Source organism: Hemitrygon akajei, chromosome 25 (assembly GCF_048418815.1).
Source record: "Hemitrygon akajei chromosome 25, sHemAka1.3, whole genome shotgun sequence".
Classification (NCBI taxonomy): domain Eukaryota; kingdom Metazoa; phylum Chordata; class Chondrichthyes; order Myliobatiformes; family Dasyatidae; genus Hemitrygon; species Hemitrygon akajei.
In genome coordinates this window covers 38,071,770-38,984,471 of record NC_133148.1, presented here as the reverse complement: position 1 = coordinate 38,984,471, position 912,702 = coordinate 38,071,770, and the positions used below count along the sequence as shown (strand labels likewise).

Genomic DNA, 912,702 nt, shown 5'->3' with positions numbered 1-912,702 from the left:
GGAGGGAGTCTCGTCACCAGTTGGTTGCTTGGCAAGCTCTGCGCTGTGGTCTGGAATTTTGCCTGCATCGGCTCATAAATAGGATCAAGGTCTTCAACTCTGTTTACGGAATTGTTCGTGGAAAACCACACTTCTAGGAACTCTCTTGCATGCCCTGCGTTTGCTTGCGCCATGACCTTCACTGATGCCCAGTTGAATTTGTGCTCCTCTCGATCTTCATGGGTAGAGACGAGGGAGAGTTGGTCACACTGCTTTACAGCCAGTCGATGTTCGTGGATCCTTGTAGATAGCTTCCAAGTGAACTCCTAGAAGCATGATTTTCGATAAGCAATTCTATGAACAGATATAGACCTCAATCCCATCTATAAGCCAGTGCAGGCAAAATTCCAGACAGCACACAGAGTGTGCCACGCAGCCGATCGGCGATGAGACCCCTCCCTACACCACAAATGACTTTCCATAATGACAACCAGTCAACTGAATGATTAGTATACCAAGGCAAAGCATTCGGAAGACACACCACAAATGAACGGCGCACCGCTGATGTCTCCTCGTATGGTGATGAAGCATTTGCAAATGAATTGCCAAGATCGGCGAACAATTCGACCCAACCTGTCCAATGCTCATTTGTAGTCACAAAAAGCTGGAGGAGCTCAGCAGGCCGGGCAGCGTCTATGAAGAGTCGACCTTTCAGGTCAATAGATGCTGCCTGACGTGCTGAGTTCCTCCAGCATTCTCTGTGTGTGTGTGTGTGTGTGTGTTGTTCTGGATTCCCAGCATTGCAGAATCTCTTGTTTCTATTAAGCGAGCTGTGACAGTCTTCCTTGAAAGACAATAGCTGAATTTTTGCCCATCAGCTTTCAATCTCCAGTGCCAAATGCAAATTGCCAGTTGTAAAGAAGATGAGCGTTTTCATCCTGTCATGGACCTTGGCACGATTTGCCTCACTGTTTCTGCACTCTTCCTACACTGTCCTTTGATGGCACTGCACTTCCAATGGTTTGTCCCACCAGCATCCATCAAGGATTGAGACCCTTTTATTGCAAACACCTCTTGAAAGCAGAGGAAGCTTCCTCCACATAATAACACCCATCTTTACCCCACCTGCACATCTCTTGCCCCCCCCAAGCATTCCCTCTTCTGTTATGTTCTTTGTCCCAACATCCAAACCTCACCTGGTCTCACCTATCACATTCTGGCTTCTCCTTTTCCTCCCCTACTTCCTCATTCTGACTTCTTCCCCCTTCCTTTCCATCCCTAACAAATGGGACGTGTCAGCCCGACACATCGGTTCTTTATTCCTCTCTGTAGATGCTGTCTGACCTGCTGAGTTCCTCCGGCTGTGTTGTCAACATTTCAGGTTCAAAGGTTAATTTACTATCAAAGTAGACAACTTAAAATCCTCTTTCTCCGGGGCAGCCCTGAAACCAAGGAAAGGCAGCACAATCATCAACACCCAAATCCCCCCCAGCACCACCACGCACCAAAACAAAAATGAAATGAGTACGTCAACCCCCAAATCCCTCCTCCTGCATAAAAAAAGTGAACAAAACAGAACAGGCACATCAGCCCCAAATCCCTCCTCCTACACAAAAAAGAACCAGAAAGATGGGGTGAAAAATGCAATGTAACACGGTTGAACACAGGCCTGATGCAGGGTGAAGACATGAAACGTCACGTCTTTAGCTCTTGCAGATGACTCTTCACCTATTGAATGTTTCCAGCAGGTTATTGTGAATATTGACAGTATTGTCCCCTAGTTATATACAGGAGGAATACTCGCTACCTACTGTATGCATTATACACTGATGAGCCCATGCCCAGTAGTATTGTACCCTGCTGCATTGTTACACGGGCCAACTCCTTTCCCCTGTTACTGCCATATTACACAGCTACAAGACCCTCACTGCTGATGTGCCCACAGTCACTCTGGCATTCTGATGCCTTGCAATTCTCTGGCCTCTGAGAAGACTATACTTGGCCAGGACCCAGCTTCCTGCCAAAATAAAAAAGGGGGCAAAAATCTGCCCTGATGTAGGAGCAGAATTAGGCCTTATAATCCACCCAGTCTGCTCCACCATTCCTTCTCCCTCTCAACCCAATTCTCCTGCCTTCTCCCCGTAACTTCTGGCATCCTTACTAATCAACAACCTATCAACCTCCACTTTGGTCTCCACGGTCATCTGTGGTAATGAATTCCACAAATTCACCCTCTGGCTAAAGGAATCCCTCCTCATATCTGTTCTAAAGAGATGTTCTTGTGTTTTGAAGCTGTGCCCTTTGGTCCTGGACTCCCCCCACCCCCAGTATAGGAAACATCCTACATCCTAACATCCTACATTAATTTTATCTAAACCTTTCAATGATAGGTTTCAATTAGATTGCACACCAACCCCCCCACCACCACCACCCATTCCTCTGAATCTCAGTGAGTACAAGCCAGAGCCATCAAATGTGGTTCATATTTTAACCCTTTCATTCCCGAGATCATTCTCATGGCCCTGTACTCACTCCAGATAAGTGGACTTAAACTGTACTCCAAGTGAGGCCTCGGTGTCTTACAAAGTCTTGGCATTACATCCTTGCTTTTATCTTCAAGTCCTCTCGAACTGAACGTTAACATTATGTTTACATCCCTTACAACCAACTCAACCTCCAAATTAACCTTTAGGGAATCCTTCATGAGGGCTCCCAAGTCCCTTTGCATCTCTGATTTCTGAACTTAAAGTTCAAAGTACATTTATTATCAATGTCTTCTTACAGACAGCCACAAAACAAAAACTTTAAAAGAACCTATTAAAAAAGACTATTGAACACCCAATGCGCAGAGAGAGGGGGAGAAAAACAAATTTTGCCAACAATAAAAGAAAACAATTAGCTTCAGAACCGGAGTTTTAGGAAAGACACGAAGCCTGCATCTAGAGCAGGCAGCAGCCACAGTTCATCACAGAGCTGAGTAAATGTTATGAGAATTTGCTCTCTGTTTAGAAAATTCTCTACACTTTTATTCCTTTCAAACCAGTTTTGCTACCTCAGTGAAGTTGTGGGTAATTCTAAACTGTTAGTGCTGCTATAAGAAACACAGAGCCCAGCAGGCTCCCACAACCATGTGACAATGATGAGAGAACCCTTTTTTGGTGAAGTTGGCTGGGGTGGGGGGGGGTAATCCTTGGTCACAGGACAGCAACAAGATATCGCTGCTTTCTGTTTCTTGAAATTGCTATTGCGTTCTCATTTTCCACAGCTGGAAGATCTGCCGTACTGTTCTCTGCCTTTTTTTCCCAAGATGTTCCCATTGGCTGCAGCCAGTCCGTGGATAATTCAGACCTGACCTGAGCCAGAGATCCTGGGCAGAATGTTTCTTAGATCAAACTCCCCCAAGAAAGGTGACTTCTGATCTAATCTACCCTTGGGGTGTAGTTTTTTCCCTGTTGGACTTGGGTTAGGTAGTCAATTCCTTAACAGACAATTTCTGACATGCTTTGCACAAATGTCTGTTTGATAATGCCAGGGCTGATTATTCCAATGTCCATCTGACAACGACTGGAACATCAGTTTTGTAGATCCATGACTTTATTAAGCACAACGAGTTCAGCCCATTGAGTCTTAGAATAATCCCATTACCCTGTAACCTCGTTCAAGTACCTGTCAGCATCCTCCTGATTCTCTCACCAATGCCACTAATGACTTGCAGCTACTGATTAACCATCTTTGCAGGATGTCAGAACACCACAGTTAAGCTCACGTGGTCACAGGGAAAACATGCAGACTCGCACGGCCATAGCTCTGGAGGTCGGGATCGAACCCGGGTCTCTGGAACGCAAAGCAGCAGCACTACCTGCTTGCGCCGCCCCGCCGCCACGGAGATTGACACCTCTGACAGCGCAGTGCTCCCTCGGTATTACACTGAATGCTGGTTGAGGTCTCTATGTGTGAGAGATTTCTATTTCTATGTTTCTATGATGCGGAGCCTTGTCACAGACTGGCCACTCAAGTTATAAGTATGCATATTATTTTACCAAACACTGAAGAATTGAGTCACGAGTATTTTTTATTTATTTAAAGGTTCAGCATAGTGTAAGGTCCAGGCTGTCCAATGACACCCCTACTATCCTCTGTCTTTGGGACTTGGGAGAAGATTCAGAATTAGGTTTATTATCACGGGCATTAGACACTAGAATACTACAGCACAATACAGGCCCTTCGGCCCTCGATGTTGTGCTGACCCATATATTCCTTATAAAAAAGGTACTAAACCCACACTACCCAGTAACCCTCTATTTTTCTTTCATCCATGTGCCTGTCCAAGAGGCTCTTAAATATCCCTAATGTTTTAGCCTCCATCACCATCCCTGGCAAGTCATTCCAGGCACCCACAACCCTCTGTGTAAAAAAAACTTACCCCCCCCCCCCCATGTCTCCCCTAAACTTCTCTCCCTTAGCTTTGTACATATGCCCTCTGATGTTTGCTATTCGCGCCCTGGGAAACAGGTGCTGGCTATCCCCTATCTATGACTCTCATAATCTTGTAGACCTCTATCAAGTCCCATCTCATCCTTCTACACTCCAAAGAGAAAAGTCCCAGCTCTGCTAACCTTGCCTCATAAGACTTGTTTTCCAATCCAAGCAACATCCTGGTAAATCTCCTCTGCACCCTCTCCATAGCTTCCACATCCTTCCTATAATGAGGTGACCAGAACTGAACACAATACTCTAAGTGTGGTCTCACCTGAGATTTGTAGAGTTGCAACATGACCTCTCTACTCTTGAACTCAGTCCCCCTATTAATGAAGCCTAGCATCCCATAGGCCTTCTTAACTATCCTATCAACCTGTGCAGCGACCTTGAGGGATGTATGGATTTGAACCCCAAGGTCCCTCTGTTCATCCACACTCTTAAGTAACCGACCATTAACCCTATACTCAGCCTTCTGGTTTGTCCTTCCAAAATGCATCACCTCACACTTGTCCAGATTGAACTCCATCTGCCACTTTTCTGCCGAACTCTGCATCCTGTCTATATCCTCTTGTAACTTTCGACAACCTACAGCTCTATCCACAACTCCTCCAATCTTCATGTCATCTGCAAACTTACTCACCCATCCTTCCGCCTCTTCATCCAGGTCATTTATAAAAATCACAAAGAGCAGGGGTCCCAGGACAGATCCTTGCCGCACTCCACTAGTCACCGACCTCCAGGCAGAATACTTTCCTTCCACTACTACCCTCTGCTTTCTTCCTGTAAGTCAATTTTTTATCCTATCAGCCAAGGTTCCACTGATCCCATGCTTCATGACTTTATGGATAAGTCTCTTGTGGGGGACCTTGTCAAATGCCTTGCTAAAATCCATGTAGACCACATCTACCACCCTACCCTCATCAATTTCTTTTGTTACCTCTTCAAAAAGCTCTATCAAGCTCATGAGGCACGACCTTCCCTTCACAAAGCCATATCCTTGAGTAGACGGTACTTCTCCAAATGCTCGTAGATCCTATCCTTAAGAATCCTCTCCGATAGTTTGCAGACCACTGACATAAGACTCACCGGTCTGTAGTTCCCAGGTGTCTCCCTATTACCTTTTTTTAAACAAGGGAACTACATTTGCCATTCTCCAATCCTCCGGCACCTCCCCTGCAGCCAAAGAGGATTCAAAGATCATAGCTACTGCTCCAGCGATCTCTTCTCTCACTTCCCACAGCAACCTGGGGTATATCACATCCGGCCCTGGGGACTTATCAATCTTGATGTTTTTAAGAATATCCAACACTACTTCTTCCTTAATCTCCACACATTGTCCAGCACACAGGCCTGTTCTATTTCGACCTCACCCTGATCAAGGTCCTTTTCACTTGTGAATACTGAAGCAAAGTATTAATTTAGGACCTCCCCAACCTCCTCTGCCTCCAGGCACATGTTGCCCTCTTTATCCTTTAGCGGCCCCACCTTCATTCTTGTCATCTTTCTGTTCTTCACATACGCATAGAACGCCTTGGGGTTCTCCTTAATCCTACACGCCAAGGCCATCTCATGCCCCATCGAGCTCTCCTAAGTCCTTTTTTAAGTTCCTTCCTGGCTACCCTATATTTCTCATGAACCACTCCTGCTTCCTGCTTCTTATATCTAACATATGCTTCCTTCTTCCTCTCGACGAGTTGCCTCATGTGTTTCGTCAGCCATGTTTCCCTTTTCCTACCATTTTTGTCTTGTCTCAGTGGGACAAACGTATCCTGAACCCAGCTCAAGTGGTCCCTAAACTTACTTATGTGATTCACCCGTGAACATCTGTTTCCAATTTACTCTCGCTAGTTCCTGCCTCATCCCTTCATTGTTAGCCCTTCCCCGGTTTAGCACTTTCCCATTTTTATCCTTTTCGATAGCTATGCTGAAGTTAAGGGAGTTGTGGTCATTCTCACCAAAATGCTCCCCCATCAAAAGTTTTGCCACCTAACCAGGTTCATTACCCAGAACTAGATCCAGTATAGCCTCTCCTCTCGTCGGCCGGTCCACATACTGTGTCAGGAAACCTTCTTGAACACACCTGACAAATTCAGCACCATTCAGCACCCCCTTGCAGTCAGGAGGTGCCGGTCAATATGAGGGAAGTTAAAATCACCCATAACTACTACCCTGTATTTCCTGCACCATTCTAAAATCTGCCTGCTTATCTGCTGCTCGGTGTCCTGAGGGCTATTTGGGGGCCTATAGACTACTCCCAGCATAGAGATTGATCCCTTCCTATTTCTGACTTCCACCCAGACAGACTCAGTGGACACTCCCTCTGCAGCGTCCTCCCTTTCTATAGCCGTGATACTATCCCTGACCAGTAATGCTACTCCCTTCACTTTTCTACCTCCCATCCTATTCCTTTTAAAACACCTGAACCTCAGTACCTGCATCAGCCAATTCTGCCTTTCCTCCAGCCAAGTTTCAGTAATGGCCACAACATTGTAGTTCCACGTACTAATCCATGCTCTAAGTTCATCCCCTTTATTGCAAACGCTCCTAGCGTTGAAATAAACACATTTCAACCTCTCTAACTGGCTACATTTATGTTTTGTCCCCTGCCTGTCCTTCCTCACCAACTCAGAACACATAGCATCATGCCCTTGTCCTTCTACCCTAATCTCTGCCCTCACATTCTGATTCCCACCCCCCTGCCAAACTAGTTTAAACCCTCCCCAACAGCTCTAGCAAACCTGCCCACCAGGGTCTTGGTCTATTTCTCTTTCTGTCTATTCCCCTTCCCTCTCCTGACAGTCACCCAGTTACCTGTCTCCCTGAAACTCCTGTCTATTTCTGCCTCTGCCTCCCAAATGATCTGAAGTTCATCCAGCTCCTGCTCCAGTTTCCCAACTCAGTTTGACAGGAGCTGCAGCTGGATGCACCTTTTGCAGGTGTAGTCATCAGGGGCAATTGTGCTGTCCCTGACTTCCCACATCCTACGATCAGAGCACTGGACTGCCCTATCTACTGCCTCCATTACCAACTCCTAAGCTAAGGCACGTGACGTGAAATTGTTAACTTAGCAGCAGTTCAAAGCAATACATAATCTAGCAGAGAGGAAAATAACAAAAAATAAAATAAAGATAATAAATAAACAAGTAAATCAATTATGTATATTGAATAGATTTTTTTAAAAATATGCAAAAACAGAATTACTGTATACTTTAAAGTAAAGTGAGGTAGTGTTCATGGGTTCAATGTCCATTTATGAATCAGAGAGGAAGAAGCTGTTCCTGAATTGCTGAGTATGTGCCTTCAGGCTTCTGCACCTCCTACTTGATGGTAACAGTGAGAGAAGGACATGCCCTGGGTGCTGGGGGTCCTTAATAATGGACGCTGCCTTTCTGAGACACCGCTCCCTGTAGATGTCCTGGGTACTTTGTAGGCTGGTACCCAAGATGGAGCTGACTAAATTTACAACCCTCTGCAGCTTCTTTCGGTCCTGTGCAGTAGCCCCCCCCCCCCCCCACACCAGACAGTGATGAAGCCTGTCAGAATGCTCCCCACAGTACATCTATAGAAGTTTTTGAGTGTATTTGTTGACCTGCCAACTCTCTTCAAACTCCTAACAAAATATAGCCGCTGTCTTGCCTTCTTTATAACTGCATCGGTACGTCGGGACCAGGTTAGATCCTCAGAGATCTTGACACCCAGGAACTTGAAGCTGCTCACTCTCTCCACTTCTGACTGGAGCACCTGGAGGAAGCTCAGATGGCCATGGAGAGAACGTACCAACTCCTTGCAGGCGGTGACGGGAATTGAACCCGGGTTGCTGGCATTGTAAGGCATTATGTTAACCGCGATGCTTCCATGAGTTTCAGTCAGGCTTGTGAAAGGAAATGTAGTGTTTGGTACTGCTGAGACAACGAGGTGATGTTTTCCAAACCAACAGTTGGCATATCGTTCACTATATACAGTCAGTGGCCACTTTATTACATACCTCTGTCTTGTAAAGCAGCCTCTGAGTGTATGTTTGTGATCTGCTGTTGCAGCTCAAGGTTTGGTGTGTTGTGCGTTCGGAGATGCTCTTCTGCACACCTGGTTATTTGGGTTACTGTCACCTTCCTGCCTGCCCGAACCAGTCTAGCAATTCTCCTCTGACCTCTCTCATTGGCAAGGCACTTTTCACCCACAAAACTGCCAATTTCTGGATATTTTTCACACCATTCTCCGTAAACTCTAGAGATTGTTGTGTGTGAAAGTCCCAGGAGATCAGCAGTTTCCGAGATACTCAAACCACCCCGTCTGGCACCAAGAATCACTCCACGGTCAAATACACTTCGATCACATTTCTTCCCCATTCTGATGTTTGGTCTGATCAACAACTGAACCTCTTGACCATGTCTGCCTGCACAGGAACAGGCACTCCAGCCAACAATGAATTAAACAAACCGGTGGCCCCTAATCCTTCTTATCTACACATGGTCCATACCTTTTTATCCTCTGCACATCAAAGTAAGCTGCAGAAATGTGTAAACTCAGTCAGCTCCATCATGGGCGCTCGCCTTCCCAGCATCCAGGACATCTTCAAGGAGCGATGCATCAGAGAAGGCAGCATCCATCATTAAGGACTCCCACCACCCTCTCCTCATTGATACCATTGGGGAGGAGGTACAGGAGCCTGAAGACACACACTCGATGATTCAGGAACAGCTTCTTCCCCTCTGCCATCAGATTTCTGAACGGACACTAAACTCACGAACACTACCTCAGTACTTCTTTACACTATTCATTTAACTTTTTAATATATATACACACACTGTAATTTACAGTTTTTATTATTATCTATTATTATCTACTGGAGCCGCATAAAAAATGTCACGACAAATGCTGGTGATATTAAGACCATAAGACAAAGGAGCAGAATTAGTCTTTTCAGCCCATCGAGTCTGCTCTGCCATTTAATCATGTCTGACCCAATTTTCCTCTCAGTCCCAGTCTCCTGCCTTCTCCTGTATCCCTTCATGCTCTGACCAATCAAGGATCTATCAACCTCTGCCTTAAATATATACACAGACTTGGCCTCCACAGCCACCTGTGACAAAGAATTCCACAGATTCACCACTCTCTGGCTAAAGAAATTCCTCCTCATCTCCATTCTAAAAGGACACCCCTCTATTCCAAGGCTGTATCCTCTGGTCTTAGACTCTCCCACCATAGGAAACATCCTCTCCACATCCACTCTATCTGTGTCCTCTGGTCTTAGACTCTCCCACTATAGGAAACATCCTCTCCACATCCACTCTATCTGTGTTCTCTGGTCTTAGACTCTCCCACTATAGGAAACATCCTCTCCACATCCACTCTATCTGTGTCCTCTGGTCTTAGACTCTCCCACCATAGGAAACATCCTCTCCACACCCACTCTATCTGTGTCCTCTGGTCGTAGACTCTCCCACCATAGGAAACATCCTCTCCACATCCACTCCCTCAGTGTCCTCTGGTCCTAGACTCTCCCACTATAGGAAACATCCTCTCCACATCCACTCCCTCAGTGTCCTCTGGTCCTAGACTCTCCCACTATAGGAAACATCCTCTCCACATCCACTCTATCTGTGTCCTCTGGTCCTAGACTCCCCCACTATAGGAAACATCCTCTCCACATCCACTCTATCTGTGTCCTCTGGTCCTAGACTCTCCCACTATAGGAAACATCCTCTCCACATCCACTCTATCTGTGTCCTTTGGTCTTAGACTCTCCCACCATAGGAAACATCCTCTCCACATCCACTCTATCTGTGTCCTCTGGTCCTAGACTCTCCCACTATAGGAAACATCCTCTCCACATCCACTCTATCTGTGTCCTCTGGTCCTAGACTCCCCCACTATAGGAAACATCCTCTCCACATCCACTCTATCAAGGCCTTTCACCATTTGGTAGGTTTCAATGAGGTTTCCCTTCATTCTTCTGAATTCCAGTGAATACAGGCCCAGAGCCATCAGATGCTCTTCGTATGACAAGTTGTTCAAAGCTGGAATCATTTTCGGAAACAAGAGAAAATCTGCAGATGCTGGAAATCCAAGCAAGGGACACAAAATGCTGGAGGAACTCCGCAGGTCAGGCAGTCTCTAGGAAAAGAGTAAACAGTCGACACTTCAGGCTGAAACCCTTCGGCAGATTTTCGTAAACCTCCTTTGAATCTTTAATATTCTTAAGAATATTAAACCTGATTCTGACATTCATCTGAGTCATGCGTCTACTATGTCTGTCTCCGCTATCACACCTGACTGCGCATTCCAGGCACACATCGGTTTTTAACTCTTGGCAGTGTGGAGGATCAGAGGGATCTTGGGGTCCGAGTCCATAGCACGTTCAAAGCAGCTGTGCAGGTCGACTCTGTGGTTAAGAAGGCATACGGTGTATTGGCCTTCATCAATCGTGGAATTGAGTTTAGGAGCCAAGAGGTAATGCTACAGCTATATAGGACCCTGGTCAGACCCCACTTGGAGTATTGTGCTCAGTTCTGGTCGCCTCACTACAGGAAGGATGCGGAAGCCATAGAAAGGGTGCAGAGGAGATTTACAAGGATGTTGCCTGGATTGGGGAGCATGCCTTATGAGAATAGGTTGAGTGAACTCGGCCTTTTCTCCTTGGAGTGACGGAGGATGAGAGGTGACCTGATAGAGGTGTACGAGGTGATCAGAGGCATTGATCGTGGGATAGTCGGAGGCTTTTTCCCAGGGCTGAAATGGTTGCCACAAGAGAACACAGGTTTAAGGTGCTGGGGGGTAGGTACAGAGGAGATGTCAGGGGTAAGTTTTTAATGCAGAGAGTGGTGGGCGTGTGTAATGGGCTGACAGCAAAAGTGGTGGAGGCGGATACGATAGGGTCTTTTAAGAGACTTGTGGATAGGTACATGGAGCTTAGAAAAATAGAGGGCTATGGGTAAGCAATAGACAATAGACAATAGGGCAGGAGTAGGCCATTTAGCCCTTCTAGCCAGCACCGCCATTCACTATGATCATGGCTGATCATACACAGTCAGTACCCCGTTCCTGCCCTCTCCCCATATCCCTTGACCCCACTATCTATAAGAGCTCTATCTAACTCTCTCTTGAATGCATCCAGCGACTTGGCCTCCACTGCTTTCTGGGGCAGAGCATTCCACATATCCACCACTCTCTGGGTGAAAAAGTTTTTCCGCATCTCTGTTCTAAATGGCCTACCCCTTATTCATAAACTGTGGCCTCTAGTACTGGACTCACCCATCAGCGGGAACATGCTTCCTGCCTCCAGTGTGTCCAATCCCTTAATAATCTTATATGTCTCAATCAGATCCCCTCTCATCCTTCTAAATTCCAGTGTATACAAGCCCAGTCGCTCCAAAGCCTAGTAATTTCTAAGGTAGGAACATGTTCAGCACAGTTTTGTGGGCCAAAGGGCTTGTATTGTGCTGTAGGTTTTCTATGTTTCTATGTTAATTTAATTTAGGGATATGCGTAGCAACAGGGCTTTCCAGCCCAATGAAGCCACGTTGCCCAATTTCACTCATGAGACCAGTTAACCCACTAACTCGTGTGTCTTTGTAACATAGGAGGAAACACACACGATCACAGGGAGAACGTACAAAAACCCCATATTAACAGCTGCAGAGTTGTACCCGGGTCGCTAGTACCGTGGTAGCGTTACGCTAACCACGCCACCCATACCGAGGACGCGTACGTATGTGAAGAGAAACCTGCTCCACACATCTCCTTCGAATTTATCTCCTCATCTTATAGGCACGCCCTCCAGAATTGGATATCACATACCCGGGTAAAAGTTACCAGTTGTCCACTCCAGCCATGCCTCATAAATTTATAACCTCATGAAAAGATAGCTCAGTAGGCAGAGGGGGTGGTGTGGCCCTGTGTATAAGAAATAATATTGAATCATTAGAAAGCAATGACATAGAATTGGAAGGTGTAGGGTCTCTATGGGTTGAGTTAAGAAGCGGCAAGGATAAAAGGACCCTAATGGCAATTGTTTACAGGCCTCCAAACAGCAGCTAGGATGTGGATTACTAATTACAGCAGGAGATAGAAAAGGCGTGTCAGAAAGGCAAAGTCATGATAATCGTTGGGGATTTTAACATGAAAGTGGATTGGGAAAACCAGGTCAGTACTGGACCTCAAGAGAGAGAACTTGTAGAATATTTAAGGGATGGCTTTTTAGAACAGCTTGTTGTTGAGCCCACTAGGGGATCGGCTGTGCTGGATTGGGGGTTGTGCAATGATCCGGAGGTGATAAGAGAGCTTAAGGATAAGGAATGCTTAGGGAACAGTGGTCACAATATGATCGAGTTCACTTTGAAATTTGAGAAGGAGAAGTTAAATTCCAGTGTGTCGGTATTTCAGTGGAATAAAGGAAATTACAATGGCATGAGAGGGGAACTGGCTAAGGTTGACTGGAAAGGGACACTGGTGGGAAGGACAGCAGAGCAGCAATGGCTGGAGTTTCTGCGAAAACTGAGGGAAGTGCAAGACAGATACATTTCAAATAAGAAGACATTTTTGAATGGAAGAAGGACACTACCATGGCTGACAAGTGAAGTCACAGCCAAGGTAAAAACAAAAGAGAGGGCATACAAGGAAGCCAAAGCTAGTGGCAAGATAGAGGATTGGGAAGCTTCTAAAACTTGCAGAAGGAAACTAAGAAGGTCATTAGAAAGGAAAAGATGAATTATGAGAGGAAGCTGGCGACTATTATCAAAGAAGATACCAAAAGCTTTTTTAAGTATATAAACGGTAAAAGAGAGTTGAGGGTAAATATAGGACCAATAGAAAATGATGCTGGAGATATTGTAATGAGATGCAGAGATGGCAGAGGAAATGAATGCGTATTTTGCAGTGGAAGACATCTGCAGTGTACCAGACATTCAAGAGTGTCAGGGAAGTGAAGTATGTGCAGTGAAAATTACAGCTGAGAAGGTGCTCAGGAAGCTTAATGGTCTGAGAGTGGATAAATCTCCTGGACCTGATGGAATGCACCCTTGGGTTCTGAAGGAAGTAGCTGGAGAGATTGCGGAAGCAATAATAATGGTCTTTCAAGAATCGATAGATTCTGGCATCGTACCGGATGACTGGAAAATTGCAGATGTTACTCCGCTGTTTAAGAAGGGTGGGAGGCAGCAGAAAGGAAACTATAGACCTGTTAGCCTGATATCAATGGTTGGGAAGTTGTTGGAATCGATAGTTATGGATGAGATTATGGAGTACCTGGAGGCACATGACAAGATAGGCCAAAGCCAGCTTGGTTTCCTGAAAGGAAAATCCTGCCTGACTAACCTACTGCAATTCTTTGAGGAAATTGCAAGCAGGGTAGACAAAGGAGATGCAGTAGATGTGGTGTACTTGGATTTTCAGAAAGCCTTTGACAAGGTGCCACACATGAGGCTGCTTAGCAAGATAAGAGCCCATGGAATTACAGGGGAGTTACTAGCATGGGTGAAGCATTGGCTGGTCGGCAGAAAACAGAGAGTGGGATTAAAGGGATCCTACTCTGGCTGGCTGCTGGTTACCAGTGGAGTTCCACAGGGGTCGGTGCTGGGACCGCTGTTTTTTACAACGTATGTCAATGATTTAGACTATGGGATTAATGGCTAAATTTGCCAATGATACGAAGTTAGGTGGAGGAATGGGTAGTGTTGAGGAAACAGAGAGCCTGCAGAGAGACTTAGATAGTTTTGGGAAAAGAAGTGGCAAATGAAATCCAATGTTGGAAAGTGTATGGTCATGCACTTTGGTGGAAGAAATAAATGGGCAGACTATTATTTAGACGGGGAGAGAATTCAAATGCAGAGATGCAAAGGAACTTGGGAGTCCTTGTGCAGGACACCCTACAGGTTAACCTCCAGGTTGAGTCAGTGGTGAAGAAGGTGAATGCAATGTTGGCATTCATTTCTAGATGTATAGAATATAAGAGCAGGGATGTGACGTTGAGGCTCTGTAAGGCACTCGTGAGACCACACTTGGAGTATTGTGTGCAGTTTTGGGCTCCTTATTTTAGAAAGGATATACTGACATTGGAGAGGACTCAGAGAAGATTCACAGGAATGATTCCAGGAATGAAAGGGTGACCACATGTGGAATGCCTGGCAGTTCTTGGGCTGTATTCCCTGGAGTTCAGGAGAATGAGGGGGGACCTCATGGAAACATTCTGAATGTTAAAAGGCCTGAACAGATTAGGTATGGCAAAGTTATTTCCCATGGTAGGGGAGCCTAGAACAAGAGGGCACATCTTGAGGATTAAAGGACGTCCACTTAGAACAGAGATGTGTAGAAATTACTTTAGTCAGAGGGTGGTAAATCTGAGGAATTTGTTGCCATGAGGGGCTGTGGAGGCCAAATCATTGGGTGTATTTAAGGCAGAGATAGATAGGTTCTTGATTAACCAGGGCATCAAAGGGTATGGGGTGAAGGCAGGGGAGTGGGGGTGACTGGATCAGCCCATGATTGAATGGCAGAGCAGACTCGATGGGTCGAATGGCCTACTTCTGCTCCTATATCTTATCTTATGGTCTTATATAAGTCCCCTGGCAGCTTCTGCTACTCCAGAGAAAATAATCCTAGGCTGCCCAACATGCAAACGAGCCGGAGGAACGCAACAGGTCAAACAGCACCTACGGAGAGAAATGAACAGTGATGTTTCCATCAAGACCCTTCATCAGGACTAGGGCCCTGCCTCCTGAATGTCCTCCGGTTGTGTTGGTTGTTAATGCAAATTACGCATTTCACTGTGTGTTCTGGTGCACACGTGATAAATCTGACCTGACATCCCTTCTAACCCAGGCAGCATCCTGGTAAACTTCCTCTGCATCCTCTCCATAGCCTCCACATCCTTCTTACGTTGAGATAACCAGTGGAACTGCACGCCAGCCTCCGGCAGCCTAACTAGAGTTTGATAAAGCTGCAACGCAACTTTCTGACTGTTGAACCCCGTGACTAAACTGAAGTTATTCTAGAAGCATGCACACCAGTTTTAGAACTTCGCCCATGACATGAAAAGTTAAAAGAACTGTTAGCAGCAAGTAAACATAGAAACATAGAAAACCTATCTGCTCCTCGATATCCATGTTATTATTGTGCAGCCTTCGCCCCGTAACCTTGGATGACATGTTCAATCAAGAACCTATCATTCTCCATCTTAAATACACCCAACAACCCGGCCTCCACAGCTGCCTGTGGTAACAAATTCCACAAATTCACCGCCCTCTGGCTAAAGAAATTTCTCTGCATCTCTGTTTTAAACGGACGCTCCTCTATCCTGAAGCTGCGCCCTCTTGTCCTGGACTCTCCCACCATGTGAAACATCCTTTCCACATCTACTCTCTCTAGGCCTTTCAACATTCGAAAAGTTTCAATCAGATCCCACCCTGCGTCCTTTTAAATTCCAGTGAGTACAGACCCAGAGCCATCAAACGTTCCTCGTATGATAACCCTTTCATTCCCGGAATCATCCTTGTGAACCTCCTCTGGACCCTCTCCAACGCCGGCACATCTTTTCTAAGATGAGGGGCCCAAAACTCTTCACAACACTCAAGGTGAGGCCTCACTCGTGCTTTGTAAAGCCTCAGCATCACATCCCTGCTCTTGTATTCTAGACCTCTTGAAATTAATGCTAACGTGGCATTTGCCTTCCTCACCACCAACTCAAGCTACAAGTTAACTTTTAAGGAAACCTGCATGAGGACTCCTAAGACCCTTTACAACTCTGATTTTTGAATTTGACCATGAAACTTCTCTGTATTGTTTTCCTTCCGCCACTTCTTTGCCTATTCTCCCAGTCTGGCAAAGTTCTTCTGCAGGGCCCTAGCTTCCTCAACACGACCTGCCCCTCCACTTCTCTCTGAATCATCTGCAAATGTGGCCACGAAGCCACCTCTTCCAGCATCCAATTCCTTGACATATAACATTAAAATAATCGGTACCAGCGCTGACCCCTGTGGAACACCACTCGTCACCGGCAGTCAACCAGAAAACGTTTCCTTTGTCCCTCATTGCCTCCTGCCAATCAGCCAGCCTTCTTTCCATGCTGTTTCCTGTAATACCACGGGCTCTTATCTTGTTAAGCGGCCTCATGTGTGTCACCTTGTCAAAGGCCTTCTGAAAATCCAACATCAACTGATTCTCCCTTGTCTATCCTGCCTGTTACTTCCTCAGAGAATTCCAACAGATTTATCCGGCAAGATTTTCCCTTAAGGAAACCATGTTGAGTTTGGCCTACTTTATCATGCACCTCCAAACATTCCAAAACCTCATCCTTAATAATTGACTCCAACGTCTTCCCAGCCGCTGAGGCTAGACTAACCGGCCTGTAGTTTCCATTCGTCTGCCGCTGAGGCTAGACTAACCGGCCTGTAGTTTCCATTCGTCTGCCGCTGAGGCTAGACTAACCGGCCTGTAGTTTCCATTCGTCTGCCGCTGAGGCTAGACTAACCGGCCTGTAGTTTCCATTCGTCTGCCGCTGAGGCTAGACTAACCGGCCTGTAGTTTCCATTCGTCTGCCGCTCTCCCAGCTTGAAGAGTGGACTAACCTTTGCAATTTTCCGGGTCTCCTGAACCATTCCAGAATCCGGTGATTCTTGGAAGATCATTGCTAATATATGCACCACAATCTACATCTGGTCCAGGTGATTTATCCACCTTCAGACCTTTCAGCTTCCCAAGCCCCTTCTTCTTGGTAATTGCAATGATGCTCCTGCCCCTGACAGTCTAATTTCTGGCATGCTGCTAGCGTCTTTCACAGTGAAGGCTGAACTATCTTCCTGATTAGCACTTGGTACTGGGACTAATCTAGCGATTACTACCTTGGAGGTCCTGATCTTCAGACTCATCCCTAATTCCCTATACTCTCAGCACAGGACCTCTTCCCCACTTCTACCTGAGGCTTTGGTGCCTATATGCACCATGACTTCTGGCTGCTTGCATTCCCTCCTGAGAATAGACTGGAGGCACTCTGAGACATCCTGGACCCTAGCACCTGGGAGGCAACACACCATCACGGCTTCTGCTGTTCGTCCCCTTGTCTCCTAACACTATCACTCCGCCTGATTGAACCCTTCCCGGCCGAACCTCAGTGCCACTGGCCTGGCTGCTGCACGGTACCCTGATGGGGCACCCCTCTCAGTGGTATGCAAAGGGGTATACTTGTTGCTGAGGGGAAGGGGCAAAGGGGAACCCTGTACTGTCTGCTTACTCCACTTACCTCTCCTGGTGGCCACCCATCTACTATCTGGAGCCATTGTTGTATGTCACCTATGTCAATGATCTGGATGATAACATGGTTTGCTGGATTGGCGAATCTGCGATGATACCACTGTGGACTAAAGGGCCTCTTTCTGTGCTGTACTGTTCGAGGTTCTATGGATACATACTGAGTACTAGATATGACCATCTGAAGGCACACGGATGTAAAAACACATCCCTCCCTTCATTGGAAGTGTCTGCACGAGACACCACTTCAAGTGTTACACAGGCGTGGCGGTGGACGAACCCAAGTGCAGAACACGGGCGTGGAGGCAGAGTCGGGAGAGCAGACATACTTTATTGATCCCGGGGGGAAACTGGGTTTCGTTACAGCCGCACCAACCAAGAATAGTGTAGAAATATAGCATAAATCATAAATAATTAAATAATAATAAGTCAATCATGCCAAGTGGAAATTAGTCCAGGACCAGCCTATTGGCTCAGGGTGTCTGACACTCCGAGGGAGGAGTTGTAAAGTTTGATGGCCACAGGCAGGAATGACTTCCTATGACGCTCAGTGTTACATCTCGGTAGAATGAGTCTCTGGCTGAACGTACTCCTGTGCCCAACCAGTACATTATGGAGTGGATGGGAGTCATTGTCCAAGATGGCATGCAACTTGGACAGCATCCTCTTTTCAGACACCATCGTCAGAGAGTCCAGTTCCACCCCCACAACATCACTGGCCTTACGAATGAGTTTGTTGATTCTGTTGGTGTCTGCTACCCTCAGCCTGCTGCCCCAGCACACAACAGCAAACATGATAGCACTGGCCACCACAGACTGGTAGAACATCCTCAGCATCGTCCGGCAGATGTTAAAGGACCTCAGTCTCCTCAGGAAATAGAGACAGCTCTGACCCTTCTTGTAGACAGCCTCAGTGTAGACGGGTGTTATTAACGTAGTGAGCGTGGGGTCAGTATCCAGGAGCAATGCTAGACTTAGAACTGGTATTCCTAGGAACCATGAAACAAGTACAAACACGCTGGAGGAACTCAGCAGGTCGGGCAGCATCCGTTGAAACAAGCAGTCAACGTTTCGGGCCGAGACCCTTCGTCAGGACTGAAGAGGGAGGGGGCAGGGGCCCTATAAAGAAGGTGGGGGTAGGGGGAAGGTGCCAGGTGAAAAACCAATCAGAGGAAAGATCAAGGGGTGGGGGAGGGGAAGCAGGGAAAGGATAGGCAGGAGAGGTGCAGAAAGAATGTAAGGGGAAAGCACTATGGGTAGTAGAAGAAGGCAGAATCATGGGGGAGGTGACAGGCAGCTAGAGGAGGAGTGGGATGGGGGAAGGGAGAGGGAGGGAAACAAGGTTACTCACACTGGAGTCAACCAACGAACTGGCAGCTCCTTGTTGTGATCACAGGGTTTTTATACTGCATTTGCTGATGGAAAGCAAGTGTTTGTAGTGAGTGGGACCTGGGAATGATTGGAAACTAAACGAGGTGATTGAGGCCCAATTCCTGAGGTAAATAGTCAGGTGGGCGATTGCCAGAGGGGATCAAGACATCAAGATGGCAACATCCATCAAAGAACCCCACTCTCTGAGTCTCCACATCTTCTCATGGTCAGGAGGCACAGAAGCCTGAAACCCTATTCTGCCAGGTTCAAGCACAACGATTTCCCTTCGGCCAACAAGAACACCCCCAATAACTATTTTAGCTACACTGTGTCCACAATGAACTTTGTTCACTCTGCATTAAAACGGACTTTGCTTCTTTCTCGTCCCAATTGCGTTCTTGTAAAAAATATTTATTTTTAATTCAGTATTTTTTGTCCGAATGTCGCTTATATACATCATTCCCTCTAAACAACTAACTGATAAAATGGCAATAAAAACGTTTTTACTCGATGGCGTTGGCGTTCCACAGGCTGGCAGTTTATTAACACGGAGCTATCGACTTCCATTCTGTGTTTATTGTTACAATTTGTAACAGTGTTGTAACTTGAAACGACGACAAAGTAAAATGTTTCAGAGTGAAGGTTGTGGTACGGTTACAGTATTTCTTTGTGATCGCTTGCAGGAAAACATGTGTCAGAGTGGTATCTGGTGACATACAGCATGTGTACTTCGATAATAAGTTTTAACTTGGAATTTATGTATCATTTTTATTTCAACATAGAACAGTACATCACAGGGGCAACAGTACATCACAGGGGCAACAGTACATCACAGGGGCAACAGTACATCACAGGGGCAACAGTACATCACAGGGGCATTAGCACTTCATCACATAGTGTTGTGCCAAATAGTTAAAATAATAATTATAGGTCTAACTAAACTATCCTTCTGCCTGCTGAATATATTCCCCCCCCCCCCCATTTTTTGTAGGTTCATGTGCCAATCTAAAAGACTGTTCAAAGCCTCTGCAAGTATTTGCCTCTATCACCACGCTAGCAGTGCAGTCCAGGAATCTCTGGAGACGCTTCCCTTTTCCTGTATGGGAATCTGGGTGGAGATGACCAGGCTGGTATCTTCTACCTGAGCCTAATCGTCCCTTGTGAAGGTACTTTGATAATAGATTCATACTTTGAACTTTGAGTATTACCTGTTGGATGTTGACTGAAGAATTCCCCACCTCACCACTCTATCCCTGTGCAATGTCTTGAAACGGCGCTATCTGCATGCTTAACGTTAGCTGATCCGGTCCCACAGAGGGAGGGGTATGGTTCAGGGTGTGTGCTTTGCTAATGAAGATTCACTAATTGAGACGAGTACCGGACTGGAAAATTGGAGCCTGTTTGCAGCACAAACATTTCCAGACAATCTACTCCCGCCGCCAGCCCTACTGGGAACAAGCGTCCCATTTGGGTGGGAGATTCTTTCTCTCTCTCTCTCGTTGTGCGATCACAGAGATCACAGATCCCTGTCACATCTCCAGTTGACAAGACAACAGAAAGTCTCTTAGCGGAGCCAGTAACTTCAGCGCTGGGCTCCATCCGCCACCGTGTGGCCATTTGCGGTACTGCAGCTTGCTCTCACCCTTCCGCAGAGAGAACAAATTTGTTTAAGGTAATAGATGGGGCTTCGCGGGAACGTTAACGAGTAAATCACAAAGGGAGGCCGATTAGGACAGTTAGCTGAGTTATGCTTAAAGGAGAAATGACGTGCTATTGAAATTTCAACATTTTTTGGACTAATTTAGCTATTTTATATACAGTGGCATGCAGAAGTTTGGGCACCCCGGTCAAAATTTCTGTTACTGTGAATAGCTAAGCGAGTAAAGGTGACCTGATTTCAAAAAGGCATAAAGTTAAAAGATGTCACATTTCTTTAATATTTTAAGCAAGATTACTTTTTAAAATTCCATCTTTTACAGTTTCAAAATAGCAAAAAAGGAAAAGGGCCCGAAGCAAAAGTTTGGGCACCCTGCGTGGTCAGTACTTAGTAACAGCCCCTTTGGCAAGTATCACAGCTTGTAAATGCTTTCTGCAGCCAGCTGAGAGTCTTTCAATTCTTGTTTGGGGGATTTTCGCCCATTCTTCCTTGCAAAAGGCTTCTAGTTCTGTGAGATTCTTGGGCCGTCTTGCATGCACTGCTCTTTTGAGATCTATCCACAGATTTTCGATGATGGGGACTGTGTGGGCCATGGCAAAACCTTCAGCTTGCGCCTCTTGAGGTAGTCCATTGTGGATTTTGAGGTGTGTTTAGGATCATTATCCTGTTGTAGAAGCCATCCTCTTTTCATCTTCAGCTTTTTTTTTTACAGATGGTGTGATGTTTGCTTCCAGAATTTGCTGGTATTTAATTGAATTCATTCTTCCCTCTACCAGTGAAATGTTCCCCGTGCCACTGGCTGCAACACAAGCCCAAAGCATGATCGATCCGCCCCCGTGCTTAACAGTTGGTGAAGTGTTCTTTTCATGAAATTCTGCACCTTTTTACCTCCAAACATACCTTTGTTCATTGCAGCCAAAAAGTTCTATTTCAACTTCATCAGTCTACAGGACTTGTTTCCAAAATGCATCAGGCTTGTTCAGATGTTCCTTTGCAAACTTCTGATGCTGAATTTTGTGGTGAGGACGCAGGAAAGGTTTTCTTCTGATGACTCTTCCATGAAGGTCATATTCGTGCAGGAGTCACTGCACAGTAGAACAGTGCACCACCACCCCAGAGTCTGCTAAATCTTCCTGAAGGTCTTTTGCAGTCAAACGGGGGGTTTTGATTTGCCTTTCTAGCAATCCTACGAGCAGTTCTCTCGGAAAGTTTTCTTGGTCTTCCAGATTTCAACTTGACCTCCACCATTCCTGTTAACTGCCATTTCTTAATTACTTTACGAACTGAGGAAACGGCTACCTGAAGACGCTTTGCTATCTTCTTATAACCTTCTCCTGCTTTAGGGGTATCATTTATTTTAATTTTCAGAGTGCTTGGCAGCTGCTTAGAGGAGCCCATGGCTGCTGATTGTTGGGACAAGGTTTGAGGAGTCAGGGTATTTATAAAGCTTTGAAATTTGCAACACCTGGCCTTTCCTAACGATGACTGTGAACAAGCCACAGCCCTAACAAGCTAATTAAGATCTGAGACCTTGGTAAATGTTATCTGAGAGCTCAAATCTCTTGGGGTGCCCAAACTTTTGCATGGTGCTCCTTTCCTTTTTTTCACTCTAAAATTGTACAAAACAAAAATAATACACTAATCTTGCTTAAGATGTTGAAAATAATGTTTCATCTTTAACTTTATGGACTTTTGGAGACCAGTTCATCTTCTACTCACTTAATTATTCACAGTAACAGAAATTCTGACCGGGGTGCCCAAACTTTTGCATGCCACTGTATATATATATATATGCTGTAATTCAGATTTTTAAAAATCTGTTATTACGTGTTGTATTGTGCTGCTGCAGCAAAGTTAGCAAATTTCATGACCAATGCCGGAGATACTAAACGCGATTCTGGTTCTGATAGTTCTTCTCTCCCAAGGTGCTTACAAGGAGCATCGAGGGGCTCGAGGCTGAAGACAGCCTCTGCCCTGGGGCTGGAGGACAGTGTATGTGGGTGGGAGGGAGGAACGGGGGCTTGTTTGGCTGCTGTTTCGTTTCGTTGCTTGTCGTCTTCTGTATTGTCCTGCCGAGCATTGAGTTGACGCCGGAATCTGTGGCGACACTCGCGGGCTGCCCCCTGCACATACTCGGGTGTGTTAGTTGTTAACACAAGTGCTGGAATTCGCTGTATGTACGTGATAAATAATTCTTAATCTTGAATCTTACAACACAGTACACAGTACAGCTCAGTACAGGCCCTTCAGCCCATAATGTTGTGCTGACCTTCTAACCTATTCCAAGACCAATCACAATCACAATCAGTTTTAATATCACCGGCCTGTGTCATGAAATCTGTTGTTTAGCGGCAGCAGTACAGTGCAATACACAATAAAAACTATACATTACAATAAGAAATATAAAAATAAAATTAAATAAGTTGTGCAAGAAGAGAGCAAAAAAAAGTAGTGAGGTGGTGTTCATGGGTTCAATGTTCATTCAGAAATCTGATGGCAGAGGGGAAGAAGCTGTTCCTGAATCGCTGAGTGTGTGCCTTCAGGCTCCTGTACCTCTTTCCTGATGGTAGCAATGAGAACAGGGCATGTCCTGGGTGCTGGGGGTCCTTATTGATGGATCCTGCCGTTTTGAGGCATCGCCTTTAGAAGATGTGCTTGATGCTGGGGAGGCCGGTGCCCGTGACGGTCTGACTGAGTTTACAATTTCCTGCAGCTTACTTCGATCCTGTAGAGTGCTTCCTACCATACCAGACCGTGAGGCAGCCAGTTAGAATGCTCTTCACAGTACATCTGTAGAAACCCGGTGTCATACCGTCTCCTCAAACCCCTAATGAAATACAGCCACAGTCGTGCCTCCACTCCATCAACCTTCCCTTCTTTAATCCATGTGTCTGTCTAATAGTCCATTGAATTTGTATCTACCTCGACCACCACTCCCGGCAGCTTGTTCCACACACCTATGTCACTCAGTGTAAAAATCTACACCTGACATTCCCCCTCCAATCACCTTAAAATTATGTCCCCTTCTTTGAGTCTTCTCCACCCTGGGAAAACAACTCAGGCTGCCTTTACTCCTGTCATCTTGAGCACATCTATCAAGCCCACTTTATCAAGTAATCATCGAATTTAGTGTGATACTGAAAGATAAAAAGAGCCCAGAAGACCCCAGGTCAGGCAGCATCCGTGGAGAATGAAACAGCGATACCGCTTCACGTGCAAGACCCTCCATTAAAGCACGGTCCTGACCTCTTTGTGCACAGACTCGCTCAGCCTCAAGACGATTGTGGTCCGTAATTCCAGTTTATACCCTGTGTTCTGGAAGTTTTCCTTTCTGACTCACATTATTTCCAGTATGCAAAACATTCCAGAACTGATGTGGTTCGGTGCCAAGCAGAAAACACAGGACAATACCATTACAGACAGCACAACAGTGCCCAGCAATGTACAAGACAGTAGTGCCAACAGCCATGAGTAAGCAACATTTAGCAGAACGGTCACATGTGCAAACGCTGCCAAACAAACTGAAATAAATGTGAACATATGAACAGACTCAGTAATTATCAACAGAACAAGGAGAGCAGGAAAGACCATTCAACGGGAACAGTTAGTGTATTACACCAATTCAGGGGTAGTTAGGGGATTACATCTGTGCAGGGACAGTTAGGGGATTATACCTGTGCAGGGACAGTTAGGGGATTATACCTGTGCAGGGACAGTTAGGGGATTATACCTGTGCAGGGACAGTTAGGGGATTACATCTGTGCAGGGACAGTTAGGGGATTACATCTGTGCAGGGACAGTTAGGGGATTATACCTGTGCAGGGACAGTTAGGGGATTATACCAGTGCAGGGGCAGTTAGGGGATTATACCAGTGCAGGGGCAGTTAGGGGATTATTCCTGTGCAGGGACAGTTAGGGGATTATACCAGTGCAGCAGCAGTTAGGGGAGTATAACTGTGCAGGGACAGTTAGGGGATTACACCTGTGCAGGGACAGTTAGGGGATTACATCTGTGCAGGGACAGTTAGGGGATTATACCTGTGCAGGGACAGTTAAGGGATTATACCTGTGCTGGAACAGTTAGGGGATTAGACCTATGCAGGGACAGTTTGGGGATTATACCTGTGCAGTGTCAGTTATGGGATTACAACTGTCCAGGGACAGATAGGGGATTATACCTGTACACCGACAGTTAGGGGATTATACCTGTGCAGGGACGGTTAGGGGATTACACCTGTGCAGGGACAGTTAGGGGATGATAACTGTGCAGAGACAGGGGATTATACCTGTGCAGTGTCAGTTAGGGGATTAGACCTATTGAGGGACAATTTGGGGATTATACCTGTGCAGGGACAGTTAAGGGATTATACCAGTGCAGGAGCAGTTAGGGGAGTATAACTGTGCAGGGACAGTTAGGGGATTACACCTGTGCAGGGACAGTTAGGGGATTATACCAGTGCAGGGGCAGTTAGGGGAGTATAACTGTGCAGGGACAGTTAGGGGATTACACCTGTGCAGGGACAGTTAGGGGATTATTCCTGTGCAGGGACAGTTAGGGGATTATACCAGTGCAGCAGCAGTTAGGGGAGTATAACTGTGCAGGGACAGTTAGGGGATTACACCTGTGCAGGGACAGTTAGGGGATAACATCTGTGCAGGGACAGTTAGGGGATTATACCTGTGCAGGGACAGTTAAGGGATTATACCTGTGCTGGAACAGTTAGGGGATTAGACCTATGCAGGGACAGTTTGGGGATTATACCTGTGCAGTGTCAGTTATGGGATTACAACTGTCCAGGGACAGATAGGGGATTATACCTGTACACCGACAGTTAGGGGATTATACCTGTGCAGGGACGGTTAGGGGATTACACCTGTGCAGGGACAGTTAGGGGATGATAACTGTGCAGAGACAGGGGATTATACCTGTGCAGTGTCAGTTAGGGGATTAGACCTATTGAGGGACAATTTGGGGATTATACCTGTGCAGGGACAGTTAAGGGATTATACCAGTGCAGGAGCAGTTAGGGGAGTATAACTGTGCAGGGACAGTTAGGGGATTACACCTGTGCAGGGACAGTTAGGGGATTATACCAGTGCAGGGGCAGTTAAGGGAGTATAACTGTGCAGGGACAGTTAGGGGATTACACCTGTGCAGGGACAGTTAGGGGATTACACCTGTGCAGGGACAGTTAGGGGATTATACCAGTGCAGGGGCAGTTAGGGGAGTATAACTGTGCAGGGACAGTTAGGGGATTACAACTGTGCAGGGACAGTTAGGGGATTACATCTGTGCAGGGACAGTTAGGGGATTATACCAGTGCAGGGGCAGTTAGGGGAGTATAACTGTGCAGGGACAGTTAGGGGATTACACCTCTGCAGGGACAGTTAGGGGATTACACCTGTGAACGGACAGTTAGGGGATTATACCTGTGCAGGGATGGTTAGGGGATTACACCTGTGCAGGGACAGTTAGGGGATTACACCTGTGCAGGGACAGTTAGGGGATTAAACCTGTGCAGGGACAGTTAGGGGATTATACCTGTGCAGGGTCAGTTAGGGGATTACAACTGTGCAGGGACAGTTAGGGGATTACACCTGTGAACGGACAGTTAGGGGATTACACCTGTGCAGGGACAGTTAGGGGATTACACCTGTGCAGGGACAGTTAGGGGATTACACCTGTGAACGGACAGTTAGGGGATTATACCTGTGCAGGGATGGTTAGGGGATTACACCTGTGAACGGACAGTTAGGGGATTACACCTGTGCAGGATCAGTTAGGGGATTATACCTATGCAGAGACAGTTAGGGGATTATAACTGTGCAGGGACAGTTAGGGGATTACATCTGTGCAGGGACAGTAAGGGGATTACACCTGTGCAGCGACAGTTAGGGGATTATACCTGTGCAGGGACGGTTAGTGGATTCTACCTGTGCAGGGACAGTTAGGGGATTATACTTGTGCAGGGACAGTTAGGGGATTATACCTGTGCAGGGACAGTTAGTGGATTACACCTGTGCAGGGACAGTTAGGGGATTATACCTGTGCAGGGACGGTTAGTGGATTCTACCTGTGCAGGTACAGTTAGGGGATGATAACTGTGCAGAGACAGGGGATTATACCTGTGCAGTGTCAGTTAGGGGATTAGACCTATTGAGGGACAATTTGGGGATTATACCTGTGCAGGGACAGTTAGGGGATTACACCTGTGCAGGTACAGTTAGGGGATTACACCTGTGCAGGGACAGTTAGGGGATTATACCTGTGCAGGGACAGTTAGGGGATTATACCAGTGCAGGGACAGTTAGGGGATTACACCTGTGCAGGGACAGTTAGGGGATTATACCAGTGCAGGGACAGTTAGGGGATTACACCAGTGCAGGGACAGTTAGGGGATTACACCTGTGCAGGGACAGTTAGGGGATTATACCAGTGCAGGGACAGTTAGGGGATTACACCTGTGCAGGGACAGTTAGGGGATTATACCTGTGCAGGGACAGTTAGGGGATTATACCAGTGCAGGGGCAGTTAGGGGAGTATAACTGTGCAGGGACAGTTAGGGGATTACACCTGCGCAGGGACAGTTAGGGGATTACATCTGTGCAGGGACAGTTAGGGGATTATACCAGTGCAGGGGCAGATAGGGGAGTATAACTGTGCAGGGACAGTTAGGGGATTACACCTGTGCAGGGACAGTTAGGGGATTACACCTGTGAACGGACAGTTAGGGGATTATACCTGTGCAGGGACGGTTAGGGGATTACACCTGTGAACGGACAGTTAGGGGATTACACCTGTGCAGGGACAGTTAGGGGATTAAACCTGTGCAGGGACAGTTAGGGGATTATACCTGTGCAGGGTCAGTTAGGGGATTACACCTGTGCAGGGACAGTTAGGGGATTACACCTGTGCAGGGACAGTTAGGGGATTATACCTGTGCAGGATCAGTTAGGGGATTATACCTGTGCAGGGTCAGTTAGGGGATTATACCTATGCAGAGACAGTTAGGGGATTATAACTGTGCAGGGACAGTTAGGGGATAATACCTGTGCAGGATCAGTTAGGGGATTATACCTGTGCAGGGTCAGTTAGGGATTATACCTATGCAGAGACAGTTAGGGGATTATAACTGTGCAGGGACAGTTAGGGGATTATACATGTGCAGGGACGGTTTGGGGATTATACCTGTGCAGGATCAGTTAGGGGATTATACCTGTGCAGGGACGGTTTGGGGATTATACCTGTGCAGGATCAGTTAGGGGATTATACCTATGCAGAGACAGTTAGGGGATTATAACTGTGCAGGGACAGTTAGGGGATTATACCTGTGCAGGATCAGTTAGGGGATTATACCTATGCAGAGACAGTTAGGGGATTATAACTGTGCAGGGACAGTTAGGGGATTACATCTGTGCAGGGTCAGTTAGGGGATTATACCTGTGCAGGGACAGTAAGGGGATTACACCTGTGCAGCGACAGTTAGGGGATTATACCTGTGCAGGGACAGTTAGGGGATTAAACCTGTGCAGGGACAGTTAGGGGATTATACCTGTGCAGGGTCAGTTAGGGGATTACACCTGTGCAGGGACAGTTAGGGGATTACACCTGTGAACGGACAGTTAGGGGATTACACCTGTGCAGGGACAGTTAGGGGATTACACCTGTGCAGGGACAGTTAGGGGATTACACCTGTGAACGGACAGTTAGGGGATTATACCTGTGCAGGGATGGTTAGGGGATTACACCTGTGAACGGACAGTTAGGGGATTACACCTGTGCAGGATCAGTTAGGGGATTATACCTATGCAGAGACAGTTAGGGGATTATAACTGTGCAGGGACAGTTAGGGGATTACATCTGTGCAGGGACAGTAAGGGGATTACACCTGTGCAGCGACAGTTAGGGGATTATACCTGTGCAGGGACGGTTAGTGGATTCTACCTGTGCAGGGACAGTTAGGGGATTATACTTGTGCAGGGACAGTTAGGGGATTATACCTGTGCAGGGACAGTTAGTGGATTACACCTGTGCAGGGACAGTTAGGGGATTATACCTGTGCAGGGACGGTTAGTGGATTCTACCTGTGCAGGTACAGTTAGGGGATGATAACTGTGCAGAGACAGGGGATTATACCTGTGCAGTGTCAGTTAGGGGATTAGACCTATTGAGGGACAATTTGGGGATTATACCTGTGCAGGGACAGTTAGGGGATTACACCTGTGCAGGTACAGTTAGGGGATTACACCTGTGCAGGGACAGTTAGGGGATTATACCTGTGCAGGGACAGTTAGGGGATTATACCAGTGCAGGGACAGTTAGGGGATTACACCTGTGCAGGGACAGTTAGGGGATTATACCAGTGCAGGGACAGTTAGGGGATTACACCAGTGCAGGGACAGTTAGGGGATTACACCTGTGCAGGGACAGTTAGGGGATTATACCAGTGCAGGGACAGTTAGGGGATTACACCTGTGCAGGGACAGTTAGGGGATTATACCTGTGCAGGGACAGTTAGGGGATTATACCAGTGCAGGGGCAGTTAGGGGAGTATAACTGTGCAGGGACAGTTAGGGGATTACACCTGTGCAGGGACAGTTAGGGGATTACATCTGTGCAGGGACAGTTAGGGGATTATACCAGTGCAGGGGCAGATAGGGGAGTATAACTGTGCAGGGACAGTTAGGGGATTACACCTGTGCAGGGACAGTTAGGGGATTACACCTGTGAACGGACAGTTAGGGGATTATACCTGTGCAGGGACGGTTAGGGGATTACACCTGTGAACGGACAGTTAGGGGATTACACCTGTGCAGGGACAGTTAGGGGATTAAACCTGTGCAGGGACAGTTAGGGGATTATACCTGTGCAGGGTCAGTTAGGGGATTACACCTGTGCAGGGACAGTTAGGGGATTACACCTGTGCAGGGACAGTTAGGGGATTATACCTGTGCAGGATCAGTTAGGGGATTATACCTGTGCAGGGTCAGTTAGGGGATTATACCTATGCAGAGACAGTTAGGGGATTATAACTGTGCAGGGACAGTTAGGGGATTATACCTGTGCAGGATCAGTTAGGGGATTATACCTGTGCAGGGTCAGTTAGGGATTATACCTATGCAGAGACAGTTAGGGGATTATAACTGTGCAGGGACAGTTAGGGGATTATACATGTGCAGGGACGGTTTGGGGATTATACCTGTGCAGGATCAGTTAGGGGATTATACCTGTGCAGGGACGGTTTGGGGATTATACCTGTGCAGGATCAGTTAGGGGATTATACCTATGCAGAGACAGTTAGGGGATTATAACTGTGCAGGGACAGTTAGGGGATTATACCTGTGCAGGATCAGTTAGGGGATTATACCTATGCAGAGACAGTTAGGGGATTATAACTGTGCAGGGACAGTTAGGGGATTACATCTGTGCAGGGTCAGTTAGGGGATTATACCTGTGCAGGGACAGTAAGGGGATTACACCTGTGCAGCGACAGTTAGGGGATTATACCTGTGCAGGGACGGTTAGTGGATTCTACCTGTGCAGGGACAGTTAGGGGATTATACCTGTGCAGGGACAGTTAGGGGATTATACCTGTGCAGGGACAGTTAGGGGATTACACCTGTGCAGGGACAGTTAGGGGATTATACCTGTGCAGTGACGGTTAGTGGATTCTACCTGTGCAGGGAAATTTAGGGAATTATACCTATGCAGGGACAGTTAGGGGATTATACCTGTGCAGGGACAGATAGGGGATTGCACCAGTGCAGGGACAGTTAGGGGATTATACCTGTGCAGGGACAGTTAGGGGATTATACCTGTGCAGGGTCATTTAGGGGATTATACCTGTGCAGGGTCAGTTAGGGGATTACACCTGTGCAGGGTCAGTTAGGGGATTATACCAGTGCAGGGACAGTTAGGGGATTACACCTGTGCAGGGTCAGTTAGGGGATTATAACTGTGCAGGGACAGTTAGGGGATTATTCCTGTGCAGGGACAGTTAGGGGATTATAACTGTGCAGGGACAGTTAGGGGATTATACCTGTGTAGGGTCAGTTAGGGGATTACACCTGTGAATGGACAGTTAGGGGATTACACCTGTGCAGGGACAGTTAGGGGATTAAACCTGTGCAGGGACAGTTAGGGGATTATACCTGTGCAGGGTCAGTTAGGGGATTACACCTGTGCAGGGACAGTTAGCGGATTACACCTGTGCAGGGACAGTTAGGGGATTATACCTGTGCAGGATCAGTTAGGGGATTATACCTGTGCAGGGTCAGTTAGGGGATTATACCTATGCAGAGACAGTTAGGGGATTATAACTGTGCAGGGACAGTTAGGGGATTATACCTGTGCAGGATCAGTTAGGGGATTATACCTGTGCAGGGTCAGTTAGGGATTATACCTATGCAGAGACAGTTAGGGGATTATAACTGTGCAGGGACAGTTAGGGGATTATACATGTGCAGGGATGGTTTGGGGATTATACCTGTGCAGGATCAGATAGGGGATTATACCTGTGCAGGGACGGTTTGGGGATTATACCTGTGCAGGATCAGTTAGGGGATTATACCTATGCAGAGACAGTTAGGGGATTATAACTGTGCAGGGACAGTTAGGGGATTATACCTGTGCAGGATCAGTTAGGGGATTATACCTATGCAGAGACAGTTAGGGGATTATAACTGTGCAGGGACAGTTAGGGGATTACATCTGTGCAGGGTCAGTTAGGGGATTATACCTGTGCAGGGACAGTAAGGGGATTACACCTGTGCAGCGACAGTTAGGGGATTATACCTGTGCAGGGACGGTTAGTGGATTCTTCCTGTGCAGGGACAGTTAGGGGATTATACCTGTGCAGGGACAGTTAGGGGATTACACCTGTGCAGGGACAGTTAGGGGATTATACCTGTGCAGGGACGGTTAGTGGATTCTACCTGTGCAGGGAAATTTAGGGAATTATACCTATGCAGGGACAGTTAGGGGATTATACCTGTGCAGGGACAGATAGGGGATTGCACCAGTGCAGGGACAGGTAGGGGATTATACCTGTGCAGGGACAGTTAGGGGATTATACCTGTGCAGGGTCATTTAGGGGATTATACCTGTACAGGGTCAGTTAGGGGATTATTCCTGTGCAGGGTCAATTAGGGGATTACACCTGTGCAGGGTCAGTTAGGGGATTATACCAGTGCAGGGACAGTTAGGGGATTATAACTGTGCAGGGACAGTTAGGGGATTATTCCTGTGCAGGGACAGTTAGGGGATTATAACTGTGCAGGGACAGTTAGGGGATTATACCTGTGTAGGGTCAGTTAGGGGATTACACCTGTACAGGGACAGTTAGGGGATTATAACTGTACTGGATCAGTCAGGGGATTACACCTGTGCAGGGTCATTTAGGGGATTATACCTGTGCAGGGACAGTTAGGCGATTATACCTGTGTAGGGTCAGTTAGGGGATTATACTTGTGCAGGGACAGTTAGGGGATTATACCTGTGCAGGGACAGATAGGGGATTATACCTGTGTAGGGTCAGTTAGGGGATTATAACTGTGCAGAGACAGGGGATTATACCTGTGCAGTGTCAGTTAGTGGATTAGACCTATTGAGGGACAATTTGGGGATTACACCTGTGCAGGGACAATTAGGGGATTATACCTGTACACCGACAGTTAGGGGAATATACCTGTGCAAAGACAGTTAGGGGATTACACCTGTGCAGGGACAGTTAGGGGATTATTCCTGTGCAGGATCAGTTAGGGGATTACACCTGTGCAGGGTCAGTTAGGGGATTATACCTGTGCAGGGTCAGTTAGGGGATTATTCCTGTGCAGGGTCAGTTAGGGGATTACACCTGTGCAGGGTCAGTTAGGGGATTATTCCTGTGCAGGGTCATTTAGGGGATTATACCTGTGTAGGGACAGTTAGGGGATGATAACTGTGCAGAGACAGGGGATTATACCTGTGCAGTGTCAGTTAGGGGATTAGACCTATTGAGGGACAATTTGGGGATTACACCTGTGCAGGGACAATTAGGGGATTATACCTGTGCAGGTACAGTTAGGGGATTAAACCTGTGCAGTGTCAGTTAGGGGATTACATCTGTGCAGGGACAGTTTGGGGATTACTCCTGTGCAGGGACAGTTAGGGGATTACACCTGTGCAGGGACAGTTGGGAGATTACACCTGTGCAGGGATAGTTTGTGGATTATAACTGTGCAGGGACAGTTAGGGGATTATACCTGTGCAGGGACAGTTAGGGGATTACACCTGTGCAGGGACTGTTAGGTGATTATACCTGTGCTGGGAGGGTTAGGTGATTATACCTGTGCAGGGACAGTTAGGGGATTATTCCTGTGCAGGGACAGTTAGGGGATTACACCTGTGCAGGGACAGTTAGGGGATTATACCTGTGCAGGGACAGTTAGGGGATTATACCTGTGCTGGGACAGTTAGGGGATTAGACCTATGCAGGGACAGTTTGGGGATTATACCTGTGCAGGGACAGTTAGGCGATTATACCTGTGTAGGGTCAGTTAGGGGATTATACCTGTGCAGGGACAGTTAGGGGATGATACCTGTGCAGGGACTGTTAGGTGATTATACCTGTGCAGGGACAGTTAGGCGATTATACCTGTGTAGGGTCAGTTAGGGGATTATTCCTGTGCAGGGACTGTTAGGTGATTATACCTGTGCTGGGAGGGTTAGGTGATTATACCTGTGCAGGGACAGTTAGGGGATTATTCCTGTGCAGGGACAGTTAGGGGATTACACCTGTGCAGGGACAGTTAGGGGATTATACCTGTGCAGGGACAGTTAGGGGATTATACCTGTGCTGGGACAGTTAGGGGATTAGACCTATGCAGGGACAGTTTGGGGATTATACCTGTGCAGGGACAGTTAGGCGATTATACCTGTGTAGGGTCAGTTAGGGGATTATACCTGTGCAGGGACAGTTAGGGGATGATACCTGTGCAGGGACAGATAGGGGATTATACCTGTGTAGGGTCAGTTAGGGGATTATAACTGTGCAGAGACAGGGGATTATACCTGTGCAGTGTCAGTTAGGGGATTAGACCTATTGAGGGACAATTTGGGGATTACACCTGTGCAGGGACAATTAGGGGATTATACCTGTACACAGACAGTTAGGGGAATATACCTGTGCAGGGACGGTTAGGGGATTACACCTGTGCAGGGACAGTTAGGGGATTACACCTGTGCAGGATCAGTTAGGGGATTACACCTGTGCAGGGTCAGTTAGGGGATTACACCTGTGCAGGATCAGTTAGGGGATTACACCTGTGCAGGATCAGTTAGGTGATTATACCTGTGCAGGGACAGATAGGGGATTATTCCTGTGCACGGACAGTTAAGGGATTACACCTGTGCAGGGACAGTTAGGGGATTATACCTGTGCAGGGACAGTTAGGGGATTATACCTGTGCTGGAACAGTTAGGGGATTAGACCTATGCAGGGACAGTTTGGGGATTATACCTGTGCAGTGTCAGTTATGGGATTACAACTGTCCAGGGACAGTTAGTGGATTATACCTGTACACCGACAGTTAGGGGATTATACCTGTGCAGGGACGGTTAGGGGATTACACCTGTGCAGGGACAGTTAGGGGATGATAACTGTGCAGAGACAGGGGATTATACCTGTGCAGTGTCAGTTAGGGGATTAGACCTATTGAGGGACAATTTGGGGATTACACCTGTGCAGGGACAATTAGCGGATTATACCTGTGCAGGTACAGTTAGGGGATTAAACCTGTGCAGTGTCAGTTAGGGGATTATACCTGTGCAGGGACAGTTAGTGGATTATACCTGGGCAGGGACAGTTAGGGGATTATACCTGTGCAGGGAAGGTTAGGGGATTATACCTGTACACGGACAGTTAGGGGATTATACCTGTGCGGGGACAGTTAGGGGATTATACCTGTGCAGGGTCAGTTAGGGGATTACAACTGTGCAGGGACTGTTAGGGGATTATACCTGTGCAGGGACTGTTAGGGGATTATACCTGTGCTGGGATGGTTAGGGGATTATACCTGTGCTGGGTCAGTTAGGGGATTATACCTGTGCAGGGACAGTTAGGGGATTACACCTGTACACCAACAGTTAGGCGATTATACCTGTGCAGGGACAGTTAGGGGATTACACCTGTGCAGGGACAGTTAGGGGATTATACCTGTACACCGACAGTTAGGGGATTATACCTGTGCAGGGACTGTTAGGGGATTATACCTGTACACCGACAGTTAGGGGATTACAACTGTGCAGGGTCAGTTAGGGGATTACATCTGTGCAGGGACAGTTTGGGGAGTACTCCTGTGCAGGGACAGTTAGGGGATTACACCTGTGCAGGGACAGTTGGGAGATTACACCTGTGCAGGGATAGTTTGTGGATTATAACTGTGCAGGGACAGTTAGGGGATTATACCTGTGCAGGGACAGTTAGGGGATTACACCTGTGCAGGGACTGTTAGGGGATTATAGCTGTGCTGGGAGGGTTAGGTGATTATACCTGTGCAGGGACAGATAGGGGATTATTCCTGTGCAGGGACAGTTAGGGGATTACACCTGTGCAGGGACAGTTAGGGGATTATACCTGTGCAGGGACAGTTAGGGGATTATACCTGTGCTGGAACAGTTAGGGGATTAGACCTATGCAGGGACAGTTTGGGGATTATACCTGTGCAGTGTCAGTTATGGGATTAGACCTGTCCAGGGACAGTTAGGGGATTATACCTGTACACCGACAGTTAGGGGATTATACCTGTGCAGGGACGGTTAAGGGATTACACCTGTGCAGGGACAGTTAGGGGATGATAACTGTGCAGAGACAGGGGATTATACCTGTGCAGTGTCAGTTAGGGGATTAGACCTATTGAGGGACAATTTGGGGATTACACCTGTGCAGGGACAATTAGGGGATTATACCTGTGCAGGGTCAGTTAGGGGATTATACCTGTGCAGGGTCAGTTAGGGGATTATTCCTGTGCAGGGACAGTTAGGGGATTATAACTGTGCAGGGACAGATAGGGGATTATACCTGTGTAGGGTCAGTTAGGGGATTACACCTGTACAGGGACAGTTAGGGGATTATAACTGTACTGGATCAGTCAGGGGATTACACCTGTGCAGGGTCATTTAGGGGATTATACCTGTGCAGGGACAGTTAGGCGATTATACCTGTGTAGGGTCAGTTAGGGGATTATACTTGTGCAGGGACAGTTAGGGGATTATACCTGTGCAGGGACAGATAGGGGATTATACCTGTGTAGGGTCAGTTAGGGGATTATAACTGTGCAGAGACAGGGGATTATACCTGTGCAGTGTCAGTTAGGGGATTAGACCTATTGAGGGACAATTTGGGGATTACACCTGTGCAGGGACAATTAGGGGATTATACCTGTACACCGACAGTTAGAGGAATATACCTGTGCAAAGACAGTTAGGGGATTACACCTGTGCAGGGACAGTTAGGGGATTATTCCTGTGCAGGATCAGTTAGGGGATTACACCTGTGCAGGGTCAGTTAGGGGATTATACCTGTGCAGGGTCAGTTAGGGGATTATTCCTGTGCAGGGTCAGTTAGGGGATTACACCTGTGCAGGGTCAGTTAGGGGATTATTCCTGTGCAGGGTCATTTAGGGGATTACACCTGTGCAGGGACAGTTAGGGGATTATACCTGTGCAGGGACAGTTAGGGGATTATACCTGTGCTGGAACAGTTAGGGGATTAGACCTATGCAGGGACAGTTTGGGGATTATACCTGTGCAGTGTCAGTTATGGGATTACAACTGTCCAGGGACAGTTAGTGGATTATACCTGTACACCGACAGTTAGGGGATTATACCTGTGCAGGGACGGTTAGGGGATTACACCTGTGCAGGGACAGTTAGGGGATGATAACTGTGCAGAGACAGGGGATTATACCTGTGCAGTGTCAGTTAGGGGATTAGACCTATTGAGGGACAATTTGGGGATTACACCTGTGCAGGGACAATTAGCGGATTATACCTGTGCAGGTACAGTTAGGGGATTAAACCTGTGCAGTGTCAGTTAGGGGATTATACCTGTGCAGGGACAGTTAGTGGATTATACCTGGGCAGGGACAGTTAGGGGATTATACCTGTGCAGGGAAGGTTAGGGGATTATACCTGTACACGGACAGTTAGGGGATTATACCTGTGCGGGGACAGTTAGGGGATTATACCTGTGCAGGGTCAGTTAGGGGATTACAACTGTGCAGGGACTGTTAGGGGATTATACCTGTGCAGGGACTGTTAGGGGATTATACCTGTGCTGGGATGGTTAGGGGATTATACCTGTGCTGGGTCAGTTAGGGGATTATACCTGTGCAGGGACAGTTAGGGGATTACACCTGTACACCAACAGTTAGGCGATTATACCTGTGCAGGGACAGTTAGGGGATTACACCTGTGCAGGGACAGTTAGGGGATTATACCTGTACACCGACAGTTAGGGGATTATACCTGTGCAGGGACTGTTAGGGGATTATACCTGTACACCGACAGTTAGGGGATTACAACTGTGCAGGGTCAGTTAGGGGATTACATCTGTGCAGGGACAGTTTGGGGAGTACTCCTGTGCAGGGACAGTTAGGGGATTACACCTGTGCAGGGACAGTTGGGAGATTACACCTGTGCAGGGATAGTTTGTGGATTATAACTGTGCAGGGACAGTTAGGGGATTATACCTGTGCAGGGACAGTTAGGGGATTACACCTGTGCAGGGACTGTTAGGGGATTATAGCTGTGCTGGGAGGGTTAGGTGATTATACCTGTGCAGGGACAGATAGGGGATTATTCCTGTGCAGGGACAGTTAGGGGATTACACCTGTGCAGGGACAGTTAGGGGATTATACCTGTGCAGGGACAGTTAGGGGATTATACCTGTGCTGGAACAGTTAGGGGATTAGACCTATGCAGGGACAGTTTGGGGATTATACCTGTGCAGTGTCAGTTATGGGATTAGACCTGTCCAGGGACAGTTAGGGGATTATACCTGTACACCGACAGTTAGGGGATTATACCTGTGCAGGGACGGTTAGGGGATTACACCTGTGCAGGGACAGTTAGGGGATGATAACTGTGCAGAGACAGGGGATTATACCTGTGCAGTGTCAGTTAGGGGATTAGACCTATTGAGGGACAATTTGGGGATTACACCTGTGCAGGGACAATTAGGGGATTATACCTGTGCAGGGTCAGTTAGGGGATTATACCTGTGCAGGGTCAGTTAGGGGATTATTCCTGTGCAGGGACAGTTAGGGGATTATAACTGTGCAGGGACAGATAGGGGATTATACCTGTGTAGGGTCAGTTAGGGGATTACACCTGTACAGGGACAGTTAGGGGATTATAACTGTACTGGATCAGTCAGGGGATTACACCTGTGCAGGGTCATTTAGGGGATTATACCTGTGCAGGGACAGTTAGGCGATTATACCTGTGTAGGGTCAGTTAGGGGATTATACTTGTGCAGGGACAGTTAGGGGATTATACCTGTGCAGGGACAGATAGGGGATTATACCTGTGTAGGGTCAGTTAGGGGATTATAACTGTGCAGAGACAGGGGATTATACCTGTGCAGTGTCAGTTAGGGGATTAGACCTATTGAGGGACAATTTGGGGATTACACCTGTGCAGGGACAATTAGGGGATTATACCTGTACACCGACAGTTAGGGGAATATACCTGTGCAAAGACAGTTAGGGGATCACACCTGTGCAGGGACAGTTAGGGGATTATTCCTGTGCAGGATCAGTTAGGGGATTACACCTGTGCAGGGTCAGTTAGGGGATTATACCTGTGCAGGGTCAGTTAGGGGATTATTCCTGTGCAGGGTCAGTTAGGGGATTACACCTGTGCAGGGTCAGTTAGGGGATTATTCCTGTGCAGGGTCATTTAGGGGATTATACCTGTGTAGGGACAGTTAGGGGATGATAACTGTGCAGAGACAGGGGATTATACCTGTGCAGTGTCAGTTAGGGGATTAGACCTATTGAGGGACAATTTGGGGATTACACCTGTGCAGGGACAATTAGGGGATTATACCTGTGCAGGTACAGTTAGGGGATTAAACCTGTGCAGTGTCAGTTAGGGGATTACATCTGTGCAGGGACAGTTTGGGGATTACTCCTGTGCAGGGACAGTTAGGGGATTACACCTGTGCAGGGACAGTTGGGAGATTACACCTGTGCAGGGATAGTTTGTGGATTATAACTGTGCAGGGACAGTTAGGGGATTATACCTGTGCAGGGACAGTTAGGGGATTACACCTGTGCAGGGACTGTTAGGTGATTATACCTGTGCTGGGAGGGTTAGGTGATTATACCTGTGCAGGGACAGATAGGCGATTATTCCTGTGCAGGGACAGTTAGGGGATTACACCTGTGCAGGGACAGTTAAGGGATTATACCTGTGCAGGGACAGTTAGGGGATTATACCTGTGCTGGAACAGTTAGGGGATTAGACCTATGCAGGGACAGTTTGGGGATTATACCTGTGCAGGGACAGTTAGGCGATTATACCTGTGTAGGGTCAGTTAGGGGATTATACCTGTGCAGGGACAGTTAGGGGATGATACCTGTGCAGGGACAGATAGGGGATTATACCTGTGTAGGGTCAGTTAGGGGATTATAACTGTGCAGAGACAGGGGATTATACCTGTGCAGTGTCACTTAGGGGATTAGACCTATTGAGGGACAATTTGGGGATTACACCTGTGCAGGGACAATTAGGGGATTATACCTGTACACAGACAGTTAGGGGAATATACCTGTGCAGGGACGGTTAGGGGATTACACCTGTGCAGGATCAGTTAGGGGATTACACCTGTGCAGGGTCAGTTAGGGGATTACACCTGTGCAGGATCAGTTAGGGGATTACACCTGTGCAGGATCAGTTAGGTGATTATACCTGTGCAGGGACAGATAGGGGATTATTCCTGTGCACGGACAGTTAAGGGATTACACCTGTGCAGGGACAGTTAGGGGATTATACCTGTGCAGGGACAGTTAGGGGATTATACCTGTGCTGGAACAGTTAGGGGATTAGACCTATGCAGGGACAGTTTGGGGATTATACCTGTGCAGTGTCAGTTATGGGATTACAACTGTCCAGGGACAGTTAGTGGATTATACCTGTACACCGACAGTTAGGGGATTATACCTGTGCAGGGACGGTTAGGGGATTACACCTGTGCAGGGACAGTTAGGGGATGATAACTGTGCAGAGACAGGGGATTATACCTGTGCAGTGTCAGTTAGGGGATTAGACCTATTGAGGGACAATTTGGGGATTACACCTGTGCAGGGACAATTAGCGGATTATACCTGTGCAGGTACAGTTAGGGGATTAAACCTGTGCAGTGTCAGTTAGGGGATTATACCTGTGCAGGGACAGTTAGCGGATTATACCTGGGCAGGGACAGTTAGGGGATTATACCTGTGCAGGGAAGGTTAGGGGATTATACCTGTACACGGACAGTTAGGGGATTATACCTGTGCGGGGACAGTTAGGGGATTATACCTGTGCAGGGTCAGTTAGGGGATTACAACTGTGCAGGGACTGTTAGGGGATTATACCTGTGCAGGGACTGTTAGGGGATTATACCTGTGCTGGGATGGTTAGGGGATTATACCTGTGCTGGGTCAGTTAGGGGATTATACCTGTGCAGGGACAGTTAGGGGATTACACCTGTACACCAACAGTTAGGCGATTATACCTGTGCAGGGACAGTTAGGGGATTACACCTGTGCAGGGACAGTTAGGGGATTATACCTGTACACCGACAGTTAGGGGATTATACCTGTGCAGGGACTGTTAGGGGATTATACCTGTACACCGACAGTTAGGGGATTACACCTGTGCAGGGTCAGTTAGGGGATTACATCTGTGCAGGGACAGTTTGGGGAGTACTCCTGTGCAGGGACAGTTAGGGGATTACACCTGTGCAGGGACAGTTGGGAGATTACACCTGTGCAGGGATAGTTTGTGGATTATAACTGTGCAGGGACAGTTAGGGGATTATACCTGTGCAGGGACAGTTAGGGGATTACACCTGTGCAGGGACAGTTAGGGGATTATAGCTGTGCTGGGAGGGTTAGGTGATTATACCTGTGCAGGGACAGATAGGGGATTATTCCTGTGCAGGGACAGTTAGGGGATTACACCTGTGCAGGGACAGTTAGGGGATTATACCTGTGCAGGGACAGTTAGGGGATTATACCTGTGCTGGAACAGTTAGGGGATTAGACCTATGCAGGGACAGTTTGGGGATTATACCTGTGCAGTGTCAGTTATGGGATTAGACCTGTCCAGGGACAGTTAGGGGATTATACCTGTACACCGACAGTTAGGGGATTATACCTGTGCAGGGACGGTTAGGGGATTACACCTGTGCAGGGACAGTTAGGGGATGATAACTGTGCAGAGACAGGGGATTATACCTGTGCAGTGTCAGTTAGGGGATTAGACCTATTGAGGGACAATTTGGGGATTACACCTGTGCAGGGACAATTAGGGGATTATACCTGTGCAGGGTCAGTTAGGGGATTATACCTGTGCAGGGTCAGTTAGGGGATTATTCCTGTGCAGGGACAGTTAGGGGATTATAACTGTGCAGGGACAGTTAGGGAATTATACCTGTGTAGGGTCAGTTACGGGATTTCACCTGTACAGGGACAGTTAGGGGATTATAACTGTACTGGGTCAGTTAGGGGATTACACCTGTGCAGGGACAGTTAGGGGATTATTCCTGTGCAGGGACAGTTAGGGGATTATAACTGTGCAGGGACAGTTAGGGGATTATACCTGTGTAGGGTCAGTTAGGGGATTACACCTGTACAGGGACAATTAGGGGATTATACCTGTAAACCAACAGTTAGGGGAATATACCTGTGCAGGGACAGTTAGGGGCTTACACTTGTGCAGGGACAGTTAGGGGATTACACCTGTGCAGATGTGCAGGTACATTTAGGGGATTATACCTGTGCAGGATCAGTTAGGGGATTACACCTGTGCAGGGACAGTTAGGGGATTATACCTGTAGAGTGACAGTTAGTGGAGTATAACTGTGCAGGGACAGTTAGGGGATTACACCTGTGCAGGGACAGTTAGGGGAGTATAACTGTGCAGGGACAGTTAGGGGATTACACCTGTGCAGGGACAGTTAGGGGATTATACCTGTGCAGGGACAGTTAGTGGATTATACCAGTGCAGGGGCAGTTAGGGGAATATAACTGAGCAGGGACAGTTAGGGGATTACACCTGTGCAGGGACAGTTAGGGGATTACATCTGTGCAGGGACAGTTAGGGGATTATACCAGTGCAGGGGCAGTTAGGGGAGTATAACTGTGCAGGGACAGTTAGGGGATTACACCTGTGCAGGGACAGTTAGGGGATTACACCTGTGAACGGACAGTTAGCGGATTATACCTGTGCAGGGACGGTTAGGGGATTACACCTGTGAACGGACAGTTAGGGGATTACACCTGTGCAGGGACAGTTAGGGGATTAAACCTGTGCAGGGACAGTTAGGGGATTATACCTGTGCAGGGTCAGTTAGGGGATTACACCTGTGCAGGGACAGTTAGGGGATTACACCTGTGCAGGGACAGTTAGGGGATTATACCTGTGCAGGATCAGTTAGGGGATTATACCTGTGCAGGGTCAGTTAGGGGATTATACCTATGCAGAGACAGTTAGGGGATTATAACTGTGCAGGGACAGTTAGGGGATTATACCTGTGCAGGGTCAGTTAGGGATTATACCTATGCAGAGACAGTTAGGGGATTATAACTGTGCAGGGACAGTTAGGGGATTATACATGTGCAGGGACGGTTTGGGGATTATACCTGTGCAGGATCAGTTAGGGGATTATACCTGTGCAGGGACGGTTTGGGGATTATACCTGTGCAGGGAAATTTAGGGAATTATACCTGTGCAGGGTCAGTTAGGGGATTATACCTGTGCAGGGACAGATAGGGGATTACACCAGTGCAGGGACAGTTAGGGGATTATACCTGTGCAGGGACAGTTAGGGGATTATACCTGTGCAGGGTCATTTAGGGGATTATACCTGTACAGGGTCAGTTAGGGGATTATTCCTGTGCAGGGTCAATTAGGGGATTACACCTGTGCAGGGTCAGTTAGGGGATTATACCAGTGCAGGGACAGTTAGGGGATTACACCTGTGCAGGGTCAGTTAGGGGATTATAACTGTGCAGGGACAGTTAGGGGATTATTCCTGTGCAGGGACAGTTAGGGGATTATAACTGTGCAGGGACAGTTAGGGGATTATACCTGTGTAGGGTCAGTTAGGGGATTACACCTGTACAGGGACAGTTAGGGGATTATAACTGTACTGGATCAGTCAGGGGATTACACCTGTTCAGGGTCAGTTAGGGGATTATACCTGTGCAGGGACAGTTAGGCGATTATACCTGTGTAGGGTCAGTTAGGGGATTATACTTGTGCAGGGACAGTTAGGGGATTATACCTGTGCAGGGGCAGATAGGGGATTATACCTGTGTAGGGTCAGTTAGGGGATTATAACTGTGCAGAGACAGGGGATTATACCTGTGCAGTGTCAGTTAGGGGATTAGACCTATTGAGGGACAATTTGGGGATTACACCTGTGCAGGGACAATTAGGGGATTATACCTGTACACCGACAGTTAGGGGAATATACCTGTGCAAGGACAGTTAGGGGATTACACCTGTGCAGGGACAGTTAGGGGATTATTCCTGTGCAGGATCAGTTAGGGGATTACACCTGTGCAGGGTCAGTTAGGGGATTATACCTGTGCAGGGTCAGTTAGGGGATTATTCCTGTGCAGGGTCAGTTAGGGGATTACACCTGTGCAGGGTCAGTTAGGGGATTATTCCTGTGCAGGGTCATTTAGGGGATTATACCTGTGTAGGGACAGTTAGGGGATGATAACTGTGCAGAGACAGGGGATTATGCCTGTGCAGGGTCAGTTAGGGGATTATAACTGTGCAGGGACAGTTAGGGGATTATTCCTGTGCAGGGACAGTTAGGGGATTATAACTGTGCAGGGACAGTTAGGGGATTATACCTGTGTAGGGTCAGTTAGGGGATTACACCTGTACAGGGACAGTTAGGGGATTATAACTGTACTGGATCAGTCAGGGGATTACACCTGTTCAGGGTCAGTTAGGGGATTATACCTGTGCAGGGACAGTTAGGCGATTATACCTGTGTAGTGTCAGTTAGGGGATTATACTTGTGCAGGGACAGTTAGGGGATTATACCTGTGCAGGGGCAGATAGGGGATTATACCTGTGTAGGGTCAGTTAGGGGATTATAACTGTGCAGAGACAGGGGATTATACCTGTGCAGTGTCAGTTAGGGGATTAGACCTATTGAGGGACAATTTGGGGATTACACCTGTGCAGGGACAATTAGGGGATTATACCTGTACACCGACAGTTAGGGGAATATACCTGTGCAAGGACAGTTAGGGGATTACACCTGTGCAGGGACAGTTAGGGGATTATTCCTGTGCAGGATCAGTTAGGGGATTACACCTGTGCAGGGTCAGTTAGGGGATTATACCTGTGCAGGGTCAGTTAGGGGATTATTCCTGTGCAGGGTCAGTTAGGGGATTACACCTGTGCAGGGTCAGTTAGGGGATTATTCCTGTGCAGGGTCATTTAGGGGATTATACCTGTGTAGGGACAGTTAGGGGATGATAACTGTGCAGAGACAGGGGATTATGCCTGTGCAGTGTCAGTTAGGGGACTAGACCTATTGAGGGACAATTTGGGGATTACACCTGTGCAGGGACAATTAGGGGATTATACCTGTGCAGGGACAGTTAGGGGATTATACCTGTGCTGGAACAGTTAGGGGATTAGTCCTATGCAGGGACAGTTTGGGGATTATACCTGTGCAGTGTCAGTTAGGGGATTATAACTGTGCAGGGACAGTTAGGGGATTATACCTGTGTAGGGTCAGTTAGGGGATTACACCTGTACAGGGACAGTTAGGGGATTATAACTGTACTGGATCAGTCAGGGGATTACACCTGTGCAGGGTCAGCTAGGGGATTATACCTGTGCAGGGACAGTTAGGCGATTATACCTGTGTAGGGTCAGTTAGGGGATTATACTTGTGCAGGGACAGTTAGGGGATTATACCTGTGCAGGGGCAGATAGGGGATTATACCTGTGTAGGGTCAGTTAGGGGATTATAACTGTGCAGAGACAGGGGATTATACCTGTGCAGTGTCAGTTAGGGGATTAGACCTATTGAGGGACAATTTGGGGATTACACCTGTGCAGGGACAATTAGGGGATTATACCTGTACACCGACAGTTAGGGGAATATACCTGTGCAAGGACAGTTAGGGGATTACACCTGTGCAGGGACAGTTAGGGGATTATTCCTGTGCAGGATCAGTTAGGGGATTACACCTGTGCAGGGTCAGTTAGGGGATTATACCTGTGCAGGGTCAGTTAGGGGATTATTCCTGTGCAGGGTCAGTTAGGGGATTACACCTGTGCAGGGTCAGTTAGGGGATTATTCCTGTGCAGGGTCATTTAGGGGATTATACCTGTGTAGGGACAGTTAGGGGATGATAACTGTGCAGAGACAGGGGATTATGCCTGTGCAGTGTCAGTTAGGGGACTAGACCTATTGAGGGACAATTTGGGGATTACACCTGTGCAGGGACAATTAGGGGATTATACCTGTGCAGGGACAGTTAGGGGATTATACCTGTGCTGGAACAGTTAGGGGATTAGACCTATGCAGGGACAGTTTGGGGATTATACCTGTGCAGTGTCAGTTATGGGATTACACCTGTCCAGGGACAGTTAGGGGATTATACCTGTACACCGACAGTTAGGGGATTATACCTGTGTAGGGTCAGTTAGGGGATTATAACTGTGCAGAGACAGGGGATTATACCTGTGCAGTGTCAGTTAGGGGATTAGACCTATTGAGGGACAATTTGGGGATTACACCTGTGCAGGGACAATTAGGGGATTATACCTGTGCAGGGTCAGTTAGGGATTATACCTATGCAGAGACAGTTAGGGGATTATAACTGTGCAGGGACAGTTAGGGGATTATACATGTGCAGGGACGGTTTGGGGATTATACCTGTGCAGGATCAGTTAGGGGATTATACCTGTGCAGGGACGGTTTGGGGATTATACCTGTGCAGGGAAATTTAGGGAATTATACCTGTGCAGGGTCAGTTAGGGGATTATACCTGTGCAGGGACAGATAGGGGATTACACCAGTGCAGGGACAGTTAGGGGATTATACCTGTGCAGGGACAGTTAGGGGATTATACCTGTGCAGGGTCATTTAGGGGATTATACCTGTACAGGGTCAGTTAGGGGATTATTCCTGTGCAGGGTCAATTAGGGGATTACACCTGTGCAGGGTCAGTTAGGGGATTATACCAGTGCAGGGACAGTTAGGGGATTACACCTGTGCAGGGTCAGTTAGGGGATTATAACTGTGCAGGGACAGTTAGGGGATTATTCCTGTGCAGGGACAGTTAGGGGATTATAACTGTGCAGGGACAGTTAGGGGATTATACCTGTGTAGGGTCAGTTAGGGGATTACACCTGTACAGGGACAGTTAGGGGATTATAACTGTACTGGATCAGTCAGGGGATTACACCTGTTCAGGGTCAGTTAGGGGATTATACCTGTGCAGGGACAGTTAGGCGATTATACCTGTGTAGGGTCAGTTAGGGGATTATACTTGTGCAGGGACAGTTAGGGGATTATACCTGTGCAGGGGCAGATAGGGGATTATACCTGTGTAGGGTCAGTTAGGGGATTATAACTGTGCAGAGACAGGGGATTATACCTGTGCAGTGTCAGTTAGGGGATTAGACCTATTGAGGGACAATTTGGGGATTACACCTGTGCAGGGACAATTAGGGGATTATACCTGTACACCGACAGTTAGGGGAATATACCTGTGCAAGGACAGTTAGGGGATTACACCTGTGCAGGGACAGTTAGGGGATTATTCCTGTGCAGGATCAGTTAGGGGATTACACCTGTGCAGGGTCAGTTAGGGGATTATACCTGTGCAGGGTCAGTTAGGGGATTATTCCTGTGCAGGGTCAGTTAGGGGATTACACCTGTGCAGGGTCAGTTAGGGGATTATTCCTGTGCAGGGTCATTTAGGGGATTATACCTGTGTAGGGACAGTTAGGGGATGATAACTGTGCAGAGACAGGGGATTATGCCTGTGCAGGGTCAGTTAGGGGATTATAACTGTGCAGGGACAGTTAGGGGATTATTCCTGTGCAGGGACAGTTAGGGGATTATAACTGTGCAGGGACAGTTAGGGGATTATACCTGTGTAGGGTCAGTTAGGGGAGTACACCTGTACAGGGACAGTTAGGGGATTATAACTGTACTGGATCAGTCAGGGGATTACACCTGTTCAGGGTCAGTTAGGGGATTATACCTGTGCAGGGACAGTTAGGCGATTATACCTGTGTAGTGTCAGTTAGGGGATTATACTTGTGCAGGGACAGTTAGGGGATTATACCTGTGCAGGGGCAGATAGGGGATTATACCTGTGTAGGGTCAGTTAGGGGATTATAACTGTGCAGAGACAGGGGATTATACCTGTGCAGTGTCAGTTAGGGGATTAGACCTATTGAGGGACAATTTGGGGATTACAACTGTGCAGGGACAATTAGGGGATTATACCTGTACACCGACAGTTAGGGGAATATACCTGTGCAAGGACAGTTAGGGGATTACACCTGTGCAGGGACAGTTAGGGGATTATTCCTGTGCAGGATCAGTTAGGGGATTACACCTGTGCAGGGTCAGTTAGGGGATTATACCTGTGCAGGGTCAGTTAGGGGATTATTCCTGTGCAGGGTCAGTTAGGGGATTACACCTGTGCAGGGTCAGTTAGGGGATTATTCCTGTGCAGGGTCATTTAGGGGATTATACCTGTGTAGGGACAGTTAGGGGATGATAACTGTGCAGAGACAGGGGATTATGCCTGTGCAGTGTCAGTTAGGGGACTAGACCTATTGAGGGACAATTTGGGGATTACACCTGTGCAGGGACAATTAGGGGATTATACCTGTGCAGGGACAGTTAGGGGATTATACCTGTGCTGGAACAGTTAGGGGATTAGTCCTATGCAGGGACAGTTTGGGGATTATACCTGTGCAGTGTCAGTTAGGGGATTATAACTGTGCAGGGACAGTTAGGGGATTATACCTGTGTAGGGTCAGTTAGGGGATTACACCTGTACAGGGACAGTTAGGGGATTATAACTGTACTGGATCAGTCAGGGGATTACACCTGTGCAGGGTCAGTTAGGGGATTATACCTGTGCAGGGACAGTTAGGCGATTATACCTGTGTAGGGTCAGTTAGGGGATTATACTTGTGCAGGGACAGTTAGGGGATTATACCTGTGCAGGGGCAGATAGGGGATTATACCTGTGTAGGGTCAGTTAGGGGATTATAACTGTGCAGGGACAGTTAGGGGATTATACATGTGCAGGGACGGTTTGGGGATTATACCTGTGCAGGATCAGTTAGGGGATTATACCTGTGCAGGGACGGTTTGGGGATTATACCTGTGCAGGGAAATTTAGGGAATTATACCTGTGCAGGGTCAGTTAGGGGATTATACCTGTGCAGGGACAGATAGGGGATTACACCAGTGCAGGGACAGTTAGGGGATTATACCTGTGCAGGGACAGTTAGGGGATTATACCTGTGCAGGGTCATTTAGGGGATTATACCTGTACAGGGTCAGTTAGGGGATTATTGCTGTGCAGGGTCAATTAGGGGATTACATCTGTGTAGGGTCAGTTAGGGGATTATACCAGTGCAGGGACAGTTAGGGGATTACACCTGTGCAGGGTCAGTTAGGGGATTATAACTGTGCAGGGACAGTTAGGGGATTATTCCTGTGCAGGGACAGTTAGGGGATTATAACTGTGCAGGGACAGTTAGGGGATTATACCTGTGTAGGGTCAGTTAGGGGATTACACCTGTACAGGGACAGTTAGGGGATTATAACTGTACTGGATCAGTCAGGGGATTACACCTGTTCAGGGTCAGTTAGGGGATTATACCTGTGCAGGGACAGTTAGGCGATTATACCTGTGTAGGGTCAGTTAGGGGATTATACTTGTGCAGGGACAGTTAGGGGATTATACCTGTGCAGGGGCAGATAGGGGATTATACCTGTGTAGGGTCAGTTAGGGGATTATAACTGTGCAGAGACAGGGGATTATACCTGTGCAGTGTCAGTTAGGGGATTAGACCTATTGAGGGACAATTTGGGGATTACACCTGTGCAGGGACAATTAGGGGATTATACCTGTACACCGACAGTTAGGGGAATATACCTGTGCAAGGACAGTTAGGGGATTACACCTGTGCAGGGACAGTTAGGGGATTATTCCTGTGCAGGATCAGTTAGGGGATTACACCTGTGCAGGGTCAGTTAGGGGATTATACCTGTGCAGGGTCAGTTAGGGGATTATTCCTGTGCAGGGTCAGTTAGGGGATTACACCTGTGCAGGGTCAGTTAGGGGATTATTCCTGTGCAGGGTCATTTAGGGGATTATACCTGTGTAGGGACAGTTAGGGGATGATAACTGTGCAGAGACAGGGGATTATGCCTGTGCAGGGTCAGTTAGGGGATTATAACTGTGCAGGGACAGTTAGGGGATTATTCCTGTGCAGGGACAGTTAGGGGATTATAACTGTGCAGGGACAGTTAGGGGATTATACCTGTGTAGGGTCAGTTAGGGGAGTACACCTGTACAGGGACAGTTAGGGGATTATAACTGTACTGGATCAGTCAGGGGATTACACCTGTTCAGGGTCAGTTAGGGGATTATACCTGTGCAGGGACAGTTAGGCGATTATACCTGTGTAGTGTCAGTTAGGGGATTATACTTGTGCAGGGACAGTTAGGGGATTATACCTGTGCAGGGGCAGATAGGGGATTATACCTGTGTAGGGTCAGTTAGGGGATTATAACTGTGCAGAGACAGGGGATTATACCTGTGCAGTGTCAGTTAGGGGATTAGACCTATTGAGGGACAATTTGGGGATTACACCTGTGCAGGGACAATTAGGGAATTATACCTGTACACCGACAGTTAGGGGAATATACCTGTGCAAGGACAGTTAGGGGATTACACCTGTGCAGGGACAGTTAGGGGATTATTCCTGTGCAGGATCAGTTAGGGGATTACACCTGTGCAGGGTCAGTTAGGGGATTATACCTGTGCAGGGTCAGTTAGGGGATTATTCCTGTGCAGGGTCAGTTAGGGGATTACACCTGTGCAGGGTCAGTTAGGGGATTATTCCTGTGCAGGGTCATTTAGGGGATTATACCTGTGTAGGGACAGTTAGGGGATGATAACTGTGCAGAGACAGGGGATTATGCCTGTGCAGTGTCAGTTAGGGGACTAGACCTATTGAGGGACAATTTGGGGATTACACCTGTGCAGGGACAATTAGGGGATTATACCTGTGCAGGGACAGTTAGGGGATTATACCTGTGCTGGAACAGTTAGGGGATTAGTCCTATGCAGGGACAGTTTGGGGATTATACCTGTGCAGTGTCAGTTAGGGGATTATAACTGTGCAGGGACAGTTAGGGGATTATACCTGTGTAGGGTCAGTTAGGGGATTACACCTGTACAGGGACAGTTAGGGGATTATAACTGTACTGGATCAGTCAGGGGATTACACCTGTGCAGGGTCAGTTAGGGGATTATACCTGTGCAGGGACAGTTAGGCGATTATACCTGTGTAGGGTCAGTTAGGGGATTATACTTGTGCAGGGACAGTTAGGGGATTATACCTGTGCAGGGGCAGATAGGGGATTATACCTGTGTAGGGTCAGTTAGGGGATTATAACTGTGCAGAGACAGGGGATTATACCTGTGCAGTGTCAGTTAGGGGATTAGACCTATTGAGGGACAATTTGGGGATTACACCTGTGCAGGGACAATTAGGGGATTATACCTGTACACCGACAGTTAGGGGAATATACCTGTGCAAGGACAGTTAGGGGATTACACCTGTGCAGGGACAGTTAGGGGATTATTCCTGTGCAGGATCAGTTAGGGGATTACACCTGTGCAGGGTCAGTTAGGGGATTATACCTGTGCAGGGTCAGTTAGGGGATTATTCCTGTGCAGGGTCAGTTAGGGGATTACACCTGTGCAGGGTCAGTTAGGGGATTATTCCTGTGCAGGGTCATTTAGGGGATTATACCTGTGTAGGGACAGTTAGGGGATGATAACTGTGCAGAGACAGGGGATTATGCCTGTGCAGTGTCAGTTAGGGGACTAGACCTATTGAGGGACAATTTGGGGATTACACCTGTGCAGGGACAATTAGGGGATTATACCTGTGCAGGGACAGTTAGGGGATTATACCTGTGCTGGAACAGTTAGGGGATTAGACCTATGCAGGGACAGTTTGGGGATTATACCTGTGCAGTGTCAGTTATGGGATTACACCTGTCCAGGGACAGTTAGGGGATTATACCTGTACACCGACGGTTAGGGGATTACACCTGTGCAGGGACAGTTAGGTGATGATAACTGTGCAGAGACAGGGGATTATACCTGTGCAGTGTCAATTAGGGGATTAGACCTATTGAGGGACAATTTGGGGATTACACCTGTGCAGGGACAATTAGGGGATTATACCTGTGCAGGGTCAGTTAGGGGATTATACCTGTGCAGGGTCAGTTAGGGGATTATTCCTGTGCAGGGACAGTTAGGGGATTATAACTGTGCAGGGACAGTTAGGGAATTATACCTGTGTAGGGTCAGTTACGGGATTTCACCTGTACAGGGACAGTTAAGGGATTATAACTGTACTGGGTCAGTTAGGGGATTACACCTGTGCAGGGACAGTTAGGAGATTATTCCTGTGCAGGGACAGTTAGGGGATTATAACTGTGCAGGGACAGTTAGTGGATTATACCTGTGTAGGGTCAGTTAGGGGATTACACCTGTACAGGGACAGTTAGGGGATTATACCTGTACACCAACAGTTAGGGGAATATACCTGTGCAGGGACAGTTAGGGGCTTACACTTGTGCAGGGACAGTTAGGGGATTACACCTGTGCAGATGTGCAGGTACATTTAGGGGATTATACCTGTGCAGGATCAGTTAGGGGATTACACCTGTGCAGGGACAGTTAGGGGATTATACCTGTAGAGTGACAGTTAGTGGAGTATAACTGTGCAGGGACAGTTAGGGGATTACACCTGTGCAGGGACAGTTAGGGGAGTATAACTGTGCAGGGACAGTTAGGGGATTACACCTGTGCAGGGACAGTTAGGGGATTACACCTGTGCAGGGACAGTTAGGGGATTATACCTGTGCAGGGACAGTTAGGGGATTATACCAGTGCAGGGGCAGTTAGGGGAATATAACTGTGCAGGGACAGTTAGGGGATTACACCTGTGCAGGGACAGTTAGGGGATTACATCTGTGCAGGGACAGTTAGGGGATTATACCAGTGCAGGGGCAGTTAGGGGAGTATAACTGTGCAGGGACAGTTAGGGGATTACACCTGTGCAGGGACAGTTAGGGGATTACACCTGTGAACGGACAGTTAGGGGATTATACCTGTGCAGGGACGGTTAGGGGATTACACCTGTGAATGGACAGTTAGGGGATTACACCTGTGCAGGGACAGTTAGGGGATTAAACCTGTGCAGGGACAGTTAGGGGATTATACCTGTGCAGGGTCAGTTAGGGGATTACACCTGTGCAGGGACAGTTAGGGGATTACACCTGTGCAGGGACAGTTAGGGGATTATACCTGTGCAGGATCAGTTAGGGGATTATACCTGTGCAGGGTCAGTTAGGGGATTATACCTATGCAGAGACAGTTAGGGGATTATAACTGTGCAGGGACAGTTAGGGGATTATACCTGTGCAGGATCAGTTAGGGGATTATACCTGTGCAGGGTCAGTTAGGGATTATACCTATGCAGAGACAGTTAGGGGATTATAACTGTGCAGGGACAGTTAGGGGATTATACATGTGCAGGGACGGTTTGGGGATTATACCTGTGCAGGATCAGTTAGGGGATTATACCTGTGCAGGGACGGTTTGGGGATTATACCTGTGCAGGGAAATTTGGGGAATTATACATGTGCAGGGTCAGTTAGGGGATTATACCTGTGCAGGGACAGATAGGGGATTGCACCAGTGCAGGGACAGTTAGGGGATTATACCTGTGCAGGGACAGTTAGGGGATTATACCTGTGCAGGGTCATTTAGGGGATTATACCTGTACAGGGTCAGTTAGGGGATTATTCCTGTGCAGGGTCAATTAGGGGATTACACCTGTGCAGGGTCAGTTAGGGGATTATACCAGTGCAGGGACAGTTAGGGGATTACACCTGTGCAGGGTCAGTTAGGGGATTATAACTGTGCAGGGACAGTTAGGGGATTATTCCTGTGCAGGGACAGTTAGGGGATTATAACTGTGCAGGGACAGTTAGGGGATTATACCTGTGTAGGGTCAGTTAGGGGATTACACCTGTACAGGGACAGTTAGGGGATTATAACTGTACTGGATCAGTCAGGGGATTACACCTGTGCAGGGTCAGTTAGGGGATTATACCTGTGCAGGGACAGTTAGGCGATTATACCTGTGTAGGGTCAGTTAGGGGATTATACTTGTGCAGGGACAGTTAGGGGATTATACCTGTGCAGGGACAGATAGGGGATTATACCTGTGTAGGGTCAGTTAGGGGATTATAACTGTGCAGAGACAGGGGATTATACCTGTGCAGTGTCAGTTAGGGGATTAGACCTATTGAGGGACAATTTGGGGATTACACCTGTGCAGGGACAATTAGGGGATTATACCTGTACACCGACAGTTAGGGGAATATACCTGTGCAAGGGACAGTTAGGGGATTATTCCTGTGCAGGATCAGTTAGGGGATTACACCTGTGCAGGGTCAGTTAGGGGATTATACCTGTGCAGGGTCAGTTAGGGGATTATTCCTGTGCAGGGTCAGTTAGGGGATTACACCTGTGCAGGGTCAGATAGGGGATTATTCCTGTGCAGGGTAATTTAGGGGGTTATACCTGTGTAGGGACAGTTAGGGGATGATAACTGTGCAGAGACAGGGGATTATACCTGTGCAGTGTCAGTTAGGGGACTAGACCTATTGAGGGACAATTTGGGGATTACACCTGTGCAGGGACAATTAGGGGATTATACCTGTGCAGATACAGTTAGGGGATTAAACCTGTGCAGTGTCAGTTAGGGGATTACATCTGTGCAGGGACAGTTTGGGGATTACTCCTGTGCAGGGACAGTTAGGGGATTACACCTGTGCAGGGACAGTTGGGAGATTACACCTGTGCAGGGATAGTTTGTGGATTATAACTGTGCAGGGACAGTTATGGGATTATACCTGTGCAGGGACAGTTAGGGGATTACACCTGTGCAGGGACTGTTAGGGGATTATACCTGTGCTGGGAGGGTTAGGTGATTATACCTGTGCAGGGACAGATAGGGGATTATTCCTGTGCAGGGACAGTTAGGGGATTACACCTGTGCAGGGACAGTTAGGGGATTATACCTGTGCAGGGACAGTTAGGGGATTATACCTGTGCTGGAACAGTTAGGGGATTAGACCTATGCAGGGACAGTTTGGGGATTATACCTGTGCAGGGACAGTTAGGCGATTATACCTGTGTAGGGTCAGTTAGGGGATTATACCTGTGCAGGGACAGTTAGGGGATTACACCTGTGCAGGGTCAGTTAGGGGATTATAACTGTGCAGGGACAGTTAGGGGATTATTCCTGTGCAGGGACAGTTAGGGGATTATAACTGTGCAGGGACAGTTAGGGGATTATACCTGTGCAGGGTCAGTTAGGGGATTATAACTGTGCAGGGACAGTTAGGGGATTATTCCTGTGCAGGGACAGTTAGGGGATTATAACTGTGCAGGGACAGTTAGGGGATTATACCTGTGTAGGGTCAGTTAGGGGAGTACACCTGTACAGGGACAGTTAGGGGATTATAACTGTACTGGATCAGTCAGGGGATTACACCTGTTCAGGGTCAGTTAGGGGATTATACCTGTGCAGGGACAGTTAGGCGATTATACCTGTGTAGTGTCAGTTAGGGGATTATACTTGTGCAGGGACAGTTAGGGGATTATACCTGTGCAGGGGCAGATAGGGGATTATACCTGTGTAGGGTCAGTTAGGGGATTATAACTGTGCAGAGACAGGGGATTATACCTGTGCAGTGTCAGTTAGGGGATTAGACCTATTGAGGGACAATTTGGGGATTACACCTGTGCAGGGACAATTAGGGGATTATACCTGTACACCGACAGTTAGGGGAATATACCTGTGCAAGGACAGTTAGGGGATTACACCTGTGCAGGGACAGTTAGGGGATTATTCCTGTGCAGGATCAGTTAGGGGATTACACCTGTGCAGGGTCAGTTAGGGGATTATACCTGTGCAGGGTCAGTTAGGGGATTATTCCTGTGCAGGGTCAGTTAGGGGATTACACCTGTGCAGGGTCAGTTAGGGGATTATTCCTGTGCAGGGTCATTTAGGGGATTATACCTGTGTAGGGACAGTTAGGGGATGATAACTGTGCAGAGACAGGGGATTATGCCTGTGCAGTGTCAGTTAGGGGACTAGACCTATTGAGGGACAATTTGGGGATTACACCTGTGCAGGGACAATTAGGGGATTATACCTGTGCAGGGACAGTTAGGGGATTATACCTGTGCTGGAACAGTTAGGGGATTAGTCCTATGCAGGGACAGTTTGGGGATTATACCTGTGCAGTGTCAGTTAGGGGATTATAACTGTGCAGGGACAGTTAGGGGATTATACCTGTGTAGGGTCAGTTAGGGGATTACACCTGTACAGGGACAGTTCGGGGATTATAACTGTACTGGATCAGTCAGGGGATTACACCTGTGCAGGGTCAGTTAGGGGATTATACCTGTGCAGGGACAGTTAGGCGATTATACCTGTGTAGGGTCAGTTAGGGGATTATACTTGTGCAGGGACAGTTAGGGGATTATACCTGTGCAGGGGCAGATAGGGGATTATACCTGTGTAGGGTCAGTTAGGGGATTATAACTGTGCAGGGACAGTTAGGGGATTATACATGTGCAGGGACGGTTTGGGGATTATACCTGTGCAGGATCAGTTAGGGGATTATACCTGTGCAGGGACGGTTTGGGGATTATACCTGTGCAGGGAAATTTAGGGAATTATACCTGTGCAGGGTCAGTTAGGGGATTATACCTGTGCAGGTACAGATAGGGGATTACACCAGTGCAGGGACAGTTAGGGGATTATACCTGTGCAGGGACAGTTAGGGGATTATACCTGTGCAGGGTCATTTAGGGGATTATACCTGTACAGGGTCAGTTAGGGGATTATTCCTGTGCAGGGTCAATTAGGGGATTACACCTGTGCAGGGTCAGTTAGGGGATTATACCAGTGCAGGGACAGTTAGGGGATTACACCTGTGCAGGGTCAGTTAGGGGATTATAACTGTGCAGGGACAGTTAGGGGATTATTCCTGTGCAGGGACAGTTAGGGGATTATAACTGTGCAGGGACAGTTAGGGGATTATACCTGTGTAGGGTCAGTTAGGGGATTACACCTGTACAGGGACAGTTAGGGGATTATAACTGTACTGGATCAGTCAGGGGATTACACCTGTTCAGGGTCAGTTAGGGGATTATACCTGTGCAGGGACAGTTAGGCGATTATACCTGTGTAGGGTCAGTTAGGGGATTATACTTGTGCAGGGACAGTTAGGGGATTATACCTGTGCAGGGGCAGATAGGGGATTATACCTGTGTAGGGTCAGTTAGGGGATTATAACTGTGCAGAGACAGGGGATTATACCTGTGCAGTGTCAGTTAGGGGATTAGACCTATTGAGGGACAATTTGGGGATTACACCTGTGCAGGGACAATTAGGGGATTATACCTGTACACCGACAGTTAGGGGAATATACCTGTGGAAGGACAGTTAGGGGATTACACCTGTGCAGGGACAGTTAGGGGATTATTCCTGTGCAGGATCAGTTAGGGGATTACACCTGTGCAGGGTCAGTTAGGGGATTATACCTGTGCAGGGTCAGTTAGGGGATTATTCCTGTGCAGGGTCAGTTAGGGGATTACACCTGTGCAGGGTCAGTTAGGGGATTATTCCTGTGCAGGGTCATTTAGGGGATTATACCTGTGTAGGGACAGTTAGGGGATGATAACTGTGCAGAGACAGGGGATTATGCCTGTGCAGGGTCAGTTAGGGGATTATAACTGTGCAGGGACAGTTAGGGGATTATTCCTGTGCAGGGACAGTTAGGGGATTATAACTGTGCAGGGACAGTTAGGGGATTATACCTGTGTAGGGTCAGTTAGGGGAGTACACCTGTACAGGGACAGTTAGGGGATTATAACTGTACTGGATCAGTCAGGGGATTACACCTGTTCAGGGTCAGTTAGGGGATTATACCTGTGCAGGGACAGTTAGGCGATTATACCTGTGTAGTGTCAGTTAGGGGATTATACTTGTGCAGGGACAGTTAGGGGATTATACCTGTGCAGGGGCAGATAGGGGATTATACCTGTGTAGGGTCAGTTAGGGGATTATAACTGTGCAGAGACAGGGGATTATACCTGTGCAGTGTCAGTTAGGGGATTAGACCTATTGAGGGACAATTTGGGGATTACACCTGTGCAGGGACAATTAGGGGATTATACCTGTACACCGACAGTTAGGGGAATATACCTGTGCAAGGACAGTTAGGGGATTACACCTGTGCAGGGACAGTTAGGGGATTATTCCTGTGCAGGATCAGTTAGGGGATTACACCTGTGCAGGGTCAGTTAGGGGATTATACCTGTGCAGGGTCAGTTATGGGATTATTCCTGTGCAGGGTCAGTTAGGGGATTACACCTGTGCAGGGTCAGTTAGGGGATTATTCCTGTGCAGGGTCATTTAGGGGATTATACCTGTGTAGGGACAGTTAGGGGATGATAACTGTGCAGAGACAGGGGATTATGCCTGTGCAGTGTCAGTTAGGGGACTAGACCTATTGAGGGACAATTTGGGGATTACACCTGTGCAGGGACAATTAGGGGATTATACCTGTGCAGGGACAGTTAGGGGATTATACCTGTGCTGGAACAGTTAGGGGATTAGTCCTATGCAGGGACAGTTTGGGGATTATACCTGTGCAGTGTCAGTTAGGGGATTATAACTGTGCAGGGACAGTTAGGGGATTATACCTGTGTAGGGTCAGTTAGGGGATTACACCTGTACAGGGACAGTTAGGGGATTATAACTGTACTGGATCAGTCAGGGGATTACACCTGTGCAGGGTCAGTTAGGGGATTATACCTGTGCAGGGACAGTTAGGCGATTATACCTGTGTAGGGTCAGTTAGGGGATTATACTTGTGCAGGGACAGTTAGGGGATTATACCTGTGCAGGGGCAGATAGGGGATTATACCTGTGTAGGGTCAGTTAGGGGATTATAACTGTGCAGAGACAGGGGATTATACCTGTGCAGTGTCAGTTAGGGGATTAGACCTATTGAGGGACAATTTGGGGATTACACCTGTGCAGGGACAATTAGGGGATTATACCTGTACACCGACAGTTAGGGGAATATACCTGTGCAAGGACAGTTAGGGGATTACACCTGTGCAGGGACAGTTAGGGGATTATTCCTGTGCAGGATCAGTTAGGGGATTACACCTGTGCAGGGTCAGTTAGGGGATTATACCTGTGCAGGGTCAGTTAGGGGATTATTCCTGTGCAGGGTCAGTTAGGGGATTACACCTGTGCAGGGTCAGTTAGGGGATTATTCCTGTGCAGGGTCATTTAGGGGATTATACCTGTGTAGGGACAGTTAGGGGATGATAACTGTGCAGAGACAGGGGATTATGCCTGTGCAGTGTCAGTTAGGGGACTAGACCTATTGAGGGACAATTTGGGGATTACACCTGTGCAGGGACAATTAGGGGATTATACCTGTGCAGGGACAGTTAGGGGATTATACCTGTGCTGGAACAGTTAGGGGATTAGACCTATGCAGGGACAGTTTGGGGATTATACCTGTGCAGTGTCAGTTATGGGATTACACCTGTCCAGGGACAGTTAGGGGATTATACCTGTACACCGACGGTTAGGGGATTACACCTGTGCAGGGACAGTTAGGTGATGATAACTGTGCAGAGACAGGGGATTATACCTGTGCAGTGTCAGTTAGGGGATTAGACCTATTGAGGGACAATTTGGGGATTACACCTGTGCAGGGACAATTAGGGGATTATACCTGTGCAGGGTCAGTTAGGGGATTATACCTGTGCAGGGTCAGTTAGGGGATTATTCCTGTGCAGGGACAGTTAGGGGATTATAACTGTGCAGGGACAGTTAGGGAATTATACCTGTGTAGGGTCAGTTACGGGATTTCACCTGTACAGGGACAGTTAAGGGATTATAACTGTACTGGGTCAGTTAGGGGATTACACCTGTGCAGGGACAGTTAGGAGATTATTCCTGTGCAGGGACAGTTAGGGGATTATAACTGTGCAGGGACAGTTAGTGGATTATACCTGTGTAGGGTCAGTTAGGGGATTACACCTGTACAGGGACAGTTAGGGGATTATACCTGTACACCAACAGTTAGGGGAATATACCTGTGCAGGGACAGTTAGGGGCTTACACTTGTGCAGGGACAGTTAGGGGATTACACCTGTGCAGATGTGCAGGTACATTTAGGGGATTATACCTGTGCAGGATCAGTTAGGGGATTACACCTGTGCAGGGACATTTAGGGGATTATACCTGTAGAGTGACAGTTAGTGGAGTATAACTGTGCAGGGACAGTTAGGGGATTACACCTGTGCAGGGACAGTTAGGGGAGTATAACTGTGCAGGGACAGTTAGGGGATTACACCTGTGCAGGGACAGTTAGGGGATTACACCTGTGCAGGGACAGTTAGGGGATTATACCTGTGCAGGGACAGTTAGGGGATTATACCAGTGCAGGGGCAGTTAGGGGAATATAACTGTGCAGGGACAGTTAGGGGATTACACCTGTGCAGGGACAGTTAGGGGATTACATCTGTGCAGGGACAGTTAGGGGATTATACCAGTGCAGGGGCAGTTAGGGGAGTATAACTGTGCAGGGACAGTTAGGGGATTACACCTGTGCAGGGACAGTTAGGGGATTACACCTGTGAACGGACAGTTAGGGGATTATACCTGTGCAGGGACGGTTAGGGGATTACACCTGTGAATGGACAGTTAGGGGATTACACCTGTGCAGGGACAGTTAGGGGATTAAACCTGTGCAGGGACAGTTAGGGGATTATACCTGTGCAGGGTCAGTTAGGGGATTACACCTGTGCAGGGACAGTTAGGGGATTACACCTGTGCAGGGACAGTTAGGGGATTATACCTGTGCAGGATCAGTTAGGGGATTATACCTGTGCAGGGTCAGTTAGGGGATTATACCTATGCAGAGACAGTTAGGGGATTATAACTGTGCAGGGACAGTTAGGGGATTATACCTGTGCAGGATCAGTTAGGGGATTATACCTGTGCAGGGTCAGTTAGGGATTATACCTATGCAGAGACAGTTAGGGGATTATAACTGTGCAGGGACAGTTAGGGGATTATACATGTGCAGGGACGGTTTGGGGATTATACCTGTGCAGGATCAGTTAGGGGATTATACCTGTGCAGGGACGGTTTGGTGATTATACCTGTGCAGGGAAATTTAGGGAATTATACATGTGCAGGGTCAGTTAGGGGATTATACCTGTGCAGGGACAGATAGGGGATTGCACCAGTGCAGGGACAGTTAGGGGATTATACCTGTGCAGGGACAGTTAGGGGATTATACCTGTGCAGGGTCATTTAGGGGATTATACCTGTACAGGGTCAGTTAGGGGATTATTCCTGTGCAGGGTCAATTAGGGGATTACACCTGTGCAGGGTCAGTTAGGGGATTATACCAGTGCAGGGACAGTTAGGGGATTACACCTGTGCAGGGTCAGTTAGGGGATTATAACTGTGCAGGGACAGTTAGGGGATTATTCCTGTGCAGGGACAGTTAGGGGATTATAACTGTGCAGGGACAGTTAGGGGATTATACCTGTGTAGGGTCAGTTAGGGGATTACACCTGTACAGGGACAGTTAGGGGATTATAACTGTACTGGATCAGTCAGGGGATTACACCTGTGCAGGGTCAGTTAGGGGATTATACCTGTGCAGGGACAGTTAGGCGATTATACCTGTGTAGGGTCAGTTAGGGGATTATACTTGTGCAGGGACAGTTAGGGGATTATACCTGTGCAGGGACAGATAGGGGATTATACCTGTGTAGGGTCAGTTAGGGGATTATAACTGTGCAGAGACAGGGGATTATACCTGTGCAGTGTCAGTTAGGGGATTAGACCTATTGAGGGACAATTTGGGGATTACACCTGTGCAGGGACAATTAGGGGATTATACCTGTACACCGACAGTTAGGGGAATATACCTGTGCAAGGGACAGTTAGGGGATTATTCCTGTGCAGGATCAGTTAGGGGATTACACCTGTGCAGGGTCAGTTAGGGGATTATACCTGTGCAGGGTCAGTTAGGGGATTATTCCTGTGCAGGGTCAGTTAGGGGATTACACCTGTGCAGGGTCAGATAGGGGATTATTCCTGTGCAGGGTAATTTAGGGGGTTATACCTGTGTAGGGACAGTTAGGGGATGATAACTGTGCAGAGACAGGGGATTATACCTGTGCAGTGTCAGTTAGGGGACTAGACCTATTGAGGGACAATTTGGGGATTACACCTGTGCAGGGACAATTAGGGGATTATACCTGTGCAGATACAGTTAGGGGATTAAACCTGTGCAGTGTCAGTTAGGGGATTACATCTGTGCAGGGACAGTTTGGGGATTATACCTGTGCAGTGTCAGTTATGGGATTACACCTGTCCAGGGACAGTTAGGGGATTATACCTGTACACCGACGGTTAGGGGATTACACCTGTGCAGGGACAGTTAGGTGATGATAACTGTGCATAGACAGGGGATTATACCTGTGCAGTGTCAGTTAGGGGATTAGACCTATTGAGGGACAATTTGGGGATTACACCTGTGCAGGGACAATTAGGGGATTATACCTGTGCAGGGTCAGTTAGGGGATTATACCTGTGCAGGGTCAGTTAGGGGATTATTCCTGTGCAGGGACAGTTAGGGGATTATAACTGTGCAGGGACAGTTAGGGAATTATACCTGTGTAGGGTCAGTTACGGGATTTCACCTGTACAGGGACAGTTAAGGGATTATAACTGTACTGGGTCAGTTAGGGGATTACACCTGTGCAGGGACAGTTAGGAGATTATTCCTGTGCAGGGACAGTTAGTGGATTATACCTGTGTAGGGTCAGTTAGGGGATTACACCTGTACAGGGACAGTTAGGGGATTATACCTGTACACCAACAGTTAGGGGAATATACCTGTGCAGGGACAGTTAGGGGCTTACACTTGTGCAGGGACAGTTAGGGGATTACACCTGTGCAGATGTGCAGGTACATTTAGGGGATTATACCTGTGCAGGATCAGTTAGGGGATTACACCTGTGCAGGGACAGTTAGGGGATTATACCTGTAGAGTGACAGTTAGTGGAGTATAACTGTGCAGGGACAGTTAGGGGATTACACCTGTGCAGGGACAGTTAGGGGAGTATAACTGTGCAGGGACAGTTAGGGGATTACACCTGTGCAGGGACAGTTAGGGGATTACACCTGTGCAGGGACAGTTAGGGGATTATACCTGTGCAGGGACAGTTAGGGGATTATACCAGTGCAGGGGCAGTTAGGGGAATATAACTGTGCAGGGACAGTTAGGGGATTACACCTGTGCAGGGACAGTTAGGGGATTACATCTGTGCAGGGACAGTTAGGGGATTATACCAGTGCAGGGGCAGTTAGGGGAGTATAACTGTGCAGGGACAGTTAGGGGATTACACCTGTGCAGGGACAGTTAGGGGATTACACCTGTGAACGGACAGTTAGGGGATTATACCTGTGCAGGGACGGTTAGGGGATTACACCTGTGAATGGACAGTTAGGGGATTACACCTGTGCAGGGACAGTTAGGGGATTAAACCTGTGCAGGGACAGTTAGGGGATTATACCTGTGCAGGGTCAGTTAGGGGATTACACCTGTGCAGGGACAGTTAGGGGATTACACCTGTGCAGGGACAGTTAGGGGATTATACCTGTGCAGGATCAGTTAGGGGATTATACCTGTGCAGGGTCAGTTAGGGGATTATACCTATGCAGAGACAGTTAGGGGATTATAACTGTGCAGGGACAGTTAGGGGATTATACCTGTGCAGGATCAGTTAGGGGATTATACCTGTGCAGGGTCAGTTAGGGATTATACCTATGCAGAGACAGTTAGGGGATTATAACTGTGCAGGGACAGTTAGGGGATTATACATGTGCAGGGACGGTTTGGGGATTATACCTGTGCAGGATCAGTTAGGGGATTATACCTGTGCAGGGACGGTTTGGGGATTATACCTGTGCAGGGAAATTTAGGGAATTATACATGTGCAGGGTCAGTTAGGGGATTATACCTGTGCAGGGACAGATAGGGGATTGCACCAGTGCAGGGACAGTTAGGGGATTATACCTGTGCAGGGACAGTTAGGGGATTATACCTGTGCAGGGTCATTTAGGGGATTATACCTGTACAGGGTCAGTTAGGGGATTATTCCTGTGCAGGGTCAATTAGGGGATTACACCTGTGCAGGGTCAGATAGGGGATTATACCAGTGCAGGGACAGTTAGGGGATTACACCTGTGCAGGGTCAGTTAGGGGATTATAACTGTGCAGGGACAGTTAGGGGATTATTCCTGTGCAGGGACAGTTAGGGGATTATAACTGTGCAGGGACAGTTAGGGGATTATACCTGTGTAGGGTCAGTTAGGGGATTACACCTGTACAGGGACAGTTAGGGGATTATAACTGTACTGGATCAGTCAGGGGATTACACCTGTGCAGGGTCAGTTAGGGGATTATACCTGTGCAGGGACAGTTAGGCGATTATACCTGTGTAGGGTCAGTTAGGGGATTATACTTGTGCAGGGACAGTTAGGGGATTATACCTGTGCAGGGACAGATAGGGGATTATACCTGTGTAGGGTCAGTTAGGGGATTATAACTGTGCAGAGACAGGGGATTATACCTGTGCAGTGTCAGTTAGGGGATTAGACCTATTGAGGGACAATTTGGGGATTACACCTGTGCAGGGACAATTAGGGGATTATACCTGTACACCGACAGTTAGGGGAATATACCTGTGCAAGGGACAGTTAGGGGATTATTCCTGTGCAGGATCAGTTAGGGGATTACACCTGTGCAGGGTCAGTTAGGGGATTATACCTGTGCAGGGTCAGTTAGGGGATTATTCCTGTGCAGGGTCAGTTAGGGGATTACACCTGTGCAGGGTCAGATAGGGGATTATTCCTGTGCAGGGTAATTTAGGGGGTTATACCTGTGTAGGGACAGTTAGGGGATGATAACTGTGCAGAGACAGGGGATTATACCTGTGCAGTGTCAGTTAGGGGACTAGACCTATTGAGGGACAATTTGGGGATTACACCTGTGCAGGGACAATTAGGGGATTATACCTGTGCAGATACAGTTAGGGGATTAAACCTGTGCAGTGTCAGTTAGGGGATTACATCTGTGCAGGGACAGTTTGGGGATTACTCCTGTGCAGGGACAGTTAGGGGATTACACCTGTGCAGGGACAGTTGGGAGATTACACCTGTGCAGGGATAGTTTGTGGATTATAACTGTGCAGGGACAGTTATGGGATTATACCTGTGCAGGGACAGTTAGGGGATTACACCTGTGCAGGGACTGTTAGGGGATTATACCTGTGCAGGGACAGATAGGGGATTATTCCTGTGCAGGGACAGTTAGGGGATTACACCTGTGCAGGGACAGTTAGGGGATTATACCTGTGCAGGGACAGTTAGGGGATTATACCTGTGCTGGAACAGTTAGGGGATTAGACCTATGCAGGGACAGTTTGGGGATTATACCTGTGCAGGGACAGTTAGGCGATTATACCTGTGTAGGGTCAGTTAGGGGATTATACCTGTGCAGGGACAGTTAGGGGATTACACCTGTGCAGGGTCAGTTAGGGGATTATAACTGTGCAGGGACAGTTAGGGGATTATTCCTGTGCAGGGACAGTTAGGGGATTATAACTGTGCAGGGACAGTTAGGGGATTATACCTGTGTAGGGTCAGTTAAGGGATTACACCTGTACAGGGACAGTTAGGGGATTATAACTGTACTGGATCAGTCAGGGGATTACACCTGTGCAGGGTCAGTTAGGGGATTATACCTGTGCAGGGACAGTTAGGCGATTATACCTGTGTAGGGTCAGTTAGGGGATTATACTTGTGCAGGGACAGTTAGGGGATTATACCTGTGCAGGGGCAGATAGGGGATTATACCTGTGTAGGGTCAGTTAGGGGATTATAACTGTGCAGAGACAGGGGATTATACCTGTGCAGGAACAGTTAGGGGATTAGACCTATGCAGGGACAGTTTGGGGATTATACCTGTGCAGTGTCAGTTATGGGATTAGACCTGTCCAGGGACAGTTAGGGGATTATACCTGTACACCGACAGTTAGGGGATTATACCTGTGCAGGGACGGTTAGGGGATTACACCTGTGCAGGGACAGTTAGGGGATGATAACTGTGCAGAGACAGGGGATTATACCTGTGCAGTGTCAGTTAGGGGATTAGACCTATTGAGGGACAATTTGGGGATTACACCTGTGCAGGGACAATTAGGGGATTATACCTGTGCAGGGTCAGTTAGGGGATTATACCTGTGCAGGGTCAGTTAGGGGATTATTCCTGTGCAGGGACAGTTAGGGGATTATAACTGTGCAGGGACAGTTAGGGAATTATACCTGTGTAGGGTCAGTTACGGGATTTCACCTGTACAGGGACAGTTAGGGGATTATAACTGTACTGGGTCAGTTAGGGGATTACACCTGTGCAGGGACAGTTAGGGGATTATTCCTGTGCAGGGACAGTTAGGGGATTATAACTGTGCAGGGACAGTTAGGGGATTATACCTGTGTAGGGTCAGTTAGGGGATTACACCTGTACAGGGACAATTAGGGGATTATACCTGTAAACCAACAGTTAGGGGAATATACCTGTGCAGGGACAGTTAGGGGCTTACACTTGTGCAGGGACAGTTAGGGGATTACACCTGTGCAGATGTGCAGGTACATTTAGGGGATTATACCTGTGCAGGATCAGTTAGGGGATTACACCTGTGCAGGGACAGTTAGGGGATTATACCTGTAGAGTGACAGTTAGTGGAGTATAACTGTGCAGGGACAGTTAGGGGATTACACCTGTGCAGGGACAGTTAGGGGAGTATAACTGTGCAGGGACAGTTAGGGGATTACACCTATGCAGGGACAGTTAGGGGATTATACCTGTGCAGGGACAGTTAGTGGATTATACCAGTGCAGGGGCAGTTAGGGGAATATAACTGAGCAGGGACAGTTAGGGGATTACACCTGTGCAGGGACAGTTAGGGGATTACATCTGTGCAGGGACAGTTAGGGGATTATACCAGTGCAGGGGCAGTTAGGGGAGTATAACTGTGCAGGGACAGTTAGGGGATTACACCTGTGCAGGGACAGTTAGGGGATTACACCTGTGAACGGACAGTTAGCGGATTATACCTGTGCAGGGACGGTTAGGGGATTACACCTGTGAACGGACAGTTAGGGGATTACACCTGTGCAGGGACAGTTAGGGGATTAAACCTGTGCAGGGACAGTTAGGGGATTATACCTGTGCAGGGTCAGTTAGGGGATTACACCTGTGCAGGGACAGTTAGGGGATTACACCTGTGCAGGGACAGTTAGGGGATTATACCTGTGCAGGATCAGTTAGGGGATTATACCTGTGCAGGGTCAGTTAGGGGATTATACCTATGCAGAGACAGTTAGGGGATTATAACTGTGCAGGGACAGTTAGGGGATTATACCTGTGCAGGGTCAGTTAGGGATTATACCTATGCAGAGACAGTTAGGGGATTATTCCTGTGCAGGGACAGTTAGGGGATTATACATGTGCAGGGACGGTTTGGGGATTATACCTGTGCAGGATCAGTTAGGGGATTATACCTGTGCAGGGACGGTTTGGGGATTATACCTGTGCAGGGAAATTTAGGGAATTATACCTGTGCAGGGTCAGTTAGGGGATTATACCTGTGCAGGGACAGATAGGGGATTACACCAGTGCAGGGACAGTTAGGGGATTATACCTGTGCAGGGACAGTTAGGGGATTATACCTGTGCAGGGTCATTTAGGGGATTATACCTGTACAGGGTCAGTTAGGGGATTATTCCTGTGCAGGGTCAATTAGGGGATTACACCTGTGCAGGGTCAGTTAGGGGATTATACCAGTGCAGGGACAGTTAGGGGATTACACCTGTGCAGGGTCAGTTAGGGGATTATAACTGTGCAGGGACAGTTAGGGGATTATTCCTGTGCAGGGACAGTTAGGGGATTATAACTGTGCAGGGACAGTTAGGGGATTATACCTGTGTAGGGTCAGTTAGGGGATTACACCTGTACAGGGACAGTTAGGGGATTATAACTGTACTGGATCAGTCAGGGGATTACACCTGTTCAGGGTCAGTTAGGGGATTATACCTGTGCAGGGACAGTTAGGCGATTATACCTGTGTAGGGTCAGTTAGGGGATTATACTTGTGCAGGGACAGTTAGGGGATTATACCTGTGCAGGGGCAGATAGGGGATTATACCTGTGTAGGGTCAGTTAGGGGATTATAACTGTGCAGAGACAGGGGATTATACCTGTGCAGTGTCAGTTAGGGGATTAGACCTATTGAGGGACAATTTGGGGATTACACCTGTGCAGGGACAATTAGGGGATTATACCTGTACACCGACAGTTAGGGGAATATACCTGTGCAAGGACAGTTTGGGGATTACACCTGTGCAGGGACAGTTAGGGGATTATTCCTGTGCAGGATCAGTTAGGGGATTACACCTGTGCAGGGTCAGTTAGGGGATTATACCTGTGCAGGGTCAGTTAGGGGATTATTCCTGTGCAGGGTCAGTTAGGGGATTACACCTGTGCAGGGTCATTTAGGGGATTATTCCTGTGCAGGGTCATTTAGGGGATTATACCTGTGTAGGGACAGTTAGGGGATGATAACTGTGCAGAGACAGGGGATTATGCCTGTGCAGTGTCAGTTAGGGGACTAGACCTATTGAGGGACAATTTGGGGATTACACCTGTGCAGGGACAATTAGGGGATTATACCTGTACACCGACAGTTAGGGGAATATACCTGTGCAAGGACAGTTCGGGGATTACACCTGTGCAGGGACAGTTAGGGGATTATTCCTGTGCAGGGACAGATAGGGGATTATTCCTGTGCAGGGACAGTTAGGGGATTACACCTGTGCAGGGACAGTTAGGGGATTATACCTGTGCAGGGACAGTTAGGGGATTATACCTGTGCTGGAACAGTTAGGGGATTAGACCTGTGCAGGGACAGTTAGGGGATTATACCTGTGCTGGAACAGTTAGGGGATTAGACCTATGCAGGGACAGTTTGGGGATTATACCTGTGCAGGGACAGTTAGGCGATTATACCTGTGTAGGGTCAGTTAGGGGATTATACCTGTGCAGGGACAGTTAGGGGATTACACCTGTGCAGGGTCAGTTAGGGGATTATAACTGTGCAGGGACAGTTAGGGGATTATTCCTGTGCAGGGACAGTTAGGGGATTATAACTGTGCAGGGACAGTTAGGGGATTATACCTGTGTAGGGTCAGTTAAGGGATTACACCTGTACAGGGACAGTTAGGGGATTATAACTGTACTGGATCAGTCAGGGGATTACACCTGTGCAGGGTCAGTTAGGGGATTATACCTGTGCAGGGACAGTTAGGCGATTATACCTGTGTAGGGTCAGTTAGGGGATTATACTTGTGCAGGGACAGTTAGGGGATTATACCTGTGCAGGGGCAGATAGGGGATTATACCTGTGTAGGGTCAGTTAGGGGATTATAACTGTGCAGAGACAGGGGATTATACCTGTGCAGGAACAGTTAGGGGATTAGACCTATGCAGGGACAGTTTGGGGATTATACCTGTGCAGTGTCAGTTATGGGATTAGACCTGTCCAGGGACAGTTAGGGGATTATACCTGTACACCGACAGTTAGGGGATTATACCTGTGCAGGGACGGTTAGGGGATTACACCTGTGCAGGGACAGTTAGGGGATGATAACTGTGCAGAGACAGGGGATTATACCTGTGCAGTGTCAGTTAGGGGATTAGACCTATTGAGGGACAATTTGGGGATTACACCTGTGCAGGGACAATTAGGGGATTATACCTGTGCAGGGTCAGTTAGAGGATTATACCTGTGCAGGGTCAGTTAGGGGATTATTCCTGTGCAGGGACAGTTAGGGGATTATAACTGTGCAGGGACAGTTAGGGAATTATACCTGTGTAGGGTCAGTTACGGGATTTCACCTGTACAGGGACAGTTAGGGGATTATAACTGTACTGGGTCAGTTAGGGGATTACACCTGTGCAGGGACAGTTAGGGGATTATTCCTGTGCAGGGACAGTTAGGGGATTATAACTGTGCAGGGACAGTTAGGGGATTATACCTGTGTAGGGTCAGTTAGGGGATTACACCTGTACAGGGACAATTAGGGGATTATACCTGTAAACCAACAGTTAGGGGAATATACCTGTGCAGGGACAGTTAGGGGCTTACACTTGTGCAGGGACAGTTAGGGGATTACACCTGTGCAGATGTGCAGGTACATTTAGGGGATTATACCTGTGCAGGATCAGTTAGGGGATTACACCTGTGCAGGGACAGTTAGGGGATTATACCTGTAGAGTGACAGTTAGTGGAGTATAACTGTGCAGGGACAGTTAGGGGATTACACCTGTGCAGGGACAGTTAGGGGAGTATAACTGTGCAGGGACAGTTAGGGGATTACACCTATGCAGGGACAGTTAGGGGATTATACCTGTGCAGGGACAGTTAGTGGATTATACCAGTGCAGGGGCAGTTAGGGGAATATAACTGAGCAGGGACAGTTAGGGGATTACACCTGTGCAGGGACAGTTAGGGGATTACATCTGTGCAGGGACAGTTAGGGGATTATACCAGTGCAGGGGCAGTTAGGGGAGTATAACTGTGCAGGGACAGTTAGGGGATTACACCTGTGCAGGGACAGTTAGGGGATTACACCTGTGAACGGACAGTTAGCGGATTATACCTGTGCAGGGACGGTTAGGGGATTACACCTGTGAACGGACAGTTAGGGGATTACACCTGTGCAGGGACAGTTAGGGGATTAAACCTGTGCAGGGACAGTTAGGGGATTATACCTGTGCAGGGTCAGTTAGGGGATTACACCTGTGCAGGGACAGTTAGGGGATTACACCTGTGCAGGGACAGTTAGGGGATTATACCTGTGCAGGATCAGTTAGGGGATTATACCTGTGCAGGGTCAGTTAGGGGATTATACCTATGCAGAGACAGTTAGGGGATTATAACTGTGCAGGGACAGTTAGGGGATTATACCTGTGCAGGGTCAGTTAGGGATTATACCTATGCAGAGACAGTTAGGGGATTATTCCTGTGCAGGGACAGTTAGGGGATTATACATGTGCAGGGACGGTTTGGGGATTATACCTGTGCAGGATCAGTTAGGGGATTATACCTGTGCAGGGACGGTTTGGGGATTATACCTGTGCAGGGAAATTTAGGGAATTATACCTGTGCAGGGTCAGTTAGGGGATTATACCTGTGCAGGGACAGATAGGGGATTACACCAGTGCAGGGACAGTTAGGGGATTATACCTGTGCAGGGACAGTTAGGGGATTATACCTGTGCAGGGTCATTTAGGGGATTATACCTGTACAGGGTCAGTTAGGGGATTATTCCTGTGCAGGGTCAATTAGGGGATTACACCTGTGCAGGGTCAGTTAGGGGATTATACCAGTGCAGGGACAGTTAGGGGATTACACCTGTGCAGGGTCAGTTAGGGGATTATAACTGTGCAGGGACAGTTAGGGGATTATTCCTGTGCAGGGACAGTTAGGGGATTATAACTGTGCAGGGACAGTTAGGGGATTATACCTGTGTAGGGTCAGTTAGGGGATTACACCTGTACAGGGACAGTTAGGGGATTATAACTGTACTGGATCAGTCAGGGGATTACACCTGTTCAGGGTCAGTTAGGGGATTATACCTGTGCAGGGACAGTTAGGCGATTATACCTGTGTAGGGTCAGTTAGGGGATTATACTTGTGCAGGGACAGTTAGGGGATTATACCTGTGCAGGGGCAGATAGGGGATTATACCTGTGTAGGGTCAGTTAGGGGATTATAACTGTGCAGAGACAGGGGATTATACCTGTGCAGTGTCAGTTAGGGGATTAGACCTATTGAGGGACAATTTGGGGATTACACCTGTGCAGGGACAATTAGGGGATTATACCTGTACACCGACAGTTAGGGGAATATACCTGTGCAAGGACAGTTTGGGGATTACACCTGTGCAGGGACAGTTAGGGGATTATTCCTGTGCAGGATCAGTTAGGGGATTACACCTGTGCAGGGTCAGTTAGGGGATTATACCTGTGCAGGGTCAGTTAGGGGATTATTCCTGTGCAGGGTCAGTTAGGGGATTACACCTGTGCAGGGTCATTTAGGGGATTATTCCTGTGCAGGGTCATTTAGGGGATTATACCTGTGTAGGGACAGTTAGGGGATGATAACTGTGCAGAGACAGGGGATTATGCCTGTGCAGTGTCAGTTAGGGGACTAGACCTATTGAGGGACAATTTGGGGATTACACCTGTGCAGGGACAGTTAGGGGATTATACCTGTGCAGGGTCATTTAGGGGATTATACCTGTACAGGGTCAGTTAGGGGATTATTCCTGTGCAGGGTCAATTAGGGGATTACACCTGTGCAGGGTCAGTTAGGGGATTATACCAGTGCAGGGACAGTTAGGGGATTACACCTGTGCAGGGTCAGTTAGGGGATTATAACTGTGCAGGGACAGTTAGGGGATTATTCCTGTGCAGGGACAGTTAGGGGATTATAACTGTGCAGGGACAGTTAGGGGATTATACCTGTGTAGGGTCAGTTAGGGGATTACACCTGTACAGGGACAGTTAGGGGATTATAACTGTACTGGATCAGTCAGGGGATTACACCTGTGCAGGGTCAGTTAGGGGATTATACCTGTGCAGGGACAGTTAGGCGATTATACCTGTGTAGGGTCAGTTAGGGGATTATACTTGTGCAGGGACAGTTAGGGGATTATACCTGTGCAGGGACAGATAGGGGATTATACCTGTGTAGGGTCAGTTAGGGGATTATAACTGTGCAGAGACAGGGGATTATACCTGTGCAGTGTCAGTTAGGGGATTAGACCTATTGAGGGACAATTTGGGGATTACACCTGTGCAGGGACAATTAGGGGATTATACCTGTACACCGACAGTTAGGGGAATATACCTGTGCAAGGGACAGTTAGGGGATTATTCCTGTGCAGGATCAGTTAGGGGATTACACCTGTGCAGGGTCAGTTAGGGGATTATACCTGTGCAGGGTCAGTTAGGGGATTATTCCTGTGCAGGGTCAGTTAGGGGATTACACCTGTGCAGGGTCAGATAGGGGATTATTCCTGTGCAGGGTAATTTAGGGGGTTATACCTGTGTAGGGACAGTTAGGGGATGATAACTGTGCAGAGACAGGGGATTATACCTGTGCAGTGTCAGTTAGGGGACTAGACCTATTGAGGGACAATTTGGGGATTACACCTGTGCAGGGACAATTAGGGGATTATACCTGTGCAGATACAGTTAGGGGATTAAACCTGTGCAGTGTCAGTTAGGGGATTACATCTGTGCAGGGACAGTTTGGGGATTACTCCTGTGCAGGGACAGTTAGGGGATTACACCTGTGCAGGGACAGTTGGGAGATTACACCTGTGCAGGGATAGTTTGTGGATTATAACTGTGCAGGGACAGTTATGGGATTATACCTGTGCAGGGACAGTTAGGGGATTACACCTGTGCAGGGACTGTTAGGGGATTATACCTGTGCTGGGAGGGTTAGGTGATTATACCTGTGCAGGGACAGATAGGGGATTAATCCTGTGCAGGGACAGTTAGGGGATTACACCTGTGCAGGGACAGTTAGGGGATTATACCTGTGCAGGGACAGTTAGGGGATTATACCTGTGCTGGAACAGTTAGGGGATTAGACCTATGCAGGGACAGTTTGGGGATTATACCTGTGCAGGGACAGTTAGGCGATTATACCTGTGTAGGGTCAGTTAGGGGATTATACCTGTGCAGGGACAGTTAGGGGATTACACCTGTGCAGGGTCAGTTAGGGGATTATAACTGTGCAGGGACAGTTAGGGGATTATTCCTGTGCAGGGACAGTTAGGGGATTATAACTGTGCAGGGACAGTTAGGGGATTATACCTGTGTAGGGTCAGTTAAGGGATTACACCTGTACAGGGACAGTTAGGGGATTATAACTGTACTGGATCAGTCAGGGGATTACACCTGTGCAGGGTCAGTTAGGGGATTATACCTGTGCAGGGACAGTTAGGCGATTATACCTGTGTAGGGTCAGTTAGGGGATTATACTTGTGCAGGGACAGTTAGGGGATTATACCTGTGCAGGGGCAGATAGGGGATTATACCTGTGTAGGGTCAGTTAGGGGATTATAACTGTGCAGAGACAGGGGATTATACCTGTGCAGGAACAGTTAGGGGATTAGACCTATGCAGGGACAGTTTGGGGATTATACCTGTGCAGTGTCAGTTATGGGATTAGACCTGTCCAGGGACAGTTAGGGGATTATACCTGTACACCGACAGTTAGGGGATTATACCTGTGCAGGGACGGTTAGGGGATTACACCTGTGCAGGGACAGTTAGGGGATGATAACTGTGCAGAGACAGGGGATTATACCTGTGCAGTGTCAGTTAGGGGATTAGACCTATTGAGGGACAATTTGGGGATTACACCTGTGCAGGGACAATTAGGGGATTATACCTGTGCAGGGTCAGTTAGGGGATTATACCTGTGCAGGGTCAGTTAGGGGATTATTCCTGTGCAGGGACAGTTAGGGGATTATAACTGTGCAGGGACAGTTAGGGAATTATACCTGTGTAGGGTCAGTTACGGGATTTCACCTGTACAGGGACAGTTAGGGGATTATAACTGTACTGGGTCAGTTAGGGGATTACACCTGTGCAGGGACAGTTAGGGGATTATTCCTGTGCAGGGACAGTTAGGGGATTATAACTGTGCAGGGACAGTTAGGGGATTATACCTGTGTAGGGTCAGTTAGGGGATTACACCTGTACAGGGACAATTAGGGGATTATACCTGTAAACCAACAGTTAGGGGAATATACCTGTGCAGGGACAGTTAGGGGCTTACACTTGTGCAGGGACAGTTAGGGGATTACACCTGTGCAGATGTGCAGGTACATTTAGGGGATTATACCTGTGCAGGATCAGTTAGGGGATTACACCTGTGCAGGGACAGTTAGGGGATTATACCTGTAGAGTGACAGTTAGTGGAGTATAACTGTGCAGGGACAGTTAGGGGATTACACCTGTGCAGGGACAGTTAGGGGAGTATAACTGTGCAGGGACAGTTAGGGGATTACACCTATGCAGGGACAGTTAGGGGATTATACCTGTGCAGGGACAGTTAGTGGATTATACCAGTGCAGGGGCAGTTAGGGGAATATAACTGAGCAGGGACAGTTAGGGGATTACACCTGTGCAGGGACAGTTAGGGGATTACATCTGTGCAGGGACAGTTAGGGGATTATACCAGTGCAGGGGCAGTTAGGGGAGTATAACTGTGCAGGGACAGTTAGGGGATTACACCTGTGCAGGGACAGTTAGGGGATTACACCTGTGAACGGACAGTTAGCGGATTATACCTGTGCAGGGACGGTTAGGGGATTACACCTGTGAACGGACAGTTAGGGGATTACACCTGTGCAGGGACAGTTAGGGGATTAAACCTGTGCAGGGACAGTTAGGGGATTATACCTGTGCAGGGTCAGTTAGGGGATTACACCTGTGCAGGGACAGTTAGGGGATTACACCTGTGCAGGGACAGTTAGGGGATTATACCTGTGCAGGATCAGTTAGGGGATTATACCTGTGCAGGGTCAGTTAGGGGATTATACCTATGCAGAGACAGTTAGGGGATTATAACTGTGCAGGGACAGTTAGGGGATTATACCTGTGCAGGGTCAGTTAGGGATTATACCTATGCAGAGACAGTTAGGGGATTATTCCTGTGCAGGGACAGTTAGGGGATTATACATGTGCAGGGACGGTTTGGGGATTATACCTGTGCAGGATCAGTTAGGGGATTATACCTGTGCAGGGACGGTTTGGGGATTATACCTGTGCAGGGAAATTTAGGGAATTATACCTGTGCAGGGTCAGTTAGGGGATTATACCTGTGCAGGGACAGATAGGGGATTACACCAGTGCAGGGACAGTTAGGGGATTATACCTGTGCAGGGACAGTTAGGGGATTATACCTGTGCAGGGTCATTTAGGGGATTATACCTGTACAGGGTCAGTTAGGGGATTATTCCTGTGCAGGGTCAATTAGGGGATTACACCTGTGCAGGGTCAGTTAGGGGATTATACCAGTGCAGGGACAGTTAGGGGATTACACCTGTGCAGGGTCAGTTAGGGGATTATAACTGTGCAGGGACAGTTAGGGGATTATTCCTGTGCAGGGACAGTTAGGGGATTATAACTGTGCAGGGACAGTTAGGGGATTATACCTGTGTAGGGTCAGTTAGGGGATTACACCTGTACAGGGACAGTTAGGGGATTATAACTGTACTGGATCAGTCAGGGGATTACACCTGTTCAGGGTCAGTTAGGGGATTATACCTGTGCAGGGACAGTTAGGCGATTATACCTGTGTAGGGTCAGTTAGGGGATTATACTTGTGCAGGGACAGTTAGGGGATTATACCTGTGCAGGGGCAGATAGGGGATTATACCTGTGTAGGGTCAGTTAGGGGATTATAACTGTGCAGAGACAGGGGATTATACCTGTGCAGTGTCAGTTAGGGGATTAGACCTATTGAGGGACAATTTGGGGATTACACCTGTGCAGGGACAATTAGGGGATTATACCTGTACACCGACAGTTAGGGGAATATACCTGTGCAAGGACAGTTTGGGGATTACACCTGTGCAGGGACAGTTAGGGGATTATTCCTGTGCAGGATCAGTTAGGGGATTACACCTGTGCAGGGTCAGTTAGGGGATTATACCTGTGCAGGGTCAGTTAGGGGATTATTCCTGTGCAGGGTCAGTTAGGGGATTACACCTGTGCAGGGTCATTTAGGGGATTATTCCTGTGCAGGGTCATTTAGGGGATTATACCTGTGTAGGGACAGTTAGGGGATGATAACTGTGCAGAGACAGGGGATTATGCCTGTGCAGTGTCAGTTAGGGGACTAGACCTATTGAGGGACAATTTGGGGATTACACCTGTGCAGGGACAATTAGGGGATTATACCTGTGCAGGGACAGTTAGGGGATTATACCTGTGCTGGAACAGTTAGGGGATTAGACCTATGCAGGGACAGTTTGGGGATTATACCTGTGCAGTGTCAGTTAGGGGATTATAACTGTGCAGGGACAGTTAGGGGATTATACCTGTGTAGGGTCAGTTAGGGGATTACACCTGTACAGGGACAGTTAGGGGATTATAACTGTACTGGATCAGTCAGGGGATTACACCTGTGCAGGGTCAGTTAGGGGATTATACCTGTGCAGGGACAGTTAGGCGATTATACCTGTGTAGGGTCAGTTAGGGGATTATACTTGTGCAGGGACAGTTAGGGGATTATACCTGTGCAGGGGCAGATAGGGGATTATACCTGTGTAGGGTCAGTTAGGGGATTATAACTGTGCAGAGACAGGGGATTATACCTGTGCAGTGTCAGTTAGGGGATTAGACCTATTGAGGGACAATTTGGGGATTACACCTGTGCAGGGACAATTAGGGGATTATACCTGTACACCGACAGTTAGGGGAATATACCTGTGCAAGGACAGTTAGGGGATTACACCTGTGCAGGGACAGTTAGGGGATTATTCCTGTGCAGTATCAGTTAGGGGATTACACCTGTGCAGGGTCAGTTAGGGGATTATACCTGTGCAGGGTCAGTTAGGGGATTATTCCTGTGCAGGGTCAGTTAGGGGATTACACCTGTGCAGGGTCAGTTAGGGGATTATTCCTGTGCAGGGTCATTTAGGGGATTATACCTGTGTAGGGACAGTTAGGGGATGATAACTGTGCAGAGACAGGGGATTATGCCTGTGCAGTGTCAGTTAGGGGACTAGACCTATTGAGGGACAATTTGGGGATTACACCTGTGCAGGGACAATTAGGGGATTATACCTGTGCAGGGACAGTTAGGGGATTATACCTGTGCTGGAACAGTTAGGGGATTAGACCTATGCAGGGACAGTTTGGGGATTATACCTGTGCAGTGTCAGTTATGGGATTACACCTGTCCAGGGACAGTTAGGGGATTATACCTGTACACCGACAGTTAGGGGATTATACCTGTGCAGGGACGGTTAGGGGATTACACCTGTGCAGGGACAGTTAGGGGATGATAACTGTGCAGAGACAGGGGATTATACCTGTGCAGTGTCAGTTAGGGGATTAGACCTATTGAGGGACAATTTGGGGATTACACCTGTGCAGGGACAATTAGGGGATTATACCTGTGCAGGGTCAGTTAGGGGATTATACCTGTGCAGGGTCAGTTAGGGGATTATTCCTGTGCAGGGACAGTTAGGGGATTATAACTGTGCAGGGACAGTTAGGGAATTATACCTGTGTAGGGTCAGTTACGGGATTTCACCTGTACAGGGACAGTTAAGGGATTATAACTGTACTGGGACAGTTAGGGGATTACACCTGTGCAGGGACAGTTAGGAGATTATTCCTGTGCAGGGACAGTTAGGGGATTATAACTGTGCAGGGACAGTTAGGGGATTACACCTGTACAGGGACAGTTAGGGGATTATACCTGTACACCAACAGTTAGGGGAATATACCTGTGCAGGGACAGTTAGGGGCTTACACTTGTGCAGGGACAGTTAGGGGATTACACCTGTGCAGATGTGCAGGTACATTTAGGGGATTATACCTGTGCAGGATCAGTTAGGGGATTACACCTGTGCAGGGACAGTTAGGGGATTATACCTGTAGAGTGACAGTTAGTGGAGTATAACTGTGCAGGGACAGTTAGGGGATTACACCTGTGCAGGGACAGTTAGGGGAGTATAACTGTGCAGGGACAGTTAGGGGATTACACCTGTGCAGGGACAGTTAGGGGATTACACCTGTGCAGGGACAGTTAGGGGATTATACCTGTGCAGGGACAGTTAGGGGATTATACCAGTGCAGGGGCAGTTAGGGGATTACACCTGTGCAGGGACAGTTAGGGGATTACATCTGTGCAGGGACAGTTAGGGGATTATACCAGTGCAGGGGCAGTTAGGGGAGTATAACTGTGCAGGGACAGTTAGGGGATTACACCTGTGCAGGGACAGTTAGGGGATTACACCTGTGAACGGACAGTTAGCGGATTATACCTGTGCAGGGACGGTTAGGGGATTACACCTGTGAACGGACAGTTAGGGGATTACACCTGTGAACGGACAGTTAGGGGATTACACCTGTGCAGGGACAGTTAGGGGATTAAACCTGTGCAGGGTCAGTTAGGGGATTATACCTGTGCAGGGTCAGTTAGGGGATTACACCTGTGCAGGGACAGTTAGGGGATTACACCTGTGCAGGGACAGTTAGGGGATTATACCTGTGCAGGATCAGTTAGGGGATTATACCTGTGCAGGGTCAGTTAGGGGATTATACCTATGCAGAGACAGTTAGGGGATTATAACTGTGCAGGGACAGTTAGGGGATTATACCTGTGCAGGATCAGTTAGGGGATTATACCTGTGCAGGGTCAGTTAGGGATTATACCTATGCAGAGACAGTTAGGGGATTATAACTGTGCAGGGACAGTTAGGGGATTATACATGTGCAGGGACGGTTTGGGGATTATACCTGTGCAGGATCAGTTAGGGGATTATACCTGTGCAGGGACGGTTTGGGGATTATACCTGTGCAGGGAAATTTAGGGAATTATACATGTGCAGGGTCAGTTAGGGGAATATACCTGTGCAGGGACAGATAGGGGATTGCACCAGTGCAGGGACAGTTAGGGGATTATACCTGTGCAGGGACAGTTAGGGGATTATACCTGTGCAGGGTCATTTAGGGGATTATACCTGTACAGGGTCAGTTAGGGGATTATTCCTGTGCAGGGTCAATTAGGGGATTACACCTGTGCAGGGTCAGTTAGGGGATTATACCAGTGCAGGGACAGTTAGGGGATTACACCTGTGCAGGGTCAGTTAGGGGATTATAACTGTGCAGGGACAGTTAGGGGATTATTCCTGTGCAGGGACAGTTAGGGGATTATAACTGTGCAGGGACAGTTAGGGGATTATACCTGTACACCGACAGTTAGGGGATTATACCTGTGCAGGGACGGTTAGGGGATTACACCTGTGCAGGGACAGTTAGGGGATGATAACTGTGCAGAGACAGGGGATTATACCTGTGCAGTGTCAGTTAGGGGATTAGACCTATTGAGGGACAATTTGGGGATTACACCTGTGCAGGGACAATTAGGGGATTATACCTGTGCAGGGTCAGTTAGGGGATTATACCTGTGCAGGGTCAGTTAGGGGATTATTCCTGTGCAGGGACAGTTAGGGGATTATAACTGTGCAGGGACAGTTAGGGAATTATACCTGTGTAGGGTCAGTTACGGGATTTCACCTGTACAGGGACAGTTAGGGGATTATAACTGTACTGGGTCAGTTAGGGGATTACACCTGTGCAGGGACAGTTAGGGGATTATTCCTGTGCAGGGACAGTTAGGGGATTATAACTGTGCAGGGACAGTTAGGGGATTATACCTGTGTAGGGTCAGTTAGGGGATTACACCTGTACAGGGACAATTAGGGGATTATACCTGTAAACCAACAGTTAGGGGAATATACCTGTGCAGGGACAGTTAGGGGCTTACACTTGTGCAGGGACAGTTAGGGGATTACACCTGTGCAGATGTGCAGGTACATTTAGGGGATTATACCTGTGCAGGATCAGTTAGGGGATTACACCTGTGCAGGGACAGTTAGGGGATTATACCTGTAGAGTGACAGTTAGTGGAGTATAACTGTGCAGGGACAGTTAGGGGATTACACCTGTGCAGGGACAGTTAGGGGAGTATAACTGTGCAGGGACAGTTAGGGGATTACACCTATGCAGGGACAGTTAGGGGATTATACCTGTGCAGGGACAGTTAGTGGATTATACCAGTGCAGGGGCAGTTAGGGGAATATAACTGAGCAGGGACAGTTAGGGGATTACACCTGTGCAGGGACAGTTAGGGGATTACATCTGTGCAGGGACAGTTAGGGGATTATACCAGTGCAGGGGCAGTTAGGGGAGTATAACTGTGCAGGGACAGTTAGGGGATTACACCTGTGCAGGGACAGTTAGGGGATTACACCTGTGAACGGACAGTTAGCGGATTATACCTGTGCAGGGACGGTTAGGGGATTACACCTGTGAACGGACAGTTAGGGGATTACACCTGTGCAGGGACAGTTAGGGGATTAAACCTGTGCAGGGACAGTTAGGGGATTATACCTGTGCAGGGTCAGTTAGGGGATTACACCTGTGCAGGGACAGTTAGGGGATTACACCTGTGCAGGGACAGTTAGGGGATTATACCTGTGCAGGATCAGTTAGGGGATTATACCTGTGCAGGGTCAGTTAGGGGATTATACCTATGCAGAGACAGTTAGGGGATTATAACTGTGCAGGGACAGTTAGGGGATTATACCTGTGCAGGGTCAGTTAGGGATTATACCTATGCAGAGACAGTTAGGGGATTATTCCTGTGCAGGGACAGTTAGGGGATTATACATGTGCAGGGACGGTTTGGGGATTATACCTGTGCAGGATCAGGTAGGGGATTATACCTGTGCAGGGACGGTTTGGGGATTATACCTGTGCAGGGAAATTTAGGGAATTATACCTGTGCAGGGTCAGTTAGGGGATTATACCTGTGCAGGGACAGATAGGGGATTACACCAGTGCAGGGACAGTTAGGGGATTATACCTGTGCAGGGACAGTTAGGGGATTATACCTGTGCAGGGTCATTTAGGGGATTATACCTGTACAGGGTCAGTTAGGGGATTATTCCTGTGCAGGGTCAATTAGGGGATTACACCTGTGCAGGGTCAGTTAGGGGATTATACCAGTGCAGGGACAGTTAGGGGATTACACCTGTGCAGGGTCAGTTAGGGGATTATAACTGTGCAGGGACAGTTAGGGGATTATTCCTGTGCAGGGACAGTTAGGGGATTATAACTGTGCAGGGACAGTTAGGGGATTATACCTGTGTAGGGTCAGTTAGGGGATTACACCTGTACAGGGACAGTTAGGGGATTATAACTGTACTGGATCAGTCAGGGGATTACACCTGTTCAGGGTCAGTTAGGGGATTATACCTGTGCAGGGACAGTTAGGCGATTATACCTGTGTAGGGTCAGTTAGGGGATTATACTTGTGCAGGGACAGTTAGGGGATTATACCTGTGCAGGGGCAGATAGGGGATTATACCTGTGTAGGGTCAGTTAGGGGATTATAACTGTGCAGAGACAGGGGATTATACCTGTGCAGTGTCAGTTAGGGGATTAGACCTATTGAGGGACAATTTGGGGATTACACCTGTGCAGGGACAATTAGGGGATTATACCTGTACACCGACAGTTAGGGGAATATACCTGTGCAAGGACAGTTTGGGGATTACACCTGTGCAGGGACAGTTAGGGGATTATTCCTGTGCAGGATCAGTTAGGGGATTACACCTGTGCAGGGTCAGTTAGGGGATTATACCTGTGCAGGGTCAGTTAGGGGATTATTCCTGTGCAGGGTCAGTTAGGGGATTACACCTGTGCAGGGTCATTTAGGGGATTATTCCTGTGCAGGGTCATTTAGGGGATTATACCTGTGTAGGGACAGTTAGGGGATGATAACTGTGCAGAGACAGGGGATTATGCCTGTGCAGTGTCAGTTAGGGGACTAGACCTATTGAGGGACAATTTGGGGATTACACCTGTGCAGGGACAATTAGGGGATTATACCTGTGCAGGGACAGTTAGGGGATTATACCTGTGCTGGAACAGTTAGGGGATTAGACCTATGCAGGGACAGTTTGGGGATTATACCTGTGCAGTGTCAGTTAGGGGATTATAACTGTGCAGGGACAGTTAGGGGATTATACCTGTGTAGGGTCAGTTAGGGGATTACACCTGTACAGGGACAGTTAGGGGATTATAACTGTACTGGATCAGTCAGGGGATTACACCTGTGCAGGGTCAGTTAGGGGATTATACCTGTGCAGGGCCAGTTAGGCGATTATACCTGTGTAGGGTCAGTTAGGGGATTATACTTGTGCAGGGACAGTTAGGGGATTATACCTGTGTAGGGTCAGTTAGGGGATTATAACTGTGCAGAGACAGGGGATTATACCTGTGCAGTGTCAGTTAGGGGATTAGACCTATTGAGGGACAATTTGGGGATTACACCTGTGCAGGGACAATTAGGGGATTATACCTGTACACCGACAGTTAGGGGAATATACCTGTGCAAGGACAGTTAGGGGATTACACCTGTGCAGGGACAGTTAGGGGATTATTCCTGTGCAGTATCAGTTAGGGGATTACACCTGTGCAGGGTCAGTTAGGGGATTATACCTGTGCAGGGTCAGTTAGGGGATTATTCCTGTGCAGGGTCAGTTAGGGGATTACACCTGTGCAGGGTCAGTTAGGGGATTATTCCTGTGCAGGGTCATTTAGGGGATTATACCTGTGTAGGGACAGTTAGGGGATGATAACTGTGCAGAGACAGGGGATTATGCCTGTGCAGTGTCAGTTAGGGGACTAGACCTATTGAGGGACAATTTGGGGATTACACCTGTGCAGGGACAATTAGGGGATTATACCTGTGCAGGGACAGTTAGGGGATTATACCTGTGCTGGAACAGTTAGGGGATTAGACCTATGCAGGGACAGTTTGGGGATTATACCTGTGCAGTGTCAGTTATGGGATTATACCTGTCCAGGGACAGTTAGGGGATTATACCTGTACACCGACAGTTAGGGGATTATACCTGTGCAGGGACGGTTAGGGGATTACACCTGTGCAGGGACAGTTAGGGGATGATAACTGTGCAGAGACAGGGGATTATACCTGTGCAGTGTCAGTTAGGGGATTAGACCTATTGAGGGACAATTTGGGGATTACACCTGTGCAGGGACAATTAGGGGATTATACCTGTGCAGGGTCAGTTAGGGGATTATACCTGTGCAGGGTCAGTTAGGGGATTATTCCTGTGCAGGGACAGTTAGGGGATTATAACTGTGCAGGGACAGTTAGGGAATTATACCTGTGTAGGGTCAGTTACGGGATTTCACCTGTACAGGGACAGTTAAGGGATTATAACTGTACTGGGACAGTTAGGGGATTACACCTGTGCAGGGACAGTTAGGAGATTATTCCTGTGCAGGGACAGTTAGGGGATTATAACTGTGCAGGGACAGTTAGGGGATTACACCTGTACAGGGACAGTTAGGGGATTATACCTGTACACCAACAGTTAGGGGAATATACCTGTGCAGGGACAGTTAGGGGTTTACACTTGTGCAGGGACAGTTAGGGGATTACACCTGTGCAGATGTGCAGGTACATTTAGGGGATTATACCTGTGCAGGATCAGTTAGGGGATTACACCTGTGCAGGGACAGTTAGGGGATTATACCTGTAGAGTGACAGTTAGTGGAGTATAACTGTGCAGGGACAGTTAGGGGATTACACCTGTGCAGGGACAGTTAGGGGAGTATAACTGTGCAGGGACAGTTAGGGGATTACACCTGTGCAGGGACAGTTAGGGGATTACACCTGTGCAGGGACAGTTAGGGGATTATACCTGTGCAGGGACAGTTAGGGGATTATACCAGTGCAGGGGCAGTTAGGGGAATATAACTGTGCAGGGACAGTTAGGGGATTACACCTGTGCAGGGACAGTTAGGGGATTACATCTGTGCAGGGACAGTTAGGGGATTATACCAGTGCAGGGGCAGTTAGGGGAGTATAACTGTGCAGGGACAGTTAGGGGATTACACCTGTGCAGGGACAGTTAGGGGATTACACCTGTGAACGGACAGTTAGGGGATTATACCTGTGCAGGGACGGTTAGGGGATTACACCTGTGAACGGACAGTTAGGGGATTACACCTGTGCAGGGACAGTTAGGGGATTAAACCTGTGCAGGGTCAGTTAGGGGATTATACCTGTGCAGGGTCAGTTAGGGGATTACACCTGTGCAGGGACAGTTAGGGGATTACACCTGTGCAGGGACAGTTAGGGGATTATACCTGTGCAGGATCAGTTAGGGGATTATACCTGTGCAGGGTCAGTTAGGGGATTATACCTATGCAGAGACAGTTAGGGGATTATAACTGTGCAGGGACAGTTAGGGGATTATACCTGTGCAGGATCAGTTAGGGGATTATACCTGTGCAGGGTCAGTTAGGGATTATACCTATGCAGAGACAGTTAGGGGATTATAACTGTGCAGGGACAGTTAGGGGATTATACATGTGCAGGGACGGTTTGGGGATTATACCTGTGCAGGATCAGTTAGGGGATTATACCTGTGCAGGGACGGTTTGGGGATTATACCTGTGCAGGGAAATTTAGGGAATTATACATGTGCAGGGTCAGTTAGGGGATTATACCTGTGCAGGGACAGATAGGGGATTGCACCAGTGCAGGGACAGTTAGGGGATTATACCTGTGCAGGGACAGTTAGGGGATTATACCTGTGCAGGGTCATTTAGGGGATTATACCTGTACAGGGTCAGTTAGGGGATTATTCCTGTGCAGGGTCAATTAGGGGATTACACCTGTGCAGGGTCAGTTAGGGGATTATACCAGTGCAGGGACAGTTAGGGGATTACACCTGTGCAGGGTCAGTTAGGGGATTATAACTGTGCAGGGACAGTTAGGGGATTATTCCTGTGCAGGGACAGTTAGGGGATTATAACTGTGCAGGGACAGTTAGGGGATTATACCTGTGTAGGGTCAGTTAGGGGATTACACCTGTACAGGGACAGTTAGGCGATTATACCTGTGTAGGGTCATTTAGGGGATTATACTTGTGCAGGGACAGTTAGGGGATTATACCTGTGCAGGGACAGATAGGGGATTATACCTGTGTAGGGTCAGTTAGGGGATTATAACTGTGCAGAGACAGGGGATTATACCTGTGCAGTGTCAGTTAGGGGATTAGACCTATTGAGGGACAATTTGGGGATTACACCTGTGCAGGGACAATTAGGGGATTATACCTGTACACCGACAGTTAGGGGAATATACCTGTGCAAGGGACAGTTAGGGGATTATTCCTGTGCAGGGTCAGTTAGGGGATTACACCTGTGCAGGGTCAGATAGGGGATTATTCCTGTGCAGGGTAATTTAGGGGATTATACCTGTGTAGGGACAGTTAGGGGATGATAACTGTGCAGAGACAGGGGATTATACCTGTGCAGTGTCAGTTAGGGGACTAGACCTATTGAGGGACAATTTGGGGATTACACCTGTGCAGGGACAATTAGGGGATTATACCTGTGCAGATACAGTTAGGGGATTAAACCTGTGCAGTGTCAGTTAGGGGATTACATCTGTGCAGGGACAGTTTGGGGATTACTCCTGTGCAGGGACAGTTAGGGGATTACACCTGTGCAGGGACAGTTGGGAGATTACACCTGTGCAGGGATAGTTTGTGGATTATAACTGTGCAGGGACAGTTATGGGATTATACCTGTGCAGGGACAGTTAGGGGATTACACCTGTGCAGGGACTGTTAGGGGATTATACCTGTGCTGGGAGGGTTAGGTGATTATACCTGTGCAGGGACAGATAGGGGATTATTCCTGTGCAGGGACAGTTAGGGGATTATACCTGTGCAGGGACAGTTAGGGGATTATACCTGTGCTGGAACAGTTAGGGGATTAGACCTATGCAGGGACAGTTTGGGGATTATACCTGTGCAGGGACAGTTAGGCGATTATACCTGTGTAGGGTCAGTTAGGGGATTATACCTGTGCAGGGACAGTTAGGGGATTACACCTGTGCAGGGTCAGTTAGGGGATTATAACTGTGCAGGGACAGTTAGGGGATTATTCCTGTGCAGGGACAGTTAGGGGATTATAACTGTGCAGGGACAGTTAGGGGATTATACCTGTGTAGGGTCAGTTAGGGGATTACACCTGTACAGGGACAGTTAGGGGATTATAACTGTACTGGATCAGTCAGGGGATTACACCTGTGCAGGGTCAGTTAGGGGATTATACTTGTGCAGGGACAGTTAGGGGATTATACCTGTGCAGGGGCAGATAGGGGATTATACCTGTGTAGGGTCAGTTAGGGGATTATAACTGTGCAGAGACAGGGGATTATACCTGTGCAGTGTCAGTTAGGGGATTAGACCTATTGAGGGACAATTTGGGGATTACACCTGTGCAGGGACAATTAGGGGATTATACCTGTACACCGACAGTTAGGGGAATATACCTGTGCAAGGACAGTTAGGGGATTACACCTGTGCAGGGACAGTTAGGGGATTATTCCTGTGCAGGATCAGTTAGGGGATTACACCTGTGCAGGGTCAGTTAGGGGATTATACCTGTGCAGGGTCAGTTAGGGGATTATTCCTGTGCAGGGTCAGTTAGGGGATTACACCTGTGCAGGGTCAGTTAGGGGATTATTCCTGTGCAGGGTCATTTAGGGGATTATACCTGTGTAGGGACAGTTAGGGGATGATAACTGTTCAGAGACAGGGGATTATGCCTGTGCAGTGTCAGTTAGCGGACTAGACCTATTGAGGGACAATTTGGGGATTACACCTGTGCAGGGACAATTAGGGGATTATACCTGTGCAGGGACAGTTAGGGGATTATACCTGTGCTGGAACAGTTAGGGGATTAGACCTATGCAGGGACAGTTTGGGGATTATACCTGTGCAGTGTCAGTTAGGGGATTATAACTGTGCAGGGACAGTTAGGGGATTATACCTGTGTAGGGTCAGTTAGGGGATTACACCTGTACAGGGACATTTAGGGGATTATAACTGTACTGGATCAGTCAGGGGATTACACCTGTGCAGGGTCAGTTAGGGGATTATACCTGTGCAGGGACAGTTAGGCGATTATACCTGTGTAGGGTCAGTTAGGGGATTATACTTGTGCAGGGACAGTTAGGGGATTATACCTGTGCAGGGGCAGATAGGGGATTATACCTGTGTAGGGTCAGTTAGGGGATTATAACTGTGCAGAGACAGGGGATTATACCTGTGCAGTGTCAGTTAGGGGATTAGACCTATTGAGGGACAATTTGGGGATTACACCTGTGCAGGGACAATTAGGGGATTATACCTGTACACCGACAGTTAGGGGAATATACCTGTGCAAGGACAGTTAGGGGATTACACCTGTGCAGGGACAGTTAGGGGATTATTCCTGTGCAGGATCAGTTAGGGGATTACACCTGTGCAGGGTCAGTTAGGGGATTATACCTGTGCAGGGTCAGTTAGGGGATTATTCCTGTGCAGGGTCAGTTAGGGGATTACACCTGTGCAGGGTCAGTTAGGGGATTATTCCTGTGCAGGGTCATTTAGGGGATTATACCTGTGTAGGGACAGTTAGGGGATGATAACTGTGCAGAGACAGGGGATTATGCCTGTGCAGTGTCAGTTAGGGGACTAGACCTATTGAGGGACAATTTGGGGATTACACCTGTGCAGGGACAATTAGGGGATTATACCTGTGCAGGGACAGTTAGGGGATTATACCTGTGCTGGAACAGTTAGGGGATTAGACCTATGCAGGGACAGTTTGGGGATTATACCTGTGCAGTGTCAGTTATGGGATTACACCTGTCCAGGGACAGTTAGGGGATTATACCTGTACACCGACAGTTAGGGGATTATACCTGTGCAGGGACAGTTAGGGGATTACACCTGTGCAGGGACAGTTAGGGGATGATAACTGTGCAGAGACAGGGGATTATACCTGTGCAGTGTCAGTTAGGGGATTAGACCTATTGAGGGACAATTTGGGGATTACACCTGTGCAGGGACAATTAGGGGATTATACCTGTGCAGGGTCAGTTAGGGGATTATACCTGTGCAGGGTCAGTTAGGGGATTATTCCTGTGCAGGGACAGTTAGGGGATTATAACTGTGCAGTGACAGTTAGGGAATTATACCTGTGTAGGGTCAGTTACGGGATTTCACCTGTACAGGGACAGTTAGGGGATTATAACTGTACTGGGTCAGTTAGGGGATTACACCTGTGCAGGGACAGTTAGGGGATTATTCCTGTGCAGGGACAGTTAGGGGATTATAACTGTGCAGGGACATTTAGGGGATTATACCTGTGTAGGGTCAGTTAGGGGATTACACCTGTACAGGGACAGTTAGGGGATTATACCTGTACACCAACAGTTAGGGGAATATACCTGTGCAGGGACAGTTAGGGGCTTACACTTGTGCAGGAACAGTTAGGGGATTACACCTGTGCAGATGTGCAGGTACATTTAGGGGATTATACCTGTGCAGGATCAGTTAGGGGATTACACCTTTGCAGGGACAGTTAGGGGATTATACCTGTAGAGTGACAGTTAGTGGAGTATAACTGTGCAGGGACAGTTAGGGGATTACACCTGTGCAGGGACAGTTAGGGGAGTATAACTGTGCAGGGACAGTTAGGGGTTTACACCTGTGCAGGGACAGTTAGGGGATTATACCTGTGCAGGGACAGTTAGGGGATTATACCAGTGCAGGGGCAGTTAGGGGAATATAACTGTGCAGGGACAGTTAGGGGATTACACCTGTGCAGGGACAGTTAGGGGATTACATCTGTGCAGGGACAGTTAGGGGATTATACCAGTGCAGGGGCAGTTAGGGGAGTATAACTGTGCAGGGACAGTTAGGGGATTACACCTGTGCAGGGACAGTTAGGGGATTACACCTGTGAACGGACAGTTAGGGGATTATACCTGTGCAGGGACGGTTAGGGGATTACACCTGTGAACGGACAGTTAGGGGATTACACCTGTGCAGGGACAGTTAGGGGATTAAACCTGTGCAGGGACAGTTAGGGGATTATACCAGTGCAGGGTCAGTTAGGGGATTACACCTGTGCAGGGACAGTTAGGGGATTACACCTGTGCAGGGACAGTTAGGGGATTATACCTGTGCAGGATCAGTTAGGGGATTATACCTGTGCAGGGTCAGTTAGGGGATTATACCTATGCAGAGACAGTTAGGGGATTATAACTGTGCAGGGACAGTTAGGGGATTATACCTGTGCAGGATCAGTTAGGGGATTATACCTGTGCAGGGTCAGTTAGGGATTATACCTATGCAGAGACAGTTAGGGGATTATAACTGTGCAGGGACAGTTAGGGGATTATACATGTGCAGGGACGGTTTGGGGATTATACCTGTGCAGGATCAGTTAGGGGATTATACCTGTGCAGGGACGGTTTGGGGATTATACCTGTGCAGGGAAATTTAGGGAATTATACCTGTGCAGGGTCAGTTAGGGGATTATACCTGTGCAGGGACAGATAGGGGATTGCACCAGTGCAGGGACAGTTAGGGGATTATACCTGTGCAGGGACAGTTAGGGGATTATACCTGTGCAGGGTCATTTAGGGGATTATACCTGTACAGGGTCAGTTAGGGGATTATTCCTGTGCAGGGTCAATTAGGGGATTACACCTGTGCAGGGTCAGTTAGGGGATTATACCAGTGCAGGGACAGTTAGGGGATTACACCTGTGCAGGGTCAGTTAGGGGATTATAACTGTGCAGGGACAGTTAGGGGATTATTCCTGTGCAGGGACAGTTAGGGGATTATAACTGTGCAGGGACAGTTAGGGGATTATACCTGTGTAGGGTCAGTTAGGGGATTACACCTGTACAGGGACAGTTAGGGGATTATAACTGTACTGGATCAGTCAGGGGATTACACCTGTGCAGGGTCAGTTAGGGGATTATACCTGTGCAGGGACAGTTAGGCGATTATACCTGTGTAGGGTCAGTTAGGGGATTATACTTGTGCAGGGACAGTTAGGGGATTATACCTGTGCAGGGACAGATAGGGGATTATACCTGTGTAGGGTCAGTTAGGGGATTATAACTGTGCAGAGACAGGGGATTATACCTGTGCAGTGTCAGTTAGGGGATTAGACCTATTGAGGGACAATTTGGGGATTACACCTGTGCAGGGACAATTAGGGGATTATACCTGTACACCGACAGTTAGGGGAATATACCTGTGCAAGGGACAGTTAGGGGATTATTCCTGTGCAGGATCAGTTAGGGGATTACACCTGTGCAGGGTCAGTTAGGGGATTATACCTGTGCAGGGTCAGTTAGGGGATTATTCCTGTGCAGGGTCAGTTAGGGGATTACACCTGTGCAGGGTCAGTTAGGGGATTATTCCTGTGCAGGGTCATTTAGGGGATTATACCTGTGTAGGGACAGTTAGGGGATGATAACTGTGCAGAGACAGGGGATTATACCTGTGCAGTGTCAGTTAGGGGACTAGACCTATTGAGGGACAATTTGGGGATTACACCTGTGCAGGGACAATTAGGGGATTATACCTGTGCAGATACAGTTAGGGGATTAAACCTGTGCAGTGTCAGTTAGGGGATTACATCTGTGCAGGGACAGTTTGGGGATTACTCCTGTGCAGGGACAGTTAGGGGATTACACCTGTGCAGGGACAGTTGGGAGATTACACCTGTGCAGGGATAGTTTGTGGATTATAACTGTGCAGGGACAGTTATGGGATTATACCTGTGCAGGGACAGTTAGGGGATTACACCTGTGCAGGGACTGTTAGGGGATTATACCTGTACAGGGTCAGTTAGGGGATTACACCTGTGCAGGGACAGTTAGGGGATTACACCTGTGCAGGGACAGTTAGGGGATTATACCTGTGCAGGATCAGTTAGGGGATTATACCTGTGCAGGGTCAGTTAGGGGATTATACCTATGCAGAGACAGTTAGGGGATTATAACTGTGCAGGGACAGTTAGGGGATTATACCTGTGCAGGATCAGTTAGGGGATTATACCTGTGCAGGGTCAGTTAGGGATTATACCTATGCAGAGACAGTTAGGGGATTATAACTGTGCAGGGACAGTTAGGGGATTATACATGTGCAGGGACGGTTTGGGGATTATACCTGTGCAGGATCAGTTAGTGGATTATACCTGTGCAGGAACGGTTTGGGGATTATACCTGTGCAGGGAAATTTAGGGAATTATACCTGTGCAGGGTCAGTTAGGGGATTATACCTGTGCAGGGACAGATAGGGGATTGCACCAGTGCAGGGACAGTTAGGGGATTATACCTGTGCAGGGACAGTTAGGGGATTATACCTGTGCAGGGTCATTTAGGGGATTATACCTGTACAGGGTCAGTTAGGGGATTATTCCTGTGCAGGGTCAATTAGGGGATTACACCTGTGCAGGGTCAGTTAGGGGATTATACCAGTGCAGGGACAGTTAGGGGATTACACCTGTGCAGGGTCAGTTAGGGGATTATAACTGTGCAGGGACAGTTAGGGGATTATTCCTGTGCAGGGACAGTTAGGGGATTATAACTGTGCAGGGACAGTTAGGGGATTATACCTGTGTAGGGTCAGTTAGGGGATTACACCTGTACAGGGACAGTTAGGGGATTATAACTGTACTGGATCAGTCAGGGGATTACACCTGTGCAGGGTCAGTTAGGGGATTATACCTGTGCAGGGACAGTTAGGCGATTATACCTGTGTAGGGTCAGTTAGGGGATTATACTTGTGCAGGGACAGTTAGGGGATTATACCTGTGCAGGGACAGATAGGGGATTATACCTGTGTAGGGTCAGTTAGGGGATTATAACTGTGCAGAGACAGGGGATTATACCTGTGCAGTGTCAGTTAGGGGATTAGACCTATTGAGGGACAATTTGGGGATTACACCTGTGCAGGGACAATTAGGGGATTATACCTGTACACCGACAGTTAGGGGAATATACCTGTGCAAGGGACAGTTAGGGGATTATTCCTGTGCAGGATCAGTTAGGGGATTACACCTGTGCAGGGTCAGTTAGGGGATTATACCTGTGCAGGGTCAGTTAGGGGATTATTCCTGTGCAGGGTCAGTTAGGGGATTACACCTGTGCAGGGTCAGTTAGGGGATTATTCCTGTGCAGGGTCATTTAGGGGATTATACCTGTGTAGGGACAGTTAGGGGATGATAACTGTGCAGAGACAGGGGATTATACCTGTGCAGTGTCAGTTAGGGGACTAGACCTATTGAGGGACAATTTGGGGATTACACCTGTGCAGGGACAATTAGGGGATTATACCTGTGCAGATACAGTTAGGGGATTAAACCTGTGCAGTGTCAGTTAGGGGATTACATCTGTGCAGGGACAGTTTGGGGATTACTCCTGTGCAGGGACAGTTAGGGGATTACACCTGTGCAGGGACAGTTGGGAGATTACACCTGTGCAGGGATAGTTTGTGGATTATAACTGTGCAGGGACAGTTATGGGATTATACCTGTGCAGGGACAGTTAGGGGATTACACCTGTGCAGGGACTGTTAGGGGATTATACCTGTGCTGGGAGGGTTAGGTGATTATACCTGTGCAGGGACAGATAGGGGATTATTCCAGTGCAGGGACAGTTAGGGGATTACACCTGTGCAGGGACAGTTAGGGGATTATACCTGTGCAGGGACAGTTAGGGGATTATACCTGTGCTGGAACAGTTAGGGGATTAGACCTATGCAGGGACAGTTTGGGGATTATACCTGTGCAGGGACAGTTAGGCGATTATACCTGTGTAGGGTCAGTTAGGGGATTATACCTGTGCAGGGACAGTTAGGGGATTATACCTGTGCAGGGACAGATAGGGGATTATACCTGTGTAGGGTCAGTTAGGGGATTATAACTGTGCAGAGACAGGGGATTATACCTGTGCAGTGTCAGTTAGGGGATTAGACCTATTGAGGGACAATTTGGGGATTACACCTGTGCAGGGACAATTAGGGGATTATACCTGTACACCGACAGTTAGGGGAATATACCTGTGCAGGGACAGTTAGGGGATTACACCTGTGCAGGGACAGTTAGGGGATTATTCCTGTGCAGGATCAGTTAGGGGATTACACCTGTGCAGGGACAGTTAGGGGATTATACCTGTGTAGGGTCAGTTAGGGGATTACACCTGTACAGGGACAGTTAGGCGATTATACCTGTGTAGGGTCATTTAGGGGATTATACTTGTGCAGGGACAGTTAGGGGATTATACCTGTGCAGGGACAGATAGGGGATTATACCTGTGTAGGGTCAGTTAGGGGATTATAACTGTGCAGAGACAGGGGATTATACCTGTGCAGTGTCAGTTAGGGGATTAGACCTATTGAGGGACAATTTGGGGATTACACCTGTGCAGGGACAATTAGGGGATTATACCTGTACACCGACAGTTAGGGGAATATACCTGTGCAAGGGACAGTTAGGGGATTATTCCTGTGCAGGATCAGTTAGGGGATTACACCTGTGCAGGGTCAGTTAGGGGATTATACCTGTGCAGGGTCAGTTAGGGGATTATTCCTGTGCAGGGTCAGTTAGGGGATTACACCTGTGCAGGGTCAGATAGGGGATTATTCCTGTGCAGGGTAATTTAGGGGATTATACCTGTGTAGGGACAGTTAGGGGATGATAACTGTGCAGAGACAGGGGATTATACCTGTGCAGTGTCAGTTAGGGGACTAGACCTATTGAGGGACAATTTGGGGATTACACCTGTCGAGGGACAATTAGGGGATTATACCTGTGCAGATACAGTTAGGGGATTAAACCTGTGCAGTGTCAGTTAGGGGATTACATCTGTGCAGGGACAGTTTGGGGATTACTCCTGTGCAGGGATAGTTTGTGGATTATAACTGTGCAGGGACAGTTATGGGATTATACCTGTGCAGGGACAGTTAGGGGATTACACCTGTGCAGGGACTGTTAGGGGATTATACCTGTGCTGGGAGGGTTAGGTGATTATACCTGTGCAGGGACAGATAGGGGATTATTCCTGTGCAGGGACAGTTAGGGGATTATACCTGTGCAGGGACAGTTAGGGGATTATACCTGTGCTGGAACAGTTAGGGGATTAGACCTATGCAGGGACAGTTTGGGGATTATACCTGTGCAGGGACAGTTAGGCGATTATACCTGTGTAGGGTCAGTTAGGGGATTATACCTGTGCAGGGACAGTTAGGGGATTACACCTGTGCAGGGTCAGTTAGGGGATTATAACTGTGCAGGGACAGTTAGGGGATTATTCCTGTGCAGGGACAGTTAGGGGATTATAACTGTGCAGGGACAGTTAGGGGATTATACCTGTGTAGGGTCAGTTAGGGGATTACACCTGTACAGGGACAGTTAGGGGATTATAACTGTACTGGATCAGTCAGGGGATTACACCTGTGCAGGGTCAGTTAGGGGATTATACTTGTGCAGGGACAGTTAGGGGATTATACCTGTGCAGGGGCAGATAGGGGATTATACCTGTGTAGGGTCAGTTAGGGGATTATAACTGTGCAGAGACAGGGGATTATACCTGTGCAGTGTCAGTTAGGGGATTAGACCTATTGAGGGACAATTTGGGGATTACACCTGTGCAGGGACAATTAGGGGATTATACCTGTACACCGACAGTTAGGGGAATATACCTGTGCAAGGACAGTTAGGGGATTACACCTGTGCAGGGACAGTTAGGGGATTATTCCTGTGCAGGATCAGTTAGGGGATTACACCTGTGCAGGGTCAGTTAGGGGATTATACCTGTGCAGGGTCAGTTAGGGGATTATTCCTGTGCAGGGTCAGTTAGGGGATTACACCTGTGCAGGGTCAGTTAGGGGATTATTCCTGTGCAGGGTCATTTAGGGGATTATACCTGTGTAGGGACAGTTAGGGGATGATAACTGTTCAGAGACAGGGGATTATGCCTGTGCAGTGTCAGTTAGCGGACTAGACCTATTGAGGGACAATTTGGGGATTACACCTGTGCAGGGACAATTAGGGGATTATACCTGTGCAGGGACAGTTAGGGGATTATACCTGTGCTGGAACAGTTAGGGGATTAGACCTATGCAGGGACAGTTTGGGGATTATACCTGTGCAGTGTCAGTTAGGGGATTATAACTGTGCAGGGACAGTTAGGGGATTATACCTGTGTAGGGTCAGTTAGGGGATTACACCTGTACAGGGACATTTAGGGGATTATAACTGTACTGGATCAGTCAGGGGATTACACCTGTGCAGGGTCAGTTAGGGGATTATACCTGTGCAGGGACAGTTAGGCGATTATACCTGTGTAGGGTCAGTTAGGGGATTATACTTGTGCAGGGACAGTTAGGGGATTATACCTGTGCAGGGGCAGATAGGGGATTATACCTGTGTAGGGTCAGTTAGGGGATTATAACTGTGCAGAGACAGGGGATTATACCTGTGCAGTGTCAGTTAGGGGATTAGACCTATTGAGGGACAATTTGGGGATTACACCTGTGCAGGGACAATTAGGGGATTATACCTGTACACCGACAGTTAGGGGAATATACCTGTGCAAGGACAGTTAGGGGATTACACCTGTGCAGGGACAGTTAGGGGATTATTCCTGTGCAGGATCAGTTAGGGGATTACACCTGTGCAGGGTCAGTTAGGGGATTATACCTGTGCAGGGTCAGTTAGGGGATTATCCTGTGCAGGGTCAGTTAGGGGATTACACCTGTGCAGGGTCAGTTAGGGGATTATTCCTGTGCAGGGTCATTTAGGGGATTATACCTGTGCAGTGTCAGTTAGGGGACTAGACCTATTGAGGGACAGTTTGGGGATTACTCCTGTGCAGGGACAGTTAGGGGATTACACCTGTGCAGGGACAGTTGGGAGATTACACCTGTGCAGGGATAGTTTGTGGATTATAACTGTGCAGGGACAGTTATGGGATTATACCTGTGCAGGGACAGTTAGGGGATTACACCTGTGCAGGGACTGTTAGGGGATTATACCTGTGCTGGGAGGGTTAGGTGATTATACCTGTGCAGGGACAGATAGGGGATTATACCTGTGCAGGGACAGTTAGGGGATTATACCTGTGCAGGGACAGATAGGGGATTATACCTGTGTAGGGTCAGTTAGGGGATTATAACTGTGCAGAGACAGGGGATTATACCTGTGCAGTGTCAGTTAGGGGATTAGACCTATTGAGGGACAATTTGGGGATTACACCTGTGCAGGGACAATTAGGGGATTATACCTGTACACCGACAGTTAGGGGAATATACCTGTGCAGGGACAGTTAGGGGATTACACCTGTGCAGGGACAGTTAGGGGATTATTCCTGTGCAGGATCAGTTAGGGGATTACACCTGTGCAGGGTCAGTTAGGGGATTATACCTGTGCAGGGTCAGTTAGGGGATTATTCCTGTGCAGGGTCAGTTAGGGGATTACACCTGTGCAGGGTCAGTTAGGGGATTATACCTGTGCAGGGTCATTTAGGGGATTATACCTGTGTAGGGACAGTTAGGGGATGATAACTGTGCAGAGACAGGGGATTATACCTGTGCAGTGTCAGTTAGGGGATTAGACCTATTGCGGGACAATTTGGGGATTACACCTGTGCAGGGACAATTAGGGGATTATACCTGTGCAGGGACAGTTAGGGGATTATACCTGTGTAGGGTCAGTTAGGGGATTACACCTGTACAGGGACAGTTAGGCGATTATACCTGTGTAGGGTCATTTAGGGGATTATACTTGTGCAGGGACAGTTAGGGGATTATACCTGTGCAGGGACAGATAGGGGATTATACCTGTGTAGGGTCAGTTAGGGGATTATAACTGTGCAGAGACAGGGGATTATACCTGTGCAGTGTCAGTTAGGGGATTAGACCTATTGAGGGACAATTTGGGGATTACACCTGTGCAGGGACAATTAGGGGATTATACCTGTACACCGACAGTTAGGGGAATATACCTGTGCAAGGGACAGTTAGGGGATTATTCCTGTGCAGGATCAGTTAGGGGATTACACCTGTGCAGGGTCAGTTAGGGGATTATACCTGTGCAGGGTCAGTTAGGGGATTATTCCTGTGCAGGGTCAGTTAGGGGATTACACCTGTGCAGGGTCAGATAGGGGATTATTCCTGTGCAGGGTAATTTAGGGGATTATACCTGTGTAGGGACAGTTAGGGGATGATAACTGTGCAGAGACAGGGGATTATACCTGTGCAGTGTCAGTTAGGGGACTAGACCTATTGAGGGACAATTTGGGGATTACACCTGTCGAGGGACAATTAGGGGATTATACCTGTGCAGATACAGTTAGGGGATTAAACCTGTGCAGTGTCAGTTAGGGGATTACATCTGTGCAGGGACAGTTTGGGGATTACTCCTGTGCAGGGATAGTTTGTGGATTATAACTGTGCAGGGACAGTTATGGGATTATACCTGTGCAGGGACAGTTAGGGGATTACACCTGTGCAGGGACTGTTAGGGGATTATACCTGTGCTGGGAGGGTTAGGTGATTATACCTGTGCAGGGACAGATAGGGGATTATTCCTGTGCAGGGACAGTTAGGGGATTATACCTGTGCAGGGACAGTTAGGGGATTATACCTGTGCTGGAACAGTTAGGGGATTAGACCTATGCAGGGACAGTTTGGGGATTATACCTGTGCAGGGACAGTTAGGCGATTATACCTGTGTAGGGTCAGTTAGGGGATTATACCTGTGCAGGGACAGTTAGGGGATTACACCTGTGCAGGGTCAGTTAGGGGATTATAACTGTGCAGGGACAGTTAGGGGATTATTCCTGTGCAGGGACAGTTAGGGGATTATAACTGTGCAGGGACAGTTAGGGGATTATACCTGTGTAGGGTCAGTTAGGGGATTACACCTGTACAGGGACAGTTAGGGGATTATAACTGTACTGGATCAGTCAGGGGATTACACCTGTGCAGGGTCAGTTAGGGGATTATACTTGTGCAGGGACAGTTAGGGGATTATACCTGTGCAGGGGCAGATAGGGGATTATACCTGTGTAGGGTCAGTTAGGGGATTATAACTGTGCAGAGACAGGGGATTATACCTGTGCAGTGTCAGTTAGGGGATTAGACCTATTGAGGGACAATTTGGGGATTACACCTGTGCAGGGACAATTAGGGGATTATACCTGTACACCGACAGTTAGGGGAATATACCTGTGCAAGGACAGTTAGGGGATTACACCTGTGCAGGGACAGTTAGGGGATTATTCCCGTGCAGGATCAGTTAGGGGATTACACCTGTGCAGGGTCAGTTAGGGGATTATACCTGTGCAGGGTCAGTTAGGGGATTATTCCTGTGCAGGGTCAGTTAGGGGATTACACCTGTGCAGGGTCAGTTAGGGGATTATTCCTGTGCAGGGTCATTTAGGGGATTATACCTGTGTAGGGACAGTTAGGGGATGATAACTGTTCAGAGACAGGGGATTATGCCTGTGCAGTGTCAGTTAGCGGACTAGACCTATTGAGGGACAATTTGGGGATTACACCTGTGCAGGGACAATTAGGGGATTATACCTGTGCAGGGACAGTTAGGGGATTATACCTGTGCTGGAACAGTTAGGGGATTAGACCTATGCAGGGACAGTTTGGGGATTATACCTGTGCAGTGTCAGTTAGGGGATTATAACTGTGCAGGGACAGTTAGGGGATTATACCTGTGTAGGGTCAGTTAGGGGATTACACCTGTACAGGGACATTTAGGGGATTATAACTGTACTGGATCAGTCAGGGGATTACACCTGTGCAGGGTCAGTTAGGGGATTATACCTGTGCAGGGACAGTTAGGCGATTATACCTGTGTAGGGTCAGTTAGGGGATTATACTTGTGCAGGGACAGTTAGGGGATTATACCTGTGCAGGGGCAGATAGGGGATTATACCTGTGTAGGGTCAGTTAGGGGATTATAACTGTGCAGAGACAGGGGATTATACCTGTGCAGTGTCAGTTAGGGGATTAGACCTATTGAGGGACAATTTGGGGATTACACCTGTGCAGGGACAATTAGGGGATTATACCTGTACACCGACAGTTAGGGGAATATACCTGTGCAAGGACAGTTAGGGGATTACACCTGTGCAGGGACAGTTAGGGGATTATTCCTGTGCAGGATCAGTTAGGGGATTACACCTGTGCAGGGTCAGTTAGGGGATTATACCTGTGCAGGGTCAGTTAGGGGATTATTCCTGTGCAGGGTCAGTTAGGGGATTACACCTGTGCAGGGTCAGTTAGGGGATTATTCCTGTGCAGGGTCATTTAGGGGATTATACCTGTGTAGGGACAGTTAGGGGATGATAACTGTGCAGAGACAGGGGATTATGCCTGTGCAGTGTCAGTTAGGGGACTAGACCTATTGAGGGACAATTTGGGGATTACACCTGTGCAGGGACAATTAGGGGATTATACCTGTGCAGGGACAGTTAGGGGATTATACCTGTGCTGGAACAGTTAGGGGATTAGACCTATGCAGGGACAGTTTGGGGATTATACCTGTGCAGTGTCAGTTATGGGATTATACCTGTCCAGGGACAGTTAGGGGATTATACCTGTACACCGACAGTTAGGGGATTATACCTGTGCAGGGACAGTTAGGGGATTACACCTGTGCAGGGACAGTTAGGGGATGATAACTGTGCAGAGACAGGGGATTATACCTGTGCAGTGTCAGTTAGGGGATTAGACCTATTGAGGGACAATTTGGGGATTACACCTGTGCAGGGACAATTAGGGGATTATACCTGTGCAGGGTCAGTTAGGGGATTATACCTGTGCAGGGTCAGTTAGGGGATTATTCCTGTGCAGGGACAGTTAGGGGATTATAACTGTGCAGGGACAGTTAGGGAATTATACCTGTGTAGGGTCAGTTACGGGATTTCACCTGTACAGGGACAGTTAGGGGATTATAACTGTACTGGGTCAGTTAGGGGATTACACCTGTGCAGGGACAGTTAGGGGATTATTCCTGTGCAGAGACAGTTAGGGGATTATAACTGTGCAGGGACATTTAGGGGATTATACCTGTGTAGGGTCAGTTAGGGGATTACACCTGTACAGGGACAGTTAGGGGATTATACCTGTACACCAACAGTTAGGGGAATATACCTGTGCAGGGACAGTTAGGGGCTTACACTTGTGCAGGGACAGTTAGGGGATTACACCTGTGCAGATGTGCAGGTACATTTAGGGGATTATACCTGTGCAGGATCAGTTAGGGGATTACACCTTTGCAGGGACAGTTAGGGGATTATACCTGTAGAGTGACAGTTAGTGGAGTATAACTGTGCAGGGGCAGTTAGGGGATTACACCTGTGCAGGGACAGTTAGGGGAGTATAACTGTGCAGGGACAGTTAGGGGATTACACCTGTGCAGGGACAGTTAGGGGATTATACCTGTGCAGGGACAGTTAGGGGATTATACCAGTGCAGGGGCAGTTAGGGGAATATAACTGTGCAGGGACAGTTAGGGGATTACACCTGTGCAGGGACAGTTAGGGGATTACATCTGTGCAGGGACAGTTAGGGGATTATACCAGTGCAGGGGCAGTTAGGGGAGTATAACTGTGCAGGGACAGTTAGGGGATTACACCTGTGCAGGGACAGTTAGGGGATTACACCTGTGAACGGACAGTTAGGGGATTATACCTGTGCAGGGACGGTTAGGGGATTACACCTGTGAACGGACAGTTAGGGGATTACACCTGTGCAGGGACAGTTAGGGGATTAAACCTGTGCAGGGACAGTTAGGGGATTATACCTGTGCAGGGTCAGTTAGGGGATTACACCTGTGCAGGGACAGTTAGGGGATTACACCTGTGCAGGGACAGTTAGGGGATTATACCTGTGCAGGATCAGTTAGGGGATTATACCTGTGCAGGGTCAGTTAGGGGATTATACCTATGCAGAGACAGTTAGGGGATTATAACTGTGCAGGGACAGTTAGGGGATTATACCTGTGCAGGATCAGTTAGGGGATTATACCTGTGCAGGGTCAGTTAGGGATTATACCTATGCAGAGACAGTTAGGGGATTATAACTGTGCAGGGACAGTTAGGGGATTATACATGTGCAGGGACGGTTTGGGGATTATACCTGTGCAGGATCAGTTAGGGGATTATACCTGTGCAGGGACGGTTTGGGGATTATACCTGTGCAGGGAAATTTAGGGAATTATACCTGTGCAGGGTCAGTTAGGGGATTATACCTGTGCAGGGACAGATAGGGGATTGCACCAGTGCAGGGACAGTTAGGGGATTATACCTGTGCAGGGACAGTTAGGGGATTATACCTGTGCAGGGTCATTTAGGGGATTATACCTGTACAGGGTCAGTTAGGGGATTATTCCTGTGCAGGGTCAATTAGGGGATTACACCTGTGCAGCATCAGTTAGGGGATTATACCAGTGCAGGGACAGTTAGGGGATTACACCTGTGCAGGGTCAGTTAGGGGATTATAACTGTGCAGGGACAGTTAGGGGATTATTCCTGTGCAGGGACAGTTAGGGGATTATAACTGTGCAGGGACAGTTAGGGGATTATACCTGTGTAGGGTCAGTTAGGGGATTACACCTGTACAGGAACAGTTAGGGGATTATAACTGTACTGGATCAGTCAGGGGATTACACCTGTGCAGGGTCAGTTAGGGGATTATACCTGTGCAGGGACAGTTAGGCGATTATACCTGTGTAGGGTCAGTTAGGGGATTATACTTGTGCAGGGACAGTTAGGGGATTATACCTGTGCAGGGACAGATAGGGGATTATACCTGTGTAGGGTCAGTTAGGGGATTATAACTGTGCAGAGACAGGGGATTATACCTGTGCAGTGTCAGTTAGGGGATTAGACCTATTGAGGGACAATTTGGGGATTACACCTGTGCAGGGACAATTAGGGGATTATACCTGTACACCGACAGTTAGGGGAATATACCTGTGCAAGGGACAGTTAGGGGATTATTCCTGTGCAGGATCAGTTAGGGGATTACACCTGTGCAGGGTCAGTTAGGGGATTATACCTGTGCAGGGTCAGTTAGGGGATTATTCCTGTGCAGGGTCAGTTAGGGGATTACACCTGTGCAGGGTCAGTTAGGGGATTATTCCTGTGCAGGGTCATTTAGGGGATTATACCTGTGTAGGGACAGTTAGGGGATGATAACTGTGCAGAGACAGGGGATTATACCTGTGCAGTGTCAGTTAGGGGACTAGACCTATTGAGGGACAATTTGGGGATTACACCTGTGCAGGGACAATTAGGGGATTATACCTGTGCAGATACAGTTAGGGGATTAAACCTGTGCAGTGTCAGTTAGGGGATTACATCTGTGCAGGGACAGTTTGGGGATTACTCCTGTGCAGGGACAGTTAGGGGATTACAGCTGTGCAGGGACAGTTGGGAGATTACACCTGTGCAGGGATAGTTTGTGGATTATAACTGTGCAGGGACAGTTATGGGATTATACCTGTGCAGGGACAGTTAGGGGATTACACCTGTGCAGGGACTGTTAGGGGATTATACCTGTGCTGGTAGGGTTAGGTGATTATACCTGTGCAGGGACAGATAGGGGATTATTCCAGTGCAGGGACAGTTAGGGGATTACACCTGTGCAGGGACAGTTAGGGGATTATACCTGTGCAGGGACAGTTAGGGGATTATACCTGTGCTGGAACAGTTAGGGGATTAGACCTATGCAGGGACAGTTTGGGGATTATACCTGTGCAGGGACAGTTAGGCGATTATACCTGTGTAGGGTCAGTTAGGGGATTATACCTGTGCAGGGACAGTTAGGGGATTATACCTGTGCAGGGACAGATAGGGGATTATACCTGTGTAGGGTCAGTTAGGGGATTATAACTGTGCAGAGACAGGGGATTATACCTGTGCAGTGTCAGTTAGGGGATTAGACCTATTGAGGGACAATTTGGGGATTACACCTGTGCAGGGACAATTAGGGGATTATACCTGTACACCAACAGTTAGGGGAATATACCTGTGCAGGGACAGTTAGGGGATTACACCTGTGCAGGGACAGTTAGGGGATTATTCCTGTGCAGGATCAGTTAGGGGATTACACCTGTGCAGGGTCAGTTAGGGGATTATACCTGTGCAGGGTCAGTTAGGGGATTATTCCTGTGCAGGGTCAGTTAGGGGATTACACCTGTGCAGGGTCAGTTAGGGGATTATTCCTGTGCAGGGTCATTTAGGGGATTATACCTGTGTAGGGACAGTTAGGGGATGATAACTGTGCAGAGACAGGGGATTATACCTGTGCAGTGTCAGTTAGGGGATTAGACCTATTGAGGGACAATTTGGGGATTACACCTGTACAGGGACAATTAGGGGATTATACCTGTGCAGGTACAGTTAGGGGATTAAACCTGTGCAGTGTCAGTTAGGGGATTACATCTGTGCAGGGACAGTTTGGGGATTACTCCTGTGCAGGGACAGTTAGGGGATTACACCTGTGCAGGGACAGTTGGGAGATTACACCTGTGCAGGGATAGTTTGTGGATTATAACTGTGCAGGGACAGTTAGGGGATTATACCTGTGCAGGGACAGTTAGGGGATTACACCTGTGCAGGGACTGTTAGGGGATTATACCTGTGCAGGGACAGATAGGGGATTATTCCTGTGCACGGACAGTTAGGGGATTACACCTGTGCAGGTACAGTTAGGGGATTATACCTGTGCAGGGACAGTTAGGGGATTATACCTGTGCTGGAACAGTTAGGGGATTAGACCTATGCAGGGACAGTTTGGGGATTATACCTGTGTAGTGTCAGTTATGGGATTACAACTGTCCAGGGACAGTTAGGGGATTATACCTGTACACCGACAGTTAGGGGATTATACCTGTGCAGGGACGGTTAGGGGATTACACCTGTGCAGGGACAGTTAGGGGATGATAACTGTGCAGAGTCAGGGGATTATACCTGTGCAGTGTCAGTTAGGGGATTAGACCTATTGAGGGACAATTTGGGGATTACACCTGTGCAGGCACAATTAGCGGATTATACCTGTGCAGGTACAGTTAGGGGATTAAACCTGTGCAGTGTCAGTTAGGGGATTATACCTGTGCAGGGACAGTTAGTGGATTATACCTGGGCAGGGTCAGTTAGGGGATTATACCTGTGCAGGGAAGGTTAGGGGATTATACCTGTACACGGACAGTTAGGGGATTATACCTGTGCGGGGCAGTTAGGGGATTATACCTGTGCAGCGTCAGTTAGGGGATTACAACTGCGCAGGGACTGTTAGGGGATTATACCTGTGCAGGGACTGTTAGGGGATTATACCTGTGTTGGGACGGTTAGGGGATTATACCTGTGCTGGGTCAGTTAGGGGATTATACCTATGCAGGGACAGTTAGGGGATTACACCTGTACACCAACAGTTAGGCGATTATACCTGTGCAGGGACAGTTAGGGGATTACACCTGTGCAGGGACAGTTAGGGGATTATACCTGTACACTGACAGTTAGGGGATTATACCTGTGCAGGGACTGTTAGGGGATTATACCTGTACACCGACAGTTAGGGGATTACACCTGTGCAGGGTCAGTTAGGGGATTACATCTGTGCAGGGACAGTTTGGGGATTACTCCTGTGCAGGGACAGTTAGGGGATTACACCTGTGCAGGGACAGTTGGGAGATTACACCTGTGCAGGGATAGTTTGTGGATTATAACTGTGCAGGGACAGTTAGGGGATTATACCTGTGCAGGGACAGTTAGGGGATTACACCTGTGCAGGGACTGTTAGGGGATTATACCTGTGCTGGGAGGGTTAGGTGATTACACCTGTGCAGGGACGGTTAGGGGATTACACCTGTGCAGGGACAGTTAGGGGATGATAACTGTGCAGAGACAGGGGATTATACCTGTGCAGTGTCAGTTAGGGGATTAGACCTATTGAGGGACAATTTGGGGATTACACCTGTGCAGGGACAATTAGGGGATTATACCTGTGCAGGGTCAATTAGGGGATTATACCTGTGCAGGGTCAGTTAGGGGATTATTCCTGTGCAGGGACAGTTAGGGGATTATAACTGTGCAGGGACAGTTAGGGGATTATACCTGTGTAGGGTCAGTTACGGGATTACACCTGTACAGGGACAGTTAGGGGATTATAACTAGTACTGGGTCAGTTAGGGGATTACACCTGTGCAGGGACAGTTAGGGGAGTATTCCTGTGCAGGGACAGTTAGGGGATTATAACTGTGCAGGGACAGTTAGGGGATTATACCTGTGTAGGGTCAGTTAGGGGATTACACCTGTACAGGGACAGTTAGGGGATTATACCTGTACAGGGACAGTTAGGGGAATATACCTGTGCAGGGGACAGTTAGGGGCTTACACTTGTGCAGGGACAGTTAGGGATTACACCTGTGCAGATGTGCAGGTACAGTTAGGGGATTATATCTGTGCAGGATCAGTTAGGGATTACACCTGTGCAGGGACAGTTAGGGGATTATACCTGTAGAGGGACAGTTAGGGGCTTATACCTGTGCAGGGACAGTTAGGGGATTATTCCTGTGCAGGGTCAGTTAGGGGATTATACCTGTACAGGGTCAGTTAGGGGATTATACCTGTGCAGGGTCAGTTCGGGGATTATTCCTGTGCAGGGTCAGTTAATGGATTACACCTGTGCAGGGTCAGTTAGGGGATTATTCCTGTGCAGGGTCATTTAGGGGATTATACCTGTACAGGGTCAGTTAGGGGATTATTCCTGTGCAGGGTCAATTAGGGGCTTACACCTGTGCAGGGTCAGTTAGGGGATTATACCAGTGCAGGGACAGTTAGGGGATTACACCTGTGCAGGGTCAGTTAGGGGATTATACCTGTACAGGGTCAGGTAGGGGATTATACCTGTGCAGGGTCAGTTAGGGGATTATACCTGTTCAGGGTCAATTAGGGGATTATTCCTGTGCAGGGACAGTTAGGGGATTATAACTGTGCAGGGACAGTTAGGGAATTATACCTGTGTAGGGTCAGTTAGGGGATTACACCTGTACAGGGACAGTTAGGGGATTATAACTGTACTGGGTCAGTTAGGGGATTACACCTGTGCAGGGACAGTTAGGGGATTATTCCTGTGCAGGGACAGTTAGGGGATTATAACTGTGCAGGGACAGTTAGGGGATTATACCTGTGTAGGGTCAGTTAGGGGATTACATTTGTACAGGGACAGTTAGGGGATTATAACTGTACTGGGTCAGTTAGGGGATTACAACTGTGCAGGGTCAGTTAGGGGATTATACCTGTGCAGGGACAGTTAGGGGATTATACCTGTGCAGGGACAGATAGGGGATTATACCTGTGTAGGGTCAGTTAGGGGATTATAACTGTGCAGAGACAGGGGATTATACCTGTGCAGTGTCAGTTAGGGGATTAGACCTATTGAGGGACAATTTGGGGATTACACTGTGCAGGGACAATTAGGGGATTATACCTGTACACCGACAGTTAGGGGAATATACCTGTGCAGGGACAGTTAGGGGATTACATCTGTGCAGGGACAGTTAGGGAGTATAACTGTGCAGGGACAGTTAGGGCATTACACCTGTGCAGGGACAGTGACAGTTGGGAGATTACACCTGTGCAGGGATAGTTTGTGGATTATAACTGTGCAGGACAGTTAGGGGATTATACCTGTGCAGGGACAGTTAGGGGATTACACCTGTGCAGGGACTGTTAGGGGATTATACCTGTGCTGGACGGTTAGGTGATTATACCTGTGCAGGGACAGATAGGGGATCATTCCGGTGCAGTGTCAGTTATGGATTACACCTGTCCAGCGACAGTTAGGGGATTATACCTGTGTAGGGACAGTTAGGGGATTATACCTGTGCAGTGTCAGTTAGGGGATTAGACCTATTGAGGGACAATTTGGGAATTACACCTGTGCAGGGACAATTAGGGGATTATACCTGTGCAGGTACAGTTAGGGGATTAAACTGTGCAGTGTCAGTTAGGGGATTAAATCTGTGCAGGGACAGTTTGGGGATTAAACCTGTGCAGGGACGGTTATGAGATACACCTGTGTATGAACAGTTAGGGGATTATACCTGTGCAGGGACAGTTAGTGGATTATACCTGTGCAGGAACAGTTAGGGGATTATACCTGTGCAGGGAAGGTTAGGGGATTATACCTGTACACGGACAGTTAGGGGATTTTACCTGTGCGGCGACAGTTAGGGGATTATACCTGTGCAGGGTCAGTTAGTGGATTACAACTGTGCAGGGACAGTTAGGGGATTATACCTGTGCTGGATGGTTAGGGGATTATATCTGTGCTGGGTCAGTTAGGGGATTATACCTGTACACACGACAGTTAGGGGATTAAACCTGTACACCAACAGTTAGGCGATTATACCGGTGCAGGGACAGTTAGGGGATTACACCTGTGCAGGGACAGTTAGGGGATTATACCTGTACACCGACAGTTAGGTGATTATACCTGTGCAGGGACTGTTAGGGGATTATACCTGTACACCGACAGTTAGGGGCTTACACCTGTGCTGGGACGGTTAGGGGATTATATCTGTGCTGGGTCAGTTAGGGGATTATACTTGTACACCGACAGTTAGGGGATTACACCTGTACACAAACAGTTAGGCGATTATACCTGTGCAGGGACAGTTAGGGGATTACACCTGTGCAGGGACAGTTAGGGGATTACACCTGTGCAGGACAGTTAGGAGATTACACCTGTGCAGGGATAGTTTGTGGATTATACCTGTGCAGGGACAGTTAGGGGATTACACCTGTGCAGGGGTCAGTTAGGGGGATTACACGTGTGCAGGGACAGTTAGGGGATTACACCTGTACACCGACAGTTAGGGGATTATACCTGTGCAGGGACAGTTAGGGGATTACACCTGTGCAGGGACATTTAGGGGATTACACCTGTGCAGGAACAGTTAGGGGGATTACACCTGTGCAGGGACAGTTAGGGGATTATACCTGTACACCGACAGTTCGGGGAATATACCTGTGCAGGGACAGTTAGGGGATTACACCTGTGCAGGGATAGTTAGGGGATTACACATGTGCAGATGTGCAGGTACAGTTAGGGGATTATACCTGTGCAGGGTCAGTTCGGGGAATATACCTGTGCAGGGACAGTTAGGGGATTACACCTGTGCAGGGACAGTTAGGGGATTACACATGTGCAGATGTGCAGGTACAGTTAGGGGATTATACCTGTGCAGGGTCAGTTCGGGGAATATACCTGTGCAGGGACAGTTAAGGGATTATACCTGTGCAGGGACAGTTAGGGGATTATACCCGTAGAGGGACCGTTAGGGGATTACACATGTGCAGATGTGCAGGTACAGTTAGGGGATTATACCTGTGCAGGGTCAGTTCGGGGAATATACCTGTGCAGGGACAGTTAGGGGATTATACCTGTGCAGGGACAGTTAGGGGATTATACCCGTAGAGGGAAAGTTAGGGGATTACACATGTGCAGATGTGCAGGTACAGTTAGGGGATTATACCTGTGCAGGTTCAGTTCGGGGAATATACCTGTGCAGGGACAGTTAGGGGATTGCACCAGTGCAGGGATAGTTTGTGGATTATAACTGTGCAGGGACAGTTAGGAGATTACACCTGTGCAGGGTCAGTTAGGGGATTATTCCTGTGCAGGATCAGTTAGGAGATTACACCTGTGCAGGGTCAGTTAGGGGATTATTCCTGTGCAGGGTCAGTTAGGGGATTACATCTGTGCAGGGACAGTTTGGGGATTACTCCTGTGCAGGGACAGTTAGGGATTACACCTGTGCAGGGACAGTTGGGAGATTACACCTGTGCAGGGATAGTTTGGGGATTATACCTGTGCAGTGTCAGTTAGGGGATTATACCTGTGCAGGGACAGTTAGGGGATTATAACTGTGCTGGGTCAGTTAGGGGATTATACCTGTTCAGGGACAGTTAGGGGATTATACCTGTACAGGGACAGTTAGGGGATTATACCTGTGCAGGGAGAGTTAGGGGATTATACCTGTAGAGGGACAGTTAGGGGCTTATACCTTTGCAGGGTCATTTAGGGATTATACCTGTACAGGGTCAGTTAGGGGATTATTCCTGTGCAGGCTCATTTAGGGGATTATACCTGTACAGGGTCAGTTAGGGGATTATTCCTGTGCAGGGTCAATTTGGGTATTACTCCTGTGCAGGGACAGTTAGGGGATTATACCTGTAGAGGGACAGTTAGGGGCTTATACCTGTGCAGGGTCAGTTAGGGGATTATTCCTGTGCAGGGGTCAGTTAGGGGATTACACGGGCTGTGCGAGGGGGTCAGTTAGGGGATTATTCCTGTGCAGGGTCATTTAGGGGATTATACCTGTGTAGGGACAGTTAGGGGATGATAACTGTGCAGAGACAGGGGATTATACCTGTGCAGTGTCAGTTAGGGGATTAGACCTATTGAGGGACAATTTGGGGATTACACCTGTGCAGGGACAATTAGGGGATTATACCTGTGCAGGTACAGTTAGGGGATTAAACCTGTGCAGTGTCAGTTAGGGGATTACATCTGTGCAGGACAGTTTGGGGATTACTCCTGTGCAGGGACAGTTAGGGGATTACACCTGTGCAGGGACAGTTGGGAGATTACACCTGTGCAGGGATAGTTTGGGGATTATACCTGTGCAGTGTCAGTTAGGGGATTATACCTGTGCAGGGACAGTTAGGGGATTATACCTGTGCATGGACAGATAGGGGATTATACCTGTGTAGGGTCAGTTAGGGGATTAGACCTATTGAGGACAATTTGGGGATTACACCTGTGCATGGACAATTAGGGGATTATACCTGTACACCGACAGTTAGGGGAATATACCTGTGCAGGGACAGTTAGGGGATTATACCTGTGCAGGGACAGTTAGGGGATTACACCTGTGCAGATGTGCAGGTACAGTTAGGGGATTATACCTGTGCAGGATCAGTTAGGGGATTACACCTGTGCAGGGTCAGTTAGGGGATTATACCTATGCAGGGACAGTTAGGGGATTACACCTGTTGCAGGGACAGTTAGGGGATTATACCTGTAGAGGACAGTTAGGGGCTTATACCTGTGCAGGGACAGTTTGGGGATTATTCCTGTGCTGGGTCAGTTAGGGGATTATACCTGTACAGGGTCAGTTAGGGGATTATACCTGTGCAGGGTCAGTTAGGGGATTATTCCTGTGCAGGGTCAGTTAGGGGATTAGACCTATTGAGGGACAATTTGGGGATTACACCTGTGCAGGGACAATTAGGGGATTATACCTGTGCAGGTACAGTTAGGGGATTAAACCTGTGCAGAGTCAGTTAGGGGATTATTCCTGTGCAGGGACAGTTTGGGGATTATACCTGTGCAGTGTCAGTTATGGGATTACACCTGTCCAGGGACAGTTAGGGGATTATACCTGTACACCGACAGTTAGGGGATTATACCTGTGCAGGGACGGTTAGGGTATTACACCTGTGCAGGGACAGTTAAGGGATGATAAATGTGCAGAGACAGGGGATTATACCTGTGCAGTGTCAGTTAGGGGATTAGACCTATTGAGGGACAATTTGGGGATTACACCTGTGCAGGGACAATTAGGAGATTATACCTGTGCAGGTACTGTTAGGGGATTAAACCTGTGCAGTGTCAGTTAGGGGATTACATCTGTGCAGGGACAGTTTGGGGATTACGCCTGTGCAGGGACAGTTAGGGGATTATACCTGTGCAGGGACAGTTAGGCGATTACACCTGTGCAGGGACAGTTAGGGGAGTATAACTGTGCAGGGACAGTTAGGGGATTACACCTGTGCAGGGACAGTTGGGAGATTACACCTGTGCAGGGATAGTTTGTGGATTATACCTGTGCAGGGACAGTTAGGGGATGACACCTGTGGAGGGACAGTTAGGAGATTATACCTGTGCAGGGGCAGTTTGGGGATTACACCTGTGCAGGGATAGTTTGTGGATTATACCTGTGCAGGGACAGTTAGGGGATTACACCTGTGCAGGGACAGTTAGGGGATTATACCTGTGCAGGGACAGTTTGTGGATTATACCTGTGCAGGGACAGTTAGGGGATTACACCTGTACACCAACAGTTAGGCGATTATACCTGTGCAGGGACAGTTAGGGGATTATACCTGTGAAGGGACAATTAGGGGATTACACCTTTGCAGGGACAGTTAGGGGATTATACCTGTACACCGACAGTTAGGGGAATATACCTGTGCAGGGACAGTTAGGGGATTACACCTGTGCAGGGACAGTTAGGGGATTATACCTGTGCAGGATCAGTTAGGGGATTACACCTGTGCAGGGACAGTTAGGGGATTATACCTGTGCAGGGACGGTTTGGGGATTATACCTGTGCAGGGACGGTTTGGGGATTATACCTGTGCAGGATCAGTTAGGGGATTATACCTATGCAGAGACAGTTAGGGGATTATACCTGTGCAGAGACAGTTAGGGGATTATTCCTGTGCAGAATCAGTTAGGGGATTATACCTGTGCAGGGACTGTTAGGGGATTATACCTGTGCTGGGACGGTTAGGGGATTGTACCTGTGCAGATGTGCAGGTACAGTTAGGGGATTATACCTGTGTAGGATCAGTGAGGGGATTACACCTGTGCAGGGACTGTTAGGGGATTATACCTGTGCCGGGTCAGTTAGGGGATTATACCTGTACACCGACAGATAGGGGATTACACCTGTACACCAACAGTTAGGCGATTATACCTGTGCAGGGACAGTTAGGGGATTACACCTGTGCAGGGACAGTTGGGGGATTATACCTGTACACCGACAGTTAGGGGATTATACCTGTGCAGGGACTGTTAGGGGATTATACCTGTACACCGACAGTTAGGGGATTACACCTGTGCAGGGTCAGTTAGGGGATTACACGTGTGCAGGGACAGTTAGGGGATTACACCTGTACACCGACAGTTAGGGGATTATACCTGTGCAGGGACAGTTAGGGGATTACACCTGTGCAGGACAGTTAGGGGATTATACCTGTGCAGGGACAGTTAGGGGATTATACCTGTACACCGACAGTTAGTGGAATATACCTGTGCAGGGACAGTTAGGGGATTACACCTGTCCAGGGACAGTTAGGGGATTATACCTGTACACGGACAGTTAGGGGATTATACCTGTGCAGGGACAGTTAGGGGATTACACCTGTGCAGGGACAGTTAGGGGATTACACCCGTGCAGGGACAGTTAGGGGATTATAACTGTGCAGGGACAGTTAGGGGATTACACCTGTGCAGGGATAGTTTGTGGATTATACCTGTGCAGGGACAGTTAGGGGATTACACCTGTGCAGGGACAGTTAGGGGATTACACCTGTGCAGGGACAGTTAGGAGATTACACCTGTGCAGGGATAGTTTGTGGATTATACCTGTGCAGGGACAGTTAGGGGATTACACCTGTGCAGGGACAGTTAGGGGATTATACCTGTGCAGGGACAGTTAGGGGATTATACCTGTGAAGGGACAGTTAGGGGATTATACCTGTGCAGGGACAGTTAGGGGATTATACCTGTGCAGGGACAGTTAGAGAATTACATCTGTGCAGGGACAGTTAGGGGATTTCACCTGTGCAGGGACAGTTAGGGGATTATACCTGTGCAGGGACAGTTAGAGAATTACATCTGTGCAGGGACAGTTAGGGGATTATACCTGTGTAGGTTCAGTTAGGGGATTATACCTGTGCAGGGACAGTTAGGGGATTATACCTGTGCAGGGACAGTTAGAGAGTTACATCTGTGCAGGGACAGTTAGGGGATTTCACCTGGGGGTGTTTTGTTGTGAAGCTGGATAACTACAGGAAAGAGGCTTTGGAGATGACGTGTTGTCCCGGTGATGACGGACCTGTTCGGATGTTGAAGTTCACAAACTTCCACAGATCTTTGATTCTGATGTCTCTTCTGAACTTCCTTCTCCTTCAGTTTCCTCTGACCCCACCCCCCCAGTCATAAAAAACAGCCGAGAATCTTCAGCAGAAAGAGTCGGGAGCTTCAGACTACTGGGTGTTAACATCTTAGAGTACACACATAACGTGCTGGAGGAACTCAGCAGACCAGGCAGCATCTATTTCGTGGATTAAACAGTTGATTTTTTGGGCTTGATGATGGGTCCTGGCCTGAAATGTATGCTCTGTATTCCTTTCTATAGGTTCTGCCTGACCTATTGAGTTCCTCCAGCATTATGTGTGTTATTCTGGATTTCCAGGAGCACCAGAATCTTTTGTGCTTATGATAATATCTCAAACCTGCTCTTGGCCCAGCACATAGAGAGAATCACAAGAAAGGTTTGCCGGTGCCTATGCCATCTTCGAATTATATGGTGGTTGGCATGTCACCAAACGCTTTAACCAATTTCTATAGATGCCCTGTAGAGAGCATCTTGACTGGGTACATCATGGCCTGGTCCTACGATTCCAATGGACATGAACACATGAGAGAGTGGACACTGCCCTCCCCATCACTGTCAGTTCCTACAGGAGGTGATGCCTCAAGACGGTGGCATTTAGCAACGTAGATCCCGACCATCGGGGCCGTGCCCTCTTCCCGCAGTTTTCATCGGGCAACGCGTACCGAAGCCTGAGCTTTCCTCCATCTGCCTTGGTGCCCAATCAGAGTCATAGAAAAGTACAGTGCAGAAGCAAGCCCTTCGGCCCATCTGGTCTGTGCTGAACCGTTTAAACTCCATCAACCTGCACCAGGACCATAACCCTCCATACCCCTCCCATCCATGTACCAATCCAAACTTCTCTTAAACGTTGAAATCGAGCTCGCAGGCACCGCGTGCGCTGGCAGCTCGTTCCACCCTTTCACCACCCTCTGAGTGAAGAAGTTCCTGTCACCCTTAACCCATGACTACTGGTTGTAGACCCACCCACCCTCAGTGGAAAAAGCCTGCTTGCATTTACCCTATCTATACCCCTCATAATCTTGCATACCTCTGTCAAATCTCCTCTCAATCTTCTACATTGCAAGGTATAAAGGCTGATTTATACTTGTGCCTCGTATCTACGCCATAGGTATCGCGTGCCATACGCCATACCCCATGCCGCAGGGTGACGCACAGCAATGTACGCTCGCTATGGCGTAGAAGCATGCAGAAGTGAAAATCAGGGTTACGGCGTAGCCTGTACGCCCAAGTATAAATCAGCTTTAAGACAACTTCACTGATTCAAAGAGCGCGATATGAGGTTATTCTCACCCTCGGCCATTAGGCTCTGAAATGAGTCAACCTACAGTCGGGGGAGTGATGACCCCACCCCCCCCCCCCCCCCCGTTAGACTGTTTGTGGTAACTTATTCTTATTCTTTTCTATATTTGTATACCTGTGCACTTGTAATGTTACTGTAACACTGTGATATCCTTTGGGATCAATAACGTATCTATCTGTCCGTGCTGCTGTGAGTTTTCATTGGACCTGACCTCACTATACTCGAGCACGTGATAATAAACTTGATTTAACAGCACCGTCACTCTTCTGATGCCTCCCTCTCTGACCTCGAGTGACCAGTCTTCAGCAGAAGCCTCAGCTGGATCCCCCTTTAGAGGTCCACTCCCCGCTTACGAACGGCTGACCTACAGACGATCGTAAGCCTAGTAATTTCTAAGGCGGGGACGTGTTCGGCACAACTTTGTGGGCCGAAGGGCCTGTATCATGCTGTAGGTTTTCTATGCTTCTATGACACCCGTACACTCGATCGAGAGTTTGGGAGAACCCCAGGGGCGGGTTTCAGGGAGCCTTCTGCGGATGGGAAGATGGGAGTTCTACATCCCTTCCTCCCCTCCCGCTCCGAATCAGGGGCTGGCTGGAGCCGAGCGAAGCCGGGCTCACTCGCTTATCGAGTCGGCCGTCTGCTCGCCCTCCCCGTCTCCCGTTTCTGTGATCCTCTCCCACGCACCGCTGTCCGTTTCACAGGGACAGAGCTTTGCTGTGGCCCACAGATTGGCTGACACCTACCGAATGTTGAAAGGACTAGATAGGGTGGATATGGAGAGGACGTTTCCTCTGGTGGGGGTACCCAGGACTAGAGGGCACAGCCTCAAAACTGAGGGGCGACTGTTTAAAACAGAGGTAAGCAGGAATTTTAGCCAGAGAGTCGTGAATCTGTGGAATGTTCTGCCACAGACTGCGGTGGAGGCCAAGGCCGTGGGTATATTTAAGGTGAAAGATGATCGTTTCCTGATCGGTCAGGACATCAAAAGATAGGGTGAGAAGGCAGGTGTATGGGATTGAGTGGGATCCAGGATCAGCTGTGATGGAATGGTAGAGCACGCTCGATGGGCTGAATGGCCTAATTCTGCTTCTATGCCTTATGGTCTTTTGGACTGTCTGATTAAATTCCCAACTCGACCAGACGTTGAGCCCCATTCACCTTGGTGCCCACACCTTATCCGGGAATCTTCACTCCAAACTGTGGACCCTTACAATCACTGTCAGAATCCCTGTCCCTCCTGGGTCCCACCCTCGGCTCACCACCTGCCCATCATCCTCATCCTCCTCCCGCTGGTTCCCCACCTCCTTCCCTTTATTCCATGGTCGGCAGTCCTCTCCGATCAGATTCCTTTTTCTTCAGCTCTTTGCTTCCCACGCCTATCGCCTCCCAGCTTCTCACGTCATTCCCCACCCCTCTCTGTCCCTCCCCCCTCACCTGGACTCACCTGTCACCTGCCAGATTTGCTCCCCTTTTCCTTTTATTCCGGCTTCTGCCCTCTCTCTGTCCAGTCCTGGTGAAGTGTCGGGGCCGATTATTTATTCCTCTCCGTAGATGCTGCCTGATCTGCTGAGTTCCTCCAGCGTTTCCTGTGCCTGCTGTTTCGGATCCCAGCATCTGCCGAATCCCTTCTGTCTCTGCTCTCTAACTGCCTCTCGTTCTAAACCTTGCTAGCTACTGGCAGGACATTTTCTGCCCTGATTTTTCCTCTCTCCTAATAATAAGCCCTGAGGAAGAATGTCAGACCTGAAACTCTCTACTCTCTCCTACAAGTGCTGCCTGACTCGTTGAGTGTTTCTCCGGGTAACGTAAATGAGGAACACGGTGGAAACCCGCATCAAGGGGCACAGGAGGGGTTACCCAGAGAAATCAACGATAGCAGGACATTGCATTCACAATGGCCAGAGCATTGACTTTGACGGCACAAAACTACTGTTAAGCGCCAATAGCTTACGGGACCGCCTGGTGAAGGAAGCCATTGAAATAAAACCAGAGGAGAAGAATTTTAACAAAGACGAAGGTCTCACTCTAATGTAAGAGCTGGAATTCGGTTGTAAACAAGGCGGAATTGGTTCAGGACTAACCAATCAGGAGGGATGGACAATGGGGGTATAAACACCACCAGACTAGACGTGCCCAGGCATCATCCCTGATGAAGCTGGCAAAGTTTGTCATCAAAACATTGGTTATAATCGACACTCGTACCCGGCTGGAAGCCCAAGAAGGGTTTATTCGTCATACATGCCCGGAAAGAACTAGATAATTTTTCATGTTATAGACATTTTGCAGTTACAGATATATTTATAAAACAGAGTCAAATAGCATAGGAACAGGCCCTTCAGCCCATCATGTTCGTGCTGACCCTTTCTGCCAATCTACACTAATCCCAAAGCAACACACACAAAATGCTGGAGGAACTCAGCTGGTCGGGCAGCATCGATGGAAAAGAGTAAACAGTCAACATTTCCGACCAGGACCCTTCATCAGGACCGGAAAGGAAGGGGAGAAGATGGGGGGAGGGGAGGAAGAAGGGCAAAGTGGTAGGAGATAGGTGAAACCGTGAGTGGGGGAAGGGGGTGGAGTGAAGGGCTGGGAAGTCGGTTGGTGGAAGAAAGGGAAAGGGGTGGAGCACCGGAGAGAGGTGATGGACAGGTAAGGGGGTAAGGTTAGAGGGAGAAATGGGAAAGGGGAATGGTGAAGGAAGGTGGGGGAGGGTGGTAATTATCGGTAGTTTGAGAAATCAATGTTCATGCCATGAGATTGGAGGGTACCCAGGCAGAGTATGAGGTGTTGCTCCTCCAACCTGAGAGAGCCATTACTACACTAATCCAATTGCCTGTATTGAGAAAGTATTCTTCTATTCCCTGAGTAAGTAAATCTCAGGCAGATACTGATTGTATCTGAATTGTTAGACCTTGTCAGTGGAGTTGTACAAGATGTGGGTCAGGCTACGTCTGGAGTATCGTGCCCAGTTTTGGTCAGCCTGCTAACAGGAAGGGCACAGAGTTGATGTGTGAGGAGCTTGCCAGGGTTCTAGGGACTGAGTTATGTAGAGAGGTGGGGCAGGTATGGTGGCTAAGTGGTTAACACAATGCTTCACAGTACCAGTGACCCGGGTTCAATTCCCGTCGCCGTCTGCAAGGAATTTGTACGTTCTCCCTGTGACCCGCGTGGGTTTCCTCTGGGTGCTCCAGTTTCCTCCCACAGACTAAAGATATACCAATTGGTAGGTTAATTGGTGATTGTAAACTGTCCCGTGATTAGGGTAGGATTGCTAGGACCTATTCATACCATGTTTCAGTAAATAAATAGATAATTTTTGGTGTTTTTCTCACCGTTGTATTATGAGAATGAGGCGTAATCTTATGGAGGTGTACAAAATCATGAGGGGCATCGAGACGCATTTTCCATTATGAACACCAGGGGGAGATGTTGCCCATGCTTATCATGGAGTAAAGGCATTCACAACTGATTATGTTCCATCTGAAGCTTTAGTCTCTGATGTAATAAACCTTTGAACAATAAACATATTAAAATGTAGATATATGTATTTATTTAAATTATTCATAACTAATTTGTATAAATGTTATTAAGTGCTCCCATCAGATTTGCTGTCCCACATCTTGTGTCATTTTCATTCCAGTCTGCTGCTCTGAGGCCAGGGTGAATTCTGCCGCGGCCAGGGACCCGGTGAGACGCTTCCGGCGGCCGAGGCTCTCCGCCGGCTGTTGCCTCAGCGGCAGGGGCAGGGAGTCACTCAGTGGTGGTGCAGCCCAAAACTGGCCGGTGCTGTGGCTTCCCTCCAGCGGAGTGCCAGCTTGTCGGAGTTTCGACCACAACAGCAGGACTGAGGGCGGGGGGTAGTGGGTTCGACTGCAGGGGTAGGGTTAAGGGAGGGTTAGACCGCGGGGTGGGGCTGAGGGAGGGTTTAGACCGCGGGGTAGGGGCTGAGGGAGGGGTAGACTGCAGGGGTAGGATTGAGGGAGGGTTTAGACCGCGGGGTAGGGCTGAGGGAGGGGTAGACTGCAGGGGTAGGGTTGAGGGAGGGTTTAGACCGCGGGGTGGGGCTGAGGGAGGGGTAGACTGCAGGGGTAGGGTTGAGGGAGGGTTTAGACCGCGGGGTGGGGCTGAGGGAGGGGTAGACTGCAGGGGTAGGGTTGAGGGAGGGTTAGACCACAGGGTGGGGCTGAGGGAGGGTTTAGACTGCAGGGATAGGGTTGAGGGAGGGTTTAGACTGTGGGGTCGGGCTGAGGGAGGGTTTAGACCGTGGGGTCGGGTTGAGGGAGGGTTTAGACCACGGGGTAGGGCTGAGGGAGGGGTAGACTGCAGGGATAGGATTGAGGGAGGGTTTAGACCGCAGGGTAGGGCTGAGGGAGGGGTAGACTGCAGGGGTAGGATTGAGGGAGGGTTAGACCGCAGGGGTAGGGCTGAGGGAGGGGTAGACCACAGGGGTAGGGTTGAAGGAGGGTTTAAACCGCAAGGGTAGGGCTGAGGGAGGGTTTAGACAGCAGGGGCAGGGATGACAGAGTTTTAGGCTACAGGGGCATCTACTCTTGTATTCAAAAGGTTTCAATCAGATCCCATCCAGCATCCTTCAAAATTCCAGTGAGTTCAGACCCAAAGCCGTCAAATGTTCCTCGTATGATAACCCTTTCATTCCTGGAATCATCCTTGTGAACCTCCTCTGGACCCTCTCCAATGTCAGCACATCTTTTCTAAGATGAGGGGCCCAAAACTGTTCACAATACTCAAGGTGAGGCCTCATCAGTGCCTTATAAAGCCTCAGCATCGCATCCCTGCTCTTGTATTCTAGATCTCTTGGAATGAATGCTAACATTGCATTTGCCTTCCTCACCACCGACTCAACCTGCAAGTTAACCTTCAGGGTGTTCTGCACAAGGACTCCCAAGTCCCTTTGCACCTCTGATTTTTGGATTTTCTTCCCATTTAGAAAATAGTTCGCACATTTATTTCTACTACCAAAGTGCATGACCATGCATTTTCCAACATTGTGTTTCATTTGCCACTTTCTTGCCCATTCTCCTAATCTGTCTTCGTCCTTCTGCATCCTACCTGTTTCCTCAACACTACCTGCCCCTCCCCCCAATCTTTATATCATCTGCAAACTTGGCAACAAAGTCATCTATTCCATCATCTAAATCATGGATACACAGCGTAGAAAGAAGCGGTCCCAACACCGAGCCCTGTGGAACACCACTAGTCACCGGCATCCTTTTATTCACACTTGGTGCCTCCTACCAATCAGCCAATGCTCTAACCATGACAGTAACCTTCCTGTCATACTGTGGGCTCTTAACCTGGTAAACAGCCTCGCGTGTGGCACCTTGTCAAAGACCTTCTGTAAGTCCAAATATACAACATCCACTACATCCCCTTTATCTGTCCTACATGTAATCTCCTCAAAGAATTCCAACAAGTTCATCAGACAAGATTTTCCCTTAAAGAAACCATGCTGACTTTGTCCTATCTTGTCCTATGTCACCAAGTACCTCGTGCTTAACAATTGACTCCAACATCTTCCCAACCACTGAGATCAGGCTAACTGGTCTATAATTTCCTTTCTGCTGCCTTCCTCCCTTTTTAAAAAGGGAGTGGAGTAACATCTGCAATTTTCCAGTGCTCTGGCACAATGCCAGAATCCAATGATCTTTGAAAGCTCATTAATAATTCCTCCACAATCTCTACTGCTACCTCTTTCAGAACCCTAGGGTGCAGTTCATCTGGTCCGGGTGACTTGTGTACCTTTAGGTCTTTCAGCTTTTTGAGCACCTTCTCCCTTGTAATAGTAACTGCCCCCACTTCTCTTCCCTCACACCCTTCAACATCTGGCACACTGCTAGTGAAGTCATTTGATTCCAAAAAAATTGGTTTATTGATCATTACAGAATGTCTCTCTGGTGCTTCCCACACCCTCCCTCTCACTTCCCCTTTCCCCAACCATGATGCCCCTCTCCCTGCCCCCTTCCCACTCTCAGTCCACAACAGAGACCCAGATCAGAATCAGGTTTATCATCACTCACATATGTCATGAAATTTGTTTTTTGTGGCAGCAGTACAGTGCAATACATAAAATTACTACAGGACTGTGCAAAAGTCTAGCGCTTTCTCTCTCTCTCTATATATATATATGTGTGTGTGTGTGTGTGTGTGTGTGTGTGTGTGTGTGTGTGTGTGTGTGTGTGTGTGTGTGTGTGTGTGTGTGTGTGTGTGTGTGTGTGTGTGTGTGTGTGTGTGTGCACGCCTAAGACTTTTGCACAGCACTGTACCTGCACCCTTGGCAGAGTGTTAGACTTCCCCCCAGAATGTTAGAATATGCAGGTTCTCTTGTGTTTACTGATAACCGATATGATTGTTCCAATAGTGATCCAACACTGGCTGTTCCCCGACTTAGTGGAATATTGCCCAGGGAGGTACCGTTCACAAAGAGCAGACTGAATCAATCACATCACCTCAGTAAGGAAGTTGTACGTTTTCCCCCATAACTGGAATTTATTTAGTGATTCATCGAGATACAACATGGAATAGGTCTTCCTGACCCTCTGAGCTGTGACGACCAGCAATTTTCCTATTTAATCTTAGCCTAATCGAATTGAATTCATTACTCACATCCTTCAAATACACGAGGAGTAAAAATCTTTACGTTACATCTCCGTCTAAACGTGCAATGTGCAATTTATAGTCATTTGTAATAAATAGTATGTACAACAGGACAGTCAATATAACATAGAAATACAGTTGTGTCAGGGTGAATTAATCAGTCTGACGGCCTGGTGGAAGAAGCTGTCCCCGGAGCCTGTTGGTCCTGGTTTTTATGCCGCGGTACTGTTTCCCAGATGGTAGCAGCTGAATCAGTTTGTGGTTGGGGTGACTCGGGTCCCCAATGATCATTCGGGCCCTTTTTACACACCTGTCCTTGTAAATGTCCTGAAGTTCACATCTACAGATGCGAATCACAAGACAATTTACAATGACCAATTAACCTATATCTCAAAGTCCATCTTTGGACTGTGGGAGGAAACCGGAGCACCCGGAGGAGACCCACGTGGCCACGGGGAGAACCTCACAGAGAGTGCCAGGAATTGAACCCAGGCCGCCTGTACTGTAACGTGTTGTGCTAACCACTACGCTACCGTGTCACCTGGTTTCCTCCGGGTGCTCTGGTTTCCTCCCACAGTGCAGGTTGGTAGTACGTTGGTCACATGGGTAGCGCAGGCTTGCTAGGTTGGAAGGACCTGCTACCATATTCCATCTCTGAATTAATATAGATAAGCCCATTTCGATTGATTGCCAACCAATCACTCTTTTCTTGGTCAAAGCTGGGATAACAGCCGGTCGAGCCTCTGCCTCACAACTTCAGAGACTGGGTTCAACCCTGGCCTTGGGCACAGTCCAGGCGGAGTTTGCACGATCCCCTCTGGGTCTATGTGTGCTCCCTCTCCCACCCTGCCCTCTGGGGGATAACTACACCCAGCTTCACTTGCCCCATCACTGAACTGTTCCCACAACCAATGGGCTCACCCTCAAGGACTCTTCATCTCACATTCTTGATATTTATTATTATTATTATTAATTTTTTTCTTCTGTATTGTCACAGTTTGTTGTCTTTTGCACACTTGTTCTTTGTCTGCCCTGTTGGACTTGGTCTTTCATTAATTCTGCTACGGTTATTATTCTATAGATTTACTCTGTGTCCCCAAGAAAGTGACTCTCAGGGTTGTATGCAGTGGTATAATAAATTTACTTTGAACTTTGCACTTTGTATACTGATCTGTAAGGTGGTGGGGTGGAGATACGTCTCTACCAAAGGAGGTGTAAGGTGCTCCTTCCCTCCGCTAACCTGCAGGTCACCCTTGGACAAGGTGTAGCACCTGTTTACCCCCCCCCCCCCCCTGATAAGGGTCACTAGAACCCATGGGAGCAGGTGGTGGATGGTCGTACGAGCAGCCGGTGCAGATCACAAGTCCTGGTTATGTGACCACTGACGCCAGGCAGACAATCTCTGAAGAGTATTGATAACGGCCGGGGTCACCCGTCTTGTAAAGACACTGCCCAGAAGAAGGCAACGGCAAACCACTTGTGTAGACAAAATTTCCAAGAACAGTCATGGTCCTGGAGAGATCACGATTGCCCCGTTACATGACGTGGCACATAGCCTAGGAGCGAATGAAGTAATGACAATAAATTTACTTTAAGCTTTGACCGCCTCCTCTCAGATCCCAAAGCAATGTGGGGTTGGTGTGCAGGCCGGTGGTGGAAGCTGGAATGGGAATGTGATGAGAATTTTGGGATTAGTTTTGGATTTACGGGAAAAGGCGGTTGATGATCAGCATTGGCCTAATGGGCTGAAAGGCCTGGTTCTGGGCTGTTTGACGATAACCATTCATGGAAATCGAGAGGTGGTGTGGCAGTGACTATCCTTGGCATCAAAGTGGCACGGAGTCCTGGTGAAGCAGGGACCAGTAGGGGATTGGGGACAATAGAAGGCTGAATTCTCCACTCAGTGGTATAGAATCATAGAGCACCACAGCCCTTCGGTCCATCTAGTCTGTGCTAATGTTTTCCTGTCTTGTCCCATCTATCCAGATCTGGACCGTTACCACATACAAGACCAAGGAGCACAATTAGCCCATTCAGCCCATCGAGTCTGCTCCACCATTCTATCACGGCTGATTTATTATCCCTCTCAACCCCATTCTCCTCCCTTCTCCCCGTAACCTCTGGCGCCCTGACTAATCAAGAACCTATCAGCCTCCACTTTAAATATACCCAGTGACCTGGCCTCCACAGCCGCCCGTGGCAATGAATTCCACAGATTCACCACCCTCTGGCTGAAGAAATTTTTCCTAATCTCTGTTCTAAAGGAAGGTCCTTCTGTTCTGAGGCCGTGCCCTCTGGTCCTAGACTCTGAACTTCCACTCTGTCTAGGCCTTTCTCGAACCAAATTAAATCTGTGGGACGTATGGGGGGGGGGGGGGGGGGGGGGGGGGGGGGGGGGGGGGGGGGGAGCGAAGTGAAGGGGGGGGGGGGGGGGGGGGGGGGGGGGGGGGGGGGGGGGGGGGGGGGGGTTAAACTCGTCTCATACATTTACCCTTTCATTTCCAGGATCGCTCTCATGAACCTTCTCTTAACCCTCCCTAATGCCAGCATATCCTTTCTTAGATAAGAAGCCCAAATCTGCTCGCCATATTCCAAGTATGTCTGTCAATGCCTTATAAAGCCTCAGCACCACATCTTTGCTTTTATATTCTAGTGCACCATAAACAGGCCATTTGGCCCATCTAGTCCGTGCCTTGTCTCATTTACCATTGCCCGCCATAGCCCTCCCATTCATGTACCTACCCAAACTTCTCTTTCATGTTGCAGTCAAATCCATTTCTTCCAGTTATGCTGGCAGCTCATTCCACACTCTCGCTATCAATGTTTTCTCTAATTTTACTTTACAGCGTCATGGACCAACCATTATTCTGAGGAGGAAGTTCTTATACGGCCTGAGAACCGCGTGGTACCTTATAGACAAGAAACCGAGGGCCGGAGTTCTATTAACAATGAGCGGCTGACTTCCATTCTGTGTTTATTGTTTCAATTTGTAACAGTGTTGTAACTTGAAACGCTGACAATGCTGAAGCAACTGATCGAGAAAGGGGAGGGAGGTGTCAGAAACGGACCGAGTGAAGTTAAGGTCAGCGTGGAAGTCAGAGGCAAAGCTGATGAAATTGACGAGCGTAAAGCAGCACCAGTGTACTGATCAATGTATCGCAGAAAGAGTTGGGAGCACTACCAGGGAAGGCTTGGAACACGGACTGTTCCACACACCCAACAAAAAGACAGGCATGGCTGGGGTCCATAGCTACCCCTTGAGTCTGGAAAAAGCTGACAGAGGGACCGCTTCGTCAAGCACCTATGCTCCGTCCGTCACAAGAGACATGACCACTCGGTTGCCACCCACTTCAACTCTGCCTCTCATTCCCATCTAGATATGTCCATACATGGCCTCCTCTACTGCCATGATGAGGCCAAACTCAGGTTGGAGGAGCAACACCTCATCTACTGTCTGGGTAGCCTCCAGCCTGGTGGTATGAACATTGAATTCTCCAATTTCTGGTAATTCCCCTCCCCCTCCCCTTCCCCTATCCTAGGTCCCTCTCTGCCTCTCTCCCCTTTCAACTTTCTGCTTCTTTATCTCTACAGTTCTTTCATGCTTATCCCCTCCCCCTCCCCCCTTTATCTTTCCTCGGATTGGTTTTCCACCTGGCGCCTCTAGGCCCTACCCCCTCCCCTCTCTCTATTACTGGGCTTCGGCCCTCTCTTGCCCCCCCCCCCCCCATTCCTGATGAAGGGTCTCGGCCCGAAACGTTGGCTACTCTTTTCTCACGGATGCTGCCTGACCTGCTGAGTTCTTCCAGCGCTGTGTACGTATTCCCTGACAGAGAAATCGTTGTGGTGAGGGCCAGTTCTGCCAGATGGAGGAGTTTGGTGTCAGAGGGGAAGTGGTTTGGTCTTTTGTTGCGAAAGGAGCCTTTTTGGGTTCTGGAAGCAGGGTACCGTGGTGATAAAGAGAATCGATTAAAAACATTACTTGTAACATCTGTCCTGAAGCAAACTGTGGTGAACTATCCATGCAGACCGTGAGGAGACAGGCGGAGGCCCGGGGGATGAGCCGTGCTGGGGCGCGACGTGTTCGTGCCGCCGGGTTTCCAGACGGAGTTGGTATCGCTGCCGGAGATGGAGAGAGGGATTTGGAGAGGATCCGATGTGGAAGGGTTTTGATGCCTGTCCAGCTATCCGGGGTGTGAGGGTGGATCGCGCCAAGCGCCGGGTCGATTTGGTGAGATCGAGACCGGCTACAGGCGGGGCTGCCCGGGCGTAAGGGGGCGCCGGGATTCGGGTCCCAGAACGTGGCACGACTCACTACTTGGACGATTTAAACGTAGGCCCGGATAGACTGGAGGCCCCATTGCTGGGCATGGAAGCGAGGGTCAGGCTGATTTCCCTCACTCTCCTGCAACTGTTCGTTCCATTCTCGGCAGCGCCGAGGTCGTGAACCGATCCGGCTGCTGTCCACTTTCTGCCCTGCTGGAGTGGAAACCGGGGTCTGAGGCTCGGCTTGGGCCTACTCCAGGTGCTCTGTGAGTGGACCTGGGACTCGGTCTGGTTCGGAAGCTGCTGATTCTCTTCTGTTGTTGGCATGATGCGTATGTTTCTCTCTCTCTCTCTCTCTCCCTTTCTCTGCACGGTGGATTTTGGTCTTTTTTTTAAAATCGCGTTTCTTGATTTGTGGCTGCCTGTTAGCAGGCAGATCTCTGGGTGTATAATTTATACATTCTTCGATAATAAATGTTTCTATTTTTCTGTATGTGCCTTGAAATTTGATCCAACCAGAACCGGCCATCGTTAAAGTGCTGTAGACATTGACCATGAATTGCTCTTCATCAAACTTTACAACTCCTCCCTCGGAGTGTCAGACACCCTGAGCCAATAGGCTGGTCCTGGACTTATTTCCACTTGGCATGATTAACTTATTTTTATTTAATTATTTATGGTTTTATATTGCTATATTTCTTCACTATTCTTGGTTGGTGCGGCTGTAACGAAACCCAATTTCCCTCGGGATCAATAAAGCATGTCTGTCTGTCTACAACCAGAAGTCATGGGTTAAGGGTTGAAGGTCTGTCTGTATCACTCCAGGGCTTGGCTTATCCTTGCAATCTGCAACTTCACCAGGTGAGGGCGCAGTTGATGCGAATAGAAGGAGTTTGGCTTCAAGCCAGGTAGACTCTCCCTGTCCATTGGAGATAGGAACAGAATTAGGCCATTCAGCCCATTGAGGCTTCTCCTGCATTCTATCATGGCTGATTTATTATCCCTCTCAAACCCGTTCTCCTCCCTTCTCTCTGTAACCTTTGACACCCTGACTAATCTATCAACCTTGGCTTTAAGGATATGACTCAGCCTCCACAGCTGCCTGTGGCAATTAACTCCACAGATACACCACTCTCCGGATTTTAAAAAAAACCCTCCTGATCTCTGCTGTAAAGGGACATACTTCTATTTTGAGGCTCTGCCCTCTGGTCCTAGACTCACCTGCTATTGGAAACATCTTCTCCACATCCACTCCATCCAGCCCTTTCAATATTCAGCGGGTTTCAGTGAGATCACCCCCCCCCCCCCACCAACGCCGCATAATTCTTCTAAACTGCAGTGAGTACCTGAGAAAGTCTGCAGATGCTGGAAATCCAACAACACACACAAAATGCTGGAGGAACTCAGCAGGTCCGGCCGCATTTGTGGAAAAGATCAACAGTCGACTTTTCGGGCCGAGTCCCTTCTCCAGGACTGGAAACAAAGGGGTGGGGTGGGGGGAAGGAGGCTAGCTAGAAAGTGAGAGGTGAAGCCAGGTGGGTGAGGAAAATCAAGGGCTGGAGAGGAAGGAATTTGGTAGGAGAGGAGCGTGGACCATAGGCGAAGGGGGCGGGGGAGGGAGGAGGGGGCCCAGGGGGAAGTGATAGACAGGGGAGAAGAGGTAAAAGGTAGAATGGAGAAATGGGGAACAGAGAAAGGGGAGGGTGAATTTGTTTACGGGAAGGAGAAATCGATATTCATGCCATCAGGTTGGAGGCTGTCTCAATCCTTTCATTCAGAATGGACCATCTCCAATCACGGACCCTCATCCTTTCCCGGATACGGTAAAGCTGCTCACCGTACGGTCTGACCACTGACCTATAAAGCTGCGGCGTTACATCGCTCTTTAGCCACTCCAGAGCGGATCGGGGACTGAAAGTGGAACCGCTCCCAAAATATCACACGCCGAGCCCTGGAGGAGCGACGCCTGACTCGGGCCCCGCGCACACGAACAGGATGGTCCTCCCGGGCACTGTGCATCATTCCCAGCTCATCTAATAAAGCCCAAGCAAATATCATTCTCTGATTTCCTCTCCAAAGAAGCCGGCTCCTATTTCTATTTAATCTCAGGCAGAAATCCAGACAACACTGGATCTGAACGGAACGCTATAAAAATCACAGCAATTTCCTGTTTTGCAGAATAAGATCTTTATTAGAAAAACATGCGGACAATTTATTTTCGGCTCAAGACACTGGAATTAAAATCTCCGACTGGGCCGGTCGCCGCACTCGTGTTTATTTTTCTTTCCCCTACAAACGTTTGCCCTTTTCCTTTCGCGGTAAAATCGGGCTAATATTTGGACTGATATCAAAGCAGAGCCATTGAGGTCAGATGAAGAGCCATCGATTGAGCGGGAGAAGTTCCAGAAATCCCCCTGTCAAAACTGTTTGAACGCATTAGCGTGAGATGCCACCGGTCCTTTGAATTTGAAAAGGGGTTTCTCTCTCTCTTCCTCGCCATTCAGAAACTTGGGATGAGGTTCAAAGAGGGAGGAAGGGGGCGGGGAGGGATGGTATTACCAGTAGAGGATGTCGCTGATACCCTGAACCTGGGACCCCTTTGGCACTCTGGTGAAGCCTAAGGAATCATATATTTAAATATATAAAATAGAATACACAGGATTACAGAATAAACCAATTATTTTAAATATAGATATCAATATTTTATAGAAACAGATTCGCGGATATAGCAATAAATGTGGTTCGCTGTTAACACATTAAAACAAGACTATACATTTAAAATATTGGCAGGTTAATTTTTTTTAAATATTTGAAGACATGTCAGTGTTGTTGCTTAGCCTGAACTGTGAGGTGGTCTTTGACAAAGTGTACACGCAAGTCAACTTGGACACCCGATAGTTGGCCGGGTAAACCGCGGGGCGTTTGCAGACTGGGAAATGCTGAATTTCAGTCAGGGGTTAGTAGAATAGAGATGTAAATTCTTCCCCATCTAAGTTCTCAGAGATTAATCTTCTAGAGCGATATGGGTCCAATGTCGGCAGACAGGACCAGCTTAAATGGGGATCTGAGTCAGAATGAGACCGCCGGGCCGAACGGCCTGCTTCCCCACCCCAGCTCTGTCACTCTAAAACGCAGCAGGAAGGTTAAGAAAATCAGACCGCAGACCCTCAATCCGGATTGGACACGGAGCAAACCCACGTCCGTGGACCTCAGGTTTTGAAAACCCCGCAGTAAAGTCTTGACTAGGACCTTAAACCCAGCGCTGAACGAGTCTGGCTGAATTTACTGCCATGTCTGCAAGTTACTTTGATATCAAGGGAGAAGTATTCGCATTCTTGGAACGCCCAAGGGGCTTTGCAGCCAGTGACCCTCGGAACATGCAGCCGCCGTTCCGAGGCGGGAGAAATGGCGCCTAGTTTGTGCTCGCCAGCAGTGTTTGGGAACGACAAGATCTTGTGCATTTGCTGGGGTGGGTCGAACGTTGCGGCTGGGCGTCTGGTGCCTTTGGCAGTGCAGGACTCCCTCAGTGGAACTTTAGAACTGTTTAGCCCCAATTGAGACTATTCAGCCCATCAAGTCAGAGCTAGCCCGATGGCATGAACATCGATTTCTTGAGCCTTCCAGTAAATGGCACCCCCACCCTTTCACCAGTCCCCATCTCCTTTTCCCTCTCTCACCTTGTCTCTTTACCTGCTCATCGCCTCCCTCTGATGCTCCTCCCCCCTCTCCTTTCTTTCTTCCCTGACCTTCTAACCCCACCCATCACTCCCCCTTCTCCAGCCCTGTACCTCTTTCACCAATCAGCTTCCCAGCTCTTTACTTCACCCCTCCCCCTCCCGGTTTCACCTACCCCACCCCCCACCTTTTAAATCTACTCCTCAGCTTATTACTGTATTTCTCCAGTCCTGATGAAGGGTCTCGGCCCAAAACGTCTTTTCCATAGATGCTGCCTGGCCTGGCTGGGTTCCCCTGGCATTTTGTATGTGTGTTGCTGGGATTTCCAGCCTCTCCAGATTCTCTCTTGCTTTAGATTCAGATCTGTTTATTTATCAGCTGTACATGGAAGCGTACGGTAAAATGAGTCGCAGACACGAGGAGATCTGCAGGCGCTGGAAATCCAAAGCAACGCACGCAAAACGCTGGAGGAACTCAGCAGGCCAGGCAGCGTCTGTGGAAATGAATGAACAGCTGGCGTTTCGGGCCGAGACCCCTCATCAGGACTGAAATAAGTCACTTGCGTTAACAACCAACACGGCCTGAGTATGTGCTGGGGGCAGCCCGCAAGTGTCGCCACCCATTCCGGTGTCAGCACAGCATATCCACAATGTTCAGCAGCAACAAACAAACTACAGGAAAGCAGGATTTGTCCTCCAACCCTAATAGCAGAAGTTATTAGTTCTCCAGTCCATAACCACCTCTGGCTGGCTGATTCCGGGCATGTGGCTGCAGGAGGGGTGTAGTGACTTCCAGATTATCCCTTATCATCATCATTATGTGCCACACCCTGTGACATCATCATTATGTGCCACATCCTATAACACCAGCAATCACAGTCTTTCCATGATCCTGATTGACTTTGGCAAATTTTTTCAACAGAAGTGGTTTGCCATTGCCTTCTTCTGGGCAGTGTCTTTACAGGACGGGTGACCCCAGCCATTATCAATACTCTTCAGAGATTGTCTGCCTGGTGTCAGTGGTCCCATAACCAGGACTTGTGATCTGCACCGGCTGCTCGTACGACCGTCCACCACCTGCCCCCATGGCTTCCCGTGACCCTGATTGGGGGGCTGAGCAGGTGCTACACTTTGCCCAAAGGTGACCTGCAGGCTAGCAGAGGGAAGGAGCACCTCACACCTCCTTTGGTAGAGAGGTAGTTCCTCTGCTGAAAGTGGAAGTTCCTCGGACACCCTCTTCCACGATCGGCAAAAACTTACCCCAGAGACCAGGGTTCAGTCGTGACCTCCGCTGCTGACCATGTGGAGTTTGCATGTTCTCCATGTGATCTGGTTTCTTCCTGCATCCCAAGGACAAACAGCCCCAAGTGTGTAGGTGAGTGGTGGAATCTTGGGGGGGGGTGGTGTAGAATGGGATAATTGAAGGACTTGTATAAATGAATTGGTGGTAATCTGCACAGACACGGTGTTTCCGTGTTGTAGCTCTCTATAAACCATGCAAAGTTTGGAATACCTTCCCTCTCTCCCACCTTTATCACAACATGGCTTCGTATGGAAGCACCAATGCCCAAGAGGCTCTTGATCTACAGTTGCAGCTCAAACTACGGTTCTCCATGGGTGCTGGGTTTTCCTTCTCTGACTCTCCCTGTGGCCTGCTGTTTCGATATCTCCAGGGGCGGCCTGGAAGACGTGCACCTTTGGGGTGTGGCCCTGAGGACAACCCGGTTCCTTGTCAATGTTGCTAACTGAAGTGTTGTAGGAGATAGAAGCATCGATGCAGCAGGCTGCTGTTGGAAGGGCCCTGCACTCAAGTGATCTCTCTCTCTCTCTCTCTCTCTCACATGGTGGGGAACTTGGACAAGCAATGTGGTAGATTGTACTATTGAAACAGCAAGATTCATACTCTCTCTCCTTTTCTCCCTCCCTTCTCTCTCTCCCTCCCCTCTCTCTCCCTCCCTCCCTCCCCTCTCTCTCCCTCCCTCCCTCCCCTCTCTCTCCCTCCCTCCCCTCTCTCTCTCCCTCCCTCCCCTCTCTCTCTCCCTCCCCTCCCCTCCCTCTCTCCCTCCCCTCCCCCTCTCTCTCTCCCTCCCCTCCCCTCCTCCTCCCCTCCCCCTCTCCCCCTCCTCCTCTCCTCCCTCTCCCCCCTCCCTCACTAATAAGAGAGAGTGAGCCTGTCTGAGATGTTGAACTGTTGGGGTGGGGTCTACATAGATCATGGTCTCTTTGGAGGCTTTGCTGTTGCTTCCTTGATGGGTGATGGAGGAGGAAGTTGATGTTTTTGCTTGAAGCAAGTGGATGGAGGGGGAGGGTTGATCCTTTTGGTGCTGTTTGTGTGTGGGAAGGGGGGGCAGCTTTGGGGATCTAGTGTTTTCTGTCATTCATTCTTCAGGCTCTTGTTTCTGTTTCATGGATGTCTGTGAAGAGCAAAAACTTCATGTTGTATATTCTCCGATATTAAATTGAATCATTCAACGGAAAGCTGACAAAAAGCAGAGGGTACAACCCTGTCTATTACAGGAGGAAGCCCTCCCCACCACCAAGCACATCTAGAAGGAGTCCTTCCACAAGGGAAAGAGGTACAGAAGCCTTGGGTCCCACAGCACCATGTTTAGGAATGGTTATTACCCTTCAAACATCAGGCTCCTGAACCAGTGTGGATAACTTCACTCACCTCAACACTGAACTGATTCCACACATCAGGCACCTGAACCAGTGTGGATAACTTCACTCACCCCAACACTGAACTGATTCCACACATCAGGCTCCTGAACCAGTGTGGATAATTTCACTCACCCCAACACTGAACTGATTCAACACATCAGGCCCCTGAACCAGTGTGGATAACTTCACTCACCTCAACACTGAACTGATTCCACACATCAGGCTCCTGAACCAGTGTGGATAACTTCACTCACCCCAACACTGAACTGATTCCACACATCAGGCTCCTGAACCAGTGAGGATAACTTCACTCACCCCAACACTGAACTGATTCTACACATCAGGCTCCTGAACCAGTGTGGATAACTTCACTCACCCCAACACTGAACTGATTCCACACATCAGGCTCCTGAACCAGTGAGGATAACTTCACTCACCCCAACACTGAACTGATTCTACACATCAGGCTCCTGAACCAGTGTGGATAACTTCACTCACCTCAACACTGAACTGATTCAACACATCAGGCTCCTGAACCAGTGTGGATAACTTCACTCACCCCAACACTGAACTGATTCAACACATCAGGCTCCTGAACCAGTGTGGATAACTTCACTCACCCCAACACTGAACAGATTCAACACATCAGGCTCCTGAACCAGTGTGGATAACTTCACTCACCCCAACACTGAACTGATTCCACAACCTATGGGCTCACTGTCAAGGGCTCTACATCTCGAGTTCTCAGCATTATTTATTTATTCATTGTATTTGCGCGGTTTGTCTCACACATTGATTGTTTGTCAGTTTTTGCCTGTCGTTCTCCATTGATTTCACTGTACTTCTTTGTTCTACTGTGAATTCCCTCAAGAAAATGACATCATAAATTTACCTTGAACTTTGAATCTCTTTCTAACCACCTCTCCTCCCAGGGGAATAACTCCATCTTCTCCTGGCTAACTCCCCCCTCCCATTGGGATTCATCTCCTTTCCAAAGGGAACTGATCAAATTCGTAGCCCAAACAGTCTGGTAACTTCCCTGTACCTTGTATCTCATGAATAAAATGATGAGAGACACAGTTAGGGTGCAAGATAATTTGTTTTTTTGTTATGTGCTGTGTCGTATGACATAAGATCATAGACTTACCTTGACCAAGATTGTTTTTGGCAAATTTTTCCACAGAAGTGGTTTGCCATTGCCTTCTTCTGGGCAGTGTCTTTACAAGATGGGTGATCCCCAGATATTATCAATATTCTTCAGAGATTGTCTGCCTGGCGTCAGTGGTCACATAACCAGGACTTGTGATCCGCACCGGCTGCTCATACGACCATCTATCACCTGCTCCCATGGCTTCACATGACCCTGATCTGGGTGGGGGTGAGTCGGGGTTCTAAGTAGGTGCTACACCTTGCCCAAGGGTGGTCTGCAGACTAGTGGAGGGAAGGAGTGCCTTTACAACTCCTTTGGTAGAGACATATCTCCACCCCACCACCTGGCTTCCCGAGATAGGGTAGTTTAGAGGTTTAAGACACACAAGTGATTCTGTAGATGCTGGAAGTCCAGAGTAACACACACACACACACACACAAAATGCTATAGGAACTGTGCAGGTCAGGCAGCACCTATGGAGAGGAATAAGCAGTCGATGTTCATCTCTCCTCAGCCTCCCGGTGCCTGCTCACTCTCTGAAACCTTCATCTTGTCAAACAGCTAAATTTTGGAAGCTCCAAATATCTTCATGTCATCTCCCTGGAGAAATTATTCAAAACTTCTCATCAAAAGTTCCTTTCGCTCTCCATTTAAGTTTGCTGACTAACTTAAATTTAAGCCCTGGGTTCATCGAAGCAGCTGGTTGCCTCACCTGTATCTGTAACACGTCCCTGAGTTGGTTTTACACTTACAATTCTGACTCTCCCCTCTAGCAAGGGACCAGGAGCTCATTTGGAATTTGTGATGGAACAGGTTTAGTGTTGTGAACAAGCCTCGCTGATTTGATTTGATGGAAACAGCGCATTTCACTGTAAGTTTCAATTCACATGTGACAAGTATTAAAGGTAGTCTAAAGTATTCTAATCAGTGGGCTGAATGGTCTCCCTTTGGTGGTGTACCAGTTCTTTGATTCTATGTAAGAAGTTCAAAGTAAATTTATTATTAATGTATGGAATTACTAGCATTTACTATGTTAAGATTCATTTTCTTACAGGCACTCACAGTAGAACAAATCTACAGTAGTACAATATCAATCAATGAAAAATTACATACCAAGTCGTCATGTTTATTGTGATTTAACTATGTACGTGTTTGCCGTCAAACGAGACAATGTTTCTCCGGACCAGGGTGTAAAGCACAGTAGAACACATAACACAGATATGACGCACAATAACTTAGGAAAGTAAGAATTAAATCTACAAATGACTTACTCATAAACAAAGTAAAGTTCATAAATTAAATATTGTAGGGTACAGTGCAAATTAGCCGGTGACACTTCGAATGCGATGCAGCAGGGAGTTCAGGAGCCTAACGGCCCGGGGGAAGAAACTGTTTCCCATCCTGACCATTCTTGTCTTTATGCATCGGAGTCTCCTGCCTGATGGTAGAGAGTCAAAGAGGACGCTGGATGGATGAGTGGGATCCTCGATAATACTAAGGGCCCTGCGTATGCAGCGCTCTTGATAAATATCCCTGCTCGATGGATGGTAGGGAGACCCCTATGATTCTCTTGGTCATTCTCACAGTCCTTTGTAGGGAGTTCCGGTCCGATGCTCGACTGCTCCCAGACCACAGGACGCTCTCGATGGTGCTCCTGTAAAATTCAGTGAAGATTGGGGGAGGGAGCCTTGCTTGCCTCAATCTCCTCAGCAAGTGGAGGCACTTGTTCAGGGAGATGATATTGAGGGACCAGGTGAGGTCATCCATGATGTGAACTCCCAGGAACCTGGTGCTCTTAGTTCTTTCTTGGGAGGAGCCATGTATACAGAGAGAGAGAGAGATAGTTCATCTGCACCTTCCTGAAGTCCACAATCATCTCCTTGCTCTTCTCCACATAAAGGTTGAATAAGGTAAACAAACTTGTAGCACATATACCTGTCTGGACACACCCCTCTGCTGACTGCTCCTGTGGCTCGCCCTACAGACCCCTGTATAAAGGCGATTGGAGGCACTGCTCCCCCCTCAGTCTCCAGGATGTTGTGTGGTCGTCTCTTGCAGCTAATAAAAGCCTGTCGTTTGCCTCCCGTCTCCGAGAGTTATTGATGGTGCATCACACAGATTGACATGTATGTTGTGGGCATCAGTGAATCATGGCTGAAAGAAGATCACAGCTGGGAGATTAATGCCCAAGGATGCAAATTGTGTTGAAAAGACAGGCAAGAGGGCAAAGGGGGTGGTGTTGCTCTGTTGGTAAAAAAAAATGAAAGAGGTGACATGGAGTCGGAAGGTGTTGAATCATTGTGGATAAAGTGAAGGAACTGCAATGGTAAAAAGACCCTGATGCGAGTTATATACAGACCCCCAAAGGATCTGGGGGTGCGGTCTACAAGTAGAATGGGAGGTAGAAAATCCATGCCAAAAGGGCAAGGTTACAATAGCCATGGGGGACTTGACTATGCAAGTAGACTAGGAAAATCAGGTTGGTGCTGGATTCCAAGAGAAGTGGAATTCCTAGAGCGCCTTTGACATTGGTTTTTAGAACAACTCATGGTTGAGCCCTCTGGGGGATCAGCTATTCTGGATTGGGTGTTGTGCAATGAACCAAAATTGATTAGAGAGCTCAAGGTAAAAGAACGTCTGAATTTTGAACTTTCTCCCTGTTTAGAAATATGGTCACTCTGAATTTTGAGAGGGAGGGACTATAAAGTCTGATGTATCAGTATCACAGTGGAGTGAAGGGAATTGCAGAGGCGTGAGAGGGGAGTTGGTCAGAATTGATTGGAAACAACTACGGGCAGAACGGCAAAAGATGGAATTTTTGGAAGCAATTTGGAAGGCACAGGACATAGACATCCCAAAGAGGAAGAAGTATTCTAAAGGAAAGATGACACAACCATGGCTAACAAGAGAAGTCAAAGCAAACATAAAAGCCAAAGAGAGGGCATATAATAGAGCAAAAATTAGAGGTTAGAGGATTGGAAAGCTTTTTAAATACAAACAGAAGGCACCTCAGAAGTCATTAAGAAAGTAAAGATGGAATACAAAAGTCAGCTAGCCAATAATATTAAAGAGGATACCAAACGTTTTTTTTCAGATACATAAAGTGTAAGAGAGAGGCGAGAGTCGATATCAGTCCACTGGAAAATGATGCTGGAGAGGAAGTAATGGGGTACCAAAAAATAGTGGATGAACTGAATAAGTATTTTGCATCAGTCTTCACTAGCAGAATGGTGTCAGGGTGTCAGGTGTGAAGTTACTAGGGAGAAGGTTCTTGGAAACTGAAAGGTCTGAAGGTAGATAAGTCACCTGGACCAGATGGTGTACACCCCAGGGTTCTGGAAGAGGTGACTGAAGAGATTGTGGAGCCATTAGTAATGATCTTTCAAGAATCACTAGAATCAGGAATGGCTCTGGAAGACTGGAAAACTGCAAATGTCACTCCACTCTTCAAGAATGGAGAGAGGCAGAAGAAAGGAAACTATAGGCCAGTTAGTCTGACCTCAGTGGTTGGGAAGATGTGCAAAAAAAGACAAACCGTGGAAGTATAAAACCCCCTAAATAATAAATAAACATAAATGAATGAATGAATGAATAAATAAATAAATAAATAGGTAGGTAAGCACTAAGAACATGAGTTCTTGAAAGTGAGTCTGTAGGTTGTGGAATCAGTTCAGATTTGAGGTGAGTGAAGTTATCCACACTGGTTCAGGAGCCTGATGTGTGAAATCAGTTCAGTGTTGGGGTGAGTGAAGTTATCCACACTGGTTCAGGAGCCTGATGTGTTGAATGAGTTCAGTGTTGGGGTGAGTGAAGTTATCCACACTGGTTCAGGAGCCTGATGTGTGGAATCAGTTCGGAGTTGGGGTGAGTGAAGTTATCCACACTGGTTCAGGAGCCTGATGTGTGGAGTCAGTTCAGAGTTGAGGTGAGTGAAGTTATCCACATTGGTTCAGGAGCCCAATGGTTGTAGGGTAATAAATCTGTTTATAACTTGTATATTTGTACATTATATCTCCTGGACAACCAAGATTTTGCTTCCTGAATACCTTTTGGTGCATCTTATGGATTTTGGGTTGCTGACGTGAAAATCACCGTGAAATTTCTCCATCACACGCCATTTTTGAAAGTCACCTTTATTTGTAATTCAAGTCAGAATAACTGATGTCAAGACTAAGGAAGGCATTTTTGTTTGTCCTCAATCAAACTGGTCATCACTGACAAGCAATCTGAAGAACTTCTAGTGGGACTGGAGAAAACCACATGGAAGGTATTCAAGGATGTTGTCGAAAATTTTCTTGGCATCTACAACGCCCCCAATTGATGCTGGTTGACAACATGCTTCAAGCAAACAAAAAACATCACTAAAGATTCATTTTCTGTAATCCCATTTAGACTTCCTCTCTGCAAATCTTGGTGCTGCCGATGACGAGCACGGTGAAAGGTTTCACCAGGGCATTGCGGTCATGGAGCAATGGAATCGGGGTGACTGGAATCCATCAATGCTGGCTGATTATTGTTTGATACTTAAGTGAGAACTAATAAATTCTTCTTGGGCTTCCAGCCCAGTACAGGTATCGATTTTAACTGATGGTCTGATGACAAACTCCACTATCTTCATCAGGGATGATGCCTAGGCACGGGTTAAAATCAATGGCTGTACCCGGCTGAAACCCGAGAAGAGTTTATTTGTCAGGAAGGTACTAGACTCTTTTTCACTTAAGAGAGAGGTCTCAGTCACTGAGTACAAATGAAAATCATCAACAAAACTCTTTTTCTTAGCTTAGTTGATCAATTGCAAAGTGTCAGCGCGTTATGCAATTAAACGCAGTATATTCAATAAAAGTTAATCCCTTGTTTCTCCAAATTCCTACATGATACAAGTAGTTTGAAATTATACTTGTGTTCATCTTTAAGTGGTTTATCACAAACAAAGACAAATTCTGAGGAAGCAACACTTTTGAAAAAAATAGTTGTCCAGTGTTATATTCCCTGCTGTCTCCTTTTTTCTCTCTTTCTATTTTTCTCTTTGTCTTTATCCCTGCATTAGGAGCCTGATGGTTGAAGGGCATTAACTTCTCCTGAACCTTACTCATACTGAGCTTCATTTTTAAATCTGGAATAACACTGGTGTAAACCTCAACAAGCTGTTAAGGTTCAATCACCTGGGTGGGACAGGAATCACATACGTGCTCGACCACATACCAATAGCATATTCAGTAAAGGGTGTTGGCGTGTGGCCTGGTGGATAAGGCATCGGTCTAGTGATCTCAGCCTCAGCTGAGGCAACGTGTTGTGTCCTCGAGCAAGGCACTTAACCACACATTGCTCTGCGACGTCACCGGTGCCAAGCTGCTTGGGTCCTAGTGCCCTTCCCTTGGACAACATCGGTGGCGTGGAGAGGGGAAGGCCTGCAGCTTGGGCAACTGCCGGTCTCCCGTACAACCCTGCCCAGGCCTGCGCCCTGGAAACCTTCCAAGGTGCAAATCCGTGGTCTATCGAAACTAACGGATACCTATATTCAGTAAAGGACCAGACAGCATTTTATAGCTATCTGCTAGTTTCATAGTTACCATTACTGATAACAGAGGTGATGCATCATCAATAACTCTTAGAGACGTGAGGCGAGATAGGCTTTTATTAGCTGGAGGAAAGCACTGTCAGCAGCAAGAGACCATCACACAACATCCTGGAGACTGAGGGGGGAGCAGTGCCTCCAATCGCCTTTATACAGGGGTCAGTGGGAGGAGCCACAGGAGCAGTCAGCAGGGGCGGGGTCTGTGGGAGGAGCCACAGGAGCAGTCAGCAGGGGCGGGGTCTGTGGGAGGAGCCACAGGAGCAGTCAGCAGGGGTCTGTGGGAGGAGCCACAGGAGCAGTCAGCAGGGGGTCAGTGGGAGGAGCCACAGGAGCAGTCAGCAGGGGTCTGTGGGAGGAGCCACAGGAGCAGTCAGCAGGGGGTCTGTGGGAGGGGCCACAGGAGCAGTCAGCGGGGGTCAGTGGGAGGAGCCACAGGAGCAGTCAGCAGGGTCTGTGGGAGGAGCCACAGGAGCAGTCAGCAGGGGTCTGTGGGAGGAGCCACAGGAGCTGTCAGCAGGGGTCAGTGGGAGGAGCCACAGGAGCAGTCAGCAGGGGGTCAGTGGGAGGAGCCACAGGAGCAGTCAGCAGGGGTCAGTGGGAGGAGCCACAGGAGCAGTCAGCAGGGGGTCAGTGGGAGGAGCCACAGGAGCAGTCAGCAGGGGTCAGTGGGAGGAGCCACAGGAGCAGTCAGCAGGGGGGTCAGTGGGAGGAGCCACAGGAGCTGTCAGCAGGGGGTCTGTGGGAGGAGCCACAGGAGCAGTCAGCAGGGGGTCTGTGGGAGGAGCCACAGGAGCAGTCAGCAGGGGTCTGTGGGAGGAGCCACAGGAGCTGTCAGCAGGGGTCTGTGGGAGGAGCCACAGGAGCTGTCAGCAGGGGCGGGGTCTGTGGGAGGAGCCACAGGAGCAGTCAGCAGGGGCGGGGTCTGTGGGAGGAGCCACAGGAGCAGTCAGCAGGGGCGGGGTCTGTGGGAGGAGCCACAGGAGCAGTCAGCAGGGGTCTGTGGGAGGAGCCACAGGAGCAGTCAGCAGGGGTCTGTGGGAGGAGCCACAGGAGCAGTCAGCAGGGGGTCAGTGGGAGGAGCCACAGGAGCAGTCAGCAGGGGTCTGTGGGAGGAGCCACAGGAGCAGTCAGCAGGGGGTCAGTGGGAGGAGCCACAGGAGCAGTCAGCAGGGGGTCTGTGGGAGGGGCCACAGGAGCAGTCAGCGGGGGTCAGTGGGAGGAGCCACAGGAGCAGTCAGCAGGGTCTGTGGGAGGAGCCACAGGAGCTGTCAGCAGGGGTCAGTGGGAGGAGCCACAGGAGCTGTCAGCAGGGGGTCTGTGGGAGGAGCCACAGGAGCAGTCAGCAGGGGGTCTGTGGGAGGAGCCACAGGAGCAGTCAGCAGGGGTCTGTGGGAGGAGCCACAGGAGCTGTCAGCAGGGGTCTGTGGGAGGAGCCACAGGAGCTGTCAGCAGGGGCGGGGTCTGTTGGAGGAGCCACAGGAGCAGTCAGCAGGGGCGGGGTCTGTGGGAGGAGCCACAGGAGCAGTCAGCAGGGGCGGGGTCTGTGGGAGGAGCCACAGGAGCAGTCAGCAGGGGTCTGTGGGAGGAGCCACAGGAGCAGTCAGCAGGGGGTCAGTGGGAGGAGCCACAGGAGCAGTCAGCAGGGGTCTGTGGGAGGAGCCACAGGAGCAGTCAGCAGGGGGTCAGTGGGAGGAGCCACAGGAGCAGTCAGCAGGGGGGGTGTCTGTGGGAGGGGCCACAGGAGCAGTCAGCAGGGTCTGTGGGAGGAGCCACAGGAGCAGTCAGCAGGGGTCTGTGGGAGGAGCCACAAGAGCAGTCAGCAGGGGGTCAGTGGGAGGAGCCACAAGAGCAGTCAGCAGGGGGTCAGTGGGAGGAGCCACAGGAGCAGTCAGCAGGGGGTCTGTGGGAGGAGCCACAGGAGCAGTCAGCAGGGGTCTGTGGGAGGAGCCACAAGAGCAGTCAGCAGGGGGTCAGTGGGAGGAGCCACAGGAGCAGTCAGCAGGGGTCTGTGGGAGGAGCCACAGGAGCAGTCAGCAGGGGTCTGTGGGAGGAGCCACAGGAGCAGTCAGCAGGGTCTGTGGGAGGAGCCACAGGAGCAGTCAGCAGGGGGTCTGTGGGAGGAGCCACAGGAGCAGTCAGCGGGGGTCAGTGGGAGGAGCCACAGGAGCAGTCAGCAGGGTCTGTGGGAGGAGCCACAGGAGCAGTCAGCAGGGGTCTGTGGGAGGAGCCACAGGAGCTGTCAGCAGGGGTCAGTGGGAGGAGCCACAGGAGCTGTCAGCAGGGGGTCTGTGGGAGGAGCCACAGGAGCAGTCAGCAGGGGGTCTGTGGGAGGAGCCACAGGAGCAGTCAGCGGGGTCTGTGGGAGGAGCCACAGGAGCAGGGGGTCTGTGGGAGGAGCCACAGGAGCTGTCAGCAGGGGGTCTGTGGGAGGAGCCACAGGAGCAGTCAGCGGGGTCTGTGGGAGGAGCCACAGGAGCTGTCAGCGGGGGGTCAGTGGGAGGAGCCACAGAAGCAGTCAGCAGGGTCTGTGGGAGGAGCCACAGGAGCAGTCAGCAGGGGGTCAGTGGGAGGAGCCACAGGAGCAGTCAGCAGGGGGTCTGTGGGAGGAGCCACAGGAGCTGTCAGCAGGGGGGTCTGTGGGAGGAGCCACAGGAGCAGTCAGCAGGGGGTCTGTGGGAGGAGCCACAGGAGCAGTCAGCAGGGGTCTGTGGGAGGAGCCACAGGAGCAGTCAGCGGGGTGTCAGTGGGAGGAGCCACAGGAGCAGTCAGCAGGGGGTCAGTGGGAGGAGCCACAGGAGCAGTCAGCAGGGGTCTGTGGGAGGAGCCACAGGAGCAGTCAGCAGGGGGTCTGTGGGAGGAGCCACAGGAGCAGTCAGCAGGGGGTCTGTGGGAGGAGCCACAGGAGCAGTCAGCAGGGGTCTGTGGGAGGAGCCACAGGAGCAGTCAGCGGGGTGTCAGTGGGAGGAGCCACAGGAGCAGTCAGCGGGGGGTCAGTGGGAGGAGCCACAGGAGCAGTCAGCAGGGGGTCAGTGGGAGGAGCCACAGGAGCAGTCCAGACAGGGGTCTGTGGGAGGAGCCACAGGAGCAGTCATCGGGGGGTCAGTGGGAGGAGCCACAGGAGCAGTCAGCAAGGGGGTCTGTGGGAGGAGCCACAGGAGCAGTCAGCAGGGGGGTCTGTGGGAGGAGCCACAGGAGCAGTCAGCAGGGGTCTGTGGGAGGAGCCACAGGAGCAGTCAGCAGGGGGTCTGTGGGAGGAGTCACAGGAGCAGTCAGCAGGGGGTCAGTGGGAGGAGCCACAGGAGCAGTCAGCAGGGGTCAGTGGGAGGAGCCACAGGAGCAGTCAGCAGGGGTCAGTGGGAGGAGCCACAGGAGCAGTCAGCAGGGGTCAGTGGGAGGAGCCACAGGAGCAGTCAGCGGGGGTCAGTGGGAGGAGCCACAGGAGCTGACAGCAGGGGTCAGTGGGAGGAGCCACAGGAGCAGTCAGCAGGGGTCTGTGGGAGGAGCCACAGGAGCAGTCAGCAGGGGGTCAGTGGGAGGAGCCACAGGAGCAGTCAGCAGGGGTCAGTGGGAGGAGCCACAGGAGCAGTCAGCAGGGGTCAGTGGGAGGAGCCACAGGAGCTGTCAGCAGGGGTCTGTGGGAGGAGCCACAGGAGCAGTCAGCGGGGGTCAGTGGGAGGAGCCACAGGAGCAGTCAGCGGGGGTCAGTGGGTGGAGCCACAGGAGCAGTCAGCAGGGGTCTGTGGGAGGAGCCACAGGAGCAGTCAGCAGGGGGTCAATGGGAGGAGCCACAGGAGCAGTCAGCGGGGGGTCAGTGGGAGGAGCCACAGGAGCAGTCAGCAGGGTCTGTGGGAGGAGCCACAGGAGCAGTCAGCAGGGGGTCAGTGGGAGGAGCCACAGGAGCAGTCAGCGGGGGGTCAGTGGGAGGAGCCACAGGAGCAGTCAGCAGGGGGTCTGTGGGAGGAGCCACAGGAGCAGTCAGCGGGGGGTCAGTGGGAGGAGCCACAGGAGCTGTCAGCAGGGGTCAGTGGGAGGAGCCACAGGAGGAGTCAGCAGGGGTCTGTGGGAGGAGCCACAGGAGCTGTCAGCAGGGGTCTGTGGGAGGGGCCACAGGAGCAGTCAGCAGGGGTCTGTGGGAGGAACCACAGGAGCTGTCAGCAGGGGTCTGTGGGAGGGGCCACAGGAGCAGTCAGCAGGGGGTCAGTGGGAGGAGCCACAGGAGCAGTCAGCGGGGGTCTGTGGGCGGAGCCACAGGAGCAGTCAGCAGGGGTCTGTGGGCGGAGCCACAGGAGCAGTCAGCGGGGGTCTGTGGGAGGAGCCATGGTCAGTGGGAGGAGCCACAGGAGCAGTCAGCAGGGGTCTGTGGGAGGAGTCACAGGAGCTGTCAGCAGGGGTCTGTGGGAGGAGCCACAGGAGCAGTCAGCAGGGGTCAGTGGGAGGAGCCACAGGAGCAGTCAGCGGGGTCTGTGGGAGGAGCCACAGGAGCAGGGGGGTCTGTGGGAGGAGCCACAGGAGCAGTCAGCAGGGGGTCTGTGGGAGGAGTCACAGGAGCAGGGGGTCTGTGGGAGGAGCCACAGGAGCAGGGGGTCTGTGGGAGGAGCCACAGGAGCAGTCAGCAGGGGGTCTGTGGGAGGAGCCACAGGAGCAGTCAGCAGGGGGGGTCTGTGGGAGGAGCCACAGGAGCAGTCAGCAGGGGGTCTGTGGGAGGAGCCACAGGAGCAGTCAGCGGGGTCTGTGGGAGGAGCCACAGGAGCAGTCAGCGGGGGGGGGGGGGCGTGTCCAGACAGGTATATGTAGTTCACCACAAGAGGACAGTGGACAACGGGAGAAAGGGAAGGAGGGGGGAACCAGAGGGAAGAGGTGTTGGGCATGTGAACTCTGTTAACCTTTCCACCCACACATCTTCTCCACCTGGTTTCACCCATCACCAACCAGCTTGTACTCCTCTCCCTTCCCCCACCTTCCTATTCTGGCTTTTCCCCTTTGCTTTCCGGTCCCGATGAAAGGTTTCGGCCTGAAACGTTGACTGCTTATTTCCCTCCATATATGCTGCCTGACCTGCTGGGTTCCTCCGGCATTTTGTGTGTGTGTGTGTGTGTGTGTGTGTGTGTGTGTGTGTGTGTGTGTGTGTGTGTGTGTGTGTGTGTGTGTGTGTGTGTGTGTGTGTGTGTGTGTGTGTGTGTGTGTGTGTGTGTGTGTGTGTGTGTCTCAAGATTTCCAGCATCTGCAGAATCTCTTTCAGCCACTACCAAGGCTTTCAAGGCCCACAGGGAGTGTGATCAGCTGACAGTGAATTTTCACTCCTGAGCCAAAGGCTAACACAGTTGCCAAGTTACTGTACAGTTACCGGCCACCCTCTGACCTGCTGGTCTGTGCGAAGGGGCACTATGTGGAGAGAAGAGGAGTGGGTTTAGGAGAGGGTGGGGAGGCCTCTGAGAAGTCAGGGAAGGTTAACTCATGAGGAGTGTTTGGTGGCTCTGGGCCTGCGCTCGATGGAGTTTAGAAGAATGAGGCGGGATCTCATTGAAACTTATTGAATCTTGGAAGGCCGAGATAGGGTGGAAGAGGAGAGGACGTTTCCTTTAGTGAGGAAGTCCAGTACAAGAGAGCACAGCCTCAGAATAGAAGTCCCTTTAGAACAGAGATGAGGAGGAATATTTTTAGCCAGATGGTGGCGGATTTGTGGAATTCATTGCCACAGATGACTGTGGAGGCAATAATATTGAGCATATTTAAAGCGGAGGTTGATAGGTTCTTAATTAGTAAGGGAGTCAAAGGTTAGGGGGAGAAGGCAGAAGAATAGGGTTGAGAGGGATAATAAATCAGCCATGCTGGAATGGCGGAGCAGGCTTGGTAGGCCGAATGGCCTAATTCTGCTCCTGTGCCTAATGGTCTTATGAGAGCTGGTGCAAGATTCTACTTTGTTATGTATCAGAGACAGTGCACAAATCCTTCAGTTGTGTGTCGAGGGAAGTCGGATAAAATAAATCAGTTGATTTCTTTAGCGGCTGTGTGCATTATGGATGCAGCTTGGCAAGGGCCCTGGGAGCTGCCCTGTGGTTTGGATTCCTGGTGATTGACAACTACAACGTGATGATGTCAAAGGGGCAGGCCCTCAGTCTCAAGGTCAGAGTCGGGCCTAGTCCCCACGCGCAGATCTGGGGCTGCCTGGTGACTCCTCACCTGGCCCGTTGTCACTCTGCGGCTGACTCACCGCGGCCGAGGCAGTCTCCTACGCTCCTTCCGAGCCCTCATTTGCATCTCCTTGTATTCAACTGAGAACAAAATGAGGATAATTATCTGTGCGTCGCCTTTAGATTAGGAAGTAAAGGTCAAGTGACAGGGTTTAGAATTTTGCATAATTGTGAATTATGATGACAATAATTCTGCCTTTTTGAAATGATTAATCTAATGTCATGAGCTAGTTCTTAGCGCTCCAGCTGAAGTAGATAATGTTCAAAAATTCACCAATTAAATCATCGAAGAACAGTTTGTTCCTTGAGTTTGTCTTCCTGTCAACCATAAATAATTCTCTTATTCTTCGCCAGTCTCTCTCCCACTGCTTTGTCTTCGGTGACCTGTACCTGGCCCTGTAGATTATAGTCAGATAAATTGCTGGTTAATCGATTTACTAGTGATGCCACCTGAAATATAAACAATCCCTCCTCTCACAATCCCTAACTGCCCCCCACTCCGTGAGCCCCAGTGAATCACGCAGCCTCCCAACATCAAAAGCATTTTTCAAGAAGGTAGCATCTATTGTAAAGGATCCCCACCATTTGGGCCAGACCCTCTTCTCATTGCCACCGTCGGGCAGGAGGTACAGAAGCCTGAAGTCCCACACCAACAGGTTCAGGAGCAACAGCATGAACCAGCCTGCACAATCCCAACCCTACCTGCGCAACAGGACACTGCAGATCACCTCTCGCATTCCCAAGTTCTTGTCTTCGATTGTGGTTTTGCAATAGCCTTTGATGGCTCCGGGCCTGCACTCGCTGGAGTTTAGAAGAAATAGGGGACGTCTCACCGAAACCTATCGGACATTGAAAGGTCTAGATAGAGTGGACGTGGAGAGGATGCTTCCCATAAGATATAGGAACAGAATCAGGCCATCCCCTCATCAGATCGACTCCACCATTTCATCATGGCTGATCCATTGCCCTCTCAGCCCCAGTCTCCTACCTTCTCCCCCTGTCCCTTCATATGCTTACTAATCAAGATCCTATCTATCTCCACCTTAAATGCACCAATCCCCAGCCGCCAAATTCCACAGACTCACCACTCTCTGGTAAAAGGAAATAGTGGGAGAGCCTGGGACCGGAGGGCACAGCCTCAGAACACAAAGACGTCCCTTTAAAACAGAGCTGAGGAGCAACTTCTTTAGCCAGAGATTGGAATTTATTGCCAGGGATGGCTGTGGAGGCCAAGTCAAAGGTTCCAAAGGTACATTATACATCCTGAAATGCTTTTTCTTCACAACCAACCACGAGAAACAGAGGAGCGCCCCCAAAGAATAAATGACGGTTATTCTCCCTCCCAGCTCCCCGTCCCTCCCACGCGTAAGCGGCAACAAGCAACGATCTCCCCCTCCCCCCACCAGCAAAGAAAAGCATCGGCACCCACCACCGAGCACTCGAGCGTGTGCAGCAAAGCAAAGACACGGGCTTGCAGTTCCCCAAAGACAACTCGTTCACCCGGTATTCGACATACCACAGGCTCTCTCTCTCTCCCTAATAAGGGAGAAAGGGGTGTCTCTGTTTTCACAGCGAGAGGGGAGACATTACAAATAACTCGCTGGTTTAAGACGTAAAAGTGCGTTGCGTCACTTTTTCCAAACTCTGTGCCCAAAGATCTCAGGTCTCTGGGCTCACAGCCTTAGATCTTCCAACTCCCACGACACACCGCTCTCCTGCCCAGACACCGACCTTAGATTCCCCCCCCCCCGTCTCCAGGGCCACAAAATCTCGGACCTCTGAAGGCGAGCGAAGCCAGTCAGGAAACTCCGAGAGCAGGTCCCATTCCCGCGAAGAACCGTAGTCAGCATCTAACTCCAGGCCAGGGTCTTCAAAAGAACCCTGAAGGAGAAAAAGAGAAATTGAAGATAGAAATAGAGCTGCTTCTGAAGATGCAGGCAAAGGAGTCGCTGTTAGGCGCCATTGACTCTCCTAAGCTCCTCCTTAAGTACAGTCGACATTTCGGGCCGAGACCCTTTGGCCCAGTCTTGCTGAAGGGTCTCGGCACGAAACATCGACTGTACTTTTTTCCATAGCTGCTGCCTACCCTGCTGAGTTCCTCCAACATCGTGTGGTCTTATGCCTAGTTTCCCATGCTTTATCTTCACTATCTTGTACAACCTATGCACAATTTATGCTCTGTAAGTTGTCTGAACCTACTTCCCCGTGATGCTGTTGTAAGCAAATTTTCCATTGTATCTTTACCTCACTGTTCTTGTACACTTGACATGACTCAATTTGCCTTTGTCTTTGACAACTTCCTCACTGAGCAAAGCCATATAAAAACCCCATATTTAACTCACCTAAACCTGATCTCACCTAAGCCTAATTAGTCAATGTCAAAGCCTCCCCACTCTAACACTGGCCACTCCACTTGCCCCTCCTTATTTTTATTTACCCTTGCTAATGAACCCTGTTCACTGATTGGGTGAAAAAAAACTGCCGCACAGCACTGCTTTTTTCATCTTCAACTGCGGACCTACCTCTTCTCCCCGTGCTCCCATTCACCGGTAGGGCACAATTTAATAGGTTTCAGTGAGATCATCCCCCCACCCTCCCCATTCTTCAGAACTCTAGCAAGCACAGGCCCAGAGCCATCAAATTCTCCTCATAGGTCAACCCTTTCATTCCGGAAATCATTCTCATGAACCTCTTCTGGATCCCGTCCAATGCCAGAGTATCTTTTCTTAGATATGGGCCCCAAAGATGCTCACAATACTCCGTGTAGTCTGACCAGTGCTTTATAAAGCCTCAGCATTACATCCTTGCTTTTATACTCTAGACTTTCAAAGTGAATGCTAATATTGCATTTCAAGACATACAAAAAAGCTGGATGAACTCAGCAGGTCAGGAAGCATCTGTTGAAAGAAGCAGTCAATATTTCGGGTCAAGACCCTTCGTCAGGACTGAAACATTGACTGCTTCTTTCAGCGGATACTGCCCAACCTGCTGAGTTCATCCAGCTTTTTTGTACGTGGTGATTTGACCCCAGCATCTGCAGTGTACTTTGCCTTCCTTACCATCAGCTCAACCTACAAGTTAGCCTCTAGGGAATCCTGCACAAGAACTCCCAAGTCCTTTTCCATCTTTGGGGTTTGAATTTTCTCCCTGTTCAGAAAACAGTCCATGCCTTTATTCTTTCTACCAAACTGCAGGGCCATGCACTACTTTATTCATCTGCCACTTGTTTGCCCATTCTCCAAATCTGTCCAAGTCCTTCTGCATACTCTCTGCTTCCTCAACACTACCTGCCCTATATTTGTGCAGTCTACAAACCTGGCCACAAAGCTATAAATTCCATCAACCAAATCATTAATCTACAACATCATCATGTACCGACGACTGCAAAACACCACTTGTCACTGGCAGCCAACCAGAATAGGCCCCCTTTATTCCCACACTTTCCCTCCTACCAATCAGCCAATCTTCTACACATACTAGTATTTTTCCTGAAATAGCATGAGCTCTTACCTTGCTAAGCAGCTTCATGTGCGGCACCTTGTCAAAGGCCTTCTGAAGACCCAAGTACACAAAATCCACTGACTCTCCTTTGCCCCCTGCCTGTTATTTCAAAAATTCAAAGATTCAAATTTCAAAGCATAGTTTGTCATCAGAGAATGTATAACTTATACATCTTGAAATCTGTCTGCTTACCACCAACCACAAAACACTTGAATAACCCAATTTAAAAAAAAAAAGACCAAAAACAGAGAAGGAGAGAGAAAAGAAGCACGCAGACGTCATGCAAACAAGAAGCAAGCCAACAGCGTGAATGAACCCACAGATCCACTCTTGGAGCAGCCGGAGAGGGTCCAAGACTCGGTCCCCAGTTTATCACACCAGCGGGACAGGTGCAGAAACCCTTCTGCAATTGGCTCCTCTCCGAGTTGCTCACTCTGTCTCCGGCAGCGATACCAGCTTCATCTGCTTCCAACGTGAACACGCTGCGCCTCACAACGCCCCAGCCTTGCCTCTGCCTGCCTCCTCACAGTCTGCGTCGATAGTTCACCATCATTTTCTTCAGAAAAGATGTCACAAGTAACGTCTTTAGTCGAATCTCATGTCTTACCTGTAGCACCATCTTAAACCAGAAAGCTCCTCAAAGAATTCCAACAGATTTGTCAGGCAAGATCTCCCCTAAAGGAGACCATGCAGACTTTGGCTTACCTTACCACGCACCTCCAAATACCCTGAAACCTCATCCTTAGTAATGAACTCCAAGATCTTCTCAACCACTGAAATCAGGCTAACTAGTCTATAACTTCCTTTCTTCTGCCTCCTTCCCTTCTTACAGAGTGGAATGACATTTACAATTTTCCAGTCCTCAGGAACCATTCCGGAATCTAGTGATTCCTGAAAGATCATTACTAATGCCTTCACAGTCTCTCACGACACCTTTTTCAGAACCCTGGGGTGTAGTCCATCTGGTCCAGGTGACTTATCTACCTTTCGACCTTTCAGCTTCCAAAGTATCTTCTTAGTAATAACCACTACCCTCACTTCTGCTCCTTGGCACATTCTGGCACACTGCCACTGTCTTTCACATTGAAGAATGACACAAAATACTTACTAAGTTCCCTCACAATTTCCACGTTCCCCCCACTACTACCTGGCCAGCGTCATTTTCCAGCGGGATCCACTCTCACCTTTCTTTTACTCTTTGTATATCTGCAAAAAACTTTTGGTGTCCTCTTTTATTGGCTAGTTAACCTTCATATTTCACCTTTTCTGTCCTTATGGGTTTTACTGTTGCCTTCTGAGCTTTCCAATTCTCTTAACTTCCCTGTAATTTTTCCTCTCTATTTTATGTCCTCTCTTTATGCTGTACCTGACTTCCCTTGTCACCCACAGATGCTCACCCTCCCTTTCGAATACTTCATCTTTGATTGGTATCGACCCTACACCTTCAGAATTGCCCCAGAACCTTCAGCCATTGCTGTTCTGCCATCATCCCTGCTAGTATCCCCTTCCAATCATCTTTGTCCAGCTCCTCTCGCATGCCTCTGTAATTCCCTTTACTCCACTGTAATACTGACACACCTGACTTTATCTTCTCCCTCTCGAACTACAGGGTGAATTCAATCATTTTATGAACACTGTCTCCCAAGTGTTCCTTTACCTTAAGCTCCTTAATCAAATCTGGTTCTTTACACAACTCCCAAACCAGAATAGCCCTTCTAATGATCTGAACCACAAGCTGCTTTAAAAAGCCAACTCGTAGGCATCTCCAAATTCCCTCACTTGAGGTCCATTACCAAATTAATTTTCCCAATTTACCTGCAATTGGTAAAATTCCATCTTCTTTAGAACACTCATGCAATTCTAACACTGCCATCAAAGAAAGCAACCTCACACCAGCCATCCTCCCACAATAAACAAAAGCTACAGCAAACTGTCAGGTCAGCTGAAAAGGTTATTGACTACAATCTACAGACATTGTAGGACTTGTATGTGTCCAGGACAAAGAGGCGGGCAGGGAAAAAGTTTCTCTCCCTAGGCAGTTAATCTGATCAACCATTCTAGTTAGCCCCTATCTCCTCTATCTGTGTAAAAGTATTAGGCACATACGTATATAAGCCGGCTGGTGGAGTAGTGGCATCAGTGCTGGACTTTAGAGTGAAGGGTCTCAAGTTCAAATCCAGCCAGCTCCCTTGCACGCTTTCCATCCGTGCTGGGTTGAGCGTCGAGCTAGCAACTCAGCCTCATAAAAATAAGAAACCCTGCTAAAAAAATGCCGTCACGACTGCGTCCCGATGACTCCACTTGGAGTTAAAGGCTTAAAGAAAACATACATATATAAGATGCTTAAGACTTATACACAATACTGCATTTGTTAGGTGTATGAGATGATGAGAGGCATTGATTGTGTGGAGGCTTTTTCCCAGGGTTGAAATGGCTAACATGAGGGGACATAGTTTTAAGGTGCTTAGACATAAGGTAGATGTCAGAGGTAAGTTTTTCACACAGAGAGTGGTGGGTGCGTGGAATGCCAGCGATGGTGGTAGAGGCGGGTACAATAGGGTCTTTTAAGAGACTCTTAGATATGTACATGGAGCTTAGAAAAATAGAGGGCTATGCAGTAGGGTAATTCTAGGGAGTTTCTAGAGTGGTCGGTTCAACATTGTGAGCTGAAGGGCCTGTAATGTGCTGTAGATTTCTGTGTTCTAACGTGGAGTGGATAGTGAGTTTGTAAATCTGGCAGGAGCAGATGAAGTTGGGAATGGCAAGGGCGGAGCTCCACGGGAGGGATGTGGGACAGATGGCAGAGAAGGTGTGCCGGGGGTGGGGGGAGCGATGTGGTGCAGTCACGCCCAGCCCTGAGACACCAGGCAAGGTCATCTGATTCCAAACAATTGGTTTATTGATCATTACAGAATGTCTCTCTGGTGCTTCCCGCTCCCCACCCCCCCCCCCCCCCCGCTCCCTTCCCCTTTCCCCAACCATGATTCCCCTCTCCCTGCTCCCTTCCCACTCTCAGTCCACAACAGAAACCCAATCAGAATCAGGTTTATCATCACTCACATCTGTCATGAATTTTGATTTTTTTTCACAGCAGCACTACAGTGTATTACATAAAATCACTACAATACTGTGCAAAGGTCTTAGTCATCCTAACTGCATATATATTTACCTAAGAATTTTGCACAGTACTTACTACCTTGTCAATGTAGTGGAAATACTTTAAACCACTTTTTATAAACCTGTTTATTTTGTAAATAAATGCTGATATCTATGCATATTTTATTCCATATCATCACTTTAACCTCTATCATTAAGTTTTACATAATTCTTTATTGTTTGTAATTGTTGAAAGCTGTTATTGTTTCTGTTACATGTCAGAACAACACACCACAACAAATTCCTATTGCATGTAAATTTAATGGGCAAATAAGGCCACCCTCAGGCTGGAGAAGCAACACCTTATATTGCATCTGGGTAGGCTCCAACCTGATGACATGAATATCGATTTCTCCTTCTGGTAAAAAAAATTACCCTCCCTCTCCCTCTTCTTCACTCTTACCTCTTAACTCTTCTCACCTGACTATCACCTCCCCCTGGGTCCCCTCTTCCTTCCATTTCTCCCATGGTCCACTCTCCTCTCCAATCAGATTCCTTCCTCTCCAGCCGTTTATCTTTCCCACCCACCTGGCTTCACCTATCACCTTCGAGTCACCCTCTTTCTCTTCGCCCCACCCTTTTATTCTGGCATCTTCCCCCTTCCTTTCCAGTCCTGATGAAGGGTCTTAGCCCAAAACGTCAACTGTTAATTCATTTCCATAGATGCTGCCTGACCTGCTGAGTTCCCCCAGTATTTTGTGTGCGTTGCTTTGGCAAATCGTCCGAGATGATCACTTCTTGTAGGTTTTGGAGGCTTGTGTGCCTCAGTGACCCAGAGGGCTATGTTGGTCAGAGTCAGGGCTTTATGCTTTGACTCTTGGTAGGGTCACCCATGCCAGACAGGTCAAAGGGTAGAGGTCAGACTAAGAGTGGTCCACTGGTCCTCCAGGTTCAGGGGTTCAGCTCAGGGCTAAAAACCCTGGCTGGTAAAACAAAACCTTTATGGAAACAGCAATGAAGAATCCTTCTACATCTGAGTGTGACGGCATTCCTGAGTCTCCACCCGGGACTTGCATGGCTGATAGTAGTGAAGACTGAGAGGAAGCTACTGACATGATGAAGGAAGCCCTGAACACCTCCAGAGATGGAGGACCTTCATTTCTACCCTAAACAACAATGGTGTAAGGGCATAAGTAAGTAAAATAAAGTTGCTCCTTGTTCCTTTCCTCTAAGACCTCCAGAGCCCCTCTTCCTCTGCTGTCCTCCTCCTCTCCCCTCTCCCTACTCTATCCTTTCCATGTCTCCCCCCTCTCCTTCCTTCCTCCCCTCTCTTTGCCTCCCTTCCTCCCCTATCCTTGCTTCCCTCTCCTCCCTTCTTCATGAGGAGTGGCTAATCGGTTCCCACAGCAACGGCCATCGGCCAAGAAGTGATGCCCCTTTTAAAACACAAGCGAGCCTTTACATCGTTCATTAAGTCTGGCCACAGTGTCACCAATCCGCGAGCTGGCAATCTAATCATTTTCCAAATTAACACCTTGTAAAAGATAATTTTAGTTTAATTAATTATAGTAGTCAATCTTTCTCTGTGTGTTTTTAATTTCAATCCAGTTTGGTAAATGAATGATTAAATAGACTGCGACTGCTCATCTAAACCACTCTACTCGTAGCAAGTCTTTAGAAATAATTTTTACAGCAAGTCATCCTTTATGGTAATAAATGGTTATTTAGTGAGCGTGACCCATCTTCCTCTGAACCATCCACCTCCTAAAGGGCTTCTGCTTCTTTTAAAACCTGTTTCTTTTCATACCATTTTACCATCCTGCACCGCAGAATTTATCCCAGCCAGAATCTAACTCAAGATGATTAATTACATCATCAACAAGATTGGTGGGAGGTAGAGGTGTCCCTTGGTTAAAGGTTGATGGAATCTAACATTCTCTTCCTTCCTTCCCGGGGTTCAGCCTGAGACGTCGTCTGTTTACTCTTTTCCATAGATGTTGCCTGACCTGCTGAGTTCCTCCAGTGTTTTGTGTTTGTTGCTGTGGAAATTTTATTTAAAATCAAAGCTTCCTCCCTCCCTCCCCATCAATCTTCCAATCTGCTTCCATTTCTCCCTTCCCCCTCTCTCCTTTTAAGGCACGGTGGTAGCATAGCTGTGAGCATGATGTTATTACAGCTCAGGGCATTCCAGAGTTCAGAGTTCAATTCCGGCATCCTCTGTGAGGTGTTTGTACGTTCTCTCTGTGACCCCGGTTTTCCTCCTGGTGCTCCGATTTCCTCCCACAGTCCAAAGACGTTCTGGTCTGGTTCTAGTTTACAGTTCTGGTTGCTGAATTATAGGAAAGATGTCAACAAAATAGGAGATTTACTAGAATGTTAGCTGGGTTTCAGCACCTAAGTTACAGAGAAAGGTTGAACAAGTTAGGTCTTTATTCTTTGGAGCGTAGAAGGTTAAGGGGGGACTTGATATAGGTATTTAAAATTATGAGGGGCATAGATAGAGTTGACATGGATAGGCTTTTTCCATTGAGAGGAGGGGAGATTCAAACAAGAGGACATGAGTTGAGAGTTAAGGGGCAAAAGTTTAGGGGTAACATAAGGGGGAACTCCTTTACTCAGAGAGTGGTAGCTGTGTGGAACGAGCTTCCAGTAGAAGTGGTAGAGGCAGGTTCGATTTTGTCATTTAAAAAAAAAAATTGGATTGGTATATGGACAGGAAAGGAATGGAGGGTTATGGGCTGAGTGCAGGTCGGTGGGACTAGGTGAGAGTAAGCGTTCGGCATGGACTAGTAGGGCTGAGATGGCCTGTTTCCGTGCTGTAATTGTTATATGGTTATAAGTACCAGTTGGTAGGTTAATTGGTTGTTGTAAGTTGTCCTGTGATTAGGTTATGGTTAAATCTGGGGTTGCTGGGCAGTGTGGCTCAGTCACCCTGTATCTCTAAGTAAATAAATATATCTTTCCATCCCCTTCCTTTCCTTGTAAACTCAGTCAGCTCCATCATGGGCATGAGCCTCTGTAGTATCCAGGACATCTTCAAGGAGCGATGCCCCAGAAAAGTTTATTTGGCAGAACCCCTGCTCCCGATATTTCATTTGAGGTTTGAGGAGATGTGATGTTTCACTCGCTGATTTTTACAGATATACCATGGAGTGCATTCTAACTGGCTACATCACTGTCTAGTATGGGAGGGGAGGGGGCTACTGCAAAAGATTAAAGTAAGCTGCAGAGAGATGTAAACTTGGTCAGCTCCATCATGGGCATTGGCGTCCACAGAATCCAGACCATCTTCAAGGAGCGATGCCTCAAAAAGGCGACGTCCATCATTAAAGACCCCCATCACCCAGGACATGCCCTCTTCTCATTGTTACTGTCAGGTAGAAGGTACAAGAGCCTGAAGACACACACTCAATGATTCAGGAAAAGCTTCTTCCCCTCTGCCATCCGATTTCTGAATGGACATGAGAACTACCACACTAGTTTTTTATTTTTATTTTTGCACTATTTATTTAATTTAAACTTTATATATATATATATATACACACACACACACACACACACACACACACACACACACACACACACACACACACACACACACACACACATATATATATATATATATATATATATATATATATATATATATATATATATATATATAATGATGATGACCTGAGAGGCCAGCGTTGGGCATTTTCATGCCTTACAAGGCGCGGAACGAAAGACTGTGTGGCGCGCCACTCCCCACACAGACATTTCGCAGTATTTTTCTTTATTTTACGAGGCCGAATTGCGAGCTCAACACTCAACCCGGCATGGATGGAAAGCATACACAGGAACGGTCCAAATGGATTCGAACCCAGGAACCTCCGTTCCAGAGTCCGGCGCTGATGTCACTGCGCCACCAGCCAGCCTACTTACTGTGATACACAGCTTTTCCAGTGTTACTCTATATCGTTTTGTACTGCTGCTGAATAACAGCAAATTTCTTGAAATACAGCAGTGATATTAAATCTGATTCTGATTTTCCGGCACCTCTTTCCTGTCCCTTCCATCCTCCCCGAATGGCAGTGTTGCGATCAACACAGTGCTGGCTGTACGATCCGGGTTCAGTTCCTGCCAACGTCTGTAAGGAGTTAAGTGACTGTGTGGGTTAACTCCGGGTGCTCCGGTTTTCTCCCACGTACCAAACACTTACGGTTAGGGTTAGCAAACTTCAGGCATGCTCCGTTGGTGCTGGAAATGTGGCAACACCTGCCTGCCTCCCCCAGCACGTCTAAACTGATATAATTTGATGCAAATATCGCATTTCACTCTGTGTTTCGATATACATGTGACATATAAAGCTAATCTTTATCATAGAATACCGTTCAAGCAAAAACACTTATTAACACACATTGTGATATTGTATTAACTGAAAGATTAGACCCATATAAGATGATGAGAGGCATTGAACGTGTGGTTAGTCAGAGGCTTTTTCCCAGGGCTGAAATGGTTGACACAAGAGGGCACAGGTTTAAGGTGCTGGGGAGTAGGTACAGAGGAGATGTCAGGGGTAAGTTTTTTACTCAGAAAGTGGTGAATGAGTTGAATGGGCTGCCGGCAACAATGGTTGAGGTGGATACGATAGGTTCTTTTAAGAGACTTTTGGATAGGTACATGGAGCTTAGAAAAATAGAGGGCTATGGGTAAGCCTAGTAATTTCTAAGGTAGGGATGTGTTCGGCACAACTTTGTGGGTCAAAGGGCCTGTATTGTGCTGTCGGTTTTCCATGTTCTATGTTCAATATAATATAAAAGTTTATTGTATAAACCCAGTATCATGATGTTTGGTATCATTGCTTTATGACGGTTTGGGTAAAGGATCAAAGATTTGAAAATTCGAAGTATGATTATTGTCAAAGTATGTATGCAGTAAACAGCCAAAAGAAAATCTGCAGATGCTGGAAATCAAAGTAACACACACAAAGTGCAGGAGGAACTCAGCAGGCCAGGCAGCATCTGGGGGGGAAAAGTAAACAGTCGATGTTCCAGACCGAGACCCGTCACCAGGACCGGAAAGGAAGGGGGGGGAAATCAGTAAGAAGGTGGGGGGAGGGGAGGAAGAAGTACAAGGTGGCGAGTGATCGACAAAACTGGGAGGGGTGGAGGGGTGAAGTAAAGAGCTGGGAAGTCGATTGGTGAAAGAGATAAAGGACTGGAGAAGGGGGAATCTGATAGGAGAGGACAAGAAGGCCATGGAAGAAAGGGAAGGGAGAGGAGCACCAGTGGGAGGTGAAGGGCAGGTAGGGAGATGAGGTGAGAGAAGGAAATGGGAATGAGGAATGGTGAAGGGGGGAGCAATTACTGGAAGATCGAGTAATCGATGTTCATGCCATCAGGTTGGAGGCTACCCAGATGGGATATAAGGTGTTGCTCCTCCAACCTGAGTGTTGCCTCATCCCAGCAGTAGAGGAGGCCATGGGCTGACATGTTGGAATGGAAATAGGAATGAGAGTAGAATTGTAGAACGGCCACTGGAGGTCCTGCTTGGCTTGGGCAGACGGAGTGTAGGTGCTCGGTGAAGCGGTCTCCCAGTCTACATTGGATCATAGAGGAGGCCACACCAGGAGCACCGGATACAGTAGATGACTCCAACAGACTCACAGGCGAAGTGTCGCCTCACCTGGAAGGACTGTTTAGGGCCCTGAATGGTAGTGAGGGAGGAGGTGTAGGGGGAGGCGTGGCGCTTGTTCTGCTTGCAAGGATAAGTACCAGGAGGGAGATCAGTGGGGAGGGACGAATGGACAAGGGAATCACATAGGGAACGATGCCCGTGGAAAGCAGAAAGTGGTGGGAGGAAGATTTGAGCTCGGTGGTGGGATCCTGTTGGTGATTACGGAGAATTATGTGCTGGACACAGAGGCTAGTAGGGTGGTAGGTGAGGATAAGAGGAACCCTGTCCCTGGTGGGGTGGTGAGTGGATGGGGTGAGGTGTGTGAAATGGAAAAGATGCAGGTAAGGGCAGTGTTGACAGTGGAGGAAGGAAAGCATGCAGTATAAAACCCTGAAATTCATCCTCCCACAGGCAGCACGAAACAAAGAAACACCATGGAACCCGCTCAAAGAAAACATCAAACCCCACCCCACGATGTGCAAAAAAAAAAACTAATCGTACAAATGGTAAAAAAAGAGCGAAAAACACAGAATAGAAAACAATTTATCGAAGCAGTCCTGGCACATTCAGCTCACTCAGTTCATTCTAATCTAGCTCTCTGTTGACTACAGAGCCAGTCCACCCCGATTAAATTGTACAAAACAGCTATAAAAAAGGCAGAAACACATCATAACCGTAGGGTCCAATTCACAAAGAGTGCTGATCAAACTTTGCCCAAGCCCCAGGACGGCATGGAGTACGAGGGAGAGAGGTGGAACATTCAAATGTGGGGATGAGCGGACGTGAGGGAGACAGAGACACCTTCCTTTGGTAGCAGCGAGCGAGGGGGCTGGTAGATGCCGCTGAACAGCTGCTCATCTTCTGCTCTCGCCTCAATTTTTCATGAGGATAATGATTTCTCAGTGATAGCACGATGGCACAGCTGGCAGAGACATTACCTAGCGGCACCAGAGATAGGGGTTCAATCCTGACCTTCAGTGCTGTCCATGTGGAGTTTGCACGCTCTCAGTGAATGGGGCCTAATTCCCGCCACAGTCTGTAAGTTGTTTGTACCTTCTCCCCTTGGCCTCTGGGTGCTCCGGTTTCCTCCCACATTGCAAAGACATACAGTTAGGATTAGTAAGTTGTGGACATGCCATGTTACCGGTTGGAAGTGAGGCAAGACTTTTGCGGGCTGCCCAGTACAATCCTCACTGATTTGAGTTGATGCAAACACCGTATGTTTCGAATTACAGTACTTAGCAAAACTCTTAGGCACATATATGTGTGTATATGTAGAGCTAGGGTGCCCGAGACTTTTGCACAGTGCTGTAGTAATTTTATGTATTGCACTGTACTGCTGCCATGAAAAAAACAAATTTCATGACAAATGTGAGTGATGATAAACCTGATTCTGATCTGGGTCTCTGTTGTGGACTGAGAATGGGAAGGGGACAGGGAGAGGGGAAGGGAGAGGGAAGCACCAGAGAGACATTCTGTAATGATCAATAAACCAATTGTTTGGAATCAAATAACCTGGACTGGTGTCTCACCTACACCATTCGCCCCCCCCCCCCCCCCACTCCTGACACTCCTTCTCTGTCCCACATCCCTCCCGCGGTGCTCTGCCTTCACCATTCCCAAACTCCTTTGCACCCGTCATCTTTACAAACTCGCTCTCTGCTCCACGTTGAAAAACACAGTACTATACACAGGACAAATAAAGCTACTCTAGGTCTTTAATCTTCTTGGTTCCCCTTTATCTCCCTATCAATCTTCCCCTTTCACCCCACAGGATGCTGAAGATAAACATGCAATTTCAGCCTCCAGCCAGGGAGGGCTCCCTAATACCAAGTTATTTATCAAATTATTTTTATGTCATATATTTGACATTTGCCATGTCATATGATAAGGGTGATCATGGTCTTTCAATGATTATTCTTGGTAGAATCTTCTACAGAAATGGTTTGCCATTGCCTTCTTCTGGGCAGTGTCTTTACAAGATGGGTGACCCCAGCCATTATAAATACTCTTCAGAGATTGTCATCAGTGGTCCCAACCAGGACTTGTGATCTGCACCGGCTGCTCGTACGACCATCCACCACCTGCTCCCATGGCTTCACGTGACCCTGATCGGGGGCTAAGCAGGTGCTACACCTTGCCCAAGGGTGACCTGCAGGCTAGTGGAGGGAAGGAGCACCTTACACCTCCTTTGGTAGAGACGCATCTCCACCCTGGCAACCCTTACTTTTATATAGCAAATTTAAAAACTGAAGTATGTTTTATAAATGATGTTTATAGGTGATAGGCTACAAACACACCATCAAATTAGGAGCTGGGGAAATGGACTGATGATTGACAGAGAGAGGTTAGCTGCAGAATGTTTCAAATTAATTAATTTTAAAAACATGTGGAACTCTGAATCAGATCTACTATCAGTGACAAATGTTGTAAAACTTGCTGTTTTGTGGCAACGGTTACTATAAGTTACAACAAAGAGTATTTTTTGTATGAAAAGAGAGCAAAATAATGAGGTAGTGTTCGTGAGTTCATGAATCGTTCAGGAATCTGATGAAGAGGAGAAGAAACTGTTCCTAAAATGTTAAGTGTGTGACATCAGGCTCCTGTGCCTCCTCCCTGATGGTAGTAATGAGAAGAGAATATATCCTGGGTGGTAAGGGAGCTTCATAATGGATGCTGTCTTCCTGAGGCATTGCCTTTCAAAAATGTTCTTGACTGTAGGGAGTCTTGTGCCCGTGATGGAGCGGAGCTGGTTGACTCTACAATCTCTTGCAGTTCTTAGATCCTGTGCGTTGGTGGCTCCACAACCAGTCACAATGTGTTCCTCAATGCATCTGCAGAAAATTGCCAGAGTCTTTGGTGATATACCAAATCTCCTTAATGAAATATAGCTGCTGTTGTGCCTTCCTTATGATTGCATCAATATTTTTGGGTCAGGATATATCTTCAACGATCATAAAACCATAAGATTCAGGAGCAGAATTAGGCCATTTGGCCCATCGAGTCTGCTCCGCCATTTCATCATGGCTGATCCATTTTCCCTCTCAGTCCCAGTCTCCAGCCTTCTCCCCGTATCCCTTCATGGCCTGCCTAATTATGAACTATCAACCTCTGTCTTTAATATACCCAATGACTTGGCCTCCACAGCCGCCTGTGACAACAAATTCCACAGATTCACCATCTTCTGGCAAATGAAATTCCTCCGCGTCTCCATTCTAAAAGATGCCCCTCAATTCTAAGGCCATGTCCTCTGGATCTTAGACTCCCCCACACCCCCGGATGTTGACACCCAGTAATTTGAAGCTGCTTACCCTTTCCTCTGCTGATCCCCAATGAAGACTAGTGTGTGTTCACCTTCCCGAAGTCCACAATCATTTGCTTCACACACACACACACACACACACACACACACACACACACACACACACACACACACACACACACACACACACACACACACACACACACACACACACACCCCACCACCACCACCACCACCACCCCCCCCCCCCCCCACCCCGGATGCCCAAGACTTTTGCACAGTACTGTAGTAATTTTATGTATTGTGCTGTACTGCTGCCACAAAAAAAACATATTTCATGACATATTTGAGTGATGATAAACCTGTTTCTGATCTGGGTCTCTATTGTGGACTGAGAGTGGGAAGGGGGCAGGGAGAGGGGAATCATGGTTGGGGGAAAGGGGAAGGGAGAGGGAAGCACCAGAGAGACATTCTGTAATGATCAATAAACCAATTGTTTGGAATCAGATGACCTTGCCTGGTATCTCAGGGCTGGGTGTGTCTGCACCTGCGCCACCAACCGCCCCTGGCACTCCTTCTCTGCCACCTGTCCCACACCCCTCCCGTGGTGTTCCACCCTCACCATTCCCAATGTCCTTTGCTCCCGCCAGATTTACAAACTTGCTCCCCTTAACAAATACAGTACTGTGTAAAAGTCTTAGGCACCCTAAGCACTCTCTCTCTCTAAATAAATAAGTTTTAAAAATATATATGTATGTATGTATGTATGCCTAAGATTATTGTACAGTACTGTACCTCAATGTAGTTATGTTTGGAACATGTATGGATGGCATGTCTAACAAGATCTTCCCTCTTTCAGTACATTCCGTGGACCCCAGGTTGCGAATCCCAGACCAAACCCTTCCCTCCCACATAGCCCTCCATTTTTCTTTCATCCATGTGCCTATCTAAGAGTCTCTTACAAACACAAGAAAGTCGGCAGATGCTGGGAGTCCAAAGCAACGCACACAAAATGCTGGAGGAACTCGACAGGCCAGGCAGCATCTATGGAGGTGAAAGACTAGTCGACGTTTTGGGCACCGAGACTCTTTCTGAGGCAGCGGGCAGTGAGGACACAGTCAATGCCTTTACTTCTTCTCTATCACCTCCCCCTGGGTCCCGTCCTCCTTCCCTTTCTCCTATGATCCACACTCTTCTCCTATCAGACTCCTTCCTCTCCAGCCCTTGACCTTTCCCACCCACCTGGTTTCACCGCTCACCTCTCCGCTCCCCTCCTCCCACCTTTTTATTCTAGCTTCCCCCCCCCCACCCCCAGTCCTGAAGAAGGTCTCGGCTCATGATTTTGACTGTTTATTCGTCTCCATAGATGCTGCCCGACCTGCTGAGTTCCTCCAGCATTTTGTGTTGTGTACAGGCGAACCAGGTTCAATTCCCGCCACTGCCTGTGAGGAGTTTGTACGTTCTCCCCGTGACCGCGTGGGTTTCCTCCGAGTGCTCCGGTTTCCTCCCACAGGCCAAAGACGTACCGGTTGGTAGATCATTGTAAATCGTACCGCGATTAGGCTGGGATTAAATCGGGGGTTGCTGGGTGCCGCAGTGAGGGCCTGTTCCATCTCAACCAATAAATAAATATAAAGTGCTGGAACATGTATGGATGGCATGTAACACAAGGTCAGGCGGCATCTGTGGAAATGAATACACGGTCCAGATTTGGGGTGGAGGACCTTCATCAAAACTGTTCAGTCAGCATCTGTGGAATCCCTTGATAATTAGTCATAGCGACCACATTCAGTCGCATTTGGGGGAGATTTGAGGGTGGGGAAGGTTTGCGCTCTCCCGCTCCCGGCCTCGATCGCCACGGGCCTGTCCGGCGGGGGTTGGCGTGATGCCCCCTGCGGTCGAATAGCCCAGGAGCAATAAATAGGGCCAGGGACTTCGGGGGGAGATTTCGAGTCGCGCCTCACCCACCCAGCGTCTGAGGGAGAAGGCAGTCAGTCAGGCATGCCTGTCAGCTGCGGGCTAACAGGGGCCGGAGTAACGAAGCCTGGAGACGGGCTGGTGGAGGAGGGAGACGCGCTGCCTTGTTTTTTTTTAATAAACAACCCAGGCTTCGATCGTCAGGCTCCTGCCAGACGCGTCTGACGGCCTGACAGAGTAACACGAAAACAAACACTCCGATCTTGGCTGCATCGTTTCCCGGTGGGAGCTGACACCAGGACTTGGCCTGTCACAGCGCACGGTGATTGACAGCAGAGGCAGAAATCTTCTTGTTCACCGTGCTCGGCCCCACGGGGGATCCCAGCCTGACCGACCAGGCTGCTGAAGTCCGGGTGACAACAGCCGAGGCACGCCGGCAATTTTAAACAGGCGCCCGAGACGGCTGTTAAAGTCACAGTCACTTGCAGAGGGGCGCTGAGACGCCGGGGGTGGTAATTACATCGCCTCCTGTCCTCAGCTCCCCAGCCGGTTTAAAACAACGGCGCAGCAAGAGGAGAATTTAAAGAACTGTTCCCTCACAAACACAGGCAAGTCAAGGACATACAGCATTGTCCCTTCGTCTAATTGACGCGGCTCCTCCGAGTACCCTAATACTCCCAACCTGCATTTTGAACACATCCTCCCCCTAATCCAACATTCCCAAGACCCTCGAAGGCAAATTATTCCAAACACTTCTCACATTTTTTGTGAGAGGTCCTTGATATTCTGTTCCCAACTAGGGTCACTCATCCTATTAAATTTTATTTAAGGCCCTCTGGACGAGTCTCTTCGTGGCTGCTGTGTTTGGAATGAATTTTCTCCAAGTACATTTGCTTCACACTCCTGTTCAATGTCTTTGCCGGTTTTCTACGCAAAACTCTTTAATAGTTTGCTAAAACTAAGATGGTATAAGGCAGAGATGGAGTGGCCAGCCAGCAGGGGCGTATCTATGGAAAATAGCGCCTTCGGCAAGCACTGAAATTGCACCTCTCTCCAAACATCTGACACCCATCTTTTAGATAACTTTACCATAACATCGGCTCAAAAATACAAGTCAAGCTCGTCAATCTTTTAATTAACAAATTATGGCACTACATATTTATTTTACTTGGCCGATTAGGAAAAGGGGAGGTGCAACGAGACCTGGGTGTCATTGTACACCAGTCATTGAAGGTGGGCATGCAGGTACAGCAGGCGGTGAAAAAGGCAAATGGTATGTTGGCATTCATAGCAAAAGGATTTGAGTACTGGAGCAGGGAGGTTCTACTGCAGTTGTACAAGGCCTTGGTGAGACCGCACCTAGAGTATTGTGTGCAGTTTTGGTCCCCTAATCTAAGGAAAGACATTCTTGCCATAGAGGGAGTACAAAGAAGGTTCACCAGATTGATTCCTGGGATGGCAGGACTTTCATATGAAGAAAGACTGGATTGACTAGGCTTACACTCACTAGAATTTAGAAGATTGAGGGGGCATCTTATTGAAACGTATAAAATTCTAAAGGGATTGGACAGGCTAGATGCAGGAAGATTGTTTCTGATGTTGGGGAAGTCCAGAACGAGGGGTCACAGTTTACGGATAAAGGGGAAGCCTTTTAGCACCGAGATGAGGAAAAACTTCTTCACACAGAGGGTGGTGAATCTGTGGAATTCTCTGCCACAGGAAACAGTTGAGGCCGGTTCATTGGCTCTATTTAAGAGGGAGTTAGATATGGCCCTTGTGGCTAAAAGGATCAGGGGTATGGAGAGAAAGCAGGTACAGGGATCTGAGTTGGATCATCAGCCATGATCATACTGAATGGTGGTGCAGGCTCGAAGGGCCGAATAGCCTACTCCTGCACCTATTTTCCATGTTTCTATAACTGCACCTTCCTTGCTTTCACTGATGCGAATCGGTCTATGATGTGATCACAGTCAGTTTTTTCAGTTTCTTCTCTTTCTTCACTCAGCAGAGCAAGATCACCGAGTCTGCCTTGACCCATGGAGGCTCTCAAATACGAAAGTATTAGTTTTAACTTGCTGAATGATCTCTCACAGCTGGCGATGGAAACTGCGATGGTTAGCATTATCTGAATAGCAATGCGAAGATTGGGGAAGATGCTCTCATTTCCATACTGAACAATAAATTCAAGAAGCTCTTCAGGTCTTGATATTTTCACGTTGACCCGCCTTGATAGCAACATTCTGAAATCCAAAGTTTCTTCATATAGCTGCTGTCCAACATCAGAGGTGTACAATTTGCCCACATTTTCACACTTTAGGTCGTTACTGTCAGCACCGTAACACAATCCCTTGACATTGAGAAGGAACCCAAACTTGGCAAACCTTTTGTCCATTTCTCTGTGAAGACGGTCGAGTGTTCCCTTCATGTCTCTTTCCATTTCCTCCTTAGCTGTTAACCCAGTGTCTCTCGAGTTCTCAACAGCCATTTGTTTCTTTCGTCTCTGATGTCTTTCCGCTCCACTTTCCTTCTCCGTGAAGAAACGTTTCATGGTCTTCTTACACAATGCTCTGAAATAAGGCCGTCCTAGTGCTTCTGACCCATGATAATCAAAGATTGGCGGTGCTGGCTAGAAGGGCTGAATGGCCTACTCCTGCACCTACTGTCTATTATAGTCTAAGACAGATCATACATCTGAAGAAAATTCCTTTTTCACTATCCGAGGATGGCTTGTCTGACTTTAATAGAAACTGCTCAGTGGCACCCAGGGCACGTGCCACACATGCCATACCAGGGACTCTTCCCAGGGCGGAAATGGCTAATACAAGGGGAATGTAATTTTAAGGGAAAAAAGAGAGGGTAGGTTGAGGTAACATGCACTGATCCTCATAGAGGGAACAGAAGTGGAGAGAGTGAGCAATTTCAAGTTCCTGGGTGTCAGCATCTCTGAGGATCTTTCCTGGACCCAACACATCGACGCAGCTACAAAGAAGGCACGACAGTGGCTGTGTTTCACTGGAAGTTTGAGGAGATCTGGGATGTCACCAAAAACACTTGAAAATTTCTCCAGCTGTAACAGTGACTGACTGCATCACCGTCTGGTATGGGGGTGGTGGGGGGGGGGGGGGGTTGCTACTGCACAATAAGCCACAGAGAGTTGTAAACTTGAGTCAGCTCCACCATGGGCACCAGCCTCTGTCGTATCCAGGACATCTTCGAGGAGCAATGCCGCAAAGAGATGGCGTCCATCACCCAGGTCATGCCTTGTTCTCATTGCTACCATCAGGGAGGAGGTACAGGAGCCTGAAGGCACACACACTCAGTGATTCAGGAACAGCTTCTTCCCCTCTGCCATCTGATTTCCGAATGGAAATTGAACCCATGAACACCACCTCACCACTTTCTGCTCTACTTATTTAATTTAACTATTTAATATGCATATATATACTCACTGTAATTCAGTTTTTCTCTATTATTATGTATTGCATTATACTGCTGCCACGGCGACTGCAGATTTCAAGATATTTGCCGGCGATGCTAAAACTGACTCTGATTCAGATAACTGCACGAGATGTTTATATTGCAACTCTACACATCTCTGGTGAGACCGCACTTAGAGTATTGTATTCAGTTCTGGTCACCTCATTATAGGAAGGGTGTGGAAGCTATGGAGAGGGTGCAGAGGAGATTTACCAAGATGTTGCCTGGTTTGGAGAACAAGTCATATGAAGCAAGGTTAGCAGAGCTGGGACTTTTCTCTTTGGAGCGTAGAAGAATGAGAGGGGACTTGATAAGAGGTCTACAAGATTATGACAGGCATAGATAGGGTGGATAGTCAGTACCTGTTTCCCAGGGCACCAATGGCAAACAACAGAGGGCATATGTACAAAAGTAAGGGAGGGAAGTTTAGGGCAGACTGCCCATCTCCTGAGGGATTATTCCCTTAATGGAGAACGCCTGTGCGTGGCTCTGTTTAACGTGGGCAGCCATCGTAGGGTCCTTGACAGACCAGGGTCACGGTCCAGTGGCATGGAGTGCAAGACAACTGGGGACCGCTCACCTCAGTCAGCCCTCCTCCGCTGTTGTGATGTGTCATCACCTTCCGCCAGCTTCACTTTCGAGGTCTTGGTTGGATCGCTCTTTTGTCTGGAATCTGACCTTACCGCCACAGGTGACCTGACCAGGTGCTACGTTCCAGACAGTATTGCTCTCAGGATCTCAGGAACTCACAAGCCTCTCCACCACGTGGGGATCCTCGGAGAGGATAGAAACACATACAAACTGCTGGAGGAACTTAGCAGGTCCTGAGGAAGGGCCTTGGCCTCAAATTTCAACTTTTTATTCCATTCCATAAATGCTGCCTGACCTACTGAGTTCCTCCAGGATTTTGTGTCTGTAATTTTAAGATGCTTGGATGAAAATATATGGGGGGGAGTGGATAGCAGAAATAAATTGCTTACAGAGGAAGTGGAATACCCAGACAGAGGTGGTGGTGGAAGCAGATACACTAGTGGCATTTGAGAAACTCTTTGAGAAACATGGGTGATCAAAAATATGGGGCTATGCAGGAGGGAAAGTTTAGATCTTTGAGTAGCTTAAAAGTTGGCACAACTTTGTGGGCTGTTCCCTGTTCTAAGTTTCAAAAGTTTCCTGTGTGTCAAAATCACTGAGGATCTATCCTGGGCCCGACCTACCGATGCAGTTTCAAAGAAGGCACGCCAGCGGCGACATCTCACTTGCAGTTTGAGGAGGTTTGGGACGTCACCAAAGACACTCGTCTACTTCTGCAGATGTACTGAGGGGAGCATTCAAACCGTCTGGTTTGCATCGCCGTCTGGTCTGGGGGGGCACGGGCACTGCACAGGATGAAAGTTGTAAACTCAGTCAGCTCTACCACTGAGCCTCAGTATCGAGGACAGCTTCAAGGAGTGGCGCGCCGTAAAGGTGGCGTCCACCATTAACACTACATCACTAATTTTTTAATTTCTATTTTTGACCAGCTTATTTAATTTAACCATTTGATATATATTTATAGTAATTCACCTTTCTCCTCTATTATTACGTATTGCATTGTACTGCCGCCGTAAAGACAATAAATTTCACGATATATGCCGCTGATATTAAACCTGATTCTGACTCTGTATACCGTTGTGCTAACCACTACACCTCAGTCTCCCCCTCACTCCAGTACAACATCAGTATTTCATTAACGTTTAAAAACTGGCTTTGATTTAATCTGTAAGCTCCTATCTCTCAAATTCCTTTTCCCCAGGACTACGGAATCAACAACTTGAGAGCATACACAGTAGATTCAAGGTAAGAGTGGAAATGTTTAACTTTTTCACCCAGAGGATGGTCCATATGTGTAATTAGCTGACAGAGAAAATGGTTGAGGCAGGGCAATTGTCAACATTTAAAAGATACTTGGACGGGTATATGGATGGAAAGAGGGACTGTCGGGCAAATGGGACTGCCTTGGACAACATGGACAGGTTGGGAAGAATGGCCTGTTTTCACACCTACGCCCTTCCATGGCGTTACTTACCCATGTTTCAGAGAGACTGTTCCGCATAACACAGTGATGTAGCTAATGGATCTAAACAATTAAATTGACTTTATTTGTCACAAGTACATTGAAACCTACATGGAAATGCATCGTTTGCTTCAGCCACCAAAACGGCAGTCTGCAAGAGAAGCAACAGCATAGCCTGCCTATGATTTACTAACCCTAACCTGTCTGTTGTTGGAATGTGGGAGGAATCTCCGGGTAATATATGGTGACATTATGTCTGCTTCGTTAATAAGTTTACTTTGAATTTTCCTTCCACAGAAGTGGGGGTCACTAGGCTAACTAGGCTGTCAGTTGCCTCTAGTGCGTAGGTGAGGGGTTGGAACCTGGGGAAGGGTTGACGGGAATGTGGGGAGAATGGGTTACAAGGAAAATTAGTGGGGGGGGGGTGGGATTGATCTGTGAGTTGGCATAGAGCTGATGGGCTAAATAGCCTCCTTCTATTTCTCCTCTGTAACAACAGAACTATGGCTGCTTGTGAACTCAAGTGCAGAGTAAGGACTAGACGTAGCTCAGACTTAAAATAAAACAAGACAACGCGATCGAAGTCCAAAGGCAAAACCTGGAAAAGAAACTCCTACGATTGAGCACAGAGTGCTCAGCACGAAGCCTCAGTTCAGACTTCCCGTGAAGGAAGGCGGCAGGCAATAATCGGCAGTCTGAGTCTTAAGGGGGTCAGTGGCAGCTCACTGTACTCTAGGCAGTCAGACCACTGAACCTTGGGATGTCTGCCGCTGTTCAGGACATCCTCCAATTCCTTCTGAGTTTCTGCCTCTGGCGGACGTGCCTTCAGCTGCCTGAGCTGTGAGCTCTGCGGTTCATAGAATATAGAACAGCACAGCAGGATACAGGCCCTTCAGCCCATAGTGTTGTGCTGGCCCTTTAACCTACTCCATAACAAACTACTCCCTTCCCTCCCTTTCTTTCCCCAAACCTCTCTCATTTTCTCTTGTTCTCTCTTTTTACTCTCCCTCTGTCTCCTCTTTCTCTTCTCATCCTCTCTCCCCTCTTTCCCTCTGCGCCTTTAAGAACTTCCCTGAAGCTCGAACCAGATCATCTGCCCTGTCACGTGACTCGAGCCTTTGTCTGACGGCTTGTTAATAAACCCAGGCAACACCACTGAATGTTAAGCAGATACTGGGGCGAGATTTCAGATTGGGTGGGCTGTCCATTTCGGGGGGGGGGGGGGTTTAGTGTGGGGTTGTAATGCTTACCCAGGCTGTGTTATATGTGACTCCAGACCCATCATGTTAGAGCTACTAGCAATATATAGCATCAGTCTATACATGCCTACAGTTTGGCATTACCCATTCAGGATTCTGGTGGCAACACTCAATTGCCACTTTAAGGCTGATTTATACTTGTGCGTCGCATCAACGCTGTAGGTAACACGTACCCTACACCATAGGGTGAAGTGCACCTCCCCAAAAAAGTTAATCATGTGTCGCAGCGACGCAGACCGCAACAACTGCGATTGGTCCGCTTGGTAGCATCGCGTTTCCTCCTACGCATTTCCGGTTGCTTCTTTTCCGCCATGTCTGTACACCGATGCAAGATAGATGAACCAAATCGTCAAATCTACCTGCCGAGATGTGAAAATGTTTGAAATGCATTTCCTCGTCCATGTCTCTCACGAAGAAACTCGACACAGTGGCACAGAAACCCCACCGCCAACTAGCGTTCTGGCGCACACCAACGCACGCTCGCTACGGCGTAGAGCGACGCAAAAGTGAAAATCAGGGTTATGGCATAGCCCGTACGCACAAGTATAAATCAGCCTTTAGTCCGAATATCTGTACCTGAAGAATATATTCATAGTCTTCTATTCCTACAGCTCATCCACTTCAAGTTTAACATGGTGTGTGTTCAGAGATGTTCTTCTGCACACCGCTGTTGAATGTGTGGTTATCTGAGTTACTGTCTGGCCACTCCCCTGACCGCTCTCATCAACGAGGCGTTTTCACCCACAGAACTGCCGCTCACTGGATTTTTTTTTGCTCCATTCTCTGTAACTCTGGAGCAAGAGTTCCCAATCTATTTTATGCCAAGATTACCTACCATTAACTGAGGGGTCCATGAACCCCAGGTTGGGACTCCTGCTCTAGGAACTGTTGTGTGTGAAAATTCCAGGAGATTAGCAGTTCTGAGATACTCAAACCATCCCATCTGGCACCAACAATCCCTCCATGATCAAAGTCACCTAGACCACATCTCTTCCCCATTCTGATGTTTGGTCTGAGCAACAACTGAACCTCTTGACCATGTCTGCAAGCTTTTATGCACGGAGCTGCTGCCACGTGACTGGCTGATTAGATATTTGCATTAACGGACAGGTGTACCTAATAAAGTGGCCACTGGAGGCACTGCAGGCGGACCGTCATCTCGGTGAAAGACGGCCTTTGGCCGGCCCAAGACTTGTTGATCTGCCAGCACATCGAGGTGCCTGTGGAGGAATTCTGCCGACCGGCACGTTGCAGGGGGCAGGGGTTGGTGCTGAGAAATGCATTGAAACTTGGTGCAGTCACTGCAAGGGCTCAATGGGAAGCACCACAGTGCAGGGTTCTTCTGCTAATGGAGAGGAAGGGGCCAGGTTGGGCGAGGAAAGCCCTCGATTATTGTAGTAGAGTACCACCCCAGAGTCCCACAGGAGAGTCCGCAGTGCAATTGATGTGTGGGAATGTAATGGAACAGGACTGAAAGCAGTGGCTGTGAATGTAAATAATGAAAAGGTACTGCTTTTATCATGAATAAAGTTTACTTTGGTTGAAAAAGATCAATTGCTTTTGAGGGCTGTGGGTCGCAGAGCTCTCCCTGTGAACCTTCTGTAAGAACAGACATGATCACGTCTAATTCTGTTCCACCCTGGATCTGAAGGTGACCCCGGAGGAATCGGCAGCGAAGAGCTGGGCTTGCTGGCCCTTCACCTCTCATAACTCCCTTCCTCACACCCACCCCCTTAGACTGCAGGAGAAGTTGCTGCGTCTCTGTCTGGAGTTTACACAGTTCTCTCTGGCCCTGCCTAGCTCTCTCAACCCCTCTGCGGGTGAAGAACCTCTCGATGCTCTCCTTGGTCGCTTCCTGCCGGTGAACAGGAGAACGAATGAGGCGTTTCAAGGCTCTCAAGTCTGTGTACTCCCTCGATAGTTCCTCTGAGCTTGATGTGCAGCTTCCACGTTCCCCTGCCTGCCTTCTAGTCCTCCTGTAGGCGACAGGAGGCTCAGAGAAGGACGAAAAGAACATTGGTGGATCTGACCGTGACAGGCTCTCAAGCAAGTCTTCACACTCTCCATTGACTTAAATGAAGCTAGCCATGGCTTGTGTTGGATTTAAAGATAAGTGCAGCCTCCATTCCTTCTACAGATCAGTAAGAAGGAATGGAGGCCATTTTTGATTGGAAATCCAAAACTGGATTCAAAATTGGCAGGGAGGTAGGAAGCAGAGAGTGATGGTTGAAGACTGTTTCTCAGAATGGTGGGCATCACTAAAGGTGTGGAGTAGGTTCAGTTCCCTTACCCTTGCTATTCATATCTTATGGTGACAGGAGGGCGTACAATGCCATGCCAACTAGTGGAATGGTGTTGTAGCAAGAACCTGGCACTCAACGTCAGTAAGATGAAAGAGCTGATTGTGGACTTCAGGAAGGGTAAGATGAAGGAACACATACCAATCCTCATAGAGGGATCAGTTTCACGTTCCTGCGTGTCAAGATCTCTGAGGATCTAACCTGGTCGCAACATATTGATGCAATTATAAAGAAGGCAAGACAGTGACTATACTTCATTAGGAGTTTGAAGAGATTTGGTATGTCAACAAATACACTCAAAAACTTCTATAGATGTACTGTGAGCATTCTGACAGGCTGCATCACTGTCTGGTATGGAGGGGCTACTGCACAGGACCGAAAGAAGCTACAGAAGGTTGTAAATTTAGTCAGCTCCATCTTGGGTACTAGCCTACAAAGTACCCAGGACATCTTCAAGGAGTGGTGTCCAAGAAAGGCAGCGTCCATTATTAAGGGCTTCCAGCACCCAGGGCATGGCCTTTCCTCACTGTTACCATCAGGTAGGAGGTACAGAAGCCTGAAGGCACACACTCAACGATTCAGGAACAGCTTCTTCCCCTCTGCCATCCAATTCCTAAATGGACATTGAACCATTGAACACCACCTCACTTTTTAAAAATAGATACTTTTGGCACGATTTTTAATCTATTCAAAATACGTATACTGTAATCAATTTAATTATTTGTTTATTATTATTTTTTTCTTCTATATTAAGTATTGCATTGAACTGCTGCTGCTAAGTTAACAAATTTCAGGACACATGCCGGTGATAATAAACCTGATTCTGATTATGGGTGTCGGGGTGGAGATATGTCTCTACCAAAGGAAGTGTGAGGTGCTCCTTCCCTCCGCTAGCCTGCAGGTCACCCTTGGGCAAGGTGTAGCACCTGCTTAACCCCCCGATCAGGGTCATGTGAAACCATGGGAGCAGGTGGTGGATGGTCGTATGAGCAGCCGGTGCAGATCACAAGTCCTGGTTATGTGACCACTGACACCAGGCAGGCAGTCTCTGAAGAGTATTGATAATGGGCTGGGGTCACCCATCTTGTAAAGACATCACCCAGAAGAAGGCAATGGCAAACTGCTTGTGTAGAAAAATTTGCCAAGAGCAATCATGGTCTTAAGACCATGATCACCCATGTCATATGACATGGCACATAATGATTGAATGTGGTGAGTGTATGGAACGTGCTACAAGAGGAAGTAGTTGAAGTTGGATAAATAGTGTCCTTTAAGAAGCACCTGTAAAGTTTCCTGCAGGGGTTTGACTTAAAGGAATGTGGGCTGAATGCAGGAAATTGGGACCATCTGTGTGATCCCCTGGTTTGCATGACCTAATGAATGACCCGTATCTCTGCCATATTTCTCTGTGATTCTGAAAAAATTGATGTTCTTATTAAGAAGAATATCAGTTCTTCAAATCTGATAGAGGAACAACTGTGGAAAGTTTTCTAACTGGCTGCATCATCGTCTGGTATAGGTGGGTGGGGGCTACATGGGGTCAAAGTAAGCTGCAGAGAGATGTAAACTTAGTCGGCTCCATCATCGGCACTCGGCTCCATAATATCCAGGTCATCTTCAAGGAGCGATGCCTCAAAAAGGCAGCGTCCATCATTAAGGACCCCCACCACCCAGGTCGTGCCCTCTTCTCATTGCTACCATTAGGGAGGAGGTACAGAAGCCTGAAGAAACACACTCAACGATTTAGGAACTGCTTCTTCCTCTCTGCCATCTGATTTCTATATGGACATCGAACCCATGAACTCTACCTCTCTACTTTTTTAAAAAAATTCTGTTTTTGCAATTCTTATTTTAATTTAACTATTTAGTTTATATATATATATATATATATATATATATATATATACTTACTGTAATTCAATTTAAAAAATATTTCTCATGCATTGCATTGTACTGCTGTTGCAAAGTTAAATTTCACGACGTGCTGGTAATATTAAACCTGATTCTGATTCTCAGTTTGGAGTTTAAGGACCTTTTGTCCTGTTTATTACCCAGTGACTAGGCTGCTGTGGATAATGTGAGATTAGGATGAGTCTGAAAAATCATCGGTATTTCTCAAAAACTTGCTCTGATCATTGGTCAGACTTTCGAGTCACCGTTAGGAATTGCTGCCAAACTTCCAATCAAACTGGGGGGTGTAATTGTGAGCAGTGGCCAGGAGGAGGCGCGCCAGAGCAGGTTTTCTAATCCAAATTTCGACAAATACCGAGCTAATTATTTAAGTAACCTTGATCCAACGTTAAGTACTTCTTTGCTTTCCTGACCACATGGGATCTGTTGGTCCACTCGATTATCTATTTATTCATCCATCCATTTAGCTATTTATTTTATGTCGGTATTTATTTAACATTGTATTTGCACAGATTGGGTGCACACTAATCTTTGTTTATGCATACTTTCCATCAATTCTTTTGTATTTCTTGCTCTACTGTGAATGCCCACAAGAATCTCAGGGGAGTATACAGTGACATATACAGTAGCCAGAAGACTTAGGTATATATATATAGCTTGGATGCCCAAGTTCAGCACAGTACTGTATTTATCAATGTGGAGCGGAGAGTGAGTTTGTAGATCTTGTGGGAGCAAAGGATATTGGGAATGGCGAGGGTAGAGCTCTGCGGGAGGGGTGTGGGACAGGTGGCAGAGAAGGACTGCCAGGGGTGGGTGCAGACTTACCCAGCCCTGAGACACCAGGGAAGGTGATTTGATTCCAAACAATCGGTTTATTGATCTTTACAGAATGTCTCTCTGGTGCTTCCCGCTCCCTCCCCTCTCCCTTCCCTTTTCCCAACCATGATTCCCCTCTCCCTGACCCCTTCCCATTCTCAATCCACAATAGAACCATGTTTATCTTCACTCACACATATCATGAAATATGTTTTTATTTGCAGCAGTACAGTGCAAAGCATAAAATTGCTACAATACCTTCAAAGGTCTTAAACACCATGGGAGGGTGTGTGTGTGTGTGTGTGTGTGTGTGTGTGTGTGTGTGTGTGTGTGTGTGTGTGTGTGTGTGTGTGTGTGTGTGTGTGTGTGTGTGTGTGTGTGTGTGTGTGTGTGTGTGTGTGTGTGTGTGTGTGTGTGTGTGTGTGTGTGTGTGTGTCTAAGACTTTTGCATAGTACTCTAGGCTATAAGGAGACATTGGACAGTATAATTTCCTTGAAGGGAAGGAGGCTGCGGAAAGTCCTAATGGAGCTATTTAAAATTACAAGGACATGGACAGAGCAGATATTGATAATTTTTCCTCATAATGAAAATATCTAAAACCAGAGGACATAAGTTTAAGATGAGGAGTAAGTGGGTCAGAAGGGATATGAGGAAAGAGTTTTCACCTAGGGTAGTATCAATGTTGGGTGGCAGGGTGAAGAGGGGTGGAGATACGTCTCCACCAAAGGAGGTGTGAGTCACTTCTTCCCTCCGCTAGCCTACAGGTCACCCTTGGGCAAGGTGTAGCACCTGCTTAGCCCCCCCCCCCCCACCCCCAAGGCCATGGAGTAGGTGGTGGACGGTCGTACGAGCAGCCGGTGCATTTCACAAGTCCTGGTTATGCGACCACTGACGCCAGGCAGACGACTTCTGAAGAGCATTGCACACAAAATGCTGGAGGAACTCAGCTGGCCAAGAATAGCGTAAACAGTTGACATTTCAGGCCGAGACCCTTCATCAGGACTGGAAAAAAGAGATGAGAAGTCAGAGTAAGAATGTGGGGAGGGGGGAGGAAGAAGTACAAAGTGGGAGGTGATAGGTGAGATCAGGGGAGTGGGATCGAGGGATGAAGTAAGGAGCTGGGAAGTCGATTGGTGAAAGAGATAAAAGGCTGGAGAAGGGGGAATCTTGAATCATGCCCACACTCTCTAATCCTAACCCTAACGGTATGTCTTTGCAATGTGGGAGGAAACCGGAGCACTCGGAGAAAATGCACGCGGTTGGGGGAGAACGTACAAACTCCTTACAGGCAGCGGGGGTGGGAGGGTGGGAATCAAACTGTGATCAGTAAAATGATTGTGATAATTTCTATGCTAGCGTACTGCAACAGATAGAGGGGTATGAAACAGGAGGTGTATGAAATCAGGAGGGGTATGAAAATTAGGAGGGTATGAAATCAGAAGGTGTATGAAATCAGAAGGGGTATAAAATCAAGAGGTGTATGAAATTAGGAGGGATATGAAATCAGGAGGTGTACAAAATCAGGAGGGATATGAAATTAGGAGGGCTATAGATAGGTTGAATGCACACAGTATTTTTCCCAGAGAAGGAGAATCAGAAGCTTGAGGTCATGGGTTTAATATGAGGGGGGAAATGACTTCAACGGGATTTAAAAGACAAGTATTCATTTAGAGGATGGTGTGTGTATTGAAAAAGGTCAGGGTACATGGGCGGGTTCAGTCTCTGCTCCACGAGTTTTATCTGACTCTGCACTGAATTTCAGCTCACTGCTGCGCAAGGTTTACTCATCTCTCACCGAGCCGTGGACGTGGCCTGCAACGACCAAAGGATGGACTCACTTCAGGCCCGGATGCTATTTGCTCACTTTTACTGTTTGCACGATTTTGTTTCTTTTCTGCTCTCCGGGTGTTTTGACTGTCGTCTTTAGGTGGGTTCTACTGGGTTTCTTTGTTTCGTGGCTGCCTGTAAGGAGATGAATCTCAAGGTTGTATAATGTGTACATACTTTGATAATAAATGTATTATGAACTTTGTGTATGGAACAGACTGCCAGAGACCATAAGACCATAAGACACAGGAACGGAATTAGGTCAGTCCGCTCTGCCAAACCATCATGGCTGATTTATTATCCCTCTCAACCCCATTCTCCTGCCTCCTCCCTGTAACCTTTGACACTCTGACTAATCAAGACCCTATTGAGTTCCTCTTTAAATCTACCCACAGCAAGAATTCCACAAATTCACCATCCTCTGGTTAAATATATTCCTCCTTCTCTTTGTTCTAAAGGGATGTCCTTTTATTCTGAGGCTGTGGAAATGGTTGAGGGTGTTTGCTCTTCATAAAAGACAAACTTAGCGTGGGTAAAACTAACATATATTTATTTACAGAAAATGGCTGCGGCCTCGACACGAGCAAGTGCGGCCAGCTCACTAATGTCATTTCCTGTTCCGGGTGAACTGCCTGCATTGCCCACTGGGAACTGAAGTTCTTCATTATGTACACACACAATAACACAGGGGGCAGTTACAATAACAGCATTTAAAAGGCAGTTGGGCGGGTACGTGGATTGGAGGGGGAGATGGGCCAAATGTGGACAAATCGGACTAGCTGAGAAGGGAATCTTGGTTTAGCATGGGCAAGATAGGCTAAAGGGCCTGTTTCTGAGCTGGATTAGACCATGGCTCTATGAAACTCAATCTGCCCCTCTCCTACCAAGGAGACGGGCAGTGGGTGGGTGAAGGCATTCTGACAGGCTGCATTACTGTCTGGTATGGGGGCGGTGGGGCTACTGCACAGGACTGAAAGAAGCTGCAGAGGGTTGTAAATTTAGTTGGCTCCACCTGGGGCACTAGCCTACAAAGTTCCCAGTATATCTTCAAAGAGCGGTGTCTCAGAAAGGCAGCGTCCATTATTAAGGACCCCCAGCACCCAGGGCATGCCCTTTTCTCACTGTTACCATCAGGTAGGAGGTACAGAAACCTGAAGACACACACTCAGCGATTCAGGAACAGCTTCTTCCCCTCTGCCATCGATTCCTAAATGGACATTGAACCCGTGAACCCTGCCTCACTTTTTTAATATATATTATTTCTGCTTTTTGCACCATTTTAAATCTATTTAATATATGTATACTGTAATTTGTTTTTTTTTCTTCTATATCATGCTTTGCATTGAACTGCTGCCGCTAAGTTAACAAATTTCACCTCACATGCCGGTGATAATAAACCTGATTCTGATTCTGACCTCTTGAAGTCACAAAATGCTGGAGGAACTCAGCAGGCCGGGCAGCCTCTGTGGAAAAAAAGTACAGTTGACGTTTCGAGCCGAGACCCTTCGGCAGAACTGGAGGAAAAAAAGATTTAAAAGGTGGGGGGGGGGGGGGGCGGCGACGGAGGGAGAATCACAAGGGGATAGGTGAAACCGGGAGGGTGCAAGGGGTGAAATAAAGAGCTGGGAAGTTGATTGGTGAGAGAGATACAGGGCTGGAGAAGGGGGAATCTGATAGGAGAGGACAGAAGGCCATGGAAGAAAGAAAGGGGAGGAGGGAGCACCAGGGGGAGGCGATGGGCAGGTAAGGAGACAAGGTGAGAGAGGGAAATGGGAATGAGGAATGGTCAAGATGAGGCCACTCTCAGGTTGGAGAAACAACACCTTATATTCTGTCTGGGTAGCCTCCAACCCGATGGCATGAACATCGATTTCTCAAACTTACGGTAATGCCCCCTTCCCCCACCTTCACCATTCCCCATCCCCTTTTCCCTCTCTCTCCTTACCTACCCATACCTCCCTCTGGTGCTCCTCCCCCTTTTCATTCTTCCATGGCCTTCTGTCCTCTCCTATCAGATTCCCCCTTCTCCAGCCCCGTATCTCTTTGACCAATCAACTTCCCAGCTCTTTGCTTTACTCCTCCCCGTCCCGGTTTCACCTTTGTGTCTCTCTCCCGTCCCCTCCCCCTTTAAATCTATTCCTCATTTTCTTTTCCTCCAGTCCTGCCAAAGGGTCTCAGCCCGGAACGTCGACTGTACTCTTTTCCACAGATGCTGCCTGGCCTGCTGAGTTTCTCTAGCATTTTGTGTGTTGTTACTTGGATTTCCAGCATCTGCAGATTTTCTCTCGTTTGTGATTGGATTACCACCTCTTGAAGATCCTCTTCCCATCCTGACTTGGAAATACTGTATACCGCTCGGGTTTGGCTGCCTCTGGGTCCGAAATCCTGCAGCTCCCTCCTCGGCTGAACGACTGGAGTTCTATCAGCTGCAACGTTTCGAGAAGGCAGCTCGCCATCGCCTCCTGGAGGGCAGTAAGCAACGTGTGACATGGCACGTCAGCTTAGCGGTTAGCATACAGATGCTAAAGCACCAGTGACGTGGCCGGGTTCAATTCCCGCCGCTGTCTGTAAGCAGTTTGTACGTTCTCCCCGTGACCAAGTGGGTTTCCTCCGGGTGCTCCGGTTTCTGCCCTCACCCCAGAGACGTACGGGTCCAGAATCAGAATCAGGTTTAATATCACCGACGTATGTTGTGAAATGAATTGTCTTTGCAACAACGGTACAATGCAATCCTTAAAAAATCCCTGTGAATTGGTGGCATCCGTTAGTCTTGCGAGACCATGGACTTGCGCCTTGGAAGGTTTCCACGGCGCAGGCCTGGGCAGGGTTGTATGGGAGACCGGCAGTTGCCCAAGCTGCAGGCCTTCCCCTCTCCACGCCACCGATGTTGTCCAAGGGAAGGGCAAGGGCCGATACAGCTTGGCACTGGTGACGTCGCAGGAGTCGTCAGAACGAGGTTGAAGGCAACGTCGGACTGCCTTAGGGACTCCAGCTCCGGATTTGTCCTCAGGGTTTACTCCCGAAGCCTTTCCCATGAGTGGGTATGGCCGCAAGGCAGCGGAGGTTTGAAATCAGAGTTTACCCTCTCTCAGATGGACTGCCTTCCCAGGCTGATGAGCTCCATCTACCTGAATTACAGTAATGTAGTGGCATCAGCACAGGACTTTGAGGCGGATGGTGCTGAGTTCGAATCCAGCCGGGTCCCAAACTAGGCAGCAGCCGTATCTGTGCGGAAGAAAGGCCTGGCAGTCTACTTCCGTACCTTGTCATGAAAACCCTGTGGACAGCTCCTTTTCCAAAGGGTCACCATGAGCTGACAACAACACGATGACACTCAACACACTCACACACAGACAGACAGACAGACAGACAGACACACACACACACACACACACACACACACACACACACACACACACACACAGACACACACACACACACTCATACACAGACACACACACACTCACACACAAACACACAGACACACACACACACACACACACACTCAACACACACACTCACACACACACAGACACACACACAGACACACACACACACACTCAACACACACACTCACAGACACACACACACTCACAGACACACACACACTCACACACAGACACACACACACACAGACACACACACACTCACACACACACAGACACACACACTCACACACACACACACTCACACACACACGGACACACACACAGACACACACACACACACACTCACACACACACTCACAGACACACACTCACACACACACTCACACACACACAGACACACACACACACACACACTCACACACACACACACACACACTCACACACACACAGACACACACACACACAGACACACACACTCACACACAGACACACACACTCACACACACACACACAGACACACACACTCAACATACACACACACTCACACACAGACAAACACACACACAGAGACACACACACACACACACACACACACACACACACACTCACACACTCACACACAGACACACACACACACACACACACATCATATATACTTACTGTAATTTAATATATGTAGTTAGTAAATAGTTAAATAAATAGAGCAAAAATTAAAAAAAAAGTAGTGAGGTAGTGTTCATGAGTTCAATGTCCATTCAGAAATCTGATGGCAGAGGGGAAGAGCAGTTCCTGAATTGTTGAGTGTGTACCTTCACGTTTCTGCACGCGATGGGCATTCTTAATGATGGATGGTGCCTTTTTGGGGCACTGCTCCTTGAAAATGTCCTGGATGCTACGGCTGCTGGTGCCTGTGATGTCGCTGACTGAGTTTATAACTCTCTGCAGCTTATTTCAATCCTGTGTAGGGGCCACCCTCCCCCCTCCCATACCAGTGTATTGGTCACGTGGGTGTAATGGAGTAGGTTGGGCTTATTGGGCCAGAAAGGCCTGTTAACCGTGCTGTATCTCTAATTAAAAATAAATAAAAATTCTCTAAACATGCTGATCTTCCAGGGACACACAATCTCAAAAATGAACGGGGGAGAAACACCCTCCAGATTTCGGACAAAAGTGTTGAAATGCGAAGAAGCCTTGTTCCAAGCTGGACTCTCAGCACAAGACAGGGCTCTCTCTTTATTATGTGTTGAGGATTTGTGTGTGTGTGTGTTTTTTTTTCTCTGTTTCTAAGGGAATTATTTTAATGAAGGAGAGTGTAGAACACCATTTGAAGTCTTCTGGCACGTAGGGGTTGTTACAAAGCAAAGGCTCTCCCATAAGTTACTCTGCCTTTGAACTATTACGTGCCAGCGAAGTAGAAAAATTGCCTAATTCTGTATCCAGGGGGCTGAGTAACAGGAAGGAGGAAAGGGCTTGTCAATACTTACGGAGGAGTCGTGTATGCTAAACAGTACTGATGGTTTAAGAGTTTTCAATCCATTCTGGAATTTGCATTGGAGCCTTGTTATGAATAGGTTCATTGTGTCCCTGTACAGCAGACAATCTCTATTCTAATGAAGTGGGTGTCAGGGTCAATATAGATAGTTGTGATAAAGGAGAGACCACCAAGTCCATGTACTCACTCCAAGGCACCTGGTAAAGGCAGCTGGAGTTGCCAGCGCTCATCCCGTATGAGGTGTCTGCCTAAACGCACATCAGCAATCAGGTAATGCCTCATTACGATTCCGGTAACTTCATTTTGAACAGTTCCGCGTGCTCCAGACTGGGATTCTCTCTCTGCAAAATGCCGGAGGAACTCGGCAGGTCAGGAAATGAGTAGATAGCCGACACTTTGGGCATCGAGCGAGCGGATAGCCGGAGACCTTTTTGCAGGGCAGAAATGGACATGGAGGACCAGGACATCAATGCTGAGTGCATAAATACGCTAGGGCATATATGTCAAACTCAAGGCCCGTGGGCCAAATCCGGCCCGCGGTGGAATTATCTTTGGCCCGCGAGATAATATCTAATTACTATTAAAGCTGGCCCCAGTAATCAAAGCGCCTATGGCGTATGATATGGCTAATGCTGAGTTTATTCAGGTACCAGGTTTTCAGGGTTTTTAGTGTTTATTCGGCAGTCTTCTTCATAAGAAACGGAATTTGTAAAGTGAAACACTTTGTAGTTATAGCAGAGACTGAGACACATGAGAGCAGGCTGAAAAAACGGAGGCAACGAAAGCTGCGTTCGCACGCATCCGACTGATCCGGCCCGCATGAAGCTGCATTTTGCTCAATCCGGCCTGTGACCTAAAATGAGTTTGACACCCCTGCGCTAGGGCATTTCGAGGTCAAGGAGGAGGAAGTGTGGGGCCTCCTAATGAGTATTAAGGTGGGGAAGTCCCTAGGCCTGATGGGATTTAGCCCAGGTTATTGAAGGAGGCAAGAGATGAGATTGCTGGGGCCTTGACTGGTATCTTTATGCCCTCTCTGGCCACAGGCAAGGTCCTGGAGGACTGGTGAGTGGCTATTGTTGGACCTCTATTTAAGGAGAAAGGGAAAATCTTGGGAACTATAGGCCACTGAGTCTCATATCAGTTTTAGGGAAATTGCTGGAGAAAATTCTCAGGGATAGGATACATGAGCATTTGGAAACCCATGGCCGAATTAGGGAGAGCAGCAGGGCTTTGTGCAGGGCAAGTCGTGCCTTACCAACTTGATTGAGTTTTTTGACAGGGCGATGAGAGAGACTGATGAGGGGAGGGCGGTGGATGTTGTCTGCATGGAGTTTAGAGAGGCGTTTGAGAAAGTCCCTCATGGGAAACTAATCCAGGAGATTAAGATGCGTGGGATCAGTGGCCGTTTGGATTCAGAACTGGCTCGTGCGTAGAATACAGAGGGTAATGGTTGAAGGGACTTAGTCAGGCTGGAAGTGTGCAGGGATCTGTGCTGGGACCTCTGCTGTTTGTAATGTATATAAATGACCTGGCTGAAAGTGTAGATGGGTGGGTTAGCAAATTTGCAGATGATCCCAAGATTGGTGGAGTTGCGGATAGTGTAGAAGACTGGCAAAGATCACAACGTGATATAGATCACTTACAGAGAAATGGCAGATGGAGTTTAACCCAGATAACTGTGAGTTGTTGCCCTTTGATAGGGCAAATGCAAGGAGAGAGTGCACTATTTGCAGCAAATTCCTTAACGGTGTTGGTGAGCAGAGAGATCTTGGGGTCCAAGTTCATGGCTCCTTGAAAGTGGCTGCACGGGTTGATAAGGTGGTTGAGAAGGCTTATGGAGTGCTTGCTTTTAGTAGTTGAGTCATTGAGTTCAAAAGTCAGGAGGTTGTGTTGCAACTTTATAAAACTCTGGTTAGGACAGATCTGGAATATTGCATATGGTCGCCTTACTATAGGAAGGATGTTGAGGCTTTGGAGAGGGCGCAGAAGAGGTTTACCAGGATGCTGCCTGGTTTAGGGGGCATGTGCTGTCATGAGAGGCTGGATAAACTTGGGTTGTTTTCTGTGGAGCTGAGGGGAGGTTTAGAAGATTATGAGAGGCATAGACAGAGTGGACAGAGAGTATCTGTTCCCCAGGGTTGAAATGTCTGATTCCAGAGGGCATGCATTGCATTCAGAGGGGGTGGGTTCAAGGGGGATGTGAGGGGTAGGTTTTTTTTTCTCAGAGAGTGGTGGTTGCCTGGAATGTGCTGTCTGGTGTGGTGGTGGAGGCAAATACATTAGAGGCTTTTAATGTAGGCATCCAACAGTCTTGTGAAACCATGGATTAGTGCCTTGGAAGGTTTCCAGGGCGCAGGTCTGGGCAGGGTTGTATGGGAGACTGGCAGTTGCCCAAGCTGCAAGCCTTCCCCTCTCCACGCCACCGATGTTGTCCAAGGGAAGGGCACTAGGACCCAAGCAGCTTGGCACTGGTGTTGTCGCAGAGCAATGTGTGGTTAAGCGCCTTGCTCAAGTTCACAACATGTTGCCTCAGCTGAGGCTCGAACCAGTGACCTTCAGATCACTAGACCGATGCCTTATCCACTAGGCCACTGCGCCAACACAGGCTTTTAATAGACGTTTAGAAAGGCACATGGATTTGAGAAAGATCGAGGGATATGTAGAGAGGAGGGATTAGTGTTTGGGTATTTTTGATTTGCTGTTCAGCTGGTTTAGTACAACATTGTGGGCTGAATGGCCTGTTCCTGTGCTGTTCTATGTTCTAATATGAGGGGACGTAATTTTAAGGTGTCTGGAGGGAAGTTTAGGATGGATGTCAGAGAACATGGTGGGTGTGTAGAATTCCCTGCCAGGAGTGTTGGTAGGAGGGCAGAGTTAAATTGATCTTAGAGTAGGTTAATCGCTCAGTGTTACACCGCAGTTCAAAGGGCCTGCAATTTATTTAGTTATTTAAAATGGCCCTACCAAAGATGTGTGACAGCTTAAGGCTGATTTATACTTGTGCGTACGGGCTACACCAGCCTACGCCATAGCCCTGATTTTCACTTCTACGTCGCTCTACGCTGTAGCGAGCATGCGTTGGTGTGCGCCAGAATGCTAGCTGGCAGTGGGGTTTCTGTGCCAATGTGTTGAGTTTCTTCGTGAGAGACATGGACGAGGAAATGCATTTCAAACATTTTCACATGTCGGCAGTAGATTTGACGATTTGGTTCATCTATTTCGCATCGGTGAACAGGCATGGCGGAGAAGAAGCAACCGGAAATGCGTAGGAGGAAACACGATGCTACCAAGTGGATCAATTACAGTTGTTGCGGTCTGTGTCGCCGCGGCGCGCGAGTAACTTTTCTGGAGAGGTGCACGTCACCCTACGGCGTAGATGCGACGCACAAGTATAAATCAGCCTTTACTGGTAAATCATAAGCCAAGAGATTCGACTAAAACATTACTCAGAATACCCTTCATGAAGCAAATTGCGGTGAACTATCGCCACAGACAGCGAGGAGGCTGGCGGAGGCGAGACTGATTCTGGAGGATGAGCCGTGCTGCGGCTTTGCGAGGCGCAACGTGTTTGACCCGCAGACGGAGACGGAGTTGGTATCGCTACCGGAGATGGAGTGAGTGACTTGTAGGGGAGTCGACGCGGAACAGTTTTTCTGCCTGTCCTCCTAGCCCGGGTGCGAGGTTGGGTCGCCGAACGCGCTGAGCCGATTTGGTGAGATCGAGAATGGCTTCAGGCGGGGCTGCCCGGGCGTACTGGGGCTCCTGGATCTGGGCCCTGTAACTTGGTGCTGGAACAGTTTAAACGTCGGCACAGACAGACTGGAGACCCGAGCGTCAGGTATGGAGGCGAGGGTCAGGCTGATTTCTCTCGCTCGCCAACGAACGTTCATTCCTTTCTCCGTGGCATGGAGGCTCTGATCTGCGTTTCTGCCACACTGGTGTGAAAACTGGGGACCGAGGCTTGGCTTGGGCCTACTCCGGCTGCCTCGGGAGCGGATCTGGGACTCGGTCTGGTTCGGGATGCTGTTGGCTTGCTTCTACTGTTTCCACAGTGTTTTTATTCTCTCTCTTTCTCTGCACAGTGGCTTTTGGTCTTTTTTTAAAATCGGGTTATCCAAGTGTCTTGCTTCGTGGCTGCCTGTAAGCAGACAGATCTCAAGCTGTATATTTTACTGTATCCACTCTTTGATAATCAATGTGTTTTGAATCTTTGAATATAACCCCCGGTGCATCAGTCTAGTATGGTAGCTCGCATTTACTTTTTCTTGTACCTTATCCCCGACTGGTGACCCATAACTGTCTAGTCAAACTCTTGGCTATCAAAGCTCCTCTCTTTTCGAATGTACCCAGTCAGAGCCCAGCCCACTACCTGAGGTGCTTATGGAGAGCTAATCTGCCTCAAAAGTTGCTGCCTATCTTTTATCGATGTGCGATAGAGACATTCGGTTATATGGAATGACAGTGTGGTGCTGTCCTTATGGCAAGACGGATCACAAAACACCTCCAACAGGTGATCAGGATGGCTCAGCACGTCGTTGGGAATCAGCTGGAGACAATCTACAACTCTCGATGTCTACGGCGCGCTCCTAACATCATTAAAGACCCATCCCCATCCTGAATGCTGACTGCTCAATCTCCTGCCATCTGGTAGGAGATACGGGAACATCTTAGCCAAGACTGTGAGACTGACAAACAGCTTCTTCCCCAGGGCTGTTGTGCAGCTGAATAATGCTACCCCCTGGCTTGCCGATGGCCGTTGAGTGTTATGGACTATCAAAATCAGTTGTTGTATGTAAATATGGATTTTTAAAAAAAAAATTAAGCCGTGCTGCATGCATTGTAAATATCTGTGTTGCCCGGGACTGGAGTAGAAACGCAATCTCGCTGTCTTGAACAGGGTTCAATTCCCACCACTGTTTGTAAAAGGTTTGTACGTCCTCTCTGGGCGCCCCAGTCTCCCCCCACATTCCAAGGACGTATGGGTTAAGGTTAGTAAGTTGTGGGCATACTATGTTTTTAGCCGGAAGCATGGCGACACTTGGTGGCTGCCCAAACTCAACCCTCGGACTGTGGTGGTCGTTGATGGAAAGCGACGCGTCTCAGAGTGCACGTTGATGCTCCCATGATCCGTGTAACAAATGAACCTAATCTCAGAATCTAATCTAACTCCACTATTTCACCGTCCGGCTGCATTAAAATGAGGATGACATAACGTTCAGTGATACAATCCCCACGAATAAATTACTCTGCCAGAGAGGATTTGCGATCTTTTGAAGCGTCCTCATCATTGCTACGCAGGGATCTCGTGCTCAGGAGGGTCCCGCGGACAGCAACGCCGCAGCAGCCAGATGTTCTGCTATTAGTAACGTTGACTGGCGGAGTGATAGTCTCAGAATCTGGGCGGGCTTCTCAGGAATGAAAACAGGTCGGGCAGCGTCCGTGGAAACGAAGGGTCTCGGCCCGAAACGTTGATTACTCATTTCCACAGACGCTGCCCGACCTGCTGAGTTCCTCCAGCTTGTTTGTACGCGATGATTCAGAAACAGCTTCCCCGTTTGCTATCAGATTTCTGAATGGACATTGGACCCATGAACACCACCCCACTGCTTCTTTAATTTAACTATAATATATATATTTACTGTAATTCACTTCACAGTTTTTTTCCTATATTATCATGAACTGGTGCTGTAAAGTTAACAAATATTTCGACATTTCCCTGACTCTGATGTGAAACGGTCTCCGTGTGGCACGAGAGAGTCCCAGGGGAGGAGGGCTGGAGAGAAGACACACAGACTCAATGTGTTGCTTGTCGGAGAGGCACCACTGGAGCTCTCGGTTCTGAGTAAATGAGGGAGGGTGTACGATGTAGGTGAGTGGAAAGACGGAGCTCCTGTTGCTCATCTGTGCAGTGCTTCTGTGTCTGTTCACATGGCAAGTGTGTGACTCTGAGTGTGTGTGTGTGTGTGACTCTGAGTGTGTGTGTGTGTGAGAGAGAGAATATGCTTGTGTGACTGTGTGAGAGAGTGTGAATATGTTTGTGTGTATCTAAGTGTGTGTGAGAGAGTGTGAATATGTTTGTGTGTATCTTAAGTGTGTGTGTGTGTGAGTGTGTGACTGTGTATGAGTGTGTGTGTGTGAGAATATGCTTGTGTGACTGTGTGTGAGAGTGTGAATATGTGTGTATCTAAGTTTGTGTGAGTGTGTGACTGTGTGTACGAGTGTGTGTGACTCAGTGTGTGTGTGTGTGTGTGAATATGCTTGTGTGACTGTGTGAGAGAGTGTGAATATGTTTGTGTGTATCTAAGTGTGTGTGTGTGAGTGTGAATATGTTTGTGTGTATCTAAGTGTGTGTGTGTGAGAGTGTGAATATGTTTGTGTGTATCTAAGTGTGTGTGTGTGAGAGAGTGTGTGACTGTGTATGAGTGTGTGTGTGTGTGAGAATATGCTTGTGTGACTGTGTGAGAGTGTGAATATGTGTGTATCTAAGTGTGTGTGTGAGAGAGTGTGTGACTGTGTGTATGAGTGTGTGTGACTGAGTGTGTGTGAATGTGTTTATGTGTGTGCAAGTGTGTGCGTGAGTGTGTGTATGTGAGTGTGTGACTGTGTGTAAGAGTGTGAATATGTGTGTGTGTGACTTTGTGTGTGAGAGTGTGAATATGTGTGAGTGTGAGACTGTGTGTGTGTATATTTTAACAGACGTACTTGTTTGTGTGTTTGCATCTGTACATTCAGTGTACATGCACATGTAAACATTCGTGGACATGCATCCTCCAGGAGGGCCACAACCTTGTCGTAGGGTTTGGAGGCTTGTGAGCCTCAATGACCTGGAGACCTATGCTGGCTGGAGTCAGGGCTTTACGCTTTGGCTCTTGGTAGGGTCACCCATGACAAACAGGTCAAAGGTTAGAGGTCAGACTAAGAGTGTCCACTGGTCCTTAGGTTCAGGGGTTCAGCTCAGGGCCAACAACCCCGACTGGTCAAACAAATCTGTTACAGAAACAGCGACTAAGAATCCTTCTACATCTGAGTGTGACGGTATTCCTGAGTCTCCACCCGGGATCTGCGTGGCTGACAGGAGTGAAAACCGAGAGGAAGGTACTGATATGATGACGGAAGCCCCGACCACCGCCAGAGCTGGAGGACCCTCATCGCTGCCCCAAACAGGCAGTAAAGTTAAAGGTGGACGTGTATATATATGTGTATGTCTGCATGTGTGTACACTTGTAGATCCATCCATGTGTGACTGAGTGTGTGCCCACATATCCGTGTATGAATGTGTAACATGCATGTGCATAGCAGACATTTCGAGTAGAATGGCTTAATTCCGTTCCCAAGTCCGTGTAGTGTACACTGGTGTGAAACGCGTGCATCCCCGTGTAGTGTAGACTGGTGTGAAACGCGTGCATCCCCGTGTAGTGTAGACTGGTGTGAAACGCGTGCATCCCCGTGTAGTGTACACTGGTGTGAAACGCGTGCATCCCCGTGTAGTGTACACTGGTGTGAAACGCGTGCATCCCCGTGTAGTGTACACTGGTGTGAAACGCGTGCATCCCCGTGTAGTGTACACTGGTGTGAAACGCGTGCATCCCCGTGTAGTGTACACTGGTGTGAAACGCGTGCATCCCCGTGTAGTGTACACTGGTGTGAAACGCGTGCATCCCCGTGTAGTGTACACTGGTGTGAAACGCGTGCATCCCCGTGTAGTGCACACTGGTGTGAAACGCGTGCATCCCCGTGTAGTGCACACTGGTGTGAAACGCGTGCATCCGCCCTTGGACACGTACGTACCCGCGCCGATGTTCCTCCTGGGCGCCAACCTTGCCGTCTGTTTAGTGTCCGTTTTTCTCACGAGGCCGGGTAGCTAGCTCGACGCCCACCCCAGCACGGACGGGAAGTGTGCAATGAGCCGGCTGGATTCGACCCCCACCCGGGGCGGACGCTACCACACCAGGAGCTGACTACCATACAGGCGCACGTTTCTGATCTGGTCACGGGGAAATCTTACGACCTTAAATTATCTGTCCAGCCCAGAAGACCACTTTGCTCATTCTTTGTGTACGTATATATAAAATCTCTCTTTTTTTTTAACAAAAAGAGGCTGATATCCTTAAATACAGCTCGAAACGTGTGTGAGCGAATAAGACATCAAGGTCCCACATGGACCTTCTAATGGCATGCAATTTCAATTCAATTATTAGACAGAAAGATATTTAAAAGAGATTGCTCAGTGCAATCGATGTCCAATTAACAATGCATCGCTTACATAATGGGATTCTCAATGGCTGGAAATGGTTCAATCAGAAGAAGAAAGTCGATGTGATTAATCCTCTGACACTTTGTGATTTCAGACGACATCGCTGTCCCACACATCTTCCAGGAATCAGGACTCACTGACACCTGGATTAAGTACTCACCTCCCTGCCTGAGCCGCGCGGGTTCGTCTCTCCGAGGGGATGGGGGAAGGGGAGAGGAGATGGTGCAGGGATAAATGAGAGGCAAGATTTGAATGCAGATGCTGCCCCCCCCCCCCCACCCCCCGGGCTGCCTGAGCCGCCCCTTAGATGCGGCTGCACTGTTCGCCTGATTTATTTGCCGTTAGTCGGTGCCGAGACACCGGCTGGTTTGTGTGACGGACTGGCCTGCGTTCTCAGCTCCCTGCAGTTTCTTCCAGACTCGGGTAGGTCAGTCGCCGTACCGAGCTGTGACCACCCCCCCTGTTAGTCTGAGAAGGGGACTGGGGGCTGAGAAGGACACGGATCGGCCACGTGATGAAATGGCGGGGAAGACTCAACGGGCCGAATGGCCCATTCTTCCCCTGTACCTTGCGGTCTGCTTTGTAAAACGTGGCGAAGCTCGCCGGGGACATCCTGAGCATCCTTAGCCTTGGCTGGGGAGTGAAAGCGCTGGTGTGCTTTCCCGGCCGTCGCGTCCTCAGGGCCAGACCAGGGCAAATTGTTGGTGAAGGTCTCGACCATCTCCCGAAAACTAGCCCCTCCGTCCGCTGACGCTGTCTGCAGCTCCCACTGCCTCAGAAAAGGAGCCAACATCATCAAAAACCCTTCCTACCCCATTCCCTCCCATTTGGGAAGAATTTACAAAACTTTGAGATCATGAGCCACCAGGCTCAAGGACAGCTTCTTCCCCACTGTTACCAGACTCTTGAATGGACCTCTTGTGCACAGAACATAGCACATACTGTAGAACAATACAACACACTCAGGCCCTTAGGCCCACGATGTTGTGCTGACCTTTTAACCTATCGCAAGGTCAATCCAACCCTTCCCTTCCACATAGACCATTTTTCATTCACCCGTCTAGGAGTCTGTTAAATGTTGCTAATACCTATCTGCCTCCACCACCATCCCAGGCTGTGTGTTCTATACAGCATCACTCTCTGTAATAAACTGCCTCTGACATCCTCATAGTTTCATCCAAACACTATATTCTTCCTTAAAACTATATCCCTGTAATTGTCCTTGGCACCCAGGGAATGAGCTGGCCGTCCATATAACTGTATATAACCATATAACAATTACATCACGGAAACAGGCCATCTCAGCCCTTCTAGTCCGTGCCGAACGCTTACGCTCACCTAGTCCCACCGACCTGCACTCAGCCCATAACCCCTCCATTCCTTTCCTGTCCATATACCTATCCAATTTTACTTTAAATGACAATACCAAACCTGCCTCTACCTCTTCTACTGGAAGCTCATTCCACACAGCTACCACTCTCTGAGTAAAGAAGTTCCCCCTCGTGTGACCCCTAAACTTTTGCCCCCTAACTCTCAACTCATGTCCTCTTGTTTGAATCTCCCCTCCTCTCAGTGAAAAAAGCCTATCCACGTCAACTCTATCTATCCCCCTCATAATTTTAAATACCTCTATCAAGTCCCCCCTCAACCTTTTACGCTCCAAAGAATAAGGACCTAACTTGTTCAACCTTTCCCTGTAACTTAGTTGCTGAAACCCAGCTAACATTCTAGTAAATCTCCTCTGTACTCTCTCTATTTTGTTGACATCTTTCCTATAATTTGGTGACCAGGACTGCACACAATCCTCCAAATTTGGCCTCACTGTCCATTCTGTCCACTCTGTCAATGCCTCCTATCATCCTGTACAGTCTATCAAGTCACCTCTCATCCTCCTTTGCTTGAAAGAGAAAAGCCCTTCCTCACTCAACCTATCTTCATGAGACACGTTCTCTGATCCAGGCATCCTCCTGGTAAATCTCCTTTGTACGCTGTCTAAAGCCTTCACATCCACACCTCTTGATCTTTAGTTCCTGGGTGTCAAGATCTCTAAAGACCTAATCAGGCCCCAACATATTGACGGTGCTATAAAGAAGGCAAGACAGAGACATTAGGAGCTGGAGGAGATTCGGTTTGTCACCCAAAACACACAAAAGCTTCTACCGATGTACAGTGAAGAACGTTCTGACAGGCAGCTTCACTGTCTGGTATGGGGGCAGGGGTACTGCATACGATTGAAAGGAGCCGCAGAAAGTTGTAAAATTAGTCAGCTCCATCATGGGCACTGGCCTCCGTAGTATCCAAGACATCTTCAAGGTTTGGTGCCTCAGAAAGGCGGCGCCCATCATTAAGGACCCCACCACCCAGGACGTGCCCTCTTCTCACTGTTACCATCAGGGAGGAGGTACAGAAGCCTGAAGGCACACACTCAGCGATTCAGGAACAGCTTCTTCCCCTCTGCCATCCGATTCATAAATGGACATTGAACTCATGAACACCACCTCGCTTTCATTATTTCTGTTTTTGCAATATTTTTAATTTAACTATTTTAATATACATATCTATATCCTTTCTGTAAATGATTGCCTTTTCTCTATATTATCATGTATTTCACTGTACTGCTGCTACTAAGCGAACAAATTTCACGGCGCATGCTGTGATATTAAATCTGATTCTGATCTTCACGGCTCTTGAACAGAGCCCGCATCTGTTGCGTTCTCTCTCTTAACGATTACGCTGTATTCTGCATTTGTTTTTACCTTCTTGTCCTTCCTCGAGGTACTGTTCTATGGAATGATCTGTCTGGAAAAACTTATCACTGTGTCTTGTGGTAACAATAAAACATTTCAGATTCAGATTTAGATGTAGTGGTCACATAGAGTGAAATGCACCGTTTGAGTAATCGGCCAGCATAACTGAGGCATGTGCTGGGAGCAGCCTGCGAGCACCAACGCAGCATGCCTGCACTGCTCGGCAGAACAACACAGAGCACAACAAGCACCAAAACTTAGAACATGGAACAATACAGCACAGTACAGGCCCTTTGGCCCGCAATGTTGTGCTGACCCTTAAACCCTGCCTCCACCTTGAATCCCTCCATATACCTGTCTAGTAGTCTCTTAAATTTCACTAGTGTATCTGCCTCCACCACTGACTCAGGCAGTGCATTCCACGCACCAACCACTCTCTGAGTAAAAAAAACCTTCCTCTAATATCCCCCTTGAACTTTCCACCCCTTAAAGCCATGTCCTCTTGTATTGAGCAGTGGTGCCCTGGTGTCCACTCTATCTATTCCTCTTAATATCTTGTACACCTCTATCATGTCTCCTCTCATCCTCCTTCTCTCCAAAGAGTAAAGCCCTAGCTCCCTTAATCTCTGATCAAATCCATACTCTCTAAACCAGGCAGTATCCTGGTAAATCTCCTCTGTACCCTTTCCAATGCTTCTACATCTTTCCTATAGTGTGGCGACCAGAACTGGACACAGGAATCTATCCAATAAGAGCAAAACAAGTGCCGTTCCTCCCTCCCACCCACCAACACCCCCCCCCCCCCCACAGTAACATGGCCATTCTGCCCACTCCAGGGCAGCCCTTCAACCTCCAGTCCCCAGGTTTCACAATCGAACTTTGTCACCTGTCCACTTACCAAGTACCAAAGCACTTTGAAAGACATTACCAAGCCACCTCGCTAAATCCCCCAAGTTCACCATCATCATGATCATCACTAATTGCGTGTCATAGGACGTGACAACGATTGTTCCTGGCAAATTCTACACAAGTGGTTTGCCATTTGCTTCTTCTGGGTAGTGCCTTTACGAGACGGGTGACTCCAGTCATTATCAATACTCTTTAGAGATTGTCTGCCTGGTGTCAGTGGTCGCATAACCAGGACTTGTGATATGTAGTAATTTTATGTATTGCACTATACAGATACTGCGAAAAAGAAACAAATTTCATGACACGTGTGAGTGATGACAAACCTGATTCTGATCTGGGTCTCTGTTGTGGACTGAGAGTGGGAAGGGAGAATCATGGTTGGGAAAGGGGGAAGGGAGAGGGGAGGGAGCGGGAAGCACCAGAGAGACATTCTGTAATGATCAATAAACCAATTGTTTGACCTTGCCTGGTGTGTCAAGGCTGGGTGTGTCTGCACCCACGCCACACCTCCTCGACTCTCCACACCCTTCCCGCAGTGCTTCACCCTCACTATTCCCAATATCGTTTGCTTCAGCCATATTTACAATCTCACTCTCCGCTCCACGTTGACAAACACAGTACTGTGCAAAAGCCTTAGGCACCCTAATTATACATATGTGCCTCAGACTTTGCACAGGACTGTGTCTATGCACATTAATTCATATCTATACTTCACACTTTATTCTTTATATAAGTCTTTAAAATTCTTTAAGTGTTGTTCTCTGTTGCAAGTCACACTGACACACCACAGCAAATTCAAATGGCGAATATAGCTGATCCTAAAAAAGGGTAATGACCACTTAGACTCTTGGGGATTCCTTGGCTGATATTAACTGTTTCTCTCTCCTCAGATGCTGCCTGACCTGTGGGGCATTCTTAGCTTTTATTCCCCGTGTCTGCACTTTTTTTATTTGATTATCAAAAGGGGAGGCCATTTGACCCATCATACCCGTGCTGGCTCTTAGTGGTTAGCACAACGCTTTACAGTACCAGCGACCCGGGTTCAATTCCCGCCGCTGCCTGTGAGGAGTTTGTACGTTTGCCCTGTGACCGCGTGGGTTTCCTCCCACAGTCCAAAGACACACCAGTTGGTAGATTAATTGGTTATTGTAAATTGTCCTGTGATTAGGCTAGGGTTAAATCAGGGGATTGCTGGGTGGTGTGGCTTGAAGGACCGGAAGGGCCTATTTCACGCTCTATCTCAATAAATAAATAGAGAGGCAGGCTTAGTTCCATGTTCACCATTAAACCTGCAGATTCTTTTTCCCTGGAATACCTTGTCATCTTCCCTCTCGGAAGCAGCCATTGAATCTGCTTCCTCTGCTGCCCTCAGGCAAATTGAGACCACGCAGGCGTGAAAGGAAAATATCCTGCCCCATCTCCATCTCCTCTCACCAAATGCTCTCTGTTCTTCTGCCAATTAACCATGTCCTTTGGTATCCAAGCCTTCTGCCGTTGGGATAAATTTCACGGCACTCTCTCCCCACAGCCTCCCTCCGGCATTTACTCTATCGAGTCTGTTCCAAGTTTCAGCAAATTTCCTGCCTGCGGAATGTTCCCAGCCCATTCCCATTAGCGATTTGTCCATATGTTATTGGTTTTAGCTGTGTTCTTGTCCAGCTGTTGAGTGGCTGTGTCCAACTCATGTCAGCTGTGCATCTACGAATAAACACCGGATGCTGGAAATCCAGAGTAACGCGCACAGCACGCAAAGTTCTGGAGGAGCTCAGCAGGTCAAGCAGCATCTATGGAGAGAACGGCCCGAAAAGTCAACTGCTTATTCCTCTTCAGAGATCTGCTGACCCGCTGAGTTCCTCCAGCATTTTTGGATCCACGGGCGATGCTTTTGCCTCTCTACATAAGGCCATAAGATATAGGAGCAGAGTTGGGCTGTTTGGCCCATCGAGTCTGCTCCGCCATTCCATAAACAAGTGAAAATCTGCAGCACACGCAAAATGCTGGAGGAGTTCAGCAGGCCAGGCAGCATCGATGGGAAAAAGTACGGTCGTCGTTTCGGGCCTGCCGAACTCAGGCCATGCTGAGTTCCAACAGCATTTTGTGTGTGTGTTGCTCCGCCATTTCATCACGGCTGACCCATTTTCCCCTCAGCCCCCGTCTCCTGTCTTCTTCCCTCATACCCTGATGAATCAATAATCTGCCTTAAATATACCCAATGACTTGGCCTCCACAGCTGCCTGTGGCAATAAATTCACAGATTCACCACTCTCTGGCTGAAGAAATTCCTCCTCACCCCCTTTCTAAATAGACGTCCCTCTAATCTGAGGCTGTCTTAGTCTCCGCTAGCATAGCAAAACATCCCTTCCACGTCCACTCTGTCGAGACCTTTCGATATTCGAAGGGTTTCATTGGGATCTCCACTCATTCCTTTGTGCACGAGGAGGAAAAGATGTAAGCACGTGGACGTGCACACACCTTAGAGTGAACATTGGTCAGAGGTCACTAGCATGTTACTAGCAGGTCACTAGCATGTCAACCACAGCACGTGTCCATGTCGGGTACCACTTGGGCTCGTTTGCAGCGGCAGGCCCGGATCCATTCACTTTTATCTTCTACTCTCACAGCCGAATGAGTACTTGGTAACGACCTTCCCATCGATCTCCCAGTGGATCCTTACGTGGTTTCTTAAGCAGGCCTCACTCGCCAGGAATCACGGTCCATAAGTTTTCAAAATCATGAACAACTCCAAAAGCATATCAAGAATCAGTGCAGATATTAGCTGATCTTCCTTCTGCCAACTTGCAGGCTTCAGGCAAAGTTTTCAGTTCGGCCTGTTGCACAGATGTACTGGGAGCCGTGCTTCCCGATGGCAGCACTTCAGTTTCAGAAACAGCAGCACGTTCGAGCAGCAGCTCTTTCCATCAGTGTAAAGAATCAGACCTGTGTTCAATAAAGGTGTTTATTTGTAATAATTTGCACCTTCCTGGCATGTTATTGTTCTTCCACCATCATAATCCTCCACATCTAATGCTCTGCACTCACTCATTGACTGATGACATTAGGTTCCTCAATAACAGCGGACCACTTGGGCCACCGAGTAGTGCCAGTTGAGAGGCCTTATTTATAGACGGTAAAGTGTTCAAAGTTCATATTATTATCAGAGTACGAGGGGTGATTGATAAGTTTGTGGCTTAAGGTAGAAGGAGTCAATTTTAGAAAACCTAGCACATTTATTTTTCCTACATTTACACACTTGGTCCAGCGGTCGTGGAGCATACGGATCCCTTCTTCGCAGAAGTCGCCGTCTTGGACCTCCAGAAGTGGTCCACAGCATGGGGTGATTGATAAGTTCGTGGCCTAAAGTAAAAGGAGCTGTTATACAGCCCTCGTTACATGCCCGTGCAGCTCAACTCTTTGAGTGATTATGCAGGAAGCTTGAAGTTAATAGCTCATCTCCTCTTACATTTACACACCTAGTCCAGTGGTCATGGAGCATACGGATCTTGGACCTCCAGAAAGTGTCCACAGATGGGTGATTGATAAGTTTGTGGCCTAAGGTAGAAGGAGATGAGTTATACAGCTCTTGTTACCTACACACGCAGTTCAACTCTTTGAGTGATTATGCAGAACGTGTGAAGTTAATAACTCATCTCCTTCTATCTTAGGCCATGAACCTATCAATCACTCCTGATGAGTTATTAACTTCACACTTTCTGCATAATCTTTCTGCAGATGGTGGTGAATGTGGCAGCTGTGGAGGCCAAATCTTTATGTATATTTAGGGCAGAGGCTGATAGATTCTTGATTGGTCAGGGAGAAGGCAGGAAATCGGGGCTGAAGGGAAAATTGGATCGGCCACGATGAAATGGCGGAGCGAACTCGATGGGCCAAATGAGCCTAATTCTGCTTACCTAGTACAGTGCTAGAAATAGCCACGGCTGCCGGCACTGCTCATAAACACGAATGAACCCCATCCTGATGCTACATTATCCAGTTTAGCAGAGTTATGACCATCAAGATGCTGTCAGTCTCCATCTCCGAGGGTTGAGATTGCCATGATGTAGTCACGTTCCTCGCTGACATGCAGTACAGGATAAATGCTCTTCCCATATCTGGGATTCCTATTGTAGACGCAGCACACAATGTCACCTGTATAGTTGAAATGTTTTCAGGCGTTCTTTAGCCAAGAAAGGATGTGCTGAAACTGGAGTGGGTTCAAAGGAGGTTCATGAAAATGATTCCAGGGTTGAATGGTCTGTCATATGAAGGGTGTTTGATGGCTCTGGGCCTGTACTCACTGGAATTCAGATGAATGAGGGGTGACCCTCATTCGGAGAAGGGCCTTGATAGAGTGGATGTGGAGAGGGTGTCTCCTATGGTGGGAGAGTCTAAATCCAGAGGACACAGTATTGTGTACAGTACTGTATAATACAGTGAACTGCATTGTGTACAGTTCTGGTCCCCAAATTATAGGAAAGATGTCAACAAAATAGAGAGAGTACAGAGAAGATTTACTAGAATGTTACCTGGGTTTCAGCACCTAAGTTACAGAAAAAGGTTGAACAAGTTAGGTCTTTATTCTTTGGAGCGTAGAAGGTGAAGGGGGGGACTTGATAGAGGTATTTAAAATTATGAGGGGGATAGATAGAGTTGACATAGATAGGTTTTTTCCATTGAGAGTAGGGGAGATTCAAACAAGAGGACATGAGTTGAGAGTTAGGGGGCAAAAGTTTAAGGGTGACACGAGGGAGAACTTCTTCACTCAGAGAGTGGTAGCTGTGTGGAACGAGCTTCCAGTAGAAGTGGTAGAGGCAGGTTCGATTTTGCCATTTAATGTAAATTTGGATAGGTATATGGACAGGAAAGGAATGGAGGGTTATGGGCTGAGTGCAGGTCGGTGGGACTAGGTGAGAGTAAGTGTTCGGCACGGACTAGAAGGGCCGAGATGGCTTGTTTCCGTGCTGTAATTGTTAAATGGTTATAAGAGTCAGAGGGTCGTGTGAGTGTTTACAGCCGCTCAGCAGTGGTCGAGCAAACTCAGCACATGAATCGTCCCATGCTCTGTTCTAGTTACGCGGACCCAGAAATGCCCGCAGTTACTGAACTGTTGTTGGGGGCCTTGCTGGCTGAATGGCTTTTGAACCACCCTCAGCAATCTCCTGATTCGCTAGGGAAACTTGCTGTCCCAAGTAAATTACTTCTTGTCACAATTGTGCCTTGCCTCGATTTGCCTTGTGACCTTTGAAGTCAAGCAGATAAAGCATGCCACGTTCATGTCGGTCTGCAGCTTCGGACGCAATCAGGACCTCATCCACGTGTTGTGTGATAGTGAAGTCAGTGGCTAGTTGGCCCCTCAGATGTCGTCTCAAAGCCGTGTAATAGTGAGACTGTTGTGGAGCCCATGTGACAGCTTCGTCCACTGGTATTGTTGACCATCCATTGTGAATGGTTTTCGGGCGCCAGTCTTAAAGATCAGAATCCTTGGGCCATATTTTGTGTGATGGCTTCAGGGCATTTAAAATAGTTGGTGCATCTGTCCCTAAGGGGGTTAACTTGTCAACACGTCAATTAGCAACCCAATAATCCACTGTCAGTATCCAGCTTCCATTCGCTTTCCTGACAAGACAGACCGGACTGTTCAACGGGCTGTGAGTCTTAATAAGAACCCCTCACTCCTCCAGCTGGTTGACAATAGGTAAAATACCTTCTATAGACGTTCTGCACAAAAATGGAGGCCAAGTCTGTGGGTATATTCAAAGCGGAAGTTAATAGGTTCCTGATTGGTCAGGGCATCGAGGGATAAGGTGAGAGGGCCAGTGTATGAGGTTGACTGGGATCCAGGATCAGCCACGAGTGGGTTTGATGGGCTGAATGGCCTAACTCTGCTCCTATGTCTTATGGTCATATGATACTGCTAAGTACAAGGTGGCATCTTTACCTTGTTAACCCCTTGTTACCTTGTTAACCCCTTTGACGGTGGTCAAACGGTGGTGTCTGAAAAGAGGATGCTGTCCAAGTTGCTTGCCATCCTGGACAATGTCTCCCATCCACTCCATAATGTACTGGTTAGGCACAGGAGTACATTCAGCCAGAGACTCATTCCACCGAGATGCAACACTGAGCGTCATACGAAGTCATTCCTGCCTGTGGCCATCAAACTTTACAACTCCTCCCTTGGAGTGTCAGACACCCTGAGCCAATAGGCTGGTCCTGGACTTATTTCCACTTGGCATAATTTACCTATTACTATTTAATTATTTATGGTTTTATATTGTTATATTTCTACACTATTCTTGGTTGGTGCAACTGTAACGAAACCCAGTTTCCCTCGGGATCAATAAAGTATGTCTGTCTGTCTTTAGTTAACCACAAGCTAACACTTTAGTTAACTACTAGAGGGGTTAACTTGTCCATACGTTGATTAGCAACCAGGTAATCCACTGTCTGTCTCCAAAGACCATTTGCTTTTTTAGCAGGTCAGATTGGACTGTTCAACGGGTTGTGAGTTTTAATAAGAATCCTCGCTTCTCCAGCTGGTTGACCATAGATAAAATACCTTCTATAGATGTTCTTCTAGAAGAATACCAGCAAACTCAACAGGATTCACTTCCAGTAAACCACAATCATATTTTATCTTTCAACCACATGGGATGATTGGTTAATTCAGACTTGGGCAATTGCATGAGATTCCAAATAACTTTACCCTCCACAAACTCAAAGGTGGAGTTTGTTGTAAACAAAACATCCTATTTCGAGAAGACATTTCCTACCTAGATTTGTATTTCTTGTGGGTGAGGATCAAGTTGTCCCTCGACTGGTTTGCTTTTGATTGGAGTAATTCTCTGTCCTCTTGCACCATTGGCACACTTGTATAATAGTAATGAGGTCCTGATTTACTTAGTAATAGGTAAATTAATCAGTTCATGTTATTTTGCACCTTTGGGCAGTAGATTTGGTTATACATGTTAGCTCAGCTTCTGTATTCAATCAGAATTCACCACATTCATTTCCAATCAATAAGTTAACATATACCTTTAAGCCGTCTAATTTTTGCTCTATCAACGCAGGGAATGGCCTAGACATTTTTTAAGGTATGACAATGAGTCCTTAATGTCCACCATTGTTTGCAGAGACCGTGCTGTCAAACTCGAATCTTCCGAACGTTGCAAGGCAGGGGATTCAATTTGCTACTGAATTTGTTTCTGTTGTCCTACGCCAACAATGTTTAGGCCATAAAATAATAAGGTATAGGAGCAGAATTAGTCCTTTTGGCCCATCGTGCCTGCTCTGCCATTTCATCATGGCTGAACCATTTTCCCTCTCATCCCCAATCTCCTGCCTTCTCCCCAAATCCTTTCACGCCCTGATTAATCAAGAATCTATCAACCTCTGCCTTAAATACACCCAATGAATTGGCCTCCACAGCCGTCTGTGGCAACGAATCCCACAGATACACCGCCCTCCCGCTAAAGAAATTCCTCATCTCTGTTCTAAAAGGATGCCTGTATCTTAGACTCTCCCACCATATGAAAGGTTCTCTTCACATCCACTCATCAAAGATCTTTCACCATTCGATAGTCACCCCCTAATTTAGCCGCATATCTCTTACCAGAGAAGTGGAACGGCATTGGAAATGTGACTCAGACTGAGATTGCTGCCATGCCGATGGCAAATTCAAGTGAATGGAGTTGCTCTTATCTATGGGTATAAGAAGGACAGAAAACACTGCCCCACCATCTTCACTCTGTCAGTTCTAGCTTCTTATAATTTGGCTGCCCTACATTTTCAGTTCTCTGCTCACTTTGCACTTAATCTTCTTTTCCTTCGGCTGCCCATCGATTTTGATGATGGCTGAGGCCTAGTTGTATGGAAGACCGGCAGTTGCCCAAGCTGCAAGTCTCCCCTCTCCACACCACTGATGTTGTCCAAGGGAAGGGCCGATACAGCTTGGCACTGGTGTCGTCACAGAGCAATGTATGGTTAAGTGCCTTGCTCCAGGACACAACACGTTGCCTCAGCTGAGGCTCGAACTAGTGACCTTCAGATCACTAGACCGATGCCTTAGCCACTTGGCCATGTGCCAACACTTTGCACTCAATGAAACAATTGTGAAGCAACAGGTTTTATGCCTCTTTGGCTTCTGAAAGAACCTTGCATCAAAAACATCAGAATCCAAAAGGTTTAAGAACCAATCATGGCCCCATACTGGTCCCAGTGACACTGGAAGGATACACAGGCTCCAGAGACACTGGGAGGAGACCTTGTCCTAGGGGACACTGGCTCCAGTGACACTGGAATGAGGCACTGGCTCCAGTGACACTGGAAGAGAGAAAAAAAAGGCTTGGCCTTTTTTAAAAAAGACCAACACAGGTACGATGGACCAAACAGACTCCTCCCTGGTCATTGTGAAAGATTCAGTAAGAAGCTTGTGAGGGGGAAGGTAAACCACAGGAGGGAGTTTTCTCTGCCTGGTATATCGCAGAGAGTGTGCGTATGTTGTCTAAAATTTGAGGCTCAAGCTTGGTGGATGCTGGGCGTGGGATTTCTACTGAGCAGAGCCTCGTCCAACTGTCGGGGCCTTTCCACCGACACCTTGAGGCAATCAGACATGGAGGTTCTGCGCGATACACACACACAGTGCTGGATCGAGAACCTTCACCCGGTCTGGATGATGGGTCTCGGCCCGAAATGTTGACTGTTCATTTTCCTCCAGAGACGCTGCCTGATGCTGAAATCCTCTAGTTTTCTGTGTGTGTGAGTGTGATACTTCAGACTAGCATCTGCAGGTTTTGATGTTTCGGAGGCCTGAGTTGGAGAGGTAGAGTCACTGGCCCATAACTCTGGCCTGCGATTGAATGACGAGTGCAGAAAGGTTAATTGCGCTTAGAGGCCAGGGATCAATCCTGTTTACGTGATCTTTTATTCAAACCTCAGACCAGAACACTTTAACCCCTTCCCTCCCTCTCCCATTGCAATGTGAATTCAAACCTTTCCACCATCCAGTCCCTCCAAGAGGACCACAACCTTGTTGTGGTTTGGAGGCTTGCGTGCCTCAGTGACCCAGAGTGTACGTTGGCTGGAGTCAGGGTTTATGCTTTGGCTCTTGGTAGGGTCACCCATGCCAAACAGGTCAAAGGGTAGAGGCCAGGCTAAGAGTGGCTCACTGGTCCTCCAGGTTCGGGGGTTCAGCTCAGGGTTAAATACACTGACTGCTCAAACAAAACTGTTACGGAGACAGAAATGAAGAATCTTTCTACATCTGAGTGTGACGGTATTCCTGAGTCTCCACCCGGGACTTGCATGACTGACAGGAGTGAAAACCGAGAGGAAGCTACTGACATGATGAAGGAAACCCTGAACACCGCCAGAGATGGAGGATCTTCATCACTGCCCTAAATACCAGCAGCATAACGGGCAGTAAGTATCATCTAGTCACAACATCTTGAGTTGACTTATCTCCTCCACAATCTTCTGTGGAGAAAAGACTCTTCAAATCAGTTGGAGACACAGGAGATGCAGATGCTGGAATCTGGAGCTGCTGGAGGGCTCAGCAGGTCAGGCAGCATCTGTGGAGGGAAGAGAACAGATGGCTTTCCATTTCTTCAAATAAGGTATCCATCAATGTTGAACATTTCTCTCTTCTCTGTGATTTCCTCCTTACATCTGTCGACGTGCCTCTCTCCTCCCCTTTCTACCTCCTCACTTAGAATAATAATTCTAAATACTAAATAACTGAGGTTCCATCCACCGGACATTTAACCATCTTGCCTTCGCAGGTTGCCGTGAGAGTCCGAGAGTCACAGAGCAAAATAGTACAGAAACAGGCCCTTCAGCCCATCCTGTCCATGCTGGGATATTATTTTGCCTAGTCCCATCGATCTGCACCTGAACCATAGTCCCTCATACCCATCCCATCCGTGTACTAATCCAAACTTCCCTTAAGTATTAATGACCCTCATCACCCAGGACATGCCCTCTTTTCATTGCTACCATCAGGGAGGAGGTGCAGGAGCCTGAAGACTCAACGATTCAGGAACAGCTTCTTCCCCTCTGCCATCAGATTTCTGAATGGACAATGAACCCATGAATACTGCCTCACTACTTTTTTTAAATTTCTGTTCTTGCACTATTTACTTAGTTTAACTATTTTATATATATATCAGAATCAGAATCAGGTTTATTATCACTGGCATGTGACTCAGCAGCAGCAGCTCAATGAAATACATAATCTAGCAGAGAGAGAGAAAAAATAATAAATAAAATAAAACAATAATAAATAAACAAGTAAATCAATTATGTATATTGAATAGATTTTTTTAAAAATGTGCAGAAACAGAAATACTGTATATTAAAAAAGTGAGGTGGTGTCGAAAGATTCAATGTCCATTTAGGGATCAGATGGCAGAGGGGAAGAAGCTGTTCCTGAATCGCTGAGTGTGTGTCTTCAGGCTTCTGTATCTCCTATGACATGCCCAACCTTCGCAGACTCCTGAGGAAGTAGAGGCACCGTCGTGCTTTCTTTGCAATTATATTTATATGATGGGTCCAGGACAGGTCCTCTGAGATAGTGACACCCAGGAATCTAACGTTACTGACCCTCTCCAACTCTGATCCCCCGACGATTACTGGCTTATTGACCTCTGGTTTCCCCCTTCCGAAGTCTACTATCAGTTCCTTGGCCTTATTGACATTGAATGTGAGGTTGATGTATTTACACCACTCAGCCAAATTTTCAACCTTCCTCCTGTATGCTGATTTATCACTCTCTTTGATACAGCCCTCAATAGTGGTGTCATCAGCAAACTTGTATATGGTTGAGCTTCATTAGTTCGTTGGTTATGTGCCGTGTCAGATAAAGAGACGATCATGATCTTTCCATGGCCATGATGGTTCTTGGCAATTTTTTCTACAGAAGTGGTTTGCCATTGCCTTCTTCTGGGCAGTGTCTTTACAAGACGGGTGACCCCAGCCATCATCAATACTCTTTGGAGATTGTCTGTCTGGCGTCAGTGGTAACATAACCAGGACTTGTGATCTGCACCGGCTGCTCATACGACCATCCATAATGGCTTCACATGACCCTGATCGGGGGGCTGAGCAGATCCTACACCTTGCCCAAGGGTGACCTGCAGGCTAACGGAGGGAAGGAGCTCCTCACGCCTCCTTTGGTGGAGACAAAGGAGGTGTGAAGGGTGTTAGGCAGACATATCTTCACCCTAACACCCAGAAGTATTCTGAGGAAGCAGAATATGGGTGCTTGCTGTGCACTGAGTAGCTGCTGTGTTATGACTTCACTTTGAACAAATGTATTTGACTCTTTTGGGGCAACTCAAAGTGGTGAATAACTTGTGAATAACTTTCTTCTTCCTCTCAACTGTCCTCACTTTGACTCGAGTCTTTCTCTTGCCTCATTGTGTTTTCTCTCTGTTACTCTACACTTCAAAGTTCAAAGTTCAAAAATGAGAGTAAATTTATTATCAAAGTACATATATATCACCATATACAACCCTGAGATTAATTTAGTTGCGGGCATACTCAATAAATCCATAATAGAATAACAACCATGACAGAATTATTGAAGACTGCACCATTTAGGGTGTTCAACCAGTGTGCAAAAGGCCACAAACTATGCAAATACAAATGAAGAAATAATAGTTAATAAATAAGCAATAAATATCGAGAACATGAGGTGAAGAGTCCTTGAAAGTGAGTTCATAGATTGTGGGAACATTTCAATGATGGGTCCAGTGAAGTTGAGTGAAGTTATCCCTTTGGTTCACGAGCCTGATGGTGGAGGGGTAATAACTATTCCTGAACCTGGTGGTGTGAGTCCTGAGACTCCTGTACCTCCTTCCTGATGGCAGTAGTGAGAAGAGAGCATGTCCTGGGTGGTGGGGGTCCCTGATCATGGATTCTGCTTTCCTGTGAGAGTATTCCAAGTAGATGTGCTCAATGGTGGGGAGGGCTTTGCCTATGATGGCCTGGGCTGCATCCACTACTTTTTGTAGGATTTTCCATTCAAGGGCCTTGGGAGTTTCCATACCAGGCCATGATGCAGCCAGTCAATATACTCTTCACTCCACTACACATCTGTAGAAAGTTATCAATTTAGATGTCATGCCAGAGCTTTACAAACTCCGCAGGAAGTAAAGGCACTGTTGTGCTTACTTTGTAGCTGTACTTAATGGCCCGGGCCTACGAGAGGTCCTCTGAAATGAGAACACCGAGGAATTTAAAGTTGCTGGCCCTCTCCACCTCTAATCCTCTGATGGGAACTGGCTAATGGACCTCTACTTGGGTTCCTCCTCCTGAAGTCTATCATCATTTCCTTGGCCTTGATGACATTGAGTAAGAGGCTGTTGTTATGGCACCACATTGTGGCCACTTTATTAGGTACCCCTGTACTCCTGCTTGTTAATGCAAATACCTAACCAGCCAAACACGTGGCAACAACACCATTCATGAAAGCATGCAGACATGGTCAAGAGGTTCAGTTGTTGTTCAGACCAAAGATCAGAATGGGGAGGAAATGTGATCAAAGTGACTTTGACCGTGGAGTGATTGTTGGTGCCAGATGGGGTGGCTTGAGTATCTCAGAAACTGCTGGTCTCCCGGGATTTTTATGCACAACAGTCTCTAGACTGTACAGGGAATGGTGCAAAAGACAAAAAAAATCTAGTGAGTGGCAGTTCTGTGGGTGAAAATGCTTTGTTAATGAGTGTGGCCGGGGAGAATGGCCAGACTGCTGAAGCTGATAGGAACTCAGATAACCAGGCGTTACAACAGTGGTGTGCAGTAGTTCATCTCTGAACACACAGCACGCCAAAAAAAGAGGCTGGACTACAGCAGCAGGAGACCCTGAACAGACACTCTGACCACCTTATTAGGAACAGGAGGTACCTAATAAAGTGGCCACTGAGTGGCCGTTTCCAGCCCCTTTTGCTGTCCCTGCAGCCCTCTTTTTTTTCAACCTCCCTCTGCTTGGGTTTCTCCTTGACCTTTGCCTGCCCTTTATTCCATGTCTCGCCATCTTGCCCTTTGCCTCGACAACCTGCTCCATCCTAGCGTTACCTTATCCCCGCAGCCCTATCTTTCTCTTTCCCACCCCCCCACCCCCTTCCACAACTTTTCCTCTCCCTTTATCGAGACAACGGAGGTGGAGACACCACTGTCCGGGCCTGCCAAAGTAAGCGCCTTTGTCTGAGTAGAGAGTTGTCTTATTCTTATTGTCGCCATGGTGACCGCAATGCATTCCTCAACTCAGTGAAATAATGTGTGGGTTTTTTTTACACTCATCCAGGGAGAGAGAGAGGGAGAGAGAGAGAGAGAGAGAGCCAATCTACAGCGTACAATACTTTCTAACTGCTCTTTAATCAATGGCCTAATCTTCACCCTTCGTGTTTGTGAAAAGGCTTCATCAGCTGGAGAATTAGGCCGAGGGATGAAGTTTGGAATATCGAGAAAGTTTAGGATCTGTTTAAAAAGAACTACTTTTTTTTTTGTTCTGAATGGAAGCCAGGCAGAGCTTTTTCACCCCTCAACAATCACGCTTCCCCCCCATCCCCTCCCCTCCTCTCTTGGGCAAAGTTCACCTCTGCATCAATCCCACTTAGCATTTTGGCACAGAGATCAGTGGGCAGTCCATTCAGCAGTGCCGGGCAGCTTTGGAAGAGGCTGGAGAATTAGAGGGGAGGGCACAGTAGCTTGTGGTGGTTGGGTTGAACTTAATGTCCTGCTATTGTCAGAATCCTAGGCTTCCTCAAACTGCCCTGGCACCAGATGAATTGGTTTTGTGAAGTGTATTCTTTCCTTCTGAGGCTTGGTCTTAAACACTCTTAAGTACGTGTTGGTTAAAGCATGCCACAAACAAGAAACAGTTTATAGAGACTGTGTCTAGTGAGACAAGATTTCCAATGAGGCCATAGAGCAGAAGGATAGAGCAATTGGACTCAGTTAGCAAGATGGTGAGAATCTGTTCTTTCCCGAATCCCTGAATGAACTGATTATAGATTTCAGAAGAGGTAAACCAGAGGTCCATGAGCTAGTCCTCACCAGAGGATCAGAAGTGAAAAGGGGGTTAGAAACTTTAAATTCCTGGGTGTTGCTATTTCAGAGGACCTGTTCTGGACATGTGAGGGCAATTGCGATGAAAGCACGGCACCCACAAAGATTCAGGGACAGCTGTTACCCATTTGTCATCAGATTTCTGAACAGTGTACAGCACGGCACAAAAGTCTTAGCACCCTAGATTTCTTATACAGCTTCAGAAAGTATTGCCTCCACAGAGCCCTGATCTCAACATCATTGAGGCTGTCTGGGATTACCTGGAGAGACAGAAGCAAGTGAGACAGTCGAAGTCTGCAGAAGAACTGTGGCAAGTTCTCCAGGATACCAGCTGATTTTCTTATAAAACAGCATAACTGAGTACCTAAGAGATTGATGCAGTTTTAAAGGGTGGTCTCACCAAATATTGATTTAATTAAGTTTTTTATAATTTACTGCTCTTTATAACAATTTTTTTTATATTTAGAAACTTTTCATTTCTTTATTTTGGAAAACATCATCACTTTACAAAATTTTTGCATAAAAACTTTTTTTTAGCCTTTTGTACTGCATAAACTCATGAAAACCACTGCATCCTTAAGGTTGTTGTATCTGGGTTTGGTAGTGGAGGCAACCTCCCACTACCTATTAAATGCTCCCAATGGCCTCAAATAGCCTCAGACAACCAAGTCCAGCTCCTGGCCCTCACAAGTGGCTTGGCTACTAAGGCCGGTGGAACTGTTTCAACCGACATGAGAAGGGGCAAAGGCAGGTTACCAGCACCTTAAAACCAGTTGCTTTGGGCAGTTGGGACTCATCAGCCGTGGTTGGCAGCTCTTCTAGGAGAAGGAAAACTCCTGATCTCAACCCTCCACTGCCTTGTGGACATGCCCACTCATGGGGAAGGCTTCGGGAGTAAACCCTGAGGGAAAAATCCAAAGCTGGAGCCCCTAAGGCAGTCCTACGTTGAGTTCAACGCTGACTGGCAACTCCTGCGACGCTGCTGGTACCAAACTGTATCCGTGTCCGCCGTTCCTTTGAGTTCATCAGCTGCGTGGAGAGGGGGAGCTTGCTACACAGGCAACAGTTTGCTCTCTAAGTCGTACTGCCCGGGCTTTGTGTATCCGGACAGCGAGGACGCAACATCCGTGGTCGACCCTGACTGAGGGAGGCCTCACTCACTCACACCACCTCATCATTTCCTTTATTTTGTCCCATTTAGTTTTATTGGTAATATATAGCAATTCTTAAGCGTTACACTGTACTGCTGTCACAAAATTGACAAATTTCGCATCATGTAAATCTGTGGTAGTAAACCTGATTCTGATTCTGATTCTGATTCGTGTAATCTTGTATCCTTACTGTCTGAAAAGAGGATGCTGTCCAAGTTGCATGCCTTCTTGGACAATGTCTCCCATCCACTCCATAATGTACTGGTTAGGCACAGGAGTACATTCAGCCAGAGACTCATTCCACCGAGATGCAACACTGAGCGTCAGAGGAAGTCATTCCTGCCTGTGGCCATCAAACTTTACAACTCCTCCCTCGGAGTGTCAGACTCCCTGAGCCAATAGGCTGGTCCTGGACTTGTTTCCACTTGGTATAATTTACTTATTATTATTTAATTATTTATTGTTTTATATTGTTATATTTCTACTCTATTCTAGGTTGGTGCAACTATTACGAAATCCAATTTCCCTCGGGATCAATAAAGTATGTCTGCCTGCCTGTCTTAGGCAGCCCTGGAGTATTATGCAGTTTTTGGTCGCCATAGAAATGATGTGGTTGCACTCGACAGAGTGCGACAGTGACTCATTAGGAAGTTGCCTAGATTGGAAGACATTAGTTATGGGGAGAGATTGGAGGGGGTAGACTTGCTTACCCTTGTGTGGAGGAGGTTGAGGGGTGAGCTCCTCAATTTGGAGCTGGAAATGATGGCGATCCCAAGATATCTCATTATATATTCCAAAATTGGAAAAAATCCAAATTTAAAACACTTCCAGCCCCAAGCATTTCGGATAAGAGGTACTCAAGCTGTATATGGTAACGTATGCAGGTATGTACTTCGATAATAAATCTTACTTTGACTTTGACGGTTCTCCTTGAAGTCTACCTTTTTTGGACAGCTTCCCAGAATTAGTGCAGCTTTCTTCATAGCGTTTGATGATGCAGTTTACTGTGATGTCACTATATACTCAGTAGCCACTTTACAATGTACACCTGTACATCTGATCATTAATGTAAATATCTAATAACACAATCGTGTGGAGCAACTCGATGCTTTTATGGTCAAGAGGTTCGGTTGTTGTCCAGACCAAACCTCAGAATGGGGAAGGAACAAGATTTAAATAACTTTGACTGTGGAATGGTTGTTGGTGCCAGATGGGGTGGTTTGAGTATCTCAGGAACTGCTGATCTCCTGGGATTTTCACGCCCAACTGTCTCCAGACCAGGGGTCCACCACCTATTTTATGTCATGGACCTGAACCCAAGGGGGTCTAATATCTTAGCAGGCAGTTTTAATAGAGCTGTCAGGGAGTGTTTAAACTAATTTGGCAGGGGATGGGAATCGGGTTGATAGGGCTGAGGAAGGGGAAAACAGAGATAAATCAAAGATAGCGTGCAACAGAGATGATAGGAAAGGACATGCAGGAGATGAGGCATAATCACAGCCAATGGGATGAGTTACAGGGCAATAGAGGCATGGTGCAGTTAAAACAGAAAGCAACAAATACTGGACTGAAATGAATGCATGCAGCATAAGGAATAATATGGACAATTTTGAAATTTGTCCACAGATCGGCAAGTATGACTTTGTGGCCATCTCTGAAACTTGGCTAAAGGATGGCTGCCATTGGGAGCTAGACACCCAAGGATACACGGTATATCGGAAAGATAGGTAAGTAGGTAGAGTTGGTGGTGTGGCCCTGTGTATAAGAAATAATATTAAATCATTAGAAAGGGATGACATAGGATCGGAAGGTGTAGCGTCTGTACGGGTTGAGTTAAGAAAAGGGCAAAGGTAAAAGTTATATACAATTAATGGCAGTTGTATACAGGCCTCCAAACAGCAGCTGGGATGTGGATTACAAATTACAGCAGGAGATAGAAAAGGCTTGTCAGAAGGGCAATATCATGATAATTGTTGGAGATTTTAACAGGAAAGTGGATTGGGAAAACCAGGCCAGTACTGGACCTCAAGAGCGAGAATTTGTAGAATGTCAATGGGATGGCTTTCTAGTGCAGCCCAATAGGGGATTGGCTGCCCTGGATTAGGTGTTGTGCAAAGATCTGGAAGTGATAAGAGAGCTTAAGGTTAAGGAACCTTTAGGAGAAGATGATCACAATATGATCAAGTTCACTTTAAAATTTGAGAAGGAGAAACTACATCCCAATGTGTCAGTATTTCAGTGGAATAAAGGAAATTACATTGACACGAGAGGGGAACTGGCCAAGGATGACTAGAAAGGGACACTAGCAGGAAGGACAGCAGATCAGCAATGGCTGGAGTTGCTGTGAAGAATGAGGGGAAGTGCAAGACAAATATATTCCAAATAAGACAAAGTTTTGATTGGAAGAAAGACACTACCGTGGCTGACAAGTGAAGTCGGAGCCAAATTAAAAACAATGAAGCCAAAGCTAATGACAAGATAAAGGATTGGGAACCTTTTAAAAACTTGCAGAAGGAAACTAAGAAGGCCGTTGGGAAGGAAAAGATGAATTATGAAAGGAAGCTGGTGATTAATATCAAAGAGAAAACTCTGCTATTGTTACTCTGCTAATGTTACTCTGCTATTTAAGAAGGCTGGGATGTAGTAGAAAGGAAACTATTGACCTGTTAGCCTGACATCAATGGTTGGAAAGTTGTTGGAATCGATAGTTATGGATGAGATTATGGAGTACCTGGAGGCACATGACAAGATAGGCCAAAGCCAGCATGGTTTCCTGAAAGGAAAGTTCTGCCTGACTATTTTTGAGGAAATTACAAGCAGGGTAGACAAAGGAGATGCAGTGGATGTGGTGTACTTAGATTTTTAGAAGGCCTTTGATAAGGTGCAGCATGGGAGGCTGCTTAGCAAGATAAGAGCCCATGATATTACAGGGAAGTTACTAGCATGGGTGGAGCATTGGCTGATCAGCTTAAAACAGAGAGTGGGAATAAAAGGATCCTATTCTGGCTGGCTGCCAGTTAAATGTGGAGTTCCACGGGGTCAGTGTTGGGACCGCTTTTTTTTAACGATGTATGTCAATGATTTAGACTATGGGATTAATGGATTTGTGGCTAAATTTGCCAGTGATACAAAGTTAGGTGGAGGAGCAGGTAGTGTTGCAGAAACAGAGAGCCTACAGAGAGACTTAGATAGTTTAGGGGAATGGGCAAAGAAGTGACGAATGAAATACAATGTTGGAAAGTGTATGGTCATGCACTTTGGTGAAAGAAATAAATGAACAGACTATTATTTAGACGGGGAGAGAATTCAAATGCAGAGATGCAAAGGAACTTGGGAGTTCTTGTGCAGGATACCCTAAAGGTTAACCTCCAGGTTGAGTCAGTGATGAAGGTGAATGCAAGGTTGGCATTCATTTCTAGATGTATAGAATATAAGAGCAGGGATGTGATGTTGAGGCTCTGTAAAGCACTCGTGAGACCACACTTGGAGTATTGTGTGCAGTTTTGGGCTCCTTATTTTAGAAAGGATATGCTGACATTGGAGAGGGTTCAGAGATGAATCACGAGAATGTTTCCAGGAATGATAGGGTTACCGTATGAGGAACATCTAGCAGCTCTTGGGCTGTACTCCCTGTAGTTCAGGAGAATGAGGGGGGATCTCATAGAAATATTCTGAATGTTAAAAGGCCTGAACCAATTAGATATGGCAAAGTTATTTCCCATGGTAGGGGATTCTAGGACAAGAGGGCACAACTTCAAGATTGAAGGACGTCCATTTAGAACTGAGATGTGGAGAAATTACTTTAGTCAGAGGGTGGTAAATCTGTGGCATTTGTTGCCACAAATGGCTGTGGAGGCCAAGCCATTGTGTGCATTTAAGGCAGAGATAGATAGGTTCTTGATTAGTCGGGGCATCAAACGGTATGGGGAGAAAGCAGTGGAGTTGGGATCACTGCAAAAATTGGATCAGCCATAATTGAATGGTGGAGCAGACTCGATGGGCCGAATGGCCTACTTATGCTTCTATATCTTATGGTCTTGTAATAATATTAAGCAAGAGGTCCGTGGACCCAGGTCCGTGGAAACTCGCACTCTAGAGTTACAGAGAATGGTGTGGAAGATGCAATAAAAAGCACCCAGCGAGCGGCAGTTCTGTGGGTGGAAATGCCTTGTTAATGAGAGAGGGCAGACTGGTCCAAGCTGACAGGAAGGTGACAGTAACTCACATAACCACGCGTTACAACGGTGGCGTGCAGAAGAGCACCTCTGAATGCACAACAAGTCGAACCTTGAAAACGGATGGGTCCAGCAACAGAAGACCACGAACAGGAGGCACCTAATGAAACGGCCTTGGAAGGCATAAATGATACTGCTGTCACTGCTTCATTCTCCTGCATAGCATCTCTGCGGGAATAATGTGTGCAGTGGTATGTTAGATTGTTATGAAGATGTAGGCTAGCTGTGGCTCAGTATTTCAATGGATTAATTTAGCAATGGGTCTATACTGAGAATGATTCGTTTACTGGTGGGGTTTACACTGTGTTCACTTTGAACACACAATAGCTAAACAGTAAAAAATTAGTTCAAGTATTTTTTTTGGTGATTGGACTTTTCACCTTGCTGTAGGGCATTTCTGTTTAAAAGAGAAAGAATCCTTTTAGATGTGGTAATTTGAAGCATTTGCATATAGAAGTGTCACTCCACCACGAGGATAAGACTTGCCCGCAGGACAGCGTTGGGGTGGGCCCTGTGATGATCGCAGTTGCAGCCGTGAACAGAAGCAATCTAACCCTGTCTGCTCCAAACACAGAACACCAGATAATCCATCAGTGGGAGCTTACACTCAGTAGCCTCTCTACCAGGCACCTACCGTTTCTAATAAAGCGGCCACTGAGCGAATGTTCATGGTCTTCTGCTCCCGTAGCCCATCCATTTCAAGGTTCGACGTGTGTGTCCAGAGATGCTCTGCTGCACACCACTGTCATAACATGAGGTTATTTGAGTTACTGTTGCCTTCCTGTCAGCTTGAACCAGTCTGGCCGTTTTCTGCACCATTCTCTGTAAACTCTAGAGACGGTTGTGCGTGAAAATACCAGGAGATCAACAGTTTCTGAGATACTCAAACCACCTTGTCTGGCACCAACAATCACTCCACGGTCAAAGTCACTCAGATCACATTTCTTCCCCATTCTGAGGTTTGGTCTGAACAGCCACCGAACCTCTTGACCTTGTCGGCGTGCTCTTGTGCATTGAGGTGTGCCAGATGATTGGCTAATTAGATATTTGCAATAATGGACAAGGGGTAAGATGTACCTATGAAGTGGCAACTGCTTGTATTGGCATGGGTAATGGAATTTGTTTATTATTGTCAAAAGATACAGTGAAAGGCTTGTCTTGCATACTGTTTATACAGATCAGATCATTCCACAGTATATTGAGGCAGAATAAGGTAAAACAATGACAACGCAGAATAGTGTCAAAACTAACAAAGAACAATAAAGTGCAAGATCGTAACACGTTAGATTGTGATACCAAGAGTTCATCTCATTATACAAGAGGTATGTTGAAGAGTCTGATAGAAACTGTTCTTCAGCCTGGTGGTACATGCCTTCGGAGTTCTCTATCTTCTGCCCGATGGGAGATGGGAGAATGGAGAATATCTGGGATGGGTGCGGTCTTTGACTATGCTGGTTGTTTTACTGATACAGTGAGAACATAGATGATGTCCACAGAGGGGAGATTCGTTCCTGTGACGTGCCCACAACCCTCTGCAGTTTCTTTCTTTCACATGCCGAGCCGTTATGCCTCCATGGTGCATCAGTAAAGATTAGTAAGTGCTGACGGGGACAGGCCGAAGTTAGTTAGCTTCCTTCTGGGTTATGACATCAGTATAGTTGGACGAAGACGGGCTTGTACCTTGAAGCTCTCATCCTCAACACCATGTGTACCAAACCCATTGCTGGATTCAGTGTTTCGTTCTTTTGACATCGATCAATTTTTAATTTTTATCGATTTGGAGTTGCAGAATAGGTCCTTCAAGCTGCACCGCCCAAGTTAACCTTAGTTTTACAATTGTCCGATTTACTGATACGCCATTAAACTGTGGGAGGAAACCGGAGCACCTGGAGAAAGCCCAGGCATTCCGCAGAGACTCCTTGCAGAGGATGCTGGAACTGAACTCCGAACCCCAACATCCTGAGCTGTAATAGCATCGCGCTAACCACTACGGTACTGAGGTTCCCGTGTCTTGACGCCATGTCAGTAATCTCTCTATGATCTTCCTGCACTGTGAGTCATCGTGACTTGAGATGTGGCCCACTACGGTGGTAACATCTGCAAACTTGCCTCTCGAGGTAGAGCAGAATGTGGGCACACACGGGACTGTTTACAATGACCGATTAACCTGCCCCTTACATCTTTGGACTGTGGGAGTTAACCGGAGGAAATCCCACGCGTCCAGAGGGAGGGCGTGCAGAGACTCCCTACGGAACGGCATCGGAATTGGACGCCAGACTCCAGACCGCCGGAGTTGTTGTGCTGACTGCTATGCTACTGTGGCGGCTAGCAGGACACAGAGGGAGGAGTTGACTCTCAGGGTCCGGAGCTTCATAATGAGTTTGATTGCCTTCGCAGAATATTAGGCATTAGATGGCAAGACACTGAATTTCTCTCGAGAGCAAGTCTACCATCAGTCCACATACTGCTGATGAGAGCACATACCTGGTTGGCAGATCATGTCATTCGTATGCCAGACGAGTGCATACCCAAGCAGCTCCTCTTTGGGGAACTCTCTGCTGGAAGACGCTCGCATTGAGGGCAGAAGAAACATCTCAAAGACACACTAAAGGCCTCCCTGAAGTCGCTTGACGTAGACACGACCTCCTGGGAAACGCTGGCACAAAACCGTCCTACCTGGCGCGGCCTCATCCACAAGGGCAGTCGAGCTTACGAAGCCAGGCGCACGGTTGAAGCACAACACAAGCGCGAGCTGCGCAAGTCCAGAGCCACCAGCGCAACAACTGCAGTGCCTACACACGTCTGCCCAACACGTGCCAGGGCATACCGTGCCCGAATTGGCCTGACCAGTCATCTTCGGACACACCGCATCCAGTCTCAAAGTGACTAACGGTGTCGAGGTCTTCATCGACGATGACGATGGATGAACAACAGCATCTGTAGTCAATAAACAATAGTCTAACGCAGCTATCTTTACAGTCCAAAATAATTTATGACCTCCAGTGCAAAAGTATGATGCAGAAGACTAAAGTCAAGGTGTGTTGGCCTTTATTTGTCAAGGGATTGAGTTCAAGAGCCATGAGGTAGTGTTGCAGCTCTCTAAAACTCTGATTAGACCAGACTTGGAGTATTGTGTTTGGCTCTCATGTCACGATAAGAAGGATGTGGAAGCTTTAGAGAGGAATCAGAAGAGACTTATCAGGGTGCTGCCTGGACTAGAGATCATGTCCATTAAGGATAGGTTGAGTAAGCTAGGGGAGGGATGTGTCTATGGTTTATTTGACTGAGCCCTCCGCTCCCTATATTTCATTAGGAGTTTGAGGAGATTTGGTGTGTCACCAAAGATACTTGCAAATTTCTACAGATATACCGTGGAGAGCATTCTAACTGGCTGCATCACTGTCTGACACAGGGGGTGCTACTGCACAGGATTGAAATAGACTGCAGAGACTTGTAAACTTAGCTCCATCATGGGCAATGGCTTCTACAGAATCCAAGACACTTTCAAGGAGCAATGCCCTAAAAAGGCAACGTCCATCATTAAGGACCCCCATCACCAAGGACATGCCCTCTTCTCATTGCTACCATCAGGAAGACACACATTCAATGATTCAGGAACAGCTCCTTCCCCTCTGCCATCCGATTTCTGAATGGACATCGAACCCATGAGCACCACCTCACTACTTTTTTTTAATTTTCACTTTTTTCACTACTTATTTAATTTAAACATTGTATATATATTTACTGTAATTCACAATTTTTTCTATTATTATGTACTGCGTTGTGCTGCTGCCGCAAAGACAACAGATTTCACGACATATGCCAGTGATATTAAACCTGATTCTGATTCTGAGTCTTCAGCTTCTAACGTTGTTGCACCAGCCCATAAGAACAGAAGGCATAGGAGCAGAATCAGGCCATTCGGCCCATCGAGTCTGCTACGCCGTTTCAGCACGGCCAATCTATTATCCCTCTCAACCCCATTCTTTTGCCTTCTAGCCGCAACTTTTGATGGCGTTACTAACCAAGAAGCCCCCACCCTCTGCTTTGACCAGTTAATGTGCTGTTCCCAACATAAGGGAGCAAGCAGGAGATTCACTGCTGGGGAGGGCTGTGCCCATGATGACCCAACATGGTCTCTGGTAGAATGGGGAAAATTCCTGCCAAGGCAGCACCAGGGACTGGGAATGAGGGACAGAAAAGGCAACAGACTCTATAGAAATTTCCAAACCAGGTTTCATTGGATTCATGATGGACAGTTATATTCAGATCAATGAGAACAGAGCCTGTGAAGAGATGGCAATGGGCAGCTCTTGTGGAGTCCCCTCTGTTCTGTGACAATGTGATTTGCTTCACAAGTTACCGGGACGCTATGCTTGATTACCACTGCAACACACACACAAAATGCGGGAGGAACTCAGAGGGCTAGGCAACATGTATGGAAATGAAGAGACAGTCGACATTTTGGGCGGAGAGCCTTCCCAGGACTGAGAAGGAAGGGGGGAATATTCCAGAATAAAAAAAGTGTTGGGGGGGGGGGTGGAAAGGCTAGCTGAAGCCAGGTTGGCAGGAAAGGTCAAGGGCTGGAATAGAAGGAGCCTTGATAACCGCTGGTTCTATCGTGAAGATGGATGTAGACCGACGGACGGTTGGGTGTGATACATAAATCGCGGACTTTTACTAGTTTGTCACCTGGAACAATGGACTCCAGGAGATAGCCCATAGTCACCTTCTCAAGGGAACTAGAGATGGAGAACAAGTGAGACAGTGAGATAAGGTCAGAAAGAGAAGAAATTGTTTTCTCAAGAAACTGGATTTTTTGCGTAGACACAAACGATTCTGCCGATGCTGGAAATCCAGAGTAACACACACGCATGAAATACTGGAGGAGCTCAGCTCGCGAGGCAGCATCTTTGGAAAGGAATAAAGAGTCGATATTTCGGACCTCCGAGGACTCAGGGTCTTGAAATATCAGCACTTTGTTGCCTTCCGCAGATGCTGCCTGAACCGCTGAGTTCCCCCAGCATTTTTAATTTATCGGAAGGTGCTTTCAATCTGAGTGTGAAACAAGAAATATTGTTGTGAAAGGTGTCCGGTTTCAGGCCAAGAGCCTTCATCGGGACACTCTCTTCCCGGAATCTTGGAGGCTGGCTCACTGAATCCCATTCAAGGTTGAGATCGATAGAATTTTGGGCTCTCAGGCAATCAAGATTTATGGGGTAGGAAAGCAAAGCTGAGGTCAAAACCAGGTCAACCAAAAGCTTATTGAATGGAGGAGCCGACCTGAGAAAGGAAAGACCATCTCCAGCTTCTGTTTCTGACGTTCTGCTGCCGCCACCCTTGAGCCGAACGCATCCTGGGAAAGAATGTTAAAATGTACTGCATGAGCAGTTGTAAATTAAATTTCGCCCTCCACATTAATGGAAGCGTTAGACCATTTATTTTAAAGAAGCACAACTCTCCATTAAAATAGCACTGTCTTATTTTGCTGCACCAGTTTAGGATCTCTTTCAGGGGTTATTCAGCTTTCCTGTGCTTTTCCTGGCCTGAGAACAGCTGGATTCCGGATCCTGAAGGGAGGGAAATAGCCGAATATTAGATTAGCCACTATCTTAGAACTTAAGAAATAGGATAGTTGCAAACTCAGTCAGCTCCATCACGGGCACCAGTCCTCGTAGCATCCGGGACATCTTCAAGGAGCGGTGGCTCAAAAAGGCGGTGTCCATCATTAAGGACCCCCACCACCCAGGTCATGCCCTCTTCTCATTGCTACCGTCAGGAAGGAGGTGCAGAAGTGAGAAGACACACACGCAGGGATTTAGGAACAGCTAATTTCCCTCTGCTATCCAATTCTGAATGGACATTGAACCCATGAACGCTACCTCCCTACTTTTTTAATTTATATTTTTTACACTACTTATTTAATTTAACTACTTAACGTACATAAAATCTGGCTGGCAGGCCTGACTGCAGCTCAGAAGATTGTAGTCCAGCGTTGGAAACCTCCTCGTGATATTCCAAGTAGTCACTGGCTTCGGAGTTTTTAGGACATTTCTTACCTGGAATTATCATCAGCGAGAGTAAATGATGCAAGACCAAACACAATCTTAATGTGGACAAATTTGATATCTAACTTAAAAGATCTTCTGTTAAAATAGGAATGCTCTGTCTGTGTATGCACTACTATTCAGTTGGTTGGTGGAGGGGAGAGGGGTGGGGGGGAGAGAGAGGGATGGAGAGGGGGGTGGTTGTGGTGAACTACATATACCTGTCTGGACACGCCCCCTGCTGACTGCTCCTGTGACTCCTCCCACAGACCCCCGCTGACTGCTCCTGTGGCTCCTCCCACAGACCCCCGCTGATTGCTCCTGTGGCTCCTCCCACAGACCCCCGCTGACTGCTCCTGTGGCCCCTCCCAAAGACCCCGGTATAAAGGCGATTGAGGCCTGAGCCCGGCCCTCAGTCTCCAGGATGTAGTGTTGTGGTCAACTACTGCTCGTTCTTTCTTCCAGTCAATAAAAGCCGATATCTCGCCTTCACGTCTCAGAGAGAGTTATTGATGGTGCATCAGTGGTGATGAGGGTTGGGGGCTGGCTGAACAGTCAAAATATAATCAGCAACTGGTTGTATTGAATGTAATTTGTTGGTGTTGCAATAAAAATTAGTGATAAAAAACTACTTAATGTACATATATACTTACTGTAATTCACAATTTTTTCCTCTATTATCATGTATTTCATTGTACTGCCGCCACAAAGTCAATAAATTTTGCGACTTATGCCGGTGATATTAAACCTGACTGATTCCGAATACTCTTCCAGTCTTACCGATATCTTTTCTGTAGGTAGGTGACTAGAACTGGACACAATACTCCAAATTAGGTCTCAACAATGCTTTACACAGTCTTGCTTGAGGAAAGATAATATTGGCTTTGCAGGCAGTGTGGCGGAGGCTCACCAGTTTGACCCTTGCTGAGAGGGTTAACCTATAAGGAGAGGTTGAGTTGACTGGGACTACACTCCCTGCAACTCAGAAGAATGAGTGGGGATCCTATCGAAACAATTAATTTTTTTTTCCTCTCGATATTTATTGCTTATATATTTATATTATTGTTTCCTCTTTTTTTTTGCACTTGCACACTTTGTTGTCTGGTAGAACGCCCTAGTACAGCGGCCGTTCTTGACCCTGTTACAGTTCCTGTTCTATGGATTTGCTGCATATGCCCTCAGGAAAATGAATCTCAGGTTAGTATATGGTGACATGTATGTACTTTGGCAATAAAATTTACTTTGAACTTTGAACATATAAAACTATGAAAGGGATGAGTAAGTTAGAGCCAGGAAAATTGTTTCCACTGGCAAGTGAGACGAGGACTGAAGGAGATAGCATCAAAATTTGGAGGGGCAGATTTAGGACAGAGATGAAGAAGAACTGGTTTTCTCGGAGAGTAGTGAGCCTGTGGAATTCTCTCTTCCAGGGAAGCAACAGCGGATACCTCATTAAATATACTTAAGACACAGTTCGATAGATTTTTGGATAGCAGGAGGATTCAAGGTTACGGGGGAAAGGGCAGGTCAGTGGAGCTGAGTCCATGGCCAGATCAGCCATGATCTTATGGAATGGGGGAAAGCAGGCTCAACGGGCCGAGTGGCCAACTCCTGCTCCTCTTTTGTTACGTTCTTATGTAACTGTGCATTAACTGGAATCATCTCAGAGAGAGGCAGAGAGAGCCGGAGGGTGGGTGTTATTGATGGAAGATCAATCTCAGAACGGCCGTTCACACAAAGGTGCAGTTTATGGAGGAACAGAGCTATAAAATTTTGCATTCTTGACTTGTCTGTTTATTAGTTGTCTGGCAAACTCTTCTGTCTGCTTCAGTCTGCAGTGTACATGCTGATTTGATAACCATTTCCTACCACAGAATCTCATTTCCTTTCAATTTTATAGATTAAATCCCGACTAATATAAAACTCACGAGCACGGCAATATGTAAAATGCCAGTCAGGACAGAGATTTGAGTTTTAGCTTTCAACCTGTTTTTGATTGTCGAGTTGTCATTTTTTTCTCTCTCTCTCAGAGTGCTCCACTCCATCTCCAGCCCTTGATTACCAGTGTCCAAAATTAAAGATTTACAATTCCTTAAGTGTTGGGCTGGAAGTCACAGAGGAGGATAGATATTAAGTGCCCAGTAAAGAGGGTTTTTTTTTACAAAAATCGGATCTGCTTGTCCTTTTGCACATGGAGCATTGTGTACAGTTTTCAATGCCCTGTCATAGGAAAGACAAGCGGAAAGAGCGCAGAAAAGAATTACAGGATGCTGCCAGGAATTGAGATCTTGAATTGGAACCCCGACTTAACCCTAATCTAATCACAGGGCAATTTATAATGAGCAATTAACCTACCTGGTACGCCCTTGAGCTGCTTGGGAAACCGAAGCACTCAGGGAAAACCCACGTGGTCACGTACAGAGACTCCTTACGGAGGACGTACAGAGAGGCTCCTTACAGAGGTCGCCAGAATTGAACTCTGAACTCTGACACCTCGAGCTGTAATAGCGGTCGCACTCACTGCCACGGTGCCGAGGCACCCCGGGGTTCCTCTGCCTCATTAATAAGGCTTGACATTTCGTCTGCATTCACGGTAGCACAATGGTTAGCACAACGCTTTGCGGTACCAGCAACCTGGGTTCAATTCCTGCCGCTGCCTGTAAGGAGTTTGCACGTCCTCCCTCATAACTGCATTGGGTTTCCCTCCATGGCTCCGGTTTCCTCCCAAAGTCCAAAGATGTACCAGTTAGTAGATCAACTTTTGTGGCAGCAGTACAGTGTAATGAACAAAATTACCACAGTACTGTGCAAAAGTCTTAGCCACTCTAGCTATTTATATGTGTCTAAGACTTTTGCATAGTACTGTACATTATTCCACTGGGTGCTCTACTTCCCTTCCACAGTTCAACGGTGTACCGGTTAGCAGGTTAAGTGCTCATTGTAAATTGCCCTGTGGTTCGGCTAGTGTGGGCTGCTGGGCAGCGGGGGTCCGTTGTTCCACACTGTATTTCTAAACAAACAAATAAATAAAATGGGACTAGGTTGGTTTGCACTTTGGTCAATATGAAGAGGGCCTGTTTACAAGTGGCATTACTTGGTTACTCCATGATAGGGAGAGCAGGCCTTTCAGCCCATCAAGATAATTCTATCATTGATGCAATCTTTGCTGATTATGTCAGATACCTGCATTCCTTTCTCTCTCTTGTCACATTTCTTATCATGGCATAGAGGACGATCAAAGTTCAAAGTACATAAACATCACCATATACTACCCTGAGATTAATTTCTTGTGGCAAACTCAATAAATCTATAGAATAATAACCATAACAGAATCAATGAAAGACCGCCAACGAGGATGTTCAACCAGAGTGCACAAGACAACAAACGGCGCAAAGAAGAAATAGTAATAATAATAATAAATACATAAGCAATAAGTATCAAGAACATAAGATGAAGAGTCCTTGAAAGTGAGTTCATTGGTTGGGAAACATTTCAATGATGGGACACCAATGTGCCTATCACTAAGTGCCCAAGAGTCTCTTAAATGTCCCTACTGTATCGAAAACTCGCACTTCCTCTGGCAACGCATTCAGCACATCCCACCACTCTCTCTCTGTAAAACACCTAACTCTGAAATCCTCCCCATACTTTCCTACAATGACCTTAAAATTATGGCCCCTCGTGTTAGCCATTTCCACCCTGGAAGACCATAGGATATAGGAGCAGAAATGGGCACATTGGTGATAGGAAATGGAAGGCTATGTGGGTTGGATTGATCTTCGGCTGGGTTTAAATGCCTGCACAATATTGTGGGCCGAAGGGCCTGTACAGTACTGTGCTGTATTGTTCTATAGTCCTTATCCTTGCATGACCCTATCACAGCTTAGGGATTTAGAGCTGGGGCTCAATTCTAGTGTCTTTTGTAAGAAAGTTTGTGTGTTCTTCCCAAGAGTGCATGCGTTTCCCCTCGACGTTCTGGTTTCCACCCACATTCCAAAGCTTAGTAGGTTAATTGGTAAATTGGTAGGTAAGTTGTCCTGTGATTAGGCTGGGGATATTTATATATATTTATTTACCAAGATAAAGTGCAGAATAGGCCCTCCTGGCCCTTTGACCCACGCTGCCCAGCAACACGCGACTTAACCCTAGCCTGATCACGGCACAACCTGCAATGATCAATTAACCTCCCAACTGTTACGTCTTTGGACTGTGGGAGGAAACCGGAGCACCCGGAGGAAACCCATGTAGTCACGGGGAGAACGTACAAACTCCTTACAGGTAGTGGCGGGAATTGATGGTACCAGAAAGCGTTGCGCTGACGGCTACGCTCCTGTGCCGTATCAGTTAGTGTGTTAATTTGTCATTGTAAGTTGCCCTGTGATAAGTCGAGATTCAATAGTGCTTTGCGACTCGTTGGGCCGGAGGGCCTCTTCTGCACTAACTATCTCCAAGTAAGTAAATAAATTACGATCGTATGCAAAAGTTCAAAATTCAAAGTTGAAAGTAAAGTTATTATCGAAGTACGTATATGTCACCATATACAGCCCTGAGATTCATCTTCCTGCAGGCATACAGCAAATCAAGAGAATAGTAACTGTAACAGGATCAATGAAAGATCAACCAGAGTGCAGAAGACAACAAACTGTGCAAATGCAAATATAAATAGCAATAAATAGCGAGAACATGAGATAAAGAGTCCTTAAAGTGAGATCATTGGTTGTGGAACCATTTCAATGAATGAGCAAGTGGGTGTAGTTATCTCCTTGTGGTCAGGAGCCTGATGGTTGAGGGGTAGTAACTGTTCCTGAAGCTGGTGGTGTGAATCCTGAGGCTCCTGTACCTTCTACCTGACAGCAGCAACGAGAAAAGAGCACGGCCTGGGTGTTTGGGATCTCTGATGATGGAGGCTGCTTTCCTACGACGATGCTTCATGTGGATGTGCTCAGTGATAGGAGAGGGCTTTACCTGTGAGCTACTGGGGCCAAATCCACTACTTGTTGTAGGATTTTCTGTTCAAAGGCATTGGTGCTTCCATACCAGGCTATGATGCAGCCAGTCAGTCATAACATACTAACTGGAAACATCGCCAATAATCCTTCTCTTTCAGAGGGAGAAGATCATCAGTTCTAGCTGTCACGGTGCATATGAAGTATTTATGATATTTGATAAAGTCTTCATGACACACTATGAAATATTGATTACGACAAAGCTGCTACACAAAATAGCCTGGCATTAATTCATTTTAATCCTGAGCTTGTCTTTAATTTGTATCTCGCCGGGGTTGCCTCTGACACTGGCTGTTACAATTAGATCCTGGTTCAGTGGGAGGGTTGGAAATTAGGAGAGCTCCATGCACAGCAGATTTAAATAACCTAATCTCTGCCTATTTGTACAGCTCCTGAATGTGGCATAATGCAATTCTCCGCTGAGGCTTCCTCCGTTCTTCGATCGAGGATGGTGTTGTGTTGGAGCAGAAATTCATATTTATTTTTTTTAATTTAATTTTTTTTGAGATTCGGTGCAGGACAGGGTTTTCTGGCCCTTCGAGCCATGCCACACAGCAATCCCACAATTTAACCCTAGCCTAATCACGGGACAATTTGCAATGACCAATTAACCCTCTACCTGGTACGTCTTTGGACTGCGGGAGGAAACCTACACATTCCCGGGGAGAACTTACAAACATCTTATATGCATTTTCGGGAATTGTAAAGTATTATACTACTGTGCCACCTATTTAAATGCTTCTAATGGTTTTCATTTTCTCTCTTAGAATAACTTCTGCACCTCATAACACTGGACAACACATTTTTTTGAAAAGTGTTGTTTCCTCGGAATTTTTCTTTGTTTATGATAGACCACTTGAAGCTGAGCACAAATTTGATTTCAGACTACTTGTATCACATAGGAATTTGGAGAAACAAGAAAATAACTTCTATTGAATATAATGCATTTAATTGCATAATGATGCTGACGCTTTGCAATAGTCCAACTAAGCCAAAGATGTTTTGTTGATGATATTCACTTGTACTCAGTGTCTGAGGCTTCTCACTTAAGTGCCTGACAATAATCAGCCATAATTGATGGATTCCAGTTACCCTGATATCATTTCTCTGCCCTGAAACCTTTCACCAGGCTCGTCACTGAGGGCCAAGGTTTGTGAGAGAGAAATCTAAATGGGAATGCAGAAATTAATCTTCAGTGACATGTTGCACTTCATGGTTTTGTGTGCTTGAAGCGTGTTGTCAACCAGCTGTGCATGGCCTAGTGTTCTGTAGTTGCCAAGAAAATTTTCAACAATCCTTGAATGCCCCCCATGCGATTTTCTCCTGTCCCACTAGAAGTTCTACAAATTGCCTGTCATCGATGACCTGTTTGATATATGAATCAAAATAAAAATGCCTCCCTTAATCTTGGCATCAATTATTCTGACTTGAATTATGAATTGAAATAACAAATAAAGACCATTTTTACAAAATGGTGCAAGGTAGGGAAATTTCAAGGTGATTTTCATGATCAATGGCCCATAATCCATAAAATACACCCGAAGTTATTCAGGAAGCAAAGTCTTTGTTGTCCAGTGTGATATTAGTAATACCTCTGTTACCCCTTGACAGGTCAACATCATTGCACAGAGATAAGATATCCACAGCTCTTCTGCCCTGGTTTTGCCCTTTTCCGTCCCACTCACCTTCTGTCCCCAAGGGAAAAACACTTTCACAGGGCGTCACAGTTATGCAGCGGTTAGTGCACCGCTATTAGAGCTCAGGGCCTACCGGAGTTTGGAGATTAATTCTGACACTGTCTGTACCTTCACCTCGTAAACTGTGTGGGTGTCCTCTGGGTGCCCTGACTTCCTCCCACAGTCCAAAGACGTACCAGTTAGTAGGTTAATTGGTTATTGTAAATTGTCCCGTGATTAGACTTGAGTTAAGTAGGTTGTTTGCTGGGTGATACGGCTCCCAGTAACCTTTGATGCCCTGATTAATTCAGTACCTATCAGCCTCCACTTGAAATATACTCAATGGTTTGGCCTCTATAGCCGTTTGCTCATATGACCATCTCCCATGGCTCCCGTGGCCTCACATGACCCTGATCAGGGGGCTAAGCAAGTGTTACACCTTGCCCAAGAGTGACCTGCAGGCTAGCGGAGGAAAGGAGCGTCTTGCACCCCCTTTGGTAGAGACGTATCTCCACCACATCACCCAATGGTCTTCAGTACACGAGTGTCAAAAAATAATTGTTACTCCAGTTCCAATGCAGCAAAATAAACACAATAAATATAAATATAAAAACATTTTATTTTAGGGTCCTGATGAAGGCTCTCGGCCCAAAACATCGACTGTTTGTTCATTTCCAAAGACGCTGCCTGACCTGCTGAGCTCCTCCAGCATCTTGTGTGTGTTGCTCAAGATTTCCAGCATCTGCAGAATCTCTTGTGTTTATAAATATAGAAGCAATTGTATAAAATGCAACTGATGAGTGTGGCCATATATATATACATAGATTCTTGATTGGTCAGGGCATGAAGGCATATGGGGAGAAGGCAGGAAAATTGTGTTGAGAGGAAGATTGGATCAGTCATGATGAAATGGCAGAGCGGACTCGATGGGCCAAATGGCCTAATTCTGCTCATTTATCTTATGATCTTGTAAGATTATCTTGCAGTATATAGATTATCTGATTGTATGTACATAAAGTGTTTCTAGGTGCAGGAATATCTGTACATACGGTGACTCTGACAGGAAATGATAAAGTGTCAACGTGACTTGGCAAGAGGAACTCTTCTAGATCGTAGCAGGGCTGCTGTGAAAACGATAAAGGGCAGTGTACGTCAGTGTGGATACAGCGGAGGTGAGGAGTGTATGCGTAAAGCTGTATTGAATGGTGGAAAGAGTTGATGGGTGCAGACGGGCCATGGAGAGGAGAGGCTGATGTGGATGGTTTAATGGGTGGAGATGTTTGTGATTGAACTTAGCTGAGACCACCGCAAATCCTTGCTCAGAATCAAGGACATACAGATGGAAAGCTGCTGGAAAAGGGCCAGTAACATCATGAAGGACCCCAACTAGGACCCCTAAGTGTTCTTGTACATCAGTCAATGAAAGCAAGCATGCAGGTACAGCAGGCAGTGAAGAAAGCTAATGGCATGCTGGCTTTTATAACAAGAGGAATTGAATATAGGAGTAAAGAGGTCCTTCTGCAGCTGTACAGGGCCCTGGTGAGACCCCATCTGGAGTATTGTGTGCAGTTTTGGTCTCCAAATTTGAGGAAGGACATTTTTGCTATTGAGGGAGTGCAGCGTAGGTTCACGAGGTTAATTCCCGGAATGGCGGGACTGTCATATGTTGAAAGATTGGAGCGACTGGGCTGGTATACACTGGAATTTAGAAGGATGAGAGGGGATCTGATTGAAACATATAAGATTATTAAGGGATTGGACACACTGGAGGCAGGAAGCATGTTCCCGCTGATGGGTGAGTCCAGAACTAGAGGCCACAGTTTAAGAATAAGGGGTAGGCCATGTAGAACAGAGATGCGGAATAACTTTTTCACCCAGAGAGTGGTGGATATGTGGAATGCTCTGCCCCAGAAGGCAGTGGAGGCCAAGTCTCTGGATGCATTCAAGAGAGAGTTAGATAGAGCTCTTATAGATAGCGGGATCAAGGGATATGGGGAGAGGGCAGGAACGGGGTATTGATTGTGTATGATCAGCCATGATCACAGTGAATGGCGGTGCTGGCTAGAAGGGCCGAATGGCCTACTCCTGCACCTACTGTCTATTGTCTATTGTCTATAACTCATGGACTGTTTGTCCCAGTCCCATTCAGAGAGGAGGGTACGTAGTGTCCAGGCCAGGACCACCAGCCTCAAAATCAATTACTTTCCAGAAGCAGTAAGGCTAATCAACACCTCCACCCACTAACCCACCCCTCCACACCCCAACCACCACTACTTTATCATTTCCTGTCAGTCACTTTATGTGCCTAGCATCACTGTATGGACAGACAATCAATCTGTTTATAAACCATCTTAAGTATTTATATTAATTGTGTTTTCTTATTGTCGTGTTCTTTATCTTATTGTGTTTTTTTTTAGCTAGATTAGATCCGAAGCAAAATTATTTCATTCTCCTTTACTCATGTGTACTAGAAATTACATTAAACAATCTTGAATCTTAACTTGCCTTCGCAAAGCTTCCGGTTCTTCGGAGAAAACTTTCCCTCTTCACAACTGCTCCTAAGTATTCACCAAGTGCTAACTGTATTTCACTGCAAATGGAGAGACAATTAACAGCGTAATTTTGTTAAATAAAAAGAACGTAGAATTCATGATGCCTAGCTCTACTTGTAACTGAATTGTAAACAGCCTCCTTGCGGCCAATTAACTTTATACTCTGGTATCCTCTGTGTATTTATAACACAGAAACTGTTTTAATTTCCTGCAAATTCTATTACTAGATTATTGTACTCACACATGGGAAGATATTACTGCACTCCCCGCAGATCATAATTTTGCTTTTAATTTAAAAGCCCTCACTGATTAATAGCCATTCATGCTTGTGAAGTGTTTTGTCAGGCTGCTATCTAACAATGCGCTGGGATTTGGAAAGTGCTGAGTGTAATTACGTGCCGAGTCTCTGTCCTCTGAAAGCCAAAAGCAGCAAAGCTAGACAGGAAAGGGGATCCGCCCGGGACCGGTGTCAAAGGAGGTGATGGAGTCCACCAATTCAGTGATAACACAAAGCCTGGCCCGATCAGGATCAGGTTTAATACCACCGGCATATGTCGTGAAATTTGTTGATTTTGTGGCAACAGTACAATGCTATAGACATTAATAAAAACTGTGAATAGCTGTATGTGTATATATATGTGTATGTGTGTATGTATGTGTGAGTGAATATTATATAATATATATATATATATATATATATATATATATGAGTAGTGCAAAAATAGAGATAAAATAGTACTGAGGTAGTGTTCATGGGTTCAATGTCCATTCAGAAATCGGATGGCGGAGGGGAAGAAGTTGTTCCTGAATCGTTGAGTGTGTGTGCCTTCAGGCTTTTGTGCCCCCTCCCTGATGGCAACAATGAGAAGAGGGCATGTTCTGGGTGGTGGGGGTCTTTAATGATGGATGCTGCTTTTTGGGACACCGCTCCTTGGAGAAGTCCTGGATATTACAAAGGCTGGTGCTCATGATGGAGCTGACTATGTTTGCGACTCTGCTGCCTACTTCGATCCTGTGCAGTAATTCCCGCTGCCCCGCGCCACCCTCCCCTTACCAGACAGTTAGGATGTTCTCCATGGTACAGCTGGAGCAATTTGTGTGTGTCTTAGATAACATACCAAACCCCCTCAAACTCCAAATGAAGTATAGCTGCAATATAGAGCCTTCTTTGAAGCTGCATCGATATGTTGTCCCAGGTTAGATCCGCAGAGATAATGAAACTCTGGAACTTGAAATTGCTCAATCTTCCCACTTCTAATCCTTCTACGAGGACTGCTGTGTGTTCCCTCGTCTTACCCTTTGTGAAATCCACAATCAGTTCTTTGGTCTTACTGACACTGAGTGCTAGACTGTTGCTGCGACACCACTCAACGAGCTGGTATATCTCACTCCTGTACGCCCTCTCGTCTCCATCTGAGCTTCTGCAAACAATGGTCGCATCATCAGCAAATTTATAGATGGCTTTTGAGCTGTGCCTAACCACATAATCATGGGTGTAGAGAGAGTAGAGCAGTGAGCCAGTGTGCCAATATTCATTGTCAGCGAGGTGGAGATGCTTGTTCAAAGTATCAATAACGCAGCCTCAGATCTCCAGAGGAATCTTGATGACAATTCACTTGTCTTTAAAATTGAATTCAAATATATGTCTGAAGTTTCTGAGCATCTGATTCTTCTTGGGCCCTTAGTTCTCAGTGGAGCATAAGCCATTGATGACCTCCTGTCTCTATCGACTAAAGTCAAAGATCTGGTTGGAGTTCATCACTGTTTCTATAATCCTTTGTATCCACTGTACAGGGGATTGGTCTGTACAGCTTCACCCTGTTGGATGGCCTTTCCTGTTTCCATCCTTCATGCTGGGGACATAGAGTTGGACTTTGAGTGGCAAGCATCTGATTAGTTGTCTTATAACTTGTGATTTGCTCGACTAAATTAGAGATGTGGTCTCAATCCTACCAAATATTGAATGGCCTCGATAGAATAGATGTGGAGAGGATGTTTCCTACAATGAAAGAGTCGAGGATCAGAGGGCACAGCTTCAGGATAGCAGTACATTACTTTGGAACAGAGATGGGGAGACATTTCTTTAGCTAGAGGGTGGTGAATTGGTGGAATTCATTGCAGTGTGGGCCAGCTCATTGCGTATATTTAAAGTTGAGGTTGATAAGCTCTTGATTAGGAAGAGCATCAAAGATTACAGGGAGAGGGCAGGAGAATAGAATTGAAAGGGGTAATAAATCAGCTTTGATCGAATGACAGAGCAGATTCAATGGGCTGAATGGTCTAATTCTGCTTCTATATCTGATGGCCTATGGCCTTATGGTCTAACAATCTGTGGAGCCTTATTTCTTATCCCTGCCGATCCACTGCTCTGTGTTGAACAGCAAAAAAGCCGCTGGGGGAACCACTCGGCATCTGTGGTGGCTGATGTTCGTTCGGATCGAGACCTGGCATCGGGATCGAGAGCATAGAGAGGATATGGGCAGCATAGGAGCTGGCTGGGGCAGCCAGGGGATCAGTGGAACCAAGTGAGGAAGGGGGATAATGAATACAAGAGATTCTGCAGATGCAGGAAATCGCTAAATGCTGGAGGCACTCAGCAGGTTAGGCAGCATCTCTGGAGAGGAGTAAACAGTCAATGTTTCAGGCCAAGATGCTTGATCAGGACTGGGAAGGAAAGGGGAGGAAGCCAGAATAAGAAGGTGGGGAAGGGGGAAGGTGATAGGTGAAACCAGGTGAAGATGAAGTAAGAAGCTGGGAGGTGATAGGTGGAAGGGTTGAAGGGCTGAAGAAGAAGGAATTTGATAGGAGGCAAGAGTGGATTATGGTAGAAAGGGGAAGAGGTAGGACACTGGAGGGAGGTGATGGGCAGGTGAGCAGAAGAGAAGGGGTAAGGGGGGAGCCAGAATGGGGAATGGAAAAGGAGAGCAGAGGGAGGGTTGAGAAATTAGTGACATTGATGTTCCTTATAGTCCCCTCCAATCGGAAAGTGGTCTTGTGGCAGTAGATAAGACTATGGATCGATATTTTGGAGTATGGTGAGGGGTGTGCCGTAAAGCAGAGGCTTACGGTGATAAGTGGAAATGGAAATGGCTGGAATCTGGCAGGCAGTATGTGACCTGAAACGAGAGAGATGATGGGCAGATGGAACTGACTGGGAGAGAGGTGATAGAAGACCCAGCAGGTTAAGTACACTCAGTGGCCTCTTTATTAGGTATCACCTGAACACCTGCTCGTTAATGCAAATATCTAACCAGCCAATCATGTGGCAGCAACACAATGCATAAAAACATGAGGACATTGTCAAGAGGTTCAGTTGTTGTTCGGACCAAACATCAGAATGGGGAACAAATGTGATCTCAGTGACTTTGACTGTGGAATGATTGTTGGTGCCAGACGGGGTGGTTTGAGTATCTCAGAAACTGCTGATCTCCTGGGATTTTCACACTCAACAGTCTGTAGAATTTACAAAGAATGGTGTGAAGAACAAGGAGTATCCAGTGAGTGATAGTCCTGTGCCTAATGCCCTTCCCTTGGACAACATTGGTGGCGTGGAGAGGGGAGACTTGCAGCTTGGGCAACTGCCGGTCTTCCATTAAAAAAACCTTGCCCAGGCTTGCGCCCTGGAAACTTTCCAAGGTGCAAATCCATGGTCTATTGAGACTAATGGAGGCCTACAGTTCTGTGTGTGAAAATGCCTTGTTAATGAGAAAGGTTACAGCCGAATGTCCAGACTGGTTCAAGCTGACAGGAAGGTGACAGCAGCTCAAGTAACCAACAGTGGTGTGGGCATCTCTGAACCGCAACACATTGAGCATGAAATGGATGGGCTACAGCAGCAGAAGACCATGAGCCTACACTCAGCGGCCACTCTGTTAGATACCTCCACACATAGGCAGCCACAAAGTGTATATAGGTGACATGTATCACTGCGTTCAGCAGGCTGGAGAGGATGAGATTTGTTTGTCCAACCTCTTTGTGAAGTACATCACAGCGACTGGAAACGATCCAGATTTAGTTATGAATCTGTGCCCTGTCGCTGGGTGGATCTCAAGGCGTTAGTGTCTCTGCAGTCTCTTGGCTTACCCGCCAACCAACAGATTATCATTGTCACATTGCAGTGTGTAGCGAAGGGTCTCGGCCCAAAAACATCGACAGTGCTTCTCCCTATAGATGCTGCCTGGCCTGCTGCGTTCCACCAGCATTTTGTGTGTGTTGCTTGAATTTCCAGCATCTGCAGATTTCCTCCTGTTATAGCTTACAGTGGAACATTTTTAGTGAGTGCCACCATTCTCAAGCTAAATCAAAGGTTTCAAAGTAACATTTAATATCAGAGAACGTCGACAGGAAACAACCTGAAATTTGTCCTCTTCACAGAAGTCCACGAAACAAATAAACCCTAAAGAACGATAAAAATTTCGAAGCCCCTGAACCCCTTCGCACAAGCAGCTGCAAAAGCAATGAACCCCCCCTCCACCCCCCACCCATACCAGCGGAAGCACCGATTTCCTGCCCCACCAGCTTCACTTTTGTGGTCTTGGCAGGATCGCACTTGGTCTGGAATCTCTCCCCTTGACCATACCGGCATGGGTGACTCTACCAGGCACTAAACTTGGGACAGCATCACTCTTGGGGTCTCAGGAACTCGGAAACCTCTCCACCAAATAAAGATCCTCAGAGGGGAGAACTCGGCAGGTCCTGAGGAAGGATTTTGGCCTGAAACTTTGACTCCTTATTCTATTCCATAGATGCTGCCTGACCTGCTGAATTCCTCCAACTTTTGAATGTGTAATTTTAAGGTGATTGGAAGAAAGTATATACACGGGAGTGGGGAGCGGGAATATCAGAAGTAATTTCTTCACATAGAAAGTGGACTGACTTGCCAGACAGTGTTGGTGGTAGAGGCAGATGCGTTAGGAATATTTAAGAAACTCTTAGATTGGCGCTCTTCAAGAAGGCCACGACCTTGTCAATGGATTTGGAGGCTTGTGTGCCTTAGTGAGCTGGCTGGGAGTTATTAGGGAGTTATGTTGGCCGGAGTCAGGGCTTTATGTTTTGGCTCTTGGTAGGGTCACCCATGCCAAACAGGTCAAAGGGTAGAGGCCAGACTAAGAGTGGTCCACCAGTCCTCCAGGTTCAGGGGTTCAGCTCAGGGCTAACAACCCTGACTGGTCAAACAAAATTTTTACAGAAAGGGCAATGAAGAATCGTTCTACATCTTGAGTGTGATGGTATTCCTGAGTCTCCACCCGGGACTTGCATGGCTGATAGTAGTGAAAACTGAGCTACTGGCATGATGAAGGAAGCCCTGAACATCACTAGAGGTGGAAGTCCTTAAACGCCAGTAGCATAACGGGCAAAAGAGAGAGAATCAGAATCAGATTTATTATCACTGGCATACGTCGTGAAATTTGTTAACTTTGTAGCAGCCGTACGATGCAATACACGGTAATAGAGAGAAAAAAAACTGTGAATTACAGTAAGTATGTATACATTAAATCATTAAATAAGTAATACAAAAAATAGAAATAAAGAAGAGTGAGGTAGTGTTTATGCGTTCAATTGGATGGCAAAGGGGAAGAAGCTGTTCCTGAATCATTGAGTGTGTGTCTTCAGGCTTCTGTACCTCCTCCCTGATGGTAGCAATGAGAAGAGGGCATGACCTGGTAGGAGACCTTAATGATGGACTCTGCCTCTTTGAGTCACTGCTCCTTGAAGCTGTCCTGGAGGAGCCGGCTGAGTTTACAATTCTCTGCAGCTTACTTCAATCCTGTGCAGTTACCCCCCCCCCCACCCCCCCCATACCCTACGGTGATGCAACCAGTTAGAATGCTCTCCGTGGTATGCCTGTGGAGATCTGCGAGTGCTTTAAACGACCTACCAAATCTCCCCAAACTCCAAATGAAATATCGCCCACCGTCTTGCCGTCTTTACAGCTACATCAATATGTTGGTTCCTCGTTAGATCCTCAGAGACTATTATCACCCAGGAATTTGAATATGCCCACCCTCCCCACTTCTGATCCTTCTATGAGGATTGGTGTGTGTTCCCTCATCGTGCCCTTCCTGAAGAGACATAACATATTGCATCAGGTCTCACAATTATGTTAATGCTCATTTACACTAAACAGCTTCCTCATTAAACAAAAACCAGTGCAATCAGTTAACTAATTATAGGTATTAAAATGTAAATAATTTGTTAAATATATAGGTATTTACATATACACAGTTATAAATTTAACCAATCATTCTCATTGTCTTCTTAACCACAAAACTCTTCATTTATTAAGCATATTTAAAATTTTGGGATGGCGGGGTGGAGATATGCCCCGACCAAAGGAGGTGTAAGGTGCTCTTTCCCTCCGCTAGCCTGCAGGTCACCCTTGGGCAAGGTGTAGCACCTGCTTAGCCCCCGATCAGGGTCACGTGAAGCCATGGGAGCAGGTGGTGGACGGTCGTACGAGCAGCCGGTGCAGATCACAAGTCCTGGTTATGCGACCACTTACGCCAGGCAGCCAATCTCTGAAGAGTATTGATCATGGCCGAGGGTCACCTGTCTCATAAAGACACTGCCCAGAAGAAGGCAATGGAAAACCACTTCTGTAGAAAAATTTGCCAAAAACAATCATGGTCACGGAAAGGCCACGTTCGCCCACGTCATACAACACGGCTCGTAATGATAATGATTTAACATTTATGAAATATCTCCACCAATAAAACAACTCTTCATTTGAGTCAGGATAGAGAAAACGAGATCGATGGGATTGAACCTCTGGAAGAGCACAGTGGGTCAGGCAGCATCTGTGGAGGTGGAGGATGGCGGACATTTGGTTTTGATACTCGGCATCAGAGCTGAGAGTACAGAGGGGAGATGGTCAGTATAAAGAGGTGGGAGGGTGGGGGGAGGCAGGGGTGGAGCCAGGTGAGGAAGGGGGAAGAGGATCAGCGAGCCCTGGGAATGTGGAGGGATGGGAACCAGTGGAAGGTGGACGATAGGTGGAAGGAATGAGGGCCTCCGTTGGTCAGGGTGGACCACGGATATTGCATCCTAGCTGTCTACATGGTATGCAAGCCTTGGCAGTGCAACAGGGAAAGCAAGCTATTGCCCAATGCAGCAGGCTCCCCCTCTCCACACAGCTGATGGTTGTGAAGGAATGGCTGAGACCGACACAGTTTTGCACCAGTGGCATTGCTGGAGCTACCCAGTCGGCACTGCACCCAGTGCAGGACTGCCTTAGGGACTCCAGCTCCAGATTCTTTTCTCAGATTTATTGTGTTTCAGATTTTTCCTCAGGGTTTCCATGAGCGGATGTCGCTGCAAAGCAGTGGTGGGATGAAACAGTAAGGAGGGGTTAAAGGTTAAGAACATGGGCCAAATGGCCTGCCACTATCTTTTACAATAAATAAACATACATGGTGTCCTTTTCATGAACATAATTATCTTCGTAACATTGACATGTTACTTTCGATCTCTATTTAATATCAGTACCCTGATTACACAAACCTTAATGCACATAGTACATAAGTAATACAACAAATACAATTATACAAAGTTTTTAACACAATATAGAATGCCAAAAGCTGAATGGTATCTGCTGTGAGCCCTGTGGGCCTATGCGACAAGCTGTAGAACATTGGGCTCCAAGGTTTCTAGAGCTCCTATATTTTTCAGTTGTTTTAACTAAAGTCATTAAGTTCTTGTGCTTCCTATTTAAACTTGCCATGTTTACTTTGACTGGCGTGGGTTTTCCACAGACTGTGATTATTTAAAGTGGACTCCTGGTTAGTGCTTATCTCAGGGTCCTTGTTTTGAGAATGATTTGTCTCATAGGGTCACTCAGTCGAATGACTGACATTCTGCTGGAGTTCCTATGTCGGCATGAACTCTTGTTCCTGTCTTTACATGGGAGTCTGTCATTTCTGCACACCTAAGTCATTGACAGTGTACACCATGGCAGGTTACAATCTCTGCTCTGATGACCATCAGACCTCTATGTCTTCTTTCATTTAATGCTACACTGCTTTGCGTCTAGACTTCCTTCTTTAGTCTTCATTGGGGATCCATCCACTGGTTTCTGTATATAACCATATAACAATTACAGCACAGAAACAGGCCATCTCGGCCCTTCTAGTCCTTGCCGAACGCTTACTCTCACCTAGTCCCACCGATCTGCACTCAGCCCATAACCTTTCCTGTACATATACCTATCCAATTTTACTTTAAATAACAATACCGAACCTGCCTCTACCACTTCTACTGGAAGCTCGTTCCACACAGCTACCACTCTTTGAGTAAAGAAATTCCCCCTCGTGTTACCCCTAACTCTCAACTCATGTCCTCTTGTTTGAATCTCCCCTACTCTCAATGGAAAAAGCCTATCCACATCAACTCTATCTATCCCCCTCATAATTTTAAATACCTCCATCAAGTTCCCCCGTCACCCTTCTACGCTCCAAAGAATAAAGACCTAATTTGTTCAACCTTTCTCTGTAACTTAGGTGCTGAAACCCAGGTAACATTCTAGTAAATCTTCTCTGTTCTCTGTACTCTCTCTATTTTGCTGACATCTTGCCTATAATTTGGTGACCAGAACTGTACACAATACTCCAAATTTGGCCTTACCAATGCCTTGTACAATGTTTACATCCCAACTCCAACTTGGGCTCCAACAGAACATTGGAATAGTCCTGTGCTGGAGGTATACCACACCAAGGGCCCGGGATCCTTTAACAGGAGCTCTTCAGTAACCAATCTCAAGAGTGGCTTAGTAGCACCACATGTGACCAAACTGATTGAGTGCTAGACAAGCTCTCGGAATCAAAATCAGGTTTATTATCACAAACAATTGTGAAATTTGTTGTTTTTGTTGCAACAGTACAGAACAATAAATTAAAAATATTATAGGTTATGATAAACTATACAACAAAGAAACAGTGCAAAAGAGGAATAGTGAGATAGTGTTCACGGGTTAATGGTCCATTCAGAAATCTCATAGAGGAGGGGAAGAAGCTTTTTGTAAAACGTTGAGTGTGGGCTGATGTATTCAACAGGGAAACACTTCAAAATCATCTTATTAGCTGCAAACTACCTCAGGATGTTGTAAGGTTATGTAAGTATGTTGTACAACTAAAAATTGCCGGTAAAGCTCAAACTCGTTTTGCCTGCTTGTTGCATGCATCTTTACCTGCATTCCTACTTTTAAATATCTTTGCTTGGAGTTTGCTTATATGGACTATGCTATATTCTGCACAGACTATTCCTTAGTTATACCTCTCTGTGTTAAACTGCATCTGTCGCCTCCCTGCCACTCCATCAACCCGTAATTCCCATCCAACAATTGACCTGCACTAAACATTCCTAGACTGTTTCAAGGACTCTGTGGTTTAATGGTTAATACTCTGTGTGTTATTCGCTTGGTTTTTTTTTGCCATTTGCATGATTTGTTCTTTTTTCCATGCATTGGGTGTTTGATGTTCTTCTTGAATGGTTCCATGGTGTTTTTTTGTTCCGTAGGGAAGACGAGTCTCAGGGTTGTATTCTGTATACACACCTTGATAATAAATGTACTTTGAATCTTTGAAGAGTGAGTTTGGCCACTCCTTCCATCCACTTTCTCCACCCTGTACCTCTGAAATCCACTGCACAGGCAACCGGACTTGTGATTGCTCACTTTGGATTATAGTACCTTTTTTTCTGATGTATGGAACAAAGTTAATTTGAAACTGCAGTGCACTACTGAGTGAGTGAGTGAGTGTTATATAATTCGATGCACGATGTTCTGGTGATTTTAAATATCTCTGAGGATCTAACCTGGGCCTGACATTTACCAAGCAGTTACCAAGAAGGCATGTCAGCAACTATATTTCATTACTAGTTTGAAGAACGAGGGATACACTTCAAAATCATCTTATGCCACCAAAGACACTCGCAAATTTCTACAGATGTGCTATACCATGGAGACAATTCACTGACTGATATGGGGTGAGGGTTGGGAGGTGTTGGCTACTGCACAGGATCGAAATAAGCTGCAGAAAGTTGTGAACTCAGTCAGCTCCATCATGGGCACTAGTCTCCCCAGCATCCAAGACAACTTCAGAAGGCAATGCCTCAAAAAAGGTGGCATCCATCATCCGGGACATGCCCTCTTCTCATTGTTACCTTCGGGAAGGAGGCACACTCCCAGCGATTCAGGAACAGCTTCTTCCCCTCTGCCATCCGACTTCTGAATGAGTCTATGAACACTACTTCACTATTTCCTTTTCCCTTGTTGCACTACTTTTAATTTAACTTGCATATATATTTACTTCTTACCATAATTTACAGTTTTTATTATTATGCATTGTAATGTATTGCTTGTGCATAAAAATAAATTTCAGTGCCAGTGATATTAAACCTGATGCTGATTCTGACCTACAGTATATTTGGCTCTTTGAACAAGTTATCCAAGTGTAGTTTCGTATGGCAGGTGTTTGTCAAGCCACTTCCTCCAGCTCACGGCCGCATCGATGGACTGTGGCAAGGTCACCTCGGAACTTGGTGAGAGAGCATGGTTGGACCAGCTGGAGGAGATCCTGGGTTGAGGCACCACAGGGACAAGCTGGGATTTGTTCTGCGCTGTTTTGACATGGCGGCTTCTGAGCCTATTCGCGGCTGTCCGGCGTTTTCTGGTAGCCGTAGTAAAGCCCGGGAGGAGCGAGGTGGAGTCGTATGTATTGAAAAGTTGGCTTGGTTCGTGATGAAGTGTGGCCTGGAAGAGGCAGACGTGAGTCCGTCCGTTTGGGAGCCAGGGTTGGATAAGGTTAAGGAACTGGAGCTGCAGCTCGATGATCTTAGTCTGGTCAGGAAGAGTGAGAAGGTGACAGAGAGGAGCTTTAGGCAATTTGTCACACCAGGGCCTCGGGAGACAGATAAGTGGGTAACAGTCAGGAGACAGAAGGGCAGGAGTCAGAGGCTAGACAATGGAAAAATGTGTATGGAACTGGAGGAGATAGCAGAGGTACTTAATAAATACTTTGCTTCAGTATTTACTACAGAAAAGGATCTTGGAGATTATAGGGATGACTTACAGCGGATTGAAAAGCTAAGAATATAGACATTAAGAAAGAGGATCTGCTGGAGCTTTTGGAAAGCATCAAGTTGGATAAGTCTCTGGGACCAGATGAGATGTACCCCAGGCTACTGTTGGAGGAGAGGGAGGAAATTGCCGAGTCTCTGGCAATGATCTTTGCATCATCAATGGGGACAGGAGAGATTCTGGAGGATTGGAGGGTTGCAGATGTTGTTCCCTTATTCAAGAAAGGGAGTAGTGATAGCCCTGGAAATTATAGACCAGTGAGTCTTACTTCAGTGGTTGGTAAGTTGATGGAAAAGATCCTGACAGGAAGGATTTATGAACATTTAGAGAGGCATAATATGATTAGGAATAGTCAGCATGGCTTTGTCAAAGGCAGGTTGTCTTACGAACCTGATTGAAATTTTTGAGGATGTGACTAAACACATTGATGAAGGAAGAGCAGTAGATGTAGTGTATATGGATTTCAGCAAGGCATTTGATAAGGTACCCCACGCAAGGCTTATTGAGAAAGTAAGGAGGCATCAGATCCAAGGGGACCTTGCTTTGTGGATCCAGAACTGGCTTGCTCACAGAAGGCAGAGTGGTTGTAGATATCATGGTCCCTTCTGGCACCTGGCTATCTTCCTCAGGAATTGGGCCTTAACCACCTCATTTAGTTCCCAATCATTCCCCGGGTCCCGTAACTACAAGCACCTGCATTCCATCAACCAAGCAGTATAAGAATCCAGTGACCACAACTAGAAGGTTGGTTGACTCGTGTATGTGTAACTTTGTTCCATGTTTCTTAGGACTATCAGTTCTAAGTCTAGCATTGTTCCTGAACTCGCCACTGAAACCGAGACTCTGGGTAAAAGACTCCCTTGGTGCCAGCTCCGCGCTTGGGTTCGTTCCAGTGCCACGTCCTTGCAACAGACAGTGTAAGAGGACTTTGAATTCTAGCTTATGTTATTTGAGTTATATGGTGCTTTCTGATCTTATATAATACATCATATAATATATAAATATAGTTGAGGGGTGTCCTCTAACTTAATGTCAGTAAGATTTTGGGAGAGGTCCATGAGCCAATTGTCATCAGAGGATCAGAGGTGGAGAGGGTTAGCAACTTTAAGACCTTAGATGTTGTTATTTCAGAAGATACCCAGCATCATAGTGCATATTCAAGGAAAGCACATTAATGCATCTACTTCATTAGGAGTGTAGAGATTTGGCATGGCATCTAAAACTTTGACAAACTTCTAAAGATATGTAGTGGACAGTATATTCACTGGCTGGAACACAGCCTGGTACGGAAATGCCAATGCCCTTGAATGGAAAATCCTACGAAATGATCTGGTCCTGTACATTGGGGTAAAGTCCTCCCAACCACTGAGAGCATCTACAGTACATGAAATGCTGCTGTAGGAAAGCAGCATCCATTATCAGGGATCCCCACCACCCAGGGCATGCTCTCTACTCTCTGCTTCCATCAGGCAGAAGGTACAGGAGCCTCAGGACTCACACCACCAGGTTCAAGAACAGTTACTGCCTCTCAACCAACAGGCCCTTGAATGAAAGGGGATAACTTTGGCAACCATCTGACACCGTCCAATGACTACTAGATGTGCGCTGGCGGGGCAGGGGTCTTCAATACCTGGTGGATTGGGAAGGGTACGGTCCTGAAGAGCGTTCCTGGCTCCCTCATCCAGGACTTTCATCGGGACCACCCAGACAGGCCTGGAGGATCGCCAGGAGGCTCCCATTTGGGGGGGGGGGGGGGGGGGGATACTGACATGGTCCCTTCTGGTACCTGGCTATCTTCCTCAGGAATTGGGCCTTAACCACCTCATTTAGTTACCAATCATTCCCCGGGTCCCATAACTACAAACACCTGCATTCCATCAACCAATGCAGTATAAGAATCCTGTGACCACAACTACAAGGTGTCAGTTTGTTGGTCGACCCGTGTACGGGTAACCTCGTTCCATAGTTCTTAGGACTATCAGTTCTAAGTCTAGCATCATTCCTGAACTCGCCACCGAAACCAAGACTCCGGGTAAAGACTCCCTTGGCGCCAGCTCCGCGCCCGTGTTCAGCACTTGGGTTCGTTCCAGATAGATAGATAGATACTTTATTCACTGCCACGCCCTTGCAACAGTAGACAGGTCATATTCTGCATGGAGGTCGGTGTCCAGTGGTGTGCCTCAGGGATCTGTTCTGGGACCCCTTCTCTTCCTGAGTATTATAAATGATCTGGACGAGGAAGTGGAGGGATGAGTTAGTAAGTTTGCTGATGACACAAAGGTTGGAGGTGTTGTGGATAGTGTGGAGGCTGTCAGAGGTTACAGTGGAACATCGACAGGATGCAAATCTGGACTGAGAAGTGGCAGATGGATTTCAACCCAGATAAGTGTGAGGTGGTTCATTTTGGTAGGTCAAAGATGATGGCAGAATATAGTATTAATGATAAGACTCTTGGCAGTGTGGAGGATCAGAGGGATCTTGGGGTCCGAGGCCATAGGACACTCAAAGCTGCTGCGCAGGTTGACTCTGTGGTTAAGAAGGTGTATGGTGTATTGGCCTTTATCAATCGTGGAATTGAATTTAGGAGGAGAGAGGTAATGTTGCAGCTATATAGGTCCCTGGTCAGACCCCACTTGGAGTACTGTGCTCAGTTCTGGTTGCCTCACTACAGGAAGGATGTGGAAGCCATAGAAAGGGTGCAGAGGAGATTTACAAGGATGTTGCCTGGATTGGGGAGCATGCCTTATGAGAATAGGTTGAGTGAACTCGGCCTTTTCTCCTTGGAATGGCGGAGGATGAGAGGTGATGTGATAGAGGTATACAAGATGATGAGAGGCATTGATCGTGTGGATAGTCAGGCTTTTTCCCAGGGCTGGAATGGCTAGCATGAGAGGGCACAGTTTTAAGGTGCTTGGAAATAGATACAGAGGAGATGACAGGTAAGTTTTTTTTTACTCAGAGTGGTGAGTGCATGGAATGGGCTGCCAGCAACAGTGGTGGAGGTGGATACGATAGGGTCTTTTAAGAGACTCCTGGATAGGCACATGGAGCTTAGAACTATGGGTAACCTTGGGTCATTTCTAAGTACATACATGTTCAGCACAGCATTGTGGGCCAAAGGGCCTGTATTTCTCATTTGGAGTATTGTGTATAGTTTTGGTAATCTACCTACAGGAAAGATGTAAATAATGTTGAAAGAGTACAGAGAAAATTTACAAGGATCTTGCTGGGTCTTGAGCACCTGATTTATAAGGAAAGATTGAATAGGTTAGGACTTTATTCCTTGGAACATAGAAGACTGAGGTGTATACAAAATTATGAAGGGTACAGGTAGGGTAAATACAAGCAAGCCTTTTTCACTGAGGTTGGGTGAGACTACAACCAGGGTTCATGAGTTAAGGCTGAAAGATGAAAAGTTTAAGGGGAACACGAAGGGAAACTTCTTCACTCAGAGGGTCATGAGAGTGCGGAACGAGCTGCCAGCACAAGTGGTGCGTGCCAGCTCGATTTCAACATTTCAAGAGAAGCTTGGATAGGTACATGGATAGTGGAGGTATGGAGGGCTATAGCGAGGGTGCAGATCGATGTGAGTAAGCAGCTTAAATAGTTTTGGCACGGACTAGATGGGCCAAAGGGCCTATTTCTGACCTGTGCTTATGACTCCAAAAGCTTCATTCGTGTGTAAGGTGCACTTGAGCTAAATTGCAGTGTGACGTGGGAAGGCACATCTATAAATGCCGGCAGTCTCTTATCTATTTCTTACTAATATAAAGAAGTTAAGGAATCTAGCTGTCTTCAAGACTACTGCAGTCTGAAGACAAAAATTATCAGGCATTTAAGTGTAATTAGAGAGAGAGAGATCATATAATGGAACAACATTTTGTGAATAGCAGGTTTGCTGGGAATAATCTTTCAAAACCGATTCCAGACATAAGGATAATTTATGATTGTTACAATTCTTATTAGCAGTATTAATGTGACTAAAGCTAATTAATTACATTGCAATGCAGTGTAATGGGAAATAACTCTCTTTATCCAATACCAAATTAGTCCAATCCACAATGATTGCCAACTCATCTGCAAACGGTTAGCATACACTCTCAATAATTATTTATGTTCTGTTGTGAGAGAGAAGCAGAACTAGATCTTGTAACCTCTTCCTTCAGCCCGAGTTGGTCTAATCTGCCTAAATAACAACTATCTCTGAATCTCAGATTTAAAATCTGTGGAATTCATTGCCACAGGCAGCTGTGGAGCCAAGTCCTTCTGTGTATTTAAGGCAGAGGTTGATAGATTCTTGATTAGTCAGGGCATGAAGGGATACGGAGAGAAGGCAGGAGACTGGGGATGAGAGTGAAATGGGTCAGCCATGATGGAATGGTGGAGCAGACTCAATGGGCCAAATGGTCTATTTCTGCTCCTATCTCTTACGGTCTTATAGTCTAAATCCATTATCAGTTCACCATCAAAGACCAGCAATCCAGTCCGTTACATTTTCTGTTGTATGAAGGGCTCAAGACCTGAAATATCGACTGTCCTTTTCCCTCACAGATGCTGACTGACCTGCCGCGTTAGACCTTGTGAATCTTCTCCAGCTTAATGGTATCCTTCCTAGAGCTGGGTAACCAAAACTGTATGGAAGAGCCTTGGTCATAAAGATCAGAAGACCACCAGATATAGGAGTAGAATCACCGTAGGCCTTTGAATCTGTTCCGTAATTTCATCATGGCTGATCCATTTTCCCTCTCAGCCCCAGTCTCCTGACTTCTCCCCGTATCCCTTCATGCCCTGACCAATCAAGAATTTTGAAGCAGCCTTGCTGAGCTTGTCAATTTTATCAACTTTGCCTCTAACTTCCACCCTGCCCTTAAATTCACTTGGACCACCTCCCTCCCCATTCTCAATCTCTCTGTCTCTGTCTTGTAGACAAGCTGTTAACTGACATCTTTTATAAGGCTACTGATCCCCATGGTTATCTCGACTATACCTCTTTACACCCTATCCCTTGTAAAGCTGATATTTCCTTTCCTCAGATCCTTTGAAATCTGTTCCCAGGATGTGGCTTTCTATTCCAGGACATCAGAGATGTCCTCATTCTTTAAAGAACAGGGTTTCCCTCCCTCGACTATTGATGCTGCCCTCACTCGCATCTCCTCCATCTTCCTGCCACAGTAATAGTCCCCTTTGTCCTTACCAGCACCCCATCAGCCTCCGTATTCAACACATTATTCTCCGCAACTTCTGCCATCTCCAAAGGGATCCGACCACAAAACATATCTTTACCTCCCTCTGTGATTCCCTTGCCCATTCATCCCTCCCTACTAATCTCCCTCCCGTCACTTACCCCTGCAAGTGGCCCAAGTGCTACCCTGCCCATTCAGCTCCTCCCTCACCTCCATCCAGGCTCCAAACAGCCCTTCCAAGTGAGACGAAACTTCACCTGCATATCTGCTGGGGTTGTCCATTGTGTCCGGTGCTCCCGATGCAGCCTCCTCCACATCGGTGAGATCCGCTGCAAACTGGGCACCTCCGCACCATCTGCCACGAGTGGGACTTCCCAGTGGCCAATTCTGGCTCCCATTCCCATTCCGACATGTTGGTCCATGGCCTCCTCTTGTGCCAACACCTTGTATACCATATGGGCAGCGTCAAACCTGATGGCATGAATATTGATTTCTCCTCCAGTAAAAAAGATTCCCTCCCCATCCCCTCTTCCTCTATTCCCCACTCTGACATTTTACTACTTCTTACCTGCCTATTACTTCCCTTCGGTCCCCTCCTCCTTCCCTTTCTCCTACGGTTCAATATCCTCTCCTATCAGATTCCTTCCTCTCCAGCCCTTTACCTTTCCAACCCACCTCAAGTCAAGTCACTTTTATTGTCATTTCAACCATAACTGCTGGTACAGATCATAGTAAAAATGAGACAACGTTTTTCAGGACCATGGTATTACATGACACAGTACAAAAACTAGACTGAACTACGTAAAAAACAACACAGAAAGCTACACTGCCTTCAGCTTCCAGCTAGCCTCCTTCCTCTCCCCTCAGCTTTTTATCCTGGCATCTTCCCACTTCCTTTTCAGTCCAGAAGAAGGGTCTCAGCCCAAAACAGCAACTGTTTATTCATTTTCATAGATGCTGTCTGACCTGCAGAGTTCCTCCAGCACTTTGTGTGAGTTGCTTTGGATTTCCAGCATCTAGTGTTATTTTTCCTTTTCATAGTCTTGGATTCCCTATTAGCTTAAAACAAAGAATTATTAGCCACTGAACAGACCCTTCAGCCCTTGATCACCCTGCCGTTCAATCCAATGGTGATCTCACTGTGTAACCCACTCTTCCCTGTCTCTGCTTATGGTTAAATCCAACTGCCTGATCTCAAGAGTTAAAATTCTCTCTCACGCTCACTCACTCTCTCTCGCACTCTCATTCTCTCTTTGTATTTCTTTTGCTCTTTTCTCATTCACTCACTCTCTCTCATACACACAGCTCATTATCTTTTGCTCTCACACTCACCCTCTCACACACACACTTTCTCACACACTCCCTCTCTCACACGAACACACACACCCACTCTCTCTCCCACACACTCCATACATGCACTTGCCCTCACACACAGCTCTCTCACACAAACACACTCCCTCTCAAACATACACTCCTACTGTAATACACACATAAATACACACTCACACTTTCTCACACATGCACTCCCTCACACATAAACACACATACACACCCTTTCTCACACATTCCCTCTCACACATGCACTCCCTCTCTCACACTCACTCATCAAATCTCTCAAACAAACTCACTATCTGGCACATTCTCTCTCTGATACCCACACAGTCCCTCCCACACACACTCTCATACTCAGTCTCTCTCACCCACTCACCAAATCTTTCACACATACTCACTCTCTCTCACACATTCACTCCCTCCCACATACTCTCTCTCACACTCACTCACCGAATCTCTCATACTCACTCTCTCACAGTCACTCTCACGTACATTCCCTCTCACACGCTCACTTACCCACTTTATCTCACACATTCTCTCTCTATCTTGCACACATATTCTCACACGCTCACTCTCAATCACACAAAAGGAAGCCATTGGCCCCATCTGTATTGGCTCTTGCAAGAGCAATCCAGCTATTCCATCTACCCTGGGTTTCCCAAAGTTCCTTGGAATTATTTTACATATGGGTTTTTCCATTTAAACTATATTCCTTAGTTCCCTTAATATTTTGAAATTGTCAAATAATTTTGCTAATGTGCACTTGTTCTGCATTTCTCTGCCGCAGCGTTTGTGGAGGCTCGATTAGAGGGTGTTTTTAGAGATTATTTTTGGAAAGTGCCCATTAGTTTTCAGCTGCCTAAGCTGTGCGGCTCAAATATTTTCATATGGGGCTCATATGCTGACAAATCGCAGGCTGGAGTGGACAAGGGACTGTTACAGAAACTAAACTGACTCCGGTTTTTGCAAAGGTCTCGAGAATGATCATTTCACCATCTGTTTGTCCCTGCCCTGGGATTGGGATTTGGGATTCTGAACGTTTTGCTGTTATAGTGGGCATGGGAAGGTAGTCGGTTGAGGGTGCCTGTGTGGATGTACAATAGAGAGGGGGAGAATAGAAAGGGGGGGGGAGAGAGAGTCGGAGAGACGAGGGAGGAAGAGCGGGGGAGAGATGGGGAGAGAGAAAGAGGTAAGGAGGGAGGGAGTGGGGAATGAGATAGAGATGGGGAGGGGAGAGAAGGAGAGATGGAGGGAGGAAAAGAAATGTAGGGAGGGAGGGACAAAGATGGAGAGAGGGAAAGAGAGGGGAGAAGGAAAGGGAGAGGAAGAGAGATAAGGAAGGGGTAGAGAAAGAGAAAAAGGGAAGGAAGGAGGGGGGAAGAGAAAGAGAAGCAGGGAGAGGGAGGGAGGGGGAACAGAGGAAGGGGGGGTGAGAGAGAGAGAGAGGTTGAACGTATTAGTTGTTTTGAAATGAATGTGGTATTAGGGGAGCCATAGCACCTCCAGTGAAGGGGCTTGCTGTGTCATTCTGGGGCAGCTCACTCATCTTTGGTCTCCGCTGGACACTCAGCTCCCACCTGTGGCTCCAAAGAGCTGTTTGTATTTGCCAGTGGCCACACCCTGGTACACTGCTTTGACAGGTGGGCTGAATGAGATGAGGGTAGCCAGGTGTCCTCATACCCCAGTGAGATGGGGGCACGTCAGTCCTAGTGGTGTGAAGTCAGCTCACACTGGATGGGATGAGATCCACGTTGGGATGCAACGGCCAGGGAGGCGGTACTGCAACGCTCCGTGGAGAGCGAAGGGCATGACGAGGCACAGAAGACGTCACGGTCATCACTGCAACCAGGAGAGACCCCGGTTTGTGATGCTTGTTCGTACCACTGAACCTGGACTTCTGAGGTCGACAGAGTGGAACTGCCCTGGTGCAAAGGCTTTTCCACTTTAAAAACAGGTTTCCCGTCATCGTCGGGCACAATGGGCAACCACCATCTGTGGCTTTATTTCACTGTAACTTCAAGTATCACTAGATTTGATTATATGTTGAACTGGAGTGCTGCAGCACAGAATCCACTGATCCACACTGATCATCAAATACCTATTTACCCCAACCCTATCTCTTGATCTAACCTATTTACCCTAACACCATCTCTCGATCTAACCTATTTACCCCAACCCTATCTCTTGATCTAACCTATTTACCCTAACACCATCTCTTGATCTAACCTATTTACCCCAACCCTATCACTTGATCTAACCTATTTACCCCAACCCTATCTCTCGATCTAACCTATTTACCCCAACCCTATCTCTCGATCTAACCTATTTACCCCAACCCTATCTCTCGATCTAACCTATTTACCCCAAACCCTATCTCTCGATCTAACCTATTTACCCTAACACCATCTCGCGATCTAACCTATTTACCCTAACACCATCTCTTGATCTAACCTATTTACCCTAACACCATCTCTCGAATCTAACCTATTTACCCTAACCCTATCTTTCGATCTAACCTATTTACCCCAACCCTATCTCTCGATCTAACCTATTTACCCCAACCCTATCTCTCGATCTAACCTATTTACCCCAACACCATCTCTCGATCTAACCCATTGTGGAAACATATACTGAACCTTGTATTCTTTGTAACCATTTGGTGTAACAAAATGGAGCTGTACAAATCTCGGAGTGCTAAGCTAATATGTTGCAATATACAGAATGTGACTAAAGTAACAAGAAGAAACTACAAGAAAACTGCTTACTAAAGGAAAACGTGACAAGAAGTAACCAATGGACTGAACATTGTGCAAGAATAAGGAAGTAGATGGCAGACTATAACAATTGTGTCGGAAAGACTGAGCTCACTGGAAATAGTAACCTTGCCTTATTGTTGTGTATAAAAATAACACTTTGTAAATAGAATGTTGGAAGTCTCCTACCACCCCTGGTGGGCGTGGAGGTAACTTCCCCTTGCAGGTAATAAAGGTGCTTGATAAAGCTCCTTAGTATTGTGTATTGGTACTGTTTGGTATTGCGTTTGTGAGACTTAGCAGAGAAATACTTGACACCATTTAGCCTAATTCTATCTTGCGATCTAACCCTAATCTTTTGATGCAGTTTGGTGTGGAATGTAAGAGACAGTCTGTCTACATGCATAGTGAAAGCGGTTGTAAACACAGTCTTGACCCCTTCAGCTAACGTTTTATTTATTATAATTATTACTTTGAATTATCAATTATTTTCTGATATAAAGTAGGCTATAACAACATTTAAATGGCATTTGGACGGGTACGTGGAGGGGAAAGGTTTAGCAAGGGTTCCCAAACTCGGTTCATGGTAGGAAGAGTCCATGGCATGAAGAGGGTTGGGAAAGGGTTGGTTTTGAGGGATATGGGGACTCTTTGGATGTGGGAGAAAACTCGAGCAACTGGGGGAATCCTGCATGAGGACTCCCAGGCCCCTTTGCACCTCTGATTTCTGAATTTGCTCCCTGTTCAGCAACCCTACACCTTTATTCCACCAGAGTGCATGACCGTACACTTCCCCACACTGTTTTCCATCTGCTTCTCCTTTGCCCATTCTCCTAATCTAAGTCCTTCTACAGACCCTCTGCTTTCAGAACACCTTGTACAAAGCAAGATCCCATAAAGGGCCAGATAGTAACAGACAAATTATAATTTTCTTGGTGATATTGATTGCAGAGAATTAATCTGGTTCACTGTGTGCAACCTTGTTCACCCCTGAGTTCCTTAGGTGGGACATCGGAGGCATGGTTTAACATTAGACTTGAGAAGTGTCTTGGCCTGAAACAGTGACTGTTTTGTTCATTTCCATAGATGCTACCTGACCCGCTGAGATCCTTCGGCATTTTGCTCTGGATTTCCAGCATCTGCAGGACTGTTTCTGAATGACCTGTTTATTCTGTGCCTTCATGACGCTGGTGAAGAGTGAAAGAGAGAATTCAGGTGAGACAGAATTAGAGAGCTAAGAAAGTGAATTAGAGAGAGAATTTCAGGGAGAGCGAGTAAGAGAATTTCAGGGAGAGCGAGTAAGAGAGAAATTAGGTAGAGTTAGAGTTAGGTAAGGGAGAAATACAAAGAGATCTAGGAGTCCTTGTTCATCAGTCACTGAAGGTGAATGAGCAAGTGCAGCAGGCAGTGAAGAAGGCTAATGGAATGTTGGCCTTTATTACAAAGGGAATTGAGTATAAGAACAAGGAAATCCTCTTGCATTTGTACAGGGGCCCTGGTGAGACCACACCTGGAGTATTGTGTACAGTTTTGGTCTCCAGGGTTAAGGAAGGAAATCCTGGCTGTAGAGGAAGTGCAGCGTAGATTCACGAGGTTAATTCCTGGGATGTCTGGACTGTCTTACGCAGAGAGGTTAGAGAGACTGGGCTTGTACATGCTGAATTAAGGAGATTGAGAGGGGATCTGATTACAACATATAAGATTATTAAGGGATTGGACAAGATAGAGGCAGGAAATATGTTCCAGATGCTGGGAGAGTCCAGTACCAGAGAGCATGGTTTTGAGAATAAGGGGTAGGTCATTTAGGACAGAGTTAAGGAAAAACTTCTCCCAGAGAGTTGTGGGGGTCTGGAATGCACTGCCTCAGAAGGTAGTGGAGGCCAATTCTCTGGATGCTTTCAAGAAGGAGCTAGATAGGTATCTTATGGATAGGGGAATCAAGGGATATGGGGACAAGGCAGGAACCGGGTATTGATAGTAGATGATCAGCCATGATCTCAAAATGGCAGTGCAGGCTCGAAGGGCTGAATGATCTACTTCTGTACCTATTGTCTATTGTCTAATTTCAGGGGAGAGCGAGTAAGAGAGAATTTCAGGGAGAGCGAGTAAGAGAGCAAAGAAGAGAGGAGAGAGTGGATGGTGGGAGAGGGAGAGAAACAAGTAGAAACGAGGCTGCTGGCCGGAACAGGTAGATCGGTGTGGGGTTTGCCATAACAGCCATTTACACTGCTGATTAATGAATGGTGAAATTGTCAATCCTGTGGCTTTTTAGCAAAAACTGGGAAAACAGCTTGGATTCAGTAACAATCCTTGTCCACTCCAACCTGCTGCTTTGTCAGTGTACGTGTCCCTCGTGAGAATATTTGAGCTGATCAGTGTTGATCTTTATAGATGATTCTTTGAGCAGAGCAACCTTCCGCCATCCATCTAAAGAAAGAGAAAGATGTTTGCTTTATTTGTCACAGGTACGGTGAAATGTGTCATTTGCGTCGTTGTTAGTGATGCGCCAGAGGCAGCCTGCATGTGTTGCCATGCTCCGGGCACTGAAGCACATGTGTCCTTTTGAGGAATGTGGGAGGAATCTGGAGCACCTGGAGGAAACCTATGCAGTCACGGGAAGAAGGTACAAATTCCTTATGGACAGTAACGGGAATTGAACTCCTTTTGATTGCTGACACTGCTAAGCATTATGCAAACTGCTACACCACCGTACCGCCAAATTCTGCTCACCAGTCTCAACAGATGCACATTTTGGCTTGCTTTTCCAACCTTTGTCCACAGAGGCAAGGAGAGATACAGCAGGGAATGAGGCCCTTCAGCCCATCAAATCTGTGCTGACCATCAACCAATCATCTCCACTAATCACATCTTCTCCCCACAACCTTCCACCCTAGATCCTGACGTTCTGTCCTGCATTGGGGGAGTTTTACAACAAGCAATTAACCTAGTGGCCTGCACATCCTTGTGATGTGGGAGGACAGCAGAGCATCTGGAGGAAACATTCATGGTCACAGGGAGACCGTGCAGACTCCACATGGGCAGCATTGTAAGCCAGGGATGACTCCATGCCTCTGGACTGCGAGTGGTGTCCCTACTTGCTATACCACTTGTAGTACTGTGTAAAAGTCTTAGGTACACACACACATACACACACACATACACACACACATACACACACACATACACACACACATACACACACACATACACACACACATACACACACACACACACACACACCACACACACACACACACACACACACACAAAACTAGGGTGCATAAGCCTTTTGCACAGTACTGTAGTAATTTTATGCATTGCATTGTACTGCTGCCACAAAAAAAACACCACATTTCATGACAGGTGTGAGTGATGATAAACCTCGTTCTGATCTGGGTCTCTGTTGTGGACTGAGAGTGGGAAGGGGGCAGGGAGAGGGGAATCATGGTTGGGAAAAGGGGGAAGGAAGAGGAGAGGGAGCAGGAAGCACCAGAGACATTCTGTGATGATCAATAAACCAATTGTTTGTAATCAAATGACCTTGTCTGGTGTCCCAGGCTGGATGTGTCTGCACCCTTGCCAACCACCCACCCACACCCCCCCCCCCCCACCCCAGCACGCCTTTCTCTGCCTCCTGTCCCACACCCTTCCCACGGCACACCACCCCAGCTATTCCCAAACCCTTTCCTCCCATGAGTTTTACACAAGTCGCTCTCCGCTCCAAGTTTGACTTTTGCACATTACTGTATGAGGTGAACACCTTTTCCGAATGGATTGCCTATGGAATTTCTCACTGATAGGTGGAGAATTTTGTTGTTTGTCACACTGAGGTATAAGATGGAATGTTTAATCAGGATTAATTCTCATGGTCATCAAGCCAAAGCTTTGTAAATGATAACATCTAAAATGAATGGGGCTAATTGCTGAAGGGGAAAGAAAGAAGCACTCAGTCCCTCTTCATTAGGTACTGTAGTGGAATTGGAGTGGTCTGCTGCTGCTGTAGCCCGTCCACTTCAAGGTTCGATGCGTTGTATGTTCAGAGATGCTCTTCTGCGCAGCACTGTTGTAACGTGTGGTTATTTGAGTTACTGTCACCTTCCTGTCAGCTTGAACCAGTCTGGCCATTCTCCTCCGACCTCTCTCATTAACCGAGGAGTTTTCACCCACAGAACTGGCACTCACTGGATGTTTTTTGTGGTTTTTTTCTTCTCACCATTCTCTGTAAACTCTAGCGATTGTTGTGCATGAAAATCCCAGGAGATCAGCAGTTTCTGAGATACTCAAACCACCACCATCTGGCACCAACAACCATTCCACCGTCAAAGTTACTTAGATCACATTCCTTTCCCATTCTGACATTTGGTCTGAACAACAACTGAACCTCTTGATTATGTCTGCATGCTTTAATATATTCAGTTGCTGCAATATGATTGGCTGATTAGATACTTGCATAACTGACAAGGTGTACAGGTGTACCTAATAAAGTGGCCACCTCTTCTCACCTGCCTATCACCTCGCTGTGGGTTCCCCTCCTTCTTCCCTTTCTCCTATGGTCCATTTTCCTCTCCCACTCCCCTATTAGATTCCTTCCTCTCCAGCCCTTGACCTTTCCCAACTATCTAGATCATTCAATCACAAACACGAGGGAATCTGCAGATGCTGGAAATTCAAGCAACACACACAAAATGCTGGTGGAACGCAGCAGAGCAACACCAGCATTTTGTGTGTTACCTAGATTCACTATCACCTTCTAGCTTAGCCTCCTTCTCCCCCCACCTTTTTTTTTCTGGCATATTCTCTCTTCTCCCCCCCCCCCCCCATGTTCCTTTCCCGTCCTGATGAAGGGTCTTGGTCCGAAACATTGACTGTTTATTCATTTCCATAGATGCTGCCTGTCCTGATGAGTTCCTCTAGCATTTTGGGAGTGTACATGCAGGCAGATGCTGGTAAATTTAGCTTAGATCAGGATTAATCTTATTTTAAATAAAACTTCAATAATGTTAATTGTGAACTGTTGCTGCTTTGTACGTAGGAAATTGGAATAAAGTGTGGGGGTCTCAGATTCGGATTGAAACTTACAGTGCAATGTATCATCTGTGTTAATAACATAAGAAATAGGAGCAGCAGTCGGCCATCTGGTCCATCGAACCTGCTCTGCCATTCAATAAGATCATGGCCGATCTGACCATGGACTCATCTCCGCCCACCTGCCTTTTCCCCATAACCCTTAATTCCCCTACTATGCAAAAATCTATCCAACCTTGTCTTAAATATATTTACTGAGGAAGCCTCCACTGCTTCATCGGGCAGAGAATTCCACAGATTCACCACTCTCTGGGAAAAGCAGTTCCTCCTCATCTCCGTCCTAAATCTACTTCCCCCGAATCTTGAGGCTATGTCCCCTAGTTCTAGTATCACCCATCAGTGAAAACAACTTTCCTGCCTCGATCTTAAATAGGTAGAGCAAAATGAGAGAAAAGGAAGAAGTAGTGAGGTAGGTGGGTGGTGGGGTGGAGATGCGTGTCTACCAAGGGAGGTGTAAGGCGCTCCTTCCCTCCACTAGCCTGCAGGTCACCCTTGGGCAAGGTGTAGCACCTGCTTACCCCCCTGATCAGGGTCATGTGAAGCCATGGGAGCAGGTGTTGGATGGTCGTATGAGCAGCCGGTGCAGATCACAAGTCCTGGTTATGTGACCACTGACGCCAGGCAGACAATCTCTGAAGAGTATTGATAATGGCTGGAGTCACCTGTCTTGTAAAGACACTGCCCAGAAGAAGGCAATGGCAAAGCAATTCTGTAGAAAAATTTGCCAAAGAAAATCAAGGTCATGAGACCGTGATTGCCCATGCCATACGACACGGTACATAATGATGATGATGAGTTCATGGGTTTGATGTCCATTTAGGAACATCAGAAAGCAGAGGGGAAGAAGCTGTTCCTGAATTGTTGAGTGTGTGTCTTCAGGCTTCTGTACCTCCTCCCTGATGGTAGCAATGTAAGAGATAGGAGCAGGAGTTGGCCATCTGGTCCATCGAACTTGCTCTGCCATTCAATAAGATCGTGGCTGATCTGGCCATGGACTCATCTCCACCTACCTGCCTTTTCCCCATAACCCTTAATTCCCCTGCCATGCAAAAATCTATCCAACCTTGTCTTAAATATATTCACTGAGGTAGCCTCCACTGCTTCATCGGGCAGAGAATTCCACAACCAACACGCCCAATGATGTGCTGGGGGGCAGTCCGCAAATGTCGCCATACATTCCAGAGCCAGCACAGAGTGCCCGTAGGGTATAAAACACCAACACAGAACAGCACAAGCAGAAACAACAGAACAAAACACTACAACAAACCCCTTCCCACCCTCCCACCCTCCCACACTCACACATACAGAGGCCTCGAACTCCTAAACAGACTCCTTCAGGCCCCAGACTCTCAAACTTGCACTCATCTGCCCTCCAACCTCCAGCCCCAGGCCCAGGCTCACCCTCTGCTTCTGGACTTGCTGGACTTCTGTACTTCCTACCTCCAAACTTCCGGATATCCGGACTTCAACTTGATACTTTTGAATATTGAGATCCAGTGCAGAATCAGCCATTTTGAGCCACGCTGCCCAGAAATTCCCCCGATTTAATCTTAGCTTAATCATGGGGCAATTTACAATGACCAATTAACCTATCAGCTAGTATGTCTTTGGACTGTGGGAGGAAACCAGAGCACCCGGAGGAAACCCATTCAGCCACAGGGAGAGTGTACCAACTCCATATAGGCAGGGACAAGAATTGAACTCTCGTCTCCTGCACTGTAAACCACTACACTACCACGCTGCCAATTGCAAGACTTCTAATTTCAAATATTAAATATGTAAAACAATAATGCTAACTCATTTTTAATAGAAAAAGCCACAGTTATTTTTTTCTTTTCTCAAAATCTTGATTCTTTTCCCCAAGAATTTGGAGATCTTGACACTCCCTGTCTGTTTTCTCCAACCGTGACCATCCTTCAAGATTTCACCTACAGTTCTGCTATCCTGTGTGTCCCTGATTCCCACTGCTTCCCCACTGGCATACCTTCGACCTCCAGCATCATAAGCTGTGGGATTCCCTCTCTGAAATGTTCCACCTCTCAAATTCAGGGAGGATTATTGTCAGATCCACCAGGGTGCTGAGAAATCCCTTGCTCACGTGAAGCTCCCAGAGTCAACAAACGTACACAGTCATAGAGTACTACAGCAGAGAAACAGGCCCTTTGGCCCATCCAGTCTGGGCACTGGGCACTGGGGCAAAGAGGGAGAAGAGGGGAGCAGTAGTGATAGGGGGTTCAGTTGTCAGAGGAACGGCCAAGAGATTCTGTAGATATGAATGGGACACCTAAATGGTATGTTGCCTCCCAGGTGCCAAGGTCAGAGACATCTCGGATCGTGTCCACAGTATTTTGGAGAGGGAGGGGGAGCAGCCAGATGTAGGGTAGTAATTTCTAAATTGCTACCTGTGCCACGTGCCAGTGTGGGTAGAAACAGGATAATTCGGTAGATAAAGCTGTGGCTGAGAAGCTGGTGCAGGGGGCAGAGCTTCAGGTTCTTAGATCACTGGGATCTCTTCTGGGGGAGGTAGGACCTATTCAAAAGTGACGGGTTGGATCTGAACCCAAGGGAAACCAATATTCTCACGGGCAGGTTTGTTAGAGCTGTTGGGGAGGGTTTAAACTAATATGGCAGGGGGGTGGGAACTGGAATGAAGGGACTCGGGATAGGACGGATGGGGAAAAAAAGCAAAGATAGTGTACTGTCAGGAAGGGCAGGCAGATAAGAGGACAAAATTGCAGCCAGCAGGGTGAGTATCAGTGTATTAGGGATGCAGAATCAAAAAGGGTAGCAAATACAGTACTCAGTGTGTTATATCTCAATGCACGGAGTATAAGAAATAAAGTGGATGATCTTGTTGCAATATTATAGATTGTCAGGAATGATGTTGTGGCCATCACTGAATCGTGGCTGAAGGATGGTTGTAGTTGAGAGCTGAATGTCCAAGGTTACACATTGTATCAGAGGGATAGGAAGGTAGGCAGAGGGGTTGATGAGGCTCTGCTAGTGAAGAATAGCATCCAATTGTTACAAAGATGTGACAGAGGTTTGGAAGATGTAGGTTGAATTAAGAAACTGCAAGGGTAAAAGGATCCTGATGTCAGTTATACACAGGCCCCCAGACAGCAGCTGGGGTGTGAACTACAGATTACAATGGGAAATAGAAAAGATGTGCCAAAAGGGCAATGTTACGATAGTCATAGGAGATTTTAACATGCAGGCAGTCTGGGAAAATCAGGTTGGTAATGGATCTCAAGAAAGTGAATTTGTTGAATGCCTATGAAAAGGCTTTTTAGAACAGTTTGTCATTGAGTCTACTAGGAGATCAGCTATACTGGATTGTGTGTTATGTAATGAACTGGAGGCGATTAGGGAGCTTAAGGTAAAGGAACCCTTGTAAGGCAGTGATCACAATATGATTGAGTTCAGCTTGAAATTTCATAGGGAGAAAGTAAAGTCTGACTTAGCAGTGAAGGAAATTATAGTGTATGAGACGGGAGTTGGCCTAAGTAAATTGGAAGGGGGTGCTGGCAGGGATGAGAGCAGAGCAGCAATGGCTTGAGTTTCTGGGAAAAATGAGGAAGGTGCCGGATAGATGTTTTCCAAAAACAAAGAAATACTCAAATGGCAAAATTGTGGTTGACAAGGGGAATTCAAAGCTAATGTAAAAGCAAAAGAGAGGACATACAACAAAGCAAAAATTAGCAGGAAGATAGAGGATTGGGAAGCTTTTAAAACCTTACAGAGAGCAACTAAAAGAATCATTAGCAGTGTGAAAAGATGAAATATGAAAGCAAGCTAGGGAACAATATCAAGGTAGATAGAAAAGGCTTTTTCAAGTATTTTTAAAAAAAAAGATGGGAGTGGATATAGGACCACTAGAAAATGAGGCTGGAGAAATAATAATGGGGGACCAGGAGATGGCTGATGAACTAAATAAGTATTTTGTGTCAGTCTTCACTGTGGAAGACACTAGCAGTGTTGAAGGGTGTGAGGAAAGAGAAGTGAGTGCAGTTACTAATACAAAGGAGAAGTTGCTCAAAAAGCTGAAAGACCTAAAGGTGTATAAGTCACCTGGAGCAGATGAACTGCGCCCAAGGGTTCTGAAAGAGGTAGTGGTAGAGAATGTGGAGGTACTAGTAATTATCATTAAATAATCGGTGAACTCTGGCATAGTCCGGGAGGACTGGAAAATTGCAAATTTCACTCCACTCTTTAAGAAAGAAGGAAGCCAGCAGAAAGAAAATTATCAACCAGTTAGCCTGAGCTCAGTGGCTGGGAAGATGTTGGAGTCAACTGTTAAGGATGTGGTTATGGAGTACTTGGTGACCAGGACAAGATAGGACAAAGTCAGCATGGTTTCCTTAAGGGAAAATCTTGCCTGATGATTCTGTTGGAATCCTTTCAGGAGATTACAAGTAGGGTAGATAAAAGGGATTTAGAGGATGTTGTATATTTGGATTTTCAGAACGCCTTTGACAAGGTGCCACACATGAGGCTGCTTACCGAGTTAAGAGCCCATGGTGTTACAAGAAAGTTACTGGCATGGTTAGAGCATTGTCTGATTGATAGGAGACAGCGAGTGGGAATAAAAGGATCCTTTTATCCAGAGTTGGCTGCCAGTGACTAGTGGTGTTCCGCAGTGGTTGGTGTTGGGACCGCTTTTTTTTTAATGATGTGTATCAATGATTTAGATGATGGAAAAGATGGCCTTGTTGCCAAGTTTTCAGATGATACGAAGATTGCTGGAGGATCAGGTAGTGTTGAGGAAACAGGATGGCTGCAGAAGAACTTAGACAGATTAGGAAAATGGGCAAGGAAGTGCCAAATGCATGGAAAATGCATGTTCATGCACTTTGGTAGAAGAAATAAATGTACACACAGTTTTCTAAACGAGGAGAAAATCCAAAACTCCGAGATGCAAAGAAAATTGGGAGTCCTTGTGCAGAACACCCTAAAGATGAACCTGCAGGCTCAGTTGGTGGGGAGGAAGGCAAATACTGTACAATATTAGTGTTCATTTCGAGAGCTCTAGAAAATAAGAGCAAGGACATGATGCTGAGGTTTTTAAGGTACTGGTGAGGCCTCACCTTGAGCATTGTGAACAGTTTTGGGTTCCTTATCTAAGACAAGATATACTGGCATTGGAGAAGGTTCAGAAGAGGTTCACAGGTATGATTCCAGTAATGAAAGGGTTATCATATGAGGAATGTTTGATGGCTCGGGACCTGTACTCACTGGAATTTAGAAGGATGGGGGGGGTGGTGGTTCTCATTGAAGTGTTTCGAATATTGAAAAGGCTAAATAAAGTAGATGTGGAAAGGATGTTTCCCATGGTGGGGGACTCTAGGACAAGAGGGCACAGGCTCAGGATAGAGGGGCGTCCATTCAAAACAGAGATGCAGAGAAATTTCTTTAGCCAGAGTGTGGTGAATTTGTGGAATTTGTTACCACAGGCAGCTGTGGAGGCCAGGTTGTTGGATGTATTTAAGGTGGCGATCGCTAGGTTCTTGATTGGACATGGCACCGAAGGATACGGGGAGTGGGGCTAAGGAGGGGAAAAATAGTCAGCCGTGATTGAATGACAGATCGGACTCAATGGGCCAATGGCCCAATTTTGCTTCTATGTCTTATGGTCTTCATGGATAGTTGGTTGAATGACAATTAAACATGAACTGAATTGAATTAATCGCTACATTACAATGACGGCCAGATTCAGAAGCTGATGGCTTGTGTCATCTTGAAAGGGATGACAAAGAAGTACAATTCACTCCTCTTTCTCGGTTCAGTCAGGAAAGGGTAAATAAAATATCTCCCATACCTTCACTACATTGGGGCCATTGAGATCGGAGGTTTGTAAGGTGTGACTGGTATCTCAGGAACTGTGAGGTCACTCCTGGAGTACTGTGTGCTGTCTGGTCTCCCGAGAGTCATAGAACTACACAGCACAGAAACAGGACCTTTGGCTTACTTAGTCCATGCCAAACTCTTTCCTGCTTAGATCCATTGACCTGCATCCAGACCACAGCCCTCCATACCCCTCGCATCCAGGTACTTATCCAAACTTCTGTTAAGTGTTGCATCCTGCATCTACCATTTCCACTGGCAGCTTGTTCTGCACTCCCATCACCCTCTGAGTCAAAGCAAGTTTATTGTCAAAGCACACCATATACATCCCTGGGATTTATTTTCTTGTGGGCTATCTCAGTAAATACAGGAACCACAACAAAGCCCGCACCCAACAGGATGGACAATAACCAATGCGCAGAAATAAACAACAAACTGTACAAATACAAAAAGGAGGAGGAGAAGAAGAAGAAGAAGAAGAAGAAGAAGAAGAAGAAAATAAATAAATAAATAAATAAATAAGCAATAAATATTGAGAACAAGCGATGAAGAGTCCATTGGTTGTAGGAACAGTTTAGTGATGAGGCAAGTGGAGTTGTGTGAAGTTATCCCCTTTGGTTCAACTGTTTCTGAACCCGGTGGTATGGGTCAGAAGCAAGTTTATTATCACTGACATACAGTACATCATGAAATTGTTGTTTTACGGTAGCAGTACAGAGCAATACATAAAATATACCACAAATATATATACAATCCTATGCAATTTAGTTAGTTACTTGAGTGTTTTTGGGTGTACTTAGGTGTATTGGGGGTGGAGGGGCTTGTTACGGTGCTGTATCTCTAAATCAGAGGTTTCCAAACTAGGGTCCACGGACCCCTCACAAACAAGAGAAAATCTGCAGATACTGGAAATCAGAGCAACACACACACAATGCTGGAGGAACTCAGCAGACCAGGCAGCATCTGTGGGGAAAAAAGTACAGTCAACTTTGCGGGCTGAAAGTTTGGCTGTACTTTTTTTTTCCATAGATGCTCCCTGGTCTGCTGATTTCCTCCAGCATTTTGTGTGCATTCCAAGGATCCCTCCCTTAAGGGTAAGGCTCCACAGGATAAAAAATGATGGGGACCCCAGCTCTAAATAATAAAAAAAAACCCACCAGGTTCAGGAATAGCTACTTTCCTACAACTATCTGATCCTTGCATAGATCTGCAAAATTGCTGAAAAAAGATACGGCCACACTCTCTTCCCACAGCTACAATCTGTCACGAGGTACAGAAGCCTGACATCCCACACCACCAGGTTTTCCAACAACCATCAGCTTCTTGAACTGACCTGCACAACCCAAATCCTAGCAAAACACACAAAATGCTGGGGGAACGCAGCAGGCCAGGCAGCATCTATAGGAAGAAGTAGAGTTGACATTTTGGGTCGAGACCCTTCGTCAGGACTAACTGAAAGAAGAGATGGTAAGAGATTTGAAAGGGGGGGAGGGAGAGATCCAAAATCCAGGAGGGGGTGGGGTGAAGCTAAGAGCTGGAAAGGTGATTGGCAAAAGGGATACACAGCTGGATAAGGGAGTGGATCATGGGATGGGAGGCCTATGGAGAAAGAAAGGGGGGAGGGGAGCACCAGAGGGAGATGGAGAGCAGGCAGGGAGTGATTGTGAGAGGGGTAAAGAGAGAAAAAAGAGAGAAAAGAAAAAGGGGGGGGAGAGAATAATAAATTAATAAGGGATGGGGTAAGAAGGGGAGGGGGGCACTAACTTAAGTTAGAGAAATCAATGTTCATGCCATCAGGTTGGAGGCTACCCAGCCGGTATATGAGGTGTTGTTCCTCCAACCTGAGTGTGGCTTCATCTTGACAGTAGAGGAGGCCATGGATAGACGTATCAGAATGGGACGTGGAATCCTACCTCAGCAAGAGAACACTACAGACCACCTCAGGCATGACCAGGGGCTTGTCTCTCTTTTATGGCACCAAGGTTTTTCTTATGCACTGTCTTTTTTCTCTCTCTCTCTCTCTCTCTCTCTCTCTCTCTCCACTGTCTTGTATAATTTATGTATAATTTATGTTCTGTGTGTTATCTGTATCTACGTGCCTGTGATGCTGCTGCAGGTTTTTCATTTTACCTCTACGTCATCGCACTTGTCCTCAGAAGGGATCACAACCTTCTGCTGCCTCAATTACCTGGCTGGAGTCAGGGCTTTAGGCTTTGACTCTTGGTAGGGTCACCCATGCCAAACGGGGCAAAGAGTAGAGGCCAGACTAAGAGGGGTCCACCAGTCGTCCAGGTACAGGGGTTCAGCTCAGGGCTAACACCGCTGACTGGTCAAACAAAATTGTTACGCAAACAGCTATGAAGAACCCTTCTACGTCTGAGTGTGACGGTATTCCTGAGTCTCCACCCGGGATCTGCATTACTGACAGTAGTGAAAACCGAGAGGAAGCCATTGACATGATGAAGGAAGCCCTGAACACCGACAGAGATGGAGGACCTTCATCGCTGCCCTAAATGCCAGAGGCGTAACGGTCATCTCGCTTGTTAAACTCAACTGGAAGAAGATAGTTTAATTACCACTCTGTGTGGTGGGGTAGTGATGTAAGGTACTCCAATACCAAAGGAGGTTTAAGGCGCTCCTTCCCTCCGCTAGCCTGTAGGTCACCCTTGGGCAAGGTGTAGCACCAGCTTAGCCCCCGATCAGGGTCATGTGAAGCCATGGGGGCAGGTGGTGGATGGTCTTACGAGCAGCCGGTGCAGATCACAAGACCTGGTTATGTGACCACTGACGCCAGGCAGACAATCTCTGAAGAGTATTGATAATGGCTGGGGTCACCCGTCTTGTAAAGACACTGCCCAGAAGAAGGCACAATGGCAAACCACTTCTGCAGAAAAAATTGCCAGGAACAATCATAGTCATGGGAAGACTGTGAACGCCCACTTCGTACGATGAGGCGCACACGAATGAATTACCTTTGATGATAGGAGAATGGGGGGGGGTGGTTTGATGCAGTTTGAGAGAGGGGAGCATGGAAGTCGAGGAACTAAGTGAGGGAATAGGTTCACAAACGAGAGAATCTGCAGACGCTGGAAATCCATGCAACACACACACACACAAAGTGCTGGAGGAACTCCGCAGGCCCGGCAGCATCCATGGAACGTAAGTACAGTCGATGTTCCAGGCCAAAGCCTTCAGCAGGATGGATTTCGGCCAGAATCGTTGACTGTACTTTTTTCCATAGATGCCTCCTAGCCTGCTGAGTTCCTCCAATATTTTGCGGGAGGATGGGATATTTGGGTTTGCTCTGGGATCCCACAGAGACTTGATAGTTTGAATGGTCCTCCTGTGCCAGGTGTTCCAGACCCAGGGTCCATGGACCCTTGGTTCATGGTGAAAAAAAGGCAAGGAGCCCCTGTTCTGTCATTTCCTACTACCAGAGCCACCTTCTTGAGTTATGGAGGAACAGGGGAATTCTTTCTGGTGTTTGGGGATACCAGGACTCTAGATTCAAGATTGTTTATTGGCATTCTTCAGTACAGAAGGATGAAGGAGAACAAAATGTTTGTCACCCTGGATCTGATGTAGCAGAAAGAAACACAATAAGCTTAAAACCATAGTAAAAGTCAATAAATATAAATACATAAGATTAGCTCATATACACGCACATAAAGTGATGATAAGCAGAGGAGTGTCTGTACGCAAGGTGACTGACAGGAAATTATAAAGTAGCGATGGGCTATTCATGGGGGGGGGGGGTGTTGATCAGCTTGACAACCTGGGGGGGAGTAACTGTTTTTGAGTCTGGTGGCATTTTCCCTGATGGGACCAACAGTGCAGAGTCAGAATCTGGTTTAGCATCACTGGCATAGTGAGTCACGGGGGGGGGGGGGGGGGGGGGGGTGGAGAGAGAGACAGGCCATTTGGCCCATCTAGTCTATGCCGAACCGTTTAAACTGCCTACTCCCATCAACCTGCACCGGGACCATAGTCCTGCCTATCCATGTGCGGCAGCAGAACACTGTCATACCCAATACTGGAAACTGTAAATTACAGTAAGAAGTACATATATTTAACAGTTAAATAAGTAGTGCAAAAAAAGAGGAAAAATGCCGTGAGGTAGTGTTCAATGTCCATTCAGGAATCGGATGGCAGAGGGGAAGAAGCTGTTCCTGAATCGCTGAGTGTGTGCCTTCGGGCTCCTGTATCCCCTCCCTGATGGTAGCAATTCCAGTACCCTCCCCCTGATAGCAATGTACCTGCCTCAACCACTTCCTCTGGCAGCTCAATCTATTACAGACCACTCTCTGGGAGAAAATATTGCCCCTGAGGTTCCTATTAAATCTTTCCCCAGTGAACAGGGTGGGTGAGATCCTCTATGGCATTGTCAGGCCAGTTCTTGCACCTTTCTGTGTATATGCCCTTGGTGGCTGGTAACGGGATCTGAACAGGGGGCCTGGGCTGTGAGTGGGAGCTGGCTGCGTAGGGTTGCCGGCATAACTTTAGGAAGCGCTCGATTGGCGGTAAAGCACTTTTAAGAACTCCCGAGGGTTTGGAACGTGCGGTGGAAACACAGATCTTCCTTTCACTTGAGATCCCACAGCTTTTGTGTTTAGAGAATAAAGTAGATCCAGCAGTGTGCCGGAGTTGAAGTTTTAAATGTTTATTAATTAATTAAAACAACCTCCTTCCTTTGACCACTGCGGGTATATGTATGGTCCTTATTCCGAACACACACACACACACACACACACACACACACACACACACACACACACACACACACACACACACACACACACACACACACAAAACAGAGTGGAGTGATGAGGCGGGGGCGCGCCTTGAAAAATAGTGGGGGAACGCGTGCGCGCACCCGGAGCAATTCTGCACGCGCATTTATGCTCCCCTCCTACATCCAGCTGCTCTTGTATAAGGGGAGGGGTGCATTAATATATATGGGGGGGAAGGAGGGGGTTATATGGGGGGAAGGAGGGGGTAATATTGGGCGCGCGTGCACAGAGCGCGCTGTCGGGGGCGAGCGGCGCGCGCTCCCGCAGTAGCCTGTCACTGTGTGTATGTGTGTGTGTGTGAGAGAGAGAGAGAGAGAGCTGGTGGTAAAAGGAGCCGGGCTTGTCCATCGAGCCAAAGGGGTGGGTGAGGACTGGAAGGGGGCAGCTGGCGTAGGGGAAAAGAAGGGGCGAGCGCAGCCCAAGTGCCCGGGCGAGGAGGGGAGTTTGCGCCGCCAGCGGAGCCCGCCGAGCCGGGGCATGGTGCAGAGCTCCCCCGGGCTGCGGAGCGCGGAGCGGCGGCCAGGGCAGCGCAGCGGGGGATGGAGAGAGCTGCGAGCGTTGGTGGTCGAGCCGGGAATGAGAGCGGCAGGACTGCGCAAGGGTGAGTGAGGGGCAGTGGCGGGGCGGGGAGGGGAGGGGGAGAGGGGGAAAACTGGGAGAGAGAGAGAAAAAAGGGATGCGCGTGTGAGGAGAAAACTCGGAAAGAGAAAAGGGGGAGAAACTGGGAAGAGGGAGAGAAAATATGTACAAACGGGGCAAGCTACAGGGAATGGGAGAAGAGGAAGGAGAGAAAGTGGGACAACTCGGAAAGGGGAACGGGAAAGAGGGAAAGGAGGGATAAGGGCAACTGGAGAAAGTAGGGGGAAGGGACGAAAAGTGGGGGAAACGGGGGGCAGAAAAGGGAAATATAAGCAGAATGCGGGAACAGAACGAGACACAGAACTGGGAAAGCAGATAATGTGTGAGAGGAAGAGAGAGCGAGAGAGAGGGAATGAGGAAGCAACTGCGAGGAGAGGACAGAAACTGGGAAAAAGCGGAACGATGTGATGAAACAAACGAAATAGTGAGGAGAAACTCTGGGAATGAGGGAAACTGGGAAAAGATGAGCGGGAATGCTGAACTGAAGGGATTTTTGAGGGGGGATGAAGGGGAAGATGAGCAGGGAAAATAGAAGAGAGACTGGATGAGTTTTGGAATAATTCAGGCGGGAATGAGGAAACGAGGGATGGAATGAACTGGGGAAAGTGGAATTAGGGAAGGAAAGGAAAATGTGAGAAAGAAGTAAGCGTGTTGGGGAAAGAAAGCAGGGAGACGGGGGAAAGTTGGGAAAAGGAACGAGACTGCAAGAATGATAACGAGAGAGGGAATAGGGAAAAAGAGGGAAGTCGAATAAATAGGGAAGAGGAAAGCAGAAAGAAGGAGAAAGGGGAAAGGGGGTGAGAGAAATTAGGGAGAGCGGGTTGCAAAAATCTGGGACAACATGGAAGTTAGACAAGGAAAGAGTAATAAAAAGGGGTACGCGGAACAGCAGGGAAGTGGAACGAGAAAGCTGCAAGGAAGTGGGAAAAAAAGATTAAAAGAAAATTTGGAGAAATAAAGCGGATTAGTGAGAAATTGGGATTGAGGTATGTAAGAGTTAAGAAAAGTGGATTTAGAAAAGAAGTGGGGGAAATGCAGTGAAATTTGGGGAGAAGGGGGAGGCGACGAGATTACAGGAAGGTGGGCATGTGAGGGATATGTAGAAGGGGGTAGATGAGGAAGTGAAACGGAACTGAGGAACCAGGGAATGTTAGAAAGGCTGAGGATAATTGCTTTTGATGCAGACCGAGGCGATGGGAATGTCCTGTTAAATGAGTACTGGAGGGAATTCGCTCTGAGTGGAGGGGAGAATGCGGGTGTAGGTTGGCAAAAAAAAAGTGTGTTGGGAAGCGAAAGTTGGGAAGTCGGGAAGGTTGGGGGGGAAATTAACTAAGGTGTTAGGGATTGAGGGATTCACCAGGAAAGGTGTGTGTGTGTGTGGGGGGGGGGGAGTGGGATATTCCAAATGTAGAGGCAGAAATTGGGAGCTGGGGAGATAATTGCAGGTTAGAAGCTGCCAGTGATTGGGTAGATTGGAGTTGGGCGAGCAGGAAAGGGAGGGGAGGAAGGGCTGTTGAGTACGCGTAGTTTAGAAAGGAGATGAAAATGAAAAGATGCGGAGAAAGAAGTACTGTATAGTGAAGTAAAAAAAACGACGACAGAGACAGAATTGAACCCCTAACTTGAATGATGAGGAAATGTTTGTATGTTTAACAAAAAAAAAGCTCGCAGATAAAGGTACGATTCTCAAGCAGTTGGTTCCTCTATGAGGCCGAATTTACATCACAGAGTTCCGTCGGTTAGGGACAGTGGTACTTACTGAATTAAAACAAAATCGTGCCCCAACTTAGGTTGGTTTCAGTTCTTTATGCTTGATATTGTGTTTGTCCGTGGAACGAGCTTGCTAACATTCAGGGCTGTATTTTTTCCATATCACAGTTGCTGTTTGCTTCATGTGTGCTGAAATGTTAGACGGTTCTTTTAAAAGCCTGGGTCTGGCGCGGGTCGGCAAACAGGTTTTGTTGAGGAGAGTTGAAGATTTCGCTCTCCCACTCCTTCCGATCAGGAATTGTCTCCGAGGCATCGTTCTTTAAATTTAGTGAAACCTCGCAGTGATGGGGTGGACTCGAGGCATCTATACTCCCCGTACCCCTCCCACCCACTGTTTTTTCTCTCTCTCTCTCTCCCTGTTTCTCTGACTCCCTCCCTCACTCACGTACTCTCTCTCTCCCAGTATATTGCAGGATTACTTTGGGACTGTGAAACTGTTGCTGTGAGGTGGGGTGTGAGAGTTAATGGGAAGGCGAGGAAGGGGAGTTTGACGAACGCTACCCCCGAGGGTAAAGGTGGCGGTGGAACCCCCCCCCCACTCCCCGCCCCCCCCCCCCGTCGGAGCAGGAAGCGAAATCTGTTTGACAGGATAAGTTTCTGCATTGGCGAAGCGCCCCCGACGTTGCAGCCTCTACCAGTTGCAAACGAGACCGCAGTGTGGAGGGTGCGCGCACGGCAGCCGGGACTCAGTCCACAAGATGCCAGGCAGGGGCGAACTATTGACTGTCCCTGCTTCTCCCAGGAAGCCGGGGCTCTGACACGGGAGCGACGCGCGGCCCACACTCAGCCTGCTGTCCAGATCATTTCAGAACGCACCTGCGTGCGTGATGTCTGCTGGATGAACTGTCAGACTCTGCGCACTTTTTGCCGTTTGCCGCCCGAAGTCAGGTACTCGTTTCTGTTACGTTTCCAGTGATAAACTTTCTCGTCCTAAAGCAGGGTCGCTGTAGCTCTGCGATACTTGAGCGTAAAGGAGCCAGGGTTGATGGGGAGGTGAGGAGGGCCGCCGAGTGGGATTCCTCGGATCCTCTCCTCCGGGAGTCGGCGCCCCTCGGCCCTCCCTTCCCTTGGCTCGCCACCCTTCCACCCCGGGCTCCCCGCAGCAGGTCGGCGCTGCAGCCCCGCCAGCCTCCAACAGTTTAGTTGACAGGACTTTCCTCTCGCCCCGCTCTGGGACTGGGCGAGGTCTGCAGATCGGACTGGAGGAGGGAAGGGGGAGCGAGAGGTTGCACGGGTTGATCCCATGGGGTGTCGCGGTAATGGGGTAGACTCGAGGTACAAATACCCCCACCCCCAATGTATCTCTGTCTTACTCTCGCCTTCATTCTCTCTCCCTCACTCTTCCTCATTTCCCTCTCCTTCACCCTCTCCCCGCCCCCTCTCCTCCCCTCTCTCCCCCTCCCCTGTCCTCCCCCTCTCCCCCTCTCCTTCCCCCTCTCCCCCTCTCCTTCCCCCTCTCCCCCTCTCCTTCCCCCTCTCCCATCCTCCCTCTCCCTCATCCTCCCTCTCCCTCATCCTCCCTCTCCCTCACTTTCCCTCTCACTCTCCCTCCCTTTCTCTCCCACTCTCTTCCCAGTCCCTCTCCCCACCCTCTCTTCCCTGTCCCTCCCCACCCTCTCTTCCCTGTCCCTCTCCCCACCCTCTCTTCCCTCTCACTCCCTCAATCTTTCTCTCTCCTTCATTCTCCCTCGCTCCCCCACACCCCTCATTCTCCTCCCCCTTTGCCCCCTCTCCCCTGTTCCCTCCTACCACCCTTCTCCCCTCCTTTCCCTATTGTCTTCTCTCATCCCCCCAACTCTCCCTCCCTCATTCCCTCCTACTAGCTCTTTTACCCTCACCATCTCTGTCTCTTCACGCTGTTTCTCTCACTGTTTCTCTCTCTCTGGCTGCCTCTTGTGTGCTTTTTTCTTCCTATTTGTTAAATCTGACCCACCTTCCCTCCCTCTCTCTCTCCACTCTCTCCCTCATTGTCTCTCCCCCTCTCCCTCTCTCTGTCTCTACTCTCCCCCTCATTGTCTCTCCCCTCTCCCTCTCTCTGTCTCTACTCTCCCCTCATTGTCTCCCCCCTCTCCCTCTCTCTGTCTCTACTCTCCCCCTCATTGTCTCTCCCCTCTCCCTCTCTGTCTCTACTCTCCCCCTCATTGTCTCTCCCCTCTCCCTCTCTCTGTCTCTACTCTCCCCCTCATTGTCTCTCCCCTCTCCCTCTCTGTCTCTACTCTCCCCCTCATTGTCTCTCCCCTCTCCCTCTCTCTGTCTCTACTCTCCCCCTCATTGTCTCCCCCCTCTCCCTCTCTCTGTCTCTACTCTCCCCCTCATTGTCTCTCCCCTCTCCCTCTCTCTCTCTACTCTCCCCCTCATTGTCTCTCCCCCTCTCCCTCTCTCTGTCTCTACTCTCCCCCTCATTGTCTCTCCCCTCTCCCTCTCTCTGTCTCTACTCACCCCCTCATTGTCTCTCCCCTCTCCCTCTCTCTGTCTCTACTCTCCCCCTCATTGTCTTCCCCTCTCCCTCTCTCTGTCTCTACTCTCCCCCTCATTGTCTCTCCCCCTCTCCCTCTCTCTGTCTCTACTCTCCCCCTCATTGTCTCTCCCCTCTCCCTCTCTCTGTCTCTACTCTCCCCCTCATTGTCTCTCCCCCTCTCCCTCTCTCTGTCTGTACTCTCCCCCTCATTGTCTCTCCCCTCTCCCTCTCTCTGTCTCTACTCTCCCCCTCATTGTCTCTCCCCCTCTCCCTCTCTCGCTTCCTTGGTGAAGGTCTCCCGCTTCACATTTCCTTCATTAGGTTTCAGGCTCATTTTGACGTGGTGCTTGGCTGTGTTGGTGGGAGTGGAGGGAAGGAAGTAATGAAGGAAATGTCGGGAGTGTAGAACTCGTCTCTGTAACCCTCCCTGCTCCCACCACTAGGAGTGGTCTCTTTGCCCCTCCAATTCTGGCTTCTAGTTTGTCCCCATTTGCCATCGCTGTGCCTCCAAACGCCAGGGCCCTGAGCTCTGGAGTTCTCCCTGCGCACCTTTCCAGCTCTCCAGCTCCTTTAAGACAATCTTTAAACACCCACCTTGTACGGGTTTCTACATCGTCTGTTCTGCTTTCTCACTGTGAGTCCCTGCATCAGCTGCTCTGTGCGAAATACTTTAATGCTGTCATACCATCTTTAAAGGTGCTATATAAATGCAATTTCTGAAATAAATAGTTCAGCATTTGAAAATGGGTGGGAGGACTCTGAATCAGGTTTAACATCGCTGGCGTACGACGTGAAACTTGTTAATTTTAGCAGCAGCAGGGCAATGCAATAGATGATAATATAAGAAAAATTAAATAAATTAATTAGTATATGTGTATATTAAATCAAAAGTAGTAGTTCAAAAACAGAAATAATAAGAAAATGAGGTGGTGTTCGTGGGTTCAGAAATTGGAAGGGGGAGGGGAAGAAGCTGTTCCTGAATCGCTGAGTGTGTGTCTTCAGGCTGCTGTACCTCCTCCTTGATGGTAGCAGTGAGAAGCGGACATGCTGTGGGTGATGGGGGTCTTTAATGATGGATGCCGCCTTTCTGAGGCACTGCTGCTTGAAGATGTCTTGGATACTGAGGAGGTTAGCACCCATGATGGAGGTGACTACGTTTACAACTCTGCAGTTTACTTTGATCCTGTGCAGTAGCTCCCTACCCCGCTGCCCACTGCCCAATACCAGACGGTGATGCAGCCTGTCACAATGCTCTCCACAGTACATGTGTAGAAATTTTTTGAGTGTTTTAGAGGACAAACCAAATCCCCAACTTCTAGTGACATGGAGCTGCTTGTCCTTGAGTGAGGATTGTTGATTCCCGTCTCTTCAGCCTGACTTTCTTACACAAGAGGCCAGTCATGGGGTCAGAGTTATGCAGGCCTTTGGACCAACTGCTGACCAAGCTGACCATTGAAGCTGGTCTCATCAGCTTGCATTTGGGCCATGTTCCTCTGGACCAGGGGTTCCCAGCCTTTTTTATGCCATGGATCCCTACCTCTAACCTGAGGGGTCCATGGCATAAAAAAGGCTGGGAACCCCTGGTCTAGAGGAACATGGCCCAAATGCAATTACACCACTGGCGTTTGGGGCAACCATGAAGATCCTCCATCTCTGGCGGTGTTCAGGGCTTCCTTCATCATTTCAGTAACTTCCTTTCGGTTTTCACTCCTGTCAGTCATACGAGTCCCGGGTGGAGACTCAGGAATACTGCCACACTCAGATGTAGAAGGATTCTGTGCTGCAGTTCTGTTTGACCAGCCAGGGTTGTTAGCCCTGAGCTGAACCCACGAACCTGAAGGACCGGTGGACCACTCTTAACATGGCCTCTGACCCTTTGACCTGTTTGTCATGGGCGACCCGACCAAGAGCCAAAGCATAAACCCTGACTCCAGCCAACATCGCTCTCCGGGTCATTGAGGCACGCAAGCCTCCAAACCCTACGACAAGTTTGTGGTCCTCTTGGAGGCCAGGTTGGGAACCCCTGCTCTAAACCTTTCCTATCCACGTACTTTAACAAACATCTTTTCAAATGTCGTTATTGTACCTGCTACAGCCACTTCCTCTGGCAGCTCGTTCCACATTCCTCTGTCCGAAGAAGTTGGCCCTTTTTAATCTTTCCGCTCTCACTAAGTCCTCTATTTTCTTTTTAGTTGCTTCCTTGGGAAAACTCACCCATTTTATGCCCCTAATGATATTGCACACCTTTGTACTGTCACGCCTTAGTCTCCTACACTCCAAGGAAAAAAAGTCCTACCCTGTCCAATCTCTCCCTATTACTCAGGCCCTCAAGTCCTGGTAAAATTCTGGTAAATCTTTGTTGCGATCTTTCCAGCTCAATGATGTGTTTCCTATAACAGGGAAAGCAAAACTGTGCACAAATACTCCAGTTACGGTCTCATCGGTATTGCGTACTGCATTGAGTAGCAGAATTCTGCATATTAGCTGGATGTGTTGTCTTTCAAAGACCCACCCAGCTGGTCCCTGTTCCCGTCCTCACATTTTGGAAATGTTTGCGGCAGATGTTGGAAATCTGAAATAAAAGCAGAAACAACAGTCTGGAAATAAGTTTAAAAATGGAAAATTCTGGAAACACTCAGGTCAGGCAGGATCTGTGGGGTTAATGTTTCAGAGAGAGACCAGAGCTGAGTGAGGAGTCTCTAACCTGAACGGTTAACTCCATGTGGCTTTCTCGGCAGATGCAACCTCACCTGCTGAGTGTTTCTGGAATTTTCTGTTTTTATTTCGGAAATATTTTCTTTTCAGCCTGTTGTACTCTGAATCGATCTGTTCCCAGCTCCCTCTCAGGCAGAGTCTCTGGGAGGCAAACCACTCCTTGCGACTTGTGAGGGCATCTCACTGGAGCACACCCCTTGGTATAGTCTTTATTTGATCAGACGATCGTCTTCAGATGAGCCTCAAGGAACCGGTTCAAATCAACTTGCTGACAAGTCTGCTGGAACGTTGCCCAGGAAGTCAAAGGCTCTGAATAGGGAAATGCCACAGGAGAGGAGTCATACAGCATGGAAACAGGCCATTTGGCCCATCAAATCCATGCTATTCAGTAGCCCATCCACCCGTATTAATCGCATCTTCCAGTGGCAGGTCATTCACACCATCGGCCTCCTAGTTAAATGGCATCTGATCCTTGGTGTTAATAATTTTGGGAATTATTCTGATGCAGCTGAATAACTAGATGTACATGACCAGCTCATGAATACTAGCTCACTATTTTTGTCTCTATTTGTGCCAATTATTTATTTATTTATCTATCTATATCTACCTGTCTGCCTGTCTATCTGTCTATCTATCTCTCTGACTGTCTATATCTCTGTCTGTCTCTATCTGTCTATCCATCTGTTTACCTGTCTGTCTATCTATCTCTCTGTCTATCTGTCTGTCTGTCTGTCTATCTATCTATCTATCTATCTATCTGTCTGTCTATCTGTCTGACTATCTATATCTATCGATCTGTCTGTCTGACTATCTATCTGTCTGTCTATCTATCTATCTGTCTGACTATCTGTCTGTCTATCTATCTATCTATCTATCTCTGTATCTATCTGACTATCTATCTGTCTGTCTGTCTATCTATCTGTCTGACTATCTATCTATCTGTCTGACTATCTGTCTGTCTGTCTATCTATCTGTCTGACTATCTATCTACCTGTCTGTCTGTCTGTCTATCTATCTGTCTGACTATCTATCTACCTGTCTGTCTGTCTATCTGTCTGTCTGTCTGTCTATCTACCTGTCTGTCTGTCTATCTACCTGACTATCTATCTACCTGTCTGTCTGTCTGTCTGTCTGTCTGTCTGTCTGTCTATCTATTTATTTATATAAGCACTCAGTGGTTGCTTTATTAGATACCTTCTATACTTAGTAAAGTGGCCACTGGGTGTATGTTTGTGGTCTTCTGTTGTCGTAGCCCATCCACTTCAAAATCTGATGTGTTGTGCGTCCAAAGAGGCTCTTCTGCACACCACTGTTATTTGAGTTTCTGTTGTCTTCCTGTCATCTTGAACCATTATGGCTATTCTCCTCTGACCTCTCTCTTTAACAAGGCTGCTGCCACATGATTGGCTGATATTTGCATTATCAAGCAGGTGTAAAGGAGTAACTAATAAAGTGACCATGGGAATGCCCTCACTGGATGTTTATTGTTTCTCGTACCATTCCTCATAAACTCTAGAGACTGTTGTGCGTGAAAATCCCAGGAGATCAGCAGTTCCTGAGATACTCAAACCACCCCATCTGGCACCAACAACCATTCCACGCACAAAGTCACTTGGGTCACATTTCTTTCCCCATTCTGATGTTTGGTCTGAACAACAACTGAACCTCTTGACCATGTCTGCGTGCTTTTATGCATTGAGTTGCTGCCACACGATTGGCTGATATTTGCATTATCGAGTGGGTGTACAGGAGTAACTAATAAAGTGGCCACTGAGTGTATTCTTTTCACGTTTTTTTGGGATATGAAATGGGAATGGTTAACATTTTTCCATGCAGGGTAACAAAGTAACAGAAGTTTTATTCTGAGAGCCCTTTGGAGAATCTGAAGATGTCCCAAAACAGCCAATGACCTACCTGTAAGATAACACCTTGCACAGCAAGCTCTCACAATATTAGTAATTGATTTTTTATTGTCACAGTTACTAAGATGCATAGAACATAGAACAGTACATCGCAGGAAATGGCCATTCTACCCACAATGTTGTGCTGAACCAGAAAATCAAAAGCACTCATACACTAATCCCTCCTACACCATGTCCATATCCCTACATCCTCCTTACATCCATGTGCCTATCATAACGTCTCTTAAAAAGCCTCTAATGTATTTGCCTCTACCACCACACCAGGCAGCACATTGCAGGCATCCACCACTCGCTGGGTAAAAAAACTTACCCCTCACTTCCCCCTTGAACTCACCCCCTCTCACCTTCAATGCATGCCCTCTGGTATTAGACATTTATACCCCGGGATAAAGATACTTCCTGTCTACTTTATCTATGCCTCTTGTAATCTCATAAACCTCTATCAGATCTCCCCTCAGCCTCTGCCGTTCCCAAGTTTTTCCAGCCTCTCATGATAGCACACACCCTCTAAACAAGGAAGGAAGCATCCTGGTAATCCTCTTCTGCACCCTCCCAAAAGTCTCAACATCCTTCCTATAGTGGGGCGACCAAAACTGTACGCTTTTGTTTGCTAATCACGGAGACAGATCTTTCCATATGTTAAGTATCTGTACATCAAGGCAGTCTTAAGGGAAACACAATGGTATATGGAATGTAGTGTAACAATTACAGGGAAAGAGCAGGTAGATACATAAAGTGCAATAGTTTAAATGGTTTGGCAGAGACTAGATGGGCCAAAGGGCCCATTTCTGTGTTATCTTTTCTATGACTCTGTGGTAATCTATTATCATCCATCATCACGGACTCCCACCATCCAGGGCACGCTCTCTTCTTGCCGTTGTCATTGGAAAGAGGGAAAGGAGCCTCAAGTCCAACACCACAAAGTTCAGGGACAGTTATTACCCTTCAACTGCCAGGTTGAACCAGAGCGCAAAACTTCACTCACCCAATGCTCAACTGATCCCACAACTTACAGACTCACTTTTAAGGACTCTGCAATTCATGTTCTCAATATTTGGCCTGCTTCTGCTCCTATATCTTACAGTCTTACCCCATGATGAATGGCAGAGCAGACTCAATGGGCTGAATGGCCTACTTCTTCTCCTATATCTTATGGTCTTATAACACACACAAAATGCTGGAGGAACTCAGCAGGCCAGGCAGCATCCATGGAAAAAAGTACGGTTGACATTTTGAGCCGAGACCCTTCGGCAGGACATGCATTTTGTGTGTCTTGTGTGGATTTCCGGAATCTGCACTTTTTCTTTTGTTCTCGATTATATATTGTTTATTTATTTATTGTTGTTATTTTTTGCATGTGCACAATTTGTTGTCTTTTGCATTTCCGCCTTTGTTGCGTGCAGTTTTTATTGATTCTATTGTGTTTCGTTGTCCTCACTGTGAATGCCCGCAAGAAAATGAATCTCAGGGCTGTATATGGTGACTATATGTACTTCGATAATATGTTTACTTTGAACTTTGAACTTTTAATTGATGCAGCAGATGGAATAGACTGTAATGTCTGGGTAGCATTTTTATTTGAACTATTGATCGCGGGGGGGAGTAACATCAGTGATGATACTAGGACAGACTCCACTAGGCTTCACCTAGTGACACAACAAGTAGGACAAGGGAGCACACTCTCTCTCTGCACACTATGATGGTAGCCCTGTCTCTGGAGCAGGACTTGAACCCAGAAATGTACGAACAGCAGGAAAAAAATTAAAGGGTTAATGTGTGAAGAGCATTTGATGGTTCTGAGCCTGTACTCACTGGAGTTTGGAAGAATGAGGGAGGATCTTATTGAAACCTCCCAATACTGAGAGGCCTGGATAGAGTGGACGGGTCCAAGAGTAAGTGAGTCTAGAACCAGACTAGGACAGAGATGAGGAGGAATTTTGTGAGCCAGTGGGTTGTGAATCTGTGGACTTCATTATCAGAGACAGCTTTGGAGGCCAAGTCATCTGGTATACATAACCTTGATAGGGTTTTGCTTAGTAAGGACGTCAAAAGTTACAGGAAGAAGACGGGAGAATGAGTTTGAGAGGGATAATAAACCAGTCATGTTTGAATGGTGGAGCAGACAATGGACCGAATGGCTTAAGTCTTCTCTTGTGTCTTATGGTCTAAAAATGTAAATTCCCTAATATGCAACAGAAAAGGACCAGCAATAGACAACAAGGAGTTGGATAGAGATGGAAGTTTGAAGGGAATAGATATGGTGTCAGTAGCAAATAAGAGAAAGAAACTTTCACCTGTCTCTTTATTCATTGATGAATTTAATTCCCTCTCAGTTTTTAAAAAAAGATACAGAAATACTGGTGCATCATCTTCTCCTGACCTCTGGGTACTGCATCTGCCTGTTGTAATGCAGAAATTGCAACAACCTATTCGCACACAGTGTTACTTCTTGAGATCCAAAAGTTCTTTGTAACTTAAAAATGATGCATAAAACTTACTGTTTACGATCGTTTTACTAAGCAGAAAGCGAACGAGAGAGAGGAGCCGAGAGAGCAAAGAAAAGACACGGCAGCCTAGTGGTTAGCACGACGCTTTACAGTACCAGTGACCTGGGTTCTATTCCCACCATTGCCTGTACGTTCTCCCGTGACTGTGTAGGTTTACTCCGGGTGCTCTGGTTTCCTCCCACAGTCCAAAGACTGTTGCTAGGTTAACTGGGCATTGTAAATTGTCCCATGATTAGGCTGGGGTTAAATCGGGGGATGGCTGGGTGGGCCTGTTTTACACCGTATCTCAGTAAATAAATAAACAATGGAAAGTCGTCTGATTAGATACGAGAAAATTCCAGTGATAACAATTGACCTGGCGTGACACCTGCTGCCGAAAACCAAGAAGCTTCTAGAAAAATATCAAAGCAACTGCAATGTAGTTACTGGAAAGGTCACTGAAGAATTCCATGTACGTAGATGACTATGTAAGCATAGTGCATACTGCGGTGTAGCATCAGTACAAGATTTAACACCAAGGGACATTGGAGTTCGGAGTTCAGTTCTTGTCCCTGTGACCATTTGAGTTTCCTCCCACAGGATAAAAACCTACCGATTTGAAGGGTAATTTGTCATTGTAAATTGTCCTGTGATTTCAGTTTGTCGTCCCTCTTCACTCCTTGTGGCCGTTTCTGTCTGTGCTTTTTAGCGAGGTCGAGTCGCTAGCTCGACACTCAGCACAGATGGAAAGCTTGCAAGGAGCCGGCCGGATTCGAACCCGGGACCTCACGCCTCAAAGTCCGGTGTGGATGCCACTGCACCACCGGATAATTAGGCTTGGGTTAGAGAGGTGGGTTGTTGGTGGAGTGGCTCGTTGGGCCGGATGGGACCCGATCTGCACTGTGTCTCTAAATAAATAAAGTTAAACTACAAGACAAATACCAGGAAATAACTATTTTACATCCCAATCCAACAACAACAAGCACTTAAAAACAGCAGTGTTCAAAGTTCAAAATAAATTTACAGTCAAAGTTCATACGTGTTAACTATATGCTACCTTGAAAGACATTTACAGGAAAGAAAGGAAATACAATAGAATTTTACAAAACTCTGTACATGAACAAAGACTGATAAACCCCAGTGTGCCAAAATGTTCAAAGTAAATTTTATGATCAAAGTAACGTATGTGTCATCATATACAATCCCGAGATTAATTTTCTTGTGAGCATACTCAATAAATCTATAGAATAATAACCATTACAGAATCAATGTGAGATCGCCCAACTTGGGCATTCAACCAGAGTGCAGAAGACAACAAACTGTGCAAATACAAAAATGAAGGAAAAAAAGTAAACAATAAATATTGAGAGCATGAGATGAAGAGTCCTTGAATGTGAGTCCATTTGTTGTGGGGCCATTTCAATGACGGGGCAGGTGAAGTTGTCCCCTTTAGTTCAGGAGGCTGGTGGTTGAGAGGTAATAACTGTGCCTGAACCTAGTGGTGGGGGTCCTGAGGCTCCTGTACCTCCTTCCTGATGGTAGCAGCGAGAAGAGAGCATGTCCTGGGTGGTGAGAGTCCCTGATAATGGATGCTGCCTTCCTGTGACAGTGTTTCATGTAGATGTGCTCAATGGTTGGGCAGGCTTTGACCGTGATGGTCTGGGCAGTATCTATTACTTTTTGTAGGATTTTCCATTCAAGGGCATTGTAATGACAAGATAATCTCTTGCAGTGACATTGTTTGAGGGATAAATATTGGCGTCAAGACCCAGGTGAGGATGTATACCTGTACATCTTCAATGGCGTCACCATTGTATGGGTTAATGGAGTTGAATGCCAGGAACTTGTTGCTGAAATCGTTGCTAAGAAATGTCATTATTCAAAGCAGATTGTTTTTTTGAACACTTCCACTTCCATTCATCTGAGAGGGCGGCCAAGAGTTTAGTGTCTCATGTAATGAAATGTTGAACCTCTGACCGTAGGGGGTTCCTCTGCGTCCCAAAGACACATGGGTCAGGTGGTTATCAACACAAGAAAGTCTGCTGATGCTGGAAATCCAAAGCCACACACACAAAATGCTGGGGGAGCTCAGATGGTCAGGCAGCATCTGTGGAAATGAATAGATAGTCAATGTTTTGGACTGAGACCCTTCTTCGGGCCTCTGTCTATTGCCTCACCTCTTTGTGTGTAGGTGAGTGATGGAATCTGTGGAGTGGAGTGTTGATGGTAAATGTTGGGAGTTCGATTCTGAAAAGGTTCAGAAAATGTTTACCAGAATACCATAAGATATGGAAGCAGAATTAGGCCGTTTGGCCTGTTGAGTTGATCCACCATTTCATCATGGCTGACTCATTCCCCTTTCAGCCCCAATCTCCGGCCTTCTCCCTGGAGCCCTTCATGTTGTGTCTAATCAAGAATCTTATCGACCTCTGCCTTAAATATACCCAATGACTTGGCCAGGATTAGAGGGCTTGAGTTGTCAGGAGTGATTGGTCAAACTCACTGCTACCATCAGGGAGGAGGTACAGGAGCCCGAAGGCACACACTCAACAATTCAGGAACAGCTTCTTCCCCTCTGCCATCCGATTTCTGAATGGACATTGAACCCATGAACACCTCACTACTTTTTTATTTCTATGTTTGCACTAATTACTTAATTTAACTATCATATTATATATATCTGTAATTCACAGTTATATTTTCCATTACTACGTATTCCATTGAACTGCTGCTGCAAAGTAGACAAATTTCATGACATAAGCTGGCGATGTTAAATCTGATTCTGAGCTTGGGTAGTTTACTCTGGAGTGTTTGCGGCCCAGAGGTGACTTGATAGAAGTTCACTGAAACCATTTATAAGAGGCACACAGATCGTGTGGGTAGAATCTTTTACCCAGGGTAGAACGTCCTGCACTAGAGGACGTACATTTAAAATGAGAGGGGGACATTTTAAAGGAGATGCATGGGCATTTATTTTTAATAGGTGCTAGGAGAGGTGGTGCAACCAGACACACTAATGGTGTTTAAGAGGCTTTTAAATAGTCACATTAACATACAGTGAATGGAGGGATAAGGATTACGTTCAAGCAGGAGATATCTGGTTTAATTTGGGATGGTGTTTGGGATAGACTTAGTGGGCCAAAGGGCCACATCCCGTGCTGTTCTATGTTCTATTGAAATGGGATTAGTTTGGAATAGAATAGGACTTTATTTTCATTGCTCAAGACAGCGATGATGAGTCAGAATACAAAGAGGAAGTGGAGTGGCTGGTGTGAGAAGAACGACTTAAGTCTGAACGTGGAGAAGACCAAGGAAATCATTGTGGACTTCAGGAAGGTGAACACAAACTATCCCCCTCTGCGAAAACGTGGCTCTTTCATAGAGAGAGTTCAGTGCGCCAGGTTCCTGGGTGTTCGCATCACGGATGACCTCAGTTGTTTCCTTAATATCACCTCCCTGAACAAGAGGCACAGCAGCACCTCCACTCCCAAAGGAGACTGAGGAAAACAAGGTTCCCCGCCCCCCCCCCCCCGCCCCATCTGAACTGCGTTACAGGAGCACCATTGAGAGGGAGAGCATCCTGACAAGTTGCATCTCCATCTGGTCTGGGAGCAGCCGAATGTCGGATGTGAAGTCCCTACAAAGGACTGTGAGAACAATCGAGAGGATCATCAGAATTAGGTTTAATATCACTGGTATATGTTATGAAATTTGCTCAGCTAGTGGCAGCAGTACAATGGAATACATGATAAATATTTTTTTAAAAATCAATTACACCAGTTATATGTAGTGCAAAAGCAGAAAAAAGATGTGAGGTGGTGTTCACGGGCTCAACGTCCATTTAGAAATCAGACGGCAGAGGGGAAGAAGCTGTTCCTGAATCGTTGAGTGTGTGTCTTCAGGCTCCTGTACCTCCTCCCTGATGGTAACAATGAGAAAAGGGCATGTCCTGGGTGATGGGGGTGCAACACACACACAGTGCTGGTGGAATGCAGCAGGCCAGGCAGCATCAATAGGAAGAAGCATTTTGTGTGTGTTGCTTGAATTTCCAGCATCTGCAGATTTTTAAACTCCTTGAAGGTGTCCTGGATACTACTGAAGCCAGTACCCATGATGGGGCGGACTAACTTTACTACTTTCAGTAGCTTTTTACAATCCTGTGCAGTAGCTCTCCCTCCCGTCCCACCATACGCTGGTGCAACCAGTCAGAATGGTACATCTGTAGAAGGTTTTGAGTGTTTTAGGTGACAAATCAACTCTCTTCAAACTCCTAATGGAATATAGCCGCTGTCTTGCCTTCTTTATAGCCGTATCAGTATGTTGGCACCAGGTCAAATCCTCAGAGATATCGACACCCAGGAACTTGCTCACTCTCTCCACTTCTGAAGCTCCTATGAGGATTGGTTTATGTTCCGTTGCCTTACCCTTCCTAAAGTTCACAATCAGCTCTTTGGTCAAACAGACATTGAGTGCAAGATTGTTGCTGTGACACCATTCAACTAGCTGGTATGTTTCGCTCCTCTGAGATTCTGCCAACGATGGTTGTATCACCAGCAAATTTATAGATGGTATTTGAGCTGTGTCTAGTCACACAGTTTTGGCTATAGGGCAGTCGGCACACATCCCTGAGGTGCATCAGTGTTGATTGTCGGTGAGGAGGAGGTGTTATTACCAACCTGCACAGTTTTTGGTCTTCCAGTTAGGAAGTTGAGGATCCAGTTGCAGAGGGAGGTACAGAGGCCCAGGTTCTTTAGCTTTTTGATCAGGACTGTAGGAATGTTGGTGTTAAATGCTGAACTATAGTCAATGAACAGTATCCTGACATGTATATAGGTGTTTGTACTGTCCAGGTGATCTAAGGCTGTGGGAAGAGTCATTGAGATTGTGTCTAATGTTGGTGTTAAATGCTGAACTATAGTCAATGAACAGTATCCTGACATGTATATAGGTGTTTGTACTGTCCAGGTGATCTAAGGCTGTGGGAAGAGTCATTGAGATTGTGTCTAATGTTGGTGTTAAATGCTGAACTATAGTCAATGAACAGTATCCTGACATGTATATAGGTGTTTGTACTGTCCAGGTGATCTAAGGCTGTGGGAAGAGTCATTGAGATTGTGTCTGACGTTGACCATAGGGGTCTCTCTACCACCCATCGGGGACATTTAATCAGGAGTGCTGCGTATGCAGGGCCCTTAGTATTATCAACGATCCCACCCGTCCGTCCAGCATCCTCTTTGACTTTCTACCATCAGGCAGGAGACTCCGTCCGATGCATAAAGACAAGAATGGTCAGCCCATTAGGCTTCTGAACTCCTTGCCACTTTGTATTCAAAGCATCATTGATTAATCAGTTCTGTACCTGACAATATTTAATTTATGTGCTTTACTTTGTTTACTTATGTATAATTCATCTGTTGATTTCATCCTTACTTTCACAAGTTGTTATGTGTGTTATGTGTATTCCTGTGCTTTACATCCTGGTTCGGAGAAACGTTATCTCGTTTGATAGTATACGTGTATGTAGTTAAATAACAATAAATTTAACTTGATTTGACTTCAGTTGCCCAAGACAATGAGATCGCAGTGCTACTCCAGTCCCGTGCAAAACAGATATTTACAATGCATGTGGTTCGGCTTAATTTTTTTTAAAAAGTCCCATATTTTCATACAAGTGACTTTGTTAGGCCATAACACTTAAAAGCCATTGGCAAGCCGGGGTGTAGCATTATTCAGTTGAACAACAGCCCTGGGGAAGAAGCTGGTTCTCAGTCCTACAATCTTGGCTAAGATGTTTCTGTATCTCCTACCAATGGTAGGAGATTGAACAGACGGTGTCCGGGATGGGATGGGTCTTTAATGATGTTACGAGCGCGCCGTAGGCATCGAGAGTTGTAGATTGTCTCCAGGTCTGGCAGTTGAGCCTCAGTGATGTGCTGATCCATCCTAATTACCCGTTGGAGGTGCTTTGTGACCTGTCTTGCCGCAGCTAGAGTGCCAAACTGTCATTCCGTATGACTGAATGTCTCCATCGCACTTTGATAAAAGTTAGGCAGCAATTTTTGGGGCAGATAAGCTCTCCGTAAGCACCTCAGGCAGAGCGGTCACAGTTGTGCCTCCCAATCATGGAGGTTGTGTTGAGGAACCAAGAGAGATCCTTGGTTGGCACGGACTTTCTGCTGTATCATTGCGTTGATGTGACAGTCCTCAGTACTGTGCAGAGAGAGCATATTGACATATGGAATGACACTGTACTCTAGCTGCAGATTGGACTTTCACAGCAGAACTTGAAACCTCAACCTTTTGACCCCAGGGCACGACTGTGACCAGCCAGTGCTTTGCGGGGTTAATTGGACCAAATTTATGAAAGGGGGTCAGCTTTCAGGAGACATGAAAAAATATATATCTGCGCCCCATATTTTCAGAACAAGCTCCTCTGTTTAAAGCTGTCTCTGGCTTGTGGTCTGTGAAAGAAATGTTTTCTTTTGAGAAGCAGAAACAGAGAGGCCGGGGCCAAGCACCGGGGTCTTAAAAGACGCGATTGGGATGAAAGGAAAAGTGAAATCTATGTTAACAAACACACACACAATTCCATTGATGCTGTTTTAAGATGCTGCAGTGGCAGAAGACATATCTGCTAGCACTATCTGCCTGTAGTGACAATCAGGCAGATAACAGGCAGAAGGACATTGGATAGAGGGCAACGTGATTTACCAGGCATTCCAATAAGCTCATTTATATATACATTTGCAACTCTTGTTTTGGCAAGGTTCCTGCGGTTTGATCGGTTGTAATTTTTAATCCCCTTGCATTCACCAACCTTGACAATGAAAAGGTTCAGAGGACATCTTTCTGAATCACCGACCAGAAGATCACTGAGAACAAGAGCCTCAGCCTTCCAAAACGGCGGACCCACTTAATGCCAGTTAGACATCAGCCATGGATGGCTTGGCAGCACCCTTATTTGCTTTGGAGGTTTGAACCCCACTTCTGTGGGGTTCTGAAGGAGCGCTACAGTGTTGATGGTGGTGATTTTTAAATTGGATGTTCTCCCCTAGTATGAAATATCTCATGGTTCAACTTTGAAAATCAAGACCAGATTTCCCGGGATTCTCCATTATGCGCAGGTAACTCTGGTATACGGCGATGATTACATTCACAAGAAACCCCACATTATAGAAAGTTGCGTTGTACCTTGTTATATTTTGACTGGGTATCTTCTGATTTATCATTCCCCATTCTGGCTCCTCTCTTCTGCTCACCAGCCCATCACCTCCTACCCTTTCTCCCATGGTCCACACTCCTCTCCTATCAGATTCCTCCTTCTTCAGCCCTTACCTCTTCCACCAATCACCTCCTACCCTTTCTCCCCTGGGCCACACTCCTCTCCAATCAGATTCCTCCTTCTTCAGCCCTTACCTCTTCCACCAATCACCTCCTACCCTTTCTCCCATGGTCCACACTCCTCTCCTATCAGATTCCTCCTTCTTCAGCCCTTACCTCTTCCACCAATCACCTCCTACCCTTTCTCCCATGGTCCACACTCCTCTCCTATCAGATTCCTCCTTCTTCAGCCCTTACCTCTTCCACCAATCACCTCCTACCCTTTCTCCCCTGGGCCACACTCCTCTCCAATCAGATTCCTCCTTCTTCAGCCCTTACCTCTTCCACCAATCACCTCCTACCCTTTCTCCCATGGTCCACACTCCTCTCCTATCAGATTCCTCCTTCTTCAGCCCTTACCTCTTCCACCAATCACCTCCTACTCTTTCTCCCATGGTCCACACTCCTTTCCTATCAGATTCCTCCTTCTTCAGCCCTTACCTCTTCCACCAATCACCTCCTACCCTTTCTCCCCTGGGCCACACTCCTCTCCAATCAGATTCCTCCTTCTTCAGCCCTTATCTCTTCCACCAATCACCTCCTACCCTTTCTCCCATGGTCCACACTCCTCTCCTATCAGATTCCTCCTTCTTCAGCCCTTACCTCTTCCACCAATCACCTCCCAATTTCTCTCTTCATTCCCCCCTTCCCCACACCCACCTTCCCTCCTACCAGCTTGTACTCCCTCCACTCCCTCCCCGTCTTCTTATTCTGGCTTCTCCCTTTCCAGCCCTGATGAAGGGTCTCGGTCTGAAATGTCAACTGTTTATCCCCCTCCTCCATAGATGCTGCCTGACTTGCTGAGTTCCTTCAGCACTTTGTGTATTTTGCTCAAGATTTCCAGAATCTTTTATGTTTAGAACAAGCGTGCAGTTGACTTTGAAGGACAGATTTAAGCAAGATTTCTCAATTATCCTGTAGTCAATACATTTGGGCTAGGTAACCCTAACCTTAACGCAGATAGTGTTCTCTAACTATCAATCATATAATAACTAATTTGTTGTATGAAAGTTCGCATTACAGCAGAACTACCTGTATTTACAAAGAACTTTGCGTAGTTATGTCGCAAATTGCTCTCAGTGGGAGCTTGCTGTGCACAAATTGGCTTCTGCATCTGCAGCTTTGCTACAAGGTAGAGGAGCAGATCTGTTTTAAACTGAGGGGTCTTGATCGAGACCCCCTGAACCACTGACCTTGCTTGCGTCAGCGTCAGAATACAAGAGCGTCCCTCTAGAACAGAGAGGCCTCCGTGGGTCAGGGTCGACCACGGATGCTGTGTCCTAGCTATGTACATACACGAGCTGTTGCCCACACAGCAGCCTCCCCCTCTCCATGTAGCTGATGAATCCAAAGGAACAGCAGAGAACGGTACAATTCGTCACCAGCAGTGTCGCAGGAGTTGCCAGTCTGCGTTGAGCTCAACGTAGGGACTCCAACTCTGGAATTTTCTCTGGGGGTTTACTCCCAAAGCCTTCCACTTGGCTGACAAGCCCCATCTGCCTGAAGCGACTAGTTTTAAGGTGCCAGTAATCCGCCTTTACCCCCTCCCCTGTCAGTAGAAATGGTTCCCCACGGGCTTAGTAGCTAAGCCACTTGAAGCCCTGAAGCTGGATTTGGTTGTCAGAGGTTATTTGAGGTGCAGGCCGTTGGGAGCTTGTCCCCATTACCACCCCTGGCTGTAACAACCTTAGAACAGGAGTCGGGAGCAACTTCTTTAGCCAGAGAGTGGTGAATCTGTGGAAGCCATTACCACAGATGGCTGTGGAGGTCAAGTCATTGGGTATATTTACAGCAGAGGTTGATAGGTTCTTGATTAGTCAGGGTGTCAAAGGTCACATGACGAAAAAGGAGAATGGAGTTGAGAGGGAAAATAAATCAGCTAAGATGAAATAGTGGAGCAGACTCGATGGGCTGAATGGCCTAATTCTGCTTGAGTGTCTTCAGTCTTATCAGTACAAAGAGGTAGTTCAAAGGAAAATCAATAACAGAATGCCGAATATAGCTTCTATGGAGAGGACTAAATGACGGACGTTTATTCCTCTCTATAGACCTATGTCTGGTCTTGATGAAGTAATGGAGGAGGAGCTGTTGCTACTGGACGGACAGAAAAGGACACAGATCAAAGTTAATTGGAAAACAGCCAGAAGAGAGAAGTTATTCTTCATAGCTGGTTGTGATTTGAGAAGAAAGCAAATTAAAGTGTTCTGTAATGTATTATTCCTGCATGTTAGGAAAAAAATGGGGTAAATGGCCTGCATTTGGTTAATGATAAATCACTCGTATTAGCAGATGACCCTTTTGAGAAATCTGTACAGATCTGATTCTATTGCAAACACTTCTTTCGGTTCAGGCACTGGTTTGTGCAGCAGATTTGATGGGTCGAATAGCCTAATTTGGCTTCTATGTCCTAGGGTCTTACCCATTAAATGCACACAAACATTCCTTCTACTGATGTCATGCCAGCAGGAACCAACCCCCCTCTCACAAGAATTTATAAGCTAAACTATGCTACCAAGCTTAACAAGCTGTCGAAGACTTCAAAAGAGCTTTGAATGTCTCTGACCAGAAGACTACTGTGTTACATAAATGTGCACCTCACACTTGATGTCAGCCCGTCAGTCTTCAGGCCATGCCAGTCAGGGATGTGCTAATATTATTTTGTGAATGTATGTGCTGTAAATTTCATGTGTGACAATATGTACTGTGTTTTGCACCTTGGCCCCAGAAGAACAATGTTTCGTTTAGCTGTATACATGTGTGTGTTTGAATGAGTGGGTATAGCTCAAGGCAGCGGAGGTTCGAGATCAGAGTATGCCTTCTCTTAGATGGGCTGCCAACCTCGGCCGACAAGCCCTGTCTGCACAAAGCGACTGGTTTTAAGGTGCCAGTAACCCAACTTTTCCCCTTCTCCTGATGGCAGTAACAGTTCCTCTGGGCTTTGTAACTAATCCAGGAGCTGGACTTGGTTTGTCAGAGGCTATTTGAGATGCACGCCGTTGGGGAATATTGAACAAACTTGAACTTGAGGTATTCAAAATCTATGAATGATCGATAAATATTTAAATAATTGAAATTTATAAAGGATAAACTTCAAAACCATTTAACAGAACTAAAAATAAGTAAAACTATAAAATTATTGTTATTCCTTCATTGTTCAACATAGTGATTTAAATTGCGATTAATTATGTTAAATGTGCAATTAACTCGACATTTTCAATCCTGAAAATTGTGATGATTAATAGTTACTTCTAAAAGACAATTGTATAAAATTAAAGAGAATTACTGGGAAGATGGAAGTGGAATAAATTGAATCGCTCTGTCAAAGAGATGGTCAGCCTTAATATTCCACCAAGTACGTTAATTTTCTCATTGTGAAGGAGGTTTTCAATTTTAAAGTGAATATATCCCATCCCTCTTGGAAGGAATGCAGTTAGATTTCTTGTTAATACCAAGTACTTGAAAGCTGTGAGATCTCCACAGAACTGGAACATTTAAATGGCGAAAAACTCCAGGATCAACTCAAATGAATACGAAAATAAAAGTGAAGTGTGGTGCTGATTTTCTATTGGACGGTCATTTTAATAGGTGGACTGAATGGCTTCTTCTGGTTGCCATGGAAACAATCACCAACTAGCTTAAACTTTGAGGCGGTTGAAATAAACTTGATGGCTTCTCTGCAAAGTGTTAGTGGAGTCCTTCAGTACACCAGGTGCTTCAGCTAAATTGTGCTCTGGAAGGGGATTTATGAGAGGGCACGGCCTGCTCCCCACCAGTAATAGTAGGGAGCACATCCCCCTCATGTTAGTCCACACCCCCCCCCCCTCACATTATAGAGCAAGCCCTGTGTCTTTATAGAGTTTAAGCCCCCTTGATATTGGGCTGCACTCCCCCTCATATTAGGGAGCACCGCCCCCTGATGTTAGGATGCATCCCCTGTTGTTAGGGTCCACACCACTGATCCCTTATATTAGGGTACACACCACAAAGATTAGGGTCCACAGCCCCTGATAATAGGGTGCAAACCCCTGATTTTAGGGTGTACACCCCTCTTATTTGGCTTCACACTCCTAATATTAGTGGACAGCCCTGATATTAGGTTGCGACCCCTGATATTTAGGGTGCATGCCCTTGATATTAGGGCATACTCCCCAATATTAGGGTGTACCCATGTATTAGGGTGTATCCCCAATATTAGAGTGTACCCTCCATATATTAGGGTGTACCCCAAATATTAGAGAGCACCCTCCATATATAAGGGTGTACCCCCAATATTAGAATGAACCCTCCATATATTAAGGCATACTCCCTAATATTAGAGTGCACCCTCCATATATTAAGGCATGCTCCCTAATATTAGAGTGCACCCTCCATATATTAGGGTGTACCCCCCACATTAGAGTGCACCCTCCATATATAAGGGTGTACCCCAAATATTAGAGTGCACCCTCCATATATAAGGGTGTACCCCCAATATTAGAATGAACCCTCCATATATTAAGGCATACTCCCTAATATTAGAGTGCACCCTCCATATATTAAGGCATGCTCCCTAATATTAGAGTGCACCCTCCATATATTAGGGTGTGCCCCCCACATTAGAGTGCACCCTCCATATATAAGGGTGTACCCCCAATATTAGAGTGTACCCTCCATATATTAAGGCATACTCCCTAATATTAGAGTACACCCTCCATATATTAGGGTGTACTCCCCAATATTAGGGTGCACACCCTTGATATTAGGGTGCCCTCTCCCTGATAGGTGGTTAGCGCGACATTTTAAGGTACAGGTGACCCGGGTTCAATTCCCGCCGCTGCCTGGAAGGAGGTTATATGTTCTCCCCATGACTGCGTGGGTTTCCTCCGGGTGCTCCGGTTCCCTCCCACAGTCCAACGGCGTAGCGGTTAGTAGGTTAATTGGTCATTGTATTGATTGGTCGTTGATTAGGCCAGGATTAAATCGGGAGATTGCTGGGCGGTACAGCAAGGAGGGCTGGAAGGGCCTATTCCACGTTATATCTCTACAAATAATATCAGGGTAGACACCTATGATACTAGGGTGAACCCCTCCTCATTTTAGGGGTGCATGCCTCCTGGTAATAGGGTGCACACTCCCCACCCACAGATTTAGGGTGCAGCCTTTCCAGCCAGGGGCATCCAGGCACGGATGGAGAGCGTGCAAGGGAGCCGGCCGGATTCGAACTCGGGACCTCTCGCCCCGAAGCCCAGCGCTGACGCCACTACGCCACCAGCCCGCCAAACCTGAAGCTATTCTAAGGGTAATAAACTTCCAAGGCCAGCTTGTCGTTTATTGTTTAAAAGAAATACAATAATACACATCAGCGAGCCTTACTGCTCAAGTACTAGTTCTAAAATCTGCAGACAAATCATCGCAGACTCCACGTTGCTAACACCGTTGGCATCAGAGACCGGGAAAGGAAATGTGATCGTGCAGAATCGCAAAATCAAGGTAGAGGGTGACGACCTTTTGTGCGCAGTTTAAATTCCTTTGTGTGCCAGTAACAAAGGTTGTGCATGTGCAGACCTTAGAGGGAACGTTGGTGTGCCCCACCAGGTAATGGGGTGCACACCCCTGGTATTAGGGTGCATCATGTGCTCTCTCCCCCCCCCACCGTATTAGAAGATGCACATATGCCCTCCTTGGGTGTTAGGAGGAGTAGTCCCCCCCATCCTCTGGTACTAGAGACTGCAGACACCCAATGGCACAACAATGTGCCCCCACATATCGCCCCATCCCCTAGGTATAGACATAGCCCCAAATCCCCAGTGATAGACAGACATCTTCCCCACCAGTGTAAGGCAGAACCCATCCCTTCTGTTGAGACAGATAACCCTCCACTCCTTCCTCCGCAAGTGTGAGGCCGGGAACTACTCCCTAGTGTTAGACAAAGCCCACAGTGTCAGCCAGCCCCCGCCCCCTCGGTGTTCAGCTGAGCCCCCGCTCCCTCTCCCAGTTGGCTCGACTTACTGATGGCAAGCCTCCTCTGTCTCTGTTAAACTGTACTGGACAGACCCTGCTCTGGCTGGGCGCCCTTCCACTGCTTTTAGACGGTGACCACCTCATAAGACTTTTGAGGAAGTTAGCTTTATTTGTTCATCGGTACCGTGCGGCAGAACATACGCAGCGAAATGCATCGTCTGCCTCAACACCGGAGCCAGTCTGAGGTTGCGCTGGGGGCAGCCCGCGAGTGTTGCCATTTGTGGGCCTAGATCAGACAGTGAGCCTCCCTCTGGTATTGAAAGTTGAGCTTCGTTTGCCATATGTACCTTGGGACTTTGAAACCTGCAGTAAATGAAGCGTTTGCTTCAAATCAAACCAAGGCAGATTGTGCTGAGCGCCACTCGCAGGTGGCACGATGCTTTCAGTGCCAATGCCCACAACCTACTAGCCCCTTGTCTGGCACCATGCTTTCAGTGCCAATGCCCACAACCTACTAGCCCCTTGTCTGGCACCATGCTTTCAGTGCCAATGCCCACAACCTACTAGCCCCTTGTCTGGCACCATGCTTTCAGTGCCAATGCCCACAACCTACTAGCCCCTTGTCTGGCACCATGCTTTCAGTGCCAATGCCCACAACCTACTAGCCCCTTGTCTGGCACCATGCTTTCAGTGCCAATGCCCACAACCTACTAGCCCCTTGTCTGGCACCATGCTTTCAGTGCCAATGCCCACAACCTACTAGCCCCTTGTCTGGCACCACGCTTTCAGTGCCAATGCCCACGTGCCTACTAGCCCCTTGTCTGGCACCATACTTTCAGTGCCAATGCCCACAACTTACTAGCCCCTTGTCTGGCACCATGCTTTCAGTGCCAATGCCCACAACTTACTAGCACCTTGTCTGGCACCATGCTTTCAGTGCCAATGCCCACAACCTACTAGCCCCTTGTCTGGCACCATACTTTCAGTGCCAATGCCCACAACTTACTAGCCCCTTGTCTGGCACCATGCTTTCAGTGCCAATGCCCACGTGCCTACTAGCCCCTTGTCTGGCACCATGCTTTCAGTGCCAATGCCCACGTGCCTACTAGCCCCTTGTCTGGCACCATGCTTTCAGTGCCAATGCCCACAACCTACTAGCCCCTTGTCTGGCACCATGCTTTCAGTGCCAATGCCCACAACCTACTAGCCCCTTGTCTGGCACCATGCTTTCAGTGCCAATGCCCACGTGCCTACTAGCCCCTTGTCTGGCACCATGCTTTCAGTGCCAATGCCCACAACCTACTAGCCCCTTGTCTGGCACCATGCTTTCAGTGCCAATGCCCACAACTTACTAGCACCTTGTCTGGCACCATGCTTTCAGTGCCAATGCCCACGTGCCTACTAGCCCCTTGTCTGGCACCATGCTTTCAGTGCCAATGCCCACAACCTACTAGCCCCTTGTCTGGCACCATGCTTTCAGTGCCAATGCCCACGACTTACTAGCCCCTTGTCTGGCACCATGCTTTCAGTGCCAATGCCCACGTGCCTACTAGCCCCTTGTCTGGCACCATGCTTTCAGTGCCAATGCCCACGTGCCTACTAGCCCCTTGTCTGGCACCATGCTTTCAGTGCCAATGCCCACGTGCCTACTAGCCCCTTGTCTGGCACCATGCTTTCAGTGCCAATGCCCACGTGCCTACTAGCCCCTTGTCTGTTACCATGCTTTCAGTGCCAATGCCCACAACCTACTAGCACCTTGTCTGGCACCATGCTTTCAGTGCCAATACCCACAACCTACTAGCCCCTTGTCTGGCACCATGCTTTCAGTGCCAATGCCCACAACCTACTAGCCCCTTGTCTGGCACCATGCTTTCAGTGCCAATGCCCACAACCTACTAGCCCCTTGTCTGGCACCATGCTTTCAGTGCCAATGCCCACATGCCTACTAGCCCCTTGTCTGGCACCATGCTTTCAGTGCCAATGCCCACAACCTACTAGCCCCTTGTCTGGCACCATGCTTTCAGTGCCAATGCCCACATGCCTACTAGCCCCTTGTCTGGCACCATGCTTTCAGTGCCAATGCCCATGTGCCTACTAGCCCCTTGTCTGGCACCATGCTTTCAGTGCCAATGCCCACAACTTACTAGCCCCTTGTCTGGGTGGCCTCCAACCTGATGGCATGAATATTGATTTTTCCTTATGGTAAAAGTTTTTCCCTCCCCCCCTCCCTTCTTCTATTCCCCACTCACCTGCCTATCACCTCCCCCGGGTCCCCTCCTCCTTCCCTTTCTCATATCAGATTCCTTTCTCTCTCCCCACTTGGGTTTACCTATCATCTTCTAGCTATCCTCCTTCCCCTCTTTCCATCTTTTTATTCCGAATTCCCCCTTCCTTCCCAGTCCTGAAGAAGGGTCTCGTCCCGAAACGTCGGCTGTTTATTCATCTCCATGGACGCTGCCTGACCTGCCAAGTTCCTCCAGCATGTTGCGTGTGTTACTAGCCCTAAGCTATATGTCTTTGGAAAGTGGGAGGAAATCGGAGCGCCCGGAGGAAATCCACTTAGCCGCGTGGAGAACGTGCAGACTCCCTACAGACAGCAGCGGGAATTGAACACCAGTTGCTGGTGCTGTGAAGCTTTTGTGAATCATTGTGGTGTTATTCAGTGACTCTTGCCTCAGTATTGGTGTGCCTTCCATGGCACTAATCAAAGAAACCCCCTTGGTACAGACTGAGCCAAAGTTCAACGTACACTTATTGTCAAAGTATGACTACTATATAGAGCCTTGAGGTTTGTCTCCTTACAGAATGAAGAAACCCAATAGAACCCATTAAAAAACAGTTAGTGTGCAGGGAGTGTAAACGAATCGTGCAAATCACCAAAGCGAGCAAACTACTGAAGTTCATGAAAGTGAGTTCACAGCCATGAAGCCCGGTCGTCACCGCAGCCGACCCAGGAGCCCGTTAGCCGCAGACCACGGCCTCAGTTCAGCGCAGAGTCGAGTAAACCTCACGGAGCAGCAAGCTGAACCTGACCACCTCAATCTGGCCTGGTGCTTAAATTGCCCAAGTCGCGGGTCGTTTCCCACTCTCGGACCTGGGCCCTGCCGCTATGATAGCGGCCTAGTATTGGACAGACCATCCCCTTCGAAGAAGCCTCCCCTCTGAGTGAGGTTCATAAGACAGAGGAGCAGAATTAGGCCATTTGGCCCATCAAGTCAGCTCTACCATTCCTTCATGGCTGCTGTATTATCCCCCACAACCCCATCCTCCTACCTTCTTCCTCTAACCTTTGACGCCCTGACTAATCAGAAACCTGTCAACCTCCACTTAATGACCTGGCCTCCACAGCTGTCTGTGGCAATGAATTCCACAGATTCACCACTCTTAGGCTAAAGCCCATCCTCATCCCATCCCGTCTTCCCTTTCATAGCAATCGGGATGTCAGAACGACGATTAGGATTCGAATCCCTAGCTTGTTTTTGCAACACGTTGCTTGTACAGAAATGGCTGTGAAAAATAGACATGGAAAAAATAAAAGAGAGGTAAGATTTATGGCCAACGTGTCTCTGGAGTGTTTAATAATGTAGAGATGGTCCCTCTGTGTGATGTAAGCTGCTTCAGTCGTTCCTGCACCAGACAAATGGGGCTTACAAGCCAATTAAGACTTACAAGGTGATCAGAGGATTACTGTCTGTGGGGAGCGTACAATGCAGTGTTCTACCCATTTGAAAAAGAAGGTTGTCATCCTGAAAATGAAGGCGTTCCTTCAGATGTTGTCATTTTAAAATGTTTTAAAGAGAAATTAATCGTTGGATTTCCAAGATGTAAATGATTTTATGAACAAATCTTCTGTTCTTCTCCCTATCCTTCAGCTCTTTGTCTGTCTTAATGTCTATTTCAGTTATACATCTGCCTGTCCACACCACCCCTACATCGACGTCTCCCTCTCCATTTCTATCTTTGTGTGTCTCCCTAAAATACTCTCTTTCCTTCTGTCAACACTACTCTCTGGGTCTGTCTCCCCCACTTCCATTGTAGTTCTGCTTGTCTCCATTTCTCTACTCCCAAGCTCTCGCTTCTCTCTCTAATCTCCATGTCTCACTCCCTCGCCCTACCCTCCCCGTGCAACCTCTCTCCTCTTTTTCTGCAACCTCTAACATGTCTCCATATGCCCCCTTTACCTGTGCAATCACCTCAAAACTCCTGTTCTCTCTTTCTGTCCCCTTCTTCTCTGCCCATCTTTCTTGTACTCTCTCCATGCTCTGCTGCAGTCTCTCTGTCTCTTCCCTGCCTGTTATTCTCCATTCCTGTCTTGCTGCCTTGTCTTTCTCTTTCTATCTCTCACACCTTCTCTCTTTCTCTGACTGTCTCATACCTTCTCTTTCTATTTCATACCTGCTCTCTTTCTGTATCTTGCACACCTTCTCCCTTTCTCTTTCTATCTCTCATACCTCTCTTTCTCTATCTCTCTCACCTTCTCTCTTTCTCTCTCAAATTTTCTATTTCTCACAGCTTCTCTCTTTCTTTCTATTTCTCACAGCTTCTCTCTTTCTCTATCTCTCACACCTTCTCTGTTCTCATTCCGTTTTCATACGTCTATCCTCTTTTTCTCTCCATTTCTCATCTTCCAACCTTGAACATCTGACATCTCACATTATCACATCTTCCCTTGTGCTGAAAAGCAAGGGTTGTTTGCTGTGTGTTCTGCAATAACATCTGGTCCTGTAACACATCAAACATTGGATCTGTTATCACCACAGACACCAACAGTTCACAAGGAGGCCTTTTGGCCCATTGTGACCAGGCCATCCAACTTCTTAACACTTGTAGCTCACAGCTCAGCCAAGTTAAATGGTCCCTCCCTCCCATACCTTGCCAGGCACTGAATCACAGAGCTATATACAGTACTTGGAAACAATTATTCTTTAACTCAGAATCAGAATCGGGTTTAATATCACTGGTGTATGTTGTGATATTTGTTAACCTGGCAGCAGCAGTACAATGTAATACATAACAATAGGGATAAAACCATGAATTACAGTAAATAAATAGTTAAGTTGAATCAGTGGTGCAGAAATAGAAATAAAAGGCAGTGAGAATAAGAATATATAAAATATAGATAATGCAACGATAGAGCAAAATAGTGAGGTGGTGTAATGAGCTCCTCTGGCCTGTGTGGGGCACCAGAGAGGGCTGGGCTCTGAGGTTTTTAGAGCCCCTGAGTTGGTTAATTGTTGTTTAATGAGAGTCATTAATCATTTAGAGTTCTGTGTTATACTTACTCTGACTTACAAGTGACTTACTCTTTGTATTGCAGTCTCCTGGTGTTTCCTGTTTCAGCTTGTTAAATGTATTTCAATAGGCTCGGGGATTCTGTGTTGCCAGTATTATTTAAGCGGACGCCTGATTAGCGCTAATCGCGGGGTCCTGGTTTTGAGAATGCCAGTGCCAGTGCACATCATGACAGGTGGTGATCACAGGTTCACGGACCATTCAGAAATCTGATGGCGGAGGGCAAGAACCTGTTCCTTAAAGGTTGAGTGTGTGTCTTTGGGCTCTGGTACCTCCTCCCCGATAGTAGCAGTGAGAAGAGGGCTGTCTGGGATGGTGGGGGTTCTTAATGATTCACACTGCCTTCTCGAGGCATCGCCTCAATGCTGGAGAGGCTACTGCCCAGGATGGAGCTGACTGAGTTTCCAACCCTCTGCAGCTTTTCCTGATCCAGTGCATTGAAGCCTTCATAGCAGCCAGTGATTGAAACAGTCAGAAAGCACTTCATTGTATATCTGCAGAAATCTGTAGAAACTCATCTCTAATCCTTCTACTGATTAATTTAAGACTGCACTGCCTAGTTACTGACCTGTCTACAAAGGCAATTAGATTACGTCCATTTAACCTGTTTGGCCCTGTAGTAAATCTATGCACCTCAATTAAATCTCCCCTCAGACTCTATATACTGAAGAACAGTCGCTTCTCATAACTATAATTCCTCAGCACTAGCAAAATCTTTGCTGAAGCTGCTCTCTCCTCTGTCTGGAACTGCTACATCTTCCCTGTAGTATGGTGACCACAACCATTACACAATGCTTCACCTGCAGCCTCACTGGTGATTTCCTTACTTGCAGGGAGGAGAAATAAAAGAATTACATGAAAGAATTGCAACCCTCACCCCAGTATGGCCCAGTCCATCGCGGGTAAAGCCCTCCCCACCCTCGAGCGCTTCTACGTGTGTGGCAATCTGGTTCCGTTGGCTGCGTAGGTCTAGGGAAGACATCCTCTGGCCCTGCCAAATGTGAGAGATTGAAGTGCAAGCCCCTCAAATACCCCTGTTTGTGCGGATTCGTTACCCTGTTACAAATCAGTACTATGAAATAACAGACAGTTGGATTGGATGGCGTCTGTTAGTCTCGTGAGATCATGGATCTGCGCCCTCTCCAGGGCACAGGCCTGGGCAAGGTTGTATGGAAGACCAGCAGTTGCCCATGCAATGAGTCTCCCCTCTCCACGCCACCGATGTTGTCCAAGGGAAGGGCAAGGGCCGATACAGCTTGGCACCAGTGACGTCGCAGGAGTTGCCAGAGCGAGGTTGAAGGCAACGTCGGACTGCCTTAGGGACTCCAGCTCTGGATTTGTCCTCGGGGTTTACTCCCGAAGCCTTTCCCATGAGTGGGTATGGCCGCAAGGCAGCGGAGGTTTGAAATCAGAGTTTTCCCTCTCGTAGATGGTCTGCCTTCCCAGGCTGACTACCCGAAGCACTGGTTTTAAGGCACCAGGACCCGCCTTAGCCCCCTCTCCTGTCAGTAGAAACAGTTCTGCCGGGCTTAGAGGCTAAGCCACGTGAGAAGGCCAGGAGTTGGACTTGGTTGTCAGAGGCTATTTGAGGCACACGCCCGTGAGGAGCACTTTTCGGTCGTGGGAGCTTGTCCCCACTACCACTCCTCGGCTTGACAACCTTGGAAGCAACAGACAGTACACCTCATACAATTAAAAGATTTAGCTTTATAATATTCTTAATTTGACTAAAGGGTTAGTAAAGAAAAAGCAGGCGAAGAAAAGGGCCCATTTTAATGACACAGTCTAATGTGCACAAGTTGGAGCTCACGGTTTCCGCTTTGCCGATCCTCTTTCGATCTCCCCGGGCTTCATCGAATCACGGCCTCACTCCGCGTCAACTCTCCAATCTCTTCTCCCCTCTCAAAAGCCCCAAGCCCAACCTTAGTGTCCCTCACCAGAGAAACCTCCCCGGAATCCGTTCTCTCCCACTGGGTGGCACACATTTGTCCTATCTCTTATCTTCAACGGTAACCCAAACAAGCAGCTTACACGGAGAACAGAAAAGTATAACGGAGAGAAAATATGAACCATGTGAACCAGGGCATTACACATGAAAGCAGCACCCTTCATCAGAGACCCCCACCCTCCACCACCACCCAGGACCTGGTCTCTTCTCGCTGCTATCATCAGGAAGGAAGTACAAGAGCCTCGGGGTTCACACCACCGGGTTCTGGAACAGTTAACACCCCTCAACCATCAGGCTCTTGAACCAAAGGGGATAACTTCACTCAACTTCACTTGCCCCATCGCTGAAGTGCCCCCACAACCAATGGACTCACTTTTAAGGACTCCTCATCTCATGTTCTCGATATTTATTGTTCATTTATTTATTATTATTTTTTCTTTCTTTTGGTATTTGCACAGTTTTTTGCCTCCTGCACTCTGGTCGAACGCCCGAGTTGGGCGGCCTTTCATTGATTCTGTTATCGTTAGCATACTCGCAAGGAAACGGACTTCAGCATTGTATATGGTGACATATTTGTACTTTGATAATAAATTTGCTTTGAACTTTGAACTTTTTGTAGCACCTAATGATATCCCAGAGCACAATCTTCCTTCATTTTCATAATTTACTAATTCCAACAATGTCATCGTAAACCTCATTATGCTGGAAGCACTGCAGTAATTAATGCAAAGCAAAATTCCATGATTTTTTTTATTTAGCGGTACAAGATGGTAAGAGGCCTTTCTGACCCAATGAGCCCACACCAGCCAAATGCACACATGTGACCAATTAACCTACTGACCTGTAGGCCAGTTGGAATGTGGGAGGAAACCAGAGCACTCGGAGGAAACCCTCGCGGTCACAGGTACAATCTCCTCACAGACGGCAGCGGGAATTGAACTCAGCACGCTTGCCAGGATGAGATGTGAACAGCCCTGAGTTGGATCGCTGCGAACCGAGGGAGGTCACCACCAGTCGGCACGATACCTTGGCTGATCGAGCAGAACCCCCCCTTGGTTACTGCTCAGCACAAGCTGCCTGGATGGATGCTCAATAGAGAGTTTCTGAAGTGACACTTTGTCTAGGGAGGGAATGAGCCCCTATTTGCATGGATTGTTTTCAGACTGTTTGGCAATGAGGATGTGATTGCAGAGGAAAGGATCTGTTTTCACCCCTCTAGCCCCAGAATTCGGGTGTTGAGGTGGAGATCTGTCTCTACCAAAGGAGGTGTAAGGTGCTCCTTCCCTCCGCTAGCCTGCAGGTCACCCTTGGGCAAGGTGTAGCACCTGCTTAGCCCCCTGATCTAGGTCACGTGAACCCTTGGGAGCAGATTGCATGGGTGGCTGGTGCATATGACATGTGACAACGGATGCCAGGCAGACAATCTCTGAAGAGTATTGATAACGGCTGGGGGTCACCCGTCTTGTAAAGACTCTGCCCAGAAGAAGGCAATGGCAAACCACTTCTGTTAGAAAAAATTGCCAAGAACGATCATGGTCATGGAAAGACATGGCACATAATGATGACGATGAGCCTCAGAACGTTCTAGATGTTTGCAGTTTCCCAACCTCAACCCGTGGACCCCATTGGTCCATGGCACAAAAAGGTTGGGAACTGCTGTCCTAGAGAATGTTGGATGCTTTAAGCTAAGCTGCAATCAACAGATGGCAGGTTCAGAGCAAATAATACAGAAATAGGATGAAATTTAATAAAAGCGTCAGGAGAATTACAAAATGATTATTGAAAATCCATTGATATGTAAATCTTTATCATTGCCTGAGACACTTGCTTTACTTCAGTCAATACTTTAGAATGACAACCACAGGCCTTGTTACAGTTGTGCACTTCTGTCAACGACGTCCAGTGGAATAATTTTGGCTTCTGCCGCACTGTAACGAAATCAACCAAACTGCATGCCTTTTACACACTTTTCAGGAGTTCCCAAAGCCTTTTACAACCTGTGGAGTAGTTCAGAAGGCTAATCACTATTGGCAGCCAGTTTGGGCTTAGTAAACTCCCACTAAATGATCATCACCAGAGCACGTCTTCAAGTGATGTTGGTTGAAGTATCTGTGATAACTCCGCTACAGGAACAAAAGAGATAAGAGAAGGGGAAAGAGACTATTCAGCCCCTTTGCTCCTGCTCACCATTCAATAAAATTATGGCTGATCAAAGTACAAAGTAAATTTATCATCTAAGCACGTATATGTTGCCATTTGGTAATTGAGATTCATTTTCTTGCTGTACAGTAGAACAAAGAAATTCAATAGAATCAGTGAAAAACTACACACAAAGACTGATGTGCAAAAGAAAGGCAAACTGCAAATAAAAAAACAAATAATAGCAGTAAATGTACACTGTAGGTAAATCAATAATACTGAGAACATGAGTTGAAGAGTCTTTGAGAATGAGCCCATAGGTTGTGGAATTATTCAGTGTTGAAGTAAGTGAAGTTATCCACAGCAGTCCAAGAGCCTGAAGGTTGAAGGTTGTTCCTGAACCTGGTGATGTGGGGCCCCAAACCTTCTCTACCTCCTTCTTGATGGCAGCCGAGAGAAGAGAACATGATGCAGGCTCAACCCCAATATTTTCTTCTTAGTCTTTGACACCCTGTTGCCCAAAAGTTTGTCTGCCTTAACCCCCAATCTACTCAGTGGCTCTATCTCCTTTGTTCTTTATGAAGTGCAAAGATTCAGAACCCTTGATGGCGTAGAGGGATCTTTCATATCTACCTGAGATGGTAAATAGGTCTTCCATCTGTTGCAAGACTTCATTTCTGAGAGTGTAGCCCAGATCTTATTGGTGGCTCTGGGTCTCTCTTCAGTACAATGAGGGATAATCTTATTGAAACCTGTTGAATGCTGACAGGCCTCAGTCGAGTGGATGTGGAGAGGATGTCTGCTCTGGTGGGGGAGTCTAAGACCAGAATAGAGGGGCGCCTTTTAGAATGGAGATGAGGAGGAATTTCTTTAGCCAGAGGGTGGTTAATCTGTGGAATTTGTTGCTACAGGTGGCTGTGGAGGCCAGATCATTGGGTGTATTTAAGGCGGAGGTTGATAGATTCTTGATTAGTCAGGGCATGAAGGGGTTCAGGGGGAAGGCAGGGGATTGGGGCTGAGAGGGGAAAATGATGAAATGGCAGAGTAGACTCAGTGGGCTAATTCTGCTCCTATATCTTACTGACCACGTCCCTTCCGTGCATTTCTGGTCACCCAGCTATAGGAAGGATACCATTAAGTTGGAAAAGGTGCAAAAAAGATTCACAAGGATGTTACCAGGACTTGAGAGCCTGAGTTACAAGGAAATGCTGGATCGGCTGGGGTTTATTTTCTCCCCTGGAGCGTTGCTCATCGTAAAGGTGCATCTAAAATTGTGAGGGGCATAGGTGAAGTGAATAGTCACAGACATGTCCCAGGGTAGCTGAGTCACAAGCCAGAGGAAAGTGACTTAAAAGAGATTTCCTGGGCAATTTTATCAACTAGAGAGTGGTGCAGACACATAATAATCTGCCAGAGGAAGTATGAGATGTGGAAAGACATTTACACACATTTATCTATTGAAATATAGTGTGGAACAGGCTCTGGACCTTTGAATCATGCCTCCCAGCAGCCCCACGATTTTAATCCTGGCCTAATCATGGGACCAATTGACCCACCGACTGGTACATCTTGGGGCAGGGTGTAATCCTTCTGAACTGTCTAAAACATTGTGTTGTAGAGTCATATAGCACAGAAGCAGGTCCTTCAGTCCATTGTGTCCGTGCTGACCATAAGGTACACCTCCCCATCCGCTGGCTTCCTCCCTCATTCCAAAGATGTAGCGGTTGGAAGATTCATTGGTCATTGTAAATTGTCTGGTGATCCGGCTAGGATTAAATCAGAAGTTGCTGGGCAGCGTGGCTCGAAGGAATGGAAGAGCCTATACCTCGCTGTATCTCAATAAATAAATGTCGTGGGAGTTTCTGCCTCCAAAACCCTCTCAGTCAGTGAGATCCAACATCCTCCCCACCATCTGGAAGAAATAATTCTTCCTTATTTCTTCCTCAAGGCTGTTTACCTCAGAACTATGCCCTCTGGTTTCAGATACCTCTGGGGGAGCGAAATTTATTACTGTCTTCCCCCTCTGTGCCAATTATATTTTGTACACGGCTATCCTTATCATCAGCCTCCCTAGCTCCAAGGAAAACATTCCTAACCTATCCAGTCTCACTCATAGCTGGGACATTCCATCCCAGGCAACCTACGGGTGAATTTCCTCTACAACCTCGCCAGTTCAGTCAGTCCAAACCTGCACATAATATTCCTGATGTCACCGTAACAATCTTTTATAAAGCCATGTTTTGACACCTTATAATCCAAGCCCAGACTAATGACGATTGGCAACTTGCACGACTTCTTTACCATTATATCTTTCTGCGCTGGAATCTTCAGGGATCTTAGTAATTCTAGACCAAGATCCCTCTGATCCTCAACGCTCCTGAAAGCTTTGCCATTGTTGGAAACCACTGTTTTTTTAAAAATATTACTTTTTGTAAGATTTGTACTTTTTAACAAACTCGTGTATTTTTACACTCACTGGCAGAAAACGGTATAGCTGCTAAACTAACGGTTTATCACCTTTCTCATTTTCCATTGGCTAGGTATCACATTTGATGTAATTGTTTCAATTATGTAGCCCATTAACTAGTGTATTCCTATGTAAGGAATTCCTCATCTATAAAAATGGTGGAGTTTTCAGAGGTGACATCTTGGTTTCTTCTTTATTCCTTTGTCTCCGCATTGGTACACCTCTTAGCATAATTTCTCAGCTCTTTATTTAGTTTGCTTCATACTTGTATGTTTGTTTGTACTCTAAAATAGACTGAAATCTTGGAATTAAGACTGCTCATCATTCCTGACTCCTGGAAGATCCCCAAGGATCAGACATTGAACATAGATCCAACAGCATCCCTTAACACTGTGAAATGTGCATCAGAAATGTATCTCTATTTTAGTCTCTTCTTCTACATGTCACAGTCCTTCTGAAGAAATAAATAGACTTTTCTTTCCTTATTTCCTGCCTGTTATGCCGCTGGCATTTAGGGCAGCAGTGAAGATCCTCCATCTCTGGCGGTGTTCGGGGCTTCCTTCATCGTGTCAGTAGCTTCCTCTCGGTTTTCACTACAGTCAGCCATACAGTTTCTGGATGGAGACTCAGGAATACCATCGCACTCAGGCGTAGAAAGATTTTTCATTGCTGTTTCCGTAACAATTTTGTTTTACCAGTCAGGGTTGTTAGCCCTGAGCTGAACCCCTGAACCTGGAGGACCGGTGGACATCTCTTAGCCTGGCCTCTGCCCTTTGACCTTTTTGTCATGGGTGAACCAACCAAGAGCCAAAGCATAAAGCCCTGACCCCATCCAGTGTAGCTCTCTAGGTTACTGAGGCACACAAGCCTCCAAACCCGACCACGAGGTTATGATCCTCCGGGAGGATCCTTTATTTCCAGCAGTCACGCTTTTTCCATTGAGAGTAGGGCAGATTCAAACAAGAGGACATGAGTTGAGAGTTAGGGGGCAAAAGTTTAGGGGTAACACGAGGGAGAATTTCTTTACTCAGAGAGTGGTAACTGTGTGGAACGAGCTTCCGGTAGAAGTGGTAGAGGCAGGGTTCGATATTGTTATTTAAAGTAAAATTGGATAGGTATATGGACAGGAAAGGAATGGAGGGTTATGGGCTGAGTACAGGACGGTGGGACTAGGTGAGAGTAAGCATTTGTCACGGACTAGAAAGGCCGAGATGGCCTGTTTCCGTGCTGTAATTGTTATATGGTTATATGGTAGATGGAGTCTGAACATGTGATCCACTGAAAATAGAAAAGAGAATTTCAGAGAGGCTTCAGGGAGCCCACTCTGGGGTATCTGGTGTTCAATATCTGTGACTCTTCCTCCACCCAGTTAAGCCACTCAATTAGATTCAACCTTCTACCTCACTGTTATTAAATGCACTCAGTGGCCACTTTATTAGGTACACCCAAACACCTGCTCGTTGATGCAAGCATCTAATCAGCCAATCATGTGGCAGCAACTCTATGCATAAAAGCATGCATACAAACAGCAACTTACACCCAGCCCTTAAATTCACCTGGGCCATCGCTGATCTTCCTCCCCTTTCTTCATCTCTCTGCCTCCATCTTTGAAGTCAAAATGTCAACCAATGTGTTTCAGAAACCTACCGATTCCCAGTTATCTTATCTCCTGTAAAAATGCTATTCCCTTTTCTCAGTTTCTTCACCTCGGCTACTTATTTCCCAGGATGCAGCTTTCCCGCCTAGCACATCAGAGGTGTCCTCCTTCCTTAAAGAATGGTGTTTCCCTCCCCCGGCTATTGATGATGCCCTCACCCGAATCTTCTCCCTTCCCTGTACACCTGTGCTCACCCCATATTCCTGCCATCATAATAGTGATAGAGTCCCTCATCACTACCACCCTATCAGCCTCCATGTCCAACACATTATCCTCTGCAACTTCTGCCATCGCTAAATGGATCCTACCACCAAACATACCTTTACCTTCCCCCGCTCTCTGCTTTCCACAGGGATCACCCCCTCCGTAATTCCCGTCCTTTCATCCCTCCGTACTAATCTCCCTCCCAGCACCTATCCTTGAAAGCCGTTACAGTGCTACACCTGCCCACACACTTTCCTCACCTCCGTTCAGGGCCCCAAACAGATCTTCCAGGTGAGGCAGCACTTCACCCGTGAATCCGCTAGAGTCGTGCCAGTGCTCCCGATGTGGCCTCCTCTACGCTGGTGAGACCCGTCACGAACTGGGGGAACCGCTTTGTCGGGCACCTCCGCACTGTCCGCCGCAGGCGGGACTTCTGGTGGACAAATGTTTTAATTCCCATTCCCATTCCTGTTCCAGCGTGTCGGTCCTTGGCCTCCTCTTGTGCCAAGATGAGACCACTCTGAAGGTGGAGGAGAAACATCTGGGTGCCCTCCAACCTGATGACAGCAATATCAATTTCTCCTTCTGGTGAACACAATTCCACCCCCTTCCCCCATTTCCCCACTTTAACCTCTCACCTCTTCTCACTTGCCTCTTACTTTCCCCCGGGTCCCCTCTTCTTTCCCTTTCTCCCATCAGATTCATTCTTCTCCAGCCCTTGACCTTTCCCACGCACCCTCCTTCACCTATCACCTTCCAGCTAGCCTCTCCCCCCCCACCCCCACCGCCCACCGTTTAATTTGGGCATCTTCCCCCTTCCTTCTCAGTCCCGAAGAAGGGTCTCAGCCTGAAATGTCGACTGTACACTTCTCCATCGACGCTGCCTGGTCTTCTGAGTTCCCCCAGCAATTTGTGTGTGTTCTTTGGATTTTCAGTATCTGCAGATTTTCTCGTATTTGTGATCTGTCCGTCTATTTATGATTTGATGCTTTTAATTGACCAGTATGTCTTCTTATACAGGTTGTTTCTCTGCCTGTCTTTGTGTGCAGCATTTTATTGATTGATTTTATTGTATTTCTTTGTATCTACTGTGAATGCCCATGAGAGAATGCATCTTAGGTTGTACATGGTGGGATATATGCACCTTGATAGCAAATTTCCTTTGGACTCTGAACTTGGAATTAATCAGTACTTGGGCTTGAGTTGGGTTTGGGTCAGGTTTTAACTTTCTGGCGCTAGTTGGAAATGAAGCACTTTAGGGAGCATTGGTTGGCAGGTGGGGAGGTTTCGGACTGATGTAGAATACAGCTGATGTCCAGACACAGGTTATGGACTCACCTTCTCGATCTGTTGTCGTCGGTGTCCTGCGTCAGTAGATCGTGGACCATCGTTACTGCTGATTGTGAAAATCTGAGGCAGGTATCGGCAAAACTTTGTCTTTTAAAACTGCATATTATTGTAGTGACACCTTCCCTTCTAGTGCATTATTTTCTGATGCTCTGCTACTTGCTTACTCCCTCGAAAATATTCCCTGGATAAATCCTGAGAAGTGCTGGAGTATATTGGATATTTACAGTATGGATTTCAGTAACAGGTTGGAAAGTAATTAACTGACCCACTTAGAAGCAGGAGAGGCCATTCTGCCCCTTATATCTGCTCTACAATTGATATATTTAATACTTTTTTTCTTATTTAGAGATACAGCATAACAAGCCATTCTGACCAAGTGGATCTCCCATGTGACCAATTAACCTACTAAGCCATGGACTCACTTTCAAGGACTCTACAAGTCATGTTCTCAATACTTATTACTTCTGGTTTTATTAATGTTATTTTTAAAATTCTGTATTTGTACAATTCACTTCCTTTCGCACATTGGTTATCCGTCCAACTTTGTTGAGTGCAGTTTTTCATTGATGCTATTGTGTTTATTTCCATCTAGACCGTAAGATGTAGGAGCAGAATGAGGCCATAGGGCCCATGGAGTCTGCTCTGCCATTTTCCCTCTCAGCCCCAATCTCCTGCCTTCTCCCCGTATCCCTTCATGCCCTGAACAATCGAGAATCTATTAACCTGTGCCTTAAATATGCATAATGACTTGGCCTCCATAGCCGCCCGTGGCAACGAATTCCACAGACCAACCACACTGTGGCTAAAGAAATTCCTCCCCATCTCTGTTCTAAAAGGATGCCCCTCTATTCTGAGGCTGTGTCCTGTGGTCTTAGATTCCCCCACCATAGGAAACATCTTCTCTACATCCACTCAATCAAGGCCTTTCAACATTTGATAGGTTTCAGTAAGGTCACGTCTCATTCTTCTGAGTTCCAGTGAGCAGAAGCCCAGAGCCATTAAACGCTCTTTATAACTGTTCAGTCCTGGAATCATTTTTGTGAACCTCCTTTGAACATCTGCATTGTCAGCGCATCCCTTCTTAGATAAGGGGTACTTACTCCGAATGCCCACAAGAAAATGAATCTCAGGGTTGTATATGATGACATATACGTACTTTGATAATACATTTTATTTTATTTAGAAATATAGTGTAGATCAGGGTCTTCCAGCCCAATGAGCCACACTGCCCAACAACCCATCTATTTAATCCTAGCCCGCAACTATTTGGGAATGTGGGAGGAAACCAGAGCACCCAGAGGAAACCCATGTAGTTGTACGCACTCTGTACAGACAGTGGTGGGATTTGAACCCGGTTCACTGGGGCACAATGGCGTTACGCAAACCGCTACACCACCACGCTGTCCTGTTTTTATCTTCCACCTTCCCTGCACTGAACTCATATCTCTTGGTTCCCACACTAAGAGTCTCCCGTCATGTTTCTATATATAATCTCTTCCATCGTCCCAAGGCCTTTACAGCCAATGACACACTTCCTAAATGTCGTCTATAGGAGACGGGATGACCCAGATGACCAGCTTAGGCCTAGAGCAACACAAGCAAGTAATCCGTTTGAGAGGCGCTTGTTACATAGTAAGTACTGGCCTTGAGGTAAAGGGGGAGAATGTTTCTGTTCTCTGAAAATGTGGTCATGGTTGCATTTTTCCATCACGGAGCTCGGCAGCTGGTCTCCTGATGTACTTTATAACAGTTTGACATACACTCAGTGGTCACTTTATTCGTGTCTGTGAATGTCTGCTGCTACAGCCATCCGTTCACAGCGCCCACCCTCTGACCTGATGCTGTTACCAGCCTACCAGCATCAAGGACATAATGTCGGTGACCTTGTGCACCTAATAAAGTGGCTACTGAGTGTTTGAAAATGGTACAAGTGTTGTGCAGAAGAGCATCTCTGAACGCACAACATGTTCAGAGATGCTCTTCTGCACAACACTGTTGTAATGTGTGGATGTTTGTGTTACTGTCACCTTCCTGTTGTCTTTAACCAGTTTGGCCATCCTCCTCTGATTTCTCTCATTAGTAAGGCATTTTTGCCCACAGAACTGCTGCTCACTGGATCTGTTTTTTTGTTTTCTCACCATTCTCTGTAACCTCTAGAGACTGTTGTGTGTGAAAATCCCAGAAGACCAGCGATTTATGAGATACTCAAACCACCCCATCTGGCACCGACAGCCATTCCACGGTCAAAGTCACGTAGAGCACATCTCTTCCTCATTTTGATGTTTGCTCTGCACAACAACTGAACCTCTTGACCATGCTTTTATGCATTGAGTTGCTGCCACATGACTGGCTGATTAGATATTTGCATTAACAAGCTGGTGTACCTAATAAAGTGGCCACTGAGTCCTTGCTTTTGAAATCAGTGCTCTTCATAATAAATCCAAGGAATCAAATGCCATATCTGTAGTGTCAAAGTTCAAAGTAAGTTTATTATCAAAGTACACATATGTCACCATATACAACTTTGAGATTCATTTTCTTGTGGGCATACTCAATACCTCTATATAACAGAAGCAATGAAAGACTGGGCAACTTGGGCGACAACCAGAGTGCAACCAGAGAGAGCAAACTGTGCCAAGACAAAAAAAGAAGAAATAATAATAAAGAATAAATAAGCAATAATTATCAAGAACATGAGATGAAGAGTCCTTGAAAGTGAGTCCATTGGTATGGGAACATTTCAGTGATGGGCCAAGTGAAGTTGAGTGAAGTTATCCACTTTGGTTGACAAGCCTGATGGTTGAGGGTTTGTAACTGTTCCTGAACCTGGTGGTGAGAGCCCTGAGGCTCCTGTACCTTCTTCCTGATTCAAGTTGTGGGCCATTTGGCCCAAATGATTTGTGCTCTCCCCAAATCTCCTCCCACTTTTCCTCTACCCAATCCATCATCATTCATTCCATTCACCTCGTTATCCTGTTATCCCTGGAGTTCATTCATCCGATTTGCCAATTATGAGAATGCACTCTTTCCCATTCTCATCATTTCTGAATTCCCAGTCGGATTTATTGGCAACTATCATGAATTTATGATCAATAGAGTAAGAACTGTCAATTTTCAGAAAGAGACCCTTTCCCCTCTGAATTCTCAAAGATACAGCACAGTAACGACCCACACTCCCCAATCACGCTTTTTGACCAACTCACCTATTAACCTGTACATCCTTGGATCGTGGGAGGAAACCGGAGCACCCGGAGGAAACCCACACGGTCATGGGGAGAACGTACAAATTCCTTACAGAGAAATGCTGCGAAATGTTAGGATAACAGCAGTGCTGCCCCACTTCATGCCATACCTTAGTAGACTTGTCCCATTATACTGGTCTTTCTTTGTAACCCTGTGAGTTGTTTTACCACAAGGGCCTGTCCGATTCTGTTCTGAAGGCCCTAATTGATTCTGTTCCCAGCACCTTTACAGGCAGTGAGATCCTGAACATTTTTGCTCTGTGCAGAGTATTTCTTCTTGCTTGGATCTTTTGCCTGTATCTTTGAATCTGTGCTTTCTGCTTCCTGACGTGGTGGAACAGTTTCCCCCTTTGTCTCTCTCCAAAACACTCAAGGAAGTTCACCACTCCTCAGCCTACACTTCTCTGCTTGTTTTTATTTTTTTCCTCACAGATTTGGTATCCTTGGATCACCTCCTTCAGTGTCCGCACATTTCTTTCGCAATACAGAAACCATAACTACACTGTCAATGCTCTATTACCTGTAAGCTGAGCTCACAGTTGGTGGGGTGGAGATATGTCTCTACCAAAGGAGGTGTAAGGTGCTCCTTCCCTCTGCTGGCCTGCAGGTCACCCTTGGGCAAGGTGTAGCACCTGCTTAGCCCCCAATAAGGGTCACATAAACCCATGGGAGCAGATGGTGGATGTCCGTATGAGCAGCCGGTGCAGATCACAAGTCCTGGTTATGCGACCACTGACGCCAGGCAGACAATCTCTGAAGAGTATTGATAATGGCTGGAGGTCACCCGTCTTGTAAAGACACTGCCCGGAAGAAGGCGATGGCAAACCACTTCTGTAGAAAAATTTGCCAAGAACAAGGTCATGGAAAGACATGGCACAAAACAAATAAACGAAACTATGAGGAGTGTTTGATGTCTCTAGGCCTGTACTGAATGAAGTTCAGAAGGATGGGGTGGAGGGAGGAATCTTGTTGAAATCTGGCAGATACTGAAAAGCCAGGATGGACTGGACGTGGAGAGGATGTTCCCACTAGCAGGAGAGTCTAGGATCCGAAGGCCCAGCCTCAGAATATATGGATTTGAGATGAGGAGGAATTTGTTCAGCCAGAGGTTGTTGAATTTGTTGCCTTGGAGGGCTGAAAAGGCCAAATTATTGGGAGTATTTAAGGCAGAAATTGATGTTCTTGATTAGTAATGGGGTTGTCAAAGGTTCATGGATCCCTTGCTTAATGGTATTGGTCCATGACATAAAAATATTGGGAACCCCTAGGTTAAGGGTCGAATGGCAAAATCAGGAGAAAGGGGTTGAAAGAATCAGGATTGACCGAATGGCAGTGCAGACTCAATGGGCTGAATACAGTAGTCTAATTCTGCTCCTATACCTTGGTGGTAACATGAGCGAGCTCACATGAGCAACAGCGTCACAACGATAAGGTCATTAGCGTCACTGAGACTGATTGAGAGGGAAGCTGTCAGGTATAAGCTTACCGATACTGGCTTTTGATTTCGGGCTCGGAGAGGACAGCCTGGTAGTAAAATGCAACCTGGGTTCAATTCCCGCTGCTGTCTGCAAGGAGTGTGTCCGTTTCCCCTGTGATTGCATGGGTTTCCTCCCGGTCTCCTGCTTCCTCCATGAGTTAGTAAGTTGCTAATCGGAATCAGAATCAGGTTTGATATCATCGGCATATGTCGTGGAATTTGTTGTCTTTGCAGAAGCAGTAGAATGCTAATGCATAATAATAGAAAAAAAATGTGAATTGCAGTAAGTGTATATGCATATAAAATAGTTAAATTCAAAAATAGTTCAAAAATAGAGATAAAAAAGTATTGAGGTGGTATTCGTGGGTTCGATGTCCATTTAGGAATCACATGGCAGAGGGGAAGAAGCTGTTCCTGAATCATTGAGTGTGAGTCTTCAATCTCCTGTACCTCCTCCCTGATGGTAGCAATGAGAAGAAGGCGTGTCCTGGGTAATAAATGTCCGTAATGATTCTTTTTGAATCATCGCTCCTTGAAGATGTCCTCAATGCAGGGAGGCTAGTGCCCATGTTGGAGCTAAGTCTACAAATCTCTGCAGCTTACCTCAATCCTGCGAAGTAGCGACCTCCCCCCCTCCCCATACCAGACAGTGATGTAACCGGTTAGAATGCTCTCCGTGATGTATCTGTAGATATTTGCGAGAGTTTTAGAAGACAAACCAAATCTTCTCAAACTCCCAGTGAAATACAGCCTCTATGTTGCTATGGGCATGCTACGTTGGTGTTAGAGGCCTAGACCATGGTTTCAAAGATTACCTCAAGGCCAATACTTTCATCACTTAACTAATGGCACTCAACCAGATTACCTGCTGGGGGTAAGTACAGGAGGTCACTGACAGCATGTCCTTGATGGCCGACAGGCTGGTAACAGAGGGTGTGTTCTGTGAGTGGATGGACGACAGCAGCAGGCTCACACTCACAGCAGGTACCCGATATGGTGACCTCTGAGTGTATATTGAACTGTTATAAAGTACAGCTGGAGACCAGCTGCTGAGCTCTCTGATGGAAATGGATAACGCTCTGGCCACAGTTTCGAAGAACAGAGGTGTTCTCCCCCTTTACCTCCAGAACAATACCTGGCACCTAACCAGTGTCTCTGAACCAGATTACTTCCTTGTTTTGCCGTATGTGTGAGCTGGTAAATTGGCATGTCCCAGCTCTTACACTTCCCATTTTGGACATATATCATTGGCTGTAAAGCCCTTTGGGATTCTGTAAGAAATATCTCGGGAGACTTTTCAATAGTATGGGAACAAAAGATGTGTTCAGTGCAGGAAAAGCGGAAGATAAAAGCAGGGCGGTGCTGTGGTGTAGCAGCCAGCGTAACGCTATCCCAGCCCAGTGAACCAGGTTCAGTTCCCACCACTATCTGTATGTTTTCCCTGTGAGTACACAGTCCAAAGATGTACTGGTTGGTAGGTTAGTCGGCCATTGTAAATTGCCCTGTGGTTAGGCAAGGGTTAAATCGGGGGAGTTGCTGGGCGACAAGGCTCAAAGGGCCTAGTTCCCACCGTATCTCCACAAAAAACACTTATCGTGTAACTAGTGTCTCTCAGACAGATTACTTCTTGTGCTGGTCATCTGGCTCATCCCGGCTCCTCTCCACGACGTTTTGGAAGCACGCCGTCGGCTGTAAAGCACTTTGAGAGTCTGTAAGGCGTTATGCAGAAACATGCCGGGGCTCTTTTCGATAGTACGGGAATCAAGGAACGTGCAGGGAAAGGGACAGAAAATAACTGGGGTGGTATGGTAACGTAGTGGTTAGCGTAATTCTATTACTGCGCTAGCGGCCCAGGTTCAGTCCCACCACTGTCTGTTTCCCCGATGACCCTCTGGGTGCTCTGGTTTCCTCACAGTTAGGACAGAGGTGAAATAGGGCATGTTGGACCATGCTGTAAATCTGAATTTTAAAAAATAATCTAGCAGAGGTTATATGGGCCGAATGGCCTCATTATGCTCCTCTTTCTCATGGTCTCATGGGATAAATGGCTTGGACGAGGCCGCCCTTAATAATTAAGTTCAAGGCAGGTGGTGTCTCTATAACCCCTGTGAAGATGGTTGAATGACTGGGGTAAGGTTTGAGGCAGATGATGTGATTATTTCCTAGCTGATTTGGCCAAGTGCCTGGGTCTGTGGCCGCCCCTTGCAGAAGGGAGCAGCGTGCCAGAACACTGCCCTCCTCTCCCAGCTTCCTTCTCCCTCCCCAACCACTCTGCAATCTACCCCCCACCCGGTCCGTGACCTGAATCGCAACAATCAGAACTTTGCCTGGAGATGCCTCAGTGCTTCTGAGTGGAGGAACAGCGGTTGCCAGGACGAGAGCGAGCAGGGGGAACAAAAATCTTTTTCTTCTTCCGCGCCCCCAACAATGCAAAAAATAAAAACACCCACTGGTGTGGGCAAGAAACACACACACACAGACACACACACACACACACACACGGGAAAGTGACAAGGACTCCGTGAGCAAAGACTCTCACTCAGGCTTTTCAGAGCTAGTTTGGCACTCTGTCCGTCAGCGAGAGAGCAAGGGGCTTGCACTTTCAATAGTGGCTGCTCTGTCGATGTTATTATCTTTCCCTGTCACTTACTGTGGGAATTTAAGTGTTGAATTAAACTACCAGATTCCATGGAAATGCTTTGTTCGCTTGCCCTCGGATCCTGCCTGTAAGTAAGTCTATGATACCATGACTCTCCCATTGCCCGGGACTGATAAATCACTGAAATTTTAATCATTTCTGTTCTCCCCCACCCCTCTGTCTCTCTGTCTCTCTCTCCCTCGCTTGCACTCTTTCTCTCACTCTCTCTCTGTCTCTGTCACTCTGTCTCTCTCTCTCTCTCTCAGTCTGTCTGTCTCTCTCGCTCTCTCTCTGTCACTATCTCTGTCTCTGTCACTCTGTCTCTCTCTCTCTGTCACTCTCTCTGTCTCTGTCACTCTCTCTGTCTCTCTCTCTCCCTCGCTTGCACTCTTTCTCTCACTCTCTCTCTGTCTCTGTCACTCTGTTTCTCTCTGTCTCTCTCTCAGTCTGTCTGTCTCTCTCGCTCTCTCTCTCTCTGTCACTATGTCTCTGTCACTCTGTCTCTCTCTCTGTGTCACTCTCTCTGTCTCTCTCGCTCTCTTTCTCTCTCTCAGTCTGTCTCTCTTTCTCGCTCTCTCACATTCTCTCTCTTGCTCTCTCTTTCTCCCTCTAACCTCCTCTGTGTCCCTCTTTATGTTAATATATGCGCTGGCAGACAAATGAGTTTTTATTTAATTGTGTAAGCGTCACTCAATTGGCCTTGAGATATTTTTTTTTGAAATGTGGTTAGCTTCTGCCTACAATACAAATCCCAAGGATGGCCCAGGCCGTTACTTTTTGAGGCGTAACTACTGCTGCTCGTGTCGGAAATGTGATCCCACATTAAGCAGGAAGTTGCGAACATGAGAAAATCTGAAGGTGCTGGGAGTCCAAAGCGACACACACGGAGTGCTGGAGGAGCTCAGCAGGCCAGGCAGCGACTGTGGAAAAGAGCAAAGAGTTGATGTTTCAGGCCGAGACCTTCATCAGACTGGAAAAGGGAGATTAGAGGTCAGAGTAAGAAGGTGGGGGGAGAGGAGGAAGAAGTACAGGGTAGTAGATGATAGGTGAAACTGGGAAAAGGGGAAGGGGGGTGCATTAAAGAACTGGAAAGTCAATTGGTGAAAGAGCTAAAGGTCTCTCAGTTCATCTGGTCCAGTGTTTAAATCGTCTAAAGACTGGGCTGTTCCTTGCTCTAGGACCTGGGCCCTGACACATCGATATGCTCTGGGCCTGGACCCCACTGCCACGTTCCAGCCCATACCTGTCCTTTCCTGATCGGCCGGGCTCTTAGATCGATCAGACCTCCTTCCTGGTTTCCTCAACCCCGACTTTTCCCCGGGTCGGGAAGGATATGGACAAATGCAGACGAATGGGACCAGTTTAGATGGGAATCCTGATTGGTATGGCCAGATGGGCCAGTTTCTGTGCGTAATGATTCTAGGACTATTTGGCTCACCTGTCTCCCATCACGGAGGAGGTACAGGAGCCTGAAGACACACACTCGATGTTTCAGGAACAGCTTCTTCCCCTCTGCTATCTGATTTCTGAATGGTCCCACGAACCCGTGAACACCTCCTTACTATTCTGCTCTTTATTTGCTCTGTTTGTAATTCCTTTTGCAATTTCTATTAACTTATATGCATTGTGTTGTACTGCCGCCGCCGATCAACAAATTTCACGACGTATGTCAAAGATAATAAACCTGATTCTGATTATAAATGAGCAGCTGGAGCAACTCAGTGGATCTGGCAGCATCTGTAGAGGGAAAAGCACAGTCAAGTCAAGTTTATAGTCAGTTAACTATATGCACGTATTCTGTCAAATGAGATGACGGTTCTCTGAACTAGGGTGCGTACACAGAACACACATCTAACACACATTAACTTAGCAAAGTAAGCATAAGATAAAGGAAGTAAAGTGCAAAAATTAAATATTGTCAAGTACAGTACAATTTATCCGGTGACACTTTGCGTGGGATGCGCCCGGGAGCTCGTAAACCTCATGGTCTGAGGGAAGAAGCTGTTTCCCATCCTGACTGTCCTTGTCGTTCTTGTCAGTGTTAGGGGGCGAGAGACCAGATGAAGGGTCGCCCACCCGGGCTGTGCTCTTTTCTCGCTGCTGCCATCAGGTAGAAGGTACAAGAGCCTCAGGACTCGCACCACCGGGTTCAAGAACAGTTGCTACCCCTCAACCAAGTGCGGCGGGTATGGGTTTGATGTCTCTCTCTGACCGGCTTTCATCTTCTTTCTTTGTTTCGTGGCTATCTGGAGAAGACGGATTTCAGAGTTGTATTATGGATACGTACTTCGATACCAAACATGCCTTCGAACTTCCTGAACCTTTGATATTTAAAAGAGATGTACGGGGCTAGTGTTGGCTTTGTAGTCAGTGGGTGCCTGGGATGTGTTGCCAGGCACAACTGACAGCTACAGTATGTTTAAGAGGGTCTTAGATAGGCACAGAGTGGGTCATGCACAGGCTGAAGGGATTAGTTTAGATTGTTATATCGTTATGTGTTGTACAACGTGGGCAATCATGGTGACCATGATTGTTCTTGGCAAACTGTTCCACAGAAGTGGTTTGCCATTGCCTTCTTCTGGGCAGTGTCTTTACAAGATGGGTGACCCCAGCTATTATCAATACTCTTCAGAGATTGTCTGCCTGGCGTCAGGGGTCACATAACCAGGGCTTGTGATCTGCACCGGCTGCTCATACGACCATCCACCACCTGCTCCCATGGGTTCACATGACCCTGATCGGGGGCTAAGCAGGTGCTACACCTTGCCCAAGGGTGACCTGCAGGCTAGTGGAGGGAAGGAGCATCTTACATCTCCTTTGGTAGAGACGTACCTCCACACCCTGATTGAGATAGAGTGCAGAATAGGTACTTTCGGCCCTTCTAATGGGCTGCCCGGCAACCCCTGATTTGACGCTAGCCTAATTTTGGGCAATTTACAATGGCCAATTAACCTACCAACCTGCAGGTCTTTGGACTGTGGGAGGAAACCGGAGCACCCGGATGAAACCCACACAGTCACGGGGAGAATGTACAAACTCCTTACAGGCAGCGGCGGGAATCGAACTCGGGTTGCAGGTACTGTAAGACGATGCACTAACCACTGTGCTACTGTGCTGTCCTTTCTTTCCGGCATTCACAGTGGAACAAAAAAAAACCGACGGAATCAATAAAAAAAGATTACATCAAAGTAAAGACCAACAACCAATGTGCAAAAAAATACAACAAATACATAAACCAATAAGTAAATAAATAATACTGAGAACGTGAGTTGTAGAGTCCTTGAAGGTGAGTCTATAGGTTGTGGCGTCAGTTCGGTATTGAGATGAGTGAAGTTATCCACACTGGTTCAGGAGCCTGATGTGTGGAATCAGTTCAGAGTTGGGGTGAGTGAAGTTATCCACACTGGTTCAGGAGCCTGATGTGTGGAATCAGTTCAGAGTTGGGGTGAGTGAAGTTATCCACACTGGTTCAGGAGCCTGATGTGTGGAGTCAGTTCAGAGTTGGGGTGAGTGAAGTTATCCACACTGGTTCAGGAGCCTGATGTGTGGAATCAGTTCAGTGTTGGGGTGAGTGAAATTATCCACACCGGTTCAGGAGCCTGATGTGTGGAATCAGTTCAGTGTTGGGGTGAGTGAAGTTACCCACACTGGTTCAGGAGCCTGATGTGTGGAATCAGTTCAGTGTTGGGGTGAGTGAAGTTATCCACACTGGTTCAGGAGCCTGATGGCTGAGGGGTAATAACTGTTCTTGAACTTGGTGTCTCCGGAGGCTCCTGCACCTTCTTCCTGATGGCAGTAGAGAGAAGAGAGCATGGCCAGGGTGGTGGGGGTCCCTGATGACGGATGCTGCTTTCCTGTGGCAGCACTCCATGTAGATATGCTCATGTGTAGGTGCACTGTACGTCAGTGCCCCTTTGATTCCTTTTTGTTGTTATGCTTTCTTTGAACGGGTTCCATGTCGTTTCTCTGTTTCGTGGCTGTCGGTGAGAAGACAAATGTCAGGGTTGTGTAACTCCATGCGTACTCTGTACTTTGAATCTCAGAGAAGTAATTTACTTCGCCCACTTAACCTACTGGCACATTTCTGGGTGGTGGAAGGAAACCGAAGCACCCGCTGGAAACCCATGCAGTCACGGGGAGAGCGTGCGAACTCTGCAGAGTTGGCGCCAGGGTTCAGGACTGAGTCCGGGTCTCTGGAATTCTGCGGCAGTAGACCCGTTCGGAGGGCCTTTGCCTCTGCTTCGTGCAAGGCACCGCAGGCTACAATCCTCAACTTCGCCTCTGGCCGCAGCGCACTGGGGGAGCCCGAGATCATGAAGCTAATTTCTTAAACCCACTTATAGAATGACTTCAAGGCCCAAGATTCTAGATTGCTTCGAGTGTAAAGGAGAAAAAAGATTGTTACTCTGAATCTGATGCAGCATAAAAAACACAATAGGCATAAAGAATGCAATAAATATAAATATAGAAGCAGTCTTATGAAACACAATGTAATTGTTTAAGTGTCATTTATATACATAATCATATATACATAGACTGATTGTAAATACATAAGGAGACGTGATGTGCAGAAGTATCTGAGCATAAGGTGACTCTTGAGAAGAGGACCTCTTCTAGGTGGCAGCAGGACATATAGAAACCCACCAGGACAGTGACTCTGTCAGCAACGCGCATGATGTTCATGCCATCTGGTTGGAGCCTACCAAGATGGAATATAAGGAGTTGTTCCTCCAGTCTTAGTGTGGCCTTCCCCCCCACCCCCGGCAGTAGAGGAGGCCGTGGACTGACATGCCGGAGTGGGAATTGGAAGTAGAATTGAAATGGATGTCCAGTGGGAGATCCCACATTTTGTGGCGGATGGAGCGAAGGTGCTCGGCGAATCCGTCTGGGTAGTCTCCAAAATGATGGCACGAGCATCGATTTCTCAAAACTTCCAGTAACTGCCCCTCACCTCCTTCACTTCTGTACATGTTCGGCACAGCATTGTGGGCCGAAGGGCCTGTATTGTGCTGTAGGTTCTCTATCTTCCTATGCCTCTATCCCCCAATCCCAATTCCCTCTCTCACCTTATCTACTTACCTACCCATCACATCCCTCTGGTGCTCCTTCCCCTTCCCTTTCTTCCACGGTCTCCTTCTACAGACCTTTATCTCTTTCACCAATCAAATTCCCGACTCTTTACTTCTCCCCCTCCCAGTTTCACCCATCACCTACCTAGTACATCTTCCTCCACTCCCCTCACCTTTTGAAGGGTGATGACTCCTTTCCAATGCCTGATCTGCTGAGTTCCTTCAGCATTTTATATGTGTTGCTTTGGATTTCCAGCGTCTGCAGGTTTCCTCATGTCAGTGTCAGTGTCAGTGTAGGTACAGTATGAGGCGTGGAGCGTACACGTGAAGTGGGGAGGGGTGGTGAAGGGGGAAAATCCCTGTACATAAGTCAGTTCCACATTCTCCCCACGCTGTCAGGGAAGCTTCTGCTGAACCAGATCCTTTGCCAAGAACTGTCAGGAAGTTGACCAGTCAAGCCCAGTCCACAAGGAGACCACTCAGCCCATTGAGGCCACGACAGCAGAATCGAACCAGAGTGCCGATAGACATGTGGCAGCAGCACTACCTGCTGCATCACCCACTGGACAAGAGGTCCAGGTTGCTCTCTAAGAGCCCATCTTCACTCTCAGACTATCTTCACCCCCATAACGCAGCTTGTGCCTTGTACCCGTTGCTGCCATCAGGAAGATGGTACAGAAGCCTGAAGGCACAGTTGCTTGACAGTACCAGAGATCAGGGGTTTAGGCCCTGCCACTCTCTGTAAGGAGATGGTAGGTTCTTCCCCGAAAGTTGTAAACTCTGTCAGCTCCACTCAGGACGTGCAGGACATCTTCAAGGAGCAGTGCCTCAGAAAGGTGACATCCATCATGAAGGACGCCCATTACCCAAGACATACTTACTTTTTTATTGCTATTTTTGCACTGCTTATTTAATTTAACTATTTAATATATACTTTCGATAATTCACAGCTTTTCTCTTGGTCATTATGTATTGCATATGCCAGTGATAGTAAACCTGATTCGGATTCTGATCCTGAACTTCCAGGAGGGATATCCACTGTATAAATGTGTGACCGCATACTCTAAACGGCCTTGATTCTATAGGCATTGAGTTCCAGAAGATAATCGCTCTCCACACAAAATATCTCTCTTCCCAGGAGATAATTGTCCCAAGGACAAGGCAGGAATGGTCAGTAATACTGCGTCTTGCCAGCAAATGAAATCAGAGTCAGGTTTAATATCACCGGCATACGTTGTGAAATTTGTTAACTTTGTGGTAACAGTACAATGTTATACATGATAGTAGAGAGAAAAAGCTGTGAATTACAGTAAGTGTATATATATATATATATAATAGTTAAATTTAATAAGTAGTGCAAAAATAGAAAAAAAAAGTAGTGACATAGATTCATTAATTTCTGTCCATTCAGAAACTGGATGGCAGAGGGGAAGAAGCTGTTCCTGAATCCTGTACCCACTTCCTGATGGCAGCAGTGAGAGGAGGGCATATCCTGGGTGGTGGGGGTCCTTAATGATGGATGCCGCCTATCTGAGGCATCCTGTTTCCTCCCACTTTCCAAAGGCGTACGGTTAGGGTTAGTGAGCTTTGGGCCATGTTTTGTTGGCACAGGGAAGTGTGGCAACACGTGCCGGCTGCCCGGCACACCCTCGCTGATTTGACGCAAGCGATGCATTTCGCTGTATGTTTCGAAGTCCCTATAACAAATAAAATTAATCTTTAGGATCTTTAATCTAATGTAACCTTGCAGTGGCCACACCTTCATATACATGAGGAGTAAAAATCTTTACGTTACGTCTCTGTTCAAATGTGCAATGTGCAATTATAGTAATTTATAATAAATATTATATGCAACTGGATGCTCAATATAGAAATACGGTTGTGTCGGCATGAATTAATCAGTCTGATGGCCTGGTGGGAGAAGCTGTCCCAGAGCCTGTTGGTCCTGGCTTTTATGCTGCGGTACCGTTTCCCAGATGGTAGCAGCTGGAACAGTTTGTGGTTGGGGTGACTCGGTTCTCCAATGATCCTTCGGACCCTTTTTACACACCTGTCTTTGTAAATGTCCTGAATAGTGGGAAGTTCACATCTACAGATGCGCTGGGCTGTCCGCACCACTCTCTGCAGAGTCCTGTGATTGAGGGAGGGTACAGTTCCCATACCAGGCAGCGAGGCAGCCAGTCAGGATGCTCTCAATCGTACCATTATAGAAAGTTCTTAGAGTTGGGGGAAACATACCAAACTTCTTCAACATTCTGAGATGAAAGAGGACGTTCCAGGGCTTTCGGATGCCTACTGTAAGTGGTCCTTCATTCAGCTGCATGTAGGAAGGATGAACACTCTATAAACCAAAAGTTTTGTTTGGACCTGTAGGTCTCAGCTTTCAAAGATATTTTTTAATTACTACACTACTGTGTGTGGGAGGCTCCCATGTACTTATAGATAGTGCAACACTCCCTCAGTACAGCATTGAAACATCAGGGTAGTGTAACACACTCTCAGTAGTTCACTGAGGTAACATAAATAGTGTATCATTCCCACGGAACGGCACTGAATCGTCAGGCTGGTTTTGTCACGAGGCGTGCTGCCTATCTTGGAACCCCAATGCAGAGAAAAGACTGACTCCAATGTAAAGATTCATAACAATTCCAACAGAACATGGGTAGCTTGCACAAGCAACACCACAAAATGTAACATTCTCTAAAGTAGGACCCTGCAGTCAGTGCTAATCAGGCGTCCACTTCAATATTACAAGTAACAGGGAATCCCCGAGCCCATCGAAATAACCTCGACAAGTTTAAACAAAAAGCACCAGGAAACCATGTTACAAAGAACAAGTCTCTTGAGAGAAAACACAAGGAACTCTAAATGATTATTTGGCTCTTGTTAAACAACAATTAACCAACTCAGAGCCTTAAAAGCCTCAGAGCCTGAAGCTCTCTGCTCCTTGCACAAGCCTGAACGGCTTCTTACATGCAAGTCTTTAGAAGGAATTGAACTGGTAACCTCTGACTCAGAGAAGCCCTCTGTTGGATGGAGCCCACCACGGATGCTGCACCCTCGCTGTCTGTGTAGTAATATGCCGAGGCAGTATGGAGAGCAAACTGTTGCCCACGCAGCTGGCTCCTCCCTCCCCATTCATTCATCTGATGAATCCAAAGGGACAGCAGAGACCGATACGGTTTGGCACCAGCCGTATCACAGGAGTTTCCAGTCAGTATTGACCTCACTGTAAGACTCTCTTAGGGACTCTAGCTCTGTGTTTCTCCCCTTGGGTTTTACCCCCGAAGCCTTCCCGTGAGTGGATACAGCCGCAAGGCAGCAGCGACTTGAAAGCAGAGCTGTTCTTCTCCTCGGTGAGCTGCCAACCACGGCTGACAAGCTTCATCTGCCTAGAGCGGTTGGTTTTAGGCGCTAGTAACCTGCTTTTGCCCCTTCTCATGTCAGTAGAAACAATTCCACTCGGCTTAAAGCTAAATCACATGTGAAGGCCAGGAGCTGGACTTGGTTGTCAGAGGCTATTTGAGACAGACACCACTGGGAGCATTTAGTAGTTAGTGGGGGAGCTTATCACCACCACCACCAATGACAACATTCATGAACCTCTTACTCAGAGGCAAGTATGAAACCCAGAAATGACTCTTCCCATCAGTCTCTTAGATGCTACAGTGTAGGGTATACAGTAGGGTATACTGAAGGGCATACAGTTTGGTATACTGTAGGGTATTAAGTGAAGTATACAGTTTGATATGCAGTAGGGTATATAGTTTGGTATACCATAGGGTATACAGTTCGGTATACCGTAGGGTATAAGGTTTGGTATACTGTAGGGTATACAGCAGGGTATACAGTTCAGTATACAATAGGGTATGCAGTTCGGTGTACAGTTTGGTATACTGTAGGGTATACAGTTTGGTATACAGAAAGGCCTACAAATTAATTCTGTTCATGGCAGAGAGATGGTGACCTTTGGTCACTTGTGGCCATTGTGTTCGGAATGTTGAAAGTCATAATTTATAACATTGTTTGTAACATGCGTAAACTTTGTTACACATAGTGTAATATTGTTTGTCACTGTACTTGATTAGAAGAAGGTAGAGGGGAATGTAGGGTGGGCGACAGAGGTCTTTGGATCGGCTTGTGCATGAACACCTAGAGTTTTGGGAGTCAGTTGGAGTTGGCTCGGCAAAAGCAGAGAGCCATTGAGCTGCAGTAATGTACGTGGTTCAAGCTGCTCTGGTGCCTTGACCATCCCTATCTTGGTGCCTTCCTGAGGCCCCAGGACATCCCTATGCCCTCTTACATCCTTGTTTTCCCTCTATCTTCTGTTGCTGTCTTTAAGTGCCAGGACCTTGGGCTCTGAATCTCTCTTTCATCCTTTGCTGTATCTTTAAGACTCATTTTGTAAGAGTAGCCTTGTCCAAACCCATGAGACCATGAGATATAGGAGCCAGTGAGGCTGTTCGGCCCATCTAGCCTCTCCTTGATTAAGTTATGTATTTATTTAGAGATACAGCCTGGTGTTCGGCCCCATGAGTCTATGCCAGCCAATTACACCCACGTGATCCATTAACCTATTCACCAATATGCCTTTGGAATGTGCGAGGAAACCGAAGCAACTTTTGGGGTTTTTTGATTTGTGGTTGCCTGTAAGGAGACGAACAAAGTTGTATAACCTCGAGGTCAAGGGGAGAACTTATAAACTCCTTACAGACAGCGGCGGGAATTGAACCCGGGTCACTGGTGCTGTAATAGTGTCACGCTGACCACTGCGTTACCATGCTGCCAGTGTTACACCTAGCCTTTCAACCATACTTTTGGTCTCTTATCTTCAGTCAACAACCGGCGAAGGCTTGCTGCTTTTTAGGCTCCGTATAAATGCTTTGGAGTTGCTTCCCCACTGAGTGCCCCACTTATTAACTGGAAAGTATCCCATGGTGAGGTGAGTCCTGCGTCAAGGTCACAAAGTGCTAGCGATGGTGTGATGGTGTTGGCAAACTTTTTGTCCTCTCTCCATGAGCAGCAGGTGTCACAGATAAAGTGGATATCTTTTACATGAAGGTAGCGTTATGAATCTTTTTTTTTCATATTGAGCTAAAGCGCAGAATGGGCCCTTCTGTCCCTATTGCTCCTTTCCCAGCTTCACAGCCCTCTGAGGTAAGTTAAATTTTCCTCACAGTATGCTAAGGTAGCATATTAGTTACTGCAATGCTTTACAGTTAAGGCGAGATGGGTCAATTCCTGCTGCTGCCTGTAAGGAGTTTGTACATTCTCCCCGTGACCGCCTGGTGCTCTAGTTTCTTCCCAGAGTCTGAAGACTTAGTGGTTGGTGGGTGAATTGGTCATTGTAAACTGATTAGGCTAGGGTTAAATCAAGGGATTGCGTCTCGAAGGACGTGAAAGACCACTAAATCAATAAAAGTTTTGGACCTGAGAACTCGTGGAAAATGATGGACACAGTACAGGGTGTGTGTTAACATTAAGAAGGCCAAGTACTTGATCCCGTTCTGAAACGAAAAGACTTAACAATACCTGTGGGGTGAACACGCAGATTTACACAGTGTAGTTACTAATTAGTTTTGCTCTTTAACTCACTCACAGCAAGGTTCCAGAATTTATCGGCCTTTTGTAATTGACGGGCCAGTTCAGCGAGCGGTTATCAGTCAATCACCTTTCTACTGGTCTGGAGTCACATATAAACCAGTGCCGGCAGATTTTTCTCCCTGGAGGGCATTAATGAACCTGATGCAGTTTTTTGTAGCGTCCCATTGCTCTTATGGTCACCATTACAGAGTTTAGCTTATCGATTACAATATATTTCATGAAAGAATATGTTCCCTAGCTGGCTCTGAAGTGATTTTTTTTTTGGTGCCGGTCTCTGCGTTATTACTAGAGTGGACTTGAGAGTTCAACTTTGGCGCCTTTCCGTAAGGAGTCGCGGACTGATCGTGTGGACAGCCGGAGGCTTTTTCCCAGGGCTGAATGGTTAACATGAGGGGGCACAGTTTTAAGGTGCTTGGAATAGGCAATGAGGGGGTGTCAGGGGTAAGTTTTTCACACAGAGAGTGGTGGGTGTGTGGAATGCACTGCTGACAGCGGTGGTGGAAGCGGATACAATGGGGCCTTTTAAGAGACTCTTAGATAAGCACAAGGAGCTTAGAAAATGAGAGGGCTATGCGGTAGGGAGATTCTAGGCAGCTTCTAGAGCAGGTTACGTGGTCGGCACAACATTGTGGGCCGAAGGGCCTGTAATGTGCAGTAGTTTTCCAAGTTCTATGTTCCAGGAGTCTCTGTACATCTTCCCTGCGGAATGAGTGGGTTCCTCCCACAGTTCAAGGGCGTACCGGATAGGTTAGTTGGTCGTTGTAAAATGTTCCGTGATTAGGCTAGGGTTACTCGGGTTTGTCTGGGGGGTCGCTGGGACAGTGCGGCTCGAAGGGCCAGGGGGAACCCATTCTGCGCTGTATCACTAAATAAATCAATCAAAATATTCGGCACAGCGGTGTAAGCTTTCAAGCGCCGGTTCCCAATCTGGGGTCCGGGAGGAGGGGTTAAAATTTGCAAGGGGGGGGGGTCTCTCTGAAGCTTCAGTAATCCTGAAACTAAATCCGTTAGAAAACTCAGGAGGGAAGACTTAGGATCAGAGTCTCCCAGTGCAAAAACAGCCCACGAAGAACATGTATGGATGTTGAACGGTCATCTTTTTTAATGGGTTCATTTGGGTTTGTTTTGTGGCTGCCTGGAAAAAGACGAATCTCAAGGTTGTATATAGTATACATACTTTGATAATAAATGTACTTTGATGGGTATCCATCTATATTATTCATCTTTACCAGCTCTTGGTTTGGAACCTTTAGCCTTACCCGTTCTATATAAAGATGCCCATGATGAAGCAAGGTGGGCAAGGGACAAGCGACCTGCATTTTACTGATGGTGAAGGATGGGGCTTTAATCCAAATGGGTCTGGAAGCTCTACTGTGTATTGGTAAATTGGCTTATTCTTGTCACATGTGCTGAGCTACAGTGAAAAGCTTGTCTTGCATACCGTCAGTACAGATCAAATCATTCCACCGTGCATTGAGGTAGTACAAGATCAAACTATAGCAGAATTGCAGGATAAAGTGCTGCGGCACAGAGTGAAGTGAAGTGCAGGTCGACAGTAGGGTACAAGGTCGCCACGAGGTAGATTGCGAGGTCAAGGAGCAATCGTATCGGAACAGGGGACTGTCTGTCGCAGTGGGTCGCTGGCAGGATCGAACCCAGGTGCGGAGGAATGGGAAACTCTGTCACGGTGAACGTTGGCAAAGACTCGACCCCGGGAGCGGAGGAACGGCCGACTCCCGATGAAGAAGCAGAAGCAGGAGTTTAGACATAGGAATTCCAACAGAGCGACAGAGGCACGACTGAGCGACACCGCGAGACAAATCATTCTCTACAAACACAAGGACTCCACGCCAGTGCTAAATGAGAGTCCCCTTTAGATAATCATAGAATGCAGAAAACCCGTGCCTGTCACTATAAACTTGACAGGACTAAACAGAAAGCACTAAGGCTTTACGGCTTTAATAATTAGTAAATGCAGGTGCCCGAGAAACCTTGTAGCCCAATGCACTATGGCTCACAGAGGTCCACAGGGCTCGTGGTAACGCTCAAAATAGAAACTATCCTTGAGCCTGGTGGTATGTGCTCGAGGGGCCAGGAGGACCTATTCCGTGCTATATCTCAATAAATAAATTTAATACTTTATCCTCAAGCAGATCATAATGTGTTTCAGACAATTCAATTTCCTGTCAACGTTAGGTTGAGTATGATGGAGGCCTGAATGGGTTAATTTTGTCCATCGTTCTGGTCTCCTTCATTAGGAAAGCATTTGCAGGCAGGCCAAAAGTTATGAGGCAAATTTCTGGGATGAGAGGGTTGCCCTCTGATGTCTGGGTAAATAAATTGGATCCAAGTCCTTTAAAGTTTAGAAGAATGAGGGGCCATCTTATCAAAACATGAAAGAGTTTGTTGAGATGTCTCGAATCATGAATGAGTTGACAGAAGATGAAGGATTTAATCTCAGAGGGAGATTAATTCTTTAAAGAGTAATGGATCAGTGTGGGGTTTAGAAAGAGGAGGTGGAATAGGAATTGAACGTAGGGGTGGGGTGGATATTGGGCTTTGGTGTCTGGAACCAGAGATGTAATCATCATCATTCAGTGCCGTGTCATATGACATCATCATGAAGTGCCGTGTTGTATGACTTGGGTGATCATGGTCTTTCCATGACCATGATAGTGCTTGGAAAATTTTTCTACTGAAGTGGTTTGCCATTGCCTTCTTCTGGGCAGTGTCTTTACAAGATGGGTGACCCCAGCCATTATCAATACTCTTCAGAGATTGTCTGCCTGGCGTCAGTGGTCACATAACCAGGACTTGTGATCTGCACCGGCTGCTCGTACGACCGTCCACCACCTGTTCCCACGGCTTCACATGACCCTGATCGAGGGTCTAAGCTGGTGCTACATCTTGCCCAAGGGTGTCCTGCAGGCTAGTGGAGGGAAGGAGCTCCTTACACCTCCTTTGGTAGAGACATATCTCCACCCCACCACCCTAGAGATGTAATGGAGTGGATTTTTAATACAGTAGAGCCACAGAACTGTATTGCACAGAGGCAAATCCTTCAGCCCACCGAGTCTGTACCAACCATTGGGCACCCAGAGAGGAGGGAAGCAGGAGTAATGCTGCTGCCTCACCTCTCCAGAGTTCCCCGGTTCGATCCCAACCACTGGTGCTGTCCGTGTGGAGTTTACAAGTTCCGGCTTCTCCTGGGTGCTCCATTTCCTGCTAACACGACAAAGACCTGGCGGTAGTGAATTGGCGGCTGTAAATTGCCCCTCGTGCAGGTAGGTGGTGGGCAGAGTTGAGTGAGTTGTTGGCATGTAGGGGAGAGAATGGTGTGGGGAAGAGAGAGAGGGAGAGAGAGATAGAGAGAAAGAGAGAGAGAGAGAAAGAGTAGGGGGGGTGTGAGAGAGAGAGAGAGAGAGACAGAGAGAAAGAGAGAGAAAGAGTAGAGAGGGTGAGAGAGAGAGAGAGAAAGATAGAAAGAGAGAGAGAGAGAGAGAGAGAAAGAGTAGAGAGGGTGAGAGAGGGAAGGAAAGATAGAAAGAGAAAGAGTAGAGAGGGTGAGAGAGAGAGAGGGAGAGAGAGAGAAAGAGAAAAAAAAGGGGTCCATGTGATCACTCTCCTGGGAAATGGCATGAGGCCAGTAAGTTACGGTCACCTCCTGTGCCGTTATAAGTACAAACATTTCTTTATTCAGAGAGTTGTGAATTGTTGGGATTTTCGTCCCCCAGAGAGCTGTGGATTCTCCTCCACTGAGCTTATTCAGGCCGGGGGAGATTTTTACATACTAATGGATCCACACAGCAAAGTTAGTAGATTGGCCTTCATCTTCTGAACCTACCAGATACTGAAAGATCAATTCAGAGTGGACATGGAGAGGGTGTTTCCATTAGTTGAATAAAGGGACATTCCTTTAAAAGTGAGATGAGGAGAGGTTTCTTCAGCCAGAGGGTGGTGAATCTGTGGAATTCGTTGCCACGGAGGATGGTGGAGGCAGGTAGGGTAGTGACTAATAGGGTCATAATTGATAATGGGGTTAAAGGTTACAGGGAGGATGAAGGAAAATGGGGCTTAAAAAAGTCATAGGTACGAGGGATTCTGAAAGTGATGGAGATCCAGAGCAAAGCACACAAAATGCTGGAGGGACTTGGCAGGTCAGGCAGCATCTATGGAGAGGAATAAACAGATGACATCTCAGGTCAAGATCCCCCAACAGGACTCGGGGAGGGAGGGGACAAAAATATCAGCAATGATTGAATGGCAAAGCAGACCTGGTGGGCCAAACGGCCCAGTACGGCTCCAGTTTCTAATGGTCTCCTCCTGCTTCTTGGAACCTGAACGCTGGTTAAGACAGGGGTCCCTGCAATGGAGGCCAAGGTATTTTAACTTCTGATTAGTGTGGTTGTCATGGTGACAATAAAGCTGCTGGAAGTCTGTTTCTCGGTCATTAAAGAATAAACAATAGGGCTTATGTTCAAATAGCACCTCAGGAAATCAAAGCATCTCGAACGGGTGGAAACAAAGGATTACTGTTCAAGGGCCTTGTTTGTTCAGGAGACGATGGCGCCTCGGTCTCATGTGAAGCAGCGAAATAATTGATGGATTTGCTTGTTCCTTTTTGGAGTTCTTTGGAGCTAGGAATGCTTTTTATTAGCTCTGGTCACTGAACTACAGGGAGGATGCTCAGGAGAGGGTGCAGAGGAGAGTCGCAAAGACACTTTCAGGGCTGAGGGTCATCGTTAAGAAGAGAGACAGTCCAGGCTATGGTTGTTAGCTGAGGAGAAATTTAGGCTACGTCCACACTAGACCGGATAATTTTGAAAACACCAGTTTCGCGGAAATATGATAGGCGTCCACACCAAGCATTTTTGAAAATACCTCCGTCCACACTAAAACGGGTATTTGGGCGAATCTTCTTCTACTGGGCATGCGCAGGACACATCTACAGAAAACAAGTGATGTGTTTGGCATCGAATCTCGCCGTGGAAGGCTTGCCGCGCGTTTGTCCAGTTACAGACTAGAAAAACTTAAAACGAAATTGCCAAACGGCGGACAGCTGTTGGCCCTCGTGCAGGAGGACTTAAAACTAAAAAAAAACAAATACTGGAGCGTATGGAGGCAACTGACAAGGAGTTCACGGACAGTATGACCCGGCTGACGACGAACATTGAAAAGCGGACTAACTCTGTTGCATTAATGAAGTATATAACAGCGAGAAGAAGCCTTAACATCTCAAAGTTCAGAGTGCATTGATTATCAAAGTGTTTATGCAGTATACAAGTCTGAGATTCGTCTTCTCCAGATAGCCAGGAAACAAAGAAAACCATGGAAGCTGTTCAAAGAGAAGTAGCAATACCTGACCCCCATCCCCACCACCACAGGCAAAAAAACCCCACAAATCATGCAAATGGCATCAAGAACATCAATCACCACCGCGCCCACCAGCACACCAAACAACTAATTGTGAACATTGTAAAAAGAAAGAACGAGTGAAAACACAGAATATATAAACACAAAATTGAAAGAGTCCAGTTGAACTACAGTCCAATCCATAAATTGCAAACCCAGAGCTTTGGGACAGTCCTCCAACAACATCAAGGGAGAGGGAGACCGTTTCTACGCAGGGACCTTTCCTCAGGAGTATTGAGTGAGGGGAAGAGAGAGACTGTCACACACAGACACCTTCTCCAGTAGCAGCGAGCGAGAGGCTATTTCCCTAAGGGGAACTGGGTTGGGAACCAGGGGGGATTAATTGGTAAGGAGCTAGAGAGTGCAAAGTCCAAAGTTAATTTATTTTTATTTATTTTGTCTCCTATATTCCCATCAACTGCCCCCTCATGTTTTAATCACTCACCTACACATGAGGTGGCAAGGTGGAGATGCGTCTCCACTGAAGGAAGTGTAAGATGATCCTTTCCTCCGCTAGCCTGTGGGTCACCCTTGGGCAAGATGTAACACCTGCTTAGCCCCCTGATCAGGGTCACATGGGAGCAGGTGGTGGATGGTTGTATGAGCAGCCAGTGCAGATCACAAGTCCTGGTTATGCGACCACTGACACCAGGCAGACAATCTCTGAAGAGTATTGATAACGGCTGGGGTCACCCGTCTTGTAAAGACACTGCCCAGAAGAAGACAATGGTAAACCACTTCTGTAGAAAAATTTGCCAAGAACAGTCATGGTCAATAGACAGTGATTGCCCTTATCACATGACACAGCACTTCATGATGATGTCATATGACATGGCACATAATGATGACGATGAGAGATACAACCTTTCAGCCAATCAGCCCTCGCTGCCCTATTACGCCCATGTGACCAGTTAACCTACCAACACCTATGTCTTTGGACTGTGGGAGGAAACCGGAGCACCAGGAGGAAACTCATGGTATCATGGGGAGAACATACAAACTCCTTACAGGCAGCAGGTTGAATCTAAGTCGTTGGCACTAACCGTTATGTTACAGTACTGCCCCAATATGTTGGCTTGAAGGGCTGTGATGCTATGAAATGGAGGATCTCATTCTGAAACATCCACTCTCCATTTCCCACCAGAAGCACTTCCTGACCTGCTGAGCTCCCCCAATAGATTGCGTGTCGCTCCGAATTCTAACATCGGCAGTCTCTTGTGCCTTCATTTGACTAACTTCTCTTTTAATTTGACTGGCATCGACACATTGGGAGGAATATAAAAACACAAGACATGCTGCAGAGGCTGGAACCCAGAGCAATGCGCACAACGTGCTGGAGGAACTCGGCAGGTCAGGCAGCGTCTCTGGGAGTGAATAACCAGTCGGCGTTTTGGGCCGAGATCCTTCTTCAGGACTGGGAAGGAAGTGGGGAAGGTTCTGGGATAAAAAGGTATGGGGGGGGGGAGGAGGGAAAGGAGTCTGGCTGGAATGTGATAGGGAAAGCTGGGTGGGTGGGAAAGGTCAAGGGCTGGAGAGGAAGGAGTCTGATAGGAGAGGAGAGTGGATCGTAGGAGAAAGGGAAAGAGGAGGGGACGCCAGGGAAGGTGATGGGTAGGTGAGAAGAGGTAAGAGGCCAGAGTGGAGAATAGAAGTAGAGGGGAGAGTGGGAGAAACTTTTTTTATATATGTCGAGGAAGGAGAAATCGATATTCATGCCATCAGATTTGCGGCTACCCATCATGGGAATAATGGCCTCTTGTCACTGGGGAGAACGTTGACCCTTTATTCCTGTGCACAGACCTGCTGAGTTCCTCCAGCATCTTGTGCCTGCTGCCCACGGCAGCCGAACAAGTTGTTCTGATCACCCAGAAACGCTGGCAAATGGGCCTTATTTAAGGGACTAGATCCACTTGCTCTGAGCTGCCTGCTCAGCTTGAGCTTCAGTATGGTTCCAGAACTTTCCATCTGTGCCAAATGCTAAGGAGCATGGCCCCAGCAGCCTCAATCCTCCACCGTTCCTCCCGCCTCTCCGCACTCCCCCTTTCTATGAGCGGGCTACCCTTGCACTGACCCTCGTGTATTCAAGACCTCACCTTTCCACTCTGACCCTTGCACCCGCTGCTCCCTTTTTTGTTTCCTTTTTCCAAAGGAGGTTCATTCAGTGATTAGGGCATCACTTTAGTACAAGGCCTCAGAATTCCTTGATTCGCCCTATTTACAAACAGTACACAGTTGAAAAGGGAGCCAGTGCTTTCCCGACGTATATGATGAATTAACTCTTCCCAGGCTTCCATTCAGTAACAGGATTATAATCGATGTCTCGATGCCAAACTACCCTGATGAAGATGGCAGAGTTTGTCATCGAAACGTTGGGTGTAATTGATACCGGTACCCGGCTGGAAGCCCACGGAAAGGGTTTATTTGTACTACACAGTTTATTATGTAGATTGAACTCAAGCCCCTGTGGTGTCTACTGGTCCCAGATAGTATACAGATATAGCAGGCTCCTTCTCCAAGGAGGGAGGGAAGGAGAGAGAGGGAGAGAGAAAAACCTTGGAAGAGGGACAGGCGATCGGCTTGGACAGAACCCTTGACTGCCCAGGGGCAACCTGGCTAGGAGATACCCCTCCCCACCAACCCACCCGCCACCCCACCGTCCCATTCCCACCTCCACAACAGGTGACCAAATATCAGCAGCGTGGGCCGTGAGGCACGGACGCAAACTCTGTGCTCCCTTGGACACACTCAGAGAAGGAAGGGCAGGTAAAATCACAAGCCAAGGTTCCTCAGTGCCGAAAGGAGGGAATGTACAAAATCCATAAGAAAGAGCAGACGATGGAAAAGAAGCAGTTAGGACAGGGGAGGGGGAAGCAATTGGTAAATTGGTTTATTATTGTCACATACAGTACTGTGCAAAAGTCTTAGGTGCATGTGCGCGCACACACACACACACACACGCACACACGCACGCACACATATATATAGTGTGTGTGTGTATATATATATATAGCTAGGGTGCCTAAGACTTTTGCACAGTACTGTAGTAATTTTATGTTTTGCACTGTACTGCTGTAAAAAAAAACAAATTTCATGACCTATGTGAGTGATGATAAACCTGATTCTGATCTGGGTCTCTATTGTGGACTGAGAGTGGGAAGGGGGCAGGGAGAGGGGAATCATGGTTGGGGAAAGGGGAAGGGAGAGGGGAGGGAGCGGGAAGCACCAGAGAGACATTCTGTAATGACCAATAAACCAATTGTTTGGAATCGAATGGCCTTGCCTGGCGTCTCAGGGCTGGGTGTGTCTGCATCTCCATCACACCCCCCCCCCCCCACCCCTGACACTCCTTTTCTGCCACTTGTCCCAAGCACCTCCCATGGCATCCATCCTCTCCACTCCCAACACCCTTTGCTCCCGCCAGATTTACAAACTCACTCTCTGCTCCACGTTGACAAGTACAGTCCTGTGCAAAGCTCTTGGGCACCCTAGCTGTATTTATGTGCCTAAGGCTTTTGCCCAGTACTGTATGCCAAGGCCTCGCGTGCCATTCATAAAGATCAGACTATTACACTGGTGTATTGTGGTCGTACAAGGCCAAAGAATGAAAGAGTGCAGAATGAAGTGTTACAGTTCCAGAGCAAGCGTAGTGAGCTAAGCAAGATATGATGAGGTAAATTGCGATGTCACAAGTCCACCTTACCGTACAAAGGAACCACTCGATATCTTATAACAGTGGGACAGAAGCTGTCCTTGACCCTGATGGTACGAACAGCCTCTGGTGGAATGCTCAAGTTAGGTCGTCTTCCATTGATTCTGTTATGGTTGTTATTCTATCGATTTATTGAGAATGCCCACAAGAAAATGAATCTCAGTGTTGTATATGGTGACATGCCTGTACTTTGATAATAAATTTTACTTTGAACTTTATGTGCTTTTAACCTCTGCCTCGTGGGAGAGGGAGATGTCTGGGGTGGGTGTGGAATTTGCGTACGGAGGCTGCTTTACCAAGGCAGCGAGAAGTGTAGACAGAGTCCAGGGATGTGGGGAGGGTGGGGGGTGGGGTTGGTTTCCACGATGTGCCGAGCCGCATCCACAATTCCCCGCTGTTTCTTACAGACGCAGACAGAACAGTAGCCTTACCAAGCCGCGATGCACTGGGGGTCAGATGCTTTTTACGGTGCACTGGTAAAAATTGAATGCACCATTGCTGTTCAGCAGCTGGTTCAATAGACTTGTTTGGCCACGGTTTGCCCTTCTGTGTTGCTAACAATCCCCGGGTGATCCTTTGACCTTTCACCTCTTACCCCTTCCGAGCTCTGAATGTCTCTTCCTACACAGTCCTCCTCCTCGTAAAATTCCCCGAGCGCAGCGGAACCAGAGTTCCATTCTTTCGAATCTCCAGGTGGTCTTGCTTCTCCCCCCACCACCACCAACTTTTTTTAAAAACAAAGTTTTGTCAGGGCCCAGGGAAGAGCTTTGACTGCCAGACTCTCGTTTATCTCATTCCAGGATTTCTGTCTGCCTTTGAACTCTGAACTTTGACCCTTCACCTCGTGCTCTATGGTCACTTGCTCACAGATGGCCGAATACATTTGGGAAGCGGGGGGTGGGGAGGGAAGGGGGGGTAAAGAAGATTGGTTGTCTACTCTAATGAATGGAGGAGCGCAGTTTGCAAACCATAAATCTAGGCCCTAATTTTTGGCAGTTAAAAGCTCTCCACTAAAACCCGGCAGTTATATTCATCTCTGGCTTGGCCACTGTGCAGGAATCAAATAAATTGAACTGAACTGAACACTAATAGATCCTTAAATTGGTACATGGAGAGAAATAGCTCTTCAGTTTCATGCTGTTAAGTGGAGCGTCTTGTAAAATACGGCGAAGCCAATTTTCAAAGGCAAACAAGGGCCTCGAAGGCACTAATGAAGATAAATTTTGCACAGTATCTGTTAAAAGGCTAGGCCTATGTTTGGTCTCATTAGAATGCATCAGAAGCCAAATGTAAAAAAAAACGTGTATTTCTGGAAAGAAAGGTTGCTAGAATGCTTTTGACAGCACCGAGCCGTCAGGGGCTTCCTGGGGGTGTGGCCTCAGTGTAAGAGCGCTCTGCGTTACTTGAACCTAAGGGCTGCCTCTCAGGCGCAGGTGATTGGTTCCTCTGGCTCTAGAGAAAGAGAAGGGTGAACTGACCAGTGAGGAAATCCATGCCAATCTGCGTTCCCCCTCCTGATGACAAGACTGAGGTTGCACGGGGCAAGAAGAGAGAGATGTTCCCATTCTCCTTCAAAGTAATGCTTGTCGGATCGACTGCATCTTAATTTTTTATTTCGAGGCACGGCACGGAACAGGCCCTCTCAGCCCAACGAGCCATGTTGCCCAGCAACCCACCGACTGAACCCTAGCCTAATCACGAGTCAGCTTATAATGACCAATTGACCTATTAACCTCTTTGGATTGTGGGAGGAAACCCACACAGTTATCGGGGGAATATAAGAACATAAGAAACGGGCAGGAGTCGGCCATTTGGCCCGTCGAGCCTGCTCTGCCATTCAATCAGATCATGGCTGATCTGGCCATGGAATCATCTCCACCTACCTGTCTTTTCCCTGTGACTCTTAATTCCCCTACTATGCAAAAATCTATCCAACCTTGCCTTAAATATATTTACTGAGGTAGCCTCCACTGCTTCATTGGGCAGAGAATGCCACAGATTCACCACTCTCTGGGAAAAGCAGTTCCTCCTCAACTCCATCCAAACTCCTTATGGACGGGGCTGGAATTCCAGAACATCCCAAACTGTAAGAGCACCGTGCTAACTGCTACACCACCGTGATGTCCTTATTTCTCCCTTTCAAACAAGATTTGTTCAGTGATTACAGGTATCACGTCGTCACACTAATTTCAATATTCAAAGATTGAAAGTAAATTTATTATCAAAGTATGTATGCAGTAAACAACCCTGAGATTCGTCTTGCTCACAGACAGTCACGAAACAAAGAAAAACCATGGAAACAACCTGTTCAATCAAACATCAAACCCCCCCCCCCCCCCGCCCCAGATGTAGACGGCAACAAAAAAAAAGAGTGAAAACACAGGTACATGGAGCTCAGGAAAATAGAGGGTAACCCTAGGTAATTCCTGAGGTAAGGACATGTTCGGCACAGCCGAAGGGCCTGTATTGTGCTGTAAGTTTTCTATGTTCTGTTAATCAGGCCACACTTGGAGTATTGTCAACAGTTTTGGGCCCCATATCTCAGAAAGGATGTATTGTCTATGGAGAGAGTCCAGGAGAAGGTTCATGAGGATGATTCTGGGGATGAACGGGTTAATACATGAGGAGCGTTTGGCAGCTTTGGGCCTGTACTCACTGGAATTTAGAAGAATGTAGCGGGGGGATCTCATTGAAACCTACTGAATGTTGAAAGGACTAGATAGGGTGGATGTGGAGAGGATGTTTCTATGGTGGGGTATCCACAACTAGAGAATTGAGAGGTGACTCTTTAGAACAGAGGTAAGGAGGAATTTTTTTAGCCAGAGAGTAGTAAATCTGTGGAATTCTCTGCCACAGACTGCGGTGGAGGCCAAGTCTGTGCATATATTTAAGATGGAAAGTGATCATTCTCTGATCGCTCAGGGCATCAAAGGATATGGTGTGAAGGCAGGTGTATGGAGTTGAGTGGGATCCGGGATCAGCCATGATGGAATGGCAGAGCAGACTCAATGGGCTGAATGGCCTAATTCTGCTCCTATGTCTTATGGTTTTATGGTCAGAGAGAAGCAGCAGCCTCTCACATTTTGTGTATACTTGATACTCTAACTCCTCTGGGCTACAGAAATGGCAGGCAGCTGATGAATCCGTGAATCAGGTTACCAATGTTACACACTGCGCACTGCCCTGTGCAACACTCTCCACTCCAGGTCCCTCACGGGCACAAGCCTCCGTTGTATCCGAGACATCTTAAGGACCCCCACCACCCAGGACGTGCCCTCTTCTCATTGTTCCCATCAGGAAGGAAATACAGAAGCCTGAAGGCACACACTCAATGATTCAGGAACAGCTTCTTCCCCTCTGCCATCAGATTTCTGAATGGATACTGAAACCATGAACATCACAGCGCAAATTCCCCCCCCCCCCCCCTATTTTTGAACAACTTATTTCACGACAAGTGCCGGTGATGTTAAACCTGATTCTGATTCTAATGGTCCAGAACACAGATCGGAAGAAGCTGTGGAGGGTTGTGGACACAGCCAGCTCCGTCGTAAGCACAAGCCTCCCCACCATTGAGGACATCTTCGAAAAGCAGTGCCAGAAGTAGGCGTGTCCATCACTGGGGACCTTCACCATTCCCTTATTACTAACCTCCCCTCTCCCCTCCTCATTACTAACCTCGGAAAGGAGGTACAGGAGCCTGAAAATGCTCACTCAATATTTAAGAACAGCTTCTTCCCTTTTGCTATGAGATCGCATGAACGCGACAGCACTATTTTCCTCTTTTTTTGCACTATACATTTTTTTAAAACAAATTTCTTGTAATTTCTGGTGATTTTTATGTATTGCATTGTACTGGTCTTGCATAACAACAAATTTCACGTCATGAACATCAAACATAGAACAGTCCAACACAGGACAGGCCATCTGACCCACAATGTTTTGCTGAACCAGCTAAAAAGCAAATTAAAAGCACACAATCACTAATCCCAGCTACCTACACCATATCCCTCCCTCTCCTTCACATTCAGGTGCCTATCTGAACATCTCTTTAAAGCCTCTGGTGGATTTGCCTCTACCACCATACCAGGCAGAGCAGACCAGGCATCCACCATTTTCTGAGTAAAATACTTACCCCTCACATCCGACTTGAATCTACCCCCTCTGCCCTGCAACGCAAGCCCTCTGGAATTAGGTAGTTCTACTCCGAGAAACAGAGTACCTCTCATAATCTTATTAACCTCTATCAGATTTCTGGCATTCCAGAGAAAGCAACCCAGGTTTATCCAGCCTCTCGTGATATCACATGCCCCCTAAACCAGGCAGCATCCTGGTGAACCTCTTCTGCACCCTCTCCAAAGCCTCAACATCCTTCCTATAGTGAGGCAACCAGAACTGTACACAATTCTCCAGATGTGGCCTAACCAGAGTTTTATAAACTTGCAACATAACCTCTTGACTTTTGAACTCAATGCCTCGACTAATAGAAGCAAGCACTCCATAAACCTTAACCACCCTATTGACCTGTGTAGCCACTTTCATGGAGTTATGAACTTGGATCCCAAGATCTCCCTGCTTATCAACACCATTAAGGATCTTGTCTTTAACAGCCTACTGTCTCCCTGCATTTGCACTACTGAGGTGCAACAGCTCACATGAATCTGTGTTAAACTCCATCTGCCATTTCTCTGCCCATCTCTGCAACTGATCTATATTGTGCTGTGTTCTTTGCCAGTCTTCTACGATCTCCATAACTCCACCAATCGTGTGTCAGTGATAATAAGCCTGATTTGGATTCTTTTGTAAAGGCGAAAGACCCCACTTTAAAATGAATGAATGAATGATCTTTATTGTCATTATATATAGATACAATGAAACTCTGTTTAGCTTCCTCTCAGGCAATTAAATAAAGCGGTAGATAAAAACAAGACAGTAATAGGATAACAGTATTAAATAGATAAGTAGCAGAAAATAAGTTACAGCAGCACCAGAATGTCACAGTAATGCACAAAGTGCCGTTAGTGCGAGTATTTGAGTCCTTGTGTGTGCTCACAGTTTCAGTCATTGTTCTGTGAGAGTGGTGTGATGGAGGCCACAGCTCTGGGGTAGAAGCTGTTCCTCAGTCTATTTGTTCTGGCTTTTAGTGTCCTGAACCTTTTGCTGGACGGCAGCGGGTCAGACAGGGAGTGGCCGGGGTGTGTGGTGTCTCTGGTTTTGCTGATTGCTTTCCTCCTGAGTCTGCTGGAATAGATGGTGTCCAGTCCTGGGACCTCCATCCTGACAGTTCGCTGGGCCGCCTTCACCACGCGATGCAGGTCTTGTCGCTCAGCGGCTGTGCAGCTGGCACACCACACTGTGGCGCTGTCGGTCAGGATGGTTTCAATCGCGCTTCTGTAGAAGTTAAGCAACAGCTTTTGTGGGAGTTTGGCCTGTTTCAGCTTTCTGAGGAAGAAGAGTCTTTGTTGTGCCTTTTTTTTTACTAGCAGTAAGGTGTTGGTGGTCCATGTCAGCTGTTTTGACAACATAACTCCAAGAAACTTTAGGTTTTCCACACTTTCCGCAACCTCTCCATGTATATGGGGGGGGGGGGGGGGCGGTGTACTCTAATTAATCTAATTAATTCACAAGAATGATCCCAGGAATGAAAGGGTTAACATATGGTTCTGGTCTTGTAATCGCTGGAGTTGAGAAGAATGAAAGGGGGGAATCTTATTGAAACCTATCAAATATTGAAAGGTCTGGATAGAGTGGATGTGGAGAGGATGTTCCCTCTAATGGGGAAGTCCAGGACCAGAGGACACAGTCTCAGAATGGAGGGAGGTTCATTTAGAACAGAGATGAGGATAGACTTCTGTGGTGAATTTGTGGAATTCATTGCCACAGATGGCTGTGGAGGCCAAGTCATTGGGTATACTTGAGGCAGAGGTTGATAGGTTCTTGGTTAATCAGGGTGCCAAAGGTTACGGGGAGAAGGCAGGAGGATGGGGTTTAGAGGGATGATGGATCAGCCATGATGGAATGGCGGAGCTGACTCAGTGAGCCGGATGGCCTAATTCTGCTCCTGTACTTTATGGTCTTGTCTCCTGGTCACGTCGAGTTGAAGGAGCACTGCACTGGAAGTGTCTGCATGGACGTATCTCGCTCTGAGTCACAGCTGGAATATTCTGATTCAGGAGTGAACATGCATTCTCTCTCTCTCTATTTGAAGTAATTCTCCATCTGTCTGAGACCCTCTAAGGCGTCGGTCAGAACACACGGTAAGAAGGTCGACTGTACTCTATTCCATAGATGCTTCCGGGCCTGCTGAGTTCCTCCAACATTTTGTGTGTGTTGCTTTGGATTTCCAGCATCTGCAGATCCTCTCTTGTTTATGATTCGAATGCTGAAAGGCCTAGATAGAATGGATGTGGAGAGGATGTTTCCTCTGGTGGGGGAGTCTAGGATCAGAGGGTACAGCCTCAGCATAGAGAGATGTCCATTTTTTATAGAGATGATTCCTTTATTCAGGTGGTGGTGAATCTGTGGAATTCATTGCCATGGATGGTTTTGGAGGCCGACTCATTGGGTATAGTTAAGGAGGAGGTTAGTAGATTCTTGATTAGTCAGGCTGTCAAAGGTTTTGGTGAGCAGGCAGAAGAATGGGGTTGAGTAGAATAATTAATCAGCCATGATGGAATGGCGGAACAGACTCGATGGGCTGACTGGCCTGATTCTGCTCTTAATGTCTTATAGTCATAATCTATCCAGGTTCAAATCATAGACACAAGAGATTCTGCAGATGCTGGAAGTCTTGAGCAACAGACACAAAGTGTTGGAAGATCTCAGTAAGTCAGGAGAGGGCTGAGACTCTTTATCGAGACTGTTTATTCCCCTCCCTAGATGCTGCCTGACTTTCTGTGCTCCTCCAGCATTGTGTGTGTATGTGTGTGTGTGTGTGTGTGTGTGTGTGTGTGTGTGTGTGTGTGTGTGTGTGTGTGTGTGTGTGTGTGTGTGTGTCTGTCTGTCTGTCTGTCTGTGTGTCTGTCTGTGTGTCTGTGTTTGTTGTGTGTGTTTGTTTGTTTGTGATACTGATTGATCTGATCATTGATCGAAAATTGATCGAAAGAGTTAGATAGAGCTCTTAAAGATAGTGGGGTCAAGGGATATGGGGAGAAGGCAGGAACGGGGTACTGATTGTGGATGATCAGCCATGATCACATTGAATGACGGTGCTGGCTCGAAGGGCTGAATGGCCTACTCCTGCACCTATTGTCTATTGTCTAGCATTGTGATGCTGTTGCTTATGAGACTTGCTGTACATAAAGTGGTTGTCATGGTATGTTACCATTAGACATAGAATTAGGCCATTCAGCCCATCAGATGCATTCTGCCATTCAGCCAAGGTTGATTTTTTTTTCAACTTCTATTCTCCTGCTTTCTCCCCATAACCCTTAACTCTATTGACCAATCAAGAAGTTCAAAGTAAATTTATTAACAAAGTGCATATATGTCACCATATACAGCTCTGAGATTCATTTTCTCATGGGCATACTCAATAAATCCAATAACCATAGTAGAATCACTGAAACACCACACTAACAATAGACAGTAGGTGCAGGAGTAGGATGCTATACCTGCATGCTTGCTTTCATTGACTGATGTACAAGAACACCTAGATCTCGTTGTACTTCCCCTTTTCCTAACTTGACTCCATTTAGATAGTAATCTGCCTTCCTGTTCTTGCCACCAAAGTGGATAACCTCACATTTATCCATATTAAATTGCATCTGCCATACATTTGCCCACTCACCTAGCCAGCCTCACCTAACCTAGGCATTCAACCTGTGAGCAAAAGACAATAAACTATGCAAATAAAAAAAGAAATTAAAATGTAGTAGTAATAATAATAAATATTAAATAAAATAATAATTCGTGTATAAAATTATGAGGGGTATTGAATGTGTGGCTAGCCAGGGGCTTTTTCCCCGGGTTGAAGTGGCTAACATGAAGGGGCATAGTTTTAAGGTGCTTGGAATAGGTACAGACATCCCGTCAGGAGTAAGTTTTTCACACAGAGAGTGGTGGGAGCGTGGAATGCACTGCTGGCAGTTGTGGTGGAAGTAGATACAACAGGGTCTTTTAAAAGCCCCTTAGATAGGTACGTGGAGCTTAGAAAAATAGAGGGCTATGTGCTAGGGAAATTCTAGGCAGTTTCTAGGGTAGGTTACATGGTCAGCACAACATTGTGGGTCGAAGGGCCTGTAATGTGCTGTAGGTTTCCATGTTCTATGTTCTATGTAAATAACTAACCAACAAATATCAAGAACATGAGATGAAGAGTCCTTGAAAGTGAGTCCATAGGTTGTGTGAACAGTTCAGCGATTGGGCGAGTGAGCTTGAGGGAAGTTATTCCCTTTTGTATGGAGCCTGATGATCGAGGGCTGTCAGCTGTTCCTCAGTCTGGTGGTGTGAGTCCTGAGACTTCTGTACCTTCTTCCTGATGGCAGCGGTGAGAAGAGAGCATGTCCTGGGTGCTGGGGGGTCCCTGATGGTGGATGCTGCTTTCCTGCGACAATGCTTTGTGTAGATGTGCTCAGTTGGAAGGGGAGGGCTTTACCCCTGATGGAATGGACCATATCCACCATTTATTGTAGGATTTTCCATTAAAGGGCATTAGCGTTTCCAGACAAGGCTGTGCTGCAGCCAGTCAATATACTCTCCACTCCACATCTATAGAACATCTGTCTTATGTGCTCATAATGACTTGGTGTCCACACCCTGTCTGTGGCGACGAATTTTGCAGGTTCACCACCCTCTGTCAGAAGAAATTGTTTGTCATCTCTGTTTTAAAGGGATGTCCATTTATCCTAAGGGTGTGCCCTTGGATCCTGGACTCTCCCATTAATTGAAATATCCTCTCGACGTCCACTTTAACCAGGCCATAAAACGGGGGCCATCTCTTGACGCCTGTGAAATACTTTCGGATATCATGAAGGGTGTCATAGAAATGTTGAAAATCACTGTTGCTGTTTTGATGTTGAAAGAAACCACCTTAGATTGGAGGCATAGATCGAGTGGACAGCCAGATACTTTCCAAGGGTGGAAATGGGTCATACAAGTGGGGGGGGGATTAATTTTAAGGTGATTTGAGGAAAGTATGGGGGGGGGGATGTCGGAGGTAAGGTCTTTACACAGAGAACGGTTTGTTTGTGTCAGTTGTGCTGTGAGGATTACATTCCTTGACTTCTCCAGTGCCTTTAACACCATCCAGCCCAAGATCTTAAGGCACAAACTAACGGAGATGGGAGTAGACTCTCACATGGTGGATTGGATAGTGGACTACTTGACAGATAGACCTCAGTATGTGCGGTTGGGAGATTGTAGGTCTGACACGGTGGTCAGCAGCACAGGGGCGCCGCAGGGAACCGTACTCTCTCCGGTCCTGTTCACCCTGTACACATCAGACTTCCAATATAACTCAGAGTCCTGCCATGTGCAGAAGTTTGCTGATGACACGGCCATAGTGGGGTGTGTCAGGAATGGACAGGAGGAGGAGTATAGGAAACTGATACAGGACTTTGTGATATGGTGCAACTCAAACTACCTGCGTCTCAATATCACCAAGACCAAGGAGATGGTGGTGGACTTTAGGAGATCTAGGCCTCATATGGAGCCAGTGATCATTAATGGAGAATGTGTGGAGCAGGTTAAGACCTACAAGTATCTGGGAGTACAGTTAGACGAGAAGCTAGACTGGACTGCCAACACAGATGCCTTGTGCAGGAAGGCACAGAGTCGACTGTACTTCCTAAGAAGGTTGGCGTCATTCAATGTCTGTAGTGAGATGCTGAAGATGTTCTATAGGTCAGTTGTGGAGAGCGCCCTCTTCTTTGTGGTGGCGTGTTGGGGAGGAAGCATTAAGAAGAGGGACGCCTCACGTCTTAATAAGCTGGTAAGGAAGGCGGGCTCTGTCGTGGGCAAAGTACTGGAGAGTTTAACATCGGTAGCTGAGCGAAGGGCGCTGAGTAGGCTACGGTCAATTATGGAAAACTCTGAACATCCTCTACATAGCACCATCCAGAGACAGAGAAGCAGTTTCAGCGACAGGTTACTATCGATGCAATGCTCTTCAGACAGGATGAAGAGATCAATACTCCCCAATGCCATTAGGCTTTACAATTCTACCGCCAGGACTTAAGAACTTTTTAAAAGCTATTATTAATGCTTTTTGAGATGGTGATTTAGATGCATATCATATTTTTTTTTTACTGAGTTAAGTATTGTTAAGTATTGTATGTTATTAGCTTTGCTACAACAAGTGTATGGGACATTGGAAAAAAAGTTGAATTTCCCCATGGGGATGAATAAAGTATCTATCTATCTATTAGGGGCAATTAAGAAACTCTTAGATAGGCACATTGTAGGCCAAAGGGCCTGTAGTGTTCTATGTTTTAATTGTTGGCTGTTATTTTTGTTCTAGATGTTGTTGGTGTTATTTGAGGGAGGAGGTCTATGCAGAATTCCAGAGCCTTGATCTCAGGTATCCTCGTCTTTTAAAACACTACGATGGTGCTTTCTCAGATGTCCCATAACGTGCTCAAGTAACAACTTGTCCAGGAACCTCTAATGAATGAGAGGTGACCCCATTGAAACCTATCAAAAGGTGAAAGGCCTTGATAGAGTGGACGTGGAGAGGATGTTACCTATCGTGGGAGAGCCTAAGACCAGAGGACACAGCCTCAGAATAGAGGGGTATCCTTTTAGAATGGAGATGAGGAGGAATTTCTTTAGCTAATGAGTGGTGGATCAGTGGAATTCTTTGCCACAGGCAGATGTGGAGGCCAAGTCTTAATGCAGATTTAAGGCAGAGGTTGATAGATCCTTGATTGGTCAGGGCATGAAGAGATACAGGGAAAAAGCAGGAGATTGGGGCTGAGAGGAAAATTGGGTCAGGCATGATGAAGTAGCAGAACAGACCCGATGGGCCAAATGGCCTCATTCTACTGCTATATCTTATGGTCTTATGGCAATGATACAAGCTGGTCAGGGCTGGTGGTAGGGTGGAGGGGGAGACTGAAGCAGAAAGGAGATCCAGGTTGGTGTGTGTCCCCCATAGAGTTGGTTCAGAAAGGGGGCTCATCTGCACATTTTAAGGTCTTTTTAACAATCATGTGGGAAGCATATCCTTGTCTGCCACAGTCATCGATTGAAGGAATTTCACATCACAGATGGAATAGTGTTCGGGAAGACAGGGATCAGCGTGTTAATCGGAGCGCCACGCTAACTTGGAGCTGGTAAATACACGGATATAATTGCATGGAACATGCTTCACACCTGTGGAGAGAAAGGACAGTGAGAGCTCGTGAACTGTGGCATCAACATCTGGCAAATGGTCCCGGAGGTAACAGGTGTCATTCGCGGTAGGTCCGAACCTTGCCGTCAGTGGGGCAGGGAACCGGGCTCCCAACGCATCCCGCCAAGACCCGTCAACTGTTGCGTGAGAATAGGGAGAGTTGTTCCAAGCCACCTGGAGGAACTTTCCTTCTGCTTTTAACCCTTTCCCTGCTGGATAAACGGAGCCTCTGCACAGTAAGGCAGGTTCAGTCCTTTCCGGCTGAATAAACTGGCTCTGCGCAGCCACGCGAAGTTTAACCATTTTGCTGCTGGATAAATGGTGACTCTGTACAGGAGCAGGTTTTAATCGTTTCCCTGCTGAATGACTGTACAGTTACATTGGGAAAATAATGCACTGTTTGTTCATTAAGTGCCGTGTCGTATGACGTGGGTGGTCATGGTCTTTTCATGACCATGGTTCTTCTTGGCAAATTTTTCGACAGAAGTGGTTTGTCATTGCCTTCTTCTGGACAGTGTCTTTACAAGACGGGTGACCCCAGCCATTATCAATACTCTTCAGAGATTGTCTGCCTGGTGTCAGTGGTCACATAACCAGGACTTGTGATCTGCACCGGCTGCTCGTACAACCATCCACCACCTGCTCCCATGGGTTCACATGACCCTGATCGGTGGGTTAAGCAGGTGCTACACCTTGCCCAAGGGTGACCTGCAGGCAAGCAGAGGGAAGGAGCACCTTCCACCTCCCTTGGGGGAGTCGTATCTCCACCCGCGAGGCTAATGCACTGTATAGATATGATTAACTAATTCCCTGATTCCTATACAATTACTTTGTGTTTGACATTTAGACTGTTAAGTAGTGAAACTGTACAATGCCACTGTGATTAACCCTTACTCTGCTGAATAAATTAGAATCAGGATGTTGGCAGAGCAAGGTTTAATCGACACGGGTTGTAGATTTGGACTCTATGATGTGTTCTAGCTCTGGTTGCTCTCTTTTGTTGCGACCGTTTGGTCGATTTTTGAATCAGGGCGACCTGCAGATAACGACCACCGAGCTGAGCTGTACTGAAATATGCCTTTTGATTATATATTCTGTGTTTTCCCTCAGTTCATTTTTCTCTAGGGGGAGGAGGGAGTTTGGCGTTTGATGTTTTCCATGGTTGTTCTTTGTTTCGTGGCTGTCTGTGATGAAGACAAATCTTAGGGTTGTATACTGCATGCATACTTTGATAATAAATGCACTTTGAAGCTTTGAATTAGGTTTATTGTGACTCTGAGATCATGAAATGTGTTGTTTTGTGGCAGCAGAACAGTGTAATAGATTTTTTAAAAAGATACTATAAGTATACTATAGGTAGTGTCATGGGTTTGATGTCCATTCAGAAATCTGATGGTGGAGGGGAAGAAGTTGTTCCTACAATGTTGAGTGTGGGTCCTCAGGCTCCTGTACCTCCTCCTTGATGGGTGACAGTGTCTGTGCAGATGTACACCCTGGAACACTGCTTTGGCAGGTGGGCTAAACCAGGTGAGGGGAGCCGATGGTTCTCGTAGCCCGGTGAGTTAGCGACATACCTATTTTAGCAAAGTCAGCTCTGGCGGACTGGGTGGGATGGGATCCACGATAAGATCCAACGGTTAGGAAGGCGGTACAGCGGCACTCCGTGGAGAGCGAAGGGCACGACGAGGCACAGAAGACGTCACGGTCATCCATTGCAACCAGTGAAGACCCCAATTTGTGAAACGTGTTCATATCACTGGACCTGGAATTCTGAGTTTGAGAGAGTGGAAGTGCCCCAGTACAATGGCTTTGCCACTTTTAAATAATCACGTTTCCTGTCATCACCAGACACGATGGACAGCCAAATACAACTCTCATCCTACTCCCGTATTCCCGTAAATGCATTGATCCGAACTTGGAAAGCAAAGTTCTGCGGAAGTAATCACAGTTACGCTCATGTGAATGTGGATTCTGTCTGCACCCCCTCAGAGCAAAATGAAATTTAGATTTTCTGTTGGCATTCATTTGTGGGAGGGGATGTCAGCATGGTGCAGGCTGTAGTGAAAGGCGCTCGTTAGTTGTTGCTGCAGTGAAGATGTTATCACTCTGCTGTAGGTTTGGGGCCCCCCTGGATGGTGGCGTCAGAGCTCAGCGAGATTTTGGATGATAGAATTGGAGCTCCTGGGTGGCACGATGGCGCAGTCGGTAACGCTGCAGCGACTCGGGTTCGAGCCCGACCTCCAGCGCCTGCACGCTCTCCGCGTGATCGTGTGGGTTTCTCCTGAGTGCTCCAATTCCAGTTCCCAAAGACAGGTTAATCTGCTGCTGTGAGTTGCCCTATTAGAACCATAGAACATTACAGCACAGAAACAGGCCTTTTGGCCCTTCTTAGCTGTGCCAAACCATTTTTCTGCCTAGTCCCACTGACCTGCACCTGGACCTTATCCCTCCAAACACCTCTCATCCATGTACCTGTCCAAGTTTTTCTTAAATGTCAAAAGTGAGCCCGCATTCACCACTTCATCCAGCAGCTCATTCCACACTCCCACCACTCTCTGCGTGAAGAAGCCCCCCCCCCCCCAATGTTCCCTTTAAACTTTCCCCCCTTCATCCTTAACCCATGACCTCTGTTTTTTTTTCCCCTGTCCTCAGTGGAAAAAGCCTGCTTGCATTCACTCTATCTATACCCACCATAATTTTATACACCCCTCATTCTCCTACGCTCCAGAGAATAAAGTCCTAACCTATTCAACCTTCCTCTGTAACTCAGTTTCTCAAGTCCTGGCAAAATGTGTGGCATATTGTGTGGGTAACTTTCGAATGCCAGGGGAAATGTTTAAAAAGGGATTAATCTTAGCTTAGTGTAAGTGGGTGGTTGATGGTCAATGGGAATTTGTTGGACTGAAAGCTCTGTGTCTGTGCTGACTCTTACTTTGGCACCAATCCTACACTAAAATTCACTCATCCCCATCATCTCCTCCCACATTCTGCCACTTACCTAGACACTGGTGGCAATTTAACCTGCCTATTAGCACGACTATGGCCTGCCTCATCTGACCCTCTGACCCTGTCCTGTCTGACCCTCTGCCCCCTCCCCATCTGACCCTCTGCCCCTCCCCATCTGAATCTCTGACCCTCTGCCCCCTCCCCATCTGACCCTCTGACCCTCTGCCCCCTCCCTGTCTGACCCTCTGCCCCCTCCCCGTCTGAATCTCTGACCCTCTGAACCCCTCCCCGTCTGAATCGCTGACCCTCTGAACCCCTCCCCGTCTGAATCTCTGACCCTCTGAACCCCTCCCCGTCTGAATCGCTGACCCTCTGAACCCCTCCCCGTCTGAATCTCTGACCCTCTGCCCCCTCCCCGTCTGAATCTCTGACCCTCTGCCCCCTCCCTGTCTGACCCTTTGCCCCCTCCCCGTCTGACCCTCTGACCCTCTGCCCCCTCCCCGTCTGAATCGCTGACCCTCTGAACCCCTCCCCATCTGAATCTCTGACCCTCTGAACCCCTCCCCGTCTGAATCTCTGACCCTCTGCCCCCTCCCTGTCTGACCCTCTGACCCTCTGCCCCCTCCCCGTCTGAATCTCTGACCCTCTGCCCCCTCCCCATCTGACCCTCAGACCTGTCCCATCTGACCCTCTATCCCGCCTTGTCTGAACCTCTGATCATCTGAGCCACCTTTTCTGACCCTCTGCCCCCTTTCCCCTCCCCGCCTGACCCTCTACCCTGCCCCATCTGACCCTCTGATCCCACCCCGTCCGAATCTCTGCCCTGCCCCCTCCAACATCATCCCCTGACTCCCCCCCCACTTTGTCCCATCTGACCACCTGGCTTCACCAAATCTTCTACCCAACACCAGCCCATCAGAGAAAACCCCCTCCCCACCCGACGCCACCTCCCCTGCCCCCTCTCGTGCCGGTGCATACAGATATCTGCACTCAGTCATCTCTCCAGAACCTCATTCCCTCCAACAGCAGGCACCAGGCCAGGTCACAGGGAAGGTGGGGCAGGGAGCAGGAGGGACACTGGACATCCGGGAGATTGAAAAGAAGCTCTGGCAGAGGATGGTCGGATTCCTACCTCCAAAGTCTTATTGGCTTTGCTGCTTCCTGGCTCTCTGCTGCCAGGGATTCTGAGCCGTAAACAATGGCAATGATGTTCGGTTTATAGGTGAGCGTTTATCTTATTGTGTCAGGCTTAAAGCGGCTAATAATCAGCTTTGCTTGTCTCCGGCCCAGTTCCTAGTGGAGGGGGAGACGCTGCCCTCAAATCTGCCGCTAGTTGAGTATAATTCAGCGACCTCTCTTCAAAGAGCCAAGGATCCAGAGCGAGTTATCCCGCACCGGTCTGGAGTACTGGCGTGATTGTGTTATTGATATATGCTTGCACTAGGCCCCAAGCCATGGTGCCGCCTGATTACAGCCACCGGGAGAGAGGCGTCGGAGTCGGTGTACTCCACCAGGGCTCCACCAACGATGGAGTTGGCGCTGTCCCCACCCACTAGTGTTTGCTCAGCAAAAGTCAAGCTCTGTTGTGGTCGCAGGTTTCGGCAGCGTTGGATGGCTTGAGTTTTGGTCTCTTTTATTGAGTGGCTGTGCTACGTGTGCCTTGTGCTGCGTGTGACTGTTGGTACTGTGCTTTGTACCTTGACCCCGGAGTAACACTATCTCGTTTGGCTGTATTCCTGAGTATTCATGTATGGTTGAATGAGAATTAAGCTTGAATTGAGTTGAACTGGACTCACAATAGTGTGGCTGGCGGTAGCCATGAGGGGTAGGCATCAGAGCACACCTAATAGGGCTGCACAGTGACGCAGAGTTCAGAGCAGCTACCACATATCCCTGGAACTGTCTGAGTGGAGTTTGCAGGCTGACTGTGTGGGAGCTTCTCCCCACTGCCACCCCTGGGTGCTTTCGTTTCCTACCTCATTGTGAATATATACAGGCTGGAATGTTAGAATCATAGGGGCTGCGGGGAGAAAAGTGGAAATAGAATCACTCTGTGCGCTGGCATCATCTCCATGGCAACACACACAAAACGCTGGGGGGACTCAGCAGGCCAGGCAGCATCTACGGAGATGAATAAAACAGTCGACGTTTCAAGCTGTAGCCCTTCTTCAGGACTGGAAAGGAAGGGTAAAGACGCCAGAATAAAAAAGGTGGGAGGAGGGGAAGGAGGATAGCTAGAAGGTGGTAGGTGAAGCCAGGTGGGTGGGGAAGGTCAAGGGCTGGAGAAGAAAGAATTCAATAGGAGAGGAGAGTGGACCATAGGAGAAAGGGAAGGAGGAGGGGACCCAGGGGGAGGTGATAGGCAGGTGAAGAGAGGTAAAAGGTCAGAGTGGGGATTAGAGAAAGGGGGGTGGATTCCTTTTAATGGAAGGAGAAATCGATATTCATGCCTTCAGGTTGGAGGCTACCCAGATGGATTTAAGGTGTTGCTCCTCCACCCTGAGGGTGGCCTTGTCATGACACAAGAGGAGGCCGTGGACCGACATGTCAGAAGGGGAATGGGAATTGGAATTGAAATGTTTGGCCTTCAGGAAGCTTTGGGATGAAGTGGAGGCTATCGACAAAGTGTCCCCCAATTTACGATGGGTCTCACCAACATAGAAGAGGCTGCGTCGGGAGCACCAGACACGATTCAGTTCAGTTCAAATCCAAGTTCAGTTGTCATTTCACTAGACATGAACACAGACAAACAAGACAGCACTACTCAGGGCTCAGGATGAAAGACAGGCTACTAACAGCACACAGAAGATCACAATCACGTAACAAGAGTCTCGACGCCCAACACCCCCCCCCCCCCAGCAATGCCGCAGTTCGATGAATTAAAATGGACAATAGACACCCCCAGCAGATTCACAGGTGAAGTGTTGCCTCGCCTGGAAGGACTGTCTGGGGCTTTGAACGGTAGTGAGGGAGGAGGTGAAAGGGCAGGTGTCGCACTTTGGCTGCTTTCAGGGAGAAGTGCCGAGAGGGAAATTAGCGGAGAGGGACTCCATGGGCCAGACGGCCTTCTTCTATGTCAAAAGGCATATTGGAAATTAGAACTCTTTCTAGATATATTGTCATATTAATGCCTGCAATATTAAAGTAGATTTCCATAATCCCCTCTTGCTTACACACCATATTCCCATCAGTCCTTGGCCTCCTCTACTGCACAGTGAGGCGTCTCCCAGGTAGGAGGAGCAACACCTCATATTCTGTCTGGGTAGCCTCCTGTCAAGAACATCAATTTCTCCCTCCTCCCCCTTTCTCTCATTTTCCATTCCCCATTCTGCTCCCCTTTTACTTCTTCTCCTCTCTTCACCTGCCCATCAGCTCCCTCTGGTGCCCCTCCTCCTTCCCTCTCTCCCATGGTCCACTGTCCTCTCCTATCCTATCAGATTCCTTCTTCTTCAGCACCTTTACCTTTTCAGCCTATCAGCTCCCAGCTTCTTACTACATCACTCTCTCCCACCCACTCACCATTCCCCCTCAACTGGTTCCACCTAGCACCTGTTTGTTGACCTCCCCCTCCTCCCACCTTCCCACTCTGGCTTCCCCCCTCTTCCTTTCCAGTCCTAATGAAGGGTCTCGGCTGGAAAACAACGGCGACTTATCCCTCTCTGTATTTGCTGCCTGGTCTGCCGAGTACATCCAGCACTTGTGTGTGATCCTGTGGTCCAGTTCCAAAACATCCTTGTCTTCAGAATGAGTGAACAAAATGAGGACTTGCGTTTGCAATGCACCTTTCCCAACCTCGGTGTTTCTTCAAAAAAAAAACCCTTTGCAATGCCCTTTGAATCAATCGTTTGCAGTCTGGATATCTCAGTTGCAATGTGGACAGGAAAAGGTCCCACAGACAACATCATCGTTGGCGGGCAGATACTCTGCTTCCAGGGTATCTGGAATAGAAGTATCTTAGAAGTTTATGTAGATTTAGGGCATCATCTTCGACAAACTTCTATAGATGTACAGTGGGAATTATCCTAACTAGTTGCTACATGGTCTAGTAAGGAAACACCAGTGCCTAGGAATGGGAAAGGTAGTGGATACAGCCCAGTCCATCACAGGCAAAGTCCTCCCCACCATTGAGCGCATCGAGGAGGAATACTGTCACAAGAAAGCAGCATCCAATAGCAAAGACCCTATCAACCTGGCCATGGATTCTTCTTGCCACTATCAGCAGGCAGGACGTACAGAAGCATTAGGTCCCACGCCACCAGGTTCAGGAGCAGTTAGTACCTACAACCATCAAAGATTCAACAATTTAAATTACATTATGCATGCAGTATACAACCCTGAGATTCATCTTCCCTACAGACAGCCGTGAAACAAAGAAAACCATGGAACCCGTTCAGAGAAAAATATCAACCACCTCACGCCCTAAAAAAAACAAATCACGCAAATGGTGACAAACAAAATGAGTGAAAAACACAAAATCGAAAGGGTCCAAGTATATTCAATGTTCATTATTTGCAGACGCCCCGATTTAAAATCACCCAAAGTAGCAACTAAAAATGGAGCAACCAGGAACCAGGAACACATCATAACATGAACTGAAGAGTTCAATCCACAGGCCACATTTTCAGTTATCAACCAGTGTGGATAACTTCACTCACCCCAACACTGAACTGATTCTACACATCAGACTCCTGAACCAGTGTGGGTAACTTCACTCACCTCAACTCTGAACTGATTCCACACATCAGGCTCCTGAACCAGTGTGGATAACTTCACTCACCCCAACACTGAACTGATTCTACACATCAGACTCCTGAACCAGTGTGGATAACTTCACTCACCTCAACTCTGAACTGATTCCACACATCAGGCTCCTGAACCAGTGTGGATAACTTCACTCACCTCAACTCTGAACTGATTCGACACATCAGGCTCCTGAACCAGTGTGGATAACTTCACTCACCCCAACACTGAACTGATTCCACACATCAGGCTCCTGAACCAGTGTGGATAACTTCACTCACCCCAACACTGAACTGATTCAACACATCAGGCTCCTGAACCAGTGTGGATAACTTCACTCACCCCAACACTGAACTGATTCCACACATCAGGCTCCTGAACCAGTGTGGATAACTTCACTCACCCCAACACTGAACTGATTCCACACATCAGGCTCCTGAACCAGTGTGGATAACTCCACTCACCCCAACACTGAACTGATTCAACACATCAGGCTCCTGAACCAGTGTGGATAACTTCACTCACCCCAACACTGAACTGATTCCACACATCAGGCTCCTGAACCAGTGTGGATAACTTCAGTCACTTCAACTCTGAACAGATTCAACACATCAGGCTCCTGAACCAGTGTGGATAACTTCACTCACCCCAACACTGAACTGATTCAACACATCAGGCTCCTGAACCAGTGTGGATAACTTCACTCACCCCAACACTGAACTGATTCCGCACATCGGGCTCCTGAACCAGTGTGGATAACTTCACTCACCCCAACACTGAACTGATTCCACACATCAGGCTCCTGAACCAGCGTGGATAACTTCACTCACCCCAACACTGAACTGATTCCACACATCAGGCTCCTGAACCAGTGTGGATAACTTCACTCACCCCAACACTGAACTGATTCCACACATCAGGCTCCTGAACCAGCGTGGATAACTTCACTCACCCCAACACTGAACTGATTCCACACATCAGGCTCCTGAACCAGTGTGGATAACTTCACTCACCCCAACACTGAACTGATTCCACACATCAGGCTCCTGAACCAGTGTGGATAACTTCACTCACCCCAACACTGAACTGATTCCTCACATCAGGCTCCTGAACCAGTGTGGATAACTTCACTCACCCCAACACTGAACTGATTCAACACATCAGACTCCTGAACCAGTGTGGATAACTTCACTCACCCCAACACTGAACTGATTCAACACATCAGGCTCCTGAACCAGTGCGGATAACTTCACTCACCTCAACCCTGAAATTACTGAGCACAACCTGTAGAAGAACAAGAGGAGGTTTGATAGAGGTATACAGAATTAGGAGGGGTACAGGTAGGGTAAATGCGAGCAGGATTTTTCCACTGACGTTGGGTGGGACTATAGCCAGAGGTCATGGGTTAAGGGTGAAAGGTGAAAAGTTTAAGGGGGAACATGAGGGGAAACGTCTTCACACAGTGGGTCGTGAGAGTGTGGAGCACAAATGGTGCATGCAAGCTCAATTTCAACGTTTAAGAGAAGTTTGGATAGGTACATGAGGGCTGTGGTCCTGATGCAGGTCGATGGGGGAATTTAAATGGTTTGGCAGAGACTAGATGGGCTAAAGGGCCTATTTCGGTGTTATACTGTTCTATGACTCTATGTACTCACTTTCAAGGACTCTAACTCATGTTCTCAGTATTATTTATTTACTTACTTACTTATCAGTGACAGTTATTACCCTGCAGTCATCAGACTCCTGGACCAGCATGGATAAATTCAATCACCAGAATTCCAAACTGATTCTACGACCTACAGGCTCCCTTTCAAGGGACTCTTTACAACTCATATTCTCAGTATGATTTTTATTTTCACAGTTTGTCTTCTTTTGCGCTTTGGTTGTTAGTTGATATTTCTTTGTGCGTGTTTTCTCGTAGGTTGTATTAAGTTTCTTTTTTCCTCAAACAGTTGCAAGGCAATGAATCTCAAGGTAGAATATGGTAAGAAACAAGTACTCTGAAGTTCAACGATGGAAGTTAAGTTTGTTATCAGAGTACTGTATGTCACCACTGCATTTTCCTGCGGGCATTCTCAGCAAATTGGTGCCTGGCCAAGTGGTTAAGGCGTCTGAAGGTCGCTAGTTCGAGCCTTGGCTGAGGCTGCGTGTTTGTGTCCTTGAGCAAGGCACTTAACCACACATTGCTCTGCGATGACACCGGTACCAAGCTAATGCCCTTCCCTTGGACAACATCGGTGGCGTGGAGAGGGGAGACTTGCAGCTTGGGCAACTGCCGGTCTCCCATTAAAAAAAACCTTGCCCAGGCTTGTGCCCTGGAAACTTTCCAAGGTGCAAATCCATGGTCTATCGAGACTAGCAGAGGCCTACACAGCAAATGTATAGAATAATAACTATAACAGGATCAATGAAAGATCAACCAGATTTTGCAAACTGTGCAAATTTAAATAAATAACAATAAATAATGAGAGCATGAGATAATGAGATAAAGAATCCTTAAAGTGAGATCTTTAGTTGTGGGAGCATCTCAATGGAGGGGCAAGTGAGTGTAGTTATCCCCTTTTGTTCAAGAGCCTGATGGTTGAGGGATGGTAACTGTTTCTGAGCCTGGGTGGTGTGAGTCCTGAGGCTCCTGTGATGGAGCAGAGAGAGGAGAGCATGGCCTGGGTGGTGAGTCCTGAGGCTCCTGTGATGGAGCAGAGAGAGGAGAGCATGGCCTGGGTGGTGAGTCCTGAGGCTCCTGTGATGGAGCAGAGAGAGGAGAGCATGGCCTGGGTGGTGTGAGTCCTGAGGCTCCTGTGATGGAGCAGAGAGAGGAGAGCATGGCCTGGGTGGTGAGTCCTGAGGCTCCTGTGATGGAGCAGAGAGAGGAGAGCATGGCCTGGGTGGTGAGTCCTGAGGCTCCTGTGATGGAGCAGAGAGAGGAGAGCATGGCCTGGGTGGTGTGAGTTCTGAGGCTCCTGTGATGGAGCAGAGAGAGGAGAGCATGGCCTGGGTGGTGAGTCCTGAGGTTCCTGTGATGGAGATGAGAGAGGAGAGCATGGCCTGGGTGGTGTGAGTCCTGAGGTTCCTGTGATGGAGCAGAGAGAGGAGAGCATGCCCTGGGTGGTGTGAGTCCTGAGGTTCCTGTGATGGAGCAGAGAGAGGAGAGCATGGCCTGGGTGGTGTGAGTTCTGAGGCTCCTGTGATGGAGCAGAGAGAGGAGAGCATGGCCTGGGTGGTGTGAGTCCTGAGTCTCCTGTGATGGAGCAGAGAGAGGAGAGCATGGCCTGGGTGGTGAGTCCTGAGGCTCCTGTGATGGAGCAGAGAGAGGAGAGCATGGCCTGGGTGGTGTGAGTCCTGAGGTTCCTGTGATGGAGCAGAGAGAGGAGAGCATGCCCTGGGTGGTGAGTCCTGAGGTTCCTGTGATGGAGATGAGAGAGGAGAGCATGGCCTGGGTGGTGAGTCCTGAGGCTCCTGTGATGGAGCAGAGAGAGGAGAGCATGGCCTGGGTGGTGTGAGTCCTGAGGTTCCTGTGATGGAGCAGAGAGAGGAGAGCATGGCCTGGGTGGTGTGAGTTCTGAGGCTCCTGTGATGGAGCAGAGAGAGGAGAGCATGGCCTGGGTGGTGAGTCCTGAGTCTCCTGTGATGGAGCAGAGAGAGGAGAGCATGGCCTGGGTGGTGAGTCCTGAGGTTCCTGTGATGGAGCAGAGAGAGGAGAGCATGGCCTGGGTGGTGAGTCCTGAGTCTCCTGTGATGGAGCAGAGAGAGGAGAGCATGCCCTGGGTGGTGTGAGTTCTGAGGCTCCTGTACCTTCTACCCGATGATGGACGCTGCTTTTCTACGACAGGTCTTCATGTAGAAGTGCTCAGTGCTTGGGAGGGCTTTACCCGTGATGCACTGGGTTTTTATAGGTCGAGGCTTTGTACGATTTTCTGTTCAAGGGCATTAGTGTTTGATGCAGTGTTGAACTTGGTGCACGAGACTACAGCATGTCCGGTGCTGACTTTTGCAACACCTCACTGTGTGCTCTAATGAAGAATCCATTCATAAACCGTGTATATGAAACTTTCCGCAGTTGTTTCGGTGTGTGTTTGGAAACACTGGTCGTAGATTGAAAGTGCGAAAGGAGGGCAAAGCCAACAATAGATTGCGAGTAATTTTGCTGATCCGATCGAAACACAGACCGGCGGGGTCTCCAGGGCAAATTAAATAAGCTTGACACATCCGCGATGATCCAGCAGCCATTTGATTGCCTGCTCCTTCTCCTGGGTTTTTAGTGATTCAGATTATAAAGAGACAATGTATTAAAGGTCAAGCGATCAGGATTTTTACCTTCGCTCAGGCGATGTGTTGCTGGCAGCTGAGATGTAGTAATAATCCCAGTGCTGACAGGCTCCTCTGCCACACAGAGCCACAAGTCCCACCGGGGCACCACACTCCCCGGCGGACGCCTCTTTATCCCGGGGTCCTCCACCCCCGTTACGGTGTGGGGTCCTGGGGAGGACAGTGGCCCCACAGAGCAGATTCCCAAGTTTGCTCATGGACTCACCGGTCGCCTGTCCCTTCTGCGGCCGGGAGGAGTCAGTGTGGAAGGCTGCAGCCTCTGAAGGGGGGGGGGGGGTGGTAATTTGCTCCTCAAGTTCTTTAGCTTCCCCTCCTGAACTTCGAGGAGTGGTCGGGGTGAGGAGCCAGTTAAGTCCTGGGCTGGCCATGGTCAGTCAAGGGCAGATAGTGAACACAAGAGATGCTGGAAATCTAGAGCCACACACACACACACAAAATACCTGGGGTGTGGGGGCGGGGGGGGGGGGGCTTAACAGGCCAGGCAGCATCTACGGAGAGGAATAAACAGTGAACATTCTTTCAGCCAGAATAAGAAGGAGGGGGAGGAGAGAGAGGGAGGAGGCGAAGCTGGCAGGTGATTGGAGGGACCAAGTGAGGGGGAAGGTGGGTGGGGGAGGAGAATGAAGTAAGAAGCTGGGAGGTGATAGGTGGAAGAGGTAAAGGGCTGAAGAAGGAGGAGTCTGATTGGAGAGGAGGGTGGACCGTGGGAGATAGGGAAGGAGGAGGGGATCCATTGCCTGGGTTACACCTGTGTCCGTGTGTCTGGGGAGAAGGAGCAGGCTGTATCCACGGGTACCCGTGGGGAGTGGGGACGAGAAGGCCGATGAACGCATCGGGGACTACCATCAGCATGCCGTCTGCAGTGGTTCAAGAAAGTGTCACCTTCTCACAGACAATTAATGTTCAGAGTTGAAAGCAAGTGAAGTCAGTGGCATCCTCATTCAGTGAGGGAGCAGAGAAAAGTGTTCCATCACTGGCATCTTCTACCCTCTTGTGTCTGAATCTTCATGGGATGTAACCACCAGCGGACTGCAGCTGATGTCCACACAGCAAGCTCCCACCTACCCTCCACCCAACTGCCCAATGTCCTCCAACCCTACAGCCTTCAGGTCCTCCGCCCTCCCTCAGAAAATTCAGTGGCATTGCCGCTTGCAGCATCGACACACTCAGGTTCGAATGCAGAGTTCTCTCCTTACGTCTCTCTGTCTCTCTCTTACTTTCTCTCTTTTACACTCTCTCTCTGTCTCACTCTCCCCATCTCTCTTGCTCCCTCTCCTGTTCACCTCCCCTTCTCCCTCTTCCCTCCACCTCCCCTACTCCCTCTCATCGCTCTCTCCCTCCTTCTCTCCCCATCTCCCCAACTTCCTCTCCTACCTCTCTCTTGCCCTCCCCATCTTTACCCTCCCCTACTCCCTTCGCCATCTCTGTCCTCTCTCTCTCCCACTCTCTCCCCCTCTCTCTTCCTCTTTATTTCTCCATCTCTCTCTCACTCTCTCTCCCACACCTCTCACAGCCCCACTCTCTCTCTCTCCTCCCTCGCTCCCTCCCTCTCCCCCAATGACTCCCCCTCCCCTACCTCTCTCTCTCTCTCTCTCTCTTTCTCTCTCCCCCTCCCTCCCCCCTCTTCCCCCCCACTGGCTCTCTCACCCCCCCTTGCGCTTCCTCTCTCTTTCTCTCTCCTGAATGCTGACACATATCAACCATTTTTTTTGCCAACTTCTGCCACAAGCCCCTCCCTAACGTTTGGCTGCCAAACCCCGGTCCTGAAGAATGGCAGCGCTCTGTTACTGCATTAAAGGCGCCAATCCCACGTGAATCCGAGCAGTTGTTGTTGTAGATGGGAAATATTAAAGGAAAATATCAGTCATTTTGGAGTCGTTACAAGCCTCATTACTTTAGAAAATTTGCAGAGAAAAAACTCATTTGAACTGCAATTTTTTTTTTCTAAACCCAAATTGTGGAACACTCAATGTTTAATTGTATGTGAAAATTCATTTTGGAGAAAAAAAAAGGCCTGATTGCAATCTTAATCTTTTTCTAATTCCCCAGTCTTAATCCTGCGAAGGAGGTTTAAAGGCCAATTGAAACCCTGGTCACGATTAAGGCTTCCCCACTGTTCTCTTGTATCAATGCTTTATGGTTTTCGGTGTCAGTTAACTCTGGCACTTTCAAAAAAGGATTCCATTTTTGTCATTGCCATTTTGCACGTCTTTTAGTTTCTTTCTGAGTGAAATTAATGTTCAAGGTCATCGTGAGGAAATGAATTTGTTTTTGCATTTATCTGTGCTCATTTGGGTCTAACTTAGGGATTAGTTAGATGCAGAGTAAAGCTCCCTCTCTCCGTCGTAAAGATCTAAAGATCAGGCAGACTCTCATTAGCTTTAAAATTTCTTGATTTCTTTCCCGCTATCTGGGCATCGCTGGCAAACCCCTCCCTGGCGTTTGGCTGCCAGTGTTAATGGGCAGTGCCAGCATTCGTTCCCCATCCCTAACTTGCCCTTGAAATGGGGGGGGGGCTCAGTGGTCCCACTTAATATCAGAGAATGCTTACAGTGTACAACCTGAAATTCTTACTCTCCACAGACATCCGCAAAACAGAAGAAAAAAAAGCCCCGAAGAAAGAATAACAGGAAAACATTAGAACCCCCAAAGTGTCTCCTCCCCCTCCCACTCACAAGCAGCAACCCTCCCTACTCCCTCTCCCTCACTTGCCTCAGCAAAAAGAGCATCAGCCCTTCCACCACCACCACCACCGCCATGCAAAGCCCCCAAGTATCAATCCGGTCAGGAGTCAACAGAAGTATTTATCGAGGCTTAGGAGAGGGTGCAGAAGAGGTTTACCAGGATTAGAGGGGTACAGCACAGGCCCTTCAGCCCACAATGTTGTGCTGAAGCAGCTGAAAAGCAAATCAAGAATCCCCCCCAAGACATTAATCCCTCCGGCCTACACAAAGTCCATATCCCCCCCATCTTCCTCACATCCATGAGCCTGTCTCAACGTCTCTTAAAAGCCTCTAATGTATCTGCCCCGACCACAACCCCCACATGAGGAGAGGTTGGACAAACCGGTGGGGACGGGTCTGTCCGAGGAGAGAGGCATAGATAGAGCAGACAGAGAGAATTTATATAGGCATCCGTTAGTCTCGTGAGACCGTAGATTTGCGCCTTGGAAGATTTCCTGGGCGCAGGCCTGGGCAGGGTTGTATGGGAGACCGGCAGTTGCCCAAGTGCAAGCCTTGATGTTGTCCAAGGGAAGGGCACTAGGACCCATACAGCTTGGCACCGGTGACGTCACAGAGCAATGTGTTGTTAAGTGCCTTGCTCAAGGACACAAACACGCTGCCTCAGCTGAGGCTCGAACCAGTGACCTTCAGGTTACTAGTCCGATACCTTATCCACTAGGCCACGCGCCAACCAGGGTGGAGAATACCAGGGTTGAAATGTTTAATGCCTGAGGGCATGCATTGAAGGTGAGAGGAGATGTGAGGGGCATGTTTTATTTTGACACAGAGAGAGGTAGGTGCCTGGATTGTGCTGTCTGGGGTGGTGGTGGAGGCCGATACATTAGGGACTTGGAAATGATGTTTAGATAGGCACATGAATGTGAGAAAAATGGAATGGATATGGACATTGTGTAAGCAGAAGAAATTAGAGACCAGTTGATGGCTAATTTAATGTTGTGGCCTGAAGAGCCTGTTCCTGTGCTGTATTGCTCGATGTTCTGTCAGGTTTTGTATGGATGGCTGATTTCCCTCGGTGACAGAGGCACTCGAGGTTCAGTTCCCCTCCGCGCTTTGTCTGGCGCATCGGGCAGCAGCCTTGCCGTTTCCTTAGCTTCGCAGAGGCCGTGTCGCCAGCTCGACCCAGCACAGAAGCAAGGTGTGCAAGGAGCCGGCCGAATTCGAACCCGGGACCCGTCTCGCTCCAAAGTCCGGTGGCGATGCCACTAGATGAATCAAGATTCAAGTTTACTTATCGTGTGTGCATCAAAACATACAGTGAAATAAGACAGGATGATTGCGAGGCATTGCTCATGTGGATAGCCGGAGGCTTTTCCCCAGGGCTGAAATGACTAGCACGAGGGTTCATAGTTTTAAGTAGGTATAAGGGAGATGTCAGAGAGCGGTGGGAGTGTGGAATGCACTGCCAGTGACAGTGGTAGAGGCGGGTACAATAGGGTTTTTTAAGAGCCTACGTGGAGGTTAGCAAAATAGAGGGTTATGCGGTAGGGAAATTCTAGGCAGTTTCTAGAGCAGGTTACATGATAGGCACAACATTGTGGGCCGAAGGGCCTGTAGTGCGCTGCAGATTTCTATGCTCTATGAAACGCATCGTTTGTGTTGACAACCAGCACACACGAGGCTGCCTGCAGGTGTCGTCATTCATTCCGGCACCAACAAACCTCAGGGGTTTTATAAAAGTTTAATACTCCTTGGCCCTCCAATAATTAACTTCTCTAAAGTTCTCGGTTATTGACTGATGCTAAATTCCACATCAGCTGTGGTGGGATTTGAACTTGGAATTACAGTTTGACTTCTGGATTGTTAGTCCAGTACCTTAACAACAGTATAGTGCTGATGGAGACGCGTGTGTCACTGTAGAACACAGTACAGGTGGGTACTGTCACTGTATAACACTGAACTGTATTGGACCAGTCAAACTGTATTTAGATCTGACTCTGTATAAACTTGGCTGCAGGACCTGTTGGCATGTTCTATTAAAATATAACTTTGGAATATGATTCTGTTGTGTGCAAGTCCTTCGACAATAAAACTGCTGTACAAAATCAGACAGTATAGCTCTATCAATGTAGAGCACTGGGGTAAGGTACAGCACTGGTGGGGATAGACCTATCAGACTATAAAAGTAGGGTACAGTAGCAGTGGGGATGGGTCTGTCACTGTGTAACACTGTAATACAGTACTAGTGGAGACAGGTCTGCCACAGGTAACACTGTAATACAGTACTAGTGGAGACAGGTCTGCCACAGGTAACACTGGTGTACAGTACTGGTGGGTACAACTCTGCCCCTGTATAACACTGGGGGACAGGTCTATCACTGCTGTATAACACCGGGGTACAGTACCAGTGGGGACAGGTTTGGCCCTGACCCTGTATAACACCGGGGTTCAGTACCGGTGGGGACGGATCTGTCCGTGTATAACACTGGGGTGCGGTACCGGTGGGGACGTGTCTGTCACTGTATAACACCGGTGTACGGTACCGGTGGGGATGGGTCTGTCACTGTATAACACCGGGGTACGGTACCGGTGGGGATGGGTCTGTCACTGTATAACATCGGGGTACGGTACCGGTGGGGACGGGTCTGTCACTGTATAACACCGGGGTGTGGTACCGGTGGGGACGTGTCTGTCACTGTATAACACCGGGGTACGGTACCGGTGGGGATGGGTCTGTCACTGTATAACACTGGGGTGCGGTACCAGTGGGGACGTGTCTGTCACTGTATAACACCGGTGTATGGTACCGGTGGGGATGGGTCTGTCACTGTATAACACCGGGGTACGGTACCGGTGGGGACGTGTCTGTCACTGTATAACACCTGGGTACAGTACCGGTGGGGATGGGTCTGTCACTGTATAACACCGGGGTATGGTACCGGTGGGGGCGGGTCTGTCCCTGACCCTGTATAACACCGGGGTACAGTACCGGTGGGGATGGGTCTGTCACTGTATAACACCGGGGTACGGTACCGGTGGGGATGGGTCTGTCACTGTATAACCCCGGGGTACAGTACCGGTGGGGACGGATCTGTCTGTGTATAACACTGGGGTACAGTACCGGTGGGGACGTGTCTGTCACTGTATAACACCTGGGTACGGTACCGGTGGGGATGGGTCTGTCACTGTATAACACCGGGGTATGGTACCGGTGGGGGCGGGTCTGTCCCTGACCCTGTATAACACGGGGTACAGGACTGTTAAAGACTGGTGAGATTCTAATCTAATATATCTTACAAGATGTGGCTAGCATTGTGTGTTATTTTTTTCCTGCTGGTGTTAAAGTACTAAATACGCTGATAATGTCATCAACCTGTCAGTCTGCTATCAGATGGCAAGTTGGAGTTACTGCGCGGACTGTGTGAATAGTGTATGGCCAAGCACAGCGACTGAAATCAACTGGCAGTTCTCAGTGAAATCCGCCTGTAAGCATGTGGCCAGGCTCAGCAATTAGCGTTAATGCCTTCGACCATCCAAACCCAAATAGTTAATTAAACGTCAGCCTCTCAGCTTCTCCCCTCTGGGAAACCAAGTACTGTGAATCCTTAGGAAAGCTCTGCTGGTTCTACGCAAGGAACCTTTGCCTCGGACAGGGATAGGAGCAGACAGTGCGGGGCGGGGCGGGGCGGGTGTGGAGAGAGAATTAGGGTGTAATTAGGCAGGAACTTGGGCGCGTAGATTGGGAATGGATGTACTCCAGGAAACGCACAACGGAGATGTGGACCTTGTTTATTTGCATGGGCTTCTGCGTGGATTTGCCCCTTTCCGGAAAGGCGAAAGGACAATGGCTGACAAGGGAAGTGGAATATCTAGCTAAGAGGAAGAAGGAATCTTACTTAAGGTTTAGGAAGCAAGGACCAGACCTGGTTCTGTGGATTATGGATAGGTTTGTCCCACTGAGACAGGGAAACAGTATGTAACCCAAGCTGTCAGACTCCTCAATACCCAGAGCCTGGACTGACACCTTACTGCCCTATTGTCCTGTTTATTACTTATTGTAATGCCTGCACTGTTTTGTGCGCTTTATGCAGTCTGTAGTCTAGTCTAGTGTAGTTTTTTTTTCTTTCTGTGTTGTTTTTTTTTTACATAGTTCAGTCTAGTTTTTGTACTGTGTCATGTAACACCATGGTCCTGAAAAACGTTGTCTCATTTTCACTATGTACTGTACATAGCAGTTATGGTCAAAATGACAATAAAAGTGACTTGACTTGAAAGGATGATAGGGTGAAGGAACCATGGCTGACAAGAGATATAGAACATCTAATCGGTAGGAAGAAGGAAGCAAGGATCAGGCGGGGCTCTAGCAGAGTTGAAGAATGGACTTAGATGAGCTAGAAGGGGACATGAGAGGACCTTGGCGAGTTGGAGCAAGGAAAACTCCAAGGCTTTCTACAAGTATGTGAAGAACAGGAGGGTTCTGCGAGGGTAGGACCAATCAAGGATAGAGGAGGAAACACCTGGCCATGGATGATGGTAAAAAAATTGGTGGGTATGTAGGAGGGAAGAGTTAGATTGATCTTAAAGGAGGTTAAGATGTTGGCACAACTTTGTGGGCTGAAGGGCCTGTACCTTGCTTACGTGGGGAAGTGACACAGGCTGTTCCGCTGGGCAGTCACATCTTGCTCCGTCAATGCCTCTGGCTACTCTGTGGCTCAGTGGGTTGTGGGCAACCTGCTGTTGAGGTACTGCATGCAGCAGGCTCCATGGCACATCAGTTGGAAGGGGTGAATGCACACAGTCTTCTTCCCAGGGCTGGGAAAACAAGGAGTAAGAACATGATTAGAGTAACACTGTCGTAGCGCCAGTGACCCAGGTTCAATTCCGCTGTAAAACATTTGTGCATTCTTCCCGTAATCGCATGGGTTCCTCCAGGTGCTCCAATTTCCTCCCATGGTTCAAAGAGGTGCGGGTTAGTAGATTAATCGGTCACATGGGCGTGATTGGGTGGTGCGGGCTCGTTGGGCTAGAAGGGCCTGTACTGTGCTGTATCTCGAAATAAATACATAAATTTAAGATCACGGGTTTAATGTGAGAGGAGGAATTTAACAGCAACCAGAGGGGTGACCTTCTCACCCAGAGGGCGGTCAATGCGCTGAACGAGCTGCCAGAAGAAGTGGTGGAGTCTGGGACATGAACAACAACAAAAAGGTTCTCGGTCACGTTCTTTGAGAGGAAAGGTTCACAGAGACATATGCCAAACATGGGCAAAACGGCCAAGCTTAGATGGGAACTTAGGTTAGTATGGATCAGTTGGGCCGAAAGGACTGTTTCCAGGCCGGGTGACTCTAAGGTTGTGGTAGCCATCAACAATCCATTGTACGAGAATCCCATTTTCACCTCTGTACGTTTCTCTCTATTTCTGAGCAAACTACATACCCAGGACAAGTGAGCCTACCAGTTAAGTTTTATATCTTCAAAGCACTAAATTAATTCAGAAGGTACACATAGAGTCCATAAATACCGGTGAAACTTAGAGTTCACTTGAAGTGAGGCATGCACATATCACCTGGTAGTGTGATGATGGATGCAATTAACGTATTTTTACATATAACCTGTAATAATTACTTAAACGAACAAGGGTACTTAATCAACCCTTGTGGATCACACACAAACAAGCTGTATCAAATATTATTGAAGTATTAAATACACAACACCACCAACCGGCCTATCTTTCAGATGTGTGTGGGCGGGGGGAACCCAGTCAGTCACAGGGAGAACATGCAAACTCCACACAGACAGCATCGGAGTTCGGGGCTGAACGCTGCTCACTGGAGCGACGAGGCAGCGAGTCGATTCAGATAGCCACTGTCTCTGCTTCATGCAAGGCAACTCAGGCTACAGTCCTTCTCCTAGCATACTAGGAGAGCCCAGGTTAATGAAAACGGCAGCACGGTACCGTAGAGGTTAGCACAATGGCTTTATAGCGCTAGAGATCTTCGACAAGGGTTTGATTCCTGCTGCTGGGAGCTTGTTTCTTCTGGGTGCTCTGGTCTCCTCCCACGTTCCAAAGAATGTAGGCATTAACGTTAGTGAGTTATTTAGTTACAGCGCAGAATATGCCCACTGCTCAACAACATAACAATGACCAATTAACCAATTTGGGCTGAGGGAGGAAACCAGAGCACCTGGGGATTCCTTACAGGCAACTGCGGGAATTGAACCGGGGTCGCTGGCACTGTGAAGTGTTGTGCTAACCACTACGCTACCGTGCTGTTGTGGGTACACTATGGCATCAGAAGCGTGGCAACATTTGCAGGCTGCCTCCAGCACAGTCATTGCTGATTTGACTTGATGCAAACAAAACATTTTACTGAATGTTTGACTCTATGACTCTAGGGTTCTGATCTGAAGAGTTCTAACTTGCCTGACAAATAAAGCTAATCTTTAAATAAAGCTGATTTTTACAATGCCTTTAGAAGTACAATACTTAAAACCCACTCTGTGAAATCATTTCAAACCCTCTGCATGCACATGCTCGCCCCTCTGTAGCAAACTTTTCCTGAACCATTTTCCCTAACAGTTTTTTGTTCCTCTCCGCGCCTTGCCATATTTTTAGTACTGTCTGTTTTTTATGAGGCCGAGTTGCTAGCTTGACGCTCACCCCAGCACAGATAGATAGTATGTAAGGAGTCGGCCGGATTCGAACCCAGGACCACTTGCCTCAAAGTCTGGTGTGGATGCCATTACACCACCAGCCGGCTGATTCTCCAAAAGTAACTGCCATAAAACAGATGAGTCAAGTCCAGCACATGAGACTGTTTGGCCCATTGCGACCATGACAGCAAACCAACATTGCACAAACTTGCACAAACCGGAGAAAAATAACTAGTAAATCTGTCCCTGGTGACTTTCATTGTCAGGCGAGCTGGAACTCTTCAGGTTACAGTCATAAAGTGATAGAAATGTACAGCACAGGAACAGACCCTACAGCCCATCTACTCCATACCAAACCATTTAAACTGCCAACTACCATCGACCTGCACTGGGGCCAGAACCTTCAGACCCCTACCATCCATGTACCTCTGCAAATTTCTCTTAACCATTGAAATGAAGCTCACAGGCACCCACTTGTGCTGACAGTTCATTCCATACTCTCACCATCCTCTGAGTGAAGAAGTTTCTCTTCATGTTCCCCTTAAAATTTTCACCTCTTGTCCTTAACCCATGACCTCTTGTTGTAGTCCCAACCAACTGCAGTGGAAAAAGCCTGCTTGCATTTACCCTATCTATTCCCCTCATAATTTTGTATACCTCTATCAAATCTCCTCTCAATCTTATTCCTCTCCAAGGAGTGATGTCCTAACCTATTCAATCTTTCCTTATATCTCTGGTCCTCCAGTCCTAGCAACATCCTTGTAAATTTTCTCTGAACTCTTTCAACATGATTTACATCTTTCCTGTAGGTAGATGACCAAAACTTCAAAGGTTTCAAAGGTACAATTTAATGTCAGAGAAATGTGTGCAATATACATCCTGAAATGCTTTTTCTTTGCAACCATTCATGAAAACAGAGGAGTGCCCCCAAAGAATGAATGACAGTAAATGTTAGAACCCAAAAATCCCCCCCAGTTTTCCTCCCTCCCACGCATAAGCGGCAGGAAGAAATGATCCCCCCTTCCCCCCCACCAGGAAAAAAAAGTAATGGCACCCACCACCGAGCACTCGAGCATGCAACAAAGCAACATCAACTGGAGACAATACTCCAAATTAGGCCTCACCAGTGTTTTACACGACTTCAACATAACATCCCGTCTCCTGTACGCAGTACTTTGATTTACGAAGGCCAACGTGCCAAAAGCTTTCCTAATGACCCTATCTGCCTGTGACGCCACTTTCAATGAATTGTGGACTTGTATTCCCTGATCCCTCTGTCCTACCGCACTCCTCAGTGCCCTACCACTCACTGTGTAAGACCTACCCTGGTTGGTCCTACCAAAGTCCAACACATCGCACTTGTCTGCATTAAATTCCATCTGCCTTATTTCAGCCCATTTTTCCAGCTGATGCAGATCCCTTTGCAGACCATGAGGGCTTTCCTCGTTGTCCACGACACTACATTAGGTGTGAGAGCGTCACCTAAATAATGCATAAGGCAAGCCACATCTTCTGAGATGGTTCAAATCAAAATGGCTAGCAGACACATCTTCAGCCCTCCCATATACAAGTACATGTATAGACCTGTAGCCCACCAGTACTGTACCTCAATATTATACAGATACATTCAGAATCAGGTTTATTATCACTGGCATGTGTGACATTTGACAACGTGACAATGTGTGACAACGTGAAATTTGTTAACTTAGCAGCAGCAGTTCAATGCAATACATAATCTAGAAAGAAGAAAATAAAATAAATAAGTAAATCAATTACAGTATATGTGTATTGAATAGATTAAAAACATGCAAAAAAACAGAAATACTGTATATTTAAAAAAGTGAGGTAGTGTCCAAGGGTTCAATGTCCATTTAGGAATCGGATGGCAGAGGGGAAGAAGCTGTTCCTGAATCACTGAGTGTGTGCCTTCAGGCTCCTGTACCTCTTTCCTGATGATAATAGTGAGAAAAGGGTATGCCTTGAGTGCTGGAGTTCCTTAATAATGAACGCTGCCTTTCTGAGACACCGCACCCTGAAGATGTCCTGGGTACTTTGTAGGCTAGTACCCAAGATGAAGCTGACTAGATTTACAACCCTCTGCAGCTTCTTTCGGTCCTGTATAGTAGCCCCTCCATGCCAGACAGTGATGCAGCCTGTCAGAATGCTCTCCACTGTACATCTATAGAAGTTTTTGAGTGTATTTGTTGACATACCAAATCTCTTCAAACTCCTAATGAAGTATAGCCGCTGTCTTGCCTTCTTTATAACTGCATCGATATGTTGGAACCAGGTTAGATCCTCAGAGATCTTGCCACTCAGGAACTTGAAACTGCTCACTCTCTCCACTTCTGATCCCTCTATGAGAATTGGTATGTGTTCCTTCGTCTTACCCTTCCTGAAGTTCACAATCAGCTCTCTCGTCTTACTGACGTTGAGTGCCAGGTTGTTGCTGTGGCATCACTTTACTAGTTGGTATATCTCGCTCTTGTACGCCTTCTCGTCTCCATCTGAGATTCTGCCAACAATGATTGTATCGTCAGCAAATTTATAGATGGTATTTGAGCTATGCCTAGCCACACAATCGTGAGTATAGAGAGTAGAGCAGTGGGCTAAGCACACACCCCTGAGGTGCACCAGTGTTGCTCGTCAGTGAGGAGGATATGTTATCAACAATCCGCACAGATTGTGGTCTTCCGGTTAGGAAGTCAAAGATGCAATCGCAGAGGGAGGTACAGAGGCTCAGGTTCTGTAACTTCTCAATCAGGATTGTGGGAATGATGGTATTAAATGCTGAACTATAGCCGATGAACAGCATCCTGACGTAGGTGTTTGTGTTGTCCAGGTGGTCTAAGGCCATGTGAAGAGCCATTGAGATTGCATCTGCCATTGACCTATTGTGGCGATAGGCAAATTGCAATGGGTCCAAGTCCTTGCTGAGGCAGGAGTTCAGTCTAGTCATGACCAACCTCTCAAAGCATTTCATCATGGTAGATGTGACTACTACCAGGCGATAGTCATTAAGGCAGATCACGCTACTCTTCTTAGACATAATTGTTGCCATTTTGAAGCAAGTGGGAACTTCGGCCTGTAGCAGTGAGAGGTTGAAAATGTCCTTGAATACTCCTGCTAGTTAGTTGGCACAGGTTTTCAGAGCCTTACCAGTTGCTCCATCTTGCAAGGGTTCACTCTCTTTAAAGACAGTCTAACATCGGCCTCTGAGACAGAGATCACAGGGTCCTCAGGTGCAGCAGGGATCTTCACAGCTGTAGTTGTGCTTTCCCCTTCCTGTATCCCACACGTACTGTAGCCCGGTAGTATACAGGATGTCGGGATCTGGGGCGAGAGATGGTTTCTCTCATGCTCCGTGATGGTCACTCCTCTCTCCGTGGTGCTGAGGCTGTGAGGCTGTCCTGACCGCTGTGCTCCGTACCTGCTAATATGATGAAGTGATAAGCGAAGCTTTGGGGCTGACCCGGGTTCGGATCCGAGGACTCAATTTGGTTCGGAGTATTGTCGTTTGCTTCAATTGTTTACACCATATATGTCAAACTCAAGGCCTGCGGGCCAAATCCGGCCCGCAGTGGAATTATCTTTGGCCCGCGAGATAATATCTAATTACTATTAAAGCTGGCCCCAGTAATCGAAACGCCTATGGCATAAGATATGGCTAATGCTGAGTTTATTCAGGTACCAGGTTTTCAGGGTTTTTAGTGTTTATTCGGCAGTCTTGCTCGGCAGTCTTCTTCATAAGAAACGGAATTTGTAAAGTGAAACACTTTGTAGTTATAGCAGAGACTGAGACACATGAGAGCAGGCTGAAAAAACGGAGGCAACAAAAGCTGCGTTCGCACGCGTCCGACTGATCCGGCCCGCATGAAGCTGCATTTTGCTCAATCCGGCCCGTGACCTAAAATGAGTTTGACACCCCTGGTTTACACGATTTGTGATTTTTTTTCTTTCGCCTACCTAACGGGTGTTGGTCCTTTATTTTTTTTCTTTAATTGGGTTCCTTTGCATTTCTTGCTTCGTGGCTCCCTGTGAGCAAACAAATTTCAAGGTTGTGTAATGTATACATTCTTCGATAATACATGTACTTTTAATCTTTTGAATCTTGAAGGTATATATTAGTTTAAAGAGTTCTTTGGTTCATTATGTGCCCTATTGTATAACGTGGGCAATCATGGTCTTTCCACGACCATGATTGTTGGTAAATTTTTCTACAGAAGTGGTTTGCCATTGTCATCTTCTGGGTAGTGCCTTCATAATTCGGGTGACCCCAGCCATTATCAATACTCTTCAGAGATTGTCTGTCTGGCATCAATGGTCATATAACCAGGACTTGTGATATGCACCAGCTGCTCATATGACCATCCACCACCTTCTCCTGATCAGGGGGTGAAGCAGGTGCTACACCTTGCCCAAGGGTGACCTGCAGGCTAGCGGGGGGACCTTACACCTTACACCTCCTTTAGTAGAGACGTATCTCTAGCCTGCCAAGAAAATTAAAGTTGCTGTTACAGTTCTAACATAGTTTGAGACTTCATGTAAAAACAGCTCTAGGTCGTAACTTCTCCTGCAAGACTTGTCTTTTCAGCATTCTGCTAAAACTGAGCAAATCCATTGCCCTTTGTGGTTCTCCAAGGTTAAAGGAAAACTGCTATATCAGCTGTGGTTGAGGAGTTGGCGACTTGGCCCAATATTATTATAAAAGGCAGGAGAGTGTTCAGGGAAATCAGTGTTTGCAGTTCAAAGGCGTCCGAACATTCCGCTTGGATCAAGAAGACATCTGGGATGTTATAAGAGATTGATGCCATTTCTCAAGTGGAGGGAGCTACTGACAGATCAATCTTTGCAAAACAAAGGCTCATATGATTTATTTTCCTCTCTCTATATAAAATACAGCAATCTGAATTACCGGCTGCATCTAATATTGGGCCACTATGGAATGCTTGCTTTTATTAGTCGAGGAATCGAGTTCAAAAGTCAAGAGGTTATGTTGCAACTTTATAAAACTCTGGCTAGAGTACGTAAAGTCTTAGAGTCATAGAGAAGTACAGCACAGAAACAGGCCCTTCAGCCCATCTAGTCCATGATAAGACCATTTAAACTGCCCACTCCCATCAACCTGCATCGGGACCATATCCTTACTATCCATGTACCTAGCCAAACTTCTCTTAAATGTTGAAATCAAGCTCGCGTGCACCACTTGTGCTGGCAGCTCATTCTACACTTCCACGACCCTCTGTGTGGCGAAGCTTTCTCTCATGTTCCCCTCAAACTTCTCACCTTTCACCCTTAACCCATGACCTCTGGTTGTAGCCCCACCCAAACTCAGTGGAAATCTGGAGTATTGCATACATTTCCGGTCGTCCCAACTTTGGAAGGATGTTGAGGCTTTGAAGAGGGAGCAGAAGAAGTTTACCAGGACGCTGCCTGGTTTGGAGGGCACGTGCTGTCATGAGAGGCTGGATAAACTTGGGTCACTTTCTCTGGAACGATGGAGGCTCAGGGGAGATCTGATAGAGGTTTACATGATTAAGAGAGGCATAGATAGAGTGAACAGGGAGTATCTGTTTCCAAGGGTTGAAATGTCTAATACCAGAGGGTATGTATTGAAGGTTGATAGGGGGCAGGTTCAAAGGGGATGTTATTTTTTTACTCAGAGTGGTGGATGCCTGGTGTGGTGGTAGAGACAAATATATTAGAGGCTTTTAAGAGACGTTTGGATAGACACATGGATGTGAGGAAGATGGAGGAATATGGACATGGTGTAGGTAGGAGGGATCGGTGTTTAGGCGTTTTAGATTTGCTTTTTAGATGGTTCAGCACAACATTGTGGGCCGAATGGCCTGCTTCGGTACTGTACTCTTCTCTGTTCTAGGTTCATGATAAAGGCCTGACAGTGAGTGAGGTATCCCACCACGTAATATTGAGGTACACATCTGCCCCTGAATAACTTTGTTTACAAAGCAGGGTGGAAGTCTGTACCTGTGTAACACCTGTACGTACAGGTATCTGTATTTACAGTACGAGGGGAGGTAGGTACAGGCACACTATGGTTCGATCCACTATGCATTCAGAGAGGCTCTTCTGCACACTGCTGCTGTAACGTGTGGTTATTTGAGTTACTGTTGCCTTCCTGTCAGCTTGAACCAGCCTGGCCATTCTCCTCCGACCTCTCTCATTAACGAGGCGTTTTCACCCGCAGGCTGTTTGTTAAAGGTGATTTGAAAGGAGGAGGGTGACAGGGTGGTTAGCACAACACTTTAGAGCGTTAGTGATCAGCGATCAGTGTAGAATTTCTGCTGCTGCCTGTAAGGAACTTAAGAACATAAGAACATAAGAAATAGGAGCAGGAGGAGGCCATCCAGCCCATCGAGCCTGCCCCGCCATTCAATAAGATCATGGCCGATCTGTCTGTAAACTCAGCTCCATCTACCTGCCTTTTCCCCATAACCCTTAATTCCCCTACTATGTAAAAACCTTTCTAACTATTTCTTAAATATATTTAGTGAGGAAGTCTCAGCTGCTTCCCTGGGCAGGGAATTCCACAGATTCACCACTCTCTGGGAAAAACAGTTTCTCCACATCTCCGTCCTAAATCTTCTCCCCTGAATCTTGAGGCAATGTCCCCTAGTTCTAGTTTCACCTACCAATGGAAACAACTTTCCCTACTTCTATCTTATCTATCCCTTTCAAAATTTTGTATGTTTCTATAAGATCCCCTCTCATTCTTCTGAACTCCAGAGAGTATAGTCCCAGGCGACTCAATCTCTCCTCATGGGTTAACCCCTTCATCCCTGGAATCAACCTGGTGAACTTCCTCTGCACTGCCTCCAAAGCCAGTATATCCTTCCTCAAGTATGGAGGCCAGAACTGCACACAGTACTCCAAGTGCGGCCTCACCAGTACCCTGAATAGTTGCAGCATGACCTCCCTGCTCTTGAATTAAATCCCTGTTCTCCCTGTGACCGCGTAGGCTTCCTCCAGGTGCTCTGGTTTCCACCCACAGTCCAAAGACATACAGTTTAGCAGGTGAAAGGATGTTATTAGGTGGTGTGGATTCGTTGGGCTGGAAAGGCCCGTTATCATATTGTCACTCTAAATAACATAAAAATAAAAGTATTTGCTAGCCAGTTCTTCAGCAGTTGGTCAATTTTGAGGGCCTAATTTGGAGTACTGTGTGCAGTTTTGGTCACCTCCCTACAGGAAAAATGTAAACAAGTTTGAAAGAGTACAGAGAAAATTTACAAGGATGTTACTGGGACTGGCGGACCTGATTTATCAGAAAAGATTAATACTTTCGGACATTATTCCTTGGAATGTGTAAGATTGAGGGAAGATTTGATGGAGGTATACAAAACTATGAGGGGTATAGATAGGGTAGATGCAAGCAGGCTTTTCCCACTGAGCTTGGGATGCTGTCCAAGTTGCATGCCATCTTGAACAATGTTCCCATCCACTCCATAATGTACTGGTCAGGCACAGGAGTACATTCAGCCAGAGACTCATTCCACTGAGATGTAACACTGAGCGTCATAGGAAGTCATTCCTGCCTGTGGCCATCAAACTTTACAACTCCTCCCTCGGAGTGTCAGACACCCTGAGCCAATAGGCTGGTCCTGGACTTATTTCCACTTGGCATGATTAACATATTATTATTTAATTATTTATGGTTTTATATTGCTATATTTCTTCACTATTCTTGGTTGGTGCGACTGTAACAATTTCCCTCAGGATCAATAAAGAATGTCTGTCTGTCTGTCTACAACCAGAGGTCATGGGTTAAGGGTGAAAGGTGAGAAGCTTAAGGGGATCATGAGCTCAGAAGGTGGTGAGAGTGTGGATCGAGCTGCCAGCACAAGTGGTGCACGCAAGCTCGATCTCAACATTTCAGAGAAGTTTGGATAGGTACGTGGATGGTGGGGTTGTGGTCCCTGTGTTGGTCGACGGAAGTGGGCAGCTTGAATGGTTTCAGCACAGACTAGATGGGCCGATGGGCCTGTTCTTGTGCTGTACTTCTCTATAACTCTAATAACTAATTTAATTTGAATTTAGTTACTGTTTTGTAACCCTCATCCTTTGTGTTTTGATTTGTATTTGAATAAAGTTTTGTACACCTTGAAAAAAATATCGACGGAAGATTGAAAAGGAAGAAGGAAGGAGGTAAATCTATAAACGATAGAAAACAATCCCCAGCAGGTCAGGCAGGATCTTTCATCAAAGCTCAAGAGCTTGCAATGCAAACTCTTCCTCTCTCTCTCCTCAGGTGCTGTCTGACCCTCTGAGTATTGCCAGCACTATCTGAGTTCTCTTTAGGTTTAATGGTTCAATTTAATATCGGAGGACGGATCCAGTGTACAACCTGACATCCGTGAAACCGAGAGAAGAAATAAAGAATGAGCTACAGAAAAATGTTAGAACCCCAAAGCCCCCACTTCCCTTTTCCACTCACAAGCAGCAGGAAAGGCATCAACCCTCCCCCCCCCCCAGCTTCCAGCAGAAAGCATTAGCCTCCTCTCCCCCCACCCACCAAGCAATAGAAAGGCCCCAGAGACCAAGATCTAGGTTTGCTAGTCCTCTCTGTGCCTTGTGGCACATCGGGCGGTAACCTTGCCGTTTCTTTGGCATCTGTCGGCTTTTTACGAGGTCGAGTTGCTGGCTGGACGCTCAACGCAGTGGAAAGCGTGCAAGGAGCCGGCCGGGTGTGAACCCGGGACCCCTCGGCTCGAAGTCCAGTGGGAGGGGCGGGGGGGGGGGAGGCCACTGCCCCATCGACCGGCATCAACGACAACAGAGACCGCAGTCTGGAGTCCACCAAGGCTACTGTCCATCCCAACACTTTGACATCTGGCAGGCCCTCTCTCCTACTAATGAGGGAGAGAGAGGGAGATATCACTCCTGCCACAGCGAGAGGGGAGGCCGACAGTCCTCCACTTTGATGTTACAGTCTGCAGCGTGGCTTATTTCAAGTTCCCCCGACCCGAGAGTCAGCAGCAAACTCTCTCTCACCATCAAGAGAGAGAGAGAGCTTTCTCCTTTTTGAAGCTGTGTGAATGCCTGTACTTAGTAGAGCAGCAAGGTAGATGTGTATCGACATATTATTGACATTATTATTATGAGGGCAGGGCTGTCTGAGGCTAAGGCAAAGACTAACTACAATTTCAGCAGCTGGGGAAGGAGCTGTTGCCTCACAGAAGACTGAAAATAAGTTGGCTAAGTACCTTAACGCTTAATAAGCGCCAAAACAAAATTAAGTTTTATGTTAAGTGTTTTACAATATCCCCAAAGCAATTTACAGCTGTGGAATCACTTTGTGGCTTCTTGATGCATTAAACAGCCGGTCCCATCAACAGCAGTGAGGCAGATGGCATTTATTTATTCATTGAGATACGGTGTGGAATACGCCCTCCCAGCCCGCTGAGCCTCGCTGCCCACAATCCTCTGATTTAACCCCAGCCTAATCACGGGACAATTTAACGATCAATTAACCCACCAGCCACTATGTTTCTGGTCTGTTAGAGGAAACCCATGCGGTCATGGGGAGAACGTACAAACTCCTGACAGGTGGGAGCTGAACCTGGGTCACTGGTACTGTAAAGCGTTGTGCTAACCACAACCCTGCCGCCCCATTGGTTGAGGGATAACTATTAGACCAACCCATCCTGTTGCAGTTAGTTCTACATCCAGCCAAGGGGCTTTGAGCTCTTAGATATCTCACTATTGACAGTGCTGAACTCCCTCTGTCCAGCATAGAGGCATCAGCCAAGGTGTTGTGGAATACCTTGTGACAGTGGTGGATGCAGATTCAATTTACTTATTTAGAGATACGTCGTAGAACAGGCCCTTCCCGCCCAATGAGCCTCAAAGAGTCAAGCACTCTCATTTCTCAATTGCTATAAACTTTAAGACTGTTCTAGTGCTGTTTAATATTGTGCCTTTCTGGAGATTTACACAGATGTTACTCCATAGGCCTAATTGTTTAATGCTATTGTGCGGAGATTTCGGGATGACATCAGTTGTTGATATTACAATCGGGACAATGTATACCTTGTTCATGTTCCATAGTCTTTCAACTTCCTCTTTTAATTCAGCATATTTCTGGTGTTCTTCACTTACTGATTTCTGTATGTTATGTGTGCTTGGAATGGCTGTATCTATTGAGTAGTTCCTGCTTCTTTATCCTGTAATATTATATGTGGACGGTTATTATGGATTGTCCTATCTGTAATAATGGATCGGTCATAATATAATTTGTAAAATTGGATCAGGCTTATATTTATAGTAAGGTATAATGCCTTTTTTGTGTGTATTTTAAAGCAAGATTTTGGTGAATGATGTTTGCCACTTCATTGTGCCTGTGTGAGTAAACAGATTGAGTTAAACCGCTACAGGATCCTGTAATGTGTTAGATTGTTTCCAGTTTCTCTTGGCATTTTCATCATCTTGAATTTGTTGGCCTTTTATTGTGTATTTTTGATAGTTTTTGTGTTAACCGACTGGTCCTGTATTGCCACAAGGAACTCCTCTGTCTCTGGGAAGGGCCAAGCAGTCGGAGCAGACATGCGACTCTTCCTTGTCCACATCTGGTCTGCTCTGACGTGGGGATCTTTTCCATAGAAGCCCACGGTCTCCCGTTGGTTAACTTTTTATTCTGTAGTGATAATTTCTTCATTTCTCTGGGTTGTGCTTTCAATTAAATTTAGCGGTGTTAGCAGAATTATTATTAGTAACGCTTCTTTCATTTCTTTTTGTATTTGCACAGCTTGTTGTCTTTCGCACAGTGGTTGTCCACCCTGTTGGCGCGGTCCATCAATGATCCTATTGTGATTGTTGGATTTATTGAGTATGCCCACAAGAAAATGAAAATGCTGACATATACGTACTTCGATAATAAATTTACTAGAAACTTTTGTTAGCCGGCCGGTGGTGTAGTGGCATCAGCACCGGACTTTGGAGCGAAGGCTCCCGAGTTCGAATCCAGCCGGCTCCCTTGCACGCTTTCTATCCGCGCTGGGTTGAGCGTCGAGCTAGCAACTTGGCCTCGTAAAAACAAGAAAGCCTGCTAAAGAAATGGCGTCACAACGGCATCCCGATGACTCCACTCGGAGTTAAGGGCTTTCTTCTTCTTTTTGTATTAACCGGTACGTCTTTGGTCTGTGGGAGGAAAGCAGAATACCCAGAGGATACCAATGCAGTCACAGGAAGAACGTACAAATTCCCTACAGACAGTAAGAAATCAAACTCCAAACTTCTGTGCCCCAAACTGTAAAAGTGTTTGCATTAACCAATGACTTTATCATGGCACTGCCAAAGATTTCAACATTTAAGGAAAGTTTGGATAGGTACATGGATGGGAGGTGAATGGAGGGCTATGCTCCTAGTGCAGGGCAATGGGACGAGGCAGAAATAATAGTTTGGCACAGACTAGATGGGCCAAAGGGCCTGTTTCAGTGCTGTAGTGCTCTGTGACATTGAAGCACCCTGGTTTCCTTGGCTGTGTAACTAGGGAAAACAACCTCCGCCCCACCAAACTCGTGAGATTGAGGAGCGCTGATCCCACCCCAAACCCCGGTTTGTGTGGATGTTGTGTCATTTGCTCCCCTGTTACACATTAATGCCACGAAATAACAGACAGCACACTGCATACGATTAAAGGACACCGCCTTCCGAACGTCGCAATCCATCCCAAACAAATGGGTCTCCCACCGGATCATACGCTACGACCGGTTCTCCCCAGCGTCTTCTCTTCATCTCCTCTCGAACAAATCCCCCAAGCCCAACCTTAGTGTCCCTCAGCAAGAAAACCTCCCACTAACTGGGTGGCACACGTTCCACATTATCCCTCATCTTCAACAATAACGCAAACAGGCTGAAAACAGAACAGTGGCTCTTACAGAGCTACTAAGTGAAATACCTGCAGCTTAACAGTAATCCAGGTCATTACAACTATAACCCTGTTGCATCAGTGTGAACTTTCAGTAGGACAATTCATAATAGCCATCCAGATATAATATTACAGGGTAAACAAGCAGGAACAACTTATTTGATAGATACCTAATAAACTGACCTTTGAGTGTATGGTCTTCTGCTGCTGTAGCCCATCCACTTCAAGGTTCGACGTGCTGTTCTTTCAGAGAAGCTCTTCTGTAACGCAGTGGTTATTTGAGTCACTGTTGCCTTCATGTCAGCTTGAACCAGTCTGGCCGTCCTCCTCTGACCTCTCTCAAGCCAGTCTCACCCCTAAAACTGCAGCTTACTGGAAGTTTTCTTGCTTCTCGCACCATTCTCTGGCGTTTCGGAGATACTCAAACCACCCTGTCTGGCAGCAACCATCTCTCTGCGGTCAAAGTCACTCAGATCACATTTCTTCCCTGTTCTGAACAACTGAATCCCTTGACCATGCCGACATTCTTTTAAGCACTGAGTTGCTGCCACATGAGATATTTGCATGAATGAGCAGGTGTACCTAACAAAGTGGCCACTGAGACTGGAACATTCAGTGTTAGGGGATGTGCCACTAACGTAGGCTTGGGCTGACCCATCAAGATTTACCCTTGTCCTCTGCAGAGATGCTCCAGAAAGTGTCCCACGCTCTCTTACATATACAGATGAGAAACAGAGGTGTATTACAGGCTGTGGATTTCAACTGTGCCTCAAAGCCGGTAAGCGTGCTTTGCAAAGTCTTTGTCACACTTTGGTAATCTTCTGTGGTAGCCTGACAGACACTTCAGTGAGGGTGACTTCAGAATCTGTTTCCCACTCATTCCTACATGTAGGCATCAGTGAATCAGAATCAGAATCAGAATCAGACTTTAATCGCCAAGTACCTATGCACATACAAGGAATTTACTTCCGGGAGATGTTGTCTCTCTGCTCATAACAATAATAATGATAAATATAAATGAAAATATAGATTATACATACAGGTAGTGCAATCCAAGTAATAGTTAGCCGACAGTTAACCAGCAGTTAACTGTTCAGCAAAGTGACCGCAGTAGGGAAAAAACTTCTCCAGTGCCTATTAGTCTTAGTCTGGAGGGATCTGAAGCACCTACCAGATGGAAGCAGATCAAACAGTCCGTGCACAGGATGGGAGGAGTCCTTTATGATGTTCCCCGCCCTCTTCTTCAACCTGGAAGAGTACAGGTCCACAATAGAGGGCAGGGAGGCTCCAATGATGCGCTCGGCAGTCCTCACTGTGCGCTGTAGTCTGGTTCTATCCTGCTTGGTGGCGGCTCCAAACCACACAATGATGGAGGTGCACAGGACAGACTCAATGACTGCACATTATCGTAATAAAACATGTGCACATCTCGTGCACATCTAAGTAAAACACTCTCAGAGGAAAGCCATGTCCATCATCAGAGATCCCCACCACCCAGGCTGCTGCCATCAGGTTGAAGGTACAAGAGCCTCAGGTCTCACACCACCAGGTTCAGGAACAGTTACTGTCCCTCAACCATGAGGCTCTTAAACAAAAGGGGATAACTTCACTCAATTGCCCATCCACTGAGATGTTCCCACAACCAATGATCTCACTTTAAGGACTCTTTACCTCAAGTTCTCGTTATTTATCGCTATTTATTTATATCTGCATTTGCACAGTTTGTTGTCTTCTGCACTCTGGTTGATCTTTCATTGATCCTGTTACAGTTACTATTCCGTAGATTTATTGTGAATTCCCTCAGGAAAATGAATCTCAGCGTTATATGCGGTGACATATATGTACTTTGATAATAACATCTGCTTTGTCTCTGCAAAGACAACCTTCACGCAGGTAGATGGGCTTTCAGCAAAACGCAGAAGCCCTACACGTAACTGGGCAAAAAGAGCAGCACACACCAACTCAGCACACGCATCGTGCATTGACTACACATGTGCTATGATCATACAAACAAAACCTACACACTCAAGAAGGACATAGCCATCAGGAAACAGTCAATGGGCCAAGAAGTATCTGTGGAAAGAGAATCAGTTTCTGATCACAGCACGGTATTGTAGTGGCTGGCGTAAACCTCTCTAGCACAGCAAGGGAAACTCAATTCCCTCTTGTGATTTGTAAGGAGTTTATACAGTTTTACCCGTGACCACAGGTGCTCTGGCTTCCTTTCACATTCCGAAGACGTAGAGTTTGCGGTTAGCAAGTCATTGGCACCGGAAGCGTGGCAGCCACCAGCACATCCTCGGACCGTGTTGGTCGCTGACGCAAACGGCGCATTGAACTGTATGTACCGATGTGCACATGACAAATAAAGCTAATCTTTTTTCGGAGGTCTGACCTGTAGAGGGGAGAAACTTCCAACTCCGTGTCTCTGTGTCCTGCTGAGTGTGTCCCAGCATCTTCTGATTTCTTGTGTCCGATTTCCAGCATCCACAATACTTCGACAGAAGGCACAACACAGAGTGCCCGCAGCACCATAGACACTTCAATCACCTACAGCTTCAATGCAGATACCTACTTATTGCACAGAATCCTACACACATACACTCCTCAGTAGCATTTAACAGGAGGAACTGTCAAATGCTTCCTAAACATTTGTACAAATGTATACATTTTTTTGTCAGTAGCTGAATAGTAAAATAGAAAATTTGTTCTGAATACAATGAAAAGATATCTATGCCTCCGGTGTGAATAATTAATTCAGCCACATGTCAGTGTACCTGTATGCAGAGGCAAAGGTATTGAGAGCCTACTGCCCTCGCAGTGTGTGGTGTACGAAGTCATGCAGTGAGTTAAACACCTTCTCAAGAATCCCTGAGGTGGAAGCTTCCTTCAGGATTTTTAATGAGAACACTTGGTGAAACTGTGAAAACCATAGTTGGGTGTCCTTGGGCACTTCTCACTTTCTATCTGGCGAGACAGAGTCGGAGAGAGGTTTAAGCATGTTCCAGATGAGGTCGGGGTCGGAATTGGACTGAGCGGAGTGGAGAGAAGTTGGAGCAGAGTTGTTCAGGAGCCCGAGTACGGACCGGAATTTGGGACCCAGGCCCAGAGTGTATTGCTGCGATGGGGCCCGGGTCCAAGCGCAGGGGACAATTTAAACACTGGGCTAGATGGACTGAAACGGGGAGGTGTCAGGACTGGGGGAGAGCGCCAGAATTGATTCTGCTCCATGGGGTTTACTCTGCTTTCCTCGAGTGCTGAGGCTGTGTCATGCTCCGGCTGCTCTGGGCTCAGTGTCTGCAAGCTTGAATCCGCTGCAGATCTCCGATGCACCATTCATGTCTGAGTGATTGACTCACTTTCATTGCTGGATAGCAGCTCTCTCTATCTCTGCAGTCTCTATCTCTCATCTCTCGTCTCTCTCTCTCTCTCTCTCTCTCTCTCTCTCTCTCTCTCTCTCTCTCTCTCTCTCTCTCTCTCTCTCTCTCTCCTCTCTCCCTCCCTCCCCCTCACTTTCTCTCTCTCACTCTCTCTTTCTCTCTCCCTCTCACTTTCTCTCTCTCTTTCTCTCTCTCCCTCCCACTTTCTCTCTCTCTTTTTCACTCTCTCTCTCACTTTCCCTCTCTTTTTCTCTCTCTCTTTCTCTCTCTCACTTTCTCTCACTCTCTTTCTCTTTCTCCCTCTTTCTCTCTCTCCCTCCCACTCTCACTCTCTTTTTCACTCTCTTTCTCTCTCTCACTTTCTCTCCCTCTCACTTTCTCTCTCTCTCACTTTTCAACCATTCTCACTTGGAAAGTGTCACCCTCAATTACATACTTGCTTGTTGTAATGTTCAGAGAAAAGAGACTAAATATTCTGGAGGCAGAATAGAGAGGCTGAGGGAAGGATTCACGTATACCATGAGGAAAGTGTGGGGGGCGGGGTGTTCATTAAGAGGAAGGACGAGAGAAATAGGGATTCTCAGCATTTGAGAAATAGATTAAGAGAACTTCTGACACATGCAGCCAAGGGCATTTGATGTGTAAATCACTGACTGGTGCATTGCAACCCATCGCAAACAAGAGAAAGTCTGCAGACGCTGGAAGTCAAAGCAACTCACACAACAAGCTGGAGGAACTCGGCAATCAGGCAGCATCTATGGAAAAGAGTAAACAGTCGACCCTTGGACCGAGACCCTTCATCAGGACTGGAGAAAAAAAATTGTGGAGAAGAGACAAGACCACAGTGTACAACTTTAAAATCATCACTAAAAAGTACTGGGGAGATTTTCATTGAGAGTTAATAAGGAAGGAGTAGAGGGAGATTTCACTCTGTATCTAACCCGTGCTGTCCCTGTCCTGGGAGTGTGTGATGGGACAGTGTAGAGGGAGCTTCACTCTGTATCTAACCCATGCTGTCCCTGTCCTGGGAGTGTGCGATGGGACAGTGTAGAGGGAGATTTCACTCTGTATCTGAACCATGCTGTCCCTGTCCTGGGAGTGTGTGATGGGACAGTGTAGAGGGAGATTTCACTCTGTATCTAACCCGTGCTGTCCCTGTCCTGGGAGTGTGTGATGGGACGGTGTAGGGGGAGCTTCACTCTGTATCTAACCTGTGCTGTCCGTGTCCTGGGAGTGTGTGATGGGACAGTGCAGGGGGAGACTCACTCTGTATCTAACCCGTGCTGTCCCTGTCCTGGGAGCGTGTGATGGGACGGTGTAGGGGGAGCTTCACTCTGTATCTAACCTGTGCTGTCCGTGTCCTGGGAGTGTGTGATGGGACAGTGTAGGGGGAGACTCACTCTGTATCTAACCCGTGCTGTCCCTGTCCTGGGAGCGTGTGATGGGACGGTGTAGGGGGAGCTTCACTCTGTATCTAACCCGTGCTGTCCGTGTCCTGGGAGTGTGTGATGGGACAGTGTAGGGGGAGCTTCACTCTGTATCTAACCCGTGCTGTCCCTGTCCTGGGAGTGTGTGATGGGACAGTGTAGAGGGAGATTTCACTCTGTGTCTAACCCGTGCTGTCCCTGTCCTGGGAGTGTGTGATGGGACAGTGTAGAGGGAGCTTCACTCTGTGTCTAACCCGTGCTGTCCCTGTCCTGGGAGTGTGTGATGGGACAGTGTAGAGGGAGCTTCACTCTGTATCTAACCCGTGCTGTCCCTGTCCTGGGAGTGTGTGTTGGGACAGTGTAGAGGGAGCTTCACTCTGTATCTAACCCGTGCTGTCCCTGTCCTGGGAGTGTGTGATGGGACAGTGTAGAGGGAGCTTCACTCTGTATCTAACCTGTGCTGTCCGTGTCCTGGGAGTGTGTGATGGGACAGTGTAGGGGGAGACTCACTCTGTATCTAACCCGTGCTGTCCCTGTCCTGGGAGCGTGTGATGGGACGGTGTAGGGGGAGCTTCACTCTGTATCTAACCCGTGCTGTCCGTGTCCTGGGAGTGTGTGATGGGACAGTGTAGGGGGAGCTTCACTCTGTATCTAACCCGTGCTGTCCCTGTCCTGGGAGTGTGTGATGGGACAGTGTAGAGGGAGATTTCACTCTGTGTCTAACCCGTGCTGTCCCTGTCCTGGGAGTGTGTGATGGGACAGTGTAGAGGGAGCTTCACTCTGTGTCTAACCCGTGCTGTCCCTGTCCTGGGAGTGTGTGATGGGACAGTGTAGAGGGAGCTTCACTCTGTATCTAACCCGTGCTGTCCCTGTCCTGGGAGTGTGTGTTGGGACAGTGTAGAGGGAGCTTCACTCTGTATCTAACCCGTGCTGTCCCTGTCCTGGGAGTGTGTGATGGGACAGTGTAGAGGGAGCTTCACTCTGTATCTAACCCGTACTGTCCCTGATCTGGGAGTGTGTGATGGGACAGTGTAGAGGGAGCTTCACTCTGTATCTAATCCGTGCTGTCCCTGTCCTGGGAGTGTGTGATGGGACAGTGTAGAGGGAGCTTCACTCTGTATCTAACCCGTGCTGTCCCTGTCCTGGGGGTGTGTGATGGGACAGTGTAGAGGGAGCTTCACTCTGAATCTAACCCGTGCTGTCCCTGTCCTGGGAGTGCGTGATGGGACAGTGTAGAGGGAGCTTCACTCTGTATCTAACCTGTGGTGTGTGTATGTGACGGTGTCTGTGTGTGATGGTGCATGTGTGGGTGTGTGATGGTGTGTGAGTTTGATGTTTGTCTGTGATGGTATCTGTGTGTGATGTGTGTGTGACAGTGTGCATGTGTGAGTGTGATATGTGTGTGTGTGTGTGTGTGGGTGTTAATAAGTGTGTGATATGTGTTTATCAGTATCTGTGCTTGTATGATGCCTGTGTAAGTGGTTGTGTCTGTATGTTGGTATGTGTGATTGTGTGTGTGTGTGTCATGGTATGCATATGTTGGTGTGTGTGTGTGTAATGGTGTATGTGAGTGATGGAGTGCGTGTGATTGTGCATATGTGGTGCTGTGCGTTGATGTGTGTGTTTGACGGAGTGTGTGTGTGATGGACTGTGTGTCTGTGTATGAGTGATTATTTGTGTGCAATTATTGTGTTTGTGATGGTGTTTATGCTACGGTGTGTGTGTGTGTGCTGATGTGGGTGTGTGAATGAATGTGTGTGGGGGTGTGTGAATATTCCTGTGTGATGATGTGAGTGTGAAGCTATCTGATGGCCTGTGATCAAGTCTGATGTGTCCTGATGAATGTGTGTGTGATAATGGTTGTGTGTGATGGTGTAATGTGTGATGCTTGTGTCTGCAATGTTTTGTGTGAGATGATGTGTGTGTGATGGTCTATGATGAAGTCTGCATGTCTATGATGTGTGATGGTGCTTGTGTGGGTGATGATGTGTATGTGGGATTGTGTGTGTGAGGTTTGTGGGATCATGTGTAAGTGTGTGCGTATGAGTGTGTGTGTGTGTGAGTGTGTGATTGTGTACAGTGTGTGTATGTGTGTGCCTTTATATGAGTGTGTGTGTTTGAGTGTATATGAGTGTGCATCTCTGTATGTGTCTACATGCATGTAAGAGTGTGTATATGTATGTGTGTCTGTGTGGATATGTGTGTGTTTCTGCATATGTGTGTATATGAGTGAGTGTGTATGTGTCAGTGCGTATATGAGTGTACATGAGTGTGTTTCTGCATATGTGTGTATATGAGTGAGTGTGTATGTGTCAGTGCGTATATGAGTGTACATGAGTGTGTGTGTCTGTGTGTATATGAGGGTGTATGAGTGAGTGTGTATGTCTGTGTGTATATGAGGGTGTATGAGTGAGTGTGTATGTCTGTGTGTGTATGAGGGTGTATGAGTGAGTGTGTATGTCTGTGTGTAATATGAATGTGTATGAGTGAGTGTGTATGTCTGTGTGTGTATGAGGGTGTATGAGTGAGTGTGTATGTCTGTGTGTAATATGAATGTGTATGAGTGAGTGTGTGTGTCTGTGTGTATATGAGGGTGTATGAGTGAGTGTGTATGTCTGTGTGTAATATGAATGTGTATGAGTGTGTGTGTCTGTGTGTATATGAGTGAGTGTGTATGTGTCAGTGCGTATATGAGTGTACATGAGTGTGTGTGTCTGTGTGTATATGAGGGTGTATGAGTGAGTGTGTATGTCTGTGTGTAATATGAATGTGTATGAGTGTGTGTGTGCCTGTGTGTATATGAGGGTGTATGAGTGAGTGTGTGTGTCTGTGTGTATATGAGGGTGTATGAGTGAGTGTGTGTGTCTGTGTGTATATGAGGGTGTATGAGTGAGTGTGTATGTCTGTGTGTGTATGAGGGTGTATGAGTGAGTGTGTATGTCTGTGTGTAATATGAATGTGTATGAGTGTGTGTGTGTCTGTGTGTATATGAGGGTGTTTGAGTGAGTGTGTATGTCTGTGTGTAATATGAATATGTATGAGTGTGTGTGTGTCTGTGTGTATATGAGGGTGTATGAGTGAGTGTGTGTGTCTGTGTGTAATATGAATGTGTATGAGTGTGTGTGTGCCTGTGTGTATATGAGGGTGTATGAGTGAGTGTGTATGTCTGTGTGTATATGAGGGTGTATGAGTGAGTGTGTATGTCTGTGTGTAATATGAATGTGTATGAGTGTGTGTGTGTGTCTGTGTGTATATGAGGGTGTATGAGTGAGTGTGTGTGTCTGTGTGTACTATGAATGTGTATGAGTGTGTGTGTGTCTGTGTGTATATGAGGGTGTATGAGTGAATGTGTATGTCTGTGTGTAATATGAATGTGTATGAGTGTGTGTGTGTCTGTGTGTATATGAGGGTGTATGAGTGAGTGTGTATGTCTGTGTGTAATATGAATGTGTATGAGTGAGTGTGTGTGTCTGTGTGTGTATGAGGGTGTATGAGTGAGTGTGTATGTCTGTGTGTAATATGAATGTGTATGAGTGTGTGTGTGTCTGTGTGTATATGAGGGTGTATGAGTGAGTGTGTATGTCTGTGTGTAATATGAATGTGTATGAGTGTGTGTGTGTCTGTGTGTATATGAGGGTGTATGAGTGAGTGTGTATGTCTGTGTGTATATGAGGGTGTATGAGTGAGTGTGTATGTCTGTGTGTAATATGAATGTGTATGAGTGTGTGTGTGTCTGTGTGTATATGAGGGTGTATGAGTGAGTGTGTATGTCTGTGTGTAATATGAATGTGTATGAGTGTGTGTGTGTCTGTGTGTATATGAGGGTGTATGAGTGAGTGTGTATGTCTGTGTGTATATGAGGGTGTATGAGTGAGTGTGTATGTCTGTGTGTAATATGAATGTGTATGAGTGTGTGTGTGTCTGTGTGTATATGAGGGTGTATGAGTGAGTGTGTATGTCTGTGTGTAATATGAATGTGTATGAGTGTGTGTGTGTCTGTGTGTATATGAGGGTGTATGAGTGAGTGTGTATGTCTGTGTGTATATGAGGGTGTATGAGTGAGTGTGTATGTCTGTGTGTAATATGAATGTGTATGAGTGAGTGTGTGTGTCTGTGTGTGTATGAGGGTGTATGAGTGAGTGTGTATGTCTGTGTGTAATATGAATGTGTATGAGTGTGTGTGTGTCTGTGTGTATATGAGGGTGTATGAGTGAGTGTGTGTGTCTGTGTGTATATGAGGGTGTATGAGTGTGTATGTCTGTGTGTATATGAGTGTGTATGTCTGTGTGTGTTAACTGGGAGAGCGCGGCCGCAATGTGAACGTGTTTGGGAGGGCTGGGGAAGTACTCTGCAGGCAGTGGCCACTGTAACAATGTTTTCTTTGTTGGCCGGGGGAGGAAGGAACACTCAAGAATTGAATTTCAAATATCTCGGTTCAAATGCAGTCCACGGGGAGGGAACAAAATCTGACCATGGAAATACCTCACAGCCCACGACACGAGTCTGCACACCATTTAACCTCAGCCTCAAGAACATGCTTCCTTAAATCTTCACCCAGCACGTGCAAGTGTACATTCTGTTTCCAAACCCATGTCGTGAATTCGGTACTTTCTGTACCCACTGAGTGTGTGTTCATGGTCTTCTGCTGGTGCAGCCCATCCACCTCGAGGTTCGGAGTGTTGTTCAGAGATGCTCTTCGGCACACCGTCACAAACAAGAGAAAATCCAAGTAACACACAAAATGCTGGAGGAAATCAGCAGGCGAAGAAGTTTCTATGGAAAAGAGTACAGTCAACGTTTCGGCCGAGACCCTTCGGCAGGACTGGAGAAATAGTAAGCTGAGGAGTAGTTTTAAAAGGTGGGGGGAAAGGGGAGAGAAACACGGTGAGAGGTGAAACCGGGAGGGGGAGGGTTGAAATAAAGAGCTGGGAAGTTGATTGGTGAAAGAGATAAAGGGCTGGAGAAGGGGGAATCTAATAGGAGAGGACAGAAGGCCATGGAAGATAGAAAAGGGGGCAGGAGCACCAGAGGGAGGCGATGGGCAGGCAAGGAGTTAAGATGAGAGAGGGAAAAGGGGATGGGTAATGGTGAAGGGGGGTGGGTGGGGGCACTCTCCTGACATTCTCCTCTGACCTCTCTCATTAACAGGGTGCTTTTGTTCACAGAACTGCCGCTCACTGGAAGTTTTTTAGTTTTTCACCCCATTCTCTGTAAACTGTAGTGACCGGCGTGTGTGATAATTCCCAGGCGATCAGTAATGACCCCCCCCCCCACCCACCCCTCTTCACCATTCCCCATCCCCTTTACCCTCTCTCATCTTATCTCCTTGCCTGCCCATCGCCTCCCTCTTGTGCTCCTCCCCCCTTTCCATTCTTCCATGGACGTCTGTCTCTTTCACCGATCAACTTTCCAGCACTCTACTTCAGATTCAGAATCAGATTCAGATTATTGTCATTTAGAAACCACAAATGCAGTCCAGTTAAAAAATGAGACAACGTTCCTCCAGAATGATATCACAAAAGCACACGACAAAACAGACTACACCAGAAAGTCCACGTAACGTTTGGCAATCCCCAATCCAGAGTCCGGAGAGGCTGCTGCGTATTAATATTGTGCTACCGTCTTAGCGCGTTCCCCGGAAAGGAGCTCCAAATCCACCAGACAAAACAAGACCAAAAACTAAAGCTACAAGACCTGCACAAAACCACATAGTTACAACAGTGCAAACAATAGCATAATTGATAAAAAATAACAGACCATGGGCACAGTAAAAATAGTCCAGAGATGTTAAAAGACCATAAGTTCAAAAGAAACCACCACACAGTTTCCACAAGTCCTCAGGGTCCCGACAGACTCGTCATTCACGCAGGTGGCAGAAGGGAATACCCCCGCTATGGACTTACCCCCCCCCCCCCCCAGGTTTCACCTCTCACCTCGTGTTTCTCTCTCCCCTCCCCCCACCTTTTAAAATCTACTCCTCAGTTTTTTTCTCCAGTCCTGCCGAAGGGTCTCGGCCCGAAACATCGACTGTGCTTTTTCCCCAGATGCCGCCTGGCCTGTTGAGCTCCTCCAGCATTTTGTGTGTTGTTCTGCACATCACTGTTGCAACGTGCGGTTATTTGAGTTACTGTTAGCTTGAACCAGTTTGGCCATTCTGCTCTGACCCCCCTCATTAACAAGTGTTTTTGTTCACAGAACTGCCGCTCACTGGATGTTTTTTAGTTTTTCACCCCATTCGCTGTAAACTCTAGAGATCGGTGTGCGTGAAAATTCCCAGGAGATCAGCAGTTGCTGAGATACTCCAACCACCCCATCTGGCGCCAACAATCATCCCGCGGTCAGAGCCTCTCAGATCACGTTTCTTCACCATTCTGATGTTTAATTCGAACAACAACTGGACCTCGTGACCATGCCTGCATGCTTTTATGCATTGGGTTGCTGCCACATGATGACAGATTAAATGCTTGCATTATCTGGGATTGGGTGTTGTGTAATAACCCAGATCTTATTAAGGAGCTTAATGTAAAGGAACACTTAGGAGGCAGTGATCATTATATAATTGAATTCGTACTGCAATTTGAGAGGGAGAAGCATAAGTCACAAGTATCAGTCTCACAATGGAATAAAGGGAATCACAGAGGCATGAGAGAGGAGCTTGCCCAGGTGGATTGGAGGAGGATACTGGCAGGGATGATGACAGAGCAGAGGTGGCTGAAGTTTCTGGGAATATCTCACAAGGCGTAGGATAGATATGTCCCACAGAAGAAGTTCTCAAATGGCAGAGTTAGCCAACCGTGGCTGACAAGGGAAGTCAAGGACTGCTTCAATGCCAAGGGAAGGGTTTTTAAGGTCGCAGAGGTGAGTGGGAAGTTGGATAATTGGGAAGCTTTTAAAATCTAACAAAAGGCAAATAAAAAGCTATAAGAAGAGAAAAGATGAAATATGAGGGCAGACTAACCAATAATGTAAAGCAGGATACCAAAAGTTTTTCAGTTATATAAAAAGTAAAATGGAGGTGAGAGCTGATATTGGACCAACAGAAAATGATGCTGGTGAGTAATGGGGGTCAAAGAAATGGCGGAAGAAATGTAATGGGTACTTTGCATCTGTCTTTACTGTGGATTACAGTAGCTGTATGCCAGAGGGCTGTGAGTGTCAAGAAGCAGGAGTGAGTGTCATTGCTATTACAAAAGAAAAAAGTGCTAGGCAAACTCAAAGGTCTTAAGATGGATAAGTCACCTGGGCCAGATGGACGACATCCCAGAGTCTTGAGAGACGTTGCTGAAGAGATAACGGATGCATTGGTCATGATCTTTCAAGAATCACTTGATTCTGGCATGGTCCCAAAGGACTGGAAGATTGCAAATGTCACCCCACTCTTTAAGAAGGGAGAAGACAAAAGAAAAGAAATTATAGGCCAGTTAGCCTCACCTCAGTGGTTGGAAAAGTGCTGGAGTCTATTATTAAGGATGTGATTTGGGGTTAGTTGGAGACTAATGATAAAATAAGTGTAAGTCAGCGTGGTCTCTGTGAAGGGAAATCTTGCCTGAGAAATCTGTTGGAATTCTTCAAAGAAATAACAGACAGGGTGGACAAAGGAGAGGCAGTGGATGTCATTTACTTGGATTTTCAGAAGTCATTTGATAAGGTGCCTCACATGAAGCTGCTTAACAAGATGAAATCCTATGGCGGTACAGGAAATGTACTAGCATGGATAGAGCAATGGCTGACGGGCAGGAGGCAGCGAGTGAGAATAAAAGGGAGCTTTTCTGGTTGGCTGCCAGTGACTAGTGGTGTTCCTCAGGGGTCAGTATTGGGACCGCTACTTCTCACATTGCTTGTCATTGATTTGGATAGTGGAATTAATGGCTTTATGGCAAAGTTTCCAGGATGATATGAAGATAGGTGGAGGGGTAGGTAGTGCTGAGGAAGCAATGCGATTGCAGCAGGACTTAGATAAATCGGAAGAATGGGCAGAAAAGTGGCAGATGGAATGCAGTGTTGGGAAATATATGATAATGCATTTTGGTAAAAGAACAATAGGAACAACAACAATTATCTAAATAGAGAGAAAGTTCAAACATCAGAGGTGCAGAGGGACTTAGGAGTCATTGTGCAGGACTCCCAGAAGGTTAATTTGCAGGTTGAGTCTGTGGTAAGGAAGGCAAATGCAATATTGGCACTTATTTCAAGGGGAATAGAATATAAAGGCAAGGAGATAATGCTGAAACTTTATAAGACACTAGTCAGGCTGTACAGAGTAATGTCAACAGTTTTGGGTTCCTTATCACAGAAAGGATGTGTTGTCTTTGAAGAGAGTCCAGAGCAGGTTCACGAGTTTGATTCCAGGAATGAAGGGGTTAACATATGAAGAGCGTTTGGCAGCTTTTAGCCTATACTGTACTCACTGGAATTTAGAAGAATGCGGGGAGGTCTCATTGAAACCTACCAATTGTTGAAAGGACTAGATAGGGAGGATGTGGAGAGGATGTTTCCTGTGGGGGGGGTATCCAGAACTAGAGGGCACAGCCTCAAAATCGAGGGGCAAGCTTTTAGAACAGAGGTATGGAATGCTCTGCCACAGACTGTGGCAGAAGTTGATAGATTCCTGATTGGTTGGGGCATCAAGGGATATGGTGAGAGGACAGGTGTATGGGGTTGAATGGGATCCAGTATCGGCCATGACAAAATGGCGGAGCGAACAGTCTGCTCCTCTGTCTTATGGTCTTATTAACGAGCAGGTGTACAGGTGTACCTAATAAAGTGGCCACTGAGTGTGTGCGCAATTAATTCTTGCCAGGCGTCCTGATGTTGGTTAGGGAGAAGGTGCTGTCACCTCAAGGCCATTATGCTGCTGGCATTTAGGGCAGCAAAGAAGGCTCTCTGTCTCTAGTGGTGTTCAGGCCTTCCTTCATCGTGTCAGTAGTTTCCTCTCGGTTTTCACTCCTGTCAGTCACACAAGTCCCAGGTGGAGACTCAGGAATACCGACACACTCAGATGTAGAAGGATCCTTCAATGCTGTTTCTGTAACAATTTTCTTTTGACCACTAGGGGTTGTTGGACCTGAGCTGAACCCCCGAATCTGGAGGATTGGTGGGTCACTCTTAGTCTGACCTCTACCCTTTGACCTGTTTGTCATGGGTGACCCTATGAAGGGCCAAAGCATAAAGCCCTGACTCCAGCCAACATGGCTCCCCGGGTCATTAAGGCACGCAAGCCTCCAAACCCTACAACAAGGTTGTGGTCCTCTTGAAGGAGCATTTATTACCCCATCCCTTCTTGTCCTTAATCTGACTGGCGTCGCTAGACTAGTGAAGCCATTTAAATGTCAGCTGGTGGGCTTGGGGTCTCTCAGGGACCGGAGTGAGTAAAGATGGCTGGGTTCCTCCCTTGTAGGCCAACGGAGAACCAAATGTGATTTTTTTTTTAAAACAACAAAATCAGAACTTTGTCCCCATTAACTCTAGATTGTTAACCAGATTGACCCCAAGAATGGCACCAGGTCATGTGAAGAGCTCCCCTGCCCTTCTTCAAGATAGTTCAGCAAGATATTTCGCATTAGGACGATGGAGAGAAGATTTGTTTTATTTGTCACGTGGATGTCAAAGCATTGAAACATAGGGTGAAATGCATTTATGTCTACGACCAACACAGACTGAGGATGTGCTGGGGGCAGCCCGCAAGCAACATGGCATACCCCTAACTTACTTTCCTTAACCCCTACGGCTTTAGAAGGTGGGTGGAAACCAGAGCACCCGGAGGAAACCTACGTGGTCACAGGGAGAACGTACAAACTCCTCACAGGCAGAAGCGGGAATTGAGCCCTGATTGCAGGTCGCTGGAGCTGTGAAGCATTACACTACCTGCTATGTTTCCACGCCGACTTAAATAAGGGGCGCCATGGTAACGTCGTGGTCGGTGAGCCGGTATTACGGCTCGGATCGTCCCAGAGTTACGAGTTTACACGTCCTCCCCATGGACTGTGTGTGTTTCCTCCGGGTGCTCCGGTTTCCTCCCATAGCCCAAAGACGTCCCGGGTAGGTTAACTGGTTGTTCTGTAATCAGGGTAATTGGGTTTGTCGGATGTTGCTGGGGTGGTGTGGCTCGAATGGCTGGAAGGACCTACTCTGCACTTTATTACTAAATAAATAAATAACGTAAAGTTATAGATACAGAGAGAGTACTGTGTAGGTAGACAAGTCGAGTTTATTGTCATTTAACTACATACATATATACCGCCAAATGAGACAGCGTTTCTCTGAACCAGGGACACAATAACTTAGGAAAGTGAGAATTAAATCTACAAATGAATTACTCATAGTTAAACAAGGTGCATAAATTAAATATTGTGGCGTACAGTACAAATTATCCGGTGACTCTTCGAATGCAATGCGGCAAGGAGTTCAGAAGCCTAATGGCCTGAGGGAAGAAACTGTTTCCCATCCTGACCGTTCTTGTCTTTATGCTTCAGAGTCTCCTGCCTGGTGGTAGAAAGTCAAAGAGGATGCTGGATGGACGGGTGGGATCGTTGATAACACTAAGGGCCCTGCATATGCAGCGCTCCTGGTAAATGTCCCTGATGGGTGGTAGGAGACCCCTATGATCCTCTCGGCCATTCTCACAGTCCTGTAGGGAGTTCCGGTCTGATGCTCGGCTGCTCCCAGACCAGATGGAGATGCAGCTTGTCAGGACGCTCTCAAAGGTGCTGCTGTAAAATTCAGTGAAGGTGGTCGGGGGGAGGGGTGTGGAGAGCCTCGCTTGCCTCAGTCTCCTCAGGAACCGGAGGTGCTGCTGAGCTTTATTATTCAGTCCCATTCCCCTGCCTTGCACAGAAACAGGCCCTTCGGCCCACTGAGTCAATGCTGACCCTCAAGCACCATTTACATCAAGTCCAGTTTATTGTCAGGAGAGCAAGTGCAGTGAAGTACAGGTACAATGAAAATCTTGCTTGTAGCACCATCACAGAATTGATCCCAGGTCACTGGCAGTATAACAGCAACACACTAAAGCTACGCTTGAAGGGAAACATAGAACCAGATGTGTTTCTTACAGTCTCAGATATTTGGGGCTATTACAAACACAGAAGCCTACAAAACGTGCTGGATACAGCCCAGTCCATCACGGATAAAGCCTTTCCCACCACCGAGCACATCTACTGTACGTGAAACGCTGTCACAGGAAAGCAGCATCCATCATCAGGGACTCCCACCACAGGACATGCTCTCTTCTCACTGCTGCCATTAGGAAGAAGGTTTATAAGCCTCAGGACTCACACCACCAGGTTCAGCAACAGTTATTACCCCTCAACTATCAGGCTCTTGAACTAGAGGGGATAACTTCGCTCAACTTCACTCACTCCACATTGAAATATTCCCACTTTCAACAAATCTTCGTCTCATGTTCTCAATATTTATTGCTTATTATTATTATTATTATTATTATTATTATTATTATTATTATTATTATTATTATTATTATTATCTCATTCTTTTTATATTAGCACAATTTGTTGTCTTGTGCACTCTGGTTGAATGCCCAAGCTGGGCGATCTTTCACTGATACTGTTATTATTCTATTAATTCATCAAGTATGCCTGCAAGAAAATGAATCTCATGGTTGTCTATTGTAACATTTATGTATATTGATAATAAACTCTCTTTGAATTTCAATTATTAACCAGATTGACCCCACCAATGCTGCCAGAGGGAGAACTCCTCCTCCCTTCTTCAAGTTAGTTGAGCAGGATGCTTTGCCGGAGGGAGGTGCACCGTCCCGGTTGTAGACGGTGTTGCCCTCCTTTGGTCAGTCTGGATCCCTTCGCTCGGTTCTCGGTGGGTGGGGCGGCTCGCATTAACCAGATTAGATTTATCAAATTTAATTCAAGTAGTTTATCAGATTGGATTCTTTCGCTTTAGCTGCCCCATGTACATCGAAACAACCGGTGAAATGAGTCATGGTGAGAGAACGTAAGTGTCGGCATGCTTCCAGCACCAACTTACCGACGCTCCCCCCTGGAAGATGGGGGGAGGGGAACCGGTGCACCCAGTGGACACCCATGTGGTACCGGGGATATCGTACTAACTCCTCACAGGCAGTGGTGGGAACTTACTGGGTAGGTCTGTAGTCTAGTGTAGTTTTCTTTTCTGTGTTGTTTTCACATAGTTCAGTCTAGTTTTTGTACTGTTTCATGTAGCACCAAGGTCCTGAAAAACGTTGACTCGTTTTTACTGTGCACTGTACCGGCAGTTATGGTCGAAATGACAATAAAAAGTGACTTGACTTGACTACTGACGCTAACCGGTACGTTTTTGGACCGTGGGAGGAAACCGGAGCACCCGGAGGAAACTCGCGCGGCCACGGGGAGAGCGTGCAAACTCCTCACAGCCGGCGGCGGGAACTGAACGCCCGCCATTGCGCTACCAAGCCTCTCCATGGTTTTGGCCCCCAGCCTTCATGCCATCGCTGTGGTACGGCACCGGTAGGGAGTGCATCAACTGGGGGTCGTTCTGCCATCTGCTGTGGGCGAGTGGGGTCAGACTGCGGGGTTTGGGGTGGGGCAGTGAGGTGGGAGTTGGTGTGCCTCAGACTCGGGGACAGTAAGGAAAGGCTGCCATAGCGGGCACTGCCCAGTGTGATAAAACGTCCGATCTTCAATCCAAAATCTGTGTGAGAAACCATCACCCTCTTCTCCCATATTCCTTCCCTCTCACTACTCGCTCCCCCTTTCTCTTCAATTTCCCTATCTACCCCTCTTTCTCTTAACTTCCTCTTCCTTTCACTTATTTTTTTTTAGATATAGCGTGGAATAGGCACGTCGGGCCGTTCTAGCTATGCCGCCCAGCAGTTCCCTAATTTAACCCTAGCCCGATCACGGGACAATCTACAATGACCAATTAACCTACTGACCGGTGTGTCCTTGGACTGTGGGGGGAAACCATGTGGAGAATGAACAGGCAGTGGCGGGAATTGAACTCTGGTCGCCTGTACTGTGAAGCGTTGTGCTACCGTGTCACCTCATCTCCCTCTCCATCTATCCCTCGGCTTTTTCTTCTCCCCATCTCCTTTCTCCCCTCCTCTCCTTCTCCTCCCCTCTCTCCTTTCCACCTCCCTCACTCCCACCGCTTCTCTCATTTCCCTTGCTCCATCTTCCAACCCCCAAGTCTCCTCTCTCCCTCCACCCCTCATTCTTGCCAGGGAGAGTGACACAGCGAGGAGTGCCCAGATTTTAAATCCCACTCCGTACGTTTGAAGGCCAATACACCTGGGGGGAGGGGCGGGGTGGGCTCTGAGGACATACTCCCTCCCTCCTTCCTTTCCTCCAGCCTCCACCGTCCCTCTCTTCCCCACTCCCTTCTTCAACTATGAAGAACCGTGGTCCTAAAAAACGTTGCCTCGTGTTTACTGTGTACTGTACCAGCAGATATGGTCCAAACGACAGTAAAAAGCAACTTGACTTGACTTGAACTCTGGCTTCCCCCCGTTTCCCCATTCACTCCTTCCCCTGCTCTCCCTCATCCTTTCCCTCCCTCCCTCCCGCCATCCATACCATGGCCCCCGTCCCTATCTCTCCAGGCAGGGAATTGCTGAGCGCCCGCACTTCCTGGTCCTCGCCGGCAGCGGGTTCCAGTCTCCCTGCATTAGCCGCTGCGAGCTCTGAACGATACGGGTTCCAACACCTGTTGTTCCGGAGAGATGGACGTGGGTGGGAGAGAGGCGGTGGGGGGCGGGGGGTGGATTTAGACGACGGGACTTATGCAAATATGTGTATAAATCAATCCACAATCTGTACCAGGGCATCTGCATTTTCTGAATGCCATCGTGTCTCGCTGTATCGCGGCTCCCCGATTTTCTGCTCCGCTGGGCCAGCCCGCAACTGTGCGAAATGTGGCAAATGGAGCGGATACAATGCGGGCTGTGTGTTACAGAGCTGCCAGTGTGTGGAAGGAAGGAGCTGGGAACAGACAATATCAACGCTCCATAAAAGACACCCTTTAATATTTCGTTCATTACCTTCCTCTGGGTGTGTTCCTTAACCCCTAAACAGGCCAGATACTTGGCACTTATCTTTCTTTTTACTCTCTCTCCCTCTTACTTGGGTATAACAATTCACTTTTGAGCTATTTATTCACATCTCGACACCATTTATTTACTTTGAACTTTGATTCCTTCATCAGCCGACAAGGTACCCTGTTGGTTGAAGCGCAGCGGACTCTAGGTTTGAGCAACATGGATGCTTTTAACAGCGGGGGGAGTCGAGGATAAGAGGGCACAGCCTCAGAACAAAAGGACGTCCCGTTAGGACGGAGATGAGGAGGAATTTCTTTAGCCAGGGGCTAGTGAATCTGGGGAATTTATTACCACAGATGGCTATGGAGGCCAAGACATTGTTGTATGTAACACAGAGGTTGACAGGTTTTTGATTTGTAAGGGTTATGGGTAGAAGGCAGGAGAATGGGGTTGAGAGCCATGATGGAATAGCAGAGCAGACGATGGGCTGAATGGCCCAATGCAGCTCCTATGTGTTACGGTCTTATGGGCTGACGAATATTTATTTATTTACTGAGATATAGTGTGGCATCGTCTCTTCAAGCTGTGCTGCCCAGCAACCCCCCCCCCCCCAGTTTAACCCTAGCCTAACCACGGTACAATTTACAATGTTCAACCGGTACGTCTTTGGACTGTGGGAGGAAACCGGAGCACCCGGAGGAAACCCACGCAGTCACGGGGAGAGCGTACAAACTCCTTACAGGCAGTGGTGGGAATTGAACCCGGGTCGCTGGTATTGTAAAGCCCTGTGCTAACCACTACGTTACCGTGCCACCACAAATAGGTCAATTTGAGGTGACCAGCCCGGCAGGCAGCTAAACCATCTGACTCTCAGCTGAAAGACAGCAACTTATCGTTAATGTTTGAGGCAGATGTGAGGCTGTGGAGACGGAAACATTTCTTCTGTAAAATTGAAATGTTACTAGGAAGCGATGGAAAATCTCACCATCTCAGGCAGTGTCGTGGAAAATCAAATTCAGCATTTATGGGCCTGAGACCCAGAAGGGTTGCAGACCTGAAAGGTTTCTCTCTCCACAGATACTGCCTGGTCTGTTGAGTTTCAAAATAATTTTCTGTTTTTATCTCAGATTTGCAGCATCTGCAGTGTTTCCATAGAACCATAGAACATTACAGCACAGAAACAGGCCCTTTGGCCCTTCTTGGCTGTGCCGAACCATTTTTCTGCCTAGTCCCACTGACCTGCACCCGGCCCATATCCCTCCATACACCTCTCGTCCATGTACCTGTCCAAGTTTTTCTTAAATGTTAAAAGTGAGTCCATTTTTACAACTCCATCTGGCAGCTCATTCCACACTCCCACCACTCTCTGTGTGAAGAAGCCCCCCCCCCTAATGTTCCCTTTAAACTTTTCCCCCTTCACCCTTAACCCATGTCCTCTGGTTTTTTCTCCCCTAGCCTCAGTGGAAAAAGCCTGCTTGCATTCACTCTATCTATACCCATCATTATTTTATACACCTCTATCAAATCTCCCCTCATTCTTCTACGCTCCAGGGAATAAAGTCCTAACCTATTCAACCTTTCTCTTTGACTCAGTTTCTCATCTTTGTTCTAAAGAGATGTCCTTCTATTCTGAGGTTGTGTCCTTTGATTCCAGACTCTCCCACTATTGGAAACATCCTCTTCATGTCTACTCTATCCAGGGCATACTCGGTAGATTTCAATATGATCCCTCCACATACTTTTAGATTCCGGTGAGTACAGGAATACAGCCATCCGATGTTCCTCATACACTGACCCATTCAGATTCAGTTTATTGTCATTTAGAAACCACAAATGCAATGCAGTTAAAAAATGAGACAACGTTCCCCCAGAATGATATCACAAAAGCATATGACAAAACAGACTACACCAGAAAATCCACGTAACGTTTGGCAATCCCCAGTCCAGAGTCCGGAGAGGCTGCTGCGTATTAATATCGTGCTACCGTCTAGCGCGTTCCCCGGAAAGGAGCTCCAAATCCACCAGACAAAAACAAGACCAAAAACTAAAGCTACAAGACCTGCACAAAACCACATAATTACAACATATAGTTACAACAGTGCAAACAATAGCATAATTGATAAAAAAAAACAGACTATTGGCACAGTAAAAATAGTCCAAGATGTTAAAGGACTGTAAGTTCAAAAGAAATCACCACACAGTTTCCACAAGTCCCCAGGGTCCCGACTGACTCACCATCCCACACCGACAGAAGGGAATACCCCCGCTGTGGACTTCCACGGCGCCGCCCGACTCATCCTCGCAGACACAGCACACACCGAAAGTGACCTGAGTCCGTCGAAAGGACTCTGAGTGCGTGGAACCTCCGAGCCGACGACCATCCCCTCCGGCACAGCTTCTCCGAGCACCATCCTCTGCCGAGCGTATTAAGACGGCCCCGCCAACGGCCATCGGCAACGCGACCCCGAGGACTGGGGGCCTGTTCTTCCCAGCAGAGACCCGGACCTCACAGCAGCAGCAGCAGCAACGAAGAAGGTCTTCCTGGAATTTCCCGATGTTTCAAAGTTCAAAGTGAAATTTATTATCAAGAGTACATACATGTCACCATATACAACCCTGAGATTCTCTTTCTGTGGGCATACTCAGCAAATCTATAGAAAAGCAACAGTAAATGGGATCATTGAGCAACAAACTGTGCAAGTGCAAATGCAAATATAAGTAAACATCAATAAGTAACGAGAACATGAAACAAGATAAGGAGTTGTTAAAGTGAGACCATTGATTGTGGAGAACACTGAAAATAGACTGAGTGTAGTTATCCTCTGTTGTTCAAGAGCCTGATCATTGAGGGGTGAACCTGGTAGTGTGAGTCCTGAGGCTCTTGTACCTTCTTCCTGATGGCAGCAGTGAGAGAAGAGCACAGCCTGGGTGGTGAGGATCTCTGATGATGGACGCTGCTTTCCTACGACAGCGTTTCACGTAGATGTGCTCAATGCTTGGGAGTGCTTTACACGTGGTGCACTGGGCCAAATCCACTAAATTTTGTAGGATTTTCTGCTCAAAGGCATTGGCGTTCTCGCACCAGACCATAATGCAGCCAGTCTTCTGCAGTGATTACTCACTCTGGTAAAACTCATCTGTTGGTGATGATACTACACCAACAGCTGTCACTCAAACACCAGAGCACTTTTCACCACACATCTATGGAAGTCTGCCAAGGTTTCCGATGATGTGCTGAATCCCCGGAAACTTCTGAGGAAGTAGATGCGCTGTAGTGCTTTCTTTGCAATAAGATTTATATGATGGGTCCAGGACAGGTCCTCTGAGACAGTGACACCCAGGAATTTAAAGTTACTGACCCTCTCCACCTCTGATCCTCCAATGAGGACTGGCACATGGACCTCTGGTTTCCCTCCCCTGAAGTCTACAATCAGTTCCTTTGTCTTCTTGACATTGAGTGAGAAGATACACCACTCATCATTCTCGAGAACCTTCTCTGGATCCTCTCCAATAGCAGCACATCCTTTCTGGGTATGGGACAAAAAATGTGCATAATCCCTTTTAAATGGATTACCTTTCTTTTTAACTGTCCCCTAGAGGAAACACCACCACCACGAAGCACCTTTCCCTCCCCCCCCACTTTCTGCTTTCCGCTGGGATCGCTTCCTACATGACTCCTTTGTTCCACTCCTCCCTCCCCACCGATCTCCCTCCTCGCACTTATCCTTGCAGGCGGAACCAGTGCTACACCTGCCCCTACCCCTCCTCCCTCACTACCATTCAGGGCCCCCAAACAGACCATCCAGCTGAGGTGACACTTCACCTGTGAGTCTGTTGGGGTCATCTACTGTGACCAGCGCTCCCAGAGTGGAATATCCGTGGACTTGACGTAGGTTGGGAGATTGCTTGGCCGAGCACCTACGCTCTATCTGCCAGGAGAAGCGGGGTCTCCTGGTGACCACCCATTTAAATTCCACTTCTCATTCCCTGTCTGACATGTTAGTCCATGGCCTCCTCTACTGCCGTGATGAAGCCACACTTAGGTTGGAGGAGCAACACCTTATATTCCGTCTAGGTAGTCTCCAACCTGATGGCATGAACAGCGATTTCTCAAATTTCTGGTAATGCCCACCCCCTTCACTATATCCCATTCACATTTCCCTGTCTCACATCTCCGTACTGCTCATCAGCTCTCTCTGATGCTCCTCCCCCTTCCCTTTCTTCCACAGTCTTCCATCCTCTCCTATCAGATTCCCCCTTCTCCATCCCTTTATCTCTTTCATCAATCCCAGTTCCCAGTTGTTTACTTAAGCTGTTTCCAGTTCCTTACTTCCCTCCCCATCTCCCGGTTTCACCTACCACCTACTACCTTGTACTTCCTTCCTTCTCCCTACCTTCTTGCTCTAACTCCTCATCCTTTTTTCCAGTCCCGATGAAGGGTCTCGGCCCAAAACGTCAGCTGTTCAATTCATGTCCGTAGATGCTGCCTGGCCTGCTGAGTCCCTCCAGGATTTTGTGTGTGTTGGTAGAAAACATCCCCTCCGTGATTACCCTACCAGGACACCTCTTATGTATTCCAATCAAGCCTGCTCTCTTCTCAACTCCAGCCCAGCCTGTCCAACTGTTCCTCATAAGACAATCCGTCCATTCCAGATATTAATCTGGGAAACTACCTCTGAAATATAGGGCCAAAAGGCCACAAGACATAGGAGCATAAGTAGGCCATTTGGCCCATCATGTTGGCTCCACCGTTTCATCATGGCTGATCCAATTCCCCAATATCCTGCCTTCTCTTCGTATCCTTTCATGCCCTGACTAATCAAGAGAATATCAACTTCTGCCTTAAAGATACCCAATGGCTTGGCCTCCACAGCCACCTGTAGCAATGAGTTCCACAGATTCATCACTGTCCGGCTCAAGAAATTCCTCCTCTGTGTTCTAAATTGATGCCCCTCTATTCTGGGGCTATGTCCTCTGGTCTTGGACTCTCCCACCATAGGAAACATCCTCTGCACATCCACTCTATCGAAGCCTTTCAACATTTGATAGGCTTCAGTGAGGTTACCCCTCACTCTTCTGAATTCCAGCGAGTAGAGGCCCAGAGCCATCAAACACTCTTCATATGACAAGCCATTCAATACAAGAATAATTTCTGTGAACTTCCTTTGAAGGAAGTCAGAACAACCTTTCTTAGATGAGGGTCCAAAAACTGCTGACAGTCCTCCAAGTGAGGCCTCACCAGTGCCTTATACAACCTCAGCATTACATATTTGCTTTAAGTTTTCTAGTCCTCTTGAAGTGAATGCTAACATTGCAATTCGCCTTCCTCGCCACAGATTCAACCTGCCAATTAACCTTTCTTGAATCCTGCATGAGGACTCCCACATCCCTTTGCAACTTAGAGTTTTGAATTTTATTTTTGTTTAGAGAATAATCTGTGCTTTTATTCCTTCTTCCAAAGTGCGTGGCCATACACTTCCTGACACTAAGTCAATTCCAAAAGTACGTCACTGGCTTTTAAATGTAAAATGTTTGAGCTAAATTTTATTATCGAAGTACATATCCAACCCTGAGACTCATTTTCCTGTGGGCACACTCGGCAAATCTATAGAATAGTAACCGTAACATAAATAGGTAGCAATAAATAGCAAGAGCATGAGATAAAGAGTCCTTAAAGTGAGATCATTGGTTGTGAGAACATCTCGATGGATGGGCAAGTGAGTGTAATTAACCCCTTTTGTTCAAGAGCCTGATGGTTGAGGGGTAGTAACTGTTCTTGAACCTTATGCTGGTGCTGTGAATGAGCTGGAAATGCGAACTTTGCAAGTTCTTCTCCAACTCCTGGAGGCCCCTTGGGGGTCATCCTTTTTCAGACCCCTGACGATAAGAGGCATAGATTGAGTTGACAACCAGAGACTTTTTCCTAGAGCAGAAATAACTAATACAAGGGGGCATCATTTCAAGGCGTGCGGAGGGAAATATATAGGGGGAAGATTAGGGATAGTTTTTTTTCACACGGAGTGGTGGGTGCATGGAACACACTGATGGTGGTGGTGGCAGTGAGGAACGCCTAGGAGACTTTTAGATGGATGAAAGAGAAATGGAGGACTATGCGGGAGGGAAGGGTTAGATTGATCTTAGAGGAGGTTAAAACGTATGGCACAATATTGTGGGCCAAAAGGTCTGTACTGTGATTAAGTGTCCTATAGTTGGTTACATTGGGCGGCACCGTAGTGCAGTGGTTTACGGTGTAGGAGACCTGGGTTCAGTTTGTGCTGCCGCCTGTAAAGAGTTTGTGTTCTCTGCATGGGTTTCTCCCACAGACCAGGTTAGTAGGTTAATTGGTCATCGTAAGATTGTCCCATGACTATTATGAGGGATTGCTAGTTGGCATGAGGGCCAATTCCGCACTCTATTTCATTAAATAAAATAAACATTGCAAGAATGAGTACGTTCAAGATGAAAGAAAAATGGAGGACTACGTGGATTATTTTGGAAGAGCTGGATTATTTTGGAAAGCAGGTCAAGTGGTCATGAACCAAAGGGGTTGTACATGCCGTACTCTTCGAAGTTGCATGTTGAAAGTATGTCGCTGGCGAATCTTGCAAGTTTTTTCCCCCCTCCGTTTCCTGGAGGCTTCTTAGGATTACCCCTTGTTGCAAAAGTTGGACTAATCCAAACTGCGCAGGGCTCCGCAGTGTTGGGCGTGCACTCGCGTTCATCCAGATAAACTTGCTAAGCTGCTTCACGGAAGCATTAAATTTGACAGAGTTGCATAAGAGGCTCTGGAGGCTGAGAATCAGGCTCTCGGTCGACAGTGCAGTTTGAGCATCAGCTTTATTTGTCAGAATCAGAATCAGGTTTAATATCACTGGGATATGTTCTGAAATTTGTTGAGTTTGCGGCCGCAGTGCAATGCAATGCAATGCATAATAATAGAGACAAAGCTGTAAATTACAGTAAGTACACACACACAGGCCTACTCCGGCTTCTCCAGGACTCAGTCTGGTTCGGGATGCTGTTGGCTTGATTCTACTGTTTGCATGATTTCGTGTTTTTTTCTCTCTCCTTTGTGGCTTTTGGTCTTTTTATAACGGGTTACTCGGGTTTCTTCCTTCGTGGCTGCCTGTAAGCAGACAAATTTCGAGATGTATAATTTATACATTCTTTGATTTTTTTTTTAAAAAACGCGCTTTGAATCTTCGGTTGCTGCTGCTCCAGAGACCTGGTTCAGGCCCGACACACCGTCCGTGCGGGGTTCGTTGGCTGTCCCCGTGAACGCAGACATTTTCCCTGATTAGCAAGGGTATGCTGGTAGTGCAACTGCCTCTGTGGGTTGCCCCCGGGGTAGGCAGGTGGATAGAGTACCAGGTTGAGCATGAAAAGGTACGCTGGGGAACTCGATGCCCAATGCCCGCAAGTCCAAGTGCGCTGGCAGCTGGATGCTGGAGGCAGTCCTGGGGTTAAAGGACTGCGTTTGTGCATGGGTGAGTGGGAGGAATGGGGCTTAGTTTCCTACTGTTCCTTCGATGCTGCTTGTGTTCTGTGCCGTATCGCGGAGCATTCTGGGAGTGCTATGTTGGCGTCAGAATTTGCGGTGATAATTGTTGGCTGCAATTGATTTGTTTCGCTGCAGGTTTAGGTGTACAAGTGAGAAATACACTTCAATTTAATCTTTAAACTAGCTTACAGGGGAATGAGACACCTCCAGGGACTGGCACAGATTAGATGGGCCGAGTGGCTTCCTTTAGTTCATTATTTTTATTTAGCGATGCATCACAGTAACAGGCCCTCCCAGCCCAAAGAGTCCGCACCACCCAATTACACCCATGTGTCCAATTAACCTACTAAACCTGGACGCCTTTGGACTGTGGGAGGAAACCAGAGCACCGGGAGGAAACCCACGCGGTCACGGGGAGAACGTACAAACTCCTTACGGGCAGCGGCGGGAGTTGAACCTGGGTCGCTGGCGCTGCAATAGCAGTATTCTACGGTGCCGCTCAATGTCAAGAGAAAACTCAAGCGACTTCGGGAGATGACACTGAGAATGAGTAAGTGTCTAGAGACAGAGGAGCATAAAGACCTTAAGTGTTGTGGGGCTGGAGGAGGTTAAAGAATTCATAGAACTCATGCAGGACATTTGGAAACAATTCCTGGACACAGGTCAGCAAACACAGACCAACAACCACCAAGAACATACACTCTTTCTCTCTACTGCCCATTACACTGCTGGCATTTAGAGCAGCAATGAAGATCCTCCACCTCTGGCAGTGTTCATCCCGTCAGTAGCTTCCTCTCGGTCTTCACTACGGTCAGTCATGCAAGTCCCGGGTGGAGACTCAGGAATACCGTCACACTCGGATATAGAAGGGTTCTTCTTTGCTGTTTCCGTAACGGTTTTGTTTTACCAGTCAGGGTTGTTAGCCCTGAGCTGAATTGGACATTGAATTGGAAGGGATTGGACACGCTAGAGGCAGGAAACATGTTCCCGATGTTGGGGGAGTCCAGAACCAGAGGCCGCAGTTTAAGAATAAGGGGGAGGCCATTTAGAATGGAGTTGAGGAAAAACTTTTTCACCCAGAGAGTTGTGGATCTATGGAATGCTCTGCCTCAAAAGGCAGTGGAGGCCAATTCTCTGGATGCTTTCAAGAAAGAGTTAGATAGAGCTCTTAAAGATAACGGAGTCAAGGGATATGGGGAGAAGGCAGGAATGGGGAACTGATTGTAAATGATCAGCCATGATCACATTGAATGGTGGTGCTGGCTCAAAGGGCTGAATGGCCTACTTCTGCACCTATTGTCTATTGAACCCCTGAACCTGGAGGACTGGTGGACCACTCTTAGTCTGGTCCTACCAAGAGCCAAAGCATAAAGACCTGACTCTAGCCAACATAGCTCTCTGGGTCATTGAGGCACGCAAGCCTCCAAACCATGGCGAGGTTGTGGTCCTCTTGGAGAAAACATTACACTCAGTGATCACTTTATTAGTACTGTAGTGGAATTGGTGTGGTCTTCTGCTGCTGTAGTCCATACCCTTCAAGGTTCGATGTGTTGTACATTCAGAGATGCTCTTCTGCACACCGTTGTAACGTGTGGTTATTTGAGTTACTGTCGCCTTCCTGTCAGCTTGAACCAGTCTGGCCGTTCTCCTCTGACCTCTCTCATTAATAAGGCATTATCGCCCACGGAGCTGCCACTCACTCAATGTTTTTTTTGCGCCATTCTGTACAGTATAAACTCTAGGGACTGTTATGAATGAAAATCCCAGGAGATCATTAGATACTCAAACCACCCTGTCTGGCACCAACAATCATTCCACGGTCAAAGTCACTTAGATCACATTTCTTTCCCCTCACTGATGTTTGGTCTGAACAACAGCTGAACCTCCTGACCGTGTCCGCGTGCTTTTATGCATTGAGTTGCTGCTACGTGATTGGCTGATTAGATATTTGCATTAGCGAGCAGGTGTACAGGTGTAGCTAAATGCTGAGTGCATTTCCCCTCTCAACCATATAACAATTACAGCACGGAAACAGGCCATCTCGGCCCTTCTAGTCCGTGCTGAATGCTTACTCTCACCTAGTCCCACTGTCCTGCACTCAGCCCATTATTCTCCATTCCTTTTCTGTCCATATACCTATCCATTTTTTTTTTAAAGCCCACACTCTTGCTTTCTCCCCGTAACTGTTAACACCCTTACAGATCAAGAATCCTGGCATAGTATCAGCTTCTGATTTCAGCACAAGGTATTGAATTTAGCTGGCTCTGTGCCACCATTATAGGCGGGCAAGGGTGTGTGTGTATGTGTGTGTGCGTGTGTGCGTGCGTGCGTGCATGTGTGTGTGTGTGTGTGTGTGTGTGGCCACCCTGAATGGTGCCCTGGGCTGCAGGAGAAATGTTATCTTGTTGATGTGAGCCAGGTGGCCAGGTTTAATGTCTTGGAGCTGAGCACATTAGGAAAGCATTCGGCCGCAGTGACCAGCTGTCTGCAGAGATGACCTTCCCCTCAAGCCAATGACAGCAGATGCAGTGCTCGGCCTGCAGAAGTGCACAGGTTGCTCCAGACCCTGTAGCCACAGCTCTGCCTCAGTGACACGGGTTCAATCCTCACCTCTGACATTGTCTGCTCATGTCCTGAAACGTTGACTGCTAACTCCTTTCTGCCTGATCGATGAGTTCTTCCAGCATTTTGTTTGCGCCGCTCTGCATCAATAGAGCCATAGCAGCAGACAGCACGGAAGCAGGCCATTTGGCCCATCTGGTCCATCCCAAACCATTTAAACTGCCTCCTCCCATCGACCATGCCGCTTCAATCCATGTACCCATCCAAACTTCTCCTAAGGTTCGAAATTGGCATGGCAGCTCGTTCCAAACTCTGACAACATTCTGAGTGTAGAACCTTCCCTTCACGTTCTCCTTAACCCCTTTTCACCTTTCACCCTTAACCCATGACCTCTAGTCCGAACCCCAACGCAACCTCGGTGGAAAAAGCCTGCTTGCATTTCCCCTGATAATTCTGTATTCCTCTATCAAGTCATTGTAGATTGTCCTATGAGTAGGTTACGGTTAATTGGGTTTGTCAGGTGGGGCTCAAAGGGTCAGATGGGCCTACCCTGTGCTATATTGCTAAATAAGTAATTAGGCTTCAAATTTTCTGATACGGGCCCAGCTGTTTAGGATTGGGATGGGGATAAATTTCTTCACAGGAGACTCCCAAGTATTTAAGGAGGGCTTCTGGACACCATGGAGATAAGAAATCTTCTCACTTCCACTTTCCACTACCCAGGTCCTGTGACCAAGGGAGAAGGGGAGATATGATATTGAAAAATAGACAACTAGCCATGATTGTCTGCTGGGATGGCAGGACTTTCATATGAAGAAAGACTGGATCGACTGGGCTTATACTCACTGGAATTTAGAAGATTGAGGGGGGATCTTATTGAAACATATAAAATTCTAAAGGGATTGGACAGGCTAGATGCAGGAAGATTGTTTCCGATGTTGGGGAAGTCCAGAACAAGGGGTCACAGTTTAAGGATAAAGGGGAAGCCTTTTAGGACCGAGATGAGGAAAAACTTCTTCACACAGAGAGTGGTGAATCTGTGGAATTCTCTGCCACAGGAAACAGTTGAGGCCGGTTCATTGGCTATATTTAAGAGGAAGTTAGATATGACCCTTGTGGCTAAAGGGATCGGGGGGTATGGAGAGAAAGCAGGTACAGGGTTCTGAGTTGGATGATCAGCCATGATCATGCTGAATGGCGGTGCAGGCTCGAAGGGCCGAATAACCTACTCCTGCACCTATTTTCTATGTTTCTATTGTGTTGAGTGGCAGAGCAGGTTTGAAGGCCAAATGGCCTCTTCTCCCTTTAATCTGTCTTTTTTCCTTATTGTGTAGTCAGGAGTCAATATTCCTCGCAGTGCAAAGATGTCGGGCTGAGTGGTTTGCAATGCTCTCCGACATCATAACATTGGAGCAGGCTCGCGTGTGGCCTAATTTCGTTCTTACGCCTTATGGCTTTATGGGCATTGAGGCTTTCCCCGAAGAATGGCAGTGCATGGGATTGATATGGGACAGGCCGGGAGGGAACGAGAGGGAAAAGCACAGACTGAGCACAGAAGAGTTTGTTCCTACAGATGCAGCAGGTTTATAAATTGGACTTGGCCTCCTGAATGTATTGAGGTCAGCACACAAGTCAACCTTCCTGATGGAGGCCGCCTCATTTAGACAGCTTTCTCGGGACACTTCCTCCCTTGCATAGAATCAAGTGACCTTTGAACCATGCCACATCCATGGAGCGTTGTATAATAATAACATTTTTTTTAAAAACCTGAATTTAAGGGTGCTCCCACCCCCCTTTCTTTTTCCCTAGCCCTCCCGGCGCATGATCCTTTCTCTTCTCCAGCTCTGTATCCCTTTTGCCAATCACCTTTCCAGCTCTCAGCTTCACCCCTCCCCCTCCGGTCTTCTATCATTTCGCATTTCCCCCTCCCCTCCTACTTTCAAATCTCTTATTATCTTTCATTTCAGTTAGTCCTGACGAAGGGTCTTTGCCCAAAATGTCGACAGTTCTTCTTCCTATAGATTCTGCCTGGCCTGCTGTGTTCCACCAGCATTTTGTGTGTGTTGCTTGAATTTAATGTCACTTTTTATGCCGTGGCTTACCTTCACAAGAAGGCACTTTAAAATACAGCCTCCAATCACTGTTATCTTGGCCAAACGTAGTATTTAGATTGGTTTATTTACTCTGGAAATCCTATGGCAGATGTAGCATCATCATCACGTCGCCATAGAAACGGAGGGTGTGGAGAGGCCCACACTTGGATATGAGGCCTATCAATTTGTTGTAGAGGGGAGAGCACAGGATCTCAGAAACTACAGCACAGAAATTGGCCATTCGGCCCATCTCATCCACTCTTCACCCCTGTCTCTCATTCTTTTCTTTAATGTTCGCTTATCCAGAACACCTCTAATCCATCACATTTACTCTCAAACACATTCTTGTACTTCCGAGCAAAAAAAAAATTCTTCTGAACTCCTTATGGTTTATTTGGTAGTCTTTGTGACAAGAGGCCCAGGTGAGGATGGTAAAGGACCCAAGTGTGGGAGTACTGAGACTATAATCGAGACACGATTTCGAGACTGAGACAAGAACAGGGTTCTTGACTAGATGCTAGTCGAGAACCTGACGAGACTAGATGGGAATCCAAGCGAGGCAGAAATCTTAAACACAATCGCAGACTGAATCAAAGTTGAGCTGACACTTGAGCCCTGAATCTGAGTTCAAGTGCTCTTTAAATATCCAAATCTTGGTGCCAGAACATGGCCGCCAATTAGCAGGGTGGGCCAGAATCATTAAAGGGACCACACCAGCTAGGCCTGCTCTGGAGAATCAGAGCATCTAAACGCCAGAGGCTGGCACGGTCAGGTGCGTACCAAAACAGTCTTGACCAGTCTATGAGCACTTTTTCTCCCCAGAGTACATAAGTCTAAAACTAGACGACAAAGGCTTAAGGTGAGGGGTGGAAAATTTAAATGGGGGCTGAGGGGAATCTTTTTCAAACAGAGGGTGGGAGTATATGGAACAAGCTGCCTTTGGAACCTGTACAGTACAATAGGATAGGATAGAGAGTAAAGTGCTTCATCCTGTTGGAACTAGCTCGGCAGGCATGGACGAGCTGGCTGAAGAACCTGTTTCCGAGCTGGATAACTCTGCGGCTCTACCAATCCATCAGGGCAAAGCAGTTTACTCTCCATCCTGTCCCAGCCTCTTCAGCTGTTCTGGGCAGCTTTTAAACCTCTTATTTCCAGCACATCATCTTCACGAGTTTTAGTTGTATTTTGTACCTTGGGCTTTTCTCTTTGGAGTGAAGGAGGATGAGAGGCGACACGATAGAATCAGAACCAGAGTCAGGTGTAATATCACCAGCTTATGTTGTGAAATTTGTTGTTACGTGTTAGCAGTATAATGTAATACATAATTATAAGTTATGGTAAGAAATATATATATATTTTAAGAAAGGTTAAATTAAATAAGTAGTGCAAAAATAGAAGAAGCTGTTCCTGAATCATTGAGTGTGTGTCTTCAGGCTCCTGAACCTCCCTCCTGATGGTAACAATGAGAACTAGGCATCACCTGGGTGATGGGGGTCCTTAATGTGGATGCTGCCTTTTTGAGGCATTGCTCCTTGAAGATGTCCTGCGTGTTGGAGAGGCTGGTGCTCATGATGGAGATGATTGAGTTTACAACTTTCTGAATCTTTTTTCGATCCTGTGCAGTGCCCCCACCTCCATACCAGAATGCGATGCAACCAGTTGGAATGCTGTCCATAGTACATCTGTAGAAACGTACAAGTGTCTTTGGTGACGTACCAAATCTCCTCAAACTCCTAATGAAATATGGCCGCTGTCACGGCTTTGTAACTGCATCAATAAGTTGGGTCCAGGTTGGATCCTTAGGGTTACTAACATCCAAGAACCTGAAATTGCTCACCCTCTCTACCTCTGATCCCTCAATGAGGACTGGGTGTGTGTTCCCTCATCTTACCCTTTCTGAAGTCCACAACCAATTCTCTGGTCCTGCTGATATTGAGTGCAAGGTTGTAGCTGCCTCACCACTCAACCAGCTGATCTTCCTTGCTCCTGTATGCCTCTTCACCATCTGAAATTCTGCCACCAGTAGTTGAGTCAATGTATATGAATTAATAAAATTTATTCATCAAATAGACAAAAATAAAAACATATTGTGTAATAGAGGTATATGAGGTAATAAGGGATAAAAGGGGAGGACAGCCACCACAGTTTTCCCCAGGGAGGAAATGACTAAGTTGAGAGGGCAAAATTTTAGGGGACTAGGAGGAAAGTATCGAGGGATCCCAAAGGTATGTCTTTTACGCAGAGAGCGGTGGGTGTGAGAAACGTTCTGCCAGACGCATTGGGAACATTAGGCACGTGGATAAAAGAAAAATTGAAGGTCTATTCGGGAGAGAAGTGTTAGGTTGATCTTGGAGAAGGCTAAGAGGATGGAATAACATTGTGGGCCGAAGTGTCTGCACTATGCTGTGATGTTCTATAGTCCACGTCTTAGGTACCTCCACATCTCCAACAGTGTTATTGCCCGGAATATGAGGATCAAAGGGCGTTCGCTGCCCATGATATAACACAGCAAACCCTCCACATTAGATGGAGTACTGTGGAAAAGTCTTAGGCACACATATTTAACGAGGGTGCCTAAGACTTTTGTACGGTACTGTAGTAAATTTATGAATTGCACTGTGCTACTGTCACAAAAAACAAATTTCATGATGTATGTGAGTAATGATGAACCTGATTCTGATCTGGGTCTCTATTGTGGACTGAGAGTGGGAAGGGGGCAAGGAGAGGGGAATCATGGTTGGAAAAAGGGGAAGGGAGAGAAGAGAGAGCGGGAAGCACCAGAGAGACATTCTGTAATGATCAATAAACCGATTGTTTGGAATCAATTACCTTGCCTGGCGTCTCAGGGCTGGGTGTGTCTGCACCCGTGCTAGCCCTCCACCGCCCCTGCCACTTGTCCCACACCCCTCCCGCAGCGTTCCACCTTCACCATTCCCAACATCCTTTGTTCCCACCAGGTTTACAAAGTCACTCTCCGTTCCACGTTGATAAATGTAGTACTGTGCAAAAGTCCTAGGCACCCTAGCTACATATATTGTGCCTAACATGTTTGCATAGTATTCTAAACCTTCATTCATGGAGAGTTACTTAAGGAGCAGAGAGATGTGAGGGAGAGGTTGAGAGCACTATCTTGTCTCCAGACAACCTGATGGTTAGGATCATTTATCATTTTCCTAAGACATTTTGGGAGGCCAATTTGTCCCTTCAAAGTATGCTAGCTCTCATTGATCCCAATCACTCATTACCTTTCCTGTAACCTAGTCTCGCTTCTGCCTGTTAACTCTAACCTGATTCACCTTACAGACCACCTTCATTGGGGTAATTGACAGTGGCCATTTAATCCACAAGCATTTCTCTGGGATGTGGGAGGAACCCAGAGCATACAGAGACCACAGGGGGAACATGTAGGCATGCTTCATCCCTGCTCTCGCATACTCTGCCCTGATCCTGATTCTGCCCTGATACTTTCTTTGACAGTCTGGGATTTTACCGGGTGCTCCAGATTTCCTCCCACATCCCAAAAACATCCTTATGGATGGGCATGTTTTTTATCTCAGCTGATGGTTGCTTGGAATTTGCTGCCAGTGGCTGTAAGAGAGGCAAGAACTACAGGGACATTTAAAAGGCTCTTAGCTGGACACCCGAATATCCAGAGGGTGGAGAGACAGGGGCTGGTGTGGGCAGTTTAGTAAAGTTCAAAATAAGTTTATTATCAAAGTAGGGTACATATATGTTACCATATACAACAGAAATTCATTTTCGTGCAGGTAATCACGGTAAATACAAGAAACACATTAGAATCAGAGAAAGACTGCAGCCAACAGGACGGACAAACAACCGGTGTGGAAAAAAAACTAAACCAACTGTGCAAAGGGAAAAAGAAAGAAATAATAACAATAATAACAAATTTACGCAAGTCAGATAAAACAACAAATTCAAGGCGGTAAATGCAGAAAATGGCAAGAGAAAGCAGAAACAATCTAACACATTACAGGATCCTGTAGCAGTTTAACTCAATCTGATTACTTGCACAGGCACAATCAAGTGGCTAACGTCATTCACCAAAATCTTGCTTTGAAATATAAACTCATAAATGAAATCACACTTTACTATAAATACAAGCCTGATCCAGTTTTAGAGTCAGAATCCCACAAATTATCTTATGAATGATCAGTTATTACAGACAGGACAATCCATAATAACAATCCAGACATAATAATACAGGATTTATTAATATATCCTGTTAATAATATATTAACAGTTTATTTAATAGATACGGCCATTCCAAACACACACACAACTTACAGAAATCAGTAAGTGAAAAACACCAGAAATATGCTGAATTAGATGTGGAAATTGAAAGACTTTGGAACATGAACAGGGTATACATTGTAATATCTACAACTGATATCATCCCAAGGTCACTGCACAATAGCATTAAACAATTCGGGCTGCACAGCAAAATCTATGTAAATCTTGAGAAAGCCACAATACTAAACACCACTTCAATAGTCCAAAAGCTCCTAGCGATTGAGAAGTTAGTGTGCTTGGCTAGGCCTGTACCTCAGGTTTTACCAGCTTAAGCTGAGAAAAAAATATATAATAATAATAATAAGCAATAAATATCGAGAACATGAGAGGAAGTGTCCTTGAAAGTGAATCCATTGGTTGCGGGAGCATTTCAGTGATGGGGCGAGTGAAGTTAACCCCTCTGCTTCAAGAGCTGGATGTTTGAGGGGTGATAACTGTTCCTGAATCGGTCATTAGTACTGCATTAATTACTGTCCCCTTGACAAGCAATACCATAGAATTTAGATGTTACACCACAGTACAGGCCCCTTGGCTCACCATTAGGCTTTTTAAATCCCAATTTAATTCGCGTGGCAGAACCTCGTGGGCTGAAGGGCCTGTTCTTGATACTGTGCCTTACTGTTTTATCTTCTACGTTCTCATTGTTTCTGTGGCAATAGATTCCCTTCAACAGAAAGGATGTTTCCTTTGTTAGGGGGAGTCTAGGACCAGAGGACTCAGCCTCAAAATAGAGGGACGTCCATTTAGTACAGAGGTGAGGAGGAATCTCGTTAGCCAGAGTGTGATGAATCTGTGGAACTCACTGGCACAGGCCGCTGCGCATTTAAGGCGGAGGTTGACAAGTTCTTGATTCGTCAGAGTGTGAACAGTTATGGGGAGAAGGCAGGAGAATGGGGTTAGGAGGGACTCAGCCAGGATGAAATGATGGAGCAGGTTCAATGGGCTGAATGGCCTAATTCTGCTCTTATGGTCTTACACACTGAATATCTGCGTGGTCTTTGGCGAGTCGGAGGTGTACTGAGTGAGCGTCTTTTCTGGGGAGTAAGTTAAAGAGCAGAACAGAGCTTTCTCCGAAGTCTGGCCAGTTCTGCGCTCACCGTCAATACAAATAAGATTATCTGGTGATTATCGAATGCTGTTTGCAGTGCTCAGGTTCACAACAGTCTGCACTTTAAACCTCATTGGCTGCGAAGGGCTCTGGGTCTTCTGGAGGTCACGATAATTGCTGTAGAAATTTACATCCTTGAAGGAGAACGTGATAGAAAACGGTGTGATTTTTCTTTCTTTAAAGTCATAGGCAGATGCAGCATGCAAACAGGCCCTTCTGCCCACTCAGTCTGTGCTGGCCATTAGCCACCATTTATACTACAGGCAGTCCCCAGGTTACGACAGGGTTTCTTCCCTGAGGACTGGTCGCTACCCACATTTTTCGCGTTGAAAACGCACACGAGTGGTGAGTGGGAGAGACGGTCACAGTGGCAGGAGAGCAAGCAGGTGCGGCTAGAGCGGTCAGCAGCCAGCCTCGCTGAGTGAGTGAGTGAGAGAGACAGACAGAAGAGAGGTAGGTAGATGATGGAATCAAGAGTAACGCCTTGTAGGACCTGTGGGATGTGATAGATACGTGGGGTATGACCGAAGGGAAAAATAATTGTTGGAGTCGCTTAGCACAGTAGTGCAAGTGCGTTAAAAATCAAACTTACAAAAATTAGCACCATGAATCCAACCTGAGCACATCGGCTCGGTTCAGGTCGCATTATGAGAACATAGCAGGGAAGACATTGAAGTGCGTACGCTCAGCACAACGACAGCAGGATGCCAAGGAAGAGTGAGTGTGTGTGCGTGTGTGTGTGTGTGTGTGTGTGTGTGTGTGTGTGTGTGTGTGTGTGTGTGTGTGTGTGTGTGTGTGTGTGTGTGTGTGTGTGTGTGCGTGCATGCGTGAAATATATAAATTTGCAAGTGTGTGAAATGCATTTACTGAGCGCTGTCCGTCACAGCGAGTCAGGCAGCATCTACGGAGAGAAATGCACACTCAATATTTACGGTTGAGACCTCACCTGGACTAATGGAACACAGAACGTAGAACAGTACAGACCCTTCATTCCAGGCTGTCCTACTGACCTATATTAACCTACTCCGTTGTCAATCTAACCCTTCCCTCCCCCACAGTTCATAACCCTCCTCATTCCTAAGAGTCCCTATTCTATCACCCCCTACCTCCACTCCAGGCATGCATATGGCTTGATGTTTCGATGTTCCAGTGTATGTGTTCTTTAGCCAGAGGGTGGTGAATCTGTGGAATTCTTTGCCACAGGCGGCTGTAGAGGCCAGGTCATTGGGTGTATTTAAAGCAGAGGTTGATAGCTTCTTGATTAGTCAGGGCATGAAGGTCGCAGGAAGAGGGCAGGAGATTGGGGCTGAAAGAAAAATGGATGAAATAGTAGAGTAGACTCGATGGGCCAAATGGCCTAATTCTTTTCCTATATCTTATGGTGTACATTACAAGTAAAGCTAATCTTTATCTTAAAATTTCAAATGTGACATTGGATGATTGAGGGTCAAAGTTTACACCCTCGGTTAGAAGGCTGTGCTGGAGGGTACATAGTTTTAAACTCATCACTGAGTGTGATTTGGATTGTATAGGAGCGCTGTGGGTCATTGAGGCAGACACATTCAGGGAGACCTCGTCATGAACTTTCAAAAAGGAATTGGGTACATTCTCAAAGAGATAAACGTAGCCGGGATGAGGCGAATGGACATTTCAAAATGGAGGGCTAGCATTGGCACATTGGGCTGAGTGGCCTTGGGACCTAAGGAGGAGCAATCCTACCAGAACTGTTGATTAAAAGCTGCTCAATGTGCTAACGATCTGTGGTGATCTCACCTTTCTATTTGACCCATTGACTGTTCATGACAAAGAAATTATTTATTCTTTGTAGTCCAGATGTTTAAAATTATGTGATTGTAAATGGATTCAATCTGTCACTTAAAGCTCTGATGCAGCCCCTTTTCATCTTCTGAAAATCTTTATCAGTTGCTCATTAGACGGAAATTATTTCAACTGCATTATTCCTCTGCCAATTTTTTGTTATTTATCAATATGAGGAATGATCTGGCTAAGGAATTGAATGTTTAACAGACCTTGCAAATTAATCTCTCTCTACACTGTCCCATCACACACTCCCAGGACAGGGACAGCACGGGTTAGATACAGAGTGAATCTCCCTCTACACTGTCCCATCACACACTCCCAGGACAGGGACAGCACGGGTTAGATACAGAGTGAAGTTCCTACCATGCCATCACATTGAACGTTCCAGACCAGAGGAGTCCAAGTTCCATAGATATGGAATAACATGAACTTGAAGACCTTCTTTGAGTGCTTGAACAGGCTCGTTCTCAAGTTTTAATTGCACCTTCCTGATCTCTGGGCACCTAAGTGTGAAAATTGAGGTTCGTGCAGGTAAAAATCTTATCATGCTCCATTCGTGTCCACTGGCTCACTGCATATCTTTCAGTTACTGCAGACGATGTAGACAATATCTTAATTTAAGAAATGTTGTTAGTGGTGGAGTCATGGAGCATTACAGAAGGAGCAAACAGGCTCTTCAGCTCCTCTCAGTCCACGTTGAACTCTCTGCATCTGAACCATACCCCACCCATCCATGTACCTATTCGAACTCCTCTTAAATCATGCAGTCGAACCCATATTCCACACTCACACCACCCTCTGAGTGAAGAAGCTCCCCCTCAGGTTCCTCTTAAACATTTCACCTCTCACCCTTAACCTTTGACCTCTCGTCTCACCCAACCTCGGTGTTAAAAAGCCTGCCTACATTCACCCTGTCTATCTGATGGTTCATGTATTAATTTCATCTATCAATTAACCTATCTGGTGTTTTAATAGAGTTATTTTAAAATAAAAAAATACTTACTATTAATTTCATCTATCAATTAACCTATCTGGTGTTTTAATAGAGTTATTTTAAAATAAAAAAATTACTTACTGCCTGTATCACCGCTGGCATTTAGTGCAGCAATAAAGATCCTCCTTGTCTGGCGGTGTTCAGGGCTTCCTTCATCGTGTCAGTAGCTTCCTCTCGGACCACCGAGCGTGGAGGACTGGTGGACCACTCTTAGTCTGGCCTCTACCCTTTGACCTGTTTGTCATGGGTGACCCGACCAAGAGCCAAAGCGTAAAGCCCTGACTCCAGCCAGCATAGCTCTCCGGGTCATTGAGGCACACAAGCCTCCAAACCCTACGGCAAGGCTGTGGTCCTCTTGGAGGTTCAAATAAAAAGGAGCAAGGAAAAAGGGCAGCCAGTGGATAAAGGGCAAAAAAGAAAACAGAATGTGTTAGAGCCAGCGAAAACGGTCCCTCTGTACTGCCCTTTCAGACACTTCCAGGACAGGACCTGCAGTGATTGGTTGTTGGAGACACTTGACTTCCATCACCGTGGGGCAGTCAGCTTGCTTGCAGGGAGTCGTTCCCAGGCTGAGGAGAATTTTCCACCTAATTGGGCTGGTGGGAAGGAGAAGAAGAGGCTTTGACCCTGAAAAAGAATGTCTTTATTTGTAAGGTTGGTTTCTTTATAGAAGTGTTGTGGGGGGAGGCGGTGATTTGAAGTAGGAGTGAAATCACGGAGGCTTGTACCTTCTTCTACTTCTGAACACCAGTAAACCCCTCCGACTCCAACTCCCTGACCCAGGATAGCTTCCTGGGTGAAGAGACCTGGACACTTTCTCCAGCTGAAGTACTACAAAACGAAGAAAAGCCAGACCTCTGTCTTCAGCTATCTTCACCGCACACCCAACCCACACTCCTGCCTCTTCCACCCCAACTGTCTCCTCTCCAGAACATTTCTATTTTTATTGCAATAATTTCAGCTTGGGGTGGGTGGAGATACATCTCTACCAAAGGAGGTGTAAGGTGCTCCTTCCCTCTGTAGGTCTACAGGTCACCCCTGGGCAAGTTTTATCACTTGCTTAGCCCCCCCCCCCCACACCCCTCTCCAAATCAGGGTCAAGTGAAGTCATGGGGGCAGGTGGTGGATGGTCGTATGAGCAGCCGGTGCAGATCACAAGCCCTGGTTATGTGACCCCTGACGCCAGGCAGACAACCTCTGAAGAGTATGGATAATGGCTGGGGGTCACCCGTCTTGTAAAGACACTGCCCAGAAGAAGGCAATGGCAAACCATTTCAGTAGAAAAAAAATGCCAAGTACAGTCACGGTCATGGAAAGGCCATGGTTGCCCACATCATACAACATGGCACATAATGATGATGTCATACAGCATGATGATAATGAAGATGAGGTACCTACTCTATACCTCTCAGAACTGTATCATGTTGACCTCCTTCACTCTAGGGATAAAAGTCCCAGTCTATCCAGTCTCTCTTGATGACCTTTTTCCTCCAACCAAGCAATATTCTGGGGGTTTGGCGTGTTATGTATGCAGAGATGCTTTTCTGCACACCACTGTTGCTTTTCGTATCATTCTCTGTAAGCTGTAGAGCAGGGGTCAGTTACTGGTAGGTGTCCATGGTGTAAAAAATGTCAGGAACCCCTGCCTAGAGGCTACTGCCCGTAAAAATCCCAGGGGAACAGCAGTCTCTAAGATACTCCAACCACCCCGTCTGGCACCAACAATCAAAAGTCGAGGTCGCTTGCATCTCATTTCTTCCCCCATTCTAATGTTCGCTCTGAACAAAAGCTGAACTTCTTGATCATGTCTGAATGCCGTAATGTATTGAGTTGCTGCGGCGTGATTGGCTGATTAGATATTTGCATTAATGAGCAGGTGTGCAGGTGTACCTGATGAAGTGGTCAACTTGGATGGGAATGCATGATGAGTAGGTTTGTGGCTGAAATGGAAGTTGGTGGCTTTGTTGATCATGAGGAAGGTTATGATCCTTGAATATGTCTTGGATACTACAGAGGGTATTACCCATGATGGAGTTTTGTAACTAATTTTACAACTCTTTGCTGCTTACTTTGATCCTGTGCAGTAGCCCACCCCCCCAGTCAGACAGTGATACAACCAGATAGAATGCTCTCCATGGCATGTTTGTAGAAATTTTTGTGTTTTTTAGGTGACAAACTAAATCTCCTCACTCATAATGAAATATAGCCGCTACCTTGCCTTCTTTATAGCTACATCGATATATTGGGACCAGGTTAAATCCTCAGAAATATTGATACCTCGGAATCTGAAATTGCTCACTCTTTCCACTTCTGATCCCTCTATGAAGACTCGTTTGTGTTCCCTCGTTTTACCCTTCCTGAAATCCATAGTCAGCTCTTTAGTCTTACTGACTAATCCCACTATAGCAGAAATTCAGATGGAAAGTGGGGCAGAGTACTGGCAAATGGAATTTAATCCCAACAAGTGAGAGGTGCTACTTCTTGGGAAGTAATTTCACACTAGAACATGTAAGGTTAAAGGTAAAGATATCATTGGTCAGTGATTTATCAAACTTCCAGTAGTTGCCCCCTCCTCTTCACCATTCTCATTCCCGTTTCCCTCTCTCATCATCTCTCCTTACCTACTCATCACCTCCCTCTAGTGCTCCTCTCCCTTCCCTTTCTTCCGCGGTCTTCTACCTTCTCTTATCAGATTCCCCCTTCTCCAGCCCTCGATCTCTTTCACCAATCAGCTTCCCATCTCTTTACTTCACCCCTCCCCTCTCCTGGTCTCCCCTATCACCTACAACCTGTACTTCCTCCTTCTCACCCCACCCCCCCCAACTCTTGCTCTAACTTCTCAGTCTTTTTTCTCCAGTCCTGATGAAGGGTTTTGGCCCGAAATGTTGACCCTTTACTCTTTTCCATAAATGCTGCCTGGCCTGCTGAGTTCCATAGCATTTTGCGTGTGTTGTTATAGATTTATTTGTCATGTGTGCATGGAAAGATAGTCTGTTGTGAGTCAACAGTAGATATTTACGTTAATGAGGAGGTGTACCTAATAAAGTGGACACCGAGTGTATATGTCATGCTGATCTCCCTAATGATACAAATCCTAATTCTTTCTGCTAGCTGTCCCCTGAACGCACTTAATGCAACTCTCCCTGGCCAATTTTCTCTTTAGTTATCATTGAATCTAATTTTCTCATAAAAGTTTCTGTTGAATCCCCTTGCACCGCCTTGGGCGGTGAGCCCCGGATTGTAATTTGACTTGCTTCAAAGGAGGTCACCTTTGGTTCTTTTGCATTAAGTCCACGGGCTCCTGCTGGTAGAAGCATTGATTTCCTCTGCAAGAGCCCCTTTCTGCTCCACGTCTCCGCAAGGTTAAATAACCAGCTGGTGTTCACAATTAAACATTAAACGTGAAGTGCGAGCGCTGGGAAGACCTGACGGCCAAGTGCATGGCAAAGAGAGGGGAAGAAAACAGCGGAGTTACAGCGGAGGGGAGGCTCTCCAATGTTAGGCAGCCTTCTCTTTAAGTCTGACCGCTGTTATTTTATATTCCTTTCTCCTTCCCCCACTTTATGTGAGAAGGGTGAGAGGTGACTTGATAAGAGGCATAGAGAGAGTGGATAGCCAGAGACTTTTTCACAGGGCAGAAGTAGCTAGTGCAAGGGGGTGTGAATTTAAGGTGATTGGAGGAAAGTATAGGGGGGGTGTCCGTTGCACAGAGAGAGGTGGGTGAGTGGAACACCCTGTCAGGCGTGCTAGATTAGGGGCACTTAAACTCTTTGATATACACATGGATGACAGAAAAATGAAAGGTTATGTAAGAGGGAAATGTTAGATTTATCTTCGAGCAGGTTACAAGGTCAGCACAATAAAGGGGGCTGAAGGGCCTGTGCTGTGCTCTAATGTTCGTTGTTCTATGTTCTGCTATATCTGTACGCTTCAGCTCAATCTCTCCCTGCAAGGGAGTGCCCACATCCCTGCCACTCCTCTGGGGTTTCTCGTGAATTCCCGGTTGGATCTATAGAGGTATCGGGATCAGGAAGTCAGCCATTCAGCCCATCAAACCTGCTCTGCCTTTGAGTAACATCCTTCTGGATCTGTGCCTGGTTTCAGCCCTTGTTTGCATGACGCTCCACAACCCAAAACAATCTCTCTGCTTCCACCTCCAATATCTTCAGTCTCCACCTCCATGGCTCTCTCCGAAGAGGAGAATCCCAAAGATTCTTGACTCACCGGCAGAGAAAAAAAATCCTACTCATCTCCGCTTCATACTTACTCCAAAATTCTGCCCCTAGTTCTCGATTCACACGCACATGCCGATCCCAGCAGGCGCTGTCTTCCAGTACTGGTGGAGTGTGAACGTGGGCGGCACAATAATCTAATGGTTAGTTTAATGCTATCACAGTGCCAGCAACCCGTGTTTAATTCCCGCCGCTGTCTGTAAGGAGTTTGCACGTACTCCCTGTTGCCATGTGGGTTTCCTCTAGTTGCTCTGTTTTCCTCCCATACTCCAAACATGTACGGATTGAGAGATTAACTGGTCACATCAGCATAATTGGAAAGCATGGGCTCATTGGGCCAAAAGGGCCTGTTATCAAGCTGTATTTCTAAAAAACCAAAATAATATCTTCTGTCACAAAGATCAAGGAGTTTTCCAGATGCTCTACCCATTATTCAATCCACTACAGTGTCAGCTAGGATTCAACAGCTAATGTTGGTGTTGGTTTATTACTGTCAGACGTGCCAAGATACAGCGAAAAGCAGTTTTGCAAGCTATTCATACAGATCATTTTGCAACGTTACTACAGCAAGAATAGTCCCTCCCCATGAAGATCGAGAGGGACACCAACTTGACTGGGCATCGGTGAAAGTCACAGCGCAGGCGAACACGCGGCACACAAAATAATTCCTAGAGGCGTGGCTCTCCGCGAACAATTCTGTAAACAAACACAGAGACCTCGGTCCCATTTATGAGCCGATGCAGGCAAAACTCTAGACCGCAACGCATGAAGTGCTCCACACAGCCAATCAGCCACGCAATTTCCTTCCCACGTCACAATAGAGTTTCCAAAGTGCCGACCAATCAGCTGATCGATAAGTACATAAAGGCCAAGCGTTCGGAGGACGCTCCGCAATCAACAGTGCACTGACGATGTCTCCTCGTATGGTGATGAAACGTTTGAAAGTAAATTGCCAAGTTCGGAGAACAAGAGTAAATAATAAGAGAATGTAGAATATAGTGTTATCGGTTGCGGAGGAAATGCAGAGCAGGTAGACAAATTATCTGCAAGCAAAGGGCTTGAATCAGAATCAGACTTTAATCGCCAAGTACCTATGCACATACAAGGAATTTACTTCCGGCAGATGTTGTCTCTCTGCTCATAACAATCATAATGATAAATATAAATGAAAATATAGATTATACATACAGGTAGTGCAATCCAAGTAATAGTTAACCGGCAGTTAACTGTTCAGCAAAGTGACCGCAGTAGGGAAAAAACTTCTCCAGTGCCTATTAGTCTTAGTCTGGAGGGATCTGAAGCGCCTACCAGACGGAAGCAGATCAAACAGTCCGTGCGCAGGATGGGAGGAGTCCTTTATGATGTTCCCCGCCCTCTTCTTCAACCTGGAAGAGTACAGGTCCACAATAGAGGGCAGGGAGGCTCCAATGATGCGCTCGGCAGTCCTCACTGTGCGCTGTAGTCTGGTTCTATCCTGCTTGGTGGCGGCTCCAAACCACACAATGATGGAGGTGCACAGGACAGACTCAATGACTGCAGTGTAGAACTGCAGCAGCAATTCCTGAGGCAGGCCGTATTTCCTCAAGAGCCGCAGGAAATACATCCGCTGCTGGGCCTTCTCCAGGATGGAGCTGATGTTCTGCTCCCACTTCAGATCCTGAGAGATGGTGGTTCCCAGGAACCTGAAGTTCTCCACGGTGGACACAGGGCTGCTGAGGACTGTGAGGGGAGACATAGCGGGGGGAGGTCTCCTGAAATCCACTATCATCTCCTTTGTCTTGAGCGTGTTCAGCTCCAGATTGTTCCGACTGCACCAGAGCGCCAGTTGGTCCACAGGCTGTCGATATGCAGACTCATCACTATTCTGGATGAGTCCGATGACGGTAGTGTCGTCTGCAAACTTCAAAAGCTTCACATAGGGGTTGGAGGAGGTGCAGTCATTGGTGTAGAGGGAGAACAGCAGTGGAGAGAGGACACACCCCTGGGGGGTGCCGGTGTTGGTGATTCGAATTGAGACCAACACGCCCAGTATGACCGTCCAGGCAGACATGTGGGTGTGCTGTTGGTGTTGGCTAGCATGGTGCGCCAGTCAGCAGTGGGAATTGGAAAGGGACTCCTGTCTGTAAGACCATAAGATATAGGAGAAGAATTAGTCCATGTGGTTCATCAAGACTCCTCCGCTATTTCATCATGGTTGATTCATTTTCCCTTTCGGCTCCAGTCTCCTATTCCTTCATGCCCTGCCTAATCAGGGATCGATCAGCCTCTGCCTTAAAGATACTCAATGACTGGTGGCAACGAATTCCACAGTCACAATCCTCTGGCTAAAGATGCCGCTTATAATCTTATAAACTTCTATCATGCCCAAAGCCAAACAATCTTTGGGGGTGGCACAGTGGTTAGCGTAACACTGTTTCAACGCCAGCCACCTGGCATCAGGGATCAATTCCTGCCGCTGCCTGTAAGAAGCTTGTACCTTCTCCCCGTGACCGCAAAGGGTTCCCAGTGGCGGCGTGGCACTGGTTTCCTCGCACATCCCAGTTCGGCTCATTAGACACACGGGTGTCATCGGATGGCGCAGGTTCATTGAGCTAGCAGGGTCTGTTACCGTGTTGTGTCTCTAAATCCACAAGAATCGAAATAGCTGCAGTGTGAACGTGAGCGTGTGCCGTTGCCACCGATGTCCTCCCGCCGTTCCATCACTAGCTGGGCTTGCAGCCTTTGAGTATCTGAACGGATGCGGTGACAAGGTTGTCTGAGGGAACGTGAGAGTGGCGGGGTTTTATCCGTAGGGGACTAAGGGGCAGCCTTAGGGAGGCGTGAGTCATCACGAGGGACATAAATGGGGTGGATGCACACAGTCTTTACCCCCAGGAAGGGAAGCTCAAAAATACAGGGCATAGTTGCAATGTGAAAGGTGATTAGTTTGAAAGGGAGCTGAGAGGAACGTTCTTCCTACCAAGGGGGTTTTATGTGGAACAAACTGCCAGGGAAGCTGGCTGAGGTAGGTACAATAACAACAATTACAAGATACTTGAAGAACTATGTGGGTGTTTCCAATAGTGGGGGAGTCTAGGACCAGAGGGCACAGCCTCAGAATACAAGGATGCCCCTTTAAAACAGAGCCGAGAAGGAATTTTTTCAGCCAGAGTGTGGTGGATCAGTGGAATTCATTGCCACAGACAGGTGGCGGGCAAGTCATTGGGTTTATATAAAGTGGAGGTTGGCAGGTTCCTGATTAAACAGGGTATCAAAGGTTACGTGGATAGTAGAGCAGTCTCGATGGGCTGAGTGGCCTAATCCTGCTTCAGTGTCTTATGGTCTTATGCATAGAAGGCATGGTGTACAGCGAGAGGTGAAAGATTTAAAAGGGAACCTGAGAGGCAAGTTCTTCACACAGAGGGTGTTGTACATGGAATAAGTTAAAGATTAATTGAAGCAGGTACGATAACAACATTCAAATAAAAACATCTGGATAAGTACGGCATATGGATAAGAAGTTTAGGAGGAAATCGTTGCAACGCAGGCAAATGGGACCAGCTTAAGTGGCCACCTAGGTCAGCATGGACAAGTTGAGCCGAAGGGCCTTACCCTGCTCTTTCGCTCCATGACTGCATCCTCTATGTCCACTCAATCAGGTGATGCCACGCTCTCTCCTCGCTGCTGCCATCAGGTAGAAGGTACAAGGGGCCTCAGGACTCACACCACCAGGTTCAGGAACAGTTACCATCCTCAACCGTCAGCCTCTGAATGAAAGGGGATAGCTACACTCAATTGCCCATCCATTGAGATGTTCCCACAACCAATTATCATACTTTAAGGACTCTTTATCTCATGTTCTCATTATTTATTTGCATTTGTACAGTTTGTTGTCTTCTGCACTCTGGTTGATCTTTCATCGATCCTGTTATAGTTACTATTCTATAGATTTTCTGATTATGCCCACCAGAAAGTGAATGTCAGTGTTGTATGTGGTGACATACATACATGTACTTTGATATTAAATTTACTTTGACTTTGAATATTCAAGTTTGAGGATCAGAATCAGGTTTATATCACTGGCATATGTCCTGGCTTAACACTGATAGCCTCCTGTTAGAATCAAACAATGAAGAACGGAGAAATCCGAGCAACAAGTTTCAGAGTACAAAAGGCCTTTGCTGCTATTCTTTACAAGAATCCCAAGGACAATGTGCAAAGTGAGAAGGAAAGTTTCCAGTGGCCTTACAAACGAGACAGCTTGGTGCTTTGTTCGGCAGGGACAGACGGGGATTAATATGGGCAATTCTTTACTTGTGAAAAGAGAGGCACAGAATCACTCAACAGAAGCAGTTTTCATTCTTTTACCACGGTGCTCAGTGAGTCCCTTCAGCCCATCGAGATCATGTCAGTTCCTGTCGGATCTTCCCACTCTGGCTCACCTCTCCCCCCCCCCCCCCCCTTCTCTTCACTTCACCTGCTGATCAGAATCAGATCGCAATAAATGGCAATTTCTTGCTATTTATTTATATTTGCATCTGCACAGTTTGGTGTTCATTGATCCTGTTTACAGTTACTATTCTATAGATTTGCTGAGTATGCCCGCAGGAAAATGAATCTCAGGGTTGTATGTGGTGACATACACTGTATGTACTCTGATAATAAAATTTACATTGAACTTTTCGAACTTTGAGAATCAAGTTTAATATCACCGGCATATGATAAATATAGAAAAATGATTAGATCAAGTATGTACATATGTATATTAAATAGTTAAATTAAAATAAGTCATGCAAAAACAGAAATTTAAAAAAATAGTGAGGTTGTGTTGATGGGTTCAATGTCCATTCAGAAATTGGATGGCGAAGGGGAAGAAGCTGTTCCTGAATCGCTGGGCGTGTGCCTTCAGGCTTCTGTACCTCTTTCCTGACGGTAGCAATGAGAAGAGAACATGTCCTGGGTGATGGGGGTCCTTAATGATGGATGCTACCTTTTTGAGGCATTACTCCTTGAAGGTGTCCTGGATACTACAGTGGGTAGTGGCCATGTAGTGTTCTGTAGCTTCTTTTGATCCTGTGGGGTAGCACCCTCTGAAGGCTCTCCATGGTACATCTGTAGATGTTTATGTGCTCACCTTCCTCTGAGTCCCCCACTCTTTCCCTTTCTCCCATGGTCCACTCTCATCTCCTATCAAATTCCTCCTTCGTCAGTCCATATACATCACCCAGATTCTCACTTCATCCCCCACCCTCCCCTACCCACCGAGATTCCCCTAAACTGAACATTCCTAATCTGTTTAAAAGACTTTGTGGTTTGATGTTTTATATTGGTTTTGCTGTTTGCACAATTTGTGTTTTTTTGCGTGTTGAGGGTTTAATGCTTTACTTTGAATGGGTTCATGGTGTTTTCTTGTTTTGTGACTGTCTGTCAACAGTAATATTACACATCCGTTAGAGAGATTTGCAGGGTTGTATGGGAGACCAGCAGTTGTTGGTGTTGTCCAAGGGAAGGGCATTAGGACCCATACAGCTTGGCACCGGTGTCGTCACAGAGCAATGTGTGGTTAAGTGCCTTGCTGAAGGACACAACACATTGCCTTAGCTGAGGCTCGAACTAGCGACCTTCAGATCACCAGACCAATGCCCTAACCACTTGGCCACACACCAACACTGTGCAGGAAGACAAATCCCAGAGCTGTATACTGCGTACATAACATGATAATGGGGTGGCACGTGGCGTAGTGGTTAGCACGACACCTTACAGAACCAGTAATATGGGTTCAATTCCTGCCGCTGTCTGTAAGGAGTTTGTACGTTCTCCCCGTGACCTCCAAGTGCTCTGGTTTCCTCCCACAATCCCAAGATGTACCGGTTGGTAGGTTAATTGGTCATTGGGACTAGGCTAGGATTAAATTGAGGGTTGCTGGGCCGAAGGGTCTATTCCACATTTATCTGAATAGGTAAATAAATATAACAAACGGACTTTGAATGTTTGAATACACTTGGCTTCTCCAATCACCTGCCAGCTTACACTACTTTGCCTCACCCCACACCTTCTCCTTCCCTTCCAGTCCTGATGAAGGGTCTCGGCCTTTATTCCTTCCCACAGACGCTGCCTGACCTGCTGAGTTCCTCCAGCATTTTGTGTGTGTGTGTGTGTGTGTGAGTGTGTGTGTGTGTGTGTGTGTGTGTGTGAGTGTGTGTGTGTGTGTGTGTGTGTGTGTGTGTGTGTGTGTGTGTGTGTGTGTTACTCCAGAATTATAATTCTTTTATTATGTGAGAAGCTTGTCTTGCAAGATCGAATCATTACAGTGCCTGGATGCCGAACAATGTAAGACAATAACAGAAATGCAGAATAAAGATTAAAGTCTGCTTCTATTTGTCAGATGTACAGTACTGTGCAAAAGCCTTCAGCATATATATACAGTTGGGGTGACTGAGACTTCTGCGCAGTGCTGTATTTGTCAATGTGGAGCGGAGAGCGAGTTTGTAAATCTGGCAGGAGCAAAGGATGTTGGGAATGGTGAGGTGGAGTGACGCGGGAGGGGTGTGGGACCGGTGGCAGAGGAGTGCCAGGGGCAGGGGGTGTCGCGGGTGCAGACACCAGGCAAGGTCACTTGATTCCAAACAATTAGGTTATTGATCATTACAGAATGTCTCAATGGTGATTCCCAACCACTACCCTCTCCCTTCCCCTTTGCCCAACCATGATTCCACTCTCATAACTACCTCGACTATACCTCTTCCCACCCTGCCAGATGCAAAAATGCAATTCCCTATTCCCAGTTCCTCCGTCTCTGCCACATCTGCTCCCAGGATGAGGCTTTCCGTTCCAAGACATCTCAATTGTCCTCTTTCTTTAAGGATCGTGGTTTCCCTTCTGCCGTCATCAATAATGCCCTCACCTGCATCTCCTCCATTTCACTCTGTTTCCTCTCTGTTTCACTCTGCCTCCTCCAGCTGCCTATCACTTCTGTCATGATTCTGCCTTCTTCTACTACCCATAGTGCTTTCCCCTTACATTCCTTCTTCACCTTTCCTCCTATCCCCTCCCTGCTCCCTCGCTCCATGATCTTCCCCCTTACTGGTGTTTCACCTGGCACCTACCAGCCTGCTCCTTCCCACCCTCCCCCCACTTTCTTTATAGGGCCCCTGCCCCCTCTCTCATCAGTCCTGACGAAGGGTCTCGGACAGAAACGTTGACTACTCATTTCCACGGATGCTGCCCGACCTGCTGAGTTCCTCCAGCGTGTTGTATGCGTTGCTTTGACCCCTCTGCCTGCCCCCTTCCCACTCTCTGTCCAAAACAGAGAACCAGATCAGAATCAGGTTTATCATCACTCACATCTGTCATGAAATTTGTTTTTTTTTGTGGCAGCAGTACAGTGCAAAACATAAAATTACTACAGCAGCGTGCAAAAATCCTTGGCACCCTTGCTGTATGCACGTGCCTAAGACTTCTGCACAGTTCTGCATATCCAAACATCGAACCACACAGTGAAATGTGCTGTTTGCATCATCAACCAACACAGTCTGAACACGAGCTGGGGGCAGCTACACTTCCAGTGCCGACATAGCATGCCCACAACTTACTAACCCTTGCCAGTCCGTTCGTCTTTGGGATGCGGGAGGAAGTCAGAGCACACAGAGGAAACCCGCGCGGACGTGGCGAGAACGTGTGAGCTCCTTACAGACGATAGCTCCGATCATTGGTTGCTCGAACTGTAAAGCTACCATGCCCCGCCCCCAAATAAAACGTAGCAGCTACTGAGAAAGAGCAGTGCCAGTAGACAATTCCATCAGTCCCATTCCCTTTCCCTTGTTGAGGGTCATTCAGCATTGAAGCAGGCCATTCGTCCCACTCAATCCGTGCCGATCACACCATTTACATCAGGTCAAACTGAGATTATTGTCCTGTGAGCAAGTGTGGTAAGGTACAGGTACAATGGAAACCTTGCTTGTGGCAAAACCACGGACAATAAGACACACTATACATAAATCAAACCTAAACCAATGATGTTGAAAAACTAATTCACACCTTTATATTTAATTGAATTGAATTTAATTGAATTACTTACACCCTTCATATACATCAGGAGTAAAATTCCTTTAGATAGATAGATAGATAGATACTTTATTCATCCCCATGGGGAAATTCAACTTTTTTCCAATGTCCCATACACTTGTTGTAGCAAAACTAATTACATACAATACTTAACTCAGTAAAAAAAATATGATATGCATCTAAATCACTATCTCAAAAAGCATTAATAATAGCTTTTAAAAAGTTCTTAAGTCCTGGCGGTAGAATTGTAAAGCCTAATGGCATTGGGGAGTATTGACCTCTTCATCCTGTCTGAGGAGCATTGCATCGATAGTAACCTGTCGCTGAAACTGCTTCTCTGTCTCTGGATGGTGCTATGTAGAGGATGTTCAGAGTTATCCATAATTGACCGTAGCCTACTCAGCGCCCTTCGCTCAGCTACCGATGTTAAACTCTCCAGTACTTTGCCCACGACAGAGCCCGCCTTCCTTACCAGCTTATTAAGCCGTGAAGCGTCCCTCTTCTTAATGCTTCCTCCCCAACACGCCACCACAAAGAAGAGGGCGCTCTCCACAACTGACCTATAGAACATCTTCAGCATCTCACTACAGACATTGAATGACGCCAACCTTCTTAGGAAGTACAGTCGACTCTGTGCCTTCCTGCACAAGGCATCTGTGTTGGCAGTCCAGTCTAGCTTCTCGTCTAACTGTACTCCCAGATACTTGTAGGTCTTAACCTGCTCCACACATTCTCCATTAATGATCACTGGCTCCATATGAGGCCTAGATCTCCTAAAGTCCACCACCATCTCCTTGGTCTTGGTGATATTGAGACGCAGGTAGTTTGAGTTGCACCATATCACATATCACAATTTACATTACATTTCTGTCTAAATGTGCAATGTGCAATTTATAGTAATTTATAATAAATAGTATGTACGATAGGAGAGTAAATATAACATAGAAAAACAGTTGTATCGGTGTGAATTAATCAGTCTGATGGCCTGGTGGAAGAAGCTGTCCCGGAGCCTGTTGGTCCTGGCTCTTATGCTGCGGTACTATTACCTGGATGGTAGCAGCTGGAACAGTTTGTGGTTGGGGTGACTCAGGTCCCCAATGATCCTTCGGGCCCTTTGTAAGTGTCCTGAATAGGGGGAAGTTCAGATCTACAGATGCGCTGGGCTGTCCGCACCACTCTCTGCAGAGTCCTGCGATTGAGGGAGGTACATTTCCCATACCAGGCAGTGATGCAGCCAGTCAGGGTGCTCTCAATCGTACCACTATAGAAAGTTCTTAGAATTTGGGGGCCCATACCAAACTTTCTCAACCGTCTGAGGTGAAAGAGGCGCTGTTGTGCTTTTTTCATCACACAGCCGGTGTGTACAGGCCACATGAGATCCTCGGTGATGTTTATGCCGAGGAACTTAAAGCTGTTCACCTTCCCAACCCCAGATCCATTGATATCAATAGGGGTTAGCCTGTCTCCATTCCTCCTGCAGTCCACAGCCAACTCCTTTGTTTTTGTGACATTGAGGGAGGGGTTGTTTTCTTGACACCCGCTGTGTCAGGAGTAGATGAGATTACTTCGATGCACTTTTTACTGGCCTTCCAAAGCAATATATTGATAAACCTCAACTCTTTCTAAAAGCCACTGCTGGACTTCTAATCAAAACCAGGACAATGGAACAGATTGCTCCCATCCTAGCTACTCTGCATTACTTTCCTGTATCTTTTAGAATTTATTTTAAAGTCTCTTACTTGTTTTTAAAGCTCTTAAAGGTCTGGGACCAGAGTACATCACATCATCGTTTTCATTTCAGAACCCTGCTTAAGCTGTCAGGGTTTCTTCTACCAGTCTCTTAAATCTAAACAATCTCCCTCAAAAGACAATTGGCAGGTCAGTATTTTTGAACTGCGCTCCTAAACTGTGGAACTCAATCCCTGAAACTATAAGGGATGTAGACACTCAGTTGACACTTTTAAACACCAGCTCAGAGCCTATTTATTTAACTTCGCTTTTGGCTAGCATCTTCTTGTCTTTAGTTTTCACATTTATTTTTATTTTTTATTTTGTTTTTATATTTGTACTTTTATCCCATTGTAAAACACTTTGAAGTACATCATCTGTATGAAAAGTGCTCTATGAATAATGAAGTTATTATTATTTATTATTATTAAAAGACAGAGAAAAAGCTGCAGAAGTAAATATAAGACGGTAAGATGTAGGAGCAGAATTAGGCCATTTGGCCCATTGAATCTGCTCTACCATTTCATTTATTTGCCCTCTTAGCCCCAAATAAGTCCATAACATATAGGACCAGCCTTAGGCCATTTGGCCCTTCAAGTCTGCTCCGCCATTTCAATATTAGTGCAAAAATGCTCAGGCAAATCCATAGCAGTGCGGGAGGTGGTCTGTAGTGTTCCATTGCTGAGGTGTGGCTAGCGTTGTGCAATTTATATATAATTTATGTTTAATTTGTGTTTTTCTTGTGAACGCCGCTTATCTGCTGTGACGTGCAGGTGGTGCAGCCGCCTGGACTGCTGAGTTCCTCCAGCATTCCGTGTGTGTTGCCCGCGGGTGGGAAAATGAGTCACTGACAATCGGAGTGGACTCGTCGGGCCGAAGTGCCCGTTTCTGTGAGTCTGTGGGTCCACACAGACAGCAGCAGCGGTCGGGATCGAACCCAGGCCTGGAGTTTGGCTACCAGCTCAAAGGGGAAGAGAATTCCCTTTGTGAGCTATCTGCAGCAGGCAGGTAGAGTGGACAGTCTGTAACCTTTTCACAAGGTTGAAGTGTCTAGAGCAGCAGCGTCTCTACTTTCTGCGAAGGCCGAGGAAAGTCCATCTCCCACCCCCCCCCCCCATCCTCACCACATTCTACAGGGGTTGTATCGAGAGCATCCTGAGCAGCTGCATCACCGCCTGGTTCAGAAATCGCACCGTCTCAGATCGCAGGACCCTGCAGCGGATAGTGAGGTCAGCTGAGAAGATCATCGGGGTCTCTCTTCCCGCCATTACGGACATTTACACTACACGCTGCATCCGCAAAGCAAACAGCATTATGAAGAACCCCACACACCCCTCATACAAACTCTTCTCCCTCCTGCCGTCTGGGAAAAGGCTCCAAAGCATTCAGGCTCTCACGGCCAGACCATGTAACAGTTTCTTCCCCCAAGCTATCAGACTCCTCAATACCCAGAGCCTGGACTGACACCTTACTGCCCTATTGTCTTGTTTATTACTTATTGTAATGCCTGCACTGTTTTCGTGCACTTTACGCAGTCCTGTGTAGGTCTGTAGTCTAGTGTAGCTTTCTCCGTGTCGTTTTTTTTACGTAGTTCAGTCTAGTTATTGTACTGTGTCGTGTAACACCATGGTCCTGAAAAACGTTGTTTCATTTTTACTGTGTACTGTACCAGCAGTTATGGTCGAAATGACAATAACAGTGACTTGACTTGAGGGGTTCACAACCTGAGGACCACGGACCCCTTGCACAAAAACGGCTGGGAAACCCCGGTCTAGCACATGCAGAATCTCTTGTGTTTAACATTACAACTGTTCAAGTTCATTTGATTGCCACTCAACCGTACATGAACACACGAATATAGTCGAACAAAACTGCCCTCAAAGTTAGTCCAGCATCTTCTGACCTCTTCCTGTGCCGTCTGATTGTAAGTGCAGTGCCCGGAATATGCAGCGGCAAACTGGGACTAAACATTGGAATGGGAATTGGTTTCGTATTGCCCGATGCTCCGAGATCTAGTGAAAAACTTGTTTTGCAAACACGTCAGAGTGAGAATCAGGTTTAATATCGCCGGCATGTGTCGTGAAATTTGTTAACTTTGCTGCAGCAGTAAAATGCAATACATGATAAAATCAGGAAAAAAACGGAATTACAGCAAGTATATGTAAGTATATTAAATAGTTGGATTAAAATAAGTAGCGCAAGAAGAAAAAAGTAGTGAGGTAGAAATCCATTCAGAAATCAGATGGCAGAGGGGAAGAAGTTGTCCCTGAATCATTGAGTGTGTGTCTTCAAGCTTCTGTACTTCCTCCCTGATGGTGGCAATGAGAAAAGGGCATGTCCTGGGTGATGGGAGTCCTTAATGATGGATGCCTCCTTCCTGAGGTATTGCACCTTGAAGATGTCCTGGATACTACAGAGGCTACAGCCCGTGATGGAGCTGACTGAGTTTACAACTCTCTGCAGCTCATTTTGACCCTGTGCAGTAGCCCCCACCACCATACTAGACGGTGATGCAGCCTGTCAGAGTGCTCTCCATGGTGCGTCTGTTCATACAGATCATTACACACAATTCATTGAGGTAGAGAAAGGTAAGACAATAACAGAATGCAGAATAAATTATATCAACTACAAAATGCAGTGCAGGTAGACAATATGGTGAAAGATCACAATGTGATTGTTTTAGGGAACCATTCGGTAGTCTTATAACTAGGTTCAAAGTTCAAAGTAAATTATTATTATTAAAGTATGTACAGGTGGATATCACCAATTACAACCCTGAAATTCATTTTCCTGCAGGCAGACTTTATAGATTTATAACAGGAACTATAACTACAACAGGAACAATGAAAGATCAGCCAGAGTGCAGAAGACAACAAACCGTGCAAATGCAAATATAAATAAATAGCAATAAATAACGAGAACATGAGATAATGAGATAAAGAGTCCTTAAATTGAGTTAATTGGTTGTGAGAACATCTCGATGGATGGGCAAGGGAGTGTAATTATCCCCTTTATTCAAGAGCCTGATGGTTGAGGGGTAGTAACTATTCCTGAACTTGGTAGTGCGAGTCCTGAGGCTCTTGTACCTTCTACCTGATGGCAGCAGCAAGAAGAGAGCGTGTCCTGGGTGGTGGGGGTCCCTGCTGCTTTCCTATGACAGTGTTTCATGTTGATGTGCTCAATGGATGGGAGGGATTTACCCATGAAGTTCTGGGCCAAATCTATTACCTTTTCCTGTTCAAAGGCATTGGTGTTTCTGTACCAGGCCGCGATGCAGTCAGTCAGTGCACTCTCCGCCACACATCTATAGAAGCTTGTCAAAGTTCTAGATGTCATGCTGAATCTCCGCAGATTCCTAAGGAAGTGGAGGTGCTGCCGTGCTTTATTTCCAATTGCACTTAAAGCTGGGTCCAGGACAGGGCCTCGGAAGTAGTAGGAGCTGTTCTTAAGCTTGGTGGGACATGCTTTCAGGCTTTTGTATCTTCTGCCTTGCGGGAGAGGGCGGAAGAGAGAACGTTTGGGGTGGGAGGCATCTTTGGTTATGCCTTTGCTGAAACTGTGGGAATTATAGACAGAGTTCAGAGAGGGGAGGCTGGTTTCCATGACGTGCTGAGCTGTCCACAACTCTCTGCAGTTTCTGCAGTCACGGGCAGAGCGGTCGCCAGCCCAAGCCTTGAGCAGTCCAGAGACGATCACCCCACAATCTAACATTAGTCTTACTGTGTTTAATTTAGGCATTACTCTTGAGAACAAGAATGAATTAAATTAAAAATAGCGAATTAAGCACTATTCTAAGTCACATATTAAAATATGTTCCTACAAAGGACTGTGAGAACGGCCGAGAGGATCGTAGGGGTCTCCCTACCGTCCATCGGGGACATTTACCAGGAGCGCTGCGTACGCGGGGCCCTTAGTATTATCAACGATCCCACCCGTCCATCCAGCATCCTCTTTGACTTTCTACCATCAGGCAGGAGACTCCGATGCATAAAGACAAGAACGGTCAGGATGGGAAACAGTTTCTTCCCTCAGGCCTTTAGGCTTCTGAACTCCCTGCCACATCACACTCGAAGTGTCACCAGATAATTTGCACTGTACCCTACAATATTTAATTTATGCACTTTACTTTGTTTATCTCAGATAATTCATTTTTAGATTTAATTCTTAATTTCCTAAGTTGTTGTGCGTTATATGTTTGCTATGTGTACTACTGTGCTTTACACCCTGGTTCGGAGAAACACTCTCTCCATTTGGCGGTATACATGTATATAGTTAAATGACAATAAACTTGACTTATTTTATGATATGCAGGTCTATCTGTAAGCTATGTTTCTTATGTTATTTTAAATGCAGCGAAGACATCAAATAGTTGAATAGAAGTTAATTTCATGCATATTACTTAAAGAAAGCAATGTGCAGTCAATAACTGGAGACACAAGAGATTGTGCAGATGCTGGAATTTGGCAGTATACACAGACTGCTGGGGGAACTCAGTGGGTCAGACCATAAGAACAGAAGATATAGAGCAGAATTAGGCTATTTGCCCCATCGAGTCTGCTCCACCATTTCAGGTTTATCACACTGATCCATTTTCCTCTCTGCCCCAGTCTCCTGCCTTCCCCACCCCCCACCCCACTGTATCCCTTCTTGCCCTGACTAATTTTCCTCTTAAGGCTGATCCATTTTTCCCTCCTGCATTCTCCCCATAATCCTTCATGCCCTGACTAATCAAGAATCTATCAGCCTCTGCCTTAAACAGCCTCTATATTCTGAGGCTGTGCTCTCTGGTCCTAGACTACCCCCACCGTAGGAACCATCCTCTCCACGTCCACCCTATCGAGGCCTTTCACCATGCAGTAGATTTCAGTGAGATCCCCCTCATTCTTCTGAACTCCAGTGAGTACAGGCCCAGACCCATCATACACTCCTCAAATAGTAACCCTTTCATTCCCAGAATCATTCTTGTGAACTTCCTTCGAATCCTCTTCAAAGTCAGCACATCCCTTCTTAGATAAGGGGCCCAAAAGCTGCTCACAATACTCCATGAGGCCTCACCAGTGCTTTATGAAGACTCAACACTACACCCTTTCTTTTATACTCTAGTCTTCTTGCAATGAATGCTAACATTGCGTTTTCCTTCTTCACTCACCACTGACTCAACCAGCAAGTTAACCTTCAGGGCAGGGTTTCCTAACCTGGGGTCCATGGACCCCTTGCTCAACTGGTCCATGGAATAAACAAGGTAGGAAATCCTGCACAAGGACTCCAAAGTCCCTTTGCACCTCAGATTTTTGAATTTTCTTTGCACTTAGAAAATAGTCTACGCTGTTATTTTTTTCTACTAACGTGCATGACCATACACTTCCCGACAAGGTATTCCATTCGCCGTTACTTTGCCCATTCTCCTAATCTGTCTTTCTACAGCCTCCCTACTTCATCAGCACTACCTGTACCTATCTTCGTATTGTCCGCAAACCTGGCCACAGAACCATCAATTCTGTCATCCAAATCATTGGCATATAATGTAAAAAGAAGCTGTCCCAATACAGACCCCCCCCCCCCGTAGAACACCACTAGTCACCAGCAAGCACCAGAAAAGACCCCCTTTATTCCCACTAATGGCATGTTGGCCTTCATAACAAGGGGAGTTGAGTATAGGAGTAAAGAGGTCCTTCTGCAGTTGTACAGGGTCCTGGTGAGACCACACCTGGAGTATTGTGTTCAGTTTTGGTCTCCAAATTTGAGGAAGGAGATTCTTACTATTGACGGAGTGCAGCGTAGGCTCACGAGGTTGATTCCCGGGATGGTGGGACTGTCATATGTTGAAAGATTGGAGCGACTGGGCCTGTATACACTGGAATTTAGAAGGATGAGAGGGGATCTGATTGAAACATATAAGATTATTAAGGGATTGGACACGCTAGAGGCAGGAAACATGTTCCCAATGTTGGGAGAGTCCAGAACCAGAGGCCACAGTTTAAGAATAAGGAGTAGGCCATTTAGAACGGAGTTGAGGAAAATCTTTTTCACCCAGAGAGTTGTGGATCTGTGGAATGCTCTGCCCCAGAAGGCAGTGGAGGCCAATTCTCTGGATGCTTTCAAGAAAGAGTTAGATAGAGCTCTTAAAGACAGCGGAGTCAAGGGATATGTGGAGAAGGCAGGAACGGGGTACTGATTGTGAATGATCAGCCATGATCACATTGAATGACGGTGCTGGCTCGAAGGGCCAAATGGCCTACTCCTGCACCTATTGTCTATTGTCACTCTTTGCCTCCTGCCAATCAGCCAATACTCTATCCATGCTAGTATATCTCCTGTCCCTGAACACGTGCGGCACATTGTCAGTGGCCTTCTGAAAGTCCAAGTACACAACATCCACTGATTCTCCTTTGTCTGTCCTACCCGTAATTTCCTCAAAGAATTCCGAAAGACATGTCAGGGAAGATTTTCCATGCAGGAAGCCATGCTGACTTTATCATGGGCCTTCAGGTAACCCAGGCAGCATCTGAGGAGAGGATTGAACAGCTGATCATATGGGGTTGAAACCTTTCAACTGGGGAGCATTCTGACTGGCTGCATCATCGTCTGGTATTGTGGGGGGGGCTACAGCTACAGGCTCGAAGTAAGCTGAGGAGAGTTGTAAAATGAGTTAGCTCCATCATGGGTGCTAGCTTGAGTAGGATCCAGGACATCTCCAAGGAGATTTTTATAGGCATCTGTTAGTCTCAAGAGACCATGAATTTGCGCCCTGGAAAGTTTCCAGGGCACAGGCCTGGGCAGGGTTGTATGGGAGACCGGCAGTTGCCCAAGCTGCAAGTCTCCCCTCTCCATGACACTGATGTTGTCCAAGGGAAGGGCAAGGGCCGATACAGCTTGGCACCGGTATCGTCACAGAGCGATGTGTGGTTCGGTGCCTTGCTCAAGGACACAACACGCTGCCTCAGCTGAGGCTCGAACTAGCGACCTTCAGATCACTAGACCAACACCTTAGCCACTTGGCCATGCGCCAACCCTTCAAGGAGTGATGCCTCTAAAAAACAGCATCCAACGTTAAGGACCCGCATCAGCCAGGACATGCCTTGTTCTCATTGCTACCATCAGGGAGGAGGTGCAGGAGCCCAAAGGCACATACTCAACGATTCAGGAACAGCTTCTTCCCATCTTCCATCAGATTTCTGAATGGACAATTACATTTTGTTTTTACAACTACATCTGTTTTTACATTACTTATTTAATTTAATATGCTTACCGTAATTCACAGTTCTTTTCCTACAGCATTATGTATTGCATTGTACTGCCATCACAAAGTTAACAAATTTCACGACATATTCTGGTGATATTAAACCTAATTCTGATTCTGATTTTGGACAATCTACATCCCTCCACAGCTGCTTCCTGACCCACTGAGCACCTCTAGCTTCTCACGTTGCTGCAGTCGATAATTGTCCATTATTCATTATTTACCAAAGAAAAAAAGAAATTTGCTCTGCTGTAGAGCTGCGATTTATTTCTCTTCTCTTCTAGCCGCTGTTGTGGATACGCGGCCCTCTGGCATGGCTGGGTGACCAGTCCTGGCCTGTCCGTGGAGGAGAGTCTGAAGCCTTGTTAGGGAAAGCTGATTCAAAAATCTCCCCGCTGGGGTTACTTGGATCAGCAAGGCAGCTAGGTTTTGCACTGAGGAGAGGCTCCGATGCTATGAATCATACTTCAAGCCAGCACTAAGTGTAAAATCATTAGAAGTAAACTCGGGGATTTGAAACACAAATTCCTCAGCGTTAATAAATAAAAACAGATTTCAAGACTCCTTCTCAAATGAGATAGATGAGGCTCGTCGGAGAGCTGACTAGTCATATGAGGTTGTTATAATGAGGTTTTAGTTAATGCCAGTTGTTTATGGCTCTGTCACTCTCAAGAGAGGCTGCATAAAATACTCTCAAAGAGAATGCCACGCCACAGAGCGAACGCTGGTTTAAATGCTTCTCTCGGCTCAGCTCAAGTTGTTTATAGCTCTCTGGATGGCAGGGGAGCCAGCCTGAGCACACAGGCTAAAACCCATTAGTCATCCGAGCAAAATCCCTGTGTAATTCCCCACAAGCGTGTCGCAGAACAAGTCTCTTTCTCCGGGGGGACGTGCTGGCTCGGCGCTCCCTGCAAAAATAATTAACAGCAGATTAAGGCATCAGCTCAACACACACTCGAACTGTCTCATAGGGTGTACTTGCTGAAGGTTAGAAGAATGAAGGGGAGGGGGCAGGATCTCATAGGGAACTATCGAATATTGAGAGCATGAACATCGATTCCTCAAACTTCTGGCAATCGCACCCCCCTTTCTCCTTCAGCATTCCCATTTCTCTCTCTCATCTCTCATAGGGAGATATCCCTACCTGCCCATCACCTCCTTCTGGTAACAACGCACACAAAATGCTGGTGGAACGCAGCAGGCCAGGCAGCATCTATAGGGAGAAGCGCTGTCGACGTTTTGGGCTGAGACCCTTCGTCAGGACTAACTGAAAGGAAAGATAGTAAGAGATTTGAAAGTAGCGGGGGGAGGGGGGAAATGCAAAATGATAGAAGACCGGAGGGTGTGGGATGAAGCTAAGAGTTGGAAAGGTGATTGGCGAAAGTGATACCGAGCTGGAGAAGGGAAAGGATCATGGGACGGGAGGCCTCGGGAGAAAGAAAGAAAGCTTCATCCCACCCCCTCCGGTCTTCTGCTATCATTTCGCATTTCCCCCTTCCCCCCACTACTTTCAAATCTCTTGCTATCTTTCCTTTTGGTTAGTCCTGACGAAGGGTCTTAACCCGAAACGTCGTCAGTGCTTCTCCTTATAGGTGCTGCCTGGCCTGCTGTGTTCCACCAGCATTTTGTGTGTGTTGTTTGAATTTCCAGCATCTGCAGATTTCCTCGTGTTACCTCCTTCTGGTGCTACTCCCCCTTCCCTTTCTTCCATGGCCTTCTGGCCCCTTCTATCAGATTCCCCTTCTCCAGCTCTTTATCTCTTTCACCAATCGTCTTCCCAGCTTTTTACTTCACCCCTCCCCTTCTCCCGGTTTCACCTATCACCTCTCCCTCGTACTTCTTCCTCTCCTTCCTCCCACCTTCCAACCCTGACTTCTCACCTCTTTATCCCAGTCCTGATGAGGAGTCTCGGCCTGAAACATCGGCTGTTTATTCTTTTCCATAGGTACTGCCTGGCCTGCTGAGTTCCGCCAGCACTTTGTGTGTATTACTACGAATTTTGAAAGGTCTCGATGGAGTGGATGTGGAGAGGATGTTTCCTATAGCAGGCGAGTCTAGGACCCAGGGGGGCTCAGTCTCAGAATTGAGAGACATCCAGTTAGAACAGAGATGAGGAAAAATGGCTTTAGCCAGAGGATGGTGAATCTGTGGGATTCATTGTCACGGATGGGCGTGCAGGCCAAGCCATTGGGTGCATTTATGGTGGAGGCTGATAATTATTCAGGGCGTCAAAGGTTATGGAGAGAAGGCAGGAGAATGGGGTTGAGAGGGATGATGGGTGAACCACGATGGAATGGCTGAACAGTCTCAGCGGGGCAAAATCTGAGTTCAGCTCTTACGCCTTATGGTCTTATGGCCTAAACTCAATGCAAGAGATTCCGAATTTGATTTGTGGGATTGGGCATAGCGGGCGAGGCCAGCAGGTATTGGCCATCCTGGACTAGCTTTACGTGACACCGTGGTACCATAGCGGTAAGCATGCCTCTATGACTGCGTCAGATATCCGGGCTCAATTCCCGCTGCGGTCTGTGAGGAGTTTGTACGTTCTCCCTGTGACCGTGTGGGTTTCCTCCGGGTGCTCTGGTTTCCTCCCACATTGCTAAGATAGGTTAGGGATTGAATGCTATGTTGGCGGCAGTAACATGGACACTTACAGACCAGCCCCGGCTCGTCCCTGCCCTGTGGTGGTTGCTGACACAAAATGACACATATTGTACACGTGACAAATAAAGCTATCTACCTATAAACACTGAAGTGCCCTCCAGCAATGATGGAGGGTACGAGGGTGGACAAGGTTCCTTAGAAACCAGGCAATTCTGTCACACTCCTGACATGCGTCAGTCCGAAAGCTCGGGGTTCTGAAGTCAAAGACTCAAGGGGCGTCACGGTAATGTAACGCTATTCCAGTGCTAGCCACTGTCCGTAAAGAGTTTGTACATAGGACATAGAAATCTACAGCACGTTACAGGCCCTTCGGCCCACAATGTTGTGCCGACCATGTAACCTACTCTAGAAGAATCTACTCTAGAATTTTCCTACCACTTAGTCCTCTATTTTTCTCAACTCCATGTACCCACTCTTAGACGCTATTGTATCCAATTCCACTACAACCGCCAGCAGTGCATTCCACACACCCACCACTCTCTGTGTGAAAAACTTACCCCTGACATCCCCTCTGTACCTCCTTCCAAGCACCTTGAAACTATGCCCCCTCGTGTTAACCATTTCAGCCCTGGGAAAAAGCCTCTGGCTATCCACAAGATCAATACCTCCTATCATCTTATACACCTCTATCAGGTCACCTCTCATCCTCCGTCACTCCAAGGAGAAAAGGCCAAGTTCACACAACCTATTCTCGTAAGGCACGCTCCCCAATCCAGGCAACACCCTTGTAAATCTCCTCTGCACCCTTCCTATGGCCTCCACATCCTTCCTGTGGTGAGGCGACCAGAACTGAGCACAGTCACTCCAGTCCTCCAGGTTTGAGGGTTCTCCCCATGATTGCATGGCTTACCTCCAGATGCTCCAGTTTCCTCCCACCTTCCAAAGACGTACGGGTTGGTAGGTTCATTGGTCGCATGGATATAATTGGGCAGCATACTCATCGGGCTGGATGGGCCTCTGAGCATACTGTGTCCTTAAGTAAAAAAATGTATACTTTTTTCTCAGCGGGCGGCAATCAGCTCAAGAAGTCACTTATTGGTGATGCAGCGCAAGGTTTAAAAAGAGCTTGGGTGCTTTTCATTCTTTTCTCAGTGGGCAGCAAACGGCACAGGGCCAATAAAAAGAAATGAGTTGTGAACGGAGCGGCCACTGTTGGTGTGGGGCATTGTTAGAGTGCTCAGGCTTTGGCTCAATAGGCTTGGGCAAGCAGAGAGGAGCTTCTAAGTAAGTGAGAAAGCGTCTAGTAATTTTTTTTTTCTTTTCTCTTAGTACATAGCTAGGGATCTGAGAATGGATCCAGAGCTAGTGGTATGTTGCTTGTGGGATATTTGGAAGGAGTCTGTGTGTCCTCCGTATGGAATGTGTGGGTTTTCCAGGGCAGCTCTGGTTTCCTCCCACAGTCCGAAGATGTACTGGGTAGGTTCATCGATCATTGTAAGTTGTCCTGTGGTTAGGTTAGGGTTAAATCAGGGATTCTTTCAAGAGGACCGCAACCTTGTTGTAGGGTTTGGAGGCTTGCGTGCCTCAGTGACCTAGAGAGCTAATTTGGTTGGAGTCTGGGCCATGTGTTTTGACCCTTGGTAGGGTCAGCCATGTCAAACCAGGTCAAAGGGTAGAGGCCAGACTAAGAGTGGCCCACCAGTCATCCAGGTTCGGGGGTTCAGCTCAGGGCCAACAACCCTGACTGGTCAAACAAATCTGTTACGGAAACAACGACTAAGAATCCTTCTACATCTGAGTGTGACGGTATTCCTGAGTCTCCACCCGGGACTTGCATGCCTGACAGTAGTGAGAACCGAGAGGAAGCCACTGTCACGATGAAGGAAGCCCTGAACACCGCCAGAGACAGAGGACCCTCATCGCTGCCCTAAAAGACAGTGACATAATGGGCAGTAAGTAAATAAATCACGGTTGTCAGAGGTTGCTGGGGCAGTGAGGCTTGAAGGGCCAGATGGGCCTCCTCTGTGCTATATTGCAAAATAATTAAAAAAAGAAAAGTAATCTGGGCTTGGAATCAAGGAGCTACACACCCTCCTTCAGGGGTCGAATGGAAAACAGTGAAAAGGCTTGGAGACTTGATGAGAAACCATCCCATCTGAGCGGAATGGAATTTAGCCTGAGGACGAAATGGCCCTGGAGGGAGAACGATAGCGGGCGTGAAGAGAGCGCAACATCAGTGTATTCCAGGGAGCAATATTGAAAACATGAGCTCTAGAGTCACGCACAGGAGTCTCTAGAGCTGAGGCCCTGCAGAGAAACCCGGAAAAGGAAACATCCAGTTAGCAGCAGTTCTGTAGACAGAAGTGCCTCGTTAATGAGAGAGGTCCGACGAGAATGGCCAGACTGGTTCAAGCTGACAGGAAGGCGACAGTAACTCAGACAGCCATGTTTTACACCAATGGTGTGCCGAAGAGCATCTCTGAACGTACAACACGTCGAATCTTGAGGTGGATGGGTCACAGCAGCAGAAGACAATGAACATACACTCCGTGGCCACTTTATTAGGTGCAGGAGGTGTAACAGCTGGTTTATTGAAAGGCCTCAGTAGACTGGATGTGGAGAGGATGTCTCCCGTGGTGGGGGACCCTGGCACCAGAAGACACGGCCTCAAAATTGAGGGTGTCCTTTTATAATGGGGATGAGGAGGAATTTCTTTAGCCAGAGAGTGGTGAATCTGTGGAATTCGTCGCCACAGGCCAAGTCTTTATGTGTATTTAAGGCAGAGGCTGATAGATCCTTGATTAGTCAGGGCATGAAGGGATACAGGGATAAAGTGGGAGATTGAAACTAAGAGAAAAATTGGATCAGCCACGATGAAATGGTGGAACAGACTCATTAGACCAAATGGGTTAATTCCGCTCCTATATCTCATGCTCGTATGGTCTTATGTGTTCTGATCAGCCATAATAAAATGAATCTTAGGGTTGTATAGGGTGACGTACTTTGATAATAAAATTTACTTCGATGTGTTGCTTGGAGGGCAACTTCAAGGTGATTGTGCTTGCCTGTGCTTTTTCTGCCCAGGTAGCTGTCTAATTAAAATTCAAAATGCAGTAGAAGCTAGGGATCTGTGGGGGAGAGTAAGGGGCGTTTATTCTGTTTTGGCTCCGCTGATGCTGCCTGACCTGCTGAGTATTTTCAACATTTTATTGTTTATCCTTGAGCTGCCTGGTTAGACTGCTGGAAACAGAGGGTCAGGGCAAGGAGCTCATGTTTCAGGTGAGTTTTGTTTCCTCAAAACTGGAGGAGTAAGGAGGCAAATGTATTCTCGAGATTTGGAGATACAGTACGTCAATGGACCTTCCAGCCCAATGTACACACGCCGCCTGATTGCACGCGTGTGCCCAATTAACGTACTAACCCGTGCATCTTCAGAACGGAGACCGGAGCACCTGGAGGAAACCAATGCGATCACGGTGGGGACATACAAACTCCTGACGGGCCAGCGGAAGGAAACGAACCTGGGCCGCTGGCGCTGTAATAGTGTCACACGAATGGCTACGCCGTTGAAAGATGGTGCCAGAGAACCTTGTTTGACGCTGCCGGATGATGGTGACTACGTTGGATTGGTCTCTCTCTCTGCCTCTTGCTTGGTGCTGGCTGGAGGATGGTGCCAGAGCCCAGAGTCTTGGGCAAGCTTTAATCAACGTGGTTTGTGGACTGGACTCTGTAGTTCATGACGTGATGCGTTCCTGATTTCTGGTTCCGCCTCTCCCGTTGCTATTCTGATCAGGGCGGACTGGCTCTGCGGCCTGCAGTCAATGAATGACACCGCGCTAGATTGAACTGAACTGAACTAAACTGACCATTTCTGGGGCTGTTTCAATGACTTTGTGGTTTGACGTTTTTGCCATTTGCGCGATTTGTTCTCTTTTTGTTGCGTGTCGAGGATTTGATGGTTTTTCTTTCAAACGGTGTTTCTTTGCTTCGTGGCTGTGTGTGGGGGAGACGACTCTCAGGGTTGTACCCTGCATACACACTTCGATAATAAACGTGGTTTGATTCTTTGAGTCTTTTGCACTACCGCCTCGCAGGGCGCAGAGAGGGGGGAAGTCTGAAGGCGCGAAAGGAACTGGACGAGTTTGCGAGGAGCTTTAGTAGAGGTGAACAGGATTGTGACGGCTTTCGGGGTGATAGGTGGAAGGAAGCTGCTCCGCATTAGCAGATGGTTCAGATGGTGGGAAAATTTTGGCCTGAAAGTGAATGTGAGAAAAATCATTCTTATGCAGAGAGCGACGATAATTTGGAATTCCCTGCCTTTAGAGTTAGGGGAAATATGCAAGTCAAAGCCTCCTGACGTGGACTGGACACACCCGAGGCAGAGAATAATATGTAGAGAGCAACAGGATTGTTCTACTTGGCATTGGCTGAGACACAGTGGGCCAAATAACGTACTCTTTGATTTCCTTCAGGACCATTACTGAGCTAATTGGTATTTTTAATGATAAAAATACACACTTTTCCCCTTAATTTCCAGATTTATTTAATAAACTCAATTTAAATTCCCCATCTGTAATAGTGGCAGTGAATCTCAGTCTTTCAGCTGCAAGCATGATGAATTATCCAGCGTCTTGTAGTGTAAAGTGGTTCTGAGAAACCCTCATCTTTCTTCAGAAGAAACCCCTCTGCACTTTCTCTGCCTTTTGGAGTGAACGAAGAACTTTTATGGTTTCGTATAGGTCCCAAGAAGGTCTGGAAATGATTTTGTATTGTGGCTGGTTGGAACACAAAAAAATGCGAGCCGGAGTAGGCCACTCGGCCCCTCAGACTTGCCCTGTTATTCAATATCATCATGGCTGATCTAGGCTGGCCTTATAGAGTCAAAGAGTACAGGAACATGACTTCTGGCTCATTTGGTTCATGTCAACCAAGATTCCCATCTAAGGTGGTTCCCTTTGCTCTTATTTGCCCCATGCCTTTAAACCAGGGGTTCTCAACCCGGGGTCCATGTACCCCTTGCTTAATGGTATTGGTCAATGGCCTATCCAAGTGCTTTTTAGAAGTTATTTGTGACCCTGCCTCAGCCACTTCCTCTGGCACCTCGTTCCATATACTGACCATCCTCTGTTTGAAAAAAGTTGTCCCTCAAGTTCCTACTAGTTCTCTCCCTCCTCCTGTCCCTCCTAGTTTTAGATTTTTTTAACCTTGAGTAAAAGACTGCACACTTACAAGATGTTGCCAGTACTGGAGGGCCTGAGTTATAAGGAAAGTTTGAATCGGTTAGGACTTGATTCCATAAAGGATTGAGGGGAGATTCGATAGAGGTATACAAAGTTATGAGGGGTATAGGTAGGGTAAATGCAAGCAGGCTTTTTCCACTGAGCTTGGGTGGGACGAGGTCATGGGTTAAGGCTGAAAGGTGAAAGGTTTAAGGGGAATGTGTGGGGAAGCTTCTTCACTCAGAGAACGGTGAGAGTATGGAACGAGCTGGTCGTGGTAGTGGTGCATGTGAGCTCGATTTCAACATTTTAGAGAAGTTTGGATAGGTACATGGATGGTGGGGGTATGGAGAGCTGTGGTCCCGGTGCGGGTCGATGGGAGTCAGCAGTTTGAATGGTTCAGCATTTACTAGATGGGCCAAAGGGGCACGTTTCTGTGCTGTACGTTTCTATGTCTCTCTGACTCTATTCTCTGAAGCTACGGCCCTTGCCAGTAGCATAGCGGTTAGCACAACGCTTTACGGTACCAGCAGCCCGGGTTCAATTCCCGCCGCCGCCTGTAAGGAGTTTGTACGTTCTCCCTATGACCGCGTGGGTTTCCTCCGGGTGCTCTGGTTTCCTCCCACAGTCCAAAGGCGTATGGGTTAGTTGGTTAATTGATTACATAGGTGTAATTGGGCAGTGCAGCTACGTTGGTCCAGAAGGACCTGTTACCGTACTCTATCTCTGAATAAAGTTCTAAGTACAATTATTATCGAAGTGGATAAGCATTCTAATTCCAATTCCTATTCCAACTTGTCGATCCATGGCCTCCCCTCAGAGTACTGGAGCAACACTTCACACTCCCTTTGGGTAGCCTCCAACCTAATGGCATGAATATCGACTTCTCCTTTGGTAAAAAATACCTTTCCCTCCCTCTCCCCTCCTCTTCTATTCCCCACACCGGCTTTTTACCTCTTCTCACATGCCTATCACCTCCACCACCTTCCCTTTATCCTATGGTCCCATCAGATTCCTTCCTCTCCAGCCCTTGACCTTTCTCACCCACCCAGCTTCACCTATCACCTTCCAGCCATCCTCCTTCCTCTCCACCACCTTTCTATTTTGGCTTTTTTCCCCCTTCCTTTCCAGTCCTGAAGAAGGGTCTCGGCCCGAGACATTGGCCGTTTATTCATTTCCACAGATGCGAGCTGACCTGATGAGTTCCTCCAGCACTTTGTGTGTGTTACAGCCTTTGAATCCTCCTTCCTGCAGGCAGCACCAAGATCAAAGAAACCCAGTAGAACCCATTAAAAAAGACTTGTCATGCAAACACAAGGAAATCTGCAGATGCTGGAAATTCAAGCAACACACACAAAATGCCGGTGGAACGTAGCAGGCCAGGCAGCATCTATAGGAAGAATTACCGTCGATGTTTCGGGCCGAGACCCTTCGTCAGGACCTGTTTCACGTTTCGTGTTTCTCCGGGCAATCGTCCTTGACTTCACGCATTCCCTCCTGCCCCCACAACCAAGGCACTGCCGCTGTGAGATTGGGAAGAGAGGGATTTGAGGGCGTGGAGACTGAGCAGAGAATCGAGATAATAGATTCCCAGCAAGAGCAACCAGCAAGCGACAGGCCTGATTGTGGATCTGGTGGCGGTGAGCAGAGCGACTGCCATCGCTTGCTGTGACCCTTGAGTGATCCCTGTGTGTAACACTCAGCGATGAGATCGGGCACTTTAACCCCTTCACCCCTCATGAAAATGAACCGAGTCGGGATTCAATTAACTCACGGTCCGAGGAGCTCCACAAGGAACTGACCAGGAATATGAAGCACGGGAGGGTCAAATCTTCCTTCCAAGCCTAGCCAGCCTCTCTTCCTCTCCTGAGATGAAATTAATTTGTAAATTCATCTAGTTATAACTTCTGAGTAAAGGCTTTAATAAGGCTATTAAATCCAGTACTTGCTGCTTAAATAATCTTTCATTATGAAATAAGGTTATCAAATCTTGGTGCCCTGGTATCTATTCTCTTGTTCTCTGTGGATCTAATGCTTCAGGAGACATGATTTCAACTTATGCATATTTTTGGAAGGTATCCCTTCTGTGTAACCCAAGATTTAGTCATAATTGACACAAAATACTGTAGGAACTCAGCAGGTCGGGGAGTATCTACGGGAAAGAGTAAACAGTCGATGTTTCAGGCTGAGACCCTTCCTCGGGCGCCTGCAGATTTTCTCATTGTTGTGATTTATATTCCACTGCGAAGTCTCTTCGAGGGATGCCTGCCCTGAAGAAGTTCAAATCTTCCCTTCGACGGAGGTTTGGCGAAGCCCTGCTCCCGCTCTGTGATCTCGGCTGCCCTCCTGATGAAGGGTCCCGGCCCGAAACGTCGACTGCTCACTCTTTTCCACAGGCGCTGCCTGGCCTGCTGAGTTCCTCCGGCATTTTGTGCGTGTTGCTCTGGATTTCCGGTGTCTGCAGGGTTTCTGCAGTCCGGGTGGTGGTGATGCCAGTTGAGAGGGTAGGTCACACAGTTGACCGGTGGAGATGAAGAGAGCAAGAATGAGACTAGAGGACAGAGAGGCAGGAACAGACAGACCTTGCCATCTCTCTTATCACAAGTCGAAGGTATGCCATAATCCCACTGGTTTTAAATGTCTTCCTACCACTAAACATATCTTTACTACCCTCCCCCCACTTTCCACATGGATCGCTCCCTCCGCGAATCCCTTGTCCATACGACCCTCCCCATTAATCTCCATCCAGGGCCCCAAACAGTCCTTCCAGCTGAGGCACCTGCTGGGCTCCCGACGTGGCCTCCTCTATGTCGGTGAGACCCGTCGTACATTGGCAGACCACTTCATCGAGCAACTCCTCTCCGTCCGGCAAAAGCGGAACTTCCCGGTGGGCAGACATTTTAATTCCATTTCCCATTCCCGTTCCGACATGTCAGTCTCTTGTGTCGTGACGAGGCCACCCACAGAGTGGAACAGCAGCACCTTGTATTCCATCTGGGTAGCCTCCGACCTGATGGCATGAATATTGATTTAGGGGACAAACACGCCCCTCTATTCCCCACTCTGACCTTTCACCTCTTCTCACCTGCCTATTCCTTCCCTCCGGGCCTGTCCTCCGTCCCTTTCTCCTGTGGCCCACTCTCCTCTCCTATCAGATTCCTACTTCTCCAGCCTTAACCTTTCCCGCCTACCTTGTCTAAGACCAGGTGTGCTGGCGTTGGAGAGGGCCCAGAGGAGGTTCAGGAGAATATTCACGGGAGTGAAAGGGTTAATTCTTCTCAGCTCCAGCGAGCACACGTTCGGAGCTAACAAACGCTCCTCATACGTTAACCCTTTCATTCCTGGAATTATTCTCCTCTACGTCCCCTGGGCCCTCTCCAATGCCACTGTATCTTTTCTTAGATAAGGGGCCCAAAACTGCTCACAATACTCCAAGTGCAGTCTGACCAAAGCCTTACAAAGCCTCAGCATCGCATCCTTGCTCTTGTATTGTAGTCCTCTCGAAATGAATACTAACGTTGCAATCGCCTTCCTCACCATCGATTCAGCCTGCAAGTTAACCTGTCGGTCCGTTTAGGACAGAGATGAGGAGGAATTTCTTTAGCCGGAGGGCTGTGCATCTGAGGAAATCATTTCCAAAGATGTGTGTGCAGGCCAAGTCTTTGAGTATACAGGTGTCCCCCCTTTACAAAGTTCCTATGAAACCTTTCTTAAGCTGAAATGGCGTAAAGCGAAGAACCATATGGGAAAAATTTTCGTAAAAGCGGAAATCCTCTTTGTAGTACGAAAACAGGTTACCAACGTAGGTCTTTTGTAAAAGCGAAGTGGCGTAAAGCGAATATTCGTAAAGCAGGGGACACCTGTATTTAAAGTGGGGGTTCGTAAGTTCTTGATTAGTCAGGGCACTAAAGGTTGCGAGAAGAAGGCAGGAAAATGGGGTTGAGAGGGATAAGAAATCAGCCGTGATGGAGTGGTAGAGCAGTTTCGATGGGCTGAGTGGCCTAAACATTCTCTTCGACCTAAGGATCAAACTGCTCATGTCCACTGCTATCGCTTCGAGAAGTCTCTTGAATGGAACTTTTATAGGTCATAGATGAACTTTTGACATCACAATCTACATTGTCATGGTTCCGATAATTGCCCCCCTTTCCTTCACCATTCCCCATTCCTGTTTCCCCCTCATCATATCTCCTTACCCAGCCCTCACCTCCCTCTGCTGTTCTTCCATAGACTTCTCTCCTCTCTCCAGCCCTTTATGTCTTTCACCAATCAACTTCCCACATCTTTACCTCACCCTCTCCCCCTCTCCTGGTTTCGCCCCTCACCTATGGGCTTGTACCTCTTCCTCTCCTCCACCGTCTTCTTACTCTGACTTCTCAATCCTTTCCCGTCCTGGTGAAGGGCCTTGACTGAAATGTCCACTGTTTACTCTTGTCCATAGAAGCTGCCTGACTTGTTGTGCTCCTCCAGCATTTTGTGTGTGTGTGTGTGCGTGTGCGTGTGTGGTGTGTGTGTGTGTGTGAGTGTGTGTGTGGTGTGTGTGTGTGTGTGTGTGTGTGTGTACGTGCGTGTGTATGTCCACGTGTGTGCGCATGCATGTGTATGTGCATGTGTGTGTGTATGTATGCATGTCTATGCATGTATGTGTGTGTGCATGTATGTGTGCATGTATGTATGTGTGTGTGTGGGTGTATGTGCATGTGCGTCTGTGTGTGTGCGTGTGTGTTGTGTTGTGTGTGCGTGTGTGTGTTGTGTGTGTGTGTGTGGTGTGTGTGTGTTGTGTGTGTGCGTGTGTGTCTGTGTGTGTGTGTGTGTGTGTGCATGCATGTGTGTTGCTTTGACTTTCCAACACATGCAGATTTTTCCGTGTTTGTCATGGTTCTGATTGTCTGCCTGTGTGTACTTTCTCCAGAACTATATCCTGTATTCTGTTCAGGCTTTTAAGAATATGTACTACCTTGTTGAGTTTCTATTTTGAAATGATCTGTATTGAAACTAAGATGTTCCACTGTATTTCGGTGTGTGTGACAGTAATATTAAAAAAAACATCCCGAGCACTCACTTCACAAGAGAGTGCTCTCAAACAGAGTACACTACCTGACTTCGTACAGTTTGATCTAAATCCCCTGCGCCGCAGAGTCAATAGGAGCCCTAATGATAACTGAGAATGAAAGGCATTCATCAGACTGAACCCTGCAGTTGGGATCTCCTCTCCTGCTGTGTGTTTGCTTAGCTGACTGTGTACCTACATTATTGCTGGTTGGTAGGAAGCCAGATCTCCTGGTGTTTTATAAATGGAGCATTATTACCAGCCCCGTACAACATCTGCTATGGAAGAGCAGCGAGGATAATCGTTCCTGCTTCCCAGGAAAAGTCGATTCCTCCTGGTTTTACTGAAGCCGTCTCCTGGCCGTACCTTAAAGCAGGAGCAGCGGTCCCGGTCTCCGAATCCGAACCAGAATCAGGTTTATTAGCACTGACTTGTGTGATATTAATTTTGTTGTTTATGCAAAGACAAAAATTTGGTATGAATTACAAATATAATAGTACAGGAATTTTGGGGGCATAGTTCAACATTCAAAGTAAATTTAATATCAATGTATTTTTTTTATTGCGATACAGCACGGAACAGGCCCTTCTGCCCTCTCGAGCCATGCCACCCAACAATCCCCTGATTTAATCCTAGACTAATCACGGGACAATTTACAATGACTAATTAACCCACTAACCGGTACATCTGGGAGGAAACCAGAGCAGCCAGAGGAAACCCACGCGGTCACGGGGAGATGGCACAAGTGGCTTCCAGCCAAGGTTCAAGGTTCATTTTACTGTCAAAGTATGCATGTACAATACAACTCTAGTATTTGTCTTTTCCAGATAGCCACGGAATACCCGTGAGAAAGTAAAAAGAAACAAAACTCGCTGACCCCAAAATCCCCAAACCCCACCCCACTGAAGAAAAAGCAGTTACAATATCAATCCCTGACCCCCTCCCCGCAGAAGAAAAAGTAGGAACAATACCAATCCATGACCCTCTTCCCCACAAAAATAAAGCAGGAACAATAACAATCCCTGACCCTCTTCCCCTCAGAAAAGAACAGCAACAATACAATCACCAACCCTCGCACTCACAGGAAAAAAAGGCAGTGGTGGGAATTGAACCCAGCTCACCTGTATAGTAAACCGTGGTGCTAACCACTACACTACCATGCCACCCCTGCATATGTATCACCATATACAACCCCTGAAATTCAGTTAGTGTCGTTGTTTGCATAATGCTATCAGAACGCAAGTGACTGAGGTTCAGTTCCCGCCCCTGTCCGTAAAGAGCTTTTACCGTACTCCCTGTGATCGCGTGGGTTTCGTCTGGGTGATCTGCTTTCTTCCCACATTGCCAAGACATATCAGTTGGTAGGTTAATTGGTCACATGGGTGTAATTGGGCGACGCGGACCCATTGGGCCAGAAGGTGGTGTATCCGTGAACAAATAAATAAAAGTATAAAGAGGCGCTGTTCTTGCATGCAATGGCAGCGTAGCCATTAGCGCGACACTGTTACAGCTCAGGGCACCAGAGTTCAGAGTTCAATCCCAGCATCCTCTGTAAGGAGTCTGCATGTCCTCCTGCTGGAATGCCTGTGTTTCCTCCGGGTGCTCCGGTTTCCTCCCACAGTCCAAAGACGTACCGGCTAGTAGGTTAATTGGTTGTTGTAAATTGTCCCATGATTAGACTAGGGTTAAATCGGAGGAATTACTGGGCAGCATGGCTCGAAGGGCCATTCCGTGCTGTATCTCAATAGAATAAAATGTATTTTCAAAAAATTGAAGAACATTTGTGTGAATGTATTGAGATTTCTAGTCTTTTAGGGCGTATTCTGAAGTTAGGTTATATAGCAAATATTCATTTCACCAGCAACCAGTCCTCAGACCTAAATATGGATTGTAGATTGGATTGAAAATGCAGCTCTGAACAATGGTTTTTCCTGGCGCTGTGGACACTAGTTATTTAAAAACCAGACCATGCTGATTAACATTCATTTTGGGTGTCTGGAGAGTGGGTGCATAGAAGGTGGTGTGTGAAGACTATATGTAATTCAAAGGAAACATTGTAGTTACTTTGTAACTATAGAATTGTTCAAATCCCATCCGGTGCCTGAAAGGAGTTTGTACGTTCTCCCAGTGACCGTGTGGGTTTCCTCCCACTGACCAAAGATGTACCGGTTGGTAGGTTAATTCATTGTAAATTATCTCTTGATTAGGCTAGGGTTAGACCTATTCTGCGCTGTATCTCAATACATCTAATAGCAGAGAGGAAGAAGCTGTTTCCTGAATCATTGAGCGTACACCTTCAGGATCCTGCACCTCCTCCTTGATGTTATCCTGCGTCATAACAGAAGTCTTTGAATATTTATAAGGCAGAGATCAATAGATTCCGGATAAGCAAGGAGGTGTTAAGGCCAGGGGTGTTTAGATTCAAGATTGTTTAATGTCATTTCCAGCACACTAGTGTAAAGCAAAAGAAAATAATTGTTACTCCGGATCTGATGCAGCACCAAAAAAACAAACACAATAAGATAAAGAACACAAAAATAATGCAATAAATTTGAACGATTAAGGTAGTTTATACATGTAGACTAATTGTATGTCCATAAAGTGGTGCTAGGGATAGAAGTGTCCGGATGTACATAGGTGACTGATAAGTAATGGGGTGGCAGAGTGGTTAGCACAACACTTTACAGTACTGGCTACGTGGGTTCAATTCCCGCCGCTGCCCGTAAGGAGTTTGTACCACATGGGTTTCCTCTGGGTGCTCTGGTTTTCTCCCATAGTCCAAAGACCTATGTAGGTTAATTGGTCTTTGTAATTCTTTGCTGTGCGGTCTGTTCCACGCTGTATCTCGTTAGATCGTAGTGGTGTATGGGATTAGTGGGGTTAGTGGCTGGGGGTGTGCTTGGCACAGATCAGCTATAGTCGAATTGAACGGTGGGCCAGTCATGAGAGGCCTCAGGAGGGGATCTGCAGATGCTGGAAATCTGAGCAACACACACAAAACGCCGGAGGTACTCGGCAGGCCAGGCAGCACCTGTGGAAAAAGTACAGTCGATGTTTCAGGCTGAGAAACAGGTACTGAGGGGTACCTCTACTTCTCCTCTCCTTTTTTCCCAGTCAAGCAGAAATGCAACATGAATTCAGGCCTTTCGGCCCATCTAGACTATGCTGACCATCAATCAACTATTTACGCTGGTCTTACATTAGTCCCATTTAATTTTCCCCACACCTAACACTCCTGGGAGAATTCGTATTGGCCAATTAATCAACAACCTGTATGTCTTGGGGATGAGGGAAGCCCACGTGACCATGGGGAGAAAGTGCAAACTGCGCCCAGTCGGTGTCAGTACCATAAGGCAGAGGTTCTATCAGCATCACCCCTAATGTGCGTGAAGGCTTGAGATGGTAGTCACTTCACTGTTGACCTTCATGAATGGTGGACCAGGTTCGATGGGCCTAGTGGGCTACACCTACTCTTGATTTGCAGGTTCATTTGTATGTCCTCCTTTACACAAAAAAAAACCAAGGCTGCATTTGAGATCTTCTGAAACATTCAAAGATCAACGTTTTTCACTAAATATACTCAGTGACCACTTTATTACACCTGTACACCTGTTTGTTAAAGGAAATATCTAATCAGCCAATCATGTGGCAGCAACTCGATGCATTAAAGCATGCATTAAAGTTTTCGATAGCCTGGATGGGTCGGAGAGGAATTTTCCAGATTTTTTCTCCTCAATTGGCAACTCGGTTTTTTTTCCCCGGGTGATCACATGGGTTTGGGCGGGATGAATAATAAAATAAAATGGGCGGCATGGTGCCCTGTTGGTTGGCACTGTGCCTTGTGGGATTCGGTGAAAACTAGAGTTAAGATTGGATCAGCCATGATCTTGTTGAATGGTGGAGCAGGCTTGAGGGGCCGATCGGCCTACTCCTGCTCCTATCTCTTATGTTCTTATGTTATGTATGCAGACATGGTCAAAAGGGTCAGTTCTTGTTCAGACTGGGGGAAGAAATGTGATACAAAAACAAATACTTTATTGTCGCCAAACAATTGATACCAGAGCATACAATCATCACAGAGATATTTGTTTCTGCACTTCGCGCTCCCTGAAGTACATATAGAAGTAAATATAATAAAAATTTAAATTGTAAATCATAATTAGAAAATAGAAAAGGGAAAGTACGGTAGTGCAAGTCAGGTCCGGATATTTGGAAGGTATGGCCCAGATCTGGGTCAGGATCCGTTCAGCAGTCTTATCACAGTTGGAAAGAAGCTGTTCCCAAAACTGGCCGTACATATCTTCATGCTCCTGAACCTTCTCCTGGAGGGAAGTGGGACAAAAAGTGTGTTGGCTGGGTGGGTCGTGTCCTTGATTATCCTGGCAGCACTGCTCCGACAGCGTGTGGTGTAAAGTGAGTCCAAGGATGGAAGATTGGTTTGTGTGATGTGCTGGGCTGTGTTCATGATCTTCTGCAGCTTCTTCCGGTCTTGGACAGAACATCTTCCATACCAGGTTGTGATGCACCCTAGAAGAATGCTTCCTATGGTGCATCTATAAAAATTAGTGAGGGTTTTAGGGGACAGCCAAATTTCTTCAGCTTTCTCAGGAAGTAAAGGTGTTGGTGGGCCTTCTTGGCAGTGGACTCTGCTTGGTTAGACCAAGTGAGGTCATTTGTGATATTCAACCCCATCTAAGTCAGTCTGACCGTGGATTGATTGTTGGTGCCAGATGGGGTGGATTGAGTATCTCAGAAACTGCTGATCTCCTGGGGTTTTCATGTGCAACAGTCTCTGGAGTTTACAGAGAACGGTGCGAGAAACAAAAAAAAGAAATCCAGCAAGCGGCTGTCCTGTGGGCGAAAACGCTTGGTTAATGAGAGAGGTCGGAGGAGAATGGCCAGACTGGTTCAAGCTGACCGGAAGGTGACAGTAACTCAAATAACCACACGTTACAACAGTGGCGTGCAGAAGAGCATCTCTGAATGCACAACACACCGAACCTTGAAGTGGATGGGCGACAGCAGCAGAAGACCAGTGACCAATTCTGTAAAATTCTGTAGCTAGTAAATAGATAAGTGTCTTTCTATAGAGCTAGGTTTTTCCTTTCTGGACTTGGTTGGAGCCCTTTCATTTTTTTTTTGCCATTGGCTCAATTGACGTTATTGCCCAGAGTGCCCTTGCCTGACTTCTTCCCCCGCTAAAGAGCCGTTGGGCAGACAAGGTGCCTGATGGAATCGGCCTTCTTCGTGAGGATCAACTAATGGATAAGTGCCAAAGGCCCTTCAGGAGAGAGGAAGTCGTCGGAGGGAACGTTGCCGAGCGCCCAAGCCACAGACCGTGTGGGCGTGCCACTCGGCCTGCATGAACGTCCTGAGGCGAAGCATCTTGACGATGTCCTCGATGGTGGGGAGGCTGGTGCCCGCGACGGAGCTGGCTGCGTCATCTGTAGAAATTTGCTAGCGATTTGCTTGGGTTAGGCCTCTCCCAGCATCCGCCGTGACCGTGGAGCTGGATTCCTTGACAACGAGAGTGCCAACATCACACATTTAAATTACCCTTTTGTTACCGTCCCCCGTCACAAGGTTCCCTTTGTGTCGCTGGGAGCAGTTCAAAGTTCAGAAGGATGCAGAAAAACATTTGCTGTGGCAAGGATTTTTTTTTGGCATTCTTGCCTGTTTTGTTTCCGCTTGCTGGATGGCCAATCGCAAACGAGCTGGGAGGATCCTTATGCCTTCTGCAAGTGTGTGTGTGTGTGTGAGAGAGAGAGAGAAGGGGGATAGAGAGCTGGTCCCCTCAAGCATTCTCAAGTCTGTCCATCCCTGGACTGCCATGTAGCCTCATTCAACCATCATCATCTCTCTTCATCAACCAAAGCTCAAAGGTCAAAACGGGAGGCTTTTTCCCAGGGTTGAAATGGCTAACGCGAGGGGGCAGAGTTTTAATGTGCTTGGAAATAGGCACAAGGTAAGAGGTAAGTTTCCCAGACACAGAGAGTGGTGGGTACGTGGAATGGGCTGCCGGCAGCAGTGCTGGAAGCGGATACAATAGGGTCTTTTAAGAGCCTCTTAGATAGGTACATGGAGCTTAGCAAAATGGAGGGCTATGTGGTAGGGAAATTCTAGGCAGTTTCTAGAGTATTCTACGTGGTCGGCACAACTTTGTGGGCCGAAGGGCCTGTAATGTGCTGTCGATTTCTGTGTTCTATGTTCTATATTGTGTCTAAGACTTTTGCCCAATGCTGCATTGATCAATGTAGAGCGGAGAGCGATTTTGTAAAGCTGGCGGGAGCAAAAGATGTTGGGATTGGTGAGAGTGGAGCAATGTGGGGGAGGGGGAGGAGGTGGGACAGGTGGCAGAGAAGGAGTGCCAGGGGCAGGGGGTGACGTGGGTGCAGACACACCTAGCCCCAAGACACCAGGCAAGGTCATGTTTTTTTCCAAACAATTGATTAATTAATCATTACAGAATGTGCCCCCGGTGCTTCCTGCTCACTCCCCTCTACCTTCCCATTCTCGATCCACAATAGAGACCCGTGTCAGAATCAGGTTTATCATCACTCATACATCATGAAATTAATGTTTTTTTGTGGAAGTAGTACAGTGTAATACATAAAATTACATGCTTATATATGCCTAAGACTTTTGCACAGCACTGTATAGGTCACCATATACAACCCTGAGATACATCTTCTTGCAGACATACTCAGTAAGTCCATGACAGAATCAATGAAAGACCACGCCAGCTGGGTGTTGAACCAGAGTGCAGAAGACAATAAACTCTGCAAATACAAAAAGGAAAAAATGTTAAGAATAAATAAATAAGCAATAAATATCAAGCACATGAGATGAAGAGTCCCTTGAAGGTGAGTCCATAGATTGTGGGAATATTTCGATGATGGGGCAAGTGAGGTTGAGTGAAGTTATACCCTTTGGCTGAAGAACCTAATGGTTGAGGGGCAATAACTGTTCCTGAATCTGGCGGTGTGGGTCCTGAGGCCCCTGACCCTTCTTCCCGATGGCAGCAGCGACAGAGAGCACGTTCTGGGTGTTGGGGGTCCCCTGATGATGGACGCTGCTTTCCTGTGACACCGTTTCATGCCGATGTGCTCAAAGGTTGCGAGGGCTTTTCCCATGATGGACTTGGCTGTAGGATTTTCTGATCCAACACCGTTATGTTTCCATACCACTGTGATACAGCCAGTCAGTATGCTCTCCACTACACATCTATAGACGTTTGTCAAAGTTTTAGATGTCATGCCAAATATTCATGGACTCCTAAGGAAGTAGTGGTGCCACGTGCTTTCTTTGTAAATGTACTTCTGTGCTGGGCCCAACACAAGAGTAAAAGAAATGAGAGGCCACTCAGCCCCTCATATCTGCTGCGTTGTTTGCAATATGGCTGAGGACCAGAATATAAAAGCAAGGATGTAATGTTGAGGTTTTATAAAGCACTGGTCAGGCCTCACTTCAATGGATTTCAACGCACTTCATTTCAATGGATGCTGCCCGACCTGCTGAGTTCATCCAGCTTTTTTGGTACGTCTTCATTTGACCACAGCATCTGCAGTGTACTTTGTGTTTACTAGTCAGGGCTCACTTGGAGCATTGTGTGCAGTTTTGGGCCTTTTATCTTAGAAAGGTTGTGCTGAAACTGGAGAGGGTTCAAGGGAGGATCGCAAAAATAATTCCAGGATTAAACAGTTAGTCATATGAAGAGTGTTTGATGGCTCTGGGCCTGTATTCATTTGAATTTAGAAGAATGAATCTTTATGTATAGTTAAGGCAGAGGTTGATAGATTCTTCATTGATCAGGGCATGAAGGGATGCAGGAAGAAGGCAGGAGGAGATAGGGGCTGAGAGGAAAACTGGGTCAGCCATGGTGAAATGGTAGAAGAGACTTGATGGGCCGAATGGCCTGGTTCTGCTCCTATATCTTATTGTCATATGCTCTATTACATCTGCCTCGTTAGATTTTGATGTGAATTGTCATTCTTCCTGAAGTTTAATTTTCTTTAAGCTTGTTTATATGATTGCGATGTCACTTATTTTGTGAATGTTCAGTAGACTTTCAGTAATTTGTACAATTGACTCTGAATCAGGTTTATTGTCACTGACATCTGCCATGAAATTTGTTGCTTTGTGGCAGCAGTACAGTGCAATATATAAAAATTACAATAAGTTCCAATGAGAAATATTAAAATAAATAATTAACGCAAAAAGAGAGCAAAATAGTGAGGTAGTATTCATGGGTTCGTTGTCCGTTGAGAAATCTGATGGCAAAGGGGGAAGATGCTGCTTCAAAAATGTTGTGTATGTTCCGAAATGTGCATCTTCAGATTCCTGATGCCTTTCCGAAAATTCTGAAAGTGCAAGGGGGAAAATCCGAAAATGAGAAAATGCAAGGCAGATGATGCTGTTCTGAAATGTTGTGTGTACATCTTCAGACTCTGTACCTCCTCCCTGAGAATAATAATGAGACTGGGGAAGTCCTATGTAGTGTAGTTCCTTCATGATGGTAGCCGCCTTCTTGAGGCATTGCACTTTGAAGGTGTCCACAATGGTGGGGAGGCTAGTGCCATGATGGAGCTGGCTGGATTTACTACTTCCTGTACTTTTCTCCAATCCTCTGCGTTGGTACCTCCTTACCAGACGGTGAGGCTCCTGATGGTGTACCTGTGGAAAGTTGTGAGTGTTGGCGTGTGGCCAAGTGGTTAAGGCGTTCGTCTAGTGATCTGAAGGTTGCTAGTTCGAGCCTTGGCTGAGGCTGCGTGTTGTGTCCTCGAGCAAGGCACTTAACCACACATTGCTCTGCGACGACACTGGTGCCAAGCTGTATGGGTCCTAATGACCTTCCCTTGGACAACATCGGTGGCGTGGAGAGGGGAGACTTGCAGCTTGGGCAACTGGCTGTCTTCCATTAAAAAAAACACCTTGCCCAGGCTTGTGCCCTGGAAACTTTCCAAAGCACAAATCCATGGTCTGTTAACACGAACGGAGACCTACCTCCCCTAGAAAGTTGCGAGAGCCTTTGGTGACCTAGCAAATCTCCTCAAACTCCTAATGAAATATAGCCGCTGTTGTGCCTGCTTTGTAATTGTGTCAGTAAGTTTGCCCAGGATAGGTCTTCCCGTAAGATGGCAGCAGATGTTGAAGGCAGCGGACCTTGAGACCCAACCAAAGATGCTTTTTTTAATGATCCAAAGAGAATCCTACTCCAAGAACATCGGGTACTGCAGGGCGACTCCATCAGTGACCTGCTTGTTGATCGGAGTGGCTGGACTGGTGCCGGTGTTGGAGTCGACCAAGGTGTCGAAGGAGCTGGTCGGTATGTCGGAGGAGCTGGTTTGGCTCGAGAGGAGCTGACCTGGCTGCAGGCCGTTTCGCTGCCCGCTACTCAGAAGCACCGGAGTCGGTGCAGTATAACCGCGGGAGCTTGGCACGCTCGTTTCACTTGCGGTCGCAAGACTCCGTTGGACAGAGGTAACGTAAGATGCCGCAGGCCTGTTACCCTTGTCGGGTGGATGGGCCGGTCAACATGGGAGCTGTGCAGCCTCAGTTGTAGCGAGAAATGGGCCTCAAGCCTTGGGCTTGCCTGCTGCTGCAGACCAGGTGAGAGCTGGAGAAGTGCCTCAGTGTGGTTGAGCTCAGCCTGAGCCTGGCCTTGCCTGGCAGTGCTGCCCTCTTGTGTTCGAGCAGTGGAATGACAGGCTGTACTCCACCAAGATTCTGTACCATCAACTGCTGGGCATTGTCGCTCAGGGTCTTGAACCACATATATATATCTTTTTTGAGCAAATATCCTTCTTTGCTGGACATTCTGAATTATGTTACTTGCTATTTTTGAATGGTTGCTTGTTATTTTGTTAGGTTATTTGTACTACTGTGCTTTACTCCCAAGTTCGAAGAAATGTCTTGTTTCTATATACATTATATGGTAATATATGATATATACATGCATATAGTTAAATGACAATAAACTTGACTTGACACACACAGTAGTGTGTACATATATATATCGCTAGGATGCCCAAGAATTTTGCACAGTAATGTAGTAATTTTATGTATTGCACTGTACTGCTATTGCAAAAAAAAGCAAATTTCATGACAGATGTGAGTGATGATAAACCTGATTCTGATCTGGGTCTCTATTGTGGACTGAGAGTGGGAAGGGAACAGGGAGAGGGGAATCATGGTTGGGAAAAGGGGAAGGGAGAGGGGGAGGGAGCAGGAAGCACCAGAGAGACATTTTATGATCAATGAACCAATTGTTTGGAATCAAATGACCTTGTCTCAGGACTAAGTGCATCTGCTCCCACACCAACCCCTCCCCTACCCCTGACACTCCTTCTCTGCCACCTGTCCCACACCCCTCCCTTTGCGCTCCACCCTCACCATTCCCAGCTGAGGTAGTGTTCATGGGTTCATTGTCCATTCAGAAATCTGATGGCAGAGGGGAAGAAGCTGTTGCTGAAACGTTGAGAGTGTTTCTTCAGGCTCCTCTCCCTCTTCCTTGATGGTAGCAATGAGAAGAGGGCATGTCCTGGGTGATGGGATCCTTAATGATGGATGCTGCCTTTTTGAGCCATCGCCTTTTGAAGATGTCCTGGATGCTGGGGAGGCTGGTGCCCGTGATGTAGCTGACAGAGTTTACAACTTTCTGCAGCTTTTTCCGATCCTCTGCAATTTCCCTCCATACCAGACGGTCATGCACGGTATAGCTGGAGAAATTTGTGAGTGCCTTTCGTGACATCCCAATTCTCCTGAAGACTCCTAATGAAATATTGCCGCTGTTGTATATTTATGGAAGTTCATGGGAGCATGTTGGGATCGAAAGGTATTCCTGGCTGGTTTGTTATTATTTACAGGAAGTTCCCAAATCTGTGTCAGTTTTTACTGGAGATTCTGTGTTTTGTGTGTGTATGTGTGAGAGAGAAAGAGATTTTTTGTATGATTGCAGGGCCATGCATCCTTATGGATTGTGAGTTCCTGCAGATTTGTCAGTGTTTAATATTTCAGTAATATTTGAGTAATCGAGTATATATATTGGTTGATTAAATATTCCTGTTTGTTTAAATAATTCATTAGAACCATAGAACATTACAGCACAGAAACAGGCCTTTTGGCCCTTCTTGGCTGTGCCGAACCATTTTTCTGCCTAGTCCCACTGACCTGCACCTGGACCATATCCCTCCGTACACCTCTCATTCATGTACCTGTCCAAGTTTTTCTTAAATGTTAAAAGTAAGCCCGCATTTACCACTTCATCTGGCAGCTCATTCCACACTCCCGCCACTCTCTGCGTGAAGAAGCCCCTCCTAATTTTCCCTTTAAACTGTTCCCCCTTCACCCTTAACCCATGTCCTCTGGTTTTTTTCTCCCCTAGCCTCAGTGGAAAAAGCCTGCTTGCATTCACTCTATCTATTCCCATCATAATTTTATATACCTCTATCAGATCTCCCCTCGTTCTTCTACACTCCAGGGAATAAAGTCCTAACCTATTCAACCTTTCTCTGTTACTCAGTTTCTCAAGTCCCGGCAACATCCTTGTAAACCTTCTCTGCACTCTTTCAACCTTATTAATATCCTTCCTGTAATTCGGTGACCAAAACTGCACACAATACTCCAAATTTGGCCTCACCAATTATGGGTTATATGTAAAAGTAAGTGAATGGCATACAACATCATGCTACCACGTGACACGTGTGCACCCCGCTTAAAGTAAACACGAAGTTAGACCCTCATTTCGGGCTCCCAAGTCTTCCCTTGAATAAGTTTAATGTTTTGAAGTTACCACATCTGATTATATTGTGCTACATGCCCGAGATGCTTCTGCAAGTAAGTTTTTCGTTACACGTACTTGTCCATATGACAATAAACTTAGAGTTTCGCTCTTGAGTTTCTTCATTGGTAGTTCCAGGCAATGTGTCAGTCAGTATTTACACTGATTTACTGGGAACGTGTCAGCATCTACAGGGAGTCTGACACTATTGATAGGGAACTCCTAGGGGGCATCTCAGAGTTTACTAGGAATTCCTGGCTATTTTCCCATCATTTTCTAGGAGCCTGTCAGTATCTATTAAGAGTTTTCAGGATTCTGTCACTGACAGGGAGATCCCAAGAGCACGTCAGTAAATACAAGCTGCTATTGGGAATATTTCAGAATTTATAAGGTATTCTCAGGAGCGTTTCAGCGTTTGCAGCTAAGTTCCAGAACTGTAACTGTATTTGTAGTGAAACCCAGAGTGTACCGGTGCTTTTTGGAGGTTCAAAGAGTGTGTCAGTAATTAAAGGATTTCCTGGGAATGTCTAAAGTACTTATTGAGATTTCTCAAATCAGAATCAGGTTCAATATCACTGGCAGACGTCGTGAAATTTGTTGACTTTGTGGCAGCAGTACAATGCAATACATGATAATATTATTGAAAACTGTAAATTTATGTAAGTTTATATATGTGTACTAAATTGTTAAATTAAATAAGTTGTGCAAAAATAGAAATTAAAAAAAGTAATGAGGTAGTGTTCATAGGTTCAATGTCCATTCAGAAATTGGATGAAAGAGGAGAAGAAGCTGTTCCTGAATCGCTGAGTGTGTGTCTTCAGGCTCCTGTCCCTCCTCCCTGATGGTGGCAATGAGAACAAGGCACGTCCTGGGTGATGGGGGGTCCTTAATGATGGAGGCCGCCTTTATGAGGCTCCGCTTGTTGAAGATGTCCTGAATACTATAGAGGCCAGTGCCCATGATGGAGTTGGCTAATTTAACAACACTCTGCAGCCTTCTTTGATCCTGTGCAGTAGCTCTCTCCCCGCCCCCCCCCCCACCTCCCAACTCCATACCCAATGGTGATGCAGCAGTTAGAATGCTTTCCATGGTATATCTGTGAAGTTTTTCAAGTCAAATCACTTTTATTGTCATTTCGACCATAACTGCTGGTACAGTACACAGTAAAAATGAAACAGCGTTTTTCAGGACCATGGTGTTACATGACACAGTACAAAAACTAGACTGAACTACATAAAAAACAACACAGAAAAAAACTACACTAGACTACAGACCTACCCAGGACTGCATAAAGTGCACAAAACATTACAATAAATAATAAACAGGACAATAGGGCAGTAAGTTGGTGTCAGTCCAGACTCTGAGTATTGAGGAGTCTGATAGCTTGGGGGAAGAAACTGTTACATAGTCTGGTCGTGAGAGCCCGGATGCTTCGGAGCCTTTTCCCAGACGGCAGGAGGGAGAAGAGTTTGTATGAGGGGTGCGTGAGGTCCTTCATAATGCTGTTTGCTTTGCGGATGCAGCGTGTAGTGTAAATGTCCGTAATGGCGGGAAGAGAGACCCCGATGATCTTCTCAGCTGACCTCACTATCCGCTGCAGGGTCTTGCGATCCGAGATGGTGCAATTTCCGAACCGGGCAGTGATGCAGCTGCTCAGTGTTTTACATGACAAACCAAACCTCCTCAAACTGCTAATGAGATGTAGCCGCTGTCTTGGTTTCTTTATAGCTGCATCAATACGTTAGATCCTCAAGAGATAATATCACCCAGGAACTTGAAATTTCTCACTCTCTCCGCTTCTGATCCCCCTGTGAGGATTGGTCCGTGTTCCCTCGTCTTTCCCTTCCTGAAGTCCACAACTACCTGATGTTGAGTGCAAGGTTGTTGCTGTGACACAACTCAGTGAGCTGGTATAGTCACTCCTGTACGTGGGCTTAACGTCATGAGTCCTGTATTCTGAGTCAGTATTCATAGGGAGTATTCTTGGGATTTCAACAGTGGAATTTGACAATTTTTTTTTCAGGGAGTCCTGCGGAAGTTGTTGCTATTTTTAGGGAGTTCCCGCAGATTTGCCAGTATTTACAGAGAACTTCTAGTGAACGTCAGCACTGATCAGAATTTCCCAAGGACGTCTTACAGAATTTACAGGCTCCGAGACGTCTGTTCTCTTTTTTTTCGCAGGATGCTCTCAGGAACGTGGTGCGCGCGGTTGTGTGTTAATATTTACACAGAGCTCATTGAAGTTTGTCAGTGTTTACTAAGTGTTCCTCACGGTGCGTGTCAACTTCTCTCGGATATCCTGGGAGCATGTTAATATTTACCGGGATTGCCCTGGAACGCTGCAGTGTTTACAGGGGTTTCCTGTGTTGGTGCTTGTAAGACGTTAGTCGCTCGTGAGCTTAGAGAGATCCCAAGTTGTGTGTCGGAAATGCTTGGTAGTCTCATCGGTGTCTGAGTATTTATTGGGAGTCCCCGGAACTAGCTATGTGTTTATGAAATCCACACTGATATGACATTTTCAGGAGTGACCATAAGACTTAGAGACAGATTTAGGCCATTCAGCCCATCGAACCTGTACTGCCATTCATTCATGCCCGATGTTTTCTCCATCCCATTCTCTCACCTTCATCTCCGTTATCGATCAGGAATCTCTTAATCTCTGCCTTACGTACACCCAGTGTCACCCTTTGTGGCAACACATTCCACAGTTTCACCACCCTCTGGCTGAAAAAAATTCCTCCTCCCCTCCGTTCTAAAGGGACGTCCCTTAATTCCGAGGCTGTGCCCTCAGATCCTCTACTCCCCCACCTCCAAAAGTCCTTTTGTATTTCTTTATTTTCCTGTAAATGCCTGCAATTAGACGAATCTCTGGGTAGTAGATGGTGACACCTGTGGACTTTTATAATAAATTTACTTTGAATTGGCATTGATTTGACTCCCACTAATGGAGGCGTCCCTTCCACGTCCACTCTGCTGGGACCGACCAGATTTCAGTGTGTGTATTGTTATTTTGGTGAGGTCGACACGGATTGGGAGATCCTATTGGTTAATCAGTATTTACCGGGGGCTCCTGTCAGTGTGTCCATGTTTATCGGTGTGCTTGAGTCAGCCCTTTCACGGGACTGCCGTTAGTGTTTTAAAGGGGGTGCGATTGTGTTTGTAATAACTTCCCAGTAGAGGGTTAGTATTTATCACAACTGCCCGGAAATGTGTCAGTGATTTTTTCCGCCAGTGCGTTTGCATTTAGAACAAGATTCTGTTTGTTCGGCACCCTCTGCAGTGAGCCAGTTCAGGCGGGATGCTCCCGGGACAGCACCACAGGGTTTCGATGGAACTCCTGTGAGATTCCCTGTACCTACAGCATACCGAAGTTATACAAAAACTCATTTTTCATGAATTACCGGGTTGGTGGCAGATTTCCCGGGAGGATATGAGGACACATAGGGAGCATCCAAGTGTGTTTTAAGGGATTCCCAGGTGTGTATGAACATTGACCAGGAGACCCAGGGACATGCCAGAAGTTATTGAAAGCTCCCAGGCAAGTGTTAGCGTCCTTTTCGATTACTTAATTTAATTTAATTTTATATACAGTACCGTGTAAAAGTCTGACTGACACACACACACACACACACACACACACACACACACACACACACACACACACACACACACACACACACACACACACACACACACGCACATCTAGGGTGCCTAAGACTTTTGCACAGCACTGTTTTTGTCAACATGGAGCGGAGAGTGAGTTTGTAAATCTGGTGGGAGCAAAGGATGTTGGGAATGGCGGGAGGGGTGTGGGACAGGTGGCAGAGAAGGAGTGTCACGGACTGGGACGGGTGCAGACACACCCAGCCCTGAGACACCAGGCAAGGTCATATGGTTCAACACAGTTGGTTTATTGATCATTACAGAATGTCTCGCTGGTGGTTCCCGCTCCCTCCCCTCTCCCTTCCCCTTTCCCCAACCACGATTCCCCTCTCCCTGCCCCCTTCCCACTCTCAGTCCACAACAGAGACCCAGATCAGAATCAGGTTTATCATCACTCATGTATGTCATGAAATTAGCTTTTTTGTTTGCAGTACAGTGCTCTATGTGAAATTACTACAGTATTGTGTAAACGTCTTAGGCACCCTGGTAATATATATGTATCAAAGCCTCATGCACAGTACTGTACTGATGAAGGGTCCCAGCCCGAAACATCGACTGTTTACTATTTTCCCTAGCTGCTGTCTGGCCTGCTGAGTTCCTCCAGCGTTTTGTGTGTGTTGCTTTAGTAGGTACACCTGTACACCTGCTTGTTAATGCAAATATCTAATCAGCCAATCGTGTGGCAGCAACTCGATGCATAAACGCACATGGACACGGTCAAGAGGTTCAGTTGTTGTTCAGACCAAACATCAGAATGGGGAATATCTATGATCTAAGTGACTTTGACCGTACAATGATTGCTGGTGCCAGATGGGGTGGTTTGAGTACCTCAGAAGCTGCTGATCTCGCGGGAATTTTCTCTAGATACAGTAGTCTGTAGAGATAACAGAGAATGGTGCAAAAATCAAAACAACATCCAGTGAGCAGCGGTTCCGTGGGTGAAAGCGCCGTGTTAACGGGAGTGGGCAGAAGCTGACAGTAACTCAGATAACCACAGTGGCGTGCAGAAGAGCATCTCTGAACGCACGAGGTATCAAACCTTGAAGTGGACGGGCTGCAGGAGCAGCAGACCACACCGGGTTCCACTCCTGTACCCAATAAAGTGACCATTTATTGTTCTGTGTTGGTATTTATGTTTTATTTTATATATTTCAACGTACCACTGCCAAACGACAACAAATTTCACAGCACCGCGTACAAACACGCTGGAGCAACTCAGCAGGTCGGGCAGCATCCGTGGAAATGAGCAGTCAACGTTTCGGGCCGAGACCCTTCATATGTCAGTGATGTTAATCCTGATTCTAATTCAAGACATCAGTCAAGGTTTACAAAAATTTCTGGGAATGTGTCATTATTGAAAAGGCATCTGTCTATTTATCTATCTGTCTTCCTATGTATCCACCAGTCTATCTGACTATCTATCTATCTCTTACCTATCTATCTATCTATCCTCTATCCTAATCCAATCTGTCTATCACGGAGTAGTCCCGTCAGGCTATGCCATCACAGCAAACCCAATTTAACCTAATCATGGGACAGTTTGCAATGACCAATTAGCCTACCTGGTGTGTCCTTGGACTGTGGGAGGAAACTGGGGCAGCCGGGGAAAACCCACGCATTCCACGGGAGGATTTACAGAGACTCTTTACAGAACAGCGCAGGAGTTGAACTCCAAATTGCAGAAAGCCCCGACCTGTAATAGGTAGGCAGCCATTGATCCCGGGGGATGATGGGTTTGGGCGTCTGGTAGACTGTGTCCTCTCCAGGGCGCCAGCCTGGGTGGGAGGATTTGAAGAACCGGCTGTTGCCCACGCAGCAGGTTCCCCCTCTCCACGTCACTGATGTAGTCCAAGGGAAGGGCAAGCACCAATACAGCTTGGCACCGGTGTCGTCGCAGAGATTGCCAGAGTGAAGTTGTAAACAACATCAAACTGCCTCAGGTACCCCGGCTCCGGATTTCATCCTCCGGGTTTACTCCCGAAGCCTTTCCCACGGGTGGGTCTCGCCTCAAGGTAGTGGAGGTTTAAAATCAGAGTTTTCCCTCTCCTAGGTGGGCAGCCGTCCAAGGCTGTGGAGCCCCACCTGCCCGAAGCAACTGGTTTTGAGGCGTCAGTGGTCCGCCTTTGCCCCTTCTCTTGTCAGTAGAAACAGTTCCACTGGGCCTAGTGGCTAAGCCACCTGTGAAGGCCGAGAGTTGGACTTGGTTGTCAGAGGCTGTTAGAGACGCATGACATTTTGAGCACTTCAGAGGTAGTGGGAGATTGTCCCCACCACCACCCCTGGCGGTGACAACCTTAGGAACCACCCACAGCTGTAATAGTGTCACGCTAACCGCTACACCACCTTGGCCCCCAAATTAACCAGCATTTCCTGGTGTGTGTGATTTGGCGTACAAAGAGATTTCTCGGAGTTTGACACTATTCCAGGGATTTCCCTCCAGGACGCTATCGATTGTCGGAACATCTTGGTTGATTGCGTCAGTATTCACCGGGAGCTCCCGAGAATGTGTTAATGTTTACAAGGTGTTCCAAAGTACGTTTAATAGCAGAGTATGTATACAGGGTACAACCTGAAATCTGTCCTCTTCACAGACCTACAGGAAATTCCCGGTTTGTGGCAGAATTTACAGTGAGATTCTGGGAATGTGTGAGCATTCATAGGGTGTAAAGTGTCAATGCTTGCGAAGTGCTTCCAAGATGTTAGTAGTATTTACAGGGACTTGCCATGACCGTTGCAGGAGTTAGTGCTGCCCCCATGAATTGGCCCATATTTACTTAATATCCAAGGGTTTGCTGGTGTTTACAGGAACGTGTGATATGTATTGCGAGATTCCAGGAATGTGTCACAACTGAGTTCCGAACTGTGCAGCAGTAATTTTGGGGAGCTCTTAGGAACATATTGCTATTTGTAGGGAGGTCTCTGGTGATTGTCAGTCCTGATCAGGTGTTCTTGCACATCTGCCTTTACTTATAGGTAGCTCCTTCAAGTGCGGAGACAGGGAATTCATGGTTAGGCGTCAGTATATGGACCATGAGACCACAAATCACAGGAGCAGAATCAGGCTATTTGGCCCATCAAGCCTGCTCCATCATTCGATCATGGCTGATTTATTTTCCCTCTCCAGCCCATTCTCATGTCTTCTTTCTGTCCTGACGAAGACGTTCTGTCTAGGACCGAAACGTTGACAGTGCTTCTGCCTATAGATGCGGCCTGGCCTGCTGCATTCCACCAGCGTTTTGTGTGTGTTGCCCATGTCTTCTTCATAACCTTTGGTGCCCTTACTAATCAAGAACCTATCAACCTCCTCTTTAAGTACACCCAATGATGTGGCATCAACAGTCATCTGTGGCAATGAGTTCTACAGATCCACCACCCTCTGGCTAAAGAAGTTAGTCCTCATCTCTGTTCTGAATGGACGTCCTTCTGTTCTGAAGCTGTGCCCTCTAGACTTAGACACCCCGCTACTGGAATTATCCTCTGTATATCCACTCCATCTAGGCCTTTCAATATTTGTCAGGTTTCAGTGAGATCCCCCATCATTCTCCTAAACTCCAGCGAGTACAATCCCAGAGCCTGCAAACATATATTAACCCTTTCATTCCTGGGATCATTCTTAGAAACTTCCCCTGGACCCTCCTCAATGCCAGCACGTTATTTCTTGGATAAGGGGCCCAAAACTGCCCACAATACTCCAAGTGCAGTCTGACCAAAGCCTTATAAAGCCTCAGTATTACATCCTTGCTTTTATATCACAGTCCTCTCGCGATAAATGCTAACTTTGCATTTGCCTTCCTCGCCACCTACTCAGTCTCTTCGGTCTCGGAACTTGTTGCCCGTTTAGAACGTAGTTTACTGAAGAGCAAGTCACTGCCGCTATCTAGCGGAGCTCCCGGTAAATACCAAAACTCATTCATTAATGCAAGATATACAGGATATACACCAACCCCCACAAGTTCCCTGCAAATACTGACTCATTCTCAGGTATTTCCACCCGCTGTCACATTCTGTAATACGTTCCTGAAAACTCTCTCCAAGCCAGGGGTTCCCAGCCATTTTTATGCCATAGACCAATGACTTTAAGCGAGAGGTCCGTAGACCTCAGCTCGGGGAACCCCTACTCTAAATCATGGCAGCCAACTGCAATCTCCAATTGAATTTGTCCAGGACCAGACTGCACAGACAGAACACACAGCCAGGTCATCTGTCACGCTGACATTGAGGGCAGCAATGAAGTTCCTCCGTCTCTGTTGGTGTTCAGGGCCTTTCATCGTCGTGTCAGTGGCTGCTTCTCGGTTTTCACTACTCTCGGCTACGCAAGTCCCGGGCGGAGACTCAGGAATACCGTCGCACTCGGATGTAGAAGGATTCTTCATCGCTGTTTCCATCAATGTTTTGTTTTACCCGTCAGGGTTGTTAGCCCTGAGATTAACCCCCGAACCTGCAGGACCAGTGGACCACTCCTAGTCTGGCCTTTACCCTTTGACCTGCTTGGAATGGGTGACCCTACCAAGAGCCAAAGCATAAAGCCCTGACTCCAGACAACGTACTCTCTGGGTCATTGAAGCATGCAAGCCTCCAAACCCAACGACAAGGTTTTAGAGGTAGTTTCACAGCCAGGAACTCTCCCTAAGCAATCATACATTCATGGGTACTTTTGCTGAATACTAACAAACTCCATGTAAGCGCTGTTCAATTCCTGCAAGCTCTAAAACCCTTCCAAGTCCCTCCCACTCCTAGAAGCACGCTTTATGTTTGGATGCATTCCTGGGAACACCCCGTAAAAGCTGACCAACTTCCAGGAAACCCAACTCAGCGCAAACACGGTCATCAGGGACCTGGGATCTTCCAAGAAAATTGCTAAAGCCAAGGAAATTTCATTAAGTACACTTGAACAATGCGAAACTCCCTGTAGAAGCTAAAATATGGCCAGCAATGATCTATGATTACAGTCAACTGGGAATCCCATGTTAATATTGACATACTCCCAGTAATTCCTTATGTACGTTGGCTATATACTCTGCTGGGTATTTATTTTATTTAGTGATACAGGACAGAGTAGGCTCTTCTGGCCCTTCAAACCATGTTGCCCCGGCAACCCCAACAAACCTAATTACAGCATAATTTACAATGACCAACTAGCCTCCCAGTACACCTTTGGACTGTGGGAGCAAACCGGAGCACCTGGGGAAAACCCACGCATTCCACGGGGAGGACGTACAGACCGGCACAGGGATCGAACTCCAAACTCCGGAACACCCCTTTGGGAAGTTCGGCTTTCCAAAGTGTATCGCTTCACGCTCTTCCGGATTGGATTTCACCTGCCACTTCTCAGCCTCGTCCTGCATCCTGTCAATGTGCCGCATACCTTAAACTCCATATGCAACACCTCCACTGCTCTGTTCAGAATTTTGCCACAGTCTATAGAGAGTTCCTGGGAACGTGTCAATATTTACAGGGAGTTCCCATGAGTTTATGGGTGTCAGTAGGGAAATCCGAGACCTTTTAGGCTACTTACGAGGATCTCCTTCGGATGTGTCTGGGGATTCCCCGGAGTTTGACATTATTGACAGAAATTCTCATGCAGGGAGTTCCCAGGTCTACCTCAATATCGACAGAGAGATCCCAACTGTGTGTCAGCATTGATTGGAAGTTCCCAGGGTTTATCTGAATTTATATGGAGTTCCGAGATGTTTGCCACGTCTGAGAGTGTGTTCACGTGTTACCTGCAGTATGTCACAGAGGATATACAGTATGTAATGGAATTAATACTTATAGATCATAAGATATGGGAGCAGAATTAGGCCATTTGGCCCATCGAGTCTGCTCTGCCATTCCACCATGGGTGATCCACTTTCCCTCTCAGCCACAATCCCCTGCCTTCTCCCCGTATCCCTTTATCCCCTGACTACTCCAGAATCTATCAGACTTTGCCTTCGATATGCTTATGGGAGGTCCTTAGTCTGGGAATTCCATGCGTGTACTAACAGGGTGCTGCTGGACTGAGAGGAAGGCCCCTGGTGTATACCACCAGATTTGCGTCATATTGCATGGTGGAGGATTACAAATACCTGGGGATACGAATTGACAATAAACTGGACTGGTCAAAGAACACTGAGGCTGTCTACAAGAAGGGTCAGAGCCGTCTCTGCTTCCTGAGGAGACTGAGGTCCTTTAACATCTGCCGGACGATGCTGAGGATGATCTACGAGTCTGTGGTGGCCAGTGCTATCATGTTTGCTGCTGTGTGCTGGGGCAGTAGGCTGAGGGTAGCAGACACCGACAGAATCAACAAACTCATTCGTAAGGCCAGTGATGTTGTGGGGGTGGAACTGGACTCTCTGACGGTGGTGTCTGAAAAGAGGATGCTGTCCAAGTTGCATGCCATCTTGGACAATGTCTCCCATCCACTCCATAATGTACTGTTTAGGCACAGGAGTACATTCAGCCAGAGACTCGTTCCACCGAGATGTAACACTGAGCATCATAGGAAGTCATTCCTGCCTGTGGCCATGAAACTTTACAACTCCTCCCTCGGAGTGTCAGACACCCTGAGCCAATAAGCTGGTCCTGGACTTATTTCCACTTGACATGATTAATTTAATATTATTTAATTATTTATGATTTTATATTGCTATATTTCTACACTATTCTTGGTTGGTGCGACTGTAACGAAACCCAATTTCCCTTGGGATCAATAAAGTATGTCTGTCTGTCTGTCTGTCTTGAAGTGGGTCAGTATTTACAGAGAGCTCCCAGATGAGTCAACCCTCCAGTCCTGGTGAAGGGCCGAAACGTTGACTGCGTATTCGTTTCCATAGATGCTGCCTGACCTGCTGCGTTTTGCTTTGGGCTCCCAGCACCTGCAGATTTTCTCCTGTTCCCAGACGTGCGTCCGTTTCCACGGGAGTTCCCGGGAAATGCGATTCAATTAGCCACGTGTTCTGGGGGAGCCCGTTAGCTCGCAAGTGTTGTCAGTACTTACAGAGTGTGTCAGGAATTCGACAGGATTTATAATGAAATCCCTGAAGTGTGTTTGCTTTGCCGAGAACTTCCTGGTCTGTGTCGGTATTTACAGTGTTGAAGGGGTGCGTAAATACTCCGGGGGATATCCTGTAACTGTGTCCAGCAGAGCTTCGGTGCTTCCTGGGAGTACTCTGGAAACAGCTGTGAGATCCCAGGAGTGTGCCAGGACATGCAGTGTGTCCCTGAAAGTGTAAGATATTTACAGGGGATTCGTGGAAGAGCAAAGTACTTACGGAGATTCATAGCAACACCCACAAAACACTGGAGGGACTCAGTAAGTCAGGCATTCTGCTCCTCTGTCTTAAGGTCTTCATTGTATTTTGAGGCCTTTCCCTCTGGCATTGGACTGCCCCACGATAGGAAGCATCCTCCCCAAATCCACTCCGTCTAGGCCTTTTAATATTAAGTGGGTCTCAACGAGATCCCCTACATTCTTCTAAACTCCAGCGAGGTCCAGCCCAAATTCTTCAAACCCTCCTCATACATTAACCCTTTCATTCACATGATTATTCTCATAAAGCTCCTCAGGACTGCCTCCAATGCTAGCACGTTGTTTCTTAGATAAAGGGCCCAAAACTGCTCACAGGGCGGTCTGACCGATGCCTTACGAAGCCTTGGCTTTACATCCTTGCTTTCATATACCAGTCGTCTTGGAATGAGTGCTAGAAGAGATGTTTGGGAATTTGCTGTCTTACACCAGCTCTGTTAGAAGACAACACGCACAAAATGCCGGAGGAACTCTGCAGGTCAGGCAGCATCCACGGGAAAGATTAAGCAGTCGACGTTTTGGGGCCGAGACCCTTCTTCAGGACTGAGAAGGAAGGGGGAAGACGCCGGAATAAGAAGGTGGGGGGAGGGGAAGGAGGCTAGCTCAAAGGTGAGAGGTTAAGGCGGGAGTGTGGGAAAGGTCAAGGGCTGGAGAGGAAAGAATCTGATAGGAGAGGAGAGAGGACCATAGGAGAAAGAGAAGGAGGAGAAACTTATTGGCAGGTGAGAAGAAGTAAAAGACTGGGTCAGTATCGAGTGTGTTTATGGGAGTTTGTGGTATTTCTCTAGTTTTCCTTGGAATTGTCATTGTGTGGGGGAATTCCCAGGTTTGTACCTGTAGTTCAGCTTTGAAGGAAATTTATTATCAAATATTAACATATAAACAGACTTGAGATTCGTCTCAATAAGGGCAACCACAAAACAAAGAAACCCAATACAACACATTGTAAAAAGAATCACCTGTGTGTGTGTGTGTTTCCATAGGAGCGGAACTAGGCCATTCGGCCCATCGAGTCTGCTCCCTCTTTCTATCATGGCTGATGCATTTCTTATCTCTCTGAACCTCATTCTCCTGCCTTCTCCCTGTAACCTTTGACCTCCTCCTCCTCCTTATCATCATCATTATGTGCCATGTTGTATGACATCATCATCATATGCCGTGTTGTATGACATAGGTGATCATGGTCTTCCTATGAGCATACTTGTTCTTGGCAAATTTATTTTGCAGGACTGGTTTGTCATTACCTTCTTTTGGGCAGTGTATTTTCAAGATGGGTGATCCCATGTGGGCAATCATGGTCTTTCCATGATCATGATTGTTCTTGGCAAATACTCTTCGGAGATCGTCTGCCTAGTGTCAGTGGTCGCATAACCAGGACTTGTGATCTGCACCGACTGCTCATATGACCATCCACCACCTGCTCCCATGGCTTCACATGACCCTGCTACACCTTGCCCAAGGGTCACTAGCAGGCTAGCAGAGCGAAGGAGTGTCTCTCAGCTCCTTTGGGTAGAGCCGTATCTCCACCCTGCCAATGCTCGACACCCTTACTAATTAAGAACCTATCAATCTCCGCTTTAAATATACCCAATGATTTGGTCTCCACAGCCATCTGTGGCAATGAATTCCACAGTTTCATCACCCTCCTGATAATTCCAGGGAGTTCTTGGGAATTTGGCAGGAACTTGGATCTCTCAGTATCGGGATTTATAGAGTATCCTTTGGACATGTCACTATTTTATAGAGATTCCAGATTATCTCAGCTTTGATCGGAGTTTCCAGTTCTTATTTGAAGTTCAGGGAGTGTATGCATATTTTAACAAGTTCCCGAGAGTGTTTTAAATTTGGGTGTGTGTTCCCTTGGATATACCTCCTTGACCCTACGTGTGGATCATCTGTGTCAGTTTTCATGGGAATTCCTGTAACGTGACACTATTCATAGCGTGTTCCTTGGAGTGCCTCCGCCGAGAATTTTCAGAAATTGCTCAGTAGTTACAGGGAACTCCCTAGATTTCTTCAGTCTTTCCAAACAGTTCCCAGGGGTGTGTTACTGTTAGGAGATCCCTCAGGATCGTCAATATTTAAAGGGAGTCTTTGGGAGTACGATGCTATTAATAATAACTTATTTATAGAGAACTTTTCATGAAGATGATGTCGTTCAAAATGTTTTACAGTGGGACAAAGTGCAAATGTAAACATGAGCATAGTGGTGTGACGCAGGGATCGTGCCTCGTCCTTTGCTGTTTGTCTGGATGATAACGTGGTTAACTAGATCAGCAAATTTGTGGATTGGGGTGCAGTAGACAGCGAGGAAGGCAATCTTATTTCACAGTGGGACCTCCATCAGCTGGAAGAATGGCAGATGGAATTTCATGCAGACAAGGGCGAAGTTTGGCTCTTCAGAAGGACCAACCAGGGTAAACCTTACATATTATTTATTTCCATGATTTAGGAACATAGTTCAAATGACCTGATTTTGGCCAATTATCTTTCAAGGGAGATTGTTTAAACTCAGGAGACCAGTGGAGGAAGACTTGAGCGTTCGAGTCAGATCATCCAACAAAAGCAGTTCTGTGCTGTGTTCTGGTCCCAGATCATTGAGAGCTTTAAAAGCAAGGAAGAGGGCTTCAGTTCCGAAAGATACAGGAAGCCAGCGCAGAGTAGTTGGGATGGAATGTGGCACGTTAGCACAGTGCTGAGCACGTTTTTCAGTATAGGCGACACAGGGTCAATTCCTGCTGCTGTCTGTAAGGAGTTTGTACGTTCTCCCCGTGACCGCGTGGGTTTCCTCCGGGTACTCTGGTTTCCTCCCACAGTCCAAAGACACACAGGTTGGTAGGTTAACTGGTCATTGTAAATTGTCACGTGATTAGGCTAGGGTTAAATCGGGGGATCGCTGGGCACGGCAGAAGAGCCAGAAGGGCTTATTCTGGGTGGCTTCTCAATAAATAACTAAATAAAATACTCCCTCATCCTGGTTTTAGTTAGAAGTCTAGAAGTGGTGTTCTGAATGAGTTGAAGTTTGTCGATAGATTGATTCGGAAGGCCAGCGAAAATTGCATTACTATTATCTGTTCTATTCAATAGAAAGGAGGGAACTAGTTTTTCACTAATTTTATCAATTTATTGATGAAGATCCAATGCTATTTTTAAGTGTTAATGGGGTGTGTCAGTATTTATTGTGAGTTAATGAGAGAGTTTGCTCATCATGTGCTGTGTCATATGGCATGGGTGATCATGATCTCAGGCAATTTTTCCTACTGAAATGGTTTGCCATTGCCTTCTTCTGGGCGGTGTCTTTACAAGACGGGTGACCCCCAGCCATTATCAATACTCTTCAGAGATTGTCTGCCTGGTGTCAGTGGTCACATAACCAGGACTTGTGATCTGCACCAGCTGCTCGTACAACCATCCACCACCTGCTCCCATGGTATCACGTGACCCTGATCGGGGGGCTAAGCAGGTGCTACCCCTTGCCCAAGGGTGACCTGCAGGCTAGTGGAGGGAAGAAGCACCTTACACCTCCTTCGGTCGAGACGTATCTCCATCCTACCATCCTCTTGGGAGAGTATCAGTATTTATAGATACAACAACACACAAAATGCTGGTAGAACACAGCGGGCCAGGCAGCATCTATAAGGAGAAGCACTGTTGATGTTTCGGGCCGAGACCCTTCGTCAGTTAGTCCTGTAGGGATACAGTAGGGATCGTCTAGTTTGCTGGAAATATCCAAGTGTATCAGTGTTATCGGGCTCTCCTGTGAATCAAAACCAGTTTTAATATCGTCAGCAAATGTGAAGTTTAACTTTGTGGCAGCTGTACAATGCAATACATGATAATTATAGGGAAAAATGGAATTACAGTAAATATATACATATGTATATTAAATACTTAAATTAAAAATAAGTAGAGCAAAAACAGAAGTAGATATCATTGGCATATTTCTTGAAATTTGTTGACATTGCAGCAACAGTACAACATCGCTTAATAATGGAGAAAAAACTGAACTGCAGAACTGCAGTGTATGTGTATGTGTATATATATACACACACACACACACACACACACACACACACACACACACACACACACACACACACACACACACACACACACACACACACACACACACACACACACACACACACACACACACACACACACACACACACACACACACACACACACACATATACCGGTAATAATAGTTAAATAGTTAAATTAAATAGAAATAAAAATAAGTAATAAGTAATGGACATGGGTTTAGAAATTTAGAAATTTAGAAATTAGAAATTAGTCCATTTGGAAATCGGATGGCAGAGGGGAAGAAGCTGTTCCTGAACCGTTGAGTGTGTGTCTTCAGGCTCCTGTACCTTCTTCCTGATGGTAGCAATGAGAACAAGACATGACCTGGGTGGTGGGGGTCCTTAACAATGGATGCCACCTTTTCTGAGGTACCGCTCCTTGAAGATGTCTTGGGCACTACGGAAGCTACCTGAATATGTCCTTATATACAGAAATACCTCTGGGAATCCTCATCAATACGGACACACACCAGGGAACTGCCCTGGAGCTCCTGATCTTCTGTTGGTGTTTACAGTGAGTTACTATCTCAGCGAGCTCCCACTGAAAACAAGTTCCCAGCAGTGTGTTAGTATTTATACTGGTGGTTCCCTGAGAGAGTACTAATATTTATTGAGAGTTCCTGGGTGTGAGTTTTTAGAAAATTATTTCTGTAGAGCACCATAACAGGGCCTTCCGGACCCCTATCACCCAGAACATGCCCCCTTCTCATTGCTACCATGAGGGAGGAGGTAGAGGAGCCTCAACAATTCAGAGACAGCTTCTTCCCTCTGCCATCAGATTTCTGAATGGATTTTGAACCTCACTCACTACTTTTTTTAAAAATTTATTTTTGCTCTACGCATTTAATTTAACTATACCCTGTGTACCTTGTGGTAGGTTAATTGTTAAGAGCTGGTGATCTCTTAAAAAAAACTCACCCGGCAGAAGGCAATGGCAAATACTGTAAACACAAAGTATACTGCAGATGCTGTGGTCAAATCAAGACGTACAAAAAAGCTGGATGAACTCAGCAGGTCGGACAGCGTCCGTCGCCCTGACAAAGGGTCTCAACCCAAAACGTTGACTGCTTCTTTCAACAGATGCTGCTCGACCTGCTGAGTTCATCCAGCTTTTTTGTATGTCTTGGCAAATACTGTAACTTGCCTAGTACACGATTTCCCAATACGTTAGAGCGGCGTGGAAGGAAATCATCCACTACCTGGAAGTAATTCCGGATGTGACATACCTACCTGTAATTCACAGCTTTTTAGTTATTATTATGTATTGCATTGTATTCAAAAACAACAAATTACACTATATGCCGGTGATATTAAATCTGATTCTGATTACTGTAATTTGCAAAAAAAAAATTAAACAGTGCAAAAGAGGAATAGGTGAGTTAGTGTTCACAGGTTCAGTGTCCATTCAGAAATCTGATGGCAGAGGGGAAGAAGCTGTCCCTGAATTGTTGAGTGTGTGTCTTCAGGCTCCTGGACCACTTTATCATCATGTATTGCACTGTACTGCTTTCACAACGTAAGTCAGCGATATTAAACCTGACTCTAATTCTGACTCTGAGAAGAGGGCATATCCTGGATTTTCAGGGCACTTGGTGATAGATGCCACCTACTTGAGACACTGCCGTTTGAAGATGTCTTCAGTGGTGAAGATTATACGAGGGGTGATTGATAAGTTCGTGGCCTAAGGTAGAAGGAGTCAATTTTAGAAAACCTAGCACATTTGTTTTTCAACATAGTCCCCTCCTACATTTACACACTTAGTCCAGCGGTCGTGGACCGTACGGATCTTGAACCTCCAGAAAGTGACCACATATGGGTGATTGATAAGTTTGTGGCCTAAGGTAGAAGGAGATGAGTTATTAACTTCAAACTTTCTGCATAATCACTCGAAGAGTTGAACTGCAAGTGCATGTAACTAGAGCTGTATAACTCATCTCCTTCTACCTTAGGCCATGAACTTATCAATCACCCATATGTGGACACGTTCTGCAGGTCCACGTATGCTCCATGACCACTGGATTAGGTGTGTAAATGTAGGAGGGGACTATGTTGAAAAATAAATGTGCCAGGTTTTCTAAAATTGACTCCTTCTACCTTAGGCCACAAACTTATCAATCACCCCTCGTATTAATTTATAACCCTTACTGTTGAGGTGGTGGGGTGGAGATACGTCTCTACCAAAGGAGGTGTAAGTTGCTCCTTCCCTCCACTAACCTGCAGGTCACCCTTGGGCAAGGTGTAGCACCTGCTTAGCCCCTTCCCCCCTCCCACCCCCGATCAGGGTCACGTGAAGCCCTAATGGACGGTCATGTGAGCGGCCGGTGCAGATCACAAGTCCTGGTCATGTGATGCCAGGCAGACAATCTCTGAAGAGTGGGGTGACACGGTAGCGTAGCAGTTAGCAAAATGCTCTACAGTACAGTTGACCCGGGTTCAATTCTGCCGCTGCCTGTAAGGAGTCTGTACGGTCTACCCATGACCGTGCGGGTTTCCTCTGGGTGCTCCGGATTCTTCCCATCGTCCAAAGATGTACCCCGCGGTAGGTTAATTGGTCATCATAAATTGTCCCGTGATTAGGCTAGGAGTGAATTTGGGGATTGCTGGGTGGAATGCTTCAAAAGGGCTGGAAGGGTATGTATCTCAATAAATGAACAAACAAACAAACAAACAAAATAAATAAATAAATGTATTATACAGTGCAGGCTTATCAAAAATACGTTTGTGATGATTGGGATGGCAGAAGACCCTGCTTAATTGTGTCTGGTCTTAGGACGCTATGTCCCGGAAGTGCTTTCGTCTTTTTAGGGATGCCTGAAAAGAAATCAATATTTCCGGAGTGTTCCAAGGAATATTTTGGGATCTACCAGTATATTGGGATAGGGGCAGCTCGGTGACGTAGGGGATAGTGCAACGCTTTACAGAGCCGGCGCTCAGGGTTCAATACCTGCTGTTGTCTGTATGTTCTCCCCATGACTGTGCGGGTTTCCTCTGAGCGCCCTGCTTTCATCTCATGTTCCAAACACATGTGGGATAAGGTCAGTAAGCTGTGGGCATGATATGTTAGCTCCGGAAGCATGGTGAAATTCGTGGGCCGTCCCCAGCACATCCTCGGACATTGTTGGCCATTGGCAAATATGGCCTGTTACACTGGATGTTTCTACATACATGTGGCAATAAAGATAATCTTTAAAGTAAATCTCTCTACATTAAATATCCAGGGGTGCATTACTATTTGCAGCAAATTCCCAGGCATGTGCTCAAATTTATAGGTATTCCCAGGGCCTGAAGTTGTATCAGATATTGGTGAGGCCTAATTTGGAATATTGCGTGCAGTTTTGGTCACCTAACTACAGGAAAGATGTATGCCCACAGGAAAAAGAATCTCAGGGTTGTATGTGGTGACATGCATGTACTCTGATAATAAATTTTACTTCGACTTTGACTTTAACTTTGAGATAAAATTGAAAGATTGCAGAGAAAATTCACCAGGGTGTTGCCGTGAATGGAGGACCTGAGTTGTATGAAAAGATTGGATAGGTTAGGTCCTTATTTCTTGGAATGTAGAAGATAGAGAGGAGATTTCATAGAGGAATACAAAATTATGGGAGGTATAGATAGGGTAAATGCAAGCAGGTTTTTTCCACTGAGGTTGGGTGGGACTACAACCAAAGGTCAAGGGTTAAGAGTGAAAGGTGAAAAATTTAAGGGGCACACAAGAGGAAGCCTCTTCACTCAGAGGGTGGTGAGAGGGTGGAACGAGCTGCCAGCACAAGTGATGCATGTGAGCTCGATTTCACCGATTAAGAGAAGTTTGGACGGGTACATGGATGGGAGGGGTATGGAGGGATGTGGTCCCGGTGCAGGTCGATCAATGGGAAGTAGGCTGTTTAAATGATTTTGGCATGGACTAGATGGGCCAAAGGGCCTGTTTCTGTGCTGTACTTTACTATAACTCAATGTTTTCCAACATTTGGATTAAACTTCATCATTTAAGAGAAATTTGGATGGGGAGGGTGTGAAGGGCTATGGTCCTGGTGCAAATCAATGGGACTAGACGTTATAATAGTTCAGCACAGACTAAATGGGCTGAAGGGCCTGTTTCTGTGCTGTAGTGTTCTATGGCTACTTCAATATATTCAGGGAATTCCCAGACATTTCAGGGTATGGAGGAAGTTCTTGGAATGTGTTGGGATTTAGCAGTGTGTTGATATTTATTAAAGATCTTTGTGCACGTGTCGTAATTTCTTTGGAGTATCCGAGCGTGCACCAGTACTTACAAAGAGTCCCCAGGCGACTGTCGGTATTTATAGGGAGTGTCTGGGGGATGTGGCAGTGTTTGCAGGGAGTTCCCCGGTGCCTGTCAGTAATTACAGGGCACGTTTGGGAGTGTTTCGGGTCTCACTGAGAGCTCCAGGGAGGAGCGTCAATATTTGCACGTTATTCCTGGGAGCGTGTTAGTGTTTACCACAAGCTACCAATATCAGTGTCAGCACTTAGAGGAAGTCCCTGGGAGTGTGTCAGTTTATTGGGAATTCCTGGGAGTGTTTCATTATTAATCGGAGATCACGTGGGTGCATCAGTGTGTATAGAATTTGTCCGTATTTCTAGAGCGTTCCCAGGAGTGTGTCAGTATCTGTGGAGTGGTCTCACATTTCCTGGGAATATCTGGCACTCTGTCAGTATTTACAGGGTGAGGTATTAATTACAGGAAACTCCCCCCTCTCTGTGTGTGTGTGTGTGTGTGTGTGTGTCTGTGTTCACAGACTCCTGGGAATGTGCCAGCATTTACAGGGAGTTCCTGGGCATGTGTCAGTATCCACTGGGTGTTCAGAATCAGAATCAGGTTTACTTACTATCACTGACATAGGTCGTGTAGCAGCAATACACTGAAATACATTTTAAAAATTAACATAACTTACAATAAGAAATTTTTTTTAAAGGACCATGGCCTGAAAGGTCATCTCTGTAGATGCTGCCTGAGCTGCTGAGTTCCTCCAGCTCCTGTGCGTTGCTCCGGATTTCCAGCATCGGCAGACTTTCTCCTGTTTATAAGTAGTGCAGAAAAGAGTAAAAACTGAGGTGGTGTTCATGGAATCATGAAGTCCGTTCAGAAATCTGTCGGCCGAAGAGAAGAAGGTGTTTCTAAAACGTTCAGCGACTCCTTTCAGGCTCCTCACTGATGAGAAAAGGGCACATCCTGGATGGTGAGGGTCCTTAATAATGGATGCCACCCTCTTCAGGTGTCGCTTATTGAAGATGAATTGACTTGACTTTATTACTTACATCCTTCATATACATGACGAGTAAAAATCTTTACGTTACGTCTCCGTTCAAATGTGCAATCATAGTAATTTATAATAAACATTATGTACAACAGGATAGTCAATATAACATAGAAATACAGTTGTGTCAACATGAGTTAATCAGTCTGATGGCCTGGTGGAAGAAGCTGTCCCGGAGCCTGTTGGTCCTGGCTTTTATGCTGCGGTACCGTTTCCCGGGTGGTAGCAGCTGGAACAGTTTGTGGTTGGGGTGACTCAAGTCCCCAATGATCCTTCAGGCCCTTTTTACACACCTGTCTTTGTAAATGTCCTGAATCGTGGGAAGTTCACATCTCCAGATGCACTGGGCTGTCCGCACCACTCTCTGCAGAGTCCTGCGATTGAGGGAGGGTACAGTTCCCATACCAGGCAGTGATGCAGCCAGTCAGGATGCTCTCAATCACGCCCCTATAGAAAGGTCTTAAAATTTGGGGGAGTTCTTAGAATTTGGATGTCCTCAGTGGCGGGGAGTCTACAATCGGCCCTCCTTATCCGCAGGGGATTGGTTACGGGACCACCCCGCGGATACCAAAAAAGTGCAGATGCTCAAGTCCCTTATATAAAATGGCGTACTATATGCATATAACCTACGCACATCCTCCCGTATACTTTAAATCATCTCTAGATTATTTATAATACCTAATACAATGTAAATGCTATGTAAATAGTTGTTATACTGTATTGTTTGGGGAATAATGACAAGAAAAAAATGTCTGTACGTGTTCAGTACAGATGCAACCATTGTAGCTCTTCTGGGAACGCTGATACTGCCTGGGCATCAGCCGGTGATCTTTAAGTTCTTGAGGCTGTAGTGCTTTACATAGCTAGCCAGCCATCCCTTACTAGCCTTAAGCTCCTTCCTCTCACTCACAACACAAGTAGCAAATGAACGAGCGAGACGCGAGGCGAACTTCCGGGTTTTCCCGATCCGCGGTTGTTTGAATCCGCACACGCGGAACTCGCGGATAAGGAGGTGGATCTGCCTGAGCCTACAGCCCTCTGAAGCTTTTTCCTGTCCTGCGCGTTGGTGTTTCCACTCCAGACGTGTGTGATGCGTCCGGTCAGTATGGTCTCCATAGTACATCTGTAGAACTTTGCGAGACCCTTTGGTGATGTACCAAACCTCCTCAAACTCCAAACGAAATATAGCGGCTGTCATGTCTTCTTCTTAACTGCATCAATATGTTGGACCCAGGACAGGTCTTTGGAGTCGTTGACACTCAGGAACTTGAAACCGCGCACCTTTTTCCCGCTGCTGCGCCCTAGCCCAAACACGGGACAATTTACTAACTGTAGTAAATGCTGAAATATTCCCAGGAATATTACTGGCGTTTCCCTGGGTATGTGCCAGTATTTAGAAGGTGTAGATATTTGCAAGGCAAATATTTCCAACGCATTCCTTGAAGAATAGTAGGAGGAAACCAGGTCAGCTGGAGAAAACCCACACATTCCGTGGGGAGGCTGCACAAACACCTCGCAGAAAATGAGTATTGAACTCTGAACTCAGTTGCCTCAAGGTGAAAGAATGTCTACGCTACAGCGTCGCCCAGGGTGCGTTCAGTTTGTAGAGGACGACTTCGGGAAGGAGTCAGTATTTATTTGCAGATCCCAGGAGTTTGTCAGTATAAACTCAGACTGGCTTGTCTGAACTTACAGGGAGTTCTTGGGCGCTTTTCAAATGGCCGTTGGGGTTAATGAGTGTAATTGTATTCTCCATTGGATGTGATTGGGTTCACAGCCTTTCTTCTCATGCCATGGACCCCCTACCTTTAACCTAGAGGTCCGCAGATCCCAGACTGGGAAGCCCTGATCGTACAGGAGCAAGCTCAAAATACAGGAGGGACTCAGCAAGCCAGGCAGCATCTGCAGAAGACAATAAGCACTGGCCGAGAGCCTTCATTGGGACTGAGAAGGAAGAAGTCAGAATAAGAAGGTGTGAGTGGAGGGGGAGCGTGAGGAGTACAGGCCAGGTGACGGGGGAGGTAGATTGGTGGGGATGCGAGGATGAAGTAAGAAGTGGGAGGTGATTGGTGGGCAAGGTAAACTTTTGAAGCAGGAGGAATCTACTGGGAGAGGAGAGTGGACTATGGGAGAAAGGGAAGGAGTGGGGGAATCAGGGAGGTGATGGGCAGGGGAGAAGAGAAAGGTGAGAGGGGGGCTAAAATGGAGAGTAGAAAAAGAGAGAAATGGAGCAGGGGAGCTAATTATCGGAATTCAGTATCGATTACTTTGTTATGGATGGTTTGGGCTTTCCGCTGAGTGTGTTATTACCTGGGTGTCAGTCGGTATTGATTTGGAGTCCCTAGCTGAGTAAATGCTGAGATATTCCCGGGAATATTACCGGCATTCCCTGGAATATTACCGGCATTCCCTGGGTATGTGCCAGTATTTGGAATGTGTAGATATTTGCAAGGTGCAAATTATTTCCAGTTTGTTCCCACGGGAATGTTAGTGTTGGCATTCCAGGGAATTTTCAGGGGGAGGTCAACTAATTCTGATGACCGTGTTTTCAGAAAGTCTGTCCATTTTCAGTTCCTCACAGACTGCATAAGGCCTTAATTAGGCCATTTGGCCCATCGAGTATTTTCTGCCATTCCATCACGGCTGTTTTATTTTCCCACTCAACCCCATTCTCCTGCCTTCTCATCATGACATTTGATGCCCTGACCAATCAAGAACCTATCAACCTTCATGTTACATATACCCAGTGACTTGTCCTCCAGCACTGTCTGTGGCAATGAATTCCATAGATTCACCACTCTCTGGCTAAATAAGTTCTTCCTCATCTCTGGTCTAATGGGATGTCCTTGTATTCCGAGGCGGTACCCTTTGGTCCTGGCCTCGCCCACTGTTGGAAGCATCCTCTCCACATCTACTCTGCTGAGGTTTTCAATGAGATCCCCACTCATTCTGCTAAACTCCAGTGAGCACAGGCCCAGAGCCTTCGAATACGCCTCAAACGTTAACTCCTTCATTCCCGGGATCATTCCTGTGAACCACCTCTGTTCCTGCTCCAATGCCAGCACATCCATTCCTAGACAAGGGACGCAAAACTGCTCACAATACGCCAGAGCAAGCGGGATCTTCCGGTGGCCACCCGTTTTAATTCCACTTCGCATCCCCATTCCGTCATGTCAGCCCACGGCCTCCTCTACTGTCGCGATGAGGCCACACTCAGGCCACAGGAGCAACACCTTATATACCGTCTGGGTAGCCTCAAACCCGATGGCATGAACATCGATTTCTCGAACTTCCAGAATGTGCCCCCCCCCCCTTCAGAATTCCCCATCCCCATTTCCCTCTCACGTCCTTACCTGCCCATCGCCTCCCTCTGGTGCTCCTCCACCTTTTTCTTTCTTCCACGGCCTTCTGTCCTCTCCTGTCAGATTCCCCCTTCTCCAGCCCCGTATCTCTTTCACCAATCAACTTCCCGGCTCTTTACTTCACTCCTCCTCCTCCAGGTTCCACCTATCACTTTGTGTTCTTCTTCCCCTCCCCCCACCTCCTTACTCTGACTCCTCGACTGTTTTTTTCTCCAGTCCCTGCCGAAGAGTGTCGGCCTGAAACATCAGCTCCACTCTTTTCCACAGACGCTGCCTGGCCTGCTGAGCTCCTCCAGTATCTTGTCTGTATCGTTCACAATACTCCAAATGCAGCCTGGCCAATGCCTTCTAGTGCCTCAGCAGAAGAACCTTGCCTTTATATTTCAGTCCTCTCGAAATAAATGCTACCGCACGCTCTTCTGGTCGTCATGCTACAGGAAGGATGAGATTAGGCCAGAGTGGGTGCAGAAAAGATTCACAAGGACCTTGCCTGGATAGGAGGAATTAGATTACAAGGAAAGATTGGATAAACTGGAATTGTTTTCCCTGGATCAATAGGGTCTGAATGGTGACATAACAGAGGTATAAGAAATGTCATGTATTCTAGGTAGTTTAGAGAGTCAATGACTGTCCCATGGTTTGTTCGCTCCTTATGTGCTGTGTCGTACGACATGGGTGATCATGGTCTTTCCATGATTGCTTATGGCATATGTTTCTATAGAAATGGTTTGCCATTGCCTTCTTCTGGGCAGTGTCTTTACAAGACGGGCGGCCCCGGCCGTTATCAATATTTTTTAGAGATTGTCTGCCTGGCGTCAGTGGTCGCATAACCAGGACTTGTGATCTGCACCGGCTGCTCGTACGACCGTCCACCACCTGCCCCCATGGTTTCACGTGACCCTGATCGGGGGGCTAAGCAGGTGCTACACCTTGCCCAAGGGTGACCTGCAGGCTAGCAGAGGGAAGGAGCATCTTTTGTATCCTTTGGTAGAGATGTATCTCCATCGAACCACCCTTCTCTCATGGTAAGGCTGTAAAACTGGAGGAAATATGATGAAGGTGAGAAGGATGAGGTTTAAAAAGAAAATGAGGGGGTACAGTTTGCACACAAAGCATTACCTGGAATGAAGTGTCAGAGGAGGTGGTAGAGGCAGGGCTTAAAGGTGTGGAAATATGCATTGAACTTCAGATTTCTTTTAACCATTTGATGTAACAAAATGGAGTTGTACAAATCCCAGAGTGCTAAGCTAATATGTTGCAATATACGTACGTGGCTACAGGAAGTGTGCTTGCTAAAGGAATATGTGACTGCAAATTCCAAATGTACTGAGCATTGTGAAAAAATAAGGAAGTAACAGAGATGAGTCAACCACAGATTGAAGGTCACAACAAAAACAATGCTTTGTAAAGGCTGTGTTGTAAGTCTCCTACCATCCCTGGTGAGAGTGGAGAGGAACTTTGCCCTTGCAAGAAGTAGAGGGACTAGATAAAGAGGCGCTCAGTGTTGGTATTGCGTTTTGTGAGATCAGTGGAAAAATACTCGACAAAGGGATGAGGTGTTAGTGCAGATAGGTAGTGTTAATATAGAATAGATGTGATGGGCTGAAGGGTCTCTTTCTATGCGATATTCTGTTGCTCTATATCCCAGGTCTCTGGCACTGTGAGGCAGTGGTTGTATTAACTGCGTCACTGGATCTGTTTTAGATCTGGAGTGTGTGATATTATTTTCAAAACTTGTGCTAGTAATTATATGGAGTTCTTGGGAGTGTGTCAGTGTTTATAGGGAATTCCTGGGGATATTTTAACGTTTATTGTCATTTCACAGGAATGTGCCTCTATTTACTAGGATTTCGTGTTTGAGTGTACGAAGAATTCCTGGCCATTATTAACATTTGTGGGAAGATCCCACAAGTGCTTACAAGAAATTCCTAGTCACTTTCACCATTGAAAATGAATTTGGGAGGAAGGGGTTCGATATTCAGTTTTCCAAGAAGCTTGCCAGCATTCATAGGGAATTTTCTGGAATCTGACATTTACGTCTCTACCAAAGGCAAGACACTCCTTCCCTCCGCTAGCCTGCAGGTCACCCTTAGGCAAGGTGTAGCACCTGCTTAGCCCCCGATCAGGGTCACATGAAGACGTGGGAGCAGGTGGTGGGTGGTCGTACGAGCAGCCGGTGCAGATCACAAGTCCTGGTTATGCGACCACTGGTGCCAGGCAGACAATCTCTGAAGATTGTTGGCCATGGGGAGTCACCCGTCTTGTAAAGACTTTACCCAGAAGAAGGCAACGACAAACCACCCTGTAGAAAAATTTGCCAAGAACAATCATGGTTATGGAAAGACCATGATCGTCCATGTCATACAACACGGCAGATAATAATGATGTCATACGACATGGCTCGTAACAAACGAACGGCAACAGTTAAAGGGAGTTCCCCAGAGGCTGCCAGCAATCTCAAGGAATCCCAATGAACATTATCAGCATTTACAGAGGGTTCCTTTGTGTGTTTCAACCTTGTTCCTGGGAACTTGTATATTTTTCCTCTGCTCTACTGGGAAAATTCCATTGTGTTTAGGGAGTTCCTGGGTGTCTGTCAGCACTTACACAGAGTTGCCAGGAGTGTTTTACTAATTCAGAATCAGAATCAGGTTTATTATCACCAGCGTGTGACGTGAAATTTGTTAACTTAGCAGCAGCAGTTCAATGCAATACATAATCTAGCAGAGAGAAAAAATAATAAATAAAATTAAAAGAATAATAATAAATAAACAAGTAAATCAATTACATATATTGAATAGATTAAAAATAACTAGTTCAGCATTTACCTGGAGTTCTGGGCAGTGCATGAATATTCTCAGGAGTTGTTTAGTATTTACCGGGTATGCTCGAGGATGTATCAGTACACACAGGGTGTTCCCTGGAGTGTCTCACAGTATTTACACAAAGTCGCTGAAAGATTATTGGTATTGATAGGGTGTCCTTGAACAATTGTCAGCAATCATATGGAGTTTTCTGGGAGAATGTAGATATTTATAAGATACTCCCAGTATTATGTTAATATTTCCAGCATGTTCCTACTATATATCTTTGGTTCCCTGGATCATGTCAGTATTTATTTGAGTTCCCTGATACGTGTCGGTACTCACAGGATTGTGTCAGTTCCAATGTGTATGTCTCGACCACAGCCAATCCAAACCCAGTCTGACCACAGCCAATCCAAACCCAGTCTGACCACAGCTGATCCAAACCCAGTGTGACCACAGCCAATCCAAACCCAGTGTGACCACAGCCAATCCAAACCCAGTGTGACCACAGCCAATCCAAACCCAGAGTGACCACAGCCAATCCAAACCCAGTCTGACCACAGCCAATCCAAACCCAGAGTGACCATAGCCAATCCAAACCCAGTCTGACCACAGCCAATCCAAACCCAGAGTGACCACAACCAGTCCCATCTGGAACCATTACAAACCAGACCAGACTACAGCCAATCCAAACTAACCCCAAAAATACTCTGCAGATCAGGCAGCCACTGTGTAGAGGAATGTAGGGGACTTCTCATTAGAACAGGGTCACTAACCCAAAACGTTGCTAGTGTTTTTCTTTCCGTACAGATACTGCCTGACCTGCTGAATTCTTCCAGCAATTTTTGGTTTTTATTTCGACCTGACCTCAACCTATCCTGACCCAACCATGACTTTCTTAAACCTGACCACGACCCTTCTGACCCGTCCACAACCTATCCTGACCTGTCCACAACCGATCCTGACCTGACCATGACCTTTCTGACCTGTCCACAACCTATCCTGACCTGACCACGACCTTCCTGACCTGTTCACAACCGATCCTGACCTGACCACGACCTATCCTGACCTGACCACGACCTTTCTGACCTGTCCACAACTTACTCTAATCTGATCATGACCTACTTGACCTAACCATGACAGATCCTGACCTGGCCATGACCTATCCTGACCTGATCGTCACCTATCTTGACCTGACTGTGACCTACATTGATCAGACAAAACCGATCCTGACACAACCATCACTTTCTTTAATCTGAACATGACCTATACTGACCTGACCATGACCTTCCCTAACCTGACTCACTCTGAGGTCTTAATGTTTTTCCATAGCCAATCAATCCACATCTGTAGAAAGAACTGCTCCATCACACAGTGGCTCAGATGTAACCCAAGAATAGAAGGTCCAAAAGGAAATCTCCCTGAGCTGGATAAGGTTTGGCCCATCCTGACACCAACTGTTCCACAAGAATCCAGCCCATCATATAATTAGTTCCCTCAGGGTGTGTGGAGAGCCAGACCCCCAGTGGAAGGCCCAGAGCTCTGACACCAGGAAACAACCAAATTGCTGATTGGTGGGGGGTGGTTTGCATTCAACTGGGAGGCTCTGAGAGAGGACTGTACGTTTGGAGAGAAAAACCCACACAAAATGCAGGAGGAACTCGGCAGGTCAGGCAGCATCTATGGAGAAGAGTAAACAGTCAACGTTTCAGGCCGAGAAGTATCATCACAGCCCTTCATTTGGAGAGAGTTAAGCCTGCTTCAGCAACCCAGTCTCCATTACCAAAGGGAAGGAATGCATGGCTTCTCACCTTTGTCTGAGGAATGAGGTGACAAGTCTCGACAAGCCCTGGAGCAGAATGCACCACAGGGCTGGGCACATTGAGATGTCAGAAACATTAATATTAAAGAAGGAAAGATAATCTGTAGCTGTAGGGTAGCAGCCTGCACATTCTGCACTGTTGTCTGGCAGAGCATGAAGGGCACAACGGGATATGGGGAGGGAGCCTGGGACTGAGAGGGAACATGGATCAGCCATGATGTAATGGCGGAGCAGACTTGACGGGCCAAATGGCCTAATTCCGTTCCTGTATCTAAGAATGTCACATCGTCATCGATAAAGATTAATTTCATTTGTCATGCATCAAAACCTACAATGAAATGCATCATTTGCATCAACGACCGACACAGTCTGAAGTCGTGTGGGTGTGTGGGGTGCAGTCATGCTTCTGACACCAATGTAGCGCGCAGTCAGCTCGCTGACCCTAACGCATCCATCTTTTTGGAATGTGGGAGGAAACCAGAGCACCTGGAGGAAATCCACCTGGTCATGGGGAGAGCCTGCAAACTCCTCATAGACAATGGCGGTAACTGAACCCCGATCTTACAGCTGTACTGTAAAGATCAGGACAGGCAATAAATTCCGGCCTTCCCTGCGATGTCCAGATTTGCAAAGAAACTAAAGAAAAAGACGGGAAGAATCAGAGTCAGGTTTGTTCTCACTGGCATGAGTCGTGAAATTTGTTATATTTGTGGCAGCGGTCCAAAGCAATATATAATAGTAGAGGAAAAAATGTGAATTACAGTAAGTATATATAAAATAGTTAAATTAAGTATGTAGTTCAAAAATAGAAATAATAAAAGTAGTGAGACTGTGTTCATGGGCTCAATGTCCATTAAGAAATTGGACGGCAGAGGGGAAGAAGCTGTTCCTGAATCGTTAAGTTTGTGACTTCAGGCTCCTGTACCTCCTTCCTGATGGTAGCAATGAGAATAAGGCATGACCTGGGTGATGGTGGTCCTCAATAATGGACGCCACCTTTTTGAGGCAATGCTCCTTGAAGATAACAAGAAGATAACAACTCTGTGTACAAGATATTAAGAGGAATAGACAGAGTGGTCAGCCAGCACCTCTTCTCCAGGGCACCACTGCTCAGTACAAGAGGACATGGCTTTAAGGTAAGGGGAGGGAAGTTCAAGGGGGATATTAGAGGAGGGTTTTTCACTCAGAGAGTGGTTGGTGCGTGGAATGCACTGCCTGAGTCAGTGGTGGAGGCAGATACACTAGTGAAGTTTAAGAGATTACTAGACAGGTATATGGAGGAATTTAAGGTGGGGGGTTATATGGGAGGCAGGGTTTGAGGGTCGGCACAACATTGTGGGCCGAAGGGCCTGTAATGTGCTGTACTATTCTATGTTCTATGTAAGATGTCCTGGAGGCAGGTGTCCATGATGGAGCTGACTGAGTTTACAACTCTTTGCAGCTTACTTTGATCCTATGCAATAGCACCGCCCCCCACTCCCACCATACCAGACAATGATGCAGCCAGTTAGAATGCTCCCCGTGGTACATCTATAGAAATTTGTGAGTGTTCTGTGGTCTATGGTCCATAGACCATAGAACACAGAGCAGTCCAGCTCAGGAACAGGTGCAGTCCTGTCGGCAAACAATGCTGTGCCAAATTGATTGGTTGGTTGTCCGTTGTTTCCAACGACGACAGTTAGATTTGTGCAGTTGTGTTGTGTGTTCGAGGGCGGCTGCCGTGTCCAAGTTGTGAGCGACGGAGACGTCCACGATAGGGATGTGAAAACCCTGCCTGATCTGAAAGTGGAGCCACTGCTATCGCTTTCCTTCCTTGTCGGGCCGTGGTTCGTACTGCTCGGCGCCTCTCTTCCCAGATGCTGTGAGCGGTTCCAACCAGGCCTCACCAGCCACTCCGGACTTGCGCAGATTAATTGAATACAGAAGATGGGGCATTATATCGAATTTGAGTGAGGCCTGGTTTGGAGTGCTGTGTGCAGTTTTGGTCACCTAACTCCAGGAAAGAGGGAAATAAGGTTGAAAGAGTGCAGAGAAAATTTACAAGGATGTTGCTGGGACTGGAGAACCTGAGTAAAAAGAAAAGATGGAATAGGTTAGGACTTTATTCCTTGGAACATGGACGACTGAGGGGAGATTTGATCGAGGTGTAGAAAATTATGAGGGGTGTAGACAGGGTGAATGCAAGCAGGCTTTCTCCACTGCGGTTGGGTGGGACAACAATCAGAGGTCATGGGTGAAGGGTGAAAGGTGAATAGTTTAAGGGGAACATGAGGGAGAAACTTTTTCACTTAGAGGGATGTGAGAGTGTGGAGCTAGTGCTTGTGACCTCGATTTCAATGTTTAAAAGAAGTTTGGATAGTAGAGGTATCGAAGTCTATGGTCCCAGTGCAGGTTAATGGGACTAAGCAGTTTAATGGTTCAGCACAGACTAGATGGGCCAAAGGGCCTGCTTCTCTGCTGTACTTTTCTATGACTTACTTTATTACTTGTTGGGATCTGCCTCCAGTTAGTCATTCAGATCTCTAGGCCCTAGTTGCTAACTTACCTCAGAATTGCCCTCCCTTGATAATTTCGAGCTGCTTTGAATCCTGGACCCCAGGGTAGTGCTGGTGCGTTTGGTGTTACGCGGCGCTGGGGTGTTTGCTCAGCAGAGTTTCCCGCGCCTCGAGCGAGGGAGGGCGCAGAGGTGACTGATACCGCGGCGAGATTAGCTGCTTGGAGTAATTGGATTTTCGAGCCTTGTGATATTAGAGATGAGCTGCCTGATAGTCGCCTGCAGCAGGTTAGTTCAGTGAGGCTCGGCTCACAGTGCTACCAGCTCAGACTTGACACTGGATTACAGGAGATATCATTTATAAAACTGTGTCTGTACAACTGACTTCTACCCAATACAGACGCAGTGACTGTCCGTGTTTCTGGACGGGAAAGAAGGCTCACAGATGTTCCAGAATTCATTAGGAACTTTTGATATGTCACCAGGCCATGGGGAGCTTTGTACAGAGGGACCAATTTTTTTATGATTTATTTTTATTCTTTGAAATACAGCGCGGATCTTCGAGCAGCGCTGCCCAGCAACCCCCAGATTTAATCTGAGCCTAATCATGGGACGATCTCCAATGACCGATTAGCCTACTGACCGGTTGGTGCGTCTTTGGACAGTGGGAGGGAGCCGGAGCACCTGGAGGGAACCCCGCGAGGTCACGGGGAGAACGTACAAACTCCTTACCGGCAGCGGCCCGAGTTGAACCTGGGTCGGCTGTCCCGTCCTGCTAACCACTACGCTACCGTTCCGCCCCAGTGCACAGAGAATTGGAAACAGGGGCATCAACTCAGCCAGATCCATCATGGACGCTAGTCTCCCAACATCGAATGTGAAATGAATTATTAACGACACTCAATCTCCACTCAGAAATCGGATGGCAGAGGGGAAGAAGCTATTCCTGAATCCTTGAGTGTGTGCCTTCAGGCTCCTGTAACTCCTTCCCGACAGTAACAATGAGAAGAGGGCATGTCCCGGGTGATGGGGGTCCTTAATGATGGACACTGCCCTTCTGAGGCACCGCTCCTGAAGATATGCTGGATGCTGGGGAGGCTATGTGAATAAATTACAGTCAACGTTTCGGGCTGAAACCCTTTGGCAGGATTGACTGTACTTTTTTCCATAGTCGCTGCCTGGCCTGCTGAGTTTCTCCAAGTGTGTGTGTGTGTGTGTGTGTGCGCGTGCGTGCGTGCGTGAGTGTGTGTGTGTGTGTGTGTGTGTATGTGTGTGTGTGTGTGTGTGTGTGTGTGTGTGTGTGTGTGTGTGTGTGAGTGTGTGTGTTGGATTTCCAGCATCTGCAGATTTTCTCTTGTTTTGACTAGGTGAATGTGTTCTTATATACAGAAATACCTTTGGGAGTCCTCATTAATACGGACACACACCAGGGAACTGCCCTGGAGCTCCTGATCTTCCGTTTACAGTGAGTCACTATCTCAGCGAGCTGCCACTGCAAAGGAGTTAGCAGCAGTGTGTTAGTATTTATATCAGGGTTCCCTGAGAAAGTACTAACATTTATTGAGAGTCCCTGGGTGTGAGTTTTTAATTTTTAAAATTTGTTTAGAGATACAGCACGATAAGAGGCCCTTCCAGCCCAAAGGCAGCATCCATCGTTAAGGACCCCCACCACTCAAGACATCCCCTCTTCTCGTTGCTACCATCAAGGGGGAAGTACAGGAGCCTGAAGACACATACGCTATGTTTAGGAACAGCTTTCTCCCTTCCACCATCAGATTTCTGATAGCAATGAACATTATCCACTTTTTGCTCTCTTTTTTTTAAATATTTCTTTATAAATCCTAGTTTTCATGTATTCCACCATCTTGCTGCCGCAAAACAACAAATTCCATGTAATATGTCAGTGGAAATAAAGGTGATTTTGATAATCCAGTGTTTAAACTGACACCCGAGACAGTCATAGTTCCCAGCGGACTCCTCTGATATTTAATGTCCCCCAAGAGGACATGCCCAGTCTCTGGTTTAATTTCCCTTGTGAAAGGTGCCATTTCTGACAGTACTCACTCAGCACTGGGGAGTGCTGGCTCTCTGTGCTCGAAATATGAGGCTGGATCCCCTGTCTCAGGGGCAAGAGTGGGGCCTGCTGATCGACTGATTCCTACAGATGTACCGTGGAGAGCATTCTAATTGACTGCAACACTGTCTGGTATGGGGGTGGGGTGTACACGGCACAGGATCGAAGTAATCTGCGGAGATTTGTAAACTTAGTCAGCTCCATCAAGGCCACTAGCCTCCACAGTATCCAGAACATCTCAAGGAGCGGTGCCTCAAAAAGATGGCATCCATCATCAAGGTCTCATTGCTACCATTGGGAAGGAGGTGTAAAATCCTGAAGACACACACTCAGTGATTCAGGAACAGCTTCTTCCCCTCTGCCATCTGATTTCTGAATGGACATTGAACCCATAAACACTATCTCACTACTTTTTTATTTCTATTTTGGCACTACTTATTTAAGTTAAGTGTTTAGAATCAGAATCAGATTTATTATCATCGGCATGTGTCATGAAATTTGTTAGCTTAGTGGCAGCAGTTCAATGCAATACATAATAAATATAGAAAAAAAGTAAGTTATTCAATTACAGTAAGTATATATATGTGTGTGTATTGACTAGATTAAAAATAGTGCAAAAACAAATAATATATATTAAAAAAGACAGTGAGGTAGTGTTCATGGGTTCAATGTCCATTTAGGAATCAGATGGCAAAGGGGAACAAGCTGTTCCTGAATTGTTGAGTGTTCCTGAATTCAGGCTCCTGTACCTCCTCCCTGATCGTAACAGTGAAAAGAGGACATGTCCTGGGTTGGGGGGGGGGGTGTAAAAATATATATACTTACTGTAATTCATATTTTCTCTCTATTATTATGTATGGCATTGTACTGTTGCAGCAAAGACAACAAATTTCACGATACACACTGGTGGTATTAAACCTGAATCTGATTCTAAACACAAAGTACACTGCAGATGCTGTGGTCAAATCAAACACGTACAAACAAGCTGGAGGAGCTCAGCAGGTCGGGCAGCATCCGTTGAAACAAGCAATCAACGTTTCGGGCCGAGACCCTTCGTCAGGACTTGAAGGGTCTCGGCCCGAAACGTTGACTGTTCATTTCAATGGATGCTGCCCGACCTGCTGAGTTCCTCCAGCTTGTTTGTACGTGTTGAATCTGATTCTGTCTGCTCGTTTAGGTAACTACACTCTGGAGGGGAAGGTAGGGCGTGTATTTGTGGCTATATAAGGCCAGTGAGGAATGAGTGTGCTGCTGGACAAACTGATTAACTCGGGACTCCTCATTGAGATTGTCCCTCTGGGAACAGAAAGGCCCTGTCAGCATCAACCCAGGAAAGCAGGAGCTAATGTTCCTCACCCGTTCCAAACCCGTAACTGCACCACAACCGGCTCACTTGTGCTCCAGCTTACAACCTCATTGTTTCCTCCTGAGAGCCTGCTGTGAATTAGTCGTGGTCCGAAAGGCTCACCAAGCCCTCTGCTTTCTGGGGAGGCTGAAGAGAGCTGGACGAGGCACGTCAATATGCACAGCCTCCTACAGATGCGCAGTAGAGAGCGTCCTAACATATGCTGCATCACTGCATGGTACGGAAACTGCGCTGCGGTGGATAGGAAGAAGTGAGCTGGGGCAGTCAGCGCATTTTGCATGCCACGGTCCCGAGGAGGCGCGGGACTGCTTGGAGGGAGAGAGGGTTTAAAAGAAGCAAGCGGGGCAGTTGGCACATTTCGCGCACCAAAGTCCCAAGGAGAGATTGGATTGCGCATAATTAGGCACCTGGCAAAGAACAATAAAAATGTGTTAGGTTTAAGTGGACTGGTCATTGTGTGAGTGGGCCAGTGTTGGAGTGGAGAGTTGAGGCATACCAGTTGGTAGGTTAATTGGTCATTGTAAATTGTCCCATGATTAGGGTAGGATTAAATCGGGGGAGGAGTTGCTGGGTGGCATGGTTCAAAGGGCTATAACAGCCTATTCCTCACTGGATCTCAATAAATAAATAAAGCTATGTATTTATAAGCTATCTTATATTTATTGTTTTTATATTATTGTGTTCTTTATCTTATTTTGTTTTTTGTGCTACATCGGATCCAGAGTAACAATTATTTTGTTCTCCTTTACCCCTGTGTACTGGAAATGACATTAAGCCATCTAGATTTTGAATCCTGAATAAATAGCGTGTCTTCTCTGGAGAGGTATTTTATTTCTCCACAGCTTTCCTCCTCCCTTCTTTCCTTCTGCCCCCACCAGATCCTTCCTTCCCTCTCATGGAGTCAAAGAGAGATGCAGGAAACCAGACCCCGCTGCTCATCAAACCTGTGCTAACCATCAGCCACCTGTTTAGACCGATCCTATACAAATCCTTTTTTCTCTTCCCACATTCTCAACATTTTACCCAGATCTCACACACTAATGGTCATTTATAACTGCCAATTTGCTTACTGATGTGCACACCTTTGAGGGGAAACTGGAACCCCCAGGATGCCCAGGCAGTGAGAAGTAGAAAACGCGAACACCATACGACAGTTCCCGAGGTCAGTATTGAACCTGGGCCTCTGGCCCTGTGAGGCAAAGGCTTTACCAGCCACTCCTCTGTCCTCTGCTCTCCTCTTTTCTCTCTACTTCTTGTTATTTCCTCTTTCTCTCTCTTTCTGTGCTTTCATGTTATTTCTTTTTCTCTCTCCTTTCACTCTTTCACATTCTTCTCTTTTCTTTCTATCTTTCTTTCTATCATTGTCTTTTCCACTCTCTCTCCCTTTCTCTTTTATCCAATCTTCACCTGTCATTGTTTTCACTCTATCTCTCTTTCTCTCTCCTTATCACTCTCTTTATCTCTCTCTATATCTCTCTCTATCTACCGCATTCTCTATCTCTCTCTATCCCTCTCTCCATCGCCCTCTCTCCCATTCCTCCCTCTCCCCTCTCCCCCTCTTCCCTCTCCCTCTCTCTCTCCCCCTCTCTCCCCCTCTCTCTCCCTCCCTCCCTCTCTCTCTCCCTCTCTCTCTCCCTCTCTCTCTCTCCCTCCCACTCCCTCCCTCTCACTCTCTCTCCCTCCCTCCCTCCCTTCCTCTCTCTCTCTCTCTTTCTCTTTTTCTCGCCCCCTCCCCCTCCCTCCCTCTCTATCTCCATCTCCCTCTCCCTACCTTCCACACCAAGGTTAGGAAGTGAGGGATTGAGTTGAAGGCAATGCTGCCACAGTGGAAAACTCATCATAAATGTCATCACTGAATTGTAGAAATGTCACACAGTACATCCAGATTAAGAGGCACAGAAATAACTTGGGTAAAGATGAACTTTAAATTTGGAAACCTGGGTTCTCACTCACTTATTTACTATTTTAGAAAATTTGACAGAACTGGACCAGAGGCCTGCCATCAACAGACTATTTCATTTCCTCTCATGAGGAAGCGGATTATCCATCTGCATTGCTCTTTAATTGAGACACATTCTTCACCTGTTCCATCTTGACAGCGGGGGTGGTGGTATTGACTAGTCCATAGCCATTTCCGTGACAACTGCAACCCACAATGCTTTGTTTCTCCTGTTGGCCATAGTGGGACATCTATAGGCAATGTCTACCTGCTTTACTTCTAAAGCAACACTCCTCAGACTTCTGCTGAGTCTCTGCTTCCTCTTCAAGTCCTGGTTTACGTGCCTCTGGATTTTTTTTCAGTGGAATTGTGACTTTTGGATTCCTTCTGTCAAACTTACGAAGGAGTTGCCAATAGTTTGCCTGATCAGCCAATGATTCAGTGTCCATGGCAGAAATTAGCCTGTGAGGACCCATAAAGGTACACCTGGGCTATTCTGGTGTTTTTTTCCCAGAAGCCAGTTCTCCATTTGAGAAAATGGAGGACGTTCCACAGAGAAGCATGTGCTAACATGAGGGGTTGGACAAACTTGGCTTGTTTTCTCTGGAGAGGTGGAGTCTGAGAGGAGATCTGATAGAGGCTTATAAGATTATGAGGGGCACAGATAGAGTAGACAGAGGGTATCTGTTTCCAAGGGTAGAAATGTCCAGAGGGGATGCAAGGAAGGTGAGAAGGGGTTGGTTCAAAGGAGATGTGGGCGGTAAGTTTTTTCACTCAGAGAGTGGTGGGTGCTTGGATTGCACTTCCTGGTATGGTGGGAGAGGCAAATACATCAGGGGCTTTTAGGTAGGCACATGGATGTAAGGAAGCTGGAGGGATATGGTCATTGTGTAGGTAGGAGGGATTCATTTTTGGAGTGTTTTTTATCTACCTTTTGGCTGATTCAGCACAACAAAAGGGCCTGCTTCGGTGCTCTACTCTTCCATGGTCTACATAGAATGCTTCTCTGCATTTTTCCATGACACCCACTGCCTCACCTTCCCTACCTCCTAGCTCTCGAATCCCTCCGCTAATCTAGAGGAGGCCAATCGAATGTCTCTGCATTTTTCCACGACACCCACTGCCTCACCGTTCCCTACTTTCTTTAACTCTCTAATCCCTTCACTATCTAGAGGAGGCCAATCAAATGTAACTTCCAACATGAACTACCTCACCTCAGAATGAGGGTTGTGGCTGGGATCTTTCTAGCATGTGTGACACTAGCCAGCCAAAGTAACGATCCTGAGATTATGTCCCACTTTTGTCAAAGCTTTTACGGTCAGATAACCTCTGCAGTGGAAGACATTAGACTATAAAGAAGGACTATGTGATAAGCACGGTGTTGTGTAAAATCCAACTTTATTTTCTTCTTTCACCCCTCTTTTAGGAGGTCAAGGAAAACTCAAGAAGCCAGCCAATCAAAAGCCCTGTAGGGATGCTGTAAAGCCAGGTGACTCTGGGAAGGTGGCTGAATGTTAAAGATGGCAACCCAATACAACAATGAACTGAAATGTGTTAGCGTAGAGTGGGACTTCCTTCAAGGACTGCTCGTAAAGAACCAGCCTGTCCCTTGGTAAGACTTGCGTGGCTCCCAGTTGAGCATGCAACTCTTTATGCTGCTTTCTCGGGGTGGGGGGGGGTGCCGTGTCGGTGGGAGGAGGGTGGTGAGGGTGGGGGTGGACTTTCCGTCTCCAGTCGCAACCAGTCCTTGATCATCTCACATGTCTTGCTTGGTCTTCTCAAAAATCCTTAACCAGTTTAAACTTCCAGAGATAAAAGCATTGGTAATCGTAACGTAACAACGTGAAGTGAGGCTAAGATGTTAAGGAATTACTTAACTTTATGAAGTATAGGAGTATGAGACATAGGAGCAGAATTTAACCATTCAGCCCATCGAGTCTGTTCACCGTTCAACCATGGCTGACTTATTATCCTCTCACCCCCGTAGACTTTGACACCCTGACTAATCAAGAACCTACCAGCCCCTGCTTTAACTATACCCAGTGACCTGGCCTCCACAGCCATCTCTGGCAATGAATTCCACAGATTTACCACCCTCTGGCCTAAGAAATTCCCCCTCAGCTCTGTTCTAAAGGGGCGTCCTTCCATCCTGAGGCTGTGCCCTCTGGTCCCAGACTAGTGCACTGCTGGAACCATCTCCACATCCACTAGGCTTTTCAATGTAGGTCCTGTGGGGGACACAGTGAAGTGTAATGTGATGTTGTTTGGAAGCAAGAGCGAAGACCAGTGGGGTAGACCGGATAGAATAGTTGAAAGGAGTGCAGGAGCAGAAGAATTGCTTTGAGGCACATTAACAGAGTGGTTAGTGAGATAGATGGAATGCAAACTGGTGTTGACAGGGACGGTTGTTGTGTACATGATCAATATTTCTGATGTCTTCACGCTCCTGGGCCTTCCCTCTGAAGGTAGCAAGGAGAAGAGGACATGTCCTGGGTGGCGGAGGTGATCCATGATGGTTGGTGCCTTCTTGAGGCATCTCCTTTCGAGAATGGGGAGAGGCCAGTTCCCATGATGGATCTAGATAGCATCAACTCTCTGCTGCCTCTTTCAATCCTGAACCTTGGAGCCTGATTTTAGCCAACTTTAGCATGTACCTCCAAGTACCCTGAAACCTCATCCTTAACCTCATCCTTCAGCTTCCCAATCACTGAAGTCAGGCTAAACGGCCAGTTATTTCCTTTCTTCTGCCTTCCTCCCTTCATAAAGAGTGGAGTGACCTTTGCAATTTTCCAGCCCTCTAAAACCATTCCAGTATCTAGTGATTCTTGATAAATTATTCTTTCAGACCTCCGGTAAGATGGCAGCACATTTGGACACAGCAGCCTCCCTAGGGACAACCAAAGGTGCTTTCGTCTTTTTTAAACATCTTTTTTTTAATCACGAGACAATGCTGGACATGAAGAATAAGTACTGCAGGTCTACCCCATCAGCGAGCTGCTTGTTGGCAGAAGCTGGACTTGGTGCCGATCCTGTTACAGAAAGGTATTAGAGTCAGTCCAGAAAGGCAGTGTGCAGTCTAACAGCTAGAGGTTGGCTTGGACGTTTCTCTAGTGATTGTACGACTCAGTTGGACAATGGTAATATAAAATACTGCCTCGATGTGGCATTGGTTATAATGAGGATTAGGCCTCAAGCCGCGGGCTTGCCTGTTGCAGCCATCCATGAGAGGACAATAGACAATAGGTGCAGGAGTAGGCCATTCAGCCCTTCTAGCCAGCACCGCCATTCACTGTGATCATGGCTGATCATCCACAATCAGTACCCTGTTCCTGCCCTCTCCCCATATCCCTTGACCCCACTATCTATAAGAGCTCTATCTAACTCTCTCTTGAATGCATCCAGAGACTTGGACTCCACTGCCTTCTGGGGCAGAGCATTCCACACAACCACCACTCTCTGGGTGAAAAAGTTTTTCCGCATCTCTGTTCTAAATGGCCTACCCCTTATTCTGAAACTGTGGCCTCTAGTTCTGGACTCACCCATCAGCGGGAACATGCTTCCTGCCTCCAGTGTGTCCAATCCCTTAATAATCTTATATGTTTCAATCAGATCCCCTCTCATCCTTCTAAATTCCAGTGTATACAAGCCCAGTCGCTGGCGATGCTAGCGGCAGTATATCGCGGCATCCATGCTGGGTAGAGGGCAGGTCCCATCCGTTGATGCTGCCCTCCAGTGTTTGCTCTGTGGAAGATGAGCTGGATAGCAGGCGACCATACACTTGTGTGCGGACTGCTGAAAACTGCTTGTTCTTACCGATAACACCCAACACCGTCAATTTACAGAGCATGTCACTCAGGGATGTGGGCGATGCATTTATTTTTTGTGTGGGGCTGCATGGTTACTGCTATCTTATATGTGTTATATGTGCCTTGTGTTGTGTTAAACTATTGGTACTATGATTTGCATCTTGGCCCCACAGGAACGTCATTTCATTTAGCTACATTCATGGATAGTCATATATGGTTGAATGATAATTAAATCTGAACTTGGTCATTACTAATGCCTCCACATCTCTACAGCTTTGTCTTTTCAGCACCCTGGGGTGAAATCCACCTGACTCAGTTGACTCATCTACCTTTAAACCAATTTTGCCTCTCTTTTACTCTTTATATATCTAAAAAAAAAATATTTTAGACCATAAGACCAAAAGATATAGGAGCATAATCAGGCCATTTGGCCCATCGAGCCATCTCGGCCATTTCATCATAGCTGATTCAATTTTCCGCTCAGCTCCAACCTCATGCCTTCTTCCTGTATCCCTTCATGCTCTGACCAATCAAGAATCTATCAACCTCTACCTTAAATATATACAAAGACTTGGCTTCCACAGCTGCCTGTGGCAAAGAATTCCACAGATTTCACCATCCTCTGGCTAAAGAAATTTCTCCTCATCTCTGATCTAAAAGGATGACCCTCTATTCTGAAGCTGTGTCCTCTGGATTTAGACTCTCCCACCATAGGAAACATCCTCTCCACATCCACTCTATCAAGGCTTTTCACCATTCAGTAGCTTTCAATAAGGTCACCCCTCATTCTTCGGAATTCTAGTGAATACAGGCCCAGAGCCATCAAATTCTTTTCATATGACAAGCCATTCAATCCTAGAATCGTTTTCGTAAACCTCCTTTGAATCGTCTCCAGTTTCAGCACATCCTTTCTAAGAGAGGGGGCCCAAACTTGCACACAATACTCCAAGTGAGGCCTCACCAGTGCTTTGTAAAGTTTCAACATTACATCCTTGCTTTTATATTCTAGTCCTCTTGAAATGAATGCCAACATTGCATTTGTCTTCCTTACTACAGACTCAACCTGCAATTTAACCTTTAGGGAATCCTGCACAGGACTCCCAAGTCCCTTTGCACCTCAGTTTTTTGTATTTTCTTTCCATTTAGAAGATAGTCAATCCTTTAATTTCTTCTACTAAAGTGCATGACCACACACTTCCCGACACTGTACTCCATCTGCCATTTCTTTGCCCGTTCTCCTAATCTGGCTATTTCCTCAACACTACCTGCCCCTCCACCTATCTTCATATCGTCTGCAAATTCTACAACAAAGCCATCAAGTCCGTCATCTGAACCATTGACATGTAATGTCAGAAGAATCGGTCCCAACACAGACCCCTGTGGAACACTACTAGTCACTGGAAAACAGTCAGAAACGGCTCCCTTTATTCCCACTCTTTGTCTCCTGCCAATCAGCCACTGCTTTATCCATGCTAGAATCTTTCCCATAATACCATGGGCTCGTAGCTTGTTAAACAGCCTCATGTGTGGCACCTTGACAAATGTCTTCTGAAAAGCCAAGTATGCAACATCTACTGATTCTCCTTTGTCTATCCGGCTTGTTACTTCTTCAAAGAATTCCAACAGATTTGTCAAGCAAGAATTTCCCTTGAGGAAACCCTGCTGACTACGGCCTATTTTATTGTGCCTCCAAGTACCCTGAGACTTCATCCTTAATAATCGACTTCAACATCTTCCCAACCACTGAGGACAGACTAACTGGCCTATAGTTTCCTTGCTTCTGCCTCTCTCCTTTCTTGAAGAGTGGAGTGACATTTCCATTCTAACTGGCTCCATCATTGTCTGATATGGGGTGGGGTGGATCAGGGTACTGCATAGGGTCAAACTAAGCTGCAGGGAGTTGTAAACTTAGTCAGATCCATCATGGGCACTAGTCTCTGTAGTGTCCAGGACATCTCCAAGGAGCCATGCCTCAAAAAGGCGGCGTCCATCATTAAGGACCCCATCACACAGGTCATGCCCTCTTCTCATTGCTACCATCAGGAAGGAGGTACAGGAGCCTGAAGGCACACACTCAGTGATTCAGGAACAGCTTCTTCCCCTCTGACATCCAATTTCTGAATGGACGTTGAACCCATGAACACTACCTCACTACTTTATTATTTGTACTTTTACATTACTTACTTAATTTAACTATTGAATATATATTTAATGTAACTCACAATTTTTTTCTATTATTATTTATTACAATGTACAGCTTCAGCAAAGTCAGCAAATTTCACAACATATGCAGGAGATATTAAAGCTGATTCTGGTTTACCAGAATGCCGTGGGACCTTGTATATATTTGTCCGATTTAACCAGGGAGGGCATCTGAACCTTATAGAGTCGCTGAATATAGTTAGGTCAATACAGGAGATCTGCGTTGTGATTCTCAGGAAGCGCCTGGGTGTGCGGACGCTTGCCGTCCGTTCCTACCTGTCCACCCACTCACTCTCCCAGTGGTACTGAGGCTAACTGATCTCTTGACTCGGTGCCATCTGCTACTGAACCTAAGACCCTGAGGGTTTTGATTCAGACACAGACCAACACCCAGTGTCAGGTCTACCACAGTCCAACCCTTCCCCCCCACCCCCCCAGCCATGGGCCAAGGTTAATTTTAGAAGGCAGTCTGCTGAATTGTAGGGATCTCAGACATTGCGAGCAGAGAGTGCCTGTTTTGTAATTAGAGGTGGATGAGGTGCAGGAAAGGGGTATGATAGTCATCAGACTGGAATTACAGTGGAATGTGCTCCCAGGTGAGAGGTAAGGTGGGTAGGTGGAATCATCTGCAGGGAAATAAACCCAGTGCCTCCAAGTTGGAAATTAATCTCTGTTCGGTTAATTCACTCAAGTGCTTTAAGATACTGACATCAAAACACTGAAGGTCAAGGAGTTACATGCACAAAATGCTGGAGGAACTCAGCAGGTCAGGCGCTATCTGACCAGCAGGGGTTCCCACCCTTTTAGATGCCATGGACGAATGCTGGGACCCCAGGCTGGGAACCCCTGATCCCTATGGAGACGGATAAAGAATTGACATTTCGGGCTGAGACCCCTTACCAGGGCTGGAAAAGAAGGGGGAGCAAGCTAAAATGAGGTGATGGGGAGGGGGGGGGAGAGGGGAAGGAGTACAAGCTTAACAGGTGATAGGTGATCCCAGCTCAGAGGCAAGGTGGATAGGTGGAGCCATCATCATCATCATCATCATCATCATCATCATCATCATCATCATCATCATTGTCATCATCATTGTCTTCGTCATCATCATCATCATCATCATTATTATTATGTGCATCGTAGTATGACATGGGCAATCATGGTCTTTCTATGGCATTGTTCTTGGCAAATTTTTCTGCAGAAGTGGTTTGCCATTGCCTTCTTCTGGACAGTGTCTTTACAAGACGGGTGACCCCAGCCATTATCAATACGCTTCAGAGATTGTCTGCCTGGTGTCAGTGGTCACATAACCAGGACTTGTGATCTGCACTGGCTGCTCGTTCGACCATCCACCACCTGCCCCCCCCCCCTGGCTTTACGTGACCCTGGTTTGGTGGGGGGGGTGCCACACCTTGCCCAAGGGTGACCTGCAGGCTAGTGGAGGGAAGGAGTGACTTACACCTCCTTTGGTAGAGACATATCTCCAGCGCCCCCCCCCCCCCCCACCGGCCAATCCTGTAGGCGGGTGTTATGTAGAAAAGGTAAAGGGCTGAAGAAGGAGGAATCTGGCAGCAGAGAAGAGGGAACCATGGGAGGAGGGGCAACAGAGTTCCCACTCCAGCAGTTGGGTTTAAGTTTGGTGCAAACTTACCATTGATATGGTAATCTGCTGGCTAATGTGAAATATCTGAAGGCAGGACTAATATACCCCAATAGTCTTGGGCAGTGTTAATCCAGAATAAAAAAAAGCATATGACCATAATATATAGGAGCAGAATTAGGCCATTTGGCCCATCGAGTCTATGGTGTATCCATTTTCCCTCTCAGCCTCAATCTCATGCCTTCTTCCCATATCCCTTCATGCCCTGACCAATCTAGAATCTATCCACCTGCACCTTACATATACCCAATGACATGGCCTGCACAGCTGCCTGTGGCAACAAATTCCACAGATTCACCACTCTCTGGTTTAGGAAATTGCTCCTCAACTCTGTTCTGAGGCTGTCTCCTAGACTCCTCCCCCCACCCCCACTATAGGAAACATCCTGTCCATATACACTCTGTTGGAGCGTGGCCAAGTGGTTAAGGTGTTAGTCGAGTGACCTGAAGGTCGCTAGTTCGAGCCTCAGCTAACGCAGCGTTTTGTGTCCTTGGGCAAGGCACTTAACCACACATTGCTCTGCGACGAAACCGGTGCCGTTGAATCGGCCCTTGCCCTTCCCTTGGACAACATTGGTGGCTTCAACTTTCCAAGGCGCAAATTCGTGGTCTTGAGACTAACGGATGCCTATTCTATATCCACTCTATCAAGGTCTTTCAACGTTCAATAGGTTTTAATGAGGTCACCCTTCATTCTTCTGAATTCCAGTGTGTAGAGCCAACAAATGCTTCTCATATGATAAGCCTTTCAATCTTGGAATCATTTTTGTGAACCTCCTTTGGACCCTCTCCAATGTCAGCACGTCCTTTCTTACATAAGGGGCCTTAAACCGTTCACAATACTCGAAGTGAGGTCTCACCAGTGCTTTATAAAGCCTCAATATTCCATCCTAGCTGTTATATTCTAGTCCTCTCGAAATGAATGCTGACATTGCATTCGTTTTCCTCACCACCGACTCAACCTGCAGGTTAGCCTTCAAGGTCTCTTCATGCGAGGCTGAGCATCTCTTTGCTATTCTAGGCATCTCCTCCCCGCGCCCCTCCTCTAATCTTCTGCCAATTTATGGACATTTCCTCACTGCCCAATATGAGGCAGCCTGGATTAGAGAACGGGTCATATGAGGAGGGGTTGAACGAGCTGGGTCTTTTCTCTTTGGGGCAAAGGAGGATTAGGGGTGATTTGATAGAGGTGTACAAGATGATAAGTGGCCTAGACAGACTTGACAGCCAGAGGCTTTTCCCACATTGCTAACTTGAAGGGGCACAATTTTAAGGTGATTGGAGAAAGGACTTGAGAAACTGAGTTACAGAGAAAGGTTGAATAGGTTAGGACTTTATTCCCTGGAGCGTAGAAGAATGAGGGGAGACTTGATAGAGGTATATAAAATTATGATGGGTATAGATAGAGTGAATGCAAGCAGGCTTTTTCCACTGAAGCCAGGGGAGAAAAAACCAGAGGACATGGGTTAAGGGTGAAGGGGAAAAAGTTTAAAGGGAACATTAGGGAGGGCTTCTTCACACAGAGAGTGGTGGGAGTGTGGTAGATGAAGTGGTAATGTGGGCTCACTTTTAACATTTAAGAAAAACTTGGACAGGTACATGGATGAGAGATGTATGGAGGGATATGGGCCTGGTGGAGGTCAGTGGGACTAGGCAGGAAAATGGTTCGGCACAGCCAAGTAAGTCCAAAAGGCCTGTTTCTGTGCTGTAATGATCTATGGTTCTATGGGGCACCAGAGGTAAATTCTTTACGCAGAGCAGTTGGTGTGTGAAATGCTTTCCCAGGGTTGGTCATAGAGGCAGACACATTAGGGGCATTTAAGAGTCTCCTAGATAGCCACATGGATGATAGAAAAATGCAGGGTTATGTAGGAGGGAAGGACTCAATTGATCTTGGAATAGGTTAAAAGGTTCTCACAACATCGTGGGCTGCACTCTCTATGTTCTATGACTGGATTTCACTGTAGTTTTCTGGTACTGAGAACAGATGATCTCCACAGGTGAGACAGTTCCTGATATCTACGGTAGAATTCACCATATGTTACAGGTGCAACTCTCCTGTGTACAATATCCACTGGGTGTTACTGTGTATACAGGTGTGTCGCCCGCAGTACATCTCCGTGGTCACTGGTGCAATCTTGCAATTATATTCTTGATATTTATTGCCTGTTTATTATTATTATTATTATTATTATTATTTTACTTTCTTTATGTATTTGCAGTTTGTTCTCCTTTGTGCACTGGTTTTCTTCTCTGTTAGTGCAGAAATCTTTCATTGATTCTATTATGGTTATTGGATTTATAGAGTATGCCCACAGGAAAATGAATCTTAGGGTTAAACAGGGTGATATATATATAAACATTGATAATATATCTAGACCATAAGATATGTGCAGAATTAGGCCATTTGGCCCATCGAGCCTGTTCATTCCATTTCTCCTCTCAGCCCCATTATCCGGCTTTCTCCCTGCATCCCTTCACGCCCTGACTAATCAAGAATTTATCAACCTCTGCCTTAAATATACATAAAGTCTTAGCCTCCACAGCCACCTGTAGCAATGAATTCCACAGATTCACCACACTCTGGCTGAAGAAATTCCTCCTCATCTCTGTTCTAAAAGGTTGCCCCTCTATTCTGAGGCTGTGTTCTCTGGCCTTAGACTCCCCACCTTAGGAAACATCCTCTCTACATCCACTCTGTCAAGGCCTTTCACCATGCAATAGGTTTCAATGAGGTCACACCTCATTCATCTGAATTTACTTTGAACTTTGAACCATGTAACATCCCACGGTGCGTTACTGAGTTTAATCCTCCTCACAAAATATTACACCCTCCTGTGCACAATATCCCGCTGGACAAGCCATAAAATATCCCAAATACAGGGGTTATGCAGATGCTGGCAATCTCAAACAATTCTCACAAAATGCCAGAGGAACTCAGCAGGTCAGGCAGCATCTATGGAGAGGAACAAACAGATGATGTTTCGGACTGAAGCTGTAGAATCATACAGTCATTGAAAAGCACAGCACAGAAATTTGGCCCATCTAATCCATGCCGAACCACTTAAACTGCCCACTCCCATCGACCTGCACTGAGACCATAGCCGTCCCATCCGTGTACCTATCCAAACTTCTCTTAAACGCTGGAATCGAGCTCACGCGCACCACTTGTGCTGGCAGTTCATTCCACACTCTCACCCCCCTCTGAGTGAAGAGGTTTCCCCTCACATTTCCCTTCAACTTTTCACCTTTCACCCTTAACCCATGACCTCTGGTTGTAGTCCCACCCAACCTCAGTGGAAAAAGCATGCTTACATTTACCCAATCCACACCCCTCATAATTTTGCATACCTCTATCAAATCTCCCCTCAATCTTCTGCATTCCAAGGAATAAACTCCTATCCTATTCAATCTTTCCTTAGGTTTTGGCCCAGAATGCAGACTGATTATTGTGGGTGTAAATGTACTTTTACATAGTAGTCCACTGTTGGTTAAATGGAACAATTCTTTCATGTACACAATATCCCATGCTTGATCATGCCGAATACATCTTTTGCCGATATAGTATTCTCTGTATTTTCACGAGCATAATTCTCTGATCTATACAATATCCTAGTGCGTGTAAGTGAGTATAATCCTCCACTCTCTGCATGTGAATAGACATAATCCTGTCTGTACAATTCCCACCATGTATCAATAGAAATAGTCCTGCTGCCCATATACAATCCCATTGTATGGTAGCAGATATGTTAAGGATTAAAGATTAGCTTTATTTTTCACATGTACATTGAAACATCAAAACAGACAGAGAAATGCGTCATTTGCATCGATCCAACACAGTCCATCGCTGGGGACAGTTTGCAAGTGTTGTTGTGTTTCCGGCACCAATATAGCATACCCACGACTTACTGGTACGCCTTTGGAATTTCTATTTTTCGAATTATATTTGGCGATAAACCACGGAGTAGGCCCTTCTGGTCCTTCGAGCCAAGCCACCCCAGCAACCCCCGACAAACCCGATTAACCCTGAAGGAATCACGGGGCAACTTACAATGAGACATTCACCTGCCCTGTACGTCTTGGGGCTGTGTGAAGAAACCGGAGCAGCTGGGGTGTGGTGAACTACATATACCTGTCTGGACACGCCCCCCCCTGCTGACTGCTCCTGTGGCTCCTCCCACAGACCCCGGTATAAAGGCGATAGGAGCCTGAGCCCTGCCCTCAGTCTCCAGGATGTAGTGTGGTGGTCAATTGCTGCTTGTTCTTTCTTCCAGTCAATAAAAGCCTATATCTCGCCTCACGTCTCGGAGAGTTATTGATGGTGCATCATGGGGTAAACCCCGGCATTCCACGGGGAGGACGTACAGCGACTCCCTACGGAACGGCACCGGAATTGAACTCTGAACTCCTGTGCGCCCCGAGATGTGATGGCGTCTCACTAACTGGCATGCTACCGTGGCGCCAATTGTGAGAGGAAAACGGGGCACCTGGAGGAAACTCACGCAGGTCACATGGAAAACGTGCAAAGTCCTTACAGACAGCAGCGGGTATTGAACCTGATTGCTGGTGCTGGATTACCCCCGTGTCCTACATTTCCTACAAGATCCCTATGCATTAGTAAGTGTAGCTGGATCTACAACGTTCTAATCTCTGTTATCGGGTACAACCCTCTTGCCTATTCTGCTGTTGCTGGTGATGATAGAATCTCAGATGGAGACGAGAGGGCATACAGGAGCGAGATATACCAGCTGGTTGAGTGGTGTCGCAGCAACAATCTTGCACTCACCCTCAGTAAGAGTAAAGAACTGATTGTGGACTTCAGAAAGGGCACGATGAGGGAACACACACCCATCCTCTTAGAGGGATCAGAAGTGGAGAGAGTGAGCAGTTTCAAATTTCTGGGTGTCAGTACCTCTGAGTATCTGACCTGGACCCAACATATCAGTGCAGCTATAAAGAAGGCAAGGCAGCAGCTATACTTCATTGGGAGTTTGAGGAGATCTGGTTAAAACACACAAATGTCTGTAGATGTACTGTGGAGAGCATTCTGACTGGCTGCATCACCTTCTGGTATGGAAGGAATGTGTTGGGGGAGCCACTACACAGGATCGAATTCAGCTCCATAAAGTTGCAAAATCAGTTGGCTCCATCACGGGCACTAGCCTCCGTAGTATCCAAAACATCTTCAAAAAGCAGAGCCTCAAAAAGGCTATGTCCAACTTTAAGAACCCCCACTACCTGGGACATGCCCTCTTCTCATTACATCAGGGAGGAGGTACAGGAGCTTGAAGACACACGCTCAATGATTCAGGAACAGCTTCTTCCCCTCCGCCATCCGATTTCTGAATGGACACTGAACCCGTACTGTGTGCCGGTGATATTAAACCTGATGCTGATTCTGATCAATCTCACTGCTTGTAATCTGTGTGTCGGTGTGATATTCCACTGAGAATCACTGGGTTTAATTCTTCTACAGCCGCACAAAACTGCATTTCTCAGGGTGTAATCCTTTACTCTGCACAATCTCCTAGCATGTGTTAGCCTACAGTCAATAACACCCACTCTGTGTTACTGCTATTTGCGTGTTAGCCCACTGGCACGTAACAAGCTATAATCCCCCTGCCCACACCCTGCTTGTAGCATATTCCTGAGCTGGAGGAACTCAGCAGGTCAGGCAGCCTCGAACGAGGGAAGTGAACAGTCGACGTATCAAAGTCTTCATTCAGTCATGATTAAGGCTTACAGCCTGAAACGTAACTTGTTGTATTGGTTCTGATTTTCCAGTCAATACAATATCTCAACATCCTTTAATGAGTGTTTTTCCCATTTAATATTCCTCTTAGCAATTTCTGTACATACCTTTTATGTTAATGTGATAGTCCTTTGTGTTACTGAACCTCCCATCTACACAGACAACCCCACACCAACCCGTGTTACAGTGTATAAAGCGTTGAATACATAATCCCACATTGTGTTATTGAATTTAATCCCCCCTGAGTCATACCCTCTGTTACTCTCAGTACCACACTCTGTCACAGAACGTAGAGGGTACAGCAGAGGAGCAAATATTCTGCTGAGCCAGCTAAAAAGCAAATCAAAATCACGCAAACACGAGTCCCTCCTCCCTACACCATGTCCATATCCCTCCATCTTCCTCACATCCATATTCCTATCCAAGTGTCTCTTAAATCCCTGTAATGACTCACTTTACACCGCATGTGTCCAGGATAATCAAGGACACGACCCACCCAGCCAACACACTTTTTGTCCCTCTTCCCTCTGGGAGAAGGTTCAGGAGCATGAAGATTCGTACGGCCAGATTTGGAAACAGCTTCTTTCCAACTGTGATAAGACTGCTGAACGGATCCTGACCCGGATCTGGGCCGTACCTTCCAAATATCCGGACCTAACTTGCACTACCTTACTTTCCCTTTTCTGTTTTCTAATTATGATTTATAATTTAAAATTTTATTATATTTACTTTGATTTGTACTTCAGGGAGCGCGAAGCGCTGAATCAAATATCGCTGTGATGATTGTACGCTCTAGTATCAATTGTTTGGTGACAATAAAGTAAAGTAATTTATTTGCCTCTACCACCATACCAGGCATCCACCACTCTCTGAATAAAAAACTTATCCCTCTTATTCCCCTTGCACCCACCCCCTCTCACCTTCAATGCATGCCCTCTTGTATCAGACATTTCAACCCCGGGAAAGAGGTACTCTCTGTCCACTCTATCTATGCCTCTTGTAATTCTGTAAAGCTCTATCAGATCTCCACTCAGCCTCTGGTCCTCCAGAGAAAGCAGCCAGACTCCTGATATATCACACGCCCTCTAAACCAGGCAGCATCCTGGTAAACCTCTTCTGCACCTCTGCAAAGCCTCCACATCCTTCCTATAGCGGGCTGACCAGATCTGTACGCAATACTCCAGATGTAGCCGAGCAGGAGCTTTATCAAGTTACAGCATTACCTCCTCAACTAATAAAAGCAAGCATTCCATAAGCCTTCTTATCCACTTTATTGACCTGTGTAGCTATGTGGCTATATTTCAAGGAGCTATGAACTGTCATGAAAATCGATTTCTCTTTCTGCCAAAAAAAATTTCCTTCCCCATCCCCTTTTCTTCTATTCCCCGCTCTGATCTCCTACCTCTTCTCATCCTCCTATCACCGCCCCCTTCCCTTTCTCCTATGGTCCACCCTCCTCTCCTATCAGATCCCTTCCTCTCCAGCGCTTTACCTTTCCTTCCTATCTGGCTCGTTCCAGCTATCCTCCTTCCCCTCCTCCCACCTTTTTATTCTGGCATCTTCCCCCTTCCTTCTCAGTCCTGAAGAAAGGTCTCGGCCTGAAACGTTGACTGTTTATTCACTTCCATAGATGCTGCCTGACCTGCTGAGCTCCTCCAGCATTTTGCGTGTGTTGCTTTGGATTTCCAGCATTTGCAGATTGTCTCTTGTTTACAGATTTTCTAATATTGTTTGTTTATTTATTGAGACACAACCGGAATAGGCCCTAGCAATCCCCTGATTTAGTCCTAGCCTAGTCAAAGCACCTGGAGGAAACGGGGAGAACATTCAAACTCTTCACAGGCAGTGGCGGGAATTGAACCTGGGTCCCTGCGCTGTAAAGCATTGTGCCAACCACTATGCTACCGTGCCACCCCAATTTGCCTCATGTTACCTTCTTGTCTGCACAATGAAGAACCCACATTATTTTACAGAGAAATGCACAATATTCCCTGTGTTATTGGATATACCCTGTTATGTCTATACAATATTAGACCATAAGACGCAGGGCAGATTTAGGCCATTCAGCCCATTGCATCTGCTCTGCCCTTTCCCATGGTAGGGGAGTCTAGGACAAGAGGGCGCAACTTCAGGATTGAAGGATGTCCATTTAGAACAGAGATGCAGAGAAATTACTTTAGTCAGAGGGTGGTAAATCTGTGGAATTTGTTGCCATGAGCAGCTGTGGAGGCCAAGTCATTGGTTGCATTGAAGGCAGAGATAGATAGGTTCTTCATTAGCCAGGGCCTCAAAGGATATGGGGAGAAGGCAGTGGAGTGGGGATGACTGGAAGAATTGGATCAGCCCATGATTGAATGGTGGAGCAGACTCGATAGGCCGAATGGCCTACTTCTGCTCCTATATTTTATGGACTTATGGTCTTTTATCATGGCTGATCTATCTCGCTCAACCCCATGCCCTCTTCTCATTGCTACCATCAGGGAGGAGGTACAGAAGCCTGAAGGCAGACACTCAGCGATTCAGGAACAGCTTCTTCACCTCTGCCATTAGATAAGCACTACCCCTAAAGACTACCTCAGGTTTTTTTCCTCCTTTTTTCCCCTCTCTTTTTGTTCTACTTATTTAATTTGTACAGATAATCAAACCAAATAGTGAGGTAGTGTACGTGGATTCGATGTCCGTTCAGAAATCTGATGGCGGGGGGAGAAGAAGCTATCACTAAAACATTGAATGTGTGCCTTCAGGCTCAAGTGCCTCCTCCCTACTGGTAGAAATTGAGACTGCTCTCTCACGAAAATTGCAAGTGCCACTTCAGTCTTTAAGAAGTCTGGGGTGACACGATATCATATGGTTGGCACGGTAACATTGCAGTTAGTGTAATTCTTTTACACCCACCTGTGATCCAAGTTCAATTCCGTCACTGTCTTTAAGGAGTTTCTATGTTTGCATTAACGCGTGGGTTTCCTCTGGGTGCTCACTTTGTAAATTACACCTATACACTTGCTCGCAAATGCAAATATTTAATCAGCCAATCATGTGACAGCAACTCATTATATAAAAGCATGCAGACGTGGTCAAGAGGTTCAGGTTATGATTGGAGCAAACTTCAGAATGAGGGAAGAAATGTGATCTAAGTGACTTTGACCATTGAATAATTGTTGGTGCCAGATGGGGTGGTTTGAGTATCTCAGAATCTGCTGATCTCCTGGGATTTTCACACACAACAGTCTCTAGAGTTTACAGAGAATGGTGCAAAAAGCAAAAAATAACGTCCAGCGAGCGGCAGTTCTGTGGGCAAAATCTCCTCGTGAATGAGAGAGGTCAGAGGAGAATGGCCAGACTGGTTCAAGCTGACAGGAAGTTGACAGTAATTCAAATAACCGGGCGTTACAACAGTGGTGTACAGAAGAGCACATCTGAAAGTACAACACATCGAACATAAGGTGGAAGACGGCAAACATACACTCAGTGTCCACTTGATTAGGGTTAGGGTGAGTAGCCTCTGAATGTATTTAATAGTCTTATAACAGTAGAGAAGAAGGCTCGAGTTTGGTTGTCCATGTTGGACATGAGGGGAGAGGAGAGAACGTCTTGGGTGTGTGGAGTCTTTGATTGTGCCAGCTGCTATACTGAGGCAGTGAGATTATAGACAGAGTCCATGGAGGGGGTAGGGTTGCGGGTTTCCGAGAGACCACAGCTTTCTGCAACTTCTTGTGACCTCGTGCAGAGCAGCTTCTCTACCAGACCATCGTGCATCCAGACAGGAAGCTTTTTACAGTGCACCGGTAAAAATTGGCAAGCGTTGATGGGGACACACCAGATTCCATTCGCCTCCTGAAGAACCGGTGGTGATGGCCGCATCAGTGTGGTTGGACCAGGTAGTGTGTAGGCCTCTGTTAGTCGCGATAGACCATGGATTTGTGCCTTGGAAAGTTTTTTATGAAAGACCGGCAGTTGCCCAAGCTGCAAGTCTCCCCTATCCACGTCACCGATGTTGTCCAAGGGAAGGGCATTAGAACCCATACAGCTTGGCACCGGTGTCGTCACAGAGCAATGTGTGGTTAAGTGCCTTGCTCAAGGACGCAAGCCTCAACCAAGGCTTGAACTAGCAACCTTCAGATCACTAGACAAACGCCTTAACCACTTGGCCACACGCCAACACATTGGACCAGGACAGGCTGTTGGTGATGTGCGCTCCTAGGAGCTTGAAGTTCTCAAACTCTCAACATCAACAGATTCTGGCAAGTAGGGCCAGCTTAGGTGGCATGGACCATTTCGGCAAAAGGGTCTGTTTCCAAGATGGAAAACTCAGTGAGTTTAATAACCCATTCTATGTTAATGGGTATAACCTTTCTGTTCAGACAGTTTCCATTGGTTTACTAGATGTAACGTTAAGGCCAATAAAGTGCCCATAGTATATAAGTCATTGTAAGTTCTTTTGTCAACACTGACCATTGGAGTTGCCTATTGTACAAATTGAAAGACATGTCCTATGAAGAGTTTTGATGGCTCTGGGCCTCTACACACTGAAATTAAGTAGAATGGTGAAGGGCCTTGTAGAGTGGATGAGGAGAGGATGTTTCTGATGGTGGGAGATTCTAAGAACGGAGGACACAGCCTCAGAGTAGAGGGGAGTCCTTTTAGAACGCAGATGAGGGAGAATTTCTTCATCCAGAGTGGTGAATCTGTGGAATTCTTTGCCACAGGTGGCTGTGGAAGCCAAGTCATTGGGTGTATTTAAGGCAGAGGTTGATAGATTCTTGATTAGTCAGGGTATGAAGGGATATGGAAAGAAGGCAGGAGATTGGGGAGGAGAAGGAAAATGGATCAGTCATGATGAAATGGCGAAGCAGAATCGGTGGGTCATATGGCCTTATTCTGCCCCTGTATCTTATCGTCTAAATCTTGGAAAATTATCACCTGATTCTCAGACTGTGCTGGGATACATTGCAGTCTCCCTTGTGCACGCGGTCTGGCCACGAAGACGTGTTGGGCTTTCACTGAGAAGGCTCCATGTTTGTTCAAAGGATCTTGAGTATGTGCTTCCAGAGCTGTCTCGCACGCTTTCGCCTTGGTTTGACGTGCCAGAGGCTCGGCAAGCTTTACGCATTCCAATTGGGAGCTGTTTTGCCTTTGTCTCTTTCCACTGCAGCTGTGTAAATATTGTCGTGGTTCGTGTCTCATTCTGGCAGGACGCAGTGCTTCTCGTTTCCAAATATGTTCCTCAGCTGATCCGTGGCTCAGAGCCACTGGCCCTGGGGCATCTGCGCCCATGTGTCTTCAATTTCCAAACCCCAGCCCCAGAAGCGGCGCCACGTAGCAGCCCCCTTCATCTCCCACCTCCTGCAGTAAATGTGCCCAAGTTTTCGTCCAGGCTTCCATGTGAGAGGCCGGAGATTTTCACCGAGAGAGACTTGGTTCCCCTACAGCAGGGGTTACCAACCAGAGGTACCCAGACCCCGGCTCAATAATAACTGTCCCTCAGTCTGTGTGCTAGGGCAATCAGCACCATTCCTCCAAGACAGGGGTTCCCAACCATTTTTCTACCATGGACCAATGCCATGAAGCAAAGGGTCTATGGACCCCAGGCTGGGGGCCTCTGCTCGAAGAAGATTGTAGCAACCCAATCACCTGCTGCTATCTGCACAACTAAAGTGTATTTTGTGTGGCCTGAGGTTGTTAACACAAATGACACATTTTACTATATGTATGTACGTGTGATAAATAAATTAATCTAAATCTAAATAAATGAATATTTATTTATTTATTGAGATATGGTGCAGAGTAGGCCCCTCCGGAGCCTTTGAGCTCTGCCACAGGGCAATCCCCCGATTTAATCCGAGCCTATTCACATTGACAATTCACAATGACCAATTAACCAACCAAGCGGTACGTCTCTGGATAGTGGAAGGAACCAGATCACCGGGAGGAAACCCATGTGGTCACGGGGAGAAGCTCAAACTCCTTACAGGCAGTGGTGGGAATTGAACCCAGGTTGCTTGCACTGTAAATCATTGTGCTAACCACTATGCTACGATGCCACCCAACTAAACTGAAAACTTCCAGAGCATAGGATCAAATAACTGCCTAAACTGTGTGTTGAATAGTCCTGGGAGTGTGTGCTAGGACAATATGCAGGAATCTTCACTCCGTATCTAACCCGTGCTGTCCCTGTCCTGGGAGTGTGTGATGGGACAGTGTAGAGGGAGCTTCACTCTGTATCTAACCCGTGCTGTCCCTGTCCTGGGAGTGTGTGATGGGACAGTGTGGAGGGAGCTTCACTCTGTATCTAACCCGTGCTGTCCCTGTCCTGGGAGTGTGTGATGGGACAGTGTAGAGGGAGCTTCACTCTGTATCTAACCCGTGCTGTCCCTGTCCTGGGAGTGTGTGATGGGACAGTGTAGAGGGAGCTTCACTCTGTATCTAACCCGTGCTGTCCCTGTCCTGGGAGTGTGTGATGGGACAGTGTAGAGGGAGCTTCACTCTGTATCTAACCCGTGCTGTCCCTGTCCTGGGAGTGTGTGATGGGACAGTGTGGAGGGAGCTTCACTCTGTATCTAACCCGTGCTGTCCCTGTCCTGGGAGTGTGTGATGGGACAGTGTAGAGGGAGCTTCACTCTGTATCTAACCCGTGCTGTCCCTGTCCTGGGAGTGTGTGATGGGACAGTGTGGAGGGAGCTTCACTCTGTATCTAACCCGTGCTGTCCCTGTCCTGGGAGTGTGTGATGGGACAGTGTAGAGGGAGCTTCACTCTGTATCTAACCCGTGCTGTCCCTGTCCTGGGAGTGTGTGATGGGACAGTGTGGAGGGAGCTTCACTCTGTATCTAACCCATGCTGTCCCTGTCCTGGGAAAGTTTAATGGGAATTTTCATAGTGTACAATGAGGTAAAGAGGGTTCTGAAATATTCACAAGGATGGGAGGGCTTGAGTTATAAGGAGAAGCTGGACGGACTGTGCCTGTTTCGCTGACGTTTGTAACACCATGAAGTGTAGATAACATGGAGGCTCATAGTTTTTTTCACAGAGTAGGGGAGCACAGGTTTCAGGGCAGAGGAGAAAGATTTAAAGGGACCTGAGGGGAAAATTTTTCACACAGAGTGTTCAAAGTTCAAAGTAAGTTTTATTAATGAAGTTCACCTATGTCACCATATACAACCCTGAGATTCATTTCCCTGCAGGCATACTCGGCAAATCTATAGAATAGTACCTATAACAGGATCACTGAAAGATCAACCAGATTTTGCAGAAGACAACAAATTGCAAATGCAAGTATAAATAAATAGCAATAAATAACGAGAAGCTGAGATGATGAGTCCTTAAAGTGAGATCATTGGTTTTGGGAACATTTGAATGATGGGTCGAGGTGAGTTTACTTATCCTCTTTTGTTCGAGAGCCTGATGGTTGAGGGGTAGTAACTGTTCCTGAACCTGGTGGTGCGAGTCCTGAGGCTCCTGTACCTTCTTCCTCATGGCAGCAGTGAGAAAAGAGCAAGGTTTTTATACCTTGGGCCAATACCATTAGCCAAGGGGTCCTTGGCCTCCAGGTTGGGAACCCCTGATGTAGAGTGATAAGGGCCAAATGTGGGCAAATCATACTAGCCTTGATGGGTCAGAATGGACCAGTTGGGCCGAAGAGCCTGTTTCAGTGCTGTATTATTCTGTGAGTCTGACATCTTATTATATGTCATTACGTGCACCCAGACCAAGAACGATCAAAGGGGTAGTAGGATTAAAACGTTCTTTTACTGAGTCGTGTGCACGAGGGGCAGCTTACCGTGAGGGAGCAGCGAAGCCGGCCCGCTGGGATGAAAATGGGAACGCTCAAAAGCCCGCACAAAAAAGAGAGAGCCTTCTGCGTGCAGGAGGCCCAGTCGATTCACTGCGCGATAAATCGGCCCACGTGCGCACTTACCACCTTCTCACAGTCGATCTGTTTGAGGTTCATATGGGTATAAAACCTGTCACAATCCATTGCCAAAGCCAGGCAGGTGTGACCGACTCAGGTGAGCAGCTTGGACAAGATGGGCTGAAGGAGCTGGTTTTGTGCCTTATAACTCTGTGACTCTACATTAACCTGATCCAGTCTGAAGAAGGATCTCTCCTGACATGCATGACTTTGAGGGTTGAGAAAGATGAGCGATTGGTAAAGACCGTGGAAAGAATCTAGATCTTTTTTTCTCCCCCCTCTCTTCCTAGCCTGCAGGCCCTACGGAAGGAGAAGTCTCGCAATGCTGCCCGATTCCGACGAGGCAAGGAGAACTTCGAGTTCTACGAGCTGGCGAAGATGCTCCCGTTACCGGGTGCCATCACGAGCCAGCTCGACAAGGCTTCCATCATCCGGCTGACCATCAGCTACCTCCGCATGAGGGACTTCGCCAACCTGGGGGACCCTCCATGGAACCTCCGGATTGAGGGGCCCCCGCCGAACATCTCTGTAAAAGGTAAGGTGATGCAACTTTGCAGAAACAACTATGTCGGGCCCTCGTGTGGGCGGTCATGGTTTTTCAATGATCACTATTATTCTTGACTGTATTGGACAGTCCTGAAAACAGGAATGAGTCCCTTGAGGATATTGTGTCATTTGATAAGATCGTGGGCAATTCCATTGTTGGTCTGAACTCAGCTTCCCTGCCCAATCCACAAATCCTTTGAGTTTCCTGTTGTCCTAATTCCTCTCCGTTTCAGACGCAAGCCAAAGCCCGATTCTAGAATATGAATGGGATTGGGCAAGGGTTTCAAACTGAGGCATTTTCCTTCACAGATGCTACCTGACGGGCTGAGTTCCTTCAGCATCAGCCCTATTGCCCTGTCTATGTCAGTCCTGACTGTATGTATAATCTGTGGTCTGGAATTCCAAAAATTCATTGGAGAGAAGAAATTCCTTGATAGTCATTTAGCTATCTCCATGGTGTCCTTTTTTGTTGTAAAAACATTGTGGATGGACTTCACCGTGGGTGGGGATTGAAAATGAAGAGAAAGTCATGCTTCTCGATGTTGGTTGAAGAATGGACGGTCGATAAGAATTATGAACCAGATGGGGTTCAGGTGAAAGTGAAAGGTCACAGAGAGGGTAAATGCAAGCAGGCTATTTTTCTAGTGAGGGTTGGGTGAGACTAGAACTAGGGGTCATGGGGTAAGGGTGAGGGGTGAGAAGTTTAAGGGGAACGTGAAGGGGAGTTTCTGCACTCAGTTGGTGGACCAAGCTGCCAGCAGAGGTGATTTCAATGATTAAGAGAAGTTTGGATAAGTTAATGAATGGGAGGGGGGTATGGTTGGGACAGATCGATGAGACTAGGCAGACTAATAGTACCGCATGGACTCGATGGGCTGAAGGTCCTATTCTCTGCTGTAGTTCTCTGTTATTCTGTGACTCCGACTTACTAGTATGGTTGCGTCGCACACAAGGAATGGTCAGGCATGGTCTGACAGCAACAACATACCAGGTTTAATTGTACTGTATCCAGTCAGTGGTCACATAATGTGTCCCCAGTTCGCAAGTATGAAGCTTTAAAAACTCACGTCTTCAAAGAAGTGCTTCCTGAGATCACACCTTGCCGGGCCTGTCTCTAATCGTCTCGGATCCTGAAATCGGAGCAAAAATTGCTAGAAGCTTTCAGCAGATCCGGCGGCGTCTGTGGAGAGAGATACGGGTCAAGGATCCTTGTTCAGCGTGGGTCTTTAAGTTGCAATGGTGGCGGGAAAGGAACGAATTGGATAAAGGAAACACGAAATGCAGGAGGAACTCAACAGCATCTATGCAGTCCTGATTGAAGGGTCTCAGACTGAAATGCCGACTACTTATTCCCCTCCATAGATGCTGCCTGACCTGCTGAGTTCCTTTCAGTATCTTGTGTGTGTTGATCAGGATTTCCAGCACCTACGGTATCTCTTGTAATTAGGATGAGGGAACGTCTCCGAAAGGGCAAGAACAGGGGTCGTCATAGGGACAAGCTATTGATTGGCCATCCAGTTGGCAGTCAGTAATTGGTTCATTATCTTCGCCTATATCAAAGTGCAGTCAGAAAAAAGACTTCTGTTTGCATACCATCTGGACAGATCACTCCATGGCGACATACACAAAACACAGGAGGAACTCAGCAGGTCAGGCAGCAACCATGGAAACCCTAAACAGTCAACGTTTTGGGCCGAGACACTCCATCAGGACTGAGAAGGGAAGGGAGAGACGCCAAAGTAAAAGGGTGGGGGGGTGGGGAAGGAGGCTAGCTAGAAGATGACAGGTGAAGCCAGTTGGGTAGAAAAGGTAAAGGGCTGGAGAGGAAGGAATCTGAAAGGAGAGGAGAGTGAGCGGACCAGAGGGGAGAAGGAAAGTGGGGATCCAGGGGGAGGTGATAGGTAGGTGAGAAGAGGTAAAAGGTCAGAGTGGGGAAAAGAAAAAGAGAGGAGGAGGAGGGGAGGAATATTTGGACTAGACTATATTGCGAACTCTTTGCATTTTTGTTTTGCAATCTTGGGCAGAGCTGTGGCTGTTTTACATCCTGGATAGAACTCCTTCCACGTAAATCTGTAAATACTGATAATGGTCATACTTAACGTTTTCCGAGGAAACTGATGAAATAGTTAATGATGAGAGTTAGAGAGGAAGAACACAAAGGTGACAAGGCCAGTTGGAAATGGGGTGAATTTATGTGACTCCTGTCAACTGTACAGACCCTGAAATGTTCCCAAAAGGAAACTCAACCGCCATTTTGAAAATCTCCTGGAATGTTTGTCTCTTGGTTCTGTTCTAAGGGTAAAAACTGTTTTTAATGTTTCGCCAGAGCTGCTTAGTCATTCAGCTGTGTTGCTTCTGATCTCAGTACAAGAGGTAGCTCATAAAATCTGTGATTTATTGCTGGTTTCGCTCTAGAGACATTAAAATGGAGAGTTACTCTGATTGAATTGTAACTGATTGCTTTTCGCTTGTCTGGTATTCCACCAGCTATCAACTCCTCCTCTTCACTCTCATTGCAAAAATGCAAGGAGAAACCCTTCACCAAACCGAACCTCTGTTTAATTCCGAGGCAAGCTAAGGGAGATTCCTTCGAGTACCCACTTTTCGAGTACATTGGAGCTCAGCAGGATTTTGGTATTGATGCTGGTAATGGTTTACTTTGGGTGGCGGAGCAGAGATACGTCTCTACCAAAGGAGGTGTAAAGCGCACCTTCCCTAAGTGGTCAGTGATCCCCAACCACCGGGCCGCGAGGAAACAATATGATTTGGCAATATGAAACGATATGAGTCAGCTGCACCTTTCCTCATTCCCTGTCACGCCCACTGTTGGAACTTGAACGCACGCGAGGTCATTACCCACGTGCCATCCATGTCAGCGCGGGAAGAAAATCAACTCCTTGAGCTTGCAAATGACGGTGGGCTGAAAAGTACGTTTGACGTAACATCTCTGCCGGCATTCGTTAGATAAACCCTTTTGGAAACGAAATTGAGTGTATTAGCCACTTACAAGTGACTTATCACCTATATTCTGGTTGTGATTAACAGCCCCCCCCCCCCCGTCCCCATCACCAGTCAGCTGGTCTGCAAGAATATTGTCAATATTAAACCAGTCCGCGGTGCGAAAAACATTGGGGACTCTCGCTGTAGGTCAACCTTGCACAAGGTGTAGCACCTGCTTAGCAACCCCCCCCCCCCCCACCAATCAGGGTCTTAGGAAGTCATGGGAGCAGGTGGTGAATGATCACAAGACCTGGTACCAGGCAGACAATCCCTGAAGAGTATTGATAATGGCTGGTGTCACCCATCTGTAAAGATACCATCTAGAAGAAGGCAATAGCAAACCATTTCTGCAGACAAATTTGCCAAGAACAATCAGGGTCATCACAAGCTCACAAGACATGGATAGATTATGACCGCCAATGTCACAGGTCATGCAGATTGATTTCTTGAACACTCAGTTGAAGACAGTAGGCGGCCATTTGGCCCCTCAAGCCTGTTTCACCATGGCTGATCTTTGCACGAGTGGTGATAGATATAAGGAATTCTCTCAGTCGGGCAGGATTAATAAACTTGCTTGAGCTGGAGAGACAAATCTGGTGTCCGAAGATTGGTGAAGCCTGGAGTGAAGTCCGAGGTTGAAGTGGCCTCTCGGGGGGTTGGTGGGTGTGAGAGTGGGAGCGTGAAAGGGTAGGAAAGGGGCTTGTTGATCAGCCACGGTAAAGCAGGCTTGAGGGGATCGAAAGACCTTCTTCTGTCTTCGGTTGTATGTTCAACAAAACCTCCCTGCACCCTATTTACAGGTCCTGTCCCCTTGGTCAGGGTGCCCCCCCCACCTATACCACCACCCTAACTGCCCCTAACACACTCAATTTTCTCAGAGTAACTCGCACAAAGTGCAGGTGGAACTCAGCAGCCCAGGCAGCATCTATGAAAAAGAGTAAACAGTCAATGATCCTCCAGCTTTTTGCATGTGTTACTCTGGGTTTCCAGCATCTTCAGGGTTGAGGGTTACTCTCTCAACCCTGGTTCATCAAATCTGCTCCCAGGTAAACTTAGTGGGAAAGAAATGTCTCCATACCTCTTTTTAGTGTTGTCTAACCAATGGAAATTAGTGCATCATATTAACAAAACCCTGCTTAATCAGGAACATGAGATGCCGAACGTGACACAGTTATTTCACAGAGGAGCAATGCCTGTTCACGTTCCTCCCTTCCCTCTTTACACAATTATCATCATCATCATTATGTGCCATGTTGTGTGACATCATCATTATGAGCCATGTTGTATGACATAGGTGACATGGTCTTTCCATGACAATAATTGTCCTTGGCAAATATTCCTACAGAAGTGGTTTACCATCGCCTTCTTCTGGGCAGTGTCTTTACAAGACGGGTGACCCCCCCAGCCATTATCACTACCCTTCAGAGATTGTCTGCTTGGTGTCAGTGGTCGCATAACTAGGACTTGTGATACACACAGGCTGCTCGTACAACCATCCACCACCTGTTCCCATGGCTTCACATGACCCTGATTGGTGGGGGGGCTAAGCACCTTGCCCAAGGGTGACCTGCAAGAACAGTTGCTACAACTAAGCAACTCTTTATCTCATTATCTTATGTTCTGGTTGATCTTTCATTGATCCTTTTGTACTTGCTATTCTAAATATTTCTTGAGCCTGCCCACAGGATAATAAGTCTTGGTTTTATGTAGTGACTTATATGTATTTTGATAATAAACTTTACTTTGAACTTTGAACCTTGTTTTCCTTTCCTCCTCTTTCACTTCGTTCCTCTCTATAGAGGCTGCCTGACCTGCTGAGTTCTTCCGGTATTTTGTGTGTGTCGCTGTGGATTTGCAGAATCTCTTGTGCTTATGCCTTTTTTCTGTATGTGTTCATCCACCTTCCCTTGGGGAGAATATCTCCACCCTTCCTCTTAATCCCTCAGTGTGTGATGCCTAAATTCTCCGGACTGGTTTGTCCTGAGCTCCCAGTTAGATTTATTAAGGCCATAAGACACAGGAGCAGAGTTAGGCCATTTGGCCCATCAAGTCTGCCCTGCCATTTCATTGTGGCTGATCCATTTTCCCTCTCAGCCCAATCTTCTGCCTTCTCCCTGTATCCCTTCATGTCTCAACTTCTGCCTTAAATATACCCAATGACTTGGCCTCCACAGCCACCTGTGGTAACAAATTCCACAGATTCACCACTCTCTGGATAAAGAAATTCCTCCATTCTGAGTGGACATGCCTCTATTCTAAGATTGTGTTCTCTGGCCTTAGACTTCCCCACGACAGGAAACATCCTCTCCACCACCCACTCTATCAAGGCTGTTAGAACCTATTCTGGAGTTAGGGTGTATAGCAAATGTTAACTTCAGCAGCCGACCTTCAGATCTGAATATGGATTGTAGATTAAATTTAAAATGCAGATCAGAACAGGAAACTCCCACTTAACTAATACATGTCTGCATATGCGTGAATGCAATCAACACCCGGTTACATGAATAGGACTCAGACAACAGAGGGTAAATTGTAGACCAGGAGACATCCAATTGACTAATATGGTACATGGCTGCTACACAGCGTAATATTCATTTTGAAATGGACATTGAACCTATGAACACTACTCACTACTTTTTTAAATTTCTTTTTTGTGCATTATCTATTTTACTTTAAATTCAGGTTTTTTTTTATTGCAAGACTGTAAGATACAAGAGCAGAATTAGACCATTTGTCCCATCGAGTCTCCTCTGCTATTTCATCATGGCTGATCCATTTTCCTTTTAGCGCTAATCTCCTGCCTTCTCCCTTTCATGCCCCGACTAATCAAGAATCTATCAGCCTCTGCCTTAAATATGCATAGAGACTTGGCCTCCACAGCTGCCTGTGGCAAAGAATTCCACAGATTCACCACATGCTGGCTAAAGAAATTCCTCCTCATTTCTGTTCTAAGAGGATGCCATTCTATTCTGAGACCGTGTCCTCTGGTCTTACACACTCCCATCATGGAAACTATCGTCTCTGCATCTACTCTATCAAGGCCTTTCACCATTCAGTAGCTTTCAATAAGGTCACCCCTCATTCTTCTGAATTCCAGTGAATACAGGCCCAGAGCCATCACATGCTGTTCACATGACAAGCTTTATAATCCTGGAATAATTTTTGTGAACCGCCTTTGATCCTTCTCATATGTCAGCACATCCTTTCTTAGATAACGGCCAGAAGCTGCTCACAATTGATTGGTTCTTGCCTTCTCACGTAGAACCACCAGCAGCTACCAAATGGAATTCATTCATTGCCCATTAAACTTCCATCTCGATAGAGTGGATGTGGAGAGGATGTTTCCTATAGTGGGGGAGTCTAGGACCAGAGGACACAGATAGAGTGGATGTGGAGAGGATGTTTCCTATAGTGGGGGAGTCTAGGACCAGAGGACACAGATAGAGTGGATATGGAGAGGGTGTTTCCTATAGTGGGGGAGTCTAGGACCAGAGGACGCAGATAGAGTGGATGTGGAGAGGATGTTTCCTATAGTGGGGGAGTCTAGGACCAGAGGACACAGATAGAGTGGATATGGAGAGGATGTTTCCTATAGTGGGGGAGTCTAGGACCAGAGGACACAGATAGAGTGGATGTGGAGAGGATGTTTCCTATAGTGGGGGAGTCTAGGACCAGAGGACACAGAGAGAGTGGATGTGGAGAGGATGTTTCCTATAGTGGGGGGGTCGAAGACCAGAGGACACAGAGAGAGTGGATGTGGAGAGGATGTTTCCTATAGTGGGGGAGTCTAGGACCAGAGGACACAGATAGAGTGGATGTGGAGAGGATGTTTCCTATAGTGGGGGAGTCTAGGACCAGAGGACACAGATAGAGTGGATGTGGAGAGGATGTTTCCTATAGTGGGGGAGTCTAGGACCAGAGGGCACAGATAGAGTGGATGTGGGGAGGATGTTTCCTATAGTGGGGGAGTCTAGGACCAGAGGACACAGATAGAGTGGATGTGGAGAGGATGTTTCCTATAGTGGGGGAGTCTAGGACCAGAGGACACAGATAGAGTGGATGTGGAGAGGATGTTTCCTATAGTGGGGGAGTCTAGGACCAGAGGACACAGATAGAGTGGATGTGGAGAGGATGTTTCCTATAGTGGGGGAGTCTAGGACCAGAGGACACAGAGAGAGTGGATGTGGAGAGGATGTTTCCTATAGTGGGGGAGTCTAGGACCAGAGGACACAGAGAGAGTGGATGTGCAGAGGATGTTTCCTATAGTGGGGGAGTCTAGGACCAGAGGACACAGATAGAGTGGATGTGCAGAGGATGTTTCCTATAGTGGGGGAGTCTAGGACCAGAGGACACAGATAGAGTGGATGTGGGGAGGATGTTTCCTATAGTGGAGGAGTCTAGGACCAGAGGACACAGATAGAGTGGATATGGAGAGGGTGTTTCCTATAGTGGGGGAGTCTAGGACCAGAGGACACAGAGAGAGTGGATGTGGAGAGGATGTTTCCTATAGTGGGGGAGTCTAGGACCAGAGGACACAGAGAGAGTGGATGTGCAGAGGATGTTTCCTATAGTGGGGGAGTCTAGGACCAGAGGACACAGATAGAGTGGATGTGCAGAGGATGTTTCCTATAGTGGGGGAGTCTAGGACCAGAGGACACAGATAGAGTGGATGTGGGGAGGATGTTTCCTATAGTGGAGGAGTCTAGGACCAGAGGACACAGATAGAGTGGATATGGAGAGGGTGTTTCCTATAGTGGGGGAGTCTAGGACCAGAGGACGCAGATAGAGTGGATGTGGAGAGGATGTTTCCTATAGTGGGGGAGTCTAGGACCAGAGGACACAGATAGAGTGGATATGGAGAGGATGTTTCCTATAGTGGGGGAGTCTAGGACCAGAGGACACAGATAGAGTGGATGTGGAGAGGATGTTTCCTATAGTGGGGGGGTCGAAGACCAGAGGACACAGAGAGAGTGGATGTGGAGAGGATGTTTCCTATAGTGGGGGAGTCTAGGACCAGAGGACACAGATAGAGTGGATGTGGAGAGGATGTTTCCTATAGTGGGGGAGTCTAGGACCAGAGGACACAGAGAGAGTGGATGTGGAGAGGATGTTTCCTATAGTGGGGGAGTCTAGGACCAGAGGACACAGATAAAGTGGATGTGGAGAGGATGTTTCCTATAGTGGGGGAGTCTAGGACCAGAGGACACAGATAAAGTGGATGTGGAGAGGATGCTTCCTGTGGTGGGGGAGTCAAAGACCAAAGGACACAGAGAGAGTGGATGTGGAGAGGATGTTTCCTGTGGTGGGGGAGTCGAAGACCAGAGGACACAGATAGAGTGGATGTGGAGAGGATGTTTCCTGTGGTGGGGGAGTCGAAGACCAGAGGACACAGATAGAGTGGATGTGGAGAGGATGTTTCCTGTGGTGGGGGAGTCGAAGACCAGAGGACACAGATGCTGGACCTCCGTCATCTTGTGTTGGTGAAACTTCTGAGCTGAGAGTGTTCAGAGTCACCGAGGCAGCAGGGTACGTTTACGCGCGGTGAAACAGTTCGGTACTCGCTGGTTTGGATCTGTTCTGTTTTGTAGCTTTGAAGTATTAGGCAAATCCAAAGGAAGGTGTGGGGAGTCTGAAAGTACGGGTGTGACTTCACCTTTTACTTCAAGCAAAGCGCACACGTAGCACATGGTAGTGAGATCATGTATGCAATTAACGTTTTTGTACATATAGTCCATAATTAATTATCTTAATAAACAAGAACACCTAATCAAGCTATATATACTCAAGATTATTGAAATATTAAATATATAACAGGATGGTTGTTGTGGCTGCAGATTAAGGCCTCTCCCACTCTCTCCATCCCCCTCCCCAAGGCCGCTTCCTGATTACAGGTCACCCACCCAACAGGTCTGGCAGCCAAGCCTGGAAACGCCCCGTATCTCCCACTAAGCCTCAGTGATTCCCAAACACCAGGCCCATTGTGAGCAGCTGACAGGCTTCTGGTAACGAGGGCAGGTTTATTCCGCAGCGGGAGAACCGTCTCGCTAATCCACGGTGTGTAGAGGCCCTAAACATGATGATGGGTGGGGGATGGACTGAGGTTAGCGGAATGAGGAGGGAGGGAGGGAAGGAACAGGGGAACTGGGTTTAAGATGGGGGAGCAGTTGAGGTGAGGAAGCCGACATGGGAGAGGGAGAAGGGAGCAGATAGGGAGGGGAACACAGAGAAAGTAAGATGGGTTCAGCTTAGGGATGTGAAGGAGAGGTATGTGGGCAAAATGAAAAAGAGAGAGAGAGAGAGAGAGAGTGTGTGTGTGTGTGTCTCTGTGTCTGTGTCATATATATATGGGGGTGATATGTGTGACACACACACACAAAATGCTTGAGGAACTCAATAAGTCAGGCAACATCTATGGACAAGCTGTTGACCCTTTGGTCTGATGCTTTTTATGCCACATGTGTGTATGTGCATTGTACTTCTCTGTGTTTGTGATGAGCCCGTGTTTATGAAATGTCTGAGTTTGTGGTGTGTTCGTGGTGCGTGTTTGCTGTGAGTGCTCGCAGTGTTCAAGGTGTGCGTGTCTGTGATGTGTGTTTGCACTGTGTGTTGGCAGTGTGTGCTTGCGGGTGTGTGTTTGTGGGCTGTGTTTGCAGGTGTGTGTTAGTGAGCTGTGTTTGCGGGTGTGTGTTAGTGAGCTGTGTTTGCAGGTGTGTGTTAGTGAGCTGTGTTTGCGGGTGTGTGTTAGTGAGCTGTGTTTACGGGGGTGTGTGGGCTGTGTTTGAAGGTGTGTGTTTGCGGGTGTGTGTTAGTGGTCTGTGTTTGCGGGTGTGTGTTAGTGGGCTGTGTTTGCAGTGTGTGTATGAAGGTATGTGTTTGTGGGCTGTGTTTGCAGTGTGTGTTTGAAGGTATGTGTTTGTGGACTGTTAGTGGGCTGTGTTTGCAGGTGTGTGTTTGCGGGTGTGTGTTAGTGGGCTGTGTTTGCAGTGTGTGTTTGAAGGTATGTGTTTGTGGACTGTGTTTGTGGGCTGTGTTGACGGGTGTGTGTTAGTGGGCTGTGTTTGCAGTGTTCGTGGTGTGTCTCTGCAATGTGTTTGCAGCCTGCGTGCTCAAGGCCTGGTTTCCAATCACCTCACTCGTGCATTGAGACCTCACCACTGCGACTGGTGCTCAGCGAGCTCCCCACCTTCAAAGGATTCACACCCGGTTGCCTTTCTCTCGTTGGAACAGGGTTAGGCCATCGCCAACATGGAGGAACTGAACTGTGTGAGTTAGTGGATGGGAGATGGGTCTGTGCAATTGTAGAAGTTTGGGGGTGACAGTGTCCTGTTTCACCAGGAATTCATGTATGTATATACTGTATATGTATGTGTTGGTGCATATGCGTGTATCTGTGTATGGGTGTGTGTGTGTGTGTGTGTGTGTGTGTGCGTGTTTTTGTGCGCGCACACACACACACCTCTCCTCTGAACAAGATGGACGTTGTCTGTTTAACATATAATTAGGCATAATTGCAAGAAAAAGCCCAAAAAAGACGGAGTGGGAGGAGAACTCATTGATGCTGTGTTGGTTAATGATAGCCCTGAACAACAGCTTTTAATTGCCTAAGGATACAGCTATTACAAGAGTTATGTACTGTAAACACACAGCTGTGCTGTTTCCATATGCAAATTCGCAACACGCAATTAAAAAGGAATTTAAAGGAGGGAAGGGAAGAGTGCGCAGCAATCACTTCACAGAAATGTGGCAAGATCTACTGAGGTAAAATGCTCCTGCTTTCAAACGTGGGTCCGTTCCTGGCCAGACACCATGTAAACAGGTAAATGGCTCCTGAACCAGTGTGGATAACTTCATTCACTCCAACACTGAACTGATTCCACACATCAGGCTCCTGAACCAGTGTGGATAACTTCACTCACCCCAACACTGAACTGATTCCACACATCAGGCTCCTGAACCAGTGTGGATAACTTCACTCACCCCAACACTGAACTGATTCCACACATCAGGCTCCTGAACCAGTGTGGATAACTTCACTCACCTCAATACCGAACTGATTCCACACATCAGGCTCCTGAACCAGTGTGGATAACTTCACTCACCCCAACACTGAACTGATTCCACACATCAGGCTCCTGAACCAGTGTGGATAACTTCACTCACCCCAACACTGAACTGATTCCACACATCAGGCTCCTGAACCAGTGTGGATAACTTCACTCACCTCAATACCGAACTGATTCCACACATCAGGCTCCTGAACCAGTGTGGATAACTTCACTCACCCCAACACTGAACTGATTCCACACATCAGGCTCCTGAACTAGTGTGGATAACTTCACTCACCCCCAACACTGAACTGATTCCACACATCAGGCTCCTGAACCAGTGTGGATAATTTCATTCACTCCAACACTGAACTGATTCAACACATCAGGCTCCTGAACCAGTGTGGATAACTTCATTCACCCCAACACTGAACAGATTCCACATATCAGGCTCCTGAACCAGTGTGGATAACTTCACTCACCCCAACACTGAACTGATTCAACACATCAGGCTCCTGAACCAGTGTGGATAACTTCACTCACCGCAACACTGAACTGATTCAACACATCAGGCTCCTGAACCAGTGTGGATAACTTCACTCAGCCCAACACTGAACTGATTCAACACATCAGGCTCCTGAACCAGTGTGGATAACTTCACTCACCCCAACTCTGAACTGATTCAACACATCAGGCTCCTGAACCAGTGTGGATAACTTCACTCACCCCAACACTGAACTGATTCCACACATCAGACTCCTGAACCAGTGTGGATAACTTCACTCACCCCAACACTGAACTGATTCAACACATCAGGCTCCTGAACCAGTGTGGATAACTTCACTCACCCCAACACTGAACTGATTCAACACATCAGGCTCCTGAACCAGTGTGGATAACTTCACTCACCCCAACTCTGAACTGATTCAAAACATCAGGCTCCTGAACCAGTGTGGATAACTTCACTCACCCCAACACTGAACTGATTCCACACATCAGACTCCTGAACCAGTGTGGATAACTTCACTCACCCCAACACTGAACTGATTCAACACATCAGGCTCCTGAACCAGTGTGGATAATTTCACTCACCCCAGCTCTGAACTGATTCAACACATCAGGCTCCTGAACCAGTGTGGATAACTTCACTCACCCCAACACTGAACTGATTCCACACATCAGGCTCCTGAACCAGTGTGGATAACTTCACTCACCCCAACACTGAACTGATTCAACACATCAGGCTCCTGAACCAGTGTGGATAACTTCACTCACCCCAACACTGAACTGATTCCACACATCAGGCTCCTGAACCAGTGTGGATAACTTCACTCACCCCAACACTGAACTGATTCCACACATCAGGCTCCTGAACCAGTGTGGATAACTTCACTCACCCCAGCTCTGAACTGATTCAACAACCTACAGACTCACTTTCAAGGACTCTACAACTCATGTTCTCAGTATGATCTATTTCTCTATCTGTCCTTAAAGTTGCTATAGCCAGGCGTGATAGTGGCTCCACTACCTATTTAATGCTCCCAATTGAGTGCATCTCAGATAGCCTCTGATTACCAACTCCAACTCCTGGCCTTCACATGTGGTTTTGCTACTAAGCCCGGCCAAATTGTTTCTACTGACATGAGAAGGGGCAAAGGCGGGTTACTGGTGCCTTACACCAGTCGCTTCGGGCAGCTGGGGTCTGTCAGCCATGGTTGGCAGCCCATCTAGGAGAAGGAAAACTGATCTCAAACCTCCGCTGCCTTGCAGTTAGACCCACTCATGATGGGGAAGGCTTTGGGAGTAAATCCTGAGGGGAAAATCCAGAGCTGGGGTCTCTAAGGCAGTCCTATGTTGAGCTCAACGCTGACTGCCAACTCCTGCAACGTTGCTGGTGCCGAACTGTATCGGTCTCGGCCGTTCCTTTGGGCTCACCAGGTGCATTGAGAGGGGGAGCTTGCTACATAGGCAACAGCTTGCTGTCCATTTTGTACCGCCCTGCCTGATGTGTCGCTTTTATTGTCATTTCATCCATAACTGCTGGTACAGTACACAGTAAAAATGAAACAATGTTCCTCCAGGACCATGGTGCTACATGGTGCTATAGGTATAGGCAGCCATCAGCCTCAAGGGACCATGGAGTTGAGCCCTTGAAAAATCTAATCACGGTGGTCTGCAGCGTCGATTGTGACTGAAGAGGCCCAGCAGGGAGTGACAGTCCTTGCCGCATATAGCACAAGTGTGATGAGTGTCTTTAGGTCCACCTCTTGACGTTTCTGCTTTCTGCGTATGCGCCTCTCCTCGGCCGCCCGCCTCAGCTTCTCTTCGCCTCTTTCGAGACCTTGGTGGAGTTCCTGCCTCCATCTGCCGTGATCATCTGCTAGCTCTTCCCAACTATCCACGCTGATCTCCAGGTCTTTCGGGTCTCTCTTGCATACATCCCTGAAGTGCAGATGGGGCTGTCCAGTTGGTCGATTACCAGAGGCCAGCTCCCCATATAGGATCCTAATGAAGGGTTTCGGCCCGAAACGTTGTCACTACCTCCTCCCATAGATGCTGTCTGGCCTGCTGAGTTCTGCCAGCATTTTGTGTTTTTATTTATTTCCAGCATCTGCAGATTCACTCGTGTCCCCGTATAGGATGTCTTTTGGTATTCTTCCATCCTCTATCCCATGGACGTGCCCCAGCCACCGCAGTCTACGCTATCTCAGAAGGGTCCACATGCTAAGCAGCCCGGCCTGCTCAAGGACTCTGTTGTTGGTACTCTGTCCTTCCATGAGATCTGGAGGATGTGTCTGAGACAGCGCAGGTGAAAGGTGTTCAGCCTCTTTTGTTGGTGAGCATACAGGCTCCACATCTCACTTCCGTAGAGGAGGGTGGTAGCACCACCACCACCCTCCTCTACGGTGCTACCTGAAACAGCACAAAACTACACTAGACTATGTGAAACAACATAGAATGACAATAGACCTCAAACCTACACGGGACGACATAAAGTGCACAGAACAGTGCGAGACAGTACAATAAATAATAAACAAGACAATAGGCACAGTAGAGGGCAAATTACAATATAATAATAAATTATGTAAATGTATCTAGACAGCTAGGACACATGGTCAACTCTGGAGGCCTTATCATCTTATCTATCTGTCTATCCATTGAACTTAGAACATAGAACAGTACAGCACAAGAACGCACTCTTCCGCCCACAATGTTGTGCCAACAATTTAACTTAAGAATCAAATGGCTAATTAAACTAATCTCTTATTACAACACAATGTCCATATCCTTCAATTTTTCTTTCATCCATGAGCTTTTATAACAAGAGGAATTGAGTATAGGAACAAAGAGGTCCTTCTGCAGCTGTACAGGGCCCTGGTGAGACCCCACCTGGAGTATTGTGTGCAGTTTTGGTCTCCAAATTTGAGGAAGGACATTCTTGCTATTGAGGGAGTGCAGCGTAGGTTCACAAGGTTAATTCCCGGAATGGCGGGACTATCATATGTTGAAAGGTTGGAGCGACTGGGCTTGTATACACTGGAATTTAGAAGGATGAGAGGGGATCTGATTGAAACATACAAGATTATTAAGGGATTGGACACGTTGGAGGCAGGAAGCATGTTCCCGCTGATGGGTGAGTCCAGAACTAGAGGCCACAGTTTAAGAATAAGGGGTAGGCCATTTAGAACTGAGATGTGGAAAAAAATTTTCACCCAGAGAGTGGTGGATATGTGGAATGCTCTGCCCCAGAAGGCAGTGGAGGCCAAGTCTCTGGATGCATTCAAGAGAGAGTTAGATAGAGCTCTTATAGATAGCGGGGTCAAGGGATATGGGGAGAGGGCAGGAACGGGGTACTGATTGTGTATGATCAGCCATGATCACAGTGAATGGCGGTGCTGGCTAGAAGGGCCGAATGGCCTACTCTTGCACCTACTGTCTATTGTCTATTGTCTATTGAGCCTATCTAAATGTCACTTAAAAGTCCTTAATGTATCTGCCTCTACCACCACCTCAGACACCCACCACTCTCTGCAAAAAAAAACTTGCCCCTCACATCTCCTGTGAAATTACCCCCTCTCACCTTAAATACATGCCCTCTGGTATTAGACATTTCACCCTGGGAAGAAGATACTGTCTGTCCGCTCTGTCTATGCCTCTCATAATCTTATAAACCTCTGTCAGATCTCCCCTCAGCTTTCGTCGCTCCAGAGAAAACAACCCAGGTTTATCCGACCTCTCATGATAGCACCTCCTCTCTAAACCAGGCAGCATCCTGGTAAAACTCTTCTACACCCTCTCCAAAACCTCCACATCCTTCCTAGAGTGACCAGAACTGTACACAATACTCTGGATGGAGCATAACCAGAGTTTTATAAAGCTCTATCTATCTATCTATCTATCTATCTATCTATCTATCTATCTATCTATCTATCTATCTATCTATCTATCTATCTATCTATCTATCTATCTATCTATCTCTCTGTCTGTCTGCCTGTCTATCTATCTATCTATCTAACTATCTATCTATCTATCTCTCTCTCTGTCTGTCTGTCTATATATCTATCTGTCTGTTTATCTATTTATCTTTTTATCTATCCATAGATCCATTTATTATTATTAATTCAATAGTTCAATAATTCCATTTAATGTCAGAGAGCGTATACAATATACAACCTGAAATTCTTGTTCTTCACAGACATCCACAAAAAAAGAGTGCCCCAAAGAATGAGAGACAGTAAAAATGTTAGAGCCCCAAAGCCCCCCTATTACCCCCATGCACAAGCAGCAGCGAAGCATCAACTCTCCCCTCCCCCAAGGCATCAGCACCCTTCTCCCACCAAGCCCCCAAGAGGAGACCATGTACAACAAAAACCCAACAAATTCAATGTACCACAGGCTGTCTTTCACCCTGATAAAGGGGCAGAGAGGTGTCGCTCATCGGGAGGGGAGACATAGACAAATCAACTCGCTGATTTACGGTGTTTAATCCCGTTGCGTTGCTTTTCCCGAGTCCTCTGGCTCGAGAATCAGCAACAAACTTTCCCCACCAATGAGAGACAGCAACAAACTTTCCCCACCAATGAGAGACAGCAAACAAACTTTCCCCACCAATGAGAGACAGCAAACAAACTTTCCCCACCAATGAGAGACAGCAACAAACTTTCCCCACCAATGAGAGACAGCAAACAAACTTTCCCCACCAATGAGAGACAACAAACAAACTTTCCCCACCAATGAGAGAGAGAGAGAGGTGATCCCAGTACGGAGTCCCTGACAGTTGCTCCGCAGTTCCCGATGTTTTCTCCAGCAGCGCTTCAGTTTGTGGTACCGGCATAGAATTGGCTCGTCCCTCAATGTAAACCTCGAAGGTGCGTCCATCTTCCAGGCCGCGCCCTTGGGATATCGAGAAACGGCCGGTCGGTGAGCCCTCGGAGTGGGAGCCATCGCAGTGAGGAACGGAAGTTTGAGTGCAGCTCTAGATCAGGGCCTTTGACAGAACCTCATCCACCTTGAAACATTAACGGTAGAACTAAGCTGATGAGCTTGAAGAAGTCACTCTCAGAATCAGGTTTATTATCACTGGCATGTGTCCTTAAATTTGTTAACTTGGCAGCAGCACTTCAATGCAATACATAATATAGAAGAAAAAACAAGTTAAATAAATAAATAAATACGGTATATGTGTATTGAATAGATTAAAAATCGTGCAAAAAACAGAAATACTATATATTAAAAAAGTGAGGTAGTGTTCACAGGTTCAATGTCCATTTAGGAAATAGGATGGCAGAGGGGAAGTAGCTGTTCCTGAATCGCTGAGTGTGTGCCTTCAGGCTCCTGTACCTCCTACCTGATGGTAACAGTGAGAAAAGGGCATGTCCTGGGTGCTGGAGGTCCTTAATAATGGACGCTGCCTTTCTGAGACACTGTTCCTTGAAGATGGAGCTGACTAAATTTACAACCCTCTGCAGCTTCCTTTGGTCCTGTGCAGTAACCCCTAACCCCCCATACCAGACAGTGATGCAGCCTGTCAAAATGTGCTCCATGATACAAATATAGATGTCTTTGAGTGTATTTGTTGACATGCCAAACTCTTCAAACTCCTAATGAAGTACAGTCGGCCCTCCTTATCTGCGAGGGATTGGTTCCGGGACCCGTCACAGATACCAAAATTTGCGGATGCTCAAGTCCTTTATTCAACCTGTCGCAGTGCGGTGGATCTTAGGACCCAGCGGAACCCCAGACTTTATTTAACCTGTCTCAGTGCGGTGGACATTAGGACACGGCGGCAGAACTCTGAATCCACAGTGTTTCTGTTCACGAAAATAATCACGATAACAATTGAAAATAAAGTGGAAATAATAAAGCGATCGAAAAGAGGTGAAACGCCATCGGTCATTGGAAAAGCGTTAGGCTACGCCAGTCAACAATCGGAACAATTTTAAAGGATAAAGTGAGAAAGGCCCTGCCCCGATGAAAGCTACAATTATTACTAAGCAACGCAGTGGTTTAATTATTGGGTTTTGGGGTTTTGAGTTTTTGATCCTCCACATCAAACCGGCACGGTGGGTGGAGAGCGCACTCGAAAGTGCATCTGTCACTGGCTCCTGAGCCCGGCGCTGAAACATACATTCTTAGGTGTTTTATATGCATAGAAAGGCAAAATATATACTATATACTAAGACAAACTGACTAACTGACGCTAAGTAATACCGGATGTACCTGTTCTGACTTACTTAGTAAGAGAACTTCCGATTTTTTTCGATCCCAAGCCATGATAACCCACGCACATCCTCCCATATACTTTAAATTGCTTATAATATCTAATACAGTGTAAATGCTATGTAAAATAGTTGTTATACTGCATTGTTTAGGGAATAATGACAAGAAAAAGTCTGTACATGCTCAAACAACAAATGCTAGAAGAGCACTTCTGGGTTTTCGCAATTCACGGTTGGTTGAATTCGCGCATGCAGAATTCGTGGATAAGGGTCTTGCCTTCTTTATAACTACATCGATATGTTGGGACCAAGTTAGGTCCTCAGAGATCTCGACACCCAGGAACTTGAAAATGCCCACTCTCTCCACTTCTTACCTAATTAATTTATAACTTTATTTTATAATTTGCTTATTTTGCATATTTGCACGGTTTGTCTTTGCCTGAACATTGATTACTTACCGGTCTTTGTTGTAGTTTGTCATTGACTCTCTTCCACTGTGAATGCCTGCAGGAAAGCAAATCTCAGGGTTGTATACGGTAATGTATACATACTTTGATAATAAATCTACTTTGAGCTGACTGCAGGGTGTTGCAAAGTCCTTCAAGGCTGCTGTTGTATAGTAATTTCTGTCGGCTCAGTCCTCCTTGACTACATCATCTCCACTGAACCACGCCTTGTTCACAGGTAGGCGTTTCAGCCCCTCCTGAGCCTGTCCCACCATTCAGTAATACCGTGGCTGAATCGTATTACTAATCTGTTTATGCCTTTTAATCCTCTTGCCTCGCACAAGATTTTAAATCTTCAACAAAAGCTTGGGAGCACGTACAACCAGGCTCAAGTGTAACCTCTACCCTGCTGCTTTAAGACTCTTGAACACATCTCTTGTGTATGTAATATATCAGTAACATTTAGTAATCTTGCAAATATTTTGTTCGATTAAGCATTCTTTGTTGTTTATATAATAGGGAGATTTATACAAAATTGTGAGGGGTATATAGATAAGGTAAATGCAAGCAGGCTTTTTCCACTGAGGTTGGGTGGGACAGAGGTCATGGGTTGAGAGTGAAAGGTGAAAAGTTTAAGGGGAACGTGAGGGGGGGATCTTCCTCACTCAGGTGGTGGTGACAGGGTGGAACGAGCTGCCAGCGCAAGTGGTGCATGCGAGCTCGGTTTCAATGTTTAAGAGAAGTTTGGATAGGTACGCGGATGGGAGGGGTTTGAAGGGTGGTGGTCAACGGGAGTGAGGCAATTTAAATGGTCCGGCACGGACTAGACGGGCCGAATGGCCTGTTTCTTTCCTGTGCGTTTGTATGACTCGACGGGAAAATGCTTGAATTGCATACATCACGAGGCTACCACACGACACGTGCGCGCCTCGCGTAAAGTGAACTCTGAAGTTAGACTCACATTGCTGGCTCCAGCTTTTTCTCACGGTTAGATTTACGTTTTGCAATTACAAAAATATAATATTCTCTAATACGATAAAGAGGAATTCCTGATCTCTCACTCTACTTCGTCATGACCCTTTTATCTGAATGTCCAGCGGCACTGCACTTCCTCTTTACCCGCAACACCACCTTCTGCATTTCTGGATCCAGCACGTTGGTGCAATTATGAAGACAGCTCGACAGGGCCTCTACTTCCTTAGGAGTTTGTGCAGATTTAGCATGACATCTAAAACTTTGACAAACGTCGACAGATGTGCAGTGGAGAGTGTATTGACTGGCTGCATCGCCGCCTGGTAGGAAACACCAATGCCCTTGAGTCAGAATCAGAATCAGGTTTAATATCACCGGCATGTATTGTGAAGTTTGTTCATTTTGTAGCAGTAGTACAATGAAATACATACTAACAGAGAAAAAAAAACCTGAATTACAGTAAGTATATATATGTTTATTAAATAGTTAAGTTAAAAATAATCAGTGCAAAAACAGAAATAAATTTTTTAAAAGTGAGTTAGGGTTCATGGGTTCAAAATGTCCGTTCAGAAATCAGATGGCAGAGGGGAAGAAGCTGTTCCTGAATTGTTGAGTGTGTGCCTTCAGGCTCCTGTACCATCTCTATGATGGTAGCCATGAGAAGAGGGCATGTCCTGGGTGATGGGGGTCCTTAATGATGCCTTTCTGAGGCATTGCTCCATGAAGCTGTCTTGGATACTACGGAGACTAGTGCCCATGACTGAGTTTGTAACTTTCTGCAACATTGATCGTGTGGATAGTCAGAGGCTTTTTCCCAGGGCTGAAAAGGCCAACATGAGAGGGCACAGTTTCAAGGTGCTGGGTAGTAGGTACAGAGGGGATGTCAGGGGTAAGTTTTTTACGCAGAGAGTGGTGAGTGTGTGGAATGGGCTGCCGGTGATGGTGGTGGAGGCGGATACAATGGGGTCTTTTAAGAGACTCCTGGATGGATACATGGAGCTTAGAAAAATAGAGGGCAACCCTAGGTAATTTCTAAGGTGAGTACGTGTTTGGCACAGCATTGTGGATCGAAGGACCTGTATTGTGCTGTAGGTTTTCTATGTTTCTATGCTTGTTCTTCGATCCTGCGCAATGGACTCCCCCCACCACACCCCCCAATGCCAGATGGTGATGCAGCCAGTCAGAATGCTCTTCACGGTCCATCTGTAGAAGTTTTCGAGTGTTTGAGGTGACAAACGAAATCTTCTCAAACTCTTAATGGAATATAGCCACTGTCTTCCCTTCTTTATAACTGGGACCAGGTTAGATCCTCAGAAACTTATTATCACCCAGAAACTTGAAATTGCTCACCCTCACCACTTCTGATCCCTTTATGAGGATTATATTGTGTTCCCTCATTCTACCATTGAGTGGAAAATCCTACAAAAGGTAGTGGATTTGGCCCGGTCCATCACGGATAAAGTCCTTCCAACTATTGAGCACATCTACATGAAACGTTGTCGCAGCAAAACTGCATCTATTATCAGGAACCCCCACCACCCGGGCCATGCTCTCTTCTCACTGCTGCCATCAGGAGGGAGGTACAGGAGCCTCAGGACTCGCACCACCAGGTTCAGGAACGGTTATTACCCCTCAACCATATGGTTCTTGAACCAAAGGAGATAACTTCACTCAACTTCACTTGCCCCATCATTGAACTATTCCCACAATCTATGGACTCACTTTCAAGGACTCTTCATCTCATGTTCTCGTTATTTATTGCTACTTATTTATATTTGCATTCACACAGTTTGTTGTCTTCTGCACTCTGGTTAAGTGTCCCAGTTGGGTGGCCCTTTATTGATTCTGCTATGATTATTATTATTATTATATCAAGCAACACACACAAAATGCTGGTGGAACGCTGCAGGTCAGGCAGCTTCGTCCTGACACAAAGTACACTGCAGATGCTGTGGTCAAATCAACACGTACAAACAAGCTGGATGAACTCAGCAGGTCGGGCAGCATCCGTTGAAAGGAGCAGTCAACGTTTCGGGTCGAGACCTGACGAAGGGTCTGGGCCGGAAACGTCAACAGTGCTTCTCCCTATAGATGCTGCCTGGCCTGCTGCGTTCCACCAGCATTTTGTGTGTGAGTTGCTTGAATTTCCAGCATCTGCAGATTTCCTCGTGTTTGATTACTATTATTCTATGGATTTTGATGAGTATGCCCACAAGAAAATGATATACATGTACTTTAGTAACAAAATTTACTGTGAACTTTTGTAACGAGGAAGCGGGTTCCCCACTCTGGTGAGTGAATCAGAAGGCACTGACTACAGATGAGCATATTATTCATTCATTTACTGACAGTAACAAAATTTGGCCTAATGTTTAAGTTCTCCCAAGCTACACAAACTACAAAGTTAAATATACACCAAACAGATACTTTGCTAAAAGTGTGGGCGGAGCATACCTTTCCAGTGGTTCTGTGAGGCGTGCCCTGGGGATGAAGGAAAGTGAGAGAGAGACCAAGCCTCCCACTTTATATCCCCCCCCCCCCTCCAGAACTGAAAATCGTTGCCATGGTGCACAAGACAACCCATGGGAAAGAGTGGCTGCAGTTTTTAAGTGGACCAATCAACTGCTGACTCTGTGGAACCCAAACAAAATGCCTTTCGGTCCTGCTGAAGGGTCCCGACCTGAAAAATGCTGCCCGGCCTGCTGAGCTCCTCCAACATCTTGAGTGTGTTGCTCGGATCTCCAGCGTCTGCAGATCTCCCTCTTCAGTCCCGACGAAGGGTCTCGGCCCGAAACGCCGACTGCTCGTTTCCACGGATGCTGCCCGACCTGCTGAGCTCCTCCAACATCTTGAGTGTGTTGCTCAGATCTCCAGCGTCTGCAAATCTCCCTCTTCAGCCCCGACGAAGGAAGTTGAAACTTGAGTGGAATGCGCTGTTTGCATCAACAACCAACATGGTCCGAAGATTGTGTTGGGGGCAGCCCGCCGGTGTCACCCTACATCCAGCGACAACATAACATACCCACAAGTCACTAACTTTAACCTTAACCACTATGTCTTTGGAATGTGGGAGAAAACTGGAGCTCCGGGAGGAATCACACAGTCACGGGAAGAGGAGACAGCATTGGAATGGGAGAGGAAACCGGAGCTCCCAGAGGAAACCCACGCGGTCACGGGAAGAACGTACAAATTCCTTACCGACAGCAGTGGGAATTAAACCCCGATCTGTAATCACTAGCATTGCGTGCTTGTGCCGTTCCTATCTACAACCGTAGGCTAGGAGCTAGAAATGGTCGGCGTTTTATGAGCGTAGGAACACGCCTCATCAATACAGTCCCTAAGAATTAACAAACAGGCTCCATCTTTATTAAAAACCTAAATCAGTGAAGCTGAAACACAAGGACAAATATTTGCACAGCTTCCAATGAAATGATCTTCAATTACCTGTGAAACTGGAAGGAAACACTCCATCACAATTCTCGTTTCCAGAATGAGAATAAAAAGGAATACTAAGTATTGTAGTGGAGCTTCAGGACTAGTGATTATTTGCCTGTGTGCTGGTTAATGCTATTGCCTGCTGTTTCAAGCGGTAAAGCATAGCGGAGAAACAAGTTCTACACACACAAATTGCTGGAGGAACTCACCAGGTCAGTCAGTGTCTATGGAGTGGGATAAACACACAACATTTTTGCTGAGACCCTTCATCGTGACCTGATAAAAGACCTCGGCCCTAAATGCCAACTGTTTATTCTTCTCCACGCCTTGGCGATTGTCTTAATACTTTAATGTTCTGGGAGTCTCTGCCTCCAACACTCACTTTTAAGTTTCAAGTTTCTGGGTGTCAGAAGATTTATTCTGAGACCAACATATTGATGCAATTACAAACCAGAAACATCAGTGGCTTTATTTCATTATGAGCTGGAGGAGATTTGGCATGTTACCAGCAACTCTAGAAAATTTCTACGGATGTGCTGTGGAGAGCATTCCGACCGGTCGTATTAACGTCTGATGTGGAGGCATCAGTGCGAAAGGTTGAAAAGCTGCAGATTCAGCCAGCTCTATCATAAGCACAACCCTTCCCAGGATCGAGGACACCCTCCTCTGCCTAAATAAATTCTTCCTCATCTCTGTTCCAAAGGGACATCCTTGTACTCTGAGGCTGTGACCTCTGGTCCTAGACTCAACTTCACTTGCCCCATCAGTGAACTGTTCCCACAACCTATGGACTCACTTTCAAGGACTCTTCATCTCATGTTCTCGATATTTATTGTTTATTTATTTATTATTACTGTTTCTTCTTTTTGTATTTGCACCGTTTGTTGTCTTCTGCAGTCTGGATGAATGCCCTAGTTGAGTGACCGCTCACTGTTCAAAGTTCAAAGTACAAAATATTAAAGTATGTAGACATTATAAAAGCTTGATATTCATCTCCTTTCAGGCAGCCACAAAACAAAGAAATCCATACAGACCCACTAAAAATAAATCTAACAAACACCCAATTTGCAGAGAGAATGCATTGATTCTGTTATAGTATTATTCCATAAGAAAATGTTTCTCAGGGTTGTATATGGTAACATACATGTCCCTTGATAATAAAATTTACTTTGAACTTTGAACTTTTCATAGGAAACATCCTCTCCATCTGGGCCTTTCAATATTTGATAGGTTTCAATTAGATCCCCCGCCATTCTTTTAAACTCCAGCGAGTACACCAAATGTTCTTCATACGTACAGTATGTTAACTGTTTCAGTCTAGGGATCATTCTTGTGAACAATCCTCTGAACCCTCTTTCCACGGTGCTGCTCAATATGGTAACAGGCCCTTCCAGCCCAAATGAGCAGCAGATTTTTGAAAGGGCGTGAAACGAGAGCTGTTGGAACTGGTAGAGGAGAGGAGGCCAGTATAGATGAGCTGTGATCACGTTGAATCAAGGGACCTACAGGAAGGAGATGAGTGGCCAACTCTAGTTCCTATTTCAAGACTCATAGACTGCAGGGAAATAGGCCCTTTGGCCCAACTATTCCATGCTGTCCATCCAAGCCAGTTCCATTTAGAAACATAGAAAACCTACAGCACAATACAGGCCCTTCGGCCCACAAAACTGTGCCGAACATGTCCCTACCTTAGAAATTATTAGGCTTACCTATAGCCCTCTACTTTTCTAAGCTCCATGTACTTATCCAAAAGTCTCTTAAAAGACCCTATCGTATCCGCCTCCACCACCTCTGCCGGCAGCCCATTCCACACACTCACCACTCTTTGAGTAAAAAAACTTACCCCGACATCTCCTCTGTACCTATTCCCCAGCACCTTAAACCTGTGTCCTCTTGTGGCAACCATTTCAGCCCTGGGAAAAAGCCTCTGACTAACCACATGTTCAATGCCTCTCATCACCTTATACACCTCTATCAGGTGACCTCTCATCCTCCGTTGCTCCAAGGAGAAAAGGCCGAGTTCACTCAACCTATTCTCAAAATGGCTAATATGAGGGGAAATAACATTAAAGTGATTGGAGAAAAGTACAAGGGGGAGTCCATCTGCAACCTCACCAATATCTTGCACAACTGTCACAGGTTGACTCGAGTCTGCGCAGAACTGAGGCAACTAAAAGGCTCTTGAATTGGCTGCGGACTCACTTTTGTAAACTTCGGTTCTGAATGCTATTTGCTTACTTTTATTGCTTGCACGATTGTTATTTTCTCTGCACACGAGGTATTTGACGTTCTTCTTTCTTTAATGGTTTTTATTGGGTTTCTTTGTTCTCTGGCTACCTGTAAGGAGACAAATCTCAACGTTGTACAAAGTTGGCTGTAAATCTATTTTGAACTTTGAACATAACAGCTCAACTTCTGATCAAGTGTCTTGTCTACTGCTTATTTCCCACCCTCAATGCGACTTGACCAATCGAATTCCTCCAGCACTGGAGGAACAACACCTTATATACCGGCTGGGTAGCCTCCAACCTGATGGCATGAACTTTGACTTCTCTAACTTCTGTTAATGCCCCTCCTCCCCTTCTTACCCCATCCCTGACATATTTAGTTGTTTGCCTGTTCTCCATCTCCCTCTGGTGCTTCCCCCCCCCCCTTCTTTCTCCCGAGGCCTCCTGCCCCATGATCCTTTCCCTTCTCCAGCTCGGTATCACTTTCGCCAATCACCTTTCCAGCTCTTAGCTTCACCCCACCCCCTCCGGTCTTCTCCTATCATTTCACATTTCCCCCTCCCCCCACTACTTTCAAATCTCTTACTATCTTTCCTTTCAGTTAGTCCTGACGAAGGGTCTCGGCCCGAAACGTCGACAGTGCTTCTCCTTATAGATGCTGCCTGGCCTGCTGTGTTCCACCAGCATTTTGTGTGTGTTGTTCCTCCAGCATTTTGCGTGTGGGTCCCGACTTTCTTAATCAGTGCATTGACTAATGAAAGCCCGTTTGCCAAAAACCCATTTGCCACCCTGTCTGTCTATGACACCATTCTCTCGTACTCCGAAGTCCCCCTGTCCTGCAACCCATGTCAGGAGCCTACCATCCTCTGTTAAAGACACCTGCCTCTCTTGTGCCTTTCATGGTACAACAGGGAACGGTCTTGGCCACCAACGCCAAAAACTTGTGAACAAACCAAACGCCTCTGGGTGGTCATTCCTTGCCTTCTGTCTCAGAGGGCAAAATTTAGACCCATTGGGTAGAGAAAGGAGGGGGGGCAGTGGTGTGGAGCCAAAAGTTAGCAAGCCCCATTAATGCAGCAACTTGTACAATTAATTATCGTAGCTTCCAACCCCTGCCAGGATTGAGACAGCAGGTTCAATTATATGTAGTTCTCTTGACGTTGACTGGCATCCCTGAAAAAAAAATTCAGCACAGTTACACGACTGTTAGCAATTAGGGAGAATGAAAGTCAGATTTTATTTGTGAGATTGTTACTTTAAAGTCTGGTTTATTTTAGGAGCCACGTTAGAATCGCACTGGGGGCTGTGGCACTACACAGGGTACAGAAGTAGCTTGATAAAGTTCGGAATATTCTGGCTTCGATGAGGGCCAGAGGCGCAGTTGGAGGACTGTCCGTGTGTCTGTGTTTGTGTGTGGGTGGGTGCAGTGGTGAGAGACAGGAGAGGGGTTTCGTTTGCTGTTATGCATTCTAAATTTTGGAGGAGTTCAGCAGGCCGGGTAGCATTTGTGGAGAGGAATAAAGAGTCAACCCTTCGGGCCGAGACCCAAAACGTTGAGTGTGTTCTCCTCTTCATAGATGCTGAGTTCCTCCCGCGTTTTGTGTGCGTCGATTTGGATTTCCAGCATCTGCAGGATCCCCCTGTATTTGTTTTGCTGTTCTGTGTTTTGTTGCTTGTCGTGTTCTCTGTTGCTGTGCCGGGTGTTGTGGGCATGCTGTGTTGGTGCTGGAATGTGCGGTGACACTTGCGGCCTGTTCCTCGGGTGTGTTGATTGTTAATGTAAACGAGGCGTTTCATCAATCAACGTACACGTGATAAGCAAATGTGAATCTTTAAAAAAAATAAAGATTAGCTTTACTTGTCGGAACGTACGGTGAATTGCACTGTCTGAGTCTACGGCTAACACGGTCCGATGATGTGCTACAGATAGCCCAACATTGTCGGCTTCAGGCATCAACACAGCATGCTCAGAAATGACTGCATGTCTTTGAAATGCAGGAGGAAACCCACACAGTCACAGAGACGATGTACAAACTCCTTACAGACAGTGGTGGGAGTTGAACCATGATCACAGGTACTGTAAATCACTGTGCTAACCAGAATCAGGCTTATAATCACCCGCATGTGTTGTGAAATTTGTTAACTTAGCAGCAGCAGTTCAATACAATACATAAGAGGAAAAAATAATAATAAACAATTAAGTAAATCAATTACAGTATATGCAAATTGAATAGATTAAAAATCATGTTAAAAAAACCCAGAAATAATATATATTAAAAATGTGAGGTCGCGTTCACGGGTTCAATGTCCATTTAGGAATCAGAGGGGAAGAGGCTGTTCCTGAATCGCTGAGTGTGTACCTTCAGGCTTCTGTATCTCCTACCTGATGGTAACAGTGAGAAAAGGGCATGCCCTGGGTGCTGGAGGTCCTTAATAACGGACGCTGCCTTTCTGAGACATCGCTCCCTGAAGATGTCCTGGGTACTTTGTAGGCTAGTACCCAAGATGGAGCTGACTAGATTTACAACCTTCTGCAACTTCTTTTGGTCCTGTGCAGTAGCCCCTCCATACCAGACAGTGATGCAGCCTGTCAGAATGCTCTCCATGGTACATCTATAGAAGTTTTTGAGTGTATTTGTTGACGTGCACATGCACAAATTCCTAATGAAGTATAGTCACTGTCTTGCCTTCTTTATAACCACATCGATATGCTATACTACCATGCTGGCCTTATAGACAAGGGTGTGGCAGTGCTGGAGAAAGTGGGAACAACAATAATAAGCATGAATCCAGAATTAAAACAGTCCAGTGCTGTACAACAGTCTTAGGCAAATATACATAGCTAGGGTGCTATATATAGGTAGCAAGTGAGGTAGACTTTTGCACAGTACCGTATTTTATGTATTTCACTGTACTGTTGCCACGAAGAAAACGAACTTCATGATATATGTGAGTGATGATAAACCTGATTCTGATCTGGGTCTCTATTGTGGATTGAGAGTGGGAAGGGGGCAGGGAGAGGGGAATCATGGTTGGGCAAAAAGGGAAGGAAGAGGGGAGGGAGCAGGAAGCACCAGGGAGACATTCTGTAATGGTTCAGTGGTTCTATTTAATATCAGAGAATGTATACAGTATACAGCCTGAAATTCTTACTCTTCACAGACATCCACAAAACAAAAAAAAAACACAAAGAATGAATGACAGAAAACGCTGGAACCTTCCCCCTCCCACGCACAAGCAGCAGCAAAAGTATCAACCGTCTCCCCCTTCACCCACCCCCCCCCCCACTTGCTGCCCCTCCGCCTCCCCACCACCACCCACCATGCGGGCAATAACAAAGCAAATCAAATGACCAGGCTTAGTGTCTCAGGGCTGGGTTCGTCTGCACCCACACCACCCCCTCCCGCTGTCCCTGACACTCCTTCTCTGCCACCTGTCCCGCACCCCTCCCACAGGGCTCCACCCTCACCGTTCCCAACTTCCTTTGCTCCCACCAGATTTACAAACTCACCCTCTGCTCCACGTTGACAAATACAGTACTGTGCAAACACTCTTTGTCACCCTAGCTACACTGTCTATAAAAAAGTATTCACTCCCCCCCCCCCCCCCCCACCGGAAGTCAAGTCTTGCCAACTCTCATAACATTACTATCCCCTCCTGACTTTCTACCAATTTACCCCATATTCCCTTCAATTTCACCCCCACCGCAAAATACTACCACCCACCCACAGATGAGGGCAATTTACAGTGGCCAGTAACTTGCCAACCTGCACACCTTTGGGATGAGCCAGAAAACCCGAGCCATAAGACCTAAGCGGAGAATTGGGCCATTCAGCCCATCTTCTCTGGAGGAAAGACACAGGTTGTCCCAACGCTCAGCCAGGTTCTGTTCTTGTGAACTGTTCCTAACCCGGACCGATCACAGGTTGGAAATGCGGCCACAAGTTTCCGCTATTCAAACATGGCTGATTTATTATCCCGCTCAACCTCATTCTCTTTCCTTCTCGTCGTAAACTTTGACGCCCTGACTAATCAGGAGATGGACAAGAAAAAGTTTTGAAGAACTTTTTAGAACTTCTCAGATCAAAAATAGTTGGAAGACCGTGATCACCCGCATCATACAGCATGGCACATAATGACGATGATGATAATCAGCCTCACTTTAAATATACCCAATGACTTGGCCTTGACAGCGATCTGTGGCAAAGAATTCCACAGATTCACCACCCTCTGGCTAAAGAAATTCCTCCTCATCTCCATTCTACTTCCTAAGGAGATTGAGGAAAACAAAACTTTACCCCACACCCCCACATCTTAACTGAACTTTATAGGGGCACCATTGAGAGCGTCCTGACAAGCTGCGTCTCCATCTGGTCTGGGAGCAGACGAGCATCAGACTGGAATTCCCTACAAAGGACTGTGAGATCGGCCGAGAGGATCATAGGGGTCTCCCTACCGTCCATCGGGGACATTTATCAGAAACGCTGTGTACGCAGGACCCTTAGTATTATCAACGATCCCACCCGTCCATCCAGCATCCTCTTTGACTTTCTACCATCAGGCAGGAGACTCCGATGCATAAAGACAAGAATGGTCAGGATGGGAAACAGTTTCTTCCCTCAGGCCGTCAGGCTTCTGAACTCCCTGCTGCATCACATTTGAAGTGTCACTGGTTAATCTGTTCTGCACCCTACAATATTTAATTTATGCACTTTATTTATGTGTAACCCATCTGTAGATTTCATCCTTACTTTCATAAGTTAATATGTGCTGTACAATGCCTATAAGAAATATTCACCCACCCCCCAACGGAAGTTTTCATGTTTTATTGTTTTACAACATTGAATCACAGTGGATTTAATTTGGCTTTTTTGATACTGAACAACAGAAAGGACCCTTTCATGTCAAAGTAAAAACAGATCTCTGCAAAGTGATCTAAATTAATTACAAATACAAGTGAAAAAACAAATTAAATCCACTGTGATTCACTGTTGTAAAACAATAAAACATGAAAACTTCCGGGGGGGGGAGGGTGAATACTTTTTATGGGCACTGTATGTGTGTTGTGTGGACTTCTGTGCTTCACACCCTCAGAGAAATGTTGTCCCATTTGACGGTATACATTTATATAGTTAAATGTCAATAAACTTGACTTGACTAAATGGACATCCCTCTATTCTGAGGCAGTGTTGTCCGGTCCTGGACTCACCCACTGTCAGAAACATCCTCTCCACATCCACTCTGTCCAGATCTTTCAATATTTGATGGGTTTCTGTTGATCCCCCGGGGGCAACACACACAGTTACAGGGAAAACATGCAAACTCCACCCAGACAGCACCTAAGGTCATGATCGAACCCAGGACACTGAGAGGCAGCAACACTCCCCGTAGGCCTTTTCCCCTTAAAAACCACTCATATTCAGAGATATTTAGAAGTCATTTTATTAATAGCATTTAAATTATTAATATGGTAAAGATAATTAAAACCCTTTTACCAAAATAATTCACACCCATTCTCATATTTGTCCACTATCTTGGCAATCTTAGTTACTACCTGTCACGCCGCTGGCATTTAAAGCAGCACTGAAGGTCCTCCATCTCTGGCGGTGTTCAGGGCTTCCTTCATCGTGTCAGTAGCTTCCTCTCGGTTTTCACTACTGTCAGTCACACAAGTCCCGGGTGGAGACTCAGGAATACCGTCACACTCAGATGTAGAAGGATTCTTCGTTGCTGTTTCTGTAACAGTTTTGTTTGACCGGTCGGGGTTGTTGGCCCTGAGCTGAACCCCCGAACCTGGAGGACCAGTGGACACTCTTAGTCTGGCCTCTAACCTTTGACCTGTTTGGCAAGGGTGACCCTACCAAGAGCCAAAGCTTAAAGCCCTGACTCCGGCCAAAGTAGCTCTCCAGGTCATTGAGGCACAAAAGCCTCCAAACCCTACGACAAGATTGTAGTCCTCTTGGAGGCCAGGTTGGGAACCTCCACCCATCGAATTAGGTTACCAGGTGCTTGCCAGTGCTAATGGAAAGGTTTGGCGCTTCTCTTCCCGCGGTTCTGTGAGACCGCCAGTGAGCGCAGAAGGTCACACCTGCATACAAAAGCCCCTCCACCCATTTATACTGCACTCTCTACACCTGGACACACAAGCTGCACTCAGTGAGCAACCGGTGCGGTCTTCTACTGCTGTAGCCCATCCACTCCAAGGCTCGACGCGTTGCTCATTCCGAGACTTTCTGCTGCACACCCCTGTTGTAACGGGTGGTTATTTGAGTCACTGTCGCCTTCCCATCAGCTGGAACCAGTCTGGCCTTTCTCCTCTGACCTCCCTCAAGGAGTTTTTGACAACAGACCAACAGCCCACTGAATTTTCTTTTTTGTTTTTTGCACTCTTCTTTGTAAAACTCTGGAGCAGGGGTTTCCCAAACTTTGTTTTTTGCCACAGACCCCTACCACTAACCGAGTGGTACCCAGGTTGATGGAAACCTCTAGTCTAGAGACTGTTGTGCATGAAAATCCCAGCGGATCAGCAGTTGTCGAGGTACTCAAACCAACAATCATTCCACAGTCAAAGTCACTTAGATCACATTTCTTCCCCATTCTGATGTTTGATCTGAAGAACAACTGAACCTCTTGACCATGTCTGCGTGCTTTAGTTCATTGACTTGCTGCCTCGTGATTGGCTGATTAGATATTTGTCTTAACGAGTAGGTGTACAGAATAGCATGGCCACTGTGTGTGTATCATCTTAATCTAAACAAAGCAGCTTACACACAGACTTCATTTTCACAATAGATCCTGGGTGAATGATTGATGTTGGGGAAGAAAGCTTCAACAGAAGAGATGAGGCTGACACTTGGAAAATTAGTGTTGTTACGTTTCAAGGTTTCCTCCCTGGCTTCCCTTTATTTTGGGTATTTGCCTCTCATTGATCCAGTCAGTTCAAAGCTGCCTTCGATTTACTGTGGTGATTGCCTGCACCGTACAGAGACCTTCTCCTGCACATGAATGCCGAGGTTCTGAATGATGCATGGACCCTTTGCACAGAAAATGAATGTTGTGCTAAATTATTCAGCTTAGTTCTTCACAGTTGAATAATTTCTTTTCTCTGTGTGTGTGAGAGAATGTGCATGTGTCTGTATGCCTGCATCTGTGTGTGTGTGTGTGTGCATACATCTGTGTGTGTGTGTGTGTGTGTGTATCAGTGTGTGTGTGTGTGCATACATCTGTGTTTGTGTGTGTGTCTGTGTATCTGTGTGTGTGTCAGTGTGTTTGTGTATCTGTGTGTGTGTGTATCTGAGTGAGTGTGTTTATCAGTGTGTGTATCTGTGTTTGTGTGTGTGTGTGTCTGTGTGTGTATCTGTGTGTGTGTGTGTGTGTGTATCTCTGTGTGTTTGTGCATCTGTGTGTGTGTATCAGTGTGTGTGTGTATCTGTGTGTGTGTGTGTGTGTATCTCTGTGTGTTTGTGCATCTGTGTGTGTGTATCAGTGTGTGTGCTTGTGCGTGTATCTCTGGTGTTTGTGTATCAGTGTGTGTGTGTGTATCAATGTGTGTGTGTATCAGTGTGTGTGCTTGTGCGTGTATCTCTGGTGTTTGTGTATCAGAGTGTGTGTATATCTCTGAGTGACTGTGTGTGTGTCTGTGTGTGTGTGTTTTTGTTCCAACCAGCACAGTTTCCTTTTATTCACTGGTTTTCTGTTGTGAGGTCGCTGGCTATGTAAATGCGACCAGATTTGTTTGAATCTGTAGAAGGGGAGCTGAATGCAGCCATTGAACTGGGGTTTAATCAGAACGTGTCTCTTGCAAATGTGCAGCTCCAATCGCCCAGACTTAAGTTGGGCTAATATTCCGATCGATTCTTTTGGATGTTTTGAGAGCTTTGTTTTACGTTAGACCATTTCAGGAGATTGATTTTTAACAACTACTCTAGTGACCTTGAAACTGGTTAGCTGCCAACCGATAGGAGCATAAATGGGGTTGCTTTTCCTCTAAAGCTCACTCCCATTACCTTCCCCGTCTCACCCCAAAGGAGGGATGTAGCAGAAGCTATCCCCATTCACTCCTCATGTGCCGAATCCCAATCTAGCAGCTGCCTTCCCATTGTACAATATCACAAGTGGATCGACTCACTCGTTCTCAATGTATTGAATCAACACTGGCCACATTCTCCTCTGGCCCACTGCAGGAAATCACATTAATTCCAATCGATAGACTCACAATGAGGAGACTTCCTTCCCATTAATTCCCAGGACAAAGAATCGGCCTGGAGAGAACTCCACTTGTTCCGTGTCGTTTTCAGTCAACGTGAGCCAGAATCTTCAACAGTCACACCAACTGTATCCGATCCCCATCACTGGACCCCTTCCCATTCCCATTCCCACTCTATCCAATCCCCATCACTGTGCCCCTTCCCATTCCCATTTCAACTCTATCCAATCCCTATCACTGTATCCCTTCCCATTCCCATTCCCACTCTATCCGATCCCCATCACTGTATCCCTTCCCATTCCCATTCCCACTCTATCCAATCCCCATCACTGTGCCCCTTCCCATTCCCATTCCCATTTCAACTCTATCCAATCCCTATCACTGTATCCCTTCCCATTCCCATTCCCACTCTATCCAATCCCCATCACTGTGCCCCTTCCCATTCCCATTTCAACTCTATCCAATCCCTATCACTGTATCCCTTCCCATTCCCATTCCCACTCTATCCGATCCCCATCACTGTATCCCTTCCCATTCCCATTCCCACTCTATCCATTCCCCATCACTGTGCCCCTTCCCATTCCCATTTCCACTCTATCCATTCCCCATCACTGCATCCCTTCCCATTCCCATTTCCACTCTATCCATTCCCCACCACTGCATCCCTTCCCATTCCCATTCCCACTCTATCCAATCCCCATAACTGTATCCCTTCCCATTCCCACGCTATCCAATCCCCATCTTTGTATCCCTTCCCATTCCCATTCCCACTCTATCCGATCCCCATCACTGTATCCCTTCCATTCCCATTCCCACTCTATCCAATCCCCATCACTGTATCCCTTCCATTCCCATTCCCAATCTATCCAATCCCCATTACTGTATCCCTTCCCATTCCCACGCTATCTGATCCCTATCTTTGCATCCCTTCCCATTCCCATTCCTGCACTATCCAATCCCCCTTCACTGTACCCCTTCCCATTCTCACTCTATCCAATCCCCATCTTTGTATCCCTTCCCATTCCCATTCCCACTTTTATCTGATCCCATCACTGTGCCCCTTCCCATTCCCACTCTATCTGATCCCCATCTAATCCCACTTTTCCTGCTATTCTTAAGTCTGGATTTTGACCATAAGTCAAAAATTATACTGAAATCATTTGATGAGTTAATTGCTACTCCTGCGTGTCACAATGTGTGGCATCAGAAGACACTTGTAATAAGTGGCAGAAAATTTAATAAATGTGGTGAGAGGGAGAGGTTACCAGAAAGAGAGCAAGTGAGGATTGAAAGAGGGAGTGGGGGAGAGAGGGAAGGAGAGGGGTAGAGGGGGATGGAGAGTGGAGAAAGAGGGAGAGAGGGAGAGGAGGAGAGAGGGAAATTGGTGAAAGAGAGAGAGAGATGGAGAAAGAGAGAGGGAAATTGGTGAAAGAGAGAGAGAGATGGAGAAAGAGAGAGTGAGAGAGAGGGTGAAAGCAGGAGGGAAAAGGAGATGCAAGGGAATGGGGAAGGGGGAGAACTATTTCTACTGTTTGTGGGAACAAAAGAATTTGAGATATTTGAATTGAATAACATTAGTGAGCTTGTTTGTGTGTGGGAGTGTCAGAATCTTTGACAGCTTTTACCTCCAACCCAAATCCAGCACTCACAGGTGATCCGACTGTTGTACATCTGAAATGCCTGAGTAACAACATTGTGGTATAGTTAACACAGGGCATAGAACATTCTAGCACAGTACAGGCCCTTCAGCCCACAATGCTGTGCTGGCCTTTTAACCAACTCTAAGATCAATCTAACCCTTCCCTCCTTCATAACCATCCATATGCCTACCTAAGAATTTCTGAAATGCCTCTAATATATCTGCCTCTATCACCACCCCTGGCAGGGCATAGCATGCACCCACCACTTTCCATGTGAAAAAAAAGCTTCTGACATCCCCCGCTATACTTTCCTCCAATCACCTCAAAGGCATGCCCTTTTGTATCAGCCATATGGTCCCACATTGAGGATGTTACGGCAGGTGCCATGGTAGACACAATCTCAGATGAGATGTGAAATCAGAATCCAATTTCAAGGATGATGATGACAATGATGATGATAATGATTATGATGACAATGATGATGATAATGATAATGGTGATGATGATGGTGATAATGATGATGGTGGTGATGATGAGGATGATGATAACAAGGATGATGATAACAATGATGATGATGATGATGATGGTGACAATGATGATGATGACGATGATGGTGATGATGAGGTTGATGGGGATAATGATGAGGAGGAGGATGATGACAATGATGATAATAACAAATTGGATCAGCCCATAATTGAATGGCAAAGCAGACTTAATGAGCCAAATGGCCTACTTCTGCTCCTATATCTTATGGTCTTATGATGACAGTGATGATGATGATAATAATGATGATGATGGTAGTGATGATAAAGGTGATAATGATGATGATTATGGTAGTGATGATGAAGGTATGATGATGATGGTGACGATGATGATGATGGTGGTGACAATGATGAGGAAGATGATGATGATAATGATGACGGTGATGATGGTGATGTTGAAAGTGATGACGATGATGATGACAATGATGATGACGGTGATGATGATAATGATGATAGCGATGATGATGACGATGATGGTGATGATGATGACATTGACAGTGATGGTGATTATGGTAATGATGAAGACAATGCTTCTGAGAGTGCAGGAAGCACTTCTAATGCAACCAGGGTGGACAGGGACAGTGACTGTCTCAATTACTAATATTTATGCATGTGTTCAGACTCCTGCACCTTCACACTGATGGTAGCAATGAGAAGTGTGCATGTCCTAGGTAGTAGGGGTCCTTAACGTTGGTTGCTGCCTTCTTGAGGGGGGAGGTTAGTTCCCATCATGGAGCTTGCTTTGCCTTCAACTCTCTGCAGCCTCTTTTGACCCTGCACATTGGAACCTTCATACCAGACAGTGATGCCACCAGTATGAATTGGGGCGGCATGGTAGCGTAGTGGTGAGCACCACACTTCACAGTACCAGTGACCCGGGTTCAATTCCCACCACTGCTTGTAAAGAGTTTGTTCGTTTTCGCTGTAACCACATGTATTACCTCTGGGTGCTCAGTTTTCCTCCCTACATCCAAAGACATACCGGTTGTCAGTCCTGATGAAGGGTCTTGACCCAAAACTTCGACTATTTATTCATTTCCTTAGATGACCTGACCTGCTGAGTTCCTCCAGCATTTTGCGGGTGTTAGTCTGGTTGGTAGGTTAATTGGTTATTGTAAATTGTCCTAGGAATAGAATTAAACTGGGGGAATTCTGGGCGGCATGGTTTGAGGTACCAGAATTCTGCCATGTATCTCAACCATCAATAAATAAGTAAATAGGCAGATAGATAGATAGACAGACAGATAAACAGATAGAAGGATGCTCTCCATGGTATATCTGTAGAAATTTGCTAGCGTATCTGATGACATACAAAATCTCAAACCCCTAACGAACTTGGTAGTACCTAAAACAGGGAAGGTCATTGTCCCTTTGCGGCTTTTGGGACGATGCTGTGCGCAAGTTGGCAGGCGGTTCCCAGCAAGACAAAGGTGACACGACGACGCTACACTTTGGACTCACGTAAGAAGGTGCTATAGGAATGCAAACCTATGTTCTTTCTATAGCTGTATAACCCTTGCTGCAATTAACAACCCTGACCTGCAATGTGGTGTAATTAACTTATTATAATTAGTCTGATAACAATGGAGGGAATTGGATATACTGGATTAAAAAGTATATCAGCGAATTAATACCTAGTTTTAATCCCCAGTAGGAATCCATCAAATGAAATATACTTAATGAATGTACTGCTTAATATCTGATCCATTTAGTAATTTGAAAAGACAGTTGGATGTTCCCAAATTCAGTGAAATTCTGTTTTGAGAGTGAAATGGAACTCACTATTTTGGGAGTAGTTGGAGATGGATTTAAAGAGAAGCTGGAAGCCCAAAGGTGGGAGATGGAGAGGGCAAACGAGGCCCATGTAGACTTCAGATGCCAGCACAGAGAGTTGATAGGGCAAAATTCCAGTCAGCAGGATGAGCTGCAATCTAAAAGGTGGACAAAATCTAAAAGGGCAAATGCAGGATGAGGGATTTCGCCTGAAACGTCGACTGGACCTTATTTCCATAGATGCTGCCTGGCCTGCTGCATTCCTCCAGCATTTTGTGTGTGTTGTTTGGATTTCCAGCATCTGCAGAATCTTCTCCTGTTTGCTGAAGGTGTTACATGTGAAGTGCCCACAGCGTATGGAATAAGGTAGATGAGCTTGTGGCGCAGTGACAGATCAGCATGTTTGACACTGTGGGCTTCACTGAATCATGGCTGAAAGAAGGTCATAGCTGGGAGATTAATGTCCAAGGATACTCATTGATTGAAAAGACAGGCAGGTAGGCAGAAAGGGTGACGTGACTGTACCGCTAAAAAGTGAAATCAAATCATTAGAAAGAGGTAGTGTAGGATCGGAAGGTGTTGAGTCGTGGTGGGTGAAGTTAAGAAACTGCAAGGGTAAGAGAACCCTTCTGGAGTTATATACAGACCCCCAAACAGTGGCAGAGATGTGGTCTACAAATTGCAATGGGAGATAGAAAATGCATGTCACAAGGGGAATGCTCAATCTGCAAGTAGATTGGGAAAATCAGGTTGGATCCCAAGAGAGGGAATTTCTAGAATACCAACAAGATGGCTTTTTGGAGCAGCATGTGGTTGACCACTAGGGGATCAGTTATTCTGGATTGGAAGGGAACACTAGCAGGGCTGACAGCTGAGCACCAATGGCTGGAAACAGATTTTCTTTGCTTGTCATCCGGACATTTCATTCCAGAGGTAAATACGCACAGTGGCCATTTTATTATCAGCCGATTATGACAGAGGAGACCGGTTCAAGCTGAGAGGAAGGTGACAGTAACAGTGGTGTGCAGAAAAGCTCCTCTGAATGCACAACACGTCGAACCTCGAAGTGGATGGGCTGCAGCAGCAGATCACAAACGTACACGCAGTGGCTGCTTTGTGAGGTACACCTGCTCACTAATGCAAATATCTAATCAGCCAATCGTGAGGTAGCAACTCAATGCATAGAAGCATGCAGACGTGGTCAAGAGGTTCAATTGTTGTTCAGGTTAAACATCAGACTGGGGAAACAATGTGACCTAAGTGATTTTGACCGTGGGATGATTGTTGATGCCAGACAGGGCAGTTTGACTAACTGAGAAACTGCTGATCAGTCCTTCCAGGTGAGGGAACACTTCACCTGTAAGTCTATTGGGGGAAGGTCATCCGCTCTATCCAGTCCTCCCAGTGTGGCCTCTTGTATATGGGTGAGATCCAACATAGACTGGGAGATCACTTCGCCAAGCACCTACGCTCAATCCGCCAAAAAAAAAGCAGGGTCTCCCAGTTGCCTTCCATTTCATTTCTACTTCCCATTCTCATTCAGACATGTCAGTCCACGGCCTCCTCTACTGTCGCAACGAGGCCACACTCACTGCAGGAGCAACACCTTATATTCCGTCTCGGTAGCCTCCAACCTGATGGCATGAACATCGATTTCTCGAACTTCCGGTAATTAACCCCCACCCTTCACCATTCCCCATTCCCATTTCCCTTTCTCACCTTATCTCCTTCCCTGCTCACCGCCTCCCTCTGGTGCTCCACCCTCTTCCATGGCCTTCTGTCCTCTCCTATCCGGTTCCCCCTTCTCCAGCCCTTTATATCTTTCACCAATCAACTTCCCAGCTCTTTACTTCACCCCTCCCCCTCTCCTGGTTTCACCTATCCCCTCCCATCTTGTAATTCTTCCTCCTCTCCCCCACCCTCGTACTTTACTCATCTTCTCATTCCGGTCCTGAAGAAGGGTCTCAGCCCAAAATGTCATTTACGTAGATGCTGCCGGACCTACTGAGTTCATCCAGCATTTTGTGTGGCGCTTGGACTTCCAGCATCTGCAGATTTTCTCATGTCTGTGCATCCCCTGGGTCAACGATCTATAAAGTTTACGGAGAATAATACGAGGAAAACAAAAAAAAAATCCAGTGAGCTGTGGGTGAAAGCACCTTGTTAGTGAGAGAGGTCGGAGGAGAATGGCCAGACTGGTTCAAGCTGACAGTAACTCAGGTAACCATGCATTACCACAAGGAGCATCTGTGAACACAAAACACGTCAGGAGGAACCTAAAAGAGTGACCACGGAGGGTACATAGAGGTGGTAAATAAAAGGACAGAAAATAGTTGCAGTGGAAGTAGATTAGTGGCAAGAGTGTAGAATGGGAGAGATCAAGAATTCATATGTTAGCATTTGAAGAGTCTGATGGAGGTTGGCCTTGGTGGTATCCAACAGAGAATGAGGGGAACACAAGGTACACTGCAGGTGCTGGGGTCAAAGCAACACGCACAACACGCTGGAGGAACTCAGCAGGTCGGGCAGCGTCCATGGAAACGAGCAGTCAACGTTTCGGGCCGAGACCCTTTGTCAGGACTGAAGAGGAAAGTGGGCAGGGGCCCCATAAAGAAGGTGGGGGGTGGGTGGAAAACCAATCAGAGGAAAGATCAAGGGGTGGGGGGAGGGGAAGCAGAGAGGGGATAGGCAGGAAAGGTGAAGAAGGAATGTAAGGGGAAAGCACTGCGTAGTAGAAGGAGGTAGAATCATGAGGGAGATGATAGGCAATAGACAATAGACAATAGGTGCAGAAGTAGACCATTCAGCCCTTCGAGCCTGCACCGCCATTTTGAGATCATGGCTGATCAACTGCTATCAATACCCGGTTCCTGCCTTGTCCCCATATCCCTTGATTCCCCTATCCATAAGATACCTATCTAGCTCCTTCTTGAAAGCATCCAGAGAATTAGCCTCCACTACCTTCCGAGGCAGTGCATTTCAGACCCCCACAACTCTCTGGGAGAAGAAGTTTTTCCTTAACTCTGTCCTAAATGACCTACCCCTTATTCTCAAACCATGCCCTCTGGTACTGGACTCTCCCAGCATCTGGAACATATTTCCTGCCTCTATCTTGTCCAATCCCTTCATAATCTTATATGTTTCAATCAGATCCCCTCTCAATCTCCTTAATTCCAGTGTGTACAAGCCCAGTCTCTCTAACCTCTCTGCGTAAGACAGTCCAAACATCCCAGGAATTAACCTCGTGAATCTACGCTGCACTTCCTCTACAGCTAGGATGTCCTTCCTTAACCCTGGAGACCAAAACTGTACACAATACTCCAGGTGTGGTCTCACCAGGGCTCTGTACAAATGCAAGAGGATTTCCTTGGTCTTGTACTCAATTCCCTTTGTAATAAAGGCCAACATTCCATTAGCCTTCTTCACTGCCTGCTGCACTTGCTCATTCACCTTCAGTGACTAATGAACAAGGACTCCTAGATCTCTTTGTATTTCTCCCTTACCTAACTCTACACCGTTCAGATAATAATCTGCCTTCCTGTTCTTACTCCCAAAGTGGATAACCTCACACTTATTCACATTAAACGTCATCTGCCAAGTATCTGCCCACTCACCCAGCCTATCCAAGTCACCCTGAATTCTCCTAACATCCTCATCACATGTCACATTGCCACCCAGCTTAGTATCATCAGCAAATTTGCTGATGTTATTTTCAATGCCTTCATCCAAATCGTTGAAGAGGAGGCAGAGTGAAAGTGGGATGGGGGAAGGGAGAGGGAGGGAATTACTGGAAGTTGGAGAATTCGGTGTTTGTACCAAGGGGCTAGAGACTACTCAGACGGTATATGAGGTGTTGCTCCTCCAACCTGAGTTTGGCCTCATCATGGCAGTAGAGGAGGCCATGTATGGACATATCCAAATGGGAATGTGAAGCAGAGTTGAAGTGGGTGGCAACCGGGAGATCCTGTCTGTTGTGGCAGACGGAGCAGAGGTGCTTGACGAAGCGGTCCCCCAATCTGCGTCGGGTCTCGCCGATGTAGAGGAGGCCGCACTGGGAGCACCGGATGCAATAGATGACCCCAACAGACTCACAAGTGAAGTGTTGCCTCACCTGGAAGGACTGTTTGTGGCTCTGGATGGTGGTAAGAGAGGAGGTGTAGGGACAGGTGTAGCACTTACGCTTGCGGGGATAAGTACCAGGTGGGAGATCCGTGGGGAGGGACGTGTGGACCAGGGAGTCGCAGGAGAATGAGGGGAGAGAAGAGAGGGGTCCTGATTATGTTCAAAGTTCAAAAAGTTCAAAGTAAATTTATTATAAAAGTTCATATGCAGTACATTACCATATACAACCCTGATGTTCATCTTCTTGCAGGCATACTCAGTAAATCCAATACCCGTAATGGTGGCTGTTTGTAATGTTGGACGATGACAGGAAACTGTGCGGGAGAGGTTTTAAAGTGGAAAAGCTATTCCACTCTCTCGACCTCAGAAATCCGGGCCCGGTGTTACGAGCGAGCATCACAAACTGGGCTCTTCCGTGGTGACCATGATGTCTCTTGTGCCCTGTCAAGCCCTTCCCCCTCCACGGAGCGTCGCAGATCCGCCTTCCTGGCCCTTGGATCTCTCTGTAGATCTCATCGCCCAGTCCGCCGGAGCTGACTTTGCACGTTAGGGCAGGCGTGTCCCTAATAACTCATAGAATCAATGAAAGATTGCACCCAACAGGCCGGACAACCAATGCACACTGTTCTGGGTGTTCAAAGACATTTAAAACCTATTTTTAAAGCCGGGGTGGTGTTACAGACAAATACATTAGGGGCATTTAAGAGACTCTTGGATAGGAACATGATGATAGGAAAATGGGGGGGGGGGGCTATGTAAAAGGGAAAGGTTAGATTAATCTTAAAGTAGGTTAAAGATCATCATGGGCGAAGACTGTACTGTGCTGTGATGTTCTATTAAATTAAGATACTTTTTAAATCGACAGTTCATTGCAAGTGCTAAGAAAGAATTAAAAACATTAACAGAAGTAAACAGGAAAATGAAGAACTTACTATTTGCCCTCAAGTTTGTGTAGTTGCTTCCTGTGCGGTTCAGTCTGTTTCACCCTCAGGGACCTTCCAGCACCCCAGGACGTGCTCTCTCCTCGCTGCTGCCGTCAGGAAGAAGGTTGAGGAGCCTCAGGACTCAGACCACGGTTATTACCCCTCAACCATCAGGCTATTGAACTGAATGGGATTACTTCCCTCAACTTCACTCGCCTCAAAACTGAACTGTTCCCACAACCTATAGACTCACTTTCAAGGACTCTTCATCTCATGTTCTTGATATTTATTGCCTATTTATTTATTATTATTATTTCTTTCCTTCTTTTCGTATCTGCACACTACTTGCCCATCTTGTCTGCGGTTTTCATTGATACTATCGTGTTTCTTTGCATTCACTGTGAATGCCTGCAAGAAAATGAGTCTTGGGATTACACATCACGACATGATACATCTGCTTCGATAATAAATTTACTTTGGACTTTGAACTGCGGTCGGATTCCCTGGCAGAATATGAATGGTACATCAAATGTCAGCTGGATATCTGTCTTGAGTTGCAACCTGCACTGTCCGGACAGGGTTGAAAGCTTTGATCTCGTGCATAGAAGCTGCCTCTCGTTGTGACACTGAATGTCGAGGCAGGCGATATTCACGTTGAGGGGGTGTGGCACAAGACCTACTGGATTCTAATCGGTTTTCTTATAAGGATGTGTTGGATGAGCTGGTCTTAAGTGTAGCAGATTAAGGATTGATCCAATTGAGGTATTTAAGATGATTAAAGGATTGGTTAGGATAAACCGCGAGGCAAGCCATTTCCTTTATTTCTTTCTACTGATATGGCCCTGGTTGTTGATGGAATGGTTGAGGTTCAGAAGGTCCAGTGGATCTCAGCGCTGATCTAAAGCCGTGACTGCCGCTGATGGACTTGTGCACCGGCTGCAGTGGTGCCTGGCTTCACGAACTTCGGTTCTGAATGATGTTGGCTTATTTTTACTGCTGGCACGATTTGTTTTTCCTCTCCCTGCACATTGAGTTTTTGACACTCTTCTTTCATGGGTTCTTTGCTTCGTGGCTGCCTGTAAGGAGTCGAATCTCAAGTCTGTATAAAGTCTACGTACTTCGAGAATAAATGTACTTTGAATAATGGGGGAGAACTTTAAAATCTGAATCAGAAAGTGCAGGGGTGAAAATTTTCTTCACACACGTGAGTGGAAGTTAAGAATTCTGTTTCCTGTCTCCTCAGTCATCCAATGGGAGGATATAAAATCTGGGAATTTAACTAAGTATGTCAAAACCATGGATTTTTTTGTTTCTTTTTAATATAGTGACAGACGGCGTGGAATAGGCCCTTCCGGCCCTTTGAGCCACGCTGACAAGCAGTCCCCTGATTTAATCCTAGCCTAATCATGGGACAATTTACAGTGACCAATTAAGCTACCAACTGGTACGTCTTTGGACCGTGGGAGGGAACCGGAGCACCCGGAGGGAACCCACGCAGTCACAGGGAGAACGTACAAACTCCTTACAGGCAACGGTGGGAATTGAACCCCAGTTGCTGGTTTTAACCACTGTGACGCCCCCACGTTGCTATGCTTTGTAGCTTCAAAACATTAAACTAATTCAAGGGAAAAATGAGAGAGCTGAGAGGTGCTAGTTTGTGTTTATTTCAAGCGAGGCATGCGGAAATCACTTGGTAGGCGATGGCGTATGCAATTCACATATTTATACATTTAAGCTGTAATGAATTATTTAAACAAACAGGCATACTTAATCAACCTATATATATATATACAAGATTACTCAAGTTTTACTGAAATATTAAATACACGACAGCTAAGTTGCATAGGGTGACTTAACAAAGGCAGTTACGCGTCATCACTAAGTGAGAGATATCACAGTGCTGGTGGGCCAAATGGCCTTGCCCATTTTCCACAGTGTGGAGGAGGAGGCTCACTGTCGTCATCGAGTCATAGAGCACCGCACTGCAGAAGGAGGCCCCTCGGCCCCTCTAGTGCATGCTGACCTGTGCTCCTCGCGAGTTGCATGGAACCCACAACCCCCCCCCGGACCACAGCCCTCTCCATACCTCTCTTATCCATGTGCCTATCCTAACTTCTCTTAAACATTGCTATCTGTGTTAAACATACCACTTGCTGAGTGAAATAGTTTTCTTCTTCTCAATTCCCCCCATACCAATTAACTCAAGCCCATCCTTCTTATTGTTGAGAAACAGGCCATTTCCCTCTATCTGGGATTCTTGTAATCTCAAGTACTTCAATTAAACCTTCCCTAGAGTCTTTTTGTTCCAGAAAAGAACGCAGTCCATCTAACCTTTCCTTCCAATTGTAAATTCCCAACTCTGGCATCATCCTCGAAATTCTTCTCTCTGCCCATCATACCTTTCCTTTTAGTGTGGTGACTAACAGTTGTGCACCCTGCTCCAGTATTGACTGGCTGCATCACAGCCTGCTATGGAAACACCAATGCCTGTGGGCAGAAAATCCTACCAAAAGTAGCAGATTCAGCCTTGTCCATCACGGGTAAAGCCCTCCCAACCATTGAGCACATCTACGTGTAATGCTGTCGTAGGAAAGCAGCATCCATCATCAGAGCAAACACGAGGAAATCTGCAGATGCTGGAAATTCAAACAACAACACACACAAAATGCTGGTAGAACACAGCAGGCCAGGCAGCATCTATAGGGAGAAGCACTGTCGATGTTTCAGGCCGAGATGAAGGACTAACGACTAACGTTAGTCCTGACCAAGGGTCTCCTTACTACTTTCAAATCTCTTACTTCTTTCCTTTCGGTTAGTCCTGACGAAGGGTCTTGGCCCGAAACGTTGACAGCACTTCTCCCTATAGATGCTGCCTAGCCTGCTGTGTTCTACCAGCATTTTGTGTGTGTTGTTATCCATCATAAGAGATCCTCACCACCCAGGCCGTGCTCTCTTCTCTCTGCTGCCATCAGGTAGAGGAGCCTCAGGACTTGCACCACCAGGTTCAGGAACAGTTACTACCCCTCAACCATCAGGCTCTTGAACAAAAGGGGTTAACTACACTCACTTGCCCATCCAATGAGATGTCCCCACAACCAATGATCTCCTTTAAGGACTCATTATCTCATGTTCTCGTTATTTATTGCTATTTATTTATATTTGCATTTGCACAGTTTGTTGTCTTCTGCACTCTGGTTGATCTTTCATCGATCCTGTTACAGTTACTATTCTATAGATTTGCTGAGTATGCCCGCAGGAAAATGGTGACATATATGTACTTTAGTAATAAAATTGACTTTGAGCTTTGAGTTGTTACCTAACTGGAGCTCACTGAAGTTCTGCTACCATCTGCAACATGTTGAATCCTAATCCTTGTCTGATAAATGCAATATCAATTTAGTTTTGGAGCATCTTCTCTGCTCACAGCAAAAACCATGAACCTTCTCTGTTCACGACTAAAGGAAGGATTCTAATTCAGAAGATTAAAAGGTGACCTAACTGAGGTCCTTGGAGAAGATCCAGGTGGCCACCCATTTCAGTTCACCTACCCATTCCCCTTCTGGCATGTCTAACCATGGCCCCCTCTACTGCCACATGAGGAGCAACACCTCATATTCTGCCCAGGCAGTGTCAAACCAGATGGCATGAGCATTGATTTTTCTTACTTCTAGCAATTAATTCCCCCGCCCCCCCGCATACTTTCCTTTTTCCATTCCTCACTCTGGTTCTCCTCTCACCGCTTCTCTTCTCCTTACCTGCCCATCACCTCCCTCGGGTGCCCCTCCTCCTTTCTACTCTCCTCTCCTATCAGAATCGTCCTTCTTCACCCCTTTAGCTCTTCCACCTATCTCCTCCCAGCTTCTTACAACACCACCCTCACCAATCACCTGCCAGCTTGCGCTCCTCCCCTTCCCCCACCTTTCTTTCCTGCACTGATGAAGGGGCTCGACCCAAAACAATACCTGGTTATTCACCCTCCCCGCACCCCCCCCCCCCCCATAAATGCTGCCTGACCTGCTGAGCTCCTCCGGTGTTTTGTGGGTGTGTGTTTACAGATGTCCAACATCTGGAGGATCACTTGTGTTTCATTTTAGACCCCCTCTGATGGCGAGAAGAACTTCACACGGGGCTCAGACTGGTGCGGGGTTTTGTTAGGTGAGAGTGTAAGATGGGTAAACGGAATCAAGTCAAGTTGAGTTTATTGTCATGTGTGGCAATACTGTGCAGTACAGGTATGATAGAAATCTCACATACAGTAGCATCTCAGGCATGTAGTTTAGACAACAAACAGAATTTAAATTAGATTTAGATTTATTTAGCATATGTACATCAAAACTGTGTAAAAGTCTTAGGCACATATACAATATATAAGTAAGACTTTAGCACAGTACTGTAGTAATTTTATATATTGTACTGCTGTCAGTACAAAATAAAACAAATTTCATGACATATATGAGTGATGATAAACCTGTTTCTGATCTGTGTCTCTATTGTGGACTGAGAGTGGGAAGGGGGCAGGGAGAGGGGAATCATGGTTGGGAAAAGGGGAAGGGAGAGGGAAGCACCAGAGAGACATTCTGTAATGATCAATAAACCAATTGTTTGGAATCAAATCACCTTCCCTGGTGTCTCAGGGCTGGGTGTGTCTGTACCTGAACCCCCCCCCCCACCCCTGACACTCCTTCTCTGTCCCACACCCCTCCCAAAGTGCTCCACCCTCGCCATTCTCAACATCCTTTGCTCCCACCAGATTTACAAACTCACTCTCTGCTACACGTTGACAAATACAGTCCCATGCAAAAGTCTTAGGCACCCTAGCTATGTATACGTGCATAAGACTTTTGCACAGTACTGTAGTAATTTGATGTATTGCACTGTACTGCTGCCACAAAAATAAACAAATTTCATGACATATGTGAGTGATGATAAACCTGATTCTGATCTGGGTCTCTATTGTGGACTGAGAGTGGGAAGGGGGCAGGGAGAGGGGAATCATGGTTGGGGAAAGGGGAAGGGAGAGGGGAGGGAGCGGGAAGCACCAGAGAGACATTCTGTAATGACCAATAAACCAATTGTTTGGAATCAAATGACCTTGCCTGGTGTCTCAGGCTGGGTGTGTCTGCACCTGTGCCACTCCCCACCCCTGGCACTCCTTCTCTGCCCCCTATCCCACACCCCTCCCTCGGCGCTCCACCCTCACCATTCCCAACATCCTTTGCTCCCGCAAGATTTACAAACTCGCTCTCCGCTCCACGTTGACAAATACAGAACTGCGCAAAAAAGGCACCCTAGCAATCTATATGAGCCTGAGACTATACATGGATGGCACATGTCATTATGTTATGCCACCACATTGTGTGTGTGTGTGTGTGTGTGTGTGTGTGTGTGTGTGTGTGTGTGTGTGTGTGTGTGAGTGTGTGTGTGTGTGTGTGTGTGTGTGTGAGTGTGTGTGCGTGCGTGTGTGTCTGTGTGTCTGTGTGTGTGTGTGTGTGTGTGTGTGTGTTATTAAAGAAAAACTAAGTAGACCAGTTATCCTGTGCTCCTGTGTTTATTTTCCTATTAGTTTTGAGTGTTACAAAATACACCAGCGATACTACTACAGCTCAGGGTGTCCGTGTTCCACGTTCATCTCTGGCGTCCTCTGGAAGGAGCTTCCCGTCGCTGCGTGGGTTTCCCCCGGATTCTTCCGTTTCCTCCCACCGTCTAAAGACGTACCGGTTAGGAGGTGAATTGGTCATTGGAAATTGCCCTGTGATTAGGCTGGGGTGAGGTAGCTGGGCTGCTGGTTGGTGTGGCTCATTGGGCCAGAAAACCTTGTTCTGCGCTGTATCGCTAAATAAAATGAAATAAAAATTTATTATCAAACTCCATATATGTCATCATATACTACCCTGAGATTCATTTCCGTGCAGGCGTTCACAGTAGATACAAAGAAATACAAAACATTTAACCATATAACAATTACAGCACGGAAACAGGCCACCTCTAGTCTGTGCCCAACACTTATTCTCACCTAGTCCCACCGACCTGCACTCAGCCCATAACCATCCATTCCTTTCCCGTCCATACACCTATCCAATTATTTTTTAAATGACAATATCGAACCTGCCTCTACCACTTCTACTGGAAGCTCGTTCCACACAGCTACCACTCTCTGAGTAAAGAAGTCCCCCCTCGTGTTACCCCTAAACTTTTGCCCCCTAAATTTAATGAGAAGGAAGGGGGAAAGAGTGAAAAGGTGGAGGGAGGGGGAAGGAGGATGGCTGGAAGGTGATGGGTGACGCCAGGTGGGTGGGGAAGGTAAAGGGCCGGAGAGGAAGGAATCTGATAGGAGAGGAGAATGGACCATGAGAGAAAGGGAAGGAGGAGGGTCCCAGGGGGAGGTGATAGGCAGCTGAGGTCAGAGTGGGGAATAGAGAGAACAAAGACCGACAACCAGCATGCAAATAAAAAATAAGAAATAAATAAACAAATGTTTAAAAAGACAGATGGATACTGAGAACATCAGTTGTAGACTCCTTGAAACTGATGCTTCAGGATGATGAAGGTGTTGCATTTTCTTCTGATAACATTGACCTTGGGAGCCCCCACACCTACCCTTTTGCTTCTTCCCGTAATTAACCAGGAGCAAGAGCCTGAAGCGTTCAGCGTGTCGCTGATATTAACCTGCAGGGGCCCTCTCCAGCTCCCTGCCTCCTTCCCAGTCGCTCACATAATGAACTCTGTGTTTGTCTAGGTGCAGGGCCAGTTTGGCAGCCACCTCCAACAAATCAATTATGTGACCTTCAAATGTTTTCTTGAATGATATAATTAGCCAATGCAATTTTGCCCAGTGTATACAGGGACATCGTGGGAATTGGCTTACATTAAAAAACTAAATTGTCTTCCAGGTCGGTAATTGACAGCAAATTGCAATGCATCAGGTACAGGAGCAATAATTGCGTTCTGATTATGTTTTGAGAAGCAGTAGTTTGCCCACATTAAACATCTTTGAGCAACAAAAAAAAAATACTGCCTCGGGCACCAAAGTGTAGAAGGGTCTCCGTTAACCCTATCACTTCCTTCAAAGAGTCTGTGGTCAAAATAATAAACAGTTGCATTTATCTAGCTGCTCTGGGCTTCCCAGAGTACTCAACATCGCAATCTCCTGTTAGAGCAACACACACAGACAAAATGCCGGAAGAGCTTGACAGGTCCAAATCACAATCAAATTTAATATCACCGGTATAAGACATAAAATGTGTTGTCTTTGCGGCAGCAGTACCATGAAATACATAATAATAGCAGTTTAAAAAACTGTGAATTACAGCAAGTATATATATATATAAAATAGTTAAATTAAATAAATTGTGAAAAAATAGAAATAAAAAAGTAGTGAGGTAGTGTTCATGGGTTCAATGTCCATTCGGAAATCGGATGGCAGAGGGGAAGGAGCTGTTCCTGAATCGCTGAGTGTGTACCTTTTAGGCTGATTTATACTTCTGCGTTGCACCCACGCCGTAGGGTGACTCACACCTCCCCAAAAAAGTAACTCGCGCGTCACGGCGACGCAGACCGCAACAACTGTGATTGGTCCGCTTGGTAGCATCGCATTTCCGGTTGCTTCTTCTCCGCCATGTCTGTACGCCGATGCGAGATAGATGAACCAAATCGTCAAATCTACCTGCCAACACGCGAAAGTGTTTGAAATGCATTTCCTCGTCCATGTCTCTCACGCAGAAACTCAACACAGTGGCACAGAAACCCCACCGCTAACTAGCGTTTTGGAGCACACCAACGCACGCTCGCTACGGCGTAGAGCGACGTAGAAGTGAAAATCAGGCCTACGGTGTAGGCTATGGCATAGCCCATGCGCAGAACTCCTGTACCTCCTCCCTGATGGTAGCAATGAGACCTGGGTGATGGGGGTCCTTAATGATGGACGCCACCTTTTAGGGGCACCGCTCCTTGATACTGTGGAGGCTGGTGGCCTTGATGAAGTTGACCAAGTTTACAACTCTCTGCAGCTTACTTCGATCCTGTGCAGTAGCCCCCCCCCCCCACCACCCCCATACCAGACGATGATGCAGCCAGTTAGAATGGTTTCCACAGTACATCTGCAGAAATTTGGAAATGTCTTTGGTGTCATACCAAATTTCCACAAACTCTAAATGAAGTATAGCAGCATCTATGGAAATGAATAAACAGTCAACGTTTTGGGCCGAGACCCTTCTTCAGGACTGAGAAGGAAGGGGGAAGACACCAGAATAAACGGATGGGGGGAGGGGAAGGAGGATAGCTGGATGGTGATAGGTGAAGCCAGGTTGGTGGGATAGGTCAAGGACCGGAGAGGAAGGAGACTGATAGGAGAGGAGGGTGGACCAGAGGAGAAAGGGAAGGAATCATAATCAGACTCAGGTTTAATATCACTGGCATATGTGTGAAAACTGTTAATTTTACAGTGATTGTAAATGAAATACATAATAAATAAATACAGAGAAAAAGAACTGAGCTACATTAAGTATGCATATATGTCTTTTAAATTATTAAATTAAAATATATAGTGGAAAACAAAAAGTAGTGAGGTAGTGTTCATGGGCTCAATGTCCATTTGGAAATCGGATGGCAGAGGGGAAGAAGCTGTTCCTGAATCTCTGAGTGTGTGCCTTCAGGCTTCTGTATTTCCTTCCCGATGGTAACAACAAGAAGAGGGCATGTCCTGGGTGGTGGAGGTCCTTAATATGGGTGGTGCCGTTTTAAGGCATGGCTCCTTGAAGATGACTTGATACGATAGAGGCTGGTACCCATGTTGGAGCTAACTAATTTTACAACATTCTGTAACTTACTTCAGAGAAACACCAGGGAGGGGTGAAGGGCAGGAAAGAAGAGGCAGTGGGTCAGAGTGAGGAATAGAGGAAAAGGTGGAAGGAGAGAATTTTTTTTTACCAGAAAGAGAAATCTATATTCATGCCATCAAAATATTTCAAAGTATCTTTTGGGATGTTGTAGATAGCAGCCGGTCTTGGTATTGGTATTGATTATTATTGTCAAATGTAGTGGAAAAAAAATTATTGTTGCAAGCCACCTTAAAGATAATTTCAAAACATAAGTTCAAAGTAAGTTTATTATTGAAGTACATATATGTCAGAATATACAACCCTGAGATTCATTTTCCTACCGGCATTCACAGTAGAACAAATAAATAAAATGGAGTCAGTAAAAAACTGTACACAAAGACTGACAAGCAATCAATGTTCAAAAGAATATGATCTGTGGAAATACATAAAACAACCAATAATAAATAAATAATACTGTGAACACGAGTTGCAGAGTCCTTGAAAGTGAGTCTGTAGTTTGTGGAATCAGTTCAGAGTTGGGGTGAGTGAAGTTATCCACACTGGTTCAGGAGCCTGATGTGTGGAATCAGTTCAGTGTTGGGGTGAGTGAAGTTATCCACATTGGTTCAGGAGCCTGATGTGTGGAATCAGTTCAGTGTTGGGGTGAGTGAAGTTATCCACACTGGTTCAGGAGCCTGATGTGTGGAATCAGTTCAGTGTTGAGGTGAGTGAAGTTATCCACACTGGTTCAGGAGCCTGATGTGTTGAATCAGTTCAGAGTTGGGGTGAGTGAAGTTATCCACACTGGTTCAGGAGCCTGATGTGTTGAATCAGTTCAGTGTTGAGGTGAGTGAAGTTATCCACACTGGTTCAGGAGCCTGATGTGTGGAATCAGTTCAGTGTTGGGGTGAGTGAAGTTATCCACACTGGTTCAGGAGGCTGATTTGTGGAATCAGTTCAGTGTTGGGGTGAGTGAAGTTATCCACACTGGTTCAGGAGCCTGATGTGTGGAATCAGTTCAGTGTTGAGGTGAGTGAAGTTATCCACACTGGTTCAGGAGCCTGATGTGTGGAATCAGTTCAGTGTTGGGGTGAGTGAAGTTATCCACACTGGTTCAGGAGCCTGATGTGTGGAATCAGTTCAGTGTTGGGGTGAGTGAAGTTATCCACACTGGTTCAGGAGACTGATGTGTGGAATCAGTTCAGTGTTGGGGTGAGTGAAGTTATCCACACTGGTTCAGGAGCCTGATGTGTGGAATCAGTTCAGTGTTGGGGTGAGTGAAGTTATCCACACTGGTTCAGGAGCTTGATGTGTGGAATCAGTTCAGTGTTGGGGTGAGTGAAGTTATCCACACTGGTTCAGGAGCCTGATGATTGAAGGGTAATAGCTGTTACTGAACCTGGTAGCTCCTGAGGCTCCTGTACCTCCTTCCCGACGGCAGCAGTGAGAGGAGAGCATGGTCTGGATGGTGGGGCCTTGATGATGGATGCCGATTTCTTGCGGCAGCGCTCCTTCAGAATCAGGTTTAATATCACTGGCATACATTGTGAAATTTGTTGTCTTTGCAGTAGCAGTACAATGCAATACATTATAATAAAAACCATGAAATACAGTAAGAAGAGCAAATAAACAATAAATTAAATAAGTCGTGAAAAAAGGAAGCAAAAAAAAAATCTCATGAGGTAGTGTTCAGACAACCTCCCAGGGAATGCCAACCCCACCCCGCCCCCTCTCTCCGCTTTCTGCTGGGATCGGCCCCTCGGTGATTCCATTGTCCATCTGTCCCTCCCCACTGTCTCCTTCCTGGCACTTATCCTTCCCATTGGCAGAAGGGCTACGCCTGCTCCCTCACCTCCGTTCAGGGCCAAAAACAGTCCTTCCAGGTGAGGCAACACTTCACCTAAAAATCCGTTGTGGTTGTCTATCCAGTGCCCCCAATGCAGCCTCCTCTGTGTTGGTGAGACGCGACCTAGACTGGGGACCGCTTTGTCGAGCACCCCTGTTCCATCCGTCAAAATGGAATTTCCTGGTGGCAAAACGTTTTAATTCCTATCTCCATTCCAGTTCTGACACGTCGGTCCATGGCTTCCTCTTCTGCCATGATGAGGCCACCCTTAGGGTGGAGGAGCAACACCTCATATTCTGTCTACGTAGCCTCCAACCTGATGGCATTAACTTTATTTTTCATCAACTTCTGGTAATTTTTCCCCTCCCCTTTCCCCTTTCTTCATTTCTCCACCAAGCCCCTTACCTCTTCTCCTCACCTGCCTATTACCTCCCCTGATGCCCCTCTCTCTTCCCTTTCTCCTATGGTCCACTCTCCTCTTCTAAGAGACTCCTTCCTCTCCAGCCCTTTCCCTTCTCCACTTATCACCTCCCAGCTTCTCACTTCATCCTTCCCCACCCTCCCCCCCACTTTTTTATTCTGGGGTCTCCCCTTTCCTTCCCAGTCCTGAAGAAGGTCTCGGCCCAAAATGTCAACTGTTTATTCGTTTCCACAGCTGCTTCCTGACCTGCTGAGTTCCTCCAGCATTTTTGTGTGTGCTGGCCTGTACAGAAGGGTGGGTTTGCACATGAACTGTAGGGGGTCAGATATCCTGTCAGGAAGGTCTACTAGCTCAGGGTGAGGTGGGGGACGGTGTGGAGGTTTAAAGTGGATGAATTCTCCAGTCTGTCCTGTCTGAGCACTGCCATGACATTTTCCCTGAAGAGTAAGTCCATCCCGCACCACAGTGGGGTGGGAACCAGGACACCAGAGCAGACAGTGGAGTGGTTGTGGGGGAAGGTGTTGTTAAGCCTACATACAAAGTCAGGAATCGAAAGGTTGAGCATGGTGGGGCTAATGTTCTGTGTTGTGTATATTTCAGTGGAAGGAGTATTGTAGGAAAGGCAGATGAGTTTGGGGCACACATCAGCATGTGGAATTATGACACTGTAGCCTTTAGTGAGGCTTGTTTGCAGGAGGGGCAGGACTGGCAGCTCAGTGTTCTAGGGTTTCATTGTTTCAGACACAACTGAGTGGGAGGGATTTATTGAGGAAGGGGTGGCATTACTCTGCAAGAAATGTGTCACAGCAGTGCTCAGACGGGACAGACTGGAGGACTCATCTCGTGAGGCGTTATGGGTGGAACTGAGGAATAAGAAAGGGGATGGCCAGGCTAGCGGTCAGTGTTACGTTATTACCGCATAGGGTGGCGATGTTCAGAGTTCAATTCCAGCGCCCTCTGTAAGGAGTTTTATGTCCTCCCCGTAAACACTTGGATTTCTTCCAGATGTGTGTTTTCCTCCCGCAGTCCAAAGACATACCGGTTGGTAAGTTCACTGGCCATTGTAAATTGCCCCATGGTTAGGCAGTGTAGAGTCATCGGGCCAGAAGGGCCTGTTCTCTAAATAAAATTTAAAAAAGCAAAATATTCTGGACCACCAACAATCCACGGGATTTGGAGGAGGAAATTTATAGAGATCGTAGACTGTTGCAAGAAACATAATAGATGATTTTAACTTATAGACAATAGACAATAGGTGCAGAAGTAGACCATTCGGCCCTTCGAGCCTGCATCGCCATTCTGAGATCATGGCTGATCATCTACTACCAATACCCGGTTCCTGCCTTGTCCCCATATCCCTTGATTCCCCTATCCATAAGATACCTATCTAGTTCCTTCTTGAAAGCATCCAGAGAATTGGCCTCCACTGCCTTCCGAGGCAGTGCATTCCAGACCCCCACAACTCTCTGGGAGAAGAAGTTTTTCCTTAACTCTGTCCTAAATAACCTACCCCTTATTCTCAAACCATGCCCTCTGGTACTGGACTCACCCAGCATCTGGAACATATTTCCTGCCTCTATCTTGTCCAATCCCTTAATAATCTTATATGTTTCAATCAGATCCCCTCTCAATCTCCTTAATTCCAGCGTGTACAAGCCCAGTCTCTCTAACCTCTCTGCGTAAGACAGTCCAGACATCCTAGGAACTTCCCGCATATTATCCGGGACCCCCATACTGTAAAACGGCTGGATGGCAAAGAGTTTGTCAAATGTGTTCAGTACACAGGTGTCCCAACTGGAGAGAGTGTGATCCTTGACCTAGATACTATCAGGGAATGCGACAGGGCAGGCGACAGAAGTTTGTGTAGGGAATCACTTTGCATCAGTGATCGTAAAGCCATTAGCTTCAAGGTAATTTTGGAAAAAGGTAGGTCTGGTCCTCGGGTTCAGATTCTAGATTAGAAAAAGGTAATTTTGATGGTTATCGAAAATGATCTGGATTGGGACAGGCTGCTTTTTGACAAAGGTGTACTTAGTAAGTGGGAGGCCTTCAGAAGTGAAATTTTGCAAGTACAGTTTGTATGTGTACAGAATAAAAGAAAAGGATAACAGGTTAGGGAACCTGGGTTTTTGAGAGATATTGATTCTCTGGTTAAGAAACAGAAGGAGTGTATAGCAGGTATAGGCAGGCAGGAACAAATGAGCTGAGGAGAATAAGAAATGCAAGAAGGAAATTAGGAGGGCTAAAAGAAGGCATGAGGTTGCTCCGAGAAACAAGATGAAAGAGAATCCTAGGGTTTTGACAGATAGGTTAAGAGCAAAAAGCTAGCAAGAGACAAAATTGGTCCTCGGGAAGATCAGAGTAGTAATCTCTGCATGGAGCTATAAGGGATTTTGGATCGAATTTAAAAGAGATGGGGGAGATCTCAAGTGGACTTTTTGCGTCTGTATTTGCTCGGGAGGTGGACACACAGTCTACAGAGGTGAGGCAAAGCAGCGGTGAGGTCGTACGACAGAGGAGAAGGTGTTTGCAGTCTTGAGACAGATCCCCAAGACCTGACAAGGTGCTCCCCCAGACCCTGTGGGAAGCGAGTGCCGAAACTGCGGAGGCTCTGGCAAAGATATTCCAATCACCCTTAGCGACAGGAGAGGTACCAGAGGATTAGAGGATAGCTAATGATGTTCTGCTGTTTAAGAAAGGCTCTAAATATAAGCCAGGAAATTATAGGATGGTGATCCTGACTTCAGTAGTGGGAAGTTATTGGAAAGTATTCTAAGGGACTGGATATATAATTATTTGGATAGAGAGGGATTCATTAGGGATAGTCAGCATGGCTTTACGTGTGGCAAGTCAATTCTAACTTTAAAGGACTCCATGCATGTTTTTGATATTTATTTCTTATTTATTTATTATTATTTCTTCCTTTTTGTGTTTGCATAGTTTATTATCTTTTGCATGCTGGTTGAACGCCCAGGTTGGTGTGGTCATTAATTGATTCTATCGTGGGTATTATTCTATTATGGATTTATTGAGTATGCCTCCAAGAAATTGTATCTCAGGGTTGTACAGGGCGACATATATGTACTTTGATAATAAATTTGCTTTGAACTTTGAAGGAGGATGTGGGAGCTTTAGAGAGGATTCGAGAGTGATTTACCAGGATGCTATCACAAACAGGAGAAAATCTGCAGATGCTGGAAATGTTTGTGTCACTAGGATACTGCCTGGGTTGGAGAGCAGGTCTTGTGAAGACGGGCTGAACGAGCTGGGCTTCTCTCTTTGGAGTGAAGGAGGATGAGAGATGACTTGATAGAGGTGTACAAGATGATTAGAGGCTTGGATAGAGTGGACAGCCAGAGTGAAATTGGTTAATAGAAGAAACATGATTTAAAGGTGGTTGGAGGACAGTATAGGGGAGATATCAGGGGTAGTTTTTTTTACACAGAGAGTGGTGAGTGCATGGAGCAAGTTACCAGGAGTGGAGGTAGAGGCAGATACAATAGGGGCATTAAAGAAACTCTTAGATTGGCACATGGATGATAGAAAACTGGAGGGCTGTGTGGGAGGGAAGGGTTAGATTGATCGTAGCGTAGGTTAAAAGGACAGCACAGCATTATGGGCTGAAGGCCCTGAACAATGGTGCACCGTTCCATATTCAACGTTGCTACGCCGTTTCCCGGGTTCCAGCGGCCCCTGCACTTCAACCGCCTGCAAAGTGCTTTGGGAACTACAAAGTCAGCTGTCAAAATATAGAAAGCACTGGATTGAGTGTGGGGGGGTGGGGGGAGGTTTGCGGTAATGGCAAGGAATAATATCTGTGTTTTAAAACGATTGGTGAATCTCATAGCAGATGGTCAGGGAAATCGGAGGGCAAAGGTCCAGCATCTAGCCGTTGGTTGTGGATGCTTGCATGCTGCAGAAGGCAGGAAGAAGCTGCCATCATAAGAACGTTGGGGCTGGAGGGTTTGAGATCCAAGGAGAGACTGAATAGAGAACACTGCAGTACAGTGCCAGACCCTTCAGCCCTCAAAGTTGTACCGACTCCTCAAGATCTCCAAGATCTATCTAACTCTTCCCACCTGCATAGCCCTCTATCTTCCTACCATCCATCTAAGGATCTCTTAAATGTCCCTAATGTACCCACCTCGACTACTACCACTGGCAGGGCGTCCCATACACGCACTACTCTCTGCATAATGAACTTAACTCTCATCACCTTAAAATTATGGTCCCTCGGTATTAGACATTTCCTCCTTGGAACAAGCTGTTGGCAGTCCACTCGATCTATGCCCCTTGTAAGCGTCGGACTGGTTTCTCTGTCGTATCGGCATATCAATGTAATACCAACATATCAATGCAGCCATACAGAAGGCATGACAGCCACTCTATCTCATTAGAAGCTTGAGGAGATCTGGTATGTCACCAAATTTCTACAAATGTACCGTGGAGAGCGTTCTAGCTGGCTGCATCACCGTCTGGTATGGGGGAGGGGGGGGTGGGGAGGTGCTACTGCACAGGGTCATAGTAAGCTGCAGAGAGTTGTAAACTCAGTCAGCTCCATCACAGGCCGTAGCCTCTGTCGTATCCAGGGCATCTTCAAGGAGCGACGCCTCAAAAAGACAGCGTCCGTCATTAAGGACCCCACCACCCAGGTCCTGGCCCTCTTCTCATTGTTACAATCAGGAAAGAGGTACAGAAGCATAAAGATACAGACTCAACGATTCAGGAACAGTTTTTCCTCTGCCATCTGATTCTGAATGGACATTGAACCCACCTCACTGCTTTTTTATCATTTCTATTTTTGCACTATCTATTTAATTTAACTATTTTATATATATATTCTTACTGTAATTGACAGTTTTCTCTTTATTATTATGTACTGCATTGTACCCCGTACAATTGTACAGTGAGAAAAGGGCATGCCCTGGGTGCTGGAGGTCCTTAGTAATGGACGCTGCCTTTCTGAGGCACCATTCCTTGAAAATGTCCGAGTTACTTTGTAGGCTAGTACCCAGGATGAAGCCGACTAAATTTACAACCCTCTGCAACTTCTTTTAAAAAGCAAACACGAGGAAATCTGCAGATGCTGGAAATTCAAACGACACACACAAAATGCTGGTGGAACGCAGCAGGCCAGGCAGCATCTATAGGGAGAAGCACTGTCACTGTGGTGGCGTGTTGGGGAGGAAGCATTAAGAAGAGGGACGCCTCACGTCTTAATGAGCTGGTAAGGAAGGCGGGCTCTGTCGTGGGCAAAGTGCTGGAGAGTTTAACATCGGTAGCTGAGCGAAGGGCGCTGAGTAGGCTACGGTCAATTATGGAAAACTCTGAACATCCTCTACATAGCACCATCCAGAGACAGAGAAGCAGTTTCAGCGACAGGTTACTATCGATGCAATGCTCCTCAGACAGGATGAAGAGGTCAATACTCCCCAATGCCATTAGGCTTTACAATTCAACCGCCAGGACTTAAGAACTTTTTAAAAGCTATTATTAATGCTTTTTGAGATAGTGATTTAGATGCATATCATATTTTTTACTGAGTTAAGTATTGTATGTAATTAGTTTTGCTACAACAAGTGTATGGGACATTGGAAAAAAAGTTGAATTTCCCCATGGGGATGAATAAAGTATCTATCTATCTATCTATCTATCTATCTGTCGACGTTTCGGGCCGAGACCCTTCGTCAGGACTAACTGAAAGGAAAGATAGTAAGGGATTTGAAAGTAGGAGGGGGAGGAGAAAATGCAAAATGATAGGAGAAGACCGGAGGGGATGGGGTGAAGCTAAGAGCTGGAAAGGTGATTGGCAAAAGGGATACAGAGCTGGAGAAGGGAAAGGATCATGGGACAGGAGGCCTCGGGAGAAAGAAAGGGGGAGGGGAGCACCAGAGGGAGATGGAGAACAGGCAGAGTGATGGGCAGAAAGAGAGAGAAAAAAGGAGGAGGGGGAAAAAAAACTAAATATATCAGGGATGGGGTAAGAAGGGGAGGAGGGGCATTAACAGAAGTTAGAGAAGTCAATGTTCATGCCATCAGGTTGGAGGCTACCCAGCCAGTATATAAGTCACAGGAAAAACATTCAAAATTCAGAGTGAATTATTTATCAAAGTACATAGATGTCACCTTATACTAACTATACAAGCATTTGCAGCAAAATTAAGAAATGCCATGGAATTTATGGAAAGCTATACATAACCAAATTGCTCAGCCCAGCATTGTGGTGCTGGGGTGTGTGGCGATGCTTGCAGGCTGCCCTCGGTAGCGTTGGCTGTTAACGTAAACGGCGCTTTTCACTGTTTGCCTTGATTTACACATGATAAATAAACTTACATCCCGGCTCTTGAATCTTAAACGAAGACTTTACTGACAACCAATGTGCAAAGGAAGACAAACTGTGCAAATAAAAAAATAAATATTACTGAGAACACGAGTTGTAGAGTCCATAATTAGAGTCAATCCATAGTTCAGGACAAAATGGGAAGAAGCTTCCACACTCGGAAGGGAAGAACCTTTGGAATCTGGTCCCCAAGAGGGCTGTGACGGCTCGGGTCCTGACGAGAAGCACTCGATGCTGTCAGAGGATGGTATCGAAGTTCTGGGTCTGTGGTTTATGGATTGGACTCTAGTTCGATGGATTCTATCAGTCTTTATATTCTGTGTGTATTCCGCTTCTTTCTCGTTGCTGTTTGAGTGATTTGTTTGTATTTTTTTTGCTTGTGTGATGGGGGGGGGGGGGGGAGGTGTTGGCGGAGTGATGTTCTTGTTGCTGTTGGCATGATACGAGTTTTGTGCATGAGGTGGGGAGGGGTTGTTGCTGCTCTTGACATGATTTGTTTTTTTTTTTGCATGCGGTTGGTTGTTGTCCTTGTCACTGTTGGCGTGATTTGTTTTTTTTTTCTGCACATGGATGAAGTTTATGATCGTGCTGCCATTTACATGATTTGTTTGTTTTGAGCAAGGAAGGGGGATGGGTGATGTTTCAGCTTCCCTGGGTTTTCTTTGTTTCATGGCTGTCTGTGGAAGATGAATGTATATTTAATGTATATGAATGTATATACTGTATACTTAACGTTGATAATAAATGTACGTTGAACCTTGAACCTTGCAAGATGAAGGTTTAAGAAGTGAATCAGGGATGTGGGATCAGTGTGTTGAATTGAAAGATCCACCATGATTTATTGGATGGCGGAGCATTTGCAAGGAGCTATCCCACTTCTGCTCGAGTATTGTTTGCAGTTTTGGTCTCCAAATTTGCGGAAGGACATTCTTGCTATTGAGGGAGTGCAGCGTAGGTTCACAAGGTTAATTCCCGGAATGGCGGGACTGTCATATGTTGAAAGATTGGAGCGACTGGGCTTGTATACACTGGAATTTAGAAGGATTAGAGGGGATCTGATTGAAACATATAACATTATCAAGGGATTGGACACGCTGGAGGCAGGAAGCATGTTCCCGCTGATGGGTGAGTCCAGAACTAGAGGCCACAGTTTAAGAATAAGGGGTAGGCCATTTAGAACAGAGATGCGGAAAAACTTTTTCACCCAGAGAGTGGTGGATATGTGGAATGCTCTGCCCCAGAAGGCAGTGGTGGCCAAGTCTCTGGATGCTTTCAAGAGAGAGTTAGATAGAGCTCTTATAGATAGCAGGGTCAAGGGATTTGGGGAGAGGGCAGGAACAGGGTACTGATTGTGTATGATCAGCCTTGATCACAGTGAATGGCGGTGCTGGCTAGAAAGGCTGAATGGCCTACTCCTGCACCTACTGTCTATTGTCTATTGTATGAAACTTAGAACCCTTTGGTTTCCATATCTAATATCACTTGCTGGCATCAAAGTTTGTTTGACCTAAGACCATAAGACGCAGAAGTAGAACTATAGGACAGCCAGGCACTCTTTCCCCAGGGCATAAATGGCTAATAAGTGGTGTCGTCACTTCAAGGTAATTGGGAGAAAGTATAGAGGTATTTTTTACAGAGAGTGGTGGGTGCATGGAATGTCCTGCCAAGGGTGGTGGTAGAGACATTAGGGACATTTAAGACTCTTAGACAGATACATGGATGATATATGGAGAGTTGTGGAGAGTTATGTGGGAGGGAAGAGTTAGATTGTTCTTTCTCCATTCATCATGTGGCATGTCATATGACGTGGGCGATCATGGTCTTTCTACGACCATGATTGTTCTTGGCAAAGATTTTTGCAGAAGTGGTTTGCCGTTGCCTTCTTCCGGACAGTGTCTTTGCCTGGCTGCTGTCTGTGGTGGCGTAACCAGGACTTGTGATCTGCACCGGCTGCTCACACGACCATCCACTACCTCCCATGGATTCACGTGACCCTGATCCGAGGACTAAGCAGGTGATACACTTTGCCCAAGGGTGACCTGCAGGCTAGCGGAGGGAAGGAGCGCCTTACCCTTCATATGGTAGAGGCTTATTTCCACCCTAACACCCAAGGTCATTCTTAGAGTAGGTTAAATGTTCTGCCCAACATAGTCAGCCGAAAGGCCTCTACTGTGCTGTACTGTTCTATGTTCAAAGTTCAACGTTCTATGTCCTATGTTCTCTGTGCTATGTAATTGGCCCATTGGGTCTGTTCCACCATTTGGCCATGACTGATTTATTTTCTCTCAAGCCCACTCTCCCACTTCCATCCCGTAAATCTTAACCCTCCTTACAAATCAAGAACTTAGCAATCTGTGTCTTAAATACCACCAATGACTCCGCCTCCACTGCTCTCTATGGCAACAATCTCCACGGATCTACCACCCGCTGGCTGACAAAATTCTTCCTTTTCTCAGTTCTAAAAATTAAATAATACTGAGAAGATGAATTGTAGCACCCTTAATCGGAGTAAAGCTAAAGGGTCAACCGTTCAGGACAGAACGGGATGAAGTTTCTACACTCAGAGGGGGTGAACCTTTGGAATTCTCTCCCCACCGGGGCTGTGGAGGCGTGGGTACTGACAATATGCAAGACAAGGCTTTAGGAAGTGAATCAGGAACGTGGGATCAGTGTGCCGAACTGGGAGATCCACCAGGTTTTATTGAATTTCTGTTTTTAGTGTTTGTATGCAACTTATAACCCTTTGCTTTCCTGCACTGATCTCACTCCCTTGCATCAGTTCTAAAGGGATGTCCCTTTGTTCAGAGACTGTTGGGAATTATCCCAAGGACCATTCAGATGTAGGCACTACACAAATGCAGATAGTAATTGTTTAATTAAAAATCCTTGTCGTAGCTATGGGAAGGCACAACTTGCAGGGTATGCCCACACACAAGTACCATGGAACTACAGCTCAAATAATTAAACCTATTCTCTGCCATCAGTCAGAGAGACATCAAATAACAAATTCTCTGCTAATTGCAATAATTGTCACTGTAATTTTCTTTCTTGTCTCTTTCTCTCCCCTAGGTTTTAATTTTCTTCTTAATTCAGCTTGTCAATGAAGTCCCCAGAGGTCACGAATAATTTCACACTGATAAAGCAGTGCAAAGACACCGAACATATTTTTTTCCCCTTCTGAAGCTTGCAAACTGAATTTAAAGTTCTTCATCTTCACTTTCCGCTTCATTCCACCTCTGCAATTTACTGTGGTTAGGGCAGCACTCGGACTGATGTGGCACCTTCTGCGGTCTTGGGGTGCCCATGCAGAGCTACAAACACACACATACGCGCACGCACACACACACACACACACTCACGCACACACACACTCACGCACACACACGTACATGCACACACACACACGTACACACACACACTCGCGCACACACACACATACACACACACACACACACACACACACACACACACACACACGTACACACACAGGCACGCACACACGTACACACACACACTCGCGCACACGCACACACATGTACACCCACATACGCACACACACGTACACACACAGGCACGCACACACGTACTCACACTCACACACACACGTACACACACATGTACACACTCACGCACACACACACACATACATACACACACACACGCACACACACGTACACACACGCACACACACGTACACACACAGGCATGCACACACGTACACACACACACTCACACACACACACACACACACTCACACACACACACACACACACACACACACACACACTCGCGCACACACACACGTACACCCACACACGTATACACACGCACACACACAGGCACACACACACGTACTCACACACACAGGCACTCGTACACACACACACACACATACACACACACACACACACACACTCACACACACTCACGCATGCACACACACACACTGAATTACATTTGAAGGGTACTTGCTGTGGAAATCCGTAGCATTGCACAACGTACTTCTCATCTTGCACCCTCAGAATAGGCCTCTAATGACCTCCCACCTCTATCGTCCAAAGTCATTTCCTCAAAGGTTCGAAGGTGCAATTTAATAACCCTATATAAACCATTTAACAATTACAGCACAGAAACAGGCCATCTCGGCCCTTCTAGTCCGTGCTGAACGCTTACTCTCACCTGGTCCCACTGGCCCGTACTCAGCCCATAACCCTCCATTCCTTTCCTGTCCATATACCTATCCAATTTTACTTTAAATGACAATACCGAACCTGCCTCTACCACTTCTACTGGAAGCTCGTTACACACAGCTACCACTCTCTGAGTAAAGAAATTCCCCCTCGTGTTACTCCTAAACTTTTGCTCCCTAACTCTCAACTCATGTCCTCTTGTTTGAATCTCCCCTACTCTCAGTGGAAAAAGCCTATCCACGTCAACTCAATTTATCCCCCTCATAATTTTAAATACCTCTATCAAGTCCCCCCTCAACCTTCTACGCTCAAATGTCAGAGAAATGTAAACAATATACATCCTGAAATGCTTTTTCTTCACAAACATCCATGAAAACAGAGAAGTGCCCCCAAAGAATGAACGGCAGATAAACGTGAGAACCACAAAGTCCCCCCCAAGTTCCCCTCCCTCCTGCGCATAAGCAGCAATGAGCAGCAATCCCCCTCCCCCCACCGGCAAAAATAAAGCACACCCACTACCGGCAAAGCGTGAGCAAAGCAATAGCAAAGACACAGACTTGCAGTTACCCCTAAAGGCTACATTGTTCACCCGATAATTCGACATGCTGCAGGCTCTCTCTCTCTCTCCTAATAAGGGAGAAAGAGGTGACTCCATTTTACAACGAGCAGGAGTTCATCAACGTTTCTGGAATCCATTGTCAGGGGGTTGGTCTATACGGCTTCACCGGAGCCCTGTTGGACAGCCTTGCCCGTTTCCACCTCTCCTGACAGGGTCATAGCTGGGAGTAAAGGATCTTTTTGGGGAGACGCAAGTTCACATCACATGCCGGTGATAATAAACCTGATTCTAAGTTATGCATCCAGATGACATGACCGATCTGTCAGAGTTGACCTCGCCTCAGCACTGACTGACTCCGGTGCTGTAGCTTACCAACATCAGCGCTGGCCTCCGTGGCTGTGGCCTGCACCCTCGGGCGCCTGGACCAGCTGTGGCCTGCACCATCAGGCTCCTGGACTGGCTGCAGCCATCGGGCTCCTGGACCGGCTACATGCTGAACTGGCTCCCTGGCTGTGGCCTACACCCTCAGGCTCCTGGATAGGCTGTATTCTGAACTGGCTCCCTGGCTGTGGCCTGCACCATCAGGCTCCTGGACCAGCTGTATGCTGAACTCGTTTCCTGCTTGTGGACTCATTGTCGGGGACTCAGCTATTCATGATCTGTGTGTCATTTGTTTATTTTTTTATTGTTTAGTTTTGTTTTAGTTTTTTCACACAGTGAATCTTTATTGTCTTGTTTTTTGTAGATTCTATTATGTTTCTTTGTTCTGTGGCTGCCTGTAAGGAGACAAATCTCAAGGTTGTACATAGTATACATACCAGACATCCCACCTGTCCCGGAAGTTCCAGGAGTCTCCTGCATATTGATAGCGGCTCCCTGATGCCCGCAAATTATATACAATATCCCGGAAATTGATTTTTTTGAGAGCGAGCGAGCAAGAGAGAGATAGAGAGAGTGCGAGAGAGAGAGAGAGAGAGAGAGAGAGAGAGAGAGAGAGAGAGAGAGAGGGAGGGAGAGCGAGCGCCATGACAGAGTGTCCCAAAAAATGAAAATATAAAACGTACTTCACCCCAGACTACGCTGAAGTTTACCCCTGCCTAATAGGATTCAAAAATAATGACAGTGTTGCTCGCTGCACTGTTTGCAACAGTGACTTTTCTATTGCCCATGGTGGGTTAAACGACTGCTGAGGTGAGTTTAACAGGTGTCACTCATTCGTTAGCATAGCTAACATTATTCCAACAAGCTGGCTAGCTGCTAAGGAGATGCTATTGCAGACATCCCACCTCTCCTGGAAGTTCCGGGAGTCTCCCACAAATCGATGATGCTACCTCCCTGAAATGAGTTTTTGCAGGGTGGGATGTCTGACATACTTCGATAATAATTGTACTTTCAACTTGAGAACACCACAGCACAGTACAGGTCCTTTGGCCCATGATGTACCAACCATTTTAACTACTCTCAATCAATCTATGCGGGAGGAACTGAGCAGGCCGGGCAGCATCGATGGAAAAGAGTAAACGGTCAACATTTCAGGCCGAGACCCTTCTTCAGGACTGGAAAAAGGAGATTAGAAGTTAGAGGGGGTGGGGAGGAAGAAGTACAAGGTAATATTGGATTGAATTGACTTTATTATTGACATCCTCCACATACATGAGGAGTGAAAATCTTTACGTTATGTTTCTGTCTAAATGTGCAATGTGCAATTTATAGTAATTTGTAATACATGGTATGTACAGAAGGACAGTCAATATAACATGGAAATACAATTGTATCAGCATGAATTAATCAGTCTGATGGCCTGGTGGAAGAAGCTGTCCCGGAGCCTGTTGGTCCTGGCTTTTATGCTGCGGTACCATTTCCCAGATGGTAGCAGCTGGAACAGTTTGTGGTTGGGGTGACTCGGTTCTCCAATGATCCTTCGGGCCCTTTTTACACACCTGTCTTTGTCAATGTCCTGAATAGTGGGAAGTTCACATCTACCGATCCACTAGGGTGTCCGCACCACTCTCTGCAGGATGCTACGATTAAGGGAGGTACAGTTCCCATATGATGCACCATCAATAACTCACTCTGAGACGTAAGAAGCGAGATATCGGCTTTTATTGACTGGAAGAATGAACAACACTACATCCTGGAGAATGAGGCCGGGCTCAGGCCTCAATCGCCTTTATACAGGGGTCTGTGGGAGGAGCCACAGGAGCAGTCCAGACAGGTATATGTAGTTCACCACACCATACCAGGCAGTGATGCAGCCAGTCAGGATGCTCTGAATTGAGCCCCTGTAGAAAGTCCTTAGGATTTGGGGGCCCACACCAAACTTCTCCAACCGTCTGAGGTGAATGAGGTGCTGTTGTGCTTTTAACACCACACAGCCAGAGATAAGAGTGAGATACCAGTGATACCAGTGAGATCCTCGATGATGTGTATACTGAGGAACTTCGAGCTGTTGAACTGGGATGGGGGGAGTGGGTGAAGTAAAGAGCTGGGAAGTTGATTGGTGAAAGAGACAAAGGGCTGGAGAAGGGGGTATCTGATAGAAGAGGACAGAAGGCCATGGAAGAAAGGGAAGGGGGAGAAGCACTAGGAGAGGCGATGAGCAGGTAAGGAGATGAGATGAGAGAGGGAAATCGGAATGGGGAACGGAGAAGATGAAGGCTGGGGGTAATGACCAGAAGTTTGAGAAACTGACGCTCATGCCATCAGGTTGGAGGCTACCCATGTCAGAATGGGAACAGGAAGGAATTGAAATAGTTGGTGACCGGGAGATCCCGGTGGATGGAGCATTGGTGCCCAGAGGTGGTCTCCCAATCTACACTGGGTAATACAACCCCTTCCTCCAGCCCTGGACCCTCTCTGCATGAACATGTTCTTTTATTGGTGCTTCCTCTCTCACTAACTAGTCTCATTAACTTATCAACCAGGTGGTTCCATCAACAGCTGATCAAACATGGCTTCGTTCTGTCAGAAGTATTCCCTTTGCCCTATCCACCCCTCGTTCTCCCACTCTACAACATTTAACTTTTAACTTTATTTCTTTGTCCATTTTTCCATCAGATTCTGTTTTAGGGTCATAGAAAACTACAGCACAGAATCATACCTTTCAGCCCATCTAGTCCATGCTGAACCATTACCTATCCAACCCATGCACCTATCCAAACTACCCTTTAACATTGAAATTGAAATCACATCCACCACTTGTGCTGGTAGCTCACTCCACACTCTTTTAACTTAAAATATTTCCAGTGTTTGTCCCAGTAAATGTCCTGCCTGACCCTCACACCCCTCGATCAGAAAGCTGAAGTCTCCGTACAAAATTCTGAGGGGTATAGCTAGGGTAAATGCAAGCAGGCTTTTTCCACTGAGGTTGGGCGGGACTACAACCAGAGGTCAAGGGTTAAGGGTGAAAGATGAAAAGTTTAAGGGGAACATGAGGGGCGACTTCTTCCCTAAGAGGGTAGTGTCATTGGTTAATGTGTTCCAGTACAATATTTAATATTAATGCACTTTAGTTGGTTATTTACATGTGATTCTTCTATAGATTTTATCCTTACCTTCATAAGTCATCATGTGTAATGTCTACTACTGTGCTTTACACCACGGTTCAGAGAAACAGTGTCTCGTTTCCATATACATTATATGATTATATATGTTATACACATGTATATAATTAAATGATAATAAACTTGACTTGAGTTGGAATGAGCTGCCAGCACAAGTGCTGCACACAAGCTCGATTTGAACATTCAGAAGCTTGGGTAGGTACGTGGATGGGAGGGGTATGGAGGGCTGTGGTCCTAGTGCAGGTCGGTGGGTGTAGGCAGTTTAAATGGTCTGGCATAGACTAGATGGGCTGAAGGGCCTTTTGTTCGGCTGCATGTATGTAGCAATAATTGCACACTTATTGTCAACCGCTTGCATCCATGGGGTTGCTGGGTTGAGAGCAGAGACCATGAAGGATTGAAGTAACCGAACCTGATGTTTGGACAATGATTTAGGCACCAGCCAGGGAGTTGGGGCCCGAGGTGAGGGACAAGCTGCTTCAGCTCACTGTTCCGCTCTGTGCTGAACTCATGGACTGTCTCTTTGTGGACTTCAGCTCAGATCGCTATTTGCTTGCGTTTATTGTTCACGTATTTTGCTTTTATTTGGGTGTTTGACGATCTTACTTTCTTAATACGTTCTTTTGTGGTTTCTATGTTCCGTGGCTGCCCGTAAGGAGACAAATCTCAAGGTTGTACAATGTGTACATGCTTTGATAATTAATGTACTTAGAACTTTGAAGTTGGGAAGGTGTGTGTCTGGAAGGTGAAGCTGTGGGTGACAGTGGTCTCTGCTGCCTTAGTCCTTCCTGATGGCTCAGGTTTGCGTGTTTGTGAAGTGCGGCGGAAGAACTTAGCAACTGCAGCCGATCGGGTGTTAATGTATTATTGTTATATCGATTGAGATACAATGAAAAGTTATAGTTCAAAGCTCTCCGGGTCATTGAGGCACGCAAGCCTCCAAACCCAACAACTAGGTTGTGGTCCTCTTGGAGACACATATATGCCAGACAGGATAAAGACATTGAATCTAACTTTGCTCTAGATTTCAGATATGCTTGCTTACTTAAATTTTAATGTTCCACTGTCAGCGTGATTAATACCTCAATCTCTGGATCAAAGGGTCAGAACTTTGCAGATTCAGTAATTTAGCCTTTTTGACTTCAGTTTAACATTGTATTCAAAAGATAGCACAATCTTCTAAACAACACTGCCCCAAAGATGCAGTGGTTTGCAAGAATATGGTTCCTTGCATGTTCTGAATGTGCAGGGGGAGATTAATACTCTCATGCAAACACTCAGTGGTCACTTTATTGTGTTGCCTCCTGTACCTAATAAAGTGGCCACTGGGTGTATGTCCATGGCCTTCTGCTGCTGTGGTCCATCCACTTCAAAGTTCAATATATTGTGCATTCAGAGAAGCTCTTCTGCACACCACTGTTGTAATGCATGTTTATTTGAGTTACTGTCACCTTCCTGTCAGCTTAAACCAGTCTGGCTAATCTCCTCTGACCTCTCACATTAACAAGGCGTTTCCGCCCACAGAACTGCCACTCACTGGATGCTTCTTGTTCCTCACACCATCCTCTGGAAACTCTAGAGACTGGTGTGCTTGAAGTTCGCAGTTTTGGGCTCCTTATTTTAGGAAGGATGTACTGACATTGGAGAGGGTTCGGAGAAGATTCACGAGAATGATTCCAGGAATGAAAGGGTTACCATATGAGGAACGTCTGGCAGCTCTTGGGCTGTATTCCCTGGAGTTCAGGAGAATGAGGGGCGATCTCATAGAAGCATTCCAAATGTTAAAAGGCCTGAACAGATTAGATATGGCAAAGTTATTTCCCATGGTGGGGGATTCTAGGACAAGAGGGCACGACTTCAGGATTGAAGGACTTCCATTTAGAACAGAGATGCGGAGAAATTACTTTAGTCAGACTGTGGTAAATCTGTGGAATTTGTTGCCACGAGCGGCTGTGGAGGCCAAGTCATTGGGTGTATTTAAGGCAGAGATAGATAGGTTCTTGATTAGCCAGGGCATCAAAGGCTATGGGGAGAAGTGGATCAGCCATGATTGAGTGGCGGAGCAGACTCGATGGGCCAAATGGCCTACTTCTGCTCCTATATCTTATGGTCTTGTGCTCTTAAGGGGAAATCAGCCATGATTGAATGGTGGAACAGCCTCAATGGGCCAAATGGCCTAATTGCATGCCTAAGATGTGCCTTGTGGTCTTATCGAAATACTGTTTTCTGTCTGTAAGTTGGAGATTAACACAGGTGATTGATTTGCTTCCCGTGTATCTGGTGGAATCCCATTGTCAGGTTAACGGTTGGATGAACACAGGATAGATCAGTGCACCTGCCACTGTGCTTGCTTCATCCGTTTAATTGACAGTTTGTGAATTGAGGTATGTGGTTCATGTTATGTAGTTCACGTTATGATGCGCTGTGCATTGGACTCTGTAGTTCACGTTATGATGTGTTCTGGAATTGATTTAGGTTAACGTTATGATGTGTTCTGGATTGGGGTGTCTAGTTCATGTTATGATGTGTTCTGGATTGGGGTATGTAGTTCACGTTATGATGTGTTCTGGATCAGTTTCTAGTTCACGTTATGATGTGTTCTGGATCAGTTTCTAGTTCATGTTAGACTCTGTAGTTCACGGTATGTGTTCTGGATTGGGGTATGTAGTTCACGTTATGATGTGTTCTGGATCGGTTTCTAGTTCACGTTATGATGTGTTCTGGATCGGTTTCTAGTTCACATTAGACTCTGTAGTTCACGGTATGTGTTCTGGATTGGGGTATGTAGTTCACGTTATGATGTGTTCTGGATCGGTGCCTAGTACATGTTATGTGTTCTGGATTGGGGTATGTAGTTCACGTTATGATGTGTTCTGGATTGGGGTGTCTAGTTCATGTTATGTGTTCTGGATCGGTTTCTAGTTCACATTAGACTCTGTAGTTCATGGTATGATCTGCTTCTGGCTCTAGTCACTCCTTTTGTTGGTGCTAACTTGGGTGACTTTCCGTCGAGGTGGCCCGCAGATGATGAACACCGAGCTCAACTGAGTGTGCCTGGACTCGTTTGGCTTTGAGTTTGATGACGATAATGACATCGAAACACACAGTGAAATGTGCCATTTGTGTTAACAACCACCTAAGGGTGTGCTGGGGACAGCCCGCAAGTGTCCACACATTCCAACGTAGCATGCTGACATGATGTACATGTTGGTGGGTTAATTGGCAGTTGTTAATTACTCCTAGTACAGAGGAGAGTGGTAAAACCGGGGGTCACGGTAGTGCAGAGGTTAGCACATTGCTTGACATTCCCTTTCTTCCAGGTCATTTCTCTTCCCCTGTCATATTCCTCCTTCAACCATTTACCTCTTTTGCCTATCACCTTCTTATTCAGGCTTCTCCCTCACCCTCCCCCTCCCCCACCCTGCTTCCTTTCCAGTCCTGATGAAAGGTCTCTGCCCAAAATGTAAACCCTCTATAGATGTTGCCTGACCTGCTGATTTTGTGTGTGCTGTTCTGGATTTCCAGCATTTGCAGAATCCCTTGAGTCAAGTTAATAAATCTGATTCTGATTCACACAGTTAAAGACATGATCAACCAGCTGGTCCCATTCCCCCGACCCGGCTGCATAGAGTAGCAGATTCCTCCCCTTCAGATATGGATCCAGATTCCTTTTCATGCCCACTCTTTTGGTTCATTTGCCCCCTCACCTCAAATCGTCCTACCCTGGGTTCCTGACCCTTCCACCAATAAAAAGATCTGCTATCTGTTGGTGTTCTGATGTAGGATCTCAAACCAAAACGTTAATTTACACCGTCTGCCTACACAGATGCTGCTCGATCTACTGATTTCTTCCTGCATCCTGTTTCTTCAGTTCATTTTTTGGCCCAGATTCCTGCATCTGTCATCCCTCTTATCTGCTGCCCACATCTCCCACGATTAATTACCTCAGTCGGATCTCTTCGCAATCTCTACTACTGCAAGAAGAGGAATGACCTCGGCTTCCTCATAACTAATGTCCCTCGTGCCTACAGTAGAATCGCTTCAGTAAAGCTTTCGTGCACTTTCTCCTAAATCTTTAGATCTTTGTCCAAGTGCGGAGCTCAGATCTGGACATGTTGTGACTTCCTTGCCTTTGTATTTTTTGTATCTCTTCATTAAGCCCACTGGTCCTGAAATGTTCTCTGCGCTCCCAGATCTCGCTGTTCTTGTACATTTAGAACTGTGCCCTCTAATTTGGGTCACCTCCATCCTAATGCCTTGAATATCAATTTCTTCATCTTCTGGTAATTTCTCCCCCCACCCCACCCTTCTCTCATTTTCCGTTCCCCTATCTGGTCCCCCTCTTACCCCTTCTCTGCACCTCACCGGCCCATCACCTCCCTCTGGTGCCCCTCCTCCTTACTTTTTCCCCATGGTCCACCCTCCTCTCCAATCAGATTTCTTCTTCAGCACCTATCACCTCCCAGCTTCTCACTTCATTCCACCCCCCCCCCCCTTCCCCGTGCACCTAACTTCCCCCTCACCTGGTTTCACCTATCGCCTGCCAGCTTGTACTCCTTCCCCTCCTCACACCACCTTATTCTGGCTTTTTCCCTCTTCTTTTCCAGTCCTGATGAAGGGTCTCGGTCTGAAACTTCAGCTGTTTATTCCTCTGCGTAGGTGATGGCTGACCGGTTGAGTTCCCTCAGCATTTTGTTGTGTTACTCTTCAATTCAAGTCGGCTGGTGGTGTAGTGGCATTCAGAGTGAGAGGACCCGGGTTTAAATCCGGCTGGCTCCTTGCACACTTTCCATCTGTTCTGGGTTGAGTGTCGAGCTAGCGACTCAGCCTTGTAAAACTGCTAAAGAAACAACAAGGTTGCTGCCTGATGCGCCACGGAGAGGAATTTTTAAATTCTCTTTAATTTAAATTCTCTTTTCTCATCCTGAACAAACGTTAACACTTCACACTTTATTTACCGCCACCTTTGCACCCATAACTCTTTCCTCATACAGATCTGCCCTATCGTCTTTGTAACTTACCGCTTCTAACCTCTAATAAAGGGTCTCGGCCCAAAATGGTGACTGCTTATTTCCCCTCCACAGATGCCGCCTGACCTGCTGAGTTCCTCCAGCATTTTGTGTGCGTTGCTCTGGATTTCTGGCATCTGCAGAATCTGTTGTGTTTATGATCTGTATCCCTGCTTCTAAGGTTTTCCAGATTTGGAAACTGTGCCTTGACCGTCCAAGAGTTCGTCGTTTATACTTATTAAGGAAAGTAGCGTTCCCGATACCGACCCCACAGATTCTGAACGACACATCCCCTCCATTGCAAACACATGTGCTCACTTCTCCCAGTTTCCTGCCATTTCGCGAATTCTTCTCAATTAGTCGATTAACCTCTTGGTGACTGTTTTAGCTCGATAAAACAGAGATAACTGACTGGGCAATTCCCCTGATAACTAAGCTTGCAGAAGACTGACAACATGGACATAATTTAAATACAACTAAACACCATGGACTACAAATATGAGGAGAATTTGTTCCTATTACTCATTGTGAAAGAGATTAACATCACTGTTTAGATTAATTTCTTTTAAAAAATTGCTGTAATTCGCTTCAACGTTCAGTGCCATCTTCAGTTCAAAGTTCAAAGTACATTTATTATCGAAGTACGTATACTTTATACAACCTTGGGATTTGTCTCCTTACAGGTAGCCACGACCCAAAGAAATCCAAAAAAAAAACATATAAAGATAGAAGAATGTCAAACACCCAATGAGCAGAGAGAAAAAAAACCACATCATGCAAACAATAGCCGAAAGCAAATGGCGCTCTGAACTGAGGCCCGCAAAGTTCGGTGCAGAGCCAAGTTGTGCAGCAGTGATCTGAACCGGCCCATCTCTTGCTTTGGGCCCCAACACCCTAACCTTTTCAATCCGGCCCAGAGTAATCAATGTCCGAACATCGGGTTCCAGGGGCCAGGACCCTGCCGCCTCGATTCAGCCTGTAGCTCTGACCTATTACTGCGAGCGTTTGGAAATAAAGACTTCAAAATGAACAGCTCTGCGATCTTGTGGCCAACCCTCTCAGCCATGCATCAGATTGACCTTGTTCAGGCCTAGATGCACCGTAGAAAGCCTTCTGCGATCACACTAAGACCTGAGCTCTTCTCATGGGTGATCTAAGAATGCTTTCTAAGGTGCACCCAACAACTACTTCTGTAGAAGAATCTGCTAGGAACAGTCATGGTCTTAAGACTATGATCGTTTGTGTCGTACGACGCGGCCCAACGGGAGAAGGGAGAGGCATTCTACCTGGAAGCATCACAGCTTGGTTTGACCTTGCCAGCTGTTCTGGATGTGACTGCAAGAAAATGCAGAGTGTTGTGGACATATCACTGAAACCAGACTCTCCCTTCACTGTGCGCTGCGTCTGCAAGGCTGGGTCTGATGGAGCTTTCACTGTGTGCTGCGTCTGCAAGGCTGAATCCGGCGGCGCCTTGGAAGTCCATAGCGGGGGTATTCCCTTCTGCCGCCTGCATGGGATGACGAGTCTATCGGGACCCTGAGGACCTGTGGAAACTGTGTGGTGGTTTCTTTCGAACTTATAGTCTTTTAACATCTTTGGACTATTTTTACTGTGCCCATGGTCTGCTTTTTTTTAATCAATTATGGTATTGTTTGCACTGTTGTAACTATATGTTAACTATATGTAACTATGTGGTTTAGTGTAGGTCTTGTAGCTTTAGTTTTTGGTTTGTTGGGTGGTAGAGTTGGTCTCCTGACTTGGTGTGTCTGGGTAGTCTTATTTTGTCTGGTGGATTTGGAGCTCCTTTCCGGGGAACGCACTAAGACGGTAGCGCGATATTAATACGCAGCAGCCTCTCCGGACTCTGGATTTGGGGATTGCCAAACATTACGTGGATTTTCTGGTGTAGTCTGTTTTGTCGTGTGCTTTTGTGATATCATTCTGGAGGAACGTTGTCTCATTTTTTAACTGCATTGCATTTGCGGTTTCTAAATGACAATAAACTGAAACTGAACTGAACCTTGTGTGGACTCAGTCAACAGTTCTCACTGCCTCAGTAAAGCAGCCAGCAAAATCAAAGACCCCTCACACCCCAGATATTGTTTCTTCTGCCTTCTCCCATTGGGCATTGGCATCATTATGTGCGGCGTCATATGATTTTTGACCATGATTGTTCTTGGCAAATTTTTCTACACAAGTGGTTTGCCATTGCCCTCTTCTGGGCAGTGTCTTTACAAGACGGGTGACCCCACCCCCAGCCATTATCGATACTCTTCAGAGATTGTCTGCCTGGCGTCAGTGGTCGCATAACCAGGACTTGCGATCTGCACCGGCTGCTCATACGACCGTCCACCACCTGCTCCCGTGGCTTCACATGACCCTGATTGGGGGGCTAAGCAGGTGCCACACCCAAGGGTGACCTGCAGGCTAGCAGAGGGAAGGAGCACCTTACACCTCCTTTGGTAGAGACGTGTCTACACCCCGACACCCAAGTTGCAAAGCATGTGTGATATATAAATAAATCTGATTCTGAGAAGACTGAAGCATCCAGGGCAAGCCCATATGGCCACAGGGAGAAGATACAAACACTGGACAGAGAGCAGCAGAGATTAGGATTGAGCATGGATCAGCAGAGACACGGGGCAGCAACTCTGGTAACTGTATTACTGCCCACGTCATGGGTATTTTGTCCTCAGTTTAACATCTCATGAAAACCAACACAATTGACAGTGCTTCACTCCTTGGCTCTGTCTCAAATCAGTCCAGAGGAAGCAGAGTCATTCAGACACCACAAAGTGTTGCCTTCTGCCTGACAATGAGATGTACGGCGTAGCAGTAAGTCAACGCTATCATAGCGCCGGTGAACTGAGTTCAATTCCCGCCTCTGCCTGTAAGGAGTTTGTACGCTTTCCTCGTGACAGTGTGGGTTTCCTCCGGGTGCCCGACGCCGGCCCCCTAGGCCTGAGTCGACCTAGTAGTAGTAGTAGTAGCTTTGGTTTCCTCCCACAGTACAAAGACATACCAGTTGGTAGGGAAATCTGTCACAAGGTGTAATTGGGTAACGTGGGCTTATGGGGCCAGAACAGCCTGTCTCCATTCTCCATCTGCAAATAAAATACACAAATAAGTAAATAAATAAAATTAAAATAAATAGATAGATAGATAAATACATCGATAAACAAATAGATAAGTAGACAGATTGATAGACAGACAGATAGACTGATAGACAAATTGATAGGTAGACATAAACAGACAGTTAGACAGATTGCTAGATAGATAACTAAATAGATAGACAGATAACAGATAGACAGATTGATAGATAGATAGTATAGATCAGGGGTTCCAACCTCCGGTCCATGGAGCCTTGTTTAATGGGAGGGGTCCATGGCATAAAAAGGTTGGGAACCCCTGGTCCAGATAGATATGCATTGAGAAGGGAATAAAGGACAAAGTGGAGTTGTAGAGAAAGTAGAGAATTCATTCAGAGAAGGAAAAATTGTCCTACTGAGGTAACTTGAAGAGCAATGTTTGGTTGAACTTTTCTTGTTTTCTGTGATATATTTTGAGAGGCATGTGTCTAGCAAGAGGGGCATGGTCTCAGGGTAAGCGTTTGAGAACTGAGCTTAAGGGAATGTTCTTTATTCAGAACTTTTGGGATTCTCTCCTCCTTAGAACAGTTAGGCTTTCAGTTCACCCAGAGGTAAGATGAATCAATTTTCGGACGCAAGGGAAAATCGAGAAAGCTGGCAAGAAATTCCTGAGCAACACACATAAAATGCTGGAGGAACTCGGCAGGTCAGGCAGCATCTGTGGAAAAGAGCAAAGAGTTGACAGTTCTAGCTGAGACCCTTCTTCAAAACTGAGAAGGAAGGGGGAAAATGCCAGGATAGAAAGGTGGGGGGAGAGGGAGGAGGAGGAGGATAGCTGGAGGGTGAGAGGTGAAGCCAGGTGGGTGGAAGAGGTCAAGGGCTGGAGAAGAAAGAATCTGAGAGGAGAGGAGAATGGACCGTAGGAGAAAGAGAAGGAGGAAGTGATAAGCAGGTGAGGTCAGAATGGGGAAGGGGGGGGAGAAATTGTTTACTGGAAAGAGAAATCATCAGGTTGAAGGCTACTTAGATGGAATATCAGATGTTGTTCCTTCTTCTTTTGCCCGTTTAGGGCAGCAATGAAGATCCTGCACCTCTGGCAGCATTCACAATTTCCTTCATCGTGTCAGTAGCTTCCTCTCGGTTTTCACTACCATCAGTCATGTGAATCCCAGCTGGGTACTCAAGAATACCATCACACTCAGGTGCCGAAGGATTCTCCATTGCTGTTTCCGTAACAGGTTTGTTTGACGAGTCAGGGTTCTTTGAGGTGAACCCCCCCCCCCCCGCCCCCCAAACCTGGAGGATCGGCTGCTCCTCCACCTTGAGAAATCCCTGAGGAGGGAAAGCAACTTTGATCTTACCGAATGACAGGTTGACCTTGAGGGACCGAATGGCTCATGTACGCTCTCCATTCTGATGCTATAAAACGCCGATGAGTGGCCACCTTCTAACTGCCTTGAGGGTAGGTGTATCTCGATATATTCAGGCCCCGTGGCAACCTCGGTGATGAGTCCAGGCAGATACTCCAGACAACAGATACCCCTTTCACAGTCTGACAGAAGAAGCATTTGCATTTTGTTAACTAATTAAATTGCACCGCGTTAGAGCTCTGTCACACAGCTGCAACCTTGGATGTGTTTACCCTTCGTAATTCTCCCAGAGGATGGAAACGCATATTTGCAAAGAAATAAAGATTCCAAGAAAGGAACCTTTATTAAAAAAAATTAACTATTTGTACAACGTCAGTCATTGCCTGTCTCAGTCAAAGAGTTTTAAAGTTGTTACTTCATCCACAAAGTCAACCTTTCCTTGACGGTCGGACACAATGATTGGTGTTATTCCTGTTCGAACCTTGTGGTGCTTTGGGAGGTATCTTTGCTGCTTCTGTAGCATTTGACTTTTTTTTTTAATGAGGCTGACTTGCTAGGTCGACGCTCAACCCAGCACGGATGGAAAGCGGGCAAGAAGCCAGCCGGATTTGAACTCGGGACCATTTCGTCTTGAAGTCCAGTGTTGATGCCTCTACATCACTGGCCGGCTAGGACACAATGAGCAGACGTAAAACTTGGACAAATGGTCACTTGATCTATTTCCGTATTCTATAAAGTCATAGCTGGTTTGGCCCACTCTATAGAACAACCATCGACCTCACCAAATATCCAGAAAGCTGCCTTGTATTCAGGGATCCTGCCTCCACAGATCCAAGCAGAGAATTCCTAAGATCCAAGCCCCTCCTCACTGCTATCCTCGATTTGACTCCGGTTAGATTTCTGCTTATTTTCTTAGGATTCTTCCAGGAGTCAGCAATGGCGAACAGTCTTAATTTCAAGATTTCAGTTTATTTCAGAGTTCAAACAAACATACAAATATTGAGCAAACTGAATAAAGAGCTGAGGATTGATGCTAAGTGGGGGGGGGGAGGAATTAATGCGAAGACAAAGGAATAATGAAGAAGCCAAGATGAGGCCTCTGGAAAATTCATCAGTTTTATAGATGCGTTAAGAGAAATACCTCAGATAGGAATAAACTAGTTAATAGACTACGTGGGTAATGCGCTAACACTTAGCCAATGAAAAATGAGAAAGGTGATGAACCGTTAGTTCAGCTGCTTTATTGCTTTCTGCCAGTGAATGTGAAAAATAGATGAGTCTGTTAAAAAGTACAAATTTTATGAAAAATGTAATTTTAAAAAAACATTATTTTCCAAAATCTCCAACTCTGAAGCCATGGCCTTTCTTAGAGGCATAGAGTTGTACACCAAAGAAGCAGGCCATTCTGCCCAACATATTCATGCTGACCACTTGCCTACTTGAGCTAGCTCCGTTTGCCTGCTTTAGCTCATACCCCTCTGGAGCAGGGATCCTCAGAGCCCTCGCTTAATGGCAGGGAAACTATGCCATTCGGGAGCCCCTGCTCTAAACCATTCCTATTCGTGTATCTGTCTAAATGTCTGTTTGAAGCGTACCCCACCTCTCCACTTTCTGGCAACCTGGTCCATTCACACCACCCTCTGTGTAAAGAAGTTGCCCCCTCAGGTCCCCTTTAAATCTTTCCCTCTCACCTTAAAACTCTGCCCTCTATTTACACAGCTCCCCCCCCTCAACCTTCCCTCCCCATGAGAAAGACTGTGACCTTTCATTAGATCTAGGCCCCTCGTGATTTTATATACCCATGACCTCTGGTTGTAGTCCCACCCAACCTCAGTGGAAAAAGGCCTGCTAGCATTCACTCTTTCTATACCCCTCAGAATTTTGTATAGTTCTGTCGAAGCTCCTCTCAATCTTCAACACTCCAAGGAATCAAGTCCGCACTTATTCAATCTTTCCTCATAACTCGGGTCCTCCAGACCCGGCAGCTTCCTTGCAAATTTTCTCTGTACTCTTTCCTATAGGTAGGTGACCAATATTATTATCAATCTATGCTATCGTACGCTACCTCGAGATCCGTTTCCTTGCAGGCATTTACAGAACAAAGAGAAATACAATAGAATTTGCAAACAACTTCATTCTGCAAATAATGGGCAAAAGGAGACAAACTGCGCAAATTGCAAAATAATGCTGAAAACATGAATTGTTAGGAGTCCTCGAAAGTGAATCTCTAGGTTGTAGAATGAGTTCGAGGTTGTGGTGAGTGAGGTTAGCAGGAGCCTGAAGGGTAATAACTGTTCCTGAACCTGGTGGGATGGGACCCATGGCTTCTGCAGCTCCTGCCCGATGGTAGTAGTGAACAGAGGACACTGCTCTCTTAACTTTCTGTCAGGAGGAGTCAGGTGTTGGCGTGTGGCCAAGTGGTTAAGCGTTCGTCTAGTGATCTGAAGGTCGTTAGTTCGAGCCTTGGCTGAGGCTTGCGTGTGTGTCCTTGAGCAAGGCACTTAACCACACATATTGCTCTGCGATGACACCGGTGCCAAGCTGTGTGGGTCCTAATGCCCTTCCCTTGGACAACATCGGTGGCGTGGAGAGGGGAGACTTGCAGCTTGGGCAACTGCCGGTCTTCCATTTGTGAAAAAAAAACCTTCAGGCTTGTGCCCTGGAAACTTTCCAAGGCGCAAATCCATGGTCTATTGAGACTAACGGAGGCCAACACGCGCTCTGAATCAGGTACAGAGTCCAAATTTCATGAATTGCTCTACTAGGTCTGGCAAATTTCTATGATGTATGGTGAAGAGTTTTCTGATTGGTTGCAATACCAACAAGAGAAATTCTGCAGATGCTGAAAGTGAAAGCAACACACACGAAATGCTGGAGGAACTCAGGCCAAGCAGCATCCATGGAAAAGAGTAACCAGTCGACATTTCAGGTCCTGATATAACCATATAACAATTACAGCATGGAAATAGGCCATCTCGGCCCTTCTAGTCCGTGCCGAATGCTTACTCTCACCTAGTCCCACTGACCTGCACTCAGCCCATAACCCTCCATTCCTTCCCTGTCCATATACCTATCCAATTTTACTTTAAATGACAATACCAAACCTGCCTCTACCACTTCTACTTGAAGCTCGTTCCACACAGCTACCACTCTCTGAGTAAAGAAATTCCCCCTCGTGTTACCCCTAAACTTTTGCCCCTTAACTCTCAACTCATGTCCTCTTGTTTGAATCTCCCCTACTCTCAATGGAAAAAGCCTATCCACGTCAACTCTATCTATCCCCCTCATAATTTTAAATACCTCTATCAAGTCCCCCCTCAACCTTCTACGCTCCAAAGAATAAAGACCTAACTTGTTCAACCTTTCCCTGTAACTTAGGTGCTGAAACCCAGGTAACATTCTAGTAAATCTTCTCTGTACTCTCTCTATTTTGTTGACATCTTTCCTATGATTCGGTGACCAGAACTGTACACAATACTCCAAATTTGGCCTTACCAATGCCTTGTACAATTTTAACATTACATCCCAACTCCTATATTCAATGCTCTGATTTATAAAGGCCAGCATACCAAAAGCTTTCTTCACCACCCTATCCACACGAGATTCCACCTTCAGGGAACTATGCACCATTATTCCTAGATGAAGGATGAAGGATCTCGGCCCGAAATGGCGACTGTTTACTCTTTTCCACAGATGCTGCCGGACCTGCTGAGTTCTTCCAGCATTTTGTTGGTCGCATGGCTGCCTGTTCGGAGGTTCCCGTGCACAGGATTGCATGAGGGTGAACGTCTACCTCTCCTTCCCCGAGTCTCAGCAATGAAGATCAATGTCTGTTTCTCGTATTCACTCACTGTATTACTGGAAGACAGCTGATTATTTAAGAAAGAACCTAAGTAGTATATCTACCAACTCAAAGTCTGTAAGGGGACACTTTGAAGTAGGACAGTTTTCCTAAAAGCTTCCACAGAGAGCAGTCTGTCACATACTATAATCCATTATGTAACCAAAGGTGTTTCACGGTTGTTGTCAAGATGAACTTGGTCTAAGACCATAAGACATAGAAGCAGAATTACTCCATACAACCCATCAAATATGCTCTACCAATCCATAGTGGCTGATTTATTACCCATTTTAACTCCATTCTCCTGCCTTCCCCCATAACCTTTAACACCCTCACTAATTAATAACCTATCAACTTCCACTTTAAATATACCCAATAATCTGGCCTCCAAAGCTGTCTGTGGCAACATATTCCACAGATTCACTCCCACTGGCTAAAGAAATCGGTCCTCATCCCCGTTCTAAAGGGAGGGCCTTCTGTTCTGAGGCCCTGTGACTCCGCCAGTCAAGGAAACATCCTCTCCACGTCCACTCTGTCTAAGCCTTCCAATATTCGGCACGTTTCCATGAGATTCCCCCCTCCCCCCCCCCCCATTCTTCTACACTCCAGCACGTTTAAAAGGGGTTGGTTTAGGCAGCATCTTAAAAGAGAAAGATAGAGAGAGGCCTAAGGAAGGAATTCTGGATTCCAGTCTGTTACGCTTGTAACTTCAAAACATTAAACTAACACAAGGGAAGACACGGGAGTTCGAAATGCAGGTATAATTTCGGGTTCATTAAAAGCGAGGCGCACACACATCAAAGGTAATCTGAAAACGTATGCAATTAACGTATCTTTACATGTAATCCATAATGAATTAAGCTTAATTAAATAAGATACATATAGGAGATTACTCAAATGCTATTGAAATATTACATACACAGTTCCTGACATCGGTGGTTAGAGAGTTTAGAACTGGGAGATGTTTGAGAGGCCAGAACTGGAGGAGATCCCTCTCTGACGGTCAACATGAATGATGGAGAGACAGATAGCCTCCATACAAATAACGGGAAAATTAGCCAGTTGGAAACAGCAATAGAGGTTTGGAGTTCAATAGCCAGCCCATTAGATGTGGCAATGGCTCTGACACATGGTTTCTTACTGCCCTGCCAGATTAAAGCTCCCAGCAAAATTATTGCACAGAATAGAAGCAGTTCTGTATCGGTAATTAGCAAAGTAGAGAGTGGCCAGCACATATTTATTTATTTATTCTTTCATTCTCCCCCTCCCCCTCCCTCTCTCTCTCTCCCCCCCACCTCACACCCATCTTGTACTAAAAAAAAATCATCTTCATTTCTCAAGCATACGTTGAAACACACAGTGAAATTCGTCATTTGTCAGTGTGAGGATGTGCTGGAGGCAGCCTGCAAGTTTCAGGCTCCAGAACTTACACAGCCTCACCCACACATCCTTGGAATGTGGTAGGAAAGCTGGGCACCGGGGGGACCCCACGCGGTCACAGAATCTCCTGCAAACAGCGGGAACGGAACCCTGGTTTCACAGCCAGCAAAGCGAAGCTTTCCGCTGACGGCCGCCAAGCCACTCTCTGCGCGACGCTGCTCGAGACCCCGAGAGTGCACAGGGTCGAAATAAGTTGCAGGAAGTTGTGAACTCAGTCAGCTCCATCGTGGGTACTAGCCTCCGCGACATCCAGGGCATCGTCAAGGAGCAATGCCTCAGAAAGGCAGTATGTATAATTTAGGGCCCCCTTAATGATGCCTTGTTCTCACTGCTACCATCGGGAAGGAGGTACAGGAGCCTGAAGACACACATTTACCGATTCAGGAAAGGCTTCTTCCCCTCTGCCGTCCGATTTCTGAATGGACACTGAACCCATGAACACAACCTCACTGCTTTCTTTATTTCTATTTTTGCATTACTTTTTTAGTTTAACAATGTGATACATGTACTTACTGTAATCCACCGTTTCTCTCTATAATTGTATATTGCATTGTACTGCTGCCTCAAAGACACCAAATTTCACGACATAGGCCGGATTCACGATATTAAACCTGATTCTGATCCTGATGAAATGATCTGTACAGAAGGCATTCAGAAACAAAGTTTTCACTGTACCTCAGTACACGTGACATCTATAAACCAATTTTTAAACAGAGGAGATTCTGCAGATGCTGAAAATCCTGAGCAACACACACACACACACACACACACACACACACACACACACACACACACACACACACACAAAGAGCTGGAGGAACTCAGCAGGTCAAGCAGCATCTATGGAGGGGAATTAACGAATTTACCAAATTAGTTTTGAGTTTGGACGCAATGGCTGAATGGCCTCACTTGTCTCTGCTATCATAAGTGCTAGTTTGGTGGGGTGGAGATACGTCCCTACCAAAGGAGGTGTAAAGTGCTCCTTCCCTCCACTAGCCTGCAGGTCACCCTTGGGCAAGGTGTAGCACCTGCTTAGCCCCCTGATCAGGGTCACGTGAACCCATGGGAGCAGGAGGTGCAAATCACAAGTCCTGGTTATGCAACCGCTGACACCAGAATCAGAATCAGGTTTATTATCACCGGCATGTGACGTGAAATCTGGTAACTCAGCAGCAGCAGTTCAGTGCAATACATAATATAGAAGAAGAAAAATATAATATAATAATAAATAAATCAATTACAGTATACATATATTAAATAGATTAAAAATTATGTAAACAAATAATATACATTTAAAAAGTGAGGTAGTGGTCACGGGTTCACTGTCCATTCAGAAATCGGATGGCAGAGTGGAAGAAGCTGTTTCTGAATCGCTGAGTGTGTGTCTTTAGGCTTCTGTACCTCCTACCTGATGGTAACAGTGAGAAAAGGGCATGTCCTGGGTGCTGAGGGTCCTTAATAATGGACGCTGCCTTTCTGAGACACCCGCTACCTGGAGATGTCCTGGGTACTTTGTAGGCCAGTGCCCAAGATGGAGCTGACTAGATTTACAACTCTCTGCAGCTTCTTTCAGTCCTGTGCGCGTAGCCCCCCCCCCACCCCACACCAAACAGTGATGCAGCCTGTCAGAATGCTCCCCACGGTACATCTATAGAGGTTTTTGAGTGTTATTTATTGACATGCCAAATCTCTTCAAACTCCTAATGAATTATAGCCGCTGTCTTGCCTTCTTTATAACTGCATCGATATGTTGGGACCAGGTTAGATCCTCAGAGATCTTGACACCCAGGAACTTGAAACTGCTCACTCTCTCCATTTTTGATCCCTCTATGAGGATTGGTATATGTTCCTTCGTCTTACCCTTCCTGAAGTCCACAATCAGCTCTTTTGTCTTACTGACGTTGAGTGCCAGGCTGTTGCTGCGGCACCATTCCACTAGTTGGTATATCTCACTGCTGTACGCCCTCTCATCACCACCTGAGATTCCACCAACAATGATTGTATCATCAGCAAATTACAGATGGTATTTGAGCTATGTGTATAGAGAGAGAGTAGAGCAGTGGGCTAAGCACACACCCCTGAGGTGCGCTAATGTTGATTGTCAGCGAAGAGGAGATATAATCACCAATCCACACAGATTGTGGTCTTCTGGTTAGGAAGTTGATCCAATTGCAGAGGGAGGTACAGAGGCTCAGGTTCTGTAACTTCTCAATCAGGATTGTGGGAATGATGGTATTAAATGCTGAGCTACAGTTGACGAACAGCATCCTGACGTGGGTGTTTTGTGTTGTCCAGGTGGTCCAAGGCCGTGTGAAGAGCCATTGAGATTGCATCTGCCATTGACCTTCTGTGATGATAGGCAAATTGCAATGGGTCCAGATTGTCAATCTCTTAAGAGTATTGATAATGGCCGGGGGTGGGGGGGGGGGGGGGGTCACCGTCTGGTAAAGACACTGCCCAGAAGAAGGCAATGGCAAACCACTTCTGTAGAAAAATTTGCCAAGAACAATCATGGAAAGACAGTGATTGCCCATGTCATACAGCTAATAACAATCAGACTCTGGTAAATGCCAGCAGGGGAGGGGAGAGAAGTGCTTTTCCAAGGTGGAGGCAGGGGATCAGGGATAAATTGTGAGCTGGGGGGGTGGGGATGGAGTGTGGCGAGAGGCTCGTCACAGGCTGAGGCACGAAAAGATTAAATTTGAATCTGAAAACCTGCCATTAATGAGGTTTAAGGAGAAGAAAGTAAAGGTGTTTGTGCCTCCTGGCTGTGTGTCTGACAGAAATGTTTCATCAACAATAAAAACAGGGAGGAAGGGATGACAGTTTATAAATGCAATGTGGTGTTTTAGCGCCTGAAGCACATCTGAGGTTAATCTGACATCGGCCTGATTCTGCAAACAGTGGGACTCCCCTGCCAATCAATTCGAATCCATCCACCGCAATTTCCTTTTCTTATAAAGCGTGCGCCTGAACCGGTGCGTGTGCGGGTCCAGTTACTCGCTAATTGGCGGCGTGTTGATAAGTTTAGCCTCGTCCCGCGCTATCTCACAAGGGGAAAGAGATTAAAGCCGTCGCTCCACCCCCTTCCCTCCCAACTACCCCCCCCCCCCACCCCCGCCCCCGAGGGGGGACGGGCTCGTTTTGTTCTGGGTGGGGCAGCGCAAGAGGCTTGACTAATTAAGACGTTGCGAATGCGACGGGCAACCGTTCTCCTCCCCCCCCGGGGCGCCTGCGGTTACCTGTGGCAAAACGCACGTCGCTTTTCATGAGCAATTGTCTGCCTTCCCCTGCCTCGCCATCTCTCTCCCTCCCCCACACACCTCTCCACCTTCCTCCCCTCCCCCTTCATCCGCCCTCTCTCGCAGCCAGATCCCCTGCCACCAACTATTGATGGCTGTGTCGTGGCTTCCACACACAGATACCCCAGGGAGCCCTGCCGGAGAATATGAGATCTCATTTCCAAGGATTTAGGCTTCCTTGCAAGTTTGGGGCACCGGCAGAAATAATGAATAAGTAGCACAACTGTGGTTGAAAAATTAGAGGAAAGAGAGACTGTATCCCACTTAATAAAAAGTAAGGGATCTTTCTCTTCCAGACAGCGTTTAGACGATCTTCCGTCACTTTTTATTCCTGGTAAAAGGACAGGGAATCCCCAACTCAATTCCAGCATTCCCAGCTCATATTCATCTCTGGCGACACACGCAAAATGCTGGAGGAACTCAGCAGGTCAGGCAGCATCTGTGGTGGTGAATAAACGGTGGACGTTCCTGCAAAGACCCTTCTACGGGACTGAGAAGGAAGCGGGAGGGTGCCAGAATATAAAGGTGAGGGGAGGGGGAAGGAGGATGGCTGGAGGGTGAGAGGTGAAGCCAGGTGGGTGGGAAAGGTCAAGGGCTGGAGAGGAAGGGATCTGATCGGAGAGGAGAGTGGACTAGAGGAGGAACTCACCCATGGGGGAAGTGATAGGCAGGTGTAAAGAGGTAAAAGGTCAGAGTGGGGAATGGGGGGGCGATTTTTTTTTAACTGGAAGGAGAAATCAATATTCATGCCATCAGGTTGGAGGCTACCCAGACAGAATGTAAATCGTTACTTCTCCACCCTGAGGGTGGCCTCATCTTGGCACAAGAGGCCACGGACCGACATGTCGGGATGGGAATTAAAACGTTTGGCTTCCGGGAAGTTCCGCTTCTGGCTGATGTTCGACGAAGCACCCCCCTCCCCAATTTGCGACGGGTCTCATCAATGTAGAGGAGGCCGCATTGGGAGCACCGGCCACAATAGACGACTCCAGCAGATTCGCAGGTGAGGTGTTGCCTCAGCTGGAAGGACTGATTGGGGCCCTGAATGGAGGTGAGGGAGGAGGTAAATGGGCAGGCGTTGCACTTGGGCCATCCCTGATGCTACGTCCCAACCCGAAACATCACCAGCCACCTCTGACCTCCACAACTGCTGTTCTCCCCATATTTCAGGCTTTTCTTTCCCTTCAGATTCCAGCTTAAGCGGCCTCCATCATCTTCAATTTCTATCCCTTGATCTGGTTAGAAAATATGGGAAACACAGCAGGTCGGAGAAGATCTGGGGAAAGAGGTCAAAGTTAAATTTTCAGGTTGAAAGTTTCTTGCTCAGACAACCTGACACATTAACTCTGTAGATTTAGTTACTGTAGGGATATCAGGTTCGTTCTGATAACTCTGGTAAGCCCAGAATTGGTGGTAGAGGCTGATAGAAGATTTAAGACTTATTTGGGATTTGAGAAGTTCAAAGGTCAAAGTAAATTTATAATCAAAGTACATATATGTCACCATACATAACCCTGAGATTCATTTTCTTGCGGACATAATCAATAAATCCAATAATCAATGAAAGACCGCACCAACAGGATGGACAACCAGTGTGCAAAAGACAACAAACAGAGCAAATACAAACAAAATAATAATAATAATAAACAAACATGCAATAAATATTGAGAACATGAGATGAAGAGTCCTTGAAAGTGAGCCCCTAGGTTGTGGGAATATTTCAATGGTGGGGCAAGTGAAGTAATCTCCTTTAAACCAAGAGCCTGATGGTTGAGGGGTAGTAACTGTTCCTGAACCTGGTGGTGCGAGTCCTGAGGCTCCTGAACCTTCTTCCTGATGACAGTGGTGAGAAGAGAGCACGACCTAGATGGTGGGGGTTCCTGATGATGGATGCTGCTTTCCTGCAACAATGTTTCATACAGTTGTGCTCATTGGTGGGAGGACTTTACCCATGATGGGCTGGGCCATATCCACTACTTTTTGTAGGATTTTCCATTCAAGAACATACCAGGCTGTGATACAACCAGTCAACATACTCCGCACCACACATCTATAGAAGTTAATCAAAATTATAGATGTCACGGAGAAACTTCACAAACTCTTAAGGAAGTAGAGGCCCTGCTCTACTTCCTTGGTAGCGGCACTTACATGCTGGACCCAGTTGCTGACCCTCTTCACCTCTGATCCTCTGATGAGGACTGGCTCATGGACCTCTGGTTTCCTCCTTCTAAGGTCAATAATCTCCTTGATCTCGCTGACGCTAAGCAAGAAGTTGCTATTGTGCCACCACTCCCTCTGTTATGCTGATTCATTGCCACCTTTGATTCGGCCTACAACGGTAGTGTTGTCAGCAAACTTAAATATGGCATTGGAGCTGTGCTTAGCCTCACAGTCATAAGTGTAAAGTGGAGGGGACTGAGCACACAGCCTTGTGGAGCACCTGTGCTGATGGAGTTTGTGGAGGAGATGTTGTTGCCAATCTGTCTGCGGCCTGCAAGTGAGGAAATCGATGATCCAGTTGGACAAGGCGGTATCGAGGCCAAGAACTTGAAGCTTATTGATTAGTTTTGAGGGGATGATGGTATTGAATGCAGAGCTGAGGTCAATAATGAACATCCTGACATGTGCATCTTTGCTGTCCAGATGTTCCAGGGTTGAGTGAAGAGCCAACGAAATGTCATCTGTTGTGCCAGTAGGCAAATTGGAGCAGATCCAAGTTGTTCCTCAGGCAGGAGTTGATATGCTTCATCTCCAACCTTTGAAAACACTTCATCACAGCGGATGTAAGTGCTACTGAATGATAGTCATTGAGGCAGATCACCACACTATTCTTAGGCACCAGTATAATTGAAGCCAGCTTGAAGCAGGTGGGTAACTCAGACTGCCAAAGTGAGAGGTTAAAGATATCAGTGAACACTCCAGCCAGTTGATCTGCACAGGTCTTTAATACTCGTCCAGCTACCCCATCTGGACCCGATGCTTTGCGTGGGTTAACCCTCCTGAAGGATGCTCTCACATCGGCCTCAAAGAGCAAAAATCACTGGATCATTGGGGGCTGTGGGAGTTTGTGATGATTCCTCAATGTTTGAACGGTTAAGGTTTGTTTTCTTCAAACAAGCCTGATTGAAATCCCTGACTGTGATATGAAATGTGTTGGCGTAGACTATATCTTGTTTGGTGACAGCATCATGCAGTATCTCAAACGCTTAAAAGACTCTTAGAAAGGGACATGGATGAATGGAAAATAAAGGTTTATAGGCTGTGTAGGAGGGAAGGGTTAGATTGATCATGGAACCACCATTTTTCCAATCCAGGCATTAGCCTGGTAAATCTCTTCTGCACCCTCTCTAAACCTTCCACATACTTCCTATAATGAAGTGACCAGAACTAAACCGGATACTTGAAACGTGATCTAACCAGAGTTTTATAGAACTGCAATATTATGTCACGGCTCTTGAACTCAGTCCCCCAACTAATGAAGCCCAACACACCATAAACCTTCTTAACCTCATCAACTTGCACAGCAACTTTGAGGGATTTATGGACGGGTACCCAAGATCCCTCTGCTCCTCCACACTGTACTTAATCCTGTATGTTGCTTTCAAGTTCTGTGATGGTATTGGGGTTACTATCCGTGAAGTTCTGAACTCAGTCAAAGGCCTTCAGCCCTATCTGATATAAACAGCTACCAGTACCCTCACTAAAGGGAAGTAATGTTGTATCCACCTAATTTTCAAAGGCTACTGTCAATCACTTCCCTGTTTAACCTCACAGCAAATTTAGCTGTTAATGGCCATTATGTGAGCGGAGAGTTCCCCCTCCCTACCAAGGAGGAGATACTTCCAGCTAACAAAGTAGTTTAAGGAGTTTAAACTCAGTTAATTTATTTTTAGTGATACACATTTAAGTTTTAATAAAATTCTTAAAACATTTAAAACTTACAGAGACTTTCTATCTTATAAAAGATTTTCAGTTTACAAATGATTCTTATAAGTGAAAAAGCCATACCAATGACTTGCAAACGAACAAGTTGCCCATTGTAAAAATCGAAGGCAGAGGAATGGATTCTGGTCACCTCCTCTTTCTGTCATTCTTCTTGCTGTTTCTTGCTCATTCCTAACAAGCCTGACTGATCTCTTACAATTATACATTTTTTTTTGTCACTTGGGTGACTTCACACAGATGGTCTAAAAGCTTCTGACAACAGAGTTCCCAAACAGCCAAAGTTATTGCTGTGACAGCTGACTCTCTGGGTACGCAAATCTTCCAGCTGTTGATAGATCAGCTATTTGATGTGCTGAGTGATAGTATCAACCTGGTGTACAAACTTCCTCAAACTAAATAACTTAGCCAGTGTTGACTGGTTTGATACAGGCCAATTAACATAACCCCACTGCATCTTTTGAGCAATCAGCTCCTTGCTGTGGGCCAATAGACGGTGCTGTTGGTTTGTAAAGCTATCTTTTAAACTTAAGAATAATTATTCCTTGCCATTTCCCTTAAGAACTGAAGACTGATTCCCATTTACAGCAAGAAGCTGAACAAAGAATATTGTTTGGAAGTTAAACTCACCGATAAACTTACTCTTTGATCTCTAGAAGTATCAGCAGCTGTGTTAGGAAGCTGAGCTTGGCAAATATGCCCCCATCCCCCCCAGCCCAGTCCTGGACAGTGAATGTCCATCACAGCTTCACTGTCCGAAGTGTATCACTTCACACTTTTCCAGGTTGAACTCCATCTTCCACTTCTCATGCCAGCTCAGCTTTCCATCAACGTCCCATGGCTATCCCCGGCCACCTTCTACACCGTCCACAGCAGCAGCAAACTTTGTGTCATCTAATTACTGGAGAATCGAGTCTATTGCTGAGGATCACTCACTGACGGAGATGTGAAAGTTTCAGAGAGAACGTAGGAAGTGATTGAACGTAGCAATCCCAGTTACGAATGACTTTAGTTATCCGGACAGACTTCGCAGGGAATCCAAATCAGAATCAGGTTTAATATCACTAGCATATGTCATGAAATTTACTGTTATGCAGCAGCAGTACATTGCAATGTATAAACCATAAGAACTAAATTACAGCAAGAAGTATATATATATATATATATATATATATATATATATATATATATACTTAAAAAGTTAAATTAAATAAGTAGTGCCAAAAAAGTAATGAGGTAGTGTTCACGGGTCAATGTCCATCAGAAATTGGATTGCAGAGGGGAAGAAGCTGTTCCTGAATCACTGAGTGTGTGACTTCAGGCTTCTGTACCTCCTTCCTGACGATAACAATGAGAAGAGGGCACGTCCTGGGTGAAAGTCTGCAGATACTGTAAATCCAAAGCAACACACACACAAGATGCTGTAGGAACTAGCAGGCCAATGAATGAACAGTCGACATTTCTGGCCGAGACCCTTCATCAGGACTGAGAAGGAAGGGGGAAGAGGCCAAAATAAAAGGGTGGGGCAGAGGGGAAGGAGGATAGGTGGAAGGAGATTGGTGAAGCCAGGTGAGTGGGAAAGGTCAAGGGCTGGAGAAGAAAGAATCTGGTAGGAGAGGCACTTGGACAATAGAAAAATGGAGTGCTCTGTGGGAGGAAAGGGTTAGAAATTTATCTTGGAGCAGATTAACAAATCGGCACAACCTCATGGGCTGAAGGGGCTGTACCGTGCTGTACTATGTTCCATAGTTAGTCCCTTCTCCACTGTTTAGCTACAGATTATAACACAAGCAAGTACAAATACTGGAATCTGTTGTAACAAGGAATCTGCTGGAAGAACACACCAAATCAGGCAGCATCTGTGGGGAAAGAAAGGAACTGTCGATGTTTTGGGTCGAAATTGTGTGAATATGGATGCTGGCACATGGAAAATTTCTTTCCTCCTGCAGCTGCTGCTCGACCCGCTGAGTTCGTCCAACAGATTGTCAGCTGCAGATTAATTCTCCCACAGTGATTCAGGATGAGTCTCATCACTCCCCGGGGATTCGCGCTGAGACAATCTGATGAAGGGTCTCAGCCCAAAACATCAACTATTTATTCCCCTTACGGATGCTGCTTGACTTGCTGAGTTCTTCTGGTTTTTGTCCATTTTAATGTTAACATACCCTCTCTGAAGACTGAATTTACAATAGATACAGTATTGTGCAAAAAGTCTGCGGCACACATATAGCTAGGTACTAAAGTAATTTTATGCACAGCACTGTACAGCTTCCCCCCGCCCCCAAAATAAAAATTCATGACAGATGTGAGTGATGATAAACCTGATTCTGATGTGGGTCTCTATTGTGGACTGAGAGTGGGAAGGGAGCAGGGAGAGGGGAATCATGGTTGGGAAAAAGGGGAAGGGAGAGGGGAGGGAGCGGGAAGCACCAGAGAGATCAATAAACCAATAGTCTGGAATCAAATGATCTTGCCTGGTGTCTCAGGGCTGGGTGTGTCTGCACCTGTACCACTCCCCACCCCTGGCACTCCTTCACTGCCACCTGTCCCACACCCCTCCCGCGGCGCTCCACCCTCGCCATTCCCAACATCTTTTGCTCCTTCCCGATTTACAAACTCGCTCTCCGCTCCAAGTGAATAAATACAGATCTGTGCAAAAGTCCCGAGAGTGGTAGGCATCATGGATGCAGTGGGCCGAAAGGCCTGTTTCTGTACTATGTAACTCCACATAAATTTAAAACAGAAGTAGAGGTTTCCGGGAAAGCCCGCCAGGTCCCCGGGGAAACGTCAGGCATTTAGTCTGGGTCTGGGGCATTTTGTATGCGAAGGTCTATTCCGATTGGATTTCTATGTAAAACAGGATATTAGAGTATTTTGCTTTTCCTCTGTTCGCGATGGCGATGCCTGCAGACAGATATTAAATCAACAATTCAGCGCTTAGTGCTGTTCCCGACTGTTGCATCGACCTCAGCCTCTCCAGCCTAGACCGATCAATAGCCGGTATGAATGAGGCCGGGCTTCATTTCTCTTGGATCTGCTGTGAAACGTCTGCGAGGGGCAGAGGTTACAGGGTGAGTCCTTCAGCACCGGGCGCGTGAGCTGGGATCAGTGACTGATGAGGATTTGGTTCATAAGCCCTGGGGAATGTGTGTGTGTGTGGGGGGGGGGTGGGGGGTGGGCAGCTTCAGTCAACAGGACCTGGCTGCAGATAGACTGGGAAAATCTCTCCCAGAAACAGCAAACCCGTCAGGTTTGTAGGTACGAGGCTGGTGGGATTTTGATAGGCTTGCAGGATTTCAGGCAAAAATAAATGAAAATAACTTAACCCTTCAGTGATGAACATTTTCAAGAATCATCGTTATTCCACCGTCTACGGTACTGTGCAAAAGTCTTCGGCACATGTGTATAGCGAGGGTGCCTGAGATTTTGCACTGTTTTGTATTTGTCAATCTGGAGCGGAGAGCGAGTTTGTAAATCTGGTGGGAGCAAAGGATGTTGGGAATGGCAAGAGAGGAACGCCGCAGGAGGGGTGTGGGACAGGTGGTAGAGAAGGAGTGCCAGGGGTGGGGGGGGTGTTGGTGTGGATGCAGACACATCCAGACATCAGGCAAGGTCATTTGATTCCAAATAATCGGTTTATTGATCATTACAGAATGTCTCTCTGGTACTTCCCACTCCCTCCCCTCTCCCTTCCCCTTTCCCCAACCCTTTCCCCAACCACGATTCCCCTCTCCTTGCCCCCTTCCCACTCTCAGTCCCCAATAGAGATCCAGATCAGAATCAGGTTTATCATCGCTCACATATGTGGCAGCAGTACAGTGCAATACATAAAATTCCTACAGTACTGTGCAAGAGTCTTAGGCACCCTAGCGATATATAAGACATTTCAACAGTACTGTACATTTACATGTTTTAGAATTTTACTGTGGTGTGTTGGCATGACATGCAACAAAAAACCATATTCAACAATTATAAGATTCAGGGATTATATAAGAAATAAAGTTAGAGGTTAAAGTATTGATATGGAATTAAAGTACATAAATACCAGCATGTATTTACAACGCCAACGGCATTATAAACAGTTTAAAGTGTTTACAGCACAATGCTGTTGTGGGGTAATAGCTAGAGGGGGTCGGGGAGGTCTAACTAGAATGGTTAATCAGATTAACAGTCTGGAAGGAAAAAGCTTTTAAGATGGTGTGAAGTTGTTGATTTAATAGCCGTACAGGCACTTTTGGGAAAGGCAGTTTGCTCGGTGGGTAGTGTCCACTATTTTTCCTGCCTGCTCCTTTGAGCTGGACTCATACAGTGATGGTAGGCTACAGCCAGTCACCTGACGGTTCACTGTAGTTTTCATACACTGTGCAAGGATGCTGCATCGAATCAGACAGACGTGGCTGATGTGAGGATCGCAGTGTGGGATTCGACCAGTACGTTCAGGGGAAGGTGGAATCTTACCAGCTACCACGAGAAATATATCATCTGTCGAGTCTTCTTGTTAATCGAGCAGATCTGGTTCTCCCTCAACAGCCCTGCAAAATTATGATGCCTAAGAACCTGAAAGTTGAAATGGCGCTGATTGTAGAGGACCTATTGTAAATGCAGTCTTCAGGGACAATATATTGGTAGCATGGTGGTTAGCACAATGCTGTACAGTACTGATAACCTGAGTGTTTAGTTCTTTACAGTACCAGAAACTCAGGTTCAATTCCCACCGCTGCCCTTATGGAGTTTGTACATTCTCCCACACTGCCCAGCAACCCCCCGATTTAATCCTAACCTAATTACGGGCTAATTTACAATCACCAATTAACCTACCATCCGGTACTTCTTTGGATTGTGGGTGTAAACCAGAACACCCGAAGAAGACCCACGCGGTCACGGGGAGAACGTACAAACTCCTTACAGGCAGCAGCTGTTGCAAAGACGAGGCTGAGGATGAACCCAAGGGCAGGACACAGGCGCGGAGGCAGAGTCGTGAGGCGTTAGTACCATTGCGAACGGGGAACGGGTATCCAGGAGAGTCTTTACACGGAGACAAGGTTTACGTGGAGTATCCAGGAAATGATGCGGAGCTTAGAACTGACAGTCCTAAGGAATCAGGAAACGAGGATTACTCACACTAGAGTCGACCAACGAACTGGCAAAGCATGGCTGTGACGCCCGAGTTTTATCCTATGTTCGCTAATGGGAACCAGGCGTGCTGTAATTAAGTGGAACTGGGAATGATTGGAAATCAGACGAGGGGATTAAGGCCCAATTAAGGAGGTAATGGGGAATTGCCAGATGGGACCATGACAGCAGCGGGAATTGAACCCAGTTCGCTGGTACTGTAAAGAATTGTGCTAACCACTACGCTACCATGCCACCCAATGCAGGTGTTCCCAACATTTTTTATGCCATGGACTAATGCCATTATGCAAGGGGCCCATGGACCCCAGGTTGGGAGCTGCTGCTTTAGTGCGCTAAGTGATTACGAATTCCATTAAAGAGCAGGGTTCTGAGGACAGATTTTGAGTGTGTTCGGATCACAGGTCACGGTATCCGTGACAACCGGTGGTGGAGCACTAGTTGGGAGTGTGTAAGTACAATGCAGCTGTATTGTGTTAGATTCTGCTCGCTCCCCCATGAAGTTTACTCCTCTCTCCTCAGCGCTGAGGATGTCAGACTGCTTCAGCTGGTCCAGGCTTCGCTGCGATTTTCCCGGCCGTGGGACGACCTGAGACTGAGGCTATGGGCCTACTCTGGCTGCCCCAGGCCCCTGGCCTATGGACTCAATTTTGTTCTGAATGCTGTTGCTTGCATGATTTGTGCTTTTTTTTCCCCTCTCTCTGCGCATCGGGTGTTGGTTAGTCATTTTTTTACTGGGTTCTTTCGGGCTTCTTACTTTGTGGCTGCCTGTAAGCAGACAAATCCCAAGTTTGTATAATTTATGCATACTTTGATAATACACATACTTTGACTTTGACTGTTATATACCAGGACTAGAAACTCACTGGCTGGGACTAGCACCCAAGACATAAGTTCAAACCTTTCTGCCAACTCAAGAATTTTAATTAATTAGTAAATCTAAATCTGAAAGTTACTTGTGACAATCAAAACTTAACAAATGCTCTTTAAGGAAGGAAGTCTTTTTCAGTCATCTGTTCTGAGCTCCGTGCAGCTCGAACAACGTGACTGTCACTGAAATGGTCTAACAAGCAATCCATTCAGTGGGAAAGGAATGAACTTGTGGTGATCATGAGATTTTGAAAATGAGAGGGAGAAATCTAAAGGAGGCCGTTTTGAAAATGCGGAGGAGAATTACAGATCTGAGGCATTTACGGACTGGGAGCAAATAAACGAATACTGTTGGTGCAACAGGCACGAGGACATTCTGGAAATCCAAAGCAACACGCACAAACTCGGCCGGTCAGGCAGCGTCTACGTAAATGAATAAACAGTCGACGTTTCGGGCCGGGACCCTTCATCAGGACTGTTGGTGCGTTGGTGCAGGCTGACCGGTCTCGTTGTGGTCAAATTCAATTCAATTCAATTCAAGTTTAATTGCCAATCAACTGTACATGAATACAGCCAAACGAGACGGCGTTACTCTGGAGTCAAGGTGCAAAACACAGCACCAACAGTCACACACAGCACAAACCACACATAAGTTAGCAATCTCGTGATAAAAGAGTAAAAACATCCTGTGCTATCAATGCACAGTCGACCACGACAGAGGCCGTCTACCACTGAGTGAGCATTGGTGGGGGGGGGGGGGGGGAGAGGACTAACTACAGCCTGGATACCATGCTATACGTATACCCTTGCGAAGGTTGGCTGATGTGCCAAACCCAGCAATGTGCGAAGGTTGGTCCAGTACCAACCTGATTCTCCCAGCTCACCTGCATGTTGAAATCCCCCATAACTACTGCGACATTACCTTTGCCACATGCCAATGTTAACTCCCTATTCAACTTGCACCCAATATCCATGCTACTGTTTGGTGGCCTATAGACAACACCCATTAGGGTCCTTTTGCCCTTACTGTTCCTCAATTCTATCCACACAGACTCCACTTCTCCTGATCCTATGTCCCCCCTTGCAAAGGACTGAATCTCATTCCTCACCAACAGGGCCACCCCACCCCCTCTGCCCATTAAGTGAAAGCCCATTAAATTAAGCCCATTACTTCATTTATGATACTAAGCTGGGTGGCAGTGTGACATGTGATGAGGATGTTAGGAGAATTCAGGGTGACTTGAATAGGCTGGGTGAGTGGACAGATACTTGGCAGATGACGTTTAATGTGAATAAGTGTGAGGTTATCCACTCTGGGAGTAAGAACAGGAAGGCAGATTATTATCTGAACAGTGTAGAGTTAGGTAAGGGAGAAATACAAAGAGATCTCGGAGTCCTTGTTCATCAGTCACTGAAGGTGAATGAGCAAGTGCAGCAGGCAGTGAAGAAGGCTAATGGAATGTTGGCCTTTATTACAAAGGGAATTGAGTACAAGAGCAAGGAAATCCTCTTGCATTGTACAGGACCCTGGTGAGACCACACCTGGAGTATTGTGTACAGTTTTGGTCTCCAGGGTTAAGGAAGGACATCCTGGCTGTAGAGGAAGTGCAGCGTAGATTCACAAGGTTAATTCCTGGGATGTCAGGACTGTCTTACGCAGAGAGGTTAGAGAGACTGGGCTTGTACACGCTGGAATTAAGGAGATTGAGAGGGGATCTGATTGCAACATATAAGATTATTAAGGGATTGGACAAGATAGAGGCAGGAAATATGTTCCAGATGCTGGGAGAGTCCAGTACCAGAGGGCATGGTTTGAGAATAAGGGGTAGGTCATTTAGGACAGAGTTAAGGAAAAACTTCTTCTCCCAGAGAGTTGTGGGGGTCTGGAATGCACTGCCTCGGAAGGCAGTGGAGGCCAATTCTCTGGATGCTTTCAAGAAGGAACTAGATAAGTATCTTATGGATAGGGGAATCAAGGGATATGGGGACAAGGCAGGAACCGGGTATTGATAGTAGTTGATCAGCCATGATCTCAAAATGGCGGTGCAGGCTCGAAGGGCCGAATTGTCTACTTCTGCACCTATTGTCTATTGTCTATTATCTACTGCCCTCAGTAGAGAGCACTGACCCCGCCCCCACCCCATCACCAGGCAACTTTGAGGCTTGGGGCCCAGTCATCACACATAAAAGACAACAAGCCCATATAGAGTATCAGTAAAAATACAACCATGCAAAATATACAAACCTAGAGGTTATCAAAATGTGGATAAGGATTTGAGCAGCGAAGGGTTAAAAGAGGGCGTCAGGTGAGCTCAGATCTCCTGAGTATTAAGGCAGGCAGGGAATAAAGAAATATTGATCATGTGAAGTCAGATGGGATAAGTTAAATGTGGCATCATCGTTGGCACGAGATATTGCGGGTTATTTATCGAGATACAGGGCGGAATAGGCCTTTCTGGCACTTCAAGTCATGCCACCCAGCAGTCCCTGATTTTAATCCTAGCCTAATCACAGGACAGTTTACAATGACCAACTAACCTACCAACCGGTACGTCTTTGGACTGTGGGAGGAAACCAGAGCACCCGGAGGAAACCCACGCGGTCATGGGGAGAACGTACAAACTCCTTACAGACAGTGGCAGGAATTAAACACGGGTCACCTGCACTGTAAAGTATGGGTGCTAACCGTTGAAGGGCCAGTTCTGTGCTGTATTGTTCTGTGTTCTGAGAGGCGCAGGACTGTTGTGAGTTTAGACAGCTGGGCGCCAAGGTTTGTTGCCATGACATCAGCCAATGTTGGATTGGAGAAACCGGGCTTATTGTCATTGAACAAAAAAAATCTGAAGGATGTACAAGATCATGGTAAGTTTACTGAAGGTAATCCAGGGAAACTGTGTGGTTCAAAGGAGCAGGGTGCAAAGATTTAACGTTTGGAGAAAAAGGTAGAAGCAGGGGGTAGGACAATGATTTGGGAATCACTGGAATTGGCCTGGTAGAGGAAACAGGAAGGAAACTGGAATTTTCAGGGCTTCAGGGAAAGAGCAGTGTTGGTACTGTACTAGGCCGTGGTGCAGGTTCAATGGGCTGAATGGCCTTTTCTGTGGTGGAACAGTTCTGTGATTCTAAGCATTATTGCAATAAGCTCCAGACCAGTGTATAAAAACATAAACACAAGAAAACCTGCAGATGTTGGCAATCCAAAGCAACGCACACAAACGCTGGAGGATTTCAGTAGGCCAGGCAGCTTCCATGGAAATGAATAAACAGTCAATATTTCAGTGCAAAACGTCGACTGTTTATTCATTCCCATAGACGCTGCACACCGTGCTGAGTTCCTCCAGCATCTTGAGTGTGTGTCTGTCGCTTGGTATAAAAACACGTTCCTTTCAGCTGGAGATCACTTCCTGAAGCCGAGGCGGATGGTGGCTTTCAAAGTCAGGCAGAAGATTGAAATGTTTTCAGGATTAGTGCAGTGTATACGTAAACTGACACTGCACAAACTGTTTGCTCACTCATATAGCACGAAAGGTCTAGATGGAGTAGACATGCAGAGGATGTTTCCAATAGTGGGGGAGTCTAGGAACGGAGGGCACAGCCTCAGAATGGAGGGGCAGAGGTGAAGAGGAATTTCTTGAACCGGAGGATAGTGGATCTGTGGAATTCATTGCCACATGCAGCTACGGAGGCCATGTCATTGGATATATTTAAAGAGGAAGTTGACAGGTTCTTAATTAGTAAGGGCATCAAAAGTTACAGGGAGAAGGTGGGGTTGAGAAGGAGGATAAGTCAGCCGTGATAGAATGGTGGAGTGGACCAGATGGGCCAAATGGACTAATTCTGCTCCTGTGCCTAATGGTCTTAAGGTCTAAATTATTTCCCACAAATCTTTCCACACGTCACACTGAAACCTTGTTGACCAGGTGCGTGCAGGATGTGGCAGGGGTTGGTTCTCCTAGTAAACCCAGAGTTAGCCTGACCATTTGTGCACAGTATGTCTCCTTCGGCCTGCAAACCCCATCCACTCCCTCAGGCCAGTTCCTCCCTTGGTTTGATTCCTGCCTCTGCCCAACCCCTCAGCCCAGTTCACCCCTCGGCCTATAGTTCAAAGTTCTAAGTAAATTTATTATCAAAGTACGTGTATGTTACCATAAAGTAGTTTTGAGATTTATTTTCTTAGGGTCTTTTACAGAAAAAAAAGAACCATAGAACCATAGAACACTACAGCACAGTACAGGCCCTTCAGCCCTCCATGTTGTGCTGACCCATATAATCCTTAAAAAAAGTACTAAACCCACACTACCTCATAACCCTCTATTTTTCTTTAATACAATAAATACAATACAGAAATACAATAGAATTTTATGAAAAACTATACATAAATGGGCAAAGACTGACAGACAAGCAATGTGCTAAAGAAGAAAAACTGTGCAAATAAAAGGAATGTTTTTTAAAGAGTTCCTGAAAAATGATTCTGTAGGTGATAGAAAAAAACCACAAAATGCTGGCAGAACTCAGCAGGCCAGACAGCATCTATGGGAGGAGGTAATAACGACGTTTCGGGCCGAAACCCTTCATCAGGAGTGAAGTAACATGGGATGGTCGAGGGGGAGATAAGAAGTGGGGGGAGGGATGAAGTAGAGAGCTGGGAAGTGATAGGGTAGGGGGAAATGGGCTAGGGGGAAGGTGAAGAATTATGGGAAATAAAAGAGAAAGAAAGGTAGGGCTGGGGGGAGAGATTATAGTGAGGGGGGAAAAAAGAGAGAGAAAGAGAACCAGACTAAAATAATAGATAGGGATGGGGGTAAGGGTGGGGGGCAGGGGTATCAACGGAGGTCAGTGAGTTGGATGTTCATGCCGGCAGGAAGGAGGCTACCTAGGCCGGAGATAAGGTATTGCTCCATCGACCTGCGTGATAGGTGATAGAATCAGTTCAGAGTTGAGGTGAGTGAAATTATCCGTGCCTGTCCAGGAGTCGGATGGTTGTGTGGTAATAACTGTTCCTCAGCCTGGTGGAGGTTATACTTATCTTTAAAGACTCTGCAGTTCCTGTTATGATGTATTGCTGGTTTCCGGTTACTCTCTTTTTTTATCGCTATTTTGTGCGACTTTGATCAGGGTGGCTCTGCGGCCTGCAGTCATCACACAACCCAAACTGAACTGAATTAAATTGAACATTGCAAAACTGTCTCAATGACTGCGGTTTAATGTCTTATATTCTCTGTTTTCTGCTCGTTTTTCGTTGTTTCTGTGATTCATTCTTCTTTTGCGCGTTGGGTGTTTGTTGTTTTTCTTTGAACGGGTTCCCTGCTGTTTCTTTGTTTCGTGGCCGTCTGTGGGAAGACGAATCTCAGGGTTGTATTCTGCGTACATACTTTGATGATAAATGTACTTTGAATCTTTGGTGTGGGTCCTAAGGTACCATTCATTACACGTAAACACAGAGCACAGAACATAATAGCGTAGTACAGACCCTTTGGCTCACAATATTGTGCTGACCTTGTAATCTACTCCAAGATCAATTTAAACCACTCCTTCACTGCCGTTCATTTTTTTGTTTGGGGCGGCACGGTAGGGGGGTTAGCGCATCGCTTTACGGTACCAGTGACCCGGGTTCAATTCCCGCTGCTGCATGTAAGGAGTTTGTATGTTCTCTCCATGACAGTGTGGGTTTCCTCCCACAGTCCAAAGACGTACCAGCTGGTTGGTGAGTTGGCCATTGCAAATTGTCCACTGATTAGGCTCGGATTAAATTGGCGGATGACTGGGTGGCGCGGCTTGAAGGGCCAGTAAATAAATAAATTTTTTTGTTCTGTATCCATGTGATAGTTCTGCAAATGACAGTAAACTGGACTTCAGCTGCCCAGACCCCAATGGAGTGAATGGTCTCTTTCACTCCGGCCTAACAGGTCAGCCTCTTACCTACCACCTGAGTGCCCGGAAAAAGTACTATAATCAGCGAAGTGGCTGAAGCCAACAACGGCAGGAGTGAGCTTGGAGCTGAGAATGAGGCCGGTTTGACGTGCTGTTTACTTGGATCAGTGCTGCGTTGAAAGCTGAGACTTCTCCCCATTGCATTCAGTGAGACCTGCCAGTCAGTCAATCAGCGCGGCGTGACTGGGATGCTCAATGTCTGTTTGTTTAGTTACTTGCTGGGGATATTTAACCAGTGTCGGCTCCTTGAGCTTTCAAGGCACGTAGTCAGCAGGGGGCCCTGGGCGGCCGTTGAGAACTCCAGCGCATATCACAAACACGTCAAAACTGCAGCACGAATTAGGCTCCCAACACGAGGTGAAAGAAGGCTTGTATTTATATCATGCTTTGCACATCCTTCCCGGGACATCCCAGATCACTCTAAAGCCGAGGTACCATTCACGGTGTAGTGGTCGAGTTATCTTGTGGCGCAAAGGAGGACCATTCGGCCTAATAAGTGCATGCTAGCCCTTCAGAGAATAATTCTGTCGGTCCCCTTTTTTCAACAAGTTACTCTACCTTCTGTACCTGACTGAGGTACCATTCATGTTGAATGGTCTTGCGGTGCAAATAGAGACCACTCAGCCCATTGAGTTCCTGCTAGCCCCTTCAAATTATTCTGTCAATCCCCTCTTTTCTACAAGTTACTCTCCCTTTTGGGAATAGAGGCAGATTGAGTAATTCTGCTTTGAAAGAGGGGCAACGTAGACAGCAATGAGCCCAGTGGCCTGTTCTCATGATTAAAACTTTCACTTAGAAATCAAGATGACCTTTCAGGCAATATTTAATGTTTTGGAAGTTGATAGACTTTGGAGGCAAGGCCTTGATTCCTTCTTGGTTACCGGGCGGCCCAGTGAACTTTGACATTGGCTCTGTGCTCTCAGTTCACCATGGCAACAGGGGGCAGAAAGTGACCTGGGCCTGAACAGCCTGACTTTGTCTGCGGAGAAAATGGGAACTGAGGAGCTTAAGACTGGTTGTGTATGATAGGCAAAGATTTTAGGGGCACAGGGACACATTTATTGGAAGAGTAGATCACAGTTATACTGGATATAGCCAATTAGACTCTCCCTTCCTGAATGACAACCTATCAGCTTCCTCCCGTGCCCAGAATCCTCAAGGTAATAACAGATATTCTCCAGCAAGAGTAAATCACAGAGGAATTGATAGCAAATTATTTTTTTATCAGTTCTAAACATGTTAATGGGTATAAAAATATTGACAACAGGGGATCAGGACTGCAGTTTTGATAGGCTGCATGCCTGTTAGGCAATTATCCAATCGGGAAGCCGGAGTTGGTTGCTTTCTGATTGGCTATGTTGGGTGACCAATGGCAGGAGTTGGGATGGAAGGCAGCTGAGGGTGAGAGTTCGCGTAATGAAGCCTTCTGGCATATGGGTGGTCCACTCTTGAATTCCAATAAACTCTTCTCGGGCTTCCAGCCAGGTACAGGTATCGATTATAACTGATGTTTCGAAGACAAACTCTGCCATCTTCATTGGGGTTGAAGTTTGTCATCAAAGCATCGGTTATAATCGATACCTGTACCTGGCTGAAAGCCAAGAAGAGTTACTTCTTCATTACCCCGGGAAAGTACTAGATCCTTTTTTAAAAGCATTCTTTCCAGTGATCATCATGAATCTGAATCAGATTTAACGTCATCAGCATACGTCATGAAATTTGTTAACTTTGCGGCATGATGAATTTAGAGAAAAAAACTGAATTACAGTAAGTATATATTTATAGAACCACAAAACATTACAACACAGAAAAAAGGCCTTTTGGCCCTTCTTAGCTGTGCCAAACCATTTTTCTGCCTAGTCCCACTGACCTGCACCTAGACCATATCCCTCCAAACCCCTCTCATCCATGTGCCTGTCCAAGTTTTTCTTAAATGTTAAAAGTGAGCCCGCATTCACCACTTCATCTGGCAGCTCATTCCACACTCCCACCACTCTCTGTGTGAAGAAGCCCCACCACCAATGTTCCCTTTAAACTTTTCCCCCTTCACCCTTAACCCATGTCCTCTGGTTTTTTCCTCCCCTAGCCTCAGTGGGAAAAGCCTGCTTGCATTCACTCTATCCGTACCCATCATAATTTTATATGATTTATGCATATTAAATAGTTAAAGTAAATAAGTAGTGCAAAATTGGAAATAAAAGTAGTGAGGTAGTGTTCATGGGTTCAATGTACATTTAGGAATCGGATGACAGAGGGGAAGAAACTGTTCCTGAATCATTGACTGTGTGCCTTCAGGCTTCTGTATCTCCTCCCTGATGGTAGCAATGAGAAGAGGACATGTCCTGGGTGATGGCGGTCCTTAATGATGGATGCTGCCTTTTGAGGCATTGCTCCTTGAAGATGCCCTGAATGCTACAGAAGCTAGTGCCCGTGATAGAGCTGACTAAGTTTACAACTCTCCTCAGCTTATTTCAATCCTGTGCAAGTGCTCCTACCCACACCCCATTTCCAGACAGTGATGCAGCCTGCCAGAATGCTCTCCACGATACATCTGTAGAGGTTTTCTAATGTTTTAGGTGATAAACCAAACCTCCTCAGACTCCTAATGAAATATAGCTGCTGTCTTTCCTTCTTTATATCTAAATGGATACACTGAAATCAAGTTAGAGATATTGACATCCAGGAACCTGAAATTGCTCACTCTCTCCCCTTCTGATCTCTCTATGAAGAATGGTTGGTGTTTCCTTTCTAAGTCCACAATCTTAGAAACTGCTGAAGTTGACTCCAAGGTTGTTGCTGTGACACCACTCAACTGGCTGGTATATCTCACTCCTCTCGTCTCCATCTGAGATTCTGCCAACAATGGTTGTGTCATCAGCAAATTTATACAAGGTATTTGAGCTATGCCTAGTGTAGGAAGAGTAGAGCAGTGGGCTAAGCACACACTCCTGAGGTGCGCCAGTGTTAATCGTCAGCGAGGAGGAGATGTTATGACCAATTCACTCAGATTGTGGTCTGGTTAGGAAGTCACAGATCCAGTTGCAGATGAACGTACAGAGGCCTGGGTTTTGTATCTTTTCTATCAGGACTGCAGGAATGATGGTGTTAAATGCCTAGTCAATATACAGCATCCTGACGTAGATATTTGTATTGTCCAGGTGATCCAAGACTGTGTGGAGAGCCATTGAGACTGTGTCTGCTGTAGACCTATTGTGGTGATAGGCCAACTGCAGTGTGTCCACAGCACCAGTGATGTCAGCACCACCACACAGTGTCACCCTTGGCTGGGGAATGGAGATGGGAGCTTTTGACCCAAGGCCGATAGTTTGGGATGAGCTGTGCTGAAACGTCTACCAGTGATAGGTCATAATAGTGTGGTTTGGTTACACGCTAGTTGGTAATGCCACCTCCAAGGTCCGGAGACCAAAGTTCAACCCTGATCTCAGTGCTGTCTGTTTGTGTGTTCTCGGAGTTCCACCCCAACCTGTTTCCTCCCAGATCAAAGATTTACTGATTGGTGGGCTAATTGGATGCTGTATCTTACTATTAGTATAATAATAATAATAATTTAAAAAATAATAATTATAGACATCCATTAATCCTGAGAGACCATGGATTTGCACCTTGGAAGGTTTCCAGGGCGCAGGCCTGGGCAGGGTTGTATGGGAGACTGGCAGTTGCCCAAGCTGCAAGTCTCCCCTCTCCACGCCACCGATGTTGTCCAAGGGAAGGGCTTGGCACCGGTGTCGTCGCAGAGCAATGTGTGGTTCAGTGCCTTTGTCAAGGACACAAAACACTGCCTCAGCTGAGGCTCGAACTAGTGACCTTCAGATCACTAGACCGACGCCTTAACCACTTGGCCACGCGGCAACATCTATTAGTGTAGGCCGATGGTAAAAGAATTAACAAGAGGGTTGTAGGCATCTGCAAAAGGAAATGGGTTACAGGTCTACAGGGAAACAAGAATCAAAGCATTGGGTGCAGGCAATGGGATATTATGTTGAAATTGTGTAAGACATTAGTGAGGCCTAATTTGGAGTATTATGTGCAGTTTTGGTCTCCTACCTATAGGAAAGATGTAAATAAAGTTGAAAGAGTCCAGAGAAAATTTACAAGGATGTTGCTGGGTCTGGAGGACCTAAGTTATTAGGAAAGATTATAAGGTTAGGACTTTATTCCTTGGAACATAGAGGATTGAGAGAAGATTTGATAGAGGTATGCAAAATTATGAGGGCTATAGATCGGGTAAATACAAGCAGGCTTTTTCCACTGAGGTTGGGTGGGACTACAACCAAAGGTCATGGGTTAAGGGTGAAAGGTGAAAAGTTTAAGGGGAACATGAGGGCAAAAGTCTTCACTCAGAGGGCCATGAAGTGTGGAATGAGTTGCCAATGCAGGTGGTGCATGCGAGCTCGATTTCGACATTTAAGAGAAGTTTGGAAAGGTACATGGATGGTAGGGGTAAGAAGGGCAGAGGTCCTGGGGCAGGATGATGGGTGTAGGCAGTTGAAATGGTTTGACATGGACTAGATGGGCCAAAGGGCCTGTTTCTGTGCTGTACTTTTCCATGACTCTGTGACTATAAATGGAATGGGTCTGAGATGATTATCCGTTTGGGAGCTAGTATTGATCTGATGGGACGAACAGCTCCCTGCGTTGCAATAACTAAGTAATGGCATCCAGCTCCTCTATGCTGGTAGTAACACATGGTCAGCTTTGATCAATAGTTTGCAATCTGAATCAGAAAGTGCTGTATTCAAATCCCAGTTCGGGTGCGTTGTGCCAAGAGCCATGCTGACGAGGTGCTGCAGAACTGAGAGAGTGCTGCACCGTTACATCTTTTACGTTCTCGTTGCAACATTACACCAGAATTGCAGCTGTCCTTTTCAACCATGCAAAGCATCCCACGGGAAAGGCAAATTCCCCGTTACAACCTGTCAGTTGATGGAAACTCCCCCTCACAAACTTCACAAGTCACTGCCAAGATGCTGGGATGCAGAATAAAAAAATTGCTGCTATAAAATTCAAGTGAGAATAAGTAAGCAATTTATCTTCTTTTAGTTCTCGTTTCTCAGCAGGTGCACAGGAAATTGCGATACAGACTACTATTTAACATAGAACATAGAATGTTTAGCACAGTACAGGCCCTTCGGCCCACAATGTTGTGGCAAGCTGTTAACCAACTCTGAGATCAATCTAACCCTTCCCTCCTAAATAGCCTCCATTTTCCTATCGTCCGTACTACCAATAACTTTGAACAGGAAATCCTACAAAAGGTAGTGGATTCAGCCCACTATATCAGAGGTAAATCCCTCCCAGCCATTGAGCACATCTACAAGAAACACCGTCTTGGAAAAGCAGCGTCCATCATCAGAGATCCTCATCACCCAGGCCATGCTCTTTTCTCGCTGCTGCCATCAGCAGAAGCTACAAGAGCCGCAGGACTCACACCACCAGGTACAGGAACAGTTACTACCCCTCAACACTATACTGTACTCACTTGTTCCCACAACCAATGATCTCACCTTAAGGACTCTTTATTTCATTATCTCATGTTCTTGTTATTTATTGATATTTATTTATATTTGCATTTGCACAGTTTGTTGTCTTCTGCAATCTGGTTGATCTTTCACTGATCCTGGTATCGTTACTCTTCCACAGATTTGCTGAGTATGCCCGCAGGAAAATGAACCTCAGGGTTGTATATGGTGATGTGTGTGTACTTTGATAATGAATTTACTTTGAACTTTGAAGAGTTTCTTAAATGCCCCTAATGTATCTGCCTCTAACATCACCTCTGGCAGTGCGTTCCACACACCTATGACTTTAACCCTACCTCTGATATCCCACCGATATGTTCTTCCAAACGCCTTAAAATTATGCCCCCTCATATTAGCCATTTCCCCCTGGGGAAAAGATCTCTGGCTGCCCACTCTATCTATGCCTCATCATCTTGTACACCTCTACCAAGTCGACTTTCAATCCTCTTTCACTCCAGTAAGAAAAGCCCAAGCTCTCTCGAGCTATCCTCCTACAAATTGCTCGACAATCCAGGCAGCATCCTGGTAAGTCTCCTCTGCACGCTCTCTGAAGCTTCCCGATCCAGGCATGTACCAGCCCCAAAACATGGCAGTAAAGGCAGGGGTCTCTCCCTAGTATCCTGGGCCAGTTTCTAGCCCTGCTTAACAGGTTATCTGGACAACTCAGTGACGAATATGGCAGTTTGCAGTCCACAAATTGGCTATTGTTAGAAGTCCATAACACCCTAAAATCTAGAAGCAGAATTAGGCTATTTGGCCCATCGTGTCTACTCCACCATTTCATCATGGCTGATCCATTTTCCCTCTCAGCCCCAATCCCCTACCTTCTCCCTGTATCCCTTCATGCCCTGACCAATCAAGAGTCTATCATTCTGTGTCTTAAATGACTTGTCCCCCACAGCACTTGTGGCAACAAAATCCACAGATTCACCACTTTCTAGCTAAAGAAAATCCTCCTCCTCTCCATTCAGCTGTGCCATCTGGTCTTAGACTCCCCCACCAGAGGAAGCATCCTCTTCACATCCACTCTATCGAGGCCTTTCGACATTCGATAGGTTTCAGTGAAATCACCCCTCATTCTTCTGAATTCCAGTGAGTAAAAGCCCAGAGCTATCAAACATTCTTCCTATGACAAACCTTTTAAACCTGGAATCATTTTCATGAACCTCCTTTGAACCCTTTGCAACGTCAGCACATCCATTCTTAGATAAGGGGCCCAAAACTGCTCACAATACTCCAAGTATTGTGAAACTGGCTGCCGTCTGACACTAGTTATACTTGAGCTCTGATAAATGCTGCATCCAATAAGACGCTATATAAATGCAGCTCAAAAAATTCACTGCAGATGCTGAAAATCTGAAATAAACGTGATAAGCTGTTGGAAACACTCAACGGGTCGGGCAGATGGAGGATTACAAAGATGAAACAGGAATTCATCACAGCTTGGAAACTGAGGGAAAAAAGTTAGGTTAAGTTGCAGAGAGGGTGGGGGATTGATGAGTTGGATAAAGGAGAATGTATCTGATTGGGTGGGGCCACAGTTGCCATGAGGATGGCAAGAAAAATTGACATGTTGCAGGGAGCGTTAATGGGGGGGGGAGGAGAAAAAGTGAGCCAACATCAAAGACACTGTCACCGAAATGACAGCCGTTTCTCTTCCTACAGATGCTTATTCCACCAGCTGAGTATTTCCAGGACTTATAAAAGAATGTTTATATAAATGTCATTTTTAAAAAATTAACCGTTTCCCCATTTGGTGCGCAGGTTAGGAAGTGCAGCAGAGGGTCCAGTCCAGTGAGGTCTGAGAACGCCGGTGATTATCTCGGTACTGACACAGTCTCATTTGTGTTGCAGCAATAGGAACTCAGCAACGAAGAAGCCCCACTTCCCTGGCTATCGAACTGTTTGAACAGCACGTGGGTGGACACATCCTACAGGTAAGGAGACACCTCCAGGTGGATCTTCGCACTTGAGAAATCTGGTTGTATCAAAGTCCTAAGTTTCTCTGATAGGACAAGGCGAGTCGCTGTCGGAGGGAAGCAATCATAAAAGGTCCAGCGTCTCACTGACAATTCCTTTCTCGACTCTTCCCTGTGAAGTTCAGCCACGTCAATTTGGTGGTCAGGCACTGAATGGTGCGTTAATGCAATTTTTAGGAAGCCTGGACCTCGTCAGACCGCAGCGCTGGGTTTCTTGCATCTCTGCGCAGTTTGTTTGCTTCTCAGTGTGCCAACGACGTGAACCGCAGCAGCGCAGATCAGAGGCTGAAGCTCAGGACGCGGCCCGCTTAAGGGGCAGGCACCCCTCACAAGCAGCGGCGCTGCAGGGGGTACTGAGTGGTGTGAGGGGAATGGGAAGGAAGGAGCGTGCTCTATGATGATCTGAGGGGGCAAATAGAGGCTCCCCCAGCGCTAAAGTCAAGCACTTCTCACTGGTGATGGTGTGGGGGAAAGCCCTAAGACAGAAAGTGAATTGAATTGAATTGATTTTATTACTTGCATCTTTCAAATACATGAGGAGTAAAAATCTTTATGTTACGTCACCGTCTAAATGTCAATTATGATAATTTATAATAAATAGTATGTACAACAGGACAGTCAATATAACATAGAAATACAATTGTGTCAACATGAGTTCATCAGTCTGATGGCCTGGTGGAAGAAGCTGTCCCGGAGCCTGTTGGTCCTGGCTTTTATGCTGTGGTACTGTTTCCCGGATGGCAGCAGCTGGAACAGTTTGTGTTTGGGGTGGCTCGGGTCCCCAATGATCCTTCGGACTCTTTTTACGCACCTGTCTCTGTCAATGTCCTGAATAGTGGGAAGTTCACATCTACAGATGCGCTGGGCTGTCCGCACCACTCTCCGCAGAGTCCTGCGATTGAGGGAACCCGTTTGCCAGAAAATCCTTGTGGCCTGTTTTGGCATTGGTTTATTGGTGTCACCTAGAATACAGCACCGTACAGGCCCTTCGGCCCACAATGTGGTGCTGACCTTTTAACCTACTCCAAGATCAGTCTCACTTTTCCCTCCTACATAGCCCAACATTTTTCCATCATCCATGTGCCTATCTAAGGGTTTCTTAAGTCTGCCCCTGCAATACTTTCCAAGCAGCCACCACTCTTTGAGTCACAAAGGTTACTCAGACGTCCCATAAAACATAGAACAGTATAGCACAGGAACGGGCTCGCAATGTTGTACCAAACCCAACAGATTAGTAATCAAATGGCCAACATAACTAATCTCTTCAGCCTGCACAGAGTGCATATCCTTCACATTTCCCAAATATTTATGTTTCTATCTAAATGTCTTTTAAAAGTCTTTGAAGTATCTGACTCTACCGCCACCCCAGGCAGTGTGTTCCAAGCTCCCACCCCTCTGCGTGCAAAAAATTGGCCCCTCACATCTCCTTTCAACTTACCCCCTCTCACCTTAAGTGTGTGCCCTCTGGTATTAGAGATTTCAACCCAAAGGAAAATGCAGTACGCTGTCTGCCGACTCTATCTATGCCTCTCATACTCTTATCAGGTCTCCCCTCAACCTCCGCTGCTCCAGAGAAAACAACCCAAATTTGCCCCCCCCCCCTTCGTTGTAGCACGTGCCCTCTAATCCAGGCAGCTTCCTGGTAAACGTCTTCTTCAAAGCCTCGATGTCCTTGCTATAATGGGGGCGACCAGAATTCATGCAATAATCCAGCTGCAGCCTAACTAAAGTTTTTTAAAGCTGCCACTAACTTTCTGACTTCCGTGCTCAGTGCCTTGACTAATAAGGGCAAGCTTGTCATATGATTTCTTAACCGCCCTGTCAACCTGTGTAGCCACTTACAGGGAGCTATGAACGCAGACGCCAAGCTCCCTCTGCTCATCGACACTGTTAAGGGCCTTGCCTTTAACAGTGTACTATCTCTCTTTACCTTTGACCTACCAAGGTGCAACACTTCACATTTGGCCAGGTTAAGCTCCATCAGGATCAGAATCAGGTTTATTATCACCGGCAAGTGACGTGAAATTTGTTAACTTAGCAGCAGCAGTTCAATGTGACACATAATCTAGCAGAGAAAAAAATAAAATTAAAATAATAAATAAACAAGTAAATCAATTATGTATATTGAATAGATTTTTTTAAATGTCAAAACAGAAATACTGTATATTAAAAAAAAGTGAGGTAGTGTCCAAAGATTCAATGTCCATTTAGGAATCGATGGCAGAGGGGAAGAAGCTGTTCCTGAATCGCTGAGTGTGTGTCTTCAGGCTTCTGTCCCTCCTACCTGATGGTAACAGTGAGAAAAGGGCATGCCCTGGGTGCTGGAGGTCCTTAATAATCGACGCTGCCTTTCTGAGACACTGCTACCTGGAGATGTCCTGGGTACTTTGTAGGCTAGTACCCAAGATGGGGTTGACTGGATTTACAACTTTCTGCAGCTTCTTTCGGTCCTGTGCAGTAGCCCCTCCGTACCAGACAGTGATGCAGCCAGTCAGAATGCTCTCCATGGTACAACTATAGAAGTTGTTGAGCCAATTCTCCACCCACATCCGCAACTGATCTATATCCCACTGTGTTCTTTGCCAGTCTTCTATGCTATCCACAACACCACCAATCTTTGTATCTGTTGTGTATTTAATATTTCAATAACATTTAAGTAATCTGTTATATATTGTTTAATTAAGCATTCTTGTTCATTCAAATACAGTAATTAATTACGTGCTATATGTAAAAACACGTTAATTGCATACGTCATCGCGCTACGATGTGACCCACCCATCTACACTTTCATCCAGATCATTTATATACATCACAACCTGAGGCCCAGTGCAGGTCCCTGCGGCCACCACTGATTGCAGACCTCCAACTCAAATAAGTCCCTTTGACCACTATACTCTGTGTTCTATGGCTAAGCCAGTGCTGAAACCAAATTGCCAATTCACCATGGATCCCATGCATCCCAATCGTCTGAATGAGCCTCTGGTGAGGGACTTTGTCCTGAGCCTTAATAAAATCCATGTAGACAACATCCACAGCTCTACCTTCATCAATCATCTTTATCATAAGTTACTCAGGCGTGACTGGCCTTGTGCCAAAGCCATGCGCGCTCTTCTTAGTTAGGTCAGGGTTTGCCCCAACACTTTCCTTCAATCGCCTTAAAATGATGCCCCCTCATATTAGGCGTTTCTGCCCCCGGAAAACTGTGCTGTATCTATAAGTCTTATCATCTTGTACACCTCTATCAGCCATCTTCGCTCCAAAGAGAGAAGCACGAGCTCACCTGGGCTACTTTAGCCAGAGAGTTTGTTACCACAGGCGGCTGTGGGGGCCACAAGGCAGAGGTTGATAAGTTATTGATTAGTCAGGGCATGAAGGGATACAAAGAGAAGGTAGGAGACTGGGGTTGAGAGGGAAATGGATCAGACATGGTGAAATGGTGGAGCAGATTCAATGAGCCAAATGGCCAGATTCTGCTCCTATCTCTTATGGCCTTATGGTCTCACTTAACCTATCCTCATAAGGCATGCCCTCTAATCCAGGCAGCATCCCGGTGAATCTCCTCTGCACCCTCTCTAATCCAGGCAGCATCCTGGTGAATCTCCTGTGCACCCTCTCTAATCCAGGCAGCATCCTGGTAAATCTCCTCTGCACCCTCTCTAATCCAGGCAGCATCCTGGGGAATCTCCTCTGCACCCTCTCTAATCCAGGCAGCATCCTGGTCAATCTCCTCTGCACCCTCTCTAATCCAGGCAGCATCCTGGTCAATCTCCTCTGCACCCTCTCTAATCCAGGCAGCATCCTGGTGAATCTCCTCTGCACCCTCTCTAATCCAGGCAGCATCCTGGTGAATCTCCTCTGCACCCTCTCTAATCCAGGCAGCATCCTGGCGAATCTCCTCTGCACCCTCTCTAATCCAGACAGCATCCTGGCGAATCTCCTCTGCACCCTCTCCAATCCAGGCAGCATCCTGGTGAATCTCCTCTGCACCCTCTCTAATCCAGGCAGCATCCTGGTGAATCTCCTCTGCACCCTCTCTAATCCAGGCAGCATCCTGGTGAATCTCCTCTGCACCCTCTCTAATCCAGGCAGCATCCTGGTGAATCTCCTCTGCACCCTCTCTAATCCAGGCAGCATCCTGGTGAATCTCCTCTGCACCCTCTCTAATCCAGGCAGCATCCTGGTGAATCTCCTCTGCACCCTCTCTAATCCAGGCAGCATCCTGGTCAATCTCCTCTGCACCCTCTCTAATCCAGGCAGCATCCTGGTCAATCTCCTCTGCACCCTCTCTAATCCAGGCAGCATCCTGGTGAATCTCCTCTGCACCCTCTCTAATCCAGGCAGCATCCTGGTCAATCTCCTCTGCACCCTCTCTAATCCAGGCAGCATCCTGGTCAATCTCCTCTGCACCCTCTCTAATCCAGGCAGCATCCTGGTGAATCTCCTCTGCACCCTCTCTAATCCAGGCAGCATCCTGGTGAATCTCCTCTGCACCCTCCTCTCTAAAGCTTCCAAGTGAGAAGTTTTTGTTTTACGAGCCATCCAGTCAGATCAGGCCGTGCTTAGGTGCAGCAGAAAGGAAAATAATGCAGACTACAGAGTTGCAGTTACAGAGAAAGTTAGTTACTGCCTGATATGAAGCAATGAAGGTCCTCCCTCTCTGTCTGTCCTTGGCCATCTTCTCCATTGTGTCCCAGGTGTGCTCCAGTGTGCTCATTACTGCCTCTGTGGTAGGGCACCAAGTTGTCTTTAGTCTCCCGCGTTTCCTCCATATTTCAGTTCTGCAGTGAAGTGCTGCCGTATTGATGGAGTTGGCCTGTCTCCTCATCACGTGCAAAATACTTCTCCAACGTTTCCTCACGGTGTCCTCTTGGTGACACTGAAGGACTAGGATGTGGTTGGAAATCATTCTCGGCTGGAAAATACGGAGCTTTTCCAGAGGCTGTTGGTACTGTTGGCCATGGTGGTTTTGAAATATGGAAGAAAATGTCGAACTCGAACGGGTCAATGACAAAGGGATGGAGACTTACAGTCTCCCCTACCCCCACCCCCCCAACTTGTGGAATCTGAACTGATTCTTGCTCAGGGACAATCTAGTGAGAGCAATTGATTGTGGACACAAGGAGCTAAACCAGAGACCATTCTCAGGCTACGTCCACACTAGACCGGATAATTTTGAGAACGCCGGTTTCGCGTAAAAACGATAGGCGTCCACACCAAGCGTTTTTGAAAATATCTCTGTCCACATTGAAACGGAGATTTCGGTGAATCTCCTCCTACTGCACATGCGTAGGGCACATCTACCGAAAACAAGCGACATGTTTGGTGTCGAATCTCGCTGTGAAAGACGGTGCGTGTTTGTGTAGTTACAGACTAGAAAAACTTAAACGACGGACAGCTGTTGGCTCTCGCTCAGGAGGACTTAAAAGTAAAAAAAAACAAATACTGGAGCGTACGGAGGCAACCGACAGGGAGTCACGGACAGATTGACCCGGCTGATGACGAACATTGAAAAACTGACTAACTGTGTTGCATTAATAAAGCCCCTTGTTAAATGTATAAAACATGTCTGCATCAGTGTTATCTTGTATTCCCATACAATGTTACATTAGGCTGTTACACATCTATTGTCAGAGAAGTACTTGCATAAATAGGGAAACCACTTTCATACGAGCAAAGACAGAAAATAGGGCAAAGTGAGTTTACGTATTTATTCAGTAAGTTATGGGTCAAAGTATTTGGTGAGCACATTTCTAACTCTTCTGGTTTCAGTCTCGTCGCCGTCTGTTCTGAAATTGTTAGGTTGCGTTCAGGAAAACAATGAAATAGCGCGCTGCCGTCTGACAGCGTTTTCAGATTTCTCTGGTTACCCCATCCACACTGATCCGCCCAAAAGGCATTTTCAAAATTATACACCCTGGAAAGCGTTTCTGAAAAGCTCCAGTTTCGGGGGACAAAAACGCCGTTTTAGTGTGGACGGAGGGTAAAAACAAAGAGAAAAAGCTTTTGTTATGGAATTATCTTGTGTAGTGTGGACGTAGCCTCAGACATGTTTGTAAACTGCTAAAACCCACTGAAGAAGCCGTCTGTAATCTCGTATTACTCAGTGTCTAGGTTGCCTCATTTGACTGGTTTGGACCAATGGGAGTCGAAAGGAGCATATACACAAGGCTGGGGGTTGGGGAGGGGGCAGAAACCAGAGAATAATGTGTGTTATAGCCCTGAATCAGAGCCGATAAAAAGGTAACACACACACAAAATGCTGGAGGAACTCAGCAGGCCAGGCAGCAGCTATGGAAAATAGTGCAGTCGCCGTTTCAGGCTGAAATCTTTCAGCAGGGCTGGAAAGAAAAAAGATGAGGAGTTTCAAGCCCAAAGCATCGACTGTACTCTTTTCCACAGACGCTGCCTGGCCTGCTGAGTTCCTCTGGCATTTTGTGTGTGTTACTCAGATTTCCAGTATCTGCAGATTTTCTCTTGTTTGCCAGTTAAAAGGTGTTAAAGGTGAACCAGGTGAAGCATATCCAATGACATTGAAACACTACATTTGAATTGATAAGGAGTGGATATAAAAATGGACACTTTGATTGCACAGTCAGCGATAACTCTTTCGGGAGAATCACCATCGCAAGGAAGAACCCCATGCCAGGGCCTGGGAAGCGATAGGATCAGTCGTCTGGCCAACGGAGATCCACTATTTCGGTGTCATAAATTAGAAAAGTGGTCTGAGTGATGTTACGTATCCCGTAACTGGATCACTTACCAGCAAAGATAGAGAGGTCCGCTGAAGTCTGATGGTACCATTTTTAAACGTTTTTATTTATAAAGGGACACAAAAGTAAGGTTAATACAAACATTCAGATAACATACGTCGTCAATACTCAATCTAAAGCGCAGGTATAGTAATAATTAATAAGAAATAAGCTCTATCGTTGTCTAGGGGTAATGTATATATTGTCCGCTGTATATCTAAAAGTCTCTTGCGGTCACTGCAGTTCCACCAGCTGCCGTCTTTTGTGGTGTCGCGGTGGTGCACTTTTGTTGGAGAGAGAGAGATAGAGATTGAATGGAACAGTTACCCGGCAGGTTTTTCCAACCTTTATGAGTTCGATCCGTCGGAGTTTCATTGGGGAATGGCCGCTCCCTTGTGACCTCTCCTGTAGCTAAGCCGTTCTTCCGTGGTGAGGTCGCCAATCCCAGGCAAGGAAAAGACGCACACGAACCCCCACCGGCTGTCGCTGTTAAACGCTGTCACAGGATTTCTAGCGTGTCTTCTGGTGCGTCTGGGGGGCCGTCTTTACAACCCCTCTTTTATCTGAACTCACGGGGTCTCAGATGTCAATCAGGTTGGGATGATGCAATCTCTCTCCATCTCTCCACCCACGTTGCCCTGAGGGTATACACGTAGTACAGTTCCCAATTCACAAAGGTGTCTCCACAAGACAATGACCACAGTCGCCAGCTTTTGCCTCGCCGTGAAAACGAGGGACACCGCACGTATCTCTCTCTTCTCTTGGGTCATTGACCCCCCCCTTCACTAGGGCTCTTGCGATTCTCACAAAGGAGGGGGCTGGGGTCATAACAGTGAGTACTGGTACAGTAGTATTCATGATTTAAGTTGTTGGCCCGGGGTCAACAGGGTTACGTTGTTGTTTGTGCAGAGACAATAAAGTGAGAGCTTCGATTAATTTCCAGTTGCTCAGTGAGTTTCCTGGTTCCGTTGATGAGCGTGGAATGAATACAGCTTGGCAAGGCCGTTGCAGACAGTGGAAGGTGGACTAATACATTGCAAGGGCCACAACAAGATAGGTTGGGAGGTGAGGCGTTGGTCTTTGGCACGTGAAAGGTCCATTCGAGAACCTGATAACAAGCTTCATCTGAGTCTGGTGCTGCACGATTTCAGGTCTGTTTCTTCTGCACGTTGGGAGAATGGTCACCCACGGTAGTCGCAACCAGTCCATCACAGGCAAAGCTCTCCCAGCCATGAAACGCTGTCACAGGAAAGCAGCGTCCATCATCAGGGTTACCCACCATCCAGGACATGCTCTCTTCTCACTGCTGCCATCAGGGAGGAGGTACGGGAGCCTCAGGACCCGCACCACCAGGTTCAGGAACAGCTATTACCCATCGATCATCACACTCTTGAACCAAACTCCACTCGATTTCAGTTGCCCCATCATTGAAATGTTTCACAACCAATGGATTCAATCTGCCCCTGGCCCAGGCAGTCGTCCCCACAAGCTTCAAGATCGCCACCGTCGTGCCAGTGCCGAAGCATTCCACTGCCGCGGGCCTGAATGACTTCCGCCCAGTTGCACTCACCCCCATCACTGCAAAGTGCTTTGAGAGGCTGGTTCTGTCACATCTGAAATCCTGTCTGCCCACTACCCTGGACCCCCATCAATTTGCCTATCGCATCAACAGGTCAACGGAGGACACCATCTCCACGGCACTTCACTCTGCCCTGACCCACTTGGACAGCCCCAACCCTTACGTCAGAATGCTGTTCATTGACTTTAGTTCGGCATTCAATACTGTGACCCCCTCCAAGCTGATCGCCAAACTTCACCAGCTTGGTATCAGCTCATCCCTCTGCAATTGGACCTTGGACTTTCTGACCAACAGACCCCAATCTGTTAAGTTAGACAACCTCTCCTCCTCCACTCTCACCCTGAACACTGGCGTGCCTCAAGGCTGTGTGCTGAGCCCTCTTCTCTACTCCCTTTTCACCTATGACTGCGTTCCAGTACATGGTTCTAACTCCATTATCAAGTTTGCAGATGATACCACAGTGATTGGCCTGATCAGAGGGGATGATGAGATGGCCTACAGGGACGAGGTCCAGCACCTGGCCACGTGGTGTGCCGACAACAACCTGGCCCTCAACACCCAGAAGACCGAGGAGATCATTGTGGACTTCAGGCATGCTAGGAGCCACACTCACATCTGCAACAGCGCCTTTATTTCCTGCAGAGCATCAAGAAAGCTCACCTCTGTCCCAGGATACTGACGGACTTTTACCGCTGTACCATTGAGAGCATACTCACCAACTTCATCTCAGTGTGGTATGGCAATTGTTCCGTATCGGACCGCAAAGCACTCCAGCGGGTGGTGAAAAATGCCCAGCGGATTATCGGCACCCAATTGCATCTACCATAAGCGCTGCCCGGGCAGGGCGAAAAAACATTATCGGGGATGCATCTCACCCTAACCATGGACTTTTTACTCTCCTCCCATCCGGTAGGCGCTACAGGAGCCTCCGCTCCCGCACCAGCAGGCTCAGGAAGAGCTTCTTCCCTGAGGCTGTGACCCTGCTGAACCTCACATCACAGTATTGCACCCATATTGTACTGTCTCAGTACTTTTATATTTGTGTGCTGTAGCACTTACTTTTTATTCACAGTTATTTTGTAAATAACACTATTCTTTGCATTTCTGGTTAGATGCTAACTGCATTTCATTTGGTTTTGTATCTGTACTCGGCACAACGACAATAAAGTTGAATCTCATCTAATTTGCTTTCAAGGACTCTTCACCTCATGTTTTCAGTATTTATTGCTTATTTATTTATTATGATTATTTTTCTTTTTGAATTCATGCAGTTTGTTGTCCTCTGCACTCTGGTTGATCACCCAAGTTGGGGCTGTCTTTCATTGATTCTGTTGTGATTATTATTCTATAAATTTATTGACCTTGCCCATGAGAAGATGAATCTCAGGGTTGTATATGGTGACGTATATGTAGTTTGATAATAAATTTGCTTTGAACTTCTGAACTTTGAACCATCAGACACCTGAACCAACCTCAACATTGAACAGATTCCACAACCTATGGACTCTCTCTCATAGACCCCAACTCATGTTTCTGTTCCCTTTTCATTGGTACACTGTTTATTTATTTACTTGCTTATTTACTTAGTGAGATACAACCTTTCCAGTCCAGCAAACCCCCCCCCCACCCCTTATTTAACCCCTAGCCTAATCATGGGGCAATTTACAATGACCAATTAACTTACCAACCAGTACATCTTTGGACTGTGGGTGGAAACCAGAGTACCCGGAGGAAACTGGCACAGCAGCAGTGAGAACATACAAATTCATACACACAGGCAGCGGTGGGAATTGAACCCAGGCCACTGGTACTGTAAACCGTTGTGCTAACCATTACACTACCGTGTCACCCCCTGTGTAACATTTCATTAATTCCATTTTATTTCTCTTTTATAAATGCCTGCCAGAATATGAATCCCAAGGTTGCATGTGATTATGCACTTTGATAATAAACTTACTTGGATTTTGAAGGGGGAAAGGAGAATTTTTGGGATGGGAAGCGTTCTTAATTACATTGACGGTTTTCCTGAGGCAGCAAGAAGCGTAGACAAAGTCAATAATGTGGGGGTTAGTGTGTGTGAGATCGACTGGGCCACGTCCTTCCTTACTGCCTGTTACGCCAATGGCGTTTAGAATGTAGAACACAGAAATCTACAGCACATAACAGGCCCTTCGGCCCACAATGTTGTGCCAACCATGTAACCTACTCCAGAAACTGCCTAGAATTACCCTACTGCATAGCCTTCTATTCTTCTAAGCTCCATGTACCTCTCTAAGAGGCTCTTAAAAGACCACTTCCAACACTGCTCGGTACTGGCAGCCCATTCCGCGCACCCACCACTCTCTGTGTGAAAAACTTACCCCTGACATCCCCTCTGTACCTACTTCCAAGCACCTTAAAACTCTGCCCCCCCCCCCCCCCCCATCCTGCACATCCTCAGACTGCGTTAGTTGTTAAATGCATTTTGCTGCCTGTTTCGGTGTTTCATGTCCATATAGCAAATAAAGTTAAACAGTTCCACAGAAACAACAGCATGGGGTTTGATATAGAGCAGGGGTTCCCAGCACGTTTATGCCATTAACCCAGGTTGGGACCCCCTGATATAGAGTAAGGCTCTCTCTCTGCCTTGTCGCAGTTTAGGAACAGGAGTGTTAGCACACACTATTCTACCAGGTCAGAAGGTGTAGTGTTGGACTGCAAAGCAATAGGAAATTCACAGCCAGCTGGTCGGTATCTTCAGAGAGAGAAACAGTCAGTTTCAGGCTGAGAACTCTCGCAGGAGAGACGACTAAAAACTGGTTGAACTTGCAAATTTTAAGATGCCTTAAAAGAGAAGGGAGAGAGTGAGAAAGAGAGAGAGAGACATGGAGAAAGAAAGACAGAGAAACAGAAAGGGTCAGAAAGAGACCGAGAGAGAGGTGTAGAGAGAGAGAGAAAGAGAGAGAGAGAGAGAGAGAGAGAGAGAGAGAGAGAGAGAGAGAGAGACATGGAGAAAGGCAAAGAAAGGGGATAGATAGAGAGAGACATGGAGAAAGAAAGACAAACAGAAAGGGTCAGAAAGAGACCGAGAGAGAGGTGTAGAGAGAGAGAGAAAGAGAGAGAGAGAGAGAGAGAGAGAGAGAGAGAGAGAGGAGAGAGAGAGAGAGAGAGACAGACAGACAGACAGACAGACAGACAGAAACAGAGACAGGGTCAGAAAGAGATAGGGGGGTAGAGAGAGGGAGTGGAGAGAGGGAGACATTGAGAGAGATTGAGACAGAGAAACAGACGGGGTCAGAAACAGACAGAGAGAGAGACAGAGAGACATGGAGAGGGAGAAAGACGGGGAGAGAGAGAGAGGCAAGAGAGAGAGAGACAGAAAGAGAGTGAGGAAAGGGGAGAGAAAGAAAGAAAGACAGAGAAAGAGGAAAGAGAGAATTAGGCAGAGAGAGTCACACACAGAAAGAGAGAGAGAGAGAAAGGAAGGAGAGTGAGAAAGAAAGAAAGAGAGAGACAGGAGGAGAGATGGAGACAGAGAGAAAAGGAGAGAAGGGGTAGAGTAAGATGGGCAGAAATGTCATGGCTGGAAATTCCAGCAGTGAGAGCCCGAAATTTGAAGACACGGCCAGCAATGATTGAAATCTCAAGGGCCCACAACTGGAGACAGGGGAGGCTTGTAAGGGCCGGAGGAAGTGGAGCTGGGGTGAGGGAAAGTTTTGAGAACGAGAACTGGTCGGCTCTGCAGGACGAGGAACCGATGCACGAGGCCACACGGTGGTGGGAAGGGTGGTGACGGGCGAATTGCGACAGGGAAATGAACTTTGAAAGGATCGGTTTTGAACGTTGCTGTAAACCAGTGTGGAGCATCAAAAGGGGAAGGGGTGGTGGGGGGGGGGGGGGGAGGTGGGAGAAAGAGCACGGATTTGCAGGCGGGATGTGAAGTTCCTGAGATACACTGGAAGTCCATTGAGGCCTGGTCTTTTCAAAGTGAAGCCAGCTCTTGGCAGATTATACCCATTAATCCATTGTCTAACTGATAGCAGAAACTTGCAGGTTGACATTTATATGTGAGCTTCACTGAATGGAGATGGATTAGACTAATTACGGTTGGAGAGTAGTCATTATGATTGTCTTTTTAGGCTGTAGGCTAATTGCATAGAATGGCACGTGGAAATAATTTTTAAACTGTAATTCATCAGCTGCCAAGCATATCGCCTGAGTTATTGCCCAATCCATTGTCAGACTGTAGATATTATAAATGGCTCAATTCTGAAAAAAATTAACCACAATTGTATTTGAGTGGAAAAGTGAGGTACTTCCACATTATAATTTCACTTAAGCTTTTTCATTTAAAAACAAGCACACATTAGCAGTAAATTTAATTAATCTAGATCCTGTGCCATGGAACAAAGATTAAGAGGGCCAGTGTGATATTTCCCCTTTCTGCATATCCAGAAAACTCAGACTCCCATTCTCCCATCACCCACTTCCTAACCCCCACCCCGCTCACTAACATACATTAACTCCCGGTTAAGCAGCAACTTGATGATAATGCACTCAAACGGGTGCTTTTCTTCCCCCTACGTACATATCTCTCTCTATCCAAGCACCGTGGAGGAGTTTCTGATTCCGGGCTCTTGTGTGTGTCCCGTCTCCCCATTACTCCCACCCCCCCATCCTCACCACGTTCTACAGGGGTTGTATCGAGAACATCCTGAGCAGCTGCAACATTGCCAGGTTCAGAAATTGCACTGTCTCGGATCGCAAGACCCTGCAGCGGATAGTGAGGTCAGCTGAGAAGATCATCGGGGTCTCTCTTCCCACCATTACAGACATTTACACTACACGCTGCATCTGCAAAGCAAACAGCATTATGAAGGACCCCACGCACCCCTCATACAAATTCTTCTCCCTCCTGCCATCTGGGAAAAGGCACCAAAGCATTCGGGCTCTCACGAGCAGACTATGTAACAGTTTCTTCCCCCAAGCCATCAGACTCCTCAATACCCAGAGTCTGGACTGACACCAACTTACTGCCCTCTACTGTGCCTATTGTCTTGTTTATTATTTATTGTAATGCCTGCACTGTTTTGTGCACTTTATGCAGTCCTGGGTAGGTCTGTAGTCTAGTGTAGTTTTTTCTGTGTTGTTTTTACGTAGTTTAGTGTAGTTTTTGTACTGTGTCATGTAACACCATGATCCTGAAAAACGTTGTCTCGTTTTTACTGTGTACTGTACCAGCAGTTATGGTCGAAATGACAATAAAAAGTGACTTGACTTGACTTGATTACTCTTTTATACTTTAAACTTTAAGCTTCTGTTTTTATTAAGGTGAAACGCGCTTCGAGCTGTGCCGCCAACCGCAGTATGCCTCTGGAACCCTTGGAGAGAACATACAAGCTCTTTACAGGCAGCGGCAGGAATCGAACCCAGGTTGCCTGCACTGTAAACCATTGTGCTAACCACTGCACTACCAGGCTCTGTCATTTCAGGATCATTTATAATATGACTGGCATATGTTATGGAATTTGCTGTTGTTGTGCAGCAGTACAACACCATATCTCATAATATAAACTGTAATTTACAGTAAGAAGCACTGTGTGTGTGGGGAGGGTGGTGGGGGGGGGGCAGCACGGTAGCGTAGGGGTTAGCACAACGCTTTACAGAACCAGTGACCCAGGTTCAACTCCTGTCACTGCCTGTGAGGAGTTTGTACGTTCCTCCCGTGACCGTGTGGGTTTCCTCCTGGTGCTCCTGTTTCCTCCCACAGTCCAAAGACGTACCGGCTGGGAGGTTAGTTGGCCACTGTAAATTGCCCCATGATGATGCTAGGATTAAATCGAGGGATTGCCATTGGCGCAGTTTGAAGGGCCGTATTATCAATAAACAAATAAATAAAACTGTGAATTACATTAATGTGTGCGTGCGTGTGTGTGCACGTGCGCGTGCGCGTGCCCTTAACTCGTGGTGGAGTCGTCGGGACGCCGCCATGACAAGCTTTTTGCACCGATCTTTTTGGTGATTGCTCATCGTACGGCGTGTTTTGGGCGTCTGAAACCTGGCGGAGCCCATCCCTCTCCAGGTTTTTGGAGCCGGCCGGATTCGAACTCGGGAGCCTTCGAAGTCCAGCACTGATGCCACTCGCCACCAGCCGGCACATTAATATATATTGATACATTAATATGTATCAATATATATCAAAAGTTAAATTAAATAATTAATGCAAAAAAGTAGTGAGTTAGTGTTCATGGAGTCAATGTCCATTTTGGAATCGGATGTCAGAGGGGATGAATCATTGAGTGTGTGCCTTCAGGCTCCTGTACCTCCTCCCTGATGTTAACAATGAGGAGAGAGCATGTCCTGGGTGGTGGGGGCCCTTCATTTACAACTATTCCTTCAGCTACTTGAGCTCCAAGCACAGGAATTCCCTTACTCAACCTCTCGCCTCTTTCATGCACACTTTAGACCTAGCTCGATGACCGATCTTTTCTCTGTGTTTGTTAACCTGGCCCAGTGACGAATCTGACAATGTCCCCAGTTATTGGCGATATTGGGGTAACATGGGAGTACTATTGTTGGGTCAGCAGGGTCAATACGGGCATGAAACACTGATATACAGAACGGTGCAAAAGTCTTAGGTACGGTATATACAGCTAGGGTGCCTAAGACTTTTTCACAGTACTGTATTTGTCGACGTGGAGTGGACAGCAAGTTTGTAAATCTGGTGAGAGCAAAGGATGTTGGGAATGGTGAGGGTGGAGCACTGCGGGAGGGCTGCAGGAGGGCTGTGGGACAGGTGGCAGAGAAGTAGTGCCAGGGGTGGGGTGTGGTACAGGTGCAGACACACCCAGCCCTGAGACACCAGGCAAGGTCATCTGATTCCGAACAATTGGTTTATTGATCATTACAGAATGTCTCTCCGGTGCTTCCCGCTCCCTCCCCTCTCCCTTCCCCTTTTTCCAATCATGTTCCCCCTCTCCCTGCCCCCTTCCCACTCTCAGTCCACAATAGAGACCCAGATCAGAATCAGGTTTATCATCACTCACATTTGTCATGAAATGTCCAAAATGCTGGTCATTTTTGGACAAGGCTCTCGGCCCGAAACAACTGTACTTCATCCTATAGATGCTGCCTGGCCTGCTGTGTTCCACCAGCATTTTGTGTGTGTTGCTTGAATTTCCAGCATCTGCAGATTTCATCATGTTTGTGTCATGAAATGTGTTTCTTTTGTGGCAGAATACAGTGCAATACATAAAATTTCTACAGTACCATGCAAAAGTCTTAGGCACCCTAGTTTTATATACATGTGCCTAAAACTTTTGCACGGTACTGTAAATATAAAAAACTATACAGGACTCTATATTTTAAAAATTGACCTTTGCCCAGTTCTGTTGATAGGCGCATACAATTACTTGTTCCTGGTGCTTCATAGGATTGCTTTTCTCTTTGTATTTTTTTTCTGTTTTTTTTTGTGTGTTCTTTATGCTCGTTGTGTGATTTTTTTTTTTGTGCCGCATCAGATCCGGAGTAACAAACATTTCATTCTCCTTTGCACTGAAGAATGACAATAATCAATCTTGAATCTTGAAGATCCTGTTTCCTTGCTGCCTCACCCTACGACTCTGAATTCCAAAGCTGCACCCGACTGTTTCCTGCTGACCTTTTGTAGCCGTTTGTCCGGGCCTTGGCTGCTCCATGAACTGCCTTGTGCTCTATAATATGTTAAAAGTGTTGTATCGTGAAGACTAATATTCCCAGAGGTGCTGACTTTTACGTGTGCTGTTCATTGATCAAGATCTTTTGTGATGGCCTTTTGTCAATTGGGATGATGAACCTATGGCACGTGGCCCAAGATAGCACGCGGCCCAACTTCTGCTGGCACACAGCAAGCAGAGGCTGCACCTTGATTATTTAAACCCCCACCGGTTGTGTATTTAATTTTTTAACAATATTTGAGTCATCTTGAGTGTGTGTGTGTATATATATATATATAGTTTAATTAAATATTTTTGTTTGATCAATTACCAGTTATGTGTAAAAGTACGCTAATTGCATTCTTTATCGCGCTACCACATGATTTGCGCTTACAGTGAAAATGAAGTTGCACCCGACTGGGACAAGGGATTCGCATAGTGAGCGATCCCTGCGGAAACCCGAAAGTTGGGAGGGTGGGGAAAAGGGAAAGATGTCAGAATCAGAATCAGGTTTATTATTTCCGGCATGCGATGCAAAACTTGTTAATTTTTTTTTTGTCCTGAAGTTAGGCCTCAAAATATTCTAGTCCCCAAATTGTCAAAATAAAACCAAGCGACGAGGCCCTTGAAGTGATTCTCCTTGCTTGGTCCATGGGAAAAACATAGGCCAGGCCTAATCAACCCTGGCTGAGTCGCCTGGGCCTTTATCCTTCCTTTCCCTCTCCCTCATTTTCTGCTTTCTGCAGGGAAACGCTCCCTACGTGATCCCCTTACACATTCACCCCTCCCCACTGATCTCCCTCCAGGCACTTCTCCTTTCAAGTGGAACAAGTGCCCTACCTGTCCCTACACCTCCTCCCTCACTACCATTCGGGGCCACAGTCCTTCCAGGTGAGGCGACATTTCACCTGTGAGTCTGTCGGGGTCATCTACTGTATCGGGCACTCCTGGTGTGGCCTCCTGTGTAATCGGTGAGACCCGACGTAGATTGGAAGGCCACTTCACCGAGCACCTGCCAGAAAGAGAAATCTCCCAGCGGCCACCCGTTTTAATTTCACTTCCCATTCCAATTCCAACATGTCAGTACATGTCCTCCTCCACTGTCGTGAAGAGGCCACACTCCAGTTGGAGGAGCAACACCTTATATTCCACCTGGCTAACCTCCAACGCATGAACAGCAATCTCTCGAACTTCCAGTAATTGCCCCCCCCCCCACCGCCTCCTTCACCACTCCCCATTTCCCTCTCTCACCTATTGAGACCTATGAAACCTCATCTCCCTACCTGCCTCTCACCTCCTTCTGGTGATCCTCCCCCTCCCCTTTCTTCCATGGCTATCAGATTCCCCCTTCTCCATCCCTTTATCGCAAGGCTCGAGCTACCTCCACTTCCACTGCAGCACCTACCCTCATGTGTCCCACATGTGGGCGAGCTTTCAGGGCCCGGATTGGCCTCATCAGTCACCTCCGGACCCACAGTCACAAACCCTCCACCTGACAGAAGTCGTGGTCGTCTTCGACTCCGAAGGACGAACAACAACATCTCTTTCACCAATCGACTTCCCAGCTCTTTACTTCATCCCCCCTCTCCGGGTTTCACCTATCACCTGCCACCTTGTACTTCTTCCTCACCTCCTTACTCCGACTTCTCATCTCCTTTTCCCAGTCCTGCTGAAGGGTCTTGGCTCGAAACGTTGACTGTTTACTCAGTTCCATAGCCTGCTGCCTGGCCAGCTGAGTTCCTCCAACACTTCTAGTCTATTACGTATTCTAAGCAATCCACGGCCTCTTGTGCCACAATGAGGCCACCCCCAGAGTGGAGGAACAACCTTTTATTCCATCTGGGTAGACTCCAGCCTGATGGCATGAATATAGATTTCTCCTTTCGGTTAAAAAAGTTCTCTCTCCCTCCCCTCTTCTTCTATTCCCTACCCTGGCCTCTTACCTCCCCCTAGGTCCCTTCCTCCATCCCTCTCTCCAATGGTCCACTCTCCTCTCCTATCAGATACCTGCCTCTCCAGCCCTTTACCTTTCCCACCCACCTGGGTTCACCTCTCACCTTCCAGCCATCCTCCTTCCCTTCCGCCCACCTTTTCATTCCGGCATCTTCCCCCTCCCTCTCCAGTCCTGAAGAAGGGTCTCGGCCTGGAACGTTGACTGCATCTTTCTCTCCATAGCTGCTGCCTGACCTGCTGAGTTCCTCCAGCATCCTGTGTGTGTTGCTAAGCAATTTGATATACTTTTCTTTAACATATGCAAGCTTTAAATTATTATGGACAGTCTCTCATACACCTGGGATGCCGGCAAATGGTTAGTGTGGTGCTGATTGGTGTCCTTGGCATTGACAACCCTTCCCCTACTGCCCTTTGGGATCGTCAACTGGAGAACTGCTTTTCCCCAGTTTACCTTGGCACCATCTTTAAGGCTTTTTAAGATCGGGCAGTCTCTCTCCCAATTTCCTATTTCCTGCAAAAGCCACAATTCCTGGAAATTCTGGGACTCGGCTGAGCCAATCTCACATTCCTGCCAAAAAACCAGGTGCTTCTGGGGACTGGGTAACTTGCAGAGTTCACTCTGAAGGGGTCGGACGGCGACAGTGGGCCATCCCAGAGCATGCTGGCCAGAGACTGGTCACCACCACTGATCCCTGGGACAGGGCTGGAGTTTCCCAAAGAGGAAACAATTAAGCAAAGTGGGCTCCCAGCTCGCTGAAGAGTTGGCGACGATCTCATTGAAACATCTGACGAGGTTCTGCTTTGGGAGTTAGGTGCTAAATTAAATAACAGGACCTCCAGGGTTGTGACATCAGGATTGCTACCCGTGCCACGTGCTAGTGAGGCCAGAAATAGGAAGATTATACGCTTTAACACGTGGCTAAGGAGTTGGCGTAGGAGGGAAGGTATAAGATATTTGTGCAATTGGGCTCTCTTCCAGGGAAGGTGGGATTTTACAGAAGGGACAATTTGCACCTGAACTGGAGGGGCTGATATCCCAGCAAAGAGTTTTGCTAATGTTGCATGGTGGGGTTTAAACTAGAGTTGCAGGGGGATGGGAACCAGAGTGCCAGAACAGTTAGTGGAGAGGTTGTGGAGGGTGTTGGTAAGACCTCAGACAAAGCCAGGAATCAAAAGGTTGAGCATGGTGCGACTAGACAATAGACGATAGTTGCAGGAGTAGGCCATTCGGCCCTTCAAGCCAGCACCACCATTCAATGTGATCATGGCTGATCATCCACCATCAGTACCCCGTTCCTGCCTTCTCCCCATATCCCTTGACTCCGCTGTCTTTAAGAGCTCTATCTAACTCTTTCTTGAAAGCATCCAGAGAATTGGCCTCCACTGCCTTCCGAGGCAGAGCATTCCACATATCCACCACTCTCTGGGTGAAAAAGTTTTTCCTGAACTCTGTTCTAAATGGCCTACCCCTTACTCTTAAACTGTGGCCTCCGGTTCTGGACTCACCCAACATCGGGAACATGTTTCCTGCCTCTAGCGTGTCCAATCCCTTAATAATCGTATATGTTTCAATCAGATCCCCTCTCATCCTTCTAAATTCCAGTGTGTACAAGCCCAGTCGCTCCAATCTTTCAACATATGACAGTCCCGCCATCCCAGGAATTAACCTCGTGAACCTACCTCAATAGCAAAAATGTCCTTCCTCGAATTTGGAGAGACCAGAACTGAACACAGTACTAGACCAGAGTCTTGAGCTGCTTGTATTTTAATGCAAGAAGTATCGTAGGATGAGCTCAGGGCATTGATCTACACCTGGAATTATGGCGTTGTAGGCATTAGTGAGACTTGGTTGTAGGGGGGCAGGAAGGGCAGCTCAATATTCCAGGGCTCCATTGTTTTAGACGTGACACTGTGAGAGGGATTAAAGGAAGAGGGGTAGCGTTAATAGTCAGTGCTCTTTCAGGACAGACAGGAGAACTCATCTACTGAGGTGTTATGGATGCAACTGAGAAATAAGAAATGTATGACCACATTAATGGGGTTATACTACAGACCACCCAACAGTCCTCGGGATTTAGAGAAACAAATTTGTAGAGAGATCACAGACTGCTGCGAGAAACATAGGGTTGTTATAGTAGGTGATTATAACTTTCCACATATTGACTGGGATTCCCATACTGTTAAAGGACCAGATGGGATAGAGTTTGTCAGATGTGTTCAGGAAACTTTCCTTCATAGAAGTCCCAACAAGAGATGGTGCGAAACTGGACCTGCTATTGGGGAATGAGACAGGGCAGGTGACAGAAGTCCCAATAAGAGATGGTGTGATACCGGATCTGCTATTGGGGAATGAGACAGGGCAGGTGACAGAAGTCCCAACAAGAGATGGTGCGAAACTGGACCTGCTATTGGGGAATGAGACAGGGCAGGTGACAGAAGTCCCAATAAGAGATGGTGTGATACCGGATCTGCTATTGGGGAATGAGACAGGGCAGGTGACAGAAGTCCCAACAAGAGATGGTGCGATACCGGATCTGCTATTGGGGAATGAGACAGGGCAGGTGACAGAAGTCCCAACAAGAGATGGTGCGATACCGGATCTGCTATTGGGGAATGAGACAGGGCAGGTGACAGAAGTTTGTGTAGAGGAACACTTTGCATCTGGTGATCACAATGCCATTTGTTTCAAAGTAAGTATGCAAAAAGATAGTTCTGGACCATGGGTTGAGATTGTAAATTGGAGAAAGGCCCATTTGGACAGTATCAGAAATGATCTGGCGAGTGTGGAACGCGACAGGTTGTTTTCTGGCAAAGGTGTACTTGGAAAGTGGGAGGCCTTTGGAAACAAAATCCTGAGGTATGTGTCGGTCAGAATAAAAGGTAAATATAACAGATGTAGGGACCTTGGTTTTCAAGCGATATTGAGGAAAAATGGTGCATAGGTAGGCGTAGGCAGGCAGGGACAAGTGAGGTGCTTATGGAGTATATAAGATGCTTAAAGATATCAGGAAGGCTAAAAGAAGGCATGAGGTTGCTCTAGCGGACAAGGTGAAGGAGAATGCTGAGGGATTCTGCGGGTATGTTAAGAGCAAAAGGATTGCAAGGGACAAAATTGGTCCCCTGGAAGATCAGAGTGGTAACCCATGAGTGGAGCCAGAACAGATGGGGGAGATATTAAATGCATTCTTTGCATCTGTGCTTACTCAGGAGATGGACGCAGTGTCTATAGAACTGAGGCAAAGTGGCCTCAACTTTGTGGACTCTGTACAGATCACAGAGGAGGAAATGTTTCCTACCCTGAGGCTACCCAGGGCCTGACAAGGTGCTCACTAAAATCCTGTGGGAGACAAGTGCAGAAATTGCTGGGGCATTAGCAGAGATATTTAGAACATCCTTGGTGACAGGAGAGGTACCAGAGGACTGGAGGATGGCCAGTGTTGTTCCACTATTTTTAAAAAAGGTTCTAAACGTAAACCGGGAAATTATAGACCAGTGAGCCTGACATCAGTTGTGGGAAAGTTATTGGAAGGGACTGGATTGGAGCATAGAAGGTTGAGGGGGGACTTGATAGAGGTATTTAAAATTATGAGGGGGATAGATAGAGTTGACGTGGATAGGCTTTTTCCATTGAGAGTAGGGGAGATTCAAACAAGAGGACATGAGTTGAGAGTTAAGGGGCAAAAGTTTAGGGGTAACACGAGGAGAATTTACCCAGAGAGTGGTAGCTGTGTGGAACGAGCTTCCAGTAGAAGTAGTAGAGGCAGGTTTGGTATTGTCATTTAAAGTAAAATTGGATAGGTATATGGACAGGAAAGGAATGGAGGATTATGGGCTGAGTGCAGGTCAGTGGGACTAGGTTAGAGTAAGCGTTCGGCATGGACTAGAAGGGCCCAGATGGCCTGTTTCCGTGCTGTAATTGTTATATGGTTATATTACTTGGATAGACATGGACAGATTAAGGATAGTCAGCATGGCTTCATGCTTGGTAGGTCATGTCTAATCAATATTATAGAGCTTTTCGAGGAAGTTACCAGGAAAGTGGTTGAAACCAAGGCAGTGGATGTTGTCTACATGGTGTTTAGCAAGGCCTTTCACAAGGTCCCGCATGGTCAAGAAGGTTCATTTGCTCGGCATTAGGGGTGAGGTAGTAAATTGGATTAGACATTGGCTTTGTGGGAGAAGCCAGAGAGTGGTAGTAGATGGTTGCCTCTCTGACTGGAGGCCTGGGACTAGTGGTGTGCCACAGGGATTGGTGCTGGGTCCATTGTTATTTGTCATCTATATCAATGATTTGGATGATAACGTGGTTAGCTGGATCAGCACATTTGCAGATGACACCAAGAATGGCGGGTGTAGTGGACAGTGAAGAAGGCTGTCGTGGCTTGCAGAGGGATCTGCATCAGCTGGCAAAATGGCCTGAAAAATGGCAGTTGGAGTTTAACACAGACAAAGGTTCAAAGGTTTGTCTTATTGTCAAAGAATGCATGTGCAACACAACTCTGATATTTGTCTTCTCCAGATAGTCATGGAATACAGAAAGACAGTGAATTGCTGAAAGAAACGACATCAACTTCCACCCCCCCCGAACAAAAAAGTAACAAAACTCACAAACTCCAACCCCCCCACCCCCTCACTCGTATAAAAGAACAGCGACAACAGCATCAAAGCACACCCGCCCCCCCCCCTCACACACACAAAACTAACAGATCGCAACACAGAGAAACAGCAACAAGAACACCAGACCTCAAAACCCCAACCCCTCCCTCGCACAAAAGCTAACATATTGCCCACCCGTCAATTGGCCACAAGAAAGAAAATGCCGGAAAAACTGAAGGAAATCTCGATAAAGTACAGTCCGATAATGGCATAAATCTCAGAATTTCGGGAGCAACTTGCCGTCGGCATACGAGGGGAGCGGCTGCACGAGCTCACTCCCCCCATGAACAGCGACTGCCACCGCTGTGGCTAGCGGCCGTCATTACCCCTGTGGCCTTCACTGAGAGCGATCGCTGACCTCCCCCCCCCCCCCCGCCCCGCATTCACCTCACTGCTTCAATCTCCCTCCAGGCTTTGAAATGGGGTCGTTCATGACCCCGAGCCTCATAGAACATTACAGCACAGTCGAGTTCCTGTTCTTTCTGGGTCCCCGTCTCTGATCTCCACAGGGCAGCCCTCCGGACATAGCAGAGCGCTGGATCCATCCTTCGATCAAACTCCAAACTGTACGTCGCAGGCTCCAACACAATCAGACGAAAGGAACAGGCAGAAGACACAGAGAAAGTGAAATAATGAAGTAAGACGTAGAAAGAGGTGAGGTTTTGCCTTCGGTAGGACCAGCCAGGGTAGGTCCCACATAGTGAATGGTAGGGCAGTGAGGAGTGTGGTAGAACAAGGGAATCTGGGAATACAGGTCCATAATTCATTGAGAGTGGTTTCACAGGAAGGTAAGGTGGTAAAGAAGGCTTTCTGCACATTGGTGTTCATTAATCAAAGTACTGAGTACAGGAGACAGGATGTTGTATATGTTGGCCTCCGTTAGTCTCAATAGACCATGGATTTGCGCCTTGGAAAGTTTCCAGGGCACAAGCCTGGGCAGGGTTTTTCTTTTAATGGGAGACCGGCAGTTGCCCAAGCAGCAAGTCTCCCCTCTCCACGCCACCGATGTTGTCCAAGGGAAGGGCATTAGGACCCATACAGTGGGATGTTATGTTGAAGTCATACAAGATATTGGTGAGGCCTGATTTACAGTACTGTGAGCAGTTTTGAGCTCCATATCTAAGGAACTGGCATTGGAGAGGATCTAGTGATCCCAGGTATGAAAGGGTTAATGCATGAGGAGCATCACATGGGGCGTAGAGAAGATGTTTCCAATAGTGGAAGAGTCTAGGAGCAGGGGTTCTCAACTTGGAGTCCACGGACTCCTTGCTTAATGGTGTTGGTCCATGGCATTTAAAAAAGATGATAACCCCCTGGAAGAGAAGGGTGTCATCTCCATCTCCACTCTATCTACACCTTTCAATATTCAATAAGTTTTCCCCACCTCCACGTTCTGCTAAACTCCAGTGAGCACAGGCCCAAAGCTATCAAACACACTTCAGAGGTTAACCCAAAGCAACACACACAAAATGCTGGAGGAACTCAGCAGGCCAGGCAGCATCGATGGAAAAGAGTGAACAGTTGACATTTCGGGCCGAGACCCCTTCACCAGGACTACACGCTAACCCTTTCACTCCTGGGAATCATACTCACTAGGAGTAATTTACTGTGTCTTAATTGACTACTCGACCTACTTGCCCTTGGGGTGTGGGAGGGAAACAGGAATACCCAGAGGAAATCCATGCAGTCACAGGGAGAACATGCAAACTCCACACAGACAGCATGGAATCAGGTCTCTGGATCTGTGAGGAGGCAGCTGTACAGGCTCTGGGTTTCTACGATGACTCCTGAGGCAAATGCGGGGTCCACTTCTTGTCATGCCACATTCCACAGGACGGAACTGGGGCGGGGAACTCTCCGGGGGACACAAGGGCATCTTCTGTGCCTTAATTATTTTGATCTGATCAGTGCAACAAAAAAAAATTCTAGTGTGCGAAACCTGTGAAACAGGTAGGAAAGGATAATCTTCTTGTGATGATTTGCTATTGAACAAAAATACCACGACTGCTATCCAGAAATGAACAAACATTAGAGCTGTGTGTAATTCTCCTAAGGCTTGAAGACACGGCACCCTCTCCAGTTTAAATCAGACAGTAATTATTCTGGCATTTCAGCACATTGAAATATAATTTTAAGAAGTCCTCCCTTGTCAGAACACAACAGCAATAAAGATCTCAGAGCGAGTGTCTTGGAGACAGCCAACAGAGCCTTTGTGTTTCAGCTGCCTAGAGCAGTCACCGCGATTGTCTGTGGCACATGTTGATGTAGACAGTGGTAATGGTTGTTGATCTGTGTTAATAGCTGTTCAGCAACACGGACTTGTTAAGCAACTGGCTTTGCAGCTATTGCTGTGCTGTCTATCTGTCTGTCTGTCTGTCTGTCTTTCTACTTCTGTCTCTCGCTTTCTCTTTCATTTGCTTTCCCTGATCCTCTTTTCCCCATTCTCTTTCTCCCTCCCTTTCTCTCTCCCTCTCCCTCATTCTCTCTCTCTCTTTCTCTTTCTCCCTCCCTTTCTCTCTCCCTCTCCCTCATTCTCTCTCTCCCCTCCCTCCATCTCTCTCAACCGCTCTCTCCCCTCCCTCCATCTCTCTCAACCTCTCCCCCCTCCATTTCTCTCAACCTCTCTCTCCCCTCCCTCCATCTCTCTCAACCTCTCTCTCCCCTCCCTCCATCTCTCTCAACCTCTCTCTCCCCCTCCATCTCTCTCAACCTCTCTCTCCCCTCCCTCCATCTCTCTCAACCTCTCTCTCTCCCCTCCCTCCATCTCTCTCAACCGCTCTCTCCCCTCCCTCCATCTCTCTCAACCTCTCCCCCCTCCATTTCTCTCAACCTCTCTCTCCCCTCCCTCCATCTCTCTCAACCTCTCTCTCCCCTCCCTCCATCTCTCTCAACCTCTCTCTCCCCCTCCATCTCTCTCAACCTCTCTCTCCCCTCCCTCCATCTCTCTCAACCTCTCTCTCTCCCCTCCCTCCATCTCTCTCAACCTCTCTCTCCTCCCTCCCTCCATCTCTCTCAACCTCTCTCTCCCCCTCCATCTCTCTCAACCTCTCTCTCTCCCCTCCCTCCATCTCTCCCAACCTCTCTCCTCCCTCCATCTCTCTCAACCTCTCTCTCCTCTCCCTCCATCTCTCTCAACCTCTCTCTCCTCTCCCTCCATCTCTCTCAACCTCTCTCTCTCCCCTCCATCTCTCTCAACCTCTCTCTCTCCCCTCCATCTCTTTCAACCTCTCTCCCCTCCATCTCTCTCAACCTCACTCTCTCCCCTCCCTCCATCTCTCCCAACCTCTCTCTCCTCCCTCCATCTCTCCCAACCTCTCTCTCCTGCCTCCATCTCTCTCAACCTCTCTCTCTCCCCTCCCTCCATCTCTCCCAACCTCACTCCCCTCCCTCCATCTCTCCCAACCTCACTCCCCTCCCTCCATCTCTCCCAACCTCTCTCTCCTCCCTCCATCTCTCTCAACCTCTCTCCCCTCCCTCCATCTCTCTCAACCTCTCTCTCTCCCCTCCCTCCATCTGTCAACCTCCCCTCCCTCCATCTCTCTCAACCTCTCTCTCTCCATCTCTCAGCCCCTCTTGTCTCTGGATCTCTCTCTCAACCTCCTCCTCTCTCTCTGTTGCTCTCCCCTCTTTCTCTCTGTCCTACTCCCTCTCTCCCTCACTCTCTGTCCCCCCACCCACGACCTCCTCTCACTCCATCCTCTCTCCCTTCCCTGAACCCACTCCTGCTCCTCTCTCTGTTTCTCTGTTAAGTTGTGACTCTGTACCAGGCTCATTCAGCGAGGGGACGATGAACACTGGTGGGTTTGCTCCTCTTTCTCACCCTCAGTTCCTCTGTTGTGACTCTGTACCAGGCTCATTCAGCGAGGGGACGATGAACACTGGTGGGTTTGCTCCTCTTTCTCACCCTCAGTTCCTCTGTTGTGACTCTGTACCAGTCTCGCCCTGTGAGGGGCAGCGAACACTAGCAGGTTTGTGTCCTAAACGGCACTCGTAGGACTGAATTCATGACGTTTCCTGCTTGTCTGTTGCTCCACACACACAATACGATTGAGCAGGATTAGACGTAAGTGTCAGTGTTAAACAAGCCATCCTGACCTGCGTTACACGCTGATTGGACCAACACTGTCCAGCCCGAAGAGAACATGAACTCACTCCAAACCAGGACATGCCCTCGACTCATTACTGCCATCAAGGAGCAGATACAGGAGCCTGAATGTTTTAGAAATAGCTTCTTCCCTTCGCCATCAGATTCATGAACCCATGAACGCCACCTCATTATTTTGCTCTCTTTTTGCAGAACTTATTTAATTATTTATATATATATATCTTCATAATTCATAGTAAATTCTATGTATTGCACTCTACTGCTGACACAAAACAACAAATTTCACGACGTACGCTGTGTAGAAGTCTTAGGCACATATAAAGTATATAGCTAGGGGGCCTGAGACTTTTGCATGGGACTGTATTTGTCAACATGGAGCGGAGAGGGAGTTTGTAAATCTGGCGGGAGCAAAGGATGTTGGGAATGGCGAGGGTGGAGCGTCGCGAGAGGGGTGTGGGACTGGTGGCAGAGAAGGAGTGCCGGGGTGGAGGGTGGCACGGGTGCAGACACACCCAGCCCTGAGACACCAGGCAAGGTAATTTGATTCCAAACAATTGGTTTATTGATCATTACAGAATGTCACTCTGGTGCTTCCCTCTCCCTTCCCCTTTTCCCAACCATGATTCCCCTCTCCCTGCCCCCTTCCCACTCTCAGTCCACAATAGAGACCCAGATCAGAATCAGGTTTATCATCACTCACATGTGTCATGAAATTTGTTATTTTTTAGTGGAATCAATGCAGTGCAATACATAAAATTACTTCAGTACCGTGTAAAAGGCTTAGGTACCCTAGCTATACATATGTGCCTGCGACTTTTGCTTGGTACTGTATGTCAGTGACAATAAACCTGATTTTGATTCCGACACATCCCAATGGAGTCCCTCCAGACTCAGCTGGTGCACGGTGGCTGGGCAACACCGTCTCCTCACAACTCCAGGGACCCGTGTTCGATCCCGACCCCCGCTGATATCTGTGCACACTTTGCCTGTTCTCCCGGCTTGAGTTCCCCCGGGTGCTCCAGTTTCCACCCACGTCGTGCTGGTGGCTCCCTTAAGTTACCCCGAGTGTAGGTATTACGCAAAAAAAGGATCGAACTTGGTTGATGTTCTTGTTGCTCTTTGAACAATTTGCTTCTTTTTTTGTGCGTGTTGGGGGTGCTTGATGTTTTTCCCTGAGCGGGCTCCACGGTATTTATTTGTTTTGTGGCTGTCTGTGAGGAAAATGAATCTCAGGGTTGTTTACTGCGTACGTACTTTGATAATAAATGCACCTTGAATCCTTGGAATCTAATGGACACGTTTGATAGAAGTTGGAGGTTGTACAAAGAAACAAGGAAAGAGGGAGATGGGACCCTTGGATCAGATTAGATTCAGATTTTTGACACAGTATGCAATGAAAGTCCTCACTTGTGTGATGCTCCCAGAGTAAAGAGTATGCATGATAATTATACAAGCCCTCCATTAGTTGGGATCAACCATGGATGGTGTGTCCCAGCTGTCTACGTTTTACACAAGCCAGGGCAGCTGTTGCCCAACACGTACAAACAAGCTGGAGGAACACAGCAGGTCGGGCAGCATCCGTTGAAACGAGCAGTCAGCGTTGCCCATGTAGCAAGCTCCCCCTCTCCACGCATTCGATCAACCCAAAGGAACGCAGAGACCCAAACAGTTTGGCACCAGTGGTGTCACAGGATTGTCAGTCAACGTAGGCCTCCCTTGGGAACTCCACCTCCGGGTATTTCCCTCGGGGTTTACCCCCGAAACCTTCCCCATGAGTGGGTGTAGCCGCAAGGCAGCGGAAGTGTGAGATCAGAGTTTTCCTTCTCCTCGATGAGCTGCCAACCACGGCTGACAAGCCCCATCTGCCCGAAGCGGCTGGTTTTAAGGTGCCAGTAACCCGCCTTTGCCCCTTCTCCAGTCTATAGAATGGTTCTACCATGCTGAGTACCAGCCACACTTGAGTCCAGGAGCTGGACTTGGTTGTCGGAGGCTATTTGCGACACACGCCATTGGGAGCGTTTAATAAGCTAAACAGGAGCTAATCCACACTACCTCCCCTGGCTATGACAACTTTAAGGAGCTGTACTAATAATAAAAATAACAACAAGTACAGTGACAAACACAGAATAACTAAATGGTCCAGAGCAACACACAAAATGCTGGAGGAACTCAGCAGGTCAGGCAGCATCGATGAAAATGAATGAACAGTCAACGTTTCGGGCCGAGACCTTTCTTCAGCACTGGAAAGGAAGGGGGAAGATGCCAGAATAAAAGAGTGGGGGGAGGTGAGGAAGGATAGATAGAAGGTGAAGCCAGGTGGGTGGGAAAGGTCAAGGGCTGGAGAGGAAGGAATCTGATAGGGGAGGAGATAGGATAGGAGAAGGGAAAGGCAGAGGAGACCCAGGGAGAGGTGAGAAGAAATAAGATGCCAGAGTGGGGAATAGAAGAAGAGGGGAGAGAAAAATATTTTTTACCAGAAGGAGAAATTGATATTCATGCCATCAGGTTAGAGGCTACCCAGATGGAATACGAGATGTTACTCCTCCACCTGGGGTGTGGCCTCACTGTGGCACAAGAGGAGGCCATGGACCGACATGTTAGAATGGGAATTGGAATCGGAATCGGAATGGGAATGCTACAAAGTACAGTAGTGCAAACTGAGGTGGTCAGATCAAAATGCTGAAGTACCAATAAGGGAAGTGTGGCACGTGACCAAGTGGTTAAGGCGTTGGACTAGCGACCTGAAGGTCGTGAGTTCAAGCCCCAGCCGGGGCAGCGTGTTGAGTCCTTGAGCGAGGCTCTTAACCACACACTGCTCCAGTCCACCCAGCTGAAAATGGGTACCGGCAAAATGCTGGGGGTTAGCCTCGCGATAGACTGGCAGTCTCGCACTCTCAGTCACTTCACGCCACAGAAACCGGCATAAGCACTGGCCTGATGAGCCTATAAGGCTCCGGACAGACTTTAACTTAACTTTAACTGACAATAAAGGGAAGAGGGTCGAAACGCAATGCTGGAAAGCAACGAGAACGAGGTAACTGGTTCAGAGGCCTGACAGCAGTGGAAGTTATTGGAAGAAGTCAGTTTGTCAAGCAGCATGTGTGGAGGCAGGGGGACTGCAGGGGGACTATCAATGCTTAGGGCTGATGTCTTGCATTGGGATATCAGGGTGTCGACATCTCAGGGGTTCCCTCCTGCGCGCAACACATTGAAGGCTTCATGGGGAGATTTGCTCTGCCAACAAGTTTCTGCGGATGTAGAGCGGGAAGCATCACCGACTGATTATGGAGGATCCACCGAGCAGGATCGCAAGAAGTTGAGAGTTTGTAGACTCAACCCTGCCCCGTCAAGAGGTGGCACCTTGATAAAGCGGCATCCATCAGCAAGAGCCCTCGCCAACCAGGACATGCCCTCAGGAAGGAAGGAGGTGCAGGAGCCCGAGGACTCAGGAGCAGCTTCCTCCCTTCCATCGTCAGGTTTTCTATTTCTGCTCCAGATCACAGCAGCTGCCATCTCTTTATTGGTTTGCTTGTTTATTTATTGGGATAGGCCCTTCCGATGCTTTGAGCCCTGTCGCCCAGCAACTGCCAATTTAACCCTAGCCTAATATCAGGACGGCTTACAATGACCAAATATCCTACCAACAAGTACGTCTTCGGAGAAAACCGGCGCATTCCAAACGACGTCGGAATTGAACTCCGAGGCCGTAATAGCATCACTACCGTGGCGGCCTCTCGTGGCTCCTTTCTCTGAACCTACCAAAAGATAAAGGGTTAAGACAAAAGGTATCTTTATTTGTCACGTGTGCGTTGGAAACTTCGAAGTGTACAGTGAAATAATGCCATTGTGCGTCTGCTACCAACACAGTACGAACATGCGCTGGTGGCAGCCTGCAAGTGTTGCCAACGTGGCATGCCCGTTATTTACTAACCCGACCCCATCAGTCCTTGGACTGTGGGAGGGAGCTGGAGGAGACCCATAGCCCATGTGGTCACAGGGAGAACGTACAGACTGCTGTGGAATCGAACCTGGGTCACTGACTTTGCAATAGCATTACACTACCACCTATCTACCGTCCCTCGATGACTTTCACCCCCATGCAATTGTCCGATCTTCTCTTCTATATTGCCCGTCTCAGTCACGACTAGAGCGAGCGTCTGCAAAGTGCACCAGGTATCATATACCTGTCAAATCCTCCTGCCTGCCACCTACACCGGGAGTTATTTACAGCACCTCCTCACCATCTCACGGATGAAGGATCAAAGATCAACTTTATTCCCCACGTACATTTACACAGGTTGGAAAATTGCTGTGGTGTGTTAACGTGACAAGCAACAAAAAGCAACAGCATTCAATAATTATACAGAATAAAGAAGTATCACAAAGTTAGAAGTACTGATGTGGAGTAAAGCATGGATAAATACATATTATTTACAGCATAGACAGCATTATAAAAAGTGGTTTGAAGTGTTTACAGCGCAGTGTAGAGACTGAGGTAATAGATAGAGGGGGGTGGGGTGCTAACAAGAATGGTTGATCAGATTAACTGCCTGGGGGACGAAATGTTTAAGATGGCGTGAAGTTTTTGTTTTAATAGCTTATAGCAGGACGTTTTCAGAAAAGGCAGTTTGCTGGGTGGGTAGTGCCCACAATGACTTTTCCTGCCTGCTTCTTTGTCCTGCACACACACAAGTCCTACCGCACAACTTCAACTTCAAGTTGAAGTTTAATTGTCATTCAACCATACATGAATACCCATGAATTACTCTGGGGCACACACACACCATCAGTCACACAGAGTACAAGGCACATATATGATATCAGTAAAATACAGTCACAAACACAGTCCAAGTCCCGGAGTCCACGACTGTTGCAGCTGTCTTCAATTGAACACGATACAGCTTGTCTTCTGCTGGGCGAACTCTAGGGGGCAGCACTCACAGACTCCCGCTCCGGTGGAGCACACCGTGAGGATAGACTGCAGCCAATGACTCTTCATGCTCTCCTGACAGTACGCTGTAGTTTCCGTGTATCGTGAAAGGATGTTGCACTGAGCCAGTTCAGTTCAGTTTCAGTTTATTGTCATTTAGAAACCACAAGTACAATGCAGTTAAAAAATGAGACAAGGTTCTCCAGAATGATATCACAAGAGCACACGACAAAACAGACTACACCAGAAAATCCACATAACGTTTGGCAATCCCCAAATCCAGAGTCCGGAGAGGCTGCTGCGTATTAGTATCACGCTATCGTCTTAGCGCGTTCCCCGGAAAGGAGCTCCAAATCCACCAGACAAAACAAGACTACCCAGACACACCAAGTCAGGAGACCAACTCTACCACCCAACAAACCAAAAACTAAAGCTACAAGACCTGCACAAAACTACATAGTTACAACATATAGTTACAACAGTGCAAACAATACCATAATTGATAAAAATAACAGACCATGGGCACAGTAAAAATAGTCCAAAGATGTTAAAAGACTGTAAGTTCGAGAGAAACCACCACACAGTTTCCACAAGTCCTCAGGGTCCCGATAGACTCGTCATCCCATGTAGGCGGCAGAAGGGAATATCCCCGCTATGGACTTACATGGCGCCGGACTCAGCCTCGCAGACGCAGCGCACAGTGAAAGCGCCCCGACCGCAGCGGGCTCCGAGTCCGTCGAACCTCCGAGCCTCCGACCATCCCCTCCGGCACAGCCTCTCTGAGCACCATCCTCTGCCGAGCGCTCTACGGCACCCCCGCCAATGGCCACCAGACAGTCGTGGCTGGCGTAAAGATAACCATCTTTGCGATGCGGGAGGAAACCGGAGCATCCGGTGGGGAAGAGATCCATACAGCCATGGGGGTAATGTACAAACCCAACATGGTGAGCACCAGAGGACGAGATCGAACTGGGGTCATGTCGCCGTGCAAGAATTGCTGTGATGCCCCTCTGTTGAACCTGGGCAGCTGTCCAACAAATTCACTCGATGAACACCCATTGTCTTGGTTGTAAGTGATAAAAGGCACCGTGCCCTCTGAAAGGAATTGAGGTAAATATGGGTCAAGAAGTCATGAAGGCAGCAGTCCCTTTGAAACGCTGAAAGAGGAGAATATGTGGCTAATCTCCTGACTTTGCCTGAATCAGGGTCAGGTTTATTATCACTCAATGGCCACACTATTCAGTACACCTGTACACCTTGTCAATGCAAATATCTAATCAGCCAATCAGGTGGCAGCAGCTCAATGCGTAAAAGCATGCCAACACGGTCGAGAAGCTCAGTTGTTGTTCAGGGCAAACATCAGGATGGGGGAAGAAATGTGATCTAAGTGACTGATCGTGGAATGTTTGCTGGTGCCAGATGGGGTGGTCTGAGTATCTCAGAAACAGCTGATCTCCTGGGATTTTCACGCACAACAGTCTCTAGAGTTCACAGAAAATGTGGGCAAAATGAAAGAGGTCAGAGGAGAATGGCTAGACTGGCGACAGTAACTCAAATACCACGCGTTGCAACAGTGGTGTAGAGAACAGTATCTCTGAGCACACACAACACATCACCTCACTACGGGAAGGATGTGGAAGCATTGGAAAGGGTACAGAGGAGGTTTGCCAGAACGCTGCCTGGTTTAGAGAGTATGGATTATGATCAGAGATTAAGGGAGCTAGGGCTTTACTCTTTGGAGAGAAGGAGGATGAGAGGAGACATGATAGAGGTGTACAAGATATTAAGAGGAATAGACAGAGTGGACAGCCAGCGCCCCTTCCCCAGGGCAACACTGCTCAGTACAAGAGGACATGGCTTTAAGGTAAGGGGAGGGAAGTTCAAGGGGGATATTAGAAGAAGGTTTTTTTACTCGGAGTGGAATGCACTGCCTGAGTCAGTGGTGGAGGCAGATACACTAGTGAAATTTAAGAGACTACTAGACAGGTATATGGAGGAAGTTAAGGTGGGGGGGTTATATGGGAGGCAGGGTTTAAGGGTCGGCACAACATTGTGGGCCGAAGGGCCTGTAATGTGCTGTACTATTCTATGTTCTATGAACTTTGAAGTGGATGGCCTCCAGCAGCATGAGACACAAAAGTATACAGAACTGTGCAAAAGTCTTAGGCACCAATATACAGCTAGGGCGCCCAAGATTTTTGCCCAGTACTGTATTTGTCAACATGGAGCAGAGAGCAAGTTTGCAAATCTGGCAGGAGCGAAGGATGTTGGGGATGACAAGGGTGGAACACCATGGGAGGGGTGCACCAGCTGCTCGTACGATATATCTCTCTCTCTCTCTCTCAATGTCCAGTCCAGCACAGGAAATGCTCTCCCCACCAAGAAAGCAGCATCCATCATCAAGGACCCCCACCATCCAGGCCATGCCCTCTTCTTGCCGCATTCCGATCGGTCGCATTGGTACGAAGACTTGGAATGCACAGGATCTAAAGATCAGGAGTTGTAAGGAGGCCTGGAAAGAGATTCAGTGGGTTGTGGCATTAGTTCAGTGTTGGGGTGAGTGAAGTTACCCACACTGGTTCAGGAGCCTAATGTGTGGAGTCAGTTCAGAGTTGAGGTGAGTGAAGTTATCCACACTGGTTCAGGAGCCTGATGTGTGGAATCAGTTCAGAGTTGAGGTGAGTGAAGTTATCCACACTGGTTCAGGAGCCTGATGTGTGGAATCAGTTCAGTGTTGAGGTGAGTGAAGTTATCCACACTGGTTCAGGAGCCTGATGTGTGGAATCAGTTCAGTGTTGGGGTGAGTGAAGTTATCCACACTGGTTCAGGAGCCTGATGTGTGGAATCAGTTCAGTGTTGAGGTGAGTGAAGTTATCCACACTGGTTCAGGAGCCTGATGTGTGGAATCAGTTCAGTGTTGGGGTGAGTGAAGTTATCCACACTGGCTCAGCAGCCTCGAGATTGCAGGTGATGGCTGTTCCTGAACCTGGTGGTGTGGGTCTTACCTCCTGCCCAATAGCAGCAGTGAGAAGAGAGCATGGCCTGGGTGGTGGGGGTGGTTGATAGCGGTGCTGCTTTCTAGAGGCAGTGCCCCTCGCAGATGAGCTCAGTGGTGGGGAGGGCTTTTCCTGTGACTGACCTGGCTGTATCCACCACCTTCCTGGGCCTTTTGAAGATGTCCCTTCGGAGGGGAGCAAGCGGGTGAACTCCGAGGAAGATGGTGTCCGAACCGCCGTCCCTTCTAACAAACTCGCATCAGTCCGTACGGGTTCAGACCCCTTCCTTCTCTGAGACCCTTTCTGCTAACAGTGGGCCACAGAGTGGGAATCAATGCCTAGCCCCCCGACGGAAGAATCTTAATGACCTCTCAGAGATTCCGAGATGCGCCTCTTTCCTTCCAAGCGCCAAACTCCGGCCAGTCACATAGGAAAGTCGTTGTCACGCTGGCGGATGGAAAAATGCGCCACAAATGACTAGTGATGGTAAATTTGTCAGTTTTAATTTGGCATGATGACAGATGATGTGGCCTGATTTGTCCTGCTGCCTCTCCGAGCCAACGTGACTGCCCTTGACAGCTGTCAATCAAGTGCAGGACCCCAGACACAGGTCAAGCAGATCAATTCTGATGAATAATATGGTGATTTATCCTCAAACTGCAGCAGCCACCTTTGAAACCATTTAACTCTTTCCTGGCGGTCGGTGCCTGCGTTCCACAAACCTCCCTGATCCGTTTGTCTTCACAAAATAATTATCTACAGGCACACTTCTGGCTTTTGCTGTGTTCACTGTTTAAATTGGTAAACTGGTCTTTATTATTCTTCCATAAGATACAGGAGCAGATTTAGGCCATTCGGCCCATCGAGTTTTCTCTGCCATTTCATCATGGCTGGTCCATTTCCCCTCTCAGCCCCAGTCTCCCCATTTCTCTTCATGCCCTGATCTATCAACCTCTGCCTTAAATACACCCAGTGACCTGGCCTCCTCATCTGCCTGTGGCAATGAATTCCACAGATTCACCGCTCTCTGGTTAAAATAAATTCCTCCTCGTCTCCCTTTGGAATGGACGTCGCTCTATACTGAGGCTGCGCCCTTTGGTCCTAGACTCCCCCACGAAGATCATAAGACCATAAGGTATAGGAGCAGAATTAGGCCATTCGGCCCATCCGGTCTGCTCTGCCATTTCATCATGGCTGATCCATTTTCCTCTCAGCCCCAATCTCCTGCCTTCTCTCTGTACCCCTTCATGCCCTGACCAATCAAGAACCTATCAGCCTCTGCCTTAAATATACCCAATGACTTGGCCTCCACAGTCGCCTGTGGCAATAAGTTGCACAACTTCACCGCTGTCTGGTTATAGAAACTCCTCCTCATCCCTGTTCTAAAAGGACACCCCTCTTTTGAGGCTGCGTCCTCTAGTCTTAGATTCCTACGCCATAGGAAACATCCTTCTTGCATCCACTCTATCAAGGCCTTTCAACGTTTGATAGGTTTCAATGAGATCACCCCATATTCTTCTAAGTTCCAGCGAGTCAGGGCCTAGAAACAAGCCTCATACGATAAACCTTTCAATCCCAGAATCATTTTCATGAACCTCCTTTGAACCCTCTCCAATGCTGGCACCTTCTTTCTTGGATAAGTGGCCTAAATCTGCTCACAGAGGCTCAGCGAAAAACTTCCTTTCTCATGCAGTCTGTACAGAGCTCTTCAGCACATCGGTGTAATGGAGAACAACAACAGAATGCAGAATAAAGTGTAAACAGCTACTGAGAGAGTGCAGCGCAGGTAAACAATCAGACTCAAGGCCAGAACGAGGGTGACTTCAAGGTCAAAGGTCCATCTCATCATACCAGGTTGAATAGTTTTATGAAGGCAGGGTAGAAGGTGCCTTGAACCTGGTGTTATGTGCTTTCAGGTTTTTGTATCTTCTACCCAAAGGGAAAAGGCTCCTCACTTACATCCATCCAGTCCATCTTCAGTCCAGGACATTCCCTCTTCTCATTACTATCATCAGGGAGGAGGCATAAGAGCCTGAGGATGCACACTCAACATTTTAAGAACAGTTTCTCCTCCACACTCAGATTTCTGAACAGTCAAAGTTATATTTATCATCAAAGTATACACACATCACCATATACAACCCTGAGACTCAGCAAATGTACAGAATAGTAACAGGATCAGTAAAAGAATAACCAGAGCATGGAAGACAACAAGCTGTGCAAATATAAATAAATGAGAACATGAGATAACAAGATGAAGAGTCCTTAAAGTGAGATCATTGGTTGTAGGAACATATCAATGGATGGGCAAGTGAGTGTAATTATCTCCTTTTGTTCAAGAGCCTGATGGTTGAGGGGTGGTAACTGTTCCTGAACCCGGTGGCGCGAGTCCTGAGGCTCCTGTACCTTCTTCCTGATGGCAGCAGCGAGAAAAGAGCACGGCCCGGGTGGTTGGGAATCTCTGATCCTTTTCTACGACAGCATTTCATGTAGATATGCTCAATGGTTGGGAGGGCTTTACCCATGATGTACTGGGCCAGATCCACTAAATTTTGTAGGGTTTTATGTTCAAAAGCATTGGTGTTTCCATACCAGGCTGTGTTGCGGCCAGTCAATACATTCTCCACCACAGGTCTGTAGAGGTTTGTCAAAGTTTAGACGTCATGCGGAATCTCCACAAACTCCTAAGGAAGGAGAGGCCCTGACGTGCTTTCTTTGCAATTCTACTTATGTGCTGAACAGCCAGGAATTTAAATTTCCACAAACTCACAATTTTCATCTCTTTTTGCACTGTTTGTCTATTTTTTTTTTGTACATCTCTTTCTGTAATTTTTATGTCTTTTACCAACACACTTCACAGCGCACTGGAGATCGGTGACAACAAACCTGATTCTGATGTGTCAGATCGGGAAGGCTAACAATATCGTCAGGGATGCTTGCCACCCAGGCCGTCTCCTCTTCTCTTTCGGCCTTTTGGAAAAAGATACGGGGTTTGAAAGCCTGTGCAATGAGACTGAAGGATGGCTTCTTCCCCACTGCTCTCAGGGCTTCTAAACCATTCACCTCTTTCAAATCCCCTTCTCAGTTATTCCAAAATTGACACTGCTAAATCAGAATCAGAATCAAGCATCTATGGAAAACTGCACAGTCGACGTTTCGGGCCGAGACCCTGAAAATGTAGTAGTGCACGTCGGTCCTGCCAAAGGGTTTCGGCCGGAAACGTCAACTGTACCTTTCTCCACAGATGCTGCCTGGCCTGCTGAGTTCCTCCAGCATTTTGTGTGCGTGGCTCGGATTTCCAGCGTCTGCAGATTCTCCCGTCTGTTGTTTCAAGTTTATTATAGACAATGTGAAACGTATTGACTTGCAAAATCACCACAGTGCAAAGACACAAAATTACGGTAAATGACCAAAGTTACTGCGGCTGCTGAGGCCTCCATCGGCCAGAGTTGACCAGGGATATTGCAAGCCAGGGCAGTACGATATGGAGAGCAAGCTGTTGCCTATGCAGGCTCCCCCTCTCTATGCTTCTGATGAACTGAAAGTAACGGCAGAGACCGGTACAATTTGGTTCCAGCAGTGTCGCACGAGTTGCCAGTCAGCGTTGTACTCAGTGTAGAATTCCTTAGGATCTCCTGCTCTGGATTTTTCCGTCGGGGTTTACTCCCGAAGCCTTCCCCATGAGTGGATACAGACACAAAGCAGTGGAGGTTTGAGATCGGAGATTTCCTTCTCCTCGATGAGCCGCCAACCACAGCTGGCGAGCCCCATCTGCCTGAAGCAACTGGTTTTAAGGCGCCTTTTGCCCCTCGTCCTGTCAGCAGAAACGGTTCCACCAGGCTTAGTAGCTAACCCACACGTGAAGGCCAGGAGCTGGACTTGGTTGTCAGAGGCTATTTCAGATGCACGCCATTGGGAGCATTTAATAGGTAGTGGAGCTTGTCCCCACTACCACCCCCACCCCGGCTATAACAACCTTAAGGAACCAAAATAAACATTGCAAAGAAAGGAATAATGAGATGGTGCTCATGAACCGTTCAGAAATCGGATGGTGGAGGGGAAGAACCAGTTGCAGAGTCATTAAGTGTGGGTCTTCAGGCTTCTGTACCTCCTCCACCAATGTATCATGAGGCCTGTGGGCCTGTGCACCTGTATTTGATGATCATTGTTTTATCTAGAGTCGTTAAGCCCTTGTGCTTTCTGTTTGATCTTGCCAAGTTTATTTTGACTGGCACGGGTTTTCTGCGCACTGTCATCATTTAAAGTGGACTCTGGATTAGGGCTTACCATGGGGTCCTTATGAATCTCAAGAATAATTCACCTTGCGGTGTCGCTCTGCCATGCCTCCGAAGTTCTGTTGGAATTCCTATGAATAAACTCTTGTTTCTGCCTCTGTATGGGCATCTATCGTTCCTCCACGCCTGCGTTCAGTCGTCTGTCCGTGACGCAATGCTGGTAACAAGAAGAGGTCGTTTGATGTTGTGGTGTTCGTTGAGCTTGGCTGTTAAGCTGCAGATGTTTCATCACCAATCACGGGTTCAACGTCCATTCGGAAATCGGATGGCAGAGGGGAAGAAGCTGTTTCTGAATCGTTGAGTGTGTGTCTTCAGGCTCCTGTACCTCCTCCCTGATGGTAGCAATGAGAACAAGACTTGACCTGGGTGATGGGGGTCCTTAATGATGGATGCCGCCTTTTTGAGGCATCGCTCCTTGAAGATGTCCTGGGTGCTATGTAGTCTCATGCCCATGATGGAGTTGGCTAATTTAACAACTCTCTGCAACTGACTTCAATCCTGTGCAGTAGCCCCCCCCCACCACCCCTCCCCACACACCCGACGGTGATGCAACCAGATAGAATGCTCTCCACTGTATATCTGTAGAAATTTGTGAGTGTTTCAGGTGACATAGTAAATCTCCTCAAACTCCTAATGAAATATAGCCGCTGTCGTGCCTTCTTTGTAGCTGCATCGGTATGGTACAGGATAGGTCCTCAGAGATATGGACACCCAGGAAATGCTGGAGGCTTAAGTGGATCATAAATGGCCTGGATGGGCTGAGTGGCCTGTTTTACTGATATATATCCAATATATACCGGCTGGTGGCGTAGTGGCATCAGCGCTGGACTCCGGAGCAAATGGTCCCGAGTTCGAATCCAGCCGGCTCCCTTGCACGCTTTCCATCCGTGCTGGGTTGAGCATCAAGCTAGCAACTCGACCTCGTAAAAATAAAACTGGAGAATGCTACAGAAACGCCACATGATGAGCAATCACCAATAAGATCGGTGCAAAAAGCTTGTCATGACGGCACCCCGACGACTCCAGCAGAAGTTAAGGGCATTCTTTTTCTCTTCTTCTATCCAATCTGAGCTCAGGACCTATGCATACACCCTGAAATGGCTCTCTAGACAGTGCACTTGGGATCCTCTGTGTGGAGACCTGGATCCCAATGAATTAACATCAACTGTTCATTCCTCTCCATAGACGCTGCCTGGCCCACTGAGTTCCTCCAGCATTTTGTGCAGGATTTCCAGCATCTGCAGAATCTCTTGTGTTTAGGCGCACAGGTCAGAATGCTTCCTCCCCTTATTTATTCATGGGCTGGCCGAGACAGCAATACTCTCACCCTAATTGGCTCAGTGGGATCATTGCAGTGTATGAGATCTTTCTGAGGCTGTTCGAGTCGACCGCACAGCTGTGGCTCTGGAGTTACACCTCAACCAGACCAGGAACTGAGGCTTCTCGAGATGCTGCCTGACAGCACGGAGAACCGGGTTCAAACCTCACCTCCGATGCTGTCCCTGTGGAGTTTGCATGCTCCCCCTGTGACTGTATGGGTTTACCTCATAGGCTCTGGTTTCCATTCACGACCCAAAGCAGTGCGGATTGGAGGCGTAATCGGATGCAATAAATTTCCGAGTGCGTTTGTGGGAAGTTGATGGGGGGGGAGGAAGTAGGGAGGCAGAGCGATTAACGTGACGCAATTACAGCGCCAGTGCTCCAGGTTCAACTCTGCAAATGAAGAATTCTCCCCATGACCGCGTGGGTTTCCTCTGGGTGCTCAGGTTTCCTCCCACATTCCTAAGAGGTGGTGGTTAATTGGTCACATGGGTGCAATTGGGCGATGTGGGTTTGTTGGGCCAGAAGGGCCTGTTAATGTGCTGTATAGAAACCTGCAGAACATTCCAGGCCCTTGGGCCCACAATGTTGTGCTGACCATGTAACCTACAAACCTCTAAATAAAAATCTATAAAATTAAGTGGGATGGTTGTAGGATTATTGTAAATTGGTGGTAGTTGTCCAGCACCAATGTGATGGGCCAAAGGGCCTTGATTCAGGTTGTACCTGCCTATGACTACGATGCACTCATCTACAGGACTGTGTAAAAGTCTTAGGCACAAATGTAGGCAACACACACAAAATGCTGGAGGAACTCAGCAGGCCAGGCAGCATCTATGGAAAAGAGTAAACAGTCGACGTTTCAGGCTGAGACCCTTCAGTCCTGCCGAAGGATTTTGGCTGAAACGTCAACTGTATTATTTTCCACAGATGCTGCCTGGCCTGCTGAGTTCCTCCAGCATTTTGTGTGTGTTGCCTGGATTTCCAGCGTCTGCAGATTCTCTCTTGTTTGCGATTGAGCCAGGGTGCCTAAGACCTTTGCAGACGACTGTAGTAATTTTATGTATTGCACTGTATACTGCTGCCAAAAGAAAAAAAACAAATTGAATGATATTTGTGAGTGATGATAAACCTGATTCTGATCTGCGTCTCTATTGTGGACCGAGAGTGGGAAGGGGAAAGGGAGAAGGGAATCATGGTAGATTTTGCTGACATGCTGAGTTCCCCCAGGATTGTGTGTGTGACATATTTCAATGTACATGTGACAAAGCTCAACTTTAATTTTTTTTACCAACTTTGGGATGTGGGAGGAATCTGGCACATCCGGAGGAAATCCACGTGGTCGTAGAGAGAACCTGCACACTCCACACAGACAGCATCCAAGGTCAGGGTGCACCACCAGCTCCGATTCACTGGCCCACAAGATATTGACAATACATAAGGTACTCTGTGAAAGTAACTTGGAAAAGGATTAGGAGAAATTACTGACACAAGATTCAGCTGATTCTGGAAATCCAAAGTAATACACACACACTCTCACACTCACAGACACAGAGAGACACACACACACACACACACACAGAGTGCAGGAGGAACTCAGCACGGAGAGGAATAAAGTGTCAAAGTTTCGGGCTGAGACCCTAAATCAGGACTCAAAGTACCCTGCAGAATCAGACACCTTGTTCAACCTGGACCCAACATACCGATGCTCAAACTCCTAATGAAACATACACACTCACAAATTTCTACAGATGTACCGTGGAGAGCATCCTAACTGGCTGCCTCACCGTCTGGTTGGGGGGGCGGGGGGGGGGGGGGGAAGGTGCTACTGCTCAGGATCGAAATAAACTGAAAGGAGTTGTAAACTCCGTCAGCTCCATCACGGGCACTAACCTCCCCAGCATCCAGGACACCTTCAAGGAGCAATGCCTCAAGAAAGGCAGCCTCCATCATTAAGGACCCCCACCACCCAGGACATGCCCTCTTCTCATTGCTACCATCAGGAAGGAGGTACAGAAGCCTGACGACACACAGTCAATGATACAGGAACAGCTTCTTCCCCTCTGCCATCCGATTCCTGAATGGACATCCATCCCATGAACATCACCTCACTACTTTTTTATTTCTGTTTTTGCACTAATTTAATTATTTTATATCTATACTTAATATACTTACTATCCATAGTATATAGTATAGTATCTATAGTTACTCTCATTCACAGTTTTTTGATATTATGTACTGCTGCCACAAAGACAACAAATTTCGCGGCCTGTGCTGGTGTTCTTAAATCTGATTCTGATTCCTAAGTTCAAAGTAAATTCTATTATCAAAGTGCATATATGTCACAATATACAACTCTCAGATTCATTTTCTAGTGGGCATACTCAATAAATCTATAGAATAATAACTATAACAGGATCAATGAAAGATCGCCCAACCAGAGAGCAGAAGGCAACAAACGGTGCAAATCCTGATGGCTCTGCAGAGAGAATCAATCTGTCCAAATCAATCGCTGAACCCCTTCTAGCTGAGATTCCACACAACCTCAGAGCTCCCAAACCCAGTGACTCTGCCTTATGCGCGTTGTTTAGAGATTAGTGCAGACTGCTATCACCCTCGCCAATCACAGCCCCCTCCCTCCCCTCGCCAACACAAAAGTTCAGAGGAGCGAAGAAAGAAAAGCAAAAAAAAATTTGTGTGTTTTTTCTCTCTCGCTCTCTTTTCATTCGAGTTGAATGACGGAGCCTCAGGCATCCTCATTTGCATATTGAATAGGCCCGATTTGCATAAATTACCACCACTTGAATGCCGTGAAAATAGCAATCACAGTTAAATTAACAATATGGTTCAGCTGCGAAAATAGTGATCTTTGCTCACCTCCCACTGCCACAGAACAGGGAAAACAACACTGATTTACAATTAAATTCACAGGTGCAATTTCCTTCAAAACACTGCTATTATTTTCCAAACTAATTCCCTACATTTCTAAAAAGGACTCTGTTAAATTCACCTCTGACTGTTGTAAAGTTGTGGCAGGGAAAGTCACTGCCTTACTCCCATCACTCCGCTGTTAAACACTGGATCCAAACCCAAGGGACTGGGGACCACTTTAGACACCATTCCCTCAATGGCTTGTCTGTCCTCAGTTTTCAGGATCACAAGAGGCTGTAGAGGGTCGTAGACTCAGACAACCTTCCCTGCCATTGAGGAAATCCTTAAGGGTTGGTTAATCAGGAATGTGGCATCCATTATTAAGGACCTCACACGCCCTCTTTTTACCATCAGGGAGGAGGTACAGGAGACTGAAGGCACATCCTCAATGTTTTAGGAACTGCCTTTTCCCCTCCGCCATCAGGTATCTGAACAAACCATGACCCATCAAATCAAACCAAGTTTAATTGTCATTCAAACCATACGTGGATAAGCCAAATGAAACAGCATTCCTCCAGGGCCAAGTTGCAAAAAACATGCACGCACTTTCAAAATAATGAGAAAGGGGGGAGAAAAAAGAACGTAGTCATGTCAGAAAACAAATTTTTAATCCAAGTCCTGGGAATTGATGGCACCCGGTAGTCCAGCCTGTACTTCCACCGATCGACCACTGGAGGGCAGCACCAACAGGAGGGGCCAGCCCGGACGCCATGCTACAGCGCAAGCCCGAGGACTGAGGCCTAGTCCTAGCTACAACCAAGGCAACACTACTGCCTCGCCACCTGTCTAACCATATACAACCCTGAGATTCATTTTCTTGCTGGCATACTCAATAAATCCAATAACCACAACAGAATCAATGAAATGCTGCACCAACAGGGTGGGCCATCAGCGTCCAAGAGAAAACTGTGTGAAAAGGGCAGTGTTTTTAAAAGTGTGGTTGATACTTGCTGGACTGAAGGCCCTGTTTTTGTTCTGTGTCCCTCTATGCTTCTGTATCATTTTTTTATTGAGTCGTTGGAGCTCTTAATCACAAGAGATTCTTCAGAACAACGCACACAAAATGTTGGAGGAACTCAGCAGATCAGGCAGCATCTGTGGAGGGGAATAAGCAGATGACGTTTTGGACTGAGACCCCTTATCAGGACTGGAAAGGAAGGGGGAAGAAGCCAAAATAAGAAGGTGGGGGGGATGGCAGGTGATAGGTGATAGACCAAGTGAGCGAGGTTGAGTCAACAAGCTGGGAGGTGACAGGTGAGACCAGGTGAGGGGGAGGGAAGATGGGTGGGGGAGGAAGGTGGCAGGGGAGGGATAAAGTGAGAAGCTGGGAGGTGATAGGTGTAGGCGGGTGAGGGAGAAAGTGGGTGGGTGGGGAAGGGATGAAGTGAGAAGCTGGGAGGTGATAGGTGAAGCCAGGTGAGGGGGATGGTAGATGGGTGTGGGAGGGGGAAGGAGGTGGGTGGGTGGGAGGGGAGGTAGGGGATGAAGTGAGAAGCTGGGAGGTGATAGGTGAAAGCAGGTGAGTGGGAAGGTAGGTGGGTGGGGGAGGGAAGGGGATGAAGTGAGAGGCTGGGATGTGACAGGTGAGAGCAGGTGAGGGGGAAGGTATATGGGCGGGGGAGGTGATAGATGTAGGCAGGTGAGGGAGAAAGTGGGTGGGTGGGGGAGGAAGGGGATGAAGTGAGAAGCTGGGAGGTGATAGGTGAAGCCAGTGAGGGGGAAGGTAGATGGGTGTGGGAGGGGGAAGGTGGGTGGGTGGGGGAGGTAGGGGATGAAGTGAGAGGCTGGGAGGTGATTGGTGGAAAAGGTAGAGGGCTGAAGAAGAATCTGATTGGAGAGTAGATTGGACCTTTGAAGGGGGATAAGCACTAGAGGGAGGAGATGAGAAAGGAAGGGGTAGGACAGGAACCAGAATGGGGAACGGAAAAAGAGAGAGATGGGTACAGGGGTGGTGGTGGGAGGGAGGGGGGAGAAATTGCAGAAGTTAAAGAAATAGATGTTAATGGAGGCTACCCAGATGCAATACGAGGTGTTTATTCATTTCCATAGATGCTGCCTGACCTGCTGAGTTCCTCCAGCATTTTGTGTGTGTTGCTCTCACTGTTAATGCGATTGGAGTACACTGTAAGCTTTCATTACTCCTGACCTTTCCCGCGTGATTACCATTAATGATGTTAAGCAGACTAACACTGCATCTATTTTTGTACATGCTCCAATCCCACAGTTTATCCAGCCTGTCCCCAGTTTTACTCGGTCAGTGGGTGGTGTGTGCTGCCAAGTTCCCAAACTCTGGAATTGCCGTGCCTATATCTCTCGACCTCCCTCTCCCCATTTTAAAACACTTCTTAAAAACAAGTGCACGACCACAGCACCCTTTCCCCAACGTGCTCTGCGGCTGCAGCCAAGGGAGTTCAAGATTCAAAATTCAAGTTTATTGTCATAGTCTCAGTACAGCACTGTGCAGAAGTTTTATTTGCTTTCTATATACAACATTATGCAAAAGTTTTAATTTTATATATATACAGCACTGTGCAAAAGTTTTAATTTTTATATATACCGTAGGAACCTGGAAGTCACTGTCAGAAAGGGTAGTGGATCCTGAAACCCTCTCCACACTGAAGTAGATGAAGAGTTGGGTCACAGACTGAGAGCTGGGAAATTGGATGAATCAGAATCAGAAACAGGTTCATTATCATTATGCCGTCGTTTTGCAGCAGCACGAAGTTCAAGTTCAGCTATTATCAAAGTATGTGCAAGTTAGACAAGCTCGAGATCTATCTCCTTACAGGCAGCCACAAAGCAAGAAACTCAAGAGCCTGGCCTTCGTGCGGAGCAATATTCTCTCAAAAAAAAAGTACCAATAAGAAAAGTGAAATTAAATAAGTTGTGCAAAAAGAGAGCAAAAGAGTGAGGTGATGTTCATGGACATATGGAAATCTGACAGCGGTGGGGAAGAAGCTCTTCCTAAAAAAATTGTGTGTGTGTGTGTGTGTGTGTGTGTGTGTGTGTGTGTGTGTGTGTGTGTGTGTGTGTGTGTGTGTGTGTGTGTGTGTGTGTGTGTGTGTGTGTGTGTGTGTGTGTGTGTATATCTTCAGGCTCCTGTGTCTCCTCCTTGGCTGTAGTAATGAGAAGCTGGCTCATTGTTAGTTAGGGCACTTCAGATGGGCCAAAAGGCCTTCGTCTGAGTCATTCAGAGTTCAAAAGGCAGAAAGGCTTGCATTTCTCATCCCTTCAGGATGTTCTGGCGTTCTTTACAGTCACTGGGGCGAGGAGGGGAATGTCAGGATGTTTGCTCTGAGGTAGGACAGTGGGTGGAGTGGGAGTTTCAGAGTCATGGAAACAGATTGTTGGAGGCCATTCTATATGCTGTCTCTGTAGTAGCCCAGATCAGCTATTTGTGTTCACTTTTAGAAGCCCGTTGATGGTTAAGCCACAAGACCATAAGATATGGGAGCAGAATTAGATCATCCCTCCCATTGATCATTTCACCATGGCTGATCCATTTTACCCTCTCAGCCCCAGTCTCCTGCCTTCTCCCCGTATCCCTTCATGCCCTGAGCAATCAAGAATCTATCAACCTCTGCCTTAAATGTACCCAGCGACCTGGCCTCCATAACTGCCTGTGAATTCCACAGGCTGCCCACCCTCTGGTTAATAGTAGGAGCTATTCTTAATATATATTCAAAGATTCAAAGTACATTTACTATCAAAGTATGTAAGCAGTATACAACCCTGAGATTTGTCTTCCCACAGACAGCCACGAAACAAAGAAACACCGTGGAACCCATTCAAAGAAAAACATCAAACCCCCAAAGTGTGCAAACGGCAACAAAAAAACCGAGTGAAAAACACAGAATATAAAACATAAAATCGCAAGAGTCCAGGTATATTCAGTTCAGGTCATTATCTACAGGCTGCCCCGATTCAAAATTGCCCAAAATAGCAACAAAAAAAAAGAGTGACCAGTAACTCGAGACGCATCATCACGTGAACGGCAGAGTCCAGTCTCGAATCTTGCCCATGACCCAGAACTCCATGGCCATCCTCTGACAGCATCGAGGGGGAGGGAGATAGAGATCGTTTGGACCTTCCTCCGGGAGCTGCAAGTGAGCGAGAGAGAGAGAGAGAGATACCATCGTGCGCAGACACCTTCCTTCAGCAGCAGTCAACGACAGACTGTAGACGGTGCTTGCCCTCTGCACTCGCTGTTTCCAATCTTTCCCCCCGCGAAATTGGTGAGACATGGAGCCATTCATGGATTCGCGCCTCATCTCCAGGCTTCTTGGCCTCGAGGCCGCACGCTTCGCTCGAAGCCTCACGGAGCCTTCGCCACCAAGCGCCAGATCTCCCAGTCAGCAGGAATACACACTCTGCCCCCAAAATGTAGATTCCAAGCTCCAACAGGAGCAAATGAATTGAACGATTAATCTGAGAGCAACTTCCACATTCACAGAATTCAGAGACGCTTTGAAGTGCGAGGAGGGTAGTAATAGACTTCAAAGAGGTATGGACAGGCTGCTGAAGTGGGCAGGGTGGTGGCAGGTGCAGTTTAATGTTGAGTAATGTGATGTGTTGTATCCTAGTGAGAATTCTGCGGAAAACATCATACAAACCGAAGCACGTAATTCTGAAAGGATTGCAAGCATATAGAGCGATCTAACAGTGTATATGAGTGGTAGATTAAACGTTGTTGAAGATCAATTCAGGATTCTGGTCTTGGCCCGAAACGTCGACAGTGCTTCTCCCTATAGATGCTGCCTGGCCTGCTGTGTTCCACCAGCATTTTGTGTGTGTTGTTCTGGGCTTTATGCATGATTGGCATTCAAAGTATTAGAGGTACTCGGCAGGTCAGGCAGGATCTTTGGTGAGGGATAAAGAGCCAGCATCTTGGGCTGAGGGCCTTCATCGGGACTGGAAAGGAAGAGGGAGGAAGCCATGATTTTGGCTTCTGAGTTCTGATAAGTTTGATGCTGCTGAGTTCCTCCAACATTTTCTGTAAGACCACAAGAACATAAGACATAGGGGCAGAATTAGGCCATTTGGCCCATCGAGTTTTCTCCGCCGTTTCATCACAGCTGATCTATTTTCTCTCTCGGTCCCAATCTCCTGCCTTTTCCCTGTATCCCTTTATGCCCTGACCAATCAATCTATCAGCCTTAAATATACGTAGTGACTTGGCCTCCACAGCTGCCTGTGACAATGAATTCCACAGATTGTCCACTTTCTGTCTGAAGAAATTCCTCCTCATCTCCATTCTAAATGGATGCCCCTCTATTCTGAATCCGTGTCCTCTGGTCTTACACTCCCCTGCCACAGCAAACATCTTCTCTACATCCACTCTATCGAGGCCTTTCACCATTTCAAAAAGGTCACTCCTCATTCTTCTGAATTCCAGTGAGTACAGGCCCAGAGCCATCAGATGCTCTCCACGTGACAGGCCTTTCAATCTCAGAATCATTTTCGTCAACTTCCTTTGAACCCTCTCCAATGTTAGTGCATCCTTTCTGAGGTAAATGATATTGACTTCGAATGCCCACAAGAAAATGAATCTCAGGGTTGTACGTATATGATAACATATAGGTAGTTTGGTGATAAATTTTATTTTATTTTACTCAGAAATTCAGGGTGGAACAGGCCCCACGCACAGCCAGCGACCCACCTGTTTAACCCTCCACCAAAGCTCACTAACCCTAACAAGTACACCTTTTGGAATGTGGGGGGAATCCAGAGCAGTAGATGACGTACAAACTCCATACAGACCATGGCGGGAATTGAACCGGGTACTCCAGGTAACAGCATTATGCTAACCGCTACGCTACAGTGTGTTGGCGCGTGGCCTAGTGGATAAGGCATCGGTCTAATGATCTGAAGGTCACTGGTTCGAGCTTCAGCTGAGGCAGCGTGTTGTACCATTGAGCAAGGCACTTAACCACACATTGCTCTGCGACGTCACCGGTGCCAAGCTGCTTGGGTCCTAGTGCCCTTCCCTTGGACAACATCCGTGGCGTGGAGAGGGGAAGGCTTGCAGCTTGGGCAACTGCCGGTCCCCCATACAATCTTGCCCTTGGAAACCTTCCAAGGCGCAAATCCATGGTTTCACGAGACTAATGGACGCCGCAGTGTTGCCCTAACTTCATCTGCCTGTCTCCTGTCTCCGGGTAGCCTGATACCGTCTGGCCTGCAGCATCTGCAGTCCCTGTATAACTTCATGACTTGCTAACCGCTGAAGCATTCTGCAGATATTAAAACCGCGAGGGGAGGGGAGAGAGGTGTCGGGGGGGGGGGGGGGGGGGGTTGGGGGAGTGGAGAAGCATTAATGATTCCGCTCTCACAAGTTGTTGTCTGGACCAGTAATCGTTTCATTGCACTCCCGTGCAGACCGCTAACAAAATTACAATATGTCAATAGACACAGAGAGAAATAATGGGCTGTGAATGCATCAGATCAGACACAATACAGGAGGCAGCTAATTAATAATGGCAGACGAAATTGCTTTTTTTTATCAAGAGGTTCCACTTGGGCACTCGTGTTTGTCTCTCATCCCTTCTGACTTGATAGATCTTGGTTATGACGAGATTATTGGGGGACACCGGGCTCCTTTGTTCCGTTAATGGCTTTGATAAGGTTGTCAGACTTAAACTGCGCCCACCTTGACTTGTTACCCTTAATAAGCTTCCCAATACACGAATGGCAGGCAGGGACTCCCTCTAAAGGATGTAATCCATAATGTTCCCGATGCCGTTTAGGGAAGGGAATCGCCAATTTGGGCCCCTCGCGTGACACTAAGCAGAACAGGATAGAACAGAACTTTATTGTCATTGCTCAAGACAACGAGATTGCGGTGCCACTAAACGGATATTTACAATGCACGCGGTACGGCTTAATTAAAAAGAAATTCCCATACTTACGTGCAATGATAGTCCATAACGTTCAAAGACCATTGGCAAGCCGGGGTGTAGCAGGCCAGCAAATCATTTGGGTCTCAGTGATACCTGGGCACCTGCACAGGATCAAAGAGTTGTGGAATTAGTCAGCTCCGTCGTGGGCACCAACCTCCACGGTATCCAGGTCACCTTCAATGAGCGGCTCCTCAGAAAGGCGGCGTCCGTCATCGAGGAGCCCCATCACCCAGGACGTGCCCTCTTCTCATGGTTACCATCAGGGAGGAGGTACAGGGGCCTGAACTCAACAATTCAGGAACAGCTTCTTCCCCTTCGCCACACAATTTCTGAATGGACATTGAACCCATGGACACTACCTCAGTACTTTTCTCATTTCCTATTTTTTTGCACTACATATCTAATTTAACTAGTATTTTTTATATATATATTAAATCGTGTTAGCGCGTGGCCAAGCGGTTAAGCCGTTGGTCTAGTGATCTGAAGGTCACTAGTTCGAGCCTCAGCTAAGGCAGCGTGTTGTGCCGTTGTGTTGTACTTGTCGAGCAAGGCACTTAACCACACATTGCTCTGCGACGACACCGGTGCCAAGCTGTGTGGGTCCTAATGCCCTTCCCTTGGACAACATCAGTTATGTGGAGAGGGGAGACTTGCAGCTTGGGCAACTGCCGGACTCCCATACAACCCTGCCCAGGCCTGCACTCTGGAAACTTTCGAAGGTGCAAATCCGTGGTTTCTCGAGACTTACGGATGCCTATTATTAATTATTAAATATATATTTATTTACTGTAATTCACTGGTTTCTTTTTCTCTCTATTATCAAGTATTGCAATGTACTGCTGCCATAAAGTTAACAAATTTCACGATGTATGTCGGTGATATTAAACCTGATTCTGATTCTAATGTGGGCTAAGACACGGGGGCCTGTTGCAGGAGCCCTACTCTCCTCTTGCAAACCACCCATCTCCAGCATTTCTGATTGGCTAGGACACACTGTACTGTAGTGCGTCCCAGCCAATCGGAAGCCCAACAACCTCTTCTTTACTTATTGGGTTATTCTAAACTTCTGCTAACGGTGGCCATGAAGGATCGTTGCAAAACCCCATCTGTTTCACTTAAAAGACTTCAAGCAAGGAAATCTGGTGAAGGGTCTCAGCACGACACATTTGACTGTTTACTCCCCTCTATAGATGATGCCTGATTTGCTGAGTTCCTCCAGCATTTTGTGTTGGTGAAGACATCCATCATCAGCAGAACCTCTTGCATTTATAACAACCCTTCCCTCTTTCTAAACTCCAGCCCTCTTGGATCGGAGACCAAAATGCATTCACTTTCCAAGCCACTCGTTGCACTGGTCTGCCGACGTTCTGTGATGCAGGTGCAAGAGCAAAATGCCCTCCTAGAGGTGCAGTGCTCTAACGTAGGTAACAGACACAAAGTGCAGGAGGAACTCAGCAAGTTAGGCAGCTACTCTACCTGCCTCGTCTGACCTATATGTGACTTCAGACCCACAATATCTCCTGGGTTCGGGGGTAATGATGAAGGCATAGCTAATGATACTCTTCCTCTGCACAACAGAATAATCTAATAACGTGCTCTTTCATAACTCCAACATTTATAACCAAGACGTTGAAACAAAATTATTTTTATTTACAAATATTTTCAATGTTCGTTAACCTGACTGCAAGAAAGCAGCATCCATCGTTAGCCACACAGGCCGTGCTCTTTCCTCACTGCTGCCATTGGGAGGCAGCTACAAGAACCTTCAGTCCCAGGTTAGGAAAAGTTATTACCCCTTCAACCATCAGGCTCCTGAACCAGTGTGGATAACTTCACTCCCCTCAACACTGAACTGGTTCAACACATCAGGCTCCTGAACCAGTGTGGATAACTTCACTCACCCCAACTCTGAACTGATTCCACACATCAGGCTCCTGAACCAGTGTGGATAACTTCACTCACCCCAACTCTGAACTGATTCCACACATCAGGCTCCTGAACCAGTGTGGATAACTTCACTCACCCCAACTCTGAACTGATTCAACACATCAGGCTCCTGAACCAGTGTGGATAACGTCACTCACCTCAACTCTGAACTGATTCCACACATCAGGTTCCTGAACCAGTGTGGATAACTTCACTCACCTCAACTCTGAACTGATTCCACACATCAGGTTCCTGAACCAGTGTGGATAACGTCACTCACCTCAACACTGAACAGATTCCACACATCAGGCTCCTGAACCAGTGTGGATAACTTCACTCACCCCAACACTGAACTGATTCCACACATCAGGCTCCTGAACCAGTGTGGATAACTTCACTCACCTCAACTCTGAACTGATTCCACACATCAGGCTCCTGAACCAGTGTGGATAACTTCACTCACCTCAACTCTGAACTGATTCCACACATCAGGCTCCTGAACCAGTGTGGATAACGTCACTCACCTCAACACTGAACTGATTCCATAACCTACAGACTCACTTTCAAGGACTCTACAAGTCCTCTTCTGAGGATTATTTACTAACTCTACGGTCTGAAGCGAATGTATGACGCAGAGCTGGACTGAACTGAATATGCCTGGAGTTCGATGATTTGTGTTTTTATATTCTGTTTCTCTCTCACTTTTTTTTTCACCTTTTCCATGATTTGTTCTTTTTCTTTGCGCTTTAGGGGGTTTGAAGATTTTCTCTGAACGGGTTCCACGGTGTTTCTTTGTTTCGTGGCTGTCTGTGGGAAGACAAATCTCAGAGTTGTGTACTGCTTACATACCTTGACAATAAATGTACTTTAAATCTTGGATCATATTTATTATTATTATTTGTGTTTTTATTTGGATTTGCACATTGGTTATTAATTTGTCTTTGTGTGTAGCTTTTCATTGATTCCATCCTACTGTTCTACTGCGAATGCCCAAAAGGAAATTAATCTAATGATGACGTATTCGTACTTTGATTATAATTTTACTTTGAGGTTTGAACTTTGGCCGTGGCCCGCTTAATACGGACATTGGGTTTGCTGAAATGGAAATATCTTCAGTTGTCGCCTGTCTCCACCCCCCACCCCCCCCACCCCGGACAGAATAGCTGCAAAAATAGAAGCAGTCAGATATAATGGATGTGCTTGATGTCGTAAGCAAGCCACGTTTAAATTGCGGCACAGCTCCTGGGAGCCTGAGCAGGAATGACTTAGTTCGTCACTCCAGTGTGGAAGAGAATGTTTAAGTAGAGGCGCACAGCTGATACAAGAGAAGATTAAGAACAATGTGAAACAGGACTAGTAGTTGGCAGACCACTAGTCAGCTTTGCTCTGCCTCTTGGTATGACCTAAGGAGAGTGGACTTGTGGGATACATAAGACTATTAGAGGGACAGTACTGTGCAAATGTCTTAAGCACTCTAGCTATGTACACGCGCCAAAGACTTTTACACAGTACTGTAGCCCCCTTATCCCACACCCCTCCCGCGGCGCTCCACCCTTACCATTCCCATCATCCTTTGCTCTCGCCAGATTTGCAAGCTCGCTCCCCACTCCACGTGGACAGATACCGCACTGTGCAGAAGTCTAGCTGCCTGGATGTGCCTTTCACGCAGTCCTGTAGCAGCAGATTTAGGTCATTTGGCCCATTGAGTTTGCTCTGCCGTTCCATCGTGGCTGATTTATTATCCCTCTCAACCCTTCTCTCTGTAACTTTTGATGCCCTTATTAACCGAGAACCAATCAACCTCTGGGTTTAAATGTACCCAATAACTGGGCCTCCACAGCTATCCAAGGGCATGAATTCTGAAGACTCATCACCCTCAGGCTAAAATAATTCTTCCTCACCTCTGTTCAAAATCATTTTCCCTCTATCCTGAGGCCCTCTGTTCCTAAAATCCCCCACTATAGGAAACATCCTCTCCGCATCCACTGTACCGAGGTCCTTCCACATTTGATAGGTGTCAGTATTACAGAGGAGTAAAGGGAATTAAAGAGGCATGGGAGAGGAGTTGGTCAAAGTTGATTGGAAGGGGACACTAGCAGGGGTGAAGGCAGAGCAGCAATGGCTGGAGTTTCTGGGAGCGATTTGAAGGTGTAGGATAGATATATTCCATAGATTCACGAAGCTGGTTCTACTGTCACCTTCCAGTCACTGTCTCTACCTTCCTTCTCCCTCCTACCCACCGGGTTCCATCTGCCAACATTTTTGTTCTTGTCATTCTCCGTAAATTCCATCATTTCCAACAGGCTCCAGCCACCAAGCGCATCTTTCCCTCAACCTGCACTTTCAGTAGGGGTATGACTCCCCGTCCATTCACCCATTCATCCCTCCTCGTTGATCTCCCTCCTGGCGCCGATCCCGGCAAGGGAGACAATTGATCCGTCTTCCCTCCCTCACCACCGTTCAGGGACCCAAACACCGCGAGCTTTTCCGGGATCACCTGGTGCTCCCAGTGCGGCCTCCCCCACCTTGTGAAATCTGACACAGACGGGAGGGGGGGGGGAACTCTTCGTCTAACACTTCCACTCTTCCCTCTGCATAAGGCAAGCCTTCCCGGTGGCTACCCACTTCAATTCAACTTCCCATCCCCATTCTGACATGTCAGTCCGTAGTCCCCTCTACCAGCACGATGAGGCCACACTCACTGGAGGAGCAACACCTCATATTCCAGACACGAGGAAATCTGCAGGTGCTGGAAATCCGAGCAACACACGCAAAACGCTGGAGGAACTCAGCAGCTATGGAAAAAAAAGCCCATACCTTCTTTATCTGGCTTGTTACTCCTTGCTTACCAGCCCTGGTAAAGGGTCTTGGCCTGAAAAGTCGACTGTTCATTCCCCTCCTTGGATGCTGCCTAACCTGCTGGGTTCCTCCAGTATGTTGTGTGGGTTGTTCAACGTCTATGCTCTCGTGTCCCCTCAGGACCTTAGATGTTTCAGTAAGCTCACCCGTCATTCTTCGTAACTTCAATGAACTTTGTTCTTCTGAATTCAGCATTTTTGTGTGTCTTGCTCAAGATTTCCAGTATCTCTGGAGTCTCTTGTGTTTACTGTTTGTATCTTACTAGTTTCTGTTGCTATCTCTGGATGTTCTCCTTCCCCTTCTGGTTCCACCTCCCCACCATCTCACCTTATTCCACCTATCACCTGCCATACCCTACCTCACCCCAACTCTTTGTCCTGGCCCTCTCCCCTCTCACCTTCGGTGCTGATGCTGGAATTCCAACAGGAAACATCGACCATCCCTGTGACTCCACAGGCGCAGTTCAACAAAATGAGATCCACCCGAATTTTGTTTCTGTCTTGATGTTACATTGCACCTCGTCTACTCCGTCAGACCACCACATCCCTTAATCTCAAACCTCATCTACTCCACCGTCAGATCCCCACATCCCTTAACCTCGAACCTATCTACTCCACCGTCAGATCCCTGCATCCCTTAACCTCAAACCTCATCTACTCCACCGTCAGATCCCCACATCCCTTAACCTCAAACCTCATCTACTTCACCGTCAGATCCCCACATCCCTTAACCTCGAACCTCGTCTATCCATGGACCCCGACATCCCTTAACCTCAAACCTCATCTACTCCACTGTCAGATCCCTCACATCCCTTAACCTTGAACCTATCTACTCCACCGTCAGACCCTCACATCCCTTAACCTCGAACCTATCTACTCCACCGTCAGATCCCCGCATCCCTTAACCTCAAACCTCATCTACTCCACCGTCAGACCCTCACATCCCTTAACCTCGAACCTATCTACTCCACCGTCAGATCCCCACATCCCTTAACCTCGAACCTATCTACTCCACCATCAGATCCCCGCATCCCTTAACCTCAAACCTCATCTACTCCACCGTCAGACCCTCACATCCCTTAACCTCGAACCTGTCTACTCCACCGTCAGACCCTCACATCCCTTAATCTCAAACCTCATCTACTCCACCGTCAGATCCCCGCATCCCTTAACCTCAAACCTCATCTACTCCACCAACAGATCCCCGCATCCTTTAACCTCAAACCTCATCTACTCCACCGTCAGATCCCCGCATCACTTTACTGTCTGAAATTCTTGTGGATTGCAGCCATTAAAGATGGGAGTTGGCAGGAACTTCTTCTTGCAGAAGGTTGGAATCCTTTGGAATTCCCTGACTCAGGGTGTTGTGGAAGTGGAGTCACTCTGTGCAGAACTCCTATGCATATAGCTAGGGTGCGTCAGACATTTGCACAGTGCTGTGTTTGTCAATGGGGATTGGAAAGCAAATTTGTAAATCTGATGGGAGCAAAGGATGTTGGGAATGGTGAGAGTGGAGCGCCACAGGAGGTGTGTGGGACAGGGGGCAGAGAAGGAGTGCCAGGGGCAGGGGGAATGGTGTGGGTGCAGTCACACCCACCCCTGAAACACCAGGCAAGGTCATTTGATTCCAAACAATTGGTTTACTGATCATTACAGAATGTCTCTTTGGTGCTTTCCTCTCCCTCCCCTCTCCTTTCCCCATCTCCCAACCATGATCCCCCTCTCCCTGCCCCCTTCCCACTTTCAATCCGCAATAGAGACCCAGATCAGAATCAGGTTTATCATCACTCACATATGTCATGAAATTGCAGTACAGTGCAATACATAAAATTACCACAGTGCTGTGCAGAAGTCTGAGGCACCCTAGTTACAGAGCTGCTCCTAAGGCTTTTACACAGTACTGTATATCCAAGGCTGTAGTTGTTGTCCGTAGGATAGTTGAGGGTAATGGGAGAACGAGCAGGAAGGTGGAGTTAAGCCCAAGATCAGAGTGACCATGCCCTTTGAAAACAGTAACGCCCAAAAATGAGAAAAGCTGTTAAAAAAAAAAGTGTGAGATACAGCCACTCCATCACAGGAAAATCCCTCCCGACCATTCAGCAAATCCACAAGAAACACCGCCAGGAAAAGACAGTATCCATCATCAAGTATTGATAATGGCTGGGGTCACCCGTCTTGTAAAGACACTGCCCAGAAGAAGGCAACGGCAAACCACTTCTGTAGAAAAATTTGCCAAGGAGCACTCATGGTCGTGGAAAGACCGTGATCGCCCATGTCATCTGACACTGCACATAATGATGATGTCATACCACATGGCACACAGTGATGATCTCACACAACACGGCATGTTACAAACATGCACCCAGTGGCGTGCGCTCAAATAGCCTCTGACAACCAAGTCCAGCTGCCTTCACGTGTGGCTTGGCTACCGTCAGGAGAGGGGACAAAGATGGGTTACTGACATCTTAGGACCAGTCGTGTCGGATAAATGAGGCTCGTCAGCCATGGTTGCCAGTTTATCTCTGAGAAAGAAAACTCTGATCTCAAACCCCTGCTGCCTTGTGGCTACACCCAGTCATGGGTAAGGCTTTGTGAGTAAGCCTCGATGAAAAATGTGGAGCTGGAGCCCCTAAGAGTTGAGTTTAACGCTGACTGGCAACTCCAAACTGTCTCGGTCCCTGCCGTTCTTTAGGTTCCTCAGCTGCTTGGAGAGGGGGAGCCTGTTACACGAGCAACAACTTGCTCTCCGTGTTGTACTGCCCGGGCTTGCGTACCACATAGACAGCTGGGATGCAACGTACAAGGCCAACCCTGACCAATGGAGGGCCTCAGATAGAGCAGACAGACAGTAACTTTCTCCCAGGGGTTAAAATGTCTAAACCAGAGGGCATGCATGGAAGGTGAGAGGGTAAGTTCGAAGGAGACGTGAGAGGCAACATTTTTTTACACATTTATGCAGAGAGTGGTGGGTTCCCGGAGAGGCACATCCATTACAAACTCTAACAAACATTCAGATAATCATCTAAATGTGAGGAACTGGAAGGATATGGACATTGTGTAGGCAGAAGGGATTAGTTTAGCTGGCCATTTGACTACTGATTTAATTGATTTAGCATAACTTTATGAGCTAAAGGGCCTGTTCCCATTCTGTATCCTATCCTCTGTTTCTGCAATTCTATCTCCTTCAAGTATTTAACCGATATCCTTCAGAAGGCAACTCTTAAAATTTCTATCCACTGCCCAAACAGAATGTGCTTTCTAAACCTCAACTAATTGAACTGTCAGACAGCCTTCCCTCCCAACCCTTATATCCACCCCCCTCTGGTTATCGACCCCGGAGACTGATAGAGTAACGAAAGGGGATCTAAACGCTTTCATCTAAAACACTCCATCAAATCTCCTGCGAGCATTGACTGTGCCGAGGAAAACGGTCACGTCTCTTCTCTCAACCACAATCGTTTCTCCCCTGGAACGGTTCCAGCGTGGGTCCCCTTCAGTACCTTGTCTAAAGCCTTGACAATATCCCAGCTGGTGGGAAGCTCAGTGTAGCAACCAAAACTCCGGCTAATGCCTCGTTTTCTGTTTAAGTATTTAGCATAAAATCCCAGTTTTTGGGCTCTGCTCCGTTCCGTATGTAGCTCAGAAACACAAACACGATAGCGAGGTAGTTAGCAGAGCACCTTACAGCAGCTGCTGACAGTGCTTCTCCTTATAGATGCTGCCTGGCCTGCTGCGTTCCACCAGCATCTTGTGTACGTTGCTAGAATTTCCAGCATCTGCAGATTTCCTCGTGATTGCAACAAAAACACTGTATGTTTTGAGATTTTGATGTGCAGTGGGCGCCCTAGGTTTTTTTAATATGGTTTCAGAGGGTACGGCCTCCCCAGAGTCCTGATCCCAACATCATCCAAGCTGTCAAAGATTAGCCTGAGAAGACAGAGGCAAGTGATAAAGCTAAAGTCTGCAGACAAACTGTGCCAATTTCTCCAAGGTGCTTCGAACACCCTGACTTATTTACTTACTGCCTGTTATGCCACGGCGTTTAGGGCAGCAATGAACGTCCTCCGCCTCTGTCTGTCCATATCATCGCGCGCAAATAAAGAAGGATTCTTCTTTGCTGTTTCCGTGACAGTTTTTTTTGACCAGTCAGGGTTGTTATCCCTGACCTGAACCCCCAAACTTGGAGGACTGGTGGACCACTCTTAGCCTGGCCTCTGCCCTTTGACCTGACTGTCGTGTGTGACCCCACCAAGATCTAAAGCATAAAGCCCTGACTCCAGCCAACGTCACTCTCCAGGTCATTGAGGCACGCAAACCTCCAAACCCTACGACAAGGTTGTGGTCCTCTTGGAGGTTGGAGTAAGCCACTAGCCAATTATAAAACTACATGACTGTATCTAAAAGAATTGATGCAGTTGTAAAGGCAGAGGTGGTCACACTAAATACTAATTTATTTTTTATTGTTTACAGCTCTTCATAGTACTTTTCTCATATCTAGAAACTTCATTATTTCGGAAAACATCTTCAATTTATAGAATTTTTTTACATATGCCTAAGACCTTTGCACAGTACTGTACATGTGACAAATAAAGCTATTCTTTAACATAAAAAAAGACATGTCTTATTAACTTGTTAACCTTCAATGATTTCGGTGCAAACAGCCCCACGTCTATGTTTTGTTCTCCCTTTCACACTACATGACTTGCTTTGTATTATCTCTCCTCATTCTTCCTGCCAAACTGTCGCGCTCGTACTTTGCCCTGTCGGATTTCACTGTTTGCCTCGTTCATTCAAAGTCCCTTTCAACTTAGAGTCAATTGGAAAGATAAGATCATTGGAAGACCTTGAGAGATTGGGCATGGAGAGTGTGTTTCCAATAGTGGATGAGTCTCGATCCAGAGGCCACAGCCTCAGAATAGAAGGATGTTGAGAGTAGATTTTATTACCAAAGTCCATATATGTCACCATATACAGCCCTGAGATTCATTTTCCTGCGGGCATACTCAGCAAATCTATAGAATAATAACTACAACAGGATCAGTGATAGATCAACCAGAGCACAGAAGACAACAAACTATGCAAATGCGAGTACCAATAAATAACAAGAACATAAGATAAGGAGTCTTTAAAGTGAGATCGTTAGTTGTGGGAAACATCACAATGATGTCCCTAAAGAACAGAGATGAAGAGGAATTTCTTTAGCCAGAGGGTGGCAAATCTGTGGAATTTGTGGAGGCCAGGTCACTGGGTATACTTGAGGTGGAGGTAGATAGATCCTTGATTAGTAAGGGTGTCAAAGGTTACGAGGAGAAGGGAGTTGAGATGGAAAATAGATCAGCTATGATGGAGTGGTGGAACAGTCTCAATGGGCTGAAAGTTCTGATTCTGTTGCCATCTGTCTTGGCCTTCTGGTCTATCACTCAATCGCCAAGAAGGACAAGAGCATCCAAGCCATATTGGCTATGCACGCAGTGTTCTTAGTTCAACACCGAAACTCCTGACTCATGCATACTATAGAAGCATCTTCAGCATCTGCAGCTGGTCAAGAGGGCAGGTCTCCATTACCTTACCAAGGGACAACTAAGATTGGGTAATAAATTCTTGACTTGCCAACAATACTCTTGTACACTAAGTCCTCATCATTGTGGGCCATGTTGTATGACATCATCATTATGTGCCATGTCATATGACATCATAATTATGAGTCATTTTATATGACATGGGCGATCATAATTGTTCCATGACCATAATTGTTCTTGGCAAATTTTTCAACAGAAGTGGTTTGCCATTGCCTTCTTCTGGGCAGTGTCTTTACAAGACGGGTGACCCCCAGCCATTATCAATACACTTCAGAGATTGTCTGCCTGGCGTCAGTGGTCACATAACCAGGACTTGTGATCTGCACCGGCTGCTCATACGACCATCCACCACCTGCTCCCATGGCTTCACATGACCCTGATCGAGGGCTAAGCAGGTGCTACACCTTGCCCAAGGGTGACCTGCAGGCTAGCGGAGGGTAGGAGCACTTTTCACCTCCTTTGGAAGAGACAAATCTTCACCCCCCGCCACCCAGTAGGTACCTCCTGTACCTAACAAATTTCCCACTGAGTATATGTTCGTGGTCTTATACTGTTGTAACCCATCCACTTAAAGGCTCAACGTGTTGTGCATTCAGAGATGCTCTTCTGAACACCACTATTGTAACATGTGGTTATTTGAGTTAATGTCACCTTCCTATCAGATTGAATCAGTCTAGCCATTCTCCTCTGAACACTTATCAAGGAGCTTTTGCCCGCAGACCTACAAATCACTGGATTTTTTTTTTTGTTTTTTGCACCATTCTTACTAAACTCTAGAGCACAGGTTCCCAATGTTTTTATTTGCCACAGAGCCTTACCATTAACCAAGGGGTCCATGGATCCCAGGTTGATGGGAATCTGTACTCTAGGAACTGTTGTGGGTGAAAATCCCAGGAGATCAGCAGATTCTGAGATACTCAAACCACCCCATCTGGCACCAACAATCATTCCAGGGTCAAAGTCACTTAGTTCATATTTCTTCCACTTTCTGAATTACAACTGAACCTCTTGACCATGCCTGCATGCTTTTATGCATTGAGCTGCTGCCACATGATTGGCCAATGAGATATTTGCATTTCCAGACAGGTGTACCTAATAAAGTGGCCGCTGGGTGTAGATCAGTTGAGAATCTCATTTAGAGAGCATCGATAGGAAACAGCTCATTGACCACAATAAGCATATAGTTAGGTAGGAGAGGAAAATTCTATTGAGGGAACTTCCAACAACAACTCAAAACTGCTGTGCAAGCTGATGAGGTGATTAAGAAGATGCCTGGCGTTCACCATCAGTAGTCGGGGGGGGGATTAAGTTCAAGAGCCGTGAGGTAATGTTACAGCTCCTGGTTGGACCATACTTGGAATATTGTGTGTAGTTCTGGTCACCTCTTTATAAGAAGGACGTGGAAGTTTTAGAGAGGGGGTATAAGGATATATCAGAAAGCTGCCTGGATTACAGAACAGATTGGGGTCTTATGACCCCAGGCCGCATCACTGATGATGTGTCCCAGTACACCCCAGGGTGTACCTCAGCATCAGATATAATTTATTTATTGTTTATTTAGAGTTCCGGCACAGTTACAGGCTCCTTTAGCCCATCGAGTCATGTGGCCAGTGAACCTACTAACTCGTATGACTGGAATGTGGGAGGAAACGAGAGAACCGGGAGGAAACTCCCATAGAGAGAGCATGCAAACACCCGACAGACAGCATCAGGACTGATCCCGGGTTACTGGTGGGCTGTAAAATTGCTACACTAGCCGCTATGCTTCTTTGCTGCCCTGTTAATCTCACCCTGGAGTAAGTCTGATTCCCCCCCACCCACCCCAGTTTAAGATGACAAGCTATTCCTGTGTAACTTGTCGATACAACTCTCCCTGCCAGCAACCGCAGTCATTCTGAGATTCCTATCCCAGTGTTGCTCTTCTCGCCCCGACCTGTGCCTCCCATTGACTGGAATGCCGCTGGAAAAACACGGGATTAGTGATTGTCCCCGGCATATAGGATGGCGCGGTAGTGTAGTGGTTAGCATAACGCTTTCCAGTTCCAACGACCCGGGTTCAATTCCCGCCGCTGCCTGTAAGGAGTTTGTACGATCTCCCCGTGACCGTGTGGATTTCCTCCGGGTGCTCCGGTTTCCTCCCACGGTCCAAAGACGTACCGGCTGGTGGTTCAAGCCAAGTCAAGTTTATTGTCATGGAACTATATACATGTACACCGTCAAACGAGATGACATTTCTCTGAACCAGGGTGTAAAGCACGGTAGTACACATAACACACAATAATTTATGACAAACTAAAATATAGTAAAATTAAATATTGTAGGGTACAGAACAGATTAACCGGTGACATTTTGAGTGTGATGCGGCAGGGAGTTCAGAAGCCTAACGGCCTGAGGGAAGAAACTGTTTCCCATCCTGACCGTTCTTGTCTTTATGCATCGGAGTCTCCTGCCCGATGGTAGAAAGTCAAAGAGGATGCTGGATGGACGGGTGGGATCGTTGATAACACTAAGGGCCCTGCGTATGCAGCGCTCCTGGTAAATGTCCCTGATGGGTGGTAGGGAGGCCCCTATGATCCTCTCGGCCGATCTCACAGTCCTTTGTAGGGAGTTCCAGTCCGATGCTCGGCTGCTCCCAGACCAGATGGAGATGCAGCTCGTCAGGACGCTCTCAATGGTGCTCCTGTAAAATTCAGTGAAGATAGGGGAGGGGGAGCCTCACTTGCCTTGATCTCCTTAGCAAGTGGAGGTGATGCTGTGCCTTCTTGTTCAGGGAGGTGATTTGACGGGACCGGGTGAGATCACCCGCGATGTGAGCTCCCAGGGACTTGGTGCACTGAGCTCTCTCTACGGAGGAGCCCTGTATTCGCAGAGGGAGTTGGTTTGTCTTCACCTTCCTGAAGTCCACAATGATCGTTGTGAATTGTCCTGTGATTAGGTAAGGATTAAATCGGGAGATTGCTAGGCGGCACGGCTCTCAGTTCTGCGGTGTGTGTCTCAGTGAATATATGAGTATCTCCGGCAGGCACCTGGCGCGCAAAGGGTTAGCAGAATTATTGTCTTTATAACTTTAATTACCCACCGAACACGCGGGACGTCTGAGCAGGAGCGGTGGCCATAATTCTCCCTCGACATTGTTCCTCCTGAGCTGTCAGGTCAGCCCACTCCCACTGGTGGAACATAAATCATCCCCTGCAGCTCCATGCTCTCTGTCTCCTCTCCGTTTAATGCTTACCAGATGGTGCCTGCTCCTGCCAACATACTGTGCAAGACAAAACGGTCGGAGCGCAGGAATTCTGCGCCCAGCCAGCAAGCCTTTCGGTAGATTTCGATACACTTCAGGAAGTCCTTTGCTCACAAGATGCCGTCGGCTCCCCAGCCTTCGGTCGGTATCCCTCTCTGCCTCACCGGCTCTCGCCCTCCTGGGAAGATGTTCCCTGAAACCTACCTCCAGGACAAATCAGAAGTAAAGCTAATTCCTGTCCGATTTTGTTCCCGTGACGGTTTTTTGGAGCACTTTACATACTGAAGGTGTCACGTGCAGTCAGTGGCCACTTTATTAGATACCACCAGTACACCTGCTCATTAAAGGATCGAAGGTTCATACCCATGTGTGCAGAACACAACTCTGAGATTCATCTTCTTCAGATAGCCAAAGAAAAACCGGAGAATCAGTCGAAAGAAAAGACGTCAATCACCCACCCCACATGGAAAAAGGGAAACAAAAACTCGCAAACCCAAAACTACCCTCAACCCCTCCCTCGCACAAACACAAACAGGTCGCCCATGTGGAGAAACAGCAAGAACATCAAACCCCAAACCCCCAGCCCACCAATCAGCAGCAAGAAAGAAATGGGCGAGAACATGGAAAAAAAAACAGAGAAGGGAAAGATCCCAATATGAATTACAGTCCAATCCATAAATATCAGAGTTCTGATAACATCCCTGAGGGCAACTGCTTGAGCCCAGCGGCCTTTCCGAGGGAAGCAAATATCTACAGTACTGTACAAAACTCTTGGGCACAGATATATACATATAGCTAGGGTGCCTAAAGGCTGATGTTATACTTCTGCATAGGCTGTATGCCGTAGCCTATGCAAGTGGCCTATGCCGTTGTGAGCATTTATACTTGTGCATTGGTGTGTCTGCGTCGCTCTGCAATTCACCACCAAAGCACTAGTTGGCGGTGGGGTTTCTGTGCCACCGTGTTGAGTTTCTTTGTAAACTTCAAACAATGGCGACTGAAACTGAGCGCATCGTGTTGGAGTTGGAGCTAATAAATGTTGAACAAGAGTTACTTTTATTGACATTACTGCAACGCAGAAAAGAGAGAAGACGTCGGAGGAGATGGTGTGTACGACCACTGGACAGATTGAGGCAGAAGGAGGGTGAATTTTCTGTGCTTGTCTCGGCCACTGAGAGACGTGAACGAGGAAATGCATTTCAAATATTATCAGGTGTCGGCAGGTGGATTTGACGATTTGGTTGATCGTTCAGAAGCATCCGGAAATGCGTAGGAGGAAATGCGATGCTACCAAGCGGACCAATCACAGTTGTTGCGGTCTGCATCGCCGCGACGCGTAGCTACATTTTTGAGGAGGTGCGCGTCAGGCTGCGGCGTAGGGTAGGCCGTAAGGTACGCGACTACACCGTACCTATGGCGTAGATTCGACGTGGAAGTATAAATTGGCCTTAAGACTTCTGCACAGCACTGTATTTGTCAACGTGGAGCGGAGAGCGAGTTTGTAAATCTTGCGGGAGCAAAGGCTGTTGGGAATGACGAGGGTGGAGCGCCGCGGGAGGGGTGTGGGACTGGTGGCAGAGAAGGAGTGCTGGGGATGGGGGGTGGCGCAGGTGCAGACACACCCAGCCCTGAGACACCAGGCAAGGTCATTTGATTCCAAACAACAGGTTTGTTGATCAATACTGCATTCCATAAACAGTTCTGTGCAAAAGTCTTAGGCAGACATACAAACATATATTGCCAGGGTACCTGAGACTTCCACACAGTACTGTAGTAATTTTATGTTTTGCACTGTACTGCTGCCACAAAAAAAACAAATTTCATGACAGATGTGAGTGATGATAAACCTGATTCTGATCTGGGTCTCTAGAGTGGACTTGTTTGGGACAACTCCAAAAGAACCAAAGCTATTCGAGAAAATAGCCAGGATTCCATTTGTTTATTTGGGACACTATACCACTCAACTGGGGCAGGAAATTGTTGCTGAACAGTTTCTAGTTAGCAGCAGTTACACACACTGCATAGACATTAAACGCTACACTTCCACACGTACAATATGCTGGAGGAACTCAGCAAGCCGGGCAGCATCCGTGCAAACAAGCAGTCAACGTTTCGGGCCGAGACCCTTCGTCAGGTCTGAAGAGGGAGGGGGCAGGGGCCCCTGTAAAGAAGGTGGGGGGAGGGTGGGAAGGAGAAGGCTGGTAGGTGCCAGGTGAAAAACCAATCAGAGGGAAGATCGAGGGGTGGGGGAGGGGAAGCAGGGAGGGGATAGGCAGGAAAGTTGAAGAAGGAATGTAAGGGGAAAGCACTATGGGTAGTAGAAGAAGGCAGAATCATGAGAGAGGTGATAGGCAGCTGGAGGAGGAGGCTGAGTGAAAGTGGGATGGGGGAAGGGGGAGGGAGAGAATTACTGGAAGTTGGAGAATTCGATGTTCATGCCAAGGGGCTGGAGACTACCCAGACAGTATATGAGGTGTTGCTCCTCCAACCTGAGTTTGGCCTCATCATGGCAGTAGAGGAGGCAATGTATGGACATATCCGAATGGGAATGTGAAGAATGTGAAGAAAACACTACACCGTGCTTCAAGCGACCAATTTTTAAATAGGATCAGTTGCATGTTCTTGTGTTCAAAAAGTAGTGATTTTTGTCACTGATATTTTGCAAGACATAAGCAGTAAGACATTTAGAACTGTTTTGCTCACTGAGATTTCAAAAATTCATGCTTGGAGATGCCAGATACAGCCCAGGTGAAAATGAAATGATTTCACTACTTCAGCAAGTTAGGAACTACAAAAAAATTTGAAGGTATTGGCAATCATCTTCAATGTTACAATGAAAATGAAGATTTGGAGGATACAAGCATTGAATGTATTGTATGAAGGCAGTCCATTACCTGTGCTAGGTGTCTGTGCTGATTTTGTTCAGTCAGTCAAAAGATCACTGGATGAATTCCTCTGATGAAAACTATTAGGAACTAATACACAAACTTTATTGTACTATAGTATTATTCATAGTGTTCTAATTTGTTCTATATTTCATTTAAGTACGTAATTTGTTACTCAGTTTGTCTTTTTTATATCTCTTTATCTATTTCCATGAAACTTTGACTAATTGGGGCAACCACTTAATTGGGCCAAAATACACTGGTCGCGATGTGTTCCAATTAACCAGAATCTTAACCTTGCATTTAATGAGCTGAATTGGATCAGTTACACAGTTATTCAGCTATCAAATCCCCCGTTGCTTGAAGACATAGATTCTTTAGTGCCTTGTGTGTTGTCTGGTAACTCGTTTTATCCCCAACCCACCCACTCCCTGTGGCAGTGATGTTCATAAACTCATAGCTCCCTTGGGAAAGAAGTATTTTATCAGTTTCCCAGGCCATCCAGTGTGTTAGTCAACTGCCAGAAGATAACTGAGGATCACTGGCCTCGTTGGTCTCATCTTTGTGGCCATTTTCCGTTCTGTAGCAGTAAGTGTGTCTGCTGCTTTGTTCCGATTCAGACTGCAGCCTCAGATTCAAATTTCAATTTATTTCTCAGACATATACAGTGAAATGCTTGCAACCGACACACCAAAGGATGTGCTGGGGGCAGCCCGCAAGAGCTGCCACGGATTCCTGCGCCAACGTAGTGTGCTCGGCGGAACAGCACAGAACGCAACCAAACAGCCAACGCCAATCGGCAAAGCAGCAACAGTGGAACTGACCCCATTCCTCCCACCCACGCGTCCAGGCATGTACACGGTCCCCTAACCCCAGGACAGGCTGTCTTTTTTGCTCTCCAGTAGGCTGATGGATCTGCAGACTTTGGACCCTGACTCCCCCCCGTGGATTCACAGAGATCTGCAGACCCAGTCTCTGTCCTTGGAGCATGGACTCCTGGACATCTGATCGACCTTCGGACTTCCGATCAGAATCAGAATCATATATCTACGGTTCTGTGTCTGTGTCTTAGGCACATATACTGCTAAGACTTTTGCATGGTACTGTAGTAATTTTATGTATTGCACTGTATTGCTACAGCAAAAAAAGCAAATTTCATGACAGATGTGAGTGATGATAAACCTGATTCTGATCTGAGTCTCTATTGTGGACTGAGAGTGGGAAGGGGACAGGGGAGAGGGGGATCATGGGAAGGGAGAGGGGAGGGAGCAGGAAGCACCAGAGAGACAACATTCTGTAATAACACAGGTGACTTCCAACAGCACGTTTGTAGAAGTTCGTTAGAGCATTCAGTGTCAATCTGGGCCTCAACCTTCCAGGAAAATAAAGACACTGATGCCTTTCTAGTGGTTGCATCTAGATGCTGGGCCTAGGAAAGGTCATCCGATCTGTTAACACTCAGGAGTTTAATGCTGAGCCTCTCCACCACTGATCCACCATTGCAGACTGGCGCACAATCACCCTCCTTGTGCAGGGAAAGTAGGATATTCCCAGGAAATGGTGAATGGGGTTTCTGTCGTTCGTTATGTGCCATGTCGTATGACATCATCATTGCGGCCCGTGTCGTATGGCATCATCATTATGTGCCGTGTCGGTGACATGGGTGATCATGGTCCCTCCATGACCGTGAGTGTTCTTGGCAAATTTTTCTACAGAAGTGGTTTGCCGTTGCCTTCTTCTGGGCAGTGTCTTTACAAGACGGGTGACCCCCAGCCATTATCAATACTCTTCAGAGATTGTCTGCCTGCCGTCAGTGGTCGCATAACCAGGACTTGTGATCTGCACCGGCTGCTCATACGACCATCCACCACCTGCCCCCATGGGTTCACATGACCCTGATCGGTGGGTTAAGCAGGTGCTACACCTTGCCCAAGGGTGACCTGCAGGCTAGCGGAGGGAAGGAGCACCTTACACCTCCTTTGGTAGAGATGTATCTCCACCCCACCACCAATGTAGCGTTAGTACCATTAAATGGTTGGCAGATACAGAGTGGGCTGAATGGCTTGTTTCTGTGATAAATAACTCTGTGATGCCGTCTAAGTATGGCCTAAAGAGTGGTGCAGTGGTTAACACAACACGCAACCTTCACAGCGATCGGATACAATTAACGTTGCTCTCAGGAAGGAGCGTGTACTTTCTCTCCGTGACCACGTGGGTTCCCACAAGATCTCCGGTTTCCTCCCACATTCCAAGGATGCAGCGGTGAGCAGGTTAGTCACTCATGGGTGTAATTGGTCAGCGTGGGCTCACTGGGCTGGAAGGACTCGTAACGGGGCTGTACCTCCACCCTGGGTGATGTACCCAGAGCAAACGACGCTAACGTCTTGGGCACAGGTTAAACAATTCTGTAAAGTGAAAATGCTTTCAAAAATAATGAAAAGTTCCTAAATATCAAAAAGGCAGTATACAGTAAAAAAAATAAATTAAATCAATATTTGTTGTGACCACCCTTTGCCTTTAAAACTGCATCAATTCTCTTAGGTAGACTGTCGTGTGGTCTTATAAGAAAATCGTCTGGCAGGTTATTCCAAGCATCTTGGAGAACTTGCCACAGTTCTTCTACAGATTTCAGCTGTCTCGCTTGGGTCAGTCTCTCCAGGTAATCCGAGACAGCCTCGATGATGTTGAGATCAGAGCTCGGTCGAGGCCGTACCATCTGAAACCATATAAAAATCAAGGGTGCCTATGACTCACTGTTACCATCAGTTAGGAGGAGGTACAGGAGCCTGAAGGCACACACTCAGCGATTCAGGAACAGCTTCTTCCCCTCTGCCATCCGATTCATAAATGGACATTGAATCTTTGGACACTAACCTCACTTTTTCTGCATTCGCACTTTTAAAAAATGTATTCGATATCTGTAATTGATTTACTTATTTATTATTATTATTATTTTATTTATTTTTTCAATAGCTTATAGATCAATAGATACAATAGATTATGTAATGCATTGAACTGCTGCTGCTAAGTTGACAAATTTCACGTCACATGCCGGTGATAATAAACCTGATTCTGACTCTGCACAGTACTGTATCAAAGACCCACCATCTGGGCCATGCCCTCTTCTCACAGCTACCATCCGGCAGGGGGTTCAAAAGTCTGAAGTCCGGGTATAGGAACAGCTATTTCCCTTTAACCAGTCAGTTCTCGAGCCAAGCTGCACAATCCTTCAGCTTATCGCCACCAGGACCCTAGGTTTTGCCTTTAGGTTAATCTGCTTTAGTTTCCCTTCATCCCTTTAAAACGACACGCTTCACTGATTTGTCACAGTACCAGGTACACTCAGTGGCCACTTTATCAGGTACAGGAGTGGAACCCGCTGTGGTCGTCTGCTGCTGTAGCCCGTCCACTGCAAAGTTGGACACGTTGTGCATTCAGAGATGCTCTTCGTGTGTAACCTGTGGTTATTTGAGTTACTGTCACCTTCCTGTCAGCTTGGCCATTCTCCCCTGACCTCTCTCATTACCAAGGAGTTTTTGCTCCAGAACTGGCACCCACTGGATGCTTTTTGCCTTTTGCACCATCCTCTGTAAGCTCTAGAAACTGTTGTGCGTGAAACTCCCGGGACATCAGCAGTTTCTGAGATACTCAAATACAAATACAGGTACTAGGGTAGGCAGTGGATACAGAGAGAGGAAACTGTGTGGACTGGGTTAAGGCTGATGCACTGTGCACTAAACCAAACATTGAAAATGATAGGGAAATGCCAGACAGGTTTGTGTGAGGAATGTCAGGAAGAGGAGTCAGTAGAACATGTAATTCTGAGTTGCAGGAAGGATGGGATACAGAGAGAGATGATGAGAATTAATCTAAGGGAATTGGGGGTGCAGGAATTCACATTAAAAGGGTTGCTAGGCATGGGTGAGAGGGCACAGGTCAGGGTACTTCTAGCTTTCTTAAGGGATACGGGTTTTTTTTATAGGATATGATGGATAAGCAGGAATAGGGTACTAGGATGGCCAAAGAAGGAAGGATAAAGTGTAGATTAGGGTATGTGTGTGGGTGTGTGTGATTGGGTGAAGGGATTTAGAATGTACGCCTATCATCTGATCCACACTCTGGAGCAGAAGGTGGTGGTAATGCACCATTAAGCTGGGTGTCAACCGCTGTAAAACAAGAAGAAGAAGAAGAAGTTTCTGACATACTCAATCCACCCCATCTGGCACCAATAGTCAGAGTCACTTAGATCACATTTCTTCCCCACTCTGGTGTTTGGTCTGAACAACAACTGAACCTCTTGACCATGTCTGCGCGCTTTTATGCATCACGTTGCTGCCACATGATTAGATGTTTGCACGGTGGCGTAGTGGTTAGCACTAACACTTTACAGTACAGCCGACCGGGGGTTCAATTCCCGCCGCTGCCTGTAAGGAGTTTGTACGTTCTCCCCGTGACTGCGTGAGTTTCCTCCGGGTGCTCCGGTTTCTTCCCAAAGTCCAAAGACTGTGTTGGTACCGGCTGGTAGGTTAGTCGATTATTGTAAATTGCCCCGGGATTAAGCTAGGGTAAAATCAAGGGATTACTGGACAGCGTGGTTTGAAAGCCTGCAGGGCCTATTCCATGTTGTATTTCAATACAATAAATACATTTATTAATTAAATAGATTGATAGGTAGATCAAATATATATATAAATAAATAGACAGATAGATAAAGAAGGAAAGATGTACATGTGTACCTAATAAAGTGGCCACTGATTGTACCGTATTTAAATTAAAAGGTGTGTTGCTTTTTTAGACCATAAAATCTGCTGGTGCAGCACCACTAGAGTCCCAAGCATGCCAGATTAATGGGGATTTACTCTGTGCTGTAGACGGTCTCTCAGCCTCAGAGTAGGATGCGATTCTCCCGAGGAAAGTTAAGATCTTGCACCAGTCTGAGGCAAGGTCACACTTTCAAAGTGGTCGGATCGATGGAAATTCTCCAGCTGCCCTGCCCCGCTGTCTGTCAACATTAAGATGCAGAAAAGATTCAAGCGGCTGCTACCATGACTGGAGGGCTTGAGCTAGAAGACGAGGCTGGGTAGGCCGGGGCTGTTAACCGTGGAAGGTGGGAGGCCGGGGGTAGATTTTATACCGGCTGATAAATCGTAGGGGGTAAAGGGACGGTAGGTGATCACAGACTTTTTCCCAGGATACAGGAGTCTAAAACTAGAGGGCAGAGGTTTAAGATGAAAAAGGAGAAGATTTAATCGAGGATTAAGTATTAATTTTATTCACAGTTACATGCATTAAGTGTTTGCTCTGGCGTGTTGGCGTGACATGCAACGAAAACTACAATTGTAACGAATAAAGAATGATATAAAGTAAGTAAGAGGTTAAAGTACGTATCCTCCAAGAGGACCACACCTTGTCGTTGAGTTTGCGTGCCTCAGTGACCCGGGGAGCCATGTTGGCTGGAGTCAGGGCTTTGTGCTTTGGCTCTTGGTAGGGTCACTCATGCCAAAGGGTCAAAGGGTAGAGGTCAGACTAAGAGTGGTCCACCGGTCCTCCAGGTTCAGGGACTCAGCTAATACCCCGACTGGTAAAAACAAAACTGTTACGGAAACAGCAATGAAGAATCGTTCTACATCCGAGTGTGACAGTATTCCTGAGTCTCCACCCGGGACTTGTATGACTGACAGTAGTGCAAACCGAGAGGAAGCTACTGACACGATGAAGGAAGCCCTGAACACCGCCAGAGATGGAGGATCTTCAGTGCTGCCCTAAACACCAGTGGTGTGACAGGCAGGAAGTAAATAAAGTACAGATATGGGATAAGGTGTGCATAAATACCAGCACGTGTATAGAATGAGGGGCACAACAGCACAGAGGTTAGCGTAACACTGTAACAGCGCCAGCAACCCAGGCTCAATTCTATCTCTGTCTGGAGTTTGTACGTTCTCCCCACGGTCGTGTGGGTTTCCTCCGGGTGCTCCGGTTTCCTCCCACATTCAAAAGAGGTGGGGGTTAGGAGGTTAATCGGTCACATGGGTGTAATTGGGCGGCGCGGGCTCGGAAGGGCCCTGTTACTGTGCTCTATCTCTAAGTAAAAACCTCGAGGGACAACTTTCTCTGGACGGGGGAGTTCGGCACATGGAATGAGATGATCGAAGAAGTGGTTGAGGCAGGTAAATTTGCAATCTGAAAACATTTGGACGGGTGCGTGGATAGGAAATGTTAGAGGACTATGGGCAACAAGAGGAACTTACTCGGGGGGGGGGCAGTTTGGTTGGCATACATGAGTTGGGCCAAATGGGGTGTAACTCTATAACCCTGAGGGGTAATCAGATGTCCGGGCTAGACCAGTACCATTTTGTATCTTGAATCAGAATCAGGCTTGGTCACCCAGTTCGGGCGTGGCCCAAGTGTGCAGTGAGAGGCACTGAAACAGGTCGATAGATCACAGACTTTAATGCAAACGGTGTTGAAGGAAAATAAAACAATAAACGCTAGGCCAAACAGGGCCGTTGACTAAAACCCTCAAATGGAAAACGAAGCCCACACTGCGGCTGAAAGGAACAACAAGGAATAAAACGAACACCGCGAGTCTTGACTCGACAGTCCAGTTTCTCAGGCAAGGCAGAAGGGATGCAGCAAAGTCTGCTCGTGTCCAAGTCTCGACAAGTACGACAGAATGAATGGAGTTAAATACTATCACAGTGAAGTAACAATTAGCTGACACGTGCATGTTCATGAGTGCAATTGCCGTATCTGATGCGCTGCCGAATCCGTGGTTGTGACGGGTTTAATATCAGTGACATGTTGGTCGTGAAGTTTGTTGTTATGTGGCAGCAGGACAATGCAATCACCATCGTCATCATCATTATGTGCCATGTTCTCTGACATCATCATCATGTGATGTGTCATATGATCATGATCTTTCCATGGCCATGATGGTTCTTGGTAATTTTTTTCTACAGAAGTGGTTTGCCATTGCCTTCTTCTGGACAGTGTCTTTACAAGACGGGTGACCCCCAGCCATTATCAATACTCTTCAGAGATTGTCTGCCTGGCATCAGTGTAACATAACCAGGACTTGTGATCTGCACCGGCTGCTCGTACGACCATCCACCACCTGCTCCCATGGGTTCACATGACCCTGATCGGGGGCTAAGCAGGTGCTACACCTTTTCAAGGGTGACCTGCAGGCTAGCGGAGGGAAGGAGCACCTTACACCTCCTTTGGTAGAGACGTATCTCCACCCCAACACCCAAAATGTAATACATAATAATTAAAACTGTAAATTACACAGCAAACTGTAAGTAATGCAAAAAGAGAGGGAAAAAAAAGAAGTGAGGTGGTGTTCACCGGTTCAATGTCCATTCAGAAATCAGAGAGCAGAGGAGAAGAAGCTGTTTCTGAATCATTGAGTGTGTGCCTTTAGTGCTCCTGCACCTCCTCCCTGATGGTAACAACGAGAATAGGGTATCTTCCAGGTGATGGGGGTCTTTAATGATGGATGCCACCTTTTTGAGGCATCGCTCCTTGGAGAATGCTCTCCACAGTACATCTGTAGAAATTTATGAGTGCCTTTGGTGACAGATCAAATCTCCTCAAACTCTTCATGTAACATAACCACTGCTGTAGCTTCTCTGTAGCGGCATCGATATGTTGGGCCCAGGATAGTTCCTGAGACACGTTGACACCCAGGAACTGGAAAATGCTCTCACTTACCACTGCTGATGCCTCGATGAGGACTGGTGTGCGTTCCCTCGACTTACCCTTCTGAAATTCACAATCAGCTCTTTGGTCTTACTGACAGCTGAGTGTGAGGTTGTCACTGCAACACCACTCAACCAGCTGACGTATCTCGCTCCTGGACGCCTCCTCATCACTAACTGAAATTCCGCCAGCCATAGTTGTGTTGTCAGCCAATTTATAGATGGCTTTTGAGCTGTGCACGTCCGTACAGTCATGGGCGTAGAGAGGGTAGAGCAGCTGGCTAAACACTCATCCCTGAGGTCCGCCAGTGAGGTTGAGATGTTATTAAAATACTCGCAAACTTCTTCAGATGTACTGCAGAGAGAATTCTAACTGGCTGCAACACTGCCTGATATGGGGGAGGGACCTACTACACAGGATCAAAATAAGCTACAGAGAACTGTAAAATCAGTCAGCTTCACCGTGGGGACAAGCCTGTGTTGTAACCAGACGCCTTCAAGGAGCAATGCCTCAAAAAGGCAGCATCCATCACTAAGGACCCCCATCACACAGGTCGTGCCCTCTTCTCATCGTTACCGTCAGAGAGGAGGTGCAGAAGCCTGAAGACACACATTCAGAACAGCTTCTTTCCCTCTGTCATCCGATTTCTGAATGGACATTGAACCTCACTACTTTTTTAAATTTCCTTGTTTTATTTATATATATATATAAATAAAATATACACACACACACACACACACACACACACACACACACACACACACACACACACACACACACACACACACACACACACACACACACACACACACACACACACACACACACACACACACACACACACACACACACTTGTGAACCCTGCAGAATTTTCTCTATTTCTGCATAAGTAGGACATAAAATGTGATTAGATCTTCACGTAAGCCCAAAAACTAGATAAAGAGAACCTAATTAAATAAATAACACAAAAAACCATTATACAAGTCCTGACGAAGAGTCTCGGCCCGAAACGTTGACAGCGCTTCTCCCTATAGATGCTGCCTGGCCTGCTATGTTCTACCAGCATTTTGTGTGCGTTGTTTGAATTTCCAGCATCTGCAGATTTCCTCGTGTTTGCTCTTTAAAACCATTATACTTGTTCATTTATTTATTCAGAAAAATGATCCAATATTACATGCATTTGTTGGAAAAAGTATGTGAACCTCTGGGGGTAATGCCTTCTGCAAAAGCTATTTGGAGTTAAGTGTTCCAATCAATGAGATGAGATTGGAAGTGAGGATTGCAGAGGTATCCTGCCCTATAAAAAAAGACACACAAAGTCAGATTACTGACAGAGCCTGTTCTTCTTAAGAAAGATTTGTTTACATGCACCAAAGCAACTTTCAGAGGACCTTAGAGGAAGAATTGTAGAGATGCATGAAGCTGGAAAAGGCTACAAAAGCATTTCTAAATACCTGAGAGTTCATCAGTCCACAGTAAGAGAAATCGTCTACCATTGGAGGGACCTCAGTACTGTTGCTACTCTCCCTAGGAGCGGGCAGCCTGCGAAGTTCACACCAAGAGCACAAAGTGCAATGCTGGAAGAGATGAAAAAGGACCCAGGGGTAACATCAAGAGACTTGCAGAAATCTCTAGAACTTGCTAAAGCCTCTGTTCATGTGTCCACTGTAAGAAAACCACTGAGCAAGAATGATGTTCATGGAAGGACACCACAGAGGAAACCACTGCTCTCCAAAAAACACACTCTTAACAGATCTCTTTAGCTGTATTGTTGAAAGTATCCTGACTGGTTGCACCTTGGTCTATCTGAATGCAGAGGAATTTAAGAACTTGCAGAGATAATCAGCCCGATATATCATGGCCTGCACCTGGTCCAAGATGCCGGAAGAAGTGCTTGAGGCATTTTTAAAACATCAAGGTTCGACGTGTTGTGCATTCAGAGATGCTCTTCTGCACATCACTGTTGTATCGCGTGATTATTTGAGTTAATGTCACTTTCCTGTCAGCTTGAACCAGTCTGGCCACTCTCCTCTGACCTCTCTCATGAATGAGGCATTTTCACCCACAGAACTGCCACTCACTAGATTTTTTTTTGTTTCTCGCATTATTCTCTGTAAACTCTAGAGACTGTGCGCGAAAATCCCAGGAGATCAGCGGTTTCTGAGATACTCAAACCACCCCATCTGGCACCGACGATAATTCCACGGTCAAAATCACTGAGATCACATTTCTTCCCCATTCTGATGTTTGGTCTGAACAACAACTGAACCTCTTGACCATGTCTGCCTGCTTTTATACAGAGATTTGCTGCCACGTGATTGGCTGATTAGATAGTTGCAGGTATGCAGGTGCACAGTAGCTAATGAAGTGACCACGGCATGTATGTACCTATGGTGCTCTGCATTACACTTTCCTTTACGTTTGTGCATACGTGTACTTTTGCATCTGACAATTTGACTTTGTGACTTGGAATCACTTCCTACCCCACCTGTGTGTTCCTCTCTGGAGCTTTCAGACACCTTCGAAGTCAATAACTCCCAGCCCAGACCAGAGGAGACGAAGTACAGCTTATTTATTTATTTATTGAAATACAGCGCAGAATAGGTCCTTCTGGCCCTTTGAGCCACACTGCCCAGCATCCCTCGATTTAACCCTAGCCTAATCACAGGACAATTTACAATGACCAATTAACCTACCGACTGGTACGTCCTTGGACTGTGGGAGGAAACCAGAGCACCCAGAGGAAACCCACGCGGTCACGGGGAGAACGTACAAACTCCTAAACAAGAGAAAATCTTTAGATGCTGGAAATCACACACACACACACACACACACACACACACACACACACACACACACACACACACACACACACACACACACACACACACACACACACACACACACACACACACACACACACACACCCATCAGCAGCAGGCAGCATCTATGGAAAGAAGGAGAAAACGGTCGGCGTTTCGGGAAGGGTCCCGGCCCAAAACATCAACTGTTTACTCTTTTCCATAGATGCTGCCTGGCCTGCTGAGCTCCTCCAGCACCTTGTGTGTGTGTGTTGCCTACAAACTCCTTACAGACGGAGCTGGGAATTGAATCCGGGTCACCGGTACTGTAAAGTGTTATACTAACCACTACCTAACTGTGCTGCCCTAATCTTTTGGACATGATTACTGAAGGGTGTAGTGAGGGAGCCCTCTCTTACATGTACCCTCGTGTCTGCTGTAACTCGCCTGAGTGGTCCACTCTGTCTAAGTTGGTCCAAGGCTGTGTGTGTCTGCTTTCTGCTGATGTAATTGTCTATCCTACAATACCATCCAGCTCACACAAAACCAGAGCTCAAGGATCAAGGAATGATTTGACACAGAGATGTAAAAAGTGAATGCAGCGCGTGATCAGCGGTTTGACTGATACAATAAATACTGGAATTACTGGACAGTTCAGTCAGCATTTTAGAGTCATTTCACTGCAAAATCATACAGTATGGGAAAAGGCCATTCAGCCCATCTTGTTTGCACCAACCAAAGGGCACCCTTCCATACTAAGCCAACTTCAAAGATTCAAAGTACATTTATTATCAAAGTGCAAATGCTGTATCCAACCCTGAGAGTTTTCTTCTCCACAGACAGCCACAAAACATAGAAAACCATGGAACCCGTTCAAAGAAAAACATTAAGACCCTCTCCCCCCCCCCAACATACAAAAACAATCAAATTTTAAAAATGTAAAAACAAAAAAAAAACAGAATATAAAACGCAAAATCGAAAGAGTGCGGCCATATTCAGTTCCAACGGGTAGACAGTCACAAGGTTTCAGGCGAGTACTCAGGACATGCACGGCACAACTGGCAGGTGTGTTTACAGACATTTGTAATCTCTCCCTCTCCCAGTATAGAGTGCCCTCCTACTTCAAATTATCCACCATTGTCCCTGTACCAGAAAAGACCAAGGTAACATGCCTGAACGACTGGCGTCCTGTCACACTCACCTCAATGATAAGCAAATGCTTTGAGAGGCTGGTCAAGGACTACATCTGCAGCTTGCTACCACCCACACTGGACCTCCTACAATTCACCTACTGACACAACTGATCGACAGATGACGCAATAGCCACATCTCTACACACCACCCTTACACATCTGGAGAAGAGGGATGCTTATGCGAGAATGCTGTTCTAGGACTACAGCTCAGCATTCAACACCATAATTCCCTCCAGGCTCGACAAGAAGTAATTTCCTCCTTTGTGTAGGTGGATCCTGGACTTCCTGTCAGATCGCTGGCAGGTGGTAGAAGTGGGGTCCCTCACCTCTGCACAACACAGGTGCCCCTCAGGGCTGTGTACTAAGCCCCCTCCTTTACTCCCAGTATACCCATGACTGTGTCGCCACCCACAGCTCCAATCTGCTAATGAAATTTGCTGACAACACTGCACTGATCGGCCTCGTCTCAAATAATAATGAGGCAGCCTACAGAGAGGAAGTCATCACCCTGACACAGCGGTGTCAAGAAAACAACCTCTCCCTCAATGTTGCAAAAACAAAGGAGCTGGTTGTGGACCACAGGAGGAATGGAGACAGGCTAACCCTTATTGAAATCAATGGATCTGGGGTTGAGAGGGTGAACAACTTTAGTTTCATTGGCAGAAACATCACCAAGGATCTCACATGGTCTGGACACACCAGCTGTGTGGTGTAAAAGGCACAACAGTGTCTCTTTCACCTCAGACAGTTGAAGAAGTTTGTTGTGGGGCCCCACATTCTAAAAACTTTCTACAGGGGCATGATTGAGAGCATCCTGACTGGCTGCATCACTGCCTGGTATGGGAACTGTATCTCCCTCAATTGCAGGACTCTGCAGAGAGTGGAGCAGACAGCCCAGTGCATCTGTAGATGTGAACTTCCCACTATTTAGGACATTTACAGAGACAGGTGTGTAAAAAGGGCCTGAAGAATCACTGGAGACCCAAGTCACCCCAACCACAAACTGTTCCAGCTGCTACCATCCGGGAAACGGTACCGCAGCATAAAAGCCAGGACCAACAGGCTCCGGGACAGCTTCTTCCACCAGGCCATCAGACTGATTAACTCATGTTGACACAACTGTATTTCTATGTTATATTCACTGTCCTGTTGTACATACTATTTGTTATAAATTACCAGAATTGCACATTTAGACGATGACGTAATGTAAAGATTTTTACTCCTCATGTATTTGAAGGATGTAAGTAATAAAGTCAGTTCATTCTGTTTATTCCTGAGCAGTTTCATTTGTTATCTGCAGGCGGCCCCAATTAAAATCCCAAAACATGTATCTTTTTGCGCATATTTTGCGTGGTTGTGTTTTACTGATATCCTATATGCGCTTTCTATTTGTGTGTGCAAGGATTAGGCCTCAAGCCGTGGGGTCGCCTGTTTAGAGCCGCCGGGGAGAGGTGTCGGAGCCGGTGCACTCCACTGGGGGGCAGTGTGTGGCAGCGACATCCAGGCTGTAGTCAGTGCTGCTCCCCCAGTGTTCGCTCGGCAGAAGACAAGCTCTATTGTGGCTCGAGTCTGGACTTCTCTTATTTCGCGGCCAAATCTTACTGATACCTGTATGTGCCTGCTACCTTGTACACACTACGTGCTGCGTGACTGCTGCACCTGGGCCCCGTTTGGTGGTATTCATATACGGTCGAAGGACAATCAAACTTGAATTGAAAATAGCAACAAATAAAAAGGAGTCACCACAAACCAGAAACACATCATAACATGTAGTAGATTCCAATCCACAAACCACCTTGATTAAACCATCTCTCAGCCTTTCCTCCACAGCCTAGACAAATCATCTGGACCCATCTTAGAGTCCGTGTAGAATTATACAGCATGGAAACAGGCCTTTCGGCCCACTGAGTCCATGCTGGCCATCAGGCACCTACTTTGACACTATTCCCATTCAACTCTCCCCACGCTTCCAGCAGCTTGCTGCCAGTTCTCCCACGCACGAGGAGCAATGTACAGTATCCAGTTAACCTGCCCACCCATGCATCTTAGGACGCGGGAGGAATCTGGAGTGAGTAGTGCTCCAAGGTGGTGGGCGAGGAGCTCAAACTCTGAACAGACAGCACCAGGGGTCTGGATCGAGCCTGGGCCATTTGAGCTATTAGACAGTGGCTCCCCTCACCACACTTCTCCGCTGCCCCAATCCGCGGAGAGAGAAACGAAATTATCATTATTCACGCGGACTGATCAGTCACTCACGCAAACGTGAAGAAGCATTTTAAGAGAACAGAGAGGCGGTGAGATTTAGGGAGGGTTACAGAGGCCAGAAGTAGGAGGGATCTCTCTGGTACACACTTACTCCTTCCCATTACCGAGCCATATCGGATATAAGCTTATCTTCTGAGACATTGCACGCTAAGAGCCTCACCCCTTTACATTCGTAATGCAAGCAACCATTAACACCTACACTTTCATTAATCATACGCCTTTACTAAACCCATTGGGACCTCTCTAATGCAAAGCTCCCCCCCCCCCCCCACCCCCGGTGCATCACTGTGTTACAAACTGTGGAGGTATCGTATTTTTTAAAATGAACTCCAAGCAGCAAAACGAGATTAATACTGGGTCTTGCTTCTCAAGGAAGCATCTGCCTTGTACATGCCGATGCTGGAAATCACTGCAGGTCAGGCAGAATTTTATAGAAAGTTTCTTGTTTCATGGCTGCCTGTGAACGAACCAATCTCAAGGTGTATATTTTATGCATTCCTTGATAATAAAAGTTCTTTGATTTAATTTGAATAAACCATTCTATTTTATAACTTTAAAACATTAAACTAATTGAAAGAGTCTGAAATGTGGGTCCAACCTTGTGTTTACTTTAAGCGAGGTGCACATGTATCACATGGTAACGTGATGACATATTCAATTAATATATTTTTACAAGTAGCCAGTAATGAATTATTTAAATGAACAGGGATGCTTTATCAACCAATATATATACAAGATTACTCAAATATTGTGGTGGTGGTGGCATCTGTCGGTTGAGAGAGACCATGGATTTGCGCCTTGGAAGGTTTCCAGGGCGCAGGCCTGGGCAGGGTTGTATGGGAGACCGGCAGTTGCCCAAGCTGCAAGCCTTCCCCTCTCCACATCACCGATGTTGTCCAAGGGAATGGCACTAGGACCCAAGCAGCTTGGCACCGGTGTCGTCACAGAGCGATGTGTGGTTAAGTGCCTTGCTCAAGGACACAAACACGCTGCCTCAGCTGAGGCTCGAACCAGTGACCTTCAGGTTACTAGTCTGATGCCTTGCCCACTAGGCCACGCACCAACACTACTCAAATATTACTGAAATATTAAATACACAACATAAATTTTCATCTTTTCAGGCCAAGACCTTTCGTTGGGACTGGAAAGGTAGGGGGCAGAAACCAGAATAAGCGGGTTGGGGGAGGGGAAGGAGTACAAGTTGGCAGGTGATAGGTGAGACCAGGTGAGGTGGGGGCAATAAAGTGAGAAGCTGCGAGGTTGAAGAGGTAAAAGGCTGAAGTCTGATGGATATTCACTGTCCTGGGCTAAAGGCCTCTTTGCCAACCTCGGCTTTCTTAACACGGCAACTGAATCTTCCAGAGATCAAAGAGTTAAACTTCCAACCCGACCTCGTCAGCCTCTTGCCACAAACAAGTGAACAATAAGCTCCTTATTGGCCCATTATTTAATCAAGGGGAAACAATGGGGTCCACTCCAGCTGAATTAAACAATGCATCAAACCTGGCTTGACGAATGCAACTGAAAAATATCACATGCGTGTGAAGTCACCAAATAGTTTTTAAAAAACAGTATGAATGTTCATGTGCACTGTCACTGGCTTGTTAGGAATGGTCAAAGTACGACAGGAAGAATTACAGAGAAATGGGGCTACTAGAATCCATTCCTCTACCTTCGATTTCTGCGACAGACGAGCAACTCATCCGCAGCTCGCCAGTCTGTCTTTTAGCTCATAGGATTGTTTCCGTGTTTTGGAAATCCTTCGTGTTTCAGAGATAATTTGTATTGCATATATCTTTAATTAAAATGGAAAACCTCCGTGAGTTTTTAATGTGTTTTTGAGAATTCCGACTAAATTTAAACGTGTATTGCTAAAAATAAATGAACTGTGTTTAACCTACCTTCAGTAGCTGGAAGTATCTCAAGTTGATAGGGAGGGGGGGACCCACCATTGAATAGTGGGTATTAGCAGTTAAACTCACCGTGGCAGATAAACAGATCTAGCTATTGCTGAATAGGTGGCTCCAGTATAGCCTCATTTGATAAGAGTACTCATAGCTATCTATGTTGGGTAAAAGTTCAGAACTTTGAGAATAGCAAAGCCAATGCCATCACAGAAGAAGGAGGAATCTGATAGGAGAGGTGAGTTGACCGTGGGAGAAAGGGAAGGGGGGGCACCAAAGGAAGGTGATGGGCAGCTGAGGAGAAGAGGTAAGAAGGGAGCCAGAATGGGGGAAAAGGAAAAAAAGAGAAGGGGTACAGGGAGGTATTACTGGAAGTTACTCTCCTCTCCTGTCAGATTCCTTCTTCTCCAGCCCTTTATCTTTTCCACCCACCTGGCTTCACCCATCACCTTCTCACTAGCTTCCTTCCCCTCCCCCCATCTTTTTTATTCTGGTGTCTCCCCCCCTTCCTTTGCAGTCCTGACGAAGGGTCCTGGTCGTAAACATTGACTGTTTGATCTTCTCATGGAAGCTACCTGACCTGCTGAGTTCCTCCAGCATTTTGCGTGCATTGCTCTGGATTTCCAGCATCTGCAGAATCTCTCGTGTTCACGAAAGAAGTTGGAGAAATCGATGCGCATGCCATCGTGCTGTGGAGACAATCCAGATGAAATATGACGTGTTGCTCCTCCAACTTGAGAGTGGCCTCGTCATGGCAGTAGGGTTGCCCGGAGAGCTGCCTCCCTCTTGTCACCTGGAGCCCCATCCAGTCTACGCCACAGGGAGGGGCGGATCGTCACGCAAATCCCCATCTACCCGTGGGGCAAGGAGCGTCAATGGAGAGACAAGCAGAGCTAACCTTTCAACTCCATGACCCTACGAAGCTCTGGGGAGAATTACAAATAAGATTTAAGCAGCTTGAGGAGAAAAGGAGTAGAGGGCATAGACTAAAAGGGAGCTTATATACATTGCCACCAGAGGAGTCGTCGATCTGGATGTGCAATGGATTGACATGGCCGAGACCACAAGATACTGCAGAGCGTTATGTCCTCAGCTCAGCAGATCATGGAAACCAGCCGTCCCTCTGTCTATATTTCACCCTGCCTCAGTAAAGCATCGTCAAAGACCCCACCCACCACAGACGGCCTCTCTGGAATTGGGCAGAAGATACAAAAGCCTGAAAGCACGCAACACCAGGCTCAACGGCAGCTTCTATCTCCTGCAGTAACGAGACGATTGACAAGATGGACTCTTGACCTCTCAATCTTCCTGGTTGTTCGCCTGCACTGCACCTTCTCTGTAGCTGTTACACTTTATTCTGCACTGTTAGTGTTCTACCTCTTACTACCTGAATTCAACGTGTGATGATCTTATCTGTAGGAACAGTATGCAAGACAAGCTTTTCACTGTCTGTCAGTACGTGGTGGTCATCCATCATGTCCGACGATGACAGGAAACCTGGGCGGGAGAGTTTTTAAAGTAGAAATACCTTTGCACTGGGGCAGTTCCACTCTCTCGGCCTCAGAGGTCCAGGACCACTGGTACGAGCAGTTGTCACAAACTGGGGTCTTCTTTGCTTGCAGTGGATGACCGTGACATCTTCTAGGCCATGTCACATACCCTTCACAGTCCATGCAGTACTGCCTTCCTGGCCATTGGACCTCACAGTAGATATCGTTCACCCAGTCTGCCAGAGCTGACTTCTCATGCTGGAGACAGGCGTGTCCCTATCTCACCGGGGGTATGAGGCCGCTGGCTTGGCCTGCCTGTCGAAGCGCTGTACAGGGATGTGGCCGCTGTCGCATGTGAACGGCTGCTTGGAGCTGCAGGTGAGAGCTGAGAGTCCGGTGGGGGCCAAAGGCGAGTGAGCTGCCCCAGAATGGACATGACAAACCCCTTCCCCAGAGGTGTTACCCCTCCCTGGACACCCCACACACCCCAATCTCAGTAAGTGTGATGATAGCACATGGGTTCAAATTCCAAATGGTAGGTTTATTGATTTATTCACCAGACAGAGTGCAACAAAAGTAGGGAATCCACTTCAGATCTCTCACGTTAGGGCGGACACGGAGAGGCACTTCATTGCAACTCTGCCTCTCCACACCAGGGTCCCGGGTTTGACCCTGACCTTGGATGTTGTCTGGGTGGAGTTTGCACGTTCTCTCTGTGACCACGTGAGTTTCTGCGCTGCTCCATACCTCGGCTTGCTGCTGAGCTACGGGAATCTCTTTGTGGATTTGGGTTCAGAATGCTGTTTGCTTGTGGCTGTTGTTTACACGATGTGTTTTTTTTTTCTCCCTCTGCGCATTGGGTGTTCCACAGATTTTTATCATTATATGGGTTCCTTTGGGTTGCTGTGTTTCGTGTCTGCCCGTTAGGAGATGGAGCTCAGAATTGTACAATGCATGGACTTTGAACTATGAACTTTGAACATTTCCCTCCCAAGGGCATGCCGGCAGGTTAGTGGGCAGCTGCGAGGGTTGTGTCCTTGTTCTTGTTGAGTCCTGGGATCCCATGCAGTCTGGCGTTTGGTTCCTGGTAGGGTCCAGACAACCAAGACCTCGTTGCTGGAGCTGGCGGAAGGCGATGACACATCACAAGGGCAGTGAAGTCGGAGGAGGGCTGACTGAGGTGAGGGGTCCACAGTCGTCTTGCACTCCATGCCACTGGACCGTGACCCCGGTCTGTCAAGGACCCTGCGATGGCTGCCCACGTTAAACAGAGCCACGCACAGGCGTTCTCCGTTAAGGGAATCCATATAACGTCCCGGATTCAGTCATGAGGCTGTCAACAGGGCAGGTTGGCGAGGTCTGGATCCCAGATCAGCCTCTACAACCTTACCAATAAACAATCCCTCAGGAAGGAGTCAAACTCAACTCGAGTGATCGCACTCAAGAGAGAATGGAACACTTCCACTCCCCCCACCCACCTACCTGGCCTCGCCTATTTCCTGCCAGTTTGTGCTCCTCTCACTCCCTCTACCCTTTTAATTCTGGCTTCTGCCCTCTTCTTTTGCCAGTCCCGAAACGCTGACTGTTCATTTCCCTCCGTGGATGCTGCCTGACCTGCTAAGTGCCTCCAACATGTTGTGTGTGTGTGTGTTGCATGGGATTAATTGGGAGATTAAAGGGGCTGGCATGGATCAGATGGGCTGAATGGGATTCTGAATTGGTTTACTATTGTCACAAGTACCGAGATGTGGTGAAAGAATGTCAGGATCGGAAACAGGTGTAATATCATGGGCATGTGTGGTGAGATTTGTTTATTCTGTGGCAGCAATACAATGTAACACATAATAGAGAAAAAAACTGTGAAATACAGTATGTAATAGTTAAATTAAATAAGTAATGTAAAATAGAAATAAAAAAGTAGTGAGGTAGTGTTCATGGGTTCAATGTCCATTCAGAAATCTGATGGCAGAGGGGAAGAAGTTGTCCCTGAATCGTTGAGTGTGTGTCTTCAGGCTTCTGTACCTCCTCCCTGATGGTAGCAATGAGAAGAGGGCATGTGCTGGGTGATGGGGGTCCTTAACGACGGACGCTGCCTTTTTGAGGCATCGCTCCTTGAAGATGTCCTGGACGCTATGGAGACTAGTGATGGAGCTGACTGGGTTTATAACTTCCTGCAGCACACTTCGATCCTGTGCAGTTCCCCCACCCCTCCCCACATACCAGATGGTGATGCAGCCAGTTAGAATGCTCCCCACGGTACCTCTGTAGAAATTTTCGAGTGTTTTTGGACCCCTACCAAATCTTCTCAAATTTGCAATAAAATATAGCCGCTGCCGCGCTTTCTTTGAGCTGCAAAATAAATAATTTTTACAAGTTCCAGAGAGGATGCTTCTGTGTTGCAATAATTCAGAGATCAAAGTTTAACTTCCGATTTCCTGGAAACATCGACAGATACAGTGAAATATGTCGTTTGCATCATCTCAAATCGGAGAGGGTTGTGCTGGGTAGCCTGCCAGTATCATCATACTTCTGACACCAGCACAGCATACACAACTCAGTAACCTTAATCACACAGTACGGTGCAAAAGTCTTAGGCACATATACTGTATATAGCCAGGGTGCCCAAGACTTCTGCACAGTCCTGTAGTAATTTTATATATTGCACTGTACTGCTGCCACAAAAAAAACCAAATTTCATGACATGTGTGAGTGATGACAGACCTGATTCTGATCTGGGTCTCTGTTGTGGACTGAGAGTGGGAAGGGGACAGGGAGAGGGGAATCATGGTTGGGAAAAGGGGAAGGGAGAGGGGAGGGAGCGGGAAGCACCAGAGAGACATTCTGTAATGATCAATAAACCAATTGTTTGGAATCAAATGACCTTGCCTGGCGTCTCAGGGCTGGGTGTGTCTGCACCTGTGTCACCTCCTCCCTCCTCTGTCACTCCGTGTTCACCACCTGTCCCACACCCCTCCCAGGGTGCTCCATCCTGACCATTCCCAATATCCTTTGCTCCGCCAGATTTACAAACTCGCTCTCCAAGTGTGACCTTGTGCAAAGTTTTTAGGCACCCTGGCCTAGACTTCTGCACAGTATCGTACTTCTTCAGAACATGGGAGGAAATCAGGGCAACCCGAGGAAACCGACAAAGGGAAACGCTACAGGCAGCAGCAGGAATTGAACCCTGGTCTGGCACAGCTGCTGGCTCTAAAGCGATCGTGCTAACCACGGCACTACCTGCACGGGTTTCCCTGAAAGCCCCGTTGTTTATAACCTCTGTCATAATTAAACGAAGCTCGCCGAACCATTCAGTGGACAGCTCAGATTGAACCAGTCTGTAATCTGGAGTCACACTGAGTCCACAACAGGAATGCTGCTCTCCGGATAATCAAGATGAGGTTGTTCAGTGATGCTGTCGTTATAGTAACCATGGATTCCAGTTAATTGGGCCGTCGGACAATCTGGGCCGCCACTCATTTAGGACAACTCTTAGCCGGCGTTCCCTTGGTTTATTTGAGGACACTGTGCCACTTACCTGGGGCAGGAAACTATTGCTGAGTGGTTTCTAACCAGCGTCAGTTGCGCACGCTTGCATAACCATTACACCCTGCAGTATGCTTCGAGCAAAGAGTTTTAAAATAGCACAAAAATACAACTGCAGATGCTGTGGGTCAAAGAATACGTACACGACGCTGGAAGAACTCAGCAGGTCAGGCAGCATCCGTGAGAAAATGAAGGGTGACCTGAAGAAATCTGATGAAGGGTCTCGGCCCGAAACGTTGGCTACTCTTTTCTCACGGATGCTGCCTGACCTGCTGAGTTCTTCCAGCGTTGTGTACGTAGTTTTTAAATAGCATCACTTGTGTGTGTTGGTGTTCCAGAGCACCGATTGTTGTCAGTAACGTGACAATGCGACAATGAACTTCAGTGCTGCAACTGGTGACATAAATGTGCTTTGATAATAAATTTACTTTGAACCTTTGACAATTAGTGAGAAACAAGCAATAAGACAACTCGGATCCGTTTTGCTCACTGTGGTTTTAAGCATTGGGGCTTGGAGATGCCGGACACGGCTGGGAGTGAAAATGAAACCATTTCACTACTTCAGCAAGTTAGGGACTACAACGTTTGATAACGTTGATAACGGGAACGTAAGATCCCGTGGTACCGTCCCCAAGGAGAGCAGTGTTTCTTCATGCCACACACATGAAATGCTGGAGGAACTCAGCAGGCCAGGCAGCATCTATGGGAAAAAAGTACAGTCAACGTTTTGGGCCAAAACCTTGGGCAGGACTGGGGACAAGAAGCTGAGGAGTAGATTTGAAAGGTGGGGGGGAGAAGAGAGAAAAACACCAGGCAATAGGTGAAACACCCCCCTCCAAGTCCCTCCAGCATTTTGTGTGTGTTGCTTGGATTTCCAGCATCTGCAGATTTTCTCTTGTTTGTGTTTCTTCATGTTGACTTAGAATACAGAACGTAGGAACAGGCCCACATATATATCACTAGGGTGCCTAAGACTTTTGCACAGCACTGTGGTAATTTTATGTATTGCACTGTACTGCTGACACAAAAAAAAACAAATTTCATGACAGATGTGAGTGATGATAAACCTGATTCTGATCTGGGTCTCTATTGTGGACTGAGAGTGGGAAGGGGGCAGGGAGAGGGGAATCATGGTTGGGAAAAGGGGAAGGGAGAGGAGAGGGAGCGGGAAGCACCAGAGAGACATTCTGTAATGATCAATAAACTAGTTGTTTGGAATCAAATTACCTTGCCTGGCGTCACAAGGCTGGGTGTGTCTGCACCCGCACCCCCCCCCCCCCACCCCTGACACTCCTTCTCTGCCACCTGTCCCACACCCCTCCCTCGGTGCTCCACCCTCACCATTCCCAACATCCTTTGCTCCCGCCAGATTTACAAACTCACTCTCCGCTCCGCACTGATAAGTACAGTACTGTGCAACTGTGAAACAGCCTAGCTATATATATATATATATATATATATATATATATATATGTGCCCAAGACTTTTACACAGTACTCTGTGTGTGTGTGTGTGTGTGTGTGTGTGTGTGTGTGTGTGTGTGTATGTATATATATAAATATATGAAACAAATCAAATAAGATGTACAAAAGAGAGCAAAAATAGTCAGAAATCTGATAATGGAGGGGAAGAAGCTATTCCTAAAACATTGTGAATGTGTGTGTTCATCCTTCAGAATTCGATCCAGACCTCTGATTGCCCCTTGGGCTTCAATCTGGACTTCCAATTGAATGATTTATTACATGAGTGTCATCCTGGGAGCATTTTACGGAGCTCTGTAGACACTTGAGCTTGCAAACCAGGCAGGAATGACCGAGGGCCGTTCTTCTGGAGTTTCCCACCTCGACGAGCTGTTAAATGAAGAGACACGAGAAGTTCTGCAGACGCTGTAAATCCGGAGCAGCACACACAAATTGCTGGAGGGACTCGACAGGTCAGGCAGCGTCTGTGGAGAGAAATTGACAGTCATCGTATTGGTTAATGACCCTTTGTATGCGCTCTTGACTCAAGTCAATGGCTGTCCATTCTTCTCAACAGAGGCTGCCGGACCTTCTGAGTTCATCAGTGCTATGTGTGTTTATTTAGAGATACAGCATGAAAAAGAGCTTTCTGGCCCATTAAACCCCTCCTTCCCCCACCCCCCCACACACTACCCAATTAACCTCCTCACATGTACGTCTTTGGAATGTGAAAGGAAACTGGAGCACCATGCAGTCACTGGGAGGAGGTACAGGCCTCAAGCCGCGGGCCTGCATGCTGCTGCTGTCCAGGAGAGAGACGCTGGAGGGCGGTGTAGCGTGGCGCCCATGCTTGGCTGGCCATTGGCCTCTCCCGTCAGTGCTGCCCTCCAGTGTATGATCGGTGGAACAACAGGCTTGATTGTAATGGCTGCGCACCACCATTGTAATCCGTACAATCAACTTGTGGGACATGTCGCTCAGGGTCTTGCATCATATATGCAGCTTTTTTTTGCGTGACTGCGTTTTCTTGCTCGCTGTTTTGAACGTGCTGTGTACGTTTTGTACCTTGGCCCCGGAGGAACACTGTTTTATTCGGCTGTTGTATCCATAGATGGTTGAATGATGATTAAACTTGGGGAAGGCTTTGGGAGTAAACCCAGAGGGAAAAAAAATCTGGAATTGGAGTCCCTAAGGCAGTCCTGTCTTGAGTTCAACGCTGACTGGCGACTCCTGCGACGCTGCTGGTGTCGAACTGTATCGGTCCCTGGGTTCACCAGCTGTGTGGAGAGGGGGAGCTCGCTACGTGGGCAACTACTTTCTCTGCAGATCGTAGTGCCCTGGCTTTGCGTATCTAGACAGCCAGGACGAAACATCCATGGTCGACCCTGACTGAACGGAGGCCTCACTCACAAATGTGGTGGGTGAGTCCTCACCCACGTGAACACCGGTGGATTATAAAATCCTTTTCAAGTATAAAATTGTAATCATTTTTAATGACAAAGGGTCTCGGCCTGAAACATTGACCGTTTCATTCGATCGATGCTGCCTGACTTGCTAAGTTCCTCCAGCATTTTGTGTGTGTTACTAATCAATTTTTCTTTTCTTTTCCTCTTCTTCTGCAGTCCCTGGATGGTTTTATTTTTGCACTAAACCAAGAAGGAAAATTTTTATACATCTCTGAAACCGTCTCCATCTACCTGGGACTGTCACAGGTAAGCCAGAGCTTACCTGATCCTACATTACTGCTCGGCTCTTCTGGTCTCATGGGGGGGGGTAGATTGGGTGTTGGTCTAATGAAAAGAGTTTGTTTAGCCTGTTGGTCATATGCACAACATACAGTATATATTACACGTAGTGTGTACCATGCTGATGATACAACATAGCACTTACAGTCCTCTACACATGCCTCACATTCATCTGCTGTGTGCCGTGTCATCATTATCTGCTGTGTTGTATGACACCACCGTTACGTGCTGTGTCGTATGACATCATCATTATGTGCCGCATTGCATAACATCATAATTATATGCTATGTCATATGACATCACCATTACGTGCTGCATCATATGACATCATCATTATGTCACATGTCATATAATGTGGGCGATCATGGTCTTTCCAAGACCACGATTGTTCTTGGCAAATTATTCTGCAGAAGTGGTTTGCCATTGCCTTCTTCTGGTCAGTGTCATTACAAGGCGATTGACCCCGGCCATTGTCAGTACTCTTTAGAGATTGTCTGCCTGGCGTCAGTGGTCACACAACCAGGACTTGTGATCTGCACCGGCTGTTCGTACAACCATCCACCACCTGCTCTCATGGCTTCACATGACCCTGATCAGGGGGGGCTAAGCAGGTGCTACACCTTGCCCAAGGGTGACCTGCAGGCTAACGGAGGGAAGGAGTGCCTTACACCTCCTTTAGTAGAGACGTATCTCCACTCTACCACTTATACAACCGTGTCTTCTGTGTTAAGATGGCACTGGCTAGAGACAGAGACGACTTACCAATAGCAAACAGGACTACTACCTACTCACACTTTTTTCTGGAAAACTATTACTAGAATCAATAGCCTGTTACTTCCCTTTCAGAGCTGAGTTTTGTATGACCTGACATTTTTCCGGTATGAACTGAAGTCTCAAAGGTGCAGGACAGGTGCGGTGTACGGACCGACTCAAGGTGGCGAGGCCTGGGCCTGAGAGCGAGGAATGAGCCAATGATGGAGAGGATCTGGAGCCACTTCCAAACAGCTGAACGGAGGCAAGGCAAGGTTGAGTCAACAGCCTGTGCTCGAGAGCATGGAACAAGATGGTGTTTGACCAATTGAAGAGCCAGGATAAATTGGGAAGGTCAGATACAGGCCAAATCGAGGTGGCGGGTCCCAGTTCTGAGAGTGAGCTGATGTTTGAATGATTTAAGTGCTGGGCCAGATCGAAAAGGTCAGAGAGTCAGGGCTAGAGACACAGTTCACTGCTCAGTGAGATTTAGTTGTCTCTGTGCTGAACTGAGGCTGTGGACTGCAACTATCGGCTGTGACCGGCTTCGTGGCTGTGGACTCACTTTGGTCGTGAACTTCAGTTCTGAATGTTATTTGCTTACTTTTACTGTTTACACAATTAATTCTTTTTTTTGCTCATTGGGTGTTTAACAGTCTCTTTTTAATCGGGTTCCTGGGTTTCTTTGTTTTGTGGCTGCCAGTAAGGAAACAAACCTCAAGGTTGTACATAATTAATGATGAATTTACTTTGAATTTTAATAACCATCCACGAACACACATGCACACTACCATATACACACTGGTACATGCACAAATCCACATGTACTGTAACACACATTTGCACCAACACACAGGCATACAGTCACTCATTATGACACACTCATTCAGATACACATCTACCCTTACAATTACCCCTCTCACACTTACCCAAGAGCAAGTGTGTATGTGCCCGTGTCACTGGTGCAGACGGGTACTTGGGTGTATGACAACAAACTTGCCTTTGGCGCAAACACACGCACAGACCAGCACAGTCCCATACTCACTGCACACACACGACTTGGACATTTCTTCACACGTGCAGGAGTACACACACATACAGACACATGCACATACAGCTGACACAAACTAACACACACATGTGCACACAGCCACAGACAGACATAGACATGCATATGGACAAAAAGACACAGATTCAAAACAGATACACATCCAGAGTTGCATATGCACACACACACACACACACAGAGAAACACACAGAGACATGCGCACATACACATTTATACATGCACACTGACATAGCCACACACATACCCAGATACACACACACACACACACACATATATACAGAGACACACAGACATAGGCACATACACATAGACAGACATAGACACATAGACACTCAGAGAGACACACACACACACACACACACTCTCACGCACACACACATATATACACACTCAGACACACTCTCACACACATACACACACTCACACACACACTGACACTCTCGCTCTCACACACACACACTCACAGACACACTCTCACACACACACAGACACTCTCTCACATACACACACACTCACAGACACTCACACACACACTCACAGACACTCTCTCTCACACACACACTCACAGACACTCTCACACACACACACTGACACTCTCTCTCTCTCACACACACACACAGACACACACACACTCACAGACACTCTCTCACATACACACACACTCACAGACACTCACACACACACACACTCACAGACACTCTCTCTCACACACACACTCACAGACACTCTCACACACACACACTGACACTCTCTCTCTCTCTCACACACACACACACAGACACACACACACTCACAGACACTCTCTCACATACACACACACTCACAGACACTCACACACACACACTCTGACACTCTCTCACACACACACGCACAAACACTCTCTCTCTCTCACACACACACACACACACTCACAGACACTCTCACACACACACACACACACACACACACACACACACACACACACACACACACACACACACACACACACACACACACACACACACACACCTTTTCACCGGCTGCTCGTCAATCTGAGGAAGATGGGTGTAACACAATAGTTTTCACCATATACCACTGCTCTAATGTGTTAATTGTGTGACACTTGTCTCTGTGTGACTGTCTGTTCCTTTTCTATTTTTAATTGCTCCACCTGGGCTGCAAATCCATTATGTGCTGTGCATCAGTATTGAATCACAATTACTGCGGTATGAATAATTAATACCCGTAATTATCTGCTGTACAGGAGAGCTGCTTAACACATGTTAAACATAATTGATGAGTGTATGAAAAGCCTAAACTGATTTCAATGCATGAACCAACCCAAGAATCCTGGGCACAGGGCAATGAAAAATGAGGACTCGCATTTATATAGCTCCACTCCCCTCTCTCTCCCTTAATAAATCCTCTTTCATGCTGAGGCAAGTGTTGCTGTAATAGAGTACAAAATTCCTCCAGCATTTTGTGTGTCTTGCTTTGGATTTCCAGCATCTGCAAAATCTCTTGTCTTCAAAAATCCCCCCTCACCTGGTTTCACCTTTCACCTGCCAGCTTGAACTCCTTCCTCCACACCCCTCCACCTTCCTATCCTGGCTTCCTCCTCCTTCTTCTGGTGGGAGTCCCAGGGGGCACGGACTCAGAATAGAGGGATGTCTATTTAGGATGGAGAGGATGAGGAATTCCTTTAGCCAGAGAGTGGTGAATCTGTGGAATTCGTTGCTTCAGGCAGTGGGGTGGAAGGACATTGGGTGTATTGAAGAGGAGGTTGATTAGTCATGGTGCAAAAGGTTACTGGGAAGAGGCAGGAGAATGGAGTTGAGAGGAAATGGACTGGCCATGACGAAATGGCAGAGCAGAGTCGATGAGCCAAGTGGCCCAATCCTGCTCCTGCATCTTATGGCCCTTCCAGTCCTGACGACGGGTCTCAGCTTGAAACGTTGACTGTTTGTTCCTCTCCATAGAGGCTGCCTGACCTGCTGAGTCCCTTCAGCATTGTGTGTGTGTGTGTGTGTGTGTGTGTGTGTTGCTCTGGATTTCCAGCATTTGCAGAATCTCTTGTGTTTTTTATCCTGAAGTCTCCACTAGTCAGGAATGTCTCCAGCCTGTGAATCTGTGGAATTCATTCCCACAGACTGCTCGCCGTGGAAGCCGAGTCACTGGGTATATTCAAAGCAGAGTTTGATAGTTTTTTGATTAGTAAGGGCGTCGGAGGTTGTGAGGTGAAGACAGGAGGATGGGGTTGAGAAGGATTATAAATCAGCCATACTGTGCATGTGGTGGATACGACTTGATGGGTCGAATGGTGGGCCAGGCAACTTCTGAACTCAGTGAGCCAGGGACCTTCTCAACTCAACGGGCCAGGGACCTTCTCAACTCAACGTTTCAGGGACCGTCTCAACTCAGCGGTTCAGGGACCTTCTCAACTCAACGGTTCAGGGACCTTCTCAACTCAACGGTTCAGGGACTGTCTCAACTCAGCGGTTCAGGGACTGTCTCAACTCAGCGGTTCAGGGACCTTCTCAACTCAGCGGTTCAGGGACCTTCTCAACTCAACGGTGCAGGGACCATCTCAACTCAACGGTGCAGGGACCATCTCAACTCAACAGTTCAGGGACCTTCTCAACTCAGCGGTTCGGGGACCTTCTCAACTCAACGGTGCAGGGACCATCTCAACTCAACGGTTCAGGGACCATCTCAACTCAACGATTCGGGGACCTTCTCAACTCAACGATTCGGGGACCGTCTCAACTCAGCGGTTCAGGGACCGTCTCAACTCAACGGTTCAGGGACCTTCTCAACTCAACGGGCCAGGGACCTTCTCAACTCAACGGTGCAGGAACCATCTCAACTCAACGGTTCAGGGACCTTCTCAACTCAACGGTTCAGGGACCTTCTCAACTCAACGATTCAGGGACCTTCTCAACTCAACGATTCGGGGACCGTCTCAACTCAGCGGTTCAGGGACCGTCTCAACTCAACGGTTCAGGGACCTTCTCAACTCAACGGGCCAGGGACCTTCTCAACTCAACGGTGCAGGGACCATCTCAACTCAACGGTTCAGGGACCTTCTCAACTCAACGGTTCAGGGGCCTTCTCAACTCAATGGGCCAGGGACCATCTCAACTCAACGTTTCAGGGACCATCTCAACTCAACGGTGCAGGGACCATCTCAACTCAACGTTTCAGGGACCGTCTCAACTCAACGGTTCAGGGACCGTCTCAACTCAACGGGCCAGGGACCGTCTCAACTCAACGGGCCAGGGACCGTCTCAACTCAACGGTTCAGGGACCATCTCAACTCAACGATTCAGGGACCTTCTCAACTCAACGATTCGGGGACCTTCTCAACTCAACGATTCAGGGACCTTCTCAACTCAACGATTCGGGGACCGTCTCAACTCAACGGTTCAGGGACCGTCTCAACTCAACAGTTCAGGGACTGTCTCAACTCAGCGGGCCGGGCAGCTTCTGTGCAGAGAGATGGGCAGTCGGTGTTCGTGATCGAGACCTTTCATCTGGTATACAGTGGTACGGCTCTGGAGCGGTGGGAGTTCAATTCCTGTGCCTGTACACTCTCTCCGTGACCGTGTGGGTTTCCTCCCACACTCCAAGACGTACCAGTTGGGGTTAGTATGTTGTGGGGCGTAGTATGTTGGCGCCGGAAGTATGGTGGCACTTGTGGGCTGCTCCCGGCTCAATCCTCGGACTGTGTCGGTCATTGACACAAAAGACGTGTTTCACTGATTGTTTCGATGTTTCAATGTATGTATGATAAGTAACATTGAAACACAGAAATCTACAGCACATTACAGGCCCTTCGGCCCACAATGTTGTGCCAACCATGTAACCTACTCTAGAAACTGCCTAGATTTTCCTCCACCTCTATTTTTCTAAGCTCCATGTACCTATCAAAGAGTCTCTTAAAAGGACCTTATGGTATCCACCTCCACCACCATCTCTGGTAGTCTGGTATCCACCACTCTCTGTGTGAAATACTTAACTCTGACATCCCCCTTGTACCTACTTCCAAGCACCTTAAAACTGTGCCATCTCCTGTTAGCCATTTCAGCCCTGGGAAAAAGCCTCTGGCTATCCACACAATCAATGCCTCTCATCATCTTGTACACCTCTATCAGGTCACCTCTCATCCTCCGTCACTCCAAGAAGAAAAGGCTGAGTTCACTCAAGCTATTCTCATAAGGTACGCCCTCCAATCCTTGTGAATCTCCCCTGCACTCTCTCTGTAGTATCCACATCCCTCCTGTAGCGAGGTGACCAGAACTGAACAGAGTACTCCAAGTGGGGTCAAACTAAAGTCTTATACAGCTGTAACATTACCTCTCAGCTCGTGAACTCAATCCCACGGTTGATGAATGCCAACACACCTTACGCCTTCTTAACAACACAGTCAACCTGAGCAGCAGCTTTGAGTGTCCTATGGACACAGACCCCAAGACCTTCCAATCCTCCTCTCTGCCAAAAGTCTTACCTTTAATAAAGCTGATTTTCCTACATTATACTCACCACAATTCCAGCATCTTGTCCCGGATTCTACCATTCACTTACGCATCCGCGACAAATTATGGCGGCCAATTAGCGGCACGTTTTTGGGGATGCAGGAGGAGATGTCGTGGAATTCGCTGTCCTGCGGCAGCAGTACCTAGATAAATTGCCGTAAGTTACAGAGTCTTGCAAGAAAGTGGTGGAGTGGGGTCGTTCAGGTATCTGACAGAGGATAGGAGGAGGTTGGACGCCGTGGGGGTAGCGTAGCAGTTAGCGCAAATCTATTACAGTTCGGGACACTCTGGAGTCCGGAGCTGTCTGTTAGGACTCTGTACGATCTCCCCTGGGTTTCCTCCGGGTGCTCCGGTTTCCTCCCACTGTCCAAAGACGTGCCAGTTAGCTGGTTAATTGGTCATTGTAAATGATCCTGTGGTTAAGCTAGCATTAAAAAGGGAGGGGGGGGAGGGATTGCTCTGCTGTGCAGCTCATTGGACCAGAAGATCCTATTCTGCGCTGTGTCTCTAAATAAAATAAATATATAGATGTTTGAGTGTGACTCTCGAGGCTTCTGTCCCTCCTCCCTGATCGGGGTAAAGTGAAGATGGCATGTCAGGGATGGGGAGGGTCTTTAATGATGGACGCAGCCTTCTGGAGGCACCACCTCTTTGAGATGTTCTCGGCGGTGGGGGCGGGTTGCACCCATGCTGGAGCTGGCCGAGTCCACAACCTTTTGACCCTGTGTGTTGGCTCCTCCATACCGGACAGTGACACAGCCAGTCAGAACGCCCACCGTCACCCATTTGCAGAAGAGCCTTTGGTCGTTGGGATGGTGTGCAGGGGCTGGTTTCAAATTAAAAGGGTGAACGTGCTTGGAGGCGGCAAGGGAGGGGATAGAGTCAAGGGGCTGAGGATGTAGATGAAAGAGGCAGAGTTTTAAATTAGATAGGAACAGGTTGAAGGGTGGTGTGTGGAAATCGAAAGCATCGAAAAGCTCAACATCGTGAGCTGAAGAGCCTGCGCCGTGCTGTACTGTTCTGTGTTCTGAACCTCCTCAAACTCTTCACGAATTAGAGCCAATTCCACAACCATGTATCCGGCACGAAGTAAGGCAGAAAAACTTGTAAACTCCATCAGTCAGCTCCGTCATGGCCACGGGCCTCCCCAGTATCCAGGACTTCTTCAGGGACTGGTGCCTAAGAAAGGCAGCATCCATCATTAAGGACCCCCATCCCCCAAGGACATGCCCTCTTCTTATTGCTACCATCAGGGAGGAGGTACAGAATCCTGAAGACACACACTCAACAATTCAGACACAGCTTCTTCCCCTCTGCCATCCGATTTCTGAATGGACATTGAACCAATGAACACTACCTCACTACTTTTTTATTTCCGTTTTTGCACTACTTATTTAATATTCTTACTGTAATTCAGATTTTTTTTCTCCATTGTTATGTTTTGCAATGTACTACTGCCACAAAGACAGCAAATTTCATGACATGCTGGTAATATGAAACCTGATTCTGGTCTGTTGGACCATCACTCCGATGGAACGTCATCCCCGAGTCCCGTCAGGTCTGGACGCCAGAGTTCTGTCACGAAAGAGTCGCGAGCCCGTCCCCCCTGCGCTGGTCAATACCCTTAGCAACGGATCGTTATCCTCCTTGCTGTTTGCGAGGATGATTACAGGCTGCTGCTGTTGCTGGCAAAACAACTGCGACTGCAGCTCAGAACCCATTTGATGCAAGTCTCCTCGGGAAGCCCTGAGAGTGCCATGACTCAATATAAATGCTGATCATTCTCTCTCGCAGCGTGACTGAGCAGGGGGGTGGGATTGGAGTCGAGATGGTGCAAAATAGCCAGGTTTGCTCGTGGATACGCACCGTGCCCCGCTCCCACATTGCACGCTCACAATGTGGTGGGTGTCTGGAATGAACCCCCCCCCCCCGATACATCAGAATCAGAATCAGCGTTAAGATCCATGGGAAAGAGAAAACAGTTGATGTTTCACCAGACCTGATGAAGGGTCTCAGCCCGAAACGTAAACAGTTTACTCTTTTCCATAGATGCTGCCTGGCATATACATATATTCTTCTTCTTCTTCTTCTTCTTCAATGATGACTGAGGCCTGGGCAGGGTTGTATGGGAGACCGGCAGTTGCCCAAGCTGCAGGCCTTCCCCTCTCCACGCCACCGATGTTGTCCAAGGGACGGGCACTAGGACCCAAGCAGCTTGGCACCGGTGACGTCGCAGATCAATGTGTTGTTAAGTGCCTTGCTCAAGGACACAACACGCTGCCTCAGCTGAGGCTCAAACTAGCGACCTTCAGATAACTAGATGAACGCCTTAACCACTTGGCCATGCAGCGCGCGTGCACACACACACACACAGTTAAATTAAAGTAATGCAAAAATAGAAATAAAAAAAAGTACTGGGGTGGTGTTCATGGGTTCAATGTCCATTCAGAAATGGGATGTCAGAGGGGAAGAAGCTGTTCCTGAATCGTTGAGTGGGTGTCTTTAGGCTCCTGTGCCTCCTCCCTGATGGTGGCAACGAGAAGAGGGCGTGTCCTGGGTGACGGGGGTCCTGGTGGGTGTCGCCTGTTTAAAGCATCACTCCTTGAAGATGGCCTGGATACCTTTGGAAGCCAGTTCCTGGGATGAAGCTGACTGAGTTTACGGAAGATTTTTAAGAGACATTCAGATAGGCACATGTATGGACATGGACATTGTGTAGACAGAAGGGATTAGTTTAGCTGGCCATTTGATTACTAATTTAGTAGCGGGCACCACGCTAGCATAGTGGTTAGTGCAATGCTATTGCAGTTTGGGGTGTCGGAGTTCAGAGTTCAATTCCAGCGTCCTCCGTAAGGAGTCTGTGTACATCCTCCGTAGGAATGCGAGGGTTTCCACCGGGTGCTCTGATTTCCTCCCACAGTTTGAAGACGTACCAGTTAAGTTAATTGGTCATTGTAAGTTGTCCCGTGATTAGGTTAGGGTCAAACCGGGAGTTGTCGACGGTCGTTGTAGTACTGTGGCTCAGAAGGCCAGTAGGGCTACTCCACACAGTATCACTAAATAAATTAATAATTTGATTGTTTCAGAACAACATTGTGGGCTGAATGGCCTGTTCCTTTGCTGCAGAATAGAATAGAATAGAAATTTGTTACCATTGCTCAAGACAATGAGATTGCAGTCCTACTCCAGTCTGTGCAAAACAGATATTTACAATGCATGTGGTACGGCTTAATTTTTAAAAAAATCCCATATTTACATGCAACAAGTGACGTTGATAGTCCACAGCACTCAAAGGCCATCAGCAAGCTGGGCTGTGGCATTATTCAGCTGCACAACAGCCCTGGGGAGGAAGCTGTTTGTCAGTCTTACAGTCTTGGCTAAGATGTTTCTCTATCTCCTACCAGATGGCAGGAGATTGAACAGACAATCACCAAGATGGGGTGGGTCTTTAGTGATGTTATGAACGTGCCGTAGACATCGAGAGTCGTAGATTGTGTCCAGGTCCAGTAGTTCAGTCCCAATGATGTGCTGGGCCGTCCTAATCACCCGTTGGAGGTGCTTTGTCTTGCCGCAGCTGACTGAATTCCGTATGACTGAATGCACATCGATAAAAGTTGGGCAGCAATTTTTGGGGCAGATTAGCTCTCCGTAAGCACCTCAGGTAGTGTAGTCTTTGTTGTTGCTCCCGACTGTCAAAAGCTTCTGTTGACGGGCCAGGAGAGCTTCTCGGTGATGTTCATCCCCAAAAACTTGGAACTGGAAACCCATTCCACTACCTCACCATTTATGAATAAAACTGTTCTATCTTCACTGTTCTGTGTTCGTGACACATTCATACATCCAACCACTGCACATCTGGCTACTCCACACCTGGCTAGAACACACCTGACCATTACACACTTGACCACTACACACCTGACCACTACACACCTGACCACTACACACCTGACCGCTACACACCTGACCATTACACACTTGACCACTACACACCTGACCATTACACATCTGACCGCTACACACCTGACCACTACACACCTGGCTAGGACACACCTGACCATTACACACCTGACCACTACACACCTGGCTAGAGCACATCTGACCATTGCACACCTGACCACTACACACCTGGCTAGAACACACCTGACCACTACATACCTAGCTAGAACACACCTGACCACTACACACCTGACCATTACACACCTGGCTAGAACACACCTGACCACTACACACCTAGCTAGAACACACCTGACCACTACACACCTGACCATTACACACCTGACCACTACACACCTGACCACTACACATCTGACCGCTACACACCTGACCACTACACACCTGGCTAGAGCACATCTGACCATTGCACACCTGACCACTACACACCTGGCTAGAACACACCTGACCACTACATACCTAGCTAGAACACACCTGACCACTACACACCTGACCATTACACACCTGGCTAGAACACACCTGACCACTACACACCTAGCTAGAACACACCTGACCACTACACACCTGACCATTACACACCTGACCACTACACACCTGACCACTACACATCTGACCGCTACACACCTGACCACTACACACCTGGCTAGAGCACATCTGACCATTGCACACCTGACCACTACACACCTGGCTAGAACACACCTGAACACTACATACCTAGCTAGAACACATCTGACCACTGCACACCTGACCATTACACACCTGGCTAGAACACACCTGACCACTACACACCTGGCTAGAACACACCTGACCATTACACACCTGACCACTACACACCTGGCTAGAACACACCTGACCACTACACACCTGGCTAGAACACACCTGACCATTACACACCTGACCACTACACACCTGGCTAGAACACACCTGACCACTACACGCCTGACCACTACACACCTGACCACTACACACCTGGCTAGAACACACCTGACCACTACATACCTAGCTAGAACACACCTGACCACTACACACCTGGCTAGAGCACATCTGACCACTACACACCTGGCTAGAACACACTTGACCACTGCACACCTGACCATTACACACCTGACCACTACACACCTACCTAGAACACATCTGACCACTACACACCTGGCTAGAACACACCTGAGCACTACACACCTGACCACTACACGCCTGACCACTACACACCTGACCACTACACACCTGGCTATAACACACCTGACCATTACACACCTGACCACTACACACCTGGCTAGAGCACATCTGACCACTACACACCTGGCTAGAACACACTTGACCACTGCACACCTGACCATTACACACCTGACCACTACACACCTACCTAGAACACATCTGACCACTACACACCTGGCTAGAACACACCTGAGCACTACACACCTGACCACTACACGCCTGACCACTACACACCTGACCACTACACACCTGGCTATAACACACCTGACCATTACACACCTGACCACTACACACCTGGCTAGAACACACCTGACCACTACACACCTAGCTAGAACACATCTGACCACTGCACACCTAACCATTACGCACCTGACCACTACACACCTAGCTAGAACACATCTGACCACTGCACACCTGACCATTACACACCTGACCACTACACACCTAGCTAGAACACATCTGACCACTGCACACCTGACCATTACACACCTGACCACTACACACCTGGCTAGAACACACCTGACCACTACACACCTAGCTAGAACACACCTGACCATTACACACCTGACCACTACACACCTAGCAGCAGTACAGTGCAAAGACATAACATTTCCATAAAGACCTAACCTGATCCCAACACATCAATGCAGTTATAAAGAAGGCAAGACAGTGACTATACTTCATTGGGAGTTTGAAGAGATTTGGCAAGTCAACAAATACGCTCAAAAACTTCTATAGATGTACCGTGGAGAGCATTCTGACAGACTGCATCACTGTTTGGTATGGAGGGGCTTCTGCACAGGATGGGAAGAAGCTGCAGAGGGTTGTATATCTAGTCAGCTCCATCTTGGGTAGTGGCCTATGAAGTACCCAGGACATCTTCAGGGAGCAGTGTCTCAGAAAGGCAGCATCCATTATTAAGGACCTCCAGCACCCAGGGCATGCCCTTTTCTCATTGTTACCATCAGGTAGGAGGTACAGGAACCTGATGGCACAGAGCCAGCGATTCAGGAACAGCTTCTTCTCCCCTGCCATCTCATTCCTAAATGGACGTTGAACCCTTGAACACTACCTCACTTTTTAAATACCGTAGATTCCGGATTTTAAGCCGCTACTTTTTTCCCACATTTTGAACAGCTTTGAACTTTGCGGCCTATAATCCAGAGCGGCTAATACATGGTTTTTTTTCATGCCGCCTCGTAAACATTTTGCCTCATAACAGTAGACCAATAAAATTGATGAGTAGTTCACAGAGGTCCAATGAAATTGTACGATAAATCAAGCGCACTTTCACAATTAAATTATTGTAAATCAGTCATTTGTACTCACCCTCATCAACATGGAAAACACTCGAAGCATTGTGCTGCCTTATGGCAGTTACTTAGTTTATAATATTTTCGCTTAGTAATTCATTTTCTAGTTAAAGTTAGAAGAGTTTTAACTATATTTGTTTTCTGTACTACATCGCGGGATGCTATGACGTCACACCCGGTTTCGCGGTGTCTTGTGGGAAAATGCCGGTTTGCGATGAAACGGGACGGAGGGAGGGAGCGCATTACGCGAGCGGCTTTGGATCTGAGCGAACGCTGCTTTTAAGTTAAAGGTGATCAATAACTTTTCCTGGTAGGCTGCAATATATATATTTTTTACCAGTCGTTAGGAGATATTGGAATGTTGTTCAGTAAAGAAGTATACGCAACGTATATTTAAAAGTAACCGCGTTACGGGCCCGGTTCGAAAAAAAGCATTTGCAATATGTATTTGTTTTTGTTACCATATGGATTTAATTAAAAGTTAAAAAAATCCTCACGTGTAATATCTTTCTGTGTAAATATCTCATATTACAACGTGGGACACCTGCGGCCGAAAATCCGGTGCGGCCTAAAATCCGGTGCGGCCTAAAATCCGGTGCAGCCTTTACAATTAAAAAATTGATTTTATTTCTAAAATTAGAGCCAGCGGCTTTTAATCAGGTGCGCTCTGTAGTCCGGAATCTACGGTATATATTATTGCTGTTTTTTGCACAATTTTTGATCTATTCAATATATGTATACTGTAATCGATTTACTTATTTATTATTATTATTATTTTCTTCTATATTAGGTATTGCATTGACCTGTTGCTGCTAAATTAACAAATTTCACGACACATGCCGCTGACAATAAACCTGATTCTGATTCTGAAAATAAATAAAGAGTGTAGTACAAAAGAAATAATGAAGAACTGTTCACGGGCTGTTCAGAAACCTGACGACAAAGAGGAAGAGGCTGTTTCTGAATCATTGAGTGTGGGTCTTCAAGTTCCTGATGGAGGGCATGTCCCGGGTAGTCATCATCATCATGGTCTTTCAACCGTGATTGTTCTTGGCAATTTTTCCCGCAGAAGTGGTTTGCCATTGTGCCTTCTTCTGGGCAGTGTCTTTACAAGATGGGTGAGCCCCAGCCATTATCAATTCTCTTCAGAGATTGACTGGCATCAGCGGTCGCATCACCAGGACTTGTTGCTCATACGACCATCCACCACCTGCTCTCACGGCTTCCACGTGACCCTGATCAGGGGCTAAGCAGGTGCTACACCTTGACCAAGGGTGACCTGCAGGCTAGCGGAGGGAAAGACGGTCTTACACCTCCTTTGGTAGAAATGTATCTCCACCCCAGCACTCACCTAGATAGTAAAGGTCCTTAATGATGGAAACTGCCTTCTTGAGGCACCGCCTGTTAAAGAAGTCCTTTATCGTAGGGAGGGTTTTACCTGTGATGGAGATGGCTGAGTCCACAACCCCTGAAGGCTCCAGTGCAGAGGATTGTAAGAGGGTGCAGAACCTCCAACCTCTGCGATCCATGCAGTGGTCCTTCCACATCAAACTGTGATGCAACCAGTTAGAATGCCTTCTACCACACATCTGTGGAAATTTGCTAGAGTCTTGGGTGACTTACAGGATGAAGTACAGCCTGATGTGTGGCAATATCTGAGAACGTGAACGATTTAGAAAGCGGTCAATCTGTTGGTGTAACAGCAGGTTGAGCAGAGAGTGAGGGGTCACACATCCATTGCCTGTCACACTTCCCCATTGCACGTGCCAGTCTGTCACATTTCCTCTTGTCATATCAAAGTGAAGTTCAAAGTAAATTTTATTTTTGGAGTATTTATATGTCACCATATCCAACCCTGAGATTCATTTTCCTGCGGGCATACTCAGCAAATCTACGGAATAGTAACTGTAAACAGGATCAATGAAAGATCAACCAGAGTGCAGAAGGCAACAAACTGTGCAAATGCAGATATAAATAAATAGCAATAAATAACAAAAACATGAGATAAAGAGTCCTTAAAGTGAGGTGATTGGTTGTGCGAACGTCTCAGTGGATGGGCAAGTGAGTGAAGTTATCCCCTTTGGTTCAACAGCCTAATGGTTGAGGGGTGGCAATTGTTCTTGAAGTTGGTGGTGCAGGTCCTGAGGCTCTTGTACCTTCTACCTGATGGCAGCAGCGAGAAAAGAGCAGGGCCTGGGTGATGAGGATCTCTGATGATGGATACTGCTTTCCTCTGAGGTGTGCTCAGTGGTGGGAAGGGTGATGTACCTGTGATGTACTGGGCCGAACCCACAAACTTTTGCAGGATTTTCCGTTCAAAGGCATTGATGTTCCCATCCCAGGCCATGATGCAGCCAGTCAATATACTCTCCACTACATACTGTATCTATACACAACACGTCTTGCTACCAGAAGAAGGTGTTTTTTCCATGATAAATCATGGAATCATAGAATCATTGACTCTACTGAAGCCACACTTGGAATATTGTGTGCTTGCCTGGACGTGATTTATTTATTATTGATCATGTTTAGTTGTTTAGAGATACCGCGGAACAGGCCCTTTCGGTGGCAATCACCCATTTTAATCCTAACCTAAACACAGGACAATTTACAATGACCAATTACCCTATCCGCTGGTCTGTCTCTGCACCGTGGGAGGAAACCAGAGCACCCGGAGGAAGCCCACGATTTCACGGGAAAGGCGTACAAACTCCTTCCAGACGACGTCGGATTTGAATTCCGAACCCCGATGCCCCGAGCTGTAGGAGCGTCCCGCTAACCGCGAAGCTACCACATCGCTCCTGCAGTCAAGGCTGTGGAAAAGATTCACAAAGGTGTTAGGGGACTGGAAGGGCTTGGGTTGTAAGGAGAGACTGGATCGGCTGCAAGCATTGGGGGGTGGGGGGGGGTTCCCAGAGAACGATCCCGGGAATTAAAGGGCTAATGCTTGAGGACCATTTGATGGCGCTGGGCCTGTACTTGCTGGAGTTTAGAAGAATGAGAGGGGGTCTCATTGAAACCTACCAAATATCGACAGGCCTAGACAGAGTGAGCATGGAGAGGCAGTTTCTTGTAGTGCAGGAGTCTAGGACCAGAGGGCTCAGAATACAAGGATGTCCCTTTAGAACGGAGATGAGGAGGAATTTCTTTAGCCAGGGGTTGGTGGGTCTGTGGAATTCATTGCCATGGACAGCTGTGGAGGTCAAGTTATTCGGTATGTTTAAAGCAGAGGTCGGTAGGCTCTTGATTCATCAGAGTATCAAAGATTACAGGGAGAAGGTGGGAAATGGGGTTGAGAGGGATAATAAATCAGCCAGGATGAAATTACAGAGCAGACTCGATGGGCCGAATGGCCTAATTCTGCTCCTATGCCCTATGGTCTTATGGTTCTCTATCCTTGGATGAAAGGAGTCAAGATGGATGGTCGAAGTTGTTTGCCCTGGGCAGTCTAAAACCAGAAGGCATTGATTTAAAATGAGTGGGAAATATTTAAAGGGGACCTGAGGGGGCAACTTCTTCACACAGAGGGTGGTGGGTATGTGGGACGATCTGCCAGGGTAAAGGGGTAGAGGTGGGCACCATTACAGTATTAAAGGATGTTTGGACAGCTGCATGGTTAGAGGTAAGTTTAGCTTTAATTCTCCCATGTACTGTACATCGAAACACACATCAATGACCAACGCAGTCCTGGGGGGGAGGCCCGCAGGTGTTGTCACACCCTTTGCGCCAACACAGCATGCCCACAACTTGCCAACCCTAAGCCGTATGTCTTCGGACGTCGGGGGAGGAAACCAGAGCACCCTGAGGAAACCCAGGCCGTCACGGGGAGAACATACTAATGGCGGGATAGGAAACATGCAGAGCAATGTGGTCCAAATGTGAGCAAGTGAGACGAGTGAGTCAGATAGCAGAGGTTCTGCAGACGCTGGAGATTCACAGCCAGAAAGGGTGAGACGAGAAAATCAGAAATGGAGAGAGTCAGAAATTTCAAGTTCTTGGGTGTCAATATCTCTGGGGATCTGACCTCCCAACGTATCGACGCAGCTCGAAGACAGCGGCTATACGTCATAGGAGTTTGAGGAGGTTTGGTATGTCGCCAGAAACACTCGCAAATCTATACAGTTGGAGAATTCTAACTGGCCGCATTACCATCTGCTATGTCATCAAAGTAAATTGCAGAGAGTTGTAAACTCAGTCAGCTCCATCAGGAGCACTAGCCTCCCTGTATCCAGGGCATCGTCAGGGAGTGGTGCCTCAGAAAGTCAGCTTCCACCATCAAGGACCCTCAGCACCCAGGACATGCCCCCTGCTCTTCTCCTTACCACCAGGGAGGAAATACAGGAGCCTGAAGGCACACACTCAATGATGCAGGAACTTCCCCTCTGCTGCCTGATTTCTCAACGGACATTGAACCCATGAACTCTATCTCACTACTTTTTTATTTAGAACATAGAACAGTACAGCACATTACAGGCCCTTCGGCCCACAATGTTGTTCCGACCCTCAAACCCTGCCTCCCATATAACCCCCCAACTTAAATTCCTCCATATACCTGCCTAGTAGTCCCTTAAACGTCACTAGTGTATCTGCTTCCACCATTGACTCAGGCAGTGCATTCCACGCACCGACCACTCTCTGAGTGAAAAACCTTCCTCTAATATCCCCCTTGAACTTCCCTCCTCTTACCTTAAAGCCATGTCCTCTTGTACTGAGCAGTGGTGCCCTGGGGAAGAGGCGCTGGCTGTCCACTCTGTCTATTCCTCTTAATATCTTGTACACCTCTATCGTGTCTCCTCTCATCCTCCTTCTCTCCAGAGAGTAAAGCCCTAGCTCCCTTAATCTCTGATCATAATGCATACTCTCTAAACCAGGCAGCATCCTGGTAAATCTCCTCTGTACCCTTTCCAATGCTTCCACATCCTTCCTATAGTGAGGCGACCAGAACTGAACACAGTACTCCAATTGTGGCCTAGCTAGAGTTTTATACAGCCGCATCATTACATCGTGACTCTTAAACTCTATCCCTCAACTTATGAAAGCTAACACCCCATAAGCTTTCTTAACTACCCTATCTACCTGTGAAGCAACTTTCAGGGATCTGTGGACATGTACCCCCAGATCACTCTGCTCCTCCATACTACAATTTCTATATTTGCATGACTTATTTAATTTAACTATTTAGTATACAGTGTATACTTACTGTAATTCATGTTTTTTTCTATAATTATCTATTTCATTGTACTGCTGCCGCAAAGACAAATTTCACGGCATATGCCAGTGATATTAAACCTAATTCTGATTCTTCACCATCTTTATCATCATTACGATACGTGCCGTATGATGTGAGTGATCATGATCTAGACCATGATTATTCATGGCAAATTCAATAGGATTGGCATGCCATTGACTTTTTTTGGGCAGTGTCTAGAAATTGTCTGCCTGTCGTCAGTGGTCGCATAACCAGGACTTGTGATCTGCACCGGCTGCTCATACGACCATCCACCACCTGCTCCCACGTCTTCATGTGACCCTGATCGGGGGCTAAGCAATTGCTACACCTTGCCCAAGGGTGACCTGCAGGCTAGCGGAGGGAAGGAGCACCTCACACTTCCTTTGGTAGAGATGCATCTCCAACCCGCCACTGAAGATCCACAAAATGCGGGAGGAACTCTGCAGTGCAGGCAGCGTCTATGGAGTCAACATTTTGTGTAGATGAAGAATGGTGGACTGAAACATCAACTCTTTATCCTCTCCATAAAAGTCGCCTGCACCGCTGAGTTCCTCCGGCATTTTGAATGTGGGACTACCTCAGGTAAGCCATTTTGCCCAGAATCGATAGGCTGAGCCGAAGGACTTGATTCCTTGGTGCGTAACTTTATAGATTTATCTGCCTGCGATGTTACTCCCTGGCCATTAGCACGTGAGCCAAATAAATCAGCTAACATCCGTAGAAACATCCAGAGTCTTTTGTCAGTATGGAGAGAGAGAGCTAAGTGGGGATAAGCACAGGTCACCGGCAATAATACATTGTGAGCAAACTCTGAGAACGAACAAAGAATGATTGAATCTAAATAAAGCACGGTGCATAATTCTTTGAGTTTATCTGAGAGGAGCCAAAGCGTATCAGAAACAAGGTGCCTCGAAAGAGAACGCTGCAGACCCACAGAGGACACGGATTTGAGGCGAGACGCGGTTAAGAATTACAAGCAGCGAGACAGCTCGGAGAAGAAAGCGATAAAAGGTGCCGGTAAACAATGGGAGCAGGGCTCTGAAATTCAAGGGCAGACAATCCTTCAGAGTCAGCCGGAGTTTCAATAAGACAGCAGAGGGAAGGACAGCATTCCGGTGACAGAGACATGACCGGCACTGGTTCTAAAATCCCCCCTCCCCGTAATAAACACACCTTCCCCCCCTCGCTCATGGCTGCAACCCCCCTCGCTACCCAACCTCCAACTCTCGCTTCGATGCTTGTGTTCTGCTCTGCTCAGAATCAGGTTTATCATCACTGATATATGTCAGGAATTTGTTACACTGCTGCAGGAATACATAAGAAAAACTATAAATTACAGGAGCAACTTATATTCCACCTGGGCAGCCTCCAACCTGATGGCATGAATATCGATTTCTCCTTCCACTTAAAAAAATTCCCCCTTCCTCTATACCCTGCTCTGAACTTTCTCCTCTTCTCACTTCCCCTCCTCCTCCCCTTTCTCCTCTGACCCACTCTCCTCTCCTATCAGGATTCCTTCCTCTCCAGCCCTTGACCTTTCCCACCCACCTGGCTTCACCTATCACCTTCTAGCCATCCTCCTTCCCCTACCCACCCCCTTCCTTCCCAGTCCTCAGCCCCAAAACTGTTTATTCATTTCCACAGATGCTGACTGACCTGCTGAGTTCCTCCAGCATTTTGTGTGCGTTTTGCTTTGGATTTCCTGCATCCGCAGAATTTGTCATGATTATGAATTACGATAAGCTACACCGTACTGTCAAAAGTCATAGGCGTGTACAGTATACATAGCTAGCGTGCCTAAAACTTTTGCACCGCAGATAAATAAGAAATAAGCTCAGTAAGTTTTGCAAATAGGGAGCAAAATACCGAGGGTAGTGTTCATGGCTTCGATGTGAAATGTGTAGTTTTGAAACAGAGCATAGATCAATACTTAAAAATATTATAAGAAATATATATTTTAAAAATTAAATAAGTTGTGCAAAAATTAAAAAAATTAGTGAGGAGGGGTGGAAGCTGTTCCTGAATCACTGAGTGTGTGTCTTTGGGCTCCTGCACCTCCTTCCTGATGGTAGCAATCACAGCAGGCAGTGAAGAAAGCTAATGGCATGATGGCCTTCATAACAAGGGGAGTTGAGTATAGGAGCAAAGAGGTCCTTCTGCAGTTGTACAGGGCCCTGGTGAGACCCCATCTGGAGTATTGTGTTCAGTTTTGGTCTCCAAATCTGAGGAAGGACATTCCTGCTATTGAGGGAGTGCAGCATAGGTTCACAAGGTTAATTCCCGGAATGGCGGGACTGTCATATGCTGAAAGATTGGAGCGACTGGGCTTGTATACACTGGAATATAGAAGGATGAGAGGGGATCTGGTTGAAACATATAAGATTATTAAGGGATTGGACACGTGAGAGGCAGGAAACATGTTCCCGATGTTAGGGGAGTCCAGAACCAGAGGCCACAGTTTAAGAATAAGGGGTAGGCCACTCAGAACGAAGTTGAGGAAAAGCTTTTTCACCCAGAGAGTTGTGGATCTATGGAATGCTCTGCCTCGGAAGGCAGTGGAGGCCAATTCTCTGGATGCTTTCAAGAAAGAGTTAGATAGTGCTCTTAAAGATAGTGGAGTCAAGGGATATGGGGAGAAGGCAGGAACGGGGCACTGATTGTGGATGATCAGCCATGATCACATTGAATGGCGGTGCTGGCTCGAAGGGCCGAATGGCCTACTCCTGCTCCTTTTGTCTTCTGTCAAAGAGAAGAGGACATGTCCTGGGTGGTGGGGGTCCCTAATGATGGATGCCGCCTTTTTGAGGCATTGCTCCTTGAAGGTGTCCTGGACACTATGGCGGCTGGTGCCCGTGATGGAGCTGACTGGGTCTGCAGTTTGTTTCTGATCCTGCCTAATGGCCGCCGTATCAGAGAGATGCTCTCCTCAGTGCATCTGCAGAAACTTGCTGGAGTTTTCTGCGACATAGCGAACTCCTAATGAAATACAATACACCTTTTGTGCATTGGAGGAAACTGGAGCACCCTTGGAAACACAAGGATGGAATGTCCACACAGGCAGCAAGGAACAATAACACAGTTAATGTAATGAATTGCCACATCAGCTCAGAGAATTCAGGCCATCATTCTCAGTTCTCGTATTTCCTTCTAATGCAGGAGACCATTCAGCCCATTAGGGCAGATTCTCCACACTTACTTCCCTGCAATCTACTTTCTGTCTGGCGCAGGCAACTCCATCCCTGCCTACATTAGTGGCCATGTGCACCACCCGATTAACGTTATTGTTGGGAAACGAACCACCGGGGGAAATCGATAGACAGCGCTGGGGCTCAGGATTGAACCTGGGTCTCCAGCGCTGAGAGGCAGCAGGCCTACCCACTCTGCCACTGAGCTGCCCTCCAATTCCAGGCAATCTCAAGTTTATCATGTCGATATGTAATTGTCAAGATCTGGAAATCATCTTCCCACCTCTCTTTCTTCAATTAACTTACTTACTACCGGTTATCCTGCTGGCACTGAGGGCAGCAGTGAAGATCCTCCATCTCTGGCCGTGTTCGGGGCTTCCTTCATCGTGTCAGTAGCTTCCTCTCGCTTTTCACTTACTCTCGTCACACATGTCCCGGGTGGAGACTCGGGAATACCGTCACATTCAGATGTAGAAGGATTCTTCATTGCTGTTCCTGTAACAGTTCTGTTTGATCAGTCAGGGTTGTTGGCCCTGAGCTGAACCCCCGAACCTGGAGGACCAGTGGACACTCTTAGTCTGGCCTCTAACCTTTGACCTGTTTGGCAAGGGTGACCCTACCAAGAGCCAAAGCATGAAGCCCTGACTCCAGCCAACATGGCTCTCTGGGTCATTGAGGCACAAAAGCCTCCAAACCCTACGACAAGGGTGTGTTCCTCTTGGAGGTCCTCTTCAGTTAAGATGCTCCTAAGAACCTATCTATGTGATTAGCATTTTAGTCACCTGCCCTTGTGTCTATTTTGCTGGATGTTTGTCTGATAATTATTATGCGTTATTACTAGATAGCACATAATAGAACCAGAGGGCACAGGCTCATTATACAAGGACGTCCCTTTAGAACAGAGATAAGGAAAATTTCTTCATTCAGAGGATGGTGAACCTGTGGAATTCATTGCCACAGATGGCCGTGGAGGCCAAATTACTGGGCACATATAAAGCGGAGATTGATAGGTTCTTGATTAGTCAGGGCATCAAAGTTTACAGGGAGAAGGCAGGAGACTGGGTTGAGAAGGAAATTAAGTCAGCTGAGATTGTTTAGCAGAGCAGGTTCAATGAGCAAAACTGCTTAAATTCTGCTTCTATGTTTTGTGCTTATATTCTAGTAAGCGGTGGTGTAGTGGCTAGAATACTATTGACAGCTTGGGGCGTTCCAGAGTTTGGAGTTCAGTTCTGGCCCCGTCTGTAAGGAGTCTGTACATCCTCCCCGTGGAATGCGCGGGTTTACCCCGGGCACCCTGGTTTCCACCCACATTCCAAAGACAGACGGGTTAAGGAGAACAGTTTACTTATGGGGGGGAGGGGGGGCATGGTAGCATAGTGGTTAGCACAATGCTTTACGGTACAGGCGACCTGGGTTCAATTCCGGCTGCTCCCTGTAAGGAGCTTGTACGTTTACGTTCTCCCCGTGACCTCTCGGGCTTCCTTCACATACTCCGGTTTCCTCGCAAAGTCCAAAGCTGTACCGGGTAGGTTAATTGGTCACTGTAAGTTGTCTTGTGACTAGGTTAGGGGTTAATCGGAGTTTGAAGGGGTTTTGCAGGGGTGTCGTGGCTCAAAGGGCTGTACTGGTCTACTCCATGCTGTATCCTAAGATAGATAGAGAGACAGACAGATAAAGCACATTGGTAGAGCTACTAGAATGACTCCTCCCAGCTCCAGTGACCCAGGCTTGATGTGCTGCCTACGTGGAGTTCGCAAGGTTTGCCTGTGAATGCGTGAGATCCTCATTTTGCAAAGCCATGCAGACTGGTGGATTAATTGGCCGTTGCAAGCAGTGGGTTTGAGGTTGAATCTGGCGGAGCTCAAAGCCATGGTCAAGTACGGCAGGGTGTGCAGGGTGGCACGGTGCCTCAGTGGTTACCACAACCAACGCTTTACAGTCCAGGTGAACCGAGTTCAATTCCCGCTGCTGACTGTGAGGAGTTTGCACGTTCTCCCTGTGACTGCGTGGGTTTCCTCCGGGTGCTCCCACAGTCCAAAGATGTACCAGTAGGTGGATGATTTTTCATTGTAAATTATCCTCTGATTAGGCTAGGATTAAATCGGGGTAATTACTGGGCAGCGCAGCTCAAAGGGTAAATTAAATACTGTGTGCACAGGTGTAATAAAAACGTACAGCAGTGTGACAGGCCTACGGCATCAGAGACGCAACAGTGCCAAGAGAAACATTAAAGTGAACATAAATTATTGCAAGCAACACACACAAAATGCTGGTGGAACACAGCAGGCCAGGCAGCATCTATAGGAAGAAGTAGAGTTGACGTTTCGGGCCGAGACCCTTCGTCAGGACTAACTGAAAGAAGAGATAGTAAGAGATTTGAAAGGGGGAGGGGGGAGATCCGAAATGATAGGAGAAGATCGGAGGGGGTGGGATGAAGCTAAGAGCTGGAAAGGTGATTGGCAAAAGGGATTCAGAGCTGGAGAAGGGAAAGGATCATGGGAGGGAGGCCTAGGGAGAAAGAAAGGGGGAGGGGAGCACCAGAGGAAGATGGAGAGCAGGCAAGAAGTGATTGTGAGAGAGACAGAGAGAGAAAAAAATGGGAAAAATAGATAAATAAATAAGGGATGGGGTAAGAAGGGGAGGGGGCCATTAATGGAAGTTAGAGAAATCAATGTTCATGCCATCAGGTTGCAGGCTACCCAGACGGAATATAAGATGTTGTTCCTCCGACCTGAGTGTGGCTTCACCTTGACAGTGGATTGACATATCAGAATGGGAATGGGACGTGGAATTAAAATGTGTGGCCACTGGGAGATCCTGCTTTCTCTGGCAGACAGAGCATAGGTGTTCAGCGAAACGGTCTCCCAGTCTGCGTCGGGTCTCACCAATATATAAAAGGCCACACCGGGAGCACCAGACGCAGTATATAAATTATGCAAAATTATACAAGGAAAAGAAAATTGGAAAAAAAGTTCCATTGTAGTGCAAAGTGGTCAAAGCAGTCATAGTCTTCACGGACACCATGGTTGTTGGATCTCTGATTTCTGATCCTTAGGATTCTTGCGGGAGTCAGGAATGATGAGCAGTCTAGTTCCAAGATTTCAATTTATTTTCGAGTACAAGCAAACGTACAAACACTAAGCAAACTAAACAAAGAGGTGGGGTGCATAGACAAAAGTATAAAGGTGGCACTTCGGAACAATCTATGCATGTTATAGATAAGATAAGGAAAATTCCTTAGATAGAGATGAATTAATTCATTAATACAGTACACAATTAAAACAATTACATCACATGGGTCATGTGCTACTACTTAGCCAATGAAAAAATGAGAAAGGTAGTAAACCGTTAGTTTAGCTGCTACACCACTTTCTGCCAGTGAGTGTGAAAAATAGATGAGTTGGTGAAAAAGTACAAATCTTATAAAAAGTATTATTAAAAAAAACACAATGGTTTCCGACACTGTACTAAGGTAATGATTACTGTTGCGCTAGTCGGTTCAAGAAGTGGGTGGTTAACGGGAAGTCACTGTTCTGGAACCTGATGGTGCAGGATTTCGGGCTTCTATACCTCCTGCTTGATGGTAGCTGTGTTGCAATTTAAGGATCAAGGAGCAACTTCATTTGCCGTAAGTATCAGCACGCATTCAGAATTCGCGAATCGCTGCGGCGGGGCCCAGGTCCCAGTGAGGGAGACGAGCCGGTGTTCGGACGATTTAAGCACCGGCCCAGATAGACTGACGAGGCAGGGTGTTGGGACCGGAGGCGAGGGTCTGGGCCAATTCCGCTCGCTCTCGTGCGATGTTTACTCCTCTGTCTGCAGCGCTGAAGCGGTGAGGCTGCCCCGGCTGCCACGCACGTCACATCTGCAAGCTTCGCGGTCATTTGGTCGGCTGTGTGTTGAACTGAGACCGAGGCTATGGGCCCACTCCAGCTGCTCAGGGCTCTGGGTCTATGAACTCAAGTTGGTTCAGAATGTTGTCACTTACTTTTATAGTTTGCACGATCTGTTGTTTTTCTTTTCCCTTTCTCTGCACATCGGGTGCTGGCCCTTTTTTCACCTTTCGGGTTCCTTGCTCTGAGGCTGCAAGTTTGTAAGTCTCAAGTTTGTACAACTTATGCATACTTTGATAATAAATGTGTTTTGAATCCTTTGAACCCATTGGCACGTCATACAACTGAAAACATTCAACGATTATAAAGTTGATGGGAAGGTGGGGAGAAAAAACAGTTTAGAGGACGACTCGTGTAAAAATGGTTACTTAACGTTCAGCGCAGACTTGCGGAGCGGAGTGTCTCTAGACTTGCATTTTTGTGTGCTGTATGCTTCTCTAACTGTCATTAGAGGCAAGTCTGTAGTAACACCAACAAAATGTCAGCAGGTCAGGCAGATCTATAGAAATGAATAAACAGTCGACATTTCAGGCCGAGACCTTTCTTCAGGACTGGAAAGGAAGAGGCCAGAATTCAGAATAAGAAGATGGGGGAAGGAAGATCTACAAGGTGGTAGGTGATAGGTGAGACCGGGAGAGAGAGAGAGGGGTGAAGTAAAGAGCTGGGAAGTCGATTGGTGAAAGAGATAAAGGGCTGGAGAAGAGGGAATCTGAGAGGAGAGGACAGAAGGCCATGGAAGAAAGGGAAGGGAGAGGAGCACCAGGGGGAGGTTATGGGCGGGCAAGAAAGGAAGGTGTGAGAGGGAAACAAGAATGGGTAATATTGAAGGGGGGTAATTACCAGAGGTTTTTCTCATCAGGACTGGAAAGGAAGGGGGAAGAACTCAATTGCTTGTTACCATCCGTAGACGCTGCCTGACCTGCTGAGCTCCTCCAGCACATTGTGTGTTTTGCTCTAGATTTCCAGCATCTGCAGTACCCCTTCTGTCTGTAGCGACGTCGGTGAAATGCCGTCTGTCTTTGCAGTCCATTCTCTTCCAGTGAGTGACGTTCGGGTGCAGATTTCATTTTAAAATATTTTTTATTAATTACTATTGAAGATCAACAAAAAAAGATGCATTAAGTCATTATGTACAATAAAGAATTAAATTAGCAAATAACTGATTAACAAAGCTAAGCAATATATCAATAATATGTAAAAATAAAGTGTTAAGAATTTTTTTTGAAAGAAAAAAAAGAAGCCCTACTAACTAACTAAAAGTACCCCTACTAAATGAAAAAAAAACCATTGGGAGCACAACCCTGGAGGAATACATCATACAAGTTCCATAAATTATAACTCACTGTGATCCAAATGTGGATTATTGTTGTTGTTCGCTTCAATTGTTCGCGCGATTTGTGGTTTTTTTTTCTTGTGTATCGGGTGTTGGTCCTTTAATTTAATTCTTGAATTGAGTTCTTTCTGGTTTCTTGCTTTGTGGCTGCCTGTGAGCAAACACATCTCAAGGTTGTATGATTCATACATTCTTTGATGATAAATGTACTTTGAAACTTTGAACTTTGAAATGACTATCTAAATCCAAACCCACTTTATTTGCTCCTCCCAATCCCATTACTTCCTAGTCAAGAAAACTTTGAATTTAACATTGAGTTTTAAAACCACCTCCATGTCTTATCACCCTGCTTCTCGTGTGTACCATCACAAAGGTGTAATCACTTAATTTCATTGTGAATTTAATTTTGGTTAAATAATGTTTTTATAAGATGCACATAAATTAATTCCCCAGTGATATATTGCAAAATGCACTTAATGACAGTAATCTTGTTATTCAGAAACAAAAGTTTATCCTAAGGATGAAGTTTTAGAAATTGAGAAGTAATTGCAGATGAATCTAAGAACCAACCTTGGCATTTTACATGGTAATCTTCTGTGGTGCCATTATTATTGTTGTAGGGCTGGTGGAGAAACCAATTCAGAAACAGGTTTAATATCACTGGCATATGTCACGAGATTTGTTAACTTCACACCAGCAGTACAATGCAATATATAGTAACATAAAAAAGCTGTGAATCACAGTAAGTATATGCAGTTAAATTGAATAAGTAGTGCAAAAATAGAAATAAAAGAAGTAGTGAGGTAGTGTTCATGGGTTCAATGTCCATTCAAAAATCAGATGGCAGAGGGGAAGAAGCTGTTCCTGAATCACTGAGTGTGTGTCTTCAGGCTCCTGTACCTCCTCCTTGATGGTAGCAATGAGAAGAGGGCATGTCCTGGGTGGTGCTAGGGGTCCTTAATGATGGACGCTGCCTTTTTGAGGTATTGCACCTTGAAGATGCCCTGGATACTACAGAGACTAGAGCCCATGATGGAGCTGACTGAGTTTCCAACTCTCTGCAGCTTACTTCATAACAAATCTCCTCAAACTCCTGATGAAATGTAGCCTCTGTATTGCCATCTGTGTAGCTACCTCGATACGTTGGGACCAGGTTAGGTCCTCAAAGATATTGATACCCAAGAATTTGAAACTCTCTCCAATTCTGATCCCTCTACTATGAGGATTGGTGTGTGTTCCCTTGTCTTACCCTTTCTGAAGTCCAAAATCAGCTCTTTGGTCTTTCTGATGTTGAGTGCCAGGTTGTTGCCGTGATACCACTCAACCAGCTAGTGTATCTCACTCCTGCATGCCCAATCATCACCATTGAGATTCTGCCAACAATGTGCTTTCAGACACAGAAAGCTCCCATAAACAATGATAAGATTATCAGTGCTTTTTTTTAAGGAATGTTGGTGACAAGGAATCAAATTCAGAATCAGAATCAGATTTATTATCGTTGACACATGCCGGGAAATTTGTTGTGTTGCAGCAGATTTATAGTCATAGTCATCATGATTAAGTGTCGTGTCATATGACATCATCATTATGTGCCGTGTTGATGATGTGGGCGATCTTGGTCTTTCCACGGCCATGATTGTTCTTGGCAAATTCTTCCACAGAACTGGTTTGCCATTGCCTTCTGGGCAGTGTCTTTACAAGACGGGTGACCCCAGCCATTAGCAATACTCTTCAGAGATTGTCTGCCTGGTGTCAGTGGTCGCATAACCAGGACTTGTGATCTGCACCGGCTGCTCGTACGACCATCCACCACCTACTTCCTGATCGGGGAGGGGGTGGGGGGCTAAGCAGGTGCTACACCTTGCCCAAGGCTGACCTGCAGACTAGCGGAGGGAAGGAGCACCTTACACCTCCTCAGGTAGAGACGTATCTCCACCACACCACTCAAATGTCGGTTTTAGGGAATAATATTCAGAATAAGAATCAGATTTCTTATCACTGACATGTGCCATGATTTTTTTTTTGTTTTGTGGCGGGTGTACAGTGCGGTCCATGAAGTACGTTGTAAATTACTGCAAGAAATATACATAAAAATAAATAAGTTTGCCAAAAGAGAGCAAAGAAACAGTGAAGTAGTGTTCACGGGTTGGTTCATTGTCCATTCAGAAATATTTATGTACGTATTTGTTTATTGATTGGGATACAGTGTGGAACAGGCCCTTCTGGCCCTACAAGCCACACCGCCCAGCGATCATCCGATTTAACACTAGCCTAATCACGGGATGATTAACAATGACAAATTGGTATTTCTTTGGAAGCCAGACCACCCAGAGAAACCCCATGCTTTCCACGGGGAGGACGTGCAGAGACTCCTTACAGATGGCATTGGAAATGGACTCCGAACTCTGGCAACCCAAGCTGTAATAACATCACAATAACTGTGGCGCCCGTCTCATGGTGGAGGGGAAGGAGCTGTTCCTAAAACGTTGAGTGTGTGCCTTCAGGCTTCTGAACCTCCTCCCTATTGGTAGTAATTTGGGGCCCTTAAAGATGGATGCCGCCTTTTTGAAGCATCATCTTTTGAAGATATTCTTAAAACTATGACTATAGTCTCTAAAAACCACAAGAATGAGGTCACACATGTGTCTGCAGTGACCTTACAGTCAAAATTTGGATCGTCCTCACTCTCAGAAGCCCTGGCTCAGGATCAGTCCAAGCTCCCTTGGCTGGTACAAGGTTCACATGTCACTTTTATGGCAGAGATGAGCTCATTGTCTGAGATACTAGATCCACCATCTGAGGAGCCTCGACTCCACATATCTCCTCCCTGCCTCTATCTCTGCCTCCACTCTCCCCTCCTTTCAGACCTCCTCACTAGGGGCCACCCATCGCCTATCAGTTCTTGCCCTGCCTCTTTATATTGGCTAAGGATAACTACACTTAATTTGCACAGTTGTCCGTTGCACACTGGTTAAACGACCAGATGGTGTGGTCTTTCACTGATTCTATTATGGTTATAACGATAATAAATAAATAAACAGTAAATATTGAGAACAGGAGATGAAGAGTCTGCGAAAGTGAGTCCATTGGTTGTAGGAACATTTCACTGATGGGGTGAGTGAAGTTATCACCTTTGTTCAAGAGCCTGATGGTTGAGGGGTAATAACTGTTCCTGAAGCTGGTGGTGTGAGTCCTGAGTTTCCTGTGCCTTCTTCCTGATGTCTGAAGCAGGAAGAGAGCATGTCCTGGGTGGTGGGGGCCCCTGATGACGATGCTGCTTTTCTGCGACAACGTTTTGTGTAGATGTGCTCAACGAAGGGTAGGGAGGGGTGGAAGAAGGGTTTCATTTTTGATTGGCTGGGCCATATCAACTACTTGTTGTAGGATTTTCCTTTCAAAGGCATTGGTGTTTCCATACCAGGCTGCGATGTAGTGAGTCAATATACTCTCCACTACACTTCTATAGAAGTTTGTCAAAGTTTTAGATGTCATGCAGAATCTTCGCCAACCCCTGAGGAAGTAGAGTCAATCTCACACTTTCTTTGGAATGGCACTTGTGTGCTGGGTCCAGGACAGATTCTCTGAAACGATAACTCCAAGGAATTTAAAGTTGCCGACCCACTCCTCTTCTGATCCTCCGATGACAACTGGCTTGTAGACTTCTGGTTTCCTTCTCCTGAAGTCAATAGTCAGCTCCTTGGTCTTGTTGAGGTAGAGTGAGAGGTTGTTGTGGCACCACTCAGCCAGATTTTCAATCTCCCTCCTATGTACCGATTTGTCACCACCTTAGGTTCAGCCAACCTCGAAGTAGGTAGTCATGGTAAAACTGACAGTTCCTTTGGAAGGTGGTTTGAGGAGGTGCTTGAATGTAGGAAAGCCAAATACCAGTAACTGGCAGAGATGTGAGCCTCTAGAGGTGGGATATAGAGATTTTGCTGGCTTGCTCCTTAGCATCAGTTTGCGTATAAGGAGAAGGTGGGAGTGGAGGATGCTATCACGTATTTGCTGCACAAATCACTCTCTCACCTAGATGGGGTCAGTTGTGCTGTGAGGATTACATTCCTTGACTTCTCTAGTGCCTTTAACACCATCCAGCCCAAGATCTTAAGGCACAAACTAATGGAGATGGGAGTAGACTCTCACATGGTGGATTGGATAGTGGACTACTTGACAGATAGACCTCAGTATGTGCGGTTGGGAGACTGTAGGTCTGACACGGTGGTCAGCAGCACAGGAGCGCCGCAGGGAACCGTACTCTCTCCGGTCCTGTTCACCCTGTACACATCAGACTTCCAATATAACTCGGAGTCCTGCCATGTGCAGAAGTTCGCTGATGACACGGCCATAGTGGGGTGTGTCAGGAATGGACAGGAGGAGGAGTATAGGAAACTGACACAGGACTTTGTGATATGGTGCAACTCAAACTACCTGCGTCTCAATATCACCAAGACCAAGGAGATGGTGGTGGACTTTAGGAGATCTAGGCCTCATATGGAGCCAGTGATCATTAATGGAGAATGTGTGGAGCAGGTTAAGACCTACAAGTATCTGGGAGTACAGTTAGACGAGAAGCTAGACTGGACTGCCAACACAGATGCCTTGTGCAGGAAGGCACAGAGGCGACTGTACTTCCTTAGAAGGTTGGCGTCATTCAATGTCTGTAGTGAGATGCTGAAGATGTTCTATAGGTCAGTTGTGGAGAGCGCCCTCTTCTTTGTGGTGGCGTGTTGGGGAGGAAGCATTAAGAAGAGGGACGCCTCACGTCTTAATAAGCTGGTAAGGAAGGCGGGCTCTGTCGTGGGCAAAGTACTGGAGAGTTTAACATCGGTAGCTGAGCGAAGGGCGCTGAGTAGGCTACGGTCAATTATGGAAAACTCTGAACATCCTCTACATAGCACCATCCAGAGACAGAGAAGCAGTTTCAGCGACAGGTTACTATCGATGCAATGCTCCTCAGACAGGATGAAGAGGTCAATACTCCCCAATGCCATTAGGCTTTACAATTCAACTGCCAGGACTTAAGAACTTTTTAAAAGCTATTATTAATGCTTTTTGAGATAATGATTTAGATGCATATCATATTTTTTACTGAGTTAAGTATTGTATGTAATTAGTTTTGCTACAACAAGTGTATGGAACATTGGAAAAAAGTTGAATTTCCCCATGGGGATGAATAAAGTATCTATCTATCTATCTATCTATCTATCTATCTATCTATCTATCTATCTATTAAAAGAAAAGAGCCTCCAGGACCTTAACAGAGGCCATTGATTGAGCCCCCAGATGTCTATGGATCAAAAGGTCTGACCCATGCTGTTGGGACACAAGCCGAGGCCTGATCAACCTTGGCCAAGGGCGTCTGATGTTGAAGGACTCGAAGCACCCGAAGGCCCCAGGTTACATCACTGGTGACGTGTCCCACCGTGTCCTAGGACGGACCTCAGCATCGTGAAAATGGCACTGCAACAGGGCTCAGTCATTTTCAAGTTTGCTGACGACACCACAGGCAGCCTTACCAGCAACACCCTCGTACAGAGTTAGAATGAAAGAAAATCAGGAGCATTTGAAAGTTTGAGGTTTGTAAAGGTCCCTTTCAATAGCTTCCACTAGCTGTTTCCCACTCTTTATGTCAAACCTCTTTGGAGAATTACTCTTCCAGAGGTTTTATGATTCAGAGCTAATAACCTATTAGGGCTAATTACAGTAATCTGCATACCTGAATTTACATACACGCACATTTCAATCAGCTTATTGTGCTGGAATATCTAACATGGATCAGAGCTTTTACAGGCTAAATATAAGTATTTATTTACAAATTAAAAGGATAAAGTGAAACAGAAATTGGTTGCTCTTCAATAAAGTAACGTGTAATCATGAAAGAATAGATTTGTATGTTATAATGCCATTCACAGCCTCAGGATGTCACAACCCATGAAGCACATTGAAGTGGAGCCACCATTATAATGTAGCAAGCACAGCAGGCCAGGGGTCCGTGGCCTTTTTTTACGCCATGGACCCCTACCAATGAGCCGAGGGGTCAGTGGACCCCAAGATGGGAACCCCTGCTAGATAATTTGCACATAGCAGACTCCCACGTTTTGGTGTTGAATGACGGGTCAATGTTGGGCTAGGACACAGCCGCCCTGGCCTTCCGATCGCTCTGGATAAGATTGCGTCCGCTGCTCCAGATGCGCTTCCTCTGCGTTGGTGAGGCCCATCGTAAGTCTTGGGGCCGCTTCGTCGAGAACCCCCGCTCCATCCACCACAAGCGATACTTCCCGCTGGCCAGATATTATAATTCCAATTCCCATTCTGTTCCAACGTGTCTTGTGCGAAGATGAAGCCACCCTCAGGGTGGGGGGGGAGCAACACCTCATAATCCATCTGGGTAGCTTCCAACCTGATGGCACAAATATCAATTTCTCCTTCCAGTTAAAAAAAACCCTTCCTCTATTCCCCACTCTGAACTTTTTCTCACCTGCCTATTTCTTCCCCTTGGGTCCCCTCCTCCTTCCCTTTCTCCTCTGGTCCACTCTCCTCTCCTATCAGATTCTTTCCTCTCCAGTCCTTGACCTTTCCCACCCACCTGGCTTCACCTCTCACCTTCCAGCCATCCTCCCTCCCCTCCCGCCCACTTTTGCACTTCGGTATCGCTTCCCCTTCCCTCTCAGACCCAAAGAAGGGTCTCAGCAAGAAACGCTGACTGTTTATTCATTTCCATAAGTGCTGCCTGACCTGCTGAGCTCCTCCAACAATCTACGTGTGTTGCTTTGAATGTCCAGCATCTGCACATTCTCCTGTGTTTGGTTATCAGATTTGATATTTGTTTCATTTGACGCCAGGCTAACAAGAAAGAAAGAATTAAATAAATCTAGACACAAGAGATTCTGCAGATGATGAAAATTTTGAGTGGAGGAACTCAGTGAGTCAGGCAGCATCTATGGGGGCAGGGAGGGTGGGAGAGGGATGTCTTTTCTTGTTGATGGCTTGTTTTGTTCTGCTGTTGTTGCTATGTTGTTTATTAAGACCATAAGAGACCATAAGATATAGGAGCAGAACTAGGCCATTTGGCCCATCAAGTCTGCTCCCCCATTTCATCATTTTTCCTCTCAGACCTAATCTCCTGCCTGTATCCCTTCATGCCCTGGCCAATCAAGAATCAATCAACCTCTGCCTTAAGACTTGGTCTCCACAGCAGCCCCTGGCAAAGAATTCCACAGATTCTCCACTCTCTGGCTAAAGAAATTCCTCCTCATCTCCATTCTAGGTGAACGCCCCTCTATTCCGAGGCTCTGTCCTCTGCTCCCAAACTATTCCACCACAGGAGGCATCCTCTCCACATCCACTTTATCAAGACCCTCCACCATTCAAATTTCAATGAGGTCACCCCCCTTTCTACTAAACTCCAGTGAATACAGGCCCTGAGCCATTAAATGCTCTTCATATGACAAGCCTTTCAATCCTGGAATCGTTTCCGTGAACCTCCTTTGGTGTTGTGTTGTTGCCTCAAACTTTGTGGACATGGGATGTTGGCATCAGAGTGTGGGGCAACATTGCGGGCTCCCCTCAGCACATCCTCCGGTGTGCTGGTTGCGAACACGCACGAGGAATTTCACAGTCAATTTCGATGTAAGTGTGATAAGCAAATCTGAATCTAAACAGTCAATGTTTCGGGACGGGTCCTGTTGAAAGGGTCACCGTTCAAATCAACTGGCTGGTCCCCTCCATAGATGCTGCCTGACCTGCTGAGTAAGTGACTTATTTAAAAGGAAAGGTGCTGAGGCTTTGAAGAAGGTGTAGAAGATGCTGCCTGCTCTAGAGGGCACGTGCTATTATGAGAGGCTGGATAAACCTGGTGTTTTCTCTTGAACGACAGAGATCTGATAGAGGTTTACAAGATTATGAGGGGCATAGCGTAGACACAGAATATCTGTTTCCCAGGGTTGAAATATCTAATTCCCAGGGCATGCATTGAAGGTGAGAGGGGGTAGGTTCAAGGGGGATGTGAGGGGTAAGTTTTTTACTCAGAGAGTGGTGGATGCCTGGAATGTGCTGCCTGGTACGGTGGTAGAGGTAAATATATTAGAGGCTTTTAAGAGACATTTGGATAGACACGTGTTGGCGCAGTGGCCTAGTGGATAAGGCATCGGTCTAGTGATCTGAAGGTCACTGGTTCGAGCCTCAACTGAGGCAACGTGTTGTGTCCTTGAGCAAGGCACTGAACCACACATTGCTCTGCGACAACACCAGTGCCAAGCTGTATAGGTCCTAGTGCCCTTCCCTTGGACAACATCGGTGGTGTGGAGAGGGGAAGGCTTGCAGCTTGGGCAACTGCCGGTCTCCCATTCAACCCTACCCAGGCCTGTTGATGGCTGTTCCAAGGTGCAAATCCATGGTCTCACGAGACTAACGGATGCCTATATAGGATAGACACGTGGATGTGAGGAAGATGGAGGGATAGGGACATGGTGTAGGTAGGAGGGATTAGTGTTTGGGTGTTTTTGATTTGCTTTTTAACTGGTTTGACACTACATTGTGGGCTGAAGGGCCTGTTCCTGTACTGTTCTATGTTCTATTGAGATACATCGTGGAATAGGCCCTACTGGCTCTTTGAGCCACAACCCCCAGCAACTCCCTATTTAACCCTGGCCTAATCATGGGACAATTTACAATGTTTAATTAACCTACCAGCCGGTACTGTGGGAGGAAACCCACGCGGCCACGGGGAGAACGTACAAACTTTACAGGCAGTGGTGGGAATTGAACCCGGGTCACCTGCACTGTAAAGTGTTGTGCCGTGCGGCCCTCCAGAATTTCACGTGTGTGCGCGCGTGTGCGTGTGTGAAGCAGCCGGTGATACAGTCACACACACGAGATGCTGGTCCGGACCTCGCCTGTTAACTCTAATATCGTGACGAGCTGTTACCGTAGTGGTTTCCTCCAAGCTACACAAGAGTTAATAGATTTCTTGAGTGTGAAGCCAGAACTCTGTCTGAATTAGCACTTCAAACCAATGTTACAATCCCTCCCAGATCAAAGTACATCCTTACCTGCTCTTCACTGAGGTGGGTGCTTCTGGCCATCTCAGACTTAAAAGAGACAGGCAAAGGCAACATTTCATATTCATTACAGAAGGAGCTCCATAATACATGGCCGTGTGGTGTGTGATCTGCTTCCACAAGTTGTTTTATTGTTACCTCGCTGTGTCTTAGTTAGAAGGTCATAGCTGTACAGTACTGTGAAAAACTCTGAGGGTGCCTAGGACTTTTGCAGAGTCCTGTATTTGTCAACATGGGGCGGAGAGCGAGTTTGTAAATCTGGCGGGAGCAAAGGACATTGGGAATGGCGAGGGTGGAGTGCCACGGGAGGGGTGTGGGACAGGGGGCAGAGAAGGAGTGCCGGGGGGGCGGATGCGGACACACCAGGCAAGGTGATTTGATTCCAAGCAATTGGTTTATTGATCGTCACAGAAGTGGTGTTTCCCCCCTCCCAACCATGATTCCCCTCTCCCTGCCCCCTTCCCACTCTCAGTCCACAATGGAGACCCAGATCAGAATCAGGTTTATCATCACTCACACATGTCATGAAATTTGAAGGGTCAGGCAGCATCTATGGAAAAGAGTAAACAGTCGACGTTTCAGGCCGAGACCCTTCCTCAGGACTGGTAAAAAACAATGAAAAGTCACCTGAGAAGAAGAGAATGGCAAACTGCTTTTGTAGAAAACTTTGGCAAGAACAATCATGGTCACGAGATCATGATTGCCCAAGTCATAAGACACGGCACATAGCGAATGGACGAACTGTACCTTGCTCTACAACTTCCTCCGGCAACTCATATCATTAAATCCACCACCTTGCATGTGAGAAATGTGGCCATCGGATTCCCTTTGAACCTTCCCCTCTCACTTTAACCTTTGCCCTTTCGTTCTGGCTCCCCTTAGGTGATGCAGATTCAACACATCTCTATTGTCTCGGACACTTTACCCATAACCAGCAGGAATACCCAGGCTACAAAAATGCAATTTGTTGTTATGCAGTAGCGCAAGTATTTCATTATCTGGAGAGTTACCTCTGCCCACCCCCTGCTCCGAATCTTGACTGGGGTTGTCTCCAGATTATTCTGACGGTTAAATCAGGCAGATGGTAATTGGGTATAATTGAGTAAAACTGGTATCGTAATTAATCTCCAGAGACTGGAGCAGATGGACCAGAAATGAGATGTACACAAATGGTGGAAACGCAGGCAGGAATTAAAGAAACGGCTTCATCAAAACGATGAGAAATTTCTCCCCCACAGAAATAGCGTTCAATCTACCTCGTTTGTCCGTTATGTGCCGTGTCGTATGATGTGGGCGATCATCATCTTTTCATGACCATGACTGGTTTTGGTAAAGTTTTCCACAGACGTGGTTTGCCATTGCCTTCTTCTGGGCAGTGTCTTTACAAGACGGGTGACCCCAGCCATTATCAATACTCTTCAGAGATTGTCTGTCTGGTGTCAGTGGTCGCACAACCAGGACTTGTGATCTGCACCAGCTGCTCGTACGACCGTCCACTACCTGCTCCCATGGCTTCACGTGACCCTGATCGGGGGGATAAGCAGATGCTACACCTTGCCCCAAAGGTGACCTGCAGGCTAGCGGGGGGTGGGGAGAGGAGCGCCTTACACCTCCTTTGGTAGAGACGTATCTTCACCCCGCCATCTGTTCAGCTTTTCTCTATAGCTCAAGTCCTCAAGATCTGGCCACATCCTTGTAAGTTTTCTTTGTATTCTGTTAACCTTAATGATATCTTTCCTATCTACCTGGAGGAAATTTAGTACAAAGAAATTTCAAAGAAAATTTACAAGGATTTTGCTGGGACTTGAGGACTTGAGCTATAGAGGAAGGCTTAAGAGGTTAGGACTTCAACCCTGGATGGAGTGGAGCTTACTGATAGAGATATACAAAATGATGAGGGGTATGGATATGGTAAATATAAGCAGGCTTTTTTCCACTGAGATTGGGTGAGACTACAACTCAAGATCATGGCTGAAGAGTGAAAGATGAAATACCTAAGGGAAATTTGAGGGAGAACTTCTTCACTCAGGGTGTTGAGAGCGTGGAACGAGCTGCCGGTGGATCTAGGTTAGAGTCCAACATTGAAGAGAAGTTTGGATAAGTACGTGGATGGGAGGGTTAAGGATTTGCTATGGTCCTGGTGTAAGTCAATGGGACTAGGGAGAATAATAGTTCACCATCGACTGGATGGAAGCCAGCCGGTGGTGCAGTGGCATTAGCACCAGGCTTCGAGGCGAGTGGTCCCAGGTTCGAGTCTGGCCAGCTCCTCGCACGCTTTCCATCTGTGCCGGGTCGAGCGTCCAGCTAGTGTCTTGGCCTCGTAAAAAACCGGACGAGTGCTAAAGAAACAGCAAGCTTGCCGCCCGATGCGCCACAAGGCGCGGAAAGGAACTAACTTACTATCAGACTAGGTGGGCCGAAAGGCCTGTATGTGTGCGGTAGAGCTCTGTGGCCATCAGTTGGGTTCAGCAGGAATTCATTAAAGAGGAGAGAAGTGGAGCCACTGAGTCTAGAAAGAAAATTCCAAATTTAAGCTCTAACTTCTTGAGTGACATTGAATAATAAAATGTTCGCAGAGTCTTACAGCACAGGAACAGGCCCTCAGCCCAAGATATCAATACTGACCAATATTCCCATTTATATTAGTCTCGTTTGCCTCATTTTGGCCCACGTCCCTCGAAACACTTCTTATCCATGTACCCATCCGAATGTCTTTGTAAGGTTTGTTATTGCACCTGCTTCAATTACTTTCTCATTGCGCTTTCATACCTCCGTCCGTGTAAAGAGGTTGTGCAACAGGTATTTGTGGACTGCCCTCTAGATGTGAGGGAGGGTGGTAGGATGTGCAGGAAGCTGGGAGGTGAGAGGTGGGAGAGGTCCGGGCCCAGAACGCCAACCGGTTATCCCCATCCGTAGACGCTGCCTGACCTGCCGAGCTCCTCCAGCACAGTGTGTGTATTGCTCTAGATGTCCAGCATCTGCAACACCCCTTGTGTCTCTGGGGAAGGAGGAATCTGACAGGAGAGGAGGGTGGAGAATGGAGGAGAGGGAAGGAGGTGGGGAAACTAGAGGGAGGAGATGGGCACGTCATGCAGGCAAGGGAGGAGAAAGACAAGGGGTGAGAGGTCCACCAGCACGGGGCAGAAACAGATCAATGACAGCCCTGGGTAACAGAGGGGAGCGGTTCCCAGAAATGAGAGAAATCGATCTTCACGCTGTCGAGTTGGACTAGCCAGACAGAATAGTCTGCCAGTCCGACCAGCATTTGGCCTCGTTCTGAAGACAGAGGAAGCCGTGGACAGACATGTCGGTGTGGGAATGGGATATTACATTGAAATGGGCAGGCACCGGGGACATCCGGCCTTTTGAGACGGACAGAGCAAAGGTGCTCGACGAAGCTCTTCCTCAGGATGAGTGATAGTCCTATTGAGTGATGAAGCAGGCCCAAGAGCCCTCCTCCCCTTAGCTTCTGTTGGTGTGCTTGTAATCATGCTTCGGGCTCCGGGGATGCAGCTGGAGTAGCTGGCCCTGTCCAAACTTTCCTTATAACTCAGGTCCCCCAGACCCGGCAACATCCTTGTCAATCTTCTCTGCACCCTTCCAGCCATATTTATATCGTTCCCATAGGCAGGTGACCAAAACTGCACCCAATAATCCAAATTAGGCCTCACTAACATCTTATACAACAACTTGGACATAATATCGCAAAACGGACAGTGAACTAGCTGGTTTACGTCAATGACCAGCACAGTCCAAGGATATGCAGGGGGCAGACCACAGGGTCACCTCGCTTCTGGCGTCAACGTTGAATGCCTTCAACTCACCAACCTTTACTAACCTGTGGGAGGAAACCGGAGCACCTGGAGGAAACCCTCATGGTCACAGGGAGAACGTACAAACTCCTTACAGACAGCGGCTGGAATTGAACCCCTAACTCTGGAACTGTAAAGCGCTCTTCATGAAGATGAGTGTAAATTCGGCAGGCAGAAACTGGCTGCTATACAAATTCACAAAATAAGGATTGAGGAAAAGGGAATGGGATAAAGAAAGAGAGAGAGGAAGAGTGAGAGAGATACTAGGGGAAGAGAGTGGGTGAGAAAGAGGAAGAGAAAGAGAGAGTGTGAAGAAGAGTGAAAGAAATAGACAGACAGAGAGAAGGAGAAGCACAGAGAGATTGTGTGTGAGAGAGAGATGGGTGGGAGAGAAAGAGAGAGATAGAGAGAGGGAGAAAGGGAGAGAAAGAGAAAGAGGAAAAGAAAAAGAGAGAGAGTGTAAGAGTGAGAGAAAAAGAGACAGAGAGGGAGGGAGAGTGTGTGTGTGTTGTGTGAGAGAGAGAGAAGAGAGATGGCTGGGAGAGAGAGGCAGCAAGTGAGAGAGGGAGGGAGAGAGGAAGAGAGAGAGAATGGAGTGAGAGAAAGGGGGTGGGAGAGAAGAGAGAAAGAGAGAGTGGAAGAGTGAGTAAGAGTGAGAGAAAGAGATACAGAGAGGGAGGAAGAGAGAGAGTGTTGTGTCAGAGAGGGGAAGAGAGATGGCTGGGAGAGAAAGAGTGAGAGAGATGGAGAGAGAACAAGAGAGTGAGTGAGAAAGACTGAGAGGAAGAGAGACAGAGAGAGGGGGAAGACAGAGGGAGAGTGAGAGGAGGTGGGAGAGAAAGGGGAGGAGAGTGAAAGAGTGAGAAAGATTGAGGGAAAGAGAGACAGAGAGGGAGGGAGAGAGATAGAGAGTGAGTGTGTGTGAGAGAAAGAGAGAGGGGGAGGGGAGAGGAGATGGGAGAGAGTGAGGGAGTGAGGGGGGAGAGGAGAAAGAGAGAGGGAAAGAGGGGGAGAGAGAGACAGTGAGAGGAAGATGGGGAGAGATAGGGGGACGAGGAGAGAGAGAGACAGAGTGCGGGAGAGGGGGAGGGAGAGACGGAGAGAGGCAGAGAGAGAGGAGAAAGAGAGGGAGAGAGACAGGAGAGAGGGGGAAGAGTGAGGGGGAAGGCACAAGACTGGATGCTTGTGAACGTTCTTGCTCTCTGTTCTGTGTCAGCCTCTTTGTCGAATACCATCACGCAGCGGGAGACCTCAGCAGGGATTTCAGTCTTCAAACTGTGATGACAGATGTGTTGACAATTTCATCAACCTCAGTATCAATCAGCCTCTATCTCAGGGCAGAATCAGCTCCCCCCTGAGGCAAGCTTCGCTCGTGCAGTAGTTCATTCTCCCACAGTAGGAGTTTGTACGTTAAAAGACCCCATTTCCTAAGCTGGAATCCTAAGCCAGCACCAATTCAATATTTATGCTTGATCATAGCAGAGCTGATCAATACCAGCTAAACATTGCTCTCACTGGGAGATTGTCTGCATTGCAAGCTCTATCACTCACGCTTCAAACACCAAATAGATGTTATTTTAAAGAGAAATTTGTGCATTAGAAGCACACAGCTTGGAAATTCATCCATTGGAGACACCCTTTGGCCCACCTCACCCGTGCCGACCAAGAGACCATCTGCTCTCTTTTATTTCTTTACGGGTAAACCACGGTTATGGGGCCCAATGAATCCGCACTGCCGGATTATTCCCATGTGACCAATTAACCTACAACCAGCACGTCTTTGGAATGTGCGAGGGGACTGAAGCACCTAGAGGAAACCCACGCGGTCACGGGGAGAACGCCTGGCCAATATCTCTTGACTTTGCTCAACTGTGTACCTCTACAAATGTCCTTTAAATGTTGCGTTCAGGTTAAAGGTCTGTTATTGACCCATTAGTAACAGGGAGAAACGAAGACCCTTGCATTTCCACAGTGCCCACCTTGAAAGAGTCTGGGTTTCCTGCTTCTGACCGTCGCTGACGGGCGGTGCCTTCTCACCCCAGGTTCAAATCTACAGGACTGTGCTAAACCCGAACACACATATATATTGCTCGGGCGCCTGAAGTTTTTGCACAGTACTGTATTTGTCAACGTGGAGCGGAGAGCAAATTTGTAAACCTGGCTGGAGCAAAAGATGTTGGGACTAGCGAGGGTGAAGTGGCATGGGAGGGGTGTGGGACAGGTGGTGGAGGAGTGCCAGGGACGGGTGGTGGCACAGGTGCAGACACACCCAGCCCTGAGACACCAGGCAAGGTCACTTGATTCCAAACAATTGGTTTATTAATCATTATAGAATGTCTCTCTGGTGCTTCCCTCTCACTTCCCCTTTTCCTAACCATGATTCCCCTCTCCCTGTCCCCTTCCCACTCTCAGACCACAACAGAGACCCAGATCAGAATCAGGTTTATCATCACTCACATGTCATGAAATTTGTTTTTCTTTGTGATAGCAGTACAGTGCAATACATAAAATTACTATAGTGCTGCGCAGAGTCCGGGACACCCTACCTGTATATATGTTCAAATTTCATGCACAATACTGTATTTGCAACATGAGTCTTGACTGGCCATGAGCAAAGCCTCTATCATGTAGAATGAGGCCTTTCAGCCCATCTTCCTGGTGCTGACTCTTTGGGTGGACTCTCCAATTGTGCTGTGGACAGGAATGAACATCCCAAGCCTGCTTTGCTATTCATGAGGCACAGCGTATACTGCTGCTGGGTCTCGGCTCCAGCTCCAGTGATGCTGGCTTGATCTCGACCCGTCTGTGTGGCAGCTACATGTCCTCCCCGTAAGGGCACAGACTTCCCCACGGTGTTCTGGTTTCCTCCCACCTCCCAGTTTGCAGGTTTAATTCTCCACTGTAACTTGCCTCCGGTGTGTCAAAATAGGGGGGGACGGGTAGAATTGACAGGAACATAGGGAGAGTAAAAATCAGATCGTTATAGGATCGGAGGAAATGGGTGCTTGATGGTTGAGGAAGACCTACTGGGCCAAAGGGTCTGCTTGACCCTAGGTATGACCCTAGGACTCTGAGATAATGGCTGTTCATAAGGCATAGGAGCAGAATTGGGCCATTCAGCCCATTGAGTTTGCTCCGCCATTGGCTGATTTTTTTTATCATAATCTTTGATGCCCTTGCTAATCAAGAACCTATCAATTCACAAAAAAAGAGAAAATTTACAGATGCTAGAAATCCTGCCAAAGGGTCTCAGCCCGAACCATCAACTACTTTTTTCCATAGATGCTGCCTGGCCTGCTGAGTTCCTCCAGTATTTTGTGTGTTTTGCAAGAACCTATCAATCTCCGCTTTAAATATACTAGCCTCCATAGCTGTCTGTGGCAATGAATTCCACCGATTCACCACACTCTGGCTAAAGAAATTCCTCCTCATTTCTGTTATAAAGGGACGTCTTTGTATTCTGAGTCTGGTCCTAGATTGTCCCCAGCTGCATCTCTACTTTCTGTGAAGGCTGAGGAAAGTCCATCTCCCACACCCCCCATCCTCATCACATTCTACAGGGCAAACATGAGGAAATCTGCAGATGCTGGATATTCAAACAACACACACAAAATGCTGGTGGAACACAGCAGGCCAGGCAGCATCTATAAGGAGAAGCACTGTCGACGTTTTGGGCCAAGACCCTTTGTCAGGACTAACTACATTCTACAGGGGTTGTATCGAGAGCATCCTGAGCAGCTGCATCACTGCCTGGTTGGGAAATTGCACCGTCTCGGATCGCAAGACCCTGCAGTGGATAGTGAGGTCAGCTGAGAAGATCATTGGGGTCTCTCTTCCTGCCATCCCGGACATTTACACTACACGCTGCATCCGCAAAGCAAACAGCATTATGAAGGACCCCACGCACCCCTCATACAAACTCTTCTCCCTCCTGCCATCTGGGAAAAGGCACCAAAACATTCAGGTTCTCACGACCAGACTATGTAACAGTTTCTTACCCCAAGCTATCAGACTCCTCAATACCCAGAGCCTGGACTGACACCTTGCACTATTGTCCTGTTTATTATTTATTGTAATGCCTGCACTGTTTTTGTGTGCTCTATGCAGTCCAGGGTAGGACTGTAGTCTAGTGTAGCTTTCTCTGTGTTGTTTTTTTACGTAGTTCAGTCTAGTTTTTGTACTGTGTCATGTAACACCATGGTCCTGAAAAAACGTTGTCTCGTTTTTACTATGTACTGTATCAGCAGTTATGGTCGAAATGACAATAAAAAGTGGCTTGACTTGACTTGACCTCATGCTGGCCCTTGGAGTTCAACTCTCGGCGGATCTCCCCTTTAAGCACATTCACTGACCCCTCCTCTATGGCTCTGTGGGATAGAGAGCGCCAAAGAACCATCACCCCCTGAGAGAAGAGATTCCTACTCTCTTCAAAGTGTTCAAATTACATTTATTATCAAATTACGTACACATTAAACAACCCTGAGATCCGTCTTCCCCACAGTCAGCCACGAAACAAAGAAAACCATGGAACCCGTTCAGCAGAAAAAGAACAACCCCCTCCTCCACATGTAAAAAAAACCAAAACATGCAATCGGCAAGAAAGCAAATGAAAACACGGAAGATAAAACACAAAATCAAAAGGTATATTTCAGTTCAGTTCAGTGTTCATTATCTGCAAGCTGACACGATTCAAAAATTGCCCAAAAATAGCAGCAAAGTGGCCAGAACTGGAACACATCAGACGTGAACTAGGGTCCAATTCACAAACCGCGTCCATTCAACCTTGCTTGGTACCATCCTCCGACAGTATCGAGGGAGGGAGAGAGATCATTTGAATGCAAGGATCTTCCCACAGGAGCAGTAGAGAGAGAGAAAGACTGTCATACGCGGACTCCTACGAGTGAGAGGCTTGTAGATGGCGCTGAACACTCGCCTCGATGATTTCAATCTTCCTCGGCGAGTTTAATCCGCGCCCCACCTCTTGGCGTCCTGGTCTTCATGCCGCGCGCTTTGCTGGCAGCCTCGTGGAACCCTCTCGGAGAGCGCGAAGCGCCAGATCGCCCGGTCAGCCTGAAAGCCGCACCGTCGGAATGCAGATAACAGACTCCAAAAGTAGCAGAGCCACAACGGAAATAAAAAGAAGGCGTAAAAGAAGTGAAAGGAGTTGCCCGTGACCCGTCTTGAGGACGTCGCTCTCGGTAGCAGTGTTCGCTGGCGCCATCTCAAATGCGCAGATACACTTTGAAATCCCGTCTTCTGCGGTCCCACCCAGTCAGCCCCCCGTACGTTTCAGTGAGATCACCCCTTGTTCTTCTGAACTCCAGTGAGTGTAGGCTCAGCCTCTCTTCCTAACCCTCTGAAAAGTGGTGTGCTGGCAGAGCGACAGTCTCCAACGCGAGCAATCTCCAATCTATGTTCAATTGGGAATACCGGTCCAAAGTTCATTGAAAGTGGCGTCACAGGTAGACAGGATCATAAAGCGAGCTTTTGACACTTTGACCTCATAGGAGATGGGATGAAGTTGTATAAGATGTTTGTGGGGTCTAATTTGGAGTATTGTGTACAATTTTTACCTACAGGAAAGATGTAAACAAGGTTGAAAGAGTGTAGAGAAAATTTACAAGGATGATGCCAGGATTGGAGTTATAAGGAAAGATTGATAGGTTATTTGCTCCCTAGAATGTAGAAAATTGAGGGCAGATTTGTTCGAGGTAGACAAAATTATAAGGGTAAATGCAAGTAGGCTTTTTCCACTGCGGTTGGGTGAGACTACAACCAGAGGTCATGGGTTAAGGTTGAAAAGGTGAAATGTTTAAGGGGAACATGAGGAGGATCTTCAGCCAGAGGGTTGTGAAAGTGTGGAAGGAACTGCCAGTGCAATTGGTGCAATTTCAACGTTTATGAGAAGCTTGGGTGGTAGGGGTATGGAGGACTGTGATTCCGGTGCAGGTCGATGGGAGTAGGTGTTACACGGGCGTGGCGGGGGACAAATCCAAGTGCAGAACACGGGCGTGGAGGCAGAGTCTGGAGGCGTTATTAACGTAGCGAGCGTGGAGACAGTATCCAGGAGCAATGCTAGACTTAGAACTGGCAGTCCTAAGAACCATGAAACAAGGTTACTCACACCGGAGTCAAGCAACGAACTGGCAGCTCCTTGTTGTGGTCACAGGGTTTTATACTGCATTTGCTGATGGAAAGCAGGTGTTTGTAGTGAGTGGAACCTGGGAATGATTGGAAACTAAACGAGGTGGTTGAGGCCCAATTCCTGAGGAAAATAGTCAGGTGGGCGATTGCCAGAAGGGACCATGACAGTAGGCAGTTTAAATGGTTTAGCATGGGCTAGATGGGCCAAAAGGCCTGATTCTGTGCTGTACTTTTCTATGACTCTAATGAAATGATTTGTGTGGATGGGATGCAAACCACATTTTTTCTATACCGTGGTAATTATGAGGATAACAAACCCATTAATACTAATATTAGTAAAGGCTGTGACTAGCTGAGGCCTCGGCACTAATCCCTGCTCCACACCAATCATCACTACAGATTACCAACGTGGCAATGAGTCATTTATCCCGAATGTGTTTCTGTGAGCCTGTTCCCAGTCCCTGCCAATACACAGGTGTTACCCATGCTCTGCAGACTTGTCTGTCCTCCCCTCGTCCTCCGGTCCCATAGCACTAGCCCCAAACCCTACTGGCTGCCTCCCTGACTCTCCACACCAGACCCTGATGGGTGATTACGACACCCTGCCTTCCCCAGATTCACCAGTCTCACTGGTACCAGCAGCCCCGCTTGAGTCTCGACTGCCCTCCCCAGCCACCTACCACTGTCCATCGCTGACAAGCTACCAAAAGCCCCATGCCCCTGTCTCTCTCGCCTCCCTTGCTCCCAGATCAGCTCCTGCACTCAGCCCCCACTGGGGCTGATACATCTTTCATTAAGAAGATGAGGCTGTGGTTATAAGATTTAAAATGATCTATGGTTTAAGTAGAGCCTTTGATGTATAATTGAGCCATAAGGAAAAGTTAAAAACAAACACAATTTCAATCATCCTCTGCCTGCCTTCAGATGCCTGGGCCCCAAGCTTTACAATTCCCTCTCAGAAGCACTTCTACTCAGTACTTTTCCTTTTCTCTTCTATCTCTCTCTCCCTCTCTCTCTCTCTCTCTCTGACTTTCTTTCTCTCTGTCTGTCTCTCTCTCCCTATCCCTTCTGCACCATCTTTTCTCTCTCTCCTTTTCTCTTCCCCTTTATTTTCACTTTCCTCCCTTTTCTTCCTCCCTCTATCTTCCCACCTTTCCTTTACTCCCTATTTTTCTTTCTCTTTCTCTCTCGCTTTCTTCTTCTTTCCCCCACCCTCATTCCCCCATCTCTCTCTCTCTCTCTCTCTCTCTCTCTCTCTCTCTCTCTCTCTCTCTCTCTCTCTCTCTCTCTCTCTCTCTCTCCCCCCCCCCCCCCCCCCCACCCCACCTCCACCTTGCTTAGGTCATTCCTTAAGCTCTATCTCATCTGTTCTAAAACCTCCTACAATCCAGCTTGGTTTAGTCTGCGGCTGTCTGAATAACTCCTCAGAAGTGATTTTAAATGTGAATTCGAATACCCTATCCACCTTGCTATCTGACGTCAGCTTCCCTGGGTTTCTCAGCAACAATGACTACGTTTACCCCCCCGTGGGCTGCTGCCCAGCGATTTGTCCCCAGCGAACAACCTCTCTCAGAATCCATTGCATCCGAAAGTCAAAGCGTTGTGTGACCCCCCCCCCCCCACCCCGGTGGTTCTGCACACTGACCAGGAAAGTTCGTAAAGAAAGGTTTGGATTTTCGTTGCAGCTTCTAACCACCTTTAGGCTTCCTGGTGTGTTTGACCACGAACAAGGTGGTTGGAAAAGTCAATGTAAACAGTGCTTATATATCCCATGGGAAGATCACTCAATCTCGCAGCAGCTATGGGATAAGTGTTCAATCAGAATCAGGTTTATTGTCACCGACGTGTCGTGAAATCTGTTGTTTTACAGCAGCAGAACTGTGCAATGCGATATATACCAGCAAATACCAGGAAGCACGGGGTAGAAATTCCCCTGATGAAGGGTCTCAGGCCCAAAATTTATTTATTTTTATTTTTTTTAATTATTTATTGACATACTGCACAGTCCAGGCCCTTCCAGCCCTTAAGCCGCACCGCCCAGCGATTCCCCGATTTAACCATAGAACAATTTACCTACCGATTAACCTGCCAACCGGTACGTCTTTGGACTGTGGGAGAAAACTGGAGCACCCGGAGGAAACCCCCACGGTCACGGGGTGAACGTTCACAAACTCCTAACAGGCAGTGGCGGGAATTGAACCTGTCCTGTGAAGCGTTGCGCTAACAACTTCGCTAAGTGTCGGCTCTTTATTCCTTGCCTGACCTGCTAAGTTCCTCCAGCATTTTGCGCGTGTTACGCTGGATTTCCAGTATCTGCAGAATCGCTTTGGCGTACGGCAGTTCCCCGATTTATTCAGTGCTAGAAATCTCTGATCCTCCATGTCCCGGGTTCACCCCTCCGCAAGTCCACAGCACGGCAGCTAATTGACCTCCCGCCTCGTAGCTCCGCTGGCTCCAGTTCCATCCTCTCCTCTCTGCGGGAAGTTTGCACGTTCTCCCTGTGACCGCACTGTTCCCCCTGGTGTGGGGGGTGGGAGGGGGAGTTGTTGGGAATGTGAGGAGTACAAATTGAGATTGATGTAAATGTTTTGATGGTCAGTGTATACTCACTAGACTGATTTACCCAGTAGAAACTCTGTAAAGTTACTCTGTGAAGAGTAAGAATTTCAGGTTGTATCCTGTATGCACTCTCTGATATTAAATGACTCTTTGAACCTTTGAAAAAAAACATTTTAAAATAGTTGTTTGCCAGAATTGTAAGTTAAGCGACCTGAGGTTTGGATGATTTAAGTGCTGGGTCATATTGAGAAGGTCAGGGTGGCGGAGCTGGAGGTGAGGTTTACTCATCTCTGTGCTGAACTGAGGCTGCGGCCTGCAACTAACTCCATATTGAGAAGGTCAGGGTGGTGGAGCTGGAGGTGAGGTTTACTCATCTCTGTGCTGAACTGAGGCTGCGGCCTGCGACTAACTCCATATTGAGAAGGTCAGGGTGGCGGAGCTGGAGGTGAGGTTTACTCATCTCTGTGCTGAACTGAGGCTGCGGCCTGCGACTAACGGGCTTCTAGGTGTTGACTGGCTCTGCGGCTGTGGTCTCACTTCCGTGAACTTTGCTTACTTTTATTGTTTGCACAATTTTTTTTTTTTGGTTCTGCGCATTCTGTGGGGGCCAAGTCATTGGATATATTTAAAGTGGAGGTGGATAGATTACTGATTAGCCAGGTTGCCAAAGGTTACGGGGAGAAGGTAGGAGAATGGGGTTGAGAGGGATAATAAGGTTGAACAAGTTAGGTCTTTATTCTTTGGAGCATAGAAGGTTGAGGGGGGACTTGATAGAGGTATTTAAAATTATGAGGGGGATAGATAGAGTTGACATGGATAGGCTTTTTCCATTGAGAGCAGGGGAGATTCAAACAAGAGGACATGAGTTGAGAGTTAAGGGGCAAAAGTTTAGGGGTAACATGAGGGGGTACTTCTTTACTCAGAGAGTGGTAGCTGTATGGAACAAGCTTCCAGTAGAAGTGGTAGAGGCAGGTTCGATATTGTCATTTAAAAAGAAATTGGATAGGTATATGGACAGGGAAGGAATGGAGGGTTATGGGCTGAGTGCAGGTCAGTGGGACTAGGTGAGAGTAAGCATTCGGCACGGACTAGAAGGGCCGAGATGGCCTGTTTCCGTGCTGTAATTGTTTGTTGTAATTGGCATGGTTTGAGAATAAGGGGTAGGTCATTTAGGACAGAGTTAAGGAAAAACCTCTTCTCCCAGAGAGTTGTGGGGGTCTGGAATGCACTGCCTCGGAAGGCAGTGGAGGCCAATTCTCTGGATGCTTTCAAGAAGGAGCTAGATAGGTATCTTATGGATAGGGGAATCAAGGGATATGGGGACAAGGCAGGAACCAGGTATTTATGGTAGATGATCAGCCATGATCTCAAAATGGCGGTGCAGGCTCGAAGGGCTGAATGGTCTACTTCGGCACCTATTGTCTATTGTAATTGTTATCTGGTTATATATGGTTAAATCAGCCACGATGGAATGGTGGAGCGGACTTGATGGGACGTGGCCTAATTCTGCTCCCATTTCTTATGATCTTACGGCTTGATTCAGCAAAGTCCCGGTGTCGCATGGATACATGCACAATGTGTACGTTTGCGATCCCTGTCCAATCGCATAAGGGTCCTCATCTGGTTATAAACGCCCAACTTACAGTCACTCCATACATACGAGCGAGCCTTGGAGAGAACAGCGGGACGACTGGGATGGGATTTGCCAGCAGCTCTCAGCTTCTGATGGGTGGGAGCAGGGTCTATATGCCTGTCATCCCTCGCCCACCCCTCCGAGCTGCCACAGATGGAGCCGAGCACAGCTGGGAGCACTAAGCAGACTCACTGACGGCCACCCTGCCCACGCTTGCTTGCTCTCCCTTCGCTGCTGTTTCTGTGATCTTCGATTGTTTATATCCAACCTACAGGCCATAAGACATAGGAACATAACTAGGCCATTCAGCCCATCTAGTCTGCTCTACCATTATATCATGGCTGATGTATTATCCCTCTCCATCCTATTCTCCTGCCTTCTCCTCATAACCTTTGACACCCTGACTAATCAATAATCTATTAAGTCATCTTTAAATATACCCAACGACTTTGCCTCCACAGTCCTCTGTGGCAATGGATTCCACAGATTCACCACCCTCTGGTTAAAGAAATTCCTCCTCATCTCTGTTCTAAAGGGACGTCCTATTCTGAGGCTGTGCCCTCTGATCCTAGACTCTCTCACTCTCTCTTTCTATTGGAAGCACCCTCACCTCATCCACTCTGTCTAGGCCTTTCGATGTTCATGAGGTTTAATGAGATCTCCCCCTCATTCTTCTAAACTTCAGCAAGAACAAGACAGTTCAGTCTTCGAGCGGTTCTCGGGGGCAGAAGCCTGTCGTAACCCGCGACTGCCTTCTACTCTCCGTCCAAGCAGGAACTCCCAGTGGCCACCCATTTTAATTCCGCTTCCCGTTCCCATTCCGATATGTCCATCCATGGCCTCCTCCACTGTCAGGATGAGGCCACACTTAGGTTGTAGAAACAACACCTTATATTCCGTCTGGGTAGCCTCCAACCCGATGGCACGGACATCGATTTCTCAAACTTACAGTAATGCCTCCAACCCCCTCCTCTCACCATTTCCCATCCCCTTTTCCCTCCTTATCTCCTTGCCCGCCAATTCTCCTCTTCTTTCTTCCATGGCCTACTGTCTCTTTCACCCATCAACTTCCCAGCTCTTTACTTCATCCCTCTCTCCAGGTTTCACCTCTCACCTGGTGTTTCTCCCTCCCCTCCCCTCACCTTTTTAAATCTACTCCTCGACTTTTCTCTCCAGTCCTGCCGAAGGGTCTCGGCTCGAAACGCCGACCGTACTTTTTTCCACAGATGCCGCCTGGCCTGCTGAGCTCCTCCAGCGTTTCGTGCGCGCTGCTCAGGGCTCGTCCTTGACGACGGGTAGCCGGCCCTGTTGCAGGTTGTAGAGCCGGTGTTTCATCATGGGGGAGGCCCGGTTGGTGAAAGAGGTGTCCCAGGCCGCTCGAGCAGCTGAACAAATCCTGCATGTTTCCTTCTACAAACACCAGCTGCCTGCTTTGTGTTTCTAACGTCGTAAATCTTCCCAGGCAAACACTGTGTCATGTTGAGCAAGCGGTTCAGGGATCTCAGAATCAGAATCAGGTTTAACATCACCAGCATCTGTCGTGAAATTTGTTGACTTTGCAGCAGCTGTACAATGCAGTACGTTGTAATAGAGAAAAAAACTGTGAATTACAGTAAGTAAAATAGTTAAAGTACGTAAGTAGTGCAAAGATATAAATTTTAAAAATAGTGAGGTTCATGGGTTCATTGTCCATTCAGAAATTGGATGGCAGATGGAAGAAGCTGTTCCTGAATCGCTGAGTGTGTGTCTTCAGGCTTCTATACCTCCTTCCTGATGGTAACAATGCGAACAACGCACGACCTGGGTGATGGGGTCCTTAATGATGGACGCCACCTTTTTGAGGCGTCGCACCTTGAAGATGTCCTTGAAGAAAGGATGTGCTGACATTGGAGAGGGTTCAAAGGAGGCTCACGGAAATGATTCCGGGATTGAAAGGCTTGTCATATGAGGAGTGTTTGATGGCTCTGGGCCTGTATTCACTGGAATTCAGAAGAATGAGGGGTGACCTCATTGAATCCTATTGAATGTTGAAAGGTCTCGATAGAGTGGATTTGGAGAGCCTCAGAATGGAGGGGCATCCTTTAGAACAGCGATGAGGAGGAATTTCTTTTGCCAGAGTGTGGTAAATCTGTGGAATTCGTTGTGATAGACTGCTTTGGGAGCCAAGTCATTGGGTATATTTAAGGCAGATGTTGGTAGATTCTTGACTGGTCAGGGCATGAAAGGATACGGGGAGAAGGCAGGAGACTGGGGCTGAGAGGGAAAATGGATCAGCCATGATGAAATGGCGGAGCAGACTCGATGGGCCAAATGGCCTAATTCTGCTCCTATACCTAATGGTCCCATGGTCTTAGTGGGAGTCTAGGACCAGAGGGCACAGCCTCAGAATAGAGTGACGTCCATTTAGAACGGAGATGAGGAGGAATTTATTTTAACCAGAGAGTGGTGAATCTGTGGAATTCATTGCCACAGGCCTGGCTATATTTAAGGCAGAGTTTGATAGATTATTGATTAGTCAGGGCATGAAGGGATACTGGAAGAAGGCAGGAGACTGAGAGGGGAAATGGATCAGCCATGGTGAAATGGCAGAGAAAACTCGATGGGCCAAATGGCCTAATTCTGTTCCTATATCTTATGGTCTTATTGATCCAACAGGGACAGAGGAAGAGATATTGATCAGCACTCTGCACTTTATTGAAATCTAAAAAAGGCAGAAGGAACTAGGAAATGCTGTTTGTGAGTCAGATGTGGTAGTGTCAGATAGAAGGACCTGTCCTAACACAGAAACACTTAACAATTTCCAGTCTCTGTGAGATACACCTCGCTTCTGAACCTGCTATTTCTAAATCCCACCATTAAAAGTTGCCAAAAAAGCTCAAAAATTAATTTAATGAAACATCTTAAGGCTTTACTTGGGAGTGTTAAAAAAAAAGGAAACCAACACCAAGGAGTTATTAAACATCAAAGATTGTTAAGATGAAAAATCTTTAAGATTTTAGACCCTTAAGTATCATGGGTGTAGGGTTAAAGGTGAAAATTTAAGGGGAACTTGAGGGGAAACTTCTTGTCAGGACTGGACAACCTGAATTATAGGTTAAAAAATAGGTTAGGACTTCATTCCTTAGAACCTAGAAGATTGAGGGGAGATTTGATAGAGGTATACAAAATTATGAGAGGTAAAGATAGGGTAAATGCAAGCAGGCTTTTTGCACTGAGGCTGGGTGGGACTACAACTAGAAGTCATGGGTTAAGGGTGAAAGGTGAAATGTTTAAAGGGAACTTGAGGAGAAACTTCTTCACTCAGAGGGTGATGAGAGTGTGGAATGGGTTGCCAGCAGAAGTGGTGCCTGCAAGTTTGATTTCGACATTTAAGAGAGTTACATGGACGGTAGGGGTGTGGAGGGCTGTGGTCCCCGGTACAGGCCAATGGGAGTAGGCAGTTTAAATGTTTTCAGCATGGACTAGATGGGCTGAAGGGACTGTTCCTGTACTGTACTTCTCCATGATTCTATGGCTCGATTACCTTTGTCTGTCACATTTAGGTTCAGTGGACACTTTATCACATACAGGGAGTAACTAATAAAGTGACCACTGAGTGTATTTCCGTATGTTTGCGGTCTTCCACTGCTGCAGCCCATCCATTTTGAGGTTTGAGGTGCTGTGCATTTGGTGATGCTGTTCTGCATACCACCGTTGTAATGTGTCGTTATTTGAGTCGCTGTTGTCTTCCTGTCAGCTTGAACCAGTCTGGCCATTCTCCTCCGACCTCTCTCAATAACGAGGTGCTTTCGCCCACAGAACTGCCACTCACTGGATTTTTTTTTTCTCGCACCATTCTCTGTAAACTCTAGAGACTGTTGTGCGTGAAAACCCCAGGAGATCAGCAGTTTCTGAGATACTCAAACCACCCCATCTGGCACCAGCAATCATTCCACGGTCAGAGTCACTTAGATCACATTTCTTTCCTATTCTGGTGTTTGGTCTGAACAACAACTGAACCTCTTGACCATGTCTGCATGCTTTTATACACTGAGTTGCTGCACCGTGATTGGCTGATTAGATATCTGCATTAATGAGCAGGTACACGGGTGTACCTAATAAAGTGGCCACAGAGCGTATGTCGTGATAGTTGTTGATTTGCAGTAGCTCTATAGGTTAGTATCATTTAGAATAAGAAATATTTTTTAAAAATATGCAAAAAAAGAACAAGGTAGCGTTCATGGGTTCATGATCTATTGAGAAATCTGACAGCGGAGGGGAATAAGCGCTTGCTAAAATTTTTATTGCATGCCTTCAGGGCCCTGTACCCTCCTTCCTGATGGTAGCAGTGAGAACGTGGAATCCATTGCCGCGGGCACCTGGGGAGGCCAAGTCACTGGACATATTTAAGGCAGAGGTTGATAGATTCGAGACTGAGCTCCAACAGTTGTGCAGGAATTGATTGAACTCTGATGAGTTTTGGCGCCTTTTCTTTTTATATTGTATCGCTGTTAATTAAGGTGTACTCTGTTAACGTACACTGTGTGCTGTCTGATATTGTGTGTGCGAGTTTGTATCAGAGTGCGTTTCGCAGCCTCCGCACAAACGGGAGATACGGTTTGGCGGGTGGACGGATTTTCCTCTACTTAAGCCGATAGCGTGGGCATTACAAGAGGGTTCAGGGAGATGGCAGGAGATTGGGGCTGAGAGGGAAAATGGATCAGCCGTGGTGAAATAGCAGAGCAAACTAATGGCCTAATTCTGTACCTTATGGTCGTATGGGCTAGGAATGCTTCTCAAACCTTCCCCAGCATTGACCAGCTAGGTCAAGGGCAGTGACCCTTCGCAGGTTCCTTTCCAGGTCCATATGTTGTACACCATCCTGACTTAGCAGCACCAGAATCAGGTTTAGTATCACCGGTATATGTTGGGAAATGTGTTGCTATGCAGCAGCAGTACATTGCAATACACAATAATGCAAATTATTTATATCTCTATATATAGTTAAATAAGCAGTGCCAAAGGTGAAAGAAATGTAGTGAGGTAATGTTCATGGGTTCAATGTTCATTCAGAAATCGGATGGCAGAGGGGAACAAGATATTCCTAAATCGTTAAGTTCGTGTCTTCAGGCTTCTGTACCTCCTTCCTGATGGTAGCAATGAGAAGAGGGCAGGTCCTGGGTGATAGGGTCCTTAATAATGAATACAGCCATTTTGAGGCCTCATTCCTTGAACAAATACTGGATGCTGGGGAGGCTAGTGCCCATGATGGAGCTGACTGAATTTTCAAGTCTTCACAGTTTATTTTGATCCCGTGCAGAAGTGCCCCCCCCCCCATACCAGACAGTGATGCAGCCTGCCAGAATGCTCTCCATGGTGTATCTGTAGAAATTTGCGAGTTTTTTAGGTGACATAGCAAATCTCCTGAAACACCTAATTAAATATAGCTGCTGTCTTGCCTTCTTTGTAACTGCATCAGTATGTTGGGCCCAGGTGAATCCTCAGTGATATTGACAGCCAGGAACTTGAAATTGCTGGTTGCTTGTCGAGTCAAAGGGCGGGGAAAAGGCTCTTCAGCACATGAACCTCAGGACCAAGATTCAGCAACAGTTATTACCCATCAACCATCAGGCTCGTAAACCAGAGGGGATAACTTTACTTGTCCCATCATTGAAATGCTCCCACAACCAATGGGCTCACTTTTGCGGACTCTTCATCTCATGTTCTCAATATTTACTGTTTATTTATTCATTATCATTATTATTATTATTTCTTTTGTATTTGCACAATTTGTTGTCTTCTACATTCCAGGTTGAACGCTCTAGTTGGCTGGTTGTCTATTGATCATGTTATGGTTATTAATCTATAGATTTATTGAGTCTGTGCACAAGAAAATGAATCTTAATGGGGTAAATGGTGACATATATGTACTTTGATAATAAATTTACTTTGGACTTTGAATTTGTTAACAAGATACCCATCTAAGGTAATTGCATTTCTTCATGTTTGGCCCGTATCCGTCTAAACCTTTCCTGTCCAGGTACGGGTCCAAACGTGCTTTCAGTGTAGTTATTGTAGCTGCCTCAACCACGTCCTTCATCAGCTCATTCCATGTACGGACCACTCTCTGTGTGAATAGGTTCCTATGAAACCTCTCCCCTCTCAACTTAAACCTGTGCCTTCTAATTAACCAGCCCTGGGAGAACAAAGGACTATTTGTATTTGCCTGGTCCCTACCACCTCATGATTTTAAAAGTCTATGTAAGGTCATTTGGAAGTGTATTGGCATTCCTTTACCACGGCTGGATCTAAATCCTGGAATGCCTGCACCAGCAGGATGTGAGGCTAAAGCTTTATAAGGCATTGGTCGGAGCAGCTTTGGGCCCGTTATCTCAGAAAAGATGTGTTGGCGTTGGAGAGAATCCAGAAGAGGTTCCTGAAAATTATTCTGGGAATGAAAGGGTTAACGTACGAGAAGTCTCTGGGCCTGTACTCACCGGAGTTTAGAAGAATGAGGAGGAATGTCATTGAAACCTATTCCATATTGAAAAGCCTAGACAGAGTGGATATAAGAGGATTTTCCTATAATGGAGGGCTCTAGGACCAGAGGGCACAGGCTCAGACTAGAGGGACGTCCCTGTAGAACAGAAATGAGGAGGAATTTCTTTAGCCAAGAGGGCGGTGAATCTATGGAATTCATTGCCACAGACCGAGTCATTGAGTATATTTAAAACAGAGGTTGACAGGCTCTTGATTAATGAGGGCGTCAAAGGTCACGGGGAGAAGGCAGGAGAATGGGGTTGAGAGGGATAGTAAATCAGCCCTGATGGAATGGCGGAGCGGACTCGACGGGCTGAGTGGCCCAGTTCCGCTCCCGTGTCTTTTGGTGTTAGAGAAAGACTGCGGAGCTTCAAGAAGTTGGTTCGTCACCACTTTCTCAAGGGCAATTAGAGACGGTCCATAAAGGCTGGTCTTGCCAGCGACGCCCACTTTCCAGACATGAATAAACATGAAGGCAGGGATGATGCCTCTAAGCATTCAAGGAGGCTCATCAATATCCAGCAGGCTATGCAGTCGACCCCTGGCTGATTGGTGCTGACCTCCTCGGGGGCTAGTTGGCTGTTTACCTCGCTGTGTGCTGTATCTTAATTACACAAGGCACCGTGCCAGAGATCAGGCTGGTAGTTCCAGCTCTGCCGCACCTACGCGCTCTCATCTACAATGTACAAAAGCATTGTTAGGAGAAAATCAGTTTATTGATTCTGTTCCAGACTCGATAGTTTCCTCCCTTATTATTCAAATTCTCCACACGTGGAGCATAAGCTCGACTTTGCAGCGTCAATGTCAGAGAGACGGATTGGGTCTTTATCACAGGACAAAGATTCAATAATGACAGTATTACAGGGCCTTTTATTACCAGCTCCGAGGTCATGAATTGTGCCAAGGCTGGAAAATAAAAATGTCCATTAACAATACGGTACAAGGGATATGTCTCTCCGGATACGTATTCCTGCATCGTCATCTGCATTCAATGATGGGTAATATAGTTAATCCTTAATTACTGAGGCTCGAAAACACACACACACACACACACAGGACATATTCACACACACACACACACACACACACACACACACACACACACACACACACATACATACACAGATAACACGCACACACTCGAACATGTATATACACATATGCGCGCACACACACTCAAACAAATATATACATGAACACACACACACACTCACACACACAATCACACACACACAGTCACACACACAATCACTCACACAGTCACACACACACAATCATTCACTCACAATCACCCTCACACAGTCACACACGCACAATCACTCACACACAGTCACACATACAATCACTCACACACAATCACCCTCACACAGTCACACACGCACAATCACTCACACACAGTCACACACACACAATCACCCTCACACAGTCACACACACACAATCACTCACACACAATCACCCTCACCCAGTCACACACGCACAATCGCTCACACACAGTCACACACACACAATCACTCACTCACATACTATCACTCAATCCATACACTTTATCACACATTCACACACTCTTTCACATGCTACCACACACACTCTGACAGTTACACACATCATACAACACACACGTGCACAAACTCTGTTACAGTCATATTACCACAGCGTGCGACTCTATTACAGCTTCGGAGCATCGGAGTTCAGAGTTCAGTCTCGGCCTCCTCTGCAGGAAAGCTGGTACAGTCTTCCTGTGTTCACCCAAGTTTCCTCCGAGTGCTCTGGTTTCCTCCCACAGTCCAACAGCGTAGGTTAATTGGTCATTGTAAATTGTCCTGTGATTAGGCTAGCGTTAAATGGCACGTCGCTGGGCAACACAGCCATTGGACCAGAAGGCTCTTTGCTGTATCTCTAAATAAAGTAAATAAATAAATGCATATCTCCACGCACCATACACAATCACATCCACTCTTATCAATACTCATCCACTCATGGGTGACACTAGACAGCGGTTGGCACAATCACTTTACGGTGTTTGTAAGGAGTTTGCACGTCCTGTCCGTGACGCTTGCGTTTCCTCCAGGTGCTCCAGTTTCTTCTCACAGTTCAAAGACGTACCAGTTAGTCTTAGTAAGTTACGGGCATGTTAAATTGGTGCTGGAAGTGTGGCAAACTCTTGTGGGCTGCCCCATCACAGTCCTCACTGATTTAGTTTGACGCAAACAACGCATTTCACTGTCTGTTCCAATGTTTCAACATATTTGTGATCTTAAAGTCTTTAAAAATCTTCTTAAAAGTCTTATAGACATGCACGCTTTTACATACACATTCAAGTCAAACCCAGTTTATTGTCATTTAATTATACAGGTGTCCCCCGCTTTACAAATGTTCACTTTACGCCACTTTGCTTTTACAAAAGACCTACATTAGTAACCTGTTTTCGCATTACAAAGAGGATTTTTGCTTTTAAGAAAATATTTCCTATATAAATTAATGGTTCTTTGCTTTACGCCATTAAGAAAGGTTTCATAGGAATGCTCTACCTTTGTAAAGGGGGGGGGGGGACACCTGTATAAATACATACCGTCAAACGAGACAATGTTTCTCCGAACCTGCGGTAGTGGGTCCAAGAGATTGTGGTAGGGATCCCCAGCAATGCTTTCAGCCCCTCCTATACAACACTCCTGGTAAATGTCACGAATAGGGAGGAGGGAGACCCCAGACTAGAACTACATTGGGTAAGTTTATCATAAACTGGGAGTTTTTCTATAAAAAAATCCCCTTTGCACTATAATGCTTTTTGAGATAGTGATTTAGATGCATATCATATTGTTTACTGAGTTAAGTATTGTATGTAACTAGTTTTGCTACAACAAGTGTATGGGACATTGGAAAAAAAAAGTTGAATTTCCCCATGGGGATGAATAAAGTATCTATCTATCTATCTATCTATCTATCTATCTATCTATCTATCTATCTATCTATCTATCTATCTATCTTGAAGATAAACAACAAAGTCTTCGTGTTCGATGTCAATGTTCGTTGTTACCTGAGTCGCGAGAAGCAGATCATTGGGACACCTACCGCCCCCCCCCCCCCCCGCCCTATATCACAGAAAGAATAGAAATATCGAGCACAGAAACTGACCCAGCTAGACTGTCTCACCTGGGTTTACTGTCTAATCCCACCGACCCACACCCAGACCCCTTCCTTTATGCACCTGTTCAAACTTCTCTTCAACGTTACAGCTGAACCCCCACCCACTGGCACCACCCTCGGAGTGAAGAAGCTCCCCCTCCGGTCCTCATTAAATATTTCACCTTCCACCCAGAACCTCTGACCTGCAGCTCTGAGGGGAGACAGCCTGCTTGAGTTTTCCCTATCTATAATACAAGAGGTATACAGGATATTAAGAGGAATAGACAGAGTGGACAGCCAGCGCCTCTTCCCCAGGGCACCACTGCTCAGTACAAGAGGACATGGCTTTAAGGTAAGGGGTGGAAAGTTCAAGGGGGATATTAGAGGAAGGTTTTTCACTCAGAGAGTGGTTGGTGCGTTGAATGCACTGCCTGAGTCAGTGGTGGAGGCAGATACACTAGTGAAGTTTAAGAGACTACTAGACAGGTATATGGAGGAATTTAAGGTGGAGGGTTATATGGGAGGCAGGGTTTGAGGGTCGGCACAACATTGTGGGCCGAATGGCCTGTACTGTGCTGTATTGTTCTGTGTTCTATATAATCCTCATCTTTCTGATGCACTGGAGGACGTAGAGGTTTTGCAGAAGAGGTTCACCCGAGTCGCTGACTGGATGTAAGCAACCAGGACAGATCGGTAAAATTTTGTCGAGAGTCTTTGCTCCGTCCTCCACGAGAGGCAAGACCTCCAGTTCGCCTCCCATTTCAACTTCCCGCTCCCATTCTGACGTGTCCATACGCGGCCCCTTCTCAGCCAGGATGAGCCCCCAACGCTGGACAGAAGAGCAACACCTAGAGTCATAAACATTGATTTCCCCAACTTCCAGTGATTTCTTCCCCCCTCCTCCTTGCTGCTTTCCCAATTCCCCATTCTGGCTCCCCTCTCACCCCTCTTTTCCTCACCTGCCCATCACCTCCCTCTGCTTCCTCTCCTCCTCCTTCCCATTCTCCCATGTCCCAACCTCCTCTCCTATCAGATTCCCTCTTCTTCAGCCCACTACCTCTTCTGCCAATCACCTCCCAGCTTCTTACAACAACTCCGCTCCCTCAGCCACACAACTGCCCCCTCCCCTTTGGTTTCACCGATCACCTACCAGCTAGTACACCTCCCACTCCTCCCACTCCCTCACTCTGGCCTCTGCAACCTTCCTCTCCAGTCCTGATGAAGGTTCCTGGCCCAAAGCCTGACTCTGCTCAGTCCCTTCCACAGTGGCTGCCTGATCTGCTGAGCTCCTCCACCATTTTGTGTGTGTTGCTCTGGACTTCCAGCATCTGCTGAATCTCTTATGTCACGAGAAGAAAATAGCTTATTCCCTGGAGCTTCAGAGGCTGAGACACAAGGATGAGTCACTAGGAAATAACACTAGAGACCAGAGTTTCAATATTTTGGAGTGGGGAGCAGGTCGAACTTTAACAGAGATGTGAGAGACTCCATCAACATTTGATACACCTGAGGTTTGGAGGTAAATTAGCTGGTGTAGAATGCCCCCAGTGTAGGTGAGGGGTAAATCTGGTATATATTGCCCCCAGTGTGTAGGTGAGGGGTGAATCTGGTGTAGATTGCCCCCAGTGTGTAGGTGAGGGGTGAATCTGGTGTAGAATGCCCCCAGTGTGTAGGTGAGGGGTGAATCTGGTGTAGATTGCCCCCAGTGTGTAGGTGAGGGGTGAATCTGGTGTAGATTGCCCCCAGAGTGTAGGTGAGGGGTAAATCTGGTATATATTGCCCCCAGTGTGTAGGTGAGGGGTGAATCTGGTGTAGATTGCCCCCAGAGTGTAGGTGAGGGGTGAATCTGGTATATATTGCCCCCAGTGTGTAGGTGAGGGTAAATCTGGTGTAGATTACCCCCAGTGTGTAGGTGAGGGGTGAATCTGGTGTAGAATGCCCCCAGTGTGTAGGTGAGGGGTAAATCTAGTGTAAAATGCCCCCAGTGTGTAGGTGAGGGGTGAATCTGGTGTAGACTGCCCCCAGAGTGTAGGTGAGGGGTGAATCTGGTGTAGAATGCCCCCAGTGTGTAGGTGAGGGGTGAATCTGGTGTAGATTGCCCCCAGAGTGTAGGTGAGGGGTGAATCTGGTGTAGATTACCCCCAGTGTGTAGGTGAGGGGTGAATCTGGTGTAGAATGCCCCCAGTGTGTAGGTGAGGGGTGAATCTGGTGTAGATTGCCCCCAGAGTGTAGGTGAGGGGTGAATCTGGTATATATTGCCCCCAGTGTGTAGGTGAGGGGTGAATCTGGTATAGATTGCCCCCAGAGTGTAGGTGAGGGGTGAATCTGGTATATATTGCCCCCAGTGTGTAGGTGAGGGTAAATCTGGTGGAGATTGCCCCCAGTGTGTAGGTGAGGAGTAAATCTGGTGTAGATTACCCTCGGTGTGTAGGTGAGGGGTAAATCTGGTGTAGATTACCCCCAATGTGTAGGTGAGGGGTAAATCTAGTGTAAAATGCCCCCAGTGTGTAGGTGAGGGGTGAATCTGGTGTAGATTGCCCCCGGAGTGTAGGTGAGGGGTGAATCTGGTGTAGATTGCCCCCAGAGTGTAGGTGAGGGGTGAATCTGGTGTAGAATGCCCCCAGTGTGTAGGTGAGGGGTGAATCTGGTGTAGATTGCCCCCAGAGTGTAGGTGAGGGGTGAATCTGGTGTAGATTACCCCCAGTGTGTAGGTGAGGGGTGAATCTGGTGTAGAATGCCCCCAGTGTGTAGGTGAGGGGTGAATCTGGTGTAGATTGCCCCCAGAGTGTAGGTGAGGGGTGAATCTGGTATATATTGCCCTCAGTGTGTAGGTGAGTGGTAAATCTGGTGTAGATTACCCCCAGTGTGTAGGTGAGGGGTGAATCTGGTGTAGAATGCCCCCAGTGTGTAGGTGAGGGGTAAATCTAGTGTAAAATACCCCCAGTGTTTAGGTGAGGGGTGAATCTGGTGTAGATTGCCCCCAGAGTGTAGGTGAGGGGTGAATCTGGTGTAGATTGCCCCCAGAGTGTAGGTGAGGGGTGAATCTGGTATATATTGCCTCCAGAGTGTAGGTGAGGGGTGAATCTGGTATATATTGCCCTCAGTGTGTAGGTGAGTGGTAAATCTGGTGTAGATTGCCCCCAGTGTGTAGGTGAGGGGTAAATCTGGTGTAGATTACCCCCAGTGTGTAGGTGAGGGGTGAATCTGGTATATATTGCCCTCAGTGTGTAGGTGAGTGGTAAATCTGGTGTAGATTGCCCCCAGTGTGTAGGTGAGGGGTAAATCTGGTGTAGATTACCCCCAGTGTGTAGGTGAGGGGTGAATCTAGTGTAAAATGCCCCCAGTGTGTAAATGCGTCGAAGAGAATGTCTTCATGCTCATTGGACACAAAGGATGGACTCACTTTCAAAGAGTTTCTATATCTCCTGTTCTCAGAATTATTTATTTACTATTTATCATTATTATTATTTGTGGGTTTTTTTGCATTTGCACATTTTACATATATTGTTTGTCCGTCGTTTTTCATTGAGTCTATCGCATTTCTATGTTCTACTGTGCATGCCTGCAAGAAAATGAATCTCAGATGGCATATGCATAATTTGATAATAAATTTACTTTGAACTTTGAACTTTGAACTCTACCTCGATGACTCCACCCCCCTCGGCTGATCACCTACTCTCTTTCCTTGTACGCCTTCCTCAAAGGCATTACTTCGTATTTCTCCACACTGCATGTTCCTGTTTCCCTTTCCCATGTCCTGGAGCGACCGTCGAATTTGTGACCTTCTCCCTGGAGCTGCGGGACCCTCCCAGCCAAGCCGAGTTGCCGCTGTACTTCCATACCAGCGGGCTGTCTGAGAGAATTCACCGGAGATGGAATATGAAAAGCACTCCAGCGGAGGAAGTAGTGCTTCACTCCTCCCTGCCGTCGCTCAAGCCTGTAGAAAGGATATTAGTGTTTTGTGTTGTTGGAAAGCACAGGTTATCAGAGCAATCTGTTTATTTTGTACAGTTTCCACTGGGGACACCGGAAAGAAAGATTTACGAGGATCATACCAGCCCCGGGAGGTTATAAACACTCAGGGGAAATGATACAGGTTGCAGGAGCAAAATGGTTCTTAAAAAATTAAAAGGAATTTTGATAGGCTAGGTAATTAAAGACAGTTCAATGACAAAGAGCTTAAATCAGCCAGGATAAGTTGATAACATTGCTTATGTATCAGCAGATGAATTAAAATGCAATTTCTCTATCAAGAGAGTTCCTTCATTCATTATGTGCGATGTGGTATGACATGGGCGATCATGGTCTTTCCATCACCAATATTGTTCTTGACAAATTTTTCTACAGAAGGGCTTTTGGTGATTTTAGGGATGACATGCAGCGGACTGAAAAGCTTGAGCATGTAGACATTAAGAAAAAGGATGTGCTGGTGCTTTTGGAAAGCATCAAGATGGATAAGTCACCAGGACTGGATGAAATGGACCCCAGGCAGTGAGAGAGGAGATTACTGAGCCTCTAGCAATGATCATCAATGGGGACGGGAGAGGTTCTGGAGGATTGGAGAGTTGCAGATGTTGTTCCTTTATTCAAGAAGGGGAGTAGAGATAGCCCAGGAAATTATAGACCAGTGAGTCTTACTTCAGTGGTCGGTAAGTTGATGGAGAAGATCCTGAGAGGCAGGATTTATGAACATTTGGAGAGACGTAATATGATTAAGAATAGTCAGCATGGCTTTGTCAAAGGCAGGTTGTGCCTTACGAGCCTGACTGAATTTTTTGAGGGTATGACTAAACACGTTGATGAAGGTAGAGCAGTAGACGTAGTGTATATGGATTTCAGCATGGCATTTGATAAGGTACCCCATGCAAGGCTTATTGAGAAAGTAAGATCCAAGGGGACATTGCTTTGTGGATCCAGAATTGGCTTGCTCACAGATGGCAGAGTGGTTGTAGACAGGTCATATTCTGCATGGAGATCGGTGACTAGTGGTGTGCTTCAGGGATCTGTTCTGGGACCCCCTCTCTTCGTGATTTTTATAAATGACCTGGATAAGGAAGTGGAGGGATGGGTTAGTAAATTTGCTGATGACACGAAGGCTGGGGGTGTTGTGGATAGTGTAGAGGGCTGTCAGTGGTTACAGCGGGGCATCGATAGGATGCAAAACGGGGCTGAGAAGCACAAGTGGAGGCCGTGGACCAACACATTGGAATTGAAATGTTTGGCCACTGGGAAGTTCCCCTTTTGACAGATTGAGTGGAAGTCCTTGACGAAGCGGCCCGCACCCAATTTACGGTGAGCCTCATTGGGAGCACCTGACATAACAGACTCACAGGTGAAGTGTTGCCCCACCTGGAAGGGGCCCTGAATGGAGGAGAAGTGGGAGGTGAATGGGCCGGGGTAGAACTTGCAGGGATAAATGCCGGGAATTATAAGGAATTTATTGTACTTAGAGATTCTGACAGTAACCGGCCCTTCTGGCCAAACAAAACCGTACTGCCCAGTTACAGACATGTGACCTACTAACCAGCATGCCTTTGGATTATGGGAGGAAACCAGAGAGCCTGGAGGAAACAGATGCGGTCACGGGGAGAATTAACGCTCCCTCTAACCCACTCCACAGCTGAGCAGACCAACCATTGCTGTGATCAGGTCATTTTCGCACAGCCTGAGAACTGCTTGGCACTTTAATAAAGCATTTGCAAAAAAAGACAATTCCAGCTACGCGTGGCAACAAAGGCTATGCGCGCGGGGGGGGGGCATTTCAGTTACTACGGCAACCACACACCCACGCAGATCAGAGGGAGCGGTGGGGAGAACGTACAATCCCCTTCCAGGCAGCGGCACGAGTGAAAGCCACGAGCAGGAATCCGGTGGATGAGACTGATCAGAGAGCTAGTATTGACTCAGTGGGCTGAATGGCCTCCTTCCGCGTCATTAGGCAACGTGATAATTAGGGCACTGACATCCTGCTGGTGATTTTCGGAGCTGGCTCTCGAGAGGATGGGTAGGAATCGTTACATCATTCCCGAACGGTATCAGGTAACAGAGGCAGGGCGAACTGACTTCAAGGTGATTGAGACCTGTGGGACCAATTGGGCAAAGATTCATATAATGCGAATAAAGAATCATTATTCAAAGCATGGCAAATATTTGGAATAATCTGCGTAGCAAGGACCTGGAGACTAAGCCTCTTGAGAGAATCAGGCGCGTTCAAACCCTTATCAAAACGAGTAGCTGCACCAGCTCAATAGGCTAGCCTTGAATTTTTTAATTTATAGATAATATTACAAGTTAGAAACAAGGCATTCTTTACAAATCATCTAGACTGGCATTATTTATTTATCTACAGTACTTTCGCAAAGTCTTAAGCACCCTCACTATATATGTATATATATAAGCCTAAGACTTTTGCACAGTACTGTAATCCATCTCTCACATTCCTCCCACAGTTCTCCACCCTCGACATTCGCAACATCCTTTGCTCCCACCAGATTTATAAGCTCACTCTCTGCTACACATTGACAAATACAGTCCTGTGCAAAAGTCTTAGGCACCCGAACTATATATACGTGCATAAGACTTTTGACAGCACTGTAGTAATTTTATGCTGTACTGCTGCCACAAAAATAAACAAAATTTCATGACATATGTGAGTGATGATAAGCCTGATTCTGATCTGGATCTCTATTGTGGACTGAGAGTGGGAAGGGAGCAGGGAGAGGGGAATCATGGTTGGGAAAAGGGGAAGTGAGAGGGGAGGGAGCGGGAAGCACCAGAGAGACATTCTGTAATGATCAATAAACTGATTATTTGGAATCAAATGACCTTGCCTGGAGTCTTAGGGCTGGGCGTGTCTGCACCCGCACCATTCCCCCCCTGCCCCCGGCACTCCTTCTCTGCCACTTGTCCCTTACCCCTCCCGCGGCACTCCACCCTTGCCATTCCCAACACCCTTTGCTCCCGCCAGATTTACAAACTCTCTCTCTGCTCCACGTTGACAAACAGAGTCCCGTGCAAAAGTCTCAGGCCCCTAGCAATATGTATATATCTGATTATATATTCATTTACTTACTTATTTATTAATTAGCTTGTTTATTTAGAGATCCCATATGTTAACAGCACCTTTTAGTCACAAAGACAAATGGACAGGTGTGGATTGGAAGCATCTAAACCGTGTCAAAGTCAGAGCCAAAGTAAATTGTTATCAAAGTGAATATAAGCCTCCATATAGAGCCCTGAGATTCAAGTTTTTGTGGGCATACTCAACAAATTTATAGAAAAATAACTGTAACAGAATCCATGAAAGATCACCCCAACTTTGGCGTTCAGCCTGTATGTAGAAGTCAAGTCAAGTCACTTTTTATTGTCATTTCGACCATAACTGCTGGTACAGTACACAGTAAAAACGAGACAACGTTTTTCAGGACCATGGTGTTACATGACACGGTACAAAAACTAGACTGAACTACGTAAAAAACTACACTAGACTTCAGACCTACCCAGGACTGCATAAAGTGCACAAAACAGTGCAGGCATTACAATAAATAATAAACAGGATATTAAGGCAGTAAGGTGACAGTCCAGGCTCTGGGTATTGAGGAGTCTGATAGCTTGGGGGAAGAAACTGTTACATAGTCTGGTCGTAACCATAGTCTGGTTACATAATTGGCAGAAGACAACAAATTATGCTGATACAAAAAGAAATAAATAATAATAATAAATAAATAAGCAATAAATGTATGAGATGAAGAGTCCTTGAAAGCGAGTCCATAATTTGTGGTAAGATTTCAAAGAAGGGGCAAGTGAAGCTGAATGAAGTTATCCCCTTTGGTTCAGGAGCCTATGGTTGAGGGTTAATAACCGTTCCTGAACCTGGGGGTATGGGTCCTGAGTCTCCCATACCTTCTTCCTGACAGCAGCAGTGAGAAGAGAGCGTGCCCTGGGTGGTGAGGGATGTGCAGTTCAAATTGGCATCACGGTTGGCAGAGACGTTGTGGGGCCAAGAGCCCGCTCCGGAATTGTGCTGCTTTGCGTTCGATGTACCTGCAGCTGCTGCACAAGGAAACCAGCCCAGATGTGCACAGCAAGCTCCCACAAGCAGCATTACGATAATGAGCCCATCATCTGATGAAATAATGCCGGACGAGACACAGTGGACAACGTTGGTCTCACACACACACACACACACACACACACACACACACACACACACACACACACACACACACACACACACACACACACACACACACACACACACACACACACACACACACAATACTGGAGGAGCTCGGCAAGTTCTACGGAGGGGAGTAGACGGTCAACATTTCGGGCCGAGACCCTTCATCAGTTCGAGAATGGAATGGGGCAGAGCATTTCCAGGGTCTCAGCTCGAGACGTCAACTTCTTATCCTCCTCCAGAGATGCTGCCTGACCAGCTGAGTTCCTCCACCATTTTGTGTGTGTTGCTCAGGATTTCCTGCACCTGCAGCATCTCTCGTCTTTAGATCCCTTCCCCACAGGAGGGGGCCACCAGATGCTTCAGGGCAGGCTTCTCCTATTCATAAGCCTATCACCCCTACTGGGGCGTAGTCCGCCGATAGCAGCTCGCTGGAGTCCTCTGCCCCAGGTCAGTCTTTCAGCTGTCCCCAAGTGAAAGCTCCCTCCCCTCACAAGGATCAGGTCTTCAGAGCTTTCGTTGCCGTTTCTGTAGCACTGCACTTTTACGAGATGGCCTCGCTAGTCGCACGCCCAACCCTCCTCCTCTCGGATCTGTACTTGGTACCATCCATGGGAGAGTTTTCAGAAGAGGTTTATCACCTTGTCTGAGATATTGCAGCCTTCCTCAGTGGACCAAGACATTGACCAAGACATTGACCAAGACATTGACCAAGACATTGACCGAGACGTTTTCTGACATTTTCCTCCACGTACTGAGATGTTGTCTAAGATATTGGTGCTATGGACCAAGATATTGTCTGAGATAGCACAGTGGTTCATCCACGGGGGAGTTTTAAGGGCAGGTTGGTGCCAGTTTATCACCTTGTGTGAGCCACTGCAACCTTCCTCGGTGCAACACAGAGAGTGCCGGCTCATTTACCTCATCATATCCTTGGGGTGATTTTATTCCACAAAAATATTCCATTCTTCAATGCTGGCAAATAGCACAAAAAAATTAATCACTAAAATTATGTTTGAAATTAATATCTTGGCTGCGGTATAAATCTTTCCTTACAGATGGTAATAAAATTTCAGTGTTTAACAGTTTGGAATGCAGTAACTCTCTGAAGGGTATAGTTTGCAGCGATTATTTGCCAATATATCTTTGAAATTCTCTGTCATGTGCAGATGATAGAGCAGTGAATGATGTATCAGTGCCTCAGGTTCCAGTACTTGTACAAGTCCTCATTTACTTATTCACTCCAATCAGAAGCAGAACTTCCTTCTAATGGGTTTTGTCCTCGGGGAATGAGATGCTTTCTATCTCAACCAGCATTAAATGTTCCCAGGGCAGGGACTGCATGGATTAGTTACTGGGTAAAATTCCCTCCACTCTGGCCCATCCAATACTTTAAAGGTAATGAGAGCATGGATTAGATACAACTGTGCCGTCCCATCCACTCCCAGGACAGGGACAGTACAGGTTAGATACAGAGGGAAGCTCCCTCTACACTGTCCCATCACACACTCCCAGGACAGGGACAGCGCAGGTTAGATACAGAGGGAAGCTCCCTCTACACTGTCCCATCACACACTCCCAGGACAGGGACAGTACAGGTTAGATACAGAGTGAAGCTCCCTCTACACTGTCCCATCACACACTCCCAGGACAGGGACAGCACGGGTTAGATACAGAGTGAAGCTCCCTCTACACTGTCCCATCACACACTCCCAGGACAGGGACAGCATGGGTTAGATACAGAGTGAAGCTCCCTCCACACTGTCCCATCACACCTCTCATGGGGTGTGTTAGCACGAATCGTACACAACGCCATGCTCCCTCTATCCCAGCCAAGACACTCAAGTCTGAATTTCCACCGTATTAGAATCATAGAGTATTACAACACAGGAACAGGCCCTTTGGCCCATTAAGTCAATGCTATCCAAGCTAGTCTCATTTGCCAGCAGTTGACTCATAACATTTTATATCTGTGCGTGTATCTGTCAAATTATCTTTAAGAAATATTATGTACCTGCCCCAACTTCCTCTGGCAATTCATTCCACATATATACTAATCTTCCTGTAAAAAAAATGTTTCCCCTTTTTTGGAAACCACTTTTTTTAAAAATAATAGTTTATAAGATATGTACCTTCTAATAAACTCACCTATTTTTCACAGTACGTGGTGGTTCATCCCCACTCACTGGCAGAAAGCGGTATAGCAGCTAAACTAACCTTTCTCATTTTTCATTGGCTACATGTTGGCACATTACCCACATGACGTAATTGTTTTAATTATGTAGCCTTTTAGCTAGCTTATGCCTATCTAAGGAATTTTCCTTATCTGATCTATAAAACTGTTGGATTTTTCAGAGGTGCCATTTTTATCCCTTTACCTTCACATCCATTCACCTCTTGGCATCACATCTCAACTCTTTATTTAGTTTACTTCGTATTTGCATGTTTGTTTGTACTCAAAAATAGTCTGAATCCTTGGATTTAAGACTGCTCATCATTCCTGACTCCTGGAAGAACCCGAAGGACCAGAAATTTATCAGGGATCCAACGGCATAACTGTTCTAATAAACCTCTCCCCTCTGTCCTTGAAATTATCTTCTCTTGTTTTTGATTCTCCAATCCTGGGGGGAAAAAGTCAGAGAGCACTCGCCCTGTCATTGTCCCTCGTTGATATTGATCAGAATCACGTCTGAACACAAAATCATTCCTTCTGGTTGACATAGACGGGGGGTGGTAGTGGGGACGAGCTCCCACAAACCTATTAAATGCTTCCAATGGCGCGCATCTCAAATCGCTCTGACCACCAAGCCCAACTCCCGGCCTTCCTGTGTGGGATAGCTACTAAGCCCGGTGGAACCATTTCTACAGACAGGAGAAGAGGCAAAGGAGGGTTACCGATGCCTTAAAGCCAGTTGCTTCAGTTAGGTGGAGCCTGTCAACTGTAGTTGGCAGCTCATTTGGGAGAAGAACTGATCGTGACCTTGCAGCGATACCCACTCATGGGGAAGGCTTCGGGACTAAACCCCGAGGGAAAATCTGGAGCTGTAGTCCCTAAGACGGTCCTACGTTGAGCTCAATGCTGACTGGTACCAAACTGTATCGATCTCTGCCGTTCATCGGTTGCGCGGAGAGGGGCAGCTTGCTGCAAAGGCAACAGCTTGCTCTCCACATCATACCGCCCAGGCTTGCGTATCACGTAGAGAACTAGGTTGACCTAGCTGACCCCGACCAATGGAAGGCCAACATGTCCCAACTGAAAAGAGTTTGTTAAAACTACCCAAGGGGTAAAACAGTCTCGAAAGAAAGATTCCAAGTATTAATATTCCCCCTTTAAAGCAGAACCAGAATGAAGACCTTCTTTAAAGGGACCCTTGTTCAAGTTTTCTTCAGGGTAGAACTTCCTTGTGATCTAAATTTATGCTTCTTGATGGATCAATCATTCCTTTGATGTTCAAACAAATCACTAGATTAAAGGTTTAATTGGGAGGACGAGGGAGAGGGTCCACTCTATAACTGTGCAACGTAAATCTCTATAAAATATGAAGATTTTCCTTCGGGTGATATAAATGGAATATGTGCTAAAGTTTTAAACTGCGGCTCTGACGTTGGCCTGAGTTCTCTGAGCTCTTGAAGAAGTGAAAGCATTTGTTTTATAGAATACCTTCCACTTGAACAAATAAAGTACTTTTTCCCCTTCGTATTGTGATTTGCATTTTTAAGGTGCCAGTTAAGGAGTATCGACTGTTGTTTGCTGATAGTGGTTCAAGACTGTCACATACACTAAGATGCAACTGGTGTCAAGGTGGAGATACGTCTCTACCAAAGGAGGTGTAAGGCACTCCTTCCCTCCGCTAGCCTGCAGGTCACCCTTGGGCAAGGTGTAGCTCCTGCTTAGCCCCCGATCAGGGTCACGTGAACCCATGGGGGCAGGTGGTGGATGGTCGTACAAACAGCCGGTGCAGATCACAAGTCCTGGTTATGCGACCACTGACGCCAGGCAGTCAATCTCTGAAGGGTATTGATAATGGCTGGGGTCATCCATCTTGTAAAGACACTGCCCAGAAGAAGGCAATGGCAAACAACCTCTGTAGAAAAATTTGCCAAGAACAACCATGGTCATGCAAAAGACATAAGTGCATCAAGGTTGTAAAAATGAAAGCAAAATGCAAAATTTACTGAGTGTGTGTTCAATGTCTTCTGCTGTCATAGCCCAGCCACGCCAAGCTTCGACATGTTGTCCGTTCAGAGATGCCCTTCTGCACACCGCTGTTGAAATGGGTGGTTATTTGATTTACTGCAAAGGTTCTGCCACTTAATGTACATTTCCCTCACAAATTTGACCTCCTTAAGTGCAACGATTCTGTCTGCCATTTCTCCAGCTATATCCCCGCTTTACCCTTTGCCAATTGTCCTCAGTGTCCACAACTCTGCCTGCTTTGCGTCACCTGCAGCCCATCCACAATTTCTCCCTGATCAGCCGTACGGCCGTAAACACTGTGACTACCGATCTCCAGTCAGAATAACACCCCTCCACCTTCTGCAGGCGAAAACGCCACAGCCAGGGGGCAGTGTGGTTCCAGAATGGACTTCACTCCGCAGACGCTGCCTGATCTGCTGGGTCTTCCTAGTGCTCTCTGCTTCTCTGTCTGTGAAAACGTGGAGCGTGCCCTTTGGTTGCCTTGTTTCCTACATAGTTAAAACACAAAAAAAAATGTAGGCTTTCCAACGGAATCTTAGAAATCATGGGTTTACGAGAATGATTCGAGGAATGATCCCAGAAAAGAAAAATTAATGTATGAGGAACATTTGAGGGCTCTGTGCCTGTACTTGCTGGAGTTTAGAAGGACGAGGGGGTTCTTATCGAAATCTATTAAATTTCAGAAGGCCTCGATAGAGTGGACAGGGAGAGATTGCTTCCAATAGTGGGAGAGTTTAGGTCCAGAGTGCACAGCCTCAGAAAAGAAGGACATTTTTTTAGAACAGAGGTCGGGAGGAATCTGGTTAGCCAGAGGGTGGTGAATCTGTGGAATTCATTGCCACAGATGGCTCTAGAATCCGTATATTTTATTTATTTGGAGATAGGCCTTTCCAGCCCTTCGAGCCGCACTGCTTGCAACCCACCGATTTAACCCCAGACTTATCATGAGACAATTTACAATGACCAATTAACCGCCTAACCATTATCCATTGGGCGGTGGGAGGAAACCAGAGCATGCAGGGGAAACCTCCTCGACTGAGGGGGAGGACATCCAAATTCCTCACCGCGGACATCAGGGCGGAACCGCGAACTCCGATACCCCGACCCACAGTCGCCTCGCTGTTCTACCATGGCGTCCTGTTTAAAGTAGAGGCGGTTAGATTCGTCATTAGCAAGGGCGCCAAAGTGGAGAAGGCAGGGGATTGGGGTTGAGTTAGATTAATAAATCAGCCTCGGTCAAATGCTGGGCCAAATGGCCTCACTCTGCTCCTTTGTCTGATGATCTTAAACTCTGAAACTCAAAGGGAGGTCACACAGCTGATTGTCCCTGTGTCAGTTGAAACAGAGCCAACCAGTCAATTCCCTCTTTACACTCTAAATCTGTACTTCTAGTAGTATACATTCAGACACCTTTTAAGCTTCCATCGCCAGCACCCTCTCAGGCAGTGCGTTCTGGAATACTCTTTTGGTGAAATAAAGCTTCCTCTACTCTCTTCAGGTCCCCCCATCTGGTGTTTAAACCCTTGCCAAGGGGAACAAACCCTTCCCCTTTACACTCAGGTTTAAATTCAGTACATCTCAGGTGAGGAGGAAACAACTCCACCCTTTCCAGCCTGATGCAGGGTTTCGACCCGAAATGTCGCTCGTTCCGCTCTCTCACCGCCCCCCCACAGGTGCTGTTCAGCCCACAGAGCTCCCTCCGGCAGATTCTTTGTTGCTTCAAACTCCAGCGTCCGCAATCTCTTGAGCCTCCATCCCGCCCGATACTTCCTTAAGGCTAAATTTTTTCTGCGCTCACAATGCCCTCGCAAACCTTCTTCTGCACCTTCTGCAGTGCAGCGTTCAAAACTCAAAGTAAATTTATTAATGTGGTGCGTAGATGCTTCCATTTGATGCCAGCAACGAGGTCCTGAAAAGAGAATTTAGAGAGCTAGGTAGGAAGCTGAGAAGCAGGCCCTCTCGGATAGTGATTTCGGGATTGCTGCCTGCGCCACGCGCCAGTGAGGGTAGAAACTAATGTGTGGCTGAGAAGCCGGTGCAGGGGGCAGGGCTTGAGGTTCTTGGATCATTGGGATCTCTTCTGGGGGAGGGATGACCTGTACAAAAGTGACAGGTTGCACCTGAACCCGAGGGGGGGGGCCAATATTCTCACGAGCAGGTTTGTTAGAGCTGTTGGGGAGGGTTTAAGCTAACTTGGCAGGGGGATAGGAACTGGAATGAAGGGACTCAGCATAGGACAGATGATAAAAAAATAAAGATAGTGTGCAGTCAGACTGTCAGGAAGGGCAGGCAGGTGATGGGACCCAGTCGCAGCCAGCAGGCTGAGTATCAAATCATTAGGGGTGCAGAGTCAGAAAGGATAGCAAATACAGTACTCAAGGTGGCGTATCTAAATGTGCGGAGTATAAGAATTAAGGTGGATGATCTTGTTGCACTATTACAGATTGCCAGGTATGATGTTGCGGCCATCACTGAATCGTGGCTGAAGGATGGTTGTAGTTGGGAACTGAATGTCCAAGGTTACACTTTATGTTGGAGGGATAGGAAGGTAGGCAGAGGGGGTGGTGTGGCTCTACTGGTAAAGAATGGCATCAAATCAGTAGAAAGATGTGACATAGGATCAGAAGCTGTTGAATCCTTGTGAGTTAAGTTAAGAAACTGCAAGGGTAAAAGGACGTTGATGGCAGTTACATCCAGGCCTCCCAACAGTGGCTGAGAGGTGGACTACACATTACAACAGGAAATGGAAAAGGCGAGTCAAAAGGACAACGTTATGGTAGTCATGGGAGATTTTAACGTGCAGGTCGTTTGGGAAAATCAGGTTGGTAATGGATCTCAAGAGAGTGAGTTTGTTGAATGCCTAAGGGATGGCTTTTTAGAGCAGTTTGACGTTGACCCTACTAGGGGATCAGCTATACTGGATTGAATATTATGTAATGAACCAGAGGCGATTAGGGAGATTAAGGTAAAAGAACCCTTAGGAACCAATATGATTGTCTTCAACTTGAAATTTGATAAGGAAAAAGTAAAGTCTGATGTATCAGTATGTCAGTGGAGTAAGGGAAATTACAGTGGTATGAGAGAGGAGTTGGCCAAAGTAAATTGGAAGGAGCTGCTGTCAGGGATGTCAGCAGAGCAGCAATGGCATGCATTTCTGGGAAAACTGAGGAAGGTGCAGGACGTGTGTATTCCAGAAATGAAGAAATACTCAAATGGTAACATAGTGCAACCGCGGCTGACAAAGGGAAGCCAAAGCTATTGTAAAAGCAAAAGAAAGGGCATACAACAAAGCAAAAATTAGTGGGAAGATCGAGGACTGGGAAGTTTTTAAAAAGCTACAGAAAGCAACTAAAAAATCATTAGAAGAGAAAAGATGATATATGAAAGCAAGCTAGCAAATAATACTAAAGTGGATAGTAGAAGTTTTTTCAAGTATGTTAAAACTAAAAGAGAAATGAGAGTGGATATAGGACCGCTAGAAAATGAGGCAGGAGAAATAATAATAGGGGACAAGGAGACAGGTGATGAACTAAATGAGTGTTTTGCATCGGTCTTCACTGGAAGACACTAGCAGTATGCCAGATGTTGAAGTGTGTGAAGGAAGAGAAGTGAGTGCAGTCACTATTACAAGGGAGAAGGTGCTCAAAAAGCTGAAAGACTTAAAGGTACATTAGTCACCCAGACCAGATAAACAGCATCCTTGGGTTCTGAAAGAGGTAGCATTAGAGATTGTGGTGGCATTAGAAATGATCTTTTAAAAAAATCAATGTACTCTGGCATGGTGCCAGAGGACTGGAAAATTGCAAATGTCACTCCACTCTTTAAGAAAGGAGGAAGGCAGCAGAAAAGAAATTATAGACCAGTTAGCCTGACCTCAGTGGTTGGGAAGATGTTAGAGTCAGTTGTTAAGGATGAGGTGATGGAATACTTGGTGACATAGGACAAGTCAGCGTAGTTTCCTTCAGGGAAAATCCTGCCTGACGAACCTGTTGGAATTCTTAGAGGAGATTACAAGTAGGATAGATAAAGGGGATGTAGTGGATGTTGTATATTTGGACTTTCAGAAAGCCTTTGACAAGATGCCACACATGAGTCTGCTTACCAAGTTAAGAGCCCATGGTATTACAAGGAAGTTACTAACAAGGTTGGAGCATTGGCTGGTTGGTAGGAGGCAGCAAGTGGGAATAAAAGTATCCTTTTCTCGTTGGCTGCCAATGACTAGTGGTGTTCTGCAGGGGTCAGTGTTGGGACCAGTTTTTTATGCTGTATATAAATGATTTTGTTGATGGAATAGATGGCTTTGTTGCCAAGTTTGCAGATGATATGAAGATTGGTGGAGGGGCAGGTAGTGTTGAGAAAACATGTAAGATGCAGAAGGACTTAGGTCGGTTAGGAGAATGGACAAGAAAATGGCAAATGAAATACAATGTTGGAAAATGCATGGTCATGCGCTTTGGTAGTAGAAATAAATGCGCGGACTATTTTCTAAATGGGGAGAAAATCTAGGAATCTGAGATGCAGGGGATCTTGGGAGTCCTTGTGCAGAACACCCTGAAGGTTAACATGCAGGTTGAGTCAGTGGTGAGGAAGGCAAATGCCACGTTAGTATTCATTTCAAGAGGTCTAGAATATAAAAGCAGGGATGTGATGCTGAGGCTTTATAAGGTACTGGTGAGGCCTCACCTTGAGTATTGAATAGTTTTGGCCCTCTCATCTTAGAAAAGATGTGCTGGCATTGGAGAGGGTCCAGAGGAGGTTCACAAGGATGATTCTAGGAATGAAAGGGTTATCATACAAGGAACGTTTGATGGCTCTGGGTCTGTACCTGCTGGAATTCAGAAGGATGAGGGGGGAATCTCATTGAAACCTTTTGAATGTTGAAAGTTGAATGTTGATTTTTTCCCATGGTGGGAGAGTCTAGGACAAGAGGGCACAGCCTCAGGATAGAGGGGTGTCCATTTAAAACAGAAATTTCTTTAACCAAAGGGTGGTGAATTTGTGGAATTTGTTACCACATGCAGCTGTGGAGACCAGGCCGTTGAGTGTATTTAAGGCAGAGGTTGACAGGTTTTTGATTGGACATGGCATCAAAGATTACGGGGAGAAGGCTGGGAACTGGGGTTGAGGTGGAGTTAGAAAAAAAAAGGATCAGCCATGATTGAATGGTGGAGCAGACTCAATGAACCAGATGGCCTAATTTTCCTCCTATGTCTTATGGTCTTATGGTCTTATTTTCTTGCACGCATTTACAGGAAATAAGAAATACAATGGAATTTTATGAAAAATATACATAAACAAAGACTGAAAACAACTAATGGTCATTCGTTAAGTGCCGCGTCGTATGACATGGATGATCATGAACATGACCGTGATTATTCTTGGTCAATTTTTCCTAGAGAAATGATTTGCCATTGTCTTCTTCTGGACAGTGTCTTTACTAAATGGCTGACCCCCGGCCATTATCAATGCTCCTCAGAGATTGTCTGCCTGGTGTCAGTGGTCGCGTAACCAGGACTTGTGATCTACACCGGCTGCTCATACGACCATCCACCACCTGCTCCCGTGGCTTCACGTGACCCTGTTCGGGGGTCTAAGCAGGTGCTACACCTTGCCCAAGGATGACCTGCTAGTGGAGGGAAGGAGCGCCTTACACCTCCTTTGGTAGACACATATCTCTACCCCACCACCCAGCAAAGGAAGATAAGCTATGAAAAAAATAATGCTGAGAATCTGAGTTGTAAAGAGTCCCTGGAAGTGGAATCAGCTCAGGGTAGTGGTGAATGAAGTGAATGATGTGATCCACAATGGTTCAGAAGCCTGACGGTTGTAGGATAATAGCTGTTACTGAACCTTGTCGTGTGGGACCTGAGGCTTCTGTGCCTCCAGACCGATGTTATTATGGAGAAGTGTGCATGACCTGGATGATGGGGGTCTTTGATGGTGGATACTTCTCTCTTGTGACAGTCCTCCAAGTGAATGTACTCATTGGAGGGGAGAGCTTTGCTTGTGGTGGACTGGGCTGAGTCCACCATGCCTTGTAGATATTTCCATTCCTGGGCCTTTGTGTTCCCATACCAATAGATGCAACCAGTCACTATGCTCCAAAGTTCTTGGTGACACCCCAAATCTACCTGAACTTCTAAGAAAATAGTTTAATGACATCTTTCCTGCAACGTATCCCAAAATACGGCAGCAACTCTATTTGGAACTTCCTGGGAATGTGAAAGATGCGTAGAGACCCGGTTCTTCCCACCTAAACAAGTGCTATTGGTGAAATGAGTGATGCATGGCCAAGTGGTTAAGGCGTTGGTCTAGCGATCTGAAGGTCGTGAGTTCGAGCCCCAGCCGAGGCAGCATGTTGAGTCCTTGAGCAAGACTCTTAACCACACATTGCTCCAGTCCACCCAGCTGAAAATGGGTACCGGCAAAATGCTGGGGGTTAACCTCGCGATAGACTGGCGTCCTATCCGGGGGGGGGGGGGGGAGTCTCGTACTCTCAGTCGCTTCACGCCACCGAAACTGGCATAAGCACTGGCCTGATGAGCCTATAAGGCTCGGGACAGACTTCTTATCTGTGAAATACTGTGATGTAACTTACCTCCTTTTTAAGTCACCTGTCCTAATACATACTTGAATCTTGGGGAATCACCTTAAACTCAGTGACCTAATAAAGAGGTCACTGAGTGTATATTCATGGTCTTCTACTGCTGTAGCCCATCCACTTCGAGGTTCAATGTTCAGAGAGGCTTTTTAGCTCATGCTGTTGTAACGTGTGGTTACTTGAGTTACTGTTACTGAAACAATCTGAATCAGAATCAGAATCAGGTTTAATATCACCCGCATGTGTCATGAAATTTCTTGTGACGCAGCAGCAGTACAGTGTAATACATAATAATAAAATTATAAATTACAAAAATTATATATTAAAATTAAATTAAATAAGCACTGCAAAAAGGGAGCCAAGAAGTAGTGAGGTAGTGTTTGTGGGTTCAATGTCCATTCAGAAATCTGATGGTGGAAGGGAAGAAGCTGTTCCTAAAATGTTGAGTGTGTGTCTTCGGGCTTCTGTACCTCCTCCCTGATGGTAGCAATGAGAACATAGAACATAGAACATAGAATAGTACAGCACATTACAGGCCCTTCGGCCCACAATGTTGTGCCCTCAAATCCTGCCTCCCATATAACCCCCCACCTTAAATTCCTCCATATACCTGTCTAGTAGTCTCTTAAATTTCACTAGTGTATCTGCTTCCACCACTGGCTCAGGCAGTGCATTCCACGCACCAACCACTCTCTGAGTGAAAAACCTTCTAATATCCCCCTTGAACTTCCCTCCCCTTACCTTAAAGCCATGTCCTCTTGTACTGAGCAGTGGTGCCCTGGGGAAGAGGCACTGGCTGTCCACTCTGTCTATTCCTCTTACTATCTTGTACACCTCTATCATGTCTCCTCTCACCCTCCTTCTCTCCAGAGAGCAAAACCCTAGCTCCCTTAATCTCTGATCATAATCCATACTCTCTAAACCAGGCAGCATCCTGGTAAATCTCCTCTGTACCCTTTCCAATGCTTCCACATCCTTCCTATAGTGAGGCGACCAGAACTGGACACAGTACTCCAAGTGTGGCCTAACTAGAGTTTTATAGAGCTGCATCATTACATCGCGTCTCTTAAACTCTATCCCTCGACTTATGAAAGATAATACCCCATAAGCTTTCTTAACTACCCTATCTACCTGTGAGGCAACTTTCAGGGATCTGTGGACATGTACCCCCAGATCCCTCTGCTCCTCCACACTACCAAGTATCCTGCCATTTACTTTGTAATCTGCCTTGGAGTTTGCCCTTCCAAAGTGTACCACCTCACACTCACACTGAGTGAAGAGACTCACAATGAGAAGGGGGCATGTCCTGGTTGATAGGGGTCCTAAATGACCTTTTTGAGGCATTGCCTTCTGAAGATGTCCTGGATGTTGGGGAAGCTGGTGTCCCTGATGGAGCGGGCTGAGTTTTCAAATTTCTGCGGCGTTTTCTGATCCTGTTTGGTGGCTCCTCCACACCAGAAGGTGTTGCAACCACTCAGAATGCTCTCCATGGTACTTCTGCAAAAAGTTTCTGGAGCCTGCAGTGATATACCAAGTCTCATCAAACTCCTGACCGAAATATAGCCCCTGATGCACCTTCTTTGTAATTGCATCAATGTGTTGAGCCCAGGATTGATCTGTTGACACCCAGGAGCTGGAATCTGCTCACCCTGTCCACTGCTGATCTCTCAATGAGGACTGGCGTGTGTTCCCTTGACTTCCACTTCCTGAACTCCACAACCCTTGACCTTCCTGACGCTGAGGGCAAGGTCGCTGTTGCGACACCACTCAACCAGCTGATCTGTCTCGCTCCCGTATGCCCCCTCGTCACCATCTGAAACTCTGCCAGCGATAATTGTGTCTCTAGCCACACAGTCGTGGGTGCAGAGGGCAGAGCAGTGGGCTAAGCACACATCCCTAAGGTGATGGTCAGTGAGGAGAAGGTATTTTTCCGGTCCACACCGACTCTGGTCTCTCGAAGAGGAAGTCAAGGATCCAGACGGAGACGGAGATACAGAGACCCAGGATTTGGAGCTCGTTGATTAGAACTGGTGTTGAACGCTGAGCTGTAGTCAATAGACAGCAGTCTGATGTAGGTAGTGCTATTGCCCAGCTGATCCAAGACCAAGTGCAGAGCCGGTGAGAGTGCATCCGCTGTAGACATATTGTGGCAATAGGTAAATTGCAGGAAGTCCTGGTCCTTGCTGAGACAGGAGTTGATTCTGGCCATGAACAAGCTCTCAGGCACTATCATCATGGTAGAGGTGAGTGTAAGTGGGTGGAAATCATTAAGGCAGCCAAGCCTGCTTTTCTTGGGCACTGGTATGACTAACATCCTTTTGAAGCAGGTGGGGGCTCAGTGACCTACCGGGTCCCGACGCCCTCAGGGTCTGATACCTTGCGAGGAGTCAAGCCCTTGAAAGGTGGTCTGGCGTCACCTCCGAGACAGAGGTGACAGGGTCACCGGACGCTGCAGGGCTTCGCACAGGTGGAGCTTTATCCTCCCTCTCAAAGTGTGCTCAGAAAGTGTCGGGTTCAGCCGGAGGGTGGCATCACAGCCATTCATGATCACGAACAAGAGAAGATCTGCCCATGCTGGAAATCCAAGCAACACGCACGAAACGCTGGAGGAGCTCGGCAGATCAGGCAGGAGTCCTGCTGGAGGGCTTTGTGTCCGAAATGTGAACTGTACTTGTTTCCATGGATGCTGCCTGGCCTGCTGAGTCCCTCCAGCATTTTACGTGTGTTGGGGCTATTCAGGATGTTAGGTTTTGCCTTGGAGGAAATGGCCTGCAAACCCTGCCATTCGTCTGATTCCGTCATCAACTTCAATCAGAATTGTTTTCTCGCTCTTGAAATAGCCTTCTATAGGTCACACCTGAACGTCTTGTACAGTCCTGAATCACAGGTCTTGAATGCCACAGACCTAACCCTTGGCAGATGATGAACCTCCTGGTTCACTGTTCTCTAGGCTGGTCGTTCTCCTCTGACCTCCCTCATTAACAAGGCATTTTCGCCCACAGAACTGCCACTCACTGGCATTTTCTTCATTCATTTTATGTACCATTCGCTGTAAACTCTAGAGACTGTTGTGTGCGAAAATCTCAGGAGATCAGCAGTTTCTGAGATACTCAAACCACCCCATCTGGCACCAACAATCATTCCACGGTCAAACTCACTTAGATCACGTTTCTTCCCCATTCTGATGCTTGGTCTGAACAACAAATGAACATCTTGACCCTGCCTGCATGCTTTCATGCTTTGAGCTGCTGTTGCATGATTGGCTGGTTAGCTATTTGCATTAGTGAGCAGGTGTACCTAATAAAGTGGCCACTGCATGTAAATGCAAATGATGTTAAATGTATTCATGCTCTGGTCATTGCTGATGCTCTCCGTACTGCCCGTTATGCCGCTGGCATTTAGGACAGCGATGAATGTCCTCCATCTCTGGCGGTGTTCAGGGCTTCCTTCATCGTGTCAGTAACTTCCTCTCAGTTTTCACTACTCTCGTCACACAAGTCCCGGTGGAGACTCAGGAATACCGTCACACTCAGATGTAGAAGGATCCTTCATTGCTGTTTCCGTAACAGTTTTGTTTGACCGGTCAGGGTTGTTAACCCTGAGCTGAACCCCCGAACCTGGAGGACCAGTGGACACTCTTAGACTGGCCTCTACCCTTTGACCTGTTTATCATTACGAAGAGCCAAAGTATAAAGCCCTGACTCCAGCCAACATAGCTCTCCAGGTCATTGAGGCACACAAGCCTCCAAACCCTACGACAAGGTTATGGTCTTCTTGGAGGATCGCTGCTGCAGCCAGTTTTTTATTGCCCCTCAACAATCACCCTTGAGAACGCGACGTGAGCAGTCTCGTTGGAAGTCCGCTCTCGTTGTACTCAGATGACGATCGCTTGCCAAGCCAGCTTTCTGGGAAGCGATCCTGTACAAAAAAAAACTGAAAGCACTCTGAAGGCCAGGCAGCATCCAGAGTTAGCATTTCAGGCTGAAGTTCCTACCTGAAACATTAACTCTCTTTCTCTCTCCACAGGCGCTGCACAACTTGCTGAGTTTTCCCAGAACATTTTAAATTTCCATCATATGTCAATTTATATTGATTTCAGACAAGCCATCAGAATTTTTCTATTGGATATTACACTCAAACAGCAAAGACGAAGTTCTCTTTTGTTGCAACAACTTCACTTTCTCTGTTCTCTGATACCACCTCCACTTTGACGTAACATTTAGCCTGTGCTAGTTTGCGGGAATTTTCACTCGTTTGGTTGAATCTTTCCATCTCCAAATGTGAATGCTTAGTAACTGGGTGAATCTGCGTTCACCGGTTTCAATGATTCAGTGGTTCCATTTAATATCAGAGAATGGATACAATATATGACCTGAAATTCTTGCTCTTCACAGACATCCACAACAACAGAAGAGAACCCCAAAGACTGAATGACAGAAAAATATTAGAACATCCAAAGCCCCCTCTCCCCTCCCAGGCACAAGCATCAGCCCTCCCATCCTCCCCACCCATTTCAGCAGGAAGAATCAGCGCCCACCACCCACTGAGAAAACAACGGCAAAGCCCCCAAAGATTTTGAATTTCATTCTGGGTTAGTTCATTTACATACGAGGGGTGATTGGTAAGTTCGTGGCCTAAGGTAGGAGTCAATTTTAGAAAACCTAGCACGTTTATTTTTCAACATAGTCCCCCTCCTACCTTTACCAGAGAGCGCATTTCAGACACCGACCACTCTCTGTGTGGAAAACTTGCCCCTCACCTCAAGGTCATGCAGCCCACTGAGGTTGAATTTCTTCAAAAAATCCAAGTTCAAAGTAAAATTACGAGGGGTGATTGATAAGTTCGTGGCCTAAGGTGGAAGGAGATGAGTTATACAGCTCTCGTTACAGGCACATGTAGTTCAACTCTTTGAGTGGTTATGCAGAAAGTTTGAAGTTAATAACTCATCAGGAGTGATTGATAGGTTCATGGCCTAAGATAGAAGGAGATGAGTTATTAACTTCAAACTTTCTGCATAACCACTCAAAGAGTTGAACTACATGTGCCTGTAACGAGAGCTGTATAACTCATCTCCTTCTACCTTAGGCCACGAACTTATCAATCAGCCCCGCTGTGGACACTTTCTGGAGGTCCAAGATCCATATGCTCCACAACCGCTGGACTAAGTGTGTAAATGTAGGAGGGCGCTATGTTGAAAAATAAACGTGCCAGGTTTTCTAAAACTTGACTCCTTCCACCTTAGGCCACGAACTTATCAATCACCCCTCGTAATTTTACTTTGAACTTGGATTTTTTGAAGAAATTCAACCTCAGTGGGTTGCATGACCTTGAGGTGAGGGGCAAGTTTTCCACACAGAGAGTGGTTCGGTGTCTGAAATGCGCTCTCTGGTAAAGGCCGACATACCAGAGACTTCCATGAAATGTTTAGATGGGCACATGAATATGAAGGAAATGGAAGGATATCGACATTGTGCAGGCAAAGCAGATTAGTTTAGTTGAAAATTTGATTACTAATCTATTTGGTTCATTGTGGGCTGAAGGGCCTGTTCCTGTGCTGTACTGTTCTATGGTCTAAAATGTGGTATTCGTTTACCCCTCCCCCTGCACCCTCCTTCCCCTCCCTCCTCAACCCCTCCCATCTGAGATGTCGAGCTCGCACCACGCTCCTCCTCTCCCTGGCGTGGGACTCTGAGACCTGGTGGAGCCTTCTCATAACAGACAGACTGCGTTTTACAAATTCAACAGCTTGAGCTTGGCCCCCGAGCAATCTCCAGGCAAAAAGCCGGCTCGCACTTTGATGAAGCATTCAATTATGATGGCGTGGCGAGCACCGAATCCTCGCGGGAGCCCCGCTCCCCCACCCGCCAAGCCCTGCATCCTTTCAGCGTCTGCTTTCAGATGTATGGAGAGTCGGCAGGCTCGTAAGAAATTCATGCCTTTCCCTTCCGTCTGACTAGAGAGCAGGCAGAAGGGAAAACAAAACTCTCACCGAAGTCAGATAAATCTTGAGGTGGCTGGAAGACATTTTTGGTTGAGGGGTTGTCAGATGTTATTTGATAATAATTTAGCACTCTGAATATAAAGCTTACAGGTCTAATCCAGAGTTAATATCTTGTACTCGCCCAGAGACCCATCTATATTATGTGAATACCTGTGTTTTCAGAGGCCACTTTGTTAGATACAGGAGCGGAACCCAGTGTGGCCTTCTGTTGCTGTAGCCCGTCCACTTCGAGGTTCGATAAACTACGCATTCAGTGACGCTCTTCTGCACACCACTGTTGTAACTCGAGTTCACTTGAGATACTGTTGCCTTCCTCACTACATTTTTATTTCCTTTCTTTGCATCACTTGTTTAACCATTAAACTTACTGCAATTCACAGTTTTTTCCCCCTGTTATCATGTATTTCATTGTACAGCTGCCGCAAAGTGATCAAATTTCGCGACGTACGCTGGTGATATTGAACCTGATTCTGATTCTGTCAGCCTGAACCAGTCCAACCATTCTCCTCTGACCTCGCTCATTAACAAGGTGTCTTCACCCACAGAACTGGATTTGTTTTTACACCGTTCTCATTCACTACAGACTTGAGAATCAGCCGTTTCTGAGATACTCAAATCAGCCGTCTGGCACCAAAGTCACTTGGATCACATTTCTTCCCCATCCTGATGTTTGATCTGAAAGCAACAACTGAACCTCTTGACCACAACAGCGTGCTTGAGTGGCTGATTCGAAATTTGCACTAACTATCAGGTGTACCTAGTAAAGTGTATGTTTGGGCAAGCTACAAATTTAAACCCGAGCCTTGAGTTTAAACCCCAACTACCCATAGCAGGCTTGCGCAGTCTCCAGAAAACTTGCTCCCTGGGTGAGATGGTCAGATGATCTCAAATCAGCCCCAGCTGTTGGTCATCCACTGGTAACCTGCCTTCATTTATCAGCAGGCCCATCCGTTATTCAACCGGACGTCTCCTGCAATCATTCCTTTCTCCTTTACCAATCATTTCATTCTCCCCGTGATCGCGTGGGTTTCCTCTGGGTGCTCCGGTTTCCTCCCACAGTCCAAAGACGTACCGATTGATAGGTTGATCGGTCATTAGAAATTGTCCCATGATTAGACTAGGGTTAAATCAGGGAGTTGCAGGGTAGCATGGCTCAAAGGACAGGAAGGGCCTATTCTGAACTGTATCTCAATAGATTAAAAAATGAATATTAATTTTCCTTCACCAATCATTTAATTCTCATTTACATCCCTGTACTAAAGAAAAACAATCTTGAATCTCGACAGTCAGCCAAGCGAGCATTTCTTTGTTTGGATCTTATAACGGCTCGATCATAGTGTTCGAGGAAGTTAAGGCACGATTCAAGTGAATCCTGCCCGGATTTTGTTTTGCCGAGGAGATTAGTGTTAAGATCAAAGATAGAAGCTTGGTTTGATTTGCCTTGTGTACAGGGAGCCATGCAGTGAAATGTGTAATTTGCGCTAACGACCAGCATAGTCCTAGGATTGTGCTCGGGGCCACCTGCAAACTTCTGGTGCCAACACAGCCTGTCCACAACTCACCAGACCTAACCCATACATCTTTAAAATGTGGGAGGAAACTGGAACACTGGGAGGAAACCTACACAGTCGCGGGGAGAATGTGCGAACTGCCGTCAAACAAAGGCGGGAATTGAATCCCAATCACTGGCACTGTCAAGCATTACGCTAGCCGCTAAGGCATTGTGCCACCCCCTCGATACTGCGCCACGCCGTACCAGACAATACAGGGACCGGCAGATGTACCAGTCTGGAGCAACACATGATCTGTAGGAGGGGAGAAAGTCTGGACGGCTCGGAAGGGGCAAGAGCGGGCAGAGAAGATGGTTCTACCAGTGCAGTCCTGTTTGTGGAATTTGTCACAGAGGTGGATGGTGTTTGTGGCACCATCAGGTTAGAAGGGAGACCTCCTGATGTGATGAGATCTGTAACAGTCCAAGGATGGTAGCCTGGTGTTTATGGGTGAAATCATGGCCCAGGGAGAGCCAAAAATATTTTTTGCCTCGGTGGATTATAATTTCCCAGCTGAAGATACAGTACTGTGCAAAAGTCTTAGGTATAGTCTGCCCAAGACTTTACACAGTCTTAACGGGATCTTAAACCCCTTTTTATTCTCTGTCCCATTCCCATCAAATCTCCCCAGGTTCTCCTCGTGGCTAATTAATGCACCAACCCGCACACCTTTGGGATGTGAGAGAGACCAGAAACCCAGCCACAAAATATTCCTCTCGTAGCGTCAGCCGATTTCAAAGATTAACTCTCCGCTGAGTGGAACTATTTCTCGGTTGCCTCAGTTCTCCCCAGATGTTTTTCCAGCTGTTTCCTGGGGTGTCCATATCAACCAAGCACAATTCAACGTCATTCCATGGGCAACACCCCAATCGGGGTATGCAAGATGCAGGATTGCTTAATATCATTTCCAGTACGAAAGCATAAAGGAAATAATTGTTAATCGGATCAGATGCAGCATAAAAAGCACAATAAGATAAAGAAAACAAAGATACTGATAAAAACACAATCAATATAAATACATAAGATAGCTTCATACACATGTTTTGATTGTATGTCCTTCAAGTGACTCTCGGCTGTATGTTAGGTCACTGAGAAGAAACGAAAAAGTAGTGGTGGTTGGGGTGTTTTAGTGGGCGGAGGTGTTGATCAGCCTCACTGCTTGGGGAAAGTAACTGTTTTCGAGTCTGGTGGTCCTGGTGTGGATGCTGCATAGCCTTCTCCCTGATGGGAGTGGGGCAGACAGTCCATGAGCAGGGTGGGTGGGGTCCTTCGTGATGTTACTGGCCCTTTCCCAGCACCTCACCTTGATGGTGGGTAGACTGGCGCCAGTGGTGCGTCGGACAGCTTTGTGGAGCCTTCCTGCCCTCCCACGGCGCAGTTTCCTTGCCACGCAGTGATGCCGCTCGCTAGGCTAGAATGACATGAGTCCTGACGTGCAAAGTCCAGCTCATTTCAGCCTCCTGAGAAAGTAGATGTGGTCAGCTTTCCTGACTGTGTGGGTTGTATTCCAGAACATATAGGAGGTGTGGGGGGTGGCTCAAGGTTATGTTGTTCAGCCCGGAGGATTGGGACCTCTGAGGAGGCAGATCCTAGATTTATTTGCCTCCCCTTTGATCCTGTTACACCTCAACCCAATCCACCACTGTTCTGAACTCCAGCCACCGTAAATCCACGTCTCACTACTTCCGTCACCTCCTGACCCCAAACCTCGATGATTTTAGACTCTCACTAACACCCCCCCCATGACCAGATCTCTCCTCTCATGCAACCACAATCAAGACCATGACCATCCCCATTGCCCTGATATACCCTGTCTCCCTCTGTCTCCCACCACTCCCACTTTCTCTTTGCCTAAATCTGCAACGCTCGTTGCTCTGCATTCGGGTCAAACTGAAATTGACAGCCACGTGTCCCAAAGGATGCACGTTGCATCTAGCATGGTGATATACTAGAGATTCTGTAGGTGCCAGAACCCTTGAGCAACACACACAAAATGCTGGAGGAGCTCAGCAGGTCCAGCAACGTCTATTGAGAGGAATGAACAGTCAATGTTACAGGGTGAAGGGTCTTGGGCCGAGACGTTGATGTTTATATTCCTCCATTCATGCTACCTGTCTTGCTGAGTTCCTCCAGCATTTTGTGCGCACGTTCCTCCCGCACAGTAGAATTTTTTAGAGAAAAATCCCTTGGATATGTCTTGCTGCATCTTACATCAAGAGATCTGAAGTGGTTGATAGACTATTGCTGTCACATAACAAGAAATAAAAACACAATATGTGCCATTAGCTTTGGCACAAGTGAAAATGATAGAAGTTCGATATCTTTAGCCACAGGAGCTAAGTAAATATTATATTCAATAAACCAGAGATGGTGGATATTAATCAGCAATGTGTAAATTTAATGCAAGAATGTCTTCACATAAAAAGCATGATCAATTCAAAAATAATCTATCAAGCGTTGGTTCAAGAGTTCCACAACATTGGGGCTGAGCAGTCTCATTTCTTTCAGTACCGTCAGCCATGCAAGTCCCGGGTGGAGACTCGGGGATACCGTCACACTCACATGTAGGATTCTTCATTGCTGTTTCTGTAACAAATTTGCTTTCCCAGTCAGGGTTGTAAGTCTGGAGCTGAACCCTCGAAACTGGAGGACCGGTGGACCGCTCTTAGCCTGGCCTCTACCCTTTGACCTGTTTGGCGTGGGCGACCCCACCAAGAGCCAAAGCATAAAGCCCTGACTCCAGCCAGCATAGCTCTCCGGGTCATTGAGGCACGCAAGCCTCCAAACCCAACGACAAAGTTGTGGTCCTCTTGGAAGCGACTGACACGATGAAGGAAGCCATGACTACTTCCAGAGATGGAGGACCTCCACTGCTGTCCTAAACGCCAGTGGTGTGATGGTCAAGAGAGAGAGAGAGAGAGCGACTTTCCTTGGAGTAATAGCTCAGTAACATTGCAGTTATCTAAGCTCCTCCTGCCACTGTTTGTCTGTGCACCCTCTCCGTGACAGTGTGAGTGAGTTTCCTCCGGGTGCTCCGGTTTCCTCCCATGCCCTTAAGACCTGTCCACACAGACTCAACTTGTAATTGCTTGCTGCCAAAGGTGCATTTGCTAAATACTGACTTGAAGGGGGTGAGTAATTATGCAATCAACTAGTTTGTGTTTAATAATTGTAATTTAGATAGATAGATTCTTTATTGATCCCAAAGTAAATTCTTCCTCTTCTGGCTATCCATCCCATAGGATGATGATAGATAGATAGATAGATACTTTATTCATCCCCATGGGGAAATTCAACATTTTTTCCAATGTCCCATACACTTGTTGTAGCAAAACTAATTACATACAATACTTAACTCAGTAAAAATATGATATGCATCTAAATCACTCTCTCAAAAAGCATTAATAATAGCTTTTAAAAAGTTCTTAAGTAGTTTACTTAAATACTTAAATACTGATGGTTCCTTTCAGTCAGTCAGTGGGGTGTTGAGGACACCCCACTCCTCAGAAAGGAACGGTGTGTGCGTGAATGGATTTTAGGTGAGTAGGGGGTTGCACAGGTCCAGACCCACCCCCCTCAGCATCCCCTCCTGGATCCAGTGGCACGGTGGGGTCCAAGAGGGCTGGGGCAAGTTCTGCTGCAGTGAACGGCCAGACCAAGCTTCGATGCAAGGGATGCCCTTTCGACGCTTCACGGCACGTGTTTGCTAGATGGCCGTTGACCCTACGAGAGGGTTCATCCGCTCTTTGACAGGTCATGTTTCTCGTCCTGCAGGGTGTCTAGCCCTCCCTCCTCACCAGGCAAGTGGGGGAGCCAGTTTAGTCACCGACCACCCAACTGTGCGACAGGTAGTACTGGGTTACGTGGGACCAGTAGCTCTCAGACAAGTCACCTGACCTGAAAGTAAATTAGTGTCACAGTAGCATTATAAGTGCACAGATATACAAATACTAGAAGAGAAGTAAGGAAGAATAAAAATAGAGTTACCTCAAACAGTCTAACAGGAGCTTCCCTGGCTGTAGATTGACTCATTACAGAGCCTAATGGCCGAGGGTAAAAATGACCTCATATATCGCTCTTCGGAGCAGTGCAGTTGTGCTCCACTCAAGTCTGTCATCCAGGTGCACCCCCCAGGTACTTGTAGGTCCTCACCACATCCACGTCCTCACCATCAATAGTCTGTTACTGAAAGTGCTCCTCTATTCAGCCAAGGTGGCATGCAGAGGGTGAGAAACTTTGTCCAGAATGCCGGGATTTCCCTTAGGGTCCTTTGTTCTACCACAGCCTCCAGTGTGTCCAGTTTGCCTCCTATAACAGAGCCAGTCTTTCTAATCTGTTTATTGAGCCTGTTGGCATCACCCATGTTGATGCCATTGCCCCGGCACACCACCACATAGAAGATTGCACTGGCAACAACAGACTGGTAGAACATGTGAAGGAGAGGCCTGTATACTCCAAAGGACCTCAATCTCCTCAGGAAGTGGAGGCAACTCTGGCCCTTCTTGTAAACAGCCTCTGTGTTGGTGCTCCACTCGAGTCTGTCATCCAGGTGCAACCCCAGGTACTTGTAGGTCATCAATACATCCACGTCCTCACCCTCAATAGTAACAGGGAGCAATGCAGGCTTCGTCTTCCTAAAGTCCATCACCATCTCCTCTGTCTTACTGGTGTTGAACTGCAGATGATTCGGCTTTGACAAAGTCCTCCTCCAGGGCCCTGTACTCATCCTCTCATCCTCCCTTCGCACACCCAACTATTGCTGAGTCATCAGAGCATTTCTGCAGATGACATGACTCAGTATTGTGACTAGGTCCAAGGTATACAGGTTAAACAGGAAGGGAGCTATACATTCCCTGGTGGGGCCCCAGTGCTGCTTATCGCCACGTCTGACACACAAACTGTGATCTGCCAGTCAGGTAGTCCATTATCCAGGATAGAATGGATGTGCCAGACTGCATTGAACGGAGCTTCTCCCCCCAGCACCGAGGGCTGTATGGTGTTAAAGGCACTCGAGAAACCAAAAAACACGATTCTCACAGTGCTGCCCTGCTTATCGAAATGGGAGTAGGCTCTGTTCAGCAGGTAGATGACAGCATCGTCAACTCCAATGTGCTCCTGGTAGGCAAACTGCAGGGGATCGAGGGCTGATCTGACCCGGGGGTAGATGACAGCATCGTCAACTCCAATGTGCTCCTGGTAGGCAAACTGCAGGGGATCGAGGGCTGATCTGACCAGGGGGTCAGAGGTGAGCCAGGACCAGCCTCTCTAGGGTCTTCACGATGTGTGAGGTCAGGGACACTGGATGGTCGTCATTCAAGACTTTCGGCCAGCCCTTCTTGGGTACTGGGACCACACAGGATGTTTTCCACACAGTCGGGACCCTTCCCAGGCTGAGACTCCGATTGAAAGTGGGCTGGAGAACTCCACACAGCTGCTCAGCACACTCCTTCAGGACCTTGCGGCTCACACCATCCGGTCCCGATGCTTTGCCGTGTCTGAGTTTCCCCAGAGCCCCTCTCACCTGCTCAGTAGTGAAGGTGAGTCCGTGATGACTGGGGACTTAGTGGAAGGCGCAGGCTGGAGGAGGTGAAGATCGGGGCGATATGTGGGGGTGTGGGTGGTAGGTGCCAGGCAAGGAGGGGACGCAGACAGTGGTAGCCTGTGTTGCTCATCCATGAGTTGAACTGGAGGGGGGTGAAGGGAGAAGGTGGTGAGGGAGCACCGGGTACCTCGGCACCTGGACTGGTGCATTTCAGACCAATTTGTAGAAATTCGTTTTCATTTTGACACAAAAGAGTCTTTTCTGTTGATCAGTGTCAAAGAAGGACAAAGTAAATCCACTATGATTCAATGTTGTAAAACAACAAAACATGAAAACTCCCAACTGGGGCAATGTTGAAAACCAAATCTTTATCTTTAAATCCTAAGTATTCACTACCACCACAATTCACTGGCTTCAGTACAGATCCACACCAGGCCTCTGTACCTTTGTCATGACAAAGGACTAGGACTAGCTTAGACAGAGTAACCTTGTACTGCACTGAGACACGCCAGTTGCCTGTGGGTTTAGCCAGAAGTTTCCTCCAGCCAGCTTCTCCGTTGAATGTGATTGGGGATCTTGTTCCCTGGAGGCACTAGAGACTGCAGATGCTGGAATCTGGAGCAACATGCAAGATATTGGAGGAATTCAGCAAGTCAGGCAGGATCTGTGGAGGGAAATGTAGAGTACAGTCGGCCCTCCTTATCTGCGAGGGATTGGTTCCGGGACCCCTCACGGATACCAAAATTCACGGATGCTCAAGTCCCTTATTCAACCTGTCTCAGTGCGGTGGACGTTAGGACCCGGCGGTGGAGATCTGAATCCACAGTGTTCCTGTTCACGAAAGTAATCACGATCACGACTGAAAATAAAGTGGAAATAATATAGCGACCGGAAAGAGGTGAAACGCCATCGGTCATTGGAAAAGCATTAGGCTACAGTCGGTCAACGATCGGAACAATTTTAAAGGATAAAGTGAAAAAGGCTCTGCCCCGAATTATTACTACGCAACGCAGTGGTTTAATTGTTGGGTTTTGGGGTTTTGATCCTCCACATCAACCCGGCACGGTGGAGAGAGCACTCGGGAGTGGTCTGAAGGCACACACTCAGTGATTCAGGAATAGCTTCTTCACCTCAGACATCTGAATGGGCATTGAACCCATAAATTCTACCTCACTACTTTTTTTTGCACTTCTTATTTAATTTAACTATTATATTTTCAGTTATAATATATAATATATAATTCAGTTTTTTTCTCTACTATTATGTATTGCATTGTACTGCTGCCACAAAGACAACAAATTTCATGACATTTCATTACATACGAATCAGAATCAGAATCACTTTTTTGCCAGCCTGTGAAACATTCCAGAATTGATTGTGGTTCGGTGCCAAGCGTAAAACACAGGACAATACCATATCAGACAGCACGATAGCAACCAACAATTCACAAGACAATAGTGCAAACAGCCGTGAGTAAGCAACAATTAGCAGAACAGTCACATGCGCAAACCTCAATAATCAAACTTAAATAAATGTGAACATATGAGCGACATCATCATCATCATTACGTGCCAAGTCGTATGACATCATCATTATGTGCCATGTTGTATGATTTGGGCGACCATGGTCTTTCCACGACCATGATTGTTCTTGGTAAGTTTTTTTACAGAAGTGGTTTGCCATTGCCTTCTTCTGGGCAGTGTCTTTACAAGACGGGTGACCCCAGCCATTATCAATACTCTTCAGAGATTGTCTGCCTGGTGTCAGTGGTCGCATAACCAGGACTTGTGATCTGCACCGGCTGCTCATACGACCATCCACCACCTTCTGCCATGGCTTCACGTGACTCTGATCGGGGGCTAAGCAGGTGCCACACCTTGTCCAAGGGTGACCTGCAGGCTAGCGGAGGGAAAGAGCACCTTACACCTCCTTTGGTAGAGACGTACCTCCACCCCGCCAATATATGTACAAGTTCAATAATAACAGAACAAGGACATCAGGAAAGACCATTTAACAGATGTTGTGCGGGGACAGTTAGGGGATTACACCTGAGTGAGTTTTGTTGGGTAGCTGGATAGCCTCAGGAAAGAAGCTTTGAAGGTGATGTGTAGTCCTGTTATAGTAAGTAGGGTTTTCATCGTAATTGTACCTTCCCTAACTTGTGCACATGACAACGAACTCAACTTGACTTTTGGGAAAATTACTAACGTGCTTTGAAAGAGATAGAATGTGATTCCCAATTAATAATTTCTACAACTGAATATATCAGCCTTGGGAACTTTAAGGTTCACTTTTGAAGTGCGGTCAATATTGCAAGGAAGGAAACATGTCAAACAGCTTGGGGCACAAGGAACTGCTCCAGACAGTCACGTGAGACTGATTAGATCAGGAGTTCCAAACCTTTTCTACGCCATGGAACCCTACCATTAACCAAGGGGTGCATGGACCCAGGTTGAGAACCCCTGGATTAGATTATCTCTAGTCCTGATGAAATGTCTCAGCCTACAACATATTCACCTCCATAGATGCTGCCTGACCTGGTGTGTGTGTGTGTGTGTGTGTGTGTGTGTGTGTGTGTGTGTGTGTGTGTGTGTGTGTGTGTGTGTGTGTGTGTGTGTGTGTGTGTGTGTGTGTGTGTGTGTGTGTGTGTGCGTGCGTGCGTGCGTGCGTGCGTGCGTGCGTGTGTGTGTGTGTGTGTGTGTGTTCTGGATTATCTCCATGTAGATCAGGGCACCCATCCTTTTTTATGTCCATGGAGCCCTACCATTAACCGAGGGGTCTGTGGACCCGAGGTTGGGAACCCCTGATGTTGAGGGAGTCGTTTGAGAAATTGTTCTTTCCATTCTTTACATTAGGCCGAGAGAGCAGACAGGTGTAACCCGGTACTGGGTGGTGGGGTGAGGGCTCCCATTGCAGCATGTTACTCTCTCAAAGGACAATCAGCCTCCTGATACACTGCCTGATCTCGTTTGTTTTCAATCCCTGGGTTCCTTGGAGAGTTCAGGGATGAGTGAGAGACTTTGACTCTTCATGATAATTTATTTTAAAGTTTAAACAAAGATACAAAGTAACAAGGCAGATGAGAGATGAGAAATTAAAGGATTCAATATAAAAACATGGCGCCTTTGAGAAGATATCACCTTTATAATCTAGAAAGCAGAAATTCCTTAGATAAGAATATACCAATCAACAGTTGCACGTGTATGTCATGGGGGAAATGAGCTAACACTTAGCCAAATAATAAAAAAGAAAAGGTATATGTAACTGCTATATCATCTTCTGCCAGTCAGTGGGGACAAATTACATTCTGTGACAGATATGAGTTTGTTAAAGATACAAACTGTGTCAGTAAAAATGAAACTATGATTAAAAGTACAATTTTATTCTTGCATTCATTCAAGTAGTGTATTATAAAAAGTACTTAAAAAAAACAACTGATTCCTTGTGTATCCCCCGTCAACGGATGTGCTTTTGATTAAGATCCACCACACGTGGCCTGGACCCAGCCCCGCAGATCAATCAACTTGGTGCTCCTCTGTCTGACATAAGGTGTAATTGATCACATGACAACTGGATAAACAGAGCAAGTTGTCCATCAGGAAAAGGCGTCCAGTCAATCGTATCTCCCTGAAAAAAAAAAGGAAATGTTGGAAAAATAGCTTTCAAGCCGGGCCTAATTAATCAGATGTTCGCCCTCATAAGTATGCAAAAGATTTGAGCCCTGTTTGTTGACCTTTAATATTCAAGGAAGTCAATATCTGTCTTCTGGTAGTTAGCTGCACAGGGGGCTGCTGAATGTTAATAGCATTTTGTTTATTCCTTGTGTGCTGAATCCAGAGTTTAGATCATTAGTGGCCAGATGAAGTCAGATCCTGCCTCAAACTTCTTAATTACTCATGCAGGACACAATGCAAAGGGAAAGGGGGAAATGCCTGACTTCCTACAGGAGTGAGACACACCAGCTAGTTGAGCGGTGTCACAGCAACAACTGTGCACTCAACATCAGTAAGACTAAAGAATTGATTGTAGACTTCAGAAAGGATAAGACTAGGGAACATGAAACAATCCTCATAGAGGGATCAGAAGTGGAAAGAGTGAGCAATTTCAAGTTCCTGGGTGTCAATATCTCTGGGGATCTAACCAGGACCCAAAATATTGATATAAAGAAGGCAAGACTGTGACTATATTTCATTAGAAGATTGAGAAGATTTGTCTTGTCACCAAAAACACTTGAAAATGTCAACAGATGTACCGTGGAGAGCATTCTAACTGGCTGCATCACCGTCTGGTATGGGGGAGGGTGGCTTCTGCACAGGGTCATAGTAAGCTGCAGAGAGTTGTAAACTCAGTCAGCTCCATCATGGGCTCTACCCTCCCCACAGCATCCAGGACATTTTTGGGGAGCAAAGCTCCAAGAAGGCTGCATCCATCATTAACAACCCCCATCACCCAGTTCATGCCCTCTCCTCATTGCTACCATCAGGGAGGAGGTACAGAAGCCTGAGGACACACACTCAACGATTCAGGAACAGCTTCTTCCCCTCTGCCGTCCGATTTCTGAATGGACATTGAACCCATGAACACTGCCTCACTAATTTTTCATTTCTATTTTTGCACTACTAATTTAATTTAACTAATTTTACACATATACTTAATGTAATTTATAGTTTTCCCTCTGTTGACATGTATTTCATTGTACTGCTTCCACAAGGTTAACAAATTTCACGACATATGCCAATGATATCAAACCTGATTCTGTTTCTAATTCTACACCATCAGGCACATAAGCCTCCACACCATAAGACCATATGATATAGGAGCAGAATTAGGCCATTTGACCCATTGAGTCTGCTCCCCCATTTCATCATGGCTGATTCATTTCCCTCTCAACCCCAGTCTCCTGCCTTCTCCCCGTATCCCTTCATGCCCGGACCGATCAAGAATCTATCAACTTCTGCCTTAAATGACTTGACCTCTACAGTCGCCTGTGGCAATGGATTCCATTGAGTCACCGCTCTCTGGCTAAAGAAATGTTATCATTGAGGACATCTTCAGAAGACAGTGCCTCAAGGTGGTAGCTTCCATCAACACGGACCCTCGCCACCCAGGCCTTGCCCTCTTCTCATTGCCACCACCATCGAAACAGAAACATAGAAAACCTACAGCGCAATACAGGCCCTTCAGCTGTGATGAACATGTCCTTACCTTAGAAATTACCTATGGTTATCTCTATTTTTCTGAGCTCCATGTACCTGTCCAGGAGTTTCTTAAAAGACCCTATCGTATCCACCTCCATCACCGCTACCAGCAGCCCATTCCAGTGATTTATACTAACTTATTAACACAAGAAAGTCTGCGGTCGCTGGAAATCTAGAGCAACACACACAATATACTGGAGGAACTCAGCAGGTCAGGCAGCACCTACGGAGAGGAATAAAGAGTCAATGTTTTGGGTCGAGACCCTTCATCAAGACTGGAAAACAAGGGGGCAGGATCCAGGATAAGGAGATGAGTGGGAGGGGCAGGAGTCGAGAGGTAAAGTTGCAGCTATATAGGACCCTGGACAGACCCCACTTGGAGTACTGTGCTCAGACCTGGTCGCCTCACTACAGGAAGGATGTGGAAGCCATAGAAAGGGTGCTGAGGAGATTTACAAGGATGTTGCCTGGATTGGGGAGCATGCCTTGTGAGAATAGGTTGAGTGAACTCGGCCTTTTCTCCTTGGAGCGAAGGAGGATAAGAGGTGTACAAGATGATAAGAGGCACTGATCGTGTGATAGTCAGAGGCTTTTTCCCAGGGCTGAAATGGTTGCCTCAAGAGGACAGAGGTTTAAGGTACTGGGGAGTAGGTACAGAGGAGATGTCAGGGGTAAGTTTTTTACTCAGAGAGTGGTGAGTGCATGGAATGGGCTGCCGGCAAAGGTGATGGAGGCGGATATGATAGGGTCTTTTAAGAGGCTTTTAGATAGGTACGTGGAGCTTAGTAAAATAGAGGGCTATAGGTAAGCCTGGTAATTTCTAAGATAGGGACATGTTCGGCACAACTTTGTGGGCTGAAGGGCCTGTATTGTGCTGTAGGTTTTCTATGTTTCTATAAGCTGACAGATGATAGGTGAAGCCAGGTAAGGGGGGAGGTGAGGGAGGAGGGGATAAAGTGAGAAGCTGCAAGGTGATTGGTGGAGAAGGCTGATGAAGAAGGAATCTGATAGGAGAGGAGAGAGGACCATGGGAGAAAGGGAAAGGGAAGGATTAAAAGGGTAACCAGAATAGGGAATGGAAAACGAGAGGAGGGAGAGGAGAGAAATTAATGAAAGTTTAGGGAATTTGAGGTTCATGCCATCAGGTCAGAGAATAAGATGTTGCTCCTCCAGCCCGAGTTTGGTCTCATCATGGCAGTAGAGGAGGCCCTGACAGACAAGGGAAGTTGAATTAAAATGGGTAGCCAACTAGAGATCTTGCCTTTAGCAGCGGAGAGTGTGAAGATGCTTGACAAAGATTTTCCACCCTTTCCTTATTGCTGATACCCTCTAATCCAGGCAGGATCCTGGGCGGACCAGTTCAGCACAAAGCTGCACAGTGAGGTAGTCTTTCCTCCCGCAGGTTGGGTGAGACTGGAACTGGAAGCCTTAGGTTTAGGCTGAAAGGTAAAAGACGAGGGAAACTAAGGGGGATCTTCAGAGGAGGTTGCGAGTGTGGAACAAACTGAAAGTAAGGAATGCAACCCCTTTCTTGAGGCAGGACTACTGAGCGTTCGGGGAGGAAGAGGGGAGTCTGAATGGGAAATGGAAAACTTTGCATATGAGGTGCACTGCTGGCCGTTTAAGATGGTGAATGGGGTTCTTACCAAATCATCATTAACCCTTGCACGTTTGCCCCCGTTTATATCTTCTTTCTTGCCCAGGTGGAACTAACAGGCAGCAGCATCTTCGACTACATTCACCCTGGCGATCACGTTGAGGTGGCGGAGCAGCTGGGTCTGAAAGTGCCGAGCAGCCGCGGTCATAGCTCCCAGGCCCCCGCCGAGGACGGGGCAAGTTCGACGTCTTCCTCCTCACTGGCCGAGACCCCCGAGCCAGGTAAGGGGGAGGACCCACCCGCGGGCAAAGGGGAGAGGTTTAGCTGGACTCGGGGACAGGGCTGGGAACTTGTTGCCCACTGACTCTCTACGTCTCCATCACAGGCACAAGTCCCCCTTCCGTCATTAAGGAACTTCATCATCTGGAATATTATAAATTACTATGATTGCACATTGCGCATTCAGATGGAGACATAACGTAAGGATTTTTACTCCTCATGTATGTGAAGGATGTAAGGAATCAAGTCAATTCAATTCAGTGTCCACTTCTCATTATCACCACTGGACAACAACGTGTTGCTACTTCTGAAATTTCTTTTTTTTTGTCTGTGATAGATCACCTGAAGCTGAACGGAAATGTAATATCAGACTACTTGTATGACGTAGGAATTTGGAGAAACAGGAAATTAACTTTTATTCAATATAATGTATTTAATCGCAAAACAGTGCTGACACTTTGCATTAGTTCGTCTAAGCTAAAAATGCTTTGTTGCTGATTTTCGTTTGTACTCAATGTCTGAGGCTTCTCGCTGAAGTGTCCAACAATAATCAGCCAGTATTGATGGATTCTAGTTGCCCTGATTCCGTTTCTCCATGACCTCAATGTCCTGGTGAAACCTTTCACCGTGCTCGTCACCGACAGCGCCAAGATTTGCAGGGAAGAAGTCTAAATGGGAATGCAGAAAATGAATCTTTAGTGACAAGTTGCACTTCATGGTTTTGTATGCTTGAAGCATGTTGTCAACCAGCTGCAGGTAGTTTGGTGCTCTGTAGTTGCCAAGAAAATTTTCAATAACGTCCTTGAATGCCTTCCGTGTGATTTTCTCCGGTCTCACTAGAGGTTCTTCAAATTGCCTGTTGTTGATGACCTGTTTGATTTGCGGACCAACAAAAACACCTTCCCTAATGTTGGTAGCAGTTATTCTGACTTGAATAATGAATTGAAATAACAAATCAAGGTGATTTTTTTTAGAAAAATGGTGCGTGATAGGGTAATTTCATGGTGATAGGGTAATCTCATGGTGATAGGGTAATTTTATGGTGATGGGGTAATTTCATGGTGATAGGGTAATTTTATGGTGAGGGGGGTAATTTCATGGTGATTTTCATGATCAGCAGCCCAAAATTCATAAGCTACACCCAAAAGTATTCTAGCCAGCTGGTGGTGTAATGCCAATGGCACAGAGCTTTCAAATTTGAATCCTGCCGGCTCCTTGCACACTTTCCATCTGTGTTGGGTTGAGCGTCAAGCTAGCGACTCGACCTCGTAAAAACAGTCGAATGCTACGGAAACGGCAAAAGTGCTGCCCGATGCGTGAAGAGGAGCAGCAACAGCGACAAAAGTATTCAAGGAGCAAAGTCTTTGTTGTCCAGTGGAGCCCGAAGATGTGCAGGCAACATTCTAAAGATGTACAGTGAGGATTAATTCAGTAAGATATGCTTCAACAGGTTAGGGAAATGTATACAATATACATCCTGAGATTCTTTTTCTTTGCAAACATCCATGAAAACAGAGCAGTGCCCCAAAGAATGAGTAACTGTTAAACGTTAGAACCCCAAAGTCCCCCCCCCCAGCTCCCCCCTCCCACGCACAAGCAGCAGCGAGGCAACGATGCCCCACCAGGAAAAAAAAAGCATTGCACCCCCCCCTCCGAGCACTCGAGCGTGCAGCAAAGCATCGGTTAAGACACAGACTTGCAGTACCCCAAAGACTACTCGTTCACCCGGTATTCGACATCCCACAGGCTCCCTCTCCTAATAAGGGAAAAAGAGGTGCCCCCCGTTTTCACAGCGAGAGGGGAGACATAACGAACAACTCGCTGATTTACGATGTTAAAACTCTGTTGCGTCGCTTTCTCCGAGCTCTGAGCCCAGAGAATGGGCCCCGAGGCCCACATCTCTGGACGCTCAACCCTCGGCAGCTAACCCGCTGCTCTCGACGTTCCGTGTTCTCCCGCGACGACTCCGTCAGGGGCACCGGCCAAGAATCAGCCCATCTGCAGAGCCACGGAAATCCAGCTCTGAAGGCACACTCGTCTTCCGGGCCGCGTTCTTGGGATATCAGAAAGCGGCCGGTCGTGAGGCCCTGAGACATTGTCCCATTCCTGCTCGCAACCAAAGTCACAGTGTCTTCAAAAGAACCCTGAAAAGGGAAGAAAGAGATATCAACAATATGGGTGTGCTACGTTGGTGCCAGAAGCGTGGTGACACTTCTCACAATCTTCACTGATTTGATTTAAGGCGAACGACGCATTTCACTGTAAGTTTCAATGTACAAGTGACAAACCTGTTTCTTCAGCTTTACCTTCCCTTCACCATCAGATTTCTGAATGGTCCATGAACACTCATTCACAATTTTGCTCTTTTTTTACACACTATTAATTTACCTTTTATGGTCTTATGGGCATTTCGATGTACTGCTGCTGCAAAACAACAAATTTCACTTCCTGTGTCGCTGATATTAAACCTAGTTCTAATTCTGCCCGTCTGGATGAAAGGATATGTCCTCCTCTCCCTTTCAAATCCAACAATCCATGCCCCCTTGCTTTTGAACCCTTGGATGTTGAGATGCATCCTAAGGTGCATCGGGACACATCATCAGTGATGTAACCTGGGGTCCTCGGGTATTTCGGGTCTTCCAACACCTGACACTGTCGCCCAGGCGACCCAGCCAGGGTTGGTCAGGCCCTGGCTCGGGTGCCCAGGTCACACCTCTTGGTCCTCCGCCATCTGGAGGCTCTGTGTCGGTCCTTGTGGTGAACTACATATACCTGTCTGGACACGCCCCCCCCCCAACCCCCGCTGACTGCTCCTGTGGCTCCTTCCACTGACTGTGCCTCCTCCCATAGGCCCCGGTATAAAGGCGATTGGAGACACAGCCCCGGCCTCAGTCTCCAGGATGTAGTGTGGTGGTCAATTGCTGCTTGTTCTTTCTTCCAGCCAATAAAAGCCGATATCTCGCCTCACGTCTCCAAGAGTTATTGATGGTGCATCAGTCCTGAAGTCTCTTTTCATTGCAGCCCCCATAATTCCCAGGAGGTTCTGCACAACGAGCAGCCAGCAGAAACCCCTAAAACCACCTCCACAGGCACGAGAGGAGTGGCCCTTCCCCCCTTACTCCATATACTACCTCAGCCGCCAATAATTATATACACCTCGATTAATTCTCCCCCTGACCTCCTCTGTCCCATACAAGATCGATCAATCCCAGGAGCGGCACAGTAACGTAAGGCTTTACAGCGTTAACAGAGAGATTAGTTTACTACCCGCCATTGTCTATAAGCAACGTAGGAGCCATCTACTCACTTTTCTGCCAGTATTGTATTTTCTGTTGTGGTTTTATAGTGGTAAACTGTCACGTGGGTTGGGGTGTGGGAGAAGCAAATGAGTATACATAACACGTACAACACGCTGGAGGAACTCAGCAGGTCGGGCAGCATCCGTGAAAACCAACAGTCAACGTTTCGGGCCGAGACCCTTTGTCAGCGTGTTGTTCGTTTCCACGGATGCTGCCCGACCTGCTGAGTTCCTCCAGCTTGTTCTACGCGTTGCTTTGACCGCAGCATCTGCAGCGGACTTTGTGTTACCAATGAGTAGACGTATTCTCTCTCGGTCTTTCGGTAAGTTTAGTCTGGTGTAGTTAGAGGCAAAGGCGAGCTGGGGATGATTTTCTTTTCGTTGACCACTTTGTTTAAGTATGCTAATTGGGACATTATTGTTCAAAAACTAACTGGATCGCTATTACGCCTTAGTACGTGACATTGCTAATTTTAATTTCGTTAGCGTTTTTATCGCAACAAGATTTGTTTGTCTATCCTGGTTTCTTAAACGCACTCTTTCGAACTTTCGGAACTTCGATATCGTGGATAGCGCAGTGTCAACCCGCTATGCTTAGTCTCCGAGCGGCTTTCTGTTTGTGAGTTTTCGCATCCCCCCCGTGGCGGCTTTCCTTTGGGAGCTCCGCACGTTCCTGAGATGTACAGCTTCGTGTTAGACGCAGACGCAAAGCGCCGGAGGAACTCAGCAGGTCAGGCAGCGCCGGCGGAGGTGAATAAGCGGCCGGCGCTCTGAGCTGAGGCCCTCCTTCAGGAGCGTTAGGGGGTTGTGGGCGCTGGAAGCGTGGAGACACTTGCAGGCTGGTCCCAGCACAAGCGGCACATTCCACTGCGTGTCCCAATGTATGGGTGACAAATGCATGGGGATTGTTGCTTGCTGCCGCTTATGCATGGGAGGGACTTTGGGGTTCCCACATTTAACTGCCGCTCATTCTTCGGGACACTCCTCTGTTTTTTGTGGAAGTTTGCGAAGAAAAAGCATTTCAGGATGTACATTGCATACATTTCCCCGACATTAAATGTACCTTTGAAATAAAGCTCATCTTTTTCTGCATCCTTATCCAAACTTTCCTCAGAGCTGTTATTTTTCAGCCTCGATGTGAATCTCCTCCACACTGTCTCCAGTACAGTCACGCCCCTCCTGTAATGAGGTGACCTGAACTGTAGACAGCACTTAATCAGCCTTAGTCTTTCATTCGAGCCTCCTTCCTTTCATATCCTGTGACTTTGCCTAAAAAGGGAAGAGTTCTCTGGAGCTTTTAAACCACCAATTGATGTGTCCTACCTCGAAGGATCTATGGACATAAACTTCAGGAGTCCTGGTGATGGCCAGCCTGAAAATTTATTCCTCTCCATAGATGCTGACTGGCCTGCTGGGTTCCTCCAGCATTTTGTGCGTGTTGTTTTGGATTTCAGTCTTCTGCAGTACCTCTTGTGTCTATGTTCAGCATTACTTTGCTCCAACCCACTACTCTGTATCCTCTCACTTAGAGTTCAGTTCTGTCCAAAAGTCTAAGGCACATATATATATAGCCAGGGTGCCTAAGACTTTTACACAGTACTGTCGTAATTTTATGTATTGCACTGTACTGTTGCCATGAAGAAAAAAACAAATTTCATGATAAATGTAAGTGATGATAAACCTCATTCTGATCTGGGTTTCTATCGTGGACTGAGAGTGGGAAGGGGGCAGGGAGAGGGGGATCACGGTTGGGAAAAGGGGAAGGGAGAGGGAAGCACCAGAGAGACATCTTGTAATGATCAATAAACCAATTGTTTGGAATCAGATGACCTTGCCTGGTGTCTCAGGGCTGGGTGTGTCTGCACCTGTGCCACCCTCTGCCCCGGCACTCCTTCTCTGCCTCCTGTCCCACGCCTCTCCCACGGTGCTCCACCCTCGCCATTCCCAACATCCTTTGCTCCCACCATATTTATAAACTCACTGTCCGCTCCACATTGACAAATACAATTTCTTAAGCGCCATAGCTATATAGTACTGTATATTGATATTTTGTCTTGCAGTCAGTAGAGAATAGAATGTCACCAGCAAATAAATATTGCAATACCCCCACCCAATAGATATCCAGAAAGGGTTAACGGTCTCATCTTTGTGTTTCCCTGTAAGGTCTAAGCTCAAAAGGTTTGGGAGGGAGGCAGGCTCAGGCAGAGAGCGTATTCCTCTCAAACACCATTACTTCACACTGAATGTCAGGGGAATTAATTAGTTGAGATCACAAGGAATGAAAGAAAAGACAGAGGTTAACTGTTTGTGCTTAATGGAGAAATTAACTCTCAGAAGCGAGGAAGGAAGGGCTATGATCCCCTATGACCCCCCCCTGTGAGAGTCAGGGGTCAAACTTCCCCATCTGAACAACAGCATCGGTATCGGTATTGATTTATTATTGTCACATGTACCGAGATACAGTGAAGAGCTTCTCTTGCAAACTGTTCGTACAAATCAGATCATTACACAGAGCACTGAGGCAGAACAGAGTAAAACAACAACGATGCAGAATGAAGTGTAAAGTTCAAAGTAAATTTTATTATCAGAGTACTCATATACGTCAGCATATCCAACCCTGAGATTCATTGTCCTGTGTGCATACACAGCAAATCTATGGAATAGTAACTGTAACAGGATCAATGAAAGATCAACCAGAGTGCAGAAGGCAACAAACTGTGCAAACGCAAATATAAATAAATAGCAATAAATAACGAGAACATGAGATAAAGAGTCCTTAAAGTGTGATCATTGGTTGTGGGAACATCTCAATGGATGGGCAATTGAGTGTAGTTATCCCTTTTTGTTCAAGAGCCTGATGGTTGGGGGGTAGTAACTTGTCCTGTGAGTCCTGAGGCTCTTGTACCTTCTACCAGAAAAGAGCAGTGCAGGTAAACGATAATGTGCAATATCATACCAAGTAGATTGTGAGGTTAGCAGTCCATCTTATCGTACCAGAGGTCCGTTCAATAGTCTGATAACAGCAGAGTAGAGGCTGTCCTTGAGCCTGGTGGGACGTGCTTTCAGGCTTTTGTATTTTCTGCCTGACAGGAGAGGGGAGAAGAGAGATTGTCGGGGTTGATAGCGTCTTTGATGACGCAGTGAGAAGTGTAGGCAGAGGGAGGTTGGATCCCATGATGTGCTGAGCTGTGTCCCAGGAATTACTGCAAGTGCAAGGCAGAGGTTCCCACCCTTGCCTCCATGGGTCGAACCGGTCACAGTACATGTTCTTTACATGAACCAAAGGCCATTCATGGAAACCAGCCTTCCTCCATGGTCCCTGTGGTTCCTCAGTAAACAGCCAGCATAATCAAAGACACTACCCACCTACCTGAGATATTCTCTCCACACCCCCACCAACCACCCCCGCAACAGGAAGAAGGTACAAACTCCTGAAACCACCTACCACCGGGATCAAGGGCAGCTTCTATCCCGCTGTTATCAGAGTCTTCAACGGACCTCTTGTACGATAAGATGGACCTTTTGGCCCCACAATCTACCTAGCTGTGACCTGGTGGCGGATCGAAGCAGCGAGCTGCTGGTCCCTCGCCCTCGTTCGTCTCTCCGTCGCTCGTGAGAGCCCCTGTCTGAGATACCAACGTGTTGGGATGGACTCTAGATCATGGGGCTTCAGGGGCTTTGCTATTACAGTGCGGGGGGGGGGAGTCAATACTTCTGCCGTTGCTTGTACGTGGGAGGGGGAGGGGGTATTTGTGATGCTGATGTTTCTGTCACTCATTCTTTAGGGTTTTTCTTGTTTCGTGGATGTCTGTGAAGAGTAAGAATTTCATATTGTGTACTGTGTACATCCTCTGATTTTAAATTGAACCTTTGAACTTCTATCTCACTGCTATAAGACCAGGGTCCCCTGGAACAATATGACGGACTCTTGACCTCACACTCTACCTCATTGTGAACTTATTGTCTCCCTGCACTGGACTTACACTGTAACTATAACTCTTTACTCTGCATTCTAGTCTTGTTTTCCACGGACTACCTCAGTGCACAGTTGTGATGAAATAACCTCTATGCAAAGAAATTTTTCATCATACCTCAGTACATTTGACAATGATAAACCAATTTACCATTCAATCCCTCTTGTAAACTGGCCAGAGTGTTCACTGAGGTCTTTAACCACTCACTTTGGCAATCTGAGGGACCCCCCCAGCTGCTCCAAGCAGAGTTCACTTATACCTGGTGCTAAGAACGTAGTAACCTGCCTCAATGCCTATCGTCCAGTAGCACTTACAGCCGCTGTGATGAAGTGTTTTGAGAGGGTGGTGATGAAACATATCAACTCCCGCCTGAGAAGCAACTTGGATCTGCTCCAATTTGCCTATCATCACAGCAGATGCCATCTCAATGGCTCTTCACTCGACCCTGGAACATCCGGACAGTAAAGATGCATACATCAGGATGCTCTTTATCGATCACAGCCCGGCATTCAATATAGTGGTTAGCGCAACTATTACAGTGCCAGAAACCCGGGCTCAGTTCCCGCCGCCGCCTGGAGAGAGTTTGTATGCTCCCCCCAGGACTGTGTGGGTTTCCTCCGGGTGCTCCGGTTTCCTCCCACAGTCCAAAGACATCCCGGTTGGTAGGTTAACTGGTCATTGTAAATTGTCCCGTGATTAGGCTGGGATTAAGTGGAAGGAGTGCTGGGCGGTGAGGCTTAAAGAGCCCAAAAGGCCTGCTCCACACTGTATCTCAATAAAACAGTACATTCCAGGGACGTATGAGTTAGAGGTTAATTGGTCAGATGGGTATAATTGGGCGATGTGGGCTCGATGGGCAGGAATGGCCTGTTACCAAGATGTATCTCCAAATTAAAGATAAAACCTGGTAATTTACTGACCACCATTACTGATGCTCGGTTTTGTTTTAACTTAAAAGATTCAATTACTGAGATTTAAATTCCCTCAGTGGTACTTAACGTCTGGTTTCCAGTTCATTAGCCTAGGCGTTGCTTATTAATCCAGTAACTTAACCAAGAAGAAGATAGCATTTAATTGCTCTGTCTACCCAGCACGTCTGATGGAATTCTAACATCCTTGGCTTTGAAACAACCATTAAGATCATCATTCATAGCTGCAGAACTAGGCCATCGTCTGCTCCGCCATTCCATCAGGGCTGATTTATTATCCCGCTCAACCCCATTCTCCTGCCTTCTCCCCGTAACCTTTGACACTCTGACTAATCAACCTCTTCCTTAAATATTCTCAATGACTTGTACCCCCCCCCCCGCCCCCACAGCTGTCTCCACCCCCTCCACACCCATCTGTGGCAATGAATTCCACAGATTCACCACCCACTGGCTAAAGAAGCTCGTCCTCATCTCCGTTCCGAATGGACGGCCCTCCGTTCCGCGGATAAGTGGGCCCCTCAGAGGCTGGCCAAGGGGAGCGCCCACCTGGGAAGGTCGGCTCCTGAAGCTCACCCCGGAACAACCTCACTCGAGCATTGCGTTTCCCTCTCAACGAGAAGAAGTTAGAGGGTCTAACTCCACACAGAAACAGGCCCTTAAGCCCATCTGGCCCCTGCCTAGTCCCGTCGACCACAGCCCTCCCGTCCATCTCCAAGCTTCCCCTAAATCGAACCTGCATCCACCACCTCCACTGGGGCAGTTTGTTCCACACTCTGAACGAAGAGGCTCCCCCTCACATTCCCCTTTCCTCCTTAACCTAGTCTCGCACAACCTCAGTAGAAAAAACCTGCCTACATTTACCCTGTCTATATCCCTCATAATTTTATATACCTCCACCGAATCTCCACTCATTCCCCCACACTCCAGGAGTCCTAACCTTTCCCTAGAACCCAAGTTTAAAGAAGGTCCATGGAGGGATAGGGCTTAGAGAGGCAATGGGCCAAACACAGGCTGTGTGGCCACCACGGTCAGCATGAACTGGTTGGGCCAAACGGCCTGGACCTGTGCTGTATTGCTCTGTGACTCTGAGGGATTTGACAGGAAAGCCACACGCTGACGTAGATCGGTCAACGTGGACGAACAAGGCTCGTTACTGCGTTGTACCTCAAGCACAGTAACTTGGAGCCACTTACTTACCGCCCATTACACGGCTGGCATTTAGGATAGCAATGAAGGTCCTCCATCTCTGCCTGCCCAAACCATTTCACACAGATGTAGAAGGATTTTTCATTGCTGCTTTTTCGTTTGACCAGTCAGGGTTGTTGGCCCTGAGCTGAACCCCCGCACCTGGAGGACCGGTGGACCACCCTCTGTCTGGCCTCTACCCTTTGACCTGTTTAGCATGGGTGACCCGACCAAGAGCCGAAGATTCTAGCCAGCATAACTCTCCAGGCCACTGAGGCACGCAAGCCTCCGAACCCCGTGACAAGATTGTGGTCTTCTTGGGGAAGTGTGTTGCTTCATGCCCTCAAAACCGTGGAGATGCATATCAACTTCAGGAGAAATGCATCCCCTCTCATCATCAACAACTCTACAGTTAGCAACTTTTCAACATTCAGGTTTCTGGGCATCGTTATTTCACAGGACCTCTCATGGGAGAGCCATATCTCCCTCATTAACAAAAAGGCTCAGCACTTCTTGTGGCCGATCTTCTCCAGAACAAACTGGTGCAATTCTACACTGCCATCACAGAGAACTTCCTCACATCAGCCATTACTGTCTGGTTTGGTGCAGCATCCTTCCAAATTATACTTGGAATGCCCTGGTTCACATCTTTGTAGGCCTCCGTTAGTCTCGATAGACCATGGATTTGCACCTTGGAAAGTTTCCAGGGCTCAAGCCTGGGCAGGGTTTTTTTAATGGAAGACCAGCAGTTGCCCAAGCTGCAAGTCTCCCCTCTCCACGCCACCGATGTTGACCAAGGGAAGGGAATTAGGACCCATACAGCTTGGCACCAGTTTATGCTGTAGGTATTTATTGTAAGAGCTGTTTGTTCTGCTATCAGCCTGTTTGGGTTATTATTGAAGTTAAGGGATGATGTGGAACGTGTGCCATCTAATGATGAGGGTATAGAAGGAGTTTTTCTACTGAAGGTGGGTGACACTAGAATCAGAGGTCATGGGTTAAGGATAAAAGGAAACTTCTTCACTCAGAGGGTCTTGAGAGTGCATTACAAGCTGCCAACACAAACATTTGAGCTCGATTTCAACATTTAAGCAAAGTTTGGTTTGGTACTTGGACATGCAGGTCGATGGGACTAGGCAGTTGAAATAGTTTCAGCATGGACTAGATGGGCCAAAGGGTCTGTTTCAGAGCTGTGATTTTGTGTGACACTCTACAACTCTGAAAAACTTTTTTGGGTAACTCTCCAGTCCACATTGAACCCTTACAAACAAGAGAGTGGAACTACCAGCCCATAGTCTTCCCAGTTCACTCTCAGTCCTGATGAAGGGTATCGGCCCGAAAGGTTGACTGTTTATTCATTCCCTCCAATATTTTGTGTGTGTTGCTCTGGATTTCCAGCACCTGTAGATTTTCTCTTGTGTACGATTCCTGGTTAATTTGTTGAAGTTGGTTTATTGCTGTCACGTGCACCAAGATACGGCGAGAAGCTTGTCTTGCACGCTGTTCATACGGATCAAATCGTTACACAGTGCGCTGAGCCTATCGCTGAGCTCTGCGGGCGCAGGTTAAAACAACAGCTGAACGCAGAATGAACTGTAACAGAAAGTGCAGTGCTAGTCAACAATGAAGTGCAGGATCACAGTGAGGCAGAGTGCAAGATCGAGAGTCTTATCTTATCGTACAAGAGGTCCATTGAAAAGTCTGGTAACTGTCGGATAGACTGTCCTTGAGCCTGATGGTACGTGCTCTCAGGCCTTTGCATCTTCTGCCTGACGGGTGACAGGAGAAGAGAGGATCTCCAGGGCGGGCGGGGGCTTTGAATATGCCAGCTGCTTTACCGGGGCAGTGAGAAGACGCCACCACCCTGGACATTCGCTCTTCCCTGCCCCTCTCAACGGGCAGGAGACAGGGTGCCACGGTAGCACAGCGGTGAGCGTGAAACTGTTACGCTATTACAGTTGGAGTTCAGAGTTCAGTTCTGGCGCCGTCCGTAATGAGTCTCTACGTTCTCCCTGTGAGCGCGTGAGTTTCCTCCGGGCGCTCCAGCTTCCTCCCACCGTCCAAAGACATACCGATTAGTAGGTTCATTGTAAATTGTCCTGAGAATGGACTAAGGTTAAATAATGGGCTGCTGGGTGACACGGTTCATTGGGCCACAAGGGCCTGTTCCACTCTCTGTCTCCAAATAAATGATAGACAATAGACAATAGGTGCAGGAGTAGACCATTTGGCCCTTCTAGCCAGCACCACCATTCACTGTGATCATGGCTGATCATGCACAATCAGTACCCCGTTCCTGCCCTCGACCCCGCTATCTATAAGAGCTCTATCTAACTCTCTCTTGATTGCATCCAGAGACTTGGCCTCCACTGCCTTCTGGGGCAGAGCATTCCACATATCCACCACTCTCTGGGTGAAAAGGTTTTTCCGCATCTCTGTTCTAAATGGCCTACCCCTTATTCTTAAACTGTGGCCTCTAGTTCTGGACTCACCCATCAGCGGGAATATGCTTCCTGCCTCCAGCGTGTCCAATCCCTTAATAATCTTATATGTTTCAATCAGATCCCCGCTCATCCTTCTAAATTCCAGTGTATACAAGCCCAGTCGCTCCAATCTTTCAGCATATGACAGTCCCACCATTCCGGGAATTAACCTCGTGAACCTACGCTGCACTCCCTCAATAGCAAGAATGTCCTTCCTGAAAATTTGGAGACCAAAACTGCACACAATACTCCAGGTGGGGTCTCACCAGGGCCCTGTACAGCTGCAGAAGGACCTCTTTACTCCTATACTCAATTCCTCTTGTTATAAAGGCCAACATGCCATTAGCTTTCTTCACTGCCTGCTGTATCTACATGCTTGCTTCATTGACTGATGTACAAGAACACCTAGATCTTGTTGTACTTCCCCTTTTCCTAACTTGACTCCATTTAGATAGTAATCTGCCTTCCTGTTCTTGCCACCAAAGTGGATAACCTCACATTTATCCACATTAAACTGCATCTGCCATACATTTGCCCACTCACCCAACCTGTCCAAGTCACCCTGCATTCTCATAACATCTTCCTGACATTTCACACTGCCACCCAGCTTTGTGTCATCAGCAAATTTGCTAATGTTACTTTTAATCCCTTCATCTAAATCATTAATGTATATTGTAAACAGCTGCGGTCCCAGCACCGAACCTTGCGGTACACCACTGGTCACAGCCTGCCATTCCAAAAGGGACCCGTTAATCACTACTCTTTGTTTCCTGTCAGCCAGCCAATTTTCAATCCATGTCAGTACTCTGCCCCCAATACCATGTGCCCTAATTTTGCCCACTAATCTCCTATGTGGGACTTTATCAAAAGCTTTCTGGAAGTCCAGGTACACTACATCCACTGGCTCTCCCTTGTTCATTTTCATAGTTACATCCTCAAAAACCTCCAGAAGATTAGTCAAGCATGATTTTCCCTTCATAAATCTCAGTACAGAAGTGTGAAAGCACACATTACCAAATTCAATCCTGTGCGTACTATAGATTAAAGAGCCTATCACTGTTCCCGCTGAGCTCTGTGGGAGTACAGCCACACAGTGACTGAAATACTCCCCCGCACATCGCCTTCGTTGCCGTGCAGGCAGAATTTTAAAGTGCCACGCAGTTCTCTTCCTGCAGCTGTAAATAAACAATCATTCTAGCGATCAATCATTTTGTGTGTCCTTGCAATGTGGGATGGCTCTGAAGTAGCCAGGGAGACCCACAGAGTTACAGGGAGAGCGTGCAAACTCCACATGGACAGCATCAGAGGTCAGGATCGAACATGGATTGCGGGAGCTGTGAGACAGCAGCCCTACCTGTTGTGTCATTGATCAGCGTGGGGGGGGGGGGGGTGAGGAGCATCAAATAGCAGTGTGGGGGTTGGGGAGAGGTTGTGCGTTGGGGGGGGGGCGGTGCATTTAGAGATCAGACCTCTAACTCCGCGTGCCTTCCCCAGACTCCGCCAGCCCCAGCCTCCTGTCCGAGGACGCAGCACTCGAACGAACGTTCTTCGTCCGCATGAAGTCGACGCTGACCAAGCGAGGGGTCCACATCAAGTCTTCAGGATACAAGGTAACTGTGGGCGGGGAGGGGGTGGACAGCAGTGCCATGGTGGGACGGGGCTACGTTCAGACCACTGGAGATCACCTTCAACTCACACATACGTGCAGCAGGTTCAACAAGGCACGGGGGGGGAACGTGCAACTGAACCAGAGGTGGTTCGGTTCCAACAAGAGCTGAAACCCTTCAACCAAGAGGGATCAGAACCAGGTTTAATATCATCAGCATATGTCATGAAATTTGTTAACTTCGCAGTTGCAGTACAATGCAATACATGATAATATAGAAAAAAATGTGAATTACAGTAAATATATATAATAGTTAAAATAAATAAGTTGAGAATGAGCAGTTTCATGTCCAGTTAGATCTCTGAGGATCTAACCTGGTCCCGACATATTGATGCAGTTATAAAAATGCAAGACAGTGACTATATTTCATTAGGAGTTTGAAGAGATTTGGCATGTCAACAAATACACTCAAAAACTTCTATAGATGTACCGTGGAGAGCATTCTGACAGGCTGCGTCACTGTCTGGTATGGAGGGGCTACCGCACAGGACCGAAAGAAGCTGTAGAGGGTTGTAAATCTAGTCAGCTCCATCTTGGGCACTGGCCTACAAAGTATCCAGGATATCTTTAGGGAGCGGTGTCTCAGAAAGTCAGCGTCCATTATTAAGGACCTCCAGCACCCAGGGCATGCCCTTTTCTCACTGTTACCATCAGGGAGGAGGTACAGAAGCCTGAAGGCACAGAGCCAGCGATTCAGGAACAGCTTCTTCTCCTCTACCATCCGATTCCCAAATGGACATTGAACCCTTGAACACTACCTCACTTTTTTAAAATATATATTATTTGTTTTTTTCACGATTTTTAATCTATTCAATATACATATACTGTGTAAATAGACAATAGACAATAGACAGTATGTGCAGGAGTAGGCCATTCGGCCCTTCTAGCCAGCACCGCCATTCACTGTGATCATGGCTGATCATACACAATCAGTACCCCGTTCCTGCCCTCTCCCCATATCCCTTGACCCCGCTATCTATAAGAGCTCTATCTAACTCTCTCTTGAATGCATCCAGAGACTTGGCCTCCACTGCCTTCTGGGGCAGAGCATTCCACATATCCATCACTCTCTGGGTGAAAAATTTTTTCCGCATCTCTGTTCTAAATGGCCTACCCCTTATTCTTAAACTGTGGCCTCTAGTTCTGGACTCACCCATCAGCGGGAACATGCTTCCTGCCTCCAGTGTGTCCAATCCCTTAATAATCTTATATGTTTCAATCAGATCCCCTCTCATCCTTCTAAATTCCAGTGTATACAAGCCCAGTCGCTCCAATCTTTCAGCATATGACAGTCCCGCCATTCCGGGAATTAACCTTGTGAACCTACGCTGCACTCCCTCAATAGCAAGAATGTCCTTCCTCAAATTTGGAGACCAAAACTGAACACAATACTCCAGGTGGGGTCTCACCAGGGCCCTGTACAGCTGCAGAAGGACCTCTTTACTCCTATACTCAATTCCTCTTGTTATAAAAGCCAGCATGCCATTAGCTTTCTTCACTGCCTGCTGTACCTGCATGCTTGCTTTCATTGACTGATGTACAAGAACACCTAGATCTCGTGTTAGGAAAAGTCCCCTTTTCCTAACTTGACTCCATTTAGATAGTAATCTGCCTTCCTGTTCTTGCCACCAAAGTGGATAACCTCACATTTATCCACATTAAATTGCATCTGCCATACATTTGCCCACTCACCCAACCTGTCCAAGTCACCCTGCATTCTCATAACATCCTCCTGACATTTCACACTGAATAACATTTACTTATTTATTTATTAGTATTTTTTTTCTAGATTATGTATTGCATTGAACTGCTGCTGCTAAGTTAACAACCTTCACGTCACATGCCAGTGATAATAAACCTGATTCTGATTCTGATTAGGAATTAAAAAGTAGTGAGGTAGTGTTCTTGGGTTGAATGTCCATTCAGAAATCTGATGGCAGAGGGGAAGAAGCTGTTCCTGAATCACTGAGTGTGTGTTTTCAGGCTCCTGTACCTCCTCCCTGACGGTAGCAATGAGAAGAGGTCATGTCCTGGGTGACGGGGGTCTTTAATGATGGACGCCGTCTTTCTGAGGCGTCGCTCCTTGAAGATGTCCTGCATGCTACAGAGGCTGGTGCCCATGATGGCGCTGACTGAGTTCACAATTTTCTACAGTTTACCTCGATTCTGTGCATTGGCACCCCCCCCCACCCCCATACCAGAGGGTGATGCAGCCAGCTAGAATGCTCTCCACGGTACATCTGTAGAAATTTGCGAGAATGCCCCTTTAAAGCCAGAGGGGGTCTTGGACCAGAGAGTGAAGAATAAACCTGTGGGATTTGCATTAATCCCACACTAGCTTTTCTGTCTTTGCATTACTTAATTAATATATATTTACTGTATTTCTTTTTTTTCTGTATTTATCATGTATTGCATTGTACTGCTGTTGCAAAGTTAACAAATTTCATGACATATGCCGGTGATATTAAACCTGATTCTGATTCAGCAGGCTAGAAGCTGTCCTTGTACCTGGTTAGTAAAGAGTCCTCAGTTAAATCCTGCAGCTGGGACGGGATTAGAGGAGAGATCCCTCCTCTCCCTTTCCATTTCAGCTCGACTACAATATTTTTTTGAACAAAATTATTCCGCTTCCTATTTTCCCTCATTGCAAATTTCGTTCTTTCAGCCTTTTGAATCTTCTGCCTCATGGAGTCCCCACGCGTTCCCCTTGACTTTCCACAGGTTCTGACCTCAGACAGACGCTGTTTACAGCAGCCGATCCACCCACTGGGAGGTGGGAGGAAACTGGAGCCCCCGTTGGAAACCCCGTGTGAAGTTCGCAGAGGAAACCCACGTAGTCCTGGAGAGGGCATACAAACTCCTTACGGACAGCGGCGGGATTGATCCCTGACTGCGGAATTGTGAAGGATATAGATTGCATGCAGGCTCTTCTCCCCTCAATCTGGATGAGACTAGAACTGAAGAAAGCCAGTGGTGGGGGGGGGGGGGGGGGGGTGGCGTGCAAACTCCGCACAGACAGCGGCGGAGGTCAGGGTCGAACGAGGGTCACTGGAGCTAAGGAGGAACAGCCATAGAGATCCCATAGTTGTAGGAATCATGAAGTCACTCACAGAGACACCTAGTCCGTACTGACCAAGATTCCCATTTCAGCTGATCCCATTCGCCTGCATTGCCCCAGATTCCTTTAACCTTTCCCACCCATGGACCTGTCTAGGTGTCTTTCAAATGCTGTTCGCTCCTTCTGGAAGCTCACCCTCTGGGCGAAAATGTCACCCCTCAGCTCCCTACTAAATCTCTCCCCTGTCTCCCTAAACCTCTAGTTCTTGATTTCCCCAGCCCTACGAATAAAGCATGTGCATTCACCTTGTCTACATCCCTGATGTACACACCTGTACGAAGAGCGTGTGAGGAGTCGGCCATTCGGCCCACCGAGCCTGTTCAATCATTCAATAAGTTCATGGCTGATTTCATCATGGACTCTGTTCCACCCACCCACCGTCTCCCCGTAACCTTTAGTTCCCCTGCTATGCAAAAATCTATCTAACTATGTCTTAAATATATTTAACAAGATCGCCTGCACTGCTTCCCTGGGCAGAGAATACCACAGATTCATTACTCTCTGGGAAAATCAGGTGCGTTTGAAGGCTCTGGGCCTCTACTCACTGGAATTCAGAAGAGTGAGGGGTTACCTCATTGAAACCTATCGAATGTTGAAAGGCCTCGACAGAGTGGATGTGGAGGGGATGTTTCCTATAGTGCTGGAGGCTAGGGCCAGGGCTCAAAATAGAAGGACGTCCATTTAGAATGGAGTTGAGGAAGAATTCCTATAGCCAGAGAGTAGTCGGTCTGTGGAGTTCGTTGCCATGGGCAGATGTGGTATATTTAAGGCCGAGGTTTATAGATTCTTGATTAGTCGGGGCATGAAGGGATGCAGGGAGAAGGAAGAAGATTGAGGTTGAGAGGGAAAATTGATCAGCCATGATGAAATGGTGGGGCAGACTCAATGGGCCAAATGGCCTAATTCTGTTCCTATATCTTATGGTGTAAAAGCAGTTTCTCCTCGTTTCCATCCTAAATCTATTGCTCCAGCTCCTCTCAGTATCCTCCGCTACAATGGATAAAGTTCCAACTTGTTCGACCTATCTCTCCATATTCAAAACCTCAATTCCTGGCAACTTGCTGTAAAACTCCTCAAAGTCAAAGTACGCATTCAGAATACAGCCGAGGTTCGTCTTCCTCGCAGACAGCCACAAAACAAAGAACCAACAAAGTTCAAAGTATCCTGTGGGCATACTCAGCAAATCTATAGAATAGTAACTATAACAGGATCGATGAAAGATCAACCAGAGTGCAGAAGACAACAAACTGTGCAAATGCAAATATAAATAAATAGCAATAAATAACATGAACATGAGATAAAGAGTCTTTAAAGTAAGATCATTGGTTGTGGGAACATCTCAATGGAGGGGCAAGTGAGTGTAGTTATCCCCTTTTGCTCCAGAGCCTAATGGTAGAGGGGTAGTAACCGTTCTTGAAGCCAGTGGTTTGAGTCCTGAGACTCTTGTACCTGGTGTCAGCAGTGAGAAGAGAGCACGGCCTGGGTGGCAGTGGGGTTCTCAGAAGATGGATGCTGCTTTCCTACGACAACATTTCATGTAGATGCGCAGAGAGGGCTTTACCTGTGATGTACCGGGGCTGAGTCTGCCATTCAAAGGCACTGGTGTTTCCATTACCAGGCTGTGATGCAGCCAGTTCAACCCGTTCAAAAGAAAAACATCAAACAGCCAACGGTCCTCTGAACTCTTCCAGCATAATGGTGTATTTTCCATAGCCTGGTGGGCAACACCTTGGCAATATTCCACACGCGGTCCCATCAACATCTTGTACAGCTGAAACGTAACACCACAGCCTCTATACTCAAGGTGAAGGCCAGCGTGACTAATGGGTTTTCACCCGGGACATCGTGTCCTGCTGCCACACACAATAATTTTCATGTCATCTGTTAATTTTTATTTAGGGATACAGCAGGGTAACAGGTCTTTCTGCCCAAAGAGCCTGCGCCACCCAATTACACCCACGTGACCGACTAACCAACGCCTTTGGAATGCGGGAGGGAACCAGAGTACCCGGACGAAACCCCTGTGGTCAGGGTGAGAATGTACAAAAGATGGGAATTGAATCTGGGTCGCTGACACTGTAATACTTCCTTATTGCCCGTGACACTGCTGGCGTTAGGGCAGCAGTGAAGCTCTTCCATCTCAGGGGTTCCTTCATCGTCTCAGTAACTTCCTCTCGGTTTTCACCACTGACAGCCATGCAGGTACCGAGAGGAGACTCGGGAATACCGTCACACTCAGATGTAGAAAGATATTTCATTGCTGTTTCTGTGACTATTTTGTTTTACTAGTCAGGGTTGAACTGAACCCCCCGAACCTGGAGGACCGGTGGACCACCTTTAGTCTGGCCTCTACCCTTTGACCTGTTTGGCATGGATGACCCGACCAAGAGCCAAAGCATAAAGCCCTGACTCCAGCCAACGTCGCTCTCCGGGTCCTTGAGGCACTCAAGCCTCCAAACCCTACGGCAAGGCTGTGGTCCTCTTGGAGGAACTCTGTTAGAGCACCTCACTAACTGCTTCACCACCTGTAAGACAGGGACAGTGAACCCAATTCTCATTCAGATTCGGACACTTGCATTCCTAGGTCCCACTGTTCTACAACACTCCACAGCAACCCCCGCCCCCCCCCCCCCATCACCACCATTCACTCTGAAAGCCCTGACCTCAGCAGTTTACCCACAATGCAACACCTCCTACCTACCAGAATTAAACTGCATTTGCCATTCCTCAGCCCAGTTCCCCATCTCCCTCTGTAACTCCCGATAACCACTGTCAGCTACTTTAGTGTCACCGACCAGCATAGCCATGACACGCAATCCAACCATTATCACAGTGGGATCTTGCTGTGCGCATACGCCCATTGCCATGGCAATGGTGATTGCATTTCCCGAAGCACTCATTATCTGTGAAGCACGCTGGGACCTTCTGAGGCTATGACATTGGGAATGACAATATTCTTCGAATTTCAAATAATGCACTAAAGTGGATTCAGATAACAATGTGGCTGAGAATTGCAATTGTTTGGTACGTACGTTCCTCTCACAAGCTGCCAGCTCTGCTTATGGTCACTCCTTCTGTCGTAGGACGTGGGCAGTCATGGTCGTTCTGTGACCATGATTGCTCTCGGAAAATTTTTCTACAGAAGTGGTTTGCCGTTGCCTTGCCCAGTAATATGTTCCAGATGCTGGGAGAGCCCAGTACCAGAGGGCATGGTTTGAGAATAAGGGGTAGGTCATTTAGGACAGAGTTAAGGAAAAACTTCTTCTCCCAGAGAGTTGTGGGGGTCTGGAATGCACTGCCTCGGAAGGCAGTGGAGGCCAGTTCTCTGGATGCTTTCAAGAAGGAGCTAGATAGGTATCTTATGGATAGGGGAATCAAGGGATATGGGGACAAGGCAGAAACCGGGTATTGATAGTAGATGATCAGCCATGATCTCAAAATGGCAGTGCAGGCTCGAAGGGCCGAATGGTCTACTTCTGCACCTATTGTCTATTGTCTTGGGATTAATCCAAGGAATTAAGACTCCCTTGGAAGTCTTTGGAGACTTAGATGTTTAATAGATGTTTGCATCAAGGGATATATGGATTTGAATGGTTAGATAGTTGGAAAACCATCACAGTAAAAGGCTCGGCTGGCTCAAGAGGACGTGAAGGATGATAGCTGTTACCGGCTCACTTTTTAAAACACACAGGGATATAGAGTCATAGAGCACTACAGCAGAGAAACAGACCAGTCAGCCCATCTAGCCCATGCTATCCCAATCATCTACCTGCACCCATAGCCCCCCCATATACCTCTTATCCACGTACCATAAGACCAAAAGATATAGTAGAATTAGGCCATTTGGCCCATCGAGTCTGCTCTGCCATTTTGTCATGGCTGATCCATTTTCCCTCTCAGCCTTCTCCCTGTATCCCTTCATGCCCTGACCAATCAAGAATCTATCAACCTCTGCCTTAAATGTGTCCAATCACTTGGCCTCCACAGCTGCCTGTGGCAACGAATTCCACAAGTTCACCACTCCCAAGCTAGAGAAATTCTTCCTCATCTCCACTCTATAAGAACGTCCCTCTGAGGTTGTGTCCTCTCGTCTTAGACTCCATCACAGTAGGAAACATCCTCTCCACATCCACTCTATCAAGGCCTTTCAACAGTTGATAGGTTTCAATGAGATTCCACTCCCACCCCTCATTCTTCTGAACCCCCAGTGAAAACAGGCCCAGAGCCATCAAACACTCCTCAAATGATAAGCCTTTTAATCCTGGAATGGTTTTTGTAAACCTATCCAAACTTCTCGTAAATGTCACAATTAAACCCACATCTACCACTTCTGCTGGCAGTTCATTTCACACTCTCACCAACCTCAGAGTGAAGAAGGCGTACCCTTCATAATTCAGTAATCAGGGATCAATTCCTGCCGCTTTCTGTATGGAGTTTGTATGTTCTCCCAGGTTTTCTCTGAGTGCTCCAGTTTCCTCCCACAGTCCAAACACGTACGTGTAGTAAGTTGTGGCCATGTTATGTTGTCACCAGAGTCAAGGCGACATTTGCGAGCTGCTCAAACCCATCTTCAAACTGTGCTGGTCTCCGACGCAAACAGCACCTTTCCCTGGATATTTCGATTTTTCAATGTACACGTGACAAGTAGAGCTGATGTCGAAAATCTCATTCCCCTGCGCTCCAGGGAATGAAGTCCTACCCTATTCAACCTTCCCCAATAACTCAGGTCTTCAAGTCCTGGTGTGTGTGTGGCATCCGTCAGTCTTGAGAGACCATGGAGCTGCGCCTGGTTGTATGGGAGACCGGCAGTTGCCCAAGCTGCAAGCCTTCCCCTCTCCACGCCACCGATGTTGTCCAAGGGAAGGGCACTAGGACCCATACAGCTTGGCACCGGTGACGTCGCAGAGCAATGTGTTGTTAAGTGCCTTGCTCAAGGACACAACACGCTGCCTCAGCTGAGGCTCGAACCAATGACCTTCAGATCACCAGTCTGATGCCTTGCCCACTAGGCCACGCGCCAACACAAGTCCTGGTAACATCCTTATAAATTTTCTCTGCTCACTTTCAAACTTAATCATATCCTTCCTGTAGGTAGGTGACCAGAACCGCACAATTTGGCCTCACCAACGTCTTCAAAGTTCAAAATAAATTTATTTACAAAGTTCATACAGTATATGTCACTGTATACAAACCTGAGATTCATTTTCTTGTGGCATACTCAGTAAATCCAAGAACCATAATACCATTAATGAAAGACCACACTCAACAGTCAAGTCAAGTCACTTTTATTGTCATTTCGACCATAACTGCTGGTACAGTACACAGTGAAAATGAGACAACGTTTTTCAGGACCATGGTGTTACATGACACAGTACAAAAACTAGACTGAACTACGTAAAAAACAACACAGAGAAAAACACAACTACGCCAGACTACAGACCTACACAGGACTGCATTAAGTGCACAAAACAGTGCAGGCATTACAATAAATAATAAACAGGACAAGACAGGACAGCCAGGTCAAAACAGAGTGGAGAAACAACCAACGTGCAAAAGGCAACAAACTGTACAAACACAGAAGAGTAAAAAAATAATAAATAAGCAATAAAGAACACAAGATGAAGAGTCCTTGAAAGTGAGCCCATAGGATTTGGGAACAATTCAGTGATGGGACAAGTGAAGTTGAATGAAGTTATCCCCACTGGTTCATTGCTGAGGGGTAATAACTGTTTCTGAACCTGTTAGTGTGCATCCTGGGGCTCCTGTACCTTCTTCCTGATGGCAGCACTGAGAAAAGAGCATGGCCTGGGTGGTGGGGGTCCCTGGTGATGGATGCTGCTTTCCTACAACAGTGTTTCATGTAGACGTGTTCAATGGTGGGGAGGGTTTATCAGGGATGGACTGGACCAAATCCACTACTTTTTTTGTAGGATTTTCTGTTCGGGGCATTGGTGTTTCCATCTCAGGCTGTGATGCAGCCAGTCAATATACTCTCCACTGCATATCTGTATAAGTTTGTCAAAGTTTTAGATTTGCAAACTTGTGAGGAAGTAGAGGCGCTGCCGTGCTTTCTTCGTAGTGCTGGGCCCTGGACAGCTCCTCTGAACTGATAACACTGGGCAATTTAAAGCTGCTGACCCTGTCCACTTACCTTTAACATATCATCCCACCTCCTGAAGTCAACGTCCTGATTTAAGAAGGCCAATGTGTCAAAAGCTCTCTGTACATTTGGAAAGGTTGTCACTCCCATCCCCCTCTTGGGAACTGACGGTACGTCATAAACCCACAGAGCTCCATGGTAAAGAAGGAAAAGCTGGGAATATCAGAGTTACTGCCATACCCTTCGGCCCACCAAGTACAGCACTGTGCAAAAAATCTTAGGGAGAGAGGGGGGAGAGTGAGTGGGAGACAGGGAGAGAGAAAACTTTTGCACAGTACTGTATTTCTCAATGTGGAGTGGAGAATGAGTTTGTGAATCTGGCAGGAGCAAAGGATGTTGGGAATGGTGAGGGTGGAGCGCTGTGGGGGGGTGTGGGACAAGTGGCAGAGAAGGAGTGCCAGGGGCGGAGGGTGGCACAGGTGCAGACACACCCAGCCCTGAGACGCCAAGCAAGGTCATTTGATTCAAAACAATTGGTTTATTGATCATTACAGAATGTCTCTCTGGTGCTTCCCGCTCCCTCCCCTCTCCCTTCCCCTTTCCCCCAACCATGATTCTCCTCTCCCTGCCCCCTTCCCACTCTCAGTCCACAGTAGAGACCCAGATCAGAATCAGGTTTATCATCACTCACATATGTCATGAAATTTGTTTATTTTTGCGACAGCAGTACAGTGCAATACGTAAAATTACGACAGTACTGTGCAAAAGTCTTAGGCACCCTGGCTATAGTGTGTGTGTGTGTGTGTGTGTGTGTGTGTGTGTGTGTGTGTGTGTGTGTGTGTGTGTGTGTGTGTGTGTGTGTGTGTGTGTGTGTGTGTGTGTGTGTGTGCGCGTGCGTGCGTGTGTGCGCGTGCGTGTCTGTGCGTGAGTGTGTGTGTGCGTGTGAGTGTGTGTGTGTGAGACTTTTGCACAGTAGTGCAAATCCAACCATTTATTACTCTCTCCACATTCCCATCAACTCTCCCTAAATTCTACACACCGGGGATTAATTAACTCACCAGTCCACATCTTTGGAGGGGGAACCACAGTACATCAGGGGGAGGGGGGGTGGAGGTCTTAGAGAAAGCTTGAAAACTCCACAAAGGCAGTACCCGAGGTCGGAATCGAACTGGCATCACTGGCACTGTGGGGTAGCAGCACTGCTAACCACCTAAAATCCTCTCCAACATAATGGCACTTTCTGCCTCTCTGTCATGAAGAGTTACAGAAAAAAGAACCGCACTTCTCCGAATGCGATCAGAAATATGGATGGAGGGCTCATGGCCATTGAAATCGTTATGGTCTGTAAGGGAAAAAAGATCTAAAGAAAATTAATTTTGAGCAAATATTCTTTATATAAAACATTTGAAGGCTTGGCTTCATAGGGTGGGACGTGCCTGCCCCCTTGTGGCAAGGTGAATGAATGCAAGCTGAAACCCTGCAAATGTTACTCTATCATTCCAAGTATGCTCTTTCCCTAATTTTCCCACATCATTGGGAAATGATTTTTCCCAACATCTGACCCTTTAGTCAGGATGCTGAGCCAAGGACACCTGTATTATAGAGTTCAAGGTCAGGAAGTTGGGTTGAAGCTTTATAAAACTCTGGGCAGGCTGCATTTGGAGTACTGCATTCATTTTTTAATTATGATACAGCTCAGAATAGGCCCTTCGAGCCACACTGCTCTGCAATCCCCCGATTTAACCCGAGCCTAATCTCAGGACAATTCACAATGACCAATTAACCTATGTCTTCAGTCTGTGGGAGGAAACCAGAGCACCCGGAGGAAACCCACACGGTCAACGGAGAGAACGTACAAACTCCTCACAGGCAGCAGAGGGACTGGTCACCCCCCCTTTATAGGAAGGGCGTGGAGGTTTTGGAGAGGGTGAAGAAGAGGTTCTCTAGGATGCTGCCTGAATTAGAGGCCAGGTGCTATGTGGAGAGGTCGAGCAAACTTGGATGGCTTTCTCTGGAGCGACAGAGACTGAGGAAAGATCTGATTCGAGGTTTATAAAATTATTATGAGAGGCTAAGACAGAGATGAGAGTCAGAATACATTTGTCAGAGTTGGAATGTCTAATAATCAGAGATGGGATATTTAAAGTGATAGAGGTAAATTCAAAGGAGATATGAGGAGCAGATTATGTTTTTTACATAGAGAGTGGTGTGTCCTGCCGTGGCTGGTGGTGGGGGCCGATACGACAGAGATGTTTGAAAAGCTCTGTTGGCTCCCTGTTTGCTTTCTGATTCCCAGGAAACAGGGATGGCAAACAGGGATAACTCTAACGATCATTTATTTTGAAGTGCAAACAAGCATAACAAATACTAAACAAACAGAATAAAGGGCTGAGAAACGATGCCGAGGAAAATGAACAGCAAAGAATGCGAAGGCAAAAAGAGGGCACCTCTGAAAAATCCATCACTTTTATAGCTAAAACAAGGAAAATTCCTTAGATAGTCTAAACCAATCAATGGTTGCACAATTACATCACGTGGGAAAGGTGCCAACACTTTTAGCCAACGACAAATGAGGAAGGGATGAACCAATAGCTTAGCTGCTATACCAATTTCTGCCGCCAAGTCAGGATGAACCACCACATACCATGAAAAATAAACGAGTGTGGTAAAAGTACAAAGGATTAAAATACAACTTTGGTAAAAGTACATTAATTCACTTTATGAAAAGTATTAAAAAATCGTGGTTTCCAACATCTCTTAGATGGGCATATAAATCAGGATCAGGTTTAATATCACCGGCATACATCGTGAAATTTGTTGTCTTTGCAGTAGCAGTACAATGCAATACATAATAATAGATAAAAACATGTGAATTACAGGAAGTGGTTAAGTTAAAGTCTGTCCCGAGCCTTTGTGGCTCATCAGGCAGGTGCTTATGCCGGTTTCCGTGGCGTGAAGCGACTGAGGGTATGAGACTTCCCCCTGGATAGGACGCCAGTCTATCGCGAGGTTAACCCCCAGCATTTTGCTGGTACCCATTTTCAGCGGGGTGGACTGGAGCAATGTGTGGTTAAGAGCCTTGCTCAAGGACACAACACGCTGCCTCGGCCGGGGCTCGAACTCACGACCTTCAGATCGCTAGACCAACGCCTTAACCACTTGGCATCGCACCACACAGTAAGTGGGTGTGTGTGTATATACATTTTGTATATAAAATGGTTAAATTAAGTAAGTAGTGCAAAAATAGAAATTATTGAAGTAGTGCGGTAGTGTTCATGGGTTCGATATCCATTCAGAAATCGAAAGAAGGTGTTCCTGAATCTCTGAGTGTGTGTCTTCAGGGTCCTGATGGTAGCAATGAGAACAAAGCACGTCTTGAGTGATGGGGGTCCTTAATGACAGACACCACCTTTCTGAAGATGCCCTGGATACTACAGAGGCTATTGCCCATGATGGAGCTGACTGAGTTTACAACTCTCTGAGTGGAGGGATGCAGAAGGTGTTAGGTGTCATTAGTTTGATTGTATCAGTACAGTGTGTTTGGTTGAAGGGCCAGTTCCAGCACTGGGTTGTTCTAAATCCCACCAAGAGCAGAACAAAGATATTCTCCTTCATAACACACACAAAATTATGGATGAATGCAGCAAGTCAGGCAGCATCTTTGGAGGGAGTAGTAAACAGGTGGCAATGAAGGGTCTTGGCCAGGAGGAAGCCCAGTGGTCAGAGGGCAAAAAAACTCCTTGCAGACAGCGGGCACTATCCCATTAACTTCCCTCTTTCCTTTCAGGTCATTCACGTCACAGGTCGCCTGAGGCCGCGGATATCTCTGCCCCACGCCCGCGCTGTCCCCACCAAGTTCATGGGGATGGTGGCCCTGGCCCACACGCTCCCTCCTTCCACCATCAACGAGGTGCGCATTGAGTGCCACATGTTTGTCTCCAGGGTCAGCCTCGACCTTCAGATCATCTACTGTGAGAACAGGTCAGTGGGGCTCGGCGCAGGGCGGGGCAGGGAGTCGGAACGCCGTGGGGAGCTCGCTCAGAGTACGAGAGCTCTATGACCATGGTGGATCTCATTGCACCTGCTTTCTGCTCTGTAGATCTGATACTCTTGACCCTCCCTCTGTTTGTCCACCTGGTAATTGTCAATGGTGTGTCCATTCCAACTATTATCCGGTTAGACTCCAACCTTTTTTATACAAATATCAGTAAGCAAAGGGTCTGTGGACCCCATGTTAGAAACACCTAAATTAGAGCAGGGATTTACAACCTTTTTTATCTTCTCATTGCTTGTTACGCCGTTGACGTTTAGGGCAGCTATGTTGACGTAAGATCCTCCATCTCTGGTGGTGTTCAGTGCTTCCTTCATCATGTCAGTAGCTTCCTCTCAGTTCTCACTACCGTCAGTCATGCAATCCCAGGTGGAGACTCTGGAATACTGTCATTCTAAGATGTAGACGGACTCTTCATCGCTGTTTACATAACGATTGTTTTTTGACCAGTCAGGGTTGTTAGCCCTGAGCTGAACCCCTGAAACTGGAGGGCCAGAGGACCACACTCAGCCTGGCCTTTACCCTTTGACCTGTTAGGCATGGGTGACCCTATCAAGACCCTGTCTCCAGCTAACATGGCTCTCTGGGTCATTGAGGCACACAGGCCTCTAAACCTCGACAAGGTTGTGGCCCTCTTGGAGCTGGTGTTCCCAACCTTTTTCATACCATGGACCGATACCATTAAGCAAGAGTTTGTGGATCCCAGGTTGGGAACTCCTGAGTTGGAGGATCAGAGAGTCATAGAGCTCAGAAACAGGCCCTTCAGCCCATCTCATCCATGCTGACCAAGATTCCCAATACTAAGCCTATTTGATCGCATTTGACCCATAACTCTTTAAACCTTTCCTATCCACTGTCTAAATGTCTTTCGAATGTCGAATGAGTACCTGTCTCAGCCACTTCCTCCAACAGCTCATTCCATATACTGACCATCCTCTGGGAGGCAAAAGTTGACCCTCGGGTTCCGATTAAATCTCATTTGAAACCAGAAATTTTATAACAAAACAGAACAGTTGAATTTGCAAGGTTTTGGACAACTTGCAATAACTCGGCCAGGACTTCACTAGGCAAGGATCAGCACAACTGAACAAACAAGGGGTTAGCACTGCCCCTCTAAATACAGGCAGACCCGGGTTACGTACGAGTTCCGTTCCTGAGTCGGTCTTTAAGTCGGATTTGTATGGAAGTCGGAACAAGTACATCCGGTATTATTTAGCGTCAGTTAGTCAAACGTTTGTCTTAGTATATAGTATATATTTTACCTTTCTATGCATATAAAACAATTAAGAAACGTATGTATTCCAATAATTAAACTGCTGCGTTGCTTAGTAATAATTGTAGCTTTCATCGGGGCAGAGCCTTTCACATGCTCCATTATTCTCACTTTATCCGTTATCCTTTAAAATTGTTCCGATCGTTGACCGACTGTAGCCTAATGCTTTTCCAATGACCGATGGTGTTTCACCTCTTTCCAAACGCTTTACTATTTCCACTTTATTTTCAATCGCGATCGCTTCCCGTCAATGGAACAGAAACACTGCCGCTGGCGGGTGCCGAGCTTTGCCGGCTCCCGAGGTCCGCTGGGTCCTAAGGACCACCGCACTGAGACAGGTTAAATGGGACAAGTGGGGGCTGTGCTGGGTTTGGGTATTTGATCCTCCACAATATTCCACGTGGGAATTTAAACTGGAGGTGGCAGTGTTTTTTTTATGAGGTCGAGTTGCGAGCTCGACATCAACCCAGCCCGGATGGTACGGAGTCACTAGATCGACATCAACCTGGCATGGGAACGGTCTATCACTGGATCGAACTCAGGAAACTCCATTCTCCAGCCCGGCGCTGATCTCACTGCGCCACCAGCCGACCGGAACGGGGGGGGGGGGGGGGGTCAGGGTGAATCTTACTAAGAAAAATTTAAGCCAAATACAAAGTTAAACACAGTGTCAACGGCAACGACTTAAAATGGCGGACGGCGTTCTTCTTCCTCGGTTCGTAAGTACGAGTTGTCCGTAAGTCGGACGTTCGTAACTCGGGGACTACCTGTACACCTTGCCCAAGGGTGACCTGCAGGCTAATGGAGGGAAGGAGCGCCTCACACCTCCTTTGCTGGAGACGTCAGCCAAAATTAAATATGCTCAATAACTTGGTCTCCACAGCTGTCTGTGGCAATGAAGCCCACTGATTGACTACACTATGCCCTCCTCATCTCTACTATAAGATGACCATGACATCTTTGTTCTCTTCCTTCCTTACAATGGAGTAAGTTGATTAATGTTAGTTACAAACACCTTAAAACTGGCTGTAATCACAAGATGTACATCTCACTCTTGACTTCTGAAGACAGTCTGGATCAAAGTATCACAAGATCCAACAGAGCACACATGATAGTGGTGTTGGTGACATTTACTGGGAGCATTGTTTATCAAAGGTTCAAAGGTTCTTTTTATTATCAAAGTATGTTCGCAGAATACAACTCTGAGATTTTTCTTCTCCAAATAGCCATGAGATAAAGAAAAAAAATGAAGTCATTGGTCCCCCCCCGAACGAAAAAGAACTCACAAACTCCAAAAACCCCTCGCTAATCTCCCTCACACAAAAACTAATTGATCTCCCACCTATGCACGGCAGCTAAAACATCAAACACCCCCCCCCCCAACCACCAAGACCCTGCCATGCAAAAAAACAGTGACAATAACATCAAGCACCTAACTCCTGCCTCACCCAAAAAAGTAACATTTCGCCCACTGAAATGGGCCCACTGAAACATTTCAACAAGAAAGGACAAATTGAAGGAGGCAAATATAAACTTATAATCACATAAGTCTCGGAAATTCGAAAACATCCTCCATCAGCATCGAGGAGAGTGACAGCTCGAACTCAGTCCTTCTCAGTCCACGGGAAGCAGCCTCCCATGGGGAACAACCTCTGGCCTGACACAGACTCCCATTGGGAGTGACCTCCGGCCCAAAACATTGTTGAGAAACCCTACCACTCATCCCACAATCTCTCTGACCAACTGCCGTCAGGGAGGAGGTACGAGAGTGGGTAACAGCTTCTTCCCTCAGGCTGTGAGACTGATGACTGCCCTGTCACCACCGAGGTCTCGTCACTAGTACAGCGAGCCTTTGAATTTTGCACAGTTCTGTATGCGCAGTGTGTGATATACCGTGTATATAGTGGGTACACCATGATCTGAAGGAACGTTGTTTTGTTTGGAGTACTGTTTTGTGAATCTGGCGGGAGCAAAGGATGTTGGGAATGGCGAGGGTGGAGCACTGTGGGAGGGGTGTGGGACAGGTGGCAGAGAAGGAGTGCCGGGGTGGGGGGTGGCATAGATGCAGACATACCCATCCCTGAGACACCAGGCAAGGTAATTTGATTCCAAACAATTGGTCTATTGATCATTACAGAATGTCTCCTGGTGCTTCCCGCTCCCTCCCCTCTCCATGCATTTATGCATTGAGTCGTTGCCACATGATTGGCTGATTAGATATTTGCATTAATGAACAGCTGTACCTAATAAAATGGTCACTGAGTGTAAGTTATTAAAAGATGCGGGGAAATACGGAATGAGCGAATTTTTGTTCTACAGCTGCACAGACCAAACAGGAAATTTGTACGCAGCCTGAAAACGATGTGGCACATTAACAAAACGTGATGTAAAAGAAAATTCCAGCTGGCGTGGCAACAAAGGCTATGTGCGTGGGGGCATTTCGGTTACCGTGCGGCCGCACATCTTAGAGGGAACAGTGGTTACAATGCAACTGCACAAAACACTGGTTAGGCCACACTTAGAATATTGTACATTTCTGGTTGCCACACTATAGGAAGGATGTGAATGCTTTGGAGAGGGTGCAGAGAAGGTTCACTGGGGTGTTGCCTGGATTAGAGGAATTTAAGCTTGGGGAGAAATTGGCCCCTTCATGACTAATTCCTGACTAATCAAGAATCTATCAACCTCTGCCTTAAACATACCCAGTGACTTGGCCTCCACAGCTGCCTGTGGCAATGGGTTCCACAGATTCTAGAACCCTCTGGCTAACAAAATTCCTCCTCATCTCCATTCAAAAAGGACACCAAAACAAAATGGCCACCCATCTGACGTGGGCCAAGTGAATTTCAGAATTAAAGTTGGCAGCACTATCATTATGGAGTACTGTGTTCATTTCTGGTCACCTCACTACAGGAAGGATGTGGAAACTATAGAAAGGGTGCAGAGGAGACTTACAAGGATGGTGCCTGAATGGGGGAGCATGCCTTATGAGAATAGGTTGAGTAAACTTGGCCTTTTCTCCTTGGAGCGAAGGAGGATGAGAGGTGACCTGATAGAGGTGTATAAGATGATGAGAGGCATTGAATGTGTGGTTAGTCAGAGGCTTTTTCCCAGGGCTGAAATGATTGTCACAAGAGGGCACAGGTTTAAGGTGCTGGGGAGTAGGTACAGAGGAGATGTCAGGGGTAAGTTTTTTACTCAGAGAGAGGTGAGTGCGTGGAATGGACTGCCAGCAACGGTGGTGGAGGTGGATACGATAGGGTCTTTTAAGAGACTTTTGGATAGGTACATGGAGCTTAGTAAAATAGAGGGCTATGGGTAACCCTAGTAATTTCTAAGGTAGGGACATGTTCGGCACAGCTCTGTGGGCTGAAGGGCCTGTACTGTGCTGTAGGTTTTCTATGCTTCGATGAAAGTTGGACGGGCTATATTTCAAAATAAAAGCCTGAGCACAGTGCTTCTTGTCAAAAGCCCATAAGGTATAGGAGCAGTATTAGGCCATTTGGCCCATCGAGTCTGCTGAACCAACTTTCCCTCTCAGCCCCAGCTCCTGTCTTCCTCTCCTATCCTTTCAAGCCCTGACCAATCAAGAATCTATCAACCTCTGCCTTAAATAAACACAGTGACGATCCCTGCAATTGCCTGTGGCAACAAATTCTACAGATTCACTACTCTCTGGCTAAAGAAATTCCTTCTTAGCTCCGTTCTAAAAGGGCACCCCTCTATTCTGAGGCTGTCTCCTCTGGTCTTAGACTCTCCCACCATAGGAAACATCTTCTGCAAATCCACTCTATTTTTCAATGCTTCGACATTCAATAGATTTCAATGAGGTCACCCCACACTCTTCTGAATTCCAGTAGGTAGAGGCCCAGAGCCATCTACTCTACAATATCATCCTAATACGAGCAAATGGGATGAGTGTTGATAGGTCAAGTGGTCGGCAGGGACACGAAGGGCAGAAGGGCCTTCTGTTTCGGTCCTGTGTGACTCGTCAATTGAGGGAAACTCACACAGGGGAGGAGATAACATCTGGGGCAGATCAGCCGTGGCCACGTTGAAGGGCAGGGCATGTTTGATTGGCCGAATGGCCTTCCCCTCATGTTCACACTAACCCCTGTGGGAGGCCGCCGGGCAGTGATGGGGCTGATGCTATTCGCTACTTTTCAATACCGGTCATCTCTCGAAAGGATTTGATTGGCTATCGGTCATGCTGGAAGGCGCAATGCAAATGCAAGTCTTTCTTTGTGTTAAGCACATGTCTTACCTTTCCTTTGATCCTATCATGAATTTAATCCTTCTGCTTCTCCTCCTGTGTCTCTGCTGTCTTATTCAACTGTCAGCTGCCTTTTTAACTGTCTTTCAGTCACTCCACTTGTATACGTTCAATTACCTGGCTCCCTCTCTCCTTGTCCATCTCAAACACTCCTGTCTGATGTCCCTAGGCACAGACCCTCACTGACTGGACACTCCCTCCCTGTCCATCTCCAACCGACTGGACACTCCCTCTCTCCTTGTCCATCTCAAACACTCCTGTCTGATGTCCCCAGGCACAGACCCTAACTGACTGGACACTCCCTCCGTGTCCATCTCCAACTGAATGGACACTCCCTCTCTCCCTGTCCATCTCCAACTGACTGGACACTCCCTCTCTCCCTGTCCATCTCAAACTGACTGGACAGTCCCTCTCTCCCTGTCCATCTCCAACTGAATGGACACTCCCTCTCTCCCTGTCCATCTCCAACTGAATGGACACTCCCTCTCTCCCTGTCCATCTCCAACTGAATGGACACTCCCTCTCTCCCTGTCCATCTCCAACTGACTGGACACTCCCTCTCTCTCTGTCCATCTCCAACTGACTGGACGGTCCCTCTCTCCCTGTCCATCTCCAACTGACTGGACACTCCCTCCCTGTCCATCTCCAACCGACTGGACACTCCCTCTCTCCCTGTCCATCTCCAACCGACTGGACACTCCCTCTCTCCCTGTCCATCTCCAACCAACTGGACACTCCCTCTCTCTCTGTCCATCTCCAACCAACTGGACACTCCCTCTCTCCCTGTCCATCTCCAACTGAATGGACACTCCCTCTCTCCCTGTCCATCTCCAACTGACTGGACACTCCCTCTCTCCCTGTCCATCTCCAACTGACTGGTCACTCCCTCTCTCCCTCTCCAACCGACTGGACATTCCCTCTCTCCCTGTCCATCTCCAACTGAATGGACACTCCCTCTCTCCCTGTCCATCTCCAACTGAATGGACACTCCCTCTCTCCCTGTCCATCTCCAACTGACTGGACACTCCCTCTCTCCCTGTCCATCTCCAACCGACTGGACACTCCCTCTCTCCCTGTCCATCTCCAACCGACTGGACACTCCCTCTCTCCCTGTCCATCTCCAACTGACTGGACACTCCCTCTCTCCATCTCCAACCGACTGGACACTCCCTGTCCATCTCCAACCGACTGGACACTCCCTCTCTCCCAGTCCATCTCCAACACTCCTGTCTGATGTCCCTAGGCACAGACCCTCACTGACTGGACACTCCTCTCTCCCTGTCCATCTCCAACTGACTGGACACTCCCTCTCTCCCTGTCCATCTCCAACCGACTGGACAGTCCCTCTCTCCCTGTCCATCTCCAACTGACTGGACATTCCCTCTCTCCCTGTCCATCTCCAACCGATTGGACACTCCCTCTCTCCCTGTCCATCTCCAACCGACTGGACATTCCCTCTCTCCCTGTCCATCTCCAACCGACTGGACACACCCTCTCTCCCTGTCCATCTCCAACCGACTGGACACTCCCTCTCTACCTGTCCATCTCCAACCGACTGGACACTCCCTCTCTCCCTGTCCATCTCCAACCGACTGGTCACTCCCTCTCTCCCTGTCCATCTCCAACTGACTGGTCACTCCCTCTCTCCCTGTCCATCGCCAACTGACTGGTCATTCCCTCTCTCCCTGTCCATCTCCAACTGACTGGACATTCCCTCTCTCCCTGTCCATCTCCAACACTCCTGTCTGATGTCCCTAGGCACAGACCCTCACTGACTGGACACTCCCTCCCTGTCCATCTCCAACTGAATGGACATACCCTCTCTCCCTGTCCATCTCCAACCGACTGGACACTCCCTCTCTCCCTGTCCATCTCCAACCGACTGGACACTCCCTCTCTCCCTGTCCATCTCCAACTGACTGGACATTCCCTCTCTCCCTGTCCATCTCCAACTGACTGGACACTCCCTCTCTCCCTGTCCATCTCCAACCAACTGGACACTCCCTTTGTCTCTGTCCATCTCCAACCAACTGGACACTCCCTCTCTCCCTGTCCATCTCCAACTGACTGGACACTCCCTCTCTCCCTGTCCATCTCCAACCGACTGGTCACTCCCTCTCTCCCTGTCAATCTCCAACTGACTGGACACTCCCTCTCTCCCTGTCCATCTCCAACTAACTGGACACTCCCTCTCTCCCTGTCCATCTCCAACCGACTGGACACTCCCTCTCTCCCTGTCCATCTCCAACTGACTGGACACTCCCTCTCTCCATCTCCAACCGACTGGACACTCCCTCCCTGTCCATCTCCAACTGACTGGACACTCCCTCTCTCCCTGTCCATCTCCAACTGACTGGTCACTCCCTCTCTCCCTGTCCATCTCAAACACTCCTGTCTGATGTCCCTAGGCACAGACCCTCACTGACTGGACACTTTCTCCCTGTCCATCTCCAACTGACTGGACACTCCCTCTCTCCTTGTCCATCTCCAACTGACTGGACACTCCCTCTCTCCCTGTCCATCTCCAACCGACTGGACAGTCCCTCTCTCCCTGTCCATCTCCAACTGACTGGACACTCCCTCTCTCCCCGTCCATCTCCAACTGACTGGTCATTCCCTCTCTCCCTGTCCATCTCCAACTGACTGGACATTCCCTCTCTCCCTGTCCATCTCCAACTGACTGGACACTCCCTCTCTCCCTGTCCATCTCCAACCAACTGGACAGTCTCTCTCTCCCTGTCCATCTCCAACCGACTGGACACTCCCTCTCTCCCTGTCCATCTCCAACCGACTGGACAGTCCCTCTCTCCCTGTCCATCTCCAACTGACTGGACATTCCCTCTCTCCCTGTCCATCTCCAACCGACTGGACACTCCCTCTCTCCCTGTCCATCTCCAACCGACTGGACACTCCCTCTCTCCCTGTCCATCTCCAACTGACTGGACACTCCCTCTCTCCCTGTCCATCTCCAACCGACTGGACACTCCCTCTCTCCCTGTCCATCTCCAACCAACTGGACACTCCCTCTCTCTCTGTCCATCTCCAACCAACTGGACACTCCCTCTCTCCCTGTCCATCTCCAACTGAATGGACACTCCCTCTCTCCCTGTCCATCTCCAACTGACTGGACACTCCCTCTCTCCCTGTCCATCTCCAACTGACTGGTCACTCCCTCTCTCCCTCTCCATCTCCAACCGACTGGACATTCCCTCTCTCCCTGTCCATCTCCAACTGAATGGACACTCCCTCTCTCCCTGTCCATCTCCAACTGAATGGACACTCCCTCTCTCCCTGTCCATCTCCAACTGACTGGACACTCCCTCTCTCCCTGTCCATCTCCAACCGACTGGACACTCCCTCTCTCCCTGTCCATCTCCAACCGACTGGACACTCCCTCTCTCCCTGTCCATCTCCAACTGACTGGACACTCCCTCTCTCCATCTCCAACCGACTGGACACTCCCTGTCCATCTCCAACCGACTGGACACTCCCTCTCTCCCAGTCCATCTCCAACACTCCTGTCTGATGTCCCTAGGCACAGACCCTCACTGACTGGACACTCCTCTCTCCCTGTCCATCTCCAACCAACTGGACAGTCCCTCTCTCCCTGTCCATCTCCAACCGACTGGACATTCCCTCTCTCCCTGTCCATCTCCAACTGACTGGACACTCCCTCTCTCCCTGTCCATCTCCAACCGACTGGACAGTCCCTCTCTCCCTGTCCATCTCCAACTGACTGGACATTCCCTCTCTCCCTGTCCATCTCCAACCGATTGGACACTCCCTCTCTCCCTGTCCATCTCCAACCGACTGGACATTCCCTCTCTCCCTGTCCATCTCCAACCGACTGGACACACCCTCTCTCCCTGTCCATCTCCAACCGACTGGACACTCCCTCTCTACCTGTCCATCTCCAACCGACTGGACACTCCCTCTCTCCCTGTCCATCTCCAACCGACTGGTCACTCCCTCTCTCCCTGTCCATCTCCAACTGACTGGTCACTCCCTCTCTCCCTGTCCATCGCCAACTGACTGGTCATTCCCTCTCTCCCTGTCCATCTCCAACTGACTGGACATTCCCTCTCTCCCTGTCCATCTCCAACACTCCTGTCTGATGTCCCTAGGCACAGACCCTCACTGACTGGACACTCCCTCCCTGTCCATCTCCAACTGAATGGACATACCCTCTCTCCCTGTCCATCTCCAACCGACTGGACACTCCCTCTCTCCCTGTCCATCTCCAACCGACTGGACACTCCCTCTCTCCCTGTCCATCTCCAACTGACTGGACATTCCCTCTCTCCCTGTCCATCTCCAACTGACTGGACACTCCCTCTCTCCCTGTCCATCTCCAACCAACTGGACACTCCCTTTGTCTCTGTCCATCTCCAACCAACTGGACACTCCCTCTCTCCCTGTCCATCTCCAACTGACTGGACACTCCCTCTCTCCCTGTCCATCTCCAACCGACTGGTCACTCCCTCTCTCCCTGTCAATCTCCAACTGACTGGACACTCCCTCTCTCCCTGTCCATCTCCAACTAACTGGACACTCCCTCTCTCCCTGTCCATCTCCAACCGACTGGACACTCCCTCTCTCCCTGTCCATCTCCAACTGACTGGACACTCCCTCTCTCCATCTCCAACCGACTGGACACTCCCTCCCTGTCCATCTCCAACTGACTGGACACTCCCTCTCTCCCTGTCCATCTCCAACTGACTGGTCACTCCCTCTCTCCCTGTCCATCTCAAACACTCCTGTCTGATGTCCCTAGGCACAGACCCTCACTGACTGGACACTTTCTCCCTGTCCATCTCCAACTGACTGGACACTCCCTCTCTCCTTGTCCATCTCCAACTGACTGGACACTCCCTCTCTCCCTGTCCATCTCCAACCGACTGGACAGTCCCTCTCTCCCTGTCCATCTCCAACTGACTGGACACTCCCTCTCTCCCCGTCCATCTCCAACTGACTGGTCATTCCCTCTCTCCCTGTCCATCTCCAACTGACTGGACATTCCCTCTCTCCCTGTCCATCTCCAACTGACTGGACACTCCCTCTCTCCCTGTCCATCTCCAACCAACTGGACAGTCTCTCTCTCCCTGTCCATCTCCAACCGACTGGACACTCCCTCTCTCCCTGTCCATCTCCAACCGACTGGACAGTCCCTCTCTCCCTGTCCATCTCCAACTGACTGGACATTCCCTCTCTCCCTGTCCATCTCCAACCGACTGGACACTCCCTCTCTCCCTGTCCATCTCCAACCGACTGGACACTCCCTCTCTCCCTGTCCATCTCCAACTGACTGGACACTCCCTCTCTCCCTGTCCATCTCCAACCGACTGGACATTCCCTCTCTCCCTGTTCATCTCCAACACTCCTGTCTGATGTCCCTAGGCACAGACCCTCACTGACTGGACACTCCCTGCCTGTCCATCTCCAACTGACTGGACATTCCCTCTCTCCCTGTCCATCTCCAACCGACTGGACACTCCCTCTCTCCCTGTCCATCTCCAACCGACTGGACACTCCCTCTCTCCCTGTCCATCTCCAACTGACTGGACATTCCCTCTCTCCCTGTCCATCTCCAACTGACTGGTCACTCCCTCTCTCCCTGTCCATCTCAAACACTCCTGTCTGATGTCCCTAGGCACAGACCCTCACTGACTGGACACTCTCTCCCTGTCCATCTCCAACCGACTGGTCTCTCCCTCTCTCCCTGTCCATCTCCAACCGACTGGACACTCCCTCTCTCCCTGTCCATCTCCAACTGACTGGACACTCCCTCTCTCCCTGTCCATCTCCAACCGACTGGTCATTCCCTCTCTCCCTGTCCATCTCCAACCGACTGGACACTCCCTCTCTCCTTGTCCATCTCCAACTGACTGGACACTCCCTCTCTCCCTGTCCATCTCCAACCGACTGGACACTCCCTCTCTCTCTGTCCATCTCCAACTGACTGGTCATTCCCTCTCTCCCTGTCCATCTCCAACCGACTGGACACACCCTCTCTCCCTGTCCATCTCCAACTGACTGGATATTCCCTCCCCAGTCCAGAGGGAAAAATAGAGAGACAGAGGTGGAGAGGGGGACAGAGGGAAAGAGAGCAGTGGAGAGAGAGGAAGAGTGGGAGAGAGAGGGTGAGGGGGAAGGAGAAGGAAAGAGAGAAAGAGGGAGAGAGAGAGGGGGAGAGATAAAGAGAGAGGCAGGAGGTAGAAGGGGAGAGGGAAAGGGTGGTAGAGAGAGGGAGGGAAATGGAGAGGGGGGGAGGATCTGTGCTCCCTCTATCCATGTTACGCACCTGCCTGCCTGTTAAAAATGAGTGCACTTAAATGTAATATTGCATCTGTCAAGTGAGGAGATTGTCAGTGGAAATCAGACACAGAGGAGCGGCTGTTCTTGCTCGATGGAGGAGGTGATGATGAGAGGATGATGGGTGTTTCTGTACAGGGCAGATAGAAACTGTTCCCAGGGTCAGAAGAAATAGGGGTGATCTCACTGAAACCTGCTGGGTGTTGAAAAGCCTCGATGGAGTGAATGTGGAGAGGATGTTCCCAGCAGCGGGGAGGTCCAAAACCAAAGAACACCAGTTCAGAATAGAGGGTGCAGATGAGGAGGAATTTCTTCAGCCAGGGGGTGCTGAATCTGTGGAACTTGATGCAACAAATGGCTGTAGAGACCAAGTCATTGGGTATATTTAAGGTGGAGGTTGATAGATTCTTGGTTAGACAGGGTATCATGTTTATGGAGAGAAGGTAGCAGAATGGGATAATAAATCAGCCATGATGGAATGGCAGGGCAGGGCCTTTGAGATGAACAGCCTAATTCAGCTTATGGTCTATGGTGACTGGACCGAACATGTCCTGAGGGAAAAGTGTTTTTACACGGTGAGAGGTGAGGAAATGGAATCGGCTACAAGAGAGGGAATGAAGTTGAGAAGGAAAATAACTCAGCCATGATGGAAGGGTGGAACAGACATAATGGGCCAAATGGCCTCTTCCTGCTCCTATGGTCTTACCCTCTGTTGGAGTGTTGTAGAGGTATGGAGGGAAGTTCTATTGTGATGACACGGCATGAGTCCCAGATGCAGAGATTTGACCCAAATGGTCAACAATCCTTTTTCACTCACAGATGCTGCTCAACCATCTGAGTTCATCTGCAAATTGTTCGCGGCCTCATATTCTGCAGTTTCCTGTGTCTCCATGTTGGCCCTGCCCTGGGAGTGTGTGATGGGACAGTGTAGAGGGAGATTCACTCTGTATCTAACCCGTGCTGTCCCTGTCTGGGGAGTGTGTGATGGAACTATTTTAGTGTTGTAAGACGGAACAGCTTGTCTGGTCCTGTTTTAGTTCAGATTTCCTTTGTATAATGTGTGGGGTAATAAGAGAAAACTCGCTTACTGCTCAGGGCTTGAAGTCTCGTTCAGGTCCTTGTCGAAAACAGCAGTTCTTTCATTTCCCTCTCATCCGTGTTCCATCTACCAGGATCTCGGACTACATGGACTTGTCCACAGCGGACGTGGTGGGGAAGAACTGCTATCACTTCATTCACGCCGAGGATGTGGAAGGGATCCGACATAGCCACCTGGACTGTGAGTAAATCCGTTCCTTCCCAATTCCCTGACAGCCCCACTGTACGGAGCACATTGCTTCGGGAACGCAGTACTTCAATCAGTGAGAATTGTCCACAGCAACACAATTTAGTCAGTGGATATACTGACTGCTAGTGCAAGGCAGCAAGGAAAAATATGTTTCTTTACTTAGAGATCTCAGTCCCCGGTCATCCAGACTATCTCCAGATGGTGCAGAGAGAGCTTCACTCTGTATCGAACCCGTGCTGTCCCTGTCCTGGGAGTGTGTGATGGGACAGTGTAGAGGGAGCTTCACTCTGTATCTAACCCGTGCTGTCCCTGTCCTGGGAGTGTGTGATGGGACGATATGAAGGGAGCTTCACTCTGTATCTAACCCGTGCTGTCCCTGTCCTGGGAGTGTGTGATGGGACAGTGTAGAGGGAGCTTCACTCTGTATCTAACCCGTGCTGTCCCTGTCCTGGGAGTGTGTGATGGGACAGTGTCGAGGGAGCTTCACTTTGTATATAACCCGTGCTGTCCCTGTCCTGGGAGTGTGTGATGGGACAGTGTAGAGTGAGATTCACTCTGTATCTAACCCGTGCTGTCCCTGTCCTGGGAGTGTGTGATGGGACAGTGTAGGGGGAGCTTCACTCTGTATCTAACCCGTGCTGTCCCTGTCCTGGGAGTGTGTGATGGGACAGTGTAGAGGGAGCTTCACTCTGTATCTAACCCGTGCTGTCCCTGTCCTGGGAGTGTGTGATGGGACAGTGTAGGGGGAGATTCACTCTGTATCTAACCCGTGCTGTCCCTGTCCTGGGAGTGTGTGATGGGACAGTGTAGGGGGAGCTTCACTCTGTATCTAACCCTTGCTGTCCCTGTCCTGGGAGTGTGTGATGGGACAGTGTAGAGGGAGCTTCACTCTGTATCTAACCCGTGCTGTCCCTGTCCTGGGAGTGTGTGATGGGACAGTGTAGAGGGAGCTTCACTCTGTTTCTAACCCGTGCTGTCCCTGTCCTGGGAGTGTGTGATGGGACAGTGTAGACGGAGATTCCCTCTGTATCTAACCCGTGCTGTCCCTGTCCTGGGAGTGTGTGATGGGACAGTGTAGAGGGAGATTCACTCTGTATCTAACCCGTGCTGTCCCTGTCCTGGGAGTGTGTGATGGGACAGTGTAGGGGGAGATTCACTCTGTATCTAACCCGTGCTGTCCCTGTCCTGGGAGTGTGCGATGGGACCGTGTAGAAAGTTGCTTCACTCTGTATCTAACCCGTGCTGTCCCTGTCCTGGGAGTGTGTGATGGGACAGTGTAGAGGGAGCTTCACTCTGTATCTAACCTGTCCTGTCCCTGTCCTGGGAGTGTGTGATGGGACAGTGTAGAGGGAGCTTCACTCTGTATCTAACCCGTGCTGTCCCTGTCCTGGGAGTGTGTGATGGGACAGTGTAGAGGGAGCTTCACTCTGTATCTAACCCGTGCTGTCCCTGTCCTGGGAGTGTGTGATGGGACAGTGTAGGGGGAGATTCACTCTGTATCTAACCCGTGCTGTCCCTGTCCTGGGAGTGTGTGATGGGACAGTGTAGGGGGAGCTTCACTCTGTATCTAACCCTTGCTGTCCCTGTCCTGGGAGTGTGTGATGGGACAGTGTAGAGGGAGCTTCACTCTGTATCTAACCCGTGCTGTCCCTGTCCTGGGAGTGTGTGATGGGACAGTGTAGAGGGAGCTTCACTCTGTTTCTAACCCGTGCTGTCCCTGTCCTGGGAGTGTGTGATGGGACAGTGTAGACGGAGATTCCCTCTGTATCTAACCCGTGCTGTCCCTGTCCTGGGAGTGTGTGATGGGACAGTGTAGAGGGAGATTCACTCTGTATCTAACCCGTGCTGTCCCTGTCCTGGGAGTGTGTGATGGGACAGTGTAGAGGGAGCTTCACTCTGTATCTAACCCGTGCTGTCCCTGTCCTGGGAGTGTGTGATGGGACAGTGTAGAGGGAGCTTCACTCTGTATCTAACCCGTGCTGTCCCTGTCCTGGGAGTGTGTGATGGGACAGTGTAGAGGGAGCTTCACTCTGTATCTAACCCGTGCTGTCCCTGTCCTGGGAGTGTGTGATGGGACAGTGTAGAGGGAGCTTCACTCTGTATCTAACCCGTGCTGTCCCTGTCCTGGGAGTGTGTGATGGGACAGTGTAGAGGGAGCTTCACTCTGTATCTAACCCGTGCTGTCCCTGTCCTGGGAGTGTGTGATGGGACAGTGTAGAGGGAGCTTTATTATTTACCCAATGAGTATCTGTGGTAATGAGAAGAGGGCTTGTCCCGGATGGCGAGGGTTATATGAAGCTAGGGTGCCTAAGACTTTTGCACAGTCCTGTAGTAATTTTATGTATTGCACTGTACTGCTGCCTCAAAAAAAATACATTTTTCATGACGTGTGTGAGTGATGAGAAACCTGATTCTGATTTGGGTCTCTGTTGTGGACTGGGAGTGGGAAGGGGGCAGGGAGAGGGGGATTGTGGTTGGGGAGAGGGGAGGGAGCAGGAAGCTCCATACAGATAGTTTGTAATGATCATTAAACCAACTGTTTGGAATCAAATGACCTTGCCTGGCGTCTCAGGGCTGGGTGTGTCCCACCCGCCCCTGTCACTCCTTCTCTGCCACCCGTCCCAAACCCCTCCTGCGGCACTCCACCCTCACCATTCCCAACATCCTTGGCTCTCTCCATATTTACAACTCGCTCTCCATTCCTTGTTGAGATAACCCCCTTACCCCAGAAAGGATGTATTGCCTTTAGAGAGAGTCCAGAGGAGATTCACAAGAGTGATTCTGGGAATGAAGGGGTTAACAAATGAGGCAGCTTTGGGCCTGTCCTCACTGGAATTTAGAAGAACGTGGGGAGGTCACATTGAAACCTACCAAATGTTGAAAGGACTAGATAGGGTGGATGTGGAGAGGAAGTTCCCTCGAGTGGGGGTATCCAGAACTAGAGGGCACAACGTCAAAATTGAGGGGGCGACCTTTTAGAACAGGGGTAAGGAGGAATTTTTAGCCGGAGAGTAGTAAATCTGTGGAATGCGCTGCAGTGGAGGCCAAGATGGTGGGTATATTTAAAGCTGAAGTTGATAGTTTCCTGACTGGTTGAGGCATCAAGGGATATGGTGAGGGGGAAGGTGTATGGGGGTGACTGGAATCCGGTATCAGCCATGATGAAATGGCGGAGCAAACTCGATGGGCTGAATGGCCTAATTCTGCTCCTATGTCTTGTGGTCTTATGGTTGACAAATACAGAACTGTGCAAAGGTCTTCGGCAACCTAGCAATATATACATGCCACTGTAAGACTTGTGCACAGCACTGGGAGGAGTGAGAGGGAAAGAAGGCGGAGAAAGGGTAAGAGAGATTGAAAGAGTAAAGGAGGGAAAACAGAGAAAAAACAGAGAGGGACCGAGAGTAAGGACGGCGAAGGTGATAGAGGCAAAGAGAGAGTGAGGGTAAAGGACTAAACAGAGAATGGTGGAGAGATACAGTGGACAAAGAGGGAAGGAGGTGAGAGGGAGATGGCGGGCCTGAGGATGGGCGATGTGAGAAAGATTGGAAGAGGACACAGATTGGGGGGGAGGTGTGACAATCAGATCGGTTGTGGGTAAATTAGTGAAATGAAACCAATAAAGTGAAATAGTTACCAAACTGTTGCTAACAAGCCAGTTCCCTCACCTTGTCTCACTGACTGTATGTTCACTGACATTAATCCAGCTCCCTCACAATGTCCCTCACTAACCCTTCTTCCCCAGCCATCTGTCCGTCTGTATCCCCACCGACATTAATCCAGCTCCCTCACACCGTCCCTCAGTAACACCTTCCCCCCAACACCCTGTCTCTCTGACTGTATCCCCACTGACATTAATCCAGCTCCTCACACCGTCCCTCAGTAACCCTTCTCTCCAGCACCCTATCTCTCTGACTGTATCCCCACTGACATTAATCCAGCTTCCTCACACCGTCCCTCAGTAACCCTTCTCCCCCGGCACCCTGTCTCTCTGACTGTATCCCCACTGACATTAATCCAGCTCCTCACACCGTCCCTCAGTAACCCCTCTCTCCAGCACCCTGTCTCTCTGACTGTATCCCCACTGACATTAATCCAGCTCCCTCACACCGTCCCTCAGTAACTCCTCTCCCCGGCACCCTGTCTCTCTGACTGTATCCCCACTGACATTAATCCAGCTCCTCACACTGTCCCTCAGTAACTCCTTCCCCCGGCACCCTGTCCCTCGGTCTGTATCCCCACTGACATTAATCCAACTCCCTCACACCGTCCTTCAATAACTCCTTCCCCCGGCACCCTGTCTCTCTGACTGTATCCCCACTGACATTAATCCAGCTCCCTCACACCGTCCCTCAGTAACTCCTTCCCCCGGCACCCTGTCTCTCTGACTGTATCCCCACTGACATTAATCCAGCTCCCTCACACCGTCCCTCAGTAACCCCTCCCCCCAGCACCGTCTCTCTGACTGTATCCCCACTGACATTAATCCAGCTCCCTCACACCGTCCCTCAGTAACCCCTCCCCCCAGCACCGTCTCTCTGACTGTATCCCCACTGACATTAATCCAGCTCCCTCACACCGTCCCTCAGTAACTCCTCCCCCCAGCACCGTCTCTCTGACTGTATCCCCACTGACATTAATCCAGCTCCCTCACACTGTCCCTCAGTAACTCCTCTCCCCGGCACCCTGTCTCTCTGACTGTATCCCCACTGACATTAATCCAGCTCCTCACACCTTCCCTCAGTAACTCCTTCCCCCGGCACCCTGTCCCTCGGTCTGTATCCCCACTGACATTAATCCAACTCCCTCACACCGTCCCTCAGTAACTCCTTCCCCCGGCACCCTGTCTCTCTGACTGTATCCCCACTGACATTAATCCAGCTCCCTCACACCGTCCCTCAGTAACTCCTTCCCCCGGCAACCTGTCTCTCTGACTGTATCCCCACTGACATTAATCCAGCTCCCTCACACCGTCCCTCAGTAACCCCTCCCCCCAGCACCGTCTCTCTGACTGTATCCCCACTGACATTAATCCAGCTCCCTCACACTGTCCCTCAGTAACTCCTTCCCCCGGCACCCTGTCCCTCGGTCTGTATCCCCACTGACATTAATCCAACTCCCTCACACCGTCCCTCAGTAACTCCTTCCCCCGGCACCCTGTCTCTCTGACTGTATCCCCGCTGACATTAATCCAGCTCCCTCACAATGTCCCTCACTAACCCTTCTTCCCCAGCCATCTGTCCGTCTGTATCCCCACCGACATTAATCCAGCTCCCTCACACCGTCCCTCAGTAACTCCTTCCCCCCAACACCCTGTCTCTCTGACTGTATCCCCACTGACATTAATCCAGCTCCTCACACCGTCCCTCAGTAACCCTTCTCTCCAGCACCCTATCTCTCTGACTGTATCCCCACTGACATTAATCCAGCTCCCTCACACCGTCCCTCAGTAACCCTTCTCCCCCGGCACCCTGTGTCACTGACTGTATCCCCACTGCCATTAATCCAGCTTCCTCACACCGTCCCTCAGTAACCCTTCTCCCCCGGCACCCTGTCTCTCTGACTGTATCCCCACTGACATTAATCCAGCTCCTCACACCGTCCCTCAGTAACCCCTCTCTCCAGCACCCTGTCTCTCTGACTGTATCCCCACTGACATTAATCCAGCTTCCTCACACCGTCCCTCAGTAACTCCTCTCCCCGGCACCCTGTCTCTCTGACTGTATCCCCACTGACATTAATCCAGCTCCCTCACACCATCTCTTAGTAACCCCTCACCCCGGCACCCTGTCTCTCTGACTGTATCCCCACTGACATTAATCCAGCTCCTCACACCGTCCCTCAGTAACTCCTTCCCCCGGCACCCTGTCTCTCTGACTGTATCCCCACTGACATTAATCCAGCTCCCTCACACCGTCCCTCAGTAACTCCTCTCCCCGGCACCCTGTCTCTCTGACTGTATCCCCACTGACATTAATCCAGCTCCTCACACTGTCCCTCAGTAACTCCTTCCCCCGGCACCCTGTCCCTCGGTCTGTATCCCCACTGACATTAATCCAACTCCCTCACACCGTCCTTCAATAACTCCTTCCCCCGGCACCCTGTCTCTCTGACTGTATCCCCACTGACATTAATCCAGCTCCCTCACACCGTCCCTCAGTAACTCCTTCCCCCGGCACCCTGTCTCTCTGACTGTATCCCCACTGACATTAATCCAGCTCCCTCACACCGTCCCTCAGTAACCCCTCCCCCCAGCACCGTCTCTCTGACTGTATCCCCACTGACATTAATCCAGCTCCCTCACACCGTCCCTCAGTAACTCCTCCCCCCAGCACCGTCTCTCTGACTGTATCCCCACTGACATTAATCCAGCTCCCTCACACTGTCCCTCAGTAACTCCTCTCCCCGGCACCCTGTCTCTCTGACTGTATCCCCACTGACATTAATCCAGCTCCTCACACCTTCCCTCAGTAACTCCTTCCCCCGGCACCCTGTCCCTCGGTCTGTATCCCCACTGACATTAATCCAACTCCCTCACACCGTCCCTCAGTAACTCCTTCCCCCGGCACCCTGTCTCTCTGACTGTATCCCCACTGACATTAATCCAGCTCCCTCACACCGTCCCTCAGTAACTCCTTCCCCCGGCACCCTGTCTCTCTGACTGTATCCCCACTGACATTAATCCAGCTCCCTCACACCGTCCCTCAGTAACCCCTCCCCCCAGCACCGTCTCTCTGACTGTATCCCCACTGACATTAATCCAGCTCCCTCACACTGTCCCTCAGTAACTCCTCTCCCCGGCACCCTGTCTCTCTGACTGTATCCCCACTGACATTAATCCAGCTCCTCACACCGTCCCTCAGTAACTCCTTCCCCCGGCACAGTCTCTCTGACTGTATCCCCACTGACATTAATCCAGCTCCCTCACACCGTCCCTCAGTAACTCCTTCCCCCGGCACCCTGTCTCTCTGACTGTGTCCCCACTGACATTAATCCAGCTCCCTCACACCGTCCCTCAGTAACCCCTCCCCCCAGCACCGTCTCTCTGACTGTATCCCCACTGACATTAATCCAGCTCCCTCACACTGTCCCTCAGTAACTCCTTCCCCCGGCACCCTGTCCCTCGGTCTGTATCCCCACTGACATTAATCCAACTCCCTCACACCGTCCCTCAGTAACTCCTCCCCCCAGCACAGTCTCTCTGACTGTATCCCCACTGACATTAATCCAGCTCCCTCACACCGTCCCTCAGTAACTCCTTCCCCCGGCACCCTGTCTCTCTGACTGTATCCCCGCTGACATTAATCCAGCTCCCTCACACCGTCCTTCAATAACTCCTTCCCCCGGCACCCTGTCTCTCTGACAGTATCCCCGCTGACATTAATCCAACTCCCTCACACCGTCCCTCAGTAACCCTTCTCCCCAGCACCCTGTCTCTCTGACTGTATCCCCGCTGACATTAATCCAACTCCCTCACACCGTCCCTCAGTAACCCCTCCCCCCAGCACCGTCTCTCTGACTGTATCCCCACTGACATTAATCCAGCTCCCTCACACCGTCCCTCAGTAACCCCTCCCCCCAGCACCGTCTCTCTGACTGTATCCCCACTGACATTAATCCAGCTCCCTCACACCTTTCCTCAGTAACTCCTTCCCCCGGCACCCTGTCTCTCTGACTGTATCCCCACTGACATTAATCCAGCTCCCTCACACCGTCCCTCAGTAACCCCTCCCCCCAGCACCGTCTCTCTGACTGTATCCCCACTGACATTAATCCAGCTCCCTCACACCGTCCCTCTGTAACCCTTCTCCCCGGCACCCTGTCCCTCGGTCTGTATCCCCACTGACATTAATCCAGCTCCCTCACACCGTCCCTCAGTAACTCCTCCCCCCAGCACCGTCTCTCTGACTGTATCCCCACTGACATTAATCCAGCTCCCTCACACTGTCCCTCAGTAACTCCTCTCCCCGGCACCCTGTCTCTCTGACTGTATCCCCACTGACATTAATCCAGCTCCTCACACCTTCCCTCAGTAACACCTTCCCCCGGCACCCTGTCCCTCGGTCTGTATCCCCACTGACATTAATCCAACTCCCTCACACCGTCCCTCAGTAACTCCTTCCCCCGGCACCCTGTCTCTCTGACTGTATCCCCACTGACATTAATCCAGCTCCCTCACACCGTCCCTCAGTAACTCCTTCCCCCGGCACCCTGTCTCTCTGACTGTATCCCCACTGACATTAATCCAGCTCCCTCACACCGTCCCCCAGTAACCCCTCCCCCCAGCACCGTCTCTCTGACTGTATCCCCACTGACATTAATCCAGCTCCCTCACACTGTCCCTCAGTAACTCCTTCCCCCGGCACCCTGTCCCTCGGTCTGTATCCCCACTGACATTAATCCAACTCCCTCACACCGTCCCTCAGTAACTCCTCCCCCCAGCACAGTCTCTCTGACTGTATCCCCACTGACATTAATCCAGCTCCCTCACACCGTCCCTCAGTAACTCCTTCCCCCGGCACCCTGTCTCTCTGACTGTATCCCCGCTGACATTAATCCAGCTCCCTCACACCGTCCCTCAGTAACCCCTCCCCCCAGCACCGTCTCTCTGACTGTATCCCCACTGACATTAATCCAGCTCCCTCACACCGTCCCTCAGTAACCCCTCCCCCCAGCACCGTCTCTCTGACTGTATCCCCACTGACATTAATCCAGCTCCCTCACACCTTTCCTCAGTAACTCCTTCCCCCGGCACCCTGTCTCTCTGACTGTATCCCCACTGACATTAATCCAGCTCCCTCACACCGTCCCTCAGTAACCCCTCCCCCCAGCACCGTCTCTCTGACTGTATCCCCACTGACATTAATCCAGCTCCCTCACACCGTCCCTCAGTAACTCCTTCCCCCAGCACCGTCTCTCTGACTGTATCCCCACTGACATTAATCCAGCTCCCTCACACTGTCCCTCAGTAACTCCTCTCCCCAACACCCTGTCTCTCTGACTGTATCCCCACTGACATTAATCCAGCTCCCTCACACCGTCCCTCAGTAACCCCTCCCCCCAGCACCGTCTCTCTGACTGTATCCCCACTGACATTAATCCAGCTCCCTCACACCGTCCCTCAGTAACCCTTCTCCCCAGCACCCTGTCTCTCTGACTGTATCCCCACTGACATTAATCCAGCTTCCTCACACCGTCCCTCAGTAACCCTTCTCCCCAGCACCCTGTCTCTCTGACTGTATCCCCACTGACATTAATCCAGCTCCCTCACACCGTCCCTCTGTAACCCTTCTCCCCGGCACCCTGTCCCTCGGTCTGTATCCCCACTGACATTAATCCAACTCCCTCACACCGTCCCTCAGTAACTCCTTCCCCCGGCACCCTGTCTCTCTGACTGTATCCCCACTGACATTAATCCAGCTCCCTCACACCATCCCTCAGTAACTCCTTCCCCCGGCACCCTGTCTCTCTGACTGTATCCCCACTGACATTAATCCAGCTCCCTCACACCGTCCCTCAGTAACTCCTCCCCCCAGCACCGTCTCTCTGACTGTATCCCCACTGACATTAATCCAGCTCCCTCACACTGTCCCTCAGTAACTCCTCTCCCCGGCACCCTGTCTCTCTGACTGTATCCCCACTGACATTAATCCAGCTCCTCACACCGTCCCTCAGTAACTCCTTCCCCCGGCACCCTGTCCCTCGGTCTGTATCCCCACTGACATTAATCCAACTCCCTCACACCGTCCCTCAGTAACTCCTTCCCCCGGCACCCTGTCTCTCTGACTGTATCCCCACTGACATTAATCCAGCTCCCTCACACCGTCCCTCAGTAACCCCTCCCCCGGCACCCTGTCTCTCTGACTGTATCCCCGCTGACATTAATCCAGCTCCCTCACACTGTCCCTCAGTAACTCCTTCCCCCGGCACCGTCTCTCTGACTGTATCCCCACTGACATTAATCCAGCTCCCTCACACCGTCCCTCAGTAACTCCTTCCCCCAGCACCGTCTCTCTGACTGTATCCCCACTGACATTAATCCAGCTCCCTCACACCGTCCCTCAGTAACTCCTCTCCCCCGCACCCTGTCTCTCTGACTGTATCCCCAGTGACATTAATCCAGCTCCCTCACACCGTCCCTCAGTAACTCCTTCCCCCAGCACCATCTAACCCAGTAGCTCCACAGGACAGGGCAGACTTTGGCCCAGTCCAGGGCTCTGTTGACGATGATCTGCTCTCCTCTCTCCCTAGTGTTGAACAAGGGTCAGGTGGTCACGAAGTATTACCGTTGGATGCAGAAGAACGGAGGGTACATGTGGGTGCAGTCGAGCGCCACCATCTCGATCAACGTGAAGAATGGGAACGAGAAGAACATCATCTGGGTGAACCATGTGCTGAGGTGAGGACCATGTTCTTCCTCATTATCTTCAACATCAACGAGCAAGCCTCACCACAAAATCAGAATCAGGTTTATTATCTCCAGCATAGAAACAGAAAAAAACCTACAGCACAATACAGGCCCTTCGGCCCACAAAGCTGTGCTGAACATGTCCCTACTTTAGAAATCACCTAGGGTTACCCATAGCCCTCTATTTTTCTGAGTTCCATGTACCTATCCAGGAGTCTCTTAAAAGACCCTATTACCGCCCCCACCACTGTCGCACTCACGCACTCACCACTCTCTGCGTAAAAAACTTACCCAGCATCTCCTCTGTACCTACTTCCAAGCACCTTAAAACTGTGCTCTCTCATGCTAGCCATTTCAGCCCTGGGAAAAACCCTCTGACTATCCATTCGATCAATCCCTCTCATCATCTTATGTGACGTGAAATTTGTTAACTTAGCAGCAGCAGTTCAATGCAATACATAATCTAACAGAGAGAAAAAAAAGAATAAATAAAATTAAAAAATAATAAATAAACAAGTAAATCGATTACATATATTGAATAGATTTTTAAAATGTGCAAAAACAGAAATACTGTATTTTTTTTTTAAGTGAGGTAGTGTTCAAGGGTTCAATGTCCATTTAGGAATCGGATGGCAGAGGGGAAGAAGCTGTTTCTGAATTGCCGAGCGTGTCTTCAGGCTTCTGTACCTCCTTCCTGATAGTAACAGTGAGAAAAGGGCATGCCCTGGGTACTGGAGGTCCTTAATAATGGACGCTGCCTTTCTGAGATACCACTCCTCAAAGGTATCCTGGGTACTTTGTAGGCTAGTACCCAAGATGAAGTTGACTAGATTTACAACCCTCTGCAGCTTCTTTTGGTCCTGTGCAGTAGCCCCTCCATACCAGACAGTGATGCTATGATGCTGCTTGACTGGCTGAGCTCAAACATAGAAGATGTTGATTGCCGATCTTTGCCGATCTTTTTAACCAAGATCACTCCCTCCCAGATAGCCCTCCATTTTTCTTTCATCCGTGTGCCTATCCAAGCCTCTTAAATGTCCCTAATGTATCTGTCTCTACCAACACCCCAGTTGTGCATTCCACACACCCACCACTCTGCGTTTTAAAAAAAACTATCTCTGACATCCAACCACCCCCACGTTTTCCTCCAGTTACCTTAAAATCGTGTCACAGTGCGCGCTGACTGGACTGAACACAGGAGCAGAGGAACCCACGTAGGGACAGAAACAAGAGTTTAGACATAGGAATACCAACAGAGCATTGGAGGCATGGCCGGGTGACACCGTGAGACAAATCATTCTCTACAAACACAAGGACTCCACTCCAGTGCTAAGCAAGAGTCCCCTTTAGATAATCATGGAATGCGGAAAACCCGTGCCAGTCACAATAAACTTGACCAGATTAAAGAGAAAGCATCAGGGCTGAACAATTCTAGTTAAGACAACAGTTAGTGTCCCCGGCCTACTGATGCTGTTGCTAGTAGGGGACAGGGCAGGGTTCAAAGTTCAAACTAAATTTTATTTATCAGTGTACATACATGTCACCATATACAACCCTGAGATTCATTTTCCTGCGGGCATACTCAGCAAATCTATAGAATAGTAACTATAACAGGATCGATGAAAGATCAACCAGAGTGCAGAAGACAACAAACTGAGCAAATGCAAATATAAATAAATAGCAATAAATAACAAGAACATGAGGTAAAGAGTCCTTAAAGTGAGATCATTGGTTGTGGGAACATCTCAATGGATGGGCATGAGTGTAGTTATCCCCTTTTGTTCAAGAGCCTGATGGTTGAGGGGTGGTAACTGTTCCTGAACCTGGTGGTGCGAGTCCTGAGGCTCCTGTACCTTCTTCCTGATGGCAGCAGTGAGAAAAGAGCATGGCCTGGGTGGGGGGTCCCTGATGATGGATGCTGCTTTCCTGCGGCAGTGTTTCATGTAGATGTTCTCAATGGTCGGGAGGGCTTTACCCGAGATGTACTGGGCCGAATCCACTATCCTTTGTAGGATCCTCATAAGCATTGGTGCTTCCATTCTGGGCCAAGATGCAGCCACCACACTACACATCTATAGAAGGTTGTCAAAGTATTAGATGTCATGCTAATTCTCTGCAGACTCCTAAGGAAGTAGAGGCCCTTCCGTGCTTTCTTCGCAATTGCCCTTATGTGCTGGGTCCGGGATAGATCCTCTGAAATAGTAACACCCAGGAATTTCAACAGATTTCAAAAGGTACATTTAATGTCAGGGAAATATATGCAATGTACATCCTGAAATTCTTTTTCTTCCCAAACATCCACAAAAACAGAGGAGTGCCCCAAAGAATGAATGACAGTTAAATGTTAGAACCCCAAAGCCCCCCCCCACAGCTTCCTCCTCCCACATAGAAGCGGGGCAAAGCAACGACCCCTCTCCCGCCCCCACCAGCAAAAGCATCAGCGCCCTCCACCGAGCACGCAAGGGTGCAGCAAAGCATCAGTACACAGACCTGCAGTACTCCAAAGATTACTCGTTCACCCAGTAATTCGACATACCACAGGCTCTCCCTCTCTCTCATAAGGGAAAAAGAGGTGTCCCTGTCTCACAGCGAGAGGGGAGGCGTAACAAACGACTCGCTGCTTTACATTGTTAAAAGTCTGTTGTGTCGCTTTTTCTGAGCTCTGCGCCCGGGGAGTCAGCCCCAGCAAGACGCAGCTCTCCAGACACACAACCCCCAGCAGCTAACCTGCTGCTCCCGACGTTCCGTGTTCTCCCGCGTTGCCTCAGTCAGGGGCACCGGCCTAAAATCAGCCCATCTCCAGAGCCACGGAAATCTGACACCCCGAAGACAAACTAGTCCTCCAGGCCACGTTCTTGGGATATCGAAATGCAGCCGGTCATGAGACCCTGAGAGCGGGTCCCATTCCCACGAAGAACCAAAGTTAGAGTGTAACTCCAGGTCAGGGTCTTCAAAATGTAAAGCTGCTGACCCTCTCCATCTCTGATCTGTCAATGACGACTGGCTCAAGAACTTCTGGTTTCCCTCTCCTGAAGTCTACAATCGAGGGTGAACCCCCTTCGAAAGATAGATCAACTCAGTATAATCTGTGCTGTCCAGCACCTTCACGGAGGGGAGATATGTCACAGTTATTCAGTCAGCTAACTTACCCATTGTGGCCACTGGTTACTAAACCTTCCTCTGCGTCCTGAGCCCTTGGGGACTCAGCCCACCGTCTTGCCCCAGCTTTAACAGAGTTCAATCCATCGAAGTACATTTATTAGCAAAGAATGTATAAATCATACAACCTTGAGATTTGTCTGCTTACAGGCAGCCACAAAACAAGAAACCCGAAAGAACCCAATTTAAAAGAATAAAGACCAACCCCAACATGAACAGAAAAAGAAAAAAAAAGCAAATCATGCAAACAACAGAAGCGAGTAACAACAAAAGCATCCTGAACCAAATTGAGTCCTTAGATCCAATTCCCCAGAGCCAGTATTCATCACATTAGCGGGGCAAGTTGCTGCAAAGGTCACAGACACAATGGGATGTCAACGGGAATGCAGGCTTTCTTCGGACCTTGTTGCCGTCCCATGGTTTTTGATGTTGGCAGGTCTTTACGTTGTCTGGGGAGAACGGCCCGGCTCCTCTAGCACTCAGCAGCTAAATCCTGACACACAGCAGCTCCGCCGTCAAACCTGTGATTACGCTTCACCACGGACTCTTATCACAGTCCCACACCACAAACCCCCCCTCCCCCCGAGCCTTCAGAGAAATAAATGTGGAAATGTTACTGCACAGCCCACATTTTTCGTCCCCATTGCATTTGTGGAAAGGGGAGAACGAAATGTCATCTCTGCAATACTGTTTAGTAATCTCTACACTGCAAATAATTAGCTGTGACTAATTCAACATAAAAGCATTAGTTGCTGTGATTTATATTTTAATTGCAAGCATTAATTACAAGGCCTAATTAACATGCACCCTAACAGAAGGAGTCACATTTCTTCATTCCAGTGTCAACTCAATCTCTCTCTCTCACACACACACAATCACGTGCAATCTCTCTCTCACTCATGCATACACTCAAATTTATAATCTCTCACACACATTCAATCTCACGCACACACATTCAAACGTACACAATCTCTTTCTTACACACATTCCCTCTCACACACTTGCACACAATCTCTCACACACACTCACAATCTCTCTCTCACACACTTACGTACTCTGTCTAGCACAGTCTCTCTCTCACACACACTCATGCATAATCTCTCACACAATCTCTCTCCCACACACTCAGTCTCTCTCACACACTCATATACAATCTCTCTCACATACTCACACACATTTCCTCTCTCTCTCACACACACACACACACACTCATTCAGACTGCAAGCTCCACACACTCAGTTTCTCTCTCACACACACAAAGTCACACTCGACCACACAGACATCCAAACTCCGGATCTCTCACAGAGGGTTGTGAGGGAGGTGAGTGGTTGGAGCCGGATAGCAGCGGGGAGGTAATTACCTCGCAGTAAACCGAGCAAGTCCCGTCCCGAGCCTGCCTCACTGAAGCAAGGCGGCAGCATCTTGCTAAGTGCAGATCCAACGACTCCAACACCTCAGCAAAGCAGCTGACGGAGCGCTTCCCACCCAGGTCACCCGATTTCCCTCAGGATCAATAAAGCATGTCTGTCTGTCATTCCCTCTTCTCCCACTGGGCAGTAGCTACAAGAGAATACGTCACACCAGGCTCAAAGACAGCTGATAATGGTTCTTGAATAGAGCTCTTGTACGATAAACTCTTGATCTGACAAGAGTGGCAGATAGAGAAGTGGAGGGCAATGCTGCGGGGAAGGGGTTACAGTGATCTTGGAGTGGCTTCAAATGTGTCAGCACAACACCGTGGGCCGAAGGGCCTGGACAGGGCTGGAGTGTGCTATGCTCTATGCACTACCTCGTCCCACCCTATTACTTGTATTTACGCCATCCACTTCTCTCAATTCCTCCGTCTCCGCTGCATCTGCTCTCAGGATGAGGCTTTTCATTTGACAACTAAGGAGAAGTCATCTTCCTTCAAAGAAAGGGGCTTCCTTTCCTCCACCCTCAACCGCATCTCTTCCTTTTCACGCACGTCTACTCTTACCCCATCCTCCCACCACCGCACCAGGAATAGGGCTCCTCTTGTCCTCGCCTACCATCCCACCAGCCTCCGCGTCCAACACATAATTCTCCGCAATTCCTGCCACCTCCAACACAATCCCACCACCAAGCACATCTTTACCTACCCCCCCCCCCACTTTCTGCAGGGATCACTCCCTACGAGACTCCCTTGTCCATTCGTCCCTCCCCATTGATCTCCCTCCTGGCACTTACCTTTGCAAGCAGAACAAGTGCGACACCTGCCCTTTCACCTCCTCCCTCACGACCACTCAGGGCCCTAAACAGTCCTCCCAGGTGAGGCAAAACTTCACCTGCGAGTCTGTTGGGGTCAGATACTGTATCAGGTAATCCCGGTGTGGCCTCTTATACATCGGTGAGAGCCGATGTAGATTGGGAGACCGCTTTGCCGAGCACCTACGCTCCGTCCGCCAGAACAAGCGGGATCTCCACTTCCCATTCCCATTCCGATATGTCAATCCATGGCCTCCTCTACTGTCGTGATGAGGCCACACTCAATTTGGAGGAGCAGCATCTGATATTCTATCTGTGTACCCTCCAACCTGACGCCATGAACATTGAATTCTCAAACTTCTGGTAATGCCCCCACTATGTCCTTCACCATTCCCCATTCCCTTTTCTTTCTCTCTCACCTCATCACTTCCCTCTGGTGCTCCTCCCCCCTTTTCTTTCTTCCATGAACTTCTGTCCTGTCCTATCAGATTGCCCCTTCTCCAGCCCTGTATCTCTTTCACCAATCAACTTCCCAGCTCTTTACTTCACCCCTCCCGGTTTCACCTGTCACCTTGAGGACCTTCCTCCCCTCTCCCCATCTTCTTGCTCTGACTCCTCAACTTTTTTTCCAGCCCTCTCGTCACCCAAACTCTTTTCCACAGATGCTGGAGAGATCCCTCCAGCGTTTTGTGCGTATACTCTACTACTCCATCATGGCTGATTCATTCTCCCACTCAACACCGGTTTCCTCTCACATCCCATCGAAGTGCATCGATAAAAGTTTAGCTTTGTTTGTCACACGAACATCGAAACATCAAAACGCCGTTTTGTGCCAAGAACCAACCCAGTCCGAGGATGTGCTGGGGGGGGGGGGCAGCCCGTAAGTGTCGGCATGCTTTGCAAACCAACATAGCACTGCCCCCAACTCACCAACCCTGACCCGTATGCAGTTGGACACCCAGGGAAAACGTACATACCCCTTATGGACAGCGGCAGGAATTGAACCCTCGATCACCGACGCTGTAATTCGTTACGCTAGCCACCGGTAAATTACCGCAAGTGTGAAGGTAGTTCACAAACCCTGAGTGGTGTTTTTGGAAATGCGGGTGGGAATAAAATGGGATTAGTGTGATTGGGTTTCTGATGGCTGTTGAGGATTTGATGGGCCAAAGGGTCCAAAAATTAACACTCGACATTGGCTTTGATATTTCTTTCACATTACAATTCTGTCCCACAAGAACCAAAGTCAGAATCAGGTTTATTATCACCAGCATGTGTCATGGAAATTTGTTAACTTAGCAGCAGTTCAATGCAATACATAATCTAGGAGAAGAAAAACTAATAATAATAAATTACAATATACATATATTGAATAGATTAAAAAGCTGCAGGAAACAGAAATAATATATACTTTAAAAAGTGAGATAGTGTTCACGGGTTCAATGCCCATTTAGGAATCGGATGGCAGAGGGGAAGAAGCTGTGCCTGAATCACTGAGTGTGTGCCTTCAGGCTTCTGTACCTCCTCCCTGATGGTAGCAGGATCTTCTGCCTCAGAATCCTTATCACTCTTTAACGGTGGCAGTTTTATTTAGAGTCACAGTGCAGAACAGCGCCTTCCAGCCCAATGAGCCTCACTGTCCAGCAACCCGTCCGTATAAGACTAGCATAACCACGGGACAATTTACAATGACCAATTAACCTACTAACCAGAATGTGGGAGGAAACCCTCATGCCCACGGGAAGAACGTACAATCTTATCACAGCAGGCGGCAGAATTGAATTCCGAACTCTGACCTCCTGAGGCGTAACAGTCTCGCGCTTACCGTGGTGCTGGTGGTAAACCTGCCTTGTGCGATGAATGCCGATGTACTGTTTTTCTTTTGCCCTTGTAGCAAACCGGAGCTTCGAGACACTCCCATGGACATCTCACAGCTCCCGCTCTCGTCCATCAAAGCTTCCAAGCAGCTGGTGTTGTCAGATTCGGAGTCCGACTCTCGGGAGCACATAGGTAAAGGAATCTCGTGACCCACGGTCCCCTGTGAAGCGCCAATCCCACTCCCTCGGCCAGGACGTCTGATTGCGGACCCTGAAGCCAATCCAACTGCAAGCCAATCAGAGCCTGTGCTCCGTGGGTCGAAGGACCCCAAATTCAGCTGTCCGCATGCTTGCACGGGCCGAGAAGGAGTGGGTTTGCAGCAAAGTCCTTGGGAACTCAGTGACTTTCACGGGATTTATGAAGCTGTTGCTGTCACCGAGACATTGGCCTGAAGGGTGGGCAGGAATTGCAGTACCCCAGGGTATGGAATTTTCATGAAACACAGAGGAGGGTGTAAAGGGGGAGAGGAGGTGTTTCACTGTGTAGTCAACAATTGCATTACCTCAAATGTGAGTGAGGTCTCCGCTGATCGGGGATGTTGCGTCCTAGCGGTATAGATACACAAGCCAGGGCAGTACGATATGGAGAGCAAGCTGTTGCCCATGGGGCAAGCTCCCCCTCTCCACGAATCTGATGAACCCAAGGGAACGGGAGAGACCGATACAGTTCGACACCAGCAGCGTCACAGGAGTCGCCAGTCAGCGTTGAGCTCAACGTAGGACTGCAATTCCGGATTTCTGTATTTTTCCTCAGGGTCCACTCTCGAAGCCCTCCCCATGAGTGGCAGTGGAAGATTTGAGATCAAAGTTTTCCTTCTTCCAGAAGAGCTGCCAAACCCCCATCTACCCAAAGTGACTGGTCTTAAGGTGGTAGTAACCTGCCTTTGTCCCTTCTCCTATCAGTAAAAACTTCTGGCGGGGTTTAGTAAGCTAAGCCACGCATGAAGGCCAGGAGCTGGACTTGGTTGTCAGAGGCTATTTGAGACGCATGCCGTTGGGAGCTTTTAATAGGTAGTGGGAGCTTGCCCCCCCCACCACCCCCGTTAGAACAACCTTAAGGAACCGGCCTCAAATCGTCAGAGAGTAATGCAGGATGGAAACCGGCCCTTCGGCCCAATTAGCCCATGCTAACCACAGCATCTTCTGTTAATCCCAGTTACCCACATTCAGCCCATAACCCTCCAGGCCCTTCCCTTCCATGTACCCCTATATACCCCTGAGAGGTTGCAATTGTACCTGCATCAACAGTTCCTCATTCTAGGTACTCGCTGCTCACTGGCCTTCTTATTTTGTACCTGTGCCCCACAGTTTTGGACTCCCCACCCCGGGGAAAAGGCTACGCCTGTCCACCGAATCCACTCCCCTCATAACTTGTGTGAGGTCACCTCTCATTCTCCTGGAGGTGTCCATTGGTCATGGATGCTGCCTCCTGTCAATACGCAAGGCAGGACAGCACAAGTTCAAGTTTAATTGTCACTCAACCATACATGAACATGACCAAATGAAGCATTACTCCAGGGCCAAAGTGCAAAACATTGTACCAATAGTCACACACAGCATAAAGCACATATGTGCGACATCCGTTAGTCTCGCGAGGCCATGGATCTGCGTCCCCTCCAGGGCGCAGGCCTGGACAGGGTTGTATGGGAGACCGGCAGTTGCCCAAGCTGCAAGTCTCCCCTCTCCACAACACCGATGTTGTCCAAGGGAAGGGCAAGGGCCGATACAGCTGGGCACCAGTGACGTCGCAGGAGTTGCCAGAACGAGGTTGAAGGCAACGTCGGACTGCCTTAGGGACTCCAGCTCTGGATTTGTCCTCAGGGTTTACTCCCGAAGCCTTTCCCATGAGTGGGTATGGCCACAAGGCAGCGGAGGTTTGAAATCAGAGTTTTCCCTCTCTCAGATGGACTGCCTTCCCAGGCTGACGAGCTCCATCTACCCGAAGCACTGGTTATAAGGCGCCAGGACCCGCCTTCGCCCCTTCTCCTGTCAGTAGTAACAGTTCCGCCGGGCTTAGAGGCTAAGCCACACAAGAAGGCCGGGAGTTGGTTGTCAGAGGCTATTTGAGGTACACGCCCGTGAGGAGCACTTTTAGGTTGTGGGAGTTTGTATAAGATAACAGTAAAATACAGTCACACAAAAAAATATATATGTAGTCTAAGATCCTGAGTTCATGAATGTTGCAGTTGAACACAATGCAGGTTGTCCTCTACCAAGCGAACACAGGGGGTGGGAAGGGACGGTTCAGCACCATCTCCTGTTTGGACGCCACCTCGGGTCCGCCAATAAATCAGTGAATCAGACTCGCAGGAGTCCAACATTCACAACATCCAGCTGCATCTTGCGATCACAAGAAAAGCGACTAAGATGACCACTCGCAGTTGGACAGCTCGCAGGCTTCGTGCGCCAACTCCTCCGACGCATCACCGAGACTAACTCCTTCTGTTTCTCTGCCAATGAGCAACTCGCTGAATTGCTGAAGACCTGCTGTACTTCCGGGAAGTTATGTTCCAACTTTATAAAAGTTTGGTCAGACCTCAGCTGGAGTACTGTGTGCAACTCTGGTCACAATACTACAAAGATCATAATTGAGTGGGTATTGGAGAGTGTGCAGAGGAGATTTATCAGGTTGTTGTACTTGTGAGGAGAAATTGCAGAAGCTGGATTTCTTTATTTATATATTTATAGATACAGCATGGCAACAGGGCCTTCCAGCTCAATTACACTCATGTGACTAATTAATCTCCTAACCCACATGGATCACCCGGATGAATTCAAGATTGTTTAACGTTGCCTTACTTATCGAGATACAGCACAGAATAGGCCCTTTGAGCTACGCCGCCCAGCAGTCCCCCCAAATTAACCCGGCCTAATCACTGGAAAATTTACGATGAACCAATTAACCTACTGACTGGTATGTGTTTGGACTGTGGGAGGAAACCGGAGCACCCGGAGGAAACCCACGCGGTCACGGGGAGAACGTACAAACTCCTTACAGGCAGCGGTGGGACTTGAACCCGGGTCTCCTGCACCGTAAAGCATTGTATACAAAATGCTGGAGGAACTCAGCAGACCAGGCAGTATCTGTGGAAAAGAGTACACAGTTGACATCTAACGGGGACTGCGGAGTTCCTGCAGCATTTTGTGTGTGTGTTAATCAGATTTCCAGCATCTGCAGATTTTCTCTTGTCTGTGCTAACCACAATGCCACCTTAAAGAAGAGGTTGATAGTTTCCTAATTATTAAAAACCTCAGATGATATGGGGAGAAGGCAAAAACATGGGATTGAGAGGGAAAATAAAGTAGCTGTGTTTGAATAGCAGAGCAGACTCGATGGGCTGAATGGCCTAATTCTGCTCCATTGCCTTGAGCTTAGACACGCAGATGAAGGGTTTTCTTGTGGGAGTTGATGCCGCTTTCATCGCCCTGCTTGCCCTTCTCTCCTGCAGGGAGCCACGACCCGAAAGCCACGGGGAAGGCGAGCAACTTGGAGGCGGGAGTCAGGGCGCGCTCGGAGGCCTGGAAGCGATCCGACAGCCCGTCCGAGGAGGAGATGACCTCGGCCAAGGACGACAGCGACTCCAGCCTGTCGGACAGCGAGGGGCCGAGCGGCGGCAGGAGGAGCCTGGTCCTGCCGCGAGTCAAGCGGATGAAGGTGGAGGGCCAGGCCGAGGCAGGGCCGGGCCGAGAGCTGCGGGGCTCGGGACCCAGTGACGGAGGCACGGGGGCCAGCTCGGAGGAGGAGGAGAGCGGCGGCTTGGCCGCCCGGCACCTGTACCCGAAGCGGAGGAAGAGGCCGAGGGATGGCTCGGGGCCTCGGGCCAAGGCGCCGGGGGTGGCCGATCGCGACTCTACCCTCAAGGTCAAGACTGAGGCCACACCGGCCATCGGCTACGAGGGCCGCCGCCCGGCCTGGGACTACCCATCCGAGCGGGAGGCGGCCTACCACCAGCGGGCGGCCAAGGCCCCGCCCGCCACCTCCGACCATTTCGGCGCAGATCCCCCCCTCAGCCCGCCCGGCGCTGCCGACAACCCCGGCGGCAGGAAGACACCCTTCGGCCCGTCTCCCCGGGCCTCCGACGCCCGGTCGCCGGCCCCGCCGTCCGCCGACGACAAGGCCGAGGTTCTGGCCCTGACCCAGGCCCCGCCGCCGCCGCCCTCCAGCCTGTACGCAGCCAGCACCATCCGCTACGCGCCGGCCGACGTGGCGCTGGCCGTGCCTGGCAACCTGCTGCCCGCCGCCGCCCACGCCCTCAACTTCGTGGAGCTGAACGGCCCGGCCTTCGGCGCCGAGCAGAAGGCGCAGGTGGAGATGATCTACCACCACGTCCAGCGCCTCAACATGGCGGCCAACCCCTTCGGGTCGCCGGCCGCCGCTGCCGGCCTCACCCAGGTACCGGCTGGCAGCGTCTTCACCACGGCCGAGGCCCTCTTCTCCACCCTGCCCTTCCCCATGAACGCCGGCACCATCCACCCCCCGCAGGCCCTGGAGCGCAAGGAAGACTGACCCAGCGCCCATCGAGATCCCTCCAGCCAGCCTCCAAGCTGAGACAATAAGACCTCTGCTCCTCCTCTTCCCATCTCCTTCAAGTCTTACCCTCTTTTTTTTACTTTATTCCCTCTTCCCTCCCAACCATAACCCCAGAGGCAACCACCCGTGTCTCTCTGGTCCAAGTCCACACGGGGAGTGGACGAGCTGGGGCTGGATGGTAGAGGGAGGTGGACATTGGATGGTCCCACCATCTCGGCGGCTGGTTGTCCACGGGACTGGCCGGCTGTTGGGACGCAGGTGTTGTTAAGGGGAGGGTGGTGGTCGGTGTGCCAGCTGAGGCCTTCAGCCTCCCCATCTCCACCCCCGCTGCTCGGTTCGTGAGGTCGTTGTCCACCCGGCCCATCCAATGAGGCCTGACCCGTCTCCAACTTGACCTCTTCTTGGGCCGGAGCCTCACTGGTACAATGTCCCGTGGGACCGTTCTGTGTATAATGTACAGCCAGTCGGTAAAACTTGTAAAAAAAAGCAAATTGAGAGAGAGAAAAAAAGAGAAACATTGCCCTTGCGACAGGTGGCTTTAAAGCCGGATTAAGTGGTGTGTCCCCCCCCCCCCCCGCCCCCGATGGTTTTTCGGACAAAGCATTCCCTGGTGTGGGGAATTACCCAAACGCCGTTCAGTGTATCCTCATACCGTCTAGTTTCACACTTGCCTGAAGCTTTGGAGAAAGTGAGGTCGAAACATCAGAGAGCCCCGGACTGCTTCTTCCAGAGGTTATCCACTTGGAGCGGGGCGCCACTGCTTCGGAGTGAGTTGTTGGGGGTAATGCAGGGGAAACATTACTGTGTATCTAACCCGCGCTGTCCCGAATCCTGGAGTGCTTGATGGGACAGTGTTAGAGGAGTTTTACCCTGTATCTAACCAGTTTCTTTATTCCACCCCCCCCCCCCTTCTCTTCGGGACTATGTAGAAGGAGCATCACTCTCGCGTCTAATTGTGCTGAATATTCCCTGGTACATTTGACAGGGGGTAGGGTCAAGGGGGGAAAAAAAGGCTTGGTAACCAGACCGTTTTATTTTGGGTGTGCGCTGTGGCGAAGAGGTTCTGGTCCATTGCGACGGGAAACAGCATCAACGCTAATATGTGAAATCTCCGACATAAATAGTGGTAATTCAGATCGCAGCTAATCTGTACAGTGACCGTAGGCTTTCAACTTTTCGTTCTGCAAGCCCAAAGTTATCACCCAAACCACTCCCTGTACGTTTCAGCGACGCAAATTGCACTCAGCCTTCTTTTCGTTTTGTTCTCCTTTTGGCAAATTCAATGTGACCTAAGACCAGATGGTGACTGAGGGCTTCTGCACCTCGCTGGGCGCCGCCTGTGGCACTGCGCCCCTGCCCGGCTGTGTGGGATGGGGGGGTGGGGGGGGGTGTTACACCCAAGCTCCTCTGCCTCGTCGTGGCCCATTGCCCCACTCGCGGTGAGATGTCGGGTAGGTCCCGCCGATGCTGGTGCGTTCCGCAGCCCCTGGTGGGTCCAAGACCCGGGGATTTGTGTGGCAAAGCCGTTCCCTTTGCGTTGAATGGGCCGTACGCAGCACTTACAAAGATAAAGCCGATACAGACTGCAGACTTGCATTCCAATAGTGCCGTTCAGAGCCTCAGGACTTTCAGCCGATCAGGTAACCCTCTGAAGTTTTTAAGTCACTGTCTTCGTGTGAGGAGGCCGGGGCAGCCTGTGGTCAAGAAAGCTTCCACGCGAGCCGGGCGGTCCGACGCTCGGGCCGGTCACCCCCGAAGCAACGCGACACCGTCCCGGCGTCACAGTGGCGGCTTCAGCCTGGATGTCTGCGGAGGACGGTAGCCGAGCTCGCAATCTCCCGTCTCCAAGCCGAGCGCAATGCCCGCCGAAGGCCCTGTTGCCGACGCAGCTCATGAAAGCCACGGTTTCGTCCCAGAGCTGGAAGCGGCTGCAAGGTTTGCGCCTTCTAGGAAGCGGCTTTCTGTTGTATTTTCTCCACCCCCCACCCCCCACAAGTCGATGTTTGTTAGTCTAAGGCATTCTGTAACAGCAATAATCAGCACCAAGGTGTGGATTAATACTGGCGGCGAGAAGTAACTGCGGAGAGGAAGAGGCACACCGGGGCTGGGAGACAGCATTCACACTGTTGGAAGGATGAGTGACGATTACATAAGACAGTATAGGCCCTTCGGCCCACAAAGTTGTGCTGACCTTTTGACCAACCAAGATCAATCTAAACACAAAGTACACTGCAGATACTGTGGTCAAATCAAGACGTACAAAAAAGCTGGATGAACTCAGCAGGTTGGGCAGCATCCGTTGAACGAAGCAGTCAACGTTTCGGGCCAAGACCCTTCGTCAAGATCAATCTAACCCTTCCTTCCTTCCCATGTTCCCAACGCCCGGTAGAATTCTCCAACTTCTGTAACTTTTCGTATCTCCTTTCGCTCGCCCCATCCTCTTTCCTCTTCCCTCTTACCCTCCACCTCCCAACCATCCTTCCCTGTCGTCCGGCCAATCCGGTGGCTCCCATTTGACCCAACCCCTCCCTCCATTCCACCAATCACCTTCCTCTCCCATCAAGTTCGACCATTCGTGGCCTTTCCCTGCTTCCAACTTCCCGCCTCGGTCACTATTCCCACGTGATTCGCAATTACCGAACCTGCCTCTACCACTTCTACTGGAAGCTTGTTCCACACAGCTACCACTCTCTGAGTAAAGAAGTTCCCCCTCGTGTTACCCTGTTACCCTTAAACTTTTGCCCCTTAACTCTCAACTCATGTCCTCTTGTTTGAATCTCCCCTACTCTCAATGGAAAAAGCCTATCCACGTCAACTCTATCTACCCCCCTCATAATTGCGAAATCTGGCTGCCCAATCAACCTTTGCTTCTTATCATTCTGTACATCTGATGATGATGTCCTGCTCTTCCTGCAAGATGGATTTAATGCTGGTGAGCTCTGGCCTTGCCTCCACTCGGATGTTGACAATGGAGACCCTTACCAATGCCCATGGTATATCCAAATCCGACTATCCTGGCTGGTTTCCTTTGATCTCAGTGTGCAGACCTATTGGCCCGCTCTAATAACGATCTAACCCTTTCCTCTCGTGGCCCTTCATCTTTCTCCCGTCTATGAAATGCCCCACCCCAGCAGCATGATCCATGCACCCACCACTTTCCGTAAAAAGGAAACTTACCTGTGCCGTCTCCCCCCACCCACCCCCCCAGACTTCCTTCCATCCACCTGAACACTATGCCCTTGCTGGTCTTTCCTCTGCACGGAGTCTGCAGCGCAGTCCAGCCCTGCTCTAAGCAGAACTGTTCTCGGGGTTTGGCGGCTACCTCTACGGAGAGGAGTAAAGAATCGACGCTTGTGGTCCGAGACCCTTCATCAGGGAGGGGGAGAAAGCCAGAATTAGAAGGTGGGAGGAGGGGAAGGAGTACCATCTAGAAGGTGACTATTACAAAGCACAGTACAGACCCTTTGGCCCACAATTGTTATGCCGACCTCAATCTAACCCATCCTTCCCTCCCCTAGCTGAGACTCCTTCCCCTTCCTCAGCTTCTCATTCTGGTTTCTTAGCCCTTCCTTTCCAGTTCTGATGAAGGGTCTCGCCTGGAAACTCGGACTCTTTACTCCCCTCCATAGATGCTGCCTGGTCTGCTGAACTCCTCCAGCATTTTGTGTGTGCTGCTCTGGATTTCCAGCATCTGCAGAATCTCTTTTACCTTCTGGACTTTATAACCATATAACAATTACAGCACGGAAACAGGCCATCTCGGCCGTTCTAATCCATGCCAAACGCTTACTCTCACCTAGTCCCACCAACCTGCACTCAGCCCATAACCCTCCCTTCCTTTCCTGTCCATATACCTATCCAATTTTACTTTAAATGACAATACCGAACCTGCCTCTACCACTTCTACTGGAAGCTCGTTCCACACAGCTACCACTCTCTGAGTAAAGAAATTTCCCCTCGTGTTACCCTTAAACCTTTGCCCCCTAACTCTCAACTCATGTCCTCTTGTTTGAATCTCCCCTACTCTCAATGGAAAAAGCCTATCCACGTCAACTCTATCTATCCCCCTCATAATTTTAAATACCTCTATCAAGTCATATTTTATGGCAATATAAATCCCTTAATTACATAAACTGACCAAAGTTGTAAAAGCACATCTGGTTTACTAACACACTCCATGCGGTCCTAAGCCAATTTAGCCTTGACCACATTGACCGTGGGCTGTTGAAGTGGCAACTCTTCAACAACTTCTCCAGGGCAGTTCCCCAATGGTCAATGAATGGGGGCTTATACGGGAATCAAAGAAAACCCCCCCAATCCTTGTAGCAGAGAATTACATTTATTATCAAAGATTATTCAACCTTGATATTAGTCTCCTCACAGGCAGTCACAAAACAAGGAGCCCATAAAAAGGGCCATCAAACACCCAGTGTGCGGGGGGAGAAACGAAAAACAATTTGTGACAACACAAGCAAGCAGTCTGAACTGAAGCCCATCCACAGACCTTTAGTTCAGCTTGCTGAACTGGCCCCTCCCTCGCCTCCAGCCCCCACACCCTGACCTTTTCCATCTGGCCCGACACCTAAATCATCACCCAAGAACAGGCTCAGTCGCTCAATATAAATGGAGGAGAGATTTATAATCTTTGACTATGATGCTTGAAGCCCGTAAGATAAGAGCAGAATCAGGGCATTTGGCCCATCAAGTATGCTTCGCTATTCCATTATGGCTTAATTTTTATTCCTCTCCCTCCCCTTAACTGCCTTACCAGTCAAGAAGTTATCTTTTCTGCCTTAAAGTCACCCAATCACTGGGCTCCATAAGCCTCTCTGACATCAAATTCCATAGATTTACCACCCTCTGGCTGAAGAAATGCCTCCTCATCTGAGTTCCCTATTTTCTGAGGCTGTGTTTCCCGATTTCTCACTACTGGAAACATCCTCTTCACATCCACTCTATCAGAATTGGAACAGGTTTAATATACCTGCACATTGATCGTGTGGATAGTCAGAGGCTTTTTCCCAGGGCTGAAATGGTTGCCACAAGAGGACACAGGTTTAAGGTGCCGGGGAGTAGATACAGAGGGGATATCAGGGGCAAGTTTTTTACTCAGAGAGTGGTGAGTGCGTGGAATGGGCTGCCGGCAACGGTGGTGGAGGCGGATACAATAATACGATAGGGTCTTTTAAGAGGCTTTTAGATAGGTATGTGGAGCTCAGTAAAATAGAGGGCTATAGGTAACCCTAGTCATTTCTAAAGTAAGTACATGTTCAGCACAATTTTGTGGGCTGAAGGGCCTGTATTGTGCTGTAGGTTTTCTATGTTTCTATATGTTGATTTGTGGCAGCAGTGCTTTGCAATACATGATAAAAACTAAATTTCAGTAAATTATATATATAAAGTTAAGTTAAATACATAGTGCAAAAGAGTGAGGTAGCATCCATGGGTTCAATATCCATTCAGAAATCTGATGGCAGAGGGGAAGAAGTTGTCCCTGAATCGTTGAGTGTGTGCCTTCAGGCTCCTGTACCTCCTTCCTGATGGTAGCAATGAGAAGAAGGCATGCCCTGGGTGCTGGGGGTCCTTAATGATGGAGGCATCGTCTTTGAAGCATCACTCCTTGAGAATGGTTTTGATGCTGGATCTGCTATTGCCCATGATGTAGCTGACTGAGTTCACAAGTTTCTGCAGCTTCTCTTGATCCTGTGCAGATCCCACACCCCCTCCCCCCATACCAGACGGTGATGCAGCCAGTTAGAATGCATGGTGCATCTGTAGAAATTTGTGAGTGTCTTTGGTGACAGACTAAATCTTCTCAAGCTCCTAATGAAGTATAGCTGCTGTCTTGCCTTCTTTGTAGCTGTATCGATATGTTGGGCCCAGGATAGATCCCCAGAGATGCTGACCCCCAGGAACTTGAAAATCCTAACTCTCTCCATGTCTGATCCCTCTATGAGGATTGGTGCATGATCCCTCCTCCCATCCTTTCTGAAGTCCACAATCAATTCTTTGGTCTTACTGACATTTCAGTAATGATAAAAGTTTAATGGATCATTTCTTTAATGGTGAATTTTAAAGTAAATCATAAATATTTAAGGAAAGTTGGTCGGTGTTCAGATGAAACACATTAGAATGATCTCTAACACAAGGAAGCGATTCTGCAGATCTGGAAATCTTGAGAAACTGGCACAAAATACAGGAGGAACTCGGTAAGTCAGGCATCATCAACGGAGGGGAAGAATCAGTAGAAGATTTTGGCCGAGTCCCAAGACGACAACGGTTTATTCCCCTTCATGCTGTTTGACTTGCCGGGTTCCTCTAGTATTTTGTGTTTTTGTGTGTTAGAATCAAATCAACTTAAATTGCATTACAAGTCTCCTGCCAGCAAGTGGCAGCACTGCGCACGTTTCCCACAATTAGATTTTTAGCGGGTTGGAGCTATGTCTAGCTGCAAAGGATATTACCAAATAAATTACGCCCCAAGTTAGATCATGGCGCTTGTCAGGTGTCTCTGTGTGTCTCTAACCCCCCCCCCCCCCCCCCACACACACACACACACACCCGGGAAGGTGGTGATAAACTCCACCCCTGAACCTCTGCAGAAGAATCCCCTATACTTTTTGACTGTTTATCCATTTTCATAAATGCTGCCTGACCTCCCGAGTCCCTCCAGCATAATTATTTAGCAATACAGTATGCCCTTTCGGCCCATTAAGCTGGGCCACCCCGGCAAACCTAATTACCCCTAACAATCATGAGACAATTTACAATGACCTACCTACCCGGTACGTCTTTGGACTGTAGGAGGAAACTGCAGCACCCGGGAATAACCTTCGTACAGAACAGCACCGGAATTGTACTCCGAACTCCACAACGACCCGAGCTGTAACAGTGTCACGCTAACCATGGCAATATTCTGCCGATACAGCATTGACAGAATCTCTTCTGTTTATCCCCAATACTGGTGGGTTATATCAGAATTTACACCCAATTAGAAGTGATCCCTAACTTCTAGACCAGGGGCTCCCAACCGTTTTTTTATGCCATGGACCAATACCATTAAGCAAATGGTCTGTGGTACCCAGACTGGGAACCCCTGATCTAGACTCAGGGTATCTGTTTTAGATCAGTCCAGAGATTGAGTGCGTCCCACAGATCTGCTGCCCTTGACCTTGGTAGAGTTTGAAGTTTTACTGTTTCTAATGATGACATCTCCTCCCCCTCCCAAGTAGATTTTCATATAATTGCACTTACAAATGTATATTCTGTTATGAAAATACTTTTCACCTTTGGAGTTCCTGGAGGTTGAGGGTGCCTGAGAATTTTACATTCCTGAGGAGTTTGGGGTAAGAGACAGGAGGGATTCATAAGACTTAGGATCAGAACTAGGGAATTTGGCCCATCGAGTCTGCTCACGATTCTATCATGGCTGATTTATTTTCCCCCTAACCCCATTCTCCTGCCTTCTCATAGCCTTTGACAGCCCGACTAATCAAGCGTCTTATCAACCTCTGCTTTAAATAAACCCAATGACTTGGCCTCAAGAGCCACCTGTGGCAGAGATCCACCATCCTCTATTCTGAGGCTGTGCCACCTGGTCCTAGACTCTCCTAGGATCAGACAGAAACATCCCCTTTCCTGTTAATCTCTGCACATCCCAAGCTCCTGGAGTTCTGCTTTAGTATTTTGAAAAGAAACCTACAACTAGTTGATGACAGTGAAAGAGACTATTCAGCCCACTGATTTGATTGCTGGCTCTTAGCAGAACAATCCCTCTTAATTCCCTGCAGGAATTTGTCTAGGGACAGAGGGGAGAGGGATGTGTACTGGGGAGAGGCAGAGAGGACTTCCGGTTTTACGAGAATTCCTTCCAAAATGCAACTCGGGAATGAGGCGACTCCAGCTGCTTCATCAAACCCAGAACAGGTCCTTCAGTCCTCGATGTTGTGCCGGTCTTTCAGCCCGCTCCAAGATCAATTTAACCCTTCCCTCCCACATAGCTCTCCATGTTACTTTCATCCATGTGTCCACCTAAGAGCCTCCTAAATCTCCCTAATGTATCTGCGTCTGGCAGTGTGATCCAGACCGTCTGGCTGTTTAAAAAAAATCTGTCTCTGACATCCCCCCGCCACCATATCCAATCGACTTAAACTTATGCCCTCTCGTATTAGCCATTTCAGAACGTCTGGTGTCGGGTGCACCGTGGCCTTAACACAAGTCATGAACTTGAATGACTAAAACACCGAGAAATGGGTGAGAATCTGAATGTTTATTATAACTGACATACTGCAGAGATATTGAACAGTGGGCATTTAACCTTAACCTGCCTTTGGGATGTGGGAGGAAACGCGCACGGTCACAGGAGAGCATGCAAACTCCACGCAGACAGCAGTGATAAAACCCGGTCTCGGCCCTACCGCCTGCAGCACCGCATTTTTGGTGCCCTACGAGCCCCGATGTTTAACCACCAAGGAAACTCTTGGGCCAAAACCCTGCGAGGCACGAGTGATAATGCCGCCCGAGGTAAGCAGTGCTTCAGACAACAGGGGAGAAGTGGGCGACTTTGAATGGATCTGTGGGGCCTTATCCACCCACTGGGAAGACAGAATGCTGCATAGTTCTCCGAAGTCTGTCACCGTACACACAAAAGTTCGACAAATCAGTGTGGGGGTTAGAAATATTAATATAGTTACCTAGACCTCCCTGCCTTGGGTGTTCAGGGGCTGGAAAATGAGAGCAAAATAATACTCACTCCTTCTCCCAATAAAAGTGATACTCCCTTGATCTGTGGCTTCAGATCTGGCTACTTAATGAAACACAGAGCACCACAGCAGTCCCTTTGGCCCATTTATTGTCTGTGTTTTGTCGAGGGCCCAGTAACGAGGCTGTGGCTGCGTGGACGGGTCTCTCAACATCCCCCCGCCCCCAGTCGATTTCTCTCCGTTGGCCGTCAGGGCGAGCTTGCTCCTCCGCAAACCACTCAAGACCTGAATGGTCACTGTCGGTGTGGGGGGGGGGGGGGGGGGGGGAGGGTTGAGTCGTATAGGGGGCAGCCCAGCCCACTACAACCAGGAACGTCCACTCACATTTCAACCCGCAAGCAAGCAGCAGATATGTTTCCTAAATCTCGTCCATGAAATTTGAGAAGAAATGGTTAAAAAAGGGGAAGTTACCCTGCCACAGGGTAATAAGATAACGAGGCGGGTGGTGGGGTCCAGTGTATATATTGTATGTATTCCAGACATACTTTTCAATTGCTTATTGAGGAAGGGCTGTGTCCGGTCCACAGCACAAATCCTTGCCCCACTGCGGATACAAGGAAGGAAGAGGGATCCAGACAATGGAACGAGGGACCGAACTGTCTGTTTAATCCACACCGGCTGGCTCATTGTTGCTTTTCACTGTATTTTGTTTGTAAGACGTAAGCTGTTGCTAAAAGCACTTGTCGAAGGTGCGGTTTCCAATGCATTCCATTGCGTCTCACCTCTGTGTAAGCTGTATAAATGTTAAACATTTGATGTTGCCAATCCGACCTGTGAGGACAAATTGGCTTTAAACTGAGAAGATTAAAAAAAAGGACAAAAAAAAAAGCTTGATCTGATCAAGGTTGAAAAAACAAAAAAATACAAACTAACAACAACACTCTCCTTGTCTGCGAGCCGTCTTTTGGTGTCTTGTTCGTTGTGTGGCTCCTGTGTCCTTGTCCGCCCTCTGTTCACGGCGTGAAAGCGACGAGGTTGTGTCAGCGGCGGGCGTGGAGGAGCCCGGGGTCTGGCGCCTTCTCAGGATGGTAGGAGGTGTTTCTCGGGGGAACAGCGAGTTCACAGGCCCCCTCCAGCCGCCGTTCGGTGCACTGATCCTCCCGCTTCCTTCCACAGATGCTGCCCGACCCTCCGGCAGGTCTTCCCCACACCGGGCACGGTCAGCAACACGGAATTATTGGAAACTGGCCGGCGCACAAACAGGAAGACAGAGAGAATTCAGGGGGCAGAGAAAATACACTTGTGGGGGGGGGGGGGGGTTATACGGTATGCAAATATTTTAAAAAAGGCAAAAATATGTAAAACTTGAAGTTCTGCCCAGGTATTAGCAATGAGGAAATGCTTGCAGCCCACTGCCACGGTGCACTCAGTGACTGCAGTCTACCGGTACACCTATCATCCCGAGTCCCTTCTACACTCACCGGCAAGACAAAAAAGCCTACACTCCTGCTTCAGTGTATCACAGAACACAGGGTCAGGTCATTCGGCCCACAATGTTGTGCTGAACCAGCTAAAAAGCAAATCAAAAACAGCCAAACACTAATCCCCCCCACCTACACCATGTCCATATCCCTCCATCGTCCTCACATCCATGTCCCTATCCAAACGCCCCTTAATAGCTTCTAATGTATTTGCCTCTACCACCACACCAGACAGCATGTTCCAGACATCCACCACTCCCTGAGTAAAAAAAACTTACCCCTCTCATCCCCTTTCAACCTACCAGCCTCTCTCACCTTCAATGCATGCCCTCGGGTATTAGACATTTCAATCCTAGGAAACAGATACTCCTTGTCCACTCTATCTAAGCCTCTCATAATCTTAGAAACCTCTATCAGATCTCCCCTCAGCCTCTGATGCTCCAGAGAAAACAGCCCAAGTTTATCCAGCCTCTCATGATAGCACATGCCCTCTAAACCAGGCAGTGTCCTGGTAAACCTCTTCTGCACCCTCCCAGAATCCTTCCTATAGTGAGGCAACTAGAACCATACTCCAGATGTGTCCTAACCAGAGTTTATAAAGTTGCAACACAACCTCCTGACTTTTGAACTCAATGCCTCGACTAATAAAAGCAAGCATTCCATAAGCCTTCTCAACCACTTTATCAATCTTCAAGGAGCTATGAACTTGGATCCCAAGATCTCTCTGCTCAGTAACACTGTGGCATGGGGAAGCAGGATCGTTAGATGGGCATCTTGGTTGGCTTTGCCAAGTTGGGCCAAAGGGCTTGTTTTGGTGCTCAGTGTCCTGCTATTCTCCTGTACACCAACCTTAATGGCCCAGCCCCATCACAAGGCTCAGTCTAACAAATTATACTTCAGTGACAATTTTATGACAGTGTCTCCAATGCAGAGAGCTGTCTCGAAGCACGATCTGACATTGTAGGGGAGATTGGAGAAGCCCCACATCTTGGCAGAGGCACAATTTCAGGACCATTATCCACATTTAGTGTGTAGTCGACCCTCCCAGCCGTGCTACCACCAATCCCCCCCCCCCCCATCTTAATCCTAGCCTAATCACGGGACAATGGACCAATTAACCGGTACGCCTTTGGAATGCGTGAGGAAACCGGAGCACCCGGAGGAAACCCACGTGGTCACGGGGAGATCATAGACAGAAAATGAACCCAGGTACTGTAAAGCATTGTGCTAATCACTACGCTACTGTGCAACCCCAATAGTCAAAGAGCTTCAAAGACAGAACTTCTATCGGTCTAAATCAGAGGTATCCAACCATTTTTATTCCATTTGGACCACCGAAGGGTCTGTGGATACCAATGGGGAATAGATGAAACGTTGGCTGTCCACTTCCCTCTGCAGATGTTGCCTGACCCACTGAGTTCCTCCAGCAGTTTTTTTAAAACGTCAGAATTTAAACCGTTGGCATCTGAAGGCAGCCCCAACACTGAAGGAATAGAAAGTGGACAGAGAGAGTTCAAGGGGCTACAGGAACAGAGGGAGTGGAGAGAGAAGAGAGGTTAGGGGATGCAAATATTAAAAATAAAGGCACAAAACTTTTTTTTAAAAAGGACACATAAACAGGTACATGGAGAGGAAAGGTTTGGACAGGGGTTCCCAGACTTTTTTATGCCATGGACCCCTACCATTAACTGAGAGGGTCCATGGACCCCAGGGCGAGTTGTGAAACTGGCTTAGACTGGCATCTTGGCACAGATCAGTTTACCCAAAGAACCTGTTTGGTACTCCCATTGTTGCTTCATGCCTTGTGGCGCATTTTTGCCGTTTCTGCAGCATTTGTCTGTTTTTTTACAAGGCTGAGTTGCTAGCTCAACGATCGACCCAACACAGATGGAAGGAGCGTCAGCAGCCAGCCAGGACTGCTCGCCTCGAAGTCCAGTCCCGACGCCACTGCACGACCGGCCGGCACCTCCGAGTTTAGTTGCTCCAAATTCTATTCCACGTTCACTTGGTTGTCATGTGATGGGGGCTCGGTTCCCATTTAAAAACTCTCCCAACTTAACACTAATCAATTGGGGGTGGCACGATAGCGTAGTGGTGAGCGCATTTTACAGTACCAGCGACCCAGGTTCAATTCCCGCCGCTGCCTGTAAGGAGCTTGCAAGTTCTCCCAGTGATCACGTGTTTCCTCCGGGTGCTCTGGTTTCCTCCCGCAGTCCAAAGACGTACCAGTGGGACGTTAATTGGCCATTGTAAATTGTCCCATGATTAGGTTCAGATTAAATCTGGGCGGTGCTGGGTAGCACAGCTCGAAGGGCCATTCCATACAGTATCCCAATAACCAAATTAATTAATAAATCTCAAACAACACACACAAAATGCTGGTGGAACGCAGCAGGCCAGGCAGCATCTATAGGGAGAAGTACAGTCGAGGTTTCAGGCCGAGACCCTTCGTCAGGACTGAATGAATCTCAAGTCCTTGATTCTGTAACCCGGGGAGAAAGACTTGTGCATTCACCATGTCTATTCCCCTCATCGTTTTGTACACCTCTGTAAGGTCACCCTCATCCCCCACACTCCAACTAAATCCCAAACTGAACTTATTCTCTGCTTCCCGCTTTCCCATTAATCTCCTCCAAATTAAGTTGCACACTCGGGGCAATTTAGAGCGTCCATTCTGCGGGTTTACGTGGGAGAAAATGGGAGCGCCCTGGGAAAGCCATACAGTCACAGGGAGAACATGCAAACTGCACACAGGCGGCATCGAACACAGGGCTCTGGCACAGTAAGGCTGTCTCTCTTCCTGCTGCGCCGGTGTTGGCCCTGTACACACAGTCAGTGGCACATGTACACCTTGTCGTTAGCGCAAATATCTAATCAATCACGTGGCAGCATCTCAATGCATTAAAAACACGCAGGCATGGTCGAGAGGTTCAGTTGTTCAGACCAAACATCAGAATGGGGAAGAAATGTGATCTAACTGACCTTGATAGTGGAATGATTGCTGGTGCCAGATGGGGTGGTTTGAGTATCTCAGAAATTGCTGATCTCCTGGGATTTTCTTGCACAACAGTATCTAGAGCAGGGGGTTCCCAAACTGGGGTCCGCAGACCCCTCGGTTAATGGAAGGGGTCCACAACATAGAAGAGGTGGGGGAACCTTGCTCTAGAGTTTAGAGAATGGTTCAGGAAAAAACACAGTGTGCATCAGTTCTGTGGGTGAAAATGCCTTGTTAATGAGAGCTCAGAGGAGAATGGCCAAACTGGTTCAAGCTGACAGTAACTCAAGTAACCACATGTTACAGCAGTGGTGTGCAGAAGAGCTTCTGTGAATGCATAACACGTCAAACCTTGAGGTGGATGGGCCATGGTAGCAGATAACCACACCGGGTTCCTCTTCTGTTTCTATTGAAGTGGCCACTGAGTGCATATTTATTACTTATTGAGGTACAGTGTAAAGTGGGTCCTTCCGCCCATCGAGCGCACTGGCCAGTAATCCCCCGATTTAATATCAGCCTAAACATGGGACAATTTACAACGACCAAATAACCAGAGCACCAGGAGGAAATCCACACGATCAAGGGGAGAACATACAGGCTTCTTAAGACGCAGCGCCAGGAACTGACCACATTCTGGGTGGTAAAAGTTACCCCCCCCCCCCCCCCCCCCCCGGTTCCTATTAAATCACTCCTCTCACCTCCATCACAGCAGCATCCGAACAGGTGGGCTTACTGACAACTGGGGTAAACCATCAATAAATGCTAATCGATCACATTCGCCCCTTGCCGTTCTCACATGGAAATCAGGCACACTTTTGAAGTTTGAATGTCACTTTTTTATTTCATTCAATTTTTTTTTAGACAGAAAAATGCAAGCCACCCAAAGTGCTTGGGGTTGAGAGCTCGGTGTTGGGATGAGCAGTGAGGGATCTTACGGCACTGGGGAGGGGCTTCTTCTCATTTCTCACGGCACCCCTATTCACAGCCAGAGCCCAGGAGGAGAGGACAAAGGCAGCATTGAAAGATGTGACAAAAGCACACCAAGAAAGGCCATTGAGCCCCTTGGTTACTCCTATCCTCTCCTTTCCCAAGGGTGCCCCTTCGATTATTGCCCCCAAATGCAGGTAGGAACAAGGACAATATGCATGATGCCCTGAAGGAGCTCAGCAGGTCAGGCAGCATCTATGGATGGGAATAATCAGTCGATGTTTTGGACCCAGTCCTGATGAAAGATCTTGTCCAGAAATGTCAACTGTTTATTCCCATCCGTAGATGCTGCCTGACCTGCTGAGCTCCTCCAGGGCATCGCGTGTATTGCTCTAGATTTCCAGCATCCGCAGAACCTCGTGTCTAGGAACTAGGGCAAGCTGTTCGGCAATGAGAGGAGCCGAACTGCAGCCAGATGCAAATTTCTCACAATGCACACCTTGCACCTGGGGGTGGTGGAGAAAGAGCCCCTGTCTGGGAGTTTATTAACCCAGGGCTGCAGGGGCCCCTTCTAGCTGCAGAAGAAGGCAAGAGAGGATAGCACAACGCAGACGAGTGACTTGGTTACAGGCACACGTCGGTGTGTAAAGCTGCCGACCACTTCCAACACCTAAACTACTTGCAGGCAGGGAACAGAAAATGAACAGCAGCCACAGGCTCTTAAAATCAATAATTTTCCTTTTTAACCACCTACCTCCCCCCCCCCCCCCCCCGATTAAATAGACAGATCTATAGCCTCTTTCACCTATTTATGGATAATGAGGCACTTTCGGTGCGCCGCCAGCCGCGGCACCGTGCGTTATATACAGGTTTCGACAGGTCCAAGTTCGCGCTTCCAATGTCCGCTCCACGACTCCCCGCGCCGCACCCGCTACTTGTCTGATTTGCCGCTGTCCTCTTTCGGCTGGCAGTCCTCGCACTCCTCATCGTAGACGAACTCCACCTCCAGCCGGCCGATGTAGAGGGAGAGGGCACAGACCCAGAAGAGCGCCACGGTGCCCACCACCAACCCGCTCAGCACGGCCGTGGGCATGGTCAGCATCATGATCCGCCTGAGCAGGAAGAGGTTGGTGATGTAGGACCCGGTCCCGTAGGAGATGCACACTCCGCCAAGGATGAAGAATCCTGGAGGGGCAGAGGACCGGCAGATAACATTAAACAGGCTCACACGCAACGTGCGGCTACAACAAAGCAGTACCCATCACAATCATCCGAGCACAGGCATTCAGGAGCTCCGCAAGTCCTGGCAAATTTATTAAAGCACCAAGTAACAGTTCAGTGTGAGACCCTCTCAGAAAGTTACTGTGCACATCTCAAAGTTTTATTATCAAAGTTCACAGACGTCACTACATACAACCCTGTCATTCATCTTCCTGTGGGCATACTCAGCAAATCTATAGAATAGTAACTGTAACAGGATCGATGAAAGATCAACCAGAGTGCAGAAGACAACAAACTGTGCAAATGTAAATAAATAGTGATAAGTAATGAGAATATGAGATAAAGAGTCCTTAAAGTGAGATCATTGGTTGTGGGAACATCTCAATGGAGGGGCAAGTGAGTGCACATAGAAACATAGAAATCTACAGCACATTACAGGCCCTTCGGCCCACAATGTTGTGCCGACCATGTAACCTACTCTAGAAAATGCGTAGAGTTTCCCTACCGCACAGCCCTCTATTTTCCTAAGTTCCATGTACCTATCTAAGAGGCTCTTAAAAGACCCCATTGTATCCACTTCCACCACCGCTGCCGGGAGTGCATTCCACGCACCCACCACTCTCTGTGTGAAAAACTTACCCCTGACATCCCCTCGGTACCTATTTCCAAGCACCTTAAAGCTGTGCCCTCTCGTGCTAGCCATTTCAGCCCTGGGAAAAAGCCTCCAACTATACACACGATCAATGCCTCTCATCATCTGATACATCTCTAAAAGGTCACCTCTCATCCTCCGTCGCTCCAAGGAGAAAAGGCCGAGTTCACTCAACCCATTCTCGTAAGGCGCGCTCTCCAATCCAGACAAAATCCTTCCAACTGTGCAGTTATTCCCTTTTGCTCGAGAGCCTGATGGCTGAGGGTTAGTAACTGTTCTTGAACCTGTTGGACAAGTCCTGAGGCTCCTGTACCATCTACCTAATGGCAGCTGAAGAGAGTAATGTCTGGGTGGTGGGGACCTTTAATGATGGATCTGCCTTCATGCTCAATGGTTGGGAGGGCTTTACCTGTGATGTGCTGTACAATACACCGAATCCACCACCTTGTGTACAGCAACCTTGACAATCTCAGGATCTTCCCTCAAGTGAACTGCCAGATCAATGCTTACATACACAATGCAAAAGCCAAATTTACAAAGCAAGTTCCCGATAACCGCAAAGCTTCTAGCAGTGGCCCATCAGATCTGGCGAGAGGAGAGACCACACAGGTTAGACACAGAGTGAAGCTCCATCTACACTGTCCCATCACACACTCCCAGGACAGGGACAGCACGGGTTAGATACAGAGGGAAGCTCCCTCTACACTGTCCCATCACACACTCCCAGGACAGGGACAGCACGGGTTAGATACAGAGTGAATCTCCCTCTACACTGTCCCATCACACACTCCCAGGACAGGGACAGCACAGGTTAGATACAGAGTGAAGCTCCCTCTACACTGTCCCATCACACACTCCCAGGACAGGGACAGTACGGGTTAGACACAGAGTGAATCTCCCTCTTCACTGTCCCATCACACACTCCCAGGACAGGGACAGCACGGGTTAGATACAGAGTGAATCTCCCTCTACACTGTCCCATCACACACTCCCAGGACAGGGACAGTACGGGTTAGACACAGAGTGAATCTCCCTCTACACTGTCCCATCACACACTCCCAGGACAGGGACAGCATGGGTTAGATACAGAGTGAAGCTCCCTCTACACTGTCCCGAGTTAGATACAGAGTGAAGCTCCCTCTACACTGTCCCATCACACACTCCCAGGACAGGGACAGCACGGGTTAGATACAGAGTGAAGCTCCCTTCATATCGTCCCATCACACACTCCCAGGACAGGGACAGCACAGGTTAGATACAGAGTGAAGCTCCCTCTACACTGTCCCATCACACACTCCCAGGACAGGGACAGCACGGGTAAGATACAGAGTGAAGCTCCCTCTACACTGTCCCATCACACACTCCCAGGACAGGGACAGCACGGGTTAGATACAGAGTGAAGCTCCCTCTACACTGTCCCATCACACACTCCCAGGACAGGGACAGTACGGGTTAGACACAGAGTGAATCTCCCTCTTCACTGTCCCATCACACACTCCCAGGACAGGGGCAGCACGGGTTAGATACAGAGTGAATCTCCCTCTACACTGTCCCATCACACACTCCCAGGACAGGGACAGTACGGGTTAGATACAGAGTGAAGCTCCCTCTACACTGTCCCATCACACACTCCCAGGACAGGGACATCACGGGTTAGATACAGAGTGAAGCTCCCTTCATATCGTCCCATCACACACTCCCCAGGACAGGGACAGCACAGGTTAGATACAGAGTGAAGCTCCCTCTACACTGTCCCATCACACACTCCCAGGACAGGGACAGCACGGGTAAGATACAGAGTGACGCTCCCTCTACACTGTCCCATCACACACTCCCAGGACAGGGACAGCACGGGTTAGATACAGAGTGAAGCTCCCTCTACACTGTCCCCATCACACACTCCCAGGACAGGCACAGCACGGGTTAGATACAGAGTGAAGCTCCCTCTACACTGTCCCATCACACACTCCCAGGACAGGGACAGCACGGGTAAGATACAGAGTGAAGCTCCCTCTACACTGTCCCATCACACACTCCCAGGACAGGGTCAGCACGGGTTAGATACAGAGTGAAGCTCCCTCTACACTGTCCCATCACACACTCCCAGGACAGGCACAGCACGGGTTAGATACAGAGTGAAGCTCCCTCTACACTGTCCCATCACACACTCCCAGGACAGGCACAGCACGGGTTAGATACAGAGTGAAGCTCCCTCTACACTGTCCCATCACACACTCCCAGGACAGGGACAGCACGGGTTAGATACAGAGTGAAGCTCCCTCTACACTGTCCCATCACACACTCCCAGGACAGGGACAGCACGGGTTAGATACAGAGTGAAGCTGCCTCTACACTGTCCCATCACACACTCCCAGGACAGGTATGGCTTGAGCAATCACATAGAAAACAAGCTTGACTTGCCATAAAGGACCCTCTACACTAGTCTCTAAACCACATGCAGGCCAGAGACAGCATCTTCCTCTACTCTGTGCTATCAGACACTCCCAGGGCAGGGACTGCAAACTTCAGATACAGCTCAAAGCTCCTCCTACACTGAAGGTTACAACACGACAAAATAACAAGTTCCTTTGATTTCCCTGGAATGCAGAAGACAGAGGTATACAAAATTATGAGGGTATAGATAGGGTAAATTCAAGCAGGCTTTGGGACTACAGATAGAGGTTATGGATTAAGAGTGAAAGGAGAAAAGTTTAAGGGGAACTGAGGGGAAACCTCTTCACTCAGAGTGTGGTGAGAGTGGGGAATGAGCACCCAGCACAAGCTGTAATGTGGGCTTGATTTCGATGCTTAGGAGAAGTACATGGAAGTTAGGGTATGGAAGGTTATGGTCTCAGTGTAGATCAATGGGAGTAGGCAGCTTAAATGGTTTGGCATGGATTAAATGGGTGAAAGGCCTGTTTCTGTGCTGTACAACTCTATGCTCAATAATACTGTTTTGAATTATTTGATTCTACCGCAGGATTCTTTGTAGTTTTCCCAGGAGGAACACTTTGTGCAAGTCACCTATATCACTCACAGCCTCAAACACTGGACATAATTCACATCATCTCACAGTCCCTTATTACCCTCCCAGTCCACAACACGACCCAACGTGTCGACGGGTCGCACCCAGTCAGGAAGAGAGGTCAGCTGCCCCGGACCAGGTTGCTCTTGTAAGGCTACCATCAGGTAGCCATCAAGTCTCCTCTAACATTATTATGGCTATTCTTCATTCAAACTCATTCTCCTACGACCCTTTGCCCACCAAGAACCTATCAATCACTGCCTTCAATACACCCAGTGATGGCCTCTATGGCCCTCTGTGGCAACAAATTCCACAGATTCTCCATCAGATGGGTGAAGAAATTCCTCATCTCAGTTTTAAAGGGGCGTCCCCTGTATTCTGAGGCTGTGCCCTCAGATCATAGACTCTCGTACTAATGGTTCAGTACAGGCCTTGTCCTCTGGAAAGGCTCTTGATGGAGCTTTGAAGAAGGAAGAAAACGTATCTTGCCCACCATCACCAGCTACCTATAACTCAACAGCACAGAGCAGAACAACCCACAGGCAGGGCCGGGCCCATCCTCCACTTCCACTACCAGGCCCAGGCACTCTTCAATAATCTTCACTTCCTTTAAGATGCCCCTTAAACCTCCATCCCGACCTAACCCAACACAGCACCATCCCTGTACAGGTCCTCCCGAGCTTACGAGGGGCCCAGTTTAAATCCTGCCTGTACGTGTGAGGGGCATTTGGGAGACCAGCGGAATGGGTTTGCGGACTGCTGTGTAGCTGCAGCAGGGAACTCGGCTCGTGGCTGCATTTCCAACTTGCGAACCGTTCAGGTTTAGAAACAGTCCTCGGGGACAGAACCTGCGGGCCATTATAATGTAAAGCACATCAGATGCGCAGCACAGAGCGCAAAGATTTAATCCTTATCTGCAGAGAGAGGGAAGAGGAGTAAAGAGGGCTCTGTTGTCAGATGAGGAAATTGACGACCAGTCAACCCCGTGTTCAACCCCGGAGATTGCACGGCTGCAGTACACATACAAACACAAGGGGGAGCTGGTTTCTTTGACTCACCGTAAGCCGCCTCCCTCGCCACGTCACTCTGCATGTAGGCCATCACTCCAACTCCAGTGGCCAGCAGTCCATTCCGAAACCAGGACAGGAAGCCTGTGGAGACGTCACACTGTGAAACCTCAGCTCCACCTATCGGCGGTAAACCCAGTGAATTCCTCAGCTTTGGCATCACAACCGAGAGAGTGAGACTACTCAACGGGCCAAATGGTCTGCTGGCTCCTATGTCTTGTGGTGTAAAGGCAACCTCTTACTCGGCCTGAGGAGTCTACAACTCGATGTCATGAACACTAATAAAATGCTACTCTTTCCTCCTCTCTCTCCAGTCACCCCCCGCCCCCACCATCACCCTGTTCCTTTAATATCCTTCACCCACTCCATCTGCCCATCACTCACATACCCCCCTCCCAGCATTGTTCGCATCTGGCCCCCCCCACCCCATACCCCTCTCCCTCCTCCATTCCACGCTCCGCACACCTCTCCTATCAGCTTCCGCCAACTGTACCCCTTTGTTGCTATCAGCTCTGTCGCAATTCCCCCCTTCCCTCCCCGCCTGGATCACAGAGCACAGGCCCTTCAGCCCACAATGCTGTTTCGACCCTTTAATCTTCTCTAACATCAACCTAAACCTTGCCTCCCACCCAGCTCTCCATTTTTCTTTCATCCATCTAAGTCTCTTAAATGTACCTAATGTCTATACTGCTCCTGGCAATGCGTTCCACTCTCAGTGTAAAAAGAACTACCTCTGACACAAGGGGGAGCTGGTTTCTTTGACTCTAACACTTTCCTTTAAGCACCTTAAAATTATGCCCTCTTGTATCAGTGTCCAGCAGAACTTCAGATTAAAGTCAGCAGAGTTAAAGAGGGCAGCACTATCAAAATAAAGCTGGCAGGGTTATATTTCAAAATAAGAGCCTGAACCCTCCTCGTCTGGCATCTGTAAGGATGTCACAAGCAATTAATGGAACATTAATCTACAGACCATTCTCGTTCAACTGCCTTGACTGAGCCTGTGCTGTGGGTAAGGCTGAAGACTCTCTTGAGGAACAGCACCTCCTTTTACCCCTGGGGAGGTCACACCCCAATAAGCATGAACACTGAATTCTCCAAGTCCCAATTGTTGCTACACTCTGTGTAAAAAGGTTCCTTCGTAAGTGCCCCCCCAACCCACGTCATTTGCCCAAAATATCCAAAGGCAACAGCCTTCCGCTGTTCACCCTCTCTAACGCAACACGATCCAATCTACCTGCACCAATAACAATCAGCCAGGGCCGAGGGGCTGAATGGCCTAATTCTGCTCCTATATCTTAAAGTCTGCAGCAACACCCTTGCAACCTTCTCTACTCCCTGGAAAACAATCCTGGGTCTAACTGCAGAAATATTCCTCCATCAAATCATCCCTCCTGGGACATTTCCAGACCAGGGACGTTGGAACACATACCTTGGTAACTTTGGCAACCTGACAAAAGCCAGCTGAAAATGAACGGACTTTAACTAATATTAAGGTGCCACATCTCATATTCTGTCTGGGTACTCTACAACCTAATAGCACTAACATCAATTTCTCCTTCCGTAAACCAATTCCCCCCCCTTGCTTTATTTCCCACTCTTTTACTACTCCACCTAACACCACCTGCTGGGTCCCCTCCTCCTTCCCTTTCTCCTCTGATCCACTCTCCTCTCCTATCAGGTTCTTTCTTCTCCAGCCCTTTACCTTTCCCTCCCACCTGGCTTCACCTCTCACCTTCCAGCTAGTCTCTTTCCCCTTCTCCTTTTTATTCTGGCGTCTTCCCCCTTCCTTCCCAGTCCTGATGAAGGCCCAAAACATCCACTGTTTATTCATTTCCATAGATGCTGCCTGAACTACTGACATCCCCCAGTGTTCTGTCTGTGTTGCTTTGGATTTCCAGCATCTGCAGAATGCCTCATGTTTATACAGTAGATTATTAATGAAGCACAAGAAAAATCCCATGAAATGCTTTAAATGACTTATACATCAGAAACGTTCATACCTGCTTCATGAGCCTTCCTCAGCATCTGTGAAGAGAAGGAAGACAGGTAAAGAAATGACACAAACACTGCCACACAGCATCCATTGTAAAAGCCATTTTTTTTGCAATGCCTTAGCAGGTCGCTTGATGGGAGGTTCGATATCTTGCCCTGGTGAGGCACCGGTGGCTTTTAAACCTGGGCAGTATCTTCTCCAGGAGCTCAGAATCTTTGCTGAACTTCTCCGAGCTTTGGAACCATTAAATGGTGTAAGCCCATGAGATGCAAACAGAAAATGCTCGAAACACTCGGCAGACCAGCCAGCAGCTGTGGACTGAGATGTACAGTTCACGTTTCTAATCAATCTACTTCATTAGAAGCGAGAACAGTTATGATTTCCACATCTAAAGGGGAAGATGTGCGACACAACCGCGTAGCGGTTAGTGTAAACGCCATTAAAGTGCCCCCGACCCGGGTTCAATTCCCGCTGCTGTCTGTAATGAGTTTGTACGTTCTCCCTGTGACCGTGTGGGTTTCCTCCGGGTGCTCCGGTTTCCCCCCACAGTCCAAAGTCATACAGGTTAGTGGGTTAATTGGTCACATGGGTGTAATTGGGTTGCAAGAGCTAGTTAGCGTGCTGTCTCTAAAATAAAAGGGCAAAGGAAACAAAGGGAATGTTTCTCATCTGTTAAGGACCAAGATTGATCAGGTGATACCATGAGTCCAAGGAGCAGAATTAAACAATTCGGCCCATCGAATCTACTCCACTGTTCCACCATGGCTGATTTATTATCTCTCATAACCCCATTATCCTGCCTTCTCCCCATCACCTCTGACACCCTGATTAATCAAGAACCTGTCCATCTCTGCCTAAAATATACCCAGTGCCTTGAATTCCACAGATCCGCCACTCTCTAGCTAAAGACGTTTTTCTTGCCTCAGCCTGTGGAGCAACTCTAACAATGCCCCACTCCAACAGTGGCCACTCCGCGTACACCTCCTTTCTTTACATTGGCCTTGCGCAGATAGCCGCCCACTGAGAGAAAGCCGAAAAGCACCCGAGCTCTTTCTAAACCTCACACTGTGTCAGCAACGAACGACCTCTCACGCTAGGTGCTGCTCGTCAAATTTTAAAAAGCTTTTGGAGCTTTCCAGTTAACAGATGAATGAGGGCACTGAGGCCTCCTTACAATGGTAGCACAACGCTTTACAGTTCCAGCAACCCGGGTTCAATTCCCACCGCTGCCTTTGTGGAGTTTGTACGTTCTCCCCGTGACTGCACGTTTCCTCCGGATGTCCCAGTTGGTAGGTTAATTGGTCATTGTAAATTGTCCCGTGATTAGACTAGGGTTAAATCAAGGGATCGCTGGGAGTTCCGCACTGTATCTCAATAAATAATTCATAGTTACAACCCAGCATATAAAGACGCAAAATAATATTAACTCAACATTCAAATCGCAAGCAGCTGCAGTTTTTGATTTTCATATTTTTACAGATATCATCACCCGATCTACTGCCAGCACAGCTTTACTGACAAAGCAAACACGGCCCAGATCTTGTTTGCAATGTTTACTTTAATACTTAATGGTAATGATCCATGGCCTAAAAAAGGTTGGCAACGCCCGCCCAATACCACACCATCTTTTTAATCTTGCCTAAAATTGTTTGCGCGACTGACAAAGAACAAAAAACTGCATTTATCGTTAAATTACATCCTTTCATAAATAAGTACACATCCCACTTCCAATACCCAAATCCCAAATCAAAGCCTACCCTCGTAACAAACTGCATCCATATAGAAACACAGAACATTACAGCACAGAAACAGGCCTTTTGGCCCTTCTTGGCCGTGCCGAACCTTTTTCCTGCCTAGTCCCACTGACCTGCACCCGGCCCATAAGCCTCCATACACCTCTCATCCATGTACCTGTCCAAGTTTTTCTTAAATGTCAAAAGTGAGCCCGCATTCACCACTTCATATAGCAGCCCTACCATCAAGACTTTGTCTCCCCCTCACACCAGCATCCTGTCACAGCAAAAACAGGCTAATTGTTTTCAGAATTTCACACCAAGCTGTGAATCAAATTTGGAATTTGGAATATATTCCAGCCAATGAATGGCACAGGAAACCATTCAGCCCATCAGATCTAGGTCAGCCCTCCGTCAGTCCCTTTCACATGTATGTCTGTAGATTATTCCACTTACACAATATTTGGGTTTTTGCCTCCACTTCAACACTTACACTTGAGTGCCTTCTTTCAAAACATTAAACATCCAGAAATTTCTCCTCCCTCCCCCTTCTCTCTTTTTCCATTCCCCATTCTGGCTCCCCTCTCACCCCTTCGCTTCTCCTCACCTGCCCAACATCTCCCTCAGGTGCCCCAACCTCCTTCCCTTTCTCCCATGCTCCACTCTCCTCTCCTTATCAGACTCTTTCTTTTCAGCCCTTTACCTTTTCCACTATCACCTCCCAGCTTCTCAATCCATTCCACCTCCCCCAACCAGATCTCCTCTCATCTGGTTTCACCTGTCACCCGGCTGTCATTCTCCCCCCCACCCCCACCAACCCCACCTTCTTATTCTGGCTTCTTCCCCCTTCCTTTCCGGTCCTGATGAAAGATCTCAGCCTGAAATTGTTTATTCTTCTCAATAGATACTGCCTGATCTGCTGAGTTCCTTCAGCTTTCAAAATACATTTATTATCAAAGTATGTGTACTATATATAATCTTGAGATCGTCCCCTTACAGGCAGCCACGAAACAAAGGAACCCAAACAGAACTCATTAAAAAAGACCGTCAACTCTCACAGCGGAAAGTCTGCAGACACTGGCATCTAAGCAACGCACACAAGATGCTGGAGGAGCTCAGCAGGCCAGGCAGCGTCTATGGAAAAGAGTAAACAGTCGACCCTTGGTCCTGATGAAGGGTTTCAGCCCGAAACGTCAACTGTACTCTTTTCCTGGCCTGCCCTGCTGAGCTCCTCCGGCATTTTGTGTGTGTTGGTCCGTCAAACACCCAACGTGCAGAAAAAAAATAACTGGTGCAAACGATAAAAGCAATCAAACGACTGAAGTTGACGAAAGTGAGTCCGCAGCCACAAAGCTGGTCCAAGATCCCGTCAGCTGTGGGCCACGGCCTCGGTTCAGCGCAGAGACGAGTAAATCTTGTAGAGCAGCGAGCTGAACCAACAGTCTCTTGCCTCCAACCCCAACACCCTGACATTTTCAATCTGGCCAGGCGGTTGAATCGGCCAAACCTCGGGTCGCTCCCCACTCTTACAACTGGACCCAACACTTCGATACAATCTCAGGCCCGTGTGCTGGCAATAAACAAAAGCTCTATCAGCCCTAGGATCTCATGGCACTGTCCTGAAGAGCAGGAGAGTTTTTCATGATGGCCTGACCAATTTTTATTCTTCAATCAAAGTGACTGAACACAGGGCCATCAGAATCAGGTTTATTATCACTGGCATGTGACGTGAAATTTGTTAACTTAGCAGCAGCAGTTCAATGCAATACATAATCGAGCAGAGAGAGAGAAAATAATAAAATAAAACATAATAAGTAATCAAGTAAATCAATTACATATATTAACTACATTTTTTAAATGTGCAAAAACAGAAATACTGTATATTTTTTAAAAAGTGAGGTATTGTCCAAAGCTTCACTGTCCATTTAGGAATCGGATGGCAGAGGGGAAGACACTCACTTCTCCACTGTCACACTGCTCCCGTTTCCTGCCGCGATCACACACCGCTTTTAAACTAACGGCAGGAGTTTAGGAATATCTCGAAGCAGCAGAAAAATGCAAGTTTACAGGGGGTGATAAAACGTCTATGCCTCTCAAGAAGCTGGCCGGTTTGGGTGCCTATCAGATGGTGACACTGGCTCACAACTCCAGCCACGAATTCATTAAAAGAAGTTCCCTGTTCCCACAGCACTTGGTCGCCGATGAAACAAGCTGCGTTTACATAGCACCCACCACCGTGAACAATTTCCCCCACAACCCCCATCACAGCAATAGCAAATATTTTTAAAACTTTGACTCCAAGACTTTGAATGCATACCAAGATGTTTTTCAGCCAATGGATGACAGGGGAGACTGTTCAGCCCATCTGACCTGGCCCATCAGTCTCGTCTCTTTCACCCATAACTCCGTATGCTCACCAATTTCCTTTACCACCCACCCAAACTAAGGGGAATTTTACCGTGGCCATTACGTGGGAGGAAACTGGGGCTCCCTGGGGGAAACACCCCCCATGCAGTCCCAGGGAGAACGTGGGTGCACGAACAGAACCCAAGGTCAGGATTGAATCTGACACTCTACCTGCCCGCATTCTTTTTCTCCTGTCATAAGAGAAACACTGTCAAAGTACACATAGCAAGTTCCCACATAACAATAACCACCTGCTGAGTCAGAGAGAAGTAAAGGCCCAGGATACTTCACAACAAAACCTCAAAGATTTTTTCTACTGTGAAGCCACAGACGGCTGTGGTGTATTTAAAGTGGAGAAAGGTACTTGATTAGCAAGGGTGTCAAAGGTCAAAGTCCAGCTCCTCAGCTACTAAGCCTGGAGGAACCATCGCTACCGACAGAAGGGGTAAATGCGGGTTACTGTCACCTTGAAACCAGATACTTGGGGCTTGCCATCCGTGGTTGGCTGCTCAGCCAGAAGGAAAACTCTGATCTCAAACCTCCGCTGTCTTGCAGCCGTACCCACTTGTGAGGAAGGCTTCGGGAGTAAACCCAGAGGGAAAATTCCAGAGCCAAAGTCTCTAAGGCAGTGTCAAGTTCAAGACTGCCAATCCCTGTGACGCTGCTGGTGCCGAACTGCGTCGATCTCTGCCATTCCTGTGGATTCATCAGCTGTGTGGAGGGGGGTAAGCTGCTACATCAACAACAGCTGCCCCCCCCCCCCCCCATATCCCTGGCTTGCTTATCAGGTAGACAGCTGGGACGGCCCTGACCAATGGAGGCGCTCAAAGGCTACGGGGAGAAGGCAGGAGAATGGGGTTGAGAGGGATAATGAATTATCTGGATAGCTTAATTCTGCTCCTCTGTTTTACAGTCTACCTGTCACATCTTCCTTCAGTACAGCAGTCGTGCAGATTCTCTGAGCTCAGGCTGAACCTTAAACACAAAAGAAAACACAGACTGCTAGAGGGATTGAGCGGGTCTGACAGCGCCTGTGGAGGGAAATGATCTGTCGACATTTTGAGTTCTGGACTGAAGGGGGCGGGGGTGAGAAAGCTCTGGAAGTCCTGCTTTCTTTCAATTGTGATTTTACCCAAGTTCTTGAGTGGCCAACAGAGACACATCTCCACCAAAGGAGGTGTAAGGTGCTCCTTCCCTCCGCTAGCCTGCAGGTCACCCTTGGGCAAGGTGTAGCACCTGCTTAGCCCCCAATCGGGGTCACTAGAACCCATGGGAGCAGGTGGTGGATGGTCGTATGAGCAGCCGGTGCAGATCACAAGTCCTGGTTATGTGACCACTGACGCCAGGCAGACAATCTCTGAAGAGTATTGATAATGGCTGGGGGTGGGGGGGGGGGGTAAAAACACTGCCCAGAAGGAGGCAAGGGCACACCACTTCTGTCGAAAGATTTGCCAAGAACAATTATGGTGAAGACTACATAATGAAGTTCTGGATCAGTTGCAATGTGAAATTCTATGTTGAGAGATCTCACTGCATTAAAGACTGTACATTACTGTGCATGCTTTGTAACACTCTTATAATGCATAAAATTATCACCAAAGCAATATCTATAGGATTCATCCTTACGTGAATTGTTCTGAAGGACAGAAAGGGGTGTTCTTCAGGCAGGACAGTGTACAGTTACCACGGTGAGATGGCTGTCCACCTCACGCCACAGATGCTGCCTGGCCCATTGCTGTTTTTGTGCCTGACACCAGTTTCTGCAATCTCCCGCACCTCCACACAAGCAGCTTCGTTAACAAGAAGCCACAACAGTGACTACATTTCATTAGGAGTTTCAGGACATTTGGTATGTCAGCAAAAGGACTCGTAACTTTCTACAGATGTACCATGGAGAGCATTCTAACTGGCTGCATCACTGTCTGGTATAAGGTGGGGGGGGGGGGGGGGGGAGAGGCTACAGCACAGGATCAAAAGCTGCAGAAAGTTGGACATCTTCAAGGAGCGATGCCTCATTCAGATTCAGTTTATTGTCACTTAGAAACCACAAATGCAATGCAGTTAAAAAATGAGACAACGTTCCTCCAGAATGATATCACAAGAGCACACGACAAAACAGACTACACCAGAAAGTCCACATAACGTTTGGCAATCCCCAATCCAGAGTCCGGAGAGGCTACTGCGTATTAGTATCGCGCTACCATCTTAGCGCATTCCCCGGAAAGAAGCTCCAAATCCACCAGACAAAACAAGACCAAAAACTAAAGCTACAAGACCTGCACAAAACCACATAGTTACAACATATAGTTACAACAGTGCAAGCAATAGCATAATTGATTAAAAAAAAGACCATGGGCACAGTAAAAATAGTCCTAAGATGTTAAAAGACTATAAGTTCATGAAGGCAGCATCCATCATTAAGCACCCCATCAACCAGGACATGCCTTGTTCTCATTGCTACCATCAGGAAGGAGGTACAGGAGCCTGAAGACACACACTCAACGATTCAGGAACAGCTTCTTCCCCTCTGCTATCTGATTTCTGAATAGGTATTGAACCCGTGAACACTACCTCACTACTTTTATATTTCTATACTACTTGTTTAATTATTTAAAATATATACACGGACTAATTCACAGTTTTTTCCCTCTTATTATGTACTGCATTGTACTGCAGTGGCAAAGACAACAAATTTCCCAACATATGCCAGCGACATTAAACCTGATTCTGGTAAAAGAAAGTGCAACCGCCAACTGGATGGAACAAGTCACATCTCACTGAAGGGTGGGATAGACTCAAGGGCCTGAGTGGCCTCCTCCTGACACGCATGAGAGATCCCCATGGACGGACGAGAGACAGGAGCATCCGTAAGAGGAATGTCACGCTTATAGCCTTAACATTTCGTTGCATTGCACGATATTTTAAACATTTCACTGCAATAACATGCGATTGATTAACTGCATTTTTGATTGCACAGTGGCTTAGCATTGCGCTCAGTGCAGGACACCCAGCTCTTCTCACCCAAGCATCCGCCCTGTCCAGTGCGGTCACCCCCGGTTGCCCCGTACCCGAGGTCGCTGCTCCCGCTTGGGGACCAGGCCCAACCCCGGACCTGGCTCCGGCTCGGCTCTGGTTTCCTCTCCTGCTGCACAAGCCGAAGCTCCTGCCGCTAAAGTGCGAGTAAAGATGCCGGCGTAAAACGCCGAGAGCCCGGAAAGACGCCATCAGATAAGTGCGGCGGCTGAGCGGCAAAGGTCGGCCCGCATCGCCACTGTCTTCTCCCGGACGTCGGTCGGTCCTCCGGCCGCAGGGCGGCGCTGCGCAGGGACAGTACCGGCGCCCCTCGGCGGTCGGAGTACGGAACTGCAACCCCGGAGTGCAAGCGCCTCTGAGATCGAAGGACTGAACGGCAACCCCCGAACATAGCGCCACCCGGAGCTCGGAGGGCTGAACTGAGGCTCAGGCTCCGGCTCCACTTTCGGGCGCAGCACCTTTGACGGTGGGAATGTGTGTGTGTAAATTTTTTTTTAAATCCATTCAGAAATCTGATGGCAGAGGGAAAGTTGTTGTTCCTGAGACAGAGTAGATGTGGAAAGGCTGTTCCCCTTGGTGGGTGAGTCCAGGACAAGAGGCCACAGTCTTAGAATTAGGGGGTACCCATTTAAAACAGAGATGAGGAGAAATTTTTTTAGCCAGAGGGTCGTGGATTTATGGAATTCGTTGCCACATACAGCTGTGGAGGCCCGATCATTGAGGGTGTTTAAGGAGGCGATTGATAGGTATCTAGTTAGTCAAGGTATCAAAGGATATGGGGGTGGGGAAGCCGGAAATTGCAACTAGATGGGAGAATACTTTAGCTCATGGTGGAGTGACGGAGAAGGTTCGATGGGCCGAATGGTCTACTTCTGCTCCTTTGCCTTGTGATCTTGTGAATCGTTGAGTGTGTGCCTTCAGGCTCCTGTACCTCATCCCTGATGGTGACAATGAGAAGAGGGCACGGCCTGGGTGATGGGGGGGGGGGGTGTCCTTAATGATGGATGCTGCCTTTTTGAGGGAACGCTCCTTGAAGATGTGCTGGATGCCGAGGAAGCGAGTGCCCACGACAGAGCTGACAGGGTTTCACAACTGACTGCAGCTAATTTCGATCCTGTGTAGTGGACCCTTTCCCCACCGGCATACCAGACAGTGATGCTGCCGGTTAGAATGCTCTCCACGGCCGCCTCTGTAGAAGACTGCGAGGTAACAAACCAAATCAGCTCAAGCTCCTCATGAACTATAGCTGATGCCGTGCTTTATCTGTAGCTGCATTGTGACCTCCTGATGCCTGGGGCCATTGACAGGTTGATCAACGCTCCAGGTTAGTCAGACTCCTCAACACCCGAAGCCTGGACTGACACCTTGCCCTACTCTCCTGTTTATTATTTATTGTAATGCCTGCACTGTTTTGTGCACTTTATGCAGTCCTGAGTAGGTCTGTAGTTCAGTGTAGCTTTCTCTGGGTTTTTTTTATTATGTAGTTCAGTCTAGTTTTTGTACTGTGTCATGTAACACCATGGTCCTGAAAAACGTTGTCTCATTTTTACTATGTACTGTACATAGCAGTTGTGGTCGAAATGACAATAAAAGTTGATTTGACTTGACTTGAGGTCCTAAATCGTTAACTGGTTCTATCTCCCCAGCCGCTGGCTGACCTGCTGAGGTGTGTTTCTATCTTGGGCTTTCAGTACCTGTCTTTGCGTTAATTTTCAGACCTACCTCCCCTCAGCCGTCAGAGGACCCAACTGTGCCCTCCATCACCCTAGTGAGTGGGAAATACCACCATTGGTTGGTTACCGACAATAGGTGCAGGAGTAGGCCATTCGGCCCTTCAAGCCAGCACCGCCATTCAATGTGATCATGGTTGATCATCCACAATCAGTACCCTGTTCCTGCCTTCTCCCCATATCCCTTGACTCCGCTATCTTTAAAAGCTCTATCTAACTCATTCTTGAAAGCATCGACAGAATTGGCCTCCACTGCCTTCTGAGGCAGAGCATTCCATAGATCCACAACTCTCTGGGTGAGAAAGTTTTTCCTCAACTCTGTTCTAAATGCCCCCCCCCCCCTTATTCTTAAACTGTGGCCTCTGGTTCTGGACTCCCCTAACATCAGGAACATGTCTCCTGACTCTAGCATGTCCAATCCCTTAATAATCTTATATGTTTCAATCAGATCCCCTCTCATCCTTCTAAATTCCAGTGTATACAAGCCCAGTCACTCCAATCTTTCAACATATGACAGTCCTGCCATCCCAGGAATTAACCTTGTGAACCTACGCTGCACTCCCTCAATAGCAAGAATGTCCTTCCTCAGATTTGGAGACCAAAACTGAACACAATACTCCAGGTGTGGTCTCACCAGGGCCCTGTACAACTGCAGAAGGACCTCTTTGCTCCTATACTCAACTCCCCTTGTTATGAAGGCCAACATGCCATTAGCTTTCTTCACTGCCTGCTGTACCTGCATGCTTGCTTTCATTGACTGATGTACAAGAACACCTAGATCTCGTTGTACTTCCCCTTTTCCTAACTTGACTCCATTCAGATAGTAATCCGCCTTCCTGTTCTTGCCACCAAAGTAGATAACCTCACATTTATCCACAGTAAACTGCATCTGCCATGCATCTGCCCACTCACCCAACCTGTCCAAGTCACCCTGCATTCTCCTAACATCCACCTTGCATTTCACACTGCCACCCAGCTTTGTGTCATCTGCAAATTTGCTGTTACTTTTAATCCCTTCATCTAAATCATTAATGTATATTGTAAACAGCTGCAGTCCCAGCACCGAGCCTTGCGGTACCCCAGTAGTCACTGCTCATTTAGAGTACTCAATTACACCAGGCCGAGCACAGCACCCCCCAGCAGTCGGAGGACTCAATTGCGCACTTGTAATTAGGGCAGTGGCATCACCTGGTTGGTGGGTGAACTAAGGAATGAGCAGAGAGGCGATAGGCTAAATAACAGCCTCTTTGATAAGGAGCCCCTAACTACGCGAGGATCCAGGCTACATCACTGCTTATTACAGAGGCACTACTGTGGACTGGTCTCTGTGTCCGATTTTAGAACACAGAATAGTACAGCACATTACAGGCCCTTCAGCCCACAATGTTGTGCCGCCTCTCAAAACCTGCCTCCCATATAACCCCCCACCTTAAATTCCTCCATAGACCTGTCTAGTAGTCTCTTAAACTTCACTAGTGTATCTGCCTCCACCACTGACTCAGGAATGCATTCCACGCACCAACCACTCTCTGAGTGAAAAACCTTCCTCTAATATCCCCCTTGAACTTCCCTCCCCTTACCTTAAAGCCATGTCCTCTTGTACTGAGCAGTGGTGCCCTGGGGAAGAGGTGCTGGCTGTCCACTGTCTATTCCTTTTAATATCTTGTAGTCCTCTATCATGTCTCCTCTCATCCTCCTTCTCTCCAAAGAGTAAAGCCCTAGCTCCCTTAATCTCTGATCATAATCCATACTCTCTAAACCAGGCAGCATCCTGGTAAATCTCCTCTGTACCCTTTCCAATGCTTCCACATCCTTCCTATATTGAGGCGACCAGAACTGGACACAGTACTCCCAAGTGTGGCCTAACTAGAGTTTTATAGAGCTGCATCATTACATCGCGTCTCTTAAAGTCTATCCCTCGACTTATGAAAGCTAACACTCCATTTTGCACCCAATGTCTTCTTTTCTCTTGCATACTTTTATGTTATGTGTACCTGTATTACATGAATCCACAGCATGAGACACCAGAAGGTCCTCTGTGTCTGCTGGCCAGGGAAGATCTCCAAACACACCCTACCCTTCAGTGTCGCCAAGAGGGCATGGCCACAATCATCATGGGGAAACATTGGAGATGGATTGGGCATGCGATGAGAAGAGAGGCCAACTCCATCAAGACAGCACTTCATTGGACCCCTGGAAGGGCGGACGAAACGCGGGAGACCAAAGACAACTTAGCGCCGTGCCACAGAGGCAGAAACGAGGACCCTGGACCGCACCTGGGGCACAATAGAGAAGATGGCCAAGGGCAGACAGAGATGTTGTACCTTAAACACAAAGTACACTGCAGATGCTGTGGTCAAATCAAAACGTACAAAAAAGCTGGATGAACTCAGGTCGGGTAGCATCCGTTCAAAGAAGCAGTCAACATTTCCAGTTGAGATGAAGGGTTTTTTTTTCTTTCAACAGACGCTGCCCGACCTGCTGAGTTCATCCAGCTTTTTTGTACGTCTTGATGTTGTACCTTCACTAGTATTTAGGGCAGCAGTGTCGTGACAGGCAGTAACTAACCACAGGCAGGCAATTTTTTCATTGTACCTGTGCACGTTTGACCTGTTTG

The 912,702-nt window shown here is 47.2% G+C and overlaps 2 protein-coding genes across 5 annotated transcripts; one reads left to right on the top strand and one right to left on the bottom strand.

Annotated features, from left to right (window-relative positions):
* Window positions 1-263,679: 263,679 nt before the first annotated feature.
* npas1 (neuronal PAS domain protein 1) lies at window positions 263,680-888,762 on the top strand. 4 transcript variants are annotated; one of them, XM_073029337.1, is made up of 12 exons: window positions 263,680-263,980; window positions 498,172-498,357; window positions 518,359-518,603; window positions 627,719-627,801; window positions 718,398-718,487; window positions 816,797-816,971; window positions 830,333-830,448; window positions 843,510-843,703; window positions 856,804-856,910; window positions 867,171-867,318; window positions 874,607-874,722; window positions 878,039-888,762. In XM_073029337.1, exons 2-12 carry the CDS (start codon window positions 498,257-498,259, stop codon window positions 879,094-879,096), a joined length of 2,433 nt encoding a protein of 810 aa, XP_072885438.1. In that variant the 5' UTR covers window positions 263,680-263,980; window positions 498,172-498,256; the 3' UTR covers window positions 879,097-888,762. The 4 variants fall into 4 exon arrangements, with proteins under 4 accessions (XP_072885438.1, XP_072885439.1, XP_072885441.1 ...); XM_073029338.1 differs by lacking the exon at window positions 263,680-263,980 and adding an exon at window positions 266,483-266,676; XM_073029340.1 differs by lacking the exon at window positions 263,680-263,980 and adding an exon at window positions 449,469-449,542.
* Window positions 888,763-893,111: 4,349 nt separating this feature from the next.
* On the bottom strand, window positions 893,112-908,747 carry tmem160 (transmembrane protein 160). Its single transcript, XM_073029336.1, has 4 exons — window positions 908,344-908,747; window positions 901,191-901,215; window positions 899,182-899,274; window positions 893,112-894,410 (listed from the first exon to the last, which is right to left on the bottom strand). The coding sequence occupies exons 1-4, from the start codon at window positions 908,545-908,547 to the stop codon at window positions 894,157-894,159; spliced, it is 576 nt and encodes a 191-aa protein (XP_072885437.1). The 5' UTR covers window positions 908,548-908,747; the 3' UTR covers window positions 893,112-894,156.
* Between the last annotated feature and the right edge of the window lie 3,955 nt (window positions 908,748-912,702).

Bases quoted from the DNA above. Each gene is read 5' to 3' on its own strand.
- tmem160 (XM_073029336.1), bottom strand. From the start codon at position 908,547: ATGGCGTCTTTCCGGGCTCTCGGCGTTTTACGCCGGCATCTTTACTCG. The intron at 901,216-908,343 runs GTGAGAAGAGCT...TTCTCTTCACAG, and splicing joins TGGACAGGGCGGATGCTTGG to ATGCTGAGGAAGGCTCATGA. The intron at 899,275-901,190 runs GTATGAACGTTT...ACGTCTCCACAG, and splicing joins GAGGAAGGCTCATGAAGCAG to GCTTCCTGTCCTGGTTTCGG.
- npas1 (XM_073029337.1), top strand. From the start codon at position 498,257: ATGTTAAAGATGGCAACCCAATACAACAATGAACTGAAATGTGTTAGC. The intron at 718,488-816,796 runs GTAAGCCAGAGC...TTTCTTGCCCAG, and splicing joins TCTACCTGGGACTGTCACAG to GTGGAACTAACAGGCAGCAG. The intron at 830,449-843,509 runs GTAACTGTGGGC...CTTTCCTTTCAG, and splicing joins TCAAGTCTTCAGGATACAAG to GTCATTCACGTCACAGGTCG.